Source organism: Schistocerca piceifrons, chromosome 4 (assembly GCF_021461385.2).
Source record: "Schistocerca piceifrons isolate TAMUIC-IGC-003096 chromosome 4, iqSchPice1.1, whole genome shotgun sequence".
Lineage (NCBI taxonomy): Eukaryota > Metazoa > Arthropoda > Insecta > Orthoptera > Acrididae > Schistocerca > Schistocerca piceifrons.
The window spans coordinates 41,007,669-41,824,107 of record NC_060141.1 but is presented as its reverse complement, the minus strand read 5'-3'; the positions used below and the strand labels follow the sequence as shown (position 1 = coordinate 41,824,107).

The 816,439-nt window shown below is 43.3% G+C and overlaps 2 protein-coding genes and 2 non-coding genes across 4 annotated transcripts; 2 read left to right on the top strand and 2 right to left on the bottom strand.

Annotated features, from left to right (window-relative positions):
• Nucleotides 1-46,928: 46,928 nt before the first annotated feature.
• Nucleotides 46,929-611,164, bottom strand: LOC124794952 (leishmanolysin-like peptidase). Its single transcript, XM_047258667.1, has 14 exons — nt 611,051-611,164; nt 371,089-371,189; nt 110,714-110,744; nt 98,649-98,731; nt 95,641-95,758; nt 95,266-95,456; nt 94,754-94,954; nt 93,699-93,924; nt 91,109-91,296; nt 83,741-83,873; nt 74,070-74,229; nt 68,176-68,342; nt 66,628-66,747; nt 46,929-49,180 (listed from the first exon to the last, which is right to left on the bottom strand). The coding sequence occupies exons 1-14, from the start codon at nt 611,114-611,116 to the stop codon at nt 49,013-49,015; spliced, it is 1,953 nt and encodes a 650-aa protein (XP_047114623.1). The 5' UTR covers nt 611,117-611,164; the 3' UTR covers nt 46,929-49,012.
• Nucleotides 587,835-587,909, top strand: Trnas-cga. Its single transcript has one exon. It is a non-coding gene; the product is annotated as a tRNA-Ser (tRNA).
• A 45,073-nt stretch (nt 611,165-656,237) lies between the features above and the next one.
• Nucleotides 656,238-810,096, bottom strand: LOC124795342 (leucine-rich repeat and WD repeat-containing protein 1-like). Its single transcript, XM_047259329.1, has 6 exons — nt 809,918-810,096; nt 783,270-783,412; nt 779,045-779,259; nt 733,613-733,814; nt 733,276-733,535; nt 656,238-656,559 (listed from the first exon to the last, which is right to left on the bottom strand). Exons 1-6 carry the CDS (start codon nt 810,077-810,079, stop codon nt 656,279-656,281), a joined length of 1,263 nt encoding a protein of 420 aa, XP_047115285.1. The 5' UTR covers nt 810,080-810,096; the 3' UTR covers nt 656,238-656,278.
• On the top strand, nt 691,911-691,983 carry Trnaa-cgc. The gene has a single exon. It is a non-coding gene; the product is annotated as a tRNA-Ala (tRNA).
• Nucleotides 810,097-816,439: the final 6,343 nt, after the last annotated feature.

Below are 816,439 nucleotides of genomic sequence, written 5' to 3'. Positions count from 1 at the left end.
ACGTCGCTTTGATTTCATTGCAGGCCGCAGATGATTTTTTAAGAGATCTGTGTACGATGCACAGGTGACAGTTGTCCCTCTAGGCATGTAATGCTCCAAAATGACGCCTTTTTCATCCCAAAAGAGAGTCAGCATAACCTTCCCTGCTGATGGTTCTGTTCGAAACTTCTTTGGTTTTGGTGATGAGGAATGGCGCCATTCATTGCTCGCTCTCTTCGTTTCCGGTTGGTGGAAGTGAACCCAGGTTTCGTCCGCAGTAACGATTCTTGCAAGGAAGCCATCACCTTCTCGTTCGAAGCGCCGAACAAGTTCTTCACAAGCATCAACACGTCGTTCTCTCAGGAGTCACCTGTCGTGGCACCCATCTTGCAGACTCTTTGTGAAACTGGAGCACATCATGCACAATGTGATGTGCTGACTCGTGACTAATCTGTAAACATGCTGCAATGTCATTCAGTGTCACACGGCGGTTTTCCTTCACTATGGCTTCAACTGCTGCAATGTTCTGTGGAGTCACAACTCGCTGTACCTGACCTGGACGAGGAGCATCTTCCACTGAAGTCACACCATTTGCGACCTTCCTACTCCATTCGTGGACTTGCTGCTGATACAAACATGCATCACCGTACTGAACCTTCATTCGTCGATGAATTCCAATAGGTTTCACACCTTCACTACGCAAAAACCGAATAACAGAACGCTGTTCTTCCCTGGTGCAAGTCGCAAGTGGTGTGTCCATCTTTATACTGATACTGCGACGGTATGTGTGCATCTGCACTATGCTGCCACCTACAGGCCATTCTGCACGCTGTTTGTAGCATGCTTACCAACTTACAGGATAACGGCGGGAAAGTTCGATTTGTTATTGCAAATTTAAGGTTTTCATTTGACTCACCCTCGTATGTTTCCTTTTTTTCCGCCGCTTTTCTTCCAAATACACACACACAATGCAAGTGTTGTACTATACTCCGTTCATCATAAGAATAAACCTGATGTAAACAAACACAAACGCGGTGATTGGTCAGATGGCGTTTTTACGCCCTTGGAAGTAGGTCCTACTTACGTATTAGATATATTGTTACTAAGTTACGTTAAATGAAACTTTCAGATACTCAAATTAACAGCCATCAACGTTTTTCTTAGTCACGCTTTAGCTGAGTACTTTTTATTTCAAAAATCGTGTAGTCACCGTCTCTGCACTGTTGTGCTCTGATTTTCGTGCTGCTAATACGCAGTATGAAAATGGCTGAAGCTGCTTCCTGTTCCGTAGTGAAACACGCGTGTGGAACACTGTTAAAAAGTGCCGAGAATTAGGTTTTTCTTAGTGTTTTTCATAAAGTTACAGAAATAATCAGAGTTGAAGTTATCCGAGGGACTGTATTATAAACAATTGAGACATAGGTGTGCTCACATCGGAGGTACAGCGTATATATATAAATAGCGGTTGGTGGTAAGCTGGTTCAAATCTTACCTGAGAAGTTTTTTTTCCTCGTTCAATTTGAAATACCTGTATAGTAAAACTCATCATCATTTTTTATGAATAATGTGTTGTTTCTAATTACATATCGCACGCAAAATACCTTTTTTCTTTTCAAATATAAATTCTTAGTTATCGATATTTTATGAAAGGCTGTTAATAAATGTTGCTTAAATTAAGAAAACATAACAATTTAATTTTTTAAGCCAAAAATGAAAAACCAGATACTCTTTATTTGGGCTAGGTCCATTGTTTTATACCACAAATAAACATAAGTGCCGAAGAAACATGAAAAACAATCATTTTCACAACATCGAACACACCATACAAATGCTGCATTTTTTACGTTTGCCACTGTACACTTAGAATATGAACCCAACAGAGCTGATCTGAAGCCACGTCAAGGGATTCGGCCCGAGAAATAACAAGGCTGTTAAGCTGCCAGACATACTGAAGCTAACGCACGCAACTTTTTCACGTGTCACAGCTGAACGCAGAAGAAACGTAGAACGACACGTCATAAACGAAGAGGAGAAAATGCGCCGCGTGGTTGGCTTCGTGGATTCTGTTGTTGATCGACTCGTTTTCAACGTAGCAGATTACAGTTCCAGAACTAAACTGTATTATTTGGATAAGGAAGGGGCTACGAAATTACCAGACGACTGACTGTAATTAATATCTTCGGTGGCTTCAGTATTCTATAGTACAGTGAAATCCTTGCAGTATGCTTTTGCATCACATATAGCTCGGTTAGAAAAATTACACTGTGTTTAAGTTAGAAATTTTCATCACTCTTGTTTGTAATTAGAATACTATGTCAGATGAGAACGAGAGCATTTTACTTTTTCCGTCAGGTCAGCTAAGAAGCGCGCTGAAGTGCTGGAGTTTTGCCGAATATTATTTCATTCTCTTTGAAAACTGAATAACATCTGAAGCTATATTGTTTCTTTGTTCATCTCTTTTTACACACACACACACTCACTCAAGCAAACCAAGCACTACAGACGTCAAAACGCTTAACCCGGCAAAACGCGGTACGAAACAAATGAATAATTCACAGCGACAACAACACGTAATGGCGGCGAAAACTCGGAGAAAGTGCAGTGTCAAGCGACCATAGGTCACGAAATCTGCCTATTCACTTCGCCAACAACGTAAGGTCACGAAATCTGCCTATTCACTTCGCCAACAACATATGAGAAAGCACCACAATATCAAAACCGTAAGTTACACACGAAAAACGTGATATATACTCATTCCCATTTATAAATGCATAGTGCAGATGAGTAATGTAGATTGTGTAGTAGAATAAATGTCCAATAGTATCATGTAAGGTATGTAAATTAATGCATAAATCCAGTCTTTTTGCCAATTAGTTATACATAGAACTTTGACATAATGTTATAAACAACACATAGTGCATCAGGTCGTTAGTGCAATCTCAAATGTGAACTATGAAGAAATGATGTATAATATTTTACAACAATTATTCATTCACAATTGTAAATATTATGTACCAAAAGTTTCACTAAATGTTAATATGTAACAACAATTTTACAGTTAGAAAATAAAAAATAACCCACTGATGATAGCACAAAATATGCTGAAATATGTCTGCGTGAAACATAAACAGAAAACAGGTGTCTTGCATAAGTCAGAATTCCTCTTCCCCTGTTGAAAAATGTTGATAACAGTTTCAAACTCTTTTTAAACACGCATTCCGCGTTTTTATTTTGTGTTACGCAAGAGCAACGGAAATGGATTTTGACTGTGAAGATTTGCTATTTGTTACGGTGGCAGATGATGCTTTTGCTCTTTGAGTACATGATGAAACCATACGCAGGATGTCAAGAGAAAGGCAGCCAGGAAAGAATGTTTAATTACCGAATATCTAGCGCTACAAGAATTGTGGAAATTTTTTTTGGAATATTGTAAGCAGTTTTTCGGTTTCTTAGAACAACTATGCACTTAAGTCCTGAAAAAGCAACATTAGTGACTTCTGCAGCTGTCTTTACACAGTTTTCTTAGAAGAAATAAAGACACAGTTTACTCACCACCTGGCAGGTTTGATGTAGAAGATCCAGAAATGGGCAGGGTTTCGGATGGCAGATGGAGGATGTCTCCGCAAAATAAATGTCTTCGGAGAAAGGGGAGCAACAGAGGAAGAACCGCAAAGAGTGCAAGGGATGAATTTGCAATCTACTTTGTATCCGATGTTGGTAAAGTGAAATGGCAAGAAAAATATGAATAAATAAATATCGAGTGAAAAGACAAATGTAATTAAAAGCTTCCAAACAAAACCCTTGCAGCTTTAGTTATTAACAATGTAAGCTGTTAATTTGCAAACTACTTTTGTATCAGATTTTGACAAAATGATATGACAAGAGAAATAAATAAATTTCTGCTGAAAATACAGTTGTAATTGCAAAATGTCCGACCAAAAGTCTTACAGCTTCAGTTACTCTGGTGAATGTCATTTTACTTACCATTGTAAATATTTTTCTCCCTGGCTTGTTCACGCTTGCAAACACTTCATATGCCCTAAAAATATCAATTTCGGAACGTAGATCTCAATTGTCCCAGACCCACTTTTAGTTTTGACCATTTTACAGTGCTCACGACTGGACTGTGTTTTCATACTTGTCCATTTCCTTTCACACTCCACAAGCGATACACCAATTTTACTGAAACTTCTTTCACCAAATCTTTCCTTTTATATCTGTCTGTATATGCAGAATCAGAAGGATCCTACAGAGGTTTCCTCAATTCAGTTTCTAACAAAAGCTGAATTGTTGGATCTGTTGACAACTCGTGAGTTGCCATTGTCTAAGGAAACACAGCAGACAAATAAAGAAACACAGCACATGACACGGCAAATGCGCATGCACAAGTCATACAACTCCGCTGTAGACCCAAGTTTCAAGGCACTAAGCAAGCTGGTGGTAGCTCCACAATGGTGTGGGTTGTGTTTACATGGAATGGACTGGGTCTTCTGCCTCAACTGAACCGACCATTGACCATTTGCAGCAATTTACGGACTTCCTGCAGTCCGTTACTCCGCCGTGGGGATTGAGTGTGAGTCTGGCTTACCTCCTTAACACAGAAGCCAGTGCACTGCGTGTTACGCTTTATGAGCAGGTCGCCCAACCTAAAGAATTGAACGTTAATATTTTCATTATAATTTTTGTTTGGGGAGAAAATATGGGTTACGCTGATTTAAAGTACACGAAGGTGGCGGTCGAATTTTGCAAAACACAACATGACAGAAAAAAGTGTTACCTTACGGGCCCCAGAAATAAGTTGATGCAGCCGCCAGAGCCATCTTTGTTTCGGTTATCGTACAGATATTAAAATTACCAAAGATTTTATGTTTTTCGAACAAGATAATCCATTTCAAAACAATCAGTTTGAAACAGAAGCTGGTAGCTTCAACGCAGTGGACATCTTTCAATGTTGCTCGGTTTTCGAACTAAAAATGTGGGATGTTTTGGAAATGATGACGAAAATAGTCGTTTTGTGGCGTTGTTGGCTTTTTTTTACCTGGAGATCCTTCTGCGTAAAGAAAATGCTTTGTGCTCGTTATTTTTTACTGATTCCCCCCCCCCCCCAAAAAAAATAAGTATTCTGCCAGTGGGGCAGATACACGAATATATAGTGAGCCTTCATCTTTGGTGGTATCTTCGAGCGATCCTCGTCGTTACTTTACCTACCCGTAGTTAAACAGATGTGCTGAATTAATACAGACAGCACACTGACCTGAAATGGAGCTACACATCCACACGCTAGTGAAACATAAGACGACATGAGAAAGGGAGATTTCAAAGATGGTAAACTGGAAGTATCGGTTGTAGGTCTGGGAACGATAAACTTTGAATCACTGTCTAACACCACAGTTGCGACCAGTGATCTCCATACTAGTATAGAGTAGAGTTGTGGCGATTCGTGAATGAGTCGTTCAATTGAACGACTCTAAACAAAGAGTCGTAAGAATCGAATCGTGATACGGACGAATCGTCGTTCAAAAGAATCGTAAGAATGATTGCGTGTTTCCGAGTCGTCACGATTCCAAGTTCCAACGATTCATCGATTCTTAGTACGCTATGCTTCGAAGGCAACTTCCGAATCGTGCCGAATGATTACGACCGCCAGGTGGCAGTCAAGTGGAGGATGCGTGTGAACAAAGGAAGCTCGGAACGAACAAACGAAGTTCGTGGGCCGTAATAGTACTCGTGAAAACCAAGCTGACATTTGGCGGTGGCTGACGGGAACGAGCGTAAAGGCATTTCCCATTTACTATCCCTATATAGTGCACATGGGCGGATTCATATCATCCTACGTTTTTCTGTGCTCTTTCCAATTCCACAGCACCTTATATTTCACAATAAAGCAACTGTCAGCCCTCACACACTGCAAATGTAGCTTAACTTTTTGTTTCGTCGAAATACAAAGCACAGGTATTTTGCTTTTAATTTGTCTGAGAACTTGCTTCTGCCACTATTATTTATGTGAGAAGACGACATACTTCTAAAGTGTAGGATACAATCGTATACAGGACATTACTTCACTGCTAATTTGCTAATTCTGTTAGTTCCACCAGTACCGCCACTAAATGGCTGTCGCACTAGACCAATATTACAGAGCGAATGTAAGCTCTCTAACCAATACCTTTCTTGACGGATCGCCGTGTAATACCATCTTTAAAATTCTAATTTTCGAATGTTACCGTGTTCAGATTCATATTAAATGTTAGTGAAGTAACGTCGCCGTATACGATTGAATCCTATTGTTTAGAAGTATGTCGTCTTCTTACGTAAATAGCAGTGACAGCGGCAAGTTCTCATACAAATTAAAAGCAAAATACCTATGCTTTGTATTTAGAAGAAATGAAAGTTAAGCTAAATTTGCTGTGTGGGAGGGCTGTTAGCTGCGTTATGAATTACAAGGGTCATGTGGACATTTAGCACAGGAAAACTTAGGATGATATGAGGCAAACCACGTCTGCCTCACTGCTAGATTATGTTACTATAAAACAGAGGTCTGTAGTTAAATACGTTCAAGCCACACAACCAAACTGGCATACCACGTAATTTTGCACCATCTTCCGCACAAATCGACTCCTCTTTTCTGGCATACTGAAATAAAACAATAGATGCAATCAAATCAAACGTGACCTTTCAACAATTAAGGCATTACACGTATAAATCGAGAATCACACTTGCAACATCATTTGCATGTTTACTCATAAATAAACTATTTGTGGCATATCTCATCATCACACATTTCGATTCTAACCCCATTGACAATTTTAGACATGTCCTGCCATCTGTGAGTAAGATGTCGAACTTTTTGCATTCCGTAAGAATCGTGCCATCGAAGACTAGAATGAATCATGAACGAATCGTAGTAATCGATTCGCAATGTGAGATTGAATCGTAGGAATCGAATCGGGAAAAAGAATCGTGTTGCCCAACTCTAGTATAGAGATCACTGGTTGCGACACTCCGTCTCGTTTTTGTTATCTCCAGCGGTATCAGCGCCCCAAGCGGCTAGCGAGCGAGACATCTCAATACGATACCGAATGAATGCGAATACTTACGTTTATATCGATGTTTAACAGTTTTTACAATATGGGGTAAATGGAATGTCATAAAAAATCAACAACAACTAAAATATTACACCACATTTCTCATTACTTAGTTTCCTAAAGGCCTTAGGGAGATACGAAACGGTACATTGTGGGACAATTTACGATTCTCTTGTAACGTACAGACATTTACTGAATAATGTCGTTTTCCTTTAATAACAAAACTTTGCTAGTAAACGCCAGACTTGACCTTCTTGATTTATCTAACAAAGCAGAGTTTTATTCACTACATTTTTAGCCAGATCAGTGAATGTGGGACTCAGGAAACTTGTATGCAATGGAAAACCTACATTAACGTATCAAATAAGCTAGCACAACTGCAGCTTAAGGGAAAACAACACAGACGTGATAGTAAATCGCCAAAACAATAAAATAGTTTCCCAACACAGAAGAAACCAATTCTGCAATTGTTGCTAAATCTGAGCCACAAGCCGGCCGCTGGTGGCCGAGCGGTTCTGGCGCTACAGTCTGGAACCGCGCGACCGCTACGGTCGCAGGTTCGAATCCTGCCTCGGGCATGGATGTGTGTGTTGTCCTTATGTTAGTTAGGTTTAAGTAGTTCTAAGTTCTAGGGGACTTATGACCTCAGCAGTTGAGTCCCATAGTGCTCAGAGCCATTTGAACCATTTTTTGAGCCACAAATGGAAACAATCTTGTCGCTTTTGAAGCAATAGTAATTACATTTACAAAAATTTTTGTATATTAGAAGTGCAAGGAAGGGCGAATCATTGGACTCCATTAAAAAAAGAAATGTGTCAAGGAAAGTACCTATGATAATAACAACAGATAACAACAGAAATATATATGCTTCTCGTGCATGAAATGTGTTTATACTCTCTTGCTTTCGGCGGAATAAGCTACAAATATTGACATATTCGAAAGTATTCTTCATCACTGAATCGGTATGATTCGGCTGTTTTTACATGTATTTCACCTTGATTCCTGTCTTGTGGTAGCTTACTTACGCATGGAACTCTAAAATGTAACAACTATTCCGTTAATTAAGTAGAAAGTAATTAAAAGGAAACATCCTTACGACGCACATGACTATCTGCTTTCCCACCACTTGGAGCGCTAGTTACCAGCTTTCGCGCCAGATAGTGTCGTGACTGAATTTATTAGCTGTGCTTTAAATGATATGGAAATGTTAGGATAAATAAATAAAACTTTTTGAAACACAAGAGAAAACTGTCAAATTCGTCAAGTTTGTGAGATGGGCAAAATACTGGAAAATCCATAAAATACGGGAGACAGGAGAAAATATGGGTAAAATACGGGAGACCCCGTAAAATTCGGAAAACCTGACAACCCAACTGAAACGTCTAGTACAGATTCAGCAGGCAGCGTAGACTGCCTGAGATTGAAGAAGTATTTCATGAAAGTCGCGAAACTGACTCTGATACTGCAGTGGCTGCAAATGTAGATTTATATGCATGGTCTACAGTTGGTTGTGAGCCCCTTTCCTTTGGGATATGTCTTCCTCTTGAGGTCATACGTTTACTAACGGAAGCAGATTTTCTTTTTCAAACTTACCACTGAAACTACCATATATCATTTTATGCCCCTCAGCCATTGATATGAATATTTACCACTACATAACTCATGGTGGACTTGGAAATGCCCAATAAAGTGAGCAGTTTTACTGATTATTATTCCCACTGAGTACGTACTGATATGTATTTAATTTCTTTGCTGGCTAGGCCATTTTGACAGGGGTTGATGAGCCAAAACATTTTGACCACTGCCCACCACGTCACTGATCGCCGCCTGATGACGTTGCAGCCACGTGACGCGGTAGTGTTTCGGAACTCGCCGTTCAGCGTACTTTGTCGAACATGGGGCTCTGCAGCAGGCGATCCCTACGTGGTCCTGTGTTCACGTCTTCAGTTACTATTCCAGTGGGCACTGAGTCGTCGAGATTAGACCGCGGATCAGTGGAAACGTGTTGCCTGGTCGGATAAATCGTGTGTCGACGGTCTTGTGCGGATACGCCGCCAACTAGAACAGCTGCTTCAAACACGCGCCGCTCCATGGACATGGGTCGCTGACGGCATTGTTATGCTGTGGGAGACATTTAGTCCAGTCACATAGTAGATATACCTTGCAAAAGGTGGAGTAGAAGAGTTTATTTTTTCAACTCGTTCATATGGTTAGAAAGATTAGAAAACCGAGTTTTGCCAACAAAATTTCGCTTGGGAAAACTTTCTGCAGTCAAAAAACTTCGAAAATTTCCGCCTTTTTTCAGTTTTTTCAAAATATCTCATTTTCATTTGCTCCTATCGTATTTACGTCTATTTTCTTTTTTAAAGAGCACAAAATTCTCTACAAATTTGATTCTTACCATTTTTTTCTACTCCCAATATCTAAGGCGCTACAGCGCCTCAAAAAATACCAATTTTTCAAATTTTGAGCATAGTGGCAAGATACCTTATTTTTGAACACTATTTTCTCAGTTTCTGTTTGTGTGGTATAAATACATTATACATCATGTTATAAGTTGGAATTTACCACCTCACTTTCAGGTATTCAATTTTTCTGTATGCAACATGAGGATTGCTGGGCACCCAACTATTGTGATTCTTACATCACTACCTGAAGTTCACTATGGGCCACCTCAGCCCTGGTATTTGTAAAACTATAAATATAAAAATACATCATTGAGAGACATAAACACACACACACACACACACACACACACACACACACACACACACACACATATATATATATATATATATATATATATATATATATACGCACACAAAATAAATTATCTCAGGAAACTGAACTATTATCAGCTGCAATAGGCAACCTAATTAGGTAGGTAATTATTCTTGCCGGCCGGTGTGGCCGTGCGGTTAAAGGCGCTTCAGTCTGGAACCGCGTGACCGCTACGGTCGCAGGTTCGAATCCTGCCTCGGGCATGGATGTGTGTGATGTCCTTAGGTTAGTTAGGTTTAAGTAGTTCTAAGTTCTAGGGGACTTATGACCACAGATGTTGAGTCCCATAGTGCTCAGAGCCATTTGAACCATTTTTTGAATTATTCTTGTGTATAAAAGCCACACAGTTGACATTAAAAATAAGTAGCTTTATTACAATTAAAATGCATTGTCAGTTACTAAAAAATATTGACAGTTCTGGGTGTGTAATACTTGTAATATTGCACTTACGCGCACTTGAAACAGATATGAGCATCAGTTACAACGTTTTGATGGGCCAGGTTCCTCTGTGTCACCAGAAATACCTTGAGTTAACGGATTCAGGGTCTGTACATAGAGTTGATCCCAGATTGACCTCTTCTTTAAACAGCGAGTCAGCCTCAGCAAGTTCGTTGGTTTCGTCAGCGGTTTCCTCAACATCCTCCATAACATCATCTTCACTGTCCTCATATAAAAATTTGGGCACGTTTTCACAGTTGACCCCAATGCATTTCTTGCAAATTGAAGAACATTTCAAACCCACTTTTCTGCAGGAGCACGCTCCGCTACAGTTCAGCTTGCATGAGCATGAAATAATGTGAAGAAGTGCTTCAGGTGCTGGATCTTGGCTCATTATAACGGGTATTGGACCGTGGTCACTGTGATTCCAGCCTCATTTCTCAGGAGTTTCCCATCCAACTTTGGACTTGTTGGTAAGTCCGCAACGAATGATGTTGTGCAGCATCTTGTGTAGGTGGCAACCGTGCAAGATTCAGTTTGCTTTTTGTGGCAGACTTGGCGAATAGCTGGTACCGCAAATGAACTAGTGTGTGGGAACTGCTGACACCTCCACTATACAATGCGATAGTAACCTGTTCTCCTGCAGTTATTATTTCTTCACGGGTAGCATGTGGTTTATTGAACGTACAAAGCGCTGAGGTTAGGTGTTCATTTTTCGCAACAATATTGCAGCACTTAATTTTTCCTTGACCAAAAAAGCAGATGTTGTATCACATCCGCTAAAGGCGTGAGTGAGCAGAATATATTCACTGTCAAACTTGTAAGATGCAGTGGAAAACCACTTGTCTTCTGCATTTCCTCTCCCTGGCTTTAAGAAAAATAAGTTTTTAATGCCTTGCCCCAAACCGGTCATGAGCACAAGCAGGTCAACATCTTCTCCTATAATGACAACACTTCCAAAATCTTTGGTTCTTGAAATGGCAGATGGTACAATCATAACGTCAGCATATTCTTGTGCCTGGCGCACTTCAATGATACACTGTAGAAATTCCTTTTTAAGAAGTGTGATCAAATGCATCTTGTTTCGTTCGTTGTACAAGAACTTGTCCTGAGGGACTTGGTTCACCATCTCTGATTCAACCACAACGTCAACCGAAGAAGGGTTTTTGGACCTACGAATCCTCTCAGCACTCTTTGTGCTACATTTGTCTCCCGCACACGGATACCCATCAAATACAATAGCAAATTGAGATCCAAAATGACGGTGCAGGTAAGAAACATAGGTTTGGGCTATTGACTTGAAGCAAACATTTCGAGTCCAAGTCACATTGTGGATAAGGTACCCTCCATCAATGACAAAAAATTTACTCGGTCCACCTGACTTCACATCTTCCACTGGAACGAAGGCATTGTAGAATGAAGATTTTGTTCCTTTTCGCATGTCTTTTTCTGAGAATAGGGACATTGGGTAAGGAGCAAAGCCCGCATCTCGTGGTCGTGCGGTAGCGTTCTCGCTTCCCACGCCCGGGTTCCCGGGTTCGATTCCCGGCGGGGTCAGGGATTTTCTCTGCCTCGTGATGGCTGGGTGTTGTGTGCTGTCCTTAGGTTAGTTAGGTTTAAGTAGTTCTAAGTTCTAGGGGACTGATGACCATAGATGTTAAGTCCCATAGTGCTCAGAGCCATTTGAACCATTAAGGAGCAAGTTCATATTTCAGAAAGGCTTTTAACTCTTCTTCACTTTGTTTCATTAAACAAATCCTTTGGAAAAGAGTTAAAGGATCAACAGGAGTAATTTTAGTGCTCCCAGCTTTTACAGAATTGAACGCAGAAAGGAGAGTCACAACTTTATCTTTTCTACGGAACTTTACATCGTGGAAATTGTCACCAACTATTCTTTGCTCGAAATTTGAAAAATTGGTATTTTTTGACGCTCTGTAGCGCCTTAGATACTGGGAGTAGAAAAAAATGGTAAGAATCAAATTTGTAGAGAATTCTGTGCTCTTTAAAAAAGAAAATAGACGTCAAAGCGATAGGAGCAAAAAAATGGTTCAAATGGCTCTGAGCACTATGGGACTTAAAATCTATGGTGATCAGTCCCCTAGAGCTTAGAACTACTTAAACCTAACTAACCTAAGGACATCACACAACACCCAGTCATCACGAGGCAGGGAAAATCCCTGGCCCCGAACGGTAGGAGCAAATGAAACTGAGATAGTTTGGAAAACTGAAAAAGTCCGAAATTTTCGAAGTTGTTTGACTGCAGAAAGTTTTCCCAAGAGAAATTTTGTTGACAAAACTTGGTTTTATAACCTTTCCAACAATATGAACGAGTTAAAAAATAAAGTCTTCTACCCCACCTTTTGCAAGGTACAGGCTTTTTTTCTGACAGTTTCACTGGACTAATTCACCAGGGCCTCCATAGGACCTGCGGTAGTAATCGAAGCCACCATCACAGTTGTGGACTACGTGAACATCATTGCGCACCACCTGCATTTCTTCGTGCATGATGGTCTCCCGACGGCGGTGGTATCTTCCAACAGAATAACTACCCGTGTCAAAAGCCCAGGATCGTGCTACATAGGAGCATAACAGTAAACTCATGTTGATGAGTTAGCGATCAAATTCGCCTGATGTCATCTGGGACGCCAATTTTTCTTTTTTTTTCTCTATAGAGAGGGTTAGCGACTTTCAATCGTCATCTACATGTGTTTTTTTACGCAAGAGTAGAAATTAATTACTGACTTTTTTCCCTATTGCGGATAAACTGCTGTTGAACAGTACTGAGAAAGAGTTGGCCTATATCCGAGAAAACGAGGCGAGTGCCATCTGGCAGTGAACGATGGAAACTCGAAAGAGACAGAAGAGAATTAACGATAGCTTAATTACGCGACATCGGTGTAGTGTTCCTTGATGTACAGTGTTCCTTGATTTTGAGGTATTAACAATAATATAGAATTTCTGTGTCTGAAAAAGGCAGACGGACAATGAAAAAAGTTGTTCGAACACTGTAGTACATTATTTTGAAAAAAAAAAGGCGTTTACGGAGAAATAGTCGATGTAATTAATTTCGAGTCGGAGTGTCACATTGCAGCTCCGTGGGGCCAACTGCGACATTCTTCTGCCAAGAACAAAGCTTGTGATTTTCAAGTAAGTAAAGAACAAACCGACTTCACGAGATTTGACTAGAAAAAATAACCTTTGTTGTCGCATTGGTGGTGCAATACTCGTATTCAGGAAGAAAGAGTGTTCTAGCTGTTGCTTTCTGTCCAGACATCCGCGTGCTTTTCGATGTTTGTGGAAATGGTTGCCTCTTAGGATGGCCCCGTCTCTTCGTGTGTTGTGACGCTGGACGTGCAAACACGTTTAAACTTTAACCCATTTTTGAAAACTTTATGGAGAGTAGATTGCTTCTCTTTTCAGCCACCACATAATACTACACGAAAGAAAGATTTTGTTCATGAAACAGGCATCAGTGAAAGTCTGAGCCTCGCTTATCATTTCAGGGTGGAATTTGTACTTTCTAACAAGAAAGCTATTTTATTTCGGACACAGGTGTTTTGGCCATTTGTACCCTGGCGTCCAAATTGTTTATTTTAGTATAGTTTATTTAAAACAGTACTTCGTTCGCTTCACAGACAAGGCCGATTCGTATAGTTACTAGCATACAATCAGCTGCTGCACGTAGTAGTTTTACAAGCTCCGCGTGAACAAACCACCGGCCCGCACACGGGGATTGTATGATCTTTGCGCAGATATGTAGTGCCATATGTCTCTGGAAACCTGCCAAGAACTCACACAGAAGCGCTGCTGTATATTTTTCCAAATTTGGACAAATACACTGATAAGCAGGCGGTCTTAATGTGTGCCTCCTCAGAGTAGGTGATGAGGCATAGTTTCCGTATGTTAGCGGCTAGACATAGCACCAGCCTATGAGATGAGAGGTACGCCACGGCAGTTCACCACGGAAGCATGTGAAAAGCTGCCAGACGCACTTTTAAACATGGCTGTGATCTTTCTCTTTTAGCACAGGAAAATCCGGTTCCGTTTGTGGAACAAGGCCACTACAATTGGACACTCTACAGGGAAATTTTACCCATGAAATAATTGTCTTCATAATCAAGCCGACTGCTGCCCTTGTAAAACACCAAAGCACAGATACAAACAGCATATTTTAATTACAGTGATACTGCTTTAATGGCTAGCTCATTTTTGTTGCCTTCATTAATATATAACACGAATCTTTCAGTGGTGCTGTAACGGAATTCAGGTAATTGTTACTTGGATTATGTTTGTAAATTTGTTCTTTCGTACAGAATGTAAAACTATTATGGGGGCGTGGTTTTGTATTTTAATTTTTGTTGTCAAAATTAATGCGCAGATGAATTTAAATGCCAACGCACATACCAGACATTCAGCTCGCAATCTGAATTGTGATTTTCTTTTTCAGAATCGTGCATCGCGAGTGCAGTGTTGGCAGCTTGATCTGATTAGGGGGGAGGGAGTGAAGGGGAAGGCGGTGGTGCTAGAAGTATCCTCCACCACACACCGTAAATTGGCTTGCGGAGTACAGATGTAGATGTTATGAACTAACACGTGTATTCATAATCGCTACATGGTCAAAACGCTGGAGAACCAAAGACTGTGTCAAAATTTTATGAAAATACAGTGAAGATGATTTTTAAAAATCGTATCGCCTACCTCTCACCATGAAAGCTGGAACGCACACCAGTGAGCTTTAGAGTCCAGGTTGAATACCACTAGTCTAGGTTTAGAGATATTCCCCTCTCGACCATCTCAGCTTTTGTTCAAATTTTACGTGCAGGTTCACGGAACTAAGAAAGAAAGAAATACTTATTTATCGCTCACAAATTTTATACGTTGATAGTACGAGCTTTTAAGTAAAGGTCAACAAAATACCACGATGACATTTCAAATCTTTTGACCAAGTTTGAAGTTCTGAATTTTAGCGCATTGGTGTGATGCACCTGTAAAGCTTCGCAAGATGATTCAATAAGTTGCCCTGTGTAAATTCTGATCGTTTTATTTATTTGAATCATTATTTCGTGTTCCGAGCGGCGTTCAAAGTCGTCAATAAATTCGCCGTGGCAAAATTTCTTCCAAGGTGAAGTAGTTTGGTCTCTTTACATGTCTTGTTTAGAAAGCTCTCCTTTTGTGACCTTTTAGTTGTAACACCTTAAAGTTTGATCACATCAGCGTATATATTTTTTGAGGTGTTTGGTGATGAAGTTGGCGGAAAAAAATTGCAGCAAAAATAAGCGCACCGAAAGGGACGGCTGAACCATACTTGGCGTAACCACCATTTGAACGAGCGTCATCTTCTAAGGCCACTCTGTTTGTATGACAACAGTAGCAAATACATGGACAAAAGTAATATGCCTTCAATAAAAAATAAAACATTCGCTAAAACTGTGTGTAAATGAGTGTTGTGTAACTTCGATTTGATAAAAATTTATCGTTCTATGCTGCGTGTATGTATTACAGTGAACAGTAAAATATTTGGAAAGAAGATCTTGCTGTGATACGGATGTATTTTGTTTCATTTACGGCCGGAATGTGAAAGAATAAAGGCATATACGTCAACGTAAGCGACGTACATCATCAACTGTTCAGTGACTCTGGAAAAGGACATTTACTTTTTACTTTTTCACTTTAATTTTTCATCAGCCTTCTTCTGCAAGCAGACTGGCAAGCATCAGGTAAAGAGGTGGTATTGGAATAGGAAAGATGAGATCACTGTCAATAATCAAATTTTCCTCTGGAACTGGTGTCATGTAAGGGAAGGAGTTCTCCCTGCTCCCAATAGACATGTTATTGAAAGGTAGCAGGAAGTAATGAGGCCTTGATAGGTCGTGGAGGGAGTTGGCACCACTTCAATGCTGACATGGTAATAACTACATGTCTGTACACATTTGAGTAAGGACAATTGAATTTCCAGTAAGTCTCCAGCAACAGTTATTATCTTAAGATATCCACCGGTTAGAAAAGGACAAGCTCTGTAGACCTTGTCTCTAGTAATAGCAACGAGTAACACCAGTAGTTATTTTCTGTGTGTCAAAATATAATTAGGAAAAAGCACTGTCTCACTCTTGTCTCCCATTGTAATTAAAGTATTTGATTGTGTATTGTTGAAGCAAGTTGTAAGCAGTGCTCTAATAGTGAGAGGTAGAACTCAGGAACCAGGAGTTGCTAGAAAGTACTGACAAATAGAGCAGTGGTCGTCAAACGTTTTTTGGTCAAGAGCCAATACTGACATTGTGGCGTGGCGCCTCAGGCTGTGGTCTACTGAGCCTATTGTTATTCGGTAATCTACGTGAATTAGTATGTTACGATACGACAATAGACCTGCTATAGTAAGCGAGGAATAAGTTGGCTGCTGGCCTGAAGTACTGACCGTTAAAAGTCGGCTCCATTCAGAATGCTTCTTGTCGACTGTTTTCTGTTTCAGGTTGTTGCGACCCGAAGCAACCTAAAGTTGTGGCTCTGTAATTGCCCAACTAAAGCGTTGTTGCATGTCTGTGTGTGGATCATTAATTGGTTAATTACGTTAACCGTACTTGTTTTTGAATGGATTATGTGAGATATGACCAAAAATGTTTACAAAGTGTTTTGAATGTCATTTTTCTTTTATTTATTGCATTTTATTACAAAAGCCTTGATTTAATATCATATTCCTTGCTACAAACATTTACTGCATTTGAGGATGACTGTCTCTATTATGCACATTCATGAATCCATGTTACTTCCACAACAAAAGTTATACCAGAGCAGCTGATTGGTCCAAGTCATTCTCTTGTGGATCCTGTCTCCTGTGCAGAAAGTACAGGATCTGTCATTATTCGTCCACTTGACTGTGAGTGGCATGTCAGTGGTAGGTCCAGGCGTCCTGTACAGTGTGGACGGGGCCAGGCAGGGCTTGGGGTATTGTGCCAAACCCTCTAACCAACAAGTCTGAAGTGCTCTGTCTCAATGGAACTGAAACTGAGTCACTGGGACTCACTTCACCTGTTTTGGGGAAGCCTGTTCTGTCCAATGTCAGGAGAAGGCAAATGCAAAAGGATAGGATGGGCCTATTAATCACTGTCAGTTCAAATGTATGGCAAATGATGATACCTTTAGGGAAATGGCAGCAAGGAACAGGACAGGACAACAGGTGCACTCACTGTGTATGCCTGGGGGCCTCATTCAGCATGTTGGAGAGGCTATTCCAGCAGCTGTTGAAGGAACAGTGTGCAACCAACTGCAGATTGTGGCACACACTGGAACAAATGATGCCGGTCACCTGGGCTCTGAGGTTGTACTTAGGTCATTCCAGCAACAGGTTGAGAAGATCAGTCTTGCACAAGGAGTTTCAGTGAAGCTCACAATTTGCGGTATTGTCCCCAGACCTGATTGTGGCCCTTTGGTTCTGAGTCAAGTGGAAGGACTGGACCAGACACACTGGAGGTTCTGTGACAAGGTAGGCTGTGACTTCCTGGACTTGTACTATGGGGCTGAGAACTGTGGGGTCCCCCTAAATGGGTCAGGTGTGCACTACACATCAGAGGTGACTCTCCACCCAATCAGTGTAACAATAGCCGTAAGAAATCCAGAAGTATCAGTGAAAGATTGAAAGAAATGCCTCCCACAAGTTAGAATATTAAAATCCCAATAGTAAACTGTCAAAGCATTCACAATAAAGTGCCAGAGTTTGTATCACTCATGAAAAGTGGTGAAGGTCGTATAATAGTAGGTACAGAAAGCTGATTGAAACCTGAAATTGATAGCAGTGAGATTTTTTGGGAGAATTTAAGTGTATATCGATAAGGTAGGCAAATGTGAAATGGAGATGGTGTATTTATCAAAGTAGACAAGAAACTCAAATCCACTGAGGTAGAAACTGAAGCTTCATGTGAGATTGTTTGGATATGACTCAGTGTCATGGGCGGTCATAAAATGGATCCTTCTATGGCCCACCAGACTCATCTGATATAACTGAAACTAAACCTCAGTTCAATTGTTTGTAAGTTCCCCAAGTATAGTGCAATCACTGGTAGAGACTTTAATCACCCAACAATTAATTGGGAAAAATTACAGTTTTGTTTGTGGTGGACATGATAAGACATCCAGTGAAACAGTACGAAATGCCTTCTCTGAAAACTACCTAGAACATATAGTTAGGAACAGCTCTCATGATGGAAACATCTCTGTAGATGTCCACACAGAAACTGGTATCAGTGACCATGATGCGGTTGTGGCAACCATCATTAGCAAAGTATAAAGGTCAACTAAACCAAGCAGAAACACATACATGTTCAGTAAACTAGATAAAAAAATCAGTAGTGTCATAGCTCAATGAGGAATTTGAAAGTTTCAGTGCAAGGCTGGAGCATGTACAGCAACTATTGCTCAAGTTTAAAAGAATAGTTGGTCACACACTGGATAGATATGTGCCCATCAGACCAGTCCATAATGGGAGGGAACCTCGATGGTATACAGTCACTGTAAAGATACTTCTAAAGAAACAGAGACTACTGCATAATAGATGTAAGACAAAGCGTAGGGCTATAGATAGAGAGATGCTAAATGAAATGTGTTTGGCTGTCAAGAGAGCATTGTGTGATGCCTTCAGTGACTACTGTAACAGAATATTGTCAAATGATCTTTCACAGGACCTAAAGAAATTCTGGTTACCAAAGTTACTGTCCAGTCCCTACCGAATGAGACAGGAACTGAAATTGTGGATAGCAAATCAAAAGCTGAAATGCTTAACTCCTTTTCCAAATGTTCCTTTACAATGGAAAACCCGGGACAATTGCCCCAATTTAATTCTCATACCACTGAAAAGTTGAATGAAATAAGTATTAGTACCAGTTGTGCTGAAAAACAGCTGAAACCATTGAAACTGAACAAACCTCCAGGCCCCCATGGAATCCCTGTCAGATACTGTACTAAATTTGCAGTTGAGTTAGCCCCTATTCTAACTATGATCTATCATAGATCCCTTGAACAGAAAACCACGCCCAGTTCTTGGAAAAAAGCTCAGGTCACACCTGTAGTAGAAAACTACCATCCGATATCTTTGAGATCAATTTCTTGCAGAACATTAGAATATGTTCTGAGCTCAAACATAATGAGGTATCTTGAATGGAATGACCATCTCAGTGCCAACCAGCGTGGATTCTGAAAACATTGATAATGTGAAATCCAACTTGCATTTTTCTCACACGACATACTGAAAGCTTTAGATCAAGGCAGTTAGGTAAATGCAGGATTTCTTGGCTTCCAAAAAGTATTTGACTCAGTACCACATCTACGCTTATTGTCAAAAGATCGACCATTTGGGATGGACAGGTATTTTTGGTGGGGAGGCCACAGCATGTTATCTTGGATGGAGAGTCATCATCGGATGTAGAAGTAACTTTGGTTGTGCCCCAGGGAAATGTTTATATTAATGACCTTGCAGACAATGTTAATAGTAGCATGAGGATTTTTGCAGACGATGCAGTTATTTATAATGAAGTACTCTCTGAAGCAAGTAGCGTAAATATTCAGTCAGATGTTGACAAGATTTCAAAGTGGTGCGAAGACTGGCAACTTGCTTTAAATGTTCAGAAACATAAACTTGTGCACTTCACAAAATGAAAAAAACATAGTATTTATAATTATATCATCAGTGAGTCACTTTTGGAATTGGCCAAATCATATAAATATCTGGGTGCAACACACTGTAGCCATATGGAATGGAATGATCACATAGGCTCAGTCATGGGTAAAGCAGGTGGAAGACTTCAGATTGTTGGTAGAATACAGGGGAAGTGCAATCAGTCTACAAAGGAGATTGTTTATAAATCACTCATGTGACCTAATCTTGAATATTGCTCAAATGTGTTGAACCCGCACACATAGGACTAATAGGGGATATAGAATACATGCTAAGAAGGGCAGTGCAAATCATCACAGGTTTTTTTAATCTATTGGAGAGTGTCACAGAGATACTGAAGGGACTGAACTGGAAGACTCTTGAAGATAGATGTAAATTATCCTGAAAAAGTCTATTAACAAAGTTTCAAGAACTGGCTGACTCTAGGAATATACTACAGTGTGACTCTAGGAATGTGCCACAGTCTCCTATGTATTGCTCACATAGGGATCATGAGAAAAAGATCAGAATAATTACTGCACACACAGAGGCATTCAAACAGTCATTCTTCCTATGTTTTTTAGGTGAGTGGAACAGAAAGAAACCCCAAGAACTGGTACAAAGGGACGTACCTCCTGCCATACAACTCACATTGATTTGCAGAGTATAGATGTAGATGCAGTTGCTCTGAATTGTCAGTAGTGGAAGCTAATAAATTAAATTGAATTGAATTGAATTGTTAAAATTCCCTCTTACACAGCCCATAATCCCATAGTGCCCATGTTACTTACCTTTCTACTTGCTGAGATAATTGGCCAACTTACTTAGCTCTTGCTGAATACACCAATGTTAATTAAAATGAGGTATATCTTAAAACATTACTATCTACCAGTATTTTTGTTTGTTACAGAGCAGGAAAACTACTCTCTTATGAAGCTATTAACATTAGTTGATTTTTTGGATTTGGCCATTAGGTGCTTGACACATAATGTCATAAAATATGACTGAGATCCATGGGCTGCATAAACATATGATCTGGGCCGCATGCAGCCCATGGGCCACAGTTTGATGACCACCGATACAGAGAGTGGTAGAGTGTACTCATTGATTTTCCGAGATATAAAGGCACTGCAAGATACCTCTCTTAATAAGGTGGAACTATTGGAAAATAGTTTGTGCTTAAATTGAATCCATACGTGGTCGCACTCTTATTCACTTCTTACATAGCTAACAACTTCTCCCCTCTATTCCAAAATCACCTGTGCTAAGCATCCTGGGAATCTGTCTCCCTCTCACTTTATTGAAGGTAGCTCAGTAGGCCTCAGCCCACACAGTTGTCAATGTTCTGGTTGCAACTGTGCAGGTCACACCTTTGTCCAAGCGGGTGATTGGACCTGTGCCGGGATGTGATATAAAATTTTTGATGTCAGGTGTGTGGGCTATGTTGTGTAGAGGCATTCCAAAGTAGGAAATCAGGTGACAGAATACTGGAGGAGAAGTAGAAAGGCTATCGGAATCAGTCCCTCGAACTGTGTACAGTAGGAAGATCAATGACTAGGCCTGTGAAACAGTTCAAAGGAAGCAGAAGCCATCCTGAGATCCCAGCAGATACATGGTGAACTTGCCTGGGCCAGACAAGTTGCAGGGGAGCCCAGTAGAGGAAGAAATACTTGTAGAAGGAACTACAAGGGAAACCAGCAGAACTAAAGCATCATCAACACAAAGAGTTTTGGAAATAGTTTTAAGACTCTTTGCATAACACTGTATAGTACTTCAGATGTTAGAGGCATCAGCACAAAGGATGCTCTTCTATTAGCCAGTAAGTTATATAGTGGGGCTAAGTCTGAACTGAGACAGTTCATTGAGAAAGTGAACGTGACGTTCAAAGTAAACCAGATGGACGACAAACCATTGCTACTTCAATATATCTAGTCTAAAACCGTGGAAGAAGCTAGGGCAAAAACAAATTTCTGGGATAGAGCTAATAATTAGAATCAGATGAAGGCAATCTTGGAAGAAAATTATTCAAATAAGCGCACCAGAGACTATTACGTCTGTAGGATGTTTCAGGCTGGACAACACCCAGGGAACCAACTGGATCATGGGAAAAAGCAAACAGATGAATTATCAAAATCATTTCAGAGAGGCACTTTAAAGCCCCTGTTTACTGGACTTTTTTCCTTATTTTGATCCATACTTCGTCCTCCCAAAATATGGAAAGCAAAGAGCACGCAGTAGAAGAGGTCCCCTGTCAGAGGTATCAAAACGCTTATAGCTTATAACTCTTGACCCAGTCATTTTCAGACTGGGGTATTATATGGTTACCCTTCTTCATCACCCCTGAAAGTTAACAACATCATCATGGAATCACCCTGTATGGTCAGTTTCAAGATTTATTATTTTACAAGAACTGAATTTTTTTAGGTGACACAAAAACTTGTTGTATCACAGAGAACTGATTGTTCACTCATATCTGGAAGTGTATAATTCTATAATGAATAAAAACTTTGTACTCCAGATTTCACAGGGGGAAGAAGGGGGGGGGGGGGGGGAGCACCACTGTCAATGCATGGACAAGACATAAATGTTGCCTTTATCATGCGAAGTGGGCGAGAGTAGACAGCAAGAGAATCCAATGAGTGATGCTTCACAGTGTACTTAACAAGAGGTTGCATTTATGCATGGTGGACAGCCAAATAAATTTGTACCCTACGTGGCTATATCCTGCCAGGAGGTGCAGAGGTAGGTTTGTCTTGGTGTTGGCAGCAATCCCGTGGTACTCCACTGACCAGTTCTCATAATGGGTGAATGCTCAGGCAAACATCCAGTGACCACCCATACATCTCTGTGTCCATTCTGTACTTCTGTTAATTTAATCTGACAGGATTCTGCAGACTGCAAAAGTAGAATGAAATATTCAACGATCTGCCTGATCAGTCTTTATAAGCATTTCATTTGGGAGACAAGATGCAATTTCCCAGAAGTGTATTAAATTTAAGTGAATGTACAATAAAAAAAGGCAACCACTCATCCATTGCTGACTGACATGTGGCATGTACAAACACTCAATACAATACTGTATTTACATATGATTTTGTCCTACAGCTCTTTCTCTAGTGAAAGTACACACATTTACATTCACATGCACAACCACATAGACACCCAAATGCTCATTTCTGTGGCTGTGGCAAGACTGACTATCATTGCAGTTTTTTATCATCATCAGCTTCAGCCACTTCACATCCACTGCCAAATAAAGGTGTATTCCAAACATTTCCATGCATTATGGTCCTCAGCTACACCCGTTCATGTTGTTCCTGCAAGTGTTGTAATGTTATCCATCCACCTTACATTACAGTGTATTCTCAGATTTTTCTATCTCTTGGAGTCCAACTTTCTTGGTCCATCTAGCACCATTCTTGATCACCTCCAATTAATTTTAATTACAGTCAAGGCTATATCTTACACTCTAGCATGTTCCTTGATTTGTAAGTTCATTTTCTTATCTTCCTGTCTTCCCTAGAAGTTCCTATTTAAGGGTGTACCCAGTGAGGGTATGCCCTTATAAAAAAATATTTGCAAAATTAACTTGCATCTGACCTTATCAACAAGACAATATCAATATGAAGAAACCAGAACATTTAACGAATACTGTCTAGTACCAAGTCAACCCAGAGCCATTTGTCATGGAATTTCAAAACTATTTCTTCATCCACCACAAAAAAATAATATTAGTTTGCCCCCCTGTGTCTCACTGCCAAAAGTCAAAACTAGTAATACATAGTAATTACAATCTCTCCTTTGCACTTGTGTTGAAAGTTTAGTTTTGGAAACACTTGTTCATTTACCAAAAGCCTCCCTGTCACTTTTATTCTCCTGTACATTAGATCCTTATCTGAACAGAAAACTCATGAACTGCTGCTATAATTTCATTTTTAATTTGGGCTATTTGTCTATTAGACTTAATGCCACTACTCATTAAATTACTACCACATAGTGTTTTTTAATTTGTGCTGTTTGTCTATTACTCTTAATGCCACTACTTATAATTAGCCCTTAAATTACTACCACAAAGAGCTTCCATTGTCTACTGATAATTGTGACTGGTAATTTGTATTTAGACTGCTATGTTTAATGAAAAAGAGGTTGTTCTATTTCTGTATGTCAAGGCCCAATAAGGTGCATTCTTTGAACAAAAGCAAGGAAAAAAGGTTCCTTGCAAAGGAACCATCATGGCATTCATGCTAAATGCATTAGGAAAATTATGAAAACCTAAATCTGTTGTGCCAGTTGGGAATCTGAAGCACTGTCCTTCTGAATCTGAGTCTAATGTCTTACATTGCACCACACTGCTCAGTGCATTCTTTGATATTATATTTTAAGTAGCTCTTTATCACTGGCCCCTACATTAGATTACTGTTGACACTATCAAAAGCAACAGATGTAGAGGACTTCGAAATGAGCTCCGGTCTTATGTCCAGGCCTGGGTTAATTTTCACGTTTGTTCCCACACTCCCCTAGAGGTACGTAACTAATCTCTGTCACCCAACAAATGGTTAGCCTAATGCCTGGTTCATCAGTTATTTTGTTTTACATTTTGTTTCTTTGTTCCTCTTTATACCGTTGATTGTAACAGTGTTGTGACATATAAAACACTAAAACTCATAACAGAGAAAGCTAACAAAACTCTCAAGAATGATTTCCGTTGATCAAAATGCACTAAAGCAACTCTGCAGATAATGCTAACTGACAACATGAATTTCAGTTAGACAAAGGAAATGATACTCAAATCAAGCATAAACATAACCCTGTATATTACTTAAAAAGTGCAAGATTCTCTGCTATGAATATTGTCAGCCATCTACAGTTGTGTGAACAAGCAAAATACCTAGATGCTAGAACTGGAGTTCTATGACTGAAATTATTAATGTTTTTAGTGTATGCATCCATTTAAGAAGTTGTAGATATTAGTTACATGCTTAAGAAGGCTGTATCCCACAAAACTGTGTTACAGCATGGTGTAGTACCTGTATTTCCACAGCTGAGTATGGGAACCTACCACCTGTCATAAAACACCCAGCCAGAAGGTGTACAAATGATCCCAACACAGCTGATAGCATCGTTGCTTCAGGATCGTGAGGTTGAACAACGCAGTCTCTGCGCCAGTCATCGGTTGGCTGCGCGGCTGAGCTACTCCAGCCTCAACAAGCAGCATCACTGACTAGATGAAGCTGCTTATCTACAAGCCATCACTAGCCCTGACAGTTCCGAACTTCACACTCGATCTGCTGAGGTGAGGCTGCCCGGTGGATGGCACCACTTGACATTCCAGCAGTCTCTGAGGATCCTGGGACTGACATGGGGCCTGTGCATCTCAGAGTGCTGGCTTTGCCTTAGGTCGCCAAACTGGCAAAGTGACTTACATCAGCAAAGTCAGTGCGCGTCACCAGCCGCTGCTGTCTCGGCATACCGTTCGGGACATCATCCACTGCCTAATGGTCAGGTCTGACATCTTGGCCACTACCATCTAACTACTGTCTGGAAGACATCATCAAGTAATACAGAATGTTCCTTTTCAGTAACCATTCTTGATTCCAAGCTCTACTGGAAACCTATACCATAACTTTCTGCACACACAGCTCTGCAGCCAGAACCAACCAGGCCATAACAGTATCATCTCACAACCTCAGCTATGGTTGAATTAAATGAGAAAATTTACCCATTATGCATTTTCAGTGATTTGCCAAGGCCTTGTATTGGGTGGATCATAAAATTCTACAATGGAACCTAAAATTCTATGGTAATAAAGGTATTCCCCTCACACTGATATCTTAACAATAGAAAGTGGATGGTCACATTAACAGATGATATGACAGGAACACGGTTAAATTCAGAGTGAGGAAACCATCAAATATGGTGTTGCACAAGGTTTAGAGCATGGCTTGTTCCTGTTCTTGAGGTAGATATATGATTTGCCCAGGACATTCAAGAACTGTACAGAAACAGTGGTGTTTATTGGTGGTACACATATTGCTCACATGTAGCAGTTCAGCTGAGTTCAAAGTGTTTACAGAAGCCTGCAATACGAATATTGGGTTAAGTTGATAACTGGACATCTTGCACAAGCATCTTTGGGCATCTAGGTATTATTACACTTATGTGCCAATATATGTACTCACTAATGATAATCTGTTATTAATAACAGGACTGAATTTAGGATGAATGATGCCATCATTTAATCAGGAGACTTATGCAAACATACTGTCATTTGGCCAGCGGACAGACCCCCATACGAACAATACAGTATTAAGTGTTCCTGGCATAGACAAACAACTGAAAGATTTGAAAGCACATGAGTCACCAGGTCTGGATGAAATCCCAGTTTGGTTTTACAAAGAGTACTCTATGGCACTGGCCCCTTACCTAGCTTGCATTTATTGCAACTCTCTCATCCAGCACAAAGTCCCAAGCAACTGGAAAAAAGCACAGGTGACTCCTGTGTATAAGAAGGGTAAAAGAATGTTCGCAAAATTATAGACCAGTATCCCTAACTTTGGTTTTCTACAGAATCCTTGAACATATTCTCAGTTTGAAAATAATAAATTATCTTGAGGCTGAGAAGCTCATGTCCCCAATTCAGCAAGGTTTCAAAAAGCATGACTCATGTGAAACTCAGCTTTCCCTTTTCTCACATGATATGTTATGAACCATGGATGAAGGGCAACAGGCAAATGCCATATTTCTAGATTTACAGAAAGCATTTCACACAGTGCCCCATTGCAGGCTGTTAAAGAAGGTATGAGCATATGGAATTAGTTCACAGATAATGTGAGTGGCTCGAAGACTTCTTAAGTAACACAACCCAGTGTACTGTCCTCGAAGTGGAGTGTTCGTCAGAGACAAGGATGTCAACAGGAGTGTCCCATGGAAGTGTGGTAGGACTGATGTTGTTCTGTATATGCATAAATGACTTGGTGAACAGAGTGGGCAGCAGTCTATGGTTGTTTGCTGATGATGCTGTGGTGTACAGTAAGGTGTCAAAGTCGAGGATACAAGATGACTTTAAAAAAAATTCTAGCTGGTGTGATGAATGGCAGCTAGCTCTAAATGTGTGAAAATGTAGGTTAATATGGATAAGTAGGAAAAACACACCTGTAATGTTCTGATACAGTATTAGTAATATACTGCATGACACAGTCACATTGTTTAAATATCTGGACATAATGTTGTAAAGTGATATGGAATGGGAAGAGCATATGAGGATTGTGGTAGGGAAGGCAAATTGTCAACTTCAGTTTATTGGGAGAGTTTTGGAAAAGTGTGGTTCATCTGTAAAGGAGACCACATATAGAATGTTGGTGCAACCTATTCTTGAATATTGATTGATTGTTTGGGATCTGTATCTTGTTGGATTGAAGGAGGACATCGAAGCAATTTGGAGACGGGCTGCTAGATTTGTTACCAGTAGGTTTGAACAACATGTAAGTGCTAGGCGATGTTTCAGGAACTCAAATGGGAATCCGTAGAGGGAATGTGATGTTCTTTTCGAGGAACACTATTGAGAAAATTTAGAGAACCAGCATTTGAAGCTGACTGCCAAATGACTCTATTGACACCAACATATATTGCGCGTAAGGGCCATGAAGATAAGATATGAGAAATTAGGGCTCATATGGAGGCATATAGATAGCCCTTTTTCCCTCACTCTATTTGCCAATGGAACATGAAAGGAAATGATTAGTAATGATATGGGGTACCCTCCACCATGCACTGTATGGTGGCTTGCAGAGTATCTATGTAGATGTAGATTCACAACCACGCTACCAGAAGTAAAAATAATTTCCCTATAGATTGTGCATCATATCTAAGCTTCAGATTGGAGTCTTATATTCTGGTGCAATAATCTGTAACAGGTTGCTGGTAGACATCAAGCAGAAATTGAAAATCTCCTTGTGCGCAGAGATGATATGGAAGAATACCTTATTAGCCAATCTTCCTGTAATTTATCATAATATTAGAACTCAGTGATGTAAGTTCCATTGAACTCTAATGTTTGTATTACACATGTTTTAACTTTGCCAGCATATAGGTAACTGTTAGTGTTATTTGTAAATCAACATAAATGTTTTGGTTAAAGTAGCAGAAAAAACAGCAACATAGTAGTTTAAGGTGAATAACTGTGCCTTTCTTCAACGTTACTGTTTTTCTACTAATATAAGTAATCTAAAAGTAATTCCCATAATTATTAGTGTGAGCAGATAAGCACTATTCATAATTTGCTGTTAGCACACTTCAAAGTAGTAGTCTGCAATGGCTGTCTATGGCTTTTAATGCTCCATGATTTCAAAAATTTTACTCATTCCACATACTTGAAGACCTTCCTTAATGATGCAATTTATGGAACACCATGTACATATGTACGTATGTATGTATGTATGTATGTATGTATGAATGAATGAATGAATGAATGGACAGAGAGACAGTTTTATGTAGTGCAGATTTGAGAGAGTGACGATCCTTTCATTTCTGTTGTTACCCTCATCAGTATGATCAGAAAATGTGAAATCATCATCATTGGCTGAGTGATTGAACCACACAAATGAAACCACTGAGAACTTCTTAGTGCAAGGATAGGGAGAAAGTGTGATTTAGCTGAAAACTTGGAAGATGAAATACTGTAAAATAGTGGACAAGAGATTTTCTTGGTTTATAATCAACAGACATTCTAGTGATTGCATATCAGTTAGCTGTCCGACACTTCGAAGCACCTTTTTGTAGTTAATAAGTGATTTCATAAACCCCAGTTAATTTTAGCAACGTGTGCCAAAGGCTTTATACAGAGAAAATGTAGATTCTTTTATTGACATCCTCAAAACAGAACAACACCAAATTAATTTTGATTCAATCAGAATATTTAAACTGAGTAAGTGAGGCCCAGTGGTGTACAGAACAAGTCAACAGTCACAAATGTGAGAGGCAAACAGGCAGTTTGTAGATTATTGTATGATTGCTGCTGGGAATTACACACTTCCACATATATTATTTCTCAGAAAAGACATGAAACAAGAATTACTTGATGAATGTCTCCTGTGGCAATAGTTAGTTGTGTGTCATATTTCTGGTTGGACCCAACATCACTTATTTCTGCAAAGACTAAAATTTTATGTCAAAAGTGAAACCAACGAAATACAAACCCATAGTTTTAATATTGAATGGATGTTGCTCATATAAAAGAAACATGTATAGCAGGTGATTCTAATGTCATGGAAAAGAAGAGTAATTTTTATATGCCTCACACCCTACACTTTGCATTAGTTAGAGCCCTTGGATGTGGTTTTCGTAATTCTGATGAAAAAGTTGTGTTTATGGAGATGCACTCATGGACGAAAATTCACCCTTTCCAAACTCTGATTTTCTATAAATATTGATATTGGAACATTTATAGTCAGATTGTATTTGAGAGCATCATCCTTGGAAGTCAATGCGAATAGGTTTCAGAAGATTGGTAACTTCAATTGCAATCCACTTGTTTTTGGAGCAAACAGTTGGTGGCCATTCAACAGTGAACATATCCAACTCCACATATTCTCAGCAGCTGGTTGGCATGGAGCTACACTAAGCAGTGTATTGGGTGACAGGCAGTCTGTTTAGGTGAGCTGAAGACTTAGAAATGGGTGTGTCAGTGGGCTCAATTGATCACATTTGTGGTATAAGCCCACATGTTTCTAGGGCTTTCATGTAGTTCATACACAGTCAGTTGGGTTTACAACGTCCAGTTATTCCAACTAAACATCGAATGTTGGTTACCATCTTTCAAGCACTGCTGAATATGCTAAGTGTATCCAGATGGGGAAGTGGTCACTAGAGTGTAAACGCTTCATCAATTCCCACTGAGAAATAGGTGTGAAAATGAGAGTGAATAATAAGAAAATGAGGCCAGAGCGATTCTGACATGCATATTCTTCCTCTGTTAAGGAGCCTTTTTTATGCTTGTATAATGAATGATCTCAAGAGTTTAACTTCAGGGACATGTCGTTAAGGAGCACATTGTGTGGGCACACACACACACACACACACACACACACACACACACACACACACACACACACACACACACCTAGTTCTGTTGAGTACTTCCTCATTACCTCTCTTAGTCACATGGTCTACCCACCTAATCTCCAGCATTCTTCTGTGCCACCACATTTCAAAGGTTTCCATTCTCTTCTTGTCTGAACTGCTTATCATCTATATTTCACTTCTGTACAAGGCTACACTCCAGGAAAAACCTTCAGAAGAGACTTGGTATTAGATGTTAACAAATTCTTCTTTTTTCAGAAATGCTTTCATTGCTGTAACCAGTCTGCATTTTATATCCTCTTACCTTGCCCATAATCAGTTATTTTATTGCTCAAATAGCAAACCTCATTGGGCAAACTGCCTATTGGCTTCTGTCTCGGGTTCTTCGGCCGACGTTCATCTAATGATTTTACTGACGTTTTGCCAGCACAAGTGGCTGGCATTGTCAAAGCTTCACCCTCCATTGCCGGTGGTGAACTGGAGCCGAGCTCGCGGCTGCAGACTATATGTACCTGGCGCACCAATGTCTGAGGGCTTCTCCGCGGTCATTTCCGGTGCGGTTCTTGTCTTGCTACTTGCGACGGCCGTTCGCTGCAGTATGGGAAGCCAGGATCCATTTACCTTAAGGGTTTTCTCTTTCTTGTTGAAACTGTTCGCGTGTTTTTGTATTCTACAGCTTCTCTGAACAAGCGCATGTGATAGTGCTTTTCTTCGTGAGCGAATTCATACAACATCAAGAGACTTGGCAAGAACGTATCAGGAACTTCTGGACATTTTCTATTGACTAAGTAGCAGAATGCATCGAGACGACTGGGACAAGATCAACAGCATGGCTCACAGGAGCATGCAGAACTAACTTGAGTGCTGCACTGAGCGACAGAAGAAAAAGTTTGAAAGGTACATATAGTCTGCGGCCGCGAGCTCAGCTCCAGTTCACCACTGGCAATGGAGGGTGCAGCTTTGACAATGCCAGCAATTTGTGCTGGCGAAAAGTCAGTAAAATCATTAGATGAATGTATGCCGAAGAACCCGAGACAGAAGCCAATAGGCGGCTTGTCAACAAGTGACCACAAAAGCCTTAACCATTTTGTATTAAACCTAATCTTCTCATCATCACCTGATTCAGCTCAGGTACGCTCTGTTAACTTTGTTTTGCTTTTGTTGATGTTAACCTCATAACCTCCTTTCACGACACTGCCTATTCCATTCAACTACTCTTCCAAGTCCTTTGCTGTCTCTGACAGAATTACAATGTCATCGGCAAACACCAAAGTTTTTATTTCTTCTCTTTAAACTTTAATTTCTTCATCAGGTTTTTCTTTGGTATCCTTTGCTGCTTGCTCAATGTACAGATTGAATAAATATGGATAGGCTACAACCTTATTGCACTCCCTTCTCAAACACTGCTTCCTTCTCATTTCCTGTTGTCTGGTTTCTGTACAAGTTGTTTGTAACCTTTCTGTCCCTGTATTTTATGCCTGATACCTCCAGAATTTCAAAGATTGTATTCCACTCAATACTGCCAAAAGCTTTCTGTATCTACAAATGCTGTAAACATAGGTTTCCTTTCCTTAACCTATCTTCTGAGATAAGCCAGAGGAAAGAATTGCTTCATGTGTTCCTACATTTCTCTAGAACCCAAACTGATCTTTCCTAAGTCAGCTTCTACCTGTTTTCCCATTCTTCCATGAATAATTTGTGTCAGTGTTTTGCAACTATGACTTGTTAAACTGGTAGTTTGGTAATATTCATACCTATCAGCTGATTCTTTCTTTGAAAATGAAATTATTACTTTCATCTTGCAGTCTGAGGGTATTTTGGCTGTCTCATACATCTTGTGCAGCAGGTGAAATAGTTTTGTCGTGATGGCTCTCCCAAGGCCATCAGTTATTTTTGGGAGAATGAGGTGTATTCCAGGGGATTTATTTTTGCTTAGGTCTGAGTGCTCTGTCAAATTGTTCTCGTATATCATATTTCCCATTTCATCTTCATCTACTTCCTCTTCCCTTTCTACAATATTGCCTTCAAGTTCACCTCACTTGTATATACCCACTATATACTCCTTCCACTCTTCAGTTTTTCCTTCTTTGCTTAGTGCTAGTTTTCCATCTGAGCTCTTGATATTCAATACAGCTGCTTCTCTTTTCTCCAAAGGCCCCTTTAATTTTCCTTTTCTCTAGTTGTACATGCTCTTATAGGCTTGCATTTGTTCTCTAGCCATTCTTCGTTAGCCATTTTGAATTTCCTGTCTCATTTTTTAGACATATGTATACTCTTTCATCTGCTTCATATGTTGTATTTCTATATTTTCCCCTTTCATCAGTTAAATTCAGTATCTCCTGTAATATCCCAGGATTTCTAATAGGCTTTGTCTTTTCACCTCTTTGATTCTCTGCTGCCTTCATTATTTCATCTCTTAAAGCTGCCTATTTCATCTTCTACTGTATTCCTTTCTGCTGTTTCAATCAAGCATTGCGTAATGCTCCCTTTGAAACTCTCGACCGCTTCTGGTTCTTTCAAATTATTCAGGTCCTATTTCCTTAATTTCCTACCTTTTTGCAATTTCTTCAGTTTTATATATGTATGGGTTTTCTATGGTGTTGAGTAGATGGAATAAGGTGCATGTACTGATTTCACGAAATACAAACTCTTTATTAAACATGAATGGTATCTTGACATAAGATGAGTGTTAGCACAAACAGTCCAAAACAAACTAGACAAAGACCAAGAATAATACAAAAGTCATGACACATTCAGCAAAATAAAATCAGAAAAAAAAGTTTCTCCTTGACAAGTCCTTCTGTTCCATAGAAAAATACCTACTACCATGTTTTGCGGACTGTGAGGTGCACTTTTTTGTTCAAAAAATTGCCTTCAAAATTCAGATGCATCTTATACTCAAAATTAATATAAAAATGTCCAGTGTTTGATTTAAAATTCCTGGCAGTTTTAAAAATGGCCATATATTTGGTACCATGGGAAACCTCTCTCTATCTGGCAACAATGGATTCAATTGACAGCAGCATTGCACCAATGTGACAAACTTGCGTTGTGTGGATTCACAAGTTTGCTAACACTGTCTCCTTTACATATGCAGAACACTGTCTGACCTATGATATATCATTGCAGTCTATGGTGCCAGAGAACTTGAACTGAAAGTGATTCATGTTATCAGTAACAGTATGATATTTTTGTTAGTAGCTAGTATCATAATGGAAAAAGTGAAAGTATTCATATGATGCGGGCTATAAATTGAAAGTAACAGCATATACGGAAGAACATGGAAACAAAACAGCTGAGTGGCTTTTCGACCCTCCACCAACAGAAACAACTGTTCATGATTGGTGGGCTGGTAGAGAGGAAGTGAAAAAAAATGAAAGTACTGAATATGCAATAGAGGACTGAACGTAGAATGGCCAAAACTAGAAGATGATTTATTGAAATGGATTCAAGGACATTGTCAAAATGGCATTGGAACTAATACAGTAATGATTCAAATATGTGCTCATGAGCTAGCACTGCAGTTGGTTGACGCTACATGTTTATGAAGCATTGTGGACTTAGCATACAAACCAAAAACAAAATATCTCAGGAAATTCCACAAGATTTGAAGATAATATTTTATCTTCCCATCATTATATTATTCAACACTGAAAGGAAACCAGTGTGGAAATAAGACAAAGAGTGAATATAGACGAAACTCCTCTGATATTTGATGTGCAGAGTAACAGAACTTTTGCCATGAAAGGTGCTAAAACCATAACTATAAAAGCAAGTGAACATGAAAAAAATGCACTACACTGTTGAATCATCATTTTTAAGTGCAAGGCAATCCCAAAACCTTCTGAAATACCACCAGGTGGTGTTGTTCATGTACACGACAAGGGTTCAATAGGCGAGGCTGGTATGAAATTATGAATTAACAGAGTGTAGGAGAGAAGGAAAGGTCCTTTATTGAAGAAAAGTTCTCTTCTTATGCTAGATCAGTTTAGTAGTCATTTGAAAAATTCTGTGAAAGAGAAATTGTGACAGTGCTTGCTGTTATTCTTGCAACCTCTTGATATCTCGATAAATAAACCATTAAAGTGTATATGAGAGAGGAATGCAACAAATGGATGATGCATGAGACGCAACATGAATTCACACCAAAGTGAGCTGTAAAATGACCTACAACCAAACAAGTGCATAGTGGATAAAACTGAGAAACGTTATTGATAAATCTTTCACAAAGTGCGGCATAAGCAACACTCTCGATGGCAGTGAAAACCATCTTCTATGTGAAGAGGGCGATGATGATGATGATGATGATGATGATGAAGAGGGAGAAGAAGAAGAAGAAGAAGAAGAAGAAGAAGAAGAAGAAAGAAGGACAAGAAGAAGAAAATTCAGATGGTGATTTTCAGAGATTTTAAAGGTCAGTTCGGTTTTATAAACTAGGATTTTTTTTTTTTTTTTTTTTGGTCTGGCTCTGCAGTCTAATAATAAAAATGGTAAAAATGAAATTTAAAAAAATTGCTTAAAATTTAAGGTGCCATAAAATATGGCAGTGTGATGTGTAAAAGGTGGCAAGTAGGACTAACTAACTCATATCTCTCAAAAAAAAGAATCTTATAAAAATTCAGCATGTAGCCATATTTACAATTTAATTTTCAATGTGAATGTAAAATGATCCATGGAATATGAAACTGCCTACTTACCTACCTACCTGAAACATATAATATTCTTAGGACTTGATTTTGCATGCTCAAATTGATCTCTGCAGGTCAGTGCCGTCACAGAGACCACCCTCCAGTGTGAAGCACAGGAGATGGAGTAGGTGGAGACATCACTAATCCCAAACATACTGCAGGCTGTAGTGGCCAGCCATAGTGAGAACAGGAAGATGTGCCATTGTTGTTACATCAGTTGCCACCTTTCTGTTCCTGCAGCATCCAAGCTGCTTAACATACTGAATGGAGACAGTTGTTTGTCTGCCTTTAGCCAGGATAGAGAACATTTGGTCACCACACTGTAGCACCTTGTGATCTGAATATGGGTGTTGAAGAGCTGCTCGTATTTTACCAAGCTCTTATGTACAAAAACGTGCTGTATGCCATGAGCTCGGGGAGGCAGCAAACAGACGTGAGCTATATGTTGTTCGATCCTGATGCTAGGAGGAAGCCTGCAGGAAGCATTCGCCATACGGTATTTCAGCTAAAGACAATTTCAAATCTTTTTTATATGCAGTGCAAACTAAAAAAAAAAAAAATGCCCCTAGTCAATAGTAATCCATGACGGGCAACTGAAACAAGCAATCCACATGTGAATGAAGGCCAAAGCAGTATATTCAGCTGTCATCATTTAAAAGTACTGCTCGAATCCACCACATTGACCGAGCGAGGTGGCACAGCAGTTAGTGCACTGGACTCGAATTCAGGAGACAATGGTTCAAACCCGCGTCTGGCACTCCTGATATAGGTTTTCAACGATTTCCCTAAATCGCTTCAGGTAAATTCTGGGATGGTTCCTTTGAAAGGGCATGGCCGACCTCCTTCCCCATCCTTGCCTAATCCAATGGGCCTGATTACCTTGCTGTTTGGTCCTCTCCCCCACAGATACTAACTGGCCACCGAAATGTTCTGTCATTTGTGAATATCAGAACCCATTCAATACAGCTAGGGGACCAACCAGGTCCCAACGGATGTATTGTAATCTGCCTGTAAGCGTGTCAAATTTTCTCTGTTGTGGGAGAGCATGGCGCCCTACCTTGCTGCATTGGGAGGTGAGACAGGCATGCCTCCACTGTCTGTAGTCAGCTTTAATACTCAGCCACACAAAGTGCTCAATCACTAACTTTGTGATGGGACAAATAGCAGTAGGTGATTAATTACGCAGACTGTCAAAAATAGTCCTGCAGCATTTGACAGAGACCAGTGGACATAATCTGCCCTGCAAGGTATCCTACCACAGGAGTAAGTTAGTGTCTGGGACCTGGATATGTTCCAACTTCAGACCAGTGTCAGCATCTTCAAAGAACGCTGTTAACTCTTGATCTTGTTCCTGCTCTTTACCCAGTTCTCTAAAATCAATCAATGCATTAAGTGCATCAGCACTGATGCATGACAGGTAATCTACAACCACACTGTCTACCCTGTTCGCATTATTGTCAGTAGTAAACTGACACGTGTAGTCCCTGTGTCTGAAATGATGGGACATAGCGTTTCTTCTCAGATTGCTTATCAGGTGGACTAAAGGGTGATGGATGGTAAAAATTGTGAGGGGACATACCTCTATATCCCGCCTAAAGTACTTCACTGCTTCATGTAGGACTAAATGTTTATGCTTATAGGCTCCCCGTAACTGTTGGTTATCAGTCAACTTACTTAAAACGGAACACAGAGGATGTTAATGTCTGTTAATATTCTGTTGCAAAAGTGTGCCAATAGCTGTCTCACTTGCATCTGCTGCATGGATAAATGGGCTGAGCTTGTGGGATATGTCACCTGTAAAAGTTAATCATCCCCAGAGTCCTTCCGAGTTCTTGAACCACGGTAGCTCATAGCACCTATTTAATAAGTTCAACTCTTTCTGCCATAAGTCTGATCCCAGCCTGGGTCACTGAATGTCTTAAGAATGTCAGTGATCTCAGTTGTAACTGACATTTGTCCTCATTCACAACAATACCTAACTTGTCCAATGTACTAAAGACCTGATGAAGATGTTCCTCATGTTGTTGAGTCGAAGAGGTGAAGATCAATACATCATCCAGGAAAGCAGAAGAGAAAGGAAATTTTTGAAGAGCTGAATCAATAAAGCACTGCCAGTTCTGTGCAGCATTTTTAAACTGAAGTGCTTGTACAGGAACTCAAAGAAGCCAAAAGGAGTAATTGTGGCCATCTTTGAAATGTCCTCCTTAGCCATAAGTATCTTTAAATAAGCTTTTTCTCAGTTTATAACACTAAAGACCAAGGCAGCAGCCAACGAATGGGCGAAGTTCTGGATGTTTGGGATGGGCATCTCTCTGGTGTGGTTCGTGCATTCAGTGTCCTGTACTCCTTGCACATCCTATATGTTCCCTCTTCTTCAAGTGTGTTGGAAAAGCCCATGGACTATCTAAGGATGTACTATACCCTTCTTTACTAATTATCTACAGCTGTTTATGCAAAATGTAATTTAGCTGGGGCCGGTCACTGCATTTTATGGAAGACAGGTGGTTTCTCAGTAGTGATTATCCTGTAAACTATATTTGCTTTGACATCATAGTGCCCATGGGTTGGAGAAGCATTAACCACAATTAAGCTGAGGGATTATCGCTGAGTGCACAGACACCGACCTATAAGTGTTCTTTCAAATCTGGTTGAATGTTGTATAGAAGAACTGGTGCAGCTACCAATGATTCTAATTGATCTGTGCACTTGTGGATGCTATGTACTGCCTCTCTGCACAATCAATTTGCATCCTTGTTGCCCATACTGATCACTGCATTTAGGTCCAGTAGAGGTTGAGTAAACATCTCCTGCTAGAATTTGAATTCTCTATCACCCTTAGAGCTGTCTGAAGTTGTTCATCCCACTCCATAAGCTCTCCACAAGTTCCAGTTGAGATTGAAATTGGTGGATGAATGATGATTAATGTTGGTAATTGAGGAAATTCTTAATGATGATAGCAGATGTTTTAACTCTGCATGTTTGTTGCATCGATCATGCAAATTCTCTTCTTGTAATGCTGGACAGCCGGCCGCAGTGGTCTCGCAGTTCTAGGCGCGCAGTCCGGAACCGCGCGACTGCTACGGTCGCAGGTTCGAATCCTGCCTCGGGCATGGATGTGTGTGACGTCCTTAGGTTAGTTAGATTTAAGTAGTTCTAAGTTCTAGCGGACTGATGACCACAGCTGTTAAGTCCCATAGTGCTCAGAGCCATTTTGTAATGCTGGACAATCCCTTTTAGTGTCTATGTAACTTTTGAAGCTCATTTACTGAAGGCATTAAGGACTCTGTTTGCCAAAATGGAGATCTGTCAACAATACCTGGAATCCCAGAATGAGATTTTCACTCTGCAGCGGAGTGTGCGCTGATATGAAACTTCCTGGCAGATTAAAACTGTGTGCCCGACTGAGACTCGAACTCGGGACCTTTGACTTTCGCGGCCAAGTGCTCTACCAACTGAGCTACCAAAGCACGACTCACGCCCGGTACTCACAGCTTTACTTCTGCCAGTATCTCGTCTCCCGCCTTCCAAACTTTACAGAAGCTCTCCTGCGAACCTTGCAGAACTAGCACTCCTGAAAGAAAGGATATTGCAGAGACATGGCTTAGCCACAGCCTGGGGGATGTTTCCAGAATGAGCTTTTCACTCTGCAGCAGAGTGTGCGCTGATATGAAACTTCCTGGCAGATTAAAACTGTGTGCCCGACCGAGTCTCGAACTCGGAACCTTTGCCTTTCGCGGGCAAGTGCTCTACCAACTGAGCTACCGAAGCACGACTCACGCCCGGTACTCACAGCTTTACTTCTGCCAGTATCTCGTCTCCCACCTTCCAAACTTTACAGAAGCTCTCCTGCGAACCTTGCAGAACTAGCACTCCTGAAAGAAAGGATATTGCAGAGACATGGCTTAGCCACAGCCTGGGGGATGTTTCCAGAATGAGATTTTCACTCTGCAGCAGAGTGTGCGCTGATATGAAACTTCCTGGCAGATTAAAACTGTGTGCCCGACCGAGACTCGAACTCGGGACCTTTGCCTTTCGCGGGCAAGTGCTCTACCAACTGAGCTACCGAAGCACGACTCACGCCTGGTACTCACAGCTTTACTTCTGCCAGTATCTCGTCTCCCGCCTTCCAAACTTTACAGAAGCTCTCCTGCGAACCTTGCAGAACTAGCACTCCTGAAAGAAAGGATATTGCAGAGACATGGCTTAGCCACAGCCTGGGGGATGTTTCCAGAATGAGCTTTTCACTCTGCAGCAGAGTGTGCGCTGATATGAAACTTCCTGGCAGATTAAAACTGTGTGCCCGACCGAGTCTCGAACTCGGAACCTTTGCCTTTCGCGGGCAAGTGCTCTACCAACTGAGCTACCGAAGCACGACTCACGCCCGGTACTCACAGCTTTACTTCTGCCAGTATCTCGTCTCCCACCTTCCAAACTTTACAGAAGCTCTCCTGCGAACCTTGCAGAACTAGCACTCCTGAAAGAAAGGATATTGCAGAGACATGGCTTAGCCACAGCCTGGGGGATGTTTCCAGAATGAGATTTTCACTCTGCAGCAGAGTGTGCGCTGATATGAAACTTCCTGGCAGATTAAAACTGTGTGCCCGACCGAGACTCGAACTCGGGACCTTTGCCTTTCGCGGGCAAGTGCTCTACCATCTGAGCTACCGAAGCACGACTCACGCCCGGTACTCACAGCTTTACTTCTGCCAGTATCTCGTCTCCCACCTTCCAAACTTTACAGAAGCTCTCCTGCGAACCTTGCAGAACTAGCACTCCTGAAAGAAAGGATATTGCAGAGACATGGCTTAGCCACAGCCTGGGGGATGTTTCCAGAATGAGATTTTCACTCTGCAGCGGAGTGTGCGCTGATATGAAACTTCCTGGCAGATTAAAACTGTGTGCCCGACAGAGACTCGAACTTGGGACCTTTGCCTTTCGCGGGCAAGTGCTCTTGGTAGAGCACTTGCCCGCGAAAGGCAAAGGTCCCGAGTTCGAGTCTCGGTTGGGCACACAGTTTTAATCTGCCAGGAAGTTTCAATACCTGGAATGTCTGTTTAAAAGTAGTTCTCCTCTTAAATCAGCATACAAGTGATAATGATACAAAAAACAGCCCCGACAAAAACTTTTAATGTCAGCCACCACCAAAAACCTTGTAAATGTTTTGCTGAGACTTATGCCGATGGTGCAGGTAGTGCAACCGCATGTCATTGCAGGTTAAGCACTCACAGCCCAGAGCTGTAGCAGAGTTCATGAAGTGTGAGAACTGACAGCATTTCTCAGGATCATGCTTAGCTCAGAGCAAGAGGATATTAGAAAACTTTGGTTTGTACTCTTGTTGAGAATATAGAAATGGCCACTGTGTCCGGAAGTGTGAAAAAAAAACTAGTTTGGTTTACACGCATGGGGTCTAGGTGTACTTTCTTGATTCCACAATCTGTGATGCCTGCTGAATATCCTGAGTAACATTTTGGTACTTGCACCGGGAGGTGAATTTGAGTGCAGCGGCACTAAAATATGAGTGGACCCAACACCAGTGCACACACTGTTGAAACACTGAGTGAATCTGGCTTTAGACGGTCCATTATATGTAGGTGGTCATATTGAATCTTGGGAGCCAGGAGGTGTTAATATGTGGAGTGTGTGATGTCATTCACCGTATGCATTCTGGTCAGCTACCGAACACCGTGTCATAGTGCAATGTGGCTATCATAGATGTGCCTCACTGACGGCTTCTGACCAGTGAGTGTTCACGTTGTACTGCAAAAACAGTGTCGGAAATCTGTAGTTCGACATCTTGCACGAGTCCTGTATTCATAATTGAGGATACATGAATAACATGAGGCACTTTGCTCTCCCACACTGTCCATTTGTATTGTGCAGCATTAAATTCAGATCCATTAAGTTCAGTAAGTGGCACCAGAACTGTTAAGCGATCCTTCCACTTAATTGTTATGAGTAATTTGTATGAAAAATTATTGTTCAGGTGATTTGCATAATGTGGATGGTGACAGTACTGTGGCACCAATGCTAGATGTGTGATCTCCAATGTTACATAGTAATGTAGAATATTTTTCTGTGTCATTGATGACACTGAAAGTTGAAAGCATAGATTCTATAATGGTGAACCAAGTTTCTGGTAGTCACAGCAGAAATTGTGGAAATTTAGACATGCTGTACTGTTTGAACATTGCTGTAAATGTGTACTCATTGCACCAAGTACTTTAATCCGGGGGTGTTGTCCAACAAAACCCCACTGATCGACTGCAACATGGATGATAACCTGGAAATCTTCATGTGTGACCCAGTCAGCTGGATTCCATAAGGGGGAAGGAACCTCAATAACCAGCATGACCAGGATGATTGGAATTGTAAGAGGTGTGGTCACAATGATGTAACTGTGCACAAAAATCTGACACCGGCTCAGGAAAACCTGTTTGTATTGGTCTCTTCTGTTCATCTTCCATAAAGAAATCCATACGACCTGAAGAAGGTAACAGGGTTGTGATATGTATCTTGACGCTGTCTGTCCAGCTGTGGCTGGTGAATGACATAGAATTGGTAATGAAGGTAATCTACATGTCCTTGTACATGAGTACATATGTATATATCTAAAAACAAAGATGATGTAACTTATCAAATGAAAGCGTTGGTATGTTGATAGAGACACTAACAAACACACACACACACAAAATTCAAGCTTTCACAACCCACGGTTGCTTCATCAGGAAAGAGGGAGGGAGAGGGAAAGACGAAAGGATGTGGGTTCTAAGGGAGAGGGTAAGGAGTCATTCCAATCCCGGCAGCAGAAAGACTTACCTTAGGGGGAAAAAGGGACAGGTATATACTCACGCACACACACACATATCCATCCGCACATATACAGACACAAGCAGACATATGTAAAGGCAAAGAGTTTGGGCAGAGATGTCAGTCAAGGCGGAAGTACAGAGGCAAAGATGTTGTTGACAGACAGGTGAGGTATGAGCGGTGGAAACTTGAAATTAGCGGAGGTTGAGGCCTGGTGGGTAACGGGAAGAGAGGATATATTGCAGGGCAAGTTCCCATCTCCGGAGTTCAGATAGGTTGGTGTTAGTGGGAAGTATCCAGATAACCCGGACGGTGTAACACTGTGCCAAAATGTGCTGGCCGTGTACCAAGGCATGTTTAGCCAAAGGGTGATCCTCATTACCAACAAACACTGTCTGCCTGTGTCCGTTCATGTGAATGGACAGTTTGTTGCTGGTCATTCCCACATAGAAAGCTTCACAGTGTAGGCAGGTCAGTTGGTAAATCACGTGGGTGCTTTCACACGTGGCTCTGCCTTTGATCGTGTACACCTTCCGGGTTACAGGACTGGAGTAGGTGGTGGTGGGAGGGTGCATGGGACAGGTTTTACACCGGGGGCGGTTACAAGGGTAGGAGCCAGAGGGTAGGGAAGGTAGTTTGGGGATTTCATAGGGATGAACTAAGAGGTTACGAAGGTTAGGTGGACAGCGGAAAGACCCTTTTGGTGGAGTGGGGAGGATTTCATGAAGGATGGATCTCATTTCAGGGCAGAATTTGAGGAAGTCGTATCCCTGCTGGAGAGCCACATTCAGAGTCTGATCCAGTCCCGGAAAGTATCCTGTCACAAGTGGGGCACTTTTGGGGTTCTTCTGTGGGAGGTTCTGGGTTTGAGGGGATGAGGAAGTGGCTCTGGTTATTTGCTTCTGTACCAGGTCGGAAGGGTAGTTGCGGGATGCGAAAGCTGTTTTCAGGTTGTTGGCGTAATGGTTCAGGGATTCAGAACTGCATAAGATTCGTTTGCCTCGAAGACATGGGCTGTAGGGATGGGACCGTTTGATATGGAATGGGTGGCAGCTGTCATAATGGAGGTACTGTTGCTTGTGGGTGGGTTTGATGTGGACGGACGTGTGAAGCTGGCCATTGGACAGGTGGAGGTCAACGTCAAGGAAAGTGGCATGGGATTTGGAGTAGGACCAGGTGAATCTCATGGAACCAAAGGAGTTGAGGTTGGAGAGAAAATTCTGGAGTTCTTCTTCACTGTGAGTCCAGATCATGAAGATGTCATCAATAAATCTGTACCAAACTTTGGGTTGGCAGGCCTGGGTAACCAAGAAGGGTTCCTCTATGCGACCCATAAATAGGTTGGCATACGAGGGGGCCATCCTGGTACCCATGGCTGTTCCCTTTAATTCTTGGTATGTGTGGGCTTCGAAAGAGAAGAAGTTGTGAGTCAGGACGAAGATGGCTATGGTAATGAGGAAAGAGGTTTTAGGTAGGGTGGCAGGTGATTGGCGTGAAAGGAAGGGCTCCATCACAGCGAGGCCCTGGACGTGCGGAATATTTGTATAGAAAGAAGTGGCATTAATGGGTACAAGTATGGTTTCTAGGGGTAACAGATTGGGTAAGGATTCCAGGCGTTCGAGAAATTGGTTGGTGTCTTTGATGAAGGATGGGAGACTGCATGTAATGGGTTGAAGGTGTTGATCTACGTAGGCATAGATACGTTCTGTGGGGGCTTGGTAACCAGCTACAATGGGGCGGCCGGGATGTTTGGGTTTGTGAATTTTAGGAAGTAGGTAGAAGGTAGGGGTGCGGGGTGTCAGTGGGGTCAGGAGGTTGATGGAGTCAGGTGAAAGGTTTTGTAGGGGGCCTAAGGTTCTGAGGATTCCTTGAAGCTCCGCCTGGACATCAGGAATGGGATTACCTTGGCAAACTTTGTATGTAGTGTTGTCTGAAAGCTGACGCAGTCCCTCAGCCACATACTCCCGACGATCAAGTACTACGGTTGTGGAACCCTTGTCTGCCAGAAGAATGACGATGGATTGGTCAGCCTCCACATCACGGATAGCCTGGGCTTCAGCTGTGGTGATGTTGGGAGTAGGATTAAGGCTTTTCAAGGAGGCCCCCTACAAATCTTTCACCTGACTCCATCAACCTCCTGACCCCACCGACACCTGCACCTCTACTTTCTACCTACTTCCTAAAATTCACAAACCCAAACATCCTGGCCGCCCCATTGTAGCTGGTTACCAAGCCCCCACAGAACATATCTCTCCCTACGTAGATAAAGACTTTCAACCCATTACATGCAGTCTCCCATCCTTCATCAAAGACACCAACCACTTTTTTGAACGCCTGCAATCCTTACCCAATCTGTTACCCCCAGAAACCATCCTTGTAACCATTGATGCCACTTCCTTATACACAAATATTCCGCACGTCCAGGGCCCCGCTGCAATGGAGCCCTTCCTCTCACGCCGATCACCTGCCACCCTACCTAAAACCTCTTTCCTCGTTACCTTAGCCAGCTTCATCTTGACTCACAACTTCTTCAATTTCAAAGGCCAGACATACCAACAATTAAAGGGAACAGCCATGGGTACCAGGATGGCCTCCTCGTACGCCAACTTATTTATGGGTCACTTAGAGGAAGCCTTCTTGGTTACCCAGGCCTGCCAACCCAAAGTTTGGTACAGATTTATTGATGACATCTTCATGATCTGGACTTACAGTGAAGAAGAACTCCAGAATTTCCTCTCCAACCTCAACTCCTTTGGTTCCATCAGATTCACCTGGTCCTACTCCAAATCCCATGCCACTTTCCTTGACGTTGACCTCCATCTGTCCAATGGCCAGCTTCACACATCCGTCCACATCAAACCCGCCAACAAGCAACAGTACCTCCATTATGACAGCTGCCACCTATTCCATATCTTTCGCATCCCACAACTACCCTCCCGACCTGGTACAGAAGCAAATAACCAGAGCCACTTCCACATCCCCTCAAACCCAGAACCTCCCACAGAAGAACCCCAAAAGTGCCCCACTTGTGACAGGATACTTTCCGGGACTGGATCAGACTCTGAATGTGGCTCTCCAGCAGGGATACGACTTCCCCAAATCCTGCCCTGAAATGAGATCCATCCTTCACGAAATCCTCCCCACTTCACCAAGAGTGTCTTTCCACTGTCCACCTAACCTTCGTAACCTCTTGGTTCACCCCTATGAAATCCCCAAACCACCTTCCCTACCCTCTGGCTCCTACCCTTGTAACCGCCCCCCCCGGTGTAAAACCTGTCTCATGCACCCTCCCACCACCACCTACTCCAGTCCTGTAACCCGGAAGGTGTACATGATCAAAGGCAGAGCCACGTGTGAAAGCACCCATGTGATTTACCAACTGACCTGCCTACACTGTGAAGTTTTCTATGTGGGAATGACCAGCAACAAACTGTCAATTCGCATGAACGGACACAGGCAGACAGTGTTTGTTGGTAATGAGGATCACCCTGTGGCTAAACATGCCTTGGTGCACGGCCAGCACATCTTGGCACAGTGTTACACCGTCCGGGTTATCTGGATACTTCCCACTAACACCAACCTATCTGACCTCCGGGGAGGAGGAGGAAATTAGTGTTTAACGTCCCGTCAACAACGAGGTCATTAGAGACGGAGCGCAAGCTCGGGTGAGGGAGGGATGGGGAAGAAAAAACCGCCATGCCCTTTCAAAGGAAGAGCGATTTAGGGAAATCACGGAAAGCCTAAGTCACGATGGCTGATCTCTGGAGATGGGAACTTGCCCTTCAGTATATCCTCTCTTCCTGTTACCCACCAGGCCTCAGCCTCCGCTAATTTCAAGTTGCCGCCGCTCATACCTCACCTGTTATTCAACAACATCTTTGCCTTTGTACTTCCGCCTCGACTGACATCTCTGCCCAAACTCTTTGCCTTTACATATGTCTGCTTGTGTCTGTATATGTGCGGATGGATATGTGTGTGTGTGCGTGCGTGCAAGTGTATACCTGTCCCTTTTTCCCCCTAAGGTAAGTCTTTCAGATGCCGGGATTGGAATGACTCCTTACCCTCTCCCTCTAGAACCCACATCCTTTCGTCTTTCCCTCTCCTTCCCTCTTTCCTGATGAAGCAACCGTGGGTTGCGAATGCTTGAATTTTGTGTGGGTGTTTGTGTTTGTTAGTGTCTCTATCAACATAACAACACTTTTGTTTGGTAAGTTACATCATCTTTGTTTTTAGATATATTCTTCCCACTTGGAATGCTTTCCTGTGTTATATTCAGTACATAGCTACATATGTACACTTTTTCATATTGTTCATTACATTCCACTAGCCACTAGAAACACAATCAGTACGGGCGAAAGATCCCATTAGTCTTAGTATATTACTGCTCATTGTTTGGTTGTAAAGTAGTACTGTGTGTGTTTTCTGAGTCCACAGGAACTGTTCAGTTATTGTGTGTCATCAGTGTGGGTTTTCCTGTGTTGTTGAGTAGACATAATAAGATGCATGGAAAACTATAGTACAAGGCATTTAAGGAGCCACTGAATTATGGAAAGACAGATGACTCCAGCATGTTGCATTATAAAAATCACTCCTGATTACACACTAATTTGCCATTTAAAAACATCACATTAATACTTATTAATCATATTATACATGAAACATAATTCACACAGAAATTTGAGGAAGTTCTTGTATAGTTTATCCCAAAAAGAATATCCTTCTGAAATATTTAGGTATATCACTGCAGAAAATGAGGTATGCAGACAATCTCCAATGCATGGAGATAACTGCAGAAGTATAATCAATTAATTCTTCAAAAAATATAAGAAAAGGCGCTGTAATGATAGTTAAGTTGGGAACATTGAATGGAACGAGTCAGGAGTGAATTTTGTTGTGCAAAATTAACTGACAGCTAAAAACAAATCAAAATAAAATACCAGAACTTTTTAGTTTTTGCAGCTGAATATCCCTATAAATTGTCATTTCCGTATAAATAACAAATTGCAGAGCTGTTAACCCTAGAACACTAAAGGGGGGAATATTATATTGTTACCAAACCAATGTAAATTTTTATTCAAAGGAAGTCTTAATTTACAGTTTATGTGCCAGTTAATCACAATTATGAGGTCTCCAATGGTGTGTCACATACAAAATAAGTACAAAATATCCTGTTTTACACCCTATAGTGACAATAATAGATTGATGGGAACCATGAATTGGGACCAATTGCAGCCATAAATTTTACGAGTGTTTTATACTCTAGGGTTAATGAACCAATAAATAATATCCAGTTTCATTATTTGTTTATCTAATATATTTTCTCTTAGATAAAAAGAATATTTATTCATAAAAACTGATACAATTCTCTATGCATGGAGAGCTGATTTTATACAAAAGGCATTATTTTTCACATATAATTTAAAAGTCTTGTACTAAGTGCACTTAAATAGTAATCTTTGGTAATTGTAAAACAAGTTTCAGTACAACAGAAATAAGATATAGTTGGAATAACTAGTAAAATTAAAGTTCTTCAGAAGCAATTTCTTACTTAAAATTATAAGAATATAATAATTATATTCAGTAGAATATAAAAGGAAAACACATAACATAATAATTCTGTAATATTCCAAATACATAGGTAAACCTGAGTCACAAGATGTCTTTAAACCAATACATTGGCAGTAGTTGATGGAATGTTATATTTGTATGTAAAACTGGAATTAATCTTCATGCATATACAATTCAGTTATAATACAGTGCTGCCACCTGGCCAAAAGAGAATTTTTCCAAGTTAACTACACACAATATGTGTGTGGCTATAAAAATAATTTTGGACAGGATTCTTCACTGTAATTTTAGTAATTTTGTCAGTTGGACATTATGTGAACAAGATTTGCTTTACATGAATTTTACAATTTGGACATTTTGAATCCAATAACAAACAGTTTGTTGGCAGTTTTTCAGTATAATTTTTTATACCTGAAGCCTGTAGTAGTGTGTACTATTCACTCCCTCAGGAAAAAATGAGTACTAAGGAAACAACTGCATTACTTTTGTTATACATGAGTTGAACTTAGTCTCACACTCACAAAAGAACGTAAAGCTGTAATGAAGGCATTTTGTGTTCAGTTTCAATTTTTTTCAGGAATCTGTAATCATAATTGGATTCCTTTTTAAATAAATACAAAACTCTGGAAATAAACGAAACACTTGCCAAAATCTATTCTGTCCAACAGACATAGCCAGTGGTCCCACATCAAACTGATATTTATTTATACAAATAAAAAAAAATCAGTTGATAAATGAACATGTACAAAAATCACACACACACACACACACACACACACACACACACACAGAGAGAGAGAGAGAGAGAGAGAGAGAGAGAGAGAGAGAGAGAGAGAGATCTGACAACAGAGCATCTATTTACACGCTGTGTAACAAATAACAAATATTTTGAATATTAAGTACAGTTTAGAACTAAGTGATGAATGTGGACAATAATCACAAAAACTTTGAAACTCAATTTCTGACTATTTTCTTGGTTATCGACATAATAGTATGTAAGCTATCTGTTCAATGTCTTCATACTGCTAAATGTAATAAGCATGAAAAACATTACATGTACAGATACATGACTGCTTCCAGAGCAGAGTATATGGTCAAAAGTATTATTTTTATTGCTGCTGAGTACAAATAAAAAATAAATTATACTGCAGTTCCTATCAAGCAAGTATGAAATTTAACTACATATTTGGAAAAGTTACTAACACTTACTCATTCTCTCTGGAATGCAAAACACAGCCAACAGTACCTCTTGTAAAACAACTTACTTTTCTACAATTACACTGCAGTATTCTGTTGATGGGCTAATGCATAACATTGTTTACCTTAATCTTGGTATTTTCATGAAACATCTTCAAAAGAAAAATTCAGGCTATGAAAGAACACGTTTCCCCTAGGCACGTTTGTTTGTTAACTGCAGTCATTCCTTCATCCATTCTTGTATAGTCACAGCCATTAAATTTTACAGAATATCAAACATAAAGTAATTACATGGACGGGAGGATTGTGATTTGATAGCACACACTTATAATGGCACTAATGTGGGTTTTTTGCTGTTCTTGTTACAGTTTATAGTAAGTAATTTTTATAGAAATGGTCCATTTCAGTTCAAAGTGCCACGGGTTCAAAGTGTCTTATGTAAATAGAACAGGAAACATTTTAATTTTTTACAGGTAACATCTGACCATATTTTCAATAAAAATATCATTTCCACACCATGTATGGAATACAATCACAGTAAAAACACCATAGGAGCTAACTGTATTGTCACATTACAAATGCCAAGAAGGATGCAGCTAAGAAGACAGTTAATTCATAGCACCTCTGACATTCAATGACAACATTCTTGGCCTCTGTGTGACTGTCCACAGAAAAGAGGCACAACGTGAGTCAGTCACTGACAATGCGTATTTAGAATTCAATCTGTGCATCATCAGACCAACAGGTCAGCAACTCTACCATCTGACAGCTGCTATCAGCACTAGCAAGAACAGTTGCATACTTCTACTCTGGAATGCATGCAATTTAACGCCTCCACAGGTCAGTTCTTCCTTGTGATATGTGAGCCACTGAGGAGGTTGCGATTCAGATTTGCAGTATTCACCGATATCTTTTAGCTGTTCCTGTAATGATATGATTTTATATTACTACATCATCTGCCATAATAAAATGGTGAAGCAATATAACCTCCAGGTAACAAAAAAGTAAATTCTAATTTGATTTATCAATAGTCTTAAGACCTATTACAAAAATTGTTTATTTCAAAACATTCCATTACCTCTTAAAATGCATATTCCAGTAACCAAGCATACACTTTAGTTATAAAATAGTATAGGGCTACAAAAAGCAGATTTTGGAAGTTTATTAAAATAATTAAACATGTATTTTGTGTGAATTTCTAATCTTTCAAGTGTTTATTTCAGGATATAATGGTCCAGTCTGCTGCTTCTGCCCCCGTTGTGTTGGTAGATACTATCACTGGTGTCAAAAATTCAATTAAGCTGCATTTTTTTTTATAAAGTAATGCTGTATAGACATAGGTTTACAACAATCAGTATTTTTTGGTTGATAAAGGGTAGGCAGTATGTTCCTTGGGATTAAATAGGTTAATTCTTCTAATTACGCTTCATTTAAGTTTTCTGAATTTCACAGATGCAACAGGAATGTCTCCATATTGATAGGCAATAGAATATATGTTACTGAAAGAGACATCTTCCATCTTTGGATACTGATTAATGATTGAATCTGTCAGCTTTCACAAGAGATGACACAGACGATTTATTCTCTTGGCGAATAGCTACCATGTTTCTCTCAGTTTAATTTGGAATAATAATGAAAGCCTAACAATTTTACTTATTTGTTTTGTACTTCTTTATTTTAATCCCACAATTAATGCCTATGTTTTATTCAGAGTTGATTACAAGAAAATCAGTTAATTACTAGTACTAACTTTTCACGAGTTTCCTTGATTTATTTCTGTGGTTTGATGGTATGTGTTAAGCAGAGTTGTGCCGTCAGTGCATAGATGATATGTTTTTCAGCTATTGTCAGGAGGTTCAAATGGTTCAAATGGCTCTGAGCAATATGGGACTTAACATCTGAGGTCATCAGTCCCCTAGAACTTAGAACTACTTAAACCTAATTAACCTAAGGACATCACACACATCCATGCCCGATGCAGGATTCGAATCTGCGAGCGTAGCGGGCGCGCAGTTCCAGACTTTTCAGGAGGTCATGAAGTAATTATTCTCTACTTATGGGTCAATCAGTACATCTTGTGAGCTGGTTTGAGAATTTTATTATTTGATAATATGCCATACCAGTTCACGCTTGTTGGGAGCACATTCACTCTGTTGTTAAAATGCAAGTTTTATGGTAGAGTTAATCTGTTGCTGTATTTTTTTTAATAAGTGTCTCTAGCCTAATATACCTGTATACCACACTTCATCTTTTATTTGTGTTACAGCTACCTTTGGTTAATGATGACCAAAAGTGTCATAAATTATTGGGGTTTCCTTAGGCCATCTCTTAAAAGCTATTTCAACAGCATCATTTCCATTCGTGAAATCTTCTCGGGTGATCAGCCGAGTAAAGGCGTCGTCTTCTCGCAACGTTTCGAAGGGTTTCGTACCCATCATCTTCAAGCGAAGTGTCGAGATGCTGTGTTGCGCGGTCCTATAAAGGCTCCTGGACCAGTGACTGATTCCGGGCGCCGACCAATCAGGTACCTGCGGAATCGGCCGCCGCGCCAGTGGTGGAGGGTTCGCGGCGCGGACCGGGCGTCGAGTCCCTGCCGGTTCCTAATACATCTGTGGCCGCTACCATCTTCGTGCCGGAGCGTTCTCTTCTAATTTTAGTTATTGCGGGATTCCAAGCTGTACTAAGTTGGAAACCAGTGTCTCGATTGATCAGGTTGCTGTTCAACCGAATTTCTACAGCCTCTTTGAAAACTGAATCCCAAAATCCTTTAGCGTCACACAGCTTCTTCATACCCTCAAAGAGGAAGGTGTGTCCTTCGTTAATGCTATGTTCCGCTACCGCCGATTTTTCTGTCTGACCAAGGCGTACATTTCTAATGTGTTCCGAGCGCCTCTGCGTGATGCAGCGCTGCGTTTGTCCGATGTATTTCGTACCACATTCACATTCAATACTGTATACGCCCGGAGTCTGCAGTCCTAGGTGGTCTTTGACTGAGCCAAGTATGTCCTTAATTTTACTTGGGGCATGAAAAATTGTCTTGATGTTGTGTTTCTCCAGAATGCGGGCAATCTTGGCTGTTGGCGGTCCCGCGTATGGTAGAAATGCCAGGCATCTGGTCTCATCTTCTTCTTCTGGTGTGTCTACCTTCCTGCTCTTGTGTAGGGCGCGCGAGATTTGCGTCTCATTATAACCGTTGCTGCGGAAGGTCTTCCTTAGGTGTTGTAACTCTGCAGGTAGGCTGTCATCATCACAGATAGACTTGGCCCTGTGCACAAGTGTGTTAAGCACTGAGTTGCGTTGTGCTGGGTGGTGGCAACTCTGTGCATGAAGGTATAAATCCGTATGTGTCTTCTTCCTATACACAGCGTGACCCAAGGTGCCATCAGGGTGCCTCTTGATTAGAATGTCAAGGAAGGGCAAGCTTCCGTTTTCTTCCACCTCCATGGTGAATTGTATGTTGCTGTGTATGTTGTTGAGATGTCGCAGGAAGTCTTGCAGGTTCTCTCTGCCATGTGGCCACACGACAAAAGTGTCATCCACATATCTGTAAAAGGCTTTAGGTTTCAATGGGGCGGTGTCCAGGGCTATGTCTTCAAAGTGCTCCATGTAAAAATTAGCGATGCCTGGAGCTAAGGGGGACCCCATGGCTACACCAACCACTTGTTCATAAAATTTGCCTCCACACTTGAAGTAGGTGTTTGTTAACACATGCCGGAACAGCTTTATTGTGTCCTCACTAAAGCGTGTTTCGAGCAGCGCTAGGGAGTCTTCCAGCGGTACTCGTGTGAAGAGTGAGGTGACGTCAAAGCTGACAAGAAGATCTTCTTTATCCAGGCGAAAGCCTTGTAGTACCTTCACAAACTCCGCCGAGTTCTTGACATGGTGCTCACAGTGACCCACGATCTCTCCTAACTTCCTCAGCTGCCTCCGTAGGGAGGGAGAGAGACGTGCAGGGTCCTGGAGAAGGCAAAAATGCCCAAGAACAACATAGCATCTGCTGAATGGAAGGCTCTTAAGGCCCTACGTGAGGATGAGGACACTGTCGTTCTAGCTGCTGACAAAGGCAATGCCACGGTGATACTGAGGAAAGAAGATTATTGGCAGAAGATAAACTCACTGCTACAAGATACTGCCTACAAGCAACTGGACAAGGACACGACAGCTTCCGTGACTCGCAAGACCATCGCCTTGCTCAATGACTCTGGACTGGAAAAGGACGTCATCAGGAAGCTGTACCCCAGAGCACCGGCACCACCACGGCTATATGGGCTCCCTAAGATCCACAAAGACGGAGTTCCATTGCGACCCATAGTGAGCACCATCAACTCACCGACATATGGTTTAGCCAAGTACCTAGCACAACTGCTCAAACCGATCGTGGGTCACTGTGAGCACCATGTCAAGAACTCGGTGGAGTTTGTGAAGGTACTACAAGGCTTTCGCCTGGATAAAGAAGATCTTCTTGTCAGCTTTGACGTCACCTCACTCTTAACACGAGTACCGCTGGAAGACTCCCTAGCGCTGCACGAAACACGCTTTAGTGAGGACACAATAAAGCTGTTCCGGCATGTGTTAACAAACACCTACTTCAAGTGTGGAGGCAAATTTTATGAACAAGTGGATGGTGTAGCCATGGGGTCCCCCTTAGCTCCAGGCATCGCTAATTTTTACATGGAGCACTTTGAAGACATAGCCCTGGACACCGCCCCATTGAAACCTAAAGCCTTTTACAGATATGTGGATGACACTTTTGTCGTGTGGCCACATGGCAGAGAGAACCTGCAAGACTTCCTGCGACATCTCAACAACATACACAGCAACATACAATTCACCATGGAGGTGGAAGAAAACGGAAGCTTGCCCTTCCTTGACATTCTAATCAAGAGGCACCCTGATGGCACCTTGGGTCACGCTGTGTATAGGAAGAAGACACATACGGATTTATACCTTCATGCACAGAGTTGCCACCACCCAGCACAACGCAACTCAGTGCTTAACACACTTGTGCACAGGGCCAAGTCTATCTGTGATGATGACAGCCTACCTGCAGAGTTACAACACCTAAGGAAGACCTTCCGCAGCAACGGTTATAATGAGACGCAAATCTCGCGCGCCCTACACAAGAGCAGGAAGGTAGACACACCAGAAGAAGAAGATGAGACCAGATGCCTGGCATTTCTACCATACGCGGGACCGCCAACAGCCAAGATTGCCCGCATTCTGGAGAAACACAACATCAAGACAATTTTTCATGCCCCAAGTAAAATTAAGGACATACTTGGCTCAGTCAAAGACCACCTAGGACTGCAGACTCCGGGCGTATACAGTATTGAATGTGAATGTGGTACGAAATACATCGGACAAACGCAGCGCTGCATCACGCAGAGGCGCTCGGAACACATTAGAAATGTACGCCTTGGTCAGACAGAAAAATCGGCGGTAGCGGAACATAGCATTAACGAAGGACACACCTTCCTCTTTGAGGGTACGAAGAAGCTGTGTGACGCTAAGGGATTTTGGGATTCAGTTTTCAAAGAGGCTGTAGAAATTCGGTTGAACAGCAACCTGATCAATCGAGACACTGGTTTCCAACTTAGTACAGCTTGGAATCCCGCAATAACTAAAATTAGAAGAGAACGCTCCGGCACGAAGACGGTAGCGGCCACAGATGTATTAGGAACCGGCAGGGACTCGACGCCCGGTCCGCGCCGCGAACCCTCCACCACTGGCGCGGCGGCCGATTCCGCAGGTACCTGATTGGTCGGCGCCCGGAATCAGTCACTGGTCCAGGAGCCTTTATAGGACCGCGCAACACAGCATCTCGACACTTCGCTTGAAGATGATGGGTACGAAACCCTTCGAAACGTTGCGAGAAGACGACGCCTTTACTCGGCTGATCACCCGAGAAGATTTCACGAATGGAATACGCCGAGAAAGTCTCAAATCACATTTGCATCATTTCCAATTTTCAAGCCACACACAAATTTCCAGATTGCATCTATTAAATAGTTACATGGGGGTAATACAGTGGGGATGACTCAGACCATTTTCTGGAACTACAAAATATACAGCAGGAAAAGGAAGGGAAGATAGATATTTGCCCTTCAGGCACAGTTGGAGCAAGCTAGGAGAGCTGGTGAGGGTGAAGGAAGCCAGTGGTGAGGAGTTTGGTTGGGGACTGGCAGTTGATAGCAGTGCTTGCAGGAGGAGGATGCGCTCTGACAATTTCGTTGTGGCGCCAGCGAAAGCTTTCTGCTGAGAGTTGAGGTGAAAGGAGCATCAAGATTAGACAGGACAAAGATATGTGCAGCAGACTCTGACCATGATTAAGAATGTTAGAAATAACACTAATGTTAGGAAGAAGAGAGTACTGCTGCTAGGTAGCAGTAATGGCAGAGGTGTAGGGTCTCTGTTACAAGAGAAGTTAGGGGAGGAGTATCAGGTCACCAGCATTTTTAAGCAGAGTGCTGGGTTGGATCAGGTGACTGAGGATTTGGAGCCTCTGTGTAAGGATTTCACTTCCCAGCAGTTGGGAAGGGAGTGAGACAGGGTTGTAGCCTCTCCCCAATGTTATTCAGTCTGTATATTGAGCAAGCAGTGAAAGAAACAAAAGAAAAATTTGGAGTAGGTATTAAAATCCATGGAGAAGAAATAAAAACTTTGAGGTTCGCTGATGACATTATAATTCTGTCAGGGACAGCTAAGGACCTGGAAGGGCAGCTAAACGGAATGGATAGTGTCTTGAAAGGAGTATATAAGATGAACATCAACAAAAGCAAAACAAGGACAATGGGATGTAGTCAAATTAAGTCAGGTGATGCTGAGGGAATTAGATTAGGAAATGAGACAAGGGGAGCAAAATAACTGATGATGGTCGAAGTAGAGAGGATATAAAATGTAGACTGGCAATGGCAAGGAAAGAGTTTCTGAAGAAGAGAAATTTGTTAACATCGAGTATAGATTTACGTGTCAGGAAGTCGTTTCTGAAAGTATTTGTATGGAGTGTAGCCATGTATGGAAGTGAAACATGGATGATAAATAGTTTAGACAAGAAGAGAATACAAACTTTCGAAATGTGGTGCTACAGAAGAAAGCTGAAGATTAGATGGGTAAATCATATAACTAACGAGGAGGTATTGAATAGGATTGGGGAGAAGATAAGTTTGTGGCACAACTTGACTAGAAGAAGGGATCGGTTGGCTGGACATGCTCTGAGGCATCAAAGGATCACCAATTTAGTACTGGAGGGCAGCGTGGAGGGCAAAAATCGTGGAGGGAGACCAAGAGATGAATACACCAAGCAGATTCAGAAGGATGTAGGTTTCAAGCAGCACAACCGGCCTCTTCTCGCCTTTGCTGTAAGGCGTGTTAATGTGGAGCTGGAGATTGCGCTGATGGCTGCTGGCCAGGCACACATCACTGTGGTTTCGGTGGGGACTATCGATAGACGGGCTACACTAGGCATGGCCTACACCTCAATAGGTTTGGTAAAGGGAGGTTGGCGGAGTTGATTAGTGAGAGGGAGGGTATGGGGCCACATATGGTCAGATATTTGTTATCATAGGTACGAAAATTAGGCCTTTCTAGGATATAGCATGACTACAGGCTCCCCTTACTTAAAATTATCTCAACCAGCTTAGGGACTTCTGCATCTTGTATGCAGAAAATAGACTGTACCATACTAGAGTTTGTGAGCACCAAAGAAATTTTCTCAGAATTACCTATTATTCATCAAAATAAGCAGTTCATTAGAAATAAAGTACACCAACTTGAAGTTGAATTACAGTCTTTGTGCAGCATGGTAGTAAGCATTATGGAGCACTGGTGTAGAGATAATGAATTGTGGCATATAGTTCTATCTGATATGAATGTGCAAGTTGCTATTATAGGTCTGCTTAAATGTTATCATCAATCTATATCAGCGGTGGCACACATTTCAAAGCTAGAGAAGATCTGACCACAATTTGTGTAGAGACTCATTTTGAATTGTCAGTCACTTAAGTAACAAAGCTAGACAAAGCTAGATACGCATAAAAAGCTGATCATTCTGTGTGTTTATCACTTACTTAGTGGCAATGTGGACACTTTCCTCAACAAATTAAGTGAAGTCATGGAAAAGGGTCTCAACTCACAAAACTAGCATAATAACAGCATAACACAGGCATTGAGGGTGAAATTAGTAAGAATGCCCTAACCAATTTGAGCACTTTTGAAAAGGGTCTCAACTCCCAAAACTAGCATAATAATAGCATAACACAGGCATTGAGGGTGAAATTAGTAAGAATGCCCTAACCAATTTGAGCACTTTTGGCATAATGCAAATGGTAAAAATTGCTATGAGGGTTTCATGAAGCTCAGCTGCAATTTTAGACAATGTACTTAGGGACACTGACAGGGAAAATTGTAAAATATTTGTAAGAGATCTTGGCATTTCGAGTAATTACTGTCAGATAGTAAAGCTAAAGACAGGCAGAGTGAAACTTGCAAAACTGCAGGCCTACGAAAGGATTTTCTCAGACTGTAACATATATACTTTTTCTAGGGCATTGCCAAATCAAACCCAGCATGAAGTATACATGGAAAACACTGTAGATGCTACATACTCCAAATTTTGCACATATTTGTGAGGTGGCATTTCCAAAATTAGCCTTGTTTACCCAGAGCTAAGCAAAATAGATGGAGACTTAAATTTCTCAGTTCTTCCAAAAGCACTGCACTAATCCACAGTTCCTCGAGTGCCATCACAGGTACTGCTTGCAACAAATCTTTCAATTAGGAATTAGTATACAATGCAGAAAATAAAAACAAAGTGGTGTGGGACACTATAAAACAAGAACCTGGAAAATGCAGACCAAGCACAAAACATACATTTCAAAGATGGGGATAGAATAATACGAAGTCCTCAGGAACTTGCTAATTTTGTAAATGATTACTTGTACTGTGTAGAAGTTGCAGCAAAATCTTCCTAAAACACATGTAGCACTCATAATGACTTACACAGCAAGCACAACAAACTTGCACAACAAACTTGCAGTGAGGCAGACATTACAACAATTAAACATTAAGTCAGCAGGCACAGATGAGGTTCCTGTCTCTATTCTCAAGGCGTGCATAGATAGTGTATAAGCCCCATTAACAAAAATAATAAATGAATTCTGTAGTTCACGTGTTTTTCCAGAGCGCCTAAATCATGCACAAGTGTTGCCCTCACTAAGTTAGTTAGTTGGTTGGTTGGCTGCTTGGTTGGTTGGTTAGTTAGTTATATGTTCCGTAAATCATTTTGAAGTGCTTTTTTGGCATGGATAACTACAATTTGAATGATTCTTTTATCGAAATGATGTGGAACAAGTCAGTTTACATGATATGTCTAAATGAATACTGCTAACATTAATGAACACTTTATCATTTTTCCCCACTGCAGACACCACAAAAGTGGTGCAATCATTTTTTTTACAGGCATTTTCTTAAATTTGTCGAGGGCTTTTGACACTGATGACTATAAAATTCTATTGAGTTAGACAGGAATTTGAGGTATAAGAGGAGCAGCGAATTAGTGGTTTCAGCCTTACTTCGAAACCAGGTTGTAAAAGTGGAGATTGTTCACACATCTGCTGATCATAAATCTTTAGTGAAACAATTGTCAGACAAGGAATATGTAAACACAGGTGTTCCTCAGGGTAGTATATTGGGTCTGTTTCTGTTCTTAATATATATCAATGACTTTCCAGACAGTGTAAGACATGGAGAAAAGGTTTTCTTTGGTTATGACATCATCACAGTCACTGATAAAACATCAGAACTTCTACAGGATGAGGCATAATAAAGACTGATTTTTAAAAGGCTATTAAGTAAAAATACTTTGTTAAAACTTTTTTTTTATTTTATAATCTCAAAATACATGAGAAAGTGTTTTCTGCAATAGTAAAACATCGGTTATTTTTTGAAGATAACTCTGGTAAGATGGCATCTGTTTAGATGCACAAGTTCCTCCAGCTAGACCTTGAAGTGACTCGTCACATTTTGTAGCATTTCCAGTGGGATTTGAACAATTTCCTATCGGATCTGCTCTTTCAGAGCTTCAGTTGTTTGAGGAGGGTTATCTTAGTTAACTTTGCTTTTCACATAATCCCACAAGAAAAAGTCACATGTTGTGAGGTCCAGTGAATGAGAGGGCCATGCAGTATCCCCATTTCGGGAGATCACATGATTTGGAAACAAATGATTGACAATATTCACACTTACTTGAACAATTAGGGAGGTTGCTCCATCCTGCTGGAAAAATGTCTCATTGCTCACTTCTTGGTGTGCAAGTTGTAGAGCAAAAAAGCTTTCCAACACATCCGCATACCTCTGCGAAGGCACTGTAACAGTATTGCCTAGGCCATGTTCAACAAAGTACGACCCTATTATCCCTAATGAAGACACGGTGCACCACACAGTAACTTTTGCAGAGTGCAATGGTTGCTGATGCAGTTCTCTAGGATTAACGTCACTCCAAAATTGAAAGTTCTGCTTGTTCACATAACCGGAGACATGGAAGTGGGCTTCATCGCTCATCCAAAAATGGTTTACAATGTCCTTGTCTTGATTAATCATGTCCAGAAATTCTAAGCAGAACCAGATTCGGCTCACATACTCTGTTTCCTTAAGGGCGTGAACCATTTGGATTTTGTAGGGGTGAAAGTGCAAATCTTGGTGCAAAATTCTTCTTACTATTTTGTTTGAAATCCCAAGTGTAGCTCTGTGCCGATGACCTAAGCAATGAGGGCTTCTCTCAGTGACAACTCTTACACATTTAATGTTTTCAGGTGTGTGCAGTTTTTGGTCTCCCAGTTTTCTTCTTTGTCACTGACACTGTCTGATCAAAGTTCTCAACCCACTTATTAATCGCACAGGCAGATGGCACCGGTCGATTCTGATTAATGTTGAAGTGGTTGTGGGAAGCACAACATGCTAGCTGGTACGATCTCCATTTAATAAAATGCTCTTACAGCATACGCACTAAGCTGTAGGGTCCACCGCTCCATTATGACTAAATGCTATTTTGCGCCAAAAGTAACTTGACACTATCCCCTCCACCTCTTTCCGATGCAGCTCAATTCATGTGCTTTTTAAAATAGCTTGATATTATGCCTCGCCCTGTGCTAGAGAAAGCAAATGAAACCCTCAAGGATGTTTACAATTGGCCAGTATGTAATTAATGTTGAACATATAGAAAATGAACAGCATTCATTTCAGCATAAAGAGAAATAGCAACTTTGGCATTTTAAGTACATATGGTAAATCTATAGGTTGTGAAGTAAACACGAACTCTTTAGGAATGAACATAGTCAGCTAACTTGGAGTGAACATACAAAGCAAAGCAAAGCAAAGAAAAATGTCATCAGCATGCTACACTCTAAAGGTGTTAGCATCAGTTTGTAACAGATGATGTGTTGTGATGACATACTATGCCTACATACTCTCAGTTCTTAGTTATGGGATTCTTTTCTGAGGATTGAAGGCACAAAACAGGGACACACAAGAAAACAGTTATAAAAATAATAACTGTAAGTAGTAACCGGGCTCATTGTAAACAGTTATATATATATTTTTTAAAAAATGGGCATTCTTACTGCACTAAGTATGTATGGCAATCTGTTCTGTGTATCAGGGAACATATTATTAAATACTGCACTAATACAATAGTTCTATAAATAATCATGGAACAAGAGTCAGTTTGGAGTTACGTTTTCCCAGGGAAAACAAACAAAAAAACTCAAAACAGCATTTGTATCAGGGGATAAAATTGCGTAATAAGCTGACAAAGAAAGGGAGAAAGATTACTAAAGCACTTTTGTTTAAAAAGGCAGCTACAATGTTGTTCACAAATAATAAATATTACACCATTAAAGATTACTTAAAGGACTCGGAGTATGGATAACAATGTAATGGGGTAACTACAGCATGTTGTCACATTTCAGTGCATGATTATGGGTCACTGCTTTCAAAAGGATCATGTCTCAAGATGTATAACACATGATAGTAATGTCTTTTGGCTTAGTTTTTCAGGTGTACAGTAGTACACATTCCTATATGGAGTCTGGAACTGAGGCACAGGGCATCTTCTCAGTGGTCATTAGTGGGTATCTTAGTGTGAAGTGTCAGTGAAGAGTGGAATTACGTTTCACATTGCACATGACTGGACACCCAGAAGTCATCAGCAGATGTCTAGAGAATTACCGAGTGAAGCAGTGCAGCTGTTAGGATACTGAACTACGTTCAGTAAGATGGAGCTACTCTGTCCAACCATCCTGATTTGGGTTTTCTGTGGGTGTCCTAGACTGCTAAGGCAAATACTGGGATGGTTTCTTAATCAGGGTCACAGCTGACCAACTGTCCTATTCTCATAGTCTACCCTTTGCATCCTCTCTAAGCATGTTTTATATGCAGTGTGTTATATTTTGGCATATTGATTGGCAATGTATTAGCTTGACAAATCCTATATCATTGCAAAATGATCCACGGATGAGTAAAGATAAATAATTAAATAAATAAATATTAATAAATAAATTAATATATGCTTCTTCTTTCCCTTTTATGCATCCAGAACTAGGCTCTCTGTTGATTAATAAATCTGACTAACACTTGTTGAAGAAGAATGGGAGAAGTAATGGTTCACCCAATCTTCTTTAGATACTGAAAAATGTTCCTGGAACATACACACACATCAAATTTTTTTTTGCATTATCCTGGTTCCCAGAACTCCTGTAGATAGTCCCTTTGACTCTTCAGAGATGTCACTAAACCCACCCAAAACTGTAAGCAACCATGCACGAGCAGCGCCTATTAGGTGGAGGGGGTCTGCCAGTCGATCAGCTCCAGTCATTCCACCAGAAAGGAGGTACATGGCTCGTGTTGTCTGTAGTTCAACCATGTCTAGATGGTCAATACCACAGTTCGATTGCATCTGCATTGTCACTTTGTGCCAGGAAGGGCTCTCAACAAAGGAAGTGTCCAGGTGTGTCTGAGTGAACCAAAGCGATGTTGTTCGGACATGGAGGAGATACAGAGAGACAGGAACTGTCGATGGCATCCCTTGCTCAGGCCACCCGAAGGCTACTACTGCAGTGGATGACGGCTACCTATGGATTATGGCTCAGAAGAACGCTGACAACAGTGCCACCATGTTGAATAATGCTTTTCATGCAGCCACAGGACATTGTGTTGTGACTCAAACTGTGCGCAAAAGGTTGCATGATCTGCAACTTCACTCCCGATGTCCATGCCGAGGGAGATGTCCATGCCGAGGTCCATATTTGCAACCAAGACACCATGCAGTGCGGTACAGAGGGCCCAACAACATGCCGAATGGACCGCTCAGGATTGGCATCATGTTCTCTTCACCGATGAGTGTCACATATGCCTTCAACCAGACAAGATGAATGCCTTAGATACACTGTCCAGCAGGTGCAGCAAGGTGGAGGGTCCCTGCTGTTTTCGGGTGGCATTATTCGGCGCCAACGTACGCCACTGGTGGTCATAGAAGGCGTCGTAATGGCTGTACGATATGTGAATGCCATCCTCCGACCAATAGTGTGATCATATCAGCAGCATATTGGTGAGGCATTAGTCTTCATGGATGATTAATGTAAAAAAGCTTCCAAAATAGAAGTTTTATTGCCCAGATCGCAGTTCATGACTGGTGGGGCAATATGACCACCAGTGAGAGAAAGCATCATCTGCTTCACATGCAAGCCATCTGCCATGATGCCACCCAATCCAAATGGCTCTTCCCGTGGGCACCACCCAGCCTCATCGACGGCTACCTGGCTAGTAATCTGTCGCTTGGAGTCCCCATCTCAAGCACCAATAATGCAGTCTCTGCATGGTCAGAGGCTACCACTGTTAGGTACTTGACGACCTCCTCCCCACAGAAGGATGGCTACCATTCTGGGTTTTGGGCATACTACCTTATTAGAAAGGAAGGGTGATAAGGTGGAAAGGCACAATGGTGCAACATACACAACATTGGGTGACCTCCCCTGCGCAATTCACACTACTGGAAAATTTGAAAAGTGGTGGCAGGTCAAACCCAACAATGGGGACCACATACTGATTAACAAGAAGGTGTAGAGCGCTGGAAGTGAAATGGGAAACTAGAGTCCTACTGACCTACCTGTCATCATCTACAGTTTCAACTGCTGATGTCTGGCCTGAACGGGGATTTTCATCGGTCCACAAATGTTATCTGTTAAAATATGCTATTCCATCTCTTCTATATTTTCTCTCATCTGTTCCCAAGACTGAAGAGAGGGATACAGATTTTTCAGTTTTTGAAGCAAATCATCAGAAATTTTCCTGTGATAAGTGACAGATAGGACAAGATCCTGTACACAGTGAAGATTTTACAAATACACATATCTCCTGTGAAATGTGGTGCTATCAGATGTATCGCATGCTGTGGCAATGTGCCAGTTGCTTATTGACACCTAGAGCCTTTTCTACAGGCTACAAGATGCATTATTCCTAGTCAGGGATATGAGTAAACCGCAGTCTACCAAAGGTTGGATGACTTGTCTGTCTGGTCTCTGGCTATGCATTTTAATGCATCCATGCTGCATTGCATCCATTTCCATTAATGCAGTCATGCATAAGAATGAAATCTGCTGGCTCACAAAATGAACTGCCTGTAATACACTTATGAAATGTTCAAGACAGACTAACTTAAAATGTATACAGGGTGTTAAAAAAATGTCAAATACTTAGAGAAATGGTAGTACTCATTGGAACAAGAAAAATAAATCCTATAGACATGGGTCCAGACATGCATACTTTCTGTGATAAACACAAGTTTACAGGAGGTATTCAATGTGGCATCCATTCATGACAATGCACCCCTCTGCCCTCTGGCATAAGGAATGATGCATCCTTTGACATATACCCAGTTGTTGTACCTGCTGGCACACATTGAAGATGTGACCCTATAGTGTCCACACATTGTTGATTAGCATGGTGTAGACCAATTCCTTCAAGTGTCCCTGTCAGCGAAAGTCTAGGGGATTGAGATCTGGGAAATGAGCAGGCCATGGTGCAAGGGTATCTGTGTCCCTCAGATGCTGGAAGAGTCTACTGTTCAGCCTATCAGAGGGCAGTCTGCACTGTAGATATTTTTCATCGTAGAGGGAATGGGCTCACAGGTTATGCCCATTTAGTAAACCGTAGCAGAATATCATATCCACCATTTCACTTATCGAATAGTAGGCTTCCATTACTAACAAGTGGTGGAAGAGAGAAAATGTAAATGTACTACACCATTTGTATATACAAACAGCGCAATAACTCTAAACACCTATGTGAATCCACATTTGGATGAAGGCAAAATACCATGATATGTAAACAGGGTTGAAAGTACCGCACAATAAGGCACACAAACATGACAAAAAATGTAGTCTACAACGAGTTTGAACCACACAACGGACTACAAACCACCTAATGGTAGGCAGGCCCGCCCGGTTGGCCGTGTGGTCTAAGGCACAGGTTACTGGGTGGGAAGGAGCGCCTGGTCCCCGGCACGAATCCGCCCGACGGATGTGTGTCGAGGTCCGGTGAACCGGCCAGTCTGTGGATGGTTTTTGGCAGTTTTCCATCTGCCTCGGCGAATGTGGGCTGGTTCCCCTTATTCCGCCTCAGTTACACTATGTCGGCGGTTGCTGCGCAAACAAGTTCTCCACGTACGCGTACACCACCATTACTGTACCACGCAAACATAGGGGTTACACTCGTCTGGTGCGAGACGTTCCCTGGGGGGGGTCCACCAGGGGCCGAACTGTACAATAACCCTGGGTTCGGTGTGGGGCGGTGGAGGGGTGAAGTGGACTGTGGTAGACATCATGGGGTTGTGGACCACTGCGGCTGCGGCGGGGACGGAGCCTCTCCGTCGTTTCTCGGTCCCCGGTTAACATACAATACAATACAATACAATACAATACAATACAATACAACGGTAGGCAGAGTACTGGGAGTAAGACATCACAATCCTCTCCCGACATGTATGACAGAGCTCCAATGAAACAATTGTGCCAATATCCGCAACCAAGTGTTTCGCATTCCTTATTTATCTCAGAAAGCATATGGTTCCAGACCCATGTCTGTTGGACTTATTTTTCTTGTTTCAACGAGAACTACCACCTCTCAAAGTATCTGATACTTTTATCTGAACATCCTGTATAGACACCAAATGTAAACATATCTTAACAGTAATATGATACCATGGATTTTATCAACAATATCAGTAGATCATCCAACAAAATGAATTATATCTGTTAGTTACAAACTTCAGTTGCTGGGTTTTACCTGAAAATTTTTTTACTTTAGTCCTTGTGTTTCTGATTTATTTAGGACAACAAGGCAGGCCATTAATGGGATATCAGTCACAAGACATCCGAACAAATGACATTTCTTTCATATCCGATTAGATGAATTAAATTATTTAATTAAATTTTCTCTCATTAAGAAAATAAATAAATTTTTATATAAGAGGTAATTCTTATTTGAGCAGAGCTCACAGTTTTGTACAGTCCAGTCACACATCACCAAATAGAAGTGCAATAGTAAAACAACTGTTACAATGGACAAGTGGTTTATCATCATGACCAGTTCTGATGTTTAAACCTCTTCAGTGTGCATGATAGAATATCATAATGTAAACACAAGGTTTATGTATATAAAATATTCATGTCACTGCAAATTGAACCAAGTTTTGATGTACAAATCTTGTGTGTATGCACAATATTCAATGATATACACTCCTGGAAATGGAAAAAAGAACACATTGACACCGGTGTGTCAGACCCACCATACTTGCTCCGGACACTGTGAGAGGGCTGTACAAGCAATGATCACACGCACGCCACACCAGGAACCGCGGTGTTGGCCGTCGAATGGCGCTAGCTGCGCAGCATTTGTGCACCGCCGCCGTCAGTGTCAGCCAGTTTGCCGTGGCATACGGAGCTCCATCGCAGTCTTTAACACTGGTAGCATGCCGCGACAGCGTGGACGTGAACCGTATGTGCAGTTGACGGACTTTGAGCGAGGGCGTATAGTGGGCATGCGGGAGGCCGGGTGGACGTACCGCCGAATTGCTCAACACGTGGGGCGTGAGGTCTCCACAGTACATCGATGTTGTCGCCAGTGGTCGGCGGAAGGTGCACGTGCCCGTCGACCTGGGACCGAACTGCAGCGACGCACGGATGCACGCCAAGACCGTAGGATCCTACGCAGTGCCGTATGGGACCGCACCGCCACTTCCCAGCAAATTAGGGACACTGTTGCTCCTGGGGTATCGGCGAGGACCATTCGCAACCGTCTCCATGAAGCTGGGCTACGGTCCCGCACACCGTTAGGCCGTCTTCCGCTCACGCCCCAACATCGTGCAGCCCGCCTCCAGTGGTGTCGCGACAGGCGTGAATGGAGGGACGAATGGAGACATGTCGTCTTCAGCGACGAGAGTCGCTTCTGCCTTGGTGCCAATGATGGTCGTATGCGTGTTTGGCGCCGTGCAGGTGAGCGCCACAATCAGGACTGCATACGACCGAGGCACACAGGGCCAACACCCGGCATCATGGTGTGGGGAGCGATCTCCTACACTGGCCGTACACCACTGGTGATCGTCGAGGGGACACTGAATAGTGCACGGTACATCCAAACCGTCATCGAACCCATCGTTCTACCATTCCTAGACCGGCAAGGGAACTTGCTGTTCCAACAGGACAATGCACGTCCGCATGTATCCCGTGCCACCCAACGTGCTCTAGAAGGTGTAAGTCAACTACCCTGGCCAGCAAGATCTCCGAATCTGTCCCCCATTGAGCATGTTTGGGACTGGATGAAGCGTCGTCTCACGCGGTCTGCACGTCCAGCACGAACGCTGGTCCAACTGAGGTGCCAGGTGGAAATGGCATGGCAAGCCGTTCCACAGGACTACATCCAGCATCTCTACGATCGTCTCCATGGGAGAATAGCAGCCTGCATTGCTGCGAAAGGTGGATATACACTGTACTAGTGCCGACATTGTGCATGCTCTGTTGCCTGTGTCTATGTGCCTGTGGTTCTGTCAGTGTGATCATGTGATGTATCTGACCCCAGGAATGTGTCAATAAAGTTTCCCCTTCCTGGGACAATGAATTCACGGTGTTCTTATTTCAATTTCCAGGAGTGTATATCTGAATATAATTTTACATTAATCAAACCTAGTAATGCCGATGAACTGTTTATACAGTGGACACTTCTTGTTCACTATTAATGTAATTCTACAGTTGTGGGATACCCTATTACCACAAGCAAATGAGGAACAAAATGTATGTGCAATGTGAAATTTCTTTATGCTTACCTCACAAAGTTCTTTGCAAGAAGGGCACACAAGGGCCCCTCTATGCAACCAGCCATCTACATTTATTTGAATGGGCAATTCTTGTTTTTCATGATAACAAGTATATGTGTAATTAGACACCTGCATAAAAAAACAGTATGGTCAGTAAAATATATATGGTGTAACTTCATTCAATGTAAATATGTAATAGTTATTACAACATTCAATGCTGATTTGAGCTCTCTGAAGGTAACAATATTGTTATGCAGTGTCTGCACAAGTAAATCCAATGCAATTATTTGGTTGTTTATTAGTGGGTGCAATCTATTTTCTACTGACTCACTTTCATTTACATTAAACAATCGAAAATCCAGTACAGAATAACCTCTTGTACCTATCTGCAACCCAGCATCTCTGGCATGTGGAGAATAGCAACTGTCCTTAGTGCACATGTCTTGCTTTCTTAATAACAGGTTTTTACAACATTGGCAGTAACTGAGTTTTTACCCTTGACTAGAGTCTGACCTCATCACTAGGTAGAGCGCTCTCTTCCTAGCACTGGATACTTAAATCCTTGGGGTTATACACCCCTCACCCTTGCTTTTGTCCAATTTTATCCTTGTCTGCTTCAGTGGAAAATAAGACTCAATGTGCTGAATGAATGTGTTTCAGAAATCATTAAATTTTTTCCAACTACACTGATTTATACATTTTCCCCCAGCATCCTTCCCACAATTCCTCTCGAAACACTGTGACGAAGTCATTGTTCATAATTCTGTGATAGAAATTTTTGTTTTACGATCTGAACCTACTGGTCAACATATTTTATTATTAACGTTTCCATTGTAGTCACTCTTACCTCTGCATTAGTAAAAGCGCCTAAAAACAAATTGTCAATGGTCATTGCACTATATCCGTCAATTCTTGTAGGAATTTTTTCTGCAGCAAATAATCCTAACCTGGCATCAATCACTATAGGTGGTATAGATTAGTACTATGTAACAATATCGACATTAAAATCTCCACAAGAAACGCTTCACCAATTAACTGTCACTACCTGCTTTAAGAAGCTTAAGATGTTTCCTTTGATGGCTTGTAAACTGTCTATACTCATAGCTTGTAAGTATTCTAATTCACCACTGTAGTACAGCATTCTAAGAGCTGTTCAACACAATATTCATTAACCTAGGACAGCACTCCTCTGTTGGGTCTTAATGGTTTTACAGAAGTATGTTATTGGCTTGCACCCTTCAAGACATATCTGTCTGACGTCAGTGACTTCAATGTGATATTCTGATAAGTGCAATATACCTACTGACATTCTATCCACCTTCCGTTATCTTATGTGGATGTTAGGGGCTCACCCATTTTGGGGCTCCTAATGTTTTGATGAGAGATATTAAACACATGTTCTTTAATGAGAGATATTAAATACATGTTCTTTAATATCTATGGCTTCAGCCTTGTTGCAATATTTCATTTTATGAGAAAATAGATATTGATGTTATTTAAACTTGTTCAGTGTATAGATTACACACAGTAATTTTTCATATGTTCATATTTACTCACCAATATATGCAGTCGACCACCACGACAAAGATACTGATAACAACCTGATCCCCAATGTTGCCACTGACGGACCTGTCTACATGATCGCTCTTCCCACATCTGGTCAGTGTGTTCAAAGCATTTTGAATCAGGTCCATAACTCTCTAAGGCAAAGTTCTTCTCGGGCTCTGCAAATAGTGAGCAAGCCTATCAAAAGAAAGCTCAAGCAAATGGAAACAAAATACCCTTTCTTATACCAAATATAAAAACAATATAGATAAAAAGATTTACTCACCAAATGGTGGCAGGAGAAAACATTTAAAGGTTAGGTAAATGAGTAAGCTTTTGGAGCCAGTGGCTCATGCAGATGGATTAAAAGGGAAGGAAGAGGGATAAAGGAAATGGACTGGCAAGGTTTTTAGGAAAAGGGTAGAGCTCGGACAAGTCGTCCAGAACCTCAGGTTAGGAAGGCTTACCACCCAGGTTGAAGAGGAAAGACCGATAGTTGGGTACTGCACCAGATGATATTTGGAAACCTGTGAGTTTGAAAGTGGAAGATATGATAATAAGCAAGCCAGAAATTACTGACAAAACATTCATGCAAGAGTTAGTAAGAGTGAAAAGCTAAGTGAATTGTATGTGGAAGAGGTGGAGGCTGGGGAAAAATAGACAGTTCAGAGAATAAAAGATATGTAAAACTAAAAAGGAGTGAAGAAAGAAATTGTTACCAAGATGAAATGCTGAGACCGAATAAACTAAGATAAATTTACAGTAAGGTGGGTGGTGAGGACCAAGGACATGTTGTAACACCAGTTCTTACCTGCAGAGTTCTGTGGAACTGGTGCCTAAGGAAAAAATCTAGGTGGCACGTTTAGTGAAACAGGCACTGAGGTCACGATTGTCATGTTGTAGAGCGTGCTCTGCAACAAGATATTGTGTGTTGCAGTATATACCCTATGTGTGTGTCCATTCATCCTAATTGATAACTTGGTGGTAGTCATACCAGTGTAAAAGACCGAAAAGTGTTTACTTAACAGCTGGAACATGGCACATGTCGTTTCACAGGTGGCTCTCCCCAAGTTACAGAGCTGGTATAGATGCTGTTAAAAAGAGTGCATAGGGCAAGTCTTACAGTGGGTCTGATCACAGGGGGTAGGAGCCATACGGTAAGGAAATTGGTACAGGAGCATAGGTCTGACCAAAATATTCCTGGAATCTGCAGAATTGGGGGGGGGGGGGGGGGGGGGGAGGGCAAAAAACTATTCTAGGTGTGATGGGCAAAATGCCTGACAGAATGGACCTCATTTCAGGGCATGATTTTATGAAGTCATACCCTTGTTGAAGTAGCTGATCAATACACTCAAGACCAGGATAATACTGAGTGGCATTAGCAGTACCAGGAATGGATGTGATATCCCAGGAAATCTCCTCCTGAAATAGGATGGTGGGGTAATTATGTCCAGTGAAGGGTGAGGTGAAAATGGTGGTGTATTGCTGCAAAGAATCTGCGTCTGAACAAATACCTTGCCCCAAATGCCAAGGCTCTATGGGAGGGAACATTTGACATAGAAAGGATGGCAACTGTCAAAATGTAAATACTTTTGTTTGTTACTAGGTTTAATGTGAACAACTGCAGCTGTAGCTGACCTTCGATGAGGATGAGGTCAACATAAAGGAAAGTGGGCACCGATTCGCAATAGAACAATATGAAATTCAACTGGGGGATTGTATTTAGATATTCCAAAAATTTTAACAGGTCAGCCTCAACTTGAGTCCATATGGCAAAGACATCATCAATGTATCTAAACAATACCAGCAGCTGAAGACTCATGGATTCCAGGAAGGCTCCCTCCAAGTGACCCACGGAAAGGGTTGGCATAGGAAGGAACCATCCTGGTTCACACGGCTGTGCCCCTGGTATATTTGTAAGTCTGGCCCTCAGTGGTAAGATCTTTGTTTGTAAGCATTAAGGCTGATGAAGGTGAGCAGGACTGACAGTATAGGTTTGGAACCGGGTGGCCAATGGTCAAAATAATATTCAGCTGCAGACAGACCATGTCTATAGGGGATATTGCTATAAGGGAGGTGGCATCAATAGTGACAAGAAAGGTGTACGATGGGAGTGGGATGGGCACAGATTTCAGATGATAGAGGAAATGGTTGGTGTCTTTAATATAGGAGTAAAGTTTTTGTACTACAGGTTGCAGGTGTTGATCAACTAAGCCAGGCATATGTTTGGTGGGTGCTCTGAAGCCAGATACTACGTGATGGCTATGTTAATTGGATTTGTGGATCTTAGGAAAAAGGTAAAAGCTGAAAGTGCATGGTTTGGGTCGAGTAGGAAATTCTGTAGATTGAGGTGTTTGTCTTTGTGAGGGGCCTGAGGTTCTAAGCGGAGACTGTAGGTCAGTCTGTATCGCAGAGATGGGATCTTGTGGGCAGATGCTGTACAAAGAGGTGTCTGATAGCTGGCATGGTAGATCCCTTGTCCACTGGGAGGATAAGGATGGAGTCGTCATTTTTTAGGGAATGAAGAGCATGGAGTTCTGCAGACAGCAGGTTAGAATCATGGTTTGGTTTAGCTACAGTGATGACACCTTCGCCATATGGCCTCAGAGCTGTTAAAATTTTTGGAATCTCTAAATACATTCTCCCCATTATATTTTACATAGTCCTATTCTGTATCCCATGAGACTTTCCTTGATGTTGATCTGTTCCACACCGAGGGTCGACTACAAATTTCTGTTCACAGTAAACTTACTAACAAACAACACTACCAGGTGTACCGGTATGAAATGAGCGTTAAGATACAAATGTGTTGATAGGGAACATTTGTTGTGAACGAGCCTTAATTTTTGTTTGTTTGTTTGGTATGGCATCTGTCAAAGATATTTAGTATACATCAAGTCATGGAACAAACAACATCATATGTTTTCATCGTGTTAACAATGTCGAATTTTGTACCAGAAAGTGATGATTTGCAGAAAGCATTAGTTTCTTGTTTTCATTTGAAAAAAAGTGCTGCAGAGTCGCATCGAATGCTTGTTGAGGCATATAGTGATCATGTTCTATCAGAAGCAACATGCAAAAGGTGATTTCAACACCTCAGAAACAATGATTTTGATGTAAGAAATGAAGAATGTGGAAGACCACCAAAAAAGTTCGAAGACACCGAATTGCAAGCAATATTGGATGACTTTGAGAGTCAGAAGCAAATGGCAGCAATGCTAAATGTTGCACAACAAACAGTTTCTGACCGTTTGAAAGCTATGGGAAAGATCCAAAAGTGTGGAAAATGGGTACCAAATGAACTGAATGAAAGACAGATGAAAAACCGAAAAACCATTTGTTAAATTTTGCTTCAAAGACATGAAAGAAAATCAATTTTGCATCAAATTGTTACTGGCGATGAAAAATGGATTTACTTTAAGAATCCTAAATGGAAAATTTCATGGGTTAATCTGGGACAACCATCAACATCGACTGCAAAACCAGATTGATTCGGCAAGAAGACAGTGCTCTGTGTTTGGTGGGATCAGTAAGGTGTGGTGTATCATGAGCTTCTAAAACCCAGTGAAACTGTGAAAAGTAATCGCTACAGACAGCAAATGATCAATTTGAACTATGCATTGATCGAAAAAAGACTGGAACGGGCCAGAAGACATGGCAAAGTAATTTTTTTACACGACAATGCATCTGCATGCAAAGCAAAACTGGTTCAGGATACAATCAAAACACTTGGCTGGGAGCTGCTACTCCACCCGCCATATTCACCAGACTTGGCCCCTTCCGACTACCATTTGTTTTCATCAATTGGGTGATGAACACTTCGATTCCTACGAAGAAGTCGAAAATTGGGCGTCGGATTGGTTTGCTTCAAAAGACGAACATTTCTATTGGCGTGGTGTCCACAAATTGCCAGAAGGGTCAAAATGTATAGAAAGCAATGGTCAGTACTTTGAATAAAATGTTTTTACTTTTCAATTCAAAATTAGTGTTTCATTTTCACAAAAAAACGCTCATTTCATACCGGTACTCCTGGTATTTATATGTTGACAGCTGCCAGTATTTCCAAATCAAATGTTCCCTTGCATACAGCCTCGGTATGTCTGACTTTTGCCCACCACACCTGTTTCCACAATATCCTGGTCAGGCCCTATGTTCTCTATGCATCCATTTCTCTACCCTAAGGCTTCCACCCCTGTAACCAGCTGCACTGTTAAGACTTGCTCCATGCACCTCTGACGCCTATACAGACCCTGTAACTTGCAAAACATGTACTATCAAAGGGAGAGCCACCCGTGAAACAACACATGTCGTGTGCCAGCTGTTATGTAAACACTGTTCGGCCTCAACAATGGTACAACTATGACCAAGTGATCGGTTAGGACGAATGGACATAGACAGAGAGTGTATACTGGCAACACACAGTTTTCTGCTACGAAGCACACTTTACAATATGACAGTCATGACATTGGTGCCTGTTTCACAACACTTGCCATCTGAATTCTTCCCCCAGACATCAGTTTCTCAGAACTCCACAGGTGGGAACTGGTGTCATAAAATATACTTGGTTCTCACCACTCACCCAGCCTTTTTTAGTTAGCTACATCTTATATTTTCTGATCTGTCTATTTTTCCCAGCCCTCCAACTCTACCACATACAATCCCCTTAACTTCCCACTCTTACTAACTCTTGATGATTTTGAAACTTCCTGGCAGATTAAAACTGTGTGCCCGACTGAGACTCGAACTCGAGACCTTTGCCTTTCGCGGGCAAGTGCTCTACCAACTGAGCTACCGAAGCATGACTCACGCCCGGTACTCACAGCTTTACTTCTGCCAGTACCTCGTCTCCTACCTTCCAAACTTTACAGAAGCTCTCCTGCGAACCTTGCAGAACTAGCACTCCTGAAAGAACGGATATTGCGGAGACATGGCTTAGCCACAGCCTGGGGAATGTTTCCAGAATGAGATTTTCACTCTGCAGCGGAGTGTGCGCTGATATAAAACTTCCTGGCAGATTAAAACTGTGTGCATGACCGAGACTTGAACTCGGGACCTTTGCCTTTCGCGGGCAAGTGCTCTACCAACTGAGCTACTGAAGCACGACTCACGCCCGGTACTCACAGCTTTACTTCTGCCAGTACCTCGTCTCCTACCTTCTTTCAGGTTCTTTCAGGAGTGCTAGTTCTGCAAGGTTCGCAGGAGAGCTTCTGTAAAGTTTGGAAGGTAGGAGACGAGCTACTGGCAGAAGTAAAGCTGTGAGTACCGGGCGTGAGTCGTGCTTCGGTAGCTCAGTTGGTAGAGCACTTGCCCGCGAAAGGCAAAGGTCCCGAGTTCGAGTCTCGGTCGGGCACACAGTTTTAATCTGCCAGGAAGTTTCATATCAGCGCACACTCCGCTGCAGAGTGAAAATCTCATTCTGGAATCTTGATGATTTTTTTACGTTAATCTTTGTCTCCCTTATTATCCTGTCTTACACCTTTTAAGCTCTGAGGTTTTCAAATATCATCTGGTGCAGTCCCCAACAATCAGTATTTCCTTCTCATTCTGTCCAGTAAATCTCCACAGACCCAGGTTTCTGAACAACTTTTCAGAACTCTCCCCATTTCCTACACCTTGACAGTCCTTTTCCTTCATTCCTCTTCCTTCCCCTTCAACCCTTTTGCCAGAAGGAGTTACTAACTCTGAAAGCTTGCAAATTTTGCTAATCTTTATGTATGTTTTCCACTGCTGCTGCTTAACGAATACATTTTTTATCTGTCCAATTACATTCTATTTTCAAAAATTGGTTATATTTGTTGATGTGTGACATAAAAATGTAATACAACAAGCATTACATTACAAATGGTATGCTCAAATACCTGTCATATTTTATTTAAGAGCAAATGACACAGATAACATTTACTTACGTGGATTGTTCTCTATATACTGGCAATGTGAACCTCTGACCACCACATTTTTAGACCTCCACGTAAATTCTTGTATGTATGGACAGTAATCTGCTAATGATACTGATCCACCATAGTAGGATACTCTCTCCTTGTCTACATGTGGTATGGAGTCAAAGTTCTGAAAGAAAAGAGATTTTGTAGCTTTTCTCCACCTGATCAACAATTTTATTGTTCGGTGCTGAAGATTATGATTCCTTTGATACTAGTTTACATTTAAAATTAAACTTATATTCTCACATTGTTTTGCAGTGATGCAGTTCACCTTCTAATAGCAAAAATTAAGCTTTCTGTTAGCATTATGATGTATAATCAGCTTATATAACTAACTGAAACTACTATAATTTTTATGATCTAGGGAGATGAAATTTTTCATTCCAGGAACAATAGCTTGACTGAAAATTGTTTTTGTCAGTTTAGAGACAGCTATTGAAATGGCTAGTAGAAAAAAACAGGTTATTCGATTAAGAGAGAAAGGAAAAATACAGCAAATGTGTAAATTTTGCCATGAATATCAATTATGCCTCTAAGTAAATTGAGTACATATGAGGTTTACCCGAAACGCCCCTGCTTTAGAAATTGACACAAAAATACTAGAAAAGGATGCTGCAATACAGAACCAACAGTGAGAAGTGAAGTCACTGTAAGACCAGGATCAGGAGTGTCAAAAACTGAAGGTGAAGGCAGAACTGCAATGAAGGTATTTTCCCTATTATTTCATTCCTCAGTGTCCTCCATTTCCCCTTGTATATAAACTTTGGTCTCAGAGTTGGAGAACTGTTTTGCCCATCACCTATATTGTTGTCAACAACATCAGTGTTATTGCTTTCAACATATGTGGGCTTTTTATCTATCTTATGGCTGTTGACAGTTCTCTTTTTTATCTTATTCTGTTATGTAGCAGTGATGTTTTAAATCCATAACTAAGTGAACTAGTACCTCAAAATACAAGTTTCTTATCCTCGAGTAATTTCAGTATTACAACCATCTAACGTGATACAGTTGTGCCACACTGGCTGTTACTGAATGGATGAAGGTACCTTTATATTTTGCATTCAGTGCTGCACTGTTCTGTATCTACACCTACACACTACAAACAATTGTGAAGTGCTTCCCATTCTACCACCTATTATGATTTCTTCCTGTCTCATTTGTGTATGCAGTGTGGGAAAACTGATTGCTTAAACACCTTGGTGTGTAATTAGTCAAATCTTATGTTTGCAGTCTCTACAGGAATGATATGTAGTGTGGTTACAGTATATTCCTAGATTTCTCACTTAAGCTTTTATAAGCAATATTTTGTGGGATAATGTCTGTCAGTTCAAGTTATCCAGCATTTCCATGATGCTCTCCCATGGATCAAGTGAAGCTTACAGCCGATTGATCCATTATGTGTTTCCAAAAATTGTCACACATAGTTGGTTGTGACTCATTACAGTCATAGTATACTAGGTTTTGGATTTTGTGAAGTTCACTATTTTACATATCTGAACACTTCAAACAAGTTGCCAGTCTTTGCACCTCTTTGAAATCTTATCAAGATTTGACAGAATACTTGTGTACCTTTTTTCAGATTGTACTTCCTTGTCTATAACTGCATAATTTGAGGTAATTACTTATATTGTCTGCCAGATCATATATATATAGCATCAACAGTGAGTCCCCCAACAGACTTGCCTGCAGCATGCCTGACGTTACTTGTGTGTGACTATACATAATACCCATGAGCCACAGCTGGAATCTGTCAACTCGTACAAAAACCTGGCTGCAATACTTTGTAGGGACATGAAATGGATGATCACATAGGCTCAGTGTGGCACTGTAAGCATCTTATCATAATGGTGTCAGCTACAAATGACAAACGAATTGCAATACAATGGCTATGGTTTGAGTTGCACACTACACCATCCATACTGTTCGATGCGCTTGACTGCACAATTTGGTCGTCAACAGTTATGGCACTGTTAGTTAAGTAAGCCCATCCAACAAAGCAAGATCATACCACATCCCATGGAAAAAGTCAGTTTTTAATTGTCCTGGGGCCAAAAACCTCATAAATAGCATCAGTTTCTAATTGTCGTGAGACTGGATGACATATTCAATATGCTGTCCACCATTTTCTGTCACAGGTTAAAATCAAGGAACAGCATGTTCCACAACAGATCAATGTTTTATTTTTCCTCATTTTTTTTTTTGGGGGGGGGGGGGGGGGGTGTCAGATTCAGAATGTGTTGCCCAATGCTTGCCTGCAATTCAGTTATGTTCGCAATTGGATGGCTACACTGAGGGGAAATGGTGGCTGATAATTCTAGAAATCCTGAAATTCCCCTGCAGCACCTGCTTCACTTGTGGAGGAGCACCATCTTACACAAAAATGATCCTATCCACACTGCTGATGGGTCAGAATGATGGTGTGTGAAAGACTCTCACAGCATTTACCAGTGATGGTACCCGAATGCCCATCTCCTTGAAGAAATATTGCCCTACTATAAATGATGACACCAGCCTGCACCATACAGTTAACTTTGCAGAATGAAGTGGCACCGGTTGATGTGTGAGCAGATTTACTGTTGCACTTCTGTGTACTGACATGTCATTTGACATGGCAAGGGGCTTTGTCTGTCCATAGAATGTTCCATGGCCATTCATTGTCCATTTACTTGTGAGCACGAAATTCCACAGCCAACATTTATTCTGCTGGCAGTTCAGCAGGAAGCAACTCCTAAAGGTGGGCGAGTTTGTATAGCTAGCAATGCAGAATGTTTTGTGGGATTTTATGCACCATGCTCGCAGGCATGTCTAATGTTCGGGCAGTTCCCCACACGTGCGTGTTTGGATACCACCACTCAACCCCTCCTACAATGCTGCGGCCACAGTTCAGTTAAAAGTTATAACTAATTGAAAATTATACTATAGAACCTAATGGAAAGACATTTTGAGTTAATAGGCAGAATACGAAGTGCTGTTACCATTAATTCCAAAGGAAAAATTTAACTCTTTCTGAAAATGTACTTTAAATTACCTGAAACTAATTAACTTACAAAATAAGTATGGACCCTCATAATTTCAACTGCCTATTTTGCAACAGTGCTTGCTCGATTCTGAACTTGATCAGTGTGCTTTTGCTATTCTATTTTTTCCAAATCAGATAATACCCATTATTAACTGATCAGCCCTCTAATTAAGATTCTGAATCGTTTATCATAATGTAAAATTATTTTCAAGATGGATATTGCCAACAGGTAATCATAGCAAAGTTCCATATGCTTCTATAATTTACTTACTTTCAACATTGTCCATAAACCAAACAACTGTCCAGATTCATAGGCCATTCAAAGAAGCAGAATTTAACCTAGCCACTTTTCAAAACATCATGTAATTTCTAAGATCAACAAATATCTGTATGCCAATATTTAAACAGCTCACACCACCATAAAATCTCTAGTCTCGGCATGCTCTTGAACGTAACATCTACATATCTGAGAGTCTTAGGTGAGCTAATAATAGTGCAACACCTCCGTGACAGCCCGGCTTCAGTTACAAAATGAGTAATACTTATGTCAAAAGAGGCTATGACCCAGAAATAAAAGTAATAACTAGTACTCTGCAAGCCACTTATGGTGTGTGGCAGAGGGTACTTCTGGTACCACTATCTGATTCCCTGTTACCCATTTCAATCAAGAATGGTGTGTGCGAAAAATGACTGTCAGTGAGCCCCTGTATTAGTTCCAATTTTTTGAATCTTCTCATTGTAGTAATTTCACAAGACATGTGTGGGAGGAAATCTGACTCTTCCCAGAATGTACTCCCTCAGAATTTCAATAGTGATCCACTCTTTGATTCACAACACCTCTCTTGTAGTGTGTCTGCCACTGGAGTTTGTTGGGCATCTCTGCAATGCTCTCGTGCCAACTAAATGTGTCTGTGCCAAAACACACTGCTCTTCATGGACCTTCTCTATCTCTTCTATTAGTCTTACATGGTAAAGGTCCCAAAGAGATTAGCAATACTCAAGAATTAGTTGAACAACCGTTTGATAAGCCACTTCTTTCATGGCTGAGTTACATTTCCTTAGGACTCTTCCTAAGGATCTCAGCCTAGTATCTGCTTTTCTACTATTAGTTTCGTGAGTTCATTCCACTTAAGGTCACTCTGGATGGTTAATCCTAGATATTTTATGGTAGGTTGATGGTGCAGTTGCGCAGTATTGGAGTTGTTCTCCTATGTATGTGAAATATGTTCAGGATCAACTGCCAGTCACTGCAAGTCCTTTTGCAAATTGCTACAGTCTTCTGATGATGTTACCTTCTTGCAAACCACTGCAGCATTTGTCAATAGCCTTAAGGAGTTTCCAACAACTTCTATTATATAATTTATATAAATTGTAAATAGTAGCAGTCTGATCACACTTTATTGAGGTACTCCTGCAACTAACTTTGGATCTGTTGATTTTGTTCCTTTAAGAATGACATGATGAGTTCTCTCTGCGTGAAGTCTTTAATACAGTTGAAAATCTGGCCTAATACTCAGTAAGCTCATGTTTTTTTCACTAAACAGCAGCGTGGAACAGTGTCAAGTGCCTTCATGAAGTTTAGGAAAATGGCATCATTCTGAGCACTGAGGTAACAGCGCTGTGGATCTCATGCAGGAACAGAGTGGGCTGAATTTTGCAAGATCCCCATTTGCAGAATCCATGTTGATTTTTACGGAGGAGATTTTTATTCTCCAAAAATATCATAATACACGGGCACAACACGTGTTTCACAATTTTACAACATCCTGGTGTCAGTGACATATGCCTATAATTACATGTATCTGGTCTAGAACCCATCTTGAAAATGGCAATGACCTGCACTTTTTTTTGCAGTCACTAGGTGCTCTTCATTACTCAGTGACCTACGCTGTACTGCAGCTGTGTACATTTTCACAGGTATCTCATCTGGTACTGACACCTTTCCCTTACTGAGTGACTGTAGTTGCTTTCCTATTCCATGATTGCTCACCTCAATATCTACCATTTCGGTGTTTATATGATGATTGAAAGTAGGGACCAAATTATGATTCTTCTGTGATGAAGCAATTTCAGAAGACCGAAGTCAGTACTTCAGCCTTCACTCTATCATCTTCCATTTTGGTGCCAGTATGGTCCTTGAATGAATAGTTACTTTTGATCTGCTTACTGATTTTATATAAGACCACACCCTCCCTCCTAGGGTTTTTAAGTCAGATTGTTTGGAAAAACTTCACTCTAACAGCTCACAAACTGTACTGCATTTGAGTTGGATCACATGGGTCATGTTATTTACTAACTCAATGACAATGTGTTTCAATTACATCGCATTGTGAATTTGCATTCAAGATGTACAACGGTGATTAACTTTGATAATGATGTACTGCTAAGATAACAATCCAATACAGCAATAGACAGTGCTGATTAGTGTGAACATACTTTTACTGTGTATCTCATATAAGTGGGATGTTTTTGCTCAATCTGAAAAACAGCGCATTATTCTGGTGAAATTATTCTACCACTAATATTGTGACTTATGTTGATTGCCCTTTTGCCACACTAGGCCATTGCTAATTATTTTGTTGAGAGTAAGTCTACTGCACTAAAACTGGATAGAAAAAACTGTACACAATTGCAGTATGGAATGTTCCTGTTGTTACTGCTGTTGTGGTCTTCAGTCCAAAGGCTCGTTTGATATAGCTCTCCATGCTAATCTATCCTGTGCAAGCCACAGGCTCTCCGAATAACTGCTGCAACCTAAATCCCTCCTCATTAGTTACATGATCTACCCATTTAATCTTCAACATTATTCTGTAGCATAAGATTTCAAAAGCTTTTATTCTCTTTTTGTATAAACTGTTAATATCCACATTTCACTTCAATACATGGCTACATTCCAGGCAAAAATCTTCACAAAAAGACTTCTTAACACTTAAATCTACATTTGATGTTAACAAATTACTCTTCTTCAGAAACGCTTTCCTAGCCATTTCCAGTTTACATTTTATATCCTCCCTACTTCGACCATCATCAGTTATTTTGTTCCCCAAATAGCAAAACTCATCTACTATTTCAATTGTCTTGTATCCCAATCTAATTCCCTCAGCATCACCTGATTTAATTCGAATACATTCCATTATCCTCGTCTGCTTTTGTTGATGGTCATCTCATATCCTCCTTTCAAGACACTGCCCATTCCATTCAACTGCTCTTCCAAGTCCTTCGTTGTCTCTGACAGAAATACAATGTCATCAGCATATCTCAAAGTTTTTATTTCTTCTCCCTGGACTTTAATTCCTACTCTATATTTTTCTTTGGTTTCCTTTACTGCTTGCTCAATGTACATACTGAATAACATGTGGGTAGGCTACAACCCTGTTTACTTCGTTCTCAAATATGGATTCCCTTCCATACCCTACGACTCATAACTGTCATCTAGTTTCTGTACAAGTTGTATATAACTTTTCAGTCTCTATATTTTACCCCTGCTCCCTTCAGAATTTATGAGAGAATACTCCAGTCAACACTGTCAAAAGCTTCCTCTACAAAGTCTACAAACATAGGTTTGTCTTTCCTTAACCTATCTTCTAAGATAACTCATAAGATCAGTACTGCTTGCATGTTCCTACAATTCTCTAGAATCCCAACTTATCTTCCCCAAGGTTGGTTTCTACCAGTTTTTCCATTTTTTGGTAAAGAATTCATGTTTGTATTTTGCAACCATGACTTATTAAACTGATAGTGCGGTAATATTCACACCTGTCAACACCTTCTTTCTTTGGAATTGGAATTATTGTGTTCTTCTTGAAGTCTGAGGGTATTTTGCCTGTCTCTTACATCTTGCACACCAGATGGAAGAGTTTGGTTGTGGCTGGATGTCCCAAGGATATTAGTGGCACTGAGGGAATTCATCTACTCCATGCGCCTTGTTTCGACTTAGATCTTTCAACACTCTGTCAAATTCTTCTCACAGTATCACGTCCCCTTCCATTTCTGTAATACTGCCCTCAAGTTCATCTCCCTTATACAGACCCTCTAAATATTCCTTCCACCTTTCAGGTTCCCTTCTTTGCTTAGGACTGGTTTTCTATCAGTGCCCTTGATATTCATACAGCTGCTTCTCTTTTCTCCAAAAGCCTCTTTAATTTTCCTGCAGGTGGTATCAATCATTCCCCTAGTGATATAGGCTTCTAAATCCTTACATTTGTCATCTAGTCATTCCCACATAGCCATTTCGCACTACCTGTAAACCTCATTTTTTTAGACATTTGTATTCACTTTTGCCAGCTTCATTGGCTGCATTTTTTATATTTTCTCATTTCACCAATTAAATTCAATATCCCTCATGTTATCCAAGGATTCCTACTAGGCCTTTTCTTTTTACCTATTTTATCCTCTGCTTCCTTCACTATTTCATCTCCCAAAACTATCCATTTGGCTTTTACTTTTCCCTTTCCCCTGCAATAGTCAATTGTGCCTCATGCCTGTCAGAAACTCTCAACCATCTCTAGTTCTTTCAATTTATCCCAGTCCCATCTTCTTAATATTCAACCTTTTTGCAATTTCTTCAGAGTTTTGAAGTTCATAACCAATAAATTGTGTTCAAGAGTCCACATCTACTCCTGGAGATGTCTTGCAATTTAAAATCTGCTTTGAAAATCTCTTTCTTACCATTACATAAGCAAGGTGAAACCTTCATGTCTCCAGGTTTCTTCACTTATGCAACCTTCTTCCATGATTCTTAAACCAAATGTTAGTGATGATTAATTTGTGCTCTGTGCAAATTTCAACCAGCTTCCTCTTTCATTCCTTGCCCCCAGTCTACATTCACCAACTATTTTTCCTTCTGTTCCTTTTCCTACTGTTTAATTCCAGTCCCCCATCACAATTAAATTTTTGTCTTCCTTAACTATCTGAATAATTTATTTTATCTCATCATGTCTTTCTTCAATCTCCTCATCTGTGAAGCTAGTCAGCATATAATCTTGTTCCTGTACCTCCATTCAAAAGGGAACTTTTAATGCTGAGCTGGGCACAGACCATTAATATTTCAAAAGTGTTGTTGAAATTTACTAATATTCAACATTACATGCCGTGTGGGCTTCATTATTGGATTATCCTTCTCTCACTGACAATTTTCAGCCAGTCACAACAATTGAGAGAAGAGAGACCAGCTATCAAGAGCAGCAAAATAGGTGGAGTGAATTGATTACACCTTCTTCCTATTCTACCTCCACCACACAAGTGGCTTTTCTATAACAACATATTTGTGTATTGTGTTTGCTTAAGTGAAGCAAAGCTTGTCCTCAGCCTGAATTTTGGTTTGAACACCACACTGCTTTACAGGCATGATCCTATTGAAAGTGGTGTGCCTTTGCCTTCCTCTGATCTTTGAACAGGCAAACTCAGCCTCTTTAATATGGAAGCTGAGTCATGGTACAGCTCAGCATTTTTCACATACACAACTCACTGCCAGTGGAGCAAAGAAAAAGTCTAGACTTATTTTTTGGAATAATTAATACCCTAAAAACTAAAGCATGTAATCTAAGGTTGGTAAATACATTATGCAACACTTACAATCTAGATTATATAGTTTATTTTTGAAGTTGATTGTGGGTGTGTCAGGTATTATTTAGCAAATATTATGAACATTATCAAATGGAAGATGCAAATGTTTCATACAGAGAATATAAATAAATAAATAGAGAAACAAGAGCAAGATAATTGCATAGCACTCTTTACTTACTATAACATGGTGTTATTGTGAACTTTTCCATGTATTGTGCTCTTTCTTCCCCTCTTTACAAACCCAACCCACCACTCTTTCCAATCCCTCCAGCTACCATCACCAATTCAAAAATGTATTTTACTTTGAAATAAAACTGCTATCTGTGAAAGACTGTTACATCAGTCACTATATTCAGAGAACGTGCATTTTGTTAGTGTTTTTGTCTAAGAGACAAATGTGAAGCAAATACAAATACAAATGTAGATCGATCCTTACTCATTAGTATTCAAAATCAATTACTCCAAGAAATCCCTAAATCTTGGGTGTGATTGCTTCTTATTAAGTATTGTGTCATTCACAACAAAAATTTTTCCCCAGTCACATCCCCTAGCTTCTCTTACAAAGACTTACATAAAGTACAGCAAGATTGAATTACTTGCTGCTTCAGTGTCTATAATGGAAAGAAACTTATGTCCTTTGGTGTACTTGTTCCACATTTCATAGAGAGGATTAAGAAACATGACATATAATATAAAAAGAATAATTACTACTCACCATATAGCATAGATGCTGAATCGCAGGTAGGCACAACAAAAAGACTTTCAGAAAGTAAGCTTTCGGCCAACAAGGCTTTCATTGGAAATAGACAACATACACGCGTGTACTCACACAAATACAACTCACACGTACATGACCACAGTCTCTGTCTGCTGAGGGGTTAAATAAGATTCATTTCTTACTACTTGTACATGAAAACTGTTGCCTGTGATGGAAGACAGCTTTTTAAATTTCTGACCATATATGAAACAGAATTCACTTGGATCAGAAAGACATAACAATGTAATTAGAAGTTACATACATAAATTACAACTCTGTTGATTAAACATTTGTTACCTGATAGAGTTTAGGGAGTGTGTCCTGATGTTCCACAAGGTTGCACAATGCTACAGAGCTACGATCCTCAGTACATTCTGTTTCCAAGGGATCTCTCTTTACTTTGTTGCAGAAAGGATGTATTGATTCCCCTCTGGAAAAGAAAAATTAATATTCTTATGCATCTGGGTGTGTCAAAAACAAATAATTGTATCTAATATGCTAAGCTACAATATAGGCATATGATATGTAGCCAGAAAATGAAATACCATTTAAACAGAGTACTACATTTAATGTGTGCTGGTATTAAAATGAGTCCTTATGGAAAAGATTTAATTTTCATTACTCTTTATTGCCTCTCTTTTTTGAACAACTCATTTCCTTCATCAGACTTACTCTAATCCGCTTCCAGTTCTTCCATATATATAACACCATCAAGGACATGGCCATTTGACAGGTAAGTAAGACAGATAATTCATCATTGTACGAGTATATGATGACAAATGCATATCAAATAAAACACACAGGTCAGTAAAGGCTGCCCAGACAATCACATCAGTACACAATGTAACACCTCTCCCCCCCACCCCTCCCCCCACCTCTCCCTCTGGCAGCAATGCAGGTGTGTCCAGAATGAGATTTTCACTCTGCAGCGGAGTGTGCACTGATATGAAACTTCCAGGCAGATTAAAACTGTGTGCTGGACTGAGACTCGAACTCAGGACCTTTGCCTTCCACGGGCAAGTGCTGTACCAACTGAACAACTCAAGCACGACTCGTGACCTGTCCTCACAGCTTCAATTCTGCCAGTATTTCGTCTCCTACCTTCCAAACTTCACAGAAACTCTTCTGCAAAACTTGCAGAACTAGCACTCCTGGAAGAAAGGATATATATGAAACTTCTTAGCAGTTTAAAACTGTGTGCTGGACCGAGACTCGAACTCAGGACCTTTGCCTTCCTTTCTTCCAGCAGTGCTAGTTCTGCAAGTTTTGCAGAAGAGCTTCTGTGAAGTTTGGAAGGTAGGAGACGAGATATTGGCAGAACTGAAGCTGTGAGGATGGGTCGCGAGTCGTGCTTGGGTAGCTCAGTTGGTAGAGCACTTGCCTGCGAAGGCAAAGGTCCTGAGTTCGAGTCTCGGTCCACCACACAGTTTTAATCTGCCAGGAAGTTTCAATGCAGGTGTGTGTTCTCACATGCAAACAATCATAAAGGTGCCAAATGGCATCCTGTGATAGACTGCCCCAAGCATCTTGGACCTCTTCTTGCAATTCGGCAATGCTTCTTGCACATCCTGGAGAACAAGTAAGTTCCCACTTCATCATGTCCTATTCATGTTGACTTGGGGAGAGGTCTGGTGATGTTGCTGGCAAGGGTAGTTGTATGCCATGAACAGCCCATTATGTCACACCAGCAATATGTGGACACACACTGCCCTGCTGAAAAGATACATACCTTCCTGTTGAAGGAATGGCATTAGTATGGGGATAATAGTCTGTGAAATGCATTGAGCCACTGTTTACTTTACTCTGCAGACACACCATGGGTTGTAACTGATGGCCTTCCACACCATGAAGCCTGGGAATGGATCTGTGTTCAACCTGGAATAGGCAGATCACCAGGTGAATGCCTAAAACTCTACGCCCATCACTCGCATACAGACAGAACCTACTTTCATTACTAAAAACAATAGAGTGACATTCCACTTTCCAGTTAACTCTTTCATGACAGCAGAGTAACCATGTTTGGTGGTGTTGTGGTGTCAGTGGTAGCCTGGCAGAAGATACACTTGATCTTAATCATGCTGCAAGCAAACCGTTCCCAACGGTTCCCGATGACACAGTAGGTGCGACATATGCCTGGGTTTCATCGCTGGATGTCAGCCAATGGTGCTCGTTCAATGCAACAATCTTGACACGCCTCTGTACTACGCAGACATCCAGAACGTTGTCTACAGGTGTAGAAATGTTCCACAGACTGCTGTTGAAAGCAGAAACACATCACTGATACACTGTGCCCAGCATGTGCACCAATTTATCAATACATCCATCCAGATTCCTGCAGGCCCACAGTGCAACCCTGTTCAAATGGTTGAAGCTGTTCAACAAGAGTATGTACTTGTCTGTGGTGCATGGTTGTCCCGTAAAATGAATGTTGCTATACTCTTCACCTTTAAACTCAGCACATTTACTATCTGCAAAGTCAAAACAAAGGGTGCACAGACATGCCTCCTAAGTGCTATCTGAACAGCGATGACTGTGAAAAATGAATCACAAACACTAAAACCCCTCAGTATGCACATATTATATCATGTTGTCACTGAACACAATTCTTGAGTGTGTTGAATTTTTTTCAGCATTGTACTTGTTTGACAAGGCCGCACACTATGAAGGAAAAGGGGTCAATGTGTGCGAAGGAACCGAGCTTAAAGCTCAAGCAGTTAGCTGACTTAACAACCACCGAGCTTTCTCCCACCAAACAATGCCACTTGATTATTTTCTGATTTCATTCACTGTCATCTATTCCTTTACTGTTGATCACTGTTTCCTGTCCATTTGCCGATTTCATTAATTTGATGCATTTCTTTGTTTGAAATATCTCGCTTCTCCTTCTGTTTTATGAATCCTTCATTCTGGCATCAAATATATTTTGTTTGGCTAAAAATATCAGAATGCAGTTATTGGATCTGTAAGATGGAATACAGGGGCAATTTTACAATCATAATGAAACATCACAGGGAAGTGGGAAGGATCAATCTGTGAGGATCATAATACTGAAAGAACTGGCTTTGCAAAATTGTAAGACTTGACATTGAGGGAAAGTCAATGTGATTATGTTCCACGGAAAGCAAATTTTGCCTTCTGGTAGAAGCTACAAGAGCACTTTTACAGGTTACTTTCTGCAGTATTGGTAGCAACATGACACAGCGTCCATTGATACTTGGTAGTCTCTGGAAGAATTGTTCTGTAACATCAAAGAATCATTGGCCTGCTCAGAGCACTCGGTTTAATACAACAATATGCTTACAACAGTTTTATGACTCAAACCTATCACCAGATCACAATGACATCCCTTCTTGTTATAGGTTTCTACGAAGAATGGACTATCATACACTTTAAAACTTTTTGTCATCTGATCACAAGTATGCTCATGGAGAGCAAGAGATTTGGAGCAAGAAGTTGACCAAATGTGTGTAACAGACTACCATGTGAGATAGCTGTAGGAAAATCTTCAAACAATAAGTTGTGAAGGTCAGATGATAGTTGCTTACAAGGGCTAGGCCTCAGATGACTGATAGGACACGTTCTGAGACATCAGGGGATCACAAATTTAGTATTGGATAGAAGCGTGGCCAGTAAACATCATAGAGGGAGACCAAGACACGAATACAGTAACCAGATTCAGAAGGATTTAGGTTGCAGCAGTTATTCAGAGCTGCTCAGTTTTGGCAGGTTGCTTGCGCACAACCTAAGATGAAAGAGTAAGATATTTTCATTCAACATCCTCCCACCATCCCCTTCTGTTTTTGACAAAACCTACCCCAAAAGTTCGTGATGCCCAATCAACAGGATCAATAGAGAATTGAAAACTGAGCTTTTTTTTTTGTCAACATGTATAGGGTCCGCAAATTCTTATTTTCCTTGAAATTGACGATATAAACTTTTCCAACAGCCGCTCATGTACACACAAGGTAAGAGCTGTTCAACAAAGGCACCGCTGGTGTACCGACCAAGGTGTCTGGCTGCAGAACGGAAGACCTGTGTTCGATCCCCAATTGCGTTTTGCAGATTTTTCTTTTATTTGTATTTTTTTCTGTTTCAAAATTGGCAGGCATAGGAGGGTCAATAAGTTAAGTAAATCAATAGGGAATAATAACAAGGTAGGTAAATAAATTTCTCCTAGAACTTGGATTACTAAAGAATTAAAATTTAACCCTGGTCTATTGATAATGTCACTTTCCCTCACTCTCTACAGTAGTTGTAATACAAACATTTGAATCAAATATACTTGTAGTACCAAGAACATTTTATGAAGGGAATCTTCCATACCTACATCATTCCTTCCAAAGATTTGAAGGAAAACAAACTTTGTTCACATTTAAAAATATTTATTTTATAGAAATTAAATTTGATGCATACCATGCATATAAAAAAATTATCTGAAAAATAGGTGCTGAAAGTTGATCATGAATCATGCTGTGAATCATTATTGCATCCACTCAGTTGCACAATTTGAGCTGTGTTCCCAGAACCAAACTGTAAGTTTGAAGCCTTGAAATAATGTTTTTAATTTGGCGATAAAAATAAACATCATATGGCTAGCACACAGGTGTGTTAGTTTGGCAGTATTACTTCTACTGTGCAAGTCAGTTGACCATAGTCATCTATAAATATGGCATCGCACACTATGTGTTTTAGTTTGTCCACCTCAAGAATCCATTACTGAGACAATCAGCAATGAACGGTTTTAAAATGCTCTCAAGATATATTTTGTAACTCCCACTATTCTATTTCCCAAATTTGTAGCAAGTTAAGTTTTTTTAATAAGTTTGATAAACAATTGACCTCTTCTACATCCTGAGGGCCAAATTAATCATTAGTTTCTTGCAAGCAGGGAAAACTTTAAGCAACAATTTTCCAGATGCTGTGATGAAATACTGCACTGTGTATGAATGCTTTATTTTATGTACATTACCATCTGCAACATGGGTTAGTTTTTCTACCTTATGCAATAATGTGCTCATCTTCACACCAATCTTACTTGGAATTGTTTCCATACAAGAAGGCTTGAAATTTTAATTCTTCACTAATCCAAGTTGTTCAAGAAACTTATTTGCCTTCTTTGTTATAGACTTACTTACATTATTCACCCACATGTTCCAACCCATTTCAATGTACAAAAAATTGTAGAATGTAAATGGTAATCATATATAGGTTTTCTATTTCCCAGCAAGATGTTTCCCACCAAGATGATTTGGTGATTACACCAGTGGAACTTTTCTTTAATGGCACACACCTTATAGATAAATTGGCAGCAGTTGAAAAAGTTTATTTCCTCAATTCCTAGAAAAATATGCATTTGCAGAACCCATATCTGATGATGAAAAATGTTAAGTTTTCAATTATCTATTGATCCCATCAATTCTGAGTTGACTGTGTGTCTTGAACATTAGTGCTTGTTTTCTCAAAAATGGGAGGAGGGAGGGGAGCATGGAATTTCGAACCAAAATCCCCCACAGTCTTTATTTCAGGTTGTACACAAGCAACTTGTCAAATATGAGCCAAAATTGGTTGGCCATGTCTGAGGCCTTCGCCTCACTTGTGAAAACTGTACAAGGACTTAAAATGACGTTTAAAAGTTTCAAACACGTGAATTGTTTTTTTACACTCACAAATATTACAGAACAAACAGGAATTATTGAAACTATAGGTAGTGGAAGGTGATTTATTAAATACAAGGATCCAGATGTTACAATAACAAAACTATGATGATGAAACCACTATCTGGATCCAGATGTTACAATAACAAAACTATGATGATGAAACCACTATCTTACATTTCTGTGCAGTCCAAACTAAATGCAGAATTGAGGAAAATGTTAACCACCCCCCCCCCCCCCCCCCAAAATACGAGGAAAAAAAAACATGTACTTGGCTTATCTGATAAAAAATCGCAATCCTTTCCACTACTTTGTACAAAATCTGTCCAAGTGAAGGAAATTAAATGTACCATACAATGTTTATGCAATAATTTGTGGTAATGAATTTCGTCAGTTCTTAAAAAATCACAGTTGTGTAACAGCAAGTAAAAATTTATCAAAAAATTGAAATTGGTATCTAGGTACACAGTAATCGAGCTGCTTTCTGACGTGCTACAACTACAAATTATACATTCAAAACACGCGTTTTTGAGAAATTATCCTTTGTGCTCACCCAGAAAAAATCAAATATTGGTGAACATGTTCAATTAAACCAAAAACATCACAGCAGCTAAGTGGTTAAACCATAAGCATAAATGCAGACATCTGCTTAATGACATACTTTATCACCACTGCTGTTATTGTTTAATGCTTTTCTTATGAGCTGCACTTCATATCCTCACCACTGTTAAAGTGTTACTTTAGTCTTGATGAGAGAAACAGAGGTGTGAAAAAATGAGTTTACTTCCCCAGTCGATGTTACCAGCTTATTAGAAGTTGGCTCAGTGAATTTCTGTACACTGTGTAAAATGTAAATTCGAAAGAAAGCTCAGGCACTACAGTTTCACTTCATGCCCTCTATCACCGCTGCTAATCTTTACAATCTACAGTGTGTGGTGCAAAGTACATATATGAGTAGTTTATGTAGGCGTTGGAACTGTATCATGTCAGATTTGAACACAAAAGTCTCTAAAATGTGCAATCGCAAAATCCTTGTTCTATTTTCATGTGACATCTCTGTCACAGAACATCATCTGCACAAGAAGTATATTTCCAGCATTTCACAGAATGCTTTCATCCCTACTTGCATTTCCTTCACAGAAGGGCCACTCCCCCTCTTCACACATCCAGTAGGCGAACTCATTTTGTGAGTGTTAGTGTGATGTGCTGGCTGTGCTGACTATTAGGAGACTTTAACAAGTCACCAGCTAGTAGCAGTTCACTAGCCAAAAATGGGTGATGTTTCCTTGATTATGACCGAGCATATTCTTCGAGACTAAGTGTTCGAATTTAAAAGGTTGACGGTTGATATTGTTGCTGAATACGGTACATCAGAAATACATGCAAAAAGATGAGACTGGCACAACAAAAGGTGGTGGCTGGGCCTCTTCGTCACGTATTGGCTCGGTCCAGAACATTTCGCTTCAACTGTCTTGTTTTTCCATTACCGCTGCAACCTGTATCATAACTGCACAGTGAAGCTAAATGTTGCAAGTTGTGTTGGCAAGCAATCCTCTCTCACGTCTTCCATCTCCACAATGGCTTAAAATATTCCCTTAATTCCACCACCACCTGTGGTGTGAACCACTTGTCTTTTGAGCCACTTATAATTTGTTCAGTCACATCAAATGACCACAGGAAGAAAACAGGGCAAAGTCAAGGAAGATGTCAAGTAAGAATTTAAAATTGAGGTAAATGTTCCTAGAAAGAAATGTAAAATTGGGGAATTTTTAGCATTGGTCTTATAGATTTTTCACAGGGGCTACATATTTATGACAAAAGCAATGGGCTGGAAGCAAAGAAGGATTTAAACAAGAATATGAACTGATATTATTTGGTGGACCTGAATGAGATGCAAAGCAATTAGAATTATGATGAAGGCTATGGTTACAAAGATATATGAATCATAAGCCAACTGAAATTGTTTAGAATGGGACACAGGAGTAGAAGCTGTTATATAATTCAGACTGACCTTGCAGACCTCTTGTCCATCCATTCCTTGCAGCTCTCAAGAGCAAATTCACAGCCGAATCCTCGACCCCAGTTTAATAGCTGTGCCACACTGTAGTTAGCTCGGTACCAACCTGTATCTTCCATCAGTGCCAGAGTGATGCGAGAATACACAGGATTCTGTGTATGTGTACCAGTCATTGCTTCATTCTGTTGAAATATTACAGAAAAATTACTTAAAATGATAATCAGGGGAACAAAAGTAGAGGAGTAAAAGAAAAGACATACTTAAGAGAAGAAGTGAACAATTACTAAATCCTCAGTTACTAAAATCTATCAAAACTAATCATCAGAGGCAGGACCTTTCTTGAGGTAAGTTGTTGATCAGAAATAACAAAGTAGTAGCAACAGTACGCAAAACTAAAACTTTCTTCTGCTTCAAATAATGCATTGTAATGTGCAGTCTCTGTCAAACAATTGACAAGAATTAGAAATAATACTAGGTTCTGACCTAAATGCTGATGTTATCTGCATAACAGAGCACTGACTAGAAAAAAAAAAACAATAGAAACAGTAAAAATCCCCAGTTTTCTCCTATGTAGTTCAGTTTGCATACTGTTTCTTATAGACATACACTCGATTATTGTTTCAGTAGCTGTACAATCATTGCAGTTGACTTCCATGCAGAAGACTGGGGTTTGATTTCTGGTACTGCCACAGATGTTTCCTTGGTGGGAGGATTGGTATAGGGTGCGCTCAGCTTCACGATGCCAACTGAGGAGCTATTTGACTGAGCAGAAGCAGATCTATATCACGAAAACTGGCAATGGCCGAGAAAGCAGTGTGCCAAGCCCCTCCATGCCACATGCAATTACACCATTGATGAAGGATGACACGGTCATCGGTCAATACTGATGAAGCTACTGGGGCCTGTGAATGGAGTTTACATTTAGTTGGTAACTGCACATTATACAGACCTCTGGTAGAGACTTTAAAGGGAAAGAAGACCACATTGATTTTCATCAAAATGACGGAGTGCAGGCATCCCAGTGATGGTAACGTAACAGGCTTCTGCTTCTTGTTATGATGGGAAATACAAGATGAAGTGTTCAATGAAACAGATGTAAACAGAATGTTCAATAGCTTTCATGGAATTATTATTTTGAAATGGCCTTCCCACTTAAGCACTGCAGATTAAAACCAACTGGAAACAAAATTTGGATTACAGCTGGTATAAAAATATTCATAACAAAGAAATATTTCTCTACTCATACAAAAAAAAACCACAAAGTACAGTAAAATCTATCACAAAGTTATTAAGGATGCAAAAAAGAGGGGTAAGTTACTCACGACAATTAACACACATGGGAGACAGAATGCAGGGACTCCCCTCATGGATTCCGTGTCCACATTCACCGCCTAGAGGGTCCATTGTACAGCGGAAAGACGTGTCAAAACACACACAGCGAAAACATCTCATGAACATCAGTATGTACAGCTTCGGATCACACTGATAACTCATAACTTTGACCTTTTCCAGGAGGATATTGCCCTCAAATGCCAGAATAAAGGTGCTGGTATCAATGCAATTATCCTTACAGCCTTTCTCAACATGTAGATCAAAATGAATGCCCCTTCCTTCAAGATTGGCCCAGAGTTCCTCATCAGTTTGAAGGATGAGGTCTCTTTGAAAAATGACTTCCTGAACCACTCTATGAAAAATGACTACCTGAATCATATTCAAATACTGGTGTGGAGTAATGGACACTGGGATGTCGCCATGACGGTCACAGGCACGAATGGCTGCAGACTGGGTGGCAAAAGTAGTTTTAATCAATAGTGATCCCAACCACATATTACACTTCACCAAATTTGTCTTAAATAGTTTCCATGAAAAATAACGGCTGTGGCACTGAATGTGTCTACATCAGTCCTGGGGCAGACCAGGTAATGGGGAAAAGAATTTGTGCTCCTCCCAGGGTACAGACAGAGAAGGGGAGGCCACAAGGTCATATGAAGCACAATTAAATGATCCATTACCAACTAAAGAGATGGAAAGGGCCAGTTTTTTTGAAGCTTCATATGCTTTATGTGCAAAACATCTGCCCTGACATCACCCACTCCAGTTAGGATCTCTACCCATGAGTGGCACCCAGCAAAAGCAAGGGCTGTCTGGTTCGGTGGCCACTGTCAGGAGTTCCAATGCTCCCGAATGACAAGCAACCACTCCCAAATACATACAAGGAAAGTATTTGCTCAGGTATCAGAAGTGTGAACCTCGTGTTTTTAGGGGACTCAACCAAGAGGGTATACCAACCCCACCATACAGACTGGCTCCCATGCTATCTAGCATTAAAGGACAACGGTGTCTAGGAAAAGATGGAAGAGGCAGTAAGGCCTTGTGCCAAAGATGTTAAGTGAGATGTTCTTCCCCAGTTAGCTCACACTACAGAGAGAAAATTTAGAAGGGGAGGACACACCCCAAATGGGACCAAAAAGGCCAGAAAAACATGGAGGGTGGAGGGGAATTTCCCATATATCTATTACAAAAGCAGCTTTATAACAACAGCACACATAAGAATCCTCCAATGAAATTATTGTAAATCATATACCTCAAACAGTCTCTTCTCCCAATGTGTGAGTGCAGTACCTTCTTCACCCTGGTCCTCCAGTTCTGCACCTTCTAAATCATCACAGCCAAAATGCAACCGAACTTCTTTGGCAACTCTGGGTGTTACCATAACCTGCAACTCACGCTTCACTCTACCACCATGCACAAGCCAATCCTCTCGGGTGATATTGCGAATTACTCTGTCACTCCATTGTCTTGCCTGTAACCTGAAAGTACAAAACAGTTTTAATGGCATTTCAATGCAGCAGCTTACTTGAATACCACTGCAAGCATTAAAATTGTAGTTTCAACATCATCAAGATCTACAAAATGGAATTTTCGAAATTAAAGTCAAAATGTCACTTTCTATTAAATTTCTGCATTTCTTTAAATTCATAAAACTTAATATCTACAGTTACTTGTTAACTACAAACCATTTTCACACTTTATCACTGCAGTAATTCACTGGGGTGTTATGCAGTTTTTTTCTGACACATTCTGAAAACAAAATGCAAAAACTGTACCACACGATACACAAACACTCTTGTTTATCAAAAATATACTGTCAAGAATGAGTGTCCTCCTCTCCCTTTCCCAATGAGTATCTGGGGCAATACCAATCCACAGCAGAATTTGGTCTGTCTGGACGAGCTCATTTTCCTTAATGTCTAAAGGCTATTGCAAATTCTGCCTGTAGGATTGGAACTACTACAATTACAAGCAACATTGGCGTGAGAAACTGCTAAGTAGCTGATACTTTTAAGACCTACAAGCTGTAAAAATTATTAATAAAAATTTTACAAGAAGAAAACCAATGAAGGCCATCAAAAGAGATAGAAAATAAATTGTAACTGCACATGTTAGTGTCATCGTTCCCTCAGAGTGAACCAGTTCAAATCAAATACTAAATGTAGTGTAATATTCATATTATCAAGACTCACAAATTATGAAGTATGTCAAACTTTCATGCAGTGAAGGTAAACCACCAGTAGAAAACCTGAGCACTGCTAACATCAAGATATAACAATTATTAATAATATAACGTGACTCACTCACTTCTCGTTGAGCAGTGGTTTGCCAGATTCCAGTCTCGGAGTTAGCGGGTTGCCATCATCATCGCGGTAAAATGCATACAAACTGACAGAGAAACCCAGTGCGTGAAGGATTTCGTGCTTCACTGTAGACAGAAGAATTTCTAGTTCTTGTGGTTTTGTGCTGATGCTACTGGGACACAGATTTGCATGGCCTGCAATTGGTCTGAAAAAAGAAATAGTAAATTTCACCGAAAATACATGCTGTTGATATTAGATTACCATGTTGGTGGGAAAACATTGCTTACGCCACCGCAAGTAATTACAATGAACAAGTTGTCTTTTTTTGTTTCCTTTCTTCTGTGAACTGTAGTTGGCACTTAGCAAAGTTGAATCAAAGTGTCATTTAAATATGACTTTTAGAGAAAAGATTGTTAGAATAGTCAAGTGATAGTCATCACTTTAAAAGTCTGTTAAATAACAGACGTATTCCAATGAATCTACAAAAAATAAACCAATTGATGGTGAGTGTCTCACCTATCAAGTGCAGCTTCCTGCTGACAGTGAGCAGCATATGCAACAGTCATACCCTTGTGGCACCTTGTCGTCTCCATCGCAGACACATAAAACACAAAGTCTGCCCCTGATATGCCTGGGCCTGGAACAGCAGCTGTGCCATTGCCAGTCACTTTACAATCTTGTCCTGTAGCATTGCATGTACGACAAGCCTGATGGGGAAAGAAAATAATTATTTTGATTATGATAGCATGCAATGATGATTCACCGCAGATGTACTCTATCTTTCACAAGTTTATAATTTTAAGTGCTAATATCTCAATGAAAACACAATGCTTATACTATAAATTACAAGTTACACGTCATTAACCAAATGCTCTTACAAGGAACACTTACTTCAAGATGTTCTTCAGGTACAACAACTTCTCCACACATTGTTTTGGCTTCACAAGAGTTTTTGCAGTATGGATGTGGGTCTCTTTTGCGATAAAAAACTTGATTATTTTCACATTTCCTGTTAAAAAAAGTTTCTATAGAAAATTTAAAACAGTCATTAATTAAAATTAAAAATAAGAGTTTAATATTGCAGGAACAAATTGTAATAAGCCATTAATTAATGCGTAATAATAAATAAAGCCTTCCTCTAATAAATAATAAAGTAGGGGGAAGAGCACCGAGTCATCGAGAGGAGGACACAAACGGTAATGAAGACTTTGCCAGGTCTTTACTCCTACATTCTGTGAGAATTTTCTTACAACCAGTACATGAGCTATTTCTAAATAACCACACCAACTACAATGGCACTTCTAGTGACGTTTCTTTATGTATGTAATGTAGCCTTAGAGATTGACACTATTACACCAAAATCTACATTCATCAGTATGTGCACGGGGATTTCTGGAAAGCAGCCTACATTGAATCTCTAATTGCAAGAAAATATAAGAGGATGCTGATTTTGTTGTTCCTCCTCTACACACTGTAAACAGAGCAAGATATAGTTTGAAAGATACATAATTCACCTGAAAGACTACTATTTGCAAATCTGTTATAGTTTCTCAATAATGAAACTTTCCTCTCAGTTCACTTGATTTTAACACAGAGTGACAAATATAAAAACAACAGAAGTGCCTCAAAATGCTGATGTTAACGTTTTCTTCCCATTCTCCCCACAAAGAACAGGACACGAGAAAATATAACATTTAAAATATAGCTCTCAGGTCTGCTACCAGACTGCATTATAACATTTCCACAATGTTTCATCAGGTCTCCAGCCTCGCTGGTGTAAGACTGCTGCCAAGCCTAATTGTCAATATCTATTCTGTGATATTTTTCTTACAGAATTACTTCTGAAAGTCATAAATGTGAGTGTTATTCTCAGCCAGGTGTCAGGTAGAGCTTTGAGAGCACTGAAGGAGGGTTTCCAAGAGAGTGTAGAATCATTTACCCTGCTGCCACATACACCTGCAGCCAGTATCCAAGGCAAAAATTGCTTCACTTTGCTGTTAGATAATTTTTGGTGGTAGAATGCAAGGGTTCCAGACTAGAATCCAAAAAACCATTGACAAGATTGTCCATTACGCAAATACGTACCATTTCCTTTACAGGTCAATGCCAGAAGTAAATAATTATGTCCAAAATCTTTTGACATGTAATATAATACTCTACACTATGCAATGTATGACTAATGTATATTTACTGGGTTGTTGGTTGGGTTGTTGTTGGGGGAGGAGACCAAACAGCAAGGTCATCGGTCTCATTGGATTAGGGAAGGACGGGGAAGGAAGTCGGCCGTGCCTTTTCAATGGAATCATCCTGGTATTAGCCCGGAACAATTTAGGGAAATCATATAAAACCTTAATCAGGATGGCTAGATGTGGGATTGAACCATTGTCCTCCCAAATGCAAGTACAGTGTGATAACCACTGTGCCACCTCACTCGGTAAATATATTTATTCATTTACCCAGAGTGTGACAAGTGATTATCAAAACAGTTTTGAGCCATGGGGCACCCATGGGGAATACATAATGTCTCTCACTGGCACTAACTTTCATAAATGTCTTTTTCCTGAGACTAAGATCATCTTTGACAGGATGCCACAAGTTATTCAGTCTCACTGGGGTACAAAAGACAAATTTACTGTTCTCTGTTACATACTCTTCTGAGCTGTAAGAATCACCCTAGAGGTACGGTAAGAAGTGTATGGTGATGGGTGCTTTTGTATCTCCATGCTGCCCCTTGAATGGGCTCGTTTCAGATGGAATATGCAAGGAATTTACTTCTATGAACACCACAAGGCTTACACTTATTTTACTACGTGTGGCTGGTACTTTTCCTGTTGAAGTATGACATGTGAAACTGCCTGAAGGGTATAGTGCCCCAGGCTCTAAAATTTTCCTCATGTAGCAGCAGCTACTATGCAGATTTCAGTGCATCTCCCCCCCCCCCCCCCCCCCCAACATATGCAGCAATTGAGCTTACAAAGGTACCCAATGGTGCCCAAACCATCTCTCTTGATGTTTGCCTATTAAGCCACAATGAAGATGCAGGCTGCCAGGACATAGTCACCACAATAGCATCTAGCTTGTATGCAACCATAACTGAAGGAAAGCTTTATTCATTGCAGCTTGAGGCATTTAGAAACCAGCCCAACAACTTGTGTGCCACTGTCAACCTTTGACTGTGACATGTAATACTTGGACTTGCCTTCATGCACTAATTTGCCCATCTTCACTCTATGAACTTAATGTAACACTGACCTCTCTGGACAAAAAAGAGGCAGTGCTGCTGGACTGAAATGCAAGCCATCTTTCTGTAATCTTATTCACTTATTACTGGTGTACTATTCTACACATCCTCCAGATTTGGATTCATTTGAGCCTGGCTTTCTACGAGTTGCAATTTGCACGAACATTAGTGAACTTATATTTTGAGTACCTTGTTTCAAAACATACAATGTGCAATACAGTGCCAACTGTTTGCTTCATGCAAATGACATGATATGCTCTGATGTTATCTATCATGAGAACACTCGACACAAATGTCGTACACTCCACATGTGTCTGTTATTTTCTCATGTGACTTATTTTTCTCCTATTGAGAAACAAAGCTACATGCAGAGCATTTTGAATCCACATACTCTTTCTGAGGAAATGGCAGAACATTGTTTTCATCAAATCTTTTTTGGTTGGCTCTCACAGTGGGATTAAGGTAAGGAAACTACTGTGACACCCGACAACCTTGACCTGCTACATTATTTATTCCCTGCCAGACTGAGGAACACAATAGGAACAGTGGAAACATAAATTACTGTTAAAATATTAACTTTTTGTTATTGTTTTGGAAACTGCAGCAAAAGACAAGTCTAAATATTTGTTATACACTCTAAATACTGTAAAACACTCACCTGTTTAGTCTTATTACATTTTCAGTCTTTCGGACCATTAGGGCTGTCTCCCAAAAATGGATGGCCTCAGGTAACACAGTGTCCTATAAAAACATAAAATGTGTTTAAGAAAACGGAAATCAGAGGCAGGCAGAACAACTTCACAGTGACCTATAATTTATCACCAAAACCCAAGACCATGATGTTTGATTACGATCAAGCTCATATTTGTTCTATTCCAAACACCCTTAAGAGTTATGGTATATGAATATAGTTGCACAAACATTTCAAAATTAATAAATAAATTAATTAAAAACAGATGTAGGTACACCACTTAGAACTATATTTAGAACTAAGAAGTATGCAAAATTATTCTGCCTTTGCATATTTAGGCTGCTGCTTAGCACAGTTTAAAAATGTAAAAAAGATGAAGTATTTAGAGAATGAAAATATAACTGCTTAAATAAAGAAATGCAGACTTTATGATATGGCAAAGCTGACCTGCTGTTTACAGAACTGTTTTTGGAATAGGAAAATCTTCATTTTCCCTTAGGGCTATGACTGTTTCTGATCACTTTAACTTCATTTGACTTACAAACAGATTATCTACCATCACTAAAAGTTTGCTTGTCTACACTCGTGGAGGTAAAACAGCTGTCTGCTGAGCAGTCTCAAAAAGAACATTAGCCCTTATTGTGCAGTCATCTGCATCTACATAAATACTCCACAAGCCACCATATGGTGCATGGCAAAGGGTACCCTGTATCTCACTACTAGTCATTTCTTTTCCTGTGCCACTCGCAATTACATGGAACACATTTTAGTACCTAATAACGTTGTCAATAACTTGAATATTTCTTATATGTCTAGAATCAATAAGAACAATCACATAACAACAAAGATTGGTCACAAGATATTTAATGTGGAATAATGTGTAAATCTAAATGTTGGGAAGACACATGCGAGACTTTGATTTTTCAGATGAATCATAACGAAGAAAAATTCAGCTGAGAAAGGCATCATTTGCAACGACCTCATTCAATCCACCCTCGGGTATTGCCTATTACACTACTGGCCATTAAAATTGCTACACCACGAATATGATGTGCTACAGACGCGAAGTTTAACCGATAGGAAGAAGATGCTGTTATATGCAAATAATTAGCTTCTCAGAGCATTCACACAAGGTTGGCGCCGGTGGCGACACCTACAACGTGCTGACATGAGGAAAGTTTCCAACCAATTTCTCATACACAAACAACAGTTGACCGGTGTTGCCTGGTGAAACGTTGTTGTGATGCATCGTGTAAGGAGGAGAAATGCGTACCACCACGTTTCCGACTTTAATAAAGGTCAGATTGTAGCCTATAGTGATTGCGGTTTATCGTATCGCGACATTGCTGCTCGCGTTGGTCAAGATCCAATGACTTAACAGAATATGGAATCAGTGGGTCCAGGAGGGTAATACAGAACGCCGTGCTGGATCCCAATGGCCTCGTATCACTAGCAGTCGAGATGACAGGCATCTTATTCACATGGCTGTAACAGATCGTGCAGCCACGTCTCGATCCCTGAGTCAACAGATGGGGACGTTTGCAAGACAACAACCATCTGCACAAACATTTTGACGTTTGCGGCTCCATGGACTATCAGCTCAGAGACCATGGCTACGGTTACCCTTGACACTGCATCAGAGACAGGAGTGCCTGCGATGGTATGCTCAACGACGAACCTGGGTGCACGAATCGCAGAATGTCATTTTTTCGGATGAATCCAGGTTCTGTTTACAGCATCATGATGGTCACATCCGTGTTTGGTGACATTGCGGTGAACGTACATTGGAAGCATGTATTCATCATCGCCATACTGGCGTATCACCCGGTGTGATGGTATGGGGTGCCATTGGTTACACGTCTCGCTCACCTCTTGTTGACATTGACGTCACTTTGCACAGTGGACGTTACATTTCAGAAGTGTTACGACCCATGGCTCTACCCTTCATTCGATCCCTGCAAAACCCTACATTTCAGCAGGATAATGCACGACCGCATGTTGCAGGTCCTGTACGGGCCTTTCTGGATATGAAAATGTTCGACTGCTGCCCTGGCCAACACATTCTCCAGATCTCTCACCAATTGAAAATGTCTGGTCAATGGTGGCCGAGCAATGGCACGCCATGTACACGCCATCCAAGCTCTGTTTGACTCAATGCCCAGGCGTATCAAGGTCGTTATTACGGCCAGAGTTTCTTGTTCTGGGTATTGATTTCTCAGGATCTATGCACCCAAATTGCGTGAAAATGTAATCATATGTCAGTTCTAGTATAATATATTTGTCCAATGAATACCCGTTTATCATCTGCATTTCTTCTTGGTGTAGCAATTTTAATGGCCAGTAGTGTAGTATTTAATCCACACCAAGTAGATTATGGGATAAAGTAGTGAAGGTTCAGGGAAGAGAGAGACACTTTGTCACAGGTTTATTTAGTCAGAATGAAAGCATTACAGAAATGCTCAACTAAGTTCCATGGGAGAAGTCCATGCACAGCTAATGTAATGACCATCAAGATAAAAAATAGGAACATCTGAATTTGGTCTTATACAGAGGGAAACAGACAGTAGATCTTTTCACATAATGTCAATGAATGGAATGGCGTGGAGATAATTCTAGTAGACAATGTACCATCCACCATGTACAGTACACTTACCTGTCAGGTACATATGCAGATGTAACTCAACATGTTAAGTCCATTGTTAATTAGATAATTTCAGTTAATCAACCCTTGGAGTATGACACCCATTGCACAGTGAGTGCACTGAAGTCTCTTACAATGAGGAACAGTGAAGTCTCTTACATTGAGGAACAGCAGGGGCAACTACATGATATAAAGTCTTCAAATTCCTTGCTCTTGAGTGCTTTGTTAAGTGACAAATATGGTGTGTACATAAAACTGTCAGTTTTGGCAGGATGAAAATAAGTCTCTTGGAAACATGTATTTAAATATTTTCTCCACACCAGGACTTTCAGTTCCTCCATTAGCGTCGGTGTGTTCTCTCTCTCTCTGTCATTACATTTGTACTCCTAGTTTTTTAATAACTGATTTTTGTATTTACTACTTCTCACTAGGTTGCAGAAGAGCAGTACAATGAAAATGGTGATAGACAAAAAAAGCAGTACACTTCATATCTGGGAGATTCACACATGAGACAAAAGATAAAAACTTGTCCCTACGATGCCTTAGAGTGAAGGGATAATGTTCTCTAAGAGCAATATACATTTGGTGACATTTAGCTGTGTTATTTTCCTTTTCTCACGAAGTGATGTGGCAGAGTGATTAAAATGTTGGACTCTCATTCAGATGGACAGCAGTTCAAATATCTGTCTTGTCATCCACATGAAGGTTTTTGATAGTTTCCGTAAATTGCTTAAGGTAAATGCGGGAATGGTTCCCTTCAAAACGACATGGCCTTCCCTAATTTTAGCTTGCACTCTGTGTCTAACGATTTTGTTACTGACAGACATTGAACACTAATCTTCCTTCCTTTTCCTTCCTTCAACAAAGATTGGACCCTTTCTGCTCTGTGTGTCATGACTGTTGGAAAAATTCTCTTCCAAGGATTATCAAACATTAAATGATAGACACAAAACCAAATAAAAGTTTATGAATTTCCATCATACTGATGGGCCACTGTGGGTTATTAAAATATTTATTTTCCTTCAGTATCCATCACAGTTGGAACAGTAGTCATTTCTTTGTAGTGACTAATTTTGGACTGTCACATCCATTTTCAAACCATGGCCTTAGACATAAGTGTAACCATACAGGTGCCATCAATGTATGTGTAAGTAATGACATATGCATTATTCTTCACTATTAACCAGTACACACATAGAAAATGTTAAACCTTGTATGAGCATACAATGTGAATTCTTTCCAATCGAACGCAGCAAACTCTGCCTATAGAACCAAAATTTGCTGTGTTTGATTGGAAAGAATTCACATTGTATGCTCATACAAGGTTATCTGTGTAATGGTTAATGGTGAGGCATAATGGATATTTGGTTACTCACATGTACATTGGTGGGAACTGTATGATTATGGTTATGTCTAAGGCATAGTTTGAAAATGGCCATGATTGTCCGAAACTAATCACTATGAAGAAATCACTATTATGGCAACTGTGATGAATCTGAAGTAAAATAAAGATTTCAAATAACTAGTGTTCTTAGAGCATAAGTAAACATTACCACAGTGCCTGACAAAGTGAGGCACCCAGAATGCAGAGTCATTTGTCAGTGTAAGATTGTACACTATTGTGGCACAGAGATAAACTGGGTGACTGTAAAAAATTTTGAAGTTTTCCGCAGCCAGTGCTGAGCCATACCAAGACAGATTAGAGTGCCATGTTGCAACTGGTATCAGAAACAGGCAGGAGAACTGGTAATGAAATATTCTGGTGTACAACAGAGGCCATAGCCACACATCGTTTGAGTGAGATGTCCGAATTGCCAATTCAGTAAGACGACATCACAGTGAAAGGAACATAATGTCACTCCTACAGCTCTGCAAGATGCCGCACCAACACACAAATCTTACTGAATAACACCTTCCAGCCTGCTGTCATTGCAGAAATGCACCAAGCTGAAGATGTGAAAGCCACAGTTGAAACGCCGAGGTGTGGTGAGAATCCATTTGATCTGGCTGCAGTCATTACAATTGACACACAGTTCGAAGAAATTGATATTGCTACAAAAGGGCATAATGATTGTTGAGTTTTTGCCTCCAAAGTGAAGTGTTACAGATGTGGACATAAGGGTTATCTGCAAAAGCAATGTCAGCATTCAGAGTGCTACGAATGTAGTCAAGTCGATCATAAGGCATGGAAATGCAGGAGCAGGAAACAAGGAAAACAGCAACTGAAAGAGCAACTATTAAACACAAATGAGAATGCATCACCCACCAGAAAGCATTCCCTGTAGAACGTTACACTGCACAGACATATGAGAAATGGAATGCTGCTTGTTAGGCTTACTACAGGGAAAGAAACTGAAGTTGTTAGTAGACTCAGATGTGCATGTGTGTCAATTTGTACCTCTCTATCTACATTATTCCGTGATTTATTCAGTTTTCAAATTTATACTGACTTTTTGATCACCCGGTACATCTCATAGGAGGTTGATCTCTGCACCTGCATGACACAATTTCTGTCGCCCTCCTGATGCACACGGCGAGTCATTAGCAGCTAATATTTTGCCCGTCGTAGCTGCTTACTGCACACTTTCAAATTAGGCTTGCTAAAGATTGAACTTGCGACCTCGCTGTCAAGGTGTTCCTCGTGAGTGAGAAATCGGCTGCGTAGCCTTTCCTCATATCAAGAATGTAGATGTTTCTCCTCCTGTCTGCCTTGTTGGTCACACTGAAACGCTTGTCATTTGCAGATCTAAGCATGTGGTACGCTTCATGCCGATCTGACTTTTATCTCATGCTGTCTTCATGCAGTTGCAATTTTAATAGCGAGATCACCAGTCCCTCGGCTAAGAGGCAGTTCATTAGAGTTATTGTCGTCCGCCAGAAATTTTATCGAGTCACAAAAGTACGTAGGAATGGTAAACTCGAAATGACCAGCGGTGTATTGTGGTTAGACAAAAGGCAGCGGATCAGTTGGGCGGGACATCACGAATAACTGCCAGTTCCTGCCAAGTAATCGCCCCTACCGTTCAACAAACAATGAGGTGACAGAAAGTCACGCGCTACCTCCTAATATCTTGTCGGAACTCCTTTTGCTCCGCGCAGTGCAGCAACTCGACACGGCGTGGATTCAACGACTGCTGGGAGTCCCCTGCAGAAATACTCAGCCATGCTGCCTCTATAGCGGCCCTTTTGCGAAAGTGTTGCCAGTCCAGGATTTTGTGCACAAACTGACCTGTAGATTACCTTCCACGAATATTTGATGGGATTCACGTCAGGCAATCTGGGGGGGGGGGGGGGGGGGGGGTGTCCAGTTAGCTCTAACTGTCCAGAATTTTCTTCAAACCAGTGACGAACGACTGTGGCCCAGTGAGTGGCGCATATTCATCCATAAATTTCCATAGTTGTCTGGGAAAGTGACGTCCATGAATGACTGCAAATTGACTAAGTAGCCGAACATCCATAAGATCCAGTCCATTCCATGTAAACACAGCCCACACCATTATGGACGCAGCACCAGCTTGCACTGTGCGTTGTGAACAACTTGGGCCAGTGGCTTTGTGGGGTATGCGCCACACTTGAACTGTACTGTCAACTGTTACCAACTGAAATCGGGACTCATCCGAGCGGGTTACAGTCTACATCTAAATCTACATACATACTCCGCAATCCACCATACGGTGCGTGGCGGAGGGTACCTCGTACCACAACTAGTATCTTCTCTCCCTGTTCCACTCCCAAACAGAACGAGGGAAAAATGACTGCCTATATGCTTCTGTACGAGCCCTAATCTCTCTTATCTTATCTTTGTGGTCTTTCCGCGAAATGTAAGTTGGCGGCAGTAAAATTGTACTGCAGTCAGCCTCAAATGCCGGTTCTGTAAATTTCCTCAGTAGCGATTCACGAAAAGAACGCCTCCTTTCCTCTAGAGACTCCCACCCGAGTTCCTGAAGCATTTCCGTAACACTCGCGTGATGACCAAACCTACCAGTAACAAATCTAGCAACCCGCCTCTGAATTGCTTCTATCTCCTCCCTCAATCCGACCTGATAGGGATACCAAACGCTCGAGAAGTACTAAAGAACAGGCCGTATTAGTGTTTTATAAGCAGTTTCCTTTACAGATGAACCACATCTTCCCAAAATGAACCAAAGGCGACTATCCGCCTTCCCCACAACTGCCATTACATGCTTGGTTGGTTGGTTGTTGGGATGTTTAAGGGGGACTAAACAGCGAAGGTCATCAGTCCCCCACATTACATGCTTGTCCCACTTCATATCGCTCTGCAATGTTACTCCCAAATATTTAATCGACGTGACGGTATCAAGCGCTACACTACTAATGGAGTATTCAAACATTACACGATTCTTTTTCCTATTCATCTGCATTAATTTACATTTATCTATATTTAGAGTTAGCTGCCATTCTGTACACCAATCACAAATCCTGTACAGTCACTCAACTTCCCGTACACCACAGCATCATCAGCAAACAGCCGCACATTGCTATCCACCCTACCCAAAAGATCATTTATGTAGATAGAAAACAACAGCGGACCTACCACACTTCCCTGGGGCACTCCAGATGATACCCTCACCTCCGATGAACACTCACCATCGAGGACAACTGGGGTTATCCAGTCTTCTAGTGTCCAACCGATACGGTCACGAGCCCATGAGAAGTGCTACAGGCATGTCGTGCTGTCGCCATATTCTATAAACGACAAATTTCGCCGCACTGTCGTAACGGACACGTTCGTCGTACGTCCCACATTTATTTCTGTAGTTATTTCATGCAGTGTTGCTTGTCTGGTAACACTGACAGTTCTACGCAAACGCCGCAGCTCTCGGTCGTTAACTGAAGGCCACTGCGTTGTCAGTGGCGAGAGGTAATTTAATGGCGGAGTTGTGGGGTTCACGGCACACTGTTGACACTGTGGATCTCGGAATACTAAATTCCCTAACGATTCGCGAATGGAATGTCCATGCTTCTAGCTCCAGCTATCATTCCGCGTTCAGAGTTTGTTAATTCTCGTCGTGCGACCATAACCACGTCGCAAACCTTTTCGCATGAACCTCCTGCGTAGAAATGACAGCCCCACCAATGCACTGCCCTTTTATACCTCGTGTACCCGATACTACAGCCGTCTGTACATGTGCATACCGCTACCCCACGACTTTTGTCACCTCAGTGTAACGCGAGAAACCAAGCTCATCATGCCCGAACTAAGCTTTGAATAATCGCCTGCCTTATGAAGTCAACCCCGCCGTTGCGAGGACATGAGGCTGCTACACTCGCGCTGTTGTACGCTGATTATCAAAGTTTCATTTTTTGTCGGTGGTCTCCCGATTGCTTTGAATTGGCCAGCCACGACTTCCTCTCCTGTGACCACCTGTTATGGAAATGAGCGTTTGGCGTCATTGGCCGGGAGGCCCCTCGCGGGGCAGGTCCGGCCGCCATATCGCAGGTCTTATTACATTCGGCGCCACATTGGGCGACCTGCACGCCGGATGGGGATGAAATGATGATGAACACAACACAACACCCAGTCCCTGAGCGGAGAAAATCTCCGACCCAGCCGGGAATCGAACCCGGGCCCAGAGGACGGCAATCCGTCACGCTGACCACTCAGCTACTGGGGCGGACACCACCTGTTATGTCAGAATAACACCCTCACCCTACGGCTCCAGTTATTTGTTGGTTATTTTTCGACCTCTATCTTTCCCTAAAGTTTTTGTCCTCTACGGCTTCCTTCAGTTCCACTGTAGTTATTCGCTAGTGTCGGAACACAAGTCCTGTCAACCTGTCCCTTCTTCTTGTCAGTGTTTTCCACACATAGCTTTCCTCGCTGACTCTGCATAGAGCCATCTCGTTTCTTATTTTATGAGACAACGTAATATCCAGCATATATCTGTAGCACCACACCCCAAACACTTCCTTTCTCTTCTTTTCCTGTTTCTCCACTGTTCTTGATTCTTTTCCATTCAGTGCTGTGCTCCAGACGGATTGTCACAAATGTCTTACTCAAATTAAGGCCTATGTGTGATATCGGTACACTTGTTTTAGCTCTCTTCGCCGTAGATGGTATGCTTCTTACATCCTCCTTACTCCATCAGTGGTATATTTCTTTGCTTCCACGGTGGCAGAATTCCTTTACTTCGTTTGCTACAACAGGTCTTTACTTCCGTCATTGCTTCTTCGGTATACAGGTTGAACACTAGTCGGACAAGACAGCACTTCTGCCTTACGCCGCTTTTCATCTGAGTGCTTCTGATCTGCTGATCCATTCTTACTGTTCCCTCTTCTTGTACATATTGTATGTTACCTGACTTTACCCATAGCTACTGCCTATTTTCCTGAGAATTTCGAACAGCTCGCACAATTTTACATTGTCGAATGCTTTTTCCAGATGGACAAATCCTATGCTTTGTTCATGTAACGCGGTCTTATTCACCGCCACATCACATGAATTGTTCACGATGCTTCATATTCATTAAAGACGTGTTGCCAAAGTTTTTGAGGACTGTACCTTTAGTTAACTCCAGAGGATGTGGTTTCAGTATAACAGGGGGCACCATCCCACTTGGATAAGCATGTCCCTGAGCGCTGGAAGTACAGATAACCTCACCAGTGGATTGGGTGGATGGTTAGGTCCAATCCCATGGTCAGCGAGATCACAAAGTCTCAGTTCTATGGTATTTTTCCTGGGTGTTAGATGAAGTCGGTTTATTCAATTGCAGCAAAAATTGAAGGAGAAAGTAGTTGGTGCCGCGCAGATCGTCTGTCTCACTGCACTCTAGACAACAACAATTGTTGAGATAGAGTGAATAATTTACGCAACACTGTAATGCATGCACCGAGACGCGCGTTCATCACTTTGGACATATACTATGAGCTTAATTTATTACTTTGAGGGGTAAGTCATGTCAATAAGAAACTAAATATTAGTTCCTTCTCCAAAACGTGTTTAACCTAGCATTTTCTGTTATATAGCTTTGATCATAAGGGTTGGAGACATACTATAGAACAAGGCACAAAAAGTTAGAAGAAATTTTAAAACAAAGGTAAGATAGAGCGTAATAAAATATAAATCACATTTACCAATCAGTTATACACATTAAAAACATTGATAATCACTAAACAAACAGCTCTATTCACGACAATGGAACAACATATACACCGAACTTATTTACCAAGAAAGGATAAACATAAAAGTCAAAGCAGCATTTTCTATAAGGAGTAAAACTGTGCAATAAATTGGCAAAAGAGATTAAATACACTGCTAAAACAAACTTATTTAAAAAGGCAGTTAAGAAGTACCTATTAAGCAATACATTCTATACACTGAAGGATTACCTAGACGACACAAAGTGAGCGTTTGGTAAGAAATGTTAACAGAAATAGTAATAACGGTAATAGTGCATAGCGCTCCACACTACAATTTCACACTATATTTTTTCCTCTCTTTTTCCTTTTCTTGAGAAACTTTCTCCCAAATGTTATGCAATGTATAACACTAATACTTTAGCCCCTTCCTGAGTTCAACATCTCACTCATTATAAAGGGATGCTGACTCAGTTTTCTAGACTAGCAAATGGGAAGTTGTGGTGCTTAAAATGGTTCCCCCATCAGCTGATAGTGTGTACAGTGACTGGGAGTGAGAAATGAATGAGCAGCGTAGCATTAACCTCTATCATTATTTAATAACTTATTTGTAAAACAGTATTGTACACTACGGGGAACCGAAAGAGGCAGCAAGGTTTTAAAGAGAGTGGCCTTTTGTTCGCGAGTTGTGGAGGCTCCTACCATCATCCGACCATCCGGATTTAGGTTTTCCATGGTTTCCCTAAGTTATGCCAGGCAGTTGCTGGGATAGTGCCAACTACGCCGAGGAACCAAAGAAACTGGTACACCTACCTAATATCGCTTAGGGGCCTGCGAGCACGCAGAAGTGCCGCAACACGTCGTGGTATGGACTCGACTAATGTCTGAAGTAGTGCTGGAGGGAACTGACACCATGAATCCTGCAGGGCTTTCCATAAATCTGTAAGAGTACGAGGGGAGATCTCTTCTGAACAGCACGTTGCAAGGCATCCCAGGTACACTCAGTAATGTTCATTTCTGGTGAGTTTGGTGGGCAGCGGAAGTGTTTAAACTCAGAAGAGTGTTCCTGGAGCCATTCTGTAGCAATTCTGGGCGTGCGGGGTGTAGCACTGCCCTGCTGGAACTGCCCAAGTCCGTCGGAATTCACAATGAACATGAACGGATGCAGGTGATTAGGCAGGATGCCTGCGTACGTGTAACCTGTCAGAATCGTATCTAGATGTATCAGCGGTCCCACATCACTCCAAATGAACGCGCCCACGCCATTACAGAGGTTGCACTAGCTTGAACAGTTCCCTGCTGACATTGAGGGTTCATGGATTCATGAAGTTGTCCCCATTTCCGTATACGTCCATCCGCATCGATACAATATGAAACGAGACTCGTCCGACCAGGCAACATGTTTCCAGTCATCAACAGTCCATTGTCGGTGTTGGCTGGCCCAGGCGAGGAGTAAGCTTTGTGGCGTGCAGTCATCAAGGGTACACTAGTGGGCCTTCGGCTCCGAAAACCAATATCGATTACGTTTCTTGAATGCTTCGCACACTGACACTTGATGGCCTAGCATTGAAATCTGCGGAAGGGTTGCACTTCTGTCACGTTGAACGATTCTCTTCAGTCATCGTTGGTCCCGTTCTTTCAGAATCTTTTTCCGGCCGCAACGATGTTGGAGAATTGGTGTTTTACCGGATTTCTGATACGGTACACTTGCGAAATTTCCTACGGGAAAATGACCACTTCATCGCTACCTCGAAGATGTTGTGTCCCATCGCTCGTGCGGCGACTATAACACCACGTTCAAACTCACTGAAATCTTTATAACCTGCAGTTTTAGCAGCAGTAACCGTTCTAACAACTGCGCCAGATACTTGTTATACGGGCGTCGTCGACCGCAGCGACGTCTTATGCCTGTTTACATATCTCTGTATTTGAATACGCACGCCTATACCAATTTCTTTGGCGCTTCAGTGTATTAAGACATGGCAAACTGCCTGTCCTATCCTTATCTAACTACGGTCGCAGGTTCGAATCCTGCCTCGGGCATGGATGTGTGTGGTGTCCTTAGGTTAGTTTGGTTTAAGTAATTCTAAGTTCTAGGGGACTGATGACCACAGATGTTAAGTCCCATAGTGCTCAGAGCCATTTGAACCAACCTTATCTAACTAGACTTGTCTGTATACGTGGATCACTTTATTTTTGTTGTTCTTAAATGGTAATGCCAAGAAATGCGATCTACTGACGAATAAAACAACAACTACAACTATAATTATTACTATTTGAGTGGGATACTCACATTTATTAACTCAAATTTTTCCTTGTCAAGCCTGAAAAAGAAATTAAACACAGTTTTAATATTTTTGTTAGAAAATTGTAATCCATTTCTAATTTTAATTTCACTATTTTAGTCCACTGTCAGTTACACCACGAATAAGGCAATACTGCACAAGTAAGATTAAAAAGATAAGGGAAACTCAGAGAAGAGTTTCTCCCCAAAACTGTTATAATGTCACCTAAAATATGTTACGTATCTTTAGAGTTAATAACACAACAACAAAGCACAGCTGAAAATGTGACATAGTGTATATCAACATTCATACCTCACTTTAAGTGCTGACTGCATACAAAACGGTGAACATAATATAATCATAAAAGAAAATTTTTAAATTCCGAAATATAAACAAGTAATCAACAGCAAAGGCAAATGCCACAAAATCTAAGTTAAAAGTAAACCCAATAATAGTAACGACAACAATGAACAATATTTTATTCTTCCTATTTCTGAACGCACAATCTTTATTCATACCATGTTATTAACATTCCACTGGAACTACTGACGGCCTTGGGAGAGCCAGTCCTGACAAAACTCTACCATCTGGTGAGCAAGATGTACGAGACAGGCGAAATTCCCTCAGACTTCAAGAAGAATATAATAATTCCAATCCCAAAGAAAGCAGGCGTTGACAGATGTGAAAATTACCGAACTATCAGTTTAATAAGCCATAGCTGCAAAATACTAACGCGAATTCTTTACAGACGAATGGAAAAACTAGTAGAAGCCAACCTTGGGGAAGATCAGTTTGGATTCCGTAGAAATATTGGAACACGTGAGGCAATACTGACCCTACGACGTATCTTAGAAGAAAGATTAAGGAAAGGTAAACCAACGTTTCTAGCATTTGTAGACTTAGAGAAAGCTTTTGACAATGTTGACTGGAATACTCTCTTTCAAATTCTGAAGGTGGCAGGGGAAATATACAGGGAGCGAAAGGCTATTTAAAATTTGTACAGAAACCAGATGGCAGTTATAAGAGTCGAGGGACATGAAAAGGAAGCAGTGGTTGGGAAGGGAGTAAGACAGGGTTGTAGCCTCTCCCCGACGTTATTCAATCTGTATATTGAGCAAGCAGTAAAGGAAACAAAAGAAAAATTCGGAGTAGGTATTAAAATCCATGGAGAAGAAATAAAAACTTTGAGGTTCGCCGATGACATTGTAATTCTGTCAGAGGCAGCAAAGGACTTGGAAGAGCAGTTGAACGGAATGGACAGTGTCTTGAAAGGAGGATATAAGATGAACATCAACAAAAGCAAAACGAGGATAATGGAATGTAGTCGAATTAAGTCGGGTGATGCTGAGGGAATTAGATTAGTAAATGAGACACTTAAAGTAGTAAAGGAGTTATGCTATTTGAGGAGCAAAATAACTGATGATGGTCGAAGTAGAGAGGATATAAAATGTAGACTGGCAATGGCAAGGAAAGCGTTTCTGAAGAAGAGAAATTTGTTAACATCGAGTATAGATTTAAGTGTCAGGAAGTCGTTTCTGAAAGTATTTGTATGGAGTGTAGCCATGTATGGAAGTGAAACGTGGATGATAAATAGTTAAGACAAGAAGAGAATAGAAGCTTTCGAAATGTGGTGCTACAGAAGAATGCTGAAGATTAGATGGGTAGATCACATAACTAATGAGGAGGTATTGACTAGGATTGGGGAGAAGAGAAGTTTGTGGCGCAACTTGACAAGAAGAAGGGACCGGTTGGTAGGACATGTTCTGTGGCATCAAGGGATCACAACTTTAGTATTGGAGGGCAGCGTGGAGGGTAAAAATCGTAGAGGGAGACCAAGAAATGAATACACTAAGCAGATTCAGAAGGATGTAGGTTGCAGTAAGTACTGGGAGATGATGAAGCTTGCACAGGATAGAGTAGCATGGAGAGCTGCATCAAACCAGTCTCAGGACTGAAGACCACAACAACAACAACAACAATATTAACGATACCTCAGATTAGACAAAGATGGCTGTTTCTAAGAAACTATAGTGGTAGTCTCCTTAAATTACTTACTTTTAGGGGAGCCAAGCTCTGTCCATCTCCTGCTTTCCGTTTGCTGTCAATATCCTCCCTCCTCTCGGTCCATCATCCCTTCCCAACTCTCTCTTGCCTTGAGCCTTGTTTATTGTTATTGCAAATTCAGATTCCGAAGTAGTATTGTAATCATAAGCCTTAAGACATAAATACAACTTTCCTGTTTGCTAACAACGTTTCTCTGTTTTATATATAATGTCTATCCGAATATTCGTTAGAGTATTATGCAAAAATTTGCAGTAATTCAGTTAAGAAATTTTCGTGATTTTTTGGTAATAACATTTCCCCTTTATATATTTCATATTTATTTAAATATTAAATATATTTAAAAACAGATATATAAAAACATGCACGTATTCAAATGCAACATTGTGTCAATATTCCAAAACAGTTGGTGAAGAACATATGGATATATATGATTTTGAACAAACGAGCCGGCCGCGGTGGTCTCGCGGTTAAGGCGCTCAGTCCGGAACCGCGCGACTGCTACGGTCGCAGGTTCGAATCCTGCCTCGGGCATGGATGTGTGTGATGTCCTTAGGTTAGTTAGGTTTAAGTAGTTCTAAGTTCTAGGGGACTGATGACCACAGAAGTTAAGTCCCATAGTGCTCAGAGCCATTTTTGAACAAACGAGCATTTACGTTTTTATTTGTACCACAACTTTATTCCTTCCATGTAATGCCAGTTTAATTTTTTTTATTTCTCCTAATGTCCATGTCATTTTAGTATCACAGTGGAGACATCTTCATGAATTACTCACACAAAAGAACAAGCTGCCACTTCCGAACTGACCGAGCGAGGTGGCGCAGTGGTTAGCACACTGGACTCGCATTCGGGAGGACGACTGTTCAATCCCGTCTCCGGCCATCCTGATTTAGGTTTTCCGTGATTTCCCTAAATCGTTTCAGGCAAATGCTGGGATGGTTCCTTTCAAAGGGCACGGCCGATTTCCTTCCCAATCCTTCTCTAGCCCGAGCTTGCGCTCCGTCTCTAATGACCTCGTTGTCGACGGGACGTTAAACACTAACCACCACCACCACCACCACTTCCGAACTGATCCACTGCGGACGCAGGACAGCGGCTGGTCAAATATTTAACACGAAAAATCGCCAAACAGTCGCGCTTTTTGAGAAGTTATTTTATTTTATTTTCACAACCAGTTTCGGCAGTTCGATATGCGATCTCCAGGCCCCATATGCACCTCATGTAGACATTCAAACATATCAATATTGGTATTTTGCAGTCATCAGTATCTGGCTGTCGTGAATTCCTATTTCAAGTGCTGCCTCCGAAGACTTGACAACAAGTCAAGCGCTGTCGGGCTGGGCTAACACTCGGATGGGTCACCGTCCCGGTCTGGCGAGGGCTGTTTGCAAAGCGGGGTGTATTCATCTCTTATGAGGCCACCTGAGGAGCTACTTCATTGAGAAGAAGTGGCTTCGGTCACGAAAACTGAGAATGGCCCGGAGAGCTGTGTGCTGACCACACGCCCCTTCATGTCTGCATCCTGTGACGCCTATCGCCTGAGGATGATACGGCGGTCGGTCGGTGCCGTTGGGCCATCCGAGGCCTGTTCGGACGGAGTTTAGTTTAGTCTTAATTACACTTCAGCTTTTATATGAAAGACATTTTTATGTATCACCGTTTCAGGGATATTGCCTCAAACCACACACCTCTAAATGTAATACGCCAAATTACCTTTTGGACTGTTTTATCCCTTAAAAGTGATATTGGGTAAAAACGAAAAAATACAGATTGCATTATTTTGATCCCTCTATGCGCCCACCAAGTTTCGGCAAGATCGTTTATTTACACCTGGGAATGTTCCCTCTTAAGTACTGGGCTGTGTCCTACGTTAAATTGACAGCACTGGGACTTGGTGGTTTTTTATACAGATTTTTTATTCGATTACATGTTTATTCCATCTGTGCTTTGTTTTGTTTCTAAGTTACTTGATACCGACTCAAAAGCTCAAACTGATCAACAGTACATGAAATTGGAGGAGGAAATTGGTGTTTAAAGTCCCATCGACAACGAGGTCATTAGAGACGGAGCACAAGCTCGGGTGAGGGAAGGATGGGGAAGGAAATCGGCCGTGCCCTTTCAAAGGAACCGTCCCGGCATTTGCCTAAAGTGATGTAGGGAAATCAATGAAAACCTAAATCAGGATGGCCGGACTTGGGATTGAACTGTCGTCCTCCCGAATGCGAGTCCAGTTGAAATTGGAGATTGTACAACACATAATGTACAAATTTTTCATTGAAAAACGTTCTGTTTTAGCTGATCACCGTCTTTGATAACTTAACAGCCTGCTTCAAAAAACTCCACTCCAATGGAGCTGACTCACTTGCAAATACAACAGAAGTGACAGGCGTTTGGATAGGTTGCAATATCTAAATTAATGAGTAATTTCGATCTGAAAATTATTGTCGATTCTGTAGTCTCGAATTATGCATATTATTAGGCCTTTATCATCAGCACCTTTACTTTTACCTTATTTATAACCTGATAAACAAGAAGTTTCAGTTGGTATTCTGGAAACAGTATTTCTGGTATACCACCGAGTGAGGCTGTACACATTTTAGCCCGACGGACTGACATTCGCGAAGAGCGAGGTTTCGGTTGGGGAACGACACGACGCATATTTGGGTTTCAGGACCCCTTCACGCAGAACACACCACAGGGAGCTCAAAGTCTGCTTTATTGATGCGACTTTTTCTGGACGGTGGTGAACACGTCGTGAATGCTGGGTAGCTTCGCTCCCCTGCTCTCTGTGAATCAGCCGACAAGCATTTGTAATTATTTTCAAGGGACCGTTTTAAGGGCATCGAAAGACCGCCCGGTTAGCCGTGCGGTCTAACGCACTGGTTTCCGGCCGGGAAGGTGTGCCGGTCCCCGGCACGAATCCGCCCGGCGGATTAGTGTCGAGGTCCGGTGTGCCGGCCAGTCTGTGGGTGGTATTTTAAGACGGTTTTCCATCTGCCTCGGCGAATGCGGACTGATTCCCCTTATTCCGTCTCAGTTACTCGATGTCGGTGATTGCTGCGCAAACGCTATCTCCACGTACGCGTACACTATAATTACTCTGCCACGCAAACATTGGGGTTACACTCGTCTGGTGTGAGACGTTCCCGGGGGAGGGGGGAGGGGGCGGGGCGTTCACTGGGGGCCGAACCGCACAATTACCCTGGCTTCCGTGTGGGGCAGCGGTGGGGTGGGTGGACTGCTGTAGCCCGTTGTGGAGTTGTGAACCACTGAGGGCTACGGCGGGGGCGAAGCCTCTCCGTCGTTTCTAGGTCCCCAGTTCTATACAATAAAATACAATACAAAGGCAACGAAAAACTTCTGCACTATATACTGAGACGCTGAAATAAAATATATCCATAATCGTTGCATTGGTTCCTTCTGTACTGATGGCTAAGACACGAACTGCGACTGAACATCGACCCGCCCTATCAAAGGCGATCACGTAGACACTTACTGTTGTATTTTACTTCGACCATGAAACTGGGATAACTATAGCGTATCTTTTACTCCAAAAGTAAGGAAACAACTGCAATCAAGAAGAGACTTTCCAGATACCACGTACGTATCTTAGCCACTTACTAAATATTGACAGTTTAGAGGCTGAACGTGGGCACGTAATGTACCTGTCACGATACTGACTCATCTGTTGTGAACGGAACAGAGTCACGAACGTTTTCACAGTGATCTCTCTTTCAAGGTCCACGTGTACCATCTTGCTACGTATTACACTATCTCATGACGTAAATGGCCGATGTCCAGCATCCTACCCGAAAACGGCAACAGTGTAACGCACACGGATTTTAGTAGTTTGTGAAATGTCCGGCCACTTACCTGAATTGCTGGATAGAGGATGTCAATGAGCTATGAGTGGATGAGTAGCACTGTTTTTTTTAATAGGACTATGTGATCAGCCATCAACATGTACCTGGCAGTTTTAACATTGTTATTCATCTCACTCTCGGTGCATTAAGTCTCGTATCTAATCAGGATCAGCAGAGTTTTGTTCAACTACAAAGAGGTGTGCGTGGGGACGTTAATTAACCACCCACAGTGGAAGCAATGAGCTGAATGCTTCTCCACAGTTTGGTGGCCATAAGGACATTTTATCAAACAACTGGTGGATTTTAATACATGACAGGGCAACTGTGACGACTGCTAATATATGCCCTTGGAGAATCGTCGCAGCATTCAGGCCTGAGAGAAATGAAAACAGACATAGCTTATACCACGAGATACTGTCTATGTATTGACATCTAGTAAGCCCGCTAATGGCCAATAGTTGAGCGCCCGAAATCCATTATAACTCCTTCATTAATATTACTACAAAATATCACACGCTGGCCTACTTATGCAGAATTCTAGTGCACGAAAAAAAAAAAAAAAAAAAAAAAAGGAAGCCACATTCCTAGGTACCCTGAGAACCCAGCACTTCACTTCAACAAGCACTACGCTCCTCTCTGTTTTCCAGTGCTACAGCCAGCAATGCATTGCGAAACGAAGACTACATGACTGGCGTGCGCAGTAGCCGCTCGACTGTCGTAAAGAATACTCGCCTCTGACATTGGTAGTCACAACTGTCGTCTCTCCGTTGCGAAACTGAGGGGGGGAAAGTATACGCGTACGCACGTACACGCACTTTTTGCGTCAGACGAGGAGCTCGGGAAAGCCGCCGTGCAACGGCAGACGCGCATACGTACCAGCTGCGGGTTATTAGGCACCTATATCGAGCTTTGGCACGCTTCTTCATGGACTGACAGGCGTATGTTCAAACACCATGACGGAATCAAAGGAATACAATTACTTTTTGTTACACGAGTATATTCCAGCCTCGTGTCCCTAAAATGTTTTCATTACATGTTTGGACTTATTATCAACTCGTCATCATCATCAGTTGATCTTAATCGGTTGAGCTTCAAGAACTGTGTGCATTATCCCGAACTGTGTGGCTACATACAAACTAAGACCAGGCATTGGATACCGCACACAGTTGCCTGAAGCTGTAGTTTGAAGTGATAAAAATCATCTGATGATGACTTGGTAATAAGTCCAAACCGGTCATGATACCATCTGGCTGTCCTGAATGTGGAATATATAATAAAAAATGTACAAGACGGTCGCTTTGTTTCCACAAGACAGTATGACTGTGTAATAAAATTGATGCTGCGAGGGTCGTTCAATAAGTAATGACCCACTTTTTTTCTCAGAACATATTTATTGTTAAGAGTCAGAATTTGGTGAAAGCATACATCAACATGTCATGTCCATATCTAATTTTTTTATGTAGTCTCGACCACATTCTATGGACCTACGCCAAAGTTGTGGAAGAGCATGTATTCCCTGATGGTAAAAGCTCTTGTCCTGCAGGCGTAACCATGTTTTCACTGCATGACTGACACTCTCGTCATCCTCAAAGTGTGTTCCCCGTAGAGAACCTTTAAGCAGTTCAAAGGAATGGAACTCCGAAGGTGCAAGGTCTGGACTGTAGGGTGGATGAGGCAATAGTATCCAACCCAGTTTGGCGATGTATTCGCGGGTTCTCAGACTTGTGTGTGGGCGTCCATTATCTTGTTGGAGCAAGATTTCTGCTGGATTCTTGTCCGATCGAATACGTCGGAAACGGTTCTTGAGTTTATTCAGAGTCTTCACGTATGCCTCTGAATTGATGGTTGATCCTCTTGGCATCACATCTACGAGAATGACGCCATCAAAATCTCAGAAGACTGTCACTATGACTCTTCCGGCAGATGGGATTGTCTTGAATTTCTGCTTTTGCGGTGAATGAGGATGATGCCAGTCCATGGACTGCCTCTCTGTTTCAGGCGCAAAGTGGTGCACCCAGCTTTCGTCCCCTGTAACGGTCTGTGACACAAAGGTCTCTCCGTCGGTCTCAAAACGCTCCCACAATTCAGATGAAATGGCCTTTCTCTGAATCATGTGGTCCGCTGTGAGCATTCTTGGAACCCATCGTGAGCAGTTCTTCGAATATCCGAGAGTCTCGATCATTGCGGACGCACTTCCGATGCTGACCGACAACTGTAGAGCCAATTGTCGAGTTGTGATGCGCCGTTCGGCACGAATAATGGTATCTGCACGATTCAGCATGTCTGGAATGGTGGCTGCGAGAGGACGTCCCGAGCGTGGCTGATCACGGAGCTCTGTTTCTGCATTTCCTGAGGCTTTAATTCTCTCTGTCCATCGTCCGACAGTACTCGTATCAATAGCAGGATCGCCATACACTGCACACAAACGTGTGGTTGTTCACCGCGGTTTCTTTTTCTGCAGACATGAATTTAGTAACAGCACTCTGCTTCTAAGGTGAGTCGTATGTAGACGCCATTTTGATGCTGTACTACAGTTTGCCATCTGCCAGAACGGTTCGGAACTTCACCGGCGCACAGAATAAACGTCAAATGTGAAGCACCAACAAGGACGTTAATGGCTCTTTAAGAAAAATGTGGGGCATTATTTGTTGAACGACCCTCGTACATGTTTATTATTATGCCAGACTAACGGGTGCAGTTTGGGATTATAAAACTGCTACTGACAAGGAATGAGTACTTAGAAAAGGTATGTCGAACTTCGATGCAACGTTTTTACTGAAGGCATTAACTGAGAGTTATGTGTGGCGTATTTATGAGTAATTACGTGCGTCGCTCGCTCGATTTAAGTCCTTACTTTATTGGCATTGGCTTCTTCGAGACAGCTTACTTCATTTACCGAGTCACAAGACCAAAAAATCAAATGGCTCTGAGCACTATGGGAGTTAACTGAGGTCATCAGTCCCCTAGACTTAGAACTACTTACGACTAACCAACCCAAGGACATCCCAAACATCCATGCCTGAGGCAGGATTACAACCTGCGACCGTAGCAGCAGCGCGGTTCCGGACTGAAGCGCCTAGAACCGCTCTGGCACGTCACAAGTCAGTCAGTGAAGAAACTTTTGACTTTCTGAACAAGAAGTGAAGAGACGCTTTGAAGTACAGGCCCTAATGTGAGCTAAAGAACGCATAATGTCATCGATCTGCCAATATCAAAGACACAGCAGCTACCAGTGGTTAACAGAACAGACCGTAATAGCCCATCTCAAGAAAAGTATCCTGACAGCGCTGTGTAAGGCGGCATCGACCACTGGATGCCACAGGAGGCGCGTCCGCCAGTATAACAGAAGGAGCAGAATGAGAAGGTCACAGGAGACTTCAGTGATTCCACGTGGACCAGTCATTGGATGTTACCTGCGGGAAAAAATGCCTCAGAAAGATTTCGCCCCTCCTAAAGCTTCCCAGATCGACTGTTGGTGAAATGGCTGTGATGCGGAAACGTGAAGTCCAGGCAGACGTCATTTAGTGACAGATAAGGACAATCGATCATTGCACAGGATCAGTGTAAAACATCGCACGAAATCGGAGGAACGAAATCACCCGCGGCTTCCAGAGTGTTACCAGCGGTCCACGTACAACAATGGCTGTGCGTAGGGGGTTAAAAAGGACGGGTGGGGTACAAAGGTCGAGCGGCTTCTCGCAAGCCACGCATTCCCATTCTCAACGCTTGGGGTTGCTTAAGGCACGACACCACTAGACAGAAACGAGTGAATCGCGCTATACACTGTGGCAACCCGATGGAAGGGTTTGGGTGCGGCGAATGCCTGAGGAACGGTATCTAACGTCAAGTGTAGTGCCAACAGTGGAGAAAAGAGAAGCTGGTGTTACTGTATGGAGGTGTTTTTCGTGGGTAGGGTGTGGTCCGCTTATTGTGCTTGAGAAAACGCTAAAATGAACAAATTTCGCAGCATTGTGTACTGCGTACAATGGAGTGTGGAGTCGATCAGTGTTTGTGTCAGGACGACAATGCACCCTGTCACAAAGAAACACCTATGAGGCAATTGTTTATGGACAATAACATTCCTGAAATCGACTAGCCTGTCCAGAGTATCGACGTGAGGCCAAGAGAGCAAGTTTGGGGTGAAGTTAGAACGCTCTACTTCACTCCAGACCCCAGCGTCCACCAGCTTCTCTCATTTCGGCTCTTGAGGACGAATGGGCTGCCATTCCTCCACCGACAGCTAAACACCTCACCTCACTGAAAGTGTCCCCAGCCGAGATGAAGCCGCCATAAAGACCAAAGACGGGCACACCGCATATTAGTGTCCACTAACAGGTGTCCGGATCTCAGCCCCTGTAAGGCAAACTGAGGAGCTACTTGATTGGGAAATTGCTGCTCTGGTCTCTTAAAATGACATGCGGCCGGGAGAGCGGTGTCTCACCACATGACCCTCCACATCCGCGTCCAATGACGTCTGTGGGCTGAGGATGACACGGCGGCCGGTCGGTACCGTTGGGCCTTCGTGGTCTGTTCGGGCGGAGTTAAGTTTTTTAACAGCTGTCCGGATCCCTTTCATCTGATAGTGTATGCAGTAATATTGGCAAGGACACTGTAACATTTGCCGGAAACCTTTCGTCCATTGTTATAGATCAAATTTCAGCACATACGTTGTAGATGCCCAAGCTCTTGCGACCATTTTTGTAAGCGAAGATGAACGAGAAATTCTTCGACATCAAACTTACTTATATATTCATGTGTCCATCGTTGCTAGAGCTGTGCAAGTTCACGGTTATATTCCAGCGTGTGTTGCGGAATGTTGTACGTTACTCCGCGCCAGGGACGTTGCAAAGGAAAAGTCACATCCTTCCTTCGGCACACACCTGGCCCCCAACCTCACAACGCTCAGAATGTCCAACTTTTGTTCGCGGGGTACCAATAAGCGCTAATTCCTCTATGTATCCGCGCTTGCAAATCATGTCGACGAATGATCCCCGTGCAACCACAGACACTTATTGCCGGAGAGTACCTTGCGCGTCTCCCATCTGAAACGGCGTAACTACCGCTGCCGCTTATTTATTGTTCTACCCCTAGACGTATAGAGATCTTTCCGGAACGAACAACACAGCTAAGGTCACTCAAAGTGATCCGTCAGTCTCCTACAGCTGCGAACGGTGACTCTGTCAGCTTAAATTGAGGCTGCCCACCGACCAACATACCCGAAACTTACAAAATGTTTCTGATTCTAAGCCATAACTCTGAGTCCCTGTTTCAAATCAGGTACTATAGTTACGAAAGAAAGGAAGGAAGAGAGTAACGTTGGAGTTTAAAACACTGTCGATACTATGGTAATTACAGGCGTATCACACATTAAGATGGGCAAGATGTAGAACTCAGCCGTCCATAACCTATTAGAGAAAACCATCACATCATGTGCTTGAAGCAATTTAGAGAATCTACTGAAAATTGGAAACTGTATGGCCACAGCGGAATTTAAATCCCATTCCTCCCCAATGTGAGTAAAAAGTTTTAACAACTGCGCCATCGCGCTCGGTACTTTAGTTTGGAAGCGTTTACTACGATCTGTAATTTATACACTTCTTAGGTGTTAGTAGTATCGTTTCATTCTCTCCTTGTCATTTCTTCGTTCTGTAATTTTCTTCTCTAGTTGATATATGATGAACGAGACATATCCTTGTAGATATATCCTCTTGAGTAGCATAGCCATCGGGCAGAACTGGTTTACAATTTATACTCTGCAGTGAATAGGAAGTACAGAGAAAAATGAGTCCTGCCTTATGCGCACTACACATTAGCTATAAATTAAGTCGGACTTTGCTACATTATCTATTCAAACTCCATGTGCTCCACTTTGTCAGCCTGACGATATCGTGTACTGGGAAGCAAGAACCTCGACTGTACGCCTAAATGAGATATCACTTACTGTGCTATACTTATTGAATAATTTACGGCGATGGATGCAACTTTAAACCTTTAACGTGTTGCCACCAGCGCAATGAATATTTGAAGTTGTTCTCATTCGCACAGTGAAACTAGTAATAAAACAAATAGGCTCTGAGAAATGATTTATTGGAACACAAAAATATATAAAAGTCGTGTGATTAAAACTTCATGTGATTGGTTTTCGTAGAATTAATATTAAATAAAATGCGTGGACATTATAATCTTCCTTTAAGGAGTTACATTTCTCCTTACTTCAAGTCTTGTGTCACGTATCTGGTTGACATCGCGTTCACGAAATTTTGTAGAAGCAAACAGATGCTATCCACCCGTCAAAAGGTGAGCATGGGTAAATGTGTTGCAGTGTATAACGTGACACACCGTCGTGACTGAAGAAAGTTGTCCGAGAACAGGAAACTAGTACCATATTCAGCAGCAGTGAACGAGAAAATGTCGAGAAAGCCCACCCAGTTTATCAGAGAGATATTACTTTTAGTCTCTGCGAAACGTATCTTTGACGTTCTTCAAGAGCATGGCACAAACAGAAAACTGTAGAAGGGAATTTTCCAGTAAGAGAGTCTGAACTCACAACAGAAATTAAATGTAATTTACAGCCATGTCATGGTGCAGTCTATATGGAATTGGATTCGTGTTCAGGAGAAATGGAGTTCAAATCCAAGTGCGGTCAAGTCTTTAGTCGTCCACAGTTTCGATAAATCGTTTAACATGAACACCGGGATAGTTTCTACAAAAATGACACCACCAATTGCATTTCAGTCCTTCACGGCCTTGGGCTCCGTTTCTAAAGATCTCGTCATTAGCAGGACATTAAAGTTTAATCTCCCTTCCGTGATATTCACAGCGTGTTCCGTCATTTGGCACAAAAATTTAACTCGCAAAGGCTCCTCAATGAAGTATCCACGTAACAGTTGGAAATATTTTCGAAAACGTTACATACGGTATCATATTGGCGAAGGTATGTCATTGGAAAAAGACCACGGCTTAACCTGGAAAAAAAATGGCGTCAGCAGCATAGAGGTGCCACCGTGAACTGACTTCTGGAATTACTGGTCGCTCCATTACTGGAGCAGGACTGGATCTAGAAATTTTGGTTCATGACACACTCAACGGGAATCATAAAAAAATTCACTATCAACAGTTTTAATGCATAGTATAACTTCACCTTTGACCTCAGCGACCAACGAAACAGTTCGGAGTACGGTGTCCATTGAGCCTGACGGCAAAAAGCTGAGAACTGCTGTTATATTATCGCTCCCAGAATAATTATTCCCGTCAGTTGTACTGCTTGCACATAAATCATTTGTTTATAGCTTTAATGCTCAAGGAGCTATAAAGAAGGAACTACAAGTTGGAAACGGAATTTTAAAAGCGAATCGCGTTAATAAATTATTTACAAAAGCGTCTCAGCTGTCCGTCTCGCCCTTTTAACCTATCATCTGCCATCAAAATACAAAAGATGTGACTAGATATTTTGGTGTGTCCCTCGATGGCCGTTGAATAATGTGGTTGTGTTCCTCGACCACTAAATGTGGCATACTGGGAAGTCAAGTTACTGCCGATTAATTTCTTCACAGGAGCTGCTGGAGCCTATGTACCCTCGTAGTTACCTGGTGAGGGACTGTGCGTGTTTTTCTGTTGCTGTTCTCGCTGGAATGCGCTCTGGAATTGTGTAGGCTGCCATTTGGTGTGTGGTTGTAGCTGTTTCAGTGCGTTACCCTCCTACGATAATTTCTTGTCCAGTCAAATTTTGCTTCGTCCTCGCCATCTTCAAGAAACATCGTTTTTGCTCTTCTGTCACATTTTCTCCATTCCTGATCGACTTCGAATTCAAGACCTTATGTCCTTCGAAAGCGGCTGACTTCCGGCCGGAATATTAAATTAGTTTTAATAAGGAAGTTAGGCGGGTGTAAACGTCCGTTTATACGATAAGATACTTGCGTTCTAAAGCAGCTGGGCGCCCCTGTTTAGGCAGAGGACCGCCTCGTGCTTTCTTTTACACGAAGCGGAACTTCGTGCGTAGGCAAGGAAGGGCTGAGCGCGAAGTTTGCGCAAGGCAAGCACGCCGACGTGCTCTGTCGCGCCTCTACCTTCACCCCCGCGACGGTGCTGATCGGTATCGAGGGGTATTCCGTTCGGTGGTGACAGTGTGGGAGCCAGCTTACGGTGGAAAAGGCACTGCAGCCTGCTTAAAATACCATCAGCAACTTCGTTGGCATGGCAGCAGATGATATTCAATATCATGTATCACTGATCAGTCGGAAAATTGATGCGAAGCTCAGAGAAGCAACTAACTGTTTGAGCAAGGCTGCCCGTGACGCGGTGTTTCGTTGCGAAGGCGTTCATACCCGCCCACAAGTTCAAAGTGGCAAAGAGTACGATACCCACCAGTTCGTGATGCTTCGCGCTGGGGACACATTTACACCAAGCGAGGCTTGCCTAGCGGAAACGCACCTTGGAACCAATGCACATCTCAACAAATACTGCTATTACAGTAGTAGCAGATCCGCAGTAATGACGTTCAGCTGAAAATGGCAGTTCTTAACGTACTATAATAATATCTTCAAAAATGGGTAGTTTTAGGGTGCATCAGGGTGATATGGTGAACACAAACTTTGGGCCTCGTAGAAGGCAAGAAATTGTTTATTTAAACAAAACAAAAACACTCTCCTTTCACTAAATACATAAGTAACACATTGACAGTACCACATCCTCTTTAAGGCACTACGAAAGTTAAAAAGAAACAATACTTATTTTTACCAATTTCACCATTTCACCCATATATATGGGTGATTCATATGTTGAACAGTCTTCATGCAGCCAACACTGGCAGCTAATAAATTTGATCCAATCCACATCCTTTTTAGTGCAACTGTACAGTTCACCGCACCCTACACAACAAGACTCTTCATCATCCGCGTCGTCGTCATCGTCTTGCAATTGGATATCCAGCGACGAGTCGGATCCGATGTCAGCGGTAGACGCTTTTCGTTTCTTGGGCTGCTTCTTTTTGATAACTGCTTTGTTAGTCTCTTTGGTTACGGTTTTTCCTTGCTAAAAGGATTTACTCTACTCTTCACTGACTCATTTTGTCGTTTTCTGTTGCGCAGGTTGTCGATGTTTTCTGGAGAAGTCAAAACCTCAGCTAAAGCTCTGGACTTCTTCCTTGCAGATGCAACTTTATCTAGAATACGTATCGTCGAAATATGGTCCAAGAGTTTGAAGGGGTTATTTGAGATTCTTCTGTTGCCACTGTCGAGGTCAAATTTGTTGCTTCTGATGAAGACTGCATGTTTTCGTGTGGATTTTCCGTCCGTTGCTGACAGCCCAGTTGTGGTGAAGCTTGTATGTGTTCAAATCCCTGATCGTTATCTACGTCTGCAGTTGCTTATTCCGAGGGATTAGGTCTCTCCTGCCAGTGCGAACAACTTGGTCGAGGTGAAGTAGGTCTGCTTTTATGTCGTTCGTTGTTTTCCTGATGTTGATCTGAAGCTGATGTTAAAAACGCGTATTCGGGGATGACATCAGGATTAAACAGGATGATTCCTGTGCTTCTGAACCCCGCTATTGCATTCTCTGTGGTAGCTGCTTGTACCCATTCCTTTGTAAGCAAGTCCTCCGAACACTAGTCTGGAAATTTTTCTATTTGGATTCATTTTAATGTACGAATTGGAAGCATTGTAATAATAGGATTTCATCCGGAGCACAGAGTTATCGCAACTGCGCGGACTATCTGGGCACGCTTCAAGGCCGGCCGACACTCCCACCGAGCGCCACCTAGCCGCGGCCCCTCTCCATTTCCTCCAAGCACGCTATTCTGAGATTGCCATAGGAGGTCGGACGTATGTGTGCATTCGCAGTGAAGAAGGTGGGTCCATTGCCCATCTAGGCGAATCAGTTATATGAATGTGTGGCGTATGTACTTTCGGACATGTGCGAAAGAACAGACACCATGTGTTCATACACTCCTGGAAATTGAAATAAGAACACCGTGAATTCATTGTCCCAGGAAGGGGAAACTTTATTGACACATTCCTGGGGTCAGATACATCACATGATCACACTGACAGAACCACAGGCACATAGACACAGGCAACAGAGCATGCACAATGTCGGCACTAGTACAGTGTATATCCACCTTTCGCAGCAATGCAGGCTGCTATTCTCCCATGGAGACGATCGTAGAGATGCTGGATGTAGTCCTGTGGAACGGCTTGCCATGCCATTTCCACCTGGCGCCTCAGTTGGACCAGCGTTCGTGCTGGACGTGCAGACCGCGTGAGACGACGCTTCATCCAGTCCCAAACATGCTCAATGGGGGACAGATCCGGAGATCTTGCTGGCCAGGGTAGTTGACTTACACCTCCTAGAGCACGTTGGGTGGCACGGGATACATGCGGACGTGCATTGTCCTGTTGGAACAGCAAGTTCCCTTGCCGGTCTAGGAATGGTAGAACGATGGGTTCGATGACGGTTTGGATGTACCGTGCACTATTCAGTATCCCCTCGACGATCACCAGTGGTGTACGGCCAGTGTAGGAGATCGCTCCCCACACCATGATGCCGGGTGTTGGCCCTGTGTGCCTCGGTCGTATGCAGTCCTGATTGTGGCGCTAACCTGCACGGCGCCAAACACGCATACGACCATCATTGGCACCAAGGCAGAAGCGACTCTCATCGCTGAAGACGACACGTCTCCATTCGTCCCTCCATTCACGCCTGTCGCGACACCACTGGAGGCGGAGTGCACGATGTTGGGGCGTGAGCGGAAGACGGCCTAACGGTGTGCGGGACCGTAGCCCAGCTTCATGGAGACGGTTGCGAATGGTCCTCGCCGATACCCCAGGAGCAACAGTGTCCCTAATTTGCTGGGAAGTGGCGGTGCGGTCCCCTACGGCACTGCGTAGGATCCTACGGTCTTGGCGTGCATCCGTGCGTCGCTGCGGTCCGGTCCCAGGTCGACGGGCACGTGCACCTTCCGCCGACCACTGGCGACAACATCGATGTACTGTGGAGACCTCACGCCCCACGTGTTGAGCAATTCGGCGGTACGTCCACCCGGCCTCCCGCATGCCCACTATACGCCCTCGCTCAAAGTCCGTCAACTGCACATACGGTTCACGTCTACGCTGTCGCGGCATGCTACCAGTGTTAAAGACTGCGATGGAGCTCCGTATGCCACGGCAAACTGGCTGACACTGACGGCGGCGGTGCACAAATGTTGCGCAGCTAGCGCCATTCGACGGCCAACACCGCGGTTCCTGGCGTGTCCGCTGTGCCGTGCGTGTGATCATTGCTTGTACAGCCCTCTCGCAGTGTCCGGAGCAAGAATGGTGGGTCTGACACACCGGTGTCAATGTATTCTTTTTTCCATTTCCAGGAGTGTATAATTGGGTAGTTTTACCAACACACACAACACGTGCGTAGTAAAATTTTTTTCGCAGAACGTACAGTGGCAATGATCCCAGACTAACAGCAGTTGGTTCGACTCGAAGAATCCACCTATAAATTCTTAAAATACGTATGAGAGTGTTAATAGAACTCGCTCATATCTGCACATTAAGATGACGTAATATCAGGAATGGCGTCTGCGCACAGAAAGAAAACGAAAATAAGCGAGTTCATATACAGGATATCATAAAATGTATGCTTCTCTAGCGGAAAGGCACGCGGAATCATCTATATAGGGGAGGTTTCAAAAGATTGTTCAGCGCAGTACTGCACTGGCGAACACCCTACATTTTCTATTGTTTACGGATGAGGACTCTCTCAGGCGTCAAAAACTGCGGTATCTGGAATGATGAAAAGTCAATACACCGCGCTCGTTTCACGTCAGACCTCTAACGAATTATCTATTAATTTTTCTGTTTTAATTGTATAACATAAACTAACACACCGTATGTCAAGTTATTGCGTTTGAATAGTTCACTTGACATGTGGCGTCACCTGTTTTGGAAACTGTACCTCTTGTTAAACGCGAGACGATTCGATTTTAACACGATGGTACACCTTCAACTTCGATATTAAAATGCGTGCGCATCTGAACAACCACTGCCGACATCATTAAATTGGGCCATCGTGTTCGCCGGATCTCGTTTCGATTCTGTTTTTCTGGTGACGTTCAACGAAGTCGTTGGTTATGAAATTAAAACGTGGTTGGTAGGCTCTCTTTGTACGATATACAATCGGAAAATTTAAGAGAGTGGGACAAAATTCTGTGCGCTGTTGTAATCAAAGTGTTAGTCTAGCGGTCGCCAGTGTTGAAAGACGGTTTGAGCTTAAGTAGTTGTCGTAAGGAATATTGTTTGTTTCAGTAAAAAATTATATAGTCATTCAGACTCTTATTTCATTATTTCAAAATATTCCGTTTAGCTTATGGTTACCCTGTGTATGAATACGGGCTGAAACAGAAGCAGACTGAAAGCTGGCACTGGCCTGTACTCTCAGATACGCCCAAAGAATCACCGAGCTCCACGTCACCATCACACGGACGCAACAGGCCAATATTTCGTGGTATTCTTCACAGAGGTTTTCGGAGGGATGAAGTTCCACCTGCACACTGGTGCACGGTCCGTCGACCAGCGAATGAGCACTGCCAGCCTCTCTCCCCTCACCAGACAGATTTCGGTCATTGCAAACCCCCCCCCCCCCCCCCCCCCCCCCCAGAGCTGTCGTAAGAGCGTTCTAGCGCGCTCCCAGCGACATTGCGTTTTAACAGTTTAGTGACCTCTCCCCCGACATGGCTTTATACTTGAATGCATCTCGTAACCATAAGATGAGGGAATTCTGTTTTTAAACAACAATAACAAGACGAAATCATCCAAAACTGAGGATGTTTTTGACTCTGAGCAGTTTGGCTTTAGAAAAAGAAACTGTGCCAGAGACGTAGCTATGACGTTAAGAGAAATCACCACACCTCCAAAGTACTTGTCAAACTATAAAAAGCGTTCGATAAAATGTGCAGAATGTTTGAAATTTTCAGGAAAGTACGTGAAAGCTATAACGGAAGTATGGAAATATACAAGATGTATAAGAACCAACCGTGAGCAGTTACAACGGAAGACTAAGAGAGAAATGGTCGAATTACAAAAGCGTAAGGCAAGGATGTGGTTTTTCTCCACTACTGTTCAACATGCACAGAGAGGAAGGTTCAGGTGCCGGATTAAAATCCACGTGACTACATATCAGTGGTACGCTTTCCTGTTGCCACTGCTAACCTCGGGGAAAGTACGGAAGAATTACCCGACGTGTCGAAGAGAATTCACAATCTAATGAGCGCAGAATACGAACAGAGTGTAACCACGTGTCCACAATCCAGTCACTTCCTACAGTAGGTGTAATCACATAAGCAGCCAGAATTAGCACCGGTCTCTAGCTCCTCCGAACGTGGAGAGGAATGACGGAAGATAGAATAAGTCCTAAACCAGGCGCCGGGACACGATCAAGAATAAAAAAAAAAAAAATGGTTCAAATGGCTCTGAGCACTATGGGACTCAAATGCTGTGGTCATCAGTCCCCTAGAACTTAGAACTACTTAAACCTAACTAACCTAAGGACATCACATACACCCATGCCCGAGGCAGGATTCGAACCTGCGACCGTAGCAACAGCGCGGCTCCGGACCGGAGCGCCTAGAACCGCACGGCCACCACGGCCGGCGATCAAGAATCGTATACGGAGATATGAAACTTTGTTAACAAACGAAAACAATTACTATAAAAATTCCATAAATTTAAGCAAAATTGATATAGATACTGCAGAGACTACTAAAGTCAAAGTTACATAATGATGAGAACATGACGGTGGGAATAATCATTCATAACTTATGCAGTATCTCAACCATTATAACACGCACAATGGAAGGCAGTTTCGCCCCTAAAACGGGAAAAATTATTGGTTTCCTTTGTTCATTCCTGAGTCACGAGTTCTTCTGGCTCATTATCGACTGCCGTTTCGAGAAAGGCTACATATTCTAAATTGCACTTACTCCCACAAGCAACTATACTGAGGTGCCAGAAGCCCTATATTATCTCCTAATATCATGTCGGACCTCATTTGCCCAGACGTAATGTAGCAGCTCCACGTGGCATGTACTCAACAACTCGTTGAAAGTCCCCTGCAGAAATACTAAGCCATGCGGCCTCAATAGCCGTCCACAGTTGCGAAAGTGTCGCCGGTGCAGCATTTTGTACACGAACTGACCTCTCGATTACGTCCCGCAAGTGTTCGATAGGTGGCCACATCATTCGCTCTAACTGTATAGAATGTTCTTCAAACCACCAGTGGCGAACAATTGAGGCCCAGTGACATGGGGCATTGTCATCCACAAAGATTCCATAGTTGTTTGGGAACATGAAGTCCATGAATGGCTGCAAATGGTCTGCAAGTAGCCTGACATAACCATTTCCAATCAATATACGGTTCGGCTGGATCAGACGACCCAGTACATTCCATGTAATCAGAGCCAACACGATTATGGAGCCTGCACAGTGTCTTATTGACAACTCTGGTCCATGGCTTCGTGGGGTCTGCGCCACACACGGACCCTAACATCAGCAACTAGAAAAAAAAAAGCACTCCGTCTTCAGGCCACGAGTGGCCTGGGACCATCCGACCGCCGTGTCATCCTCAGTGGAGGATACGGATAGGAGGGGCATGGGGTCAACACACCGCTCTCCCGATCGTAAGATGGCATTCTTGACCGAAGCCGCTACTACTCGGTCGAGTAGCGCCTCAATTGGCATCACGAGGCTGAGTGAACCCCGAAAAATGGCAACAGCGCATGGTGGCTGGATGGTCACCCATCCAAGTTCCGACCACGCCCGACCACGCCCGACAGCGCTTAACATCGGTGGTCTCACGGGAACCGGCGTATCCAGTGCGGCAAGGCCGTTGCTCTTACCAGCTGAAATCGGCAGTCGTCCGACCAGGCGACGGTCGTGTAGGGTTCAACCGATGTGGGCACGTGCCCAGGAGCGGCGCTGTAGGTACTGACATGCAGTCAGCAAAGGTACTCGCGTCGGTCGTCTGCTGCCACAACGCATTAACGCCAGATTTCGTCGCACTGTCCAAACGGATAGGTTCGTTGTATTTCCCACATTGATTTCTGCCGTTATTTCACTCAGTGTTGCTTTGTCTGTTATCACTGACAACTCTACAGAAACGGCGCTGCTGTCGGTCGTAAAGTGAAGGCCGTCGGTCACCGTGTTGCCCGTGGTGAGAAGTAATGTCTGTAATTTTGTACTTGCGGCACACACTCGACACTGTGGATCTCGGTACACTGAATGCCCTAACAATTTTCGAAATGGAATGTCCACCCTTGCGTCTAGCTCCAACTACCGTTCCGCGTTCAAAGTCTATTAATTCCCGTCGTGCGCCCATAATCACGCCGAGAACCTGTACACACGAACCACCTGAGTACAGGAGACACTCCGCCAACGCACTGCTGTTTTGTACTTTGCATACGCGATACTATCGCCATCTGTATATGTGCATATCACTATCCCGTGACTTTCGCCACCTCAGCTTCACGCGTCACATCTATCCAAGGAGTAGCACATTCCTCTAGCTCTGATATATTCCAACCCCACCTTTTGGCACACGCATAGTCGTTAGTCTACAAAACAGAAAGTCTGGATTAGACAAGTGTTGTTCCAGGGATTTCCTCCGCCTGTTGACGTGACATCCACGTCTAGAACGTCCAAATCGTGCCGCTCCGTGACTCGCACACCGCGTTAAACTGCACGTCTCTCTGCGACCGGCGAGGGAGGCTGGTTCTCAGTTCAGAGGCAGGCCGAACTGGGTTGGTCGATTTGGTGAAAGAGACCAAACACCGAGGTCATCGGTCTCATCGGATTAGGAAAGAATGGGGAAGAAAGTCGGCCGTGCCATTTGATTGGAACCATCCCGGCATTTACCTGAAGCGATTTAGGGAAATCACGGGAAACCTAAATCAGGACGGTCGGATGCGGGTGTGAACCGTCGTCCTCCCGAATTCGAGTCTAGTGTGCTAACCACTGCGCCACCTCGCTCGGTGAGGAAGGCCGGAGCGTACTGCCTTCCATACGGCCAAGCCCACCAAAGCGCAGTGCTGTCCAGAGCAGCCTTCCGTCTGAGAACTCAAATGCCGTGTGGCTAGGGCCTCCAGTCGGGTAGACCATTCGCCTGGTGCAAGTCTTTCGAGTTGATGCCACTTTGGCGTCTTGAGTGTCGATGGGGATGAATGATGATGATAAGGACAACACAACACCCAGTCTCTGAGCCGGGAATCGAAGCCGGGCCGTTAGGTATGACATCCTGTCGCGCTGACCACTCAGCTACCAGGGGCGGACGGTCTGAGAACTGATTGGCTGTCTGTGATCTTTATGCACCACATGTGAAGCCAAGACAATTATCAGCAGCTGAGTACTTGTTACTGCTGCTTGCATTAACTGGACTGCCTTTGGAGCAAGAAGCAGAGGTGAAACAGCGCTGGGAATTTCTGACAGGTTGCGTGTCTGACAGCGCGTTCCGTTGTTTCCGACCCCGGCGAGAGTTTTCCAGCGAAACGCCAGCGTGCGGTGCCGCGCCGTGCTGTGTCGCTGTCGCTGCCGGTGTGGGTGCGGCGACCCCTTGGCCGTATTCCAGTTGCGCACGTTATATGCCGCACAGTGGGTGAGCGCGGTGCACACTGCGGGGCCGGGCACGCGACCGTTTTTAATTCGGCGCAGCCAGCCACGTTCCGCATCAGTTTTATGCGTAGGATGTCCTCATTGCACCTCGTTGCCGTTGCTCCCCGATATGCGCGGTATTCCAGCTATAAACAGCTAGTTCTTTCTCTCTTTTGGCAATTTGTGAGCAGTTACTTTTTCTCTTTTTTTTCTCTTACCAGTCTTCTCATTGGTTTGCATGAGCTGTGCGCACGTCTCCATCTCACACTAACACCTAGCCCACACCTCTAAAATTTGTTGGTTATACAACAATCTGTTTCTGCCCTTACAGTTTTTATGCCGATCGCGTCCCACACCTCTCATCCCCCACGAGTACCTCTAGTACGGCGGTTCTCAACCGGAAGCTAACTACCCCTTGAGGGGCAAAATATAATTTTCTGAGGGATAAACAAACAGATTCAGTTTCGTTTCGGTCGCGAAACTAACTTTTTAACAGATCATTACTACACTGAAGAGCCAAAGAAACTGGTAAACCAACCTAATATCGTGTAGGGCCCCACGAGCACGCAGAAGTGCCGCAACACGACGTGCTATGGACTCGACTAATGTCTGAAATAGAGATGCAGGGAACTGACACCATGAATCCTGCAGGTCTGTCCATAAATCCGTAAGAGTACGAGGGGGTGGTCTTCTGAACAGCACGTTCCAAGGCATCCCAGATGGCTCTAAGTACTTTGGGAGTTAACATCCGAGGTCATCAGTTCCTAGGCTTAGAACTACTTAAACCTAACTAACCTAAGGACATCACACGCATCCATGCCCGAGGCAGGACTCGAACCCGCGACCGTAGCAGTCGCGCGGTTCCGGACTGAAGCGCCTAGGACCGCTTGACCAGAGAGGCCGGCAAGGCATCCCAGATATGCCCCATAATGTTCATGTCTGGTGAGTTTGGAGGTCGGCGGAAGTGTTTAAACTCAGGAAAGTGATCCTGGAGCCACTCTGTAGCAATTCTGGGCGTGTGGTGTGCGCACTGTCTTGCTGAAATTGCCAAAGTCCGTCCGAATGCAGAACAGACATGGGTGGATGTATGTGATAAGACAGGATTCTGTCACCTATCAGAATCCTATCTAGAAATATCGGGGGTCCCATACTACTCCAACTGCACACACCCCACACCGTTACAGAGGCTCCACCATCTTTAAGATTCCCCTGCTGACATGCAGGGTCCATGGATTCTTTCGGGTTGTCTCCATACCTGTACACGTCCATCCGCTCGATACAATTTGAAACGAGACTCGTCCGACCAGGCAACATGTTTCCAGCCGTCAACAGTCCAATGTCGGTGTTGACGGGTCGAGGCGAGGCGTAAAACTTTGTGTCGCGCACTCATGAAGGGTACACGAGTGGGCCTTCGGCTCCGAAAGCCCATATCGATGATGTTTCGTTGGATGTATTGATGCTGCAGCATTGACATCTGCAGAAATTTGCGGAAGCGTTGCATTTCCGTCACGTTGAACGATTCTGTTCAGTCGTCACTGGTGGCGTTGTTGCAGGATCTTTTTCCGGCCGCAGCGATGTCGGAGATTTGACGTTTTACCGGATTCCTGATATTCACGGTACACCCGTGAAATGGTCGTACGGGAGAATCCTCACTTCATCGCTAACTCGCAGATGCGCGTCCCATCGCCGACAGTAACACTACGTTCAGACTCACTTAAATGTTGGTAACGTGCCAGTGTAGCAGTAGTAACCGTTCTAACACCTGTTCCACACACTTGTTGTCTTATATAGACGTTGGCGACCGCAGAGCCGTATTTTGCCTGTTAACAGATCTTTGTATCTGAATACACATGCCTATACCAGTTTCTTTAGCGCTTCAGTGTATTATCACTGTTTCGTAAGACTGATATACTGATTGTACTAGTTACCAATAATTATATTTCCTTTGCCAACAGCTAGCACGATGTGGTTGAGACTACAGCTCACGAAATGAATGTAGGAAGACCTTCCTCACGTAGTCCACACACACACACACACACACACACACACACACACACACACAGACACACACACACACACACACACACACACACACACACACACACACACATACTTTTCACCACTCATCTACTCTGACGAAAAGAAAGTAACGACACCAGGAAGGAGTTGTGGGGCATAAATGTAAATTGGTAGGCATGGTTCTACATCCGAAACATGATTTTGTAGGGAAGCAGCCTACTCACGCCGTAGTAAATTCACATCAGCCTTTCCATTGTGTGCCAGCCAGTCCGCTGTAACTAGCTCTGACGTCATAAATGTTGCGGAATGGTTTAAAAATCAAGTAAATAACCAGAAACGGTTCTAGAATGTCAGGAGTAATACTAAATTAATATGTGTTGAATGTCAGTTAGATAACTTTAACCATTTTCGAAATTTGGACGTTTTTCTGTAAAAATCATTGGCGCAACAGAAAAGAGCTAGAGACTTAAAAATTTATATTTAGATTCCTTTTCCATAATGATTTAATAGAAACAGTACTTTGGATCTCACAAATTAAGATTTTAGTGGAAATCCATAATTTTCTGGTTTTTGTCTTAAAAATTAAGGAAGCAAGATAGATTAAGTAGGCTAATAAATAAGGCTAGGATGTTTATATTTAAGTAGAATGGAGATCCGCTATAATCATAAAGATGTGAGAAGTTTCATTTGAATAACTATAAAACTATAGTGATAGCGTATCTCCAAAGGGCAAGTTCAGAGCTCGTCTACTGTGTGCAGTGTAATTAAATTAATTCTCTCGCCCAAAATATTTAACTTAGCCACGTCAAACTTTTATTATGATTACTTACCTGTGTGTTGAATGCACATTTAAATTGAGAGTTTCATCGGCCATCAGCAAAAGAAGCTATGATTTATTCAATAACTTAATGTGGTGCATTACTAGTCCAGCGGCTAGTCGGGAGAGCCGATTTGATCAGGCGTTCCCTTATCCGTCCGCACCGCGGCTTTATATATAAGAACGCTGCGCGAGGAAGCTAGGCCCCAGTTCTCTACAGACGCTGAATAGCACGCCATCTGTGTCGGGAGTCGCGTCGCGTCGGTATCATTGCTATAAACAGCCTCGGATGCCGTATTAAGTTACTCAGGATACGTGTAACCATGAAATCATTTTCGAGTGAAGTGCTAATTCTGGGATGACTAATTATCTATCTTCAGTTTGCGTATGTCGTAATTTCACGTGCCGCCGCGGGACAGACATTCTACCATTATTTAGCGTGGCGTTTGATGAACATTATCATCAAATTAAGGCGAGCATTCACTTAAACATTTAATTTGGACAGTTATAGTTGCATCAGCGCATTAGACTCTGAACTGCTGTTAGTCAGATTGTGTGGATTCTTCTTTTTTTTATCTGTGACTTTCAGAATATACTGAACTATTTTTAAACAAAATCGTTTTTGATTATGAATCCCAGACAATCTCCTAATTTCTCAGAGCTATAAGTTGTAGCTATAAGTGTATTTCTCAGATGAAGTGGGCACTAGAAATTCTAATTACAGGCTTCACGTTTTGCTAGTCACTTTCTGGTTGCCAATATTGTAGTTAGAGAGCCAGTGTTGAGAACGGCAAAAGACAGCATAACTAATAGGAACACATAAATAACAATTAATTTTACCCGCCGCCGCACATATGGTGCATCGGCCGGGAAATGCAGTGTTTCTACATTACAAAACATTCTACATATAAACAAAATAATTTCCACCCGCCGCCCCACAATTTCTATTCAGATTTTGAGCCCGTCGCATACGAGTGGCGTTCGTAGCGCCCTCTGAGGATGCAAATCAGATTTGTTACCTTCGGGACTGGGCATGGTGAGTTGCTGTTAGTCAAGAATGCCGTTCAGGCGGCGAGAAAGGCGCAACTATCAACACCTCACTGAGTCTGAACGACGCCGTGTAATAGAGGTACGAGAAGGTGATTGTTCCTTTTGTGATGTTGCAGAAAGACGTCACAGCAATGTAGCCACTGTACTTGACTGCTCGCAGCGATGGTCACGAAAATGTACTGTCATAAGGCGACGGGCTCTGCACGGCCACGGGGTACTCCGAGAGGCAAGACCGTCGTGCTCGGCGTAGGACTGGCACATCCTACTGCGTCTGCAGCAGCTATCTGAGCAGCAGTCGGCACCGCAGTGACACAAGAAACTGTTACAAATCTGTTACTTCAAGTAGAGCTCCGAGCCAGACGCTCTGTAGGGTCAATTACACTGACCCCAAACCCCGCCATTTGCAATTTCTGTAGTGTGAAGCGTGAGCCCATTGGAGGGAAGGATGGAGATCTGTTGGGTTCTCTGATGAAAGCTGGTACTGGCTCGGTGCCAGTGATGGCCGTGCGTTGGTTAGGAGCAGTCCAGTTGAGGGCCGGTAATCAAACTGTCTGAGCGTGCTGGACACACTGGATCCACACCTTGAGTTATGATCTGGCGTGCGATTTCGTACGACAGTAGGAGCACTCTCGTGGTTATCCCAAGCACCTTGACTGCAGACTTGTACGTCAATCTGGTGACTCGACTTCTTGTGCTGCCATTCATGAACAACATTCCAGGGGGAGTTTTCCAACAGGATAACATTCGCCCATATACCGTTGTTGTAACCCAACATGCTCTGCCAGAGTGCCGACGTGTTGTCTTGACCTGCTCGATCACCAGATTTGCCACCAACGGAGAACATATTGGACATCATCCGACGCCAAGTCCAGCGTCCTCCAAAAATGGTTCAAATGTCTCTAAGCACTATGGGAGTTAACACCTGAGGTCGGTCATCAGTCCCCTAGAACTTAGAACTACTTAAACCTAACTAACCTAAGGACATCACACACATCCATGCCCGAGGCAGGATTCGAACCTGCGACAGTAGTAGCAGCGCGGTTCCGGACTGAAGCGCCTAGAACCGCTCTGCCAGTGCGGCCGGCCCACCGTCCTCCACTAACAACATTATACGTCGCTTTGTCGACGGACTAAGTGGATCAGCCATGGAACTCCATCCCACGAACTGACATCTGTACAACACACTGGTTTGACTCGCGCTTACATTAATCTGTGATCTTGCAATGTTAACCACTTAAATACGTTACCTAGACAAACGTATTCCCGAAATTTCATTACTCTACATTAATTATTTTTTTATGTTGCGATTTTCTTCCATCAGCGTATCATCATTATTTCGCAAGACTGAAAGACTGATTCCATAAGTTACGAATAATTACAATTTTTTTGTCAATGCGTGGCACAATGTTGGTGAGATTACAGGCAGTGAAATGAATCTATGAAGATATTCCTCACGTAGTCTACCCACTGCACACGTTCTTTGCACTTGTGCACCGTGTATGCATGACAGTAAAAGAGAGAGACATACAGATGACAAACGCTTAAATATCACATATAACGCTCCATCTGAGTTTTAGGTAGTTCCCGCAACAGCCTACAAATTGCTTCATTATTCACTTCGCAACAATAAACGACCTAAATTACAGTGCAACAGAACAGTAACTACGTCACGGCTACTACACTGCTGTAGAGCCTACACATTGATATTATTATTATTATTATTATTATTATTATTATTATTAATGGCAGTGGCAATTTGTTTCAGTTCATAAATAAGGACTCCAGTTGTCAAGTGATTCATACGGAGTAGACCTAAGTGTAGTGCACACATTTTAAATTGATTTTAAATGGTGTGGATGAAGTACAGGGTGACAATTATTGAACTATATGAAATAAAATCGTCACAACTTCTGAACGGTTTGCGTAAGAACGTTCAAAATGTACGGTTGGTCGCGGGGCATGATGGGAATTAGTACGTGCATAGTTTGGTTTAGCCCACTTTCATTTGGATGGGTTCATCAACAAGCATAATTGGCGCATTTGGGGGACTGAGAATCAGATTTCACGATCTAAAAGTCTCTTCGCTCTCAACGGATGAGGTGTGGTGTGGTGTGCAATGCCCAGTCACAGAACAATCGGTGCGATATTCCTTGATGACACAGTGACTGCCGAGCGGTACGTGAAGGTTTTGGAAGATGATTGCATCACCATTATCCCAAGTGACCCTGATTTCGATAAAATGTGGTTCGTGCAAGATGGGGCTCGACCCCATCGAAATAGGAGAGTGTTTAATGTCCTAGAGGAGCACTCTGGGGACCGCGTTCTGGCTCTGGGTTACTCACAGGCCACTGGCATGGGCCTTGATTGGCCGCCGTATTCTTCGGATTTGAACACGTGCGACTCCTTTTTGTCGGACTATATTAAAGACAAGGTGTACAGCAATAACCCCAAAACCATTGCTGAGCTGAAAACACCTATTCAGGAGGTCAAGGACAGCATCGATGTGCCGACTCTTCAGCGGGCGATGCAGAATTTTGCTATTCGTCTCCGCCACATCATCGACAACGATGGCAGGCATATCTAACACGTCATAATCTAAATCCGAATATCTATAGTGACGTTTACAAGTTGAATGAAATATGCGCACGCCGTTGTTTGTAACTAATTTACTTTTCTTTTTTATATAGTTCAATAATTTAACCCTGCAAGTGTCGCAAGGGAGATAAGTGTTGCAGAAGCAGCATGTTTTGTAACAAGCGGCTACTCTCAATTTGGATAGTTAACATTTACTTCTGAGGAGCTGTAAGTACCGGTCGTGATGCACAGAAAATTACTCCATCACTCTATAAAGATACTTGTTAGAAGCAAACAGCACCAATTGTCTCTTTTACTCTTAGTTCACGCTTTAAAAAAAAAAAAAAAAAAAAAAAAACCACACACACACACACACACACACACACACAAACACACACACACACACACACACACACACACACACAAAGAAGCGAAATATCATGTACTGAATAATGAAAAGGTTCAAAGAAAATTCTTTTCCATTCTAAAGTTTCATTAGGCGCTAACGATGATGATGGTGAGGAATCGGAGGATTTAGCGCACAGGAATAGCCAATATCTGATTGCCCTTGGGTACAGCAAGTGTACAGGCAGTACAGAAGTCACGATCCACATGATAGAGCGCTGCTGTGATTATGCGTGTTACCGACACGTCAGTCTTCACTGTTCTACGTAACTGTGTTCCCAGTAGCTAATTGTAGGCGCGCGCACGCGCGTGTGTGTACGTAAGGACACAGCCGATTTCATTACCTGGAAGATGCTATCTACAAAGCGTGAGGCGCCCACGTTCAGACATTTTGAATACCACGTTGCAACGCGAGGCACGATGGATCAACTCTTCCTCTACCATGCAGTGCGCTGCTCGCAAAAAAAAAAAAAATAATAATAATGCTTTCCCATTCAAATTCGATTTGCACACGCTTTCACATCCAAGGATTCCTGCACCACGAGGTAAAACTCACTCCTAACTGCCATTCCTTTTCATGATGCAAGTACTCTCTCTTCAGTGATCTATCAACAGGGTCGATATGGGCGGGAAGGCCTCTCTAAAATTATGCGATTCGTTTTGAGTATGCTAGAACAATATGAACAGCAGCGAAGCATTTCCATGCACCGCAAATCCATACTGTGTTAACGAGAACAAGATATCGGTATCGCAAAACAGCTGCCAACCTTCCTTCTTCCGCTGACGTCAACCTGACATCATCTCAACGAAATTCATAGGAGGATACAAAGTTCTTGACTGCAGTACATACAGTACACAAAAGCGTGGGATTGGCATGTTCCTCTGGAGTACTTATTGAAGAGCCCTGCACTTGTCCACGATCATATTCCATAATGCCAGTACCTACTCGCAATAAACAAGTAGTGTCACAAACACGCTTGCATTGTGTTAGAAACGGCTGGCCGCAATTTTTCAGTCCAACGCTTACGATCCAAGTGTTAAGGTGTAAGAGGACGTCAGGCGCTAAAAGGAGTTGTGCAGTATGTTGTGGGTCTTGTCTACAATGCTTTTTAATGAAGCACTGTATATGCACTGTCGTAGTTGCCCATTCATCGACAGCGGTAATTCGGCCCACTTTCACGTCTATCCAGATGCGAGAATTATAACGAGTTTTCGGATAAGAGTGCCACATACGGTCGTCGCGTGTGACATCACAACATTGCAATGGGGCCTGTCTAACCGTGATGACGCCAGAAGATATCTAAATAGTATTACTTCCAGGCTGAATACGAAGCTCATTCCTAAGGGGATAAATGCCGATACGAAGTCATTTGCTTGATATATTATAATTCCCGCCCTCGCCCGCAATGAGAACCAGTACCACCATAGGATGCAGAGTACCATGTCGAGAACATACGGGAACTGCTGGCAACAAGGACTGACCACTTCCTCTGGACGGCGCCGTCGAGACTTGGTTCTTGTCTGCGCAGAGTATATGCGACTCGTACAGAAAGCCTAGGGCAAGCGAGTAACGACAACGTCCATACACATTTTAACGTCGTTCGGATAACAGCCAGCAGCACGGAAGCGATGTGCGTCTACGGCAACGCCACTGATTCAAAAGGAGAAATGTAGTTACCGACGAACATAATTATACAGTTCAAACTCTAGTGAACTCCAAAAGGTCAACATCCGTACTTTCCGGTAAAGGAAAGGAGAAAGAAAAATTCCAACTACCGTTTATTTCAGTAGCAGACAAAAAATGCAAGGCATTTTGAACTGACACCGTTTTGATCCTACTAAATTATCCAGAATTGTCGTTATACGTCAAAGCATCTGCAGGATAGACTGCAACCAGCTCGCAATATGAACAATGTGAACTGTGTTGACTTCCATTCTGCCGCAGAGGGTCCACTACTGGAAGAAGTGCACTTCGTGCGGCAGATCCGCGCGGCTGCCATGGCCGGTCACTTAACGTAATCACTTAACGTAATCCTGTCCACGTTTCTACGGCAACAGCGAAGTGTAGCCGCAGTTCTGGGCGATTGTGGTTTACCGTAAGTGTTGCCAGCAGACCTTTGCTCTTAGCGATTGATAGTCTGCAGCTGGGACCGTCTCTCGCTGAATGGAGTATAGGGCATGTTTGTCAAACTTAACACGTGCGCTGGTTTACACATCAAATGGAGGACCATACGACAGGAGTGTGGTCAGTAATTCAGCATGAGAACTGGGAGTTACAATCGGACAAATGGCGATCTTTTATCGAAACAGTAATTGTAGAAGTGCGGTTATTAGGGCGATAGGTAGGCAACTGGATATGGCTTTTCACTAAAAGTCCAAACCGGAACATCTCTGACTCAGATAAGTCTTCCTGAATGCACAGACATTCCAAAAATTTCAGAGGTTCCGAAGAGCCAGGTTTTAAGACCGCAGAAAATATACGAGCTGTTTATGCAGCTTGCTGAATCATATTTCTCGGGCGGAATGTAATTCTCGCCTCTGTAAATCCCTCGCGTACGAAAAGAATCTGTAATGAGTCGTGTCGCATCTTTCAACATGGGAGCTTAGAACCCTGCACTCCATGCTGACTGCGTATACCATTTCAGAGAAAAGGGGGAGGGGGAGGGGGAGGGGGGAGGGGGAGGGGGAGAGAGAGAGAGAGAGAGAGAGAGAGAGAGAGAGAGAGAGGTGTAGTAGTAGTTGTAGCCCTACTGCTTCTAAGTAAGACTTTCGCTATTTGCTCAGTAGTGTGGAACAAAATCAAATGTTTTCGATTTCATTCATGGTGTAGTATAATACTTTTTGCTGTGTGAAGTGACTTTAACCTGTGCTGAAAATAGGTATCTCTTAAAACGGATTATCTACACAATCTACATGAAGTCATCCCTACTCCTCCATTAGCTGCCCGACCGGTGTTAAAAGTGAGGAATTCAAATTCACGGCTCTCTCCACAATATGATGATTTGTAATTAACATCGGCATAGAACAGTTTTCGTGATTATCAATAAATGGCTCTTTCCTTGCAAGGCGATATTTGGAATGTTATGCAAAACCTCTGTTCGTAGGATCGCACAATAGTGGCACAGTGATGGAGGTAGAGAGCACTTTAGCCAAATTGCGGGATGGTTTCTTTAAAAATGCCATGGCCGATACCTGTCCATTGTCAGCAGGACACATGTTAAAGCTATTATAAATAAAGGAATGGATACTGAAGAATAAAACTGTTACGTGTTTACGCCAGTGACACAACATGAACTATTTAATTATATGTTTTATTTCCAATACGAATACTGTGTCAATGGTTACTAACTGACAACCTCAGCTGCCGACAGGTATTGTTGTTATACTTCGATGTGGACAGCTGAAAATGTGTGCCCCGACCGGGACTAGAACCCGGGATCTCCTGCTTACATCGCAGACGCTCTGTCCATCTCAGCCACCGAGGACACAGATGAATAGCGCGACTCCAGGGACTTATCCCTTGCACGCTTCCCGCCAAAGCGTGTGCGAGTAACGAGTGGGTGGGCAAATGTCTATAAGGTACAATACATATGTAGAATTGTGGACAGTTGGGAATGTGAGTCTCACGGGAAGCGTGAAAGGGATAAGTCCCTGCAGTCGCGCTATTCATCTGTGTCCTCGGTGGCTGAGATGGACAGAGCGACTACCATGTAAGCAGGAGATCCCGGGTTCGAGTCCCGGTCGGGGCACACATTTTCAGCTGTCCACATCGAGGTATAACAACAACACCTGTCGGCAGCTGAGGTTGTCAGTTAGTCACCATTTATTCCAGGGAAAAGCTGCACGGTCATCAACAGTAACTGTTCTTTCGATAACTAGTTACTGTCTTCGTATATGAATACTGTGTCGCCCAATTTTTGCAATATTCCGAATATGAGGAACCTTATCGACCAAAGTGTTAAGGTGAAAAAGTATTTTTACTACGGAAAGATGCAGCGAGGATTTTGCGTAAAGTTGATAACGGAATACCTTGTAGAAGCTGTTTCACGGATTAACGGTTTGTTACATTTACAGGGACTGGAAAAAAAAGTGAAACATGGCGGAAAGGGCGTGCTTGGTATAAATGCAGAAGCAGGTTGCGCTGTTGTATTTGACAGCGAACGCGGTTCCTGTGCGAGTCCTCAGTACGTTGGAGCTGTCAGCCATGGTAAGAGCAATATTATTCTGTACAGTTTCGAGTAGATTATGTCGGAGCTGAGTGAACTGGAACGTGGGCGGACTGTTTGTACACGTGTGGTGGATCCTTCCGTAACCAATGAAGCCGAAGTGTTTGCTGTTTCAAGAGGCACCAATCGAAGATTTATACCGCGTACAGCGAAAGCGGAGAAACATCATCCGCTGAGTCACAACGCGGACGGAAGTGTGTGTTGATCGACCGTGATAGACAGTCACTGAAGACGAATGTGACGTAAAATGAGAACACGACAGCTGCAAAAGTCACGCCGGAACTGAATGTCGGACTCGCGGACATTGTCAGCACCAAAACAACACGAAGGTAACTCCATAAACAGGGAGTTACGCATCGTGCAGGACAGATTTTGTGAGCACGAGGATGAATAGCAGCGCAACGCTCCTGGCCGCCACATGCACCAGGTCTCAATATTATTGAGCCTCCGTGGTCTACTCTGGACTGAAGGGTGTGCCATCGCTGTGAATACTCTCAGACGGTGCATCGCTGTGTACAGGGAGCAGAATGGAGCTGTACAGTCTGGTGCACAAATCCGAAACGAGTTACCGTTACACATCAGACAGGGAAATGAAAATCCCCAAACACAGTACTCAAAAACAAAGTAGAAGAGTATGTCATTAGACACACCTAAAACTCAGGGTTGTCCATTCCCCACATTTCCAATGCTCCCATTAAGCAGTATACAGACAGATGGATGTGCTGCACAAAGATACTTAAATGCTCTGTTTGAAGCATTTGGTTGAAACAGTAGCTGAATAGTGTAAGAGGACGAACATGGCTCTCTTGCAAGTGTCTTTTTGCCTCATAATATCCATATAAGTGGGGATTTCGATAAGTAATGCAACACATTTTTTTCTCCGCCAATTTCCGTTCAAAAAATGTGGAACTTTTTGTGTGGCATCGTGCAATATTCCCGGTTCAGCCTCTACAGTTTCACCAAGTTTCGATACATCGTGGCGCTATACGATCCCTTCAAACTGACGTCTGTAACGAAGGTGAGCTCCAAGCAGGGAGCCGTCACCGAGTTTCTTTTGACGGAAAACCACATATTAATGGCTCTGAGCACTATGGGACTTAACATCTATGGTCATCAGTCCCCTAGAACTTAGAACTACTTAAACCTAACTAACCTAAGGACATCACACAACACCCAGTCATCACGAGGCAACCACATATTCATAAGCGCTTGAGAATCTCTCCGGACATCTAGCAGTGAACAAAAGCACGATGAGTCACTGGACGAAGCGGCTGTCATCGCGACAAGGTCGCGCAAACCTGTCCTATCTCCCACGTGCCGGCCGGCCGCACACCGCTGTCACCCCAGCGATGCTGGAACGTGCGGACACTCTCATTCGAGGTGATGGACGGATCACAATCGAACACCTCGCTGCACAAGTGGACGGCTCTGTCAGTACCGCTGACACACTCGTCCACCACCTGGGGCACTCAGTGTGCGCCTGCGGGGTTCTTCGCCTCCTAACAGAAGACCACAGAGAGCAAAGAAGGACCGTCTGTGTGGAACTGCTTACGCGCGACAATTTTTGGTACGACAACGTCATAGGCGATGAAACAGGCGTTCATCACTTCGAACCAGAAAGAAAACGGCAATCCGTGGAGTGGCGTACCCCCCCCCCTCCCCCCCCCCCCTCCCCGCCGCGAAGATAAAGTTCTAAGCCGCATCTTCAGCCCGTAAAATCATGGCGACTGTTTTATGGGACTCTGTAAGGGTCGTTCTGCTTGATATCCTCCCTTATGGTGCAACGATCATCCCTCAAGTGTATCTTGCTACCCTCGGGAAACTGAAGAAACTACTTCAATGTGTCCGTCGTCACAAAAATGCATACAAACTACTTCTCCATGACAAGGCAAGGCCTCTGCACGTGTCTGCGCAACGCGAGAGGATCTCACAAAACTTCACTGGACTGTTCTTCCTCTTCATTTGACTGTTCCCTACAACCCGGATCTCGCACCTTCCGATTTCCATCTGTTCGGTGCAACGGAGGATGTACTCCGCGGGAAGTAGTATTTGGGTGATGGGGAGGTCGTTGGTGCAGCAAGACGCTGGTACGATGCGGGCAGACAGGTCCCCCCAGTACAGGTGGCGTGACGCCGTCGCATTGGACGGAGATTGTGTTGAAAAATGGGCCAGGTGCGAGTACAACTACCGCACTGAAGGTTCCCTACAAACTTCATTATGTACACTACTGCCCATTAAAATTGCTACACCAAGAAGAAATGCAGATGATAAACGGGTATTCATTGGACAAATATATTATACTAGAACTGACATGTGACTACATTTTCACGCAATTTCGGTGCATAGATCCTGAGAAATCAGTACCCAGAACAACCACCTCTGGCCGTAATAACGGCCTTGATACGCCTGGGCATTGAGTCAAACAGAGCTTGGATGGCGTGTACAGGTACAGCTGCCCATGCAGCTTCAACACGATACCACAGTTCAACAAGAGTAGTGACTGGCGTATTGTGACGAGCCAGTTGCTCGGCCACCATTGACCAGACGTTTTCAATTGGTGAGAGACCTGGAGAATGTGCTGGCCAGGGCAACAGTCGAACATTTCCTGTATCCAGAAAGGCCCGTACAGCACCTGCAACGTGCGGTCGTGCATTATCCTGCTGAAATGTAGCGTTTCGCAGGGATCGAATGGAGAGTAGAGCCACGGGTCGTAATACATCTGAAACGTAATGTCTACTGTTCAAAGTGCCGTCAATTCGAACAATAGGTGACCGAGACGTGTAACCATCACGCCGGGTGATACGCCAGTATGATGACGAATACACGCTTTGAATGTGCGTTCACCGCGATATCGCCAAACAGGGATGTGACCATCATGATGCTGTAAACAGAACCTGGATTCATCCGAAAAAATGACGTTGTGCCATTCGTGCACCCAGGTTCGTCGTTGAGTACACCATCGCAGGCGCTCCTGTCTGTGATGCAGCGTCAAGCGTAACTGCAGCCATGGTCACAGAGCTGATAGTCCATGCTGCTGCAAACGTCGTCGAACTGTTCGTGCAGATGGTTGTTGTCTGGCAAACGTCCCCATCTGTTGACTCTGGGATCGAGACGTGGCTGCACGATCCGTTACGGCCATGCGAATAACATGCCTGTCATCTCGACTGCTAGTGGTACGAGGCCGTTGGGATCCAGCACGGCGTTCCGTATTACCCTCCTGAACCCACTGATTCCATATTCTGCTAACAGTCACTGGATCTCGACCAACGCGAGCAGCAATGTCGCGATACGATAAACCGCAATCGCGATAGGCAACAATCCGACCTATATCGAAGTCGGAAACGTGATGGTACGCATTTCTCCTCCTCACACGAGGCAATACGACAACGTTTCACCAGGCAACGCCGGTCAATTGCTGTTTGTGTATGACAAATCGGTTGGAAACTTTCCTCATGTAAGCACGTTGTAGGTGTCGCCACGGCGCCAACGTTGTGTGAATGCTCTGGAAAGCTAATCATTTGCATATCACAGCATCTTCTTCCTGTCGGTTAAATTTCGCTTATGTAGCACGTCATCTTCGTGGTGTAGCAATTTTAATGGCCAGTAGTGTAAGTAGGGTTGCTCATAGTAAGGTCCAGTTTCACTTTGCCCAATGCATACAATTCTCCCTCCCACTCGCAGCCTTTTTTTAAGAGCGTTACCTACATATATCTTTAAGAACGTCAGAGATAAGCAACAACCTTGTAGGAGCCTTGTTAACTATAATCTGTTCTGACAGACGGTTACCTACTGTAACACTACTTATATAATGATTATAAAGCTGATTCACGAAGGGATATAAATTTCAGAAACTTTTCTGTATTCCAATGCTACACATACTTTTTAATGGCTCACTCATAACATACGGATGTGAAGCGTGGACTCTGGGAAAGGCAGACAAAAAGAGACTGGAAGCAATGGAAATGTTTGTAACGCCGGAAATGCATATCCTCCTATTTCCATCTATTGCACTGCAAATATTTTTCCTTATTTTGTTACCTGAAGATATAACATTTCTGTGTCTTTGTATATTGTAATTGTTTTACTATTTGTATATTTATGCATTTATATCGATGTATAATTGGTTTGTTTTGTAAATATTATTTGTATTTTTACGCTGGTCTTGCCTAGGGAAAACTATGTTATCGAACGATTACATCGACAGGTCGTGTGGAGAACCAAAGTGTTTAGGATCTTCGTAGTGTTAACTCGGCCGCGTGGAGCGCGGGCAGAGCGGAGTCTGGCGGATATAGGTCGGCGGAGCGGGTGTGTTGTGTGACGCTCCCGCGAGTTGCTGCGCTTTCGGGGTTTGGCAGCATGTAATTGCGCTCGACATGGTGTCGCGGACGGGAAGCGTTAGCTGGCACACATCAAGAGCCCGTTTCGGCTGGAGACCGTGTCGAGAAGAAGGCGCGCCAACATCCAGCTTCTGCAACAGCGACGGCCGACAATGAGTGACTGTCGCCACCTCCTCGATCGACGACTTCAAACCTTCAATCAACCAACAAGGAAGGCTCGTAGCACGTAAAATTTTAGAACTGTATGGCAGACCTCAGCTTTTCAAACTGTTAAATTTTTCTCACTAAATTACAGCAACGTAGCATGAACCTTTGTTCCTCATTGTCCCAATTGCGTTACCAAGCAGGGTCCCTTCCTTTTCCGGAATGAACCCGAGTGTCGTTGAAATTCAAACGCCAGCATTAAAGTAATATCACCGATTTCACTGCTTTAATTTCAAAGTTCAGTTAATTGATTCATAGCTGGCTACAATTTTTAGATTACACAAGCACAAATTAAGAGTTCGAGTTTTGTTACCGTATTTTAGCTTGCCTGTGACTGCAGCTCAGCTTGGTACGTACTAAATTTTACTGTGTTAATTGTTCAGAATCATTTAATTCAAGTTCAAAGTTAAATCTCTTATTTCTAAATTGCGTAGAGTCAAGTTGCTTTTGAAATGATTGTTGAGGTAGCCCAAGACGAACCGTATTTTACTGAATTTCGATGTGCTTCAGAAACAAAGCTCACTATTAATTTCAGTCACTAAATTAACTTTCAATTTTCCGGTTTTATTAATTCCTTTGCTAAATTAAGTAAGAGTGTAGTGAAATTTATTACTTCTGACAAACTTTCAGTTTTCACACTACACGTGTCAACCTTCAGTTGCCACGCTTCTAGTGCTAATTATATGTGCAATAGCCTTCCTTTTTCAGTTACTATAGCAATTGTCCATAGGACTGGCGACCTAATTTTCCCCAAATCTCAAATATCTTATTACCGCTAGTTAATTGTTAACGTAACGGCCGCACATTTACATTCTTTATTAACTTTACCCCTTTTCAAAATTAATTTCCACCAGTTTCATTTGCATTTTTCCTTTCATTTAGATGTAACCCATTCCTCCCTCTTAGCGACAGATTAACTTCGGTGACGATTGCTTTTCCCAAATTTCCATTAGGTACACGCGGTTTAAATTTTCACTGTCATTAAGGTCGATAAGTGAGGGGGAGGTTACATGTTGATACGGAGAAGAATACGGAAAACAAGCTGGGTAGATAGAAAAAGTAATGAACATGTCTTAAGAGAAGTGAATGAGAACAGAACGCTGCTCAATTATATAGGAAGAAGAAAATCAAAAATGATAGGGCACATAATGAGATACAACCAGTCCCTAAAGAATGTATTTGAAGGAAAGGTTTTAGCGAAAAAACCAAGATCCAAGTCAAGAGCAACGTATTTTAATAACATCAAAGAAAATTTGGGGATAAAATCGTATGAAGAATTGAACAGGATGACAATGGAGAGAGGGACGTGGATAAATCGACAAGGCACAGCCTTTAGTTTATGACGACGACTCATAAGCCTTCCTCACATCGATAAATATTATGTGCTTCTCACTTCCACAAGCTGTTACCTTTTTTTTTTTTTTTTGCTAACTGTTTGAGGCAGAATATAAATGTTTCGATTCATTCCTGGACAAGGAACTGAATAGACACAAGGGAAACATCGATGTTGGAGGTTTATTAAATTGCACTTCGTGAAAATATAAAGTAAAGCCAGTTCATTTGTTTTTCATTATAACGCTGAATGTACAGATTCTCCAAATGGATTATCAAAAACAAGTAAAGAACAAGCACCTAATTACTATTAGTGATGTAATCGTCGATTTGTAGTGTTTATTACCTTATTATTTCCGTAGCGTCCATGGGTTAAAATTATTCTATCCTGCGGATGACTACATAAAATGTGGAGGGACGACCTAACCGGAGAGGCACTTTAATTTATTCTCATTCTCTGCTAGTATTCGCATTTTCGTTTCTTAGCGTAAACGTTTTGAGTTTCTGCGAAATAAAATATGCCGACCAGAAGAGGACGCCTTATTTATGATACGAAGTTGCTCTCTTTTTAGGTCTTGGATTTCCTACTTTTCGTTGAACAAAAAGGCCTTGTTCTTTACACTTCCACTCAATAGGGTTCCCACTTCACTGGTGCGTGGCCTATGAGCAGTGGCAAATTACATGCTCGTTGCGTGAGGCTGGAGGCAGGTTGCCTCACTGTTTACTACCGTGACTGGGAAGTCGATGTGGCGTTTGCGGAACGGCTCACCTGGTAGCGAAGACGCATGCAGAACTCTTATCGCTTGATGTACTTCAACAAGATAGACTATCTGATCAAGTATCCGGACAAGCTTATGTAATGCAGCACTGACCACTAGATGTCACGGAAGGCTGGCCCGCCAGTATAAATGAAGGCGGGGTTACCTGTGTTGTCAGTAGACAAGCAGTAAGAGAAGAGTGGGTGGGCCAGGAGAGCTTCACTGGGTGTCACTTGAGTAACAGATCCGTCAGACACTTCACCCCTTCTAAAACTGCCCCAGACGACCGCTGGTTCTGTGACTGTGAAGTGAGAACGCGAAGGAATAGCGGCGGCTAATCAATGACCAGGCAGGCCTCACGTACTGACGATGAAGGACCGTTGACCACTGTGGAGGATGGCTGTAAAAATGGCATGATGTCAGCGGAACGAATCAGTCGTGAGTTTGCAAGTGTTACCACCAGCCCATCTAGTACAATGGCTGTGCATTGGGAGCTAAAAAGAAATGGGTACAATGGCCGAACAGCTGCTGATAAGCCACATATTCAAGCACTGAGTTCTAAGCGATTCTTGATGTGGTGTAGAGGGCGGCACCACTGGACAGTGGATGACTAGAAACTAGTGATCTGGAGTGATGAATTGTGCTACATCTTGTGGCAATCTGATGAAAATGTCTGAAAAGTTCTGAGTTTGGCGAATTCCAGGAGAACGTTGCTTGTCATCATGTATAGTGCCAACACTGAACTATGGAGGAGATGATGATGCGGTATGGTCGTGTTTTTCGTAGTTAAGGGCGGTCCTCTTATCTCACTTATGAAAAGGCTATATGCAGAAGGAGAAGTGAGAAATTCGGAGTAGGTATTAAAATTCATGGAGAAGAAGTAAAAACTTTGAGGTTTGCCGATGACATTGTAATTCTGTCAGAGACAGCAAAGGACTTGGAAGAGCAGTTGAACGGAATGGACAGTGTCTTGAAAGGAGGATATAAGATGAACATCAACAAAAGCAAAACGAGGATAATGGAATGTAGTCAAATTAAATCGGGTGATGCTGAGGGGATTAGATTAGGAAATGACACTTAAAGTAGTAAAGGAGTTCTGCTATTTGGGGAGCAAAATAACTGATGATGGTCGAAGTAGAGAGGATATAAAATGTAGACTGGCAGTGGCAAGGAAAGCGTTTCTGAAGAAGAGAAATTTGTTAACATCGAGTATAGATTTAAGTGTCAGGAAGTCGTTTCTGAAAGTATTTGTATGGAGTGTAGCCATGTATGGAAGTGAAACATGGACGATAACCAGTTTGGACAAGAAGAGAATAGAAGCTTTCGAGATGTGGTGCTACAGAAGAATGCTGAAGATTAGATGGATAGATCACATAACTAATGAGGAAGTATTGTATAGGATTGGGGAGAAGAGAAGTTTGTGGCACAACTTGACCAGAAGAAGGGATCGGTTGGTAGGACATGTTCTGAGGCATCAAGGGATCACCAATTTAGTATTGGAGGGCAGCGTGGAGGGTAAAAATCGTAGAGGGAGACCAAGAGATGAATACACTAAGAAGATTCAGAAGGATGTAGGTTGCAGTAGGTACTGGGAGATGAAAAAGCTTGCACAGGATAGAGTAGCATGGAGAGCTGCATCAAACCAGTCTCAGGACTGAAGACCACAACAACAACAACAACGAACGCATTTTACAACATTGTGTCGTGAGCATACAAGCTGTGGCGGCAGCTTAGAGCGGTAGTTTCTCGCCGCAGAGCACGTGGCTGGCGGTTGCTACGGGGCCGTGGCGAGCAGCTAGCGTCTACGCGGCACTGGAAAAACTCGAGCGCTTGGCAGGGGCGCGTATGACCATGTTTGCGCACTTTGAGAAATTTATATGCCGGAGAAAAACTGATAAAAACAAAACTAAGACTGACACGAAGGTGCGACTTGGCACTCATGGACAGAAAAATGTGTAAAACTAAATTATCTAGACGCGCCACAAAAGCATACAGTAGTTTAAAAGTTATTGCTGTCTTAAAAAATGTAAATTTATGAAAGTTCAGAAGCTAATATCTCGGCACCGCTTCGGCCGATTATTATGAACAAAGTGTCTACGCATGCGGCAGGTGGAGCTGCATCGAGTAGTCATAGCCGATTTGGCTGAACATGTACCATTTTTGAATGAGAGATCGGAATATGGGATTCGACTGAGAAAAACTCTATTTCTGATAATAAATAAATTTAAAGAGACGAAAGTAGCAACAGCATTATAAAGTTTAAAGACGTAGATGAGTAATTAAGTATGTATTTTTATTTGTTTATTTATGTTTAGTATCAAAAAATCCGGGAGAAGCAAAATCACCCCACAAGAACATTATTACTGCCCGGAAAATTTCCATATTTATCAATATATCATGTGTGTTTTTGTGTTTAGTTTTAGAACATTCGTAATTTTTGTCAAACATTGTTTTGAGGGCGGATAGGGCAGCCATCTTTGAGGGTAGTGGGTTCTGAGCGACGCTAAGAGCCGCCCATCTGGGGGTAATAGTGAGCTGGTAGCCACGTTCTAAAGCGATCATGTGGATCGCAATATAGTGGTTTAGGATAGCAGACGAGAGTGTATTTTGTGACTTGTGAACAGACTGTCGAGTGTCGTGATTGCGATCGCGACATATGAATTATAGTAAAGTGTTGTAGCATCAGTTGTTAAAGGCTGCCCTTACGTAAAAGCCCCTCAGACTGCATTTTAAGCTGTCAGTGAATATATTGAAGGAAAATAAACTACCTGTTCAAATCATACATTAACGTGAGTGAGTGAATATTTTAAATTTCTCAGCAATACCTGCCTGCATTGTTTTGTTACATTTTATTTCAGCTTAAAAATTTAGTTTACGACAGGTGTGAGTTGGCACCTTATGACGAAAAACGTAGCCAAACACTGAGACCACTCACATCTCTGGGCCACTCAATTAAGCTGAGTATATATATATATATATATATATATATATATATTCGTGTCATAGCATGCGGGGGCACGAGCCATAACTACTCAAACTTCAAGGTGTAGTGCACACTACAGTACAGTCGTAGTGTACTTCGTACAGTAGTGGAGCAGTTCGGAGAGGATGACTGTACCTACATGACAACGCACACTTTCGTAAAGCAACAGCTGCGAGGCAGTGGTTTCCAGACAGCAACGTTCCTGAAACGGACTGGTCTGTCCAGAATTCAACGGAACACATTTGGGACTGTGTTACAACACTGTCTTCATTGCAGACCCCCAGCGTCCAACACCACTGCCTTCTACCGTTTCCGCTCTTCAGGAAGAATAGGCTGCTGTTCCTCCACACACACACAAACACTTCCATGAAACAGTCTCCAGCAGGGTTCAAGCCGTCACACAGGCAGAAGGTGGACGCACCAGATATTACTGTCAACTAACGGGTGACCAGATACTTTTGATCACACTCTGTATGGCTAGTACAGAATCTGTTATTATCGTGAATGTTACCAGAAGTTTCAGCACAACCTCTGATAACTGTTCTAGACTGCTATCAACGCAAAAAATTTACGACCTAAAGTGGTAGGTGGCGCTTTCTATGAGAAGCACATTTGGACGAAACATGATTTTCTATGCTGTCGATAGGAAACTGAGGTTTATATCAAATGATGTTCTGCAGTGTCCGTTCAGCAAAACTATGAGACAATTTCCATAACAATAACTGAACATGTCTACAGCACTGCTTTTAAATCCATTCCGTGCACTAGCATCTACACTCACAGAACCAGTTTCTTAGCAGTGTAACGATAATAACAAAGTGTGAAGAAAAAAAAAGTAACTTCTAGTTGCCCATACTGATACGATATCTTCAGTATGAACGTATTTTTGTGATGTTTACGCCACACGTCATTATTTTCTACAGACAGCTGCCGCGGAGGAGGGGCAGCGAGGAGCAGGAGGAGATTCTCCTCTGTGTACTGTTTCATGTCCTGCTGTTCAAATGGCTCTGAGCACTATGCTACTTAACTTCTGAGGTCACCAGTCGCCTAGAACTTAGAACTAATTAAACCTAACTAACCTAAGGACATCACACACATCCCTGCCCGAGGCACCATTCGAACCTGCGACCGTAGCGGTCGCTCGGCTCCAGACTGTAGCGCCTAGAACCGCACGGCCACTCCGGCCGGCTCTCCTGCATGTGATGGAGCTTTAATGCACTGGTTGTTCCTCCAGTTAGTGTGGTGTCACCGCCAGACACCACACTTGCTAGGTGGTAGCCTTTAAATCGGCCGCGGTCCGGTAGTATACGTCGGACCCGCGTGTCGCCACTCTCAGTGATTGCAGACCGAGCGCCACCACACGGCAGGTCTAGAGAGACTTCCTAGCACTCGCCCCAGTTGTACAGCCGACTTTGCTAGCGATGGTTCACTGACAAATTACGCTCTCATTTGCCGAGACGATAGTTAGCATAGCCTTCAGCTACGTCATTTGCTACGACCTAGCAAGGCGCCATTATCATTTGCTATTTATCTTGTGATGCATGTACCGTCAGACCGATGTTTACCAATTATGGATTAAAGTTAAGTATTCCAGAAGCTACGTACTTTTTTTGCTAGACTCAACTCCTTTAACTGTTCCAGACCTCACCTGCGTGAGCTTAAACGCGTGCCTTTCGGCTACCTCATAGTGGCTTGACTGTCTTGCCAAGTCACAACAGTTAGTACCCGGGGGCAAAGCGATACATAACCAGGCCAGACATATAAGCTATTGTGAACACACAGACAGGCAAACAAAGAAAGAAACAATTTATCAATGAAGGAACAAATGGTAGCAACGCACCGCAGGAAAGCAGAATTAAGAGAAAAAACAATGCAAAATGACTAACAGAGTGCAGAATGTTCACATAAAGGTAAGTGAGTCTGAAGTTAACTAAAGGAGCAGCGAAGCCACCATAAATTTCTTCGGAAAGATTCATCTGTCAGAGAAGCCGCTGCAAAAAGCAAACAAATGACTACCCATGACGAGACAAACATATAGTGTTAATATGTCCTAGAAGAAAAGGTGAATGTAGAAACGGATCACTAAGGAAAGCAACTCTGCGTTTAGTTCGGGATGTTAAGAGTACGGACTTTATAACCGTACGCAAATGTAACAAATTCACTTGCACGTCGTAGCCTCTCTAGGTGGTTTGAATGACAAGGCCCACGGGTAGAAGCAGAAAAGTTCTTTTTTCTGGTCGGCTACTGAAAAGGAAAGACTGTAAGATGGAGTATGCAAGGAGAAAATCTGCTACGAGGAATTTGGAGCTGCCGTTTTAACTGAATATAGATCAAAGAACAATCAAAACGAGACTCAGACTTCATAGATGAGCAAGCTCCATCAGGGCAGGAATCACAATCTTTCAAGTATTGCTTCCCAAAGACTCAATATTGGATTGGTCAATCAAGGAAGACTAAAAGATTACCAGAGAAAGTGAAAGCACACTAGGCAACAACGGACGCTGAACAGTAAGTGCCAATCAATTAATTTAGTCAAATAGACTGGAGAGAGAGAACTGAAAATAAGTTCAAAAGATGCAGCAATAAACGGCATGGAAATCAGAAGGAAGAAAGTGGAGAATGTTTAGCGACTGTGGAAGGACGAGATACTACAGTTGGTTGCAGCGGGTACTGTTTTCTTAACTCACTGGCTCTGCCGTCGGAGTCATAGGGGATGCTTTAACATTATTCGACGCTTTCTCAAGCAATAATAATTAATTGTACCTCAAGCATACATGAGAATAAATAAACGATAGATTGCAGATAGGTGAAACATGCAGAATGATTTTCGCCAGCTAAATTTTGTAGTTCAGAATTAACTGTTTATTTTAACTTCTTCACAGAATAAACCGCAGACTGGTGATTAATCTCTTCTCTGTTGGTACGCGGAACTAAAACAGCTCGAGCCCCCAATAAAGTGGCTAGTGAACTCTGATACAGGGCGAGTCAGCTGCCTCTAGCGAGGTCGTAATACGCAGTCCGCAATATTGCATCTGGCCTTCAAAAACCACACGCGAGACTTCCATATTCTCTCGCTCGCTACGCGCAAACTGTTAATCCTACAGAAAAAAATTAGCAGGACCTTTATATAGGAAATTTAATTTAGTTACATTTTGTACTGGGGTACATTTTCTCTGGAGGCTTTAGTTTTCGAGTTATTCAAGGAAAACGTAGAAAAGTGACCACAGACGCACCCCTACTCCCACAGTCAGCCCCCCCACCCAATCCCTCCCCCCCTCCCCCCCCCCCACCACGGCCAGGATTTCTAGTATGTTCTTCATAGCATTCCCTACTACCACCATACAAAAACTTGCATGGCTTATTTCCCACATTCGACCTCATTTGGTTCTTCATTGACTGGCCTTCTTATGCCGCCGGCTGACATTTGCGTAAATTTTACCTAACAATGTTGTTGAATTTTAGCAGTATAAAGTAAAGTAAATAATTACATCCTTGAATTAGTGAGGCCTTCTGACAACGAAACTGCTGTGCTTGTAAGGGTTAAGTGTCGCTCTAATTGCCAACATAATTTATTTTAGCGTAACGTTCACAAAAATCCTCGCAGACAGGTTTAAAGTAATAATGTTAACGAAGTAGCCTACTATGCTCGTGACGAAACAGCCCAACCAACAGAGATCAAAAAAGTTCCAATATCGGGTATAGTTCGTGGTCCGAACGTTCTGCATAGTGGTAGGAGGGAGTGGCACGAACAACATGGTACAAATCCTGAGTGGTGTTGGGGGTGAAGGTGCGTTTGAAAGTCACTTTTGCAAGTTTCCCTTGAATAACACAAATACCGCGGCCTCCAGCGGGAACGCATCGCTGCACAAAATTTAATGATATTAAATTTCCTACAAAAAGGTCCTGTTCATTGTTTCTGTTTTCTGTAGGACTAACAGTTCGTCTGTAGCGAGCTAGAGGATATGAAAATCTCCAGCACGGTTTATGAAGGGTCGATATAGAATTACTGCGCGCTGCTTCAAACAATATACACAGGGGCAGCTGAATCGCCTCGTAAATTTAAAATAACGAACAACACTGCAGGTCTTCGCAGCCCAACACTGTTCCAATTTCAAATATAGGTAAATCTAAGCCCGTCAAACACCCGATAAAAGGAGTCTAAGTGTCGACCACTGCTAAAATAATCAGATTTCCCACTAAACAGACTGAGTTAAAGTTCCACTCGGTACGAGATTAATCTAAGTAAGAAGTAGCTGCAGACACGAAAAATAGAAGTCCCACGAAACCACAGGTAAAATAATTTTATATGTTCGACACTTTGAAAGTCATTAGAGCTCCCACTGAACCACCATGTGAAATGTTTCTAAGCGCCGCGACGGTCAGCTCGGAATATATATATATATATATATATATATATATATATATATATATATATATATATATATATATATATATATATATAGAAACACGTGCGGCTAGATGGCTGCCCAGACCACCTCTGATCCTGCCCGTGCAGCTGTGTACGACGAACTGCGAAAGAGGCAAAATGGCGACTGTCTTTCATAAGTTCTCTCCCCCCTACTTCCCGGAAATTTCAAGAATTCACGTCACTCAACGTTCTTGAAAAACGTGTCTTTTTTACGCCCTTCTATACAAACATCCAATCCATAAACTAGCCGTGTCATTAGAAGCACGCTTAAAGTTGATTCCAATGAAATACTACATTTAATAATACTTTAAGTAGTTTGCCTACAAATCTAAGTTGAATAATTACGTATTTCAATAGTAGTGACTGTTTTCATTTCTCTCTCACCGAGTCTCGAATAATTGTAGTACATACACGTATCGCAATCTGTCTTGCAGGAAATGACATGTTCTTTTCACTGCCACAGTCTAAATTCAGGTGTCTTTAACGACATCAAAACTATGGGCAAACTTGAGCAAAATTCTGGATAATTGATTGAAATTGTCAATTAAATATTTAAAACTTATAATTTAAATGTTGAAGGTGAAGTGTGTACACGTTTGCCAACATGTACTGCCAGCCCGATAGTGAATCTGTTTTCGTTCATTAATTAAGCTACCTTCATTTAAATGTCTGATTAAACTGCCCCTCGGAGGGTAATTAAGAACGTAATAAAACATCTATGTAGCTCAACCGGTACGTACTGATGAGCACTTTGATCGGTCAGTCACTTTTGTTGGATTCATAATTGCAATTATTGTTATTAAATATCCAGTGAAAATACTTCACAGAAACCTTCTTGGCCCTATACCTAATTACACAGAACACTTTCATAGTGTATCTACACACCAGCTGGGTCATCTCTTTCTCCTCATTAAAATGGTGCATCGTCCTTCACTGTAAATACTATGGTTTGCGCTGCACGCGCGCTAATGTAGATAGAGAGAGATATTCCTTTGTGCGTGCTCCCGGGGTGGACATGACGTAACGTCCGGGCCTAAAACTTCTATAACCTGATTCGAACTATCCGCCGTTTTGTCCCCAAAGTATAGGATATTCATATTTGTTACATATGAGTCACGACGTGGTTGGAGATTTCTAATTCAATGTATTGAAGTATTAGTCGTAAATACGGGTGGTCGCTCAGCTGCGAACTGCACTAACTATTGCAAAAATGGTTTTCGCATTTTTAGATTTCAAAGTGACCCCGAACGAAGAAAAATATGGGCCATAAATTGAAGAAGAGACAAATAGGAATCAGGATGTGGTGCTCAATTGTATACTGTAAATATACGTTAATAAAAGTGGTTCTAAACAGCTACTGAAATATTAGTAGTTATCAAACTGTCTACCAAATATTTACAATTATAGCCTCCATATAAAGTGAACAGTGAAATCATAGCACAGATGATGAAGGATTACTTCAGAAACAAGTGCCTACGAAAGCGGATACTCAGTGAAAATTTGACGAGAGGTACATGAAGAGAACAGAATAAAGCAGATATTTATGCTTCAGTATGGACTTGCCATAAATCGGTATAAAGGGTTCTGAAAGAGAGGGGTCTATTGTGCAGAGGCTAGTGCAATAGGATGCATTGTCCATGGCGGTAGTTTTCTGCAAACTTGGGGAATTTATTAATAGTATACTAAATAAACAACCAGAAGTAAAGAAGAGAACACTGACATTTCTTCAACTGAAACTTCCTGGCAGATTAAAACTGTGTGCCCGACCGAGACTCGAACTCGGGACCTTTGCCTTTCGCGGGCAAGTGCTGTACCATCTGAGCTACCGAAGCACGACTCACGCCCGGTCCTCACAGCTTTACTTCTGCCAGTATCTCGTCTGCGAGCTGTGAGGACGGGGCGTGAGTCGTGCTTCGGTAGCTCAGATGGTAGAGCACTTGCCCGTGAAAGGCAAAGGTCCCGAGTTCGAGTCTCGGTCGGGCACACAGTTTTAATCTGCCAGGAAGTTTCATATGAGCGCACACTCCGCTGCAGAGTGAAAATCTCATTCTGGAAATTTCTTCAACTTATATACAGGATGAGTGACAGCAGGCTTGACAAAACATATCGTCAGGCATCTCTGGGAAAAGAAATTTACATCACGCTGAAGATCAAATGTTACAAGTGATTAGAAGAAATACAATATAAAAACAGAAGAAGCAGCAGCAAGAAGAGAGATTTTCGGAAGGAAAGTATTAAATTTATAAGAATTACAAAGCTTAAGTGACGTGAGAAAAGATGTGAAGTGGCCTGAAGAAAGAAAAAGAAAGATGAGATAGGACGAAAAGCTAAAAGAGGAAAAAAAGAGCAATTGAGGAGGAACCTAAATCGTGACGTGGCCCTTGCTGGCGGAAATGGACGAGATCTGTGCTAGTGGAAACCTTAACAGCACTAGACAGCATTATTTGAGGAGGTATTAGGGACCCTACCATCGCTATCTCTAACATGGGAAGAAGAATTTAAGGGGATGGCACTGATCTAAGTTAAGAACGATGAATCTACACAGGCAGCATTGGATCTATGTACTATCCTATGGTACAATGTGTGGGATTCCGTAAACACCAGAACACGTTAGAGGTCTCGAAATGTGGATGGTGAAAATACAGGTGTGCTTACGACGATACCGCATCATTAGCAAAGAAAAACTGAATTGTAAAAATGAGGTGTGCAAGATCCATTCATGGAACGCAAAAGGTGAAAAACATTTTTCATTCGCATTTATAACAATAGTAATAATACAAAATTGTTGAGGCTTTCGTGGCCACTTGTTGACAAACTGTCTATTTGCTTCTGTCTCGGGTTCTTCGGCCGACGTTCATCTAATGATTTTTCTGACGTTTCGCTAGCACGAGTGGCTGGCATTGTTCTGGCTGTAGAGAAGCACTATCACACGCGCTTGTTCAGAGAAGCTGTAGAAATACAAAAACACGCGAACAGTTTGAACAAGAAAGAGGAAAGCCTTAAGGTAAACGGATCCTGGCTTCCCGTACTGCAGGGAACGACCGTCGCAGGTAGCAAGAGGAGAACCGCACCGGAAATGACCGCGGAGAAGCCCTCGGACGTTGGCGCGCCAGGTACATTTAGTCTGCGGCCGCGAGCTCGGCTCCAGTTCACCACCGGCAATGGAGGGTGAAGCTTTGACAATGCCAGCCACTCGTGCTGGCGAAACGTCAGAAAAATCATTAGATGAACGTCGGCCGAAGAACCCGAGACAGAAGCAAATAGGCAGTTTGTCAATAGTAGTAGTAGTAGTAGTAGTAATAATAATAATAATAAAGAGCAAGAAAATGGTAATGATAGTGATTTGCTCATATTGCTGAATGGACAGCTAAAAAAGCCTTATGACGAAAGTCATCGTGCAACAGTATGTTAGGTGATGGTTTAAAAAAAGAAGTATGTGCCAGGTAGAGTGTTTGAACTGTGTTGCATGGAGAGTGCGGTGCTATTAGAGTGTGCCTTGGGCGACGTAGCGGCTTTGTTATGTACCACATCGCGAAGCTGAACGAAAAGTGTGAGCTATCTTTCGACACCAGCTTCCAGACAGCAGAGGAACGCAGCCAAAGATGACGCAGTTGTCGCGACCGGCACAGCACACACCACCATATCGCCAGCCTGTGTGACTCAGCGATAGCGCCGGGGGCAGTTTCCTCCGCCCCGTGAAACAGCTGAGCGAACATTGTCACCGCAGAGGCGGCGAGGAACGACTACAGCTGGTAACACCACACCACCCAGTGTTGAAGTGAAATAAGTACAGTGCACAGTTTCGTTTTACTGCAAACCTTTACAATGAAAAATACATATACAATTAAGATCTTTTCCAATATAATCAACTGGCTTCGCGCCCACTGTTTCGCTCGCGCAGACTGTATAGTCTGCACAGAGGTTTTTGATTTTCTCTAATAGTTTTTTTTTCAGGTTTTCACGAACTGCAACACATTCTAAACTTTTCACGCTAATTGAGGCCATAGAAGCATGTTTTCTTTTTTTTTTTTCCTCCCGAATGTACTTCTTCCCAAAAAGCGATTATGGTAGCTGCTGTCCAAGATTTTTATTAAGCATGCCTTTTGCATTCTTAAGTTGTTGTTTCTATAGAAACTTTCATCCCCTAGGACAGATTTTTTTTACACCGAACCGAGAAGTAGAACGCGAATTTTCATAGACTTAGCTTCAAATTTTTTTAACATAATGAAATATTTTCTTAAGAATTTACATCTGCTATTTCATCCCCTCAGGGGTTCAGTTTCCAAAAACAGCGAAAGACGTATTTTTTAAAAAAATTTCTAACAGAGAAGCCACATACAAATTTTCATAGGTTTAGTTTTGAAAATGCTTTCATATTGAAATAATTTCATAAAACTTTTCATGCCGTATTTGATTCCCTTAGATAGTTGAATCTCCAAAGAGCTCAAACACACCTTTTTCCTTTCTAACAGAAAAGTCAAATACCAATTTTCATAGACGTAGCTTTAAAAGTGTTTTGAAGTTCTTTAATAGCGACTTACTTTCAAAAAACAAATGGCTCTGAGCACTATGGGACTCAACTTCTGAGGTCATTAGTCCCCTAGAACTTAGAACTAGTTAAACCTAACTAACCTAAGGACACCACACACATCCACGCCCGAGGCAGGATTCGAACCTGCGACCGTAGCGGTCTCGCGGTTCCAGACTGTAGCGCCTAGAACCGCACGGTCACCTCGGTCGGCTTTCAAAAAACATTCGCCCACTATTTTATCCCCTTAGTGGTTCAATTTGCAAAAATACTAAGACTGGTATTATTTCATTTCTGACTGAGAAACCAAACACCAATTTCCGTAGTTCTAGGTTCAAAATGGTCTTAATAGCGACATTTCTCAAAAAGAGTTTCATCCCCTATTTCAGCCTCTTAGGAGTGTAATTTCGAAAAATCTCTTCATAAACAGAGAGAGACAGAGAGAGAGAGAGAGAGAGAGAGAGAGAGAGAGAGAGAGAGAGAGAGAGAGAGGTTAGCAACTTTCAGTTAAAAAAAAGTTAAAATACTTTGTGTGTGAAAAAAATTATAACAATATTTTTGTACTATTTTCACATGTCTTCCTGTATTTTCTTGGTATGATGCGATGCACTTTCGATCTTTTCGTGATACATTTTTAAAACGATAAAATTCTTGTTTAAGCTTATTCTTATTTGAGGATTAGCCTATTCTTAATACAAAATTGTTAAGGCTTTCGTGGCCACTTGTTGACAAACTGTCTATTTGCTTCTGTCTCGGGTTCTTCGGCCAACGTTCGTCTGATGGTTTTACTGACGTCAGTAAAATCATCAGACGAACGTCGGCCTAGTCTTGATACTCCATCAACTAGCATTGATTTAAAATCAATATTGTTGCATGAGCAACGTCTGAATGTTATCTTGTGCACTATGTTTTCTTTTTGTGACAAATCAAGATTTTCGACAAATTTTATAGTTTTCGAAATCCATACTATCTTTCGCGTGATTTGCTAGATTCGCTTTGTTTATTTCCTGTGTTATTAAAGCTTTATCACTAAAGATGTTGAAGTGTTTACTTCACAGTAGTTTCCTTATATTGAGACTGAGTATTGAAACGAACGCTCTTCGTTTGTAAAAAAGAAATGGTATACACAATTTTGTAATAGTGTGCATGAAAGTACGGGTAAAGAATTGATTTCATTTTTGATGGGGATTTGTTTTTTTTTTTTTTTTGCAATAATTGTAGGAAGCATTCATATTTTATTTTTCGTGATTGCCGGTAATTTCGAAAAAAAGTTGCTGAGTGCCATGACTTACGCTCTTTACTGAAAGGACTCTTACTTGAGATAATGTTTCTATTTAAAATTTGTAGTTTGGTTTGCGTGCTGCCTTGGCTCGGCTAATCCTCGATAAAGTAACATTTTAATTTGCAGTTCAGCAGTTTTAGAAATCTCGTCGTGTCTATGATAGTGGACGTAATTTGAGTTTTATCGGCGCGGTGTGAATGTGTAAACCTTCAAGGGTATCGACATTTATAATGGAAATGTGAATGGAGTTCAGGGCTACAGTGGCGAGTGAGTCTAAAGTGGAATTAACTAAAGTGAAATTACGATTATTGGGTGACGCGTGAAATTGGAAAACGGAACTTTATGTTATTAATCCATGTAACATCATAAAGTTAAACGGTGGCCAGAACAATAAATTCAGGAATTGTAAATTATCAAAATTTCAGAGCGTATTTATTAAGTGAATTATCCTAGAGTGGATACAGAGCGATTATAAATTAGCAGTGTGAGAGAGATTACAAAAATGTCAGAATTATTACCGCAATGAAAGGCGGATATTAAGTGTTTTATTCCGAAACACGTGAATCGAATGATGAAAACAAAGAATTGTCTGTAATACTCAATATGTTGTAGTGTTTAGGACATATGGTCCGGATGCCACGTTGAACTGTAAGTGCCCTTTCTACGGCAGGATTGTCGGGGTAGGTTAAGGACGCTCAAGTGGCGGAAGAGGCTTCCAGCTGAAAGAACTTGCTAACAGGCGGCTGAAGATCGGCTTGTACACCACGCTGCTTCACTAGGCGTGGCCCTACTGTTCCCTTACCTCCCCCCTCCCCCAACTTTCCAACTGACTTACCCTGCCTGCTATAGAGGGAGCTACAGTTCGACGTGGTCTCGGCGTTCTTCAAATATTCACATCATTCTCAGAGGTGAAAGAAGTAATGCGCGGCAGAAACAATTGTAGGACCAATTAATGAACTGAACTCCAGACCACAAGGTTTGCAGTCTGACAGCCACTGCAGGCACCCTACCACATTGTAAGCTATCATTTCTGATTCACATTACGCTCTCTTGTTTATTCAGGCTACCGGAGACGTAATGCGCCGATCTTTTTAGCATCTTGTAATTATATTTCCTCTATTAATGCTGCGCGGTAAGACTACCAGACCCAAAGAACAGGTGTTTTGTAATGCACTTATTCCGTGGATGAATTAAATTTCCTCAAGTTTCTTCCACATTGACAATATACAGGGTTATTACAAATGATTGAAGCGATTTCACAGCTCTACAATAACTTTATTATTTGAGATATTTTCACAATGCTTTGCACACACATACAAAAACTCAAAAAGTTTTTTTAGGCGTTCACAAATGTTCGATACGTGCCCCTTTAGTGATTCGGCAGACATCAAACCTATAATCAAGTCCCTTCCACACTCGGCGCAGCATGTCCCCATCAATGAGTTCGAAAGCATCGTTGATGCGAGCTCGCAGTTCTGGCACGTTTCTTGGTAGAGGAGGTTTAAACACTGAATCTTTCACATAACCCCACAGAAAGAAATCGCATGGGGTTAAGTCGGGAGAGCGTGGAGGCCATGACACGAATTGCTGATCATGATCTCCACCACGACCGATCCATCGGTTTTCCAATCTCCTGTTTAAGAAATGCCGAACATCATGATGGAAGTGCGGTGGAGCACCATCCTGTTGAAAGATGAAGTCGGCGCTGTCGGTCTCCAGTTGTGGCATGAGCCAATTTTCCAGCATGTCCAGATACACGTGTCCTGTAACGTTTTTTTTTGCAGAAGAAAAAGGGGCCGTAAACTTTAAACCGTGAGATTGCACAAAACACGTTAACTTTTGGTGAATTGCGAATTTGCTGCACGAATGCGTGAGGATTCTCTACTGTGCAGATTCGCACATTGTGTCTGTTCACTTCACCATTAAGAAAAAATGTTGCTTCATCACTGAAAACAAGTTTCGCACTGAACGCATCCTCTTCCATGAGCTGTTGCAACCGCGACGAAAATTCAAAGCATTTGACGTTGTCATCGGGTGTCAGGGCTTGTAGCATTTGTAAACGGTAAGGCTTCTGCTTTAGCCTTTTCCGTAAGATTTTCCAAACCATCGGCTGTGGTACGTTTAGCTCCCTGCTTGCTTTATTCGTCGACTTCCGCTGGCTACGCGTGAAACTTGCCCGCACGCGTTCAACCGTTTCTTCGCTCACTGCAGGCCGACCCGTTGATTTCCCCTTACAGAGGCATCCAGAAGCTTTAAACTGCGCATACCATCGCCGAATGGAGTTAGCAGTTGGTGTATCTTTGTTGAACTTGGTCCTGAAGTGTCGTTGCACTGTTATGACTGACTGATGAGAGTGCATTTCAAGCAAGACATACGCTTTCTCGGCTCCTGTCGCCATTTTCTCTCACTGCGCTCTCGATCGCTCTGGCGGCAGAAACCTGAAATGCGGCTTCAGGTGAACAAAACTTTATGAGTTTTTCTACGTATCTGTAGTGTGTCGTGACCATATGTCAATGAATGGAGCTACAGTGAATTTATGAAATCGCTTCAATCATTTGTAATAGCCCTGTATATGTGGCATCTGCTTTTCCGGAGAGTTGTTTTACGAGGTCGTCCGACTTATGTCGCTCCGAGTGGTTAGTACAAGATATTTTAAGACTGTTATTGTTTCAAGTTATTTGTTGCCAATAACGTCGCTGATCTGCCCTCACTTTTTGACAAGAATCCTGCATCAGGACACCTGGAAAAATTCCCTGTAAAATCAACGCGGTCAAAGAAGTACGGTTCGTTCGACCGACTTTTAGATTAAAGATCTCGAGGTATCCTCGTTGTCCGGTCGGGTCACATGGTCACTGTATTTGGCCCTGGGAGGTTTTAGTTCAGGGAATACATAAACTATAAGGCACGTCACTCTCGACCACTGAATAATTAAAGGAACCAACACGAAAGGGCGTCGGCAACGTCTAGCTTCACGGTGACCCGTAGAAGCCCGGACAGCTCCCGTGGAGGGCCTTCGCAGTATCTCGTGAGCTATTAATGTCTGAAGTTATTTTTTAAAGTGAACTAAAAACTGCTCTTTTAAATAAATTTATTCCTTCCTTGCACGATTTACTTTTTACTGTCCTTCAAATGGGAGACTCATTTCAGCTGAAATGTGTACGAGTCACGAGACACGTCTTCGCGTTTACTGAAATCTCCCTATTCGGTCGTTTGGAAGCTGTCTGAAAATAAATAACCGCCATAAAAAGAGACTGATGCAACCTGCTTTGCAGTTGCATGTCAAAGTTTCTGTTAAGTGACACTGTTAGCCAGTTGTATTGTATAACGTTTACACCTGCCGTAAAACGGAGGTCCGAAAAAGCAAGACAAAATGAATTTTTACGAAGACACAGCTAAAGACTTCTTTAGCATCAATGTAAGAACACAAGTGGCTTCCTATACACGAGACTGCAGCTGAATTTGTCCTTACAAACCACAAGTTGCAGAGAGAGAGAGAGAGAGAGAGAGAGAGATTCACGTGTGTATGACAAATCCCTTCCTCAAAAATTTCCTTCCTTCATACCTCCTCTGCGTTACCACACATGACGCGTCACTGATCTCATTTGTACTAAGACTGCAGTACATGCGAGGTGCCTAGTTGCTTCCACCTTCCTGAGTGGAATGCCTAAGTTCTGGATAACGTTCACCAACATGGAGTCTTCTATGTTGGTTGTGCCCTGCGCAGAATCCGGTATCTTGAGGCTGTAATAAATTCTTAGCGAGGAACTGGCATTGTATAAATAATTTAATTTTGAATTGTGTTGTTTAAACAGGATATCGCTCGCTTTTTGTTAGCAGAATACAAAAAAAAGGATGCACGGTTACAGTCCACTTTATGAATCACAAATAATTTCCGTTCTTCACACTTTGACAGAGAATAAACGAAATAATGAACTGCGTAATTACTATCAAACTAGTTCTCAATTACGTGTTCAAAAACCAGAGATCGCTAATTAAGTTCTTAACCGATACTGACCGCAGCAGACAATATCTTTGCCCTCCGAGACTGGCGATCTAGCTGCCTGGCCTGACGGCAGAACCGCTTCGTCCGCCATCCAACCTGGGCGCGACCTCAACATTTCCGAAGTGCGTCGTCTGCCTTTACGATTCGCAATTGTTTAGCCTGATACTGAGAGATTCTTTTATAAGAAATGCAAGTATATTCGCTCTTTACTTTTTTCTAATATTAATAACAGAAGTTTATGATTGTGGTGCGCTACTTCCGAAAACAGCGGACAATCTCGGAGAAGGACCAAAATTTAGGCGGTCTTTCTCGCGATACAGGTACCGAATAAAAACCATCTGTCACCGTCACCTCACACCACATTGCGCCATCTTCCCACTGATGCCTTCTCGCCTGCTCTACGAAGACCTTCTTGTAGCTGCATATGACGGCTGTAAAACCAGAAATATTGTAAAATGGGAAGCAGAACTACACTTTAAAAAGATTGTGTGTATGGTTCACTTATTACAGAAACAACAGTAACCATTTAAAGCGCGCATATTAAAACCAAATTCTTTTCATGAAGTGTTGTATCCACCCGCTATGGAGTGTTCATTATTAAGAAAAAAAATTGAAAGGGTGATTATTATTGCGAGTGGCTCAATCGTCTGGTGCGAGTCTCTTCAATTGTCTAGGGCAGGGGTTCCCAACAAAATTTTCTCGACGACCCCGTCATCGAGCTTGATTGGTACCTTGTCATATCACAGTATCAAGTACCTAAAAAAGACAAATTAAGAGTCTTTTGACACGTTTTCTATTTTTGGTACTTAGAAAAAACATTGGCGTATTCCTTATTGAAAAAATATTGAGTTTAAAACATTTTCAATTTAGCCACCATTGATATTGTTAAATTTTTGATTATTGCTCAAAATCTTTGTCTTCAAATATGGGTGTTTAGTATAACAAGCTCCTTAAAAAAATAAAAATTGAGTATGAACTGAAAATGAAAGGAAAAAAATTAAAAATGAGTGTATTGGTCTTTCAAGTGTACTGCACTTGAGATTGCATTGAGTAGACATGTGTGAAAATAAGAAAACACTAATTTCATACGAGGTATTATTTATTTGAAAAAATACAGTTACAACAGAGTACTCCATCAGAAGCGGCCAAAACAAAAAAATCTCTTAATAGACGAAATACACTCCTGGAAATGGAAAAAAGAACACATTGACACCGGTGTGTCAGACCCACCATACTTGCTCCGGACACTGCGAGAGGGCTGTACAAGCAATGATCACACGCACGGCACAGCGGACACACCAGGAACCGCGGTGTTGGCCGTCGAATGGCGCTAGCTGCGCAGCATTTGTGCACCGCCGCCGTCAGTGTCAGCCAGTTTGCCGTAGCATACGGAGCTCCATTGCAGTCTTTAACACTGGTAGCATGCCGCGACAGCGTGGACGTGAACCGTATGTGCAGTTGACGGACTTTGAGCGAGGGCGTATAGTGGGCATGCGGGAGGCCGGGTGGACGTACCGCCGAATTGCTCAACACGTGGGGCGTGAGGTCTCCACAGTACATCGATGTTGTCGCCAGTGGTCGGCGGAAGGTGCACGTACCCGTCGACCTGGGACCGGACCGCAGCGACGCACGGATGCACGCCAAGACCGTAGGATCCTACGCAGTGCCGTAGGGGACCGCACCGCCACTTCCCAGCAAATTAGGGACACTGTTGCTCCTGGGGTATCGGCGAGGACCATTCGCAACCGTCTCCATGAAGCTGGGCTACGGTCCCGCACACCGTTAGGCCGTCTTCCGCTCACGCCCCAACATCGTGCAGCCCGCCTCCAGTGGTGTCGCGACAGGCGTGAATGGAGGGACAAATGGAGACGTGTCGTCTTCAGCGATGAGAGTCGTTGGTGCCAATGATGGTCGTATGCGTGTTTGGCGCCGTGCAGGTGAGCGCCACAATCAGGACTGCATACGACCGAGGCACACAGGGCCAACACCCGGCATCATGGTGTTGAGAGCGATCTCCTACACTGGCCGTACACCACTGGTGATCGTCGAGGGGACACTGAATAGTGCACGGTACATCCAAACCGTCATCGAACCCATCGTTCTACCATTCCTAGACCGGCAAGGGAACTTGCTGTTCCAACAGGACAATGCACGTCCGCATGTATCCCGTGCCACCCAACGTGCTCTAGAAGGTGTAAGTCAACTACCCTGGCCAGCAAGATCTCCGGATCTGTCCCCCATTGAGCATGTTTGGGACTGGATGAAGCGTCGTCTCACGCGGTCTGCACGTCCAGCACGAACGCTGGTCCAACTGAGGCGCCAGGTGGAAATGGCATGGCAAGCCGTTCCACAGGACTACATCCAGCATCTCTACGATCGTCTCCATGGGAGAATAGCAGCCTGCATTGCTGTGAAAGGTGGATATACACTGTACTAGTGCCGACATTGTGCATGCTCTGTTGCCTGTGTCTATGTGCCTGTGGTTCTGTCAGTGTGATCATGTGATGTATCTGACCCCAGGAATGTGTCAATAAAGTTTCCCCTTCCTGGGACAATGAATTCACGGTGTTCTTATTTCAATTTCCAGGAGTGTATATTAAACATATTTTTTATTCTAATAGCATCTTGCGGACCCCTCTGGCATTGCTAGCGGACTCTTGAGCGTCCGCGGACCACCTGTTGGGAACCACTGGTCTACTGTAAAGCTACTCTCGTTATAAAGCGGACTTATAGGTTAACGTCGAAACCTAACCACGTGTCAGTCCTGGCGAATCTTCCTATCGTTGAGAGGTGAAGGGTAGATTAAAGGCGGACTAAAAAGTTCCATGGTCCGACCGAGAGTGGATCCCGGGACCCTCGTTTTCCGGACACGTGTTTTTTCTCCTAGACCGTCAGGCCCGACAAAGTGGAAGATAAAACGCTGCAATCAAGAGCTAGTACACTGAAGCGCCAAAGAATCTGGTATACGCATGCTTATTCAAATACAGAGTTATGTACGAGGTGCATTCAAGTTCTAAGGCCTCCGATTTTTTTTCCTCCGGACTGGAAAGAGATAGAAACATGCGCATTGTTTTAAAATGAGGCCGCGTTCATTGTCAATGCGTCCCAGAGATGGCAGCACCGCACGGCAGATGGAATTTTACCGCCAGTGGCGAGAATGAGAACTGTTTTAAATACTGAAAATGGCGACGTTTTCCTTACTTGAACAGTGTGCAATCATTCGTTTTCTGCATTTGCGTGGTGTGAAACCAATTGAAATTCATCGACAGTTGAAGGAGACATGTGGTGATGGAGTTATGGATGTGTCGAAGGTGCGTTCGTGGGTGCGACAGTTTAATGAAGGCAGAACATCGTGTGACAACAAACCGAAACAACCTCGGGCTCGCACAAGCTGGTCTGACGAAATGATCGAGAAAGTGGAGAGAATTGTTTTGGGGGATCGCCGAATGACTGTTGAACAGATCGCCTCCAGAGTTGGCATTTCTGTGGGTTCTGTGCACACAATCCTGCATGACGACCTGAAAATGCGAAAACTGTCATCCAGGTGGGTGCACATGAATGCTGACGGACGACCACATGGCTGCCCGTGTGGCATGTTGCCGAGCAATGTTGACGCACAACGACAGCACGAATGGGACTTTCTTTTCGTCGGTTGTGACAATGGATGAGACGTGGATGCCATTTTTCAATCCAGAAACAAAGCGCCAGTCAGCTCAATGGAAGCACACAGATTCATCGCCACCAAAAAAATTTCGGGTAACCGCCAGTGCTGAAAAAATGATGGTTTCCATGTTCTGGGACAGCAAGGGCGTAATCCTTACCCATTGCGTTCCAAAGGGCACTACGGTAACAGGTGCATCCTACGAAAATGTTTTGAAGAACAAATTCGTTCCTGCACTGCAACAAAAACGTCCGGGAAGGGCTGCGTGTGTGCTGTTTCACCAAGACAATGCACCCACACATCTAGCTAACGTTACGCAACAGTTTCTTCGTGATAACAACTTTGAAGTGATTCCTCATGCTCCCTACTCACCTGACCTGGCTCCTAGTGACTTTTGGCTTTTTCCAACAATGAAACACACTCTCCGTGGCCGCACATTCACCAGCCGTGCTGCTATTGCCTCAGCGATTTTCCAGTGGTCAAAACAGACTCCTAAAGAAGCCTTCACCGCTGCCATGGAATCATGGCGTCAGCGTTGTGAAAAATGTGTACGTCTGCAGGGCGATTACGTCGAGAAGTAACGCAAGTTTCATCGATTTCGGGTGAGTAGTTAATCAGAAAAAAAATCGGAGGCCTTAGAACTTGAATGCACCTCGTAAATAAGCGGAATACGGCACTGCTGTCGCCAACGCCTATGTAGGGTAAGTATGCGGCGCGATTGGTAGATCGGCTACTGCTGCTACAACAGCAGGTTATCAAGATTTAAGTGAGTCTGAACGTAGTGTTATAGTCGGCGATGGGACACAGCATCTCCGAGGTAGCGATAAAGTGAGGATTTTCCCGTACGACCATTTCACGAGTGTGCCGCGAATATCAGGAATCCGAGAAAACATGAACTCTCCGACATCGCTGTGGCCGGAAAAGACCCGGCAAGAACTGGACTAAAGACGGCTGAAGAGAATCATTCAGCGTGACAGAAGTGCAACCCTTTCGCAAATTTCAATGCTGGGCCATCAACAAGTGCCAGCGCGCGAACCATTCAACAACGAACCATTTAACTCGTGTACCCTTGATTACTGCACGACATTAAGCTTTACGCCTCGCCTTGACCCGCCAACACCGACGTGGACTGTTGAAGACTGGAAACATGTTACCTGGTCGGACGAGTCTCGTTTCAAATTGTATCGACCGGATGGAGGTGTACGGGCATGGATACAGCCTCATGAATCCATCGACCCTGCATATCAGCAGAGGACTGTTGAAGCTGATGGAGGCTCTGTAATGGTGTGGGACGTGTGCAGTTGGAGTGATATGGGACCGCTAATATGTCTAGATACGGCTCTGACAGGTGACACGGACGTAAGCATCCTGTCTGATCACCTGCACCCCACACGTCCAGAATTGCTACAGAATGGCTCCAGGAACACTCTCCTGAGTTTAAACACTTCCGCTGGCCACCAAACTCCCCAAACATGAACATTATTGAACGTATCTGGGATGTCATGCAACGTGCTGTTCAGAAGAGTTCTCCACCCCCTTGTACTATTACGGATTTGTGGACAGCCCTGCGGGATTCACGGTGTTAATCCCCTCCAGCACTACTTCAGACACTAATCGAGTCCTTGCCACGTCGTGTTGCGGCAGCTGCGCGTGCTCGCGGGGGTCCTGCACGGTATTACGCTGGTGTAGCAGTTTCTTTGGCTATTCAGTGTAAAAAGTACGTCCACCCTATGTATAAGAAAAGTGTCTCGAAAATTACGTTGCATACCGTTAGTAAGGTCGCGAAGCAACTCGGAACTTAAGCGTACCTGCTGCTGGAATGCTACACGAACAATATACGTGTGTGTGTTTCCCAGCCGCTTTCGTGTGGCAGAAGCTGCGTGTCTGTTGTTAAAAGACGTCGTCCTCTTCATACTTCCTCGCACTGCTCGTACGCAGAGAAGTATCCACGACAGTCTGTGTAAGGAATGGCAGTTTCTTGCCTCAAAAAGAGACCAACTCTCTGACAAGGACAGTAACAGGTAGTCTTGTTTCTGATAGCAGCAGGAGCAGCAGCGTCGGCTGCTTGAATTTCTTCTCGCCTCTGTCCTCCTTAGACGGCGAGCTCATTACAGACAATTGCCAGCTCCTGTTTCCCACTGGCTCTAGCTGGGACGAGGACGCCGCTCACTGAATGGTTATGCAAGTACGGTTAGCAGAGTAATACCAGAGTCGGGAGCAGCAGCTGCAGTTATCGGATCCGTTGCGCAGCTCCTGACAACACAGCTGCTCACGAGTAATCGCGGGCGCCCGCATAAATACACTCCTGGAAATTGGAATAAGAACACCGTGAATTCATTGTCCCAGGAAGGTGAAACTTTATTGACACATTCCTGGGGTCAGATACATCACATGATCACACTGACAGAACCGCAGGCACATAGACACAGGCAACAGAGCATGCACAATGTCGGCACTAGTACAGTGTATATCCACCTTTCGCAGCAATGCAGGCTGCTATTCTCCCATGGAGACGATCGTAGAGATGCTGGATGTAGTCCTGTGGAACGGCTTGCCATGCCATTTCCACCTGGCGCCTCAGTTGGACCAGCGTTCGTGCTGGACGTGCAGACCGCGTGAGACGCCGCTTCATCCAGTCCCAAACATGCTCAATAGGGGACAGATCCGGAGATCTTGCTGGCCAGGGTAGTTGACTTACACCTTCTAGAGCACGTTGGGTGGCACGGGATACATGCGGACGTGCATTGTCCTGTTGGAACAGCAAGTTCCCTTGCCGGTCTAGGAATGGTAGAACGATGGGTTCGATGACGGTTTGGATGTACCGTGCACTATTCAGTGTCCCCTCGACGATCACCAGTGGTGTACGGCCAGTGTAGGAGATCGCTCCCCACACCATGATGCCGGGTGTTGGCCCTGTGTGCCTCGGTCGTATGCAGTCCTGATTGTGGCGCTCACCTGCACGGCGCCAAACACGCATACGACCATCATTGGCACCAAGGCAGAAGCGACTCTCATCGCTGAAGACGACACGTCTCCATTCGTCCCTCCATTCACGCCTGTCGCGACACCACTGGAGGCGGGCTGCACGATGTTGGGGCGTGAGCGGAAGACGGCCTAACGGTGTGCGGGACCGTAGCCCAGCTTCATGGAGACGGTTGCGAATGGTCCTCGCCGATACCCCAGGAGCAACAGTGTCCCTAATTTGCTGGGAAGTGGCGGTGCGGTCCCCTACGGCACTGCGTAGGATCCTACGGTCTTGGCGTGCATCCGTGCGTCGCTGCGGTCCGGTCCCAGGTCGACGGGCACGTGCACCTTCCGCCGACCACTGGCGACAACATCGATGTACTGTGGAGACCTCACGCCCCACGTGTTGAGCAATTCGGCGGTACGTCCACCCGGCCTCCCGCATGCCCACTATACGCCCTCGCTCAAAGTCCGTCAACTGCACATACGGTTCACGTCCACGCTGTCGCGGCATGCTACCAGTGTTAATGACTGCGATGGAGCTCCGTATGCCACGGCAAACTGGCTGACACTGACGGCGGCGGTGCACAAATGCTGCGCAGCTAGCGCCATTCGGCGGCCAACACCGCGGTTCCTGGTGTGTCCGCTGTGCCGTGCGTGTGATCATTGCTTGTACAGCCCTCTCGCAGTGTCCGGAGCAAGTATGGTGGGTCTGACACACCGGTGTCAATGTGTTCTTTTTTCCATTTCCAGGAGTGTATATCCGACAGCGGATAAGCTGTTACTTCCTTTCCATACGTAACCTATTCGATGAGTTTGAGGACGCGCCGCGCCCAACAAGTGAATTTGACAAGAAGTACCAAAGTTTATTATACACAGTTAAACACAATTAACGGTCACATTTCCGAAACGCCGTAATTGTCTCCCATTCTTACGTAGAAGTTCGAAATGGAGAGGAGTAAGGCAAGGGAGGTATCTTTTCTAACAAGTGTCTTCGAGGTAGCGATAAACTGGGGATTTTCCTCTACGACCACTTCTCGAGTGAACCGTCAATATCATTAATCCGGTAAAACATCAAATCTCCGACATCGCTGCAGCCGGAAAAAGATCCTGCAGGAACGGGACCAACGACGACTGAAGAAAATCGTTCAACGTGACAGAACTGCAACTCTCCCGCAAATTGTTGCAGATATCAATGCTGGCCCATCAACAAATGTCAGCGTGCGAACCATTCAACGAAATGTCATCGATATGGGCTTCGGGATCCGAAGGCCCACTCGTGTACCCGTGATGGCCGCACGAGACGAAGCTTTCGGCCTCGCCTGGGCCCATCAACACTGACACTGGACTGTTGATGACTGGAAACATGGCGCCTGGTCGTGCGAGTCTCGTTTCAAATTGTATCGAGCGGAGGGGCGTGTGCGGGTACGGAGACAACCTCATGAATCCATGGACCCTGCATGTCAGTAGGGGACTGTTGAAGCTGGTGGAGGCTGTGTAATGGTGTGGGGCGTGTGCAGTTGGAGTGATATGGAATCCCTGATAGTCTAGATACCACTCTGACAGGTGAAACGTGCTTAAGCATCCTACCTGATCACCTGAATCCATTCATGTACATTGAGCATTCCGACGGACTTGGGCAATTCCAGCAGGACAATGCGACGCCCCAGACATCTAGAATTGCTACAGAGTGGCTGGCTCCACAGGAACATTCCGCTGGCCACAAACGTCCCCAGACATGAACATTATTGAACGTATCTGGGATGCCTTGCAGCATGCCCTTCAGAAGAGATCTCCGCCCCCTAGGAGTTCCTTCGCCATTCATTCTAACACACACACACACACACACACACACACACACACACACACACACACAGAGAGAGAGAGAGAGAGAGAGAGAGAGAGAGAGAGAGAGAGAGAGAGACTGACTAAATATCATTCATATTTCATCACTTTAAAAATAAAAGTGTTTCTAGAAAAATCTTACATTCTACACTTTAGTTAAGTGCCAAAGTTGCTGACAATGCCGAGGTGGCCGGGAGAGGGGTTGTGGGGAGGGGAGGAGGGAGGGGAAGGGCAGGGGTACTAGCTAATGTCTGATTCCACTCAAGGGTAATGGTCTAAGAAAGGTTGGCAAGCACTGTCTTAGAGGGTCCCTTTGCTCTACTGTCAGGTGCCTATGAATGTCGTTGTGTAGCCCCCCCCCCCTCCCTCTCCCACACTGTCAACAAGGCACTGTACAAGCTGGTGGTCGCTCAATAATGGTGTCGACTGCGTTTACTTTACAAGGAACCGATCACTCATTAGAAATGAGTCATGTTGGACTATTTGCAGCCCTTCATGGGCTTCATGTTCCCGAACAACGATGGAATTTTTATGGATGACACTGCGCTATGTCACCGGGCCACAATGGTTCATGACTGGTTTGAAGAACACTCTGGACAATTCGAGCGAATGATATGGCCACCCATCGAACATTTACGGGACTTAATCGAGACGTCAGCTCGTGCACAAAGTCCTACACTGGGCAACGCTTTCGCAATTATGGACGGCTATACAGGCAGCATGGCTCGAAATTTCTACAGGTGACTTCGAACAACTTGTTGAGTCGAAGCCCCGTCGAATCGCTGCACTACGCCAGGCAAGAGGAGGTCCGACACGATGTTAGGAGGTATCGCATGTCTTCCGTCACCCACGTGGATTTCTCATCTGTGCCAGACAGTAGATCTGCTTAAATAGCAATGGGGTCAGCTATTGAACTGTTTCATCGTTACCTGTAACTAAAACCTATAACAACTTTGGGACTGTTGTTCCCCTGTGAAAAGTTGTTCAATGTTTTGCTACGCATTCCTGTGAATCTTGCATGAAGCTACTGACAGTCTGGTAGATTCTTCGTAGAAACTTTGAAGTAAATACTTTAACTTTAAATTTTACTGTAAAAGTTGAACCAGCTATCTCCGAGGTTAGTTCCACCGAAGACGTAAGGGTAGAGATTACAGAAGGTATCTGAAGGATAGGGTTCGAACCAACCACCTTCCTATTAGTAAAACTATATTTAACCTTATACCATGACAAGTAGTATATTTGATACGGCTTGTACAATATTTAAAAGGTCTTAATTTTTGTAATTTGTTTCACATATATAAATAATTTCATTCGCTGCATTTTGATTAAGTTGATGGACTACCATTTTTTACCTATACTCGCTAAGACAGTATAGTGATGTTTCTCAAGTGAATAACAACGTCTTTTTTCTCTTGACAATTCGATGAAAACACCACTAGACACACTCAACCCATATTTGCTCAGATCTTGGCCGCTAAATGGCTCTGAGCACTATGGGACTCAACATCTGAGGTCATCAGTCCCCTAGAATTAGAACTACTTAAACGTAACTGACCTAAGGACATCACACACATCCATGCCCGAGGCAGGATTGGAACCTGCGACCGTAGCGATCGCGCGGTTCCAAACTGAAGCGCCTAGAACCGCACGGCCACACCGGCCGGCTCTTGGCAGTTAACGCGGAAGTATATTGTTTCTACCTGGATCCATTAATGGACGTCAACTAGGGTGATGCAGGCTTACCTGAGAAGTAAAGCGCGGTTACGGGACCGTGTAAGCGCTGCGACAGACTGTTTCCACCTAATCTATTCAGAAGGCACTCACGAAGCTATTATATTCATGAAGCACCCCAGTAAGGTCCCATTACGAGGCCACATTACGTAAGGCGCGGTCTATCACCACCAGGAATCTTAATGACACCGAAAGACACTTCCTATGCACAGGAGAATAGGCGAGAGAATAGTGAATGCCCAGATCAGTCACCAGAGCTGCTAAAAATAGTCCAAGATTCCTTACCAGCGGAGGAAAAGAGAAACTAAACCAGTGACACTACTTTTTACTAGAAACAGTAGCGGGTATCACAATGCAGATTTGTGTATAGCTCAGTTACAGTAGAACATTGTTTGAGAATACACAGTTCGTTTCGCATAGCTCCATATTTAAGGGCAGGAACAAATATAATTGGTTATGAGAACTACTTCTGAATTTTTTTTGAAGACGGTTGAAGTGTAGAGGAAGTAAACAGCTGAAGGTGGAATTGCCTGTTGAACATCTGAGGCAGTCAAAAAGATATAACGTCACTCAAATCAATATTATTGCAATTATTGCACAGTGGGGGAAACAGGACTTTCTCGTGATATTATAGCCCTACTGTTCCATTCTTGCTCTAAAGTTGACAGTAATATTGCAAAACTTGACGTACTGATAACGGTTATTATCTAAGGAGGTACCAGGTTGACAGAATTCCACACGTTATCACTAGGCTTGAGCGGTACGCTCAGCGCCAGCTATGTACAACAATACACACTCCATGTTTTTAACCAGTGGACCACGACGTGCCGGTATTATCCAGAGAAAATATTCCTTCCATTCTCGGCGGTTAACTGTCTCTTACATTCCCTGCGAGTTTATTTTCTTTTTACTTCCGTACTTTCGTTTCAGCCGTTATTTTCCCCAAATTCTATGTATGCGGAATACACCGGCATCGCCACGGAATTGGGAACATTTCTGCTATGTCGCGACAATAATAGGATCTCTCACGTTTCCTCGGCGTGATTAGTAAGTGATGTGTTTTCGAGTGTTCGGCCGAATTAGTGATTCCATGTTTACGCATTACACTTCAGTGATCGAACTCCAGTCCGATTAAAATTACTTGATAGTTGATGGATGTCAGTTGGTGCTACAGTGTTGTCACTTGGCTCCCAGCCACCGCTCGGTTATCGGTGATACACAAACACACTGGGACGCGTAACACATGCTGTTAACGTCTAACGCAGAGCAGTGTTGGAAGCAGCCGGAGCAAGAGATGCTCTGTCGACAACTCATTTTAAGTCAACAGTGGGTGAACTGCAGTACACGACGCGTTCTGTAAGCCTGAATTTAAACTCGTGTCCTCTGCTAACAACAACCTCATAGTTGCTATGTCTTCAGTGGCATATGCAAAGGTGTAAAAGGTATTATTGAAGCACGTATAGGTAAGATTTTAATAAAGTAATATTAAAACCAAGGTAATACTCATATCCGACATGTCACAGGGGCTACTCGATAAAACTTGCTACATACTTTAGTTTGTTGGACGGGAAGTAATAACGGCTTTATAGGCACGGCTCCTAAAAAAAAAAAAAAAAAAAGACATGCATCTCACCTTCGAGAATGATCAGGTCTTTTTTATACGACGGTAAGTCAATTACAATAAGTAATTTAATTATATTTTAGTTTATTTTGGTAGTACTGTTGTTTTACGTTCATGACGCATGCTTTGTTTACTTGTTATATCTTTGGAATTTTTAAGTTGCTAGGTTAGTTTCGTTATCGCTGCCGTGCTGTTAATCATGGCTGCTCCGCTGTCTATTTGCACCAAAGAAGAGCAACGTTCAGTGATCCGTTTTTTGTGGTCGGAAGGCGTATCAGGGGCCGAAATTCATCAAAGACTTTCGTTACAGTAGGGGAACAATGTTTTGCCACAACGGAGTGTCTACGAATGCGCTTAAAAATTTCGAAATGATCGCAGAAGTGTTACACACGATGAAGGAACCAGACGACCGTTTACCGCCACAAGTGAAGAAACCACTGAGCGTTCACGTGAAATGATTCTCTTAGGCAGACGATTAACTATTGACGAAGTGGCACATCGTCTGTAAATTAGTCACGGTACTGCCTACGAAATCATCCACAATAGACTTGGGTTTCATAAAGTTTGTGCAAGATGGGTCCCAAAACAACCCACACACTTGGGCTTGGACATGTGCAAAAAACATTTGGATCGCTATGGTAACGAAGGGGACAACTTCTTACACAGGATTATTACTGGTGACGAAACATGGATCCACCATTACGAGCCGGAGAGTAAACGGCAGAGTATGGAATGGAAACAGCGAAATTCGCCGTGTAAGAAAAAGTTCAAGACCCAACCGTCCGCAGGAGAACTGATGCTTAAGGTTTTTTGAGACGCACAATGTCCAGAACTGGAAAATTATGGGGAAAGGGGCACAACAATAAACAGTATATGTTAAAGTGAGATGCTTACTGCCAGACTAAAGCCTGCAATTCGAAGCAAACGCCGAAGATTGCTGTCAAAAGGTGTTGTGTTGTTGCACGACAATGCCCGTCCGCATACTGCTGCCCACACTGCTGAAACGCTCCAGAACCTCAAATTTAAGTACTGGATCATCCTCCAAGTAGTCCCGATCTTTCCCCTTCTATCACTTGTTTGGTCCACTCAAACAGGCATTAAGGGGCCGTCGATTTACCTCGGACGAAGCAGTGAAAGAAGCCGTGCATTCCTGGCTCAACCGAGAACCTTCTTTTATGAAGGCATTAGGAAGCTTGTATAACGTTGGACCCAGCGCGTTGAAACGCAATTTTAACTTCAGATACATTCGTATGATTGCATTTTATGAGAGTTACTTTTTCAACATACTGGTGTGATTTTTTTTCTTGAACTGTTTGTCCCAATACTTTCTGCTATGTTTAAGAAATGACTATTAAATATATATTTGCTACCTCTGACTTATCATCTATAGCCCCTCCATTCAGTTCAATAGTGATATCTCTAGTTTCACTACATTACATATAGCCTAAAGTCTGTTGTCAAAATTACTGATTTCAGACATTATGTACATGTTCCTTGACTTTTTAATTATCTTCCTGAGTAATTCTGAGTAGTTCTGGAAGTTGGCAGCTGTAGCATGTTCTCTACTGTACTTGCCAACAGATATGTTTCTCTTTTCCTTCACAAGATAAATGGCTCTGAGCTTTATGGGACCCAACTGCTGAGGTCATTAGTCCCCTAGAACTTAGAACTAGTTAAACCTAACTAACCTAAGGACATCACACACAGCCATGCCCGAGGCAGGATTCGAACCTGCGACCGTAGCGGTCTCGCGGTTCCAGACTGCAGCGCCAGAACCGCGCGGCCACTTCGGCCGGCCCCTTCACAAGATACTTTAATCCTTCTAGTGATACATGGTTTTTTACGTAGCAGGTTAATGACCTTTCTGATTAGCTTATGTAGAAAGCCAGTTTCAAATAATCATGTGAGTTTATCATGGAATAGGTTAAATTTTATGGTAGCATATGAGTCAGTATAAATTTCTTCACAGGTCAGCTTTTGTATACTAATCTTAAAAACATTTGTCCTGGAGTCATTAGTTATTGTAACTGATTTCCGCTGACCGTATGGCAGTATGTGATTTATCCTACCTAACTGCGCATCGTGACCAGAGAGAGCATTTGTTATTGGGTAATGTGTGACGTGGTGTCACCGAATACATCATCTAAGGTGTAGAAACTTAGCAATGGCCTTCGCTTGGCGTCCAGGAACTTCCTCACAGTAACATGAGAGCGAGAAGGCTCGCCGTTTTCCGAGAACGCTGGGACCATTTTGTGACTCACTTCACACAGCGGCGCGCCTGCAGCGTGGCGCCCAAGTTCAGAGAAACGGCGCTGGCTGCGTCCGCTTCAAAGCGGGCCGCTCTGCATGCCAAAGGCAGAAACAAAAAGCGCGCTGAAGTGACTTCATTACGCTGCTGACCCAGTTGTAGGACTCGGCCGTCAGCTGTTCCTCCCTGCGGGACGAGACGAGAAAAACAGCAGGCTGTGTCCCTGGGGTGGGGGGGAGCACCCCACAGCTCTCGTTTGCTTCTAGACCTGCGCTGCGTCTGCACTGCCGCACACCTCGGCGGCAGTCTTCGCGCAGGAATGGCGCAGCACGCCGACATGACGGACAGCCGCTTCTGCGTCGCGTCACTCGACTCCCACTTTAATCTTCTGCGCTTATCTCTCCACGCGTGATAATAGAGCGACGCAGCTTAATATCCGCCCCTAAACGCTGCGAACTCAGCTGGAAAGATTAGATACGTTAAAATGCAAACGCACACTGCAATGACTCCTTCTGGCGTCACAGCCGCGATAATTATCAAAGAAAGACATCATTTCCGCCAACCTGTCAGTTTTAACGATCAATTTATCAACCTTCACACGCCAGTTTCGAGCTGGAGCTCGTTTTGGAGTGCTTTTGTTTGTTTAAAAGAGGGGGGGAAGGGACCAAACTACGTGGTCATCGGTCCCTTGTTCCTAATAAAACAACGCCATAAGTGTGAGAATAAAACGGACGAGACATATAGGACAAAACGGAAAGAAAGGAAATACTACAAGAGCAAAGGAAAGACAACGAAACAGGACAAGAAAACAAGAGAGAGACGCTAAAACAGAAGAGAGTAAAACATGAAAGCAGGTTACAGTGGCTGCCGACTACGAGAATAAAAAGGAAAAGTCAGCATCTTAGAACCTCCACCCTAAAAGCACTAGGGTGGAGGACACAGATGGACAAAGGACATGCGCTAAAACTTACATAGAAGTATAAAACCCACTCTCACGGATAAAACGTAAAACTAAAGCTGCTGTGGAGGCATTGTCGCCCAACACCGAAGGCAGGGTGCTGGGAAGGTTAAAAGATCGCCGCAGAGCGGCTAAAAGTGAGCGGCTAAAAGTGAGCAGTCCAGCAAGAGGTGGACGACTGTCATTTGGGAGCCACAGCGACACCGAGGTTGGTCCTCGCGACATGTATGGCCAATGCGGAACCGGCAGAGAACAACTGATTCCCCGCGAGAGAACCGCGTGGAAGGCTTCCACACATTCGTAGTCTCCTTAAAGACACGCAGTTTGTTGTGCGTACTGTTATGCCATTCCGTCTCCCAAAGCCGGAAAACGCTGCGGCGAAAGACAGAATGCAGGTGAGCTTCGGAGATGCCCATCTCTACAAGCAATTTCCGCGTCGCCTGTTTGGCCAGCCTGTCGGAGATTCCGACGTGTCCTGGGGTCCACACAAATACCACTGAACGACGGGACTGTTCCAAGGTATAGATGGACTCCTGAATGGACGCTACCAGAGGGTGGCGAGGGTAGCACTGATTGATAGTCTGTAGGCTGCTCAGTGAGTCAGTACACAGGAGAAATGACGCGCCAGGGCATGAGCGGATGTACTCAAGAGCACGAGATATGGCTGACAGCTCTGCAGTGAAAACACTGCAGCCATCTGGCAAGGAGTGCTGTTCAGTATGTCCTCCATGAACATACGGAAAGCGTACGTGACCATCAGCCATCGAGCCATCAGTGTAAAGCACTTCAGGCCCCGGTTCATGTCGAGAATCAAGAGGAAATGATAGCGGATAGCGGCAGGGTTAACAGTCCTTAGGGCCATGCAAAAGGTGCAGACGAAACTGCGGCCGAGGCGTACGCCACGGAGGCGTACGTGAACCGACCGCAAGTAGAGGTGGTAAAGGGAAGGATTCCAGTTCGGAGAGAAGGGACCGCACGTGAACCGCAATCGTTAGCCCTGGTCTGGGGCGGCCAATGCGGGGGATGTACTGCCGTGAGCGGGAAAAGGAGACGGTAATTCGGATGTTCAGGGGAACTATGAATGTGTGCTGCGTAACTGGCGAGCAGTTGCGCACGCCTGATCTGCAGTGGAGAGACACCAGCCTCCACCAGTACGCTGGTCACTGGACTCGTCCTAAAAGCTCCTGTCGCTAATCGAACCCCACAGTGGTGCGCAGGGTCGAGTAAATGCAATGCTGAGGGTGCTGTCCAACCATTAACCACACTCCCATAGTCAGTTCAGGATTGGACAAGGGCTCTGTAGAGCTGCAGCAGCGTAGAGCGATCTGCACCCCAGCTGGTGTTGCTCAGGCAGCAGAGGGCATTGAGGTGCTGCCAACACTTCTGCTTAAGCTGACGAAGGTGAGGCAGCCAAGTCAATTGAGTCTCGAAAACCAGACTTAAGAATCAATATTTCTCCACTAGAGTGAGTGTATCGTCATCACGGTAAAGTGCTGGTTCCGAATGAACGGTACGACGCTGACAGAAATGCATGACACACGTCTTCATGGCGGAAAACTGGCAGCCGTGGGCTAGAGCCCATGACTGTTTCTTGTGAATGACTCCCTGTAGGCGACGCTCAGCAACACCAGTACTGGAGCAGCAGTACGAAATGCAGAAGTCGTCTGCATACAGAGAAGGTGAGACCGACGGCCCTACAGCTGCTGCTAGACCATTAAAGGCCACTAAAAAATAGACACTTAATACAGAGCCCTGCGGGAATCCATTCACCTGGATATGTATGGAACTATAGGAGGCGCCAAATTTGACACGGACAGTACGGAGCGACAGGAAGTTTTGGATAAAAATCGGGAGCAGGTCCCAGAGACCCCACTCATACAATGTGGCAAGGATATGATGCCGCCAGGTCGTGTCATATGCTTTACGTAAGTCAACCGGCAACCAGGTGTTGGCGACTCGAGGGATACCAGACTATCAGCAGTAGAGCGACCGTAGCGGAAGCCGCCCTGACATGGAGCCAGTACGCCAGGTGACTCCAGGACCCAACCCAACTGCCAACACAACATACGTCCCAGCAGCTTACAAACAACGTTGGTGAGGCTGATGGGCTGATAGCTATCCACATCAAGCGGGTTTTTACCGGTTTGAGGACCGATGGGAAGACGCCATCGCACCAGATGCGGTTGATGATGACGAGGATATGTCGCTTGCAGTCGGGCCAGGAGCTGTTTGGGGGAAATGTGCAAGGGCACTGAGGAGCTCCCACTCTGTAAATGGGGCGTTATATGATTCACTGTGGCGTGTAGTGAATGATAGCTTTCCCTTCCAGTCGCCGTTTGAGAGTGCGAAAGGCTGGGGGGTAATTCTCCGACGCAGAGGCTCGAGCAAGATGTTCAGCAAAGTGCTCGGCAATCGCGACTGCATCAGTAGACAACACGTCAGTTATGGTAACACTGGGAAAACCTATTGGGGTCTGGTACCCAAAAAAACGTTTGATCTTTGCCCAGACTTGCGAAGGTGACGTATAGTACCCAATGGTCGACACATACCTCTCCCAACACTCCTATTTCTGCCTTCTGATACGCTGGCGAACGCGGGCACGGAGCCGTTTAAAGGCTATGAGGTGCTCCAGGGAAGGGTGCCGCTTATGCCGCTGTAGATCTGGCCGACGCTCCTTAATTGTCTCAGCGACTTCCGGCGACCACAAAGGGACTCCCTTACGCCTCGGGATCGCGTTTTCTGCCGCAGAAACAATTGTTGTTGTCACCTGCTCAACCAACATATCGATGTTACCGTGTGCGGGAGATCCTACGGTGACAGCAGAGGTGAAGGTTTCCCAGTCCGCCTTGTTTAAAGCCCATCTGGGCAGGCGTCCATGGGCCTTCACGCCAGGGCAGTGACAGGAAGATGGGGAAGTGGTCACTATCACACAGGCCATCATGTGCTCTCCAGTGGATAGATGGGCGAAGAACTGGGCTGCAAATTGATAAATCAATGGCCGAGTAACTACCATGAGCCACACTGAAATGTGTGGCGGCCACAGTATTTAAGGGCAGCGGTCGAACTGAGACAGTAAAGTTTCGACATCTCTGCCTCGGCCAATAAGCACCATGGTGCCACCCCGCAAGGGGTTATGGGCGTTAAAATATCCCGAAAGTAGGAAAGGTTTAGGGAGTTGATCAATCAGTGCAGCTAATACATCCAGGGGTACTGCGCCATCTGGAGGGAGATATACACTGCAGACAGTTATTTCCTGCGTCGTCCATATCCTGACAGCCACAGCTTCAAGAGGAGTTTCACGGGGCACATGTTCACTACTTACCAAGTTGAGGACATAGACGCAAACTCCATCTGACACTGGATTATAGTCGCTACGGTTCCTGTAATATCCCTTATAGCTGCGGAGAACAGGGGTCCGCATTATTGGGAACCAGGTTTTCTGGAGAGCAGTGCAGTTAGCAGGTGTAAAGCTTAACAGTTGCCGTAGCTCAGACAGGCGGTGGAAAAAACAGCCGCAATTCCATTGGAGGATGACATCATCGTGAGCCTGGGAAGGCATGGAACATTTAATAACGCAGTTTACGCCACAAAGTCTCCTGCTGCCACTGTCTATATGCATTGTGTCTGAGGGTCTGGCGAGATCTAGGAACACAGCGGACGTCAGAATCTCCTTCTTTTTGGATTTCTCTCGCTGCTCCTTGGGTTTCCCTGGCTGAGAGGACTTCACTCAGTCTCTGGGACTAAGGGTGAGCGGGAAACCCTACGACCAGCTGCTTTTGAGCTCTTCAGCCACTGGCGGGTGTCATCTTTCCCACTAGCTGAAACCTGGGAAGGGCGTGACCCAAGTGACCCCTTCCTAGCGAAAGAAGCCGAAGAAGGGTTACACTTCCCCCACTTAGAAATGGGGACGGACGTCCACAATGGTTGGGGGGGGAGGGAGGGTGTTGCTCTCCAAGTAGGTGGTGCGGGAGCAACAGAGAGGCAAATTCCCCTGACCATCAAGGGAGCAGGTGTAGTCTTCCGGCTCTGAGAGGTGACTGGTGTTGGCGGAGCTGATGGTGCCGTTGGCGGAGCTGATGGTGCCAGAACTGTTGTAGTGGCGGCGGAAGAAAATGTCATACACACAGGATGCAAGCGTTCAAATTTTCTCTTAGCCTCAGTTTAGGTCAGTCGGTCCACGGTCTTGTACTCCATGACTTTCCTTTCTTTCTGGAGAATCCTGCAGTCTGGCGAGCAGGGCGAATGTTGCTCTCCGCAGTTGACACATATGGGAGGCGGGGCACATGGAGTATTGGGATGTGACTGGTGTCCGCAATCTCGAAATGTGACGCCGGACGTGCAGCGGGAAGGCATATAGCCGAACTTCTAGCACTTAAAGCACTGCATCAGGGGAGGGATATAGGGCTTTACATCACATCGGTAGATCATCACCTCGACCTTCTCAGGCAATGTATGGCCCTCGAAGGCCAAGATGAAGGCACCAGTGGGAACCTGACTATCCCTCAGACCCCGGTGGACACACCGGATGAAATGTACACTTCGCTGCTCTAAATTGGTGCACAGCTCATCGTCAGACTGCGAAAGAAGGTCCCTGTGAAATATGATACCCTGGACCACATTTAAGCTCTTATGGGACGTGATGGTTACAGAAACGTCCCCCAGCTTGTCACAAGCGAGTAACGTCCGTGACTGGGCAGAGGATGCTGTTTTGATCAAGACTGACCCAGGTTTCATTTTGGAAAATCCTTCCACCTACCCAACTTGTCTTCTAAATGCTCAACAAAAAAACTGAGGCTTCATCGTCATAAAAGATTCCCCATCAGCTCTCGAACATACGAGGTACTGGTGCGAATAAGATCCGCTACCATCCTTACCGACGTTCCTGCCATGGTGTGGCCAGGCAGGGGAACGATTTGGGGTCGTACTTCAGTGCGTTGAATTGAGCTCGTGAACTCTTAGAGACTGATGGTATTTCACCACCAGCAAGAGACGATGGACTACACTTCATCGCGTGTCATACACCCTGATGCCGCCAACTCCGACCAGGGGCCCTCACCAGGGGCGCCACCCAGCTGCAGCAAAGACCACCTGGCAGGATGGCCGGGAGTCCAGATGCCCCAGCGGCATGGGCATCCACCGCTTGGCATATGTGGGGAGTTAGCGGCGCAGGCATCAGCAGAGCGATCGCTGTGTGGTCAGGGGGCTACAACCAACAGGGTACATGAGGGCCCCACCACGACGGATTGGCTACCGTGCTGGATATCAGGTGCAAAGAAATGCACGGTCATCGTCGACGCAGAAAGCGACACTGCATAGTGCTTGGTGGAAAACGCACCCAGGAAGGTGTCCTCGCCCAAGAGATGGAGAATGAGCGGGACTGAAATGTGACGACGAGAAAGTGGGCTGAAGATCTCGATGGACACGATGCACCATGTAAGGCGCCCTTCCCCAATTGGCTTGCCCTTCGGGAAAATTTTGAAGAATGGAGTGTGGGGCGGCGGGTGGATACAATTGTTATTTAAATGTAGAATGTAATGTAGAAAAGATGCATTTCCCAGCCGATGCACCATATGTAGGGTGGCGGGTGGAATTAATTGTTATATAAATGTTCCTATTATTTATTTAATGCTGCTGTTTGCCGTTCTCAACACTGGCTCTCTAACTACAATATTGGCAACCAGAAAGTGATTAGCAAAACGTGAAGCCTGTAATTCGAATTCCTAGTGCCCACTTCATCTGAAAAATACATTTATAGCTACAGCTTATAGCTCTGAGGAATTAGGAGATTTTCTGGGATTCATAATCAAAAACCATTCTCTCTAAAATGTTCACTATATTCCGAAAGTCACAGACCAAAAAAAGAATCCACACAATCCAACTACCAGAGCAGTTCAGAGTCTAATGCGCTGATGCAACTATAACTGTCCAAATTAAATGTTTAAGTGAATGCTCGCCATAATTTGACGATAATGTTCATCAAACGCCACGCTAAATAATGGTAGAATGTCTGTCCCGCGGCGACACGTGAAAATACGACATACGCAAACTGAAGATAGATCATTAAAGTCATCCCAGAATTAACACTTCACCCGAAAACGATTTCATGGTTACGCGTATCCCGAGTAACTTTTTACGGCATCCGAGGCTCTTTATAGCAATGATACCGACGCGAAGGGGCTCTCGGCACAGGTGGTGCGCTAATCAACGTCTGGAGGGAACTGGGGCCTTTCTTTCTCCCGCAGCGTTCTTATATATAAAGCCGCGGTGCGGACGGCTAAGGGAACGCCTGATCAAATCCGCTCTCCCGACTAGCCGCTGGGCTAGTAATGCACCACTTTAAGTTATCGAATAAATCATTGCTTCCTTTGCTGATGGCCGATGAAGCTCTCAATTTAAATGTGCAATCAGAACACAGGTAAGTATAATACAAGTCTGACGTGGCTAAGTCAAATATTTTGGGCGAGATAATTAATTTAATTACACTACACGCAGTGACGAGCTCTGAACTTGCCCTTTGGAGATACGCTATCGCTATAGTTTTATAGTTATTAAGTTGAAACTTCTCACATCTTTATGATTATAGCGGATCTCCCTTCTACTTAAATTTAAGCATCCTAGTCTTATTTATTCGCCTACTTAATCTATCTTGCTTCCTTAATTTCTAAGACAAAAACCAGAAAATCATGAACTTCAACTAAAATTTTAATTTGTGAGATCCAGAATACTGTTTCTACTAAATTATTGTGCAAAAGGAATCTAAATATAAATTTTTAAGTTTCTAGCTCTTTTCTGTTGCGTCAATGATTTTTATAGAAAAACGTCCAAATTTCGAAAATGGTTAAAGTTATTGAACTGATATTCAACACATATTGATTTAGTATTACTCCTGACATGCTACAAACGTTTCAGGTTATTTACTTGATTTTTAAAGTATTGCGCAACATTTATGACGTCAGAGCTAGTTACAGCGGACTAGGCTGGCACACAATGGAAAGACTGATGTGAATTTTATACGGCGTGAGTAGGCTGCTTCCCTACAGGAGGACAACCCTACACGGGTCAGTCACATAAAGGCCGAAACGTGTGAAACTCCTTTTAGTCGCCTCTTGTGACAGGGAGGAATACCTGGGGCCTATTCTTAGCCCCGGACCCGCAAGGGGCTCTAGGGCGTTTGAAAAATCCGTATTAGTATGTCGCATGAACACTGCATGTGCTTGCGCAGGAACACACATTTTCAATAAATTGCCAGCAACCATAAAAAACTTTGTTTCAGATAAAGCACGATTTAAGCAGCGTTTGAAAGACTTTTTGATAGGCAACTACTCCTACCCTACAGATGAATATATTAACAGAGAGTGTTAGGCAAGCTTAAGTAAAAATGTGTGTTAGATTTCAGTTTTGACAAGACTTGGTCACAACAGTCAAGATTAAGTATTTTGGGTACGAGAAATTTAATAAAAGTGCATAAAAATATTTCATTCTGACAATGTATTAATTCTGCAATTCCATTTCACTGTAATGTATTCACCTATTTTGACAATCCCTTGACAAATGATCAGGGTATTAAGTATTATATTCAAATGTTTTATTTTTTTATGTTATACTTTCTGACATGTTCCACACCCACGAGAATCCTCTCATTTTTGGGTCTATGGAACGAAAACTGGATCTAATCTAATTTAATCTTGTTCGCACTTTGCAACGACACTGGATACTTATGCGTTACTTCACTTAATTATGGTCTTCACCCTCTCCATGTCCGACTGACAGTGGTACCCTAATCTGCTTCGGCCTGGCATGTCGCACCCTGTATAATACTTCCCAGCATGCATCCCAACGAGCATGTCCACGTGCACTTTTAACATACGTTGCCGTTTACGTATGCACTTCTTCAGAAGGTTACCACTAATGCTGCCATATGTTGACGGCGTATTGACTTTTACATTGATAAGCATAAGGCTGTTGGAAGACAGCAAGGGCACTTAGGAAATCAGAGACACAATGCAAAGAGGATGCAAAGTGTTAGCGCTTAGGTCACAGGAGATAAACAGCAACGCTAGAGCCCTGCGAACTGCAGATGCTGTGGGCAAGTGTCCCAAGGCAGAAGTCTCACTTGAGACAATTAATGGGTAACTCTATCCTCCGCCTAGACGCTGTCGTAAGGCGTCTTGCGTCACTGTACGGGATGGTCACAAAAAGGAACGCCTTAGCAGAGGCAGCAAGCTTGATAGATGAGCCTGAAAACCGCAGTTTCTGTGTGTTTACACAGGCTAAAGTGCGCGTCATTTATGTTGGCGGCCGAGTTTAGGTTCGTTCTGCGCATCTGACGTCAAAAAATACAGTCAGCCAATGAACAGAGAATGACGTTGCCAGATCTCGACTGCAGAGCAGAGCACGGACGAGTGTCTTCAGTTTTAGAAACGTTCAGTCATAAATAAAGTAATTGAACAGAAGCAATGTCTTGATAGCAGACTTCATTTTATAGAAAGTTTGGAAAAACCATTCTTTATACCAGTTGCTTCTTATTAATTAATTAAACCAAACAAGCAATAAGACTCCTAATTCAGGCGATAGCAAGGAAAGGTGTTTGTATCAATTTCACGAACCGCTTTTTCGCAATAACGAACAGCGGTAATTGTTTATTTCCTATTGTACTTCGACGAAGTGCGAGTAATTCATAGGCATACCAACAGTGTTTGTCAGAATTTTGCGTGACACGTTAAGAGTCCTTATGGAGAGACGTTGCACAATGAGCTGCGCTAGCGTAACGATTAAGGCGTTGGATTGGTAAGTGGAAGGTAATGAGTTCAAACCCTGTGTGATGCTAAATATTTTCTTAATTTAAAAACAATATCGAAGTGTCTTACTTCACGAATTTTATTCGTTTGAATGCAATTTTTTGAAATTTCTAGTGCTTTGTCTCTTCATTAACCCTTCCGCTGCTGCAGTCACGTGCTCCCCGCATTCCGCGCTGTGCGCTGTTTTGTCATCACCGCACTGCTCGCCTGTGCACACACATCGTGTTCCCACTGCTTTGACACACTTATCATTCGATTTCACAAAAACTATTTGGCCCAAAAATTAGATTTTTACACATCTTCTTGACTGATACCTTCCCCCCATAAATGACTTAATTTTGTTTCGAAGTTCAACGCAGTTATTGTGCAGCATTAAATGTAGAAAACCATTGCACGAAATTTTGAAGAGTTTGCAGAGGTAAAAGTCCATAGCGTATACTTTCCGTATGGTCGATTTTAGTTGCCACAATGTTGAGAATGAAATGTGAACAAGGTACCTAAATTTCACATAAAATTTGCTGTATAACAATATCTCATTTAATTTAAGTACCACATAGGTGTCGTATGTAATATTGAGAAATATTCCGTCTTTCGCGACTGTAATAAAAGTTTTATTTACACCGGGCGCGTTTGGCTTTATTTTAAAGCACTTCAGTCAGTCAAAGGAAGTGGGGGGGAAGGTATCAGTCAAGAACATGTGTAAAAATCTAATTTTTGGGCCAAATAGGTTTTGTGGAATTGAATGATAAGCGTGCCAAAGCAGTCGGAAACACCATGTGTCAGCACAGGCGAGGAGTGCAGTGACAAAATCGCGCACAGCGCGGAATGCGGGGAGCACGTCTCTGTAGCAGCGAAAGGGTTAATGCGGCCGTGGTGGCTTTACTACATAAACTGCGCGCTCCCCCCTCAACTTAAGATTGCGAACTATACTATACTATGGCGCTGCTTCTCTTGGCGCGTACAACTGGCAACGCAGCAATCTCCCGCGTCTGGGCGGGCATGCGCGAGCCGCCAAGATAAAAGAATTCAACTATAGAGTGCTACAATGGCGGTCTCCACTCGCGCGAGGCCTCAGGGTGGGGCCAAATGACGTAGAACACCACTGTGGCTGGCCGTAATAGGAAGGGCAGTGACGTTCACCGTTCAGCTGAACACTGTTGCTACCAAACTTGGGGTTTGTTTAGGTGAAGTCCAAGAACATCTCTACCTACCGAATAGGACTCGTCCGACTGGCCGACGCCTGCAAAGTGCCGCTGGATTAACAGGAAAGGAGAAACAGGCCGCCGCCACAATCCTTCAAAAACCCATGTTTTTGCATTCAGACAGAGTCGTCAGTTAGATCGTTATTATGCCAACTCCGTGTCTCTCTTCGGTTGCCTCAGATAAGCTCTGACGACTCTTGTTTTTCTCACATGCGGTGCTGCTCTCAAGGTTCGTACTTTACAATGCGACTGTTCTTTCTGTAAGCTTCCACCGCATATGCTCAGGCACTGACTTCTGTTGTGCAGCCAGTTGCACCCTTTGTTTTTTCTAATGTTTAGAGTTAGCCTTCAGTGTAGTAATTTGTCCGATTGGAAATAAATAGTATTAATCAGGCCCCTGAGTATAGTCAAATCTCCTGCTGCAATCATCCTATCGGGACTTGAAATCCGCGTCTCTAGTAGGTGCCCTCTGTCTGTCTTTGGCGCTCATTCCTTGCAGCCAGCCTGCCCCCACTGGAAGTTCGTCTTCCTGCATTCTCCTGACCGCTCGGAAATTGCAGACTGACCAGTAAGCCGCTGTCTTCCATTTATCGTGCGTTAGGACACGACAATGGTATGCACCGGCTTTAGTTCTATTACCTTGCAATTTCCCAACAGTAACATATGCTTTCATTGTTCCCTTGTAGTATTATCGACCGAATGATGACGACTTTTGCTAATCTCTATTTCTAGTTACGAGGGCTGTCCAGAAAGTAAGTTACGATCGGTCGCGAAATGGAAACGACTATGAAAATCCGATAAAGCTTTGCAAAGATGTGTTGGGCAGTGTCTCTAGTACGACTCTAGGTAGAATTATGTCGCTCTTTTCATTCCTGAGCTCTTAGTGAGCGCGTAAAGATGTTATAGAAAATAGTGTCTCCCGCCAAGTACGAGGGCCTGGAGAGAATTTTCCCCTGAAGCTATGCAACCAACATTACATAACTGTCGTGCGGTTTCTTCTTCAAGGCAATTCTCAGCCGCATTGTGCAGGGGCTCGTGCATCGTTTTCAGTTGGAAATGTTTGATTACCCACAATACAGCCCGTAATTGTCTCCCTCTGAGTTTCATCTCTGCTCACGTGAACTGCTGGCTACGAAGATATTTTGGCACAGACAACGAGCTTTAAGCCAGCGTAGAGAATTGGCGGAAAGCACTGGCGGCTGCCTTCTATGATGAGGGTATTGGAAAGTTGGTACAACGCTACGACGAATGTCTGAGTCAGAACGGCGACTACGTAAAGAAGTAGCTGAAAGGTGTAGCTAACTGTTACAAATGAAACATTTTTGATTTTCACTGTGATTTTCATTTCGCGATCAATCGTAACTTACTTTCTGGACAGCCCTCGTATAAGAATCTCGGAGGCAGCCGCTCATTTCCGCCAGAATCTGTCGCATTTGATATGGTTGTTGAGAGTCAATCCGAACGTGGCGCACCACGGGAGATACTTGCGGAAACAGATGTACCGCTTACTCAAACGTTCCGGAACAATTGCGTCTGCACCGTCCTTCTAAATCACAATGCCTGTATCCGTCGACATACGACTAGATGGAGAAGCTTGCGTTTAGCCGCTGACAAATCTTTCGGGATGTGACGTTGTGGTCCAAGAAACTCCAAGGACTTTTACATCTTTGATTACCTGACACTGTAATAGTATTAAGGTTGCCCATAGAGGGCACAGCTATTACACATTGTAGTTTACCGTTTTTATCTGAAATATAAATAGGTTTTACACATACTACCTATCTGTTAATCAGACATTTTAAATGAATCAATTTTATATTACTGGTGTATTTCGTATTTTTATACTTTGATGATAGCGTCATATTATGAACGGTGATTGGCAGTTGTGAAGTAGTGTGAGAAGAAGTAGGCGGAGCCTCTGCATATTTAAGCTCATACTCAGCACTCATAACCGTCAGTTGACTTCGTAGCAGCTGAGGACAGCTCTGCCTACCATCCTCCAAGGAACCCATGGGTATAATGTTTTATTTTATCTTGTTAAAATTTTGTCGTCATTAGACACTTTTCATTTTATTTTAAGATTGGTCTCTAGTATTTTCCAAAATTAATTCACAGGTCTGAAGATGGTTATATAAATATAACCGAAACCGGTCACCTATTTTATTGAGACATAAGTGTTGTGATCAAGATTGAACTTTAGTTAAAATATAATACTCTATTGATCACTGTTTCCAACAATGTTTACCAAAATTGTACATTTTATCAACAGCTATGTCATCCGGTCGTGAAAGCCTTCGTTCTAAGTTTGTGTTTCACTATAACTCCCCTCTTCATGAAAAGAACGTGTTCCTACAATACAGTAACGCGTCCCATTACAATTTCTTGAGGCACAACCGCAAGTACAATTGCGTTTGCTTCCCATGGACACGTACCGTTTAGGAAATAAAACTTACTGCATCTGTCAAAAGCCGTTACGAAGCAATCGGAACCTGCACAGGTAGATATCTCCTTTTCAGGATGGTCAATATTTATTAATGGTGACTTAGAATGAGCTATGCTTCAGATGAGCTACGCGTTGAAATTCCGTGCTAGTTTTCGGAGACCTGTCAAAGGACATCATCTAAATGCACCAAACATTCAAGATTTTTAGTTAAATAAATCACAATACGCCTTGACTAGGATGGCGGAACGAAGATAAGACGGAAGATTAAAGACGGATCTCAAAAGGTTAGCCGGCCGGAGTGGGCGAGCGGTTCTAGGCGTTTCAGTCTGGAACCGCGTGACCGCTACGGTCGCAGGTTCGAATCCTGCCTCGGGCATGGATGTGTGTGATGTCCTTAGGTTAGTTAGGTTTAAGTAGTTCTAAGTTCTAGGGGGACTGATGACCTCAGATGTTAAGTCCCATAGTGCTCAGAGCCATTTGAACCATTCAATAGGTTGGATTGGTTACGGACTGGGAAGAAAATCAAGTGTGTCCTGAAACTAATGAGCCATTTCGCATTTTGCTTAAGCGAGTCAGTGAAACCAAAGCGAGCCTGAGGGTATGGACATCGCCGGACGGGGTAATTGAACCAGGCCTTCTGCACTGCACGTCCACAGCCGCGCCACTTCGCAAAATACGAGTTGTGTACTCCGCTACATCCCTCAGCATTACGCTGGAGTTTAACATAGTGCGGAATGTTAGAATTCGCCTCATCAATTAAATGATTTACTTACCCTGGCATTATCTGGGCCATCAGTGTCTCCATCATACCTAACCAGAATTTTATATATTTGGCGTAACACTCATTACGACAAGCCTCCTCCCATACCTGATCTCTTACGGGAATCAGGGACTGCGAGTAAGGGGTTCATGGGCAGGCGTCGCTACTTCAGTAGCGGGTAGCAGGCTGGAGATTTGGGTCGGATGAGAAGTGTGGTAAATCCAAAGGATTGGAAAAGGGCACAGGTCATCCCCGTTTTCAAGAAGGGACGTCGAACAGATGTGCAGAACTATAGACCTATATCTCTAACGTCGATCAGTTGTAGAATTTTGGGACACGTATTATGTTCGAGTATAATGACTTTTCTGGAGACTAGAAATATACTCTGTAGGAATCAGCATGGGTTTCGAAAAAGACGGTCATGTGAAACCCAGCTCGCGCTATTCGTCCACGAGACTCGGAGGGCCATAGACACGGCTTCCCAGGTAGATGCTGTGTTTCTTGACTTCCGCGAGGCGTTTGATACAGTTCCCCACAGTCGTTTAATGAACAAAGTAAGAGCGTATGGACTATCAGACCAATTGTGTGATTCGATTGAAGAGTTCCTAGGTGTGCCGCAGGGGAGTGTCGTAGGACCGTTGCTATTCACAATACACATAAATGACCTTGTGGATAACATCGGAAGTTCACTGAGGCTTTTTGCGGATGATGCTGTGGTATATCTAGAGGTTTTAACAATGGAAAATTGTACCGAAATGCAGGAGGATCTGCAACGAATTGACGCATTGTGCAGGAAATGGCAATTGAATCTCAATATAGACAAGTGTAATGTGCTGCGAATACATAGAAACAAAGATCCTTTATCATTTAGCTACAATATAGCAGGTCAGCAACTGGAAGCAGTTAATTCCATAAATTATCTGAGAGTAGGCATTAGGAGTGATTTAAAATGGAATGATCATATAAAGTTGATCGTCGGTAAAACAGATGTCAGACTGAGATTCATTGGAAGAATCCTAAGGAAATGCAGTCCGAAAACAAAGGAAGTACGTTACAGTACACTTGTTCGCCCACTGCTTGAATATTGCTCACCAGTGTGGGATCCGTACCAGATAGGGTTGATAGAAGAGATAGAGAAGATCCAACGGAGAGCAGCGCGCTTCGTTACAGGATTGTTTAGTAATAGCGAAGGCGTTACGGAGATGATAAACTCCAGTGGAAGACTCTGCAGGAGAGACGCTCAGTAGGTCGGTATGGGCTTTTGTTAAAGTTTCGAGAACATACCTTCACCGAAGAGTCAAGCAGTATATCTCGCGAAGAGACCATGAGAAAATCAGAGAGATCAGAGCCCACGCAGAGGCATACCGTCGATCTTTCTTTCCACGAACAATACGAGACTGGAATAGAAGGGAGAACCGATAGAGGTACTCAAAGTACCCTCCGCCACACACCGTCAGGTGGCTTGCGGAGTATGGATGTAGATGTAGATTAGATGTAGATGTAGATGTAGATAGCCGGCGCGGTTGAGGCGAACGTTCGCGTTAAGCGCGAAATCCGGTTTCGCATCCCAGTCCGGTACAAATTTTCACCTGCTACAATTGATTCACTTCACTGCCCAAATGCGGCCACGCTTATTAAAATCTTTCAACGAACTAGTAACTACAGCTCAAAAAATACAGTTTATGTTAGTATATAAAAGAAGAACAAGAAAGACACGATTAAAAGCAGGTAGAGATGAACTGTAAGCGCTGGCAGCTACGGAAATGATGAAATAGGGAGAAAAAGTGGAACATAATAAAACGCAAGTGATAAGGATATTGGGAAAGAAAGCGGCTTGGCTGCTTGAGAAATGATCATCGTAGTAAAATAAGAGAAATCAGAGCGCGAACGGAAAGATATATCTGTTCGTTTCTCCCGCGCGCTGTTCGAGATTGGAATAAGAGAGAATTACTGTGAAGGTGGTTCGATGAACCCTTTCCCAGGCACTTACTTTTGATTTGCAGAGTATCGATATAGATGCCGGTGAAATGAAAAACAGAAAGACCCAGAAGTGGGGGAGCATCTGCTTTACTGTTTGACGAGGTGCGGAAACTGCCAGTACAAGTTAATTTTTGGGGCACAGTTATGTGCACAGCAGGTAATGCTTCAACTTTTTCTCAAATAACAACAGGGCACTTAAGTGTGCGCAGAGTGCAGGATAGCCGACTCCATATACTGACAGGGATAAGTTCTGCCTTGAGCAAAAACAGTTTTTTTGTTCTTTTTACCCAGAAATGTTTCGCTGAAGTTATATCAATGTGCTTTTATTTCCTTTCTATTAAATAACGAGAAATATGATTTTTACCTTCTGCAAATATAGAAATATCAGTTAAGCATTCAAAAATTTGAAAACAGACAAAATATACATACCTTGATACGAAATGGTGTGGTTTCCGTACTTTGCGTTATAGCTGTTTTTCTTTCATATCATCTGCAGCCATAGATAAGTTAACCTAGAAAGTTATTTGCATCATAATTAACACTCGTACATTTTATGTGGAAGTGTTTGTGTGTGAGGGGGACAGGAAGAACGGGTGGCTGTTGCTGAGAATTTTAGGTCGGTGTTGCTGTCTGTTTGTCTGTGGTCCATATCCATAAGGCGTTCTGTGGAAGTGGAACGGCAGGTGTTACTTTTTAGTGATCTCCAGTGTTACTCAAGGCGGAACCCATCCTAAAACAAATCTGTAAGCGAACACGAACAGAAGGGTCAGCTTCAACCTCACGATGAACAGGGAAGAAGTTTGCAAATGTTTTCGTTTTATGGACGGGCATAGCTAGGGTACTCGATAAATGAAGCCTTATATTGGGATTATAATGACACGAGAGTTACGTGACCTCTGTTACTGGGATGGGTAGACACTGAAGTCCATGAAGTGGACATAGCGTGTGGTAGCCACGCAACTTGTCTGGCTGGAAGTCGTAACTGGGCGTATGGACAGCTGACATGGTCAAGTGTACGGATGTTGCAGATGTAAAGCACGCAAGCAATCTTATTACGTCCTAAACGCCTAGTGTTTTCACTGTTCCCACCGTCTTAAATTACATCGCAATAGTGGAGGTTTCGTAGAACAAGTGATTTCCCAAGTTTACGTTTCCCATTGTGTGGAATTAGGTTCCTAAACGTCTAGCTGGCACAGAGGCAAGTGGGTATTCTTGCTGCATTTGCAGACAGTAATTTTTGCCCAGTTGAGGTGTTCGTACACCGATTTGTCCCTCTTACAAACTGGAGTTACCTGCGCTCACATCCAACCATTCTGGATTGTCCGCTACGTGAAAACTTCAGCTGGGAAATGTAACCTTACAAGAGTGTTAAATTAGCAACTTAACTAAACGTAAAAAAATTACTTTGTTTTAGTACTTTCAACCTGCTATCACTAACGAATAATTGACGTCCAACATTTGTAGTGTTGTTTCTCCAACACGAGCAACCTTAACACAAATTTTGCTTTTCCAGTGACATCTCATTCAGCTTTCATCTCTGTGTCTCTGAATGGAAGGAGGAGTCTGTCTTTCAATATAACTCATTTCGTCATGAAAAGAACCTATTTATATGGTACCTTCTGTCTGCTTTCATAGCCTCATGCGGCCTTCCCTATCGGAACAGAAAGAGAAAAATTTATCGAATTTGGGCCTGAGCGGAAATTAGAACGTTCTTGAAGTTTTCACTGTCTCTCTCTTTTTTTCGTTTTGAAGCCAAAGGTCTAGACAGGCTGAGTGAAAGGGGGGGGGGGGAGAGAGAGAGAGAGAGAGAGAGAGAGAGAGAGAGAGAGAGAGAGAGAGAGAGAGAGAGAGAGAGAGACTGACTTCATCATTCCATTCGAAACACATGGTGAAGTACACTCTTGATAGGTACTAGCAGTCACGTCTGTGCCAGCTTAATTAGGTACCGCGAGAGCATCGCTTCGGGCAAAACTTACGGATGAATATTACGGACGAATACGCCAATGAAGTAGAGAGCTACTGCTCAATTTAAGTGCCATGGTAGAGCCAAAACGGGATAATTGCCGATGATTCAAAATTAATTTTACCGCTTCAACATACTGGATCGCCAATCATCGAAAACGGATGCTTAAAAACGTGCCGTTTTTACTGTCGTGTGTGCGGCAGAATTGCGTATCTTTTGCCACAGTTCTGGCTTTCCCTACTTTACGTCTGCATTGCTTGATAAGTCCACTCTGCACGAAGCACAGTTCGAGTTAGAAATTTTTTACATGTTTGTTGAGGAGGTACGAGGGAAAAGTTCAGCAGCAGAAGCGACTTTGTACGCTGACGAACCATAGGCGGAACGGTTCGCAGTGCTGTTTGTTATTCAGTGATCGCGACTGATTACCACGGTCGCCAGGGGAGAAGATGGAGCTACCTGCTGCGTACACATGCCTTACCTCCTATGGGTGCAACTATCTGTTTCCTCTGTGGATAGCACTTTCGGACACAGGTTTCCATCCGCAGTAAACTAAACTGGAACCATCTAAAATATTCCTTGTTTTTCGGTGTAACGGAGGAAAAATAAACTGCGGATAGGAAGCCGTCATCTGTTGGGGCAACAGAGCATCACATTCGTAGGAGACAAGGCATGTCCATGCAGCAGCTAGCTCCGCCTTCTCCACTAGCGATAGTGGCATTCAGTAGCGATTGCTGAATAACAGACAACACTGAGACACGTTCTGCCTGCGGTCCGTCAACGCGCAGTCACACTTGCTGCCGACCGGGTTGCCCAGCGACAGGTGCTGTTGCCTACAACTTCGACTCTATGTAGCGTCATTCGACTACTTTTCCGGACACGGGTTCCTATTCCCAATTTATTCCTCGTGACCCGCGACAGTTCCTCAAATTATATAAAGGTGGCGACGACCAACGATCCCTTTCTTTCCGTGTCGATGCACACCATGCCCGATCTCTTGGCAGAATCAGGGACTGCGAGTAAGCATTTCAAGGGCAGATATCGCTACCTCAGTAGTTGGTTGGGTTGGGTTGTTGTGGGGAAGGAGACCAAACAGTGAGGTCATTGGTCTCATCAATTAGGGAAGGACGAGGAAGGAAGTTGGCTGAGCCCTTTCAAAGGGACCATCCCGGCATTTGCCTGGAGTGATTTAGGGAAATCACGGAAAACCTAAATCAGGATGGCCGGACGCGGGATTGAACCGTCGTCCTCCCGAATGCGAGTCCAGTGTGCTAACCACTGCGCCACCTCTCCCGGTCTACGTCAGTAGTAGGTAACAGGCAGGGAATTTGGGTCGGAATGCAAGCGTGCCTTGATGACCGAGGCAGTTAAGTCGACTGCTTGGGTAAAGAGGGAAATCCGGGTTCCAGTCTCATAGCGGCACAAATTTTCACGTGTTACCGCTCATACATTTCAATACCCAAATACAGATAACTCATTAAAATCTTTGAACCTTTGACGAACAGCAACTGCCGTTGCTGGGCACTTACCACATCGCTAGGTACAGCCAAGGGACCAGAATTGAAATATCACCAACTCACCAGACAGTGTTGATAGCCCTGTTACTTCACATCAAAGTAGGGACTTTTTGTGGTTTATGAGATCGAAATCCATGTTGTAGCAAAACGAGGACAGGCCAGGACCACACACACACTCGTCATTTTTGCCAGAGTTGTCGTTTTCTACCAACCACCAGCCGCGCGGGCGCACCTACGTCGGTCTACGAGTGTACTTGTCTGAACCTGTCACCCCCTGTGGACTCTTCCGCTGCTAGATGCGGCCCTGCTGCTGTGGCCTTAGCGGGCCACCTGGGGCCTACTTCAGCTGCTGCCAACCGGTTACCCTGGGGGCCTACGGCTACAGCCCGGAGCCGTGCATCGCCCGCGGAGGCAAACTCCGTGCTTCCTGCCTCTGCTCGTGAGGGCAGCTGCTGCTGCTGTTGTTGTTGGGAACCACCTGATCCACCCTGCAGCCACGACACGATTCTGTGCCCTGCATGCTGGGCTGCCGGGCACTCTCCAGTCTGCAGTACAGGCCAACACGTGCCACAGCGGCCGGAGTGCTTGCAGAAGTGCTACCGTCATCTCCTGCAGCGGCCCGACACTGCAGGCTGTCGGACTGTCAGCTGCACCACCTCGCACGTCGCACACGGCGTACGTCCTGGGAGCGTCGACTTCTCCAAGTATCATCACGATTGTTGTAGGTGATGAAGAATCAATGTTTTAGCCGGGAGTTTTCTATCACAACATGTCGGACGACTACCAGGCATCCCCTGACCACCCCAACCAGGGTGGTGGAATATCGGCATCCTGACCTCCAGCTACTCTGTTCCACCACCCACGACAGACTTTTACCACCGCGCCCTCTAAAGATACTCCAAATTTATTTTCTACAGTGGCGGCTTCTGCAAAATTTCACTAATGGGCTACAATGTGGACACCTATAGCATTTTCACATACAGGATAGTAATCGCAATTACACTTCCGGGAAAAAATTAGTACACCTGGAAAGACGTAGTCGATTTTGATTCGATGAGGCCATATGCCACCTGGGGTATAGTAGGTGTACTGATAATGGTTTGGGCAACAGGTGGCGTAGTGGCATAGCTACCAGTGTGCCATCTGTGTCTACCGTTTAATAGGGATTGCTCACAGCCAGGAGGCTCAATGTGGTGCAAACGTGTGAAGCAAGAAGGCAACCATGCCACGAAGACGCACTCAAGATTTCTACAGCCAACTGTGCGAGTTTGAGAGGATCAATTTGTGGCCCTCCGGGTGGCAGGATGATTTTTTTGGAGAACTGCTACACGAGTGCAACGATGCTGGTATCAGTGGTCACGTGAACATTCTGAGACTTGTAGACCAGGTTCTGGACGTCCACAAAAAACACACGCCCACCAGGATCGTTGTATTGTAAGGGCAGCAGCGGCAGATCGTACAGCTATCACACCACAGATAAGAGGGCTTGTGAGGCCAGATTTGTCAACAGGAATTGTAGCAAGCCAGTTATCAGCAGTGAGACTACGGGCGCGCACAACTGTAGCCCATATTCCACTCACGAGACAGCATCGACGTGCACGACTCGAGTGGTGCCAAAAGACTATCACTTGGAAGATGGAATGGCGCCCATGGTCTTTCACGATGAAAGCACGCGAGTGATGGTCGTTTGCTTGTACGACGTAGATCTGGTGAGTGCTGTCTCGTAGAGTACATTCGTCCAAGGCACAAAGGCCCCACCCCGGGCCTTATGGCCTGGTCTGCGTTAAGCCACAACTCTCATTCACCTTTGGTGTTTCTGGAGGGGACGCTAACCGGCACTCGGTACGTGCAGAATGTCGTTAGACCCGTTCTTCAGCTGTGCTTGCAACAGGAAGGTGAGGTGGTGTTCCAACAGGACAATGCTCGCCTGCACACTGACCGCGAAACTCAACGTGCTGTGCAAGACGTGCGGTACTCCCCTGGCCAGCGCCATCTCCGGACTCGTCTCCAATCGAGCGCGTGTGGAATGTGATGGGATAAGAAGTGCCTCGTGCGACTCATCAACCAACAACTCTTACTGAACTACGTGAACAGGTCGAGCAGGCGTGGCACAACGTCGCCCAGGACAGTATTCGCCATCAGTACTATAGACTGGATGCCAGAGTCGGCGCATGCTTTCCGCCGGTGGAGGCAACACCACGTACTAATATGGGTGTTTCAGCATGGGTCGATAACTGATACCTCAGTTTATATAACCTAGTGGATAGTGTCAGAAATTCCATGCGGCTTTTCGCGGATGATGCTGTAGTACACAGAGAAGTTGCAGCATTAGAAAATTGCAGCGAAATGCAGGAAGATCTGCAGCAGATACGCACTTGGTGCAGGGAGTCGCAACTGAACCTTAACATAGACAAATATAATGTATTGCGAATACATAGAAAGAAGCATCCTTTACTGTATCATTACATGATAGCGGAACAAACACTGGTAGCAGTTACTTCTGTAAAATATCTGGGAGTATGCGTGCGGAACGATTTGAAGTGGAATGATCATATTAAATTGTTGGTAAGGCGGGTGCCAGGTTGAGATTCATTGATAGAGTCCTTAGAAAATGTAGTCCATCAACAAAGGAGGTGGCTTACAAAACACTCGTTCGACCTATACTTGAGTATTGCTCATCAGTGTGGGATCCGTACCAGATCGGGTTGACGGAGGAGATAGAGAAGATTCAAAGAAGAGCGGAGCGTTTCGTCACAGGGTTATTTGGTAAGCGTGATAGCGTTACGGAGATGTTTAGCAAACTCAAGTGGCAGACTCTGCAAGAGAGGCGCTCTGCATCGCGGTGTAGCATGCTGTCCAGGTTTCGAGAGGGTGCGTTTCTGGATGAGGTATCGAATATATTGCTTCCCCCTACTTATACGTCCCGAGGAGATCACGAATGTAAAATTAGAGAGATTCCAGCGCGCACGGAGGATTTCCGGCAGTCGTTCTTCCCGCGAACCATACGCGACTGGAACAGAAAAGGGAGGTAATGACAGTGGCACGTAAAGTGCCCTCCGCCACACACCGTTGGGTGGCTTGCGGAGTATAAATGTAGATGTAGATGTAGATCATATTGTGCTATTGATTTGTAAGTGTAATCATTTCATGTACTCCATAAGCACTGTTACAACAATAAATCTTCAGTGAAATGGATACCTCTAAATGGCTGTACTATTTCTTTTCCAGCAGTGTTAATTGAATGCATTAATTGTACTATATAAAGTGAATCGTTGAAGTACGAGGGCTATTCAGAAAGTACGGAACGTTAAGTGCAAGAAATATGTTTCATTATATACAACTGAAAGAGCGACTGACATACTACTTTTCCACATAGTCACCAAACACACTGAGGCACTTATCATAGCGGTGGACGAGCTTTGAACGACCTTCGTCGTAAAATTCTGCCGCTTGAGACTTCAGCCAGTGAGTCACGCCCGCCTGGAGTTCCGCATCGTCATCAGAGCGCTGTTTTTCAAGCCAGATCTTCATCTTGGGAAACAAGGGGAAGTCACTTGGTGCAAGATCGGCGCTGTAGGGCGGATGAGGGAAAATTTCCCACTTGAATGAATTAAGGAGTTCTTTAGTGCAGTTCCCCGTGTGAGGTCGGGCATTGTCGTGCAAAAACTAAATTTTGGATGTCAGCTTTCCTCGGCGTTTGTTTTGAACTGCTCTTCTAAGGCTGTGCAGAGTTTTAAAGTACCGGGTAGAACGTTCGAGAAAATCAACAAGAAGCACACCTTACCTGTCCCAAAATACTATCGCCATCAACTTCCTTGCTGACAAGGTTTGCAAACATTTTCTTGGTTTTTGGGCGGACCTTGGGTGCCTCCACTTCATGGACTGCAATTTTGTCTCGCAATTGACTTGTTTCACCCAAGTCTCGTCACCGGATACGATTCGATCCACTAATGAAATCACCGTGTTTGTGGTAGGCCTCCAGAAATGACAACATTGCCCCCCATTTGCTGTTCTTTACAGTGCTCTGGAAGTATTTTGGGCATCCATCGTGCACAAAATTTGTGGTAGCCTACCTTTTGAGTGACAATTTCAAACAACAAAGTCCGCGAAACTTGTGGAAAAGAAAGCGAAAGCTCTGTTATTGTGAAGCGACGGTTTTCACGAATCGTTTCATCAACTTCAGCGACCAGATCGTCAGTCACAATGCATGGTGGTCCACTCTTCTCTTCATCACGAACGTTGATTCGGCCGTTTTTAAATCGAATGCACCATTTCCGGACGGAACATTCACCCATTACGTTGTTTCCCTACACTTCGCACAGTTCACGATAAATTTCTATACGTTCTAGGTTTTTTGCCAACAAAAACCGTACCACAGACCGCACCTCACAACTGGCGGGATTTTCGATTGCAGCGCAGATTTCAAATTCGAATATCGAAAAAAACAGACGCGCAGAGACATTCCCGCTGTCACGGATGGATGCCGACTGAGCTGTCACAGACGCACATACCAAAATATACGCGATCGGCGCGCGCCTAGCGGCGTCAGACGGAAACGTTCCCTACTTTCTGAATAGCCCTCGTATATTTAAATTTTATAATTCTTTAATACTGCGAAGAATAAAATGAAAGTATAAAAATACATTAGTAGAGGCGGGAATCCAACCCAGGCCACCAAATTACCAGTGAGTACAGCTAACTACTCGCCGACAGAGGTGCTCCTAATAAACCCCTCATGCTCTGCACTTGCACAATACATTATGCGCAAGGTCAAAGGAGAACACTGACCTGCCCGTGTGAGTATCACAGCACTCCTTGTGCCGGAAAGGACGGCGTCACATCAGAGCCTGCACAGTCGACAACGGACGGCTGCGTCCCTTCTCTGAGCTGATCGTAGCGCGGATGACCATCGTTTGGGCGCTCGACACTGGCTTCTTCTTGTCGCGGAAACAGCGCTTTGAAGCACGTCCTCGTTCATTTTATTTGCTTACCAACACGCATTCAGAGAGAAATGACGCAGTTTTAGTGCGATTTCGGCTCGCATTCGAAGTGCAATGGCATAATTTTAGTGTGGTATTTACAGTGTGCTGTAGCACATTATATCCAGCCGCCGCCGCCTCTCTCTCTCTCTCTCTCTCTCTCTCTCTCTCTCTCTCTCTCTCTCTCTCTCTCTTAACAAGTGATATGAAAAGCGCAGTTATATTGCAGCTCAGTTGTAAAGAAGATTTCATGTCTGGTACTAACGCTGAGAGGATAGGATAAAAGACGATCTCAAAAGAACCCATCAATTACCTTGCAGAACAGACAACTTTACATCAATGAAATTAGAAATATATTAATACCTCCAGCCGCTGACGGGCGTTGATATATATCAACGGGCACAGGTGAAAATGTGTGCCCCGACGGGGACTCGAACCCGGGGTCTCCTGCTTACATGGAAGACACTCTATCCATCTTTTCTTTTTTTTTGTTCGTTATTGATCGTTGTGTTTGGTCGTTGCGGACGTCGCAAGACATCCTGTTCAAGTTCGGTGGTTGATCCTTCCACTCAGTTTTTTATTACAGAGGCCAACCGGCGCTCTGACCGAACACGCTGAGCTACCGTGCCGGCATCCATCTGAGCCACCGAGGGCGACTGCAGAGACTATCTCGCGCACGCCTCCCGCGAGACCCACATTCTCACCTTGAATGTCCACACACTACATTCGTAATGCCCCACCCCAACATACTGATTACTCGTGGAAGATATTCTTAGCAAGTCCCGTAAGAATTTGGGGAATATGTGTGCTTGCGTACAGAATGAGGTGGTCACGGCCGGTATTGCCAGAACTATATACTTATATGCAGTCGCCCTATCCTCTCTGTCCTCGGTGGCTCAGATGGATAGAGCGTCTGCCATGTAGCCAGGAGACCCCGGGTTCGAGTCCCGGTCGGGGCACACATTTTCACCTGTCCCCGTTGATATATATCAACGCCCGTCAGCAGCTGGAGGTATTAATACACTCCTGGAAATGGAAAAAAGAACACATTGACACCGGTGTGTCAGACCCACCATACTTGCTCCGGACACTGCGAGAGGGCTGTACAAGCAATGATCACACGCACGGCACAGCGGACACACCAGGAACCGCGGTGTTGGCCGTCGAATGGCGCTAGCTGCGCAGCATTTGTGCACCGCCGCCGTCAGTGTCAGCCAGTTTGCCGTGGCATACGGAGCTCCATCGCAGTCTTTAACACTGATAGCATGCCGCGACAGCGTGGACGTGAACCGTATGTGCAGTTGACGGACTTTGAGCGAGGGCGTATAGTGGGCATGCGGCAGGCCGGGTGGACGTACCGCCGAATTGCTCAACACGTGGGGCGTGAGGTCTCCACAGTACATCGATGTTGTCGCCAGTGGTCGGCGGAAGGTGCACGTGCCCGTCGACCTGGGACCGGACCGCAGCGACGCACGGATGCACGCTAAGACCGTAGGATCCTACGCAGTGCCGTAGGGGACCGCACCGCCACTTCCCCAGGAAATTAGGGACACTGTTGCTCCTGGGGTATCGGCGAGGACCATTCGCAACCGTCTCCATGAAGCTGGGCTACGGTCCCGCACACCGTTAGGCCGTCTTCCGCTCACGCCCCAACATCGTGCAGCCCGCCTCCAGTGGTGTCGCGACAGGCGTGAATGGACGAATGGAGACGTGTCGTCTTCAGCGATGAGAGTCGCTTCTGCCTTGGTGCCAATGATGGTCGTATGCGTGTTTGGCACCGTGCAGGTGAGCGCCACAATCAGGACTGCATACGACCGAGGCACACAGGGCCAACACCCGGCATCATGGTGTGGGGAGCGATCTCCTACACTGGCCGTACACCACTGGTGATCGTCGAGGGGACACTGAATAGTGCACGGTACATCCAAACCGTCATCGAACCCATCGTTCTACCATTCCTAGACCGGCAAGGGAACTTGCTGTTCCAACAGGACAATGCACGTCCGCATGTATCCCGTGCCACCCAACGTGCTCTAGAAGGTGTAAGTCAACTACCCTGGCCAGCAAGATCTCCGGATCTGTCCCCCATTGAGCATGTTTGGGACTGGATGAAGCGTCGTCTCACACGGTCTGCACGTCCAGCACGAACGCTGGTCCAACTGAGGCGCCAGGTGGAAATGGCATGGCAAGCCGTTCCACAGGACTACATCCAGCATCTCTACGATCGTCTCCATGGGAGAATAGCAGCCTGCATTACTGCGAAAGGTGGATATACACTGTACTAGTGCCGACATTGTGCATGCTCTGTTGCCTGTGTCTATGTGCCTGTGGTTCTGTCAGTGTTATCATGTGATGTATCTGACCCCGGGAATGTGTCAATAAAGTTTCCTATTCCTGGGACAATGAATTCATGGTGTTCTTATTTCAATTTCCAGGAGTGTATATAATTCTAATTTCATTCTAGGCGGCTGCAGGTCATCAATGGTGTCTGTTCTTTCGGACATGTCCATATCCATAGAAGTATAACATTACATCACGTCTGCAGTTATGCAGTGATGTCCCTCGTACCCCAGTTCCCTGTTACAACTGAGAATGGTGCGTGCAAACAACAGTCAGTTTAATTTTCTCGTCACAATTTCACGAGACGTTACGTTCGATGAAGTCAATAAATGAGTCATATTCATCTGCTGTGACTGTCGACTGTCTGCCGAGACGTGGCTGCTCGTCAATGCTGCCATCCTTCATCTCATCTTCTTCTTTTCCCTGCCCTTATCCCGTATCTCCACCGGTTGCACCTGTTAATTAGGATTTCGTAAGGTTAGTGGTAGAGGGCGGCCAGATCAGCCTCCCTGTCACCACCTCTTCCCCCCCTCCCCTCTCCAGGACGGAATTTGTGTATCCCATCTATCTGCACCTAATGTTGTCCAATGCGAACGCGTGAGAGAATTTTTTCGAAACGGATGTGCAGTGCGTAGCTGAGGCAGGACGTGGGTACCAGTTCACTATTCACATAGTCGGATGTAGAACCCGCCTACAAAACACACACCGGCTGGCCCTCGGCGTTAATCCGCTGGACCACCCCCCCCCCCCCCCCCCGTCCCGCCGGCCATAGTGGCCGAGCGGTTAAAGGCGCTACAGCCTGGAACCGCACGACCACTACGGTCGCAGGTTCGAATCCTGCCTCGGGCTTGGATGTGTGTGATGTCCTTAGGTTAGTTAGGTTTAAGTAGTTCTAAGTTCTAGGGGACTTATGACCACACCACAGCAGTTGAGTCCCATTCCCATAGTGCTCAGAGCCATTTGAACCCCCCCCCCCCCCCCCCCGTCCTCAGAATGTCGAAAGTGATGTGCTAACACGTGCAGTTTAAAACTTATAGAGTAATCAAAACCTATTATCTCTATCAGTTGTACTGTGTCCATAAACTACCTACAGCTTACCGTGAATTACGCTCGGAGTTATTCCGACACTCTAAGGGCAATTAGGTTTCTGGACGTCGATGTAGTAGGTCGTCAGATCGGTCTTCCACAGTGGCTTACCTGAAACAACAGAAAACAAAAATTAGGCGCACTGAACGCGGTAATTTTTTAATTTCTTTGGGGCTTACTATTACCTAGCTACAGTAGGTTCGGAGTTATTAACTGACCTGAATATAAGCTTCGATTACTGCCTTGCGACGATAATACATCACAAAATTACCCAACTGAAAACAGATTCCTCTCTTGTAACTCGATGGAGAGATTTGCGTGAAAAACTTTGAAGGGGATAGATTTTTAAGGATACAATAACCTTCTCAAAAACTGTGCATATTCAGCAGTTTCCAACTGCAAGTTATAACACTTTCATACAGTAGTGCATTCGAGCATTTAACTTTTCACTCTTCTCGTGACACTATTTTTCTGTTTTCATATACTTACGTGAACGCTGTAAAATTTTCAATAACTTAGTATGGTGTATTTTGTCATGTACATGCAAATTTAGTAACATTAACAAGAATGCTGGTTTATGTCAGGGCACGCTCTGGAGCAACTGACTTACCTAATGGCGTGCATTGGCCATATGCCTAGCATGTTTGAAATGTGTGTAAGTGGAAGTCGGTCTTCAACTCAGCCTCAATATTGTCTTCAGTTTACGTTTGACTGACACAACGAACTGACTTGCAAGGGGAACCTGCCATAGGTCGGTCTCCAACACGTTCTGAAATACCCACGGTGAGAGAAGGGTGAAAATAAAGGGACGCATTCCTGGAAACTGTTACCCCTCCAAGAAGTCAGTGGCAAACTTGGTACTCTAGTCCAAGACATAGAACTGTTAATGGAACAGTATCACGAAGTGTACGCAACAGCCACAAAATCTGGAATGGTCACAGAGAAAAACTATCACTTTTCTGGACAAAGTTTTGCGACATTATAGTAAGAATGGAGCCGTTTCTGTACATTACTGACTCTTGGGGTGGGCAAAACGATCCCTCCTTATACGATGCGCCGCTTATCGATGAAATCAGAATACGAAAGTGTTCCCTAAAAGTAATTCCATCAAAGTGAACTCCTTTCTGTCAGTCCTACGATGTAAACTGTTACAGACGGGTGAAGAATTTCGTTAGCCGATTACAGAAAGGTCCTATTCTCACAGCGCAGTAAGCGGAAGACACAGATAGAAGCACACGCCTTTGTCCACAGTTAATTGCAGGCTACAACTTTCGAGAAAACGGATAGATATGGGCGGTGTGCCGCGAATCGCCAGATTTGAGGTAGGTAGTAGTGTTAATGAGGTCGCTATCCCTATTTATACCCACACCAGAAACTTTGACTGTGGCACATGCGCCTTAGCACATTGCTCATGATTGCTTTGAATGTTTTCATGCAACAGTGCTCGCACAGCAGTACTTTTGATATGATGAATGATGGCGAATAAGTAAGCTGCTGTAAGTGCAACAGCATCAGCTGCCCTCACGTCTTTGCCCGTCAGGATAAGCACAGCTCGTGATGTGCGCTCCGCTCTCCCACGCTGTCCCAGCTCACGATGCGTCGGCATGCGCGTCGACGCAGCCCAGCAGTGCGTACAGAGGGGGGCGTGGGCAGGAGCAAGCATCTATGCATCCTGCTTCGGAAGTAGCTGTACATCATACAATGTTACGCAACAAATAGTGTAGAAGTGCGGATTAAACACGTTGAACACAGTATCAGCATGCTATTTATTACTTTGCCCTGAATAATATCACATAACACGTATCACCCAATAAAAGGATTTATGCAAATCGATAAAGTTCACAAATCTGCCACGAAGTTTCATATCAGACTGTGGCTAAGCCGTGTCTCCGCAATATCCTTTCTTTCAGGAGTGCTAGTTCTGCAAGGTTCGCAGGAGAGGAGAGCTTCTGTGAAGTTTGGAAGGTAGGAGACGAGGTACTGGCGGAAGTAAAGCTGTGAGAACGGGGCCTGAGTCGTGTTTGGGTAGCTCAGATGGTAGAGCACTTTCCCGCGAAAGGCGCGAGTTCGAGTCTCGGTCCGGCACACAGTTTTAATCTGCCAGGAAGTTTTAACCTCATGGGGTTTCCGAAGTTATCCACTAAGTGATTTATATACTATATATTGTGGACACAGATGGTCCTAGAACAATCCCCTGAGGAACGCACGAAACTGTTTGCTTTCATGTCTGTTGATCTCTCACCGATAAGGCTGACATACTGTTTTCTACTCGCTAGGAATTTTTGAATCAAATTACGCGTATGGTCTGTTAAACATACTCTAGTATCTTTCTCATTTGGCGACAGTGCGAAACTGTGTTATCTGTGGTTTTGCCTAAGTTTAATAGAATCTGGGTGATAGTGGAAGATGGAACGCCACAGATGGCGGCTTGGATGCCTCTAGGGTTTCGGTTTGAGTTCCTAGTAACAAGCTGCTCGGTCTGAGTGACGCTCAGCGGCAAACACCAACGTTCCGCTCGCCCGGGAATGGTTTTTGCGGGGAAACAAAGCGCGAGTTGCAGTGGCTCGGTGGCCGTGTCAGCTCGGTGTAATTGCCCCTGCAGGGTCACGGGACGCAGCCTCGTGCAGAGCCGGTATTCGCCGGAGCCGACGTCCGCCCACGCCGCGCTAATTTGTGGAACGCGGCCGCAGAATGCGGACGTTCAACAAGTGGTTTGAAGAGCCGGAGCGGAGCGCTGCAAGCGCCGGGGAGCCGCCTTCTTATCAACCAGGCCATCCGATACCACGGCCACACGCTTTAATTAATTTCCAGTCGACGCGACAAAGAATGTCACGATCCGCGCGCGAGGAGGCTTTCACCGGAACGGGAAAAGAAACTGCTTCAGCGGCGAACGGCTTCTCCCACCACGTGTGACAGCCTCGGATACATAAAAAACGGTCCACAACTATGTTGCAATCGCATCTTCCACAGTCTGAAACTTTAATCGGATTTTCAGCTAATCGTGACGCATATAACCAAATATCTAGTGTCACGAGCTGCGACATAGTCACGAATATGAACGGTGATCCAATACTGTGAAATGTTTTTTTATTTCAGTCTTTGATCACAATATCAATTTGACGATGACCAGTTTGAGTCAGTAATGACCATCTTCAGATCTGTTCTACACCATGTCGTAATGTGATAAGGCCGTAATGGCATCGTCAAAACATATAAATATACTCGGCACAGCATAGTCACATAGATCTAAAATATGATATAAAATAGGCCACATCGTCCACAGAGTCATTTTTCAACTTCAGTAGGCAGTTGCAAAATGACTGTGTGGACGATGTGGCCTATTTTATACCATAGTTTAGATCTATGTGACGATGCCATTGCGGCCCTATCACATTAGGACATAGTGTAGAACAGATCTGAAGAAGGTCATTACTGACAGAAACCGGTCATCGTCAAAGGAATTGATATTGTGGTCGAAGACTGGAATAAAAAAAAAAAAATTACGTATCTAGTGCTTTTCCTACAGTGTCAGAAACTTTAAACTAATTCTAGGGATGAAGCAATATACTGTAGCACACTTTTACAAACACCTTACACCGAGGTGCAGCAGTCATGGCATAGCGAGCAGCTCACCTACAGATGGCGGTAGTATCGCATAAACGATGTGTTAAAGGCCAGTGCAATGATACAGAATAGGCAGAACCGTCATTTGCACAGGTGACTCGTGTGGAAAGCTTTCTGACGTCATTATGCGCACACGACGGGCATTCACAGACTTTCAATGGGAAATGGTAGTTGGAGCTAGACGCATGGGACATTCTGTATTCCGATATCCAGGGTGGCAAGAGTGTGCAAAGAATACCACGGGCATCGCAGTCGCCGACGGCTTCACATAACGACCGATGCAGCGACGGTTGTGTAGAGTTGTTACTGCTAACAGACAATCAACACTGAGTGAAATAACCGCAGAAATCAATGTGGGACCTACGACGAACGTATCCGTTAGCATAGCACGGTGAAATATGGTGTTAATGGGCTATGGCGGCAGACGACCGACGCGAGTGCCTTTGCTAACAGCACGACATCGTCTGTAGCACCTCTCGTGGGTTCGTGACCGTATCGGTTGGACCCTGGAGGGCTGGAAAAAGCGTGGCTTGATCAGATGAGTCCCGATTTCGGTTGGTATGAGCTGATGGTGGGATTCGAGCGTCACGCGGCCCCACGAAGGCACGGACGCAGGCTCTCAACACGGCACCGTGCAAGACGGTGGCGGCTCCGTCACGGTGTGCGCTCTGTTTACATGGAATGCACTGGCTCCTCTGGTCCAACTGAACGGATCGTTGACTGGAAACTGCTACGTTCGGCTAATTGGAGACCATTTGTGGCCATTCGTGGACTTCACGTTCCCGAACAAGGACGGAAATTTTATGGATGGCAATGCGTAATGCCACTGTACCACAATTGTTCGCGACTGGATTGAAGAACATTCTGGACAAATCGAGCGAACGGTTTGGCCACCCAGATCGTCCGACATGAATCCAGTCGAACATTTATGGGACATAACCGAGAGGTCAGTTCGTGCAAGAACTCCTACACCGGCAACAGATTCGTAATTATTATGGACGGCTATATAGAGACAGAAAGGCTCAATATTCCTGGAGGGGACTTTCAATGACTTGTTGAGTCCATGCCTCGCAGACTTGTTGCACTTCACCGGGAAAAAGGAGGTCCGGCAGGATTTTAGGGGGTACCCCAAGACCTTTGTCACGTCAGTGTATTTCTGATTTACTCCTATTGCAATGACGTCTCTTGTTTTCTCCTTTAACGTGCCTTTTAAGGTCGAGGCACAAGCAATCGAGTGGAAGACATTCCACAGCGCTTTCAAATAGCGGCACTCACACGTACCGACAACGGAATGGAGCGAGAGGAGATGGAACGTAACCGTCGAAGACTCTCGGAGAGAAAGGTTTAATCTTGACGTCGCTGGCGGTATCGTGGCGTCCCTTACAAAAAACAGAAGGTGACCTGATGTTGTCGCGACAACTGATACAATTACTGGTGCTTTTTGTGCTTTCGTGTCTTCTTAGTCTTTATTTTGTTATTTACTTCGTTTTCTTGACACTCAGCAATTTGCTCGAGGATTTTGATATTTATCCTTTGAGTGTTCTAGTGGAAAAGGGGCCAAATACCTGAAATCCAAATCCCTAAGAATTTTGGCTACCTACATCTAGATACATACTCTGCAAACCATTCTGAAGTGCTCGGCAGAAGGTATTTAGCATGGTACCGCATGAGAGAGCTGCTTCCCTTTCCAGTGGCGCATGGCGCGCGAGGAAAGACTTCTTCAGTGTCCCTTACGTGGTGCAGTTTGTCTTGTTCTGACTTCACAGCCCTCCCCACTGGAGCGGTAAGTATGGGCCGAGGAATAGCTCTAGATTAATACTCACTGTGGAAAGACCTTCGCGGGACGATCTGCATTATCTTCATGAGTCTGCCAATTCAGGTTTATCAACATTTTCGCAACGCTTTCCTGACAGTGAAACAATCCTGTGACCGTTGGTGCCGCGATTCTTCACAATCCAGTGTTCGCCCTATTTGGTACGGCTCGCAAGCACTTTAACAATATACTGAGATGGGACGCCCTAACATTTCGTAATCAGACTCGTTTGTCGACGGACTGTATTTTCTCAGTTTGCTTTCAGTGAACCAAAGTCAGCCACCTGCCTTATTGTCTGAGTCTGTTTAAGCATTCCATTTCGTATTGTTACAAAGTTTTATACCAAGATATTTGTATGAGTTACCGGACTGCCATTGCACAGATGACTTCTCTTGCGTACTTGTTGCTGTGCAACAGCACCTTCGTGGAAGAATTAGCCGGTTATTGACTCCAAATACTGGCCTACCTCAGCGATCAATCCTGACCACCATTCTGTTTAACCTGTATACGCATGACATTCCAGAAGCGAACTCCATGAAAATCTAGTATGCAGATGACCTAGCATTAGTCTTCCGGAGTAGAGATCTTGTGCGCCGTGAGAATATGCCGACAAATGATCTGCTGAAACTGAGTGATTACTTCCATAAATGGAGACTTAAGCCTAACCCAAAAAAATTGAGGTTATTGCTTTCCATCTGAATAATAAAAAGCCCAAAGAAGCTTCATGTACTTTAGATGGCAAACAATACATCTAGGAATCACTCTGGAGCGGTCCTTGACATTCGAGCAACACTGCACCAAATTATCTAAGTTATTTGGCTCAAGAGTAAATCTACTCCTCAAGAATGCCGGAAGCAGCGGGGGTGCGAAGCCTGCTGCGCTCTGTCTTGTGTATTCTGCTGGAGAACACTGCGCTCCTTTGTAGGAGAACAGCTGCCACACAACAAAGACCGATGCGCAGCTTACTGAAGCTACGAGAGCTGTCACTGGTAGTGTTACGTCTGCTTCCACTCGGCAGTCACCTGCTAATGTTGCTCCTTAATATCTGAGGAGGAAGGCAACTAAGATAAACTTGCTCACGAAAATAACTTCTCATAAGAGCTCTTTCTAGTACGATGTCCAACAAAATCCACCCGCAACTGGTCTGGAATCATGAAAACCACCCTGGGTTGAATCAGTGGCGGATACAGAAAAACCTCAAGGAGGAGGCGCTAAAGATATCTTGAGCTAACTTTACTTTTACCATAATAAAAAATAATCAACTCCCATGCAAAGTTTAAGACAGTTTTATACAGATATACAAGACACTTGCTACAACTTGAACTTTTTACTTTTTCGAATATTTTTAGCATGGTGCAGCAGTCAGCAACTCTAAAATGTAATTATATTAATTTTAACCCTGCAGTTGCATAAGCAAAGAAACTCTACCTAGGTTTCGACTATAATAATGTAATCTTCATTGTGACATTTCTGAAGAAGGCTATATTATTATAGCTAAAATCTAGCTAAAGTTTCTTTGCTTATGCAACTGGAAGCTGAAAATTAATGTAATTTTTATTTATTCATTCTTAATATTTCTGCTTCTGAATGTAAACTAGCTTCCTGTTCGGCGAATAGTCCGTATTTATAACGCTACGTATCGAAGGTTCTCTGCACAACAAAACAGCTGAAAATTCGCGCGGCCGGCCGGGGTGACCAAGAGGTTCTAGGCGCTACGGTCTGGAACCGCGCGACCGCTACGGTCGCAGGTTCCAATCCTGCCTCGGGCATGGATGTGTGTGCTGTCCTTAGGTTAGTTAGGTTTAAGTAGTTCTAAATTCTAGGGGACTGATGACCTTAGAAGTTAAGTCCCATAGTGCTCACAGCCATTTGAACCATTTGAAAATTCGCGACTCTTCTCGAACAAATGCCAAACACAATAACGTACCAAGATCACTAGGATAGCTGCGACTTTTCTCGTAGATATATATGTGTTAGTTACCTATGTGCCAGACAGAAACGTCTAAAATATGAATACCCGGACGTGCGTGCCACATAGTAAAGTACAACTACTCGATAGCTCGATTCAGTCGAGTCGATTGACAAAAGAAACGAAGGAATAGCGTGTGGGCTGACTGGCGGGGGAGGCGCGGGTGGCAATGCAGGTGGCCCAACAAGGTGTGGGCGGGGGGAGGGGGTTGAACGAGAAAGTACATATTAGTTCTTTCCAAGTGACCTACAAGTGTTGACAACGCTGGAAGGATCATTCACGCAAACAACGCTCACCTGGTACAAGTTTGAGGGATCCCAACTGCCGTGCCAAATGTGGTCGAGGCTGAACGCATTAGAAAGAGCCAAGGGAGGTACGACTACTCTTTGAAGAAGTGGGGTTTCCGTTCATCTGCTGACTGCGGAGTGGACGAGCAGACAACAGAACAAATTGTTAAAGAGTGCCCCTTTCGAGCACTGTTAAATTCTGTGATCTAAGGATCTACACAATTTGACTCCGAGTGCTCTAGACTGCTTGTCACATTTGGATATTCTTATTTGATGGCAGATACTTTTGTGTCCTTGTAAAACGATACGATAAATAAATAATTACTGACACTGTAGTCATGGTGTGTTTCGTTTTGTAAAGTGTACAATTCTATATTTATGTACAATTAAAGCAAGTCGTCAATCGTTGCACCACTTCGCAAATTATCAACATCTCATTTGATATTTCTGCTGCTTTCCGCAGATAGAACTGCATTATAGATACCGCTTCATCTGTGGTAAATCTGAGGTTCCTGTTAATATTGTCTGACAAGTCATTAATATACGTACACCATATACAATAAGTGCCTCATACGCTTTCCTGGGACACGCTTGAACTTAATTCCAATTTGACCGGTGACCTTCCAGCTCAGTTAATGCGATACCAAGAGACTCGCATTCACTAGTCACAAATGCTGTTTGAGACGCCATTGATCGTTATCTTGTTTGCTCGAACCGAGTCAAACGCTTTTCAAAAATCACGAATTCTTGCATCTATCTGACAGCCTTTCCCAAATAGCTTTCAGGATGTCAGGTGAAAAAGGCACAAATTGGGTTTCGCATGACATGTTTTCCTATCCATGGTTCAAATGGTTCAAATGGCTCTGAGCACTATGGGACTTAACATCTGTGGTCATCAGTTCCCTAGAACTTAGAACTACTTAAACCTAACAACCCTAAGGACATCACACACATCCATGCCCGAGGCAGGATTCGAACCTGCGACCGTAGCAGTCGCGCGGTTCCGGACTGAGCGCCTAGAACCGCTAGACCACCACGGCCGGCTCCTATCTATGCAGGGGAGCTAAATTAGCTGCAAATTCTATGCAGGATCTGACAGGGATACGATAGGGCCCTGGAGCCCTCTTTAGTTTTAGTAATTTCAGTTATTTTCTTAAAGCCACCGATACTAATATCTATACGACTCACCTTTGCAGTGGTGTGCGAGTTAATCTGGGGGAGTATGTCTGTGTCTTCCTCCGTAAAGGAATATTTGAAAATAGAAGTTAGCATTTCTGCTTTTGCTTTGCTCACTTAAATTTCAATTCCTGTAACATCCGTTTAGACACAAACTTTGGCGCCACTGAAGGCCTTCGACATGACCAGAACTGCTTTGGGTCTTGTGAGAGATCTTTCGGTAAGAATCTGCTACTGTAGTTGTTGAAGGCATCACACACTGCCCTTTATCTATGGCTCTGTGTTTTGTTCTTACACCAATTTTTCAGAAGTCAACGTTTCTTTGGAAGTTTGTTTACAGTGGCTGTACACCATCGAGGGTCTTTGGCATCACTGACGGCTCTACTGGGGACGTATGTACCAATTTACGGTCAACTAGTTTTTAAACTTGAGCCACAGTTCTTATACATGCTCCTGTCCAGCGGTACGAGGTGCATTCAAGTTCTAAGGCCTCCGATTTTTTTTCTCCGGACTGGAAAGAGATACAAACATGCGCATTGTTTTAAAATGAGGCCGCGTTCATTGTCAATGCGTCCCAGAGATGGCAGCACCGTACGGCAGATGGAATTTTACTGCCAGTAGCGAGAATGAGAACTGTTTTAAATACTTAAAATGGCGACGTTTTCCTTACTTGAACAGCGTGCAATCGTTCGTTTTCTGAATTTTCGTGGTGTGAAACCAATTGAAATTCATCGACAGTTGAAGGAGACATGTGGTGATGGAGTTATGGATGTGTCGAAAGTGCGTTCGTGGGTGCGACAGTTTAATGAAGGCAGAACATCGTGTGACAACAAACCGAAACAACCTCGGGCTCGAACAAGCCAGTCTGACGACACGATCGAGAAAGTGGAGAGAATTGTTTTAGGGGATCGCCGAATGACTGTTGAACAGATCGCCTCCAGACTTGGCATTTCTGTGGGTTCTGTGCACACAATCCTGCATGACGACCTGAAAATGCGAAAAGTGTCATCCAGGTGGGTGCCACGAATGCTGACGGACGACCACACCGCTGCCCGTGTGGCATGTTGCCAAGCAATGACAGCATGAACGGGACTTTCTTTTCGTCGGTTGTGACAATTGATCAGACGTGGATGCCATTTTTCAATCCAGAAACAAAGCGCCAGTCAGCTCAATGGAAGCACACAGATTCACCGTCACCAAAAAATTTCGGGTAACCGCCAGTGCTGAAAAAATGATGGTGTCCATGTTCTGGGACAGCGAGGGCGTAATCCTTACCCATTGCGTTCCAAAGGGCACTACAGTAACAGGTGCATCCTACGAAAATGTTTTGAGGAACAAATTCCTTCCTGCACTGCAACAAAAACGTCCGGGAAGGGCTGCGCGTGTGCTGTTTCACCAAGACAATGCACCCGCACATCGAGCTAACGTTACGCAACAGTTTCTTCGTGATAACAACGGAATCATGCACCCTACTCACCTGACCTGGCTCCTAGTGAGTTTTGGCTTTTTCCAACAATGAAAGACACTCTCCGTGGCCGCACATTCGCCAGCCGTGCTGCTATTGCCTCAGCGATTTTCCAGTGGTCAAAACAGACTCCTAAAGAAGCCTTCGCCGCTGCCAAGGAATCATGGCGTCAACGTTGTGAAAAATGTGTACGTCTGCAGGGCGATTACGTCGAGAAGTAACGCCAGTTTCATCGATTTCGGGTGAGTAGTTAATTAGAAAAAAAATCAGAGGCCTCAGAACTTGAATGCACCTCGTAAATGTTTTGAGTTTCTCTTTGAGATGTAGCACGACTACCACTTTATGGGACTTACTCCATAAACGAATTATCCTACGTGGTTTAACTGAGCTTTGTATTTTAGTGATCAGTGTTTATAGAACTGCACCATGGTCACTGGTAACAGTTTCAATATGGACATCCTCAAAGAAGTCACGTCTATTTGTTGCTATTAGGTCGAATATCTATTCTTCACGAATGGGTTCCCTAACTACCTTTCCTAAGAAGTTTTCAGAGAACACGTTTAGTGATTTTGCAGTGAACACACAGTGCGTAATGGGGCGATCACATTGTTGTAGAAATAATTCAAAAACCAAGATCGCTTAAATACTGTTTACTGGATAACCGGTTTCAACACAATAAAGGTGCCGTCATCGGATCTGAACGTAGATTAACATTTATAAACCATTTGGATATAAGGATACATGAGGCAGACCAGCTGATATAAAATCATTGCCACATGACCTCTGTTCGACTAACAACGGTCGTCATTTGTGATGACGACCGTTTTTAGTCGAGCAGCGGTCATGTACCAAATAGTTTTATCTTCTGACTTCGGTTTTACGTATCTTATGCACAAGAATGACCATGAAAGCAGTTGTTTTTTTTATTTTTTGTGACAATGATTTTATATCAGCCGGTCTGCCTCATGTATCCTTATATCCAACTGGTTTATAAATGTTAATCTACATTCAGATCCGATGATTGCACCTTTATTGTGTTGAAACCAGTTATCCAGTAAACAGTATTTAAGCGATCTTGGCTTTTGAATTATTTCTACATTTAGTGAGGATTCACAGGATGCTCTGTGTACAACAATAACCACTGCTGAGCTGAAGACAGCCATTCAGGAGGTCATCGACGCCATCGATGTTCCGACGCATCAGCGGGTCGTGCAGAATTTCGTTATTCGTCTGTCCTAAATCATCGCAAAGGAGGGCAGGCATACCGAACATGTCATAACCTAAATCTGTATATCTGTGATGACGTTATGCACGCCATAGTTTATAACTAATTTGCGTTCTTTTTGATATAGTTCAATAATTTTCAACCTGTACATTTGCGTTTACCACAAAAAGCTATGGATGTCACGCTGAGCGCTTTCAAATATGCAGTGTTCAGATCGAAAGAAAATTATGCTTTTCTTGACCCATGTTTACAGGACTTGTTGCATGAATATTACCACCTCTCAACATATTCGACTATTTTTTTAGTGCCTGGCGTATGATGACAGAGAGAATTTGCGATCACGCCGCAAATAATTGGAAGTAGAAGCGGAACATTTCAGATGAACAGATACAAGGAACCAATAATCTATTTTTAAGGAGCAATTTACATTCTTGTCTATTTCAGAATACACTACAACATTTTGGGTAAGCTTTGCTAAAGCTACTGCTTTTTTTGCCTTTACCAGCACTTATTTAATAGTCCTCGTAATCGCCTAATCCTCCGTCAATTGGGTGACTATATATACCGTGTGATCAAAAAGTCAGTATAAATTTGAAAACTGGATAAATCACGGCACAATGAAGATAGAGAGGTACAAATTGACACACATGCTTGGAATGACATGGGGTTAAATTACAAAAGTTCAAAAAATGTCCGACAGATGGCGCTTCATATGATCAGAATAGCAATAATTAGCATGACAAAGTAAGACAAAGCAAAGGTGATGTTCTTTACAGGAAATGCTCAATATGTCCACCATCACTCGTCAACAATAGATGTAGTTGAGGAATAATGTTGTGAACAGCACTGTAAAGCGTTTCCGGAGTTATGGAGAGGCATTGGCGTCGCATGTTGTCTTTCAGCATCCCTAGAGATGTCGGTCGATCACGATACACTTGAGACTTCAGGTAACCTCAAAGCCAATAATCGCACGGACTGAGGTCTGGGGACCTGGGAGGCCAAGCATGACGAAAGTGGCGGCTGAGCACACGATCATCACCAAACGAAGCGCGCAAGAGATATTTGTCGCGTCTAGCAATATGGGCTGTTTTTTTTTTTTCTAGTAAAACCCATGTCATTCCAAGCATGTGTGTCAATTTTCATCTCTCTATCTACATTATTCCGTGGTTTATTAAGTTTTCAAATTTATACTGACTTTTTGATCACCCGGTACATATAAAAGGCTTTGCGTAGCGTACGTGGAGAAGTTCGTCTTGCAACTCACGTCTATCTGAAGGGTGTTCCGCTAATTTTTTTTACATTTGTTTTGCAAAATATTTTTTCAAAGTCTAAAAATTTCAACCTCAAAATGGTTAAAAATAAATGTCCACTATAAAACATTCCTGAATAACAAGAGACAATGGGAAAGGTGTCATTTCTACATTTTACTGTTTATCTCGTTCAATAATTTCTTAATGCAACCGACAAATTATTTCTGGTGGGAGTGTACATCTTTTAATGGCACATGAAAACTATTCTGAATGTGGACGATGCAAATCGCGGAAGACAACCCTACGTCCGCCATTGTTCCTGACGTACTTAAGTTTGTCTTGCTTCTGTTCACATGATACGGGTAACTCGATGTGGTTTACGAGATAATGACGAGGTCAAAAGGTGCCGATACTTCACCACTGACTGGCACAAAGCGACAAAACAATTTCAGCATGGACTGCATGAAATTCTAAAACGTCACCAGCTGAGTGCTTGGCAGGAGGCAGAGCTCGCTGGATCTGCTCCAGCTTTTGTCGGCGGCACTACTGGGGAGGACTCGGCGCCACGCTCTCATGTCCTCGGCCGCTCGCACCGCCTCTGCACTAGGCTGGCGGTTATCGCTGAAACAACCGGTTTCCGGTTATAATGGCTTTTTCCAACGCCAGTTTAACCAGACTGTAAAAACCGTTCAAAATAACCGGTTTCTGAAATAACCGATTTTCGAGTTTTCTTACTGTTATTTATTTCTAAACACAGAAATCGAACAAAGATTGAAGAAAAACTTCACTTACTCTCAGTTTCAGAATACATAGAATCTAAATAATGAATTAAACAGGCAAATAAAAGAAATGTTAGTCAGTCCGCCGTTCGCTGGCTTTCTCGAAAAGCGATAAAGGGTTGAATGCTACACAAAAATCATCAGTTTTCTCCTACTGATTCTAATTTATTGCAGTTCTGCTCAAAAATCATGTTTTAATTGAGGATCATACCAGTATTTGGACATTGCGAACAATCAGTGCTGAAAGTTAACAACTTTTCAAGGACTGCTAGCAGATAAAGGCATCTTATGTAGATACAGACAGCAGATCGACTACCTTCTATTTTTAAAGTAAACAATGAATGAACTGTTAGGTTTTACCTTTTCTTCTTATATTACGGCACAAGTTTGTTGTGGCTCCCCCATTCTTTATCTCTTAAAGCAAATGGAGCCTTGTACTTCACTTCGCAGAATACTTCCATACTAGGGATGGTGCCATTCTGTACTACAACTAATCTCGACGACGACAGTAAGAAACCATCGTTTGTAGACCAGTCACGGCAAGTCTTGCGCACGGCAGATGGTGACAATTTTACATTATTGTCTCACCAACTCTTATCAATTCTTACGCGATATGCTTGTTGTTGGTTTTTGTCGGCATTGTTATTAAAATAGCACTGATCGTTTTCCCCCCATTTTCTATAATAACGCAATATTCCAAAGCAATGCAAATTTTACAAATTACCCGTTCTATAAGTAAGGTTTATTTAAAGACGAAATACCGTAACACTGCTGCTGTGATTAATTGATATTTCGTTTTTTTTTTACATGGCTATCAGTTAAAAAATAAAAGCACCGGTTCAATCGAGACCAAACAAATACCGAAAAATAACAGTTATTCCGAGATACCGGTATCGGTTTTAACCGGTCGCTTTGCCCCACCTTCACTCTGGGTCCACCAAAGCAAAGTGCAGCTACGAGCTAAATTTAAAACGACTTCAGTTGCGTTTAATGAATGCTGATACTGTACGCAATTAGATTCCTATCCACAACGAAGGAGTTTAATTTGTGTGAGTGAGGCAAATAGATTCATTGGAATTTTGTTGTTATCGGTGAGAGAACATGCCTTTGTTGGTTGCAGGACTGAAGTCTGCGAATTCACAGACGAAATGCATTACCGAGCAAGCGCAGTACAAACAAACGCTCGAGGTAAACAGTAACAAGCTAGCTATTGTGCAAACATTTCGGCGACCGCTACACCAACGAAGCAAGATCCATTACATTTCAGTGTTTCCCAGTAGTCAACATTGAAAATTAACGAGCGTCGCCGCACATGGTACAGAAATTTCAAACAACGCTAACTATGAGGAAATGTAAGCACGTTTGGTTTTGACCGATAGTTATTGTAACTAACTTATGTCTTGGAGAATACGTAAAATTAAGCATCCCCACCGATCTTCGACGTGGCTGTCTTTTTTTCTTTTTCTTTTAAGGAAAGCTCTCTTTACTTCTCATGCTAGTACCGCACAAATGATTAAATCTCTGAGCCTCTGACTTTGCTACATATAAGTATTCTGACCTCGCGTAAAAAGCAGTTAATGTAACACTCCACCAAACGTATGTTTTGCTTCACGAGTCACGTGTTAACTGAAGTTCTCAGCAGGCTGTAGGTAAATAAAGAAAAAAACCGCAATGGACTTATATACTACCTCATAATTCCATGTAGACGTTCTTATATACGGACAGAGCAAGAGCCATTACGTTTCAGCACTTCAAAATAACCAGTATTGAATATTTGCAAAATACGTCATATCTATAACTAACCCGTAAGTGGTACATCTGGGTCCTGGGGACCCGAGAGAAATTTATTTTTTCCAGCACTGCAATGGGTGCGGCAGCGCTGACTCGCACTTCTGTGTACTCAGCATTCAGTTGGCTACCAACCCACAGCATGTCGCAGGTGGTCTTTCTACCTTTGCATCTATAAAAGCACACGGGTCCCAAGGACCCAGTTGACCTGCAGTGAAAGTTTTTTCCTTGACAGCACTTGCAATATTTTGGATTTATGGTACTAGAGTTCATAAAAATGAAGGAGGAAGATGATATCGATACTCACAACGAACCAGTGCGCTATGATGATGATAATGATGATGATGATATAAGCGGAAGCGACAGCGTGTTTTGTGCTCAAAGTGGTTCGGTGGTTTTGACGAGCAAAAATACCGAATTTAACTGGTAAAGCAATAAATTATCTAAAACGTGAGATTTTTAAGCAACTGCTGCTATTTTTTACCATTTTCATAAATAAGGTGTGTCATTCGGCTGAAAATGTTACCACAGTCTTCCCAGAAGCTACGCCTGAAGAATTCTTTATACTGTATTTTAACTTTTCTTTTGGTTTACAGCTTTGAAGAACAGTACATTTCGATTGAAAAAAAAAAAAGGATTTGAAGTCCCGTGCGTCTTTACAGAGCGTAGGGGAACGATGCGGGAGACCCGCACCGCTTTACTAGGCAAGGTCCTAGTGGAGGTGGTATGCCATTGCCTTCCTCCGACCGTGATGGGGATGAATGATGATGATGATGATGATGAAGACGAGATATACGTAGGACGGAGCAATATACTCCTTGACTCCTCGGTGAAGGTATGTTCACGAAACCAACAAAAGCCCGTAGCGAGCTACTGAGCGTCTCTCTTGCAGAGTCTTCCACTGGAGAGTATCTATCATCTCCGTGACGCTTTCGCGATTACTAAATGATCCTGTAACGAAGCGCGCTGCTCTCCTCTGGATCTTCTCTATTTCTTGTATCAACCCTATCTGGTACGGATCCCACACCGGTGAGCAGTATTCAAGCAGTGGGCGAACAAGTGTGCTGTAACATACTTCCTTTGTTTCCGGACTGCGTTTCCTTAGAATTCTTCCAATGGATCTCAGTCTGGCATCTGCTTTACCGACGATTAATTTTATACGGACACTCCATTTTAAATCACTGCTAATGCGTACTCCCAGATAATTTATGGAATTAACTGCTTCCAGTTCCTGACCTGCTATACGAGGTGCATTCAAGTTCTAAGGCCTCCGATTTTTTTTTCTAATTAACTACCCACCCAAAATCGATGAAATTGGCGTTACTTCTCGACGTAATCGCCCTGCAGACGTACACATTTTTCACAACGCTGACGCCATGATTCCATGGCAGCGGTGAAGGCTTCTTTAGGAGTCTGCTTTGACCACTGGAAAATCGCTGAGGCAGTAGCAGCACGGCTGGTGAATGTGCGGCCACGGAGAGTGTCTTCCATTGTTGGAAAAAGCCAAAAGTCACTAGGAGCCAGGTCAGGTCAGTAGGGTGCATGATTCCGTTGTTATCACGAAGAAACTGTTGCGTAACGTTAGCTCGATGTGCGGGTGCGTTGTCTTGGTGAAACAGCACACGCACAGCCCTTCCCGGACGTTTTTGTTGCAGTGCAGCAAGGAGTTTGTTCCTCAAAACATTTTCGTAGGATGCACCTGTTACTGTAGTGACCTTTGGAACGCAATGGGTAAGGATTACGCCCTCGCTGTCCCAGAACATGGACACCATCATTTTTTCAGCACTGGCGGTTACCCGAAATTTTTTTAGTGACGATGATTCTGTGTGCTTCCATTGAGCTGACTGGCGCTTTGTTTCTGGATTGAAAAATGGCATCCACGTCTGATCAATTGTCACAACCGACGAAAAGAAAGTCCCGTTCATGCTGTCATTGCTTGGCAACATGCCACACGGGCAGCCGTGTGATCGACCGTCAGCATTCGTGGCACCCACCTGGATGACACTTTTCGCATTTTCAGGTCGTCACGCAGGATTGTGTGCACAGAACCCACAGAATTGCCAACTCTGGAGGCGATCTGTTCAACAGTCATTCGGCGATCCCCCAAAACAATTCTCTCCACTTTCTCGATCATCTCGTCAGACCAGCTTGTGCGAGCCCTAGGTTGTTTCGGTTTGTTGTCACACGATGTTCTGCCTTCATTAAACTGTCGCACCCACGAACGCACTTTCCACACATCCATAACTCCATCATGTAACACTCCGGTTTGATCTGACTGACTTATCCCGCTCAATCGGGATCTGATAGCAGCCCAAAACAGATATTAATTAATGTGACCGTGTACCTAATGGGGCTGGCAATCGGATTGGACTGCTACGGAGATGTTACATTCCATTCTGTCCTTCTCAAATGCTGTAATAATAAAATGTCTGGTGGCAAGAAGAACAACAATACAGCTTCATCAATCAACGACCTATATTCATCACAAAAACACCAAAATAAGGAGACAGCCACTGCCTTCGTCTTACAGAGTTAATAACGGCTAATCTTAGCACAGGCCTCTTTGTTATTCATTATCGTCACACGCAAATTTTAATCACTGTATCCAACACTGCAATCCAACACTGCAATCCAAATAATGCCGGCGCGGTAGACGCGAAAAGACAAATATCGGCACTGAAATATCACTGAATCACACTAGTAATTGTACTTGTTCACTTTCCCGTATATTTCTAACACAAAAGGGGTTAAACCGCGGCGATGGCCACCCCCTTTGTCGGTACGGTCTTGCATTACGGTCACCGGCCGCCCCACGGCCTGGCCCGCAGCCTGGGTCCCACTCTACTGTCTCAACACTCGCTCTCGCTCTCGCAACCCGACACACACTATCGATTGTTTGTCCTGTCGACCTGTGCTGTCGCAAAACTTATAGTAAGGGCCTACGGACCCCTTACAATCACCACATGTCTCCTTCAACTGTCGATGAATTTCAATTGGTTTCACACCACGAAAATTCAGAAAACGACTGATTGCACGCTGTTCAAGTAAGGAAGACGTCGCCATTTTAAGTATTTAAAACAGTTCTCATTCTCGCCGCTGGCGGTAAAATTCCATCTGCCGTACGGTGCTGCCATCTCTGGGACGTATTGACAATGAACGCGGCTTCATTTTAAAACAATGCGCATGTTTCTATCTCTTTCCAGTCCGGAGAAAAAAATCGGAGGCCTTAGAACTTGAATGCACCTCGTATTGTAGCTAAATGATAAAGGATTTTGTTTCTATGTATTCGCAGCACATTACACTTGTCTACATCGAGATTCAATTGCCATTTCCTGCACCATGTGTCAATTCGTTGCAGATCCTCCCGCATTTCAGTACAATTTTCCAGGAGCGGAGCGGCGAAGGAGCTCGACGGCGACAGAATGGAGTCTCCGTTGGCCGGCGGGAGGGTGGGAGTGAACGGCCGTCGGCCCCCGGTGACTAGCGGAGCCTCCCTGCTGGCTGCTGTTGCTGTTGTCCCGGCCTCGGGAGGTGGCAATATCCCGGCCCGGCGTGCCTCAGCCTAGCCAATAAGCTGCGCCCCGGGCGGGACGCAGGTGCCGCGCTACACGTAAAATACGGCACTGCCTCCTCAGGAGGCAGAAATTCGTCTCGCAGCCTAACGGAGTCTGTCTTTAAATGCAAGCGGGGATCGCTCGAAAGTCCGACGTAACAAAACTTTTCATACAGTCAGCCACGTTGCCTCTACCTGTGCACGCGGTTGTCTTCCTTCCACCCCCCCCCCCCTCCCCCCACCCCCACAGAAAGAGCGTACACTGACGCAAAAATTGCAACACGTAGTTCCGCGACGTATAGTAAAAGTTGGTAGGCGTGTCTCTACATTTGAACGACTATGTCCATTCCCATTTCGCGCCAGACGCATAAGAGTGGTGCTATTTGCGCCACTATGAGGATGCAGATCAGGTTTGTTTTAAACACGCGCTGTAACGGTCGTGGGCGTTAGTTACCTTTGAGATTCGACGTGGTGAGCTCATGTTAGTCAAGAATGCCTTCAAGACGAAAAAGACGACGTTATCGACACCTCACTGAGTTTGAACGAGGCCGTGTAATAGGGCTACGGGAAGCCGGATGTTCCTTCCGCGATACTGCAGAGAGGCTTTGTAGAGATGTAGCCATCACTGCCGTCAGCGGTAGTGTCGAGAATGTACGGCCACAAGATGACTGGCTTCCGGACGTCCACGTGCCACCATCGCAACGGAAGAGCATCGTGTTCGGCGTATAGCTCTGGCACATTCTACTGCATCTGCGGCAGCAATTTGAGGAGCACTTGGCAACACAGCCACACAACGAACTGTTAACAACTCGATTACTTCAAGGACAGCACCGAGCCAGACGCCCTGTAGCGCGCATTCCACTGACCCCACACCACCGCCATTTGCGACTTCAGTGGCTTTGTTATTTCATTTTACACGTTTCCGTAGGACCAAACTGAGGAGCAAATCTCTGTAGACATGGAACGCATCATTACATAAACGTACAACAGAACAGTAATAGCAAATAAAATAAATTTTTGTAAAACAGTATTGGAAGGTTACTTTCAACAGCCGTTTAGTAATGTATAAATATCAATTTTAATTTTAAAAATCAACAGCCTCAGTTGCACAATTACCTAGATTGATCTAGATAATCTAGGTAATCTGTGCAACTGAGGCTGTTGATTTTTAAAATTAAAATTAATATTTATACAGTTGCTGACAGGGCCGCGAAATGTTGAAAAAATTTATTGTATAAAATGCATATCTGAATTGTTGGCTGTTTTTATTTTAGACCCAAACATCTACCTGTTTCGCTCTTGGACCATCTTCACGGATCAAGGGTTAAAATGGTTTAAGGTACCATATTGCATTAGTCATTACTTCCAATGTGTAGTGCATGCATATTAATGTATGCAGAGCAGTACTGCACTGTATGCATGTAGTATTCGTATGTTTACTTTTAAAGTCCTGTGTCATACATTTACGTTCATGGCATGCACCACACATTTTAAGTAATGACTAATGCAAAATGGTGCCTTAAACCATTTTAACCCTTCATCCGTGAAGATGGTGCATGACCGAAACCAGTATATGTTTGGGTGTAAAAGAAACAGACGATGGTTCAAATCTGCATTTTATACATAAAATGTTTATGTATCCCAAATAGATGTGAAGCTGTAACTTTATGTAAACTCAATGAACAATATATCACAGGAATTAGTTAAATTTTTCGTGGAATTCCTCGACATAATAGAAGGAGTGAGCCACGAGGAAGGTCTTCAGTTTGGATTTGGAAGCGCTCGGATTAGTGCTAAGATTTTCTAATTTTTGTCGTAGCTTATTGAAAATGGACGTGATATCAAGTGGGGGCTCAGTGGGGGCCAGGGTGGAAGTCTGCTGTGTTTCCTGATGAAAGCTGGTTCTGCCTCGGTGCCTGACACACTGGACCAACACCTGGCGTTGTGGTCTGGGGTGCGATTTGACACGACAGCAGGAGCATTCTCTCCGCAAATTTCTATTTCGATGTGGTGATTCGACCTTTTGTGCTGCCATTAATGAACAGTATTCCAGAGGGTGTTTTCCAACATGATAACGCTCAGCCGCCCTCTGTGGCCGAACGGTTCTAGGCGCTTCAGTCCGGAACCGCGCTGCTGCTACGGTCGCAGGTTCGAATCCTGCCTCGGGCATGGATGTGTGTGATGTTCTTATGTTAGTTAGGTCCAAGTTGATCTAAGTCTAGGGGGCTAATGCCCACAGATGTTAAGTCCCATAGTGCTCAGAGCCTTTTAAACCACCATTTGATATCGCATACCGCTATTGTAACCCAGCCTTGGCCAGCTCCATCACCAGATCTATCTCCAATCGAGCAAATATAGTGCATCATCGAACGACATCTCCAGCGCCATTCGCAAGCGGCATTTACCGGGCCTGTACAGCCCAGCCAAGTGCGACGGGCGTGGAACACCATCTCACAAACAAACAACCGCCGCCTATACAATACAGCGCATCCTCGTTTGGATGCTTCCATTCAACACAGTGGCTGTTACACTGGCCATTATTGTACCAGCATTTCATATTTGCAATGTCTCATCTCGCACTTACGTTAACCTGTGATCTTGCAATGTTAATAACTTAAATGTGTCACCTAGTCAAATGTATTCCCGAAATTTCATTACTCTACATCAGGGGTTCCCAACAAAATTTCCTCGAGGACTCCCTCATCGAGCATGATTTGTACCTTGTCATATCACAGTATCATCGTACACAGCTCTTCTTCAGTGAGGCCTTGGATTTTGTCTATTTCTTCATAGCTGAAGGGATTTCGAATCCATCTGTCGTCAGGTTCAGGGAAATACTCTCTAAAAGTGGTAGGTAGGCTGTGTAGATGCTCGGCTACATTGACCTCGATCTGGTCAGGCAAACTCTCCTCTGATGACTGCAAGAATTGTTTTAAAGTAGAAAAGTTAGTTTGTGACACTATTTCTATCCTTGACGCCCAGATCTGACACTTTGTGACCATAGCACTAATCTTATCATCAACTTTTAACATGTCTACATTTTTTCCTTGTAAACAAAAGTTTAACACATTCAAGTGTTCAAACAAATCAGTTAAGTACGCAACTGCGCAAAGCCAAGAGAAGTTAGTGAGAAAATCCGCGTACTTTGTGTCAAGAAGGAAGACACGAACCTCGTCTCTAAGTTCAAAAAATCTTGACAAGACCCTACCTCGAGAAAGCGATCTTACTTCCGATGAATAAGAAGTTGCTCATGCTCACTGCCGATCTCTCTACACTCTAGGAAGACGCTAGACGAAGAAGTTAGCGTTCGCTAAGGCTCTGCTCATGCATGAAGCGGCCAAAACAAAAAATCTGTTATCGTACGAAATATATTTAATATATTATTTATTCTAATAGCATCTTGCGGACCCCTCTGGCATAGCTCGCGGACCCCTGGACCTGTTGGGAACCACTGCTCTACATGAACTACTTGTTGTTGTGGTGTTTTTTTCCCGTGAGTGTATTTACAGTTATGGTGAATAGTTCATCTGGCTTCAACCAAACTGTTACGTTCCTAAATTTTATTTGCCTCTGGGAAAGGGAGAAGGAAAGTTAGAGTTTAACGTGGTTCCTACGACGATGTTATTCGAGGCGGGGTTCATGCTCGCACTGGCGAACGACGGGAGCAGACGTCGGCTCGGTCCTTTCAGTGGCACCTAGGCGATTCAGGAAATTCACGCAAAAACCTTACACACATAATTCTGCGTGTAACTGAGCATCTTTGATTCTCTGGCTTTAATAGCCATTAAATGTACAGTAAAACAGTCTAATGGTTAGTGACTATTTGAAAATAAAATATCTTAGCATACTATTATGACAAACCACAAGCAGTCACCCGTTCACAAAACAGATTTTGGAATAGGTTGACTAGAAAAGAATATATGAAAAAAAACTGGAATAAAGCACAGATCACACCTGTTTACAAGAAGGGTAGTAGAAAAGATCCACTAAACTACCGTTCAATATCCTTAACATTCACTAGCTGCAGAATCTTGTAACATATTGACGTATCTTGAAGAGAACGACCTCCTCCATCTCAACCAGCATTGGTTTCCTGAAAGCCAGGGATCAATGCAGTCAGGAAATTGCAGTATTTCTTGACTTCCGAAAAGCACTTGACTCAGTTCCACGCCTACGCTTATCATCAAAAGTGTCGCCATATTACGTATCACACGAAATATGTGACTGGACTGAGGACTTTTTGGTAGGGAGGGCGCAGCATGGTATCTTGGATGGAGGTCATCGTCAGATGTAGAAGTGACTTCGGGTGTACCCCAGGGAAGTGTGTTGGGCCCTTGCCGTTCGTGTTGTATATTAATCAACTTGGAGACAATGTTAATAGCAACCTCAAACTTTTCGCAGATGATGCAGTTATCTACAATGAAGTACTTTCTGAAAGAAGCTGTACAAGTATCCAGTCAGCGCTTGATAAGATTTCAAAGTGACGCAATGATTGACAACATGCTTTAAATGTTCAAAAATGTTAAATGGTCTACTTCACAAAACGAAAAGAAACATAATATTCTATGTCCAAAATATCACTGCGTCTCAGCTGGAATCTAGCTCAAACAAATACTTGGATGTAACACTTTGTAGGGATATGGAATGGAATGGAATGATCAAACAGGTTTTTTTGTTTATTTATAGACACAATCATATGCTTATGACAGAGTAACCGGTTTCGGTCATACAATGACCATCTTCAGATGTCAGATTGTCAAACTGACAACGCATGAACCTGTGTTCAGTGTATACCGCCTTTAGCATCTGAAGATGGTGATTGTATGGCCGAAACCGGCTACAACTGTGTCATAAACATGTGATTGCGTCTATAAATAAACAAAAAGATTTTTTACAAAAGAATCAATCACGTACTCCATAGACAAAATGTCGTTTGTTCCAAAATGATCAAAGAGGTTTAGTCGTGGGTAAAGCAGGTAGTAGACTTCGGTTTACCGTCAGAATACTGAGTGAGTGCTTACAAATTACTCGTGCAACCCATCCTACAATATTGCTCAAGTATGTGGGATCCATACCAAATACTCGTAGGACTAGCAGGGGATATTGAACGTATACAGAGAAGAGCAGCACGAATGGTGGTAGGTTTGTATGATCCGAGAGTGCGTCACAGAGATGTTGAAAGGACTGAATTGGCAGAATCTTGAAGATAGACGGAAACTATCCCAAGAAACTCTACTGACAAAGTTTCAGGAATCGGTTTCATATAGCTCTGAGCATTATGGGACTTAACATCTGGGGTCATCAGTCCCCTAGAACTTAGAACTACTTAAACCTAACCAACCTAAGGACATCACACAAATCCATGCCCGAGGCAGGATTCGAACCTGCGACCGTAGCGGTCGCGCGGTTCCACGCTGTAGCGCCTAGAACCGCTCGACCACTCCGGCCGGCGAACCGGTTTCAAATGATGACTCTAGGAATATACAACAACATCCTAGGTATCGCTCAGATTGGGATCGTGAGGGCAAGGTTAGATTACTTACAGCATGCGCAGAGGCATTCAAACGACCATTATTCCCGCGCTAGATAAATGAATGGAACTGGAAAAAGCCGTAAAATGTAGTACAGTGGGACGTACCCTCTGCCATGCCCTTCACAGTGGTTCGCAGAATATAGATGGAGATGTAGTTACAAATAAAGTGACACTGGATGAAGTTAAGCCGTATGAGATGCACGAAGAAAATGATTTAACAGGGAGCAGTTGACGTTCCAATACAAATTATTAAAGCTGGGGAACCCAGGAGCTACACAAGGAACGCGAGATATTATCTATAGAATGTCCTGAGACAAAGATCCTTCTCGGAAACTGGAGCAACGCTATAATTTTCATCTTTACCGAGAAATGAGAACAAATACAGGGCATAAAAAGCCTTAGACCCATTAGCCTTGAGATGCCGCCCCCTCTAGGGATGGCGGAATTTAATTATTAAGGGTGATTAGGATAATTAAAGGATAAAAAGCCTATGAGGCAAGAAATAACACAGGAATTTGAATTTATTAATGAGTACTTAATTTTTATTATAAACGCGAGAGTAGATGAAAGGTACTATGCCGTAAATGTGGTTAGGGGTCTGTATGAAACAATGTATCTGAGTAATTGAGACCGCAGTCGACTCTTTATTAAGATAGAGTGGTTATATCCCCCCCCACCCCCTCCTGTACCTATTTTAGTCGCGCTTGGCCATTATCACTGCGATTAAGCTAGAGGCGAAGGCGAGTGAAGCCAGCACTACGAAAGGAGTCTGGCATTTTAGACAACGGCTGGGACGGCGAACTGGGACGGCACGACGTTCGTTGTAAGCGGAGCCTGTAGGGGCACTCCCGTTTGCACAGAGTTATCCCTCTAATGTAGCCTGTACGTTGTTCACTAAAACCGTCGAGATACTCACAGAAAAACATTGAATTTTAGTCGGGCAAAAAAAAGTGGGCTTTTGAAGTGAATATAACAGTATCGACCATCTGCAAATCTTGAAAGAAATTAGAGGATCAGAATCAATCATCATTTAGTCTGGAATTCACAGATTTTTAAGAAGCTTTTGGCTCATTTTCAGCGAGATCTCTACTTACAACCCTTGGAACTATGAACCACTGTTTCAACCTATTTTAGTGTAATGAATACAGCTTTTGTAAGACGTAATATGAACGAGAAATTTGGAACTGAAAGGGGTCAGGCGAAGAGATTCCCCATCACGAGAACTGGACTGTACAGTCCTGCAGCAAGTTCTTCGACGCTTAGACTGAGAAACGAAGAAAGAAAACGTGTTGTGAAACGTACCTGAACCACCTTCGTTTACAGGATGGGATGACACCTTACCGTTTGCTTTTGCAGTAGATGGACTCAAAGGAGCAAGTTCAAAAGTTCCTCTGAAAGTAATTGTAATAATGCAATGGAAATGGAAATTCTGCAAGTTAACAATGAAGCCTTACAAACAGGTTGAAAAACGCATATCTGAGCCATCAGATGTATACTTGTATGTTTATTCTCTAGCAGTTTCGATTGTTACAATCATCTTCATAGGAGAAAAACAGAGTTCATCAATGGGTCAAACATACATTTTCGTCCATTGATGTACGCTGTTTTTATTCTGTGAAGATGATTGTAATAATCCAAACCGGCAGAGAATAAAAATAGAATTGTACAGCGGATGGATAAATATGTTTTTTTTTTTATATTATCTAACATCTATAGGCAGCCACCTAAGAAAAGATATATTATAGACTGTTGGTGAGGTTTTTGTTTTATTTATTTAGAGCAGTTTAAGAAAACGACTGGACAGACAGCAAAAGATATAAAAACACGAGTAAAAATGTCCTGGAGTTCATTTTAGTGTTTTAAAACCTAATTTCCGATTTGCACGAAAATAAAAGTTTACAACTATTGTATGTTACCAATTTCGACTAGTAAAAGCAAGGCATGGATTGTTAATGCGAAAACCATTCAAAATCTGAAGGCTGCTCAGGGAGAAATTACAAAAGATAAGAAAAAACAAAAATAAATGGATCACGAAACAGCACGAAGTGAAAGTCGTGAGTGCGGCTGTAATGAACATGAAATTCAGCTGGGCGGCAAATATAGTCGGGCGAATGGACTCTGGAAGGAGTATAGAGGGTGCCTTTATCCGACTGTGCGTGTAAAATGGCTGCTAATTCTGACGACAGAATATTTGAAGAACGATAAGTTTGATATCAGACATCCACGCTTAGAGGACTGTTGCTGGCGTACTCACCACGACACGTCACGTAGTTCTGGTTGCTATTAGGCGGAACATGCGTTCTGGAGATAAGAAATCTGTTACTCGGTCGCCATCGTTGGCCAGTGTTTAGGTCGGCCTATATACTCCGTCTGTCTTGCAACATTCCTGCAGATGTCCCACAAGCCCCAGACGCTGGTAGTGCATGTGAAATGTGGCTTTCAGTTCGGAAATGGACAGTGACCAGTAGATCTCAACGAGTGGAATGGCTTTTAGAACCACTTTCTACTCAAAATCGCTCGACGTACCACAGGTGTACCAAACACATAAAACTGACCTGCGGATTTGCACAGGCGATCATTACATTCAAAAGTGAACAATAATAAATGGATAGTGGCCCACCTCCATTGGTAGGACACCTGTTGCAGACCAAAGGCGACTAGTCAAATTATGAAAGAGATTCTTTCGAACATGAAGCTTCCCTAGCCGGCCGAAGTGGCCGTGCGGTTCTAGGCGCTGCAGTCTGGAACCGCGAGACCGCTACGGTCGCAGGTTCGAATCCTGCCTCGGGCATGGATGTGTGTGATGTCCTTAGGTTAGTTAGGTTTACCTAGTTCTAAGTTCTAGGAGACTGATGACCTCAGAAGTTGAGTCCCATAGTGCTCAGAGCCATTTTGAAGCTTCCCTAAATCGCTTCAGGCAAATACCGGAATAGTTCCTTTCAATGGGCAAGGCCGACTACCTTCCCCGTCCTTCCCCAATCCGATGGGACCGATGAACATGAACCAACCAGCCGGACATGAAGCTCCTTGGGTTTTATAAAGCAGCCGGTGTGTACGAGCGGTTCTAGGCGCTTCAGTCTGGAACCGCGCGACCGCTACGATCGCAGGTTCGCATCCTGCCTCGGGCATGGATGTTTGTGTTGTCCTTAGGTTAGTTATGTTTACGTAGTTCTAAGTTCTAGGGGACTCATGACCTCAGATGTTAAGTCCCATAGTGCTCACAGCCATTTGAACCATTTTTGCGTTTTATGAGAACCGGGACAAATATAAAAGAAACAGAATACCTCAAATCAATAATGAAATATCGACCAGTACTGAAAAGATGATTAGCTAGAACAAAACATAGATGCGGAGACCAGAGAAGGAATTAATCACTTGTATTAGACACATACAGGACGGTTCACAATGTTTTGGCGATTTCAAATTCGAGTAACACACACACCAACCAGGAAAAAATTTTGAAGATATTGTGCACGGCACAACACTTATAAATTTATATACGAAATACTACATCGGGAGAAATGACGAGCACTCGCGGCTACATAATACTCGAGACGTTTCACCCAGTTTTTGAACACTTCCTCCGTAACAGCTGGAGGAATTCTGAAAATTTCATCGTGAATTCGATCCTTTAACTGTTTAAGCTTCTCAGCCGGCCAAGATACACACTCGCCTTCAAATAACCTTACAGATAAAAGTGTGGCACGGTTAAATCAGGAGAGCGAGGCGCCCATTCGACAGAAGCGCTTTTGGAAATTACGCTGTTACAAACGCTTCACGGAGAACTTACGAAGCCTTACTGGATATGTGGCATGTTCCTCCGTCTTGTCAGAATAAAGCTTTCGTAAAGAACGATAAGAGGTTGCCTGTACCGTACACGCGTTTGTCGTATTCGTATGTCAAGTGTTGTGGCGTCAGAATCTGGAATTTTGGCAACACAATTAGGATGTCATCATCATCAAAGTAAAAACGCACATCAGAATTCTTCATTTCTCTGAAACTTCCACAAAGATCTAAACGTATGCTGGACCGAGATTCAAATCCGGATCATCATATTTCGACGCTATTGCTTTTACCAACTAAGTTATCCAAACACGACCCGCCACCCGATAGCACAGATTTACTTTCAACAGTACCCCACTTACTTTCCAAATTCTTCAGAAGCTCCCTTGCATACTTTACTGGTGTAGTACATAACGGAGGAAGGGCGTTGGGGAGAATGGCTTATACACAACCTAGCAGTTGCTTGTAGGATGAATAATTCGCCCTGTGGCCAAATGTAAGGAGTTCAAAGCATGCTGCTAGAGTAAAACTGGCTGCTGGTCGACGTTCAGAATCCCAACGGGCGCCTTTATTAGACACCGTCCCTGAGACTGTGAAGGCAAGATTATACCTCGAGAATGGAAGGGATCGGACGGAGTTCAGTGACTTGGAGCGGCGAACACTTCAAAAAGTCTCGATGTTAAACAACAGCGCGAAGACCGTTTAGGAGTGTGCAGTCGCGCGACGTAGCACGTGCTCCTTCGTTAACAATGAAGGGATACGTAATGGATGGAGACAAGAGTGACTTCCACCTCTTGGAACGCGCAATTACTGTGCAAGACACAGACCAAAGCAGGCGGAGAGAACTTCATACAAATATTAGCGATATTCAGTCATATCTATTCTTGTGGAACGGGAGATAAATGGTTCGCTGAGTTGTTAGGCAGTACGGTATACCTTCCTTTATCTTACGCGAAATACGCTAGTGTTGCATGCTCTTCCTAGAATACCTGTTCTCTGATCTATGTTTGGAGTACAGAATTGTATGGTAGTGAATCACGGACAATGGGAAAACAGGAACAGAAGAGAATCGAAGCGTTTGAGATATGGAGCCACAGAAGAATATTGACTGATAAAGAATGATATAATCATTATAATAATAGGGGGTACTCGGTGACTGATACCAAAGATTACGCACTGTTGGGCAATGCTGCCACTAGTGTGTGTGTGTGTGTGTATGTGTGTGTGTGTGAGAGAGAGAGAGAGAGAGAGAGAGAGAGAGAGAGAGAGAGAGAGAGAGAGGGGGGGGGAGGGAGGGGTTAAATGACCTGTGGGACAGAAAGCTAACTGTGTAGCGTGCGTGGTGACGTGGTATAACGTCGTCGACATAATAAGGGGGGCAACATATACATAGGCAACAAAATGGAGGGCTCTGATTGGCCCAAAACACACGGAAGTACTTTCCTGCCCTGTGTCAAGGCAACAAAGCGGCAGTCAGGAAGGACGGTAGGGGTCAGCGGTTGCGTGTCGGGCGTAGAATACGCCTTGTCAGTTAATTGTGGCGCTGTTTACAGTTTTTAAATGTAACTGTGATCGTTTGGGATCGATACGCCAGAGTAAGGCCGTTGTAATCTGCATACGGCACAGATGGATAAGAGACTGTGTACATGCGTTTTGTAAACCACCACAAAGGAAATTAGTAGAATTAAAAATGACATCCCTTCAAAAATACGTGAGCGTTATTATTCGACCACAACCTCCTGTCAGTCTTCGCATCATTCTACACTGTTGAAACCCATTCATCCAGATCCTGAGTCCGGTGAATCCACGACCAGTTCTTCCACCGTACGCAGGGCACATTACCATCTGAAAGACGCAGGTCAATATGTTTCAGGTGCCTGCAACGGGATACGACGGATATGTATGTGTACACCAGCAACATGGCCGAGTTCAGACGATCTATCACAGGTTCTGTGACCGGTCCTGCTAACGCAAGGGGAGTGTTGAAATGAGGTGCTTTTCCGCAAAATTGGCGAAGAAAAGAACATCTGACACCTGATGTCATGCCGACTGGACAACCATGACAAACGCTAGATCATGACAGAATCTTCCCAACCAACGTCTTCCATTCGCGAGAAGGTTCTTAAGGCAGTGTGTGCTATTGCTCCGTCTTGTTGGAAATATCCACACAGTCGTTTATCCACTAGGAGTTTATCCACATATGGATCAAACAGGTTCTGGAAATACTGGTTACGATTTAAAGTTCGATGAATGAATCGCTTAATGATGTGGGCACTAGACATTGTGCTCCAAACCCCAATCTTGAGCATATCAACAGCTCTTCAAACTACTGTTGGCGATTTTTTGATGCATACTGGTGCTTGTTTTATGTGTTCACGTACTTCGACCGGCTGAACCAGGCCTCGAGTGAAGAAACGAAAATCTTGTCAGAAACCACGTGTGCTATGAACACAATCTATATCTCAAAAGATCGTCGTTGGGTATAGCAAATTAGATTTAATGGGAGTTCTATCACCCTAGACTATGTAAAATGATAACCTGAAGTAAACATGCTACTTCAAAAATCAACTGCCACGCATACTGGAAACGCCATAAAATAACTCCCTGAACATATCAGGGGCCTCGTCTATTGCTTATGGTTGGAGGACCTGGGCACTCAGTTGATAAGTTACTTTATTAGTTACGGAATCACAGAGTTTCATCTGGTATACATATGAGTCATTCATAAAGGTAAGAACAAGGCTAAATACATTAAAGGTAAATTCAACAAGAATTTTACAATGACCGTATTTTAACAGATTAAAACCGGAAATAAAATATTTATTGCGGTCGCAACCAGCATAATGTTGAATAATTACGGTTAAACAGGTGCCCAGACAGAAAATACACAAGCTGCGAATTCAAACCTTGATATAAAAATTAATAACAACAATGAAAAATTGCAAGAAGCTCTGTGAATGAGAACAGAGTGCACGACGGATTAAGAAATAATGAGAAGTTTAGAAAAGCTTATCATAAGACGAATGAACTCCTGTGAACCAGCTCAACAACGAATCAAAACATGAATGGGTATCTGAACACGGAAAAAGATCGACTTACAACAAGGAGTGAACTGTAGGACACACTGCATAGAAGTGCGTTAGGCGCATAGAGTATATGATACGCTAAATGAAAAGAGAGGATGGAAATGAACCTCCCCTCTCCCTCCCTCTCTCCTCAGTCTGTCGAGATTTCTGAAGTTTGATGAGCACAGTGTAATGACAGCCTTCTCCTGGATACGGCGTACCGCAGTGGCTTGTGCGTGCCGGAATGTTGTCACCGCGAGCTGCAGACGTCATCATGTTGACGATTACTGATATCGCGGATGCGGAGAAGAATTCCAAGTCCCGAGTAAATTCAGTGTCGAACTTCGATGACTCCACATAACGTGGAAGGCAAGAAAGCACGAACGAGCGCGGAACCATCAGTCCTGTCCAGAGCAAAGAGTAGCAAACGAAAATGCCTCTGTAACTGTCGACAGCCTTCCTTCAGACCCCGAAAGGTAGCCGACACAATCTTTCCAGCCAATTCCAGAAAGGATTCAAGTGCTCTCCCAATGAGGGATCTGTCAGTCAGTGCACAAGCTCCCACCAGCAAGTTAACAATGTATCCGCCAATGACGTTCCTATTTTCAAAAACGAGAACAGTATGTAGCCATGTCCCCACGGCCAGGCTCGCTTGTAGGAAATTCTGGTAATTTTCGTGTGGCTTTGCGCTGCAACCTCACGTAAAGGCGGAGACAGAAAATTCTACACACGCGTGTGGGGCCATATGTTTATCTAGTACAGCAGAGTCTGAAGAGCGAACTCAGCGAGGTATCGGCAAGGGTTCAGCTGAAGACTCCATCAAAAGTTTACTAACAGGCGGAATTTTCACCGCTACCACTACCGGTCTCCCGCTGTGCTGCTGCTTCTACCGCCCTTCCACCACACTGCCCACTGTACCAGCAGCATTAGCGCTGAAAGCTCACTCGGCTGTCTGTGCGGTCCGCTACCGCGAAAATCGCACTTTCAGTGACGGCTGGCGATCTTCAGGAACGTGCGAAAGCTACACCCGTAGCTCGGCCGAAGCGAAGGGAGTTATCACAGCCCGAAAGCTACATACATTAAAGAAAATAGCTACTGTAAGTATCTAATGTTAAGTACAGAGAGATGAGTTACCTACATTGCTACAGGCTATACCTTAACCACTCACGTAATCGGTATGCAATAACACGTGACATGTCAGCAGATAAAAACCAAATCGGAAAGAAAATGAAGTAAGAAGAATGTCGATGCAAATCAAGTATGGAAATAGGATCAAAATGTGAGGAGAAGGCCAGAAACACGCTGAAGATCCACGAGTCCATTATGCTAAGAAACCATCGGCACAAATGAACGCGAGAAAGTTGGCCTGGACGCTTTATCACATGGATAACAGTAAATTTGTAAGGACGCAGATGCGGGTCATTTCTAATAATGTTTGGACACGACAGTCTCTTAATTTCCATTTCCAAAGACAAAACGCGTTGGAATTTCGTCGAACTTCGTTACAAGCTTTCCTTCACTCTAGCAATGTTTTCTGGTGTTTGAACTCTTTTCGGACGATTTCGATTTTCATTCGCCACAGAGCCCGTTTCGTGTCGTTCTGCCATTAAGTTGCATTACAGACTTAGCTGGAGGTTTTGCTGAAACACTTTCAGTCCTCAGCCCTTGCACTAACAGGTCCAAACACGTTCTCCACGAACTGTGCTTTGTCTAACACACGAAGATGAACATGTGCTATTTTATCGTGAGTAATATTTCGTATTGCGTGCAAAAGGTCACTAAACACGTCTGCTCTTCTCACAGGGGTCTAAGGGAATTACGGGCCCTGAAACGAACATGTGACGTCATATTAGTTTCTCGAGATGCGCTCTGCTAATTACGGGGCCAGGCGGAGAATCAGCATGTCAATAAAAATGCACCAATTACAGTCCTTAATTTTATAGTAGGTTATCGAGAGTGTAAGTTATTTAAACGTGCAGCTAAGAAGTATTAAGGTGGTCTCAAACAGTAACTCACTCCCCGCTGCATATGGTTGTTTCAGCTCTTAAGACCTGTAGCGTCACGTGCTGTGACGTACACCACACGGCCCGTACTTCCCCACTCAAACGTAACAACATAGCGAAGTACTCGGACAGCGATTGCGGCGCACATGCATGCGTAGTCCGAATGGTGCAGAGAAATCATTGTTTCCAGCATTTTCTGTGATGGGCAATTCTCCTGTTCATTAACACGACTGGCCGGCCGGAGTGACCGAGCGGTTCTAGGCGCTTCAGTCTGGAACCGCGCGACCGCTACGGTCGCAGGTTCGAATCCTGCTCCGGGCATGGATGTGTGTGATGTCCTTAGGTTAGTTAGGTTTAAGTAGTTCTAAGTTCTAGGGGACTGATGACCTCAGAAGTTAAGTTCCATAGTGCTCAGAGCGATTTTAACCATTAACACGACTCAATTCCGCCTCCGTTTTATAAACATTTTCCGGGCCAGTTTTAATTTTCTCATCACGGGTGGTTATAATTAAACTGACGTTGTTCTGAGTGCTGCAGTGCAGGCTGCATACATCACAGGACTCTGAAACATCGTAGGTATGTTCGTGTTCGTAATCGGCGCTCTGGTGCAGTATCCTAAAAAAAATAATAGTTTCACTTTCCGCCACCATGTGGAAATACGGCGCTGTAAGCGACCAGAATGTGGTTTGGGTGCAGGAAAAAGTGAGGAACAATCGAACACACGATAACGGCGGTCCTGGCACGTGTATTAGGATATTGTCGCAAGATACAACACGCGTTGAACATGGCCTCCCGACTCAGCAGCATGCTGTATCCATAATATGTGTGGTCGCCAGTTGCTCGTAGCATATACAGTGTAATCACAGCGATATATCATATGTTCTCCTCCAGATACATAAGAATGCCGGTACATTCCTGATAGACACGATCTTTCAAATACGCCCTGAACTAGAGGTCACTTGGTTTAGGTCGGGGGACCGGGAAAGGTGAACATCTTGAAATTGCCTAGAGATGATGCCATCGTTACTGAACGTTTCTTGAAGCAAATCTTTCAGATGACAAGCAACATGGTTCAAATGGCTCTGAACACTATGGGACTCAACTTCTGAGGTCATTAGTCCCCTAGAACTTAGAACTAGTTAAACCTAACTAACCTAAGGACATCACAAACATCCATGCCCGAGGCAGGATTCGAACCTGCGACCGTAGCGGTCTTGCGGTTCCAGACTGCAGCGCCTTTAACCGCACGGCCACTTCGGCCGGCCAAGCAACATGTGGTGCCACCCCATCCTCCATGAAAATAGTGGTGTGGACACAGTTGGGTTGCTGCAAAGGTGGACTCAGGTGTTGCCCAAGGACGTCCTTGTAACTCCCGGATATCAGTGTACACCTAACAGGTCTGTGAGGCGTCATCTCCTCGAAGAGAAACAGACAGAAAACGAAGGAGGTTGAGAGCCCACGCCACACAGTGACATAAGCTGTCTGAATGGATGTTCCTGAACAACATGTGGCGGAGTAGAGCCCCATGAACTGTTGACCAAGGGAGAGAGAATTCCTGTGGCACAGCTCAAACACTGGCTGCAGAGTTTAAGGCATGTGCTGCACGGTCGGCTACACCTACAGCAACTTCATCAACAGCTGCCATGGGAATGAGCCGTATCTCTCTCTCCCCCAGCTGCACCACCCAATTCAGCTGTTTCTTCAAATTTCCTCATTATATTCTTTAGCCCATTTTGACAAGGGGCCTCTTCGCAGCTGTGTCTGTCTGCTATTTCCCCGCAATGCAGCGCTGCTATTGCTGCCGTTCTGATAAAAACGACTTTACCAGCAGGGCACGGTCTCTCCTCTCAACAACCGCTGTGTTTGGTACGGAAAACTTCAACTTTCTTAACCCTTTACACTATCAGTAACTCTACAAAAGAAATCAACACACGTCACCAAGCGACAAACAGCATAGTGACATCAAAACAGGGAACATCTCACATTCTGACTGCCTATAGAGCCATATTTCCACCTCTTGACAGAAAGTGGAACTATCGTTTTTTTCAACATATTCCGCTAGCGCGCCGATTATTAAGCGTACAGACGATGTTTCAGCATCCTGCGGTGTATACAACCCGCAATGCAACACAGTGAACACCAACAGTCTAATTACACTACTGGCCATTAAAATTGCTACACCACGAAGATGTACTACAGACGCGAAATTTAACCGACAGGAAGAAGATGCTGTGATACGCAAATGATTAGCTTTTCAGAGCATTCACACAAGGTTGGCGCCGGTGGCGACATCTACAACGTGCTGACATGAGGAAAGTTTCCAATCGATTCCTCATACACAAACAGCAGTTGACCGGCGTTGCCTGGTGAAACGTTCTTGTGATGCCTCGTGTAAGGAGGAGAAATACGCACCATCACGTTTCCGACTTTGATAAAGGTCGGATTGTAGCCTATCGCGATTGCGGTTTATCGTATCGCGACATTGCTGCTCGTGTTGGTCGAGATCCAGTGACTGTTAGCAGAATATTGAATCGGTGGGTTCAGGAGGGTAATACGGAACGCCGTGCTGGATCCCAACGGCCTCGTATCACTAGCAGTCGAGATGACAGGCATCTTATCAGCATGGCTGTAACGGATCGTGGAGCCACGTCTCGATCCCTGAGTCAACAGATGGGGACGTTTACAAGGCGACAAACATCTGCACGAACAGCTCGACAACGTTTGCAGTAGCATGGACTATGAGCTCGGAGACCGTGGCTGCGGTTACCCTTGACGCTGCATCACAGACAGGAGCGCCTACGATGGTGTACTCAACGACGAACCTGGGTGCACGAATGGCAAAACGTCATTTTTTCCGATGAATCCAGGTTCTGTTTACAGCATCATGATGGTCGCATCCGTGTTTGGCGAGATCGCGGTGAACGCACATTAGAAGCGTGTATTCGTCATCGCCATACTGGCGTATCTCTCTGCGTGATGGTATGGGGTGCCATTGGTTACACGTCTCTGTGACCTCTTGTTCGCATTGGCGGCACTTTGAACAGCGGACGTTACATTTCAGATGTGTTACGACCCGTGCCTGTACCCTTCATTCGATCCCTGCGAAACCCTACATTTCAGCAGGATAATGCACGACCGCATGTTGCAGCTCCTGTACGGGCCTTTCTGGATACAGAAAATGTTCCGACTGCTGCCCTGGCCAGCACATTCTCCAGATCTCTAACCAATTGAAAACGTCTGGTCAATGGTGGCCGAGCAACTGGGTCTTGTTTAGCCGAGCGGTGTAAGACGCTGTAGTCATGGATTGTGCGGCTGGTCCCTGCGGAGATTCGAGTCCTCCCTCGGGCATGGGTGTGTGTGTTTGTGCTTAGGATAATTACGGTTGAGTAGTGTGTAAGCTTAGGGACTGATGACCTTAGCAGTTAAGTCCAATAAGATTTCACACACATTTGAACATTTTGAACAACTGGCTCGTCACAATTCGCCAGTCACTACTCTTGATGAACTGTGGTTGAACTGTGTTGAAGCTGCATGGGCAGCTGTAGCTGTACACGTCATCCAAGCTCTGTTTGACTCAATGCATAGGCGTATCAAGGGCGTTATTACGGCCATAGGTGGTTGTTCTGGGTACTGTTTTCTCAGGATCTATGCACACAAATTGCGTGAAAATGTAATCATATGTCAGTTCTAGTATAACAAATTTGTCCAATGAATACCCGTTAATAATCTCCATTTCTTCTTGGTGTACCAATTTTAATGGCCAGTAGTGTATAACCATCCGGTCTTTTAACGATGTAACTGTCTCTCTAAGCCGGCCGCGGTGGCCGTGCGGTTCTAGGCACTTCAGTCCGCAACCGCGCGACTGCTACGGTCGCAGGTTCGAATCCTGCCTCGGGCATGGATGTGTGTGATGTCCTTAGGTTAATTAGGTTTAAGTAGTCCCAAGCTCTAAGGGACTGATGACCTCAGATGTTGAGTCCCATAGTGCTCAGAGCCATTTGAACCATTTGTTTCTCGAAGCTTAAGAATAATTTTTTAATTAGATCCTAATCGGTTCTCTCTTTCCTATAGACCCCTTTACGGCGTTTAGAGGTAGTTGCTACCATGACACGTAAATAGTGCCCGAGCGTTCAGCATTTCCTTATCATTCGGCGGCAATACTTTTCTGCAGAGAACAGCATCTTCAGCAAAGAATCTGACAGTGCTGCTGACTACCTGATTCTCGAGTGTGAAGAGAGAAACAGCAGACGGACGCCGAGAGCCTTCGTTTGGGTGGTGTCTATTTGTGTTGTGGAGAGCAACCGGCGAGTGCGGACAGCTTAAGGGCCGCCTGGCGCCAGACAGAAACAACAACACGCGGGTGCAGACAAGCGGCGTTCCAGACGCCGGCTACTGTGAACTGGAGGGTGGAGAGGGTTCCAGCGGCGCCGGCGCAGGTGCACGCGGTCGGGCGCGTGGCGGAGGGAATTCCCGCCCACGGGCGGCGCGGCGCGGCGCGGCGCTTTCTCCGCCGATGTTCCAGGTCGCGCGTGCGCACACGCCCTCATAAGCGGGCCCGGGAGCCGCTATCTGCGTCAGACATCTGCCGCTATTCTCCGCCGAGTGTACCCCGCAGCCGAGGAGCACCACACCAGCGGCGCACGCGATACCAACTGAAGCAATACGCATCCTCCAAACTGAAAGTCGCTTAGCGTACCGCGTACGCTGTCGCGTAGGCTATGTGGTTTACTTTTTAGGGTTTCGTACCTCAGTCGGTAAAAGCGGAACCGTTATAGCATAGCTTTGTTGTCTGTCTGTCTGTTCCAAACTCTTTCTCTCAGGAGCGGACAGGGGTATCAAGCTGAAATTTTGTCACCGTCCTTTGGAAATGTAAAAACCCAACGTTTCTGAGTCAACGCTATCAAAAGATACGACCATATGAAAATTATTTATTGTTTATTTAGCGTATGGCTAATACGGACATATCATGAAATTAAATTACATATACATATGTACATATTGACACACAAGAAACTTTGTCTTTATAACTTAATATCCAATCCTTCAATCCAGCGCACTGCATCTGGAGTTGCTCGCAGGAAGTCCTCTTTGGGGCCGTGATAGGCTCGAATCCTGCATTCACTGACAATGTGGTGAACAGTCTGGTACGGAGCCCCGCAGTCACAGGCTGGATCAGGCAGCTTCTTCCACTTAAAGAGAGCATCCCTGCATCGCCCATAGCTGGTACGGATTCTGTCGAGAGTGGTCCAGGTCTTGCGTGGCAGGTCGAATCCACTTGGAAGTTTAGCACCTGTCACTGTTTCCCACCGACCTTTCCATTCTCTCTAAACGTGCATCGTGGGTGGTGCTACTTGAGCAACAGTGATTACAGGCAGCCAGGCTATCCACAGGATCTCCTGGCAATGGCATGTCAACTAAATAGCAGAAACAGTTCTTTTCAGAGCTCATTAACAAGAAACATATGAAAATGATCTTGTGGCACTGGTGACTGGCAGGCCCCATCCGGGGAAGTTCGGCCGCCGGGTCGCAAGTCTTATTTCAGGTGGACGCCACATTGGACAACATGCGCGTCGCTGTTGATGAAATGACGGTGAGGACAACACAACACGCAGTCCACGAGCGGAGAAAATCAACTACCGGGCCAAGAATCGAACAGGGCCAGCTGCATGGTAGGCAAACACGTTACCACTCACACTAAGCAGACGGTCGACGACCATGTGTGCCACAAAAAAATGGTTCAAATGGCTCTGAGCACTATGCGACTTAACTTCTGAGGTCATCAGTCGTCTAGAACTTAGAACTAATTATACCTAACTAACCTAAGGACACCACACACATCTATGCCCGAGGCAGGAGTCGAACCTGCGACCGTAGCGGTCACGCGGTTCCAGACTGAAGCGCCTTTAACCGCACGGCCACACCGGCCGGCTGTGTGCCACATTTTGCGATACTCACACACTCACTCATCAAAACCTGCAGAGTAGCTCCAGTTGGCCCATAATCACGAAACTTGGTAAGCAGTAAGGTTTCGCAGAACAAGTACAAAATCCGAAATTGTTAATGTGTAATTGCATCACGCGAATTTTTTTTTTTTTTTTCATTTGTTATCCGGCTTCGAACTTGAAATTATAACACTCTCCAAACACATTCCCTCAGCAAGACGTTGCGATCGGAAGTTCCATGTTCGGCTGGCACATTCGTCTGCCCACGAGAAAGTTCCTTCTAGGGCGTTCCAGCTGGGACCGATATCTTGCTTGTATCAATGTCAATAACAGAAAAAAAATCGTCGAGATCCTGGAGTCCCGGAACGGATGAACTGTCTACATAAATAGTTACCTCAGTGCGCGAGTCCTGCTCTCGAACCATTAAGCTTTAACGAGCCCCGTACAAGTAAATTATGCTAGAAAATTTTGGGGCCCAGCGAGAAATATAATATGGGCAACAAAATCTAAAACTGTATTAACATAGTAACATGGGAAGCAAAGCATCAGTCGCGACCGCATCTTAAATACTGACTGCTTGCACGCTTGAAATCTTTTCTTCGGCTCAAAAAGAATAGAAGACACCAATGTGGGAATTCTGCTATATTTTCATGAACCACTTTGGGGAAATATTCCGAACGATTTTAAGAACGTGGGTAAAATAGCAATTTCTGTATGTTTGAATATGTAACAAGGGTTTTAAATCAGTACGCGAAACACTTGACAAAGGTAGTAATAAATATTCAAAATTACGCTTGTATACCGCTATAGTCTTACACGTTCATTATATACTGAGGCGACCAAAGTCATCCGATAGCGACGTGGACAAAAACAGATGGCGGTAGTATATGAAACACAGGTATAAAACCGATTGCGCATTGGCGGAGCTGCCATCTGTACTCATCTGTGATTCATGTGAGAAGGTTTCCGACGTCATTATGGCCGCACGACGGCAGTTAGTAGACTTTGAACGCAGAATAGCAATCGGAGCTAGACATGTTGAACATTCCATTTCGCAAATCGTTTAGGAATTCAGTATTTCGAGATCCACAGTGTGAAGAGTGTCCCGAGAATATCAAATATCAAACTCTCACCACGGACAATGCACCGGGTTCAATTCCCGGCAGAGTCACGGATTTTCACCTGCCTCGAGATGACTCGGCGTGTGTGTTGTCCTCACCATTTCATCATCATTCATGAAAGTGGCGAGATTGGACTGAGCAAAGGTCGGGAATTTGTACGGGAGCTGACAACAGCTCAGTTGAGCGCCTCACAAACCAAACATCATCATCATCATCATCATCATCATCATCAACGGTCGACCCAGTGGTCGATGGCTTTCTCGTAACGATCAAGAGCAGCGGCGTTTTCGTAGAGTTGTCAGAGACAACAGACAAGCGACACAGAGTGAAGTAACAGCGCAAATCCGTGTGGGACATGCGGCGAACGTATTCGTTAGCACAGTGCGGCGAAATATGGTACTAATGGGCTGTGGCAGCAGACGACCGACGCGGGTGCCTTTGCTAACGGCATGATATCGCCTGCAGCGCCTCTCCTGGGCTCGGGACCATATCGGTTGCACTCTGGATGACTGGAAAACGTGGCCTGGTCAGGCGACTCACGATTTCAGCTGATGAGAGCCGGCGGTAGGGTTCGCGTGTGGCGCAGACCCCATGAAGGCATGGAACCAAGTTGTCAACAAGACTGTAAAGGATGATGGTGCTCCGTAATGGAATGGACTGGGTCCTCTGGTCTAACTGAACCCATCATTGGCTGGAAATGGTTTTGTTCGGCTACTTGGAGACCATTTGCAGCCATTCATGGAGTTGAACTTCCCAAACAACGATGGAATATTTATGGATGACAATGCGCCAAGTCACCAGCCACAATTGTTCGCGTTTGGTTTGAAGAACATTCTGGATAATTCGAGCGAATGGTTTGGTCACTCAGATCGCCCGAACATTTATGGGACATAATCAAGAGGTCAGTTCGTGCACAACATCCTGCACCGGCGACACTTCCGCAGTTATGGTCGGCTATAGGGGCAGCATGCCTCAGTATTTCTGTAGGTGACAGCCAGCGACTTGTTGAGTCCGTTTCACGTCGAGTTGCTACACTACGCCGGGCACGACACGATATTAGGAGGTAACCCATCACTTTTGTCGCCTCAGTGAAGAATGTAAATCGAACGCAAATTTTACTACTGTTCTTGTGTTTCTTGCATTCTGTGTAGGTACTACTATCATTTAACTACCACTGATAGGTATTATTTTCTCCACCACCATTCAATATTTCCAACAGCAGAAAACTTACCTTTCTTACTATACTACGAAATTATCGAATACTTTGTGTCAATACCTGTTCGTAACAGTAACATAGGAACGTGCCTACTTACGAGGTTCTGCCATTCAGCAGAACTCAGTAGCATTAAGAAGTCTTGTCTCGGTGCCTCTATCCGATGTTCAGCTACTACATCGAAATTTGTACTCAGTATGCTTAGTAGAGCGCGTGTCAGAGGGTAAATACTAAAGTACTCTCATTTTATCCTTCCTATTCCGTGCGTGGATGATGCAAGGATTGAAAGAGAGTCCCTGTCCCTACGTGGAAGTCCTGGCTGCTCTTACTGAAACGCCGCGCGGAGAGTCTGGAAATCTCCCTCTCACATATTGAAATCGTGCAGCTTTTCTTTGTATCTTTCTTATCTCTCCCGCTAATCCAACGTGGTAATGGTCCCAGATCGACAAGCAATACTCAAGAAACTGTCGAACGATCGATTATCTTGGAAGCGTTATATTTCGTGTGTGAATTACACCTGCTCATGATTCTTCCAGTGAATCAGAGTTTGTTATCGGCCTTCCCCCTGAATATTTCCAGACTACGATTGATCGTCGAACGCGCGATCAAACATTATATGCTATCCGGCTATTACTAGCATTACATTACATTTATTTATTTATTTATTTATTTATGCCGAGGATCATCAGATAATTCTGGGACCAGGCGCAAGCGTATCTACATTTCCTACAATTTGCTGACGACATCTCTTCTCTGAGCAACAACTGCGTCGTGTGTTGCAGGTGCTACCCATCAGGTCATTTGCCTTTGTGGTCAACAGCAGCGCCCTTACAGGGTGTCAAAGTCCAGCTATGAATTCAAATATTCATAATTTGAAAATTATCAAACATATGGACCGCTGGTTTGTTGTCAAAAAGGTTACCAGCGCTCACAATTTTTTCTTCCTTTACCCTTTGTTGCAGATCTGACTTGGAGTGAATCAGAACGGCGACAGATTAGAAGAAGACGCAACGTGTCATCTGGGGTGCAGAATGCAAATCTGTGACGACGGCACTGCTGAATTATCAACGCCAGTATGCGATAGCCTCACTGGCAAAAACAAGCGTAAAGAGGTGGTTCAAAAGCTTTAAAGAGACTCTCTTCGAACCTCCTGTATCTCAAGCACGTATTAACACTGAAAGTTGCATTAGAATGCAGCCCCCAGAAGTCTATTCGTCGTACATCAAGAGAACTGCACGAAACAAGATCAACGGTCCATGAAGTGTTACAGAAGAGTTAACGCGTTTTCGCGTACAACGTGCAAATAGTCCAAGCATTGCAACCAAAATGACCACCATCTGAGGTATGTATTCGAGTGTTCTGGCTGGCCTCCAAGATGCTAACAACGATTACCTTTTAAGTGCCTGTTTTCAGATGAAGCAACGTTCCACATTTCCGAACACGTGAATCGCCAAAACATTTGAATCTGGGGGTCCGAAAACCCACACCACGCACGTGAACAAATTCATAATAACCCGAAAATTAATAGTTGGTGTGGTCTGAAGGACGACAGGGTGTTAGGCCCATTTCTTGTCGTAGAGGAACCTATAACGGAAAATGTTTACCTGGAGATGGTTAAAAAAAAAAAGGCTCTGACCACTATGGGACTTAATATCTGAGGTCATCAGTCCCCTAGAACTTAGAACTAATTAAACCTAACTAACCCAAGGACAACACACACATCCATACCCGAGGCAGGATTCGAACCTGCGACCGTAGAGGTCGCGCGGTTCCAGACTGAAGCGCCTAGAACCGCTCGGCCACGCAGACCGGCCTTACCTGGACATGCAGTAACAGTTCGTGCTGCGACAGAGCGGAGAGCTGCAGCCCTCCATCGCCTTCCAGGATGATGATGCAGGGCCACACTGGAGTTTGAATGTGCGGGATGTGCTGGATGGAACATTTCCTGAGAGGTGGGTGGGTCCTGATGGTCAGGCCGCACGGCCCCCGCGCTCTCCCGACATCACGGATCGCGCGACGATCGTCGTCATCGCCAGCACCAGTAAATAATATTGTTATCCTTCGTGCATGAATGAATGATGGAAACAAAACTGTTGATGTTGCAAATCTGACCAGTATGTGGACACAACTCGAATCATGTCTTGATGTTCTACGAGCGACGCACAAATTCCAGCGTAACAGAAAAACTTTGAGAGTTGCTAAACGTTTTACAACTAACCACGATGCTTTAATGGTTTCCAAGTCATGATTTCCTAAAGTGATAGCGGAATTTACCGACAACCTGTACTTTGACACCACCACCCCTTTAAACGACGTCTTTGTTAGGACGTCTAGAATCCAAATGCATATTTGTGCGATTATTAGGGAAGCGTGTATTTTGTTTACCCCGTGAGAGAGCGGATTTCTATCGATGGTTCCTGAAAGTCAAGATACATGGTATAACATACGAGGGGAGTTCAGTAAGTAATGCAAAACATTTTATTTCTCAGTCAATTTGGGTTGAGTTGGGTTGGGTTGTTTGGGGAAGGAGACCAGACAGCGAGGTCATCGGTCTCATCGGATTAGGGAAGGATGGGGAAGGAAGTCGGCCGTGCCCTTTCAAAGGAACCATCCCAGCATTTGCCTGGAGCGATTTTGGGAAATCACGGAAAACCTAAATCATGATGGCTGGAATTTTGGTTGAAGAATTGCGGAAGTTGTTGTGGGAGACGCTTGCAGAATGTCTATAGAGAACAAAAGCACGGCGAGTCGTTGGGCGAAGCGTCAGTCAACTTCGCAACAAGATCGCCCAAGCCTGTACCATCTTCCGCGCGTCGGCCGGCCGCACACACCTGTCACTACTCGAGTGTTGCAACATGCGGATACTCTCCGGAAGTATCCGGTGATCGACGGATCATAATCAAACAACTCTCTGCATAACTTGTCGTCTCTATTGGTAGTGCTGACACAGTCGTCCATCAATTGGGGTACTCAATTGGCTGGGTTCCTCGCCGCCTCACAGAAGACCATCATGAGCAAAGACGAACCACCTTTGCGCAATTACTTCCGCGTAGCGAGGCTGTCATGAGAATTTTTTACCTCACCTACGAAGAAAAAGTTCGAAGGCTCAAAGCTGCACTCTCAGCCGTTAAAGTCGTGGCGTCGGTCTTCCGGGACGGTTAATGGCTTATTCTGTTTGATGTCCTCCTTCATGCTGCAAACGATCAACTCTGAAGCCTACTGTCCTACCATCAGGAAACTGAAGAAACGACTTCAGCGTGGTAGTCGCCCTACAACAATGCAAACAAATTGCTACTTATCCATGACAACGCAAGACCTCACACATGTTCGCGCACGCAAGAGCAGCTCACAAACCGTCATTGGACTGTTCTCCCTCATCCACCCTACAGCCCGGATCTCGTACCTTCCGATTTCCATCTGTTTGGTGCAATGAAGGACGCACTCCGCGGGAAGCAGTAGGTGGATGGTGGTGAGGTTGTTGATGCAGCGAGACGTTCGTTCCGACATCGACCAGTAGCGTGGTACAAAAAAAAAATGGTTCAAATGGCTCTGAGCACTACGGGACTTAACATCTATGGTCATCAGTCCCCTAGAACTTAGAACTACTTAAACCTAACTAACCTAAGGACAGCACACAACACCCAGCCATCACGAGGTAGAGAAAATCCCTGACCCCGCCGAGAATCGAACCCGGGAACCTGGGCATGGGAAGCGAGAACGCTACCGCACGACCACGAGATGCGGGCAGCGTGGTACCGTGCCGGCATACAGGCCTTGCCAGTAAGGCGGCGTAAGACCGTTGCATTAAACGGAGATTATGTTGGAAAATACGGTTTTGTAGTCAAAAGAGTGGGGAATAATATTGTGTATTGGAATAAAACCAACAAGCTTTGAGACAAAAAAAGTGTTCCATTACTTATTGAACGCTACTCACATCACGAAACTGTTACGAGTTTTTGTGCGTGCCAGAAAATCTATTGTGCCAGAGGTGGTGGCATTAAGAGCGGTCGCGCATTGTTCTCTGCGCAATAATCCATTTGTTCCGCCGTTCTCATTAAAATTTAGAGGATTCTAAAATACTCACTCTGGTCGTGTAGATCGTGTAGTAAAGCTTTTATTAGCCACGAGAAAAGCCATTGTATTTATAAGTATTTCATGTCGTCACGGATTTAATTATTCTAGGTAAACAATAAATGGCATCATAAGGTGAGAATAGAAATACATAATCATTTTTATTCATATTAATTATCCTGGATATTAATCCTTTTATCTTTAAACAGAATTACAGCCTGGTGTGGTGTTTACTGGTGAGGCGTCCTAGAGCCTGCTGCTTTTGCAACAATTTAAATTCATTAACTGCTACTATTTCGAAATACCAACGCCAACCATTAGCCAAGCAACTGGGCACGCACTGCATCACGTGCAGTTCTATACCAGCCAACAACAAGTAACTGGGAAAAAGAGAAGCAAATGAGATTGTCTGTTTCAAAATCATAATAGGATAAACTGTCTAAATGCAATATTTCAGTGGCTTTAACCTGAGCTCCGCTATCTACTGCCTTCTGCACCTCATGAACGAACAGATAAATCTGCGTTTCGTACAATTAGTCTTTACGGAAACCATAATCGTACCTACATAGGAGTTGTTAGGTCTCCAGCGAAGTCATGATACGAGAGCACAATGTAAGTCCACAAGACGACAAAGAATTGGCGTCGCTGAAATAGGTGTATAGTTCCTAGCGTCAGTCTTGCGAGCCTCTTTACAGGAACGACCTGCGCCCCTTTTGAGGCATGTGTGTCACGCCTCGTTGTCCACGTGACCTAAAGTTAATTGACATCAGATAAAGGGAAAAGTTCCTCCGAATATTCAATACGTAATCTAACGAGCACAACATCAAGTCCTATTTCTGCTCTCTCTTATTTACATGTCTCCTCCTTTTGAATCGGCGTCCATTCCAAACATAGGAACTGCCTTATAATGTTATTCGTTGATAAAATATCGCATAGTTTTGTATTTAGGCTTTGATTTTATAATGATCACTTTAGGCACCATCATGATCAACGAGTATTTGGACGTGATGGGTTACCAAAATCACGTGAAAATTGTAAGTATCATCATTGAGCTACAGGAAATAAATTGGTCTCACTTTCTATGCATGAAAAACGCAAGTTGTCTACCTTCTACAGAAGATGACATTATTCGACTTTTTACTTGCAAAACCACCAGGAAACAAGTGACAATCGACATCAATTAGAATATGACTAAGTAGCCCGTGAAAAACTTGAAAGCATCCAAAAACCCGAAATTAAAAGTTACTTTTGAGTTTGGAATCACGGCGGTAATAGATAACATCAAAATTATGTTATAGTTCTTTGTTTCATTTGTTCCTTCTCCGATACTAGGTTCAGCTCCCGGTTTTATTTCCATTTTGAAGAAGAGACGGAGGAACAGAGACTTCGACTGGGGAATAGTGGGAAAAAGCAACCGCTCGCGACCTTTGAAAAGAGTCATACGGACAGTTGCGTTAAGCATTGTACGGAAAACACAGAAAACTTTTATCTGGATGGCCAGAAAAGGGTATCTGAGCTGATGTCTTCAAGAATGCGGTCCCAGTGTCTTACGACACCACCATCGACGTCATCGTCATTGTGGTAGGTGACTTTCCTCTCAGAGTTTTCTGCTACACCGTACGACTAACTTGTTATTGTTTGTCGACAGTTGTCTGATGAGGGAAAGGTAAGAACCATTAACAAGAAATAATCACGAAGCGCTGTTGGCAGTTAGTGTTGTTCGTTCTCAAAAACGACATTTCTATGCTAGTGATCTACGAAGAATGTTTTCATCTCAGCTGGTAAGATCCAGATACAAATACAGATTTCCAACCCTCTTCTGCCGTAGAATTTCATTACTTGCCCTTATCGCTTCTTTCACCTCTTGGCAATGATTTATTATTACCAAAAGTGGCAAGTTGCACCGTGGTTTGGAGCCCACGTGTAACTGAAGATCCACCTTTAACTGGCTGAGTAGCCAATTCAGAGTCAAAGGCAGGCAAGGCAACCAAACCTAGAGAAGCACTGCGGTGGTCCAAACCAACCTTGGCGTCGAGCAAAGTTCTACAGTTGCTTTATTCTATAATTTTAGACTTTCCACGAACAGCGGAACAGACGTAAAAATCTCTGGAAGTACCTGAAAGTTGGTACATTTTGGCAAGGAACAAACCTCATTTTTATTCTCTGTAAAAAGGTGAAAGAGAAACGAAGCGGTATAGATGAAACGGTTGCAGCGAAGCAGAAATGAATGTTATGCTCTACTGTGATAGTAATATCCCTACATTTTGTCGTTGAAGAGTTTGGCACAGAGATTTCACTGTACATTGAAATCGCCATAAATACGAGGGGTCATCAAGTAATGCAACACTTTTTTGTCTGAAAGCGGGTTGGTTTTATTCAGGGTTCCAATACACCGTATTATTCCCCCCTCCTTCGGTTACAAAACATTATTTTTGAACATAATCTCCGTTCAATGCGACGGCCTTACGGCACCTTGTGCAGCGATATGTTTGTTTGTGATCCGTCGATTACATGGAACGCGTGTCTCTGCACTTTCCAAAATTGCAGGAGTCAAAGCTGTGTGTAACGCGACCTTGTTGCGACAATGACAGACGCCATGCACAACGAGTCACCGTGCTTTTGTTTACTGCGAGGTAACTGTAGACACTCAAAAAAATGGCTCTGAGCATTATGGGACTTAACTGCTGTGGTCATCAGCCCCTAGAACTGAGAACTACTTAAACCTAACTAACCTAAGGACATCACACATATCCATGCCCAAGGCAGGATTCGAACCTGCGACCGTAGCGTTCTCGCGGTTCCAGACTGTAGCGCGTATGAATATCTGCGATGTTCTGGTTTCCTGTCAACCAAACTCAGAAACAGTTCCCTTCTTGGGACGCACGTCTGTTACAGGCGCCATTTTCAAGGCCACGTCTAGTGGCGCCTGTTATCGCAACTTCATGAGAGTAGAAGAGGTGAAGCGGGAATATTCGACAATGTCCCGCAACAAATTCCGCATTTTTTTCCTACCGAAATTGGACGAGAAAAAAGTGTTGCATTACTTATTGACCGCCTCTCGTATAACAAAGAATAAAGTACCAGAAGATGAAAACAAGAAGAATAGGAAGTTTATCATTCTACTAGCACGCGTCCTGCACGATATTTCAACTTTCTGTCTAGGGAGTAAACAAACATAGATGTCGTCTACTTTTTTCGGAACCGAGGAGCAATCAGCTCTCGCCTTCCTTTTCTTTTGTTTTTGACAAATGCTGTTCTCTGAGCTGATTCCGTTGTCAGAGAACGAGCAACAGGTGCAAATCACGTTTCGACAGCCTTCGCCTGTCGTATATGGGCAAGCAGCCATGCGCGGGACAAGAGAAGAACTTGTCACGCTGGGAGACGCGGGCAAGCCGCGAGTTGCGCCAGAGAAAGAGTGTTGCAAACAGCAGCAGAAGCGTGTGCTGCGTGGCGCAGCAGCCAGGTGCATGGAGTAGAGGAACGGCTCGACTCGCGAGGAATGCCTCGAGACGTGGCCGGCTCACCTCTAGGTCTCACCCCTCTGTTTTCTCTGGCTATTCTCGTATAACGAATTCGCACATACTGGATTTGGCAGTAATCTCAGTAACAATAGTAATAAAATTGAACTATACAAGAAGTTAGGAACGAGAAAGGCATCTGGAGCTAACCAAAAGGCGATGAAGAGAATGCAGAAAGAATTCTACATCTCCATCTACCTCTACATGATCATTCTGCAATTCACATTTAAGTGCTTGGCAGAGGGTTCATAGAACCACAATCATACTATCTCTCTACCATTCCACTCCCGAACAGAGCGCGGGAAAAACGAACACCTAAACCTTTCTGTTCGAGCTCTGATTTCTATTATTTTATTTTGATGATCATTCCTACCTATGTAGGTTGGGCTCAACAAAATATTTTCGCATTCGGAAGAGAAAGTTGGTGACTGAAATTTCGTAAATAGATCTCGCCGCGACGAAAAACGTCTTTGTTGCCTTACCTACCTCTGAAGTCAACCCTTGTGAGCGTACTATGCCGAATAGTTACTTTAGTGTAATTTCAATATTTCGGAGGCCTGTGAGCTGTTAAAGACTGCCGGCCGAAGTGGCCGAGCGGTTCTAGGCGCTTCAGTCTGGAACCGCGCGATCGCTACGGTCGCAGGTTCGAATTCTGCCTCGGGCATGGCATGGATGTGTGTGATGTCCGTAGGTTAGTTAGGTTTAAGTAGTTCTAAGTTCTAGGGGACTGATGACCTCAGAAGTTAAGTCTCGTAGTGCTCAGAGCCATTTGAACCATTTTGTTAAAGACCATCCGCATGTTGGTAGGGTGGGCAAAAGTCTTCCCCCGGAGGAAACAATGTGTTAAACAGGTACAATATTGGACTCTGCTGAGCGCACCAATCTGAACTGGCTGTCGAGCAGACCAGCTCGCGTTTGGGCGTATTCATTAACTTTCGCTGCCAGATAATGATGATCCCAGTTAGAATCAAGTCTTTTATTGGAACATGCCGCTGAAACAGAATTGTATACTTTTATGAAAGTCATGTTTTCACGAAAATTGTTACAATAAACATGTTGATTGTGAAATAGGACCTCAAATTATCTTTCTGTCACCTTCCACATCCTCTAGAAAATCCGTGCTATTGTATTTCAACAACCGCAATATTGATTCTGTAACCCTGAGTGGGTTACAACCACGAAGTATGAAACGTCATGACATCCATTAACTTACTGCCGCCTCAGCTTTGTCGTACAGCTTCGCAAACGTCCGTTGGATAAACATACAAGTCAGCAGCAAACAGACACTTCATAATATCCACCACGACATACAGAGTCGTCATCACCCCAACTCCTGCATACAGAAACTAGTTCTGTCGAAGAACAAAGGTATCAGTGGAATAGTTCTCATTATTCAAAGTGGATTGAATCACTTCGAGAGTGCCACTAATAAAGCTCAAACTTGAAAAATAATGCAAATGTCTAAACTGTCAACAAGATCTACAGCTTGCTCGAGCCAGCCACTCGTAGTGAAGTTTGTCAACCGAACGAGCTGAACTACTGCTTAGAAATTTTTTCTGCGATGCTCTCCATAAACCACACGTGGAGAGCGAATGGGCAGAGTGTCATCCCTCGAAAGGACGTTTATACCCACAAACTCGCGATTTCATATTGGTGGTTTCGCACGAGATGCTCCAGGCAACAAATCATCAATAACTTAACCAGAAGCTCGAAGTTCACACTTTCAGAAGATGCGGAGCTCTATTTGAAATGATCACATTCCTTGGCCACTAAGATTATTTCAACAGACAATCACACATTTTCAACACACTCCATCAAAATATCTTTGAGAGTTCAACGCTACAGAAAATTACAATGCCGTGTTACATCCATGCCCAAAGCCTGAATGCTCATATCTTGTAACACAAGGTGCGCGAAAGAAAAATGGCCCGGAAAATGTTTACAGTAAGACTGGCGCGGAGTTGACCATCTTCAATGAACATCACTAAAGACGCAGGAAATGGCCACTGTTGTGGTCGATGCAGCGCACCCCTCGATATATCAAACTGCGAGACACAGGGGATGACAGCAGTAGCGTGCTTGACGTTCTGTTGATGCTCTTCCAGTGTCAGGATTGTTTGAGTACACCTGATCTTCCAGTTTGCAACACCGATCTTCAATGGGCGCGTATGACCCCACTTGTTTTTTGCGCCCTAGAGCAAAACAAAACCAAACCAAATCGATCTACAAATTATGCAACAGTTCTTCAAAGTATTGATGGGGATTTTTTAAATGCAAAAGACACATCTTCTGTGGGTTCAGATGCGCCACCATGCCGTCTTAAGCCTCATGTGAAGAAATGAGAAACTGAGGGTCTAAGAGGTCTGATTCCGCTTTCACTTCACTGGGGAACCACCGGGAGAGGTGAACACGTTAAACTTCGTCTTGACGGCTTAACTCTTGCACAACAGTAAGTTAGGATACAAATGCGGGGTTCTTTCTGATAATGTTTCGACACGATAATCTCTTAACTTCCACTTGCAGCGTTGAATTTTCGTCGAAATTTGTTCTAGCCTTTTCTTCTATCGATCAGTGCCTTGCAGTGTTCGAACTTTCTCTGAATAGTTACGGGTCTTCATTCGCCCGGAGCCCCTTTAGCGCAATTCTGCGTTAAGGTTCGTTCTGCACGCTTTGCTGGATGTTTTGTGCTGTTTTATCGTGAGCATCATTTTGTCTTGCATTCAGCTAGCCACTAAATACGTCAGCCTCTCTGACTCAAACGTAACGACACAATGAAGAACTTGAACACAGACAGAACGCCAACCGGTGGAGCATCGAGATCACCGTTTGCGGCATTTTCTGCGACGGGCAGTTCTCCTGTTCATCAGCAAACGTCAATTGCGGGTCAGTTTTATAAATATTTTCCGGAAAAGTTCTATATTGCGCAGCCTGTATATGCCGAACGCACAGTTCTAACCCAGAGATTTGTTTCCACAACAGTTGAGATGTCACTTGTATGAACAAAAACCAGAGAAGTGCAAATCACTTTGATGTAAGTGCATCGGTTAACAGAAACATGTAGAGAACTTACTACGCATAAAAATCTGAAATTGTACGATCTATTCTTCCTAAACAAATCGTCAGTAGAAGGTAGGTAATACTGGAATCCGGAAAATCGTTATAACAGTCGTAAAACGCTTCCAAAGAATAATAAATTCTTGTCATTTTTTTACAAACGCTGTATTGCCTTGAAAATGTAACTAAGTAATAATAATAATAATAATAATATTGTATGTATACTGACGGAAAAAAATCGTAACACCAAAAAGTAATTAATGTAGCGTGATGAAATTCCGGGAACGGATTTGTCTGGGTAACATATTGAAGTGATTGACGTCCGTACCTTACTAAACCGGTGTAACCGCTAGAGTGTTGAATTCAAGCACGCTAACGTGCATGCGTTGTGTTGAACTGGAGCCGAATGTCAGTTTGTGGGATGGAGTTCAATGCCTGCTTGCAAGTGGTTGCTCAAGAGAGGGACAGTTAATGCCGGTTGCGGGTGACACTGGAGTTGTCGTCCGATTGGAGACATATCTGGTGATCGAACAGCTCAAGACAACATGTCGACACACTGTAGAGCTTGTTGGGTTACAACAGTTTGTGGGCGAGCGTTATCCTGTTGGAAAACACCCTTTGTACTGCTGTTCACGAATGGCAGCACCGGAGGTTACATTCATAGATTACCGTACAAATTTGCAGTGAGGGTGCGTGGGATAACCCCGAGAATGCTCCTGCTGTCATACAAAATCGAACCCAACCAGTAACTGCAAGTGTAGGTCTACATCTACATTTATACTCCGCAAGCCACCAAACGGTGTGTGGCGGAGGGCACTTTACGTGCCACTGTCATTACCTCCCTTTCCTGTTCCAGTAGCGTATGGTTCGCGGGAAGAACAACTGTCTGAAAGCCTCCGTGCGCGCTCGAATCTCTCTAATTTTACATTCGTGATCTCCTCGGGAGGTATAAGTAGGGGGAAGCAATATATTCGAAACCTCATCCAGAAATGCACCCTCTCGAAACCTGGACAGCACGCTACACCGCGATGCAGAGCGCCTCTCTCGCAGAGTCTGCCACTTGAGTTTGCTACACATCTCCGTAACGCTATCACGCTTACCAAATAACCCTGCGACGAAACGCGCCGCTCTTCTTTGGATCTTCTCTATCTCCTCCGTCAACCCGATCTGGTACGGATCCCACACTGATGAGCAATACTCAAGTATAGGTCGAACGAGTGTTTTGTAAGCCACCACCTTTGTTGATGGACTACATTTTCTAAGGACTCTCCCAATGAATCTCAACCTGGTACCCGCCTTACCAACAATTAATTTTATATGATCATTCCACTTCAAATCGTTCCGCACGCATACTCCCAGATATTTTACAGAAGTAACTGCTACCAGTGTTTGTTCCGCTATCATATAATCATACAATAAAGGATCCTTCTTTCTATGTATTCGCAATACATTACATTTGTCTATGTTAAGGGTCAGTTGCCACTCCCTGCACCAAGTGGCTATCCGCTGCAGATCTTCCTGCATTTCGCTACAATTTTCTAATGCTGCAACTTCTCTGTATACTACAGCATCATCCGCGAAAAGCCAGTGAATGTAGCTCGCAGACAAGCTGGTTCAATGCCCTCGTGTGGCCTCCTCCTAACCAATACACACGGCCACCACTGGCACCGAGGCAGAACCAGCTTTCATCAGGAAACACAACAGACATCCACCCTGCTCGCCAATGAGCTCTCGCTTGACACCACTGAAGTCGCAAATGGTGGTGGTTTGGGGTCGGTGGAATGCACACTACAAGGCGTCTGGCTCGGAGCTGTCCTTGAAGTAACCTACTTGTAACAGTTCGCACTGTCACGCCAAGTGCTGCTGAAATTGCTACTGCAGATGCAGTGCGAAGCGCCAAAGTCATACGCCGAACACGGTGGTCTTCCCACTCTGCAGTGCCACGTGACACTCCAGAGCCACGTCTCCCTGCCACCGTACCTTCCCGAGACCACCGCTGGCAGCAGTCATGTACAGTGGCTACATGTCTGTCAAGTTTTTCTGCAGCATCGCGGAAAGACATCCAGTTTCTCGCAGCCTATCGCACGGCCTAGTTCAAACTCGGCGAGGTTTCGATAATAGCGTCTTTGTCGCCTTAATGCCGTTCCTGACTAACACCGGCTCACCACGCCCAGTCTCACGACCGTTACAGCGTGTATTTAAGGCAAACCTGATTTGCATCCTCATAGAGGCGCTACTTATACGACTGGCGCGAAATTTGAACAGACATCATCTTTCAGATGTAGAAAGACGCCTACCAACTTTCGTTTATGCCGCAAAACCCCTGCTTGGTGTTGTGATTTTTTTCCCCCGTCAGTGTATATTATTCTGTCACACATTTCGTCTCCGTATCATTATAGCTGACAATGGAAGAACTAACTGTTTCTGTCCAGAAACAGTGTAAATTTTTTTTCTGTATTTATACTTTTAGATCATTGTAAAGCGAGGTTTACAAGTTCAAGGTACTGTGTTTTACCTTTCGGGACTAGTTTTCTCGCTCAAAAGGGTCTCAGCAGGTAAGGATCACCTTCAGCAGATCTAATGAAAATGTGTTCACGATAAAATTCTCAGCGGGAAAAGCTGCGATTTATTTAGAAAGTCATTTTGTACACACGGCTTACTGTGCTTACACGAGGTTCACTCCAAAAGAAATGCACCCTATTTTTTTAAAAAATCCATCTTTTATTCTACATGTTTGAAAGTTTGACAGTGTGTAGATACATCCTTTAGGAACAATATTTTCATTTCTCTACATAATTTCCATCCCTCTGAACTGCCTTACGCCATCTTGGAACCAGAGCCTGTATACCCGCACGGTAAAATTCTGGACCAACCTGTTGGAGCCACTGTTTGGCAGCGTGCACAAGGGAGTCATCATCTCCAAACTTTGTTCCACGAAGAGAGTCTTTCAGTTTCCCAAAGAGATGATAGTCACATGGAGCCAGGTCAGGACTGCAAGGCGGGTGTTTCAGTGTTGTCCATCCGAGTTTTGTGATCGCTTCCATGGTTTTTTGACTGACATGTGGCCGTGCATTGTCATACAACAGCAAAACATCCTGCTTTTGCCGATGTAGTCGAACACGACTCAGTCGAGCTTGAAGTTTCTTCAGTGTCGTCACATATGCATCAGAATTTATGGTGATTCCACTTGGCATAATGTCCACAAGCAAGAGTCCTTCAGAATCAAAAAACACCGTAGCCATAACTTTTCCAACAGAAGGTGTGGTTTTGAATTTCTTTTTCTTGGGTGAATTTGTATGATGGCACTCCACTGATTGCCTCTTCATCTCTGGTGAAAAATGATGGAGCCATGTTTCATCAGCTGTCACAGTTCTTCCAAGAAATTCATGTCCACCATTGTCTTACTGTTCCAAAAGTTCGCTGAATACCGTTTTTCTTGTTTCTTTGTGAGCCAGTGTCAACATCCTGGGAACCCATCTGGCACAAACCTTTTTTAACTCTAACACTTTCAGTATTCTGCAAACACTTCCATCCCCTATCCCAATGTAGAGTGACAATTCGTTCACTGTGATGGGTCTGTCATTAGTCACCAATTCTTTAACTCCCTGCACATTGTCTGGAGTGAGTGCAGTGCGAGGCCTGCCGCTGCGAGGACAATCCTCGATATTGCCGTGCCCGCTTTCATCACGTAACCTGCTCGCCCACCGACTAACTGTACTGTGATCGACAGCAGCATCTCCATACACCTTTTTCAACCTCTTGTGGATGTTTCCCACTGTCTCGTTTTCACAGCAGAGGAATTCTACAACAGCACATTGCTTCTGACGAACATCAAGTGTAGCAGCTACACTTGAAGACATGCTGTGACGGCGCCACTCACGGGAACAGGTTGAACTGATTTTGAAAACAAGCGGGAAGGATGTATCTACACACTGCAAACCTTTCACACATGCAGAATGAAAACTGTATTTTTACGAAAATAGTGTGCGTTTCTTTTGGAGTGACCGTCGTATTATTACAACCAGATTTGATCAACATCGATTATCTTCAAGGCATTTAAAAGAACACATTAACTGTGTATCATATAATTTCATGATTACGAATATACGATAATTAAGATTTTGGGTGCCTATTTGTTAAAGCTCTATAATTTCGACCTTTCATGAATTTTCTGAATGAGCGCCCCCACGACACAAATCAGTACTTCATTTGTTTCTCCCAGTCACCTGAGAACAGTACGTCGCGAGTTTTTTCGATCTACTTAGTAGCCGGGTAGGTTTTGTACGATGATGATTAAATTATAGGACCGCTTATGTGCAACTGGACATCAGTTTGAGTGACTGTGTACAAAAATAGAAACACCAAGAAAATCTTGTGCGACATACACGGAAGTTGTTAGACGTTCTTCTGCATCTGAAAGATGATGCCTACTCCAGTTTCGCGCCAGATGCATAAGAGTGGCGCTAGTAGGGCCACTGTGGGGATGAAAATCAGGTTTGCTTTAAACACACGCTGCAACGCTAGTGAGCGTTAGTTGGCTTTTATATCGAACGAGGTTAGCTGATGTTAGTCAAGAACGTCTTTAAGGCGACGAAGACGATATTACGAACGCCTCACTGAGAATGAACGAGGTCGTGCAATAGGTCTACGAGAAGCTCGACGTTCTTTCTGCGATACTGCAGACAGACTTGGGAAGAATGTAGCCAATGTGCATAATTGTCGCAGCGGTGGTCACGGCTGCTATCTCTCTCTCTCTGTTTACAAACATGACAAGCCAAAAGAAACGCGTGCTGCTGAAGCGATTACAGCACGCGTCCGGGATATCCACTTTTCGGGCTTACAAGGGGAGGCCGCCAATTGTGAAATTCAGATTCGATTCATACTGCGCATAATAAAAGCTCATGGCCAGAGGAGTAATGTGGCAAAGCACCAAGATGCACTTCTCAGCCGTTGTCGAGAAAATCGACAGTTAAAAGAAATCGTTGCGGTGAAATACTCTCTACGACTAATAGTTTCCTGCAGCGTCGTGGCGCAGCGGTAAGCGCTCGGGTTCGTAATCCGAAGGTCGCCGGATCGAATCTCGCGCCATGCAACCTTTATCTTTAGTATTTGTTTTTTGTAATTCAAATATATATATATATATATATATATATATATATATATATATATATATATATACATACTATTAATGAATTGCTTACGCATGTTGGTGAAGGCGGATCGCTCTCCAATTGTACCGCCTCCATTTTTCCGTTTTTTTAACAGGGTGTACCAAAGCTCTCCCGTCCGCACTGATTTTCGACGATGTTATATGTTGCGCTAGGGACCGCACCTACCTTCTTTCGAAGTTAGCAGGCAACTACGCTGTTATGCGGCGGCTCGTTTCGGCCCATTCAACATCTGTCCTTCAAGTGTAACGAGCGAGTAACGGAGTTTATATTTCATGCCTGCCACAGCGAATTTGTGTTCGTGGGGTCTCTATTCTAATTCGAACGTTTGACTTACGCTATACGTATTCGTTTCGGAATATCGTTTCTACGTCTTCCGTTAACTATACGTGCTTAACATTATGAAGACAATTAATAACATTTGTGAAATACAACTTTGTTTGCGGAAAACATAATGATGTTCGAAGTCGCCAGTGTTTCCACGACAAACGACTTTCAACAACTTATTATATGCATAATTGTTGCAACTGATTGCCGGGAATTATATATATATATATATATATATATATATATATATATGTGTGTGTGTGTGTGTGTGTGTGTGTGTGTGTGTGTGTGTGTGTGTGTGTGTACACATTTGAATTACAAAAAACAAATACTAAAAAAAAGGGTTGCATGGAGCGAGATTCGATCCGGCGATCTTCGGATTACAAACCCGAGCGCTTACCGCTGCGCCACGACGCTGCTCAAAATTTTTAATCGTAGAGAGTATTTCACCGCAACGGTTTCTTTTAACTGTCGATTTTCTCGACAACGGCTGAGAAGTGCATCTTGGTGCTTTGCCACGTTACACCTCTGGCCATGAGCTTTTATTATGCGCAGTATGAATCGAATCTGAATTTCACAATTGGCGGCCTCCCCTTGTTAGAAAATTTCTGATTCACAGCGTCAGCCGAGAACTGCTAAGCGTACATCGAGAACCGGGGGCTCAAGGAGGCAACAGTTTTGTTTGTGTAAGTAATGAATCTGGGAAGAAGGCGTCATTCTTCGTGCAGCCGCTAGAGCAACAGCATTGGACCGCTCACGCAGAAGATGCCACGATTTTACAGGAGAAGAAGGCGTACGTGTCATACAGTCCATAAAGCAGTAGACAATATTGCTATTAATATCTCTAACTATGTAGGTGCACAAGTCGTCCTGCATGGTCCAACAGTTTTCTATGGCAGAGTTCTGAACTTAATTATTACCAACAATGATACCCTGCACCAAGGTAACGGATGGGTAACCGTAGCCCTCGTCCGTGGACCTAAAGTCGATAAAGTTCCAGGGTTAGAAAGTTTCAACAGTCGTCACGTCATCGCTTATCGGACATTTCACATCGCAGAGGTCTACAATAGAAATGTGGGTAAACCATACTACCTGTCGACAATGCCTTTCGTTCTGAGGACCAGGAATCATCGTAAAATAAATGAATCCGAATCTGTGTCAGTGTGGCTTAAAGTAGGTGACAATTGCAAAAAAATTAAACTCGTCAGTGACCTTACCAATTATTATAGAAATTAAATAAAGTCTTTCCTTTCCCTTACTGCCATCAAAAAGAATATATCAAGTAAAAAAATAATTTACAAAGCTATTGCATCAGCCACATGGGAGATACTCTGTGTGAGCGTTGACCTTGGTCGTTACGTGACCGCTTATCTCTCTCTGTTCCTATCACTGGAAAGCTCATGACGACTTGTGTGGTAGTGACTACTTGCCGCTCTTCCTGTCTCTCCACCAGCATCATTCATATGGGTGCTTGCCCAGATGGGCTCTTAGCGAGGGTGACTGGGATGCTTCCACCTCCGCTACCACTACTGAATCTCTGTTGCATGGCAACATCAATGAGGTGATCCAGACCGTCACTACTATCATTGTTGCCGCAGCTGAACTTGCTCCCTGCAGAAGTAAGTATCTTTGTGGTCGCCGGAAATCATTGTGGCCATCAGAGACCGTAGGTGGTCCCTCAAACGTCATAAATGCCACGCGTCCCTGGAGCACATCACTGCCTTCAAACAGTTCTCTGCCCAGGTCCATCTATTCGTCAAACGATGGAAGCAAGAGTGTTGCGAACAATACGTCTTTACCACTGGGACATGAACCTCTCCTTCCCAGTTTTGGACAGAGCTCAGATACCGCACTCCGGAAGGCCATGTAGCACTACCGAGATCGTCGTGTCCGGCGTATGCCTCTGGCGCATCGTACAGCATCTGCAGCAGCAATCCGAGTAGCAGCTGGCACCACTGTGACACAACGAACTGTTACAAATCGGTTACTTCAGGGACAGTTCCGAGCGAGACGCTCTATAACGTGCAATCCACTGCACCAAACCACCACCATTTGCGACTTTTAGTATTTAAAGCGAGAGTGCATTCGAAGTGTGCGCGTGCTGGGTTCTTTGGACCTACACCTGGAGCTACGATCTGGTGTGCGATTTCGTATCACAGCAGAAGCACTCTCCTGGTTATCACACGCACCCTGATTGCAAATTTGCACGTCAGTCTCGTGATCCGAGCTGCTGTGCTGCCATTCATGAACAGCACTCCAGGGGGCGTTTTCCAGCAGGATAACGCTCGCCCACAATCGCTGTTGTCACCCAACATACTCTAGATAGTGTCGACACGTTACCCTGGCCAGCTCGATCACCAGATGTCTTCAGTCGACCGCATATGCGACGCCATCCGACGACAACTCAAGCGTCATGCACAACCGTCATCAACCGTCCCTGTATTGACCGACCAAGTGCAACAGGCACGGAACTCCATTCCACAAAGTAACATCCGGCACCTGTACAACACAATGCATGCACGTCTGTGTGCTTGCATTCAGTAGTCTGGCGGTTACACTGGTTACTAATTTACCAGCAATTTACACTTGCATCGTAAAGGTAGTCACTTAAATACGTTACGCAGACATATGTATTCCCGAAATTTCATTACTGTACATTAGTCATTTTTTTTGGTGTTGTGACTATTTCCGTCAGCGTCTATAATCACGCGTACTTCTAAAGGACCACGAATGTGCTCTGTGTGTGTGTGTGTGTGTGTTTTTTTTTTTTTAACGTTCATCGGATCTTCGGTCTTGGCTAACACTCAGCGGTAGAGCAATGAGATTGTTCTTTCTTATGTACCGGTATCGACGTTACAAACAGAACATTGATGAACTGAACTCGAGACTTGTGCGAGATATTTACTTCACCAGATGTCGTTTAATTATAATCGATTTAATTATAATCGATGGTTTATCAGTTGCTATTTAAATATTAATGACAAGTTCAAATTAGTTCCAGAGAAACCTAATTCCCTATAGATTGGTTGTAATCTCAAATTTATAATCAGTCGTAACAGTGTTGTTAATTCCTAACGTCAAGGAGTTTCTATATAAGCGCCGAGCGCTTCAGTCAAATAATATCGCAGCAAGTTATCTCTATAAATAACATTGTAAAACTTGAATGATAAATGCGTGAATTGATACGATATGCTACTTTATTACACAATATTAGTCACTTCCTGACAGAACCGTGAGGAGGAAGCTTTCCCAGATGTTGGGGGGAATTATAAATTATATGCTTCGTAACTATCGCCAAGTTCCATAGTCCATTAATTATTACGAATGAAACTGTCTATCTGTGTTCATTTCCTGAATAGTGTTAACTTCAGGTTATCTAATTAAAAGTCACTTCTGTCTAATATACGCAAGTCCTCTATCTGAATTCTAAATAACGTAATATTCGAAGTCAAAGTATCGTTTCACTGCGTCATAGTAGATAGCTATAATCAATTCAGAAAAAAACAATCTAATTACGTCTACATAGACGAGCATTCAAAATTATGACCTGCTTCGGCTAACTCTCGCAACGTAGTGACAATGGATTGAATTGTACTTAGCCAAAAGAGTGCTCACACGGAGTATTGTTTGGGAACGTTGGTTCTACATTGCGAATTTTAATTATAATGATTTTGCGATTTACTATGATTTTGAATTTTGAGTTTGAATTTACTGGAATCCTATCTTTCTTTCGTATGTTAATAAATTACTAAGTATTAGATTCCTGATTCAATTACTGGTTAATATCCAAATAATAGTGTTAACTGGAAATTTGGTTGCTTGTTCATGTTTCTTGGAATTTGGAACTTGTTTTGGGGAAATCTTTGGGAATTTTGGAGCTAATTTTTGATTTCCATTTCTAGTCCGACGAAGTGGCATTATAGAGTGAGTGTGTGTGTGTGTGTGTGTGTGTGTGTGTGTGTGTGTGCGCGTGTGTGTGTATCGTATTTTAGGAGCGGAGAGCGGGAGCCGAGCCGACCCGCCCGTCTTTCGCCCAGGGGCGTGCGGCGAACCTCGCGCGCACCGCACAGTGGCTGGACCACAGAGTAACAGACCTCTCCGTCTGTGGCTGAGCAGAGCAGCCGTCGTTAATCTGGCTCGCGGATTCAGGCCTGGTATATATGGCTCGCCTCTCTGTCTAGCGGCCTAGGTCTCAGCGCCTTTAGCGATGCGAGCTGTTCTCTGTAGGAGTAAAAAAAAAAGAGACATTGAAAACAACTATCGTTACCACCATTCTGAAACGACCCCGCGCAGAATGGCGGTTTGGTGAGGAGGGTTTGGTGCTCTGTTCCTATTTCAGCTGGCAACATATGGTAAAACTTGTGGACCAGCGGCCATTTGTATAGCCATTCGAAAATGTCTCTCACTCTGTGTTACAATATATTAAGCAAGCTTTTAAAGAGAAACCGGAGCTGGCACCCAGGCAAATTGTGCGAACTGATTAATCACTTTGCAAAAGATTTTAACTGGTCTGAAGTTAATGCTCAGCTAATGGCACCATTTGTATGTGCGCCGTTCGGATTTACGTGTGGGAGAAAAAAAACGATTTTCAAATGGTTCAAACGGCTCTAAGCACTACATCTACATGGATACTCTACGAATAACATATATGTGCCTGGCAGAGGGTTCATCGAACCCCTTCACAATTCTCTATTATTCCAATCTCGTATTGCGCGCTGGAAGAATGAACACCTATATCTTTCCGTACGAGCTCTGATTTCCCTTACTTTATCGTGGCGATCGTTCCTCCCTATGTAAGTCGGTGTCAAAAAAATATTTTCGCATTCGGAGGAGAAAGTTGGTGATTGGAATTTCGTGAGATCACCCCGTCGCTACCAAAAACGCCTTTCCTTTAATGATTTCCAGCCCAAATCGTATCATTTCAGTGAAACTCTCTCCCATATTTCGCCATAATACAAAACGTACTGTCTTTCTTTGAACTAATTCGATGTATTCCGTCAGTCCTATGTGGTAAGGATCCCACATCGCGCAGCAGAATTCTAAAAAGAGGACGGACAAGCGTAGTGTAGGCAGTCTCCTCCGTAGGTCTGTTACATTTTCTAAGTGTCCTGCCAATGAAACGCAGTCTTTGGTTAGCCTTCCCCACAACATCCTCTATGTGTTGTTTCCAATTTAAATTGTTCGTAATTGTAATACCTAGGTATTTAGTTGAATTTACGGCTTTTAGATTTGACTGATTTATCGTGTGCCGGCGCGGTGGCCGTGCGGTTCTGGCGCTGCAGTCCGGAACCGCGAGGCTGCTACGGTCGCAGGTTCGAATCCTGCCTCGGGCATGGGTGTGTGTGATGTCCTTAGGTTAGTTAGGTTTAAGTAGTTCTAAGTTCTAGGAGACTTATGACCTAAGATGTTGAGTCCCATAGTGCTCAGAGCCATTTGAACCATTTTGATTTATCGTGTAACCGAAGTTTATCGAGTTCCTTTTAGCACTCATGTGGATGACCTCACATTTTTCGTTATTTAGGGTAAACTGGCACTTTTCGCACCATTTAGATATCTTTTCTAAATCGTTTTGCAGTTTGTTTTGATCTTCTAATGACTTTATTAGTCGATAAACGACAGGGTCATCTGCAAACAACCGAAGACGGCTGCTCAGATTGTCTCCCAAATTGTTTATATAGATAAGGAACAGCAAAGGGCCTATAACACTACCTTGTTGAACGCCAGAAATCACTTCGGTTTTACTCGATTACTTTCCGTCAATTACTACGAACTGTGACCCCTCCGACAGCAAATAGCAAATCCCGTCACATAACTGAGACGATATTCCATAAGCACACAATTTTACTACTAGCCGCATGTGTGGTACAGTGTCAAAAGCCTTCCGGAAATCCAGAAATACGGAATCGATCTGAAATCCCTTGCCAATAGCACTCAGAGCTTCATCTCAATAAAGAGCTTGTTGTGTTTCACAGGAACGATGTTTTCTAAACCCATGTTGACTGTGTGTCAATAGACCGTTTTCTTCGAGGTAATTCAAAATGTTCGGACACAATATATGTTCTAAAATCCTGCTGCATATCGACGTTAACGATATGAGCCTGTAATTTACTGGATTACTCCTACTACCTTTCTTGAATATTGGTGTGACCTGTGCAACTTTCTAGTCTTTTGGTAGGGATCTTTCGTCGAGCGAACGGTTATATATGATTGTTAAGTATGGAGCTAATGCATCAGCGTACTCCGAAAGGAACCTAATTGGTAAACAGTCTGGACCAGAAGACTTTCTTTTATTGATTGATTTGAGTTGCTTCACTACTCAGAGGATATTTACTTCTACGTTATCGATTTTGGCAGCTGTTCTCGATTCGAATTCTGGAATATTTACTTCGTCTTCTTTTGTGAAGGCATTTCGGAAGGCTGTGTTTAGTAATTCTGCTTTGGCAGCACTGTCTTCGTTAGTATCTCCATTGCTATCGCGCAGAGAAGGCATTGATCGTTTCTTGCCGCTAACATACTTCGCATACGACCAGAATCTCTTTGGATTTTCTGCCAGGTTTCGAGACAAAGTTTCGTTGTGGAAACTATTATAGGCGTCTCGCATTGAACTCCGCGCTAAGTTTCTAGGTTCTGTTTAGCACGATATCCTTCGAGACTGCTTGCATAATGGCCACAGGTGGACAAACGCCTGTTGACCTGCTCAATTTGTGAGGCTCTTTCTGTTGAATAAATCATCCAATTTTTCTGAAATTGTTATCATTTGTTCGTCTGTACATCCGCATCACATCTACCGATTTCCGTCCCATTTGGATAATTCCTTCGTGGTGCGTCATTTTCTTTGTCTTAGTTTGAACCAAAACATATTTTGTAACTCTGACGCATGACATTTTTGATTCTATAAGAGTGAAGTCTCAAGTCGTCATAATAGGAGAAGGGTGGCTGAGCTACGGTTACTCGCACGTATCAGAGAGTTGCGAGGACTTGTCTGACAGCTACAGCATCTCTTCAGACGTCAATGTATTTTCGTTTTTGAGAAATGGTACAGTAGTAACACAGATGGGCAAAATACTGGAGTCCATCAGGTACGTTCCGATTTGAGCTGGATGTTGATAATAGACAACCACTATGTAAAGTTTGTATGTGAAACTTTCTGCAGATTACGACTGCGTGCGGGGCCGGGACTCGAACCCGGTACCTCGCCTCTTGTGGTACCTGCTCTTACCGGCTGAGCTAGCCAGGCGCGACTCACGACCCGCCCTCAGCGTACTGCTCGCGCCAGTCCTCTGTCCTATCTCTAAACCAGCGCACACTCCGGTGCAGAGTGAAAGATTCATTGTGTAAAGTCTTCGTCTGTTATTCAAATTTCACTATCGTCTCTGACGTCCAATGAATCTGAATACTTTTAATTCTCTACGAAATTCGTCAAGCATATTCAAGGAAGGTGTGGATTTGGTTATATAATATTATGGGGAATATATTACAACATAAACATAGTTAAATCTCACACCATCCTCCCAAATGCGAGTCCAGTGTCTTTATGACTGCACCATACAGACGTTAATAGGTTCACTGACTTAAAACGATCGAGCGAGAACGATATGCTGTTTCCACAGGTCATTGCACTGAAGTAAGACCTAAGTATTAGCACTGCCGCCAGCACCTTCGCATTCATAGCGATTTACTGTGGCCAATTAACTTTCATAATCTCATGCTTTCATTTGTCTCATGTGAAAACGAGGAATGGACAAAGAAATATGTCACTGCTTGGCACATTAAAATTGTGAGCTGGAACTTGAACCTGGGACCTTTCTCTGTTGCAGGCGAATGCTGTATCGACTGTGTAACCCAAGCAGGACTCGGCGACCAATTCTCACAGCTTTACTTCCGCCAGTTCCTCATCTACCGTCCAAACTTGATAGAAGCTCTCCACCCTACCTTGCGGACTAGCATTCCTGGAATAAAGGTCTCAGTTTCAAGTTCCGACCCCGTACAAAGCTTAGACCTGCCAGGAAAATTCATATCAGCGCACACTCCACTGCAGAGTGAAAATTCATTCTGGGCACAAATATGAAAATGGAAAACAGGAGTGTATGCATCGAAATTTGCTTGCGTTAAGTGTATGGATCGGCGGTGAAGATGAGCTCGAAACTGACTGCTTATATTGACCATCTATACAAACAGTAACATGGTGATTACTTGCGTTCCACTGTATTGACTAATTTTCTCCGCGGTAGGCCGTAAAGTCTGACACTGATAAGTAACCTTACTGCAAATTGACTGTTAGGAACTGGCTCTCTTATCATAGGAAAAGTTCTGCCATTTGATCAGGAGTTAACTAGCAGGTTGTCGCTCGATGCTTTAGTGGCTAAGTACCATATTACAAATCCGAAAGATCCCGAGTTCGATTTTCAGTTCAGATTCTCTTCTATTGATGGCAATGATTTCAATATGAAGAATGTGAAATATGGAAGTTGCACCGTGGTTCCGAGTCCACGTCAGACTGTAGTCCCCCACATACTGTAACTGGCTGGGGAAGTCAGTTCAGAGGTCGTAAGAAGATGACGGCACACCACTTCCAACACGACTGTGCCTACCATCAGTACAACATTGCGGTGTTCAGCTAACTTTCGGTTTGGTGACAGTTTTATCTCTGTACTAGCTACTGGGAACTGTAACAACACGAATTTCTGGCGGGTTCACTACACGAGAGAAATAAGCTACGAGATATGATGCTCCAGACGCGTATGTAGGAGTCGATACATATGGCTATGGAGGGAAGAGAGAGAACAATAGCGGCAAGCGTACTGATTACATTTCTGAAGACAGCACAACAAAATTAGAAATTCAACGCTACCTTTCGTCCTTGTGGACAGGAAATTTACGCTACTCTCTTCTCTTCTCTGAAAGACAAAACTGTCAACACGTAAACTGACTATATTATTGGGATTCACGATCATTAATCATAGCTCGGGCGTTACAAATTGTAGCGCTTTCGTACACGCAAATGTGTTCTCAAATACACTGTCGGAAGAAAGTTACAACACCAAAAAATAATTAATGTAGAGCAATGAAATTTAGAAAATACATTTGTATAGGTAACACATTTAAGTTATTAACATTATAAGATCACGGAGTAACGTAAGCGCGGGTAAGTCATTGGAAGCTACATCCGTCACCGGTGCAACCGCCAGAATGCTGAATGCAAGCATGCAAATGCGCATGCTTTGTGCTGTACAGGTACCGAATGTCTGTCTGTGGGATGGACTTCCATGCCTGTCGCACTTGGTCGGTCAAGGCAGGGACCGATAATGCTGTTTGCGGGTGACGCTGTAGTTGCTGTCCGATGATGTCCCATATGTGCTCGACTGGAGACAAATCTGGTGATCGAACAGGCCAAGGCAACACGTCGACACACTGTAGAGCACGATGGATTACAACTGCGGCTGTGAGCGTGCGTTATCCTGTCTGAAAACATGCCCTGCAATGAGGTTCATGAATGGCAGCACAAGAAGTCCAATCACCAGACTGGCGTACAGTTCTGCAGTTAGCGTGCATGGGACAACCACGACAGTGCTGCTGCTGCTGTCGTACGAAATTGCACCACAGTTCTAACTCAAGGTGTAGGTCCAAATGTGTGTAGCACGCAGCCAGGCTGATTGTAGACCATCAACTGACCTCCTCCTAACCAACACACGGCCATGACTGGCACCGAGGTAGAACGAGCTCTCATCAAAAAACAGAACAAAAGTCCATTCTGTCCTCCAAAGAGCTCTCGCTTGACGCCGCTAAAGTGGCAAATGGCGGTGGTTTGGGGGACAGTGGAATGCACGCTACAGGGCGTCTGGCTCGGAGCTGTCCTTGAATTAATCGATTTCTAACAGTTCGTTCTGTCATCGTGATGACAGTTGCTGCTAAAATTGCTGCTTCAAATGCAGTACGATGCGCCAGAGACATACATCGAACACGGTGGTCTTCCCTGTCGGTACTGCCACGTGACACTCCAGTTCCCGGTCTCCTTGCGACCGCACATTCTCGAGGTCACCGCTACCAGCAATCATGAACAGTGCCTACATTCCTGCAAAGATTCTCTGCAATATCGCCGAAGGAACATCCAGCTTCTCGTAACCCTATTACACGACCTCGTTCAAACTCTGTGAGTTTCTGGTAATGGCGTCTTTGTCTTCTTAAAGGCATTCTTAACTAACATCAACTCACCACCTCCAGTCTCAAAGGTAACTAACACTCACGCCCCTTACGGCGTGTATTTAAAGCAAAATCTAATTTGTTTGCCCCCCGGGCGGTACATACCGCCACTCGTATGCGACTGGCGTGAAGCTTGAGTAGATTTCCGCACAACTTGTTGGTGATGTGATTTGTTTCTGTTGGTGTACATACACAGAAGAGCCAAAGAAACTGGTACACCTGCCTGCGAGCACGCAGAAGTGCAGCAGCACGAGGCATGGTCTCGACTAATGTCTGAAGTAGTGCTGGAAAGAACTGACACCATGAATCCCGCAGGGCTGTCCATAAATCCGTAAGAATACGACGGGGTCGAGATCTCTCTTGAACAGCACGTTGCAAGGCATCCCAGATATGCTCAATAATGTTCATGTATAGAGTCCATGGAGGCCAGAAAATGTGTTTAAACTCACAAGAGTGTCCTGGAGCCACTGTGTAACATTGTTCGACGTGTGGGGGGTCGCATTGTCCTCCTGGAATTGCCCAAGTCCATCGGAATGCACAATGAACATGAATGGATCCAAGTGATCACACAAGATGCTTACGTACAGGTCATCTGTCAGAGTAGGATCTAGGCGTATCAGAGGTCGCATGTCACTCCAACTGCACACACCCCCCACCATTACAGAGCCTCCATCAGCTTGAACAGTCTCCTGCTGACATGCAGGGTCCACGAATTCATGAGGTTGTCTCCATACCCGTACACATCCACCCGCTCGATACAATTTGAAACGAGACTCGTCCGACCAGGCAACACGTTTCCAGTCATCAACAGTCCAATGTCAGTGTTGACGGGCCAAAGTGAGGCGTAAAGCTTTGTGTTGTGGAGTCATCAAGAGTACACGAGTGGGCATTCGGCCCCGAAAACCCATGTTGATGATGATATGTTGAATGGTTCGAACGCTGACACTTGTTGATGGCCTCGCACTGAATCCACCCATTCCTGGACACTGTCATGCTGTCCATGCGCCGTCAGCTGGCTGAATAGCGTCCAGTTAGCCCTGATGACCAAACTTTTTGGTGGCCATTCTTCATGGCATGCTCCATGTGCAGGTGAATGTAGAGTGGGAAGTGGTCACTGGAATGAAAGTCGTCAATGACATCCCACTGAACAGAGTCCGTGAGGGCTGGAGAGCAGAAAGAAAGGTCGATGGTTGAGAATGATCAAGTAGCAGCACAGAGATGAGTACGAGTATCTGTGTTGAGGATGCACAGCTCCTGAGACGTCAGGATCAGCAATTTGCGGACGGAATGCACTTCAGTCACGTTGACAGATTCTCTTCAGCCGTCGTAGGTCCCGTTTTTGCAGCAATGTCGCAGATTTGATGTTTTACCGGATTCCTGATATTCACGGTACACTCGTGAAATGGTCGTACAGGGAAACTCCCACTTAATCGTTTCCTCGCAGATGTTGTGTCGCATCGCTCGTGCGGCGACTATAACACCACGTTCAGACTCACTTAAATCTTGGTAACCTGCCATTCGCTTGTTGTGTTATATAGGCGTTGTCGACCGCAGCTCCGTATTGTGCCTGTTTACATATCTCTGTATTTGAATACGCATGGCTATACCAGTTTGTTTGGCGCTTCAGTGTACAAGGCAGACTGACGGCGTGAGCTCACACGAAGCGCCGGCTTTTCAGGGGCGGCACGGCGCAGCCAGACAGTGACGGTGCTGTATTCGGAAGCCTGGCGAAGAAAGTGGATACAAACATCCGTCTGGCACTTCCTGCTTCAAATGCCGGACTTTCACATTCGTCCGACTATTACTGCGGCTTCTCGCAACAGACGGCGGGCGGTAAAAATCCTGAAGGGGCGACACTTATGGATGTAGAAAGCAAAACGGTACTACAGCCGAGTTTCGCAGGGGGAGGGAGCCATTACCGTGGTCCTCGACGTTACATAACGGAAGATGAAAAGTTAGTTTTAATATAGCCTGCTACGAAGCACCTGGCTATACTTGTATGTGCTGTTGTTGATGCGAGAGTTCCTGCTGAGCTAAGACTGACATCATTCACGATAACATATGGCATCATGAGTTCATTAATCTGTTCAAGACCGTGACAGCGTGAACATATGTGCTGCACATATGGTCAGTAAACTACCTCGGCATATGTCGTTTGTTAATCCAGCATTTGCGTAACCAACGGACCGGTTTAAATGGCAGAAATACGCCGACCACAAGGTGAATAGACCTACTGTCAGCTGGACCTATGTCATAAACAACACCGGGGGTCGTGGCAAAAGTTTAGATCTTGTTGACGGAACCTCTGACGATCGACGATCCCGCGGGATATGAAGGAAAGTTTAAGTTGTCCAGTGAAAGAAGGCATCATTAGAGGTGAAACACATCGGGGATTAGGACAAGTATAGGGGAGGAATTAAGCTATTTCTTTTTCTGACGAAATATGCTGGCATTTCGCTTTAACCAGAATAAGGGATGCATAAACAACTAGATCGCTGCAGTTATTAGCGCCAGTCAGAGTGGCCGAGCGGTTCTAGACCGCTACGGTCGCAGGTTCGAATCCTGCCTCGGGCATGGATGTGTGTGATAGGTTAGTTAGGTTTAAGTAGTTCTAAGTTCTAGGAGACTGATGACCTCAGAAGTTAATTTCCATAGTGCTCAGAGCCATTTGAACCAAGTTATTAGCACAAGGCGACCTGTTTCCAGCCGATATATGCGACAGTCTTCAGATCCACTGATAGAAGAGAAGAAACGAAAATTATCATCAGAAAAGGTCGATGGGTTAAATTAGCCATAAAACTGCATGAAGCACATACTGTACAATAGTTACTGCAGCCAAGTCGGTGTCACCTAATCACCACTTGGCATGCTGTACGGTGGTCAAATGATGGAGGTTAGTATCGTAACCATGCGTTGTCCGCATAGAAACGCGCAGGTATGAGTAACTTACGATCCCAATGACGACTTCCAAATGAGAATTCGTTACTGCAGCGCCAGGTGAGTGGCTGTTTCTCCTGGCAACAGGGGTGACGCTGGAGATACAACCGGAGACGTGGCTCGGGCACTTTCTGCTGGCTCAAATGAAGTTCTAAGGCGTCGCGCCTTTTGGTAACAGAAGCTTTTTGTTGTAACTAGGCTACGTAATGTGTCCTCTACATATTTCATTGAATTTATGTTGTTAATAGCAATATCGTCTCTTCTTGTTTGATCTATACGTTGTTCAGTGGCTATTCTCTTGTTGCTTATTTTAAGGAACTTACTTTGTATTGTCATCGTCTAATACCGTGAGCTTTTGTTAGCCGGTTGATCTTTTAGTTCGGCTGTTTTTCCACTTTTCGAATTTCTCGTACGTATTTTCAGTAGTTACGCTCAAACATGCGCGCCACAATGCCTGCAGCGCACCGTTACTGTTAACGGACGAAGTACTGTACTGCACTGTACTGTACAGTGTTCAGTATGGCAAAGTGTGTTAAGTGGCTGCGGTAACTGGGTAACGCTTTAATCCATTGACTTCGTCTGATAAATTTCGTTTTATCTGTTTAATCAATAGCCTTGAACAGGACAGTTGATAACATATCCTTATAACGATATTTTTCACAAAAAAATATAGGCTACCTTTGTTTCCCCAGTATATCGATATCGAAATAGCAATATCGAATGTCGATATTTTTATTTCACATAATTTTTTTTCGCAGTTTTCGGGAAGTATTTGAAACTGTTCTTTTGAAATTATAGAACAACATAATTTTACTTTCACTGTGTGAAGCAGTCTTGCTACTTTTTCAACTTTCATCACGATCAGTCTTTCCCCTAGGCTATGTGAACTACCTGTCAGTGTAAGTGGCACAGAGCAGTAGTCCGAATGCGCTGCAGGGTGGCGGTGTGGATAAAACAACAAGATTTCCGCTATTTACTCACGTCGCAATATGCTGTTGAGGGATTGAAACGCCCCCTTGAAAAGAAACTGAGTTTAATATTTCTCAATGAATACCTCTGAAACGGCAACATACACAGAAGAGTTTCAAATAAAAGTTCAATGGTATATAATGTACCTTATATCCTAGATTTCTCGAAAAAGTTATTGTTTCAAAATCCCTTCCCTCACTCCCACTACTTTTTTTTCATTTCAACATTTGACTAAAATGCTAAACATATAGCTTCCTTAAATGCACCTAGTACAAAGTTTCGCTACATTAATTTTGCTACAAATAAAGTCCTGTTCATTTTTTCTGTACGACTAATAGTTTGGGAGTAGCAAGCGAGAGAATACGAAAATCTTTTGTTTTGATGGCCAGATACAGAAGTGCGGGTTGCATAACACGACGGCGGTCGGCGCAGCTGAATCACGTGGTTTATGACTGAGTTTGTTATTAACAGTGCTATACGTTTTGCTATTAGCCGATGTCGAAATGAAAAACAAAATAGTGGATTTTTCGACAAATGTGGATGTACCGCTGTAAGGACCAATAAAATAGACAGAAATCTAATTTGATGTTTTTTTTATATCTGTTGTCGTTTCAACGGTATTCATTCAGAAATATTAAACTCAGATTTATTTACAGGGTGTTTCACTCACTTAATTGCAATATGGGCATGTATAAAAGAATGTGCTCTTATTTTCTACATCTACATCTATACTCCGCGAGCCACCTTACGGTGTGTGGCGGAGGGTACTTATTGTACCACTATCTGATTCCCCCTTCCCTGTTCCATTCACGAATTGTGCGTGGGAAGAACGACTGCTTGTAAGTCTCCGTATTTGCTCTAATTTCTCGGATCTTTTCGTTGTGATCATTACGCGAGATATATGTGGGCGGTAGTAATATGTTGCCCATCTCTTCCCGGAATGTGCTCTCTCGTAATTTCGATAATAAACCTCTCCGTATTGCGTAACGCCTTTCTTGAAGTGTCCGCCACTGGAGCTTGTTCAGCATCTCCGTAACGCTCTCGCGCTGACTAAATGTCCCCATGACGAATCGCGCTGCTTTTCGCTGGATCATGTCTATCTCTTCTATTAATCCAAACTGGTAAGGGTCCCATACTGATGAGCAATACTCAAGAATCGGACGAACAAGCGTTTTGTAAGCTACTTCTTTCGTCGATGAGTCACATTTTCTTAGAATTCTTCCTATGAATCTCAACCTGGCGCCTGCTTTTCCCACTATTAGTTTTATGTGATCATTCCACTTCAGATCGCTCCGGATAGTAACTCCTAAGTATTTTACGGTCGTTACCGCTTCCAATGATTTACCACCTATGGCATAATCGTACTGGAATGGATTTCTGCCCCTATGTATGCGCATTATATTACATTTATCTACGTTTAGGGAAAGCTCCCAGCTGTCGCACCATGCATTAATCCTCTGCAGGTCCTCCTGGAGTACGTACGAGTCTTCTGATGTTGCTACTTTCTTGTAGACAACCGTGTCATCTGCAAATAGCCTCACGGAGCTACCGATGTTGTCAACTAAGTCATTTATGTATATTGTAAACAATAAAGGTCCTATCACGCTTCCCTGCGGTACTCCCGAAATTACCTCTACATCTGCAGATTTTGAACCGTTAAGAATGACATGTTGTGTTCTTTCTTCTAGGAAATCCTGAATCCAATCACAAACCTGGTCCGATATTCCGTAAGCTCGTATTTTTTTCACTAAACGTAAGTGCGGAACCGTATCAAATGCCTTCCTGAAGTCCAGGAATACGGCATCAATCTGCTCGCCAGTGTCTACGGCACTGTGAATTTCTTGGGCAAATAGGGCGAGCTGAGTTTCACATGATCTCTGTTTGCGGAATCCATGTTGGTTATGATGAAGGAGATTTGTATTATCTAAGAACGTCATAATACGAGAACACAAAACATGTTCCATTATTCTACAACAGATTGACGTAAGCGAAATAGGCCTATAATTATTCGCATCTGATTTATGACCCTTCTTGAAAATGGGAACGACCTGCGCTTTCTTCCAGTCGCTAGGTACTTTACGTTCTTCCAGCGATCTACGATAAATTGCTGATAGAAAGGGGGCAAGTTCTTTAGCATAATCACTGTAGAATCTTAAGGGTATCTCGTCTGGTACGGATGCTTTTCCGCTACTAAGTGATAGCAGTTGTTTTTCAATTCCGATATCGTTTATTTCAATATTTTCCATTTTGGCGTCCGTGCGACGGCTGAAGTCAGGGACCGTGTTACGATTTTCCGCAGTGAAACAGTTTCGGAACACTGAATTCAGTATTTCTGCCTTTCTTCGGTCGTCCTCTGTTTCGGTGCCATCGTGGTCAACGAGTGACTGAATAGGGGATTTAGATCCGCTTACCGATTTTACATATGACCAAAACTTTTTAGGGTTCTTGTTTAGATTGTTTGCCAATGTTTTATGTTCGAATTCGTTGAATGCTTCTCTCATTGCTCTCTTTACTCTCTTTTTCGCTTCGTTCAGCTTTTCCTTATCAGCTATGATTCGACTACTCTTGAACCTATGATGAAGCTTCCTTTGTTTCCGTAGTACCTTTCGTACATGATTGTTATACCACGGTGGATCTTTCCCCTCGCTTTGGACCTTAGTCGGTACGAACTTATCTAAGGCGTACTGGACGATGTTTCTGAATTTTTTCCATTTTTGTTCCACATCCTCTTCCTCAGAAATGAACGTTTGATGGTGGTCACTCAGATATTCTGCGATTTGTGCCCTATCACTCTTGTTAAGCAAATATATTTTCCTTCCATTCTTGGCATTTCTTATTACACTTGTAGTCATTGATGCAACCACTGACTTATGATCACTGATACCCTCTTCTACATTCACGGAGTCGAAAAGTTCCGGTCTATTTGTTGCTATGAGGTCTAAAACGTTAGCTTCACGAGTTGGTTCTCTAACTATCTGCTCGAAGTAATTCTCGGACAAGGCAGTCAGGATAATGTCACAAGAGTCTCTGTCCCTGGCTCCAGTTCTGATTGTGTGACTATCCCATTCTATACCTGGTAGATTGAAGTCTCCCCCTATTACAATAGTATGATCACGAAACTTCTTCACGACGTTCTGCAGGTTCTCTCTGAGGCGCTCAACTACTACGGTTGCTGATGCAGGTGGTCTATAGAAGCATCCGACTATCGTATCTGACCCACCTTTGATACTTAACTTAACCCAGATTATTTCACATTCGCATTCGCTAATAACTTCACTGGATATTATTGAATTCTTTACTGCTATAAATACTCCTCCACCATTGGCGTTTATCCTATCCTTGCGGTATATATTCCATTCTGTGTCTAGGATTTCGTTACTGTTCACTTCCGGTTTTAACCAACTTTCCGTTCCTAATACTATATGCGCACTATTTCCTTCAATAAGAGATACTAATTCAGGAACCTTGCCCTGGATACTCCTGCAGTTTACCAATATTACGTGCACTTTTCCTGTTTTTGGTCTCTGAGGACGGACGTTCTTTATCAACGATGATAATGTCCTCTCTGGTAAGCCGTCAGGTATTTTATCGTTTCGCCCAAGGGGGGGTCCCTCTAACCTAAAAAACCCCCGTGTGCACGCCACACGTACTCTGCTACCCTAGTAGCTGCTTCCGGTGTGTAGTGCACGCCTGACCTGTCTAGGGGGGCCCTACAGTTCTCCACCCAATAACGGAGGTCGATGAATTTGCAACCATTATAGTCGCAGAGTCGTCTGAGCCTCTGGTTTAGACCCTCCACACGGCTCCAAACCAGAGGACCGCGATCGACTCTGGGCACTATGTTGCAGATATTAAGCTCAGCTTGCACTCCGCGTGCGATGCTGGTTGTCTTCACCAAATCAGCCAGCCGCCGGAAGGAACCAAGGATGGCCTCAGAACCCAAGCGGCAGGCGTCATTCGTTCCGACATGTGCTACTATCTGCAGCCGGTCACACCCAGTGCGTTCGATAGCTGCCGGAAGGGCCTCCTCCACATTACGGACGAGACCCCCCGGCAAGCACACCGGGTGCACACTGGCATTCTTCCCCGACCTACCCGCTATTTTCCTCAGGGGCTCCATAACCCGCCTAACGTTGGAGCTCCCTATAACTAATAGGCCCGCCCTCTGTGACTGTCGGGACCTTGCCGGAGAATCGGCCACTGGCCCAACAGGCGAGGCATCCTGTGGTGGCTCGGAAACGATGTCATCACCACTAGGAAGCACCCCGTACCTGTTGGAAAGGGGTAAGGCAGCTGCCACGCGGCCAGATCCCACCTTCGCCTTTCGGCCAGGCACGCGCGAGCCCACCACTGTCCGCCATTCACCCTGGAGTGATGGCTGACCGGTAAGATGCTCACTGCCGGAAGACGCAGCGACATCAGGGGTTCCATGCGATTCCAAGGCCACCGAAGTAGGCATAGGTCTCACCACAGTTGCCCCAACGCCACTACGAGCCGACGCCTGCGCCTCGAGCTCGATGAGCCTAACAGACAAAGCCTCCACCTGCCCCCGAAGAGTGGCCAATTCTCCTTGCGTCCGCTCACAACAACCACAGTCCCTACACATGACTATGTTTACCCTACAAGCGAACGGTGTACTCGCCTTATTAGCAGCAGGAAATCGAAGTGCTCTCTCACTGACGGTCTAACCGACACTGAGCTGTTCTAACCAAACAAACAAAAGCCTGTACGATACGAGGGTCGATAGCAACGGCGATACTGTACACTACACTGTTATTAAAATAAACGGTTGTGTCTAGTAGGCACTCAAACACGCAAGAAATTACAAAAATAAAATAGTAACTATCCAGATAACTGAAAATAAGTTGTACCTGTTTGAAGCTCGTAAAAATGTGTAACAAGCGAACGGTGTACTCGCCTTATTAGCAGCAGGAAATCGAAGTGCTCTCTCACTGACGGTCTAACCGACACTGAGCTGTTCTAACCAAACAAACAAAAGCCTGTACGATACGAGGGTCGATAGCAACGGCGATACTGTACACTACAATGTTATTAAAATAAAAATTTGCTCTATGTTGTTGTCGTGGTCTTAAGTCCTGAGACTGGTTTGATGCAGCTCTCCATGCTACTCTATCCTGTGCAAGCTTCTTCATCTCCCAGTACCTACTGCAACCTACATCCTTCTGAATCTGCTTAGTGTATTGATCTCTTGATGTCCCTCTACGATTTTTACCCTCCACGCTGCCCTCCAATGCTAAATTTGTGATCCCTTGATGCCTCAAAACATGTCCTACCAACCGATCCCTTCTTCTAGTCAAGTTGTGCCACAAACTTCTCTTCTCCCCAATCCTATTCAGCACCTCCTCATTAGTTACGTGATCTACCCACCTTATCTTCAGCATTCTTCTGTAGCACCACATTTCGAAAGCTTCTATTCTCTTCTTGTCCAAACTGGTTATCGTCCATGTTTCACTTCCATACATGGCTACACTCCATACAAATACTTTCAGAAACGACTTCCTGACACTTAAATCTATACTCGATATTAACACATTTCTCTTCTTCAGAAACGATTTCCTTGCCATTGCCAGTCTACATTTTATATCCTCTCTACTTCGACCATCCTCAGTTATTTTGCTCCCTAAATAGCAAAACTCCTTTACTACTTTAAGTGTCTCATTTCCTAATCTAATCCCCTCAGTCTCACCCGATTTAATTTGACTACATTCCATTATCCTCGTTTTGCTTTTGTTGATGTTCAGCTTATATCATCCTTTCAAGACACTGTCCATTCCGTTCAACTGCTCTTCCAAGTCCTTTGCTGTCTCTGACAGAATTACAAATTACAACATGTTCAAAGCTGATCAAAGTGAAGCGCATCTATGGTAGGTCCACTTGTCAGCTGGTAAGAATGCCGCCAACAAAAGGCGGGCATGATCGAGGCCCGATATGGGTGACGGTATTAATCAGTCAGCGAGTATAATTACTCTTACAGGCTACAATAGTTTGCCGCAGTGATTAAGACGTATTGTTAAAGTATCCCCGTCCAGCTGTCTCTAGACTGACTGCCCAGCTCAACTCACTGCTCATGAACAGTGCTAGTACTTCTATACTGAAACGTCTCTTGTAAAATACGTATTATCTTTTTTTTTTAATTCTCACGATGAAATAATTAAACTGAAAGAGAACCGTGTCATATAATATGTGTATAACGTCAATGACTGGATAATGAGTATTGGCTGCGATTCAAAGAATGTGTCTACGAGAAATATTAAAAACATTTTCAAACCCCATTCAATTTTTTTTGTAAAACTAAAGATTCGGAAGCGAGACCTTCCTCTTTTTGTAATACGCTTCAGATGTTTCTTAGAGCTATGTGTGAGTGAGCTTTGTGATTTACCTCCTTTACTGAATAATAATTTTCATACTGACAGTAAATGTCTCTGTATGTCCATCTTTATACAGATGGTTGACGGACCTCGGCTGTTAAGTACAGAATGTCGAACCAAAACACCTTTCATCCGTCTAAATTTCTAAATTGTTATTTTATGGGGCAACCAGTTTCGGCGATATATTACGCCATCTTCAGGCCCCCTGTAGGTATGAAGATTACCACCTCTAGTCCAGTCAAAATCGGGGCAGCATGCAGTGACTGGTATCCGTAGATTTTTTACACGGCGGTCGCTTCCATCATAGTTTCCTAAATAGCTGCTATTCAGTGACATTGCAGACGTTTTGTGACTCATCGGCCACTAGTTGTTTTCTTTCTTGACAGCCACTGAACTGACGTTCTTCCCGCGACGCGAGCGCTCATCAATGTGCCTATAACCTGAAATATCACATTTTATTGCGGAAATAATTGTGTCAGATATTTTGCTGTGTGTACGAAGCAAAGACGTTACTCCCTGCATAAGAAAAGCTACCACCAACATTGCATTATCGATGATTTTTTAACTCTGTTGCTCAATTTAAGATTAATGACTCCGATTTTGTTTTGTTCTTGCTCGAATATAGACGAAGAGAATTTCTAACTGTGAATATTAGATATTACACCTCGATAGTAAAAGCTCTATTCAATGATAATATAAACGAGTGTTTACCTCTGGCAAATAATTACGAGAGACTCGAATATAAATATAACTCTTTCAAGTCATTATAATTATTACAGGAAGTTTCGGCTACACTACGTCGACGTGGAGTTTGAGAGACGCTGGGGAAATTGGGGAACGAACTTGCAAATAAACAAGGCGACTTTCTACAGATTCTAGAGCACGCAACGAGAAATCTGCCACAGCTCATATAACCACACACACAGACAGACAGACACACACACACACACACACACACACACACACACACACACACACACACACACACACACACACACACGATTGACTGAGAGTGTGTTTCAGTGTGTCTCATGGGCGCAACCCGAGTAGTGTCCTCAGAGTCTCCTCGAGAGAAAAATAGGATGATGCTCAAAGAAACGGTCTCCGCTTCTTTTAATCAACTATGTCTTGTGTAGATAATTTCAAACTTTACAAATAAGAGCCCTCTGTGCTACAGGCGAAAATGACGTGCTGGAAGCTGGTTGAGCGTGACTCTCGTGGTGGGAACTAGTGCTTGTGGCCTTGGAAGCTAAGGTTATTCTCTTGACAAGTATATTTGAGAGAGAGAGAGAGAATACCGACTCTTGATTAACGAACAATTTCTGAAAAACTATGCGAGATCTGATGTCCGCAACAGGGCTGTTAAGTGTCACTTCGCAAAAGAATTCTCACTGTCGTGTATCGGGCCGTTGCCACAGCACACTGAAAACGTTACTCACCTGCCACCGTTTCTTACCACCCAAAACCGCAATTATCCTCTAAGCGTTCACGATGAGCTCTTAAGTGTGACTGTCGGTCCCTGCCGTTTCCAAAAAATATTCCATTCTGTAAGGAAGCTTGTTTTCAGCCCATAGAGTCGTCTCAGATCAAACACAGGTAAATACACTCCTGGAAATGGAAAAAAGAACACATTGACACCGGTGTGTCAGACCCACCGTACTTGCTCCGGACACTGCGAGAGGGCTGTACAAGCAATGATCACACGCACGGCACAGCGGACACACCAGGAACCGCGGTGTTGGCCGTCGAATGGCGCTAGCTGCGCAGCATTTGTGCACCGCCGCCGTCAGTGTCAGCCAGTTTGCCGTGGCATACGGAGCTCCATCGCAGTCTTTAACACTGGTAGCATGCCGCGACAGCGTGGACGTGAACCGTATGTGCAGCTGACGGTCTTTGAGCGAGGGCGTATAGTGGGCATGCGGGAGGCCGGGTGGACGTACCGCCTAATTGCTCAACACGTGGGGCGTGAGGTCTCCACAGTACATCGATGTTGTCGCCAGTGGTCGGCGGAAGGTGCACGTGCCCGTCGACCTGGGACCGGACCGCAGCGACGCATGGATGCACGCCAAGACCTTAGGATCCTACGCAGTGCCGTAGGGGACCGCACCGCCACTTCCCAGCAAATTAGGGACACTGTTGCTCCTGGGGTATCGGCGAGGACCATTCGCAACCGTCTCCATGAAGCTGGGCTACGGTCCCGCACACCGTTAGGCCGTCTTCCGCTCACGCCCCAACATCGTGCAGCCCGCCTCCAGTGGTGTCGCGACAGGCGTGAATGGAGGGACGAATGGAGACGTGTCGTCTTCAGCGATGAGAGTCGCTTCTGCCTTGGTGCCAATGATGGTCGTATGCGTGTTTGGCGCCGTGCAGGTGAGCGCCACAATCAGGACTGCATACGACCGAGGCACACAGGGCCAACACCCGGCATCATGGTGTGGGGAGCGATCTCCTACACTGGCCGTACACCACTGGTGATCGTCGAGGGGACACTGAATAGTGCACGGTACATCCAAACCGTCATCGAACCCATCGTTCTACCATTCCTAGACCGGCAAGGGAACTTGCTGTTCCAACAGGACAATGCACGTACGCATGTATCCCGTGCCACCCAACGTGCTCTAGAAGGTGTAAGTCAACTGCTCTGGCCAGCAAGATCTCCGGATCTGTCCCCCATTGAGCATGTTTGGGACTGGATGAAGCGTCGTCTCACGCGGTCTGCACGTCCAGCACGAACGCTGGTCCGACTGAGGCGCCAGGTGGAAATGGCATGGCAAGCCGTTCCACAGGACTACATCCAGCATCTCTACGATCGTCTCCATGGGAGAATAGCAGCCTGCATTGCTGCGAAAGGTGGATATACACTGTACTAGTGCCGACATTGTGCATGCTCTGTTGCCTGTGTCTATGTGCCTGTGGTTCTGTCAGTGTGATCATGTGATGTATCTGACCCCAGGAATGTGTCAATAAAGTTTCCCCTTCCTGGGACAATGAATTCACGGTGTTCTTATTTCAATTTCCAGGAGTGTATGACGCTGAAAAATCGGATAAAATACAATCATTCTAAACATTAAAAAAATAAAACAGTCTTGCTTGCAAAAATATTGTTTTAATGACGCGTTTCGCCTTTGTAGGGCATCCTCAGATCATCATAGACTGACAGACAATCGTAGAGCTATTGTGCTGTGGAAGATCGAGCTAACCGGGGCATGTGGCTCGGATACAGTCATGACGCCAGGCGCGATGGGCGCGATGGTACAACGATAGAACCACACTCACAGAACTACACACTTTTTATTAAAAGGAAGGTCAGTGTTGGCCGTAATATTGATGTTCTATTGATAGCAGAATCGATTTTCGATCACATGGTGATCATCCTCAGTGCTGATATGTACAAATTAAACTCGGACACTGGTACAATATTGTGATCGCTTCTCAGTCTTTGTTACTGATAACTTGATACCAGTGTCCGATTTTAATTTGTACAGCACTGAAGATGATTACCATGTGATCGAAATTCGATTCTGCTATCAATAGAACATCAATATTACGGCCAACGCAGACCTTCCTTTTAATTTAACATATATGGTCGTTGTGCACACAGCACTCCATGGAGTCGCCAATCAATACACACGTTTTACTACTCTGAACATACTGCAATGAAAGAGAAGACGTCGACCATGCAACTGTGTAAGTGCGGTCCTGTAGCTGCACCACTATAACTGCCGTCATCTACATCTGCGTGGATATTCTGCACATCACGCTTAAGTGCCTGGCGGAGGGATCATCGAACCACCTTCACAATAATTCTCATTTAGTCCAATCTCGCGCGCGGAAAAAACGAACACCTGATTTCCCTTGTTTTATTATGATGAGTGTTTCGCCCTATGTTGGTCGGCGTCAACAAAATATTTTCGCATTCGGCCGAGAAAGTTGGTGAGCGAAATTTCGCGAAAAGATTCCGCCGCAACGAAAAACGCCTTTGTTTCAATGACGTCCACCCCAAATCCTGTATCATGTCCCTAACATTCTCTCACCTATTTCTCAATAATACAAAACGTGCTGCTACTCTCTGAACTTTCTCGCTGTACTCCGTTAATCCTGTCTGGTAAGGATCTCACAAAGCGCAACAGTACTCCAAAAAGAGGACGGACAAGCGTAGTGTAGGCAGTCTCCTTAGTACGTCTGTTACATTTTCTAACTGTTCTGCCAATATAACGCAGTCTCTGGCGCGCCTTCCACAGAACTTTTCTGTGTGTTCTTTCCAATTTAAGTTGTTAGTAATTGTAATTTTTAGATATTTACTAGGATTTACGGCCTTTAGATTAGACTGATTTATCGTGTAACCGAAGTTTAACGGATTCCTTTTAGCATTCATGAGGATGACTTCACACTTTTCATTATTTAGGGTTAACTGCCACTTTTCGCACCATTCACATATTTCTCTAAATCATTTTGCAATTTGTTTTCATGTTCTGATGAGTTTAATAGATGACAAAGGATAGCATCATCTGTGAACAACCGAAGACGCCTGCTCAGATTGTTTCCTAAATCGTTTATATGGATAAAGAACAGCAGAGGGCCCATAAGACTACATAGGGGAACGCCAGAAATCACTCCTGTTTTGCTGAATGACTTTCCGTCAATTACTACGAACTGCGACTTCTCTGATGGGAAATCATGAATCCGGGCACGTAACTGAGACGATCTTCCATAAGCATGCAATTTGGTTGGAAGCCGCATGTGTTGATTTTGGGAATCAAGAAATACGAAATCAATTTGAAATCCCTTTCAATAACACTCAACACTTCATGAGATTAAAGAGCTGGTTCTGTTTCACAAGAACGGTGTCGTGTGTCAATAGAACGTTCTCTTCGAGGCAGTTCATAATATTCGAACACAATATATGTTCCAAAATCCTGTTGCATATCGACGTTAATGATATGAGCCTGTAATTTTGTGGATTACTTCTGCTACCTTCCTTGAATATTGGTGTGGCCTGTGCAAATTTCCAGTCTTTGCGTACGAATCTTTCGTCGAGCGAACGGTTGTATATTATTGTTAAGTACGGAGCTATTGCATCAGCATACACTGGAAGGGACGTAATTGTTATACAATCTGGACCGGAAGACGTGCTCTTGTTACGTGATTTAGGTTGCTTTACTACCCCGAGGATATCTACTTGTAAGCTACTTATGTTGGCAGCTGTTCTTCATGAAAAATTCTGGAATATTTACTTCGTCTTCTTTGGCGAAGGAATTCAGAACGGATGTGTTTAGTAGCTCTACTTTAGCAGCACTGTGTCAATAGTATTTCCATTGCCATCGCGCAGAGAACGCATTCATTGTTCCTTGCCGCTAACATACTTTACATGCGACCAGAATCTCTTTGGATTTTCTGGCAGGTTTCGATACAAAGTATCGTTGTGTAAACTATTATAAGCATCTCACGTTGATGTCGGCGCTAAATTTCGAGCTTCTGTAAAAGATTGCCAGTCTTTGAGATTTTGCGCTCGCTTAAATCTGGCAAGCTTTTTTCGTTGTTTCAGCAGCAGTGTTATGATGGGTTTTGTGTACCAAGGGGGATCAGCTCCGCCGTTTGTTAATTTATTTGGTATAAATCTCTCAATTGCTGTCGATACTATTTCTTTGAATTCAAGCCACATCAGGTTTACACTTACACTGTTAGTTTGGAAGGAGTGGTGATTGTCGTGACTGTATAAGAGGCGACGTGTGCTCATTCCACAGCTTAATAGTTGTACGAAGGTCTTTCAATGCGTGATAATCGAGGAAGCCCTAAAAGGCGAAACGCGTCGTTACAGCAATATTTTCGCAACTAAGACCGTATTAGTCAAGAATAATCTTTGTACTGTAGCTGTACTAGACGTCCAGATGGAGTGGATGATGTTTTATAGCAAAATAATCATTTCTTATAGTAATGAGAGAAGCGGAACACGCACAGTAAGGCAAGACGAAAATTATCTCTTCTCAGAGTGATAGACCACGAGGTGAAGAAACAAAAGACGGAAGGGAAAGGGCAGTAGTCTGCTGAGAGCAGAATTCAGCCGCGAGAGAAACTAACCGCGCTCCCTGCTTACCACTGTCGTTGCGTCACGTCGGCTTCCGCTTTTATACGAGCGGAGAACTCCCCCATTGTGTGGTTGAAAACCACAAGCCGTGGATTATGTTCTCCGGTGACGTACAGACCATTTCTAAACTTAATTATTTCGACTACCGTCAAGGCACGTTTTCAATACGATGAAACTACATACGCAACAGTTTGCTCTTTACACACCTTGTGATTCACACCGAGGAGACAAAAGTCGTGGAATACCTCCTAATATCGTGTCGGACATCTTTTTCCCGGCGTAGAGCGGCAAATCGACGTGGCATGGTCTCAGAAAGTCGTTCCAAGTTCCCTGTAGAAATATTGAGCCACCTATGGTCGTCCATAATTGGGGAAGTACTGCCAGTGCAGGATTTTGTGCACGAACCGACGTCTCGATTGTCCCATAAATGTTCGATGGCATTCATGTCGGGCCATCTATGCGGCCAAACCATTCACTCGAACTGTCGAGAATGTTCTCCGAACCAATAGCGAACAATTGTGGTCTAGTGACGTGGCGCATTATCATCCATAAGAATTCCATGGTTTTTTGGGAACATTAAAGCTATGAATGGATGCAAATGGTCTCCAAGTAGCTGAGCACAACTATTTTCAGACAACGATCGGTTCAGTTGGACCACAGGATCCAGCCCATTCCATGCAAGCACATCCCACACCAGTATATAGCCGCCGCCGTCACCACCAACAGCTTGCAAAGTGCCTTGCTGACAACCCGCTTCTACATCTACATATATACTCCGCAAGCCACCCAATGGAGTGTGGCGGAGGGCACCTTACGTGCCACTGTCATTGCCTCCCTTTCCTGTTCCAGTCGCGTATGGTTCGCGGGAAGAACGACTGCCGGAAAGCCTCCGTGCGCGCTCGAATCTCTCTAATTTTACATTCGTGATCTCCTCGGGAGGTATAAGTAGGGGGAAGCAATATATTCGATACCTCATCCAGAAACGCACCCTCTCGAAACCTGGACAGCAAGCTACACCGCGATACAGAGCGCCTCTCTTGCAGAGTCTGCCACTCGAGTTTGCTAAACGTCTCCGTAACGCTATAACGCTTACCAAATAACCCTGTGACGAAACGCGCCGCTCTTCTTTGGATCTTCTCTATCTCCTCCATCAACCCGACCTGGTACGGATCCCACACTGATGAGCAATACTCAAGTATAGGTCGAACGAGTGTTTTGTAAGCCACCTCCTTTCTTGATGGACTACACTTTCCAGGGACTCTGCCAATGAATCTCAACCTGGCACCCGCCTTACGAACAATTAATTTTATACGATCATATCACTTCAAATCGTTCCGTACGCATACTCCCAGATATTTTACAGTAGTAACTGCTACCAGTGTTTGTTCCGCTTCATGGGGTTTGCGACGCACTAGGGCCCTACATCAGCTCTTACCAACTGAAATCGGGACTCATCTGACCAGGCCAAGGTTTTCTAGAATGCAACCGAGATGGTCACAAGCTCAGGAGAGGCGCAGCAGGCGATGTCGTGGGCTGTTCACGAAGGCAGTCACGTCGATCGTCTGCTGCCACAGCCCATTAACGCCACATCTCACCGTTCTGTCCTAACGGATACGTTCGTCGTAGGTCCCACATTGATTTCTGCGGTTATTTCACGCTGTGTTGCTTGTCTCATAGCACTCGCAGATCTACGCAAACGCCGTTGCTCTCGGTGGTTAAGTGAAGGCCGGCGGCCACTGCGTTGTCCATCGTGAGAAGATATGCCTGAAATTTGCTACTCTAGGCACACTCTTGACACAGAGGATCTCTGAATACTGAATTCCGTAACGACTTCCGAAATGGATTGTTGCATGCGTCTAGCTCCAACTACCATTCTGCGTTCAAACTCTGTTAATTCCCCTCGAGCGGCTACAATCACATCGGAAGGCTTTTCACATGACTCAGCTGAGTGCAAATGACATCTTCGCCGATGCACTTCCCTTTTCTACATTGCATACACGATACGGCCTCCATCTGTAGATGTGTATTTCGCTGTCCCATGATTTTTGTCGCCACCCGCTGGTGGCCGAGCGGTTCTAGGCGCTTCAGTCTGGAACTGCGCGACCGCTACGGTCGCAGGTTCGAATCCTGCCTCGGGCATGGGTGTCTGTGATGTCCTTAGCCTAGTTAGGTTTAAGTAGTTCTAAGTTCTAGGGGACTGATGACCTGAGATGTTAAGTCCCATAGTGCTCAGAGCCATTTGAACCATTTGACTTTAGTCGTCTCAGTATAATGGAAACTAACTTCTCGTATTGATGAATCGTGAGGAGATACGATGTGCTAACTGCTCATTAGTTCACAACCAACTTTTAACCCATTCGTATGCATTTTCGTTGTATAAACTCTGAACTCTGCTTCCCTGTAAGAAGGGTGCCGTGTGTTTACCCATCTCGTTTGAAGAACTGTGATGAGAATTTGTGTAGCATAGTGTAGTGTAACCTGTACGCATAGCGTAACGACTACCGCGCTATTGTGAGAGACAGGTGGATAGCCATCCAGGCTCTGATCGCTCCCCACGCCCAATTAATGACCGTGGGGTGGTGCACCGGCCAGCATCAGTGTGATTTGGGGCTGTTTCCCACGCTCGTTGAGGCATATGCTGGGCTGGTCCCCACTTTCCGTCTCAGCAAACACTATTCACGGACTGGTGGTGCATATGACTTCCCTATCTTTGGTTACTTGGCGAATCCAGCAACAGGAAAGCCACAGGGTCGCAAAATGAAATAAAACAATTTTGCTAAAACTTGGGCACAGCGTAGTTCATGTTAGACGGGCTAAACGGTGACAAATAGAAGAATAAAGTACTAGTTTAGTGTAGTCTGGCGCGCAACAGTGTAGCGGTAGCCTCGCGTGACGTCGCGTCGTGTGAAATAGGCCTATGTGTGCTAATGGTTGATAATGCACTTGAAGGCAAGGGAAACGGTAAATCTTGTGGTTGCACAGACGCTAATGTTGTGGAATTGCAGGAAGGGTACCGGTCTCCATCTGACGCTTGCAACAACGTCCACAGTCATATATTCTGACCCTATGGACTTCGTGGACAGGTTTGGGTTGCACAAATCTTTACTTATGTAGCCACTATCGGATCATAACGATACTAATACTTTCACTTCAGGGACTTAATAACCAATTCCATTTACTTGTATTTATATGATAGGCGATGGCAAACGGGATGATGGACTCTTAATTCACGAAAAGAAATGAAGTTTTTCGTAAGTGAACGTTAACGCTGAAAACTATTCAGAACTCTTTCAGTGCGGATGTCCAAAATAAAGAAGCATGGTTGCCTATTAGAGAAAACTGGAAGCAAGTGATTTTCACACTTTAGCTGGATTATCAGCCACAAATGCGAGGGCTAATTGGAAAGTAAGGAACGATAGGTCGCGAAATGGAAACCACAGAGAAAATCGAAATTGTTTTATTTGCAACGATTAGATACACCTTCCAGCTACTTCTCTACACAGTCGCCGCTCAGACTTGGACATCTGTCGTAGCGTTGTACCAACTTTTCAATTCCCTCGTTATGGAAGACAGCCAGCAGTGGTTTTCGACAATTTTCTACTCTGGACTGCAGCTCGCTGTCTGTGTCAAAATGTTGTCTTCATAGGCAGCGGTTCATTTGTGCAGAGATGAACCTGAGAGGTAGCCAATTACAGGCTGTATTGTGGGTGATCAAACACTTCCCATCGAAAGCGCTGCAGGAGCATGTTCATTGTCCCTGCAGAGTGCGGCCGAGAATTGTAGTGCAGAACGAAACGCATGACATTTATGTTATGTGGATTGCATAGCTTCAGGCGAAATCTTTCGCCAGGCCCTCATACCTGGTGGGAGACACTAATTTCTAGCCATCTTTACATTCTCGCTGTGAGCTCAGAACTTAAAAGAGCGACATGATGTGATCGACGGGTGGACTAGGTACAGTGCCCAACACCTCTGCGCAAAGCTTCACCAGATTTTCACTGTATTTTCCATTTCGCGGCCGATCGTTCCTTACTTTCAGAATAGCCCTCGTATAAATGTCTACATTTGGTTCATCTCTGGAATCTATGACATGTTTCTTGATGTATTCGAAAGGATGAATACAAAAAATTAGATATACACTCCTGGAAATTGAAATAAGAACACTGTGAATTCATTGTCCCAGGAAGGGGAAACTTTATTGACACATTCCTGGGGTCAGATACATCACATGATCACACTGACAGAACCATAGGCACATAGACACAGGCAACAGAGCATGCACAATGTCTTCACTAGTACAGTGTATATCCACCTTTCGCAGCAATGCAGGCTGCTATTCTCCCATGGAGACGATCGTAGAGATGCTGGATGTAGTCCTGTGGAACGGCTTGCCATGCCATTTCCACCTGGCGCCTCAGCTGGACCAGCGTTCGTGCTGGACGTGCAGACCGCGTGAGACGACGCTTCATCCAGTCCCAAACATGCTCAATGGGGGACAGATCCGGACATCTTGCTGGCCAGGGTAGTTGACTTACACCTTCTAGAGCACGTTGGGTGGCACGGGATACATGCGGACGTGCATTGTCCTGTTGGAACAGCAAGTTCCCTTGCCGGTCTAGGAATGGTAGAACGATGGGTTCGATGACGGTTTGGATGTACCGTGCACTATTCAGTGTCCCCTCGACGATCACCAGTGGTGTACGGCCAGTGTAGGAGATCGCTCCCCACACCATGATGCCGGGTGTTGGCCCTGTGTGCCTCAGTCGTATGCAGTCCTGATTGTGGCGCTCACCTGCACGGCGCCAAACACGCATACGACCATCATTGGCACCAAGGCAGAAGCGACTCTCATCGCTGAAGACGACACGTCTCCATTCGTCCCTCCATTCACGCCTGTCGCGATACCACTGGAGGCGGGCTGCACGATGTTGGGGCGTGAGCGGAAGACGGCCTAACGGTGTGCGGGACCGTAGCCCAGCTTCATGGAGACGGTTGCGAATGGTCCTCGCCGATACCCCAGGAGCAACAGTGTCCCTAATTTGCTGGGAAGTGGCGGTGCGGTCCCCTACGGCACTGCGTAGGATCCTACGGTCTTGGCGTGCATCCGTGCGTCGCTGCGGTCCGGTCCCAGGTCGACGGGCACGTGCACCTTCCGCCGACCACTGGCGACAACATCGATGTACTGTGGAGACCTCACGCCCCACGTGTTGAGCAATTCGGCGGTACGTCCACCCGGCCTCCCGCATGCCCACTATACGCCCTCGCTCAAAGTCCGTCAACTACACATACGGTTCACGTCCACGCTGTCGCGGCATGCTACCAGTGTTAAAGACTGCGATGGAGCTCCGTATGCCACGGCAAACTGGCTGACACTGACGGCGGCGGTGCACAAATGCTGCGCAGCTAGCGCCATTCGACGGCCAACACCGCGGTTCCTGGTGTGTCCGCTGTGCCGTGCGTGTGATCATTGCTTGTACAGCCCTCTCGCAGTGTCCGGAGCAAGTATGGTGGGTCTGACACACCGGTGTCAATGTGTTCTTTTTTCCATTTCCAGGAGTGTAGAAAAATATCTTATTTTCAAACACACACAGTTTATCCAGAAAGGAGAGAGAATATGCTTCTTTAATAGCTACTTACTCAATGATTGTTCTGAACTTGATGCAGACGTTGCAGCGAACTACTGCTTTTAACACGACTGTTACCTTACATACCTGGAGAAGCGATAGTGGTGATGAAATCCCTGTGGGACATAAAGCAGGTGCAACACATGCAGAGAAATCCATTGCTGACTCCGGATAAAACGAGGGGGGAAAGATGCTGTTTTAGCTATTTCGGGTAAAAGACACATTTTGATGACATACCATCGAGAATGTTGATGTACTGTTGTAGTTCATAGCAGTAGAAGGTAAATGAGTGAGTATGAATATGTTGGCGGGCAGGTGGGTGGATAAGAGACGGAACCGGCTTTGCTTATTTCTGTGGGGATCCATTATCTCGGTCTAAGCTTCCGACGGAAGCCAGCATCCTCACTGCTGAAGCTCTCGCAATTAAGGAAGCCGTTCGATATGCGGCGAATCGGTTCGCCGACATTCTTATTGTCACAGATTCGAGAAGTGCACTGGAAAGCAGCAATGGGGCCCCAACATTAATCGTCATGTACTCAATGTAATTACGTTACTCTGTCAGTATGAAAGTCAACATAAACGTGTCCAGTTATTATGGATCAAGGGACACACTTTTATCTCATGTAACGAGATGGCGGATCACCTGGCGAAACAATGTGTGACTGATGGCCAACCTCACTATGCTTGCCTTCCACATGCAGATTTTCCTGCTGGTGCAAAGAAAAAGGTCCATCGAGAATGGTCACGGACGTGGGAGATCTCACAACCGTACAAAGGAAGACATCACGCCGCATTAAAGCCGAGTATTCCGCGACAAACTTTGTTCCCCAGACGCCATATCACTACGCACATCCGGCTCGGTCGCGGCTGTTACCTTCACATCCTTATAGCATGAAAGTTCAGCCAGCTCGGTGCAGCAAAGTCCACCCAGCTGAGATTGCAGACTTCACGCATATGATACTAGGGTGTTCACGCTATGACAGAGAACGACGCAGGTTTCTTACGGCCTTGATCAGAGCCGGAATTCCCCAACCTACATCTGTGACGGACCTGTTTCGACAGCTGTCCACAACGGTCTAAGACATTATTGCCCGGTTTCTGCAAGAAACAGATATCCAGTTATGTCAGCCACAAAGGGTCCAGCGTGAGAAGTGGTGATATAGGGTCTGTGTTGAGTGTCTGAATATACAAAGTGTACCGTGAAGTTTGCCTGGTATTAATGTAATTACTCATGCCTATGCTGTACATATGATATTGAATACCAACTCTGTAATTACTAACGTCTCTGGCTAAATGGTTGACGCCAAAGGCCAATATTTTTTTAAAAAATGTGGATGGATTGCCTTGCGCTCAGGTCACCATCTCAGATTTTTACGAATGGCAGTCGGTGTGCTGCCACTGACCCCACAGATGTTAGTTATTACAGGAGCGAACACGTAACATCATGACTGGACCAAACAACAATGAAAATGTGTTGTACAGTCCAGCAGAGGCACGATTCCTGTTCCATCGCGCATGCAGTCGTGTCCAAATAGGACCGCTTAAATCATCAGCTGAGCGGGACGCAGCGACACAGGGCGACTGTAGAATTAATGTCTCAGTGGCGACACAGAGAAACCACTGCTGACGCTTTCACCGCCTCACAGTTGTCGTGCTCCCCACTGAAGACGGCGTCTTCCACCCGGACCAGTTCGCATCTCTCTCTGTTAAGGATGGCAGCGAGTGACGCCTATTTCCAGTTGATTTCCTGCCCTTCAAATTCGCCGGATATGAACGCTATCGATCACGTCGGGGACGTCATGCTGTGGAGCCTCCGGGCTCGAAAGCCACCTCTCCGCGCTGCAAAGAAACTGCGGAGCCAACGTACGGGTATCAGGTGTCAAGCACCTCCAGCCAAATGTCAAGGACAGCTGGGGTTCTATGTGGCCCAAAGGTGGATGATCATTTTGACAGGAATGATCAGCATAGGAAAAGGAACCAAACTCGGTACAGAACTACTATTTTGTAAAATTATCGTGGTTAGCTCCTTTCTCTAACTTCAAGAAGAGAAAAACATAGCAGTAAATATTTCTCAAAATATGGATTAACAGAAATCAGAAAAATAATATATATGTCTGTGTGTGTGTGTGTGTGTGTGTGTGTGTGTGTGTGTGTGTGTGTGTGAATTCCTAAGGGACAAAACTGCTGAGGTCATCGGTCCCTAGACTTACACAGTAGCTTAAACTAACCACACACACACACACCCATCCCCGAGGGAGGACTCGAACCTCCGGCGGGATGGGTCGCGCAATCCGTGACATGGTGGCCTAAACCACGCGGCCACTCAGCTCGGCGAAATCTGACTTTTTCCGTGTGTAGAATACAATTCGAACGTAAAGCAACTATTTCAAATTTTATCGCTGGTCCATAGGTGAGGAGGACGTTACCAGAACTGATTTTTAGAAGAAAGTGATTCCTGTGCTAATCTCTAAAGAATACGAATATCGTGTCGTCGTGAATTTGGATGTGTATTTTGTAACTCAGCGGGGTTCAACGTTTCATGGACGACGAGGTAATTAGATACGGATTACAAAGTCTGATGGGCGAAGGGTGGCAATGAAAATCGGCAGTATCCTTTCCAAATGAACCATCGTGGCTTTTACATTTAGCGATTTAGGGGCACCAAGAAAAATCTAAAAATGGATATCCAGACGGAGATTTGAAGCAGCTTTCTCTCGATTGCGAGTTCCAGTGTCGAGTCACAGTGCCGCACCGCCAGCTGCACCTCACAATATTAGTGCGAAGCTTCGCTCCGTATCTACGTGGAGTTACGCGAAAAGAAATTTCACCATCATACTGGCACACGCCAGTTCCAAACATGTTGTTATCGGAACTTTGTTTATGTTTATTTTTTTTATTTTCCTTGTACACAACACCATATACCGAGCGAGGTGGCGCAATGGCTAGCACACTGGACTCGCATTCGGGAGGACGACGGTTCAATCCCGCGTCCGGACATCCTTATTTAGGTTTTCCGTGATTTCCCTAAATCGCTCCAGGCAAATGCCGGGATGGTTCCTTTGAAAGGGCACGGCCGACTTCCTTCCCCGTCCTTCCCTAATCCGATGAGACCGATGACCTCGCTGTCTGGTCTCCTCCCCCAAACAACCCAACCCTAACACCATACATTAAAATCTAGTGTAAGTCAACCGTAATAAAATCAAAAGATCAAATATTTTATTGCCCAATGACCAGTTACACTGACGACCTTATCATTAGCTAGTTGTAAACATACTGGGATACAGTTTGTGTTGAGGTTTGGGAGCGTAAGTTGGTCTTCCTTTTGGACATTGCCGCTGTGGTTCCCCATCGAGATAGCCCCATCGGGCAATGTTATACTTGCAATTTGAGACCACGGTCCTCATCCTGTTGAGAGGCTTCCAGTTTGTGAAGGATCTGTTACTTCCAGCCGCAAGTTCTTTCTTCAGCTCCAGGATAGGATTTAGTGTTGCCTCTTTTCATAGTTGAAGTCTCCTCTCTTCGGCGGTGATGGCGATTGGCTCTGACGTCCAAAGGAAACTCTCTGTTTAGCGGAACAGCCTGGACTATTGTTGGTGCCCGGGTAGAGGACGATGATTATCTGTCGTCTGTTTCTTCATCTCCACCTCGGCAGCTACTTGCCGCCGTATACTAGGGGGAGCTATCACTACGACAGCGCAGATCATCTCTGTCGGGGTGAGCCTCAATCATCGTGATACGATGCGGGATGACTCATTTACGGCCACATCAATGTGTTTCAAGCGGGCCGGATTCTTCGACGCAGGCGCGGCATATATTCAGCTGCCAGCAGGCAGCCCAATAGCCGCTGCTCGCGGCACATGTGCGTCGTCACCCCAGTTTGCGTTGATCAGGTTACGCATAGTTTGCGTTGATCAGGTTAAGCACTGATCTTTTGCTCAGCGCCTGAACAGTGCTGTTTAAATGACAGAGTTCTGTCCAAATTGACCCTAAAGTATTTGCGGGAGTAGAAGTGGTCTAATGCATGCCCTTTTCAACTTACATGGTGTCTTCTTTTGGCTTCATTATTCCGCAGGTGGAACCTGAAAACTTGCGTCTTTGCTGGGTTTGGTTTCAGATGGTTTTGGAGAGAGTAATCCTCCAGTATTTCAAGGCTGGCAGTTGATTTCTCCTCCACTTTCTTGAAAGTGTTCCCTTGGGCAGCCACCGCCGTGACATCAGCATATACACTCCTGGAAATTGAAATAAGAACACCGTGAATTCATTGTCCCAGGAAGGGGAAACTTTATTGACACATTCCTGGGGTCAGATACATCACATGATCACACTGACAGAACCACAGGCACATAGACACAGGCAACAGAGCATGCACAATGTCGGCACTAGTACAGTGTATATCCACCTTTCGCAGCAATGCAGGCTGCTATTCTCCCATGGAGACGATCGTAGAGATGCTGGATGTAGTCCTGTGGAACGGCTTGCCATGCCATTTCCACCTGGCGCCTCAGTTGGACCAGCGTTCGTGCTGGACGTGCAGACCGCGTGAGACGACGCTTCATCCAGTCCCAAACATGCTCAATGGGGGACAGATCCGGAGATCTTGCTGGCCAGGGTAGTTGACTTACATCTTCTAGAGCACGTTGGGTGGCACGGGATACATGCGGACGTGCATTGTCCTGTTGGAACAGCAAGTTCCCTTGCCGGTCTAGGAATGGTAGAACGATGGGTTCGATGACGGTTTGGATGTACCGTGAACTATTCAGTGTCCCCTCGACGATCACCAGTGGTGTACGGCCAGTGTAGGAGATCGCTCCCCACACCATGATGCCGGGTGTTGGCCCTGTGTGCCTCGGTCGTATGCAGTCCTGATTGTGGCGCTCACCTGCACGGCGCCAAACACGCATACGACCATCATTGGCACCAAGGCAGAAGCGACTCTCATCGCTGAAGACGACACGTCTCCATTCGTCCCTCCATTCACGCCTGTCGCGACACCACTGGAGGCGGGCTGCACGATGTTGGGGCGTGAGCGGAAGACGGCCTAACGGTGTGCGGGACCGTAGCCCAGCTTCATGGAGACGGTTGCGAATGGTCCTCGCCGATACCCCAGGAGCAACAGTGTCCCTAATTTGCTGGGAAGTGGCGGTGCGGTCCCCTACGGCACTGCGTAGGATCCTACGGTCTTGGCGTGCATCCGTGCGTCGCTGCGGTCCGGTCCCAGGTCGACGGGCACGTGCACCTTCCGCCGACCACTGGCGACAACATCGATGTACTGTGGAGACCTCACGCCCCACGTGTTGAGCAATTCGGCGGTACGTCCACCCGGCCTCCCGCATGCCCACTATACGCCCTCGCTCAAAGTCCGTCAACTGCACATACGGTTCACGTCCACGCTGTCGCGGCATGCTACCAGTGTTAAAGACTGCGATGGAGCTCCGTATGCCACGGCAAACTGGCTGACACTGACGGCGGCGGTGCACAAATGCTGCGCAGCTAGCGCCATTCGACGGCCAACACCGCGGTTCCTGGTGTGTCCGCTGTACCGTGCGTGTGATCATTGCTTGTACAGCCCTCTCGCAGTGTCCGGAGCAAGTATGGTGGGTCTGACACACCGGTGTCAATGTGTTCTTTTTTCCATTTCAAGGAGTGTATGAACTGTCTGCCATCGGGACGCGTTGCCCTGAGCGAGACCTGTTTTTTGGCTTCTCCACCCACTATTTTTTTCCCTGAATGGTAACACAGAAGCGCCTTTTCTGTAGTACACACTACACAAATCTTGAAAATCCAAAATCGTTAGTCACTTGGTAAACCTTGTGTATCAGTCTCATGTGGTTAACAGTATCACAGGTTGCGCTCAGATCAACGGAAGCCACCCAAGTCAACTGCTTTCTTTCATATCCACTTTCAATTAAAAATCTGCCAAGTGCATGAGCCTCCTGGTCTAAATTCAGTTTGTTCAGGCCTTAGCAGTAGAAGAGGGATAAATAAAATAATAGAACAGATTGTATGAGTGGTGAAATATTTTCTTCCCGTTAATTTCTGTCTTCTTCATCGTGGGTTCTTGGGAAAATGTGATTCGCTACTTATTTCAAAGATTAGTTGAACTACTGGCAGAAAGTGTGTTTCTGTGCTTACCTAATGTTCTCTTTTACTTACGATCTTTGACAATTTCACAATTGCATTATAAAAATGGGAGAAAATGCTTTACTTTTCTTATAATAGATGCTGGACTTCAAGAGACCATACGATAATGTAGAGAAAATGAGTCTTTAGTCCTCATATACTTTCACTGTCTGCGTTGGGTACAGGGCTACGAAACATGGAAAGTTAGTTTGGGAAGGAAGAGTGGGAGGGAGGGAGGAAGAAGGGCGTCGCCGACGAGGACATTAACACATGGAACACAAGCTGCGGGAAGTACGGTGAAGCGGGTGGTCTGCACCCTTGTCAAGGGAATCATTTTGGCATTTTACTTACTGTTAAGCGGTTTAGGGAAACCGAAGAGGATCTTAATCTGGATACCCATATAGAGAATCACCGGTGGTACGGATGAAAGTCCAGTGTGTAGCCCACACAGCCAACACTTAACCTCTGTGAAACATTAACGATTTATGGCAAGCGCCACACGCGTATTATTATACATTTATTTTGTTACGACCAATTTCTATCTTCCAGAACATCTTCAGGTCGCCTGCAGTTCAACAAAACAAAAAATTAGGGTAAACTGTAGCATCTTAATTTAGAATGATTAATCACTAAAATTAATGTCCGTTCAGTTATGGTGTTCAACACGAACAAGACTATTTTCGGAGCAACACATTTGCAGCAAACTTGCGACTTAAGTCTGGTGAACACCTGTCCCTCTCCCTTTATGTGATATCCTCCCTCAGAAAGGCACTCGTTTATGAGGGGCTAAAAGTATAACTAAATGCACTGAAGCAGTATGTTTTCTTTATAGAAACATGTTGCTAAATCTTTCAACATCGATGGTTTACAGAATAAAAACAAGAATCATCAGGAAAGATCAACCGTGCCAAATCCTATCGGTCCGAATCACACTTTTAAACACGACTCCGAAAAACATCATGGAATCAATGAAGTGCACCCCACGTAAGGGAGTCGAGAAAAGTACGGAAACACTACGGCAAATGCGTGCTTGAACATCTAACGCAGACGCCAGCCAAGCCTTGCCGGCCGCGCTGTTTTGTCTGACCGCGAACGGTACCAGCGGGATGTGCTCGGCGCTTCGCAAGTGTTAATCGTGGTCACGACAGTGTCCTGTACAGTTGTGACTGCATTTTGTCGGACCTAAGTGAATTAGAACGTGGGCAAATTGCGGGTGTCGTACGGTGAGTGCTTCCGTGACCACGGTAGCCGAAGTGTTTGGTGTGTCCAGAGGGACCGTGTCGACCAAGACTTATACTTTTCACTATATATAAATGACCTAGTAGATAGTGTCGGAAGTTCCATGCGGTTTCTCGTGGATGATGCTGTAGTATACAGAGAAGTTGCAGCATTAGAAAATTGCAGCGAAATGCAGGAAGACCTGCAGCGGATACGCACTTGGTGCAGGGAATGGCAACTGAGCCTTAACATAGACAAATGTAATGTATTGCAAATACATAGAAATAAGGATCCTTTATTGTATGATTATATGACAGCGGAACAAACACTGGTAGCAGTTACTTCTGTAAAATATCTGGGAGTATGCGTGCGGAACGATTTGAAGTGGAATGATCATATAAAATTAATTGTTGGTAAGGTGAGTGCCAGGTTGAGATTCATTGGGAGAGTCCTTAGAAAATGTAGTCCATCAACAAAGGAGGCGGCTTACAAAACACTCGTTTGACCTATACTTGAGTATTGCTCATCACTGTGGGATCCGTACCAGGTCGGGTTGACAGAAGAGATAGAGAAGATCCAAAGAAGAGCGGCGCGTTTCGTCACGGGGTTATTTGGTACGCCTGATAGCGTTACGGAGATGTTTAGCAAACTCAAGTGGCAGACGCTGCAAGAGAGGCGCTCTGCATCGCGGTGTAGCTTGCTGTCCAGGTTTCGAGAGGGTGCGTTTCTGGATGAGGTATCGAATATATTGATTCCCCATACTTATACCTCCCGAGGAGATCACGAGTGTAAAATTAGAGAGATTAGAGCGCGCACGGAGGCTTTCCGACAGTCGTTCTTCCCTCGAACCATACGCGATTGGAACAGGAAAGGGAGGTAATGGCAGTGGCACGTAAAGTGCCCTCCGCCACACAACGTTGGGTGACTTGCGGAGTATAAATGTAGATGTAGATGTAGGTACAGCATGCACGAAAAGCGGGAAAAAAAATCTGCTAAGTCAGAACGCGGACGGAAGAGCGTGTGGAGTCATCGTGACACGCGGTGATGGAAAGGTCTGTGATAGAAAAGTTAAGGAACGAGAACTGCAAAACTCGCTTCAGAACTGAATGCCATACTCGCCAATGGTTTCAGTAGTAATACAACATAAGGGGAGCTGCATTAACAGTGAACTGCTGGGCGAGCTGAAATTCCAACAGCATTCATCAGTGATGCGGTTGCCTGTACCGGGGAAACGTGGTGCCGAAGTCATAAAACATAGACCATGGAGCAAAGGAAGAACGTCATTTGGCGGGATGATTGTTGTTTCGCACTGTTTCCAACTTCCGGTCGAGCACTTCGCAAATGTTAAACGTGGTCATAACATTGACCTGTGCAGTTGTGGATGCATTGTGTCGGTCCAGATATCTCTCCAGACAGTTAAAGATTCGACTGTACAAAACCCTGATCCAGCCTGTTGTTCTATATGGCTGTGAGACATGAAGCATCCAGAAACAGGATTCCATAAGCTCCTTGTTTTTGAGAGAAAAGTGCTTCGGAAGATCTTCGGTCCGGTTCTGGATGCATATACAGGGGAATGGAGGATCAGATACAACCGAGAGCTTGAGGAACTATACCAGCTGCTCAGCATAGCAGGAACTGTCAAAGCCAAACGAATGCAGTGGGCCGGCCATGTGGCCCGGATGGAGGATCACAGACGGCCTCGGAAGCTCCTGGATTTCACACCTACAGGGAAGAGACCGCCAGGGAGACCCAAGAAGCGTTGGAGGGGTGGACTCCATGAAGATTTAAACCAAGTGTCAATGGATGTGAACGGATGGCGGATAGCAGCAATGGACAGAACACAGTGGAGGAGGAAACTTGTAGATGCGTGCGGTCCACTGGGCCTGATCACGTAGTAGTAGTAGGTCGAGTTTACGTCCCAAGTAGGAAACTTGGCGGGGCTTGGGTGATGATCTGGGCAGCCGTTCGTGGTGTTGCATGGCCCCACGGTTAATCTGCCAGGTCGACGACAAGCCCCAGTTCACACAGGTCGCACTGTCCAGGACTGGCTTTGTGAGAATAAGGACGAATTGTGGCAACTCTCCATTGAGCAGACCTAGATATTATCGAGCCTTCGTGGTGTACTTTATGGAGAAGTGTGCGCCATCGCTGACCACCTCCATCAACGTTAGCTGAACTTGGCACTATTTTTTGCAGGAAGAATAGTGTAAGACTGCCTTGAAAGCCATACACAAACTTTATGTATCCATTCAGAGACGACTGGAAGCTTTTTTAAATGCCAGCGAATTTCCAACGCCGTATCAGGCATGGTAATGTTTTGTGTTTGTTGTGTTCCCGTATTCTTGTCTACCCCTGCAAAAAATTCAAATGGCTCTGAGCATTATGGGACTTAACATCTGAGGTCATCAGTCCCCTAGAACATAGAGCTATTTCAACCTAACTAACCTAAGGACATTACACACATCCATGCCCGAGGCAGGATTCTAACCTACGACCGTAGCGGTTGCGCGGTTCCGGACTGAAGCGCCTTGAACCGCTCGGCCACACCGGCCGGCCTACCCCCTGCACCTCCATCAATATTACGACTGCGGTGTTGTGGAGTAGCGGTTCTGGGGTATCTCGAATAATGTATGCGGAATTAATGGACCTGCCGTTTTCAGCCAGTTAGTCCGCGTACTGTATTCTGCACGTTTTACATCATACGCGACCTCCACGATGCAAAGACACAGGTGCTCGTCTGGGAACAGCAGGTTTTGTGGTGTCACCGCCAGCCACCACACTTGCTAGCTGGTAGCTTTAAATCGGCCGCGGTCCATTAGTACATGTCGGACCCGCGTGTCGCCACTGTCAGTGATCGCAGACCGAGCGCCACTACAAGGCAGGTCTCGAGATACGGACTAGCACTCGCCCAGTTGTACGGACGACGTAGCTAGCGATGCACACTGACGAAGCCTCGCTCATTTGCAGAGCAGATAACCTATCTCTAGCCTGCGTGAGTTAACGCGTGCCTTTCGGCTACTTCCGAGTGGCGTGGCTGTTAATCTACGCCACAACAGGTTTCTTCAGAAGCGAGGACACACTCCTCGCACTTCCTTTTCATTCGTAACGACGGTAGTAAGTGGCCGAGCTAAAGCCTGTAGGTGTGGTTTCACCGCCATAAACACTCTTCGTTGTCTAAGAGAATTATGACTTGCACGTAACACTGCCGCGCCACGGACGTTTGCAACCGCCTTTGACGCCTCAGCGTGTCGAGGCTTACTCGCTCGCTGCTGCAGGGCATTTTCCCACGTTGCTGTGTGTACCGCCAGCCAGGGCCGTCTATCCACAAGTATCTCCATGCAGACACCAGGAGGCTGGCCACTCCGTCTAATAAAAAAAACTGGCCATGTGCGAGCGGCTCTCGCGCGCTGAGGGTTCTGTACAAACCAAATTATGTACGAGGGTTGTTCCGAAAGTAAGGAACGATCGGTCGCGAAATGGAAACCACAGTGAAAATGAAGACTTTTTTTTTTTTTTTTTTTTGCACATTTAGCTACACCTTCCAGGTACTTCTCCTACTTAAGACATTTGTCGGAGCCTTATAGCAAATTTCCAACACTATCTTCATAGAACGCAGCCGCCTATGCTTTCCGATAATTCTCTACGCTGGTCTATAGCGCGTAGCCTGCGCCCAAGTGTTGACTTCGTATCCAGCGTTTCATGTGAACAGAGATGATACTCAGGGTGAGCCAATTAGGGCTGTGTTGTGGGTGATCGAACACTTCCCATCGAGAAGGCACAAGGAGCGTCTTCACTGCCCCTGCACGGTGCGGCTAAGAATTGCCATGAAGAAGGAAGTGCGTGGCAGTTGTGTTAGGTGGGCTGCATTCATTAAGGCGAAGCCTCTCAGCGGGCCCTCCTACTTGGCGCTCGCAACTGAAAAGAGCGTCTTGAGGCGATCGACGGGCATACTAGAGACACTACCCAACACATCTGTGAAAAGTCTCTTCGGATTTTCACAGTGGTTTCCATTTCGCGACCGATCATTTCTCACTTTCCGAATAGCCGTCGTATACTCACAGAACGTCCATTCCGCCTATAGAGGATCTCTACGGTTTGTGCTCGATATCAAAACTGATACTGGCAAGATATTGGTCATGGGAATTCCATGGCTTTCGAGATTGCTTTAATTTCAAGTTTGAAGTCGAATAACGAATGACAGAAGAAATATTTTTTTCGTGTGATATAACTACAAATCAACAATTTTTCTGATTTTCTGGGTTTTGTAGCTCAGTCGGTATAAACGGAGCCCTTGTAGGTTCGTTTTGTTGTCTGTGTCTCTCACACTGTCAAGAAACCTCTGTCTCAGGCACGGGTAGACGGATGATGTTAAGATTTATGTCACTTACTGTCTATGGTCCCAAGGCGATATAAAAAAATTCAGGCTTCTAAGCCAATCCTATCAAAAGATACGGCCATTTATGTGATGTTAAACACCGTGACACTAGCAAACTACTCATCAGAACCTTCAGGGCACTTCCTGTTGAGTTAGAAACATGAAATATCTTTTGCTTATACTTTCATTGCAATCGTCATCCATCAAAAGCATAATAGAAAAATATTACTGCATGCAAACATATAATGTATGTTGTAGTCATATTTTAGTTAGTAAGCAAGAGGTATTTTACTATATCTTCTCACTCTACACACACAAACTGTTAGCTGCTGACTACCTTTTGTATGCCCTGGCTACTCTCAGGAACTGTTACAGAGTTTCTGATACAGTCTTGGAATTCCCGGGACCTGTATCTTGCCAGTACCGATATCGGTAACAGGCAAAAAATCATCTAGATTATCGATTTCCGCGCCGGATAAACTGTCTATATGCATAATAATGTTTCTACACAACCCTCACCTACACCCCCTCGCACTTCGACAATTTTTTTTTGTTTACTTGTACCGCAAAACCTCGCTTCTTGCCAAATTTCATAATTCTAGGTCAATGTGAAGTACCATATATGTTTTGATGAGTTTGCGAGTATCAACATATACTATATAGGTGTCCGTATTTTTTGACTCCATTGTCTTACGAAAGCTAAACTAAAACTCCGTCCCAGCAAGCGTCTATAGGCCCCGCAGCACCGACCGACCGCCGTGTCATCCTCAGCCGAGAGTCATCTCCGGGGCATGTGGCTACACACCGCTCTCCCGGCCGTATGTCAGTTTTCGTGACCGGAGCCACTACTTCTCAATCAAGTAGCTCCTCAATTGCTCCCACAAAGGCTGAGTGCACCCCGTTTGCCAACAGCGCTCAGCAAACCAGGAAGGTCACACATCCAAGTGTTAGCCCAGCCCGACGGCGCTTAACTTCGGTGATGTGACGGGAACCGGTGTTACACCTGCGGCAAGGCCGTTGGCGCATTGATTTACCAGGTAACGTTTATTACACAGCCAAGTGACAATAGACCACAGTTGTTGTTGTTGTTGTTGTTGTCGTCTTCAGTCGTGAGACTGGTTTGATGCAGCTCTCCATGCTACTCTATTCTGTGCAAGCTTCTTCATCTCCCAGTACCTACTGCAACCTAGATCCTTCTGAATTTGCTTAGTGTATTCATCTCTTGGTCTCCCTCTACGATTTTTCCCCTCCACGCTGCCCTCCAATGCTAAATTTGTGATCCCTTGATGCCTCAAAACGTGTCCTACCAACCGATCCCTTCTTCTAGTCAAGTTGTGCCACAAACTTCTCTTCTCCCCAATCCTATTCAATACCTCCTCATTAGTTACGTGATATACCCACCTCATCTTCAGCATTCTTCTGTAGCACCACATTTCGAAAGCTTCTATTCTCTTCTTGTCCAAACTAGTTATCGTCCATGTTTCACTTCCATACATGGCTACACTCCATACAAATACTTTCAGAAACAACTTCCTGACACTTAAATCCATACTCGATGTTAACAAATTTCTCTTCTTCAGAAACGATTTCCTTGCCATTGTCAGTCTACATTTTATATCCTCTCTACTTCGACCATCATCAGTTATTTTACTCCCTAAATAGCAAAACTCCTTTACTACTTTAAGTGTCTCATTTCCTAATCTAATTCCCTCGGCATCACCCGATTTAATTTGACTACATTCCATTATCCTCGTTTTGCTTTTGTTGATGTTCATCTTATATCCTCCTTTCAAGACACTGTCCATTCCGTTCAACTACTCTTCCAAGTCCTTTGCTGTCTCTGACAGAATTACAATGTCATCGGCGAACCTCAAAGTTTTTACTTCTTCTCCATGAATTTTAATACTTACTCCGAATTTTTCTTTTGTTTCCTTTACTGCTTGCTCAATATACAGATTGAATAACATCGGGGAGAGGCTACAACCCTGTCTTACTCCCTTCCCAACAACTGCTTCCCTTTCATGCCCCTCGACTCTTATAAGTGCCATCTGGTTTCTGTACAAATTGTAAATAGCCTTTCGCTCCCTGTATTTTACCCTTGCCACCTTCAGAATTTGAAAGAGAGTATTCCAGTTAACATTGTCAAAAGCTTTCTCTAAGTCTACAAATGCTAGAAACGTAGGTTTGCCTTTTCTAAATCTTTCTTCTAAGATAAGTCGTAAGGTTAGTATTGCCTCACGTGTTCCAACATTTCTACAGAATCCAAACTGATCTTCCCCGAGGTCCGCTTCTACCAGTTTTTCCATTCGTCTGTAAAGAATTCGCGTTAGTATTTTGCAGCTGTGACTTATTAAACTGATAGTTCGGTAATTTTCACATCTGTCAACACTTGCTTTCTTTGGGATTGGAATTATTATATTCTTCTTGAAGTCTGAGGGTATTTCGCCTGTCTCATACATCTTGCTCACCAGATGGTAGAGTTTTGTCATGACTGGCTCTCCCAAGGCCATCAGTAGTTCTAATGTAATGTTGTCTACTCCCGGGGCCTTGTTTCGACTCAGGTCTTTCAGTGCTCTGTCAAACTCTTCACGCAGTATTTTATCTCCCATTTCGTCTTCATCTACATCCTCTTCCATTTCCATAATATTGTCCTCAAGTACATCGCCCTTGTATAAACCCTCTATATACTCCTTCCACCTTTCTGCTTTCCCTTCTTTGCTTAGAACTGGGTTGCCATCTGAACTCTTGATATTCATGCAAGTGGTTCTCCTTTCTCCAAAGGTCTCTTTAATTTTCCTGTAGGCAGTATCTATCTTACCCCTAGAGAGACAAGCCTCTACATCCTTACATTTGTCCTCTAGCCATCCCTGCTTAGCCATTTTGCACTTCCTGTCGATCTCATTTTTGAGACGTTTGTATTCCTTTTTCCCTGCTTCATTTACTGCATTTTTATATTTTCTCCTTTCATCAATTAAATTCAATATTTCTTCTGTTACCCAAGGATTTCTACTAGCCCTCGTCTTTTTACCTACTTGATCGTCTGCTGCCTTCACTACTTCATCCCTCAGAGCTACCCATTCTTCTTCTACTGTATTTCTTTCCCCCATTCCTGTCAATTGTTCCCTTATGCTCTCCCTGAAACTCTGTACAACCTCTGGTTCTTTCAGTTTATCCAGGTCCCATCTCCTTAAAGTCCCACCTTTTTGCAGCTTCTTCAGTTTCAATCTGCAGTTCATAACCAATAGATTGTGGTCAGAATCCACATCTGCCCCTGGAAATGTCCTACAATTTAAAACCTGGTTCCTAAATCTCTGTCTTACCATTATATAATCTATCTGATACCTTCTACTATCTCCAGTCTTCTTCCATGTATACAACCTTCTTTTATGATTCTTGAACCAAGTGTTAGCTATGATTAAGTTATGCTCTGTGCAAAATTCTACCAGACGGCTTCCTCTTTCATTTCTTCCCCCCAATCCATATTCACCTACTATGTTTCCTTCTCTCCCTTTTCCTACTGACGAATTCCAGTCGCCCATGACTATTAAATTTTCGTCTCCCTTCACTACCTGAATAATTTCTTTTATCTCGTCATACATTTCATCTATTTCTTCATCATCTCCAGAGCTAGTTGGCATATAAACTTGTACTACTGTAGTAGGCATGGGCTTTGTGTCTATCTTGGCCACAATAATGCGTTCACTATGCTGTTTGTAGTAGTTAACCCGCACTCCTATTTTTTTATTCATTATTAAACCTACTCCTGCATTACCCCTATTTGATTTTGTATTTATAACCCTGTAATCACCTGACCAAAAGTCTTGTTCCTCCTGCCACCGAACTTCACTAATTCCCACTATGTCTAACTTTAACCTATCCATTTCCCTTTTTAAATTTTCTAACCTACCTGCCCGATTAAGTGATCTGACATTCCACGCTCCGATCCGTAGAACGCCACAGTATGTGACGTAATTTTCAACTTGTTATGTCTACCAGTTTCTGAAAAAAAAGGGGGGTTTTTAACAGTCAGACTGACACACAGACAAAGTGATTGTACAACAGTTCCGTTTGTGGCGACTGACGCACGGGAGCCTAAAAAACTGCCTATCCACACTGTTTTTCAATTTCATTGCACAGAATATCGTCAAGTAGTTTCGCCGTTGGAATCAGACAGATGACACGCGACGGCCACCCAGAGCTTCAGAAGAGAAACGACAAAGGAGCAGATAGAAAAACACAAGGGGAAAAAAGTGGTCAGTGTGTCTGACTGCCATGCAGAGGCGCAATTACGCGGGTTCGAGTCCGGATACTGCCTGAGGTTCTCGTTTGGTCAGCAGACTGGATTAAGATGCACACAGCTTCGTGATGCCAATTGAGGAGCTACACGAACAACGAGTAGCGAGCGGCTGCTCTGTCTGGAACGACGGCGGCCACTGGGACAGCGGTGTGCTGACTCACCCCTTGATGCCCCCACACGGCAGAGGATGACTAGGCACTGCGCCATCCTCTGAGCCTGCTAGCCATCTTTTTTTTCCTTCTCCTCCTTTTTTAACAGCGAAGGATATTGAAATATATTCTCGTTCAAAGGTTCACGTCATTTATAAGCAGACGAGGTTAATCAGGACATCACAGCGCGACTACAGTAGCCTCGTTTTCCGACTAACAAGGGGAGTATCAGACACGTTAACCACGGATTACGATGAAGCTTAAGTATATTGCAGATGGACCTGTCGTGAGTACTTGGCTAGCGGCTTTCCGTGCGGCGGCCCCTAATTTCCGAGAAAACGACGTTTAAGTTCCTTATGTATTTCCTTATACCTATAACATTCGTTAAGTTTCGGGGAAGCGAGAGCAGCGCAGTTGTAGGGAAGCAGCCTACTCACGCCGTATAAAATTCACATCAGTCTTTCCATTGTGTGCCAGCCAGTCCGCTGTAACTAGGTCTGACGTCATAAATGTTGTGCAATACTTTAAAAATCAAGTAAATAATCTGAAACGTTTCTAGCATGTCAGGAGTAATACTAAATCAATATGTGTTGAATATCAGTTCAATAACTTTAACCATTTTCGAAATTTGAACGTTTTTCTGCAAAAATCATTGGCGCAACAGAAAAGAGCTAGAAACTTTATATTTAGATTCCTTTTGCAAAATAATTTAGTAGAAACAGTATTCTGAATCTCACAAATTAAAATTTTAGTTGAAATTCTTGATTTTCTGGTTTTTGTCTTAAAAATTAAGGAAGCAAGATAGATTAAGTAGGCGAATAAATAAAGCTAGGATGTTTAAATTTAAGTAGAACGGAGATCCGCTATAATCATAAAGATGTGAGAAGTTTCATTTGAATAACTATAAAACTATAGCGATAGCGTATCTCCAAAGGGCAAGTTCAGAGCTCGTCTACTGCGTGTAGTGTAATTAAATTAATTCTCTCGCCCAAAATATTTGACTTAGCCACGTCAGACTTTTATTATGATTACTTACCTGTGTGCTGATTGCACATTTAAATTGAGAGCTTCATCGGCCTTCAGCAAAGGAAGCAATGATTTATTCAATAACTTAAAGTGGTGCATTACTAGCACAGCGGCTAGTCGGGAGAGCCGATTTGATCAGGCGTTCCCTTATCCGTCCGCACCGCGGCTTTATATATAAGAACGCTGCGCGAAAAAAAAAATAAATAAAAAAAAAAAAGAAAAAAAGGCCCCAGTTCTCTCCAGACGCTGATAAGCGCACGATCTGTGCCGGGAGTCGCGTCGCGTCGCGTCGGTATCATTGCTATAAACAGCCTCGGATGCCGTAAAAAGTTACTCGGGATGCGCGTAACCATGAAATCGTTTTCGAGTGAAGTGTTAATTCTGGGATGACGTTAATGATCTAGCTTTAGTTTGCATATGTCGTATTTTCACGTGCCGCCGCAGGACAGATATTCTACCATTTGATGAACATTATCATCAAATTATGGCGAGCATTCACTTAAACATTTAATTTGGACATTTATAGTTGCATCAGCGCATTAGACTCTGAACTGCTCTGGTAGTTGGATTGTGTGGATTCTTTTTTTGGTCTATGACTTTCAGAATATAGTGAACATTTTTAGAGAGAATGGTTTTTGATTATGAATCCCAGACAATCTAATTCCTCAGAGCTATAAGCTGTAGCTATAAGTGTATTTCTCAGATGAAGTGGGCACTAGGAATTCTAATTACAGGCTTCACGTTTTGCTAATCACTTTCTGGTTGCCAGTATTGTAGTTAGAGAGCCAGTGTTGACAACGGCAAACAACAACAACAGCACTAAATAAATAATAGGAACATTTTATATATAACATTATACCACCCGCCGCCCCACATATGGTAATCGGCCGGGAAATGCATCTTTTCTACATTACATTCTACATTTCATTAATAACAAACATTACTCCACCTGCCGCCCCACACAGTGACTGAGGTTCGTGGGTACCACGCTGGCAGTTGGGGTTCAAATCCTGCCTATGCACCCCGTTTTTCAATTTCATTGTACAGAATATCGTCAAGTAGTATACGTCATGCAAAACTGTTCAGAGCAATTCATTTTCGCCTTAGTAATTACTTTAATAAATCAGTTATTACAGCAAATTCTCTCTAAATACGTATTCCGTTTGTTACAGAATAGACTACAGAATTGCCTTAATCGCTATCGCTTGCAAGGCAGTAGCTTTCATTAAATGTGCGTAGTGCTCAACGCCTCTGTGTGCTAGAATAGAATCCTGGATTTTACCTGTCCTAGAAACAACCGAAACACAAATTTGCAGAGCACCACGCCCGTTTAGTGAAAACTAGTGCCATGCCGGCAACAGATTTTTTAGAAGCAAATTTCGGAGAAATGCAGTTCGTTTAAATTCAAAAAGACCGTTCTTTCTTAGATTAATTTTGGTGCAAACCATGCGTACTTGAACATTCTTCTGAAAGCTGGTGCATTAATTTGAGGCAAAATTAAACATGACGTTGTTGTTTCTATAAAATCCTCCTTCGAAACGATTTCTCTAGCAAGTCGGGAGCACTTTTGAATTTTTTCATGAAAATTTTAACCTGTCTCTGAAAGTGACCACTACAGATGGAATATCAGTACGACCAACATTCTAGCCACGAATCTTAGCCGCTGCGCCATGCTCAATTGGCCGAAAACAGGACGAACGTTACGGCTGTAGGAGATACGCATGAAACGTCAAAATCCATTTTCCGGAAACTATGGTCTGTCGTACGAAAGTCCGCTAGCAAAGTACTCGGGACGGGTCCGTCTGCAAAATGTCTGAGACTGCTCTCTGGTGGTCCTCTTGCAAGAGAATTCTTGCAATGACGGAGCCAGTAACTGCGTGAAGTGGTCAGCTGTTCAGCGACATAATTACGACTGGCGTAGCACCACTTGTGAGCCTGCAATGAACTGAGCGCCTACTACCACGGATGAGCGGCTGATCGTCTCAGGAGCGCATCGCCTGGCTATAAAGTAAAAGAAACGAACATTAAGGGCAACCAGTTGACGACAAGGTTATTGCAGCACACAATCGGGTAGGGGAAGAGTGGGGAAGGAAACCAGATTCGACGTTTCCAGAATGAGATTTTCAGTCTGCAGCGGAGTGTCTGCTGATATGAAACTTGCTGGCAGATTAAAACTGTGAGGACGGGGCGTGAGTCGAACTCGGGACCTTTGCCTTTTGCGGGCAAGTGCTCTACCAACTGAGCTGCCCAAGCACGACTCACGGTCCTTCCTCACAGCTTCACTTCCGCCAGTACTTCGTCTGCTACCTTTCAGACTTTACAGAGGCTCACCTGCGAACCTAACCTAACCTAACCATCACAGGAGAGCTTCTGTGAAGTTTGGAAGGTAGGAGACGAGGTACTGGCGGAAGTAAAGCTGTGAGGACGGGGCGTGAGTCGTCCTTGGGTAGCTCAGATGGTAGAGCACTTGCCCGCGAAAGGCAAAGGTCCCGAGTTCGAGTCTAGGTCAGGCACACAGTTTTAATCCGCCAGGAAGTTGCAGATTCGACATTTTTAAAGGAAAAAAATGACGTTTATGCGATTTAGTGAAACCAAGTAAAATCTAAATCTAAATGGCCCGAGGAGGATATAACCGTCGTCCTTTCGAAATGGAGACGAGCGCCGTACGTCGGTGATTACGAACCACACTGAGGTGATGTCTTGTCGACAGCAACGCAAGTTCATTACAAGCACGGCGCTTCCTGAATGCTGTCTTCATGTTTTAACCTGTCCCCATTGTTCCCAATATCGATTCTATAAGGATGTTTCCGCAAATAACAAACGTCACGTATTTTCTCTAACAATTTACATGTAAAGTATTTGCTGCACTAAAAAAAAGGTAAACATGCTACTATGTACGTCAAATTAATGTAGTCATCAATCCGAAAATTGTTTCGGACAACATATGCGGCCGGCAGCGGTGGCCGAGCGCTTCTAGGTGCTTCAGTCCGGAACCGCGCGACTGCTACGGTCGCAGGTTCGAATCCTGCCTCGGGCATGGGTGTGTGTGATGTCCATAGGTTAGTTAGGTTTAAGTAGTTGAAGTTCTAGGGGACTGATGACTTCAGAAGTTAAGTCCCATAGTGCTCAGAACCATTTGAACCATTTTTGAACAACATGTGTTTTACTTGGTATGGTCCTACTAGAAGAGCTAAGCCGTTGCCTTCCTCCAAACTATCAACTAATTAAAGCAGCCAGTTATAAGGGGAACCTACAGTTCAACGGTACAACTCTCGAAACGATGCATTTACAGAGAACTATTTTACTGGATGTTAAAATTAAGGTGACTATGTCACCGAGTGCTGTAGTGCGGGCTGTATAATCACAGGACGCTCAAACATCGTAGGAACGTTCATTAATCGGTGCGCTTGCGCAGTATGCTGAAAAAAATAATAGTTCCACTTTCTGCCACTTGGTGAAATATGCCGCTGTAACCACACAAATGTGACACGTTTCCTGTTTTCACGTCAGTATGTTGGCGACGCTTGTTAATTTCCTTTGTGAAGTAACTGTCGCTGTAAAGGGTTAATAATGCTGCAAAGGCTATTGAGAAGAAACACTGTGCACTACTGGGAAAGTTGTTTTATCAGAACAGCAATTATAGCAGCGCTGCACTGCGGGAATATCGCCGACAGAAACAGCGCGCAAAAGCCTCATGTCAATAAATGGTCTAAAGCAGGGCATCCCAACCTTTTCAGCTGGCGGACCCCTTCTTCAGTCGAAAATCCATGGCGGACCCCTAGTCAGTCAAGAGCACAGTAACTCCAAATTTCAGAGCGAAACCCATGGGAACTAAAAGCTTCTTAATGCAGGTGCCATGTTCCCAATGACCGACCCCCCCCCCCCCTCCCCCGGAGTATCAATAGTCTTTTGTTTAGAGATGAATGAAAACAACTTGAAATTAACGATCCAATCGGAATTCTCACTGTATCCAGAGACTTACTAGTGGATTTACTCCCTTTGTTCAACACACTATATCTTGATTAAAATTACTTGGTAATTGAAATTTCACACGATGGACCTGTCTTCCTCCAAGAGCAATCAACGTCACGTCCAAACTGTTCGCTGTTGACAAGCTGTCGCTTATGGTCTGTTCACTTCCACTATTTGGCTACTGTTATGTAAGGAGCATGCATATTTCGTAACAGTCGTGTGTGTGTGTGTGTGTGTGTGTGTGTGTGTGTGTGTGTTTTCGTCAAAATTCGAAGAAAAATGTTCAAATGTATGTAAAGTCTTCCTTTGATCGTCCTCCCTCCTCATTCATTTCAACTGGCAACTTCCCTTGTGAAGGCGATGGAGAAACTGCACCCTTCTTCAGTGATCCTGACTTCAGCCACCGATCCATGTTAGAAGTAATAAACTGGTCAAAAATCGACTTTTGAAATAGGTAGTGCACTGACAAGGCAAGTTTAACATTTAATGATGCCTGGGGCCGCATACGTGCCAGCGAGCGCTGTGATTGGTCGACAAAGCTTGCTCCGCGCAAGCGTAAAAAGTTTCAGCGCATCTGGCGCCGTGAGCCGGCGCACAAACGACCCCCGTATTGTTGCAAAACAGTCGATCAGAGAAGCCGCATTCTCCGGCACTAAACTGTGTATACGTTCTCACTTAGAAACCGCAAAGGCTGCTTGGGAATACGACCTGAAGTAAAAGTACACATGTTTTTCACACGAAAAAAATAGTGATGAATTTGATTTTCACATTTTATTCAATAATTTTACTCATTGATAATATTCTTCTCGGGTATGCAGCCGGATCATTACGTCTTCATGACACAATATTTCCGCGGTCCATCTGGCCGCCATCTTCAGGTGAGAGTGCTGGGCACGAACTCGCCGGAACTGACTTCCTAGCGCAAGCTGCGGACCCTATATAGCCCGCAGAAGACCCACAACGCATGCGCGAGAAGGTGCCGTAACTGCCCTCTAGCGCAGTAAACATACCGCGCCGCCAGTGGTGGAAATAGGCGAAATCGAGATATCGCTGTCAAAAATTAAAAAAATTTTTTATTCCGACGATCGAAATCCAGACCGTTGTTTTTTGATGTCTGATATCACCGGGTTCCAAGTCTTACTTAAAAGATAGCCCTTGTCTCTATTGGGACCCGGTGATATCTGACATCAAAAAACAACGGTCTGGATTTCGATCGTCGGAATAAAAATTTTTTTTAATTTTTGACAGCGATATCTCGATTTCGCCTATTTCCTCCACTGGCGGCGCGGTATGTCTACTGCGCTAGAGGGCAGTTACGGCACCTTCTCGCGCACGCGTTGTGGGTCTTCTGCGGCCTATATAGGGGCCGCAGCTTGCGCTAGGAAGAGCAGCGTAGTGTGCTGCTGACAGCCTGCCTGTTGTACAGGTTTTAAAATGACAATAAAGTAAAAAAAAAAAAAAAAAAAAAGCACGCTAGGAAGTCAGTTCCGGCGAGTTCGTGCACCAGCACTCTCGCCTGAAGATGGCGGCCAGATGGACCGCGGAAATATTGTGTCATGAAGACGTAATGATCCGGCTGCATACCCGAGAAGAATATTATCAATTATTACGCCGGGAAAGCCTTCGTAGCCACAATTTTACTCATTATTTTACTCGATTTGGTGAAAGGTGGCCGCGGACCCCCTAGTAAGAGCCGGCGGACCCCTCTAGGGGTCCGCGGACCACAGCTTGGGAAGCCCTGGTCTAAAGAATATGATGAATAAATTTTACAAAACAGTTGTATCACGTGGCGCAGCAAGGAGAGGGAGACAGCCCATTCCCACGGCAGTTGCCTATGAAGTGTCTGTAGCCATACCCAACCGTGCATGACACGCCTCAAAAGCTGCAGCCAGTGCTCGAGTTGTGTCATGAGAATTCTCTCTACCCGCTGGTCAACAATTCAAAAGATTTTGCAATGCATTTTTCCACCGCTATCCCTACAAGATTCAGAATGTATAAAAGTGCCAGAATCACTGTTATCATGCGTTTGATCGTTCCTCCCCTTTTCTTGCATACACACCACATTCTGATTGCTTACAGTGGCGTAATTTCATCTGGTGGCAGAAAGTGGAATTACTATTTTTTCGGCGTACTCCGCGACCACACCGATTAATGAACACACCTACGATGTTTCGGCATTTTGCAATTTACACAGCCCGTACAAGACCACTCGGAACATCGTCGGTTTAATTGTAACCACCCGGTACATACCAAAACTAGTCGCAAATATCTTCACAACAATCTAGTATTAGCTACGCAATCTGGGGGAAAAAAATGGATCACAACGTGCTTGAAAGCTCTTGGAAAATCGGAGAGTTTTGCAATAGGTCAAGGGCGTTGCCCTGCCGTGAGAAATCTACTCTCCGAGAACAATGAACAGCTCCTTCCTCTGAGCAATAAATTCATTTCGTTCGTTTTTGGAACAGTTTGAAGTAATCAGCTGGCTCGAGAATTGCGATGACGATAGCGAGGCGCCAGCAATTTATTCGACGAGGAGACCCTGGCACAAATCCGGCGTGCTGATGCTAATGTGCCGTAACGGCGGGCGTAATGCTGGGGTACCGCTCCGTGACTCAGCAGGCAGCTGTTTCAGCCCACGATTATCTCTGCTGCGGCCTTCGCTACCTGATCGGGTTTACCTGCACCGGAATGCAGAAGGCACTCGCCCCAACCACCGGCGACAAAAACATTACAACAGAGCTCAAGTTGCTCGGAATGTATCAGCACGTTTGCATTTTGAGCGTCCTTGCAAAAGTTCACACGCGAGAACGAACATCCCCGACTCTCAGTTAGTTCTGTATGTAAGAAATAGTGTGCATCACAAATACAAGTGAACACACTGAGCAGGTCTTCCTACAGTCCCAAAAGGACTTCGACACTATATGATAACCACACACAGCAAAGAGGTTAAAATTTGAAGAATCCTTCAAAGTATTTACTATTTGAGAACAAATTGTTGGAAATATTTACTATTTGAGAATAAATTGTTGGAAATAACATGTTCATCAGAATCAAAAGCAACCTCACCTGTGTGCTAAGGAAGTATAGTAGTATGCATGAGCTATATTCACTTCTGAGTGAAGGACGACGTGAGGAGAATCATAAAAATAACGACGGCTTGGATTGTTTCAGCTGCCGCCTCTACAATTTCTGCGATTGTCATGTCAGTAAGGTTTACAGTCAAACAGAAGCAAAGCACAGTACTTTGCTTGCACCAATATCCGGTGACCTATGTCGCATTTCTTGTAGAAATGGATGAACACAGAATGTTCTGCATTGGTAATACATTTTCAGCTTCAAAAATGTGAACTGCGCTTCAGGTACAAAATGTTTCGAGAGAACTTAGCAGGGAGGCAGTACAGTCATTAAGAGTCGTTTTACTACTGGGAAAACGGATTTCGTACGTCGCTGATGCCAAACTCAGGTTTTTCCTTACGAAAAAATCTGCATTACTGGTATCGTGATAAAAGACTGTCTCATGAAGCATCATAAGATTGTTGAGATGGTGCACACGTCTCATACGAGCAAATGCGTGTTTTCTTCAATCAACTGTTGTATGTGAAAACGGGGCTGATTGCCTTTTTCTTCTTTCTTTCCTTTTTTTTTTTTTTTTTGCTCTGAAAAATCTTTCAGAATCTTGTACCAAAACGCTGAAGGATAATCCGAAATAATTCTGGCGTCGTCGTGTGACTTTATACGACACGTGGGTTCGCTAGTGTACCCCCAGAGACAAGGTAATGGAGAGAGCTAATATTCTACGATAATGAAGATCTTCGAGTTCGTTTTTCCCGCGGGCTGTTCTAGAGTGGAAACAGCTTGCAGATAGTTCGATGAATCCTCTGCCAGGCACTTAATTATGAATTGCAGTGCAGTCATGTAGATGTACTGATTTTTGATCACTGTTCCTGCTCCATATAAATTTTCTTTTTCCATGATTTGGTTCTGTGCATTCTATAATTCAACTGGACCTCGAACGCTTTCGAGAAGACTTCCAGGGACACAACAGTGTCCTTTCCGTTAAAGCATCAAATTTGGAAACAAACAAAGCTTTCGATCGCGCTTTTGCCTATAGCATGTTACTGTGGGCACAGACTTGGACTTCATACGGGATATACGACCAGACAGTACACCGAAATTGCAGTGTATACCAACAGTTAGGACGGGGCTGGCGGGCACATTTTCAGGTGTGCGTCAGAACAGGTAGCTCGATGCAGGGCGACCGCAGCGGTTTACGCTAATCAGTTTACGTTCCGGCGGGCGCGTTGGTTGTGCAAGCGACCGCGTATCACAGGCACCAGCGAAGTCTGCGGCGGCAGGGCTGCGCCACGTGCTAACTGAATTCCGCACCACTCCCTGACGTCATTATGACGTCACCCGTTGTCCCCGTAGCCATGGGTGGCATTCTTCTGCTGTTCGACGTTTGCTCCTGGCCAATAGGAAGCGCATTGTGCAAGTTTGCGGCTGACCAACAGAGAGAGCATTATAAAATATTTTTGAATTTACACTACTGGCCATTAAAATTGCTACACCAACAAGAAATGCAGATGATACACAGGTATTCATTGCATAAATATATTACACTACGAGGAGCATTCAAGTTCTAAGGCCTCCGATTTTTTATCTCCGGACTGGAAAGAGATAGAAACATGCGCATTGTTTTAAAATGAGGCCGCGTTCATTGTCAATACGTCCCAGAGATGGCAGCACCGTACGGCAGATGGAATTTTACCGCCAGCGGCGAGAATGAGAACTGTTTTAAATACTTCAAATGGCGACGTTTTCCTTACTTGAACAGCGTGCCATCGTTCGTTTCCTGAATTTTCGTGGTGTGAAACCAATTGAAATTCATCGACAGTTGAAGGAGACATGTGGTGATGGAGTTATGGATGTGTCGAAAGTGCGTTCGTGGGTGCGACAGTTTAATGAAGGCAGAACATCATGGGACAACAAACCGAAACAACCTCGGGCTCGCACAAGCCGGTCTGACGACATGATCGAGAGAGTGGAGAGAATTATTTTGGGGGATCGCCGAATGACTGTTGAACAGATCGCCTCCAGAGTTGGCATTTCTGTGGGTTCTGTGCACACAATCCTGCATGACGACCTGAAAATGCGAAAAGTGTCATCCAGGTGGGTGCCACGAATGCTGACGGACGACCACATGGCTGCCCGTGTGGCATGTTGCCAAGCAATGTTGATGCGCAACAACAGCACGAATGGGACTCTCTTTTCGTCGGTTGTGACAATGAATGAGACGTGGATGCCATTTTTCAATCCAGAAACAAAGCGCCAGTCAGCTCAATGGAAGCACACAGATTCACCGCCACCAAAAAAATTTCGGGTAACCGCCAGTGCTGAAAAAATGATGGTTGTCCATGTTCTGGGACAGCGAGGGCGCAATCCTTACCCATTGCGTTCCAAAGGGCACTACGGTAACAGGTGCATCCTAAGAAAATGTTTTGAAGAACAAACTCCTTCCTGCACTGCAACAAAAACGTCCGGGAAGGGCTGCGCGTGTGCTGTTTCACCAAGACAACGCACCCGCACACCGAGCTAACGTTACGCAACAGTTTCTTCGTTATAACAACTTTGAAGTGATTCCTCATGCTCCCTGCTCACCTGACCTGGCTCCTAGAGACTTTTGGCTTTTTCCAACAATGAAAGACACTCTCCGTGGCCGCACATTCACCAACCGTGCTGCTATTGCCTCAGCGATTTTCCAGTGGTCAAAACAGACACCTAAAGAAGCCTTCGCCGCTGCCATGGAATCATGGCGTCAGCGTTGTGAACAATGTGTACGTCTGCAGGGCGATTACGTCGAGAAGTAACGCCAGTTTCATCGATTTCGGGTAAGTAGTTAATTAGAAAAAAAAAATCAGAGGGCTTAGAACTTGAATGCACCTCGTAGAACTGACATGTGATTACATTTTCACGCAATTTGCGTGCATAGATCCTGAGAAATCAGTACCCAGAACAACCATCTCTGGCCGTAATAACGGCCTTGATACGCCTGGGCATTCAGTCAAACAGAGCTTGGATAGCGTGTACAGGTACAGCTGCCCATGCAGCTTCAACACGATACCACACTTCATCAAGAGTAGTGACTGGGGTATTGTGAAGAACCAGTTGCTCGGCCACCATTGACCAGACGTTTTCAATTGGTGAAAGATCTGGAGAATGTGCTGGCTAGGACAGCAGTCGAACATTTTCTGTATCCAGAAAGGCCCGTACAGGAATTGCAACATGCGGTCGTGCATTATCCTGCTGAAATGTAGGGTTTCGCAGGGATCGAATGAAGGGTAGAGCCACGGGTCGTAACACATCTGAAATGTAACGTCCACTGTTCAAAGTGCCGTCAATGCGAACAAGAGGTGACCGAGACGTGTAACCAATGGCACCCCACACCATCACGCCGGGTGATACACCAGTATGGCGATGACGAATACACGCTTCCAATGTGCGTTCACCGCGATGTCGCCAAACACGGATGCGACCATCATGATGGAGTAAACAGAACCTGGATTCATCCGAAAAAATGCCGTTCTGCCATTCGTGCACCCAGGTTCGTCGCTGAGTACACCATCGCAGGCGCTCCTGTCTGTGATGCAGCGTCTAGGGTAACCGCAGCCATGGTCTCCGAGCTGATAGTCCATGCTGCTGCAAACGTCGTCGAACTGTTCGTGCAGATATTTGTTGTCTTGCAAACGTCCCCATCTGTTGACTCAGGGATCGAGACGTGGCTGCACGATCCGTTACGGCCATGCGAATAAGATACCTGTCATCTCGACTGCTAGTGATACGAGGCCGTTGGGATCCAGCACGGCGTTCCGTATTACCTTCCTGAAACCACCGATTCCATATTCTGCTAACAGTCATTGGATCTCGACCAACGCGAGCAGCAATGTCGCGATACGATAAACGCCAATCGCGATCAGCTACAATCCGACCTTTATCAAAGTCGGAAACGTGATGGCACGCTTTTCTCCTCCTTACACGAGGCATCACAACAACGTTTGACCAGGCAACGCCGGTCAACTGCTGTTTGTGTATGAGACATTGGTTGGAAACGTTCCTCATGTCAGCACGTTGTAGGTGTCGCCACCGGCGTCAACCTCGTGTGAATGATATGAAAAGCTTATCATTTGCATATCACAGCATCTTCTTCCTCTCGGTTAAATTTCGCGTCTGTACCACGTCATCTTCGTGGTGTAGCAATTTTAATGGCCAGTAGTGTATTTATTCGCATGGCTCACGGTCTAGTAAAAACATTTCCTGTTGGAGTCACTTCGACAGATTACGCATACTGTGTAGCTTGAAAGTATGTTACTGTGCTGAGTGCGTGTAGATGGTAATGTCGTGCTGCTGCTGCTGCTGTTGTTGTTGTTGTTGTTGATGATGATGGTGATGATGATGATGATGATGATGATCGTCAGCGACATCGAGGATGAGCACAGATAGGGTGAAACTCCGTAAGGAGGTCTAAGTTGCTGTTTTCCAGCAGCACCTACAAGGTTTACCACACAACGCTCCCACAACAAAAAGCGAGTTCATCATTATAGGGAAGCTAGGCACCAAAAGGGACGAAAAATAGTAAAACGGATTTACAAAGCCACAGAACTGCTTATCAACTGCTTTACTTAAGTTACCTAGGTGGGTCGAACCCACAACATGCTTCGCAGCACCTCTTACACGGTTTCGTTCTGACTGGTTGATAGCGATGTAGCGAACACTTTTCGATAATGCCCTATCGGATTACTTTCTTGTAACATGGATTTAACAGCTTTCATAATTTTTTTAAGTGACCTCATGTTTGCTTTCAGCTCTTACAGTTTTTGTTTTACTTCTGCAATTTCGGCATCTGTGCCAATTTCGAGCATCTACAAAGCATTAATGCAACGTATTGAGGACAACGCAATATGAGATTAACAGTTTCTTAACATTCATGTGCTTACAATACTTTTTTAGACTGGATGACGCTGGGCAGAGATAATACTTAATACATGCATACACCAAAGAGCAACCAGTCACCAATACATTACTGACCATGAGATTATTTTATGTACCTTAATTTTGAGTGGATTATGCACATTGCGACAGGGTTACGCTTTTAAAGTTATACGAGTGTCACTCCAAAAGAAATGCACACTATTTTTGTAAAAATACAGTTTTCATTCTACATGTGTGAAAGTTTTACGGTGTGTAGATACATCCTTCCCGCTTCTTTTCAAACTTAGATCAACCTGTTCGCGTGAGTGGCGCCGTCACAGCATGTCTTCAAGATGGCTGCTACACTTGACGTTCGTCAGAAGCAACGTCCTGTCTTAGAATTCCTGTGCTGTGAAAACGAGACAGTGGGAAACATCCTCAAGAGGTTGAAAAAGGTGTACGGAGATGCCGCTGTCGATCGCAGTACAGTCAGTCGGTGGGCAAGCAGGTTACGTGATGAAAGCGGGCACGGCAATATTTAGGATTGTCCTCGCAGCGGCAGGCCTCGTTCTGCACACACACTCCAGACAATTTGCAGAGAGTTAACGAATTGGTGACTGCTAACAGACACATCATAGTGAACGAATTGTCACGCTACGTTGGGATAAGGGAAGGAAGTGTCTGCAGAATACTGAAAGGGTTGGCGTTAAAAATGGTTTGTGCCAGGTGGGTTCCCAGGATGTTGACAGTGGCTCACAAAGAAACAAGAAAAACGGTATGCAGCGAACTTTTGGAACAGTACGAGAATGGTGGAGATGAATTTCTTGGAAGAATTGTGACAGGTGATGAAACATGGCTCCATCATTTTTCACCAGAGACGAAGAGGCAATCAATGGAGTGGCATCACGCAAATTCACCGAAGAAAAAAAATAATTCAAAACCACACCTTCTGCTGGAAAAGTTATGGCTACAGTGTTTTTCGATTCCGTAGGACTCTTGCTTGTGGACATCATGCGAGGGGGAACCACCATAAATTCTGATGCATATGTGACGACACTGAAGAAACTTCAAGCTCGACTGAGTCGTGTTCGACCACATCGGCAAAAGCAGGATGTTTTGCTGTTGCACAGCAATGCACGGCCACATGTCAGTCAAAAAACCATGGAAGCGATCACAAAACTCGGATGGACAACACTGAAACACCCGCCTTACAGTCCTGATCTGGCTCCATGTGACTATCATGTCTTCGACAAACTGAAAGACTCTCTTCGTGGAACAAGGTTTGAAGATGACGACTTCCTTGTGCACGCTGCCAAACAGTGGCTCCAACAGATTGTTCCAGAATTTTACGGTGCGGGTATACAGGCGCTGCGTAAGGCAGTTGAGAGGGATGGAAATTATGTAGAGAAATGAAAATATTGTTCCTAAAGGATGTATCTACACACTGTAAAAATTTCAAACATGTAGAATAAAGGATGGATTAAAAAAAAATGGTATGCATTTCTTTTGGAGTGACCCTCGTATATCAGAGTCAATGCCTAAAACAAGCCACAATTTTTTTTATTTTGAGGTAAAAAGCTCAGTACACAGCATTCGTTATCCATCAAAAGAAAGACTACTGAAAGATGATATGTCACTGAATGAAACAGCTGGGGCATGGAAGAGGGCACTTCTTTGGTCTGTACACAACCACTGAACAGGGGACGTGATGGCGTCCTGTTGTAACGTTGTTTGTAAACGCCTGGAAGGAGATGTGGAAATTGTGGTATCATGTATCGATACGACCCGATGGGCGTCACATAGTTGGCAACAGAATTGCAAGTGACCGTGCGGCATCTGCGGACCCAATGGTGCGCGCCCGCTGACCCACGCCCGCTGCGGCTCGGCACTACGAGCGGCCTCTGCCGGGAGGGCGCAGCCCGCCTCCACACTCGCACTTGCAGTCCCGACACCATAGTTCGTGCTTACTTTGGAGAGCCTCGTCCTTGTTGGTAATGATAGCTGGACTCCGCTTCTTCTCCAAAATTACTAAGGAGTCTTCTTTCGCTTACAAGTTGAGTAAGTCTTGTGTTCAGTGCGTTAACTTGTTCGCTAATCATTTCTGCTCCCGTCCAGATTTCCTACGACAACAGTTGCTCCACCACCCTGCAGCCCATTTCTCCTGACCACTGCGTCCGAAGTCGTAAAAAACAAAAACCGCTGTCAAAGAAATGACGGCCACACTCTACAAAGCCCTTTAATATCATTTCTAGTTAGTTGTGATAAAGGCAACTACGCAGTGCACGGCTCTACGCATACATTACCACTTCCTCAGATACTCTCTCTTCCTCGACAGCAGTTGCCTACTTCACATTATTTAAGCGCTCAACTGCGGCTTCGGCTACTGCAGTGCACGAGCTGCCGCCAGCTCGGGAAATCTTCCCTCACAATGCACGCGGAGAAAAGCTACTTTGCGGCTGGCGCCAGTGCCGCGCTGCCTCGGGAAGCTTCCCAGGCGCTCGCCAGCAGCTGACTGTATTGTGTGTCCCGCGGTCCAGAGACCCGGAATGCTGCCCCGGGCTTCGCTAAGCATCGCGTGAACGCAGGTCGCTCGGTCTCGGACAAAAGCGGCGCGTGCGGCTTCCCGCACAATTAATGCCGGTGCCGGGGAACTCGAGCAGCGGCCGTCGTGCCCCGCGAACAAAGAGAGTTCTTCTGACTTCACCGCACCAGAAAGCCGCCGCATACCGCCGCCGCAACCCTCCCCAAACACAAACCCATTGCCTGCCACAATAGGGGAGCCGCGCCGATCTCACAGTAGAGACATGGCTGCCGCGCTCCACCGGCGGCACTTCGGCTTGCCTCCAGAAACGAGGGGTAGAATCTGCACACCAGCATATACACACTGACGGAAAAAAATAGCAACACCATAAAGTAATTAATGTAGCGTAACGAAATTTCGGGAATACATTTGTCTAGATACCTTATTTAAGTGATTAACGCTGCAAGATCACAGGTTAATGGAAGCGCGAGATAAGTAAGCCATTGCAGAAGTGAAATGCTAGTACGTTAATAAACTGTCTTAGAGTGTTGAATACAAAATTGATAAGGCTTCCGTGTTCGCAGCTCGTGATCTTGCGGTAACGTTCTCGCTTCCCGCGCACGGGGTCCCAGGTTCGATTCCCGGCGGGGTCAGGGATTTTTCCTGCCTCGAGATGACTGGGTGTTGTTGTGTCGTCCTCATCATCATTATTCATCCCCATTACGGTCGGAGGAAGGCAATGGTAAACCACCTCCACTAGGACCTTGCCTAGTACAGCGGTGCGGGTCTCCCGCATCGTCCCCTACGCTCCTTGGAGTACAGGACATCATCATCATCATTAAGGCTTCCGTGGCCACTTGTTGACAAACTGCCTATTGGCTTCTGTCTCGGGTTCTTCGGCCGACGTTCATCTCCTGATTTTACTGACGTTTCGCCAGCACGAGTGTCTGGCATTGTCTAAGCTTCACCCAGTTCACCACCGGCAATGGGGGGTCAAGCTTTGACAATGCCAGACACTCGTGCGAAACGTCAGTAAAATCACCAGATGGTTCAAATGCCTCTGAGCACTATGCGACTTAACTTCTGAGGTCATCAGTCGCCTAGAACTTAGAACTAATTAAACCTAACTAACCTAAGCACATCACACACATCCATGCCCGAGGCAGGAATCGAACCTGCGACCGTAGCGGCCGCTCGGCTCCAGACTGTAGCGTCTAGAACCGCACGGCCGCTCCGGCTGACAAAATCACCAGACGAACGTCGGCCGAAGAACCCGAGACAGAAGCCAATAGGCAGTTTGTCAGATTGTTGAATGTCTGCATGCAAACGTGCACGCGTCGTGTTGTTCAGGTGCCGGATGCCAGTTTGTGGTATCGAGTTCGATGCCTGTTGCACTTGGTCGGTCAATACAGGAATGTCCAATGCTATATTTATTTAGCGTATGGCGCTACACACATGGTTTACACTTCTTACATTATGAAATTACATGATAAAATACACTATAAAATACGTAAGTGAAGGATACATATTCAGATAAAATATAATACATAAACACAATAAAAACTAACATCACAGCAGATATTTTGCGTTACACAAGTCTTCAAATTCTGACGTCCAAATTGGCGATCCATTCGAGGCAGGGCGGTGTGCCGTTGAAGAAGTCAGCCCTACTACCCTGCTAGGCTCTTATTTCACAATCCTGGGCGATGTGCTGTACTGTTTGATTAGGTGCCCCACAGTCACAGCTAGGGCTTAGGAAGCTTTCCCCACTTGTGTAGATTGTGTGCACATAGTTCATGTCCTGTTCGGATTCTGTTTAGGCTTTTCCATAGCTGTCGTGGAAGTTCTAAGCCCTTAGGTTTGTCTGATGGACAGATAAGTTCACGGTTGTCAGGGGAGGCACTATCACTTCAGCTCTCGTGCCATTTAGTATCCATGCTGAAGTTGGCAGCTGACAGTTGTTGCGCCAGTCTTAAAGGAGGATTTCGGGAGCGGAGGCGTATTCTTTCCAAAGTTGGGACATCTTCATGGACAGGAAGTAGGGGGTTTTCATTATTTTTGTGTATTCCTTCATGAGAGCTTCTGCTACGGTCGCAGGTTCGAATCCTGCCTCGGGCATGGGTGTGTGCGATGTCCTTAGGTTAGTTAGGTTTAAGTAGTTCTAAGTTCTAGGGGACTTATGACCTAAGATGTTGAGTCCCATAGTGCTCAGAGCCATTTAAACCATGAGAGCTTCCTGTCATCCCAGGGAGGGTGGAGCTACATGAGTAAGTGTTGGAAGCCAATATAGTGGGGTAGTCTTTGTGCACCCAGTTATGGTTCTCATAGCAGCGTTGAGCTTGGTGTCCACCTTGTTTACATGCTTGCTGGTTAACCACACTGGTTGGTGCACATTACTCGGCTGCAGAGTACACTAAGGCGAGTGCAGAGGTTCGCAGTGTGTCTGCTGCTGCTTCCCAGTTAGTGCTGCAGGGCCTCTGAATGAGGCTGTTCCGTGAGCTTAGTTTATTGGATACTTTTTCCAGATGTCTTTTGAAGGATAATGTCCTATCTAGAGTGACCCCCAGGTACTTCGGATGTGGCTGATATCGCAGTTGTTTAATGTTTGGTGATGACGCTTGAGGTATCGTGCCGTAAGCTGTCAACTGATGTAGTAATCGAATAGGCCAAGACAACATGTCGACACTCAGAGGAGCAGGCTCAGTTACAACAGCGGTATCTGAACGAACGCTATCCTGTTGGAAATCGCGCCCTGGAATGTTATTCATGATTGGCAGCATAACAGGTCGAATCACCAGACTGACGTACAAATTTGCAGTCACGGTGCGTGGGATGACCACGGAGTGCTCCTGCTGTCGTACGAAATCGCACCCCAGATCTTAACTCTACGTGTAGGTCTATTGTGTCTAGTATGCAGATTGGCTAGTTGCAGGCTTCTTAACCAACACACAGACATCACTGGCACCGAAGCAGAACCGGCTTTCGTCAGAAAGAAACAAAACACCTCTACGCTGTCCTCCAGTGAACTATCGCCTGACACTACTGAAGCCGCAAATGGCTGTCGTTCGACGTGAGTGGAAACCACGCTACAGGGCGTCTGGCTCGGAGCTCACCTTGAAGTAACAGATTTGTAACAGTTTCTTGCGTCAGTGTGGTGCCGACTGATGCTCAGACTGCTGCTGCAGGTGGAGTACGATGCGCCAGAGCCGTACTCGGACAGATCTCTACCCCCAACACGGTGGTCTTCTGCTTCGGTAGCGCACGTCGCTGTCCAGCGCCCGGTCTTTTTGCGGTCAGCAAACATATACAGTGGCTACATACCTGTCAAGTCTTTCTTCAGTATCGCAGAAGGAACGTCCAGCGTCACGTGCCCCTATTACACGACATCGTTCAAACTAACTGAGGTGTTAATAATGGCGCCTTAAAGCGCGACCGGATTACCGACTCGCCTGCACACGAAACTCAACAAAATCGACACATCTAAACATATTTTCCGGACTACTCCAGGAAGTGCGATAGGTATTGCTCATCAGTGTGGGATCCGTACCAGATCGGGATGACGGAGGAGATAGAGAAGATCCAAAGAAGAGCGGCGCGTTTCGTCACAGGGTTATTTCGTAACCGTGATAGCGTTACGGAGATGTTTAATAAACTCAAGTGGCAGACTCTGCAAGAGAGGCGCTCTGCATCGCGGTGTAGCTTGCTCGCCAGGTTTCGAGAGGGTGCGTTTCTGGATGAGGTATCGAATATATTGCTTCCCCCTACTTATACCTCCCGAGGAGATCACGAATGTAAAATTACAGAGATTCGAGGGCGCACGGAGGCTTTCCGGCAGTCGTTCTTCCCGCGAACGATACGCGACTGGAACAGGAAAGGGAGGTAATGACAGTGGCACGTAAAGTGCCCTCCGCCACACACCGTTGGGTGGCTTGCGGAGTATAAATGTAGATGTAGATAGGCATTCTTGACTAACATATCACGTCCAATTTCGAAGGTAACTAACGCTCGAGACCGTTCAAGAGTTTATTTAACCCAAACGCGATTTGAATCCCCATAGTCGCGCTACACTCCCACCCTTACGCGACTAATGTGAAATTTTAACAGACCTCATCTACCAGGTGTTGAAACATGCCTACAAAGTTTCGTTTCTGTTGCACAGTTCCTTCTTGGTGTTGCGATTCTTTGTCCGTCAGTGTAGCTTGTCAATCATATTTAAATGCGCGCCCGAGGGTACCTTTTACTGCACCGTTATGTTAGGTTTCACAATTTGAGGTAACCAAGGAAGGCACGTGTGGTTAATGTGAAAAACTGTTGGTTGATTAGTCTCGACAGGTCTCGCTTGCAAACTGCTCACCCGAGTAATATCCAAACGAGTAGATAGAAAAAAGTGAAGAATAAGATCAATTTGGTTTCAGGACATGCAAAGGTACAAGAGAAGCCTACGCCACATTGCACCTCGAAATGAAAGGCAATTTGAAAAAATATCATTATAGCTTCCCAAAATTTGTGGATCAATAAAAAGACGTTCACAATCCTTAGAACACTGTGGAGCTTACCGAATATCGCAGCAGATCTGCGACCGGATTACCGACTCGCCTGCACACGAAACTCAACAAAATCGACAGATCTAAACATATTTTCCGGACTACTCCAGGAAGTGCGATAGGATCATACTGTTTACAATGTACATAAAAGATATAGCAAAAAGCGTAGGACGCTCTTTAACACTGTTCGCAAGTGATGTGGTTGTCTATAAGAAAGTAGCGCCGCCCGAAGACAGTCTCAATTTGCAAAATGGCCTGCACAGTATTGTGGAACTGTCGAGGACCTGGCAGTTGACCGCGAATGTAAATTAATGTAACATACTGCGCATACAGAGGAAAAGAAATCCACTAATGTAGAATTAAACTATTGATGACAGACTGCTGGAAACAATATCTACTGTGAAACATCTACGATTAAGTATCCAGAGCGACCTTAATGAACTGACCACATACAACAAATAGTAGGAAAAGTAGATGAGAGACAGATTCATAGAAATAATCTAATGCAACTCATCCACAAAGGAAGTGGCTTATAAGACGCTTGTTCGGCCGATTTTTGAGTACTGTTCATAAATATAGTGTCCTCAATAGGTAGGACCGATAGAAGAGTGTGTGTGTGTGTGTGTGTGTGTGTGTGTGTGTGTGTGTGTGTGGGCGCGCGCAGGGTGAAGCGAATTTCGCGCACTCGGGCTTCGCAGCGCAAGTCCTCACATTCCAGCGATAAAAACATGTCTGTCACTAAATTTCGTCCAGCAAGTACATCCGGCAGAAAAAGGACGTTAAAGAGTGGCAATCTGGCAACATTGTAACCACGTGTATAGTAACTACCTCTGTTAGCATAAATCTCACAGCACGTTTGAATTGGGACACACTTGCAGATAGACGGCGCGCTAAACGGAAGGGGCTGCTCACTAAATTCCGAAATATGATCTTCGCCGAGGATGTAGAGCATATATTATTACCACCACCAACTTTCAACTCGCGCAATGATCACCATTCAAAGATAAGGGGAATTAGAGCTCGTACTGAGGCGTTCGTACAGTCGTTTTTCCCTCGCGCGATCCGCGAGTGGAATAGAGGGGGTGGGGGGCGGGGACTTTGGTGCGAATTGTGCCCTCCGCCACACACCACTTGGTGGCTAGCGGAGTATATATGTAGATGTAAATGTATTGGTTGTGCTGTACAGTTGGTGCAGTGGACAGAGTTCTGGGATAGCATGCAGAAGGTCGAGGGTTCGATCCTGGGTTGAAGTGCATTTTCTTTATATGCTAATGTCATTCTGACATTTCATATTGTAATAAACACCGTTTCTTAGGTCATATGTGTCCTAAATTTACAACATTTTGTAACAGTGAACATAACAAATATGTAGTTTGACAAATAAGAAATAGACTGTTGAAACAAATGACCTGCCACAGGACATAATAACTACAAAAACAATATCAGTTTCGAGATGCTACAGACGATAGCACAGTACAATAACGCAACATCTACTTGTCATTTATACTAAACCTAATGTGAGCGTTCAGATGTCGCACATTAGCAATCAGTGTCAATAATTATGTCATATTAATGACTGCATGATCTTCACAACAAATACATTGTCCTCAGAACAACAGATGCTCAAAGCGACCTGCCTGCACGTCCAAACATCGCACAATCATTGGATTTTGAAACCTTCAATTATCGTGTATGTCTTCCACGCGCGTTTATTACTGCCCGATACATAGATCGCATGCTCCATCCAAGTCTACGGAGGTCACCATGTCGTATCCGTTTCCATTCTTCAATGAGAGCCCATGAGAGGCCTTGGAGAGTATGCGGTGGAACAGAACGACCGCCAACGCGTCTGTCAAGCATGTCCCACATATGCACGATGTGGTTCGCGACTCACCGCTGGCCATCCCATTACTTTAAGGTCCAGGCTTCGCGAGACATCCCTGCTAATGCCCGCCACATGGGCCCTGGCATTAGAAGGAATTCAGGGCGACCACCGTACGTAGCAGCCACCACGCGGTCCAACAGGATTTGTTCGATCCTGGCTGTAAGGCGACCATGGACAACGACAAGATCCGTATGGCTGCCAACACTGAAGCCTCTCTACACTACCACAGAACCCTGGAAACCTGTCGATTTCCTTGACAACATTTGCCAGGTACCGCTCTCCACAGTTTTCTGCGCACGAACACAGCCATCGCCTTGCTCAGAGGATATCTGGAGTCGCCTGTGAATAACGCGTTTCGGCTTTGACGCAGCTGTCAGTTTACATGGCAGAGGCAGAAATGACAGCGAGCTGGAAGGTGTTGTCGCGTCAAGTAGGGTACTCGAACAGGATACCTGATCGTAAGGTCCTTTCTCGTGTCAAGCTCATTACACTGTAATCGGACGCAACGCCTCCGGCATCTGCACCAGCACGAACCTCCGGCATCTGCACCAGCACGACCGCATTGGGATGTCGCATTGCATGTACTCGGTTTACTACAAGGTCCACAAATGACAACTACTGTATGTGTACCTCACTAGAAAACACTGGGACACCACTATTGAATTCCTTTTGAGGGGCACCTGACACTGTAACGCATATCACAGTCACGAAATGGTGAACGACTAATTGTTGCTTACACTGAAAGCAAGGATCTCATGCCATGCAATAGGAAAACAGGTACCGCCTGTATCAAAACAGATTTAACATGACTAACGTTGATACTCGTGTTTCCCTAATTATTTTTAACAGGATATATAGGTATATACACTATCTGACGGAAAATATCCGGAATCCTATTAGTGGACATTAATATGGGGTAAGTCCACTCTTAGCCTTTATGATGGATTGAACTCTCCTGGGAACACTTTAAATGAGGTGTTTGGAGGAATGGCAGCTCATTCTTCGTCGAGAGTTAGAAAGCAGAGAAGATAGCCTTGTCGGACACTGTGGCCTGGAGCGGAGTCTACGTTCTAACTCTTCCCAAAGATGTTCCACTGGCTTCAGGTCTGGAGTCCGGACGGGCAGTCCATTTGAGGAATGTCGTTGTCCACAAACCATTGCCTCACAATCGCTCCTTTTGTGGCATGGTGGATTGTCACGCTTGGAAGAGGGAGAAAATGACAGTTTAATGTTCCGTTGCCCGAGGACAATTTACTAACGGCCGCTAGCCCAGCAAAGCCCATCAATAGCGCAGGCGTTTGCACCTTTCACATCACGTTAATGATCTGTTACTTTACTATTTCGTAACATTTGCAGTGAAACATTAATACCGCACCTCCAAGAGCATGAACTGCACTGCCCAACAACGAAAATGTTTCGGGCTCAAAAATAGATCCTCATATACTTCCACCTTCTGAAGCCAAAAATCTCCATAATATGAGTGATTAGCTGGTGCTTTGGAGGTGAAATGACATGTCATTTTTTCCCCAATGTACATTGTTAATTTGGGTATAATTTCGTTTTTGGGGTTGTCATACTGTTAAATGACAAAACATTCTCCAGCTGTTTGTAGGATATAAACACTATTATTGTTGCTGTGACTAAGTTTCGTATGGTTTGTGTTGTAATTACTGCAGAATTTATGGCTTTCGAGTGATTTTGAAGCGTAAAATTTGTTATAATGCCACAAAGATGTGTAAAGTCAGTGAATAATTTTTGTTATACATGCAGAGAAATAACATTTTTGTCCCAAAAACGCAATCTGGTGCTTTCTGTGAAGCTGCTTACAATCATTACTTTGGTAACAAGCAAGTCCTTATTTTTTATAAAAACTGGTAGCGGTTGACAAAATTTAACGTCATTTTTTATAACTGCCTGAAAAAGATTTCACGCCTATTTTTAATGAACAGTGTGAAAACTAAATGCTTTACGCCAAGCTGATATTTTACAATGCTGATCTAACTGACGCACGGAGTAGCAAAAAGGTGGATTTCACTGAAGAAAACTTAATTCTGTCACTTGTCAAAAGTACGTGCAGAAGGTTTCCAATTTCGCTCGTTAAACTTTCACTTGGCAGGTCGCTAAATCGATAACCACTGGGAATTTTGCAAAATTATGTTAACCCTACAACTCTAGAGGGGGTATATGTAACATTGCTATTAACCATCATAATTTTACTACTCCGTAGTTTATTCACAGGAAATTACAATTTATAGTTCACGTACCAGTTAATTACAGTTATAAAGTCTACAATGGTATGTCACATAGAAAATAAGTACAAAATGTCCTGTTTTACACCCTATACTGACAATACCAGACTGGCGGGAAACACGAATTGGTAGACTGCCAACTGCAATCTTAAATTTTTTGAGGAATTAATAATCTGGGTTAATTGTAGTACTTCTTGTGTGTTATCAATACAACATGCTGCCCAAATGTTGAAATCACTGTTTAATTTCCGCTAAAAATGAGAATAGCTGCAGCTGTCACTTCCACGTGGCACAGCAAGTAGTGGCAGAAACCTGCGAAATGTGTCACACGTTAAGCAGCAGGATCTAGTGGGTGAGCCTTCAGATGCGCAGAATACAATTATTGGCGCCAACTTACAATGCCTCCAAAAGTCACATGAATTTGTAGTGTGTACCAATTAAACGTAACTGTTCCTCCTTTCATTATTTCCATTTGCATCCGCAGAAGCTACAATTATTCGCCTCTTGCCATTACCAATATATAAATGCGCAAAAATGGTGAACATTTTCTAATACTAAAAAGTTTCGGTCTTAGCTCAAAATACAGCGTTACACCACTTTACCGAACATCACGTGACAGTTAAGGTTTGATTGTTAAAAACCATTCAGTAGTCAAGATAGCATAAAATATTTTTTTGCTTAAGACAACTGGTTTCAACAGACTATGTTGTCATCTTCAGGTCTTAAAATCATTCGTTGTAAAACATGTTCATTTTACAATGACTTCACGCACAACATGTCAAATGGGTAAAAATATCAAATTATTAAAAGTTTGTCATCGCTAAAATATTTAAAAAACAAAGCAACAGGCTGTGTCCATAAACATATTCCTCACAGTCCATGCAACAAGCGAAAGGCAAATGGTTCAAATGGCTCTGAGCACTATGCGACTTAACTTCTGAGGTCACCAGTCCCCTAGAAATTAGAACTAATTAAACCTAACTAAGGACATCACACACATCCATGCCCGAGGCAGGATTCGAACCTGCGACCGTAGCGGTCGCTCGGCTCCAGACTGTAGCGCCTAGAACAGCACGGCCACTCCGGCCGGCAGCGAAAGGCACACTTGGGAGACCACACCAGGGGAGACCACACCAGGGGAGACCACACCAGGGGAGACCACACCAGGGGAGACCACACCAGGGGAGACCACACCAGGGGAGACCACACCAGGGGAGACCACACCAGGGGAGACCACACCAGGGGAGACCACACCAGGGGAGACCACACCAGGGGAGACCACACCAGGGGAGACCACACCAGGGGAGACCACACCAGGGGAGACAGCTGAACAATCGAGGTCATTCGCTTGCCGGGATCCGTTTGTATAAACAACGATAAAATGTGGTATGTACTTAAAAATGTTGTAAAAATGTAAACTGGAGTTTTCGTATATTGCGTTGGGATTTTCATCACTTTGGGCCTCTGAAGACACCAAGGTGGTAGTACGTTCCATCCCTGGCTGAGTATTCGGAGATCTGACATATCCAGATCCGTGAGAAAGTCTGTAGTACGTATCCCGAATGGCCTGGTCACATGGGGGTGAGCCTTGAACAGGCACCCAAAATTGGAGTGGACTGACGCAACAGAGAAATTTTCAGGAGAAGGAGGCAGTCGCCCAATCCGGAGTGGTAGTTCGCCAGCCTCTGAACACAGACTCAACTGGGCTGGTGCGAAAAGCTCCAGTCGATATCAGAGTATCCTCATGGTGGACAGCGTCAGTCACTTAAGTAACACCCCAGCAACATCAAACTGATTAAAGTCTGGTGACATTATTACCTGTTATTGTAATACGAGAAATGCTCGTTTGCAATCCACTTGGTAAGCCATCTCTCGTTACGAAATACAATATTGTACTGGGTTCAGTCAAGTAAAATCTTTCGGAGGCCGTTTTATCCTTTGCCTGTTACCTTAAAAATGCTTATACATCCATACACACCCGTACTGTAGGAGAACAATCATTGCAAATTTGTTCAAATACAACAGTAGTTTACTTCAGCTAGGATGTAACGCTATTTCCTTCCGTTTTTCACGAAATAGTCAAATTTTATGTTCAGTCATAGTATGATCGTAGTTTCTTGCGTATCAGTTGCAGCCGGCCGGTGTGGTCGTGCGGTTAAAGGCGCTTCAGTCTGGAACCGCGTGACCGCTACGGTCGCAGGTTCGAATCCTGCCTCGGGCATGGATGTGTGTGATATCCTTAGGTTAGTTAGGTTTAATTAGTTCTAAGTTCTAGGCGACTGATGACCTCAGAAGTTAAGTCGCATAGTGCTCAGAGCCATTTGAACCATTTTTATCAGTTGCACTACAGGGCTATTACAAATGATTGAAGCGATTTCATAAATTCACTGTAGCTCCATTCATTGACATATGGTCACGACACACTACAGATATGTAGAAAAACTCAAAGTTTTGTTCGGCTGAAGCCGCACTTCAGGTTTCTGCCGCCAGAGCGCTGGAGAGCGCAGTGAGACAAAATGGCGACAGGAGCCGAGAAAGCGTATGTCGTGCTTGAAATGCACTAACATCAGTCAGTCATAACAGTGCAACGACACTTCAAGACGAAGTTCAACAAAGATCCACCAACTGCTAACACCATGGTATGCGCAGTTTAGAGCTTCTGGATGCCTCTGTAAGGGGAAATAAACGGGTCGGCCTGCAGTGAGCGAAGAAACGGTTGAATGCGTGCGGGCAAGTTTCACGCGTAGCCCACGGAAGTCGACGAATAAAGCAAGCAGGGCGCGAAACGTACCACAGCCGACGGTTTGGAAAATCTTACGGAAAAGGCTAAAGCAGAAGCCTTACCGTTTACAATTGCTACAAGCCCTGACACCCGGTGACAAAGTCAAACGCTTTGAATTTTCGGCGCGGTTGCAACAGCTCGTGGAAGAGGATGCGTTCAGTGCGAAACTTGTTTTCAGTGATGAAGCAACATTTTTTCTTAATGGTGAAGTGAACAGACACAATGTGCCAGAACTGCGGCCGGCCGAAGTGGCCGTGCGGTTAAAGGCGCTGCAGTCTGGAACCGCAAGACCGCTACGGTCGCAGGTTCGAATCCTGCCTCGGGCATGGATGTTTGTGATGTCCTTAGGTTAGTTAGGTTTAACTAGTTCTAAGTTCTAGGGGACTAATGACCTCAGCAGTTGAGTCCCATAGTGCTCAGAGCCATTTGAACCATTTTGAACCAGAACTGCGAGCTCGCATCAACGATGCTTTCGAACTCATTGATGGGGACATGCTGCGCCGAGTGTGGGAGGAACTTGATTATCAGCTTGATGTCTGCCGAATCACTAAAGGGGCACATATCGAACATTTGTGAATGCCTAAAAAAACTTTCTGAGTTTTTGTATGTGTGTGAAAAGCATTGTGACAATATCTCAAATAATAAAGTTATTGTAGAGCTGTGAAATCGCTTCAATCATTTGTAATAACCCTGTATCTCCGTGCGAGTCAAATGTCACGCGACTGTTCGGGTAGGCTCGAAACTGCATCGAGCGCTGCGGCGTAGCGGGAAATATGGAGATCGTTCGAATGCAAGTATCATTTGACCAGTCGTGCACTGGGATTCGTATTGCGTGCTCAGTAAAAACAGTCCAAAAACTGCTCAGATGTGCTGCCATATCTCCCACATGTGTTCCCAGCGACGAAAACAGCTTTCGTTGTTGTCCGACAAAAATTCTCATTCGACGGGAAACAGACACACTTCTTAATGGTAGTACAGCCGTCAGTTTATCTCAAATATGAGAAGAGTAGTCATTGGGTCTACTTTCCAACATACCTAGCGGAACGTACCTCCACATATCGCGAAATCCTTAAAATATTTTTCAACCTGCTATTCAACTGGAAATAAAACGGAATACAGTGTCTCTACAGATGGGGAGTCCTCCACACCAACATCGATTCTGCGAGGGGCACTAAATAGCATTTTCGAAACAAAATAAACCAATATTATACAACTATTTTTATACCGTCATCTGCTGAACACATCATTTGGACCATTAACTAAATCTATCAAATGTACTTGTCCGTTGCCTTTAATCTCCTCAGATATTGCAGTGAATTAATTGCTGTTACGCTGAAGCAGAAAAGCTCTTGTATGCTCCCCTCGGCCATGTTCGTCGCAACACAACTGAAGTACAGTCAGTTCCACAAGAACGTGTACGCCCTTATCTGTATGAAATAAAAGTATTATAATATATATTCATATGAAAATACACGTTATTACTAACTGCACAATTACCTAACAGTTAATCCAATGGCCGCCATTATAGGATCGTAGCTTGGCACCTTAGTCCTCTCTCCGGTAAATCATCCACGTTTCCACCTCCAAATATCGTTTGACCCACTTCGCAACGAATGTCTGACTTTCTAAGAATTTTAGCAGCAGCTCTATATGAAAGCTTTGGTCCGTTTGGACGATTTAAACGGAACACTGCCTCGTGACGCTTCAGATATTTTGCGCTCATTTTAAACTGCAGCCGCAGCGCGGGTTTAGCCGAGCGGTCTTAGGCGCTGCAGTCATGGACTATGCGGCTGGTCCCGGAGGAGGTTGGAGTCTTAACTCGGGCGTGTGTGTGTGTGTGTGTGTGTGTGTGTGTGTGTGTGTGTGTGTGTGTGTGTGTGTGTGTGTGTGTTGTCCTTAGGACAATTTAGGTTTAGTAGTGTGTAAGCTCAGGGACTGATGACCTTAGCAGTTAAGTCCCATAAGATTTCACACGCATTTGAACATTTTAAACTGGAGCTGACAAAACAAAACATTCAACTCTTACAATACACTGTGCTAAAGAGCACTGATTACAGATTCGAGAGCACTACCAGAGATGTCGCTGTGGATGTTACATTTAAAATTGTGGTGTACACTTTCTTGTGGAATTGACTGTAATTACTAGCGGTTTCTGAGGTTGTAATCCAGGGCTACATATGAAGAGAGACAGTTCTACCTCTCTATGCAGAGGTAACGATGAAACCCTGTGTATATAATACACCTTAGTTTTAAGACTATATTTGTACAACTTCAACGTCTAAGGTTGATTACCTGTAAATTAAGTCACTGCTTCTCTGCACTGCGGCTATAAAAACTGCGTTCAGCAATAAGTATTTACTAGTCGTCACGGCCCATGTGTATAATTTTGAATACCATTTAGATGTACATTGGAAACACATCTGGAACAAAGAAGCGGATGGCCACGTCAGATATTAGTTGTACGTAAATTGCAATAGCGTATTTGCGACAGTGAAACTTACGATGCCTTTTCGTTGTGAATCGCAACATAATCTTGACTACATACAGGGTTCTGTTCCTCGATAAAAAATCAAATGGCTCTGAGCACTATGGGACTTAGTATCTGAGGTCATCAGTCCCCTAGAACTTACAACCACTTAAACGTAACTAACCTAAGGACATCAACACATCCATGCCCGAGGCAGGATTCGAACCTGCGACCGTAGCGGTCGCGCGGTTCAGGACTGAAGCGCCTAGAACCACACGGCCACTCCGGCCGGCGTTCCTCGATCGTTAAAATCTGAACCATTATACGATCATTCTCTGGTCCGTCTGTTACGACCCCTTTCTCTCAGGAACGGATTTAAGTGTCAAGTTGAAATTTATATCAAATACAAAGATCTGTGGGCCCTTGGCAGTATAAAAAGTACAAGCTTCTAAGTCAACGCAGTCAAAAGGTATGGTCATTTATGACACATATTCCGATAGTCGCAAACCCACTCAACAAAACCTACAGATCAGCTATTTACGTACGCAGTTAAGTTTGTACGGAGCACTGAAGAGCTCGCGTCTTACCCGCTTCCTGTTCCATTTTTCCTTTATGTAAAAAGGAAACCACACCAAATATCACTGTTCTTGGTCTGTACACCACTGAGTCGAACTTCAAGTATTGCTACAACACACTGCTAGAGGGTTTTCCGATTCAAGTGACTGGGCTGCGTGTTCAAAATTCCTAAGAAATAAATTGCCGATAACTTTCAACAGATGACGTAGAATTGTAAATGAAGGTTTTCACGGCACGTCCTTACTGTGGAAAGGGTTCTCGGGATTCATACTACACTCCTGGAAATTGAAATAAGAACACCGTGAATTCATTGTCCCAGGAAGGGGAAACTTTATTGACACATTCCTGGGGTCAGATACATCACATGATCACACTGACAGAACCACAGGCACATAGACACAGGCAACAGAGCATGCACAATGTCGGCACTAGTACAGTGTATACCCACCTTTCGCAGCAATTCAGGCTGCTATTCTCCCATGGAGACGATCGTAGAGATGCTGGATGTAGTCCTGTGGAACGGCTTGCCGTGCCATTTCCACCTGGCGCCTCAGTTGGACCAGCGTTCGTGCTGGACGTGCAGACCGCGTGAGACGACGCTTCATCCAGTCCCAAACATGCTCAATGGGGGACAGATCCGGAGATCTTGCTGGCCAGGGTAGTTGACTTACACCTTGTAGAGCACGTTGGGTGGCACGGGATACATGCGGACGTGCATTGTCCTGTTGGAACAGCAAGTTCCCTTGCCGGTCTAGGAATGGTAGAACGATGGGTTCGATGACGGTTTGGAATGGAGACGGTTGCGAATGGTCCTCGCCGATACCCCAGGAGCAACAGTGTCCCTAATTTGCTGGGAAGTGGCGGTGCGGTCCCCTACGGCACTGCGTAGGATCCTACGGTCTTGGCGTGCATCCGTGCGTCGCTGCGGTGCGGTCCCAGGTCGACGGGCACGTGCACCTTCCGCCGACCACTGGCGACAACATCGATGTACTGTGGAGACCTCACGCCCCACGTGTTGAGCAATTCGGCGGTACGTCCACCCGGCCCCCCGCATGCCCACTATACGCCCTCGCTCAAAGTCCGTCAACTGCACATACGGTTCACGTCCACGCTGTCGCGGCATGCTACCAGTGTTAAAGACTGCGATGGAGCTCCGTATGCCACGGCAAACTGGCTGACACTGACGGCGGCGGTGCACAAATGCTGCGCAGCTAGCGCCATTCGACGGCCAACACCGCGGTTCCTGGTGTGTCCGCTGTGCCGTGCGTGTGATCATTGCTTGTACAGCCCTCTCGCAGTGTCCGGAGCAAGTATGGTGGGTCTGACACACCGGTGTCAATGTGTTCTTTTTTTCCATTTCCAGGAGTGTATGTGACTTCGAAGTGGTCTGCGGCATTTCGAGAGGCATCTCGCAAACTTATTTCTCGAGAAAGATGTCGTCTGCAACAGGAAGTACAACAAACAACTGGCGGCCGTCAACGTCAGCATTTACTTACCAAAGTTTTCGTGTCATCATTTTACAACATGGTTGCGGATTGTTAAAGGCTGAGAAATATCGAAACGTCAGGCATCACGGTAACAAACGAAGAACTTCAGGGAAAAAAATGTTTCCGCCATAGAGAGCACTTCGTGACACGCGTGCATTGTGGGCTGCGGCAAATGGGGCCACGTCGCTTATCTCAGCCCCCACGCCGCCAACTCGCGCGGTCAACTGCGGCGGAAAAGTTCCTGACTCGTGGTACTCGCCTCTAATTGCGGAAAATGAAGAAAATTACAGATTTTCTCCGATAAATTTGTTTTGGCTCTACATGTTGCACTTCTGGAAAATTGTTACAGAATCAGTTTCAAGTAGGCCTTTTAGATACAAAGGCGAACAGAATATGAGTGAAAAGAGAGGAAGATGCAGGGGTGCTAAAGCGGTACAATATAGAAACAGCGACGGCGAGCATATAGTACGCGAAATCTTGGAAAATTGTCATAAATACTTACATTTTGTAGTTAAGTGTAAAGAACGGTGTCAGAATATTTCAATTATCTTACTGAATAACGTCATCGAAGCATGTAAGTTGCACAATTATGACGGAGAATTTTCTCGTATCAAGGTTCCAGCTCTCAAATATAGTTCGCCATCTCTGACTGATCTCGCGTATTCTCGTTGTAAACAAGATGAGATTCTTACTTAGTCTCTCATTAATCTCCGCATATATCCTTATATCCTACGGATCTTAAGGCGTACTCACAGAAGAAGGGTTTCAATAAGGATTAACATGGATGGCAATGTACGGCGATTACGTGAAACGAAGTTTCGGGGCCAACGCCGTGTTACTATTTTGTTATTAAATTCTTCCCACTTTTAGGTCCCAACTAGCGAGATCCACACTTTGCTCATATATCCTCAGAAATAGTACCGTGTCCTACATCTATTTATTCAACTAAAAAGTCACGTGTTCCTCAGTGTCGAAGGGAACTTAAGAAATGGCGAAATAAAGTCATATCTCAGTAATATGTCAAAAATACTCGTAATTTTGTTTTTATAATCCCTGAATATCGACCGTGAAATAGCACACTGCATAGCAAATATTAATGGAATGTTGACGCAAAATAATGGTGAGACTGATCTCAAAAAGAAAATTAATTTTAAGGCTATTGCAAGAAAAGGCAACTTTAACATACTAGTGATTATTAATAAAAAGACGTTAACTTAATGTTGAGACTGTTACTGTCCTATTAAGCGAGGTGACTGTTGATAGACTACCAAAGTCAGTCTCACAGATTCGTTTTGTAGCGCTGTCTGCGCCAATCAGCTTGTCTACATATGCGGACTGTTACAAAAAAACTTATTTTACATGCCATGCACGAATAAATGACTATGCAAGTTCGAGCGGTTCACTCAAACTCGAACATGTTGCGAAGTGTATTGTGTGAGGAATCAAACTATCGGCAGTAACGCTCACCGACTACAGATCGGGGTCATCACAGACTGCCAATTTTCTCAGATTATTGGGGACTGCGCGTAATTAAAAACTATTTACAACAGAATACGGGAAAACACTCAGACGGGCTACTAGCGCAGCTCGCAGCGATATTGAAGGCCGCATTCATGCTGTCGGTCTCAGAAGTAGCGCGGTATTCACACGGTATCGCTAAATTGCTTGTGACAGGCTATGTCAACAAACAAGCTGACTGGAGGAGAAAAAAATAACTATTCACACCGGCGAACTGGGGCTGTGGTTACCGTTAACGTTTCGAGGACGTTCAGATAGCGCTTCGCAGAGCGATTCACGCAGGACGTTTCAAACATCACGATACCGCCATTGCAGCGCAGGATCTGTCAGTTTGTTCCCCCGTGAAAATTGTCACTTCGGCCGATGTGTGCATACGTGCACCAAACTTTCAGGAGGCTTAACACTTTGCAACATCACATTTTGAGGAAACAAGGTACGAATAAGATCACTATCAGGATGTTTACAGGGCAACTTTGCCTACAGATACTTACGCCGTTACCGTGGTAATTACTGACAGTTTCTTGAGTTAATTTTCAGTCTTTTTACAAGCAAAAATCCCAATGAAAATTCAATCGGAACCCTCTAGTTTAGGGTTTGCCAAACTTCACCTCTGATGGAACACTTTGAAAATCCGGGTACTTTCATGGAATACCTTGTTTATTAAGAAGGTTAATAAATTTTAAAAAATGAAAGAAACTTGTTTTATTCAGTGATTACATCGGTTTCAAATCCTAACTAATAACACGGAAGTCGTAATAAAATTTTAAGAAACGATTGGTATTGTTAAAATGCAAAAAAAACGCTATTTTATTAATAGTTTTTCGCGGAGCACTTACTCACTTGCCGGCCGGAGTGGCCGAGCGGTTCTACGCGCTACAGTCTCGAACCGCGCGACCGCTACGGTCGCAGGTTCGAATCCTGCCTCGGGCATGGATGTGTGTGATGTCCTTAGGTTAGTTAGGTTTAAGTAGTTCTAAGTTCTAGGGGACTGATGACCTCAGAAGTTAAGTCCCATAGTGCTCAGAGCCATTTTGAACTTACTCACTTCTCGTGGAACACGTTTTGGGGAAACCTGCCGTAGTTAACGAGTCACGCAAATCACAAACTGTTTAAGATCACCGAGGAGGAGGTTGTAACGGCACTGCGTCACGATCCAAAACTAGAAGGCCCTGATTTCAGCGAGAAGACGGACTGGACGTCACTCCCATCCCTCGGGAGCGCCTCTCACCCCGTGAAGAATGCGCTGTATTTCTCAGCGAAAATGAGGCGAAGGAACAGCACGAACGTCACGCCGAGATGCGCTGGGAAAAAACTCCAGCTCGTTCGTGTATTGCCGAGGACAGAAGTAATTTCACTGGAGACAGTATTAGTCACGCCATTCAAACAGAACACCAGTCGATTTGGAGCACTATAGGTGATGTAGAAATGGTTCTAGGTGGTCTTGGACCCTCCAACGCTGTCCGAAGTCATGGGAGGGAAGTTGTGCTCGTGTTCCAGTCGGTTGCACGGAAACTGCGACTTTAACCTGGGTCTACATGGAGACGTCAGAGAGTCGCAGAAGGAGCTGTCGTGTCTGGACGTGCGCAAGACCGCACTGTGGACGAAGTTGCCCGATTTGTCGGTGTGTCAACGCGGACAGTCCAGTGCGTCTTCAAGGCACAGTGTACCACTCTCAGCCATGTAACACGGCGTAAGAACAGGGTTGCTAAATAGATCCGAACCTACAGGGGCCGAACAGGACTGTCACACCCTGTCGATCACAACCGCTTTAAAACCCGAGAGAAATCGCTGCTGTCGACGAATTCTGGACCGTCTCAGACACGTTGGGAGCAAATTTTTCGATGGTAAATGATGAATTTGGTGGTGGTGGTGGTGGTGGTGGTGGTGGTACAGACGCACAGCAGCAAGGTCTTAACACCCGTAATAAAATTTTATGAGATGTGTGTGGATAAAGGATACAAAATTGTTAAAATGTTAACTGCAAATAAAAACATAAAGAACGTCATAAAACACACACGCACAAACACAAACGAAAATCAGGTTGCCAGATCTACGAGGGTAAATCAGAAAATCTTTGTCCCTATTTTTTATTAGCCAAAGTAAGGTACTTACCCCCCATGAACCATGGACCTTGCTGTTGGTGGGGAGGCTTGCGTGCCTCAGCGATACAGATGGCCGTACCGTAGGTGCAACCACAACGGAGGGGTATCTGTTGAGAGGCCAGACAAACGTGCGGTTCCTGAAGAGGGGCAGCAGCCTTTTCAGTAGTTGCAAGGGCAACAGTCTGGATGATTGACTGATCTGGCCTGGTAACATTAACCAAAACGGCCTTGCTGTGCTGGTACTGCGAACGGCTGAAAGCTAGGGGAAACTACGGCCATAATTTTTCCGAGGGCATGCAGCTTTACTGTATGATTAAATGATGATGGCGTCCTCTTGGGTAAAATATTCCGGAGGTAAAATAGTCCCCCATTCGCATCTCCGTGCGGGGACTACTCAAGAGGATGTCGTTATCAGGAGAAAGAAAACTGCCGTTCTACGGATTGGAGCGTGGAATGTCAGATCCCTTAATCGGGCAGGTAGGTTAGAAAATTTAAAAAGGGAAATGGATAGGTTAAAGTTAGATATAGTGGGAATTAGTGAAGTTCGGTGGCAGGAGGACCAAGACTTTTGGTCAGGTGAATACAGCGTTATAAATACAAAACCAAATAGGGGTAATGCCGGAGTAGGTTTAATAATGAATAAAAAGATAGGAGTGCGGGTAAGCTACTACAAACAGCATAGTGAACGCATTATTGTGGCCAAGATAGATACGAAGCCCACACCTACTACAGTAGTACAAGTTTATATGCCAACTAGCTCTGCAGATGACGAAGAAATTGAAGAAATGTATGATGAGGTACAAGAATTTATTCAGGTAGAGAAGGGAGATGAAAATTTAATAGTCATGGGTGACTGGAATTCGAGAGTAGGAAAAGGGAGAGAGGAAACATAGTAGGTGAATATGGATTGGGGGAAAGAAATGAAAGAGGAAGCCGTCTGGTAGAATTTTGCACTTAATCATAGCTAACACTTGGTTCAAGAATCATAAAAGATGGTTGTACACATGGAAGAATCCTGGAAATACTAGGAGGTATCAGATAGATTATATAATGGTAAAACAGAGATTTAGGAACCAGGTATTAAATTGTAAGACATTTCCAGGGGCAGATGTGGACTCTGACCGCAATCTATTGGTTATGAGCTGTAGATTAAAACCGAAGAAACTGTAAAAAGGTGGGAATTTAAGGAGATGGGATCTGGACAAACTGATTAAACCAGAGGTTGTACAAAGTTTCAGGGAGAGCATAAGGGAACAATTGTCACAAATGGGGGAAAGAAATACAGTAGAAGAAGAATGCGTAGCTCTGAGGGATGAAGTAGTGAAGGGAGCAGAGGATCAAGTATGTAAAAAGACGAGGGCTTGTAGAAATCCTTGGGTAACAGAAGAAATATTGAATTTAATTGATGAAAGGAGAAAATATAAAAATGCAGTAAATGAAGCAGGCAAAAAGGAATACAAACGACTCAAAAATGAGATCGACAGGAAGTGCAAAATGGCTACGCAGGGATGGCTAGAGGACAAATGTAAGGATGTAGAGGGTTATCTCACTAGGGGTAAGATAGATACTGCCTACAGGAAAATTAAAGAGACCTCTGGAGAAAAGAGAACCACTTGTATGAATATCAAGAGCTCAGATGGAAACCCAGTTCTAAGCAAAGAAGGGAAAGCAGAAAGGTGGAAGGAGTATATAGAGGGTCTATACAAGGGCGACGTACTTGAGCACAATATTCTGGAAATGGAAGAGAATGTAGATGAAGACGAAATGGGAGATACAATACTGCGTGAAGAGTTTGACAGAGCACTGAAAGACCTGAGTCGAAACAAGGTCCCGGGAGTAGACAACATTCCATTAGAACTACTGACGGCCTCGGGAGAGCCAGTCCTGACGAAACTCTACCATCTGGTGAGCAAGATGTATGAGACAGGCGAAATACCCTCAGACGTCAAGAAGAATATAATAATTCCAATCCCAACGAAAGCAGGTGTTGACAGATGTGAAAATTACCGAACTATCAGTTTAATAAGCCACAGCTGCAAAATACTAACGCGAATTCTTTACAGACGAATGAAAAAGTAGTAGAAGCCAACCTTGGGGAAGAACAGTTTGGATTCCGTAGAAATATTGGAACACGTGAGGCAATACTGACCCTACGACTTATCTTAGAAGAAAGATTAAGAAAAGGCAAACCTACGTTTCTAGCATTTGTAGACTTAGAGAAAGCATTTGACAATGTTGACTGGAATACTCTCTTTCAAATTCTAAAGGTGGCAGGGGTAAAATGCAGGGAGCGAAAGGCTATTTACAATTTGTTAGAAAATTCTTTTGGTAGTCCGCGCAACCACTCATGCACCGCGTGGCATACCTCTTCATCAGAATGGAACTTCTTTCCTCCCATTGCGTCTTTGAGTGGTCCAGACATTTGGAAATCACTTGGGGCAAGGTCTGTTGAGTATGGTGGATGAGGAAGACACTCAAAATGCAGGTCTGTGATTGTTGCAACTGTTGTACGGGCAGTGTGGGCCCTTGCATTGTCATGTTGCAAAAGAACACCTTCTGACAGCAATCCACGTCGCTTTGATTTGATTGCACGCCGCAGATGACTTTTAGGAGATCTATGTATGATGCACTGGTGACAGTGGTCCCTCTAGGCATGTATTGCTCCAAAATGACGCTTTTTTCGTCCCGAAAGGGAGTCAGCATAACCTTCCCTGCTGATGGTTCTGTTCGAAACATCTTTGGTTTTGGTGATGAGGAATGGCACCATTCCTTGCTCGCTCTCTTCGTTTCCGGTTCGTGGAAGTGACCCAGGTTTCGTCCCCAGTAACGATTCTTGCAAGGAAGCCATCGCCTTCTCGTTCAAAGCGCCGAAGAAGTTCTTCACAAGCATGAACACGTCGCGCGCTCATTTCAGAAGTGAGTTGCCGTGGCACCCATCTTGCAGACACTGTGAAACTGGAGCACATCATGCACAATGTGGTGTGCTGACCCATGACTAATCTGTAAACATGCCGCAGTGTCGTTCAGTGTCACTCGGCGACTTTCCTTCACTATGGCTTCAACTGCTGCAATGTTCTGTGGAGTCACAACTCGTTGTGCCTGACCTGGACGAGGAGCATCTTCCACTGAAGTCACACCATTTGCGAACTTCCTGCTCCATTCGTAGAGTTGCTGCTGTGACAAACATGTATCACCGTATTGAACCTTCATTCGTCGATGAATTTCAAAAGATTTCACATCTTCACTACGCAAAAACCGAATAACAGAACGCTGTTCTTCCCTGGTACAAGTCGCAAGTGGGGCGGCCATCTTTATACTGATACTGCGACGGTATGTGTGCATCTGCACTATGCTGCCACCTACAGGCCATTCTGCACGCTGTTTGTAGCACGCTTACCAACTTACAGGATAACGGCGCGAAATTTCGATTTCTTATTACAAATTTAAGGTTTTCATTTGACTCACCCTTGTAGAATGTGAGTCATGTCGCAAGTAAATGTGATGAATAAGCAGGCGAGACGCTGCATCGACTTCTCATAGAAATGAAAACAACAAATAAATGGGTGTGAACTACGTTACTACAAAGGAATTCAAGAGTCAAGACTTCCAATATGGAACGCAGGAGTCATAACTGTGGTACTTCTGTAGAACTAATTGGAGGTTCGTACGTATAGAGGTCCCTTCCTTCCACCTCGCTGTTGCAAACGGGAGTTACACTACACCATCACACACACACACACACACACACACACACACACACATTTGAATACAGCGTACAAACACGTCAATGACCGGACGGACAGTTCATAACTTTGTGGAAAAAAATGTGTGGCACGAGGAAGATTTGAACACGGATCTCGCCCTTCGCAGTCCAGCACCGTGACCACATAACCACGACGCCGTGGCTATTCAGTTTCGCTCGATGTTGCAAGTCTTGAGCTTGGACTGTTCACTGTCTCTATTTTGCTTCTTTTTTCACAGTTCAGTACACCTTCTTCCCGTCTGCACGCTTGATCAGCGTTCATTTCTTGACGGGCAATCCACTGAGCCATCTCACCACTAAATCTGAGAGAGATAGCATGGGGAGTGTCCCTTGTACATGTCGGTGACGCCTACGCCGCGGTAATCACTGACCTGGAAGCCCTCTCACCGGACTAAAATGTCACGCGCTAGGGCACGGTGCCCAGTGCGAAGGCGGGTCAGGGCCACTTCGTCCTGCCGGAGTAACCGGCAGGAGGAACGCCGGGACCGGGTGGGTAGTCTGCAGCTCACTGTCCCGCCAACATTTAGAAACGAACTGCCTTAAGAATCGGCTACCCCCGCAGAAAACCATTGCTCGAAGCGGCACACAAACCTGCAACTCTTCAATGGGCCAAAAACACACAAACTGGACAATGACTAACTGGAAACCAGTAGCGTGCTTCGACAAGTCGCGATTTCGCCTCTTTTTACTTTACGTACGGCGTCGGGTGCACCGATAGCCCTATGGGGCATTAACCCACAGTGAACGGTAGTTGTAGTTCACTGGAGGCGGTTCTGTGATGTTTTGTGGGGGTGTTGTTCATACTACACATTGCGCCCACACATTCCGGTCACCGTGAATATGAACTAGCATATTTATTCGAACATTATCAATGACCAAGTGTTGCCCTTTCTTCTACATGTCTCCGCGATGAGAATGCTGTGGCCACTCCGTCTTTCAAGCCAACAGTCGTGTTCGAACGGCTGCACGCAAACGTTCCTGATTTGGCAAACACTCCGACACACTATCGCACATCGAAAGGTCCGTTAAATCGCGCGATGTTAATCCCATAGAAAATGCTGGGAGCCATTTGTAACAGCGGGTGAAACGTACCAATCAACTTCACCGCAGTGCGGCAGCTGAGTACTCGGTGCAGCGCAACATTTCATTTAGTACTGAGGCTTGGCATTTTATGGTCGGCAGAGTTCTATTCAGCTCAGCAGAATTCTGATGTCAGCACTGTTTACCCTTCGATATTTGTCCGTTCTGTGAAGGACGTTCACAAGTTCAGCGGATGTCTGAACAAAAAGAGGCAGTCTAGTGATCTATCGTTACAAGCCTTAAAAATGAATGGGAATGCCAGACCTATGAGAGTTCTCAGTATCTATCATACCGTCGCATAAGTGATGGATACTGCGAATTTCCTATGAAATGATATTGCAATACCTCGCGGAAGGAATTTAAAGATGTAGCTGACAACGAAAGAGCAAAAAATTACAACGATCGACAGACGATATTCATTGCTCTGTACACTAAGAAGCTAAATATGCTAAATACGCAGGCATGCAGCACGTGAAAGGATTAGTGAGGCTGGCCGGCCGGAGTGTCGAGCGGTTCTAGGCGCTACAGTTTGGAACCGCACTATGGGACTTAACATCTGAAGTCATCAGTTCCCTAGAACTTAGAACTACTTAAACCTAACTAACCTAAGAACATCACACACATCCACGCCCGAGGCAGGACTCGAACCTGCGACCGTAGCAGTCGCGCTACGAAAAAGTAGCAATGTTCGATAATGACATGAACAAAGTCATTGCGAGCTTAGGTAGATGCTACGGCAGACATGACAGTCGACCAAGATCTTCAGCCGTATGTTCATTACATACTCAGACACACAAGAATGTTATAGCAAAACTGTTCACTTGTGGTTCTTCTTCTGCGACATCTCGTGAGTGTAACAGACCAGCAACTCCAGGCGAAACTAACAGCAGCAACTCTAACCACTGTAATAGTGCTTGAATGAGAAGATTTAAAAATGCAACGAATCTGTTATTGCTTTATCCACACGTGAACCAACAGAGCAAAATTTTAATACTAAATTTTGTAAAAGGTAACGTTTACATGCGGTTATGTGTGGGTCTTAATGTTATGATCTGGATTAGCTCATTACTAGAGTATTGTTGCTCATCTGCAGACAGCACCTCCTCCTGATTCCAAATTTAATGGAAATACCTTCCTCAATTCAATTATTGCTTCATCTGCTGAAATTAACAAGCAGCATGGGCTGTATCAATTCCTCATTAGATCAGTGCCGATGCGACACGCCATCAAATATATTCCACGTGTGACAAGTGGTAGATGGGAAACCTTCGTTTCACAACGTGGGAACTGTAGCAAAACCATCACATTTATTTTTAAGATTAATTTGGGATAGTATATACTGCAGATTACAGAAACAGTGATTCGTTTATCGGAAACAGCTTTAAAAATCACGGTTCCGTCCTTGTCAGACTTCTAACAAATGAAAGGGAAAGAAAAATAATTTATTTCTTTAACTCTAGATGATTCGAAGCAGTACATCTCTACTGTTTTTGAAAGGAAGGAGTTTTCGTGCCACAGCTGGGTATTTTGTAGTCTCTCGCTGAGGCAGAATGCGAACGCCGGACGGCGTGAGCTTTCGTAATTATGTATGGCGCTGAAGTCCAAACACAGGGGAACTAATTGTGAATGTCAACAAACTCGGTTTTCATTCATCGCTGCAGTTATGAATGTAAACACAATCTCTCCGTGTTGTATTCACGCCTGTCTCTGCGTGAATCCAGTTAAAGCGAGCGCGACTAGTGACAAAGTTCTCCGTTCCGTTCTTGTCGTAACCCGGTTAATTCACGGGCGTACTCATCTCAGCGAGTACAATTTCGTTAATCTTTTATCTATTGTCCAGTCTATACGGGCTCTTTTGTAACTTTCAGCTGGAATCTTTTTAAAACTATGTGACAGCCTCAAAAATTTGGAAAGCCGACAAGTTTGGTTTCACGCTGTACATTTTGTACAGTTGAGGGTACAGAATTTGGAACCGAGAGGGCCTACGGAAAGCAAGCTTTTGCCGCATGCTGGTCCTCATTGTACGAAGTTCTCTTATGAAGACTGCGACATGTCGAGTGCAGTTATGAAACATTTAGAAGCAGCAGGTTGAAAGAAAAAACACGAAAGCAAATTTACGCAGAGCCGGCGACGTTTCTTATGAGGGTAACCTGCGGAACTGTTGTTAGAGCCTTAATGCTTAGCGCTCTGGCACTGCCGCCGAATACGAAGGGTAATGCAGAGTTTTAATTATCACCTCAATACATAAGTAAAGCTACGTATTTGTGACTGTAGGCTTTCCCGGCGTAAACTATTGATGAAGGTTTCTCGGGTCTCCAGGCGAATGGTAGCTTTGATATCTCGCGACGTTTCGGGAAGTGTCATACTACACATCTTCGCCAGAAGAACAAAATTTTAATACTAAATTTTGTAAAAGGTTAACGTTTACATGCGGGTATGTCTGGGGAAAAGGGAAAAAGAATTACAGGATTTGGTGGACACCATTGCAACTAACGGAAAAAAATATGAAATGAAAATTAACACAAATGAAACGAAAGTATTGGCAATAGGAGGAAATAAGGAAATAAAAATTGTGCTGAATGGAGAAACACCTGAACAGGTGCAAAATTTTAAGTATCTTGGAAGCAGGATAGACACCCACTGGAAGTGCACGACAGAAATTAAAACAAGGATAGCAATGGCAAAAGAGGCGTTTTATAAGAAAAGGAGAATCTTCTGCAGCGGTCTGGACAGAGAACTCAGAAAGAGACTCATAAAATGTCTTGTATGGAGTGTTCTTCTATATGGCGCTGAAACATGGACTATGAGGAAAAAAGACAGAGAAAGGCTGGAGGCTTTTGAGATCTGGACATGGCGGAAGATGGAAAGAATAAGTTGGATGGACAGAGTAAAAAATGAAGAGGTACTGAGAAGAGTGGGAGAGAAAAGACAGTTACTAGATGTAATAAAGAGAAGAAAAAGAAATTAGATTGGGCATATATTAAGAAAGAATGACGGACTGATAAAAACAGTTTTAGAAGGTTATGTAGAAGGGAAAAGGAAGCGAGGAAGGAAGAGATTCCAGATACTGGATGACATGATGGACGGTACAACATACAGCAGCCTTAAGAAGGAAGCAATGGATCGCAGAAAATGGAGAGGCAAAGGACCTGCTAATATAGCAGATAACTGATGATGATGATGTCTGGATCTTAATGTTATTATCTGAATTAGCTCATTACTACAGCGAATTAACATTATCTTCGCCAGAAGATGGGTAGTATGACACTTCCCGAAACGTCGCGAAATATTAACGCTACCACCCGGCTGGAGACCCGAGAAACCTTCATCAAGCTACGTATTTATTTATTTTTGCTTTTTTGCTTGTAGTTACATGTATGCTGTCGTCGTGCACACTGAAATTCGCAAGCCACAGTAATTCAGCAGGCCGCTAGTGGAGCCCAGCTCATTGACGTAAAGCAGTATCGTGCGATATTTCGTTTTCAGCATTTGAAGGCGGACAACGCCGCAACAGGACGATGCTGAGTTGGTGTGAGAATACGGCAACAATACACCATTACATGATACAGTGATTAGGTGGTGCAACGGTACCAGTGTCGTCAAACAAGTTTAAATGACGATGGACGAAGCGGCAGACTATCTGTCTGTGAAGACATGTCACAAGACCGATGAAGTCCCCAGTGCTCAAAGACCGCAGCATCGCAATCGACGCGATAGTGGGGAAAGCGCAAATGAAGCACTGATCAGGTTTCAACAATTTGCTCACCATCTTGATGTTCAGAAAGTTTATCGCCCACTGAGTTCCACGGCTGCTCACACCTGTTCTAAAAGACCGATGGACCGCCACAGCACTGAAAATGTTGCAGCCGCGTCAGTCTAATCCAGATGACTTCTTCAAACGTCTTACCACCACTGACGAGTTCTAGGTGTACCACTACGAACCCCCAACCAAAGGAGCAAAGCAAGCAGTGGAAACGTGTGTCTCCACTACCGGCGAAAAAGGCGAAGAGTGTCTTTTGGACCTGCCAGGATGAGGTGCTATCAGATTAACGTTCGCAAGGGGGCAAACGGTAACAGAAGTATACTACCTGGCGAGGTTACCGTAGGCTGTCCTTAGGGAAAATGGACAACTTATCGGTAAACTTTTACAGCAAACCTGACTGGCATCACCAGCTGCGGCGATACGGGCAACTAACCGGTACAAACAAGGAAGCCGAACACGCGAAACACAAACAGCCTCCCCCCCCCCCCCCCCGCCACTCCTCAGACTCCTACACCACGAGCGGCTGATTTAAAATCAAAGTGACCTCTCTGATGACGACTTTGGCATGTTATAGGTGCACTGGCGCTACAACAGGACCAGGAGACCAACTACAATGGCAACACCTCTGCACTAACATTTGCCAACACTCACGCAAGAGCTGTCGCTCTTGGAAGAAATATGCCGGCAGCCCTACCACCCGCCCTGACTGCTGCTTTCTGCACTTAAATTTGCTACCCTTCAACCGCTTTTTGTATTACTATCTCCTCGGTGGGACCATATTAGTGGGTTATCGCACCCACGGTACGGACATCGTCACAGGCACACATCATGTAACTCCTTTAGCATACTAACCCTTTCGCAGAAGCAACATGCTAATGCGAGTGGGGAGGGTCTCCGTTTATATATTATATATATATATATATATATATATATATATATATATAGAAGCGTCGCGGGAAGTTGTTCGAGGTGGTGTTTTTGCTGCACGCCGACACCTCACCTCAGCTTATTGTCCTCAGCTCACTGCCACACATGCTCTTTGTTGGGGCTATGGAATTGTGTCACACCCCTCCCCCCACCCCCAAACCCTCCTCGCTTGGCGCTCACCTGCTTCTTCCTCTTTCCTCGGATGAAGAAATCATTGCAGCCGCACGGGGTAGCCGCGCGGTCTTAGTCGTCTTGTCACGGTCCGGGCGGCTCCCCCCGTCGGAGGTTCGAGTCCTCCCTCGGGCATGGGTGTGTGTCCAATTTCCATGACAGGCACTTCCAGGATAACGCCAAACTGATTTTTGAGGTCGAACATTTTCTGAACAGTCGAAACTCAGACGTCTACAAATAAGGTTTCTCCCAAGTCGTCGCATTGAGGGGTGAACATGCAGAGAAGGACCGACACCGTGACCAAGTTTCATGGTCCCCAGCTGGATTTTTTTCTGGGTTATAATTATAACATTGTGACTACCGCTCGTAGTAACGTTAGCCGTCGGAAAGCATTGTGATTTAGACAGCAGTAGAGTTCATCGCATGTCTAAAAAGTATCAGAAACGAGAATGATCGCCTACAGACCTGAATTTTCCACACACAAAGGCTCTCAGCATGTATATGTTGGAAAAGGGTTTGTCTACTACCAAGTAACTTTTCTTTCTGACATAAATATAATACATAACGAAGTCCATCATTTATCTTCAGAGTTCCTGTGCAGTTATCACCTAGTAAATAGTCTAGGCTGTAACAGAGAAGGGTGACGTAGAAATAACTCGTGTCCAGAGTACAAGTCCTAGACAGATACAAAGACCTCTGTTCTCTGGAGGGACGGACTTTGTTTATTCTTGATCGGATGCACTTCCTTACGTCAGAAATGTTAGTGATCCAAATGGAACAAGTGTTCTATGCCTGTTTATAGGCTAACAGTATCTCTACAGGGTGAAGACGTGGATTTAGCCGGGCATTTTCCAACAAAACTGGGGAAAACTACCCAAAGAACGCCAGTCAAAATGGCGGATGATCCTTAGGACGTCGTTTGGATTCCGTCTACATTATGCAGTGTAATCGGCATTCCGGACGGTTTTCAGGGGAAACGACATTTAACTGTACCCAAGAAATCTGTACAGCGCTGTAAAAGAATTATGCCACCTAACATCCAACAACGGAAGCAATGATAAGCCCGACGCTGGACAGCCCGTGGTAAAACACCGAAATAAAATACGAGTTTTTAGAGTTTTATGGTCACAAACCGACTCCGGCATCCACCCACTGCCACCAGTCCCATAAAAATTCTACACGAAGAAACTTATTTCACAAAGATTACAACAAAATGTGAATTTTACAGCATACTTGCACACCTTTACACAGAAATACACGGCTGCAGCTTCTTTAACATTCATTCACTGTTCCGTGCGAGGACAACTCCAGAAAGGAAGCATCAGTTCCTGCTTCACGGATAAAATGCCAAATTTAAAATGCCCTACTTCTCATACTCAGTATGACGGCTTTTTGTAAATAAATACAACAATTTGTAGACAATTGTTTTGTTAAACTTACGTTTTTAACTAAATTTCCTTTGAGAAAACTGCAAGCATTTATAGCTGATATACAAAAATTGACTTCACACAGCTTTCGAATAAAATTCCAAATCTGTCTTAGTCTTCATACCCAACAAAGGTGGAATAAACTGAAGCCATTTTATTCATAATGGAAATCGCTATGTCAAGAAAGCTCTGATCGATGAAAACAAAGTGAAACTACGGTTTCTTTCCCTTGATTTTAAACTGTTACAATAGCGTACCTAACCAGTAAATCATGGTTTTACTTTAGTTTTTAGAACAAAGAAAACCTTTATTAATTTTTAGATTTTATTTTCAAATGTACTGCAATTACTTTTACCCGATAATATTTCCCCATCTGCACTAGCACCAAACACATACGTCCGATAACTTTATATTGTAAAAAGTGAGTAGTATAATACGATAACTCATGAACTCTAATTTGTGGCGTGGTGGTTACACGAGCAACTACAAAGGTCCAGTACTCAGTCGCCTGTAGGTTTTCCTACACCTCTAGCAATTGTAAGTAGGCTGTTTAGGTTTTCTTATTGGTAACGCCACGTAGCGCTCTGTATGAAAATCACTGGCTGTGCTGTGTGCAGTCTGTGGCTGGTTGGCATTGTTGGAATACTCGCCATTGTAGTGTTGGGCAGCGGCAGCTGGATGTTAACAGCGCGTAGCGTTGCGCAGTTGGAGGTGAGCCGCCAGCAGTGGTGGATGTGGGGAGAGAAATGGCGGAGTTTTGAAATTTGTAAGACTGGATGTCAATTATGAATATTAAGGTAAATACATTGTTTGTTCTCTATCAAAATCTTTCATTTGCTAACTACGCCTATCAGTAGTTAGTGACTTCAGTAGTTTGAATCTTTTATTTAGCTGGCAGTAGTGGCGCTCACTGTATTGCAGTAGTTCGAGTAACGAAGATTTTTGTGAGGTACGTGATTTGTGAAAGGTATAGGTTAATGTTAGTCAGGGCCATTCCTTTGTAGGGATTTTTGAAAGTCAGATTGCGTTGCGCTAAAAAATATTGTGTGTCAGTTTAAGCACAGTCTTGTATAATTGTTCTAAGGGGACGTTTCACAATTATTTGTATATCGAAAAACGCAAGCGCTACCGTGGTTCAGCGTCCAGTTTAAACTGACGCCCCTGGCTGGTTAGTGAAGGAAACAGCACACCGCCTCCAATAGAACCACTGACTGGTAAAGTACTGTAGTTAAAACCTTACCGACCTGTTATGACACCTCCTAAGTCTCTTAGCTCTTACTCGTCTTCCTCTACCCTACTAGTGGTTATTAGGTGCTTTAAACAGTCTTTAAATAGTTCGCCACAACACTGTCGAGTTTAATTTTCATTTCCTTCATGGCCAGCTTCTAAGTAGTAACTTCGACAGATATAATCTCACAGGTCAAAACTCACATGGGCTCTAAGTGGCCTAACAACATTTGACAAGTGGCTATTTACAAATAACCAAGTGGTTGAGTAACATACGTACTTTTGTCTGCAATATTCATTGTAAATAAACATAGCGAACTCATATTCTGACTGGAACGGAAATTTTTTAAGGAACTCTGGGCAGATTAACGCAGTAACTTCGCTCCTCGAATGTCAGGCGATTGAGTGGCATACACGTTCGCGTACTGAACGACGAGCGACTTCTATATGAAGACGTGCGCAGTAGACACATTATAAAAAGGCAAAATACGCAATGACTAGATTTTCAGTAATCGCAAGACAGGAAAAATAGGTAGTACAGTTACGCACTAGACAAAGAAGTAATTTGGTTTAACTGTAAGCTGTATAACGTAAAAATGAAAAAATGGTAGGTATTGGTTCCTGAAAAAAAGTTTTAATGCGCACTGAGATTTCCAAAGCTGGGCAAGAATTTTCCGAAAATCCTGATTTTGTAATGGGAATACTTCACAAGTAATCATGTTATTCTACGAAATTTATACACTTTCGAAAGTAGAAAAATTGGGCCTACAAAAAAGTGGAATTTTGACAGGATTACATTTTACGATTCGAACATTCTGGCATACGAAGTATTTGAATAGGAATAACTTTTGACTCGCATGATTTTCAAAAAAGATACGACGTTCTTCAGAAAACGGGAATGACGGCTTTTAAACAAGATGAGTAAATCCTAAAAAAAAATTGGTGGAGTCCAGTTTTGAGCGGCTTGTGGTGTACGTTAATTCTTGATTACTTCTTAAAATAAAAGGTTTTGCCACACGGTTTACGCCGTTACCACCGGTGACCTAAAAACTATACACTGAATAACTAAGTTTAGTGAAATACAGCACGGATAAGAATTTAGCTATTTCAAGCATTCATGGTTTATCCACTAGGAATGAAAAGACGAAAACAAAAGAAAAAGAAATAGTATTTAGGATAGAACAAGTAGGGCAATACCAGCTCGCTCTCCTACATCGGTGTTCAAATCGATGTCCGGGTTGTGGACGGCTTTGGTACAGACAGTAACGCTGTGGTTACAGCTGTCACAGATACCACTCACCGGGACACCCATCCCCATCTTTCATCTGCTTGTACAGTTCCTTCCTCACAATAAAAGAACACCCGCAGTATTAGTGAGCTGCAATCGCAGGAGATAACTCTTATGCTTGGCGGGTTCCCCAACATTAAGTGGCAGGGGTTTCGGGGAAGGAAGAGGCGCAACTTACTCTAGCTGTGAAACGTCGGGACTTTTAATTGGAATGTTCGTAATACACAAACGTTAGTCGAAGAGGTCAGGAACTACCGTTTCATGACGGGTAAGAAAGGACGGCCGAACTTCCTGACATGTAGTTAGGAAACAGAACTTTTCCCTCTCCCCACCGGGCTCATTGCCGGTTGCATCAGGGTGACAACAACGATGCGAACCTGAACCATGCGCCTATCTTCAGGTGTCTCTGATCACCACACCTCCCGAGTCTATTCAACACTTTGGAAGAGCGTTCGCGTACTGCAGCACTCACTGGATAGCAGATCCAGCGTGTGTTTTGCAATAAAAGCAAGTATAAAGATCTCTCAAAGCAGGCTTACACGACCAGTGGGAACATCTTTGGGCACTTTTCATATCTCGTTCCCTTCTCCAGCATTAGCGTCATAATCAATGGAAACTTCCCTAAAATCATGGTCGGCTGTGTTTCGGGACTAGGACTCCAGTTTATTTACCATGCGTCATCTGCATTTGATAACTAGGGATAGCGAAATCTCTGCAATATTCACTCCTTTCAGTGGTACTGCATACGAATACATGTGGTCACAGTGACAGTTCGTCCTCAGAGCCATATTCAATCAATTTTTTTATTCCACATACCACTGTTAACACTCGATTTTTATTATACAGGGCGACAATTATTGAACTAGACGAAATAAAATTTTCATAACTTCTGAACGGTTTGCGTTAGGACGTTCAAACTAGACGGTTGGCCGCAGGACATGATGGGAATTAGTATGCGCTGTAGTGTTTGGTTTAGCGACGAAGCCCACTTTCATTTGGATGGGTCCGTCAATAAGCAAAATTGGCGCACTTGGGAGATCGAGAATCCGAATTTCGCGATCGAGAAGTCCCTTCACCCTCAACGGGTGACTGTGTGGTGTGCACTGTCCAGTCACAGAATAATCGCTGTGATATCCCTTGATGGCACGGTGACTACCGAACGGTACGTGAAGGGTTTGGAAGATGATTACATCCCCATTAACCAAAGTGACCCTGATTTCGACACGATGTAGTTCTTGCAAGACGGAGCTCGACCTCATCAAAGCAGGAGAGTGTTTGATGTCCTGGAGGAGCACTTTGGGGACCGCATTCTGGCTCTGGGGTACCCACTGGCATGGGCCTCGAATGGCCGCCATATACTCCGAATCTGAACACATGCGACTCCTTTTTGTAGGGCTTTATGAAAGACATGGTGTACAGAAGTAACCCCAAAACCATTGCTGAGCTGAAAACAGCAATTCAGCATGTCATCGACAGCATTAATGTTCGAAAACTTCAGCGGGTCATGCAGAATATCGCTATTCGTCTGCGCCACATGTCGCCAATGATGGCAGACATATCGAACATGTCGTAACCTAAAACCGAATGACGCCGTAGTTTGTAACAAATTTACGTTTATTTTTGTATATTTAAATGATTGTCACCCTGTATGTGGCTATCATTATCTGTAACGGAAGAATCTCTTCCTGTGGTGTGGTGACGACGTCTCGATACTCAGAACGATTACTTGATACTAAAGGCAATATTTGGCAGTTGCTTTTTATACGTTCGCTGTGCAGTCATATTAATTGTAATCCACATGTTTCGGTCACTTACAACTGTTTGTCGATCGCAAGTCTAATAAGCTGCAATGTCTTTCTAACTGAAGACGCCGTGAGCAGCGAAACCTTCCTGTCGACATTCACAGATTAGTGTGTTACTAAATCTCAGTCGATGCAGATGTTTGGGATAAGGACATTACTTGTTAGTAGGTGCACCATACCTCGTGCCTGGGAACATGCAGTGAACACGCCCCGCAATGCTCCCAGTGTCCCAGTCAGACCGCCATTCATCCAACTTCCAAGCTCGTAAATGTCGTCTATCAATCCCGTTCCTGTGATCATATTGCTCAGACACAACCAATACGGCGCTGCCCTGTAACGTACCACGATACCCATCGGATGTATCCTGAGGATTGCCAGTAAACCCTCTACAGGTTTAGTGCGAAAGGCACCGGTGAGCCTGTGACGTGCGTTCCGCTGAATTCGTCGCAGTATTGTTTTGTGGCTGCCTGGTCGAAAGCGATGCGCCCACACGCTGGCTGCGAAGCGCACTGTGACGTTGAAGACAGCTTCGTGAAATGACCGCACCACATGCAACGGTAATTTATAGTCGGCTGTGCCAGCACGGGCAATCTCATGCATAAGTATAGCCGCTTTCTGAGAAACAGATTCTACGTGTTCTAGAAACTTTTCTCGTGCGGAAGAATGCCTAAATATCTACAAACAGCGCTGCGTTTTACAGGGACTTCGTCAAGCTTCAGTGAAGGATTTCTGGCCAGAGAGAGTATTCCCTTCAGGAGTACGTATGTGGTTTTATCAACAGCTACAATTAGTTTGTCGTCCTTGTACCAATTCTGCAACTGAGCATTAAAACTGTAAGGACTCTAAAAACAGATACCGATAATTTTTTGAATGATTTCTTGATACCTTCAGGTGCCATTCTCTTTATTTGATATATAAGTGTACAATTTCGGCCTTAGTCCATTTTCAAGTATTTTACGTACGATTATTTAATTATATATTATGCCATGTACGTCCAATGACTGTGTGTACATGCTCCTAAAATAGTGAAAAACTGATTTTAATATGTTCTGTGACAATTACATGCAATTAAAGAGAGTAGTAGTTGAAGGCATCACGAAATCATTCGAGACATTCATCGGAGCTGCAGACCTTATCGCAAAGAAGCTTACAGACACCGATAGTTGAAGCTCGTCAGGAAAGATGCGAGAGTGGTCGCCATTCTAAGAAACTCAGGTCGCCGGACAGAGCATTAGCCATCCCTCTTGAAAGAAGCGACTACTAAAGTTGTTTCGGAGTGCTGTAATTGACGCAGTAGTGGTACCAGCCGGCAAAGTGCTCCTCCACCGCTGAATGAAGTGATGACAGCACAGTGATGTACACGTCCAAGATGGTAGTGTGGAACCGAAGCAGTTGAGAGACCCGACTTGGAAACCTGACAGAATGGTAGAGAGAAGCTCCTGTGTTTGGAAGAGCCCGTGAGCAGGGTGTGAATGAAGTTGTCCGATTTGTTGGACTATTAATGCGGACTGTCCAACGAATCGCAATTAATTAATTTTTATCATTTAACTATTACTATGCAGACATATATGTATGTCGTTGATCTCAATGTATTGGAGTATTAATGTCGTTCTTCTCTTATATGAAGCAGAGGAAAGTTCAGAAGAATCCTACTTACTTCCCACTCCTCCTCACGTAAGAAAGCCATATCAGTTAACTGTCTGTACAAACTTCTTACATCTTTCAGCTCCTTAATTACGCTGGGAAGCAAACGTTCGTGATGTGACAATTAGGCGCCATCGGCGTGCAACCAAATGCTTATTTGCATCCTTCCTCTCAGAACCTGCGGTCTAAATTGTTCGTTGTTCGAAGTCCGATTACTGTTGACACATTTTATCGCACTATGCTGCACTTCAACACGGTCAACCGTCACTCAACTTATCTCTCTCCTATAGCGATCTCTGCGCCTGGCTTCGTCACAGCGGGAAAAAATAATAGTAACACGCGCATGTGAGAATTGTGGTAGGGAAGGCGAAAGGTCGACTTCGGTTTATTGGTAGAATTTTAGGAAAGTGAGGCCTACCTGTGAAGGACATCGCATATAGGATGCTAGTGCGACCCATTCTTGAGTATTGCTCAAGTGTTTGAGTTCCGCACCAGGTCGGATTGAAATTAGACATCGAAGCAATTCGGAGGCGAGCTGCTACATTTATTGCCGGTAGTTTCTATCAGCATCCAAGCGTTACAAAATGTTCAAATGTGTGTGAAATCTTATGGGACTTAACTGCCAAGGTCATCAGTCCCTAAGCTTACACACTACATAACCTAAATTATCCTAAGGACAAACACACACGCCCATGGCCAAGGGAGGACTCGAACCTCCGCCGGGAACAGCCGCAGAGGCCATGACTGCAAGTGTTACACGTATGCTTCGGGAGCTCAAGTGGTAATCCCTGGAGGGAAGAAGACATTCGTTTCGAAGAACACTATTGACGAAATTTACAGAACCGGCGTTTGAACCTGACTGCAGAACACCCTACTGCCGCCGACATAAATTGCGTGTACGGAGACGAGAAATTGGGGCTCATGCGGAGCCACATAGATAGTCGTTTTTCCCCTCGCTCTATCTGCGAGCGGAACACGAAAGGAAACGAATAGTTGTGGTAAAGGGTACTCTCCGTCACGCACCTGCGGTGGCTTGCGGAGTATGAGTGTAGATGTAGACTCGCTCCGTATGGTCCTGCCTGCAAGTAGGCAACCCAACAAACAGATTTGTGAAGCGGGCTGCTGCCGTTGCGCCTTCCGGGGCGGCGGCAGCACCAGCAGCAGCAGCGACTTCCGTGAATCGCACGCAAGTACTGACGTTTGCTGCATTATTAACAGCGCCCATACTGAGCACCTGTAATGTGGGTTCATAACTCTGGAAGATGCTCAATCCACCGATATATTTTTTATGCTTTTTAGTTTTCACACTGTCATCTACTGAAAGCCCAGAGGTATTTATGAATTACCCAGCACGCCTTTAATATGCTGTGCACTCTTCCGTCTTCCCAGTTCGCAACAGCCACAAGGATTGAACAGTGAGGTACGCTACTATTGCACCTCTACTGGCTCCCTAAATCGCCCGATTTAAACCCCTCTGACAGTGTCAGGGACTCGAACTGCAGGTGCAACTTAATAGTAAACATACCTGCTACTTAGCAGCTCCACGAGTTCTAACCATCATTAAGTAGCTTCAGCTAGATATGACATACCTAAAGAAGGTTTTGGACTCACTCTATCTCTCGCTGAATTGACACTGCAGAGGTGGTGTCAGTGTTCTTCTCCTGGAGATGACTAATTGTTGACGTGGTGTATTTATTTGTGGGAGTATTAGTGTGCGACTGATTTGCGGACCTCAACTGTGTCCTACCGTAGTGCTAAGTTTCTTCAAAATTGATCATTCCAGTGGCACTGGAATAAAGATACACTGGAAGTGTGTTCCTGTGTCCAGCAGGAAGGCGGAGTCTCTGCATATCCCCTTGGAAAGTGAGGCCCAGAAATGTTTTCAGCTTGAGAAGGGAGGGTTGCAGGGCTGTCTGGAGTCCAGTTGTTCCAAGTTAGAATGCGGTGACCACAGACTTAGCTTAATGAGTTCACACACTTGCAGTATCACTATGAAATTTTTGCCACACAACACACACGACATTTTCCCACTGTGCTTAAGAACTCATCAGTGTTGAGCTGCTCGTCTACTACTACCAAAGACATTGTTTTTGTTGAAACTCACCACAGCTTCAGGACGCATTTCGATGTGATCTTTTATTTCCACTTTCTAAGTTACGTTCGTTCTCTGATAGAAGTTATTGACTCGCTGTCGACTATGTTCAAAGATTGGCCGCACTTTCTCCCATCACGTACGCTGTCTCAAGCAAATACAGCGTAGGCAAGTCCATTCTCTGTTAACGCTATTCCACAATTTTGCAGAGTGTGTGTGTGTGTGTGTGTGTGTGTGTGTGTGTGTGTGTGTGTGAGAGAGAGAGAGAGAGAGAGAGAGAGAGAGAGAGCGAGAGAGAGAGAGAGAGAGAGAGAAGTGTAGATACACAACTACAAGTCTTCTGTGGCGCAAGCCTCGCCCTATGAAGTCTATTGGTGTCTACTGGTTAACCGCAGCCCCATTCTCAGACCGACACCCTGCACTCACCTGAAGACGCTGTCGTCGTAGTGGAGGACGATGCGCAGCGGCTGGTCGATGCTGCGCTTGCGCAACACGTGCGACGGCTCCAGGTGAATCGGATTCAGGATCTGCAAAAGAAAGAGGAACGCCGTCAACAGCCGGCCCACGTGCCCACCACGTGCGATCGACAGCGGGCTGCCCGCCTACTTCCGCCCTCTCCACCGTTACCACGCTGTTACAGAACCAACCAACCTACTGATAGCCCCACTGGAACATACTACTTATGTACAACTACCGCTTCCGGCGCCTATGTGAGCTATAGTTACTTTTTCCGTTAAATTATTCGTTTACCTTGCGCTGTTGTATAGGTTTCTGACGGGGGGGGGGGGGGGGGGGGGGGCTAATACTGAAGGATGTTCTAGCTCGCTTCTGACAAGAATTGTTGAGGATATCAGACCAATATTCACACAGAGTGGCTCGGGAAAAGAAAAACCCTTCAAATTATTTGAGAGGATGGAGGAAAAGTATGAGATCTCGGAATCTTTTCTACAAGATGATGGTGTTGGCGCTGTTCTTCTTTAGATTGTTGTTGTTGTGGTCTTAGGTTAAAACAATGATATCATTCAGCTCTGCACGCAGGAGTATACCGTCCGAGCTTCTTCATCTTCACATAACTATTGCATTCGCAACCCATTCGAACCTGTTTATTGTATTCACGCTTTGGTCACGCACTACACAATTTTTACCCCCCCCCCCCCCCCCCCCATCCCCCTCCGGCACACACTTCCTTGCAGCACCAAACTGACGGTTACTTGATGCTTCAAGATGAGTCCTATCGACCGAAGCCTCATTTTAATCAATTTCCTTTATCGCCATTTAGATCTGGTACCACCTCATTAGTAGCCGATCTATCCACCTAATCTATGGCAAGCTCCTATAGCGCCACACTTCTAAAGCCTGAAAAAACTTCTTATTTCCAAGGTCGCATTAATTTTTATCATTGAAGACCCATTTCGATAGCTGAAACTGCCTCCTGACCTTCAGAAAATTTTGGTTAGAAAGTATGTTCCACTGTGAGTTTTTCACTCGTGCCATGTCGCCATCATGGTGAAGAATACACAGTACATTATATGAGGGTTGGAACTTAAATAATGGCTACTATTTATTGACAAACGATAAAAACGAGTTATATGTTTGCACCTGTTACTGACCTTCAAAGTAGTCACCAGCGTTGTGTAGAACCCGTTGCCAGCGATGTGGAAGGCATAGTATACCGTTAGCAGAGCCTGTTCTGTTGATGGTACGAACGGAGCGGTCTACTGTCTGTCGAATCTCTGGAACAATTCTGAAGCGAATGCCAGGAAGTGGTTCCTTCATCTTCGGAATCAAATTAAAGTCACAAGGACTTACGTCCGGGGAGTATGGTGGATGGTACAGTACTTCCCAGTCCCGTCGACCGAACAGAGCAGCCACAGCTTGCGCTGTATGCGGCCGCGCGCTGTCGTGCAAAATGATGGGTGGGTTGCGCAGAAAGTGTAGCCGCTTCTTTCGCAAAGCTGGTCGCAGGTGATGCTCCAAAAACGAACAGTTATACTGTGCATTGACTGTTTGCCGTGGAGGAACGTAAGGCGTAGGGGTAACACCATCGGAGTCGTACACGAGAATCACCATAACTTTAGAACCGCTCCGCTCGCACCATCAACAAAACAGGCTCTACAGCGCTGGTGACTACTTTGAAGAACAGTAACAGGTGCAAACATGAAACTCTTTTGAATCGGTTGTGAAGAAACAGTTGGCACTATTTAAGTTCCAACCCTCGAATTATATATGTTTACGACGATGACGGGCGCCGGCCGGGGTGGCCGAGCGGTTCTAGGCGCTTCAGTCCGGAACCGCGCAACCGCTACGGTCGCAGGTTCGAATCCTGCCTCGGGCATGGATGTGTGTGGTATCCTTAGGGTAGTTAGGGTTAAGTAGTTCTAAGTTCTAGGGGACTGATGACCTCAGAAGTTAAGTCCCACAGTCCTCAGAGCCATTTGATGTCTGCCAATGATCCCCTCAGTGCAGGAGCACACTAAGCTGCAACTCTCACGGACATCGGCGGATGCCGCGAGTGCTGTCGCTGATGAACAGGGGCACCGAATCAGTGGGGTGGGGTGTAAGCTGAGAATTTGGTTCTGGCTGGAGGTATGCCAGGGTAGCCTCAGCGGATGTGGTGACCACTGTGTTCAAAAATGTTCAAATGTGTGCGAAATCTTGTGGGACTTTACCGCTAAGGTCATCAGTCCCTAAGCTTACACACTGCTTAATCTAAATTATCCTAAGGACAAACACACACACACCCATGCCCGAGGGAGGACTCGAACCTCCGCCGGGATCTGCCGCACAGTCCATGACTGCAGCGCCTCAGACCGCTCGGCTAATCCCGCGCGGCGTAGTCTGGACGGCGTAGTAGTCAGAGCATCAGCCTAGTAAGCAGGGGACCCTGGTTCGAATCTCTGTACGACACAAATTTTGGACTTGCCCCATTGGTATAAATCAATGCCCACTGGCAGCTTTTAGTTTTGTCAAAAGTAAAACCATGTATAGAGAAAAAGCAGCTTTTGGGCTGTTCACACTGCGAGCACTCCGCTGAGGCTCGACGCACTGTAAGAGCCAACAACCTTCAGTAGAGCGCTACGTGCGTGAAGACGTCTGCCTGCACAAGCTGGTTTTTCTCCGCACACACTCTTACTTTTGACAAACCTATCTATAATCTGCTGTATATTCTCCATCATAATGCCGGCATTGCACGAGTGTTAAACTCATTTTTGAAGGTCAGAAGATATCTGTTTCAACTACGGAAAATACTAATTAATGCGACCGTGACTATAAAGAGCTTTTTCACGTTAAATATAGACCGCTCCTTGCAGTTCCTCAGTGTGAGAAACTTCAAATTGTCTTCTATTGCCTTCTTGTCCAAACTGTTCACTTCGGTACAAGCTCACGCTCCACGAAAATCGTCTCAGAAAGCTCTTCCTAACACTTAAATTATATTTAGCGTTAACAACCCCCTGTTTCTCAGAAATGCTATTGCCGATCTGCTTTTGTATCTTCTGTACTTGCGCCGTCGATGGAACTGTTTTCGGCTATGTCTATGGGAACGACAATCCCGCCCAAGTCGAGCAGACGAGTTGCCATTAGAGGCGGTGTCGCTACTGGTTTCTGCAGTCCTGCTGCCAAGCGGCTCCACTTCCACACGTCGGCCAGCTGCTTCCCTCCTCCCTCCCTCCCCCCCCCCGCCCCCACACACACACAGCCAGCAGGTTCCCTTCCACTCCCCCTCCTCTCCCCCCTCCCACTGGAGAAACAGCCCGCTGTGCGACGTGCCGAGATCATAATTTAAATCGAACGACGGCCTAGCCCCAGACCACTGATAGAAACGAAAAAGGAAAAAGGAAAATGAACAAATAGAAATACGAATAGGAACCGGAAGGTGAAAGCACAGCAAATCGGGTGCTGTCCTCCGCCGAAAAGAAATATGTACATAATAAACATCAGACGTCCTCTGCTGTTATTCTGGCGGTATTTTCTCAGACTGAACATCTGCGTACAGAACAGGCTCTCTCTCGGCACGTAAAGTCAGTAAATCGCAATAAATGGATTGCCTTTTTCATAACCACTAACGAAACAACGAAGCCCATTTACCCTCCCGTTAAGACGCATTTTAACTTCTAATATTCTGAACCAACGAACGACAGTCTAAGTAATACGTTACAGCTCTTTACGAAATGGTGGCAAAATCCAGAAGATCGATACCTTTATCTTCAGTACTCTAAACACGTTGTTTGTGTGGCCAGTGTCCGTAGTTACGTTGTAATTAATGAAGAAGCTTTTTTTCCTTTTTTTAGTTGCAAAGATGGATTTCAGAATCTGTAAACTATTTGTATCAATAAGAGACATCAAAATAACGCAACTCAAAGGTGCGGAATTCATATTAGTCACAGTGAAGAAAAACATAACATGCATATAAATGTCCGCAGCTCGTGGTCGTGCGGTAGCGTTCTCGCTTCCCGCGCCGGGTTCCCGGGTTCGATTCCCGGCGGGGTCATGGATTTTCTCTGCCTCGTGATGACTGGGTGTTGTGATGTCCTTAGGTTAGTTAGGTTTAAGTAGTTCTAAGTTCTAGGGGACTGATGACCATAGATGTTAAGCCCCATAGTGCTCAGAGCCAATTTTTTTGCATATAAATAACAAACGAGAATAAAGTTCCAGATACACAATTCCTGGTGGAACTTAGAACGCGACTGATTAGCTACAAAACAGACATGGTATTCTGGTATAGCACAAGTAGCGCCATCAAGCAGCGCAGGAGGGAAGCGAGCAAGCAGTGTGTTTTCCGCGCCCACACCAATACACGAACGAGCGGAAGGAACGGGCGAAGTGAAGCAATGGTTAAGACAATGAACTTGTATTCGTTGAGCAGAGGGTGCGGGCATCAAATCTGCGTCCGCCCAGCCATATTTAGTTTTTACGCTATTTCTCTTCAGGTGAAACCGAGCGAGGTGGCGCAGTGGTTGGCGCACTGGACTCGTATTCGGGAGGACGACGGTTCAAACCTGCGTCCGACCATCCAGATTTAGGTTTTCCACGATTTCCTTAAACCGCTCCACACAAAAGGCATGGCCGATTCCTTCCCCATCCTTGACATAATTCGAGCTTGTCGACGGGACGTTAAACCCGATCTCTGTAATATTGTGCCCTGCCCGCGACGTATTAACATACTATTTTCCTTTCTTATCGAAGTATCGAGAGTTAAAGATCCAATTTAACCACTGAGTCAATGAACTGAGCAGCAAGTCAGCGAATACGTACACCCAGGATAATGAGAGCGGCGTAGCATTATCATCTGTATTTTGTTCTACATAAGAATGCGCGCTCGTCTTCTCTTTCTCTTCTTTAATCGCGCGCCTTGCCGACAGCATCTTACGCTATGAGACACTTACTTTCTGCCATTTTGTTCAAATGAACTGAAATTGTATTCCTGTTCGGAATTTGTTTAATTGTGCCATTATTATCCCCAACTGCGATTACTGATATGACTTTAGTATGAATACTTTTTTCTTTCGCTCCAGAGTAGGGCTAAGATTATTGTCATTTCTACGTATTTCGCTGGAATACTGCAAAAACTCTTTGTTATGTTCAAAACTGTTCAGATTAATGCACGAGATGTCAGATGTCTGTATAAAAGGTTCTTTCGTTAAATAATAATTGTTTACAGAATGAGATTTTCACTCTGCAGCGGAATGTGCGCTGATATGAAACTTCCTGGCAGATTAAAACTGTGTGCCCAACCGAGACTCGAATTCGGGACCTTTGCCTTTCGCGGGCAAGTGCTCTACCATCTGAGCTACCGAAGCACGACTCACGCCCGGTCCTCACAGCTTTACTTCTGCCAGTATCTCGTCTCCTTCCTTCCAAACTTTACAGAAGCTCTCCTGCGAACCCTACAGAACTAGCACTCCTGAAAGCTCAGATGGTAGAGCACTTGCCCGCGAAAGGCAAAGGTCCCGAGTTCGAGTCTCGGTCGGGCACACAGTTTTAATCTGCCAGGAAGTTTCAATAATTGTTTAATTTGGAATTTATGCTTTCATTTCATAGTAACGATCATCAGTCCCCAATTTATAAATGTTACAGATTTTGCTTTACTACATTTTTTTGTTACGTTGCCTACGCTATACCCACGAAATTAAACTAATCTATTCTGAATCTTCTCGCGGGGCGACAAGACAGTAATTTCCCCGAGATTGTAGAAACCCAAACTAAACGTTTTCAGTACGTCATGAGATTACCGACCTTCACTTCAAACAATAAAAAAGGTAAAAAAGAGTAGAATCAACTAAGGAGTGATTTTTTAACGTAGTTGATAATACCGTGTACATTTTCTGACAAAAAAAATTTTCATTATCGAGACTAAGAAAGTGTGTGTGTGTGTGTGTGTGTGTGTGTGTGTGTGTGTGTGTGTGTGTGAGAGAGAGAGAAATATTTAGGTTCCTTTTACTTTTCATTTAGTAGATTTCCTTTTAATTATTTATTTAATTATTATTATTATTATTATTATATATCCTTCCTTTCTTTCTTCACTTAAATGTACAGGGGTTGTTCGAAGAAATAAAACCAGCCACTTTCTTAATTTATAGGAATATTCATTTCAGCCCTTAGTTTGTTTTCAAGTGGCTTAACACATTCCATCAATATTTCGTCAAGTAAGTTAATCCACTATCACAGTCTTCAACCAACACCACCATTCATTACTAAAAAAAAAAAAAAAAAGTAAGGACGTTTCCTTTGATAAAACCACAGCCTATACGTTGTACCATATGAAATCGATGTTCATGACATGTTAAACTTCGTCTCTTTTTTTTCCTCACTCTTACAGCATCAACTGGCGTCCTCTCAAACTGACAGTTGCAGGTAATGATTTATTGTCGTAGATGGGGAAATAATACTTACAAAAACTTAGCCATGTTTTATCGGAGGGCGCTGCGGGATGTTGCGCCTGGAAATACGAACAATGTTTTGAGTATCGCATTAGGCGTCTTCCTAGCTGGAAGAGTTGGCGGTGGTTCCAGAGAGGGAACTTCTTGCACACGAGGTAACTGTGTTGGGCCGCATGGGAGAAGGTTCCCCGATAAGCACCCGTCAACTTGCCCGCGAGACGCACACTTCGAAAAATACGGTGTGGGCAGTACTGAAGGAACAATTACACCCTTGTTGACAGCACGTAAAAGCTACGCATTCGAATGATTTTGAACCCAGAGTTCAGTTCTGCCAACCAATTATCCAGCGCGGTACTGCGGACTGCGTTGTTCACGTTGCACAGGTCACACAAGCGAACGTTTATCACGTCAATAAAGAACTAAATGTTCATTTCAGGCCATCGTTCCTCACCTATATGAATGAACGGTTGAAACGGTGTACAATCCGAATTGCACGTCTCTTAACTAACAGTTTCCAGGGGCATCATAAATTTCATTTACAAGGTTTCGTGCAATTATTGATGAATTAAAAAATTCAGATATGCTGTCAGAATCTACTCATTACGAGGCATAATTTTATGATAAAGGTTTAGCAAACGAAGGAAAGTACTACAGTGAGAAACTTTGTGTGTAGTCTTGATGCAGCGTTAACACATGACGCGAAAATTACACACTATACTCATTCAGTATTTGAAGAGAACAGCACACAGCGATTTCCAAACAAACTTCATACATTATTTCAAACCTAATGAATTTTTTTATCTCTGACAACCCACCCACGCTCCCTCGCTTATTATATTTTCGCTTTTCATTCAGTAAAACTTCAGCGTAAGAACTCACATATTAATTTACTACTTCCTTACTACTAACTCCATTCGCAACCAATTTTACAGAGTGTATCTATCCACTTATACCACTGTACGTACCTTCACAATATTGTTACACGACACATGGTTCAGGAGGTATCACTTCATAAAGGGTGGAATGCGTGAAAAACTAAGTTTTCTTAAAACGGGGTGCGTAGGCCGAAGGAAGGGGGAAACTAAATGGTATCAGACTATTCAGTTTAGGATCCTCAGAAAAGTGGTTAGTTCTGACCATAAAATTTTCCGACATGCTGTAACTTCACTGACTATAAATGGTAAAATAATCTGTTCCTAAAGTGTTTCTTCGATACTTAAGTGGCCTTAATAAGTGCCAATTTATAGCCCTGATGCTCGATGGATTATCGGTACGACTACAGTTGTGTGTGTTAGGAGTATGGCTTCCGTAATTTTCGAAAGACTAACGGAAAAACCGAAGTCATTCTGCATTTTGATATTCTCTTTGGACAGAGTTATTTTAGCGTCTTTAGAAGATCGGCCACAGCCGTAAAAGGAACTGAAATAAGTCAAACATCGGGTCATCATAGTTATGATATCTTCTCGTTAGTAATCTATCTTTCTTCTCACGGACTACATGCAGATAGCAATATTTTAACACATTTGCGACTCGGAGATATCCTACAGCGGCCTGAAAAAAGGAAATGGAAAACGGCTCACTTATTGATTAGCAGTTGCCAACTCTTAAAGGAATCTAAGGGCCACCAGGGAGTGATATCTAGATACCGATACGTGGTGCTGGAGGCGATATAAACTACAATGAAGCACTATCAGCTGAGAACGCTATGAGGATGCTACAGAGAACTGGATTCTTGAAATGTGCATCCTGTTTTCCAGCGTAGGGTGGACGTCAGGGGCACGAAATCTTTAGGAGTCTAATTGGCTTGAGTGGCGTAACTCAGTGGCTGGGAGGCAGACCGATGCTACGCTCTAGTTGTGGACTCAACTAGAGCGACGAAGGACAAGCTTCCAGATCTAGGAACGATTCTTGCTCAGGTTTTCTGCTGTTTCACATTTGCACCGCCTGTTCACTGTAATCGCTTTTGCAACGTATGGTCCACCCGTTCTGTGGATGATCCAAGCAGACTTAGGGGAATAAACAGTAATCGTCAGCTAGAAGAGACAGGAAGAAAAATCACTTACTCTGGGTACTTTCGCAAAGACTACGGATGTATTCCGCTCGCAAAGTGTTCATTAAAACAAAGCATGTTACTACCAATAGGAAACAAGGAACGGTAAAAGTTGCTGCCAAAGAACGTGCACACGATCTGTTGAAGACGCCACTGTTTGCCTTCCTGGGAAGATTGTTCAGGACATTTTGTACGCGGGATAGACATAATTAAGAAAGCGTCTAATATGTTATCATTCCCTTAGCTGCGTGTATGTACATTGGATTACTAGTTTTGACAAAACTAAGTTGTCACCATCAAATCAACAGAGTACATGTTACGAAATCTCTTCCGACCCACAACCTGTACTTTGTGGATGTGAAGATGGCAACTAAGTCCTGTCTAAACTAGTAATCCACTGTACATATATGCGATGAAGGCAACAAAAAAAACTTCAGTTCAGAAACGTTCTTTGACACTGAATTAATTCACCGATCTCCAGCCGACAATGTCAAGTATTTATAATTTTCATTATGTACTGGAAAAAAAGTTACGTATATACTTTTTTGTCTGTTTGCAGGTATATGAATGGGTAGCTTTACTTTTTCGGGGGTGATGTTTAAAATTCATGATAATACCTCATACCCAGACAAAGGCAACTCCGCGGCTTTTGGAAAGAGACAGAAATTGCATGGTGAAGGAGATGAACAGCTGAAAAGTCTGTATTTCAGAAACTTTACATTGCAACTGCAAGCTTCTGCTTCTTTCAAAACCATTTCAGTCATTCCAATGTCCTACTTAGAAGTACTAATTTAACGGTGCCCTTTCTGTTGGTCTGAAATTATAACACCATATAATTTATACTCACAAGAAAAAAAATTATATAAATAAAAACGTAAATGTTAGTTTCTTCAGAATCTTATATCTCTGAAAGTTCTTCACTGGTTGCTTTGAAATTTGAAGCAACGTTCCACTCGAATACGAGTCTCTTTTTATATGCCTCCTAGAGCGCCATCTTAACTTGTATAAATACAGTACATATTTAAAATACAAATGGGAAACGTTGTTATTAAAAAAATCTCGAAAATTATTGACGGATTTACTTATAATTTTTACGCGTTACCCTAATAAACGTTGGGATGGACATAGTCTATACAATTTTTAAAAACCATATACCTTATAAATGTATATATTACGCACTAATAAACCTTGATCTAGACACAGGCTTTATAGTTTTTACTGAACAACAATGTACAGGTTTTCTGTTAACACCGACTGCGAGACAAACCACGCCGTTGAGTGTCCATAAGCTCCAGGAAATGCTGTGATTTTCTCTGCTTTGCTGTGAGTGTGTCTTTTTTTTTCTTTCTTCCAATCACTTTTAACTATGACCGCAGGGAACTTATGCAAATGGAAAAATTGTTTCTCCCATACATATTCTTCTAATATATAATTTTCGAGCAAAACTGTACAACCAACAGTATGCTGTTTTCTTCCCTTCTTCATAGAAAACGTAAGTTTCGTAATTATGGCTTATTACATATCAACTTACGGTTAAGAATACTACCATAGTCTGACATACTCTGTCGCGATTCTCACTTCTGTGGAAATTGTCATCTGACAGTTGGAACGACACTAGCGCCCCTAGCAGCGAGAAAGCCACCTGTAAGTTTTTTTTTTTTTTTTTTACTTTCTTTTCAACTTAATTAACGAACTACTTATTAGATTTTTGCGTTCTGAGCCTTAGTAAATTATCAAGAGATATGGACAAACGTGAAATAAATGTAAGAAAGGGCGAATCTGTCAGATTCAGTGACATACGCTGTAACTCATTCGTGAAGAAATTCTTTCGAATATGTGTATAATTGCATCTTACTCTACCGAAAGGAAGATAATAAACTCATATTTCTATCTTGAGGAGCATATATTTCTGGTTTTATCTGTTCTTATTATGATAGGTACTCTGACACGTAACAATTTTGTATGGAGTCTAATGATTCGCACATTCTCACACTTCACTTTCTAATACACGTATATTTTTGTAAATGCAATTATTTTTGTTTCAAAAGCGAACATATTGAAGATTCTTGCGGTTGTGTGATTTTCCATTCATGTACAGCTGTGGTGGCCAATTTGGTACGTTAAACAATGTACGTATTGCATTCTATGCATTCAGTTATTTGACTGGAAATTACTGAGCAAAACTTCACGTCTTTGAGTAGATACAAAACGTCTTTCTGAAGAAGATGAGTCTTCTGATGTTCACCATACTAGCCCTTTTTTTCTTCTTAAAAGGGAATGACATTCTTCAGTAAACATCGGTACGTTAAAAGAGAACCGTAAATGAGTTGACCTTTAATGTACCGTTTCATATCGCCCAGGATCCTTAGGAAACTAAACGAAGATAAATGGAGTATAATTCTTTAGTTAGTGCGTACTTTTACGGTACTAGATGCGCCCCCTCTTATAAAAACTACGTCGCAGAACAGTATAAACGACACTATTCGTACTTGTTCGAAGCAGGAATGGCATGACTTACTACTACGGAATCTGAATTTGCTATGACAGAGGGGGAGGAATAGGTGGACAGAGAAGGGGGGCAGAAAATGGACATTGTGAGCGGAAGGCGAGGGGAAGGGGGAAGAGGGAAGAGGGAAGAGGGAGAGAGAGAGAGAGAGGGGAGAGAGAGAGAGGGGAGAGGGAGAGAGGGGAGAGGGAGAGAGGGGAGAGGGAGGGAGGGAGGGAGGGAGGGAGGGAGGGAGGGAGGGAGGGAGGGAGGGGGAGGGAGGGGGAGAGAGAGAGAGAGAGAGAGAGAGAGAGAGAGAGAGAGAGAGAGAGAGAGAGAGAGAGATATGAAATTGACACATCCAATTCCTACACAAATTTAGCAATTGCGAAGCATTGCGAGATTCGCTAGTAATTAATAAAAATTAAAGACAAAGAAATATGTACGATATTTCAGTATAATTACTTGGTAAACGAACGTGCGGTTCCCTTGTCCAAACGAATTAAGTCATAATCACAAATACTTTTATTCTATATTTCACACATGACTTAGGGCATCATTAGATCATGGTGACATCAAATATTTGATGCAAATTACAAGTTACACAGTTTAAATACTGTCTTTTGTGATCTACGTAGCTTGTATAACTGCGACTGCGGAAAAAAGGAGGCTGAAAAACGAAGAAGACCAAATCTGATGCAAACTATGTCGTAATAGTACAGAGCCTAGGTTACTGTACTGTGACGGGATACATTTTATTAGATGTTGGACGTCCTGATGATCCGACTATTAGCAGCGGCCGAAACTGTGAAGTATAAAAAATAAAATAGTTGCAGTCCGCGCCGAACTCATTAATAACAGTACCACTGCGGCCTCTTAACGTAAATCTTATTGTCTTCTTTTCCTTCAGCATTTGACCTGCTTTTCCACTATGCACGGAAATTCCGGCATTAATGATCGGAAATTTTATTTTTAATTATGCGCCGAGCTGTAGAGTACATATATGCTGCAACAAAACTATTGGGTAGGTGATTTCACGGGTCTGTCTGCACCAGCTGACTTGTGTCATCGCCGGCCGCGGTGGTCTAGCGGTTCTAGGCGCTCAGTCCGGAACCGCGCGACTGCTACGGTCGCAGGTTCGAATCCTGCCTCGGGCATCGATGTTTGTGATGTCCTTAGGTTAGTTAGGTTTAAGTAGTTCTAAGTTCTAGGGGACTGATGACCACAGATGTTAAGTCCCATAGTACTCAGAGCCTTTGAACCATTTTTGAACTTGTGTCATCTACAGATCCCTAGATGCATTAACGCTGTGATATGCAGATGAGCCACGTGAGCTGCTTCAAACAAGCATTTGCGGTAATGTAGCAGCCTGTAGGAAATGTGTAAAAACTACTCATTTAAAAAAAAAACACCTCGTTTGCAACTACGTAATTATTTAAAGATGTCTAAACAAACGAGAAATTTGTTTTCATTTTCTTTTCGTATACGTTGGCACCGTGGACTTAAACGATTTTACTTGCTGGTACGTGATTGACACAGTAGCAATCGTTGACTCGAAGACTGTTTTAAGCTTCCTGGTAGACTGAAAATGTGTGTGTGTGTGTGTGTGTGTGTGTGTGTGTGTGTGTGTGTGTGTGTGTTTATATATCAGGCCCCGAAACGGGTCTCAAACCCCAGACCTTCGCGGACTGTATAGTTTGCTGGAAGAAAGAAAAAGTGATGCCTACGTCTCACGGGATAGACTAACACGTAACCAGTAAGATGAAGGTGAAAATGTGGCAGAAGATATAATGAACTTACAAAAACTGTAGTGCCTAATACACCCCGATGTGATACTTGAGTTATCAGCATTGTTGAGACAAGGAGCTTCAGACTGCTTCGAATGAGCACCGCGTGACTTTAAGAGAGAAATTAAGACCATATACCCAGTGCTATCGGCTACCTTAACAATACTAATGAAGTTACAAAACTTGGCAGTGAATGGGTGAAAAATCCAAGATCGAGGTTATTATCGATTGTTATTTTTGTTGTCATCAATTCCACGACTGATCTGATACAGCGCTCCATACTACTCCATCCCGACCATGCCTCTCTATCTCTGCACAAACACAGCAACCTCGGCCATTCGGTTCCCTCTATTCCCCCCCCCACCCCCCCCCCCCCCCCCCCCCCCCTACCTACTATCACCCGAAAGACAATTTCTTGATGACTCTGGGTGTTTCCTTTCAACCGCTCTTTTAGTCAAGTTCTCCCATGACTTTCTTTCCTGCCCAGTTACAGTTTCGCCGGCCGCTCTGATCGAGTGGTTCTAGGCGTTTCAGTCCGAAACCGCGCTCCTGCTATGGTCGCAGGTTCAAATCCTGCCTCTGGCATGGATGTGTGTGATGTCCTTAGGTTAGTTAAGTAATTCTAAGTCTAGGGGACTGATGACCTCAGATGGTAAGTCGCATAGTGCTCAGAGCCATTTGATTTGAAGTTACAGGTTCATTAATTGTACGATCTACTTATCTAATCTTCACATTTTTCTGTAGCGCCACATTTCAAAATCTTCTATTCTCTTCTTGCCTGAATTGCTCATCGTCCACGTTTCACTACCGCATAAGGCTACGTTCCAGACAAACAGACTGAGAAAGGTCTTCCTAGGAGTTAAATTTATAGTAGATGACGACGAATTTCGTTTTTTCAGTACTGCTTCTCTTCTCATTGCCAGTCCACATTTTATCTCCTCTCTGCTTCGGCCATCACCAGTTATTTTGCTGCCCAAATAGCAAAACTGATCTACTGCTTTTAGAATCTCATTGTCAAATTTAATTCTCTCAGAACCGTCTGATTTAATTCGACTGCATCACATTAGCCTTGTTCTACTTTTTTTGACGTTCGTCTTAGTTCCATTATACCGGGTGATCAAAAAGTCAGTATAAATTTGAAAACTGAATAAATCACGGAATAATGTCGATAGAGAGGTACAAATTGACACACATGCTTGGAATGACATGGGGTTTTATTAGAATCAAAACAATACAAACGTTCAAAAAATGTCCGACAGACGGCGCTTCATCTGATCAGAATAGTAATAATTGGCATAACAAAGTAAGACAAAGCAAATATGATGTTCTTTACAGGAAATGCACAATATGTCCACCATCATTCCTCAACAATAGCTGTAGTCGAGGAATAATGTTGTGAGCAGCACTGTAAAGCATATCCGGAGTTATGGTGAGGCACTGGCGTCGGATGTTGTCTTTCAGCATCCCTAGAGATGTCGGTCGATCAAGATACACTTGCGACTTCAGGTAACACCATAGCCAATAATCGCACGGACTGAGGTCTGTGGACCTGGGAGGCCAAGCATGACGAAAGTGGCGGCTGAGCACACGATCATCACCAAACGACGCGCGCAAGGGATCTTTCACGCATCTAGCAATATGGGGTGGAGCGCCATCCTGCATAAACATCGTACGTTCCAGCAGGTGTTTATCAGCCAGGCTGGGGATGATGCGATTCTGTAACATATCGGCGTACCTCTCACCCGTCACGGTAGCAGTTACAAAACCAGAATCACGCATTTCCTCGAAAAAAAGGCCCGAAAACGGTAGATCCAACCCATACCGTGACTTTCTCGTCGTGCAATGGAGTTTCCACGACAGTTCTAGGATTTTCGGTAGCCCAAATATTGCAGTTGCGGGCGTTGACAGACCCTCGGAGCGTGAAATGGGCTTCTTCGGTCCACAACACGTTACTCAACGAATCGTCATCTTCCGCCATCTTTTGAAACGCCCACACCGCAAATGCCCTCCGCTTCACTAAATCGCCAGGTAACAGTTGATGATACCGATGGATTTTGTACGAATAGCATCGGAGGGTACGCCTAAGTGCCAACCAAACAGTAGTGTATGGAATGCCGGTGCGACGTGCGACTGCACGAGCGCTGACTTCCCCGTGCATAGACGAACCCGCTACAGTCTCCATTTCTTGAACTGTCTCAGCAGCATTACGCTTTGTGCTCGGTCGGCCACTACGGGGTTTATCGTCTAAACAACCCGTGGCTTCGAACTTCGAAATCATTCTCGCCACAGCTGCATTTGTCAACGGACCTTTACCCATTCGAATCACCTTCCTATGGCGATAGGAGCGTAACGCTGAACTAGTACATTCCCCATTCTGATAATACAGCTTCACTAAAAGCGCCTTTTCAGGTAACGTCAACATGCGACTGCTGGCGCATCTGATTCTCTCTCTCATTACATCTCCTTTTATACACGATTGTCATGCGCAGTCACTGACGCTTTGTTGTCCAGTGCAATCTGTCGGACATTGTGACCTTTGTTTTTTTTTGTTCTAATAAAACCCCATGTCATTCCAAGCATGTGTGTCAATTGTTACCTCTCTATCTACATTATTGCGTGGTTTATTAAGTTTTCAAATTTATACTGACTTTTTCATCCGGTACATTCAACAATATCGGAAGAATGCTTGTATGTTTTCTACAAAATCATCACTATCGATTCTATAACGGACTAAGAATGCTGGTACTTTTCCTACAACGTCGTCACTATAGATTCTTGTACGAACTGTGATCTGAATCGTTTACTGTCCTCCAAACGACAACCTTACTATATAATGACGAATACTCTTTTGCCCATGTTTGTTTACAAAATAAATGCGATTGGCATTGAGCAACTAGAGTTTTTTTAATTTACCTCCTATTGAGTAACAGGAAAATTTCTCTTATCTGCACATATAAATTTGAATTTTAAGCAAATATCCACGAATATGTATGTACTGTATACAGGGTGTTACAAAAAGGTACGGCCAAACTTTCAGGAAACATTCCTCACACACAAATAAAGAAAAGATGTTATGTGGACATGTGTCCGGAAACGCTTAATTTCCATGTTAGACCTCATTTTAGTTTCGTCAGTATGTACTATACTTCCTCGATTCACCGCCATGATTTCATACGGGATATTCTACCTGTGCTGCTAGAACATGTGCCTTTACAAGTACGACACAACATGTGGTTCATGCACGATGGAGCTCCTGCACATTTCAGTCGAAGTGTTCGTACGCTTCTCAACAGATTCGGTGACCGATGGACTGGTAGAGGCGGACCAATTCCATGGCCTCCACGCTCTCCTGACCTCAACCCTCTTGACTTTCATTTATGGGGGCATTTGAAAGCTCTTGTCTACGCAACCCCGGTACCAAATGTAGAGACTCTTCGTGCTCGTATTGTGAACGGCTGTGATACAATACGCCATTCTCCAGGGCTGCATCAGGGATTCCATGCGACGGAGGGTGGACGCATGTATCCTCGCTAACGGAGGACATTTTCAACATTTCCTGTAACACAGTGCTTGAAGTCACGCTGGTACGTTCTGTTGCTGTGTGTTTCCATTCCATGATTAATGTGATTTGAAGAGAAGTAATAAAATGAGCTCTAATATGGAAAGTAAGCGTTTCCGGACACCTGTCCATATATTTTCTTTCTTTGTGTGTGAGGAATGTTTCCTGAAAGTTTGGCCGTACCTTTTTGTAACACCCTGTATACACACATACACGTTATTTTTTATCAAATTCGTACATACTTTCTTAAAAACTCAAATTTATGTGTGTACGGTTAGTTAAAGAGAAATTTTCCTTTTATTCAACAGAAATAAGATTAAAAAAATCACTGATGCTGGAACTACAGCGAAACATGGTTGGTTAAAACAAGAAAGTTGTGCTTGCTCAACGCGAATCCCATCCAAAAACAAATTTATGCTGAAGCACTCTTAATTATGAAACACGAGTGGATATCACAGTTTCTAAAATCAGTCACCTGTGTGTGTGTGTGTGTGTGTGTGTGTGTGTGTGTGTGTGTGTGTGTGTGAGAGAGAGAGAGAGAGAGAGAGAGAGAGAGAGAGAGAGAGAGAGAAGACACGTGGGAATGCGAGGAGATATATTTGCTGCGTCGAGAACACGCCGTTCGTTGCCGTTCGTCTGCTAACCCAAATGTAGCGCGCTTCCTTGCCGACACGCACGACGTTACTCCGCTCTCGCTAGCCACGTGTCGCGCATTGCCCTGGATAACCGGAACAGTACATACCTTTTCCCATGAGCCTGCGAGTCTCTCGCGTATTCATTCAGGCGGAGGGCGTTCTATCCGGAAAAGCTTTTAGAGCTCTAATTTCCGTTACAAGTTTCTTGCATTAATATTCTGTGACCGAGTCGCAATGTATCCCGAGGAGAAGCCATTCGTATTCATTCGCTGTCAGAGGGCCGGATGCAAAAAACTATCACCGCTCTATTCCGAAAAGGACAAAAAATAATTTCACCTCGGGAACGAGAACTTACAAATACCGCACAACACAATGCGGTTCCGACATTTATACCAAAGCAAAACAGCGGACAGGAGCTATTCTTTATAATTTCGTAATGGCGCCGACGATGCGACTAATTCAGTGTGTCTATGTTTTAAGTGGTGTTCACCTGAGTCGCAGGAAACTGAAAACTAATTCACCACTGACAAAGACTGCAGGTAGACGCTGCTGTAGATTTCGTGCAGAACCCGTTGTGACACACACACACACACACACACACACACACACACACACACACACGCGCGCGCGCGCGCGCTTTTAACAAAACTTCGTAATGTATACAGATTGTACAGGAGAACTCTTTCCAACGTACCCCGGTGGTGTAGGGAAAGTCGAAACGAACAGTTTGATGTATGACATCGTGGTCTACCAAGCCGGGAAACATTCCCAAATTTTCCTACAAAATCCAGCAAGCCACAGCGCATGCGCGCAGCTCGACATTTTGAGTAACCTCTCGACCTGTGGCGGCATCGGTCCAGTCAATCCTTAACCGTCTGAAGACAATTTTTTTCTCCTTAAAATAGTCTTCGAATATCAAACACACCTTGTTCTTGGACATAAAAGATATAAAATTAACGTTCGTGTAAATTTTATATCAAAATTTTCTCAGTTCATCAGCGTGAAATCAACAATCAGAACGTTTTGTTTCTCTGGCTTTCTGCGACATTAATGTAGTTGCACGGGACAAGTTTAAATGGAATTGTAGACGTAATTTCTGCGTAACGTTTACAAAGGAATGTTTTCTTTCAGTACGCTCATGGGAAAATTTCAATTACGAATGTTAACAAAATAAAAACAATTCAATAATCTGTCCAAGCCATGTCATGTTATACTGATGACTTGTTGGCTTGTACACTGTTATGTTCAAGGCTGTTGCAAGGCAGCGAGGGCACTCCGAGATAGGAAGCCAGAGACACACTGCAGAGAGAAGGCAAATTTACCAGCGTTTAGGTTTACAAGAGGCAAACAGTGTAACGGTAGAGCCCTGACACTGCAGACGCTCTAGGCGAGAGTCCCACGAGAGAAGCTTCACGCAGAGAATTAATTGGTAACTCCAGACAAAGTGGACTCGCTGCTGTAAAGCGTCACATTAGAAGACGGACGCAAACAGGCACGCCTTAGCAGGCGCAGCAAGCTTGACACGTGACCTCGAGAACAGCAACGGCAGTGCGTTTACATAGGTTAGAGTGCTAGAACAGCGGTCCCCATTCACGAGAGGCGAGGCCAAGCTACGTAGAACACTGTAGCTGCTAGCCTTAATAGGATGGGTAGTGGACGCTGTTGCTATCAAAGTTGGAGTTTGTTAATGTACAAGTTGGGAACATCGCTACCTACAGAGTAGAAGGGGGAGGGGAAGGCGGAGGAGGAGGAGGGGGGGGGGCAGTGAACTGAGTGTGGTTGGCCAGAGGTACCAGGGAGGTTTGGTTTGGTTTCGTTCAGCTTTAGGGCGCAAACAACAACTGAGGTCATACGCGCCCAAATCAAAATTACAGAACAAGATAGAGAGGAGTCTACAGAACAAGATAGAGAGGAGTTAAAAAAAAAAAAAAAAAAAAAAAAGACTATACGTCAGTCCCAATTGACACAATAGAAGACGGCTAAAAACAGACACGTCGAAAACGGGCTTTAAAAAAATACAAAAAATTAAAAAAAATATCATACAGAAACGCAGGTCCAAAACTAAAAATTAAATGGCCTTCGCCGTATTGATTTGGCGGGTAAAAAGTAAAACAGTGTCGACAGGCCGCGCGTCATTTGCTAAAACGGCCGGTAACTCAGACGGCAAACCCAAGTGGGAAGGTAAAGGGTTAAAAATGGGCAGCCGGTCAGGAAGTGGCGGACAATTAATACTTGGGCGCAATTTGTACAAGGTTGTGGTGTAGCGCCACTTATCAAATGACGGTGGCTAAAAAGGCTGTGCCCGATATGCAGCCTCGTTAAAATGACCTTCTCCCGGCGGGACAGCCGAGAGGAGGTCGCCCAAGGCGCTGGGAGAGGCTTAATAAGCCGGAGCTTATTCGCGAGAAGGGAGGACCACTGGCGATGCCTAGGGACACCACCTGCTGACAGGCGCCGACACAGAGATCACTGGAGGGAATAATAGGAACTAGGGGGCTGACGTACGGGGACTGCATCCTTGGCAGCAGCATCAGCAGCCTCGTTTCCTGGCAGACCGACGTGACCAACAACCCACAGAAACATCACACCGGCTCCACCAAGAGTGTACAAGGGACCGTTTTCCTGGACCCGCTGCACTAAGGGATGGGCGGTGTACAGCGCACATAGACTTTGGAGGGCGCCGAGTGAGTCCAGAGGACACAATCGAAAAGGCTGTGTCGCAGTATGTACTCCGTGGTCTGATACAGGGCGAAGAGATCGGCTGTAAATACGGAGCAGTGTGCCGGATGCCGATATCGAAAGACACGGGTGCCAATGACGAAGGGACACCCGACCCTACGGTCAGTTCGAGAGCCATCAGTGTATACACAGGTACTATCGCGAAGTTCCCAGCGAAGGTCGTGAAACTGAAGGCGATAGACCGAGGCCGGAGTAGTGTCCTTAGGAAGCAAATGAAGGCCAAGGTTGACATGGGCTGCTTTACGAAGCCAAGCTGGTGAAGGGTTCGCACCCACCGGGAAAGGTGCAGACAGCTGGCGCCATAGTCAGTTCGCAGAGCGGCCCTCCTGCACGTGTGCTGTACGCTATGTTTACTAACAGTGCGGCCAGACGTTACTCACTACACAACCGTACTAGAACAATGTTATGACTTGTCTGTTATCGAAAAATCTTTACTTTCTCGTCGTGATTTAATGGCAGCAGCCGATGCAGGTTTCCAGGCTGTGCTCAGTTGAAATACTTGTTGATGAGATTATCAGCTGTACGGATATGTATGTATTGATTCTTTAACCCATTAAGTCCCAGATTAATTTTTTTTTAAATTGAATTTTTTATTCCTTAATTATAATGTACATAGTGTATGAACCACAATAAGTACAAAAATAGCCAAAGAATATTTATACATGCAGATATAATGGCCGTCCTCAAAATAGGACACTGGGATCTAACAGTATTGTATACTATACTAAACTGTATTCAAGTCTGAACTATTTATTTCTTGTGAAATGGTACAAAACACTTCAAACACAGCGTTACACGGCATTTAACACAATATGTTTTTAGTTTTCCGTTGCATTTAGCTCTTACACATCATCTTTGCGTGCTTCTTTTGTCAATCATATGACCAATTCCATCAAACCTGATGTCTGGTATCACTCTCAACTGACTTGATGGGTATTCCATTGGACGTCCAATATTCGGTCTTCCACTGTCCAATTTCAGATATGTAACTGTAACAGCACGTCTGAAATCCAGTAAATCCTGTGCATTTTTCCCATGTACTAGTCTGTAGAAGAGTCAGGCATTTACGAGGGCCATTTCCAGCAAACGTGTAATAGGACCCAGTACCATTTTCCCCTCTATTTACCGTCGCATATTTTCCAATTAACCAGTAATGGTGGTCAACACCTCACATGTACGCGTTATACGACTTCAAAACGGCAGGTTGTTGCACTTGTGTCTTCTTACTTGCTTGTCTACTGTACCGCGTAGCTGCTCCCAAAGGTTCAACTTGGTCAAAATTTGTACCAATTGTAACGCACCTGTTGTCGTGCCATCGAACAAATAAGACTTCCTCTCGAACTGGTAGTCATAGTTTCCTCGAACTGTCATTTTCAATTCGTTGCTGCTCAGTAGTGGACAGTCACAAACTTGATTCTCTCTGACAGTCCCAGTTGCTCAAAAACCCAAATTTCTCAGATGAATCAGAAGATCTCTACTAATGAAGAAATTGTCGAAGTACACACAATGATTCTCGGTTTTTTCAATGCAGTCCAACACGTTTAGGACTACTCTTGATCCCAATAGTAGGTCATCCCTTGCAGTATCTTCTGGATCCTTTCCACAGTATAAATCAAATTTGAAACAGCAGCCACTTCCTCCACAAAGAGACCACAACTTATAGCCAAATCTAATAGGCTTGCCTCGGATAAACTGTCCATCTGGAACTGTATTATTTACTAAAGGGTAACATATTCATAAATATACTTACATAATACACTGTAAATTTCAAAGTAACTTCATATCCTGTAATATATATAAAAGAGGGATCGTTACTTGCCTCAGCAACAAAATCTGGTAAAATTGTCACGTTCTAAAAAGAAAATACATCAGCAGTAGCAGAGTTTCGTATTCGAACGTGCAGGAATACAAATAACTAAAATGATAACACCAAGTCCCAGTGTCCTATTTCGAGTACACCAAATTTTATAACAATGGAAAACAGTGAATATAGCTCCAATTGAGCTAACAATGCAAGTAGTTTAAAAGACACATTGTTGACTATAAATAATCGCAAAAAGATCTTTGCCACATATTTCAAATATTACTAAATTGTCGATAAAGTAAATACCTGTAATAACGAAAAGTGTGCCTTAGTATTCAATAATCAATTAATGGTAGGATTTATTGCTTTTAATTTCCTGTAAGCATAAATTTGTTATAAAAAGCAACAAAAAATGACGTAGAACAGTAATAGTTGCAAATTAATAATTTATTGTGTATTTATAAATAAATATGTGCTCTGTCCTCAAAACAGGACACTGGTAGTTAATGGGTTAATGACGCAGTCTCAGAAAGATGATGCCAGGGATAAAACTTCCGTCTTTTCATAAATCATGCAATGTCCGATATTCAGAAAGTGTTCTGCAATTGCCGACTTCTCCGGTTGACGCTGATGTTCATCGCAGTGTTCTTGTACTGTGCGACATGTCTGGCCTGTATATGCCGCCCCACTACTGACATGGAGTGTTACACACACTATGTTTCCCCAGGCCAATATCATCCAGCAGCTTCCACAGTTTTGCAGATGGTCGAAAAACACACTGAATGTCGTATCTTCAGATGACTCTTCCGATTCTTGACGACATGGTACATAAATACGGCAGGAAGGCTAAAGTGGTATGTGTCTTACTGTTAGTACCTTCATTCTGCTCCATGGATTGAACTCGCTTGGACCTGAATGCATTGGGCATCTGTCTCATTGTCGGAACACTGTATTCAAAAGTTGCATCTCACTCGACAGGCTCTCAGGATCAGATACCACATGTGCTCTATGAACTAACGTACGTAATGCACTACCGCACTGTGCAAGATGATGGCAGCTTGTGGCCTGCAGATATAGATCTTTACTCTTTGGCTTGCGGTAGACGCTGTGTTCCAAGGTTCCATCTGCTTTCCTTCGTACCAAACATCAAGAAAAGGTAAAGTACCATTGTTTTTCCACTTCAATTGCGAAGTTTATATTCGGATGGAGCGAATTTATGTGCTGAAAGAACGTAGGTACAGTATCAAGCCCATGTGGCCACACCACAAATGTATCGTTCACATACCGCAGTATACAAGATGGTTTGAGACTGGCTCACTGTAGTGCTTTTTCTTCAAAATACTCCACGAAACAATTGGCCACCACAGGAGACACAGGACTTCCGATGAATTTTCACGTCATCCGGCGGCAAATCCGTGAAGACTATTTAAACATATTCGCCGGGAAATCTTCAACTGGATTCATTTAAATAGTTCTGGTGTATTCCAGCCCTGTCGATGACGTCGATGATCTCCGGGAACGCATGGTGGTTGGTTGTCAATGGATTTCGTGCACGTGTGGAATTTTTTTAGCTGTTACGAGCATTTATGAGGGGACTTTCTGAACCTCCCTTCATGTGAACGGTAGCCATAGGTGGTGTAATGTATTTGTCCTCAGGTACATATCCGCAGTTTGGTCCCTCGAGGGCTCTGTTATGAGGCGTTCATTTACACAGCCTAAAACGTCGTAGCAGGCAAACCATTGGTTGCCGGACCTACGTCTATTAGCGTTATTTGCTTGTTTGATTGTCTTTTACTTGCGCCTTTCTTTTGTACGTGTAATAGTCAAATAGTCTGCAGAAGCTCTATATAGTGCTATTTTAATTATTTCACATACTGTCTTACGGCTCTCGGTTGTCTGATGGGCAGTAATCATGTATGCTAAAAGCAGGTATTGTGTGTGCACTTACTCCGTTTGGTCCATTAAGCCTTCTGGACAGCAGTACTACCGTTAAGAGACGCCCCGCACTTCTCCTGTCACTTCTCCAATAGCAAAGTTCAGGGACGGCGTTGAGTCTAGTGTGATTTGTCGCTGCTCGGCAGGGCTGTACCACGGAGAGCGCCCACATGCTTTGCTCGCGTCCTTCGGGTTTCACCCACCGCATATGACCCCACGTTCCATCCCGCCCACTGAATTCATTACTCTTCTCCGGCATTAGGCGTCTTAGGTATCAACCAAACCTGCCACGTTCCTCTACCAGCTGGATGCGGGCAGTAACTGCCTCCACGTACTAATTAACACGGCCATAAGAGCTTTGCTCTCTACACTTCACGACAGCTAGAATATTGCCTCATCCCCCCCCCCCCCTCTCTCTCTCTCTCTCTCTCTCTCTCTCTCTCTCTCTCTCTCTCTCTCTCTCTCTCTCCCCCTCTCTCTTTTTTTCTTTCTTTCATTCATTCAGTCCGAATACCTACGACATTTGCGTATATAATGCGTCTAATATATGCTAATTAATACATTTGTCATTTTTTATGCAAGATGGATGTCATCCTACACTACTGGCCATTAAAATTGCTAAACCACAAAGATGACGTGCTACAGGCGCGAAATTTAACCGACAGGAAGAAGATGTTGTGATATGCAAATGATTAGCGTTTCAGAGCATTCACACAAGATTGGCGCCGGTGGCGACACCTACAACGTGCTGACATGAGGAAAGTTTCCAACCGATTTCTCATACACCAAACAGCAGTTGACCGGCGTTGCCTGGTCAAACGTTGTTGTGATGCCTCGTCTAAGGAGGAGAAATGCGTACCATCACGTTTCCGACTTCGATAAAGGTCGGATCGTAGCCTATCGCGGTTGCGGTTTATCGTATCGCGACATTGCTGCTCGCGTTGGTCGAGATCCAATGACTGTTAGCAGAGTATCGAATCGGTGTGTTCAGGAGGGTAATACGGAACGCCGTGCCGGATCCCAACGGCCTCGTATCACTACCACTCGAGATGACAGGCATCTTATCCGCATGGCTGTAATGGATCGTGCAGCCACGTCTCGATCCCTGAGTCAACAGATGGGGACGTTTGCAAGACGAAAACCATCTGCACGAACAGTTCGACGACGTTTGCAGCAGTACGAACTATCAGCTCGGAGACCATGGCTGCTGTTACCTTGACGCTGTATCACAGGCAGGAGCGCTTGCGACTGTGTATTCAACGACGAACCTGGGTGCACGAATGGCAAAACGCCATTTTTTCGGATGAATGCAGATTCTGTTTACAGCATCATGATGGGCGCATCCGTGTTTGGCGACATCGTGGTGAACACACATTGCAAGTGTATATTCGTCATCGCCATACTGGCGTATCACCCGGCGTGATGGTATGGGGTGCCGTTGGTTACACGTCTCGGTCACCTCTTGTTCGCATTGACGGCACTTTGAACAGTGGACGTTACATTTCAGAAGTGTTAGGACCCGTGCCTCTACCCTTAATTCGATCCCTGCGAAACCCTACATTTCAGCAGGATAATGCACAACCGCATGTTGCAGATCCTGCAAGTGCCTTTCTGGATACAGAAAATGTTCGACTGCTGCCCTGGCCAGCATATTCTCCAGATCTCTCACCAACTGAAAACGTCTGGTCAATGGTGGCCGAGCAACTGGCTTGTCACAATACGCCAGTCACTACTCTTGATGAACAGTGGTATCGTGTTGAAGCTGCATGGGCAGCTGAACCTGTACACGCCATTTACAACAATTGTTACAAATTAAATTTTTCCGGTTTTATGTATTTTAAGCTTCACGACATGTACCTTTGTTTAAAAATTCGATTCCACTAGGAATTGAACTGAAGTCCTCCCCTCTCCCCACACTTCAGGTGAGCAATCGACCACACAGCGACACTGCTTGTCGGCAAAACACGACCCTGCCTTAGCACATTAAAGATGGTCGTCCATGTGCATTATTTCTTACTGTTTACTTTGTTGACAGTCGTTGATAGCTAACTCGCTGATAATTGACACAACCCGGTAATTTTGTTGCAACCTACTGTTTGGTGTATCAGGGTGTCTATGTGGACAAGAAAAAAAAATCCCGGATTTTTCCCGGATTTTTCCCGGATTTCCCGGTTAAAAACACGATTTCTCCCGGATGAAATTACGTATAAAGCGGGTGAAAATACATCCGTGTTAACAGTATAATTTCCCTGGGAGCTGTAAAACCCATCAGCCCTTTGAATCGTAAAGGTCTTATACCGGCGGAGGACGTCCCAGCACTTTAGAAAACGAAATCCAGGAAAAAAAATAACGTTTGGAAAGATGTTTGATGCAAGACAATATGCACAGAGTTTATTTTCGTATTGCGAAAGTATACACACAAATTCCACAAATTACAGCACGGTAGCTTCGGAAACTCTAAAATAGAGATTGCGTTGAGCGATGCACTCTCGTCAGCCAGTCACAGCTCATGTCACGTGATCTCCCTAGCGAATGACGGCAGTTAATCAGAGCACGAGGCCTACGAGAAAGACAGGCCGCGGCGCGTACGTTACGAAGGTAGGCCGAGCTCGCTCAACTCAGGAAAGTGCGTTTCTACACCGGTTAACTCGTAAGTAGATGTGTGTGTACGAACGAGAATTGCATCGTCTATTGGCATCCACTATTATTAGTCCTACAAGGATAGGAAGTCCGTAGGCCTACTAACAGGCTCTAATTTGGCAATTAAAATCGTGCCAAAATGATTATAAGTTGCGTAGAAAAGTCGGGGTGTTCTGGCATGAAAAGACTTGTGACATTACTCAGTAACACATTATGCACATTTTTTTGAAGGTCAATTCCACTTTTTGCCACCGAGCGCATAATTTTTTATCTATGTAAGACCAACATTAAATATGAAAACTAACTTGAAGCTCGGTCTTTTTTTAGCGTGTGTTACAGTTAAGTCACATCAAATACAAATGTACCGGTAAAATTTTAAATAGTGGCATAAATGACTTATCTTCTGGGCCCGACATTTTTCAAATGGCTGATCCTCGAAGTGTTACGTTTTGAATGAGAGTTATAACGCCCTGTGATTTAAGAAATTCACTGCACATTCTCACACGTAACATACATAAATCATCTTGCGTGGAAATTTCCTTTGAAAGTAACGCATCTCAAGCCACTATTCGTAATATTTACTGGTGATCTGTTAGAAATGTAAACAATTGTGACGTCACGCATATTGAATGCACGTTAGTTGTTACGGACGTACTGCATAATCTTCGACCTAAAGCCTTTGACACTTTACGGTGTCGGCAAACTGGTCGGTGCATTGTGTAAATTACCCATTTTCTATGCAACTAAACTTTTATTTTGGTGTTATTCCCTGATTTATGTTTCATTGCTGCAGTATTATTCAGCAGTAGTGGACTAGAGTTCTTTGTCAGAGTATCAGATCTTACACGTCAAACCTACAAAACTTTAACTGAAATCTAAAACAATGAAAAATCCCGGAATTCTAAGAAATTCCCGGGTTTTTCCCGGATGAAAAAATTCCCAGGTTTTTCCCGGATCTCCCGGATGTCCCGTGCCGTATACACCCTGTGTATGGCAGTGTCAACCATTCCATGGTACTGGCAGTACACATGACTAATCAGTTTTATTCAGTGGGGTCGTGCAGCTGTCGGGATTAAATCATTTGTAGACAGAGCCCAACCTACCGACGAATATGTTAACAATACAACAGTACTTTACACATACCAGCGCTCGGAAATGTTGTAATCTTCAAAGGCAATTTTTTCGCGTTTTCATGTACATCTACACTTACATCAACATGATTATTCTGCAATTCACAATTACGTGCCTGGCAAAGGGTTCATCGAACCACCTTCAAGCTCTACCGTTCCACTCCCGAATAGCGCGCGGGGAGAACTAACATTTAAATCTTTCCTTGCGAGCTCTGATTTCTCTTATTATGGTGATCATTCCTCCCTATGTAGATGGGCGCCAACAAAAGAAGACAAAGTTGGTGATTGAAATTTCATGAGAAGATCGTGCCGCAACAAAAGACGCCTTTGTTTTAATGAGTGTCACCCCAATTCGCGTATCATAGCTGTGGCGCTCTCTCCCCTTTTTCGCGATAGTACTCGTACAAACCGAGCTGCCCTTCTCTGGACCTTTTCGATGTCCTCCGTCAGTCCTATCTGATACTGATCCGACACCGCACAGCAATATTCAAGAAGAGGGCGGACAAGCGTAGTTAAGCAGTCTCTTTAGGAGACTTGTCGCATTTTTTCAGTGTTTTGTCAATAAATCTTGCTCTTTGATTTCCTTCACCCACAATATTATCTATGTGATCATTTCAACTTAAGTCATTCGTAACTACCGGGCAAGGTGGCGCTGTGGTCAGCACACTGGACTCGCATTCGGGAGGACAACGGTTCAAAACCCGCGTCCGGCCACCCTGATTTAGGTTTTCAGTAATTTCCCCAATTCTCTTCAGGTGAATGCCGGAATGGTTCCTTTGAAAAGGGCACAGTCGACTTCCTTCCCCATCCTTCACTAATCCTATGTGACTGGTGACTTCACTGTTTGGTCCCCTCCCCCAATTAAACCAGCCTATTCGTAACTGTAATCCCTACATATTTAGTTGAATTTACTGCCTTTAGATTTGTGTGATTTATCGTGCAACAGAAATTTAGCGGATTCCCCATGTGGAAGACCCATGTGGAAGACCCATGTGGAAGACCCATGTGGAAGACCCATGTGGAAGACCCATGTGGAAGACCCATGTGGAAGACCCATGTGGAAGACCCATGTGGAAGACCCATGTGGAAGACCCATGTGGAAGACCCATGTGGAAGACCCATGTGGAAGACCCATGTGGAAGACCCATGTGGAAGACCCATGTGGAAGACCCATGTGGAAGACCCATGTGGAAGACCCTTGTGGAAGACCCATGTGGAAGACCCTTGTGGAAGACCCATGTGGATGACCCATGTGGATGACTTCACAATTTTCTTTATTTTTGCAATTTTTGATCGTCTGGTTGTAAGACGGTAAATGACAGCATCATCTGCAAACAATGCAAGAGGGCTGCTCAGATTGTATATCATAAATATCGAAGGTCGAATGCCAGATATTAGTTGTTTTTTATTCGATGACTTTTCGTCAATTACTAGGAAATGTGACCTTTCGGACAGGAAATCACGAATATAGTCCCACAACTGAGAAGATAGTCCATAAGCACGGAATTTGATTAGAAGTCGCTTGGGAGGTACGGTATCAAAAGCCTCCTGCAAATATAAAAATATGGAATCAATTTGAAATCCCCCGTCAGAAGCACTCATTACTTCGTGAGAATAGAGCTAGTAGTGTTCCGCAAGAACAATATTTTCTGAATTCGTGTTAGCTATTTGTCAATAAATCGTATTCTTCCAGAACTGATAATGTTCGAACACAGTACATGTTCCAAAATCCTACTGCAGTTCAAATTTCTTGAGAACTGCATCGTGTTCTGTTTGGAAAATTGATGTCCGGGCACTGACAAGGGGAGGCGGCGACGTTTGGAACGCGGACTTACTGCAAACTTCGTACACTCGTAGTGCCCCATGGGGACAACAAAATGTGTAAGCAGTAGCGCGTACTTCTCCAGCGTTACTGAGAAAATCGCAAGATAATTTCGGTCATCAAATATATGCCTGTGCGTTGCCATTTTTACATGAAGCGGCGCCAGCCGAGTGGTTAGCGTTCAAAGCTGCGTAATCGCTGGATCAAGTCCCGTTCGTCAGTTCTTTTTTTATTCTCAACAGTCATTTTCTTTACTATTTATATTACTATTGATATAATGGGAAAAATACGTGTAATCGGATGAAATTTTAATAAATTTCCAATGTTACTTGGCAGACTACAAATTTTTACTGTCACAAATAATATAAGATTTATAACTATCGACTAGTAAACGACCAAACGCATAAAGTGATAGTGAAAATGTATGCTTGTCCGTTATTTGAGAAATCCCTTGTACCTGAAAGGAGCCCGGAACGACTTGTTACCTCCAAGTTTTGACCGGCAGAGACGACTTTCGAAAGATACACAATTAATCGTCGCTATCGAAATTACGAGTACAAGTTGCAGGATGATGATTTCCTAAAAACATGGAAAACAAGTTAAACGGCACCAGCTGCATTGAATAAATGCTATGTTTCCGCATACGCAAGGTCCTTCGAGGTTTTCCGTGGAAAAACAAACCTCGTTAACATTTTCAAAAACCTCTCTTTCAGCCGATAATCTGGAAGCAAACATGCATATCGCTGTATTTCATTAAATATCGGCGTTGATAACTGGTCATGCAGTATCGAGTGTATTTTAATAGCGTCTTCACGAGAAGCAATTTCTCGTTTTCTTTCGATTAAATACGAAACTTTTGAAGACACGGACAAGCATACATTTTCGGTATCACTTTATGCTTTTGGTCGTTTACTAGTCGACAGTTATGAATATTATATTACTTGCGATAATGAAAATTTGTAGACTGCCAAATAACATTGTAAATCTAATAAAAGTACATGCGATTACACGTATTTTTCACATTATATCAATTGCAATATAAGTAGTAAAGATAATGACTGTGTTGAAAATAAAAAAAGAACTGACGAACGGGACTCGATCCAGTGATCTAGCAATTACGGGGCTAACCACTTTTTTTTTTAAATCTCATTTTGTTCCCTTCCTTCGTTCGTTGTATCTGCTCGGGGCGGACGTGGTAAGACACCCGTCTTAGTTCGTTGTTGATCGGTGAACTGAGATTTTTATTTATTTATTTATTTTTTATTTTATTTTATTTTATTTTATTTTATTTATTTATTTTTTTTTTTTTTTACAGAGGGCAGCTAAGCCTCTGACCGAACACGCTGAGCTAACCACTCGGCTGGCGCCGCTTCATGTAAAAATGGCCACGCACAGGCATACATTTGACGACCGAAATTATCTTGCGATTTTCTCAGTAACGCTTGAGAAGTACGCGCTACTGCTTGCACATTTTGTTGTCGTCATGGAGTACTAAGAGTGTACGAAGTTTGCAGTAAATCCACGTCCCAAACGTTGTCGCCTCACCTTGTGAGCTTCAAATCCTTTAAGTATGGAGCCTGTGGCATACGCCTGCGAGCCTATTTACTCTTCGCCAACGTGCTCGGATGTGTGGACCTTTCTTTGGGATGCAGCTACCGGTACGGCGGTATTTGAAAACGGCCAGGTGACATCTTTGGTGAAGGTATGTTCTCGAAACTTTAACAAAAGTCCGTACCGAGGTACTAAGCGCCTCTCCTGCAGAGTCTTTCACTGGAGTTTATCTATCATCTCCGTAACACTTTCGCGATTACTAAATGATCCTGTAACGAAGTGCGCTGCTCTCCGTTGGATCTTCTCTATCTCTTCTATCAACCGTATCTGGTACAGATCCCACACTGTTGAGCAGTATTCAAGCAGTGGGCGAACAAGTGTACTATAACCTACTTCCTTTGTTTTCGGATTGCATTTCCTTAGCATTCTTCCAATGAATCTCAGTCTGCCATCTGCTTTACCGATGATCAACTTTATATGATCATTTCATTTTAAATCCCTTCTAATGCCTTCTCCCAGATAATTTATGGAATTCACTGTTTCCAGTTGCTGACCTGCTATTTTGTAGCTAAATGATAAGGGAACTATCTTTCTATGTATTCGCAGCACATTACACTTGTCTACATTGAGATTCAATTGCCATTCCCTGCACCATGCGTCAATTCGCTGCAGATCCTCCTGCATTTCAGTACAATTTTCCATTGTTACAACCTCTCGATACACCACAGCATCACTTGCAAAAAGCCTCAGTGAACTTCCGATGTCATCCACAAGGTCATTTATGTATATTGTGAATAGCAACGGTCCTACGACACTCCTCTGCGGCACACCTGATATCATTCTTACTTCGGAGGACTTCTCTCCATTGAGAACGACATGCTGCGTTCCGTTATCTAGAAACTCTTCAATCCAATCACACAACTGGTCTGATAGTCCATATGCTCTTACTTTGTTCATCAAACGACTGTGGGGAACTGTATCGAACGCCTTGCGGAAGTGAAGAAAGACGGCATCTACCTGTGAACCCGTGTCTATGGCCCTCTGAGTCTCGTGGACGAATAGCGCGAGCTGGGTTTCACACAACCGTCTTTTTCGAAACCCATGCTGATTCCTACAGAGTAGATTTCTAGTTCCAGAAAAGTCATTATACTCGAACATAATACGTGTTCCAAAATTCTACAACTAAAAAAAAAAATGGTTCAAATGGCTCTGAGCACTATGGGACTTAACATCTTAGGTCATCAGACCCCTAGAAGTTAGAACTACTTAAACCTAACTAACCTAAGGACATCACACACATCCATGCCCGAGGCAGGATTCGAACCTGCGACCGCAGCAGTCCCGCGGTTCCGGACTGCAGCGCCTAGAACCGCACGGCCACCGCGGCCGGTATTGTACAACTGATCGACGTTAGAGATATAGGTCTATAGTTCTGCACATCTGTTCGACGTCCCTTCTTGAAAACGGGGATGACCTCTGCCCTTTTCCAATCCTTTGCTTAGGAACGCTACGCTCTTCGTGTGCAAATGCGACAGTTGGTGGCGAAATGGGCTGCACAGCGCCGCCGTTTCTACGAGACCTGCGGAGTAGCTGACTGCGTTGCAGGCAGAAGCGACCTCGCTTCGCCGAAAGGTCTGGCGGCCGGCGGACCTTGCAGAGGAGGCGTGTGCCGTGCTGTGCTGCTTGCTGCCAGTACGGCGACGCCCGCCTCTGCGGCGAGGATGCGCCGGAGGCGTGGGCTGCCCACTGCACGCCGCATACCGCAGCGGCTGCACTCCCTCCCTAACGATCTCACCTGCTTGCACGTGTTCAGACGCACTCGTCTTCAGACCACCACCGGACACATGATCCATCGTGACCAGACATGTTTACGTGGAGACAACAACATCCACAGGGCACTTGGCGCCTACCGTGACGTCGCAGCGCTGGCGGCGGCCTGCTGCCGCCGAGGCGCTCTCGTCGCCGTCGATTTCGATCACGCCGTCGATCATATCGACCACAGTTTCCTTCGCGCCGTACTCGAACGCACGGGCCTCTCGCAGGCGTCAGCAGCGGTGATCTTACGCTTAATCAACGGAGCGCGCTCCCGGATTACGATTAACGGACACCAGACTGAACGCATCACTCTTGGACGGTCGATGCGACAGGGATGTCCTTTATCAGGAGCCTAATTCGCGGCTACCCTCGAACCTGCACTGCACGGTCTTCGCCAGCGACTGGAAGGCATCAGCATTCGAGACGTGACCTTCCCGTCAGCCGCCTTCGCAGACGACGTGGTGCTCTTGGTGCGGTCGAGCGGCGAAATGCAAGCGACGCTCCAGTGGTAGTGCCGCTACGGTGCGGTATCTGCCAGTGTCGTCAACACGCGCAAGACGACATACATGGATGTCGGGAGAGGCCTTCTACACCCGAGAGCGATCCCCTTCCAAAAGGTTCCCTCACTGAACGCATTGGGAGTGCAGTTCTCCACTACGTCGAACTGCGACAGCCACATATTGCCAGCTACTACAAAGGACACGGGCGCTGCTCAATGACAGCAGATGCCGCAATACGGATATGATTCTCCGAACGCGTTACGTCAGCACTTACCTAGCGTCCAAACTTAATTATATTGCGCACATATTACCGCTAACATTCGCCACGGCCTGAACTTTCCCGGCGGCGTACGGACAATTTGTGGCTGCAGGTCATATATCCGAAGTTCGCTACACTACTTTAACGAGGCCTCCACTGGCAGGGGGGCCTGGGGTTGACTCACGACCACAACCGCGCGCGGTCATTGTACCTACGGACGATGCTGCTCGCATGGACCGCGACCAACAGTTTGACGGGGACGCTGCTACAGATCGTCACGCAGCGAGATCTTTGTCCACCGGTCGCCGTAGGCCACATAGCCCCGTCTCTTGTCCGCATCCGCGATTTTCTGGCCGAACTGAGTTACATGCCCGAGGATCTACCGGCGACGAGGACGCCGAGCACGAGAGAGTACTACCGTGTCTATCAGGCACGACAACCCCGCAACAACGTCGAACAACAACACCCAACCATCCGCTGGACCAGAGTGTGGTGAGCAGTCCACACCCCATACCTGCCCACGTACGCTCGTCCCCGTGGTATATAGTGGTGAACGGCAAATTAGCCACACGCCAGCGCCCCCATTCCATCCATCTCACCGACGACCATTTGTGCCCGCACTGTGCCGTCGTCGATCCGGACGCGCACCGCCTAACATGTGCTGTGACAGGCATACGCTGGGATCTTGTACAACGTATGCTGGCGCTCCTGTTGCCACGACAGGCAGTCTGTCACGCCGGACGAACTCTTACACCCAGATACCACTTACTTTCCCACTACAAGAGCGAACGCCGCCAACTGGCTGAAGGGCATGGTCCTGTATTACATTTTGCAAGCAGCTCCCGAAAACGCTCTGGACTTGTGGGTCCACCTGAAAACGACTCATGAGGCGTTCCGCAACCATGCACTGTACCGCACGCGACTATCGAACTATTTAGGAGCATTATTCCAGGATCCTCCTGCCCATCGGGGAGTTCCGAGTACTAGAAGGCACACTTAAAAATGATTCACGGCTCAAGACTGATCCTCACAGCAAACGGTTTAGACGCAGTCCCCCTTACATTCATTACGCGAAGACGGAAGCTTCTGGTGGCGGTAGTAGGAATATATATATGGAACTAAATAAATACATGGGAAGCATATGTATTGATGTATACTTATAAATAAGTGAAATTGATCCAATAAAGTTCCCTAGATCCTATCGAACCCCTTTCCTTTGCTTGGCGCTGGGAGGGCGGGAACGGGACATTGAGGCCAGGCCTCGGAAGGCGCCCCCTACCCTCTTTGCCCCCGACCCTTCTTTCAGGCCCAGACTAAAAAAAAATGCTCCCTCCTTCCGCACATCAAAGCTCCGTGGTGCGGCGCAAACTCACGCTCTCGCAACGATGGCTCGAATCCACGCACTCTTGGTGATGTCTGGTGTGTGATTATCACGCGATGCACTGCTCCATATATTAAATCGGGAACGTTTCCTGGCGGATCCAGACAAATTCTCTGCTCCACTACGAAATCAGTCTAAATAAAGGTCGCCAGACTCGCTTTGACCCGCGAGGCACGGTTAAATGCCTCACTGCTCCAAAGCCAATACTCAAAGCAGTGTAGCTCTCCAACGGTAGATTCTGACGTCCGGACTGGAATGTGTTCACCGCCAACAGTTAAAACAGCCACTCCTGTCGATAATCACCGCCACAACTTAGCGGGGGAACAGTAACACAGAAACCTGTCATGTACGCCTGCATTCCTGGCTTCAACCGCTGTTTCGCATGCGTCGTTGAACCATTTCTTCTTCTTTCGTTCTATTTCTGGCAATGTTTCTGGCTGAGGCTTGAATCAATGTCTTGAAGTCCGACCGCAGTTCACCTGCAGCTTTAGTCTCACTTTCATTCATTCTTCAGATCGGGACTTTAATTTACCTGCTCGGTGCCACTTCACAACTTGGGTCACTGTCTGAGGTTCATAATCTGAACTACTACCCATTCGCAGGCTGACAACAAAATCGACCGCTTTGGAGGAGAGATTTACAGTATACCTAACGTAACACGAGGGAGGCAGCTGTTTCTTATAACAGATGGTGCCCGCTGATCTCCGGCTACACCAAGTTCAGTCAACAGCAGCTGCACGCGAGTTTCTTTTTGACTTTTAGGCACAGAGAAAGTAATTAACGCCAGCTAATCGAAGGTGTAGGCAGGCGGGTCGCCTGGGTGAGTGGGAGGCGGGCCGGAAGCTTTGATCAGCGTCTCCCGAGGCCCCTCACCTCGAATCGATGACACGCCGCACGCCGTTCGCTTTTGCGAAACGCACCATCAGTGATCACGCCGACGCACGAATTCTATATTCACAAAGTGCACTGTTCGTGGTAGTACTGCCTACTTCCGGTGTTTACTTCAGTGTATTTACGACAATTACGTTTCTGCATATTCATGCGAAGGGAGAATCAAACACTGACGCAGGGCAGAGGAACAGAATAGAAGATGAATGGATAGCTTAAAGAAGTGAAACAGTGACGGCAGGATCGAATCAAATAGGCAAAAATACAGGGCACAGTAGAAGCTGAACTGAAGTGACGAAAGGAGAAAATATTATGAAGTAGCAAATGAAGCAAACAGAAGAGAACAGACGTAAAAAAAGGCTGACTGGAGTGTAAAATCGTGAAGCAGAAATGGCTTGAGGATAAATGGAAAACTGTAGAAGGATGCATGAGTATGAAAAACATACAGATGGCACGTATAGGAAAATTAAAAAGTCCTTTAGAGAAAAAAGGAACACCTGTATTATATTTCCAGCCCAGATGACAAGTCAGTGCCGAGTAAACAAAGAAAAAAGGAAGGAAAGATAGATGGGGAAAAAATGCTCAAAAATGAAACGAATACATCGAACAGCTTCACAGGGGTAACGGCAGTGAAGGCAGTTTATAGAAATGACAGAGCACTTGCATGAAGATGAGATGGGAGTTAGGATACTGCGAGAAGATTTTGATTTAGTGATGTAATACCTATGTTGGAACAAGGTCCATTGTTTCCACCTGGTAAGAAAGATATATAAGACAGACGAAATGCCGTCACTTTTCACGAAGAACGTAATAATTCCAATTTCAAAGACGCCAGCTGCTGAAGGGCGAGAATAGTACAGAACCATCACTTCAGAAAGTCATAATTACAAACTACTGATACGAACTTTTTTCCCTTTCGTGTCTCCACGGAGTCCTGTTCTAATCGTCCATTTTTCCTGTCATGTACACCTGCCTTCCTGGCTTCTACCGCTGTTTCGCATGCGTCGTTGAACCGTAAGTCACACAAGGATGAAAAAACCGGTAGAAGCAACCTCGGTGAAAATCAGTTTGGATTTCGGAAAAATGTCGAAACACGCGCTGCAATAACAACACAAAGACTTGTCCCAGGAGACAGACTCAACAAAGTAAAAGCTATGTTTATAGCATTGACAGATTTATTGCTGGCTTTTGACAGCGTCGACTGCAATACTCTGAAGTTTTCGAAGTAGCAGGAGGGAAAATACAGGGAGCGAGATGTTATCTACAACTTCCACACAACCCAGGGTGCAGTTCAAATACACTGACGTGACAAATGCCTGGGATAGCGATATGCACGTATACAGATTGCGACAACGTCGCGCACTCATGTTATACAAGGGCAGTGTATTGGCGGAGCTGTCATTTGAATTCGAGTGACTCAAGTTAACAGGTTTCCGACCTGATTATGGGCGCACGACGGGAATTAACAGACATTGGACGCGGAACGGTAATTGCGTCTAGACCCATGAGACGTTGTTAGGGAATTCGATATTCCGACATCCAATGCCTCGAGAGTGTGCAGACAGTACCAAATCTCGGACATTACCTCTCATGACGAACAATGTAGTGGCCGAGAGGCTTCACCTAACGACCGAGAGAAGCGTCGTTTGTATAGAGTTGTCAGTGCTAACAGACAAGCAACATTGCGTGCAATAAGCTCAGAAATCAATATGGTACGTACGACGAACGTATCCGTTAGGACAGTACGGCGAAATTTGGCGTTAATGGCAAACGACCGACGCGATTGCCTTTGGTCACAGCACGACATCGCCTGTAGCGCCTCTCCTTGGCTCGTGACCATACCGGTTGGACTCACACGACTGGAAGACCGTGGCATGGTCAGATGAATCCCGACCTCAGTTGGTAACAGCTGATCGGTAGGGTTCGAGTGTGGCGCAGACCCCACGAAGCCATGGACCCAACTTGGCAACAAGGCACTGTGCAGGCTTGTGGTGGCTCCAAAATGGTGTGGGCTGTGTTTACATGGAATGGACTGGGTCCACTATTCCATCTGAGCCAATCATTGACTGGAAATGGTTACGTTCGGCTACTTGGAGGCCATTTGCAGCCATTTATGGACTTCATGTTCCCAAACAACGATGTCAAGTCATTGGGCCACAATTGTTCACCAGTGGTTTGAAAAACATTCTGGACAACTGGAGCAATGATTTAGCCACCCAGATCACCCTACGTGAATCCCATCGAACATTTATGGGACACAATCGAGAGGTCAATTCGTGCATAAAATCCTGCACTGGTGAGACTTTAGCAATTAGGGACGGCAAGTCGCAGCATGGCTCAATATTTCTGCAGGGGACTTCCAACGATTTGTTGAGTCCATGGTAAGTCCAGTCGGTGCACTGTACCGGGCAAATGGAGGTCCGACACAGTATGAGGAGGTATCCCATGACTTGTCAGCTCAGTGTTCCCGAAAGGGCGGCCGTAGCTGAAAGCGAGCGACATTGGTCTGTCGCCTGTCTCTGACATCCAATCTTTACATTGAATAAGCGGTGAAGATTACCAAGGAGAAATTCTGAAAAAGGACTGGAGTTCATGGAGAAGAAATAACAACGCTGAGATTTGCTCATTCTGTGAAAGACAGCAGAGGATGTGGAGTGGCAGTTGAGCGGAATAGATAGCGTCTTGGTAAGAGGCCATAAGATGAACCCGAACAAAAGTTAAACAAGTGTAATGGAATTTAGTCGAAGTAAATCAGGCGATGTTGAGGGAATAAGATTATGAAATAACACACTAAAAGTACTAGATGAGTTTTGATATTTGGCTATGTAGACAGGATATAAAATGCAGCCTGGCAATAGCAAGAAAAGCTTCCCCGAAGAAGATAAATATCTTAATGTCAAGTGCAAATTTAATGTTCGGGAGTCTTTGCTGAAGGTATCTGTCTTGAGTGTAGCGTTGCACGCATATGAAGTGAATAATCATTAGCTCAGCCAAATGAGAATGGAACCTTTAGAAATTTAGTGCGTCAGGAGAATGCTGAGGATTAGATGGGTATACCGGATACGTAATGAGGCGGAAGTGAACAGAATTAGGGGGGGGGGGGGGGGTTGTGGCACAGCTCGATTAAAAGTAGGGATCAGTTGGATGGAGGCTTCCTGTAGCACCTAGGAATGGTCAACTTGCTAATAACGGGAAGTTTATGCGGTAAAAGTTGGTGGTGGAGACCAAGGCATAAATACAGTATGCAGGATGTAGGGTGTAGGTCACAGTAGTTATGCGAAGAGGAAAGGCTTGCACGGGACAGAAGAGCGCCGATAGCTGCATCAAACCAATCGCCTGGCTGAAGGCAGTGGCGGAACCCACTTATCGTTTGAATGTATTCGTGCAAATGTGTTTATTGCATGTGGAGTTAATGAGAATCGTGACAGCGCGCTATTGTCTTCTCAATTTCACTTTGCAGTGCCAGGCACCTCATCTGCTCATCATGCATGCGGCGACCCGCGACCGCGAGAAGACGAAAGTCGTACTGTGAAGTTCTATCGTTGAGTGTCACTGTGGAAATAAAAATATTAAACAATATCTGGTTGTTGTAATACGATGAAAAAGAAAAGCTGCAGCTCATGAAATCGTTGCATTTATACTGATCGATTGGTGACACAAATTATTTATAATGAGAAAGCGAACAAACTGTGATTCACTACGAATAATTTTAAAAGGAAATATTCTGGAACAGCGTGTTGTTATTTTATGTAGAAATTTATTTATTGTACAAAAGTCAAAACTTACTACAGTCCGACCCACGAACGATGGCGGTTCGCGCATGCCGAGGCACGGACGCGGATTGCATTGTCGACCATTCCAAGCGACAGCTGCGGTGTGCGCACGGGCGTGCTTTCCGCTTAGCGTATATCCCGCAAATTATGTCTCTGGCTTGCTTACGCAGAATTTATCGCTTACCACCACAATCAGCGATGACAACTCGCAACAAATGGAATCGAAATTCACTAAACAACTCGCTACGGTCGCGTCTGATGCTCGCATTGGCTGCTGCATTCACAGCAGAGCGCTCAGAACATGCTGGACGCTCACTGGCTGTCCGAGAACGCGTGACGTAGGTGCGCAGAACAAGCATGAACTCCACCGCAATCGTTCGTGCCTCCAACTATAGCTGAGGTCTGAGACGAAGCTGAAATGAACAGTGCGATACAAGCAATTTTTCGTCGAAAAGAGTGCCAACTATTTTGATTCTAAAATTTTTTAAATAAAATTCGTTACTACTTCGTCTTTCTGAGAACTCTTCTACGAGAGGTGTTCAGTAAATAATATAACACTATTTTTCTGAAAGCAGGTTGGTTTCATTCAGGTTTCCAGTAGACCATATTGTTCGCCATTCTTTTGGCTACAGAACGCAATTTTTCAACGTAAACTCTGTTCAATGCTATAGCCTTCTGCCACCTTACTGGGAGGGCCCATATATCTGCATGATACCACTCTACTGGTTGACGTCGGATCAATAAACTTCCTTCATCCACATACGCGAAATGCAGTTCCGCACAGATGGTCCTTCGCTGTTCTTTATGGTCTTCTCTTAGGCGACGAAGACTCCAGTGGGCAGATACCATTGGGTATCCCAACTGGTGGGCGAGCATTTCAGCACTACCAATACAGACACCCAGTTGAGCAGCGAGGTGTTTGTTCGTAATCCATTGATCACTTCGAAAAGGAGTGTGAACATGTTCCAACGTAGCACGAGTTAGAGCTGCGTGCGGCTGGCTGTCACGCGGGAAATGAGACAGGTTTGCGTGCCCCTGTCGCAATGATGACAAGACTCCTCGCCCATCGACTCACCGTGCTTTTGTTCACTGCCAGGTCTCTAGACGTTCTGCAAGCGCCTATGAATATCTGTGATGCTCTGGTTTCCCGCCAAAAGGAACTCAATGTCAGCTGTCTGATTGGAACGCACCTATATTACAGACGCCGCTTTGAAAGCTATTTATTGCACGGCCACCTACCGGAGCTTCATGAAACTACAGGGGCTCAAGCGAAAATATTCCATGATGTTCCACGACAAATACCCCATTTTCTGAAGCGGAATTGGTCGAGAGAAAAAAAAAAAAATGCTGCATTACGTATTAAACGCCCCCTCCAGTAAAGTAAAATTATCTGCAAGACGAAAATATTTTACAAAACATTCGAGATAAATAATGCAAGAGAAGATTCATGTCGAAATGTGCTTTCTCGCGAAACAAACCTGAGAAGTCCGTTACGTAAGTGGTCTCGAAACTTCTGAAGGCGAAACTGTTTGCCCTTGATGCATATCAAGAGAGAAAGCATGTCAAGAGTGTCAGCAGGAACACGACAAAATGTATGTTACGAATACATGTTACAGAACACATTAGCACTGATTATTTTGTTAGAGTTAATGGCTATATGAGGGTGACAGTAAAAACGCTTTCGAACTATATGTAGCTGAAACGCTGAGGCGCCACCTTGCGAGACATGGGGTAAAGGCAGACCCGAGACCGATCCGCGCTGCGGTTCGACAGCTATCTGTCTGCTACACCGGGCGGTCCCAGTGTGGCTTTTAGGCGGTTTTCTACGCTAGTTTAAGTGACAGCTACACTGTTTTCCGGTATCCACCACAGAAATTATTACACACAAATGGTGAAAATACGGCACGAAAGTTCACAGACAAGTGTGACACGCGGCTTTCCCACCTTAAATTAACGTACGAATGTGGCGACACGAAAGGCATCGAGGCAGAATTAAAATTTGGCAAATGCCGTCAGTAGGAGGGAGGGAGGGAGGGAGGGGGAGAGAGAGAGAGAGAGAGAGAGAGAGAGAGAGAGAGAGAGAGAGAGAGAGAGAGAGAGAGAGAGAGAGAGAGGGGGGGGAGACAGATTCGCAACTGCGCACTCTGACATCTGCTGCATCAGGTATGAAGATATTACCTAATAGAGACTGATGAAGATTTGTGCCAGACCGCATACCTAAGTTCGGGGTTCGACTCTCCGCCCGGCATAATTACGTAATATCTTGATAGTTTAAGGCAGCTAAGGTCAGAAATAGATCACAGTTGCGAATAAATTTTGTAAGTTTTCACTTCAACCTGGAACGTTAGGGTTTCGTGAAAATTAAGTATCTAGCATAAAACCGTTTACGGCGCGTAGCAAATCGTCGTACCTCAGCCACTGAGCTTGTTTTACAGTGAATTCACCGACATTTAAAGCCTATTAGGCATATGGATTTTCTTTTGTCAATCGGCATATTTTGTACTCTTACAATTGCTTCAGAAGCACTGCAAAGAGTTTCCCGTACCAATAATCTCTTGTGATGTACAAAGCAAGCCCGAGGTAAAGCACATTCGAGTTTTCAGCTATCAGAATTGCTTGCCATATGCCATCTGGTTCTGGAGGAAATGGAAGCCACGGAATGTTTCTCTAAGTTACTATAGCTTCAAACGCTGACAGTATTTAGAGGAGGGGGGGGGGGGGGAGTATCGAGGAACAAATCTCCGGAAACTCATCTAGTGGTACTGCGAAGCGTCCAAGCCACAGGGGTCAACGCCCGCCCATCATTAGGCCATGCCGAGGGCAGCTAAATGAGTGAGTGCGGTGAGAGAACGCAAGCGGACCTCCCCGCAGTGGACATGGAGGCTGTCAGGACGTTAATTATACAGATGGCGGTGTTTGCGCAGCAGCAACAGCTCTGCAGTGTAGTGCCGGCCGAAGTGGCCGCGCGGTTCTGGCGCTGCAGTCTGGAACCGCGAGACCGCTACGGTCGCAGGTTCGAATCCTGCCTCGGGCATGGATGTGTGTGATGTCCTCAGGTTAGTTAGGTTTAAGTAGTTCTAAGTTCTAGGGGACTGATGACCTCAGCAGTTAAGTCCCATAGTGCTCAGAGCCATTTGAACCATTTTGAACTTGCGTAAATTATTTCATGAAGCACCATGTTTCAAGATATAAGCGTACTATTCAGGCTACAAAGGCAATACAAAAACATTTAGGAAAATTACTCACAGGTAATTAAACTACTACTGTAGTCTTAGCATGTGATTTGGTCATTCTACGGAGAAGAAAATAAGAGGGAATATTCAATTCGTTTGTTGGTCTGCTGTTAGCGTAAATAATTTTAAATAATCACTCACTCTGTCCAAACGAGTTGGCTGTTTTGTTGTGGTGTGTTCATTGTTTCCATTACCATCGCTCCTTGGATCTTGTTAATGCCTGTCTATAAACTTGCAAAGAACATTCCACAGTCTTCTCCACAGCGCAGTGTTTTAACTATCGATGTGGCAATCGTGGCGTTATCAGTTACTTCCAATGTCTTCTGCACACCTTGAAGCTGCGTCTCTGACGTTGGTCGACGAAATACATTTCAATAAGAGAAACTGTGACAATTTGATGTTAGAAATGATAGTTTAAAATTTATATTGAGGAATTACAAACGTATTACTATTGGAACCCAGATTCATATACGAGGTGCGACAATAAAGTAATGAGACTGATGTGAAAAAAAAAATATTTCTTACCGTTTTAGTCAAGCTTAGTGTTGTCTCCTTCAAAGTAGTTCCCTTCTGATTGCTAACACTTTTTCCAGCGCTTCTGCCATTGATTGCCATTGATTTCTGAAAGTTATCTTCTGTAATAACCTCCAAGAACCTCGTCACAGCTTTTTGGACATCGTGTGTTGTTTGAAAATGGTGTCCCCTGACCGCCGTTTTGACTCTTGGAAATACAAAAAAGTCGCACAGAGCGGTATCTGGTGAATGAGGTGGCTGTGGTAGCACTGAAATTTGTTTTGAGGTTAAAAATTGCTGTACTGACAGAGCAGTATGGGCCTGCCGCATTATCGTAATGCAGAATTTTTTGCACAAATCTTTCTCATACCAAGATCTTCAGTTATTATTACACGAACCGTTTCTCGATTGATATTCAGTTCTTCTGCAATCATTTTCATGGATAATCTTCAATCATATCGTACGAGTTCACATACCCTGGCGAAGCTGACATCCGTCCGTGAGGTTGATGGTCGTCCACTGCGTCTTCATCTTCAACATTCGTTCTGCCTTCACTAAACATTTTATGCCAACGAAAAACTTTGAGTCTTCACATAACTTCCTCTCCAAAAGCCTACTGAAGCTTACCGTAAGTTGTCGTCGCGGTATCACCCAATTTAACGCAAAAAGAAATGGCATATCGTTGCGCAATATTATGCGGTTCCATTTCCATGACGAGACAGACAAACACGTGTTAACTTACTACAGCACAACTCACGATTGAGCAGTTGCATCGACGTGCCACTTTGACTACAAGCAGTTTATAGAACAAGGTCAAAGATATTGTGTCTACGCAAGCCTGCAGGGTTGCCACATGTTGCAAAGAAAATCAGTCTCATTACATTATTGTCGTAACTCGTATATCCTTACTTGTTACGTATCTCGTTTTAACAATATTGAGTTTTAAGTTGCTGAAGAGATGTGCATTCTTGAAACCTGTAATTTCGTTCTAGGTCTCGTTTCTCGCTTCTGGACAGGGATGAATGTTTTCATTTTATGCAAGATGTCCATCTTTCCGCTCTCCAGCGTTGTTTCGTCTTTGCGCTTCGCTTCAGATGAATTGTTAGCTTTATGAATTACGAAACTGTCAGCATGACTTTAAAACAAGTAACGTAGTTCTTGCAGTTGCCAGAATTAATGGAACATCTAAAAAATTAGGGATTTGTGTGGCTTGCGCTGATTGCCTTTTTGTATGGAGTTGGGACGTAGTGGCGATTTTGATAATATCAAATACAGAATTTCCAAATTAGTGATTTCTGTTATTAACGGAAGTGTTTCATATAAATGTGGATTTGAGACCTTGAGAAGACTGTCACTGCGTTCGTTGTCAATTTTAAATTGCCATTGTCACTTTTGACAAGGGAATTTTGTGCTAATTTTATTTTATAATTAAGAGAATGAGTGAAATCTGCTGTAGCATGAATTCCAAAATTCGGCGAAACCGCTGATTGTGAACAAAATACTCGATATCGGTAAAATTATTGACAAATATTATTGCATGTGACCGCTAGTCGATTCTTTACGACTTTTACTGTGAAGAAGTAAGGAACATAAAAGTATTGTATTGTGTGTTCTCAGACAGCTTGAAAAGGAACTAAAAAATGTTGTAATTTAATCTCAATGATACAAGAAGAAAATTTGTTCGACTGTCATACCAGAGGAATACTCTAAAAAAACTTTTTTGTCATTGAGAGACAAAGGACTAATTTCGAGATTCTTTTATCACTTCTAGTATGAACTACCTTTTTTGATCTGATGTGCTGGCGTAAAGACGTACTGTATAGTTTCATGTACATGTGTGTGTTAAATGATGAAAAAATGTGTTTTATAATTTCTGTCAAGATCAAGCCTAAATCCCATACCAATGGAGGACAAATTATTCTGTTAATTCGAGAAGGCGAATTTTAGACGGAGGCGACGATCTTTACGACGGCGCTGCTCAACAATAGAGGTATGTGATTGTGCTCACTACTTTCCTTTGGTGGCCGCTAAGATTAATTTCGATGTGTTTTTGCCGAGACATTCAGAACCTGCAATTTTCCTTTTCGTAATAGGAGTCCGCTTGAAAAAGAAATATTCTTAAATTTAAATAATTGCAATTCTTTTACCCAGGCCACGGGGAATGATAGAAAGTACGTGCCTCTACCCTGATTGTACGTTCGCAATCTCCGAGTGTGTTACGACGCAATTATTTTACACAAAAAAATTAAGATAGATCTTTCTCATCAGATCGCAACCACTCGTACGCGAAAGTACGCACCCTCTGAATGTGTCTAGTCAGTCGTGCGCATTGCTCTAAAGCTTTTCTGTTAATATTCTGTGGATTGCATCTCCGCAATTAATTTTTGTTTATGCCGCAAATCGCACTTTACGCGAAGTATTTATTACGCAAGTTTCAGGCTCCATTTAATGTAAAAAAAAAAAAAAAAATATCCGAAGTACGGCTGACTAAGCAAACCGCTACAATAATTTCATATCTCTATAACTACAATAACAAAAAAAAAACAGAAACAATAACAGAGAGAGGGTACGTTACAAGCTGCAACGATACGAAACATGTAAGGGGGCGATCAAAAAGTTTCCGTTCGAACGCTGTACTGTACAGAATCGGTTTGCCAATCAACCAAAATCGACGCGTGCTTTGAGACAACCGTCCCATCTACGCACCAGGTTTGAAGACACCCATTTGGTAAAACATAGTGCCACGCTGCGAAAAGAAGTGCGTAACTGCCTACCGGACATCCTCGGCCGACAGGAATCGTCGACCCCTGAAGGACTTTTTTAAGCGACTGAGGGCGCGATAATCACATGCGGAAGGATTAAGAGAGTAGGGCGGATGGTCCCACTTGAGTTGGCGTAACTACTGCGGTACGTCCCACATCGACAGGTGTCTTGTGTCAAATCGCAACCGACACGGAACTCGGCGCAACTTCCCACAACAGTGATTTCGACAGATACGTTGCTCCATACTCGTACACACGCTATATTCCCCGGTGGAAGTCTACCAGTGTCTGTCCTTCGGCAGATACCAAAGGAGCAACAGGATGTCGGTCCTGTTTGGACACATTTGGCAATAATGTCGCCATATTCACGTTTCCGCATTTACTGCACATCCGTCGGAGAGACACGAATGCCACACTAATACCTTGCTTACATGTTGTTGTCGTTGTGGTCTTCAGTCCAGAGGCAAGTTTGATGCAACTCTCCATGCTACTCTATCCTGTGCAAGATTCTTCATCTCCCAGTAACTACTACAGTCTACATCCTTTTGAATCTGCATAGTGTATTCATCTCTTGGTCTCCCTCTACGATTTTTACCCTCCATTCTGCCCGCCAATACTAAATTTGTAATCCCTTGATGCTTCAGAACATGTCCTACCAACTGATCCCTTCTTCTTGTCAACTTGTGCCACAAACTTATCTTCTCCCCAATTCTATTCAGTACCTGCACATTAGTTATGTGATCTACCCATGTAATCTTCAGCATTCTTCTGTAGCACCACATTTCGAAAACTTCTATTCTCTTCTTGTCCAAACTATGTTTCACTTCCATACATGGCTACACTCCATACAAATACTTTCAGAAATGACTCCCTGACACTGAAATCTATACTCGATGTTAACAAATTTCTCTTCTTCAGAAACGCTTTCCATGCCCTTGCCAGTCTACATTTTATATCCTCTCTACTTCGACCATCATCAGTTATTTTGCTCCCCAAATAGCAAAAGTCCTTTACTACTTTAAGTGTCTCATTTCCTAATCTAATTCCCTCAGCATCACCCGACTTAATTCGACTACATTCCATTATCCTCGTTTTTTTATGTTCATTTTATATCCTCCTTTCAGGACACTGTCCATTCCGTTCAACTGCTCTTCCAAGTCCTTTGCTGTCTCTGACAGGATTACAATGTCGGCGCTTATATACCGGCATCAGAGTCGCGCCACCTTGCCTATACGCTTCAGCAACGGTCCCATACGAAAACGTTTTGATCGCCCATTATACATGTTATTAAGCTGATGCTGTGTTTCCTGTAATTAAATTCTCAGACGCGCTGAATGGCTCCGTGGTCCGAGGCGCTGTGCCACGGATTGCGCGGCCCCTTCCACCGGAGGTTCGAGTCCTACCCCGTGTGTGTGTGTGTGTGTGTGTGTGTGTGTGTGTGTGTGTGTGTGTGTGTGTGTGAGAGAGAGAGAGAGAGAGACTCTTAGCATAAGTAGAACAAATGAGTACCATCTACGTATTAGCGTTGCCTTCATAGAGTTTGAAACCACATTCGATTCGACGAGTCACCCGGTTGTGTTTGAGGCTTTAACAGGACAAGAAATAGAACAAGCCTATATGAAAGTCTTTACAACACCTCCAAACCGTTTGTGAATGTAGTTGCAGCAACCAACGAATTTACCATTGAGAAGGATGTACAAGTAGGTGACTATATATCTCCAAAACTATTTGTTCTACGTTTCGCGCAGTGGTAACTGTTCAGTGCGTGCTAGGTACGTGTGGATCCACCTACAGCACACAACATTGGACGATGGGATGAACAATTCCGAGAAACGGGTTGTTTGTGGAAAGGCAAATCGCCGGGCCGTCCCCGAGTGTCTGACACAGACTTCGAACGCATCCAAATCCGTTCGCCGTGCAGCTCAAAATGCCCCCGATGTCCGTCTGGCGTGCGCCGCGTCGACGTTTACGCATGAAACCACACAAAATTCAGCTACTGCAAGCTCTTCGTGAAGGTGACACACTACAACGTGTGGAGTGCTGTAATTTCATTCTTGGCAAGATGGAGAATGATAGTTTTCTTCCAACAGAACAACCACATAAAGTTGTACAACATGAAAGGGACTCTCCAACATTGTGCAGTTTCACGGGAAATGGTGTACGGTCCAGTTTTCTTTGCCGAAAACACTGTTACAGAAAGCACATACCTCGAAATGCTTGAAAGCTTACTTTTCCCACAGTTGGAGACTGATTCGAACGATTTCATTTACCAACAGGATAGGACACCGCTGCACAGGCATCTGGAAGTGCGGCAATTTTTAAATCAAAGGATTACCAAACGCCAGCCGGAGTGGCCGTGCGGTTCTAGGCGCGAGCGACCGCTACGGTCGCAGGTTCGAATCCTCCCTCGGGTATGGATGTGTGTGATGTCCTTAGGTTAGTTAGGTTTAAGTAGTTCTAAGTTCTAGGGGACTGATGACCTCGGAAGTTAAGTCGCATAGTGCTCAGAGCCATTTGAACGATGGATCGGTCGCATTGGACCAAATGATTCAGGCTTACATTACAGGCCTCCAAGGTCACCGGACTTGAGTAAATATGATTATTTCTTGAGGAGGGCTTCTAAAAGACTGTTTATGTGCCTCCGTTACCAACAACAATGAATGGACCGAGACATAGAATAACAGCAGCTGTGGAAGCTTTAACTCAAGACATGTTCGCTGCAATGTGGGAACAATTTGAATACCGCATTGACATATGCCTAGCATCTCACGGGGGGAGGGGCGGGCACATAATGAACACTTATGAAAAGGTATCTTGTGGGACGTGGGAAACCGCCTAAAAATCACATCCTTACTGGCCGGTACACCGACCCCTCGTTGCTAATCCGCCGGGCCGATTAGATTCGGTTCCAGCATATCTCCCCCCGTCAGGGAAGCGCTTGCGTTAACGTGCACGGCTACCTGAACAGGTGAGAGTAGAAGGAAAAGGAACTGCAAAGCTGTGTGATCTGCTCCGTATATTTTTCACACTAGAAGACATTCCGTAAGATCTCAAGGAGAGAACTGTCATCATACTATCGGATCAAGTACGATTCGATAAGTACTGCATGATGAGTTTGACGTCTCCCTACTATAATCTGCACCAGAATAAACAGAAAAATTGAAGAGATATTAGACTAAAATCAGTTTGTTATTGGAACACGCAAAATGCATCAGAATAGCAATAATTACAATGCGCTTGGAAACTGAAGAGAGAGTCGCGAAACACCTTGAAGACCTAGCGAGAGTCTCTGACAGTGTAATTTGGAACATGAAACCTTAAACGTAGCACAGAAAAGGGATGTCAGAATTGTCGAAAAATCTACAAAAACTATTTGTGTTTGTGGTCTTCAGCCCAGAGAATGGTTTGATGCAGCTCTCCACGCTACTCTATCCTGTGCAAGCCGCTTCATCTCCCAGTACCTACTGCAACCTACATCCTTCTGAATCTGTTTAGTGTATTCATCTCTTGGTCTCCCTCTACGATTTTTACCCTCCACACTGCCCTCCAATAGTAAATTGGTGACCCCTTGATGCCTCAGAATATGCCCTACCAACAGATCCCTTCTTCTAGTCAAGTTGTGCCACAAATTTCTCTTCTCTCCAATTCTATTCAATACCTCCTCATTAGTTATGTGATCTACCCATCTAATTTCAGCATTCTTCTGTAGCACCACATTTAGAAAGTTTCTATTCTCTTCTTGTCTAAACTATAAAAATAACTATAAACCGAAAACAACAAGTCAAGGAATTCGTTGTTCAGCAGAGTGCAAGGGAAGGTTGCTGCTTATTGTCACACTTCTTTGCGTTTCATATGGAGCAAGCAGTAAAGAAAGAAGTTACAGAAGTGAAAGTGCTCCATGGAGTAGATGCCATTAGCACAGTATGCGAACATAGCCTTTCTCGCTAAGAGTGAGGGAGGCTTGCTCCTGTCGAATGGAATGGACAACACACCTAGCACAGACTAGCGTAAATGCCCGAAAGCGATGCAATCAAACGTTGTACGGCTGTCCACTAACGACAAGGACACGAATAACCGCGGTGCGTACCAGAGCACCCTCATGCGCGCTGTTAACGCAACGCACACTAGTAAGTGCGTGTGCGGGACTGCCCGTCGCTCTGAGACCTGTTTAATTGGCGCTGTAAGGAGTGAGAGCTACCAGTGTCAACAACTCTTAAGTGCGCGGTTCCCGCAATTAACAGCCAGCGCTCCCAGCGGGCGGCAGCGCAAACACTGCTCCCACACCCACACCCACACAGCGGCGCGGCGCGCGCCTCTTCTGGTCCGGCAGTCCGCCTCCTAATTGCGGCGTTTCCCCCGCAAACAAGCGCGCGGCGAAATCTCTGTTCACACTCGCGTCTCACGAAGGAGGCCGACCTCTCTCCATTAGGCCGAGTTATTTCAGCAGTCTCAATATTTGCTCCGCTGATGTACGGGAAGTTACTTGTGTGAAGTACTAATATTAATTAAAGCAATACCTACGCCGGCCGTTGTGGCCGAGCGGTATTAGGCGCTTCAGTCCGGAACCGCGCTGCTGTTACGGTCGCAGGTTCGAAGCCTGCCTCGGGTGTGGATGTGTGTGATGCCCTTAGGTTAGTTAGGTTTAAGTAGTTCTAAGTCTAGGGGGCTGATGACTTCAGATGTTAAGTCCCACAGTCCTCAGAGCCATTTGAACCATTTTGAGCAATACTTACTTTATACGGTAACTTACTTACTGACTGGGTTGGATGTAAAAGCTGTTCTAGAATCATACAAAAGAATAACTGCTCACTGACTGCGCCACATAAGTGTTTAAACATATTTGAGTAAACAAAAAAAGTTTTGTTGTGAAAGCATAGTGAGTCCTTTCCTGTAAATATTTCTGTGCTGTGCGGAACAAATTCAGTACAGATAGTGATCATCAGTTAGTAAGAGCAAGATCTGAACTGAATCCAAAAGAAGAAAGACAAACTACCTAAATGAAAACGAAAATTTTACATTTGAAAAATATTTACAAATAGAAAGAGGAATTTCAAGAAGGAATGAAGAGACCACGAAAGGTATGTGAAACAGGAGAAGTAGCAAAGGTACTAATCACAAAAGCTGAATAAGTGGGTGGCTTGTGCAAATCTCAAAACCAACCAAAGAAGCTGACAAACGATAAGTTTGATGCACATGAGAAGAAAAATGAAAGTAGAAATAGACAAAAATAAGATATAATATACAGAACTGTTCACGTCTCTGACGAAGAGCAGGAGGAAAAAAAAAAAAAAAAAAAAAAAAAAAACACACATCAAGAAATATGAAGAAGATACGCTAAAGCAAGTCTGAAGTTCAAATATGCCCAATCGGAAGCTTATGACAGGAAGGAATCAGCTAATAGCGTTAGACAAAGACCAAGGCCGAATTACAGATAAAAACGAAATACTCGAATACAGGGAAAGGTTTTATAGCAACCTGTACAGTAAAATCTGTGAAGATACCTTAGACGAGTTGGTTGCTTTAGTTTCTAAAATCCGAGAAATACACTCCCCTCAAAAGTCAAAAATGACATAGACGAGATGAAAAATGAACTTCTCCAGGTAGTGATGACTTTTCTGTCGATATTTTAAAGCTGATGGATGAGTAATCTATAACGCAGTTAGCTAAAATAGTTTCAAGCTGGTTGTACACTGAAAAATTACCAAGAGATCTGAATCAAGCCACAATAATCCTACGACATAAGAAAGGTAGTACTACAGATATATAAAGAACTATCGCCCTACCAGCCTCTTGACCACACTGCACAAAGTTTTTATTAGAATTCTACTAGATCGAGCACTACACTTGACCTGGCCCACCTGTGGAGCAAGCTGGGTCCCGCGCTGGATTCAGTACAACAGATTGTACCCTCACTCTATGCGAAATAATTAGTAGAAAAAATGAGTACCATCTACCTATTAGCGTTGCCTTCATAGATTTTGAAACTGCATTCGATTCGACGAGTCACCCGGCTGTGTTTGAGGTTTTAACAGGACAAGAAATAGAACAAGCCTATATGAAAGTCTTTACAACACCTCCAAACCGTTTGTGGATGTAGTTGCAGCAACCAACGAATTTACCATTGAGAAGGGTGTACAAGTAGGTGCCTATATATCTCCAAAACTATTTTCAGCAGTTCTAGAAAAAGAAATGTTTAAACTGGATTGTAAAACAAAGGGCCATAACGACTCCAATGGTATTTCACCAAAAAAGTCTTCCATGTGGACAATGGTTGATCCTTAGGCCATTTCATGCACGCATGGTTTCTAACTGACAAAAACATGGCTAAATCAGTTCGTTTCCACATATTTATTGGAGGAAGGTTGGAATTTAATGTTCCGACGACGAAAATGTCTTTCAAAGTACAGCCTGAAGTCATTTAGTGAACTATGGAAACTTTAACCTGGGTACCTGGTACTGGATTTCAACGCCACTCCTCTCACAGCAATTCAGTTCCGTTTAGTCGTACATAGAGAGACTGTAGTTACATCCATAGTATTCACAGCTACATCCATGTCTGTATCTATATTCCGCATGCAATCTTACGGTGTGTGGCGGTGAGTATTTTGGGTACCGCTATCTTGCCCGTCCCCTTTCCCGTATGAATTCCAATGTCCCCCGTTTTCCAGCCACGGTCATTTTGCGATACGCATGTAACAGGAAGTAATACGTTGCTTAGCTGAGTGGAACGTCCGATATCGGAATTGTAACAGTACAACTCTCCATGATGCAAAGTGCCTCTGTAGCGTCTAAAATGGAGTTTATTGGGCACCTCCCTGGTGCTATCGCACTAATTAACGAAGTCGCAACCAAGTATGGAACCCTTCTTTCAATGGTCTACATCATTTTTATTAATTCTATCTGAAAGCATCTCCTCTCAGAGTGGCGAGCAACATTCGATAACACGTCGTACAAAGGTTTTGTAAGGTACGTATTACGTTGATGAATTACATTTCCTTACGATTCTTCCGATTAATCGCTCACACTGGATGACGTAACGTGTTAACCCTACCAATAACTCGCCGCTCAACTTAATCCACACCGTTGAGTTACGCTAAAAGAACGAATTTATGGTGTCGATACAGAGCCTAGGGTGGGGTGGATTGCGGCCACTATTTTCTCTTTGACTCTCGCAACTCACTAGGCGAAAATCGGACTGCTGCACGAGACGAACATCGAGAAAAGCATCCGTCGGAGAGCTGCCAGATTCAAATATTGTAATGGTACGTGGTCTATAGCAGAAAACCTCACGTTCACATTTGTGATCAACAGGGGTTTCCCTTTACCCTATATTTAGATATCGGAGCACAGAAGGCAGAAATTCTGTCAGCCATATGCACCACTGATGAAAGGTGGCTACACTGAGCCACAGCGCCAGAGATTGCGCCAAAGAGTATTATTCCGCCGCCTCCACTGGCAGTTCTGGTCGAGATGTGGTAGTAGGCAGTGCTTGCTGAGATGTCGTAGAAAAAAGTTCTTGTCGAGAAGTCGTGGTGGAGAGTGCTTGTTGAGATGTGGTAGTAGTGAGTCGGTGTTGAGATGTTGTAGTAGGGAGAGCTTGTTCGATGTTTTATGCAGTTGTTTGATGGGCTAGACAGCAGATGTTGTTCGAATGGAGATATTGTAATGATCAGAGTGCTTTTCGTCAATATATATGAAGGTAAAAAAATTCCCTTTTCTTTTTATTATTTCAATGTCTTAAATAATGCGTCATTACAGGTTCAGTCAACGAAGCATCTGGCTTGTGTTCTTGTATTAGAGTGTAATTCTGGTCTTCTTGCGCAATTATAGTATTTCTATTTTTTTAATTACTTCAGTATAAATGGTATTTAAAATTTCTTGTCTTGTTGAAGAAGAACCGTGCCAGATGTGTACGTTGAATTACACTCCCACACACAGAATAATTACACTTGTGTTTTGGTTTCGTAGGTTTTATAGTTGCTGGGGACTTAATTAATTAATTGTGTTAACTGAAGTTTTCTTTCGTTCTTTGTTTTTATTCTATGCAGTCAGATTGCGTACAAATATTAGTCAGGGCCAACCGTTTACGAGACCTCGTAATCGGACATACAGCGACTAAAAATTTAAAAATTAATTTCATTTTTTTAATTAAGCCCCCATGCACTGATGAAAAGAATGTACATTTGAGACATCAACGTTCCAACTCCGAACGGCGACTGACGCGACTTTGTGCCCTTGAGTGTTACGACGACGATTTGTGGTGCGTGGTGCCTAAGACCGCCTGGTGAAGGGGACGAGGTGGAGGTATTCCGGGAAGCTATAGCACAAAATTTTGCGTTTCATTACTGTCGCCGCTCTGTGCGGAAGGCCTTTACTGTGTGGAGACTCTGAAGGCCACTGTTTTCTTCCGGGTTCCACGGCCTGCATGCAGCGCGCTCCTGCCGTTTACGCAAATGCTTTGCGCACATGGAAGATCGAAGTCAAGCGTGCACTTGCCATCAATCGTGATATTAATTCCTATGGTCGGGTATTCAGGTATAACGGTTAAAGACATTGATTTTTCTTCCTCGTTTGCTTCTGTTTTCTTTCTTCTCTTTTCTCAGGCAGTTCCTACCTCATTTACCTGACGTTACCAATGAAGTGGCGGATAATGAACCCATACCGAGGAGTCAGAAGCGAATAGGCGCCTTACGAACATCACAATGATTGTGGAAACGTGACAACGTGGGCAGAACAAGGGGATCCACCAGTCCTGCCACACGACGTAAGCCCAGCGGCCAAAAAATTTGTCACCCCATCGCCCAGCCACACATGACTCGTTAAGCCCTTGCAGATGGCGCAGTGATCGAGCCACGTACTCAACCGTGCGCGCACTGGCTCTGCTTGAGCATAAGGAACTAGCGATTACACATTTATATTTCAAGTGGACACCGCACGTAAATGCTGATAACAGTAAGAGCGTGACAGACTGGCCAAACGGGGCAATCGTGTTTGGCCGTGCCCGTGGCCATACGGCGCGTGAAGTAGTTGGACACGTTGGTGCTTCGCGACGGACTGCCCAACAGTATATAAGGCCGGTATTACAATATCAAATTTCTTTGTCCATCATCTTTGTCAAAGAAATTTGATGGTGTAATAGGGAACTTTGTCAAATGTCGTCAAATATTTCATCAAACCTAGGGCCTCGCTGTAGATTTCATCAAAGAAGTCGCTTGTCTTCTATTCACTGCAATGTGACATGTTAGCGCATGGAGCGCTAGCATCGCTTCAGCGTTCTGTCATCTGTAGTGTTTTTATAAACATTGCCGTAAATACATTTTGTGTGTACCGACAACTACAAAAGTAATGGAGATGTATGAAGCTGATAAGGCGCTTTACAACGTGAGGCACCGTGAATACAAAAACAAATTAAGAAGATTGGAGACCTGACCTAACCTAACCCAACTTTCTCCTATAGCAAGGAATCGGAGTGTTACAGTGAGCCTGTCTTCTGTAGATATAGCAGTTCTTAAGTCAGTATTGTGCTTTGTGATATGAACATACACTTCACTGAGCAAATACAGAAATGTATGCTCATCCATTCTTAAGTAACTAATGTACGACTTGACGTCCTCCACTGTAAGCTCACGTAACAAGTTTTGTTGAATGCTTTTATCGTGTCGTCGTAAAACCCACGGCTTCACCCACGTACGTTTCCTTTTTTCCCCCCACTTCTCTTCCGCATGTGCACACAGTGCAATTGTGGTACATGCAACTGCTTCGGTTAATAAGTTGTTGTTGTCAGCCAGTTTGAACTTCGACGAAAAATATGATGACAGTGTAATACCCCTTTTTAGCGCCACGTCAAAGATCTTTGTCGAATATATTTGACGAATATTTGATCACATCTTTGATCAAATCTTTGACAAAGAAATTTGATAGTGAATACCGGCCTAAGCAATGGTGGAACACACGTGGCCACGAAACACGAACGCCAGAACTGTGGTCGAAAAACATCCCGACTGCGAGGAACCGGAGACACTTTTCACCGTTGTGAATCAAAATCGCTTCCAAACATCGACGGGAAATTCTGCAGGCAGTGAATGAACTTGTTAGCGAGACAAAATTGCGACGGGAAATGTATGTGATGAATATATAGAGTCGGTCACCTCGCATGAGACCATTGTTGACAAATACACAAAAAGCTGGGCGTCTTCGATGGGCTACAAATGTTCGAACGTGGACAGAAGCTTTCTGGCGAAACGTTAAGTGGTCTGAGGGATTAAGTTTGTGCCTGGAGTCAAATGACGCACGTCGCCGACTGCACCGAAGGCGAAACGAAGCATTTCATCCCGCATCTGTGCTAGCTCAGGTGTAAGCCGGAGTAGGGTGTCTGGTGTTTTGAGGTGCGTCTCTTATCATTGCTTGGTCCCACTCCCTGAGGTGACCGTTAACATGAAGTAGCATGTTTGTTTATACATTCAGGATGATCATGTATCGCCATTCAGTCAACATCTGCATGATGAGTACGCTGTTGATATCCCTGTAGAGCTGCATCCCTAATGAACGTGATCGCACCCCTCTGAATTGTCGCAAGACTGAAATTTTTGCCCTCGTGTACAGGTTGGAGACACTTAGGATCGTCCAGAACGATTGGGCTAAATTTGAACATCATCTGAAACACAATGGCAGAACGCCTCTCTAAGACCCCCACTTTAACAATACTCTTAGCTGGGCCTCTCCTCTTTCCTTGACAATTTTAAAAATGTGACTTTATAGAGAAAACCTGCAGGCAACTGGCATCAGAGTGGCGTTCTCTGCAGAGGCACATTTTTTAAATGCTCAATGAAAATCGGAGAGTGGGGTGCATAAGACTTGCAGACGACATGGTTGTGATGGCAGAGAGTGCAAGAGAGATGGAACAAAAGTTAAATGATCTAAACACAAAATTAGAAGAATATAGAATGAAGATTAATAAGAAGAAAACGAAAAGCATGGTAACTGGACGAAATGGGAGGACATGCCGTATGAAAATCGGGGGACAGGAAATACAGTAAGTGAATAGCTTCAGTTACTTTTGAAGTGTAATAATGGATGATATGTATTGCTCAAAAGAAATTAAGAAAATAATTGCAATGCTAACAGGATTCAAGAGGAAACAGAAATTACTTTGCGGACCACTAAACAAAGATCTGAGGAAAAGACCAGCCAAATGTTACATCTGGAGCGTTCCAGTATATGGTGCGGAGACCTGGACATTGAGGGAGGAAGGTGAAAGAAGATTGGAGGCACTAGAGATGTGGATACGGAGAAGGATGGAAAAAGTGAAATGGGTAGACCGAGTAAGGAATGAAGAAGTATTAAGAAGAGTTCGAGAAGAAAGAAACATGCTGAAAGTCATCAGAAAGAGAAAACGGAACTGGATTGGACATTGTTTGAGGAGGGACTGTTTACTGAAGGAAGGAATAGAAGGAATGGTGGAGGGAAAAAGGGGAAGAGGAAAAAGAAGATATCAAATTCTGGACAATATCAAAGGAGGCTATGGACAGACAAAAGTGGAAGAGGCTGAAACCCTGACACGACCTGCCGTAAGGCAGAATACCTTACTACACCACATTAAAGGTGGGCAGGTGCAACGAAGAGTGTTGCTGAACTGGGGGTCTCAGAGAGGCCCTCGGCTGCTGTGTTCACGCATGTGTCAATGTCACACGCTTCCGTGAGGAGTGAAACGGAGGGTGGAAAAAGCTGTAGCACCATTTGCTCCTTCATATCACGCTGAAACTTCGTCCAATGATTTTTGACGATCCGTAGTGGTACCGACCTGTACGCGAGAGCAAAAACTGCGGTCACGTTGTGCTCCAAAGGGGGCGCGATCACAAATAACAGGACTGCAGTCGTGCAATGTCCTTGAAGAGATGTTGAAACGTCCCGGGGTGTCAGCAGCGTCAAAGGCTGTCAAGGGCGCCGTTCTGTCGCTCATCGCACTGAGAGCTGTCGCTTTGAACAGCGGAATGTGCGCGATTCAACGCCCCAAAGAAAGGGGTGGTTTGATTGGCGTCATTTATACCACAGCCTGAGGCATTTTTGTGTCGATTCTGACCGGCGGTGTGTCTGAAATACTTCCTCGGTTGTTCGTAGGAAAACCGCGCGATTTCAACGCTGCAAGACGGCGTTCAGACCTCCATCGCAAAGGCGTCAAGAGAAGGGATGAAATGTGGCTGAGAGGGGCTGTGACGGCATTCCCGTCGAGCGGCACGTCCAAGGTGGCGCTGAGCAGAACTGTGGTGTGATTTGGGTGCCAATGCGAGTCATTAACCCGAGGTCTGGCCTTTTTTCCTTGTGTGTCGACACGTTGTGTGAAGCGTCGTAGATCTCGAGGCTTCCCCAACATTACAGAGGAAGAGTGTAGGCACCTTTGAGCCAAATTTCGAATGTCTGCGTCGCAATGAAAGACAAATGTGGAGTTTAGAAAAAGTGATCCCTCAATTCTGTTGCGCAGTGTACTTCGTTATCTGTATGTAAAACAGTTAGACGAAGTTCTCCTTATTTTCCTTTCTTGTGTACCTATCACCATGTATCTCCTTGACGATCTTCGGCAGCAATATTTCCGCTCTATATCCCTTGAAGAACGTAGGTCTGTATTCTATAGGCACATGTTACGGCTAATCTGTTCCTCCTCCCCGTAAAAGGAGCTCTATGCGAATTTAATTTTGCACGTTACCTGTGCATCGCACTTTTAACATCCTTTAAAATCTCTTTTTATTTCAGAATTTAACTTAGTTGTTACAGTTTAAAAGACTTCTGGCAGGACGGCGAAAAAAGAAAAAAAAATAATTTGATATAATTATGTTTCCACCAGTTTGTGGAACCTAGTAGTTTAGAAAATGTCACGGCCAGTAGCCTTGCACCAATGTGCTTTCTGATAAATAAATAAAGAACAAAAGTAACTATTATGCACTAAACTTTAAAACAAATACTCTGTTACCTAATGATTCAATAAGGTGTCATGCTGTCATCGTTCAATGTGTTTTCTGTGGAGAAAATGATGATCTGATGTTTAACTGAAAATACTGATAATTTAAATTTACTATGTCTTTTAAACAAATGAAGTTACAGAGTTGATATTTACAACATTTGTCATTTTCATGATGCGCTTCTACATGAAATGTCGATCGCTACGATCTACCAAAGCGTTCACATTTCAGCATTCAGGTCTTCCTCACAAAACTTGTTAATTTCACTTTAACAGTAAATAGATATGATCAATATTCAAGTTTTATTAGAATCACCATGGAAATTAATGAAGAATGGTAGACTAAAATTACTGTGGCTTCATTCCCTGAATTACTACAGAATTAAATAGTTTTCATAAATGTTTCCCTTTATGGACAATCTTAGGTCTGCCATATTTAACACTGCTACGTCTCCCTGACCACAAACGGCTTCTACGGGATTTCTTTATGACGTAGGTTCTCGTCTGTCCCACTCGCACAATACATTGCTTGGGCCACATTCAGCGTAAGAGACGCCTGTGAATTTTTCCGTCTCGTGGCGAATCTGCGCTCTTTGAGGCACACGGTCCTGGACGACAGGGTTCATTTCACAATTCCTGAAGGCTGACTCTTTCGGCCATATATTTAAATGAGAGCGAAATTCTCGTTAACTCGCATGGTGGGGTGGGGGGGGGGGGGTGTAAGAACTAGCTACGTATCACAGTTCAGGAGATATGACGTCATTCATAAACACTGCGATGGGTGAAAAACTTCCGCATCATACATGAAGTTTTAATACACTTATCATTTACTGCTAAGACACTCCTACAGTCGAGTCAACTTAAAGAAATCCCTGACACGCGGCAGCGCTTTTGACAGCTTTGAACTGCGAAGAGTAAATGGCCGTAGACGGAAACAACGGTCCTCTATACAACTATGAGCAGGTGTTGCCATACGCACTGCGGACAAGCGAAGCTGCTGCGCCCAGCGTACAGAAATTGTGTCATAATTTCAAAGTCGTCGTCACGAATACACGAAAACGAAATTTCCGATAATACATGCTAACAATATTCATTTCTTTGTTTGTAACAGAAAATTGTCAAAATTAATACCTGGGCAATGTCTGGGTTGTCAGCTAGTAGATGTATACAGACACTGTGCACCTACTGCGATAATAGACGTGGAGCGTCGATTTAGCTGGAGGACAACGGCAAAGACAACGCTGTGGCTGTTCAAAGAACCGCTCTAACATTGAACACAACTTGAGGAAAATCGGCGTGGCTGGACGGTTATTCAACTCCAGAGGTTGACACAGTAACGCATTTCGGAAAATTAGTAGTCTCACCATTTATAGAACGAAAATAGCCTCCCACAAAAAGAGCAACTGTTTTGGAAATACAGTCACAACCCACACTTCGACAGCGTAACTATTCAATAGGCACTGAATAATAACGAACTAATAAAATTAGTGACCGCCTGACGTGAGAGAGTTTAATTTAGCCACGCTGTATGGCCTGCTCATTAACTGACCGCCTGTGTGGTGTTTTCACGCTCTGCTTGACATAACACAATTTGATTAGCTCTGTGGCGGCCACAAATTGCGTTACTCCATTTAATTTATGGAGCCACACAAAATCATCCTCCCACGGATTTGTTAGAGACTAATTGGCAGCACCATTGAGAAAGATTGAAAGGCATTATTTAAATGCCAAATAAAAATATAAACGTTAATTATTATAACAATTACTATAACGTCTGAGACTTAGATCCATGCGCGAGGCGGTGCGCCGAATGGTGAGCCTCCTAAAGTTTGGCAAGTGTGTTGCCGGCAGTCAAGCGCCTGCTCGGATCCGATGGCCACTGTGCTTCACAAGCGGACTCCAGTGTCAAAGTACTTGCTGACAAACTCATGGCGGTTCTCCAGGCTCGTAGACGAGACTTCGAAGCTGTTCAGGAATACTGTCGGAAAATAGAGTGAGTGGGAAGAACTTGATTCTTGTCCGTAAGCTAGCGAGAGCAGTGAGTCTGCTTGTACACGAAGCTGTTACGTTGTTTAGTACCGATGCACATCGAAAAGAGGTACGCGGATGCACCCCGGATATAATTTACGTGTCTCGTCTGAGCGGAAAATTCATTAGCTGCCGGTGGTAAAGTGTCGGCCACTTTGAGGATGGATAAATTTAAGGCTCATGCTGAAACTTATAACACCAGGTCTCAAAGATTGTCTACATAGCAATTCTACGCGGAAAAGATTCATCAGATTTTACGAGGCTAATTCTTCCCACATGAAGGAAGATAGAAACTTGGGGGAACTGTACCTTACGCGTAAGAGCACGCATGTTTTATTTTTACAAGCACGCATGTTCGCACAACTGTGAGGTATTTTGTACGTTTAGGACCAATTCTCTTTCACCTGTCACAACTGCTCGATGTGCCCTCCGCCGTACACTCGACAAAGATCCATGCGATGCCAAGACTCGTTCCATACTTCTGCGAGTTACTGCGTACACTGCTGTTGCTATGCGGCAGTTTACAACTGGCGTCAAGGTAAACTTTTAGTTCCGATATCTAAGTTATAATTTACAAGTTCCGCCTTCCGTTCATTTAGAAGATGTATCGAGCTGATGCTCCAGCCCGTCAAGGTCGAAGGGATGCCAACCGCCGAAAGTATCTACATTATATCACTGTGGCTTTTCATAGTGGCTATGCCATACATTTATATCCAGAAGTGCATTTTCGTGTACGTGTGGTGATAAGTGGCGTGCACTTGGACACGAACAGGGTGTGACGCAGTGTTGTTCACGCACGAGGCACGTTTCCAACCTAGACACGCAGGCGCCAACATGCGACAACGTTGGCTAACCGGTAGCCCTTTTTGCCGCGCACTATTCGCGAACGGAACTGGAAAGGCGACGTACCTTCCGCCACACACCGTTAAGTAGAGTACGGAGTATAGATGTAGATGTAGTACTTCATCGGGATTCGTTCCACAACAAAATTTCTTGAAGAAGCAGTGGAACGGCCATAATTTCTTAGCCTTCTAATGCTGTCATATTTTTATTAACAGGACACACATTCTGAATCAAAAATAGCCGGAAACCAAGCGAGGGTAGAGTTGTGCGCCCAGTCTCACCGCCTGGCCCCAATGGGACGGGTGCGTGGCCTCTACAGTGAGACAACCTTTCATGACGAAGCAGCATCTTCAGCACGGTGAGATTTTCAGCCTTCGCGGTCACAAGACGTGTATTGCAGCTCATTACATGACGAAGTTGAAACGTCTATGGCCAACACGATAGCAGGCACACAACTCGTTCCGACCTCCAGAGGAATTTCTTTTATAAACTTATTCCGACAAATCACCAAAGCTCTATCTGAAAAAAAAACAAACAAAAAAAACGCATTACGGTCCCTTGCTTGTTAATCTGCTTCACAAAATCTTTTTTCTAATTTTTGATCCTAAAGAGAGGTTTAGAGATTTTTTTCAACGAAATAGTAGTTAAAATAACTGAAATAGACATCGGGAAGTAGTTTAGAAATCAACTTAAAGATCTCTTGTTGCGCAGCCACACACACGTTTCAGTTCAGTGTTGTAATCAGACTCCCGTTCGAGAAAGATATACAACTGCTTTTCCAGTTGGCAACCCTGTTCGAAGATACACTTTGCGATGATATTATCTTTTCCTTTCTGTACCTTCCGTTTTAGAGCGTTGTTTGGCTGATAAACTTTTCTGTAGTTTGAGTTGTTATTTCTCATTCTCGAAAGTTATGACTCTAAAAAGGTGTTTTGGAACTGGAAAACTAGTTATACATCCCGCGCCTTCAGTGCATCTTAAACAAGACGGAAGCGTGGGCCAAAAAGTGGCGTATCACGCTCAACGCCGATAAGACCCAAGCGATAATGTTCACGAAAAAGCTAGGGAAAAGACCTCCCAGATACAGACCTCCCCCTGTGTTGACATTCCAAGGCAGAAATCTACCATGGAGGAACTCTGCGCAATACCTCGGGGTCACGCTAGATAGACGACTCACCTAGCAAACACACATAGCCAACCTGAGGAAAAAAGCAAGCACCAGGCTACATGTCCTATACCCAATCCTAAACGCCGGTAGCGGCCTCTCCGGCGACCTGGGAATCAGGGTCTACTGCAGCCTGGTCAGGCCCATACTAGAATATGCGTGCCCAGTGTGGGGCTACGCAGCAAAATACCACCTAAAGAAACTCCAAACCATACAAAATAGGGCACTTAAGAGAGCGATACACGTGGACAATCGGTTTCCTACAAACGACCTCTATGACATAACCGGTCTAAAACCACTAAGAGAGCGCTTCAAAGAACTCTCCATAGCATTCTACAGGCAGGCCCACCGCTCACAAAATGAGCTTATCAGCGGCCTAGGGCAATACGACCCACAACAGTTTAGGTGTAAGAGACCAAAAATACTTACACTAAACGACAATTAAAAACACGAAAACCCCATTTAAAAAAAAACAACATATATATATATATATATATATACACACGTAAATTCATAATTTTTTTTTCTTTTCCACACAAAATAAATGTAAAAAAACACACAAAACACCCTAAAAATACAAAAAAATATCTAAAAAAGTATATTAAAAAAACTAAAAAAATACAAGAAAACCGGCAATCTGCCCCACAGGTCATATAAAAAATCGTGTTCACTGCACACACAAGACATACCTAAATTGGCCAACATTAGTAATACAAATTCGATTCAAGGCAGGAGGAAATGTCCACAGACAATACCCTCCACAAAAACCGGCTCTCAAACTAGAGGCCAAATATTAGTGAAAGCAGCTACACTCGCGGAACTACAGCGGCAACGGAGGAAGACCGTTAGCACTGACGTAACGGCGGCGCCTTGATCTGTGAAGTATGCAAGCCGCAGCATTTGTCTCGTTCTCGCTCTGTTTCTGACCCCTGCTGTCGGAATGGCTGTGCGCGCCCGTCTAATGTCTCTCACCTTACTCTCACGATCTCTGCGCGCGATGGGCGCTGGTGGCAGCATAGTGGTTCTTCAGACTTCTTCGATTAAGTTCTCTGCATTAACGCAACAGGGTTGCGCGGCTAACGACGTATTTCTTCAAAGGATTTCCATTTAAGTTTCCCGAGCAAGTCTGTTACACTTTCGTATCGGCTAGACCGATCTGTTACCACATTTGCAGCACGCCTCTGAATCAGATATCTGCTGTCACGCTTATTTCCCTTTACAGAGGCTATGCATTTTCCCAGAACTCTTCCGACAAATCCGAGTCTTCCATTCGCCTTCCATAATACTGATTTTTCCTGACAGTCCTACTTCACACGTACGTGCAAATGGAAAATAACGCTCAGGAATCGTAGTAGCAGACCACTACATACAGTCACACTGATTAGTTTGAATATTTAATGCGGTAATACGTAGCGGCATGGAGGGGATCGAAAGTGCAAGGCTACTTGTTCGTCAAACAAACCAACAATTTAGATTTGGAAACTTCTTGAGTGGAGTAAAGTGCTACCTGCAAAGGAGAGTGCGTGCAAAAATGTTGGTTGGTTGTTGGTATGTTTAAGGGGGACTAAACAGCGAAGGTCATCAGTCCCCCATTCCAAAATCAGGCGAGCCGAAAATCTACGGAGCAGATAAAAACCAAAGGGGGAGGAGACGTCCCCCCAGGCGCTAAAAGAACACAAATGCAGCAAGAAACACTACAGACAAGAACAGGACAGAGGAACACCAGACAGAAAGAAACAGAAGAAAGGAGGATGGCCGGAGACTGGTTGACTGACCATGAGAAAAAAAAAGGGAAAGAGTCAACCATCTCACGGCACACCAGAACAGCAACAGACACAAGGACAAAAGACACAGAAAGGGAAAGGTGCAGGACCTCCCTAAATCGAACCATAAAACGGACTACCACGGATAAAATTTAAAACGTCATCAGCCATGGAGGCGTCGTCGGTTAAAACCAAAGCCAAAGTGCCCGGGAGATTAAAAGATTGCCGGAGTGCGCGCAGTCGAGGACACTCCAGCAAAATGTGGCCGACCGTCAGCCGGGACCCACACTGACACAAAGGGGGATCCTCCTGACGTAACAGATGGCCGTGCGTCAGGTACGTATGGCCGATGCGCAGCCGACACAGGACTACCGAGTCCCTGCGAGAAGCCCGCAGGGAGGAACGCCACACATCGGTCGTCCCCTTGACAGCCCGCAGTTTATTCGGGGCTGTCATGCCACGCCACTCCGCAGCCCACATCCCAATCAGCTTACGGCGCAACACCAGCTGCTGGTCGCGAGCCGTAAGGCCGATCTCCAAAGCCGGGGCGTCGATCGCCCCTTTAGCCAGCCTGTCTACACGTTCGTTCCCTGGGATGCCAACATGACCGGGCGTCCAAACCAAGACCACCGAACGACCAGAACGGGCAATGGCGGAAACACACTCCTGAATGGAGGACACCAGAGGAGAGGAGGGATAGCAGCGGTCGATGGCCTGAAGGCTGCTCAGGGAGTCACTGCAGATCACGACGGACCTACCTGAGCAGAAACGCATATGCTCCAGAACGCGCAATATGGCCACCAGCTCTGCAGTAAAAATACTGCAGCCAGCCGGTAAGGAGCGTTGCTCAACATGGGCAGCATGAGCAAAAGAGTAGGCAGTGCGACCATCAACCAGGGAACCATCAGTGTAGACAGTCTCACAGTCCGAAAATGAGGTGAGGAGAGCAAGAAAACGGCGACGGAGGGCCACAGGCGGAACCGAGTCCTTGGGTCCCTGCGCCAAGTCCAGACGGATGGACGGCCGGGACAAAAACCAGGGAGGCGTAGGTGCACGGACCCGGAAGGGAGGCGGAAGAGGGAATGAACCCAATTCCGACAGCAGGGACTGAACGCGGACAGCGACGGAAAGCCCAGACCTAGGTCGCCGTTCAGGCAGATGGAGGACCATGGGAGGGAAAAGCAGGCGACGATTGGGATGGCCTGGCGAGCAATGCACGTGGACAGCATAGTCGGCGAGCAGTCGATGGCGGCGAATCCGCAGCGGGGGAACCCCGGCCTCCACCAGTAGACTATCCACGGGGCTCGTACGAAAAGCACCAGTTGCAAGCCGGACCCCACAGTGGTGTATGGGGTCTAACAACTTCAACACTGAGGGTGATGCAGACCCATAGGCCAGGCTCCCATAATCAAGTCGAGACTGCACAAGGGCTCTGTACAATTGCAGCAGTGTGCAGCGATCCGCACCCCAAGACGTGTGGCTAAGGCAGCGGAGGGCGTTGAGGTGCCGCCAGCATTTTTGCTTCAGCTGAGTAATATGAGGAACCCATGTGAGCCGGGCATCAAACACGAGTCCCAAGAAGCAGCAAGTGTCCACCACTTCAAGCAGGTGGCCGTCGAGGTAAAGTTCAGGATGAGGGTGGACCGTCCGACGCCTGCAGAAGTGCATAACTCGAGTCTTGGCTGCAGAGAACTGAAAACCGTGAGTCAGAGCCCATGATGCTGCCTTCCGAACGGCTACCTGCAGCCTGCGTTCGGCGACTCCCGTAGTCGTGGAGCTAAATGAGATGCAGAAGTCGTCGGCATACAAAGAAGGAGACACCGACGACCCCACGGCTGCAGCCAGACCATTAATGGCCACTAGAAATAAGGACACACTTAACACCGAGCCCTGTGGGACCCCATTTTCCTGTGTATAAGAAGAACTAGAGGCGGCACCGACTTGCACCCGGAAAGAGCGGTGCAATAGAAAGGTTTGAAGAAAAGCCGGGAGCCGACCACGAAGACCCCACCCATACAACGTGGCGAGGATGTGATGCATCCATGTGGTGTCATACGCCTTCCGCAGATCGAAAAATACAGCAACGAGATGCTGACGTCGGGCAAAAGCCGTACGGACAGCAGATTCCAGCCGCACCAAATTGTCCACTGCAGACCGGCCCCGACGGAAGCCACCCTGGGATGGAGCGAGGAGACCGCGCGACTCAAGGACCCAACACAAACGCCGCCCCACCATACGTTCGAGCAATTTGCACAAAACTTTGGTGAGGGTAATGGGACGATAGCTGTCCACCGCCAGTGGGTCCGCACCAGGATTCAAGATGGGGACAATAACACCCTCCCGCCATTGCGACGGGAACACGCCTTCGCTCCAAATGCGATTAAATATCGCGAGAAGGTGTCTCTGGCAGTCCCTGGAGAGATGCTTCAGCATCTGCGCGTGGATGCAGTCTGGGCCTGGTGCTGTATCAGGGCAATCGGCGAGGGCAGCAAGGAATTCCCTCTCGCTGAAAGGAGCATTGTATGTTTCAGAACGACGCGTGTGGAATGAGAACGGCGTCCGCTCGGCTCGCTCCTTTAGAGAGCGAAAGGCGGGGGGATAGGAGGCAGTCGCAGAGCTCTGAGCAAAGTGCGCGGCAAGCCGTTCAGCAATGGCGGCAGCGTCCGTGCAGACAGCGCCGTACAAGGAGAGCCCAGGGACACCCATAGGGGTCTGGTATCCATAAATCCGCCGGATCCGGGACCACACGAGTGAGGGGGAGACATGGGAGCCCAAGGATGAGACATACCTCTCCCAGCACTCCTGCTTACGCCGTGCAATAAGACTACGGGCCAGGGCACGGAGCCTCTTAAAGGCGATGAGGGTCTCGAGAGACGGGTGCCGCCTATGCCGCTGGAGAGCCCGCCGACGGTCGCGAATAGCCTCAGCAATCTCCGGCGACCACCAGGGTACAGCCTTCCTCCGAGGGAGGCCAGAAGATCGGGGGATGGCAGCCTCGGCCGCAGAAATGATGGATGTGGTTAAAACACGGACCACCTCGTCAATGTCACCCTGTGGGGGAGACTCAATGGCAGCAGCAGAAGTAAAAGCCGGCCAGTCTGCCCTGTGGAGAGCCCAGTGGGGCAGGCGCCCAGAAGAACGACTCTGGGGTAGTGACAAATAGATGGGAAAATGGTCACTACCGCACAGGTCAGGGTGCACTCTCCAGTGGAGGGATGGGACAAGTCCAGGGCTGCAAATAGAGAGATCGATGGCCGAGAACGAGCCATGGGCAACACTGAAATGCGTGGGAGCACCGGTGTTCAAGAGGCTAAGGTCGAGCTGAGCCAACAAATGCTCCACGGCCCGACCGCGGTCATCAGAGACAGTCCCACCCCATAGAGGGTTGTGGGCATTGAAATTGCCCAGAAGCAGCAATGGTGGCGGGAGTTGAGCCAGCAGCGCAGCCAAGACATGTCGGGGGAGCACCCCATCCGGAGGAATGTAAACAGAGCAAACAGTAATAGCCGGCGAGAGCTCAACCCTGGCAGCAACTGCCTCTAAAGGCGTCTGAAGGGGTACTGGCGAGCTACAGACAGAGTGGTGAACAAAGAGGCAAACCCCACCTGACGCTCGTTGACAGGCAGCACGGTTCTTATAGTATCCCCGATAACCGCGAAGGGCGGGGGTCCGCAGTGCAGGAAACCAAGTTTCCTGCAGAGCAATGCAGAGAACAGGGGAATCACTCAGAAGCATCCGGAGCTCTGGCAGGTGGCGGAAATAACCGCCGCAGTTCCATTGGAGAATGGAAGCAGGAAGGGACTGGGAGGGCGTGAATGTGACTAAGAGGCAGACAGCGCTTCAGAGCCAACCGCCGCCACTGGGGGAGAGTCAGCTGAGTCCATAGGAGAGGCCCCCAAGGGTTCCGTGAGGGCGAGATCCGCGGCAGAGGCGAGGATCTCCACCTCATCCCCGGAGCCAGGACTATGTACAGCAGGCGGTGCTGAAACCGCCGGAACGTCCTTCTTCTTGGACACATTCCGTTCCTTCTTCTCGCGTCTGCCCTTAGGGTGAGAGGGCTGGGAGAGCTTCTCTGAAGGAGCGTCGGAGGCTGACGACGACGCAGAAGCCCTACGATCAGCAGGTGGCGGAACCTTCAGCCACTGGCTGACATCTGGCTGGGAAGGAGAAGAAACGGAGGAAGGGAGAGCCCCGAGGGACCCCTTCCGCGAGAGAGGAACCGGCGGAGGCAACGCCGCCGGAGAAGGAGGGGGAGGAATCGAGCCTCCCGGTTGTGGAGCAGATGTCACTCCCGAAGTAAGCTTGGGGGGAGCGACAGAAGAGGGTTTGCCCCCAACTGCTAAGGGGGCAATAGAGGAAGGCTTGCCCCCAGGCACGAGGGGGGCAGACAGAGATACATGGCCCCGAGGGCCCACTGAAGGCGGAACAGATGAAGCGGCAACCGTCGCTCGCGTGGGCAACGATAACGTGGCTGCAGCATAAGATGCTCGAAGGGAAGCAGGATACAACCTTTCATATTTCTGTTTAGCCTCTCGATAAGTAAGCCGGTCCAGGGTCTTAAATTCCATTATCTTCCGCTCCTTATGAAGAACGGGGCAATCCGGCGAGCATGGAGAGTGGTGCTCCCCACAGTTGACACATACAGGCGGGGGCGCACAAGGAGAATCGGGATGAGAGGGGCGTCCGCAATCTCGACATGTAGCGCTGGATGGGCAACGGGAGGACATATGCCCAAACTTCCAGCACTGGAAGCACCGCATCGGGGGAGGGACGTATGGCTTCACGTCGCAACGGTAAACCACTACCTTGACCTTCTCGGGCAAGACATCACCCTCGAAGGCCAAGATAAAGGCACCGGTGGCCACCCTGTTTGTCTTGGGTCCTCGATGGACACGACGGACAAAATGCACACCACGCCGTTCCAAGTTGGCTCTCAGCTCGTCATCGGATTGTAACAAGAGGTCACGATGGTAAATAATCCCCTGGACCATATTTAAGCTACTGTGGGGAGTGACGGTAACAGGGACGTCACCCAGCTTATCACACAAGAGCAACGCTCGTGACTGGGCTGGGGAGGACGTCTTGAGGAGGATGGACCCATTCCTCATTTTTGACAACCCTGCCACTTCCCCAAACTTATCCTCCAGGTGTTCCACAAAAAACATAGGCTTCGTCGAAAGAAAGGAGTCCCCATCAGTCCTGCTGCAGACAAGGTATTGCGGTACATAAGGCTCCCGCTTGGCACTAGATCGGCGTCCCTCCCATGGCGCAGCCAACGAGGGGAACGTCTGAGGGTCATATTGCGCAGCATCGAAGTCGACTCTACCTCGCTTAGAGACGCTGGTGGCCGTGCGACCACCAGCTTGGTGTGATTTATTGCGCTTCATTGCGCCACATCCGCCCAGATGCCACCTACTCCGAACGAGGGCTCTCCCCAAGGGCGCCATCCAGCCAAAGCAACGGGTACCTGGCCGATATCCCGTTGCCCGGAGTCCCTGTGCCCCAGACAAGATGGGCACATACTCCTTGGCATGCATGGGGAGGAAACAGCTCTGGCATCTGTAGTGCGATCCCTGCGTGGTCAGGGAGCTACCACCAAGAGGGTACATGACGACCCCACCACAACGGACTGGCTACCGTGCTGGATTTTAGGTGTTTAAAGGGTCCACAGTTGTCGTAGGCGCTAAGAAGAAGAGTGCGCACAAGGCGAGAAGGAGACCACCCAGAAGATGTTGGGCGTAGTCCCCCCCACACGAAAATAGGTAACATGCAAGATGGTGGAGCATGATGGACCAATACAAAAACACCACGTAAGGTGTCCTTCCCCAAATGGCACGCACTGACGACGGAAATTTGGAAGAAAAAAGGTCAAACCCAAGAGGGGACCATCACAGAAGGCCGAAACGTTTGAGACTCCTTTTAGTCGCCTCTTACGACAGGAAGGAATACCGCGGGCCTATTCTTACCCCCGAACCCGCAGGGGGATGCAAAAATGTATTGTGGCGTATTCTTTAGTACTGCGCCATACTGCGAACCACTTAGCCGTTCGCCGGCCGGGGTGGCCGAGCGGTTCTAGGCGCTACAGTCTGGAACCGCGCGACCGCTACGGTCGCAGGTTCGCATCCTGCCTCGGGCATCGATGTGTGTGATGTCCTTAGGTTAGTTCTTAGTTCTAGGGACTGATTACCTCAGCTGTTAAGTCCCATAGTGCTCAGAACCATTTGAACTTAGCCGTTCACACAAAACTCAAAATTCATGTTTCCATTTTTGTAACAGTTTGACTCAGCTAGTACCAAAGCGTAAATCAGATTGTATCAGTACCGACCTGGATGTTCTATTGCTTTTCTTGACGACAGTCTTCTTGCCACTATTTGGTTTAGGGATCAGATAGTCAAATGGTGGAGAAGCAGTAATCTGAGTAAGACGACATTGAGCTGTATTCAGAACCACAAACAGCGCTTTGAGGATAGCGACAAAGAAGGCGTACATCTGCAGCGGAGTTGTCTTTGAAATATCATACCTACGGACGCATATAATGAAGCTGGAACTTAAAACTAATATGGTTGTTCTGTTTTCCAGAGAAGATAACATACATTATTCTAATAAGTTGCTCAAAATAACAAATGGCCAATTTAAAGCAACAAGCGGCTAAAACCTTAATAATGTGTTTGTTTCGGTACCAAATATCTCGGAAATAATTGAAAAAAATCTAAGTGTTCCGAACATGTCTTACCTGACATTTAATTTTTTTCAGGAAAGGGCTGTAGTGTCACCTACAAATGAACGAGTCAATAAAGTAAATGACTTGATTCACTACAAATTTGAGGCCGCCATCTCAAATTTATTACTCTGTTCATTTGGTCTTATACATAGAGGAAGGAGCGCATTGTACTATTGAATTTGTGAAATCAATGATGCCTCCTGGAACTCTGGCGCCTGAGTTAAAAGGTAGCGGAGAAGCAGTAATCCGAGGAAGACGACACTGAGCAAGATTCAGAACCACAAACAGCACTTTGAGGACAGCGAAAAAGAAAGCGTAGATTTCCGACGAAGGAAAAAGAAATATATTTACGTTTTAAGTAAAATATACAATTTTAAATATGTGCCCTTTACTACGTATATACCTCAGAAGTAATTGCTACGAGGTTCGAGAAGTTGACGATGTATCAGGTATCGCGCAAGTGGTCGGGGGAAATTGCGAAGAGCAGAAAAACAGTTTGAAGACGGTGTTCTGCACCAGCAGTGGGGCAGTATTAGTTGTTGGGCTGCAATGTGGAATTTGATCAGTCCATCAAATTGTGCTGTGAATGCTACCCTTTTGCTCCTTTACGATAAAGTAACACTTCAGTCCTAGGCAACGTGGAACCGCCCAGAAAATTAAACTGGTTTTGTAACAAGACAAAAGAAAGATATGGCAGGCGTGCCAGTTACAACACCTCACGTAATTACATAGCCTAATTATATCTACGTAGCCTAATTATAATATTGACGCAATCTAATTTAATTGGCACTCCGTCCGAGAGCAAAAAGTCTGCAAGCGTGTTTCCGTCGTGCCAACCTAACACGTTATCGGAGCACCGCAAAACCGAGGAAATGTGAGCCACGAGGCAGAATATGCGGGCACGGTTTAACTGAACAAAGGAATTTTTTCAGAATGAACAGCAGTAGTGGAATGCTTCTGACCGACTGCAAACGAACATAAATACATAAAGTTCCGTGCCGGCGTCAATGACCTTCTGGGACCGCTGCAGCCTTGTTGTTGTTGTTGTTGTTGTTGTTGTTGTTGTTGTGGTCTTCAGTCCTGAGACTGGTTTGATGCAACTCTCCATGCTACTCTATCCTGTGCAAGCTTTTTCATCTCCCAGTACCTACTGCAACCTACATCCTTCTGAATCTGCTTAGTGTATTCATCTCTTGGTCTCCCTCTACGATTTTTACCCTCCACGCTGCCCTCCAATACTAAATTGGTGATCCCTTGATGCCTCAGAACATGCCCTACCAACCTATCCCTTCTTCTAGTCAAGTTGTGCCACAAAATTCTCTTCTCCCCAATCCTATTCAATACCTCCTCATTAGTTACGTGATCTACGCACCTTATCTTCAGCATTCTTCTGTAGCACCACATTTCGAAAGCTTCTATTCTCTTCTTGTCCAAACTATTTATCGTCCATGTTTCACTTCCATACATGGCTACACTCCATACAAATACTTTCAGAAATGACTTCCTGACACTTAAATCTATACTCGATGTTAACAAATTTCTCTTCTTCAGAAACGCTTTCCTTGCCATTGCCAGTCTACATTTTATATCCTCTCTACTTCGACCATCATCAGTTATTTTGCTCCCCAAATAGCAAAACTCCTTTACTACTTTAAGTGTCTCATTTCCTAATCTAATTCCGTCAACATCACCCGACTTAATTAGACTACATTCCATTATCCTCGTTTTGCTTTTGTTGATGTTCATCTTATATCCTCCTTTCAAGAAACTGTCCATTCCATTCAACTGCTCTTCCAAGTCCTTTGCTGTCTCTGGCAGCCTTATTATATACTAAAATGTCGCATGTTTCGGGTGTGTAGCTAAGGCCTTCCTTAGGTTGTGGGCGAATCTGGCTGGAGAGGATCTTGTGAGAGCGTAAGAAACGCAATATACTGCAGCACACAGTACCCGTCAAAACTAGTTTACGAGCACACCCTGAGGAAGGCTACTACGACGTCGTATGCCATTTTATCACGTCAGTATTTTATAAGATGACACGGCCGTGCACCCAGAAGGAGTGTAATACGGAAGATAGCAAGGATGCCTCGACAAGTCACCGATGCTGATGATGTAACGTTTACGTACGAGTAATAACATGCTAGGAAGGCCTTCAAGACTTACTCAGTCGTCGTGTTCATTCGAATATTCTAGAGTCGCTCACAAACAAAAGAAGACGGAGGTGAAATCTTCGGCGAGTACATAAGGCCATGACGTAATGTTTCTGCATACGTAACTGCATGCGAGGAAAATCCTTGAAAACGCACTCTTCGTAGTCGTATTATCTTCAGGCGTGAGGTTCGCGAGACAAGCACTTGGGACGGGCCCCATCCCTGCTCGTTTACCTTTGTTTTCCACTACGTGCAAGAAATTTTTATCTCGACCTGTATTATCAGTTAATGACGCAGCTGTGCTTTTAGGCGACTGAAAAACCGTGATTATCGTAAGAATGCCACACAAAGGAAGGAGAGTCGCGCGAAAAATGTGGGCAAGGAAATGTGAAACGTGTGAGTCCTAGTCCCACACGTGTGCTGCAGTAAGTAGAATTCGCTTCATAGAAGTGGTTGCGTCGCATGGGACCCAACGAGCTATATCTAGCTGATACGCAACTCAGACCTGCGATTACAACAGACGGGTCACGCGAACTGAACGGATTCGTTAATATGTCACGAAAACATAGCCGTAACCTGCACTGTGGGCAAAACTACTATTGCTGTTAGGAGCATGGAGAAAGTAGCGCTTTGCTTTGGTAACCGGTTTGATATTGTCATCTATATTGCTGGCGATACAAACAGCAACATCGGGAAGAATACGAAGGAAATGAAATTCACTTACTTTGTGCCTACAGTATGCCAGGAAGAATATATGATTAAATGTGTAGGTAATTAGGGAGTAACAGGGTATGAAATCTAATACGCAAAGCTGCCACCTGCACTGAAAAACTTAGGACTGGATAACGGATACGGATGCGTTATTCCACGCCGTTTCCGCTCTGTCCTAGAGCTGATGAGGCACAGTGGCAGGTCAGTCTCTAGGCTAAGCGTGACCACAGGTTTTTAGTGGGTGAGAGACGTGGAGGCAACAGTCAAATACACATTGTATCTAAGCGGATCAGGACATCGTAATAAGCGGTTTAGCGTTATCTTGCTGAAAAAGAACGTCACGGAAACACTGAAGACAGGGGACGGCCAGCAGCCTTGGCAGGTCAGAAATGTAGCGGCTGCTGTCAAAATTACTGGCTGTGCGAACCAGAGGTGATTGCCGTGTGACCCACCGACACCCCATACCGTCACGCCAAGGTCTAGCTCCGTATGACGATGACGAATGTGGTCTTGCAAAGTCCGGTATCCTCGGATATGTCCAGCGCAGTGATACTGTGACGCTACAACGCAGTCCTTGCTATGAAATTTTTCGCTTACTTAACACATGAAACTGTTTGTATACGATGTATTGTCTAGTGCAAATATGTATTGTAAATACTATGTTTAAATTATGTAATATTTGACACTGCCAAGTCACGGCATATTTAGTTAACGTTGAAGTCAGAGAGATTGTTTTGTCGTGCCGCTGGGCGCGGGAGCGCGTCAGCGGGTGATAGTGGAAATGGCTCTGAGCACTATGCGACTTAACTTCTGAGGTCATCAGTCGCCTAGAACTTAGAACTAATTAAACCTAACTAACCTAAGGACATCACACACATCCATGCTGGAGACAGGATTCGAACCCGCGACCGTAGCGGTCGCTCGGCTCCAGACTAGCGCCTAGAACCGCTCGGCCACTCCGGCCGGCGGGTGGTAGTGGCAGTGACGCCGTGCTCGGAGTAAGACGTACAGTCGAGTGCTGCTAGTCCTAGCTGTGTTACATCTAACGGCTAGTGTGTCGATCTAAGTACGAGGGGAAAGTAATGGTCGGCATATCTGGGAGCATGGCCGGGCAAGTTATTATGGATTATTGGGCATAGTGCCGAAGCAACGAAGACTTAAATATGAAGCGCACTGTGGGCCCAAGTCGCAACAGTAAAAGCCCGCTGCCACATTGTGTCGCTGCCGTGGACTTCTGTCGATCCACCGACAACGACGGAAGTAAGATCTACGTAATTTTCGTAGGATAAAATTGTAGAAGGCTTGCCAGTGACTGTGCTTTTCTTTGAAGTTGAACAATTAATAACAAGCACTTTATAATCGAAGTGTTGCAGTTACATTCCCCCCGACAATAACACCAAGTAGGTTCCTTCAGATCCTTACCTTATTGAACCGAGTGTGTAATGCCATTATCAAGAGAAAATATGTTAATTATCAAATTATTTGCATAGACGGTGAAGAGTAAATTTCAGACTGTTTTGAGCGATTGGTTATCGTAGTTAATTGTTGCACTTAACAAGCTTACGCCAACCGTAGTAACTTAATAATTGACTGAAGTAATAAATTTGATTATTAAGATTTATTTCAATACATATTCAGCTGAAGTTAGTAAAAGGATATTTCATGAAACTATGAAGCTTATTCCACCCGACAATCACCCAATTAATGGATTATCATCATTCAAAAAATAGTTAATCAATTATTGGCAATATATTTCATCATCAGTAGATTAAACTGTGCAAAGTACGTAATTTTAAAGACAGAATGGCAGTCCATTATTCAAAACCTCGATAGATAATTATCTGTGTCGTCATCATTGTACTTAGCTGACAAATTATGAACAAAATAAGTATCAAAATACTTGGCTCTGAGCACTATGGGACTTGACATCTGAGGTCATCAGTTCCCGAGAACTTAGAACTAGTTAAACCTAACTAACCTAAGGACATCACAAACATCCATACCCGAGGCACGATTCGAACCTGCGACCGTAGCAGTCGCGCGGTTCCGAACTGAAGCGCCTAGAACCGCACGGCCACCGTGGCCGGCTTCAAAATACTTATTGAAAGTTAACCATTAATGTTTAAGTGTAGTTAGATTGTTATGACATTATTTTATATGATTACTGAGCCTGACACAGCACTTACGTAGAAGTTCCCGTTCCACCTGCTGCGCTACAAACAGGTAAACTTTATTTTCGACACAATTATTCACGTACTTAACAGTACTGTCGCTCATCAGTTGAGATGGCGACCGATTTTTTAATCGCTTTTACAATTTAATCATTTCTTTCGGCAAAATATCCACTGGCAAAATTTATTTCCAAATTATTTCCATTATTTCATTTACCGATCGTTATTGAATGAAATTACTCATTCAATAACGATCAAGTTATAACGTCTCCTGTTTCCCGCGGAATAATCATTATTTACTTCGGATTCGGATGCCTTATCCCGACGCGGGTCAAAATTCATAATTCACCGTCATTGTTAACTTGTAATTTCGCAAATCCCGGGAAGCAGGGGGGAGTTATAGTACAGGCAGAACCCGGACTGTTGCAAAAGATGACGAGCTGCAACTCCTCGATCCAGAGTCGCCGCTGGGCGCACCATTGCGTGCCTCTTGTCGCAGAGTTCAAAGTCTGTGCTGCTGCAGCATCGCGCCACTGTCCGTGTGGATCCTTCACTTGCGATTTAGCGGGAGGGGGAGGGACGTACAGCAGTTACAGGGATGATGTTGACGTCTAGTGTTGTGAAGCGACAGGACTACGATCAGTCACCCTGATTCAAATCTTCCTCAATCACTTAAGGACAGACGTAGGGCAAAACGCATTCTTGTACTTACACATAGTTGTCACCAAAAATCTTAGAGCTAAAATACTAAAATTATTATGTACAACATAATGCTTGCTACTCTGTCCAGTTTTTGTCTGAAAATGCGCATCGACATACATTTTATAAAAAGCATTCCGTCGTCAGGCCACAACTGGCCCATTGGGACCATCCGACCGCCGTGTCATCCTCAGCTGAGGATGTGGATAGGAGGGGCATGTGGTCAGCACACCGGTCTCCCAGTCGTCGTGATGGTTTTCTCTGACCGGAGCCGCTACTATTCGGTCGAGTAGCTCCTCAATTGGCATCACGGGGCTGAGTGCACCCCGAAAAATGGCAACAGTGCATGGCGGCCCGGAGGGTCACCCATCCAAGTGCCGGCCACGCAAGACAGCGCTTAACTTCGGTGATCTGACGGGAACCGGTGCATCCACTGCGGCAGGGTCGTTGCCTATACATTTTATAAGAATTTGAATTTTTAATTTCCATTGTTTCTATAATGTACCTTTTCTCGTAAACTAATCAAGGAATAAAACTGGAAATTCACGTAAGAGACTAATGAAATGGAAATTGGAAATTTGTGGTAAGATCTTACGGGACCAAACTGCTGAGGTCATCGGTCCCTAAGCTTACACACTACTTTATCTTCAGCCAACTTACGCTAAGGACAACACACACACACACACACACACACACACACACACACACACCTGAGTGAGGACTCGAACCTCCAACGGTGGTAGTAGCCGCGCGAACCGTGCAAGACGCCTAGACCACGCTACCCACGCGGCGCTAATAAAATGTGTGGAACGCATTTTTGTTAAAGGTCATAGTTGTTTTGAAATTAATTTTTCTGTTCTGTATTACCCGGAAATGCTCTATTTTTTCTCAAATTTTTAAAGCAGAACTTTTCACAGAGAAAAGACAACGGAAAAATGCTGTACAGGGTTATTCAGTAACTAATTCTTAAGAACTATGCCAAATTTAAGGATATTAATTTTTATAGTTACTGAGAAAAGTTACTTTATAGCTAAAAAAAAGTCAGTTTACGGGAATTCGCATTTAAAAGTTTTCACTTCAATTTTTGACAATATTGCTGTAACTTTAGTGACTAATGCTGTCCATAACCAAAATCTTTATTCTCTTCCTCGCCTTCCTGGAGTACTCTCTTCCCCTGCCTCCTTTGCCTAGCCAACTTTTGCATTTTTTCTTCTGCTGCCTGAGCTTTCGCCAGTCATGCTTCACCGATGCTTCAAGTATCTTCAGTGTCCAAGCACCTGGATGGAAGCCCAGTCACTGTACGAACTTGATCCTACCTACATTTCCACTATAGAACACTAGGCAGGCATCGTATGCAGCTATCTTCGCAACGACTGAGGACACAAATAGTGTTTTTGGATAACGCACCCCCGTAAGGTGATTCTACTCATTTGTATTCTGCGTTTTCCCGTGTACACACTTTTTCAGCAGTTCAGGATTCGCTAGATACATGAAATTTGGTTTTATAACATCTAAAACAGCAAGTGACAATCATATTTGTGGGGATATAGCTTTACACTTGCTTTTACCGGAAGAGATTTGCACCACGATACGTCAAAAAGGGAATGTTGACGGTTATCATCGGTGAAAAGGTTGTGCGAGAATATTGCCAACACGGCTAGCTGCATTGTTTCTACATGCAAATTATCCCTGATAGCTTATCCGCAGTTACGACCCATTTCGAGCAAAGCAGATTCATATATGCAAAACTAAAACTGAAGTAAGTTTGTAGCATATATTATCTTTTAAGAAACGTTGTAAACGAAGGAAAAAGAAAAAATAAATCTTTCTCACAGCCTTCTAGACTCATCTACAGTTCGTTTCCATTGTATGAACGAAAAAGGTGTGGATCACAGCATAGAAAGCGGGTGTGTGGCAGGCGCAGACTCCTAAAGAGACTTTCTAGCCAGAATTCAATCATGAAACATTGCAACGTTATTCTTAAAGAATCAATCTAATAAAATAAACAAAAATCGAATTGTTTCGGAATGTCGCACCACATCTGTTTAAGGTGTACTGAGTACTAGTTCCTTCACCTGTAACATAACTGGTACTGTATTTCGTCACCATCCAATCCAAGGTAGTTCATTTGTAATGGCGTTTAAGCTGACAACACGTAAAACTCGATCTTTCCTACCCGGTAAGGTGACGAACTGGTGTAGTACGGCACTGTTCTTGTACCCGGGAGGAGCGAGGTTCAAAACGTCCAGAGATACTTCTTACGTTTTTTTCAGTATCCACTTACGGCTAAAAGCAAGATAGTTTCTTAGAAAAGCGCACGATCGATAACCCACTCCATCCTCATCTAATTCTAGCTTCTGCTCATCTCTTTTCACCTTTTTCTGAACGGAATGCCAGCCATGAACTTGTTTCCTGCCATCCTTCCCTTCCAGTTAACAAACTCGCATAATTTCACCTGGTTGCCCACCTCATCTGAAAATTTTCTGAAGCTGTGAAAGACAGGCAGCAAAGGAAAAATGTGGCTTTGCACTCTTCGTTTGTTCATTACCCATACAGCTTCATTACTTTAAAGTCAGATCGTTACCACTACGAGGGCATACTGAAAATAATGCCTCAAACTTTTTTATTCTGTTCTCAGTATCGGTTAACGTACTGTACGTCATGCTTATTACTCAGTCGACTTTCCCTCTTCGCTGACACAACTTGCAATCCTCTGTTGGTAGAATCCTTCGAATTGTAGCATGTGACGTGATGTCACTGCGTGAGAGATCCTTAGGAAACTCCCGACGAGTTCATACACACGTGGAGCACCCTCTGCTTCAGCACGATAATGCCAGACCACACACGAGCGCTGCGACAAGTGCAACAGTCCGACGCCTTGGATCATTCTCCATACTGTCCCGACTTGGCACCAACCGATTTTCATCTGTGATTAAAACTTAAAGAACACCTACAAGGACTTCACTTTGACAGTGATGAAGCGATGCAAGCACGGATAAGGTTGTGGCTTCGTCAACGAAGTCAAACATTCTCGAGTGACAGTATCAACAAACTGGTGTCTCGTTGGTAAAAATGGGTTCGTCGGTAAGATGACTACGATGAGAAATAAATAAGCAGATATGAAGAATAAAGATACAGAATGTTAATAAAGTTTGTTTTATTTTACAAAGATTTTTAGGGTCTTCACATAAAAATTCGGTGACTACTTTTCAGCAAGCCCTACGAGTTTCTTCATTTGTCTCCTGTCTTTATTTTCATCCTTTTTTTCGTTTCAAATGCAGATGAGTCCTCTAAGTTCCCCTTCCTTTCCATTGGGTATTACAGCGGAACAGTTGAGCGGAATGCTTCAGTTTGTGTCTTGTCAAACAGTCCCCGAACTTGTTTCGAAGAGGCGTTAGTCCGTACTAGGGCGGAAAGCCATGCAGATTCGAACAGTGCTGTGTTTCGTAAGCCGTACAGGGAGCCAGAAAGTACATTCCTTGTATTACGTACTCGTGTGCAATGCGTAAATACAAAAACATCTATTTCTCGTATATACTCCGCAAGCTACTGTGTGTCGCGGAGGGTTCAGTAGTAAACCAATCGTATGGATTTTTCTTTCCTATTCGATTCGGGTATTGAGCGACTGAATAATGACTCATAGGATGCTCGTGTACGCGACGTAATCTGTTGTATCTTGTTCTCATTATCTCTATGCAAGATATACCATAGTGGCAGACTTCCATCTCTGGTTCTCTAAATTTACCCTATAGTGTTTCGCGAAGACGACGACGTCTTTCTTCCTAAGGTTCCAGTTTAACTTCATCGAGGACTACTGGGCTTCTCTGACCTGTTAAGGTCCAGGCAGCGCGTTTATGGGTGATCTGTTTCCGTTGGCACGCCTACTTGAGAAGGACTCCAAACACTGTAACAGTACTCTAGAACTGGTCGCACTAGCGTCGTGTGTGCGACTTATTTTACGCGCGCAATGTAGTTTCCTAAATTCCTTGCAACAAACGTACGTCTCCCTTTTACCTTTTCTAATAAGATTTTGCATTATCGTTCCATTTCACATCGCTTCTTAGTACGAGTGTTACGCCTAAATTCTTAAACAGTATGATGTGACATACTCAACATGTTCACCCGTAAGCTGGCAATCAAGCTCGCTCTCTTTCCTGCAGACAGTTACAGTTATTCACATTTGGAGAGAATTTCCATTAATTACACCAAGTCGAAATTTCAGACCAAGTTTTTCTGCAACTCCTTAAATCATCCAAAAACACTTTCCTTTCTTCCAGGAGTGCTAGTTCTGCAAGGTTCGCAGAAGAGCTTCTGTTTGGAAGGTAGGAGACGAGGTACTGGCAGAATTGAAGCTGTGAGGACGGGTCGTGAGTCGTGCTTGGGTAGCTCAGTTGGTAGGGCACTTGCCCGCGAAAGGCAAAGGTCCCGAGTTCGAGTCTCGGTTTGGCACACAGTTTTAATCTGTCAGGAAGTTTCCCTTTCCTTCTGTAGGACACGACATTATTTGGACAATGTATGGTTCCAATCTTCCCTAGGGCGATACTTAGCAGAGCGACTGTCGAGAAATTGAATACGACTTCCCTCTTTAGCAGTATTTTCACAGTTGTCGCTCGCCGTTGTAACTCACTTCCTGCGGCTCTGTCCTAGCACGGCGTTCGCTTCGATTGCTGTTGACTGCAAGCCTAGCGCAGCTTTACGTAATGGTGTGTTTATGTCACGCATACGCGGGAAGCATTATTACTCCGCGCTGGCGCCATCTGCGCACGGCCCACAGAGTTATGAAGCTCCAGGCAGGTCCATTACTGGAATAAAAATCGTGTTCACAGCACACCAAAAATATTTCGCAATCGGGATACATAAGAGACTGATCCGCGACCTTCCATCAGCTGCGTCCTAAAAACAGACCCTCTGCATCTCAGGCAGTCAACGTGCTGAAGTTGAAAAACTTTGTGGAACGGCGACACCACGATCAAGTACGCACCTACGGGAAGCCTGGCCGAATCAATGTGGCATTCTCCCCACCGAACCATGTGCAGTTTCCAAGGCGGATTTCGTCGTTAGCATAATAAATTCAGGAGCTACGTGCAGAAACCATGATTATTAGTGGTATAAGTGTGTTGTTATCCTGACACTCATTTGTCAGTGAAGTATAACATATAATGCGTCAGTGCTTGTGCTAACAGATTATTATTATTGTTAATTATTGTTATTATTGACAGTTCACGCAGTATATGAGATCATTATGCCAAATTTCGTATTTCATCACCAGTCGGATACTTCCCTAGTATCTACGACTGCGTGGTGTATGATTTGTGCACATCCTAGTAAAGTACCTTTCTGTAGTCGGCAGATGGGTGTTTTATCAATGCCATTGGTTTCTTAGTACCCACAAAGATATTTCGGCACCGCTTCCAGTGTGTGCAAAGAACCACTGGAAAGATGATAACTGCGGCACAATATCCAGTGGACTGTTTATGCCACAGCTTTTTGCCTCTTCTTGCAGCCATCTGAGCGATCTTCTTGCAACAGCTGAAGATGTGGTCGATCCTTTCCTTAGCTTCTTTGCATAGTGCTGATGGCTTATTCCTGTGCAGTAAAAATCTTTCAGTTACCTCCTTTCAGCAACGCCCTTTATGGGCGATAATCTTCACTATTTTGTTCTTGTGAGGTGAACGTTGGAGACAGCAAATTCCTTCTGCAGTCTGCCACAAATGCCGCTTCGCGAGCCATACGACGGTGGAGGGTAATCGTGTGACGTAGAGTTCAGTTCCTGAAAGGGCTTTCCAGCCTTCTGACAAAGAGTATGGCGGTACCTCCATTAACATCGAATGATCTTTATATAGAGACATATTATTGATATTTTATCGGATCCTCGCGGTTTAACGATTTGTACAAATATACTGGTATGAGCCTAGTAAAAACGGTAGCCGAGACATGTCGTCACCCCCCCCCCCCGTCCCTCCCTCTCCACTTATGGACTAAGCGGTTCACTGGCTCGTAAGTGTCCGAAGTTGCAAAGGTCCGGCTACTACCGACACGCTATTACGTTCCACGTAACATTCACTGATGGGGTCGGCCGAATGATGTACGTGGCAAATGGGCAGCCCAGTATACTGGCTTGGACCAGCAGGGATAATTTCCTTGTATTAACGTTATCAACTACGTCACGGTGTGGTGGGATACTGGACGGCACAGCTGTCAGCCACGACCTGGGGAGTGAGCACCTGGCCACTGCCGGCGAATAACCGAGGGCCGCTCCAGGATGCTACTGACGCTGAAGTGGAGGATTGTCGACGTCCGCCGTTCACAGAAATCCCGCAGTCTAACACACACGGTGGACATACATTACTAGAATGTCAAAGACGTAGCTTCTACTGAAGCCTGTTGGCGTCCAAGCTGATTTTAACACCTTCAACGTAGAATCGCGTTTGAGATGAGCATCAAGTTACATATACAGGGTGTTACAAAAAGGGACGGCCAAACATTCAGGAAACATTCCTCACACACAAAGAAAGAAAATATGTTATGTGGTGATGTGTCCGGAAACGCTTAGTTTCCATGTTATAGCTCATTTTATTACTTCTCTTCAAATCACATTAATCATGGAATGGAAACACACAGCAACAGAACGTACCAGCGTGACTTCAAACACTTTGTTACAGGAAATGTTCAAAATGTCCTCCGTTAGCGAGGATACATGCATCCACCCTCCGTCGCATGGAATCCCTGATGCGCTGTTACAGCCCTGGAGAATGGCGTATTGTATCACAGCCCTCCACAACACGAGCACGAAGAGTCTCTACATTTGGTACCGGAGTTGCATAGACAAGAGCTTTCAAATGCCCCAATAAATGAAAGTCAAGAGGGTTGAGGTCAGGAGAGCGGGGAGGCCATGGAATTGGTCCGCCTCTACCAATCCACTGGTCACCTTATCTGTTGTTGAAAAGCGTACGAACACTTCGACTGAAATGTGCAGGAGCTCCATCGTGCATGAACCACATGTTGTGTCGTACTTGTAAAGGCACATGTTCTAGCAGCACAGGTAGAGTATCCCGTATGAAATCATGATAACGTGCTCCATTGAGCGTAGGTGGAAGAACATGGGGCCCAATCAAGACATCACCAACAATGCCTGCCCAAACGTTCACAGGAAATCTGTGTTGATGACGTGATTTCACAATTGCGTGCGGATTCTCGTCAGCCCACACATGTTGATTGCGAAAATTTACAATTTGATCGCGCTGGAATGAAGCCTCATCCGTAAAGAGAACATTTGCACTGAAATGAGAATTGACATTGTTGGATGAACCATTCGCAAAAGTACCTATGGAGGCCAATCAGCTGCTGATAGTGCCTGCGCACGCTGTACATGGTACGGAAACAACTGGTTCTCCCGTAGCACTCTCCATACAGTGACGTGGTCAACGTTACCTTGTACAGCAGCAACTTCTCTGACGCTGACATCAGGGTTATCGTCAACTGCACGAAGAATTACCTCGTCCATTGCAGGTGTCCTCGTCGTTCTAGGTCTTCCCCAGTCGCGAGTCATAGGCTGGAATGTTCCGTGCTCCCTAGGACGCCGATCAATTGCTTCGAACGTCTTCCGGTCGGGACACCTTCGTTCTGGAAATCTGTCTCGATACAAACGTACCGCGCCACGGCTATTGCCCCGTGCTAATCCACACATCAAATGGGCATCTGCCAACTCCGCATTTGTAAACATTACACTGACTGCAAAACCACGTTCGTGATGAACACTAGCCTGTTGATGCTACGTACTGAAGTGCTTGATGCTAGTACTGTAGAGCAATGAGTCGCATGTCAACACAAGCACCGAAGTCAACATTACCTTCCTTCAACTGGGCCAACTGGCGGTGAATCGAGGAAGTACAGTACATACTGACGAAACTAAAATGAGCTCTAACATGGAAATCAAGCGTTTTCGGACACATGTCCACATAACATCTTTTCTTTATTTGTGTGTGAGGAATGTTTCCTGAAAGTTTGGCCGTACCTTTTTGTAACACCCTGTATACACGTTTAAAGCAGACTTTAATTTTACTAAGAACACTCAAATGAACGAACACACTTGTTATCAACGGCAAATAGCACGCCGGCCGAACTGGCCGAGCGGTTCTTGGCGCATCAGTCTGGAACCGCGCGACCACTACGGTCGCAGGTTCGAATCCTGCCTTTGGCATGGATGTGTGTAATGTCTTTAGGTTAGTTAGGTTTCAGCAGTTCTAAGTTCTAGGGGACTGATGACCTCAGAAGTTAAGTCCCATAGTGCTCGGAGCCATTTTTGAACAAATAGCACGTTCTACTTGTAGGAGCACTTCCACAACGAGCATACTACTCGAAGTTATCAAAAGCGATTAAAAGCACATCATTGAGCTTCGTCTGTTAATACTAGATTATTAAACCCCTAAATTATACAAAAACATATAGCCGACATTTCGGATAAGACAAACTGTAGTGTAATTATTGAGGCTTACATACAGTACAAAAGCAGAAACGCCTAAGATCTTCCTAGTTATGCTTTTATTGAGACGTGTTCCTTTCCCTGCAACTTCAGTCTGCTGTACGAAAAATTATAGCTGATTGCGACGCATGTATTGATTAGTATGTCAAAACTCTAAATGTAACGTCGTCGTATCTGTTTATTCCCATTTCTTACGAGTGTTTTAAACAAACAGATGTTTCCGCTGAAAATGAATATATAACACAAAAATAAAAAGTCAGTTCTGTTACGTCATTATTCCCGCAATAATCGTACAGCGCCGAGATTTTCTTTAGTTGAATTTAGATTGCGAATTTCAAAGTAGTGAGGGATTTGGCGGGGCAGTTATATGGCTAACGTGAAAATATAGAAGTGTTGTTAATTCCTTGTGTAGGTGATTTCGGTTTTTTTTTTTAGTGCGGTTCTAACGAATGTATCCAGGATAACTGATTAATTTGGCCTACATGGAGGTATAATATGGGAATATGGGGCGGTGGCGCTACAGAATTAACGTTGTACATTGCTTTGAAGCTTGCGCCACCATGTTGCTAACGCTAAACGTTAGCAGACCATTGTTTGTAATTGCTTCTTGTTCTTTATTTCTGTCGTGTCCACCAAACAGCAGTTTTAAATAGCAAATATTACGGTGCTTTCGTGAATAACACTCCGTCGGACAAGCGTTTTCCGAGATTTTTCTAGTCTTAAAGACACGTCTGCTCCAGTAACTTTGTTTTTGTAACAGGTTTCAAATAACCGAGAACCGAAGTATGTGATGTGGAAAGGCTGCTTTCGTAATCCAGCATATTCCTTAAAGCGGGAAAGACGAAACAGATGTTCCGTCTGTGCCTTCTTCCCGAAAGTGCTGAGAATGTATTTTGTGGACGATTTCCAATCTTTCTACAGCTTCAACCGGAGCGCTCTTCGAGATCTACTGATAAGAAATGAAAAGTCAAATTATAGAAATAAAACCGCTGGAATAAAAGTTGGAGCGCAAATGAAATTCATGTATATACAAGAAAATATCGCTGGAACGAGTCCGCTTACGAAAGAAATGTGATTCCTTTACATTATTATCAGAACGACTAGTACACCTGTAAATGATGCAAGCTGGCCGTTTTTTTTTATCAGAGTATTTCTACTATAACGTCACAAATTTTTAAACAAAATTTACCCAAAGTAATGTAACTACGCTAGACACCTCTGGATAATACATCGTTGATCACACAAAGAGCATAATGTGTAATTAGTATAAATAGCTGTGGAACAAGGGCACCGCTCTCTTTTGTTCTTTTCTTTTTGTTCTTTAGTCTCTTGCCATTGTTAGCTTGATTGATGTTACGCAATTAATTCTGCGGATTTGATGAAATAGTCATAGGAGATCTTTCCTGGACTGTTAGTTAATTACTAGTAATCAGATACTGAGTGAGTGCATTTGAATATCGCGCGTTTCATGTAGAGGATCTTTTGTTTTAAATATTACGCATCAAATGTTTAACGTGTGCAATAGTGTTAGTTGACTTTTATTTCTTTAAAATATACTGTTAAAATATAACCATGTTCGATTTACAAACCTGTCCTTCCCTTGCAGATTCGTAATTTTGTGCTTTTTTTTTTAAAATACGGAAGCATTTCTTTTGGTTATTATAGTCTGCGTGCACTATTTCATGCGTCGTTGTCTTTTGTTTGTGAAATACGACAGAGCCTGCAATCATTTTAATATTACAGAGTCCGATAATCAATTTAATACTAATTTCCGCAAGGACGCATATTTAGATCTACGGTCAGTAACAAATTTTACCAAGAGATTTGTTCTCCAAGCCAAAACTGTGAGTCGTTGCTACTTTCAGAAGAAATTGCATTAACTTTCGTAAAAGTTCAGAGTTAAGTAAGTCATTTAATGAAACAGGCCCCAGTTTTTTTTACGTTGCCGCCGTTGCTTTTCATTTGAATGTAAAAATATTTCACAACCCAAAATTTCCCTCCATATTAGTTGCAAATAAAATAATTAAATCCCAGATAACGGGCGGTGACGATGAACCACTCGTGTTGGGCCCTACCAAAATGGTAGACGTCGACTTAAAGTTTGTCACGTTATGACAACTCCCCTTATTAAACCTCTAGTTAATTTACAAGTTACATTTGATTTATTCTGAGAAAGTGAATTATCTGTTGACTTTTGTAAATTTTTCCTGGCGTGTGGTTAGAATAGTAAGGTATTACACTCGACTTCTTTCCATAAACCGGAATTAGCCAGGGCCTGTTCACAATTAACAAAAAAATCGGTAATGTGTAGGAGATTACAATTTTGTAATTAAGCCCCTGGTGTGTGTGTGTGTGTGTGTGTGTGTGTGTGTGTGTGTGTGTGTGTGTGTGTGTGTGTGTGAGAGAGAGAGAGAGAGAGAGAGAGAGAGAGAGAGAGCGCGCGGTCCCCTGAGGCGGCAATTACGACTAGAAGCCCTCTGTTTCAAGCAGGTCGAATTGGTAGACGGAACGACTACTCCTGAAGCTTACGCAAGACCGACTGATTACGGGAATCGCCACAAGGTGCTGAGTCTCAGTCAGTGTGGGGGCAGCGCGCCAGCCGTGGTGGCACTGCGGCATTCAGATCGATGTCGAGCATCGAAATGATGCGATCCGCATTCCATGCGGCAAGGCGGAGGGAGGTGGTGCAGTTAATACACCGTCATCGCTCAACCGATGGCAAACATTGTTCGTTTAGCTACTGTGTTTTTACTAACAAAAGTAACGCGATACTGCTGCTCATCTCATAGACTAAGTATCTGTGAAGAGAGCTTAGGTATCCGAAACACTGCGATTATTGGAGCTTCTTATGTTTACTCGCTGCCTATTAAGTGATACGCATACGCACGTATTCGCTAGACTGCGAAAATTGCACTGGAAGAGACATTAACATGGAACACAAATTAAAAGTCTTCTGGAAGTATCTGTTGGGGTGTAGCCTTATAAGGGTGTGAAGTGATTTCTGGCGTTCCCCAAGGTAGTGTTATTGGCCCTCTGCTGTTCCTCATCTATATAAACGATTTGGGAGACAATCTCAGGAGCCGTCTTGTTTGCAGATGATGCTGTTGTTTATCGCCTAGTAAAGTCATCAGAAGATCAAAACAAATTGCAAAACGGTTAAGAAAAGATGTCTCTATAGTGCAAAAATTAGCGATTCACCCTAAATACCGAGAAGAATGAGGTCATCCAATGATTGCTAAAAGGAATTAGTTAATCTACGGTTACACTATAAATAAGCCAATTAAGGCCTTAAATTCAACTAAATACCTAGGAATTAACTTTACGGACAATTTAAATGGGAAAGAATATACAGAAAATCTAGCGGGGAAGGCAAACAAAAGACCGCATTTTATTGGCAGGACAGATAGAAAATGTAAAAGATCTACTAAAGAGACTGCCTACACTAGCTTGTCCGTCCTCTTTTGGAGAACTGCTGTGCGGTTTGGGATCCTTACCAGACAGTATTGACGGTGTACATCGAGAAAGTCCAACGGAGGGCAGCACGTTTTCTATTATCGTTAAACAGGGGAGTGTGTTATTGACGTGATACAGGATTTGGGGAGGACATCTTTAAAACAAAGGCGATTTTCGTTGTGGTCGAATCTTCTAAAGAAATTTCTATCACCAACTTTCTACTCCGAATTTGAAAATATTTTGTTGATGCCGACTTACACAGAGAAAAACGATGATATTAATCAAGTAAGGTAAATCAGAGCTTCACACGGAAAGATAGGGGTGTTTGTTTTTTCCTCGCGCTGTTGGAGATTGGAAAAATAGGGAATTATTGTTAAGGTGGTTCGATGAACCCTGTGCCAGAGTGATTTGCAGAGTATCGATGTAGAGGTATGGACGACAAAAGTTGCAGACAAGAAGAAAACAGAAGCATTTAAAATGCGGTGCTACAGAAGGAATTCTTAAGATCAGATGAATAGGATGTGGGGCAAAATGCTTGATGGTAGAAAGTGACTAAAAGAAGGGGTAGACAGGTAGGACACATGTAGGCAACATGTTCAAATTTATGATTTGAATATGTGAGACTATGAAAAAAGATGGCGTATTCAGTCTTAGCGAAACTATAAACGCGACGATACGAAACCATCCAGTAGTTTGACAACACTTTTATTACTCGCCCGAAATCAGGTAATTTGTGAATCAGTCAGCTGACTCTTTAAAGTCGATTCAAACACAGTCCTTTTTAACGCCACGTCAAAACTGCACACGCTATTGTAATAAGGAACTGAGTGAGGTGACGGGCTAATTTATGCACTGGAAGGACATTACGGAGGTCCGCGATTCACATCACCCCCCGGCCATCAGGTTTCAGGTTCTCTTCGCGTTCACTAAATCGCGTCGCTATCGTTCCTCTGAGAACGACACGGCCGGTTCCCTCGCCCACCCGTCCACAGTACGAGACTGTGCGCCATTTATATCGACCTCGCTCCTCGACATGCCGTTAAACTTTGATCTTTCTTTTTTCTTCCCGGCTCGTTCCGTCCACTACTTCCGATACAGAAGGTATAATATCTGTCTGCATGCTGGAGAGCGGCCTGCGCTCGTGGCGGGGAGAAGGAGGGGTGGGGGAGGGGGGAGTGGGGAGAAGTGGCCTTTCCCAGAAGAGCGTTGAGCGCTGCAGGATGACTAAGGAGTAATCGCTCGCCAGCCAGTACATTGCGGCTTTCTTTGTGTTATGTAAATTTTGCCGTGTGCGTTTCTCGCATTACCTACATTAGTTGGTTGGTTGGTTGGGGGAGGATACCAGACAGCGAGGTCATCGGTCTCATCGGATTAGGGAAGGACGGGGAAGAAAGTCGGCCGTGCCCTTTGAAAGGAACCATCCCGGCATTTGCCCGGCGCGATTTAGTGAAATCACGGAAAACCTAATGGCCGGACGTGGGATTGAACCGTCGTCCTTCCGAATGCGAGTCCAGTGTCTAACCACTGCGCCACCTCGCTCGGTCCCTACATTAGTTAATGATGTCTGTATTCCGTATTGTGTTTACACATTTCGTGGAAAATAAACCCCACCAGACCATGTCTGCGAACTGTATCGCCATCGATTCCAAAGCCGGGTCGAGGAAAGGTCGGTGTAAGCTTGCAGAACAGCGTTTAGAGATCCAGACGTATCAGAGGCCCTAGCGGTAACAAACACTTTCGACTTACAAGAACTTGCATCCGGTTTTCACAGTGCGGCCACTATTTATACAGGTGGAATCAAGAATTAAGATGCCACAGGCAGTGCATATTGGGATAAGACAAGGTGAAGCGGTAGAAAATTTCAACTAGAAAGGGATAACACAATCATGACAACGGAACTGTTCACAACCTGGATGTTTTTCTTTCTATTCAATTCACTACCGAAAGAAATAACATTAATTTTTCCTGGTGCGACATCCACAACTGTTATATGTGACGTTCATGATTGAAACATCCGCTACAGTTGTACAGTCATTTATTGACTGAAGTCTTTGCACTAACACGTTTGAGTGACTCAGCCCCGTCTTCAGGTATGTCTATAAATAGTAGGTCGAAGCGTCCATGTAAAACGCGTATGACGACTTCAGTCAGTAACGAAGTACACATCTGTAGCGGATTTTTTAATCACGAACATTATAAATAACACTATTCTTTCAGACTCCAAATGTTCCTTTGCTCTGCATAAAAAAAGGTCGGAAAAATGAGTGACCTGCATAACCACAGAATAGTAGACATTTTGAGAGGAATCGAAAACAAAACAGGTGTCAAAATTTATTGGATCAAACGCCACTGTAAGATAAAAGGAAACGAAATTGTGGATACTTTGGTCAACAGGCGAAGGAAAATGTCCGAAAGTATCAGAGAGTAAGTCTGTGCAAAAATATAGAATATTAACGAAATATGAATGCAATGAAGAATGAGGACACTCGTCGAAATGAAGAGGTCGACACTATGCCCGTATTTCAGCATTACTATCAAGCAAACCTTGGTACACGAAGGGCTGTTGTAGGAGAAATTTTGTATTCGCTATGGCGCGACTTCCTCCGACAGCATCTGCACCGCAATCACGCTGCTGAGTCACTGCTTTATGAATGCAGAATCGCGAAGATGGTGAACCACTTGTTCTTCCGATGTGATTATCGGAAGACGACAATCCGCAACATTGATTCGACCTCTGGTGGCGGTAAAATGTCGTTTTCCAACATACGTGCTGAAAGACCTGGCGACGATAGATTACATGGTATACAACGAACTCACTCTCTTCCTGCGTGCAGAAAAGTTAAGTATATAATATAGATGTATGTAATCAGGAGAATCGCTGTTAAACTGAAGTCAAGAAATCTGTAAATTATAATTTGCCTGGTAATTTACACAGGGGGTAGCTGTATTAACTACAAATGACTCTTCTATCATCTGTGTAGCAAGTACACTCCTGGAAATTGAAATAAGAACACCGTGAATTCATTGTCCCAGGAAGGGGAAACTTTAGTGACACATTCCTGGGGTCAGATACATCACATGATCACACTGACAGAACCACAGGCACATAGACACAGGCAACAGAGCATGCACAATGTCGGCACTAGTACAGTGTATATCCACCTTTCGCAGCAATGCAGGCTGCTATTCTCCCGTGGAGACGATCGTAGAGATGCTGGATGTAGTCCTGTGGAACGGCTTGCCATGCCATTTCCACCTGGCGCCTCAGTTGGACCAGCGTTCGTGCTGGACGTGCAGACCGCGTGAGACGACGCTTCATCCAGTCCCAAACATGCTCAATGGGGGACAGATCCGGAGATCTTGCTGGCCAGGGTAGTTGACTTACACCTTCTAGAGCACGTTGGGTGGCACGGGATACATGCGGACGTGCATTGTCCTGTTGGAACAGCAAGTTCCCTTGCCGGTCTAGGAATGGTAGAACGATGGGTTCGATGACGGTTTGGATGTACCGTGCACTATTCAGTGTCCCCTCGACGATCACCAGTGGTGTACGGCCAGTGTAGGAGATCGCTCCCCACACCATGATGCCGGGTGTTGGCCCTGTGTGCCTCGGTCGTATGCAGTCCTGATTGTGGCGCTCACCTGCACGGCGCCAAACACGCATACGACCATCATTGGCACCAAGGCAGAAGCGACTCTCCATTCGTCCCTCCATTCACGCCTGTCGCGACACCACTGGAGGCGGGCTGCACCATGTTGGGGCGTGAGCGGAAGACGGCCTAACGGTGTGCGGGACCGTAGCCCAGCTTCATGGAGACGGTTGCGAATGGTCCTCGCCGATACCCCAGGAGCAACAGTGTCCCTAATTTGCTGGGAAGTGGCGGTGCGGTCCCCTACGGCACTGCGTAGGATCCTACGGTCTTGGCGTGCATCCGTGCGTCGCTGCGGTCCGGTCCCAGGTCGACGGGCACGTGCACCTTCCGCCGACCACTGGCGACAACATCGATGTACTGTGGAGACCTCACGCCCCACGTGTTGAGCAATTCGGCGGTACGTCCACCGGGCCTCCCGCATGCCCACTATACGCCCTCGCTCAAAGTCCGTCAACTGCACATACGGTTCACGTCCACACTGTCGCGGCATGCTACCAGTGTTAAAGACTGCGATGGAGCTCCGTATGCCACGGCAAACCGGTTGACACTGACGGCGGCGGTGCACAAATGCTGCGCAGCTAGCGCCATTCGACGGCCAACACCGCGGTTCCTGGTGTGTCCGCTGTGCCGTGCGTGTGATCATTGCTTGTACAGCCCTCTCGCAGTGTCCGGAGCAAGTATGGTGGGTCTGACACACCGGTGTCAATGTGTTCTTTTTTCCATTTCCAGGAGTGTATATTAGTAGTACTTACATGAGTAATGTAAATCTTTTAAGTATCTAGTTATGTAGCGTGTGCCTCCCAGTATGGTTTTCTGTCAATCCAACATTGTGTTTAAACCTGAGTTGTCGTTCTAAATAGTTAAACACAGTCCATTCAAATTAATGTAACCACCTACAAGCCCGGATAACCATTTTCTGCAGCGCAGACGTGCAGGAACAAATCCACTGAAGTTCTGGAAGGTAGCGATGTGGCGTCATGCCGGCTCCAGTGGCGTATCCAGCCGCACTAGGTCTTTTGGTTGAGGACCCATGGTGCGAACAGGTCGATCGGTGGGGTCCCACAGATTCTTCATTGGGTTTAAATCCCGGGAGTTTGGTTGCCAAGGGAGTCCGGTAAACTGAGCCTGGTGCTCTTCTACCAACGCGCGCGCACGCCAGCTGTGTGACAGGTTGCCGACGAAAACCGAACTGCCTGCAGGGCATACTTGTGCTGATCCATTCTGCCTTCCAGAATGACGAGATCACACAGGGAATTCCACGAAAGCGTTCCCCAAATCGTAATATTCCCTCCACCGGCTAGGAGCCTTCGGACGGTTGTTGTACGGCAGTACAAGTCAACGGCCATCTGGCCGATGGACCATAGAACGAGATTATCTGAGAAGCGGCGGCTGCATGTTTGCCGCTCCCCATGGGGCCCAGCGCGCAGCCGGAGTTGCAGAAGGTCGCCGCATCCCTTCGTGACGAGACGTACCCGCACCACGGAAATCCCTATCCCTTCAGCCCACCAGACAGGCCAAAACCGCCCCTTCCTCACCAGCCCTACGGCCCAGTCAGGCATAATTCGGCCCTACGCGCTCTGGTCTCAAGGAAGGACTTGAATCACGTAAATGAACACCCCGTCTTCACGCCCTCCGACTGGGAACACATCTATGAGGTCAGCCATGGGCGGGTCGGCAGGGGCGTCCCTCTCGGGTCGGTGCCGAACTCCTCCGCACGACCCACCCAAATCTCCTGGTTCCGACCTACTCAACGACGGTATGTCTGTATTCGTCTGTCAGTCACCTATCTTAAAAGACCTAGACGAATATCGTCTATCAGGAAATTCCTATACGTAAGTTTCCCCCACTCTCAAATCAGTCAGGATAGCAGACAAAGCACCATAAATGCTAATACTGCACCCACACCTACCTGAGGATGGCACGTCATGTTAGCAACAACACCAACAACAACAAAGACCACATGTCGCCACTCAGTGGACGTTCAATTGCTGTACTGGCGCCAAATTCCAGCCCTACTCGCCGACAGCAGTCAGCATGGGTGCAGGAGCTAGGCACCTGCTGAGGAGGGCGATATGCAGCAGCGTTCGTTGAGCAGTTGCTACTGGTAGCCCCTTGGTTCATCTGGACGGTCAGTTGCACGTCTATTCACGAACGCATGTCTCCGCGGCCGACTTTCAACCTCGTCATCTATGGCCCGTTGTGCACGACCGCTGTCTCTCGGCACCGGTTTTGGATAGCGCCATTTTGACATACATGCGCCACGCGCATACTTTACAGACTTAGCCGTTCGGAAATGTTACCACCATTTGCGCGGAGGACAATGATCGTGTACTTCAGGAGTCAGATAAATCCTTCCGTTTCGGCATGACAATTTTCTTTCTTTCTTTTGCTACTGCTTTTATCCTGCATTGTTCGCAGGGTCGGCAGGGTTAAGTATGGAACTGGCATGGTTAATTTTAAGGGGTGGCCGGATGCCCTTCCTACCGCCACCCCATACCCCCCGGGACGGAAGTAGTAAACCCCAGCTGTCTGCGTCTAGTGTAAATGGTGAAATAGTGTGCATGTGTTTCAAATGTCTGCGAATCGTGTAACTGAGGCGGGACGTGGGGACCAGCCCGGTATTCACCTAGTAGGATGTGGAAAACCGCCTAAAAACCACATCCAGGCTGGCCGGCACACCGGCCGTCGCCGATAATCCGCCGGGTGGATCCGGTCCGTGACCGGCGCGCCTACCCGAGTCCAGGAAGCAGCGCGCTAACGCTCTCGGCTGCCCTGGCGGGTTTTCGGCGTTACGACAACGACGGCAGTGTATTCTGCCCCCCCCCCCCTCCCCCCTAGCATATACCCTCTACTGTTGGTGCTGCCACCTGCCGTCTGTGAGTGGTTATTGCGTGTTGACGTCGAACATGGGCAGTGGTCATATTAATGCGACTGGACCGCGTATGTTTCCACGTACTTGAGCAAAAATATCGTGACTTACCTAAATCTGTTACAAAAGCGCTAAGGAATTAAGCACTAAGGACTAAGAATTGTTGACAAACTGGCAGTTGGCCTATGTCTCGGGTTCTTCGGCCGACGCTCGTCTGATGATTTTTCTGACGTTTCGCCAGCACGAGTGGCTGGCATCTTCAAAGTTTCCCGCTCCACTGCTGGTGGTGGACTGGAGCCGAGCTCGCGGCCACACATTACGTGTACCTGGCGCGCCAACGTCCGAGGGCTTTCCCGCCGTCATTTCCGGAGCGTTCTCCTCTTCATACCTGCGACAGCCTTTCGCTGCAGCACCGGAATCCAGGATCTGTTCACCCTGAGGCTTTCTTCTTTCTTATGGAAGCTGTTCCCTTGTCTGTATATTTCCATAGCTTCCCTGAACGTGCGCGGGTGTGATAGTGTTTCTCTACAGCCAGAACTTCCGTGTCGGCGAATTTTGCTACGTGGTCGGCCTCACACAGCGCGTGCTCCGCCACGGCCGATTTCTCCACGTTCTCCAAGAGATCGCTTATGTTCTGAGGTCCTGGTGTCGACTGATCGACCAGTCATTCCAACATAAACTTTTCGACAGTGTACATACCTTCTCGACATTTCTTTTTCCGATGTCGATGATACCTTCGTTCTGTGGAGCCATATTGGGGAACAGCTCGCTGACTTCCTAAAGCTCTCGGACGGCCTTCATGCCGACAAAGTTTACCATGCAGGTAGAAAAGGACAAACAGCTACCATTTCTAGATGTGCTGGTCACAAGGGATGGCAAAAACTTGGGACACAGCGTGTGTGAAAACCAACACACACTGACCGATACCTCCACAAACTGTCAAATCACCACCTGAGGCAGAGAAGATGCATCGTTAACACACTTGTAAAGTGAGCAACACGAATATGTGAACCGCAGCAGCTGAGATGCGAAACGCAACACCCGGAAACTTCTGAAGGGCAGTGGTTATATTACAAGTAAAACAGAGTCAAGAGTCAAACACTCGGCGAAGTAACGCATCGGAAAAAGAAACGCCATACATTCCCAGAGTGACAGAATCGGCCGTATATTACGCAAACACGACGTAAGGACAATTTACAAACCGCCGAAACAGATCAAAGTGTGTCAGATCGGCAGAGGAGAAAAGGGATTTACTTGCAATGCCGGGAATATACTGCATACCATGCACATGCGAAAAAGTTTGTTGAAGTAACTGGACGATCAATCCACAAAAGGCTCACAGAACATAAGCGAGCTTTTGGAGTACGTGGAGAAATTGGCCGCGGCGGAGCAGGCCGACCACATAGTAAAATTCGCCGACACGGAAGTTCTGGCTGTAGAGAAGAGAAATCACACCCGCTCGTGAAGAGAAGCTATAGAACTACACAGACAAGGGAATAGCTTCAAGAAGAAAGACTCAAGGTAAACGGATCCTGGATTCCGGTGCTGCAGCGAAAGACTGTCGGAGGCATGAAGAGGAGAACCGCTCCGGAAATGACGGCGGGAAAGCCCTCGGACGTTGGAGCGCCAGGTACACGTAATGTGCGGCCGCGAGCTCGGCTCCAGTCCACCGCTAGCAATTGGGGGGGTGGGGGGGGTGGGTGAAGCTTTGACGATGCCAGCCAAAGCAATTTTGTATTAAGAATTGTATTTAGGCGGTTGAATGGGGAGACGCCTAAAAGGCATTAGAGGAAGGCTGCTCGCGACGCGGCTCGGTAGACAAGAACGGGGTCCGGGCTGCTTGCTCTTCAGTTTACGGACGAAGCCGGCAGCGGCAGCGGAGTTCCGGCGGCGAGGTGTTTCCTGGCGGCCCGCGCAGGTGGCGGCGGGGTCGGCTCCCACGCCCGCGCGACCCCTCAGTGAAAGTACGCCGAGGCGGCAGCGCTCGCGGCCGTAGCCACACAGCAACTCGTCTGTGTGGAGGCCAGGGACTACGGCCGCTGATGAAACTCCATTCGTCGATATTTTTCCAAAAAGTATCCATAAAAAACGGCACACTTCCTTTCCCGATACATCGATATCCAAATGGCAATATCGAGTGCCGATATTGTTATTTTATCTTTTTCTCCATAGGATTATACAGCCAACCGGTTGCACATAACCGATAGGTACACTGACCTCGCTAAAAAGCAATGGCCAGACGTGGCAAAGGCTAGAACGTTCTCTTTCACCTTTGAATTGAGTATAGCTGCTCTAAATTTTGACCACTGCTTTTTAGCAATGTAATTGTACGATTTAGCAAAATTTCATTCCGATGAAGACATCCAGAGTAGGTCTCGAAACCGATGTCAATGTTATGTGCAACTTGTTGACTGTATAATCCTATGCCGTAAGTAGTGTACGTTTGCTAAGTAACAGCCATGTTCAAATCTGTTTCTCTTTTATATTATATTTCTTTCACAACTCTTCGTAAATATTCGAAACTGTTCTCTTGAAAGTATAGTAGAACATAATTTTACTTTCACTGTGTGAAGGGATCTTAGTACTTTTTGAGCTTTCATCACGTCCTCTCTCTCTCTCTCTCTCTCTCTCTCTCTCTCTCTCTCTCTCTCTCTCTCTCTCTCTCTCTACGGAAGGTCTTAGCCACACGACATTTCATTTTCACTCTCACTCTCTCTCCCCCCCCCCCCTCTCTCTCTCTCATGTAGCACAAAGAAGTAGTCCGATCGCAATGGAGCTTGACTGTGTGAATCAAATAAAAAGATTTCCGATGTGAAGAAACAGCACACCAGTGCTATTTCTTCACACCGGCATTCTTCAAAAACAGTCGCTGAAAATTATGAACAAAAATCTAAATGACAGGACTGGTATTTGCAATGGGCGAAGATGCTTAAAGGGAAATGCTGACGTAATCGGCGCTCGGCGCTATTAACAGAAAATACGTCGTCAGCCAAGTCTGACACTACAACTGCTAGGTCGCTGGCGTCTGCAGATACGAAAAATCGGGGGGAGTCCATGTGAAGTGTTCCGGACAAATCTGACACGTGTGACGAAACCGAACGACGGACACGACGAAAACCTTTCATTGTGCCACTTACACGCCGTTACCACTGCTAGTAAAGCGGTTACCTCCAAGCGTTAAAGTGCATCGTTTTCCTTTGAATTCTTGCTCGAAGGGGGATAAACAAGCTGCTAGCTTGTTGATGAACATAATATATAATAATAAATCAATAAAATATACAGCTCTAAAACCGGTAGTAAGTTAGTGTACAGCCAATACTTTTAATGGCCAGTACCTCGATATTTCTTTCGTTGTTGTATCGATACGTTTTCTGGATATACGGAAGGGCGATAATGACATTTTTAAATATCAGTACATTGCAGTCACGATATTTTTAAAAGTATCAACAGTCCTACCTACGGACGGGGAAACTGATCGGTTAAAATCGATACAAGTAGTTTAGTTCTGAATAGCCGGTATTTTTCGGTATTTGCTGTCAGTTATAATTGGTGTTATTTTTTACTCATAACCGCGTAAAGTACCGAAATATCAATTAACCATAGCAGCAGCGTAAAAATTTTTCATTTTTAAATAAACCTTTTTTTAAAAAACGAGTAATTTTTAATAGCAGAACTTGCGTTACTTTGAATACTGCGTTATTATCGAACACGTGAAAAGTTGTCAGCGCTGTTTTAATAACAATGTCGTCAGAAACGAACAACAAATACATTGACTAAGAACGGGTGCAGCATTACTGAGCCAACAATTATCTGACACCACGTGGCGTGGCCTGTTAGATGGTACACGTGGGTACATGCATTGTGCAACACTTGCGCGGTCTGGTCTTTATGATACTTTCTCGTTGTTGTCGTCGTCAAATATCAGTTGTATAACAGAATGACACTATCCCTAGTCTGGAAGTACTTTACAAAGTGTGGTATCAATGAAGTACTATTCTCCATTTGCTTTACACGATGACAAACGACCGGCCGCGGTGGCAGAGCGGTTCTAGGCGCTTCTGCCCGGAACCGCGCGACTGCTCCGGTCGCAGGTTCGAATCCTGCCCAGGGCATGGATGTGCGTGATGTCCTTAGGTTAGTTAGGTTTAAGTAGTTCTAAGTTGTAGGGGACTGATGACCTCAGATATTAAGTCCCATAGTGCTCACAAGGGAACATCCCCATCACACCCCCCTCAGATTTAGTTATAAGTTGGCACAGTGGATAGGCCTTGAAAAACTGAACACAGATCGATCGAGAAAACAGGAAGAAGTTGTGTGGAACTATGAAAAAATAAGCAAAATATACAAACTGGGTAGCCCATGTGTAATATAGGCACTATTAAGGGCAGTCGGAGACTAGGAGCGCTGTGGTCCCGTGGCTAGTGTGAACGGGTGCAGAACGAGAGGTCTTCAGTTCAAATCTGCCCTCGACCGAAAATTTTAACTTTTTATTTTCAGTTTATGTGAAAAACTCTTATGTTTTCATCACTTTTTTTTGGAGTGATTATTACATCCATAAGAAAACCTAAATCGGGCAAGGTAGAAGAATCTTTTCACCCATTCGCCAAGTGTACTAGTTAGGTGGGTCGACAACACATTCCTGTCATGTGACGCACATGCTGTCACCAGTGTCGTATACAAAATATCAGACGTGTATTCCTGTGGAGGAATCGGTTGACCTATGGCCTTGCAATCAAATGTTTTCGGTTCCCATTGGAAAGGCACGTCCTTTCGTCAACTAATCACACGGTTTTGCGGTGCGGTCGCAAAACACAGACACTAAACTTATTACAGTGAACAGAGACGTCAATGAACGAACGGACAGATCATAAGTTTGCGAAAATAAAGAAAGCAAAATTTTTAGTCGAGGTCAGATTTGAACCAAGGACCTCTTGTTCCGCAGCTGTCCACGCTAACCACGGGACCACGGCGCTCCTTAGCTCACAGAGACTGATGTTTCCTATCCTGTCCATGGACTACTCAGTTTGTATATTTTGCTTATTTTTTCATAGTTCCACACAACTTCTTCCTGTTTTCTCGATTGATCTGTGTTCAGTATTTCAAGGCCTATCCACTGTGCCAACTTATAACTAAATCTGAGGGGGGTGTGATGGGGATGTTCCCTTGTCAGAGCCATTTGAACCATTTTTGATTACAAACGAAAGGGACCACAACCAACTTGTGACATAAGATAAGGGAAACAAACGTAGATCTTAGCAGCTCATTCACAGTTTAATGATATACCGCAGCTGATCTTCTGTGTGTATCTACTCGATATGCCTTTATCTGCCAGTAGCGCTTGAAAACGGACAAATTAACACGAAAAATAAAGAGTTCTTCAACTTCAGCTTTCGACCTTTAGCACTCACTATTCGTAATGCCCAAATAGTGCTACGATACCCGATTATAACATGACTTTTGAGCAGAGTTTTAAAAAAATTACGATCAACAGATTTTTTGTAGCAGTCCACCACTTATCACTTTTCGAGGAACGCAGCGAATGGTGGACACACTAACTTTTCTCTTATTTGCAAATTTATCATTTTGATTCTTTGTATCTTGGAAGTTAGTGAATCTTTTTTTTTTTCAATTTTTGTTCGATTTCAACGTTTATTACAGGAAATAATAGGCATAAAACACCGAAAATAGGTTATTTCAGAAATCAGATTTTTCTTCCGTTTTAAGAGTCAGGTTAAACTGGCTTTGGAAAAAAAAACAACGATATAGTCGTAAACCGGTTGTTTCGGCGACAACCGCCATCCCTGCGTGTCACAGTCAACAGCCCGACTGCTGGTCCGCTCTGGCTGGCAGGCGGACAGCCGCCGCAGCTAATGACCTCCGAGCGAGCCTGCCACCAGCAGCGCAAGAAGTTCCTGCCCTGTGATGGGAGTGGGGGAGGGGGAGAGGGGCACTCCAGGCCAGGGGCCAGAGTCCTATTCACTGCAGGAAGTACACTGCTACTGTTCGTGAAAATTGCAGCGCCTAAAAGTAGAGGTGTCGTTACAAGAAGTTTATAATAAAGATTAGCTACGCAACAATTCATAAATGACTACAATTACAGAACTGTGCACGCCTTTCACCGTGAGCATTCAGCGCAGTATGGTGTGACGAGCCACGTGTTGCAGTCGGGGCATCTAGGAAGCAGGGTGAGACACGGAGTCAGTGAATGTCCGGATATCCTGCTGGGGGACGCACTGCCACGTGGTTCGTAGGCGCATCCGCCAATCACCGACAGCCGTTGCAGGAGGACCGGAGTCAACAGCCCGTCGACCAGTTACATCCCGTACACGTTAAACAGGCAACGTGTCAGGTGAACTTCCAGGCCAGCGGAACAGTACTGCCCGTTGTAAAACAATTATCTAACTGCTTCGTCTATTTTTACATAATTTCACTACCGTATAACCATGCTCTGATGTAACAGCTATGTAAATGTTTTATTAATTATTTATCATCATTTATGTACTTGTAACTAATCTGCGGATGTTATTTCAGAACTTATATAATGTAAGAGAATGGAATTGCTAAAAAGTTTATGTGTAATACTAGTTCATGCGTAGGGCATGTAGGTTTGTAATCATGTAAAATAGGGAGGGAAGCCCCTCTGCAACGAAACTGGCTTGGTGGGAATAGAAAATGTGGATCTTGGCGGTCGAATTGGAAAGTTCCTCTGTGGCACGAGTTATTCGGTGACTAACAGGCGAAATATTCGCATCTTGTGAACTGAACGAGGAAAGACGAACTGCAAGGTCATACAATATAGCCTCGGATGTAGACGTAATTTGGCTCGTTATTCAAGGCATCTTTGGTTAGCCCTCTACTACGAAAGTCCGACGCTAAGAAGAAAGTTTCCTGGGCTTGTTACGCAGCAAGAGCCGTGGATGGTTTTGCCGCGTTTTCTGAATAGCACAAGAGATCGACACAGCCTCCACCTTCATCTCAAATTATCAGCCGAGTACTGTGTAACTGCATGGACCAGTTATGTGGTCTCTTTTTCAATAGTAAGTTGTGTTCTGTAACCTTTGTGTTGAGCCCCCGCATTTTATCCTTAATCGTTTACCTAGACAGTGTCCAATCCCAAGTGCTACGATGTTTCAGAGTATCCTGTTTTATTGAACTGGCAACTCCTTTCAGTTTCAATTAACAAACTTCGTGCAGTAGTTAATTTCATAAATAATCAGGAAGCCAAAGTTTTGAAGTATCTCACGTGATTTTCATAAACGGATAATTAATGCGTCAACAAAATACAAAAAAAAAAAAATGGCTCTGAGCACTATGCGACTTCTGAGGTCATCAGTCGCCTAGAACTTAGAACTAATTAAACCTAACTAACCTAAGGACATCACACGCATCCATGCCCGAGGCAGGATTCGAACCTGCGACCGTAGCGGTCACGCGGTTCCAGACTGAAGCGCCTTTAACCGCACGGCCACACCGGCCGGCAACAAAATACAGTTGTGAAGAAAAGATGTGAGGTATTCAGTTTAAAGATCGTTCTTATTGAAATCTCAGAACGGTGTTCCAATTATCTGCAAAAACCGTGATAATTCATAACAGTTGCTGGCTAGTAGCCTTTTAAAGTCCAGCAAAAGGGCAATTATTGCACAGGTTTGTACGCATGTGTGTATAGCTAAGAGTTCTGTATTGTGCCGTGGCTAAAATATTCAGCCTTCATCTGAGTCCACTGATAGATTAGTTTCTGGGTCTCCTTCCTAATTGTTGAGCCGGATTTAAATTACATATGATAATTACAGCACTATGAAGTGCACTTGCCAGCTATCTAACATTTGTGTACTAAAACAACTGGCTACAACTGTTCAAACTATACAAGACCCAAGCACCACATGATCCATACGAGCTAAATAGCGTAGGGAAGTGAATGCTCCTTGGCAATACAAATACCAGTAGGAACAGAGACATACTTACCTGACAAACATTTCGACGACAGTATTTTCCAATAATTAAGCTGATGAAAGAACCTCTTGTCCAGCTTAATAGTGCTCCACAATTCTACATATACATGATTACTATGCAATCCACATGTAATTGCTTAGCAGAGGGTTCATCGAACCACAATCATACTATCTCTCTACTATTCCACTCCCGAACAGCGCGAGCTCTGATTGCTCTTATTTTATCATGATGATCATTTCTCGCTATGTAGATGGAGCCAACAGAATATTTTCGCATCCGGAGGAGAAAGTTGGTGCTCGAAATTTCGCAGGAAGATTCTGCCGCAACGGAACACGCCTTTGTTTTAATGACCGCCAACCTACTTCATGCATGAGGTCCGTTGCAATGTCCCCTCTATTTCGCGCTAATAAAAAACGAGCTGCCCTTCTTTGAACTTTTTCATTGTCCTCCGTCAGTCACATCTGATGCGGGCTCCACATCGCACTGGAATATTCCAGAAGATGGCGGAAAGCGTGGTGTGCGCAATCTCTTTAGCTGATATGTTGCATTTTCTAAGTGTTCCACCAGTAAATCGCAGTTTTTGGTTTGCTTCACCCACACCATTATCTATGTGATCGTTCCAACTGAATTTATTCGAAATTGCAATGCCTAAGTATCTAGTCGAATTTAGTGTTTAGATTTATGTGAGTTATAGTGTAACCGGAATTTAGAGCATTTCTTTTAGTACTCATGTGGATAACTTCACACTTTTGATTATTCAGCGTCCATTCCCAATTCAGACATCGTTTTCAGTTGGTTTTAGTCATCTGATGAATTTACAAGACGGTAAATGACTGCATAGATGAGGATAGCTGAGTAACAAAAAAATGGAAAACATCATATATTATACAGAAATATGCAACAAGCAATGTTCGTTACAATAAAAGACGTTTGCAAAATATAAATTTTCACGACCGGAATTGTCACAATTAACAAAATATTCCTGAATAGTATGTCATGGTCTAAGAGTTTTCACTTCGAAACCCGACGTTTCGTCCCCATGTGCGGAGGACATTTTGTTGAACGTCCGATTCACACCCTGGCTCGTCCTCAGCGGTAGTCAGTAGCGGGCCAGGGTGCGAATCGGACGTTCAACAAAGGTTCGATCCCCGTTGAAAATGTCCTCCGCAGATGGGGACGAAATCCCTTAGACCACGGCATAATAGCCCGGAATATTTGATTAATTGTAATAAAAGACGTTTTCCATTTTTTTAAAAAGTAACATGAGCTTAACATTGATGTGAAAATCCGGTATACTGCAGAAATGGAACATGTCCAGCACCAACAATGTCTCCCTCCTCTTTCTCTTTATGTCATACCTGACTTAAATTTATATAAGCAATTATATGTACATCAAGCAAGCAGAAATAATACAACTCAGGAGAGAGATTGTGTTACATTGGTTTTATACATCGTTTGATTTGCAGCTCCTTATATTGGCCGTGGTTGCAGTTAAAATTGTTGGATGTGAGGTCCGCCAGTTACGCAAAACACCGTTTTTGTCAGTACCCAAATATGTTTCGGCGTCACTGCACCATCATCAGTGGCTTTTCGTTTTTATTTATTCTGCAATGTGAACATTTTTGTTAAGTGATTATAAAATTATGTGCATGTTTAGTTCAAACAACAGATCGTTGTGTATTTGTTATAGTTACGTTTGCATCACAACATCTCAGCATGATGCGGAGAATGTAAGTGTTTGCCACACGAAAACGTAAGTAAATACGAAAATAGGCGCGAAAACATCGCGAAAAACTAAATGACATTCTAGTAGATAGGTTGACTCCCAGCCAAAAAACTTTCTCAACAACATCGTTTGGTTGCAGATGACAAGCTACCTGTAGTAATTAACACACAAGTGATCCAGAAAATTCGGGCACACCAAATGTAAAGGTATTTACTAAAATAAATGAGCTGTTGTTTGAACTAAAAACGGACACAATTTTATAATCATTTAACAAAAATGTTCACATTGCAGAATAAATAAAAACGAAAACCCACTGATGATGGCACAGTGGTGCCGATACATGTTTGGGTACTGAGAAAAACGGTGTTTTGCATAACTGGCGGACCTCACATCCAACAATGTTCGTTTTTTACAGTTTTTTGTCCAATGTAAAAGTAGACAATGTGGACATGTTGCCATACTGTAGTAAGCGGTTCGTATGTGACAGGGCATTGTCCTGCTGAAATGTGGCAAGCGGAGTAGCCAGCAGGAGCGACAGTGCCTCGGGCTGTGAAACCTCCCTAGTTTAGGGGTTGCTGTCCGGACTGCCGCAGGAGGCGAGGTCGCATGTCGTGGGCAACGGCGCCCAAAACCACCTCTCTACGCGCTTGTCCGCTGCGCCGCCCAGCAATGCAGTCTGCCCGACTGCAGAACGGGCTGAAGCGGCGACTCGTCCGCAGGCAGTGCACTCTACCAGCCAGCACGCCAGTGGCGGCGTTCAAGTGAGCACTGCACTCTGGGAGGGCGATGGTGTCTGGCCAATGGTGGCCAACGCAGCGGCAATGCTTGCAATTGAGGAGCGCCGGAACAAAAACCGATAAATCCGCATTTGCTGTTAATACAGAAAGTAACAAATAGTGCTCTCTAAATGGCTCCACAAGCTATAAAACGAATAAACACACCATAAAACACTTGATGTCGCGTTGTGCTGAAAATTATTTTGTGGCAGCATGTATTATTACTCCCGTATCTCCTCCCTACAGCTCAAACACGCGAATACAGCAAAAGTCGATATATCGGGTTTTGTTCCGGAGTTCCTCAATTTCAATACCAACTACCTGGAATCCAATGCAGGTCGTATTTTCACAGAATTACAGAAAGTTGTATAGGGAAAGTTCGAGTATTATAGAATACCACATACTTTTGTGGTTGTATCTCCAAACTGAACTCATTCTTAGCTCACAAAACGCACTTTATTAAGAGAAATACGTACACTTGCTGGTATATAGTTGAAATTTTCTGATAGAGTTGTAAAAGCTTACCACCGAAAAAAAATTAGAAAATTGCGCTTGGAGGTTATACGGAATAGACTTGAAATGTGGAACTGCTTGCTGAAAGTGCTGATAATCATGTAAATTTGGGAAATAAACTTATTTTATACGAAATGCAATTCTCAGACTGCTCTCCATTTAAACTCTTGATAAATTATCAGTAACAGAAAAAACAATCCGATTCGATAACAAATCTGTTAAGTTTATTAACTTGGAAAAAGACTACTTCTTTATGTAGTAGAGGTGAGTCATTTCATTATCAAGTATCTGCAGAAATCATAAATGCAATCTTCACTCTCAGCAAGTGCACAGTCAAGGGGGGGGGGGGGGGCGACTTAATTTTACCATGTATTCCATAGTGCCCGACACGCCATCTTGGACATCACAGCTCGAAAACAGTACCAGCTACATCCATGCCACAAAATCGAACAACACAGAACGACCTACTATTCTTTTACTTAACAAATTGCATAGTTTTAATCGTTAGTCTACACTTTCGATAATTACTGCACAGTTTAGAAAATTTACCTGCAACAATTTTGTCAAACCACGAAATCAATTTTTCTGCACCATGACACACACACACACACACACACACACACACACACACACAATGTCTGGAGACGCTCTAGACTCGCTACGGAGCATCACAGGACCATTTTGACGTATTCATGCGTCTCCCGCAACTGAGCACCACTCGACGGATGAGAAATCACGATATTCCATTTTGGCCGAGTATTTCATAATATCCAAAGTTCATCTACAACTGATATTATATTCACTTCAAAGATTCGTAATGTAACTAGTAAAATTAATTATAAAGGCGACAGAAAATGTATGAAAAATAACCTACAACCCTTAAACTAATATACTACATTTGTTAACCATCTACACTACCGTCGCAGCAGATGGCTTAAGGGAAGGTTTACTATCTTTGGCCCGAAAAAAGCATGTACTTTGAGAATTTCTCTCTCTACAAACCGGAATTTTTTCGACCGGAAATGTCGAAGAGCAAAGGCGGAAGTGCCGTCGGAACGAAACAAAATTTCGATGTAGAACTCCATGAGCGGTATGTCACAGGTCCGCTTGCTCGTCTGAAATCAAAACTGAGTTGATGTTAGCGAATTATATAAGATTCTTCTGGAGTTGTACCTAGTTTAAGTTATTTGGACCTTAGGAAACAAAATGGCGGCCATTTGAAAAAATAGGGCTTTTTCATCGATTTTTCGACTTCGTCGGCCAAGTAAAAATATTTATGACATCTTGGGTTGTCGGGTGTTCTGCCGGATATTAGCGTCGCCAGTCTCAGGTCGCACCTGATGAAGGTTACGAGCTACGTGACCGAAATATCGTGCAAGTACGACGCTGATATCCGACAGAACACCCGACAACCCAAGATGTCATTAGATCGCCGGGAAAGCCTGAAGAGTTACAAAAATATTTATAGTTGATTGATCGGAGTAAAAGTGATACAACTCCTAGACAATTTAGTTAGCTTCGTCGGAAACAAAGAATCATGTCAATCTGTCCAGTAGATTTGAAGTTACCATACCGCACGATAAAAAAAAGTCATTTCGAGAAAACCGCGTTTGGAGTTTTACTACATATACATGCAATATTATGCAACTTATGTTCATTGTGCTATTCCGGCTCCATAAACTAGTCCTTCCTCTTCCTCAGAGGGCGTTCTGCTCGATCTGGGCCATCCTGCGCTGCTCGAGAGCCGCTCGTACGGCCGGTGACAAGCGGTTTCTGGCCGCTTGAATCCGGTGGTCATCCGAATGCTTGGCGAACTGCGTCCCAGGGTGACGTCCATCGTTGTCATGGTCTTCAGAATTGCTAAATACCCTTCATTGAAGCTGTTCACAATCTCCACAGTCTTCGCATCAGAATGCAAATGCTTGGGGGGCTAACTTAAAAACACACTGGTTCAAACTTGCATTTGAATTATGTGTGTTTCCTCCTAAGCACCGGTACAATAGACGTCCCCCGAAAAAAAAAACTGATGCGTGAAAAAGGCTGATTTCAGACAGGTGCATTTTTTGTTCAACCGCGAATAACAAACATTTCCGTTCCGTATTTAGAAAAATCGTTTCAAGAGTGGATTCTAAACACTATTACGGATTCAAAATTGCAATTTAAAAAATCGATTTTTTGAACCAAAAGATAGTAAATGTCCCCTTAACGGAATTCGCAATCTTAACCACGGGGTAACATTGCGATTTCAGGCGCTCAGTCCGGAACCGCGGGACTGCTACGGTCGCAGGTTCGAATCCTGCCTCGGGCATGGATGTGTGTGATGTCCTTAGGTTAGTTAGGTTTAAGTAGTTCTAAGTTCTAGGGGACTGATGGCCACAGATGTTAAGTCCCATAGTGCTCAGAGCCATTAAAAACATTGCGATTAAGGAAGACACATTGTGCAGCAAGCCCGTGTTGTTGAGTTGTACATCCACGACTCACGCTTCCATTACCTAATTCTATGCGAGTGTCTGCCTGATTCGTCCGGACTGCAGCGGCATGCGTGCCGCCAGCGCAGCCCTCAGGAGATGGCGTCGTACGTCGACGCTGGAGCGTCCACACCTGCTGCAGTGCTCCAGCGTCCGGCCGACACTGCGCACGGAGCTCTCACTCGGTTACGTCCGTGTAGACATAAAGGCGGTCACCCCGAGCTGTGGTGCCGTACCAGCTAGACCCTCTGCTATGTACTGGCTCCACACGTGCACCACAGTCACGGAAGGGAGCCGCGGTGTCACGGTACGACAAACACGTTTCCCAGACACCAGCGATTCTGCACCGCTCGAAATGACTCGAATGGTGCTATTGCCCCTTTGACTTAGACGAGACATGCCGGCAGTTACTTGCACGTTTCCACTTCGTTTGACGGCTCTACACCGACTGAGCGCGTCGAAACACCGACCTGGCCAGTGGCACAAAACTGAGCAGCTGGGGCTACGCGAACGGCATCTCTCTCCATCCACTGAGGGTATCAAAGTCATAGGTTAGAGATACGGACGTATATAAATGGTGATAACATCGCGTACACACGGTATCAAAGGGCAGTGCATTGGTGGAACTGTCATTTTTACTCAGGTGATACATGTGAAAAGTTTTCCGATGTACGAGGCCTGTTCAGAAAGTAAGCTCCGATTGATTGCCAAATTGAAACCACAGTGAACATCAGAAATGTTTTACTTGTAACAATTAGCTACACCTTTCAGCTACTTCTCTACGTAGTCGCCGTTCTGACTTAGACTTTTGTCATAGCGTTGCACCAACTTTTCAATAGCCTCATCATAGAAGGCAGCCGCCAGTGCTTTCCGCCAATTCTCCACGCTGGCCTACACCTCGTTGTCTGTGTCAGAATGTTGTCTTCAAAGACAGCGGTTCATGTGACCAGAGATGAAACTCAGGGGGAGACAATTGCGGACTGTATTGTGGGTAATCTCACATTTCCATTTGAAAACGATGCAGGAGCATCTTCATTGCCCCTGCAGAATGCGGCTGAGAATTGTCTTGAAGAAGAAACAGCACGACAGTTATGTAATGTTAGCTGCATAGCTTCAGGCGAAATTTCTCACCAGGCCCTCGTACTTGGCGGCAGACACTATATTCTAGACATCTTTACGCACTCACTGCGAGCTCAGAAATGAGAAGAGCGACGTGATGCTAACTGGGGTTATACTACAGACACTACCCAACACATCTGTGCAAAGCTTTATCGGATTTTCATAGTCGCTTCCATTTCGCGACCGATCGGAGCTTACTTTCTGAACGCCCCTCGTAATTACGGCAGCACAACGGAAATTAGCAGACTCCGAATGCCGAATGGTAGTTACAACTAGAAGCAAGGGACATTCCATTTCGGAAATCGTTAGGAAATTCAACATTCCGTGATTCACAGTGTCAAGACTGTGTCGAGAATACTAAATTTCTGGCGTTACCTCTCACCACGTACGATGCATTGGCCGACGGCTTTTCCTTAATGACAGAGCAGCGGCGTTTTGATAGAGGTGCCAGTGCTAACAGACACGCAACACAGAGTGAAATAACCGCAGAAATCAATGTGGGACGTGCGATGAACGCATTCACTGCGGCGGAATTTGGGGTTACTGGGCTGTGGCAGCAGACTACCGACGCGAGTGCCTTCGCCAACAGCACGACATCGCCTGCAGCGCATCTTCTGGACTCGTGACCATATCGGCTGGACCCTAGACGGCTGGATACCGCGGCCTGGTCAGAAACGTTCCGATTTCAGCTGGTAAGAGCTGATGGTAGCGTTCTAGGACGGCGTAGACCCCGCGAAACCATGGACCCAAGTTGTCAACGAGGCACTGTGCAGACTGCTGGTGGCTCCTTAATGGCGTGGGCTGGGTTCACATGGAACGGGCTGTGTCTTCTGAGCCAACTGAGCCGATCATTGACTTTAAATGGTTATGTTCAGCTACTTGGAGCCCATTTGCAGCCATTCAGAGACTTCATGTTCCGAAACGGTGATGGAATTTTTAATGACGACAATGCACCATGTCATAGGGCCAAAAATTTTTTGCGACTGGTTTTGAGACAAGTTTGAGCAAATGAGCTGGTCGCCCCAACGTGAATCCCGCCGAACATTTATGGGACCTAATCGAGAGGTCAGTTTGTACACAACATTCTGCACCAGCAACACTTTACCATGTACGGCTTTAGAGGCAGCACGGCTCAATATTTCTGCAGGGGACTTGAAACAACGTATAGAGACTACGCCACATCGAGTTGCTGGAATACGCCAGGCAAAAGAGGTCCGATACGATATTAGGAAGTAGCCCAAGTGTTGTGTCACCTCACTGTAGTTGCACTATCGTGCACATCCTCAGGTTTTGCACTCATACATACCATTCCTCCAGGGCGCTGGAATTTTCACAAGAGTGCTATACAGGGTGATTCAAAAAGACTACCACAACTTTTAAAATGTGTATTTAATGAAAGAAACATAATATAACCTTCTGTTATACATCATTACAAAGAGTATTTAAAAAGGTTTTTTTCACTCAAAAACAAGTTCAGATATGTTCAATATGGCCCCCTCCAGACACTCGAGCAATATCAACCCGATACTCCAACTCGTTCCACACTCTCTGTAGCATATCAGGCGTAACAGTTTGGATAGCTGCTGTTATTTCTCGTTTCAAATCATCAATGGTGGCTAGGAGAGGTGGCCGAAACACCATATCCTTAACATACACCCATAAGAAAAAATCGCAGGGGTAAGATCAGGGCATCTTGGAGGCCGGTGATGAAGTGCTCTGTCACGGGCTGCCTGGCGGCCGATCCATCGCCTCGGGTAGTTGACGTTCAGGTAGTTACGGACAGATAAGTGCCAATGTGGTGGCGCTCCATCCTGCTGAAATATGAATTGTTGTGCTTCTTGTTCGAGCTGAGGGAACACCCAATTCTCTTAACATCTCCAGATACTGTAGTCCAGTTACAGTAGCACCTTCGAAGAAAAAGGGACCAAAAACTTTATTGGCTGAAATGGCACAGAAAACGTTCACTTTAGGCGAGTCACGTTCATACTGAGTTGTTTCCCGCGGATTCTCAGTGCCCCATATACAGACATTGTGACGGTTGACCTTCCCGTTAGTGTGGAAAGTTGCTTCATCACTAAACACAATCTTTGAAACGAAAGATTCATCTGTTTCCATTTGAGCAAGGATAAAATCACATAAATCGATTCTTTTAATCTTATCAGCTGCAGACAGTGCTTGAACCAATTTCAGACGATAAGGTTTCATAACTAACCTTTTTCGTAGGACTCTCCATACAGTTGATTGTGGAATTTGCAGCTCTCTGCTAGCTCTGCGAGTCGATTTTCCTGGGCAGCGAACAAATGCTTGCTGGATGCGTGCTACATTTTCATCACTCGTTCTCGGCCGCCCAGAACTTTTCCCTTTGCACAAACACCCATTCTCTGTAAACTGTTTATACCAACGGTTAATACACCACCTATCAGGAGGTTTAACACCATACTTCGTTCGAAATGCACGCTGAACAACTGTCGTCGATTCACTTCTGCCGTACTCAATAACACAAAAAGCTTTCTGTTGAGCGGTCGCCATCTTAGCATCAACTGACGCTGACGCCTAGTCAACAGCGCCTCAAGCGAACAAATGTACAACTAAATGAAACTTTATAGCTCCCTTAATTCGCCGACAGATAGTGCTTAGCTCTGCCTTTTGTCGTTGCAGAGTTTTAAATTCCTAAAGTTGTGGTATTCTTTTTTAATCATCCTGTATTATAACAATATGGCGCGCTAGATCTATTATTCTTTGTGTTTAATTGTGTCCTGGAGACTGGTAATTACAAGTACATTGACGGAAATTGAAAGCTTACACCATGGAGCAACTGTCCGATAGTAATCAAACATTAACGAGATTTTCGTCGCGTAGGCGGAGTTTAATGATCAACTTCCATTCCATTCTGAACTGATGTCCATCATCAACATCGGTATGTGGTGTGCCACGAACAGATTTTAGTAATCGTTGTGAAATGGAGCAAACAACCTTCAAATGTCATCTTGAGGAAATTCTTGCCATGCGTGAAAGACATGAAGATTGCCAGCCAGAGGCTGGTATGAAAGTACACGCCTTCGCATCAGATCACACACACACTCCATTGGTGAAAAATCAAGGGATCGGCAGGCCAGTCTAGGACGTGTCCATTCTTGAAGGCATTTGTCGTGTGAAGTGCACAGTGGGGTCTTGCATTGACCTGCTGGAATGAGCCGTTTGGTAGCCTCGTCATGAAGAGACTGAGAACAATGTTTACTATCCTTGCGACATACTAGATAGCATTCATCCTCTCTTCACCAACTAGCAAAACAGTGCAACTGTCGTAGCCAACAGCTCTTCGCACCATGATCCCAGGAGATAGACGTCTATTGGTGTCTTGTGATCTTTCACCACTTCTTCTATGGAAACGTTATCGTCGCTCCGAGCGATATAAACATAAGCAACACTCATTGCTGAACACCACAGAATGTCACTCAGTAATCCGGCCGACCCTGGTCCTAAACCGTGCAGGTTTATGATGTCTCTGATAACGGTAGACGATGCGTGGCGATTCGAGATGTCAGCTCAGTTTCTAGTTAATCGTGCCACTAAACTACTCAGTCTGCCTGCAGTCACGGCATTCTGTGATTCTGCCAGGCGGTCGACGGAGTTTAAATGAGCCTCCTTTTCCAGGAGCCTTTAACGTTACGTAAGATTCTAGACTTCTTAAGTCATAATACAGCCACAATTCTGTGCGGGTTTTTATGAAGATTGTTGGTAGTGTAACCTGACTTTTTTTTTTCGAATGAAACCAGTCTAGACATAATAAATGTGTATTAGAGCAGCTGTGGTGGTTCCTTATTTGTATTAACAAGAACCAGCTTGGGGATCCAAGATACTATTTTTTTGTTTGTTTGCAAGTACACATCTCCAGACCTGGTACACTCTGAAATATCGCTACCACAGTACCGTAGCACGAAGCTAGAGGGCCCAAAACAAACCGGCACAACCCATCTCCACCTCATCAGTGGGCTGCGCCACTTTGTTCTGCAGCTGCCAACATTTCTTTAAGAGTCTGGTTTGACCACTGGACCGTCGCTGATGCAATAGCAGCACCGCAAGTGTGTGCGAGCGACCACGGGAGTGTCTTTCATCGCTTGAAGCCGCCGGAAGTCGCCAGGAAACGGGTAGGGTGAGTAGGGAACTTGAGGAATCACTTCAAAGAAATTGACGAAGAAACTGCAGCGACATGTTAGTCCGATGCGCTGGTGCGTTGACTTGCTGAAATAGCACACGTGCAGCCCTTTCCGGGAAGGAGTTTGTTCACCTTGGTAGTGAGCACCTGTCACGGTAGCGCCCTTTGGAACACAATCAGTATGGACTGCGCTATCGCCGTTCAGAAGATGGTCAACATTTTTTTTTCAGCACTAGCGCTAACCCTAATTTTTTGGGTTGCGTTCAGTCTATGTGCTTCCGCTGAGCTGCTGCCTGCTGGCATTTCGTTTCAAGATTGATAAACGGCATCCATGTGTCATCCACTGTCACAGTCGATGAAAAAGCCGTCATCAGGCCATCATTGCACGATCACAGCCGCGCGGTTTGAGGCGCCATGTCACGGATTGAATGGCCCCTCCAGCCGGAGGTTCGAGTCCTCCCTCGCGCGCATGTGGAGAAGGTTGTTTTTGAGGATTTCCGAATGAGTGTGGAAAGCTTTGCCTCAAAAGATAACATTTCTGGGGGATCAGTGCACACACAACCCTGCATGAAGTCCCGAAACGTGTCCGGCGTGTGGGTGCCACGAATGCTGACGTACGAGCACGTGTGTGTGTGTGGTTGGTTGGTTTGGGGAAGGAGACCAGACAGCGAGGTCATTGGTCTCATCAGATTATGTAAGGATGGGGAAGGAAGTCGGCCGTGCCCTTTCAGAGGAACCATCCCGGCATTTGCCTGGAGTGATTTAGGGAAATCACGGAAAACCTAAATCAGGATGGCCGGACGCGGGATTGAACCGTCTCGTTCTTCCGAATGCGAGTCCAGTTGTGTGTGTGTGTGTGTGTGTGTGTGTGTGTGTGTGTGTGTGTGTGTGTGTGTGTTTTGTTCTTAGCATAAGTTATAGTTTAAGCAGTGTGTAAGTCTAGGGTCCGATGGCCTCAAGAGTTTGGTCCCTTAGGAATACACACACACACACACACACACACACACACACACACACACACACACACACACACTGCCCGGCAGCACGCCATGCGCGTAGCCTTGTGCTCGTACGTCAGCATTCGTGGCACCCACACGCCGGACACGTTTCGGGACTTCATGCAGGGTTGTGTGTGCACTGATCCCCCAGAAATGCTATCTTTTGAGGCAAAGTTTCCCACACTCATTCGGAAATCCTCCAAAACAACCTTCTCCACATGCTCGATCACGTCGTCAGCCCGACTAGTGTGAGGCCGAGATTGTTTCCGTTTGTTGTCACACGACGTTCTACTTTCTTTGAACCGTCGCACCCACGAACGGACGTGAAACACATCTGTGGCCCTAGCACCACATGTCTCATTCTACTGACGACGACTTTCAGTGTGTTTCACACCAAGCAAAAGGGGAAAACGAATCATCACACACTGTCCTTGTAACGAAAACGCCGCCTTTTTGGGTATAAAAAACAATCCTCACTTTTGCCGCTGCCGCTACAGTTGTGTTCAGTTGAGTGCTGCCATCTCTGTCACGCCTTCACAACGAGTTTACGCGTATTTTAAAACAAACCGCATGTTTCTGTTTCCAGCCTTGAGGAAAACAAGTAGACGTGTTTTAACTTTAATGCACGTCGTACATAGGGTACTGTAATGCCGGGATTACAATGTGTACCAGGAGTTCAGAGATGTTGCCTACAAATATAAAAAAAGAGTAAATTATTTCAGTTTCTCGAGGTGTTAATTCAACCTTTATGACTAGCCCTCTGTTATGGTTTCCGAACATCAGAGAATCTGCCACAGAGTACTTTGAAACACCACTACTGCGACGACGCGACGTCGGAGGACCGTGGATAACTCTGCTCGCGAAAAGCAGGAAATCGCTCCGGCACGGTCCTGTTGGAGACGCTATAACGTCGCCGTCCCTTGTCTCTGAACTGACCGACCAAGCCAGTTATACAGAATGACTTCCAGTTAACCATGAACTCCGTAACGCGGCGCAATTCGTCACTCTAGTGAAAGTCAACGATAAATATCCTTTTGTGATACATATTTTCGAGATAAGTTGGTAATTCAAACTTCTGATTTACGAGTACGTTCATCACACTGCTAACGTTCTCCTTCATTTTTGTCCAAATGAAGTTGTGCTTCACCTCTACTGCAGCTATCATCTGCAAGCCAGCGCAGGAGTATTATGGCCTACCAACAGGCAACAACAAAATGTGACGGTACATTCCGCCTTCTGTAAGGCATATTTCTTTTCTTTCCCTGTCATGTTTGAGCATTTCATGTACATTACTTCGCATCAGAAACTGTAACACGCTTAAAGAAAAAGCCGAAATAATATAGCGATTCTGTAATCTAAATGAAATAAAAACTAGAAAACTTTGTCGTTGGCACATCAGGTTCCAAAACTATGTTTCACGCGACACTATCAGTACAAAATACAGCTAGTGTTATGCACGATAAATATAGCAGTATAATTACCTCATTTTCCATGACAGTTTAGTAATCCATTTAGAATTGCTAAATTACGATTTCTATTTATATATAAATAGATTTAACTCTAATTTACTGGAACTTTCACAGTTGTCACAAATTTTTTGTAGCACAATTTAAAAAATAAGAATAAACCTTGAAGGTTACACATGAAGGGCTGGAACATTTGCGGCTAAATGAAAAATATAATTGAATTAAACGGAAAATTTCCTGTTTTCCTTCCCAGGAACGGGCTAAAATAGATCTTTAACACGCAAAAGATTATTAGATTATCGAGACGGTAAGAAGTCAAAAGTCGATGTGGTCGCTGTAAAACTTCTTACTTGCTAACGGGTACAGGGGAGCCGCTCATATCGTTGGACCTGCTTCTCTGCTGTGTCACGGCTTGTAAACAGCCGCGTTGGGCGTAGACAGTGTCAGTGTAAATGAGAACCTATCTGACAGCGTCATGTTTCGCGGCATTGGAGCCACCTGTCATAACGACAAAACCGCGCCCACTAACCAACTTTTATAGAGGCGTTGCAGTAGAACAGTTTACCGTGACGCAATGGGTTCTGCGTCTCCACAGCGGCAAAATCGACACGAATAAGCCAGGTCCACCGCACTGGCCTAATTGCAACCGCCACCGCGATTGGGAGCTCTTCGATAGCATCGGCCGTGTGGAACGGCGGATTATGCCCAGCGAGCTGTGTAAACGGCTTAATGTCGGCAGTAATGCGTCAGAAACTATAATAGCGACTGGCTTATCACGAAATGTGCGCCGCCCAAGCCTTGCGGGTCGTTCCATACGCTCCGTACAAAGGCGGCGTGGAGCGGACGTCTGTAAGAACGCGCAGGACCGAGACGAAACAAAAGACGACAGTTACACGGGCAGCATCGTCTGGGGGGTGTTCAAATGGTTCAAAGGGTTCTGAGCACTATGGGACTTAACTTCTGAGGTCATCAGTCCCCTAGAACTTAGAACTACTTAAACCTAACTAACCTAAGGACATCACACACATCCACGCCCGAGGCAGGATTCGAACCTGCGACCGTAGCGGTCTCGCGGTTCCAGACTGTAGCGCCTAGACCCGCTTGGCCACTCCGGCCGGCGTCTGGGGGTGTAACACTGGGTATAACCATAATATCTCTGGAGTGAGCATTCACATGCGCAGAACATATTTTGTGTTGTCAACATACATTGCCGACCTGGTCACGTGTTCTCGGGACGTCGTGTGTTTTTCCGTATAGCGCCCTGTATATTTAGAATGTCACTACATCCCTAATACAGATGGATTCTTTCCGTACGTGTCGAGGATTATTTATATAGGTTGCGCAGACATTTTAACAGTATCCATTTGATACCAGGAATAAACCAGCTACGTAACTTTTAAGGGCAAGTGATTTTACATCCTGCTTCTTAGCAATAGGTGTCACAGTTCAGATGCACTCGATTTTGGTAGTTTTCGGTATGATACGGCACTTTATAGTATTACAGAGCCTGACGTAAATTTTTGCAGTGATAGTCTTGCAAAACATCTTGACAGTACGCTAGTACTTTTGCAAGTGTCCGAAAAACACCAAATTTGCCACACATTAGCGATTATATCCCTGCTAATTCGTCCTTTTTCTGCTAGTTCTGCGTATTTATTTTCTCGTTTTTGCGACCTAAAGCACAATTTTTCTTACTGGTGACACTTTGAAGTATTTATTTAAAGCATTTTACGTACTTGTTCCCAGTTTATTAAATAAATAGTAGACTGAGTAACTATATACATAATCGAAAAGTCACTGATAAATGCATGGAGAATGGTATTTGCTGAAACAGCTAACCATTCCCTTTCCTGTTCCACGAGCAAATGTACAAGAGGAAGCGATTGTGTGAAAGCTTTTGTACGAGCCGTAATGTCTACTATATAGTCATAACATCGTAGAAAAATACGTCTACAGAATCAAGCCTTGATTATAATGCGTCTCGAAATTTTTAAACATATACAGTGTCTCTTACTAATATGATAACTATAATTAGAGCTACATGGTATGTACCCATGAAAAGTTACTATCCCTCCTTTCATATATTTTTCTTTGCATCCGTAGCAACAACAGTAATTCACCATCGCGATTACACTATCAACAAACGGCGAAAAACGACAAAAACTCTTGATATTATAAATTTCAGAAAGCACACAAAAGTCCCGAAAACACGTGACAATCCTGGTTTAATGTTGACAACATGCACAGAACGCAATGCTCACTCCAGAGATATTTACTCTATGGGTATAACCGATACTAATTGGTAGCTAAAGACAGAACAGTATGAAGAACCTTTGCATAAAGTAACCATAATTTGCACCAGATGACATGTTTATCTTCTCGCACGTCGTGTTTCTATCAAGTGCTGCAGAGTTTCTACGACTCAAACACAACGCAGATGTTCACGTTTCTAATGCCACAGTCCAGAACGAAAAAGAACAAAAATAAATATAAAAGCATTTCCACACGAGGCTCGATGTAAATGTGGCACGTAACAAATGGCTGTAGTTGTAATGCAAAGACGATTCTGTGAGCAGCCTGTAGCGGTCGTTGCTTCAGCGTCGCAAGACAGAGCTCTGATTCGTGCAGAGAAAGGCAAGTGTAAGACTTACAAGTAAGCATCAACGGTGTTCGCTGAAGGACCGTTTTGGACAAGTTGCTTCATGTCATCGAATCTGTGGGACAAAGGAGCAATGGCAGCTGCCGTTATCCGAACGACTGCACATTCTTCGCCGCAAGTCGCCAGGCATTATCTTACTGAAAAGTAGTACTTAGAACGTGCAGCACCTGGTGCCACAGACATTTTTGAGACTGCAATTGCTGTTGGTGTTACGCTCAACACAAAAGAAACTTCTTTTTTATAACTTGAATAGGCACGCCGTCACATCGTACCAAGGTTTTACACACAAAGTATGTCCGCCCCCGGTAGCTGAGTGGTCAGCGCGACAGACTGTCAATCGTAAGGGCCCGGGTTCGAAGATTTTCTCCGCTCAGGAACTGGGTGTTGTTTTGTCCTAATCATCATCATTTTATCCCCATCGACGCGCAAGTCGCCGAAGTGGCGTCAAATCGAAAGACTTGCACCAAGCGAACGGTCTACCCGACGGGAGGCCCTCGTCGCACGCCATTATATTATTATTACTTTTACGTGACCGCAACTTAGAAGGTGGTCATAGTTATGTCATTATAAATAGCAATAAAACGACAATAACAGAAGTGAAAAACTGATCTGAAATACGATAGAATTTATGTAATGCCATCTGCTATAACAGCGTTGACTAACAATTAACAGCAATAATACTATCGGCGCTACTTTTCACCCTGCAGCGAAATGAGCATTGATTTCAAATTTCCAGCAGATTAAAACCATGGGCTCGGCCGAGACTGGAACCTGGGAGCTTTGCCTTTCGCGGGCAAGGAAGTTTCGATACAACAACTGTTGTTGCCAATAATAATAGCAACAATTGGAGATACCAACTGCAAAACTGAAATTTTATGACACAGCGGGTTCCATGGGAGAGAAATTCAGATAAATTCCGCTGTCAGGAACTTTGGAAAACGAGGAAGGTCTGGTAGATATGAAGGGGACTTAGTGGTAATGGGGTGAAGGGTGCGTACCGAACAGAAGCAGACATTGTTTTAGTAGGTAAGTCTTAGGTACCTTTTGAAGCTGGAGATATTAATTCTATAACATAGTGAGGATAATGCAATGTAGTCGAATCAAGTCGGGTGATGCTGAGCGAATTAGATTACGAAATGAGACACTTGAAGTAGTAAAGGAGTTTTGCTATTTGGGGAGCAAAATAACTGATGATGGTCGAAGTAGAGAGGATATAAAATGTAGACTGGCAATGGCAAGGAAAGGGTTTCTGAAGAAGAGAAATTTGTTAACATCGAGTATAGATTTAAATGTCAGGAAGTGAAACGTGGACGATAAATAGTTTAGACAAGAAGAGAATAGAAGCTTTCGAAATGTGGTGCTACAGAAGAATGCTGAAGATTAGATGGGTAGATCACATAACTAATGAGGAGGTATTGAATAGAATTGGGGAGAAGAGGAGTTTGTGGTACAACTTGACTATAAGAAGGGATCGGTTGGTAGGACATGTTCTGAGGCATCAAGGGATCACAAGTTTAGCATTGGAGGGCAGCGTGGAGGGTAAAAATCGTAGAGGGAGACCAAGAGATGAATACACTAAGTAGATTCAGAAGGATGTAGGTTGCAGTACGTACTGGGAGATGAAGCTTGCACAGGATAGCGTAGCATGGAGAGCTTCATCAAACCAGTCTCATGAGTGAAGACAACAACAACAACAACAACAACAACAACAGTGAGGGATATAATTCCAAAGCTTAGTTGCTGCTACCAGGAAGGACCTGGAGAAAACGGCTGCGTGATGATGCGGGGGAGAAGTATTCAGCTCTCTCGCGGACGAGTATTTGTGCTTCTTTTTCATACAAGACCGTGAAGGTCGAGGGGAGAGATATGGGTGATGTATACGTTAAAAATACGACGAAGAACTGTTTGTCTGGACACGTGCGCTTGTCTGCTGATGGCCAGATATCAGACGGTGAAATAAGATCAGAAAGTCTAATATCAAAAACATATCGTACGAAGCTTTCATCACCAGCTCCGAGCGCCGCAAACTTCCACTGCTATCGTAGCACGGTAACCTCGCTGTAATGAGGAACTGGATGTACATGCGCCTGTTGTAACCGTAGGTGCACCGAAGTGTTACGTCTGGTGACTGTGGGCTTTGCTGTTCAACAAGGTGCGTTGTTAGATTTTGGGTGCGTCGTACGAGGTCATCGCTGGAGTCCAAGTAGGAGGACGACTTGTCGTAAAATACTACATATCCCACACTCTTCACTTTAGCAACACCGTCCATGCGTTCGTTATAGATACCTTCGTGACTTATAAACAATGGAAACGTCATGATGTGACTAATACGAACTATATTAGTTCACACTTTCAAAGTGAGAACTAATATAGTTCGTGTGAAAGTGTTCTGGACACCAAAATGGAGGCAGACAGATACGAAAAAAGCCGCCTATACTGTCACAAACCAGCACCCAGCATTATGCTACTACCAGTAATGATGTAACTTCCCGGATCCTCCCAAAATCATCTGAAGATGAACCTGAAAGGGTTCGAAAACCGGTTAATGTAATAAAGCATTATTATTGAAAAAGTGACTGGTTGCAGTTATGTATAACTTATTTACATTAATATACAGTCACGGTTCTAAAATATCCGTAATGGATAAGCATAAAATTTAAAGGTGCCCAACAAGCCGTTGTCCAGCTAGAACCGCAGTACGACTAGATGTTGGTCAGTTTGTAGATTAAAGGGACTAAACTGCAAGGTTATCAGTCTCTTGCTAGTAGAGCATAGTGAATATGCACTGGTGTGGATCTTCCACATCCTGCATCTGAACTGTCGGCACACTAGTGGTGCCATCGTCTGCAAATGCGAACCACGCAGGCCCGCACTGCTAAGAGAGAGAGACAGAGAGAGAGAGAGAAACAACAGTCTGATATTTTCTGGCTGTGATAAAAATTAGTGAAATCACCAAGCAAACTTTATTTTACATATCAAACTTGTTCAAGGAATGACCTCTGAGGTTAGTGGATATAGAGCAAGACGGTTTGGCGTCTGATGACAAAAGACTAGGCGAACACAGAGGATGTGCGATTACCTCACAACCAAACTCGTCGGTAAATGACTTTCGTCATTTTAACGATATGCATCACACTGCGCATATATAGTTTCCTCGGTCGTTGTACTTTGTTTGTGACGGTATTAGAGCTATGTAGATGGGAATATATGTGAAGGATTATGTTTAGGTTCTCATCAGTAAACCTTTCACAGAAAGTGACCACATCTTTGTCTTACGCGTAATACCTGCGGCAGGAGAGAAAAATTTCTACAGGCTTTCTTTTTTTTAAATTAGCCATTCCTTTCTTTTTTGATGATGACGTACATCATTAATTTTATTCACAGTTAACAAACCAGAATAACAATGATCCATATCCTTGGCAATCCTTTGATTACGAGGAAGCAGAGACGCCGAAATGCCTCTTTCTCTCGTTTTCACTGACTTTTTTAGACTTCACTTGAAGGTTCAGATATCCAAACTGCACATGTTTAACTGGTCACCACACCTGCTAATAATTGGGTAGAGTTCCAGAGATCATTGGTGTAACTGAGTGTGATGAATCGTTCACAAGGAGCTCACCCTCTTGAATTGTACGATTGTTTTCTTTTAGATTCCTTCTACTGGATTATCCTCGGAGGGGCAACAACGTTTCGAGTTGCTTCCAATTTCTTTGCTCCTATGTTGAACACACAGTGTAGAATAGGACGTATTGCCTGTTGGCTTTCGTCTCAGGACCTTCGTCTGATTTAAGGATTTTTCTGAAATTTGACAATGACAGCCACTCGTCAAAAAGTCGCTAAACTAACGTAGTCCGAAGAGCCCCGAAAGCCTCAACAATTGTATAATGTAGAAAACGTTGGGGATGATCGTTTTCTCAGCTCTGTCCTCTGTCACTTGTTATTCAATTTGTTTCCATCAAAAATTTCCGGAAACTTCCTAAACTTCCTTCAAGTCTGCAATATTCCGACACCCATTTCGTAGCGTAACACTAAGTAAGAAGAAGTGCACAAAAAGGAAAGACGTCACAGGAACACCTTGTGATCACGAACCAGTACTGTCATCTACGAGTGCTGCAACGTATTATTACATAAGTGGCACATTCTGAAGCGAAGGAAGGAGCGAGGGGGGGAGGGGGAGTGGGAGGGGGGGGGGGAGAGGGAGAGAGCGAGAGCGTGCGTGTTTTCTCAAACTTCATGTACAAACAGGTGGGTGAATGGTTCTAGCAATAAAAAACCAATATTTGAAATCTTGATAGTAAGCTCCTTGAAACGGACGACCGTAAACCCTAGTCTTGGTTGAAGGGGTGTACTAACCTTACGTGTTCGTGAAGCGAGTGACATTGCTTGCGATCTCATTTATTTCTGTGACTAGATCAATCGAAACATGGCCACTTTTCGAACTAGCTATGAATAACTTGGTAGCCCGAACTAGTCAGTCATCTAACCGAGTGGAATCATGTTTTACGGAGCACTCTCTTGAAACGCGGCCAACCGTTAGCCGTAGAGCAGATCCCTGGGAGGTATGCAGCCCTGTAACGCAAAAGCCACTTCCCCGTCTGGCGCTATTAGTCACGCCGCAAACGTGATGCCCAGTTGCGCACGGCTCACGTCCGTCAATTTGCACGCCCGGTGAGCACACTGGAGCTGGCAGTGAGTTCGCGAAATGAGCAGCCGTCGCCGTTCGCGCTTAATGGCCGACAGCCTGCCACTCTGTACAGCTGCGCACGCACCTACCGAGGTCCCTCCGCTCGTCTCGTGGAGTGCCGTAATAATACCGCAAATATTTAACACTTATTACGAGTGCCAAAGCATTGACTGATACAGGGTTATAATTTCTTCATGGACGGGTCTATGGTCTCAATATATTTCTAAGTGATAGAACAATTTTTACCACAGTAGGCTGTCAGCTTCATTCATTTACGTAAATAACATGCCTAGTTCATTAAAGGTATAAAACTGATAGCCTGCGGTGGTTAAAATGGTTTCATCATTTGGATAATACGAAGTGTTTCAAAAAGATACGATTTCAGAGGACCGCATCTCGTACATGACTGAACACTGAATCTTGGGGTCAATTTTAATTTCTGCATCGACATTATAAGTTCACCTTTGCACCCGTTGTAAGTTGCCAGTTCGTTCGGTTGCCATTAAGTGGCAGCTCCCTCGCTCTTTCATTACCCGATGTGCGTCGACTGGAAGTGAAGATAACAGCACAAGAAGGAGTACTGCGTTCTTTTCAACAGGTACAATTCGATTACAATAGTAAGGTGTGATCTGCGTCGGAAGTACGAAGTACGAGGGTGGTTGTTTAAGTAAGGGCCGTTCTCGCGTATAGTCCCGTAGTTCGCGCGGGCGCCGCAACAAGCCACCGCGCCACTTGCCGGCATCCTTCCCGTTCACACTGATGCAAGTTGCAGCTCTGTAGCTGACGTGTACGCATCGCTGTGCTACTTTACAATGTTTACGATTATTGAATCGCCGGCCGCGTGTGAGATACGGTCAGTGATACGTTTTTTGACCGCGAGAAGCCTATCAGCTGCAGAAATTCATCGTCAGGTAACAGAAGTTTATGGCTTGGATGCAATGAGTGAAGGTAAAGTGCGTCAATGGGTCAGAGAGTTTAAAAATGGCCGTCAAAACGTCCAAGACGAAGAACGCTCAGGCCGGCCCTCTGTGATCACTGATGATTTGGTGGCTCCAGTCGAAACAAAGATTCGTGAGGACAGAATTTCCACTCTTTCTTTGGAATTTCCACAAGTTTCAAGATCGGTTTTGTACAAAATTGTGTCTGAAAACCTAAACTTTAATAAATTGTGTTCTCGGTGGGTACCCAGACTCCTCACAGAGGACCACAAAGGGAAGAGATTTGGCACTTCATTGAACTTCTTGATTCGTTACGAGGAAGAAGGGGATGACATGTTGAGTCAAATTGTCACTGGAGATGAAACATGGGTATCCCATATCACTCCCGAAAGCAAGCGACAATCGATGGAATGGCGACACACAAGCCAAACAGACGCTGTTAAAGCGCAAGATTATGGCAACTGTGTTCTGCGACCGGCGCGGTGTTTTGCTAGTGGACTTAATGCCACGAGGAACGACAATCAACCCAGATGCCTACTGTGCAACTCTAAAGAAGCTCCGCAGAGCAATTCAAAACAAAAGGCGCGGCATGCTGACAAAAGTAGTTTTGCTCCTGCACGATAACGCTAGGCCTCACACCTCTCAAAAGACTCGGGATTTCATTGATTCTTTTGGCTGGGAAGTTTTGGACCATGCACCATACAGCCCCGACCTTGCTCCTAGCGATTTTCACCTTTTCCGGTACCTGAAACACCATCTTGGCGGGCAGCGTTTCAATGACGACGATGAAGTGAAAGCGGCCGTGAACTCTTGGCTGTCGGAGCAGGCGGCCGAATTCTTTGAAGAGGGAATTAAAAACTTAGTTGTACGGTATGACAAGTGCTTAACTAAACAAGGCAACTATGTAGAAAAATAGGTAAAAGTGTGTAGAATCAGAAAACAAAAGTTTTTTTACAAAAGTATTTGTAACTTTTTTTAAATAAAAACGGCCCTTACTTAAAAAACAACCCTCGTAGCACCTCGCCCAGCTCACAACGTATACGGAAGTGGCTCCGGTAGTTTCACGATCTGCATGCTTACGTATGGTGAACTCCACAGGCATCCCAGCGTACTCGTTAAAGACAGAGAGCACTCAACAAAGTTTTGCACAAAGTACAAAAAAGTTTACTCGTTCCAGCCGACAGAGAGCCAGTCCTCGTGTGTCTGCCCGAGTGTTTTGCGGCTATATTTGTGTTTCAAACAATACAGGATTAGTCGGCCAAATAACGAACGCTGCGCTACATCAGTGCTGCAGTTAAACTAAAAGTATTTGTGCTAAGCGTACAAAGGCAGAAAAACATGCAACAAATTACAGAATAGAAGGTAGGCGCAGCGTTCAAAATGCAGTCAACAATAACTTCACACTGACGGACATGCAAACGTACTACGACAAGTGAAGACGGAAAAAAAAGCTGAAACGCATCTTGGCATAAAGAAAAGATACACAAAACTGAATGGTTGCAGTAATTCTACAAATAATTCAGCAGTGAATTGACTGTGATAATCAACAACTTGTAGAGCTTTATTAAATCGTTCTGGGCGCAGAGATGGAAGATAATGTCCTTTCACGTTTAGCGTTCCGTGATCAGACTATGCTCCATTGAAGACGAGAAGAGTACCACCACAACTTAATAGTGTGGGGAATACAAAAGCCACATACTGTTCTTGGGCACGAGACAGACTGTCCAAAGCTTTGCGTGTGTTGGGTTCTTTCCCGCAAAAAGATTCACGGCCTCTTTTGTTAAAAAGACAGTTACAGGAATCACGTACCTAGATCTGTTGGAGACCAGATCTTTTACACAACTGCGAATACATGGCGGAAATTTCGTTGCTCAAGAGAATGGAACATCGACGCAATGGCACCTGCATGTAAGAGCATTCCTCAACGACGCATCAGCCGTAAGGGGAGTACATACCTCGCATTACAAGGTCACCTACTCTCACGGTACGCGAAATTTCTGTTTTATAGGAGTTTGTGAGACTCCGTCCACCTGTCTCCCCTCCCTATAACTCTGGATGAACTCCGACGCCGTACAGCAACAACTGTGAACGCAGTTCACTTCGGACACAGTCGCAAAAGTATGGGCCGAGTTTGAGTATCATCTGGATGCTTGTGTGTCCGGTGGCGGGCACACTGCACTTTTGCGAAAAGTAAGTGAAAAGTCTGATCCTGAACGTAATTGTAGAAAGCACCTTAAGGTTGCCTGTACAAGCAGGTAAGAAGATATACCTTTGGAAAACCGGATGGTTTATCTTCTGGTAAACCTTCCGGGATGTAAGGTCGTGGTCCATGAAACTCTTTAGCTCCTAACGTTTCGTCCAGAGCTGCGCTGGACATCTTCAGAGGGGTGTTTCTCCTCCGGCAAGACTCACCGGAGGAGAAACACCCCTCTGAAGGTGTCCAGCGCAGCACGACCTTACATCCCAAAGGTTTACCAGAAGATATGTCATCCGGTCGTGAAAGCTTTCATACTAAAACCGGATGGTTGTTTTGAAAATAAAAACTTTTTAGTCCCATGCCTAAGTTCAAATTTACACCAGGTTCCTATCTCCAATCATTTACAAGATAGTCTTGCGAAATCAGAGAAACCTTTTTGAAATACCCTCCATTATATGAAGAAAACTTATAAGGAACCATACCGGCATTTGTCTTCCGCGACTCTGGCGTCCTCCCGAATCTCTGACGGAGTAAAGGCAAGGTGTTCAGGGGCAGAGGGTCGCTATCTTGTATGGTGTTCATGACGTCTTCCAGACATACTCTACACTCAGAGATTAATCACAGTCCACAATATTTTGCCGAGATTTTCTATGTAATAGTCTGTCCTCTTGTAAATCGATTTTAATATTCGATTTACGACTGACAATAGTTGAATGTGGTGTAGCTATTCTGTGTTTTGTACTCTGCTGTGTGACCGATAATCCATGTCACTGCAACACTTGTTCTCCATGTAGATGAGAGCCTCCCTTTCCCACCAATGGTTTTCGTGGACTTTGCAATCTATATGTGCCCGCTCATGACGCAAATACTGCCCATGTGTAAGGTTCTGTGAATGAGGATATTCACCCGACTGCTTTTTACAACCTGGTCGGTGCTATGCGAACAGGACCAAAGTATTTTCTGGTATCAATCCTTCCATTCATCAAGTTGGCAGTGAAGCTCGGTTTCTGTTTACTGATTGCCTTTGGCAACAGTTTTACATCGCGGACACGCTTTGGTGATGTTCAGATCATCTTTCACTGCAGCCGAGATTCATTCTGAATATGTTTTCTTTCATCACAAACCAGCAAGCGTTATACAATGTCACTGATACGATTTGAGGTTGACAGAGTCTGCGCATGTAACACAACCTGGCCTCTACCGCAACTTTAAATGACCAATTCCCCATCGAGAAGTATCATTCTTAGTGCGGACTTCATTTAGCATCTGTTTCCAATTGCGAAAGTACATCCTGTCTGGCATAGCCTCAAAATACAGGCCCAGAGACTTCTGTCAAGCTCCCCTACCGCGCCTGCACATACACTAGACCCAGCAGGCAACCTTACGGCGTGTAGTGGAGGGCACTGCGGGTATTTATCAGAGCTTCCTCGTCAACGTCCCAGGCCGAGGGGCGATACTCGAGTACCTGTCGGACCAGGCTTTTGCAAGTTACCTCCTCCGTCGGAAGACTGCTCTTCTTAACGACTGACTTTTGCGGTTGTCGCACATTAAATCGCTCGGTGTATTGCCAACTACTTACTGCATGTGACTGCTTTCAGCTGTTGTTCGACAATAGTATAATTATGAAACAACGACATTTCCGCCTATTCATGCGCTAATCCCTGCACCGATCGTCGGTCCTCTGCATGTTTTGCTGCATCTCGCTACAATTTTGTGGCGTTGGGACTTCTCTGTACAGAAGAGAATCTGCCGCGAAAAGCCTCATGGAACTTTCGGTGTTACCCACTAAGTCAGAACAGTAATTTTCCTACAACACTCCCTAGAAATACGCCAGCAGTTACTTTCATGTCTGAAGACATCTCCCCGATGATAATTACGTGCCATTTCCCAGGAACCCTTCAGGCTTATCTCAAAGCTGGTCTTGTTCTCCGTATACTCATGCTCTCCACAGCAGGCGACAGTGCGGAACTTAACCGAGCCACTTCAAAAGTCAAAGAGTACACTAGTCTGCCCAGCGGTAACTACTGCGTCCTGGGCCTCATGGACGAAAAGTGTGAGCTCGCTTTCCCAAGATCTTTGATTATTGAATCCGTGCTAATTCCTACCCAGGAGATTTTCCATGTACAGATACGCGAGCAGAATACATTTTAGTAAATTCTACTACATATTGACCTCACCGATGTAGTTCTGTAGATGTACGCGTCTGTACAACAATCCCTACTGAAAGGCAGATTCATTTTTCCCCATTACTAAGAATCCTTAGGTCCCCCAACGACCTACAGCAGACTGCTGTTAGAAAAGGAGCTAGTTGTTTCTTATACGCTATGTACAATCTTAGACATATTCCATCAAGGTTTCTTTGCAACTGTACTCGGGCTCGTTCACTACCCTTTTTTCACGTGGCTCATCTGGAAAGGGGGTTGGTAGCGAACGGTTGCATTTACGCCCCTAATACTGAGTCATATATTGGCTTGCCTTTGAACAGCAGTCAACTGAATACGCAATTGTCCATACCACAACCGTGCGCAAAATGAGGTACACTATACAAGTTCACATCGAATCTTATTTATTTAAAAAAAAAAACTTCTAGCTTTGTGGCCATGCACATTAAAGTTCACAAATCCGATCTGGATAAATAATAATCGGTGCAATTCGTACACACTGTTCATTGTCTCGCACCTACACACTTTCACGCTGTTCCTTCACAGTTTATTCACATACACTGGCGTCCATGCCTGCACTCGCAGCGCTTTGCCGCTCTGAACTTACGACCACAACGGACAACGACCAAAGACCTCGTTTTCCCGCTCATATCCCCAGTCCTGAGTCGGGTAACCTGACACTACATTAATCAAAATAATTCTTAAACATGACCACAATTCGTTTACAATTTTTGTAAGATTTAAATACTTAAATCTAAATACATTATATAATCTTACACACACTTATCACCACATAATTTTATAATTCGTTACAATTAAAAAAAATACTATGCAACGGAACTACGATGCTCATCAAAACACAAAAAAAGTATTTTCATGTCCACTATTTTCACTCTGCATTTAATACATAATTTTATTCTTAAACACAGAAAATTAAAGTCAGAACTAATTTATGACATGCTATCAGATTTACATAATTAGGAATAACTGCATGTTTTGGTACAGTTTCACCCTCTCCCTTCATTTAACGCCTTCTTTGCACGAAATATGATACATACAAGTGTCTGGCACTACAAAGATCGAAACTGAATGGTGTGTGCATAACAAAATAACGACTTACTTTGTAATTGTTCTAAACATCTTTATAACTTAATTCTACTACGAAATATTTTGATTGAAGTACACCAGCCCAACATACACTACTGGCCATTAAAATTGCTACACCAAGAAGAACTGCAGATGATAAACGGGTATTCAAAAATGGTTCACATGGCTCTGAGCACTATGGGACTCAACTGCTGAGGTCATTAGTCCCCTAGAACTTAGAACTACTTAAACCTAACTAACCTAAGGACATCACAAACATGCATGCCCGAGGCAGGATTCGAACCTGCGACCGTAGCGGTCTTGCGGTTCCAGACTGCAGCGCCTTTAACCGCACGGCCACTTCGGCCGGTAAACGGGTATTCATTGGACAAATATATTAAACTATAACTGACATGTGATTACATTTTCTCGCAATTTGGGTGCATAGATCCTGAGAAATCAGTACCCAGAACAGCCACCTCTGGCCGTAATAACGGCCTTGATACGCCTGGGCATTGAGTCAAACAGAGCTTGGAAGGCGTGTACAGGTACAGCTGCCCATGCAGCTTCAACACGATACCACAGTTCATCAAGAGTAGTGACTGGCGTATTGTGCCGAGCCAGTTGCTCGGCCACCATTGACCAGACGTTTTCAGTTGGTGAAAGATCTGGAGAATGTGCTGGCCAGGGCAGCAGTCGAACATTTTCTGTATCCAGAAAGACCCGTACAAGACCTGCAACATGCGGTCGTGCATTGTCCTGCTGAAATGTAGAGTTTCGCAGGGATCGAATGAAGGGTAGAGCCACGAGTCGTAACACATCTGAAATGTAACGTCCACTGTTCAAAGTGCCGTCAATGCGAACAAGAGGTGACCGAGACGTGTAACCAATGGCACCCCATACCATCACGCATGGTGATACGCCAGTATGGCGGTGACGAATAAACGCTTCCAATGTGCGTTCACCGCGATGTCGCCAAACACGGATGCGACCATCATGATGCTGTAAACGAAACCTGGATTCATCCGAAAAAATGCGGTTTTGCCATTCGTGCAGCCAGGTTCGTCATTGAGCACACCATCGCAGGCGCTCCTGTCTGTGATGCAGCGTCAAGGGTAACCGCAGCCGTGGTCTCCAAGCTGATAGTCCACGCTGCTGCAAGCGTCGTCGAACTGTTCGTGCAGATGGTTGTTGAGCTGCAAACGTCCCCATCTGTTGACTCAAGGATCGAGACGTGGCTGCACGATCCGTTACGGCCATGCGGATAAGATGCCTGTCATCTCGACTGCTAGTGATACGAGGCCGTTGGGATCCAGCACGGCGTTCCGTATTACCCTCCTGAAACCACCGATTCCATATTCTGCTAACAGTCATTGGATCTCGACCAACGCGAGCAGCAATGTTGCGATACGATAAACCGCAATCGCGATAGGCTACAATCCGACCGCTATCAAAGTCGGAAACGTGATGGTACGCATTTCTCCTCCTTACACGAGGCATCACAACAACGTTTCACCAGGCAACGCCGGTCAACTGCAGTTTGTGTATGAGAAATCGGTTGGAAACTTTCCTCGTGTCAGGACGTTGCAGGTGTCGCCACCGACGCGAACCTTGTGTGAATGCTCTGAAAAGATAATCATTTGCATATCACAGCATCATCTTCCTGTCGGTTAAATTTCGCGTCAATAGCACGTCATCTTCGTGGTGTAGTAATTTTAATGGCCAGTAGTGTATTTCTGCTGCTGTGCTTTAAATTATGAACTACTTGGAAGAGCTCCATATTATCCCCCGTTACCTTACACTTTTTCACCTTGTAACATTTTCTATCTGCTGTAAGGTAGTCTTCGACTGATTTAATTAGGCGCCTGTGACCGCTGTCAACTACTAGAGAATATGCGATGCCTTGCTCGGCAGAGACTGCTACATTACACGTCGTCATCGGCATTCGCGATATAAGAGGTAGTCGTTCTGAGCGGACGTCGGTTTCAGTCGGTAGACGAAGTGCAGCAGTAGGCTGGGTCGTGCATTCGTCAGCGCCCGACTGCGTTGTGCGAAACGGGGACTAATCGACTCGTCTGCCAATGGGATAAATATCTTAAGGGGCTCCGGAAAGGCTCAAAATCATGAAAAGTTCAATTTTTACTTTTTTGCGTTTTCTGAATCTGCAGACTATTACCTTTTAATAGATATATAATTTATTCAATTCCGAAGACTACAACTATTTTTAAATTTTTTTTGAAATGTGTTCTACCTGGGCGTGACCCACTGTGGCGCTGTTAAACTGCTGTCAAATGGTGTTGTTATTAACGTCCGTGTTCATCAGCTACATTTTAGTGATGTGAGATAAAGTATGTGTTGTGGCTAACCTGTGATGGTTCAATATATATCGCTGGTGTGATTGTCGATTGTTTCATGTTTATTTACTCTGTCGTTATCTCGAAAATATTCATAATTAATTCTGTTTCTTGAGTCTCTGTTTTGTTGAAGTATAATAATGAGTAAAAGTAAAGTTATTAGAAATCCTCTTAAGGCTTTTAAGAAAAGGAGAAATGTTGGAAAGCCAAAGGTATGTGTTATTACTGTAAACAATAAAGACGATAACCAAGTGAGTGAACCTAACCTCTCAAGTACACCTGCCCATAGCGATCAAAGTGGGAAAGAAAACACTTCACAGAAGAAGGTTGGTTCAATGAGTGAAAACTATGAATGTTTTATGGGCGAATCGGATGTGAATGAAATATTTGATATGTCGGTTCTCAAAGGAATTTTTGAAACTATGTAAGATGTATTCATTGTAGTGAAGTTGGTCTGGAACTCTCCATAATAAAGCACGAAGGACTAGCTAGTGAAATACAACTGAAATGTGATAAGTGTTCATACATGACCACCTTTTGGAACAGTGTTGCAGTAACTGCAACTGAAGAAAATGGTAGCAAAATTTACGAACACAACAACGAGCGATGCTTGCTTTAGACAAGGAACGCCTTCGGGCTGCAGACAGGGCTGTAAAGAGTCTAGAAATACAAGCAAGAGTAAACAGGAGGAGGAACAAGAGGAAGCTGGAGGAGGAGTTTGCAGAGGATGAAGATAATCCATCCTATGGACCTGGAATGCACTAAAAAGTTAATCCAATCTTTGTCGCTCGATTCCCAAAACTTTTATTTTCTCATACTAATTACATGTTTTCTAAGGATCTTCCAAACATATTTGTTTCAAACTTTCAGTAAATGTTACACAGTACCTTCTGCATAATTTAACACAGCCTTTTTCCAAAAAAAACTGTATATTTTTGAATATATAAATAAAAAATTGCAAAAAAATGTTGTGAATTTTCATTACAATTGAAAAAAAATCATCTTCAATAACTGAACTAAAATTTTGTAAAATCCCTGTGTTAAGTCGTAGCCCATATTCCAATAAATAATCTGTAAAAAGTTCAACTTCCTACCTCAAATACTTTGTGAGGAAAGATGTAATTTATAAGCGTTATTTTAACATTGCAAGTATAGGGCGTGCCGGAGCCCCTTAATGTGTGTGGTAACTGGTCCTGAATGTGTGGCGGGTGTTCCTGTTTCATTTGACAGTCCCTTATGTATTCGAGCGTGGAATATGCGCAAGAGTTTTGCAGCGAAGATGTTCACCCGTAGTTGTGCGCGTCGTTGTGTCACCCTCGTCAGATACGGGGCTGGCGCCCGCGCTTTCCGCCAGTCGCTTGGCAGTTTGCGACTAGGCGGGGACGCGCAACGCGCCGCCTTCCGGCGACTGCCACTCGCACAGTGCACCGTGGGGCCGCGCCGCATTTTTCCCGCGCCCGTGGCTGCACCTCGCCGCCGTGGGATATTCCGCCGCTTCCCACGAGCCCGCCAGCTCATTCCACGTAAACGGGCGAAGCAGTTTCCTTCTATCTCCGCCGCCAGGTTACACCTTTCACCGAGCTCTTCGTCCGACGCTCGGAACATGCGAACACCATCTACACCTTCAGAGAGAGAGAGAGAGAGAGAGAGAAAAAAAAGAAATTCTAAAGCAAACCGAAATGTCAACGACGTAACCGCACCTCGTAAAATATCGACAAGTACTCTACTGGAACAACGTTTTGTAACACTCCCACCGTAACAGTAATGCTCTTCCAAACTTACCTAATCCTTCCGCAAACAGTAAGTGAAACACCATTTTGATATACACGTTGACAATTAGTAAGCTATATGAAAAAAAAAGAACGTAAATTGCTTACAAACCACGTATAACACTATCGTGCCGTGAAACACGCTAATGTTATCCTCTGAGAGGATTTCAAAGTTCGACCGTGCGTGTGTCTAATGGAATAGGGTATCTGTCTATAATTTCGAATTTTTATTAAAATGAAATTCTTCCAGCTGTACTTAAGATTTTATATTTACTTCGCTATTAGTTTCGACGTTGCGTCAACGCCATCTTCAAGCCCTTTGATGAAATCAGTTGTGTGTGGCTCAGTCCAGAAGTCCAACAGGTGCTTCACATGGATCCATGTGGAGCACGTGTTGGTCTCACCGCGGACTTCCAGACTGAGCCACACACAATTGATTTCATCAAAGTGTACGTGCCTGAAGATGGCGTTGACGCAACGTCGAAACTAGTAGAGAAGTAAATATAAAATCTTAAGTACAGCTGGAGGAACTTCATTTTAATAAAAATTATACCAGCTGTGTCCCACCTTCATCCAGTTTAAATATGGATGTACGAAGAGAATTTCTAATTTTGTAAAGCTGACAGTAAAACCAAGCGGGTCCTAACCTTGGGATTTAACAGAAGTCGTAAAATTATAAGTGATTGAAAAATAGATGAACACACACACACACGAGTAAATTATGGGGGACAAAATTACACCCAGCTCATATTAATGACAGCCACAACCATTAGCACTACTTAATCAAAACACAAACATCACTGCATGAAGAGCAGAACTAATTTTGGACATGAGGGGCTTCTGTCTTGACTGAAATGAATAACACGAATAGAGATGAGTAGCATTTTAAATATTCTGTTTAAGCTTCTCAACATATAGCAGTTTTCCTTAGTAGCAGTTTATTATTTTCTTAATAGGAGGACCCATAAACTGGTACAGTTTCACTAGCCAAGCTTCTCTGATTATTACAAAAGTAAAAACTATCTCTAAAAGCTAGTCACTCACATTACTTTGCAAGGTAATAAAACACAAGACTGGGCTTAATTAACTTCAAAAGGAACCGTTCATGATGGGTAACAAAAGTACAATATCTTTGAAAATGTGCATAACTTCACTTCTAATAGTACTACTGCAAATCGGTCCATTAAACATTTATATGTACTTGTACTTTAATCACCTGTGAAGCAGGTCGTCTTGGCAGTAGTATTTACACAATCTTGCGCTGTAATCCTACAAAACTATTTTACAATAAATTAAGGATGCTTTAGCAAAAGCCTATCCAACTTCACTTTTATGGTTTTGGCCTTTAAATAATTAAGGTTTCCACTTTCCTACTCTTGATCTTTAAATTTTTGTGCTTCCTACCTTAACAATTTCACTTTGAGTAGTCTATAAACAAAGCATCCAAATTTTACTCTTACTTTAACTTTTGCTACTCCTTTTACTTTAGATGAAATATCACTTTTAAACACATGAATGCCAGAATTGTTCATTTAAGTCAGGATACTCGGTTTTCGTAGCACTTAGGCGAGCACCCTGCGTAGGTTCGTGATCAGGATTGAGGTTATGGTTTCGAACAAGAATCGACGTTTTATGTGATTATTATTGAAACAACACACAAATTAACTGGCCCATGCCAATATACATTATGTAACTAAATGTATGAAGTCTGTGAAGCAGTGGCGAATATTAGTGGCAGGCGAAATGGCGGCTAACTGCACTCACGACTCTCGATGTGCGAATGCTCTAATAAAATCTCTCCTTGGCGTCGGATTTTCAACACATTACAGCCACTCCATTATTCTTCGAATACCAAATAACAGCCAGATCCACATCCGAGGCAAATCCTTTATAAAGCAGCTTCCAATTGCCTCTCTCAACACCGTCGAGGTGTACCGTGCTACGGCTAGCCACACACTGCGTGCCGTTCAGCTCGACCGCCAAACCCACCTTTTACATCGCGCCATTCCACTTCCGTTGCGAAGGGACTTCCCTACTGCTTTTACATGTTACAAATACAAGTGCCCTAAGCATGGACGAGCTTTTAACAAACATACTTCTTTCATAAACATATTCATATTGTAATAATTTAAAATTTCAACGTATCCTTTTGCTTTTCTCATACATGCATTACAAAACTCTAATTTTCTCGCCATACATCAAGGAGTTCAAACAACACAGAATGAACACTTCATAAATTGCAGATACACAGTTACTTAAAATAAACCTACTCCTAATCGATACAAGTGTTACACACGGCGTGCACACACTTGATTCAACATGTAAACATCAGTACAGAAATTCGGGTTTAGGTTATGACATGTTCGATACGCCTGCCATCGTTTGCGATGATGTAGTGCTGACAAATAGCGAAATTCTGCACGACCCGCTGAACTGTCGTTGTCGATGACCACCTGAATGGCTGTTTTCAGCTCAGCAATGGTTTTGGACACTAGCTTCACCAGCTGTAATGCCTAACTAACCATACATAACAATACAAGCAGCCACAGAAAGGAATTGACTCAATAAAAAAATATGCCAAAACATTTGACATGCAAGGATATATCCTCATATTCCGAGGTTTGGCATCATCAGCTGCTGTATAACAACAAAACTGAGAGCATTAATTGCTTGAAAGTCTGAGCACTTACTGATGTCTGCCGTACGAGGAATACATGGTTACGGTGGTGATTTTGTGACACAATGTAACATCAAATCTGAAGAGTTCTACGGGAAATCTAGTTGCTCTCAATCTTCGGAAAACAGTATAGTTGTAGCGACAAGCCCCCTTACCCACTACTGTTTACTGCATTGATTTAGAACTCCACAACTTCGAAATGTCTCAGGCTGTATACCCACGAATAATTAGTGCATCAATCTAGAACAGAGGATTAAGCCAGAAATCAAGATGGCAATGTATTATTGTGCCGCAGAGAGATGTCGTGGGCAAATGCAAAAGTTTCTTAAAAGTTCTTCCTGACATACACTAAGTCAAATCGGACCATGCCAGCGTGCTATGTGGCAGTCACAATGAGAAACAGGCAGAGAGCCAATACTGTAAATAGTAAATGTTGCTTCACCTTGCTCTTGGATAAGTCTGTAACTTTAATTCAGCAACACCATGTCACTGAGGAAGGATCGTTACATCTCTCCGACAGCATAGCACACTGCGGCAGGAACGAGTAAACATTCCACAAGAACACCCGTCGGCCCACTGACATGGCAGAGAAGCACCACATTGAAGCACTGAAAGCCACTGTTGCGACACTGAGGTGTGGCGAAGAAAGCTGGTGTGTTCAAAAAACGAGAACATATGCAGTCATCCTCAGTAAGACGCAACGTTTTGCCTCAGACAGACAGCAATAAATACTCAGGCTTCCACCCATATGCTATTCAGTTACAGTTAGTCAGCTACGATGCACACCCCGTGAAATGCTGCCTACCATTCGCCAGATGACTTCCACCTTTGAGATTGCTGTGCACCTGGTCTGCCAAACTTGGTCGCTGTGAACATCTCGTCTGCTGATGTGAAGTCTTCGAGACTTCTAACTCCGACTTGCTGTAAGCCAAACTGATGGTGTTTGGCATACTGTCAAACCACTGTCTCATCCAGGAGGGCGCTAAAGTCTGCTGCCCCAACTTGCATCTCTGAGCAGACACAAGCGTCCATGCCCAGCCGCTTCTAGAGAGGCCATAATGTAACTACACACTACCATCTACATCCCGTGCACAGCAGCTGAATTTTACTCTGGCACACCCTTTTGATGTGCATGAGAGCAGTCAACGATCTGGTGGTCGCCACCACTCTACGAGCTACACCTGCCGTCATTGCACTGGGCGCCGCCGTGGTATTATGTAAGCAGCTGAGACAGAGAAGCGGCCTTGAGAATCTGCTGAGAAGGGGACGGGTCAGCACATTCCAAGGCTCAGTGCTGCATCTACTGCCCTCTCCACCGCCACAGGGAAGATTCAGTTGTAACACTTAAATCGAATAGATGTATGCCTCGAATGTGATTTCATTAGTGCACAGAGTGCCAACAGGCTGTTACCACCATACTCCACACTTCGCCATCTTGCAACAGTAAGTGACTCAGACCAGACTTTTTACAAGACCAGACTTTTTACATTAAGTTAGAATGAACTGTCTGGACCCATATGTGCAGTAATAAAAGGAGTGTGTCACAAAGTGATCTAATTCTGTGTCCTCTTAGTCCATCTGCCTGCCTCTAACCATAACGAGATACCTGACCCTATTTGGTCTGCAGTAGTACTTATGCTGCACTCCAACAGGTGAGGCATAGTTACTCTTTGCATGAGCCCAGTAACTCAGGAAGAAAGTCATACAGCATTAAATAAATAACGTGTTGCCCTGGTAAAAGAATGCCATTTTGTTGAGGTCCAAGGTCCTCTGACTAGTTTGGTATACGGTTGCAATAAACCAACAACAAAGATATAATTACCATGCACTACAATACCTGTAGTTAATTCCGACTTAAATTTAACTTAATAGCAACTACCATCTGAGATCACAATAATACTGCTGTCACAAAGCGCTCTGAAAAGGGCACCCCAGGATAGTTCTGGATCCGATTGGTAACTATGCGCAGTATTCTCAAGGACGACAAAAACTGACACCCACAACTGCGACCCAAAGATCAGCGACTATTTAACACAACACTGGGAAAGTTCACAACATAATGAGAACCATTAGCAAGGTAAGGGATGTCATAGCAATGTGACATGTACGTTTTTCATCTAAGCTGCCGAAGTCTAAAGCTGTAGGTATTCTCACAGTCAAAAATATAACTTCAAAATGACAATTAACGTTACTTCCTAAGCTGAGTCTGCCTACATAACGATCAGAAAGATTATCGCGCCACTGAGGTGGGGCCGCCACTGATCAGCTACAGGTCTGCCCTGAGTCACACCTGCGCGTTGTATCTCTAAAAAGGGCCTGCAACTCCTTTTGACCATTTCTTAGTTGCTTGTGATGTCAGACACGCCACTCTCCCTAATACGATAATCTTATACACTGGATCCTACAGTACGAACTCTCTAGTAACACGGTTTGAAGTCATTTTACAGTCGCGCTATGCCCTCACAAACGTATTTTTCTGGGTGAATTACTTTTGCTTCCATCACCCTTCAGGGCTCGTAACAAGTCCATGCACCTTTTGCTAAGGGGTATCTGGGCCCGCCCGGTTAGCCGTTCGGTCTAACGCACTACTTTCCGGCCGGGAAGGCGTGCCGGTCCCCGGCATGAATCCGCCCGGCGGATTAGTGCCGACGTCCGGTGTGCCGGCCAGCCTGTGGATGGTTTTTAAGGTGGTTTTCAATCTGCCTCGGCGAATGTGGGATGGTTTCCCTTATTCCGCCTCAGTTACACTATGTCGGCGATTGCTGCACAAACACTGTCTCCACGTACGCGTACACCATAATTACTCTACCCCCACGAAAACATTTGGGGTGAGACGTTCCCGGGGGTGGGGGTCCACTGGGGGCCAAACCGTACAATAACCCTGGCTTCAGTGTGGGGCGGCGGTGGGGTGGGTGGACTGCTGTAGCTTGTTGTGGGGTTGAGCACCACTGAGGGCTACAGCGGGGACGAAGCCTCTCCGTTGTTTCTAGGTCCCCAGTTCAATACAATACAATACAAGGGGTATCTGCTCCAGTACTGCTCGTTATTTTTAGCTTTTTCCAGAAGTGCCCCTGCGCCAAGACTCCAGAACCCTCCTAACGCTTCGCCTCTCTGTGGATGACTGGCATTTTTAACGGGCGCTCGGCCGCCCTCGTTGTTACAGAGCTCAGAGGCGGCCGCCGCGCATTTCAGCGAACTCTCAAGTGTGCGCTCAGTTAAACTTCAAATATCTACCGATCTAAAGGTAGGATTAAAATGTAGTTCATGCCAATCACTATTAAACCAAACAGAGTACAATAGACAATATATTCCACAGCGATTTCTCGTCTTACTGTATGTTTGTATTACTTGACTCGAGCAATAGGAACGAGCGTGGTCAGTGAGACAGCAGATCCCAGCCATGTCTCATACTAGTGCTGTTATTGATCTAATTCCTGTCCCGAAAAAGGCCAGTAGAGATTTAAAATAGAGGGGAAGGAAGGAAAGCAGGAGGGAAGGCAGGTATTAGACAAGCATGAATAGGAACATGGGCTGATATCTTGCAGCAGCCATCACCCAAGCATATTTATTTTCCCCATGTTGAGTGTTGTGTAACTATGGGAGTACCGTGTAAGAGGACGTTGACTCGTCATCAGTAACAGTCATTCACGGTTTACTTTCTTCAAATTCTTATGTTCGCATAAGGTACATTCCAACCACTGCAGGTTCATTAGCAGACTATTGTTTTCAGTGAAATATATTTTTGCAAACTAGTTGCGTGTCACCACGCAAGCTTATGCTGACAGTGCGTAACAATAACTGAAATAGAAAAAGAAAGAAAAAAGATTTCTTCTGCGGGAAAAGTCATGGATAGTGTTTTATAGAACGAACAACACATAGAAATGTAAGGATCAGTACTATACAGGATGCTTTTCTGACTAAACGACCAAATCTTGCAAAGTCTTATGTCATTACTGCTAAATACCATGATCTTTTATTTGAAGTGCTTCGGCTCCGAGCTAGTAAACTTATTTTCATAACTAAAAAAGAGCCTGGGTGAACCAAAATCCACATCGATAATGATGTTGGAGGTGATCTTGGTGCTTGTTTTGCGCAGTTGGAGATATCTATTTTACTTAGGGCTTTAATATGCTTGCAAGTTATTGCATTAAATGTTTCAATTGACAAAGTGATTATGCTGAACAATAAAAAAGCCAGCGCATTTGTTTCGTTATGCCTGGAACCTATTTTACGTATATCGTTTTATTATGGACAGGTCTGTTTAAGCTACTAGCTTTTTATTTAGTGGTTTTTCTCACCTATTCGTATTTTCCTCATTTTAATGTGTTCATTAGTCTTTTAAAATTTGGCTTCTTATAATTTTTTACGCGCTTTTCCCGTCCCTTACATCACTTAATAATACACTGAAGCGGCAAAGAAGCAGGTACAGGGTTGTGTACTCAAATACAGATAGATGTGAACAGGCACATCGGTTACTGCTGCTACAATGGCGGGTTATCAAGATTTAAGTGAGTCTGAACGTGGCGTTATAGTCGGCACACGAGCGATGGGACGCAGCACATCCGAGGTAGCGATGAAGTGTGGATTTTCCCGTACGACCATTTCACAAGTGTACCGTGAATATCAGGAAAGGGGGAAACATCAAATCTTCGACACCGCTGCGGTCGGAGAAAGATCCTGCAAGAACGGGGCCGACGACGACTTAAGAGAATCGTTCAACGTGACAGAAGTGCAACTCTTCCGCAAATTGCTGCAGATTTCAATTCTGTGCCATCAACAAGTGTCAGCGTGCAAACCATTCAACGAAACATCAGCGATATGGGCTTTCGGAGCCGAAGACCCACCCGAATACCCTTGACGATTGCACGACACAAACCTTTACGCCTCGCCTGGGCCCGTCAACACCGACACTTTACTGTTGATGACTGGATACGTGTTGCCTCGTCGGAATAATTTGCTTTCAAATTGTCTCGAGCGGACTGATGTACGGGTATTGAGACAACCGCATGAATCCATGGACCCTGCATGTCAGCAGGGAACTGTTCAAGCTGATGGATGCTCTGTAATGGTGTGGGGCGCGTGCAGTTGGAGTGATACGCGACACTTGCTACGTCCAGATAAGGTGACACGTAGGTAAACATCCTGTCTGATCGCCTGCAACCATTCATGTCCGTTGTGCAGTCCTACGGACTTGGCCAATTCCAGCAGGACAACGCGACTCCCGACACGTCCAGAATTCCTGCAGAGTGGCTCCGGGAACACTGTTCTGAGTTTAAACACTTCCGCCATATCTAGCCCGTATTGATAAATAGTAGTCCCCATTTGCTTTATTTCATGCATACAGGTGGAAGTAAAGATTATTTTTTACCGCACTTTTGTTTTCAGTTATTGCAACTAATGATGGGCATTCGTTAGCCCGACGCCGGTCGTGAGTTTAAAAATAAAAGCCCTACGACTGGAGCGACTATTTCCATGTCTATTACGATACTCAACTGCGGATGTTCCCCAACAGTACTATTGCAGGCAGCAAGACTATTACGAAATAATTTCCTCGCTGCTTCACGTGGTGAAAACCAGTCAAATTAAGCAACATATGTAACAATGGAAAACGGATATAAAGTCAACTAGAAATTGGGTTAGCAACGAAGTATCTCATGATACATATTCTAGTGTTTTCTACCACACAGAGAGAGAAATAATCGAGGATCACCAGCCGAATGACACCAACATGTCAAGGTGTTTACGGCTGACGTGCTTCAGGGTAAGTGTCAAACTTCCTGTGGAATCTGATGTTTTATAGTTACTACACTAAAATGTCCTCTGCCAACGCAGTTGGTGCCGGGGGTACGGGAAGGGGGAGGGGGTGCAGTCTCTTACTGCTGTAATACCCTTCCTTCTCAGGACGAAACCGCTACAGATCCCAGATGCTTTAGCTGAATCATCTAGCTATTGCTGATGTCCACTCACTGTGACTCATTGTCTTATTGCCGCGACGCTCCGGTACGAAGGACGCTTCACTGGCTGCGCGCGCCGTAACTGCAGAGCCTCCTGCCCATAATCGCGGTGTCAGTCGCCGGTGCCGGCGAGCCTCGTTACGCAAGGTTTCGTTAACGAGGCGATTACGTAACGGCCGTCGCCGTCGTCGCAGCCTGCTTTGTGACAAAGCGGTGCGGCAGCTGGTCGCTTTGGCGTCACCTGAAGCGAGGCCGGCCGGAGGCGAGCGCGAGTTAACGGAATGGGGCGGGGCTGAGGGGGCTGGGAAGCTAGACCAGCCTCCTCCAACCAGCCGCGTGCACTGCAGACAGCTGAAGGCGACGCCGACGCCACGCGGGCGGCTGCTCTGCGGCCGACAACGCCACCTGCGCAACCCCGCATCTCCGTCTATACCTCGCAGACTACAGTGAGGTATCTGGCGGAGGGCACCTCACCTATGAGGTGCATTCAAGTTCTGAGGCCTCCGATTATTTTTCTCCGGACTGAAAAGAGATAGAAACATGCGCATTGTTTCAAAATGAGGCCGCGTTCATTGTTAATACGTCCCAGAGATGGCAGCACCGTACGGCAGATGGAATTTTACCGCCAGCGGCAAGAATGAGAACTGTTTTAAATACTTAAAATGGCGACGTTTTCCGTACTTGAACAGCGCGCAATCATTCGTTTTCTGAATTTGCGTGGTGTGAAACCAATTGAAATTCATCGACAGTTGAAGGAGACATGTGGTGATGGAGTTTCGGATGTGTTGAAAGTGCTTTCGTGGGTGCCACAGTTTAATGAAGGCAGAACATCGTGTGACAACAAACCGAAACAACCTCGGGCTCGCACAAGCCGGTCTGACGACATGATCGAGAAAGTGGAGAGAATTGTTTTGGGGGATCGCCGAATGACTGTTGAACAGATCGCCTCCAGAGTTGGCATTTCTGTGGGTTCTGTGCACACAATCCTGCATGACGACCTGAAAATGCGAAAAGTGTCATCCAGGTGAGTGCCACAAATGCTGACGGACGATCACACGGCTGCCCGTGTGGCATGTTGCCGAGAAATGTTGACGCACAACGACAGCACGAATGGGACTCTCTTTTCGTCGGTAGTGACAATGGATGAGACGTGGATGCCAGTTTTCAATCCAGAAACAAAGCGCCAGTCAGCTCAATGGAAGCACACAGATTCACCGCCACCAAAAAAATTTCGGGTAACCGCCAGTGCTGAGAAAATGATGGTGTCCACGTTCTGGGACAGCGAGGGCGTAATCCTTACCCATTGCGTTCCAAAGGGCACTACGGTAGCAGGTGCATCCTACGAAAATGTTTTGAAGAACAAATTCCCTCCTGCAATGCAACAAAAACGTCCGGGAAGGGCTGCGCGTGTGCTGTTTCACCGAGACAACGCACCCGCACATCTAGCTAACGTTACGCAACAGTTTCTTCGTGATAACTTTGAAGTGATTCCTCATGCTCCCAACTCACCTGACCTGGCTCCTAGTGACTTTTGGCTTTTTCCAACAATGAAAGACACCCTCCGTGGCCGCACATTCACCAGCCGTGCTGCTATTGCCTCAGCGATTTTCCAGTGGTCAAAACAGACTCCTAAAGAAGCCTTCGCCACTGCCATGGAATCATGGCGTCAGAGTTGTGAAAAATGTGTACGTCTGCAGGGCGATTACGTCGAGAAGTAACGCCTGTTTCATCGATTTCGGGTGAGTAGTTAATTAGAAAAAAAATCGGAGGCCTTAGAACTTGAATGAACCTCGTATTTCCTGTGCCAGTGGACAGAACACCTGTCGGATCCGTAAGGGACAGAATTTTTCTAATTTTAACCTCCTCCGTTTTTTCTCGAGAACACCCAGAAGGTAGCGAAGTATTGGTTGAATACTGAATTGTTGAGTCTTTTGTGCCCACTTGTTGGAGTACTGCCGGTTGGCTTTCTTAATTGGGATCTTTCGCCGACGACATCCTAATGGTTTTCCTTGACGTTTCGGCAATAGTAGAGACTGTCACTGTCAAAAATTCACCCTCCACTGCTGACGGCGAACCTAAGATACCACTTTGTAAGACTCTCAGTGGGTGTTGTACATTTCACAACGCTCAGAATGTCAAACCGCTATGTATTTTTTTAAGAATGAAGAAAAGGAAGATTTTGCATTTTAATGGTCGCTCTAAGTATTCTGTTACGTGTACTGTACGATGCCTGAACCAGATGTGGCGACAGCAGAGCCACCTACCAGCGAGAACCTGAACCACAGACTGACGGTACGCCAAAGTTAATGCGGCCAAAAACTACGTAAATACGCGAGGAGATATTATAGGGACCGTATTTTAATTCTCAGCTCAGGCGTGGTGCGTGACTGCGATTAACGGAATCTGTGATATCGTACTGGCAGATGTTTTAGTTAGTGGCAACTCATAGAGGAAAGTGTTTGGTTATTTTTTTGTTTTTATAGAACAAATGGTTCAAATGGCTCTGAGCACTATGGGACTCAACATCTTAGGTCATAGGTCCCCGAGAACTTAGAACTACTTAAACCTAACTAACCTAAGGACATCACACACACCCATGCCCGAGGCAGGATTCGAACCTGCGACCGTAGCAGTCCCGCGGTTGCGGACTGCAGCGCCAGAACCGCTAGACCACCGCGGCCGGCTTTTTATAGAACAGGAAGTGGCGGTGCCAAGTAGGACTAGAAATGTTTGTCTCATGTTTATGATGATTAAGTTTAATGTGGAAATAGTAAAAGAGTATTGGGATACTTAGATTCTTTTGACTCAACACCACGCCAATCGATCAATAAAATTAGAAAGAATAAAGGTACCTGTGATCCAATAAACCGTGCTTCCTAATTGGCGTAGAGTGGTTAGACACTGGACTCGCATTCGGGAGGACGACGGTTCAATCCCGCGTCCGGCCATCCTGATTTAGGTTTTCCGTGATTTCCCTAAATCGCTCCGGGCAAATGCCGGGATGGTTCCTTTCAAAGGGCACGGCCGACTTCCTTCCCCGTCCTTCCCTAATCCGATGAGACTGATGACCTCACTGTCTGGTCTCCTTACCCAAAACAACCCAACCTAATTGGCCTAGAGAAAAAGTAGCGATTATTACCGAAGTTGGAATTTTTGAAAGTCGACAAACTAAATTGAAGGACACTATAACTTGAGGGCAAGAAAACGCTTTCAGCGCGTAACTAAAACAAAACAGTCAGATGACATGGAAATTTCCAGTGATCGATCGTCAATCGTGTTATCGTTCAGTAACGAATCTTTCCAGATATTTATGTCCAGTACGTTGATTTGTCTACGTTCGGGGCCAACTCGCCATTCCTGCACAGAGCGTCGATGTCCGGCAGGTCTTACTGCATCTGGCTACAATTCTGCAGCGTTGCACCTGCCTGAATTTTATGACGACATAATCATGGAGCTCCGGACTTTATCCACTACGTCGCTTATATTCTGAGGAAGTAATAAGCCTGTAACACTCCCTTGGAGTAGACCCAAATCTACATTTACATGTGAAGATTTCTCTTCTTTAAGAATTACTGGTCGAGTTCTGTATGCCAGGAATTCTTCAGTTCAGTAGCACAAAAGTGGTCCCATATTCCGCAGAATCCTGTCTCGGGCATCGACGTGTGTGATGTCCTTAGGTTAGTTGGGTTAAAGTAGTTCTAAGTTCTAGGGAACTGATAACCTCAGAAGTTAAGTCCCATAGTGCTCAGAGCCATTTGAACCATTTGATATTCCGCAAGTTGTCCATTAAGCGACGCTGCGGAACTGTATCGGATGCCTCCCAGAAACCAGGGAATATGGGCGACTTCAGGTTCTCATTGTCGAACAGTTTTTTGTATAAACTCTTTTCTCACTATAAAAAAAAAATCATTGCCCTTAACTGTACTCTGGACGACCACTTTGGGAAGCCAGATGCCTGTCATTTTCCCACTCCCGAGATCTGGAACGCTACAGATTAACGGCGTCAAGTAAATCACCCGTTTCTCGACTTTTGGGAGTCGTTCTCACGCAACGTGTTCCCCCACCATCGCAAAGTGGGCCCACGGGTTCGACTCTCTGCAAGTACGGTTGTAGGTTTCAAATCTACCGGATGAGCCCGAATGCCAGCGACGAATCTTCGGAGGTTGTTCAGGTATAGTTTCTGGGTTATTCTGGTACAAGGGACTCTTGCTCTCTTTTGGTTCTTTACAGCCTATAGTCCGATCCACGAACGATGGAGGTTCGCGCATGTCGAGGCATACGGATGTGGATGGCATTGTTGGCGATACCTAGCGACAGTTGCGGTACGTGCTTTCCCCCTTGAACGAAGCGCATATCCTGAAAATTATGCCTCTCACTTGCTTATGGAGAATTTATCACTTATCGCCATCAGCGATAAAAACTCGCAACAGCGAAATAGAAAGTCACCAAACAATTCGCTACGATCACCTTTGGTGCTGGCCTCAGCTACGGCATTCAGAGCAGAGTGCTCAGAACACTGCTGAACGCTCTTTGGCTGTCAGAGTATGCGTGACGTAGGTGCGCAGAACAAGCGTAAACTCGACTGCCATCGTTCGTGACTCCAACTATAACAACATAATAAGTGTGTATTGAGCTCGTTATTCGTCACCTTGGAAACAGGCCAACATTGTATGATACACTGCCACCACAACGTGCAGCCGAAAACAGAGCGATGCAAAAGTTCCGTGACGTGACGTGACGTGACGTGACTGCCGCAGCTGCTGGAACAGACCGAAATAGCGCCGTTTTGCCGCTCCTCCTTCGCACTCACAAAGTGCCACTTCAGTGCGAGGTCCCAAAAGGCCAGTGGCATTCGACGCTCCACATTCTGTCTGCCGTGCAGCCGCAACATTGAGTGCTAATGGCTGCTGGGGGCGGGACTGGTGTGCACAGCATGAAGCTACGGAGCTCACTTCTTACAAGGGAACCTCCCCATCGCACCCCCCTCAGATTTAGTTGTAAGTTGGCACAGTGGATAGGCCTCGGAAAACTGAACACAGATCAATCGAGAAAACAGGAAGAAGTTGTGTGGAACTATGAAAAAAAATAAGCAAAATATACAAACTGTGTAGTCCATGCGTCAGATAGGTAACATCAAGGAGAGCGTGAGCTCAGGAGTGCCATGGTCCCGTGGTTAGCGTGAGCAGCTGCGAAACGGGAGGTCCTTGGTTCAAGTCTTCCCTCGAGTAAAAGGTTTAATTTTTTATTTCAGACAATTATCAAAGATCAGTCACTCACACATAATCAACTTCGCTCTCCAAAATTCCAGGACATGTTCAGATTTGCTTGGACATATGCAGGATTTGACGATCTACACACGGAAAAGTTTGAAAACGTTAAAAACATATGTTTTGGCAGAGCACAGGGAAAACTGTGCGACTGTGAAACTGTTGCATTCATTTGTTGCAGTTTATGTGACAAACTCTTATGTTTTCATCACTTTTTTCGGAGTGATTATCACATCCACAAGAAAACGTAAATCGGGCAAGGTAGAAGAATCTTTTTACTCATTCGCCAAGTGTACAAGTTAGGTGGGTCGACAACATATTCCTGTCACGTGACGCACATGCCGTCACCAGTGTCGTATAGAATATATCAGACGTGTTTTCCTGTGGAGGAATCGGTTGACCTATGACCTTGCGATCAAATGTTTTCGGTTCCCATTGGAGAGGCACGTCCTTTCGTCTACTAGCCGCTCGGTTTTGCGATGCGGTCACAAAACACAGACACCAAACTTATTACAGTGAACAGAGACGTCAATGAACGAACGGACAGATCATAACTTTGCGAAAATAAAGAAAGTAAAGTTTTCACTCGAGGGAAGACTTGAACCAAGGGCCTCCCGCTCGGCAGCTGCTCACGCTAACCACGGGACCACGGCAGTCCTGCGCTCACATTCTCCTTGATGTTGCCGATCTTGCGCATCGACTACTCAGTTTGTATATTTTATTTATTGTATATTGTTCCCATTGGAGATGCACGTCCTTTCGTCTACTAATCGCACGGTTTTGCGGTGCGGTCACAAAACACAGACACCAAACTTATTACAGTGAAAAGGGACGTCAATGAACGAACGGACAGATCCTAAATAAAAAAGTAAACTTTTCACTCGAGGAAAGACTTGAACCAAGGACCTCTCGTTTCGCAGCTGCTCACGCTAACCACGGGACCACGGCGCTCCTGAGCTCACACCATCCTTGATGTTGCCTATCTTGCGCATGGACTACCCAGTTTGTATATTTTGCTTATTTTTTTCATAGTTCCACACAACTTCTTCCTGTTTTCTCGATTGATCTGTGTTCAGTTTTTCAAGGCATATCCGCTGTGCCAACTTATAACTAAATCTGAGGGGGGTGCGATGGGGAGGTTCCCTTGTGAGTAAAAATCCTTGGAAATAAACCCAGCCTGCGTGATTTCTGAGGTGACGCTTCCTCATTCCTCTCAGCTGTGTCCAAGATTTGCATAGTTCCCGGTTATCGTTCCGGTCCCGCTACGGAACCGGCCGGCTGCAACTATATTGTGTTTCCGCGTCCAGGTTCCAGACTGTCCGTCTTGCTACTTCCTGTGTCAAGCAGGACCAGCACACCTGTGCGGGCTTTTTCCACCCAGGGCTTGGGTTCCTCGTGCTATTTCATCTCCACTGGCGTTCCAACCTCTATTAGTATAGGCAATCTTTCAGTACCCTGTTTTTATTATAAAGATACTCTGTCACCTTTCATGCAATAAGAGTTAACGATTATTTACAAGGCATAGGTGACAATGTCAGTCTCCTTTAAATATTCATATATACGATGTACAACCTATCAAATGATAGGTAATTGTGGTTGTAGATTATAGCAAAGTATGTAGATGAGTGCTTGTAAGGTGCAAAATTATAGCCACCTTACAAGGTGACTGTCTGACGTAGTACGCGTCATCCTGTCCACACTACTGCATACCAGGACAAGCAACTCTGAGACACCTCTCTTTCCCCTCAGCAGACGTGGACGCGTTACACATATGAAATAAAACCGTCGTAGAACGGAAACGGTACGTTTCCAGATATGGGATCCTATTCAAAATATTGTGTACTCACTCCCCCCTATATCTCCTAGACGTTTGTAGCGGATATTTTAGAACACCCTGTAGCAGTGCTGAACCATAATGAGGTACATTTAACAGAGTTCGAAAACTCGGTGTTCTGACAATGGCAGTACCCGAAGAAGCGCAGTTGCACAGCATTGGTAGCAACTACTGTTAACTTCGTTATGCCAAAAATAAAAATGTTTCGATTGAACAATTTCTGTTTCGTGTCAAACGGGGAAAAAGGCACGAGACTTCATAACACTCTGTCACGAGCGCAGCATTATGTCGCTTCAACCGTTTGTAACCTCCCCCTCACTTATCGACCTTAATGACAGCGAAAAATTAAACCGCGTGTACCTAATGGAAATTTGGGAAAACCAATCGTCAACGAAGTTAATCTATCGGTAAAGAGGGAGGAAAGGGTTACATCTAAACGAAACGAAAAATACAAATTAAATTGGTGGAAGTTAATTTTGAGAAAAGGGTAAAATTAATAAAGAAAGTAAATGTGCGGCCGTTACGTTAACAATTAACTAGCGGTAATTAGATGTTTGAGATTTGGGGGAAATTACGGTCGCCAGTCCTATGGACAATTACTATGGTAACTGAAAAAGAAAGGTTATTACACATATAATTAGCACTAGAAGCGTGGCAACTGAAGGTTGATACGTGTTGTGTGAAAACTGAAAGTTTGTCAGAAGTAATTAATTTCGCTACACTCTGACTTAATTTAGGGAAAGAACTAATAAAACCGGAAAATTAAAAGTTAATTTAGTGACTGAAATTAATAGTGAGCTTTGTTTCTGAAGCACATCGAAATTCAGTAAAATACGGTTACTCTTGGGCTACCTCAACAATCATTTCAAAAGCTACTTGAATCTACGCAATTTAGAAATAAGAGATTTAACTTTGAACTTGAATTAAATGATTCTGAACAATTAAAAATAGTAACATTTAGTACGTAACAAGCTGAGCTGCAGTAACAGGTAAGCTAAAATATGCTAACAAAACTTGCACTCTTAATTTGTGCTTGTGTAATGTAAATATTGTAGCCAACTATGAATACCTTAACTGAACTTTGAAATTAAAGCAGTAAAATGGAATGATATTACTTCAATGCTGGCGTCTGAATTTCAACGACACTCGGGTTCATTTCAGAAAAGGAAGGAACCCTGCTTGGTAATGCAATTGGGACAATGAGCAACAAAGGTTCAAGCTAAGTTACTGTAATTTTGTGATGCAACAATTTTAAAAGCTGAGGTCTGCCATACAGTTGTAAAACTTTACGTGCTTCCAGTCTTCCTTGTTGGTTGATTGAAGGTTTGAAGCCGTCGATCGAGGAGGTGGCGACAGTCGCTCATTGTCGGCCGTCGCTGTTGCAGAAGCTGGATGTTGGCGCGCCTTCTTCTCGACACGGTCTCCAGCCGAAACGGGCTCTTGGTGTGTGCCAGCTAACGCTTCCCGTCCGCGACACCGTGTCAGAAACCATCATCGTGAGTCGAGCGCAATTACATGCTGCCAAACCCCGAAAGCGCGGCAACTCGCGGGAGCTTCACACAACACACCTGCTCCACTGCACCACCCCAGCCAGACTCCCCTCTACCCGCGCTCCACGCGACAGAGTTAACACTACCAAAGATCCTAAACACTGTGGTTCTCCACACGACCTATCGATGTATTCGTTCGATAGCCTAGTTATCCCTAGGCAACACCCAGTGTAAAAATACATATAATATTTACAAAACAAACCAATTATAAATCGACATAAGTGCATAAATATGTATATAGAAATAGTAAAACAATTACAATATATAAAGACACAAATGTCATATCTTGAGGTAGCAAAACAAGGAAAAAAAATTATAGTACAATAGATGGAAATAGGATGATATGCATTTCCGGCGTTACACGTTTCTTCGTCTAAAGCGTTTTCTTGCCAGCTACCTGACGAATCTTGTGAAACAGACATAAAAAACGGAACAGCATCAGAGGTAATGAAATGCAAATATGGGCGATTTTCTGTTCACAGCGGTTACATGAAGGCTTCCTTGTTGTACATCAGATTTCAGAAGATGGAATCAGTAGGAGAGGGGGAAGAGAGATATTTTAAGGCGCTAAGCTGATCGGAGAAACACGCTGCTACAGGCTGGAGCAGTTACACCAAAAACCTGTGAAACCTGTGGCTTTTGCGGATTGAAGCAAATGTTGTGACTTGTTGTGGCAACACGGGCGTAACTGCATATATTCAAAGCAGGGCCTTTAGGCGTGTTGGTTTTGTGGTTACGCGGGAAATCAGGTTTCACTCGGAGCGCCTCTCCAGCTAACTGGCGCGTCCGCGAAGCTCTCACTTGTGGTAAATATTATGGAAAAGCGGGGAAACTCTCCGCCACGGACCTCTCGCAAGGCAGTATTGAGTAATGGCAATTTCTGCGGTCTATCTCCCACGCTGTAACTGTTATGACAGCATATTTTTTAACACTTAACTGTGACTTGCACTAAATAACACCGAACTGTAAACTGAATCGCTATATGGCGCTGATTACAGTTAATGAGAGCGATTGGTGAGAACTATTAAAGGGTGCAGTAGAGAATGAATTTTGTGGTATAGTTTCAGAAACAACACATCTTAAGATCAAGCAGAGAATAAGATATTCTGTAACAGGGGAATCATAGAGGCTCGAGTCCAATGCGATATCTTTTTTCAGTCTGTTTTAAACGTCATCTTTGATTTTATGTCAATTTTTGACAACAGCAGGTTTCTTACACCAAAGAATAGTTTACTTGCCTGTAGCAGTCTGTTAATTACCTCTTCTCTGCCGATGTCAGTTTCACCATTTAACACTAATTTGCCTTGTGTGTATGAGTTCACAAGTTGTCACTGATGTTTGCTTTCTGTTTTATTGTACGTCAGCTTTAAAGTAATTGCTTCAGTCAATTTAACGGTTCTCATTTGTCTGTCTTTTCGCCAAAATGATAATGCCATCCGAGCATTTCGCTATTCCTGGAATCCCCTCCCCGGATATTTTCTACTCTCCAGCGGTAACTCTCGAGGCCTGTGACAGCTACCACGTAAAGCAGGTCGCTTTCCTGCCAACTGTCAAGTGGCATTTCCTGCCTGCGTGGCTGCATACCGCGTCCGGGCAGCAAGAAGAGTCGCATGCAAGGCAGGAGATATGAGGCCGCAGCCTGCCACAAGAGGACGAACATACGGCGCTCACAAAAGGCAAAGGGGACAGTGCACCAGCTGGCAGCGGAAGTCTGCGTTTCGACGTTCTGAATGCACTTTTAGACGCAGACTCATTTCAGCTCACTGCAATTTTTCCTACGTTTTACCACCGAGTAGATCATCAAATGGAAGTTACATAGTGACAAATCTAACGAAAAGAGTGTATCTCCTAGCACTTTATATGTAGATGTCCGAAGCACATTTGTCCGGAAGTACGGGAGGTAGTCGAAGATTCAGTCATCGTAAAGAAAAAAATGGTGGATCATGCAGGAACCCAGTGAGAAACTCGCACAGACCAATACGAGCTGACATCAACAGCGATAACGTGTTGGTCATGATGCAGATGATCATAACATTGAAACTAGCTAAAAAAATCCTACACAATAAAGACATAGAACTCACAAAGAATATAAGAAGGACTGACAACTCTGGGAGAGGCGATTACTCAAACTACACTCCTGGAAATGGAAAAAAGAACACATTGACACCGGTGTGTCAGACCCACCATACTTGCTCCGGACACTGCGAGAGGGCTGTACAAGCAATGATCACACGCACGGCACAGCGGACACACGAGGAACCGCGGTGTTGGCCGTCGAATGGCGCTAGCTGCGCAGCATTTGTGCACCGCCGCCGTCAGTGTCAGCCAGTTTGCCGTGGCATACGGAGCTCCATCGCAGTCTTTAACACTGGTAGCATGCCGCGACAGCGTGGACGTGAACCGTATGTGCAGTTGACGGACTTTGAGCGAGGGCGTATAGTGGGCATGCGGGAGGCCGGGTGGACGTACCGCCGAATTGCTCAACACGTGCGGCGTGAGGTCTCCACAGTACATCGATGTTGTCGCCAGTGGTCGGCGGAAGGTGCACGTGTCCGTCGACCTGGGACCGGACCGCAACGACGCACGGATGCACGCCAAGACCGTAGGATCCTACGCAGTGCCGTAGGGGACCGCACCGCCACTTCCCAGCAATTTAGGGACACTGTTGCTCCTGGGGTATCGGCGAGGACCATTCGCAACCGTCTCCATGAAGCTGGGCTACGGTCCCGCACACCGTTAGGCCGTCTTCCGCTCACGCCCCAACATCGTGCAGCCCGCCTCCAGTGGTGTCGCGACAGGCGTGAATGGAGGGACGAATGGGGACGTGTCGTCTTCAGCGATGAGAGTCGCTTCTGCCTTGGTGCCAATGATGGTCGTATGCGTGTTTGACGCCGTGCAGGTGAGCGCCACAATCAGGACTGCATACGACCGAGGCACACAGGGCCAACACCCGGCATCATGGTGTGGGGAGCGATCTCCTACACTGGCCGTACACGACTGGTGATCGTCGAGGGGACACTGAATAGTGCACGGTACATCCAAACCGTCATCGAACCCATCGTTCTACCATTCCTAGACCGGCAAGGGAACTTGCTGTTCCAACAGGACAATGCACGTCCGCATGTATCCCGTGCCACCCAACGTGCTCTAGAAGGTGTAAGTCAACTACCCTGGCCAGCAAGATCTCCGGATCTGTCCCCCATTGAGCATGTTTGGGACTGGATGAAGCGTCGTCTCACGCGGTCTGCACGTCCACCACGAACGCTGGTCCAACTGAGGCGCCAGGTGGAAATGGCATGGCAAGCCGTTCCACAGGACTACATCCAGCATCTCTACGATCGTCTCCATGGGAGACGCAGGACGTGGAGGCAAACGGTGTGCAGATGGCTTCGGTAGAGTGGCCTTTATTGTCGGAGATCTGCTGCTGCATATGTGCCTACGACGGGAATGTCTACTAGAGTCGAGTCATCGACATGCCACCTGAGCGGTCGAACAGTGGGCCACAGGTGAGTCCCGATTTAGCCTGGGGTGTGTTTCTCGTCTGGAGGGAACGTGGAACACAATTTTGGGACCGAAACATCGTGGAAAGAGACGAACATCGAGGAGGATCCCTAATGGAGTGGAAAGGGATTATGTTGAAAGGGTACAGTACCACCCGACATTGAAAATAGGTACAACATTCTTCGTTATTCTTGTCAGAACAACATATTTTTTCTAATAAAAACTCAATTTCAATTAATACAGCGAAGCCGGATACCAGTGTGGGAAAGAATGACTAATTGATCACATGTGCACTCCCACAAAATAAATCCCTACATCCCGTTTGGTGAGATCTGTGAAATGAATGAATGTATGGTCGTCTGCTAACCACAGATAGTGAATGTGAATATATGATCATCTCTGAGACGACCCTTTGGTCACCTTTGGTAGAACCAAAAAGATAAAATTTACCGGAGCTTTGAGCGCCTGAAATGTGGCTGACCAATACGGTAGCAAGGTGCTCCCCCACTTCAGCAGAGGTGCGAGAGGACCTGAAGAACAGCCATGTTTCAGCACTCTGCCACAGGATCTAGTGTTGGTAGGACCTCTCTTAGGCGTACTCCGTAAGAGCAAAAGAGTGGAGACATGGTATGCATGTGAAATACGCAAGAGCAGTTTAGAATAATAATTTCTCTATTTCAGGAACTTTTGTGGGGAGAATTAAATGTCAAGCAGGTAATATTAAGGGGATCGTAGTAATCTTCGGAAGTGACCAACGGTCACAATGAAACCACGTGTAGCAATAAGTTGAAATACTTCAGAGTGCTTAAGTTAAGCTGAATTACTAGCGTGTGTACTATAAGTTGAAATATTTAAGAAATGGCGTGTGCAGGACTTGAAATTAGAGACGAGTACTTCCACGTGGTGAGTACTGTGTGAGTCTCAATCTGTGTATGAGACAAAGGATAAAGAGAAGTACTCGTCCATGGTATCAGTTGAGGACTCGCGTGTGTGATGAATATGTTCTTAATATTACTTTGCGTGTTATGTTTCCGTGTGACACTTGATTCAAACTATAATACTCTGAGAGAGAAGCAAGGTGAGTCAGCCGTCTATCCAGCAACGCCACTTGGCTTGCATTGCACAGGAAGACGTGCATATATCGTCCAGAGTTCGTAGTAGGAAAGAAAAGTTACGAAGTGGGGCAGTGTCGTGTAAAACTGGGATGAATACTAATTGAAGTGGGAAAGCTGAAAGTGACGTGATTATAATGTTGTGACTATTCCTTATGTTGTATTCCATGTTGCAGTGTGGTGTATGTCACGTAATTTAAGTATGTGTGGTTTGCATGGGAGAGTAGCAACGTAGTTTCAGAGGTAGTGGGTTATGCGTGTTCCTTTTGTACCGCTCGGTCTGGAGGAAAGTTTCGTGATGATGGTTGTGAGAGTCGAAGTGTGAGATATAGAGGGAGAAAAAAAAAAAAAGAAAATCCACCATCCTATCCAGAAAGTGCACTGTAGCATTAAATAATTACGAGACCATAAGATAGAGAATCACCAATGTAAAGCCATGCCCACTGGGCGGAATTTCTCATGTGTTATTGTTGTAGGTTATAGAATTTGTGTGTTTAGGTTATCGAATTTACCGGAATAAATAAGATAGTGAAAAGAAAAAGATTGGTGGCCTTTTCCTTCGAATTGTATGTTGTCATGATGTCCAGAACTTATAATGTGTGCGCCATTCATATTCAGTGCGAAGGCCACGTGTTGATAAAAGCCGTTAAATAAAAAAAGAAAATGTGGTATTGCCAGTGCGTAGTGAACAGTCAGATTAGTGTAAATTGCTAATAGTCAGTAGTGCGTTTCCGTTGCGTAATATTCATACAGGAGAATAATTTGTAACTTAATTGTGAGTACTAGAGTTCATGTTACTCGACAAATAAGAATGAATCCACTCGCTTGGCAGACCACTCATCTTGCAGGCCTGACTCCTTGATGCCACAGTATGAGCAAGGCATGTGGGTGCCTCTCAATGTTTACCGCTCGAACCCCTGTTCATGAAATTGTACGGATGAATCGGCAGGGTTTACGGCTGTCAGGTATTGTGACGGGATCTTGGCACCTCATTTGCGGTTGTTTCTAGGTGCTGTGGCCCCAAACTACGTATTGATGGACGATAATGCTCCACCTTATAGAGCACGGGTGGTTTGATTTGACTGATTTTGTGGTAAGTTGCTATGGGACCAAACTGCTGAGGTCATCAGTCTCTAGGCTGACACACTACATAATCTAACTTTAACTAACTTACGCTAAGGACAACACACACACCCATGCCCCAGGGAGGACTCTAACCTCAGACTTGGGGAGCCGCGCGAACCGTGGCAAGGCGCCCTAGACTGCACGGCAGCACGGGTGGGTGGTATTTTCTTGGAAACGGAAGATACTGCACGCATGGCGTGGCCTGCTCGCTCTCCCGATTTGAACCCCATACAGTATGTCTGGGATGCACTAAGGAAATGGCTTGAATCACGTCAGCCTCCACCAACCACTCTCCAAGATTACGAGCAGCTCTGCACGAAGTATGAGGGTTATTGCCTCAACATCAGACTGGTGACATCATTCACAGTACGTCCAGTCGTTGTGAGGCATGTATTGCTGACATACATGGTGATACATCATCGTCAGCACAATAACCAGTATGTGCAAATCCGTTAAGTAAACGAAGAACATTTTTGTATACTGTTATGCATGTTGCAGTTGTTTACGTTCTTGTTGTTGCGTTGTTTTGGGGGAAGAGGCCAAACAGTGAGGTCATCGGTCTCATCGGATTAGGGAAGGACGGTGAAGGAAGTCGGCCGTGCCCTTTCAAAGGAACCATCCCAGAATTTGCCTGGAGCGATTTTAGGGAAATCACGGAAAATCTAAATCAGGCTGGCCGGACGCGGGATTGAACCGTCGTCCTCCCGAATACGAGTCCAGTGTGCTAACCACTGCGCCACCTCGCTCGGTAGTTGTTTACGTTCTGAATTCTTTGCATTGTTTCTACTTTACTACCACTTGTTTATACTGTTTCCTGGCAAAATAAAATCAAGTTTGCAAAATTCCCGTTTGTTGCTTTAATTTTTGACACCAGTGTAGTTAACGAAAGAATGGGCGGGGCATTACTGCGAGGAAGAAGAGGTTCAGTGGAAGGACAAAAGAAAATAGGAAGGAGGAGAATAAAAATACTGGTTGAAGTGGAAACTGGAAGATACCAATCCACGAAGCGGTTGTCCCGGAGGCGGATCCGACTGAAGCAACAACGGTGCCAGGAACCTGCCGATGCACACACCACCTTATGATTGTGACGACGATTGCGTCTCAAGTACTGTACAGCGGGGGAGGGCCGCTTCCACCGCGTACCAGTATGGAATCCTATCAACACGGCACTCAGGCGTGACGAGAATTCGTAGCTTAGCGCCTCGTATGGAAGGAGAAAACAGCGGTTCGTTGGCAACACTACCATACTGGCAGGCACGTCGCATTTCGAAACTGAACATTAAGGACACGATAGCGACGTAACGCCGGCTTATGCAAGGAAGACGCGTCATTTTCAACGATGAGTATGCGGTCTAGCTGCACTGTCTACTTGTCATGCAGCTCAGCAACTCCACCTCACCAGTCTGCAAACCAATGTCCCTCTTCTCCTAGTGTTTTCTCCACCAGAGATGCAAAATCTCTGAACAACTACAAAGAGTAGCTAATGTTCTACGTAAGTGCCGTGCTCACGTCTCTAACCTAAACACCATCTGAGTTACACTTCATATCGTGTCAACATGTTTGTGGATGCAGCGTCTTATCAAGCTTGGAATAAAACTACAGATAAAAACAAAGCCACAGACACACCGTTTTACATGAATCACTGGATGAATAGCCCCATTTTCCGGCTAAATCTATATTACCTAGATTACTACGCCCAGAACGCTTTATCCTGCAGGGACATACATCTATGAACGCAGTTGAACAGTGAATCGTAAGTGGAGACTGATAGTTACAAAAGCAAGCAAAGTCTGTCTTACAGTAGGGCACTATAGCATTAACATTAGGAAAAGAGGCGTATTTTCAACTCATTAGTAACGATTTGATAATTTTAGCCGGCCGAGTGGTTCTAGGCGCTACAGTTTGGAACCGCACGACCGCTACGGTCGCAGGTTCGAATCCTGCCTCGGGCATGGATGTGTGTGATGTCCTTCGGTTAGTTAGGTGTAAGTAGTTCTAAGTTCTAGTGGACTGATGACCTCAGCAGTTAAGTCCCATAGTGCTCAGAGCCATTTGAACCATTCATGATAATTTTAAATGATAATGTTTGTAAACACGCAGTGTCACTGAAAATATCCCTACCGGTTAAGAAATATCATTGGATAATATTATACTAAAATAAACTGAAGTGTCAAAGAAACTGGTATAGGCATGCGTATTCAAATACAGAGATATGCAAACAGGCAGAATACTGTGCCGCGGTCGGCAACGCCTATATAAGACAACAAGCGACTGGCGTAGTTAGATAGGTTACTGCAGCTACAGTGACAGGTTATCAAGATTTAACCGAGTTGGGACGTGGTGTTATAGTAGGCGCACGAGCGATGGGAGGTAGAGATGAAGTGGAGATTTTCCCGTGCGACCATTTCACTAGTACACGATGAATATCAGGAATCCGGTAAAAGATGAAATCTCCGACATCGCCGCGGCCGGAAAAAGATATTTAAAGAGCGGGATCAACGACGACTGAAGAGAATCGTTCAATATGACAAAAGTGCAACCCTTCCGCAAATTGCTGCAGATTTCAATCCTGGGCCATCAACAAGTGTCAGCGTGCGAACATTCAACGGAACATCATCGATATCGGATTTCGGAGCCGAAGGCCCACTCGTGTACCCTTTATGACTACAAGATACAAAGCTTTACGCCTCTCCTGGGTCAATCAACTCCGACATTGGACTGTTGATGGCTGGAAACGTGTTGCCTGGTCGGACGAGTCTCGTTTCAAATTGTATAGAGTGGATGGGATGGATGTGCACGGGTATGGAGACAACCTCATCAGTCCATGGACACTGCATGTCCACAGGGGACTCTTCAAGCTGGTGGAAGCTCCAATGGTGTGAGGCGTGTGCAGTTGGAGTAATATGGGACCCCTGATATGTCTAGATACGACTCTGACAGGTGACACGTACGTAAGCATCCTGTCTGATCACCTGCATCCATTCGTTACGTTTGTGCAATCCGACGTACTTGGGCAATTCCAGCAGGACAATGCGACACCGCACACGTCCAGAATTGCTGCAGAGTGGCTCCAGGAACACTCTGAGTTTTAACACTTCCGCTGGCCACCATACTCCCCAGACATGAACATTACTGAGCATATCTGGGATGTCCTGCAACGTGCTGTTCAGAAGAGATCTCCTCCGCCTCGTACTCTCACGGATTTATGAACCGTGCTGCAGGATTCGTGGTGTCAGTTCCCTCCAGCGCTACTTCAGAAATTACTCGAGTCCGTTCCACGTCATGCTGCGGCACTTCTGTGTGCTCGCGGGGTATTAGTCAAGTGTACTAGTTTCTTTGGCTCTTCAGTGTATAACGTAAATGAATTTTCAGGTTCAAATGGCTCTGAGCACTATGGGACTTAACATCTGAGGCCATCAGCCCCCTACAACTTAGAACTACTTAAACCTAACTGACCTAAGGACACCACACACATCCATGCCCGAGGCAGGATTCGAACCTGCGACCGTAGCGGTCACGCGGTTCCAGACTGAAGCGCCTAGAACCGCACGGCCACAACGGCCGGCTGAATTTTCAGGAATGCTCGCGTTTCATCATGTTATGCGACAGGGAGTAAAACTTTTAAACAGGAGACAGACATTGGTCTTTATGATACGGCATTGTATACAGTGGGATTGCAAGACTTCTGTTCTGCATCAGCTTTACAGAACGGCGTGTGACCCATTCCAGCGAGATAGTGTGCTCCGTGAAAAGCATAACGGGCGATAACTAAAATACTTGTGTAGTTTGAAGAAGCTCAAACGAACTTTTATAAAGTGCTTGGTAACAGAAAGGGCATCAATATTTACGGGAATACACGTTCCCAGAATACCGGTAATTTTTATCTTTTTTATGCAAGATCTTCACTATACCACTTGTCAATCAAGAACATGATAGTTTCATGTACTCCTCGCCTTACACATTCAAAAACTCTCAAATTAATATCTACACCATGCAATGAGGTACCACGTCAATGGCGTCTGTATCATCCACGTCAAACATCAATAAATTTTACTGTGTGTGTGTGTGTGTGTGTGTGTGTGTGTGTGTGTGTGTGTGTGTGTGTGTGTGTGAGAGAGAGAGAGAGAGAGAGAGAGAGAGAGAGAGAGAGAGACAGACAGAGAGAGAGGGGAGAGGGGAGAGAGGTGGGGGGGGGGCATTCTGACAGAGCTCATTTGCTACATACATAATAGCACTCCTCCATTCCTCCACTAGGCACCCACACACGATTTAAGACAACGCATTAAGGTTTTCATTATGTCATACTTTTGCTATATTGTTAACACTGAACGTTTTTAACTTGTGAGGTTCCTAAGGAAGTACTAGTCTTTTTTTAAATTGAATGATGTATTTGATATAGTGGTATCCGATAGCTCACGAAAACAGCATAGAGATGAATGCGATATCTGCAGAGCAACCGAGATGAAAGCATGCTGTTTCGACACATTTCAGCCTCACATTTAGCATATTTATCGGCCATTTTTGCGAAAATTTTCCTTGCGGACAATGACATGTGCTTTATGTTGCTTCGATATAATTAAGTGTTTAGAAAATATGAAATCTTTTAATTTTTCCTATTTCTTGTTTCATGACTTGAAGGCCAATTTACCGTTCACAAAAAAAAATTGTCTACTAAGCAGCTACCCACATAGCAAGAGCCAAAATCGTTGTGCTGGGAAAGGAACGAGGAACTGATTAAAAGCTTAATGCACCTATTACAGTGCGAAGATATAACGGCGAAACATTCGCTTCTTTGCAGGTAGTCATCAGACAGCCTCACGAGAGGGAGGTGTAGTGAACAGATGCATTCCAGCAGGATGCTAGCCAATAGGAGGGCCGTGCGCTCTCTAAAAATGTTAACTATTACAGTCAAAACTAAATTATGAAGAGAGCTAGATAGCTGACAGAGGTGTCATCAAAACTAACGATTGACACAGCTACTCAATCCGAAAGTTCATAGTACTCGAAGCTTGAATTAATTCTCGCTGTCGACGAAGAGAGGCAGTAGTTGTACCAGTGCAGCACAGCCGAGAGCTACACTAGGCCTGTTTAACATCAGGAACATTTGCTTTTCCGACCTGTGTGTGACTTTCGAGTGGAGTGAAAAGAACATATGTACTTAGTGTCTTGAGTGATTCGGGTTTAGTACTTAACAAAAGCATTTGAAGGAAGTATTCTAATAGCGTGTGAGCTGAGCACATGCACATGACAAGGGTACTAAGTACCAGAAGCTGAAATATTCGTCAATTCACTGAAAGATTGTGACATCAACCGCTATTTTCATTTGAGATACTCTCTATGATGATATTTTTGTTGAAAAAATTGTTATCTGTTACTGCTTTACGTCTTAATGGTATGACAGAAAACAACTAGGTTACTAAGCGTCATCTAAGTTGTGTATGTATGTGAATTGTTTATGTCATCGAAAGAAATTCTTATTAGGAAATTAGTGGAATGGAGTTGAAATTAGCTATCATCCATTAAAGAGATGTACTTCTATTTCTTTGAAATGTCACAAGATAAATTTAAAAGATCGTCAGAATAATTTAAAGTGAGAACACGTGGGAATTTCTGCGTCTACCCTTGTATGCTCATTATCAACAAAGAATACATTAGTCGAAATAGCTCAAATGGCTCTAAGCACTATGGGACTTAACATCTGAGGCCATCAGTCCCCTAGACTTAGAAGTACTTAAACGTAACGACATCACACACATCCATGCCGGAGTCAGGATTCCAACCTGCGACCGTAGCAGCAGCGTGGTTCCGGACTGAAGCACCTAGAACAGCTCGGCCACCGCGGCCGCCAATACATTAGTCAACCGCAATATTCGTATCGTTGAGTTGTTTATCAATTCATATGCAAAACGCTTTAGACACTAAATATGGCTCGAGAGTAATATCGACGTGATCACCGACAACGGACCCACTTCGAAGTAAGCTTCAACAGTTATTTTCTGAGAAACTCATTCTCGAACAACTCATACAGTCGTGGGACAAAACAAAAATATCGACGGATCTTTAAAACTGGCAAGTTTCGCCAGATATCGACGGCACAGTCTCTTGAGAAAATGTGGAAAGGAAGACAAGACAAGAGTCAAGCGTCTATTACACATCAGTGTATTTTATACAGAAACGAAACAAGCGCATGTTTTAAATTCCACGTTTAAGAAATCTTCCACGCAGGAGAATAGTACAAACGTACCGCCGTTTGACCATCGAACAGACTCCCTTACGGGCGACACAGTAATAAGCAGCACTGGCGCAAGGAAACAACTCTCAGTTGAAAATAAACAAGTCGCCAGGTCCGGATGGAATCCCTGTTCGGTTTTATGAAGAGTAGTCTATGTCATAAATAAGAAGGGTGAAAGAAAGGGTCCAGAAAATTACATACCTATACCCTTAACATCGGTTTGCTGCAGAATTCTAGAGCATATTCTGAATTCGAATACAATAAATTTTCTGGAGACCGAAAAGCTCATGTCCACGAATCAGCGCAGCTTTAGAAGGTATAGCTCTTGCGACAACCAGCTTGATCTTTTCTCACATGATATACTGCTAACTACGGATGAAAGGCAACAGCCAGATTCCACATTTCTAGATTTCCGAAAAGCGTTCGACTCGGAACCCCACTGCAGGCAGGCTGTTAACGGAGGTACGTTCATAAAGAATAGGGTTCCAGATATGTAACTGGTTCGAAGACTTCTACAAGGTGTACAACTTTGCTTACGCGCTTTGCCGATAGGTGGCGACAACGGTAAGTAGCGGTCGAAAGAAACTGATTGCAGGCGTCAGGCAGTTAGCTTGAACCTCGGTCAACATAACCTCATTCAAACATTAATCGATTTGTGTCTGCATCATAAAGTTGTTCTTGATTGAAAATGTCAGTTTACGAGCCTAATTCTCGTCATTTGCGGAAGGTGTTACTGTTTTGTTTCAATATGAAGGAAACAGCGGCTGAGTCTCATCAAGTACGTATGGTAAGGACGCTATTAGTGAAAGAACGTGTCGTGAGTGGTTTCAACGCTTCAAGAACGGTGATTTTAACGTCGTAGACCGGCATAGTGGTGGAAGAGAGAATATTTTCAAAGATGCAGAATTGGAGACATTGCTGAGTGAAGACTCGCGTCAACTCAAGAAGAATTGGCACGAATAGAGGGAGTGATACAGCAAGCCATTTCAAAAGTCTCAAGGCTAAGGGAATGATTCAGAAAGAAGGAACTTGAGTCCCGTGTGAGCTGAAACTAAGAGACGTTGAACGGCGTTTGTGTGTTTGTGAACAGTTGCTTCAGAGGCAAAAACGGAAGGGATTTCTGCATCGTATTGTGACCGGGGACGATAAATGTGTTCATTACCATAACCCTAAACGCAAAAAATCATGGGGATGTCACGGCCATGCTTCCACGTCCGCGGCCAAACCGAATATTCACGGCTCCAAGATCATGCTCTGCATTTGGTGGGACCAGCTCGGCGTCGTGTACTATGAGGCGTTAAAACCAAGTGAAACAACCACAGGTGCTAGTTATCGAACGCAGTTAATGCGTTTGAGAAGAGCATTAAAAGACAAACGGCCGCAATACAGCAAGAGGCACGATAAAGTGATTTTGCAGCACGACAACGCTCGACCCCACGTCGCAAAAGAGGTCATAAAGTACTTGGAAACGTTAAAATGGGATGTCCTACCCCACTCGCCGTATTCTCCAGACATTGCTCCCTCTGTCTATCACCTGTTTAGAAGAATGGCGCATGGCCTGGCTGACCAACACATCCGATCTCATGAAGAAGTCACAAACTGGATCGATTCGTGGATCGCTGCAGCAGATGAACAATTTTTTCGACGCGGGATTCGTACACTGCCCGAAAGATGGGAGAAAGTAGTGGACAGAAATGGAAAATACTTTGAATGATACGTGTGTAACCAATTTGTTTAATTAAAGCCTCAAATGTTGGGGAAAAACGGCGGAAGCGAAATTGTACACCTTGTAATAGAACCCAGTATGTTGTCCTCGATGGCGAGTGTTCATCGGAGACGGAGGTAACATCAGAGATGCGCGACGGAAGTCTCATAGGACCGTTGCTATTTTCTACGTACATAAATGATCTGGCAAATAGAGTGGGCAGCAGTCTGCGGTTGTTCGCTGATAGTACTGTGGTGTACAGGAAGAGGTCGAAAGATCAGTGACTGTAGGATGATGCAAGGTGTTCTAGACAAAATTTCTAGTTGGTGTGATGAATGGCAGCCGGATCTAAATGTAGAAAAATTTAAGGTAATGCGGATGAGTAGGAAAAATAAGCCCCTAATGTTCGGGTACGGCATCGGTAGTGTCCTGCTTGACACAGTCAGGCGACTGATGACCTCAGAAGTTAAGTCGCATAGTGCTCAGAGCCATTTTGACACAGCCATGTCGTTTAAACATCTGGGCGAAGCGTTGCGAAGCGCTATGAAATGGGACGAGTTTGTAAGGACTGTGGTAGCGAAGGCGAAAGGTCGACTTCGGTTTATTGGGAGAGTTTTAGGAAAATGTGGTTCATCTCTAAAGGAGATCGCATGTAGGACATTAGCACGATCTAATCTTGAGTACTGTTCGTGTGTGTGGGATCCGCACCACGTCGGACTGAAAGAAGACATCGAAATAATCCAGAGGCGAGCTGCCATATTTGTTACCGGTAGGTTCGATCAGCATGCAAGTGTAATGGATTTGCTTCGGGAACTCAAGTGGGAATCCCTGGAGCGAAGAAGGCATTCATTTCGAGGAACACTGCTGAGAAAGTTTGCAGAACCGACTGCATGAGAACTGTGCGTGATTCGGAGACTGAAACGGTAGCCAGCTTATTGATGAAATCGTCCTAGTTTTCGCCAGAACTGATTCGGGAAATCAAGTAAAACATAAATCAGGATGGGTGGACAAGGACCTGAAGACAGTGCCTACAACAATCAAATGTTTTACAGTTACGCCAGCTCACTAAGTAGAGACATTTGTAAGTGGTTTCTGATAATGATACCGATACTTTTAAGTAGCGGCGCATGCGCTTTATACCCAGCGTCACAAAACCTAACGGTAGCTGTCGGTAACAATAAAGTGGAATGGTTCGCAAATGAAACCCGCACACTGACAGAACAGCGTTGTCTACCTTCACATGCGTTTTTGCAGTCTTTTGCGTGTGTAAGGACTTCATGAAGCCTTTAATGTTATTTACATAACTGCACAGAATCAGTACGAGATTTGGCACAGATGGTCATCTCCCGTGGCCTGATCCTTTGTCTACAGATTACCTTTCTTTGAAGTACCAGTGTCCGGCGACACTGGAAAATCCTCTGCTGCATGCGTTGGGATTGTTGTTGTTGTTCCTCCCCCTGTCCAGAACGACAACGTCGGCGATCATTAAACGAAAATCACAATCGAGTGGTCGAACGAAATGGGACAACGGGAGGAAGTTACAGCTCACAGGCCCGTCGACGATGTCATCAGAGACTAAATTGGACAAGGGTAGCAAAGAAAAACGGTACAGTCCTTTTCGAACGGTGAATCCCTGCATCCACCTTCTCCAGGAGTGTAATTTATATGACCTGCCAGATGCGTATGTAGCTCGGGAGGAAAAGGAAACGACAGTTTTTCTGCGACCCTCGTCAGATGACACCGCAAAGTCGAATTTCCGAATCCAATTTCAATCTAATAGACTGCGTTTTCAACTATTGTGCAATTATTTTTGACTGTCGCGAGAGTTTTCAGTACTGAGAATGTTGTCACTGCCTCCACTTCCACCTTCTTACTTGCCTTTATGATCTCTGGATATTTAGCATCACGCCGGCAGAGTTTTCTCTGCGCCCTGCTGCACAACGTCTTCGTTGACGTTGCTTTCGTTACACTAAATTACACAGAGAATTCTATTTCAAAGGGAAATTACATTTCCATTGAAATAACGGCAACTCCCCCAGCGTTCAGAGGGAACACTCGGTACCGAATGACCGTTTTTGCTCTCGCATTCTATTAGTTTTCGCGTCTGCTTCCAATAAAGACGTAACAGATTTTCAGATACACTGTGCATGTTTGCAGAAAAACTAAAGAAGAAAATAATATAGAACGCTTATCCAGTAAATGAGCTAGAACTTTTTAATTTTTTTTATTTACGCAGCAAACAACCTGTATAATGTAATTTCCATACGTACACAGTGTGTCATTATGTACACATTATGCCTGGAAAAAAGAGAGATGGGGAGACAGTTATTTCTGCTCGTCATTACAGAGTAATCTTTAGCACAGGAGCGTCCCTGTAACTAACAACAGTGACGTTGCTAGTTCATTTCTGCAACGTGCACCAAGCGGTTCTATGGTTTAAAGTGGAAATCGAGTAAATATCTTTACTCACGAGAGCGCGGACGGGAAAGGCGTGGGCGGAATTATTCTAACAAGAGCGGGCAAGACTTCGAAATTGCTATTTTTTTTATATAACTGATTTCATGAGTTTGATAACATGTCGTGCCCCCACAACTAGATTTTAGAAGAACTACTCAAAAGTTCTTGTATCTCAGAACTGCTCTTCCTCCACCGAATATGTTCTGAAGGTAGGTACGTAGACTACATTACCTTGACACGCAAGAGTCATTTCATTTATATTTGCCAATTACATCTTTCTATGTCATTAATACGGTTATGGATGACACCTCTCTGAATTAGAGTGTGAAATTATATACTATAATAAAAAAGATATTTTTATTCGTACACCTTCTGTGTCGGTTCACAAAGGAAATCACAAATCTGAAACACAGAAGAATCAGCAAAGTTGAGAAAATCGTATTCGATACCCATAATCATAATGAGTGGAAGTACGGAAACAGGAAATAAACTTCAAAAACGCTTATGAACTCTGATACCATTTATAACGCATCCATCGATTATAAAGGTTTGCATTTGATCACGTTAACGGCTACATTATATTATTTTCATATTTATAACGTTAATACATTCACAGCTACTGTCCATAAAGATTAGTCTATTAGGGGACAGGGTAACAACATTCGAGAAGCAACCTCAAAAAAATCTTTTCACACATCACGTGACGCTGTGATTTAACAATCGACGTGTAACAAACAGCCACCTCATGAAGGTGCATTTTTCTGGAACGCGTTGTGCCAGTAAATATTGCAAAATGATCGTGAATGAAGTTGAAGAAGTGTTTCTGATTCGAGGCACGCTGCTTAGGAATGCTTGGTGCGCAACTCCGTAATAATGAGGAAAATTTGATAAATCTTTATTTTGTCCGTCTACTGCTGCAGTGGTTACGTGTTGCGAGCTGACTTGCCCATTCTCAAACCACGCACCTTCTTATTAACCGTAACTAGTTACACAACATGGTGCCAAAAAGGCACGACCTGCTTCATGCAACATAGTCAAAACTGTGAGCACCAGATACGCTCATTGATACGAGAGGCTCTGTTTCACCTGAATGACACAGTCAAACTGACACGTAGGCTGTCGTATCAGTGGGCGTGTCTGTTGCTCACAGTTCGACTATCTTGTATGAAGCAGTTCGTGCCTTTTGGCACCGTGTTATGTAACTAGATACGTTTAACATGAAAGTGTGTGGTTTGAGAATGAGCGAGTCAGTCCGAAACCGGTAACCACTGCAGCGTTAACTTGTATATTCATGCAACTGAGACAGACAAAATAAAAATTTATCAAATTTTCCTAAAAAAGTGTTTTTAAGAATTTCGTTACACAGTCGCAGACCGAGGAATTCCACGCAATGGAAAATTTAAAATCATTTTCACATGTTCAATTTTTATGACGACTGGCACAATTTAGGATTGAACAAATGTTTTGAAAGCCACATTTTTTAGTTGTTTGTACCAGTTGTAGACGAAAGTAGGAAACGTCCGAAAGCTATACTCAGTTTGGCTAGTCTCGTGGCCGAACTAACAGCCTAGGACGAAATGGAGACCGCCTTCGTCTGCCCAGTTTGAGAGCGTATTGCGCAGAAATGCCAGCTGAAACGCAGGAAGTTTGAACTTTATCACAGCAGGTTCCGCTGTGTTGCAACACCAAGGAGATCGGGAAGGTGCCAATACGGGTGTAACACACGTTTACGGCAGCGAAGTTTCGAGGTATTTTTTCCGCTCTCTTCTAGACTAGAGCAGGAAATTATGATGTGTGTGTTCGCCTGATGATTTTTTGACCACATAGGAAAGTGTCTACAGTATAGCGTGGTCTCATCATTCATAGTCTACTATAATCTCTGCCATGTAAAGCTGAAGGTAATCTGGCCAAGCCGCATGGTCTGTCCACGGACGAACTGTAAACTAGTTTGAAGCCATTTTGACTAGTTTTCGACCGTGACTGTCTCACGAAATATGTAATGTTTTTTTTAATTTACCGCTACCAGTCACAAATTTGTGAACTACTGTATTATTTATTTAGCGACATGTTTCGATGGTTAAATCTCATCTTCAGGCTAAATGGCAGTACAAAAACAACTTTACAGTAAGGTCATACTGATATTACATAGTCTTTTTTACAGGATGACCACAGCATTTACTAAAAGACTATGTAATATCAGTATGACCTTATTGTAAAGTTGTTTTTGTAATGCCAATTAGCCCTCGAAACATGTCGCTAAATAAATAAGTAATACAATAGTTCACAAATTTGTGACTGGTAGCGGTAAACTAAAAAAAAAACAAATTACATATAAAATGTAAACTGCTGTTGCGAGTTATCTGTCCATCGATGGAGGGGCGGGGGGGGGGGGGGGGTAGGAATGTCCTTAGTCCTTGTATTCAATTGGGACAGATGTAGCGACCTCGTACAATACTGCCACGTGTATGTTGGAATGTCGAGAGATGAGGGGATGTATAGGGTACCTTGTGGCGTATTCCACGCAGCAGTCTGCTAGATCGGTCGATTTCTGCAGCTCGACGAGAGTTGTATTAGAAACGGGCAGTCGAAAGATTACGGAGTATTTCACCTATGGCCGAGCGGTTCTAGGCACTTCGGTCTGGAACCGCGCGACCGCTACGGTCGCAGGTTCGAATCTTGCCTCGGGCATGGATGTGTGTGATGTCCTTAGGTTAGTTAGGTTTAAGTAGTTCTACGTTCTAGGGGACTAATGACCTCAGATGTTAAGTCCCATAGTGCTCAGAGCCATTTGAGCCATCTATTTCACCTATTTTTTCTTGCCTTGACTACAAATCGCCCACCGCACCATGGAAACGACACAATGGCCTGAGAGCAGCGTGACCAACCAAGCAGACCTCACTTCACCTCCCAAATATCTGCACCTGGCATGTCTGCCCATGATGTAATTTTCGTGACATACTACCTAGAATGCCCCAGAAAGAAGCCACAACTGGCTATGTACCGGGACTTCAAATATATTAATATATCTGATCTTGCAACTGAGGCGCAAGAACTAGTTTGGGGGACGACATCTGTTCTCTTCTCCGACAGAAACAAAAAACTTCGTCGATTTACCAACAAACTTACTTAATTATATGACAAATATGCTCGCCTAAAGACCGGAATAGTAAAATGGAAACCTGCACCTTGGCTAACTTCTGAACTAAAACAGCTCATCAATCTCAGACGCGGCTGTACATAGGGGGCGCAAAAAATGGTTCAAATGGTTCTGAGCACTATGCGACTTAACTTCTGAGGTCATCAGTCGCCTAGAACTTAGAACTAATTAAACCTAACTAACCTAAGGACATCACACACATCCATGCCCGAGGCAGGATTCGAACCTGCGACCGTAGCGGTCGCTCGGCTCCAGACTGCAGCGCCCAGAACCGCACGGCCACTCCGGCCGGCTAGGGGGCGCACAAACTACGCCATATAACTGAAAATCGTATTGCAGCAGCGGAAGAGTGTCAAGCTGTGAGAAATTCTGAATTCAGGCATGCCCGTACATGGAGTGACAACAGATATAGACCAGCTGTCCTGCAGGAAACCTGCGTGTTCTAGGTATAGGCAAAGTAAAAGCTGCGCCTGACCCCACTGCCCCAGTCGATGAACTGAACCGGTACTTTACATTACCTACAACCACATTTGAACCGAAAACGAGCCACAGACGCGTTGAGTACTTCATGAGACAGCAGCTACCAAAATATCTAACTGAAACATGTTACTTGCAACACCGTCGAAAAAGGCACAATGCGTATCAGATCAACAACTACTGGACACGATGGCCCCACAGTCCAAATGATGGACATTGTTATTGACTCACTACTGCCCACTGTAACATATTTTCAAACACTCCTCAAGCACAACTGTTTTCCCTGAGGCCTGGAAACGTGGGCTAGCTAACCCACAATCTAGAAAGAACGTTGGTACAGCATCCTTTGATTATCAACTTAACTGCATTCTTTCTGCACTGCCCAATGCCATAGAATACATAGTCCACAACCAGCTAGCAAATTACTTAACTACCAGAGCAAACTGTTTGTGAATGTCGGATTTTGTTTTTGCATCATCATCTAACCTTTAGTATTGTTAATATCAGGATCCACGCCATTCGAGACGACAGCACTATGAAGTAATGGTCTTCCACGCGACGCACTGATCGTTAATACTAGTTTAAAAATAGGTGGTAATCTTGGTCAGAAAACTGGAAAAATGACATTAATGAAAATCTATAAAAATGATTTTAGTACGGAAAGGAGAGATTGTAGATGTATATGAAAAAAAAAAAAAAAAACATTTAAGGGAACTCCAGAAGGCACTGTTCAGCGTGTCTCAATTTAAATAAGCTATCAACACCATTCCGCCCTCCCCCTTTCCCAATTACATTCGCTGACAAAAATTACTGAACAGTTCTTAATCGAACGACAAACGAAGAGCTAAGAAGAAAGCAGAAGGCAGGGAAAACAAGGTCTATACAACGGTTGGTAAAATAAATGAACTGTAATGTTTAACATTGCAAGATCACAGGTTAATGTAAGCTTGGGAAAAGTCATTGGCAAGTATGAAATGCTGGTACATTAACAATCGATGCAACCGCCAGAATGTTGAATGCAAGCGTGTAGAACGTGAATGCGTTGCGTTGTACAGGTGCCGGATGTCAGTTTGTGGGACGGAGTTCCATGCCTGTTGCACTTGGACAGTCAACATAGGGACAGGTAATGCTGTTTATGAATGACGCCGGAGTTATCTCCCGATGATGTGCCATATGTGCCCGACTGGAGACAGGTATGGTTATCGAGTAGGCCACGGCAGCATGTGAACGCTCTGTAGAGCACATTGGATTACAACAGAGGTATGTGGGGAAGAGTTATCCTGTTGGAAAACACCCCTCCGAATGCTGTTCACAACAAGTAGAGGCACCAGACATGCGGTCGCGGTGCATGGGATGACAAGGAAAGTGCTCCTGCTGCCACACGAAATTGCACCCCAGGTCACAGCTCCAGGTGTAGGTTCAGTGTGTCTGGCACGCAGAGCGGTTGGATGCAGGGCCTCAACTGGCCTCTTCCTAACCAACACACAGCCGTCACTGGCACCGAGACAGAACCAGCTTTCACCAGAAAAACAACAGACCTCCACCCTTCCCTCCGATGAGCTCTCGATTGACAACACCGACGTTGCAAATGGCGGTGGTGTGAGGTCAGTGGAATGGCGTCTGGCTCGGAGCTGTCTTTGAAGTAATCTATTTGTAACAGATCGTTGTGGGACTGTGGTGCCAACTGCTGCTCAAATTGCTGCTACAGATGCCGAACGTTTGCACCAGAGCAATACGCCGAACACGATGGTCTTCTCTCTCGGTAGAGGCATGTGGCCATCCGAAACCCGGTCTTCTTGCGACCGTACATTCTCGTGACCGCCGCTGCCAGCAATCATTAAAGTGTCTACATCTCTGGAAAGTCTTTCTGCAGTATCGCAGCAGGAACATCCAGCTTCTCGCAGCCCTGTTACACGACCTCATTCAAACTCAGCGGGGCGTTGATAATGGCATCTTTGTCGCCTTGAAGGCATTCTTGACTAACATCAACTCACCGCGCTCAGTTTCGAAGGTAACTAACGCTCATGACCGTTACAGTGTTTATTTAAAGCAAACCCGATTTGCATCCTCATAGTGGCGCGAAAAAGATGTTGCGTTTTTTTTCTTTTTTTTACGCCAGCGTATTTCTACGAGGAATAAAATTACAGCACTAAAGTTCGTCGTAGGGGAACCGTTGTAAGGTGTTGAAAACTACTTCGTAAGATCCATCTTTTTGATTTACAGCTCCTTGTATTGGCCGTGTTTGCAGTTAAAAATTTTTGGATGTGAGGTCCGCCAGTTATGCAAAACACCGTTTTTCTCAGTACCCAAACATGTTTCGGCACCACTGTGCCATCATCAGTGGGTTTTCGTTTTTACTTATTCTGCGATGTGACCATTTTTGTTAAATGATTATAAAATTGTGTCAATTTTTAGTTCAAACAGATCATTTCTTTTTTAAATGCCTTTACATTTGGTGTGCATGACTTTTCTGGATCACTTTTGTGTTAATTACTACCGGTAGCTTGTCATCTGCAACCAAACGATATTGACGAGAAAGTTTTTTGCCGGGAGTTAACCTATCTTCTAGAATGTAATTCAGTTTTTCGCGATGTTTTCGCGGCTATTTTCGTATTTACTTACGTTTTCGTGTGGCAAGCACTTCTGTCCTCCACATCCTGCTGAGATGATGTGATGCATACGTAACTACAGCAAGTATTTTCCACAGATAACGTAGTAAAACAATTTTTCACTACACCAGGACACAGTGTAAGGCATACAAAGAACGGGAAATATCGCCTTTGCAGAAGGCGGTATTTTGAAAAACCCGAATCTAATTCGCAAATACAGCAAAGTGGCATCAGAGGTTTGCAGGCGCGGCAGGATGATTACGGGGACCACATTCGCGGCCTCCGTCCGCCGGAGCTCTCCGGAGTGAGTGTCGCGCGCGGCGTTTCGCAAGGGCCCGTAGGAGCCGGCCGGGCTGTATAGGCAGGCGGGCCTTCCTCACGGGCTCCACTCCGCGACCGGCGGCTCAGTCTCTGGCTGACTCACGAGTAGTACAGCGATTTGCGCGAGCTGTGTTCAGACGCCAATAGACCACCTTCGAATGAATAGTTAAAGGGAAACAGAAAACTCTGGTTTCACCAACTGCGACATGGTTGCTTATACAAACAGTGATCCAATACTGTCAAATGTTTTTTAATCCAGTCTTTGATCACAATATGAATTCCAGAATGAGATTTTCACTCTGCAGCGGAGTGTGCGCTGATATGAAACTTCCTGGCAGATTAAAACTGTGTGCCCGACCGAGACTCGAACTCGGGACCTTTGCCATTCGCGGGCAAGTGCTCTACCAACTGAGCTACCGAAAGCACGACTCACGCCCCAGGCTGTGGCTAAGCCATGTCTCCGCAGTATCCTTTCTTTCAGGATTGCTAGTTCTGCAAGGCTCGCAGAAGAGCTTCTGTAAAGTTTGGAAGGTAGGAGACGAGATACTGCCAGAAGTAAAGCTGTGAGTACCGGGCGTGAGTCGTGCTTCGGTAGCTCAGTTGGTAGATCACTTGGCCGCGAAAGGCAAAGGTCCCGAGTTCGAGTCTCGGTCGGGCACACTGTTTCAATCCGCCAGGAAGTTTCATATCAGCGCACACTCCGCTGCAGAGTGAAAATCTCATTCTGGAAACATCCCCCAGGCTGTCGCTAACCCATGTCCCCGCAGTATCCTTTCTTTCAGGAGTGCTAGTTCTGCAAGGTTCGCAGAAGAGCTTCTGTAACGTTTGGAAGGTAGGAGACGAGATACTGGCAGAAGTAAAGCTGTGAGTACCGGGCGTGAGTCGTGCTTCGGTAGTTCAGTTGGTACAGCACTTGCCCGCGAAAGGCAAAGGTCCCGAGTTCGAGTCTCGGTCGGGCGCACAGTTTTAATCTGCCAGGAAGTTTCACAATATGAATTATTTAGACGATGACCGGTTTCAGTCCGTAATGACCATCCTCAGATCTATAATATACAAATATATACACCTAGCGAGCAGTGTCTTTCAATATAATACAGCAATACGTATCACAATATACTATCATACAACCAGGGAAATGTACAGAAAATACGGTAAAACGTACCTTTTTTCACCATGTCCTAAAGTGATAATAGCATCGTGAAAACATATAAATATAATCATCACAGCATCGTCACAGAGATCTAAAATAAGGTGCAGAATAGGCCACATCGTCCACACAGTCATTAGATTAGATTAGATTAGATTAATACTAGTTCCATGGATCATGAATACGATATTTCGTAATGATGTGGAACGAGTCGAATTTTCCAATACATGACATAATTAGGTTAATTTAACAACATACTTAAGTTAATATAAAAACTTTATTTTTTTGTGTTTTTTGTTTTTCTTTATTTTTTATTTTATTTTTTTATTTTTTTTTCTTAATTTATATCTAAAAATTCCTCTATGGAGTAGAAGGAGTTGTCATTCAGAAATTCTTTTAATTTCTTCTTAAATACTTGTTGGTTATCTGTCAGACTTTTGATACTATTTGGTAAGTGACCAAAGACTTTAGTGCCAGTATAATTCACCCCTTTCTGTGCCAAAGTTAGATTTAATCTTGAATAGTGAAGATCGTCCTTTCTCCTAGTACTGTAGTTATGCACACTGCTATTACTTTTGAATTGGGTTTGGTTGTTAATAACAAATTTCATAAGAGAGTATATATACTGAGAAGCTACTGTGAATATCCCTAGATCCTTAAATAATTGTCTGCAGGATGATCTTGGGTGGACTCCAGCTATTATTCTGATTACACGCTTTTGTGCAATAAATATTTTATTCCTCAGTGATGAATTACCCCAAAATATGATGCCATATGAAAGCAATGAGTAAAAATAGGCGTAGTAAGCTAATTTACTAAGATGTTTATCACCAAAATTTGCAATGACCCTTATTGCATAAGTAGCTGAACTCAAACGTTTCAGCAGATCATCAATGTGTTTCTTCCAATTTAATCTCTCATCAATGGACATACCTAAAAATTTGGAATATTCTACCTTAGCTATATGCTTCTGATTAAGGTCTATATTTATTAATGGCGTCATACCATTCACTGTACGGAACTGTATGTACTGTGTCTTATCAAAATTCAGTGAGAGTCCGTTTACAAGGAACCACTTAGTAATTTTCTGAAAGACAGTATTGACAATTTCATAAGTTAATTCTTGTTTCTCAGGTGTGATTACTATACTTGTATCATCAGCGAAGAGAACTAACTTTGCCTCTTCATGAATATAGAATGGCAAGTCATTAATATATAATAAGAACAACAAAGGACCCAAGACTGACCCTTGTGGAACCCCATTCTTGACAGTTCCCCAGTTTGAGGAATGTGCTGATCTTTGCATGTTACGAGAACTACTTATTTCAACTTTCTGCACTCTTCCAATTAGGTACGAATTAAACCATTTGTGCACTGTCCCACTCATGCCACAATACTTGAGCTTGTCTAGCAGAATTTCATGATTTACACAATCAAAAGCCTTTGAGAGATCACAAAAAATCCCAATGGGTGGTGTTCGGTTATTTATATCATTCAAAATTTTACTGGTGAAAGCATATATGGCATTTTCTGTTGAAAAACCTTTCTGGAAACCAAACTGACATTTTGTTAGTACTTCATTTTTACAGATATGTGAAGCTACTCTTGAATACATTACTTTCTCAAAAATTTTGGATAAAGCTGTTAGAACGGAGATTGGACGGTAATTGTTGACATCAGATCTATCCCCCTTTTTATGCAAAGGTATAACAATAGCATATTTCAGTCTATCAGGGAAAATGCCCTATTCCAGAGAGCTATTACACAGGTGGCTGAGAATCTTACTTATCTGTTGAGAACAAGCTTTTAGTATTTTGCTGGAAATGCCATCAATTCCATGTGAGTTTTTGCTTTTAAGCAAGTTTATTATTTTCCTAATTTCAGAGGGAGAAGTGGGTGAGATTTCAATTGTATCAAATTGCATAGGTATGGCCTCTTCCATTAACAGCCCAGCATCTTCTAATGAACACCTGGATCCTACTATATCCACAACATTTAGAAAATGATTATTAAAAATATTTTCAACTTCTGACTTTTTGTTCGTCATTATTGCAACTGGCTACTGAAGTACAGTAGCTACCAGAAATCTGTTTGCCAACATCCTCCCTAGATGTCGCTACTGTCTGCTTAGATGTAGTCATCATTTACGCAAAAAACATGATCTGATAAAAAACAAATTATGTAAAATACATATAGCAGACTTTTAAAATTGATAACAATTGTGATACATTAAAAGACGAACACAGTTACCCACATAAAATTATTAAAAGGAAATACATGAATAGAATAGGACCGATCGTTTTTATGTTGAATTTACGTTCAACAATTAATACACGTAGTATATAGCCTGTAGCAACCTATAAATTGTCTATGAAAGATAAAACTTCTATATGACAGCTGAAAAAAAGGACAGATCAATGATCAGCGCCTTCTGTTGGGTCGGCCGCCAGGATGTTATTTACGCGCGCACCGATCGTGAGAACTTAACCACTAGATGGCTTTACATACAACGTGATATGTCTCCCACAGAAAACTTTTAAACAATATATTAACAGTCAACAAATAAAATTATATAGTCTGGTTATACATTCAATGAATAGGTAGGACATAATCAGTTTCAGGATTAGTGCGATTAATGTATGGAAGTAAGGCAAAAACCTAATGTTCTCGACATAAATCGTCAAGTAAGGCTAGCTATAAATATGGTTATCGTAATACGTTATCAAACAAAGCAAAGTAGGCGCTGGGCACCAAATCGCTTTGTCCATTGAGCACCCTAGTGGTCTCATGCTTTTTCGCTTTGTAAATCTCCAAGGTTTTTGGTACCTACTGTACTTCAGTAGCCAGTTGCAGTAATGACTGTGTGGACGATGCGGCCTATTCTACACCTTATTTTAGATCTATATGACGATGCTATGCTGATTATATTTATATGTTTTGACGATGCTATTATCACTTTAGGACATGGTGAAAAAAAGGTACGTTTTACCGTATTTTCTGTACATTTCCCTGGTTGTATGATAGTATATTGTGATACGTATTGCTGCATTATGTTGAAAGACTGCTCACTAGGTGTATATATTTGTATATTATAGATCTGAGGATGGTCATTACGAACTGAAACCGGTCATCGTCTAAAGAATTCATATTGTGACCAAAGACTGGAATAAACAACATCAGAAAACTCTGGGACAAATCGCCATTTTCCTTTTTCTCTGTCTGGTTCTTCAACATTACAATTTCTTTTGTATTAACAATGCTTAATATCACTCCTACTTTGTTTCCGCAGTGTCGACATCAGTAAACAGCATAACTGCATCCGCCGTACCTGCCAGAACATGTCATCAGTTTTCTTTTCTCCACTGGCACTTGGGGCGGCAACCGGGCCTCACTCTTGGGTCCTACAAACTGTCATTACAGTTTGTAACTTGTTATCGGCGCTTCCATGCGAGGACGAAGACCGTTTCCTTCTGTTTATCTGGCCAGCACACCTTGATGTCGTACGACTGGCAGGAAAGAAAGTCCTGCGATCCACCGAGGATGGGTCAATTTCAACACCATCGTTTTCTTCTCCATTTACACCAGCATCTAGAAAACTTTGAACGTTGGTAAAAGACTCACGGTTTTTGAAGAAACGGCATTAAAAGCTGCATTTAATCTTCCAGTCTCCGTTTCTTTACCTACTTTGCAGCCCGGCCAGAAGTGGTTCTGCGTGTAGTACGAGCTCTAATATAATACGATCTCAGTAGAGCCCATTTGGTTCAGCGTTCATCACTTATAAGTAACCAAAGTTACAGCTGAGTGTGAAAAATGTTGTCACTGTTACCTTCAGCAAGTACAATAAAACTTAACACGAAGAGGGAAACAAAACGTATACTTACTGCATTTGTTAAACTTCTTACCGATGTCCCTCCACGTATTTTCTTTGACAAGAGTATTGTCGTAATTATGCGACAAATCGCAGAGTTCTTGACGCTGAAGAACAAGTATTACAAGCTCCGCGTCCGTGTTTACGAAAAACAGGCAGAGTCTAGTGTGACGTCAGACAGGACACGTGCGTTCCAGGGAAATTCGTAGCAGTTCGGGCAAAGCCGGAAAGAGCCGAACACCGAGCGACCGCCAACAGGTGACGCACCGGCGCCTTGATGTACTTTCCACAGGGAAGTACTGTGTTTGCGCTGTGTAGCGGTCGTGGACTCGCCCGCCCGACAGCCAGCCTACAGCCCTACAGGCGCAACGCACGGACACAGCAGCGACGCTGGACACGTGAAAACGAGGTGTGTGACGGCTGTGCAAAGGGAACCGGACGCGTACAGTCGCGATCCGCTGCGTCATGACACAGTCGCAGCACAGTCAGAACACGGACTCCCATCATGTGGAAACCGGCCCCTATGACTCAGTTACGCGGCGCAGACGCTTTCAGTGTGCTCCAACAGGTCTGAATCACGAGCAAAGGACTGGCAGACTAACCGCACTTCTCTGTGAACAACAGGGAGTTGCGAGAGAAGAGCTCCGCATTTTTCAACATCCTACACGACATTTTGAACATGACAGAGCCACCACCTGCTGTGTTTCGCGATTTCCATATTAAGAACCTACCAACCGATGCAGCAGCTGAAATATTACACCCGTGTCAGACCAATCCAGGCAACCACCTTAGCCGCTTATCGCACTTATTTTTTATTTTATATTTATTTTACACGTCTAGTTCCATAGGAATAAATTGAGGAGAAAATCTGGAAGGTCATGGAACGTGAAATTACAACACAAAATAGTAACAGATAAAACAAAATGTTTATGAACAAAAAAAAAAAAGGCAAGCCATAAGTTTAAGTAAACGCAATCAACAATGTAACATAGGAATCAGCTTACTTTTCTCCAAAGAACTTCTCGAAAGAATAGAAGAGTGACCCATGAGGCAACTCTTCAATTTCGATTTGAAAGCGCGTGGTTTATAGCTAAGATTTTTGAATTCTTGTGGTAGCTTATTGAAAATGGATGCAGCAGAATACTGCACACCTTTCTGCACAGGAGTCAAGGAAGTACGATCCAAATGCAGATTGGATTTCTGCTAGTACGAGAGTTGAACTTTAGTAGTGGCAAGTACTTGCTTACAGCTCGTAGAAAATAGATACGTGTTTCAATGTTTTACTGACCTTCAAAATAGTCACCAGCATTGCGCATAACCCGTTGCCTGCGATGTGGAAGTCGTAGGACACTCTTAGCAGTGCCAGTTGTGGTGACAGTTCGACCGGCGCGATCTATTGCCCGACGAATTTGTAGCAGTTCTGAAGCGAATGCTGCAAAGTGTTTCCTTCAGTTTAGAAATCGAGTTGAACTCACAAGAGCTTAAGTCAGAGGAGTGCAGTAGGTGGTATAGCACTTAGCAGGTCAATCAGTCAAACAAATCAGTAACAGCTTGCACTGTACGTGCTTGAGCATTGTCCTGCAAAATGATGGTCAGGTCCTAGCATGAAGTGTCGTCACTTTTGTGTCTAAGCTGGTCGTAGGTTGTGTTCCTTCCCTTTTGTGCGCCTTGACTCTCATAACTGCCATCTGCTTTCTGTACAAATTGTAAATAGCCTTTCGCTCCCTGTATTTTACACCTCCCACCTTCAGAATTTGAAAGAGAATATTCCAGACAACACTGTCAAAAGCTTTCTCTAAGTCTACAAATGCTAGAAATGTAGGTTTGCGTTTCCTTAATGTTTCTTCTAAAATAAGTCGTAGGGTCAGTATTGCCTCACGTGTTCCAACATTTCTACGGAATCCAAACTAATCTTCCCCGAGGTCGGCTTCTACCAGTTTTTCCATTCGTCTGAAAAGAAGTCGCATTAGTATTTTGCAGCCGTAACTTATTAAAATGATAGTTCGGTAATTTTCACATCTGTCAACACCTACTTCCTTTGGGATTGGAATTACTATATTCTTCTTGACGTCTGAGGCTATTTCGCCTGTCTCATATCTTGCTCGCCAGATGGTAGAGTTTTGCCAGGGCTGGCTCTCCCAAGGCTGTCAGTAGTTCTAATGGAATGTTGACTGCTACCGGGGCCGGTATATATTGAGATAGGACAAGTTATTCTTAGCCAAGTAAGAGCAATTAAATATGTTGGAAGTACAACGCAATGAAGAAATGAGGTGCCATCAGGAGGTGAAAACGCGCATTCCTGTTCGGAAGGATGCATTCATTAGGAAAAGGGGATTATTATGCGGCAAACTACATAAAGCTCTGAGGAAAAGACATGGCAAGATTTTTGTCTGGAATGCGGGACTCTATCGGGCAGAAACAATGGACAATGAGACGAAGGCTGAGAAAAGGCTAGAGGCATTTGAGATGTGGATGTGGAGGAAAATAGAGAGGATAAGCTGGATGCAAAAAGTACAGAAAGGGTTTGGAAAGGGATTGGTGAGAGAGGATTGCTGAACGTTGTAAGAGAAAGGAAGAACAGGATGGGCCACGAGATTGCTAACAGACACTTTGGAAGGTCTAGCTCGTAGGAGGAGACACAAGATGATAGACGACGTAAAGAGAGGCGGAAGTTACGCAGACCTGAAGAGAATGGCGAAAGACAGGATACGTAGAGTTAGCACGTGAAAACCTACCTATAGTAGAGATGAGGCATATTTAACGTAACAAGGGAACCTCCCCATCGCACTCCCCTCGGATTTAGTTGTAAGTCGGCACAGTGGATAGGCCTTGAAAAACTGAACACAGATCAATCGAGAAAATAGGAAGAAGTTGTATGGAACTATGAAAAAAAAGCAAAATATACAAACTGAGTAGTCCATGTGGAAGATAGGCAACACCAAGGTTAATCTAAGCTCAGGAGCGTCGTGGTCCCGTGGTCAGCGTGAGCAGCTGCGGAACGAGAGGTCCATGGTTCAAGTCATCACTCGAGTGAAAAAAATTTTATTTTCAGACAGTTATCAAAGATCAGGCACTCGCACATAATCAACTTCGCTCTCCAAAATTCCAGGACGTGTTCAGATTTGGTTGGACATATGCAGGATTTGACGGTGTACACACGGAAAAATTTGAAAACTTTAAAAACATATGTTTTGACAGAGCATAGGGAAAACTGTGCGACTGTGAAACTGTTGGATTCATTTGTTGCAGTTTATGTGACAAACTCTTATGTTTTTTCGGAGTAATTATCACATCCACAAGAAAACCTAAATCGGGCAAGGTAGAAGAATCTTTTTACCCATTCGCCAAGTGTACAAGTTAGGTGGGGCGACAACATATTCCTGTCATGTGACGCATATGCCGTCACCAGTGTCGTATAGAATATGTGAGACGTGTTTTCCTGTGGATGAATCGGTTGACCTATGACCTTGCGATCAAATGTTTTCGGTTCCCATTGGAGAGGCACGTCCTTTCGCCTACTAATCGCACGGTTTTGCGGTGCGGTCGCACAAAACACAATGAACAGAGACGTCAATGAACGAACGGACAGATCATAACTTTGCGAAAATAAAGAAAGTAAACTTTTCAGTTAAGGGAAGACTTGAACCATGGACCTCTTACTCCGCAGCTGCTCACGCTAGCCACGGGACCACGACGCTCCTGAGCTTAGCATATCCTTGATGTTGCTTATCTTGCGCATGGACTATTCAGTTTCTATATTTTGCCTTTTTTTTGTCATAGTTCCACACAACTTCTTCCTGTTTTCTCGATTGATCTGTGTTCAGTTTTTCAAGGCCTATGCACTGTGCCAACTTATAACTAAATCTGAGGGGGGGGGGGGGTGCGATGGGGAGGTTCCCTTGTAAGTATTACAATAACGCTCTTACTGAGTCGTATGTATTAAGCAAATAACGCATTCCGCGCTGGGTCATATTAAAATTTTAGCAGGGTAGGATGCAACAACAGGTAAGCGAGTTTACCTGATTCACCTTTATTTTGGACAGCAAGGAGAGGTATTTTCATTACCATGATTTTCCTTTTGCCGTTAAAATTTCAGTAATTTCAAACAAGTCAACACCATTCGTGTGGTGGGCAGCCACAGAGTCGCGGCGCAGATTGCTCTGTTGTGGTCACGGTGTCACTCGCGCGCCTGCACCGGATGCCCCACTGCGGCCTGCGGCTGATCCCCGCCACGGCTGCCACTCACCGGTGGCTCCGTTCGCATGCGGGCAGGCTGCGGCTCGCGGCGGGGACGTATCCGTTCCTCCGGTAGCGGCCGTCACAGGGGCAGACTTTCGACAGCAGAGCAGTCTGTCCCCCTGCGCGAGCTGCGCCGACGCTCCACAAAGCGGACGCCGCGACGCGTTTACAGCCACACACCTACATACCCCGCAGAACACCAAAGTGCATGGCACGGGCTACTTAGCACTGTACATTTGTTAGCCTTTCTCCCCATTTCTGTAGCGTTTCGAGACCGATAAGAAAGAATGCTTGGATACCTAAACGCACGCTGTCCCTACAGCAGCAGCACCTACGTGCTGAAGAATAACTCGTATTCTTCACTTGATTCCTAATACACCAAACCGAGTAGGCTTTCGTGATGTGATTGGCATCTATATTCGAGCACCTGCAAATTCGTATTTTTCAGTATTTCCGTTACGTTCCCCTTCAAGTCGTACAAGCCTGTGTACATTCGCGCTGCCCTCTCTTAATATTAATTCGCTATGGGTCTAACACACTTCAGCAATATTCTAGGTCGGGTCGCAAGGGAATTTGATAAGCACTGTGCTCTGTAAATTGACTGCATTTTCCCAGTTTCTCCCCAATGAACCTAAGTCTGCAACATGCTTTACCAACGATTGGCCCTGTGTGACATTTTCATTACGTATCCCAGTAAACTGTTACACTTGAATAAGTTGACTAATTCCAACTGTGATCCATCGATAGTCTTTCTAGTCACGGGTTACTTGGTTTCTTTCATTTTGTGAGGATTACAATTATAGATTTCTGAACATTTAAAGCATGACATTAGCTTTCCACCACTTTGAGACCTTATGCTCTGACTCGATATACACGCAGTTTCTCGAGATAGTACTCCATTATAATTACACGCATAATCTAAAGAAAGTCACAGGCTACTGATCAAGTTTTTCTCTGCGTGGCTGATTAATTGTGTACTTCCGGAAGCACACCACTAGTCAGAGGTTATTTTATGAAGATGGTGCCACAAAGCTCGCAAATATTTGAACAACGTCATGAAATTTTGCCAAGAGCTACTGATAAAATTTCTTTATGCTACAATTATTTTCGGTCAACAGACCACCAGGTTCATTTTATTATTTGGCGCCGTCGATTTTATTACCTAGTATCATGAAAAAATGTTTAGGAACCTGGTGGCGGTCTGTGTACCGGAAGTGGTTGTTCACTCATGAAATGTTATCAGCAGCTCTTGGCGGTAAATCACGAGTCCTTCATTCAGACGTTGCTATTAATACTGTATCTCATGTCATTAACATACAACAGGAAGAGCAAGAGTCCACACACGTCCCTGGAGCATGCTTAAATTTACTTCTACGTCTGTCAATTACTAACATGCTGCGTTCTCCCTGTCAATAACTCCTCAGTCCGATCAAATTTTTTGTTTAATATCTGGAATAATAGTAATTTTTTGTCAATAAACAAGTCACGTGCATTCTTGGCAACAGTCCTGTAGCCCCAGATTATGCCAATTTCATGAACTACAGGAAACCAAAGTGTATTAGCTTACATTCAGTTTTGTGTGTAATTCTGTGGGGGTCGTCAAAAATGAATATAAGAGAGAAAACTAATTCATTGCGACCATTTTTTTCTGTAAGAGACGAAGCTAGCAGGTGCACAATGCGATAGTAGTGATCAACCATTATGGTTCAAAACATGTGTAACATCTGTTGTGAAAGGTGTTGCCACAACAGAACTTTTATTATTTTTTATGCGTACACGTATCTTTGAGCCTCATTTAGCTTTCTCATGCACTTATTCTCTCGCTTCGTATTTTACAAGCTTCGGCGTGTTTCACAGTCTACGTGAAACTTCTCAATTAGTAGGATTCTGGAACCTATTATTTGCTTGGAACCGGGACGTTGTCAGTTAATACTAGTATTTAATACTTCAGACCATCCCTAAAGAATCGTTGACTTTGTATGCTAAGGATTACGCTTCGTTGACTTGTACTATTTGAGGTATTGGAGGAGAGAAGACACTTAACACAAAGCTAAGTTCCGCTACAAAAAAGGTAAATTTGTCAACATACACTGGGCTGGTTGGAACACAACAGTGTAGGACTAGGCACGGCCTCACCGGCGGTGGAACGCCTTTGCCTTCCTCTGGCCTTTAAACTGACTCGCCCAGGCGGTTGTCTAGAAGGACGAACAGCTTAACGTGGACTCCGAACCACCGTGCAACTCGGCATTGTTGACATTGCTGTAGGTGTGGCAGGGGAATGTTATGGGACGATTGCTTTTCAAAATATATATATAAATGGCCAAGTAGATAGTGTCGGTAGTTCCATGCGGCTTTTCGCGGATGGTGCTGTAATATACAGACAAGTTGCAGCATTAGAAAATTGCAGCGAAATTCAGGAAGATCTGCAGCGGATAGGCACTTCGTGCTGGGAGTGGCAACTGACCATTAACGTAGAGACAGCGTAATGTATTGCGAATACATAGAAAGAAGGATCCTTTATTGTATGATTATATGATAGCGGAACAAACACTGGCAGCAGTTTCTTCTGTAAAATATCTGGGAGTATGCGTACGGAACGATTTGAAGTGGACTGATCGTATAAAATTAATTGTTGGTAAGGCGGGTGCCAGGTTGACATTCATTGGGAGATTCATTAGAAAATGTAGTCCATCAACGAAGGAGGTGACTTACAAAACACTCGTTCGACCTATACTTGAGTATTGCTCATCAGTGTGGGATCCGTACCAGATCGGGTTGACGGAGGAGATAGAGAAGATCCAAAGAAGAGCGGCGCGTTTCGTCACAGGGTTATTTGGTAACCGTGATAGCGTTACGGAGATGTTTAGCAAACTCAAGTGGCAGACTCTGCAAGAGAGGCGCTCTGCATCGCGGTGTAGCTTGCTGTCCAGGTTTCGAGAGGGTACGTTTCTGGACGAGGTATCGAATATATTGCTTCCCCTAGTTATACCTCCCGAGGAGATCACGAATGTAAAATTAGAGAGATTCGGGCGCGCACGGAGGCTTTCCGGCAGTCGTTCTTTCCACGAACCATACGCGACTGGAACAGGAAAGGGAGGTAATGACAGTGGCACGTAAAGTGCTCTCCGCCACACACCGTTGGGTGGCTTGCAGAGTATAAATGTAGATGTAGATGAAAGAAATAATAAGGGGCAGATAAAAATACTTGAGTTAACCCGAGACCTCTGATCACTCACTTATCATTCCTTTACCTCTGGCAACGTTTGAGAATGTGAGAAATACCGAATTGCACTGTGCTTCTGTGTCCACTTTAAATTGTAGTTCCCCTGAAACTGGCTGTGTCAAGTCTGTTCAAAGGTTGTAGGAAGGCCAAAGCGTAACACCTCTAGTAGCAACTCGTCCCGTAAAGCAGTGAGTGATGTGTACAAACTTTTGGATTGACGATAGCTTTACCTGAAGCTCAGGTGCCACGTGCAAAATCCAATGACGGGGGACATTTCTCTGATCTAGTGACGTAAGGCAGATTGTGGTGAAGAGCTACTAATTCACTCGTCAGTTCTGTACGGCCCTCGGCAGGGACACGCTGGGGCATCGGGATCACTGCTCCGTGAGCCTCCGGCCGGAGCCAATGTGGGAAGTGGCTGGTGACGGGTTACGGCCAGCTGGCGGCAGAGCGCAGCAGCAGCCACACAAAGAGCGCCAGCTGGGCTGCCCTTGGCTCGGCTCGGCCCGCGACCCTGGCCGCCGCCACTTTCACTCGCTCCTCCAACCAGTTCGCGAGCGCGCCCAACCTGTCGCCGCCTTCAGAGCGCTTGCTGCCGCGGTGCACATCGCAGCCCACCTGGTTCCACAGTGGAGGGCGATCGATCTCCGGCAATTCCTCCGGTTCGCGGCACAAGTAGCGCGTCACGCATCTACAGCTACTCTGCAATTCACACTTAAGTGCCTGGCAGAGGATTCATCGAACCATTGTCATACTACTTCTCTACCATTTCACTCTCGAATGGCGCGTGGGAAAAAGGAACACCTAAATCTTTTTGTTAGAGCTCTGCATCTACGTGATTACTCTGCTATTCACAATAAAGTGCCTGGCAGAGAGTTCAATGAACCACCTTCAAGCTGTCTCTCTACCGTTCCACTCTCAAATGTCACGCGGGAAAAGCGAGCACATAATTTTTTCCGTGCGAGCCCTGATTTCTCTGATTTTATCGTTATGATCATTGCTCTCTATGTAGGTGGGTGCCAACACAATGTTTTCACAATTGGAGGAGAGAATTCGCGATTCAAACTTAATGAGAAGATCCCGTCGAAACGAAAAACGCCCTTGTTTTAGCGATTGCCACTCCAATTCACGTATCATGTCTGTGACACTATCTCCCCTATTTCGCGATAGTACAAAACGAGCTGCCCTTCTTTGTACTTTTTCGATGTCATCCGTCAGTCCCACCTGATGCGGATCAGGAGAACGTACCTCGTAACCCATGCATTCTTAATCCTGGTCTCAAGCGGAAGGAGAGTGTCACCATTAACCTGTTAAGTGCAGGCCAACGTCGCAACAGACGGAACTAACCACCTGTTCAAGTCCTCTCCGAATTGCGATTTCTGTTATACACTACCGTTTTTGGAAACTGCAACACCAAGAAGGAAACGCCTGAATTCAATTAATCTAATACCAAAGGTTAGGTACATAACAAGTAACAAATGATTACCTTTTCAAAACTGTACAAGCCCTTTAAGCACTACTATTCAGTATATAACGTGGCCACCATGCGCTGTTATTAGAGCTGCTATACGCCGTGGCATTGAATCAGTTTGGTTCTGAATACGTTCCTGAGGGATTTCCCTCCACGCTGTTTGTATCCGAGCCCACAAATTCGTGACACCAGTTACTGGAGGACCGCGACGCACTAGGCGCCGACCAACCATATCCCAGACATGTTCAATGGGCGACATGTCTGGCGAATGTGCAGGACAGGGAAGCAATGGTACCGGTCGATCTTCGAAGAAGGCCTGTACATTCCTCGCAATATGTGGCCGGGCACTGTCCTGTTGAATGTGGCCTGTGGAGATGCCTGAAGCAGGCTCCACAACCCTCGTTAGGTACCTGTTGCTGTCCAAAGTGACCGCAATACGTACGAGGAGAGACTGGTTGTTGTAACCAATGGCGCCCCAATCCATCACACATGTTTGTCCGCTATGCCGCTCCACAATGCAGCCCTCCAGGTTGCGCTCACCACGGTACCGCCGGACACGTATGCCGCCATCACTGTAGAACGTGTTGAAGCGGGACTCATCCGAAAAGATTACATGTTGCCACTCAGCACCTCAGCGACGGTGTTCACGTGCCCATTGCAGTCGAAGGAGTTTGTGGTTTCTAGACAACGGAAGCCGACGTAATGGCCTGAGTGCAACCTGCAGCAGATGGCGACGAACCGTCGATGCAGACGAGTTCACACCTGTTGCAGTGTTCCAGCGACGACCCAACACCGTGGATGACGCTGTACGGTCCGTAATGGCCATGCAGACAAGATGACGGTCATCCCGTGCTGTGGTCATGTGTTTCGTGGTCCAGTTCCCGCTCGCCAGTGCGTACGGCCTTCCTCTATCCACTGCTTCCACACACGCATCACTGTCGTAGCAGCATGTCCTGTGCGAGCCGAAATGTCACGTACGACAACCCCGTTTCCCGGAGACCGATCATTCTGCCCTCTTCGAACTCCCTCACAAGACGATATGGCTCCCTTTGACGTCGACGATGCATACTGGCAGTCATTGTATTGTTTCCACCGTTTGTGACAGCTCTGCACCGAGTACGCTAAGCGCTCTACACCTACCCTGTCGGACCGACACGAGAGGGCTCTGCAAAACGTATCACGTATTGCTTACACACCCGTCGCCACTTCCACCAAGTGTGGCGCTATTCGGATAATTCCTTCTCGGTGTTGCACTTATCACAAACGGCAGTGTATAATTGAAGAAGATATTGTGCATTTTTTGGTCGAGCGTGCAAAATATAACAACGGGCGAAAACACAACACGAAGAACCAAAACTGAAGACGAGTTTTGACTCTGATAAGTTCTAAGTTCTTGGACTGATCAAGTCTGTAAATGTATTTCGAAGGGATCCCTAAATCAATCTTTTACTTGTTACCTGCTTGGTTCTTCTATTTAATTAGTTAATGAGTGGTCAGCGTTGACTGTCCTACACTCATGATAAAATTTACAGATATTAATTTTAAAATTTCAATATGTTTGTATCTCATATATGAAATAATATCAATTTTATCGAGTCCCCACATTTTGTCATTTTTCTATTTAGTTGTATGGCACATGGTCGGAAGTTATTTACAATAAAATTAATACTATGACAGTTCCTTACTAGCCGACAGACAAACTTGAATACCTGCGCGACCGACGAACTATAAAGATACACCAGTCATTCGTGGTTATCCGTGTCGCTTTGGAAAAGATCCCAGCTTAACGTCATGCTGACGACGACGTCACTTGGGATGGATCACAAGCACAGTTTAGGAAAGGACAGCGAAGGAATTTGGTCGTGTGCTCTTCGAAGGAACAATTCGGTATTTGTCTGAAGCAATGTAGGGAAAACCACGGGAGCACCTAAATCTAGTGCAGGATAATCACTATGCCAACTCGAATGGGGAACACTATTGCGCCACCAGGGCCCTTACATGTTCATCCCCCGAAAGTGAGACGTCACGCATTTGTCCGGCAGCGACTCTCGTACAGCGGGTTCGTGCTGATTCATCTCACGTCATTTGCCTGCCTGCCTGCCGTGCGCGCACGGCTTTGTTCGCCTACTAAGCGCAGCTCCCGATGACGAATAGAGTTGGTTTCTTACAGCACAAGATACGGAAGTGGAAAGTAACTTACGGGCCCTTCTTTATTAGTAAGACGCTGTCCCATGTCTTTTTATTACACTGAATATTTTACGTATATCCACTGCAGGATGTGATTTTAGTGTATTTTACTTCTGATGAAGGTATATTTAGATATACCGAAACCGTGGTCAAGGATATTAATAAATCTTTATCCTGCAACTGTTTGGCTGTTATCATTTACCGTGAAGCTTTGTCACTACCATATTTCCGTGCCAATGATATAATGCTTTGATTTCTGTAATATGTTATCTCGGACTTTATGCACCCGGCAGTAGCCAGTAATACACCAATCACCGTAACAGATATTCCACTGAAAAACATTGCAACCAACTCTTATCTTTAGGTTCGCCAATCCACTGGGTTGCCTTAGCAGCTATCACACAGGTTATCTCAAAAGTGCTATTGATGGTTTATTTACTGTTCACATTTTTTATATCAGACTAATCAGCTTTGTTGCTACAGCCTTTCCCAAGAATTTCTGAATATCCATCAACAGACTCTACCGACGAAACGGCGCTGATATTTGAACGTAATTCGTGTAGGTAATAAACGACACTCAGATGCCGCCATAGCTAGAACCAATAAACCATCTTGAGCACTAACAGTCGGTTAACGAAGCATCAAACTGTAATACATTTTGCAGACACTCTTGAATTCTTGTCTCTTATCAGTCCACACTGTCCAGTCAAATTAATGTGACCACCACCTATGTTCGACATCAGTGTGAAATAAACACTCGGCAAGTGGCAGCACTAGCAGTGGAGGGTATATGAAGTTTGTCAGAGGGACGAGGATAAACAGTGCATTCAGTGAAACTTCCGGGCAGATTAACACTGTTTGCCAGACCGAGAATCGAACTCGGGACCTTTGCCTTTCGCGGACTACTGCTCTACCAACTGAGCTACCTAAGCACGACTGACGCCCCCTCCTCACAGCTTTACTCCTGCCAGTACCCCATCTCCTACCTTCCAAACTTTACAGAAGCTCTCCTGCGAAACTAGCAGAACTGGTACTCCTGAAAGAAAGGATGTTGCGGAGACATGGCTTAGCCACAGCCTGGTGGATATTTCCAGAATGAGATTTTCACTCTGCAGCGGAGTGTGCGCTGATATGAAACATCCTGACAGATTAAAACTGTATGCCGGACCTAGACTCGAACTCGGGACCTTTGCCTTTCGCCGGCAAGTGCTCTACCAACTGAGCTACCCGAGGACGACTCCGAGGACGACTCACGCCGCGTCCTCACAGCTTTACTTCTGCCAGTACCTCGTCTCCTACCTTCCAAACTTTACAGAAGCTCTACTGCGAACCATGCAGAACTAGCACTCCTGAAGGAAAGGATATTGCGGAGACATGGCTTAGCCACAGCCTGGGGGATGTTTCCAGAACGAGATTTTCACTCTGCAGCAAGGTCCCGAGTTCGAGTCTCTGTCCAGCACACAGTTTTAATCTGACAGGAAGTTTCATATCAGCGCACACTCCGCTGCAGGGTGAAAATCTCATTCTAGTACATTCGTTGTCGAAAGGCGCAATCGGAGCGACTTGTCTGACGTCCGAAGAACATTTGCTTTCGGGCCAACAGTGGGAGCTTTCCAAAAGATTTAACTTTGTAAACTGTTCCGGTACCGGGCACCGTTGAAGCACACCGCGCACCGTTGAAGCACACCGCGCACCGTTGAAGCACACCGCGCACCGTTGAAGCACACCGCGCACCGTTGAAGCACACCGCGCACCGTTGAAGCACACCGCGCACCGTTGAAGCACACCGCGCACCGTTGAAGCACACCGCGCACCGTTGAAGCACACCGCGCACCGTTGAAGCACACCGCGCACCGTCGAAGCACACCGTGCACCGTCGAAGCACACCGCGCACCGTTGAAGCACACCGCGCACCGTTGAAGCACACCGTGCACCGTTGAAGCACACCGCGCACCGTTGAAGCACACCGTGCACCGTTGAAGCACACCGCGCACCGTTGAAGCACACCGTGCACCGTTGAAGCACACCGCGCACCGTTGAAGCACACCGCGCACCGTCGAAGCACACCGCGCACCGTCGAAGCACACCGCGCACCGTTGAAGCACACCGCGCACCGCTGAAGCACACTGAACATGGTAAAATGGCGCTAGCGAAAACTGGCGTCGAGGCAGCTCTGGTCCACCACAGGTCATAGAACCACGAGGCCACCGTTGTCTCCTCAACGAAGGTTCAGCGAACGTCGCTGCATTTGGGACTTCACGGCAGGCGCATGTTCACGCATCCGCGCTGACTGCCGTTTATCGGCGACGAAGGCTGGAATCTGCAAGCGACTACCGCAACTGGACGTCCTCTGGGTGGCGGCAGGTGGCCTTTTCAGATGAATCGCGTTTTGCGCTCCACCGGACAGATCGCCGTGTGTGTGTAGGGCTCTGCAACAATAGTGGGGAGGTTCCAGACCGGAGGAGGGACCGTTACGATCTGGGGGTCCGTTTTCGTGGTATTTCCTGGATGATCTAGTCATTCTGGAAGGCACAATGGATAAACAAAACTATGTTTCTATCCTCGAGAACAACGTCCGTTCCTATGCGCGGTCTGTTATTCCTCGGCACGAGGGCAACTACCGGCCGTCTGTAAGTGGTTGACGTGAACAGAGGCGGTGGGCTCAGTCGCGTGACTGTGCCGTGTAGACAGTTACAGATCAGGGGAACCACGTGGAGGCTGGTGCGACCCTCTTTGGCTCAGACAGTTAAGCTTTATAAAAGCCCACCAGAGCTGTACATTAAGCCGTCGGTACACGGACCGTGCCGTCGAACATTAACGTTGAGCGTGCCGAGTTCAACGTGCTGCTGAACGCTCAGGAACGATGCGGCTTGTGCATACGGTACGTGGGCCCCAACGTGGTATACACGATCGCAACGCACTCCAGCGGCAGTTGAGGGATGTTTCCAGTTCGTAAATCAGACTGTTTACTCAACGGGCGCGCGTAAAATTCCCACGTTAGCTCTATTAAAACGCAAATTTCCTTCATCGTCCACGAAAAGGAAAGTATCACGTCTAATCAATAAGGACACAGGCTTATAAAAGTTCCATTACAAACAGTGCGGTACAAATTAGGAATTTCATCATTCCCACATTTTAGTAAACCCCCAAGGTCAGTCTTACTCTATCACTGTTCTTACCCAGTAGCAGAATCTTTGCAACATGTGAATTACGAAGCTTAAAAGAAAAAAGAGCTAAATATCTTGATACAAGTAGCGCAAGCTGTCCTGTAGATTAAGCCAATCGAACAGTAACCCCCCAAAAAAGTTGAACTTCTATTTACATAACATCAAATATTATAGTATATGCTTATATTAAACTAATAATAAAGTATCAGAACCTAATAAAAACGCCAATGTTAGGAAAAAAAAATTGAAAGTGTTAACGACGCGAACTACTGCCCCCATCAAAATCTCGTTACTGGACAGAGACGCTACTCACTACGTTTCCCCCCCCCCCCCCCCCCCAGGAAGTTTCAAATAAAATATAAAATGTAAGTTGAATAACAGGGAAACAATAGATTCCTACTTCACGTAATTAGTTATGAAGAACAACATAGCTCGCGAGATATTGACTTCTAAACCCATACTACGTCTCCACTGCAGAAGCCACGGAAAGCTCACAAGTGCACAAGTCGGCACTACGAAATATTCTCCCACGACCAAGCGCAAACTGCTCAACACTCTCCAAGTATTTCCTGCGACCGTCCGTCCCGCCATCCTGTCCAGCACTCCCCAGTGTCCTGGGCGACCGTACGACGCGCCGTCTTGTTCCGTACTGTCCCTCCATTGACTTCGGTAGTCGCCTATCGTAGTAACGAGCGCTGTGACTGGCTAGAGCGCTCCCGCCTTGTCTCCAAGCCAACGCACACTCACAAACATTTTGAAACATATACGAAATACTGGATTTACATTAAAACAACTTGAAATTAAATAAATATTCCTGCAGCTGGACCATACACACGCTCTAACACACATTACTAAATACACAAACAAATCAAATATACATATATCACAGGAGTAGAAACAAAAGTAGGCCAGTAGCCTAATGTCTCTGTGCTTTCTAAAACGCAGTAAATATTTGACCAATTTCTTCATGAGTAGTATATACCGGATATAAACAAAGACACAGAGCAATAAATATATTTATAAGCATGCTGCTACCGCTTTTTCGTGTAACTGTGGAGTAGTTATGGCCTGACGCGATCAATAGTATTCTGCCACTTTGACCTCCACTAAGTCATGTACTATTCAAGTCACATGCCTGTAATTGATACCAATTGACGTTCAAATGGCTCTGAGCACTATGGGACTCAACTGCTGAGGTCATTAGTCCCCTAGAACTTACAACTAGTTAAACCTAACTAACCCAAGGACATCACAAGCATCCATGCCCGAGGCAGGATTCGAACCTGCGACCGTAGCGGTCCTGCGGTTCCAGACTGCAGCGCCTTTAACCGCACGGCCACTTCGGCCGGCTACCAAATTTACACTAATAGTTTTCTAAAGACATGTCGATCGACAAAATCGGATGACCCGTTTAGATTTTGGAAATTCGTCGCTGGGTGTTACTTGCGTAATTTACAGTCAGATACTAAACTTTAAAGTAATAAAGATATTGAAAATCTGATTACACCATCAGAATCGTCATGCAAATAATGGTTAAGTACATGTTTCTTTTTGAGGTATCATGATTCCTCCGGCTGTTATTAACTTCTACATGACTGTGAAATTAATGACATTTCCGGCGGCGGTGGCCGAGCGGTTCCAGGCGCATCAGTCTGGCACCGCGCGACCGCTACGGTCGCAGGTTCGAATCCTGCCTCGGGCATGGATGTGCGTGATGACCTTAGGTTAGTTAGGTTTAAGTAGTTTTAAGTTCTAGGGGACTGACGACCTCAGATGTTAAGTCCCATAGTGCTCAGAACCATCTGAACCATTTGCCTGACATTACGGTTTCACAAAGTCCGCCATCTTTGGCACTCCCGGCATACAAGTCTCCTTCATCGACACAAAGCACAGTCCTCGACACAGCGTCAACACGGAATTGACAGCCACGCGGCTGCTGACGAGCCCCCGGCTCGCCGAGCGGCCCGTGCGGCCGCGCCAACTCCAAACCTGGAATATTTCCAGGGCGCCGCAGCCCGCCCCTCACCTCACAACCCCCACTCGCGCCGAAGGCCCGCCGGCGCGGCCCGACACGCTTCCACGCGCCAGCACTGCCGTCACCTCGTCATTCCTAAGAATTCCCTCGGCGGCAGCTTTTGTACGGTGATTCTGCGTGTCACCACCTATGTCCTTTCTCCATTGTCAACAACCTGAGCGCAAAAAAGCAGTAGAAGCCCTTATACACAATAATCAGTTGCGAAGAATCATTTTGAGGTCGAAGACATCGTGTCCATGTTTGCTTACAAACAGAATTGTTTTCGAGGAGGTGAGTCTTGAACAAAACACCATTTCATCTTTTATTTCTCAGACATGTTTCGCCGGCCGAAGTGGCCTTGCGGTTAAAGGCGCTGCAGTCTAGAACCGCAAGACCGCTACGGTCGCAGGTTCGAATCCTGCCTCGGGCATGGATGTTTGTGATGTCCTTAGGTTAGTTAGGTTTAACTAGCTCTAAGTTCTAGGGGACTAATGACCTCAGAAGTTGAGTCCCATAGTGCTCAGAGCCATTTGAACAATCAGACATGTTTCGCTGCAGTTTCAGCATCATCACTGGGCTTTTATCATCTCTCTTTTAAACAGAAAAAAATGCTCTTTACTACTTGTAAACATACAAATTTCACATTTTAAGACAGTATTTACAAATCTGAAGATGGTTTTCTACGTATACCTTGTTACTGAATGCTGGTGTTTTCCTGGATTTTTATGGTCTTTTTTTTACATTTGTTTTCTTTCACCGTTTGTCATCTGCAACCACATACAATTCAATGTCGAACAGTTATTTACTTCGAAATTTTTACGGCTGAGAATGTTATGGTTTGCTAACACGAACTAATTGTATGTGAAAGGAGAGAGAGAGTGTGTGAGTGAGTGAGTCAGTGTGTGTGTGTGTGTGTGTGTGTGTGTGTGTGTGTGTGTGTGTGTGTGTGTGTGTGTGGAGGGGAGGGGGAGAGTTTTCGTTCAAATGCGGTTTTTTGCATGGGGACACACAACAAACAGCTCGTCACCAACTTACAAATACACACACACACACACACACACACACACACACACACACAAAGAAAAAAAATACAAACACACACACAACCGCGCACACACACAGGCACATATGAACAACAAACACCAGTAACAACGAGCACAGACACACAGAATAAACACGAACAACAAACAACCACAACAAGCAAATGGTACACACAACAAAGCAACATACTAAATAGGCAATGGCAACAAACAAATAGCCTAGACGACAGACCACTCAGTACAAAGAAAGATAAGGGCAACCAATACAAGCACGGACTAACACAACACATTTGGTAGCCAACTAACAAACCGCCAACGTCCTTGCCGCAGACGTAGCACCGGTTCCCGTCAGATCACCCAAGTCAAGCACTGTCGTGCTGGGTTAGCACTTGGATGGGTGACCACCAGGTCTGCCGAGCGCTGTTGGCAGAGGGTGTGCACTCAGAAATTGTGAGGCAAACTGAGGAGCTACTTGATTGAGAAGTAGCGGCTTCGGTCTCGCAAACTGACATACGGCCGGGAGAGTGATGTGCTGACCACATGCCCCTTCACATCCGCATCCAGTGACGCCTGTGGGTTGAGGATAACACGGCGGCCGGTAGCTACCATTGGGCCTTCATGATCTGTTCGGACGGAGTTTAAGTTTCTAACTGACATGCGAGGACTGCAAATCAATTTATACAGGGCAGACGAAAAGAAACCTTAATACCAGATACACAGAACGTAGAAGAGCGTTAGAAAGTAACACCCCTCATTCCACCATTGCTGAACACCTTATGTACATGAAACGCAGCCCAGCAAACGTCAACACTGACTTGAAAATTCTCAAATGCAGCAACAGCCCCCACAAAAACAAATAACTGAAGAAAACTATCAAGCACAAAAAGCTATAGCTGAAGGAAAAACAAATAATAAATGAATACACAGTTCTCTGTCCTCACACACACACACACACACACACACACACACACACACACACAAAATTATCCACGAAGAGCCCAGTATGTGGCAACAAGGTATAACAGTTTTTCAGATTTATAAATACTGGTGTGGTCTAGGGGTAGCGTCTTTGATTCATAATCAAAAAAGTCTTCGCTCCCGGGTTCGATCCCAGCCACTGCCTAAATTTTGATAAATAATCAGCATTGGTGGCCGAAGACTTCCGGCATAAGAAGTCAGTCTCATTCTGCCAACGGCCTTGTCAAAGAGGGCGGAGGAGCGGATAGAGGTTCAGGGCACTCTCTTGTCCTAGGGGTGGGAAATTGTCCCTAAAGGCGGAAGAATCAGCAATGATCAACGACATGAGGATGCAGAAGGCAATGGAAACCAGTGCATTAAAGACACGTAACGTGTATCCACAGGACATGTGGCCTGTATCTGAAGAAGTGTCATGATGATCTCTCCATTGGCAAAAGATTCCGGAATAGACCACCATTCGGATGTCCGGGAGGGGACTGCCAAGGGGGAGGTTACCATGAGAAGAAGATTGAATAATCAACGAAAGGATAACGTTCTACAAGTCGGGGCGTGGAATGTAGGGAAACTTGAACGTGGTAGGGAAACTAGAAAATCTGAAAAGGGAAATGCAAAGGCTCAATCTAGACACAGTAGGGGTCAGTGAAGTGAAGTGGAAGGAAGACAAGGATTTCTGGTCAGATGAGTATCGGGTAATATCAACAGCAGCAGAAAATGGCATAACAGGTGTAGGATTCGTTATGAATGGGAAGGTAGGGCAGAGGGTGTGTTACTGTGAACAGTTCAGTGACCGGGTTGTTCTAATCAGTATCGACAGCAGACCAACACCGACAACGATAGTTCAGGTATACATGCCGACGTCGCAAGCTGAAGATGAACAGATAGAGAAAGTGTATGAGGATATTGAAAGGGTAATGTAGTACGTAAAGGGGGACGAAAATCTAATAGTCATGGGCGACTGGAATGCAGTTGTAGGGGAAGGAGTAGAAGAAAAGATTACAGGGGAATATGCGCTTGGGACGAGGAATGAAAGAGGAGAAAGACTAATTGAGTTCTGTAAAAAGTTTCAGCTAGTAATAGCGAATACCCTGTTCAAGAATCACAAGAGGAGGAGGTATACTTGGAAAAGGCCGGGAGATACGGGAAGATTTCAATTAGAGTACATCATGGTCACACAGAGATTCCGAAATCAGATACTGGATTGTAAGGCGTACCCAGGAGCAGATATAGACGCAGATCACAATATAGTAGTGATGAAGAGTAGGCTGAAGTTCAAGACATTAGTCAGGAAGAATCAATACGCAAAGAAGTGGGATACGGAAGTACTAAGGAATGACGAGATACGTTTGAAGTTCTCTAACGCTATAGATACAGCAATAAGGAATAGCGCAGTAGGCCGTACAGTTAAAGAGGAATGGACATCTCTAAAAAGGGCCATCACAGAAGTTGGGAAGGAAAACATAGGTACAAAGAAGGTAGCTGCGAAGAAACCATGGGTAACAGAAGAAATACTTCAGCTGATTGATGAAAGGAGGAAGTACAAACATGTTCCGGGAAAATCAGGAATACAGAAATACAAGTCGCTGAGGAATGAAATAAATAGGAAGTGCAGGGTAGCTAAGACGAAATGGCTGCAGGAAAAATGTGAAGACATCGAAAAAGATATGATTGTCAGAAGGACAGACTCAGCATACAGGAAAGTCAAAACAACCTTTGGTGACATTAAAAGCAACGGTGGTAACATTAAGAGTACAACGGGAATTCCACTGTTAAATGCAGAGGAGAGAGCAGATAGGTGGAAAGAATACCTTGAAAGCCTCTATGAGGGTGAAGATTTGTCTGATGTGATAGAAGAAGAAACAGGAGTCGATTTAGAAGAGATAGAGGATCCAGTATTAGAATCGGAATTTAAAAGAGCTTTGGAGGACTTACGGTCAAATAAGGCAGAAAGGATAGATAACATTCCATCAGAATTTCTAAAATCATTGGGGGAAGTGGCAACAAAACGATATTCGCGTTGGTGTGTAGAATATATGAGTCTGGCGACATACCATCTGACTTTCGGAAAAGCATCATCCACACAATTCCGAAGACGACAAGAGCTGACAAGTGCGAGAATTATCGCACAATCAGCTTAACAGCTCATGCATCGAAGCTGCTTACAAGAATAATATACAGAAGAATGGAAAAGAAAATTGAGAATGCGCTAGGTGACGATCAGTTTGGCTTTAGGAAAAGTAAAGGGACGAGAGAGGCAATTCTGACGTTACGGCTAATAATGGAAGCAGGGCTAAAGAAAAATAAAGACACTTTCATAGGATTTGTCGACCTGGAAAAAGCGTTCGACAATATAAAATGGTGCAAGCTGTTCGAGATTCTGAAAAAAGTAGGGGTAAGCTATAGGGAGAGACGGGTCATATACAATATGTACAACAACCAAGAGGGAATAATAAGAGTAGACGATCAGGAACGAAGTGCTCGTATTAAGAAGGGTGTAAGACAAGGCTGCAGCCTTTCGCCCCTACTCTTCAATTTGTACATCGAGGAAGCAATGATGGAAGTAAAAGAAAGGTTCAGGAGTGGAATTAAAATACAAGGTGAAAGGATATCAATGATACGATTCACTGATGACATTGCTATCCTGAGTGAAAGTGAAGAAGAATTAAATGATCTGCTGAACGGAATGAACAGTCTAATGAGTACACAGTATGGTTTGAGAGTAAATCGGAGAAAGACGAAAGTAATGAGAAGTAGTAGAAATGAGAACAGCAAGAAACTTAACACCAGGATTGATAGTCACGAAGTCAATGTAGTTAAGGAATTCTGCTACCTAGGCAGTAAAATAACCAATGACGGACGGAGCAAGGAGGACATCAAAAGCAGACTCGCTATGGCAAAAAAGGCATTTCTGGCCAAGAGAAGTCTACTAATATCAAATACCGGCCTTAATTTGAGGAAGAAATTTCTGAAAATGTACGTCTGGAGTACAGCATTGTATGGTAGTGAAACATGGACTGTGGGAAAACCGGAACAGAAGAGAATCGAAGCATTTGAGATGTGGTGCTATAGACGAATGTTGAAAATTAGGTGGACTAATAAGGTAAGGAATGAGTAGGTTCTACGCAGAATCGGAGAGGAATATGTGGAAAACACTGATAAGGAAAAGGGACAGGATGATAGGACACCTGCTAAGACATGAGGGAATGACTTCCATGGTACTAGAGGGAGCTGTATAGGGCAAAAACTGCAGAGGGCAAAAACTGTAGAGGAAGACAGAGATTAGAATACGTCAAGCAAATAATTGAGGACGTAGGTTGCAAGTGCTAATCTGAGATGAAGCGGTTAGCACAGGAAAGGAATTCGTGGCGGGCCGCATCAAAACAGTCAGTAGACTGATGACAAAAAAAAATACTGTCTTTAAATGTCAAATTTATATGTTTGCAAGTAGTGAGAGCATTTTTCCTGTTCGACAGGTTCAAATGGTTCAAATGGCTCTGAGCACTATGGGACTTAACATCTATGGTCATCAGTCCCTTAGAACTTAGAACTACTTAAACCTAACTAACCTAAGGACATCACACAACACCCAGCCATCACGAGGCAGAGAAAATCCCTGACCCCGCCGGGAATCGAACCCGGGCGTGGGAAGCGAGCCTGTTCGACAGGTAGATAATAAAAGCCCACTGATGATGCTGGAACTTCAGTGACACATTTCTGGGAAATAAAAGAAAAGATAAAATTGTGTTTCGCTCAACTACAAGCGGACCAGTTCCAGAAACAAATCTAATTGTGAACGACTTCATTCCGAGGTTACGCGAGTTAGCAGTGAAAATGTACCTAGAGAAAAACAGTCGTTCGCACTAACCGACCACCCTGTTCACGTAAGAAAAACCCGCAATTTATTAAGAATAATTCCTTATAGACGGCTTAATGTATTTACGTGTATTACAACGTTCTGATCTATATCATCAGCTCAAAACTTAGAACACCTAAAAAAACCTTCTATGGCAGTTGTACCTGTGCCTCAACGGCACAACAGCAGCTTGTCAGCTGACGCCTCATGTTAATGCCGATCACGATTTTAAAAAATGCTATAAACAGCCTGTATTATATGTAATATACAAATAGAAATAAGATATCAGATCACCTGAAGTTTGTTCTTGTAGTAATTAATTTATTTTATTTTGTGCTCTCATGTTATCGCCAGTCTGATTAAAATGTTTGCCCTTATATCGACTTTAACACGTATAAAGAAGAACAAATTACATCTCTGAGCAAAGTAGGCCTATGCCATATCTCTCTGTGAAGATCTTTGTTACAAGCAGCAGTTGTAAAGCGCATGCTGGATACTGGAAAAGTCTCGCTGTCAGAGTGTAAATTAATATAGTTTGTGTGGAAGTGTGTGTAGTGATGTAACAACTGGACATCAAAACGGAGGCAGACAGATGGACACTAACCGAAAAAATCCACCTATACTGTCGCAGGAAGTAAAAACTAAATTTACATCCAAATCGACAGATAAGCTATTATCATGGCGATACATTAAAATGTATTCCATCTTTTTGTCATAGAGCCAGCACCATGCATTAAGCTAGCAATAATGATGTAACTTCCTGAAACCATCTGAAGATCTGCCTGAAAAGGTTCGAAAACCGGTTCATGGAATAAAACATAATTATTCAAAAAAGGGACTGGTTGCAGTTTTGTATAACTTATTTACATTCAATATACAGTCACGGTTCTAAAATATCTAAATGGACAAGCATAATTTTTTCGGAAGATTTCACCTTAAGAAAGTAAATCCACTTGTCTTCTACGGAATGTTTAGACTTCCATTCTTCCGGGTCACACTTAGTTTCTTCAGTTACATATATTCCTGAAAACAATTGTCGCATGATACTTTCACAGCATTTTTAGTCAGGTATATAATACTGCTTTCAATCATCATCCAATCTGGGGTTTCAGAAAGGGTCATCCAATCAAATACTTGATATTTATTAAAAAAATCGCCCATTTCTCTACATGATCAAATGCTATGGTATAGAAAACCATGGATCAACGGAAGCGTCCGATTCCACCCGTCGGCTTTGACCCGTGACGTAAGGCTGTTGTGGTGTGTGACGTCCCGACGGCGCGGATTTTAGTTTGTGAGACTGGTGAGATTGTAGGTGTCGTTTTGATGTGATCGGTGGTGCTCTCTGGTAGTGCGTTTGTGTGTTCTCTTCCTCAAATTTCGAAATCAGGTTAGGGTTAGGGTTCTCATTCTTTAATTTGCTCAAATTCATCTTGGTTTGCATGCCAATAAAACTGGCAGTCTTCCTTTCAGTCAGGCATCAGTTATCGAGACTTTATTCTTCTCCATGCTTTTTATATTTTTTTCAAACAGAGTCAAGTTTCACTGCAGAAACAAGACACAAATTTCACTGATCTGAGTACAGAAAAACTCTGAAATCATTTTAGGTGGCCTGTCTTCGGCGTCAAAATTTGCTTTAATCAAATCCAAAGCTTAAGTACGCTCGGAACTGCGGGAATTAAAGGCAGCCATCTTGTTTTTGAGTGAGGTAGAAGAGTCTTGATGACTGACATCAACGTAGGACTACAACTCTCTCAGCTTCTTTGTTCTTACTGTGTATATCGAAAAATAAATATTTTCATGACGATTATTTCAATGTCGACAGTTAAGACTTCGGCAGCACTTGATCTGGTATTGTGGAGAATATGAGCAGGGCATCCAATTCACTCTGCATTTTTTCGTAGTTCTTTAATTTGGTGAAACGCATCCCGTTAGTCGCGTCGATGAAACCTCCTAAGTTGGTATTGGTACCGACTCCACAAAAAGCGATTAATTTATCGAATGGAATTGCCTATGCCGTAAAATGAAACATCTTGCAATTGTTTTAGGCATTCCTTCATGTTACATGGTGCGAGGATATTTTTAACAATCGCTGTGTCTTTGGTCCTGACTAGACATTGCTTTGTGGTGACTTTGGGGTCAGGATACATTGCGGCATTCAGTTTCACGGTACAGTCAGGACAACTGATAACTTTATAAGCTGCTGTTAGTTCTGCAGCAGCGACGACCAATTCTTCCTGGGTATCGTCTTTAATAATTAATGTAAAAGTAGACTTAGATGTCGATGCTACCGCGAATCTATTCCGTATGATTCTTTGTAGAAATCTGATGCCTCACATCTGCCTTACCGCCGTGAGTTACTAAACAGCTAAAAATCTCTCACAACGCTTCCCAACCTACTAAGGAGACTGCCTACACTACGCTTGTCCGTCCTCTTTTAGAATACTGCTGCGCGGTGTGCGATCCTTACCAGATAGGATTGACGGAGTAATCGAAAAACAGCACGTTTTGTATTACCGCGAAATATGGGAGAGAGTGTCACAGAAATGATACAGGATTTGGGCTGGAAATCGTTAAAAGAAAGGCGTTTTTCGTTGCGACGGAATCTTCTCACGAAATTCCAATCACCAGCTTTCTCCTCCAAATGCGAAAATATTTAGTTGACACCGACCTACATAAGGGAGGAACGACCACGACGATAAAATATGGGAAATCAGAGCTCGTACGGAAAGATATAGGAGTTCATTCTTTCCGCGCGCTATACGAGACTGGAATAGAGAATTGTGAAGGTGGTTCGATGAACCCTCTGCCACGCACTTAAAAGTGATTTGCAGAGTATCCATGTAGATGTAGAATCCGTACGTCCTTTCTTGACAGAACACCACTCTTTTGTGTTATCATCCGAAAAGTGACACTTCCTCTGTCCATCCTTAGGCGTTTTCGGAAGATATAAGGGGCGTTCAAAAAGAAACGAGCCGGAATCTGGAATGCGCAAACCGCTGACAGGAGGGTATGTCGTGGCGTGTGTAAAGAGCTGTGGTTCCGACCAGAGCGTGGAAGTTCACAGCCCGTCGCTAGAGGGCACGCGTGCACGTCACGTGACTACTCAGAACTAGCAGCAATTATCGAAGGCTGCCAGTGGCATTGCAAACAGTGACACGGAGGCGTCAAAAGAAGAGCAAAGAGGTGGTGTTCGTTTTCTGACAGCGGAAGGAGTACGAGGAACGGACATTCATCGACGAATGTCACAAGTATACGGCGTACACTGCATGTCCCTTGCAAGGGTCAAGGCGTGGCACAAGCGCTTCAGGGAAGGACGGGTGTCGTTAGCAGATGATGCACGGTCTGGAGCACCACACTGCATTGCCGATGACATCGGCCAGCTGGTGGATGCACTCATTACCTAGGACCACCGAGTGACGGTGAAAGCCACAGTCGCCGAGGTCGAATTGATCGTCGGAAGTGTTCACACCATCATGAAGGAACGACTGCACATGCGCAAAATGGGTGCCCAATGGGTGCCCCACAGCCTTCATCCACACCAGGAAGCATGTCGAATGGCCCACTGCCTTGCTCATCTGTAGCGCTATGCTCGGGAAGGGAATGCGTTACTGGCACGAATGGTGTCATCGCGTCATCGCTTCGAACAAGAATCTAAACGACATAGTCTCCACTGGAAGCACAAGGCAAAAAAAGCCAAGGCCATCCACACGAGTGCAAGAAAGGTTTTGCTGACGTGCTTCTTTGACCAAGATGGCCCCCTTCTGAATCACTTCCTGCAACACGAGACAACAGTGAACGCCCAGCGTTACTCGCAAACTTTGACCACCCTTCGCAAAGCGATCAAATCAAAACGACCAGGCAATCTCACCCATGGGGTCGTTCTGCTCCACGACAATGCAAAGCCTCATACGGCCAACACAGTTGCGGCACTTCTTCGGAAATTCAAATGGGGAGTTCTCTGCCACCCTCCATACAGTCCGGACCTCTTTCCCTGTGATTACGCTATTTTTGGTCCCCTAAAAAGACTCTGAGGGGCAAATGATTCACCTCGGATGACGACGTCCAGCTTACGTGCGGAACTGGTTAACATCGCAGCCCTGGGAATTTTATGAGACAGCCATTCACCACCTCATGTCACAGTGGGACAAGTGTCTCAACAGCCAGGGTCAATACTTCTAACATACAGGTACTGGTTTCTGTAATTATGCCTCCCGCTCGTTTCTTTTTGAACGCCTCTTATAAAGATAAGTTTATTAGACGGTAAACAGTCGACAGTGACACTATAGTCATGTAAGTACACTTTACTATACACTTCACGCTCTATATACCTGAAATGTACTCTCCAGACATTACTAACTTGAACTCGTTTCTATTATGTTCAGAAAGAATCGTTTTCTCAGACCGCTATTGAAATGGGAACTGTGCGCTGCTTAAATAGTTCCAGCCCCATACTGCTGGTGGAAATCTGAACTTGTTGACATAAATAAAACAAACTGAGGCTGCATTTACATGTTGCGCTAACAGATGGCGTTACCTCAGTACCTGAGCCAAGCTCGTAACAGTATTTTGCAAAATCGGGACAAAATTGGATCTTGTCGGGATGTCAGGACAAGAAAGTCCACAATGGTGATAGGGAGGGGGGGGGGGGGGACCAAACTGTTAGGTCATCGGTCCCTCGCTCTGATTAAAATAATTCCATAGGTATGGAAGTAAAACAAACGAGACACACAAAACAAAGCTGGAAGAATGGAAAAACCAAAAGAACGACAACAGGGCAACAAACACTAAAACAGACAAAAGTGGACAAGAAACCCAAAGACAGACGCAAGACACACGTAGAAGGGATAAAAACAAACTTGGCTGGCCGACCACGAGAATAAAAAGGATAAGCCAGCCACTCTGTGACACATTAAAACATCCAGCCTAAAAGCACTAGGGTGGAGAACACAAATGGACAAAGGACATGCGCTAAGACTTCGATCGAATGATAACACCCACCATCACGTATAAAACGTAAGACTAAATTAGCCGACGAGGCGTTGTCAGTTAAAATTAATGGTAACGAGGCCAGTAACTGAAGAGTCCATCGCAGGGCTGCCAAAGGACAGCTCAACAATATCTGTGCCACTGTCAGCCGGGCGCCGCACCAACACTGAGGTGGGTTATCATGGCACAGGAGGTAGCCGTGAGTCACCAGAGCATGGCCAATGAGGAGCCGAGAACCACGGAGTCCCTGCCAGAGGCCCCGTCACGGCACGAACGGATATACTGAAGTACACGAGATATGGCCTGCAGCTCTGCAGTGAATACACTGCAGCCATTGGGCAAGGAATGTTATTCAATATGGCCTCTGTGAACAAAGGCGAAGCCAACATTACCATCAGCCATCGAGCCGTTATTGTAAACCACTTCAGAGCCCCAGAACACTGTAAGAATCGATAGGAAGTAACAGTGGAGAGCTGCAGGGTTAACAGAGTTCTTAGGGCCATGCGAAAGGTCCAGGTGAAGCTTTGGCCTACAGCTACACCATGAAAGTGTACGTGAATGGACCTCGACGAGAGGTGATGAAGGGAATGACTCCAGTTCAGACAGAAGCGATCGCACGCGAACCGCAGTCGTTAGCCCCGACGTGGACCACCTAGGCAGGAGGTGAACTGCCACTCTACAACACCGCTACTGAAGGAGTAGTACGAAATGCAGAAGTTCTGCATGCAGAGAAGGAGCAGGCCCCACTCATACAACTTGGCAAGGATATGATGTCGCCAGGTAGTAAGCTTTGAGTAAGTCAAAAAAGATGGCAGCAAGGTGGTGTTGGTGAGGATGATGGGCCAATAGCTATCCACATCAAGCGGGTTTTTTCTGGGTTTTAGCATTGGTATGATGGTGCTCTCCCTCCATTGCAATGGAAAGACGCTATCGCACCAGATCTGGTTGAAGATGATGAGGAGATGTTGCTTGTAGTCAGATGAGAGATGTTTAAGCATCTGAATGTGGATCTGATCTGGCCCAGGAGCTGTGTCGGGACAATGTGGAAGGACACTGAGGACCTCTCACTCTGTATATAGGGAGTTATAGGGTTCACTGTGGCATTTAGTGGACGAGAGGACTTGTCCTGCCATCCGTCATTTGAGAGTGCGAAAGGCTGGGGGGAATTCTTCAAAGCAGAGGCTCGAGCATATTTTTCAGCAAAGAGCTCGGCAATCGCATTGGGGTCAGTAGATAACACGCCATGGATGGTAACGCCAGGGACACCTGTTGGGGTCTGGTACCCAAAAACACGTCTGATCTTCATCCAAACTTAGGAACGTGGCGTATGGCACTCAATGGTCGAGACATACCTCTCCCAACACTCCTGTTTCTGTCTTTTAATACGCTGGCGAACGCGGGCACGGAGCTGTTTAAAGGCTATTACATGCTCTAGGGAAAGGGTGCCGCTTATGTCGCTGTACAGCCCGCCGACGCTCTTTTAATTGCCTCAGCGACTTCCAGCGACCACCAAGGTACTGACTTTCGCCAGGGGCACCCGAAAGTACGAGGGATCGCGTTTTCCGCCGCAGAAACAATCGTTGTAATGACCTGTTCAACCACAACATCGATGGCACCATGTGAGGGATATTCAGCGGTGACAGCAGAGGTGTAGGTTTCCCAGTCAGCCTTGTTGAAAGCCCATCTGGGTAGGCATCCATGGGCTTGACGCCGGGGCAGTGACAGGAAGATGGGGTAGTGGTCACTACCACAAAAGTCGTCACGTGCTCTCCAATGGATAGATGGGAGAAGGCCCAGACTGCAAGTCGAGTGATCAACTGCCGAATATATGCCATGTGCCACACTGAAAAGTGTGGGGGCACCTGTATTTAAGAGGCTGAGATCGAGTTGTGACAGTAGAGTTTCGACATCTCTGTTTCGGGCAGTAAGCAGAGTGCCAGCCCACAAGGGGTTATGGGCGTTAAAATCTCCCGAAAGTAGGAAAGGTTTAGGGAGTTGATCAATCAGTGCAGACAATACGTTCAGGGGTATTGCACGATCTGCAGGGAGATATACGTTGCAGACCGTTATTTCCTGTGTTGCCCATATCCTGGCAGCTACAGCTTCAAGGTTAACTTGAAGGGGCACGTGTTCACTAGATACCTAGTTCAGGACAGACGCAAACTCCACATGACACTATTATAGTCACTACAGTTCCTGTAATATCCCTTATATGCACAGATGGCAGGGGTCCGCATTGCCGGGAACCAGGTTTCCTGGAGGGCAATGTAGAAAGCAGGTCTAAAGCTTGACAGTTGCTGTAGCTCCGCCAGGCGGTGGAAAAAACTGCCGCAATTCCACTGGAGAATGATGTGATCATGAGGCTGCGTCATCTGCTGCTACCGACTTATTGCCTGAGCAGTCTTGTCTTGTGTCTTAGGGTCCGGCGAGATCTAGGTCCTCAGTGGACGCCAGAATCGCCACCTCATCCTCAGATGCAGATTGTAGGTAGCGGTGGTGTGGATGCCACCACAATTCCCTTGGTTTTGGGGGGTCTTTCTCTCGCTGCTCCTTGGGTTTCTCTGGCTGCGTGGGCTTCATTGATTCAGTCTCCAGGACTGAGGATGAGTGTGAAGCCCTACGACCAGCTGCTTTTGGGCACTTTAGCCGCGGGTGGGTGTCATCTTGCCCACTAGTAGAAACCTGGGAAGGGTGTGACCTAATGGACCCCTTCCTAGCGAGGGAAGCTGAAGAAGACTTACACTGAGATGTGGGAACTGTTATCCCCGGTGGTTTGGGGGTGCTGCCCCTGAAGTAGGTGATGCGCAGCAATGGGGGGGGGGGGGGGATGCCACCTAACATCAAGGGGCCGGTGTAGTCTTACTGTTCTGAGAGACGACCAGAATTGGTGCAACGGATGTGGCTGGAAGAGTAGTTACAGCGGCAGCGTAAGTTGTTGTCGTGCGCATGGGATGGAGCCTTTCAAATTTCCTCTTAGCCTCGGTGTAGGTCAGTCGGGCCACAGTCTTGTATTCCATTATTTTCCTTTCCTTCTGTAGAATCCTACAGTCCGGTGAGCAAGGGGAATGGGGGCTCTCCACAGTTGACACTGATGGGAGGTGGGCACATGGAGTATTGGGATGTAATGGACGTCCACAATCTCGACATGTGACGCTGAAAGTACAAGGGGAAGACATATGCCTGAACTTCCAGCACTTAAAGCACCACATCGGGGGAGGGATATATGGCTTGACATCACAGCAGTAGACCATCACCTTGACCTCACCCTCGAAGGCCAAGATGAAAGCACCGGTGGCAACCTGATTATCCCTCGGACCCCGATGGGAACGCTGGATAAAATGGACATCTTGTTGCTCTAAGTTGGCGTGCAGCTTGTCATCGGATTGTAAAAGAAGGTCTCTGTGGAAAATAATACCCTGGACTGTATTTAAGCTCTTATGGGGTGTGATGGTGACAAACATCCCCCAGCTTGTCACAAGCGAGTAGTGCCTGTGACTGGGCAGAGGATGCTGTTGTTATCAAAATTGACCCTGACCACAGTTTGGACTAGCCCTCCACCTCCCCAAACTTATCCTCTAAATGCTCCTCAAAAAACTGAGGCTTCACTGACAGGAAAGATTCCCCATCAACTCTCGTACATACGAGGTACTGGGGTGAATAAGCTTCGCTGCCATCCTTAGCTGCCGTTCCTCCCATGGTGTGGCCAGAGGGGGGGGGGACGAATTGAGGTCGTATTTCTTAGCACTGAAGTTAGACCTTGATCGCTTAGAGACTGCTAGTGTTTGACCACCAGCAAGAGATGATGCACTACATTTCATGGCGTGTCATGCCACCCACTCCAACCAGGGGTCCTCCCTACGGGCGCCACCCAGCCGCAGCAAAGGCTATCTGGCAGGATGGCCATTACCGGGAGTCCCGATGGCCCAGGGTGATGGCCATCTTCTCTTTGGCACATGTGGGCAGTTAACGGCACAGGCATCAGCAGAGCGATCCCTGTGTGGTCAGGGGGCTACAACCAACAGGGTACATGGCGGCCCCACCACAACGGGCTGGCTACCGTGCTGGATATCGGGTGTAAACGAGCTAAGAAGTCCATTATCGTCGTCAGCGTAGAAAGCGATACTGCACAGTGCATGGAGGAAAACGCACCCAGGAGGGTGACCTACCCAACAGCTGGAGAATGAAGTGCAGATCCACATTGACGATGCGAGAGGTCTCAGTGCATGATGGACATGATGCACCATGTAAGGCACCATTCCCTAACTGGCTCACTCTTTGGAAAAATTTAGAAGGATGGAGGTTAACCCCTACAGGGGACCATCACATAAAGGCCGAAATAGGTGAGACTCCTTTTAGTCGCCTCTTACGACAGGCAGGCATACCTCAGGCCTATTCCAACCCCTGGACCCACAGAGGAACAAAGGCGACGGTCCCAATGTATCGGGATGGATGGCAACCGTACCCCCAATGGAAAATAAGCATTAATGGTTTGTTCTTGCCACACCTTCTTGGAAGTACTAACTAACCTAAAAACATACTACTCCTAATAGCTATAATTATTAGTTTGCAAATGAAATAAATACTAATGTAATATTCTCAAGTACACCAGCCACCAATAAAAATATCTGCACTTATATCCCTAACACACTGCGTAATGGTAAGATAGATTTCCAAACCAGATTTTAAATTGTAAACCATTCACAGGAGCATACGTGGACTTTGACCATAATTTATTGGCTGTGGATTCTTCATTTGTGTGTCCTCATAGTGTCCTTAGCTGCTTTCCAATTATTAAGAGTACTTGAAATTCGTCTTTGCATCTATTAAAAATGCGTTTTATCTTACTATACGTGTTTTTTTATTAATTTAAAGCATGGTCGGTGGTAGCGTTTTCGTCTGAACAGTTCAAATACTTTTGACGGAGTTCATGGGCAATATGAGCTTGGGGGGGGGGGGGGGGGGGGGGGGAGATACAGGGCGAATACACGAACATTGTTGAAAGTCTTACGAATATTGTTGAAAGTGGACTCCATTATGCGAATCACATAACTGAACGCGGCGTTGCATATTTTTAAACATATCTTGCAACGTTGGTTGCAAATTTGTAGTAACACATCGTTCAATTTCTTTCTGCAGTTCGGTACAAGCGTGAGGATGAGTCTTGTAAGCAGTGAAGTTAAGGCATCCCAACAAGAAAAGGAGACTGGGGGTCACTGAATTCTTGGAAATTATTTGTCCATGCGAACACTGATGTAAGAAAGTCATGGCGGGTTATGTGAGGCGTGGTACACACCTGCAGGATCTCAGTCAACTCTAACTGGTGATCAGGAATAGGTGTTTGTAAGTAGTTGAAACGCTTGTACGAGGCAGTCACTGCTCACTGTGCCTTGAAAGAACTATAGGGTGACTCGCCTACGTGGTACTGCACACCGAACATCGGTTAGTTCTGCGTGCAGAAGCGGATGTAGTGATGGGAATTTTTCGTAGCCCAACAAAACGTGAGAATTCTATGCATTCACATACCCAGCAAGGTGGAACCACACATCGTCGCACCATTTCTCCCATCTGGCGATACGGTGGACAAGCCATGCTGGCAGAAAGCTACACTACTGGCCATTAAAATTGCTACACCACGAAGATGACGTGCTACAGGTGCGAAATTTAACCGACAGGAAGACGGTGCTGTGATATTTATATGACTAGCTTTTCAGAGCACTCAGAGAAGGTTGGCGCCGGTGGCGACACCTACAACCTGCTGACATGAGGAAAGTTTCCAACCGATTTCTCGTACACAAACAGCAGTTGACCGGCGTTGCCTGGTGAAACGTTGTTGTGATGCTTCGTGTAAGGAGGAGAAATGCGTACCATCACGTTTCCGACTTTGATGAAGGTCGGATAGTAGCCTATCGCGATTGCGGTTTATCGTATCGCGACATTGCTGCTCGCATTGGTCGAAATCCAATGACTATCAGCAGAATATGGAATCGGTGGGTTCAGGGGGGTAATACGGAACGCCGTGCTGGATCGCAACGGCGTCGTATCACTAGCAGTCGAGATGACAGGCATCTTATCCGCATGGCTGTAACGGATCGTGCAGCCACGTCTCGATCCCTGAGTCAACAGATGGGGACGTTTGCAAGACAACAACTATCTGCACGAACAGTTCGACGACGTTTGCAGCAGCAAACACTATCAGCTCTGAGACCGTGGCTGCGGTTACCCTTGACGCTGCATCACAGACAGGAGCGCCTGCGATGGCGTACTCGACGACGAACCCGGGTGCACGAATGGCAAAACGACATTTTTTTCGGATGAATCCAGGTTCTGTTTACAGCGTCATGATGGTCGCATTCGTGTTTGGCGACATCGCGGTGAACGCACGTTGGAAGCGTGTATTCGTCATCACCATACTGGCGTATTACCCGGCGTGATGGTATGGGGTGCCATTGGTTACACATATCGGTCACCTCTTGTTTGCATTGACGGCACTTTGAACAGTGGACGTTATATTTCAGATGTGTTACGACCCGTGGCTCTACCCTTCATTCGATCCCTGCGAAACCCTACATTTCAGCAGGATAATGCACGACCCCATGTTGCAGGTCCTGTACGGGTCTTTCTGGATACAGAAAATGTTCGACTGCTGCCATGGCCAGCACATTCTCCAGATCTCTCACCAATTGAAAAAGTTTGGTCAATGGTGCCCGAGCAACTGGCTCGTCACAATACGCCAGTCACTACTCTTGATGAACTGTGGTATCATGTTGAAACTGCATGGGCAGCTGTACCTGTACATGCCATCCAAGCTCTGTTTGACTCAATGCCCAGGCGTATCAAGGCCGTTATTACGGCCAGCGGTGGTTGTTCTGGGTACTGATTTGTCAGGATCTATGCACCCAAATTGCGTGAAAATGTAATCACATGTCAGTTCTAGTATAATATATTTGTCCAATGAATACCCGTTTATCATCTGCAGTTCTTCTTGGTGTAGCAATTTTAATGGCCAGTAGCGTATATGGTTTCACTGTCTTCGGGCGACAGCACGAATTCTGTACGGGTTCTTCTGTAAACATTTGCGCGGATCAGACTGGGCACTACCTGACAGGCTACGAGGTCTCCGCGGGATATTTGGTAAGGGTAACTCGGGTGTTGTTTATCAGCTGAGCGCCGTGCTCTGCTGCACAGGTCAGAACGGCTCCAGCGCTGCGTCAGCGCGGCACAGAGAGGCCGGCGCATTTCGCGGCGCGGAAGGATCCAACGGAAGCGGGCAGCACCAGCCAGCCGGGCCGGTCTGGCAGCAGGCAAATGTCACAGGCGTGGGCGGCGGTCACGTGAGGCGGGCACGCGACCGCCGCCGCCACCACAACAGGTGAAGGGGCAGCGGAGCGTTCCCAGCACTCGCTCCGTTTCATCGCCGTCAACAGAGTTAGTAATAAGAAATCATTTTGTAATCTTAACTCGCGACGTTCCGTCAAACCAAAATCTGACAGAACTTTTGAACGAAATTGCAAAAAAAAGTTTGTCTCCAGATATCTTTTGAAAGGACAGACTAGATAACCTCCAACAAACAAGCTTCAGAATTCATGCAGACGAAATATGACTCAATCAAGACTTCCCACAGGTTAAACATCTCGGAGAAACCATTTAGGAAAACTGAATGTCAACAAAAGCAAACGAAATTAAATCTGTACCTCCATGCACGCAGACCCGAGACATTACAACAGAGCTTCCAACCGGAATGCGTCTATGCGCCAGAAACAATTATTTTGAACGCAAATAACAAGCTACTGAGAAAAAGGAGCGCAAAATCTTAAGAAAAATTATGGGCCCTGAAAGTCGACTCAGAGGCGAACAAGAAATTAAACAATACACATACGCCCATGGTGAGAGAAAACACAGGTTATGATTATATATAAACATTAAAAGAATTAAGCCAGACATGCTCACAAAAAATAGTCGAATTCTTCGATCAAAACTGACCTGAAATTGTCCGCAACTACATCAACCGATGTCCAAAATCGTAAAAATTTTCACGTCCAAAATTAGCAAATGGCATTTTGAACAAGAGGAAAAACCGTAGAAGAAGACTGCAACAACTTTGTCAGAGGAGAGAAAGGTAGCGCACAGGGAGGGAATGAAATAGTGGTAGAAAGGAAAGCAAATTCTCACGTCTAAGAACTCTGCCTAGGCATAGTCCTAATGGGCTTATTCGCAAATAATAACAACAAGATCGATGCAAACAGAAAAACCGCCACGCCGTTTAAACGAATCGACAATTGTCACACACCCGATGATTAAGAATTAAAGATGTCCAATGATTATCGGTATTTACAAAATATCGATGTTGGAAGCATAAACAACCGTATTTCAGTATCGATACTGAAACCTTAGAACTATCGATATTAAAGATAAAATATCGACCTACGAGGTTGGTCAGAGATGGAAGGCAATTAGTTACTACAGTCAATAATTTTTTTTCGCCATTTAAGCAAATCTCATTGTGAACATGTCTCGTAACGACAACATTGCAGCCCAATTGCTACACGTCACAAGAGCCCGTGGGGTGATGGAGGAGGAACACTGGCTTCTATTGTAGTAGCTAAGTGTGAACTAATGCCTTTCATTGTTCATCCAGTTCATGCTTTCGCAGTGACAGTGTGGCAACAAGTTGATATGTCAGGGACACACAGACAAAACAAAATTTAATTTATAGACCGATCATTATAAAATATAACTTCTTTTGTGTTCTGCCTCACGGCAGGTCTTGTCATGGGGGAAGCCTCGTCAGAGAGGTCCACCGCATGAGCGTCTAGGGAAGTGATTCCAGTGGTGGTTTCCCGTTGCCTTCCACTGATGATGATGATGATGATGATGATGATGATGAAGTGATGATTAGGATAACACAACACCCAGTCCCCGAGCGGAGAAAAGTCTCCGACCCAGCCGGGAATCGAACCCGGGCCCCTTGCGTGACAGACCGCCGCGCTGACCACTCAACTATCGAGGCGGACAAAATACAACAAAAGACTAATTTGCAAACTCGAACAGAAACGGGTCCAATATCGAAGCTCAGTTATTATATGAAAAACGGCATTTTATACCTTAAATAAGAACCATTACAAACCTGGAATCACATCAGTACTATCCAAAGCTACAAAAAGGTGAACTGAAGTATTTCAGCTGTACAGTCACATGGCCAGCTGCTGAAACATTGTTCCTAAAAAGCAGCATGTGCAACTACGAAACAGATTAAGCGGATACTTCTCTCTGAAACGTTTTCGCAGTCTGTAGACAAAAAGTTGTGGGATACGTAATATAAACTGTTGCTGTATCTATGGATTAATAAATGTGATGATATACGTATTTGTATGAGGCATTCTATACATTCATCATATAACATCGATTTTTTGGGGTAGATTATCGTCAGCCACCAGTGCTTAGACGTCGATAATGAAATCTAAACCAGCAGCCACATAAGATTTGTCAACATCGCTGGTAAGTGTCCCTGTTTTCGACCTACTACGTAACGTGTAACGTCTCGTCGATGGTAGATGAGAACATTTTGTTACGAATGCGCAAACTTCCACAACTTAACGCGAATCTCGCCAGCTTGCCGCCACCGCTGTGCTGCCATACGGTCACTAAACACACCGGTCGGAAAAACTCGAGGACCAATGTAACTTACGCATGATGTGTAACTAACTACCTTGTAACAATTCGATGAAACTTGTGCCATACATGGACAGAACTGCTACAGTACAGTACAGAAAGGTAACTGAAAGAAATAGCTACGCAATGAGACTAACAGGAATAAAAGCACTCAGTCTTCAGGCCACGAGTGGCCTACCGGGACCATCCGACCGCCGTGTAATCCTCGTGGAGGATGCGGATAGGAGGGCGTGGGGTCAGCACTCCGCTGTCCCGGTCGTTATGATGGTATTCTTGACCAAAGCCGCTACTAATCGGTCGAGTAGCTCCTCAATTGGCATCACGAGGCTGAGTGCACCCCGAAAAATGGCAACAGCGCATGGCGGCCTGGATGGTCACCCATCCGAGGGCCGACCACGCCCGACAGCGCTTAATTTCGGTGATCTCACAGGAACCGGTGTAGCCACTGCGGCGAGGCCGTTGCCAGGAGACTAACAGGAATAACATTTTTATTTAAAAAAAGTAAGTAAAGCTGTGAGGACGGGGCGTGAGTCGTGTTTGGGTAGCTCAGTTGGTAGAGCACTTGCCCGCGAAAGGCAAAGGTCCCGAGTTCGAGTCTCGGCCCGGCACACAGTTTTAATCTGCCAGGAAGTTTCAATAAGGACACTGATGTCGTAGCGATTTTTGATGGTCCCTTGGATATTACAAACGGTGGGACATGGTTGTTAATAGACCACGGACGGAGTGCATGATCTGCAATGTCCTCTCATGCTAGCCACAAAGCTGGTAACGAGTTCCTGCGGTAAGGCGTTCCATTCCTCCACCAGCGCGGTCTTTGGTACTCGTCGATATGCTGCATTACGTCCCTCCAACGATCTCACACGTGGCCGATGGGGAAAGTGGAGAGAACGGGCAAGTCGGTCCATTCGCCAGAGGTCGAAGAGCGCCTCTACCCGAGCAGTTCGATACGGTCGCGCACTGTCATCCATGAAACGATGTCAGGTAGGGGTGCACCCCTGAAAAGACGCTCATGGAGAAGTAGTAAAGTCTCACAATAACAGTGATCAGTGAGTGTAATGTGTTTAAAGACCAGTGGGTCAGTACGCCCACGTAACATTATGCCTCCCCACACCATAACACCATGAACTATCATGTTCAACAATGTTCCTGGGGGTGCGTTATGTGCTCCCAACCCTCGCCATATGAGTGTACGTCCAGAATCACTATTCAGACTGTCTCCAATTCCTGGTTATCCACTCGCTATGCTCTTGGCACTATCACGAACGCTGCCGCCGATGTCTGTGTGTCAATGGAATACAACGTACCGAGATCGTCGGGCAGAGAGACCACCCGCATGCGGTCGTCGTACCAATGCGGAGCGTAAGATTGCGTGCCTTCTGGTTGCTACTGGACCCGCGGTCCAAATAGGTCCCTTCTAGCCTGTTGCATAATGCAGCTGTAGTTGACCGTGGTCGACGACTTCCTCTTCTCCTGTCAGCAGTGCCTGTGATTCGGAACGCTCCTCGCGCACGTGAAACAATGCTGCGAGCAATATCAACTCGTCGCGCTCAGTCCTCCTTCCACTTTCCAGATGATTCTTCCCCGTGTGAAGTCACTCAGATCTTGTCTACGGGCCACGTTATAACGAAGACCACCACCACTTTGCAGTGCACCGTCACTGCTCCCCGACCCATAGACACTGTCTTTTCCCTTTCCTTCAACTGCCTCGTTTTGCGGGGCCAGCCCCACATGCCGCTATAGTCACGCCTTCTGTGCATGACTGCGAGAGACCAGCAACACAATCCCACACATTCATTCATTTCCACCGACTAGTTAACATATCTAAAGGTCGCAAGGACGCCACTGTAAATTATATCTCTGGATTTTGTACAGTTTTCTGTATTTCATCTATCTCGTCCTTAAGTTTTGACGAGTAGACAAATTCCCTCTGCATAAAATTATGCTGTCTGAGGTTGCGGCCAGCTCGTGACATTTGAAGCTCCTCATCAGAGTCAAAGCGGTAGTAGCCAGTATAGTTTATCCTGTGCAAGACGATGTTGTCAGACAGCTGAGATAGACGAAACGCCAGGTTTCACGATCTTCTCGTCGCTGACTAGAGACGGGCGGTCGCTTCCGTCATTCCAGTGACCGTTCGGTCTTCGCACTCTTTTAAGTGACGCCACTGTCGCACGACACCTTCAGCGCTCTCATTCGGTCCGTAAAGGGCACAAATTTCGCGACGAATGTCAGTAGCTTTAAGATTTTTTTACGCCTATAAACGGTATTGCAGATTCAATTTCACATTCGGCATGATTTTAAATTGTAACGCTCGTTTAGGAACAGCTACTGTACGGGAAGGTTTCAGGTCGTGTAATGGTAAGACAGATTTCGAAACCGGATTTTAAACTGCAAAAGATTTGTGGATCTACATTTGTACTCCTCACGCAATCTGATGGTGCGTGGCGCAGGTACTTCTGGTACCACCACCTTCCCTCTCCCCCTCCCCCCCCCTCTTCTCTGTTCCATTCGCGAGTGGTGCGTGAGAGGAGTGATGGTCGGTAAAAATTCGTAATGAGCTCTGATTTCCCTCACTGGTACATATATGACATGAGAGGTTGTAACGTTTGTGATGTCGATCTATGACCAATGCAATGATGGAACATGAAGCCTTTCTATCTGTAATGTTAAATTATTTGATATTACAATATGTGACACGTAATATCACACATCTGCCTGAAAATGACTTACAGTCGAAATTTGCTAATTGCACGTTTTAAATAAACATCGTTTGCACCACAGCCTACTGCGAATCATGTTTTCTTTTGTTAAAAACTAATTAGTTTTGTAGTTCTTAGATTACGAACAAATCTGCACTATTCCTGGCTGCTTATTTTTTCTGCCCACTCAATCATCATCCTAAACGACCATCATTTCTTGCTATCCTGCGTCAGACTACATTTTTGTGCATGCCATAAATCGCCACCCTCCCTCTCACTTACAGGAACTCTTCAGAAAAAAATATGTCCTTCGAATATTTTAGCACTGTTTTTGCGCCTTACACTGGCTTAATATATAAACTTTTTGCAGTCGTTTATTTCGGATAACTCCATTTCTCTTAAGTTTGTCCAGTTTTCTCTTAGTTCTCTACAACGGAAGACAGTCTTTACGGAGACCTGCGAATTCTGTAGCGTCGTTGGATGACGTTTCCGCACACGGTTTTCTATTCTCAGTGTTTTCCTCAAGACACCCTCCACGTTTGTCGCAACATTTCTGGGTAACACTTTAGATCAAGGAATACGTGTCCTCCGTTGTGACGACTCATTAGAGTTATGGCCAAAGCAGCGACAAAATGTAATTTTTGCATAAAAGGAGGTAGCCGAATACTGCTAGTGGAATAAATTTTCGCCTCTATCTTGCAGCAGGAAAGGAAACTTGTGTTTGTCGTCAATCTGTAGGGCAGTGGCGTTAATGTCGACTGTTGTGAGGCGGAATCGGGTTTTATACGCCTACTCTCCTGTGACTTCATTCCATATTCCAGTTTAAAAAAAAAATTGTCGTCTGCTTTCACTAGACATAGAACTGACGAGTTTTCTTTACGAGCAAACAACTTCCTCTGGAGGACACAGCAAGAGTTCCAAATCACGAACACCGAAGGTCAGCTTGCTTTATTCGTCGAAGAATCACTGGAGGCTTTACATCGGTGTTAAAAGTTGAAACAGCGGTCAGTTACTTTCGGAATACCCGGTCGACTATAGGAGGGGGACTGAGGATTTAGCGACCAACAGAAGCATAAGCGTAATTATGTGTGAATTCATTCACTCAATGGCTAAATAACATACCCGGGAGCTTTAACACAAGTGTTGCCAGATTTTTTAACCTTCAAGAGACAAATGTTCAGTTGGGCAACAGAAAAAGGCGTTTCATTCTTTTACTCGTGAAAAATGAAAAGTACATTTTTTCTGTGATTTATTGGTCTTCACTATATTTTAATGACGAATTTGTAAGGCTTAAAATGCTTTCGTTTGATTTTACATATTAAAACAATCAATGTAGTTCTAAACGTAGTTGAAAATGATTGTTAATTCACTTTTTTATCAAATTCGGGGTACATTTATTTCGTACATCAGTCCATTTTAATCCCATCTGTCAAAAAAAAAAAAAAAATTCCACGAAGCTGTTGGAGCTAGGGATACTAAAGATGAACGATAAGACGTGAAAAATATTAGGGGTTCCATTCTTGGAAAACCCATCATTTCCTTCAATTTCTCAATCGTACCTTTTTTTTGTCATCAAAAGACTGTGCCACGTCCAGGCCTCTTAATTATTTAAAAGTCTTCGTATAAGGAGTCCATCTTCAGTTGCTCAGTCCTTGCGTTAGTGCTTAATTCACCCATTATTTCTCTTGTCTTACTTTTATTCTGTGCTCAATCGTTTTGCGAATCCCGTGCATTTCAGCAACTGATAGAGAATATGATCCAATCTTCTTCCTTTTCGTTTCTACCTATAACATACCGTTAGGCAGAAACGACAAAGACGCCAAAGTTTTTTCTCTCCTCCTCCTCCTCCTCCTCCTTCTTCTTCTTCTTAACAACATGTGATTACATTTCTTGACAGACGAGAACATTCATCGCGGAATTCCAGAAAAAAATGAGATTTTCGTGCAGACCAAAGTGTTAATATCATTTTGACAGCGGGACCAAGCGATAAAAATCTCGTGGCATATTCTTTTATTATTTCTTCCCATTGCATCTCATTCGTTCCAAACTGGAGTTGCAAATCCGCTCTTAAGTTTCGCAGATCTACTGAAAAGACTCCATATTTTTGGTATCAAGCTTTCTACATCCTCTTCCAGTGTATCATTACTGTATTTTGCAGCACTGTTGAGAATATGGACGGGGCAATCGGCCTTTGACAATATATCTTTTTCAGCCAAAAGAAGTGTATAAATGGAATGGTTTCGGCTGAAATTTACATTTGTGTTGTCGGCGGCGAATGCCGAAACTTTACAATCTGTTCTTCTTCAATGTATCTTCGAAACTTGATAAGCGCATTCATCGATACATTCTGCATATTCCAGTAGACGGTTTACAACCCCAGTATCATTATCAAACAATAATAAGCAAATTGGGGAAACATTTTTCTATTTTTTTATTAGTGGCGTCTGTCGCTACAGAAAAGTATAGAGTTTTTTGGATGGTCTTTAAAATATTCTTCGGCCATTATTTCGTATACAATAGCTTCCGCTATTTTTCTTGCGCAGCTAACATTTTGAGCGATTTCTGAATCACTGCAGATATATGGTAATAATTCGTGTGAACAAACTATACTGTTGTAACTACGAGAATGCTTTATCGTGTGATAAGACGAGAGTTGTCCAGCAGTAATCTTGTATGACTCCGAGGCATATGGTTCAGGCATCGAGAAATATTTGGATAAGGTACTTGACGCTCTGTCTTTAACAAGTCACGTAAGATTTAGTAAATGTGCGTTGCTTTATATCAGCAACGTCCCATAAGCTCAAGAGAAATATTTATTGCATAACCATTTTTCTAGTTCGGATTGTATTTAGTAAGCCTTTTGGCTTTCTTAGAAGGTATTCCACCACTTCTAGACGAAGTATCTATGTCACTGTCACTTACAACACTCATTTTGTCTAAACGCTTAGAAATGATTCACAAGCGTAACACGTATTACACTCAACAGTTTTGCAAAACAATGAACAAAGTTTTAAACTAGAATGACAATCAAGAATGGAATTAAAAAATCGTTCCACTACTGTTAATACGCCTTGACATAGCTTTTAAACGAGTCAGCAAACGAACGAAAACGCTAAACACAAAATTGTAGAAAGAAAGCGAATTGCATAATAAACAACGAGAAGAAGGTAAAACAGACGGCCACGCGCGAGGACGGGAATCGGAAATTACGGCCGCGCGATGGCACTCTCGTAGTGTACACTTCTGAAATTGTCCCATGAACTGTATTCCAGGGTCGCATGACCCTCAGTTATTTGCTGGAGAAGTTGCCTGAATATAGGACATTTTGTAATGAAATTGGACTCTCATATACTGAACGCGTTTTATTTCACCTCTGTCGTGTACTGCCTCATCAGTATTAATACCGCCAAAATTCGAGACTACGTAAAAACTGAAATGGAAGCTTTCCAGTGAGGCATCTTTTAAGATCTACATCCACATTGATACTCTGCAATTCACTTTTAAGTGCCTAGCAGAGGGTTCACCCAATCACCTTCACAATATCTCTCTATTGTGCCAATCACGTACAGCGCGCGGAAAAAAACGAACACCTATATCTTCCCATGAGAACTCTGATTGCCCTTATTTTATTATGATGATAGTTTCTCCCTATGTACGTCGGTGTCAACAAAATATTTTCGCATTCGAAGGAGAAAATTGGTGATTGAAATTTCGTGAGAAGATTCTGCCGTAACGAAAAACGCCTTTGTTTTAACGATGTCCACCCCAAATCCTGTGCCACTGCAGTGACACACTTTCCTCTATTTCACAATTATACAAAACGTGCTGCCCTCCTTTGAACTTTCTCGATGTACTCCGTCAATCCTATCTGGTAAGGATCCCACACCGTGTAGCAACACTCCAAAAGAGGACGGACAAGCGCAGTGTCTATTGGCTATGTTACCTTTTCTAAGTGTCCTTCCAATAAAATGCAGTCTTTGATTAACCTTCCCCAAATGGGTTCCTTTTAGCACTCATGTGGATGACCTCACTCTTCGTTATTTAAGATCAATTGCCAATTTTTGCCCCATACAATCTTTTCGAAAAATCTTTTTGCAGTTTTTTTTTATCTTCTGATGACTTTATAAGTCGATAAACGACAGCATCATCTGCAAACAACCAAAGACGGCTGCTCAGACTGTGTCTTAAATCGTTTGTATATAAAGGAATAGGCCCTATAACACTACCTTGGGGAACGCCAGAAATCACATCTGTTTGTGCCATCACCATGACGTTATTGTGAAAATTTACGAAACTAGAGCGACATAAAAACAACCGTAATAACGAAAATATTGCTAAAAGTCATAAGACGATGTGTTGTGATTATTGCAGTGAAATATTGTAAAATATAGAAAATGAACCATGAAAATTACTATTAATACGAAAACTATGTATTTCAAGGATAATCTGTGAACTAAGATAAAAATGAATAAACAGTCCTCTAACGAGGAAGAAAGAGAAAAAAAAACTAACTATTCTTCGTTTTGTTCTTGATTGTAGAAAGACGCCGTTGACCATCCGTGATGAGAATGGTATGTGTTTGTTACTAATACTGTAAGAAAAAGCATTCTTATGATAATAATTAATTCTATAAACGTGTAAAATTGTGTTTTTCATTCAATAGTATACGGAAAGGGATCCCATAATTATTACTGAATAGTTTGCAGTTTTCATATACTGAGCTGATTGTTGTATCCTAGCCAGGAATGCCACCCGAGCCCGCTGCCAAAAGGTTGGCAGCATCACAGTCCGGACGCCATCCGCATAAGCAGCGCCAGCGAGACAGGAAATCGCCGCAAGTCTGCGCGCGCCACCGCTGGCTTCTGGCTTCTTAAGCGCTGGAGTCGCGAGCGCTAGGACAGTTCTGTATTCGCCGCTCAGTTGTATACTCGCCACCGAATTGTGTACTTGCTATTCAGTTGTGTGTTCATCGCGGCAGAGTAGTTGTTTGTCGTCAGCCGACGCTGACCTAGCCGCTCCGACTCGAACTAGACAGATTTCTGTAGACACCGAGTTCACTACTGTGTTTCTGTATCTTCATGAATAAAGATAAGTACCGACTTTTATTTAATCAGAGTGTTTGGGGTTTCATCTTTCTGTTTACTGTTCCAGCGGACCGGTCGGCCCGTTATTAAAAGTGTGGCGGTGACTTCGTAAGCCATTTCTACAGCCAAGTGTTTGTCGCTACGAACACCGCCACAAAACTGATTTTGTTTCAAAGACGCTATTACGGGCGAGAACATACAACTGTATGTAGCCTATCCTTTCGCAAAAATGTCGGCTGAACTTGTCTCCGGCTTTGGCCAGTTCTCAGCGTATATAACGATTTGAGCATCAGTGCTTTCTATTAGCGCTTGGAGCTCTTGTACTTTCCCAACACAGCTACGACATTTTGCAACTGTTATACCGATGGTTCCTGTATCTACGTTGTTCTTGTGTTCGGCCTGCACCCTTTGTGTTTTACCGAGACCCTCTAACAAAAAAAAATTGCCCATTTCACGCCACATAGCACCTGCTACCCGTGTAGCCGCATCCTGCGTGTAGTGGGCTCCTGACCTATTTCAGCAGAACCCGAAACCCAACCAGCCTACCGTGCGAGTCGCAGAACCGTCTGAGCCTCTGATTTAGACCCTCCACTTAGCTCTGTACCCAAGGTCCGCAATCGGTCCTGTCGACTACGCTGCAAATGGTGAGCTCTGCTTTTGTCTCGCAAGCAAGACTGGTAGCCTTTACCACTTCTGTTAGCTGCTCGATACCAGAGCGCATCTCTTCCGATCCAAAATGACAAAATCTTGGTACCGACATGAGCCACCACCTGCAGTTGGCTGCACCCTGTGTTCTTCATGGAATCCGGAAGGATCCATTCCACGTCTAGAATGACTCCACCCGGTATGCACACAGAGTGCACATTTGCTTTCTTCCCCTTCCTGGCAGCCATGTGCTTAAGGGGCACCATAACGCGCCCAACATTGGAGTTCGCAACTACCAACAATCCCACCCTCTGCGATTGCCCGGATCTTGCAGGCTGAGAGGTTTCCTATGAAACAGGACAGGTTACTGCATCTGGCTGAGCGACAGTGTCAGCCGGACAGCACCTGGAATCTGTTTGTCAGACTAATAAGGTACGTTGTCCAAGACGCGACGCACACTAGCGACTGCGACGGGTCGCTACGTGACGTCAGAAGTTGTCCGCTGGCGCATGCGCAGTTCGAGTTTGGGATGCGACGCGCGACTGTTGCGGCAGCTGTCGCAGCACTGCACCAGTGAGCAGTGTTGCGACGGAAGTCGCACGACACAAAGACGTACGGCTGCGAGAAAGATGTCGAGCCAGTCAAGGAAAACTGAAATGAGCCACTCACAGGATGTGATGCTCTGTGAGCTGGTCTCGCAACAGCCTTGCCTTTACGATTTGAAGAACCCTAAATATAGAGACACTATGTTCAGAGACAGAATTTGGGAAGAAATTGGTGCACAGTTGAAACTGGCAGGTGAGTGAAATATATAATATTTTCCAATTAATGCAAATTTTTCAGGCCTGTTATGAAAATCAGTATAATCCATGCAGATGTAGAATTAGAATGATGAAAATGAACTTGAAGGTCAATTTTCGCATTACTCTTTTTTGTGACGATAAAAATTGAAAACGGCAAATACATTATAAAATGAACAATCTAAAGTACAACGAGAAAGTTACATTTTACAATACCTTCACTCTGAAAGTAAACGGTAGATTGGTGTCTTGATGATACCTTCTAGTTGTGAAAAACCACCACCAGATTGTTGTACAGCTTTCTGTAATCAATAGATGTTCGTTTTTGAGTAAGGCGTTTCTCAACAGATTGCGCAAGCAGTATGCTGCAATATGTAATTTGTCACATTCACTTCAATTCATTGGTAGAAGATGGTGCTCAAAAAACTTGTGCCAAAAGTGCACTACTGTTTTACAAGGCCCTTCTGGTCTGACACAGTCCACAATTGAAATTCGTCATTTGTAAATCCTGGAGTCATCTTTTGAGTGCAGCTTGGCAAGATTAAATGTTGATGTCATCCATAACGATGTATGCTGTCAGAATACAAGAATATGGAAGTTCATTTCGATGGGAATAAAGATTCAGTCGGCTATGAAAGTTGCCTTAGCTTGTTCCAAAAGTTTCTGCATGGGAGAAACTGACAAGTATAATTTGGGGAAATTTTGTGAACAAGCATGGACATTATTTCTTCCACATTTCTGCCAGTGTATACTGTAGACGTTCAGAATCAAAATTCTAGAGATGTTTAAGGTGTAACCCTATCTTGTTGTCAAGAACTTGAAACAATGCAATGAAGCTGGCGTGCGCTTATTGTTAATAAACTTATCTTTCATTTGAATTTTAGGTGAAATGTGCAAAAACAGATGGAGGAATATTCGGGACTCGTATCAGAGAAATAAACGAGAAAGAAAGCTTGGAACAGGTTCAGATGCCTCAGCAAAACCAAGAAAATGGGTTCTGCTTGATCACTTGGCTTTAAGAAACCTACGTTTCGTGGCATTTTAAATGAAATTGTCAAGAGCATATGGAGAAATATTAGTAACTCATACCGTAGGAATATCACATAAAATGGTTTCATTAGGTCCAAATGTGTCAGCGAAACAAAACAAATGCATTCTCTATCGTGTGATGACCACACGATTCTCGTCGCGCGTCGACAAAACTGGCGGCTAGTCGCGACGCTCCCGGAGATATATGAGCCCAAATCTCGGAAACTGAGATCGATATCAATCTGATCTCAACTTAAAAAATAATTTCGATATGTTAGCTTCTTTTCATCGGCAACGATGTATGACCTAACGTGAACCATACGTAAAGTAGCCAGCGACCACATTTTTCACTGTACACAATTCAAATTTTATGCAGTAGGTTACTTGTAAATTAAATATCGGGATAACTGTGACGAATATCGGAAAAATAGACACCTCATTATCAAGCTGTGATGTGAAACTGTAAGATACGCAAACATCAATTTTTTGTGCCTTTTACTTTCCTCACAATTGATTGAGAAGTAATATACAGCGAAAAAAACACGCAAAACCGGAAGAGATACTTTTCAATTTTTTAAAGTAAAAGGAGAATCTGTATCGAAAAACTAACTCTGGGAGCCGATGTAACTTTGTTGCATTAACATACAGTATTTTTTACAGCAAGAAAATCGGAATTCTTATTTTTCTTATGTATTTGAATCCGCCGCCGCCGACCGGAGCTTGGGAAACGGCGACGACTCCAGTCGTGTTGCGGCCGTGTCGCCGTAGGCCAGGGTGGGGAAAGAGGAGGGGGCAGCGTCGCAGTCGCAGCCAACTGTCGCGTCTTGCACAACGTAACTTTAACTGGGGAGGCCTTCCCCGGGGAAGTCTTTCGCCTCCAACCACGCCACGAGGCGACCTCCCACTCGATCATGGGTGAGGGGGCGTCAACCTCAGTGTGAGCAGTAACCGTGACGGCCACCGGCGAGGAACAACTGGAGGACTTGGATGTGATGGACGTCCGTTGGATCCCCACGGCCGGCCCACAACAGTGATGCCCATCCAATGCAGCTTCAAGTTGTGTAACCGAAGCCATCACAACCTAGAGCTCGACACGCATCCACACACAACAATCACAGTTCCTACCCGTGCTAGAGACCGTGGGTAACTTCACTACTCAGAAAAATGGACTATCGACACTTGCTGCGGAGCTATCCTGCAGACCCTGACAAAAACGCAAGAACTGTATCTAATAAATTAGATTAATATGCAAAGATTCAAAAACCGACTACCGAAGAACTCCGGTGAGACTAAATAATTCGCTCCTGATTTGGAACTTCTAATACGTCAGAAATTCGGTTTACTTTCCGACGCAAACGGAAACGCGGGAACTGTGTATTAGTTATTAAATTAACAGTCAGAAACCCCCGAAACTAAACTGTCAAAGCACACAGATGAATTTATTCAATTCGCTCCTGGTTCTAAAAACAATTTGCAGTTCAACCCTCAAACGGAGTTGTGTGGTCCTTTTCCATACCAGTGAAACTGTATATCGCTGCATTTCCTCTTTTGGTCATTCTATGGTTGGCGGTCCCACATACTTTGCCAATGTTGACAATTTAGTTGTTTTCCAACTGGATCTAGTTTTTTTGGAAAGGCCATCTGTTTGTAAAATTTAAGATCTGGTTTCTAGTGGGAAATTAAGTCTTTTTAAAATATTATGTAGTTGAATTCTAGTGCTTTTAATATTACATTCTCCGAAAAGTTTATTTTGTTCATTCTAGTTCATTTCAGTATGCTCAACAGGTTACAGAATAAATTACTTTCTTGCAACCGCTTATACTATAAAATCTGTTAAGAAACATAAAACGTTTGTTCGAAAGGCTGCTTTCTGGCTAGAGCGCATGCGCAGAGCGGAAGTCGCGTTCGAAGCGAGTCTGGTCCCTAATCTGGCTACTTGAAGTGGGGCGCCAGCTGTTTGAAGAGCGACTAGCAAGTAGCAACAAGTAGCCAGATTTTACCTACGGAAAATTTTCTGGTGCTGTAAAGTTGCCGTTTCGCGCATGCGCATGGTTAAGTGGCTTGTAGTGAGGGAACGTGGCCGCGTTTTTCGATTGTCTTTCAACAGCCGATCGCATTAGTTCAATGTTTGTGGATCTTCGATAATTGTAAGGTAAGCACTTTATTTGTTCTTATTTTTATAATTCTTATAAAATCACCTATAAAGTTCAGCTGTTCGCCGCTCGGTGACAGTCGATCAGTAAAATGCGTTCGAAGAGCCCAGACACCATGCACGGGCTCTTGACAATGTTGACGCATATGCGCAGTAGCGCCTGTTTGCTGGTTCTTCAAGTAGCTCCCTGGCAGCTCTTCGAACGAACCTAAGCTTAATTGCTACTGGTACTCAACAACGTAAATAACGAGTGCAAGAAGTACGGAACTCTCTTATTTTGTAAAATTATTTTAAATGTACGAAAAATTGAAATGGTAATTTAACTAACTACAATAATGCATGATACGTTATAATACACATTCCCATTGTCGAGGACCGAGCAGCTTAACGCAACGCAAACTGCTTGTTTTTATTCAGTTATTGCCGAGTTCGTGTCAGAGGTGCTGTGCTTAGTGCTTGTTGTTCTCGTCATAGTGATTGATTAAAGTTCTCTTAAAATGGATAAATTGGAAATTTGTCCACTGGTTATCATAAGCTGTACGAGATAACACAAAGGCATTCTGTAAAGTGTGTCACTGTACTGTAAAAGCTCGGTTACCGGATGTAGAAAATCACGCAGAAAGAAAAAAAAAAACACAAATCTGCAGTTTCTTCCTTTTCCTCCCAAAGACAGGCAAAAATTAATTTTAAACCAGTTCAGGATTCCATACGACGTTACGAAGCTGGAGGGTCACTCGCTCTGTGTCCGCACATTGTGCTATAATGTCGTGTAGTCACTTAGGAGAAATACGAGGTTCATCCGGAAAATACGTATAAAGTTGAATCATAACTTTATTTTACAACTATTCAGGTATTACAATATGGTCGCCTTCAACGTACTCGCCCTGAGACGCGATACACTTCTGCCAACGCCGTTTCCACTGCTGATAACATTGCTGAAAGTCTTCAGTTGTGATGTTGTTCAGTTGCTGCGTCGTTTTCGCTTTGATGGCTTCCATATCTCCTAAGTACCGCCCCCGAAGCACCATTTTGCATTTCGGCAACATGAAGTAGTCACACGGGACTAAATCGGGTTAATAATGCGGGTGGTCTGTCACGGTGATTGAGCTTCGGGCCAACGAGCGACGTGTGAGCGGGCGCATTGTCGTGATGAAGGAACCACCTGCCCCCTTTTGCCAACTCCGGTCGAACTCGGGCCACACGAGCTCTGAGGCGTGTCAGAACTTCAACGTAAAAATTTCCGTTCACTCTCTGGCCGGGAGGGACAAATTCCTTGTGAACAATGGCCCTAGAATCAAAGAAAACAATCAACATCGTCTTCACATTGGACCTTGATTTTCGCGACTTTTTTGTTCTCGGTTGTGCTGCTAGTTTCCATTCCTTGCTTTGGGATTTGAGCTCCACATCGAATTCGTAAAACCAGGACTCGTCTCTAGTGATGACTCAGTTGAGGAAGTCCCCTCGTTCCTCTGCTTCCAACCAATCCTCACAGCACTCAATTCTCTTTGCTTTCTGTTCTGGCGTCAAGAGCTTCGGTACGATTTTCGCACACAATTTCTTCATTTCAAGTTTTTATGTCAGGATTTCGTGAACGATTGTTTTGGGGATTGACAACTCGTCAGCGATCATTCTGACTGTCAATCTACAGTCTTTAAGAACACAAGCCCGAATTCGTTCAACATTTGCATCGGAACTCGATGTAGACGGGCGTCCTGGGCGAGGGTCATCGTTCACTTCTTCTCGGCCATCCCGGAACCTTTTTAACCACTTGTTCACGGTTGGTTCCTTCAGAGAATTGTCTCCGTAAACCTGTTTCAAACACTCAAAAATCTCACGGCCATTCTTGCCTAGCTTTGCAAGAAACTTCGATGTTGACGCGCTGTTCCTCGATCAGAGAGAGCTCCATGCCGACGGCAGATGAAAAAGGGTAACTGTCAACAAGCTGCCGCACACTCCCACCTTCACGCAGAGTGCTCTGACTCGAACTGAGCATTGATGGGATTGATTACAGCAGTAGTCCCACCTGGCGGTGACTGCAACTTGTAACATAAAGACATTATTCAACTTTTATACGTATTTTCCGGACAAATCTCGTATGTAAAAACAGGTTCAAAGACAGTCTTATTGCGAGCCAGATTAAGTTACATCGTACAAAGTGTAGTGCTATTATCAACAATGCTCTTGGGCCCTATTTTGCGAACGATCTGAAAAGTGATGATGGTATGCGCAGTATTTTAATTGGCGAATCAACTGATAGTTGTCATTGAACTTCTAGCAATTGCTGTAAGTTATCATAGTAAAACATCTCACAAGATTGTTTCGACACTTCTTACACTAGTCGAACGTGAATAATGCAGTGCTGAGTCTATTGTATCAGCTATTAAAGAGGCGTTGAAAGAATTTAATTTAGATTTAAATAAATTGCAGGGAATAGGAACAGATAATGATGGTCGGTATTAAAACGGAGTGTATGAAATACTTAAAAGGGAGAGTCCGGATTTGGTATTTATAAGGTGTGTCTGTCATTCCATTCAGTTGGCAGCAACTGCAGAGTGTCTTCCAAGAAATTTGGACTTTTTGATTACGAAAACTTACAACTGGTTTTTCTCGATCTTCTTCACGACAGCTCTTTTACCGCCAGATTTTCTCAGTCCTAAATGACGAGGAGGAGCCACTGAAAATATGTAGAATAATTGAGCAATGGCTCGAGTTAAAAACTAATTTTGAAATTTTTAGACAAATCGAAAAATGCTACACAGTTGGACTGCTCTATTCGATGTTCAGTGACAAACTTAATTTACTATACTTGCTATTTTCGAAACCTATCCTCTCAAGTCTTCAGAGAGTCAATAAGTAATTCGAGTCAAATGGTGTGGACCCATGCAAGTTATTAGATGATCTGGTAATTCTTATTCCCCCTCTTCTTAAGCAAGTAGTCATTCCCACCTGTCCAGTTCAGAGAAAATATCTTGACAATGATTTCGAAAAACACCTACATCCAAAGCCGTATCTTGGATACTTGTTTGAAAAAAATATCAGAAAATAGTAACAAAATAACCGAAGGTGAAGAAAAAATATAGAAAGATGTGTAAAATTTGTTTCTTAACTTGTCAAACAATTACAGCAAAGATTGCCTGATAATATTGAAGTATTGAGGAAAATATCTCTTCTTGCGGTTTCAAAGGCGGAAAGAACCCTTAATTCTCCTGTTAGAAAGCTCTCACTTGGATAATGATTCAATGACAATAACTGAATTACAGTGGCAAAAAATTACCGTCGTCCAATGGGATAACGTTAACAATTCTGTCGATTTCTGGTGTGAGGTTTACAGATACCATGACGCCAGCGGTGAAAATCCTTTTAAAGAACTTGCAGAATTTGCATTATCTAGGCTTGTGGCTCGTAAGTCTCTGGTCCAACGGCGAGGTAAAAAGAATATTCAGCCAGTTAAATCTCGTCAAAAAGAAGATAAAGAATCGAATGGTACAGATATGGTAAACGCCATATTAGGAATTCGTGCAGGTCTTCGCAGAAAGAATTGGTGCTACCATAATTACATATTTCCTGCGTCAGTTCTCAGAACAAGTGGGACAACTGAAGCATATAAATCGGGACCAATTTCTACTGCAGCTTCTCTTTCTCATGGGGACGGTGGCGATAATGAAGACGACATTCTTATCCAGTTTTAGATAAGTTTAGTAAAAAATGTGTTCTTTATGTAGTCTATCTCTCGAGTGAGTGGCGTTTCATTGTCATTTCTATATTTCTGAATAAAAATTTAGAATCTAGTTCTTTTAAAGCATTTTTGGTCTTTTTTACTCTCAGTCTAGTTGGAAGAAGTTATATACTGTTGGCAACACTGTAACTTGCCACCAGCTGATAACTAACCGGCAGAGAAACTAGCAGCATTGTCAATACGTTTGCTTTCTCACAAGGGAACCTCTCCATCGCACCCCCCTCAGATTTAGTTATAAGTTGGCATAGCGGATAGGCCTTGAAAAACTGAACACAGATCAATCGAGAAAACAGGAAGAAGTTGTGTGGAACTATGAAAAAAATAAGCAAAACATACAAACTGAGTAGTCCATGCGCAACATAGCCAACATCAAGGAGGGTGTGAGCTAAGGAGTGCCGTGGTCCCGTGGTTAGCGTGAGCGGCTGCGGAACGAGAGGTCCTTGGTTCAAGTCCTCCCTCGAGTGAAAAGTTTACTTCTTTTATCTTCGCAAAGTAATGATCTGTCCGTTCGTTAACTGAAGTCTCTATTCACTGTAATAAGTTTAGTGCCTGTGTTTTGCGACCGCACCGCAAAACTGTGCGATTAGTAGACGAAAGGACGTGCCTCTCCAATGGGAACTGAAAACATTTGACAGCAAGGTCATAGGTCAACCGATTCCTCCACAGGAAAACACGTCTGATATATTCTATACGACACTGGTGACGGCATGTGCGTCACATGATAGGAATATGTTGTTGACCCACCTAACTTGTACACTTGGCGAATGGGTAAAAAGATTCTTCTACCTTGCCCGATTTAGGTTTTCTTGTGGATGTGATAATCACTCTCAAAAAAGTGATGAGAACATAACGGACGGACAGATAATAATTGTCTGAAAATAAAAAATAAAAGTTTTCACTCGAGGGAAGACTTGAACCAAGGACCTCTCGTTCCGCAGCCGCTCACGCTAACCACGGGACCACGGCGCTGTCCATGGACTACTCAGTTTGTATATTTTGCTTATTTTTTCATAGTTCCACACAACTTCTTCCTGTTTTCTCGATTGATCTGTGTTCCATTTTTCAAGGCCTATCCACTGTGCCAACTTATAACTAAATCTGAGGGGGGTGCGATGGGGAGGTTCCCTTGTCAGTGTTTAGCTGTAAAGTTTGGGTGGTGTCGTCATTGATGCTACGGTACCGTAAGTGTTCGTTTTCCATGTGGTCAAAATATACTTAACTAAAAAATTTATTTTAACTCTTATTTGATGTTTTCATTTCATTGTTACTATGGCCTCGTGCTCTCATTCGCCTGAATTCCAGCATTCTAAGATCGGTGAAGAAAGTTCAACACTGTGTGGCTTTTCAAATCACAGAACATTGATTTCTTATGTCCTTAAAAAAGGTAAACCTGTAACTTCGATCGTAAGTACGCGTCATTCAAATAACAGAGATTCGGAAAAAGGAACATCAGGATTAAGTCCAACCCCTCGTCCAAGTCGTGGGAGATGGGCAACGGCACAAAGTAGGGGATTGCCTTTAGGGGCGATGTACAGCGGGGCCTCCGTGTGCCCCAGGACCGCTACGGTAGCTGAGAAGGCCCTATGGGAACCCTGAAACGTGACGGCTAACGGGGCTCTGGTGAAGCTGCGATAGGCCTAGCAAGCCAGTAGTGGATAAATCAACTGCTTTCAAAAAGGGAACATGCCTCGGATCACGGAACGGATTTAAAGGAAACGGACCAAGCAATGGAAAAGGATTACGAGATGGTTTACGGCTGGGCACCTTAAACGTAAGGACTCTAACTGGGAAGTTAGAAGAAATTGTAGAAATGATGGAAAGGAGGAAATTGGACATCTTGGGACTTGCTGAGACTAGGTGGAGAGGAGTTGGTGAAAAACCACTAAGTAAAGGATGTAAACTGTACTGGATAGGGAATGAGAGGGGAAGAAATGGAGTGGCAATAGTGGTCAGAGAGGGTCTGCAGGAGGAGGTGGAAGGTATCAATGATCGAATGATAAAAGCCAGAGTACGGGTGAAAGGAAAAAGCATTGAAATCATCCAAGCATATGCCCCACAGGTGGGGTGTACAAAAAAGGAGAAGGAGGAATTTGAAGATGACATGCAAAAGCAGCTAAATGGAGGAAATCAGATTATAATAGGGGACCTCAATGCACATGTTGGCACAGACAGGAAAGGATTCGAGGAGATAATGGGACCAGAGGGCTGGGGGAACCGAAATAGAGAAGGAAAATTGTTGCTGGAATTCTGCAAGAGGAATGGGCTGGCGATCGCAAATTCGTGGTACAAGAAGAGGAGTAGTCACAAAATAACTTGGTACAGTGGGGACTGGTCCCAAACTTCAGTAGTAGACTATGTACTAGTGGATAGGCAGATGATGAGCAGCCTCACAGATGTTAAGGTCATACCATCTGAGGCCTTAGACAGCGACCATCGGCTGTTGGTAGCCACCCTAAGAGAGAAAAAAGATAGGAGGGCAACAGATATACAGGAGAAAAGGTTGAAGACATGGATGCTGAAAGAGGATGAACGGAGGACCCAGTACCAGACACTGATCAGGAAGAAGCTGCCAAAGGAAGATCAGAGAACAGTGGAAGAAGAATGGGGCGATTTTAAGAGGGCTCTAGTTGAGGCAGCTGAGACTGTGTGCGGAAGAACTAGCACAAAGAGGAGAAGTAGGGAAACCCCATGGTGGAACAACATATGTAAAGAGGCAGTACTTCGAAAGAACAAAGCCTTCAGAGAATGGTTCCAGACCCGAACAGAGGAAGCTAGGGTAAAATATAAGGAAAGCAAGAAAGCGGCACAGACCATAGTAAGGGCGGAGAAGAAGAAGTGGATGGAAAAATGGACAAGAATGTTAGAAGAGGACAGTGAAGGGAACAAAAAAGTACTTTACACCATGGTAAGAAATAAGAGGAATGACAGAAGCGAGTGCCTGAGGATCATGGATAATAATGGAAGAGTTGTGGAGGAAATGCATGAGCTCAAAAAGATTTGGAAGGAGTACTTTGAAGATCTGTTGAATGCTGCCAAGCAGGTAACTAACAGCGATGGAGAGCCTAAGGCAGCAGACGATTATAATAGTGGGGAAATTGATGATCTAACTTGGAATGAAATGGAAGAAGCCATAAAGAGGATGAAAGGGGGCAAGGCACCAGGTTGGGACGAAGTAACAGTGGATATGATACGAGCAGCAGGAGAAGTAGGAACCCAGTGGCTATACAGAGTGCTGAGGGTGGTGTGGAAGGAGAACAGAATTCCTGAGGATTGGAAGAAAGGAATTATAGTCCCGATCTTCAAGAAAGGGGATAAAAGGAGATGTGAGAACTACAGAGGAATCACCCTGCTATGCCACTGTGGAAAAATCTATGAAAAGATGCTGGAGAAGAGAATAAGAAGCAGTATTGAAAGTAGACTGCAAGAGGAGCAGTACGGTTTCAGACCGGGAAGATCAACAACGGACCTCATATTTGCGGTAAGGCAACTGCAGGAAAGGCACTATGAGTACGGGAAGGACTTAATCATGGCCTTTTTGGATATTGAGAAGGCGTATGACAGTATCTGTAGGGACAAGCTCTGGGATGTGCTGAACGCAAAAGGGATGGATGAAGAGATTACACGAAAAGTCAGAAAAATGTATGAGGGAAGTGAGAGTTGTGTGAAAGTGGGGAGGGAACGTACTGCATGGTTCAAGCTGGAAAATGGGCTACGACAGGGAAGTGCACTTTCGCCTTTATTGTTTATTATTGTTATGGATGAAATCCTACAGCAAGTATCAGATGCAATTGGAGATCATAAAATGAAAGCAGTGCTTTTTGCCGATGACCTGATGTTATGGGGAAATTGCGTGAAGGAGGTGCAAGAGCAGTTAGATGCATGGGAGGCAACGGCAGCACAATATGGAATGCATTTCTCTGCAAAGAAAAGTGAAATAATCGTCACAACAAGGAAGAAGAATAGGCCAAATGTGGATATAACTTGTGGAGGGGAAAAACTACAAGTGGTAGAGAACTTCAAGTACCTGGGAAGCGTGATTGAAAGTAAGGGGGGAAACGCAATGGAAATAAATGAAAGATGCAGAAAAGCAGGGCAGTTCTACAAATGCATTAGGGGCCTTATTTGGAGCAAGGAGGTGCCACAGAAATCCAAGGGAATTATATACCGAACCTACTTTGTCCCCATATTGACATACGGAAGTGAGACATGGGTAATGCACAAAAGCGACAAAAGTAGAATACAGGCTAGTGAAATGAAGTTCCAGAGGAGCAGGTTGGGTGTAACAAGACGAGACAGATTGCGAAATTTGTATGTGAGGGAAAGACTAAAGGAGGAACCAGTACAGGACAGGATAGAAAAATCAAGACTGCAGTGGTATGGACACATGAAGAGAATGGATGAGGGAAGAATTCCAAAGAGGATGTTTGATCTGCAACTGGAGGGGAAGAGGCCCAGAGGAAGACCAAGAGATAGATGGGTGAAGGGAGTGAAGGAATGTGTGATGAGAAGAGGAGAGAACTGGACGAAGGTGGAAGAGGGGGAATGGTGGAAAGACAGAACACGGTGGAGAGGCTTGTGTTCCCGACAGACCCAGCCAGTGGTTGGAAACTGTCCAAGATGATGAATAACATGTAACTTGAGTAGACCATCTTGAGCAGAAGTGTGCTACCTAAAGCACAAGCACACGAACGTGCGGACAGCCTCTTGTTATTTTTTTCCAATTCTGGTTTAAACGGGGTTAACTCAAGTACACACCTATTTTCCGAGTTGACTTCTTCGCAATACTGCCCACGCAACTTACTAAACCCTATTTAAGCGGCCAAACCTCTTGTTAAATCGTGCGTAAAGGGTGCTGAGAGGACAACATAGGTGAATATTGAACAACGGCGAAAATTTTTTTAATCAATTCATATGAGAAGTTCATTACATGTCGCCAATTTTTTGCTCTCCTTACGTTATTTCTAATACAATAACTAGTTTGAATTTTTGTATTGTAATATACGCAGATATGAAATTTATGAATAAATAACTCTGATGAAAGCAAAATAAATTACTTTTATGGCTAAAACCAAGTGGTACACTTTTGGACCCCATAACACCATTTATAAAGATGTCGCGGTTTCGTGTGAGGGTTAAATTAGATAAGGCTGCTAATGTTCATTTAATAAAACACACATATTAGACGAATATTTTGATGTGTTCACACTCATTCATTCATTACTGCCACACTCTTGGAATCTGGATTATCATGATGTAGGCAACTGGTAGGCCTCTTCTGTTAGGGACAGCTGTGTTCCAACAATGACCATACTTTCTTCATTGCTGTCCAATTCAGCAGACAGATCAGTTTCGACACTGCCCATAACTGTTGCAGGAGCATCAGCATAAGAATGACTATCATCACGAAAGTCACTTTCACGATTCAGTTGTTCTAACACTGTTTCCCGTGTAACATCTTCTGATAGTGAAATGCCATTCCAACGTGCCATTTTCATTTACACTCGGCGACAGAATAGTTATTACGCTGTGTACTCCAGCGCACAGTGACCCTTTGTAAAATGCTTCTGTCAAATTAATCAGATAAAAATGTCTCACAAATTCGATCGCCCGTCCTTTTACTAGGTCTCACTCAATGCTGAATTTACATTGGTGGCAGCGGACTGTGTATGTGCAGTAACAAACTCCAGGGTCAGGATGACACCGATGTACACTTCTAGGGTTAAATCGAGTACAGGAAAGCACCTTCCTTCAGTGGTAGGACCATGGAAAGGTGAAATTAAGTTAAGATGGCAACTTCAAAAATTTTCGTACATGATCAGTTCCAGTGAGGTTCAAGAAAATAGCTTTGCCTGATGGCACTCAAAATCTGTTCGATTAGACTATCGTTCCAGTCAGCATTACAGATTCAGTTGTTAAACCGTTGTGGCATCTCTATAAGAAAGGTATTAAGTATAACGAAAAAAGGTCTGAAACAGGTATCACTGATGAAGAGGACTGGAAAAAATTTAAGTTCATACTGAAATGTCCAAGCAGCCGTATTGTCCACCCACGATAAACAGAGTAGGAACGATAATATTGGGACACTATATACGATCCATCACACGCAGATGTCAGATGCATATGTACATTAGGGCTCGTAGAGCTCTTACCCCCAATAAATCAATATTTTTCTTAGTTACGTATGTAAGAAAATGGGCCTTGATATTAAGGGAAAAAATTCAACTGCTATTAATTACGACACGCAAGAACGCAGCAGTATGTATTTCTGCCATCAACATAAGTAAAGGCAGCGAAATATGAAATTTGTCTGCGCAACATTCAGCAACGCGCGCGCACACCCATCAGCTGGGTTACTTCAAGTATTCACAATGCTGCAACAGGCGACGGTGCAAAACAGCATTATAGATGCAGTTTTCACAAGAAGTCTTACGTTGTTGGTTATTTTAGACTGTTCTGCAATTTCGTTCTATGAGGGTAACAAAGGACTATTAAGAACAAATTAAATTGTTTTATAATGGTAAAATTAAAGCAGCATAGACTGCGCGCCCATTTCGACAGCAACAAAACTATTAGGTTGTAAGTTGCATAAATATTGACAGAGTTTTTTGCACAAAAATTTCAATCTTTAGCTACCTCCGTGTTAGCAAGGCGGCAACGCTTTGTTTCATGTTGCACAGAAAGTGGTAGTCTATGGCTGTACACCAAATGAATCACTGAGCAGGGAGGGGGACCGCTGGATCAGAACGCCGTGGACGTGAACAATTGAAAGTAGTAGAGCGGGAACTCTTGATTTCCAAATACAATAGTGCATGGCAAAACCAAATTAGCTTAACCACAATATTCAGAGAACTGTTACGTATTGGTATTTGACAACGAGTGTAATTCTTCAAAGCTATTTTCTAATCAAATCACCTATACGGAATAACCTAATGCTATCAAGATGTGGGAACCAAATTGCTCGTGGCACTGGCTGGACTTATTAATTAATCCAGACCTTCATAAGTTGATACTTAGCTAGAGAAACGCGACAATGAACAAAATGTGTGTGTAATTTTTTACATGTTACTTCAGCTTTCTCGGCATTAAGTTATTTACTGAATGTTGACAAGCCGCTTCCGCTGTCGGATGTTTTACATTTATATAAAAGGCCTAGTTTCTGTGAATTTAACACTGTCCTGTCTCAGTTTGAGCTATAGTTCATCATTTAGACATAGACCGAGAATTACGGTGAAGAGAATACATTACTCTTGTCGGTTTATATCAACAGTGGTTTCCAATAGCTCTCTCCGGTACCTTTCACAATGATTTTCTTGGGGTTGTTCCCGAGTACTATTGACAGGTAGGTGAGAACTGCAATAATTCTTCGTGTTTACATACTGGCAACCGGCGCGGTACGTTAAAACTGCTTTTTCGATAGCCACATTACTTTCACAACATTTTAATGACGTGTGATGAACACAGCTTCCACAATGTTTACGTTGCTTCAGCAAATACGTACTGATAACGGATTCAGAGCCGGCGTTAGTTGTGTACATGAGCTGTCAGATCCATTGTTTTGATCACATACAAGGTTAACAGAGCAGAAATGAAAGTGAAACATAGTACTCACGTCATCTTCCTTTGGGTGTACGTGACTGCACTGACGACGAATAAACATTCCATTGGCAGAAAACATCCACACTAAAACGAACAGTGAGAATACTCTAAACACACATCCTCCACCTGCCATATTCACGAACCGACTGACGCTCTCTGCCTGAAACAACCGCATGAGGCCGCTGGCAGCTGCTCTCGCGCCGTTCTCTGCTAAAGATGGCAGCGTAATCGGCGCGGCACCGCGGGAATTACAAACTTGTGGAACACCTGGTTACTCGTTGCGCAGGGTGCGGCGTACCGTCACCGTCTGTTCGTACGGTCGTTCATCTATCTATGATATATAATGCGGCATTAAATAAATGATTTACAGATAATTGGGATGGTTATCCATAATTATGTACTATTTGGAAAAAGCAGCACGAATACCCAGTAAAAATCTGGACGATTTCAAATTCGTGCAAAGATTAGCAACTTGCTTCAAATATAAAATTGTGCGCCTAAAGAAATGCAGAAAGGTGGTGTGCCTGACTGCAATATCAACGAGACCCAGCTGGAATCAGTCAACACATACAAATACCTGTGTTACAGTTTGTATGGAAACGAAATGGAATTCTCACGTAGGCTGAGTCTTAGGTAAGGCAGTGACAGACTTCATTTGGTTGGCAGGTTACTGGGAAAATACAGTCTACTGTGGAGACTGCTTACAAAATACTTGTGCATCCCATCTTGCTCAAATGTGTGGGGGCCATACCAAAGAGGAGTAACAGGGAGTGCTGTACATATTCAAAGGACAGTATGATTGGCCATTGGTTTGTTTGACTCACGAGAGAGGGTACAGAAAGGGTGAAAAACACTAAATGGCAGCCGTTTGAATATGACACATCTACTCTGTCTCAATTAAATTACAGCAGCCTATAATATTATGAGGAAGCTGTCCAGTGCCACTCAGATTAGATTAGATTAGATTAATACTAGTTCCATGGATCATGAATACGATATTTCGTAATGATGTGGAACGAGTAAAATTTTCCAATACGTGACTTAATTAAGTTAATTTGACAACATAATTAAGTTAATATAACAACTTTTTTATTGTTTTTGTTTTTTTTAATTTTTTTGTTTTTTTTCCCTTAATTTATATCTAAAAATTCCTCTATGGAGTAGAAGGAGTTGTCATTCAGAAATTCTTTTAATTTCTTCTTAACTACTTGTTGGTTATCTGTCAGACTTTTGATACTATTTGGTAAGTGACCAAAGACTTTAGTTGCAGTATAATTAACCCCTTTCTGTGTCAAAGTTAGATTTAATCTTGAATAGTGAAGATCATCTTTTCTCCTAGTATTGTAGTTATGCACACTGCTATTACTTTTGAATTGGGTTTGGTTGTTAATAACAAATTTCATAAGAGAGTATATATACTGAGAAGCTACTGTGAATATCCCTAGATCTTTAAATAAATGTCTGCAGGATGATCTTGGGTGGACTCCAGCTATTATTCTGATTACACACTTTTGTGCAATAAATACTTTATTCCTCAGTGATGAATTACCCCAAAATATAATGCCATGTGCAAGCAATGAGTGAAAATAGGCGTAATAAACTAATTTACTAAGATGTTTATCACCAAAATTTGCAATGATCCTTATTCCATAAGTAGCTGAACTCAAACGTTTCGGCAGATCATCAATGTGTTTCTTCCAATTTAATCTCTCATCAATGGACACACCTAAAAATTTTGAATATTCTACCTTAGCTATATGCTTCTGATTAAGGTCTATATTTATTAATGGCGCCATACCATTTACTGTACGGAACTGTATGTACTGTATCTTATCAAAATTAAGTGAGAGTCCGTTTACAAGGAACCACTTAGTAATTTTCTGAAAGACATTATTGACAATTTCATCAGTTAATTCTTGTTTGTCAGGTGTGATTACTATACTTGTATCATCAGCAAAGAGAACTAACTTTGCCTCTTCATGAATATAGAATGGCAAATCATTAATATATATTAAGAACAACAAAGGACCGAAGACCGACCCTTGTGGAACCCCATTCTTGATAGTTCTCCAGTTTGAGGAATGTGCTGATCTTTGCATATCATGAGAACTGCTTATTTCAACTTTCTGCACTCTTCCAGTTAGGTATGAATTAAACCATTTGTGCACTGTCCCACTCATGCCATAATACTTGAGCTTGTCTAGCAGAATTTCATGATTTACACAATCAAAAGCCTTTGAGAGATCACAAAAAATCCCAATGGGTGGTGTCCGGTTATTCAGATCATGCAGAATGCAGAAGAGAGTCATTAGAATAGTGAACTGAACTGAAGTAAAACAACAGAATCATGCAAATGTGCTTTCACAACATTTGATATACTCCTTCTAGTACAACGCAGGGGGGTACAGTTCACGTAGGTTTCAAGCTTTTTAACGAACTCCTTGATGATATAAAAACACACTAGAGACATGAAGCTCTTTGAACAATTCTGAGTCATATTTACAGTGCCACTGCTATTGCTCAGTGACTGAGTATAATGGATTTGTAAAGTACTGAATAATAGGCCATTTGCTACCAATGTATCATGGGGGTACAATTACAGTGCAGCTACCCACAGAAGTCCAATGATATGGCAGTGAAACTTTGTAGATATGTTCATATGAAACCAAATTACACTGGAAAAAATTGGTTCCAATGTTAACTACCAGGTGAAAATTTGGCACTTTACAGCATATCTTTGACATATTCAGTACTCATATTCAACGGATAGTGTAATCAGCAGTTAACAATAAAAGTCAACATTATGCCTTTCTCACTTGTGTTACCTTTTCCGCACATATCCTGTCCCTAATTCATAATGTATGAAATCAGATCTCTATGCCTTTCCTGAATTCACAGTGCCAGATTTGTACATGGTGGCCAAAACTGGAACTAATTTTTTTTTCCAGTGTAAATCAGTTCCTCATTAGTGCATTAGAATATCTACCAAGTTTCACTGCCATACAATAGTTACAGCCCACATTGCAGCTCTAAGTAGCTGCACTTTAATTATAAGCACCCAGTACATTTCATTTAAATATGTGTGCTAAGTGCTAATATTAGATTTAGAATTGTACTAGATGTTTAATTCATGTAGAAATTTAAAGAATTACCTATGAAAAGTTGTGTACAATTTCAATGCATTAGACATGTCCAATGTCCATAGCACTCAGTGCTGTTACAGATAACTAGTAAAATAAATCAGTATCATGCGAAAACCTTCTTCAAAGTTTCAGGAAAGAATCTAGAACTGTACTTCAGCCGCAATAACAAGATTAGACTAGTCACAGTATGCACAAAGGCATTTTAACATTCCACACGTAACTGGAACAGGAATAAATCCTAACATGTGGTACAATTTTAAGAACCCTCTGTCTTGCACTTCACAGAGGTCTGAAGAGTACGTGTGTTGACGTAGACTGTAAAAATAAATAAATAAATAAATATATATATATATAAGGAAACATATAGCAAGAAAGACTTACAGTAGTATTTTGAAATTACATAATGGGACATTTTAAAAATGTTGCTATACTCACAGAAAAAAAATCAAGAGGAGAGACGGAAATGGTCAAAAATTAAATCTGTATAAGTCACATGCAAACAAATCACAATCTGACTAACAAATACTGTTGCTTAGAACTGAGATTCATGCTTCTAAAACCAGAGACTTATTCTGAAAAACTGAAAAAGAAAAACTAAAATTATACTGACTAGAATGACAAGATACTCACAAAATATTGGACAGATGGATGACAAGACTGACTTCTTTTTTTTTCAGTCATCAGATTCTGTGTATTCCATCACATAGGACAATCTTATGGATGTGAAATGGTCAAGGTATACATTAACAAGACAATTGCATAATAGAAACTTCACCTGTATATTTATACTAACAACAAAATATCACAATACTGTTTAGTGCTATTCATGTTTATGCCAGCTAAATTTAATTCTGTAAATTAGAACGAAAGCCAATATTTTGCAAGGAAAAAAAGCTGTCTCTTCAATAATAGCTGTTGTTTATCTCCTAATGACCACTTAATATTTACTTGATTACACTGACATCTATCAGAGATATTTACTCACATCTGGCAATACAGTGTTCTGCTTACAGTATATTAATATGTCATTCAGCTTAACATTGAACACTGCTACTTGCCACACAGTTAACAGAACTTTTCAATCTTTGAATAAAGATACTCAGATAATTTGTAGAAAGAATGAATAATGAAGTAGGTTTTCAGTTTTCTTTTAAATTAGTAGCGACCCCACACAGGCCTCGGTGACACACCATCCACCACCACTGCACTCCCGGTGTCGAGAGCTTTCTGCTCTGCTCACACGGAACTCCATCTGCCGCTACTGCACCAATATGTGTTACCCGGCTGGTTTCCTAAGCTGCCTACTTTGCAAAAAGATAACCCAAAGACTTGGTTCGTGTTAGTGGATCACCTACTGGATATCCACGGTATTTTGGACGATGACGTATGTTTTGTCTGCCTGGTTAGTCACCTCCGTGCTCATCTGGACCTCATCAGCGGTCTGCTTCTCTCACCGCCTGTCTCGCACAAGTATTCAACGGCAAAATCACTGCTCATCGAGCATCTTTCTCGCCCCCTGGCGGAGGCTACCCACCACATCATTCATGACGAGCACCTCAACAGCCGCACACCTTCACAGCTATGGTGGCGCCTTCGGGTATTAATTGATGATCGAGCATTACCTGATGTCGCGCTTTGGACATTGTGGATGGTCAAAATGCCTTCAGATCTACAACTTCACCTGCTGTCTTACATCGCTGACCCACTCGAGGTTTGCTTACACATGGATGATCGAGCTTACACTATCATTTGTCACCAACATTGTCTGTCACGGATGACGCCTCCATCACCGTCAGTTGGCATGCCTGCACCTTTGGTTCCGCACCCTGTCGACAGAGGTCAGTGTGCTTGCCTCAGCATCTCAGCTGCCAGCCCGAGCTGCTACCAGCAACGACGCAGCCAGGTGCAGCCCCCTCCCTCTCCACACCGCCTCACCTCTCAGCCTACCCATTGTGCTGGTACCATGCTACTTACGGGGATGTCGCACCCACCTGTCGCGCGCCTTGCACTTACCCAAACAATTCCAGCGGGCATGTTTAGGCACCACATTTCTTCACGGTGCCTACCTTTGACGCAGCTCCACTCGCTTCAGCAGTGCGATGCCTCTACACCACTGACTTGTCTTCGGGCATTCGCTTTCTCGTCGACACTGGCGCCGACGTCAGTGTTATTCCAGCCAAGCACGCAGGCAACATAATTTCACCTGTTAACCTCACCTTGATCGCTGCAAATCATTCTCCTATTGCGGTTCTTGGCTCCATCAAGATGTTGCTTCGCCTATCACCAGTCCACACCTTCCCTTGATCTTTCCATGTCGCCGACATGGATGAACCTGTGATCGGGTTGGACTTTCTACACCATTAGGAACTTTCACCGGACCTGCAGGCCGCCACGTGTCTAGTTCTACTGTTCCGTGCTCAAACGAGTTCAGCATGACTTCACTCTCCACCTCCTTGACTATGCTTTCCAAGTGTGCATCTCTGCTCGAGCGTAATACTGCACGGCTCTCTGATTTGTCAGACGTGCACACACATATCAACGAACTCCGCACCCAGAACAGTGTGTTATGTGCCTACATTGCCTCTGCCTGTGATGAACTGTCACATGCACAGTGTACGATACGTCGCCTATCTCCAGGACTGCAACGAAGTGACCCATCACAAGCCTCTACTGCATGCTCTCTGCATTCTACCATCTGCTGCCATTTTTGCATCACTGTGGACGAATCTCCAGGACGCACCTGTTTGCGCTACTTCTGATTCCTTGCACTGCGTGGCTGCTGTACCATGCCTTCCTTCGTCGACTACAGCCGACCCCCTGCCTACGCTTGCCCCAATCCGGCAAGGTCAGTGAACTGACGTAGCTTCCTGACCCTCTCTCGACCCCTCTTGCCGGCCTCCCTTCGCGAGTGTCGGCCATCAGTAACGGCACTTGTCATAGGATTCGCACCACAGACAGCCCACCTGTATGTCATAAGGCCATGTGCCTTAAAACTTCTAAACTTCTGCACGTGAAAGAAATTAGTCAGGATTTGTTGACTTTGGGCATGCTATGCCCTTCCAATAGCAAATGGTTTTCACCTATGCACCTTGTTCTTAAAAAGGACGGCTCCTTACCCATGTGTGGAGACTACAGGTCTCTTAAGGCTCATACAGTTATTGATAACTACCCCATTCCTCATATTCAGAATTTCACGCAATTGCTACATGGTTCTAATTTTTTCTCTGTTTTACATTGTTTGAAGGTGTAGCATCAAATTCCTATGCATCCTCTGGATATTCCAAAGACGGCTGTCATCACACCCTTTGGCCTATTTGAATACTGTTTCATGCCCTACAGATAGCAAAATGCTACGCAGACGTGGCAGCAGTTCATTGATTCCATTTTGATATCTTTTCCATTTGCTTACACTTACTTAGATGAAATACTGATCTTTTCCTCCTCTGCTGAGGATCATCAAGTTCACCTCAATGCAGTCCGCTCAGCATTCGCTGCCAAACTGCGTGGTGATCAACCATGATAAATCTCAACTCTGTTCCACATCTGTTACGTTCCTAGGCCATACTGTCTCTGCCAACGGCCTCCAACCGACGAGTTCTCATGCTGAAACCATACTGTATCTCCTTCTTCCTGAAGATTATGCTCAGCTCCATCATTTTCTGGATGTGGCAAACTTTCACCGCTGCCATATTCCTCAGGCTGCCTCCGTCCAATTGGCCCTCACCGGTGCCCTCTCCAGCAAAAGCAACACAGGGAAATGGAAGCTGGACTGGACCAAATCAATGCTCGGCAAATTTGGTAACCTTAAAACTGCCCTCGTCAAAGCCGTTACACTCGCCCACCCTTACCCTGAGGCCTGTGTTTTGATCACAACTGATTCCTATGACTCCTATATGGACACTGTCTTACAACAGCACACCGCCAACTCAACTCAACTGCTCCACTTCTTTTCCAAGAAACTGACTAAGAGCCAGTGCAAGTGGTCGGCTTTCGATCGTGAGTTTCTCACTGTGTAGGAGGCGATTAAACACTTTCGTAGTGACCTCGAGGGGTGACCTTTCACAATCTGCTCAGATCACAAGCCTCTCGTGGACGCTATTCTTAATCCAGCTAAGGACCTACCGCCGAGGTGTTTCCATCATACGGATTACATCTGTCAGTACTCTTCTGACACATGCTATATCCGTGGCACGGAGAATGTTGTGGCAGACTACCTATCCCACATCTGTGTGCTAACCACACTGTTGAACTTGGAAGAGCTCGTCCGACTTCAGGCTGAAGACAGTGATGTACAGCAATTAATTTCAGACAATGAGTCATCGCTCTCTGCCTAACCCGTCCTACACAGGTCGCTGACCCCGGTCCTTCGCGACATCTCTATGGGCACTCCCTGTCCCCTGGTCCCTACTGCTCTTTAACATGGGATCTTCACTGTTTTGCACGGCTTGGCCCACGTGGGAATGCGGGCCACAATGATGTTGACCTGGTGTGAAGCACGACTGCTGCACTTGACCTGCGCACGTGTACCTCGCCAGCATAGCAAGGTCGGCAGGCACGCTCAACCTCCATCAGGCAACTTTGACATTCCAAGAGGATGCCTTTGGCATGTCCACATTGACATCGTTGGCCCCCTGCCCCCTTCCCAGGAGTACAGATACATCTTATCAATCGTCGACCGCGTAACCTACTGGGTCAAGGTGGTCCCTCTTGTTGACATCACGACCATGACCATTGCGCATTCCTTCATATCTGCACGGGTCGCACGATTCGGTTGTCCTCTTTCCCTGACAACTAAGTCTGCGGTGTCGCTAAATTCCGCACCGTGGCCTACCACCCACAGGCAAACGGCCTGGTCGAATGGTGGTACCACACTCTCAGGTCTGCACTTACGTGCCTCGGCGGCTTACGGCCCGAGGCCTTCCCTCGGGTGCTGCTGGGCATCCGCTCGGACAGTAAACAAGACTTGAATGCATCGCTTGCTGAGATTCTATACGGTGAGCCCCTCCTCCTTCCAGCAGAGTTTGTGGAGGACTCACTGTCAGCCGATACTACGGACCTTCTGACTCTGGTTGAACGGGTTCATGTGCACATCACATGCCTCTGCACCTCCATGCCTCGGCCTCATTCCACACCGTTGTGTTCATCCACAAGGACCTTACATCTTGTGAATTTACGATGCTGCGTAACGACTCCGTGCAAGCGGCCTTGCGACCACATTATACAGGGCCTCACCGGGTGTTATGTCGAGGTGTAAACACATTCGTAATTCATCAACACGGACGACCACAGACCGTGTCTGTTAATCGCCTGAAACCGGTGTGGTCACTCTCCGACCCGCCTCCCGATGCTTCCGATCTGCCTTACATTGCTGCAGCCCCACCTCCCGATGCCGCCGACCTGTCCTCGACCGATGCCTCTCCGCATACAAAGCAGCTGGCTGCACAGGACTCTTGCAGCACAGTTTCTGATGCGCCTACTTCCCGCACCAGCCACCACCTGCAACCGCCACACTCGCAAGAGGGTTACGATTTTGAGTGATGAAGCTTCCCTCCGCTGTGCTCCGCACTGGTGGGGGGGTAGGGGGGCTCCGTGGTGTCTCTAGCATGGAGTGCCCTATCTTTGACTCTGACTTCTTTGAACTGCTTTGTTCTATGTCTCTTTTGGCACGCAACTTGTGTATTGCCGTGCTTCATTCTTCTTGTTTCATATGTAATAAATGCACTTATGATATTGAAAGTGTGTTCTTACTGACCGGCATTACGTGATAACCACAACTCCATCAAACTGAACGTGCAATGACTTCCCTACCTAGAAATCCTAAATCCATTCACAGTCTCTCCTGATACAGAAATATGATCGTACATTCTATAATAAGCATCTGTGAGGTCTTGAGTCAAATGTTTTTTTGGGAATCAGGAAATACTGCATCTATCTGACTGCCTTGATATATGGCTTTCAGGATGTCATGTGAGAGAAATTCAAGGTCGGTTTTTCATGACTGATGTTCTCAGAATGAATGCTGATTGGCATGAAGGGCTTATTCTGTTCAAGTTACTTCATTACATTTGAGCTCAGAATATGTTCCAGCATTCTACAACTAATAAATGTTAAGGATATTGATTGGTAGTTTGCAAGTCACTTTGGCTGTGTTCCTTGTAGATGGGTTCTGACTTTTCTTCCAACCATTACAAATAGTTTTTTGTCCAAGAGATCTACATTATATTACTGTTAAAAAAGGGTCAAGCTCAGCTGCAAACTTATATAGAATCTGATAGAGATTGGGGTTCAATCAATCCATGAAGCTTTGTTCAATTTGAACGATTTCAGTTGTTTCTCAACACCACTGTCATTAACATCTATTTTGTTCACCTTTGTCTTGGAACAATAATTAACTTGGGGCAATACTCCTGAATTTTTCATTGTGAAGGAACACTCATTTCTCCTTCTTGTTTTGATACCCTAATTTCAGTTCCTGTCTCATCCATGATTGTCAGAACATTAACTTTGGTGCCATTAACACAAACACAACAAAAATAATCAATTTTTGAAAATACAGTGTAATTGCTCCCCCTCCCCCTCCCCTCTCCCATGTACCATGGACCTTGCCATTGGTGGTGAGGCTTGCATGCCTCAGTGATACTGAGAGCCGTAATGTACGTGCAACCACAGTAGAGGGGTATCTGTTGAGAGGCAGACAAATGTGTGGTTCCTGAAGAGGGGCAGAGCCTTTTCAGTAACTGCAGGGGCAACAGTCTGGATGATTGACCTTGCTTTGTAACATCAACCAAAGCTGCCTTGCTGTGCCGGCACTGCTACAACTGAAAGCAAAAGAAACTACAGCCATAATTTTTCCAGAGGGCATGCAGCTCCACTGCATCCTCTTGGGTAAAATATTTCAGAGTAAAATAGTCCCCCATTCGGATCTCCAGGCGGAGACTAAGCAAGAAGATGTCATTATCAGGAGAACAAAGCGGGCATTCTATGGATCAGAGAGTGAAACTTTTGATCCCTTAATTGGACAGGTAGGTCAGAAAATTTAAAAAAAAATGGATAGGTTAAAAATTAGATATAGTGCAAATTAGTGAAGTTTGGAGGCATAGTGAACACATTATTGTAGTCAAGATGTACATGAAACCCGCACCCACCACAATACTGCAAGTTTATATGCCAAACTGCTCCATGAATGATGAATAGGTTGAAAAAATGTGTGATAAGATAAAAGAAATTATTCAGATATTTAAAGGAGATGAAAAATTAACAGTCATGTGGACTGTAAACCAATAGTAGGAAAAGGAAGAGAAGGAAAAATTGCAAATGAATATGGACTGGTGGAAAGCAATCAAAGAGGAAGCCACCTGGTAGAATTTTGCACAGAGCATAATTTAATAATCACTAATACTAGGTTTAAGAATCATGAAAGAAGGTTGTAGATGTGGCAGAGACCTGTAGACACCAGAAAGTTTCAGATTGATTATATAACTGTAAGACAGATTTTGGAACCAGATTTTAAACTGTAAGAAATTCCTAGGGGCAGATGTGGATTGTGACCACAATTTACTGGTTATGAACTGTAGATTAAAACTGAAGAAATTGCAAAAAGTCAGGAAATTAGTGAATAGGACCTGGATAGGTTGAAAGAATCACAGGTCACTGAGTGTTCAAAGGGAGCATTAGGCAATGACTGAGTAGAACAGGAGAAAGGAATACGGTAGAAGATGAATGGGTTGTTTTGAGAGATGAAACAGTGAAAGCAGCAGAGGATCAGATAGGTAAAAAACAAAGGCCTGATAGAAAACCTTGGGTAACACAGGAGATATTGAATTTAATTGATGAACGGAGAAAAACATATAAATGCAGTAAATGAAGCAAGTAAAAAGGAATATAAATGCCTAAAAAATGAGACTGACAGGAAGTTCAAAATGGCTAAGCAGGAAAGGCTACACGTTAAATGTAAGGGTTTAGAAGCATCTATCGCTACGGGAAAGGTAGATACCAACTACAGGAAAATTAAAGGGGCTTTTTGAGAAAAGAGGAGCAGTTGTATGAATATCAATAGCTCAAATGGAAAATCAGTCCTAAGCAAAGAATGGAAATCCGAAAAGTGCAAGGAATATACAGAGGCTCTGTACAAGGGAGCTGAACCTGAGGGCAATATTACAGAAATGGAAGAGGACGTAGATGAAGATGAGATGGGAGATGTGATACTGTGAGAAGAATTTGACAGAATTCTGAAACACGTAAGTCGAAACAAGGCACTTGGAGTAGATGATATTCACTCACCACACTAATATCCTCAGGAGAGCCAGCCAAGACAAAACTCTTCCATCTGCTGTGCAAGATGTATGGAACAGACAAAATACCTCAGACTTCAAGAAGAATATAATAATTCCTATTCCAGAGAAAGCAGATGCTGACAGGTGTGAATATTACTGAACTATCAGTTTAATAAGCCATGCTTGTAAAATACTAACACGTATTCTTCACAGAAAAATTGAAAAAACTGGTAAAGCTGACCTCGGGAAAGATCAGTTTGGATTTCAGAGAAATGTAGTAACACTTGAGACAATACTGACCCTATGACTTATATTAGAAGATAGATTAACAAAAGGCACACCTATATTTATAGCTTTTGTAGATTTGCAGAAAGCTTTTGACAATGATTAATCGAATACACTCTTTGAAATTCTGCAGATAGCAGGGGTAAAACACAGGCAGCAGAAGGCTATACACAACTTGTACAGAAACCAGAGTTATAAAGAGTTGAGGGGTGTGAAAGGGAAGCGGTGGTTGAGAAGGGAGTGAGATGGGATTGTAGCCTATCCCCGATGTTATTCAGTCTGTACACTGAGCAAGCCATGAAGGAAACCAACGAAAAAATTTGAGTTGGAACTGAAGCTGAGGGAGACGAAATAAAAACTGAATTTTGTCAGTGACATTGTAATTACATCAGAGGCAGTAAAGGACTAGGAGGAGCTGCTGAATGGAATGGACAGCATCTTGAAAGGAGGATATAAGGTGAACATCAAAAAATGCAAAACAAGGATAAAGATGTACTCGAATTAAATAAGGTGACACTGAGGGAATCAGATTGGGAAATGAGACACTAAAGTAGTAGATGAGTTTTGCTATTTGGGCAGAAAAATAACTGATGAAACTTCCTGGCAGATTAAAACTGTGTGCTGGAGCAAGAATCGAACTTGGGACCTTTGCCTTTCGCGGGCAAGTGCTCTACCATCTGAGCTACCCAAGCAGGACTCACACCCCGTCCTCACAGCTTTACTTCTGCCAGTACCCCATCTCCTACATTCCAAACTTTACAGAAGCTCTCCTGCGAAACTTGCAGAACTAGCACTTCTGAAAGAAAGGATATTGCGGAGACATGGCTTAGCCTCAGCCTGGGGGATGTTTCCAGAATGAGATTTTCACTCTGCAGCGGTTCGCAGGAGAGCTTCTGTAAAGTCTGGAAGGTAGGAGATGAGGTACTGGCGGAATTAAAGCTGAGGATGGGGCGTGAGTCGTGCTTGGGTAGCTCAGATGGTAGAGCACTTGCCTGCGAAAGGCAAAGGTCCCAAGTTATAGTCTCGGTCCGGCACACAGTTTTAATGTGCCAGGAAGTTTCATATCAGTGCACACTCTGCTGCAGAGTAAAAATCTCATTCTGAAAATAACTGATGATAGCCAAAGTAGAGAGGATATAAAATGTGGACTGGCAATTGCAAAGAAAGTGCTTCTGAAGAAGAGGAATTTGTTATCATAGAGTATATATTTACGTGTTAGGAATTCTTTTCTGAAAGTATCTGTATGGTGTATAATGAAGTATGGGAGGGAAATATGGACAATACAGTTTAGGCAAGAAGATAATAAAGACTTCTGAAATATGGTACTTCAGAAGAATGCTGAAGATTAGATGGGTACAGCACATAGCTAGTGAGGAGGTACTGAACAGAATTGGGATGAAAAAAAATCTGTGACTCAATCTGACCAGGAGAAGGTATCACCAATTTAGTACAGGAGGGAAGTGTGGGGGATAAAAATCATAAAGGGTGACCAAGAGATGAATACAGTAAGCAATTTCAAAAGGATGTACATTGCAGTAGTTATTCAGAGATGAAAGGGCTTGCACAGGACAGAGCAGCATGGAGAGCTGCATCAAACCAGTCTTCAGACTGAAGATCACCACAAAGACGGCAACAATGAAATTGGATAGATAAAAAATCTACTCATCAAGTGGCGGTGGGAGAAAACATAGTAAATGTGCAAGCTTTCAGAGACAGTGACTCCTCCTTCTGGAAGAAGGGTTGAAGGGGAAGGGAGAGGCATGGAGGAAAAGCATTGGCAAGATTTAGGAAATTGTGAGAGTCACAGTGAAGTTGCTCAGAACCATGGATCAGGAGAAATTCCCGAATTGGATGAGAAAGGAAGACTGCCTGTTGGGGACTGCACCAGATGAAAATGGAAAATCTGAGAACTTAAATGTGGAAAACAAGCAGAGATTAATGGCAAACCATCATGCAAAACTTCACAAGAACAGAAACCTAAGTGTGTTGTATTGGCAGAGGTGGAGCACAGGGAAAAATAGAAAGTTCAGAAAATAAAAGGTATAAGTGAATAAAAAGGAGTGAAGAAAGACATAGTTTCTGGGAAGAAATGCTGAGGCCACAGAAATTAGAGAAAATAATTAACACAAATTAATGCCAGGTAGTTGGAGAGAACCAAGGACATGTTGTAATGACAGTTGCTGCCAGTGGAGTTCGCACAAACTGGTCTGAGGGCAAGAATCCAGGAGGCACATGTGGTGACAAAGGTACTGATGACATGATCGTCACATTATAGAGCGTGCTCTGCAACAGGATATTGTGTGTTACCAGTATACACCCTCTGTCTAAGTCCAATGATCCTAACTGATACATGATGATTGTCATACCAATGTCAAAGGCCAAATAGTGTTTACATAACAACTGGTAAATGGCATGTGAGATTATATTATATTATATTAATTATTCATTCCACAGACCCACAAGAGAGGGGATCCTTCTGGGTGTGGAACATGTCAGATAAACACATTACAAAAACATAGTTAGAAAAACTTGAGTTTTATTAATTTTAAAGATCCTCAGTCAATAAACAGTAACATTGTGTACATGAATTAAAATTACACTTATAATATTTACAGGTTTAATACTTACATCTGCTTTCATTAAATCCATCATTCACACAGTAGGTAGTTACTTCGCTGTTACAATCAAGTATTGTCAAAAATTAAAGTATAATAAATTTTCATTAAAATGGTCTACTGTACTTGTTGAGAAATTCATGGCTGGAATAGAAGGAGTTGGCCTCCAAAAATTCTTTTAAATTATGTTTAAATTGTGCCTTGCCTGAAACTAAACTCTGAATGGTTGCTGGTAACTTATTGAAAATATGCATTGCTGAATACTGGATTCCTTTCTGGGCAAGAGTAAGTGATTTTAAATCTTTATGTATATTGTTCTTATTCCTAGTATTGGTATGTGTACTAAGCAGTTAGTTGGAAAAAGAGATGTATTATTTACAACAAACTTCATTAAGGAATAAATATGCTGAGAAGCTGTGGTTAGTATGCTCAATTCTTTGAATAGGTTTCGACATGATGTTCTCGGATTTACACTACACATTACTCTTATTATGTGCCTCTGGATTCTAAAAAATTTTTCTCGGTTTGTGGAGTTACCCCAAAATATGATACCATATGGCATAATGGAGTGAAAATAAGCAAAATATGCCAGTTTTTTAATATTTATATGTCCTATGTCTGACATCATTCGCATTACAAACACAGACTTGTTTAGGCACTTTAGCAGTTTGTTAGTATGTCGCTCCCAACTGAATTTATTATCAAGTTCTAATCCCAAGAATTTTACACTCACAACTTCTCCTATTTCCATGACATCATACTTTATGCACACACTAAAAGGAAATCTCTTGGAAGTTCTGAACTGTATATAGTGGGTTTTTTCAAAGTTTAATGACAGTGAATTGGCTATGAACCACTTATTAACGTCAGTAAAAATTTGATTAGCTGCCCTTTCTAAATTTATATTTGTTTTACTATTTATTGCAATGTTTGTATCATCTGCAAATAAAACAAAGTTGGCATCTGATAATGTAACAGATGACAGGTCATTAATATACACAAGAAAAGGTAGTGGACCTAGAATGGAACCTTGGGGAATGCCACATGTAATTTCTTTTCAGTCACATGATGTCTGATTACCTACTGCTGAAGTGTTACGTAATGACACCCTTTGTTTTCTATTATTAAGATATGACTGAAAACACTTTGCAGCACTACCACTGATGCCATAACATTTTAATTTACTTAAAAGAATGCTGTGATTCACACAGTCAAAAGCTTTTGCCAGGTCACAGAATGTGTCAGTTGCCTCTAATTTTTTGTCTAATGAATTAAGGACATTTTCACTGTATGTGTAAATAGCCTTCTCAATATCAGAACCCTTAAGAAATCTAAACTGTGACTTTGACAGTATGTCGTTTCACAAGTAGCTCTCACTTTGATAATACTAATACACACACACACACACACACACACACACACACACACACACACACACACACACACACACACACACACCATGAAGGAATATTCTGAACCTGGTAGAAGTGATGTATGTGTACAAACAAACAAATGATTACAAATTCAGAAACATTGGATGATTTATTTGGCAGAAAGAGCTTCACAAATCGAGCAAGTTGCTAACACATTGGTCCGCCTCTGGCCCTTATGCAAGCAGTTGTTTAGCTCGGTATTGATTGATAAGAGTTGTTGGATGTCCTCCTAAGGAATACCATGTCAAATTCTGCCGAACTGCTGCGTTAGATCTTTAAACTCCTGAGCTGGTTGGAGGGCTGTGCTCATAATTCTCCTAACACTCTCAGTTGCAGAGAGATCTGGCAACCTTGCTGGTCAAGGTTTAGTTTGGCAAACACAAAGAAAAACTGTGGAAACAACCATGTGTGCGTGGGTGCTGAAATGTAGGCCCAGGATAGTTTGTCATGAAGGGCAACAAAACAGGGCACAGAATGTGGTCGATGCACATCTTTGCTGTAAGGGTACCACAGATGACAATCAGAGGGTCCTGCTATGAAAATAAATGGTGCCAGAAATCATCATTGCTGGTTGTGGGGCCATATGGTGAGTGACAGTCAGACTGAGGTCAGATCATTGTCTGGGGCATTTCCATACACATCTTAAGCTTCAAATCTCATAGAATTTAGTAGAATTATGTTCAGTGATGAGTCTCACTTCAAACTGTGCCCCGATGACCAATGATGATGTGTCTGGAGATGCTAGGGGCAGCGGTTGAATGCCAACCTGACTGTCGCTCACCATATGGCCAGACAACCAGGAATAATGGTCTGTTGTAACACTTATTTTCATAGCAGGACTCTTTTGACTGTCATCTGCAGCACCCTTACAATAAAGTGGGTTGTCGGCAGTATTCTATGCCCTGTTTCATTGCTCTTCATAGTAAGCCATCTTGGGCTTGTCTACTGCTTGTCTACGTGCCTCCAAACCCTAACTAGGCCAGCAAGGGCACTAGATCCCTTCACAACTGTGAATGTTTGGAGCATTATGAGTAGGGTCCTCCAACCATCGTGGGAATTTAACAATCTAACACACTAGTTGGACAGAATTTTGCATGGTATTCCTTAGGAAGAAACCCACCAACTCTATCAATACCAAGCCAAAAAGCCAAATAACTGTTTGCATTAGGGACAGAAGTGCACCAACTCTTCATTGACTTGCTCAATTTGTGAAGTACTTTCTCCCAAATAACAGCTCTTCCAATTTTTCTGAAACAGTAATCATTTTTTGTCTGTACATGTACATCATATCAGATGTGATTTCCATCCGCTTCCCATAGTTCCTTCATGGGGCATAGTTTTTTTGTCTTAGAGTGTATATGCTTTGTGTTACAAGGGTGGCACAGGTGGTTGTAGGAGTGTGCATAGAGCAAATCTTACCCCAGGGACGCTCACAGGGTAGGAGCCACAGGGTAGGGAAACAGGAGCAGAAGGAGCATGGGGTCTTCTGATGAGGATATTGCACAGATTGGGGAGGGCGGGGTGCTGAGAAGCTATTCTATGCATGGTTGGCAAATTGTCGGACATAACGGACCTCATTTCCTGGCATCGTTTTACAAACATATTAATCAACTACTTCAACATGGCTATGAGTATTAATCAGCTAGAGTGAAACTTTCCGCTTTGCATCAGAGCGTGAGTTGGTATGAAACTTCCTGGTAGATCAAAACTGTGTGCCGGACCGGGACTCGAACTCGGGACCTTTGCCTTTTGTGGACAAGTTGCCTTTTGTGGACAAGTGCTCTACCATCTGAGCTAGCCAAGCACAACTCACGACCCGTTCTCACAGGAGAGCTTCTGTGAAGTTTGGAAGGCAGGAGATGAGGTACTGGAGGAAGTGAGGACAGTCATGAATCGTGCTTGGGTAGCTCAGATGGTTAAAGGCACAGGTCCCGAGTTTGAGTCTCAGTCTGGCACACAGTTTTGACCTGCCAGGGAGTATTAATCAGCTACTTCAACATGGCTATGACTTCCACAAATCATACTCTGAAATCAGGTACACCCTATGCTTCTTCTGAACCCATTTCCCTATCCTGTGTCTCCTACTCTGTGACCGTTCCTGTTGTAACACTTGTCCTATGCACCCTCCTACCAACTCCTACAGCAGCCCTGTAACTGGCAAAACATATTACTATCAAAGGGAAAGCCACCTGTGAAACAACACAGGCTGTGTACCAGCTGTTATGTAAACACTATTCGGCCTTTTTACATCGGCGTGACTATCATCGAGTCCTCAGTGAGGATGAATAGTTATAGGCAGAGGGTGTATACTGGCAACACACAATATCCTGTTGCAGAGCATGCTCTACAATATAACAGTTGTGACCAGGGTCCTGTTTCACCACACGTGCCATCTGAATTTTTCCCCCAGACATCAGTTTCTCAGAACTCCACAAGTGGGAACTGATGTTACAACACGTCCCCGGTTCTCGTCGCCCACCTGACCTTAATTTATGTTAATATCTTTTGCTTTCTGAACTGTCTGTTTTTACTCCGCCCTCCACCTCTACCAAGTTTAACACATTTAGCTTTCTGCTACACAATATTTTGTCAGTAATCTCTGTCTTGCTTATTACTCTACCTTCCACATTTAAGCTCTCAACTTGTCAAATCTCATCTTGTACAGTTCCCAAAAATTAGTCTGCATCTGCATCTCATCGTATCTGTAAGTCCCTGACCTGGGTTCAGAGCGACTTTTTCTAAAATCTTCCCATTTCCTAAACCTTGCTGTACTTTTCCTTCATTTCTCTTCCTTCCCCTTCAATCCTTTTGCCATCTTCAAAGAGTTCATGTCATTTGTTGTTATTAGATACAATTTATTCCCGTATTGATTGGGAGCCTGAGTTAACTGTTCTATGTAGTTTTCAGAGAAGCTGTTTAATGCCTTTTTGCAGGATCACTAGTCATGCGCTCCGCTTACACTCTGGAGCACCAAAGAAACTGGCATTGGCATGTGTATTCAAATACAGATATATGTAAACAGGAAGAGTAAGGCACTGCAGTCGGCAAAGCCTATATAAGACAACAAGTGTCTGCCGCACTTGTTAGATCAGTTAATGTTGCAACAATTGCAGGCTATCAATATTTAACTGAATTTGAACGTAGTGTTATGGTCTGTGCACAAGCAATGGGACACAGCATCTCCGAGGTAGTGATAAAATGGGGATTTTCCTGTATGACCATTTCACGGGTGTACCATGAATATCAGGAATCCAGTGAAACATCAAATTTCTGACATCGCTACGGCTGGAAAAAGATCCTGCACAAATGGGACCAATGACAACTGAAGAGAATCCTTCAACGTGACAGAAGTGCAATCCTTCTGCAGATTGCTGCATATTTCAGTGTGGGCCATCAACAAGTGCCAGTGTGCAAACCATTCAACGAAACATCATCAATATGGGCTTTCGGAGCTGAAGGCCCACTTGTGTACCCTTGATGACTGCATGCTCGTGAGGGCTCTGCATGATATTAGGCAGGTGTACCAGTTTCTTCGGCTCTTCAGTGTAAAACTGTTATTATGTCAGTTGGTTGTTGGATGAATAGTTTCTGCTAGTGACACAATGTACTACATCTGTTGGTTGCTAGAAGGATTCAGCAAGTTTGTGCCCACCACTGTTACTGAGTATTGCCGAATAATCTTGCACGTAATTTCAATTTCAATTTTGGTGGATTTGAATTTCTTGTTGACTGTGACAAATTTATCATCTCCATTTCCCTTTAGCCTATGTTTTCAATACACACTTAAAATTTCCCCAGAAAATCATCTGTGCTTTCAATTTTGGGTTTTAACCAGCTTTCTGTACCTATTATTATGTGAGCTCCACTGCTTTTTAAGAGCATTTTGGCATTTTGTTGTGAATGCTTTGGCAGTTAACCATTAGGAATTTAAAACTCCCACATGTATGGGATATTTCTTTGTATTTTACCCCTGCATATTACTACATTTTTTTCCTTCCCAGCACACCAAAGTACATTTCCAACTTTCGTAAGAGTCCTACATGTGATTTTTTCCTAGATGCAAAAAGCTAACATGTATAGTACATACATTTCTTATTACGGAATGATTACAAATTACAAATATATTATGTAAGATTCTTGAATAGGAACATAAGCATAAGGCATGCCATTAATGAAACTTATTACTCTTAAGCAGGAACTTAAAAATTCAACATTAAAATATGCTGTGCCTTATCTTTCCAGTCTCCCACCACTTCCGAAAGTCCCACTGTCCAGCCACAGAGGAGCAATCCTCTTGTAACTCAAAAGGGAACCTCCCCATCGCACCCCCCTCAGATTTAGTTATAAGTTGGCACAGTGGATGGACCTTGAAAAACTGAACACAGATCAATCGAGAAAACAGGAAGAAGTTGTGTGGAACTATGAAAAAAATAAGCAAAGTATACAAACTGCATAATCCATGCGCAAGATAGGCAACATCAAGGACAATGTGAGCTCAGGAGCGCTATGGTCCTGTGGTTAGCGTGAGCAGCTGCGGATCGAGAGGTCCTTGGTTCAAGTCTTCCCTCGAATGAAAAGTTTACTTTCTTTATTTTCACAAAGTTATGATCTGTCCGTTCGTTCATTGATGTCTCTGTTCACTGTAATAAGTTTAGTATCTGTGTTTTGCGACCGCACCGCAAAACCGTGCGATTAGTAGACGAAAGGACGTGCCTCTCCAATAGGAGCCGAAAACATTTGATCGCAAGGTCATAGGTCAACCGATTCCTCCACAGGAAAACACGTCTGATATATTCTATACGACACTGGTGACGGCACGTGCATCACATGACAGGAATATGTTGTCGACCCACTTAACTTGTACACATGGCGAATGGGTAAAAAATTTCTTCTACCTTGCCCGATTTAGGTTTTCTTGTGGATGTGATAATCACTCCCAAAAAAGTGATGAAAACATAAGAGTTTGTCACATAAACTGAAAATAAAAAATTAAACTTTTCACTCGAGGGAAGACTTGAACCAAGGACCAATGATAAATGTCCTGCCCACTATCCTTCCAATCCCTCCCACAGAGGTATTCCACCGTTCATTGCTCCTACACAATATACTCATCCATCCCTACACAATCCCTGCTCCCAATCCCTTACCTCATGACTCATATCCCTGTAATAGATATAGATGCAAGACCTGTCCCATACATTGTCCCATGACCACCAACTCCAGTCCGGTCACAAACATCACCCATCCATCAAAGGCAGGGCTACCTGCGAAACCAGTCTTGTGATCTACAAGTTAAGCTGCAATCACTGTGTTGCATTCTATGTGGGCATGACAACCAACAAGCTGTCTATCCACATGAATGGTCACCAAGAAACTGTGGTCAAGAAACAAGTGGACCACCCAGTTGCTGAGCATGCTACTACCAAACATGACTGCTTCACAGCCTGTGCCATACGATTCTTTCCCACCAACACCAGCTATTCTGAATTGCGCAGGTGGGAACTTTCCCTGCTATATGTCCTACGTTTCCATAACCCTTCTGGTCTCAACCTTCGATAGTCATTGTCCTCACCCATCCAGACTCCCTGTTTCCATTCCAGCACTATACAGCCCTCATTCCACCATCATACCCAGTCTTTTTACTTCTCTCCTTCTCCACTACCCCCTCCTCCCCCTCACCCCCGCCCACCATCTAACCTCCCGAGTGCACTTAGCTGCCCTACCCACTCTCCACCTAGTCCCTGCATGCTCCCCAGCAGCACTGTACTGTCTGTCACCCCTACCCTACTATACTTCCCCCTCCCCACCTCAGCCTCCTCCTTACCTCCACCCAGTTGCCACTCCCATCATGCAATGGTGCTGGGCTTGCAATGTGGCTAGAGTTCCCTGAAATTGCAGTCATATGTGTGTGAGTTGCATTTGTGTGTGTGTGTGTGTGTGTGTGTGTGTGTGTGTGTGTGTGTGTGTGTGTATGTGTGGTCTGTTTCTGAGGAAGGCCTTATGGGCTGAAAGCTTTATTTGTGATGGTCTTTTTGTTGTGCTATCTGCGATTCAGCATATTCGCTATATGGTGAGTGGTAACTTTCATTTTTATAATCTTGTTACAGTCCATGCTGGATTTTCCATTGTTTGATTAAACATTAACATCTGAAATATAAGAAGACATAAAACTTAATAACTAGAGAGAGATTTGTTCCTTACAATTTTTGTAAAGTAGATCCTATACGTGGACGAAGTCTTGACACACGCACACTCATCTTGCTATCCACATCAAGCAGGTGAGACCTGGAGTCACATTTTATATTCTTCGATGTAGAGAATCCAGATTCACAGAAGTAGGATGTTGAGAAGGGAAGTAAAAGAGATTTTGGTTTATTCGTGTTATCCAGATATTCACTTTTGTTTTGGCCCCGAAAAACATTGGGAGCATTTTCTTTAAATTTCAGTTTCAGGGCTATATTCAGTGATATTTCAGTAAGTTACTCTTTTGTTTAATTCTGCTTTGGATATGTTTTCCTCCTCATGTGCTATCAACCACTCCAAGCCAGTAGTCAACATCGAGGGAAAGTATTTAGATATACCTTTCTGCAATTCAGATGGGCGCCCTTTTATGTGTTCCTTTATCTGATTTTTTCCACCTGTATTCAGCTCAATTGAGGTGGTAGCTGTAGCCCTAAAAGTGGCTGGTTCTCTCCCATGGCTGAGACACAAATAGTGTTTTATATTTTTTTTCCCTTTCAAAAATGCCTTGCTTTTATCATTTAATGACATGATCTGTAGTGCTCTACTATGGATGGGACATGGAATGTATAATACTACCACCTCTTCTGAATAAGCACACACTTCATTATAACAAACATGGTACAACAGATATAACAGAGCTATATCTGCACTTACTGCAGTTATTAGCCAAACAGCACCAGAGATTGCTCGTGTGTGGTCCGAGTCAAGACCGCCAGTGATGTTGTTTATTGTCACAGATCACAAAGTTCCAAAAGAGAAAGACTACCCCCCCCCCCCCCCTCCCCCACTAGTTAAGAGAACTGTATAGTGCAGAAGGCAGTGGGACACTGTGGTGGTGGAGAAGTCGTCAGGGTGCCGGGTGAGGAGCGTGTGTCATCTCGGCTGAAGTCAGCATGAGGACGTGGTGTACATCACATGGAATACAGGTAATAGTTGTAAAGATGTGCGAGTGCACGGCTGGGGTGGCTGAAGCATGATTACGTGGTGTCGTAAGAGATAGGAGGGGTGGTGGAGAGGTCACTGGTGCCGGAAGGTGCCAGTGAGGGTTTGAAGAGGGCAGGTGGGGAGCCAAGATGGTGAGGAGACCATCGACAGGGAAGCAGGAGATTAGGCAGAAATAGCGACATTGTGTGTTATCTTAAAATTTCTCTCGAAGTGATGGGCAATAGAGCTGTCTGTGGTCAGAATGCTGTCCCTAAATGAGGAGGTTGTTGTCAGTCAAACAGACGTTAAAGTCTTCAGGAATAAAATCATGATCATCAAGGCGCAACTCGAAAGCTGGATGTGGGTCATGGGATGAAGTAATGGAGGGCGGTTGGAAGGGGATCATCGTCTGGTAAAGGTTCTTGCAGAATACATGCTGGCTTAAAGCATTAGGCAGTCAGTTTCTTAAGTTTCCCATGTAACAGTATATCAAACTGTAAGGCTGGTTGGATGGTGTCATTGCGTGACATCACACTCACCACCTTTTAGAGCCTTGTGGAAGAATACCTTAGGCACAGAATGAGGAAAGAAGAGAAGGTACACGGGATTGAGGAAATCAGGAGGAGCAGAACGAAGTTAGTGGGCAAGGAGAGCACTTTGTTGTACAAAATTTCAATAAGAGAAGCTTCGAAGTCATGTTTTTAGACTGTATGCACTCTCATGAGTACCCACAGGAGGGCCTCTGTCCAGCGTCCATAATAGCATATGAGAATCACCTTTAAGGTGTGATCCCACTGCCTGATGAACCTGTTGCTCTGTGAACAATATACTGCAGCTCTAAACCAGCAGGTGCTGCCCATGTTGCACAATTCGAGGAAAAGGGTCGATTCAAACTGCCGAACTTGGTCAGTAGTTATGGACATGAGACAACCGAAGTGTGAAATCCACGTCGATAAAGGCTTTGGTAGTGGAGTCAGCCATAACATCCTTAAGCGGTACCGCTCTTACCCATTGAGCAAAGCAGTCGATCACCAACAGGATGTATCAATGAGTGTCAGACATGGGTAGTGGGCCCCTGAGATCTATGTGAACATGTTGAAAACGGGTGGTTGAGCATGATGTGATACCTTGCTCTTTTGGCACAGAATGCACACACAAGTCAAAAGCTTACAATCCTATCTCACATTAGGCCCACACAAAGTGGTCCATCACCAGGCGGATATCTAGACATACACTGAGGTGTGAATGTAAGTGGTCAACGCTGACACTGCGAAACGTTTGAGGAACAAGGCATCAAGACTGTTTTTATAAGATGTCACAGAGGATCAAACAGATCACTCCAAGAATAGCCCAAAGTTTGATCTAGAGATTCGTGAAGGTGTTGCAAAGAAAAGCCTGTCACTACTGGCCCAACTGTTGCACTTCTGTGAACTGGTCATAGTGGATTGACACAGCGTATATGCGTGACAGATCACCTGTCAAGATGTTTTCCACACTTTTCAAATGACAAATGGTGGTGGTGAAGTGTGCGATGTACTCTAAGTACTGAAACTGTTGGGGGGGGGGGGGGGGGGGAGGGTAGGGGTGCCCCTCAATGTCTTGCCAGAAGTAACATGCTACTTTGTAACTGTGCAAAGGTGAGAGCTTGCATGAGAAAAAATGGAGTGGCTATTGAACATGCTTCATCTCTCATTGCAAGATAGTGCCAATAGCTGAGTCGCTCGCATCCACTGTTTCGATGAACTGTGTGTCAGGAAGGAGGTGCGCAAAAGTAATGGTTTGGACAAGACAGTCTTTAATATGTTCAAAAGTAGATTGCAGTCCATGTGAATTTATGTCTGCTGGTAGTGTTCTTGCCTTTGAGGGCTTGAGTGAGTGCTGCCTGAAGAGAAGCTGTCTATGGAAGGTGCCCGGGTAAAAATTAACCATGCTTATAACCGGCATAGTTCATGGTAGTCCTGCAGTAGCGTCAGTTGTTGAAGACCTCTAAGTGCTGTGACATAGGGCGGATGCTGTAGGCATTTACTGTGTGGCCGAGGAAAACGACTTCCTTTTTTGGAGCCACTTTTGTTCGTGGATTACAAGTTCACTGTCAGAGAGCTCATTGAAAACTTGTTTGAGATGCACATTATGAGGGTCTTCATCTGCTGAGAATATAACAGTATTGTTGATATAAGTGCAACAGAATGGGAATCTGAATAGCACACCTTCGATAAGGCACTGCTAGGTTTGAGTGGTGTTCTTGAGTCCGTATGGCATAAACAAGCCAGAAGGTGTACTAGTAGCCATTATGTGAATATTGTCTGGGCACATAGGGGTTTGCATGTATGCTTCCTAGCAATCAATAATACAGACGCATCTGCCAGATAATGAGTGAAGTCTCAGATGCTGGAATCTGGTGGATACAGTCAACGAAGATGGTCCAGATGGCAGCATACCACGTGGAGTTCCTCCTCAACTTCGTGTTGCAGTTGGATATTTATCCTGTGTGAGTCAAAATACAGCTGCTGAAGTTTGTGAATGCGATCAATGATGAGAAGGTAGTACTGTAGGTAATGGTGACCATTGAGCCATCAGGTAAGCAGTGGACACTATTGCGTAAAGTAGGCAACTCTGTTGTGCCAGGCTGCCAAAGGGACGTGGTCCCTGACACCTGTGACAGAGTGACCAGTAGCAGTGTGAGTCAAAATGCTGCCATGCAGATAGAGAACCACGTGGAAGCACTGAAGGAAGTCTGTGCTGAGTACTGGCTCATTAATATCTGCAATAATGAATGTCCAGATGAGGAGAACCTCAAAATCCATGTCCAGTGCACGGGTCTGATACCCTCAGACTGTGTTTGCTGCACAAAGTTGGATGGCTGAGTATTAGGCATTGGGGATGGAGAAGAGGATGGTAAAGTACTGATTTCTGTGACAGAGTCGACAAGAAAGTGTTGGCTTCTGATGTGGCTGAGAATGAAAAGCCTGTCGTCACAATGAGAGAGAGGCAGGAGAAAGCTGACATCATTGTTCTGAGAGTCTAGGTGGCTTAAATATCCTGCAGGGTTCAGTGGGCATCCTGGGAACCATGCATCAAGTTTGGGTAGTTGCACAGCAGACAACAGTTGTGAGCAGAACCACTGAATCATTTTTGGTACCAGCAAAAGCGGTTCTGCGCAGGCACTGATGTGGAATGTGGGTAGGTGGAGGGTTTGTTGCGACAGTGCCTATGTTGATTCTCACGCCAATGGCAGTGACGTCACAGTCTGCAGAGGTTGGGTGAGATTTGCTTGGCTTGTAGTAGGTAAGACATTGGTTGTGCTACTGGTATGGCTGTAAGTAACATTCAATGCCACTGTTGTCTGCATTATTAATACAGCATCAATGTTGAATGATGGAAAGTATGGCAACCATGGCCGGTTGAATTAGTGGTGGAAGCTTGATGACCATGATGTCTATAATGTGCGGTCAGGATTGAGGCGTAAATCCGAGTGTGTAACCCACATCATAGTTGCAACAGAGTCCCGTCCTTGAAATATTCATCAGATAACATGGTATAATTGTTCTTCCGGGGCATGGAAAAGGTGGCAGAGGTGTGGTGTTATAGTAGGCTCTTATTTATTGGCTACGGGTGAGAGGATTACGATATCACTGATCGGTTCTATGTGTTCACCTATTCACCCTACTGACTAAGCAGAATTACTAAGTGTGTGCTGTCACTACTGATGTCACTCAAAGCAATAGTGCTCTCCATGATGGTTGCTAAGAATAAATATTAGTATGTAACTGTTTATTTTTAGTTAGTTTGGGTGTAAAAGAAATAAAAATCATAACAAAAATACATAATTATGTGCAGTTTTTTGGAACTTTATGGGAAATATTTTTCTTGATGGGCTATAAAGGTAACACATATTATACAATGGAAACTCCAGACTGGAATATCAACCACGCAGGAAAAGATAGACTTATACTTGCCATAAAGATGACATATTAAGTTGCAGACAAGCGCAATTAAAAGGCAGTCGCACATAAACTTTTGGCCACAGCCTTCTTCAGAAAAAGAAAGAGAAACACACACCATTCATTCATGCAAGCAAGGACACCTCACACACACGTGACAGCCAACTCTGGCAACTCGGACTAGCATGCATTTTCACTGTAAGTAGCCATCTATATTTTCCTATATTGTTAATTCAAATTATAGTCTGACTTATTATGCAGTTTCTTTTATTTATTGGTTTATTGCAACAAAATATTAAGAGTAATACAAAATTATGAAACATAAGTACCATATGAAATGATGTGCTAATTATCATATTCTGTGAAGCAATTTCTTCTGGTGGTGAAGCAGTGATGGGCATAGCCCATAGTACATATGTTATGCATACTATTTTCTTTATGGCATTTAGCACAATCTGCACATTTTTTCCACTATTTGCATCCTGTTCTGTGCTGGTAAATTGTGTTTTGTACCAGTATGCCCCTCCCCCCCCTCCCCCAGTAGTGACTACAGTGAGCCTTGGCCACTGTCAAAATGCATAATTATTAGACCTTGTGCTTTGTGTTGACAATACTTAAGGCTGCTCAGAAGCAGTCTTTTCACGCATTGCGCTTCATGCAACTTCACGTACACACTCACATATTTTTGTACATATAATTATTTATTTTCGGTGCGGCACTTATGCTTTGGTACCAAATGCCTAACTATTGTCTTCCCTATCCTACCCAGGACGTGACTCTGCATCATTCGCTGTAAGGACACTTAAAAACTAACTTAAAACTAAGTACGCAATTGCTCACTGGCTACTAATTCATCACACTTTCATTATTCATATTTTCAATTTCTATCAGTGTGTAGTTCAGAAAACATGTTTGTACTGTGGTTGTCATTTTGATTTGCCTTTTTGGACCTGAAAGAAAGGTGGTGTCGTAGGCAGGGCACAATCCCATCTCTCGTAGTATATTCAAGACTTAGTTTATATTCCTTCATTCCTCATGCAGATATTTCCTTTCATGTAGTGTGCAAATAGCCACTTGTGTAAATGTGAACAGTTTGTACATAGTATCATAGTGCGTAGCTAGTTTTCTGCAGATAGTGTTTACTTCATCCTCTGTGTATATATTCCTTAGCTTCGTTCTTCCTAATTTCTTAATCTTAGTTTAGTTCTGTAGTGCAGACATTTTATTTCCCTGGTAGTCAGCTCATATTAAAAAGTTTTCTCTAAGTGTAGATTGTCTGGCATTTCTTTGCAAAGCTACAATCATTGTCTGGCACAATTTGCGGCTTACACTGTGTTGGATGCAGTTCTGTCCCACTCCACTTCACCATTTACACATGCTGTGTCTCAATTGCATGCCTACTGTGTTTTTAAACAATAGTGTCAAATTAAATAATTTCTCACACTCAGTGAGGGTAATGTTTTCTGAGCTTTCTGGCTTGTAAGCATACTATGAAAATCTTACATAAATAAAACTTACATCTTAATAAGACAACACACATGAAATAGGCCAAATGAAATATTTCCTTACTACTAAACATCAATGGTAATAAGTCTATTCAAGTGGACAGTATGTCATCTCTTATATACATTGCTCCAAGCTGTCAGTATCAAATTCTGTTTAGTGCACAAATTCACATATATCTTTGTTCGGTAGAGCCATTTTCCCTTACCGCTACTTAAGTAGAGTTTTTGATATAACAAATGGCTCTATGTAGAGCAGTTGCCACTTGCGATTTAACTTACCATACTTTGTTGATTTTGGATGAGTCCTCTGGAGAACTTGTTGTCCTACATGGTACTCTGCAGTGCCTCTTAATTTCTTATCATGCAGTTGTTTTCTGTATTTTGCCGTTTCTTCATTGCTAACCAGTGCCCAATATATTTTCTTCTCATGCAATATTTCCTTCCTAGGGACCCTGGGTGGAGGTTCTTCCCGATTGTCTTTAGTCAAACAACAGTTCTGTAGGTGTAAAGCCAGTTAAGCTATGTGGGAGATTGTTAATAACTTGCTGAAATGGGGTAACATATCCCCATTCACCTTGTGTGTTTATGAGGGGTCCGATAAATCTGTTAAAATCCTTAAATATCCTCTCTATGGGACTTGCTTCATTCATGAACTCTTTCCAATGCTTGCCTGTAAAATATGACATTTTGTCCATCATCAGTATTTCTGACTTGCCTATTCTGGGTAGTTAATCCGTTGTAACCCTTCTGATGATGGTGCTCGCAGTCACTGACTGCACTGCATACAATTTGACATACTTGGAGAAAACATCATATAGAGCAACAACGTATCTTTCACCTCCTTTACCTTGTGGATATTGTCTAGCTGTGTCCAAGGAAACTATTTCCAAGGGTCTTTTACAAAATATCGGGGGTAGTTCAATTAATAGTTTTGACTTATTTGAATGCTTAGCCTTCTGACAGACAACACATTTCCGTATAACCTGCAGAACTTATATCTTAAATTTGGATAGTAACAATAAGTGCTTACCTTACTAAGGCATTTGGAGATGCTGTAGGCTCCCCAAATATTGTGTGTGTGTGTGTAACAAAGTCATTAACGTGATCCTCTGGTAAACAAACACAGCACTGGCTCTGCTCTGGGTGAAACAATACACCTTGGTAAATAATGAAAAAATTTGTTCAACCCGTAATCTATGTTCTACAACTGTTTTAGCCTCACCTTTTGCCACATGGGATCCTTCTGTTGTAGCTGCTCCTCCTTGCTTTTTACACATCTTAACGTAGTATGGCTGTTGTGTTTTTATCTTTCATCAACAGAAGCCTGGTTTCTGAACTGTTCTCCATGAATTCCAAGAATTCATCTAGACCTTGTGGAACCCTCGGTAAGGCATTGGCAATTACGTTTGATAAACGCAATTTCAAAATTAAACAATGGAAAATCCAGGATGGAATGTAACAATATTATGAAAAGGAAAGTTGCTACTCACCATATAGGGGAGATGCTCAGTCGCAGATAGGCACAACAAAAAGACTGTCACAAATAAATAAAGCTTTCGGCCAGTAAGGCCTTCATCAAAGCTTTTGGCCAGTAAGACCTTCATCAAAAATAAAAATACACGACTGCAGTCGCTGGCAACTGAAGCCCCTCTATGAGCAGCAGCACCAGTGCATGATGGGAGTGGCAACTGTGTGCGAGTAAGAAGGCTAGGGTGGAGAGGGGAGGGATAGTAGGGTAGGTGTGTGGGGGACAGTGAAGTGCTGCTGGAGAGCACGGGGACGAGGTGGAGAGATTGTAGAATGTGGGTAGCCAGGAGGTTAGATGAAGGGCGGGGGAGAGGTGTGGGGGCGAGGTGGGGGTTGGGGGGTGGGGGTGGAGAGGGTAGCAGAAAAGGAGGGAAGTAAAATGACTGGGTGCGATGGTAGAATGAGGGCTGTGTAGTGCTGGAATGGGAACAGGGAATAGGGAAGAGGCTGGATGGGTGAGGACAATGACTAATGAAGGTTGAGGTCAGGAGGTTTCCTGGAACATAGCATATATTGCAGTGAAATTTCCCACCTGTGCAATGCAGAAAAGCTGGTGTTGGTGGGACGGATCCATATGGCACAGGCTGTAAAGCAGTCATTGAAATGAAGGAAGTCGTCTTGGGCAGCGTGCTCAGCAACAGGCTGGTCCACTTATTTCTTGGCCACAGTTTGTCAGTGGACATCCATCCAGACAGAAAGCTCGTTGATTGTCATGCCCATATAAAGTGCAGCAGAGTGGTTGCAGACCATCAGTACATTTCAAGAGGGACCACACTGAGGCCTTCACAGACTGTAATTATCCTCCCAACTTTGTACAAAAACAAAGCTCCCATGCCTCATCTTTTCAGTCTCCCACTACCTCCCAAAGTCTCACCGTCTGGCCACAGAGGAGCAATCAGTACCACCCAGCACTGGAGCAACTGAATTAAACTCTCTTCCAGGGTTTCGACTACCTCTCGCCACACCCTGAAATAAGAAATGTCCTGCCCACTATCCTTCCCACCCCTCCCACAGTGGTATTCCACCGTCCACCAAACCTACACAATATACTCGTCCATTCCAACACAACCCCTGCTCCCAAACTCCTTACCTCAAGGCTCATATTCCTGTAATAGGCATAGACACAAGACCTGTCCCATACATCCTCCCACCACCACCTGCTCCAGTCTGGTCGCAACATCACTTATCCCATCAAAGGAGGGGCTACCCGTGAAACCAGTCATGTAATCTACAAGCCAAGCTGCAACCATTCTGCTGTATTCTATGTGGGCATGACAACCAACAAGCTGTCTGTCTGCATGAATCTCCACTGTCAAACTGTGGCCAAGAAACGAGGGGACTACCTTGTTGCTGAGCATGCTGCCCAACATGGCATCCTTCATTTCAATGACTGCTTCACAGCCTGTGCCATATGGATCCTTCCCACCAATACCAGCTTTTCTGCATTGCACAGGTGGGAACTTTCCCCACAATATATCCTACATTCTTGTCCTCACCTATCCAGTCCCTTCTGTTCCCATTCCAGCACTACACGGCCCTCATTCCACCCAGTCTTTTCACTTTCTCCTTTTCCGCTACCCCCCTGCCCCCCACCTCTCCCCTGCCCACCGTCTAACCTCCAGACTGCACATAGCTACCATACCCTCGTGCCACCGTATCCCCCAGCAGCACTTTACTGTCCCCCACCCCTACTCTACTATTCCTTCCCCTCCCTGCCCCAGCCCCCTCCTTATCCCCACCCAGTTGCCTCCCATCATGCACTGGTGCTGCTACTTGCAGTGTGGCTTCAGTTGCCAGAGACTGCAGTCGTGTGTGTGAGTTGCACATGTGCGTGCTTGTGTGTGTCTGTCGTCTATTTTTGAAGAAGGCCTTGCTGGCCGAAAGCTTATTTGTGACAGTCTTTATGTTTTCCCTATCTGCAACTCAGCATCTTCACTATATGGTGAGTAACAACTTTCTGTTTCATAATATTGTTGCAATTTCAAAATAAAATTCCTGTAAATACAAACTACACCTAGTAATCCTTCCGTGTGAGTTTACAAATTAGAAGGAAGGAAAAAGACATGGTTGCAATACATCTTGGTGTGCTTTCCCCACAGGTAATATTCGAACTTTTTGAACACTCATATTAATGCGAGAGCTTCCAATTCAGTCACAGAATATGCTTGTTCAGCTTCAGATAGGGTTCTACTAGTGAAATTAATTACCTTGGTGGTAACTCCCTATTTGTGTCAGTGATTTGGAATAAAGAAGTGCCAAATCTCAGGACGATGCGTCTGTACACAGACAAAAATCTTGGTCATGTCGGGATAATGTAAGATGCTGGCATTCAAAGGAGCTTCTTTAATGTCAAAATCAGTTTGGCATGCAGGGATGGTTCTTCTGTAAAGGATTCAATAGAGCATCACTGTTTAAAAGCTGCTGTGGTATAAATTTTCTGAAGAAAGATACTAATCCCAGATGTCCCTTCACCTGTTTCTCATTTTAAGATACAGGGCAGTGTCTGACATCATCGAGCTTCTTAGGGTCTGGAAGTATGCCTTGAGGTGATATTATGTGTCCAAGGAATTTAAACCTTTCCTTGCCACAATGTGACCTCATTAGGTTGGCTGCGACTCCATATTATGAAAACCTATACAAGACTTCAGCTAAGCGCCTTAAGTGTTCTGACCACATAGGAGGCGCAATCAGTAAATCAAGTTTAGCTATCTATTTATCGTTTTTCTCACAGCCTACTTCTTGGCCCATGGAATGGGATAAGACAAAAAGCAGATGGTTTCGTGTGGGGTACATCTCCATTTTGTATCTGTAACCTTTGATTATGGCAGGATGCATGCAGTCTTCAGGTGGCAAACAAGGGGCAGCCACGTCAGATGAAGGCCCAAGTAATGGACTGAGCTACACATCTAGGTGCTGGTTGCCTAAATAAAGTTCTGGATTGGGGTGTACTATAGGTTTACAGCAATAAACGCATAACTCGCATTTTGGAGGGAGAAAACTGGAAGCCATGGGAAAGGACCCACGCTGAGACCCATCGGATGGTGCCTTGGGGCTGGCATTCATCAGATGCTACTGAGTGGGAGCTGCACCAGATGCAAAAATCGTTGACATGCAATGCTGGGGTAACCAGAGGTCCAAAAGAAGGTACACAAGCCCATTGATGGTAATGAGGAAGAGTGTGACACTTAACACAGAAACCTGTGGGATGCCTTTTCCTTGGACTTATATATCTTCTTCTTCTTCTTCTTCTCCTCCTCCTCCTCCTCCTCCTCCTCCTACTGGACAGCAGGCTTCTGCCAGGTCCAAGACAGAAAGAGAGCAAGCAACTTTGGGGTGCACAGATGTGCCTTGTGACCGAGTTGTGGTAGCAGGCTTCCAGCCAGAAAGACATCGTGGGGAGGATGGGGGGGTTGTCAATGAGGAGAGGGGGGGGGGGGGCAGGAGCCCCATCACCAGTGGGTGCCAAAGAAGGGTGGGGCACTTCTACGGTTCGGGAGGGTGAGCGGTAGCTGGAGGGACGGGTGTGGGAACCACAAGGGAGGGGGCGATGGAGCTGGGGTAAGGTAGAGGGAGGAGGGGGAAAGGATGTAACAGAGGCAAAAGTTGAAGAAATCGACTCTGGGTCATATTTTTAGCGAGCCTCAGCATAAGATAGGCGATCCAGGTATATGTACTCTGTATTTTTTTTTCTCTCTCATAAGCTGGGCAATCTGGTGAGTGTGGAGAGTGGCGGTCATGACAATTTATACACACAGTTGGTGGAACACAGGGGCTTCCCTCATGGAGTGGGTGTCCACAGTCACCACACAGAAGGTCCACCTGCGGGAAGACATGAGCCCAAAAAGCAAGCACCAAAAGTACCTCATCGGTGGCAGGACATACAGCTTCAAGTCACATCAGTAACACATGGCCTTTACCTACTCTGGGAGGAATTCACCCTCAAAAGCCGAATAAAGTTGCTGGTATCGGCGCAGTTGTCTTTATGACCCTTCCTGCACACGTAGAACAAAGTGAATGTTGCATTACTTCAGATTAGCCTGGAGTTCATCAGTTTGAAGGATGAGGTTCTGATGAAAAATCACTAAATCCCTGGACCATATTCAGTGATTGGTGTGGCATAATAAACACCAGGATGTCGCCAAGACGATCACGAGCACGAGAAGGGCTATGGACTAGGCAGAAGAAGTAGCTTTGATCAGCAGGGAGCCCAAAAGCATGTTACTGAGGGGCTCCATTTCACCAAACTAATCCTTGATATTCTCCACAAAAAACAACGGCTTTGTAGCAGTGGATGTGTTCCCATCCATCCTAGTACAGACCAAGTAGCAGGGAAAGTGTTTCATCCATCCCAAGATGGCAAGCCTGCCATTCCTCACATGGTGCACCCAGGGAAGGATAGGCTGTTGGCCGGCCGTTGTGGCCGTGCGGTTCTAGGCGCTTCAGTCTGGAACTGCGCGACCGCTACGGTCGTAGGTTCGAATCCTGCCTCGGGCATGGATGTGTGTGATGTCCTTAGGTTAGTTAGGTTTAATTAGTTCTAAGTTCTAGGCGACTGATGACCTCAGAAGTTAAGTCGCATAGTGCTCAGAGCCATTTGAACCATTTGAAAGGCTGCAGGGTCATACGAAGCAGCGTTCAATGAACAGTTATTACTCAGAGAGACGACCATTTGAGAATGGCCAGATTTTTGCAGCTTGACACGCTTCATGCGGCAAGCATCCACCTTGACACCACCCACTTGGATCAGGGGCTCTCCCAATGGGTGGTAGCCAGCCAAAGAAGGGGCTGCCTGGCATAGCACTGCCGCGAGTTCCGATGCTCCAATATGACAAGCAACCGCTTCTTGGCATACATAGGAAGGCAACAGCTCACTTTTCAGTAGTGTGATCCCTGTGTTGCCAACGGGTTGTCAGATGGGTACATAACAGCCCCATCACACAGACTAGCTACAACTGCTGGTGACCGGTGACCTAGTGGGGTGAAGAGGGACTGCAGCAGGGAATGAAGAGGGGCAGAAGAGGGCGGGGGGAGGGAGGAGGAGGAATCCAGCCACAGATGCTATGATGGGGTCCTTCCCCACATGGCTCACACTAAAGAAAATTTAGAAGTGGAGGTCAAACCCTGAGGAGGACCAAATGCCAAAAACGATGAAAGAGAACAGGCAAGAGGAACAATATTGCAAGGAATACAGGGAACCATGTGGATAGCCAGGTCAACATAAATCAGAACACTGTGAGAGTGGAAGGAGGGAGCAGTGGGGAAGGAGAGTGCATGGGGGAGGGAAGGGCATGGTGAAGAAAATGCAGCCAGGGAAGGAAGAATGGGCTGCAATAGCTCGGGGGCCCGTGTGCGCCATGCACGAAATCATGAAAGAAATTTGAGCCTCCTGAGGGGAGGTGGGGGGGTATAAAAGTTCGTGAATGACAGAAACCAAAGGTTGAGTTGGTTAGTAATTTTCAGTCGCCTTTGAACTAATGAGATAATGACTAAATATGAGACTATTTCTGGGGGAGGTTATGTGTGTGTGTGTGTCTGTGTAATGTTTTATACAATGGGAAGGGAGCATTTTCCATAGACATTTTCATCGATAATTGGGTAACCAACTTTCTCCATCCTAGGAGCCAATAGTATATCTGACTTAAAGGTAGGTAATTGTGGGGGACCAAACAGAGTTTATAGAAATGAATATTAGGATCTGTATAATCCTTGGTGTCACACTGCAGTGCCATTTGTACTACAGATTGAGGAATACACCAAGGGTCACCTCCATCTGTGCGGTAAGCAGACAAGTTATTGGAGGAAAAAGAACTCCCAATGAATGTCTCTTAGGCTAACCACTGTTATTCTCTCTGTTTTTAAATGATTTATAATAATACAGGTGTTGGTAATTTGGAATTGCAACATGTAAAGGGGGGGAGGTAACCTTCTCTGCAGCAAGACCTGAGGAGGATGGTGGGACATCTGGCAGCCTTAGCTGGGGGTATTCATAGATGCAGTTTGGGTGACGTTCAAAGGAGATACCCCTTCTCCCTCTCAAAAGGTTTGTTGATTTAGGAAGGGATCCACAAGTTTGAACAGAGGAGGTGCTAGCTGTAACTTTCACAGAATTTGTTTTCATGCCAACTGGATGAAGCCAGCTTTTTTTTCTTTTCTTTTTTTTTCAGTCTTCAAAGTATGACAGGTGATTGAAGGTCTTGTATGGCCAAACTTTCTATTGAAAAAGAAATAAAGAGAGGGGGGGAGGGGGCGGTAAACTTGAAACTTGGGATGGTGATGGCTCTAGCAGTTTGTAGACAGTGGTGGTTATTCATATTAGTGATCACCCTGAAGAATTCTGCCACCATTTCAACACACAGTTCTGAACTACAGTAAGGCAATATGCGACCAAAACTGAAACACTGAGAGGACATCATGGGCGGTAGGAAGTAAACCTTAACAACACAACTATGTACCATGATTTAATTTTGTTGAGAATACTTGTCCTTCAGATGTTGATTGAAGGTACCTGTTTTCCTTTGGCATTCTCTACATGCACTATATGAAATGACTGCTGCAGTGTTCCAGATTTGATTTGATTTTGGCAGGGAAGCTAACACAGTTTTGGTCTAACCCACCACTGCCCGCACCGAAACTGAATTTATTGTACGGTATCACTCGCTGTATATCTAGCAAAGCCAACCAATGACCTTAAATAGTGCAAGGAGACCCTTTACCAGTTTTTTTAGACACAATTTCTTCAGGTGTAGTTGTCCTGAAAATTCTGTCTCTCTTGCTCTCCAATGCCATGCATTCGAAGATTAGGTGTGATGCAGTTTCTTCACTCTCATCACAGATCCTACATTTAGGGTCTTCTTCTGTTATACTCTTTGTATGTGTTGTGACAGTGCCACGAGATTTAAAAGTGCCGCTACGTCAGTACGCGAACACGGCGATAGAGGCGCTCCGCAGCTCGGCTGAGCGCCACCTGGCTATGAACGGCGCCGGCCGCAGGTCACGGCACGGCAGTAGAATGACAGATACGGAGTTAATAGCATGTAACCCACTATTGTTTCTACTTTTGTATATCCACGCAATTTATTAGTGATTAAAGGTTATAACACTTTTTGGCGACAAGGTTGGATATTTTTTTTCCTGCGTTGTGGAATTGTGTGTTCGTGTCGGAGCAGACATGGGACAGCTTATGCAAGCGCTCATTGAACAACAAACACAGCTGATGGCTGCTATTCAGGCACAACAAACACAGCTGACGGCTGCTAAACAGGCATTGTCGACGTCGCTTCCTCATCGTCTGTCTTTCTCTTCTCCGCCTCCGTTCCCTCCTTACAACGAGGCCGCTGAAGACTGGGAGGATTATGAGAAGCGTTTGCGGCAACACTTCTTGGCTTTCGGTGTTGTCGACGCTCCTATGTGTAAGTCGTTATTTCTATCTTGGATTTCCCCACGGATCTATCAGCTGCTATCTCAGTTAGCCCCTCTGTGGGAACCTGCCTCTCTGTCCTTCCAAGAAATGTGTGACTTATTGTCTAACTATTATCGAAAAAACACCCACGTCGTTGCCGCCCACGTGGCGTTCTACCGGTGTCGTAAACAGCCCCATCAATCTTACCGGGCTTGGGCGGCGGAACTACACGGTCTGAGTAGGAAATGTCAGTTTGTCACGTACACTCATCATGAGTCTTATGCTGATTCAGTGGTTCGGGACGCTATTCTACGGCTTGCTCCTGATAAAGAAGTTCGGCAATGTGCCTTACAACTGCCAAACCCGTCGTTGTCGGAAGTTCTCAGCATCGCTCAATCTTTTGAAGTGTCTCACGCTGCTGGTGCGCAAATAGACGCGTGGTGTGATGTGGGCGCTGTACAGACCACTTTCGACGCGGACAATTTGCCTGTTTCACAGGGGAACGATGATGTGGCGGCGGTTCACTCGCATCAACAACGTCGCGTTGGACCACCACGCTCGCAGCGAAAACAGCAACCACAGAAGCACGTTTGTTCCGCACTTCCTTCTTGTCCACGTTGTTTCGTACAGCATGACAGGGCCGTGTGTCCAAAACGTTGGGCCACGTGTAATTCATGTAGGAAAAAAGGCCACATTGCTTCTGTGTGTCAGTCCCCTACAGTTCCTGTCGACAAGGACGAGGCATCGGACATGGATGTTAACTGTGTGCTTTCTCAAACAAATAAGTTGTTTGTTACTGTTCGTGTTCTGGATAAAGACATTCGCATGCAAGTGGACACGGGCTCTGCAGTAACTCTCATTAATTCTCGCACGTATTTGGAGTTGGGCTCCCCTCCCTTGTCTCCTGTTACGCGAAATCTGCGAACTTATAATAAGCAGAAAATTCCTATCGTTGGACAGTTTGATGCTTCCACTGCCTACAAGTCTGTTGTTAGGCCCCTCATGTTTTATGTGGTGGATCATGCGAGCACGGAAAACCTGTTCGGTTATGATGCTTTCCAGTTGTTCGGGTTCTCCATTGATGATGATGTGCACCTCATATCTGAGGATATTCCGTATCAACAGCTGGATGGATTGTGTTCTGAATTCTCGTCCGTGTTCTCTGCTGGTCTGGGTCGGGCCAAGGATTTTGAAGCCCACATTACTCTTAAACCTACAGCTCGCCCTAAGTTTTTCCGGGCACACCCTATTCCGATGGCGTTGCGTGCGCCTGTCAAGGCTGAGATAGACAGATTAACAGCTTCAGGGATTCTCCTTCCTGTTACCTCCAGCGAATGGGCATCGCCAATCATGGTGGTTTCTAAACCAAACGGGAGTCTGCGATTGTGCGGTGATTTTAAAGCCACTGTCAACCCTCAGAGCCTCATTGACACTTATCCTCTTCTCCGTCCTGAGGAGTTATTTACCGAGCTCGCTGGGGGCCAGTTCTTTTCCAAACTTGACTTATCGGAGGCGTACCATCAGTTGCCGTTGGATGCTTCTTCCAAGGAATTTCTCGTCATCAACACTCCTTGTGGGTTGTATCAGTACCAGCGGTTACCATTTGGCGTCGCTAGCGCGCCGGCCATTTTTCAGCGGTTTTTGGAACAGCTCACGGCTTCCGTTCCCGGCTGCATCAACTACCTGGATGACATTGTTGTCACGGGGGCCTCTGCTGAGGAGCACCTTCGCAATTTGCGTTCACTGTTTTGGGTTCTGCATTCGGCTGGGTTGAAGTGCAATCTGGACAAGTCACAGTTCTTCCAACCCTCCATTGTTTATCTAAGTTTCACCTCATCACTGACCACAAGCCGCTGGTCTCTCTGTTCAGCCCCTCGGCGTCGCTTCCAGATAAGGCAGCTCACCGCCTGCAACGTTGGGCCTTATACTTGTCTCGTTTTCACTATGAGATTCACTATCGCCCCACGGCCCAGCACGCCAACGCTGACGCGTTGTCGCATTTGCCGATGGGCCCCGACCCGGTTTTCGATTGAGATGAACTACTCTGTTTCCACATTGATGAGGAAGAACATCGTGCGGTCGAGGGTTTTCCACTTACTGGTTCGCAGGTCGCATCAGCTACTGCGCGGGACCTGGTCCTGCATCAGGTGATCGGTTTTGTTCAACGGGGTTGGCCGGACAGGACCAAGGGCCGGGCATCAGATCCCCTTCGCAACTACCATGCCTTGCGCCTTCGTCTTTCTGTTCGTGAGGGTGTTGTTCTTCTGGCCACGGATGGCGCATCTCCACGGGTCGTGGTGCCAGCCTCTCTTCGCAAAGATGTTCTCAAACTATTGCATGAAGGCCATTGGGGGATTTCTCGGACTAAGTCCCTGGCCCGCAGGCACGTTTATTGGCCCGGTATTGATTCGGACATCGCCCACATGGTCGCTGCGTGTGGTTGGTGTGCTCAACAACTGGCTGCACCTCGTACTATGCCTTCTCCGTGGCCTGATCCGGCGCAGCCGTGGGAACGGGTGCACGCTGACTTTGCCGGCCCCTTCCTCGGCACTTATTGGCTACTGTTGATTGACGCTTTCTTGAAGTTTCCGTTTGTTGTTCGATGTCCGTCACCCACCACTGCGGCGACGACGCTGGCTTTGTCCAAAACCTTTGCGCTAGAATGTCTTCCATCCACGATTGTCACGGACAATGGCCCTCAGTTCTCTTCGCAGGCCTTCCGTGATTTTTGTACTGGACAAGGGATTCATCATGTTACAGCACCGCCTTTCCATCCGCAATCGAATGGGGAGGTCGAGCACCTTGTCCGCACTTTCAAAAGCCAGATGAAAAAATTCCTTAGTGATTTTTCCACCGATGACGCTCTGTTGCAATTTCTGAGTTCTTATCGTTTCACGCCTCTGGGTGATCGCAGCCCTGCTGAACTCTTGCATGGCTGCCAACTGCGCACTCTACTGCACCTGCTTCACCCTGTCAGGCCTTGTGCTGTGTCCCCTAGTGCGGGAAAGTACTCGGTGGGCGCCGACGTGTGGGCACGAGGGTATGGATCTTGCCCTAAATGGATTCCAGGGGTGGTCCAGGCTCTTCGTGGTCGCCGGCTTTGTGAAATATGTATGGATGACGGCATGGTTGTTTGCCATTACAACCAGATGCGCCCACGAGTGGTGGCCACGCCGGTGCCACCGCCCCTTCTTTCGTCTCCACCAGCCCGAGAAGCCAGTCCTGTCGCTGCTGCCAACCTTTCGGGCGTGTTGCTGCAGCCGACGTTGCTATCGCTTCTGAGTACGCCGGAACCGGCCACAGTCGCGACGCCACCTTCTCGGGGACCCATCTCGCTGGGGCACACCCCCAGGTCCACGACACCTATGGATGCTGCTCCGGAGTTTTCACCCATCATCTCGTCGAGGAGGCGCGTTCCACGCGCAAGCTTCCGTCCTGGACATTTTCGACCATACTCTCGTGTTTCTCCGTGGGATCTTCTCGGGGCCTCCCAAGAGGCCATGGATGTCTCCGCTCTGTTCGTGTCTCCAAGTAAGTGAGTGTTTTTTTCAAGGGGGGAAAAGTGTTGTGACAGTGCCACGAGATTTAAAAGTGCCGCTACGTCAGTACGCGAACACAGCGATAGAGGCGCTCCGCAGCTCGGCCGAGCGCGGGAGCGCCACCTGGCTATGAACGGCACCAGCCGCAGGTCACGGCACGGCAGTAGAATGACAGATACGGGGTTAATAGCATGTAACCCGCTATTGTTTCTACTTTTGTATATCCACGCAATTTATTAGTGATTAAAGGTTATAACAGTATGTAGGTGTTTTTTGAAATTCTCATGGTCGGTCATCAGTCCAACCATGAGTGTAATCTCTTTCCTGTTCAAGCCCAGGATTACAGAGCTTCTTTTATAACATGGCTTTGGCATCATTGCCTTACCACGGTTTTGTTTATAGACGTTGGTCCAGTATTCTATGTGTTGTCTTGTAAGCCCGTTCCATACTTCTAGTTTGATCATAGCTTTGGTGATTGTAAGGACAGGTTCCGGTCCGACGAATGGAGTTTTTGCCCCCATCCTGGCCAATCTATCAACTTGTTCATTGTCACCAATCCCTGAGTGGCCAGGGACCCGCACTAGGTTTACCCTATTGTTTCCCCCTAGCTCCATCAGAGCCCTGTGACATTCTGGAACAATCTTAGATCTTGTTGCAGGAGCTGCCAATGATTTCAGGGCTGCCTGAATAGATGTAAATGCTATGGTCCTTGTAGCGCCTATGCATATTCTCCTCCACACACATACCCTGATTGCAATGATTTAGGCTTGGAATACCAAGGCCAGTTTTCCTAGAGAGATGATGCCCTCCAGTCTTGGCTGAACCCCGTACACCACAGCCCCCACACCTTGGACTGCTCTATCAATGAACCAGACGATGTCCCCTGTACGGTGTCGAACTGTTTTTTCCCACTGCTCCCTGCTTCCAATTATTATACTGTAAGGCTTGTTGAAGCAGTTGGGAGTTATATAGTCGGCCGGCATTTCCCCAGCCATTCCTATATTTACCTCACTCACTATTTTAGTGTGTGAATCTGGATATCCCAATGAGATCCCATTTTTACCACTTTTGAGTCTGTATGCACCAGCTGCTGCATTCATCTTGACCCAAAGGTGTAGTGGAGGCATGTCCAGCATGGCTTCCATCCCAGAGGCTGGTGTGCTGCTAATTCTGCCTGTTATGGCTAAGCAGGCCAGTCTCTGCACCTTAGCAAGCTCCTTAGCTGCAACCTGCTGTTCTACCTTCTTCCACCACACTACAGACCCGTAGGAGATACTAGGTCTAACCACTGTGTTGTATATCCAGTGCATACCTCTGGGGCTTAGGCTCCAGTTTCTGCCACAAGCCCCTCTGGTACTCACTAGAGTACCTTTCACCTTGGAGCAGATGCTCTTAATGTGAGGGGTCCATGTTAGTTTCTAATCTAAGGTTACCCCTAGATATTTCACTATCCCCTTCACAGGTAAAGTTTCATCAAAGAGCTTTAGATTCCAACTTGAGTGTTGGATAAGCTTCTTCATGAATGGTACCACAACAGTCTTTTAGGGATTAACCCTTAGATCCTGTTTAATGCACCAGTCTTGTACATTGTCCAATGCACCTTGTGCCATATTCCTAACATGTCAGTAAATTTGCCAAATATTACTATGACATGGTCATCTGCATATCTTTGGCAAATGCACTGTCTGGAACTTAGTTGCTCAATGAGTTCATTCACCACTAGATTCCACAATAAAGGGGCAAAACTCCCCTTGTGGACAACCTTTAGTGGTGTTAATTACCATCTTTTCATTCATCATGGTAGCCTCTGCCATCCTTCCACTAAACATGGCCCTAGTCCACCTAAATATAGTGATCCCTAGGTCATGCACCTCTACTGCCCTAACCAGGGAATCAAAGGTGGTGGTGCTAAAGGCCCCCTTGATGTCCAGGAAGATGCAGAGGGCTATTTCTTGAAAGTGACTGCTTTCTCCACCCTCCCAATGAGTTGATAAGGAGCTGTCTCACATGATATACATGGTTGATATGCATGTTGGGTTGAATGTAGAGGAGCCCTAATTAGCCTCCTCTCCCCAACATGTACCTTAACCAGTTTTTCCAATGTTTTAAGAATGAAGGAGGGAAGACTGATTGGTCTCATATCCTTGGCCTTGGTATAATGTTCTAGTTTTCCTCTGAGGTCTTTGTCAAATTGGAGCATTATACGTTGTCACAGATAATGCCACGGATCATATTAAGGCTTTGTATTGAATTTTTTTTTTTTTTTTTTGGGCCTGTCCCTCATCCCAAGGCATGGCTATGGAAGGAGGTAGGTTGACGGATTGTAAATTTCCACATTAAACTTTCTTCTTCCAGTCACAGACAGATGGTATTACACAATCATCATCTGGTGTAAATTTAATTCTTTTCATTTGCAAAGTGTCTACCATTATGCCACCTACTCCAGTCAAGTGCTCTACCACGAGCATCACATCAAGGTCCAATCAACTAAGCAAGGTCTGCAGTTTTGACAGTGTATGATGGCCCCATCACCTCAGATTAGCTACCACACATTGACAGGACCAGTTGTTCATGCACTGAGGTTGTGTAGGTGGCCACTGTATGCCATAGATGGGAGAGGGGGCCTCATCTGAAATGTCATTCTCCAAAGGTGCTAAACACTGATAAAAATTTGGAAAAAATAAAAGTGAGTCAAACCCAAAAGTGGGAACAAATCTTGAATACGCCTAAAGATGATAAAAGAAAGCAACCTGAGTAATCACATTCAGCACCTAAGAGTTGGAGGAGGGTGGGAAATGGATTGCAGCACAAGAACTGAGGAGAAAAATGGTGCTTTACCTTGTGGACACATGCTCGCTATGCATATACTCATGAAAGAGTCATAGCCTGCAGGGAAAGGAAAAGATTTCCAAATGAACTTCCCAAATTTTTGACATCTATAGAGTTTCAAGTGGCCTATCTAATGATGAATGTCAGATTATGAAACAGTAAGATACTATGGGAGGAAGCACCACCAATGGACTTAACCTGCAACTTTGCGACTTCCAGTCACATTTGCAATGTAATTCTACAGCCATCCAAAGACTAATTTACATACACAGGCACAAAACAATGATAAATTCAATGCTCGCATCTTCTTTTTGCCTACACAAATTTCAGAACAAAAATATCTATCTTCAGGGTTTACAAGTTTAATTCTAGATTTTTAATTGTGCCCTGGTGAAGCACCCACACTTGTAGGAGGTTGTAATGCTAAAAGTTGCTTCACCATTAATGGATGATGAAGTTACACTATTTTATTTGAATTTTATTTCGCATGACACACTGATGTGCGAGTGCATTGGTCACATAGGCTGCTTGCTATCAAAGCGTTCACTTAAAGTATTCGATTTTATAAATATACTACATTGGGGAAATAGGACTGCTGTTAAGTAAAATAAGGAAATGAGGCAATTAAGATTTCTTATGCACGTACTTTCAAAAATTAGTGCCAAATTGTTTTTATATAATGAATGGAAGCAGATAAGAAATCCATACCACAGCACACTGTAATGGGGACGATTCTTCAAGCCCAAGTCTCTTTAAAGTAATACGAACTGTGGTATATTCAGTGAATGTCTTTTTGTTAAGCACCTACAAACATTAGTTATTTTAAGAGGTAGCTAGTACATTATAGATTAAGCTATATTTTCCTGTTACTGCCAGAGTATGTGAAGTATGAACTGTCATTTCATATTGCAATTTTGTGTTAGGTCTGACTCCTGTTACATGTATCCACTGTTTAATAATGTTTATTTCTTTTCTCTGTATCTGCTAGAGACAACCGTAATTTGTTCAGCTTGTGTCTCATGGATCTACAAGGAGTAAATTTGTGTGATGCACAAAATGCTGGTAGTAACTAATTCCATACACACCGATAAGAAATGCTATCTGCTTTATAAATTGTTTTGTCTCACTTTATTTATGTTGTTCTTTTTTAATTTAAGCGGTTAAATAACATGCAGTATCTCAAAATAAGGTTTTCTGGGTTAGCACTTCCTCCTGTTGATCTCTTCAATTTCTTCTTCATACATCATTGTTCTTGAGATTCTCAGCAGGTGCAAGATATTTTACATAGTTCCTTCAGTCTTTTACATAAAATAAAAATACTAAATCCAATACAGTTGCATTGCTTCATATCTATCTTTCAATAGTGAGGAGTTGATTTGTGAATGATATGTCTATAACATAATACAATATATTTTTGAGGATGAAAGTAATTTGTATTCCTCTGAAACCACATTACTATTTTGCCAATGAGAAAGTGCAGCTCTCCTTTATTAATTCCATTCTGTCCCATGGCTGTCACAAACTTAATTAAAATACTTACAAAATGTTGGTTATTTGATATAATTTTAAAGCCACAATAACAGTGTCATTTTCTCTTCCAAATACACACCAAATTGTTGCTGGTTACAGCTACCATACAGTTTCCAGCATAATTAATGGCTACTTTGTTTATTACAGTAGTGTCATATGAATCCAAATTACATTTATGTCTTTTTATCACATTGTTATCTACAACATCAGGCCACTGAAGAACACACACTGGGTTAACTTCTGAGTGGTTCGTTATTTCACTATTATCAAATAAGTTTTTTGTGTCATACAACCACAGTCTTCCTTCGTCATCTCCACATGCTAGCACACCTGATCCTATGACAAAAAACAAGAGAAAAATACAAATTAACACAAATGTTCATGAACTAGAGAATCAGCCACTAAATACAACTTAAATGCAGAGAGACGAAGTCCATGTTCAGAACACAAACTTACTACACTAGCACTTTTTATGGAGTGAGGAAACAAAAGAAAGAGAATAAATTGTTTTTAACATTTGACCAGCTGTATTGTGTTCTACCAACCGTGTTTGATTTCAAATTACAAGAAGCTTCATCCTTGGATATTTTGATATCAATACAAAATAAATTACAGACATTACCATACACTGATGAGCTAAAACATTATGACTACCTGCTTTAGAGTGTGTTGGTCTACCTTTGGAGTGCAATACAGCAGTGATTCTGAATGACATGGATCTATCAAGCCCTCAGGAGGTTTCCAGTAGTATGTGGCACCAGATGTATATGTACAGGTCACACCATTTTTATGAATTATGGTCCAGCGGTTTATCGCCACGGATATGTCACCCGACAGTGTCCCATTTGTGCTGCATTGGGTTCAGATCGAGAGAATTTGCTAGCCAAGACACGAGTTCCCTATCATGCTCCTCAAATCACTGTGATTCTGACCTTGTAACACAGCCACCCACCTTCCTCAATTGCTGTTGGGGAAGACTTTGAGCATGAGGAGCAGCAAGTGGTCCACAATGTTTGTGCAGTTGCCAGCTGTCATGGTGCCCATGGAAGCCCAGATAATGTCACCCACAGTACAAAATTGCCCCCAGCAGCTGGCATCTGTGGTGCAATTTTGTTTTGAGCAGCTATTTGTCTTGATGTAGGTGTATCCAGATATGACTATCAATGTGATGTAACCAAAAGAAATGGATTCATCTGATAAGGCGACATTTCCATAGTTCCACGTTCCAATCTCTATGATCTCATGTCTACCACACAATCTTGATGATGCTGCTGTTGGAATGTGTAGGGATCACTTGCTGTGGACTCTTATGTTCAACAATTTGTGTTGAACAGTATCAGGGTGTATACATGGACTAGGGTTTACCAGTTGAAAATACACTTTCTCCTGGGAGAAAATAAAGTTTTTCCGTGTTAAATGACAATACACTTTTCCTTGGCAGTGTAAAACTTATCAGTCCTTTGAATGTTTATGGTTTTATACATGGAAATAGAATTTCCCGACACTTTAGAAAATTATGAACATATAAATTCGAATACCACCAAACACCGCATGTTACTTTCCAAAGCATTGAAATCGAGATTGCGACACGCTTTTGTAAGCCAGACGTAGCTCATGTAACGTGATCTCGCCAGCTGATGACAGAATAGGGCACATGATGTAGTCAGCCAATAGCAAGATCACTCTTAAGTAGTGCGAACACACAAATAAGAAAAGTTAACTGTTTGAATTAATATACATAGTGAAACTTCCTGGCAGATTAAAACTGTGTGCCGGACCGAGACTCAAACTCGGGACCTTTGCCTTTCACAGGCAAGTGCTTTACCCATTGAGCTACCCAAGCATGACTCACACCCCGTCCTCACAGCTTCAGTTGTGCCAGTACCTCGCCTCCTACCTTCCAAACTTCACAGAAGCGCTTCTGCAAACCTTGCAGAACTAGCAATCCTGGAAGAAAGGATATTGCGAAGACATGGCTTAGTCACAGCCCGGGGCATGTTTCCAGAATGAGATTTTCACTCTGCGTGTGCGCTGATATGAAACTTCCTGGCAGATTAAAACTGTGCGCTGGACCGAGACTCGAACTCGGGACCTTTGCCTTTCGCAGGAAAGTGCTCTACCAAGTTTGGAAGGTAGGGGGCGAGGTACTGGCAGAACTGAAGCTGTGAGGACAGGGTGTGAGTTGTGCTTGGGTAACTCAGTTGGTAGAGCACTACCCTACGAAAGGCAAAGGTCCCGAGTTCGAGTCTCGGTCTGGAACGCAGTTTTAATCTGCCAGGAAGTTTAATAACAGCGCACACTCTGCTGCAGCATGAAAATCCCATTCAGAATATACATAGTGTTGCTACAAGAAACGAAAAGTTTTCACATATAAGATTGGTCTCGAAAATTAATAAGCTGCAAGAGAAGCTAAGCTTCCACATATAATGCTGATCTCTCTTGAGCGTGTTGCACTTTAAGATTCATCACACAAACATGCCAGTAAAATTTTTAATAACGACATAAATGTCTGATCTTCTGGGCGTGAAATTCTTCTAGATGGTCATCCTCAAAGAGGTGATTTTTAAATGAGGGTCAAATATTCTATGATTTAAGAAATTCATCTTACATTTTCGCACATAGTTCATCTTGCGTAAAAGGAAATTTACTTTGAAAGTAATGCTTTTCAAACCACCATTCGCAATATTTTCCCGTGACCTGTTAGAAATTGGTTCGTTTCAGCATTACCAGAGAGCGCCAGATAACAGCCGTCACTGCGCTTGCACAGCTATGATGACGCAGGAAGCCCGCATGTTCGTATGTGTTAAAAATTAAAAGACTTTGCATTATGCCATAAAAGAAAAAAGACATCAGAGTATACTTCAAGAACATCGGAATTTCGTGAACCATTCTGAAGTGCATAATTCGGCTTAAAGTGCATATTCATATGTCCAGATTCGGATGTAAATTTTCTTGGATTATGTTTGGTTCTTTATTATGGCATAATGCCATACGAGGTAGAAGATGGAAAACGCGCACTTGAAATTCAGTGAACTGTTGAAACTAGCCAACACTGTGAAATTCAACACTTCGTTTCAAATAAATTGACTGCTTCAGCGAAAAAGATTAATAAAAGCCAAATGTCTTTAGCAAACTGACAAAAATAACTTCATTGTTCTGCAAGGCGATTAATGCTTGACTGTCAGAAAGGTTGAAATAAAACTTGAAACTAATAACATATTTCAGCCTTCCGTAGTTATGCGGAGTTGGAGTGTTGGAGGAAAGAGACCAAACAGCGAGGCCATCGGTCTCGTTGGATTTGGGAAGGACGGGGAAGGAAGTCTGCCGTGCTCTTTCAAAGGAACCATCTCGGCATTTGCCTGGAGCAATTTAGGGCGTAATTATGCGAACATATTTTAATTCATTTGATAGCTCCCAGCCACAGAAATCCGTTTTCTTTTCATTTAATGTGAGAGCAATAAATGAAGAGGAAACAGCAAAATCACTAAACGCAAACACAGGTCACGTGGAGACGTCCCACCTCCCCACTATAACTAAGACTGCTCTGTGCATCAGTCCCAAACCTATGATATTTTCGAACTGCGGCAATAGTAGATAGTGGCGCCCAGCTACACACATCCGTAGCCAGACGCGGGAGAAGGTACTACTCATACGAGACTCAACTGTACATGCACAAGAGCCCACCCACAACTGCTCAAAAGAATCTAATGTAAAGAGCTGTCACGTCACGCTCATCGGAGGCAATTTGTTGTTAGGAAGCATTGCATAATCTTCCTAAATCCTTTGACACACTTTGCTGTTGGCAGATGCTTGTATGAGCACTGTGTTTTTTCGTTGTATTAGGCGCATTTCCTTTGCGACTTAAGTTTTATTTTCTTTTTTTTCTCTCATTCATGTTTTGTTGCTGCAGTATTGGTTCTTACCACTCAAAATCACAAAAATTTAACTGAAAACTAAAACAATGAAAAATTCCCGAGTATTTCCCGGTTTTCTCCCGGATGAAAAAATTCCCGGTTTTCTCCCGGCTCTCCTGGTTGTCCCGGGTCATATGCACCCTGAGTATGCTTTGAAACACTTATGCCTGCACCAGCAGTGTGGAATTCAACACTGTCACCAACATTTAACCACTTTCCACCAATCTCATGACAATAGCGAATGAACAGACAACCAGCTTTGCAGTTTCAGAGATGCTTGTTCTGAGATGCTGGTACATAATGACCTACCTTTGTCAAAGCGCTTACACCAATGGAGTTTCCCATGTGCAGCCCATATTGTCATTAGAGAGATTTACCACTTGTCTCTGCTCCACTTGTACACTTCTCTTACAGCTTTGCTTGCTCGCACCATCAACAGGTGGCATACAGCTGGGTTATGGGCTTTGGTCATAATATGCCTGGGAGTGAGCATTGATGGCAAAACTTGTCAGCTGTTGTGGAGATACCGAATTTTTGTGGAATTAAATCTGGGATTTCCCCCTTAAGAGTCAGATGTACAATTTTCAATACTCTCACTGTCTATAAATGAATATATGTAATTTAATTTTATGTTGAAAGTTATGTATTTCAAATATTGCCCAGATGTGCATTTTTATACATATGATATTATGTGGTAGTGCAAATATTTATTTTGGATTGTATTATTTGTTTGAGGTCTCCTTGGGTGGCATTCAGTGGTTGGATGTCACCGGCAGACGCCTTTGTATCGCCAGCAAATATGACTGACTTTCCAATTCTGCATGGGTAAAAAGTATCTTCAGTTTGTTTCAATGTTAATGAGGTCTCCACTGCGAACTTATGTGATAAATGTTCATGGCTATATAAATCTGCTGAAACTAATCGAAAAATATAGAAGAATAAGTAATACACTGAAATCAAGAATGTTTTAGGATTTTGCCACCATGAACCCTCCATTTGATGACCCTAGAATGTAAAACGAATCTGTAAGAAACAAGTTTTAATTGAAAATTGAAGAAGATGAAACTTACTAAGAAGAATCCTACCACATTTAAAAAAAGAAAGGACATGAGTTACTGAAGAATACGTTAATTATGACTTGGTTACTCAAGATCCAAGAATAGTTTGCTACTTTCAACAGGACAGTGACACAGAATTTACAAATGCGGACAATTTCATTATGTTTGTGATCACCGTTGTACAATGTGCGAGAAAAGGCAAAATAAAAGAAATTAAAGACTTTATGATTACTTCAGGTGAAAAATAAAATTAAATATTGTACTTCATGTTCGACTGAAAGTGAATTAACACATTATCTGAAACTAATATTGAATAACTCTGATTATGTGGTGTAATTTACATGCAGATAAGATGTACATCGTAGAAGAAGCATGTGAACTGGAAGTGACATAAATGTTTACTTATCGAGAAGTTATTAAGAGCTGCATGTTGGAACTGAAAACCTTTTTAAAACAGTTATCATCATTTGCAAAGAAGAAATAGTAGTGAATTTTTCTTTGACAACATTAATAAACAACAGGTTGGGGTGCTCAATTGCAAAGATGAGAAATACATCATTAAACATTATACCACTTTTAGTAACAAATATTTACTATCAAGTGCATTTCCCATAAATAGAAGAAAATTTAAATTGTTCTAAAATGAAAGTTAATCAAAAGTTGCATATGACAAGCAAATATAGAAGATTCACGTGCACTATAACATTATTGGATGTCAGCTCAGTCTGTTGGAAGGCTAATTCAAGAAAGCAGCAACAGAGTGTGCAGCAGACTTGCTCCACCAACAGCGATTAGCAGTCTGCAGTTCAATCAACAGTTCCTATACAACAGAGCCAGGCAGCACAGTTGGCAAGCAACACAGAGCATCTGCGAACTACAAATTGAAGAAGTGGGCAATCACTAACCCTGAATCGGGACACATGACAACGGCAGATGGTGAGATGCATACAATGTCTCATATATGGTCATTTAGCAAAGTACACAATCATAATCTCGTAGGTTCTATTTCTTTAATATATATTTTGTTGTAGAGTGATCTCTTAATTCCAAATCCTACAGTTGTTTTGACAGTTAACAGAGCAAATATGTTAGTTAAGTACCAAGATATACACTGATCATCCAAAACATTATGACCACTTCCCACCACAATATTGGATGGCACCTGGTGGCATTGTGGGTATGTGAAGCGGTAACAAAAGTATGTAAGCGGAGCATGGACAGCAGATCACTCTAACAAAGCTATAAGCTGCAGGTGGGGAAATGCTTTGAGATTAGTGACTTTGACAAAGGGCTGATTATTACTGCTCTGTAAAGCAGGATAGAGGGTGATCTGCGACATCTCTGCCAAAAGAGAGAAACACTCGTGCATGCACAAGTGTTTAGGAGCACACTGTTCATTGTACATTGTTGAACACAGCTCCGGAGCGGCCACTCCTGTGTGTTCGCATGTTGGCCCAATGACAATGTCAATTACAGTTGCACCTATGCAAATCAGCAGCTCGTTACTTATGTGAATTACTCGACCTGTGTGTAGACATCTAATGCTACATACTTCCATGTACCTACCAACAAACTGTAGGATCCCTGATATGCAGAATCAGTTGTGTATTACGATCCAAAGACAGACAAATAAGCTATTAAGCAGGTGGTCATAATGTTTAGGCTCATCAGTATACGGCTGAAGTGTCAAGCAATATTCAATTGTAATAGAAAGTTTGATCAGAGAATTTAGTTAATTATTAAATGATACCGATAAAGGGAAAAATATACCAGTTATTATTAGTAGTACATTGATCAGTTTGCATAGCAATTTTGAAACTATTTACGCTAATATTTGTTTAGAGGTTGACAAAATGACTTTCACATAGGGAAGGTAACTCTAGAAACAATCATGCAGTCAACAAAAACAGAAAAAAAAAAGAAACAGTACACCAATAAAGGACATGTTTGCTCAAATGAACAAAGAATTTTATCAAATAGGTAAAGGATTATCTAATTTCAGAGATAAACTTTTTGATTTTGGTTCTCACTTCTATACAGATAGGCAGTGAAGAAGAAACAATATATTTACGAAAAAACAAGGTAGAAGATTTCGATGATCATTTAGATACAGGGGAGAAAAGACTGACCGTGTTAAACATGCAGAAATTTGTCATGGTGAAACTGATCATAATGACAGCAATTTTCTTCTCTTAATACCAATAAGTTAAAACTTCAGATACTACAGAGAAATTCCAACTTTCTGTTACAACAGAAAAGTTGCTGTCTTAATACTGAGAATTTATCATCTTCTGTTACTATTTACAAATTACTACTTTTATTAACCCTCAAGCAGTAACATGAGCAGGCGCGCTGTGCACTTTGTACACAAGTAGTCAAAAACTGTCATTGTGCTACCAAGGGAAACATGTATGAGCTAAATCACAGTTCAGTTTTATATTTAAACAACAATACAAGAAACTCATATTACGTTGCTAATTTACTATTTGATTAAACAAATAAGTAAACTTTCATATCATTATATTGCCGCAGCTGACATATCAATCTATTCCAACATTTTTTAAGCACATCCTGAACAAAAACACTCATTGAGATATAAAAGGACAAAGGCTTTATATATTGAAGAAAAATTAGTTATCACAAAGTTCCTTCCATCTACACAGTTAATTGTCTTGCACATTTTCAGGAAATGCTTTACTCTTCTCAAATGTATGCACTGTTTTTACATGTCCTTTGCAACAACGCGATGGCACGAGTTACACCTTACAATAATATACGCGTTTCTTGCTCATCCACATGTCACACACCGACCTCCTTTCTAGGTAGTAGCTCCTCAGTTCTTTCAACATGTTGATCTTAGTATTTCATGAAGAAAGTTGCAATGTTGGCAGGAAGTGAAGGAATATTAGCTCGTCCACTAGTTGAGGCTTCATAAGAGACAGAGGTAAATCTTCCAAGAAAATTCTTATCTTCTTTTTTGGATTTGCCTCATTTGCATGAAAAATTATTTGAGCATTGATTCTTGCTATTACCATCACAGCAAAGAACACAACCAATGGCTATCTTCTTGTCACCTGTGCGACGGTATACAAACCTTCCAGTCGATCAACTATGTCGACTCCTTGCTTTGTTATATTGTAATCCAAAACCGTCTCTGGTCTACCTGTAACTTTGTCAATGGTTCCAAAAGCATGCGTAGCTGAAAGTAATATAACTGCCATGTTTTGTTTCAGCACACACGAAACTAGCATCATATCATTCTGAAAACCAAATAAAGAGGAGTGGATAGCCCTACACTTTCCAGGTAAAAGTTCTTGTGGGATCTTGCGTTTGTTTTTTCTCAATGTGCTGATGCACATTAGTCACTTTTCCAAAAGGGAATTGGCTAAGGAATAGCTAGTGTACCAATTATTCATAGTAATGTTTCTTCCTGAGCCTTTAGTGTGAGCAACTAGCCTTCCTACAATATCATAGGGAGAATTAGAAACATCGTGTGGTCTTCTAGGTTGTTTTCCACAAAATACTTCAATATTACTAGTGAAGAATATTTCAGCATCTGCTAAAACAAAAATCTTTATCACGTACTTCGCTGGTTTGTTCGGGATGTACTGAACAAAAGAACAGCAACCCCGAAAAGCTTGAAACTTTTCATCTACTGTCACAAATTGTCTTAAACTATAAGCATTCTTGCTGTTCACCACAAAGGCATCCAATATTTGCCTTATTGCAGCAAGTTTATCAGTCACTCTTGTCACCAAAAAGGATACATTGTAAAAGGAAAAGAAATCTGTAGCTCATCACAGCTCACGTAATCTCCAACCAGCACCATCTATTGTCCACAGTTCAATGACATTTTTGTGGTTTGCTTTCTTAGACCCGATGAGGTACAGCAATTCCAACAATGCCATTATTTCATGTCTTGTAGTTTCCTTAGCGTCCCTTTCTCTGGAATATTTTACACATTCTTTCTTAGATTGAATGTATATGTTCATTTATTTTACAATTTCATCAATCACTTCCAGGCTAAGTATTGTTCATAAAGCCTCTTTTCTTTTTGTTTTCTAAGTCATAATAGGACATATTTTATTCCATTTACACGTTTTGTCCCTCCCAATAAAAATACCACCAATGGAGACTGGCTTTTCACAGTCATGATCTGAATCATGGACTTTGATCAGAATCTCAATTGTGGTCACTTCGTGTGATAAATTCCTCTTCTTCTTCAGAGTCGTCATCGTTTTCATTGTCTGGTACAGAGTTGAACTCTGGATCCTCGATGAGTAACCAATCAAGTTTGTTGTCTGTCAGCTTTGATCTCGCCCTGCACAGTGATATACCCGCTTGTTACATGCTATCTTTTGATTTGATTAAAAAGGAACGAAATAAAAGTGAAGGAAAAATTACTTACTTGATCGGGCATGTGGCGTACTTTGTACATTAAGATGACACTCACGCAGTTTATTTTAAATTACTATAGCTCAAGTGAAGTTATGACAACACTTCTCACTGTACTAGCTGAAACAATGCAGGATTAGGTAGGGGCTTGCTATTGTAAAACAACAATGGAACTGTGCATGACAATGTTATTTGTGGGTGGGGTATAATGGGAAAATGCAGACTTAGGTTAGTATTGAGAAGTCCTACTGAAAATTTACTACCTGCTGCTATTAATAATAAGTTACTGGCATACAAGTTTAGAACAACAGATCTACTGTAAATAAATGACATATTAGTAATTGCTTGTACTTTGAATTTGTTAAATATGAGTTAAGAGAACAATTACATGATTTGTATTTTGGTCCAAAGAAGTGTGTACGATAGAAGAACCATTATTACTTTAAAGTTATGTTTAACGTTACAAAGACAGTGAGAATACAGAAAGTGAGAGATACTGCAGATGTGCATAATATTTCATATTTAATAATACCAGAGGCACTTTGAGATTTTGAGTCTGGGAATCAAGTTGGTCCACTCCCTCGTGGTCAGGGAGAAAAATTGCACACTCCCATTAGTATTGTACTGTGTGTAGCTGACACACAGTGACATGAAACAATACCAAATATGACACAAGAGATAATAAGAATTCTTATTATAGAATGTCACAGCTATCAAGAAAGGTTGACCAAGTAGCCAATGTGCCCATGGCAGAATTTTTCATATTGAAGTATCTCCAGGATCTTCAAACTATTGTTGATCATTAAAGGGAAATAAACATTTAGCAATGCAACAATTAAAGAAAATATTTTTGAGAATCTTTCATAGACAATCATATCCATATTTTTTTTAATAACTGTAGTTTTTTTTTTTTTTTTTTTTTTTTGGAACACAAAGAGGTGATTAGATAATGATAGTGTGAAGAGTGCAAATGCAAACTAGCAGTAAATGAAATGGAAGCAATACTTATATGGAATTATATATAATGTGTAGTGGTCCAAGAACCTTTAGTGCTCTAGCTAGGGGGGAGGGGGAACATCTACTAGAAAGTCTTAATAGATTTTAAAATGGGCAGATTCATGTTAAGTTGTAGCATTAATCAGTATGTCGGTCTAAACCAATTTTAGGTTTAATTTATTTAATAATGAAATCTGGTGGGAGTTGCACAGTTTTCTACTAGCTGGTTATGATAAATAGCATAGGTTTTTATACAAAGAAAATCTGTACTATTCTGAAGTCACTGAATGATTAAATGATTGAACTTTAATAATTTTCTGAAGATGGTTAAAGGTTGTGGTTAGGAACTTATGCGAAGACAGTTACCTTATATAATATAAATAGTTGAGTTTATTATTATTTTGGTATGCATAAAAAATTTAAGCCAGCAGTTATGTAAACAGTTATCTGCCTTTTACATTGGCGAGACTATAACCTGGTTATTAGTCATGATGAATGGGCATAGGCAGAGAGTGTATACAAGCAACACTCACTATCCTGTTGCACAGTATGCTGTACAATGTGACAGTCATGACCTAGGTGCCTGTTTCACCAAACGTGCCATCGGGATTCTTCCCCCAGCTCCAGTTTCTCAGAACTCCATAGGTGGGAACTAGCACTACAGCATGTCCTTGGTTATATAAGAATATACAGCCTACAGTTACAGGTTAACTTTATCGTTTACCTAGGTTTCAACGTTATTAATAACGTCTTCTTATATACGCCTGATTTCGCTGACTTGTCACCGTCTTTCTCAAGGGAATGAACCAACTTTTGCTTTAAACTATTAATCGTCGAGTAGATTATGTGTGATGATTGCCCATGTTATTACATAGGTCAAACAGGCAGAGCTATAGCAGTAAGGTTTGAAGAACATCTTCCAATAAACGATGCAGGAACACGGGGGTCAGCCTTTGTGGAACATCTGGTGCAAATGGCTCATACACCTAAACCTTTACGTGACATAGAGCTACTACATCATGAAGTTAAGGGATGTAGACTCGACACGCTTGAGGAACTACAAATTTATGCACACCTAATTACAGATAGAAGCAATTTACTGAACGATCAACTGTATCTAAAAAATGGTGCATACTTCGAAGGCTTCCAACCTATACTAGGTTCACAATAATTCATAATGCATCTGACCTCACAGTTTCTGTAATAATAGATCCTTTCCTACAGATGTTCATACGAGATTTGTTGGTCAGTTTAGAAAGCTCTGTAATAGAATGTAAAACGTAGTCATGCTGGATACTGTAATTAACTTACAATACTAAAATATAAAATTAATTCATAGCAAAAAGATTATCTGATGCGTGCGTAATAAGTTTGACTCTACACGTCTTGCTGTATTCTTGTGAGGCAGACCGTGAAGCCCTCGCGGTCCGCAGTCTCTACTCACACGATGAGGCCCATACAACGGGCTTAAAGTGAATTTCTACAGTTGGTTTAATAGAAGTGACAAAACCTTGTGGTTATGCATCAAGTTTTATGAAGTTGACTTAGGATATGGCCTGTTTTAGGAAAACATTTAAATAATAATTTATGTAAGTACTATATGTTGCAACCTGTAGGATGACCATATCTAATATAATTTGCTAGCGCATTATAATATTAACTTGTTGCAGGTTCTGAAGAAGACGTTATTAATAACGTTGAAACCTAGGTAAACGATAAAGTTAACCTGCAACTGTAGGCTGTATATTCTTATATAAACAATTTCAGTTGCTGTCGCTGCAAAAAGAAAAAAAAAAGAAAGTGTTAAAAATTATGACCTTGGTTCTCGCCACCCACCTGACCTTCATTTACATTAATTCCTTCTGTCTCAGCATTTCTTCACAGTACCTACTCCTTTCTTCACTCCATTTCAGTTTTCTACGTCTTTCATTTCCTGACTTGTATATGTTTTGCCGTCTCCTCTTCCACCTCTGTTATGTACAATGCGCTTGGTTTTTCACTCTTATTAACTCGTGCACAAAGATTTAGTAGTAATCGCTGTCTTGCATATTACCCTGTATTCCACCTTTAAACTATATGGTTTCCAAATTTCATCCAGTGCAGTGCCCAACGATCAGTTTTTCCTTCTCACCCCGTCTGGTAAGTCTTCCCTGACCCATGGTTCTGGGTGACTTTTCTGAACTGTACCCCTTTCCCTAAACTTCTCCAGTCCTTTTCCTTCACTCCCCTTCCTTCATATTTCTGAATTTTATTTTGAAACGAATAATTAACTGAATGATATCCGTAAGAGAGACGACATATACACTACAGTGAAATGTCAACAGTCTATCTTGTTACAGTAAGTGAAAGATTGTAAAACATCAGATGTGCAGGTCTCTCAAAGTAAGACCTAGTTGCACTGATATTAAGCTTCAATGATGCAACAAGGATGGAGATATATATCTGTGTGTGTGCCTGCATCAGCTTTCCAAACCAGAGCCGCTGCCTCCTGGCAGCAAGGTTGGAGGGGAAGGAAGAGGGATGTAGGAAAAAGACTGGCGAGGTTTAGGAAATGGGGAGAGTTCGAAAATGTCAGCCAGAACTCTGGTTCAGGGGAGACTTACTGGATGAGTGAAAAGCAAACTGATTGTCATGAATGTACTGGATGAGATGTAAAAACCTGACAGCTTAAAGTTCCAAGACAGAATAATGTGAGACTCAGAGATTACTGCAAAACCTCATGTAAGAGCAGGAAGTTAATCGTCTAAAATCTGTGCCCCTGCCAGTCCCATTCCCACCACACACCTTACTTGTCACCACAGATGCCTCCTCCCTCTATACCAACATTCCCCACGTACATAGCCTGTTTGCTGCGGATCTATGCCTCAATAAGCACCAACTCAATTCCAAACTTGTGACCTCCTTCCTGCTCATCTCAATCCGCATTATACTTATGTGCAATGATTTTACCTTGGACAGCCATACATACAGACAGATCAGGGGCACAGCCATGAGAACCAGGATGGCTCTTTCCTATATCAGCCTTTTCATGGGTCACTTGTTTTGGCCTGTCATCGATACAGGGTGGCAACCAAATCTTTATTTTAAAATTCAAGTTTTTTTTCCAGATTTATCAGGTTAAAATAATATTTTTCCAGGTTGTCACATATTTTTAAAATGTGTCATATGAACTGAACCATAACATGTTATGATGTACAACATATAGCCTACAGTGCAATCGACTAAGTCTAGTTTGAACAGTTGCAGGATGCTGCTCATTTTAATGTCAGACGATTGTATTCGAATTGCATTCATTCAGACAACACTGTTCATTTAGCTAGACTTATGATGACGCGGTAATCAAGTGATGTCTGATGCATACACTGCACTTTTGAAGAGAGAGAGAGAGAGAGAGAGAGAGAGAGAGAGTGTGTGTGTGTGTGTGTGTGTGTGTGTGTGTGTGTGTGTGTGTGATTCGGCCTCACAGACCACAGACAGCCCGGCAGTAACACACGCGTTACTATAGTTCAATTCTTTTATCTTGGCGGCTCGCGCATGCCCGCCCAGACGCTGGAGATTGCTGCGTTGCCTGTTGCACACGACGCACGCGCCAATAGAAGCAGCGCCACAGTATAGCATAGTTCGCAAGCTTACGTGTAGGGGGGAGCGCGCAGTTCATGAAGTAAAGCCACCACGGCCGCATTAACCCTTTCGCTGCTACAAAGACGTGCTCCCTGCATTCCGCGCTGTGGGCGATTTTGTCACTGCACTGCTCGCCTGTGCAGACACATTGTGTTCCGACTGCTTTGACACTCTTTATCATTCGATTCCACAAAAACTATTTGACTCAAAAATTAGATTTTTACCTATCTTCTTGACTGATACCTTCCCCCCATAAATGACTTAATTTTGTTTCGATGTTCAACGCAGTTATTATGCAGCATTAAATATAGTAAATCTCTGCACGAAATTTTGAAGAGTTTGCAGAGGTAAAAGTCCATAGAGTATACTTTCCGTATGGTCGATTTTAGTTGCCACAATGTTGAGAATGAAATGTGGACAAGATACCTATATATTTCATTTAATTTAAGTACCACATAAGTGTCGTATGTAATATTGAGAAATATTCCACCTTTCGCGACTGTAACAAAAGTTTTACTTACACTGGGCACGTTTGGCTTTATTTTAAAGCACTTCAATCAATCAAAAGGAAGTAGACAAAATACATTAAACAAAACTGTGGACCTACAAAAACATTAGGACTCGAATATACCGTCTGTCAGTGAAGTGCTCAGAGCTATGTCAAATATCATTTTGTGTGTGGCACACACAAACATCATTTATTTGCTAAAACACTGATGAGCCAACACAAACGTTGAATATTGTACTACCGCAGCACAAAACTACAAAAGGTGACTTGGCAATGGAGGACACAAAATACAGTCTTCTTATGATGCTTCAAAAGAGAGAAACGCGTCTGGTCTAAATAAGTCGCTTATTACAGTTGCAGAAGAGGGATATATTTCAATACAATTGGTAAAACTGCGACTGTGGAACAAAAACAAGAAATAGAACATGAATACCATTGTGTATGTGCCATAACTTTCACCGATGGAAGTGCTTTAAAATAAAGCCAAACGCGCCGTGTGTATATGAAACTTTTATTACAGTCGCGAAAGACGGAATATTTCTCAATATTACATACGACACCTATGTGGTACTTAAATTAAATGAGATATTGTTATACAGTAAATATTATATGACATTTAGGTATCTTGTCCACATCATTCTCAACATTGTGGCAACTAAAATCGACTATACGGAAAGTATACGCTATGGACTTTTACCTCTGCAAACTCTTCAAAATTTCGTGCAATGGTTTACTACATTTAATGCTGCACATCAAAACAAAATTAAGTCATTTATGGGGGGAAGGTATCAGGCAAGAAGACGTGTAAAAATCAATTTTTTTGGCCAAATAGTTTTTGTGAAATCGAATGATAAGTGTGTCAAAGCAGTGGGAACACCATGTGTCTGCACAGGTGAGAAGTGCAGTGATGACAAAATCGCGCACAGCGCGGAATGCGGGGAGCACATGTCTGCAGCAGCGAAAAAGTTAATGAAGAGGCAAAGCACTAGAAATTTCATTCAAACGAATAAAATTCGTGAAGTAAGGCACTCCAATATTGTTTTTAAACAAAGAAAATATTAAGCACCGCACAAGGTTTGAACTCATAACCTTACACTTGGCAGCCCAACACCTTAACCGTTCCGCTACCTCAGCTCATCGAACAGTGTAACTCCATAAGGACTCTAACACCTCACGCAACTACTTATAAATACTGTTGGTGTGACTATGAATTACTCACGCTTCGTCGAAGTACAATAGGAAATAAACAATTACCGCTGTTCTTTATTGCGAAAAAGCAGTTCGTGAGATTGAAACAAACACCTTTCCTTGCTATCGCCTGAATTAGGAGTCTTATTGCTTGTTTGGTTTAATTAATTAATAGAATATGAAGCAATTGGTATAAAGAATGCTTTTTCCAAACTTTCTGTAAAAGAAAGTCTGCTATCAAGACATTGCTTTTGTTCTATTACTTTATTTATGACTGAACGTTTCTAAAACTGAAGACACTCGTCCGTGGTCTGCACTGCGGTCGAGATCTGGCAACGTCGTTCTCTGTTCATTGGCTGACTGTGTTTTGTGACGTCAGATGCGCAGAACGAACCTAAACTCGGCCGCCAAGATATATGACGCGCACTTTAGTACACGCGCTCAATAGGGCATTTTAAATGGAAACATTATTTTGTTTTAATTAACATGCTCCATTTTTTTTGTTCTTAGAATTCTAAAACGACACTGAAATATACACAAATGATCTGCAAACTACATAATTGCAAGTTTGCTATATTTGTATAACTTTAATTGCATTGTTTTCTTTTTATCAATTTTAATGGCATTTTATGAAATCACTTAGCATATACAGGGCGATTCACAAAGATAGGCAAATATATAAATATGTTATTCTACAAGTAAAACTAAAGAAAACGTTCATATAAAGATAAGTCTGCAAATGTTTAGTAATGGAGTTACTGCTAATAAAAGATTTAGCAACTTTGCTAATATGAAGACATCGCAAAACTGTACGAGGTTAAAGTAAAGCACAATTTCCAGTTATTTTGTTGTTATTGGTTTGGTGAATCTAATAAAACATATCCCAGAAGGGTCCAAACATGAAAGCGCGTACGAGTTTATGTTTTAGTGGTGATCTTTCAAGTAGCTTTTGTATTATAGCAATAATACAAGAACATATTTCTTCTTTCTACATCTACATGGATACTCTGCAAATCACATTTAAGTGCCTGGCAGAGGGTTCATGAACCACCTTCACAATTTTTAATTATTCCAATCTCGTATAGCACATGGAAAGAATGAACACCTATATCTTTCCGTACGAGCTCTGATGTCCCTTATTTTATCGTGGTGATCGTTCCTCCCAATGTAGGTTGGTGTCAACAAAATATTTTCGTATTCGGAGGAGAAAGTTGGTGATTGGAATTTCGTGATAAGGTTCCGTCGCAATGAAAAACGCCTTTCTTTTAATGATTTCCAGCCCAAATCCTGTATCATTTCAGTGACTCCCTCCCCATTTTTAGCTATAATACAAAACGTGCTGCCTTTCTTTGAACTTTTTTGATGTTCTCCGTCAGTCCTATCTGGTAAGGATCCCACACCGCACAGCAGTATTCTAAAAGAGGACGGACAAGCGTGATGGAGGCAGTCTCCTTAGCACGTCTTTACATTTTCTAAGTGTGATGCCGATAAAAACGCAGTCTTTGGTTAGCCTTCCCCACAACATTTTCTACGTGTTATTTCCAATTTAAGTTGTTCGTAATTGTAATACCTAGGTATTTAGTTGAATTTACGACTTTCAGATTAGACTGATTTATCGTGTGACCGAAGTGTAACGAGTTCCTTTTAGCACTCATGTGGATGACCTCACACTTTTTGTTATTTAGGGTCAACTGCCACTTTTTGCGCCATTCGGATATTTATTCTAAATCGTTTTGCAGTTTGTTTTGATCTTCTGGTGACTTTATTAGTCGATAAAAGACAGTCATCTGCAAACAACCGAAGACGGCTGCTCAAATTGTCTCCCGAATTGTCTGTATAGATAAGGAACGGCAAAGGGCCTATAACACTACCTTGGGGAATGCCAGAAATCACTTCTGTTTCTCGATGACTTTCTGTCAATTACTACTAACTGTGACCCCTCTGACAGGAAATCACAAATCCAGTCACATAACTGAGATGATATTCCATAAGCACGCAATTTCACTAAAGCCGCTCGAGTGGTACCATGTCAGAAGCCTTCCGGAAATCTGGAAATACGGAATCGATCTGAAATCCCCTGTCAATAGCACTCCACACCTCATGTGAATAAAGAACTAGTTGTGTTTCACAGGAACGGTGTTTTCTAAACCCACGTTGACTGTGTCAATAGACAGCTTTCTTCGAGGTAATTCATAATGTTCAAACACAACATATGTTCTAAAATCCTGCTGCATATTGACATTAATGATATGGGCCTGTAATTTAATGGATTACTCCTACTACCTTTCTTGAATATTGGTGTGACCTGTGCAACTTTCCAGTCTTTGGGTACGGGTCTTTTGCCGAGCGAGCAGTTTATTTATTTGGTCGTGTTGATTACATATTATACAGCCAGTGTACAAGTAATATAGGAAAAGTCAATTGATGCAATTACAGTAATACATAAATATTTATACATCATATTGCACAGACATTTGTTTATTTAACAAGAACAATTACTTGTATGCAGCATTAAAGCCTGCATTATGCCAAAAACAGTTTAAGTGACTGTTTAAAATAGTAGAATAAGTGACAGTGCATATTTTTATGCTACTGACATATATAAGCAAGTAAATTTTCTTCATGGTCATGGTTTGAATTGAATATAAATTTTAACTGCATTCCTTAAGAAGAGGTTTAAGGGGAGTTGGAATGCCCTATCTCGCCAATGTTAAATTTGCTAACTTTGTGTACCTTTTTCTTTGGAACTATTATCTTCAGAACTTTGAAATTCTGGCAGAGGTTTTCAGCATATATTGTGAGCCCACTGAACTAGAACCAATGTTTTCTTTTTGTTGGTATAGTATTTATGAATTTTTTACCATTAAGCCATTTTTTATTGGAAAAAGTATAACATAAACTTCCCTAGTTCAGAGAATAAGCCAGTTCTTGTCATGATTCTAGTTCAGTGGCCTCTTTGAACTGTTTTGCAGCATTTCTGAAAATTTGAATGTTGTTGGTTGAGTGGTTTATGAGATAAAGGTACATGTAACACTAAAAATGTCAAATGCCAGAAAATGCGATTAAAGTAATTTATTATGAAAATTCACAAATACCTTTTATTCTATTATCAAAAGTGTCCAGCAGAGTAATCAGGGTCATCTTCTAGTTCTTCTTCTTCACCTAGAAGCTTTCTTCTCCTTGCTGCCCTTGCTTTTTTTGTATTAAATTCAGCTGCATACTGAGCCTTCCTTACTCGCACGCTGTCCAGAAGCTGAAGACCTCTGATGGTGTTGATACCAGGAGCAATGCCGAGCCTTGCCATGACCTTTAGCCTACCCATATGACCATCATTGAATGAAATAACAGCATCACTGACTCCCCATTTCAATGTTTTTATCCCAACAAATACATTCTTAGGTACACGAGTCCAAATGAGGTTGTTGAACGACTCGTTTTGATTCTGGGTACAACCATGAAGACATTTTCGCAGAAGATCAGGATGCCCCAAGTCTCTATATATTGGTTTAATTACTTCCATAACAGCCAATGGAATATAATTTTTATGGTGATAAGGATCCCCAGTAGCTTGAGATTTTCTATAATTGCACCATGACTGAGGACCATCTGGACAAGCAAAATGTTGAGGATTATCATCAGTTGATGATCGATGTAAATATGTGGCCCATACAGCTTGTCTCATTTCCTGCAAATTATTTGCATTATTTCTTATTGCCATACCATAGTATTGTTGTAATTCATTTATAATTTTATCTGACAGGCGACCTCTAATGGTTTTACCATCTGACAAAATTTTGTCCTTCAGATTCTGTTTCAGTTTCCTTAGACGAGTGCCCATTCGTTTCTGAACATGACCGACACATTCTAGTTTAGTTATTGTCTTATTGACATATGGCATGGATTCTGTAACACTTTTGTATGCCTTGGAGTCCCCATCTCCAAGGAATTTTGTGTAAAATACTCCCCGTTCTTTTTCTGATCTGCTAAACATTTTCACAGCAGCGGCAGCCTCCATGCCTCCACTCGTACCTTCATAATTCTTGCTACATATGTGAGCTGCTTCTATCTTACCAGATGCACAATGGTAACAATGTTTAGTGAGCACTTCATAGTCCAAAACTTTACCGCTGTCCACACTAGTAACAGTAGCAACAGCATTTTTGGATGTGTGACCCCTTTTCTGCCAGGTTCCATCAAAAGCAACAGGGATATCTGGGTTTCCTTCATTTATATATTTTGCTTCACTGGCAGCAGCTTTCATTGATAAATCTGCTACAGACTGAACAGCATCTCCTATCACTTCAGTGTAATTGTCAATTTTAGCAGGTGGAGGTGGAAGATTCATTATGGCACAAAATGTTTGAGCAGCAGTATGTCCTTTACCAATTGCTCTCATTGCATACATTAGCCTGATATTACTCTCAAACAAATTGCTACTGCATGTTTTAGAGCTCCAAAAACAGGTCTCATTTTCACAACTGGCACAAACTATAGCAATTTTGCAGGAAAGTCCTATAGATTTTGTTATGTTCATATCAAAAGAACCTCCACAAAGATTACAACACAAACATTTCTTCATAAACTCAGTAAAAACAGGAAAGTCGACTAAAACATATTGTTCATTAGAAGCTTCATCTGTAATTTCACTTGCACAGTTTGATAACTTCTTTTTTGATGCACTGGTGGGCGTGTCTCCTTCACACATCTCAGCTGTACAAACGTCAGAACTTTCACCAGCATCAACAGGTGCTGAAGCAGAATCACTTGAACAAACGTTATTTGTAAATCTATTACCGCGAAACTTTCGCTTTTTAAATAATGATGCACTCCTAGGCATCGTAGAAACTACGCACTCACCACTGAAAGTCAAAACAAGACAGATAACAAACTCCAAATGAGCGACAAACTAAACTCGAGGCTCAAAACAAACACTCACAGATCAAAAACTGAACAATAAACACAGCTAGTCGTAAAAACAATGGTACCTATGGAAGGATCAAAGATTCTACAACTGAAGAGTGAAATCCACAGCCTTCTATATGTAATGTTTTCGGAAATGCGAAGATTTAAATGTGTACAAATCACAAGATGGGTAACTTTGCTGGGCGCACATGTAATTTTGAAAAATTAAATAAAAATACTTCCAATTGGAATTTCTTAACAAATTTTGCACCATTTTAAGCAGAAAATTTCAAATTAAGTTATAAGGTTAAAAACTGAAAATGTGAATTTTTTCCATTTTCCGGCATTCCAACTCCCCTTAAGTAAATGCTGAAGAGAGCATTTTCTCGTAATGAAACAGATAAATTTACATTTTATCACCACAATTTCAGTTAAACTACAAATAACAGCATCACACTTTATCTTTAAGAGAGTGCTTTTCTTGGGCAGTTTCTCCCACTCTTATACCTTATAACTAAGTATTCATTCATTTTATAGAAGGTTTGTTCGATAAGGAATAATTTTAGTTTCCTTTTTAAAACCTGTACATTATTTACTTCCTTTTTTATATTGATGGGGAGCTTATTGAAGACCTTTATACCTGACTCAGTAACTCCCCTATGTACTTTAGTGAGAGTTGCAGAGCCTTGGTGAACATTTTTCCACCTGTCTTGTGTCATGGTTGTGGATGTCACAATTTTTCTGAAACAATTCCCTGTTGTTGGCTACAAATAACATCAGTGCGTATATATACTGACCTGTGATGGTAAGTATCCTGAGAGGTGTATATGATTGTTAAGTATGGAGCTAATGCATACTCCGAAAGGAACCTAATTGCTATACAGTCTGGACCAGAAGACTTTTATTTATTTATATCCCATAAATCCAATATTGTGAGGTATTCACATGGATGTAGGACGTGTCAGAATTATTACAAATAATACAAAAGGAATACATAAAAGTACCTCTTGCAAGAGGATATCTGGTATAAGACAAAATACACATTAACAGGCATAGAAAAAATTACATTAAAAATATGGTAGATCTTAATAGCTAAATGAAAGAGACAGTAATGTTAACAGTGATTGTGAGTATCATAATGCACAATAGCACATCAAATTAGTAAATGAAAAAATCAATTACATTTAACTCTACTGAAATATTCTTTTACCGAATAGAAGGAATTATCTAATAAATACTATTTGAGCTGTTGTTTAAATTTGGGAAGCTCGTGGATAAGTAATTTCAGGGATGGTGGGAGAGCATTGAACACCTTGCAGCTCATGTAATGGACTCCTTTTTGTACAATAGTAAGGTTTTTTGATTCATGATGGAGGTCCATCTTCCTCCTGGTATTATGGGTATGGTATGAATTATCGGTTTTGTATGATTGTCCATTTTTACCAATGAAACGTAACAGAGAGTAGATACATTGGCATGCAGTTGTCAGTATCCCTAATTTTCTGAAAAGGTTCCTACAAGAATGTCTAGGCTGGACTCAGCTCATTATCCTAATAACTCTCTTTTGAGCAATGAAAATCTTTTTGGATAGTGGCTGATTACCCCAGAAAACTATACCATAGAGCAATAATGCATGGAAATAACTGAAATAAGCAGTTTTTGTGGTGGCTCAGTCACATAAAGTGGAAATAATACGAACAGCGAATGTTGTCGAGCTGAATTTTTTGTGGAGGTGCAAAATATGTTCAGACCATTTTAGACTGTTGTCAATGTGTACACCCAGAAACTTGGTTGACTCAACGTGTAGTAACTCACTACCATTCAATGTAATACTTAATTGATCCTCAACTTTTTTCCTTACTTGGAAATGCACAAACTGGGTCTTATTAACATTTAGTGATAACACACTATTTACAAACCAATTACATACTTCACTAAAGACAATATTGGCCGATTCCTCAAGATTGAGGTTGGGAGTTTTGTTGATGAGGATAGAAGTGTCATCACCAAAAAGTGTAAAGTGAGTTTTGAAGCTAGTATGCAAGGGAAGGTCATTGATAAAGATGAGGAAGAGGCGGCGGCCAAGTACAGAGCCCTGAGGAACACCACAGCCAGTAGAGCCCAGCTAGATGACACAGAGTACCCCTCCGAGTCGTTCAACATGACCTGCTTTCTTCCAGCTAGGTAGGATTTAATCCACGAGCCAACTGAGCTGCTTTTACCATAATATTCACCCTTTGCTAAGAGGATTTCATGATTAACACTATCAAAGACCTTAGAAAGGTCACAGAAGATTCCAACAGATGCGAACTGGCTACTGTTTAATACCTTATAATGCATGAGGTGTTCAATAAGTCTTCTGAACCAATTTCTAAAGAATTTTAGAAAAGGTTGCTAAAAGGGAGATAGGCCGATAGTTGGTAACATCGGCTTTATCGCCTTTTTTAAAGAGAGGTTTGACAATAGCGTAGTTTAGTCTCACAGGAACAATCCTGTGCTGGATGGATTCATTGAATATATGGCACAGTATTTTGCTTATTGGCTTATAGCACTCATTCAGTAATCTTGAAGAGATACCATCTATGCCAACAGAATTCTTGCTCTTCATCTCTTTAATTATATTCTCAATTACATGTACTGTGACAGGACACACTTTAATCTGCTTGGTTTTTTATTAATAGCTTTTTGAAGGGATAACATGGCTTGCTTTTAGTAAGTGATTCAAGTTGCTTCACTACTCCGAGGATATTTACTTCTATGTTACTCATGTTGGCAGCTGTTCTCGATTTGAATTCTGGAATATTTACGTCTTCTTTTGTGAAGGCATTTTGGAAGGCTGTGTTTAGTAACTCTGCTTTGGCAGCACTGTCTTCCATAGTATTGCCATTGCTATCACGCAGAGAAGACATTGATTGTTTCTTGCCGTTAACATACTTAACATACAATCAGAATCTCTTTGGATCTTCTGCCAGGTTTCGTGACAAAGTTTTGTTGTGGAAACTGCTATAGGTATCTCGCATTGAAGTCCGCACTAAATTTTGAGCTTCTGTAAAAGATCGCCGATCTTGTGGATTTTGCGTCTGTTTAAATTTGGCATGTTTGTTTCATTGTTTCTGCAACAGTGTTCTAACTCGTTTTGTGTACCAAGGAAGATCAGCTCTGTCATTTGTTAATTTATTTGGTATAAATCTCTCAATTGCTGACGATACTATTTCTTTGAATTTAAGCCACATCTTGTCTACAATTATATTAATAATTCGGAATGAGTGGAGATTGTCTCTCAGGAAGGCGTCAAGTGAATTTTTATCTGCTTAGGTATATTTTTCGCTTATTTTTCGAGGATTTGGGGATTACAATATTCAATCTCGCTACGACAACCCTGTGGTCACTAATCCCTGAATCGGTTTTGATGCTCGTTATAAAGTCAGGGTTATTTGTTGCCAAGAGGTCTAGTGTGTTTTCATAACCATTTACTATTTGCGTGGGCTCATGAACTAACTGCTCGAAATATTTTCAGAGAATGTGTTTAGCACAATTACGGATGATATTTTATGTGTACCTCTGGAATTAAACATGTATTTTCGCCAACATATCGAGGGTAAATTAAAGTCACCCCCGACTATTATCGTATGAGTCAGGTACGTGTTTGAAATCAAACTCAAGTTTTCTCTGAACCTTTCGGCAACTGCATCATCTGAATTGGGAGGTCGGTAAAAGGATCCAATTATTATTTTATTCCGATTGCCAACAATGACCTCTGCCCATACTAACTCACAGGAAGTATCATCTTCAATTTCGCGACAAACACGCCATCGCCAACCGTGTTTAGCCTATCCGTTCGGAACACCATTAGGTTCTTCGCAAAAATTTTGGCTGAGCTTATATTCAGCTTTAGCCAGCTTTCAGTGCCTATAACGATTTGGGCATCAGTGCTTTCTATTAGCGCTTGGAGCTCTGGTACTTTCCCAACGCAGCTACGATAGTTTACAACTGTTATACCAATGGTTCCCGTATCTACGTTCTTCCTGTGTTCAGCCTGCTCACTTTGTGACTGAAGCACTTCTTGTGTTTTCCCAGGACCCTCTACCCTAAAAAACCGCCCAATCCACGCCACACAGCCCCTGCTACCCGTGTAGCTGCCTCTTGCATATAGTGGACACCTGACCTATTCAGCGGAACCTGAAATCCAATCACCCTTTGGCTCAAGTCGAGAAATCTGCAGCCTACAACGGTCGCAGAACTGTCTGAGCCTCTGATTCAGACCCTCCACTCGGCTCTGTACCAGAGGTCCACAATCTGTCCTGTCGACTATGCTGCAGTTTGTCAGCTCTGCTTTCATCTTGCAAGCAAGAATGGCAGCCATTACTACTTCTGTTAGCCACTCGAAACCAGAGAGAATCTCTTCTGATCCAAAGTGACACACATCATTGGTACCGACGTGAGCAACCACCTGGAGCTAGCTGCAGCCTGTGCTCTTCATGGCATCCAAGAGGACTCTTTCCAAATCTGGAATGACTCCACCTGGTATGCACATGGAGTGCACATTGGTTTTCTTACCCTTCTCGTCGGCCAAGTCCCTAAGGGGCCCCATAACGTGCCTAACGTTGGAGCTTCCAACTACCAATAATCCCACCCTCTGCGATTGTCCGGATCTTGCAGGCTGAGTGGTTTTCCTCTAGAACAGGACAGGCGACAGCATCTGGCTCAGCAACATTGTCAGCCACAGACAGCACTTGGAACTTGTTTGTCAGACAAACTGGGGAGGCCACACATGCGGCCGCCTGGGAAATCTTTCGCCGCCTGCTTCGCTCCGGGGTGTCCACCCACTCGACACAGGCGAGGGATCAGCCTCAGTGCGAGCAGTAACTGGACTGGCCACCGGTAAGGACTGATCAGAGCTCAGATGAGCTGGATGTCTGTTGGATCCCTACGGCCAGGTCACAACGGCGGTGACCATCCACTGCAGCCTCAAGCTGTGTAACCGAAGCCATCACAGCCTGAAGCTGAGAGTGAAGTGTCACCAACTCAGCTCGCATTTGCACACAACAGTGGCAGTCTCTGTCCATACTACAGACCCTGTAAAACTAAACTATGCAGATAAACGGACTATCGGCATGTGCTGCGCAACTCTACTGTAGACCCTGACGAAAACACACGAACTGTGTCTAGTAATACACAGATATTCAAAAACATAACTACCAAAGCACTCAGGTGAAACGAAATAAACTGTTAGGAACATGTAACATGTCACAAAATCGGTTTACTTTCTGACGCAAACAAAAACGCGACAACTGTGGCCAGTAGATATTAAATTTACACGCAGAAACTCAAGAAACTAAACTATTAAAGTACACAGATGATACAATAAAATTCGCTCCTGGTTAGGAACTCGTAAATGTCACAAAAGCAGTTACTTCCCTGTTGCTGCGTCTGTCTCGGCCAGCTAATATTGCCTGACTCATGTGAGTCAGACTCTTAACTAAATTTTGAGCATTTTGTGTACTAAAATCCAAGGCAAAGCATTGCGCAGTGAAGACATTCTTCTTATCCTTCACGTCGATCTTCATGAGGGATTTATGATTTGTCAGAATGTCTCATCTGACGACTCGCTGCATTAGAGAGGTGGTAAGAACGAACAGTTCATTGTACAAAAAAAGGAGCCATAGGTACATCACTTTGGAAATCACATAAAAAACTTCGAATGCACGTGCAGTTGCAGCAAAAAAAGCCAATTTTGAACCTAATAATTTGTCTTCAACTGCTTCAGATACGGTTTAAAAACTTGCTGAATTAAGAGTTTTATTTTGAGCCAACTGAGAAACACAATTTCTTAGATGTGGAAGAATTTTTTGAGCTCTTTCTCAGCCATATTTGGATTTTTGATCCATCTTGTGCCACAGAATTGCAAAGAAAAATCAGAGGAGACTGTATATTCTATATATTGACTTCCTTTGTGTGGGTGGATCATAGAACAAATAATATAAGGCTCCTAAAAACTGTGCACTTTCCCAATTTGTTTGTGACACGCCAATTTAGAAAGCTCCATGAGCCACATGCAGGCTGCAACTACATAGCTGTAAGAATTCCATGTTCTCAGAAATTTCTTTTAGCCCATTATTCAAGTCCTTCCAAATTTTAAAATCATGTTTGGTCCATCCATTGACAACTGCAAAATTTTTGGAAGATTCTGTAAACCAAAAGATCCTTTCAAAGGACCTAGTAAGTCACTTGCCCTTGTGCACTGAATAAAGAATCAAAATATCGGGTTGAAACCTGAGACTTATTTTGATTCCAAAACCTAACATGAATGTCCATTTGTGTTTTTCGAAGAAACAGTGTTTACACTCTTGTCATATTTAAGAACAACATTGTCACATTATCTAATCATGTCAATAAGTTTGCCATGAAGATACAGAGCAATACCCTAAACAATACTGTAAGCAATTCTTGTTATTTGCTATTGCATTTTTGCCACAGGAAACATTTCCAGAAACAATGATAAACAAGCAGCAGAACTTTGGATTGACAAATGATTATAAATTGCATGTAAGCACCATAAGATTTCAGCTTTTGTGACATTTTCTGATAATAAAAATGGCTGCACTGAAGATTGTTTAGATTGCCAGTTTTTTGAAGTTGAAGGTGTCAGACCTGCTTCTGTAGTACCAGTTACCTTGGCAGAATTGCTAGATGCTGAAATTCCTGTAAAACTGAAGTAGTGTTTACCTTATACTATTTGCTCTGAGCACTATGGGACTTAACTTCTGAGGTCATCAGTCCCCTAGAACTTAGAACTGCTTAAACCTAACTAACCTAAGGACATCACACACATCCATGCCCGAAGCAGGATTCGAACCTGCGACCCTAGTGGTCGCGCGGTTCCAGTCTGTAGCGCCTAACTTTTACTATTCCTGGATTTCTTTGTTAAATTATGCTCTTTGGCTTGCTGTGAGTCGATGTAGGGCAGAAAAATCTTGGAAAGAATTCCTCCATTATTCTAAAAATCTGAACTGCACATCATAACAAGTCATACATCGAGGCTATTTGACATGCATTCCTGCCAATTATTTTTCTGTAAAAACTTTGAAATACAGCAGAAACCATCATGGCAGACTGAACGCAATGATTTCCAACATCAACACAGGCAGTTCAAAGATCAAAACAAAGAACAGATTAACTTAGATTAAAAAAAGGACTCCAAATATAATTTGCATGGTTGCAAAGAATATAAAAATGAAATAAATCATAGCACTCTAAGGAAAATTTGTTGTTTTGTAATGGCTAATATTTAAGAAAGTTGACGCAATTGGGCATAAAAGAGAGTACCATTTTTAGTGCAAAGATAATTCTTATCGACTCTGAGTATCAAGGAACACAGTTCAACAAACACACCTACATTTTGATTGTTTATCTAAGATGACAACATCATAGCAACATCCAAGTGTTAAAAAAAAAATCTTACCTTGTTTGGTGATGTGGAACTCAATTTTCATTGCGTCAGGTTCTTGGCGTTGCTTAAAAACATTCATTGTATGAGATTTCCGTTTGTTTGAGGAAAGTTTATGTTTTTGGCTGTTAGCATGGCTGCCAAACCACTTTTCCCCATTGTCAAAATATTTATCATTGCGCTGCACCAAGAGCATAATGCATTCATTAGTAATTTGGTGTCACGCATAACCCATGAGTAAACTGACTCGTATGTACTTTGGTATCAAGTTAAACTGTGTTTAGGCATTACTGAAAAACACTGCACTCTGAAAAGGTTATGAAATTGTCAAAGTGTCTCCATTGTGTTCTTGCATGTCAGAACGATGTAGATGGTGCTAGTCTCAGAAGAGTTGTAACAATGGGTTTGTTTAAGGAGTTGCTTGACTGCTACTTTTAAGCACTAAAAAACCGGCATTAGTGCGTATGCACAGCTATGACGATGTAGAAACCTGTGTTTGGTCTGCCTGCTTGAATGTTTCTTGTCCAATGTCTTATTATATTCTACATCTACATCTACATCCATACTTCGCAAGCCACCTGACGGTATGTGGCAGAGGGTACTTTGAGTACCTCTATCGGTTCTCCCTTCTATTCCAGTCTCATATTGTTGGTGGAAAGAAAGATTGTCGGTATGCCTCTGTGTGGGCTCTAATCTCTCTGATTTTATCCTCATGGTCTCTTCACGAGATATACGTAGGAGGGAGCAATATACTGCTTGACTCCTCGGTGAAGGTATGTTCTCGAAACTTCAACAAAAGCCCGTACCAAGCTACTGAACATCTCTCCTGCAGAGTCTTCCACTGGAGTTTATCTGTCATCTCCGTAATGCTTTCACGATTACTAAATGATCCTGTAATGAAGTGTGCTGCTCTTCGTTGGATCTTCTCTATCTCTTCTATTAACCCTATCTGGTACGGATCCCACACTGGTGAGCAATATTCAAGCAGTGGACGAACAAGTGTACTGTAACCTATTTCCTTTCTTTTCGAATTGCCAGACTGAGATTCATTGGAAGAATCCTAAGGAAATGCATCTGCTTTACCGATGATCAACTTTATATGATCATTCCATTTTAAATCACTCCTAATGCTTATTCCCAGATAATTTATGGAATTAACTGCTTCCAGTTGCTGACCTGCTATTGTAGCTAAATGATAAAGGATCTTTCTTTCTATGTATTCGCAGCACATTACACTTGTCTACATTGAGATTCAATTGCCATTCCCTGCATAATGCGTCAGTTCATTGCAGATCCTCCTGGATTTCAGTACAATTTTCCATTGTTACAACCTCTCGATATACCACAGCATCATCCACAAAAAGCCTCAGTGAACTTCCAATGTTATCCACAAGGTTGTTTATGTATATTGTGAATAGCAACGGTCCTAAGACACTCCCCTGTGGCACACCTGAAATCACTCTTACTTCGGAAGACTTCTCTCCATTGAGAATGACATGTTGCATTCTGTTACCTAGGAACTCTTCAATCCAGTCACACAACTGGTCTGATAGTCCATACACTCTTACTTTGTTCATTAAACGACTGTGAGGAACTGTAGCAAACGCCTTGCGGAAGTCAAGAAACACAGCATCTACCTGGGAACCCGTGTCTATGGCCCTCCGAGTCTCTTGGACGAATAGTGCGAGCTGGGTTTCACACGATCGTCTTTTTCGAAACCCATGCTGATTCCTAAAAAGTAGATTTCTAGTCTCCAGAAAAGTCATTATAATCTAACAGAATACCTGTTCCAAAATTCTACAACTGATCGGTGTTAGAGATATAGGTCTATAGTTCTGCACATCTGTTTGACATCCCTTCTTGAATATGGGGAAGACCTGTGCCCTTTTCCAATCATTTGGAACGCTACGCTCTTCTAGAGACTTACGGTATACCGCTGCAAGAAGGGGGGCAAGTTCCTTCGCGTACTCTGCGTAAAATCAAACTGGTATCCCATCAGGTCCAGCGGCCTTTCCTCTTTTGAGTGATTTTAATTGTTTCTCTATCGCTCTGTCATCTATTTTGATATCTACCATTTTGTCATCTGTGCAACAATCTATAGAAGGAACTACAGTGCAGTCTTCCTCTGTGAAACAGTCTTGGAAAAAGACATTTAGTATTTTGGCCTTTAGTCTGTCAGTCTCTCTTTCAGTACCATTTTGGTCACAGAGTGCCTGGACATTTTGTTTTGATCCACCTACCGCTTTGACGTAAGACCAAAATTTCTTAGGATTTTCTGCCAAGTCAGTACATAGAACTGTACTTCCAAATTCATTGAACGCCTCTTGCATAGCCCTCCTCACATTACATTTCGCTTCGCGTAATTTTTGTTTGTCTACAAGGCTTTGGCTATGTTTATGTTTGCTGTGAAGTTCCCTTTGCTTCCGCAGCAATTTTCTAACTCTGTTGTTGTACCACAGTGGCTCTTTTACATCTCTTATGATCTTGCTTGGCACATACTCATCTAATGCATATTGTACGATGGTTTTGAACTTTGTCCACTGATCCTCAACACTATCTGTACTTTAGACAAAACTTTTGTGTTGAGCCGTCAAGTACTCTGAAATCTGCTTTTTATCACCTTTGCTAAACAGAAAAATCTTACTACCTTTTTCAATATTTCTATTTACGGGCGAAATCATCGATGCAGTAACCGCTTTATGATCGCTGATTCCCTGTTCTGCGTCAACTGTTTCAAATAGTTTGGGTCTGTTTGTCACCAGAAGGTCTAATATGTGATCGCCACGAGTTGGTTCTCTGTTTAACTGCTCAAGGTAGTTTTCAGATAATGCACTTAAAAAAAAAAAAAAAAAATTTCACTGGATTCTTTGTCCCTGCCACCCGTTATGAACGTTTGAGTCTCCCAGTCTATATCCGGCAAATTAAAATCTCCACCCAGAACTATAACACGGTCGGGAAATCTGCTCTAAATATTTTCCAAATTTTCCTTCAGGTGCTCTGCCACAACAGCTGCTGAGCCAGGGGGTCTAGAGAGACATCCAGTTACCATGTTTGAGCCTGCTTTAACCATGACCTTCACCCAAATTATTTCACATTTCGGATCTCCATCAATTTCCTTCGATACTATTGCACTTTTTATCGCTATAAACATGCCTCTCCCTTCACTGCCCAGCCTGTCTCTGCGCTGTACATTCCAATCTGAGTTTAGAATTTCATTACTGTTTATATCTGGTTTCAGCCAACTTTCTGTCCCTAGTACTACGTGGGCATTGTGGCCATTTATTAATTAGAGCAGTTTTGGCGCCTTTCTATAGACGTTCCTGCAGTTTACTATTACCACATTAATATTGTATTCCCTGTTGCGTTTTGCCTACTACTACCACCTTGTCGCGTCTCACGAGGCATCCTGTCGGGCCTGTGCATAGCGGTGAATGAACATCTGATATGCTTATCCTACTATTAACAATGAAGTGTTAAACTGTCCAATATCAATTGTACAATTTGTGCTATATGATAAAACTGGACCAATAAAAAATCAAATCAAATCAAACATGAAATAGCCAAATGCAGGAACTGCAATAGCTTCGAAACCATTGAAAAATGTGCAACAAACAAAACATGACTCACGTGAAGTTTCACCTTGCTCTAACTCAGAGCTATGCGCACGCACGATTCTGGCAGTGCCAGAAAAAAATTTCGAGCGGATGTTGGCTGGCTAGCTCTCACTGGTCATATACCAAACAGCCATACTCTCAGTAGCCAGAAGCAGGAGAAGGCGCTGCTTATACGAGATTTCAGCTCCACGCATTCATGACATGCTGTCCGACAGCTGTTAAAGGAATTATTCAGAGCTGAACAAAACTCACCTTCCCGCTGAATTCGTATATTTTCAAGGTTATGCTCACATCGTTTACGGCTGATTATCAGCATGTTAAAAAATCACTACCAAGACAACACGAAATTGCATTTACAATTAACACTGCCAATGTGAAGTCATCCACAGAAACTATTGATTGTTATTACTAACAAAACATCAATACCAACTCGTATGAAGTTTTAAGTTTGAATTGTCAAAATGCTCGCAAGCGTGTTTCCTGGAAGAGATTTTCCTACACAGAATGAAGTAAAAGAAAACTTACTTCAGAAGAACAGATCTCATATTGGGGCGATATTTAATATAGATCTGTGTGGGTCATTTATTGAAATTTGAGAATTTAGTGCGGATAAATAAAGCCTTTCATTCAAGTTGCGATTTTGCACAAATGGACACTCCAATAACTAGTGTCTCTCTAACAGAGAACCATGGTAGATGAAAGCCAGACCAATCGTCTAGACTGTTCTCCCTGCAACTACTGAAAAGGCTGCTGCCCTTCTTCAGGTTCTTCAGGAACCACATGTTTGTCTATCCTCTCAACAGATACCCTTCCGTTGTGGTTGCACGTTTACCCGTATCGCTGAGGCATGCAAACCTCCCTGCCAATAGGTGTGTGTGTGTGTGTGTCTGTCTAAATAAATACCGGTACTCATAATTAAATTAATAAAATAATTAATTTCTAAGTACATGCTCATAATCAAATTTCACACGGTCCTATTCTGAATCCTATGTCACTTTCCTTCATGTTGACCTCATTCTTACCAAGGGTCAGCCACACTTCTATTCAGGACTAATGAAGGACAGTACTTACATTCTGACAGTTGTATCTTTTCCATGTCACAAGTTCTCTCCTATAGTCTTGGCATTAAACGCAAACGTATTTGTTCAGATGCAACTCTTTACAGCAATAACCCCCCCCCCCCTTCCTTTCTCACCTTGACATAATTACCCCATCACCCTACTTCAAAAGGAGATTTTCCGGGATATCACATCCAGTCCCGGTACTGCTGACCCCTTTAATGAAAAACTTACACCTCTAGTCACTCAGTACTATTCTATTCTTTGAATGCATTAATCAGCTACTTTGACAGAGCTATGACTTCCTGACTTCATACTCTGAAATGAGGTCCATTCTGTCAGACATTTTGTCCATCACAACTGAAGCAACGTTTTGGCTCCCCCCCCCCCCTCCCTCCCCACCATCAATGCTATATCCTAGCCAGATCATATGGTCCTTCTGCACCTACTTCCCCACCCTACGGCTCTTACCCCAGTGACTATCCCCATTGTAAGATTTGCCATACCCACCCCCCAACCTCCACCTACACGAGCCCTGTAACTTATCATGTACACTACCAAAGGGAGAGCCACCTGTGAAATGAAACACTTCGTGTAGCGGATGTTATGTTTACAATGTTCGGCCTTCTGCATTGGTATGGCTACCGTTGAAGTTATCACTTAGGATGAATGGGTATAGAAAGAGAGTGTGTTTGTGTGTGTGTGTGTGTGTGTGTGTGTGTGTGTGCCCCCCCCCCCCCTCCACACACACACACACACACACACACACACACACACACACACACACACACACACACACACACACACACACAAACGACACTATCTGAATTCTTCCCCCTGGCACCAGTTCCTGAGAACTTCACAGATGGGAAATGGCGTTACAGCATGTTCTTGGTTCCTGCAATCCTCCTGCCCTTAATTTATGTTAATTGTTTTCTCTAATTTCTGTAGCCTCAGCATTTCTTCACAGCAACTATGCCTTTCTTCACTCCTTTTAGTTTTTGACTTTTTTATTTTCTGAACTGTCTATTTTTCACCACCCTCCATTTCTGCCAACACAAAACACTTAGCTTTCTGCTCTTATGAACCTCTGCATGATGTTTTGTCAGTACTCTCCTTCTTGCATATCACCCTATCTTCCAGATTTAAGCTCTTGGTCTTCAATTTTTGTCTGGCGCAGTCTCCACATCCATTCTTTCCTTCTCATCCCATCTGGTAAGTATCTCCGTCCCGTCTGATAAGTATCTCCTGACGCAGGGTTCTTGGCAACTTTTCCCAGCTCTCCTCATTTCATAAACCTCGGCAGTCCTTTTCCTTCACACCTCTTCCTCCACTTTCAAACCTTCTGCGAGAACAAGCCACTGGATGCAAAAGCTTGAACATTTTTTTCCTTTTGTACACGTTTTCACTTTCTGAGGCTTGGTGAGTAGATTTTTCACATACAGTATTAAAAGATATGACCCCAATATATAGAAATATTACGTCACAGACAGAATTGATTCAATTATTTCACAGGGATGTTTCTTATTAAAGTCCATATGGTTAGCCGACATTGAAAGAAACATAAAAAATGAAAACAATGAATAATAATAATAATAATAATAATACAAAAATGTATATACCTACCAGATCTAACTATAAATAGTGGCTTTTAAGACGCAAAACATAATGTTACAAATGTTTTAAACAGAGGAATAAGGAATTAATGAAAAACACAAATATGAGTTATGTTTACATGTCTATTGCACGTGAATGAAAAATGCGTCTTCTTAAAATATTCAAAACTCAGATTACTTAGAAAATAGTAACATGTTTACTCAGATATGAGTACATGGACATCATGTCGTGACGTGTGACTACCAAATTTTTGTCAAATTAAATCTGGGATTTTTCCCTTAAGAATCAGATGTGTGAAGTATTCTATAACCTCATTGTCTATAAATGAGAAATATGTTGTTATTAATTTTATGTTAGAAGTTACATCTTGTAAAAATTGTACTTAATTATTCATACTGGCCACAAAAACTGCAGCCGGTCCTTGGCCTCACTCAGTCCAGTCTTCCACACTTTCCTGTCATCTGCATCTTCATCTCCCAGACCCAGTATCTGCATTTCTCCCGTAGTATTATCCTTCTACCTCATTCTCGGCTGTCTCAGTGGTCTCTTTCCTTCAGCTTCTGCATCCATTACAGCCTTTATTACCCTGTTCTCCCCTCTTCTCCTCTCATGGCCGTACCATCTTAGTCTCCTTAATTTTCACAACCGCTATGGCGCAGGCAGTGTGTATAATTGTCTGAGTTCTCTGTTTTTCATTATTCTCCACTGTTTATTTTCTTTCACTGGTCCATATGTTTTTCTCAGTACTTTATTTTCAAAAGTGATGAGTTTTTCCTCCGTTTTCTTTGTCAGGGTCCATGTCGCACTTGCATAGCACACTATTGGTTTGATGATGGTCTGATATGTTGTTCTTTTGCCTGCCTGGATAGTAACTTCAATCTTATGATGTTGTGCATAGCTCCTAGATATCTTCTCCCAGCTTGAATACTTGTTACTGTCTCTTGTTCTATAAGGTTTTGTTGGCTGATGTTGACACCGAGATACGTGAATGTGTCTGTCTTCTGTATTGTTAGATTTCCGATTTTTAGATGGTTTGGTCCTAAATGAGCTATTCTTCCTACTACCATGAACTTTTTTTTACTTTCATTTATACTTCCGACCTAATTTCTTAGCTTCTTCCATTAGCACAGTCCCCATTTTCTCCAGGTGTTCCACGTTCTTTCCTATCAGCACAATATCATCCGCAAAAGCTAGGACATTTATCTTTTTTCCTATGGTGACTTGCACTTTCACATGTTACTCTCTTCAGGGTGTTGTTAAGGGCCAAAGTGAACAGGGTTGGTGGTATCTCCCTGTCTCATTCCTGTTTTTACTCCAAATGTTTCTGAGAACTCCCCCCTATACTTTCACTCTACACTTTGATTCACCGAGCGAGGTGGTGCAGTGGTTAGCACACTGGACTCGCATTCGGGAGGACGACGGTTCAATCCCGTCTCCAGCCATCCTGATTTAGGTTTTCCGTGATTTCCCTAAATCGCTTCAGGCAAATGCCGGGATGGTTCCTTTGAAAGGGCACGGCCGATTTCCTTCCCCATCCTTCCCTCACCCGAGCTTGCGCTCCGTCTCTAATGACCTCGTTGTCGACGGGACGTTAAACACTAATCTCCTCCTCCTCCACTTTGATTCCATCACACCCATTTTAGCTAGCTTTATCAGCTTTTCAGGTATCCCATACTCTGCCATTATCCTCCACATTTCCTTTCTTACTATGCTGTCATATGCTTTGTTGAAATCTATAACAGGCAAAAGGTATCATGATTGTGCTCCCAATTCTTATCTAATATTTGTCTTAGTGTGAATATTTGGTCGATTGTTGAATTAACTTTTCTGATCCCTGCTTGTGCTGTGTCTAATATTTTGTCATGTATGGCTTGTGCCTGTTCAGTATAATTCTTGATATTACTTTATAGCATGTGCATAGGAGAGATATCTCTCTGTAGTTCTGTGTCAGTACTTTGTCTCCTTTCTCGTATAAAGGACACACAGCAGCAGTTTTCCATTCCTCTGGCATTACTACTTTTCTCTAAACCTCTTATCAGTTCGAATAACCATTCACGTATCTTCTCTGCCCCCTCTTTGAGGAGCTCTGCTGATATCTAGTCTATGCCAGGGGCCTTCCCATCTTTTAGTCTTTTTATTGCCTCCTTCACCTCCATCACAGTTGGTTCTTCGACTAATGGTTATACGTTCTGATTGTTTTCTGCCTTGTTTTCATTATAAAAATACGCTCCTGTGTATTTTTTTTACATGTATGATAGTATGTGGTGGTACAAATATTCGTTTTGAGCTATATTATTTGTTTCAGGTTCTCCTTTGGGAGCATGTTGCAGTTGGAGTTCACCAGCAGATGCCTACACATTACACAAGCTTCCAATACTCCATGAACTGCTTAAGGGGAAACTCAGTGTAGGCGATGTAAGATTCGTCTGTGAAAAACAAAGACATGAATGCACATATCACAACTCTCCATCTACATCTCTACTTCGCAAACCACAGTGAGCTTCATGGCAGAGGGTATGTCCCATTGTACCAGTTGTTATGGTTTCTTCCCACTTCATTCATGTATGGAGTGCCAGAAGAATGATTGAATGCAGTAATTATTCTGATCTTATCCTTATGAGAGTTATGCATAAGGAATTGTTGTACATTCCTAGTCATCATTTAAAGCCAGTTATTCAAACTTTGTAAATAGACTTTCTCAGGATAATTTACGTCTATCTTCAAGAGTCTTCCAATTCAGTTCCTTCAGTATCTTTGTGTTACACTCCCATAGATGAAGTAAACCTGTGATCATCCGTGCTGCCCTTCTCTGTATACATTCAATATTCCCCGTTAATCCTATTTGGTACAGGTCCCACACACTTGAGCAATATCCTGGAACCAGCCTCTTGGGTGATCTGTAAGCAATCTCCTTTGTAGACTGATTGCAGTTCCCCAGTATTCTACCAACAAACCGAAGTCTACCACCAGCTTTACCCATGACTGAGCATATGTGATCATTCCCTTTTATATTCCTATGAAGTCAGTTGGCTGATTTTAACAGCGACTCATTGATATTGTAGTCATAGGATAGTATGCTTTATTGTTTTGTAAAGGGCACAATTTTACTTTTCTGAACATTTGAAGAATGTTGACAATCTCTGTACCACTTTGAAATCTCATCAATATCTGACTGACACCTGTAAAAAGAGCCTTTATTATTGTAGCGTTAACTATATCTCCGTTCAATGGAAGTCTGAACGTGGTTACAAATTGAATGTTCATAGTTATATAAACAAGTTGAAAATTAATTTAAGTATATGGAAGAATAAATAATATGCTGAAATTAAACCTACATTGAGTCTGTTTAAGAATTTTGTCTCGTAGAATGTGACACAGACCACATCATATTGTAGTGAAGGATGGTGAAAATACGAGTATGAGACTAGCTGTTGGACATCCAGAAGGTCAGAAGCCTGCCAATTCAGTATAACAGTGTTGCACATATGGATAATGCAACATCTGAAAGGCGAAGAACAGAAGCCAGAATGAATTATTTTTGCACAGAGCACAAAGAAAACGCCTCCAGAAAGGGGCTGTCTTATGCATGGCTAGATGCCACTGTAGAGCTCATATGGAATCATGTGAACAAGCTGCTAGGCTAGATGCGGCACTTGGTGGCGTAGTGTGCTGATCATATACATTCACACTAGCCTTGGAGAGCGGCTGATGGAAAATCCAATGCGGAAGAGGGTATATTGCCTGCTGCACAATATAAAGGCAGAGTTGATTGTGCCTGCTGGAGCAGTTACAAGTTTACCATTCTGAAGCCCAGATTTAGAGAGTTCGCTCTGTCTCTGTCGTTTTCAATAGCTGCATTACCTCCTTCAATATTTGTGCTATTTAGAATCTAGACTTCTCGCTCGACATGACACTGGTAAATATTTTATGGTGCCAGGTGTGGGGCTGGTCATGGATTAGTGTACCATTGTTGCCATAGTATACAGGGTGTTACAAAAAGGTACGGCCAAACTTTCAGGAAATATTTCTCACACACAAATAAAGGAAAGATGTTATGTGGACATGTGTCCGGAAACGCTTAATTTCCATGTTAGAGCTCATTTTAGTTTCGTCAGTATGTACTGTACTTCCTTGATTCACCGCCGGTTGGCCCAATTGAAAGAAGGTAATGTTGACTTCGGTGCTTGTGTTGACATGCGACTCATTGCTCTATAGTACTAGCATCAAGCACATCAGTACGTAGCATCAACAGGTTAGTGTTCATCACAAACGTGGTTTTGCAGTCAGTGCAATGTTTACAAATGCGGAGTTGGCAGATGCCCATTTGATGTATGGATTAGCACGGGGCAATAGCCGTGGAGCGGTACGTTTGTATCGAGACAGATTTCCAGAACGAAGGTGTCCCGACAGGAAGACGTTCAAAGCAATTGATCGGCGTCTTAGGGAGCATGGAACATTCCAGCCTATGACTCGTGACTGGGGAAGACCTAGAACACCGAGGACACATGCAATGGACGAGGCAATTCTTCGTGCAGTTGCTGATAACCCTAACGTCAGCGTCAGAGAAGTTGCTGCTGTACAAGGTAACGCTGACCAAGTCACTGTATGGAGAGTGCTACGGGAGAACCAGTTGTTTCCGTACCATGTACAGCGTGTGCAGGCACTATCAGCAGCTGATTGGCCTCCACGGGTACACTTCTGCGAATGGTTCATCCAACAATGTGTCAATCCTCATTTCAGTGCAAATGTTCTCTTTACGGGTGAGGCTTCATCCCAACGTGATCAAATTGTAAATTTTCACAATCAACATGTGTGGGCTGATGAGAATCCGCACGCAATTGTGCAATCACGTCATCAACACAGATTTTCTGTGAACGTTTGGGCAGGCATTGTTGGTGATGTCTTGATTGGGCCCCATGTTCTTTCACCTACACTCAATGGAGCACGTTATCATGATTTCATACGGGATACTCTACCTGTGCTGCTAGAACATGTGCCTTTACAAGTACGACACAACATGTGGTTCATGCACGATGGAGCTCCTGCACATTTCAGTCGAAGTGTTTGTACGCTTCTCAACAACAGATTCGGTGACCGATGGATTGGTAGAGGCGGACCAATTCCATGGCCTCCACGCTCTCCTGACCTCAACCCTCTTGACTTTCATTTATGGGGGCATTTGAAAGCTCTTGTCTACGCAACCCTGGTACCAAATGTAGAGACTCTTCGTGCTCGTATTGTGGACGGCTGTGATACAATACGCCATTCTCCAGGGCTGCATCAGGGATTCCATGCGACGGAGGGTAGATTCATGTATCCTTGCTAACGGAGGACATTTTGAACATTTCCTGTAACAAAGTGTTTGAAGTCACGCTGGTACGTTCTGTTGCTGTGTGTTTCCATTCCATGATTAATGTGATTTGAAGCGAAGTAAAAAAAATGAGCTCTAACATGGAAAGTAAGTGTTTCCGGACACATGTCCACATAACATATTTTCTTTCTTTGTGTGTGAGGAATGTTTCCTGAAAGTTTGGCCGTACCTTTTTGTAACACCCTGTAGATTATTGGAACCACAGTACAATTTATTGGAACAGGTCACCCTTCTCTGGAATATCAAACCTACTCAGCCCAACACCAAGTAAAATGAGAGAACAGCTTTGAGAACTCTTTCTGTTACCTGAACAACCAATACACAGGCCAGTGGCAGAGCCTGGAGAGCAAGTGGCCCTCCTGCTGAGAGAGGAAGAGCAACAGGTGATACCAGGAGTAGAAATAAGAGGAAACTGGGCCTAGCCCAGCAGACAAATGGCACACGGGAATAGAACAGGCGTCACAAAAGATGTCCTGAGACTGCGTCACCTCAGCAGTGGTGGATAGACAGCACTCTGGGTTGACGCAATCACCTCAGAAAGGCAGCCAAATATGGCGCAAGATCACAGACAATGCACAGAGACAGTAAAGCAGCATCGACGGTGGCAGATGGTGGCGCGAGAGCAGCCAGCAGCAGCAGAAGAAGAAGAAGATTGCAGTGCAGGTCGCAGTAGCGCACAAAGGTGGTTCATCAGTAGTGGCTGATGGCAGTGCAAGGGCAACAGAGGATGCTCCACAGTAGAAGGCAAGAGTCAGCAGAAACAAGAATTAATATGGTGAGTAGAACAGCTTAGCCCATGGCGGAGATAGTGTTTCAACGGCCAGCACTGATGTGCAAGAGCCCCCAGTAGTCAAGTTATTAGTTCATCAGAAGTAATCAAATTAATACCGCAGCAATACAATGGCAGTAAGAATACTCTACGTGAGTTCCTCAACAACTGTAATATTGCATTTGAACTCGTAAAACCAGAGCAACATGACACTGTGCTAAAATTTGTATAAACTAAAAAAGTAGGTTTAGCAGGTAGCAAATTGCTGTCTGAGACCTAAGCGCCACTCACTGAAACATGCCTGCCATACTAGTACAAATTATACCAGCAAAAAGACACTATCACTGTGTGTGTCAGATATTTCTGAGTCCACAAGAAAGAGGGAAAGCATAGCGCAGTGGGTCTTGTGGTTGGATGCAATGCGGCATAACTTCACAGAAGCTGTCAGAGGTACCTTGAGAGAACTGATGGCAGAAGACAGCCTTGCACTCATCTGGCAGTTCATCCAAGAGATTTGCGATAATAGTATACAGACCACAGTGCATGTGTGTGTTAGCAGAGCACAATAGCCTTGGTCTGAGTGAAGATGAGCACTAAGCCGTGTGACAACTCCGTGAAACGAAAAGAAAGCAACAAAGTGCTTTGCCTGTGGGAAGCCAGATCACATGGTGTGACATTGTCACACAGTTGAAAGAGTGAGGAAGGAATCGGGAATGTAGGGAAACTGACAGAATACAGCCGATAAGATGATAACAGTGAAACATATCACTATGCAAGAGACTCCACAGAATGTGCATAGGGAAAGTAAAGGGCATGGAAACTAAGAAAGAGCATAATAAAGCATTGTCTTACGCCTCGCTCAGAAAGATACTGACAGTCAATCATGAAATATAAATGAGTTTGTAGAACCGAAGTGGCAGGAAGACACAGAGAATCGCATGAGATAGTAGGGTGCAGATAATCCTAGAGCGAAGAAGCCGTTTGAGGGACAGCAGAAGGTCAAAAGTATTAGCGTTTGGTGAATCATTAGTATGGCTGCAAAGACAGAGGGAACTATAACCCTCAGATAAAAGAAGAGAAGTGGAAAGCAAGTGAGGCATTGCTTCCTTGTAATTGGGGAAGAAGTGGATCTTCCATTTGATGGGCTGGTGGGCTGATCAATTACACCTCTGGAAGCCTGTGGATCCCCAGTTGATTGAAATAAAGACAGCAAGAGTGTGAGCTCAACAATACAGTCAGGTATTAGAATTCAGGGAATTACTAACATGGTTGCAGAGGTACAGGAAAGAGAAGGCTCTTTCTGAATAGCCCCAAATGTGGAGCAAAAGGTGCATAGAGAAAATGAAGAAGGAGCCACAAGGTGAGCTCCACAGAGTTCATTTACAGGAAAAAGAAAGCACTTTTCAAAGAGACTTGAGCATGAAGCAAGAAACACAAAGAAATGCGAGAGAAGTAGGGACAAAGGAAACCGTCTACCTACAACAGAGGCAGGCAACACGGATTTCCATAGACACAAGCAAGGCTAATACTAGGCTCTCAAGGTGTGGTAGATTAGAATAGAGGTGAACAGAATTGGAGAAGCTATCATTCCAAGCCAGGAGATTGCGAAGAGCATGTATCTACCTGAGACATTAATGAAAGTGCATTTGGGTGACACTACGGTATATTGATAAGTTGAGAGGCACAAAAGGTGAAGATGGCATTTGGGTGAATGTGTAACAGGTGTACAAACACTATAAACGAGAATGAGTCACTAGAATCCCAGGACTGCTAGCTGAAGCAGCATTAGAGTGGGAATCTTTCAGAGTGAGTCATACTAGTGAAGACAAGCCACAGTTGAAAGCTTGAATAAGTAAACTAGAAGAGAATATCCATATGAGTTGTTAGAATGTGGAAGGGCAGGCAACAATTTTTAAGCTACATACCACATATAGAAATATTTTTCATTTACCAGGAGACAAGACGTCTTACACAGATAGCATCGGGCACAAAAGCAAGCTGCTACTCAAAGTAGACTGACTGACTAATTGACTGAGGATGGTTATGGGACTAAACAGTGAGGTCATCAGTCCACCAATACAAAAGCTATGCGAGTAAAATGAGGTGTCTGCAAAAAGTTGGCAGATCCAGCTAGAGGGGTCAAACTATAAGGCGAGGAAGATAACACACACACAGAACAAGGCATAAAAGAGTAGGTCAAATCTAAAAACTGGAAAAAAGAGGGGTAAAAGAGCAGTCTTTGCACAGGGGAATAGTCATGAATCCCAGACACAGAAAACACAAAGAGAGGCCCCAACCACCCAAAGCAAAACCTTATAGCTGAAAATAAAAACAATTTTCACAAAGGAAAGTGAAGACCAGTTCAAGCAACTGCGAATCGTCTGCCAACATTAAAGACAAGGAATTTAGTACAAAGGGCAAAAAGAAGCAGACACTGTACAAATATGTGGGATACAGTCAGTCTGGCTCCACAACCATAATATGGGGTGGCTTGTTACTCAAGAGGAAACAATGGGCGAGCCTAGTATGACCGACTCTTTGATTGTTTAAGACCGTGGACTCCTTCTGAGAGGAGAGGAAGGAAAAGCTCCACACTGCAATAGTCTCCTTGATTATGCGGAGTTTGTTACTAAGGGCAGTAGTGCACCAGATGCCATTCCACTTTTGGGCAAAAAGAGATGTGATCTGCAAAAGACAACTGAGCAGGTGGCTTGGCAAGGGCACAGAGAAGTCATGGAGAGCAGAGACCAAAGGGTGGTGAGAGTAGCATCAGTCTATACCCTTCATACAGCTCATTGAGTTGGTACACATTAAAACACTGTGAAGGGAGGCCCAAGTAGCAAAATGGAGGGCCCTGTTATTGGCTAGCAGGTCTGTTGTGAACACACTGCATGATCCCAGCAGTAAACGATGTTCCATGCCAGAAGGAGATGTATAGCCATTATACATCCCATCTTATCTATCATTTTAGAACCATCAGTGTAGAAGATGGTAGTACCATACTATGTACAATACCATAGGGGCGAGAGAGACCTTAGGACCCTGGAATGGATCAGTCCTAATATGTGGTCGAGGCACCAACCAAGGGAGGGTGCAGAAAGAAATACAAGAGGCACTATTCAGGGAGTGGAGATGGAGATCCCAATATTAGCATCTTTCTAAAAAAAGTTGCTAGCTTATTGAGAATGAATATGAAGAGAAATCTTATTATATGTGGAGACTTCAACATTGACATGGGAAAAGACACAAAAATAAGACAGGATTTTGAAGAATTGTTAATACAGCATAACATGAAAGTGACAATAACTGCACCAACAAGAGTGACTTCACAAAGTGAGACAATTATTGACAACATAATTACTAATATGTGTAACTATGAGTCACATGTAGTTCAGACAGAAATATCTGATCATCATGGACAACTAATCAGCTTTTGCAGAAGTAATGACACAGTATCAGAACCAAAACAAACAACCAAAGAAATTAGGATCATCAGTGAACAAAATATCAACATCTTTAGAACAATGTTAAGTAAGGAAACCTGGAATGAAACCCTACAGGCCCAGAGTGTAAATGAAAAATATGATGCATTTATTTCAACAATTAAGTACCATTTTAATGTAGCATTTCCCAAAGTAAAGAGACAAGAAAGGCATCAAGATCAAACACAGTGGATTACGAGTGAAATACTAGAACAGCGAAGGAAGCTTCAGGACGTGAGACGGATGGGCGAAGCTGAAAACTATAAAATGTTAAAAAAGAAGTATAGAAAAACAATAAGAGAAGCGAAAGCAAGAGCAATTGACACCACTATAGCGAACTCAAAAAACAAGGCAAAGGCAGCTTGGAATGCAATCAATGCTGAAAGAAAGGAAAAAGATGGGTCAAACAAAGAAGAAGGTATTAGGTCAATTAAAGTAGACAACACAGTGGTCACAGATGGTATGGAAATAGCAAACATACTGAATAATAACTATATCAGTGTAGTAGAAAACCTGAAATTGGAAAGAAATAGTCAAAAACAGAAAGGTATTAAGGTACCAAAAAGATCATGCAGTACTATGTTCTTAAGACCAGTCACGGAAGATGAATTGCGGAAAACTATACAGAAACTGAAGTCCAAGAAATCAGCTGGTGATGATGAAATATCAAATCATGTAATAAAGCTGGTATGTGAGGAGATAATAACACCACTGCCGAACATAGCAAACTGTTCTTTCAGAGATGCAATTTTTCCATAAAAACTGAAGATAACGAAGGTAGTGCCAGTGTACAAGAAAGGGTGTAAGGATGATCCCAACAACTACAGACCAGTTTCACTGATATCAGGTTTCCCAAAAATCCTAGAAATGCTTATGTATACCAGATTAGTTAACTATTTGGACAAACATAACATTCTCATGACCTCACAACATGGTTTCAGAAAGGGTAAATCTACAGAATCAGCAATTGTCAGTCTAACAGAATACATTTTACAGTCCTTAGATGAGAAAAAGGTTGTCTCTGCAATGTTTCTGGATCTTTCAAAGGCATTTGACACCATTGACCATGAAATGCTGATACAAAAATTAAGCAACTATGGCATTCGAGGGCAACCAGGTGAATGGATAAAATCATACTTGTGCAACCACAAGCAGTATGTATCATTAGGAAACTCGTACCAATCAGAAACCAAATCGATCAAATATGGAGTGCCGCAGGGTTCGGTAATGGGGCCATTGTTATTTAATGTATTTGTTAATGATATAGGTGTTGAGGAGGAAGAAAAGAAAATATTGTATGCTGATGACATGACAATACTAAATAGTGACCAAAATATGGAACAGCTTGAGAGAAGAGCATACATATCTGCAAATGTCACAGCTCAATGGCTGTTAGAAAATGAACTGGTTATAAATCTAAAAAAGACTATGTATGCAGTGTTTAAAAAAAAGGAAAAGGCTGTAGACATGGATTTAGAGGTTGACGGAACAAGGCTGGAAGAAGTAGAATCTGCTAGATTCTTAGGTATTCTTGTGGATAATGAACTGAAATGGAAAAAACATATTAATAATGTCTGTAAGAAACTGAGCTCTGTCATATTCTTAATGATGCAGCTATCACAGTATTCAGACAAGAACCTTCTGTGTACAGTGTATCATGGACTTTTCGAACCATACTTACAGTATGGAGCGACGGTGTGGGGAAACTCAAACAAACAAGAGACAAAACGAGTGTTCACATTACAAAAAAAAAAGCAATTAGGACCATTTTAAGAAGAAAGACCTCTGAAACATGCAGAAACTGTTTCAAGAATTTAGGTATCTTGACTTTTTCATCATTATATATATACAAAACAATAATGTACATCACAAAAGGTAGTGAGGACTGGATTACAAATGCTGGTGTACACACCCACAATACAAGAAAGAAGAATGAAGTACGGAGCATACCCCACCGACTGGCAATGCTAGAAAAAGGACCCCAGTACTCTGGTATCAGACTACTAAGAAGTCTGCCCAAAACCCTGCAAGATAGTGTACTTCACAATGAATTTACAAAGAAACTTAAAGACTATCTCATTGAAAAAGAGTTTTACAGTGTTGCAGAATACTTATGCCATTAAATTTGTATATATTGTTACTCATTATCAGTGATGTAAAAATGTAAGCTAAAGGTGTAGAAAAATAATTGATAAAGAATTTTAATACTTTGACATGTCCTATATTACACGTACATTTACTGTACACGATGTAATCTTACAGGATCAAATAAAATTCAATTCAATTCAGTTCAAGAGGGAAGTGAGACGCATTCAAACTTGTTTTCAAAGAGGATGGGGTAAACGGGATGGTCAGAGAATTGTAGAATGGTGATTGCATAAGAAACCAGGAGTTGGCTCTGTCATATTTGTAGAGGAGGAATCCCCAACTCTGCGAGCAGGCTGTTCACGGGACTATTGTGAAAAGGAAAAATAGCCAGATGCGCCCTGTAATGATGAAAAGGGTCAAGTAGTTTCAGAGTGGAAGGAGCTGCTGAGCCATAAACTTGACAACCATAATCTAGTCTGGACAAAAGCAGAGCATGGTAAAGATAGAGAAGAATAGCACATTCTGCACCCCAAGATGTGTAGACCAGGAGGCGGAGAGCATTAAGCTTCCGCATGTGTCTAGTCTTCAGGTGGAAAATATAGGGCAGTCACATCAGCTTTTTATCAAAAAGAAGGCCCAAGAAATGGAACTGCACTACAACATCCAGGTGCTGGTCACCTAAATAAAGTTCTGTATTGGGAAGTATGTCTATGGCAAAACTGCATAACATGCATTTTGGAGGGAGAAAACTGGAAACCATGGGAAAGGGCTCACACAAGGGCACCTTGGAGCTGGTGTTCAGCATATGCTACCGAGTGGGAGCTGCACCAGATGCAAAAATCGTCGTTATACAATGCTGGTGTCTAACAGAAGGTACAAGCTCATTGATAGCGGTCAAGAGTGTGACACTTAACACAGAATCACGGGGGGATACTGTTCCCCGGGTTCCAAGGCATGTTGAGTGAGGTGCCAGTCTAAATCTGTAAGAGGCGGTGAAATAAAAACTCGCACATAAAAATCTGAAGGTGGTTGCAGAAGCCCATCATGGAGGGTAACTAAAATGTGACGGCACCAAACTGTGTCATATGTTTATGTAGATCAAAAAAGACCGCAACAAAACAGTGACAAGGTATCAGCGGTTAGTAAAAGGCTGTTTCCAGTCCGAGTAGATGGTCAGTTGTCGATCATCCCGCCCAGAAGCCACTCTTATATAGTGATACAAGACCCTGAGATTCGACTACCCAACATAATCTGAAGTTAACCATCCTCTTGAGTAGCTGACTAAGTGCATTAGTAAGGCTAATCTGTCAGTGGCTGTTGAGACACGTGTTCTTCGCGGGATTAAGGACAAGCTTAACTATGCTGTCTTGCCATTGCAAAAGGAAGGCACCCTAAAGTGAAATGTGGTTCAAGACCGTGAGTAGATGTTGCCTCTGGGTAACGTCCATGTATTGGATCAACTTTGTGGGTGGAATCCAGGCCTGGGGCCGTGTAATGTGAAGAGGTAAGAGCCTGTATGAATTCCCATTCAGTGAAGGGTTCATTACAGGTTTCAGCTTGGTGGGGGGTTGAAACAGAGGAAGGTTTTTACAACTTGTTTCTGCTGGAAAAATGTATCACATAGGAACAAGACGCCAATGCTGTCGCAAAGTGTGCCACAAGGTGTACTGCAAGGACCGATGGATCAGTACACAAAGCATCCTGTAGGATAAGACCCTGGACAGCTGCATGTCACTGGTGGCCCAGAAGGCAATGGAAATGGAGCTTGGACCAAACATGCAATGAAGAGGAATACGTTCCCAGGGAGGAAACATAGCACTCCCAGCATTCCTTTTTACTCTGCTTAATAAGGTAGCGGGCCTTAGCATGAGGATGCTTTAAAGTGATAAGGTTGATTTGTGAAGGGTGCCGTTTAAATCATTGCAGCACCCGTCAGCAGTCCTGAATAGTGACTGCTACATCCTTGGTCCACCAGGGTACTGGTCAGTGACACACGGGGGATCTGTTGATAGTACTGGTAGCGGCTTGAAGGATAGAGTCAGAGACATTGTCACTGTCCCAAAGATCATCATGGAGTAACCAATGTAGTGAAGCCATAAGAGTAGGGGAGGAGATCGTGAGAGCGATAGCAGAAAGGGTGCCATGAGTGGCACTGTTGTGGGTAATGGAACCTTCATTGCATAGACACAATTCAAAGTCTGTAAGAAGTTTGTCAATTAGATGACCCCCTACTCATTGAATTGGCTCTCCTCCACAGGAGGACTGAAGTCCCCAAGGAGGAGATATGGGGGCGCGAGTTGCTGTATTAAGGTAGGCAGTTCAACATAAGGAAGTGTCCTACATGGAGGGATGTAGACATTGCAAATGGTGATTTCTGGGATAGTTTGCACTTTTACCGCTATTGCTTCCAGGTTGGAATGAAGGGGGATCCAGTCATTAATCACATCAATGAGAACCAAAGTGCAGACCCCTCCAGAAGCTATCCAAAGGCCAACACCTTCCTGACAGAACACCCGATAACCACGAAACATTGGAAAGTGGTCATCATGGAAGCGCATTTCTTGAAGAGCAAGACTGAACGCAGGATAAGAGGAAACAAGGCATATTTTCGGTAGATGACGATAATATTCACTGCAATTCCACTGGGTTAGCGTGTGGAGAGTGTTAGAGTACAGGATGGACATAAAGAACCCGAGAGGAGGTCATGTCACTCTGTCAGTCATTGTCACCGACAAGGGTGGGGTGACATCCATAAATAAGACGCCAGAGTCTGGTTTCTAGGGGAGAGATGACACTTCTGGGAGCACCAGGAGGGGGGGGGGGGGGGGAGCTTGTCCTGGGACTTACATTTCTTCTTCTTCTTCTTCTTCTTCTTCTTCTCCTCCTCCTCCTCTTCCATAAGATGAGGTGGGCAGGGCAAGAGGGAGAGCAGGCTTGTACAAGATACGGGACAGAAAGAGAGCAAGTGACCTTGGGGCTCACAGATGGTGTGTCTTGTGGCTGAGTTATTGTAGCAAGCTTCCAGCCTGAGACATGCAGGCGGGAGGGGTCCTGTGGGGAGGGGATGGGAGACTATCACCAGTGTGTGCCAAAGGAGGGGGGGGGGGGGGCACTTCTTTGGCTGGGGAGGAGGAGTGGCATCCTTAGGTGAGGGTGTGGGAATGCAGGGGAGGGGCAGGGCAGAGGGTGACAGGGTGAGGTAAGGAAGGGGGAGGAGGGAGAAAGGATCTAACACAGCAAAAGTTGAAGAAATGAACAATGGATGGAGTCTCATATTTTTGGCAAGCCTCAGCATAAGATAGGCAATCTCATGACTTAATACTCTTAGATCTTCTTTTCTTCTTGTATGCTGGGCAATCTGTCAAGCATGGAGTGTCGCAGTCACGAAAATTTACACAAACAGGTGGTGGGACACAGCGGCTTCTCTCATGGAGTGGGTGGCCACATTCACCGTGCGGAGGCCTGCCATACAGTGAGGTGACACATACCCAAAATGCAAGCACCGAAAGCACCTCACGGGTGATTGGACGTAACGCTTCACGTCAGATTGGTAACATATGATCTTTAACTTCTCTGGGAGAGTATCTCCCTCAAAAACCAGAATGAAAGTGCCGATATCGTGCACTTGTCTTTATGACCCTTCTGCATATGTCGAACAAAGTGAATGCCGTATCACTGAGGTCATCTGTTTGAAGGATGAGGTCCTGATGAAAACTCACTCCCTGGACCATATTCAGTGACTGGTGAGGGGTAATAAACACCAGGATGTCACAAAGATGATCACAAGCCCGACGAACTGCACACTGGGCGGCAGAAGCAGCTTTGATCAACAGGGAGCCAGATTGCATCTTACTTAGGGCCTCCACTTCGACAAACTTTTCCTTGATATTCTCCACAAAAAACAATGGCTTTGTGGCAGTGAATGTGGTCCCATCCGTCCTACTACAGACCAAGTAGCAGGGAAAGAGTTTCCTCCCAAAATGGCGGACCTGGCACTCCTCCCAGCATGCAGCAGGGAAGGAAAGGCTGCAGGGTCATACGAAGCAGCACTCAACAAACATTTACCATTTGGAGAGATGGCCGTTTGAGAAAGGCCAGATTTTTGCAGCTTGATACACTTCATGTGCCAAGCATCCACCCTGATACCAACCACTCCGATCAGGCACTCTCCTCATGGGTGCCACCCAGCTACAACAAGGGCTGCCCGGCACGGCAGCCATTGCCAGGAGTTCCAATGCTCCACAATGACAAGCAACCAGTCCTTGGAATACATGGGGAGGCAACAGCTCAGGTATCAGCAGTCTGATTGCTGCGTTGTCAGTGGGTTCAGCCAGATGGGTACGTAACAGCCCCACAACACGGACTGTTTACACGTGCTGCTGGTGACAGAGGGGCTATGGTGGGGAGGGAAGAGGGGGAGAGCATCCATGCCGTGGACACTAGGGAAGGAGTTCTTCGCTAAATGGCTCACACCAAAGGCAGAAAATTTAGAAGTGGATGTCAAACCCCAAGTGGAGACCAAAACACCGAATAGGATGAAAGAGAACAGGCAAGAGGAACAAAATTCTAAGTAATACATGAAACTACGTGGATTGCCAGGTTGACATTAATCGTCAAAAGGGGAAAGAGGGGGGCAGCAATTGAGGACTGAGGATGGAGGCAGTGAAGGAAACACAGCCAGGGAAGGACAAATGGGCTGCAATAGCTCGGGGCCCCGTGCACGCCACACAGCAACTCATGAAAGAACTGAGCCCCCTGCGGGACGGGGGAGGGGGGGGGGGGGGGTGTTAGTGAAAGTGGAAAGCAGGATAATTTGTTCATGAGCCTACAGAATACCACAAACCCAAGAAGATATGTTCAGCAAGAGATTGAGAAGATGTCAGAGGATAATATAGTACCAAGCGAATATGGTTCGAATTTTTAATTGATAATGATTTTGAAGGAGGTGGATGCCAGTGAAAAGCAAAAATGCCATAGCCTCTGAACTGTAGGTGACAGTGTAATCTCCCTAAATTCTGTTTATCCAATGCTGAGGATAGATGAAACTTTTTCTTTTTGTTTTGTGCTCAATGGAAAAAAAAAAAAAAAATTATCTTGCAAAACTTGATTTAATGAAAGATTGTAACCAAGTCTTATTAGAAAAAAAGAGGCTAGGGGAAGGACAGCTTTCAGTATGCCAAACAGCCACTACAAATACAAGTGGATGCCCACGGGCCAGCAAGTGACAAGTGTGTATTTTCATGAAATACATGTGCTATTTGGACCATACCTTATCAGGTGCAGGCTTGAGTCAGACCCAAATAAGGTTGAGGTTATAAAGGAGTATCCACAACCTAAAACAAAGAAACAACTCGGGGATTATCTAGGTCTTTTGAGTCACTTTTTTATTTTTATTTTTATAAGGAAATTGTGAGGCCACAACATGAATTATTAAAGAAGGGAGTTCCTTACACCTGGGATGTTGAGTACGAAAACGATTTCCAGCATGTGAAAGAGAAGCTGATCAGTCCACCAATGCTGCAGTATACAGATTTGAAAAGGGCTTTGTAATCATCAGGGACTGAAGTTGGACATCTATTGGGGCCATTTGAAGTCAGGGAAAAATCTGAAGCAACTTACCTGTTGCTTTGCCTTGAGGATGTTGAATAAAGTGTAAAGAGCATGCAATACTACTGAGATGGAGAGGTTTGCCATTTCATAGGCAATCAAATACTTTAGACTGTACATATTTGGCAGGAAGTTCCTGATAGGTACTGACCATAAACCTGTGACATGAGCAGGTAGAATATCAAATATGTCATTCAGATTAATGAAGTTTAGGCTAAAGCTGGAGGAATATGATTATCAGATAATGTGTAAGGGTGGCAAACAAAATCATATTACCGATGTAATTGATTGTTTGTGTGTGTGTGTGTGTGTGTGTGTGTGTGTGTGTGTGTGTGTGTGTGTGTGTGAGAGAGAGAGAGAGAGAGAGAGAGAGAGAGAGAGAGAGAGAGAGTGAGAGTGAGAGAGAGAGAGAGAAAATGAAAATAAGTATATCATTACATTTCAGGATGCACTGACCACGTTTATAGTAGCTGAATCTATTGAATGGCATGATGCCAACACGATAGCAAGATGTATGTTAAAAAAATGAAACTGAGGTATGAAATACAATACCTACTGGCGACTGATATAGAAAGTAATGTCAGAGAGGTGGCATTGAACATTAACTGAGATGCTATGACATTACATTAACAGAGCGCAAACACATTGCGACAGTTTATTTCCATATGGATTTTTTTTTTAATGACATTGCACAGCGTGACAGGATACACATCACATGAATTTTTGTTGTGAAGAACAAGGAACATTCCAGAGATACTATAGAAAGCTCCAGCTGGACTGAGGTATAATTTTGATTATGTAGCACAGTTAAAAGACTGCTAGCAAGAAATGCACTGACATGAGAGAGAACAGAATGAACAGCGTAAAATAGGGAACAAGGAATATTGTGATAAAACCCAAAACCCAAAACAATTCCATTTTGGTAACAGGTTTTGTATGATGAGAGTAAACAACGAAATCTACAATTGTGACTTAGATACACAATGGTGAGGCATGTACACAGTAGGATGAATGATGGGACCTAACATTGTAATCTGCCTGAAAAGAGAAATATCTTATGGTACATGCCACTAGCCTGAAAGAGTTTCTTATTCCGTATGTTAGCGTTGTACCGCACTGTCAGCGTAACTCTCCTCCTAATTGGAGGTGAGCATGTGGGAAAAGAACTGTCCATGCAGATAACAAAATTCTAGTCGTCACACAAACTCCATTATGACAACATGGGAAAAGTGAAAATTTTCAGTGCAACTTTAAGAATTGTGTGTCATTTAATTTGATACAGCAGAAGGAGACATTTGAACACAATGAAGCTTTCGCAAGGCAAGCGAATGGATATTGTAAAGATAGGCTGACTTTATTGAGTATCAGGAATGTAAAAGTGTGGAAGTTGTGTTACATTGGCACGTAGGAAAAACTGAAAAAGCACAGGGTTTAATTGGACCTTTGGTATGAGATGAATCCCTTATAAGGAAGCAAGGGACATTAAACAATGTGGGTGAAGTCAGTAAAATCCTGTTTGGTATGTTAGACAGAGAGGACACTGTATTTCAAAGTAAAGATAGATGTGTTGCAAGGGGGACACAAACAGATACTCACACTTTCAAAGAAGCTAGTGACTATAGAAAAGCAACTTCAACTAGTTTTAATCAAACTGTAAGCCCCATAACAAAAAATGGAAGGTATCATGCAGGGAATGAAGCAATTGAGCCTACACACAGTAGAATATGATAGCAGCACAGACAGATGGTTGCAGACAACAGTAACTTCGATCATCGTTAATGAACAGCTAATATAGCTTATAGGCATTTTCAGTCAGAGCTAGAATGCAATATGTTGATATTAGCGATTATCAACACTCAGAAATGTTTCCTGGAGTCGCATCTGATCAATCCAGATTGTGAAGTATCTTCAACTGATAAAGGATAACATCGAGGACAAGCAGCTCCCTGTTGCCCTTACAGCAGACAGTGTTTGCAAATTGATTAGATTATTGATCTGGATTTTTTCACAGCTAAGACAACCTAAGCTATGTGTTAAATATTCTGCTAGCAGAGAGGAGCTACTGCTAATTGATGGCACAAAATGGTAGTATGAGCAGCTATGTAGTGAAGAGATACATTGTAAAACAGTACATCAGAGCCTAAGAATATCAAACAAGTATTTATACTATTATTCGCACACAACATGAGAGGCGTGAGCTAAGATGCTGCAACGAGCCCTAAAATTTCCAAAGGATTACATGTAGAAGCTAATAGTGTTGAAAAAAAGTGTGTGGATGCTACTGAGTAAAAATAATGGCTATTTGCTGTTCTGATGGATGAAGGCACTGCTGTCATCTGTCATGAACGAAGACCCGCCAATGTCGTGCGTTGGAGCACACACAAATTAAAATTTACACGTAAATACCATGAATATACCGCTCAATTAGCAATTCAGTCTGAGAAGGTAATATTAACAAATGTCATCAGTAGTCTAACAGAAAGAGGGAGGTTCTGTTAGTAGGCAGTTCACACGGTAGAGGTGTGGGCCAGCTGTTGAAGGAAGTGTTGGGGAGTGAGTAACAGGTCACCAGCATTTCACAAGCCTAGTGCAGGGTTGGCTCAGGTGACTGACTGCATAGGGGAGATATGTAAGAATTTTACAAAAGAGGATCTGGTAGTGACTGTGGGTGGGGCAGGGAGTAGTCTTGGTAGGGATGGGGAATATGATGGAGATGGTGACCTGATAAAGATAGCTGCTCAAACTGGTGGCACTAATGGGCACTTTGTGCAATTGTTTCAGCGTCATGATTGGCCTCATCTCAATGCAGCTGTTAGGTGTGTTAACATGGGGCTGGAGAAGGTACTGATGGCAGAGGGCACGGATCACATCTCAGTGACGCCAGCTGAGTATATCAATAGATCGGGTTTCACTAGGCATGGTCTGCACCTCAATAGGTATGGGAAGGGGAGGCTGGAGAAGCTTATAGGCAATGGTGTAGTGGGTGGTGGTGGGATCACTCATAGAAAAATTCCTCTAGCAGTTGTAGTTAGACCTGCACATTTTTTAGATGAAGTCAGCTGATAGGTATACCTGCTTAAAGTAAGTCCCTCAAACTAAGGAATCACCTTCAGAGGTGGTGAGGTATCCAATTAAAGAAGAAATTAGCATATTTCATCCAAATATAAGAGGTATTAGAGATAAACTCAGTGAACTGCTTATATGTGTTGACTCTGAAATTACTGGTATATCGGAGCACCACTTAAATAATTTGGCAATTCAGAGGCTTCTTTTACCAGGATACAGATTAGCTGGCTGTTTTTCAAGGAGTTCCTTGCAGGGTAGGGGAGTAGCCATGAACGTAAAAAAAAACAGTATTCCATTTGAGTCCATCAACGTATCATGGCACTGCACTGAACAGGTATTTGAATGTTGTGCAGGGGCAGTTGAATTTAGTGAAACTAAACTTCTAATTGTTTTTCTTTATAGGTCCCCTAACTCTGACTTCAGAGCATTTTTGCTCAAGCTAGAGAGGGTTCTTGGTTCACTTGATAGAAAGAACCAGAAATTTTTTATTTGTGGTGACTTCAATATAAATTTTGTATATGACTGTGCAAGAAAAAGGACATTGGTAGATCTCCTAAACTCTTATGATCAGATGCAGACTGTGTTTTTTTCCAACTAGGGTGCAGGGGAACAGTAGCATGGCCGTAGACAATATTTTTATTCATTCTTCATTACTAGACTGGCTTTCTGTTAGTAGAAGAGTGAATGACCTGATGCACAAATTTTACCACTAAAAGGTTTCTGTACTCAAATGTCACATATAATTACAAACTATGTAGCAAAGCTAACCCAACAGCAATATAGTCTTTTAAACCTCGATAAGGAACAAGAGTGGCAGGATGTTTATAGTGGCAATAACATAGGTGACAAACATGATGCTTTCCTTAACACATTTCTCATGCTGTTTAAAGTTGCTTTCCATTAGAATATTCTAAATGATGTATCAGCAGTAAAAGGCAGCCTGGGTGGCTGACTAGTGGGATAATGATATCATGTAGAACAAAATGGGAATTATATCAAAATGTTAGAAGTAGTCAATCAAGCTACAGCAGCCCATAACAAACAGTATGTGGTAAGCGAATAGAACAGCTAATTCCCAGGATAAAATTGAAACCTTAAGGTCAGTTGTGAAGGAAGTGTCTGGTCAGCAGCAAAAGGTCGACGATATGAAGTCAGTTGATAGTTAAAACCTTTCTACCACTGATAAGTCAGATATATGTACAGTATTTACCAATATTTTCTGAGCATTGCTGGCAAATTAAATAAAACCTTAGTTTCTACAGGAAATCATATAACTCTTTTGGAAAATGCCTTTCCGAGACTGATGTCTGAAATACTCCTTTGCGATACTGACAAGGGGGAGACCGAGTCAATAATTAAATCACTGAAGACTGAGGACTCTTATGGATATGGTGGAGTGCCTAGCTGAATATTAGGGTACTGTGCTGCACATGTTAGCCCTGTATTTAGCTATATTTGTAATTTTTCCTTTAAAAATGGCCAGTTTCCTGAACAATTAATGTACTCAATTGTAAAGCCGCTTTATAAAAAGTGAGAAACGTATAATGTAGACAATTTTAGACCTATTTCTATGCTATCAGTGTTCACTAAAGTTATTGAAAAGGCTGTGTGTAAGGATAATTGATCATTTTATATCACATAATTTGCTATCAAATGTACAGTTCGGCTTTAGACTGAAAACGCTATATTCTCTTTTCTCTGTGAGGTACTGGATGGATTAAACAAAAGGTTTCAAATGATAGGCTATTTTTTGATTTAACTAAGGCATTTGATTGTGCTGATCACAGAATGTTGCTCCAGAAGTTGGACCATTATGGAATATGGGCAGAAGCTCACAATTTGTTAACCTCTTACTTTAACAACAAACAACAAAAGATCATTATTCACAGTGTTGAGAATGGCTGTGATATGGAATTTGAATGAGGTACAGTCAAATGGGGGATTTCCCAGGGTTCAGTGTTGAGGCCACTCTTGTTCCTTATTTATATAAATGATATGCCCTCTAGTATTACGGGTAACTCTGAAATATTTCTGTTTGCTGATGACACTAGCTGGGTAGTAAGGGATGTTGTGTGCAGCATTGGCTCAGTTTCAAATATTGCAGTTCATGACCTAAGATCATGGCTTGTAGAAAATAAACTAACGCTAAATCACAGTGAGACTCCGTTTTTCAGTTTCTAACATACAGTTCAACAAAATCTGACATTACAATTTCACAGAATGGGCATACGATTAGTGAAACTGAACACTTCAAATTTCTAGGTGTTCAGATAGATAGTAAACTGTCATGGAAAGCACACATTCAAGATCTTGTTTGAAGACTTAATGCTGCCATTTTTACGATTTGAACGGTATTTGAAGTGAGTGAATGTTTGACACGAAAATTAGTCTACCCTGCTTATTTTCATTCCCTTATGTCCTATTATATTTTGGGGTAACTCTTCCCATTCTAAATTTTTGGCTCAGAAATGGGGTGTTCAGGCAATAAGTGGTGTAAGTTCACGAACCTTTTGCCGACCCCTATTCACTATTCTGGGTATTTTGACACTACCCTTTCAGAAGACGCGACCCACCAAACGAAAGCGCCGGCAGGCCGATAGACACACAAACACACACACAAAATTCTAGCCCCCGCAACCAACGGCCGCCCCACCAGGAAAGAGGGAAGGAGAGGGAAAGACGAAAGGATGCGTGCCTCAAGGGAGAGGGCAAGGAGCCACCCCAATCCTGGGAGAGGAAAGACCCTGCTTGTGTCTGTATGTGTGGATGGATATGTGCATGTGTGCGAGTGTATACCCGTCCTTTTTTCCCCCTAAGGTAAGTCTTTCCGCTCCCGGGATTGGAATGACTCCTTACCCTCTCCCTTAAAACCCACTTCCTTTCGTCTTCCCCTCTCCTTCCCTCTTTCCTGATGAGGCAACAGTTTGTTGCGAAAGCTTGAATTTTGTGTGTATGTTTGTGTTTGTTTGTGTGTCTATCGACCTGCCAGTGCTTTCGTTCGGTAAGTCACCTCATCTTTGTTTTTTTTTATATATATATATATATATATATATATATATATATATTAAATTATGAATTTGGCCAGCTATGGACCGCATACAACTTAAGATTTATGGTGTTTCTTTTTCTTCCGTTCTTCCCAGTACTTCTTCATTTTCTCGCCAACTGCTCGTCTCTGCTCATCTGTCCACACTCTCTTGGGTCGAGGTTTTGGCGCATCTTCTTCATAGTTTGCGTTTTCTATAAGTAGCCTAAAGTTATTCCTGTCACGTATTATTTCTTCTGTAACACCTATTTTGTTGGCGTCTCTCTTTACTGCTTCTATCCATCCTACGGTGTTTTTCAGCTTACTAACGTAATTAAAAATTTTCTTTGTAATTCGTGTTTCTTCCATTCTTTTTAAATGTCCATAAAATTTTAGCCGTCTCTTCCTCATTGTATCTGTGATCTTTTCTGTATTTTTGTATAGGTCTTCATTTCTCCTTTTAATCCACCAGTTTTCCTTGTTTTTCTCAGGACCTAGAATTTTTCTTAATACTTTTCTCTCTCTTTTTTCTAGTTCTCTTAATTCGCCTTTCTTATTCAATGTTAGGCACTCTGATCCATATGTTGCTTGTGTCCTAATAACTGAATTATAATGTTTAATCTTTGCTTGTATGGATATTGATTTCTTATTGTAGTAGTTTTGTGTTAATTTATATGTAAATTCCAACTTTTTTATTCTATATATATATACATATTCTTTACTATCATTTCTTGTTAACATTATCAGTTTATACCCAAGAATTACCAACTTTCACTCAGTTAATACGTGGCAGAAATCCAGTCTGCATTTGGATCGCACTTCCGTAACTCTTGTGCAGAAAGGTGTGCAATATACTGTTTCATCCATTTTCAATAATAAAAAGTCAGGCAGACGTTTAATTGCTTGAATGAGAAACTATTATTTGAAAGCTGCTGCATTGAACTTTTGGAATACAGCAAATTAATTCTTAGTATATATCATATCCCTGACTATTCTGCTACACGTGCATTTTTAGACAAACTTGAAACCTTGCTGTATAGATTGCAGGTAGAAAAGTTATGTAAAAAGGTCATAATTTGTGTTGACTTCATCATACGAGGTGCGGCTAGAAAAAAACCGGACTGATGCTGGAAAAAACATTTATTTACAATTATTTACAATTTCATGTTATCTCCTTCAATGTACTCTCCTCCTCGGTCTCTACACCGCTCCATACGAATTTTCCAGTGTTCATAGCAATGCTGCAGATCATTTTCGGTAAGTCCATACATTACTTCCGTCGCTTTTTCTTTTACTGCTTCAACAGTCTTAAATCTAGTTCCTTTCAAAGCTGACTTGACTTTAGGGAAAAGAAAAAAGTCACAGGGGGCCAAATCAGGTGAGTAGGGTGGATGATCTAAGATGGGAATGTTGTGTTTTGCCAAAAACGTCTTCACTGACAACGCACTGTGAGCTGGGGCATTGTCTTGGTGAAGGATCCATGACTTTTTTCTCCACAAATCGTTCCGTTTTCTCCGTACTCGCTCACATAGGATAGCCAGGACGCTAATGTAGTAACGCTGATTCACTGTTTGTCCCTCTGGTACCCAATCAATGTGCACAATCCCTTTGATGTCAAAAAAAACAATCGTCATCATCATTGCCTTGAATTTCGATTTTGACATTCATGCTTTTTTTTGTCGTGGAGAACCAGGAGTTTTCCAATGCATCGATTGGCGTTTAGTTTCGGGATCGTAAGTAAAAAAACCATCGCAAGTAATAACATTTTGTAAGAAGGTGGGATCACTTTCAATGTTTTCAGGATGTCAGAACAAATCATTCTTCGGTGTTCCTTCTGTTCAATTGTGAGACACTTTGGAACCATTTTTGAACACACTTTGTTCATGTTGAAACTTTCATGAAGAATCTGCCTAACACTTTCCTTGTCAACTCCTGTTAACTCAGACACTGCTCTGATTGTTAAACGGCGATCTTGTCGAACAGGTTTACCGATTTTTTCAATGTTTGCATCAGTTTTTGCTGACAATGGTCTGCCAGTGCGAGTGTCATCACTGGTGTCTTCGCGGCCATCTTTAAATCGTTTAAACCACTCAAACACTTGTGTTCGCGATAAACAATCATCGCTGTACACTTGTTGTAACATTACAAACGTTTCACTTGCAGATTTTCCTAGTTTGAAACAAAATTTGATGTTAACACGCTGTTCTTTCTGTACACTCAACATTTTCCGACGCACAGACAAAACTTCAACTACTTAAAACAGACGCCACGGGCAGACTGAGTGCAGGAGGCAGATGAAACTCGAGCAGTAGGCGGAGCAAGAGTCACGTGACAGGCCACGCGACTTTCAGCCTTATTGCATTCGTTTTATTGTTTCACCAGTACAAGTCCGGTTTTTTTCCAGCCACACCTCGTAAATGTAAGACCTGATGACAGGTTTGCCATTTCTCTAAAGGACATGTTATCTGCAAACTACTTAACATTAAACTTTAGTGAGTACACTGGAATAACAGCATCTTCTGCAACACGTATAGATAACACAGTGAGCAGCATCAACTATGGTGCTCCAGAAAAGTTCATCTTAGAATTAGGTGTATCTGACCATTCAGCCCTTTTTATCTCATTTCCAAATTTAGATAAAACAGTAACAGTGAAATGAGTCAGGAACTTCAGCCAACACAATGTGAATACATTTGTCTCAAGACTAAATGAAACATTCTGGTCCTTCAGCAAGTGGTACTCAGTAAACAGAAACTACAATGCTTTCGTATCAGAATTCATGATTGTTTTCAATGAATGCTTCCCCTTCATAACAGCACATGACAAAAACTGTAAAAAGAACTCATGGAAAACTGAAGGCATCAGGATCTCTAGTATTAGAAAGAGGAAACTGGACATGCAAGCGAAGAGCGACCATGATGCAGAGTTTGTCAGCTATGTAAACAAATACAAAAGAATATTTGGTAGAGAAGTTAAACAGGCAAAACAAATGTCAAACAGTAAATACATATCAGAAGCCTCAAATAACTCAAAAGCTGTATGGCTAATTGTCAGGAGTGAAAAAGGTGCAGAAAAAACAAAAAGTTTTAATCATAAATTAGAAACAGATGGGGAAATGATTACAAACTCCAGACATATTTGGGAAGAATTCAGCAGGTATTTCATAAATTCTAACGAAATTGACAAACTCCCTCCTCCATAAGTAAGTCCCAATATAATGCAGCACAGATCAATAGAATTCAAATTCACTCACGTATCCTGCTATGAGGTGGCTAACATTATAAAATCCCTTAAAAAAAAAAAAATCTCAAATCTGTGGGCTGGGATGAAGTCCCAACAAAAATAATAAAGGCAGGATGTAATAATATTGCACCCCAACTCCGTCACATAATAAATCAATCGTTTGATGAGGACTGCTTTCCAGATAGGCAGAAGTATGTGTAAGTTCGACCTATCCACAAAAAGGGCAGACAAGAGGAGACAGGAAATTTTTGTCCAGTATCAATACTACCAATTATTTCTAAAATATTCGAGCAAGTAGAGTGTAACCAACTAGAAAAATATAACAAAAAACACTTAACATTATTCTTAATAATCAGCATGGATTTAGGAAGGGCCGAAGCACTGTGCATACTATTAATGAACTAATCACTAAAATAAGCAAATGCCTTTATCACAAGGAGAGCGTATCCAGTATTATCTGTGACCTCAGTAAGGCATTTGATATGGTAAACCATACGCAGTTGCTCCTCAAATTAGCTTCTTATGGCTTCCTGAAAAATCTTTAAATTGGTTCAAGTCGTAACTCAAAAGCAGGAAAAAGAGGATAGTTATACAACATAAGGGCAAGAAAGCTTGCTCTAGTTGGAAGTGGAAGGAAATACAAGCAGGTGTACCATAGGGGTCCATACTAGGCCCATTATTATTTCTATATTATATAAAGGACATGCCAGGTAAGATAACTTCAGATACGATTCTGTATGCAGATGACTCAACAGCAGTAGTCTGCTGTAAAAACAGCAAAGAATTAGCATAGAAAACAAAACAGACTCTTCAAGAACTAGAAAACTGGATAAAAAAATAATGCTATGAAACTAAACAATGCAGGCAGAGAACTAATAACTGCACATTTTGTCAAATTTCTGGGAGTGACCATAGACAAAAACTTGTCATGGACTGATCATGTGGATTGCTTACTGAAGCAGTTAAATAGTTTTGTTTACGCAACGAGAGTTCTGAGTAAAGTAACTGACTTAGCTGTTAGGAAAATCGTGTATCATGCATATTTTATATCAGTTGTAAGATATAGCATAATTTTTTGGGGAGCTGAAAAAGGAAGCCTTCTCAGAGTGTTCAAGCTACAGAAAAAAATTATCAGAGCTATGACTGGAACAAACAATAGACAATTATGCAAACCTTTATTTGCAAGCCTTGATTTAATGACAATTCCTTCTATGTTTATAAGTCAAACACTTCTCTACGAGTTAAAAATCCCACATCTTCTGGAGGAAAATTCATTTACACATACTTATGAAGCAAGGCACAAACAAGATTACATGTTACCTTGCCACAGACTAACATTATTTGAAAATACTCCATATTACATGGCTTTGAAGCTTAGCAATAAAATCCGTTCAAAGTTGAAGGACTACAAGCTAGAATCCACCTGTGCAAACATTGAAAAATATTTAAAAAGCAAATGTTACTACAGTGTGGTTGATTTTATAAACAAGGAAGACAAGGAGATATTACATTTGTTCCGTTTTCCTGTTTTTTCTACATTACGTTCTGTGTGTATGCTTATGTTCCCTTTTAATGGAGGTATATGTTCTTTTCATGTTTGTCCATACTTATAAACTATGTAGCATGTGAACTATGTATCTAAATATCTAGATGTAAAATACATACTACTTTTATGGAAGTATGTGGTCTTTGAAGTATGTCCATATTTATAAACTAATGAAATAAAAATACTTTAAAAGAATGATTTCAAACCACTGTGGAAATTTTAAGAAAAAGGAAGATATCTAACATGTAATTATCTTTTTATGTTGTAATGTGCTTCTGGGAGCATCCATATGCATTATTTTAGTGAATCTTGTTTTAGGTATACTTAGGTAGGCACAGAATTATTCATTGACAAGTCACCGATGTTTCAATCAAATGATTGTATGTAACATGTCATGTGACAATAAAGATTCTATTCTATTCTACCACAAGAATTCAACAATCTTAGCAGTAATCCACAAACTTTCAAATCGAAACTGAAGAGTTTCCTCATGGGTCACTCTTTCTGTTCTGTTGAGAAGTTCCTTGAAAAATTAAGCTGATTCTTATCTTATATTGCTGACTGCATTTACTTAAACTTATTGCTTGACTTTTTTTGAGTTCATAAACATTTTATTTTGTATGTTATTACTCTTATGTTGTAATTTCATGTACTGACACGTTCCATGGCCTTGGAGATTTGCTCCTCTCCATGGCCTTGGAGATTTGCTCCTCAATTTGGTCTAGGCGTGTAAATAAATAAATAAATAAATAAATTCAGCAATTTCTGGATAAGTCATTTTTCTTTCTGGAGAGACACGTGCTGTGGCTTAGTAATTATTATATGCTGTTCACATGAATACGGCAAGTGTTCAGAGACTGCTTTAAATCTGTGTTCAGAACAATTGGTGAAGATTGCTGTGAAAGAATGTATGTTATAAACACTACTACCAATCAGTACCCAGATAGGGAAATAGTTAGGTGCCATCCTACTTTAAGGATATCGGGAAAGTCATTATACTGGAACATAATACGTGTTCCAAAATTCTACAACTGATCGACGTTAGAGATATAGGTCTATAGTTCTGCACATCTGTTTGACATCCCTTCTCGAAAACGGGGATGACCTGTGCCCTTTACCAATCCTTTGAAACGCTATGTTCTTCTAGAGACCGACGGTACACCGTTGCAAGAATGGGGCAAGTTCCTTCGCGTACTCTGTGTAAAATCAAACTGGTATCCCATCAGGTCCAGCAGCCTTTCCTCTTTTGAGCGATTTTAGTTGTTTCTCTATCCCTCTGTCATCTATTTCGATATCTACCATTTTGTCATCTGTGCAACAATCTAGAGAAGGAACTACAGTGCAGTCTTCCTCTGTGAAACAGCTTTGGAAAAAGACATTTAGTATTTTAGCCTTTAGTCTGTCATCCTCTGTTTCAGTACCATTTTGGTCACAGAATGTCTGGACATTTTGTTTTGATCCACCTACCGCTTTGACATAAGACTAAAATTTCTTAGGATTTTCTGCCAAGTCAGTACATAGAACTTTACTTTCGAATTCATTGAACGCCTCTCGCATAGCCCTCCTTACGCTACATTTCGCTTGCGTAATTTTTGTTTGTCTGCAGACTTACGCTATATTTATGTTTGCTGTGAAGTTACCTTTGTTTCCGCTGCAGTTTTCTAACTCGGTTGTTGTACCACAGTGGCTCTTTTCCATTCCTTACGATCCTGCTTGGCACATACTCATCTAATGCATATTGTACGATGGTTTTGAACTTTGTCCACTGATCCTCAACACTATCTGTACTCCAGACAAAACTTTTGTGTTGAGCCATCAAGTACTCTGCAATCTGCTTTTGGCACTTTTGCTAAACAGAAAAATCTTCCTACTTTTTTTAATATTTCAATTTACGGCTGAAATCATCGATGCAGTAACCGTTTTATGATCGCCGATTCCCTGTTCTGCGTTAACTGTTTCAAATAGTTTGGATCTGTTTGTCACCCGAAGGTCTAATACGTTATTGCCACGAGTCAGTTCTCTATTTAACTGTTCAAGGTAGTTTTCAGATCTTAAAAAAATTTCACTGGATTCTTTGTCCCTGCCACCCATTATAAACCTTTGAGTCTCCCAGTCTATATCCGGCAAATTAAAATCTTCACCCAGAACTATAACATGGTCGGGAAACCTACTCGAAATATTTTCCAAATTTTCCGTCAGGTGCTCTACCACAACGGCTGCTGAGCCTGGGGGGCTATAGAGACATCCAATTACCATGTTTGAGCCTGCTTTAACCGTGACCTTCAATCAAATTATTTCACATTTCGGATCTCCATCAATTTCCTTCAATACTATTGCACTTCTTATCGCTATGAACATGCCTCCCCCTTCACTGTCCAGCCTGTCTCTGCGATATACATTCCAATCTGAGTTTAGAATTTCATTACTGTTTACATCTGGTTTCAGCCAACTTTCTGTCACTAGTACTACATGGGCATTTATTAATGAGAGCAGTTCTGGGACCTTTCTATAGAAGCTACTGCAGTTTACTATTACCACATTAATATTGTTATTCCCTGTTGCGTTTTGCCTACTGCTACCTTGTCACGTCACAGGAGGCGTCTTGTCGGGCCTAGGGAGGGAATTCTCTAACCTAAAAGACCCACATGTGCACTCCACACGTACTCCGCTACCCTTGTAGCCGCTTCCTGCGTGTAGTGCACGCCTGACCTTTTCAAGGGGACCCTACATTTCTCCACCCGATAGCGGAGTTCAAGAAATTTTCACCCCAGATCTCCGCAGAATTGTCTGAGCCTCTGGTTTAAGCCTTCCACTCGGCTCCAAACCAGATGACCACGATCGGTTCTGGGAACGATACTACAAATAGTTAGCTCAGATTCCACCCCACGAGCGAGGCTTTCCGCCTTCACCAACTCCGCCATCCGCCTGAATGAACTGAAGATGACCTCTGAACCCAAACAGCAGGAGTCATTGGTGCCGACATGAACAACAATTTGCAGTCGGGTGCACCCAGTGCTCTCTATCGCCGCCGGCAGGGCCTCCTTCACATCTCAGATGAGACCCCCCGGCAAGCAGACAGAGTGAACACTGGCCTTCTTCCCCGACCTTTCCGCTATTTCCCTATTGGGCTCCATCACTCACCTAATGTTGGAGCTCCCAATCACTAATAAACCCCTCCCCCTGTGCCTGCTCGGACCTTGCTGAAGGAGCAGCCACATGTCCACTCAAAGGCAGAGCGGGCGATGCCACATGGTCAGCCTCCACACTGACCTTCCATCTTGTGCGACGCGAACACCGTTTAACCCGCGACTCCCCTTGTGGAAAGGGTGGCCCAACTGCACCCGGTACCCGCGAAGATGTTTCGACAGCAGGGACCTTGGGTGAAGCATGTAACACCTGGGGTGTACCATGCGACGCACCAGACTCCCCACTGCCGCTACACTCCGAGGCAGCAGCCTGAAGACAGCTGACCGTGGCCATCAACGCGTTCAGCTGTTCACGAACAGTGGCCAGCTCCTCCTGCGTCTGTACACAGCAGTCACACATCCTATCCATCCTAAGAAATCAATTTACTGTAGAGAGTTAAGTAATCGACTTTTAACTAGACTGCTAATTCACTAAAGGCGTCTGATAGCTGACTAATCTGTGGTTACTAGACACTTCTTGTTGAAAACAATGAAAATAAGCACTACCTGTCTCTGGATTGTATTCAAAACAGAAACTAGCACTACTGGCACTACAGCTGACTAAAGGGACTCTCTGACTGTATTCAAAACAAACACGAAATATATGGAATACTATTACTAGTACTCGAAAATTAAAGCTTCCTAAAGGCAAAAACACATGGAAAAAGGAGGACAAGTAAGAAAAATACAGTTAATACTTAAATCAACGTAGCTCACTGCACAGCAGATGTGAAGCAAACGGCAGTTACAACAACACTGCCACTAGATAGATGTTAGATACTTGAGAAATGAAGGCAAAATACCATACTTAAGTGTTGTAAGACTGGACAAATGCTTAAAGCAAATAGTAGCCATAATAAGAAGTGTGTAATAAAAGTGTCTTTTATTCAGGTATTAAAATTTTTCTTATTTATTAAGAAGTGAAATCATTGTTAAGTCAACTGTACATAAAAAGCATACCCATCCTTTCCAGAAAACAAGTTGTAATAATCACAAAAAGTGTCCATTTATTGTAAAGTAAATGTGGATTTCTTCCAGCAGACTTAATTGCAAACCAATAACGTAATTCTTTTGTAAAGCAAATATGTTCTACTTTCAAATAACTGTAAACGTTCTTCATTTGTGTGGCCATATTGTCCATAATTGCTTTACAATTCCTTAGGGTATTTTCGTTCTGTCATTGCAGCTACAAAAAATGTGTTTTTTTTCATCAGATGCATTTTGCTTTATTGAGGTAAAACATCATCAGTTGTCTGTAATTAAGTTATTTACATTTTGATTTGCTTTAAGATCAAAAAACAGTTTGGTAACAATATGTTGGATTTTACTTACACTGATGTCCGCTTGATTTCTCACCTAAATCAGTATACACTGTCTGCTAGCACATCACTGATGCTTTTCTTCTTTCGACACTGATAGTTTTAGTTTAATTTTTAGTTGCTCTACAGAACTATGCATTTTTTTGTTTTACACAGCACACTTTTTCACACACCACTGGTTTCTGTTTGTTTGTACTTCTACATATGTATTGTGGTTTGTTTTGTAGTGTTGCCAATGCAATAGTTTGCCTTTGATCTATACTCTTTTTAGTTTATTGTACGTGTTTAATTCTATTTAATTATGTTGCTCTGTATTTATATACCTCGTAAGGATAGTAAAGAAATAGTGATGGAGGTTTTTTTGTGGTGGAGGGAGAAGCCATGATGGGTGGACAAAAGTGTATAGTAGTGAGATGGAGTGTAAGTTGGATGAGAAGGTGAGGAGCACGAAGTGAACCTAAAAACAGAATACAGCAACTACACAAAGACATAAAATACTGTACACAAAAACAAAGTTCACAACAGAAGAAGACCAAGAAACTCACTCAACTTTCTAGACATAACCATAAGAAAAGACAATAACACATATTTAACATATATAGAAAACCCACAAAACAAGTGACACTATCTTAAATGCAACCTCAAACCACCCACAGAATCACGAAAAGACTTTGATCACATACATGTTAATCAGACTAAACACGATTCCCCTAAACACTTCTGATTACCAGAAAGATCTAGCCATTACAACACAAATGGCATTGAACATGGACACAAAGAAACAATAATAGACAAACTAAAAAGAAAAATAAAGACACAAATAATGAAAAAACTAACCAAACCACACCAACACACAAAACATGCACTACTATAAAAAATGGCATACACTGACCTAACACAACAAATTCACACATAAAATAAGTAACATATTTTTAAAAAAAGGCATAAACATTGCTTACAAAACAAGCAACTCAATACAAAAGCATGTCCCAAAACTGAAATCAAAACCAGACAGGTACCAACGATCTGGTATCTATCAGCTCCAGAGATTGTGAAAAGATATACACTGGAATGACTTGGAGAACATTTGACACAAGATATAAAGAATACATCAGCACATTTAAATACAGTAGAAATCATTCAACATCTGCTGATCATCTAAAACAAGATCATCGTGGATGAAGCAATATTGAAAAGCTATGAACATCATCATAAGAATCAGTCAAGACAGACACTATCTCCCTTTCTGAGAACATTTCCATGTACACAAAGCATTAATGTAAAATAAACAGTAATGACCAAATAAATATTGGAAACCCAGCTGATGAAATTACATGAAAAAGAAAAGATCCTTTTCCATCCTTCACCGTCTCCCACTCAACCCCCACCCCTCCCAATTTCATTTCACTTCTTGCTCCTCACCTTCTCACCCAAGTCACACTCCATCACACTTTTGTCCACTCATCATTGCTTCTCCCTCCCCCACACAAAAACCCTCCTTCACTGCTCTTACACAGTATATGAATACACAGCAACATAATGAAACTGAATTACACACACACAGTAAACTAGAAATAGAATAGGTAAAAGACAAACTAGTGGTAATGTCATGTTGGCAACACTGCAAAACACAAATCACAATACATATTTAGAAGTATAGAAACAAACAGAAAACAGTGATGTGTGAAACAGTGTGCTGTGTGAAACACGAGAAAAGTCCAGTTCTGTAGAGCAACTAAAAATTAGACTACAACTATCAGTGTCTAAAGAAGGAAAACACGAATGATCTGCTAGCAGACTGCATTTCCTGTTGTTGGCAAGAAATCAGGAGGAAATCACCACAAGGAAAAACCAACATACTGTTAAGGAACTGTTTTTCGATCTTAATGCAAATCAAAATGTAAATAACTTAATGACAGATGCTTTACTTCAATAAAGTGAAACACACATGGTAAAAAGAACACACATTTTTTTGTAGTTGCAACAACAAAACGAAAACACCCTCAAGAAATGAATACAACAACAGAACGAAAATACCCTCAAGAACTGAATAAAACTAAAAATTTGTAGTTGCTCAGGATAGCAGTTACAAGTTTTTTTAGTCGTAGAGTGGTGGTAGGGTGTGGTGGTATCGCATATTAGGATAATACAAAGCCTGGAAGGCAAAGAGCAAAACCCAAAAATGAATCATTTTGGTGGAGAGAGCACAAAGAAAATGCCACCAGGAAGATGTTCGCTTAGGCATATCCAGATACCAATGTGGAAATCATGTGAAGCCACTAAGTGCAGCAAGACATTGGAAGTGTAGAAAGCTGACCATATATGGTCACAGGAGGTCTTGCAGGGCAATAGCCAGAAAAGCTGACATGGAAGGGGTGATGTAGCCTGCCTCACAGTATAAAGGAAGAAGAGACAGCCCCTGACAGGGCAGTTACAAGTTCACATTTGTCCTAGAGGGACCTCCCTACAGGTCAGGCTCGGGGCCTCAACTTGGAGAATTTGCTCTGGCTCTACCATGTTCAGTAGTTAAATGCATACCTTCCTTCAGTGGAACTTTACTGTCTGTACAGAAAGAAATACTTTGTGCTCAGACAAGCATTAAAGGTGGTTTTTGTTCAAGCATTTTGTCTTTGTTCATATATTTTTTGACTAAGTTCCATAACTCCTTCAAAACAGTTAGCCATCACCAGTTAGCTGACCGAATGAACATTCCTCAGTATGGATGTCATTTAGCATCTAGACTGCTCATTGGATGCACAGCAGGACAGGTGACAACCTGTGGCAATGTGATGACAGAGTAAAATGCAGATGCAGCAACAAGTGTTTCAAAGCATTCCATTCTGTGTACACCATGTAACATAAGGCTCCCAGCAGATGACTCCTAAGTGCTCCCAAGTTGACTGAACATCACCATCAGTTACACCATCTCGAGATTAGAATGTGGATCAATGGAGACATGTTACATGGTTGCATGAATCTCATTTTTTGTTACACCAAGTTGATGCTCATGTCTAGATACGCTATCATCCAAATGAATAGCTGCTCGAAACAAGCTTCGCATGAAAGACACAGGTTGGTGACGACAGTATTGTGCCATGGAGGACATTGACATCTGTGAGATTTGTAGCACCAATCTAAGGCAGCACCACCACAGCTGCAGACTACATGAATATTACTGCAGACCAATTGCTGCCTTTCATGCTCGATGTCTTCCCCAACAACAATATGGGCATCTTGCAGAGGAATAACTGTCCATGTTACAAGACCAAAATTCTGCTACAGTGGTTTGAGGAGCGTGATAGTGAACTCGCAATGTCTTGGCCACTATATTTGCCAATCTGAACATGTTGGAACCTGGAATGCTACTGGGCACCAGCTCTGCACTGACACATCACTGGCCCTTAATTCGAGGGAACTTAGTGACTTGTGTACAGACATATGGTGCCATATACTTCTGGAAACCTACCAAGGACATGTCGAATCCATCCCACATAGAATGGCTGCTGTGCTTGCATTCAAAAGGTGGACCAACAAGCTAATAAGCAGATAGCTGCAACTTAATGGATAAATAAATGGTGAAGCTTAACTTGAGGCTATCTTGTTGATTCCATAAAATAATTGTTTTTTGAACTTATAGCGACTAAGCCCCCATGTGCACCTGCAGGAATAATAAATTGCAAATTTGAAAGTCAGTATCTACAGGGTCTCCGAATAAGTGGCTGGATCTGTAAGTGTTGGCTATGCTACAGTCTAGGGGCCAACCAATGCTCTAAAACCAAAAATCCAGTCACAAACTTCAAATAAATGCAGGTAGGAGTTAGCAGTGAAAATAATGTTCAGTATTCAACGCATTTTAATTTGTAACAAAACTGAGTTTATTGGATCACTATAATTTATCACAAGCTAATAATGAAACAATGGAAACTCCACATAGGAATGTCAACAACTTAGGAAAAGATAAATTGCTACTACAGTAAAGAAGATACGCTAAGTTGCAGACAGGCACAATTAAAAGACACTAACACAAAGCTTTCAGCCACTGCCTTCATCATCAAAAGAGAAAGAGAAAAACACACACTATTTATACTTGCAAGCAAGCAAGCAACTCACACACACACACACACACACACACACACACACACACACACACACAAAACCACCAAATCTGGTGCTCTGAGCTGGTAGGGTAGCACCATATTTAATAATGTTTCCAATTCATAATTGACAAGAATATATGAAATATTTGACTACGGTTCTCCTCAGATACTGAAGAATACATTCTCTTGTTCTTCAGTTTGCAATGTAATTTCTATGAGCATCATTGACTTTTTTTTTTCTCTTCGTTCGTTTTCTCTCTCTCTCTCTCTCTCTCTCTCTCTCTCTCTCTCTCTCTGTCTTTTACTCATAGAACTTCTCTATTCTTTGACTTTAATTCTAGAAATTTTAGCTTACTTTCTTTGTGATATAGTTGGGTCTACCTGCACTGTTATTTCATTACCTTCAGTCATAGGTTCTAGCTTCACAGCATTATTCAAAATGTTTACACATTCAGCTTGTCTTCTACTCTGTTCTGATTGTCTAACACCACTTCATTTTAAATTGATTTTAAACTATTTTCTCCTGTTTTCTGGTCTCTTACACTTTGACTTTTGGTACCAACTTTCTTTCCCCATTTCCTTGTTGGGTTCAGATCTACTACTGAGCCTTCTCATGCCTCTGCTGTAACAGGTAACTTGTTCCCAGATCAACAAAATCACTGTCTTCTGAATTACATACATTTAAATTATGAGATACTGATGGTTCATTTGCGAGTAAGAATTTTGCTGGTGGTACAATTTAAATTTTTGAGCAGGCAATGTCAGATAATTGTTGGGCAGCTTCAATATTTTACTTCCTCTTGTTATGCAGTTATTTGCTTGTATTTGCATTTCCTGCAACATTAATAGAAACCTCCAGAAAATTTGCTGCTTGGATGTAAAATTTATACACTATGTGCCACTCTGTATAATTATTATAGGTCTATAGCATTGTGGGAGTCACCAGAAGAACATCTGTGAATGCACAATGAAACACATTATTCTGTGGCGACGAGTGCACAGACAATCTGCTTTACTCTTTGATTTTTATAAGTATTCTTTGTACTGACTAACGTTTTTCAGTTGATTGGTGTTTGAGCTTTAGTAAATAAAAAAGTTATTGCTTGACTACTACATTGTATCTCTTCAGCAGACAGGGAGAAGCTGTAGTTGACCAAAGCATATTACCATCTATGTCCACAGATTTGGCACATTAACATATAATAAGACAGGAGAAAGAATCGCAGTACAAACCTAAGCTAGCCTTAATTGTATTGGTGAATTCTGTTTTAATATTGGTCTACACCTGCTTATTTTCGTACTGAAAACAGGATGCTTTATTGTTTGTGGACCCCACCATTTTTACATAGTTCATTTAATCTTCTACACACATTAGTTAATCACTTGAACAATTAACTACTTATTATATTATCACTACACTAGCAAACCAGTTTTATAGTTTAATGATAATTTTGTTAAATTTCAAAAATAATGTTATAAATATTGACAACAAACAAAATAATTATTACACTGGCACAACAATGAAGAAAGTGTGGTAAATTTCGAAACAGAAACATTCTTCTGAGGTATGGGGTTTCATGCCTTAAGATCTGACTGTTATAAGATACGAGTTTTCAATCCTTTGCTGCAGAATGAGCAAAGCATACCTGTAATGCGATATAGGGTTTTTATGCACGACACATTTCTTAACATGTAGAAACACACAACTCAACATTAATAATCTGAGTTATGAGGCTTTGTGACCTTGACATTATGCTAATCATATCTTAAATATCTTGACATATAAAAGCTATGCCCTAGGTCTGATCTGAGAATTTAAAGTTGAAGCACAACTTACACATCACGGTTATTACTGTATTACTCAGCCACAAATGTGTCTGGTTATCATAAGGCAGTTGTAAAATAAACAAGTTGTTGTTGTTGTGGTCTTCAGTCCTGAGACTGGTTTGATGCAGCTCTCCATGCTGTCTATCCTGTGCAAGCTGCTTCATCTCCCAGTACCCACTGCAACCTACATCCTTCTGAATCTGCTTAGTGTATTGATCTCTTGGTCTCCCTCTACGAATTTTACCCTCCACGCTGCCCTCCAATGCTAAATTTGTGATCCCTTGATGCCTCAAAACATGTCCTACCAACTGAGCCCTTCTTCTAGTCAAGTTGTGCCACAAACTTCTCTTCTCCCCAATCCTATTCAATACCCTCCTCATTAGTTACGTGATCTACCCACCTAATCTTCAGCATTCTTCTGTAGCACCACATTTCGAAAGCTTCTATTCTCTTCTTGTCCAAACTGGTTATCGTCCATGTTTCACTTCCATGCATGGCTACACTCCATACGTATACTTTCAGAAACGACTTCCTGGCACTTAAATCTATACTCGATGTTAACAAATTTCTCTTCTTCAGAAACGATTTCTTTGCCATTGCCAGTCTACATTTTATATCCTCTTTACTTCAACCATCATCAGTTATTTTGCTCCCTAAATAGCAAAACTCCTTTACTACTTTAAGTGTCTCATTTCCTAATCTAATCCCCTCAGCATCACCAGATTTAATTTGACTACATTCCATTATCCTCGTTTTGCTTTTGTTGATGTTCATCTTATATCCTCCTTTCAAGACACTGTCCATTCCGTTCAACTGCTCTTCCAAGTCCTTTGCTGTCTCTGACAGAATTACAATGTCATCGGCGAACCTCAAAGTTTTTACTTCTTCTCCATGAATTTTAATACCTACTCCGAATTTTTCTTTTGTTTCCTTTACTGCTTGCTCAATATACAGATTGAATAACATCGGGGAGAGGCTACAACCCTGTCTCACTCCTTTCCCAACCACTGCTTCCCTTTCATGTCCCTCGACTCTTATAACTGCCATCTGGTTTCTGTACAAATTGTAAATAGCCTTTTGCTCCCTGTATTTTACCCCTGCCACCTTCAGAATTTGAAAGAGTATTCCAGTTAACGTTGTCAAAAGATTTCTATAAGTCTACAAATGCTAGAAACGTAAATAAACAAGTATCAAGTCAAAACCCTGAAGACAACATTGGATGAACTCAATAGCGACTTCTTGTATGCATTACAACTTGTTACCACTGACAGTAATTTTAAGCACTGAAGGTGATGGCAGTGATAACTGTCAAAAGCTCAAAGATTTTAACTCAAATGATATTTGAAAACAGAAGATTTTAGTGACTAAAAGTCCAGACTTTCCACTTTATTTTTATTATTAGACATTTCATAAGCTGCAATAGAAATACAAGTAGATATAGATAGAACCTAGCATAAATGTCCAAACATGGCACAACTAAGGTGCGGCAGGTCCCCCTAAAGATTAGCTGTTCATGACTGTATTACCTCAATTACTTCATTAGAGCCCTTACCTGAACTGTTGTTGCTTTTTAACAGGAGTTTATACTTCCCTTACAATCCAGTTAAGCAATGAAATATCCTCACTTGTTTCAATGCATAATGTTCCCTAGTCACAACCATTAGTGGATGCTGAAGCAGATATTCAGTTGACGGTAAATGATAACAGCCAAACAGTTGCAAAATAAAGATTTATTGAAATCCTTGACTATGGTTTTGGTATATCTAAATATACCTTCATAATTATTATTATTATTATTATTATTATTATTATTATTATTAGTCGTAAAGCTCCCAACATGGAAGACGCTAAGTAAAGATGGTTCACTTCTGGGGCTTCTTATTCTTCTTGTTTGCCCACCAGGTCTTCATTCTTTGCGAGAATTCAGCTTTTCTTTCTTCGCTCCATTTTGTTCCAGTTCTCGGCGCTTTTGTCTCTGGTTTGACCTCCCATTTGTCAACTTTAAGTTTGAAATTGTTTCTTTTGTTCATGTCTTCAGTAGTAATGTTGGCTAATTCCAGATCTTTCTTTACATTTTTGATCCATTCTCCTCCATTAACAAGGGATGTTACGTATCTTACTATTTTTTTTGTAAGTCTGTGATCGGGAAGTCTCATTATGTGGCCATAGAATTTTAGACGCCTCTTCCTCATGTCTATCTCTATGTTAGAATATTTTTCAATTTTAGAATTTTTCTGTAATCTATACCCCTCTTTGGTCCATCTTGGTCCCAGAATTTTCCTAATGATTTTCCTTTCCTCTTTCTTCAGGTTTTCCATATCTGTTTTCCTTTTAAGTGTCAAGGTTTCGCTGGCATATAGCATTATTGGTTTAATTACCGACTTATAATGTTTAATTTTTGTATTTATAGATAGACATTTTTTATTGTAAATGTTTTGGACTAGCCCTAGACCCCTACGAGCTTTTAATATTCTTTCTTGTTGTGAGTATTTTTCAGAAATTATCTCTCCTAAATATTTAAAGTATGGTACCCTCTTAATTTCTCCATATTTGGTTTGTAACTTAGAAATTTCTAGATTTGTTGTTGTAAACACCGTTTTCTCAAAAGATATTTGTAGGCCAACTTTTCCTGCACACTCTTGTAAGGTTTCTATCTGTTTGACTGCCATTTCACTAGAATCTGCCATTATTGCAAGATCGTCTGCGTAGGCTAAGTAGGGGATTTGTAGGTCATCTTTTTTGGTTCCCAGTGATATTGGTTTCCAGTACTTTTCTTTTTTGAGTTCTTTTTCCCAGTCTGCCATGACTCTATCCAGAACTAAGTTAAATAACAGAGGTGATAATCCATCACCTTGTCTAACCCCAGTTTTTATCTCAAATGATTTTGAAAGTTTTCCCATGAATTTCACTTTGCATTTTGTATTTGTTAATGTCTGCTCTATGATGTTCCGTGTCTTCTTATCCAGTCCTTGTTCTTCAAGAATTTTAAATAGTGTGGGTCTGTGAATTGAATCATATGCCTTTTTAAAGTCGACAAAGACATATACTGTAGGCTTCCTTCGCATTTGTCTCATCCTTGTAATCAATTTCAAGTTTAAAATTTGTTCTGGACATGATCTGTTTGGTCTGAAACCAGCTTGGAAATCTGAGATTTTGGGTTCTAGCAGTTTTTGTGTTCTTTCAAGAAGACAAGCTGATAATATCTTGTATGTGACGGTAAGTAAGGAGATCCCTCTATAGTTGTTCACATCCGATTTATCCCCTTTTTTATGTAACGGATGTATTAGGGCACATTTCCAATCTTCTGGTATTTCTTCAGTAACCCATATGTTTTGAATAATTTTAACTAGCTCATTTCTTGAGTTAGACCCTAGACTTTTGAGAAATTCGGCTACAATTCCATCTTCTCCTGATGCTTTGTTATTTTTAAGTTTGTTTATGTGTTTGATAATTTCTTCTTCAGTTGGCGGTACAGAGTCTTGCTGTTGCGGGGCTTTAGTGCTGGATATTGGAAGAGCTTCTGTTGGTTCTGGACAGTTTAGTAGCGTTTCAAAATATTTGGCTAATTCTTCACAGTTTTCTTCGTCGCTTAGTGCCAGATTCCCATCTGATTTCCGAAAACAGACATTTTGAGGGATATACCCTTTAATTTGGTTTGCAAAAGTTTTGTAGAATCCTTCATAATTATGCTGTACAGATGGAGGTGATATTTTAATTTTAACTACTGACAATGCCTTTGTCATGATTGTTTTATGTATCTCCATTGCAGGATGTGATTTTAGTGTATTTTTGCTTCTGATGAAGGTATATTTAGATATACTGAAACTGTGGTCAAGGATTTCAATAGATCTTTATCCTGCAATTGTTTCGCTGTTATCATTTACTGTGAAGATTTTCAACAGTTACTGCTTCAGCCATGTTTAAAACTTTTGAGATATTCACTTCCTACTGACTGCACCCACAGAGGGGTTTATAGATCTAGTTCAAGCGGTGAAAAGGCATTGTAGGGAAAATGATATAAGGAACAATACAATGAACAATAAGTTAGATCTACCACGCATTAATAAATTCACAACAATTTATGATTGTGGAAGGAAAACAATATTTACCTTTGCTAAATCCCATGTTCATGAAGTAATTATCTGTGTTGCTCCATTTTAATGTATACGCTGGAAGTATTTTCACAATGCGTCTACTTTTACAACTTTTTAAAGTTTCTGCTAAGCTCCATATATAAATGGCGCCATGCAATGCACATTTTGCAGCAATTCTTCCACAGCCTAGAACTTCAATTGAATCAACCAGCTGTGGACTATTGACATTAATACTGCCAGGCATTGGTGGCATTTTCAGTTCTTTCTCCTGGAGACTAAGAGAGATTATATATATAATATCACTTATATTTTAGACTTTCATATCTGTCATCATTAATCAGCACTAAAGTACCTAGTATCTCTGACATCTCCGGACCATACACAAATACCATCTGCAGATGATACCAGGAGAGATTTAGTTTCTAAACAGTACGCAAGTTGAAATACTTCATGTTTTGATGATAACTGATGGAGTGTAGTAAATTTCACTGCATACTTTGGAGGTACTGGGTATCCAATGTCCCACACTAGGATAGTGCCATCGCTCTTTGCTCCTGTAATGAAGACTACCTCAAAACACATGAAGTAACATAATATTTATTAAAATGTAAGAAATATTTCAACTGAAAAACTTATTACTCATTCATATTTGTTAGACACTAAACAAAAATCATTAGATGACTGGAACACTCACTGAAACTATAAATCCTACATAAATATACACCAATTGTTTCAAAATCCATCTATGAATGAGATTCCTCTGTTTATTTATCTTAATAATCGACACCATGAACTGTTTCACAAGAAACAAGATGTTTCTTGTGGAAACTGGAGTAAATACAACACAAGCAAAATTATAAAACCTTCCAAAATCTGTTGATTTAACTTTTAATAGTTATTCTGCTAACATGAATTAACCTTCTTGATAAATTTACTAATTATCTTGAGTTCTCACTCTGTTACAGACTTTTCGATTAAACTGCTGTCTTTGCCAGCAAGGTGATGCAAGGTAAATATTTTTTATAAAACATATTTAATTCGTTTTACCCAAATGAAACTACCAGAGATCTTTTGAAGTCTCAAATCTCTCTCTCGAACCACTGTGCCAGGGTGGTGTAGTGATTAGCACATCTGCCTAGTGAGCTGGAGACCTGGGTTCGAACACCGCCCTTGGTACAAATTTTCATTTGTCACTTCAATCTGCATATATACATCATAGACGTTCGGGATATGAAAAAGTCTCTGGTACCATGTAGTTTCTCTTGATTAAAGCACCTATACCTGGATTTCAGGCAGACTCCTGTTTCGTTCAATGCTGAGGTTCTATTTCAATACAGTTGGAGAGGTGCTGCAATGCTGTTCAAGTCTAGAGGGAAGACCAATGTGGGATCAATTCCAGTTAACACTGTAGCAACATGACCAATAACTAATCAAGAACTGATATCCTAAGTTGCCATGCAAATTGCCACAGTATCTGGATATTACTAATAAACATTTGCAGAAAGAACTTGAAAGCAAAGAGATAATACACTTATATACCTCTGTGTATCTACAGGAAAAATATGTTTACACTAAGCAAGCACATGATCACATAACAGCTAGGCATATCGAAGAATGCTGAAACAACTTAACTGGACCTGTGCGAAGAGAACACCTTGGCCTACCATGGTCGCACTGGGCTAAAATCAATCTGAGCAAAATATTTAGAAAATAACATTATGCTAAGCATATGACTTTTGTAATGCCCAGATTTAAGAAACACTTCCAAAACAATCAACCCCACATCTACTATAATACTCTTCTGCTTTCAACCCCCGAATAAGATTTGCTGAAATTCATCTCACAACTTTGAGAGTATCTACTACTGTCCATCCTACTTCTGTACTTATTAGGCTGTGTAACATCCTGTGACTTACGTCCTTACACATGATTCCTGCTGAAGGGAGTGACTCTACAGTAAGAACTGTTTTACGCAACTTAAATATCAAGTAGACATTGTCAACATTGGGCAGAAGTAGAGAACAATCTAAGAGAACAGATGCGACTGATAAAATTACTCACATTTTCTTGAGTTGGGAGGTGGTGTTGCACTTTCCTTACTGCTCATGTCATGTGTATCCCTGTGTGAACAAACACTTTAGAATTCCAGAGATTAAAACTAACAAACACAAACTTTGCTTTCAGTACCTTCTCAGTCTTCATTTAGATTAATTCCTTGCTCTTTTCCTTCTTCACTCACTTCTAACAATTGTTCATTCTCTTTCTTAATTACAGACTGCTCTTTTAGCACTATTTTTCTATCTACTCTCTTTTATCTTCTGCCTAATCCATCTTTCAAGTTACTGCCCAGCATTAATGTATCAAACCTTTTATTTTTCCTGTTTTCTATTTCCCTGTCTCCTGCCTCAAGTTCAAAATGATAAAAATCAAATGTCACATTCTGTGAATGAGAAGATAAAAAATCTACTCATCTAGTGGCAGTAGGAGAATACACACACAAAAGGGTCTAACTTTTACAAATTTTCGGAGCCAGTAGCTCGTCCTCCTGGCAGAAGAATAGAAGGGGAAGGAAGAGGGTGAAGGAAAAGGACTGGTGAGGCTTAAGGAAAGGGGTACAGTTAAGAAAAGTCACCCAGAACATCACGCACGAGTTAATAAGATTGAAACACTAAGTGCATTGTACGTAACTGAAGTAGGAGGAGGAGGGTGAAAAAGACAGGTCAGAAAATGAAAGATGTAGATAACTGAAAGAGAGTGAAGAAAGGAGTAGTTACTATGAAGATATGCTGAGGTGGAAGGCACAGACGTAAATTAAGGCCAGGTGGGTGGTGAGAACCAAGGACATGTAGCGCTGGTTCCCACCTGCGGGGTTTTGAGAAACTGGTGTCTGGGGAAAGAATCCAGATGGCTTGTGGGGTGAAACAGGCACCACAGTCATGACGGTCATGCCTAGTTCTAAAGCAGATTTTCCAGGCCATCACATCCAATCCTGCAAAAAACAACACTTGTCACCCAATATTATCCTGGTCTTGAATGTATTAATCAACTACTTCGACAAGGCAATGACTTCTTAAAATCATGCCCTGAAATGAGATCTACTCTGCCTGAAATTTTGCCCACCACACCCAGAATAGATTTTCGTTGCCCTCCAAGTCTCCGCAATATCCTTGTCAGGTTCTTTGCTCCTTCTGTGCCCGTCTCTCCACCCTATGATTCCTACTCCTGTAACCGTTTCCGCAGCAAGACTTGCCCTATGCACCCTCCTGCCACAATCTATTCCAGCCCTGTAACTGGAAAAACATATACTACCAAAGGGAGAGTCACATGTGAAACGACGCGTCATATACCAGCTGTTATGTACACACTGTCTGCCCTTTCACATCAGCCTGACTATCTCCCAGTTATTAGTTAGGATGAATGGGCATAGGCAGAGGGTGTATACTGGCAGTACCCAATATTCTGTTCAAAAATGGTTCAAATGGCTCTGAGCACTATGGGACTTAACTTCTGAGGTCATCAGTCCCCTAGAACTTAGAACTACTTAAACCTAGCTAACCTAAGGACATCACACACATCCATGCCAGAGGCAGGATTCGAACCTGCGACTGTAACGGTCACGCGGTTCCAGACTGTAGCGCCTAGAACTGCTCGGACACTCCGGCCTGCATATTCTGTTGAAGGGCATGCTCTACAGCATGACAGTCATGACCTCGGTACCTTCACCACATGTGCCATCAGGATTCTTCCCCCAGACACCAGATTCTCAGAACTCCGCAGGAGGGAACTAGTGCTACAACATGCCTTGGTTCCCACCACCCACCTGACCTTAATTTATGTTAATTCTTTCTGTCTCAGCATTTATTCACAAAACTACAACTTTCTTCACTCCATTTTGTTTTCTTCATCTTTCATTTTCTGTCTATTTTTCGTCACCCCTCTCACCTCTGTAACATACAATGCACTTAGCTTTTCACTCTTATTAACTCATGCACGGTGTTTTAGTAGTAATCTCTGTGTTGTATATTACCCTGCTGCCCATCTTAAGTTTTCAGGTTTTCAAATCTCATCCGGTGCAGTGCCCAGCAACGTTTCCTTCTCATCCCTTCTGGTAAGTCTCCCCTGATCTGAGGTTCCGGGTGACTTTTCTGAACTGTACCCGTTTCCCTAAATCTCTCCAGTCCTTTTAATTCACACCTCTTCTTTCCCCTTCAACTCTTCTGCCAGAAGGAGGAGCTACTGGCTCCGACAATTTGTAAAAGTTAAACCCTTTTGTGTGTGTATTCTCCTACTGCCACTAGGTGAGTAGATTTTTTATCTGTGCACTTACATTATATTGTCAATAATTAATTATTTTGTTGTTAAATGTCATATCCTGATTCATTTTTCGACCAGTTCTACTCTACTCCAGTCTCAAACAATGGTACGTTCTGGATTTATATTTAATACCATTTTCTGTTGCAAAAACTCTCTACTAACAATCATTCATGAATGCACAGCAGTGCATCTGCAGCAGGCAGACAAGGCAGCAGCTGATGTTCCTCGGACCCAAGCAAGTCAGCCCAGACATCCCGAAAGCACGGGACAGGACGGCAGGCCAGAAGTGAGACAGGGAGTAGCTAGGGTTAGGCAGGCACATTCAGTGGGAATATAAAACTGAAGACCACAGAGTAGTGAAGTAGGGTGGAAATCACTGTGTGGCCCCAACCATGAAATGGTGGCACAGTGCAGGCAGACAGACACTGGTCATTGGTTTGTTACCAGAGGATGATGGTCATAGCTGTGTCTTATGTACTGTGATGACTGGCCAAGCTGTACTCATGACAACAGACTGGACCTGGTGGTTTAAATACTGCTGCCCAGGGATGACTTTGTGGAAGAGATCGTGTTTCCATGTCGCTCGGAAACATCTGGAACAGAGGCCAATGACCGGAGTCTGGCTGTTGTCATGCAGTAGCTGGTCACTGTCTCAGACTGTCAGCAGTTTGCAGTAGTGGATGACATGGAAATGGTGGTTTCCGCAGAGGCTGCTATATAGGAAGGGGTGTAGACCAGATAGCAGATTTGTGGTTGCGGCCTGTTTATGGTTCTGGGCTGTTTTCTGTGCCACTGCAGAACGTTTATGATGGTAAGTATCCTGTTTAACTTTGCAACCTTGCCAAAACCTTTGTGTGGACCACAAAATTCTGCTTCAGAATGTTTGTGTGTGCAGGTTTAAAATCAAGCGCGAGAAGAAAGAAGACGTGGCAGTCGAACGGCACCGACAAGTACTTGTCAGGCAATCCGAACCAGGGAGTTTTTATGCAGCTCTGTGTCTATTGTGTCAGTGACTACTGTTATGTGAAAGAACAATTGAAAAAGTAATCTTGAAAACTCTTAATCCAGCCTTGTTAGAGGCAAGACCTTTTCTATTATTCATGTGAAGTAGTGTCATGGTCATTAAGACAACTCTATTATAAATGTAATTAAATTTGTTTCTGACATTGGACACAGCGAGTGACTTACTGGAATTCGTACATATATGTGGAAAGTAAGAATTTATTTTGTATGGAGTTCAAATATTCTGTTGGTTGACGAAAAGTAAAGTTCGCCTAACTACTTATTTCGCAAGTAGAGAGAGAGGCTTAAATATTCCCGTACCTAGCATCATTCTATGGAGAAGAAGTCAAGAGTATTCTCCAGCAGCCAGCTAGCCAAGAAGATCAGCTTTGAATCTCAAGTAAGTCACCTCGTATAAAAGAAGTGGGAAGTTTGTACGTCTACTTCCCGCTTTAAATCGGCATCAAAAATGTTAGAATGTGGTGACCTGTGTGAAAGACCCGAAATCAAAAACTAGAGAAGAAGTTGTTACGTGTTGTCCTAGCAACCAAACATAATACGACAAGGGATTTACTCTGAGACATTGGAATATGTTCAAGTATCCAATGAAGCAAAATTTGAATGAAAAATGGTGAAGACTTGGAAAATTCACAACTATAAAACAGCAAAGAAGATTTCAATGCAAATGTCTAAGAAGAAATATGCGTAGTACACTTCGACCAAAAAGATCCAGTGCGGGGAGTATACAGCTCTCATACACATCATGGGGACGCAGACATGGAAACCAACCTATATCCGACGCTGCTAGCACCAGCTGCTTTTCACCAACGCTGTCCTGCCTCTACATCTGCCCACCTACACAACAAGACTTCTACGCCAGGTGAGCGTGAAACAAAACTTCATTACTTTAGTATGAAGTGGTACATACTATTGAGTGAACTTTTATTGTGTAATTATAGTATTTAAAGTTAGTTTTAATTGCATACTAGGGCTAAGTCATATAAAAACATTGACAATATACAACAAACTGAAGACACTCAAGAACCAGCTATGGCTATGAGAGTTAGCAAACAAACACCTGACTGGGCTGACTTGGTAAATTTAATCAAAGCTCAGAGTGCGACTAAGTTTGGTAAATTCTCAATTAAATACCCAGATTTAACTTTTAATTGCTCAGAGTCTTAAGTTAAACTCATTAGATTCACAATTAAATACACAGAGTAAAGTTTTGAATGCTCAGTGGGAAATTCTAAATGCCCTGAGTGAAACTCTGAATAATCAAGTGACAAATCTACGTTTGCTAAATGCCAAAGTCGACTCGCAAAGCACAGAAGTTAGTAATCTACGAGAAAGCATGCATGGGTGCTCTTAAGACTGAATTTGACGCCTTAAATAGTAGAGAATTTAAAAATAGATTTAAAGAATGAATTGACTAATTCCTTGACCATTTGTGTAAATCAAATGTTTACTGATCTTAGAAACTGAATGATAACTTCCAAGACTTATCAAGAAGTTTAAAATTTAACATTGAGGAGAGATGTAATAATGTGGAATCCGAAATTAATGGAAAATTAGGATCTTTTGAAAATGTGTGCAATGTTAAGTTTAGTGCTGTAAAGCAGGGATTGAATACTTTGAAAGAGCGTGTATATAAGAATAATGAATTAATACCGATTATTCAGTCGCAAATTACAGGTGCCAGTACACAAGTAGATAATGCAGAAAGAAAGTTCAAAGAGAAAATAACGAACTCTGATATCATAAATGTAAGTAGGTTGGAGGGACAATTTGATGAAGTTATAGATCGAAAAGTTACTGAGAGAATAACCTCCGGAAACGTATTGCTTATTCTGTCTCCTGAACTTAGTGATACCAGGATGGGTATAGACGACTTGTGGAGAGAATTCAAGCTTATCCAGGATGAAGTAGTAAAAAGGGTAACATCACCTAATGTGGTGTTAATTAGTGAAGCTGTAACTGATTTACAATGGGGGCTAATTCTGGGTTATCTAGACAGTTCCCTAAATTTAAGCGAGATAGAGATGTACATCCGACCCATTTTTAAAAAGGTTTAACCAAGCATTACCAAAAAATTGGGAAGATTCTAAGAAAATCAAATTTGCTGTGGGGTACAGTAAATATTGAGAATTTTTCATCTTTGGAAGACTTTCAAAATAAATTTAAACATAAATACTGATCTTCAGGGCTCAAGAAAAGTTAATATCAGATCCATGGGATCCGGGTGGAGTCATCTATCCCCCAGGGACGTTAACATTCCGAGTTAACGGGCACAGTGACGACTGTCAGAAAAATGGCTCTGTGCACTATGGGACATAACATCTGAGGTCATCAGTCCCCTAGAACTTAGAACTTAAACCTCACTAACCTAAGGACATCACACACATCCATGCCCAAGGCAGGATTCGAACCTGCGACCGTTAACAGTCACGCGGTTCTGGACTGAAGCGCCTAGAACCGCTTGGCCACACCAGCCGGCTGACAACCATCAGATCCAGAGTTGTTTTCAGTGTTTTTCCAAATAGTTTCCTCCACCTAATACCTTTAAAATCTTAAACTATTCTGTCATCTATTCTTTAAAATCTAGAACTATCCCGGACTCTTATTGCTTAGAAAACCGAACATGACTATAAAGTAGAGAACAGAACAACTTAAAAAAATCATGGAAATAAAGTGATATCTAGATAAAATAAACTGACAGTAGTATTATCTATCTATATCCGAAGCCTGCTCCAGCTACTGCCAGGTCTGGGTGCTGACGAGTCCCCTCCATTTGGCTCGGTCCTCCCACCACTTTTCTTCCTCCACTTGCTGCCAGGTCACACCTCTCCTTTCCACAGATATTCTCACTCCCACCGTGTTCTTGGGCACCCTCTAGGTCTTTTCCCATCCATCTTTAGTTCTTCCATAATTTTGGGGAGTGTCTGCCATGCATCCTCTTAACATGCCCATACCATCTTAATCTCTTTTTTTCAATTTCTTCTCTCATACTTTCTTGTTTAAGGTCCTTTCTAATATCTACATTCCTTACTCTGCCTATTCTTGTTTTTCCCCACTCTGAGAAATTTCATTTCCCCTGCTTGCAGTCTGCTCCAGTCCCTTTCTGTCATTGTCCACGTTTCTCTGCCATATGTGACAATAGGGAAGTAATAACTCTTATACATAAGGAGTTTTGCTTTTTCTGAAACTTCCTTATTCCAGATCAGGTGTTTTATTGTTTGGTGGAAATTGCCTCCCTTCTGTAACCTCCTATTAATGTCGTTAGTTATTCTTCCATCCCTAGATATTTCACTCCCTAAATAAGTGAAACTTTTTACCACTTTGAGGGGTTCTCCATCCAAGGTACTATTTCTGTTGATCCCTTTCTCTCTTCCAAATCCCAATACTTCACTCTTATCTTTATTTATTTTTAATCCATACTTTTTCATTATTTCCTTCCACGCATCAAGTTATAACTGTACATCTATCTCTTTATCATCCCATTTTACCATATCATCTGCAAAAATCATTTCTTTTGTCTTTTTCTTTTACTATATCTTTAACTGCTCTATTCACTCCCTCCATCACAACATTAAAAAGTGCAGGAGATAGAATACTTCTTTCCTTAAGTCCTTGTCTTATTTTGAAGTATTCATAGTTCCCCAATGGGGTTCTAATTCTACAATTGTGTCCTCTGTACATTGTCTTTATTACGTTAATGTATCCATCTTCTCTATCTATCTTCTTCATTTCTTCCCAGAGTCTTTCCCTGTTAACTGAGTCATACGCCTTATCGGTCTATAAAAACCATTATCACCATTTTGTTATACTCCCATCTTCTTTTCATCCTTTGATTGTGGCACTATACACAATCATTAACCAGACTCCAGGCAGGTAGAGTCCCCTTCCATATTCCTCCACTTGGGTAATTCCTGTCTGGCGCGCCCATGTCGCAGGGGTGGGCATCCTATTCTTCAGTAAGCCAGAGTGCTAGGATGGCTGAGTTCAGGCAGGGACCCAAACCCGTGGGGTATAACACGGAACCCATGCCCAGGGTTATGGGTAAGACCTTAATGGCAGTGACGACATAGAAGGAAGATTTCGGAACAGCGTAGCTGGCAGATGAGGCAACCCTCCTCCTTTCTGGGGAGTAAATGAGAAGGGAGCCTCTGCCTTGTGGTGGAGGGGAACTCCAAAGACTAAGGGAGACAATCCCATCAGAAAATCCTTTCTCGCGTTAGGCCTAGCAAGCTAGAGTATTATATTTGTGGAAAATGTAATATGGCATGACTAACTGAACAGTTGTTATACCGAAATGTATAGCTTTTCTATTTTGTATAGAGTATTTTATACCTTTTATAACACGTGATATAGATGGAAGGGTTTGTATAAATTTTGAAAGGAGTGGGTATCGTAGCTAAAAGCTTGATTTACAAGAACAGATAAATCATGACCAACACAAAACACACATCACACCTTTCAAGCAACCCTCACAAACAAGTGTGCCTGATTCTTCATCATTTGCCGTTTCCATAGGGATGCTACGATTTCCTTCGGGTGACCTCGATGGTGAAGGTGGGACAAGTCCGTTCTGTAGGAGACGATTTAACAACCAACCTCCTCCGGCGTCTCACTCAAATACCTGAGAGGTAGGGATCCTGGGGAAGGGGGTGGGCAGGGCTTCCTGTCTTTGGGGCTACCTTCTTTCTCGTCTTCGATCCTAGCAACCACATCTATTTTTTCCTTGTTACTTCTCATCTTGAGGACACGTCTATTTTTTCCCTTTTTCCGCATTTGTAAACTTCTATCGCTGAAGTCCTTCCTTATTTCCATGGTTTCTAATAACCTACATCTTATCTTTAGATAAGAAGGTCGAAAAATCAGACTACACAAATGCACACACACGTATACACAAGTATACACTTAGACATAAACATACAATTACAGACTATTAGACTGTCAAGATGTGAGAACAGCCAAGTGTTGTGTGGGTACATCTAGAAATATGCACGCAACTATAAGATGCTCTCTGACGGTTCTACATCAAATATACATAAGGAAAGGTGTATTTAAACTAAGAAAGAGGCATGAGCAAAGAGAGAAAACGAAAGCAGGAGAGAACGTTAATCATGCTGATCAATAAGAAATGTCAGTATAATAAATACTCTAATGAATTGAAGGATAGTGGGACATGAATAGTATATGTTGACATAGTATCTATTGATAGTATAGAAGTTGATAAGTAGAGGAGGACTCTAGGGAGTGAATGCTATATTAAAGAATGAATGCGAAGTTTTAAGTTAGATTTATATCTTTACCAGAACATACTTAATTTTGGTATACACCAAAATGTATATTAGGATAATGAACCATGAGGCCTACTCAGAAAGGATAAGGGGGGAGTACCTGGCAATCATTAAGTATAAAGGGCAGGCGTACCTATGTGAAGATAGGACGATCTGTGGCCTAAAAAATAGAGATGTTTTGTAAGGGGCGTACCTACCAGAATGGAAAGAGGAAGTGCTCTCATAAGGTCAACCCACAAGCAATACGGTACTGATCATGGGAGAAGGGGACAGTATCTTGACAGAAGTCACAAATTTTATAAAAATTATTCTGGAAAGTGTAAATTCTATGAATGACTAGCACTATGTTTTGTAGAAATAAATGAGTGTCAAAAGAAAACTTTTAATTTGCCCCAAGTTCCTCCAAGCTACAACTAGTGAAAATAGTACATACTAAGGAAAAGGTAGTACAAAAGATAAAAACAGAAAATAGATTTACTCATGTGTCAAACACCTGAAGTTTTTGATTGAAAAAGAAAATAAAGACAAGAGAAAAAGTCCTCACAATTCCTAAATATTAGTAATGCTGACTAAAAACTCAAGCGAATGATTGTGTCTTAATGTCAAAGTAAAATAAGAATGAATAGCGAAACAAAAGAAAGAACAAAGAACTGTTACTGAAAGAAGAGATATGTATATAAACTTAAGTACGGAATGTATGCTGTTAAGATATGAAATGTTATTGTTAAGTGATATTACTTGCATAATGATTACGTATAAAATATCGCGTGTTCGATCTGAGGGAGACGGGGAGGATATGTAGTGATTCGAGAATTTGTGTGTAAATTCTAGAAACACTCGGCCTTCTACTGTCTCGAACAGACGATATTCTAGATACGAGTGTGAGATAGTAAAATCCTGTGTGTGTGTGTGTGTGTGTGTGTGTGTGTGTGTGTAGGTTTAAAATCAGTAGACACGGCAGTTGAACGGCAACGACAAGTACTTGTCGGGCAATCCATAGATAGAACCAGGGAGTTTTTATGTAGCTCTGTGTCTATTGCATCATTGACTAATGTGTCAAAGGAGAACAGTTAAAAAAGTAATCTTGAAAACTCTTAATCCAGCCTTGTTAGAGGCAAGACCTTTTTTATGATTCATGTGAAGCAGAGTCATGGTTATTAAGCCAACTATATTATAAATGTAATTAAATTTGTTTCTGACATTGGACGCAGCAAGTGACTTATTGGAAGTCGTATATGTATGTGGAAAATGAAAATTTATTCTGTATGGAGTTCAAATATACTGTTGGTTGATTTCACAAGTAGAGAGAGAGACTTAAATATTCCTGTACCTAGCATCATTCTACTGAGAAGAAGTCAGTCAGTCAGTCAGTCTGGCCTGACTGACTGACAGCCAGCCAGCCAAGAAGACCAGCTTTGAATCTCAAGTAAGTCACCTCGTATAAAAGAAGTGGGAAGTTTGTACATCTACTTCACGCTTTAAATCGGCATTAAAAATGTTAGAGCATGCAATAAAATCTACCTCAGCTATTGTGCATTTTTCCATTTTTGGTATGTGCTAGACATAGTAGCAGCATGTTTAGATATAAATTGCTTAGCAGAGTGATTTATTTAGGTGGCAATTAGTTAAAGCAACATTACAGTGAGAAATGAATTGAGATATTCAGCTGCAGAAGATTCCATTTGTGGCGTGTGCTTTGGTCCAGGCATCTCATGAAATGGATGGAGTAGTGGCTGTAGTGTTTCAGCTGCAATCACTGCAGTGTACTGCGTATTTCCCATTCTGTCTTCACATTCAATCAGTGTACCAACAAGATGATCACTGTCGCTTTCTGAACCACTACTACTTTCACTAAAATATTCTATCACTAATATTTTCCAATAACATACAAACTTAATTATTTAAAATTTTACAAAAAGGAAAGTTGCTACTCACCATACAGCAGAGGTGCTGAATCGCAGATAGGCACAACTAAAAGACTGTCACAAATAACGAAGGTTGAGGACAGGATGGTTATGAGAATGTAGGATATATTGCAGGGAAAATTCCCACCTCTGCAATTCAGAAAAGTTGGTGTTGGTGGGAAGGAATCCTGTCCCTGCGCGCTCCCCGCCAACACGTAACTGTCCCCCACTCCTATCCTACCATCTCTCCCCCTCCCCGCCCCAGCCTCCTCCTTACTCCCACCCGAGTCACCACTCCCATCACGCCCTGGTGCTGCTGCAGGAACAGAGAGTCTGAACACAGGAGAAGGCCGTAGGAAGGGAATAACAGACTCCAGGGTAACAGAAGATCAGATAATAAGCGAAAGGGACGGGGAAACTGAGGGCCATCCCGTTGGGGGCAAGTCAGTGAGTTGAGTAACTGGTATCGAAAACCAGGTTAATAACTATTGAAGGAGACACATTGGGAGGAGATACTCAGAGCACAGTGGTACAAACAAAATATTTGTAAGACACATCAGATAAATAGAATTCATTCTGACAAGAAATTTGGGGGGGGGTTAAGAATCTTAGGGTAGAACACAAGAAACAGTAATCAAATATGTATTGTGGAGCTGGAATTAGATTACATAAATTTTTATAAGCAATCAAAAAATGTTATGTGAGAGAGGTCATGCCAGGTAGCAACTGTGATGAATTTGGACTACTTAAGCTAATGGGGAGGGTCGTGGAGAGGCAAATTTGCTGATTCTAATTTAAATACTGACAGGACTGATAACTATGCAGAGAGGCAGGAAGAAGTTTTGACATCAAACAGCAATGATGATTTAGATGTTTAATTTTAGTGTACGGAATGATGATTCTATCAATGAGGATGATTATGAAATTAGCAGAAATGGATAGTGAAGATGATACAAGTTGTGACAGCAACAACATTGGCAGTATAACTTGTTAAAGTCAGATCTTGTCAATAAATACTAGTGAAATAGAAGCAAAAATAATGATTTGTGGGCAGTATGGTTAATTACAAATACCTTAATGAGAACAAGGGAATTAAGGCTAAAATATAAAAAACTTCATCCTGACTGGTGGTACGAATCAAACCACAGGCCAGGTGATGAGGGAAAATCTGTAGAAGTCAGTCAGCATGTTAATGGGAATTGTGTAAGTGAAGGGGGATCTGGTGTTACCCTCAGTAACTTACAAAGATAAAAATTAATAAAGAAGAAGGAAGTAAAATAAATGGACTTAGAAGAGATTGTAGATGACTTGTATGAAGAAGATGAGGGAAAAGAATACGATTTATGTGGGAGTCCATACATTTACATAAAATCTAAAAATTGGAAACGTAATTCACAACGAAATTTTCTTTCTGTGGCAGAGTGCCCGCCCATCTGAAACTTGTGTGCTGCATCGAGACTCAGACTTGGGACATTTGCCTTTTGTGGGCGTGGGCTTGAGCTAACCAATCATGACTCGTCCTCCTAGTTTTACTTCCACCAGTACATCTCCTACCTTCCAAACTTCACAGAAGTTTTCCTACGAAACTTTCTGGACTAGCATTTCTGGCGGAAAGAATATTGCAGACACACAGCTTACTAACAGCTAGGGGGGTGTTTCCAGAATGAACATTCTGGAAACATCTCCACAATACTCTTTCTTCCAGGAGTGCTAATCGAGCAAGTTCAAGTTTCACAGGAGAATTTCTGTGAAGTTTGCAAGGTAGGAGTTAGGGTACTGGTGGAAGTAAAGCTGTGAGGATGTGCTGTGAGCTATGCTTGGGTAGTGCGGTCAGTAAAGCACTTGCACATGAAAGACAAATGTCCAGAGTTTGTGTTTCAGTCCAACACACGGTTTTAATCTGCCAGAAAGTTTGGGAAGGCAATTATTGTTTACTCGAAACTGATAGTACAATCTAACGGATTTCCAAAAATTAAGAGAAAAAACCAAACAGTTCTGATTTTGTTCAAATGCTTTTTGTTGGTGTAAAAATAAGGGGAGAAACTGGTGTGTGTATAGTAAGCAACATAGTGAAGAAATAGATACTTTTTACGTTCTCTTGGGTATATAAAGTTTACACAAGGCTGCCTTGTAATTCAAGATGTGAGTGAAAATGCCACCTTGGTGATAGGCTTAATCATGAGGCTAGAGGTAAGATCCTACTTATCTAATAAAAAATTTACTATGTAGCAGATTGGGGTTTAGTGACATAAGACAGTGTCAGTGACAGAGGGGAGCAAAGGTCATTATTTTGTCAGGGATGATGGGACGAAAAGCGACACTTTGTGGGATGGCTCAGAGGGTGAGGTGTGAGTTAAACATTGGTGGTTCCCCTAACAGTCATTTATTATTTATTAGATATACAACCCTTTAATCAAACAGAGTAATACAATGTGTATCAATTTGATCAATTCCTCATGGAAGCAGAGCGGTGGAATCACAGCAAGCAGATTCCGGTGGTCGCTGACGCGGCGGGCTCTTGTTGCAGTAACGTTCTGGTGGCATAATCTTACATTCAGTACTGTACCCATGACCTGCAGCAGTGCGCCGGTGGCATGCTGTTCCTTTCAGTATTATACCCGTGACCTGCAGTGGCGCGCCAGCCAGTTGTTCTGTTCAGTTCCATCCTGGTGACCCGCTGCGGTGGCGGCAAGGTCTTCTCCTTGTGAATTCACTCGTCGTGTTATTAACAAGTGGCTACGACATGGCGTGGAGTCCTCTGTCCCAGAATTGAACAAGTGACCCACAGGTTCGGCTACTTCTGGCAGAGTTCATCAATCTCTAGGTTCCCAGGTGACCCATTGGGTGAGGCTGTAGCCCTTTCGTCCTCACCAGCCACCTGGGTAAGTACCACATGAACTACTTTCTGTAACATCTGGGATGGCATCTTCTGTGTTGACATATTGGTGCAGTACCGACATCATCCTCTGTCGAGTAGCAAAGCAGCGAAGTAGTTGTAACGAAGTAAGACGTCCGCTGACTAACCATCAGTCTGTCTGTCTGTCTGTCTGTCTGTCTGTCCAGGTGGCGTTTCTTCATGTCTTCTTTCTCCCCTCGACGGACCTCCTCATGCCCATTTGTCGGAGGTATTTATTCGGGGGTTTTGCCAATGTCATGAAGTTTCTAGGGCGGCGAGTGACACTTCGGTTGTTGATCTATGCTTCTTACATTGGGCAGAAATGTGACCAATGTTGACACACGTGCTGGCTTTCCACTGTTTTGCCTGGCATGGTTGAGCATTGCCCTGTCATCCTCCTCCCTATTGCCAGATACGTCACACACTTTATTTCAGTATGCTGGCAGTTCCTGGAGCATTGACCACTGGTGTTCGACCTGGCTCATCATCGTTCCCCTTGAAAGCATTGCCCGTCCGCTCGGTTGTTGGTCTGCTGAAGGGCTGATTGCTGCTGCGCAAACTCTGCTTGTCATTGGCCTCCTCATGTTGGGCAGAAACGTGACCAATGTCGACATACATGTCAACTTTCCTTGTTCAACTGCTATCGGTTCTGAATATTGTGGCTTAAGGTGTGAAAGCATCTGAAATGTTCACTTAACATATAATAAGTCTTAATATATTTTTCTACTTTGAACAACCATAAATAACACAATTATTATACATGGGTCAATCCATACCAAGTGGTCCAAGAAAAAAATAATTGGTTGCTTGACCGTCTCAGGAAATTTTTATATTTTCTGGTTGAATTCCCCAATGTTTAGTAGTCACAAAAATATTTTTTTAAAAAAATTATTGTTTAATATTTTGAAATTGCAGTCATATTTGTTCCAGGCCGCATGTGTTTTTTCGTATTTGCAAGTATCTACATTTTTTTTTTGCAATTCTTCAGTAGTGGATTGTCCTAAGCCTTTCAGATAAAATGCATTTAATTCAACACACTCTGGGCTACAAATTAACATCATTATCACTTAGCTGAATGTATTCTTTAATATTTTTCAATAGTTTAAAGTTATCAGCTGCAAATTTTAAAAAATCTCAATTTTTGAACAGTAGTTTTCCAAAGAAAGATTAAATTCTCAGCTTTAATATTTTTCTGCTATTACACTGTATAGTATAATTACTAGACAATATGGGTTGGAATGAATGACTTCAATGTCCATTTCAGAGAGGCGTACAGACCAACATGTCAACGACTTGATGGATTGTTTAGCCCAAGTAACCTCTTTAGGGCACCATGGTCCGTGATTATCTTGAATTTATTCCCACACAGATAGCACCTGAAATATTTGATACCATAGATGACACTCAATAACTCCTTTTCTGTTGTTGAGTAATTCTTTTCTGCCATATTTAATTGCCTGGTTGTGAAGGCTACTGGATGTTCTGCACCATCAATATTTTGACCCAAACCTGATCCGACAGCATGTCCTGATGCATCACAGGACAGGATGACTTCTTTGTTGAAATCTCGATTGAATTAATACAGGACTGTGTGTTAATTTGTATTTCAATGTTTCAAATGATATGTCGCATTCGGTTGTACAGGGAAATTTAGTACATTTTTTCAATAACTGCATGAGAGGTCATGCTATTTCAGCATAGTCTTTCACAAATTTTTGATAATAATTTGAGAGGCCTAGAAATTGGTGTACTTCCTTGGTAGATTGCAGTGTTGGAAAATCTTTAACTGCGGTTATGAGCTATGAATCAGTTTTGATTCCGTGTTCGCTGACAACATGGCCTAAATATGTTGTGTCATTTAGTGCGAAGTGACACTTTTCCAAATTCAATGATAATTTAGCATCTCCAACTCATTGAAAATTTCTCATAAGTGAATCACGTGCTCCTTGATGTCTTTTGAAAATACGATTATGTCATTGAGGTGCACACGCATTGTCGAGGTTTTAACCCATGTAATGCACCATCTAGCAATCTTTGGAATGTTGCAGCGACATTCTTTAATCCAAAAGGCATCCCTAAGAATTGCCAATGGCCTTAAGAGGTGGAGAAAGCAGTTTTATGTCTGTACTCTGGTGCAACTTCTATTTAATGGTACCCACTCCCAACCTACTGTTACCAAGATGGTCAATGTTATCTACAATGTTTGGTAATGGATACTCGTTCGAAATTGTTTTGCTATTTAAAAGCCTGTAATCACAACAGAATATATAAGATTTTGCACCATCAGCAGATTTCTTTGGCATAATTATGACATTTGCACTGTATGGCGAATCCGAATACTCTATTATAGCATCCTTTAATTGCTGATCTATGAATTCATCAAGTCACAGGAACTCTGTATGGTCTCCTATAAACTGGCATATTATCTCTTGTTGGAATCCTGTGTTGTGTGATATTCATTGCTGGTGGCAATCACCGTGAAGTAAACATACGCCGAAAGTCATTCAACACTGCTTCTATCATATGCTGTACCTTTTAAGCGTGATATCTTCTGGCGCAATGCAGTTTTGTAGGTGGCTGGTTTGTCGCTGTTGTCTACATCTGACCAATCAAAATCATCTTCCTCTAAGGCACTTATGTTTGCTGCTAACATTCCTTTCATAATTCCTTGCCTTCTGTCCCAAAATTATCTAGATGCACTGGTATCTTCTGTACTACATCAATTATTGCAGTATGAACTATACTCCAGTGCACAAAACAATATACTGTGTCTAATTCATCATTTTCCTCAAGCAGTTCCATTATCTATATAGTGCGTTTGCGGGTAAAGCAGCAGTAAAGTCCACCCAAAGTAGCTTAGCTGTTCCCAGATGGTATTTTATCCTGCGAATCTACCTTCAAGCGCATTCCTCACAGTTTAGTTGATTCATCTTTCCGGGGAGCATCCTTGATAGCTGTGTCACCTAACTGAAACAATGTTCCACTAAGCACCACTGTTTGCCGCCCAAGATTACGGCGCATCCAACCACCCGCAGGCCACATTCCAGGAATTACTTACCTCCAACTTAGCCTCACCATCCTTCCTCGTGTCTCTTCCTCAGAGTACCAACCTTTCAGCCGAAGAAAGGCATCCAAACAGAAACTCAAAACTAATCCTGAAATCATCATACCTGCAGACAAACATTCCCCCACAGTTGTTATAAATTGCAGTGATTACCTAGCAGAAAGCCTCTGCCAGTTATCTGTCCCCCTCCACCTATAAACTCTGCCACAGTGATCCCATCCCAGAAGTCCAACACAGTCACCAATTCCTGCTTAAAGCCTTAGACCCTTTCCAGAATCTTTCCCTTGAATCCACTTCTCTCCTCTCCCCTATGATACCACATGCACCCACCTTCTACAAGCTTCCCAAAATCCACAAACCCAACAATCCTAGTTGTCCCATTGTGGTTGGTTATTGTACCCACACTGAAAGACTTTCGACCTTCATTGACCAACATTTCCAACCAACTGCCCGTAATCTAGCCTCCCATGTCAAAGGTACCTACCACTTCACTGACTCTCCACCATCCTCACTCCTTTACCTCCTGGATCCCTACTCGTCACTGTTGGCATCATCTCACTATACACCAACATCCCACATACCTGTGGTCTTATCACTATTCAACACTACCTTTCCCAATGTCTTTAGTCCGAAACCACTACCTCATTCTTCACACACTTCACTAACTTTATCCTAACACATAATTACTTCTCCTTTGAAGGGAATTGTATACAAACAAATCTGTGGCACAGCCATTAGGCCCACATGGTGCCCTCCCATGCCAACCTGCTTATGGGCCATCTAGGGAAGACCTTCCTCGCCTCCCAAATTCCAAACTCATAGCCTGGTTCAGGTCCACTAATATCTCAATTATCTGGACTGACGGTCAAGATATCCTGTCTTCATTCCTTCACAACTTCAACACTTTTCCTCCCATCTGCTTCACTTGGTCCTCCTCAACCCAGCATGCCACCTTCCGAGATGTTGACCCCTCTCTCTGACGGCTCCATCCACACCTCTGTCCACATTAAACCAACCAACCAACCACTAACAGTACTCGCATTTCAACATCTGTCATCCCTTTCACACCAAAAAATTCTTTCAATACAGCCTGGCCACCCGGTGATGGCATATCTGCGATTACAAGAACTCCCTTGCCCAGGATGCTGGGGGTTTCACTGAGACCTTGACGGAGAGACACTGTCCCCCCGACGTAGTCCACAAACAAATCTCCCATGCAATTCCCCTCAGATCCCCATTCCTCACACCACCCTCAAGGACCAGACACAAAGAACTGCCCCCTTTGTTACCCAATGTCAATCTAGACTGGAACAACTGAACCACATGCTTCACCAGGGCTTTGATTGCCTATCATGCCCCAAAAAGATGGACATCCTACCTGAAATCCCTCCCTCCCCTCCTGAAGTGGTGGTCCACTATCCACCCATCCTAGTTCATTCATATGTCACTTCCAATTCCATCCCCTTGCACAAGGATCATGTCCCTGTGGAACACTCCGGGCAAGACCTACTCAGTTCACCCATCCAGAAATTCCTATTCCAATCCTATAATAACTTTATCCTACTGCATCAGGAGCTGGGCCACCTGTGAAAGCAGCCTTGCTACAATCACTGCACAGCTTTTTATATTGGTATGACTGCTAACCAGCTGCCCACCAGGATGAACGTTCACCGCATAGCTGTGGGTAAGAGCAACATACAGCTAACACACTTTATTTCAATGGTTGCTTCACTACCCGAGCAATCTGGATCCTCTCCTCCATAACCAGCATTTCTGAACTGCACAAATGGGAGTTAGCCTTACAACACATTCTCCACTCCCATAATTATCCTGTCACAAACCATGGTAACAATGTTCCCACACCATCAACCCTACAGTTTCCTACACCCCCCCCCCCCTCCCCAATCCTCAGTTTGCCACCCTCTGACAGCGCACCTGCCCATCTTTCCCCACTCCTCTTCTTTTTTGTTCCGTTTTCCCCACCTCCCTGCCCCACAACCTCCTGTCACTGTGCCTTCTGGCATTCTAGTCCCTGCACACACTACCAGACAGCACTCTTCCCTCCCCCCCCCCCCCCACACACACTTGTACACTGCTATCCCTTCCCCTTCCCTGCCCCCTCCAGACTGTCACTTCCATCCCACGTGATAGCTGCATTCTGGCCCAAGACGTCAAGAGTTGGTGGTCATGTATGCGTGAGATGTACTTGCTTGGTTGAACGAATGGCGAGAGTTTCTCTTTTTCTGACAAAGCTGTGACCGAATGAGTGTATGTAAGTGTCTTTAAATTGTGCCTGTTTCTCAACACTACTGACACAAATATTTAGTTTCCTCATATTTTCAGTGGTACAACGATTAAATTGGGACAGTTTTCCTGTGTTTTTCTTTGTAATGGAACACCTGAAAACGGAGTTAGGTATTTCAGCTTTTGTTCTGCTACCTTCGATTTCGGTTCCTGTCTTACTCACTAGGGACTGGACACTTAACTTCAGTGCCACTAACAGTCTTCACACATAACCAGAATTTCTTTGGGTTTTGAGAAATATCATTTGACGATATTCTGCTATGGTAGTCATTAAAGGCTTCATGCACTGTTCTACTGGATACATATCTATCCAGTACATGGTCCATTATTCTTTTAAACTTGAGCCATATTTCCTCTACATGCTCCTGCCCTGTGCTGAAAGTTTCAAGTTCCTCACTGAGGTACGACACTACTGATTTTTTAGTTTCCTGAACATATGTATCTTTCTGCTTGTTTAGTTGTCCTCTGTTAGTCATTGTTGCCACAACCATGTCATGGTCACTGATTCTAGTTTCGATGTGGACAGCCTCAAAGAAGTCAGGTCTATTTGTTGCCATCAGATCCAATGTATTTCCATCATGAGTGGGGTTCCGAACTAACTGTTTTAGGTAGTTCTCAAAGAAGGCATTTAGTGATGTTTCACATGATGTCTTATCACTCCGAACCCCAACAAAAGTGTAATTTTCCCAATTGAGTATTGAATGATTAAAGTCTCCACCAATGATTATAGTATGATCGGGGAACTATGTACAAGTGAACTGAGGTTTTCTCTGACATTTTCGATTACATCAGGAGACAAGTCTGGTGGGTGACAGAAGGATCCAATCATCATTTTATGCCCATCCCTGATACTGAGTGCTGCCCAAAAAATCTCATACACTGCTTGAATTCCTATCTCGGTGGATCTGAGTTTCTTGTCTACTGTGACAAATACACCACCTCCATTTTCTATTTGCCTATTCTTTCGATATACACGCACATTCTCTCCTGGTAATTTCAGGTTTCAACCAGCTTTCTGTACCCAGTATTACGTGAGCGTCACTGCTTTTCAGTAGCACTTCAAACTTCAGCACTTTGTTGCAAGGTCTTCGGCAATTAACCATTAGGATTTTAATACTCTCACTTGTGGGAGGCATTTCTTTTGATCTTACACTGGTACTTCTTGATTTCCTACAGCTATTGTTATTTAGATTGGATGGAGAGTCACTGATTATAAAACAACCCTTGTGTGCAACCCACACACAGTCAGCTATCTGATTAGCGGCCTCTGATGTGTAGTACACACCTGGTACATTTAGGGGACACTACAGTTCTCAACCCTATTGCACAAGTACTGGAATTCGCATCCTATCTTGTCACAGAACTTTCAAAGTCTTTGGTTCAGTTCTTCCACTCGATTCAGAACCGAAGGGCTGCAATCATTTCTGAGGACAAAGCTGCAAATTGTGAGCTTTGTTGAAACTCCACGCGTAAGGCTGATCTCAACCTTCTCTGCCAGTTGTTGGAATGACCCAAGTGTGACCTCAGAGCCTAGATGAAAATCATCATTTGTTTAAACGTGCACCACAGTCATCATTTGGTTGCACCCTATTCCCTCAACGGCTGCTGAAACAGCCTCTTCAGCGTGTTGAATGAGGCCTGTCCCTTGCTGTCACTTCCCTAAAGGGTATTCTCATTCGCCATATGTTTGAACTGCCGATGATTAATAGACTCCTGCCCTTTTGCGTTTGCGTCCTCCTGACACTGTACAAAACAGGTTTCCCCAAAACAGATGAAGTGAGTCCCACTGGTTCAGTTTCAGTCGAAGACAGAACCTCAAACTTGTTGGTTAGGGGGACCAATAGAACACAAAGTCCTCCTTTGTCCCTGTCCACCGTGTATATGATGCCTAGCTCTAACATTGAAACGACACTTGCAGTCAAGTGGATGAGTAACGACAAGTCCCATACTTTCTACTCCGGACACAGGATCGACAGGAATGGATAGTATTCGAGTAACCTCTGGTACCGATATCAGAGGTACACGACTCTCGGGAGCTCTTCGAACACGATGACTTGGAGCAGCTGACAGTAGTTAGAATGACTTCCAGCTGCTTAAGAATGTCAACCAATTCGCCCCATGTTTGAGAACAGCATTCACAGTGAGGCTGCATTTTAGGTTTTGCGACGTGTTACAGGGCAGTGATCGACTTATAAATTAAGCCCACCGATTATCTTTTAGTCTGTTAGGCTAAGAAATTGCTAGTGAATGCAGAAAACAAGATTTCTATTAAGGCAAATCCAAAAAACCTGCGGTAAAAATTACTACTTTCCTAAAACATCTCGAGTTTTATTACAGTTGTTAGCAAACTCAAAAACAGAGTTTATTTATGATAAATGTGACTATAGGCCTACTCCTCTTTAAGGGAAAACTACACTAAACACAGTATGTTGGTTAGAACAGCTGCTACAGTTGCTAAATCACAAACATCAATTTACTACAAATTAGATTTTGCACAGGACAATGATAGCTTCCAAAGCCTCTAAAAACTGCACATTTATTTGCGTTGATATACAATGAAATTCAAGAGTGATTTGCTACGAAATAAGCTTCATATCAAAAACACTTGTACCAGTAACTTACGAAAATATCGGTTTGTAAGCATCCGAAAATTCTCAAAAATAACCTACTACTCATGTAATTATACAATGAAATTGGAGGATTCTTTTAAACGAGGATAGGCTAACTTTTCTCAAAAATTTTAAATGGGCACAAATAGGTTTAAGCCTACAATTGACAATAACAGTACGAGTTTATTGCGGCACTCGTGAATGTTCAAAATTTCACAACATAACACAATACAAAATATGCTAATCTAGAATTTCAGATCTGCACAGATCTTGTACACACTTTTGACATAAAACTCGACCGGCTGCCGGCCGCTTCAGAAGCTAAGTCCGCGCCGATCGTGACATGGGACAAATAAACTGGCCAACTTGCTTATTCTCTAAGTCCGGTTATCTGCACAATCTGGCAACACTGTAGACTGCGGCACTTCCTAGAGGGAAACTTATCCCATGATAGAGAAACCATAGGCTGGTTACGCCTGTGGTCTAGCGGTAGCGTGCGTTGTTTCTGTTCATCATGTCAGTGGATCGACAGCAGTTGGCGCAAAATATTTTTATAGCCTCTTCTGTCTGAATGCTGAAGACATGAATGTAATGGTAGCGCAGACTCAATCTATTTCGCTTTCTGACACACTGATATCAAAATGTTATCCAGTAACTATTTTGCGGCAGATTTCCTGCAGACTGTCCTCCTCTGGATCCGTCGTATGCTGCAAAGCTCCGGGATCCATTTGCTGGCTACCGGCAGCGGCCGTGGCGACAGCAGTGGCGCTGCGCTCTCCCGTTCTTCATCGAAAGCGCCAGCTACCGCTCATCGCTTTTGATGATTTAAAACGCTTTATTATTAAATGTTGCTCCACAGAAAATTTCTACAATTTCCATTCACACTCAAAAGCAATGGAGACAGACGCCGTGATTAGTACGCGGGTATTATATTACATTAACCGGCAAGAGTTGAGTATGGCCCGAAATTAATTTTATAGACTGTGATGAAATTAAACCACCTCACTACATTCGATGAATTTATAAATGCTTCATACCTCGTTTCTTTTCCTTTCAAAGTCAATTATTTGTGCAACTTTTGGTCAATGTTTGGATGTTTTCGTCAAGCCAGAGAGAGCGTCTGTGGTGTAAAGTGTATTACAGTTCTTGTTTCATTCCTTATGGTAAGTCTATGCGATAAACTGTGTGAATACCTTGCAATGTATGCTCTGTAGCAGTTGTGGTGTCACAAGGCTTAGGCCTGTCCCACCCCTCATTAAATCAACCAAGACTTAAACAAATAATTGTAAGAACAGTTATTATTATTATTATGTTCTTTAAGTTTGTTTTTGGGTTTTCAGAAATACTGCGGGAAGAAAGTTTATTTATGTTGCAGATAATGTGGAAGACGTTGACCAACGATCACCACGAACGCTCGACGTAGCGGCAAGTGGGCAAGGAATAAAACGAATGCTGCAAACTACCGCGAGCCATGGAAGAGCCTGGGCCGCGAGGGCTTCGAGTTTCCTAGGTCGTTGTTGGACAACGTCAAAAGAAGAGATAGTCTGCTTTCTCTTTGTAAACAAATCGATGGAGTCTTCAAAGGTTCATGTAAAACGTATGGTGGGACCCGATGCGTGTAATACTTCCACAGTCATTAAAAAGTTGTTAAACGGCAAAACCAATAATTCCTCATTTATATAGATAAAAAGTAGTAAAGATACAGGAAAGGAAAAGTTGCAGTGTCAGATCGAAAAGTGATACATCGCTCACCAACGAAGAAGGACGTAAACAGCGGGCGTTACGTGGTGAAAACAAATCAACTGATAAAATAGTAAGTCTGTAATTAAGCATAAAGCCACGTAACACTGGTCAGTGCAGGAACACTGCACATTTGGAGTTCCATGTATGGGTTCATGAAGTATTTAATGTTGATCAGAAGTGATAGTTAAGGTCATCAGATTTAAAGCAGAAAAATTTATCGTTTTGGGGTTTCAGAGAACGGAAAGGAATTGCTAACGCCGGTGTCAGAAAACGTCTACAGTTAAATGCTATTGCAAAGATTTAGAAGAGAGGAACTATATTAATCAACATGTGCACTTCATAAACAACCTCCTGACATGTTAGACCTATATGACGAAGGAAGTTCAAATTTATATCGTTGACAGTTGGTTTGAATCTTTTCAGGATCTATTTTACAGTGAAGCACCTTGGCATTTGCAAAGCAGACATCCATGATATTAACATAATTTACTAAGTCGAAACCGGATGAAGATTGACGTTTAAAGGCATTCTTCAGATTTCGTATAAGGAATTTTTACTAGCAGTTTTCAACTTTATTAATTAAAATGGAAAATAAAAGGTTGTAGTCAGCGGCTTCCACCAAGATTGGAACTGCTATGTCGTATAGCAGTAGCATCGCAATGCACAAGGGAACCTCTGAGCTAACGACACACTGGCAGCAACACGCGGACTATAGTTACTGCGACGTTGCCTGAGCCTCAAAACGCAACTTTAAACACACAAACAGGTGTTACTTATGTGAAGAACGCCGTTCTTGGCGTCCAGAAATTAAATATACTTCCTAAGTGTCTCATCTTACAGTGGATTATATCGTATGAGTCTTCGATGTGGAAAACGAATGTCAAGTGAATGTAAGGAGGTAATGCCGGCCTACACCCGGAGGTAAATGCACTATCACAGTGTTGACAAATACTTGCTACGATGCTGTCAATTCTCGGCTCTCTTACGAGGCAGCTCTCTAGCGAAATGCTTGTGGTGACTGTCCGATACGGTTCTTCAGAGTGGAGACACGCGCGCACGTTTGGTTTTTATGCGGCGTTCTCCCCTGATAGTTTCTGACGTCGCCTTGTGGGCTGTGTATACATTTGAGACATTCAATTATCACTAAACCAGAATGATAAAAGTTTCAGCTTCCGGCGTGGAAGAAGGCTGTTGACGCCGACATTATATCATTTCAACGTAGGGAAAGCAAAACGGATGATTCAATGTTTCTCATTCAACATAAAGCATGTGAGATAATTTTCTGTAACGTTCATAATCATCTAAAAATACAAACTAAGTAAAAATACATCGGAAGCTTACTTGAATGGAATATAACTTAAGATACCATACGCTTTGCACCTCGATGTCGAATGTGTCCACGTGCAATCTTTTGCAGCATACATATAGAATGTCATGATTACCACGAGAATGAAGAAATACGTTGGTAAGGATGGAAGCAAGAAGAGACGCAGTCAACAAATATTGGATTCCTCATGGCATTCATTTCATCTGAGATGTAAGAGGAGGTAAAGCGGGATATTACTTTCGTTTACACGAAAGATATGCCGCACATATTGATAACGAGGAAGTCTGCGACTTCATACGTTTCCTCCTTGAAATCTGTATGCTCTATTATATACTAAGTAGCTTGATCATTGTTTCAGTAATGTTACTCTCTTGTTTGACCCCGTAACGGTGAACAGATTCCAAAAGTATGTCTCTGCATGAAAGTAGTTGTTCGAACCCTTCCTGCGTTGTTTTTTGTGTTTTATTGCTTGGAATTCCTGAAGCAGACCCTTCTTTCATAGCTAGTCTTAATGTGCATCGATACTCAGTATGGATGTGAAAACTCTTGAAAGTGAAAGAATGGCAATAATATTCGTAACAAGAACAAGCAAATAATGAATGAAGTTTATTGCAATGCACAATGAGAATGGCTGTGAATATAAACATCTATAAAAATAGGTTGATCTTTGAGTTGGCACAATGCAAATATATTCTTAGCATTTTGTTACTGAGTTTAGTTCTGGATGTTTGCAGAGAAAAAGGAGAAGTCGGTACTTCTCGCTAGTGTAATACAATGTGAACCCGCAACTACCCTTTCCTTAGTACACGACTCAAGCAGGTCTCCAAGTAGCTACCAAGGCACTGCTGCATTCTGTTACCTGACATTGCTCTGATGATGGTTAATGCAGATAGTTCCGATTATGAAATACAAAACGTATTGCAGGTTAGGTCCTAGGATCGCAATATTAAATTTGCCATGTAGATGGCACATGAACGTTATATGACTATCCAGATTACTCGTCAATATAAAAAGACAATATTATGGGAATTAGCAGGATTACTCATTATTAATTCTGAAATTGGGTGACTGTCCGCACAGGTGCTAAACGTCGTCAAGAATATACGAAGTCCCAATTGCACGATCAATATGAAGATCGTCTTCGACAGCTCGTACCTTTCACATTGCTGTTTCCACCCTACTCCAGACAACCCTAGGTGGAGATGCACTACGTTGCCGATGTAATGGAAGGCCTTCAAACTGACAACAGACCACATATTGAAAAACACAAGCGAATTCTCTTGCAGCGTAAGCTTATTGTAACTAATCTAAAAATTATCGGAGAGGAACATTGTCCTATGCAAAAAAAGTAAAATGTTACACACTGTTGACGTCAAACGGACATTATCTATGTCCTGCCTTGTGTCCTACTCATCTATAATATCAAGTGTACTATCAAAATGATTATATATAATGGATGATAATGTAATTGATATCAGATGGTGGGTTCACAACAGTATTGATGCGAAAATAAAACAGAAGTTCGCAAAAGTGCAGTTGTGCATTTTCGTACGTTTTCACCTCGAGGTGTACCACAGATAATGCATACTAACAAACTTGGTCACTGTCCCTGTAGTTTTTTCCCTTTTATTTCAGACCGAGTTGATTAAAAAAAAGTACAAATTCGTGAGTCTTATAGATGCTTCGAATGTGTTCAGTAATTTTGTCATTAATTTTGATGTGACGTAAGATTAGTGAAGTCTACGGTCATGGCAACCCCTGCGAGCTTGCTAGGACACACTTACATGTGACACGTAGCACGTGATATAAAACTTACCGAAAGGAACTGATACATCTTTTGCAGCAAACCTTGAACTGCTTTCGGAGGCAACTACCATTTTATAAAGTCACTACTTTACAACTACGCTGCCAAGGAATTCCTGCATAAACACTCTCATTGCCATCATAGCGGCTGCAGTAGATAACTGATAACTCGCAACGTGAATGATGAGAAAAGGAGTAGCTTCTGCATGACTCAGGGATGGTCGACCCTTAGACAATGTGTCTAATAGTGTATTTTAAATACGACAGTAAGCCATCTTAGGCACTGTATAACATTAAAACACTTGATAATGGCATTTAATCCGAAATCATGATCGTGTAAATGTAACACTGCAAATAGAAAAAATTAATCAAATGGCGGTACTAACTTTAAAGCCACACGTAATTGCTAGAATACCTTGTTACGTCAGGTATCAGGTACCTGTTATCAGACGCTCGATCTGAGTTGTTAGTTTTTATTGAACCAACCTGCTGTGTTAAGGAAATTGATCAGAGCAACTGGATGAGTTTATTATTTTCCCACTTATCCTATCCTAAATAGTTGACGACTGGGTTGATAGCAAGGTAAATAGTATTCAATGTGGATAGAATGGGAGAATGGGAGTAAATATTGAAACGAAATTATTAGATTCATGGGAAGGCAATGACGTATTGATATGTAGCGACATCAGAGTTTTCTGAGGTAAAGGTCTGTCTCTGACATTGGAGAGACGGGGGCCTAGGTTTGTCTGTATTCTTACGTTAAGCTCATTGAGTAGAAAAGCGCGGGCAGATTTTATTGTGTGCTGGGGAGAAGACAGCCAGGAGTTTCAAATGCTCGAAATTCTGGAGCCTTGATTGACCAGGATGCACACCACCCTCGCCCTAGGCAGGGAGAGAGCGGTAGCGTGGTAAGAGAAAGGCACTTGCCTGGGGACGACTGAAGCAGCCGGATGGACTGAGGAAGTGGCGGAGCAAAATGCTCTTCGCAAAGGGAAAGGAAATGAGTTATTTAAGGCTTTACTGTTCCACCTTACTTAGAAACCTTCTCTTTCAGCGTGAATTTAATTTAATATAATATTTTGGAGGGAACCAAATTGATTATAGGCAGGTAAACGATAGGAGAATGTGAGAATACTATGTAGCGACCATGAAGAGTAACTTGAAAGTTAACGGAGTTTGATATTTCGTTTGAGTAGTTCGATGAACAGTTAAGTGTTAGAATTCAATTGTAAAGCAGGTACGACACAAACAGGATGCATGTGATGAACTATTATAACCTAAAGACTTGGCACTCACCACATGGGGCTGATGAGGAAAATGATGAAGTGTGGATGACGGAGTGCTAGGAACCATTAGTTTATAAGTAGAAATGTGTTGATTTAGCATAATTCTTTTTAGTAATGATCAATTTAAATTCATGATTTTGGTCAGTTTGTTTAAAAATCTGATCTGGAAGTGCAGGAAAATATTATCTCGTGGCTTTAACTAATCGAGCTGCTAACAGAAATTCATGGTAGAAAGTAATGCTCTTAATTTTGACCTGAAAGAATTGGTTTTCAAAGAAGCCATTTGTAGCTTGCATGTGTTTCAGTTTGTAATTTGACGAGTTTCTGAAATTCACGCATAAAGGCAAGGTTGCTAACCTAATATGAAAGAATAAGAAGTCACCTTTTGTGATATGAGTCAGTAGAAATTTACGTGTGAAGCTGATTTTTAGAGCAACGGGACTTGAAAGTTATGTGGGAATCAGTGAGATCGCTTTCCTGACTTAAATGTAGGGAAAACAGCATAATAGTAATTCATGTAGCCATGCTATGCACGCTATACATGAACTGTAACTATTCAAAATGTTCCATTTTGTGTGAAATCTTATAGGATTTAACTGCTAAGGTCATCACATCACACACACACACACACACACACACACACACACACACACACACACACACACACACACACACACACACACACACACACCGCTGCCCGAGGGAGGACTTGAACCTCCGCCGGGACAAGCCGCACAGTCCAGGACTGCAGCGCCATAGACCGCTCGGCTGTAAGTATTCTGAAAAGTTCTGTGTGTGTATTTATGCGTCTTTTGGAGGGGAAGTTTTGGATGGTGTATTATTTAATGGTGCCTAGATATAATTAGGAAATCAGTCTAAGTAACTTGTGGAGTTTTCTTTCAGTTGCAATAACGTGCCGCGCACGAATATGAGGGGAAATGTAAATTTCAGAATCACGACCGCGCGAAATTCCAACCACGCGAGGCTTAGTTAACATCAAGGCACGTCAATAAGTGAGAGGTGTTTCTGGGATCAGACAGTGATTGAAGCAGTTACAGAATATTTCTAATACTAGTCCGCGTGGAGAAACGATAATTGCTTTGGCCAATGGTAACAAGAGTGATAGTGTGTTGCTGTGACGTTATGAATGAAGCAGTGTGCACTATCCTTCATTCCTTCTCGTGGGTGAGAAAAGGGTTATCTTCGTAAGAGACCATAGGAAGTTGAAATATCTTTATATGTGCTGTTAAAAGATCAGCTTTAGGCAACTTAATCCTGTATGTTACTGGTAATACCGTTATTATGTTTTGAGAGATGAAAGTAAGACAGAATGAAAAGAAATAGCTTACAGAACGGAGAAGGAGTTATTATGCAGGTCCAATTACGATTCCGCTTACTTACGTGTTTAAAGAAAACACAGTCGGATAATTAACAGTGTACCAAATTTGGGGTTAATACTACAAAATCAAACTTTTATCAGTATCGCATACATTTGTTTATTTATTTCTTTGAGTAAAGAATTTAATTAGTAGTTGATATGTGTAAGAATCACGCAGTGACACATTTAATGAGAATACACAAGGACCATTTAGCTTTAGTAGGTTTCTGGAACACTTTAAGACCTCGCAACTTTACTTTTCTTTCAGTACCCTACCCATCCTCCCCAGTTTTCTATAACTGCTCGAAGGTGTCTGGGAAGTGATAAGGCTAACTTCCTCGAGAGATTGTGATGATCGTTTATCTCCCACCATGTATTCTCTATATTTTCCCCACAGAGTTTCTGAATTCCTTGACCCAGGTGGTAACGACCTCGTAACCTCCGCCCACATATTTTCAATGGGGTTGAGGTCTGGTGATTTTGGCACGAAAGGAAGAAGTTTCATTCTCTGCTGACCTTGGAACCAGTTGTGGACTGCTCTGCTATTATGAATCAGGCTATGGTCCTGTAAAGAAATGATCAACCATTAACTTAGAAATTTCAATACTTCTGATACTATGAATACTTAATTTCCATACTGTGAAAAAATTCGACAACTGCAAAGGCTGTGTAGTCTAAGCTACAGGTTACAAATTATTCGGAGGATTCCACATTCCAAAATACTTTGCTGACAGCTGTTGACAAAAACCTACATTGACAAGGGGAGGGTACTGGGACGGAGCTCAGAATACAGAGTGAATGGTAATAGAGTTAAAGGTGCCAGTTATAACACACAGGTGGGCCTTCTTTCGGAATATACCGCCTCCTATGCTTTGGTAATGATGAGGTAGGGTGTAAGTTGTTCAATACAGTGCGGCAGTCTGTTGAACTGTTAGACTCTGTTGCATGGTTGTGAAGCTAATCTGCTTCGCTTATTCAAAACGATTGCTAGCCTTCACTATGGAATTCTTTTTTCTATCTTTCCACTGACAAAGATATATAGAAGAAACAAATCTGTTTTATAGCGAGATATTCTTCTCTACGGACTTTACATGTGCTCGTTCACTCAATGTGTTGCATTTACTGAAGGAGACCGTGGCCGCTGACGTCGCCTGCTCACACCTCGTGTCAACGCGGCCCCGCGCTCAGGGTAAATGCCTGCAGTTGAGATAAATAGCTGATTTCAGGAATTTTAATAAAATTAGTCTTACCTTCATATTAGTAAGAACTAGATACCACTACGTATACGTATCTTTATGTAATGCTCATTGGCAAGAACAATTCGTTTATGCAACATTGCTGTTTTGACTAAGATCATAAAATCTATAAATCGTAACCCAATTCATATATTTGCATGCACCTACGGGATATTAAAGATGGAAACAATTTGTTTCTTTGTCATATAATTTTTAATCAAGGCAATTCGGGCAGTTGCCAGCTGATATCAAAATTGAATGTAAAGGAGGAATAAAGGAAAAGATATACGAGAAACAAATCTCGAACCCATGAACAACTGTGTACTATCCTTGAAACGTGCTGCTGCGGCTATCTGAAAATATCAGAGGATGAGAAAACCATCCTGTCCACTTTTCGAGGACGACATTTTCTGACAGAAAGCACACTAGGGTGAACAGCTTTAGGTTGAGACACCAGGAACCTCAAACTACGTCACCAGTACATTCACACTCTGATTCCTAGCCCTGTCACCACGCACTTCCCATGTCAAAGTGGCTGGCAGAAATGGGCGCGAACGATATGGGATTAGGTGATACAGTCCTCACCTCTCCTGTTTGACAGTTGTGTTATCATTCACCCATTCCACGAGGTGAGGAAATACACTTACGAAATACACTTAATTTTACATGTGGACATTACTGCACAATTATATTCTAAGTTACGAGAACTGACCTGGAGAAAAAGAGTGTATACCATGGGGGATATGATATAGATCATGATTGTAATGTTAGTAAAGTACTGTATAGTATATTTTATCTTATGCTTAACTTTAAAAGAAAAATCAGCCAAGGCAGTCAATAGAGAAAACTACAGCATGCTTCCAACAAACGTACGAATATCGTACAATTTTAATAAAAGGGAATATAGATCGGTTTATTGCGGCAGGCCTATTCGGGAACAAAGTAAGAACAACCAAATCAATTACAGATTTGTATGTTCTGCTAGTTAAAAGAGAAGAAATGAACCGATAAAGAAATAATTCCTATTTAGGGATGGTTCGAAATGGAAGGTGTAATTTTACTATTATAAAAACTGGCCTGGATTGAGTTGATTAGTTCCAATTTTTGAATACATTACAGCCCAATAACCGATACAAATGGAATAAAATGGGAATATAACATCTGGAAATGAGTACGCGAGGACGTCCTTTGTCTACATATCTGCTTTGAATATAGGGTATTAAAAACAAGTAGTCCATATTTCGCGAGCTGATAGGATGGACAGAAACAAGACAAACATATCCATTAAACAAGAGCAATGAGTCTGAAATGAATATCTAAAGAGCAATGAGCATTTCTTCACCTTTACCACTGTGAAACACATCTGTTGTTCTACTTAAAACACTTCTCTTGTACCGAAGAAGTGGGTGTAGCTCTTACGATATGCATTTTGTCTTGTTTTAGTCCATACTGTCGACTCGCAAAGTATGGAATACCACTTTCCTTAACACCGTGTGTATATGCATTACAGAAGCAATACAAACAACGGAACAGTTAACATTAACAGTTAAATTCAATTGTGAAAAGATACGCTGCATCGCGTTTGTTAACAATTTCGTAATAGTACAATATTTAGAAACAAAATGAACAACATTTTGCAAGTCTTATCCGAAAATTGAGAAAATAATAACACTGGAATGTAAGAACAACAACAAATGGTAATGGCAATGAGAAAAAGTAATAAACATATGAACACAGTAATAAAAACCGATGCCATTACAAGTATAGCACTTCAGCCACGTCAGGACCAGAATGAGAGAGAAATAGATGCTTAACAAAAGTAAAACGAAGAACAGCACTAGCAAACCATTTATGTTTACGAATAATGTTCTTTCAAGTAAACATACATGTCACAGAAATATAGAAACATACTGCAAAATGGATTATGTAGAGTACTCTTTTCTTTGTAAGTGAAAGATGGGATCTGAAAAAATGAAGTATGGTCCGCCTACATGTAACAGGATACTGAATGTAGTGGAAAAAGACCAAAACAAGGTAGAAGGATATAGAAACGAATCGCAGAGTCGTATAAGAAGTAACTGTGGAGAGAAGCCTAAGAATAGAAAAGGTAAGTAGGAAAATGAAATTTATATATATCAGTTATTTATACACGGCGTCTTCTTTACACATACAATTATGGAACGAGGCACTAAGGAAGAAACTAAGATGATGCCCGGGAAAGCTGTATTTCACGGCCATCAGTATCAAAGCAAGATGGAGAAATCAAAATTATACAACTGACAGAGTAGACGCTTCGATAAGAAGTAGAGCTTATCAAAGCAATGAATAAATTGTAGGAAAACCCGGAAATACTCTTAATTGTTCCACACGTCCACTGTTCATACCTGCAGAAGATATATTTCACAGTCTGGGTACGGCATTTCAGCACTCGGCTTCATAAAGGAATTCAGTATGTTAATGTAGGCCTCTCCGTTGAGAATTCCCTCTGTTCTCCAGAGACAACCTGCCTCATGAGCCGAAATATAGTTCCATACAGCTACAGAGAAGCATCCACATTTTTGTCTTTCGTTAAGATACATTGGCAGGAAGTGTTGTCCTAGTGGGCAGTATACCTAACGCAAAAAACATTTGCGTGTTAATGCAAATATTCACAAATTCAGGGGTCATATTTACTTATCAGATGAGGGATGAACTACTAAAATCATGATACAGGGAACTGTTTATATTTATTATTTTGTGCCTACTACAAATGTAGTCACTAACAGCATAAACTAATAAATTTATGGAGAAAATTTAGTGTCTCTCCTGAACAGGGGCGTCGCTACAGAAAAAAATATTTTTTCATCCGAAAAGATTACTCTAGTCCAGTCAAAGTCGATATATTCTGCTGCAAAAGCCATGCGGTCAATCTTCTGATAGTCGGTCAATGGCTGCTTCATAGCAGCTCTCCGACAATATAATCCGGCGTCTATCAGTCTCCTCGCAACAGTCTTTCCGCTGCCGGGAAACTGAGATATCTCTTTCAGGCCACAGCAACTGAGGAATGGATTAGCACACATATTCTCCAAAACAAGTTGATCATCTGCTGCAGTAGACACACGGGGCCGGCCACTTCCTCTTTTCCGCCCTATATAGCCCCTTTCCTGGTATTCTTTCCACCAGCGTCTAGCTGTTCTTGCCGGTAACTTTTCTCCAGTTTCTGATGCCGAGTAGTTGCCATGCTCAATCAGTGCAACCACACGCACCCTACTCTCTCGATTCCACTGCGACTGTCGCCCTTGTGACATTACCACGCGTTTTAAAAGAGAACCATTTACAGCTCAGTGGAGAAAAAAAAGACTGACAAAATAAAATAATATCTTTTTTCAGTTATCTGACACACAAAAATATAAACTTCGTTTAAATGCTTTGTCAAGGAATCACTGTTAAGAAAGAAACGATAATCATTAGGGAAGATATTAAACGATGCTGTTGTTCATTTAGGTCAGACCACAAATAGGCAATGAAAGGTAAATTAAGGTTTCTGTCCCATTCATGTAATCCATTTGACTTATTACTTGAGTAACATGTTGAAAAGACCCGGCGTCCTCTTGACACTGCCACTCGCAGTATGTGACATGATGAGCAGTGTGCCCAGACAAGTGGTGTTTGTGTTGACGAAACAGGAACGCTGTGGCAGCCACTGTGATGTAGAAACAGCACTCGGTCTTGACCATGATCACATCACTCGACTACCCAAAAACTGATTCCCATTCTCAAATCCAACGGAACTAGTGAAATCTGCGTTACCCGACTTTTTATCATCACAAAAACACCCTTCCCACACACTACCAGACTCTAAAGCATTCATGAAATGAGTTTTTCGAAAAGTATATAAATCACTTCTGCATCTTGTGACGTAAAACATGGGTATTGTTACTGCTCACAGTGTTATATTCCAGGACCTGCTGACAGCAAGCCCTTCTTCAGAAGTGGTCTTCTGTATTTTCGAATCGCTGCTCAAATGATTTGATGCTCTAAAGCAAGTCAGAGCTTTATGGGTGTCTAACTTATGGTGTGACTAACACTCGATATAACGTGTTAAGAAAACTCTGAGGCCGGACACAATGAGAAAAGTTTGAAAACATTTCAGTGCGTCATCAAGGAATGGGCTGAAATTAAAATTAATGATGGCCGCAAGCGAAACGCTACCTAACGTGACCAGGTATTCTTTCAATTACACGTTGGAAGTAGTTCCCATATGAGTACATTGATGCTTTTGTATCAAGATCATATTTTGGTCTATCAGGAACTAAATTCGACGGACACTGGTCCAATGTCAAGGCAGTACATCAAACCCTCCCCACGCTCACTATGGTCAACTTGCTCCTCTTAATATTATTTTCTTTCATTTGGTCTGGTGTGTGCTGCAAATTGAAAGGCTCGTTCAGAGGTTCTGAGCGCTTTTATAAGCACAATTTTCTGATTTCATCACGGTAAACGCTACATATAGGTGTTATTTCTCTTTCCTTGGTGTATAGCCTTTAATAAAAGGGTAATGAGCAGCAGGAAAATTAAGTAAGGGTATGCAGAGGGCATTAGGTCACTAAATGAGACAATGGTAGTCTTAGGCATGGTTTCCAATGTGGGCAGCAAAATAACTGCTGCCGCAGAAGTAAGAAGGATATGAAATGTTGTCTGGAAATAGAAACAATAGCTTTATTGAAGAAGAAAACCTGCTAAATCCAAAAATGAATTCCAATATCAAGGTGTAAACTCCAAAAGTATTTCTCTCTGTTTCTGCTGTTATTTGATGATGTAGGTAAGCACGAACAGTGGTAATATATGGGCTTTAACCATGATACGAGTCACAGACATGGGAATATTACTCAAAGGGTTAACAATTAGGTTTTCTGCTCCTTTTAGACATGTAGGCATTCCGCCATATCTGTCATTCGGACTGCATTGTATCCGCATCCGTTTGTGAAGAATTCCTGCTACGGAAACAGAATCTTCTTGCCACTAACGTAGTCAAGGACTCACAACGTCGTATGCCTTTCTTGGCAACTGTGTTTGTATGAGAATGATTTGCGGTTGTGGGACTACATTGTATCTGCTACATCCATTTAATATTTTCTTGTCATCTCGATCAAATATTGTCAATAATTATCGCAGAAGGTGTGGTCTTGAGTTAGGAAACGTATTTCAGTTCAAAATGGTCGCTTCATGCAAAAGGTGGTCGTACTCTTCATGTTTCACATTGGGAGCTGTATACGTCAGCTACGATTATGGTAAGGGCAGTATTTACTACTGTGCGAACAAGGCACTGATGCAGTAAAGTGCTCAATTTATATAACTATAGCTGTTTCTTTTCATTAGTTGCAGTTTTTCTGCAGAAGCTTGATCTTATCAATTCCTTCCGCTAGCGCTCTTTTTTAAGTTCCAATGCCTGAAGTACCAAACTGCTAGTCATCAGGCCCTAGATGTAGAAACTACTTACACTAACTTAAAATAACTTATTCGAAGGACAACACACACATCCATGCCCGGGGGAGGACTCGAACCTCCGGCAGAAGCGGCCGTGAAATCTGACACGTCGCAATAGACCGCGCGGCAACTACTATTCTAAAGGTCAAAACTGAGAGACTATTCTTAAGCCTCCGTATCATATGTGTTTCGAAAACCTCTCAGGATTTGCGACAGTAGTATTCTTCGCGAATGCCAATTTACAACAACAAAACAAGACTAAGTCCCTGAAGAGACTAGAATTATCTGTCGGGGACCCGAATTTCTGTTGTTTACATCATCTCGGTGTCAAACAAGACGGTAACAGTCACTGAAGCAATAAACGAGGTTATTATTGATGTATTAACTATGGCAGCTATATCCTAGTCATATATAACAAATTTCACTGAAGCTGATGAGTATAAGTACACAATTCATTGGTCAATTTCAGCGCTGTAATGTGCTATCGGATTGGCTTCTGGCAGCGCAGCTTCACTAGGGCTGACAGAAACAGGCTGTGGAGAGCTGTGAGGCCTTTCTGATCTGTTCAATGCCTTACTCATATTGCTACTGTTTTTGATACTTGGTAGACGTATTGAAAGGGTTTGGCACACCTGTGGTCATTCACTCTCTTTCAGGACTGGTGCCGAAGGACCATGCTCAATTCCCAAAATATTGTATTTTTATATTGACGAGTAATCTGGATAGTCGTGTAACGTTCATGTGCCATCTACATGGCAAATTTAATATTGCGATCCTAGGAGCTAACCTGCAATACGTTTTGTATTTCATAATCGGAACTATCTGCATTAACCATCATCAGAGCAATGTCAGGTAACAGAATGCAGCAGTGCCTTGGTAGCTACTTGGAGACCTGCTTGAGTCGTGTACTAAGGAAAGGGTAGTTGCGGGTTCACATTGTATTACACTAGCGAGAAGTACCGACTTCTCCTTTTTCTCTGCAAACATCCAGAACTAAACTCAGTAACAAAATGCTAAGAATATATTTGCATTGTGCCAACTCAAAGATCAACCTATTTTTATAGATGTTTATATTCACAGCCATTCTCATTGTGCATTGCAATAAACTTCATTCATTATTTGCTTGTTCTTGTTACGAATATTATTGCCATTCTTTCACTTTCAAGAGTTTTCACATCCATACTGAGTATCGATGCACATTAAGACTAGCTATGAAAGAAGGGTCTGCTTCAGGAATTCCAAGCAATAAAACACAAAAAACAACGCAGGAAGGGTTCGAACAACTACTTTCATGCAGAGACATACTTTTGGAATCTGTTCACCGTTACGGGGTCAAACAAGAGAGTAACATTACTGAAACAATGATCAAGCTACTTAGTATATAATAGAGCATACAGATTTCAAGGAGGAAACGTATGAAGTCGCAGACTTCCTCGTTATCAATATGTGCGGCATATCTTTCGTGTAAACGAAAGTAATATCCCGCTTTACCTCCTCTTACATCTCAGATGAAATGAATGCCATGAGGAATCCAATATTTGTTGACTGCGTCTCTTCTTGCTTCCATCCTTACCAACGTATTTCTTCATTCTCGTGGTAATCATGACATTCTATATGTATGCTGCAAAAGATTGCACGTGGACACATTCGACATCGAGGTGCAAAGCGTATGGTATCTTAAGTTATATTCCATTCAAGTAAGCTTCCGATGTATTTTTACTTAGTTTGTATTTTTAGATGATTATGAACGTTACGCAAAATTATCTCACATGCTTTATGTTGAATGAGAAACATTGAATCATCCGTTTTGCTTTCCCTACGTTGAAATGATATAATGCCAAGGTGCTTCACTGTAAAATAGATCCTGAAAAGATTCAAACCAACTGTCAACGATATAAATTTGAGCTTCCTTCGTCATATAGGTCTAACATGTCAGGAGGTTGTTTATGAAGTGCACATGTTGATTAATATAGTTCCTCTCTTCTAAATCTTTGCAATAGCATTTAACTGTAGACGTTTTCTGACACCGGCGTTAGCAATTCCTTTCCGTTCTCTGAAACCCCAAAACGATAAATTTTTCTGCTTTAAATCTGATGACCTTAACTATCACTTCTGATCAACATTAAATACTTCATGAACCCATACATGGAACTCCAAATGTGCAGTGTTCCTGCACTGACCAGTGTTACGTGGCTTTATGCTTAATTACAGACTTACTATTTTATCAGTTGATTTGTTTTCACCACGTAACGCCCGCTGTTTACGTCCTTCTTCGTTGGTGAGCGATGTATCACTTTTCGATCTGACACTGCAACTTTTCCTTTCCTGTATCTTTACTACTTTTTATCTATATAAATGAGGAATTATTGGTTTTGCCGTTTAACAACTTTTTAATGACTGTGGAAGTATTACACGCATCGGGTCCCACCATACGTTTTACATGAACCTTTGAAGACTCCATCGATTTGTTTACAAAGAGAAAGCAGACTATCTCTTCTTTTGACGTTGTCCAACAACGACCTAGGAAACTCGAAGCCCTCGCGGCCCAGGCTCTTCCATGGCTCGCGGTAGTTTGCAGCATTCGTTTTATTCCTTGCCCACTTGCCGCTACGTCGAGCGTTCGTGGTGATCGTTGGTCAACGTCTTCCACATTATCTGCAACATAAATAAACTTTCTTCCCGCAGTATTTCTGAAAACCCAAAAACAAACTTAAAGAACATAATAATAATAATAACTGTTCTTACAATTATTTGTTTAAGTCTTGGTTGATTTAATGAGGGGTGGGACAGGCCTAAGCCTTGTGACACCACAACTGCTACAGAGCATACATTGCAAGGTATTCACACAGTTTATCGCATAGACTTACCATAAGGAATGAAACAAGAACTGTAATACACTTTACACCACAGACGCTCTCTCTGGCTTGACGAAAACATCCAAACATTGACCAAAAGTTGCACAAATAATTGACTTTGAAAGGAAAAGAAACGAGGTATGAAGCATTTATAAATTCATCGAATGTAGTGAGGTGGTTTAATTTCATCACAGTCTATAAAATTAATTTCGGGCCATACTCAACTCTTGCCGGTTAATGTAATATAATACCCGCGTACTAATCACGGCGTCTGTCTCCATTGCTTTTGAGTGTGAATGGAAATTGTAGAAATTTTCTGTGGAGCAACATTTAATAATAAAGCGTTTTAAATCATCAAAAGCGATGAGCGGTAGCTGGCGCTTTCGATGAAGAACGGGAGAGCGCAGCGCCACTGCTGTCGCCACGGCCGCTGCCGGTAGCCAGCAAATGGATCCCGGAGCTTTGCAGCATACGACGGATCCAGAGGAGGACAGTCTGCAGGAAATCTGCCGCAAAATAGTTACTGGATAACATTTTGATATCAGTGTGTCAGAAAGCGAAATAGATTGAGTCTGCGCTACCATTACATTCATGTCTTCAGCATTCAGACAGAAGAGGCTATAAAAATATTTTGCGCCAACTGCTGTCGATCCACTGACATGATGAACAGAAACAACGCACGCTACCGCTAGACCACAGGCGTAACCAGCCTATGGTTTCTCTATCATGGGATAAGTTTCCCTCTAGGAAGTGCCGCAGTCTACAGTGTTGCCAGATTGTGCAGATAACCGGACTTAGAGAATAAGCAAGTTGGCCAGTTTATTTGTCCCATGTCACGATCGGCGCGGACTTAGCCTCTGAAGTGGCCCTCCGCCGGTCGAGTTTTATGTCAAAGAGTGTACATGTGATCTCACAAAGGAAAATTTCAATGTCTGATTTTATATATAAATAAACATGTGAATTGCACAGATTTTTCACTAATCTGTTTCTGTGCCAACATCTACACTAGCATGCTGAAGACCAACATTGCAGCCTGAGTTTATCTACATCAAAATTGCTAAAAAGTGCAGCATCAACAAAGCAACCCCTCCACCCCCCCTGGTCCCCTGTCTAAGCTTAAGCTCCCAACTGAACCTAGCTGCCCTACCCCCACCACCTCATCCCTGTATGCTCCCACAAGCAGCACTTTACAGTCCCCAATCCTAACCTGCTACCCCTTTCCCTGCCCCTCCCCACCCCAGCCTTCTCTCACCCCTGCCACCCAGATAGCTTCCCCCATCATGCACAGCTGCTCTCAGTCTGGTCTCAGTAACCAGAGACAGTGGTCATGTGTGTGCAAGTTGTGTGTGTCCATGTCCAGAAGAAGGCCTGTTGGGCAAAAGCTTCCTTGCTTAGCTATCTTTTGGTTATGCCTGCCTGTGACTCAACATCTACACCTGAAAAAGAAAGGCCCATAAACATTACTCTGGGGTACATCACAAAAAGGGGACTCTTGTTGCAACTGGACCACCTTGTGAGGATTTGCTGACCCCAAATGAGCACATTATGTGTGTCCACATTTCCATTTAGGTGAAATGTCAATCCATTATGTAAGGGAACATGATCCAGAAAATCTTCATCATCATGTAGCAATATTTCATTTTCGAAGTTTCTAATGGAAGAGACAGGAAATAGTGCATGCACATGTGCATAGGTATACAAACATAAACTGCTTGAGGTGCTCTTTCATTCGATGTATTATTTGTAACTGTACATTGAATGTAATAAATGTTACAAAACCTTAAAACCTTGATATTTATTTTGAAACATATGGTATAATAAATGTAAATGTTCCACATTTTAACCCTTTAACTGATCTGTTTGAATCCCTTGAATTCACAACGGTTTGGTGCCCAGTGTGGGGAAATTTCATTTGTGATGGGCATGTCAAATTTTGGAATTCACTGCTGAATAGACTAAATTTTCACATTACAAAGGATTTTGGAAAAATATAGAAAAACATAAAAAACTGGGTTAGTTTTCATAGATTTGAGTATCTGTTATTTAAAATATTACAAGAAATATATAAAGATAATAAATACATGTCAGAAAAAAATCGGTAATATACTTTCACACAAAATTAGGACAAGCAAAATCATGTTACAGAGCTGTCCCATGTCAGTAGTGCTATTCAAAGCAAATATTCATATTAGTCTCACAAATGTAGGGATTGTAGATGGCACATATTTGCACCATGTATTATTTGCTGATGACTAAGTCTTCAAGAAGAGAGGGATGTGGATTATATAGGGTTATTCTAAACGACGGACCCATTTTCAAAACTTCATATTTATTGAATAGTGTCATATGAATGGAGGGGACAAAATAATAGTAAATGATTAATAATTGCTGCTTGAATAATTAAAAAGAAAATTGATTGGAAAGAATGACTGAAAGAAATCTGAAGATAATTTATAAATTGTACACATACCACGGGTGAATTTTAATTGGTACTAATATTAACAGACCTTCAATGGCAATACATTTAAGATCAGTACTCAGATTTTCAGTTACATACTGCTTCACATTAGTTCCACTGCGCGTAGTGCTGATTACGACAATGCAGATACTGCACTAGGTTGCTGCAGAATCCTTGAACTTAATCTCAATTCGAATACAATTTTTTTTTAAGACATAGCTGCTTACATCCATGAATCAGCACAGTTTTAGAAAGCATTGCTCAAGCGAAACTCGGCTTGCCCTTTTCTTACTGCAAGCTATGGATGAAGGCCAACAGGCAGATACCGTATTTCTAGATTTCCAGAATGCATTTGACATAGTGTCCCATCACAAGCTTTTAACAAAGGTATGAGCATGTGGAATAAGTTCATAGATATGTGTCTCAAAAAGTTCTTAAATAATAGAAGACAGTATGTTGCTTAACAGCAAGCGTTGATCAGAGACAAGGGTATCATCAGCAGTGCCCCAGGTAAAAGTGATAGGACCACTGTTCTCTATATACATAAATGATTTATATCTAAAAACAAAGATGATGAGACTTACCAAACAAAAGCGCTGGCAGGTCGATAGACACACAAACAAACACAAACATACACACAAAATTCTAGCTTTCGCAACCAACGGTTGCTTCGTCAGGAAAGAGGGAAGGAGAGGGAAAGACGAAAGGCTGTGGGTTTTAAGGGAGAGGGTAAGGAGTCATTCCAATCCCGGGAGCGGAAAGACTTACCTCCGCTAATTTCAAGTTGCCGCCGCTCATACCTCACCTGTCTTTCAACAACATCTTTGCCTCTTTACTTCCGCCTCGACTGACATCTCTGCCCAAACTCTTTGCCTTTACAAATGTCTGCTTGTGTCTGTGTATGTGCGGATGGGTGTGTGTGTGTGTGTGTGTGTGTGTGTGTGTGTGTGTGTGTGTGTGTGTGTGTGTGTGTGAGTGTATACCCGTCCTTTTTTCCCCCTAAGGTAAGTCTTTCCGCTCCCGGGATTGGAATGACTCCTTATCCTCTCCCTTAAAACCCACATCCTTTCGTCTTTCCCTCTCCTTCCCTCTTTCCTGACGAAGCAACCGTTGGTTGCGAAAGCTAGAATTTTTTGTGTATGTTTGTGTTTGTTTGTGTGTCTATCGACCTCCCAGCGTTTTTGTTTGGTAAGTCTCATCATCTTTGTTTTTAGATATATTTTTCCCATGTGGAATGTTTCCCTCTATTATATACATAAATGATTTGGCAGAAAGGGTGGGCAGCAATCCACAGTTGTTTGCTGATGATGCAGTGGTGACTGTAAGGTGTCGAAGTTGAGTGACTGTAGGAAGATACAAAACAACTCTGACAAAATTTCCAGTTGGTGTGATGAATGGCAGCTAACCCTAAATGTGGAAAAATAAAGTTATCACTGATGAGAAGGAAAAAAAAATAATTATCTTAATATTTGGATAAAACATCGGAAGTGTACTGCTTGACACAGTCATGTCTTTTGAATATCTGGGTGTAATGCTGCAAAGCGATATGAAATTTAACGAGCATTTGAGGACTGCGCTAGGGAAGGCAACTTGTCAACTTCGGGTTATTGGGAGAATTTTGGAGAAGTGTGGTTTACCTGTAAAGGGGACCACATACAGGACACTAGTACACATACAACAGGATACTAGTACAACCTATTCTTCAGTATTGCTAAACTGTTTGTTATCCGTAAGAGGTTGGATTGAAGGAGGACATTGAAGCAATTCAGAGGTGGGCTGAGATTTTTTACTCATAGGTTCAAACAACACAATCCCTGTAGGGAAGGCAATGTTCTTTTTGAGGAACACTATTTACAAAATTTAGAGAACCGGCATTTCAAGCTGTCTGCAGAACAATTCTGTAGTCTCCAACACATTGTATAAGGGCCACAAAGGTAAGATTTGAGAACTTAGGGCTCATACAGAGCCATATAGACAGTCTTTTTTATCTTGTTCTATTTGTGAGTGGACTGGGAAAGGAAATTACTAGCAGCAGTATGGGGTGCCCTCTGCAACACACCAGAAGGTAGATTGCGGTATTTGATTTGGAAGTAGATACTTTGAACAGTTATCAGAAAAATGATGAGGCAGCATCAATGAAAATTTCAGGGGTGATAAAGCTTTCCCAAAATAGGAAAAGTCAGCAGAAGAGCCTGTCACTAGCCTTCTCCACTCACACAAAAGGAACTCTAGTAGCTTTTGTGTCAGTGAAGAAAGTCAAGTATTAGTGTTTAAGCATGGGGATAGTAATTTCTTTCAGCATTGCTGTTGATCCTCCTGCACTGACAGTAGTGTGCTATTACCAGTCCCTAATATGTTCACATGTCAATGTTATTGCAAAAATTTTTAAAGGTTTGAGAAAGATAGAATGAGGAAGCTGGTACCCCACTTGTCAGTCAGAGTCTTTTAATAAAGAGGAGGATATCCACCTTTTTTGAGCTCTGAAACTAGAATTTTTCCACTGGTACACTGTTATTCCTTGCCAGTATTATGAACTTAAAAATGTGTCAACAAAAATCTCTTATCTAATACATAACAAATCCTCCATTGCACAATTTTAAGAAACTGAATGAAGGATGGTCAGACATATACAAACTGAAGTAAACAAAGTTATGAGTTAAGAATTATAAAAAGAAGTTACAGCTGGATTACAAAGTCTCATCTCTCTACTTGATACTTTCTCTATCACAAAGGGGTTAACTTTATGTGGCCTCTGATGAAATATGAGAGACATCCAACTCTTTGAAAATGGAATTAACTACGTAACAGGCTAGAAGTAAAACATACATTATCCTTACCGAATAGGATCTCACAATGTTCTTTGTGGAAAAGCAAACTTGTTATGGCAACACTGGAAGGGCATTTGAGCCTGTGAGTGTAAAAAAGTGCACCATTTTGTGGATGTAGCAGATGAATGATACATCTAGTACCTCCTGCAGCCACAATGCTAATTTTCCCACTCCCTGAGCATTCAGGTGCAATCCAAGACCATGAGAGAGTATAAAAAATTTCCCTGTAATACAAACATTTTATTAAAACTAAAATTAAAATCATATATTCAACTGCAATACTATGACCTTTCTTAAACAAGTATCTACTATGATAAATTAACTAGTTATTCAAGCAGCCATCTTTTCTTAATCATAAATTAGAATATATGCAGTTTTAGCTAACATTCTTTACCTATTAATTTGTGACCACTCTCTATTAATATCATAAAATCAAATTCAAATTTTTACATGCCAGTATTACTTCTAATTACTAATTTACAAGAGCTATTTGTAATTACACAGTTTGCTTTCGTGTTAGCCTTACTTCACTTAATTTAGTAACTGGGAAATCAACACTACTCTAGTCACAAAATCATATAATTAGGTATATGTACAACACAACCAGTAGACTGAACACAACTTTACTCCACATAAGCATTAACAACTTGAACATAGTATTTAAGTAAAATCCAGCAGGAACCAATTGTGCACACAGAGAGAATTCAGGCCACTTTAAATAGACTTGAGCCCATGGCTCGCTCTCTCTCTCTCTCTCTCTCTCTCTCTCTCTCTCTCTCTCTCTCTCTCTCTCTCTCGCGCGCGCGCGCGCGCGCGCGCCCACACACACACACACACACACACACACACACACACACACACGTACGTCTGAGGCACCCTCTGCAGATGACATAGCACAGCCACATGCATGGCCTTTTTAAAGTATGTTCACGTGTCACTGCATTCCTCCTTTCTCATGGAGATCATGGAGTCTTCAGTTGTCCATGCTGTCCCCCTCTGCTGGACTCTGGCTAAGGTGGCATGCTAAAATGGAAGCATACAGTCTGAAATGCTTCAGGCACAGATGCATTCTGTAATCACTTTCCCGTGTCAAATCAATGAGCAACACCGGCAATGCAGGGGCTGTTTAACCTCAGGTATCGACTGGTGATGGTGCTCGTGGTGCTGATGATACTGGTATCAGGAGTTGCTCAGGAATGGGTGACAGAACCCCTGATAATAGTCTCGGAAGCAATAGAGGAACTGCTGGTTCGGCCACTGAGGAAAGATGCCTTTGCCTGCGCAGGAGTGGAGAACCAGGAGCAGCAGGTAATGTGATACCGATGTAGACTGGCTCGGTGATGGTGTGACAACAGGGGGTGCCCAGCCGCCCATGCGAAGGCAAAGCTTAGATCATGGTGCCTCAAGCAGAGGCTGTCCTCTGTGTGGATATCACAGTGATACCGCCCCTGGCATCTGGTGCTGACAGCTGCAATCTATTTAGGACAACGTCTGAAACAGATAGCCACACCCGGCCGAAAGAAGCACAGCATCTGCATGAACTGACATCCAGATGGAGGACACAGGGGTGTAGCAGTGTCCTCAGCTGGTACCTGTGGGGTGGCTCTGCCAGCCTCTTCTTGCTGAAAGGCATGAAACAGTACGAGGAGAGAAACTGATATAACACAACTTCGGATGAAGAGTTGGGAACACATTTTTTCATCTGAGTTTTGAATGTCTGCACCAGGCATTCCGTCTCACCGTTAGGTTGTCGACAGAATGGTGGGGCGAAGATTTGATGGATACCAGGAGAATCACAAAGTGCCACAACTCTTGCAATGAAAATTGTGGAACATAATCTGACACTAATGTTGTGGGCAAGCCTTTGAGTGAAAAAATTTTGCACAAGGCTGTGATGGGTGGAGGGTGAAGCTTTGACAATGCCAGCCACTCGTGCTGGCGAAATGTCAGAAAAATCATTAGATGAATGTCGGCCGAAGAACCCGAGACAGAAGCCAATAGGCAGTTTGTCAACATACCATATGTTTAGCTCTTTCAGTTTTAGCACCAAGGGAATGATACTGAAGAGATTGTCAGCGTAGACTTTGTGGTTCTTTCCGTGAATGTCATGACACAGATGGAGCAAATAATCTCCTGCTGCCCCACATTCAGATATATTACTGCGTCCTCCTCCAGCACCTTGAAACAGTTCAGAGCAACACACATAACCAGACACACCTGCACTCACTCATTTTGTAGTCCCATTTCTTGGGCCTTTTGGGAAGGTACTGCTTCAATGATGATCTCCCTTTTAACGGAATCAGGACCTCATCAACACTGGGAAATTCTTCAGCTTCAAGAGCCTTGTGATAGTTGTCATGCAAGGCTTCCAAAATTGGTCATAATCTGATAGCTTTGTCAGTATTGTACGGAGGAATTGTAGAAACATCTTTGAAACAGTGTGGTTCTTCATATCTTCTGCAAGACATAGCATCAGCAATCAAGTTCATGCGCAAGCCAGTTTCCTCAGACCAATACTGACATACTCTCGGATATCTGAAGTATGTCATTACGTGTGTTATTCCAAAATATATCTTCAGTTCAGAAACAGAAGTAGAGAAATATTCTTTTCTGTTCTCATGTGCATATAAGCTGGTCTGCTCAACTATTTCAGCAATGAGTTTCTCTGGAAATAGCTTCATAAAGAAATCAAGGGGACTTTCTCCAGCAATGCACACTTTTGTGGCACAATAACTAAATTGCCCAATTCACTGAACCAAATCGCATTCCTTTAGGACGTTAAGTTGATATTCCTGGTTCTGAAGGATCTCTTCGAATTCCACTTTCAACCTCAGTATGATTTGTTGCACTTGTTTCATTGTTGGCAATATTTTCATTGTCAGTGACACTTGTTTCGGAGGATATATTACAAGTATCAATGATGAGGTCCACTTCAAATGATGGGTCGTCGTCAGAGTCATCACTCCAACCCAAATCTTCATCTGAGACAGCTTCCAAAATTTGTAGAATTTCTGCATCACTGATAATCTGGCAAAAGTTCTTACTTCATTCTTTATTTGAAAGAATTCTACGTCCTCTAATATCTTGGCTGATGAATGTAGCCTGTCTGTCATCCTAAAGGAATAATATAGATTTACTCACTTTTTGGAAAGTAACTATAAAATCGGGTATGCATATAAAACTAATTTTCTGATGTTTGGCTACAGCCACTATCTACATCTGTATAATCAAAACTGACTACGTGACCGAGTGCTACATACAGTAAAATAGGTACTATAAAACAACAGAGGAGAAGAAAGTCAATATTCTGTATGTACTGAAGACAGTAGTGTAAGGTCATCTTGACTGATAAAGTTCTCAAACGAAGACACAAGTAATTTTTTATGACAAAATATTTATACAATTCAGGTATGTGCAAAAAGTGTCATATGGCTATACCAAGAATGGGGTGACAAATCTAAGGTTCCCGCACGCCAAACACCTATACTGCCATCTAGGAGACATTCTTGCAACTATTATTAGTCCTCACATGAGGTACCAGTGCTTTTACGGTCACCTCAGATGTCAAAGATGACAGAAATGAGCTGAAATTTAAGTGTCCTCATTTGAGGATGTGACGCATGAAAGGGTTAAGCTATCTTTTATGAAATAATGGTAATTAAGAATTTATATTTGCAGTGCAAAATGGATTTTTGTGCGTTATATGCAATTAGGAATAAGACGATGAGAATTTTTCATAAAAATGAAAATTAGAGGTGTGTTAATTAGCATACATTTGATTAATTGTATATTGGCCAGGAACTGACCCATGATCTGTACGTGGGCAGATGAGCATTCTACTACCCAACCACGATGCTTGTAAAAAAGAAGAAGAAGAAGAAGAGAAAGAGAGAGACATTTTAAGAGTTGCATCAAATTGCTTTGGCTGATCTATATTTGAGTTCTGGACTTCACATATCATAAAGATAAAAAAATTACAAAAATCCAATTGCTGTGTAGTCTGATTCTCATAAAAAAAGAGTAAATAATTAAAAAAAGAATTAAATAAAGACAAAAACAATTTGCTGGTTACTTCCAAACACATTTCACTTATCAAAAGAGTAAGAGCGAAAATAAATCTAACATTATCCGTGATAATACAGTAATCACTAAACGCTTACAATATCAACTAATATACCTTCCAGCTATGTGCCCCACCAATATCCTCTAGAAAAATGTATTCAGTAGTGCTTACCTTGGATCTTCAGCATAGTATTTACTTTTGACAAAACCGCTATTAACATCTATAAAACATATGCTATTTCCTCCACAAGTAGCAATCACATCTGTTGTCTGTTCAGGATGTCTTACATCTGATTCAAATGCACAATGCCACACCTAAAACAAAGAAAATAATCAATTCTTAGAGATAAGGACAGGTCAGACAAGAAGACTGACTTCTTTTTATGTCAACTGTGTCTTCGGTTTTCGCAGATGACTTTTTGCCAACAGCTATAGTTCAGCAATCAGAGAGAGAGAGAGAGAGAGAGAGAGAGAGAGAGAGAGAGAGAGAGAGAGAAGGAGGTCAACAGCAGAAAAGAGCTACCAAACTTCTATGTGAAAGTGAAATACAATCAGGGGAATTATAAAAAGTATTGGGGGACCCGTACTGCAGGTCTTGCTCTGGGAAATTTTCTAAATTTTAGATGACAAGTTTTTTAAACATTTTAGAGTCATATGATCACATTAGAATGCTGAAAACTGGACTTGCAAAAACTCGACACTTCAGGAAACTTGACAAGCCTGACATTTTTTGGCTTTGAAGTGTGTCGGACTAAGACTCGAACTCGGGACCTTTGCCTTTCGCGGGCAAGTGCTCTACCAACTGAGCTATCCAAGCACGACTCTCGACCCATCCTCACAGCTTCAGTTTTGCCAATACCTCGTATCCTACCTTCCAAACTTCACAGAAGCTCTTCTGCAAACCTTGCAGAACTAGCACTCCTGGAAGAAATGATATTGCAGAGACATGGCTTAGCCACAGACTGGGGGATGTTTCCAGAATGAGATTTTCACTCTGCAGTGGAGTTGCACTGATATGAAACTTCCTGGAAGATTAAAACTGTGTGCCGGACCGAGACCAGCTCGGGACCCGAGTTTTAATCTGCCAGAAAGTTTCATATCAGCGCACACTCCGTTGCAGAGTGAAAATTTCATTCTTAAAATATTGCTGTCGCACAGTAATATCACTTTGATTAATAAGTGAAATAGCTTATTTGAGCTTACTCTGAATAAGGCTCAGGGTTCATTAAATAAAAACAATATCTCAAAGTTAATGCTTTAATATAGTTAATAAAGTTAATACAGTATGCCTAATATTTTCAGTCAAAAAGTATGAAAATAGTGGGTTTTAATTGAGTCTTACACCCTAAAATTATTTAAGTATTTGAAAATAACTAATACAGTACTGTTGTTGTTGTTGTGGTCTTCAGTCCTGAGACTGGTTTGATGCAGCTCTCCATGCTACTCTATCCTGTGCAAGCTTTTTCATCTCCCAGTACCTACTGCAACCTACATCCTTTTGAATCTGCTTAGTGTATTCATCTCTTGGTCTTCCTCTACGATTTTTACCCTCCACGCTGCCCTCCAATACTAAATTGGTGATCCCTTGATGCCTCAGAACATGTCCTACCAACCGATCCCTTCTTCTGGTCAAGTTGTGCCACAAACTTCTCCCCTCCCCAATCCTATTCAATACCTCCTCATTAGTTATGTGATCTACCCATCTAATCTTCAGCATTCTTCTGTAACACCACATTTCGAAAGCTTCTATTCTCTTCTTGTCCAAACTATTTATCGTCCATGTTTCACTTCCATACATGGCTACACTCCATACGAATACTTTCAGAAATGACTTCCTGACACTTAAATCAATACTGGATGTTAACAAATTTCTCTTCTTCAGAAACGCTTTCCTTGCCATTGCCAGCCTACATTTTATATCCTCTCTACTTCGACCATCATCAGTTATTTTGCTCCCCAAATAGCAAAACTCCTTTACTACTTTAAGTGCCTCATTTCCTAATCTAATTCCCTCAGCATCACCCGACTTAATTAGACTACATTCCATTATCCTTGTTTTGCTTTTGTTGATGTTCATCTTATATCCTCCTTTCAAGACACTGTCCATTCCATTCAACTGCTCTTCCAAGTCCTTTGCTGTCTCTGACAGAATTACAATGTCATCGGCGAACCTCAAAGTTTTTATTTCTTCTCCATGAATTTTAATACCTACCCCGAATTTTTCTTTTGTTTCCTTTACTGCTTGCTCAATATACAGATTGAACAACATCGGGGAGAGGCTACAACCCTGTCTCACTCCCTTCACAACCACTGCTTCCCTTTCATGTCCCTCGACTCTTATAACTGCCATCTGGTTTCTGTACAAATTGTAAATAGCCTTTCGCTCCCTGTATTTTACCCCTGCCACCTTTAGAATTTGAAAGAGAGTATTCCAGTCAACATTGTCAAAAGCTTTCTCTAAGTCTACAAATGCTAGAAACGTAGGTTTGCCTTTCCTTAATCTTTCTTCTAAGATAAGTCGTAAGGTCAGTATTGCCTCACGTGTTCCAGTGTTTCTACGGAATCCAAACTGATCTTCCCCGAGGTTGGCTTCTACTAGTTTTTCCATTCGTCTGTAAAGAATTCGTGTTAGTATTTTGCAGCTGTGACTTATTAAGCTGATAGTTCGGTAATTTTCACATCTGTCAACACCTGCTTTCTTTGGGATTGTAATTATTATATTCTTCTTGAAGTCTGAGGGTATTTCGCCTGTTTCATACATCTTGCTCACCAGATGGTAGAGTTTTGTCATGACTGGCCTTGTTTCGACTCAGGTCTTTCAGTGCTCTGTCAAACTCTTCACGCAGTATCGTATCTCCCATTTCATCTTCATCTACATCCTCTTCCTTTTCCATAATATTGTCCTCAAGTACATCACCCTTGTATAGACCCTCTATATACTCCTTCCACCTTTCTGCTTTCCCTTCTTTGCTTAGAACTGGGTTTCCATCTGAGCTCTTGATATTCATACAAGTCGTTCTCTTATCTCCAAAGGTCTCTTTAATTTTCCTGTAGGTGGTATCTATCTTACCCCTAGTGAGATAAGCCTCTACATCCTTACATTTGTCCTCTAGCCATCCCTGCTTAGCCATTTTGCACTTCCTGCCGATCTCATTTTTGAGACGTTTGTATTCCTTTTTGCCTGTTTCACTTACTGCATTTTTATATTTTCTCCTTGCATCAATTAAATTCAATATTTCTTCTGTTACCCAAGGATTTCTACTAGCCCTCGTCTTTTTACCTACTTGATCCTCTGCTGCCTTCACTACTTCATCCCTCAAAGCTACCCATTCTTCTTCTACTGTATTTATTTCCCCCATTCCTGTCAATTGCTCCCTTATGCTCTCCCTGAATCTCTGTACGACCTCTGGTTCTTATAGTTTATCCAGGTCCCATCTCCTTAAATTCCCACCTTTCTGCAGTTTCTTCAGTTTTAATCTACAGGTCATAACCAATAGATTGTGGTCAGAGTCCACATCTGCCCCAAGAAACGTTTTACAATTTAAAACCTGGTTCCGAAATCTCTGTCTTACCATTATATAATCTATCTGATACCTTTTAGTATCTCCAGGGTTCTTCCATGTATACAACCTTCTTTCATGATTCTTAAACCAAGTGTTAGTTATGATTATGTTGTGCTCTGTGCAAAATTCTACCAGGCGGCTTCCTCTTTCATTTCTGTCCCCCAATCCATATTCACCTACTATGTTTCCCTCTCTCCCTTTTCCTACACTCGAATTCCAGTCACCCATGACTATTAAATTTTCGTCTCCCTTCACAATCTGAATAATTTCTTTTATTTCATCATACATTTCTTCAATTTCTTCGTCATTTGCAGAGCTAGTTGGCATATAAACTTGTACTACTGTAGTAGGTGTGGGCTTCGTGTCTATCTTGGCCACAATAATGCGTTCACTATGCTGTTTGTAGTAGCTTACCCGCATTCCTATTTTCCTATTCATTATTAAACCTACTCCTGCATTACCCCTATTTGACTTTGTGTTTATAACCCTGTAGTCACCTGACCAGAAGTCTTGTTCCTCCTGCCACCGAACTTCACTAATTCCCACTATATCTAACTTCAACCTATCCATTTCCCTTTTTAAATTTTCTAACCTACCTGCCCGATTAAGGGATCTGACATTCCACGCTCCGATCCGTAGAACGCCAGTTTTCTTTCTCCTGATAACGACATCCTCTTGAGTAGTCCCCGCCCGGAGATCCGAATGGGGGACTATTTTACCTCCGGAATATTTTACCCAAGAGGACACCATCATCATGTAATCATACAGTAAAGCTGCATGCCCTCGGGAAAAATTACGGCTGTAGTTTCCCCTTGCTTTCAGCCGTTCGTAGTACCAGCACAGCAAGGCCGTTTTGGTTATTGTTACAAGGCCAGATCAGTCTATCATCCAGACTGTCGCCCTTGCAACTACTGAAAAGGCTGCTGCCCCTCTTCAGGAACCACACGTTTGTCTGGCCTCTCAACAGATACCCCTCCGTTGTGGTTGCACCTACGGTACGGCTATCTGTATCGCTGAGGCACGCAAGCCTCCCCACCAACGGCAAGGTCCATAGTTCATGGGGGGAATACAGTACTAATATATCTAAAAACAAAGATGATGTGACTTACCAAACGAAAGCGCTGGCACGTCGATAGACACACAAACAAACACAAACATACACACAAAATACTAGCTTTCGCAACCAACAGTTGCTTCGTCAGGAAAGAGGGAAGGAGAGGGAAAGACGAAAGGATTTGGGTTTTAAGGGAGAGGGTAAGGAGTCATTCCAATCCCGGGAGCGGAAAGACTTACCTTAGGGGGAAAAAAGGACCGGTATACACTCGCGCGCGCGCCCACACACACACACACACACACACACACACACACACACACACATACACACACATGCAGACATATATCAATGTATATGCCAATATACCAATGTATATGTCTGCTTGTGTCTGTATATGTGTGGATGGATATGTGTGTGTGTGCGAGTGTATACCCGTCCTTTTTCCCCCTAAGGTAAGTCTTTCCGCTCCCGCGATTGGAATGACTCCTTACCCTCTCCCTTAAAACCCAAATCCTTTCGTCTTTCCCTCTCCTTCCCTCTTTCCTGACGAAGCAACCGTTGGTTGCGAAAGCTAGTATTTTGTGTGTATGTTTGTGTGCCTATCGACGTGCCAGCGCTTTCGTTTGGTAAGTCACATCATCTTTGTTTTTAGATATATTTTTCCCATGTGGAATGTTTCCCTCTATTAATTAATACAGTACTAAACTAGTACTAATTTTTCGAAACAGAAAATTTAACATTATGTGTGTAGTTTAATTCTCTATTATATAAAGATTTTCAATATTGCTCTAAATGCCATTATTAGGGCTAGAGTGTCTTTAGAAAGGAGCAAATGTCGACCTTCGGACTGTATTACTGAATACGAAGTCATCGATGACTGGTAGGATATCCAATTCATCCAAAACATCTTGCTCATTGTGTGACAAGCTCGCCCATATTTTATGTAAGTGGCCAGTCAATAACAATTTCCTGTGACATTCTTGTTGCTATGTTTCCCCTTTCCTTAGGTTTTACTTTCCTATGTAGCATTTTCCTTCTTTCTTTGAGTGTGTGCTTTAGTTTTCTTAGTTCTGTCCTCATTCGTTCCTTTTAATGTGTGTCAGGGCGCTGATGACCTCGATGTTGAGCTCCCACAAGCCCCAACACACCACCACCATCTCGGTGCACATGAAGAACAGCCAAGTTGTTCAATTGCTTCCTTCCCATTGTTGATCGGAGATACGACTTCAGATGTCTAAGGGCGCTAAATTGGAGAAGCTTAATGCACTTCACTATTTCACACAATCTCTCTCCAACTGCAAACTCTTGTGTAATGTACTTCCTTACATCACACATGTTTTTTAAGACAGTTGTTTTTATTAGTGATATCAGCTAACAGTCAAGTGTATGCAGTCTCTCAACGTCTAGGTCATTTTTGAAAAACTCAGTTGATTTTTCCAAATTTGTTTCACCTCTGTTTACTAAAAGCAAGCACTCTTATTCAACTGCAACGACCTGTGTGAGTCCAGTTGAAGCAAACCGATCAGTAATGCAAGATTGCACTGTTTCAAAAACTTCAACATAAATAGCTTTGTAGTATTCCTTTGGGGTTTTGAAAGTGTGCGGTGAGCTGGCTTTGTTGTTTTCATACTTCTTTGGTATACTCCGATTCTGAGGAAGCGAAGGATAATCAACTTGTGAAGGTTTTTCTTTTAAATACAATTCCCAAAAGTGTTCAAAATTATCATGCCTTCACTTAATATACAAATCAAGCTCTCACATTTTTTCCATATCAGCAACACTTAGATGAGGGCATTGAATTTTTACATTGACATCCTCTACTGGGTTCATTGCATGGCAATAAAGACGTAACAAGAAATAAGACTTAAATTGTAACATTGACTCAAGGTAGCCCGCACATTTGTAACCTGCCTCTGTTTTGTCCTCTGCAGAAAATGTTTCAAAAAACTCTAGAAGTTCTTCAAAGTTTTTCAATATTCTCAAGATACCAGAAACTCGCATAGTCCACCAAGTCAGGCAAAGGGGTCGTTGGCACTCTCACAGGGTACGCTTCTGGAAAGTCTCATCCTTTTGTTGGATTCCCTTACGGTGTTTATTAAGTCCTTGGCTAAAGCCATAATATCCCTCGCAGATGTAAGATGGCGGAGACTGTCTACAACTGCCAAGTCTAAACTGGGAGCAGTGCAGTGCACATATCGTGCTTTTGGTTGTATATACAAAACTAACTTTTTTAGTTCTTTGAACTTACCTCTCATATTCGAGGCACCATCATAGCACTGTCCTCTTAAGTTATCCACTGACAAATCAAGACTAGCAAAAACGTCTTAAAATATTAAACATAGTTTGTGATTCAGTGTTGGGGGTCTCATATAAGCCAATGAAGACTTCGTTGATGATTAAGGAATCATCAACAGTACGAATACAAAATGACACTGTTTGTGAATCGAAGAATCGCATGTTTCATCAACCACAATAGAAAAATGTTCAGTCTTCTTGATTGAAGCCAATAATTTTCCCAACAGACTTTCCTTGTAGATAAATGATCTCGTTTTGAATATCGTGGGACATCCATTTATACTTCTAACGCCCTAACCAATCATTAAACTCAGGTATGTCATTCTTTTCAGAAGGATGTAGGTTGCAGTAGGTACTGGGAGATGAAAAAGCTTGCACAGGATAGAGTAGCATGGAGAGCTGCATCAAACCAGTCTCAGGACTGAAGACCACAACAACAACAACATGTCATTCTTTCAGAGTTCCAACAAAATTTGAGTTTACATCTTCGTTCCCTCCAATTGCTAGTCCTTGTCAGAAGAGATAATTGTCTCAAGAGCTAAACGGCCTTTCTTCATATCACTGTTTAACTGTTTATTCAATTGGGAGGCCACACTTCGGTTAGTGATAGAATTTAGTTTCAGAACACCTTATTTATGCGTAAACGTGTTTTCATGAAGTTGGAATTTTTCCAAAGCCTTTTTCCAGTTAGAAAACCCTATGGAAATAAATGCATCTTCGTTTTTTTTTTTAAGAAAATTGTAATAGACTTTTAGCATCTGCCTCTTTACAGGTTTTGCAAAAAACTTTTTCGGTAGATGCTTCATATTCTAGCCATTTATATTTGATCAACTAAGACTTCTGAAATGATCTTCCTTACCAGATTGTCCAGGTTTCGACTGAACGGTTCTCACCTGAAGACGACGAAGCAATTGACAACACAATAATTGTTGGAGGTCGACTTGCAGTATCATCAACTTCAAAGCACGCCTTTTTGGTGACAAATTTATACATTCCAAACTTAATTCGTAATACACTAAGAGACTAAAGTAAACGAATAAAATATAGTCATATAAAATAGTCCACTAGACACTAAAGTCAGAACACTAAACATGTCCGCAGCAAGCACTGAACAAAACTATCCATACTGAGTGACTGAAACAGCAGGGTGGCTTTATATAGCCGCGACGTTGTAATGTCTTGAAGCATCAAGGCGATGCAAGGCGGAGGGTTCCAGGCGCTTCTGCTCCAGTCCTTTTGATGTTGCTGCGACCACAGCGCTGGCCCGCCAGTGCCATACTTTACCTGAAGATTCACGCAACAGGACAAATTCTAAGTGTGCCCACAGCACCGTAACACTATCATGATTCACACGACTTTTTCAGTTAACCTGCTTACTACCATAATTATTATTTGTTTTAACTCATTACTAGATGTATTCTGAAAGGTAACTATCGTCAAATAAGGAAAATAAGAAATTCCAATATAATTTGGTGATTTTACGAAGCATAATATAACTAATAATTTTCTTAAATTATAGGGGGGGGGGGGGCCTCCACCCCACCCCGCAAATGAATTTCTGAAGGGGCTCAAGCCCCCTCAGGCCCCATGGAGTCAGTGCCTGTGAAGACAACATGAACATCAGTGAGGGACAATAACTGCCCATGAGAAGATTGGAAGAGTAAAGAAGTTTAATACCTCAGTGAAGTATTCCAACAGAATGGGCTAGAACAAGGATAGTGATGTAAATAACCAAATGAAAACAATCCATTTAGTTGGTTGCTGACTAACAATCAACCTATTTGGTTGTAGTTTTACATATTGGTTGGTTTATTTATTCATTCTCTTTATTAAAACCAGTGTGTGGAAACAAATGAATAAAAACTATCTATAGTTTTGTACATTGGCTGAATTATTCATTCTCTCTTTTTACATCGAAAAATTCTGCAGTTTTCATGTTGGTTAAACCACATACTCTTTTTTCGGCTGAAACCACTCTCCTGAGTTTCAGATAACTGAGCTGTCCATTCATTCTTCTGAATGAAACTAACCTACAGGACTTTCATTGGGTGAACTAATGTGGATATACAGTGGCGGTCAAAATAATAGAGCCACCTGGCAAAGGTTTGGAATAAAGTGCACATTTATTACTTGACATGTTTGAACTATGATGGAAACCATTACAACCGAGTCACATTGTACTATAGTCAGTTATATCGATAACACAACACAAAATAATCAGTAATAATCGATAATATTCAAAAGAATACCAGACCACAGGGTCAAAAAAATAGAGCCAATTGAAACAAATATATTGTACGTGATCTCAGTCTTATGAAACGTACAGGAACAGTCGTTTTTGCATAGGACTGCATTAGTACTTCGTGGGGTAACCCTTATTTTTGAGGATTGCCCTGCACCTCTTACCCATAGAGTCTACTAAACGCCTGCATTCGTCACTACTGATCGCATACCAGGCTCTCTGGATTTCTTCCCACAGTTTTTCTGACGATGTAGCTTTTGAGCGGTCAATTCTCTTGTCTAAGATCTCCCATAAGTTCTCAATGGGTGATGCGTCAGGGGACTGAGGTGGCCACTCTAATACTTCGATATTGTGCTCTTGAACAAACTGCCCTATGATCCTTGCAGTATGCTTTGGATCGTTATCGTGCTGAAATTTCCATTTCAGCGGCATTTCCTCTTCAGCATAAGGCAGCATCACATTTGCCAAGATGTCTTTGTACATTTCTGCGTTCATTATGCCGTTGATACGGTGTATTGGACCAATGCCGTACCACGAAAAACATCCCCATACCATAACACTTCCGCCACCGTATTTCACAGTTTTTAAAGTGTACTTGGGATTAAATTCCTGGTTTGGTGGGCGGCGCACATAGACTTTTCCGTCTGAGGCAAACCTATTAAACTTGGATTCATCGGACCAAAGGATGTTCCTCCACCAAGTATTAGGTTTTTGTTCATTTCTCCGGGCAAAGGCTAACCTTTTCCGAACATTAGCTTGTGAAACATGTGGCTTCTTTCTTGCAATGCGCCCATTCAATTTTGCAGATCTCAGTCGTCTTTGAATCGTTGAGGTTGATGGTTGAACATCATGTTCGTCGCTAAACAAAATGGCTTTCAGTCGTGGTGTTGACAAAAATGGGTCTTTCTTCACTTCCCTAGTGATGAGTCTGTCTACGCGAGGAGTAGTTACACGAGGTCGCCCCCTGTTCTCCACCTGCGGCTTTGTTTGTTTTGACCGTCTCATGGCGTTCTGGACTCGTTTTCGCGAAACGTGCAAGACATTGGCTATTTTATTCATGGACATCCCACTTTTGAACATCCGGAACATTACTATACGCTCATCTTCACTGGTATGCTTTGCTCTGCCCATCTAGACGAATGTAAACAAAACCACACGTCAATTTACATACAAAACAACTGCATAAAAATCAATTTAAAGGCACATGTGTAAAGCGGCTCTATTATTTTGACCCATAAGATTCTTACCTTTATGCCTCTTTTCACACGTCTAGCTCAAACGCTTCCTTTCGGACGACTAAAGATAGCAGCAACGTCTTCCCTGATGTTGTCTACAAGGGACTGACAACACAGCACTCGTGGCGATTTCGCGAACTAATAGATATCCTAGTTCTTAATCTCGTCAATAGAGGTGGCTCTATTATTTCGACCGCCACTGTATACTGGTGTACTGATACCCCCAGAGGGTACCCCATAATCCTGGTGGCGTGTGAAGCCATCTCGGGTTGTAGGTTGTCACTGCGGTCTTCGATCTGAAGACTGGTTTGATCCAACTTTCCATGCAACTCTGTCCTGTACAAAACTCTTCATCTCTGAATAACTAATGCTAACAACCTACACCTGAACTTGTTTACTATATTCATCTCTTGGTCTCCCTTTTACAATTTTAACCCCCCCCCCCCCCCCCATGCTTCTCTACCCCAAAACACAAACTTTATTTCATTACCACAATGATGATTCTGATCCTTTGTTTCAGTCAAGTTATGCCACCAATTTATTTTCTCCCATAATCCGCTAGCTGTGTGATCTACTCACCTAATCTTTAGCAGTAATCTGCAGCATCACATTTCAAAAGCCTCTGTTCTCTTGTCTGAAATGTTTGTCATCCATGTTTCAGTTCCACACACAGATGGCTACACCCCATACAAATACATTCATAAATGACTTCCTAACCCTTAAATCCATATTCAGAGTCAACAAACTTCTCTCCGTCACAAAATTCCAAAGAGAACAGGTGCTGACAAGTGTGACAACTACCAACTACCAGTGTAGTAAGTCATGGTTGCAAAATACTAAAATTTTTTACAAAAGAACAGAAAAACTGGTAAAAACTTACATCATGGAAGATCACTTTGGATTCTGGAGAAATGTAGGAACATGCGAGGCAATACTGCCCCAATGACTTATCTTAGAAGATAGATTAATAAAAGACGTGCCTACTTTTATAGCTTTTGTAGATTTGGAGAAAGCTTTTGACAATGGCAACTGGACTACACTCTTTGAAATTCTGGAAGTAGCAGCGATGAAATACAGGGAGCAAAAGGTTATAAGCAAATGTACAGAAACCAGACAGAGTTTGGGGAAAAAAGGGAAGCAGTGATTAGAAAGGGAGTGAGACAGGGTTGCAGCCTATCTCAGACGTTGTTCAGTCTGTACACTGAGCAAGCAGTAAAGAAAACCAAAGAAAAATTTGGAGTAGGAACTGAAGTTCAGGGAAAAGAAATAAAAACTGAGGTTTGCTGATGACATGGCAATATGTCAGAGACAGTAAAGGACTTGAAGGAGCAGATGAATGGAATGGACAGTGTCTTGAGAGGAGGATACAAGATGAAGATCAACAAAAGCAAAATAAGGATAATAGAATGTAGTCACACCAGATCAGTGCATGCTGAGAGAATTAGATTAGGAAACAAGACACTAAAAGTAGTAGATGAATTTTGCTATTTGGGTAGCAAAGTAACTGACTGCAGGTGAAGTAGAGCATATCAAAAACACATGTTATGGCAAGAAAAGCGTTTCTGAAGAAGAGAAACATGTTAACATCGAATATATGTTTCAGTGATGGGAAGTCTTTTCTGAAAGTATTTGTATGAAGTGTAACCACATACAAAACTTCCTGGCAGATTAAAACTGTGTGCTGGACTGAGACTCGAACTTGGGACCTTTGCCTTTTGCGGGCAAGTGCTCTACGAAATGGGCTACCCAAGGAGGACTCACGACCTGTACCCACAGCTTCAATTCTGGCAGCAGAGCACTTGCCCGCAAAAGGTAGAGGTAACCAGTTCGAGTCTCGGTCCGGCACACAGTTTTAATCTGCCAGGAAGTTTCATATCAGCGCACACTCCACTGCAGAGTGAAAATCTCATTCTGTAACCACATATGTTTGATTAGATTAGATTAGATTAGATTCAGTTTTCGTCCCATTGACCCAAAAAAGTGAGATGATTCTCGTGGTTGTGGAACACGTCAGAAAATACATAAAAACATAAAACATTTGACTATAATACTTACTAACCAGATCATTTGCCAGAAGATTGACAAAATAGGTGATTACAATGCAGTAAACTAAAACAGCTAATATCTGCAGAATTAACACGCTGTCAAAATGAAACACTGTTATGCACTGTTAATAAATTTATCATAAACAAAACACCTAATCCTGACTAGTTTGACCAAGTATTATCAGAACTTAAGTATAACAGGCATTTTTACTTATGCTGGCTTAACAGTCTCTGTTAAGATACTGATCTATAGAGTAGAAGAAATTGGCTACCAAAAACTATTTCACACACTGTTTATCTGAAACCAAGTTTTTAATGGTTGCTGCCAATTTACTGAAAATGTGTGTTCCTGAATATTGGACACCTTTCTGGACCAAGGCAAGTGATTTTAGGTCTTTATGTAAATTGTTCTTATTTGTAGCATTTATACTATGTATTGAGCTATTGGTTGCAAATAGAGATATATTACTTGCAACAAATTTCATTAAGGAATAAATATACTGAGAAGCAGTGGTTGGAATACGAAGTTCTTTGAACAGGTTTCTACATGATGTTCTTGAATTTACACCACAAATGATTCTTATCACCTGCTTTTGCATCCTAAAAACTTTTGCTCTGTTCGACGAGTTGCCCCAGAATATGATCCCATATGACAACAGAATGGAAGTAACCAAGGTATGCAAGGTTTTTTTTACATTTATGTCTCCTACGTCCGACATCACTGCAAATACGGACTTATTTACGTGATTAAGCAATTCTGTAGTTTGCCCCGCCCAACTGAATTTATTATCGAGTCAATCCCAGAAATTTAACACTGTCAACCTCTTCCATCTGCATGCCTTCATATGTTATACACATGCTCGAAGGAAATCTCTTACAGGTTCTGAACTGCATATAGTGGGTCTTCTCAAAGTTTAATGGCAGTGAGTTAGCTTTAAACCATTAACGTCAGTGAAAATATGATTAGCAGCTATTTCTAAATCTCTACTTGACTTGCTACTTATTGCAACTGTTGTATCATATGCAAACAAAACAAACTTAGCATCTGGCAATGTAACAGACGAGAGGTGGTGGTGATGTTTGGTTTGTGGGGCACTCAACTGCCTGGTTTCAGCACCTGTACAAAGTCCCAATTTTGACACAGGGCAATTTTTACACAATCCAATCTAGATACAGTTATGAATGATAATGATGATGAAATGACGAGGACAACACGAACATCCAGTCCCCTGGCAGAGAAAATCTCCAACCCATCTGGGAATCGAACCCGGGACCCCGTGAAACCAGACGCAACAACGCTAGCAAACAGACCATGAGAGTACAGATAGATGAGAGGTCATTGATGTAAATAAGAAAAAGCAACAGACCCAAGATGGAACCGTGAAGAACACCACATGCAATTAATTCCCAATCAGATGAAGACTGACTGCTTACTGCACAGCCATTATGCTGCAACACCCTTTGTTTCCTGTAAGATTCATAAGACTCAAACCATTCTGCAGCACTGCCGACGACACCGTAATATTCTAATTTACTTAAGAGAATGCTGTGGTTCACATAGTCAAAGGCTTTTGACAGCTCACAGAAAATTTCAGTAGCCTCTAATTTATTATCTAATGAATTAAGAACATTCTCAATGTAAGTGTAAATAGCCTTTTCTATATCAGAACCCCTAAGAAATCCAAACTTTGACTTGGACAATATATTATTTTCAGTCAAATGTTTAAGGAGACCCTTGAACACAACCTTTTCAAATATGTTTGAGAAAACCGGCAAAAATGAAATTGGTCGATAGTTTGATGGTGCCTCTTTATCCCCCTTCTTGCAAAGAGACTTGACTTCAGCATATTTTAGCCAGTCTGGAAATGTTCCACTGATAAGAGATTGATTACACAAATAAATTAAGATAGAACTAAACTCGCATGAGCACTCTGATTAACTCCATTGATATGTTATCATACCCACTGGAACAGTTAGATTTTAAGGATTTTATGATGGATGCTACTTCTTTGGGAGACATGAGTGTCATTTCCATTTTACTGACATTTTTAAAGACTGGTCTCCGATATTCCATTGCACTGTTCATGGAACCTGATAACCCCAGGCTTTCAGTAACAGAAATGAAGTACTTGTTTACGAGGGTTGCAACACTACATGCATTTGTTACCAAAGTCTCATTTATTTTTAGAGCTATCTGTTCCTCTTCCTTTTTGGCCCCACATGTCTCTGTCTCCACTATATCCCATCAGTTTTTATTTTGTTGCCCAATGTAATTATTCTTTTCTCATAAGAAAGCCGCTTCAATATTTTGCAGTATTCTTTGTAATGCATTACAATTCTAACATCAGAGCTGTTCCTAGGTAGTAGATACAGTCTCCTTTTTGTCCCACATGATATCTTTATTCCCTGTGTAATCCAAAGTTTACTCAAGGAATAAAAATATCATGTGGGACTAAAGGAGACTGTATTACTTTTTGACCACTGTGATTTGAGTTACCTTTAGGGGAAATCAATTTTCAAAAGAAATTCATTAATGAATGTTTTGTATTTTCCATTTGGGTCAGAAGTATTGTAAACATCTATCGAGATCATGTCTTTGAGCAATTTCCTGAATTTCTCAATTTTTGTCTTATGTATTACCTTCCTGTACTAAGATTTAATACATTTTCATCCTGACAAGTTTAACATTTAACAGAAGATGCTACATGTCATGATCAGATAGCCCATTTACTATTGGTTTTGTGATATAACTTTTTCCCTAGATTTGTCTACAAAGATATTATCAATAGCAGTCTCAGAGCATTTACACATCCTAGTTTCAAAGTTCACAATAGGAACTAAATTGAATGATAGTGTTACTGACTGCAATAATTGTTCACTGACAGAGCTTTTCAATAAATCCACATTAAAATCACCAGCAACCACTATTTCCTTTTACCATGGGATGGGACAACAGAGCTTCCATATTTTTTATGAAGAGGTTAAAATTTTCTGAAGGTGATCTGAATATCAATATTCTTCAAATCAAAACAGTTTCTGACAAATGCAGCAACTCCCCCTTAGTCATTCCATGTCAAATCAACACACCTATTTTACCTCACCCTCTTAGATTTTGCTGAAAGTTGGTATACTTACAGAGGGCACTGAGACTAAGAAAAATACCAAATTTCAATTTTTTATCTCAAACTATTCCTGAAATATGGCTGTCTAAACTTTTCAAAAACCAGCCAAAAATGTGTGAATGGACTTTTTTTTAAAATTGTCTTAGGAGGTGTCCTAATTGAGCTAGAGAACTGGGAAAGGTGTCATTTTGCAGTATTTTGCATGCTCTTTCCAGGGATATACAACAAAATATAGCTTCTAATTAACAACCTTTTTCAAAATACTAATTAATATTTTGATTTAATTTTAATTTTTTTACAAAAAGTACATAATTGAAAATTTTCAAAATATTTCTGTAACTACTTCATACTATTGTAAATCACATGGCAAAATATAAATCTGGGATGATGATGGGTTCATTGTCAAAAAAATTATTCCGGACTCTTGTTTTTCACTAACGGCCCTAGTTTGACCAAATTGACCTTTAATGAACAGGAATTTCTTTAAAATATACTGAAATGTAAATAAAAAAAAGTATTAGAAATATCAAAACATCACCTTATTAAACCAAAACTAATCAGCATATTTTATAACAGTATATTAACCGATATAACAAAAACAAGAAATTGAGCATTCTACAAACTGAAATAAAGTATGAATAAGTACGAGACAGAGATAAGTACAAGACAGAGATTTAGGAACCAGGTTTTAAATTGTAAGACATTTCCAGGGGCAGATGTGGACTCTGACCACAATCTATTGGTTATGAACTGTAGATTAAAACTGAAGAAACTGCAAAAAGGTGGGAACTTAAGGAGATGGGACCTGGATAAACTGACTAAACCAGAGGGAACAATTGACAGGAATGGGGGAAAGAAATACAGTAGAAGAAGAATGGGTAGCTTTGAGGGATGAAGTCGTGAAGGCAGCAGAGGATCAAGTAGGTAAAAAGACGAGGGCTAGTAGAAATCCTTGGGTAACAGAAGAAATATTGAATTTAATTGATGAAAGGAGAAAATATAAAAATGCAGTAAGTGAAACAGGCAAAAAGGAATACAAACGTCTCAAAAATGAGATCGGCAGGAAGTGCAAAATGGCTAAGCAGGGATGGCTAGAGGACAAATGTAAAGATGTAGAGGCTTATCTCACTAGGGGTAAGATAGGTACAGCCTACAGGAAAATTAAAGAGACCTTTGGAGATAAGAGAACCACTTGCATAAACATCAAGAGCTCAGATGGAAACCCAGTTCTAAGCAAAGAAGGGAAAGAAGAAAGGTGGAAGGAGTATATAGATGGTCTATACAACGGCGATGTACTTGAGGACAATATTATGGCAATGGAAGAGGATGTAGATAAAAATGAAATGGGAGATACAATACTGCGTGAAGAGTTTGACAAAGCACTGAAAGACCTGAGTCGAAACAAGGCCCCCGGAGTAGACAACATTTCATTGGAACTACTGACGGCCTTGGGAGAGCCAGTCCTGACAAAACTCTACCATCTGGTGAGCAAGATGTATGAAACAGGCGAAATACCCTCAGACTTCAAGAAGAATATAATAATTCCAATCCCAAAGAAAGCAGGTGTTGGCAGATGCGAAAATTACCGAACAATCAGTTTAATAAGCCACAGCTGCAAAATACTAACAGGAATTTGTTACAGACGAATGGAAAAACTGGTAGACGCCGACCTCGGGGAAGATCAGTTTGTATTCCATAGAAATACTGGAACACGTGAGGCAATACTGACCTTACGACTTATCTTAGAAGAAAGATTAAGAAAAGCAAACCTACATTTCTAGCATTTGTAGACTTAGAGAAAGCATTTGACAATGTTGACTGGAATACTCTCTTTCAAATTCTAAAGGTGGCTGGGGTAAAATACAGGGAGCGAAAGGCTATTTACAATTTGTACAGAAACCAGATGGCAGTTATAAGAGTCGAGGGACATGAAAGGGAAGCAGTGGTTGGGAAGGGAGTAAGACAGGGTTGTCGCCTCTCCCCGATGTTATTCAACCTGTATATTGAGCAAGCAGTAAAGGAAACAGAAGGAAAGTTCGGAATAGGTATTAAAATCCATGGAGAAGAAATAAAAACTTTGAGGTTTGCCGATGACATTGTAATTCTGTCAGAGACAGCAAAGGACTTGGAAGAGCAGTTGAACGGAATGGATAGTGTCTTGAAAGGAGGATATAAGATGAACATCAACAAAAGCAAAACGAGGATAATGGAATGTAGTCGAATTAAGTCGGGTGATGCTGAGGGAATTAGATTAGTAAATGAGACACTTAAAGTAGTAAAGGAGTTTTGCTATCTGGGGAGCAAAATAACTGATGATGGTTGAAGTAGAGAGGATATAAAATGTAGACTAGCAATGGCAAGGAAAGCATTTCTGAAGAAGAGAAATTTGTTAATATGAAGTATAGATTTAAGTGTCAGGAAGTCATTTCTGAAAGTATTTGTATGGAGGGTAGCCATGTATGGAAGTGAAACATGGACGATAAATAGTTTGGACAAGAAGAGAATAGAAGCTTTCGAAATGTGGTGCTACAGAAGAATGCCGAAGATTAGATGGGTAGATCACATAACTAAAGAGGAAGTATTGAATAGGATTGGGGAGAAGAGAAGTTTGTGGCACAGCTTGACCAGAAGAAGGGATCGGTTGGTAGGACATGTTCTGAGGCATCAAGGGATCACCAATTTAGTATTGGAGGGCAGCGTGGAGGGTAAAAATCAGAGGGAGACCAAGAGATGAATACACTAAGCAGATTCAGAAGGATGTAGGTTGCAGTAGGTACTGGGAGATGAAGAAGCTTGCACAGGATAGAGTAGCATGGAGAGCTGCATCAAACCAGTCTCAGGACTGAAGACCACAACAACAACAACAACAACAACAACAAATACAAGTATTTACATAATAGTTCTGGTCCATGATGTTTGAAATGGAACTATTAAACAAATTAAATATGTAATGCTTGTTTTTTAGTAACAGGTATCTGTACATAGCTAAATTTAACACAATAGGTACTAACAACAATTTTGAAACAACTTTCTATAAAATATACATTAACACTAACCTGACACAAAAATTATGTTTTGGATTGAAAGCAGTTTCCCAATAAATTGTCTTGGAACTTCACATATTTCATTTTAATAAAGCTGACTGGGTTTGGTTTACATCACTTTCATTAAGAATGTATGTTCTCCCTGCCAGAGTAAATGGATTCATTTTTGTGAGAACATCCACAACTGATACCCACAGGACATCTGCATGTGCAGGATAAGAGAATGACTTAGCTGGTCCACATGGATGAAGAAAAGTTATTTTCAATTCATCAGGTTCTTCGTTTTTTCCTAAAATGTACCCAAGCCACCAGTTTCTGCCATATACAGTGGTGACATAGCCTGATACATTTTGTAGCTTCAGTTTGTCTGGTGATGTAGTTACTTCCCTCTCCCAACTCTGCATATCACCTGAGAAGTATTTGACTATTAATTTTGATGTAGTGTTGGGAATGAAAGCATGGAATTGCTGTGTTCCTTTGATTGTCAATGCCTCTTCAAGTCGGCTTTTTAAGAATATTTCTGAAGCAGCGTTGTCTTCTTGAGTGGAATATGCAAAATCAACATTTGTGATATTATCTACTGCCCACTCAAATAGACCTTGTGCGGTTTGGATCTGAGTTTGGTATGGCCTTTGCAAACTTGCACGAGCTGCCAGTCTTTACTGAACCCCCTACTCCATCACAAGGCCCTTTCCCATGTGCTGTGGCTGGAAAGTGCCCCTCAGCTTTTATGTTGAAGTCTTCCTCATGAAGGCAAAGGTTCAGGAAGTTTTTCTTATTTTTATACTGAGCGGCAGAACCGTCAGAATAATAGTATATCTTTTTTGGAATCTTTTGAAATTTATTTGTTAGATATGAAATTAGCTTCTTTTGAAATGTTTAAACCACAGTTGTATTGTGCTCCAGGCAATCAGAAACAATGACAAAGCTCATATGCTCAATTTTTTCTTCCTGTTTGTAATATATAACAAAAGGATGAATAGTAATCTGTTGTCTTGTCCAGTGGGAACTCTGAGCTTCATCCTGTAGAACTATACTATAACTTTCTGAAAAATCACATACGACAAAAATTCAGATTCCATAAGGTTTCCTCTTGTGGAGTTAAGGAATGTTCGTTGTTGCTTGGCTATGAAGTCATGCCGAATCAAAGTCGACATCTTACTACAAAATAAATCTATGAATTCTTCAGAAGTTTTCTGAACAATTTCCAGATTACATTGGTCAACTGACATCCACTGTCGGAACTGAACTTTTTCAATTAAGTTTTCATAAAAAGTCTTTTAAAATTTTACGTATGACAGTTTCTCCTGGGCAGTATTCACAGTTTGCCATGTTGCAATCAACAGATGATGGGTTGCAAAGCATTTTTGCAATGTACTGCTTATATTTGTTTAAGCTGCTGTTTGTTACTGTATTGAGTTTGGCATTTTCTGTCATTAATTTTATGTTTCGGTGAGTTGCACACACACAGACAGTGTGTGTGCCATTCTGGCCAGCAAATACACAATGTTTTGGTCTCAACTCAGCAAATTTAGAGAAACCTATTTTTATGTAATGAAACTTGTCTTTAAAATGCTTGTAAGCTTCTTTAAGGTTACACAAAATAAGTGTTTTTGTTATTTTTGTTTTATTTCCACTTGTTTCTGTAATTGTCACACAATCTTTAATACCTGGCATTGCCCTGCTAACTTCATCATTTTCATAAAATGAATGTACAGTTTTGACAGTTTCTGTTGGTAAACAATTCCCTGGTTTTGGGTTTGGACCTTCCATGAATCCTTTCTCTTTCAAAATTTTTTTTGAACTGCCGAACAATGTAATTAGGAGCATTAAATTCCCTCATTATTTTCAAGTAAACTCGTAAGAATCATTAGTTTTTTTGCTCTACTTATAGAATTTTTAAAGTTTCTTTTAAGATTTTCAAGAACGGATTCATCAGTATCAGTATCTGACGAAGAAGTTTCAGGAGCAACAAAAAGTTTACATGTCATTGATGAGATTTTCTTCACTTTTGATTTGGCGTAATGCCTAGATGTTAGTTTTCTCTTGTCAATTGGGGACTCACCTAGTTCTTAAAGTGTTGTGTTAAATGTTTTAACAGCTAGTGAAGTTGGAGTGAAGTCAGGGTCTTGGTCTCGGATGATTATCTCTGATCCAGAAGATTCTTCAACACTTTCATCACTGATGGGCTCTGGTGTATTTTTCAATTTGGTTAAATCTTTCCTACATTTATCACAAATCATTGGCACCACTTGGTATTTGAGGAAATAATTTGGGCATCCATGTTGTGACATTTCTCAGTTTTTTTCTGTCTCTAATAAAATGATTTGACTTCTTCAATGGATTACAACACTGCACTCTTACAGCACTGCACTTTTTACTTGGTTCCATATTTATACAAAAACCACTTATAAACTGTCCTTCAATGTATAGATTTACTTGAAAATGAACTATTAAATATAATAGATACAGACTGGTCAACACAGAGGTAACAATTGATTTGCACTAAAACCACAGTGCACAATAATGCTGTAGGCACACAAAGCCTTAGAAGGTAACAATGCAGACTACATCACCTCAACAATGGCTACAGTCTCTGAATTATTGTACAGACATCAAGCCCTATGCATACGTTCGTCTACTGACGTACTACCTTAAAGGTAAGTTTGGTCAAACTAGGGCCGTTAGTGAAAAACAAGAGATCGGAATATTTTTTTTTTTTTTAACAATGAACCCATCATCATCATCATCATCATCATCATCATCGGAAATACGAAAGCATCCGATCCCACCCGTCTGCTTTGACCCATGACGTCACAAATATGGCGGAAACAAAAACAAACACACACACTTTCCACAAGAAGCCTAATGACACTAACGGGACAAGTGCGGGAAATGGGGTGTTTTGGGTGGGGGGCAAACTAAATATAAACAAATTTAGACGCCTTGCGTAGCTACAACGTGTAAGTGAAGACAGCCGTGCATGAATACCCACCCACCTCCCCAGGGGTCGTAACCCCTGCAACCCATAGAAGATAAAGATGCTTCAGTTGCTGATTAGTGTTTTTTGTCTTAAAAAAAAAAAAAAAAAAAAAAATCTCACAGGATAGAACGAACAGATCAGATAGATAAATATAATAAACTAAAACAGAAATTCGAGGAAACAGATAATTAAAATAAGTAGGGTGAAGTGGGGTAAGTGTAACCACGTTTTGGCATAGTTCAACTTTGACACCAAATTGCCAACTTGTTATAGAAGATATGATTTTGAAATTTTTCATGCTTTAAGTTTAACTTATTGACTTTTGAACAATCTACATTTTGTTTTTGAAAAAAGAAATTATATGGTCAATTAATTGTTTTCAAAATTTTGTGTTATGAGGTTACACTTGCCCCATGGTTCGGGGCAAGTGTAACCCCGCAGTTGTATCCATACAGAGCATTGTAAAATGGACTTGGGGTAAGTGACCTGATTACCCAATTTTTACTGAACTTGAGGATTTTTAAATTATTAAAATATCTTAAATTTTACTCAAGATATGAACTTTTTTGCACACGCCTCTTTGTATATTATGAAATACACAGAAAATGTTAGCTAAACTAAAAAGTAAGTATTAGCCTAAACCATAAAACACTGAAACAGAATGCTTCATAGATGATTTATTTTTGTTTTAGGCCAGTAATTTATTAGTTTAAATTCTACAAAAGTAATATTTTTTCTTTAGTAGGCAATTTAACAAAAATAATAAGATATCTAGTATCAAGAGAAAAGAAAAATTCACTTTATAAGTTCACTTTCTATTATTTTTCATGGTAATTGAAATCAAGTCGTTGGCAATTTGTGTTTAACGCTAAACTGTCCTAATTCAACTTATTATATCCACACTTAGGCCCTAACTGTTATTTAGTCACTGAATCTTGTATGAATAAAATGTAACACCAAATGTCAGGTCTCCCCTGCGACTCAAAGTAGGCTCAGGCAGCACTGGAATGACGTCAGAGGATGGAACTTCCGTCTCATCTCTTCTATCTGGCCAGTAGAATGTGGTGCCATGCTTTGTCTTATTTTTGCATCTGAGGAAAATCACTTCTGGATCTCCTAAATCACTAATTTTGGTAACATAGCCAATAAAATGAACCTTCTTACATTTTGTTGCAAAAGCTACCAGAACATAGTTTCCAACTATAATTTTATCTTTGGCTTCAAAAAAGTTTGCCTCTTTTTCTTCTTCACAGTTTACCATTTCTTTCCTGAGATCGTCCAGTGTTATTATGGTCCCATTTTCTTCATCACCACTTATTAAACATAGGCCTCCTTCAGTTTCACTTTCTTCACTTGATTCAACTTCCAGTCTTTTTTTTCTTGTTACCCACATGGGCAATCAGGGATTTTTTTCCACAACATTCCCAAATGCCATTTCGGATAAAGTAACAGCACTTTATTTGGAAGATTTACTTTTCATTACCAAGCCCTTTTTTATGTCGATAATGCTCTTTCGTTTTGCTTTCTCCTTTTTATTCTTGTTTCCTTTGAAATCTTTTTCTTTATAGATGGCATCTTGAAAAGTGATAACTTCAGCTCCTGGTGCAATTCTTTCCTTCTTTGTTTTACCAGTGGGACTACACTATCAGACTGTGTCATATTTTATAAAAGGAAACGTGGTTTAAAAATATAATAGACTTAAATAAAAAATAAAATATATCTCACACAAACTCAATATGTACAGGAAGGCCAGTTTAGTTGATCTAGTGTGATAGCAAAAACAAGGTTACGGCTTAAATAAATAAATCTGTTCCGGTAAGTTTGTTTGGGACAAGTGTAACCCCCCCTGGTTACACTTGCCCCTGCCTGTTGGTTACACTTGCCCCACATAGGAAAAAGTTGGGGTAAGTGTAACCATGCCTGGCATATCAAGAGCTTTGTCAGTAGAGTAAAATGAATCTCATATTTGAAATTGTCATGCAAAAGTTAGTTTGTAACCAAAAAATTGTGCAGTTATCTTTAAAACTGCAAGAATGACAGACTACCAAAAACTGCAAGAATGACAGACTACCAAATTCTGAGCGTGTCACTCACTCGCAGAGTGAAAATGTAGACGTCAATTCAAGTCCAAAAATTAATTACCAATTTATGTCAGATTTGACAACTTATGGCTAAATATAACAAAGAAAGGAGTAAATTAATATGTGTGATAGGTCAGAGGTAAAAATACAGCTTCTTTAAGGCACCATAAGCCGTGGTTACACTAACCCCATGGTTACACTTACCCCAGTTCACCCTAATAAGTGTTTTTAAATAAAAAAAAACCCTCATGGGATAGAACGAACAGATCAGAAAAGTAAATAAAATAAGATAAAACAGAACTGGAGACAGCCACACTCAAATCAAACACCGCGCCGTCATGACGTCACACACGAGAACACCCTTACGTCACGGGTCAAAGCCGACGCGTGGGATCGGACGCTTCTGTCGACCCTCATCATCCCACATTTATATTTTGCAATGTGATTTACAACAGTATGAAATAGTTATGGAAATATTTTGAAAATTTTCAATTATGTACTTTTATTAAAAAAATTAAATCAAAATATTAATTACCATTTTGAAAAAGGTTATTAATTAGAAGCTATGTTTTTTTGTCTATCACTGGAAAGATCATGAAAAATGCTGCAAAATGACACCTTTCCCAGTTCTCTAGCTCAATTACGGCAGCTCCTAGGGCAATTTAAAAAAAGTCTGTTCACACATTTCTGGCCAATTTTTGAAAAGTTTACATGACCATACTTCAGGAATGGTTGGAGGTAAAAAATTGAAATTTGGTATTTTTCTTAGTTTCAGCACCCACTATAAGTATACCAACTTTCAGCAAAATCTAACAGGGTGAGGTAAAATTTTTATTTAAAGTGTGTTGATTTGACATGGAATGACTCCCCTTTCTCCAATTTTTTTTCTACAGAAGAAAGAAGCTAAACCTGAATCAAAAATGGCTCTAAGCACTATGGGACTTAACATCTGAGGTCATCAGTCCCCTAGACTTAGAAGCTACTTAACCTTAACTAACCTAAGGACATCACACACATCCATGCCCGAGGCAGGATTCAAACCTGTGACCGTAGCAGCAGCGCGCTTCCGGACTGAAGTGCCTAGAACAGCTAACCTGAATCCTGTAACATTTAGCATCATCTATTCCAGTGGTCATATGATGATCAGAGAGGTAGATTATATCAACTGGTTTGCTCAACTCTAATTCTTCAACACAAATAAGCAACTCATTTAACGTACCCCTTAGTCGTCAGATGTTCTGATGCAATAAGGACAACTGATTTTGCGCAATGGCTGAATCACAACTGGATTAACTTAATTTTCCTGTGAACTGTTGAGTATCTCTAGTTTCAATCAGAGGCTGTCTGCATGAATTGTTTACATTAAAATTTGCTTTCTGGCTGACTTATCAATATGAATGTCATTTTCAGCCAGTCTCTGATTATCTTTTGTTTCTGGCCTCCCTAATCTGTCACTTGTAACCACTGGTACTTTACCACTTGGGGCAGTGCCCCCCCCCCCCCCTTAAGTTATTTACTATTAGCCCCGACAGTTTTCCCAGTATGGTAGTAAAACATGAATGATAAACAGTTTAGACATGAGAACAGAAGCTTCTGAAATGTGGTGCTATAGAAGAATACTGAAGATTACATTGGCAGATCTTGTAACTAATCAGGGAGTATGGAGTGAAGTGGAAAGAAAAATTTGTGGCACAACCTGACTAGAAGTCGAGATCAATTCAGAGTAATGGAGGGAAGTGTGGGGTTAAAAATCAGAGTGTGAGATGAGAGGAATAAACTAGGCAGATTCTGAAGGATCTAAGTTCCTGCAATTATTTGATTATAAGAGGCTTGCAGAACAGAGTAGCAGGGAGAGCTACATCAAACCAGTCACTGGACTAAAAAAGAAAGAAACTTCAATGACTACTTATCCTGCCACTGCCAGTATACATTTTATTTCTCTCTACTCCTGGCATCATGAATTATTTTACTGCCAGTATAGCAAAACTCGTCTATTACTTTAAGTGTTCTAATTCCCTCAACTCTCATCTGATTTAGTTCGACCACTGTACATTCCATGATCACTATTTTGCTTTTGCTGATATTCGACTTGTATCCTCCTCTGAAAACACTGCCCATTCCATTCAATTGTTCTTCAATGTCCTTTTCTGTCTGACAGTATTGCAAGGTCACTGGCAAACATCAAAGTTTTTATTTCTTCTCCAATTTTTCTTTGATTTCCTTTACTGCTTTCTCAATGTACTGACTGAATGAAGTTGGGGATAGGCTACAATCTCTCACTTCCTTTTCAACCACTGCTTCCCTTTCATACCAGTGAACTTAACTGTTGTGTGGTTACAATACAAAATGTATATATCCTTTTGCTCCCTGCGTTTTACCCCTGCTACCTTCAGAATTTCAAAGGCTGTAGTCTGGTGAAAATTAACACTATCTTTCTCTAGCTCCACAAATGCTATAAACAAAGGTTTATTATTTAAAATTACGGTGGCAACACTCGTCTATAGCAGACTGATGCGTGAACCATAGAAATACTTAACAGAAATGAGTAGTCACACTAGCTTTCGAGCACTTGCACTTTTTCTACTAAAAAGTGCGCACATTGGTATAATAAAACCACACAAACACCGGACAGCACACCTCCATTACTGCTAAGAGACTAGTTATTGTTTATCTGTTATTGACAGCAGTTGCCTGGGCTGTTGGAGGTGGGAAGAGAGTAGACAAACCTTTCTCCGTATTGTTAGAGAAGAAAGAACTTACAGTATCGACGATATGGCGGATTATTGCACAAGAAAAATTATGATTGCCGTTACTTCATTTTAATACGCGATTGCACGGATGACGTTACATGCAAGGGCTGAAAGTAAACTTCGCGACTGTTGATCATGAAATAACACAAAGCCTCCTGGCATCAGTGAACTGAGAAATTAGTTCCATCTATGAGATTTTTAGAAGAGCTTGAAAATTATGTCAGTAACATTTGTTGCAGTCTGCACTCTTTCTCTCTGAAGACAATAATGACATGGAGTTCTTTGTGCCCGTTGCTATTGTGCTGCACAATAGTAATCACTCAATTTCTTACCTTAACACTTTACATTATATCCAAAAATTGTGATCATTAAATTTCTTACCTTATAACGTTACATTTTCACTAACCTGTGTCCGTACATCTGCCAAACCAGCTTTTCTCCAAGAATGGCACCTAAAGAAAACGCTAGGTTCAAAACAAGGTCCTGTTAATAAATCAGCTTTCTCTCTAGAATCACCGTTGCAATCTAACACTTCACTTTCCAGCCCCCTGATCTGCGCTCTCTTCATGATTCCCGCGATGAAGATCAGTGATCACAATACAAACTGCGTAAGATGAAATACATTGGTAAACCCAAAGAGGTTCAGTCAGGTTTCCATGGACATGAATCACAGAATCACATGCGACACATCATCTGAAAGACGAAAACCAAATTTCGGAATCCGTTTTTCGCTGTCGTGTTCACATGTTAAGGTCTGAAGTGAATTTGCTAGCTCAGTTACACATGACGTCAGGAAAAAAGCTGTTCCACATTCCGATTTAGTCAGCGCAATCGCAATTTCTCTTCATTTCAGTATTAGAGATATACCGTTTCACGCTTAGTCCAATATTTCAGGTTCTCCTTCGCCCCGCCCGTATTAGTCAAATATTTTAGCAACAAGACGTAAACTACCAAATCCAAGTACGTTTATACCTGGGAGCGAAAATCGAGTGTGGAAGTGGAAAACTGGCAGCTAGAAATGAATTTTCAGAATCGATTTTAGACCAACCAGAAACGGTACTGACTACTGTGAAATATGTTTACGAAATCTGGTTTTGGTAGCTCTATGTGAACAGTTGATTTCACATACGCACCAATTATGTCGCAACGTCTAGTGGCATCCTGCAGTAGCATGTGTGAACTCTTAAGACCCGTCAACACGCAACGATCTGTCTGCGCACATCACATCTGAGCAGACAGATCGTTGCGTGTGGACAGAAGATCTGCACCAACCTGAGGTGTGTGCAAACCCGGAAGTTGGAGTTTTGAGCGAAACCTCTCAAAACTGTGGGTTCAAACCACATCTGCGCAGACAAGTTGGAGCGTGTGGACAGGAGATCGCCGCAAATCTGGCGCGAAACAGCGGTTTGCTCAGTCTAGTGTTTGTATTTGTGCGCACAGGGCATTAAAATGGCTGATACTCGTCAGTGTTCTCGAGAGTTTGTGAGTTCATTGAAATATATAGAAACCACCCATGTTTGTGGAAGATTAAAGTAAAGAATATAGTGGCAGAGACAAAAAGACAGCAGCATACAATGCTCTAATTGAAAAATTGCGGGTATTCTTTCACTCAACTCTTGTTTCGATATTGCAGTTGAAAATTCCAAATCCTTGTAGCTCCTTCCTGTTGCTAGGAATCTTAATGTTACCGCCAGCCGTTCATAAGGAGAAATTGCCCTTCTCTATACAAGTATTTTGTCTCATAATATGAGGGGTTACAAGCTTTAAGAGATAATTATAAGTTTCGACATCCATCCGCAAATAATTTCACCAGTCGTTAGGTTCGCCCTGCAAATCTCGCAGTAAATTTACGTGAGAAAACTGCTTTCGCTTTAGCAGCCACTGTCTACACCATTTTGACCGCTTTCTCTGTTTCCTGTGGTTGGTCTGGATGTTTTTTGTAGCACAAGTTGCGAACACAAACCACAACAGAACTTCCCCCATCTCTATATTTCAAAATAACTGAATTAAATTTTTGACGTTTACGGGGAGCGTAGTCGCTTGCCACTGATATTTCTTTTCTACACCGACAGCTGGCGGGCGAGTAGTAGATTGGGGTTTGTGTCGTGTGAACACACCACCTTTGCAGCGATCTTTTGCATGTACAGACATCTGCGCCGATGTCTGCGCAGACAGATCGTTGCGTATGAACCAGACGGAACTTTCGTCAAGCAACAAAGCATTGAACTTTATTTTACATTATTGCGCCACTTTACTTCCACGACTGCTCCCTGGTGGCAGTATTTCGAAACAAGCATTCTGCCGCAGGTATCGTCAAGCAATTGCAACTGTACTCCATTCCATTTCAATGTTTTAATTTTATTACTGCAAAAAGTGAACAGGGGTCGTAGGTACACTTTCGCAGCTTCTGGAGCGACAAGAACAGTAACCTACATTTGATTTTATACAGCAGTTAGTTTGGAGGGGCATTATGTGGAATATGTCATTGGTTTGCATAATCTAAAGATTTTTTTTGATGAATACATAAATAAACGGTAATTTCCAAGAAATGGTGCCAATTGAAGTTCGCGCATCACTCGGAGCGATATATATCGAACGCTCGACTCTCCAAGCGGGAAATATTGATATTGTTTACTATTTCGACAACGGAACATCGGATGAGAATAGAAGTCGTGACTCGTGAGTGAATTAGCGATGGGCTAAACTGCGATTTTCCGATATCAGTGATTTCTGTGAATGCTACTTTTCAGTATCTGTTATTCTTAACTGTGATTTGTCGCAGTTGAGGAACCTAGGTCGTGTAACCCTCCGCCACTGCTATTTCTGCGATTTCTGCTACTTCTGCGATTTCTGTGACTCCTGCGATTTCTGCGACTTACCACCATAATGACCATATGAAAAAGTTACATCTCTCCACACAGAAAATTGCATCTCAACAAACCTGTCATTGGTAAGTATGTTTTACGTTTGTTCTTCCGTTGGCTTTAATTTTGTATTAAAGAAACAACTGTGAAAATAATAATAGTGTAATTAATATGTAAGTAGCCATACAGTAGCGTAATAGTTCGTGTTTATAAAATGAATTCTAACATATTGTTATGTTCACAGGTACGCGAACTACATTTCAGTCACTCAGTAGAGTGATAACTCAAAATATCATTGTCAACAGATCTGGAGAAATTGCCACTGCGTCTTTAGACCGTTTTCGTCAGACGAGAGGTTAGTTTCTAAGTGTTTCGATGGACTTAATTACTTCAGTGAGATCGTTCTTGCAAATGTGCAATATACCCCATTGAGTGGCTTTCGTTAGAGCAAATTTTAGTAATCTACTCTGTCAATTATATTGCTTGTAATTAGTGACAGCAGAAATTGTTTAATAATCCTTGTGATTTTGCAGACACAGTTCTGACTCTGATTACTGGTTGCTGTACGTATCTATCCACATCAAGGCTGTTGAGAGAAACTCGTGAAGATTCAAGACAGCTCTTAGAAGTTTAAAAGTGACATAATTGTGAAATAAGTGTGCAGATGAGTGATTAAACTGTGTTTTATTGAAGTTGTTGTGCGATTTTAAAGGAATAGAGTGAGTGAATAATGAAAATCTCATTTTCCACATGTTTAAGCCGTCCTATACCCGTAATTTTCTGCCACATATTTACTGGTAAACACTAGTTGGAGAGTGACATGCCGCCCCCCCCCCCCTCCACCCTGCCTTTCTCCAGAATCTTGGTGTGACACTGACCTGTAACATATCCCAAAGTCTACAATATGCATTTTGAGGCTGTTGATATGAAAGTGGGAAGTACAGGTCTTCCATTTAAATCAGGAATAGCTTAAGTGCATTACTTGAAAGTAACACAGGAAAAGCTTACTTATGTAGGTGGTAGTAGTGTCGGCAAAAAGTTCCTTGTGTGTGAAGTTGCCATGTAGAACACCATGTGTAAAACTTTTATTCCGAGTCTTGATCTGTGTCGGAACAAAAAAAAGTGAGGCATTCATATGACCCAAATATACTGTTTTCATTTCACTACACTTATACAGATGTCTGAGTTCCTCTGTGTTAACATTGCAAAGTCCAGTAGGCATGTGGAGTATTAAGCAAAACTGTCATATTGGAAGCAGAATCAAACACATTTGTTACGTTACTTGATATTTTCAGGAGAAAAAGGCAATGTTGCTTCTTATTAATATAATACTTTCAGAGTCACAGCTGTGTTTGACCAACCATAACTGATGCTGAATGTGCATGTCGTCATATAATATGAAGGGCTTATTTCAATAGTGGTAATAGTTCATTACCTCCACTTTTTCTGTCTATAACGCTTCTGAAATTAATGATCCAAACAAACATAAATAAAGGTTCATCTCTAGCAAGAAGCCATATGCTTGAATATTTCTGGTATCTCAACTGCAGATTTTTCAGCGCTCATCTAACTTTACGACTCTGTATCTCAAAATGAACAAAAATGGACTTGTACCTCTAATGAAATAAGTCCTTCATATGCACACACAGCACACCGATCTCGTGAGGCACAACCGCACAAGGCTCTCATAACGAAGTAGGCGGAAGTACGTACGTCGGTCAACAGATGGCACTAGCAAAAGAATGTTAACTGCGCTTTTTAGTTGCTATTTGCGACTCTTAGTTGCGATTTGTCACAGAAATCGCAGTTTCTCGGTAGCGAATAGCGTAGTATGAACTTTGCTCAACAGATGGCACTGCTAACTGCGCTTTTTAGTTGCTACTTGCGACTCTTAGTTGCGACTTGTCACGGAAATCGCAGTTAGACTCGATATCGTATCGCAGAGATGGACGTAGTACGAACTTTGGCCAACAGATGGCACTGTTAACTGCGCTTTTTACAACTCGTTGGCTTTTTAGTTGCTACTTGCTACTCTTAGTTGCGACTTGTCACGGAAATCGCAGTTGGCCTCGACTGCGAATCGCAGAGACAAGCGTAGTACAAACTTTGGCAAACAGATGCCACTGTTAACCGCGCTTTTTAGTTGCTACTTGCGACTCTTAGTTGCGACTTGTCACTGAAATCGCAGAAAGCAGTGCTAAATTCGACCAATAGATGGCTCATGTCTTTGAATGTGAAATACTACTTGCGACTGCTAACTGTGACTGAAATCGCAGTTAGATTCTGTAAAGTTGTTATTGTGATATCTGCGACTTCTCAGTCACTGTGATTTCTAACATGCGCGATTTCCTGCCCACCACTAGAGTGAATCTAATGCAATGCCTACGTCCAGTTCTGTTACGTAGAAGCAGTTGATTCCCCGTTTGAATGATACAGAAAACTCCCTAGAATTCTGTTGGAATGGTGCCCATTACCTAAATTACACACGATATTGTGCACGAAAGTTAATACATGTAACCAAAAAAGCGAATTGTATAAACTTCGTGATTTGCGCATCGTATACATTGTGGATTACATGCAGGAAATAGCGCGAGAGTGTGACGTGGCAGCTGTTAAACTATAAAAACTAGTTATTCGAAACGTCTATATCGACGAAAACAATTCCTGCAGATGATATTTACATGTTAGCTTTTGGTTCGTTTGCCATTTTCGTTTCCGAGTGTTATTGCTTTTATAAATGTGTTTGTGGCCTCCCTGATTTACCCCTGTGTGAATTCGAATTCAACAAAATTTTATCTATTTTTGGATCCATTTTCGGATCCAATATTTGGGTTTCGTCTTCCATGCCTTTGCCTCTTATTACAGCTCCAATGTCATAACCTGCCCTATAACATTCATACCCAATCGTATAATTTCGGTTGACACCATGGGGGCGAAATCCAAAATAGTACTCTAGTCCAGGCATGTGTTCTTGCCAGTCTGTGTTACAGATATGCTTAAATTTTGATCGTTGTTGCCCTGTAAAGAAACGATTATACGCCGGTCATATCTTCCTATATGTAGTATCACAAAATCCAGTTTATTTTTATGTGATTTTTTGATAAAAAAAGAGCCGAATGAGGGATTATTAATAGATCTAAGCGATACTGGGATCTCCAAATTGCATGACTGTTATCAATGCAAGACACTCATTATCAGAGTGTATCAGGTACAGTTGAATGTGCAACAAAACATTTGAAATAAATCACAAAGTTTTAGGTTAGTTTCAACTAATATTTTTTAATGTGGTGGGCAGTCACAACTTTCTTCCGTATTTTAATAAGCAACCAAAACTGTGCATGGCGAAGGGTACCCTTGTACTACTTACAAATCATTTCCTTTCCTGTTCCACTCGCAAACAGAGTGAGGGAAGAGATGCTATCTATATGACTCCATACGAACCCTGATTTCATGTATCTTCTAATTTGTCTCAATAGTCTTCAACATAAAGAACATTATCTTCCCTCCGGGGATTCTCATAAGAGTTTCCAATCATCTTCATAATACTCACATTTTGTTTGAGCCTACTGGTAACCTGTATAGCAGCTCACCCCTGAGTTGATGCAATGTGTTGGTTTAATCAGACTTGGTGCAGATTTCAAACACTTGAGCAGTCATCATGAATGGATCACATTGGTGTTGTACAGGTGGTGTAAGTGATCTTCCCTCATCCCCAATCTTCCAAATAATATCCATCTTCCCAGAGGAAGGAAAAAATGTTCCTGAAAGCTAGAAATAGTTTTTTATTCAAGTTTTGTTTTTCTCTCATATTTCATGCAATGCATTTCACAATTTTACAGACAGTACTGTCAGCTTAGATTAGATTAGATTTACTTTCATTCCAATTGATCCGTAGTGAGGAGGTCCTCCAGGATGTGGAACATGTCAGAAAAACAACAATACATGACAAATATTTACAACTAAAACAAATAAGCTAATGTACCATCCCACAGGTCCCAAGTGGAATCATCGTCATTTTTTAATGAACACTATATGAAAGAGTCATTTTACAAATACTAATGCAC

Bases quoted from the DNA above. Each gene is read 5' to 3' on its own strand.
- LOC124794952 (XM_047258667.1), bottom strand. From the start codon at position 611,116: ATGTTTTCTGCCAATGGAATGTTTATTCGTCGTCAGTGCAGTCACGTA. The intron at 74,230-83,740 runs GTAACAAATGTT...CTTTTCTTTCAG, and splicing joins CACTCCCTAAACTCTATCAG to AACTTTGACTCCATACCACA. The intron at 68,343-74,069 runs GTAAGTAAATGT...CACTATTTGCAG, and splicing joins GTATATAGAGAACAATCCAC to AGCCCGAGAAGAACTTTGCC.
- LOC124795342 (XM_047259329.1), bottom strand. From the start codon at position 810,079: ATGAAGAGAGCGCAGATCAGGGGGCTGGAAAGTGAAGTGTTAGATTGC. The intron at 733,815-779,044 runs GTAAGGATAATG...TCTTCATTACAG, and splicing joins ACATTGTGAGATCCTATTCG to GAGCAAAGAGCGATGGCACT. The intron at 733,536-733,612 runs GTACTTTAGTGC...AATCTCTCTTAG, and splicing joins GGAGATGTCAGAGATACTAG to TCTCCAGGAGAAAGAACTGA.